The sequence below is a fragment of the Panthera onca genome, chromosome D3 (assembly GCF_046562875.1).
Source record: "Panthera onca isolate mPanOnc1 chromosome D3, mPanOnc1 haplotype 2, whole genome shotgun sequence".
Taxonomy (NCBI): domain Eukaryota; kingdom Metazoa; phylum Chordata; class Mammalia; order Carnivora; family Felidae; genus Panthera; species Panthera onca.
In genome coordinates, this window is record NC_138350.1 from 25,681,343 (window position 1) to 26,834,775 (window position 1,153,433).

At 46.4% G+C, this 1,153,433-nt stretch overlaps 13 protein-coding genes, 4 long non-coding RNA genes and 2 pseudogenes across 55 annotated transcripts; 6 read left to right on the forward strand and 13 right to left on the reverse strand.

Annotated features, from left to right (window-relative positions):
* Nucleotides 1–30,535: 30,535 nt before the first annotated feature.
* LOC132665624 (uncharacterized) lies at nt 30,536–35,807 on the reverse strand. Of its 4 annotated transcripts, none has more exons than XR_013551461.2 (3): nt 35,661–35,807; nt 32,397–32,686; nt 30,536–30,812 (listed from the first exon to the last, which is right to left on the reverse strand). It is a non-coding gene; the product is annotated as an uncharacterized LOC132665624 (long non-coding RNA). The 4 variants fall into 4 exon arrangements; XR_013551462.2 differs by having other exon boundaries at nt 32,397–32,698; XR_013551463.2 differs by having other exon boundaries at nt 32,584–32,686; nt 35,657–35,807.
* A 44,157-nt stretch (nt 35,808–79,964) lies between these two features.
* Nucleotides 79,965–89,280, reverse strand: CRYBB2 (crystallin beta B2). The gene is made up of 6 exons (XM_060612887.3): nt 89,175–89,280; nt 87,469–87,548; nt 84,412–84,530; nt 83,063–83,195; nt 81,755–81,897; nt 79,965–80,222 (listed from the first exon to the last, which is right to left on the reverse strand). Exons 2-6 carry the CDS (start codon nt 87,520–87,522, stop codon nt 80,054–80,056), a joined length of 618 nt encoding a protein of 205 aa, XP_060468870.1. The 5' UTR covers nt 87,523–87,548; nt 89,175–89,280; the 3' UTR covers nt 79,965–80,053.
* An 8,047-nt stretch (nt 89,281–97,327) lies between these two features.
* On the reverse strand, nt 97,328–103,711 carry CRYBB3 (crystallin beta B3). The gene is made up of 6 exons (XM_060612888.2): nt 103,641–103,711; nt 102,177–102,267; nt 100,477–100,595; nt 99,808–99,940; nt 98,763–98,905; nt 97,328–97,638 (listed from the first exon to the last, which is right to left on the reverse strand). Exons 2-6 carry the CDS (start codon nt 102,249–102,251, stop codon nt 97,473–97,475), a joined length of 636 nt encoding a protein of 211 aa, XP_060468871.1. The 5' UTR covers nt 102,252–102,267; nt 103,641–103,711; the 3' UTR covers nt 97,328–97,472.
* A 2,155-nt stretch (nt 103,712–105,866) lies between these two features.
* On the reverse strand, nt 105,867–308,960 carry KIAA1671 (KIAA1671 ortholog). Of its 6 annotated transcripts, none has more exons than XM_060612889.3 (13): nt 308,352–308,960; nt 253,792–253,943; nt 250,426–252,036; nt 248,336–248,423; nt 242,874–245,723; nt 235,845–235,979; nt 126,661–126,779; nt 122,593–122,848; nt 119,710–119,884; nt 117,466–117,590; nt 115,912–116,045; nt 112,241–112,323; nt 105,867–111,043 (listed from the first exon to the last, which is right to left on the reverse strand). In XM_060612889.3, the coding sequence occupies exons 3-12, from the start codon at nt 251,979–251,981 to the stop codon at nt 112,245–112,247; spliced, it is 5,517 nt and encodes a 1,838-aa protein (XP_060468872.2). In that variant the 5' UTR covers nt 251,982–252,036; nt 253,792–253,943; nt 308,352–308,960; the 3' UTR covers nt 105,867–111,043; nt 112,241–112,244. The 6 variants fall into 6 exon arrangements, with proteins under 6 accessions (XP_060468872.2, XP_060468873.2, XP_060468875.1 ...); XM_060612890.3 differs by lacking the exon at nt 308,352–308,960 and adding an exon at nt 307,771–308,326; XM_078435581.2 differs by lacking the exons at nt 105,867–111,043; nt 112,241–112,323 and having other exon boundaries at nt 115,908–116,045.
* An 11,608-nt stretch (nt 308,961–320,568) lies between these two features.
* LHFPL7 (LHFPL tetraspan subfamily member 7) lies at nt 320,569–325,403 on the forward strand. The gene is made up of 3 exons (XM_060612894.3): nt 320,569–322,035; nt 322,786–322,924; nt 325,003–325,403. The coding sequence occupies exons 1-3, from the start codon at nt 321,835–321,837 to the stop codon at nt 325,263–325,265; spliced, it is 603 nt and encodes a 200-aa protein (XP_060468877.1). The 5' UTR covers nt 320,569–321,834; the 3' UTR covers nt 325,266–325,403.
* Nucleotides 325,404–331,242: 5,839 nt separating this feature from the next.
* On the reverse strand, nt 331,243–828,199 carry SGSM1 (small G protein signaling modulator 1). Of its 12 annotated transcripts, XM_081790746.1 has the most exons (29): nt 828,098–828,199; nt 823,426–823,462; nt 818,019–818,091; nt 815,063–815,127; nt 814,752–814,948; nt 401,720–401,795; nt 398,391–398,553; nt 396,685–396,837; nt 393,370–393,437; nt 392,944–393,089; nt 392,679–392,810; nt 387,930–388,054; nt 382,768–382,835; nt 381,419–381,582; nt 380,871–381,003; nt 376,117–376,281; nt 374,086–374,224; nt 371,818–371,882; nt 369,449–369,594; nt 366,147–366,275; nt 361,210–361,392; nt 359,765–359,833; nt 357,653–358,243; nt 355,566–355,690; nt 353,112–353,194; nt 341,235–341,344; nt 340,485–340,581; nt 338,916–339,083; nt 331,243–333,454 (listed from the first exon to the last, which is right to left on the reverse strand). In XM_081790746.1, exons 5-29 carry the CDS (start codon nt 814,872–814,874, stop codon nt 333,366–333,368), a joined length of 3,510 nt encoding a protein of 1,169 aa, XP_081646872.1. In that variant the 5' UTR covers nt 814,875–814,948; nt 815,063–815,127; nt 818,019–818,091; nt 823,426–823,462; nt 828,098–828,199; the 3' UTR covers nt 331,243–333,365. The 12 variants fall into 12 exon arrangements, 11 of the variants coding, with proteins under 11 accessions (XP_081646872.1, XP_081646874.1, XP_081646871.1 ...); XM_081790748.1 differs by lacking the exon at nt 818,019–818,091 and having other exon boundaries at nt 392,679–392,804; XM_081790745.1 differs by lacking the exon at nt 818,019–818,091.
* On the forward strand, nt 521,638–540,967 carry LOC144613877 (uncharacterized). Of its 2 annotated transcripts, none has more exons than XR_014135862.1 (3): nt 521,638–522,198; nt 539,918–540,043; nt 540,241–540,967. It is a non-coding gene; the product is annotated as an uncharacterized LOC144613877 (long non-coding RNA). The 2 variants fall into 2 exon arrangements; XR_013551310.2 differs by lacking the exon at nt 521,638–522,198 and adding an exon at nt 529,525–529,744 and having other exon boundaries at nt 539,914–540,043.
* Nucleotides 534,320–562,851, reverse strand: LOC144613873 (ankyrin repeat domain-containing protein 26-like). Of its 2 annotated transcripts, none has more exons than XM_078435564.2 (6): nt 562,456–562,851; nt 544,378–544,668; nt 543,623–543,840; nt 542,139–542,366; nt 536,345–536,390; nt 534,320–534,941 (listed from the first exon to the last, which is right to left on the reverse strand). In XM_078435564.2, the coding sequence occupies exons 1-4, from the start codon at nt 562,513–562,515 to the stop codon at nt 542,195–542,197; spliced, it is 741 nt and encodes a 246-aa protein (XP_078291690.2). In that variant the 5' UTR covers nt 562,516–562,851; the 3' UTR covers nt 534,320–534,941; nt 536,345–536,390; nt 542,139–542,194. The 2 variants fall into 2 exon arrangements, with proteins under 2 accessions (XP_078291690.2, XP_081646878.1); XM_081790752.1 differs by having other exon boundaries at nt 544,414–544,668; nt 562,456–562,800.
* Nucleotides 562,998–712,329, forward strand: LOC132676937 (ankyrin repeat domain-containing protein 26-like). 8 transcript variants are annotated; one of them, XM_081790737.1, is made up of 32 exons: nt 563,161–563,426; nt 568,178–568,292; nt 568,696–568,869; nt 575,159–575,265; nt 579,197–579,267; nt 587,813–587,849; nt 588,372–588,425; nt 593,224–593,296; nt 600,061–600,190; nt 600,510–600,571; nt 610,180–610,286; nt 614,218–614,288; nt 622,578–622,614; nt 623,137–623,190; nt 628,001–628,073; nt 634,836–634,965; nt 635,285–635,346; nt 641,288–641,454; nt 652,312–652,482; nt 654,452–654,485; nt 655,063–655,204; nt 673,000–673,213; nt 674,802–674,985; nt 677,059–678,015; nt 679,787–679,933; nt 683,873–683,943; nt 684,274–684,367; nt 702,164–702,454; nt 702,990–703,207; nt 704,455–704,683; nt 710,664–710,709; nt 712,107–712,329. In XM_081790737.1, the coding sequence occupies exons 1-32, from the start codon at nt 563,176–563,178 to the stop codon at nt 712,238–712,240; spliced, it is 4,707 nt and encodes a 1,568-aa protein (XP_081646863.1). In that variant the 5' UTR covers nt 563,161–563,175; the 3' UTR covers nt 712,241–712,329. The 8 variants fall into 8 exon arrangements, with proteins under 8 accessions (XP_081646870.1, XP_081646863.1, XP_081646865.1 ...); XM_081790739.1 differs by having other exon boundaries at nt 623,140–623,190; XM_081790740.1 differs by having other exon boundaries at nt 614,221–614,288.
* Nucleotides 656,113–656,696, reverse strand: LOC144613875 (small ribosomal subunit protein uS8 pseudogene; annotated as a pseudogene).
* LOC132676065 (endoplasmic reticulum disulfide reductase DNAJC10-like) lies at nt 666,605–669,276 on the reverse strand (annotated as a pseudogene).
* Nucleotides 706,511–726,443, reverse strand: LOC145712974 (uncharacterized). Of its 2 annotated transcripts, none has more exons than XR_014135863.1 (3): nt 724,759–726,443; nt 707,017–707,143; nt 706,511–706,819 (listed from the first exon to the last, which is right to left on the reverse strand). It is a non-coding gene; the product is annotated as an uncharacterized LOC145712974 (long non-coding RNA). The 2 variants fall into 2 exon arrangements; XR_014135864.1 differs by lacking the exon at nt 724,759–726,443 and adding an exon at nt 707,258–707,746 and having other exon boundaries at nt 707,017–707,147.
* A 59,611-nt stretch (nt 828,200–887,810) lies between the features above and the next one.
* On the forward strand, nt 887,811–905,261 carry LOC144613876 (patched domain-containing protein 3-like). Its single transcript, XM_078435573.2, is given in 5 exon segments — nt 887,811–888,865; nt 889,757–889,878; nt 901,009–901,122; nt 901,124–901,152; nt 903,745–905,261. Coding segments are annotated over 5 exon segments (2,835 nt in total). The 5' UTR covers nt 887,811–887,812.
* Nucleotides 888,138–1,014,912, reverse strand: LOC145712975 (uncharacterized). Of its 3 annotated transcripts, XR_014135867.1 has the most exons (6): nt 1,014,663–1,014,912; nt 1,012,106–1,012,173; nt 1,006,962–1,006,998; nt 888,665–888,764; nt 888,362–888,433; nt 888,138–888,250 (listed from the first exon to the last, which is right to left on the reverse strand). It is a non-coding gene; the product is annotated as an uncharacterized LOC145712975 (long non-coding RNA). The 3 variants fall into 3 exon arrangements; XR_014135865.1 differs by lacking the exon at nt 1,012,106–1,012,173; XR_014135866.1 differs by lacking the exon at nt 1,012,106–1,012,173 and having other exon boundaries at nt 888,362–888,436.
* LOC144613874 (uncharacterized) lies at nt 922,996–941,966 on the reverse strand. 5 transcript variants are annotated; one of them, XR_013551306.2, is made up of 8 exons: nt 941,685–941,965; nt 936,309–936,370; nt 935,827–935,851; nt 935,112–935,173; nt 934,620–934,650; nt 931,456–931,527; nt 924,119–924,177; nt 923,229–923,256 (listed from the first exon to the last, which is right to left on the reverse strand). XR_013551306.2 is itself a non-coding variant. In XM_078435566.2 (7 exons), exons 1-7 carry the CDS (start codon nt 941,839–941,841, stop codon nt 923,161–923,163), a joined length of 492 nt encoding a protein of 163 aa, XP_078291692.1. In that variant the 5' UTR covers nt 941,842–941,966; the 3' UTR covers nt 922,996–923,160. The 5 variants fall into 5 exon arrangements, 4 of the variants coding, with proteins under 4 accessions (XP_078291692.1, XP_078291695.1, XP_078291693.1 ...); XM_078435566.2 differs by lacking the exon at nt 931,456–931,527 and having other exon boundaries at nt 922,996–923,256; nt 941,685–941,966; XM_078435569.1 differs by lacking the exons at nt 931,456–931,527; nt 941,685–941,965 and adding an exon at nt 938,531–938,601 and having other exon boundaries at nt 922,996–923,256.
* On the reverse strand, nt 964,258–968,082 carry LOC144613871 (uncharacterized). The gene is made up of 2 exons (XM_078435551.2): nt 966,704–968,082; nt 964,258–965,852 (listed from the first exon to the last, which is right to left on the reverse strand). Exons 1-2 carry the CDS (start codon nt 967,272–967,274, stop codon nt 965,596–965,598), a joined length of 828 nt encoding a protein of 275 aa, XP_078291677.1. The 5' UTR covers nt 967,275–968,082; the 3' UTR covers nt 964,258–965,595.
* A 6,199-nt stretch (nt 1,014,913–1,021,111) lies between the features above and the next one.
* LOC132664966 (piwi-like protein 1) lies at nt 1,021,112–1,050,294 on the forward strand. Its single transcript, XM_081790850.1, has 20 exons — nt 1,021,112–1,021,321; nt 1,022,438–1,022,540; nt 1,025,382–1,025,510; nt 1,026,098–1,026,312; nt 1,027,588–1,027,706; nt 1,028,579–1,028,659; nt 1,029,499–1,029,693; nt 1,031,818–1,031,929; nt 1,035,237–1,035,363; nt 1,035,582–1,035,699; nt 1,036,099–1,036,213; nt 1,036,721–1,036,908; nt 1,037,500–1,037,572; nt 1,044,396–1,044,596; nt 1,044,742–1,044,845; nt 1,047,090–1,047,160; nt 1,047,567–1,047,717; nt 1,048,265–1,048,390; nt 1,049,289–1,049,436; nt 1,049,600–1,050,294. The coding sequence occupies exons 1-20, from the start codon at nt 1,021,112–1,021,114 to the stop codon at nt 1,049,714–1,049,716; spliced, it is 2,703 nt and encodes a 900-aa protein (XP_081646976.1). The 3' UTR covers nt 1,049,717–1,050,294.
* Nucleotides 1,050,295–1,103,051: 52,757 nt separating this feature from the next.
* DGCR6L (DiGeorge syndrome critical region gene 6 like) lies at nt 1,103,052–1,109,312 on the forward strand. Its single transcript, XM_060612895.3, has 5 exons — nt 1,103,052–1,103,270; nt 1,103,355–1,103,515; nt 1,107,205–1,107,305; nt 1,108,152–1,108,292; nt 1,108,757–1,109,312. The coding sequence occupies exons 1-5, from the start codon at nt 1,103,161–1,103,163 to the stop codon at nt 1,108,838–1,108,840; spliced, it is 597 nt and encodes a 198-aa protein (XP_060468878.1). The 5' UTR covers nt 1,103,052–1,103,160; the 3' UTR covers nt 1,108,841–1,109,312.
* Nucleotides 1,109,313–1,110,003: 691 nt separating this feature from the next.
* On the reverse strand, nt 1,110,004–1,134,265 carry PRODH (proline dehydrogenase 1). Of its 4 annotated transcripts, none has more exons than XM_078435548.2 (14): nt 1,133,646–1,134,257; nt 1,129,101–1,129,309; nt 1,123,628–1,123,662; nt 1,122,982–1,123,131; nt 1,121,446–1,121,510; nt 1,121,125–1,121,241; nt 1,120,667–1,120,746; nt 1,119,846–1,119,927; nt 1,118,359–1,118,451; nt 1,118,118–1,118,264; nt 1,116,901–1,117,076; nt 1,115,747–1,115,845; nt 1,110,663–1,110,751; nt 1,110,004–1,110,586 (listed from the first exon to the last, which is right to left on the reverse strand). In XM_078435548.2, exons 1-14 carry the CDS (start codon nt 1,133,934–1,133,936, stop codon nt 1,110,399–1,110,401), a joined length of 1,821 nt encoding a protein of 606 aa, XP_078291674.2. In that variant the 5' UTR covers nt 1,133,937–1,134,257; the 3' UTR covers nt 1,110,004–1,110,398. The 4 variants fall into 4 exon arrangements, 3 of the variants coding, with proteins under 3 accessions (XP_078291674.2, XP_078291675.2, XP_078291676.2); XR_013551305.2 differs by lacking the exon at nt 1,110,004–1,110,586 and adding an exon at nt 1,111,979–1,112,122 and having other exon boundaries at nt 1,133,646–1,134,263; XM_078435549.2 differs by lacking the exon at nt 1,122,982–1,123,131 and having other exon boundaries at nt 1,133,646–1,134,259.
* Between the last annotated feature and the right edge of the window lie 19,168 nt (nt 1,134,266–1,153,433).

A 1,153,433-nucleotide genomic window follows, 5' to 3' on the forward strand; every position in this document is an offset into this window, starting at 1 on the left:
TTCCGGGCTACCCTCGAACAGCACCCAGCCGGCCGGCACCCCCCCTCCCCGCAAGCCTCGCCCCTGACTCCAAACAGCCTCGCTTGTGAACTCAGCCAGGAAAACCCTAAAAACTGGAGAAAGTTGCTTGTCTCATGCTAAGCCGGGGCGAAGTGGGGTGAGCGCTCCCACGGGAGCTGCCCTTAGGGAGCCCCCTGATGGAGGAGCGCTCCCTCTGGTCAAGGTGGTCACAGCTCCCTTGCACTCAGGTGAGAAGTTGGAGCTTGGATGTTAGCCTGATCGCTGAGAAGGAGAACTAAGGAGTCCGGCTCTTGTGGTTTTGCCATCAGTTAAAGAGAGAATCAGGGGGCACCCACTGTGCGCAGGGGCCCACCGCCCGGGTGATTTGGGGAAGTGGAAAAGCGAGAACCCAAACACCAAGGCAGGAGGGACTTTCCAGCTTCCTGATCCTCAGTCTTGGTCTCAGCGTCTGTTCACCACCACCCAACCCCTGCCTGAGGTTTTCATTTGCTTCTTACTTTTTCCCCGGCGGTACACACAAGTCCCCTTTAGAACCCACGTGGTACTCGGGCTGGAGTGGTGGTAAGGGACACCCAGGAAGTCCCAAGATGACCTGAGCTGGGAATTTTTTTTGAAGGTTATTTGTTTATTTTGAGAGAGAGAGAGAGAGAGAACGAGGGACAGAGAGGAAGGGAGAAAGAGAATCCCAAGCGGGCTCCGTGCTGTCAGTGCGGAGCCCAATGAACGGCTCCGACCCAAGAACCGTGAGACCGTGACCTGAGCCGAAATCAAGAGTTGGTGGTCAACAGACTGAGCCACCCAGGCGTCCCTGGGAATTAATTTTTTTCAATCCCCCTGAATTCATGCCCGTTGGTCACACTGCACCAGGAGCTCGGACTCAGTACAAAGTGAGTAAGCGTCCTGCCAATAGCTTACAGGGTTTAACAGGGTTCACCAGAAATGGCTCGGGTCAAGTTTTAGGCATTAAATGTAATGTCACAGCAGAGGCAGCCTCTGGGTGTCTTGAGAACAGCTGCCCTCTTTTGTTCTCTCCCTCCCTTTCTTACCACACCCCCCCCCCCCATCTGTTTCCCAGTTATGCCTGCCATCCCAATTGGCCAGTTTTACCAGATATTTCTCAAGATCTAAGGCACGATATTGGTAAAGTTGTCCAGAAAAGGATAAGAAGGACGTAAGGAGTCGGAACATGAGTCAAAGGAACTTGGTCGGGCAGCAGAAAGCCAGCACAAGCAAAATACACGAATGAGACAAAGATTTGCGTGATCCAAATATCAAACTTTCATCTTCTACCACTTTTTTTTCTTTTCCCTAAAAACGGGAACAGAATGTCTTGTCAAAGGTCACCCCAGGAGGAGGGGGTAAGTTCCCCCAAAAAAGCGTAACACACTTTCATGACTTAATTAACACGATTTCTTTCAATATGACTTTTGATCATTCAAGCTTTCACAGGATCAGATCCTGAAATACATACTTCTTGCCTACTTTTTCATGATCTTGCAAGGGGTGAGATTTTTAACCTCGCCTCTGACGTCAGTTTAGAATTTTGGTGGTTGTGCTTGTTTTGTTTGGCGGGGGAGGGGGTTGGTTTATGTGTATGCGTGTGTGTGTGTGTGTGTGTGTGTGTGTGTGTGTGTATTTGACGTAATGTAATAAACTTGGAACAAGAGACACCTGAATTCAAATCCCTGCTTGGCTCTCACTGGCCGGGTGATTTCAGGGGCAACCTTTTACCTCTCTGTCCTTTATGGATCTCATCAAGCCACAGCCCCCTGGGTTATTGAGAAGACACAGAAGATGATACACGTAAAATGCCACCTTGCCCGACATCCAGTAGGTCCCCAACAAAGGTCACTGCACTTCCTCTATTTTATTTTGTTTCATTTTACCCTGGCATGCGAGAGGAGATACTGAAACTAGTTATTCAGTCACTACACTTGAAGCAGGAAGACCCTTTACCAAAAATAACATCCCCCTGGGGCTTTTCTAGGAACGAAAATTGGCATAAATGATTAACCTCCATAAACATAAGCAATTACTCTTCTAGGAGAAAGAGCATGGAGTCCAAAATTGGGTCCCCGAACTGAGGCCGCTTCACCATTGAAGTCAGCTGACTGGAGCACCCAGGGGTATTTTTCCTTGGTATTAATAGTGCGCGAACCTTGCTTCCCTGGCTCTCTCCTTGGCTTTTTCCACCCCCTCCTCTCTTTCTTTCCCTTGACTCTCTTCACGTTGAACAGCTTTTTGTGTTCACTGCAAGCAAGAGGCCCTAATGACAGTGATGAAGTTGTCCTAAGTGACCCGCTAGATCCTGTTGCTAAACACCATGGCCAGCCTGTAATCATTACTATGCACAGAGAAAAATGACAGTCCGTTTGCACTAGGCCAATCATGCCCCTTGCAAATAATTACGGTCCCACTCTGCCCTTCCCCCAGATGATTTAAATAGCTTTGGGCTCCCACTGCCTGTGATAATAGATGAAACTGCTGAGTTCCTACAAGGTTCCTAATGTTCTCTTTTCTATGAGTTTCCAGGATTCGGGGAAAACGTAGCTGAGATGGATACATTAAAGTTCATACTCTCCAGGGTTAATTATGATAGCCACTTGAAAGGAAGAAGTTAACTAGAGAGCTAACTCGTCTTTTTTGTTTTAGATTCTGGGCTTAGCTGGGGCTGCCTACCCACAGTGAAAATCTCCAGACTATAAAGGACCGGGCAGGGAGGACGGGGCAGTGAAGTGAGGGATATTCCAGGAAATTAATCAAGCCCACAGGAAAAAAGTCAAGTCTAAGATTCAGATGAGCTGATGTCGGAGACCAGCAGAACATGCCTGGCCTTAATTTATTAATATCACCATCTTTCATTCAATCACTGCTAAGAGTGACATGATTGTTTTGCAAGCACATGTTTTGTAAGTGACATGATCGTTGTTTTGCAACAACAAGATAATTTTGCTACCCCAAAAGCAATATACACGATTGGCATTTGAGTGGGTTCATTTCCAAACTTCTCACTCTGTGAAGTCTGCAGGCATCTCTAGCAGGATGGTGTAACACACTTTCATGACTTAATTAACACGATTTCTTTCAATCGTGTTAGGATGGTGACCCCACACAGGATGGTGACCCCATTTCACCTGTAACCTCATCACAATCCCACTTCTTACCATGTGTGCATCATACGACCTGCGTTTATTTTATCAGCAAAGCTTTACAAACTTGAATGGTGGCCCTATGCCTAACCACCCAGTACTTTAAAAGATCTGTCGGGAGACCTGATATCAAGCTTTGGTTTGCATGGCACTGAAATTATGTTCACTACGGAAGTATCTTCCTCTAAATATGTCGATGGAGGGGCGCCTGGGTGGCTCAGTCAGTTAAACCTCCAACTTCGGTTCAGGTCACGATCTCACGGTTCGCGAGTTTGGTCCCCGCATCAGGCTCTGTGCTGACAGCTCAGAGCCCGGAGCCTGCTTTGGATTCTGTGTCTCCCTTTCTCCCTGTGCCTCCCCTGCTCTCTCTCAAAAATAAGCATGAAAATAAATAAACAAATAAATAAATAAATACATAGGTGGAAACTCATCTCTCTGCCAGGGCTCCGGGTCAGGGAGTCTAAAGAGAAGCCTTAGAGTGTTGTGGTTCAGCACGGGGGCTCAGGTGCCAGGTAGCCTGGATTGGAACGCCCGTGCTAGTACTTCTGAGCTGTGCAACCTTAGACGAATCGCTTAATCTCTCTGTGCCTCAGCACTCTCTCAGTGGTATTCGTGGCATTGCTGGGAGACCAATGTTATAGCACATGAAAAGCACTTCGGACACCATCTGACACATAGAAAGCACTCGAAAAAATATTGTCACTGATTTTATCCTCCTCACTGTTGGGAGTTTCTCTATATCATGCAAGGCCTGATGGGAACAGCCCAGTCCTGGGACACAAGAAGTCATGCTGAATGTGACGACCCCCATTGCCCCCACCGCCCCTGACTCTGGCATTGCTGAGTAGCTGGAAGCAAGCCTCTTACACCGTTTAAATCTCACTGCCCACCCCTGCCTAGTAAAGGGATCAAATGAGCTGGTGCCCAAGGTCCCATCAAATTCTAAAGTTCTCTGGATCTGTGTAATCCTACAGCGAATCCCTTTGCACGGTGAAGAATATGGACGCCCCTCAATAACATAACATCTTGTGGGGTTCGGTTTTACCGTTATCAGACAATACGCAGACAGTACGCAGTTAATCCTTATGGTGGCCAGAGATAAATCCCTTTGCCTAACAGAAATTTGCAGAAGGAGAGAGTAAGGCAGAGAAAGCAATGAAATGGCCTGAGACCAGGCTCTCCAGTGAAAATCCCCTTGGGGGGGAGGGGGAGAGTTGGGGAGGGGACGTGGTCCAGGGAACATTCAGGAATAGGAAGTCTGTTCCTCTGTCATCTGTGATGTTTTGAGTTTGCTGTTGGGCAGAGCAAGGCCGTGCCTTTCGGGTGACCCTTACAATCTCATGGCTTGTATTTGTGGGCACTTCGCTGGTGGCTTGCAGGGGATATGGGGAGCCAGGGGCCACCCGGGCCCAACACCCGTGATAAAGGAACAGCCAAAAGACGGAGAGAATGAGAGCTGAGCAGAGCAGGAATGCAGGGCCAGCAATGACATTTGGAAAGCAAGCCCCTCAGAACCCTCAGACACCCAGGGCAGGTCTTGGCTTTTCTGTGGAACCGGAAAGCCCATCTTGTCTCCCTCTCTGGCAGTGAGAAGATGACCTCTGGGTATGTAAGTCACAAGGCCTGAACTTGGCTGCATTGGCAAGTTACCTCTGGCCCTTAACCCGGTGACCTTCCCTCCGTGGTTCTGCCTAAAAGGACATGGGCCACTCAGCTGGGAAATTATATCGAAACCCGTCCAAGAAAGGCCACCATAGACCCCAGTCTGCTAAGAAAAATCCTATTGGCCTGCTCTGTCACACCCTTCAAACACAAGTCATGTGGGGCATACCACATGGGCCAGTGGCTGCAGGGGACCAGTGAATCTATTCCTCCCCTCTCAGCTAGCATCTCGTTCTCACGCAGCCGCAGCCGGTTCTGTTTCTTCCCTCCCAGCCAGAGGTGAGAGCATCCCAACTGGTCTCATTGTGTCAGAGCTCATGGGTGTAGACTCAGAAACAAAATCATGGTCACTGGGCCAGCCCTGGCATAACCCCGATCTAAGAGGACGCCCCCAAGAGCCACCAGAAAGGTGATCACATGTGCTGGCCTAGAGCCCCCCCACCCCCGGCAAGACACCCGGGTGCTGAAATTGCTAATGTGCAGATCCAGACTCAGAAAGCCAGAGGGGGGCCCTGAGAGACTGCACTTCTCACAAGCCCGGACCCCCTGGGCCTCAAGGAGGAGGCCCCACCCCATGCCTACCCAAGGGGGAATCTGCACTGTAACCAGACCGCCAAGGGATTCCCGTGGTTAAAGGCTGAGAAGGTCGCCCTTGAACCTTTAGTTCAGGCACACACCACATGGGAGAAATCCAGATTAGAGAAAGATCAGATGAGCTGAGTCCAGATGGGCAGCCCCTAGAGAGAGGAGGAGGAACAGGAGAGACGTGTCAGGGAGGTCAGCAGGATGGGATTAGGTAGGGCCTGGGAGCCGCAGAGGGGAACTGAAGCTATTTTAGGGAAGCCAGTGGAAGGTTTCAACACTTATCAGATATGCTTTGGACTCTTCTGGCTGGAGATACGACATAAGTGGACGAGAGGGACCCCGGCCCGGTGTAGGGTAGCATCCAAGGCCCCCGCACACACCTTGGTGTGTGCCAGGACAGAGGGGAGTCATGCAGGGTGACTTGCAGTTCTCCATGCCAGCAGGAAACACGAAAGGAAAGCCCTCCTTCCCTCCTCCCTGGAACCTTCAGAACAAATGTGTCATGTTCCTCATCCAGAAGAGGCCCCCAGCTTGCCAGTTGTTCACCTTGCCTCCAACCCAGCCCTCCTCCAATCTTTCTGACACCTCCCTGCCCCTGCTCCAGAGCCCTCAATAACTCCCCATGGCTTACCAAGTTATCTTCAAACTCCTCTGCCCACGCGTTTTTATGCTCTGCCTTCTATTTCCGCCTGATCTGTGCCACCTTTGTTCACGCTTGCATTCATTCAACAAACATTTCACTGAGCGCCATCAGTGTGGCAAGCACTAAAAAGAAATCACTCATCCGCCAAGACACAGAACCAGTCTTAGGAGGTAGATGGCCATGCTGACATCCTCTTCCAGATAGGGCACTCTGGCTGTATGAAATAGAAATAATAATAGCAGACAGCACTTATTAAGTGCTTATGGTATACCAACTAGCACATGGAATAGTTTGCGTGACTATCTCATTAACTCTTCCCCAAACGCCGGGATGGAGACGGTTGGCTTCATTTTCAACATGAGGAAGATACCAAGTCCCTTGCGAAGCAAGTACCATAACTAAATTAATAGCAGTTGAACCCGGCGGGTTGAAAGAGCTTTTTCTCCCCTAATTCCTGTCTTCTAAATAGCCCCCCTGCACTCTAAGTCATGGGGGCTTCTGGGTCAGGCAAGATAACGTAGTACACGTTCCGTTGTGCGCTAAGTTGGAAAATCCCAAGAAAATGCTCTAACTCGGTTTCTGCTACTGCAAATCCATTCGCCAAGCCTGGGTCACACTGGCCAACCCAAGTCTAACTTCGGGGGCTTTTTCCTCCTGGTTTCTTTACCTGGAATGCTGTCCTTCCAGATCTTTTCTTGGCCTCTCACCATTCGAGTTTCTGCTCAAAAGCCACCCCTAAGCAGTAATGCAAAGCTGTCGAGAATTCTCTTCTGAGGCTCCTTTCATTTCCTAAGTCCATTTCTCCTTTTCCTTCCCCTTTCTCTCTTCTTGTCCCTTTAGCCCTTCGGGCACTATTGTCTCTTCCAAATGCCCTCTTCCTTCATCGAGAACTGCTCTCATGAAAAATATCTCCTATCAGCCATTTACACTGTAGTGTGAATTTGTTGGTCAACTTTCGTAGAAGTGTCTGAGTGGTTTTTTTTTAATGTTTATTTTATTTATTTTGAGAGAGAGAAAGAGAGAGAGAGTGAGAGTAGGGGAGGGGCAGAGAGAGAGGATCCCAAGCAGACTCCATTCTGTCAGCGTAGAGCCCGATGTGAGGCTCAAACCCACGAACTGTGAGATCATGACCTGAGCCAAAATCAAGAGTCTGACGCTTAACTGACTGAGCCACACAGGTACCGCAAGAAATGTCTGAGTTTTAAACCATATTCCTGACCATAAATTAGAAGGCTTTGCCTTTCATTTGCCTGGATTATCTGTGCGCATATGTGCGATCATGCGTGTATGTATAATGTGTTTGGGGCAGCCCCAAGAACCACTCAGCTGACCTTATTGACCTAGAGCCATTTCGGGGTGGTGGCATGCTTGAAAATAAAGAGAATGGATCGTTGATGTAAGCCTCGGTCTGAGTCTCATCTCTGTCGTTACCTGTATGATCTTAGCCAAAGCGGCTTCCCCTCTCTGAATCTCCCTTGTCTCCTCTGTAATTGAGGATAATTAATATTGCAAAGATTAGGGGCGCCTGACTGGCTCAGTCGGTTAAGTGTCCGACTTGAGCTCAGGTCATGATCTCGTGGTTCATGAGTTCAAGCCCTGCATCAGGCTCTCTGCTGTCTGCAGAGGCCCACTTTGGATCCTCTGTCCCCTTCTCTCTCTGCCCCTCCCCAGTTCGTTCTCTCCTCCCCCCCCCCCCCAAAATAAATAAATTAACTTTAAAATATATATCTGGCAAAGATTGTTGTAGGGATTAAATGAGATGGTAAGGCACACGGCTGGGCCCAACAGGACTTGAATGAGTGAAGTCCCCATGGTGGAGTCAGGCCCGATCGCCTCTGTGCCTAGACTTGCCAACACCCACACACTCTCCCAGGGCCCCCACGGCACGTAATTGTTTCCGGGAAGAGCCAAGCGTGGAATTTGGCAGACCACAAAAAGTTCTGGAATTCTGTCCAGTCTCAAGTCTAGAATGCTCTCCCTCCGAGAATCGCCTTCTCCAGGCCAATTCTGAAGTATCTCAGGCTTATGTGGGGATTGGAACCACTCCAGCCCTGAAGCTCCCCTTCCTGTCACCATGACCAGCCCAGTGTCACCCCCTGCCGTCCCAGCCTGCTGACCTTCACGGAGTCCGTGTCACCAAACCCGGCCCCTCCAAAGGCAAACATCCATCCCCTGGAGGGAATCAGAGTCCAGCCACCATGAACCCCAAACCTAAAGTGATCGTTTTTGAAAGATGAGTCTCTCCAAGGAGCCAAGGAAGGTCTCAGATCTAAAAAATGACACTGCGGCACGCCTGGGTGGCTCAGTCGGTTGAGCGTCCGACTTCGGCTCAGGTCATGATCTCGCAGTTTGTGGGTTCGAGCCCTGCGCCGGGCTCTGTGCTGACAGCTCGGAGCCTGGAGCCTGCTTCCAATTCTGTGTCTCCCTCTCTCTCTGCCCCTCCCCGTCTCATGCTCTGTCTCTCTCTGTCTCAGAAATAAATAAACATAAAAAAAAATTTTTTTAATGAATAATAAATAAATGTTAAAAAATATTTTAAGATAAATAAATAAATAAGTAAATAATGACACTGCTCCCCATTCATTCATGTATTCCCAGATTCCTTTACTGTATCAGTGCTTTATTTAGCAAGTATTTGTTGGGGCCTACTGTGTGCAAGGCCCTGGATGACAATAGGGGCTAGGTGGACACCCCTACCTCCACAGGATAACATTCTAGCAAGTATACTTCATTAGCATGTAACTGACTCTTGAATTAAGATCGCGCTATGTGCTGCGTGATCGTGCCTGTGACGGGGGACCTCACAAGAAGGTGTGGATCCAGGAGGCCCTCTCTGAGGAGGTGACACTGAAGCCGAGAACTGAAGGGGGGCAGAAAGAGGAGGGGAGAGGACTTCCGGGCGGCAGTGGAAGCTTGGGCATAAGCCCTGAGTAGGAGAAGCGTTCGTGGACAGCCCGGGGACGAAGGGTGAGGTGAAGCCTGAGACCGAGACGGGGCAGAAGTCACACCCTTGCAGGGCCATGAAGTCCACTCCAAAGAGCGGGGCCTGTGCCTTGAGAGCAATGGGGAGCCATGGACGGCATCAAGCAGAGACGTGACATGGTCCGGTTGGCCTTGCTCACGGGAGCTCTGGCAGCTCTCTGGATAATGACCTTCCCTTGCCTTTAACATAAGCCCAGAAAAAGACATGAGCCAGGCGAGGGGGGTGGGGGGGGCGCTGGGGAGAGGGAGAGGGTGATGCCGAATTTTTCTGGAGGACTTTCCTTACAAACTGCTTTATATAGGACTGCGAGGGAGCAAACAAATGGTAGTTCTGTCCATGGAGGCCTTCATTTTTCTAAACAAACAAGAGTGACGAACAGCATCGGGGCAAAACGCTCCCACCCCGAAGGCCTTGAAAAGAAACGTCTGTTTTGCCTCCTCCTAGCAAGTGCCAGGGACCAGTGTGTGCTATGCAAATAGATGCCACATGCAAATGGTGACTCCGTGGGGTCAGCCTGCTGCGGGGGAGGGGGTGGCGGGAGGGAGTGAGATGCAGAGTCACAGGCAGGATCCGGGTGCCGGGGCTTATCTGACAGCACCTGACCTCTCCCCTGTGCTCACCCACGTTTGCTGCCCCATCAATCCAGCTCCCATCCGTATGGACACCCAGCACATATTGGGAAACTCTGCCCCCTTGCTCAAGAAATGTTACTCCAGCCAACAGCCCCCTCGGGAGTCTTTAGGACTGCTCCAATCACACTTGGAACCCGACAGATGTGCGAGAGAGAAAGTGATTTCCCAAGACTGTGGGATCACAGTCCAGACGTCACGGGGATGTTGGGCTCCAAAACCTTCATCTGCTGGTCACCAGGTGCAGGACTTTAGCATCCCCACGGGGAGTTTCCCCCCATCTAGAAACGCTGTGGTTGTTTCCTACCAGCACTTAACCTGGGCGAGATCTGTTGGCTGATCAGATCAGGTGTTTTGATTGCATTTGCCATCTCCGTGCAGCGACGAGGCTTTTGCATTAGTGATCGCTGGGGAGTCACGTGCCCACAAACTTTGCAGCTGAAGGCGACACTTAGCACCTCAAAGCCCCTGTGCATGGGGGGTTGGGTAGGGATGAGCAGGGGTCTGGGTAGGAATGAGCCCCCTCCGTTCAGGGGCTCACGAGGCTGCGATCAAGAACATGCTGGGGCCACCGTCGCATCTGAGCCTTGGCTGGAGAAGCTTCCAAGTTTATGTGGGTCCCACCGACATGTAGTTCCTTGGGGCCTGTCGGATTTAGGGCCTTGCTGACTGTGGGCCAGAGGTTGCCCTTAGCTCCTAGAAGTGACAGCCAGCTTCTTGTGACTTAGACCTCCTAAGCATGGCCATGTGCCTCAACGATGCATCACAAGAGGGGCATTATAATCTTATAGACTCATTCCCCTTGCGTGGTGTACTAGCTCAAAGCCAGCCACTGATCCCTGCCCACACCCCACGAGAGGTAACTGCCCAAAGGGTGTGAACACCAAGAGACGGGATCACGGGGGGGCACCCTAGAAACTGTCCCCGCAGCCTTGGAAATCTCTCCTCCCCTCAAGAGAATGAAATCCTTGGTCACTGGTTCAAGTAAATTGCTATTTGTTAGGGGACAAAATGGTATGGTTTTGCTGAAATTTATGCTCTGAGTAATGGAAAAGAGCTAGTTCCAGCAATATAGGACCCTGGGGGGTCAAGAATGGAGTGAGGGTACAAGCCCAGACTCAGAGGTGTTGCTTAATGGAATAATACGATTACCCATGGGGATGAGGTCCGTGGGATCGCGCCCCTAAACACTGGTTTGGTAGGTGACAGTGAGAATTGGTCGTGGCTCAGCATATGGACCAGGAACCAGGGTGTTACCTGCACCATTGGATTCTCAACTTTAATTCACTCTGGTTGGGGGAACCTTAGGCAAATGCCCTGACTTCCCAAGGCTTCTGGTTCTTTATTCAGAAAGTGGGACCAGGGGGCCCCCCGGGGTGGCTCAGTCGGTTAAGCGTCCGACTTCGGCTCAGGTCATGATCTCACGGTTTGTGGGTTCGAGCCCCGCATCGGGCTCTGTGCTGACAGCTCGGAGCCTGGAGCCTGCTTTGGATTCTGTCTCCTTCTCTCTCTGCCCCTCCCCACTTGTGCTCTCTCTGTGTCTCAAAAATAAATAAATGCATAAAAAAAAAAAGAAGAGAAAGTGGGACCGGTAACAGGCTTGTCAGAAAGATTCAAGATAACCCGTACAACGTAGAATGATGCCTATAACAGTGTTTTATGTTAGAATGGCTAAAATTAAAAAGTACAAACAAAACCCAAATGTTGACAAGGACACAGAACAGATGGAGCTCTTATACACTGCTCTTGTGAGTGTAAATTGGTTTGACCATTTTGGAAAATTGGCAGAATCTGCTAAAGCTAAATATGCATTTACCATATGACCAAGGAATTTTACTCCAAGATATGCATATTTCCTACAGAAATGAGTACTTAGGTATGCCCCCCTCCCCACTCCCCAAAAAATCTGTACTCAGATGTTCACAGCAGGTTTATTCACAGCCAAAACAGAAAGAGTCCAGACATCCCTCAGCTGTGGAATGGACAAATCATAGCATGGCCATACAATGGAAATACGACGCAGCAATGAAAAAGCACGAACCACTGGTGCATGCAGCCACATGCATAAATCGAACGTAATTGTGAGTCAAAGGAGTCAGACACAAAAGAACGCATATGTTATGGAGCCATTTACACGCAATTGAAAAACAAGCAGAAACTAATTGCTGCTGTCGGTCCGAAGAATGGGTTACCTTAGGTGGGGACTGACTGGGAGGGCAGGAGGGAGCCTCCTGGAGGGCTGCCAGTGTTTTAGATCTCGATCTAGTTGTTATTTACAACTTGGTCTAGTTATTTACGATCTAAGTAGATGAAAATTTGGTGTCGACCGTCAGCTCCCATTCCCAACCCTTCTTGCCTTGATTGCTTCACGCAGGGCATCAGAACAGAGGGCGTCTGTCTTTTGTGAGCCCAGCGTTCTCCCACACACTGATATTGACCGGTTAAATAACAGAATATGCAGCCATGAGATTCGCTATCTACATGAACTTGATCAGAAGCAGATGAAGACGTACAGCCTGCAGCCTGCCTGGAGTTCCCAAATGCAAAACAAACAACCAAGAAGGCTCTTTTTCCCTAATGTCTCTTTTTCCATCAAGGAGCATCTTGTGCACAGAATTCCCACCTGGGACGCCAGGAGGACTGTGCATCTGCTTTCCCTCATCTCATGACAGGAATGCTGGGAAGATTTGCGGTCCTGAGCCCCCACCCTAGAACCTGAGCAGCCCTTCCCGCGTGAAACCCTTACTGGGGGTTTTCTCCTAAGGCTTTGCGAACTGTATCATGCTCGGTGACCCTGACAAGTCAGTGGCAGGTGTTTCCCCTGCCACATCTCAAGGACGCCGGCAGGTGCTAAAACAACTCGATTTCCAGGACACTTGTGTCTGGGTGGGAACTTTGACAGAGGGCTGCTTTCTCTTGCTTGTGTCTATCCACTTCTTTCTACCTTATTATCGACCTCTTTCTTCCTCTTTGACTCTCCATCACGTAGCGCACTGTAAACCCTCAATAAACGGGAGCGATGATCACTGCTTGGCAACGTGAACCAGTGTGGTCACTGAGAAGTGAGCCCCATCGTGGAGCAGAAGTAACCCAGGCGGACCGACGGCAGCCTCTCTGAACTTGCCCTCCAAACCCTCAGACACGCTTGACTCTGATTCAAGGCAGAATGAGCACTTTGATGATTAATTCCACTTCTGAGATTTCTTGATTGAAAGAAGAGGCGCCCTAGATCAGCGATTTTGAAGCCGTGACTCAAGACTGATGGGTGGTAGGTCACGAAATACATCTAGACAGATGCAAGCAGCATTTTAAAATGAAGTCAAATAGAATGGAGTAAAAATCATTAGAGTGAGTCACAGAGTTAGTTTTAAGCATTGTTTTGTGAGACGTTTGTTTCAGAGGTACAGATGTGTGCTGGTGTGTGTGTGTGTGTGTGTGTGTGTGTGTGTGCTGCTTCATAAAATGTACTTCTTTGGGCGCCTGGGTGGCTCAGTCGGTAAGCGTCCGACTTCATCTCAGGTCATGATCTTGCAGTTCGTGAGTTCGAGCCTGGCATTGGGCTCTGTGCTGACAGCTCGGAGCCTGGAGCCTGCTTCGGATTCTGTGTCTCCCTCTCTCTCTGCCCCTCCCCCACTCACATTCTGTCTCTCTCTCAAAAATAAATAAACACTAAAAAAAAATTTTAATGTACTTCTTACGGTGGGCCAGGATCAACGACTTTGAAAGCCCCTGAGCCAGATCATGTGTCCACAAGCATTCCGGTCACTGCAAATATAAATTCGTAATTCATTGACTTGGCTCAAGTAAATTATAAAATTGAGTCCCCAAGACCGAGGCCAGCCCCTCATCCGTGGTTGCTCCGGTCGGTATAACCACCCCATAAGAACCACCCTACAGCAGCCTGACAATCACTCAGTCTGCCCAATTTCATGTCAAAGTGGAAATTACAACCACAATGATCAATGCAAATTGTGTTAAGTGAAGACACTCTCGGACCTCTCGGGTGGATGACGATGCACTTTGGAGAACGGGCTTTGAGAGCGTAGCCTTTTAAGAGATAGATCACTCATAAGAGCCTCCTTCATAAAGCCAAAATGATAAGGCTGTGTGATGAGGGGTGAGACACTTAACCTCTTTGGGCTTCTGCTGGTTTGATGATAAAACAAAGAGTGAGTGGGGCTGGCAGGGAGACATAACGTTTAGTTTTTTTTCCTTTTCAGACTTCTGTGTCACTTGATTCCCAATAAGGAGGTGCTGTTTTTTAAACTTTTTAATAAAATTTTTTTTAATGTTTTTATTTATTTTTGAGAGCGAGAGAGAGAGACAGCACGGCACGAGCAGGGGAGGGGCAGAGAGAGGGAGACACAGAATCCGAAGCAGGCTCCAGGCTCTGAGCTGTCAGCACAGAGCCCAACATGGGGTTTGAACTCACGAACCGTGAGATCGTGACCTGAGCTAAAGTTGGACCCTCAACCGACTGAGCCACCCAGGCGCTCCCAGCAAGCAAGCGACTCTTCATCTTGGCTCAGGTCATGATCTCCCAGTTTTGGGTTCGAGCCCCACACCGGGCTCTGTGCTTACAGTGCGGAGCCTCGTTGGGATTCTCTCTCTCCTTCTCTCTCTCTCTCTCTGCCCCTCCCCCCTTCTCTCTCTCAAAATTAAATAAATAAACTTAAAAAAAGGCAACAGTTGAGCTGGATTGTGGTTTTGCAACGTTGGAAACATATGTCCCTTTTATTTATTTATTTTTAAAGTTGTATTTATTCATTTTGAGAGAGGCATAGAGCGCAAGTGGGGGAGGGGCAGAGAGAGAGAGAGAGGGAGAGAGAGAATCCCAAGCAGGCTCCTCCCTGTCAGCATGGAGCCTGGACTCACGAACTGTGACATCCTGACCTGAGCAGAAACCAAGGGTCAGACGCTTAGCCAACTGAGCCACCCAGACACCCCCAAACACATGTCCTTTTTAATAAAATGGAAATTGCATGTGCTTGGGCCACCTACGCAGGCTTCGCTCTTCCCCGGGCCAGCTTTGGACCAGACTCAAGATGTCTGCCGGGAGGAAGGGAGGGAGGGAGGACGGGAAGGAAGGAAGCAATGCCAACTTGAACGTGAGGCCACGGGGCATGGACGGACAGTGTCTGCCTTCTTCCCCACCCCGTCCCACTCTGCCGGATTCTCCTGTGTCCCAGACTTTCACAAGCGGTGAGGGGTGGACACTCCTACATCAGCCCCCTTCACGGAGTTCTGCTTCAGCGGGACACGACAAGGGCCAGATGTCCCTGCGAGCTCTGGCTGTTTTACATCACCAGTTCTTGTAATGATGCTCAGTAACTCGTGCTTAGTGAGCTCTCTGCAGCCACAGCTCCCCTTCATGGACCTTTGCTTCCCCAGCTTCTTCCACACACACGTGTGTGTTCTGATTCCTGTAAGGTCCTACATATCCCGTAACACGGCGTGGTGCTGCTTCTGCGACCGACCCCTCAGTGATGCACCTATTCTGGCCCCTAGCCTCTGAGACGGCAGGGGCAAGAATAAGCTGGAGATGTCAATAAAGAGCCAGACCCTGCAGCACCTTGAAGTTTGGGTAAGGAGTGTGGACTGAGTTCAGAGGGCACTAGGGAGCCATGGAGTGTGTGATACCAGCGCCTGGCATGGCTATATTTTTGCTTTTCAGATGAAGTGCTGTAGAGAGTTTGGCTTAGTGGGGAGTCAGACTCTGGGGAAGCCAGTGAAAGGGCCATGACACTTGTTCCCGAGTATTTATTTTTACCGATTTGGATGGAGCAGTCGGTCAATGAAAGTTAAACTTTAGTCATGGCATGAAAGGTAATAAATCCCTTGTCGAACAAACATTTACTATTTCTGGGCCACGGGTCCTCGGTGAAATGTGGATGGTCACCTCTTTTTCCATCCAGGATCCAGAACTGGATGTCTGGACCCAGAACTGTCCCTGAAATAGTGACAACACGGATCGGGTCAACAAGATGGACCGGAAGAGGCGGGTAAGTAACACGGAGACCACAGGCGACAATAGCCACACGGCAGTGCCCGCAGCCGCGTGTGCGGAGGCTGGTGCATCCGCAACGACAGGAAAATGTTCAAAACGAGGGAACATGAAACACAAGGAAACTAATGGTCTCCTTTGCCTTCTGACAACCGCCACGTCAGATCTGTTTCATATCAATTTCCAGAGCACTTTTCTGAGCTTACAGCCCAGTACGACATTATCTTTCTGAAAATTAAGCCCTAAAGGAAGCAGCTTCATCTTTCCTTATCTGCTAGGAAAAGAAATAAAAAGGAAAGAGGAGAAAAAGAGAAGTAGGTTCGGATCGTATGTTCTGTTTCTCAGCTAAAATAAAAAATAAAAAAAAAGGCTACAGGTGCCTTTGGTGTCCTTTTGCATTTCTGCTTTGAGATTTACATTTAGGAACGGTATTTTGATTGAGAGGGGTTCCCCTGAAACCCAGAGGGGCAGGTGGATCTGAGCTAGCAGCAGCGAGAGGAGGAGGGGGAAGTTACCCTCCTGCCTAAAGAAAACTCATTCTCAATTCTTCTGAAATTAGGAGAGCGACCTTTATTCCCACTTCATGACAAGGGAGTGGAAAGAAATGATAATGCCGAAATGCAATGGCCGGGAGTGTCCTTTTCTTCCCCCAGATGGATCCTCCCAGATTGTACCTGGGAGGAGAAACTCATGGGGGTCATAAGGTGCAGAGAGAGCCCAGACCCCCAAATACCAGGCAGAAATGAAGTGACCCGTGTGGCAAAGCTTCTAATTGTTTCTTCCACCTTGTTCCGGATGAAGAGGCTTCTCTTCTTTTGTCTCTGTTTGTCAATCTCTCCTCTCCCCTCTCCTTTCTCTTTCTTACCACATCGTTCCTTTATGAAAATGCTCTCTGAATACACTGGAAAAGCAACCCCAAGCAACAACCTGCCCCTGGACCATGTCACTCTGCCTTTGGCCCAGAAACTCCCAACCAAACCCCCAACCCTATGACAACACCACGAGTCCCTTCCATTCCCCACTCCTCTCCAAAGGACACTATTGCCTCCATTGGGCATCTAAGGCTTTATTTTTTACACAGTGGCAGCCAGTGTCAGGCATGGTGCCAGGTGTTGGAGACACGGGGACACCAGAATGGACAAGGGCTCTGCCCTTGAAGAACTCTTATTTTAACAGGAGACAGAGATAGCAGGTGACTAAATGAACCAGACACCGCTAGGTTTAGGAATTACAGGGGAGGAATTAAACAGTGATTTGTAGAATACCACAGAGGGAGAGCCCTGTAGATGGGTGGTCGGCCAAGGTCTCTCTGAGGAGGAATGGAGATCTGGGTAGATGCCAGAAGGAGGAGAAGCCAGGAGAAGAGCAAGTACAAAGGTCCTGGGGAAGGAATGAGCTCTGAGAATTAAAAGTTCAGTCAGCTGAGAGGGATGGGTGGGAGTACAGTCAATAAGGTCTGAGAGGTGGGCAGGAGCCAGGTCATATAGAGTCTTCTGGAATCCATTAAGAATGATGGAGGGTCATCGAGGGATTTTGGCCATGTGTGGGAAGGTCTATACTTCTTTTATGGAATATTCATCATCTTTCTGCCCAAAGCTTCCTCATAATTAGACTCTTTGGTTGTCCAGATAATTAGATACTTCTATGTATAGATTACTAAGTGCTAGGAATTCGGACTGGGCCTCATAAACTCTAAATTTTACAACTAGAAGTCGTTTCTGAAGATCACCTCTTTTAATATCATTTACTCTTTTACCTTTTCTGATAAGAAATTTTTTATTTGATGATAAAGGTGATAATGCTGAATCCATTGAGACCACTTTGGGTAGGAGTAATGAGAACTCAACCAGTTGGCTTGAAACCATAAGAGCTATTTATTGACCTCTTTTGACTGAAAAGTCCAATAGTACATCATCTTCAGACGAGGCTTGATCTGGTGGCTTGACAATGATACCGGGGAGCCTCTGTCTTCATTGTTCTGTTCTACAATCCATAGTGCCCGCTTCCTCCTAAGGCTGGCTTCCTTCAGAATTACGGGACGGCTGCCGGTATCTCCCCCGGCTATCATCTTACTTGTTAATGCCTAGTGAAAGACAGCCACAGTCTATTTCAACTTGCCCAGCTAAAGTCCTGAGATTAAATTTGGACGGCTTAGGGGATGTGTCCATCCCTGGAATAATCACTGAGCTAGGGGAATTCAATAACCTCATTGGCTTGGCCCAAGTCATGTGCCTTACCCCTCGAACCCAGCTGGGGGGGGGGGGGGGCGGAGTTACCTTTTGCAGAAGCACATCAGCTAAGATTAGAGAAAGGACGATTCCCCCCCCCCCCCACCCCTGGCAAAACTCAGAGTCATATAGTCAAAAGTGGGAAGGGTTGGGGGATGGCTGAATTAGACCTTCAGACCATTTGTCAAGAATGAACACTCACATACAGGGCGTCTGGGTGGCTCAGACGGTTGAGCAACCGACTTCGGCTCAGGTCAGGATCTCGCAGTTGGTGAGTTCAAGCCCCACATCAGGCTTGCTGCTGTCAGATCCTCTGTCCTCCTCTCTCTCTGCTTCTCCCCCACTTATGCTCCCTCAAAAAAAATAAATAAACATTAAAAAAAGGAATGAACACTCATATGCATAAATTTTATAGAAGCTATAGTTTACTGAAATTAACTCAAAGGAAATGTCTTCAACTGGTACTATTAGGGGCCATCAGGAAGGAGAATTATATTAGTTGCTATGTACTAACAGCTATAACAAATATTCCCAAATCTCAGTGACTTAACACAATGGCACTCGTCAAAGTGGTCCAGAGTACTGTGGGTTGGAAGACACTCTGCTCATTCGGGGACCCAGCCTTCTTGCATCTGAGAGCTCCTCCACGCCCAAGGGCCTTGAAGACCCTCACTGTATTTTCTATATTCAATGAACAGAGGAGGAAAGAGCACAGAGAGAAGGGTGCATCCATGTTTAACTGCCTTGGCCCAGAGCCAGCACGTTACACATTCGGTCTCATTCCATTGGCTGGAAGAAGTCACATGGCCCTATCTGCATACAGGGGAGCTGGGAAATGTAGTCTTGCAGGTGTTCAGGGTAGAGGCACATGGATATTGGTGAGGAGAAGCACGTTTCCAACAGTCTGGCATTGATTACAGCTTCTAGAACCTCTGCAGTTCGTTCTTGTGCTCACTGGGGAAAGTTCAAAGACCCCAGAAACACCTTGATTTGAGATTTTTATAACTGATCCACAACAGGGGGTACATAGTAAAATGGGGTAGTTTTTTTTTTAATATTTATTTATTCACTTTGAGAGAGATGGAGGGAAGAGGGGCAGAGACAGTGGGAGAGAATGAATCCCAAGCAGGCTCCAAACTGTCAGCACAGAGCCTGAGGGGGGTCAACTCCATGAACCGTGAGGTCGTGACCTGAGCCAAAATCAAGAGTTGGACCCTCAACTGTCTGAGCCACCCAGGCACTCAGAAATGGGGTAGGTTATTTTTCAAGAAATATTCACTCCCTCTTCCCTCTCCACTGAGAGGGTGGAGCCAAGTTAGACCACATGACTTTCTTTGGCCAACAGAATGAGGCCAAGGTGACTGAATGCTAATTCTGAGTCTAGACCTCAGGGGACCTCCCTAAATCTATTCTCAAATAACGAGTTTAGGAAAAGAAAATGCTATATAATCAGAGACATCCCTTGAGGATAAAGGAGGAAGTTTAAAAATAGATTTTAGTCACATGCCTCACATTGTGTGTGTGACCCTGGGGAAGTCACTTAACTCTCCAACGTTTCGACTTCCTTCTCTAAAATGTGAGCACCACGGTTCCTTTCTCCCAGGATGTAAAATGTGAAAGGATGTAAAAGAGACCTCCATACCGAAGCCGCAGGGCATAGGGCAAACAGCCAATTATGGCTATGGTCATCACTGTTATTTCTTTATCAGGAGGAAAAAAAAAATCAGAAAAATCCTACTTTCCTTGCCAAGGATAAATAATGGAATAATTGCCTGCAGTAGGTTGTGCCATGCTGAGAACACAAAACAGTTTGAATGATGGTTGAGATAAAAATGTATGGCTCTTTGAGCTACTGTGACAGCACCGCTGGGTTCAAGGCTCTTCCTTCTCCCCCAGTTTGGCCATAGCTTCAGTGTAGACAGAGTGGACTCCCCCACCCCACAGACTCGAGACGAGCCCCTGTGATTTGTTTTGGCCGACGCGTATAAGCAGAGGTCTTATATACACCTGTGTTCTGTTGACTTGGCTTTACTCCAGGCAGCCACTGCTTCTTAATCCTGGTCCCAACATGGAACTGCCCTGAATCCAATACCCAGACCCAGGGAGGGGGGCGGCGGGGAGAGAAGTAAGTGTGGTTTGTTACGGACCACGGAGATTTGGGAGCGGCTATGCAGCATGCGTATCGAAATAGGTGATGACAAATGAATTATTACAGAAATACTTGGGTGCCATCCATGTTCCTGGTTTTTGTTTTACATTGACTCGGTCGAGATGAAGTTACCCTTGTACCTAAAGCAAGCGTTGCCCCTCCAAACGCACTCGCCAAAGTGTTGATCTCACCTACAAAATTTATGTCTTGGGCTGCTCGAGAATTTTCTGTCACCGTCTTTACTTTGAATACCTCCATTTCTCATTTACGATTTTTTCTTTATAGTTATTAATCCTCTAAACTGTAGTTATTTACAGAGTAGCCACCATGTGTGAAACAGAGAAGACGCTTCATGAAAATAATCCCTAGATTATACGGTGCCCCTGTAAAGTTAGCTTCATTGTCCACGAAATACAGAACAAGATATAAAGTTCCAGAGGGCTTCATTGAGGCATGCAGCTCATAAGTAGCACTTCTCAGGCTCAAGCATTTCTTGGGTTTCCATGATCTTTTTTTTTTTTTTTTTAATTTTTTTAAAATTTATTTTGAGAGAGAGATGGAGAGCGAATAGGGAAGAGGCAGAGAGAGAGGAAGAAAAATCCCAAGAAGGCTCCGCACTGTCAGCGGGGAGCCCGACGCGGGGCTTGAACGCACCAACCGAGGGATCATGACCTGAGCTGAAACCGAGAGTCAGATGCTTACCCGACTGAGCCACCCAGGCGCCCCTTTTATTACAACTATTATAAAAGTGAACGTGCATTTTAAAAGCAGATGCCTGGAATTAAAGGCTGGGGTCAGAAATGAGAAGCTAAGGTCGAGTTTAGAGACGCTGACAGCTTGGTGAGGGAGATAACTTTAGCTAAGAAGATTTCTCAGAGATTAAGTCACCACCTAAGTTAACAGTGGCTGTTGAGCACCTGTTCCTTGCCAGGCTTGTCAGATGCTGGATCTCTAGCAACACATGGTAAGGAGTTTGTGTTTTGTTCTGAGGATTATCGGGATCCGCAGAACATTTTTAAGCAGTGAGAGATCAGTAAGAAGGCAATTGTAAGAGTCCAGGAAAATATATGATGGTGACCTGGATGGGGCGAAGGTGACTCAAAGGGCCTCTAGGAAGGCCCACAATCAATATGGCTGGGCCATGGGGGATTGGAGAGAACCAGGAAAGAGGAAATGGTACAGGTGACTCCCAGATTTCTGGTTTTGGCAACAGGGTAACTGTTGGGGCCATTTTCATAGACGTGGGCACTGGGGGAGGAATTGACCTCTCCTGTTCATTTGAGAGGGAGATAGGTGAACTCAGATTCAGATAGGTTGAGAAATTCAAGGAGGGATGACTAAAGGCAATTGGGAGTATAGGTTTAAAGTACAAATCTCTGTCTACCTCTGTTCTAATAAGATCAGCCCTATTCTAATTAGGTAAACGTCCAGGTCCTGATTTCTTAGGGAAAGTTCACCATTGATGAGATTGAAATAGCTGTGCCATTTTGGTTTCTGAAATTCAAAGAATCCTGATACATCTGTCCTAGGATACATCCCTAAATGAGAACTGCCATGTTGGTGTTTCTTTTTCCTAAGCGTTTTATTACGGAAAATTTCAAATATGTACAAAAGCAAAACAATAACAATAATACTCCTATAATCCATCATGAAGATTCAGTAGTCATTATTCATGGGCATTCTTGTTTCATCCCTTATCTACCCGCTCCCCTCCCCCAAACTGGATTATTTGAAGCAAATTCCAGACATTATATCATTCCATCCATGTATATTTCAGTATGCATCTCTTTAAAAGATAGTTATTCTCTCTCTTTTTAAAAACATGGCCTTGGGGGGGGGGCGCCTGGGTGGCTCCGTCGGTTAAGCGTCCGACTTTAGCTCAGGTCATGATCTCACAGTCCGTGAGTTCAAGCCCCGCGTCGGGCTCTATGCTGACAGCTCAGAGCCTGGAGCCGGCTCCCTCTCTCTCTGCCCCTCCCCTACTCATGCTCTGTCTCTGTCTCTCAAAAATAAATAAATGTTAAAAAAAAATTTTGAAACACAGCCTTGGGGCCCCTGGCTGGCTCAGTAGGTAGAGCACACAACTCATGATCTCAGGGGCGTGAGTTCAAGACCCATGATGGGTGTGGAGTCTACCTTAAAAAAACATAGCCCTAAGTCATCATTAACAAAAACCTTAACAATAATTCATGAATGTTAGCAAAAACCCAGCCAGGGTTCAAATTTCCCTGGTTGTTTCTCTGCCCTCCAGATTTTTTTTACGGCGGACTTGATTGAGTTAGGATTTAAACAAGGTCCACACATTTGTGCTTGGCTGATATGTCTGTTTAGTTCCCTTTATCTATAGCTTCTCTCTCTCTTTAAATTTTCCTAGCAACTTATTTATGAAAAAACTGGCTCATTAGCTCCATAGAGTTTCTCACATCTGGATTTTGTTGATTGTATTCACATGGTGTCTTTTTATGTGTTCCTCCATCCTTTGTATTTCCTATAAATTTATCATTAGAGTTTTGACCTAATTCAGGTTTGAGTTTGGGGCAAGAATGTTTTCTAGGGACTTGAGTTATTCCACCAGAAGACGTGTAATGTCTGGTGGTCTCTTTTGGGGGGAATGTTAGCAGTCAGTGATGACCATTGCCTAGATCCATTATTTCCTTATTTGCAAAATGGTGCTATTCTAACTATAATACTCTTTCATTATTCCCCATGGCAGAGTTGGACTGCTCTTATGGAGAAAGCTTTTCTTCATCAACTATTTCATTACACTAATGCAATTCCTATAGGAAAGGTAAAATAACTGCTTGAGTCTTTTATTTACCAATTTTCAGAATAATGATTTGGTTCTTTAACATCGTCCAAAGGGAGCCGGGGAGTTTTAGGCTTTTTGTTTGTTTGCTTGCTTATTTCGCATTGTTTTCAGTATCATCAAGAATTCATGGACTTTGATATATTTGATGTATTTTAATGCATTGAAGTTGTTATTTTTTTAGAGGATCAGGGAGTCCAGAGGGGAATGGGAGCCAGTGAGGTGTTTCCTGAGTCCTTCTGATGCAATCACAGTAGTCTTTGATGGCTTCCTCGCTTTCAGATGAAACACAATGTCCCATCACCATCTTGGTACATTTCCTGCCCAGCTCTGGAATCAGCCATTGCTCCGAGGAGCTCTGGTTCCCTTTACCAGGAAATTGTTCCCCAAGACTACAGTCTAGGTCATTACTATTGGGTTGGTCATTATTATCAGGTATTTACAGTGACGGAAGCTGGAAAGCACAAGAAATGTTCCAAGAGAAGATACTCAGGAGCTGATAGGATTTCCAATTCACTCATTTGGTTGACTTTGTATTTTTATGTCTTTTCCCTTAGGCTGAAAATTTTGGCTTCTAACAACCTTGATGTAAGAATGCATTTACTGTATAGTTTATTCACCATGCACATACCTAACAGGTTTTAATGTCTATTTATTTTTGAGAGAGAGATAGAGAGAAAATGAGTGGGGGAGTGGCAGAGAGAAAAAAAGAGAGAGAAGATCCAAAGCAGGCTCTGCACTGACAGCAGCAAGCCTGATACAGGGCTCGAACTCATGAATGGTGAGATCATGACTTGAGCTGAAGTCAGGCACTCAACCGACTGAGCCACCCAGGCACCTCTATACCTCACAGCTTTGAAACAACAATACCGATGGTATACTACTAATATGATTAACGAGAATGGTTTAAGTGTCTGGGCTGTTGGTTTTTTTAGTTCCTTTGCCTTTGGGGTCTTTCTAAGAATGTACAAACAGATGAGTTTTAAACTTACTTATGGGTGATTAAGTCACCAAGTCAACACCCAGTTGGGGCTATTTGTTGCCATTTTGTTTTTGCTCTTAAAGAGGTACTCGGCACTTTCCTTTTGACTTTGTGATGATAAAAGAAATCTACATCGTTCCCACGTCAAATCTACAAAACGAGATATTTTTGGTATTTATTTAGTATTTTTAAATGTGTCACCCACACTTCAGACTGCTTTTTATTATGTGGAACACCTTAGATTCTATCTACTAAAGGAGAGAAATAATGCTAATGTCATTCAGACTGTTAGAAATGATGGGCTATTTTTTTTCCTTATTAAAAAAAAAAAAAAGAAAAATATTCAACCCTGCAACTTGGCGCCGTTTTTGTTTCCCTTAACAAGGGCCTGTCTGTCAATTTTCCACAGTGTCAAAGCCCCACTGCACAGCCTGAATGAAAACACAGTGTCATCACGATTACTGAAATCAATTAAATGTCAAGGTTTTTCCATTTGCATGCAGCTTCCTTTAGACAAGAATGCTTTTCAGAGAATCTTTATTCCCTTTGGAGATTTTTTTTCCCCTTAAAGCCTTTGTAATTAACGTGACAACGTTACAGCCATGTCTGTAACTTCCTTCCACGGATACACAAATAGAATGTTCTAAGCATCGACAGAGAACTCGTTCCTTGTCCTGCAGGACCCTCACAATCCTGGCTGGAAGCCTTCACCTAATCGTTGAGGGCTCTTCCCCTCTCTCTCCTCATTGCTGGTTGTCTCTGTCCTATTGAACTGCTCAGGGTCTCAGGAACCCAACCTCTCTCCCCTTTCTACATTGTCTCCTTCCTCTGCCAGCATCATTCATGACTGATCACACCAGCAGCCTAGCCCCTCTGCCACCGGGCCCTCCCCTCCAACCACTCTCAATCCGACCACCGAAACAATCTTTCTAGAAAATTGTCAATCCCATAGACTTAAACCCTTGTTTAAAAATTATTGATGGGGGCGGGGGGGGGGGGGATGCCTGGGTGGCTCAGTCGGTTGATCGTCTGACTTCGGCTCAGGTCATGATCTCGCTGTTTGTGGCTTCCAGCCCCACATCAGGCTCTGTGCTGACAGCTCCAAGCCTGCTTGGGATTCTCTCTCTCTCTCTTTGCCCCTCCCCTACTCTTTCACTTGCTCTCTCTCTCTCTCTCAAAAGAAATCAATAAATTTAAAAAAATAATAATAAAAGTAAAAATAAAAATTATTGATAACTTCTCATCAATCAAGGAACATAATCCAAAATCCTTGGCATGCTTTAAGCATTTAAGCACCTTTCATAATCTTGTGGCAAACTCATTTCTTTTTCTTTCTTTCTTTTTTTTTCTTTTGGCTGACTGTCCATGGAACCCCCTCTGCACTTTTCTGACCTCATGTTCTCAGCACGCCGTGTGTTTTTATTCCTCTCTGCCTTTGCTCATATTGTTTCCCTACCCAGAATCTCCTTCCCCAACATGGCCACCTAACCAACTCCTACTTATCCTACAGTGCCCAGTTAGTGGAAGGGTCACCTCTCCTGTGAACCTTTATCATCTCCCCACCTCCCACCCCAAACTAGTCCTTCTCCCCTCCGTGCTTCTGTTACACTGTTGTCAGACTTTTAGTGTCTTTCATAGCGGGGAAGCTTACATATACCCACCTCTTCCTCCGGATTTGAACGTGACTTAGACCCAGACAGCCTTGGTGCTCGGCCCACGCTTAAGAAGGTATGGGGGCCCCACCTTGCACTGCCTCTACCTTTGGTCAAGCAGGATAGCACAACGGTTAGGATTGCAGACTCCGAAGTTGGTCTGCCTGATTTCGCACGCTGGTTCTGCCACATACTAGCTGTGGACCTTGGGTCATTTATTAACTTTTCTGGGCCTTGGTTTCCTTACCTGCAAGAGGGGGGACAATGAACACACACGGCTTCTAGTGGTTGTGAGGACCAAAAGCTATGGTGAGGTGCAATGCTTGGTTCAGTGCCGGGTACACAGTAAGTGCTCCATAAATGTGGGGGTCGTCATAGTGATGACGGTAACTAATTGATCTTGGCTCTTGATTTGTCCTTGCCAGCAAAATGGACTCTGACACCACAAAATGTGACATTTTCCATAGTTCAAGTAACAAAATCTAAGTATTACACATCCAGCCCGTCTTCTCTGTGGCAAGAACTTATAGACCCACAAACATTTAATTTATTCATTTAAGTAACCTCTATGCCCAACATGGGGCTCAAACTCATGACCCTGAGATCAAGAGTCGCATGCTGTATTGACTAAGCCAGTCAGGTGCCCCAGACCCACAACCATTTAAGTCCCAGGGACACGAAAATCTGAAGTGGGCATTTACATTTCACTATTATACAAATACATTAAACATTTTTTTTTCATGTTTATTTATTTTTTAGAGAGTTAGAGTGTGAGCGGGGGGAGGGGCAGAGACAGAGGGAGACAAAGAATCCGAAGCAGGCTCCTGGCTCTGAGCTGTCAGCACAGAACAACGCGGGGCTCGAACTCGCGAACTGTGAGGTCATGACCTGAGCCCAAGTCGGATGCTCAACCGACTGAGCCACCCAGGCGCCCCAAAAATACATTTTAAAAAGGGAAATTGGGTGGGGCACCTGGGTGGCTCTGTAGGTTAAATGTCTGACTTCGGCTCAGGTCATGACCTCACAGTTTCTGAGTTTGAGCCTGGCTGTCAGCTCAGAGCCCTCTTTAGACCCTCTGTCTCCCTTTCTCTCTCCCCCTCCCCCGCTCATGCTTGTTCTCTCTCTCTCTCCCTCTCAAAAATGAATAAACATTTAAATAAGAAGGGGCACCTGGGTGGCTCAGTCGGTTAAGCCTCCAACTTGGCTCAGGTCGTGATCTCATGGTTTGTGAGTTCGAGCCCCGCGTCAGGCTCTGTGCTGACAGCTCAGAGCCTGGAGCCTGCTTCGGATTGTGTGTCTCCCTCCCTCTCTCTGCCCCTCCCCTGCTCACACCCTGTCTCTCTCTCTCAAAAATAAATACACATTTAAGAAAATTTTTAAACAAAAGGGAACTCGGGGCCAAATAGTTGAACAAGTGAGTGTAGTACTTGAGGTTTTAAAATAATGAATTATTAATGACAATAATTAATAATTTTGACGTTCAAATATCAAAGAGTTTCTTCCAGAAGAGTTCTGTTGATCTTATTTCACAAACAAGAGAACACTGAGTGGCCGCCAGACATGAAGACATCAGAATCAGAAGAGCCTCTGCTTTTCAGCAAAGCAATCCCTCTCTCTGAGGTGGTGGCTCATTAATTCCATGCTCCAAATACTGCTGCTCTGTCAGAAGACCCGTTCTGGGGCCTGGGGGGCTCAGTCCGTTGAGCGTCTGACTCTTGATTTCGGCTCAGGTCATGAGCCCAGGGTTGTGAGATCGAGCCCCACATTGGGCACCACACTGAGCATAGAGCCCGCTTAAGATTCTCCATCTCTGTCTCTCTCCCTCTGCCCCTCTCCCCTGCTCACACGCTGTCTCTCGAAAATAAGATTTTTAAAAAAGGCACATTCCAGAAGTGATGACAGGATATCAGAGATATCTATCCATACCTCCGTGTTCATGGCAGCGTCATTCGCAACAGCCAAGGTATGGAAACAGTCTAAGCATCCATCAACGGATGAATATACAAAGAATACTATTCACCCATGAGCAAGAGGGAAATCTTGTCATTTGCAACAGTGTGGGTGGATCTTTGAGGCATTGTGCTAAGCGCAGTAAGTCAGACAGAGATAAACACTGCATGATATCACTTATACGTGGAATCTTTTTTTTTAAGTCAAATTCCTAGGAACAGAGAGTAGAAAGGCAGTTGCCAGGAGCTCAGAGGGTCGGTGGGGGAAATGGGGAGAGGTTAGTAAAAGGGTATAAATTTTCAGTTACAAGATGAGTAAGGTCTGAGGATGTAACATAAAACGTGGGGACTATAGTTGATAACACTGTTTTGTATGGTTGAAGTTTGCTAAGCGAGGGGAAGTTAGACGTTCTCTCACACACAAAATGAATATAAAATAAATATAGGAGGTTTGGGGTGCCTGGGTGGCTCAGTCTGTCGAGCATCGGACTCTTGACTTCAGCTCAGGTTGTGATCTCATGGTTGGTGAGATTGAGCCCCGTGTCAGGCTCTGTGCTGACAGTGTGGAGCCTGCTTGGGATTCTCTCCCTCCCTCTCTCTCTCTGCCCTTCCCCTGCGCACACTCTCTCTCTAAGTAAATAAACACCAAAAGAATAAATATACGAGGTGATGGATTTGTTCGCTTACTAGCTGGGAGGGATCTTTGACAATGTATATATATATGTGTGTATATATATATATATATATATACACATATATACATATATACTTTGAGAACTTTGAGAACTCCCCCATGACTTTAAGGAAAGGGTTATCATTCCTTCACTTAGTACCAAAGGCATTAATTACAAAGCCTTCAAAGCCCTGAATTTCCTACTATGTCTTATCTGTTGTTAAAATATGCTCTCAATTGCAAGTGCTAACAAACCCAACTCAACCTGCTGAAACAATAGGGAAAGAGTGTTGGTTTATTTAACTGGAGGGTCAAGCAGGAGTGTGGGCTTCAGGCATAGTTTGATCCAGGGGTTCACTGTCTCACCAGAGTTCAGCTCCATTTCTCTCCCCCTTCTGTCCTGCCTTCCTCTGTCAGTTTTGTCTGTCTATCTGGCAGCAACATGGCCGCAGAGCTCCACACCTTATATCCACACTCCCATCACCCAGAACAAGAGAGAACAGACTCTTGTTCCAGCAACGAGCTCTGAGATTCACTTTGACTGGACAAGCTGAGATCCCACGCCCATCGCTGGCCATGCCCACCTATTCAGGGATCATCACAGCTATTACTATCCCAACCCTTATTGTACTGAACTACAATCCTGATTTTCTCACTGGCTTCCAGTAGATGGTGATTACAATATTCCTCTCTGTACGATAGTACGATAGTTGGTGCTCAGTAGATGCGGATTGGGTTTCTAAAGCACGGGGTTGGTTGTTCTCTTTCCTCAACAAGCCCCTGCACAGGCCTCAGCAGTTTGTGGGGGTCAATGGAGCCCCATTAGCAGAATAAATAAATACATCCCACATTTTCCTACCTCTTTCTCCCCCGTTGGTTCCATAGGACCTCAGCTTTAATAATATCCTCCACAGCCAAGTATTTCTGTCTGTCTCGGGGGCTGTCTTCAGACAGGCTGACAAATACAGCTAGTGTATTCCCTGGGGAGGGGGTGTCTATCTCCGTCCCTACCTACCAAGTCTCATGCCTCGTGGGGTCTGCGGTCTCCACCTTTGGGTCTCCACGGAGATCCCGGATCTCTCAAAAGTGGCAGAGTCGGGGACACGTGCCTCCCTCCTTCCTCCTGGTAGGTGGTGGGTCCTGGGGCAGTGCTGCCCAGGCCCCAGTGCGTCCCAGCGTGGAGCCCCTGTCCGCTTCTACTTACCTTTCTCTCTAATGGGCCCAGACACGGGTCCGTGGACTGGGCTGAGGAAAGAGACCAGGGCTGGTCGTTACGCTCCACAGGAAGTCACTTCTGCCCTCTGGTTCTGAGATGTGGAATCAGAGCCCAGCTTGTCCCGCTGGTTTCCCGATCCTCTACGCCCGGAGACTCTGTTCCTTGTGCCTGGAGACTCCTGCTGAGCCCAGAGGCCGCCTCACTGGTTATCAGACCCACCTGGAGGTGTCTGGACTTCTACAGTGGGCATGACTTAGGCCCCTGCCATGAGACCTAGACCCGCAAGGATGCCTCGGTAGCGTCTTATCCCTTCCGGGGGGGGGGGGGGGGGCCGCCATTGTGCCTCGACTTCTTTGCATCTGTAAAATGGGGCAATACTTCTGATCTCTCAGTGTCTTCCAGGGGATCAAATGAGACAAAGGACTTGGAAATGCACAGAGGAGGCCTCTTCTTTGTCAGGTTGACTCCGCCCAGCTCACTAGTCCCCTGCAGTGCTTATCAATCAATACCTCCCTGGAACACTTCAGATTATCTAACATGCCTGCTATTCCCAGGAGACGGCATGCTCTGGGGTACTGTGTGCATCATTCATACTCACATCTTCAGCCCCCAAGCCACACCTCGTACGCAGCCAACAGCATCAATCAAAGGTGAGACTTCTTGCCCACACACTGTGCGTGAGGCTGTGCCTCAGGCACGTTCTTTCTACTCAGTGTGCAGCTGAACCTTCACAGCAGTCTCACAAGCTAGAGACAAAGTTTCGTCCCGCAAGGTGACAGAGGCCTGGAGACATCCAACAGCCTGCCCAGGGTCACGCAGCAGGTAGGTAACGGAGCCGAGATTTGAACGTGGGTCTCTCCGACTGTTACAGACGCTTGTGTTTTCCATTCAAACGTGTTTCCTAAAGACGGGTACCATCTGTCTCTGAATGCCCAATCTGTGACATAATCCCTCCCGGGACAGCACACAAACGAATGTTTTACTGATTAAATGAAGAAATACGGAAGGATAATACTAGCTAGAAAATGAGATGAATGGATAGATAGATAGACAGACAGACAGTTGGCAGATAGATAAGTTTCGATATAGATGGATATTCCTGGGGAAAGTTATGCTAAGGCAGGAACCATACCCTACACTCCTGCCAAGGCTCAGAAATCGATCACAGACCCGAGGGCATAGTAAGCACTCTATACACACTGAATTTGAGTAACCAGAGGTGTTAGATGTGAAAGCAAAGGATTCTTGGAAGCAGCTCCGATAACGTCATCTGAATGGGCCAGAAAGGACATTCAGGATCAACATTGACGTAAGGTCCCTGTGGTTCCCTTGCTGATGTCACTGGATGTGGCTTACCCATTACAGTCCAAAGGAAGCTTCTCCACGTTCAGGAACTACAGCCTGGAGGACATCAGAATTGAGAAGCTTCATTTCCTGCTGACAAGTGGTACAGGTGGTAGAGAGAAGGGGGTGTGCACAGGCTAGAAAAATGGAATGATCCCATTATCAATGCTGTCCAAGCACATAGGAGTCCTTCAGCGTGACCCTATTCAATATCTAGCCAAAAACAAGGCTGACTCATTCAATCTTGGTTAAAAGGACTTGATTCGAGGGGTGCCTGGGTGGCTCAGTTGCATAAGCATCTGACTTCAGCTCAGGTCACGATTTCAGGTTTGTGGGTTTGAGCCCCGCGTCGGGCTCTGCGCTGACAGAGCCTGCTTGGGATTCTGTGCTTCCCTCTCTCTCTGCCCCTCTGCCTCTCGTGCTCGGTCTCTCTCTGTCTCTCAAAAAGAAGTAAACATTTTAAAAAGTTTTTGAAAACAAGACTTGATCTGAACAAGAGCCCAAAAAGTTTGTCATGAGACCATCGTGCCTGAAAGGACAACCCCATGGCAAATCCCACAAGCAGCATGGGGTGGGAGGTGCTCTGGACTTGGAGTCAGGAGGCCCACATCTTGGTCCCAGTGCTGCCGTGAATTGGCTGTATGACCTTTAACCCAGGGACTCAGTTTCCAGCTATTTCACAAGAGAGTTTTAACACCAATGAGCTCCTTGCTGACTTTGTGGGTTTTTTTTTTTTAAGATTTCTTTCTTTATTTTTGAGAGAGAGAAAGCACGAGTGGAGGAGGGGCAGAGAGAGAGGGAGAGAGAGAATCCCAAGCAGGCTCCGCACGATCAGTGAGGAGACCAACGTTGAGACTTGAACCCACAAACCGTGAGATCCTGGCCTGAGCCAACGTTGGACGCTTCACCGACTGAGCCACCCAGGCGCCCCGCTCCCGGCTGACTTTGAATCTAGGATTCTGTATAGGATTTTGGAGTGGGCAAGGAGAGAGGGCTGAGCAGAAAGGAGCAGTGGTGTTCTAAAACCACCTGCACCGCCAGCTTAGGAGAATCATTCCTGTGTTCATCTCTTCCTACTTGCATATTCTATGACATCATATCGATAGCTTGAAATCCGCCATGATGGGAGCGTTCACACCATGGCAACTGGCAACCGCTAAATCGCAGCTCACTCATGCTCTCTCTTCTTTTCTTTTCTCTCTCTCTGTCTCTGTTTTTTGAGAGCCAGTTGGTAAACATTTATCAGCACACCACTAGAAGGGGGCCAACGTTTATTGAGCACCTAGTTTCTCAGGCACTTTATGTAGCCTGTCTCTTACCCCTCCTGGCCTCCACAACCATGGGACAAACTTTGCGAGGCTCCAAGAAACTCAGTAAGTTGCCCAGTGTCACCTAGCGATTAGGAGATGAGGGCGATACTCAAACCCGGGACCGACTGGATCCAAGTTCCGTGACCTTTTCCCACCACCACACGTGCTCTCTGAATTCGGAAAAGCCAGGCATGGTAAGGAGGCACAAATATAGTTCACGTCACAGCCCTGGAAGGTAACCCAGGCATGACCTTCCCGTCTGATGGGAAGCTAGTTCTTCCTTGCCTGTCCATCCACACTCCTGTGATATTCTCAATTCCCCTTAAGATTTTCCAGCTCACACCGTCAACACAGACCTGGCCTGGAACGTCCATTCTACCCTCCTGGTGGCTTCACATTACGTGAACTTACAGCCCCATTATTGGAGCTGCCAAATGTCGATTTAAGTTTGGCGCCGAAGGTCAACTGCACAGACGTCCGCTGTGCTAGCTGGAGGACATTTCCATGCTGTTGGATCAGAGGTGACCCCTGTGTTCCCATCATGGACATTGCTATTGATAGAAGGTTCCACGTAACCCAATCCCGAGCGCACACGTACACTCTCCTGCAAACACGCTGCCTCCTTGGTGCCTTCATGGTTGACCTCTCCAAAGACCTTCCCGTTTTCTCCTTCGCCAAGAGGAAATATCTCTCCACTGGGTCTGTGAAAGCGACTCAGCAGAAACAAATGATGAGGTCCATTATCAAAGATGTTTCGATTAAAAGCAACATGGCCTTATTAAGATAAATTGACTGTTTGGAACAGTGTTTTGTTTTGTTTTGTTTTTTTTAATGGTCCTTGTAATGTTAAGACGACTCCTGTCTCTGCCCCTTTGAACCGATTGAGATCAAATCGGTTTATTGGTTTCCTGTGACCACAGGGATGCCCTTCTCACTCCCCCATGATTGACTTTTAATCTATGGCAGACATTCAATGACTTTCTGGCAGAAATAGTTCGGTAATAAGTCAGACTCTCTCTGGAAGGCTCTCTCCGGACCCTTCCTGGGAATGCAATTAAGCAACATGAATTTTCCTTTTAGCATGACTCCCTGCCCCTTAAATTATGTTCTGTTAAACTCTGTGAGCCCCAGTTAAGTGCATGTGGGTCGAGATGGACCTCAGCTGGATTCTCTCCCAGCCAAAGTGGCTGGAGGCCTCTTTTACACCTTTCAGCCTTTGGGTCGGAGTGGTTTTGAGAGAAGTAGTCTTGGGCTCCTTGGTAACCAGTGGAAATATTCAAGAAAGGGGGATTTCAGCTGGAACGGTGTGCGGCTTGTGGCTGAGAAGAGCTGAGTGCACCCTACAGTTAGGGAGTAAATACTACGAATCTAAATGAGTTTTGTCCTTGATTTGTTGTGGGGATTTGGCCAACTCACTCCCGTTTGGATCCGGGCCTCAGACTTCCTGTCTATGAAATATAGGTGTTGGGCCTCAGGAGGGGCGGACAAATCAAATAACTTCAGAAGTGTGGCAGGTAAAAGAATTTAGGGAAACCAGAGTGTGTATGCCCCACGGGAAAGAAAACTGGTAACAATATCAATGATCGTGTAAATAATAGTAATAGTACTTAATACCGTGGGACACTTAGCATCCCAGGCGCTTATCCTAAACACTTTCCATATATTAGCTTCGTGGTTCTCATGGCAGTCCAGCGAGGTAGGTCCCATCTCCGTTTACAAATGAGGAAACTGAGGCACAGAGATGTTCAGTAACTTGCCCAGAGTCACACAGCTGATACAGGAAAAGAATCCTCCGTGGGTAGGATCTGGGAACACTTTGCCAGTTTTCAACCTCTCGATTACATCTCTAAAGGCCTTCCAGCCCTAACACTCTGAATCGCTGTAAAAAGCAAAATCTGAACATACTAGTTGCCCAGTAAAGGCTGGCTAAGTCATTATCCAGGAGTCAAAATTCTAAGGGACAAGTAGCATTTATGGAGTAATTATTTGCCAAACCTCCTGATAAGCACCCCCAGATATGCATCCATGAATCCGCCCGACCCCATTTTACGGGAGAATAAGTGAAATTCCATACGCAATGCATGGGGCCACAGTCACAGAGCTAGAAAGTGGCAGGGCAGAAGCTTCGCTACAAACCTAAATACACTATAGACTCCAGCGGGGAGGGTGGGGGCCCAGCTGCTGTTTGGTTTTTTTTCTAACTTTATTTATTTATGTATTTAGATATTATTTATTTTGAGAGACAGAGAGAGAGCAGGGGAGGGGCAGAGGGAGAGAATCCCAAGCTGGCTTCTCACTGTCACGGCAGAACCCGATGTGGGGCTTGAACTCAGGAACCGTGAGATCATGACCTAAGCCCAAATCAAGGTTTTGTTAGTTTGTTTGTTTTCGTTCCTTTCTTTCTTTTCTTTTCTTTCTTTCTTTCTTTTTTTTTTTTTTTTTGAGAGGCAGAGTGCAAGCAGGGGAGGGGCAGGGAGAGAGGGAGACACAGAATCCCAACAGCCTGGAGGCTCTGAGCTGCGCGCACAGAGCCTGACGTGGGGCTTGAACGCACAAATGCCAGATCATGACTGATGGAGCCACCCAGGCTCCTCCCACCTGCTGTTTTTATACATAAGGTTTTATGGGAACAGAGCCACGTGTGTTCATTTACAGCTTGTCTGCGGCTGTTCTCCTGCCACAGACCAAATGGCCCACCGAACCTGACCCTTTACAGAAGTTTGCCGGCCCCAGACTGGAAGGCAGTGGAGACAGAAAGGGACGTGCTGGCTCTTATCAAGGTTGGGGTGGGAAAGGGGACAGGGAGATTAGCAATGGCATTTTCAACAGGTGGGGAGATAAAAAGAAAAGGAGTTCAAAATTTGGACAAAGACTCAACTCTAGCAAGAAAACTCCCAGTGCGGGGGGAGAGCAAGCTGTGAGCATTTGTTCCGGGCTGCAGATGGCATTTCTAAAAGGCAAGAGATTGAGGGGTGCCTGGGGGGCTCAGTCGGCTCATCCGACTTCAGCTCGGGTCACGATCTCACCGTCCGTGGGTTCGAGCCCCGCGTTGGGCTGTGTGCCCGCAGCTCGGAGCCTGGAGCCTGCTTCGGATTCTGTGCCTCCCTCTCTCTCTGCCCCTCCCCCGCTCATGCTCTGCCTCTCTCTCTCAAAAATAAATAATAACACATTTAAAAAAAATTGTTTTCAAGGCAAGAGATGGAGATCCTGCCTCTGCTTTAGAAGGGGATGCAGTTGTGGTTCACTCAACTAATCAATATGCTCTATTCACCAGGAGAAGGACCCCCCGCCCCAGCCATGGGCGGGGGAGGTGCTGGAAGCTCAAGGGAGGGAAACTGGATGTCGGATGGGTGGGTAGGGATGGGGAGCCTTTCCTTTCATTGACTTACTCCTTCTCTCAGACGTTCATCAAACACCCACCAGGGACCAGGCATCAGGCACAGCACTTGTGGAGGAGGGACAGGGCAGAGAATGTTAAGGAGGGCGGGGCTTCTGAAAATAGGAGAAAGGAACAGAGAAAAGAGAGTGAGAAAGAGAGAGAGAAAGAGAGAGAGAAACATAAGTGGGAGGGAAGGGAAACCGAGCAGCAAGAAATAGAAATACAGAGCCAACGACCATAAGAGAGGAAACGGAAGAAAAAGTTTGAGCTGGGAACTGCAGTAAATCATTACCTACATTGTTTCCTTCTGCGACGTGCATGGAACCCCGTTCGGCCACTGTTCACGGATCTTAAATCGATCACTCTCAACCTGGAGGCCTTCAGAGGCTTTGGTCTGCCTGGTTCTGAAGGGGGATCTCCATCACCGACTTGGCGTCAGGAGTCCGGGAATTGCCTGTTGGGGTAGATAACATTAAATGTGGACATGAATGAGGCCACCGGCGAGAGTTTCCCACCGTGGGTTTTCAGGCAAAGAATTAAAGGAGCGGGGAGGGGGAGGGGGAAGAGGAGAGGGAGGGGAGGGAGAGGAGGAGAGGGAGGGGAGGGGGAGGAGGAGGGGGAGGAGGAGACGGAGGGGGAGGGGAGAGGGAGGGGGAGGGGGGAGGGGAGAGGGAGGGGAGGAGGAGAGGGAGGAGAGGGGGAGGGGAGGGGGAGGGGAGAGGGAGGGGGAGGAGGAGAGGGGAGGGGGAGGAGGATGACACCAGAGGATGGTGATGTAGCAGTAAACTAGCCTTTGGCACTATGCTAGTTGTTTTACCAACTTCATCTCTGAACTCCAGCGATAGCCCTCTGAGAGGTATTACTCCATTTCTCCGAGGAGAAAACCAAGGCTCTGGAAAGCAAAACTACTCACCCAAAGCTCACAGCTAGGGCAGAACTGGACTCTGAACTCATCTCTCTGAGTCCTGAGCCCACTAAGTGGGAGTGATTCTGGAAGTAAGGCCCCTAGGTCAGCATCAGCATCACAATCGCCCCAGGGAGTGACCGTTTAAACTGCAGATTCCCAAGCCCCACCCAGATCCACTGAATCAGGATCTCTGGGGGAGGATAGCATCCGGTCTGCATTTTGAACCACTTTGGTGTTAAAGCATTTTTTAAAATTCGTTGTTTAACATTTATTTACCTTTGAGAGAGAGAGAGACAGACAGACAGACAGAGTGCGAGCAGGGGAGGGGCAGAGAGAGACACAGAATGGGAAGCAGGCTCCAGGCTCTGAGCTGTCAGCACAGAGCCCGACGCGGGGCTCGAATTCACGAACCGGGAGATCATGACCTGAGCCAAAATCAGACGCTTAACCAACTGAGCCACCCAGGTGCCCCACATTTCTGCATTTTGAGCCAGATGATTTCTATGTTTGCTGAGGTTTGGGAATTAAGCACACAAGACTCAGGTTCCAATCCAGTGATCCCTGGACAGCTTTCCAAGAGTCCACGACCTATTGATAATAAACCGGAGTATTGTTCAACACATGCCCACCCCCTTTCTTCTCCTCTTTCGGGAAGTGTTGGCCCCAGTGAATATTTTAGACCTTTTGGTTTACTTCGGCCAAGGAAATGTGCACAGATGGGAGGTAATAGAACCTCAAAACAAGTTTGTGTGGCATGGCTTACCTCCTAAGCGTCCACCATCACCACAAAAGATAAAAATAAAAATAAAAATAAAAATAAAAGTAAAAATACAAATAAAAAACCATGCTCCACAAGGCAGGTTGCCTTTCCAGCCTGGGCTCCAGAATTGGACACATGAAGTTGAGCTGAATGGTCCCAAAGCCTGGATCCAAGCACAGCCAACCCATAATCTGCAACTAAAATGCCCCAGCCAACCCATATACATGCCAACCACATGAGCAAGAAAGACCTGCTTGTTGTCAGCCATTGGGTTTAGGTATGATTTGTTATGCGGCCATAGCTGACCGATACACCTACGCTATATATCCTATATTGTGTGACCATTTTATGCTGTGTACTCACTTTTCTGGAGAGAGGGTACACATACCTTTCAACAAATTCTCAAGAGACCAGGGACCCCAGCAAGTATTAAGAGCCACAGATCCGCTTAAAGATCTTCCCCATCCTCAGTAGAACCTCAGGAGTTTCCAGGCTTGAGCTGAATGAGTTTTCACTGTCCCTCCTTACCAATTAGAATTGCAGATGGTTATCTAAGCCTTAATTTTAAGGCATCCGGACCGAATATGCTGCCAGAGTTTTGAGAAGGGGGCCTGGGTGATGGTCTTAGGATTCATTCTTGAATCCTTGGACTCTTAAAATACCCCAAAATACAAAAAACAAACCAAGAGGAATTATTAAACAACAGGGAGTCGTTTTATAAGATTTTCCTTCTCTAGTCTCTTATTACTTACCCATTTATCTCTCCAGTGGAAAGAAATTTCTCTCTACCTCTGTGAAGTACATAGAAACAGCTCGGTCAATGTGTTGCCAGAGATGTGAAAAATTAAAAATATTATTTCCCAGTCTGGGTTGGCTTATATAAATAAGTATATACAGAACCTATATCCAACACCTCAATCATGAAAATCATGTTAACATGTCACAGGACATTAATTTTTTCAAAATCACTGGACAATAGTTTTAGGAGTTTGTGAGTGCACAGTTTACTTTTTTTTTTTTTTTTTTTGGCCTGCAGTTTGTGAAGTCACAGCTCCAAGGACCCTCCACTAGAAGCAGCAAGGCCCCTGGGGAGGATGAAATGACCCAGCCACGTCTCCATTTATTTTACGTCCCTGCTCGTATCTTATCCGGAGTTGGAGGCCAAGCAAACCAGCCTGTTAGCAATCCATTTTCCTGTGCTGGCCTCATCCCCTTGGCTGTTATCGGCCGAGTACTTCAGCACGGATGGATGGGTTCTGGCCGGTCAGGGGACGCAAGTGAACTTGAACCAAATCCAGCTAGCAGGATTTCTGATCGCCAAGGTGACCTGCCACCTTCAAGGAAAGCAGGATTCAGATGGTGACTCAGGGGGTGCCAGGGAAGAGAGGGAGGAAGGACAGGTGCACTGCCTCCCGTAACCCAGGGCTAACTGGGGACTTTGGGATCGGGGGTTCTTGGGTGTTGTGGGAGAAATTAGAAGCACTCTTCTTCTCCGCTATCCTCCATTGATGGCCATACCCTCTGTCCTTTTGGGTGTTGAAGCATCTTTTGTTTGTCAAGACAGCCCGACAGGCTGAGTTTGGATCCACACATTCTTTGGAGGCAGGACCTGAAAGAGGTAATCATGGTAAGATGAGGTCTGAGGGCACCCTGACGTATTCACCAGCTAGGATGTTCACCCAAGCCTCAGAGCCAGAGTTTTTCACTGGGGCTCTGTTATGTAGGCATGATTGTACCGTTGGGCTAATAGCACCTGGCTCAAAGCCTCAACCTTCTTTTCTTTTCTTTTTTTTTAATGCTTATTTATTTTTGAGACAGTGTGAGCAGAGGAGGGGCAGAGAGAGAGAGAGGGGACAGAGGATCCGAAGGGGGCTCTGCACTGACAGCAGGGAGCACAACATGGGGTTCCAACTCACGAACCATGAGATCATGACCTGAGCCGAAGTTGGACCCTCAACCCATTGAGCCACCCAGACGCCCCTCAAAGGCCCAACCTTCTAATCATGAGGTTGGTCTTTCCAGCCTGACCAGCCCCCTGCTGAAACCATCTAGGGACTGACCAGGTAAACTGAACGTGGTCCTGAGGTCCTACCATGATTAACAAAGACAATCCTATCACCTGGGAAATTCCAAGAGTTTAGAACTCTGTCCTAGGAAGGGACAAAGGCCAACCAAATTCTTGATTACAACATGCATATACATATATGTGCATTATATGAATACATAAATGCTACACATACTTGTTCTGTTTGTATAGTGTATATATTGGAAAGATACACTCCAACGTGTTAATAGTAACTACCTCCAGGTAAAGAGATTCAGAAATGTTGTGTTCTTCTTGTTTGTTTGTTTGTTCGTTTGTTTGTTTTGAGAGAGAGAGGGTGTGCATGCGCATACAAAGGGCAGGGCCAGAGGGAGAGAATATTAAGCAGGCTCCACACTCAGTGCAGAGCCCCACATGGGGCTTGATCCCACGACCCTGGGACCATGACCTAAGCCAAACTCAAGACTGGGATGTTCAGGGGCGCCTGGGTGGCTCAGCTGGTTGAGCGTCCGACTTCGGCTCAGGTCATGATCTCGTGGTTCATGGGTTCGAACCCCGCCTCGGGCCCTGTGCCCACGGCTCGGAGCCTGGAGCCCGCTTTGGATTCTGGGTCTCCCTCTGTCTCTGCCCCTCCCCCCGCTTGTGCTCTGTCACTCTCTCAAAAATAAGTAAAGATTTAAAAAAGATTGGGATATTCAACTGACTGAGCCACCCAGGTGCCCCCGCACCCCCCTTTCATGTTTAATTACCAGTCCAAGAGGCTCAGGCCAGTTAAGAACTCAGATCACATTCCCATTTCATGGGCCGTGTGACTTCTGTGGACTTCAGTTTCTTCTTTTGCCGTATGGAATCGATTGCAATGGTTCCTACCCCAGAGCTCAGCTGCTGTTGACAGAGCCTACTACAGCACCTGCGAATTGATAATTAGTTATTCTTGGGTCATTGCTGTGATGACCATTGTTAACGTTCTTGTAACTTACCTCATTGTCTTATAAGTCACCTGGGAAATGATATTTATTGAGCCACCCATGGCATGAAGGGCCATGTGTGATCCAGACCTGGGAGACCTGCACCCGTTGATGCCTCCAGAAACTTACAACCACCCTGGAGAGATCCACTGACCCTCCATAGACTGTAGGGTAGCACCTGTCCTCTAATGTCATCGTTTGAGAAGCTTGTGGGCACTGAAAAGCAGAGGGAACTGCAGGGACCAGCAGGGCTCAGGGAGTTGGGGAGGGGCCATGTCAGATGAGAGTGGCACCTGGGCACAGAGCCAGGAGTGGTCTTGGAAAGCAGACCCTTCCCATTCCCTACCTCTTGCGGGCTCACGTCTCCCACTGCCTGGCACATCCATCCCATTAGGTGGTGTAACCTTCACAGGAACCCTATGAGCCACACCATCAAGACTCAAGACTCATTTTACAGGTGGGGAAACAGGCTCCCAGAGGCAGTCACACGGCCAAGTTAGTAAGTGGACGAGTCGGGATTCAAACCCAGTTCAGGGGTGCCTGGGTGGCTCAGTTTAAGTGTCTGACTTTGGCTCAAGTCATGATCTTACAGTTTGCAAGTTTGAGCCCCATATTGGACTCCCTATTGTCCCTTTCCCTCTCTGCCCCTCCTCTGCTTGTGCTCTCTCTCTCTCTCAAAAATAAATAAGAAACAAACAAACAAAAAGCAGTTTAGGAGCAAGTACAACAGCCCCTATGGCTGGGACCATCAGCCCCGAGCCAGGATGGAGCCATGTGACTGGTGGATGGGAGGCATCTCCAGTCTGTTCTCTTCAGGGACCAGAATCTTTTCTCTCCCCTGGTCTCCCAGGGACTATTCAAAACTGCATCTTAGTATCTGATTGTAACAACCTAAGGAACAGTGAGGAAAAAAACAAAAAACAAAAAACAAAAAAAAACAAAATCAGGAAACACTATCCACTTAAAGATGAAATGGTTGGTGTGCATTGAAGTGCCCCGGGAGCAGGGGTGGGGTGGGGTGGGGGTAGGGTGTGGGGCAGGATTTTCATCACACATGTTTGTGGGGGAAGGATACAGTTCTAGGTTTTAAAAAAAATATTATATAATTTTGGTTTTAGAATTAGATATACCTGAGTCTAAGTGACATCTCCAGGGCCATTCACTGAACCACAATGGAGTAAAATTTCCCACCGGAAATGAACATGTATTTGTGTCCTGAAATGAACATGTATTTGTGTCCTGTAAATATCAGTACTATGCTAAACGATTGACATGCACTGTCCCATTAAATCTCCACCACTTCAAGATGAAGCTACCATTATGAGCCCATTTCACAGGTGGGAAAACTGAGGCTCAGAAAGGTGAAATGATTTGCCCATTCTCCTAATCCCTACCTGTACTGCCTCCCTCTCACTAGAACAAACTGGGGGTGGCCGGAGGGGAGGTGGGTAGGGGCACAAACGAAATAGATGAAGGGGGGTTAAGAGGTACAGACTTCCACTTATAAAATGAAAAACTCACAGGGATGAAAAGTCCAGCCTAGGGAATACAGTCAATAATATTGCAATAACGTCATATAACGTCACATGCTAACATCATAGCGTGATAGATGGTGACTGCTGATGTATAGAATTGTATGATCACTATCTGCTGAGTCCCACAGACCCGGGGTTGAAACTTGACGTCGTTTCTTGCCTGAAACAACTTGGGACAAGCATTTTCTCAGACCTCCTTTCCCATGTCTGCAAGACCAGAGTGATAACACTTCTGTAAAGGACTGTCGTGATACTCAGGGGAGGTCATACCTACGAAGCACTCAGAACAGTCCCTGGCACAGGTGGCCACCCAATAGATGTCATGGATGTGACTGTGCTCAGACCTTGAACACAAAAGAGGTGGTCAACAAACTTTAATCCTCACCACACCTTCTGGCTACAATAAGGGGAAAGTCATAAGCAGGAAAAGATGCCATTTTTGCTTTCAAAATCTCACGGTCTTGACCATGAGAGCAGAAAGACCATGGAAATGGAAAGCGATGAGAAGAAGCCATCTATCATTGTATGAGTCGGGATGTAGGAAAAAAAAAAATACCAGCTCTAATTAGCTTTTAAAAATACATTTATCGGTTCACGAAATGGAAGAGTCCATTTAATTTCAAACTGTCAGTATAGTGGCTAAGAGGTTGGGATGGTACACACTCAGGTCTAGTTTGATCAAGGTGTATCAACACTATTAGGTCCAACATCTTTTTATAACAAATGATCTGTCATGCTGCCTTTACAATTCTGAAATGAAATTCACAGATAATATAATCCACCCATCACAGAGTTTAATAGAAAATCAATAGAGTGTCCTGTCTGCATTACCAAGGAAAGAAAACAGAATAGTCTTATAATAAAAACACAAAGGTCCATTTCTTTGGGCAAATACCCAGTAATGGAATTACTGGACTGTAGGGTAGTTCTGTTTTTAACTTTTTGAGGAAACTCCATACTGTTTTCCACAGTGGCTGCACCAGTTTGCATTCCCACCAACAGCGCACATGAGGGTTTCTTTTTTCCACATCCTTGCCAACACTTGATATTTCTTGTGTTTTTGATACTAACCATTCTGACAGGTGTGAGGTAATATCCCATTGTGGTTTTGATTTGCATTTCCCTGATGATGAGTGATGTTGAACATCTTTGCACATGTCTATTGGCCATCTGGATGTCTTTGGGGAAAAGGTTCTTCAGGTCCTCTGCCCTCTTTTAATTGGTTATTTGGTGTTGGGGGCATTGAGTTGTATAAGTTCTTTATATATGTTGGATATTAACCCCTTATCAGATATACCATTTGCAAAAGTATCCTCCCATTCTGTAGTTTGCCTTTTCATTTTGTTGATGGTTTCTCTCACTGCACAAAAGCTTTTTACCTTGGGGTAGTCCCAACAGTTTATTTTTGCTTTTGTTGCCCTTGCCCGAGGGGTCAAAAATTTGTTGCTGAGGCTTATATCGAAGAGATCACTGCCTGTGCGGGAGTTCTATGGTTTCACGTCTTACATTTGGGCCTTTAATCTGTTTTGAATTTCATTTTGTGTACAATGTGAGAAAGCGGCCCAGTTTCATTCTTTTGCACGTAGCTGTCCAGTTTTTCCAGCACCATTCGTTGAAAAGACTGCCTTTTTTCCCATTGGATATTCTTGCCTCCCTTGTCACAGATTCATTGATCATATAAGCATGGGTTTATTTCTGGGCTCTCCGTCCTGTTCCGTTGATCTCTGTGTCTATTTTCGTGCCAGTACCCCACTGTTTTGACCCAGTAATTCCATTACTGGGTACCTACTCAAAGAACATGGAAACACTAATTCAAAAAGATATATGCACCCCTATGTTTACTGCAGCGTTATTTACGACAGCCAATGCATGGAAGCAGCCAAGTGTCCGTTTCATAGATGGGCAGATAAAGATGTGGTCTATATATACAGTGGAATATTACACAGCCATAAAGTAAGAATGAAATCTGGGTGTTTACAACAACATAGATGGGCCTAGCAGGCATTACATTAAGTGAAACGTCAGAGAAAAACAAATACCGTATAATCTCACTTATATGGGGAATCTAAAAAACAAAATAAATGAACAAAGAAAGAAGCAGACTCATAAATACAGAGAACACACTGGCGGTTGCCAGAGGGAAGGGGTGTGGAGGGATGGGCGGAATAGGCACAGGGGATTAAGAGGTGCAAACTTCTGGGGGTAAAATAAGTCACAGAGATGAGAAGGACCACAGAGAGGATACAGTCAACAATATTGTAACCATGGTGACTGAGTGAGCACTGAGCAATGTATAGAGTTGTCCCGTCAATATGTCATGCAGCTGAAACTAACACTGGGTGTCAGCTACACTTCAGTAACAAAACACATATAATAATAAAAAAATACACATGTCACTACTTAAACGTTCACATCCAATGCCACTCGAAGATATAATGAAGTAAATAAAAGCTTGCAGAGTCAACAGATGTGAGATGATATTGTCAACAGAGTTACTATAGATTTAACATATTAGAGTCATGGCTACGTAGGTATGGTCCTACCTACAAGCATGTCCCACAGAAAGTTCCTAAGTCTCACTTCCCAGTCTTGGCTTTTCATACCCAAATGCCATGAAATGTAAGCATCTCTTGATGTACGTTGATGTGTTTATACAGAAAAAAAAAAATTGTATTTCTGTCTCCAAAGTTCAACGTGACATTTTAAACAAAATGCTGGATAGAGCGCTTTTCTTTGAGGGGGGCAGGGCATAGAGAGAGAGGGAGAGAGAGAATCTTAAGCAGTCTCCACGTGGAGACTGACGTGGGGCTCTGTCTCATGACTGTCAGATGATGGCCTGATTCGAAATCGAGAGTCGGACCCTCAACCGACAGAGCCACCCAGGTGCCCCATAACTTTCTTATTTTAAAATAATGGAAATGAAGACTTCTGCTTTTGGGAAGATGCGATATATGTCCTTTTTCCTAGTCCTCCCATCAAGTACAACTGGAAACCCTGGATGTTTTATATAAAACAAACATAAGAAGGCTTTGAAAGGCAGAGGGAAGAAGACAGACAAGCAAAGGACCTTAGGACTTGGGGAGGGATGCATCAGTGAGCAGCTGGAGACTTCTCCTGGCTTCAAATATCCGAAAGTTGGAGCTGAAGAAGAAGGCGACTCAGGAACCAACCAACAGGTGCAGACAAAAAACAACAACAACAACAAAAACAAACAAAAAAAACCAACGTTCCAACCAAAACCTGCCTCGCAGGACAAGAGACTTAAAAAAAATTTTTTTAACATTTATTTATTTTTGAGAGACAGAGAGAGGCATGAGCATAAGCAGGGGAGGGGCAGAGAGAGAGGGACACGCAGAATCCGAAGCAGGCTCCAGGTTCCGAGCTGTGTGTTAGCACAGAACCCGACTTGGGGCTCGAACCGGGTGACATCTCTACCACACGCCCTGCCAGGGATGTGTCAGAAAAAGCCAGCTGAAACCAAAGGTTCGAAAAAAATTCAGAGCCTCATAACATGGTACAAAACGTCTAGGCTTCAATCAAAAATCACTTGTCCGGACGCCTGAGAGGCTCAGTCAGTTAAGCATCTGACTTTGGCTCAGGTCATGATCTCACAGTTTGTGGGTTCGAGCCCCGCATGGGGCTCTGTGCTAACAGCTCAGAGCCTGGAGCCTGCTTCAGATTCTGTGTCTCCCTCTCTCTCTGCCCCTCCCCCGCTCATGCTCTGTGTGTGTGTGTCTCTCTCTCTCAAAAATAAACACTAAAAAAATTTTTTTAATTAAAAAAATCACTTGTCATAGAAAGAACCAGAAAGACCTCAAACTGAATGAAAAAAAGACAACCGCTAGGGTGTCAACACCAAGATGACGTGAGACCCGCTGGAATGACCCCACGATGATTTTAAAGAGGCCGCGATGCAAATGATTCCATGCGCGATTACGGATATGCTGGAAACAAGCGAAAAAAATAGAAATCCTCAACAAAGAACTAGGGCATCTCAGCAAAGAAATGGAAGATGTAAAAAAAGAAACACATGGAAATTTTAGAACTGAAAAATAGAATAACCGAATTAAAGAACTCAGTGGGCCGGCTAATAGCAGAATGAAGGGGACAGGAGAAAAAAATATCAGTGAACTGAAATGCAGCATAATAGACGTGACCCAGTCTGAACCACAGGGAGAAAACAGACTGGGAAGAAATAAACAGAGAGTTAGGACCTATGGGACGCTGACAAAATATCTGATACTTGCGGGGCTCAGTTGGTTAAGTCTCAGACTCTTGGTTTCAGCTCAGGTCGTGATCCCAGGGTCATGGGATTGAGCCCGTCCCATGTCAGGCTCCCCGCTGAGCATGCTGCCTGCTTAAGATTCTCTCTCCCTCTCCCTCTGCTTCTCCCCCACTCACATGCTCAGGAGTGTTCTCTCTTTCTCTTCAAAAAAAGTGGGAGGGGGGCGCTTAGGTGGCTCAGTCGGTTAAGCATCCAACTTCTACTCGGGTGGTGATCTCATGGTTTGTGAGTTTGAGCCCCGCATTGGGCTGTGTGCTACCAGCTTGGAGCCTGGATCCTGCTTGGGATTCTGTGTCTCCCTCTTTCTCTCTGCCCCTCCCCCATGCATGCTCTGTCTCTCAAAAAAAAAAAAATAATAAAAAATAAAAAAAAAAAAAAAGAATAAACCTTAAAAAAAAGATATTAAAAAAAAAAAAAAAAGAAATTTGAGTGAACCAAAGACACGTCACAATTAAATTTCTGAAAATCAAAGGCAAAGAAAAAAATTCGACAGCAGCCAGAGAAAATGTTTGTGTGATTCACATTCATTGCGGGTCAAGCAGTCATTGGTTCCTATTTATGTTTGTACAGTATTCCGTGGTATGAAAACACCACGGTGTTATGACCCATTCTGCTACTCGGGGGCATAGGATTTGTTCCTTTTTTAAGCTACTGGAGAATAAAGCTGCCGTAAAGAGACTTGCGGAGGTCTTTGGTGAACGTCCATAGGCATTTCTGTTGGGTATGTACTTTAAGAGTGAAATCGCAGGATCAGGGGGGAGGTGTATATGTTCAGCTTTCATAGAAAGTGCCAGAGTGTTTTCCAAAGAGTTCCAGTGGGTCCACGTCCTTGAGACAGCCAGCAACACTGGACAAGTTTCCGAACTTGCCCTAGTAGCCGCGCTGCCTTCACTGGGCATTGACTGGCCAAAGAATGGCTCCCTCCCTACTTTCACCTCTCCTGCAAGCCACTGTGTGGCTTCACCTTCAGACAGGTCCCCTGTGGGATGGTCAGACAGTTGTCAGCAGCTCCAGATTTGCATTCTGTTACCCCGAGCCTGGTGGAAAACGAGGCACTTCCCTCCCCCTTCAGGGTCCCTCCACCTAGGCTGAGGAATTAAGCTTTCAGTGACATTCATCGTTCATCGTACGTCCATCCAGTAACCAATCAGTGATGGGGGAGGAGTCCTACACTCTCATTGGCCAGACCTTGGTCACATGCTCATCCGGGAATGGTGGTGTAGTCCCCTCCGCCTGAGGTTATTATAGGAGAAATGAGGAGGGGATTTCCAAGACCAAGGTCATGCTGCTGTTACTAGAAGTATTGCTGGGTGGCAAAAATATCGCACATCCATTCCAAAGGCCTCACGTGAAACCTTGTGATGTAGACAGAGTTCTAGAAGGGACTGGGAATATGAAGGATTTCAGAGTCAGGATCCAAACAGGAGTGAGGAGGCAAATCTTAGAAGTGACATTTATAAGGGATAAACATAAAGCTTTATGCTTAGGTCTTAAAAATTGCATGTGTACAAAGTGGATTTTGCAGAAGCTCCTATGTATGAGTAAAACAGGTGGGACTTTGGTCAGACCAAACTCAATGCAAGTCAATGCAGACCAAACTCAATGCAATGCACTGCTATGGAGGTAAAAGCGAAAACTTCTCAAGGCCAAGTTAACAGAGGTATAGGGTCTAAATGAGGGAGGGGATGATGCCATGCTTGGACTACTGAATTTTGTTCTGATTCTCCTCAAATTATAAAGGACAGCAAAAGAGGATCCAGGTAGATGGAAGGAACTCAAAGCTAGTTTTGTGGGGGCACCTGGGTGGCTCGGTCGGTTGGGCGTCCGACTTCAGCTCAGGTCATGATCTCACAGCTCGTGAGTTCGAGCCCCGCATCGGGCTCTGTGCCAACAACTCAGAGCCTGGAGCCCGCTTCAGATTCTGTGTCTCCCTCTCTCTCTGCCCCTCCTCTGCTCATGCTCTGTCTCTCTCTGTCTCAGAAATAAATAAAAACATCAAAAAAAATTTTTTAATTAAAAAAAAGAAGCTAGTTTTGTGAAATGTGATTGAGGACACACTTGTGAGAGAAGATTAGGTGTGTTCTGTACGACCAAAGAATGTAAGCTTAGAGGTCCAGCTGTTAACCCAAGGAAGAAGCTCCTACCAATCGTTTGTAGACATTTCCCAGGTGAAAACTGACAGATCGCTTTTCAAGAATGTCCTAGTTTGGCTGTGGACACCAGTTCAGCTTTTCCCAAAATGTGTCCCATGAAAAAGACTCTGGTCAAATCCGCTGGAGAGATGCTGGTCACTAAGTTCTTCTCAAACTCACAGTGAACATATCAAAGCTACCAACAAGGCATTGAGTCGAGGAGCCTTGACTGTGTGGGCTTTCATTAAGCCAGTACTTTCCAAAGGTATTAGACCAAAATATCTTCCTTTTTCCTCCTTAGGAACATCAACTAACACCCCAAAGAACTAATGTCCTGTCGAATGCAGTTTGAGAAACACTGGGCAAGTTGGTGTTTAAAGTTCTAGCCAACCCAGAGATCCATAACTTGATGAGATGGGCAAAATCAGTAGAGGCTCTGTGCGCTCTCTCTCTTGGCCTCTCTCTCCCTCTCTCTCTCTCTCTCCTTCCCACTTTACCAATAAGAAATTTACAAGTCCTAACTCTGCTGCCCGGTTGCAAACTTCTTTCCAAGCAAGATTCACAGTTTGCAAATCAGTAACAGCATGATGAATCTCTGTTCATGTTGGAGTATGTGTTAGTTAGCTATTGCTGTGTAACAAACCATCCTGCAAAATCAATGCCTTGGAACAACAAGGGTTTATTCAGCTCACAAGTCTGTGGGCCTACCAGATGGTTATGTTTAGCTGGGCAGTGACTGGCTAAACTGGGTAGCAGGTTGGCTAGATTTGGTTGGCCCAGAATGGCTTTGGTTGGGACAGCGCATCTCTACTTCTATGCGTCTCTCAAACCCCAGCAGGTTTGCCTGGGCTTTAATTACATGGCAGCTGGTCCAGGTTTCCAAGAGACTGAGAAGAAAATCCTGTAAGTTGTCTTGAGGCCTGAGTCAGAACTTGGGTACCATCACTTCTGTCTCAATCTCCTGGTCAGAGTGGACCACAAGGGTGCCCAGATCCAAGTCGTGGGAAAATAGATTCTGCCTCTTGGTTGGAGGGCTCTCCAAAGTCTCATTACAAGGGGTGTGGGTCCTGGGAAGCCTTGAGTTGGAATATCATTGTAGTCGATCCCATAGCCAACATCGAGGAAGAAAGTCCATTAACTTCTACCTTTGACTGCCATCCCTGGCCAGAGAGTTAGATTCCTCTCTACTCTTTTATCTTTCTAGCGTGTAATATGTATTATGCTGGACCCCCAATCGCGGAGAAGCCTAAGGGCACATACATTAACCAGTCATTTTATTATGCTCAGGGATAAAGAGATAACAAGCAAGGAATTTGAGTCACATGTATAAAAATCAGGGGCGCCTGGGTGGCCCAGTCGGTTGAGCATCTGACATCCGCTCAGGTCATGATCTCGCGGTCTGTGAGTTCGAACCCCGCTTCGGGCTCTGTGCTGACAGCTCGGAGCCTGGAGCCTGCTTCGGATTCTGTGTCTCCCTCTCTCTCTGCCCATCCCCCACTCTCTCTCTCTCTCTCTCTCTGTCTCTCTCAAAAATAAATAAACGTTAAAATTTTTTTTTACAAAATCAAGTGATAAGCACCATGCATGAGAAATGCTCAAAATTTAGTGGCAGCGCAAAGAATAGGATTAACTCTGTTAAATCCAACAGAGAAGGGACCACAGAGGAAAAGCTATGTGAGCTGGGATGAATGAGGACTTTCCTGGGCGAGTCAGGCGGGGAAGGCATTCCAGGGAGAGGGAACAGCATGGACAAAAACACAGAGGCTTGGGATAGGATGCTGAGTTCACAAAACAGCAGGCATGGCGTAGGTGGGAGCCAGAGAGAAATAATGGGAGGTCAACCTGAAAGATGCAAGAGGGCGTTGGGTGCCTTGCAGAGAAGTTCCACTTTATCCTCCGGGCCCTGGGAAGAGGCCCCAGGAGGGGGTTAGGCAGCAGGGCGACTTGGTCAGATTTGCATCCTAGAAGGATTTGGCATTGCGCACCGCCCCCCTGCCCCCATGCTCTGTGTCTCTTTTTCTAGCAAAAGTAAATAAACATTTTAAAAAACCTTAAAAAAAAAAAAAAAGAAGCAGAACCAGGTATGTGCATGCTCTCTCTCTCTCTCTCTCTCTCTCACACACACACACACACACACACACACACATGCACGTGTGCAATATGCACGTAAACCAACTAAATAATCACAAGTGGTGGCCAATGGGATGAGGGACTGAATCAAGCAGAGGTCAAGTTAAATGACGTCAGGAGCCCCATCCTCAAAGAGACTGGGAGCAGTCAGACTGGGAGGGGGGCAGGGAGAGAGGGGGAGCTCTCTTTGGGTGTGTTGAATCTAAGGTGCTGGTGGGGCGTGGAGTCCAGGGTGGGCGTTGGGGGGCTGGGGGGTGGGAATCACTCCTCAGAGCCAAATGCAGGAGCCTGGGAGTCCTGAGGCAGGCAGGGGCCCCACGGGAAAGCAGTCACAGCCTCTCTAGAATTTTCACACTTTTCTTCTGGATCTCTCAACTGGCATTTCTCTCTCCTCACACACACACACACACACACACACACACACACACACGCCCTGGAAGCCAGAACCCAGATCTTCCCGCACACGGGTATGGAGGGAGGTGCAGAAAAAAATGCCACAGGGGGCCATGCTTTCTGCTGGGCAGTTTCTAAAACGTGTCACAGCCTCAGATTCCAGCCAAGTGCCCTTTCGCTCCTTGCTCCTGCCTTGCACGCGCGTGTGAGAGTGCGCACACGCACACACACACACACACACACTACACCACACCATCTCCCATGGCCTGGGACGCCAGCATTTCAACATCTCTGCACGGATCTGTGTTTTTCTGTCAGGGCCATCTGTCGCTGACTCTGCTATAAATCTTGTTGTGTTTCCTTGCCATATGGCATAATTAATTACTTCAAGGCACAAAGGACCCCACTGCTCAGCAGGCTGGGAGCCAGCTGGCTCACCGAGGAGCTATTTGCCACGATGCGGCACGGCCCGGCTGCAGCATCCTGTCACCCAGCTCCCACGGCAAGACCTGAGTGACTGAAGCCCCCATTCCTTGTGGCAGCATCTGACAGCAGCCTGGTGGTGGCAAAGCTCTTGCGGGGACACGGGTGGCATTTATGTACAATAAGGCCACATACTGTCTACTCCCATCGAAGAGAGTGTCAATTAACTCAACCTTGACCCCCAACATCATTTATCACAAAGTAACCACTGAGTCACTGGTTTGTTGGGCTTCCAAATCTTTGGAAGGCAACTGAGTGCGGAAAGCTAAGATACTGCATGAGTGCCCTCCTCGCCCCCGCAATATTTAGCCTCCACATCTATGAACAAGAAGGATCAGACGAGCACCTAGTTCCCTTGCAGCTCGAGCTTGCCAGGACTCGTTCAACCAACCAACAAATGGTCCACAACCAGCCCCATGCCAACTGCTGAAGACACAGCTTTGACAGGCAGACGTAGCCTTTCTTTCTCATGGAGCTTGCTCCTGAAAGAGGCACAACTAGGGGCGCCTGGGTGGCTCGGTCGGTTAAGCATCCGACTCAGCTGGGGTCATGATCTCGTGGTCTGTGAGTTCAAGCCCCGCATCGGGCTCTGTGCTAACAGCTCAGAGCCCGGAGCCTGCTTCGGATTCTGTCTCCCTCTTTCTCTGCGCCACCCTCCCCCCTTCCCGCTCATGCTCTGTCTCTCTTTTTCTAGCAAAAGTAAATAAACATTTTTTAAAATCTTAAAAAAAAAAGCAGAACCATGTATGTTCATGCTCTCTCTCTCTCTCTCTCTCTCTCTCACACACACACACACACACACGCGTGCACAATATACACGTAAACCAACTAAATAATCACAAGTGGTGGCCAATGGCATGAGGGACTGAATCAAGCAGACGTCAAGTTAAACGACATCAGGGGCGCCATCCTCAAAGAGAAGAATCACAGAAGACCTCTCGGAGGAGGTGCCTTTTTGTTCATCAGATTCATTGGGATGTAAACCACATACCGTAACATTCACCCTGTTAACGTGTTCAATTCGGCAGTTTTTAATGTATTTGTAAGGTTGTGCAATCATCGTGACAATAAAATTTTGGAACATTTCATCACCCCCAAAGGAAATCTTGTACCTGTGAGCAGTCACACCCCGTTCTCCCCTTGCCCCAACCCACCAGCAACCACTAATCCACTTTCTGTCCCTATGAATTTGCTCTTCTGGACATTTATTGTGAATGAAACCACATGATGTATGGCCGTCTGTGAATATTTCTTTTTATGTGCATGTATAATTCATTGTCAAATTGGCTAACATACAGTGTATACACAGCGTGCTCTTGGTTTTGGGGGTAGATTCCCATGATTCATCGCTTACATATAACACCCAGTGCTCGTCCCCACAGGCACCCTCCTCGGTGCCCATCACCCATTTTCCCCTCTCCCCGCCACCCCCCCATCAACCCTCAGTTTGTTCTCTGTATTTAACAGTCTCTTATGGGTTTGCCTCCCTCTCTGTTTGAAACTATTTTTCCCCTTCCCTTCCCCCGGAATCCTCTGTTAAGTTTCCCAAGTTCCACATATGAGTGAAAACATATGCCGTCTGTCTTTCTGTCACTGACTTACTTCACTCAGCTGTGAATGGTTCCTGTCACTTAGCATAATGTTTTCAAGGTTTATCCACATTGTAGCATGTTGTCAGTACGTTACTCCTTTTTATTGCCAAATAATATTCCGTGGAATGGATTTAGCCCATTTTTAAGAACATTTTTGTAAGTTTATTTATTTATTTTGAGAGAGACAGAGACAGCATGAGCAGGGGAGGGGCAAAGAGAGAGGGAGAGAGAGAGAGACAGAATCCCAAGCAGGCTCCACACTGTCATCACAGAGCCCAACACGGGGCTCAATCCCAAGAACCACGAGGCCATGACCTGAGCTGAAACTGAGAGTCGGACGCTTAACCAACTGAGCCACCCAGGCGCCCAGGATATAGCACATTTAATGGACACTTAGGCTGCTTCCACTTTGGGGCTATTATGAATGCTGTTAAGAACTTTCCCGTTCAACTTTTCATGTGGAAACATTGTAACCTTGAAGAGGTGACATTTAACCTGCCATCCCAAGGGTGAGGAAGAACCAGTCATGTAAAAAGCTGGGGGAAGATTATTCTCGGCAGAGTGGACAATATAGACAAAGGTCGGACATGTGCCGCAATCTTTATAGGAATTTAAAAAGCATCCTTTCTTTCAAAACTTTTAAAATGTTTATTTATTTTTGAGAAGCAGAGGGACAGAGCGTGAGCAGGGGAGGGGCCGAGAGATGGAGAGACACAGAATCCGAAGCAGGCTCCAGGCTCCAAGCTGTCAGCACAGAGCCTGATGCGAAGCTCGAACTCACGAACCTCGAGATAATGACCTAAGCTGAAGTTGGACACCCAACCGACTGAGCCACCCAGGCGCCCCTTTTTATTTCTTTCTTTCTTAGAGAGAGAGAGAGAGAGAGTTTGTGTGAGCAGGGAAGAGGGGCAGAGGGAGAGGAAAAGAGAATCTTAACACTCATTGCAGAGCCCCACGTGGGGCTCGATCCCACGACCCTGGGATCATGACTTGAGCCGAAATCAAGATTCGAATGCTCAACCGACTGAGCCACCCAGGCGCCTGTAAAAGGAATCTTCATGCGACCTGCAGAGATCTGACTCTGCTGACCTGTGTCTGGTCTCTTCCCGAGCTGTGTCATCTGCATTTATTCTGTGTAAGTGTTCATTGTCAGCTCAGAGGGGAATATCTTGGATTTCGACAAACTGGGGTGATTTCCCGCAGCCCCACAATTTGGGGGAAGTATGGGGGCTGTGGGCAAGAGGGGGTCGAACGTGGAGGCAGAGGGATTCAAACGACAGATCCTGTCACCGGCAGGAATGCATACAACTGCCCCTCCCCCCAACAGCCCCACAAAACGCAGCCTTGCGGCAAATATCCTCTCGATTTCTGTATCACCTTAGCCACCAGTGACATCATTTTCCCTTAAGAGACCTCGTGTTTGTTCCCCGCGACCCCCAGCTTTACTGACAGACAATCAGCACGGCGTTGTGTAAGCTTAAGGTGCACACGTATTGATCTGATACACTTATGTATTACAAAATGATTACCACCGTGTTAGGTAACACCTCCATCAGGTCACATAATTACCATTTTTTTTTCTTTTGTGGTGAGAACATTTAGGACCTCCTCTCTTAGCAACGTTCAACTATATCGTGCGGTATGATTAACCATAATCACTTTGCATTTGCTTTTCACTTGGCTTCGCCTGGATCTGCCTGGTGCCGGTTGCAGGTAGCAAGGGGGCTGAGCTCACACTGGCTTAGATGGCCCTGGAGAGGGTTCAGGGAAAGCAGTTCACCAAGTGCTGCTCCAGAGAGGGTTTTATAGGAGGGTGTTAAGACAGCAACAGGAGATAAATCAGCTAACTCGTCAGGGGTAAAAAAGATGGGGCTGAGAGCCAATGGGATCACAGAGCTTAGATCTAGATTCTAAAGCCAAAAGGGATGAGCTCTTTGCAGCAACCCCTCGGTCCCTCAGCATGCTCCTTTTCAGAGCTAACAAATCCTCCCAGAAGACCAGGCTTCTTATGTCTTTCTGCTCTAACATTTTCAACATTTTACCTCATAGTCCAAAATGACTGCTGTAGCACCAGACATCATAACTGCATCATAGGCGGGGGGTGGGGGGCAGAAATGGCAAAACTACTCTCACCTCCTGGTTAAATCTGCTTCTTCTAAGGAATTTTTCTTGAGGCTCCATCTAATAACTTTGACTTAAATCCCATCATGTGCTCCTATCTGCAAGAAAAGCTAAGACACATGCTTCTATAGCCAAGAATATTGTTGAGCAGAGCATGGCTGTTACCCAGGTAGAAGGGGAAGGTGGATAACAGGCAACTAATAGCCTCTCCAGCAAGGTCTTGGCAGCTCCCCTGCCCACCCCTGTCCAAAAGAGCGCCTCTCCTGCCGAACCCGCCCTCCCATACACGGTTCAGAGAATGTATCACTCTCCCACATCACTGTATTCATCTCCTTATTAACTGAGTTCCCCCACTGGAAGGTAAGGTACAAGACAGCAGAAACTGTACCTGTCTTATCCATCTGGCTCAATTTGGGGGGCTGTGTAGGTGTGTGAGCGAGTGTCGAATAGTCCCCCTCCTACAGAAGGACTGTGAGCCTTTAACGAGATGCCGAGTGCGAGGCATGAGTCCAGAGCCTGGCACGGATGGGCTGGGACGGGCTCGTGTGGGAGACACCGGTTCCCTGTTCCCGCCATCGGCATGGCCGTGGGTTCTGGCCGATGGAATAGAGTCAGAGTGACCTGAGCCTAAGCCTCTCACGCCACGTCCACGCTGTCTTTCCTCACTGGCCAGCGATTCGGCAGCGGCTCCTCGGGGTACGTTGGGGCCCTCGTGTAGGAGAGGTCGGGGTCTCCGAATGACTGCAAGGAACAGACGCCCCCGCGCACATCAGACCTGGACGGGAAGGGGTGGAGCCACGAAAGCCTGGGTAACATTTTATGTGTGTTACGCTTACTTTTCATCAGCCTCTGCTGCCTCGGAAACCACTCTCAAATGCGCCTTAAAACAGCATCTTATGTCTCACGATCCTTTGGGTTGTTTCTGCACTTCCTCTGCCCGTTTTTTAGATAGTCATGTATTTTTTTATTCCTGAGACAGAGAGACAGAGCGTGAGCAGGGGAGGGGCAGAGAGAGAGAGAGAGAGAGGGAGACACCGAATCCGAAGCAGGCTCCGGGCTCCGAGCTGTCAGCACAGAGCCCCACGTGGGACTCGAACTCACAAGCTGTGAGATCATGACCCGAGCCCAAGTCGGACGTTCAGCCGACTGAGCCACCCAGGCGCCCCTCCACCAGTTTGGCTCGGCAGCTTCATGGCAGGAGGTTGGCTGGGCGGGAGAGTCCAAGGTGGCCTTTTGGTGCCTGGCCGCCCAAGGAGCCACCTTCTGATGTCCGCCACGTGGCCTCTCTGTGCAGCCTGGTGCTCCCGAGTTCCAAGAGGGCCAGGGAAACGACCCCCAGCCTCACAAGGCACCCAGCGCTACCTGAGTCACATCCTATTGGGCAGCGCAAATCAGAGGTTCAAGAGGGTGGAGAAGCAGACTCCACGTCCCGAGTGACAAAAGCCCACTGCGAAGGCCAGTGGACCCAGAGAGACGGGACTTCGGGGCAGGTTATTATTACACTGCCTACCCCAAGGGGTTAATGAGTTAATGTAACCAGACGAGCACGGGGGCGTTTTATCACCTCCCCCTCCTTGTTCCGGCCCCGAGGAGCTCTGCTTTCTGCGAGGCGATCATCGTCTGCACACATTTGGTGGCAACACGGGAGTCAGCGGGAATTGACTCGGCAGGACATAGCTGCATCGACGGAGCTCAGGGGCCAAGGGAACGGCCCTCCCGGGCTTGGCTGGGGGCCCGGAGCTCGGAGGAAAGGTCACCCGCTCCCGCTGGCAGGAGGTCTGAGTCAAATAGCTGTTAAACCAAACAAACGAACGCCCACCTCCACCGCCGCCCACACAGATGTGACGATTCTTTCCTTGAGAGAGAAGAGAAAAGCCTTCTCTTTGTCTGACATTCTGACCTCTGCAGCATGGAAACTGAAAATAATACCCGTGGAGAGAGTGCTGTCTGCTTTGCCCACTGGTCACACCCGCAGCAGCCTGTGCCACGGACACCTAGCGGGGAGAGGAAAGAGAACTCCGGACACGAGCAGAGGGGTCAGACTTCAGACGCAGGTTGTCAGAAAGTGAAGCTGACACTTGGTGAATTGACCTTTTATGAATCCATTCATCTATACCGTGCCACCTAGCCAGCCGTCCACTCATCTACCCATCCACCCACACTTCCATCAGTGCATCCACTCAAACACCTGCCCATCTAACCACCCACACGTCCTCCCTGTCATCCTCCCTTCCTTCCTTCCTTCCTTCCTTCCTTCCTTCCTTCCTCCCTTCCTCCCTTCCTTTCTTCCTCCCTCCCTTTCTTCCTCCCTCCCTCCCTTTTTTCCTCCCTCCCTCCCTTCCTTCCTCCCTCCCTCCCTTCCTTTCTCCCTTCCTTTCTTCCTCGCTTCCTTCCTCCCTCTCTCCCTCCCTCTCTCCCTTCCTCTATCCCTTCCTTCCTTCCTTCCTCCCTTCCTCCCTTCCTTTCTTCCTCCCTCCCTTTCTTCCTCCCTCCCTCCCTTTCTTCCTCCCTCCCTCCCTTCCTTCTTTCCTTCCTTCCTTCCTTCCTCCCTTCCTTCCTCCCTCCCTCCCTTCCTTTCTCCCTTCCTTTCTTCCTCGCTTCCTTCCTCCCTCTCTCCCTCCCTCTCTCCCTTCCTCTATCCCTTCCTTCCTTCCTTCCTCCCTTCCTCCCTCCCTTTCTTCCTCCCTCCCTCCCTTCCTTCTTTCCTTCCTTCCTTCCTTCCTCCCTTCCTTCCTCCCTCCCTCCCTTCCTTTCTCCCTTCCTTTCTTCCTCGCTTCCTTCCTCCCTCCCTCCCTCCCTCTCTCCCTTCCTCTATCCCTTCCTTCCTTCCTTCCTTCCTTCCTTCCTTCCTTCCATACATTTATTGAGAGCCTTCTATGTGCTCAGCACCGTGCCAGGAATTCATTGGTGAACAAGACCCACTAAGAATCTGCCCTCATGGAGTTTACAGTCCATAGGGGGTTCAGACAATAACAAAGGAAACAAAACAAATATTAGGATAACTTTTCGGGTAGGCACATTAAACCGCTATGCAGGAGACATAATTTGTGCCTCTGCTCGGGGTCAGCTCTAAGCGCACAATTGTGTTCTCATTGAATTCTCATTGCTGCCTCATAACGTTGTTACTATTAATATTCCTGTTACAAAGAAAGGCAAGCAGAGACTGGTGAGGTGGCAAAGTTACACGGCTGGCAAGTGGCAGAGCTGGGGGTGGAGCCCAGGTGTGTCCACGGGCCACGGCAGAGCATCCAGGGCCTTCTGGCTCTGTTCGTTCTGTCCCCTGCAGACACATCAGGGCCCAGGTGCCTGGGGTCTCCCTGCACGGTCACCCTCCTGCCCCTGCTGTTGGTCTGATGACCCACGTCTCTGGGAACAGGATAAGCATGAGCCCAGCTTGTCTCTACCTGGCCTCAGGACAGCCACAACTCCTTCCGGGCTCACCTCCCTGCCTCCCAGGGTGTCACCAGCCACCAGCTTGGGCCCTCCGTGGCCATCAGCACATGGCTGGCAGCCACAGAGTCCCAGAAAAGTTCCTTGGGGACAAGTGCCCCCCCCAGGTGTCTTCAGAAGCACCCGACCAGAGTCCCGCTTCAGGTGTCCACACTGCCACAGAGTTGCTGTGTGACCCTGGGCAAGTTCTGCCTCTCTCTGGACCTCTGTTCCCCGCCTGCACTGCTGATGGGGCTCGGACACTGCTGAACTCATCCATCCAGGTGTTGTTGAGAACCTACCACATACCGGGTTTCCTGCTAGGTCCCGGGGAGTGAGGAAGCACAGCCATCCAGTGACAAGAGAAAGGTTGCAAGGCATCACGGGAGTGGAAAACAGGCTGGCTTGACCCAGGTTAAAGGCCACGAAGGACTGACTCCCTGGGGAAGTGACATTTCAGCAGAGACTTTAAGGAGGAATGAAGATAACTAGGTCCAGACACAGAAAAGGGAATCCCAGGCAGAACAACCAGCATCTGCAAAGCTTCGATGTGGGGAAAACTCCCGAACCTGGGAAGCTGCCAGAATGGCTGGATCCTGGAGCAGGGAGAACACGGTCCAGGACAAGCCCAGGGAGGTCAGGGGCCCGGTTGTGCAGGTGCTTGGAGGCAGCATCGGGATGGGGGCTTTGAGCAGAGGGAGATGCGAGGCCATTGAGTCCCACGGGGCGCAGATATTCATGAAACAGGCTCTGTGGAGGCCTCGGTGCCAGTTTTTGGGCTGGAGGTTGTGCAGAGGGAGGTCAGGTGGGACACCGAGGTCACGAAATGAACTTGACCTACTTCGCAATGTGACTGAAGTGGATTCGGTAAGAGTCATGGGTTAGGGGAACAGGACAGGGCCTCCTAGCTTTAACTGGAGCCTAGAAATCCACACAACGGGAGGGCAAGGCTCGGAACTTTGTGTGAGCAGCCCCATAATTAATTTATCCTTCCATCGTTGGTTTGAGCATTCTCTTTGCTCTGGGACCTAGCCTTCAGCTAGAGCTCAATCAACTGCAGGTAGCCAGAGAACCTGACCCAAGAAAAGGGAATTGGTCGGCTCCTGTTTTGAACAGCCCAGCCCAGGGGCATACCTTCAGGTGTGGCTTGATCCAGCGGCTTGAGTAATGTCACCAGGACTCAGTTTCTCTCTCTCCACTTCTCAGCAATCATTCCCGGGGGTCGGTTTCATGCAGATCCTTCATCAAAGCTAGTGTTGGTGGCTCTGCGCTCCATTCATTCTGCCTTCCTCTGAGAGCATCAGAAACTCTCTTGTCCCAGGCTCTTCTCCGCACCTCAAGCCACACAACAAATTATCTGGGCCCGTGAGTGGCCAGAAAGACAGAAGGTGCTAATTGGCTTGGCTGAGGTCATGTGCTCCACGGTTGGCATCCAGGGGGTGAAGTCAATTTTCTTGAATGCCCAGGGAATGCGTGTGAGCAAAGGAGAGCCTTCTCCTGGCAAAACTAGGGCACTGTGCCATATAAAAGAGGGAGACTATAAGCTGGATGAAAAGAGCCACATGTTTTCACCACATGGAGGGGCCCGCAATCCCCCGGAAGGTGAGATCATCCCAGGCTTTCCTGGGGAGTGGAAAAGAGCTGTGTCAAGGTTGTTAAGATTTGAGACAAGGAGTGATATCATTGCCAGGGGTCAGGGCTGGGCGCCAGTCAGGAAGGCAAAGGGAAGAATCAGGCAGGGGCAGGGTCACGGGAAACTACTGCGTTCTGAGCACGCAGATATGACATTGAGGACTCTGCATGTGTCACCCAGAGAGCTACTTACGATGACCCGGGTTGGGGGCAGGGGTGCACCTGCTCAGTCCACCTCCCCACCTCCCCCCACAGCCCCAAGCATCAGAGTGAGGAGTCTCCTTCCATCACCTGTCAGGGTAACGGGGGGAGGGGGGCGTCTATGGGTTTCCAGCATCCTAGGTGGGGGTCTGAGAAGATCAGCGGAAGGTCTGGGTCTCCTAGGAGGGCTGTGGGCCACCGAATGCGTCTGCTCCGGAAGGAGCAAAGTCTCATGAGTGCACACACTGTCCAGCACCTCCGGGGCAGGTGATACGGGGCCTCTGGAAGCCTGAGCGCTGCCCTCCCCGTGGTCCAGCCCTGGACTCATGAGCCGGGCACTTCCTGGGCAGCAGGCGTGCTTGCAGACCTGTTTGCCGTCTGGATCCCCTCCCTTCTTAGACCACAGGTGCCCGCTCACCTAGACAGGCTCAGTTGACTGCTGTCATCCCTGTGTCATCATTCACGACTCCCCTTTCATTCTCGAGGTGCCCTGGTTTGGATGATAAATTACGGTCACTTGAGACGTTCCCTCCATTCCAAACTGCCCGCCCACTTTCTTTGTCCCAGTAGCCTCCAGGATTCTGAGAGCTCTTATTTGGTTGTTGTTGATTTATTTACTTTGAGGGAGAGAGAGTGAGCGAGCAGGGGAGGTGCAGAGAGAAGGAGAAAGAGAGAATCCCAAGCAGGCTCTGTGCTGTCAGCGCACAGCCCCATGCGGGGCTCGAACCCACGAACCGTGAGATCGTGACCTGAGCCGAAACCAAGGGTCGGATGCTTAACCAACGGAGCCCCCCAGGCGCCCCGATTCTGAGAGCTCTTGAAACCTGACTCCAAACTATTGGCAACCAAAATACACATTCCCTCCCTACCAGTACAGGAGCTTGGGGTCCTCAGACCTCCCCGGGTTGACACCCAGGCTCCAAAGGAGGGGGGGGGGGGCCTGCGGGTAAGAACAGGTGAAAATGATTCCTTTTAAAGAAGCAAAGAAAAGAGATTCCAATCAAAACAGTTCCAGTCCCAAGGGCTTTCCTGTCTCCACCCCCTCCACATTCCCGTCCTCCTTTGTCCCCACAATAAACCCCCTGTTTTAAGGTAACTTGCGTGGGGCTCTTTTTCCTGCAACAAAAAGACATGTACCTAAAATAGGCCAGGGCCTGGGCCTGTGGCCAAATTTGGATGAAAAACTGGGTCAGGCAGAGGAGGGAGCAGCAGGCTGGGATCTTTGAGGACTGGGGCTAGACAGCTCCCGCGGATGGGGCACTTCTGAGTGCCAGGCCCTGAGCTGCACATTCGACAATCAGGGGTGCATTTAATCCTCTGATTGTCCGAGAAGGTGGGTACCATTATCTGTAGTTTACGGAGGAGGAAACTGAGGCTCAGAGAGCCGAGATTTAGGGCTCTCATCCTAGTCGTCCGACTCCAAAGTCTGCACTTTGGGGCACAGGGCAGGCTTCCAAACTATGAGAGGTAGCTAGAGTCGCAGCCATCTGGCATTTCGATGTGCAGCCCATCCCGGCCCAAGCTGGCGCTTCTTGGCACAAGCGTGGCTGAAGTTCTCATCACCATGTTTTAAGTGGGTTTGAGGAATGAGAAAGAGCCACAGGCTGTCATTTCAACTTAAAGGGCTTTAAGCAAAAGGAGGAAGTTTTAGCTTGCTTCAGGCATAGCTGGATCCAGGGGCTCCCAGGACGTCCTCCCATGGGCCTGGCACTCAGTTCTTTATCTCCCTTCTTCCCTCTGTGGGTTGCGCTCTCTACGAGGCAGGAGGAATGTCCATAGGCAGCCCTAGGCCTCATTGATTTGGCTCACAATCCAAAAGGAGAAAGGGTCTCCCTCCCTCTGTCTTTCCATCTCTTCCTCCCCACTCCCTCCCTTCTTCCCCTCTCTTTTTCCTCTGCTGGTACAGGAACCCAAAGCAGCATTTAGATTGGCTCTGCTTGGATCACATGGCCAGCTCAGGACCAAACACTGTTCCGAGAGGATTTGTCCCTATCTGCTCAGCCTGGACACAGACTCTCCCCGCCCCCCCACCCCCCGGGTGAGGCAGGTGGGAGATTGTGGTGAACAGCCTGGAGGGACCGTGGGGAGTGGGGGACACGTGTTCCCATCAAGAAAAGGATGCTTGTGGTCAAAAACAACACACCCAGCGTTCTTAGAAAGATACGGTCCTGGGATAACGAGTTTACAAGTTTTTAATATGCCTGTCCCTTCGCTTCCCTGAGTGCAGCTTTTGATCTGTACAGCCCTAGGCATCCATTAGTCTGGGGAAGATTAGACTTTATTTCAGAAAATGAAGAGAAAGACAGAGTGGACATTTGAAATTAGATGATGCACCCAGACAACAGCCTTGGGGGATTCTCCAGCCTCCTCCAGCTTTCAGCCTATTGATAACTGTGTCCGACGACAGAGAACATAGCTTTCCCGCGAGGTAGACGGTCTGGTCCATCTACCTAGGACCCCTCGACCTACGTTAAGAGAGGAGACGATGTAGATGAGCGGAAGAAACGTCAGCCCGTTTTCTGACTGCAGGGTTACGGGGGAGAAGCGGCGGCCGGCCAGACAAACCCTGTTCTCAGGATGGTTCTCCGCAGCATGCATCAGTGGGTATTATCCTGGGCTCCTTATTTCTCCCAGGCACCGCACTCTGCAAGAGCTCGTTCACTTTTTTAATATCCCTACGAAAGAAGCACTTCTATCCATCAGAACTCTTGACTGCAAGCGAGTTCTAATCAAGTCGAATGTGTTTAAGGCAAACAGGGGTAGGTATTAGATGCCACAACTGGGACAGCAGGATGACTGATTTTACCTGCCAACCCGACCCCGTCACGGGGTGCCCAGATGTTTGGTCCAACGTCATTCTGAGTGTGTCTGCGAAAGTGATTGGGGGGATAAGACTAACGTCTGAATCTGTGGACTGAGTGAAGCAGATGTAGTCCCCAGCATCAGGGCCCTTACCTAATCACTTGAAGGGCCCAACAGAACAAAAAGGCTGACCCACTCACAAGTAAGAGGGAGCTGTCTGGGACAGCTGGACATCCCAGCTTCTGGCTTTGGACTTTAACTGAACCCCTGGATCTTCTTGGCTCTCAGGTCTGCCGGTTTTGGACTGGAACTTACACCATCAGCTCTTTTGGGCTCCCTGACTGTAGATCTTGAGACTTCTCAGCCTCCATAATTGTATAAACTAACGTCTTATCGTTTCTTTCTACATCTGTAGCTATCGATCAATAGGATGCGTGTGTGTGTGTGTGTGTGCATGTGTGTATGTGTGTACAGCACACACACACATCCTATTCTGTTTCTCTACAGAACTCTAATACAGACATCCAGGACAAATTCTGGGTAGGCTTCAGGTATGGCTGGATCCAGGAGCTTACACCGTGTCATGTGGTTCTGTCATCACTTGCCACGTCTCAGGCAAGATTTCTTCACCTGGTATGCAGGATGGTGGACCCTGGCGACCCTGGCTCCCGTTTTTCTAGATCTAGCACTTTAAGAAAGAAAGAACACCTCCCCATGTCCATCTGATTGGCCTCACTTGGCTCACGTGTCTTTTCCTGAACCAATCGCTGTGGCCGAGGGGATGTGCTACAATAACAGGGCACCAGGATTGGCAGAAACATAAGTAGGGGAGGAGTCCTACAAAGCAAAGTCGGGCAGACCCCAGCCACAGACCAAGTGGGCACTGTTATGGCATCCACTTGTGAGGGTACTTAAAGGACTGGCCATTTACAAGTCCAGAGCTTAACTGCCAGATTCAAACCCAGGTCTGTCCATGGCTCTAACCACTAGTCCATCCCGCCTCTCACCCCTTAGTCCCCATCATAAAGCCAAAGTCCTCCAGCACTCCATCTCTTGGTCCCCATATGCAGAGTTTGAAGTGCCCACCTTGCACCTGGCACAAAGTAGGGGTGTGGTCAGCGTGAGAACCTCCCTTGCCACTGGGTAGAGCCCTCAGTGCCTTGCCACCAAGGCAACTTTCTCAGCGTATTGCCTCAGATCTTTGTTTGGATTCTTCTTCCCATCTCAGCCACGGGGAGGGACCGAGTGACACGCTGAGCCTGCCGGGGGGGTGGGCATCCGTCCGCGTACATCCGTCCCCACATCCTCTGCCGCATTTTCCTTCCATGTGAGAACTGCCTATTTGGGGGCCGCTCAAGAACAGGTGTTTCTTAATGACCCCAGTTGACCACGAGTATTTTTAGTCCCCTCATCTTGGTAAATTGTTGGGATTTTGTCGGTTCTCTGGGGAACAAACAAAAACATCTTCTGGCCAAGCCGCGTGCGAGATGCCAGCAGCGGGTTAGCATAATGATGAGGCATAGTGATCTGTTGCTGCATAACAAATCGCCCCAGAACTTGGCAGCTTCGAAGGATAAACATTGCTGATCTCACAGCTTCTGCCGTTCTGGAATTCACGAGCACCTGAGCCCGATGGTTCTAACTCAGGGCCTCTCAGAAGTTGCCAGTCAGGATGCCAGCACGATGCCAGAGGGCTTGACCGGGGCTGGGGGTGCTGCTTCCAGAAGGCTCCCGCACACAGCTCCTGGCTGCAGTCCCCAGGTCCTCGCCACGTGGCTCCCTCCAGAAGGCTGCTGGAGTGTCCTGACAACATGGCGGCTGGCTTCCCCAGGGCGGTGATCCTCACGAGGGCAAGGAGGGAATCCCAGTGTCCTTGGAGGTTACACCCCATCACTTCCATTTTGTTCAGCTCGTTGGAAGGAAGCCAAGAAGCCCAGCCCACACTGAGGGCTCCACCTTTTCAAAGGAGGATCAAAGCATCTTTTTCACCAGCGTAGTCCGCCTCGTAGAACACAACACTGGCCCTGGCTCTTTCCCCTCCCTGTATCCCCACTCTTACCAAGTGACCTTGCAGTTCCTTCTGCCAAGGGATGGAGTGGCCTTCCCCACCCCTCGATGTTGAACCTGGTCCTGCGGCTTGCCGAGTTCAATGGAATGAGGTGGAATCGACGCACGCTGGTTCCCAGCCTGGGTCCCAAGAGGCTTTGACTGTCTCTGGTTGCCTTCTTGCCCCCCTGCCCTTGCCAGAGAGGGACACGTCCAGCCAGCCTGCCGACCCCGGGAGAGGATGAGATGCACGGAACAGAACACAGTTGCCCCACGGAGCCCAGCCTGGCTCAGCCAACACACGGCAGACGTGTGAGCTCGATAAACACTTGTCGTTCTATGGCACCGAGATTCTTTTTTAGATTGCACCGTGTTTAAATGTTATTTGTCTTTCCATAAAGTGACACCATTTCCCGAGGACGCAATACAATTTTGCACAGTATCTTCCAGCGACAGGAACTACAGCTGTCTCTGCTTGTGCTCTGGGTGGGTTTGTTTTGCAGTAGCTGAGCCACAGCCCAGGGCTCTTCACCCGGTGACAGTCCCCGCGGTGCTCCTTGATGAGGCCCTTTGTCTTGAACCCCAGGGCAGGCTGTAGGAACGGCAGGAGGCGGCTGGGGAGAAGCAAGGGCACCGGAGGCTGCCAGCCCCCGTGCTGGGCTTTGCAATGATGGGAAATGAAGCTTGAGGGGTCCCCGCAGGAGGGTGGGGAGCATGCGGAAGGGTTTTGCTTTACAATGACTTTGCTGGAGCAGAGGGCTCAGGGCAGATGCCAACATTTCCATTACAAACCCAGCTGCCCTTTTGTGGCTGAATCTGCAAAGAAGGCACTTTGGTGGCCCAAGATTTTGTGGTCATTTGTTGTACAGCATGACAGTGGCCTGAGGCAGGTATGCAGGCTTGGGGATCAGCCAGTCCTGGCTCCCCATGTCAGCTCTACCACGCACCAGGCCTGTGGCCTTGGGCAAATCCCTTCACTTCTCTGAGCCTCAGTGATCTCATCTATAAAATGGGATGATAACATGACCTCTCTCAGAGGTTTCGTGATAATCAAGATCTTGCCTCTCAAGTGCCTAACGCGGTGTCTAACTGTTGTGATTATTATTAGTAAAATACTTTGGGCCTATTGTCCCAACACTGATGTGCAGCCAAGGGCAGGGTTGCAAACTCGAGCTCAAGCACCTGCTGTAACTCCCTAGTTCCAAGTTCGCCTGAGCGATCTCGAGGCTTCTCTTCTCCTCTCACGGCCACTGGCCACTCACCCTCACTCTTACCCAACAGCCAGCACAAGTGGACCTGCTGCACATCTTGGACCCAGAGCTGCAGCCCTGCACATCCGGTGCGCCTCCCTCCACCCCAAACCACCTCTTTGTGCTGGCCCAGCTCCTGTGTGACAGTGCGACAGTCCCCCCCTGGGCCATACACTGGTTAGAGGCACAGGGCCTAGAGTCAAACGCTCTGAAGTCTGGCTTTACCACTTGCCAGCTGGGTGACCTTGGGAACGGACTAGACCCCTCTGTGCTTCTGCTTCCTCCTTTGCAAAGTGGGGATCAGGTAGCCGTGGGATCTACCCTCACCCAGTAGCTGTGGATTTCATTCTAAGACACATGAAAAGCAATATCCCTACACCTGGCATATTTTAAGTGCAGATAATAATAGTTAGCTCCTATTCTTATCCACACAGATAGCTTTTGCAGCCGTGGATTTGCTGGATCTGCCCTGAAGTGCCTTGTGGTGCTGATACTGGGAGCAAATGTGAAAGGGCCCCATGGGTCGGGGCATAAAGTGGAGAACCCCCACTTCCCCTTTGACACCCTCTTATCAGCTTTACATGTTGGGATGCCTTATGCTAGATTATCCAGGAGACAGCTTCTTTGCTGTGAAAAAGAAAAAAAGAAAAAAAATTGGAAATCATTGGATCAGATCGTCTTGCAGAGCGATCCTGGCTTTATGTTTGGGGATTTCATTGCAAGGGGCTGAGGCAGGGCTGAGCAGCAAGGCACGAGAGGCCCCTGCCTTGCAGCCGCCCAGTGACTTCGGGGGTCGAGGCAAAGCCACTGTCCCGCTCTAAGACACGGCCCAGTGCCTGCTCCGCTCTGCCGCCTCGAGCACCGCCCCCCCCTCGCTAATGGTCCTCCGCCTCTAGACCTCACCATGCTCTGTTTCCTTTTGTGTATTTTAAACCCCGTTTCTTGGCTCCCAGCCCCAGGCCGCTGGAGGAAAACAACTTTGGGCAGGGGGAATGCCTTGAAATGTACAGACACAAGGCCAACCTAATCAACTCTATGAACTGAACGCCCTGCGTGGGCGTCCTGGCAGGGGGCAGTGTGGGGGTGGGGGCTTTCTATCCCCCCACCTTCCTTTTTGATCTTTTATTAAGAGCTTGTTTTGATTCTGTGGTTGCTATGCGACCGGAGCATTTGGTGGTTGTTTCTAAGAGGCCTCGTGGAAGGCTGTTTGTATCAGTTACGCCCTGGAGGCAAGAACTTATCAGGAGGCCAGGCTTCAGGTTGGGGGGGGGGGGGTGGGTGGCGGTGGCGGTATAGAGGTCTGCTGGAAGAGGCAGGCTGGCCCTGGAGGTCTGTGACAACAGCCACGGGGACCCAACGCGGGGACGTTGCCCAGAGAGAGTCCCCTGACACCGACAGGCTGCGTGATCTGTCGAAAACCTCTCCACCTCTCTGAGTCCCAGTCTCCTTATCTGTCCAACAAGAACATGTACCCATACAACCCCCCTAAACCGGAGGTAAGGGAAGTAAGAGGGGAAAAAATGAACTCTTTGCGGAGGGTCTATTCTATGGCGCCATAATCTCCTGAAATCGTTACAAAGCCCCATCTTGCAGATGCAGAAGGTGAGAAGGAAAGAAGTATACGGACTTGTCTGAAGTCACACAGCCTGGGAGAGGGGCCGTTACATAATTCCCTTCACATTTTTCTGATGCTCAATTTATAACAACATAACAGTCATATCAAACACTTGCATAGGACGTCTTCGGTCTAAGTGCTGCACCTACATTAACATCATCGGTCCTTCCAATAACCTTGGAAGATAGGTATTATTATTCTTTTTTTGGGTAGGTATTATTATTATTTTTTTTATTTATTTTTGAAAGAGAGAAAGAGTGCGAGTGGGGGAGGAACAGAGAGAGAGGGAGACACAGAATCCGAAGCAGGCTCCAGGCTCTGAGCTGTCAGCACAGAGCCCGATGGGGGGGGCGGGGGGGGGGGGTTGGGCCTCGAACTCGTGAACCGTGAGATCATGACCTGAGCCAAAATCAAGAGTCAGACGTTTAACCGGCTGAGCCACCCAGGCACCCCAAGGAATTGGATTCTTATTTTTACGAATGAGAAATCAGGGTTCCTTACGCACCTTCCTGGGTTACCCAGCCCAGACGTCAAGAGAGCTGGGATTTGAGTCCAGTAAACCCCATTACAGTATTTTCTCTCTTTAAAAAAAAAAAAAAAAAATTAACATTTATTTTTGAGAGGGAAAGTGCATGCACTCCCAAGCATGAATGGCGGAGAGGCAGAGAGAGGGAGAGAGAGAATTCCAAGCAGGCTTCACCCTGTGAGCACAGAGCCTGATGCAGAGCTCCACCTCGCGAACCCTGAGATCATGACCTGAGCACCTGCACGGTGATCAAGAAGTGTCTGCTTAACCGACTGAGCCACCCAGGCACCCCACGCTGTTCTCTCAACACCAGCAGGCCTGGGGCCACTCAAGCAGAGGTTAGATAAAGTATTCCGTGAACGCATGCATGGGTGTCGCTGCATTGTGGTTTATGGCAATACATGACATCAATGCCTGACAGTCTGGGACAAGATTCGTAACTTGCATTACGTCTATGCAATAAAACACTCCACACCAGTTATAAGGTGAAGGATCTGAATCTGCTACATGTTGCAGCATGGTGGATATAAACATATAGTAGGAGGGGGAAGAAAAAGAAAAGAAAGATACAAGTGGAACCGCAAAGGGGATGGCTGGGGGGAGGGGCACAGCACCATACCTGGAACATTTTCCTTTTCATGAAAGATGTCTGAAAAAAGAACAGAACCGATGTGCTTTGAAAAGGAGGAAGAACCGGACCCCATGGAGCTCTCGAAGTAGACGGCAGGGCTCCCCGGTACGCCTTCCAAGGAGTGGGTGCACCGAAGTCCCACCCCATTCCTTAGCACATTCCCCACCCAACAGAACAAGCTGTGGGTCTCTGTCATTCAGACAAAACAGCTGCTGCCTCCCCCCACTCCACACACTAGCCAGAGGGAGTGTTCTCCAGCGCTAATCAGATGGCATGACTCCCTTGCTCCGAACCATCCCATGGCTCCCCAGTGCCCTGCGGATCAAGCCCCCACATCTTTCTGTGGTCACCATGTACCTCCATGTTCCCAGTGCCGGTACCTGGCCAGCCTTGCCTCTTGCTGCTCTTCCTCGTGCAGAAGCCCCAGTTCAGCCTGCAGAACCACCTACGGTTACCCTTCTGCTAACACAGTTTTTCTCACCTGGATAATTTTGCTTTTGTGACCCCTTTGTTCTGGAAAGCGTTCCGCCGGCCGCCAGCCTTGTTCATCTGATGCCAAACCAGAGGCCTCACCCAGGGGCGCAAAGCTGCCTGGGGAGAGTCTGAAGTCCTGTGCCCAAAAGTTGGAGGATGGGCCCTTCCCCACGCCCCCTGCCTGACTTCCTGCAGTCTGTTGGCTGGTTAACAACTTGCATAGAAAATTGAGGGTAAAATTCAGCTCTTTTCATTCAAAACCAAATGCAGCCCCTCCCCCCCCCCCAACAGTGGAACAAGACAAAAGGACAAAATGACACTGTCCTCTCCTTTAGCCCACAGATGTCCCTCTGGCTGGGCACAGGGGCACCTGTTCCATGTACGCTGTCCGCCCTGCCAAGCCCTCCCTGATCCCCTCTCTCCAAGGCTTCAAGCCCAAAGACCACAGGCAGCAAATGTACCCCCAGTTCCATTCCATTTCCTCTTTCCAGAACTAAGGGAAGGAAGCAAGAAGTGTGTGTGCACACTCACAGGTGCACAGGGGGAAAAAAAATGGAAAAGAGCTCTCCTACTTGTGACTCCATAGCCTCTTTTAATGGAGTTGCTATATATCAACCACGTAAAAAGTATCTCTAATATACTGGCGCATATTAAATGCATGTATATTTATGTGTGTCAGGTACCCAAGTTTTGCTGTTTGCCCAGTACCAAAGCCTTTGCCTCCGGGCCTCAGTTTTCCTGTCTGTGAGATGAGAGGCCTGGCGCCCCCTCCCACCCTAGCAGTTTGAGTCGTCTCGTGCAGGAGGCAGAGGCCAAGGCCTACCTTGTACAGTCTGTCTTAACTGCTCCCCTCCCTGTCTGCAACCCCGCTTGAAGTCCCACCGTTTGTGAGCCCACTTGCCTCCCTCTTTGAGAATGTGTACCCCCAGGAGGCTATCCCACATCCCCTAGAGCAGCCTGGGGCGATTATGCCCCCAGGAAATATTTGGCAAAGGCTGGAGCCCCTGCTGGTTGTCACAACTTGACCTGCTGCTGACATCTAGCGGATAGAGTTCAGAGACGCTGCTGAACGTCGCAGGATGCACAGGACAGACCCCGGGGCTGATGAGGAGCCCCAAACCTCAGCAGCCTTGCCCTAGAGTGAAGGCATTTATTAGACACTGTTCTTTATAGTCTCTCGACGGAGGCGACTGAAACGTCCTGGTGGCACCGAGACAGGAGGAGCACTGAAAGTTTAAAAGAGAGGAGTGAGGTTTGTTTTGTAGCAGCGAGGCATCCGGCTCTGGGCCCCGCGCTTCTGAGGTCACATCTCCTGCTGAATAAGCCTCATACGCCCTGTTTTCAGATGAGAACACTGAGGCTCAGTTGCGTCAGGCACACAGCCATGAAGAGTCAGGAGTCACATCTCACCGTGTAACAGATCCCGGGGTCTGTGCTCCAGAAGGGACTACTGGGGGAGGGGCACCATTTCAAGGAGGAGGAAGCATTTCCGAAGGAGGGGGGTGGGGTGGGATGGGCACAAGTCAACAGAGCAAGACAAGTTTTTCATCCTGGCGCCTGACCGTCATTAGACTGACCGAATTTTCCATGGCCTTTTGCTTGGACATGACTGATTCTAAGGAGATTGTCCTCTTGGTAGGTCCCTGATCTCGGGTGTGACTATTCATTCACTCATTCATTCATTTTGTAAGTATCTATCAGGCCTCCACATGTATGTAGCAGGCTCTTGGGTATATGGAACACAAAATTAGACCTGGCTCTTGCCCTCATGGAGACCTGGGTCAAGGAGGGAATGGAAATGAATCAAGGAACCAGACAAAGAAATGGTAAACAACACATGTGATCAGGTCTTTCGGAGAGAGGTGAGGAGAGCAGAAAAGTGTGGGTCATCTGAGGAATGGCCTGGCCAGTGAAGCCAGGTGAGACGCTGACGTGAGGCTGACTGGGGAGGCCCTGTGGCTGGAGGGTTCATGATGAGTCCAAAGGATGGAAAGAACGAGTGTGTGTATGCAGAAGGCTGGAGACGTGAGGCAGGGGTTGATTAGTCCTTGAAGGTGTTGTGAGTCAGAGATTAGGGTCTTTATCCCGAGGGCGATGGGGAGCCACAGCAGGCTTAAGCAGGAGGGTGTCATGATCGGATTTGCATTTGGAGAGGATCCTTCTGAGAAGGCTATTGGAACTGTGTGAAGAAGAGAGGATATGGCCCTGGGTCCAGAGATGGCTGAGGACTAGGGGATTTAACAGAAATTCAGGTCAACAGGGTGACAGAGAGTCAGAAGACCAACACAGTGAAATCACACACCCTTCCCCTTGCAGGCGGCTCCTTCGGGGCGGTCTGGCCGAAGCTTCCTGATGCCAAGGCCATCACCAGTGAACTACCTCCTCGTGACGGGGGCAAACCTTTGCTTTTAGGAAGATGCTGCCGTGCCCACCGTGGCCTGGCTTCCAGCCTGCACGCCCCACAGAGCCTGTCTCAGCAGCCGCAGGACACTGGGACCCAGCAACCCCGCCAGCCAGCCAGCAACAAAGACCCCCAGGGAGGAGAAGGCACCGGAAAGACTATTTTTAAAGCTGGGGTCGGGGTGCCCCGCCCATCGGCATCTCTCGTACTAAAAGCTTCAAAGGGCCTCCCCTGACTTTCCAGAGAGGCTGATCATGGAGCACCAGACAGAGCCCTGGTTTTAAGCCCCAGCTTTCCTACTTCTTACCAGTGTGGGCTCGGGCACGTCACTGCCCCCTCTCCGAGCCTCCGTGTTTCATCTGCAAAATGGGAACAACCCACAGGTTGTCAACGGGTCAGAGAGTGAATAAATCAGCCAGCCAGCCCCAAATGCCCACAGTGAGCCTGCCATGGTACCAAATGGTGTGATACAACAGCAACTGAGACGTGTCTCAGGGCTAATGGGACACTAACATTAAGTAAGTAATTACCCAGCTCCGCATCTAACCATCCAGCTACCATCGTCATAACTGTGAGGTGGGCATTTGTGGGTGTACTTGGGGGGAGGACAGGAACTAAGAAGGAGAAATACGGAACTTGAGAACCCTGCATTTGCCCATATATCCGTACATTCATTTATAGTGGGGCTATTATGCACCTGGCTCAGGGGAAACCTGAATCAAGGCAACCCTGGTCCCACCCACCTGCGTGGAGATCAAGTACATAGAGCAGTTTCAACAGGTCAATGTTTCCTTCCTTTTAAAAAAAAACAAACAAACATTTTTTTAATGTGTATTTATTTTTGAGAGAGAGAGACAGAGCATGAGCTGGGTGGGCAGAGAGAGAGGGAGACCCAGAATCCCAAGCAGGTTCCAGGCTCCGAGCCATCAGCACAGACCCCGACGCAGGGCTTGAACTCAGGAACCTCGAGATCATGACCTGAGCTGAAGTCGGACGCTTCACCAACTGAGCCACCCAGGCGCCCCCTTCAACGTTTCCTTCCTATTGCACGGGTTGCGTATTTGAGAACTTACCTGGAGGAGGAGTGGATCAGAGATGGCTCCTCCGAGGGATGGAGAAGGGGCTCCACACACGCGCCCAGCTAGCGCGCCCTGCTCTGTAACAAGGACCGTGCGGATGCACTCGTGGGTGCAGCATGGGGATGTGAGCGGACCCCCTCCCTGTCCTTATGAAGTTTCCAGTCCAGTTGGAAGTCGGGCCAAACAGTGGGTAGCGACAGTTACATCTGCAAAGCAGGTGAGGGGTCCGTGGGTGGCCCCGAGGAGCAGACACACGGTATGAGGACGGAACGAGTTAGTGATCCTCACGAATATAAAGCCACTACTTGGGGCAGGTGGCTGGCTCAGTTGGAAGGGCATGTGACTCTTGACCTTGGAGTCGTGAGTTCGAGCCCCATGTCGGATGCAGAGATTACTGAAATAATAATAATAACAAACTTAAATAAAATGAAATAAAATAAAGCACCTACTCAGTGTCTGAGGGGAAAAAAAAGGATTTGACCAATATTTAGATCAATATTTGGGACCGAAACTTCTGCCTTAGAAATGGCAATGTGGCCCACCTGGCTGGCCTTTCCTCTTTCCTGGATTAATGTAGCGAAAGGGGATTGCAATCCACTCAGGTTTGTCTTCTTTAATGGAAAAAGAAGAAGAATTTCATGCAGTAACAGGGTTAACCATAAAGTGTTCATGAACATCAGCTGCGTATTTTTAAAACAATGCAGAGAGGTAGACTCTTGCAGAAACACAAAACCTTAAAGCAGCGGTTCTCAGACACCAGATGCATCAGTGTAACACAAATCCCTGGGCCACGGTGTCTGAGAATATGCATTTCTAACAAGTTCCCTGGTGATGTTGCTGCTCTGTTCTGGGGAGCACATGTTGAGAACCATCCCCGCAGGGCAACCAGACATACCTTGGGGATTTACTAATAGGGAGGCCTGTTTAAACGGAGTCTCCACGTTCTCAGAAAAGAATACAAGTTTATTTCATTTGGCAAATCGTCTTCCGAGTTTATCCGTCCTGCAACAAATGGCAAGATTTCCTTCTTAAGGCTGAGTAACATTTCACACCTACCACGTTTTCTTTACTCATTCATCTGTCAGTGGGACTGTAGGTTATTTGCACGCGTTTGCTATATTGTAAATAATGCAAGCCTGCTCCAGCCACCCTTCCCCTCCCCTCATCAGGCTGCAGGGAGGGGGATGGTGGGGCTGGGACCTGGCTGAGAACCTGGGGCAGGATAGTGAGGAGGGGAAGAGGAAAGAAAGGAGAAGCAAAGGCAAGAGGGAGGTGGGGAATGAAGAAAAAGTGGGGCAAAGGGAACTCAGAGCAATAGGAGGAAAGCAAGAAAAAGGGAGAGGAAGGAGAGGGAAGGAGGCGGCAGAGGGAGAGGAAGAGTGAGGCGGGGAGGGGTGTGTGTGGGGGGGGGTTAAGAACAGGGAGGCAGGAGGAAGAAGATGCAGGTGAATGAGCGAATCGGTGCGTGAATGTGGCGGAGACACTTCCATCCTTGCGCACCTGGCGAACTCCTACCCGTCCCACAAAGCCCAGGTTAAAAACCTTCTCCCAGGAGTCCTCCCTGACCCCACCTCACGATAGCACAGCCTCCTCTTAGCCCTTGTCACACGTGTTCATTTACTGAGTCCCTGGTGTGTGGCTGGAACTGCCCCCAAATACTTCTCACATGGCATCTCATTGAATCCTCACTGCAGCCCTATGAGCGGGCGCTAGTATTTCCCCCATCTCAGGGGAAACTGAGGCCGAGACATACTCCAAGGCTATTCTAAGCCTTATGTCTGAGCGGCAGGACGAAGTTTCGCTAGTCGCTTCCAGTGACAGTGGGTGAGACAGTGATTTGGAAGCACCTTCTCACGCAAAGAATCGGTGCTGAGTTTGTTTCCCCTTCCAGCAAGCTTTAGAAGGAAACAGGGCAGTAAGGCCTGCCGCTGCTCTATCAAGACCTCGCTCTCTGGAGCCTTGGTTTCCCCTCTGTCCCGGGACAGTCTCTGAGGCCCCGCCTACCTCTGGCAGCCGGTGTGACTGACGGGGCTTGGCTCCAATCAGGGCCCGAACAGCGAACCACCGGGCGAGGAGCCCTGAGGATGACGCTCTGCTGACGCCTGGTGGCTGGTTGCGGGAGTGCGCCTAGAGGGCCTCCCTGCGGAGGTCTGAGCGAAGGTGGGTCTAGCTATGCATGGAGGCGTTGGGGGGCAGGGAGAGGGCCCCACAGAGCACAGTCCTCAGTTGACAGAGACAGAAGGAGGGAGGCAGATGAAGGGGAGGGATAGGAAAGGAAGGAGATAGAAATAAACAGAGAGAAACAGAGAGACGGAGAGAGATCAAGAAGGAGGCAGAGATACCAGCAAAGATAAAGATGAGTCCTGAGAGAGACAGAAGGAGGTAGAAAGAGATAGAGAGGCAAGAGAACACAAAGAAAAATAAAACAAAAAATAGAGACACAATCGCAGCAATGTGGGGGAAGAGTGACCGCACCGGCCATCTTGCCCAGCCTTGTTCTTTCACTGGGGAGGATGATCATGGGCTGAGAAAGTGTCTCACGCATGGTCATGTGGATCCCAGCTACCTGCTCAGCCTTGCCAAAGCCCATTCTTAGTGTCTTCTTTCCCTTGGTGGAGCATGTTTTGTAAATATGGCCACCGTAATAGATCTCATCCCATGCATTTACCTTCCTCTCGTTGACGGGTGGGGCCTTTGTCTTCTCCCTTCAACCTGGGTCCACGTATGAGACCCCCCCCCCCCCTCCAATAGAGTATGGAGGAAGTGATGCCGTGTGACTTCTGAGGCTAAGTTGTACAAATGCCATGAAGCTTCCAGCTTTCTCTCGGAATACTTGCTCCAGAATCCAGCTACCTGCTGGGGGGGTGGGGGTGGGAAACAAGGCAGCTGTATGGAGTGTCCACGTATGGGAGGTGTCTGCCCTGAGAGTCATAGTTGAGGCCCAGCCAACAGTCAGCACCAGTGCCCAGCCGTGGGACTCACCCCCACCCTTTGAGCCATCCGAGATGACTCCATTTGGAGCAGAGATGAGCTGTTCCCACTGGGTCCTGCCCAAATTACACATGTGCACAAAACAAATGATTGTGGGAGTTTTACCGTTAAGTTTAGGTCGGTTGGCATGTAGGAACAGACGAATGGAAACCCTTTTGGTGCCACCTACCACACACATTATCATCATCACCATCACCAACATCATCCAATCTTTCAGGACTTTCTGCTTAGCCAACCTTCAATGTTCCCACACCCTGAAGCGCCCACTGTACCCAGAACACTGGAACATACCATGCTGTTTCTTGCATCCCTGACTTCACCTACTCTGTTCCCTCTGCCACAATTGTTCTCCCCAAGATTCACCTGCAAAATGCTAACTCTTCTTTCAACCTCCCCACTTCTTTGGGAGGTCTAATGCCCCAGGAAGCGCCCCTGCCTTCTCTTGGTGTCCTTGGCCCTTTCTTCTTGCCATCACTGTATTAGTGTCCTAGGGATGTCATCACAAAGTACCCCAAACAGAGTGGTTTAAACAACAGAAATTTATTCTCTTTATGCTGGCAGTCCAAGGTCAAGTGTCAGCAGCGTTGGCTCCCCCTGGAGGCATGGGAGGGAGGCTCTGTTCCATGCTTCTCTCTTAGATTCTGGTGGTTTCCACGTGGTCTGGATGTGGCTTGGCTTCTGCAGCATCACCCCAATTTCTGCCTGCATCTCCACACGGTGTTCTCCATGTATGCACGTGTGTGTTTCTGGCGTCGAATCTCCCCCTTTTCATAAGGACACCCGTTGTATTGGATTAAGGATCTGCCCTATCCACTATGACCTCATTTAAATGACCTCATCTAAATCTTTTTTTTAAAATATATGAAATTTATTGTCAAATTGGTTTCCATACAACACCCAGTGCTCATCCCAAAAGATGCCCTCCTCAATACCCATCACCCACCCTCCCCTCCCTCCCACCCCCATCAACTCTCAGTTTGTTCTCATATTTTAAGAGTCTCTTATGCTTTGGCTCTCTCCCACTCTAACCTCTCTTTTTTTTTTTTTTCCTCTTTCCCCTCCCCCACGGGTTTCTGTTAGGTTTCTCAGGATCCACATAAGAGTGAAACCATATGGTATCTGTCTTTCTCTGTATGGCTTATTTCACTTAGCATCACACTCTCCAGTTCTATCCATGTTGCTACAAAAGGCCAGATTTCATTCTTTCTCATTGCCACATAGTACTCCATTGTGTATATAAACCATGACCTCATCTAAATCTAACTACTCACATCTGTAATGGCCATATTTCCAAATAAGGTCACATCCTGAGATCCTGAGGGGTTAGGACATCACACGTGAATTTTGGGGGGGGGGCAATTCAACCCATCTTAATCCCTGTGGTTTTATTGCCTGACTATTACAATCTCTCCAGAGTGGGAGCTTCCTGAGAGCAAGGGTTCTGTCTTACTTATCTTGTATCCCCTACGCTGCCCAGTTCCAGGAAGAAAATAGACACTCAAGAAAATGGGTTGATTGAAGAATGAATGAGCAAATGGAAACCAGTAACATCAGCTGAACACTGATTAGTCCCCACCTCCATGGCAATTATTTTATCCAATTTAGCTCATTCAACAAGGTTTTCTATGTTTCCAGACTTTAGGGGATGATTTTACATGGAGGCATACAAGGGCAAGAATATCTAACATATTTCTGAAACAGGCGCCTGGGTGGCTCGGTTGAGCATCCAACTTCGGGCAGGTCATGATCTCATGGCTCGTGGGTTCGAGCCCCACATCAGGCTCTGTGCTGACGGCTCGGAGCCTGCAGCCTGCTTGGGATTCTGTGTCTCCCTCTCTATGCCCCTCCCCTGCTCACATGCGCTCTCTCTCTCTCTCAAAAATAAATAAACATTAAAAATTTTTAATATTTCTGAATAAGAAGAATGGTCCGAGATGTATGACTACAAAGCAGCAGTTACTGACACAATGTGGTCAAACTACAGGAACATACAAATTGACTAAAGGAAGAGAAAAGAGACCCCATTGGGGCACTTGGGTGGTTCAGTTGGTTGAGTGTCCAACTCTTGATTTGGGCTCAGGTCATGATCTCATTGTTCTTGGGATCAAGCCCTGAGTCAGCACAGAACCTGCTTGAGATTCTCTCTCTCCTCTCTCTCTGTCTGTCTCTCTCCCTCCCTCCCTCCCTCCCTCCCTCCACACCTTCTCAAAGAAAGAAAGAAAGAGAAAACAAGGAAAAGAAAGAAAGAAAAGGAAAAGGAAGGAAGAATGAAAGAAAAAGAAAGAAAGAAAGAAAACAAGGAAAAGAAAGAAAAGGAAAAGGAAGGAAGAAAGAAAAAGAAAGAAAGAAAGAAAGAAAGAAAACAAGGAAAAGAAAGAAGGAAAGAAAACAAGGGAAAGAAAGAAGGAAAGAAAGAAAACAAGGAAAAGAAAGAAGGAAAGAAAGAAAGAAAACAAGGAAAAGAAAGAAAGGGAGAAAGAAGGAAAGAAAGAAAGAAAAGAAGGGAAAGAAAGGAAGAAGGAAGAAAGAGAAAGAAAGAAAACAAGGAAAAGGAAGGAAGGAAGGAAGGAAGAAAGAAAGAGAAAGAAAGAAAGAAAGAAAGAAAGAAAGAAAGAAAGAAAAGAAGGAAAAGGAAGAAAGAAAAGAAGGGAAAGAAAGAAAGGAAGGAAGAAAGAGAGAGAAAGAAAGAAAAGAAGGAAAAGGAAGGAAGGAAGGGAGAGAGAGAGAGAAAGAAAGAAAGAAAACAAGGAAAAGGAAGAAAAGAAAGAAAGAAAGAAAGAAAGAAAGAAAGAAAGAAAGACAGGGGAGGTCCCATCAATAGACTCCATACACACATGCCAATCAAATATGTGACAAGGTAGTATTTGCTCCACCGTGGGGGGAAATGGACTTCTTAACAAAAATGATTCCAGGACAAAAGGGAGATCCAGAAAGAAATGAGATCCCTACCACACGCCATACACAAAAATCGGCTCCGGAAGGATTGAGAACTTCCATGTGAAAAGCACAACTTGAACACTTTTAGGGAAAAAAAATATCTTGGGAAATATATTTGTGACCTGGGGTGAGAAAGAATTTCTTAAAGAAAACGTAGAAGGTACAAACCGTAAAGGAACAGACAGATGTTGTGCTACATCAAAATTTAAAACCACTTACGTCGAAAGAGACCAAATAGGGGCGCCTGGGGCTCAGTAGGTTAAGTTTCCGACTTTGGCTCAGGTCATGATCTCGCGGTCTGTGAGTTCGAGCCCCGTGTCGGGCTCTGTGCTCACAGTCAGAGCCTGGAGCCTGTTTCAGATTCTGTGTCTCCCTCTCTCTGCCCCTCCCCTGCTCGTGCTCTGTCTGTCTCTCTCTCTCTCAAAAATATAAACACTAAAACAAAAGAGACCAAATACAAAGTGAAGAGAATCTGTGCCCTGGGAACAGACATTTGCACTGCAGGCAGCCAGCAAATGATCCCCGTTTCTACAGAGAGGGCCTGGGTTAGCTCATTTCATCCTCACGGGACCCAGTGAGAGAGGCCCTGTTTCTTCCCCCATTCTTTCCAGGTAGACACATGGAGGGGCTGAGAGGTAGAGTGATGTGTCTGAGCCCCCGTCACTGGCTGGGGCTCCAGAACAGCCGTTAGAATCCAGACTGAACCATCCAAATAGCGAACAGAGGGACACATGAGCACACATACGCACAAATAGGTAATTACGACCTCTCTCCAGGACCGGGAGGGATTGCTGGGTTGTGGGTCCCTCGGATGGAAGAAAAGGGCCAGGCTCAAGGGGGATAACACGCTAATGGGGGGATGGCCAGCAGTGGATGCACCTTTAAGGCCTGGAGCCTCCTTCACCTGCACCCCGACCTTGAGGGAACTCAGCAGCCACGCAGGAGGGAGCCAGGAGGTCAGCCGAGCCAGCCGCTCACGCGGCAAAGGTGGTGGCGAAACAGGCGAAGAAGCAGAGGTTCAGAGGGTTTGGACAACACGCCCAAGACCACACAGCGAAGTAGCTGCAGAGTTGTGAGTCTCGGCGAAGGCTCTGCTGTCGTGCCGCAGCCCAGACATTTTCTGGTTCTCTCGGTCTCGGGGTCTCTCGCTCGCTCTCTCTCTCACGCACACAGGCACGCCCGCCCGCCCGCAGCACCCAGCTCCCGCTGGAGACGAAAGGCAATGCAACGCACAAATTGCAAGTCACACTTTATTCACTCGCCAGGGGGTGCGGGGGGATTCTGGGCAGCAGACCTAGCCCCTGGGAAGGAGGAACAGGGGGGCACTAGTTGGAGGGGTGGAAGGCGCCCCGTTGGTGCCACTGCATGTCGCGGATGCGGCGCACGGACTGCACCTGGGGGTGGGGAGCCCCAAAGTCACCGCTGTCCTTGTAGTCTCCCTTCTCCAGCAGGTACTGCAGCCCGCGGTAGCCGGGGTACTGGTAGCCGACCCACCTGCGGGGCGGAGGGGAAGCAGACGAAGAGAGAGAGAAGGAGAGCAGCCTTAGGCCGTGAGGAAGGGTGGGTTTCCCGTTCATTTCACACTTCCTGATTGTCGAGCACGAACGCCACCCTTCCGGCCTCTGCTTGCTTCCTTCTCTTGGTGGGGAGATCACTATCTCCTAAAGCAACTTTTGGCTGAAGGCCTGCTACTAGGGAAAGGTGACCTCAAGCCCACTTAAGCCTACAAGAACGCAGGTCTCTTAACTGCCTCTGTCCACCCTCATCCCAACCCCATGCCTGGCTGCAAGGCCAAACGAGAGAGGAGGCTAGGTCCCAGGGCCCCTCCATTATCCCTTCATCATTTGAAGTCAGCACCGTTTAGGGGGGATCCTCCACTCTTTTGAGCACCTAATGAAAGTTACAGTTTCTCCCCCCCCGCCCCCCACACACACAAAATGTCACAAAGCCCTGGCCTACGAGGACCTGCCAGGCCAACCCTTGCGTATACCTGCGGCTCTCCCTCGTGGTCTTGTGCACTATATCTCTGCGCACCCATCACTTTAACCTTTGGAGAGTCCCTCCAACTCACCAGGCTCCTCCAACCCCAGGGCCTTTGCACATGCTCTTCTCTATCTGGAATGTCCTTCCTCTCTTCACACCGCACTTCCTACTCTTTCTTGGGATCTGAGCTCAACGTCCCTTCCTCAAGGAAGGAGCCCAGATCTGTGTGGATTCTTAAATTGTGAACCGTTGACCCCAACTAGACTGTTAGCTACACAAAGAAAAGGCCAGGTCTCTTGAAGCTGCTCTGACACACGCAGCCCTTAACGCGACGCCTGGCACGTGGCAGGACTCTAGCACTTGAGTAACGAGTAAACACACAAACGACGAGGACTATGAACACAGAGCCGTGCACACCATTTTCGGAGGTTGACGAACCCCAGAAAAGCCAGTCGGTGTTGGGTCAAACCAGCTCTCTTGAGGGGGGGCGGGGTAGAAAAAGGTCTTGGCGTGTCTCACTTTCCAATGTCTGTGGTGTCAATACCCCCACCCCGGCTGGTTTCGAGCCACCGATGATTCAGCAACCAGCTCACAGATATTCTGAAACCTTCAGAGTCGGCTCTTGCAAGCTGGAGCCAACCACCTGCAGCACCCCACTGCCTGTAGCCCCTCTGTGAACCCCCAGAGGGTTTAACTTTGCCGGCACGGGCTGGGCTTTCTCCCCCTGTAGCCCTGTTAAGACCACGCAACTCATCCCCACCTTTCCTATACCCCCACCACCATTTACGGTCCTGCTCCTGGGGACTGAGGTTAAGGCCAAGCTTTCTCTCCGCCCCCAGGTAGGGTATTGCCCAAGAGGCAGATCTGGAGGGGACGGCAAGGGCTGAAAGCCACACGCAAGCTCGCGATCTCCACGCCCATTTTCCAGCAGGAAGACTGAGGTCGCAAGTGTGCAAGATCAGCAGGGTTCGGGGCAGAGCGAGACTCAGGACCCCGGGGTCTGGGCTCCCGGGCGGGGTGAGCAAGGCTGGGTCTGCACTTACGTGCCACTCTGCACGCGCACCGACGACACCTTCTCCTGGTAGCCGTGGGCGTGGAAGCTGGGCACATCATCGTCTATGATTTCCATCTTCTTCCCCGTGAAGTTGGGGTTTTCATAGAGGATGATCTTGTGCTCTTGGCTGTCCTGTTGACAGGGAGTAGGGAGAGTGAGCGCGGGAGGGGGAGCGAGGGAGGGCCTTCCGGCCCCATCCGCGTGCTGCGGTGTTGGGATTAGCACACTCCATCTACAGCCCTCTGCCCAGTACCCCTGCCACCCGAGTGCAATTGTAACTGCAGGTAAACAGCGGCCGTTTGTTGAGGTCCCACAGGCTATTTGCACGCGACACTCTGGAGTCGACACTTTAAGGCACATTCAATTCTGATAGGTCATGTTCCCCCCCCATAGCCTCAGCCTGCTTAAAAAAAAAAAAAAAGGCAGCCACAATCGACACATACAGGGACACAGGCTGGTGGTGCCCCGAAAAGGCACTTGAGATGTTTTGGCTTTCCTTCGTCGCCACATCTCTTCCCATCTTCCTGTTCCTGTGACATTTTCCTTAGTCATCCCCTTTAATCCTTTAAATACTCTTATGCTCTCTGGCAGATGAGAAAACCCGGGGCTCAGAGAGGTAAAGCAGCTTGCCCAAGGTCACACAGCTGGGAGCACCAGAGCCAAGGTAGGAACCCGGGTCCATGGGATGCAATGTTCTCCTACCTTCCATCAAGCTCTGGGGGGAACTAGACTGTGCTGGGGAGGCTTGGGAGTGTAACTGAGCATTGCTGGGCCCGCTGTCCTCCCTAAGAGCTCACATTCTTGTAAAGAATCAGGTTCAGAGATGCACCAGAAGGCCCCACCAGCACGAGTTACAAACAGGAGCTGAACTACCTTTTCCTCCACACCAATCCCAGGATTTCTTTTCATGTTTATGATGGCTACTGTTTATTGCGCAATTGCCCTGTGATGCGTTCCCAACCCCGGAAAGCACCGTCTGTACAGAATAGAATGTGAGCGGCACCCCCGCCGGAGCATTTTGAGGTCTTGTGAATGGAGCCCCCTGGGGTTGTGCAATGTGGCAACTCTCAGGCTGGGCATGTGGGAATCTCAGGGCCGCAGAGCCAAATATCCCCATTTTACAGATGGGAAAACTGAGGCCCAGGGAGGCGAACGGCTTCTAGCAGGTCACACAGCCAGGAAGCGCACCCTGTGCATTAGAAGGGTCATGATGCTGGAGGCGAAGGCTCCCTCCTGGTCCCTAAAGCCCTGGCCACAAGCAGCAAAGAGAAGAAGCAGGAAGTGACAGGAGGCTCACCACTTTGATGGGCCTCAGGGAGCTGAGGGAGTCCGTCCTCCGACTGCTGGTCCATGAGTCCCAGCGGGGGTACTCGCCCTTCTCGAACACAAACTGCTCACCCTTGCAGTTGGCTTGTTCGTAGCCCACCCAGCTGCAGTGGAGACAGAGAGAGGGGAGGTCGAGCCACCCCAGGCTTCCTCGGGCAGGACCCTGGCTTAGTCTCTCGAGCCCCCTGGGGCGGGGGGGTGGCTCACAGTTGCTCAGCTCACCCATCAAAATGCAGACACCGCCAGTCCAAGAGCAGAGTCACCTCAGTGATCCAGAACTTAATTTTGAACAGTCAACGGTCATTAATAAAAGTACCAAAAGTTAGATTTTGAAAAAGACAGCAGGGGAGTGTAAAGTCTGTTTGAGAAATTCTTCCATCCAAATGTGAAAAAAAATAAGGGCGGGGGGGGGGGGCAACTGAGAATCAGATGCAGTGCTTAAATGGTCAAAACCTCCCTCGTCCAGGAAGACGCGCTCCTGGGGCGCACAGACGCCCAGAGCGTGTTGGATAAGGGCGACCGGGCAGGGCCATTCTTCTCGCAGATCCTGACTTGAGTAGCATTTGTTGAACTCTGCAGAATCCCCTGAGAACCCTGAGTTGGGATGTGGGTCACGTAGGACCCCCAACCCCTCCAGAATCACTGACCTCTTGGGTCACCAGTGGCCACCCCCGATTCCTGAGGCTTTTGCAGAGAAGGAGTGGTCAACACCCACAGAGAGAGTCCCCTGCAGGCTGTGTTTAGCTCTATGACCTGAGCAGGGCAGAATCAGATCCTACCAGCCCTCCTCTCCGGGGTCAGGGACCCAAGGCTGCCGGCCCCCAAGTGTGCCGGTGAATCTGCTGACATCCAGCGTGGCCAGAATTTGGGAAGGGCACGGTGAAAGCAGAGCTGGGACGTCTAGCTTTAAACCGCCCAGGAGAGTGCAGATGCTCTGGGAGCCACAGACGGGCAGCTGTGCCCATGAGAGAGACTGTGTTTATCTCCCCACCTCGAGGAGGTGCCTGGCCTCCGTGTCAGGATTTGCCTATGAGTTCTTTTCCTTCCCCCTCAGCGTGGTTCCTCTTATCCTACGGAGGAGGAAGCCAAGGCTCAGAGAGGGAAGTTCTTGGTCCAAGGTCACACAGCCTAAAAGTGATCGAGCTGGGATTTGAATCCAGTTCTCTGTGACCCCAAAGCACAAACTCTCTCCATAGGCTGCCCCAAATTTCAGGGTCTAAGAGCACAGTGGGGGAGGGCAGGTCCCCCCAGCTCCACATGCCTCACCCTGGCAGCTCCCACCGGGGGAGCCCCCCTCCCGCACCCCACCCAGGTACGTACGGTCCAGCCTGCACCAGGACGGAGCCTGCCTTCTCCACGCCAGTCTCCTTCAGGTTGGGGCAGGGCCCGCTGAGCTCGTGCGAGTGGCCCTGGAAGTTCTCTTGCTCAAAGATGATGATCTGTGACAGGAGGAGAGGGTGGGACCGGTCACGATGCGGAGGACGGAAGCAGGGCTTTGGGGGTGGGGAGGGGGCTCAGGGAGCCTCGAGGGATCCTGACGGGCTCCACTTTCGGGAGTCACAGACCCAACGCGAAAGCCAGACAGTCCTGGCACCTGCCAGCTGTGAGACCTTCCTGAGCCCGTATTTCACCTCGCTGAGCCTCGGCTGCCCCATCTGTAAAATGGGAAGTGACAACGCCTACCTCTCGGGGTTGCTGGAAGGGCTCAGAGAAGCACAACGGTGAGCACGCAGTATCTGCTCTGTGTGGGGGGAGGCAGAACCCTGAGAACGAAGGGACAACCTGCGGATCCCAGGCAGGCAAGTGGCAGAGTGGAAACTGGAGTCCAAGTTTGTCTGGTGCCGTTTCCGTTAAGGGCGGCGCTTTGCGAGCCAACGTGCACACAAGGCACCCGGGACCTTGACAAAATGCGGTTTCCGGGCAGCATGTCTTGGGGGTGAGGCCCCAGATTCTGCATCCCTAACGAGCTCCCAGGAGAGGTAGGGCTGTCTCCTGCTCCTGCTACAGCCGGGCCGGCACCACCAACACACGTGACCCCGTTTGGCCCCTAAGACCCCGCATACCTGTGCCTTTTCTTTAAGCCCCCACGGGCTCTGCAGGTCTCCTCCCCCGGGACACTTCTTAGGGGGCCTTCCCTCCTTAAGGGGGCTCTCATCAGCCCGGGGCAGGGGGCCAGCAGGCTCCCCATGAGGGAGGCACAATCTCTGCAAGATGAAGGCGCCCCCCACCCCACCCTGCCACGGCCTCGCAGCCGCCACCTTGCACAATTTCAGAGCGTGTTTGCAGCCACACGTCCCCAGGGAGCACCCCCCACCCCGCCCTGGGTGGAGAGGCGGGCTCAGGGCAGCGGGCTCCTGGGAAGGGCAGCTGCACAATCTACATGGTCAGCACTGGCTGTGTAAACACGTCCCTCTCTCCCAGGCCAGGGATTAGCTAGATAAAGGCAGGGCAGGGAGGCCCGGCGGGGCTCAGAGACAAATTCCATGGGCTCAGTTCGGCCTTTATGGTCACTGACTCGACCACGGAAGGGTCAGGAGACACGGGCTCTGATGTCACCCCTGTTGCGTCTCCAGCTGGGTAACCTCAGCAAGCAACTGGGTTGCTTCGCGCCTCAGCTGGCCCGTCTGTAAAATGGGAGAGGCTGAGCACTCTACAGGGTTACCGAGAAGAAGCAGGAGCAGGGACATTAGGAGCCAACGTATCATCACCCTGGCCTGGGAGACAAGGAGGAGGACCAGGGAGGTCAGCCTCTCCGTGTAATTGAACGTCCCCAGATGGCCCGGAAGCTCAGTATTGTCACCGTGACCGTTCTTGCTATGTATCCACACACGGATGCTGACATTTTACGCGATATCTAATCCTTTAAATGCGCGCTGTCCGGGGGCGCCGGGGTGGCTCAGTCAGTGAAACGTTCGACTTCGGCTCACGTCATGATCTCGCGGATCATGAGTTCGAGCCCTGCGTCGGGAATCCTGTCTCTGTCTCTGTCTCTCTGTCTCTGTCTCTCTCTCTTCCTGCCCCTCCCCTGCTCACACACTCTCTCGCTCAAAAATAAACATTATAAATAAATAAATAAATAAATAAGTGCAGGCTAGTGCTGCAGCCATTCATTGGCCACCTAAGTCTGAGGGACGCACTCAGGCCGTCCCAATGAAGACGCACTGTCACAGAAGGTGACACATCAGATTTTGAAGGTTTAGGATAGTCAAGAAAGAGTGCCAAAGGGCTTTCTCATAATTTTTCTATTGATTATACGTTAGGGCCTATTGCGTTTAATAAAATAGAATACGCAAACTAATTTCTTTGGCTCCTTTGTACCTTCTTACTGTGGCTACAGGAAATGCTAAATGGCATGGGGGCTCGATTTCTACGCCTGTGGGCCAGCGCAGCTCTAAACACCTTGCACAGGCCTTCGTGCTCCTCCTCAGACTCATGCAGCTCGGTCTCACCTCTGGGCCTTTGCGCTCGCTGTGTCCTCTGCCTGGAATGTTCCCCCTGACCCCCACCCCGACTCACGTGGCCAGTGACCCGGGCCTCCCCTCCCGTGTCGCCTCCTCAGAGAGGCCCCCCTGACCGCCTCAGCTAACACCTCCTTTCCTCATTCATCCCGACTCTCTGAACTCAAGCTTCCCTGGCCGGAGAGGCCACATGTCAGACAAAAGGGCAGTGCCCGGGTGGACCCCTTGCCCAGGGTCCCTGAAGCAGGGGACCATGGGAGGGAGCCCGGCCGAGGCAGTCAGGGGAATGGTGGCTGGTAGAGGTTTGGGTGCAGACTGGGTATGATGAGTCCCCCCTCACTGGACCCTAGGAGGGCGAGAAGGATGAGGGGGCAAAGCAGGCAGTGATAGCTGCTCTTAGCTGGACACCGCAGGCCAGGCAGAGCTGGTGTCCTTTGCCTCTTCACACCCACCTTACACCGTGATTCCGATTCTCCCCAATTTACAAAGGTGGGAACTGAGGCTCAGAGAGGTCAAGTGACTGGCCCGAGTCACACAGCAGGTCAGGAATCCCACCTCACCTTCGGTTCACAAGCCCCCTCTCGCACGGGACTGTGGGTCCGCCCCAGCTCTGGGGAGCCCCTGTGGGCAATGGGGTACGGGGTATGGGGTGAGGCAGAGAAACGTAAGTCTCCAGAGCTGGAAGCTGGTGTCAGGAATCCTGGCCGGTCGTGGGCTGGTGCAGGGGCCGGGGCGGGGGCGGAGGGGGGCGGAATCACTGCCCCCTTGTGCAAGTGGGGGAGACTGGAGCCCAGAGAGGGGCAGGGGCAGAGAGCGGGAGCTTCAGGAAGGAAGACACCCACTTGGACTCTACAGAAGGGAAACTGAGTCTGGAGGAGGAGTTCTGCGTGCCCCCCACCCTCCCCCGCATCGTACCCACCTTGGGGTTGAGGGGCTGTGGCTTGCCCGCTTGGGTCTGGTGGTCTGAGGCCATGGTGGGTGGTCCTGTGCAGGAAAGACCTGGAAGATACGTGGGAAGCGGCAGTGAGGACCTCTCTGGGCCCTCTGCTTTCTCCCCTGGGTGCCTCGGGGCCCCTCCACTCCGGCCCTCGAGACTTCTGGTATCCCTGTCTCAGGATGTCCCAGAGCAGCAGGGTCCACAAATGGCTGTCTGACTTCCCATCCTTAGCTTCATTTCTTGGTGCCCAGGACTGCTCCGGAGGGGAAATCGAGGTCTGCTAAGAAAGTGGTGATAAACTGGGGCTTCAAGCAGGGTCCCAGGTGGGTCCCCGTCATTCAGCTCTGGACACAGGGAGCCACGCAGAATGCAGCCCCATCCATATTGTGCAGAAAGTTCCCGATCAAAAGCAAAGTGCGGGCCACAAACCCCACTCACAGTCTCCTGTAACCCCAGGCCCTCACCCCGACTTCATCCTCAAGACCCTCTCTCCCCGGGCACCCACTACCCAGAATGCTCCTCTGCTGCTGACCTTCCCCCACTCCCCATGAGCGCCCATATCTGTGATGGACTCATGCTACGAGAAGGCGAAGAAGTGAGCATAATGGTAGAAACTCAGGCACTGTGATAGGCAGCAGCAGGGAAGATTTCTTCCCTGGTGAGAACGTCAGAAAACGTTTTCCAGAACGGCTGGGAAGTTGGCACTCTTCTTCCCCTTTCCCGCAGGAGGAGCAGTGACCCCAGCCTGCGTGTTTCCAGTGAACAGGAGACACCTGAAATCCTTCTCCAGAGAAGACGCCCAGCCTTCCAGAAGTCCCTTCCACACTCGAGCCCAGGCCAGGATGTCCCCTACAGAGAAGAACTGCAAATAAGCAGCTTGGGGGCCAAGCCCGCTCTGTTCTCCTAAGTAACCAGCCCTGTGCACCTGTCACACGGCCAGAGGCCCCGCCATGCAGTCCCCAGTCGTTGACCACCTCGCACTAAAGGTTAAGCTCAATCAGGTCAACTCGGGTGTTGCCAATGTGGGCCTCAATTTCCTGTTCTGCAAAGTGGGGACAGTCATGGCGCCCGACAATATCTGTGAACAGGTTGTGACGACTTGACCCCTGGGCAGCGGGTCCGGGATACAGCCGGTGTTCTGTAAATGGCAGCAGTTATGGCATCATGAGGGTCATTTCCACCAAGCTTTAGTGGCTTTGGAATCACCTGTCGCTGGAAGCTCTCAGAGATCCCCAGCTGCTTCCTGGCCACTAAGCGCTCCCCAAGACTGGACACGTAGCAGGTGCCCGGGAATGTCTGCGGATTTGGGGAGCACTGTCTCACCGCCTTCGAAACGATGCTGGGCCTTTGCTGGTTTGATTCCTTGCACTAACAAACCCTCGGATTCTCCCCCCCAGTCACTAGCAATGCAAGGACGCTGATAGACTGGTTGACATTAATAGAGGAGCCTGTGTGCCAGGCACCGTGCCGGACCACGCGCCTGTGTCACCTCTGACAAAGGAGGTTTGACGACCCCTCTCCCCATTTAACAGAAGAGAAGGCTGAGGCTTACAGCAGTGAAGTCTTTGCCCAAGGTCCCCTTGTCAGAAAGGGGGTGGCACCTGGATTGGAACCCAGGTCTCCCACACTTTCCAACAGGGGATAAGGATGAGAGAAAAAGGCAAGGCAAGCGAGAGAGGCATTCTTACCAGTGACGCCAGCCTCCGAGAGCTCCCGTGAAGTCTAGCCGGCGGGAGGTGGCATTTATACCTTCCCCAGGAGTGCCGGTGCCGAGACGGGTGATCGCTGCGTCCCCACAGAAAGCAGGACGAGAATGCTGGGTTAAGCCCACACCAAAGCCCGGGTCAGCAAATGCCCACAGACATTGTGTCTCTGCACAATAATGTCATTAGCTTTTGGATTCGGCCGCGCCAGGGTGGTCAGGCGGCTGGGCAAGGGGATGTCCACTTTGCATGCATCAGCCGTCCGGCTGCCAGGACCGGGGGCACGCCGGGTTCACCGGTGTGGTCAGTCAAGCCCTGGGGGAAGGCAGACAGAGGCAAATCTCAGTGGCCCTGGGAAGAAAACAAGGGAAGGGGGACGGCGATTTGCCAGGGTCCAGCATCCGTCCGTCCACCCATCCATCCACTCATTCATTCAACAAATATTTATCTGGCACATAGTGCCAAGCTCCGTTTCGGGCGAGGTGACTAGCGTCAGGGAGGGGACCGACCCCGGTCTGGACCATCCAGGAGAGCTCCCGGAAGAGACAGAGTCCTCGGGGACGAGGGTAAGTTAGCCTGGGAAACCAGACGGGGAAGGGAGTTCCAAACAGAAAGGGGCCATGTGCAGGAGCTGGCGTGCCATTAAAAGACTCGGAGGCCGGTTGAGATAGCTCCAGGGGGGCAGGGGGCCTGATCCTGCAGGCCGGGGAGAGTGAACTTCACCCTGAATACCCTGCGCTGTCCCAACACCTGCTGTTCTTCAGCGGGTGCTCTTAGGACCCTAGGCCCCAGAGGTTTGGAGAAACCGCTCAGATCCCTGCTGTGGCCTCCACCACTGCCCCCGGGCACCTGGCCTTTATTCACATGCCTCCAGTGTGCATGGCTCCCTTGCAGCCAGCCTGCGTCTCGACCGAATCCCAGATCAGGCAGGAGACCGGAAACAGCACTGGGGCTCGGAAACCAGGCTGGAGCAAGACTTGCCGTCCCCTACCTTCCACGGCCCCAACACACACGTGCACGCACACACACACACACACACACTCACACTCGACCATGCTGTTTCTGTCTGTTGCACTTCTCACCGCCCGACGATTGCACGACTCGTTTATTTGCCATCTTTCCAATCAGAAGGTAGGCATCATGAGGGCAGAGCCATTGTCTGCGTGGTTCCCACCCAGTCCACGGCCTGACACGGGCCTAGGAGCTTTGCTAAGGCAGCTTAAGACGACAGGAATCTGGGGTGTAAAATAGCACAGCCTCTATGGAAACAGTATGGCGGGTCCTCAGAAACTTACCAGTAAAGGGGCGCCTGGGTGGCTCGGTCCGTTAAACATCGACTCTTGATTTCGGCTCAGGTCATGATCTCAGGGTTTGAGGGACTGAGCCCCACATCGGGCTCCGTGCTGACAGCTCAGAGCCTGCTTGGGATTCTGTCTCTCCCTCTCTCTGCCCCTCCCCTGCTCTCTCTCTCTCTCTCTTATAAATAAATAAAATAAAAGCTAAAAAAAAATTACCAGTAAAATTTCTACATTTCTACTCAGCAATTCCACTTATGGATACTTAGTCCAAAGGATTGTAAGCAGGGCCTTGAACAGACACTTGCACACCCGTGTTTATAGCAGCTTTATTCACAGTTGCCCAAAGGGGGAAATAACGCAAATGTTCATCGATCGATGAATAGATAAACAAAACATCCATAAAATGGAATATAAATCAGCCTCATAAAGGAAGAAGATTCTGGGGCACCCGAGTGGCTCAGTCGGTTTAGTGCCTACCTCTTGGTTTCGGCTCAGGTCATGATCTCGCAGTTCGTGAGTCTGAGCCCCGGGTCCGGCTCTATGCTGGGAGCACAGAACCTGCTTGAAATTCTCTCTCTCCCTCTCTCTCTGCCCCTCCCTCTCCCACCTCTCAAAATAAAAAAATACGCTTAAAAAAAAAAAAAAAAGGAAATTCTGACCCGTGCTACAGCATGGATGAACCGTAGGGACATGATGCTAAGTGACATAAATCACAAAATGACAAATACCACATGATTCCACTTACTTGAGACTCCTGGGGTAGCGAACTTTATAGAGACAGAAAGTGGAACAGCGGGGCCAGGGGCAGGGGGACGGGGAGATGGGGAGTTAGTGTGCAACGGGCACAGAGTTTCAGTTTGGAAAGATGAAGAAGTTCTGGAAAAGGAGGGTGATGGTTGCACAACACTGTGAACTGCACACTCAAAGTGATTAAAACAGTAAGTTTTATGTTATGTATATTTTACCACACTAAAAATCGTGTCCAAAAAGCCCATCCCCCAGAAGTGTATCATCTCAGAGTTCTGGAGGCCAGAAATCGGAAATCAAGCAGGGCTGTGCTCTCTCTGACAACTCTAGAGGGGACATCTCAGCGCACTTGCCTTTGGGTGTGTTCTGAGCCATCTGCTGTCCTGGACAATGAGCCCAATCAGAGCTGGGTTCAGTCATGTCCATATGTCCCCAGTGCCTGCCTAGACCCAGCACATAGTAGGCGCTCAGAAGATATTTGTTGGCCAGTCGAACTCATTAACGAGTAAGAGATAAAGAGAAGGGTGAAGGTGTCTTCGTTTGGGCTTTACCAGAAACAGACCCTAAGACAAGAGTCCAAGTGTAGGTAGTTTGTTTGAGGACTCATCCCAGGGAGTATCAGCAGGGAAGGGAAGGCAGCCGATGGGGTGTATCAGGGAGCAGGCCACCACGGTGTCTTCTTGAAATTAGGTGGGAGCCAATGTGATTCATTCTGTCCAGTGGATTCTGAGATGTCTCACGTGTCTGGTCATTTTAGTGCTGCTGTCAGGCTTTCCAGCGCTTTCTCTTCCACTGCCCTGAAATGACATTGTTGCAAGAGGGTGGAGCCTCCGTCAGGCAGGGTCCGTGAATGACCTGTATTAGACAAGCATTAGACATGTGGCATGGATGAGGAATAAACCATTATGGTGAAACCACCAAGACTTGGGGGCTGTTTGTTACCCAGCGTAGCCTGACTGATACATGCCTCACCGTGCTACAAATAGGATATGCCTTGGTGTCCCCAAATACAATTTAACCCTTAGACACTTAGGACCCTGAGCTAGAAGAAGAACCTCCGAGATCATCAAGTTGAAAGGCTCTCAACTCTAGCAAAACCAACACTTGCTTCCCATGACAGTCATTTTGTGACAGCCCCTTCGCTTTCTTGGAATAAAACTGAAACTGTAACCCACTTACATACATGCTTTCTGAATAAGTGCCTAATAAAATGCCCTAACTATATTATAAAGGAATAATAAATGAAATGTGTAATAATATGTATTTCAACATGAAAGGTTTGGACACAGCTATACCAGATGATGTACAAAAGGAGTCTGAAGTGTTTGTGCTACTTACAAATGACAAGTCGGTGGGGGTGGGCGCCTGGGGGGCTCAGTTGGTTATGTGTCTGACTCTTGATTTCGGCTCAGGTCATGATCTTGTGGTTTGTGAGGTTGAGCCCCACATCAGGCTCTGCATTACAGCAGGGAGCCTGCTTGGGATTCTCTGTCTCCCTCTGTCTCCCTGCCCCTCCCTCACTTGCTCTCTATCTGTCTCACAAAATAAATACATAAACATTTCAAAAGGCAAGTTTGGGTAGGAAGATAATACTGGACTGAACGTACGTTTGACATGTTCACAAGCCTACAAGGAATTATCTTGAACATTATACAGCCACGCACACAGATTAGCCCAGAGGTGATTGATCAATGATGCCCAATCCACAGGCAATATTGCCACGGGCCCCATGACTTTACAAAATGGGGAAGACGGCTTGGCAAAGTTCCCGCCTGAGGACGGGGACCTGGGGGACCTGTACACGGATTCCTGTTGACCCCTGGATGAGTCATTGCACAGGTCATAACACCTAGTTGGCGTGAATTCCCCCAGAATCCCAGCTGCCCCGGGCACACCAACATTGTGAGTTCTTTTTTTTTTTAATGTTTTTTAGTGTTTTATTTGTTTTTGAGAGAGAGAGAGAGAGAGAGAGAGAGAGAGAGCATGAATAGGGGAGGGACAGAGAGAGAGGGAGACACAGAATCCGAAGCAGGCTCCAGGCTCCGAGCCATCAGCACAGAGCCCAATGCGGGGCTCGAACTCTCGAACCGCGAGATCATGACCCAAGCCTAAGTCGGATGTTTAACCGACTGAGCCACCCCGGCGCCCCAACATTGTGAGTTCTAAGGGCTCTGGGGACACGCACGGCACCTGCTACCATCCGGGGCAGATGAAAGACGTCCAGACTGAGGGCTGCAGAGAGGAGCAGGTGACCCCAGGGAGTGGGGAGTTGGGGGGTGATGGGTTCGCTGAGGCTCGCCAGTGCTGGGGCCCTAGGAGAATGCCCACAGAGCCTGCGGCACAGCTCCCAAGAGTTCTTGGGTTCCAGTCCTGCCTCCGTAAGCCCCGCTCACCCCCAGCTCCCCTTTTTCGCATGAAGCCCTTTTTGCAGCTCGGATTCTCACCACGCAGCCCGGTTGCCTTATTTCCTTGTTTGCCCTGGCGTCCTTAGGATGAACCCCATTACTGAGTTATTTGACTACACCTACCTCTCCATTAAACAGATAAAGTGATTTCTTGACCCTCAGGCTCACTCTCTTGTCACCGAGAGATACTCTTACTTCACTGTCCCTCTCGGGTCCTGTCCCTGCACAAGCTAGGATTTGAGTCTGAGCCTTTTGGAGTTAGACAAGCCTGAGGTCAAATCTCGGCTCTGTCCCTCCCTGGCTGTGCGACCCCGGCAGCCGGCTCTCCCTCTCTGAGCTTCCCGGGCCGTTTAGGAGGATTGAATGCCTTAGAGGAAAGATGCCCTGGCGTACTTGGTGGAAAAGCAAGTCCTCCTTGGCACAATTAGTGGGGGACCGAAGCACTGGACAGTCACTTGGAAGTCAGTGACCTCCTGGGTTCCCCTTGGACTGGGGTCTGGCGGCACCCCACCTCTAGAGTCAGCCCCTGCTACAGACCCTGGGGTCGAGCCCAGGCTGAGGGAGGGAGGGACCCACTGAGCCAGCACTGAGTTAGACCCCTTGCGAGCCCTCCTCTGACCCCTTCACCCGGGAGCTGGTTACGTACGGGCCTTCTCGGTGTTAGCCGAGACCAGTCACAGACTGGCCCAACGCCTAGAACACAGTAGGTGCTCAATAAATGGCAGCCACCTCCCCAGCCAGCAGCTACAGCAGCAGGAAGGGCTTCAGTTTGGCCAGCCACAGCACGGACAGTCGACAGCTTTGGAGGCAGACGTGAACTTGAGTCCTAATTCCACCACTCTGAAGTTCTGGCACCCGGGGCAATTTGCTTCAGCGCTCTGGGCCTCAGTTTCTCTCTCTGCCCACAGGGATGGGTGTCTCCTATCAGTAGGTTAGAGATGATAACATAAAGCCCTTGGTGATGTGCTCAGCCCGTGGTGTTGGAGACAAGAGGCTGGTGGCTTTTATTACTGTTGTTGCCGCTGGTTTTTTTTCCTCTGCTGTGTGTCCCTGCCCCTGACGGACAGGTCGCAGTGTATGGGGCTCAGGGGAGGATGTCCCAGAGTCAGCACACAGAGAACAGACCTCAGCTCTGACACTTCTGGTATGTGCGACCCCAGGAAGGTGACGCTGCTTCTCTAAGCCTTGGTTGCCTCATCTGTGAAATGGGGTGAAGAACTGGGCTGGCCTGTCAAGGTCATTCTTAGGGCTCAGTGATTCAGATGACGTCTGGCATTCAGCGAGGACTCATTTATAAAGCAAAACAAGGCCTCTGTCCGCGAGAGGGACGAGGGGGCGGGTCTTGGGGGGCATATGGGGGACAAGGGGGGTGCTGCCATCCTCACGTAGCGGGAGTCAACCCCGCCTTTTGTCTGCCTGGTTGCTGGGTGCCCCTCACCCTCCACCCGGAGCCTGGCGCCCCACCCAGCTCTCCCCTGCACACCAAAGTAAAAAATAATTCAAGGTGATTTCTCGGCTGTGCATATATGTTTTTTAAACATGCAAGCAGAGGTAAGTGACAATTGCTGTATTCTTTTCAGCGCCTTCCCTGAGGCCCCCTCAGTCCTCCCACATACCAGCTGCATCAGCCATGGGCAGGCCGCAGGTGGCTGGGAGGGGCTCTGGGCACAACAGGGGAACAAAGTCAGGGAGACATGCAGGGCTGGCTCATGGAGGTGGGAAGGTCCAGGGCGGGTCCCCGGGACTGCAGGAAGCCAGCTGTCACCTGACTGGCAGAGGGGACACTCCCTTCTCTTCTCACTGGGGCCAGAGACGCCCATGGATCCCCAGCACTGCCACAGCACCCCCCTCTGGCCAGATGAAGGCACTGAGGCTCCAAGCAGTGACAGGTAGGAGGTGGGATAGGTTCTCAGGAGACCCCTGGGAGGTTCACAGGGCTGCCGATGCAGGGAAAAGACAGAGTCAGGGAGGCCACACCACCAGAGCTCAGCCAGGGGTGTCCCGGCTGGTGTCCCTGGGTCCCCCCTTGGCCCCATGGTCTACACTCTGTGCCACAGCCAGAGTGATCCTGTTAAATCGTGTCTTGCCTCGCTCAGACTCTCCATGGCTCCCACCTCCCTCAGAGAAGAGTCTGTGCAGCCCTAACTGCCCTGGCCCCACACCCTCTCTGACCACTCCCCCTCTCTACTGCTTACTCCTTTCCAGACCTACTGGCCATGTCTTTGCCATGTCTCTATCACCCAGTCACACTCCTGCTTGGGACCTTCACACCCATTATTTCTCTGCCTAGAATGTTCTCATGGTTTATTCAAGTCTCAACTCCAGTGTCACCTCCTCAGAGCAGAGTTCTCTGACCCCACTCATTACCTCCTATCATAATATTGCACTTCCTTGTCTATAGCATTTGCTAACTCCTAACATTATATTTGAAATCTACTTGTTTATTTATGTAAATAAATAAGAGGCCCACTGTCTCTCTCCTCGAAAGTGAACCCCATGAGGGAGGGACTTTGTTTTGTTCCCTGCTGTGTCCTCAGGCCTTGGACAGGGCTGGCATTTGCTGAATAAATTAATGAAAACAGACATGGCAGATAGAGAGATGAAGGGGGACATGATGGATAAATGGATGGATGGGATAAAGGAAGGGTGGATGCAAGGATGGATGGATGGATGGATGATGGATGGATGATGGATGGATGGATGGATGGGAGAGAGGTAGGATGGATAGATCAATGGGAGAATGGATGGAAAGAACTGATGGATGAATGGATGGAAAGACGGATAGAAAGAGGGGTAGATTGGAGGAAGGATGGATGAATAGGATGGATGGATGGATGGATGGATGGATGGATGGATAGTTGGATGGATGGATGGATGGATGGATGGATGGATGGATAAATGGATGGATGGATGGATGGATGGATGGACGGATGGATGGACAGATGGATGGATAAATGGATGGATGGATGGATGAATAGATGAATGGATGGACGGATGGATGGATAGATAAATGGATGGATGGATGGATGGATGGATGGATGGACAGATGGATAGATAAATGGATGGATGGATGGATGGATGGATGGACGGATGGATGGACAGATGGATGGATAAATGGATGGATGGATGGATGGATGGATGGATGAACAGATGGATGGATGGATGGATGGATGGATGGATGGATAGATAAATGGATGGATGGATGGATGGATGGATGGATGGACAGATGGATGGATAAATGGATGGATGGATGGATGGATGGATGGATGGATCTACAGATCCATAAATAAATGGGACAGATAAATAAATGGGTAAGTAGATGGATGATGAGTGGATGGATGGATGGATGGATGGGAGAGAGGTAAGATGATGGATCAATGGGAGAATGGATGGAAAGAACTGATGGATGAATGGATGGAAAGATGGATAGAAAGAGGGGTAGATTGAAGGAAGGATGGATGAATAGGATGGATGGATGGATGGATGGATGGATGGACGGATGGACAGACGGACTGACTGACAGATGGAAACACAGACAGGAAAACAGACACAAGATCAGTGCAAGTTGTGCATGTGACTTTGTCTAAAAGGACTAGAGCCTGGGGGTGAGCCCAGCTCACAGCCGACCTTGGGGACTCTCAGAACCCTAAAGCCCCAGCCCCCTCAAGAAGTGACGCAGAGGAACATGGCAGGTGGGGGACCGGCCCCAGGCTTTATTGAGTAGATTCCGGGGAAGGGGGGACAGGCAGACCATCACCCTGGCCCTGGAGCCTCCTCTTCTTGCCTCTGCTGCCCCCCAGGGCGGGCCTGGGCCACTGGGGCCTGGGTGCCCTTCAGCTGCTGAGGAAGCAGCCCCGCTTGTGCCACTTCTGGTCCCGGATGCGGCGCACAGACTGCAGCTGCGGCTGGTTGGCGTCCCACTCGTTCCAGTGGCGGTACTCACCCCGCTCGAACACGTACTGGCGCCCACGGTAGCCGGGGAACTCGTAGCCAACCCACCTGCCGGGTACCAAGGTTGCGGTAAGGACAGTCAGCCTCCTGCCTCCAGCCAGACCGAGGCTTTGAAAGCCGGCATCTGACCAAGCTCTCTGCCTGCCTAAATTCCTCCCTGGCTCCCCAGTGCCCTCCGGATGAATTCAAACTCCCTACCCTGCTCACAGGTCCTTCACCAAACATCTCAACATGCCTTCTCCACACCCCATACTCCAACCTCTCTCATACTACTTTCCTTGAAACGGAGTGTCTCTGAACCCTTACACATGCTTTTCCTTACGCCTGGAACACTCTTCCTTGCCTCATCCATATCCCTCTCCCCTTTCATTCATCTTTACGCCTCGATTTCTATGTCTCCTCCTCCAGGAAAGCCCTTGCTGACGTCCCCAGGCTGAATCAGAGAGCCCCTGTGAGTCTCCCATCGCAATCCTGGTCACAATAAATTGTGAATACCTGTCTCCTTGTCTGTCTCCCCAGCAGACTAAAATTCTTGAGGGCAGAGGCTGTGTAATTCTTGTTGCCCCCATATTCTACACATAGAAATGCTCAGCACAAAGTTGTTGAATAAATTACTATCAGGGAGGAGTGGCACCTTTTAAGGCTCAACCCCAGATCCCAAGCCCACAGAGATGTAGTCACTGACAAAGGGAAAATGATTCTAAGATTGCATTAACAGAGATATTAAGCCTAGAAGGAGGGAGGTGATGTACTACGCACTCTCCTGTATACTATTCAGGTCATATCTAGAGAACCACTATGTCACTTCTCACCCGGGTAAGAAGGGCAAGGACTGTGAAAGGAAACAAACAAACAAACAAAAATGCCCCTGAGGATCAGTTCAAGGGCCTGGGGAGGTTTGGCAAAGGAGTGAAGACCTAGATAGGGACAGGTAAGAGCAACAGATTTCACTTGATTAAAAAATAAAGATAAAACTTCCTACAAGTCAAAGCTTCCTGGATATCTAATGGTTATGGAGGGTGAACAATTAGCCATTCCCATCATGGGCCCCCCCCCCCCCAACCCCGCGCCATGCCTGGAGAGGCAGGGAGCGTCAGGAAACACAGTGAACAGAGATTCTATTTAAAGCCAGAGGGCGGGGCAGGGCAGGAGTGGGGGGTTGGGTCCCTTACGTCCCGTTGATGGCCCGGATGCTCGCCACGCGGTCCTGGAAGCCATGCGCCCAGAGGCTGGGCACGTCGTCATCCACTATCTCCATCTTGCGGCCGCTGAAAGCTGGGTTCTCAAACAGGTGCAGCTTGTGATCCGGGCCATCCTGGGGGCGAGATCACGTGGTGAGCCGGCGGCCCCTCCCACGCTCAGAACAGGGCTTCTGAGACGTGGGAAAGAATCCAGTCACAACAGAATAACGCCTACCCCGGAGCGCCCCCTGCCCGAGGGAGGGAGGCGATTCAGGAGATGCCTGCAGGAGGGACGGGAGGCTAGGGAGGTTCCTCCAGAGCCAGCCTCCTTGGGAATCTTAGAGCCAGGGAGCCATGAAGCCGAGAGTGGGCCTTGGGGCTCCTATTAAAACTCCCATCATTTAGCAGCTAGGGAAACCGAGGCACAGAAAGGCCGGAAGGAGATAAAAATCAGTAACGCAGGAGGATTCCCTCTTGACTAAACCACGTTCTGACTGTGGTCTTCTTAGCTTTCTTCCCACTGTAGCATCAGTGACTGTGACAAGAAGAAAGGGCTGGAGCAGCCACGGAGGGTGGGTGGAGCAGGGGGGGTGGGCAGAGCAACATTTAAGAGTGTCGCTGTGGATCGAGTCCCTTCCAGGTGTCTGAGGAAGGCAGGTGGAGAACCCGAGCTGCTTTGCAATTACTTTCTGAAGTTACTTTCCGGGATGCGTTGCTTTAAGGACAATGCTGGTCTGGGACTGGACCGTGTGGCTCCTGATTTTAACAGGGTTACAGAGGGAAGTGTCAGTGCTGTGCTGGCGAAGTCAAGATGTGAATCCTGGTGTCCCAGTCCCCAGGCCAGTGGCCACTGGACCATAGCCAGCTGCTTCTCAGCCCGCACTACCTTTTAGGTCAGAAATGAAGACGGCCCTTCCCCAGCCAGGTCCGTACCAGCCTGTCCCCCAGCTAAGCTTGCACAGTGAGCCTGCCTGACCCAGCTCCCAGCCGGTCCTGCTTCTAGGAGCTCCCCCAAATGGGCAGGAGCTGTACTCACGATTTGCAGGGGCCGGAGGGACAGGAGGCTGTCGCTGTGGTGGCTGTTGGACCAGGCGTCCCAGCGAGGGTAATCCCCCTTCTCCAGGACAAACTGCTCGCCACGGAAGGCCCTGCGTTCGAACGCCAGCCACCTGTAAGAGGAAACCGGCCTGGACCCGCGTCTCCTGAGGGAAGGGCCCCCAAAGCTGCTGACCTTCGACCTTGAGCCCTCCCTCCAGCCCTACCACTGATCCCTGGTCCAGGTATGAAAGGAGCTCCCGGAACATACTGGCCGCTGAGACTCTGAGCCAGAAAACCATCCTGGGAAATAGTGTAAAGAATCTGTTTTATGTGCAACCTTTGTGTAGGTGCTCAGGAACCTTCTTAGCACAATGCCTGGCACCTAGTAGGTAATCCAAAGATAATTCCTCTCCTTTCTCCACCTCTTCCTCATTATTATTGTTATTATTATATTGTTATTTATATGCACGTTTCCATTCATTTTCACAGACACTCTCTCTGAAGCGCGTGCCAGTGTTATCCCCATTTGACAGATGGGAAAACTGAGGCCAGAGATGGGAAGGGAGTCGCCTAAGACCCCACAGCAGACCTAGACCTGGAACCCGGACCTCCTGACCCCCGGAAGGCTCGGGGCTGTGAGGAGGGGGCTGGGGGCCCAAGTACTCACGGCCCAGACTCCACTTGGATGGAGCCCACCTTCTCCAGCAGGCTCTCCGTCAGGTTGGGGCACTCAGCCGAGAGCTCGCACCGCTTGCCCTGGAAGTTCTCCATTTCGTATACGATCACCTGAAAGGGCAGCATCCTGAGCATCCCAGCGGCGTGGAGCTCCCAGGGCCACCCCTTTATCCCCTCCCTCTGCAGGGTCCTCCTTGGGGCAGGGCCAGGAGGACCATCCCTCCGTTCCATCTGCTCTGCCTTGGACGCGCTGGGATCCAGCATCGACTGCAGGCTTGCACTGCCCCCTCGTGGCCACACGCGGGAATGTCTCCAGGAATCTCAAACCAGGATTGCAGCTACTATCTGACCCCAAACTAACAGGGTGAAATGACCCAGGGGAAGGAAATGAAGCCGCTTATGGTTAGGAGGGAATGTGGGCCCCGTTTTAAACTTTTCAAGAGAGGCCAGAAATCTGTATTTCCCTTAACGTGAAATTTCCCTGTGCCAACGAAGGAAACAGCAGCTCGCAACGTCTGAGTTGACCTTCACCTGTCCCACGCCCAGAGAGGAAGAGACTGCAAAGGAAGAGGAAGGTTTTGCCTCTCTTATCCACCTAGAAGCACAAGCTGTCTTTGCAGAAGGCCCCTGAGTTACATCTGTTCTGGTCATTTTATAGAAGGCTCAGAAAGGGTACGTCACTTGTCCTGGGCTGCACAGCAAGTTAGGCAGAGGAACCAGGATTCGGTAAGTCGGCTGGCTCTTTTCTCCTGCACGCTGCTATGGACGAGGCCCACGGAGCCAGGAAGGGCCTGTGGTGGCATCTGCCTTCCAGGCGGGCACTGCCTCTGCGGCTTTGCAAAGGCCTTTAGAAGTCCCTAGACCAACCCTGTGGTCCCCCCAATCCCAAGAGGAGGAAGGCCTCTTTTCTTCTCTTCCACTCTCTTTAAAGCCACCAGCACAGGGCACCTGGGTGGCTCAGTGGGTTAAGCGTCCGGCTTCGGCTCGGGTCATGATCTCACGGTTCGTGAGTTCGAGTCCCGCATCGGGCTCCGTGCTGACAGCTCGGACCCTGGAAGCCTGCTTCGGATTCTGTGTCTTCCTCTCTCTCTGACCCTCCCCCGTTCATGCTCTGTCTCTCTCAAAAATGAACATTAAAAAAAAAAAAAAAATGAAAGCCACCAGCACATCCTCAGAACTGCCCCCACCCACAGTTATCCCTTTAGTCAACCTATCCTCCAACCCCATCTCAGGTTAAAGCCCCCAGGGAGGCTCAGAGAGGGGAGAGCCAACAAATTCCAGCCGTCGGAATTCTCCTTAGCTGGCCAGGGCAATGGCCTTTACATTTAGCTCTAGCGCCGGCTCAGGGGGCCAAGACAGCGAGCATTGTTCCATTTTCCAGATGGGGCTGTTGAGGCCCAGAGGAGCCAGAGAACTGGACTGAGGTCAGGCAGGAAGAGTCCAAGCCACGTCTCCTGAAACCCCTGGGCCTCTGTGCCCCACTGAGACAGGCTGTGTGTGTCCAGTTCCGTTCTCCAGATGAGGACACAGGAGAGAGGGTGCAGTAAAGGCGTGAAGGGAGTGTCTTTCTGGCCCCCGATGGCTGGCAGGGGTTTCTCTTTCTGGAGGCCGGCTGCCTGCTGGGGAAGCTGACCCTGAGGCCCAAGAGCAGCCCCAGGCCCGGAGCCGCTGGGACCCCTTCCCGCCCCGTACCTTGTAGCTGCCCCCAAGGCCGCCGTGGCTCTTGCCCGCTGCAGCTTGCTCGGGTGCGCCATGCTGTTCCGCCATCTCGCCAGGAACGCGTCTGGCTCCAAGCAAAGGAAAGTGAGTCACGGGGTGCACCGGGACGAACGAGGTACGGATGAGATTGAGGTCGAAGATGAGCTACAGAACCTTTTGCTGCTTTGGAGGACGTGGTCGTGACTCACTGCACTGGGTCATTCAGTCATTCGACAAACATTCACTGAGCACCTGTCATGGGTCACAGGACTGGGCCTGGCCCCGAAGCGCGTCCCCCTTCCCCCTCCCCAACTACTCCCCAAAACAGGGTTCTTCAAGCTCTGTGTAGGCACACCACCTCCGGACCCTGGCCAGAGGGTGGGCTTCCGCGGGGTTTCTCTACAGGGATCTCTCCCACCTCCATGCTCTGGGCTACGGTCTTCTGTTCATTCGTTACTCTGTTCACCAAAGATTCCAGGAGCACCTGCTCGGTGCCTGGCCTGGGGCTGGGTAACCCAGATGAACGGCAGACTACAGACTGGTGGGAGACGGGCAGACAGACAGAGCGATATCCAGAGAATGCACGATGCAGGACCAGATCCCGGGACACCTGCTCTGGCCCAGTTTCCAGACGTTTGGTGATTTATTCCATATGCATTTATGGAGCACTTACTGTGTACCAGCCACTTAAAGACACAGACACAGACAGACTGTTCCCTGCATCCCTGTGGGGACCGTGACACAACACACAGGCCCCACAGTAGTCACGTGGGAGGATTCTCATGATTGTCCCGCGACACACACAGGGGACTGTTCTCCAGTTTATCAGCACACACACATGCACGCAACTTGCACACACATAAGCTCCCGTGGTCCTTGTACACAGTCACATGACACTCACTGTACACGACGGCCCCCCCCACCTCTCTCTCTCACACACACACACACACACACACACCGTGCCCATCTCAGACGTCCGCAGTGGTCCACAAGGCACACATATCTACACCCCGCACCTGAGTGCCCCCCACCATGGCCCCAGCGCCCCCACTGCTGGCGGGTGCAGCTGCAGAGCCCATATGCTCTGGACACAGGCCCAGGGATGCATATCCTACAGGATGCTTGTCCTGTCTATGCCTGGCCTCAGCAGGTCACGGGGCCTGGCCCAGCTCAGGGAGGACCCTCAGGGTCCTTGGCAGCCCCCAATTTGTTCACCCCCTTCCTCAGCTGCGCTTAGGAGGAAGCCTAAGCACATGCCCGGGGACTCTTCCCTGGCCACCTCCCTCTGATATCAGTTGGGCTTGGTGGCTGGATCGGCTCCTCCCTCTTGGCTCCAGCCTTTAAGTGAATCCCCGGTTTGTGCAGGGGCCAGCCGTGCATGCCCCAGGGAGATCCCCAAAGGTCTGGGCCTGCCGGGGCAGCTCTCGCCTCCCCTCCCCTGCCCATCCCAGAATGAACCTGCTGCTGTAGCCTCAGGAAGAACAGAGGGGCCAGCACCGTCTGCAGACTCAGTCTGCCTTTGCTCGGAGCGTCCTATTTATGGGCGCTTTTCGACAGCCCAGCACATCCCAGCCTGCTGAGGCAGCGCCCCGTCCACCCGATTCCGTTCGGGCCATTTCACTCCAATAGTGGGCCCAGGGAGGCCCCAGTGCCTGTGTCCTCCGCCATGGCCCCTGATGGCTTCCTGGGGGCAGACGGACCTCATCAGCTTTGTTGGAAGCCTGACAGCGCCGACGGGCGGGCATCGGGGTGTAAAGCTCTCCAGTGCCCCCCAACTCCTTTTCTTTGGCTTCCTGGAGCCACCACCTTCCTAATCCGCTAAGTGACATTTTTGGAATGATACCAGTTCTTAAAGCAAGGGGCCCCGGAATCAATTTTCCCATGTGTCATTACGGCCTAAATTTTAAGTCAGGTTATCCTAAACATGACCCCCAAATTGGGTGTCCACGGGATGCTGTAACAGACCCAACAAAGATTTATTTTCTCCATATAGAGGCATGTATGGCTAACAGCTACCATTTATTGAAGATCTACTATGTGCAAGGCTATGTGCCAACTTCATGAACATTATGTTTAATCTTCACCCAGCCTGCCTGCTTTCTTCCTTCCTTCCTTCCTTCTTTCCTTCCTCCCTCCCTTCCCTCCTTCTTTTCTTCCTTCCTTCCTCCCTTCCTTCCTTCTTTCCTTCCTTCTTTCCTTCCTTCTTTCCTTCCTTCCTTCCTTCCTTCTTTGAGAGAGGGTAGAGGAGAGGGGCAGAGGGAGAGAGAGAATCTTAAGCAGGTTCCCTGCTTGACACAGAGCCCGATATGGGGCTTGATCCCACAGCCCTGGGATCATGACCTGAGCCGAAATCAAGAGTCAGATGCTTAACCAACTAAGCCCCCCAGGTGCACCCCCCACCCAGCCCTCTTTAGGGAAGGAATTATGATCCCCATTTTATAGATGATTCAGAAACTAAGTTCAGAGAGGTGAAGTCACTTACCCAGAAGCACACAGCAGAGAGGTGGAGAGGCTGGCTTGACCCAGGGCCCAGATCTTAGCCTCAATAGAAATAAAGGCAGTCATGATTGTTACCTTATTTATGACCCCCAAAAAAGCCCCCCCAAAACAAACAAAAAAAAATGAAACAAAACCCAAAGAGAAAAACAGAAGCCAAAAACAAACCCAAACCAAAACCCTAGGCCCATACATTTTTAAAGTATGATTAATGATGGTTGGGAGACTAAAATGAGGAGAGGGCCAAGGAGTGAATTGTTAGGAAACGGGTTGGTTTTGTTATTTTTGGCTAAAATCCTCAAGTTAGCCTAGAGCCCAGTGACCCCGCGTCTCTGGAGATGGTGATGGAATGCTGGGTGGCAGCTGCAGCTGGCCTCTGGAAGCAGGTGACCTCGGGGGCGCTGCTGGAGGTCAGAGCCACATCTGCAAATGGACAGCCACGGAGAGATCATGAAGCAAAACACTCAGACTGGGGCTTTCCTGCTTCTGTCCGTGGAGGATCCTTCTGGGCAGTTCAAACCAAGGGACTACTTCCTGCTGGCCATCGTGGGACCCAGAGCTGGTTTTGCCCCCTTAACTTGGGATGCAGTCACCACCTGCTAGGGATCTAGGGGGGAAGGTCTAAGGGGGATCTGGTGTGACTTCCTCCCATCTGATCCTTTAGGATCTCTGGATCCTAAAAGGACCTGCTGTGTGGCCCAACACTTTCACATGCCACGTTTCCTCAGCCTAAAGTTTCTCAGTATCGGGACTATTGCCATCGGAGGCCAGTTAATTCTTGGTGGTGGGGGGAGCCGTCCTGTGCCCTGTGAGATATTGATCCGCACCCCTGGCCTCTACCCATTAGATGCTAGAAGCACCTCCCGTTCCTCTTTGTAATAACCAAGAATGTCCCCTGTCTTTGCCAGGTGTCATCTGGGGGCCGCTGTCCACCCAGTTGAGGACCACTGGCTTAAACTCTTGCCCGCTAATGCCACTATCAGCACTCCCACAGCCGGGAGGAGGCAGAACGAGGATTCAACCCCACGTTGAATGGAAATCCTGCTTTGTCCCCACGGGTCCCCTTTCCCAGGACCTCAGCTCCCCCCCTTCCTGCCGGTGGCCCCCAGCTCAGCACAGACAACAGACCGACTCAGCTGGTGCATGCATGGGAGAGTCCATTCATCTGCACACTGACACACGGAGCTCTCCAGTGCAACTTGCATCGAAGCTTTATTTGCTATTTTCATAGTCTGAATGCAACATCTTTGTACATGCAAAGGTCATCCTATTTAATGGCAGTTGGCCAGATTCCCAACTGCTCTTCTGTGCGTATGAAACCTCTTTACAGTTACAAAATATAAAAGCACTTGTAGATATCCAATACTCTGTGAGGTCCAGGAAGCCCCCATTTGTTTTAACGTTAAAAATATAGGTTTTTCTAGATGAATTCTCAGTCACGCGATTAGAGACTCTTTTTGGGATTGGATAAAGTACCTGTCGTCCACCTTCTGTTCAGAACCCCTAGAGCTTGTGAATTCATAAGGCAATTGCAAGAACACCAGCAGGCAGGTTTAACTTACCTATACACAGGACTGGAGTTTCTTTCCTACCGTGACTCAAATATCTCAGGAAGGGACCCAGAAGAAAGGCTAGGAAAATATATAGCGGATTTATATATATTTCCACTCCCTCCATCTTACAAAGTGTTTTGAGGATCAGATCCATCGGGGAAGTACATCGTTTCTAGGATATTAGTATGATTTAGGAAACAGCACAGTACAAAATTATCTTCCATAACACAATATATTATTTTTGAGCCCCCTATTTACAGGATGTATAAGGCTATGTGAAATGAGACCAGTAAAAAGCTCAAATTGTTCTTTAGACAACAGCAATTTTTTTTTTTGTAGGCGTGACACCACTGGAGATTGTCAAAAAAAGGGGCCAGTTGGATTCATAGAGGGAGATGGTCCGGCACCAGGTTGGACAGTGACTATTTAAGAAGATTCGGGGAGAAGCCGATTGATTTTAAGGGTTAGCTCTCCAGGAACCTGAGGCTGAGTCTGCAGAACCCAGATTTCTGCACCCCTCCCCACAGGAATCAATCCAAACATAAGAAAGCAAATTCTAGACGGGTGGGATGGTGGGAACCAAAGGACAGAGGTTGGCGAACACCTGTCACACTCACATACTGACTGGCTTTCTATGTGGCCCTACATTTCCAGAACCTCAGCTTGCCCAGAATCCCAGTGGGGTTGACTCATAGCACAGCAGAGCCCGGAACCATGGCTTCCTAGGTGGGTGTAACCCAAGGTGGACTCCCTTCCACACGTGGAGTGGGTCCTACCTCTTCCAGGTGGCTCCCTCCAGGTCAGTGCCGTCCCTCCCACCCCACGGAACCATGGTACCATGGGAGTTTTGCTTCCATGTTTAATACATGGTGGTGGAAGAAAGGCACAATTGAGGCTGTAGGTTTCTCCATTACGGTGGTGACTTTGCCACGGCGTGAATTAAGGGGGGGGAGGGTATCCCCCAATGGACAGAGATCTTCTCCTGCCTCTACTTCTCCCCTCGGGCTCACCCTGAAATTCTAGGGACAGGAACCTAGCTTCCTGTGTTAAGGGACAGGATTATGGGCAGGGGGAAACACAAGGATTGAGGGGGAAGAAACAGAAACTGATGAGGGAGAGGCAGGCCTGCTAGCATTCTCCTTGGGAGGGACACTGTCTTCTGTGCAGGCCCGAGTCACCTGTGAGAAAGTGTTTAGTTTGGGAGGCGATCTGGCCATGTGCCTGTGGGTTTTCAGCTTTGTGATTATGCCTAGCTCCTGGGGCAATCTGGGGGTGTTGTGACAAAGACAGGTACAAGCATAAATGGATGAGGCAGTTCACAGCACCGGGTGGGAGCAGCTGAGCTCTCCTGTGGGGAAAGCACATCAAGGGTTTCCCCCCAATACCTTGCGCAGCCCCTAAACTCTGGGACCTCAGACCTGTGCCTGTTTCTATTCTCGCTCCTTAGCAATGCCTAGAGTTGGCCTCACTTCCCAGGACACATAAAGGGAAACACATTTGTCTCACAACAGATGGCTTGTCCCCCTGGAAAAACTCCCCATCTCATTGTCCTTTTCCTGAATCCTGGACAACCTGAGGCTGTCAGGTCAGTGTCATTCAAAACCCCCAACATCGAAACAACGCAAGCCTTTGAGTTCACGAGAATTTGTCTGATGGCACCAAGGAATTCCCCACAACACTGATTTTTGAGGTCTCACCATGGGATTTCACAAGCCAAAGGCCTCTGTTTCATTAGGCAAAAGACCATGAAGAAGGGGACCCACTGGAGGGGAGAAACACACAGACTCGATCAAAAGACCAGCCATCAAAATGCTGACATGCAAAGGGTGTGTGTGTGTGTGTGTGTGTGTGTGTGTGTGTGTGTAGACAGAGGGAGAGACTGTGCGTACATAGGGTTTTGTGTTCAGTATAAGGCTCTCATTTAAGGAGAGCCAAAGGCCCCCAGGAAGGCGGTTGGATGAGGGCAGGTGACTTGATTGCATACAAATGGTTAAGGCATATTAAGTTAGTTTTAGAAGACACAGATATCCAAAGGTGGCCCAGGCAAACTCAAGAAACTAGCATACAGCTGTCCACTTAATGCCAGAGCTCACTCAGTTTAGAAAGAGGAGAAAACCAATGACACACGTGCCCAGCTATTTGCAAAAGTTCCAAAGCATCAGTCACTTCTAACATCATTGCGCTGGTCATAGTGGGATCCAGAGCTCATGGGGAGCCTGCAGAGAGACGGTGGCTCCTGACCCCCTGTGATGGTCGTTTGTACAGTGGAGAGGTGAGGCTGCTCTAGTCACTTTCAAGGGGGGCGGACTTTGTACATCCTAATCACGAAGGAATTAAATGGATTCTTATTTCCAATCAAGGTGTGGGAGGATAGGCAAAAGATCTCCAGATTAATCTCACGTTCAAGTGTTCTTCTTTCCTGTTGGATATACTGCGCTAAAACAGAACCGAACCTTGGAAAGTTCTTCATGGTATCAATATTCTCATTGAACTGAGCAGGTAAATTCCTACTGTCCAAAGCATCAAGGGACCCTTCCCGCCTGAAGGAAAGAAAGGCAGGAGCCAGGAAGAGTCAGGGTCAGAACATGCGGAGTGTCTTTAAAGGGGATCTATTGACCTGGAAAGCCATTGCATCAAAACTGTTCTAAAACATTAAGTGGATCTAAAAAAATTTTTTTAAAAAAAGGAAAGGAAAGGGAAAGTGAAAGGGGAAAGGAAAAAGGAAAATCACACAAAGCAGCAGTTCCTAGATGCATCCCACCCAATGCCCCAGAGAACTGATTGACCACTAACTTGGGGAATGAAAGGAATTCAAGTTATTACCAAGCAGGGCCAAACCTCTAGACACAGATGCAATGAGGCGTCCAGATGCAAAAGGTTGGGTGGGTAACATGGTTCAACAACTGCCCATCAGTAGCCAAAGTTCAGCCAAAAGGACTGGCGGGGTGGGGGTGGGGGGGGGGAGGAAGGGGGTGGGGCTTCGGCCCCTGTCCGTGGTGCTGAACCACAACTGCCCTCCGGGGCCCAGATGTTTGGCTTAACCTGAAGAAACAGGATTGCTCTTCACCCCCCACAACCACCCCCCAAGAGAAGGAAGAGATGGTAAAGGGTGAGGGAGGAAGAAGAGATGGGGAGACAAATGGAGACCCCTGGAGACATGGCCAGGGGGAAGGATGGTATGGTATGTTTTGACACCCTTTGCAAATAATGGATTTATCAAGAAAGATTTTCACATCTTGGGAAGTCAGGGGGTGGGCGTACATGTGCTCAATCCCCATATATAGCCTTCCATATATAGCCTTAGGAAACTCAGCTCTGGCACCCCTCAGCGGTCACAGGGTGCCCTGTGAACAGCCCAGGCAAGGTTGGCACAAAGTTTATGGCGACTGCAGGCATGGCAGGTGGCCAGTCAAGCATATCTGGGATGTTTGCAGGAGCCTTGGGTTTCAGAGGTGGAGGAGGCTGGTGTTGAGAATCTCCAAAAAGAAAGACGATCCCCAGAGGTCCTGGAGATTCCTGGGAGTGAGCTTAGTGCTATCAAGAAAAAAAAAAAAAAAAAAAAGAGGCAAGGTGAACCTTATACTTTGTCACCTAGCATCCAGCACTTTCGTCCAGAGAAGAGTTTCAGCAAGACCCTCACTTCCTGCGTTTGGACCTAAAATAAGCACTTGGTCAGGTGGAGTTGGTGGGGGACAGAGGAGTGGTAGAAGGAAGAGGTGAAGAGAAAAAAAAAAGAACCCCCCATTCATGCATTTGTTCAAAGACCTATCTATTTGGAAAGGTTCTTCCATGCCGGCACTGCGGGTGATGTTCAAAAACGACTGGAGATAAAGATTCTCAGGGCAGGTCTGATCTTTGAGTGAAAAGGCACTGCCATTTGGGCTGCAATTTATGAACATTTGAGGCCAAGGGACAAAGGTCACTCCATAGAAATCAGAGCTCAGATGGAAAGGAACCAAGAAGATTGGTATACAAGGGTGACAATTAGAATTTGTTTTAAAAGCATCGGGTAGGGATGAGATAACCTGAGATGATCGAATATGTCAAGCAAACTCTTCACATATCTTTCCTTCTGCTCTTTAACATAAAAAAACATATGTACATATCTAATTTCAAAGAAAATTGGCTGAATTATTGCTTTAACGCCTTCTAAAGCAAACAAAAAAGACGTATAATGAGACAGGTCAACTGTGCACACAGCCCCGCTGAAAGGATTAATACACTGCAAAGACGTGTGTGTTTAAAAAATTGGAACTGCTGATTCTTTGAGAGGGAGGGAGACAGAACTTGCCAAAAAAGCAATCAAAACCCCAACCCTGTAACACTGCCGTGGACCACAGTTACAGCAGGAAACGGACGGTTTCTTCTTCCTTGGAAATATGCTCTTGAAAGAGACCTGCCCTGGGGTTGGAGGACGAAGTGCTTTCACAATACAGGTGTTTTTCCAGAACCCAGGGAGATGGTCCAGCCTCAAACCCATGTTCCTGGAGTGGTGTCTAAAAGTGGGTAGAAATGCACATTTTTATGGAAAACACAAAACCACCAACATGGACAATTCTGGGCAGCCTGGCTTCGTTCTCAGCCTGAAGTGCTGTCTGGGGGAGACGTGCAACTGCTTGAGGAGGGTGGGTCTTGCCGCCCTGATCCGGGGTGAGCCTGCGGAGGGCCAGGAGGCCCCAGCCGGTGTTCTCCACCCAACTGCAAGGGCCCAGGCAGGTAACCATGTGCAGGAACGAATGGCAGCAGCGTGGCCTCGTCTTCGGGTTCTGACAGTTAAGGCTTCTGTTCATTAGACGTGGCAGTGTCCCCTGTCTGGAGAGGAAGAGACAGTCCTGACGTCAGCAAGGGGAACATGTGACCCTATGTGTCTCTGCCATTAAGCCTTAAAACCTTTTCTCGGTATTCTCCAAGACGGCCATCCCCACAAGCCATAGGTTAGGAAAGATGAGTTTGGAGTTTTGTTTTGTTTCGTTTTGTTTTTTGGAGGAGTGGGGTGAGAAAGGTGGCCGGTGGTCAGATGCAGTGGAACAAATGTGAAATTTAGGGTCAGGTCAGGGTTCCAGCCTCAGTTTCCTCATATGGATTTCTATGAGTTTAACTGAGATATCACATGTATAGCCCTAAACACAAAATAAACACGGGCTCTGATTCCTTATCTAAAACTGAGCACAGATTTAGATGGGAATTTAGAATTGCGGGGGGGACGTTTATTATACAAACGTATATACATGCATATATGTATTATGTAACATACATATATATTATGCAAAGCCCCTATCACACCTGCAGTGTAATGTAAAGACATCCATGCAGGTCAGGTTTGCCTCTAAGTAGGTCATGAAAACGCTTCGTTGTCGGTGTCTTCTGGATTTGAGGTTGGTGGGTAAGGGGCTGGCGGGTCTCCTGTGCTACTCATGTCAGAGCAGACTTTTAGGGAGCATGAACCACACGCTCCTACCCCTAGGACTAACCACCGGCACTTTAGTGCATCTTTACTGACCCCTGGGGACCACTTGGCAACATGGACGCGATTAGCCCATTTTACAGATGGGGAAACTGAAGTTCGAGATCTGAAGTCATTTGGGACCTGCACTGGGGCATATCGAATCATCTGACTTTTTTAATCTTTTTTTTTCCAAATTAATTTTTAATTATGCAGGCTGTATATGAATGCAAAAACTGGGGACATTTTGGATTAAGCTAATCTCTGATGTCTCACCATTCCACTTTATGAAAGCATTTTGAGATGCAGTGAGAAGAGCTAGCCAAGTGCATGAGCCCAGAGCCCAGGTTTATCTGGCTCTTCCCCTAGGCTGTCCACCTGGGTTTTTTCCCCTAAGAGGAAACAGGTCACCACAGCCCTCTTTATACGAGCCTGGCACACCCGCACCCATTTCCCCTTTTCTCTCCTAGGGTCCAAAAGTCTCCAACCCTTTGCCTTCTGGCCTAGGTTCCTGACTCTGCAGACTGCAGGCTCTGTCCACGTTCCCCCACTGTGCCCCTTCATACCTGCTCAAGCTTGGTTCTCATACAGGCTTTGCCTCTTCTTTGATTTCAGCTCCTTTAACCACTGGGGAGAGGGCTCTTCCGACCTGAAACCACAAAGCCAGTAAGAGTCAAGCGTGAGCCAGACTGAGGACTCCCTGCAGGCAGGGCTATGCAGTACCAGACTCCGAACCCTCTGTGCCGAGGCGCCGCTGAGCTGGGCATTCGCAGGTAGGAAAGGTGCCCGTGTTAACGTGACTGATGAGCAAGAAACGGGAATCAAAGTGCCCAACAACGAGGAACATTAAATAAATCGTGGTATGCCCATTCTATGAAATAATCTGCAGCTGTGAAGTCATTTGACACAGAATTATTTCCATCCATCAATCCATTTGTCACCCAGGCGTGCCTCCATCCTTCTATCTCTCCACCCATGGAAATGCCCATGATGGTTATTTGTATGTGCCAACTTGGCTAGGCCACAGTACCTAGGTATTTGATTAAGCATTATTCTAGATGGTTCTGTGAAGGTATTTTCTAAAAAGAAATTAGTATTGGGATGGATGCCTGGGTGGTTCAGTCGGTTGAGCATCTGACTTCGACTCAGGTCATGATCTATCTCACAGTTCGTGGGTTCGAGCTCCACATCGGGCTCTGTGCTGACCGGTTGCTCAGAGCCTGGAGCCTGCTTTGGATTCTGTGTCTCCTCTCTCTGCCCCTCCCCCGCTCACATTTTGTGTCCCTCTGTTTCTCAAAAATAAATAAATGTAAAAAAAAAATTTTTTAAAAAAAGAAATTAGTATTAAAAAAAAATCAGTAGACCTTGAGTAAAGCAGATTACTCTCCATGTTATGGGTGGGCCTCATCCAATCAGTTGAAGACCTTAATAGACAAAGACTGAGCTCCCCACAATTCTGATAACAGACTGCTTTGGGGACTCAAACTACAACACTGGTTCTTCCCTGAGTCTCTAGCCTACTGGCCTGCCCTATGGATTTGGAAGTTGCCAGCATCCACAATCGTGTGAGCCAGTTCCTTAAAATAAGTATCAATCTCTCTCCCTCTCCCTCTCCCTCCTTCTCTTTCCCCCTCTCTCTCCCTTGCTGTCTCCCTTTCCCATCCCCCGCCCTCTTCCTCTCCCTCTCTCTCCCTGTCTCTTCCTACTCTGTGTGTGCATGTGTATATATACATCCAACTGGTTCTATTTCTTTGGAAGACACTGACTAATATGTCGCCCGTATGACACAGATAGATGCCTTATGTTTACCAAATGATAACAAATGATTGTTTGGAAGAGGTCAAGATTTGTTTTAATTTTTTTTGAGAACACACACCCAGAAAAGTACTCAAACCACAAGTGCACAGGTCGACACATCTAAGTGAATACATTTGAGCAGCTACCGTCTCAATGGTGACACTTCAGAGTATTTTATTTTTTACTTTCTTCACATACTTTGCTGTGTTCTCCGAACTGCTTGTAATGAGAACGTACCATTTTAACAAAAACAATAAAGTCATCATTGCTTGAAATTTTATTCAAGAAAAAGATCGTTTTTATGAAGATTGTCTAATGGCCTTGGGAAAACGGTCACATGAAACACGTTAACGGGAAAATGAGCTACGTACACACACGTAATCTCAATTACATTTAAAATTACATTCAAATGGAAGGAGAGAGACCCCAGCATCACACTGGTGGTCTTGGGGGGGAGGCGCAAATCATGGGTGATTTTGTTTTCTGTTTTATATTCTTTTTATATTTTCCAAAATTTCTATGGTGGGCATATACACTACTTTTATAATTCAAACACAAGTACTCACAAGACCTGATCTACGCTGTTCTCAGGGAGAGTCCCTGACCCCATGGCCCCGGAGGGCTCGGGGAACTTGGTGACCTAGAAAGAGGGATGGGGGGTCTACGAGGAAGGAGAGGTCCCCTGGGCAGACAGGGCTCCAGGCTACCCCAGGCAAGCCTTGCCTGATGGCGGAGGCACAAGACCCGGCCTCCAGAGCTGCCTCTGAGACCCTGGTCTGGTCTGGGGGCTCCTCCAGCCCCAGAGAAATGCCAGAACCTTCTGCTGACTCCAGAGCGATTCTCGTGTCCCCAGGGCATGAGAGGCACCCTCTCAGCTGTGGCCTGTTTCTCTCTCAACCTCTTGTCTTTTGCTTCCCACAGCCCACCCTGTGCTCTAATAATAGGCACTGCCCGCAGCTCCCCGTAATATCGTGCCTCGAGGCCTTTGCACGTGCTGTGCCTTCAGCCTGGGGCCCCCCTCACGCTGCCATCTCTTTGTCCATCGTGACTCGGCTCAGGCTACCTCTTCTCTTGGAAGCCTTTTCCTGCACTTTCCTTCTCCAAGTCTGGGTTATGAGTCCTTCCTCTAGCACGGGGGTCCGATAGAGAGCCAGAGAGTTAAGTCGTTTTGACTTTGTGGGTCAGGAGGTGTGTGTTATGACTAGTCAGCCCTGCAGCCTGTAACAGGAGAGCAGCCATGGACAATACACAGAGGAATAGGTGTGGCTGTGTGCCAATAAAGCTTTATTTGCAAAAAGAGACCGTGGGCGGAATTCGGCCCGTGGACTACAGCTTGCCAACCCCTGCTCTCTCACAGCACTTACGACATTACAGTCCTAGCGGGAACAACCCCTAACTTTTATGTGCTAACTCGTGACGAGAATCCCACTATCCTTTCCTGAGCCAGTGCAGAAGGGCTCCGCACACACTTCCCCAGTTCATCCTCATGACCGCCCTGGAAGGTCAGGGGGGTTGAGTCAACCCATTTTGCAGATGAGGAGACTGAGGTTCAGAGAGGCCCAGGGACTCTCCCAGGCCACGCAGCTCTCAAGCCGCACCTCTGGGATGAAGCCCGGTTGTGTGATGTGTGTGACCTGAGTGCCCTTAGAACGTGCTCTGTAACCTCCACCCCCAGCCGCTGAAGCGCCTGGTCTGGGAGCCCCCTGGGTGGGGGAGGGGGCAGGTGCCGTGCTGGGCTCGTCTCTGTGTCGTGCTGGCCCAGCCTGGGATGGGGGCAGTGACTCGACGCAGGGCAGCTGAATTAAGCTGTCTTGCTCAGCCTGGCTGTGCCCTACCATCCATCTTCCAGGGTCTCCCTGATTCTCCTGAGACGAAGGCCCTTCCCTGGAGGGTAAGAGGAGGGAGGATGCCTCTGTTTCCCTATCGGTCTGGAGAAGGCTGGACTAGCTCAGTAGTCTTTCCACAACAGAGCCTTGGACCTCCATGGGAGACGTGGAGAGAGGAGGAAAAGAGTGAGGCCAGCTGCCTTGATTCCTGGTCCTCTACCCCCACCTCCGTGTGTTTTTATTTTTATTTATTTACTTTTGAGAGAGCGAGAGAGAGACAGCGAGTGGAGGAGGGGCAGAGAGAGAGGGAGAGAGAGAATGCACAGCAGGCTCTGAGCGGTCAGCGCAGAGCCCGACGTGGGGCTCAAACCCACGAACCGTGAGATCATGACCTGAGCTGAAACCAAGAGTTGGACGCTTAACCGACTGAGCCACACAGGTGCCCCACCTCAGTGTGTTTTTAGACATCAGGCTGCTGAGAGTTCCAGTGATCAAAGTTCTGCTTCTAAAGGGAGAAAACAGTTGAAACTCTCTTTCTGTTCTGCTTTAAGCACCCCCCAGAAGTGCATCCTGAGTCTGGGGTTGGGGGGGGCCTCATCTGCAGGACCCCTTACCTGTCGTCCTTCTCCATGCTGGAGGGCAACACACGACTGCCCAGTTGGAAGGGGGACTTGGGGGTCTTGGGCTGGGGGGTCCAGCCTGGGGTCTCGCCGGGACTGTCTGCCTCTGGCCTCTTGTGCAGCTGAGCCTGGGGAGAGAAGAGAGCCGAGTCTGTAACTGCCTCTGGTCTGGGAAAGGGTCCCATCTGATGGCATCATCGCTGCATGGTGACAACAGGGCCCCCAGCAACTGAACTGGACCCAGGCAGGAAACACAGCCTGACCTCGGAGGCTAAGAGAAACTGGAGGCCAGGCCTGTGGTCCATGCAGCCACCCTTGACCACTAGGATCAAAGGACCACCATCAAAACCCCACACAATCATGTTGTCTTTGATGGAAAAGTCACCATTTGCATGTTCTCAGGTCAGGACGTTCTGTCTCCTTTAACTTCCCGAGAACCCGGCCATGGAGGTAATGGCCTCATCCTGCAGAGGACGTTCAGCTCTGCCAAGCTCCTTGGTCCTGTGTCCACATGAATAAAATGAGGTTTTTCACCATCGGATTCCCGCAGGAAAAAAGCAGGGTGCATTTTCACCCATTTTTGGAGGGCCTGGCTGGGGACGGGGTGACAGTACGGTGGGCACAGAGTTCCGAACCTCGGGGGTACCGGAGCTGGGACAGTGGCAGGTGACAGCTGTCTCTGAGGCAGCTCTGGGACGGCCCCCCTCACTACCGTCCGCCTCACGGCTCTGTGCACAGGACGCCCCCCGTTTGGGCTCCACCAGGCCTGACATGACACACAGTAGCCCGCTTCCCCATTTCACAGAGGAGTTGCCAAAAGGTCAGAGCTCGAGCAGTTCGCCCAGAGTCACAGTTTTCAAGAGCTGGCATTCACCCGGGTCTGCCCACCCCCACCCCCAACTCCAGGGCTCCTTCCAGAATGAGACTGCTGGCCTCCCTTGATGGTAACTGACGACCAAGCGTTGCCTGTGGCCAGGAGTGACCCCAGCAGGTGTGGCTGCCACCGGGCTCGAGGAACTCATGCTAACCAAAGCAAACGGACTGCAAGGTCCTCGTTTTCATAGGGCGCAGTGGATCTGAGCTGTGTCCAGGGACCCAAGGACTGGCCTCAGGAGTTAACGCACGCGTCCACCTGGGAGCCCGGAGCCTTTCACCACCTGCTATGCTAGGCTGCCCTGTAAGATAGCATTTGCTCCAACGCTGGACAATAAAGCCAAAAAACTAAGACATTGCCATGTTGAAGGCCTATAAAATCAACCACAGGCACCAGCATGCATCTGCCATCTACTGGCTTCTTGTTCTTGCGACAAATGACGCGGACTGTGGTCACGTGAGGCATCACCGGGGGAAGCCGGGCGAGGCACGCAAGGCAACGCCCTGTACTATTTTCGCGACTTCTTGTGAGTCAAACGGTTTGGAAAATGGAGAGGAAGGAAGGAAGGGAGGGAGGGAAGAAAGGCAGAGAAGGAGGGAGGGAGGGAGAGAGACACGGGACCCGTTCTCTGCGCTGCCATGGTTGAGGGTCGTTCCGGGTGTGAAGCGTGGTACCTTTAGCACGGCCGGGTCCATGCCTGGAAACACGGGCATCCTCTGGGGATGGCCGGTGGGGGTCCTCTCGGCCCTGTGTGGCTTCTCCTCCTCATCGGACTCTTCCCTCCTGGGAGATTTCTCTTCTGTTGCAAAGAAAAGAGCACGAGGTCACTGGCGGCCAGCAGGTCCCCCGCACACCGTCCCTCACGCGGTCCTCATACCGGCCCTGTACGGAATGGATCGCTGGCCCAGTTTACAGACGAGGACAAACTCAGGTGCCTTATCAGTGGCAATACAGTATGATGGGTGCTCTCCTGGGAGAAGGGACAGTCAGACCCACCTCCAGGCTCCCAGCTCCTTCCAAGTCAGGGAGAGAGAAGGAAGTCTTTGGTGGAGAAAAGGACACAGAAATGCTTTCAGCCAGCAATGCGTGCGGCCCGCGCTCTTAAAAGACGGGGTTGGGGGCTTCGTGTGTCTTGTGGGAGGCCCGCTCAGAGCTGGACCAGGAAGCTGCTTCCTTTAGCCCAAGCCCCCTTTTCAGGGACTTAACTGCATGGCCATGCTCCAGCCTCGTAGGAGACACTTTGGGGGGTGTGGACTGTTTGTCCCCACTCCTCCAGGAGTTAGGAGCAAGGGGCTTTAGCCTTCTAGGGGGGCCCTGGCATGGGCTTGGAAGCAGTGAGGAGTGCGGGGAGGGGCTGGGGGAGAACCAGGCAAGGTCTGCTGCTCTGGATCCCCCAGGCCATGCAGGGAGCTGGGGTGGGCTCAGAAGGCATACCCCCAGGCCTCCCCAGCCCCAGGCTGGCTCCTCAAGGCTGCTGGGAACCAGAAGGATGCTGCCATGTTCCAACTGGGGGTACTGGTGTGCTTCTGTCCCCACACTGTTGTTGGGTTTTTTTGTTAATGTTAATTTATTTTGAGAGAGAGAGAGAGAGAGTGTGTGTGTGTGTGTACATGAGTCGGGGAGGAGCAGAGAGAGAGAGGGAAAGAGAGAATCCCAAGCTTGTTCTGCACCATCAGCACAGAGCCTGATGCAGGGCTTGATCTCATGGACTGAACCGTGAGATCAGGGTCTGAGCTGAACTCAAGAGTCGGATGCTTAATGGACTGAGTCCCCCAGGTGCCCCTCCCACATTGGTTTTTATTTGCTCCAGGCAGCTCGGTGGAGTTTGGCTCAGAAAACCCAGGAAAGTGTGCAGAGAGGTCTTACACCCCACTGTTGGCCATGGGTGAACCCCAAGAGGACGAAGGCCCTGCAATGGCGTGTGTGGGACTAACTGCTGTGTATGTGTAGAGTGGGGGGGAGGGGGGTGTCACCTGCTATGGTTTCCATTATAAGAAGAGATTTTGCTTCTTCATGCACCTCCATGGCTCCCCAGCCACAAAGTCGAACTCCTTAGCAAGGAATCACGACTGTCCATGAGCTGGCCTCTGCCCACCTCTCTGGCATGATCCCCGCTATTCCCGGCTTGAGCAGCCCCAAACCACTTAGGCCCGTGACACACACACAGATGTTCTTTCTACACACCTGCCCCTTTGATCCCATTGATAGTTTTGTCTGGAATACCCTTCCCTGGCTAATTCCTGTTGGCTCCTTAAGATTCAATTCACAGGATTCAACCAAAGAAGTCCTCAGAGGAAAATGTGTAGCCTTAAATAACTTGCTACAGGGGTGCCTGGGTGGCTCAGTCAGTTAAGCGTCTGACTTCGGCTCAGGTCATGATCTCACGATTCGTGGGTTCGAGCCCCGCGTTGGGCTCTGTGCTGGCAGCTCAGAGCCTGAAGCCTGCTTTGGATTCTGTGTCTCCTTCTCTCTCTGCCTCTCCCCTGCTCACACTCTGTCTCTCTCTCTCAAAATAAATAATAAACATTAAAAATAGTAATAATAATTTATTAGAAACAAAAATGGCAGATGATAAATAGAACTGATGTTCCAACTCGGGAATCTGGGCTCAGACCAGCAAACAAATGGAAAGAAGTCTGAGTAAATTTAATAACGGTAAAGGCAGAAACATAAAATCCTATTAAGTTGTGCCTCTGTCCTTTGCAAACTGTGCAACCCCAAATTCATAGGTCATCCTGACAAAAGCCTTTTTCACCTGGTTTCTAATAAGGTCTGTAGAGTAAGAGAGCACAGTTTCCTCTGTAACTGTGTTCTAATGTCCTACAACTGATAAGGGCAGGAAGTTCTGCTCAGTGTCTAACCCAAATCCATCCTGCTGTTCAACGTGGTATCTGGGCAGAAAGGGGTGCATGGCATACCCGTTGAGTCCTTGAACATCCACGCATTGTCAGCCTCGTCCTCCAAAGGAGACCTGCTCTCCGACTCGCTGACTCGGCTGCGCCGGAGGGCGTGGGAGATGGGAGCCCGGCGGCGGCTTCTCTTGCTGAGCTGCACCCGGGTCTTGAGGGCACTTGAGTCGAGGACTGAGGTTTGCTTTGGGAGCAGCAGGGAGGGGGAAGGAGAAAAGCACGGGGACCATTAACTGAGGGTACCACCCGCGGGAGGCGTGCGTAGCTTCCCTGATGCCCGAGATGCTGTTTAGGTGGTACGTGGGCCACCTGAGCCCGGGAGCCTGAATTTCTCTGCGAAACATACCATGTAGGCTGGTCACAAGAATCCAATGAAGGCGGAACGCCCTAGCACGGAGCCAGCCACCTGGTGGACAGGAATGAAAGTGCCCTTCCCGTCCTCGTGACACCATGGGAGCAGGTAAGCTAGAGCAGCGCTTTGTATACAGCAGGAGCCTGATACGTGTTTGTTTGCTGGTTGAACGAATAGCCGAATACATCATCTCACCGAATCCTTGTAGGAACCTTGTCCGCGCAGGGCCCATGAGCTGAGGCACTCTCTGCGTGGTTCCCCCTTTGCTCATGATAATTCAGGGCGCAGGTAGGGGTGGGCAGGGCAACGCGCCTGCACCAAGCACTCGTCTGCAAGCTTCACGCTCTGAGTGGAGGCAGGCAGACGGTCAGTGATGCTTTCCGAGCTCATCACCTCCCACGGTGCGAGGGCCGGGGATGCAGACCACCCAGGTAGGCCCAGCATAGAGGACGGGCAGTCACTCATTCGGGGATCGCCTGGGGGGGATGGTGGTGAGGCACTCAGAGCTCTGTGCTCAAGTCCCACTCGGTTCAAAGCTTAGCTGTGGGACCTCGAGCGGCGGACTTCACCTCTCTGAGCCTGGGTGTCCCTCTTTGTAAAAAGGGGACCCCAATCATATCCGCTTCCTATGGGAAGCTGGGAGAATTCGGTGAGCCCAGGTATGGAAAGCCCTGCTTTCACACAGGGTCTGAAAGGCTCCCACAGGCAAGAGCTGTTACCGGCCAGCTTGCGTCCTTGCCTGCAATGTTGGTCTCTTCCTCTCAGGTCTACCTTGGAGAAATTCCATCACCCAAGGCCTTGCTAGACGAGCGATGATGGGCTAATTTCAGTGAATCGTTTCCCACAGTTGGGAAGTGGCACACACCACACCGGGGACAGGAGGAGGGAGCTAATGTTTGTGCACCTGCCTCTCAAATTGGTCACAATGGCGTCCAGCGGTGGGACCTGATGGGGCTGGGGCAAGAAGGGGAGACACACAAGTCACAGAGCCAGTGTTTCAGACTCAGAGACAGTGGGGGCGGGGGAACTACCGAGAGGGGTGGCTGGTTGTGATTTCCCAGGGCTGCTCTTGCAGCCACAGGCTGGGGCTGTGGGTCTGGATACCTTAGTGCCACACCTTCCCTTTCAACCTCCAAACAGCCCCCACGGGAGACCCAAATTGTGGTGGGCAGTGCATGGAGACCTCAGTGTGCATTCAGCCAGCTGCTGGACCCGTGCTCGGGGACACCTGCATCTGAGCCACTCAGTGGCCACTTTGGTTCCCTAAGCTGCAAAATGGGGCAGGAATTTTTGCCTCTTGGGGTTACTGACATGTAAGCAGTCCAGGGACTGACGCTCAGGGACCAGTGGCCGCTGACATTGCTGTTGATATTTATAACGGCCACTGAGAAAGAATTGCTTAGGGTTCTAGAAGGTTAAGTCCAGAGGATTATGTCACGGTGACATCATACGAGCACGGAAGCTACAGCAATGCTTGGCGCATAGCTTGAGCTCAGTTAAGTGTTTGTTGAATGAATAACTGAATATATTACCTAACTCAATCCTTAGTCCATGTTTATATAGGGGGTGGCCCAATGGAGACTGAACTTGTGTCTTTCCCGTCTCTGCCCTTCCTTACCCAGAGGTGCCATCGAGAGACCCGGACCATACTTAGGAGGGGGCGCTCCCTCTGAGGACCCAGAGGGAGACCTTTCTCCTCAAGCAGCAGTGTTCCTTCTCTGGGGAGAATCCAGGCCGCCATCCCTAAGAGTATAGGCCAAGACAGCGGCTTGCTTTTACATTTTGCATCATTTAGATGATGCATCCACAGGATGGCGGGCGGGGGATAGGCCTAATGTCAGAGAAGGACAACAGTAAGACTTCAATGTTTGAAAAGGAAAATGTCCGTGACCCCTGCAGGGGGGCAGCTCCTGCGGGAGGAAAGAGGACAGACGCTGGTCTGGAAGGGACTGGAGCAGGATGCTTCTGGGCCTGGGTGGCTGGCATCCAGGAGGCTGGGGACCCACATAAGGGCTGTCTGTGCCGGGGGCGGAGTGGGGGGGACTGCTTCCCGGAACTGCTATTATGCATTTCTAGAGAGACTGGGATCCCCCGGGACCAGAGACACATCGCACCAAGCCAGACCTCGGTGTGGACACCCAGCAGAATGGGTCTGAGCAAACTCCAGACTTGGCATGCTGGGAATGGCGAACTCAGGCAGACCCCCGTCAGACGTCCCGCTGACCTAGCAGGTACGGGCTACGATCGGTTTTAACGTGAACACACACGATCACATTTGAGGTCATGGAGCCCATCGTGCTGGTTATCAGCGGATGAGGAAGCCAAGGCTCCGAGAGGTGAAGACATTTGCGGGCATACGGTAGGTCCCAGCTACAGGCAGACATCGGTCCCATCTCAAAGACTGTGCCCTCTGCACCTGCCACAGGGGTCGCGGGCACACAGATTCTACCCCCGGGAGGGGCAACTGGCTGGGAGATGGTGGAGCAGCCCTTTCAGAAGGAACGACTCTTCCCGATGCACGTTCCCACTTCCTGACTCACATCAATGAAGGAGAAGTCGTCCACGCTCTTCGCAGGGCAAGCGTCTGGCGGGGGCAGCCCCTCCGTCCCATCGGTGGATTCCAGGTCAGTGCTGGATTGGTCCACGCTGGTGCTCCGCTGGTCCCTGGAGCCGCTGTGCTGGTCCCCGGCCGAGGTGGCCTCCGTCTGGGAGGACAGGGAGGACAGGCGGCTGCCGGGCAACTGTTGCCGCACCGACACGGCACTGCTGTCTGGGGACGGGGACTCAGGAGCCAGACTACGAGAAAGGAGGGAAGGGAGATATGATTGTGCAGGTGGTTTCAGAGAACTGAAGTGCGAGCAAAGGAAGCGGCAGAAAGCAGGTTTGGGGTGTGTTTTATATGCCAGGAAACAAGACCCAGGACATCCCTGTGGGATAACCTTTCTGGGCACAGCCCGGTGCTGCCCATGATGCCTCCAGAACATTCCACAGGTGTGGAATGGAAGGGGTCAGTCTCGCCCCGCTCAAGACCCTCCGACCCTGTACTGGGCAGGAGTGAGGGAGCCACTGGTCACACGCGGCTATTGGGCCATCCCCATGTGGCACGTGTGAGCCCAGAGTATAAAGTACACGCGGGATTCCCAACACTTTGGATTAAAAAGAGAGAGAGAGAGAGAGAGAGAGAGAGAGAGAGAATGTAAAATACTGATTACACGTTGAAATGATAACATCTCAGATCTGGATTCAATAAAACAGTGTTATTTAAGTTGAGTTGTCAAGATTAATTTCCACCTGGTTTCTTTTTTACTCTTTTGACGTGGCTACGAGAATATCTTAAGTTACCCACACCTCACCTTTGCAGCTCGAGCTGTATTTCTGTTGGACAAGCGCTGATGTCAATAAAAAAAAAAAAAAAATCGCCAGCAGTCACTTGAGGAAGAGTGGGAGGTGGGGGAATCTTCCACGTGGCTCTATTCATTCGTTCATTCACTCAGGCATGCATGCGATCAAGATTTACTGAGCACTTACTCTGTGCCAGGCACTATGCTAAAAACTGAGTCCCTGAATCCTCTTTCCAATCCTGTGAGGGTCACCCTCTGATCTTGAAGCCACCACAAGGCCATCAGGTGGGATTCACCTCAGGAAATTAAATATTGATCCCACTAAAGATGAGGAAACCGAGGCACAGAGATGTGAAGTAGCTTGCCCAAAGGGCCAGAACGGACTCTGGAATCCATGCCCTTGACCCTTCTCCGACTTCCGGAACGTCTGCCCGTGGTAATGTATTTAAGTATGGCTTGGATAACTGGGACCACATAAGATAGGAATTTGTAAATCACTTAAGCCAAAAAAATTAAGCCATTAAATTAAAAAGTCTCCCCCCTCCCATTAAAAAGACACCAAAGTCAAGAGCATGGGAGAGCTATCCGGGAGGAAGGGCAGTCAGGCACCCAGCCACCATCGCTGATAGAAGGGGTCTGCAGCCCTAGAAGCTGCCCGAGCTACACCCCTGAGCAGAACCTCCGACCCAGGTGTACTGGTGGTTCACCCCGGGGGGCACAGCCATGCTCTGTCAGCCCTGGGATGATGTTACTCCTCGGAAGGGGCAGGATGTTGGGGTATGGGTGGGACTGAAGCAAGTCCCCGAACCATGAGGGAAATACCACCAAGGAGGCAGCAGATGGCGCCATTGCCCAGGGCTGGGGGCACAGCGGCTGCTGGTCCGGCCAGGGAGAGGGCGCTGCAGTGCCTCTGGGGAACAGAAGGGGGCGTCCACCCACAGGAGAGGTCCCAGGTCCCCCAGGCCGGGACTCACCTGGCCTTAGGTTCTGGGGGTAACAGAGGCCTAGGGAGCGTGAGAGACGCAAGACGGAGATGCAGCCTTCTGCGTCCCGAGGGTTCTTGCAGGAAATTTAAGTTAAGTCTAGTGACAGGTAAGTAGGCTCATTAATAAAACACATTTCAAGGGTTAGGGGAGAAAAGGCTTTCACAGGAGCTTTAAGAAACCTTTGCTTCCCATTTTCGTCTTCGTACCCATTTTTTTTTTTAAATGTTTATTTATTTATTTTGTGAGAAAGAGAGCATGGGGGAGGGGCAGAGAGAGAGGGAGAGAGAATCCCAAGCGGGTTCTGAGCTGTCAGCACAGAGCCCGACGCGGGGCTCAAACTCACAAACCGTGAGATCACGACTTGAACTGAAGTTGGCTGCTTAACCGACTGAGCCACCAGGCGCCCCCCCACCCCACCCCGCCGCCATATACCCATTTTTACTTCCATCCACCTCCACCCAACTTTTATATCGAGGGCTGTGGGACGTTACCCAGTAGAGGGTTGTGACCACCCCCCAGCTGAGAAGGCGGGGGAAGCAGGTGGGAGACCTGGGGCTCAGTCCACCCCAGCCCCGGGCATGCCACCCACAGGCGAGAAAACTGAGTCGTGACACAGCTGGCAAGGGGCCGTGCCGCAGTCAACCCAGGTCTCTGTGACTTTAAAAGACCACGCGGCCCTCACTGTGGTCACATGACCACGTGATCCTGGGGCCCCCGGCTAGGGAAGACATGAGCTGAGAACACGGCCTTGTCCACCCCAGATGTCCCACCTAAGGCAGAGAAGAAATATCGTATCTTTAAAACCACAAACAGGTGCAGTGAACAGGTACTCCTACTATGTGCCAGGAAATCTGCTGATTGCCGTACAGATTCCCCTCCCAGCCACCCCTTGTGATGGGTTGCCTCAGCCTTGGCCTCCGCAAGACAGGGCAACAGGATTAGATGTTAACACCTTCACGTGCTTACAACAGTGCTTGGCTCAATAAACCCTGGCTGTTTTTATAAGCGTCGTTCCCTTCCCATAGAGGAGGAGGACCGGAAAACCGGGAAAACGTAGCTAATTTAGCCAGAGTCTCACAGCCAGCGAGGGCTGAGCTAGAACTCAGAGGTGCCTGCCTCTTGTATCCAGGCTGTTCTTGATAACCTGAAGCCTTCTGCCACAGTCAAAACCAGGCAGACCTCTGAGGGCCCTCCAAGCCATTAACTGGGGCGATATTCTCTCTCTCAAAAAATAAATATACTAAAAAAATTTTTTGTATAAAAAGGGGGTGCATGGGTGGCTTAGTCAGGTAAGCGTCCTGACTCTTGATTTCGGCTCAGCTCATGATCTCATGGTTCATGAGTTTGAGCCCTGCATCAGGCTCTGCACTGCTTGGGATTCTCTCTTCCTCTCTCTCTGCCCCTCCCCTGCTCGCTCTCTCTCTCTCTCTCTCTCTCTCTCTCTCAAAAAATAAATAAGCTAAAAAAAAGTTTAACTGGGGTGATATTAAATGCAGACATAGCTAATAAGGCAACAGGTATAGTACATTCCTAGATTTGTAAACATACCCAGATATGGTGAAAAAAGTCTAGACAGACATCTAACAAAAAACACTGATGCCCTCATTAATGACCTGTGGGCTGGGATGATAGGTATTTTTCATTTTCTTCGTAATTTCTTTCACTGTGGTAAAACACACATAACATAAAATTTTCCATCAGTGACATTTAGCACACTGTGCAACCATCACCGCAATGTAATTCGAGAACTTCTTCGTTCCCCCAAAAGGAAGCCTGGTACTTGTTAATGTCAGCCCCTACCTACCTACCTACCCCCAGCCCCTGGCAACTAACCTACTTTCCATCTCTATGGACTTACCTAATCTGGACATTTCATACATTATTTTAAGATGATTTGTATGTTCTGGGGCGCCTGGGTGGCTCAGTCAGTTGAGTGTCTGACTTCGGCTCAGGTCATGATCTCACCGTGAGTTTGAGCCCTGCGTCGGGCTCTGTGCTGACAGCTCAGAGCCTGGAGCCTGCTTGGGATCCTGTGTCTCCCTCTGTCTCTGCCCCTCCCCTGCTCACGCTCTGTCTCTCTCTTTCTCAAAAATAAAAATTTTAAAAAACAAATGAAATAAAATAATTTGTACTTTCTAAATTTTCTTTTTTACAACAAGAATGCATTACTCTCGTACTTACGCACAAAACAGGTTCTAGTTATATAGAAATGAGGGGGCAGGTGGGCCACACTGCCATCCAGGGGCCCCACCTCGAAGCCAGAAGCCCTGGGACGCCCTACCTCTCCCCGCTCTGGCGCTGGTCTGTCCACGTCCCATACTGGCTGTCGGCTTCCTGCACGAGGGTGTCGGTGTCCTTGGCTTCGGGGGGCCGCCTGGAGAAACACTGCTTCAGTTGGTCCTGTGGGGACAAGCCAGAGGGAAGATTTCTATCAGGGGAAAATGCTCAGAACCTGGTCCCCAGCTGACACAGATCACATGGCATTGCCCCTGACTCAAACCCGCCCCAGCTCCCGACTGTGCTCAGCGACGGGTCCAAATGTCTGGGGTGGGCATTAGGGCGACCAGCTGCGCCAATGTGCCCAAGGCATCACAGGATGCAGGAGTGTCAGTGCTGAAGGCAAGCAAGCAGTGCTGAGATGAAGGTGTCACCCTCCCCAGCACGCTGCCTGTCCTCAGGGCCCCTCTCCGCCTGGCACTGCAGGCGGGATGATCTTCTCTCCATCTCCTGTCTCCCAGGACTTGTCCACCTGGTAGGGATGCTCCCTCACCCGTCCCCCGCCCCAGGTTCCCACCGCCAGTGGCTTCCCATCTGCATCATCCAATATGGCATTCGTGGAGCATTTAACTGTGCCCAGCGGCAATCAAGCTGCGTGCACTTTGTCTCGCTGAACAGCAATTCCATGGCAATCTTTATTACAATCCCTGTTTTGCAGATGGGAACACTGAGGCTCAGGCCGGTCGAGTGACAGGCCCCAAATCAAACAGCCTGTGCACGGTGAAGTGGAACCCAAACCCGGGCAGGAGGCTGGGACCCCACATCCAAACGGATAACCACTGCATCCCAGGCAGCCTGGATCGCTGGGTATTCACTACCTACTCAGTTGCTATCTCTGCCCTCAGCCGGGGCGCTTGGAAGGAGTGCTGGCACATGGTGGGCAGTCTGTAGACCTCCCCTAAGTGGCTGAACTGCTGGCTTCCCCCACCTTATTCACTTTGGCAAGTTAAAAGCCCCTTCCCTGCTCAACAACCTTCAGTGGCTCCCTAGTGCCCTCCAGCTGAAATCCAACATGCCTTGTAATGGAGCCCCAAATTTCCTCTCCAGTGTGCCATCTCCTACCCCAAACAAACCCTTCCTCCCACCCTCCCTGACCTCCCCACTGAGTCCCACACAAGCCTCCCACATCCCAGCCTCTGTGGTTTTGCTTGCGCCCCTCCTCCTTCCTACCATCCTCCTCAGCCAAAGCCATTGCAAACCACGGCGATCTCTCCTCCTGCTGAACCCTTCCTGCCCATGCTGGACTCACTGTGGTACCAGGTAAAGTTTGACATAGAAGGTATTTCCTCAAGAGGTATTTACTGAGCGCCTACTATGTGCCAGGCACCAGGGAACCGGGGGTGGGGGATCGCAGCACAGCAGACACAACCCCTGAGATTCTGTGACCCAGCTGATGCGCTCTTCAAGGTCAAGATGCTCCATCATCTTAGTTTACTCTACGCTTTTCCACGGCTTCTGCAGAACCGTTCTTGGCTGAACAAGCTTATAGGGTCCAGGAGAACGAACACAGGCCCGGGGAAATGCTTATTAGCTGTATGACCTCAGGGATTTCACCTGGGGCCCAGAGAAGCTACAAGGGTCCAGTGAGGACACGGTCGCCACGCTAAGGGCACGGATGCCAAGGACGGGACCCATGTGACGGCTCCTATGCCTACCCCCTTCCCCATTCTCTTCCTCGCAGCTTTTGGGGACACTCGTGTGCCCCACAATGCTCAAGGGGATGCTGTGCAGGGATATATGCAAGAATGGGAATTCAGAAGAAAGCCCTCTGTCACCTCACAGACGGCCACACTCGAAGACCCTAACAACAGCTAATGTCCGAACACCCCCAACACCACTGCCTGCAGAACGCTTTTCTTTGACAAGGTAACAAAATAACACGTGTTTGTTGTAAAACGTTTAGAAATGATAGAAAAGCGCAAAGAGTAACACCCCTCATCCACTGACAACATTCTGGCATAGTCCCATCCAGAACTTTCCCTGGGCCAATTCATCGACATCCTTATCTTTTTTCTTTTTTTTTTTTTTACGTTTGTTTATTGAGAGAGAGAGAGTATAGGAGGGGCAGAAAGAGAGAGAGAGAATCCCAAGCAGGCTCTGCACTGTCAGCACAGAGCCCGACGGGGGGGGGGGGGGGGGGGGGGGGCTCGATCTCACGAACTGCAAGACCATGATGGAGGCAAATTCAAGAGTCGGACGCTTAACCACCTGAGCCACCCAGGTGCCCATCCATGCCTCATCTTTAATGGCTGAAGATCCCGCTGGATGCACTCAGCACCGTTCGTTCATTTAACCAATCCCCAAGTGTTGGGCATTTAGGTTGCTGCATATTTCTCTCTGTTATAATCAACAACATGATGAACGTCCTCGAGGCTACAGTGACACATGTCTGTGATTATTCCCACAGAAGAGATTCCTAAGTATAGAATCACCAGGTCAAGGGGTGGCATATTTTTAAGGCTTTGGCTTCTGATGAGCAAGCCAGTCTTGGGACAGTCTGCCCAATCTCCAGGCCCATGGGCAGCATGTGGGGGTGGCTGTCCGCACGCTTTAGGGATGAAGTCAGTCCCTGCTCGGGGAAACTGGGGACGTGTTTGCCTTGAAAGATCACCTGACATTCTCAGATGCCCTGCACCCTGAACACAATTCTCCCTGGGGCCCAGGAATGGAAGTCTCCATCTGAGCACATCCCCAGCTGCTCACTGTTTTTCAAAGATGTCACAGAATCAGGCATTCCCTAACTTAATCCCCTACACGGGTCAGATTCAGAAGCCAGAGGCTGGGGCCTTAGGGGGTTGCTGCCGGTGGGCTCGGCGTCGCTGTCCTGAGCACTTTGCAGACAGCTGCACGCTGGATACGGGGCGGCGTGTGCCAAGCGTGGTGGGAGGCAGAGGGGTGACGGCTCTGTGTCACAGCTCAGGCAGAAGGGGGGTGCTGCTGTCTCCGCTCTGTCTCAGCTGTGTGGCCTGGCCACGTGACACCACCCTTTCAAGCCTCAGTTTCCCCATTAGAAAAACGGGGGTTGTTTTGTGGCTTCAAGGACATAATCTCCGGAAATCACCAAGCTGAGGGGACAGGAGCTGCAGGTGTTCAGAACCATTTTCATGGCCCTCCCCCGGAAGGACGGGGGTCTTTCATTGCTCAGGGATGGAGAAGGGAGGTGGAGGTGGGGCCTTTGGAAATCAGAACGGCCGGGTGGGTAGGATGCCGAGGGTGGAATCAGGGCAGGAGACGGGGGCTGGATGTCAATGGCGTTCAGCAACGACACGTAGGTCTCCATCCATCCCGGTCTGTGGGCCCCCCTGAAGGGATTTAGGATTTACACTCAGGGATGTGGAATCACCACAGGCAGGAATACACGCTTTCTCCCTGCGCTGCCTAATGCCAGACTTGAGATTCCCCAGGGCAGCACCCCTGACTCCTCTCTCCCTCACTCCCACCATCAAATCAACACCCGGTCCTTCAAAGTCTCCTTCCAGAACATTCTGTCCGGCCTTGGCCAGCTCCAGGGTCTCCCTGCCTCCCTCACCTCTGGCTCTTCCCATTATACTTACAAAACCATAATCTGGGCCCGCAAGGTTCCTGCCAAAGCCCTTTCATCGCCCACGTCCGTCAGGCTCAAGTTCAGACTCCTCAAAGTGGCTTGTGGGATCATCATTACTTGGGCTCCTTCCCCACCATCTCCTGCCCATCCTGGGCCCTCCCACTGGCCGCTCCCCCCTCATGTGCCCCCAGCTACACTCTCTCTCACCTCCAGACCCACTGGAGCAGCCACCGCCTCCCAGCTAACCTTCAGATTTCAACTTTGAGGGCTCTTCCTCCAGGAAGCCTTCCCTGAACTCACCCCTACCAAGGCTGGCTCAGGAGCCCCACGGCTCTCACCATGCCCTAGATCTCAAGTCTCTATATCTGTGCTGGGCAATACATAGCTGCTAGCCACACTTAAATTGGCTATTTAAATTTAACGTAAATTTGTTAAAATTAAAAAATACAAAGGATTCAGTTCCTCGGTGGCACCAGCCACATTTCAAGGGCTCCATAGCCACATGTGGCTACCATGTTGAACAGCACAGATACAGAACATTTCCATCACTGCAGAAAGTTCTAGTGGACGGCACTGCTGTAGAACTTCCCACAGTGTAATAATTAGAATTGACCTCTTTTCAGTCTCCCTTGGATGTGTCCTGCTTCTGGAGCCAGAGTGTCTGGATTCATTACACAGTAGCTGTGTGATCTTGGGCACGCCACTTAACCTCTCTGTGCCTCGCTGTCTGGACCAAAAAGCAAACGTTACATATTTGGCGGAATGCCATCACAGTCACTACTCTTCAACACAGACCCCCAAGTTTGGAGTAACTCAGGGGGTAGGATTATCTAGGGGGATTCATCTTGTAAATGAGGCTTAAGAAAGCGAGCTGTTTATCAGCACTTTCTCCAACGAGTATCCTGGAAACCTTGCATGCACTGCAAGTTATTCATGGCTCCTCCCTCTGGCAGACCCTCACTCAGATCAAGTGAGGCCTGAGCTTTGCTCCCCGGGTTGCGAGGCTTCGAGATCAACCACCAAAAGGCCCCAAAACTCTAATAAAAACTTTCCCAAAGTCAGACTTTTAATTAGCTTTAAGACAGGATATTCTTCCAATTCAGGCCTGCCTCACAGGCTGCTACAAAAACCCTCACCGTCCACAGGCAAGTAGACGCCGACAATACAGATGACAAACTAATGAATGACACGCATGTGTCCCAGTGAGTCCCCGGTCTGGAACACGTGCCAGTCTTTTCTGACGTGCGTCCCCGATGGACAGCCACCTGATGCCCACAGCCGCATTTCAGTTGTCATTTGTCACACGAGGATGACCAAATCTTATCATTTAAAGTCAGAAGGACTCTTGAGTCAATTCGGTTGACCTTTCTCAGATGAGAAACCGAGGCACAGAGACAGGAATTGCTGTCTGGCTTTTAGTTTTCACAGTGAGTGAGAGGCAGTGCGGGCACCTCTGGGATGCAGGGTTCCTATCCCATGCTCCTTCCAGCCCCCAACATCCACCTGCCCCCAACTTTCCCAGGATGCTTCAAGAGGCTCCGATGAGGAAGTGTATGCAAAAATGGGGAAATGTGCGTGAAAATGCTCTCAAAAATTTCAAGAACTTGGCAGGTTTAAAAACCACTTGCTTGGGGGCGCCTGGGTGGCTTAGTCGGTTAAGCGTCCGACTTCAGCTCAGGTCACGATCTCACAGTCCGTGAGTTCGAGCCCTGCGTCGGGCTCTGGGCTGATGGCTCAGAGCCTGGAGCCTGCTTCCGATTCTGTGTCTCCCTCTCTCTCTGCCCCTCCCCCGTTCATGCTCTGTCTCTCTCTGTCTCAAAAATAAATAAACGTTAAAAAAAATTTTTTAAAAATTTAAAAAAATAAAAAAATAAATAAAAATAAAAATGTTAAAAAAAATTTTAAAAAAATTAAAAAAAATAAAAAAATAAATAAAAATAAAAACCACTTGCCTGGGTGGCCGACTCAGCTAAGTGTCAAACTTTGGCTCAGGTCACGATCTCACGGTTCGTGAGTTTGAGCCCCTCATCGGGTTCTGTCCTGTCAGCACAAGCCTGCTTTGGATCCTCCGTCCCGCTCTCTCTCTCTGCCCCTTCCCTGCTCACTCTCTCAAAAATAAATAAACATGAAAACAAACAAACAAAAAAACCAAAACACTTGCTCGGACTAGGAGCTCACCCAGCCCCAAGCCTCAGGCGCATGAAGACCCTGGGCCCTTGTCTTACAAGCAAAGATGACTGTCTTAGCCCAGAGCCCATAATGGATAACTTCATAATAGCCACGCTGGGGAGGCCAGGCTAACACACGCCTTTAAGGGCCGTGTTTAAACATGCCATAACACACATCCTGAAATTTAAAAACCTGTATATCCCTCGAGTCAGCAATTCTGGTTCCAGAAATTTATCTCAAGAAAATCATTAGACACCCTTGCCAAGATCTATGAACATGAAGGCTCCCTGCAGGAGAGCAAATATCGCAAAATATTGGAAATATCATTGCAAAATACTGGAGGCACCACTGCAAAATCTTGGAAATGACCTAGATGTCTGGTAAGATGGGGATCAGTGGAATGCAATGTGGCATATCCACACAATGGAATAAAGACAGCCAGGGAAAATGATGCTCAGAAAGAAATGTTTACTGTCAGAGAAAGATACCTGTCTTATACTTGCAAACATTTAAAAAAAAAAAGGTAACACAACGGCACGTGTGTATGTGTCTTATGACACCACTTTCGTAAAAACAAACACATAAACGTACGAGGAAGGTCCCACAGCAAACCACTAACAGTGGAACTGTCTGTGGGGAGTAACAGACAGGAGTGATAAACAGGGTGTTTATTACTCATGATGATTTTATTTAATATCCAAACTTGTAGTTTTATATCCCGGTACAATCAGACAATCAAATTAATAAAATGAAATAAAACCCATTCAATCACGCCTCCAATATGATCGTATTGCACACGCACCGTGAGTGAAGAACAAATCAGAAATCTTTATGTGTTAATCCGTATCAGAACCGGGCAAACTTTTTCTATGCAGGGTCAGATAGTCAGTCTTTGGGGCCCTGGGGGCCATTCAGTCTGTGTCCCAACTACTGGGCTACAGGCAGTATGTCAGCGTGTGTGGCTGTGTTCCAATAAAACTTTACTTACAAAACAGGTGGCTGGCGAGATTGGGCCCCACAGGCACCTGGCTGATCCCTGACCTATGATGCGCTTTGGACAGCCAGCTGCTTGAAAATGGGGACTGTCCCGTCCAGTGCTGCCCCCCCACCCCCAGCACTTAGAACGATACCCGGTCTATGGTAGTTGTTGAATAAATATTTGTTGGAGGAAGGTGTTTCCAAAGATAACTTTTCTTTGCAGTGGGTACGTGCGAACTTAACCAGAAAAGCAACGGCGTTAGGGAGGAGGCGGGGAGAAGAGAAACTACCACGCCTGCGTGTATTCTGGGGTGTCTGACACGTCCACCTAGGAAAAGAACCCTGAGTCAGGACGGCGCTCAGCGGCTCAGCTGACAGGGCAGTTCGGAGGAATTCAAGATGTGCAACCCCTCCCCCGTCTGCAACTCTACACTGTCAGCTGCGCAGGGCGGCTGGCTGGTGACATCTGCTCCGTCTCTGCCCCTGAGGGCCCGCAGCGCCTTCCTCTCTCGCGCTCAGGTCAGCCTTACACAACCGAGAAATCAGAGCAACATCAATGTCGAGGGCGAACACTCCTGAGGGCTGAGGGCTGGCGATGTACTCTTCCGTTCTGCCATCTGTGTTCCCAGACAACCCTATGTGGTAGGAATGTCATGGATCCATTTTACAGGGGAGGAGACTGAGGCCCAGAGAGGCGACCTGCCATGCCCGAGGTCACGGAGTTACGTGGTGGGGAGCTGGCATTTGAACCTGGGTTTGCTTGGCGCCCAAGCCGGTGCTCCCCACAGCCCGTGCTGCATTTCCTGGCCCTGGTCTGACACAAGAGCTTGTTGGGGTCCTCTGTGATCATTTCACAGATGAGAAAACCAAGGGCCGGAGACGGGGAGGGATGCCCGCCAGGCCTGGCCTCCAGGGTTCACGACTCCCTGGCCTGTGCTTGTCACTACAGTCCATCTCTAGCAGCCTCTGTCATGGGGTCGCAGGCCCAGGAAGGGGAGAAGGAGGGCGGGGGGGTGGGGTGGCAGGTCAAGGATGAGCTGGAGTTGTCACATCCACACTGTGCCCGCCCCGGTCCAGGCTCTTTTTAAAAAAAATGTTTAAGTTTATTTATTTTGAGAGAGCGCAAGCAGGGGAGGGGCAAAGAGAAAGGGAGAGAGAAAATCCCAAGCAGGCTCTGTGCTGTCAGCGCAGAGCCCGATGCGGGGCTCGACCTTACGAACTGTGAGATCACGGCCTGGGCCAAAATCCAGAGTCGGACAGTTAAACAACTGAGCCACCCAGGCGCCCCCAGGCTCTCTTCGTAAGAGCACTGTCCGTCTTAATTCAGTCTGCTCTGAACCCCAAGGTCCAGAGTCCGCTCTCCTCGCCACATCTGCTTATCCTCACCCGTCCCCCCGGCCCCCACCCCCACGGCCACAATGACGCCCAAACCCACCATGCACCTTCCCACCACGGGCCTTCGCCCATGCTGTTCACTCTGCCCAGCCAGGTCCCGTCAGCTCCGGGGGGGTGCCTGTCCTAGCCCAAGTCTGAGTCCTGGCCGGAGTTTTCTCCTTGAGCCCCGATCTCGGCTGGCGGTTCTCATCACTTGTGGGAGTTGTTGGATGCTTGTCCCTCCAGAGATAAAAAAGAATCTCCAAGATGGGGAGGGGGGCGGGTGGGAGTTGCATTTTCTTCTCACCTTTGGATTCACAGTGCTTATTTACAGGACCTGGCACTTCGTAACTGCTCAATACATTGGCAGGAAGGCAGGAAGGGAGGAGGGAGGGAAGGAGGGAAGGACAGGAAAGGAGAGGGAAAGACAGGAGGAACTCGATGGGGAGTGGGGCCGGGCAGAGCCCTTAGAACATGCCCGGTGCTGCCAGCACATACTCACACAGTGTCCCCTCCCAGTGGACTCCCCGCAGGGGATGTCCACAATGCCACCTAGGGCTACAGCACAAGCCAGGCTTGCCCCTGCCCTGCCCAGTAGCGTGGGGGTGGCACTTCCCAGGGAAAGTCGGTAGGATACCAGCTGCTGAGCCCTCCCAATGGGCTCCGAGAACAACGGTGCAGGTATAGTCAGGTGAGGCCAGGTGTGGATGGGGCTGGATGGGGGCATGGCTCAGGGTGTGGGCTGGCCACCTGGCCACAGTCCACTCGGGACCCGCCACAGGCATCAGTCAGTGGGGCAGGAAGATCTTGAGGTCATCTCTAAGGTTGGTGGCAAGCTTGGGGTGGAGAAGGGAGGCCAGAGCGAGCGAAGGACAGAGACAGACGGGCAAACGGAAGCAGACAGAGTAGCAGCAAGAGAGCAAGAGAAACCACGGGGACACACATAACCAGAGAGCGACACACGGGCAAGAGTGACCGAGAAGCAGAGGAGGATGTGTGCCCGGACCTGAGGGACCCACCTGGACTGTGGCTCTGAGGTCTCGCCCACAGGGACACACTGATCTGGACTCCATCCCCTGACCTGGGGTCGTGGGCACAGATACTAGTCTCAGCCATGGCTCCCCCTCTCTTGACCCTACGTGGTCAAGCCCCTCCCTTCTCTGAGGCTCAGTTTCCTTTGGGGCTAGATTAGACCCAGTGGTTATAAACACTCTGGATAACCTAACAGCCCCCTGGTGGTTAGCAACCCTAAGCCACAAACTTGTAGGTTGTGGGTGTGAAACTGACCTACTCCACTAACCTCTGTCAGTGGAGTTGGAGGCAGGACAGGTCCTAAGACTCGGCAGAAAAGAGGCAAAGCCAGCCCAGCCTTTTGCTGGCTGTGATTCGAATGTCTCCAAACCTCGACTTTCCCATCTGTGCAGAAGGGATGGGGAGGATGCCGGGATGTTGGGAGGATTCTGGGAAATGTCTGGCGAGAGCTTGTACCTGGCCTGATGATGGCGGTGATGTCCACTGTTTGGCTCCCCCCAAAACATATCATTTTAATAAACACTGTTAATAATGTGCTATCTGGCCCTCATGAGGCCAAAGAGTCCCATCGCTCAGCTGGGGGCTGGAAGGAGCTGCCTCAGCCAGACCCCAGAGTGTTTCCCTTGACCTGGCCACGAGTCGGCCGCTCCTCTCTACCACGAAACGCAATGAGCTGGACCCCAGCTCGGCCCAGCAGACCTACTGCCCTTCGGGGCCGAGCCCCCCACCAGGGTGTGCCGGCTGCAAGGTGACGGGTCTGGCAGAGATACGCTGTCTCCACGGGACAAGTGCGTCACCCAAAGTGACAGGAACACACGTTTGCAGCTGGTGCTTGGGAGAGGCGTGTTTGGTTTCGGCTGGGAATGCCCGCAAGACTCCAGAGCAAGGGCTTCCTGGCTCTCCCGACGGCCTCTGAGGCTATACATAGAAATGACAGCTGGGCTGGGGTGGGGTCGGGGGGCCCAGGACTCGTGAGCTGCAGAGGTGGGGTTCCCCCAAACTCCAGAAGTCCATGACACCCTAGGGCCCTGCTCTGGATGTCAGAGGTGGTTAAGAGGTAGAAACGAATGTAATAACCGCGAACACTTAAGGGGCACCAACCGTGTGTCTGGGAACAAGTCAATTCCTTACGTGGGTCATCTAGTTCAATGCCTAGAGTAGACACTATCAATGGCCCATCTCATAGGTGAACAGTAACATCACCAACAGACACGTATATGGCCCTGCCTGCCTGCCCAGCGGCCATATTTTGTCCACTCAACCACCGTAAGAAGCAGGTAGAAGATGAGGCACAGAGAAAGAAAACTTGCCCAGGGTCCCATGAGGGAGTGGAGAAGCCCAATTCGAACCCAGGTGGTCAGGCTCCGAGTCTAGGACCTGTGACCCCCACTCTGCCAACTCCTACTGAAATGCCACCCAAGAGATGACCCTCTGGAAGACTTCTTGGTACAGTCTGTCAGCCGCTGGCCACAATGTGTCCTTCAAACACAGCTCAGGCATCACCTCCTCCAGGAAGCCTCTCCTGACTGCTTCCATCTGCACCTGGGCTCAGTCTCTCCTTGGGACCCATGCTCCACCCCCCGCCATGCTCAGCCCATCACAGACCTTAACAGGCTGTGCTGTGCTTACTGTTTGTCTGACTGTCTCCACCAAACTGTGAGCTCCCTGAGGGCAGGCACTGGGGCATCCATTCACCCTCAAACCCCAGCGCCAAGTTGAGATGGCCACAGTGTTCAGGAAGCAACTGACAATGGATAGACGGATGAATGAATGAATGAGTGAATTCATAAATGATCCCCTGCTCCCTTTCTAATGCCCATGAATGATATTACTGTTTACTCAGACTCTTGATGCATCTTCAGACCATCTGTTTTTATATATGCCCTTACATTTTAATTTTTATTACTTTTAAAGACAAACTCAAACACCATGTTCAGGGTGCAGACAAACTGTGAAAGTGGATTTTTTTAAGGTACAAAATAGGAGAGATTAATCCAGGGAAGAAAGACAATCCTCAAAAAACAAGGAACCTTCCTGCAGGGGGCAGGAGAGAAGAGCAGCATAGAACATTCTAGAAGTACTGAGATGCCCTTTGCATGGAAACAAACATTCAGTTTCCCCCTTTTTTTTTTCACTTTTGAACGTTTATTTATTTTTTGAGTGACAGAGAGAGACAGCATGAGTGGAGGAGGGACAGAGAGAGGGGGAGACACAGAATCTGAAGCAGAATCCGAGCTGTCACCACAGAGCCCGACACGGGGCTCGAACTCACAAACCGTGAGATCGTGACCTGGGCTGTCGGACACTTAACCGACTGAGCCATCCAGGTGCCCCTCAGTTTCCCTTTTAAGTCTAAGCTTCTGTCAATAAAAGGTGTATAGTTCTAAGGTTAAGATGCACCCAGGGAAAAGAGAATTTAGGGTTTTAAAAAATGTGTTTAGGGGCACCTGGGTGGCTCAGTCGGTTAAGCTCAGGTGATGATCTCGCGGTTCATGAGTTTGAGCCCCGCCTCAGGCTCTGTGCTGACAGCCCAGAGCCTGGAGCCTGCTTCAGATTCTGCGTCTCCCTCTCTCTCTGCCCTCCCCCCACTCGCCTTCTGTCTGTCTATCTCTCTCAATGAATAAACATTAAAAAAAATTTTTTTAAATGTGTTTAACCCAAGTGACAGAACAGCCATGACCCAGAATACTATACTACTTAATTGTTAAAAGTAGGTGTTAAAAGAGATAAGGCAGATATAAATGCACTGATCTGAAACGCCCCCCTTGCCCTTATTAGCACGTGAATGAAGCAAGGCACACAGCAGCAGGTGGAAGGGGGCTGCCATTTGTCTGTGAGGAAAAAAGCATATTCTTCTATATGTAAAAACACAAATATATGTGGATATTTGAAAAGGCACAGAATCCTGGAGAAGGACACAGGAAAACTATAACACTGGTCTCTGGAAGGGGCGGTGGGGGGCGGGGAGACCTATTTTTTATTCTACCTCTTTTTGGTTTTTGGGGTTTTTTTTAAACGTTTTATTTATTTTTCAGACAGGGAGAGACAGAGCATGAGCAGGGGAGGGTCAGAGAGAGGGAGACACAGAATCCAAAACAGGCTCCAGGCTCTGAGCGGTCAGCACAGAGCCCGACGCAGGGCTCGAACTCACGGACTGCGAGATGATGACCTGAGCCGAAGTCGGCTGCTTAACTGACTGAGCCACCCAGGCGCCCCTATTCTACCTCTTTTTGAATTTCGTCACATTTATGGTTAGTAATAAAAAAAAATAGACGTTCACCATGTACAATTCCGTATAAATAGATAGTTGTCTTAGGCTTCCTTGCGTTTCTTCCTCATGGAACTGGCTTCCCGCCCATCCTGACTTGGCTCCTTTTTAAAACAGTCTAAGCCAAATTTGAGTTCTTTTTTTGTTGAAACATCACACGTCGAAACGTCCCTGTCATGTTTATTTCAGGCCGGAGCTCGACTTGTCAGGTGACGGAGCTGTAGCCCCGACACATAGGTGTGGACCTGACGAACAGGCAGGAGGCTGGGTGTGCCTGTCCACTGCCTCGGGTCCCCACGCCTTGTCCCCGGGGCTTCTGGCGTCGCTCCCCCCGCAGGATGCGCCAGCAGCTCTGCCACTCCTGCTCCCGGTGGCTTGTCCACGAGCTACGCACACAAGCACACCAACGTGCACACGTACGCCAAAGGACACGCACGAGCAAATACACACAAATACATATACACAAATATGTGTCTGCAAAACAGACACATGAATGCAAGAACACAAAACATATGCGCACAAACATACACACACAGATGCACGTACGCAAAACACACATGATTATACACGAAATACACAGACAGTACACACACGCAAAGAACACATACGACGCGAAACACTCGTGCAAAAACACGCGCGGAAATACACAACTGTACACAAACGTACACACACACACACACACCCAGGGATGTTCACAGTAGCGCTGTTTTTGGTGACAGCAAAAACCCAGCTGCCTTTGCATAAGGGCGTAAACCAGGGGTTATCCCTCCAAGGCAATACTGTGTTGCCATTAAAATCACCGAAGTCGAGGGGCACCTGGGTGTCTCGGTGTGTTAAACGTCCAACCTCGGCTCAGGTCATGACCTCGCGGTTCGTGAGTTCGAGCCCCGCGTCGGGCTCTGTGCTGACAGCTCGGAGCCTGGAGCCTGCTTCGGATTGTGTCTCCCTCTCTCTCTGCCCCTCCCCAACTCATGTGCGCACACATGCTCTCTCTCTCTCAAAAATAAACATTAAAAAAAATTTTTTTTAAAAAATGGAAGTCAAATTTTAAATGCTGATATGGAAAGGTGTCAAAGCCCTGGTGGATAAGGTTAAAAAGAGCAAGGAGCAGAAAAGTCTGCCTTAAATCGCCCCCTTGGTCATCTTGGGCCCTATGATTAATAAAGGTGTCCTATCCCGGATACCTTAGGGCCTGAGACAGAGGAGGAGGGGGAGTGGGCACATAGGGTCCGGGGTAGTGGGTGACACAGGGCTTCACGGAGGGTGTGCGACATGACCCTGAAAAGTGGGTCAGATGTGGCCAGTAGGGGATGAACAGAGAAGGCAGCAGAGGCGAGGGAACAGCCTGGGGAAAGGTGAGGCGGGAGGAAGCGGAATGTCATCTTTACTAAGAGCCTGTTCTCTTGTGGCACCAGGCACAGGACAGGCACAGGACAGCCCTGTCCGTCCCATCCAGCCTGCACAGCGGTGCTGCACGGGAGGCCCAGCATCCCCCTTGCCGACAAGGGTCTGGTGTGCAGAGAAGGGGAGAGCTCGGAGCACGGGACCTGAATGGAGCGCCTCTTCCTTGGGCTGGAGCCCAGGCAGGGGTAGGGGCCTAGCCGGGAAGTTCACTGTCATCCAATGGGCACGGTGGCTCCTTTGTTAAACACCCAGGCCTGGTGGAGGAAGAAAACCAGTTTGGCTGGGTTGACATTCCATCGCTCTGGACAGAGCCAAGAGCTCTGTTTCCTTCTGGTGCCCAGCCCAGCCTGTGGCTTTGTTCAAAGACCCTGTCCAGGGCCCAGGGTGCTGGTTGTTCTAACTGAAAGCTAAACCCACCCCCTGCTTCCTGATCCTGCCCTCGGTAAGCCAGAGGCCCTGGAAAATGCCCCAAGTCGGGGATCTGCCTTCTGTGGTATTCTTGTCTGCTCAGCACATGACTCACTGGGTCTCCAGTTGGTGACAGTGCTCACGGCTTCAGCTGGGGGTCCAGGATGCAAGGGTCAGGCCCCACGCAGCACTCAAAGCCAGCTTATCAGCTGCCTGAAAAAGACGAGCCCACCAGCAGAGCCCAGAGAGCAGTTCAGGCAGACACCACACCTCAGTCAAGCCCACAAACAAAACAACAGACTCACTGGAAGGAGCCGGGGCCCATGCAGGCTTTTGGGGACACTGTCCTCGGGGTCAGAGTTCACTTGGCAGGGCTTAGGAAGTCAGACTTGGTGACCACGAGGCTGCTGACATGTGTTCAGGATGTGCAGCCTAGGGAAGGCCCACCTCAGTGTGGGGGCCACACCCAGGCACTCAGCATTTGGGTTCATCCTGGGTGAGCGCGCTGTGGTCAGGCGCCCCGCAACGTGCCTGGCTGCATCAGCCCCCCGAAGGTTCTCCCACCGACTTGTGAAGTGGGTTCTATCTAATGTCACGGCTCTGCGGGCCCCAGACCCCAAGCCCAGGTATTTAACTGCTGCCAGCCAGGTTCTGTCTCCCAGGCTTGGTGTTATATGAGACAGGGCCAGACAGCCAAGAGGCGAACACCCAGGAGGGCAGCAGGCGGATTAGGCCTCAGAGAAGGGAGTGGGGGTGGGGGTGGGTGGGGGAACAGCCCGGGCATAGCACGGGCAGTGCTACCCAGAGAATTTCCACCCCCTGGTTCTGCGGGGACTGCACCCTGACCCGCCTCCTTGGGTCAGCACAGAGAAGGGGCCATCAGAGCTCAGACAGACCTCGAGTCCTTGGCTGGGCCTCTTATGAGCTGTGCGCCCTGAAGTGGGTCACTTTCTCGGGGCCTCAATTTTCCCCCTCTGTACAATGGGGGTCATCACTGGGGTTGTGCCACTGGGTCAGGATATCATCCAGAGCTTGCTCGGGCTTGCTGGGCCCCGTTCTCTACACAACCACTGCCCGATGAGGGGAAAGGTGGAGGGAAAAAAATATGTCCGCTGCACAAGCCGTGGGCTCTGGGACTTCCTAACAGAAGGGGGGCTCAGAAGTTGCCTGGAGTTTGCCCAGGACAACAAGCACTTATTCAGCACCTACTGTATGCCAGCACTCTGCTAAGGATGCCATGGGTGCCTCAGACACCTGCCCTTGGGTGGGGGGGGGGGAGCTTCAAATCGAGCAGGGATGTGGACACGTAAGCAAGTCATGTCAACAGGGTGTGTGCAGAAGGGTCATGGACTGAAATGGATGCAGAACAGAGGAACTGCATGGGGGAGGTCAGGAAGGCTTCCTGGAGGCGGTGACTCTTGAGCTTTTCCTGAGGAGTAGGAGTTAGCCAGGGGAAGGAGGGAGGCAGTTATTTATTTAATACACACAGTATTTGTTCCTTGGGCATCAAGTCAGAAGTGAGGGGAGTGAGGCAGGGGCGAGGCCAGGTGGGGCCTTGAGGGAATGTTTATCCTGGGAGTGATATGGAGAGCCGCCGGAGGGCTTTAAGTTGGGGAGGGACAATGTATACATCAGAAGCATCATTGCAAGCGGAAGAGAACACCCCAGTGGCTGTCTGCAGGATGGACTGCAGGGGGCAAGGGAGGAAGCCGGGTGGGGGGAGGCAGTGGAGAGGACACTTATGCCACCATCCAGGCGAGAGACCCCGGAGGCCTGACCCAGGGCACACCAAAGGGACTGAGAAGCACAAGGCTTTAGGAAAAAAGGAAGGAGCTGAAGCCAGCAGGACCTGGCAGCTGAGGGAGGCAACTGGGAGGAGCCCTGACTTCCAGACTCAGCAATGGTGTGGACCTCTGCCACCAGCAGCTTGGCCAGAGAATGTGCGAAGGGTCCCCACCGTCCCACCTCGGGGAGAGGTGAGGATGAAGGGCGCTGGGGAGGAGGCAAGATGCTGGGGAAGAGATGGGGGAGAGGCAGGAAGGGAAATTCCAGGAAAGGGGAGGCGACAGGGTTTAAGGCAGAGATGGCGACCAGTGTCCCAAGAAATCAATATGCAGCTCGCCTCCTCCCTGCTGCCTGTCTGCGCCTTCAGTGAATTCCTACAGAGAAGTGAAGGGTTGGTGCCCCAGGCCTCCGAGCCTCGGAGGGGCTGGGATGTTAGCTGCAGACCATGAAGGTCCCAGCGATTCAGGGAAGAGACGCCAGGTTGGCAGGTGTCTCGGGGCCGCAACAGACCCGGACTCCCATCCCGGCTCCCTGGCCCTTAGAAGCTGTGTGGCCTTGAGTAAGTCACTCCACTTCTCTGAGCCTCAGTGATAGCAGGGAATCACTCCTGTGCCCAGCAGTGATGCCAGCGTCGCATGGGCTAATGACCTATGCAAAGGGCTGGGCGCTGTGCTTGGCAAATGGTAGGTAGTCAGGAAATGAATGCAATGATTATGATGCTCGTAAGGCCGAATCATCTCTCTCTGGCTCAGAAACCAGCAAGAGACACAGAGCCAAAGAGGATGATACAAGGAGCTCTTAGTAATTAGGTGTTTTCAGACTCCATGGTATAGATCACCGCAGCACCCCAAACCTCCCCCCACCCCCGCCCCGCCACCCCACCCAGAGGAGCTGGCAGAAGTTATAGGAATTGTCTGATTCTTACGGCAAAGACTACCCTTAAGCTTCCAGAAAATAAGGCCTTAACTCTAACTTACCCTCTCCGGAGGGTAAACCCAAGCGATTACGGGTGGGAGAGGCAATCGAGACACAAGACACTGCGGGGAATCCTGGGCAGGGCAGAAACCTCAGCTGAGCCTCCCCACCGCGGCAAGCCTTCACCAGGGTCCGGGGGCAAAAACCCCAGGAGAGCTGGGAGCTCCTGGGCAGACATCCCTCCCGGGGCTGAAGCTGGCTGGAGAAAGTCCAAACTCCTTGCTCGGGCACTTGTAGCCCCAGGACACTTCCCATGCCTGCTGCTCACGGCGCTTCCTCCCTCCTCCTCGTACATATCCTGCTTCAGCTGGTACGACCTTCCACCTGGAATGCCTGTCCCTGCCTCTTTTGCGGGCAAACTCTTACCCTACCTTCAAAACCCAGCTCTCCACAGCACAGGGGAGCATGCATCCTTACTCACAGCTCTCCTTAGAGTGCTCAGGACCGGGGCGGAGGGGGTTTGTATCAGCTCTGACTGCCCCCACCCCGAGACTGAGCGCCTCTGAGGCTGGGATTGTATCGGGCTCACCTCTGTCTTCCTAGGGCCAAACCCTGGGCCCAGCACAATGTAGGTGCTCAGTGAATGTTTGAAGAAGGAGGGAGGAGGGAAGGGGTAAGGGAAGGAGGGAGGGAAGAAGGAAGGAGAGAAGAATCAAGCCCTAGGCTGTAGATAATACAAAGAAGGTGCCCAGGTACTAAAGCACTAATAAGGTACTGCGTTCCAATGTCCTCATCTATGAAAATAGAGACAGGAGAACCCACCTCTCCAGGCTGTTAAAGATTAAATGCAATAATCAGTACAAATGCCCTGCCTGGCACACAGGAAGCCTTTCCTCCGTGTGTGCATTTGTCTGAGCACCTACTGTGCGCAGCACTGGGAATGAGGAAGGCGGGTGCTTGCCCTGGGGGGAGCTGACATTCTAGCACGGGAGACAGACAAACCACAGCACAGAATACAGATTATACCGCAATGTGTGATAGGTGCCAGGGAGAAAATAAAACTGGCCAGAGAGGAGGAGGAGTTGGGGGGGGGGGCAATTTTAAACAGGGCTGTCAGGGTCAGGGGACATCTCTCTTCTGAGACATTTGAGGGGAGAGATCTGAAGGGGGTGGGGGTGACAGCCAGGAGGATACCCAGGAGGACGGACAGGCCGGTGCAATGGGCTGGAGGCAGACTATCGTTCTAAATGCTGCTTTTGCTTCGCTCTAAATGCTGCTTTTGCTACAGACAGCGTTTTTAACATTTGGTGTGCTGATTTAGGAGTCGAGGCTGAAGCACCCATTTCCCCAAAGCACATTCTTTTTTTTTTTTTAAGTTTATTTATTTATGTTGAGAGACAGCACAAGCAGGGGAGGGGCAGAGAGAGAGAGAGAGAGAGAGAGAGAGAGAGAGAGAATCCCAAGCAGGCTCTGGGCTATCAGCACGGAGTCCAACATGGGGCCTGTCCTCAGGAACCATGAGATCATGACCCGAGCTAAAATCAAGAGTCGGACGCTTAACCGATGGAGCCGCCCAGGCACCCCAGCTCCAAATCACATTCTAAGTCTAGAATCCCCACTGCCCACTCTCAAATCTGCAGCTCCCCATATAAAAACACGAAACGAGTGCACAAGCCTTAGGTGCTTACTTTATCCCTGAAGGGCGGGACACAACGCACCCAGGACCTTCGGGGGGCTGAGGTCTGCCGGGCTCATCCAGTTTCTCGGTTGCCAAACTGCTGCACGGGGTTCTCTCTGACTTGCAAACACTGATTGGGCACCAACTGTCTACATGCAAGACCCTTTGCCGGGTGCATTCGGAAATGTCATCTCCAAGTGTGAAAGCCAGGGGCACCTGGGTGGCTCAGTCGGTTAAGCATCCGACTTCCACCCAGGTCATGATCTCACGGTTTGTGGGTTCGAGCCCCACGTCGGGCTCTGTGCTGACAGCTCAGAACCTGGAGCCTGCTTCGGACTCTGTGTCTTCCTCTCTCTCCACTCCTCTCCAACTCATGCTCTCTCTGTCTCTCAAAAATAAATAAATTTTTAAGAAAATTAAAAAAAAAAATTCAAATGTGAAAACCAAATTTGGGAGCCTCCGATATTCTGCTCCCACTGGGGGAGGGGAGCACAGTCTCCACCGTCCGTATCCTCTTTTCCACATGGGGAAACGGGTTCGAAGGGAGGTTGATGTGCACAGGGACACATGGGAATCATACCAGGGTGGCTGAGATTCAATCCTGTCTCCTAGGTTAGCTTCCTAGCCTCCACTCATTAAAAAACATTCTTTTTTAATGTGTGTTTATTTTTGACAGAGAGACAGAGCGCAAGAGGGGGAGGGGCAGAGAGAGGGGGAGACACAGAATCCAAAGCAGGCTCCAGGCTCTGGGCTGTCGGCACAGAGCCCGACGCGGGGCTTGAACCAACGAACTGTGAGATCATGACCTGAGCCAAAGTCGGATGCTTAACTGACTGAGTCACCCAGGCACCTCCCTCCACTTATTTTAAGCAACGCTGCAACAGTGGCAGCCTTGGCCCTGGGAACTGCTATTGTCCTCAGAAGTTTTCATCATAAATAACATTTCAGTGATCTGTTGGTGAGGTCTGGGGCAAGGCTGGGAAAGGCGGAGTGATTCTTTAAAGAAAGAAGTGCAGGCAAGGGATGTGTTTGAGCAGCACACCTTGGAAAAGCTACGTGATGTGGAAGTCCAAGGCTCGTGGTAGATCTGAGGTCAGACACATCCGGGCTATGTCTTGCCTCTGCCACACACCTGCTGTGCGGCCTTGCGCAACTTGCTTCCCCTCTCTGATCGCGTGCCTGGTTTTGAGGACTACACCTGTTATCGTTATTGTTGACACTATTATTACGTTCTACCCCACCAAGGACCTTCCATCCCATGAGACGCTGACTTTTCTCAGAGGTAGCCTTCTGACTGTGTTCACTGGGATGTTTTTTTTTTAATTTTTTTTATTACATTTATTTATTTTTGAGAGACAGAGTGAGACAGAGTGCAAGCAGGGGAGGGGCAGAGAGAGAGGGAGACACAGATCCAAAGCAGGCTCCAGGCTCTGAGCTGTCGGCACAGAGTCCGACGCGGGGCTCAAACTCAGAAACCGTGAGATCATGACCTGAGCCGAAGTCAAACGCTCAACTGACTGAGCCACCCAGGCGCCCCCCCACCTTTTTTTTTTTTAACATTTATTTATTTTTGAGACAGAGAGAGACAGAGCATGAACGGGGGAGGGGCAGAGAGAGAGGGAGACACAGAATCGGAAGCAGGCTCCAGGCTCCAGGCTCCGAGCCATCAGCCCAGAGCCCGACGCGGGGCTCAAACTCACGGACCGCGAGATCGTGACCTCAGCCGAAGTCATGACCTGAGCCGAAGTCGGATGCTCAACCGACTGAGCCACCCAGGCGCCCCCCCCCCCCGCCTTTTTTTTAACACGGTTTGTAAAGAGAATCGCACGCACACGGGTGCACACTCTCACGCGCAGCACTGGCAGAGGATGGCTCGGCCCCCCAGCCTGAGTTCTCCACTGAGTGCACTGGAGCTTCCTGGGACCCTCAGTTTAGGGACAAGGGATCAGAAGCCCAGACAGGGGAAGTGGGCTGGGCAGGTGACACAGCTGGCGGTAGCAGTGTTCAAAGAGGACACCGGCGTCTGTTTAGGGCGTCACCAGCACTGGTCCCTCCTAATCCAAAATGTTCCTACGCCAAGTCCCTGCAACATGTCAGCAGGGACACGGTCAGGCGGGGGCCACAAGGAGCCTTAGAGAAATCACGGCCAGGGTTGCCGCCCAGGGGCAGGTGGCTGGAGGATTTTCCTCTTTAAAACCCAGCTCTGCAGCCCCTGCTGCCAATGGGAAATGTAGCCGGGCCTGGGGCTGTGGCCACTGCAGCTGCCCTCCACCCCCTCAGGCTTTCCAACACCAACAAGCGGCAGGTCCGATGTTTTTTTTTAACTCAACCCACCCCCACTGAGGAAAAGAGCCAGCGGCATTTTTTTATTCTTCCTCCGGCTCCCTATTTATAGCGTGTTGACAGGCGAGGGATGGTTTCCAGCAATAATTAGGGAACCCACACTAGGCTCCAGGCCTCAGGTGGGCCTTGTGGCTGTCAGGTGGCTCTGGAGACCTTCAGGGACCCACTCGCTGTCCCTACAGGGAAGGGATTCCTAGCTGCACCTGGACCAAGGTGGCCAGGGTCCAGGGGGATTAAAAGGCAGGTTAGTCAAGCACTGTGAGTGTAAAAGGGCATTTCCCCCTGAATACAGAGGTCACAGACCTCCCAAGGGGGACACACCCTTGCTCCTTCTCTATTCTTTTTTTGTTTTTAATGTGTATTCATTTTTGAGAGGGAAAGAGAGCACGAGTGGGGGAGGGGCAGAGAGAGAGGGAGACACAGAATCCGAAGCAGGCTCCAGCCTCTGAGCTCCAGGCACAGAGTCTGACACGGGATGTGGGGCTCCAACCCACAAACTGAGATGATGCCCTGAGCCGAAGTAAGACACTTAACCGACTGAGCCCCCCAGGCGCCCCACTCCTTCTCTATTCTTGCACGGAACTATCACCAGATATTTTTAGCCACAGGGGGATCTTGGTAAGGGTGGGGCTAATCAACAGCGAGTGAGGCCTGCACAGGGCTTCTCAGGGAGGAAGGAGGTTCAGAGTGGGGACACAGGCCTGGATTCTGAGCCCCGCTTTGCCCCAGGTGTCTAGTAGTGGGAGCCTTGGGCAAGTTCCTTGGGCCTCCCTGAGCCTCAGTTTCCTCAACTGTACATTGGAGATAACAATCACCCTCACTTTGCTTCAGCGAGTTTGATGCTCCTCACATGGAAGGCACGGGACTCCGCAAAAGCATCCCAGCTCGAAGTCACTACTCTTATTTTGCCAAATTCTAGAACTGCTTTAGGAGCTTGCTGAGGGGCCCCGGGGGTGGGGGAGTATCATTTGTTGAACTGGGCCCAACAGAGAGCCAGGGGCCAGGAGTCGATACAACATTTACCGAACAGGATGCTAGTCCCATCAAAGGAGTGTCAGGGGGGCCAGATGGGTGGGCAAATACACGTGGTGAGGATAGATTAGTTTGGTGGGAGATGAAGCAGGGAACACTACCTGGAAGAGGAGGCATGTGAACTGGGCCTTCGAGGATGGGGACGCTGGCAAGAAGTAAAGATGAGGGGCCGGGGCAAGAGCTTTCCATGGAGAAGGGATCATTCAGCCAAGTGGTGAAGGTCTGGAAAATGGAAAAACTCGAAGCATTTAAAAGCCTAGCTACTCGTACCAAAAAAGAGGGGGAGAGAGAAAGGAAGATGCTCTCACAATGAATCCCCTCAAAAAGTCTACGATGTAGGTACTATTATTACTCTGATCTTACAAACACGGAAACCGAGGTTCAGAGAGGTTAATTCGCTTGCCCAAGGTCGCGCCACACATTAATGGCAGAAACAGGACGAACTTGGTCGAGTCTAATCCCAAACCCAAGGTGCCAGACCACCAAGCTGTCCTGTGTTGTCAGGGCTTTGCCAGGGTTGGGGGCATATCTGCTTTGGCTGAAGCGCGGAGTAAAAGGGGCTGACAACTCAGGTGTGAGACACAGGCTGAGGTTTGGCCATGCCTAGACTCGGGGACACCAGGATATGAGAAGTTGGCGCCAGATGAGTGGAGAACAGCGTTTCATGGCCATGATAATTCACAGAAAGGAAGGGAGGGAGGGAGAGAAGGAAGGAAAGGCCAACGGGAGGGGCTTTACTACACTGCCAACGCTTTAATCTGCTAAGTCAGGACCCACCTACCCCCAAAAAGAGTTCATTTTAAAATGGGTTGGGGGGTGGGGGAGCGGCTCCTGAGTGGCTCAGTTGGCCAAGGGTCCGACTTCGGCTCAGGTCATGATCTCACGGTTCGTGAGTTCGAGCCCCACATCAGGCTCTGTGCCGACAGCTCGGAGCCTGGAGCCCGCTTCGGATTCTGTGTCTCCCTCTCTCTCTGCCCCTCCCCCTTTCACGCTCTCTGTCTCTGTCTCTCTGAAAAACAAACATTAAAAAAAAAAAATCCAAAATGGGTTTGGGGATTATTGTAACACCCTCAAATAATGACAAACGCCACTTCCAAATAAAAGGCAGTCCTTTCTGAATGAACGGAGTTAGCTCTTGTTTCTTCCTCACCGGTCGCAGGTGCACATGGGCTTAGGCTGTTGTCTTCCTGTGGCCCATTGGAAACTCCATGAGGGAGGCGTTCATCCCAAACACCACCATCTCCCCAGCATCCTGCCCAGTGCCTGGGACAGGGGAGAAGCTTGAAAAATACTTGTTAATAGAGTTAGCCCTTGAACAACAGGTTTAAACTGTGCGGGTCCACTTACATGCAGATTTTTTTTTTTAAAACAGAGTGCTGTAAATGTATTTTGTGACTTTTCTGACTTGTGATTTTCTTAATTGCAGTCTTTTCTCTAGCTCACTTTATTGTAAGAAAATAGTGTATATATACGTGCTGCTGAAGCGAATACAAGAATACAGCATATGATACATATAACATATAAAATGTGTGATAATCAACTATTGATGTTATCGGCAAGGCTTCTGGTCAACAGTAGGCTATCAGTAATTAAGTTTGGGGGGACTAAAAAGTTATAAGTGGATTTTTAAAAATTTATTTATTTAAGCAATCTCTACACCCAATGTGGGGCTCAAACTCACGACCCTGAGGTCAAGAGTTGCATGCTCTATCAACTGAACCAGCCAGGCGCCCTTAAACGTGGATTTTCGAATGCTTGGGGAGTCACCGTACCTAACCCCCACGTTGTTCAAGGGTCATCTGTGAGTGGATATGGAAGGAAGGCAGGAGGGCAGGGAAAAGACCCAGGCAGACCCCTCCAGCCCCCACATGTCCAGACGACACCAATAAGGATACCTCCCACTGGAAGGTTCCCAGAGAACCAGAGATGCCAGTAACTACGCTTCTAAAGGTGGTAGGGGTGGAGAGGGGCATTCCCTGGTCAGTTTCCAGGAAAAGGCATGAGAACAGCTTGGGTTTCCATCCACCTGGTCTAAAGGGAGCCCATATGCACTGAGAGTGGCAGACAATATCCTGCTCGTCTCAGCCCCAAACCCCACAAGCCAAGAGGGCAGCTGGGGCTGGCTCGCGGGCTACCGCTGGAATATCCGTGGGGATCATGCGCTCCCTGCAGTGAACGAACCAGTTTCCTGGCCTCTCTGTGGCCTCCAAACTCTTGCTCCTGGCTTGAGAAGGCTCTGGGAAGGGATCGGATTCTGCAACTTGTGGATAGGTTTGTACACACTGCTCATTTTCCCCTTCCCACGTAACTGGATATCGGTGCCACCTCAGCGGGTACAGCGTTCTGACAAGTTAGAATTACCCACCACTCTCGGTTCCCTGTTGCTAGGTGACCGGAGGCTGCTGCCAGGGCGCACACCCCGCCCCCTGCCCAGCACCCCCCTGCCCCGCCCCCGCCGGTACTGGAGGGTGGAGTGTTCCAGGTGCTACAGATGTTAAAGGTCTGCAGCTCATTAATTCTTAATCTTGAACAAATCACCACCACTTTCCTGGTGTTTCATAGTTCATGAGGTGCTTCCTCGAGACCCAGCCCACTGCCTTTTCCCCCTTGTCTGTCCCTACAAAGCAAGGACTGTCATTACCCCATTTAAAGCTGGGGTGCTGAGGCTTGGAGGGAGAAAGGGGCTTGCCAAAGTCACAGAGCCAGTACATGATGGAGCCAGGGTTCAAATTCATATCTACTGCACTACAGACCTTGGAAGATGCTGGACAGACCCCTGAACTCATGGTCTAAACAGATTCATTTGGAATGACGGTCCAGAAGTTTGGAAAATGGAAACCTACTTTGATGAACCATCTCTTTAAATAAGATAAATGCGGAGAGATGTGCAGCACCCCCCACCCCCAATCAGCCATGCTGAGCATTGTGGGGAGGGCAGTGAGAAAAGAGATATGTCACCCAAAAAGTCCCGGCAGTCAGGGTTTTTTTCTGATTATAGAAGTTACACATTTTCACTGTGAAATATAAATATAGATCTAGATACAAAGATACATACTAACAATAGGAAGTTATAAAGAAGAAAATAAAAACCACCTACTATCCTGTCATCCATAGGAATCACTGTTATTTTAAAATGTGGGTAAATTTACTCCCTGTCAGTTTTCAGGTCATTATTTCACAAAGCTGGCATCAGAATCCAGGGGTGATTTGCCAGTGTGATGATTTGCATAACGTTTGATTCTCCCCCACCAAGCTGAGGGACTCCTAGGTGCCAAGCCCTGTGTCCTGTTTTATAGTCTCATGAGGGGCAGAAGCTCAGAGAGGTGATGGTCTTGTACAAAGCCACACAGCACATTTCAGGAAGCCTGAAGGAGAGCTCTATTTTTCCAATTCTCCTTCACTCTCTCCCTTCCATATATATTTGACCAATGTCCTGACCAGGAGCCGCAATGTTAATAAGAACAATGACCATTTATGGAATGTGTACCTTGAAGCAAGTGCAATTTCTCATGCCAATTCCCTGCTCAAGAGCCCCCCTCCAAGGCTGCCCATCATGTGTAGAACAAATCCCAAAGTCCTCCCTGTGTCCTAGTCGGCCCTCCTCACTGCCTCTCACTTCCCATGTCTCCAGTATCAAACCCCCCTCATCTACTTCTGGTGGCAGACAGACTCTAAGGTGCCCCCCTGACAATCCCCACTTTGTGTGACCCCCTCCCCTTCAGTGTGGACGGGACCTGTGACTTACTTGTGACCAATGGAATACAGCCAAGGGGAAGGGATCTTACTCCTATGATTACAGTATATAAGACTCTATCTTGCTAGCTGATTTGTTCTAGAGATTCTCCCTGCTGGCTTGAGGCAGTAAGGGGCCATGTTGAGAAAAGCCATCTGGCAAGGGACTGTGGGTGGCCTGGAATCAACAGCCAGGAGTCTCAGTCCTTCACTGCAAGAAACTGAATTCTACCAACAAGAGCCATAGGCATGGAAGGGGATTCTTCCCCAGTTGAGCCTCCAGATGAGAATGCATCCCATGCCCGCACTATGATTACAGTCTTGTGACATCATAAGAAGAGAGCCCAACTAAGCTGTGCCTGGATTCTTGATTTATAAAAACCGTAGAAAACAAATTTGTATTGCTTGAAGCCACTAGGTCTGTGGCAGTTTGTTATAAAGAGTAGTCCCTAATACAGCGCCCTTGCTCCACTCCTCAGCCTCCACCTGCCCCCTCACTCACTGGCCCCCGCCACAGACCTCCATGGGGTTTCTGAAACAAGCCAAGCACTGCACCCCCCCCCCCACTTAGGAACTTTACACCTGCTGTTTGCAGTTCTGGAATGCTCTCCCCCCGACCCTGCACCTGCATGGCTCCACCTTCATTCGGGTCTCTGCTTATATGCCCCTTTCCGGGAAGAGGGCTTCCCTGACCATCTATGTAAAGGACACATGCTCCCTGTGCCTCTCTATCCCCTGACTTTGCTTCATTTTTCTGCACAGCACTTAACAACCACTTGATGAATCTCTTTTGTTATTATTCTTTATTGTGTCCCTTCCCCAACCCAGTAAGAGAGTAAATTACATGAGGGTAGAGGCGATGTCTGTCTTGTCCTCTGATATATCCCCAGCACACAGTAGTTCCACAAGATGTGTTTGCTGAAGAGATGAATGGTCTCCCTAAAGCCTTGTAACACTGTGGCACCTGGGTGGCTCAGTCAGCTGAGCGTCCAACTCTTGACTTTGGCTCAGGTCATGATCTCACGGTTTGTGAGTTCAAGCCATGTGTCAGGCTCTGCACTGACAGCACAGAGCCAGCTTGGGGTATTCTCTCTCCACCCCCCAATCTCTCTCCCTCCCCCACTGGCCTGCTCTCTCTCTCTCTCTCTCTCTCTCTAATAAATAAATACACTTAAAAAAAGAAGCCTGATAACACCTTTGACAACTGAACAATGCTAAGTTATTTTTTAAAGAGAAGAAAAGACTAAGGCTCAGAGAGGCAGCATGGCTTACTTGAGGTCACACAGTAAGCAGGTAGCAGGCTCAGGATCCAAGCCCAAGCCTGTCAAACCCCCATCGACATACCGTACAGCCTCCCCACCCATCTTCTAGGAGCACCCCCCCCACCTCCACCCCGTAACCAGGGAGGGCTGCTTCTGATCAGGATCTTCCCCTTGGGAGCATGCCTGGAGGCTAGGGAAAGTCCTCCCAAGTGAGCCACATCAAGGGGGCCTCGACTCCCCCTCCTTACTGTGTAATCGCCTCCCCGAGTACCGCCAGGAAATAAATGTTCCTTTTATAAATATTGTCTGAGCAGCATCCCCAGAATCCCCAGCCGAGACGAATGGGCATAAATGCTCAGGGGGCCCCTTAAGATGATGCCTAGCCTCCATATTCATAGTTTCTCCAAGGCTTTGCAGTCAGGGCCCGGGACATGCGCGGTACGGCTGGCTGGGGCTTCTCTCTGCTTGAGCACTGAAGCCGGCGTACCCTTGCCCTCAAAGGGAGAAGCAGGCAGGAGACAGAATTCCCAAGCCCCCAAAGATGTAACGTCTCCCTGAGCAAGCTGACACCCTCCCGAGGCAGCCATGTCACCACAGACTGGTCTGATCCTGGCACAGAAGCGTCTGGGACACAATCTACCTGCGGTGATGCAGGACCCAAGGGTGAAGTCAGCAACCCTTCAGTGGGCCGGAGAAATACAGGCCCGAAGGTCGTTAAAGAACTCTGGTATTTCAAAGTTGTTTTTTTTTTTTTTTTTTCTGCTACAGGTTGGCCGTCGTCTGGGATGAACCAACAGATGAATAAGTGAATGGAATGTCAGAATTAGAAATTGCGCTGGGGGTCTCCTGCGCTGGCGTCTCCCAGTTGGTTAAGCGACCAACTTCAGCTCAGGTCATGATCTCACTGTTGGTGGGTTCGAGCCCCGCATCGGGTTCTGTGCTGACAGCTTGGAGCCTGGAGCCTGCTTCAGATTCTGTCCCCCTCTCTCTCTGCACCTCCCCACTCGCACTGTGTCTGTCTCTTGAAAATAAATACATGTTTTTGAAAAAAAGAAATTGCACTGGGCTTGAGAATGGGGACACATTTGACTCAGGGTTCCTTGATAAATCCAAGAAACAAGGACAGAATTCATTCAGAAGGCTGGCTTACACTTTCAAGAAGGGGGGAAAAAATGGGCCTGTGTCAGATCAATTCTACAAACAAATCCATAAAGGTCACACTGAGATGGTGGCAGGCATAGTATATTATAAGGCATATATATTTTCTAACTCTCTCTGTATAAACATTATATACCACTTTGGAGCGCAGGTGCGGTCACGTGACTTGCCCTAGCCAATGAAATGTGAGCAGAAGTGGTGTCACTTGTTTCCAGGCAGAAACTTTAAGAGCCAGTGTATGGCTGGCCGTGTGGAAGGCTGGGTCCCAGGGCAAGCTGCTCCACCAACCTGGGCCCTAGAGTGACAATGACATGAAACCTAGACATAGCTAATGTCACCAGACGTGCAGAGCAGTCAAGAAAAAAAAATATGTTTTTCTGTCTTAAGCCACTGAAGTTCTGGGGGTTGTCTGTTACTGCGGCATAACCTGGCTTATCCTGACATACAGAGGCAAACCGTTTTTGAGACAAATAGGAGGAAACTGAGCCGTGGTGTATTGAATACCTACTATGACACAGCCATTCACCTGACATATTTAAGAGCAGGAGCTTTGCGGGGCAGGCAGATTCAGCTCTGCTGCTTTTAAGCTAAGACAATGGGCACCGGTGTCTTAACCTCTCTGGGTCTCAGTCTTCCCCACTGAAATCGTTTATCTGCTGGAAACTTCCCCGGCTATACACAGGTCCTGGAAGGAGGACAAACTCTCCCAACAAAGGTTCTGCAACTTTTATTTTGCTTTGAAAGGAAATGACTTGAGGAGGGTATGATGGCTAATCATAATAGTAATCGAGCAGGAAGAGGAAAAGAGACTTCTAGAAGCTAGTAGTCAACTTTGCCCATCTTGATTCTCCAGCACATGTGCAATTCACCTATCGTTGTGTGATGGGCTTGGAAACTTAGGCAGGCATATAGCAGGGTCCCCTCAAGACACAGAAGGGGTGAGCCTCAAACATCCTTGTTTACACCTGTTTCTGCTAGGCTCAAATACCAGCTACTGCCAACTTCTCCCAACTGAGGGAAATCAGTTGAGTAACGAGCACTCCAAGATTCCCTGACACTTTCCCAAAGCCTCTGACCACAGAGAGACCCCATAGACCTGATAAAGTAGTGGGATGGAGAATTCTGGGTGCAGGAGCTGGGGGGTTGCTGCTATTATGGCTGCTGCTGCTATTATGGCTGTTGACATCCATGCCCTCCTGTCCCTGGATTTTAAAATACATAGTAATAATCTCATATTGGAAACACAAACTGCTACTCCTTAGAAAAACGGCAAAGATAAAAGTAGAAAGTGGTAACAACACCTCCTGGCTTGCCACAACGCGTGTGGCAGACATCAATAATCAATTACAGAACTGAGGCCCCAGGAGCCCTGAGAATCTGCAACAGTGCAGCCCGGCAGCCTTTGACAGTCACTTAGAGTTAGCAGGTGGGCGGAAGCCTAGTTGGTACCCTGCCATAGGCTCACCAGCAGGTTATCCTTTCTCAGAATCCTTTATCAGAATTTGGGATTACAGAGCTGGAAGGTATCTGAGAGGCCATTCTGCCTTGTGTCTAGAACACCCAGCCTCAGCTTGCTTTCCTCCGGAGACAGGAGACTCACCATTTTACAATGCCTAATGCCTGCCATTGGTTGTATAAGCTTGAATGTCAACAGCCTCAAAAATGTACCCCAGTGACGGGACCTGTCTATTTTGCTGCCAAGGAAGAGTTTCTTGTTTGTTAAGTAAAACCCCATTATTCGTCTAAGTTTTGTGTTGAAAGACACACGGGACAGAGGTGCCTCATTCCCCTACCACAGGGACCATCTCTCAGAGGTCTGCAGGTCGGCCCTGACCTTCATTTTCTCCAGGGTAAACACTGAGGCATCTTCTGCTGTAATCAGAATACACATGCATGTAAAAAAGTCTCAGAAACTGGGGAGACCAACCCCTTGTGGTACAAATGGGGCAATGAGACCAAAGCAGGGATTTTCTCTGGCCCCACAGTGGTGTCCTGTCAGAGTAAGACTAAGTACCAGGCTTCCTGACTCCTGGTCTAGGGCTGTTTTGATGATGCCAAGCTCTGGATTCACATTATCCCTTCTCCTCTGTGGGGACAGGATCAGAGATGCCACAATCTGGCTCAGTGTGGGGAAAAAGAATGGGCTCAGAATCACCAGATCTGGGTTCCAACTCTGGCGTTTATAGGCTGTGCAATCTGCCCCTTATGTGTCTGAGCTTTGATTTCGTCATCCAAACAGAGAGAGAGAGAGAGAGAGAGAGAGAGAGAGAGGGAGAGAGAGAGAGAGAGAGAGAGAGAGAGGGAGAGTTTGTACATGCACGCATGCACATGCACGCAAGAGAAAGGGAGGGGGGAGGGAGGCAGAAAGGGGTATATAAAAAGAGAAGGGAATGGTAGACACATGTAAGGGGCTCATACCATCTGGTACACAAAGCCCAGAGTAGCTACATAAGAATATCAGCTCCCTCCCCTCTTCCTCCTCTGAACAGGATAAGGGCAGTTTCCAACTCAGAACTCAGGTTACTGCAGGGTTTATAGTTCGGGGATAGCACCATGGTTATGCTCATGGGCTCAAGTCCAAAGCTCTTGGTCAAATGTAGATTCTGTAACCTCCCAGCTACATGACCTTGAACCAGTCATGCCACCTGCCCGAGCCCCAGTCCCCACCAGCATAATGTGGGATAATAACACCTCTCTCACAGGATGCCTGTAAGGATGAAAAGCATCTAAGCACCGTGAAGAAGCTGGAATGGTGCATGGACAGAGTCAGCACTCAATAAATGTCATCTGCCATTAGCATTGCTCTATTGTCTAGTTCCACCCAGGGAACCAGAAGGTGCAGAATGCAAGGGCGGACTAGAAGAGAAAACTTGCGTGGTCCATTTCCGGAGCTGACACCCACCAGAGGGGCAGAGTCACCTTCTTTTGGCGGCTGTCATTTTAATGACATCTAAAAGGTCATCTTTCCCCCACTTAAGAGGTGTTAATTAGTCACACGTCTGGCTTTGATTCTTTAGACTTCAAGAGTGGGAAGGAAATTTCAGAAGTGTGAATGCAGAGGGAAAAACAAGCAGCCACGGCTACTAGAGGAAACACACAAAATCCATGCGATGGAGGACATTGGGGCACCTGTCCCACCCTGGGGTGGCTCAGTCGGTTACGCGTCCAACTCTTGGTTTCAGCTCAGGTCGAGATCTCGGCGTTCGTGGGATCAAGCCCTCAGTTGGGCTCTGTGCTGACAGCTCAGAGCCTGCTTGGGATTCTCTTTCTCTCTCTCTCTCTCTCTCTCTCTCTCTCTCTCTCTCTCCCTCTCTCTCTCTGCCCCTCCCCCACTCGCACTCTGTGTGTGTGTGTGTGTGTGTGTGTGTGTGTGTGTGTGTGTGTCTCTCTCTCTCTCTCTCTCTCAAAGTTAAATAAACATTAAAAAGAGAAGAAGAAGAAGAAATTGCGATCCAGAGACATTAAGGAGCATGCCCATCCCAGATACAGAGCAGATCTTGGATTCAAACTCGGGTCTGCACAACTCGGAGCCCTGCAGCCATGCTGAGGTCCTGCCTCGCAGAGCCACAAAGCACTCAGCAAGGCTCAGCTGTGATTCGCAGATGCCTCCCTCATCCCCGTTCGGCACAACAAGGTTATCTGAGCTTTACTGCTCACCAGAGGAGCCCGACCTGGCTTAATGTGCTGGACAACAGAACTAACAAAATCGCTGCTGAGTCTGCTGACGTGAGAGCCACTTCTATTTCCAGGGTCTCTGAGGGCCGACTCTGTTTAGACAAATTGATAAAGAATGCTCTGCTAACAACGAAATGCCAGTGCTTTTCAAAGCGATAAAGAAAACCTTATGCAGTCTCACGGGGCTCTAAAGGGGGTGGGGGAGGCAGATTTCAGGTTCTCTCTCTTTCTCTCTCTCTCTCTCTCTCTCTCTCTCTCTCGCACACACACACTGCCACCACCGGGAAGGTAGGGACTGATGGGGAGATGGACCCCACCCTCCTTGCAGTTCCTGAACTGCATGCCAGCCAAGCCTGTGGTAAACACAGGAATCCAGCTGCCAAGGCCCTCTGGCACATTCATTAATTAAACTCTATGGATTTGCTCTGTTCCCGGAAACCTCCACTCATTTCAATAATGATCGGAGGCCAACCGGGCTCAGGCTGTAAAAACAGCATGCAAGCTACTCAGCCAGGTGGAGAAGAGCAAAAAAATCCCAGGTCCAGGGCTGAGATTCTGGATGCCAGGCCTGCCCCTAAGGGGCTGGAGGACCTGAGCCAAATCATGTCCATCTCCGGGCTCAGCCCCTTCTCCGAACAAAGAGGGAGGCGCCAGCCCAGATGGAGAGTCCCCCCTTGTGGAATTTCGGGGCCCTCTTAGGCCTGTCTCATCAATGCCTGGACAGGAGTGATTCACACATCTGTACATGTACCTTCCTCTCCACCCCCCCCCCAAAAAATAGAGGAAAGAATGTACTATTGTCCACTTCAAAAAGGCAGGTTGGAGAACGGTCCCTTATTGGAAACCAATGTATACAATTCTAGACGGGGAAATGAAGATATCGATCCAGACGGAGCACTTTGTAAATTCCACAGCCAACGCATACTACTGAATTCCTCCATTTGGAGGCAGATTCCCCCACCCCCCCAGATTTGGCGTTTCGGAAAGTGGATGTCTCACAACTGGCGTGTCGATTCACTGCCATGAGACTTCCCCATCAGGTCAGCAAGCAAACCTAAGGCACTTCTCTTGATTGAGATCCCAGACAAACAAGATGCCAGGGACAGTCTCTGGAGGAAACTAATGTATATTTGCATAAATAAAAGGCTCAGAAAAGTCCTGCGTTAAAAACATTGTTTAACCACATGACTCTTAAAGGTATCATCTCTTGGTATTCTTTATGCATGGAGCACCTATCAACGTGTTAAGTGTAGCAAAATGGAATTCTGGGAACCTCTCAGAACGGAAAAGTGAGGGGAGAAAGCAGGAACAGAAATCCGCAAGAGGGACAAGGTGGGAATGGCTGGTTGGACAGGTGCCTTCCCTGCCCCACCCTGATATCCAAGGAACACATCTGTGAAATGTCCACTCTGACATTGGTCTTGTGGCCCTCCCAACAGCTTCTCGAAACATTTTACAGGTAAGAAAACCAAGGCTCTGACAGGCGTAGGAATTTGTGCCCGGTTGCCCACAAGCCAAGTGGCAGACCTAGGATTTGATCTTGTGTCTGTCTTACTCAGGAGCCTGGGTTCTTTAGGTTACCCTGCCTGACCCAGGGGTTCGCAGGCCCTGGCAGGATCACCTGGGGAGCTTTGAGGACTCTAACTTCCAGGACAGCATCCCAGACCAATTATGTCAGACTGTCCAGAGACCAGGGACCCTGCATTTTTGGGGAACCTCAGTTCTCTAACGGGGTTTTGCAAATTGGGAGGCTGAGAGCCTTACCCAAGTGAAGGTGTGGGGAGTGACCCACATCACGTTTACGGACGATGGGTCTGGTTAAACTGCACTGATTTAAAGCAAATGGGGATCCAGGAGGGAGCAAGTATGTCTCGTTTGTTTTTGCGTTGGTTGACAAGCTGGACTTAATTCTGGGAATAATACAAATGTCATTCATAACCATCTCCCCTACAATAAAAGTGACAGCCACCACCACCACCATGATCACAACAGTGGCCAACGACAGGTGCTCCTGAGGGCCCAGGCACTGCACCAAGCAGCTTTGGATGCATCACCTCGGACTTATCACCAAACAACCCTGGGAGGTGATGCCCCCGTCACCCCCTTTCAGAGATCCCGCTGGGAGGTGGCATACTTGGGGTCTGAACCTGGAACCAGTCTGCCGCACACCCCTAAGGGTCTCTGTGACAGAAGGGATTGCGTCACCCTGTTCTCAGACAGCAGAGTGAAGAAGGTGTCTTCACCAACCACAGGGCCCTCCCTGAGCCCGCCCCACATAACAAACAAAACAGGACCCAGGCGACAGGCGGGCAGGCAGCCAGGGCTGAAGGTGGCCCCCAGAGCTGAATGGTTTCCTGGGATGACATCAGCCTGAGCGGGTACAAATGGCCCCTTCACCTGACCAGCCACACAGCGCAGGGGCGTGGAGGGTGACTTCATCACCACCTCTCCAGAGGGAATGAGCAGCCCTGGGCTGCCTGCCAGGCAGAGAAAGGCCAGACCAAAGCCCTCCTTAGAAGCAAAGCAGCTGGACCCGGCTGAGACCCAGGGGATCAGGCACGACCTGCGGGCTAACCAGGTAGCAGGTGCAGGCTGCGCTCCTGTGCATCACGATCCCTAAATGAGCATCATGTGGGCTGGGCCGCGGGCAGGCCCCCTAGTCTCAGCTCTCCAGAGAGGGACCAGGGTGGAAGACTCAGAACTCGAGATTAGCAGCCCAGACTCAGAACATCACCTGCCCCTGCAGCGCCGTGTAGCACTTGCAAGGCTGGCCCTGTTTGCACGTCTCCTCATCTCTTGAGGGTGGGCAGTGGAGGGCACCACAGTGCCCAATTTCCACTTTCCTTTTCCTTCTTTTAGTTTTAGAAAATCTCTTAAAGCAATGTCACATTAGTCCGATCTATTACAAAGATCAAGGAGTAACTGGGATTTGGGGTGTGGTGGCTAAGGTGTGGGGGCCAGAGCCATGCGGGGACCTCCCGGTACCCTCATCCCCGCGAAAACCACCAGGAGAACGTGCTGTGCAAGCTTCTTCACCTCCCCTATTCCGCAGGTCTGGGACACTAAGTTCTGCTTCCCTAGGACAGGACAGGTTGGAAGGGCGGTGGAGAAAGGGCTCTCAGCCCAGAGGATGGGGTCCCCCTGCTGCTGCAGGGGCCAGGGAGGGCACAGGCAGTGTCTCGAGTTCTCGGTGGAGGCCCGGACACACGGGGATCCTGAGTGGAGAACCCATCCAGAAGGTTGAGATTTCTCCACCCAAATAGCACGGGATTTTTTTTTTTTTTAGCAATTTCCCTTTATGAGATCTTTTCAGCATGCTGAAGCCTTCATAGCATGATGGCTTTCTTTTTGCACTCCTATTTCATACATTTACATAACAACTAATCAAGTTAAGCAACAATCATTACAAGCACAAATGGCATAAAGAGGTTTGGGATCCGGTCGCCTGGGTGGTTCAGTCAGTTGAGCCTCGGCTCTCGGGTCATGATCTCATGGGTTCCTGGGACCGAGCCCCACATCTGGCTCTGCCCTGACAGTGTGGAGCCTGCTTGGAATTCTCCCTCCCTCTCTCTCTGCCCCTCCCCTGCTCGTGCTCTCTCTCTCAAAATAAATAAATAAACATTAAAAAATAAAAGAGAGGTTTGGGATCAAAAAAATGGATTTCGTTCATTCATTCATTTACTCATTCATTCATTCAAGAAGTTTTATTAAGTGCCAGGTAAGGCAGAATGATTGGAAGGCGCTTGAAATAATTTTCTGGGGGGTGGTGAGAATGTTCTAGATCTTGATAGAGGTGTGGGGTCCTTACACTGGCATATGCATTTGTCAAAACTCATCAAACTGTACACTTAAGATATATGCCCTTTGCTGCATGTAAATCATACCTCCAAAATATTTATAATATTTTATGAATTTATGACATTCCTGCAACAGTAAATAGAATGATATTAGTATCAGTACTAAGCACGGTTAGAGCAGCTATGTGCCAGGCATGGCCCTGGGTGCTTTGATACGTGTCAGCCGATGTATCCTTCCCGACAACTCTATGAAGGACTGATACGATCGTCCTCTGAGATTAGCACACTGAGGCACAGAGCTGTGAAGTAAGTTGCATCTGTCACACAGCGAACAGGGTTGCAAAGCTGGGATTTGAACAGACGCATCAGGCTCCAGAGTCTGTGCTTTATCTAACTCGCCTTGTCTGACTCTCAACGAAACAAAGGGAGGCCGCTGTCCTCAAAGCACTTACGTTCTTCGGGGAGAGCCACAGCAAAGCACCTCAGCATCTCAGCTCCAGGAGCAGAGGTGCGGAGAAAGCAGCAGGGAGAAGCCCGAGCTTTAGCGTGCCAGGGACCCGGCCACTAAGTGTGTGCCTCCCTTAGAGACTCGTCAGGGTGATCGTGGGAGGAAAGTGACGTCACGCACATGAATGCACGCCAGCCCCATGCCTGGAACACAGCATGTTCTTTTTTTTTTTTGAATGTTTATTTATTTTTGAGAGAGAGAGGGAGAGAGTGAATGCACGCCAGCCTCATGCCTGGAACACAGCACGTTCTTTTCTTTTTTTTAACGTTTATTTATTTTTGAGAGAGAGAGAGAGGGCAGGGGAGGGGCAGAGAGAGAAGGGGACAGAGGATCCGAAGCAGGCTCTGTGCTGACAGCAGCGAGCCTGATGCAGGGCTCAACTCATGAACTGCAAGATCATGAACTGAGCCGAAGTCAGGCACTCAACCAACTGAGCCACCCACGTGCCCCCCCATAGCACGTTCTTAAAACAGGTTAGCTGAATAAATGAGCAGAAGGTGGGCTCCAAACCAGCTAATAAGAAACCTTTCTCTGGCCATACCTCCTGTTAGTTCAGAAAGGATTCCAGATTAGCTCTGGGGAAGGCTGTCTGACTCCAACCCCACATGGCCACATAAACAAAGACCGTGAGCCCAGAGTAACTGTGAGAATCTTGGGGTCCAGAGAGATGGCTTATGGGGGATGGGACCCAGAGATGGGGCAGGGGCACCCACAGAAAACCCAAGTGGCCTGGAGGGTACCAGCTAGGGGAGCTGAGCGAAAATAAAGCTGGACTTTCTCTGGCTGCTCAAGACAAGGTCTGACTCTCAAGTTCCTGAGACTCGACAGGCATAGGCCCCCGAGTCTGTGGTCCACAGACTCAGGCATGACCCCAAGAGGAAGACACTGCTTGCTGTCCAGAGAACTCTGATTTGCCATCCTGAGCCTCCCAAACTGTTCCTGGCAAGAAAGCCCAGCCCTACTGAGCCCTGTAAGTGGTCCACTCAACGAATTTGGCTGGCGGCCACTCAGGGGCTTAGAGTCCATTCATGGGTCTATGTCTGCATTCACTCATTCATCCGTCTGTCAGGTATTTACGAGCAGCAAGAATGCTCCAGGTGAGTGCTGGGCTCTGGGGACGTGAAAGGGCAAATACTTCTCAGTGTTGCTTTACGGTCTAGTAAGAATCACCGGGAAGAATTTGGAGGAAAGTGCAGAAACACCTTCAAGATCAGATCAGGAGTGTTAACGGGATGCTTGGGTGGCTCAGTGGGTTAAGCATCTGACTCTTGGTTTCAGCTCAGGTCAGGTCACAATCTCACAACTCGTGAAATCCAGCCCCCACATCGGGGTCTGTGATGACAGCATGGGGATCCTGGGTCTCCCTCTCTCTCTGCCCCTCCCCCACCCTCGTGTCCTCGTGTGTGTGTGTGTGTGTGTGTGTGTGTGTGTGTGTGCGCGCGCGCGCGCGCACTCTCTTTCTCTCTCTGAAAATAAATAAACTTAAAAAAAAAGAACAGGGGTGTTAACAACCCATGCATTTGTTCATTCATTCATTTAAGTACAAGATGTTAGACAGCATGCCCTTCTGTGACCACATACTGTCCTTGAGAGCAGGGACTGTCTCTGTCTTGTTCCCTGATGTATCCCAGGGCCTCCAACTGTGCCTGGCACACAGTAGGTAGCCGGCACGTTTGCTGAGTAACCCACTTTTTTCTTTTATTTTTTTAATTCCCATCCAAGTTAGTCAGCATATAGTGCAACAATGATTTCAGTAGATTCCTTAATGCCCCTTACCCAATTAGCCCATCCCCCCTCCCACAAGCCCTCCAGCAACCCTCAGTTTGTTCTCCATATTTAAGAGTCTCTTATGTTTTGTCTCCCTCCCCGTTTTTATATTAGTTTTGCTTCCCTTCCCTTATGTTCATCTGTTGTGTCTCTTAAAGTCCTCATACGAGTGAAGTCATATGATTTTTGTCTTTCTCTGACTGACGAATTTCACTTAGCATAATACCCTCCAGTTCCATCCACGTAGTTGCAAATGGCAAGATTTCATTCTTTTTGATTGCCGAGTAATTCTCCATTGTATCTAGATACCACATCTTCTTTGTCCATTCATCCATCGATGGACATTTGGGCTCCTTTGCATACTTTGGCTATTGTTGATAGTGCTGCTATAGACATGGGGTGCATGTGTCCCTTCGAAACAGCACACCTGTATCCCCTGGATAAATGCCTAGTGGTGCAATCGCTGGGTCGTAGGGTAGTTCTATTTTTAGTCTTTTGAGGACCCTCCATACTGTTTTCCAGAGTGGCTGCACCAGCTTGCATTCCCACTGAGTGACCCACTTTAAGGAACTGTTCATTCGAGGGTGGCACCCACATGACTGTCTCCACCCGGGCCTCCTGCTATGCAGGCAGATTCTGGGGCCTACATCAGACCCGTAAGATCCCCACCCGAGACTCTTCTCACTGAACCAGCTCAAGGCGCTGGTCAAAGTCTGACATTGGTCCTCACTGTTAGCCCCCTTTTGCAAGGGCAGAAACCACCGCTCAAAGAGGTCAAGGCCCCAGACACAGGAAGGAGCAGCACCAGGATTCGAACCCAGCCTTCCTGAGTGTCCCACCCCTGCGTTTCCTCCACCTCCCCACCTGCCTCGGCCATCAGATGCCGCTGAAGCAGCACCGACTCTTCCCCACGATTCGGCTCAGAAACCTGGAGGGATTACATTTTTCCACTGATGGCACAGAGTTGTTGAAAATCCACGGGGCTCTGCATTATATGAAAAGCTTAGGAAACTCATTAAGCAGGGCTCTGACAGCCTGTTCCTTTTTTCATCCCTCCCCCAAAAGGCCTCGTATTTATGCATGAGGAAAGAAAAAAAAAAATCTCCAGCGTAGGATATGAAAAACCTCCAACTGTTGTTCCCTCGGTTATAGAGCAGAATGCCTCTGATTAACCCTTTGCAGCCACTTTCTCCCTAATTGGCGGTGGCTGTGGATGACCCCCAGCCCCACCCAACCACCAAATATGCTCCCCTCATCAAGTAGCAACTCAGGGAGGGCGGGGGGCTCAAAGGGGTGAGTCCCGCGAGGTGGGTGGGGAAGCCAAGTGCAAGCAAAGGAATCTGGGAGGGAGGCAGGGAGCCAGGCCCACCAGCTCTCCTCAAAATTCCGAGGGAGCCCGTGCCACCATCTTGGCATCCCAGGCAGGGGACTGGCTTGTGCAAAGGCCAGGAGGAGGTGGGTGGAAAGGGAGGCCGGGGACAGTGAAGCACATGTGATTACCAGCTGTGACCGATCAGGCACTCACCACACACCAAGTGCTCTGCTGGGCGTTTTACGCTTGTTACAAAGGAATTCTCGCTGTCCTAAGTACTACGATTCCCTGTTTACAGACAGGGAAACTGAGGTTTAGGCAAAGTCACACAGCTAGCAGATGGGGGAGTGGGTATTTGAATCCAGGCCGCTGCCCCTGGGAAGGCCCTAAAAGGCCACACCGGAACCTCCATCTACAGACAGGGAAACTGAGGCCCACAGCAGATGCCATGGAGAAGAGGTGGGCTCAAGGCTGCACGGTTTGGATACTCCCCTTAATCGCTTTTCGGAAAACTCCCCAAAGGCAGGAACCGTCTCATGACCTTTAATGCCTCACACAGAGTTTTGCAGACAATAGGAGCTCTGTAAATGTCTGTCACTCAGCTCTGAAGGACATCAAGGTTCAGAACCGCATAGCCCCTAAATACCCCAACTTTGAATTTGGAACCTCAAGTTCCAGTCTGGATTGTCACTGACTTGCTGTGTGACTTTCTATAGGTCTCTTTCCCTCTCTGGGCTTTTTGGCTCCCCCAACACGAAAAGGGTGGGGTGGAATGATCTAGATGTCGTGACAACCAAAGCTCAGGAGCAGCTCTTGGAAGAGGAAATCGATGCCAAAGTCCCGTCCCTCAGTGATCTGTTTACACTTGCTTCCAGGGCTCATATAAAAACTTTTATGGATAACGAAACTCTGTTTACCCATCATCTACCAGGGCAGCTGCCTCGGTATACTCTTTGAACTGAGCACCAGAGGTTCTAGAGCCTTCCGGGTGCTTCCTGCCCAGATGGCACGGGGGGGGGTGGGGGGTGGGGGCAGCTGCCTCAACACAGCCCCACATCTATCCCTCCCCTTCCCTGGAGCAGAAGGCAATTACCAAGAAGAAAGAACAGACTTCTGGCCACTAACTGAGGTATTACAGATGTCAAATTATAGGTGTGCCTAGGGAAGGGCCGTTTCTAGAAATCAAGCTGGTGAGTGACGGGAATGTGGGCTGGCAGGTAATTTCTGGCTTTGGCAGAAAGCAAATATTTGGACGTGGAGCCTGATGACACAGGACCAGGAATTCAACAGACCACGAAAATATCTTCAAATGCTGGGACTGTGACCCTGCCCGCCTCTCGTGTGACAGGTCACAGCTAGAATGACAACAAGGCACTGACTGTGTGCCGAGTGCCATGCAGGGCACCGGACAAGCATGTTGTGTCATAACACCTCTGTTGGTATATGCCACCTGCTCCATTTCGTAGCCAAAGGGGGGAAAAATGCTTTATCAGAGTAGAAAGACCTGCCCAAAATTACACCAGGAGTCAAAGGTTATCTCACCTAAAAGTTAGGAAATTCCAAGGCCCTACTAACGTCTTGGCTTCTCCCAGAGTCTGTCAGCTAAGGCCACATGGTTATCCGGGGCCTGGCAGGGACCTCAAGTCACATCTCTTGGCTCCCACGTTGGGCTCTTACCATTCATATATCAGTGGTGCTCAACTGTGGGTGATTTTGTCCCCAAGGGACATTTGGTAAAATCTGGAAACATGAGGGGCGCCCGAGTGGCTCAGTCGGTTAAGCGTCTGACTTCAGCTCAGGTCGTGATCTCGTGGTTCGTGGGTTCGAGCCCCGTGTAGGGCTCCGTGCTGACAGCTCAGAGCCTGGAGCCGGCTCCCTCTCTCTCTGCCCCTCCCCTGCTCAGTGCACTCTCTCTCCCTCTCTCAGAAATAAATAAACATTAAAAAAAATTTTTTTTTTAATCTGGAAACACTATATACAGGCCAGGGGTGCTGCCCAACATCCCACGATTCGCAAGACAGCCCCCACCACAGAGAATGATCCAGCCCCAAGAGTCGAGGTCGCTGTGATGTGAAACCCTGGTCTACATCATGGCACCTCTCACAAAAGGCACAACACGTCCTTCAATCCCTTGTCTTGATTGGGAGGGACAAGAAATGAGGCATCAGCAGACCTGGGCTGGAGTCCAGGTTGTAAACTTGGGGACTCGGGGCAAGTACGTCCCACCTTCTCCCTAAGCCTCAGTTTTATCATCTGTAGAACAGGGATAACAAAAAATAACACCTTCCTCACAGCGGGGGAGGGGAGGCACATGCCACGAGAGTATAAGACAGTGTGCTTTGTTCAGGGGCTGGTACGTGGGAAGTGCTCGAGAGGTGTTACTCCTTAAGCCTTAATTTCCCCACCTGTGAAATGGAACAACAGTCTATGCCTTGGAGTGACACTCAAGCTTTTTCCCTCCGACGCGGTTACACCGACGTCACGTTTTCCCAGATGGCCTCGCTCTAAGACACAAATGGCCTGGAGAAGTGGCAGCTGGAGAGACCTGCTGGGCCAGCAGTGGACTTTGTGCGCACGAGAAACAAGCATTTTGGGTGAAGGCCGCTGAGAGTTGGCGGTCTGTTACCTCAGCATAACATGCCCTACCTACCCTGACAAATACACCAAGCTCAGGAGTACAAAGCAGCTGATAGTTATTACACACCGCCTAGCTTCCAGGTGCTGTGCTAAGTGCCTCGCAAGGAAACTGAGGCTCACAGAAGTCAAGTCACCTGTCTGAGGTCCCATAGCTAGTTAGTGGCAAAGCCCGGATTCAAACTCAGATATGCCTGAAAGGAGAGCAAAGCTCTTAACTGGATTGACCTAATTCTACCTGCATCCGTTTTTTTTGTTTTTTTTTTTTTTCTTTTTTTTTCCTTAATCAGGAAAAGGCAGCAAGGATAGGCAGATTTATGTTTAAAAACCAAAATAGGGGCACCTGGGTGGCTCAGTCAGTTAAGCATCTGACTCTTTGTTTCAGCTCAGGTCATGATCTCACGGTGTGTGGGTTCGAGCCTCATGTTTGGCTCTGTGTTGACAGTGTGGAGCATGCTTGGGATCCTCTCTCTCTCTCTCTCTCTCTCTGTCCCTCCCCAACTTGTACAACACTCTCTTTTTCAAAATAAATAAATAAACTTTCTAAAAAACTGAACAACTTGTTCACAGACTTTGAAATGTTTAACTCCTAGTAATAATAGATGTTTTAGGACCCTCCCGTTCATGGAGCAGGGCAGTCTGGAGTGCTCCCTGGCCTAGACACTGACGCTGGAAAAAAGCCAGTCTTGCATACTACGCTCCCAAATCGGAGCACAGAGCTCGCTGCTGTGCATGGCTCAGCCTTTCTGATGAATGTTTGATGAGTTAAATGTGGGTGAGGACCACTTAGCATCCAAGAAATGGATTCCGTCCCCCGCCAGGAGATTCGCGCCAACTCCTAAAAGGGTGTGCTGCTCACGAGCCCCTGGGACCCTCAACCCAGCCTGGCTGAGCAGCCTCCTTTACGAGCAAGAGCCTACGAGGTGAGAAAAGCATCCACTGGGAACACAGAAAGCTACCAAATTACAGGCCTTGGGCAGGTCACTTGAGTTCGGCCCACTCCAATTTACTCCTCTGTGCGAAGAAGGATTAAGTAATACTCCCTGGCCATTCTCAGACCGTCGGTTGTGGTGGGTATAAAAGAGAAGAAGCCGGTATTCGTTATCTACTTACTGCTACGTAACAAATAGCCCCAAGACGTACTGGCCCGGATCAACAAACACGTGGTATCTCTTACAGTTTCTGGACGTCAGGGATCTAGGAGGGGCTTAGCTGAATAGTTCCGGTTCAGGGTGTCTTGTGAGGCTGCACTCGAGCTGTTGACCAGAGGCACAGCCTCACCCACAGGCTGAAGGATCAACTTCCAAGCTCGCCCACGTGGCTGATGGCAGGTTTCACCTCCTTGCTGGCAGCTGACCGGAGGCTTCTGTCCTTGGCCACGCGGGCCTCTCCGCGGGGCTGCCCCAGCACCCTCCAGGCTTGGCAGCTGTCTTCCCCCAAAGCGAATGTTCCAAAAAGGGAAAGAGTAACCAAGAGGGGAGCTGCAGCGTCTTTGTAACTTAGTGACGCTGTCACTTTGGCGGTATTCTACCGGTCACGCGCACCGACCTGGTCCTGCGGGGGAGGCGACCTCACAATGGTGAACGTCAGAAGGGCCGCCCATGTGTGTTTGTGCCCTGCCTGCAAGGCAAGTGATTAGCACTAATCAAATTACAACGGCGACGTTCACAGCAGCCGTCTCCCGAGCTCCCCCCGTGTGCCCGGCGGGCTCTGTGCGGCGATCCGTGTGTGTTACCTCCATACGATCTCCGCCACAGCCATGGGGTGAGGTAGCACCATCGTCCCATTTTACAGAAGAGGAGGCATAAAGAGGCTAAGTAGCCTCCCCAAAGTCATGTCGCGACGGACAGGCAGAACCGGGACTCCAACCCACAGCCCTGGGACCCCACAGCTCGCTCTCGTCACCGACAGCGGTGTGCTGGAGCTGGCCTGCCCTGCTGCCCAGAGACAACCGCGAAATTGTCAGGAGTCAGTTGCGAGCCACTGGTTCAACGCGGCCACTAAGCTGAAGGAACACGCCATGAAACCAACCGCGTCAAAAGCACGGGTAACAAATGGTTAGGTCTTATCAATGGCCCACTACTTCCCACCTTTTACTATTAAGTACGGTCCTGGGGTCACTGCCGCATACTGACTCTTCACGGTGTAAGTCGTACGTAACGAGGATGCACCGAGTTTCTTTTCCTGGTTCCGTGTGCAGGGACGGAGAGCCCGTAGCTTGCGCTTGGCCCTGGTGGGAGTATTTCCACCACCGGAATAGGCAGATGCTACAAATCCAGGCTTCCCCTCCCCAACCCCCAAAGACCCAGCTGTAAGGCATCTACCAGTAAACCACTGTAACTCGCTCAGTACGTCATTTCCTCTCATAGGGAACTATCTTGATGACTCCTTGCTGAAGACCCCATTCTTCATGAAACCCCCAAATATAACACTCCCTGTGACACGTATCAATCCAGAGTTCCTTCCTGAAATGTTTGACTTCCTGATGAGGAAGCTAGAGGCACTTGTCTGAACAAAACACGTGAGATTCAAAAACGCTAAGAGAGAAAAAGTAAGAGTAACAGAGGGGCCCTCGGGTCACAGAGATAGAAAGGGAGTGGGTGGGTGTGTTTAAACCTCAGGGATGGCTTGAAGTCACGACAACAGAGGGCAAAACCGATCCACATCTGCAGTCACTCCTGATAGCCAAGAATGGGAAATGACCCACATGTCCAGCCAGGGCACTTAATAAATCATGCAGCATGCTGCATGGCCATGGACAACGTTTTTTTTTTTTTTTTTCTTCCCTAAAGATACATACAACTGCTACATTTTTGGAGCACCTGAGTGGTTCAGTTGGCTGAGCGTCCAACTCTTGATTTTGGCTCAGATCATGATCTCCCAGTTCGTAGGATCGAGCCCTGCATCAGGCTCTGTGGTGACGGTGCGGAGCCTGCTTGGGATTCTCTCTCTCCCTCTCTCTGCCCCTCCCCCTCTCACGCATGCACGTGCTCTCTCTCTCTGTCTCTCAAAATATATAAATAAACATTAAAAAAAAAACAAAAACCCTGCTGCATTCTTGAAAGGTTAGAAAGACACAGAGGATTGGCAGTTCGGTTTGAGAGAGGGAAGAAAAAAGACAGGAAGGAAAGGCATCTGAATGCCAAGAGCGGTTCTCGTTGATGTTAGAATCATGGGTGGATTTTGTTTCTGTTCAGTTTTTCTAGACTTTCCAAATATGAGACCAGCACACCTCACTTTCTTAGTTGGGGGGAAGGGAGCAGGGATCAACATTATTTCACACAAGCAGAGCCCTGTGGAGCCGCCAAGCCCTTTATCCTGCCCTGCGTGTCTCTCCAGGTCTCTCCCAAAGGCCCCGGTTTTGGCCCCAGCCTTTGGCCCGGCTGGATCCGTGAAGGGGCCATTGTTCTCAGGGTGACATCATTCCGTTGCCTGGAGGGTGAAAAGGAGCCCTGAGAGGGTGCGGCCAGCCACTTCACGCTGGCTTCTGGGGCTGCAGTTAAGTCTAACACACCAGCCCCACGCCCTAAGGGGCAGCCTGAGAGCAGGGCACCTGATGGGGCACTGGACATGCCCTGGCAGGCAGCACTGGCACTGGCCTCATGAGATGGACCAAGGGGTCATGGCAGCTGGACCCTACTCCCCTATATGCCAGTCTCAGGAGAAGCACAAAACCCTGGAAGCCTGGGGCACCTGGGTGGCTCAGTCGGTTGAGTGCCCGACTTCGGCTCAGGCCACGATCTCACCGTTGGTGGGTTTGAGCCCGGCGTTGGGCTTGCTGCGGTCAGCACAGAGCCGGCTTTGGATCATCTTCTGTACCCCCCCGCCTCTGTCCCTCCCCCGCTTGCACTCTCTCTCTTAAATAAAAAACAAAAACAAACAAACAAAACCCCCCCAAAACCTGTACCTGGCACACAGTAGGTGCTCAATAAATGGTGGCTAGAGGTGGAGAGCAGAAGAGTACTCCAGGCAGGGGGAGCCATGAGGGCACAGGCCCTGGGTCCTGGGAAGAACCCCAGACCTCCCTGGGCTGGACTCCTGGTGTCCACTTCTAGAAGGTGTGTAGCAGGCCTCAGTTTAGCCATATGTGATACGGAGATCACACAAAGGGAGACGGTGCCACAAAGGGAACACAAAAATGAAGGAGAGGGGATTTTGGGAAGGCAGACTCAGCATAAGCTCCTACACCAAGGCGAACCAGGCCAGCTGAAGACCCCGGGCCTCACAGGCTTTACCTTCTTTTTTTTTTTTTAATGTTTATTCACTTATTTCGAGACAGAGAGATAGCATGAGTGGGGGAGGGGTAGAGAGGGAGAAAGAGAGAGAATCCCAGGCGGGCTCTGTGCTGTCAGTGCAGAGCCAGATGCAGGGCTCAATCTCACAGCCACGAGATCATGATCGGAACCGAAATCAAGAGTCGGACACCCCTCCCCCCGCCCAGGCGCCCCCCACGGTAAGAAGCTGGGGCTTTCTAAGCCCAGGGCGAGGCGGGGGATGATCTGACCCCGTGGGTTGCTGGATGGAAAATGGACTGGAGAGGAAAAGGCCGGAATGTGGAGGGGGTAGTAGGTTGAATAATGGCCCCCGAAAGGATACGTCCACATCCCAGCCCTGGCACCTGTGAATGTGACTTTGCTTGGAAAAACGGTCCTTGAAGGTGTAACTAAGGATCTCGAGATCACGCTAGATTATCTGGTGGGCCTTAAATCCAGTGATAAGTGTCCTTATAAGAGACAAAGGACAAGGCCCCATGAAAACAGAGGCAGCCTCAGAGGCCAAGGAAGACCTAGAGAAGCTGCAAGAGAGACGAGGGGTCCTCCTCTGAGCCTAGGCGGGAGGTGTGGCCTGCCCACCGCTGGACTGGGGACTTCTGGCCTCTGGGACTTCAAGAGAAAATCTCCCTTGTTTTCAGCCACCAGGTGTGTGGCCATTTATTACAACAGCCTTAAGAAACTAATATGAACGAGGCATGTATGAAATTGGGGCTTCTGAAGATGACAGCCACCAACAGCCCTTTCCTTTCAAAATCCCTGCCACTTGCTAAAAAAGTGTGTGTGTGTGTGTGTGTGTGTGTGTGTGCGTGTGTGTGTGTGTGTGTGTGTGTGGAGTGGGGAGACGCTGGGCTCTGCTGAATATTTTAAGCATCCATTTCACTCCATAATTGATGCAGAACTAAATACTCCCACTCAGCCTCCGGCTGGAGGGCTCAACACACAGCACCAGTGCTCAAACAGTGGATCCCCAGGGCAGGGCCGTGGGCCCCGTGAGGCAGACCCATGCCGGGAGTGCTGGAGTCCCAGCCTCCCCCACCCATTCCAGCTCTGTGACCCCAGGCCTGCCTGCGACCTGACCTCTCTGTGCTTCAGATTTCCCATCCATGAAATATGGGACTATTCCCTCCTCCCCCAGTTTCCCTGGGGGTGGTTGTGCAGATTCAACGACCCCCCGTTTCTGGCAAGTAGCAGGTGCTCGATGGATGTCAGATCCCTGTCCTTTTTCCCCCCGACTCTGGTGACTGGGGAAACACTCAGGCTGCACTGACAGTCCCCCCAAACCAAATTATATACAGCCAGGTTCTCAACCAGGGAAGAAGGTGCCATTTTGCCCACAGGGGACACTTGGCAATGTCTGGAGACATTTTTGGTTGTCGCGACTGGGAGGGTGCTAGTGACATCTCATGGCGGGGAGGCCAGGGATGATCCTACAATTCACGGGACAGCTCCCTCCCCGCAAGCGAAGAATTACCTGGCCCAAGACATCAATGGTGGTGAGATGGAGAAGCTCTGATATACAGCAGCAGTTTGAAGTTAGACACAGGTCTTTGATATCCTCTGCCCCCTTGGAAAGCACCTTTAGGGAGGCAGCAGTTGTGTGTGTCTGTTCTCAGCCACCTCCCCGGTGCCCGCACCCTGGGGTGTGCCCAGTAAACCACAGGTGGACTGAACACGTGAGTGAATGAATGAAGATACACACATGATATATACCTCATGCTGAGTGCAGAGCCTGGCACACGGCAAATGCCCGTGGAATGCCAGCCAGATTCTTATTCTTTCCTAAAGCAACCAGTCTGGCCATCTGGGCGGGTGGGACTTACCCCCACAGAGTCTGAACACCACCCCTGAGCCCCCAGAGTGACATGAGATGCACACTTGTTAGGCACTTCACGTATCCCAGGCGCTTAACAGACACCAGGGTCGTGCTGGTTCTTACTTAACTGTCTCCTGCTGGGCCACCTACCAGATGAGTCCCAGGCGAATCCCCATTTTACAGATGAGGATGCTGAGGCTAAAGGAGGTGATTTAACTTGCCCAAGATCACTGGGCCAGCTCGTGCAAGACCTGAGACTCGATCTCAAGTCTGTCCCGTTCCAAAGCCCCCTGTGTAGTATCCTATGACCTTGGAGACCCCCTGCTTCCCGCTTTTCTTTCAGCTTCAGCCTCTGTGGCACTGCCATTGTTCCTGGGTTCTGGAACTTTCTGTCTGGCCTCTACTTGGAGTCCATCTCGTCTGCTGGGCTTCGTTCTCAGGCTCACACCGGGCTGTAGCACAAACGTGCCTCTTCCTGCCTTTGTCGCTCGGAGACAATGCGTTTGTTTTTCCCTCTTTCCCCCTTTTATTCCTTGGACACAGAGGCAAGCCATTAGCAAATTATTTCAAGGCTGGCTTTAGAAAACATTTCGGGGCACGCCTTTGAGGGTTACTTTAGGCCTGTGATAGATTCTTCCAGAGTGCTCTGAGTAAATTCGAGCCCGAGGCAGGACTTGGAACTGAATAGACTTTTTAGATAAGTCACGTACAAGTTCAAGTGGCGAAGACCAAAATCCCACTCCCCTCCCCACCCCAGCACGGATACGGCCCTCGTCCCCAAACTCTTAAGTCATCGTCTGTGTGGCTTTAAAAAGTTTCCTCCTATAAAACAAATATTTAAGTGAGGTCCCGGAGTAAAAGGGGCGTGTGTGGATTTTCCAGTTCACCGGGAATCTTTGAAGGGATGGCTGGAGAGAAAAGGTCTGGTTGTCGCAACGGCGACAGCGGAATCTGAAGGCACACACGCCACACGCCAGGCATGGCCGCACGCGTCCCACATTTATAGGCACGTCCACGCCCGCAAACGGTAATAATGGGGAATGGAAACATGAAGTGATGATAATCCCCATTTCACAGACGAGAAAGCTGAGGCACAGAGAAGGGAAGAGTCCAGCTGGGAAGTGGCAGAGCTGGGACTCAAATCCCCCCCTCTGTGACCACCTGGGCCCCCATCTCAGCTCTGCCCTCACCCTGCCGAGTCAGAACACCCTGAGATCACTGCATCCGACGGGGAGAAGGCAATTTACAAGCGCGTGGACACCCTCTGCTCCCAGCACGGTGCCGGGCGCTGGTATGAACCTCCACACAATGCCGTGGTTCACCCCATTTGACAGGGGAGGAAACTGAGGCCTGGTAAAGGATCAAAATCCCTCAACCAGGACGTGGCCGAGTCCGATTCAAGCTCTCAACCCTGGTGCGGCTGGTGCTCACCACTCTGTAGACGCCAGATGCTAAATGGGCAGGAACCCAGAGCCCGGAGTTATTTAGCACGCATTTACACCCTTGCAGGCACTGTGACGCAACAGTGAGCAGAGGAGGCAGAGCCTGACTTCATTCATTCCTTCAGCAGGCTGGGGGGTGGGGAGCCCACAGAGTGGTGCTGACACGTTCGTTACCCAGGCCTGGGGGATTCAACCCCCAGGGTCATACGACTCCCAGGGCGGGAGAGCTGAATGTATGACCAAAACCCGTGCCCTTAACTGCATTGCCACAGAGGGGAACAAGAGAGAGACAGAGACAGGCAGAGAGAGACGGAGAGAGGCCAGAGATATGCACATACAGAGACAGAGGCAGAGACAGAGACAGAGAGACAGAAAGAATGAATAAGAGGCCTTCCCCCCCTGGCCCAAGGAACCCCTTCCAGTGGGTGGCTGGGAGGAAATGTCCCAAATTCAGGCCCCACTGATCCCAGGGCTACAAAGCAGCACAGACCCACAAGAGAACATGTCATATTAACGGGACCCGTGTGTTTCCATCTGACTGCTCCGGTAGCTGTGTGACCCTGGGAGAGTCACCACACCTCTCTGGGGGATGCTGAGTCCCTGCACCTGTCAGGACAGCTGTGAGCTTCCAGTGACCTCGAGTGTGCAGAGGGCCAGCCCAGAACCTGGTGTGCCCCCCGTGGCACCATCCCCCAATGCTGGGGCAACGTGCCATCTGCGTGTACCATGCCGAGCCCAGAGAAGCAGCCGGCCCAGCCCTTCACCCGCCCTCAGGCCCCTCTGAGCTGAGCTGACACGGTCAGGTGGCAGAAGGCTCCCTCGTGAAAACACAAAGCCCTCCCTTTGAGTTCAGCCAGTCAGGTGGGCGTCCCTGAAGTGATCAGGAAGGCCTGGAGAAAAAAAGGAGGGGCTTAGCTAGAGAGAGCCTGGAGTGGAGGGGGTGGCATCGGAGCCCAAGATCCTGGCCCTGGCTTCGCCGCTCACTCACTGTGCTACCCCGGGAGAGTGCCTTTCCCTCTCTGGGCCCCGGTCCCGCCTCTCTCGATCATCAGTGAGTTCCCTGAGATCGATTCGGCACCATCCTCTAGCATTACCTCTAATGTAATCATTGGAAGTCATTCCACCCTGGTCTCCTAAATCCCACCGAGCTTGCCTGAGTGAGAGAGACGACAGAGCCCCAGGACCCACAGCGCGCCCCAGGCTCACGGGCCAGCAGGTGCACTTGCCCACCACCTCGGGTCTCCCTGGACAGTCAGAGACAACTTCACGATTCTGCTTGGATGGCAACATAACCAAAGCCACAAACCCAACCTGCACGTGACACGGACACTTGGCCATGCCGGGAGGCTCAGAGGAGTTGAAGCAGGTGCTAACTAATCCCCCCTAAAAGTAGGGGGGCTCCAGCATTCGTGTCTGGGGCCAGAGTGTCGGCACTTACAGATAAATCAACTGGCACAGTGGGTCCGACTCACGTGCCAGCCCCGTCCTCATTTTTCCCCGGTTGGGGACACATTTCCTGACCGCTTCGGGAGACAGAGTGACTCCACCGTCAGGGGAATCAGCACCACCGATGTCTCTCTCCCAGGCACGGGGAACAGGAAGCGGCCGGGCTTGATTGACAATGATTCTGGAAGAGGCAACTTCCCTGGTTGGATCTAGGGGGACCCCCCTCCCCTACTACAGGGGAGCACGGGAGGGGAGGAGTTTTTACTGTTGCTTTAATATTTTACAAAAAAAAACCCAAAAAACAAAAAACAACGTAATAAGCTTACAAGGTCTGGTGGCTCGGAGTCCGTCTGCCTTTTCCTCAGGGAAGAAAATCTCTGTTGGCTGCGGGCGGAGAGACGCCGGAAAGATTCCCGACTCCGGGAGGCCAGGTGTCGGAAGGAGGAGGTGCGCTTGAAGGGGGTCCGGCTGGCAGGCTCTCCACTCGCCCGCTCGTGGCCCACCGTGGTGGTCACTAAGTTGAGGGCTTCCTGGAAGGACCTCCTCACCGTGCCCATCCACTGGGTCATGTGGGTTTGGGCCACCGTAAGTTTGTCTCCCAGGTAATCCATGGGGCCGGAGGAGGGGAGGAAGGAGGTGAGTGAGGGAGAAAGCAATGGCAGTGCCAGGGTCCTCTCCCTCTTTCTACTTTCTGCTCCTGCAAGTTCTGGGCTCGCTTGGACAGAAAAGCTGGCAGCTCTCCTCAGCCAAACCAGGAGTAAATAACCATCGCTGAGCCAGCAGCCAGCGGCACCTGCGGGTCTCGCTGAGAATTCGGAGGCAGGTCAGGGTCAGGCTGGGAGTCCACCCACCCCAGTTGTAAAGTCAACACGCTGGGCGGTCCCAGCTTCAGCCCCGGCGGCACTCACGGGAGCTTGGGGAAATCTAGCAGCACTCACTCCAGGGTGTGACGGTCCCCGCGAGGTGGGGGAGGAAGAGGCGGTGGCCCTGGGCACCCCCCAGTGCTCACTGTCCCTCGGGGAGGCGGCCCCTCCCGAGCGCACACTGGAAGGACCAGGTGGGCAGGCCACCTGCCACTGCCCCCAGCTGGACCCTGCTCACCTGACCCATACCATTCAGGTTGTTTCGTCCTCTGGCCAGAGACTGACTCCAAACCTGCCGGCCGGCAGGCAGCTAGCTCACTTCCGGAGCCAGCCTCCAGGGCCCCCGGGTCCCCTGGCTCTCTCCTGGCTCGGCAGCCCAGGATGACATCAGTCCCCGTCTTAGCGAGGGGCTTCGCTGCCCAGGAATGCAGGAGGGGCCTCGGGGAGGCGGCCGCCCAGGGAGCTGACGTCCGCCCCCATTTTTTTTCTCCCCCAAGTCCCAACTCGCTCACCGTCCCTCGGGGCTGACGGTGACTTCACGTGCCAACAGCCTACCCGCCCTGTGCCCTCACTGCGGGCTGCACGTGTGTGCATCCGGGCGCGTGGCTGTTGGAGATCTGGCAGCCCCGGGAAGGTTGGGACAGTTGGGAAACTGCCTCTGAGGTGACAGGCAGCATCTCGGGACCTCCTCAGCTCTCGGCTGTCAGTCTGTCTCCCTCTGGTGGCCTGTTTCTCGGTCAGGTTCTTCTGCTCCCTCCCCGCGTCTCAAGTTCCACTTGTTTGTCCCCAAGCTGGGCTCTGTGTGTCTCTCTCTCTCTCCTCTCCAGCCTTCTCTCGCTCCCTCCCTTCCTCCCTCCCTCCCTGGAAAGCAACACCCAGCCAGGTGAAACAGCCCCAAGGTCCCCCAAGGAAGGAACTGGGCTGGGCTGTATTTCAGTGCAGGCGGGGTTGCCATGGCAACCCCGGGGTACAGCATCTGCCCCATCCTGGGCGGGAGGTTCTGCACCGGGAGCAATGGGAATGATTCATGGTTTACACTGGGTCACATGAGCGCCTGGGTTTTAACCCTTGCGGAGCTGCAGTAGTCAGTGGGGGATGCAGACAAGACGGAGACCGGAGGGGGTGTTTGTCAGGAAAGGATGGATAACAGAGGGGAGGCACACTTGTTGAAGGAGGTTTCTCCCTCCGGAGGGGACCCATGCCCCCATTCTGCAGGTGAGCAGATGCAGGCTCAGGGACGTAGATTCACCTGCCCAAAGTCACACAGCAAAGATACCACCAGGGCACGGACGGAGGCTGTTCCGACCCCCCTGTTTTTGCTGGGTGTGACGGGGCACCTAGCCCAGAGTTGGAGTTCAATAAATATTTATTGTTCGAACGCCGAGTCCAAGACTGATACCTTGATAGGTCTGACTGCCTCCCAAACGCCTTCCCCCACCCACGTTACCTCAGTTTTGAATAAATATTTGCTAGATGCTGATGAAAGGGCCTCACTTGAGAAGGTTTTTTTATGAAAGCGTTTCTGATGATACAGCTGACACAGATCTCTTTCTACCCTGGATTCCCAGTCCTTATGGCTGTTCATTTGTTCATTCATTCGTGCATTCATTCAGTCGCTTATTCACTCCAACATTCAGAGAGTACTTGCTCAGGGCCAGGCACTGGGTACAGAGACTAAGTACGGCCCCTGCCACTGAGGACTAAGCAGGCAACGATGACGGTGGCTAATATTTACCGAGAGCAAAACTGGGTTCCCAATGCCATTCTAAGTGTTCACAGGAATTAACTCATGCACCCATTTGACAGAGGAGGAGACTGAGGCCCAGAAAGGCGAAGTTCATCTGCTAAGGTTGTTCAGTGTGGTAGGAGCTCAAAGATGGCCCCCAATGCTCCTGGCCCCTGTCATTCACACCCTGGCGTGGTCCCCTCCCACAATGAATCAGAGTTGGTCTCCGAGCCCAAGAACATAAGGCAGGAATGACAGGGCGTGACTTCCAAAGCCAGGGCAGAAACAGTAGCAGTTTCCTCTCTTAGATGGTGCTGGGGGAAGCCAGCTACCATGTTGTGAGGCTGCCCAAGCAGGCCTACGGGGAGACCCCTGTGGAGGGAATCTGAGGCCCCCAGTCTACAGCCAGCACCAACTTGCCAGCCACACGAGAGAACCACTTCGGAAGTAGATTCCGCATCTCCAGTCAAACCCTCAGATGACCGCTGCCCTTGACTTCAACCTCATGAGAGTCCCTGAGCCAGAGACCCCAGCCCAACTGCTCCCACATTCCTGACCCACAGAAATCACACGAGAGGCAGGACAGCGTCTGGCTCATCGGGAAACCAAGGGCTGACGCAGAATGAGGGGGAGAAAGAAGGGCTGATGAGGGGTTCTTGGAGCAGCTTGTGGGTCCCGTATGTTAGGAAGCATTACCCCATCCTGGTTGATGAGGAAACGTGCATGGGGCACCGATTCCACCTCCATACGTGTGTGTAAGCCCTGCCCACCACCCCCTCCATCCTCCAGGGTCCCAGGGCTTCTGGTCTCAAAGTTTGCCTGTTTCCTCACATGGAGTGACCGTGGTCAGCCTCCTGCAGCGGGCAGACCACTTCACAGCCCTGCTCCCTCATTCAGCAAGCTAGGAACTGCCAGGGAGGGGGCAGACATAGGGAACAGCTGAGTCCTTCCCACCTGGGTCCTGCAAAGCGACACCAGAAATACCTAAAGCACTGAAAAAGGACACAGCTTTTTAACAGACCATCTGGACACAGAGCTGGGAAATCTGGGAACCTTTGGGAGGGAAAAAAGTTCAATCAAAGCAGTACATAAATCACCTTAAAATGATAATACCCAGTGTTGGCCAGGCTGTGAGGAAAGAGACACTCTTACCCACAGCAGATAGAAAAGGAAATCAGTATATAATTCCAAAGGGAATTTAACATCCAAGATCAAAAGTGTTAAAAACAATGGCCTGGGGTGCCTGCGTGGCTCAGTCGGCTGAGCCTCCGACTTTGGCTCAGGTCAGGATCTCACGGTTCAAGAGTTCGAGCCCCACGTCAGGCTGTGTGCTGACAGCTAAGAGCCTGGAGCCCGTTTCGGACTCTGCGTCTCCCTTTCTCTCTGCCCCTCCCCCGCTCACACTCTGTCTCCCTCTCTCTCTCTCTCTCTCTCTCCCTCTCTCTCAAAAGTAAATAAACACTAAAAAATAAAAAACCCAAAAAACAATAGCTGCCAGCTAGTGACCTATATGCAAAAGCATACTGATGTCTATACTTACTTTGATATGCAGGGGAAAAACAAAAAAAGATGTACTAAGAAATGGATGGATGGCTAGATTTTTATAAAACAAATTTAGCAAAATGTTAGCAGCTATATCATCTAGCTGGTGAGTGTATGTGAGTCCCCCTGTCCCCAATATAACTTTTCTGTATGTTTGAAAATTACGGCTGCGGTAGGAGGATGTGCCTGCCTTTTCACCCTGTGGTTCACCATCCAGTTTCACACCGAGAAACCTTCTCATTGCCAAAGAAGGCACACAAACCTTTTGCTACAAGGATGTTTATGATGGTCAGATAGGAGTTTTATATTTGTGAAAAATTAGTAAGAGCCTAACTGTGAAACAAAAAGGGACTTGTTCAGTGCTGTGTTCAGCCATACTGATGTCAGGGCCAAAAGGAGGGAAAAAAAAGTCGGTAATGCTGATCCTGTCTTTATTTATGAGGTTAATGGTTTGTTCATGGATTTTTTACATTAACTTTTATTTAAAAAAAAAAAATGCCACATTGAGGGGCGCCTGGGCGATCAGTCAGCTAAGCGTCCGACTCTTGATTTCGGCTCAGGTCATGATCCCAGGGTCATGGGAGCAAGCCCCACGTTGAGATGCTTGAGATATTCTCTCTCTCCCTTTCTCTCCCCGCCCCCCCCCCGCCCCTCTCCCCCCACTCACATAGTGCTCTCTCTAAAATAAATAAAAATTTTAAAATACCACATCAAAACATTATTTATCTTGAGCACTGGTGTTTTTGTGTGCCTCCCTAAATTTTGTACCGTAGGTGTGTGCCTCGGTCCCCTCGCCCTAGTCCAGCCCTGGGTTTGCTAAATCAATACAGTATCACAGTGAAGGATGTGGAGACCTGCCTCTAGCTTTTATTAGCTGTGTGACGCCGAGGAAGCTGCTCGACCTCTCTGATTTTCAGAGATGAAATCATCAAACTCATCATCGCTATTGACACGGTCGGTACCACTTCCTGGGTGCCAGGCATTGTGTTACATCATTGCTTATATCATTGTTATATCATCTGCTCCTTCCAGCAACGAAATGAGGTTTCTGCTATGATTATTAGCCCCCTTGTACAGATGGAAAAACCGAGGCACGGGGAAGCTCAGCGACCAGCCCACGGGCAAACGGCTATTAAGCAGTGGCGTTTGCTAACCCTGACCTCCCACCTTGGACAAGGTAGAGGATGTCCTTCCTGGCCCCACCAAATCAGTCTGGATAGGAGATAAGCATCCAGACAAGCAGAGAAGGCAGGACTACACAGCTCCACCTCCTTCCAGAAGGGGAGAGTGGTATGGAAATGAGCTGAAAAGCCAGATTGCCTGCCTGCTCCCTCCTGGCTCCCTTTAGGTACAGTGTGGTCTGAATGTGTGACTATAAAAAGCGTCGCTCCCTGAAAACTGGGACACAGCACAAGCACTTTCCCCCCAGAGGGCTCTTTCTGCAAACTCTTCTATTCTCTCCAGGAAACTCCTGGGACATTGCTGGGCATGAAAAAGGAAAGGAAGCCATCCCCTTACATAATTAATCCCCAAAATGCTGCAGAAACTGCTGACATCCAGGAAATGAATGGGAATCTTATCCACGGCGTGAGGTGGGACCCAGAGATCACCATTTCCAGACAAGCGTGTGCGGTCACCGGAATGAGAATGTCGGTCACTCCTTCATTCAGCAAACATTCCTTGTGCGGTTACTTTGTGCACAAGCTGTGTGGGGGCCCGGACGGGGACCGACGGTCCCTGAACAGCTCAGGGTAGCTTTCTGATTCTCAGTCACGAAGGGGGCGGGAGGGTGTTCCAGCGGACCGCCTCAAACGGGAAGCTACATTTTCTCCCAAGAATCTGATCCCAAAGGCACCCTGTAGAGAGTTCCTCAGGTAGAAGAAAAAGCCAGAAAAAAAAAAAAAAAACAATCGTAACACGAGTGTCAAGTGGATAATACACTGTGGGAACCTAAGAGGGATCCCAAACCAACCCAAGAAAGTGGGCTGTTGAGAAAACAAGAGCAAAGGGAAGACGACCGTTTACTAAGGATCTGCAGTTGGAGGAGGGGTACCTGCGTGGGGTTTTGAAGGATGAATAGGAGTACACCAGGAAGGGAGAGATAAAGACCAACCCTATGCAAAGGCCAGCGGCGTGACCATATTCAGTCTCGCCTCTGGGCTTTTGTGCTTTGCTGCATCCCTGTCTGAAGCTGCCTTCCCCTAGTCTCCGCCTCTACTGAACCTTCCCTCACCCCAAGACCACCTTCAGCAGCTTCGGCCTTTTCCATACCAGCCCCAGAAAGTGACCCTCTTCACATCCTGCTTCCCCAAACATTGCACATACCCAAACTGTGCCTCCGGGGCCTAGAAGTACGCTAACATCACGTGGCCGGGGAAGGTGATGGCGGTGAAAATCACGACAACCATTAACTGAGGATTTACTATGTGCCAGGAACTAGTTACTCACACATCTCGTCTCATTCAGCTCTCACAACAGCCCTGCAGGGTCAGTTCTGATGTCACTTATCCCCGTTTTGCAAAGGAAGACTGTGAGGTTTAAAGAGCCAAAGGGACTTGTCCAAGGTCACTGAACTGGTAAGGGGGGCTCTGGGACTTGAACCCACGGGTGTCTGATTCCAAAGCCCCCCCTAGCGCAGAAGCCAGACTCTACCCATACCTCTAAGACCCTTGAAAGTGGCCAATTCTGCCCCAAGCCCCGTGGCATGAGGATGGTGACTTTTCCACACACTTCTCTGGGTTGTCCCCAGACCTCCTGCAGTCAAGCATCGCACGGGCAAGAAACGCACGCAGAAAGACTGGTCTGCTTGCAAATCAACTGGTTTCCTTTCTCCCCACCAGGCTTGGAGAATAATTCCTGGGACCACGTGGCTTGTGGACACAGTTTAAACCTGTTTTCTCTCCCCCTCAGATAAGCGATGCTTTCTGAAAGTCAGCAGATGGCTCGGGGGCTCCCTCCAGGGCTGACGCCCTTCGGCTCAGAGCCCTGGTTTCCTTACTGAAGATCAGACAACCTGCCCATTCGAAAAGTTGTGGCAAAGAACCAATTGAGATGGTTCTTGCCCAGCACGTACAAGACAGTAAATGACAGCCACAGGGGAAGTACTTATTCTATTCTACTCAATATCATGTCACCACGGGGTGGGTCCCATTCACCCTGATTCACAGCCTGCAGCACTCAGCAGGCAGGAGACATGCCTAGTGCGAAATGAAGGAACCACCGTGGCTTGAACCTGAGTCCTACAACTCCCAACAGCCCTCTCACTAGGCTTGTTTCCAAGGCAACAGGGAAAAGTCTGATATGGAAAAAAAAAAAACAAACAACCACCCAGAAATGGCTTGATCTCACAAGTCAACCCCAGGTTATTTATACACCAAGCCCAAGACTATTTCCTTGTGTCCATCCATCACATTCTTACTCAAAAAGCCGTTTTAATGACCTAAGATGCCCTTAATTAACCTTGGAAGGGGAGGGGGAAAAAAAATCATCCGGAAAGGAAATCTTTCTAGAAACAGCCAGGGTCTCATGACCCTCCTTCATCAGGCCCTGCCCTGAGCTCAAGGGAAGAACAGCCTTCTCCACGCTTCGAAGGGCCGGCTGTGTGGCCCCGCCTGCCAGTCTGTAATTAGAGCCCCTCTTCCGAGACAGTGGGCATCTGATGAAGCTGCAGGCCCCGGCCTCCTCTAAAATGTAAACCAGGGTCTGAGTCACCGGGCTGGGCTGCCCACGAGGCCCCTGTCACACAGCCACCCTCCACTCCTCGGGCTCCCTGGGAAGAAGGGGGTTCCCCTCTGTACTCTTTCTGGCTGCCTTGCCTGGGGCTGGACAGCACGTTTCTTTCCAGCACAGCAGCTGAATTTCTCCATCTTGGGATCAGTTAGCAAAAGAGAACCAAGATGTTCTTGGGGAGCGACAAATCAGAACAGGGACGAGGGATATGTGACGACCCCTAGGAAATGTACCCCTGAGCAGGGAGCTCGCTAGCCTTGGCTGAACTTGCCCCTCAGCAGTACCCCAAGATTTTAAGCATTGGCATGAGGCTAATAAAAGGTTAGGAGCATGGGTAAAAGGCCTTTCTTTCCTTGCTGTCTGCCTCCCTCCCTTGTGACTTCAACAAGCATCTGCTTGAGCACCTGTGGCATGCCAGGCTGGGGAGACGACCCCGGGGCTCCCGGAACAGTGTGATTTGGAGTCCACAGCAAGTGCAATGACAAATCACGGGAGTTGCCATTTGCCAAGGGCCTACGGTGCCCCCTGTCACTGCCTTGACCCAAGTCGCCCGGGAAGGTCGTGACGGCCACTGGACAGACCAGGGGGCAGAGACTCCAAATGACAAAGTGCCTAGCCCACGTCACACGGCAGCTGCGTGCGCAGCCATGACTCGGACCCAGGTCTGGCTGAGCCCACCGCCTGCGCTCCTACCCTCCCCCACCCAGGCAACCCTGCCCTGGTGAGCACTTCCGGTTATGCCAGCTTGAGGCAGGCATGTGGGGTGCTGAAGACATGGTCGCGGGGACAAACACCTTACTCTGTGTTCCTCCTTCCTGCTTTCCACGTCGCTTCCTCGGGCTTGGGTCAGCCAGAACCCCAAGGAAAGCCTGATCGTGATGAGCACGTGGTTCCCCAAGATGGCCTCAGAGACCCCCCCCCCCTTCCTGCCCTCATTTCCAACAAGGGCTCTGCTGTATCCACCCGGCAGCCTCAGAGGGCACCGTGCATCCACCTGCTCTGGTGGAACGGAGGGGGAGTGGGCACACCCGGGGCCGGCAGACCCAGGCTTGAGGCCTGCCTAGGCTCTGCCCTCTGTTGCTCGGGGTCCTCAGGCAGTGCCCCCTCCCCTATGGCTCTTGACCCCCCCAAGGAGACTGTACTAGAAGATTACGGGGAAGTCTGGCTCAAAACCCCAGTCATCCCCTCTCAAAGGCGACCCGACCTGGCCTTGAGAGCCCAGCAGACCCGAGTTCAAATACCACGTGGTCTTCTCTTGCCCGAGCCGCCTCATCTCACAGATGGAGATCCTGACATCTGCCTCGCAGGGAAAGTGCCAATGGTGTGCACAAAGTAGGCCCCCAGCAAAGGTGGGGGGGGAGATGGTGTCAGATTCCGATGGGGGGTGCCCATGGCTAGACCGCTCACATAAACTTTTGAAGAGAAATGGCCTTTCCGAAGGGCAAGCCCACATCTACTCGAACGCTGCAAGGACACGGTTGGTGTTTCCTAAGCACTGACGGTCTGCCAGGCCCTACGCCATCTCATGTCATCCCCACAGACACAGTCAAGGGCAGGGCTCCCGAGACAGGCTGCTCGCTGTGTGACCCTGGCTAAGTGGCTGGCCTTCTCTGGCCCTGTCCTCCCTTGTCTTTAAAACAGGATGAAAATGGTCCCCTGTTTCCCAGGTGGTGCTGAAAGTTACATGACGTGTGTCTGCCCATCTCATGAGAGCACAACAAATGCCCCCGCTGTACAGAGGAGGAGACCGAGTCGGAGAGAGCCCTCCCATGTTGGCCCCCGTTACTCTTGTCACCCAGCTTGCCAGCCCTCAGCCCTCTTCTCTTGTCAAAGCTGCCGTAACATCCCTGCTTGCCTCCACAGAGGAGCGGCCGTCTCCCGACCCAGCTGGAGGTCCATTCTCCAGGGCCACTCATCTCTACATGCACACTGTTCTGCCCATGCTGTTTCTGGAGCCACCGTGTGCCGGGCAGGGAGGGCAGGGAGGGCAGGGAGAGGGGCAGCTGGTCTGCCTCAGCTGGTCCACCTCCGACGAAGGTGTGTTCACCCCTGTGGGGTGGACTCAAAGGCTGGACTCAAAGGCTCGAATCACCCGCGCTTGCAGGGGCAATCAAGGGGAGACCCCCAGCTGCCCCCTCCCCACTGTTTCCCGCTGCTAAGGTTACCTCACTGCAGCCCCTCTTACCGGGGTGCTTCTAGTTTCTGAGTCTTCGCTCCTTGTAGACTCTCCCTTTGACCTCCCAACACAAAGGAGCTGCCCAAAGCAGGCCCTCTCTACCACTGTAACCCTCCCTTTACATGGTAACGCCTACCATCCCCTGGCATTTTCCTGACCATTTATTACTATCTCTCTAAGGAAGGCTCTTGGGAGCAGAACCCGGATGTCTTATTCTCTCTGCTATTGCCCTGTGCCTAGCACACTGGAGGCTCTCAGTAAGTGTTTGTTGAATGAATGACTAAATGAATGAAGTGAAGAGGGGGAGGGGAGGGGAGGGAAGAAGTACTATTGTATTTCTACTGCAATCCCATCCCTTCTTCTCCTCCTTCCTTGGCCAACTCCTACCCATCTTTAAAAAAAATTTTTTTTAATGTTTATTTATTTTTGAGAGAGACAGAGACAGAATAGAGGGTAAGGGGCAGAGAGAGAGGGAGACACGGAATCCGAAGCAGGCTCCGGGCTCTGAGCTGTCAGCACAGAGCCCGACGCGGGGCTCGAACCCACGAACCCATGAGATCGCAACCTGAGCCGAAGTCGGACGTTTAACTGACTCAGCCACCCAGGTGCCCCAATTCCTACTCATCTTTAAAGACCTCACGATGATGTCCCTGCTTCCAGGAAGCCTTCCCTGCCACCTTCTCTACTCAGTTCAGTGCCTCCTCTGGGCTCCCCAACCCCCAGGCTTCCCCATCACTGTGTCCTCTAGATGCCATAGTATAAGGGCCAATTTCCACCAGCTGTGAACACTTTGAAGGTCATGGCTGTGTCGATTCCATTCTTTATCTCCAGGGCCCATCCTGAGGCCAGGCACAGAGTAAACGGCTCAGCTAAAACTTCTAGACCCCCAACCACACAGCAAGCCCAGGCAGGGCCCTTTGAATCAGATAATTTATGGACTCCTCAGCATTGCCTTGTAAGGTGAGGGCGGGGGGGACCATCTTGTACACATTTTATAGATAAGGAAAGTAAGGCTCAGAGAAGCCAAGCTACTTGGCCACGATCACACAGCAAGGACCCTGTGTGGCCACGATGCCACACTGTCCTCCACCCTGGGCCTCCCAGGAAAGGCCTGGGGCAGGGGCAGGGGGGAAACATTTCTTACAGTTGTTTTTTACAACCTTTTAAAAATGCGAAAGTCATTCTTAGCTCACAGGCTCTAATTTGCTGAACCTTGCACTGCATCCCCCCAACCACTATGTGAATTATGTCAAGTGATACATGTCCACATTGTTTGACCCATCTTTATGGGGCTTTTTGTTTCTTTCAGCATCCTTGCCCATCAAATGACGGTGACGTACCAACTGTTGGTGAGGATGGGGAGCGACCGAAACTCTCAGGGGGTGTGAAGCCAAATGGTGTGACCACTCTGGAAAACAGTGGGCAGTTTTCTTTTTTTTTTCTCTTCCCTAGAAGTGTTTTGTTTGTTTGTTTGTTTGTTTTTTTAATTTACATCCAAGTTAGTTAGCATATAGTGCAACAATGATTTCAGGGGTAGATTCCTCAATGTCCCTTACCCCCTTTAGCCCATCCCCCCCCCCCACAACCCCTCCAGCAACCCTCTGTTTGTTCTCTATATTTAAGAGTCTCTTATGTTTTGTCCCCCTCCCTGTTTTTTTTTTTAACGTTTTATTTATTTTTGAGACAGAGAGAGACAGAGCATGTACGGGGGAGGGGCAGAGAGAGAGGGAGACACAGAATCGGAAGCAGGCTCCAGGCTCTGAGCTATCAGCCCAGAGCCCGACGCGGGGCTCGAACTCACAGACTGCGAGATCGTGACCTGAGCTGAAGTCGGACACTTAACCGACTGAGCCACCCAGGTGCCCCTCCCTGTTTTTATATTAGTTTTGCTTCCCTTCCCTTATGTTCATCTGTTTTGTATCTTAAATTTCACATGTGAGTGAAGTCATATGATGTTTGTCTTTCTCTGACTAATTTCACGTAGCATAATACCCTCCAGTTCCATCCATGTAGTTGCAAATGGCAAGATTTCATTCTTTTTCATTGCTGAGTAATACTCCGTTGTATATATATATACCACATCTTCTTTATCCATTCATCCATTGATGGACATTTGGGCTCTTCCCATACTTGGGCGATTGTTGATAGTGCCGCTATAAACATGGGGGTGCATGTGTCCCTTCGAAACAGCATAACCTGTATCCCTTGGATAAATGCCTAGTAGTGAAATTCCTGGGTAATAAGCTAGTTCTATTTTTACTTTTTTGAGGAACCTTCATACCGTTTTCCAGAGTGGCTGCACCAGCTTGCATTCCCACCAACAATGCAAAAGAGATCCTCTTTCTCTGCATCTGTTGTTGCCTGAGTTGTTAACGTTAGCCATTCTGACAGGTGTAAGGTGGTATCTCATTGTGGTTTTGAATTTGTATTTCCCTGATGATGAGTGAAGTTGAGCATTTTTTTCATGTGTCGGTTGGCCATCTGGATGCCTTCTTTGGCGAAGTGTCTATTCATGTCTTTTACCCATTTCTTCACTGGATTGTTTTTTGGCTGTTGAGTTTGGTAAGTTCTTTATAGATTTTGGATACTAACCCTTTATCTGATATGTCATTTGCAAATATCTTCTCCCATTCCGTCAGTTGCCTTTTCGTTTTGCTGATTGTTTCCTTCGCTGTGCAGAAGCTTTTTATTTTGATGAGGTCCAAGTAGTTCATTTTTGCTTTTGTTTCCCTTGCCTCCAGAAACGTGTTGAGTGAGAAGTTGCTGTGGCCAAGAGCAAAGAGGTTTTTGCCTGCTTTCTCCTCGAGGATTTTGATGGCTTCCTGTCTTGCATTGAGGTCTTCCATCCATTTTGAGTTTATTTTTGTGTATGCTGTAAGAAAATGGTCTGGGTTCATTCTTCTGCATGCCGCTGTCCAGTTTTCCCAGCACTGCTTGCTGGAGAGACTGTCTTTATTCCATTGGATATTCTTTCCTGCTTAGTCAAAGATTAGTTGGCCATATGTTTGTGGGTCCATTTCTGGGTTCTCTATTCTGCTCCATTGACCTGAGTGTCTGTTTTTGTGCCAGAAACAGTGGGCAGTTTCTTAAAAATTGTGACATGCACATGCCATGGGACCCAGCCATTCCAGGCCTAGGTATTTACCCAAGAGAAATGAGAGTGCATCCACACAGAGATTTGAGCACAAAGGTTCACAGTAGCTTTTTTTTTTTTAAACCAGACACCTTTTCTTTTTAAGCTTATTTATTTTGAGAGAGAGTGCGTGCACACAAAAGCTAGAGAGGAGCAGAGAGAGAAGGAGAGGGGATCTCAAGCAGGGTCTGCACTGTCGGCACAGAGCCCGACACAGGGCTCGACCTCACAAACTGTGAGATCATGACCTGAGCTGAAATCAAGACTCAGATGCTCAACCTACTGGGCCACCCAGGTGCCCTGGGTTCACAACAGCTCTGTTCATAAGAACACTGGAATCTGCCCAAACATCTACCAACAGGTGAATGGATATCCAGATGGGGACATCCACGCAGCGGAACAGTCGTCAGCAATGAGAAGGGATGAGCCACTAACATCCACAACAGGGATGAATCTCAAAATAATTATGTGAAGTGAAAGAAACCCAGATGAAGGGGAGCACCCGGTATATGATTCCATTGGTATAATATCCTAGCAAACGCAAACTAATCTATATGACAGAGGGCAGATCAGTGGGTGCTGGGGGGCAGGGAGGGGGGAAGGGGGAGGAGAGGGGCGGGAAGAAGCTCTTGGGCGTGATGAATATGTTTGTGATATTAATTGGGGTGGTGGTTCCTCAGGAACACACCTGCCAAAACTCATTGAACTGCACAGTTTAAATATGTGTCGTGTATCAACTGTCGCTCAATAAAGCTATTCAAAAAATATAACAGTGGTGGCTCTTAGAATGAGCACAACTCTGAGGGTGAGGGACCGGGGGTGGGTAAGTTTTGGCCAAGTGGGACCAGCAGAGAAGCAGGTGGGGAGGGAAGCCTGGGAAGCCAGAGGCTCCAGGAGACCTCGTGTGTCTTGGGTGAAAGCTAAGACCAGCCGTGCCAGCTCCATAAAGTGGCTGAGAACAAGCGAAACGAAGCCGCTGCACGTTCTGAATTCGGTCACCAGGGCCCCAGAGGCAGCTCTTGGAGGTGGCCTGTGGACAGGCAGCCTCACCCACCACTCCGGCCTCAAGGACCCATGTGGCTGTGCCAAGCACCCCACAAGTTCTTCCTGGGACTCTCAGGCGAGGGAGCAGGTGTGCGGGTGCTGGGCTCACTCACCAGGGCGCTTCCCGTCTGATCAGACTATGCACAGACAGAACGACGGGAACGACAGCTTTCGTTCTCCGAATGCCATCTGCAGCAGGCAGGGAACAAGTCTGGTGTGCTTCTCTGAGTTCCCCTTCTGATCCCGGGGACGGCTGGATCGCCACCAGCGGGTCTGGCAGCAAACTGGACCTTCCTCCCCCAGGGACAGCACCTTCAGAGGAAATTTCTGTCCCGGCCAGAGAAAGCACACCTAAAGGCTAACCAGACTGTAGTCAAGCTAAACCATAAAGGGTCAGGGCAGAGACAGAGCCCGAAAAGGAGAGGAAACACATATGTATAGACCGGACGTGCAGGGATGGGTCAGGGGAGATGCACAACTCATCAGCATTACTGGCGCTTATTATTTACATGTGCTTTAATGTTCTTTTACAGACACACACAAACATGACAGTATTTCAGTCTTAATGTTTTACTCCTGGATGCTGGAATGTGATTCAGTGCAGAGACTGGACCACATGGAGCCCCCATCTTTTGTAAAACCCACACGTACCGTTTCTCCCCAGAATCTCCAAAACCACACTCTGAGCTGGCAGTGCCTCTGTTACAGACGGGGAAACTGAGGCTCAGAGGCGTTCAGTGTGGTACCTGTGGTCACTTAGCTAGGAAGCGGCAAAGTTGGGCCTGGAACCTGGGTCTGTCTGGTTTGCAGGCTGATGTCCTTTCGTATACACGTTCTGGAGTGAGCCTTTAATCAAAGTCTCAACAACCCCACGCGAGATATGGCACACTCACGGCTGTCCCGTTTACCGCAGGATTCCCAGCCCCTAAGACCCTCCACAAGTAGCTGTGGAATGAATGAGTGGAACCAGCAAAGGGCCAGTTACGGGGTCAGGGCTCAGCAAGGATGTGAAGGAGGCGGGAAGGGAAAGAAGGGAGGGCTGGAAGCCCAGTATTCCCAGACCCACCCAGGCTACAAGACTGGGGTCATTGAAACACAAAGTCGTATTTCAAATGCAGGACACATCCCTGATCAAGGCATCTTTTTAGAGTGTCCATTTTCACAACTGTCTCAAAACACATGACATATTTTCTAAAGTCTTTTTATGTTTAAAAAAAATTTTTTTAATGTTTATTTCTTTTTGAGAGAGAGAGAGAGAGAGAACACAAGCGGGGCAGAGAGAGAGGGAGACAAAGAATCAGCACAGAACCCGATGCGGGGCTCGAACCCAGAAACTGCGAGATCACAGCCTGAGTCGAAGCGGGACGCTTAACCGACAGAGCCAGCAAGGAGCCTCAATGTTTATTTATTTTTTGAGAGAGAGAGAGACAGAGCGAGAGAGCAGGGGAGGGGCAGAGAGAGGGAGAGAGAGAGAATCCCAAACAGGTTCTGCTCTGCCCGCATGGAGCCCAACACGGGGGCTCGAACCCATGAACTAAGAGACCACACCGGAGCAGAAACCAAGAGTCAGACACCCAACCGACTGAGCCACCCAGGCGCCCCCACAGGACGTATTTTCTAACAACGCCGCCCTGAGCTTTAAACCAACCCCTGTGTCCTTCCAGTAATGGAAGGACGCCTGGAGAGGCCACTGGGGGAAGGTGGAGGGGACTGTGTTCATCAGCCATCACTGAGATGACCCAGGTCCCCCTTCTTGGTGCACCGCTGAGCTGCGTCCTGCTCGTGCTCACCCGTCACTCCCCGCCTCTGGGCTGAAGGTGGGAGGCCGGGACTGCCATGTGGCCTCGGGGAGTCCTCTGCTCTCCTATCTCTGGGGCTGCCACTGACAATCCGTAAGAGCCCTTCTGGTCCAACCCACTCATTTACTCCACAGAACCACCCTGAGGGTCCACATGTGCCAGCGCTGGGCCCCTCCAGAAAGCTCAGAGCTGTGGGCGGAATCGCCCCCACCCTCTGTTCAAACAGGACGGTTCTACTCCTGAAACTTATAGGAATATTACACTGTATGTTAGCTGAGCGGAACTTAAATAAAAACTTGAAGCAAACAAGTCAATCAATCAATCAATCAAACAGGGTAGTTAAACCAGCCCCATCCTTCATCCCACCATGAAAAGTCCTATTCGTTCTGATGAATCCAGTCCTTTGTCAGGAGGGTCTGAGTTGACGGTTTGCATATGACAAGGCAGTTGCCTCCCCAGTGGGGTCCTGCTAGGGGCGAGGCAGGGGCTGACGAGGTCAGAAGCAGACGAGGTCAGAAGCAGAAATGAATGGGGAGAGGGGGCGGGGGCCAGGGTGTCGGGGAAGATCCCCGTGCCACCCGGTTCTTACCCAAACAAGTTATTTTCAACTTGTGATGATAACCACCGTAGCCACCTTCCGTCCCCCCTGCCAAGTCTCTCATTTTAAAACGGACTGAATGAGACCCTTCAGAGGAAGGCCCTCTCTGAGCAACTGAAAATGTGTGCAGTGATGAGATGCCAGCAGCAAGGGTCACTTGGTGGAAAACCAAGTGAACAGAAACAGGTCAGCGGAGGTGGTGCGGCCATCACTCACGCGCCTACTGTGGGCCACGCGGTGTCCACCAAAACCTCCCCGAGGTCCCGTCTCCTCTTGAAAGAGGAGACATGTGGACCTCAGATTTGGTTTCCAGCCTGGAAAGCACATTCCACAGTGCCTGGGCTCAAAATCTGGCCTGTCCACCGATAAGCTGTGTGACCCTGGGCAAGGAGTTGTACCTCTCTGAGTCTCAGTCTCCTGGTCTGTAAAGCGCTTTGGAGGGCTGCCTGGGCATTGCTCAGCACGTAGAGAGCACTGCATGAATGCTGGCACTTAGTAACTTGCCAGTGGTTGGAGGGCTGGATTTGAACCCAGGCGCCTGCCCGCTTCCAACCTTAGTCAATTCACTCCTTCTGCTCATCTCCAAGTCTCCCTTCCTTTCCCCCTGCACACTCAGCCAGTGAGCTCACCTCTCCCTTCATTGCAAAAAAATCCAAGCAGTCGAAGGAGAAAGACCCCAGCCTCTCTTGCCCCCTGCATCCAGGAGGCCAGCCTACCTCCCCTTCCACCGCTACGAAAGAAGGGGCCTCCTTGCAGCCCGGGCCAGCTTGTGTCCTCCTCTTGTGCCCTAAGGCACCTCCTCCCACCAACTCCAGGAGATCAGCCCGGCATCCAACTGTCTCTCATTCCCTGCAGCCCCCGTGTTTCCCCTCCTGCCGGGCCAGCCCCTCCGGGAAAGCTTCAACATCACCCATCTTTTTAAAAAGCCAGATGAAACCTCCTTCAATGCCAACCCCCTCTCTGTTCCAAAATCTAATGGCATCATTGATGCCCAGACTGAAATCAGCTCTCTCCTCTCTCTGGTCACAGCAAATAGTGCCACCACCCACCCCACTGTCCCAGCCAGAAGCCTGGAACCTTCCTTAGTTTCTCTTCTCTCCTCACTAACCCCTCCTCGAAACTACAGCCTGAATTAGATCGCTTCTTCCCTACTCCCCCATCCTGCCTCAGCACCAGAGCCAAGCCCCCATCACCTCTGGCCTCTCCACTCCTCCTCCTGCCCCTCTAGGGCACCTGCCTATACACAATAGCCTGGATGAATTTTCTAATTTTCCATGCCATCATGTTAACCCCCACTGAGAGCGCTCCCTCAGCTCCCCACTACGACCAGAATAAACTCCAAAAGCTCTGCCCCGGCCCTCAAGACCCCCACCCGTTCCCCCCACTTGCTCGTTAGTAGGCTGGCCGTGTCGGCATCCCCGTTGGCCTCAACCCCTCCAAGCTGGCTGCCACCTCAGGGCCTTTGCATGTGCTGTTTCCCCTGCCTGAAACACCCCTCCCCCAGACATCTGCAGGAAGCCTCCTTCTTTCAGACCTCTGCTCAAATGCCATGCCCTCTTAGAGCCCTTTGCGGCCACATCTCCTTCCAATCTCTGCCACACTGTCCGTATGCCCTAGCTGTGTCTCCCACTAGAACACGCACTCGGCTGGGGCAGGGGCTGCGCTTTTCCTAAAGCTCAGTGCCAAGACCAGCGTCTGGTGCGCAGAAGACGGAGCCTGATGGACACGGGCACAGGACACCAATACTTGCTGGCGAAAGCAAGTCAGCCGGCAGAGACTCAGCAGCAGGAATCCCTCCCAGCCCCTTGCTGCAGAAAACGCACTTCAAAGCCAAAACCCTGTAACGGAGACACAGCGGTTGAAGGTCTGGTGGAGACTGTGGGTGAGGACGCAATCCCTGTATCGCCCGGTAGCCATGGCAACCGAAACCTTCAAGTACGCGTCTCCCGCGCGCTTTCATGTCTTACGCAGAAATTTCTAAAGGAAATGTTCAGATTCCTTTCTCTGGTGACATTCTACAGAAGAGACAATCCTCGCTTGGCTCCCGGAGGACAAATTGCAAAACGCCAGCTTCCTACGAGGCAAACTGGTGTGCAGAGGCAGAGGGAGGGCTTTCGTTTTTAACAATGCGAGTCTCACTCTGAACTTAGGGACCAAGCTATCATCGTAAATACTACTACAAGTGGATGAAAGTTTTGTTTGTCAGCACACAGACCAAGGCCTTAACCTTCCTGAGTTCGCTTAGTCATTCAACAGATATTCACTAAGTGCCTACCATGTGCCAGGCCCTGTAGCTGCACTCTGGGGACACAGCCAGGTGGATGAGGCAGATGAAGACCCCTTCCCTGGTGGGGCCTATGGCCCAATGGGACAGACATCCAGCGAAACAGCATTCCCAGCAAGGATTTTCCAGCAAGAAACAGCAGGGAGCAACATGGTAGAGGAGAAAGGACCTAACGGTGGGACCAATGTACATCCCTCATTCGATGGCTGTGTGACCCTGGGCAAGTCACCGCACCTCTCTGAGCCTGTGATAAAATGGCAGTGACAATACTGTTGGGTTGGGAGTGCTACGCGAACCCAATGAGACGACAGGAAAGGCCTTGTGTGGCGCCTGGATACAGCAAGCACTCAGTAACTAGTAACCTCTTTTGCCTTATAGAGGAAGAGGGAGCCAGCCTCTGGCTGTCTGTCCACAGGGGCCTCAGAAAGGTTCTCTGGGTGTGAGATTTTCCCAAAGGAATGTTCATGCTCTAAGGGACCGAGAGACTCCAGCAGACATCTGAGAGAGATCTCAACTCCCAGAGCACACGTGGGGAACAAGGATAGGGAGAGAAGAAACAGGGGTTAGCCATTAGCTGACTTAGTCCCAGAGCCACCCGGGTGCCCAGCTGGGGGCTACAGGCCTGGGAACGTTTTAGGTGGGGAGCCAGGCTGAACCAGGAACTGGGAGCAGAGGAATTCCAAGAGAACCTGCCACAGTGGGCTTCTCACCAAACTACCCATACGCTCAGGGAGGCCAGGGCCCTGGAGACTTAAAGAGAAACGCTGAGATCTCTCAACTGAGACAGCATTGGAGCGGAGGGCTCCAGAGTGCACGGTGCCCAGAGGCAAACCCTGACGCCCACGAGCGGGTCTTAAGAGGCCACTGGGCCAGAACCCTCATAACCGGTCACCTGCACGCCCTGGATCCCTAGAGCTGACGTAAAACCCTGGCCCATGATGGGGCATTAGAGCATCAGGCCAGAGCCCCAGGCATGGGGGCTCAGACCACACTTGTGCTCGAGGGCAGAGGCCGCCCTGTTCTCAGCTTCCAGCTCCTGTATCCACACACACGTTCTTTCTGCCTGAACACCTCCCCATCCCCCTCTCTCCCGGCCCACCTGGAAGACCTCTATTCAACCTCCAAACGCCCCAGCAAGTCCACGGTTAGGCACTTCTCCCGCAGACGCAACACGTCAAGGGCGCAAAGAGGTCTGCACAAGCGTGTTCACCGCAGCCTCGGTTTATGGTAGGTAGAATTGGAAACGACCTACGTGTCCACCCAGAGGAGACCGGATCAATAAAGTACAGTGCAAGGAAAAAACATAAAGCCATCAGATAGAGTAGACCTATTGTCCTCGTAGGGAAAGACGTCAGGTCTATGAGAAGAAGAAAAATCAAGGCCTAGGACGCTGCATATAGCACAGCAAGGTCTGATTTATTTTAAAATGTGTGTGTGTGTGTGTGTGCGTGTGTGTGTATACAGGAGGATACAGGTACATGCACAGACACAGTCTTTCGTGTGCAGAGAACATTTCTAAAAGGAGACTTATGGAAATGGTCACCAGGTTTTGGGAAAGGACTGAGGTTGGAAGTGGTGGCAGGGAGCCCGATTTTTCCTTAGAATACAATTTTGCTCTCTTGGAAATGTTGACCGTGTGTGCGTATGGATCGCTTTTCCAATTAAAAAAAAACAAAAAACTCGTTCTTTGATGTTTGGACGCTTGTGTTAAAACTTTCCTCCTTCTACCGAATCTCGCCTCAGTGCGTGGAGACATTCAAGGTACGGCACGACCGCACATGTATCCATTTAGGAGTGTGTCCGGGGGCACCTGGGTGGCTCAGTCGGTTAAGCGTCCAGCTTCGGCTCAGGTCACGATCTCACGGTTTGTGGGTTTGAGCCCCGCGTCAGGCTCTGTGCTGACAGCTCAGAGCCTGGAGCCGGCTTCAGATTCTGTGTCTTCCTCTCTCTCTGTTCCTCCCCCACTTGTGCTCCGTCTCTCTGTCTTCTCTCAAAAATAAATAAATATTTATGAGTGTGTCCACCCTCCTCGGAGGCAGAGGATGTGGGGGCCTCACCTCTGCACCCACTCTTTGAACCTGGCTCCTTATGGGCTTTTGAAGAATAAACATCGTCAACTCTGATTTATCCACCTTCATTTCCTTAACAGATTTTCGTGTTTACCAAGCTACTGTTGATGAAGCTTTGACTACCCTATGCCAGCCAATTTACACCCAGTGTCCTGCTGAATCGAGTCAGTAACCCTCAAATCTGGCTGGCTGTCGTAAATGCTGTCCGTGCCACTCACCCAAGTCTCCTGGACTGGCTGAGGCACCCGTCCCCCAGGTTCTGGGGACCTTGGCTGATAAAGGAAGAGCTGCCCGCCTGCTTCAAGGCGGGTCTTATCTGGTGGTGCTGTTTACCCTCCCCGACTCCTCCCAGGCTCGACCTCTCCATCGCTAAATCCCGTACGCGTGAATCCCTGTCTCAGGCTCTGCTTCTCGAGGACACAGCCTGAGACACTGTCTCTCGATCTCAACTGGGGCGGACAGTTCTTTAAACACAGTTGCTGGGAATCCACTGAAACCATATCTCTGGGAGTGCGTGGCCTCAGCACAAGGAGTTGAAAAAAACAACAGACATGCATAGCCCTGGATTGGGAAACAGGATCCTGAAACAAATATAATAAAAGGTTTACTACACCCATTTACTTAAAGTCACAGAGGTAGATTTGAATCCTGCTCTCTCAGACCCCCGAAGCCTTGACTCTGTTCTGTGCCAGAGGCTCAGCTGTTGGGGGGTTAACTTGCCCGGCCGGCATCAGAACAAGGTGATTTTAGGGGCTGGCTTCTGTGCAGAACATTCTCCCAGGCTTCCCCTGCTGGGCGTAAGCTGGCCAGCCAGCTCTAAAATAGAATCGCTAACATGGTCAGGAAGAAAACTCCTGGGGGGATGGGGGGGTGAGGGGTGGGAGACTGTTCCACAGCCAGACGACGGCGCTGGGGCTCGGACTGGTGCCTTGGTCCCACTCAAGGCCAGCCTGGCATGAAGAAAATAGGGGAAGCAGCTCCCAGGCAGGCCTTCGGGGACTTCCTGTCCACCTGTGCACACTGGAACAACAGGAAAAGTCTGCAGTGGGGCCCGGTGGGCGGGGCAGGGGGCAAATCAAGACAGGCAAGGTCCACCCAGCCAGCCTTCCCCTCTCAATCCTCAGGGACAGACGCCCCTACAAAGGTCAGGGCAACACAGGGAGCATGTGGTAATAAGCACCTGCTGTCTGCCTGGCCCTGCATTAGGACCTGAGGAAAGACATGAACAAGACACGGGCCCTACCACCTCCCAAAGTTTCGTTTATTCACTCATTCGCCCATTCATTCATTCAGTCATGCATTCAGTTCAGCATGCATTTATTGAGCACCCACTGTATGCCAAGCCCTGTTCTAAGAACTGGGGAAACAAATAATCAAGACGCGTCCCTACTCTCAAGAAGTTTCGCTTTTCCTTCACTCATTCAATTCTGCTTAACGTTCATGAACAGAGTGAACGGGTGGCAAGCACTGTGCGGTGTGACAAGGGTACGAATACCTGGCACAGTCACCGCTCTCAGCCCCATCCACCCCTTCACAGCTTCATTCGTCTGGTACAATGAGCACTTACTGAGTACCCTCTGTGTGCCAGGGACACAGATAAGAGAGAACCTCTGCCCTTGACCAGCCAGCCATCCTTCCCCGCTTCACCACTGATGGGTTCAGTTCACCAAACAAATACTGGGCACCTATCGAATGTCAGACCCTGGAAGGCGGATAAATGAGCCCCAAGGCTGGCCCTGGAGGAACAGAGAACGTGGCACTCGCACAGGGGTGAGTAACAGCTTGGTTCCTCCATCAGGACCACAGGGCCCCACTCGATGGTTCCTCAAAAGCTCTGAGAGAGGCAGCCAGATGGGGAGGGGGGATGGGGGTGTGCAGTGCGCCCTCCCCGCAGGGCTACAGAGTGGAGAAGGGGTTAGGGGTGCGGCGGTGCGGGGGGGTGGGGGGGGGACACTCAGCACCCGGAGAGAGAAACTGAGCACCAGAAGCAAGGATGGGTGAGTGGGGACGAGATGAATCAGACACTTAAGTGAGAATTTTCAAGAACTTGAGGGATATTCTAAGTTTGGAAAAGGAAGGGGGGAAAAGTCAGCCCACAACTTCCGACTGTGGCAAGTTCAACACCGATGTTGATTTCCCTCGGTTCCCCCACCCTCTCGGGCCAAATGTGCCAGGAAAACAGCAGGCTTTGAATCCACCCCCTCCTGGGGGCTGTGGGGAGGATCCTATAGGTTTAATCCGCATGAAGCCGTGGTACACAGTAAGTGCTCAATAAATGATACCTAGTCACGTTTTCTTTTACTTCTAGCCAGGGTGGCTTTGCAACGTGACTGCAAATTGGCACTTCTCCCACTGGAAGGTGGGTCCGTGTCCCCTCCACTCGAATCCAGGGGGAAGGAGGCTTGAGACTGCTTCAATCCACAAGGAGCGGTGGAAGTGACTCCCGGGGGCTGTGTCCATCATAAAGGATGACACCTGCCTCGTGGGCTTGTGGCTGGGGAAGCCCAGGCTGCAGTGGCCGCATTTAGGTGTCCGGTCAACAGTCCCACAGAAGCCCGGCTCCCAGCTCATCGCAGGCACCGAGCAGGGAGGTGAGAAGAAGCCTCCGGATGATTCCAGCCCACAGCCATTCAGGGCTCCCAGCTGACCCCCAACGATCACAGAGCGGCTGTCCCCACCGAGCCCTGTCCGATTTTCCTGACCTACCAAATACTATGAGCATATTAAATAGTGGCTGGTTTATACCCCCATGTTTTGGAAGTGGTTCCCCAAAACACCTGGTACCTGCCTATCTGAGTCCCTGACCTGTAGACCTTGCACCATCTGAAAGGATGCACTAAACCAGAAAGCGGGGGACTTTAGAAGCTGTAAAGTTCTGTGCACACAGCAGCCCCTGGCTTCGGCGCTCAGGACGCCGGAGGGCTCTGCGGCTTTCCTAAGCCTACCTAATCAGCCGCCCTGTGACCAAGGCTGCCCCCTCCCCAGGCAGCCTGAGAGACTCTGCAGGCTACTGGGGCTGACCTGAACTCACGTGGCAGGTCGACGCTTTGTTCCCCAGACGGGACTTAGGTCATCCCTCCAGGAGGACAAAGGCTGCTTTCATGGGCCCAGGCTGCTCTCGGCAAACACGGGCAGTCAGGAGCAGAGCAGGGAGCAGGCGGCCCCCGGCACGCCCCCCTGGGAAGGTGGCCAACAGGCCAACAAGCTGGGACAGGACCAGGGTCCGGCGGGGGGGCCTTCCCTCCCCGTCTGGGTCTCTTCCAACTGCACCTAAACAAGGACAGGGCAGAGTACAGACTGGCAATCAGGAAACGTCCGGTAAATTCGACAGAATTGTGAAAGATTAAAAGAGGCATCCTCAGGATTAAAGTCAATTTAAAAACGTGAACTAACACAGTGCAGGCTCTGAGGCAACACCGTATGGGATCGAATCCCAGATCCACGGCTGAGCCGCTGTGTGGTCTTCTGCAAGCGACTTTACCTGTCTTTGAGCCTCGGTGTCATCATCTGTGAGACGGGGGTGGTAACAGCCTCTCCCTCGCAGGACTGTCGCAAGGGTAAAATAAAGCCACACGAAGCACTCTGCGTGGTGCCTGGCTGCTGTGGACTGAACTGTGTTTTCCCAAAATTTGAATGCGGAAGCCCTGGTCCTGGGACCTCAGAATGTGACTGTATTTGGACACAGGGCCTTTCGAGAGGTGATTAGGTTAAAATGAAGCCCTCAGGGTGGGCCCTAATCCCATCTGACTGGTGTCCCCATAGGAAGAGGACATATGGATACACACAGGCGCCAGAGTGCATGAGCAGAGAGGCAAGGCCGTGTGAGGACACAGCGAGAAGGTAGCCGTCGGCAAGCCAAGAAGAAAGGCCTCAGGAGAAACCAAACCTACCTTGATCTTGGACTCCTAACCTCCAGAACCGTGAAAAAATAAATTTCTGTCGTGTAGGCCACTTGGGCTATGGTAATTTAATCTGGCCGTCCTGGCGAAGACATACCCTGGCCCCAGAAGAGAAGGTAAAAAACACCTCCTATTACCGTGTTATTGCATTTACATCGTGACTATAAAATGATATTATGTTAACCACATGAACATGCTTACGTTTTATGAATGCACGGCTAATACAAAATATTAATATAACATTGAACAGAATAGATCTACAAACATTTTTCCCTCCCTACCTCAGGATTTCTCCATAAAAAATAAAGAGAGGTTTCCTTAAAAAGAAAGCAAGGGGTTTTCTCAAATGAATAATTGGAACCAAATTTCTTGACAACCTTCTCACGCATACCATCACTTCCCCTTTGAGGAAATACTGATATTATGTCCTTTAGGCTCCAAGTAAAGATACCCTCTCATCTCCCACCTCTTCCAGAACTGCCAGGCCTTTGCACCAGCTGGTCCTGCCACCAGAATGTCCATTCCCCGCTGGTCCTGCTCAGGCTTTAAGACCCAGCTCAGGGCCCAGCCCCGAGCAGGCGCTCAGTACACGTGCACAGCAAGCCGACCCTGAGACAAGCCAGTGAGTGCCTTTCAAAGACGAAGTCGCTGGGCCCAGGGTGGGACCAGACCCCAGTATCCTGGCTCCCAGGCTGCCTCCCACGTATCCGTTCTGCCTCAAACATGGAAACCCTATATTTGTTCAGCTTGCAAGTCCCAAATCCAAGTCCCTTTTCAGCTCTGGAAAAGTCCTTTGCCCACCAGTGACAAAAGTGGGCAGCAGGACAGGCACTGACCCGCAATTAGTTGTTTACTCATCCATTACTGATGGCCTGAAGCCAGACTTACCACCAAAACACACAAACAAAAAAGGTACAGCTTCTCTCCAGGGACCAGCATCCTAGGATTCAGCAAAATGTACCCACCCCACCCCCCTCCATCATTTACATCCTACACTATACCCCCTTCTCAATATTGGGCTGAAAGGACCAGGGCCCAGGGGCTGGCCCAGCTTATCCCACCAAGATTGATCCGAGTGGCCTGACTCCTCCTTCCTGGGCACCAGAACTCAGGCTGCGGGAGACCTCGGGGTGCAAAGAGGGACCGTGGGCTCCAGGCGAAAAAGCCCTGCCCCAGAAACCAGGTTCTGATGCCTTCTCTCCATGTGACCTTGGACAAGTCAGGTATCCCTCAACGACCCGATGCGCAACATGGGGATAATTCAAGCACCTGCCTCTCTGGAGAGGGTTACACACACTCAGGTATGTGGCTGTTTTAAGGAAAGAGCCTAAATGTCCATAACTGACAAACGGATTTATATATACAATGGAATACTACTTGGCAATGAGAAAGAATGAAATCTGGCCATTTGTAGCAACGTGGATGGAACTGGAGGGTATTATGCTAAGTGAAATAAGTCAGGCAGAGAAAGATACCATATGTTTTCACTCACATGCGGATCCTGAGAAACTTAACAGAAGACCAGGGGGGAGGGGCAGGGGGAAAAGAAAAGTTACAGAGAGGGAGGAAGGCAAACCACAAGAGACTCTTAAATACTGGGAACAAACTGAGGGTTGATGGGGGGGTGGGGGAGAGGGGAAAGTGGGTGATGGGCAGGGAGGAGGGCACCTGTTGGGATGAGCACTGGGTGTGGTATGGAAACCAATTTGACAATAAATTATATTAAAAAAAAAAGAAAAAAGAAAACCATGATTACTAACAAAAAAATAAAACAAAACAAAACAAAACAAAACAAAAACAAAACAAAACAAGATAAAATAAAATAAAATAAAATAAAGTAAAATAAAATAAAGTAAAATAAAAATTAAAAGTCCACCTCAGAGCTAGGTGATTTGTTAGAACAGGAGCGCCCTCTAGCGTCTCAACCTGGAAATCATTCCGCCAGTCAGGCAGCCAGTTAGCATCCTATATACTACGTGGTTCATAGAATATTCGCGGGAAGGAATGTTTCCACCTATACAGTGACTACTACCGCGTGCCAGGTGCTCTCCCTGCTGGTCTCTGCAATGAGATGCTTACATAATCCCCATTGAGAAAGGGGGATTTCTCATCCCCAGAGAGAAAACTGAGGCTCAGAGACATGAAGCCCCTCACTCAAGGTCACACAGCAGGGAAGGCTGGATTTAAACTCAGGCCTGTCTGACCCCAAAGCTCCGTTCTTTACTAGATTCATAGAATTGGGAGACTGTGCACAGTAAAAAAAAAAACAAAACCCAGTCCAATACTTAAGGAGAACCCAGTCCAATACTTCATTATACCAATAGAGAAACTGAGGCCCAGAGAGGGCAAGCAATTGCCTTGGGGTCACACAGCAATCACGCTTGGGACTCCTGGCTCCCAGAAGTGTTTTGCTCACAGGCCCACCCCTCCAGAGCTTCTACCCTGCATTTATCATTCCTTTTGGCCGTCACAGAATTGGCACGCCCCTTCCAAATGCTTGAAGCCCTGGAATGTCTGAAACTCAGCAACGGTTCCTTTGGGATGGCAAGGGCTGCCAGCCTGCAAGCCCTCCATTCAAGAGCAGGGTTCATCTCATCCGGTCAGCGCGAAACTCCCAAAGGCATGGGAGTGTGGCTGAGGCCCACCGAGGACCCGGGAAGGGCCCGACGAGCCGGGGGGAGCCACGCACATCACAAGGTTCTCTTTTCCTTTTATGTTGAGGATCCTGCAGACTAACAGGGGGGATGGGATGGTGGTCCTGCCAGGAGGGGCCCTAACAGGGAAGAGTCGGGAACTGTCACCATGATGGATGTGCCCGGTGGATTCTTGTGAACCCTACAATGGGGGGTTAGCAGGGCCTGCTTGTGTCTAAAGGCTCTGAGGGCCTCCTAGTGGGGGCTCAGAAATGCCAGGAATTATCTAAGGGGCCAAAAAAATCTCACCACGCGGACTTGGTATTTTGACCCTCCCGGGAGGCCCTTTAACATTCCCACTCAGGGGCGTCTGGGTGGCTCAGTTAAGCACCTGACTCTTGATTTCAGCTCAGGTCATGATCTCATGGATCTGTGAGTTCAAGCCCCGAATCGGGCTCCACGCTGACAGCACAGAACCTGCTTGGGATTCTCTCTCTCCCTCTCTCTCTGACCCTCCTCTGCTCTCACTCTCTCAAGATAAATGCATACACTTTAAAAAAAAAATAAAATAAAAGTTCCCACCCGAGCATCTCAACGACCATTAGACATGGGCAGGGCAGAAGTTACCGTTCCTGTTGTACAGACAGGGAAAGCGAGGCTGGGGAGAGGATGGGGAACCGTGACAACATGGGGTGTCTGACAGACATTCTTTCCACCCCCCAAGTCCAAAGCCGAGTCCTGATCTGCCTCAGTCGCAAACCCACCCACCTACAGTTTTCCTGAAGAAAGTCAACGGCACCTCTACCCTTCCAACGGCCAGGCCCCAAACCCTCAGTGTCTTCAGGACTCTTCTCCTTCCCTCCCACCCCACATCCAATCCACCAGCAAATCCTGTGGCTCAACTTTCAAAACAGATCCGGAACCTGCCCCCTTCTCCCCACCTCCTCCGCTGCCCCTGGTCTGAGCCACCACCGTCTCCCCCCTGGACACCTGCGGGGGTCCCTCACTGCGCTTCCTCGTCCTGCCTTGGTCCCGCTTCAGTCTGCTCCATGTGTGGCAACCGGGGGGGCTCCATTCAAAACCACATCAGGTTGTGTCACTCGAGGTGTCACCCCTCCACGGCTCCGTCACCCTCACAGCACCAGGCAAAGTCCTTCACGTGACCTCCACGACCTTGCTGTCAACTCTGCTCCCCTCACTCACTCTTCGGCAGCCACCCTGGCCTCCCTCCAGATTCACGAAAGCACCTGTGCACACTCGGACCACAGGACCTTGGCACCGGCTGCTGCCTCTTCCCCCAAGCTTCCCTGGCCTATTCCCTCCCCTCTTCCAAAGTCTCTGTCCAAATGTCACCTTCTTAGGTAGGCCCCCCGGTCCCACCCATCCAAGTCCTCCTGAGCCTTCTTACTTGCTTACTTCCTTCTTTCCACAGCACACTCCACCCCCTGACACATTATACATGTTCTTATGTATCATGCCCATTGTTCACTGCCTGAACCCACTGGAATGTTAATCCCTGAGACAGGGATCTTTGACCACATTGTTCACCGATGTATCCCAAGCCCTTCGCTCAGGGCCTGGCACATGTGTTTACCTGAACCGAACTGAGGGCCCATTAGGTGTCTGTGCTGACATCAGTCATCAGCACTTATTCAAGACCTACTACGGGCCAGCTTTGTTTGCATTACTTCACTGAGTCCTCAGGACGCCCCCCCCGCCAGGAGATGCTGTCATCATCCCCACTCTACGGATGGCAAAGCTGACTTTCTGCGAGGTGAAGGGGTTTGCTCAAAGCCCCACACTCCACTAGGAAGCGGCTCCGTGGGGGCTGGAAGCCGGGAGAGCCTGGCTCCAAGACCCCGTTCTCAGCTCTGCAACTTGGCTTCCTGATCACGGCTTGAGTCAGATGCAAACCTCTCGTGACGCAAGGCATCCCGTGGCCCAAACCCCAGGCCCAAGCCAAACAGCACAAAAATAGCCAGTTCTTCTATTCTGGCCACAAACACTGCGAAGACAAACCAGGCCTCTGCACACACGGAGGGCGCCAAGATCTGAGACGCAGGAGCTGGTCATGAAAATAACGACAGTAGCAGCAGCGACCGTTGACGGGCTTGTGCTGAGCGCCGGGCACCACGTCAGAGCTCACGGGCAGCTCGTCCCGCGACACCTGTGACACACTGGGCCGGTCGCGTGGTCCATCGGCCCACGTCCAGTGCCCAACCAGTAGGTGCCAGACACGGTGCCAGCGGCTGGGGACTCAACGGTGAGCAGGACAGGCCGAGGGAAGCCGTGTGCAGTGACCAAGCACATCGGCTTCGACGTCAGGCTTCCCGAGTTCAAAGCCCGGCCCCGCCCTTACGGGCCTTTTAACATCGGGTGGGTACTCAACCTCTTGGAATTTCTGTTTTCTCAAATGTGAAACGGCGACAACACCGACCTCGTGGGGTTGTTCTAAGGATTATCATGATGCCGCCCGTGGGTGGTGGGCCTGGGGGAAAACACGGTTCGTGGGTACCCTTATCTCCTGGACGTGGTGACAAGCTGAGCGAGGGATGTAGCTCAGCAAACAAGCAGCAAGGAAGCCCGAGGGAAAGAACAGCCAATTTAACCACATTTAGACATTTGGACATTTTCCCAATTAAAAAAAAAATAAAAAATCCGGTCATGGAGTCAAGCGAGGGGAGATGAATCTTACCAACCACAAGGGGAAACAAAGTGGTTTCCCTCTCTCATTCCACAGAGACCGAGCCACTGAACCACCAACCCCGGAAGGGGCAGGGGAGGGACCCACAACCAACAGCACAGGGGACCGTCCTGGATCTCGGACTCCATGTCACGTGGCAGCTTCCAGGAGAAGCTGCCGGAAGTGCCATTCTGATAAGCCCCTTAGCTGTGGGTGACACAGACTAGAGGAAGGTGGCCAGCCACGAGGCAGCCTCCAGCCTCTCTGAGCCTGGGAAAGTCTGTGTGTGTTGGGGGGTGGGGGGTGCAGGGCGTCTCTGCCATTATAGCAGAGCCATCCCCATCCCCCAAAAAAAGAACATTTCGAAACAGAGCACCCATTCTGAGTCCAGCCCTGCACCAAGAATACTAATGCCCTTATCACAGTGAATCCTCAGTGGAGCCCGGCTAGGTGGGGCCGACGACTTCCACTTACAGATAGGGAAACTGAGGCCCGGAGCAGTAATGGGACTTGCTTTTTGGTGAAGTCGGGATTCTGAGCCAGGGCTCTCTCTCTCTCTCTCTCTCTCTCTCCAGACCTGCTTGGCCCAGTGCAACACCCTTCTATCATCTTCCACCTTGCAAAGCTTGCTGTGAATAAAAACCGGTAGGCTGGCAAGCTGCCTCAATCCCATGGGCCTCAGTTTCCCCACCAGAGAAACCAGAATAACAGGCTCAGTGAAGTAGTTAAAGCGACACACTGGAGACCTAAGATCAGATCTGGGCTCTGACAACTCCCAGCTGGGGAACCTTAGATGAGCTGCTTAACCTCTCTGGGCCCGTTTCCCTAAATGCAAAACAAAGGCGATCATGAAATCTACCCATGGGGTTCTGGTGAGGATAGGATGAGACATCCACGAAAGGCACTAAGCCAGGATGTTGTAAATGGTCAGCAGGAATGGTGCTGGCCATTATTAATTATTATTATTAATTATTACTACCATCAATGCTACTACTGTTGCAATTGACAACCTCGAGCCACACCAGCTTGATGTCAGTGCCCCAAAAAGGCCACCAGCCTTGGGACTGTCTGGCTAAGCTATCCCAGCAACAAAGGAGATTAAGTAACTCAAACAGCCATGGCGGCTCAGTCATCAGCTACAGTTACTAATGATTTGAAACAGAAACAGTTTCCCTCCCCCACGTCCCAGCTGACGCTGGGCTGGTGACAGGGCGGGATGGTGGGGGCCGGCGGTTTCTCCCCCCACCCCCAGAAAGACCTGTAGCTATGTGATGGACTCGAGACACCAACAGGAAGCCACTGACATCCCATCAACAAATGACAACTTTGCAGAAACCTGCTGCAGCCGACGCCTGGCCCCTAAGAAGCTGACTTTCGAAATAACCTGAAAGGTAAATACACATTTAAGGCTGGAGGGCACTGGGGATGAGCACCGGGTGATGTGTGGAGGTGCTGAATCACTACATTGTGCACCTGAAGCGAATATCACACTGTATGTTAACCGACTGGAATTTAAATAAAAACTTAAAAAAACATTGAAGGCTGAGAATAACCATCACTAAGTTGTACGTATGGTGAAAGCCCCAGGAAGATGGCAAATAGCCAAGGCTGGTGACACGTGCGAATTCTAAGCAGTCATCAAACAGCACGTTTACAGAGTGTTTTTCAGTGGTGTGGGCAAACGTTCTCGTTATCAGTGGGCACACACAACGATGTGGATATCTAAGCACTCATTCGCGCAGCCTGCAGTCAGCGGGCCCCTGTTATGGGTGAAACTCACAGGCAAAATACAAGGTGGGATCCCGGCTTGGGTCCTGGAACAGAAAAAGGATGTTGGTGGAAAATCGGGTGAAACCTGAATCAGGCACGTTTCTCTCAGCCTTGGGGTTAGTGGACGTCTCAGGCCAGATCACTCTCTGTGGAGGGAGCTTGGGGGGTGGGCGGCCATCCTGTTCAGCATCCCTGGCCTATACCCACCAGATGCCAGTACCAACCCTCTTCCCTCAGTTGTGACAGTCAAAGGAGGTCATCAGCTCTTGCCAAGTGTCCCCTGAAGGTCAAAACTGCCCGCGGATGGGAACCGGTGGAGTAAAATTGATCATTTAGTTAATAGTACTGAACCAATTGCTTCTTTTGGGTAAATGTATGGTGGTTATGGCAAGACGCGAACATGGGAGGAGATGGGGGGAAGGGTTCAGGAACTCCCCTACTATGTGTGCGACATTTCTATAAATCTAAAAGTATTCTAAAATTAAAAAGTAACTTTAAAACACCAGGGTCATGGGACAATGAATGGGCGGAGGGAAGGTGGATTCGCCTCTATGGCGGGGATGGGGAGAGGCACCCTCTCCCACCCCCCCACCACCCAGAGACACGTGCGATAGTCAGCGGCCAGGTGGTCACTCTCAATCTGATGGTAGGTTCCTGGGAGAGAGGAAGAGCTCGCATTTGCTGAGCAGCGACTTCTAGACCTTCAAGCTAAGAGGGTTCCCAGGGATGGTCCCAACAAGCAAATGAGGAAGGTGACGTGTCCCCACTTCGCAGATGAGGAAGCTGAGGTCCAGTGAGGTCAACTGGCCTGCCCGACGCCAGGCGGCTCTGACACGATCCAGATCTGAAGCCTGAGGGGTTTCCACGTCCCCCAGCTTTCTCAGAAGCTCAACAAGCAAGGGTTTCCAGCTTCGCGTTCCAGACACAGGGCTAATCCTGTTATCCGTGCGCCAGGCTGTCTTTGGTGGGGCGGAGGGAGGGAGATGTGGGTGAGCCGCAAAGCCAGCAGTGAGGACACACGGCGCCTCAATGCTCCAGGACCTGGTCACCCACAGGAGGCAGTGAAGACCAGATCTCTGGGATTCACGCCTGGCAAGACCCTCTAAACCACCTCGTTATGGTTCCGATGGGGAGACTGAGGCCCAGAGAACCAGACTTGCCCCAGGCCACACCGGGAGTTGGGGGCAAAGCCAAGTAAGGAGCCGCATCTCTGTCCACCTGTCCCCCACAGCTGCCCTTGCGAGGCTGACAGCGTCCTCCTCGACGTCCCCCTTACCTCCCACCGGCCAGGCTGAGTTTGTGCTGGTTTCTGGGACCAGTCTCAAGCATGCCTTTCAATCACCCACCCCAGCCCTTCGCACATGCTGTTCCTTCTCCCTGGCACACCCTTCCCCCTGCCCTACCCTAGCATCCACCTGCCAGCTCCTACATATTCTTTAGTGTTCAGCTTCCCCGGGAGACTCTCCTGGACCCCCCGACCCCCGACGAGACCGTGTCCCCCACAGCTCTGTGAACCACCCCCTCCTAACACACCTGTGCTGTCTGTCCCAATTCCTTGTGCAGGGCCCGTGACCCCGCAAGGTTCAGGGGCCCTGTCTATAGCTCCAAACCGCACTCGGCGTGTGTCAAGTGAAGGTATGCTGATGTGCCCAGAGTCCACACAGAGCTATCAGCTCTGCGTTTCTGATTCTGACACCAATTCCAACGCGTATTTTTTTTTTTTTTCCAACACCACCAAGCAATTCTCTGACACTAGCTGGGTGTCCTACCATTTCAACTCAGTTCTGACACTATCCGCCTGGAGACAGCATCAGATCCCACGGGTTGGGCTAAGGGCTCGGTCCTGCACGATGGCCTCCCACCCCACTTCAGACGCCAATCACGAGTCCCGGTTCGGTTGTCACCTGGGCTTCTGACAGACTGGCTGTGGACCCGGGGTTCCCATGACCTCCTCCTTGCGTCCAATTGATTTGCAAGAGTGGCTCACAGATCTCAGGGAAACATTTTACTTACGAGATCACCAGCTTATTATGAAAGGATGGAACCAGAGAGCAGCCAGATGGGAGAGGTGCACACGGCAGGGTCTGGGGAAAGGGTGCGATGCTCCCGTGTTCTCTGAGCTAGCCTATACACCTGTCTACAAATCTCCACGTGCCCACCAACCCAGAAGCACCCCCTGTCCTTTTAGGTTTTATACGGAGACTTCATTACATAGGCATGGCTGATTAAATCTGTGGCCGCTGGGGATTATTGTGACCTCCAGCCCCTCTCCCCTCCCTGGAGGTCAGGTGTGGGACTGAGATTTCTAACTTTCTAATCCCATAGTTGGTTCCCCTGGCAACCAGTCCCCATCCTTAGGTGGGGTCCAAAACTCACATCATTAACATAATCTCAGGACACCTTTATTGCTCCCTTATCACTTAGGAAATTCCAGGGTTTTAGGAACTCTGTGCCAGAAACAGGAAGGAAGGCCAAATACGTATTTCTTACTTAAATCACAGTATCACAGGGGCGCCTGGGTGGCTCAGTCAGTTGAGCATCCGACTTTGGCTCAGGTCATGATCTTGGGGTTTGTGGGTTCGAGCCCCGCATCAGGCTCTGCGCTGACAGCTCAGAACCTGAAGCCTGCTTCGGATTCTGTGCCTCCCTCTCTCTCTGCCCCTCCCCTGCTCTCGCTGTCTCTCTCTCTCAAAAATTTTTAAAAAAATGTTTTTCTGAAAAAAAAAAAAAAATCACAACATCACAGCCTCCCTAACAGCAAGCCCAGAGCCTGACACACACTTGGGCACATCAAGGTCATTGGGTCACTGTGGACGACAGATTTCAAAAATACACATGACTATGGGTGACTTATTTTCTTCCTTCATTTATGTCCTTTAGGACTTTTCAAAAGTTTTCTACCACCTCCATATATTATTTTTATAATTAAAAAGACAAAAATAAATCAATAAATATTGCCTTACATTTAAAATATGACAATATTCAGGGGCACCTGGGTGGCTCAGTCGGTTAAGCATCCGACTTCAGCTCAGGTCATGATCTCATGGTTCACGAGTTCGAGCCCCACGTCAGGCTTTGTGCTGACAGCTCAGAGCCTGGAGCCTATTTCGGATTCTGTGTGCATGTGTCTCTCTCTGTCCTCTGCTCCTGCTCTGTCTCTCTGTCTCTCAAAGAAACATAAACATTAAAAAATATGACAATAAAGGATACGGACCAGGAGGGTCTCCTGTTTTTCATCTGCTCCAGGAGCCTGAGGAGGAATACAGACGCTGGGGGAGAGACGGGTGAAGAACAATGTTTCCTAAAGTTGTATTTTTAGGAGCTCCGGAAAATTCCCTGGGTGAGAAGGCATCTGAAGTATTTGCAAACATTCAGCAGGGGGAAAAATAATATTTCCCAAGTCTTTCCCTCCTGGGCGTTTTCAACCTGGTGGCAAGCGTTCTGGAAAACTCCAAGACCCACTCATGACAATTCCCTGCTAAGCCCCTCTGTTCACAGAGGCCTGGTGAATGTCACTCAACCCGCCATCGCCTACCACCCACCCCTTAGTTGCACAGATGAGGAAACAGAGGCCCAGAGAGGGAAGCAACGTTCCTGGGCACACACAGCCCGGTCAGTTTCAGTGTCAGAAGATCCGAAAAAGCACTTGGTACCCCACAAAGCACTTCCGCGGGGTTCCCCGACTTTGGTATTTCACCAGAAAAAAAAGTTGTGGGTTTTTTTCTTCCCCCTTTGTTATACAGAGGAGAGAACGCAATGAAAGGATTCTAACTTTTTACCCTTGCTTACAAAGTTCCTTGAAAGGAGACCGAAATCTGTTCTTTTCATCATAAAAGACAGGATGTTTTCACCCACAGAGGCAAGAGGGATATAATTTCAGAAAAAAGAATAGTCCTTTAAATCAAAGAAATGTCACTTTCTGAAAACCTCACTAGTGCTGTCCCTGTTTTTCTGGTTTCCCTGAGGACCAGAGGGGAGGCCACTGGTGCCCGGCCCTGGGGAACCAGTGATCACGAGACTCTGGACTCAGTGCTCTTCAAACCCCCATCCCTTTCCCCAACGCTCCCTCCTCCGTGAAAACAGCCACCATTTCTTAAGACAACAGAGACACTGCTGGCCAGACAGAGCCCAAGACCAACTTGGTCTGAGGCGGGAGAGAAAAAGAAAAGTCCGAGTCCGGGCGGCCACACTCACCCAGAGGTACTGCAAGAGTTTCAGGAGGCTGGGACAGTAATAATACTCCATTTCAGACGCCCGGGGTTATGCTGCCGGCACTGTGTGCGCTTCCAGTTTTTCTCCGGAGGGGGCGGCTCTTCCCGCTCGGCTGGTCACGCCGGAGTCAAGTTCAAGGCGGCATGAATCATTCAGAGGCCGGCTGACAGCCAGGACACCGGCCAGACGGCCCCGCTAATGGCCACAGCCACCTCTGGGGTGGGGATGTCACTGCTCAGTCCCGTGAGCCCCGCCTGGAACATCTCCGGTGGCTCGTCCAGGGGGGCGGGCCCAGGGGCGACTCCTCCCAAACCCAGCTGCAGGGTCGAGGGGGGGAGGGGGAGGACCCCAGCGCCCTCCCCGCTCTCCGGGTGCTCAGCCGTGAGGCAGGAAGAGACAGGGTGTGCCTGTGTGCGTGCACCTCTCCGTGTATGAGTGTAATTGTGTGTGTCTGAGTGTGTTTTACGAAAGGGCGTGTTTGTGCTTGTGTGTGTGCGCGTGCGTGAGCGTCTGAGTGAGTGAATGTGCGAGTACAAGCGTGTGTGGTTCCTCCCCGGCAGACCACACAGTGAGGGGGAGCTCCCCCACCCAGCTCCTCACACGGAAAGGAAATAAATCAGCTCAGATGGATCCCATCAGTTGACATCCACAGCCCCTCCTGGCTCCGATCAAGTTCCTTCTGACTCAACAAAGCTTCTCGCAGTGGAAGGAGGGCCTGGTTGTCCCCATTTTATGGGAGGGGAAAACTGAGGCCCAGAGAAGGCTAGAGACTTGGTCAAGGCTACACGAGTTGGAAACCGAGCCAAACCTGGAACCTGGGCTTCCCAAACATGAGTTCTGGGTTCTGTCCTTTTTGTGGGCAGTCAGGACTGCTGAGGGAAGGAAAGACCAGCTCCCAGAGTCGCCATCTGCCAGCTGCGTGACGTGGGGGTGTGGGAGAAGCATCCATTTGCAGAGATTAAAAATGCAAATTATAGCACCTCTAAGGCCCTCCCGGGGGACCCTTCTTGGATGTTTCCTCTCAAAGAGGCTGATGGTGGCAAGTCTCTCCACCTCCCTGAGCCTCGGTTACCCCTTCTGTAAAATGGGATGGACGATCCCCACCTTCCAGAGTTCTGCAAATTCAGTGAGGTACAATGATACCAAAACCTCGCGTCTCATTCCCACAGCATTTCCACGGGAGAGGCGTTATCATCTCCGCCAGCCAGATGAGGAAACCGAGGCTCCCAAAGGCAAAAGGCAGTTGCCCCAGGTGAGTGGGGCAACCAAGCCGTGAGGCAGACCCAGAGCCCCCTGCTCCAGACCACCTGCTGGCCTAGGCCCGGACCAGAGACGGGCACACACAGTGAGCCCTCCACACAGGAGCCAGGCCTGAGGCCTCTCCTTGGAGGGTGGGGGCGTAGTGCTGGGCAGAGGCGTTGGCTCAGAGCCAGGCTCCCACCCCCCAGACCCCTGGGCCCATCTGCACCCACACCAGCCCCACAACCCAGTGCTGGGCCGAGCGGCTGACAGGAAGCTCATCTGAACGCCACAGGGGAGAGCTGAGCTCAGCAGCTGAGGAGAACGTGGAGTGAACTTCAAAGCTCTTCAAAGGCAAGCCCGTGGCTTCACAAGTTCTTGACATCCCACATCCGGCAGGCAGCGCTCACTGCCCGCCTGACAGTCAGTCAAGGGCCGGTCCATCCTTCCCGGAGGGTGCAGGGGAAGGTAGGGCCCGTGTCCCCGCTCGCTGACCGACTGGCTGATGGTACAGGCACAGAGCCGCATCCTGACAGCACAACCAGGGTACAGGGCCCCGCTCGCTGGCTAACGGCCCAGTTGGAGACCGGATCCCCGCTGGCTGTACAGCTAGGGTGTGTGTGGCGTACTGAGGGACTGAACGACAGTCAAGCCTAACTGAGGGGCTAACAGAAAAGGGGGACAGGTGGCCCTTGCCTAGTGACACGCTGACTGACTACCCACCAGCCCCGCGAGGGGAGGCTATTCCTATGCAGTCTCCAACTGGCCCGACAAGGATGAGGACCCAGAGGGAAGAGGGTGGGACGGGGCAGAGGGGATGACAGAGACAGGGATGGGGCGGTGACGGGGGAAGCACGGTTCCTGAGAGCAAAGCCTATCTGGTGAAGAAGGGGCATGGCGGGAGAGGAGAGGAGAGGAGCGCAAAGAAAGAGGGAGGAAGCGAGGAGACCGATGGCCCGAGAGGGGCAAGGAGACCGTCAGGGACGAGACAACAGAGCACAGCTGGGGAGAGAGCGGGGACAGAGACAACGAAGACAGGGGCAGGGGTGGGAGGAATAAAAAGAGAAAAAGCCAGGGGCGCCTGGGTGGCTGGCTCAGTCGGTTAAGGGACCGGGCTCTGGGCTTTAGGTCAGGTCATGATCTCACGGTTCATGGGTTCGAGCCCTGCGTTGGACTCTGCACTGACAGCACGGAGCCTGCTTATGATTGTCTCTCTCTCCCTCCCTCTCTCTGCCCTTCCCCTGCTCTCTCTTTCTCTCTCTCTCTCTCTCAAAATAAATAAACAAACTTCAAAAAAAAAAAAAAAGTGAAAAAGCCAGACCAGCAAGTCCAAGATGGGAGTCAGGGCTGACCCAGGACCAGGCTGGTGGGGGGTGGACGGCCACCAAAGTTGGAACACCACAAAGCCCCAACCCAGAGATGGTCACAGTCACCAGGGCATGCCCCCTGGAGCAGCGCCCCCTCTCCAGGCTGGAAGTGACCTCCACCTAGTCTGCGTCAGTCCCTAGTATGGGACTGATCTCCACCTGGCAGGGAAGCCACCTGCATACATGTGACAAAGGCACCCCCCCACACATACACATGCACACATACCTTGAATGCCTTCCTATCCCTGGCTCCCATCCCCCCAGCTCCAGGCCCCTGCCTGCCTTTCACCACTCGACCCTACACCAGCCCCTCCCCCACCTGGTGAGTCATGTGCCCACAGGGCCTTTGCTTGTACTGTTCCTGAGTCAGAAGCAATCTTTCTCCCCGCAGAGGGTTGAAGGTGGCCCCTGCAAAAAAGATATGCCCGCCCAGAACCCATAAATGTGACCTTGTTTAGAAAAAGGACTTTGCAGACGTAATCAGGTTAAAGGTCTGCAGATGAGACCATGCTGGATGACCCGGGCAAGGCCCTAAATCTAACACGTATCCCTAAAAGAGAGGAACAGAAGTTGCAGCCTCGGGGAAGGTCGTGATGTAAGAACAGAGTCACAGACTGGAGCCACCAACTGCTGGAAGAGACCAGGAAGGAGCCTCCCTTAGGAAGGAGCCTCCCTTAGAATCTTCCCGGAGGGAGCCTGGCCCTGCCGATGCCTGGATTTCAGACTTCTGGCCTCCAGAGCTGCGAGGGAGCAAGTTTCTATTGTTTTTGAGCCACTGAGTATGTGGTGGTTCGTTGGGGGTCCTGGAGAATGAGTATACTCCCCCCTCCCCTGTCACCTGGTTCCCTCCCGCTCACGTTGACCCCGAAGCTTCAGATGGAACCGTCCTGCCCCTCCCGGTAGCCCCCAGCCCGGGCAAAAGGTGGGCCCCCAGACACAGCGTCCCAGAGTGCCTCTTCTGGCAGAACTTTCTGCTTCTCTGCCATCCCTCCTCCAATCCCTCGTCCCCGGGAGCCCACCCCTGGACAGCCTGTCTCCCCCCCGTCCAGGAGCAACATCCGGCCAAAGCAGGTCCCAGGGCAACTTGTACTAACGTCGTTCGTTCATCCAAGAACAGACGGATGGTACCACAACCATGTAAGACCTCCGGAGAGATCGGCACTTGGCAGAAATCACCCACAAGGGGCGGGGGCTTAAACTTGCCGTCGGCATTCGGGAAGGAAGGGACTGAAAAGTGGCAGCCCCCTGGGCACGGTCTGGGTGTTGGGGTTTCTGGCGGGGGAGGGAAGGCAGGGGCTCCGCGCTCTCTTACTTGGACGAGTTGCCAGCGTCCGTGCATCTGAGGAGCCACGTGCAGCCATGCTGAGCTGCGGCTTGTCTAGGAACACGGGACTGCCTGGCCCACCGGGCCGGCATTCCTGTGCGGACGGGGCAGAACCACGTGGTGCTGCCCGGGGACCAGAGCGGCCACGTGCCTCCTGCTCCCCGCAACCCAGGCCTGGACCAGGCCCCGGCCCTCACAGGCATCCGGATCTGTGATCCCGTAGGAGCCCGGGCAGCCCAGTCACCCATCGCACGCCCCCCGTGCGCCTGTGGTGTCCAGGCCCTGGGCCGGACACGGATGAAGCCGATGTGGCCACCACCCGAGACGCTAGAAGGGCCTGCTTGCCCCACAAGCCTGTCGTCCCTCAGGGTCCACGGGCTTGGCCTTCGATGCCCTTACCCATACGGCCTCCACGTACTGCCCCAGCCAAACCCGTTCCTCAAGCACGTGTGGACCCTCAGCCTCCCGGCCTTTGCTCAGACAGCGTCCTCGGCCAGGAATGCCCATGCCAGCCTTGGAAGTGCAACCATCTGTCGAGCCCAATGCAAACAGCGTGTTTCCAGGAAGCCCTCCGAGCAAGCAGGAGTCACTGAGTCCCCTCTCTGAGTGTGTCAGGGTGCTCGGTGGGATGGGAGCCTATCTCCCCCACAGGGCTCTGGGCTCCCCACAGGCAGGGCCTTGGCCCACAGCCCAGCGCTTAGTAGGTGCTCTGTAACCATTTCCCGAAGGGCTGGGAATTTCCACTGCTCCCAGCACTAGACCTGCTGACGAAGAAATCACACGTGCCTCTGTGCCCATAACACACCGAGGGCGGACCTACTGCGTGCCCGGCACCCTGTCAGCCACCAAAAAAGGGACCCACAGACAGGCGCCTGGGGGCTCAGTGGGTTAAGTGTCTGACTCTTGGTTCCGGCTCCGATCGTGATCTCACGGTTTGTGGTTTCAAGCCCTGTGTTGCTGGGATTCCCTCTCTCCCTCTCTCTGCCCCTCCCCCGCTCATGCGTCTGCATGCACGCGCACGCTCTCTCTCAAAACAAATAAACTTAAAAAAAAAAAAAAAAAAGGGACTCACAGAAGCCATACACATGCCCCTGTGCTCCTGAAGTTGACAACCTCTGAAAGCAGTGGGGCACAGACAGGGCGGAAGGCTATCCAAGGGGGAAACTGAGAGCCAGGAAGGAGGTAGCAGGTCTCACAGAGGCAGCCCAGGGTGCCAGTGAAGGGCGTAGGTGCTGCAGGCAGACAAGCCTGTGTTCAAATCCTCATCCCAGCAGTAGCTAGCTATGTGATACTGAGCTGGTTATTTAATCTCGCCAAGCCCCGGCTCCCAAGTATAAAATAGGGGTGATGACGGTGGCTGCCCCTGAGCATCACTGGGAGGAGGAAATGAGGTACTATGTGTAAAGTGCTCAGGGGCTCTCAGCAGGGGCTGAAAGCACCTTGGCTGCGATTGGCTAGCGGCATATTAGGTTCAGTCACCCTGGCTGGCAGGAAGCCAGCAGGACCCCAAGCTGGGGTTGGCTCATCAGGTTATGGGCTTATCTCCCCCCTCCCCACAAAAAGCACCTCAGAGAACCTCTGGCCAGAGCAGAGCCAACCCACAGGCCATTATCAACTGCAGGACTTTCGAAAACATTTAAAGCACACACCTGGGGAGCAGGAGGTAGAAGGCAGAACAAGTTTTCATCCCTTCCCACCCAGCCTGACCCAGCAACGGCCCCTCATGCCCCAGTGGGTTCCGTCCACCACATGGAGGGGCACACAGGGTTGGGAAAGGCAGGGGAGACACCCACGGATGGGAAGGAGCCGGCCCAACACAAAGGACCAAAGCACTGATGCATGCTGGGGCGTCTGGGTGGCTCAGTCGGTTAAGCGTCCGACTTGGGCTCAGGTCATGATCTCACAGTCCCATGAATTTGAGCCCCGTGTCGGGCTCTGTGCTGACAGCTCAGAGCCTGGAGCCTGCTTCAGATTCTGTGTCTCCCTCCCCTGCTCGTTCTCTCTCTCTCTCTCTCTCTCTCAAAAATGAACATTAAAAAAAAAAAAAAAAAAGCACCGATACATGTTCTAAGATGGCTAAGAACGCGCTGCCCAGGGAAAGAGGCCAGATGCAAAGACCACGCGCTGTGCACGATTCCACTGATAGGAAATGTCCAGAAAAGGCAAAACTGTAGAGACACAGGGTAGGTCAGTGGTTGGTGAGGGGGGGTGGTGGGCGGAGAGTGGAGGATGACTGCTAATGGGTAGGAGGTTTCTTTCTGGGTGATGAAAAGGTTCTGGAATTCGTGGCACTGGCTGTACACCTTTGTAAACTTGCTAAAAATTATTAAATTACAGAGTTAAAATGAGTGAATTTCATGGTATGCAAATTATATTCCAATAAGCTTTTGGAAAAGGAGGAGAAAAAATAAGAAAAAAGAGGTGAGGGAGGATGGAGAGGAGGAGGAGGGAGAACAACAAAGGACTGAGGGAAGAAGTTACAGGCAGAGAGGGCGTCCGGCTGGCTCAGTAGGTTAAGCGACTACCTCTTGATTTCGGCTCAGGTCATGATCTCACGGTTTGTGAGTTCGAGCCCCGCATCGGGCTCACTGCTGACAGTGCAGAGCCTGCTTGGGATTCTCTCCTTCTGCTCCTCTCTCGGCCCCTCCTGTGCTCTCTCTGTCTCTCAAAATAAGTAAAATAAACTTAAATAAATAAATAAATAAATAAATAAATAAATAAATAAATAAAACACAGAAGTCACAGCCAGAGAAAAATCCCCAAGGTGGGCACATGTGAGCCCAGAGGCCCCTAGACCCCAGCTGAAGAGCCCCCTCCCCACTAATTCATGGAGCCTTGCTTGAGCACCTGCAGGGAGAAGGGTCAAGAAGCTGTGTCGAGCAGCGACTTGAACTCAGACAAGCCTGCGTGCCAACCCTAAGCCCGATCCTGCCCGCAGCATCATCCTGGACAACCTGTGTCTCCTCTCGGCACCTCAGTTTCTTCAGCTGTAAAGCGAGGCTGATAATAATTTCTTCCCTCGTGGGGCTCTTGTGAGGATGAGACCAGGTGGTGTCAGACCGCAAGGGCGCAGCCACTGGATGCCTTGAGGATTCATTGTAGAGCAGAGGGGACACCGAGTCAGCCTGAGTGAAACGGGATCCTTGCCTTCAGGGAGCGCATGGTCTATGGGAGAAAACCACTACAGCACTGGGGGGTGGGGCTAGAGGGCCGGGAATTCACCGCAAAGGATGCAACCCAGGAGGGCTTCTCAGGAGAGGTGGCATGGAACCAAAGTCAATTGAAATATGACCAAATGTTCCTCTTCTCAAGGGACCCTGTGTTCAATTAGAAGATTTAGTATCTCTGGAAATTCGTCTGCTCAAGTCAGAAATGCCATTTCTATATTCACAGGGCTGTCATCACGGGCTGCCCATCCCCCAGACACACACATATGCCACACTCCTTTTAGAAATAAAATAAAAACAGAATTTTTTCCCCACCAAGTAATTCCTTCAGAAGAGAAACATCATAAGTAAAGACAAACGGCGCAGCTGGGGCTGTGCAGGCTGAAGGAGAATGTCCCCACCTCAGCCCAGGAACTCCATGCAAGGCTTGTAAAATAGAAACTGTAAGGGGACCTAATGGGGAACGGAGCTGAGTGACACGTGTACCAAAATCAGTGGCATGTGTTGAAAAGAAAATCCAAATGGTCACAGAAGACTTGGCTTCTTCAGAGCAAAGGCCCTAATGCAAAAGGCGGGGTAAAAATGAATAATAAAACAATGTTGGAACTAGATCACCTCCGTCTCGCCCTCTGGTGGTAGCCTTTGAGTACTGCACGAGGAAAATGGTGACTTTTTGTTTTGTTTAAAATTTTTTTTTAACGTTTATTTATTTTTGAGACAGAGAGAGACAGAGCATGAACAGGGGAGGGGCAGAGAGAGGGAGACACAGAATCTGAAACAGGCTCCAGGCTCCGAGCTGTCAGCACAGAGCCCGACGCGGGGCTCAAACTCACAAACCGCGAGATCATGACCTGAGCCGAAGTCGGCCGCTCAACCGACTGAGCCACCCAGGCGCCCCGTGACTTTTTGTTTTTTATGTTGTTGTTGTTTTGTTGTTGTTGTTGTTGTTTGGCCTTAAATGGTGCCTTTTTTAATGTTAGGAGGATGGGGAGTGGTGGGGGACCAGGAACAAGGGACAGGGCCAGGGATGCGAGGAGGAGGCTGGAACTGAAAAATTGCACTGGAAAACCCTCTGGAGGACACTCGGGTCACTTCTGATGCCCCCCGAATGTGGAGGTTTCCAGAAGAGTCCAACAGCCCTGGACTGAGTCCCACCTGTCACCCCGCCCACCATATGAGCCTGAGCCAAGCCACCTCACTTCCCTAAGCTTCACTGAGGTGATGTGTGTGAAACAAAATTGCCAATTCCCAGCGGGTTAACTGAAGGCAGCTGAGTGTGGCCTGACCCACCCACCCACCTTCACCAGTACCTCTATCGAAATTAAAAAAGAAAAAAATGTTGATTCTTTTTTTTTTTTTTTCCTGCTGCAACACATAAAAATGGTGAGATTTTGGGCACCTGGCTGGCATGGTAGGCAGAGCATGCAACTCTTGATCTCAGGGTTGTGAGTTCGAGCCCCAGACTGGGTGTGGGGATTACTTAAAAATAAAATCTTAAAAAAATAAAATAAGGGACGCCTGGGTGGCTCAATTGGTTGAGCGTCCGACTTTGGCTGAGATCATGATCTCATGGGTCGTGAGTTCGGGCCCCGCATCGGGCTCTGTGCTGACAGTGTGCAGCCTGCTTTGGATCCTCTGTCCCCCCTCTCTCTGCCCCTCCCCGATGCGTGTGCACGTGCGCTCTCTCTCTCTCTCTCAAAAATAAACAAACATTTAAGAAAACAAAATGAAATAAAAACAAGTTTCGATTTCTAAAACAATGGTGAGATGTCACATGAAGATTAAGATCACGCATTGTGCCTGAAACACTGGACAGAGGGCAGGGACAGGCTGGAATAGGCAGCCGTGCATACTCCTATCTCCCCGTTTGTCACTAAATCTCCGTCCCTGCCTGCTGCCTGCAGCTCCTGAGGCAGAATCTAGACAAGAGCGCCTGTAAACCTGGACTCAGAAGCCCTGAGGTGGCCCCTGAGCTGGGCATTTAGCAATCACCAGACCTCTGAGGCGGGGGGAGAGGGACTCGGTCCGGGGAACTCTGGCCCCTGCCTCCTCCCCGCCCCGTTATTCAGTTCTCCATTTTTCCTCTAAGCCCTTCTCTCTGCTCAGTGATGGAGGGGCCTCCCTGAGAGCACGGGGGTACCCCCCCCCCCCCGCCACAGTATGTGGCGAGCATAACAAATCAGGGCTGCAACACAGGCCATCAAGCCCAGCTCAGCCTGGGCCCTCTGCCTGGTGGCCCCTCCCGCCTCTCCCCACCGGGCCGACTTCTCCCCTTCGAGACCCAGTTTTGCTTATACCTTGAGCCCTCTCTCACAACCAGGCCAGGGGACTCCTCCCTGGGTAGGTCTCTCTCTTGACTCTCCCACCCACCCACTCACTCCTTCAGCAAACTGAGCATCAGGTTTGCACGGTCAACGCGGAAGTGAACAAACGAATCAACAGCTCTGCGATCCTGCAATTCGTCAGAAAGTGCAGAGAGAGGTTAGAATGTTGAGGACATCAAAGCCGCACAACGGGACTATAAAGTGGCGGGGAGGGTTCACAGCAGCCAAAAGAAGTGGAAAGAAACCAAGCGGCCACCAACCGCCACACGGATCACCGAAATGTGGTCTGTCCAGACAGTGTGGCCTGATTCAGCCATAAAAAGGAATGGAAATCCGACCCATGCTCCGGCGTGGCTGGGGATTGATTCCTAAGGGAGCTTGGTGTCTTTGAGGGGGGCAATGACTGGAAAACATGCTGCAGGTGAAAGAAGCCAGACACAAAAGCACAAATTCTGGATGGTCCCATTTATCTGAGGTTCCGAGAACAGGTAAATTCATAGACAGAAAACGGAACGGCATTTGCCTAGGGCTGGGAGGAGGGGAGATGCGGGAGGTGGGGAGGGGGGGCAGCGAATGGGTGCAGCTTCCTTTTGAGAGCGAGGACAATGTTCTCAAGGGACTGTGCTGATGGTCTCACAAACCCGTGAATGTACGAAAACCCACTGACTTGTACATTTTCAAAGAACGAATTGCATGACGTGCGAATTATATTTCAATAAAGGTGCTATGTTTAAAAAAAGCAAATCAAGGGGCACCTGGGCGGCTCAGTCGGTTGAGCGTCCGACTTCCGCTCAGGTCACGATCTCACGGTTTGTGAGTTCGAGCCCCGTGTTGGGCTGTGTGCTGCCAGCTCAGAGCCTGGAGCCTGTTTCAGATTCTGTGTGTGTGTCTCTCTCTCTGCCCCTCCCCCTCTCACACTCTGTCTCTCTCTAGCTCTCTCAAAAATAAATAAACATGAAAAAAAAAAAGCAAAGCAAGCTCAAGTAAAATATGAACTAAATATTAGTCTGGGTGGTTCGCAAATATGACAAGTACTCAAGGTGACAGAATGACCAGAGTTTGGGAAACATCTCATTGAGGCCAAGCACAGGCTCCTTGTGGGTTCAAATCCCAGCACCACCCCTCCTAGCTGAGTGATACAGGCAAGTGACTTCACCTCTCTGGGCCTCAGCTTTGTCATCCAGTAGATGGGAACAAGAATCGCGCCCACCTGTGGAGTCACCCTGAAAATGAACTGAGCACGGAGGCTGGCACAGCCGAGGGGGTAGATAAATGGCAGAATTGCCAAGGATGGGGCTGGGGATTGATTCCTCACGGGAGCTTGGTTTCTTTGCGGGGGGGTGGGGGGTGGGGGGTGGGGGGGTAATGAAAATCTTCTCCAACTGACTGGTGGATGCATGACTTTGGGAGTATACGAAAAGTCACTAAATTGTACACTTAAAAAAATGATGGGGCGCCTGGGTGGCTCAGTTGTTTAAGCTCCGACTTCAGCTCAGGTCGTGATCTCACAGTTCGTGGGATCGAGGCCCACGTCGGGCTCTGTGGTGACAGCTCAGAGCCTGGAGCCTGTTTCAGATTCTGTGTCTCCCTCTCTCTGACCCTCCCCTGTTCATGCTCTGTCTCTCTCTGTCCCTCAAAGCTAAATAAAAACATTAAAAAATTTTTAATAAATTTTTTTTTAAATGATACACAGTCTTAGCATATTATCCAGCAACTGTGCGCCTTGGCATTTGTTTCCCCAAAGGAGCTAAAAACTTGGGGCCGCACAAAAACCTGTCCACGGACGCTGACCGCATCTTCCAACTCTAGGACATTCCGGAAAAGGCAAAGCTATGGAGACAGAAAAAAGAGCAGAGGCTGCCAGGGGTTTGGTGGGGGGAGAGGGATGAACAGGCAGAGCACAGAGGATTTTCAAGGCAGCGGAACTACTCTGTAGGGTACCATAATGATGGATACGTATCATTACGCATTTGTCCAAACCCACAGGCCATACCACACCAAGAGTGAGCCCTCACGTAAATCACGAACCTTGGGTGATGACGACGTGTCCCTGTAGGTTCATCCGTTGTGTCCAACGTCCCACTCTGGTGGAGATCGTTGATGATGGAGGAGGCTATGCGTGTGTCGGGGCAGGGGGTATACGGGAAATCTCTGCACTTTCCTCTTAATTTTGCGGTGACCCTGAAGCTGCTTTAAGTAAATAAAATCTGTAAAACATGGGGGTGATACTTCATTCATTCATTCCACACATATGTGTTGTGCGCCTACAATGTGCTTGGTGTTCTCTGCCTCTCAGAGACTCTACTCTGGGCAATGAGAAGACACTGCGTATGACTAGGGGCGCACTGGGAGAGACTGGGGGCCAGGGGTCCTTCTATAGACATGGCACCAGGGAAGGCCCCGCCGAGGGGTGTCATTGAGTTGAGAGATGACCTGAGAAGAGGTAAGTAGAGAGCAAGGGTAATGAAGAGGGAATCTGGAGGAGAGCAAACAGTATGTCCCAAGGCCCTGGGGCAGAAACACACCTGACGTGATGAGGGACCGTTCTGAAGGCCAATGTGGCTTGAGTGGAGTGAGCACAGGACCTGCGCTAGGACAGAAACACCCTGTCTTGTGGGCCATCATATGGACACTGGACTGGATCCTGAGTGCAGATGGCATTTCATCCTCCGGGAAGAGGTGCGAATTTGACTTTGCTCTGGCATACAGCAGGTGCTCAGCAAACGTTGCTGGAATGAATTATAAAGTCTGCCTAAGACCTTGGCTACTAACTCCTCCTTGGCAACAGACAGCTTTCTGACGTCTGCCTTAACCCACTGGTGACAGCCTGCGTGGGGCACAGAGCTGGCTTCTCTCATCCATTTCACAGACGAGGAGAGCGAGCCTCAGGGAGTTGTGCAAAGCCACCGAGTGGCAGGGGACAGAGCCCGGATGAGAATCTGGGTCCCGTGGGGTTTGTTCCTGCTCCGTGCGAGTGTGTTGGTATACGTGTTCGTACCCTGGGAGGTGGAAACAGGTGTGGACCCCGGCAACTTCGCCAGCGAGCAGTGCGTCTCAGCCGGGTGGGAGGGGAAAGTGCATATACGTTTGTTACTCACTTTCTCAAACACACTAAGAGTCAAGTCAGCATCAGCTCACCACGAATTAGCATTCTTGTCACACGTCGGCACGCTTTCTCAAGGAGGAGAAACAAAAGGACTAGAAAGATCGTCATCACCCACCCTCCTGGGCCTCCGTTTCCTCACCCACGAGATGGCTGCAGTGACACTGAATGGGTTAACACACAGAAAAATGGTTAAGCTCTGGCTTATCCCACTGGGGGGGGGGGGGGGGGGGGGGGGGGGCGCAGCGCCTGCAATCCCGCGCAGTTCCACCAGGGGGCGCGTTCACCACGTTACCCGCCTGGCCCCGGCAGACAGGTTTTGCAAGGGGAACAGGTGTTTCATCATTCATCAGCCTCCTGTGGACACCTGGCTGGGGTCCCTCTGAGGTCTCAGTCCCTGGGAGCCCTAGTGGCCCCTTCTTCCACATGGAGAGACCTACCCCCTCCTCACTTGCAAGGGAGGAGTCCACAGGCCAGGGATCAATCTAGGTGTTGTGGTTTCCTTGCTGTGTGTGCCTGGTCCACTCACCTCGTTAAGCATTTAGCATCTCTAAGATGGGCATCTTCCTAGCACCTCAGGATATAGTGAGGTCACTTTAGAAAAAAGTGCCAGGAAATGGCACTCGGCAAACCTCAGAAGGGCTCGAGCTTGTTTCCTCATCTACAATATGGGACAATGAATAAATACACCCATCTCTTGGGGTTTGTGGGGAGTAAATGGGACCATGGATTAATGTTTCTACAGTGAATAATCTTAGCATAGTGTCTATCATGCAGATACTCAATATATGAACTATAGTCACAGTAATAACAGCAAAGTGATAACTTAACAAGTGACACCCATTATCGATCAGAGGGCCTTAATTCATTAATTCATACATTAATACATTAATTCATCTAACCTCACTGCATTTCTAATAAATAGGCTCCATTATTACCCCTGTTTTACATATGGGAAAACTGAGGCAGAGGTGTTAACCCACTCAGTCACATAGCTGGTAGACTGCAGAGTTGGGATTCAAACCCAGGCCATCTGGCTTATGATACGTGCTCTTTTCTGTATGCATATTATACATCACTTTTAAAAATTATTTTCCAGGCCCCAACGAACAAATTAGATAAACTGGTCTTCATCAAAATTAAAAGCCCTTGTGCATCAACGAACACTATCGAGAAAGTGAAAAAAAAAAAAAAAAACAGCTCACAGATGGGAGAAAATACTTGTAAACAATATCACTGATAAGGGACTGGTATCTAGAATATAGAAAGAGCCCCTACAACAAACTCAACAGCAACAAAAAATGAACAACCCAACTCCAAAATGGGCAGAAGAAGATACACGCACATGAAAAAATGCTCAACATCACTAGCTGTTACAGAAAAGCAAATCAAAACCACGATGAGATTCCACTCCATATCCACGAGGATGGCTTTTATCAAAAACACAGAATGGAAAACAACTAGTGTTGGTGAGGGTGGGGAGAAATTAGAACCCTTGTACCTTGCTGGTGGGAACGTGAAATGGTGCAGCGCTCTGGGAAACGGTTTTGGCATTTCCTCAAAGAGCTAAACAAACTTGCTTTATGACCTAGCAATCCCACTCCTGGGTACACACACCCAAAAGGACTGAAAGCTAGGACTCAAGCAGATATTTGCACACCCACGTTCACAGCACTACTCACAACAGCCTAGAGGTGGAAACAACTCAGGGGTCCACCAACAGACCAACGGATACCCAAAATGTGCTCTATACATATAATGGAATATTATCCCGCCTTCAAAAGGAAGGAAATCAGGATGCCTGCTACAACAGGGATGAAGCTTGAAGACATTACGCTAAGTGAAATAAGCCAGACACAAAAGGGTAAGTATTGCATGGCTCCCTTTATCTGCCTTGTCTAGAACAGGCAAATTCACAGAGACAGGAGGTAGAACAGAGGGTGCAGGGGCTGCGGGAGGAGGAACAGGGGGTCAGTGTTCACCGGGGACATTGTTTCTGGGTGAGATGATGAAAAAATTCTGGAAACAGACAATGGTTATGGCTGCACGACACTGTGAATGTATTTAATGAAACTGAGTAATACATTTAAAATGGCTAAAAGGGTAAGCTTTATGTTATTTCCATACATTTAACCACAATAAGTTAATGTTTTTTGTTTTGTTTTGCTTTGTTCTCAATGGTCTTGTCCGGATTGTTGCAACAGGTTCCTACCTGGTATCCCAGCTTCCAGCTCACCCTCTCCAACCCCTTTTGAAACGTCCACTAGGGGGCGCTCTCTTTCCACTCCTCTGGGTCTCCAGCAGCCTTCTTCTGCCTCCTCTCCACCACTCTCCAGGTAACCGCCCCCCCTCGCAGCTCCTGGAAAACCCCGTTCTCCTATGCCTCTTGATGTACGCACGTGCCATTCCCCTCACCTGATTCCCTTCTTCTTAGCTAATTCCCTCCTCCATGGAGTCTGGCTCGGACTTTCTTCTGAATTCCTCCAGACGGTATGATACCTCCCTCCTCTGCACTCACCAAAGCAGCCCGTGCTCACCCAAAACCAGTCTCTTTACAGTGGCCATCAAGGTGGTGTGACCTGACTCCTGCCAGCTCCCTCATTCCTCACTGTCCGCTCCAGTACCAATGCCATCAGCATCATTATTATCATTAGAATTAGTATTATTAGTTAATATTAGTAGTAGTAGGATTAGTATTATTAAACATGATAAGCCCCAGGATCTTTGCACTTGCCCTTTCCTCTGCCTGACACTTGCCCTGATTCTTCCACATGGCTAGGTGCTCCCCCTTCAAGTCTCAGCTCATGTCACCTCCTCAGAGAAGCCCTCCCTAACCCCCATTAGGAAATAATCCCCCAACCAGTCTTGACTCCCAACACCCTATTTTATTTTCTTCATAGCACTTGGTACTTGGTCTTTCTCTTTTGAGTCTGGCTCCTTGTTTAATGTCTGTCTTCTCACACTAAAGTATGAGCTCCAGGGGGAGTGTGTGGCGGGGGGGGGGGGGGGGGGTGCCTGGGTGGCTCGTCGGTTAAGTGTCTGACTTCGGATCAGGTCATGATCTCACAGTTCATGAGTTCGAGCCCCACGTCGGGCTCTATGCTGACAGCTAAGAGCCTGAAGCCTGCCTTGGATTCTGTGTCTCCCTCTCTATGCCCCTCCCCTGCTCATGCTCTGTCTTTCTCTCTCTCAAAAATGAATAAACTTAAAAAGGAATTAAAGTATGGGCTCTGGGAGGGCAGGAGCCACCTATGTCTTGTTCACTGCTCTACCTGAAGAACGAAGAACGGTGTATGACACATAGTAGTAGGTGCTCAATAAATATCTCTTGAATGAATGAATGGGTGAATAAATGAATGACTAGTATTTATCATCCTGGATTATATAATCACTTGTTTATAGTCTATGAATGTGAGCAATTTGAGGACAGAAATTAACTTACTCATTTTTATATCCTTAGAGATTTGTATATATAAATAACTGGGTAGAGGATGGATGGATGGATGGATAAGCAGATGAATGGGTGGGTGGAAGCTAGATAAGTGTATGAATACAAAATATACCCAATACAAAATCTTAGGCACAATTGGTCATTTGCATTTAAGACCTAGGAATAAGAAAATAAAAAATTAAAATTAAAAAAAAAAAAAAAAAAAAAAAGCCTTCTGGCCTGGCTGGTTTTAATCCAGAAAAGGAACTTTAACCAGTTGAGACATAAATTACTCAGCCTTCTCCAGTCCTTTCAACCCAGCAGTGACAGACAAGAAACAATTAACAAATGGAATTAGCCACAAGTCAGGATTCCTGAACCTCCTAGGGGCAGAGGGCGTCAACGAGTTTCTCACTGCTCAGCTCCACACTCACACTCCTAAAGCTGGCATGTGACCCTGAACTCACCCGGGCAGGGAGTGGCACTCTGGCCCCTGGACCAGTTACCACCCAAGCTGTCTCTTCCACCTCAGCCTTCCTTCCCTTCTCTGAGCCCTGCTCCCCAGCACAATGGGGGCCTTGGAGGGCAGAACTGTGCCTTCCCATCCCAGAGGCCCAGTGCCTAGCACACATCTCACGTCACAGCGTACAGACCCTGGGCAGATTTTCTCTCTTGTCCCAAATCCTGACTTGGAGACCAAAGCTTCCTTGACAAGGACCTGAAAATCCCCATTTTTTTTCCTTCAGGCTGTGTATTAAACAATGCTATTTCTCGAATAACCAATAGCCCTATTCCACTTGGCCACCTTCCATGATGGAGGCCAGAAGTCTTGAGCACTGACTGTCCCAGACTCTCTTGCTGCTAGCAGGGGCCATGTGACCTGTGACATGTAAGTTAAAATCTTCTGGAGGGTGCTTTGGGAAAAGCCTTTGCTTTCTTTCAGACTCAGCCAGCATGGCCCTTCTGGCTTCCCACTTCCTCCTACCAGAGAGTGAACTTAATGCTTGGAAAAGTGGCAGCCACCATCTTGGGACCATGAGGCTCAAAGCAGGAGGGAAACCCCAAGAGACTCTCAGAGATGCTGAGCCAAGCCAACAGCTGCCCACCTCTGAACATCTTGTTGTGTATGACAAATTAGCCCTTTCAATCAGGCCAGTGAGCCACAATCCTAAGGCTTTCCATTCGAATGGCATCAACACAGGCCCAACATCAAACATGGAAATGCCAAGCAACACATTACTGGGAGAAGAATCCACATCCTGGATTAAAAAGAGAAACAACACACACACACACACACACACACACACACACACACACACACACGCACACACAAAATCTTTACTCAAAGCTTGTTTTTCAAGCACAATCTTTGATGAGTTATTTCTAGCAGTTCACATATACTCTTTCATTTTGATTTTTTTTTTTCCCTTCCCACTCGAATGCCTAGTTAACCAACTAAAATTCAAAGAGAATATCCAGCCCAAACCAACAACGTACCCACCAGGGGCCACTTCACAAATCTCCGCTTACCTCACCTCGAGTTGACGGCCTTCACAACTCTCCACATTAGAATCCCAAATGGTTTTTCCCTCCATTCTCCAGTCATGTTAATGAAGTTATCAGACTCAAGTGCTTTCAAAGCTTTCAGTGTTGTTCTGGCAGGTCTGGTACAAAGAGGGCAGCATGGAGGCCAAGCTGCCAGGAGGTGGCGCCACCCCTCAGAAGCAAGCACCACAGTTTGCTCAGCAAGAGATGCAGGAAAAAGTCTGAACTTGGCATTAAAGCAACACGCTGGGGGTGTCCGGGAATGAAGCATCAAAGTGTAAAAGCCTCCATACCGTCTCCTGGACTCTAGATCACATTCAGTGCATAGAACAGCTTCACACCCCTGAACCTTTGCCCCAGCTGTTCCCTCCACGGGGTGGGGGGGAGGGGGGCGGGTAAACCACCTCTTCCCGGATCACACCCATCTGGCAAACACCTGTTCATCTTTCAAGACCTCAAACAAGTGTCCCTCCTTTGAACCTTGAACAAATTAAAGGGAGGAATGCCGGGAAGGCCCATGGCACGGTGCCGGGCACATAGTAAGTGCTCAATGAACAGGAGCGTTTAGAACCCACTGCAAGTGTTTATCTACCGTCTTATTTATCTGTGTCTCGTTTGTAACTGTAGCCCAATGCCCAGCACAGCACCAAGGACATGTAGATAAATATTTGTCAAGGGGCACCCAGGGAGCTCAGTCGGTTGAGCGTCCGACTCTCAATGTCGGCTCAGGTCATGATCGCGCGGCTTTGTGGCTTTGAGCCCCGCGATCGGGCTCTGCGCTGGGGAGCCTGCTTGGGATTCTGTCTCCCTCTCTCTCTGCCCCTCCCCCACTTGTGCTGTCTCTGTCTCTCTCAAAACAAGTAAATAGAATTTTTTACAAAATTGTCAGAAGTAAGACTGAGACCACCCCCCAACATTCCGCCTCGGCCAAACTGGTCTATTCACTCTTTCCCAAACATGCCTCCTCCATCACCCCACCTCCATACCTCCATATGCAATTCCTCCTTCCTTAGTGTCCTTCCTCTCCTCCTCCTCCAACTAACTAGACCCTCCTAGGCTACCTGCAGGTCCCGCTGAAGTGTAGCCCCAGGAAGCTGGGAGAATCTCCAGGGCCTGGCACACAGTGGGCCCGTGAGAGAAGGAGCCCGCAAATGCTGGCCCAGGGTTTGGAGATTTGGGAGAACATTCTCAAGGTCAACAGAGGCCCGCCACCTGCCCCATTACAGGGAACCCCCACAGCTGGTGGATGTGTACCTTCAGTCACGGGAGAGGCCTCTGGGGCAAACTGTGACCCAAGGCCATGGTCCACAACCGAGTCACTGTGCTTTAGGACACCTGCCTGAGTGCAGACCAAAGGCTCACTTTCTGGGGAAAGGAGGGCATGACCATCCACGGAAGGGTGAGGGACGAGGCCCGGCACAGGGCTCGGATTTGCCACAAGGACCCAACGTCCTACTAAGTATAGCCCTGGAAGCAAGAGGGGAGCACTGGCCAGGGAGTCCAGAAACAGGGTCTATAGTCCCAGCTCTGTCCTGGCTGCAGCAGGGCCCTCCCTGAACAAGACACCTCCCCTTGCTTGGCCTCAGTTTCCTCAACAGCAGAGAAACTTCTAGATTGGGGACGCCTTCCTGTTCCATCGAGTAGCCCTTCAAGAGAAGGTAGAGGAAAAAGAAACTGACGGCAAATAATAATTAACGATAGAGTAACAGCAGGTGACATTTATCAGGCAGTTCCTCTCCACCCGGCACTGTGCTCAGTGCTTTATGAACATCTTGGCATCACAGCTCCAACCTGGGAGACGTACTTAATGGCTCCGGGCCTCAGTTTTCCCATCTGTCAAATGGGGATAATACTAGTAACTATACCATGCATTAAGCACCGTAACTGATTAGGCATTATTATTACCATGATTCCCAAAAGAGAGGCCCCGAGTGGTAAACTCACTTGCCCACTGCCTCGATCAAGAGCCAGGGCCACACTGGTCTATCAGTGCTCAGGGCTGTGTGTCAGCCAGGTGGGGGCGGGGCTGTGCAGATTAGCGGGGCATCAGGCCGGGAAAGTTCCAGGCACCCTCCAGAGGGCGGCCGCGGCAGAACAGCTGGCGGCCAACCCCGGGCTGAACAAGTATCACATTCTCACCCCCAGGGCCAAGGTTGTCTTTGCTCCCTTGTGAGTGAAGGCACCAAGTGTTGCAGGCCCAGAGAGGGGCTGGCAGGGGTTGGTAGCAGGCCAAAGACACCGTCCCGGGGCAGACAGGGCCCAGGTCAGAGGCTGGAAGCAGAAGAGGCCTAGTCTCCATCCTGGCTCCCTCATATGTTAACTGTGTGGCCTTGGGCAAGCGACTTGACCTCTCTGGGCCTCAGCTCCCTCCTCTGCTAAATGGGATTCATACTCCCCACCATGGGGGGTAGAATTGGGATGGACAAGGCCCGAGACCAGGCTCAAAACATGGAGAACCCAAACTGGAAACTCGCAGCCCGGCGTCAGTAATCAAGAGTGACCAGAACTGTAGACAACGTTTACGGGGGGACCCCCTCAGGCACCTCAGGAAATACAACATGCAGGTCTGACAACTTGCAGAGAAGTAAGGGCGGCCAGCAGGGCCGAGGGCTCAGGACCCCAGTCCTCACCTGGAGGGTCACCCTGACTAAGTCCGGCCTGCTCTCTGGGCCTCAGTTTCCCCTCTTACAATGAGAGAGCTGAAAAAAGGGGGGAGGGGAGGGGAAGGGGGAGAATGAAGGAAAAGCTGTCACTGCAGCCCTGGTATTCATTGAGGATCAATTCCTCTGAGTGCTGAGCGATCTCATTACAGCTCACACAAATGCTCCTGAGGTCAGATAGGACCATCCTCGTTTTACAGAAGAAAAAACTGAGGCACACTGAGGTCCGTCAGATCACTTGCCCAAGGTCACACAGTGACAGAGCCGGAAGTGGAGCCCACTTCTCAGCCTCCAGTGCCCAATGCTGAGGTCCTCGGAGTGAGGCTTTTGGAGCCATCAGAAAGTGAGCTGAACACCACCACCCCCTGGTGGCCACTCCCTGGAATTGCAGGTGTGAGTCCTCAAAGCAGAGACAAGAGGTCTGAGGCCCCCACCCTGCCCACCCGCCTCTGAGGAGAGGAAATCAAGCAGGCTGCAACGGGGCAGAGGCCTCGGGGAGCCACAAGGAGAGAGCCAAGGCAAGCCACCTGAGGACTCCAAGGACAAAGGCTCCTCAATGACAGAGAGTGGAAGAGGGGAAGCCAGGCCACCAGGGAAGATGCCAGCAAGCAGAGACTATAAAAAGATAGGCCTTAAATGCTTTTCTCTCCATAACCTCTGTTTGGCTTACACACACGAAAGTTCAAGTACAATCAGATAAGCTGAGTCGGTGCCACCGGAGAGGCAATGAGAAAAGGGTAAGGAAGAAATCATTGGAAGGGAACATTTAACAAAAACACCAGGCGGTTTCAAATGTACACAGGTCTGTGGCTGGGATCTGAACACCCAAGCTTTCTGGGGCTGCTCAGCAGACGTTAGCCGAGGTCTGAGCGTGAGCTCCTGCTCTGACATATAGTCAGCCCCCCTGACTCTGGTATAGACATTCTCCCATCAAGAACCCTGCGGGGGGCATCCTTCTTCACCACGAGCTGCAGAGGACGAACCCGAAGTTCAGGGAAGAGTGACTTCTTGCCCATGACCATAAAGCCAGAAGGGATGGAACCTGGGATTTAAATCCTGGAGCTTCCCATATCTCCAAGACCCGAGACCAGGCACAAGTGTCCTTGAAATACACAGAGCTTGTGATCCAAATGACCTCGTGAGCAGAACTGGGGTTGCCTCATTAAAGAAATACCTATCTTGGGGCACCTGGGTGGCTCAGTCGGTTGAGCGGCCGACTTCGGCTCAGGTCATGATCTCGCGGTCCGTGAGTTCGAGCCCTGCGTCGGGCTCTGTGCTGACAGCTCGGAGCCTAGAGCCTGTTTCCGATTCTGTGTCTCCCTCTCTCTGACCCTTCCCTGTTCATGCTCTGTCTCTCCCTGTTTCAAAAACAAATAAACGTTAAAAAAAAAAAAAAAAAAAAGAAATACCTATCTTAACAAGTGAGGAAACAGGCTAAGAGAGAGGGCGAGTGCTGGCCCAAAGAAACAGACTCAGTGACAGGCAAAGAGAGACTCGAAAACCAGAGTAATAATAACAATGGTAACCATAACACTCATTAAAGTGTGACTGTGTCCCCATGACCATGCCAAACGCTCCCTGCACCATCTTCTCTGAGCCCCCATGGCAGCCCTGTGCAGTAGATGCTGTTATTATCCCCATTTCACAGATGAAGAAACTGAGGCCAAACACCCGTCTGCATGCAGAGCTAGGATTTGAGCCCTGGTGACCTGGCTCCAGGACCAGCCTGGTTAAATTAACGGCGCAAAAGAAACAGAAATCATGATCTTGTTTTCCAGGGAAAGAAGCCAATTGCTGAAAGAGACTGAGAGGGGCGGTGTTGGGACTCGAACCCAGAACCTCAAGGCCCCATGGCCTGTTCTCTTATCTGCTCCACGCCAGGCACAAGATACCTCTCTGCATTGGGCTGGAAACCCAAGACGAGCAAAGGCTTCCTGGCAGAGGCACCAAACACCCTCCACGTCGAGAACCGTGGCCAACATCAGATTCCGGGACAGCCACCTGCCCCTCCACGACCCCCTCAGGCCCCCAGGCCAGCCATGACTGTCCATACAACCACAGTCCCAGCGGTGTCCCACCCCCTCACGAGTTCCAGTCTGGCCGCACCAGCGTCACTCACCACAAAAGGCCCGCTCCTCCTGTCTTTGCAGAAACTGTGACTTCTCCGGGGTCCCGAGGCTGCAGGGGACACCTGCCAGAGTAGCTGCTCACTGTCCTGCGGGGCATCCTCCCTCTCTGGGTCTTGTGGCAGCACCTGAGACATAGAACACAGGCAAAGGATTTTCCTGGGGCTTTCGCATTTACAGAACAAATCTGTCATGGTGAGAAACTCCATTCTGTACCTAAAAGAGCAAAACGAAAACTAAAGCCCACCCCACAACGGTCTGCCTTGATGATGGGAGGTAATCTACGGGGTCTGGGTTCAGCCCAGTCTCGGCCACTTAATAACTGTGTGACCTCAGGTCAGTGCCTTCACCTCTCTGAGCCTTGACCATGTGGGGTAAGACCCATAATAAGAGTGTTCGGCTTCTAGGCTCAGGGGAGAACCAAGTGAGAGCAGCGCACGCAAAGTCAGTGACACAGTGCTGCCACCAGGCGGCAGTGTGCCCGACGAGTCCTGGGCACCTGGCTGGCTTCAGGCTCATCTCCCCCCATGCCCGGCAAGTGGGGAGCCCTCCATAAACGTCAGCCAGCCCTACACTCTCTCTGCACAGACAAGGATAGGAAGGCGCAGAGAGGGAAGACATCTGCTTAAGAACACACAACATGAGTGAAGAACAAGGCTGGATTTTGGATCCCTTGCCTCACAGCCTCTTTTTGAAACCCTCTGTGTTTCCTCCTACCTCCCTTCCTGATCCTTCTCAGGCTCCCCGCATCTCAGAGGGATGTCCACTCACCTAGGGCCAGCCCCAGAGCTTTCTCTTTCCCTGTTGCATTATTCCCTCAGGGATCTCTCATAACATGCCCTGGCTTTAAATAAATCCCAAGCGTGCACAGACAACTCCAGATTTTGTCTGTCCACGTTGGGACCCCACAACATCTCCCTGCACCGGTCACACTCATCTCTGACTCCACATGCCCCAAACAGATCCTCCCCTTTCCTTCCCTCCAAAACTGCTCCTCCCCTGCCCTGTCCATCACCCAGCCGTGCCAGCTAAGACCCTCAGGTCGCCTTCCAGTCTCTTGCTTCTGTCCACCTCATCAACGAAGCAGAGACTCTGCCTTCGAAACACGCTTCAAACCGCACATCATAAACCAAAATCAACTCAAAATAGATCAAAGACCTCAAGGCCAGAGCAAAACCTAGAAAACTCTCAGAAGAAAATAGGGGCGTAAATGTTCACGGCCTCGGATGAGGCAATGGTTTCTCAGATATGGCATCAAAAGCACAAGTGTACCAAGGAAAAATAGATTGGAGCTCACCAAAATGAAAAACTTTTGTGCTTCAAAAGGCACCATCAAGAAAGTGAAAAATAAAATAAAACCCACACAATGGGAGAAAAATTTCTGCAAATCACAGGTCTGTGAAGGCAGTTGGGTCCAGGATATATAAAGAGCAATTACAAATCAATAATAAAAGAGAACAATAACCCAACTTAAAAAATGGACAAAGAAGGGATACACATGGTCAAACAGGCACATGAAACGATGTGCCATTGAAAATGCAAATCCAAACCACGATGATACCTTTATACCCGGTAGGATGGCTGAACCAAAGAGACAGTAAGTGTTGGCGAGGATGTAGAGAAACCAGCCTTCATGCACTGCTGACACAATGTGCAATGGTGAGATGACCTTGGGAATCAGTGGCTCCCTTATGCTCTGGCTCCTGCCCCCTGTGCCCACTGGCACCCTTCCAGCATCCACGGGACCGGCTCATCCACATGATGGCCATCACTCAGGTCCCCTTCCCTGGGGATCTTCTCCTGGCCACCCTCTTAGAGTCACCTCCCCATCGCCTCTTTTTCTATCTCCCCAGGACTTAGCACTCTCACTCACTTGAGGTCTGCTTGCCCCCCAGACCTGAGCCATCCATGGGCACATTCTGCGATTATGGAGATGTTCTCTATTCGGGCTGTACGATAACAGTCGCCCTGAGCCACCTGTGGCTTTTGAGCACTTGAACATGGCTCAAGTGGGACTGAGAAGCTGAATTTTTAAAGTTATTTAAACTGATTTACATTTAAATGGCCACATGTGACTGGTGGCTGCCTTATTGTGTGACACAGCCTGATACAGTGGGCTGGTCCCTCCAGCAGCCGTGGGGCCTAGATCACAGCCTGGCTCAGGGCTAGTGCATTTATTAAATGTAGTAAATGAGCGGAGGTCTGGAGGAGCTTCTTCCAGATTCCGTCAACCCTCCTTCACATCAGGCCCTGGGCCGCGGTCTTGACCACACATTATTTCATGATAAATCTCCAACAAACCACGAAGCAGGCAGGATTCGCATTCCACAGATGAGGAAATTTAGGCTCAGAGAGGTCTGGCGAGATGCCCAGAGTCACACAGCTAATAAATAACGACGCTAGGGCCTGATCTCGAGTCTGCCCGAGAGGCAGTCCGGGGCCGCCTCCAGGGGGAAATCAAATCATAGACGTACAAATGGTTCACCTCGCTAATAGAGAACTCCAATAACTCGATGAGAAAAGGGCCATGTTCCAAAAGAAAAGTGGGCGGGACTTGAGCAAGCAGGTCACAGGAAGGAAATACAAGGAGCCTCATCCATGTGACAACAGGTGGGGCGCTCATCAGGGGAAGGAGATCCAGAAATCTGGTAACACACCCGGCTGGTCAGGCTGAGGGGACGTGGGGCCCTGCCCCTGCTGGCGAGGCTATCTGTAAAAGGGCATAGCCCCGGACGACACAGGGCACTTTGGCACAATCCCGCAAGATTACAACTGCATTCACCTTCAGACTATTGCCATTCTCAACCCACAGGCAAACCTGCACGTGTGCAAAAGTGACGTCTGCCCGTGGTTTGTAAATAGCCAAAGATCAGAAATATCGCCCTGTCTACCATATGGCAATCGAAAAGAATGAGGACACCCTCTATGGGCTGAATCCAAACGCTCCCAAGGACACTCACACAGGGGGAACAAAAAAGGAAGAGTCAAATCTAACAAGGGTGGGCCCCACCACAGAGATTCCAACCAGTCTGGTCCGGGGTGAGGCCCCTGCATCGCTCTCTTTTAGGGCTGCCTGGGTTACTCCCATGTGCACCCAAAGTTCCAACCACCTGGAGAGAATGCGCTCTTTGACGGAGAAAAAAACCAGAGGCAAAATTAGGAATATGTGTTCATGTTTGCTTGTATTTTCAGAAAGAGACGCTGTATGAATTCGGACCAAAAAAGAATCTAAGTGGTCAAGGGATGGGAGGAATGCAGAGGATTTATACTCCATGCCTTCAAGTATTTTTGGAGCCTCTGGAAAAGGTTCTCTCTTTTGAAATGAAAATAAATCATTTAATTAAATGGAACACTGCAATCGGGCCTGGGACAAAGTTATGTATGTGGATAGGGGGGCCTGGGTGGCTCAGTCAGTTAAGCGTCCGATTTCAGCTCAGGTCAGGATCTCACAGCTGGCGAGTTCGAGCCCTACATCGGGCTCTGTGCTGACAGCTCAGGGCCTGGAGCCTGTTTCCAATTCTGTGTCTCCCTCTCTCTCTGCCCCTCCCCTGTTCTCCCTCTGTCTCTGTCTCTGTCTCTGTCTCTCCCTCTCAAAAAAATTAAACATTGGGGTGCCTGAGTGGGTCAGTCTTTTAAGCATCTGACTTTGGCTCAGGTCACGATCTCAGGGTTGGTGGGTTCAAGCCCCCCATCGGGCTCTGTGCTGACAGCTCAGAGCCTGGAGCCTGCTTTGGATTCTGTGTCTCCCTCTCTCTCTGCCCTCCCCCACTCATGCTCTGTCTCTCAAAAATAAATAAACATTTTAAAAAATTAAAAAAAAAAAAAGTATGTGTATTAAAAAAAAAAAAAAAAAAGCTTAGTCTTGAGGAGCCTGGGTGGCTCAGTCTGCTAAGCGTCTGACTCTTGATTTCAGCTCAGGTCATGATCTCACGGTTTGTGGGTTTGAACCCTGCATCAGGCTTCTTTTTTTTTTTTTTTTTTTTCCTTAAAAAAAAAAAGCAAGTTGTAAGATTTCCTGTAGAATATTACCATGTTTCTGTAAAAGAGTATGCTATACCTGTGTCTGTATCTGACGGGGGCTTCCTTACCCACGGAGTGACGCACACTAAGGGGCTGGATGAGCCTCGGGTGCGGGCAGGGGACAATCTGCACTGAAGCCAGGAGAAAACTCTTCCCTGGTTGTGACAAAGAAAATGTCTTACACTTGGGGTGCCTGGGTGGTTCAGTCAGTTGAGCATCCTAGACTCTTGACTTTGGCTTGGTTTGTGATCTCATGGTTTACGGGCTCGAGCCCCACATCAGGCTCTGCAGTGACAGGGCAAAGCCTGCTTGGGATTCTCTCTCCCTCTCTCTTTGCCCTCCTCTTGCTCTCTCTCTCTCTCTCTCACTCTCAAAAATAAATAAATAAACGTTTAGAAAGGGAGGGAGGGAGGCAGGAAGGAAGGAAGGAAGGAAGGAAGGAAGGAAGGAAGGAAGAAAATGTCCTACACTTTGCCAAACGTGCCGTAAGGGCAAAACTGCCTGTAGCTGAGAACCACTGACAGGTCTGGAAGGCTGTGCCCCAGACCCATCATCTAGGGGAGCTTTTCCTTCTGAACTGTATGTTTCCACCACACGGTTCAGTTTCACACAAGCGTTCACTCCTTTTGCAATAAGGAAAAATACAACAGCTACAAATAAAGATACATACCATGGACAAGCAGCTCTGTGGTGTTTAGGAAAAGCCACAACATATCAAACATGGTGACCGTGGTTGCATCTTGGCGTGGGGGGGGCGGGGACAGGAAGGGGGCTCAAGGGGTATGCTTTTTTATTCGCTCAGGTAAAGTCTGAATTTTCAACAACCAACACCTTGTCCTTCTGTATTGCTTCCGTTTATTTTTTCAAGATCAAGAACCAGCGATGGTCGGGCAGGAGGGAAGGGAAACAGGGAGCTGGTCCAAGGCCTCCCAATCCCTCAGTGAGAAAACAGATCCCCTGACAACGAGCACTCGTGGGGCCTGCGCACCCCGGGCGGGCGTCCAAGGCCGGGCCGGGGCCCCCCTCCCCACAACGCCCCGTCTCTCCCGCTGCCGCCAGGCCCCGAGCAAGGTGCTGGCAAAAGGACCAGGTGTCACCTTTCTTTGCCCCCTCCCCTCTCCCGCTGTTCCCACAATAACAGCCTCGTGAAACCCTCCTCGGGCAGCGCATCCGCACAACCCACGGGCCGGTCCTGTGCCCACGCCCACCGGGGGCCCGGCCCGCGCGGTCTCTCCATTTCTACCAACAGGGCTGCTGGGCAGAAACTTCGGTCACCTCCGCGGAGGAGTGTGCTTTACACACAGCTGGTGAGCGGCACAGAGGAGTCTGAACGTGGTAACTGGAAAACCCCGGCCGACCCCGTGTGTCGGGGGGATGGTGACACTATCCCACTCTTTTCGTGTCTACAACATCCCTTCCCAGGCGGGACCCTCTGCTTTCTTTTCTACAGATGAGGAAACTGAGGCTCGGGCGCCTCAGGGAAAGGGTTTGCCCTTCGTCACTCGGTCCGGGTGGCAGATGTGGGACTTGGGTGCCAGTTGGCTGACGCCACAGCATATGAGTGGCAGTGCAGGGACCAAGGTTCCGCACTGCTCCCAGAGCTTGCCATGTCTGGTCCCCACCTCCAAACCTTTGCGCGTGCTGTGCTTCTGCCGCGAATGCCCTCACCCCCCGAACCAGCCCATCCAAACTCATAACCACCCCCCAGCGTGGGCTCCGGCCAGCAGCTCCTCCAGGATGCCTTCCCGGGCCTCTTCTCCAGCACCTCACCTCCGCGCCTGATCATTTCCTGGCCGTGGGTCACCGTGTCCCATCTCCCCGCAGAGATCATAAGCTTCCCGAAGGCAGGCTCCATGCCTCAGATTTCTTCCCCACCTTCAAGATTCCTCATTTACCACCGAGTAGCCTACATGAAAGCTTGGGTATCGAGCCAGACCTGGGTTCAAATACTAGCTTTGCCACTTGGTGCTGTGTGACCTGAGACACGTTACTTAACTTCTCTGAGCCTGGGCTTTTTCAAGGGTACAAGACGATTGCACCCGCAGCAGACGTTGTGGGCGCCCAGCCCTGCGCTTAAGGACCTGCCGATGGCAATGGGGTCCTGCCGCGTGGGGAGTTTTCTCTCCCCCACTGAGCATGGCACCAGACAGAATGGAAGAGTCTGAATGCTGAGAGTCCCAGAAACAGCCCCCAGTGAGGACAGAAGGGAAATGGAAAATATATATGCCAGGTTCCTTGCTTCTTGGACAGGACAACTCAGGGGTGATCTATGCTAAAGCTCCAACGAGAATGAGCCTCAGATGCCCACAGGGGCACTTTTAACACCTGCCTCACTTCTCCACTGGGGATCCCAGCGGGGAATCACCTCCTCAAACAGCTACTTGCAAAGGCCTGCCTCTGTGGAAACTCCAACTGTCCCACAAAAGAGGGATTGTCATGAGACTCACCTAAGATCGCTCACTCACTCGGGGCGCCTGGGTGGCTCAGTCGGTGAGGCATCTGACTCTGGATTTCGCCTCAGGCCACGATCCCAAGGTTTGTGAGATCGAGCCCTGTGTAGGGCACTGTGCTGATGACTGGGAGCCCGCTTGGGATTCTCTCTCCCTCTCTTTCTGCCCGTCCCCCACTCTGCTCACCCTCTCTCTCTCAAAATAAATAAACATTGAAACAGCCAGTATTCCCTGAATGCTCACAAAATGTCATGCATGATGCTGAATATGCAGGACACGACAATGAACTTGATGACAACACACAGGAACGGACAGAGGGTGCTCAATAAATGATACCGATCGTCACCATCATTCTAGGCCAGAGGCTTCAAACTGGTGGCCCCGTGGACTAAATGGAGGCATCGCGTGTCAAGAACTGGCCGGAACTGGGCCCTCTATTTGCCACAATCCCCGCCACTCATGTACATACCCACCTGGCCCATGTCGCATGGGATTTTGAGCCCCCCCCTGGCCTGTGTGTTTAATCAACGCCTTACAAAACTGACCACTCACCTTCTGAGGGTCTCGAGTCCCCGACTCTCGCCGACAGAGCCCCATTTTGGTCTCCTTGACCTCAGAACTGTCTCCGGGGAGGCTGGACCTCCCCTGGGGCCGCTCTCGTCTCCTCTCTCTGGCTTCCTGCATGGCAGACAGGCCCTCTCGGATTTTGGCAGGCGGACCCTTCTCCGAATAGGCTCTCTTGACATCCAGCTGTGACCTGTCACGGTCGTAAGGGTGATCACCCCACTGGAACACACTGGTCTCCTCTTCCGTCCTGATGGATTTCCTCAGGGTCCCTTTCTTCTGGTGAGCAGGGGACGACTTGGGCAACACGCTGGCCCCACTGCCCAGATCCTCCCAGGTCGGGGGCTTTGACTCGGCTGGGTAATTTGAATACTTTGCACCTTGATGTTTACTAGCAAAGGCCCTTCTGTCATCCTCGGGGATTCCTGAGACTTTTCTCCTGGGACCAGTGGGGCCTGAAGAAACCCCTGGATATTTTTCAGAAGGAGCTGAGACTGGCAGAGCCCACAGAGGAGAGCTGGATTTGGTGTTTGTGGTTGCCCCCAGGGTCTCTGCCCGCGGCTTGCCAGGGTCAGGAGCGGAACTGTGGTTTGCTTCGGTGAAACCTGCTTGTCTCTGGAGACCCTCGGCTTCGGGCCTCTCCTTCCAGCTCCTCCTTCTTGGTTCCACCCTGCCTAGATGGCCTGGCCTCTCCTGAGTCGAGCCACTGGGCACCGAGGGTGCCCCCTCCAGGGGTTCCTCCACCTCCTGCTTCTTGTACTCTGCCATCAGGGCGTCAATGTCAAGAACACTGGATCTGTAGCCATCTCTGATTTTACCCGGGACCCTTGCACTGACCACCTCAGTGCCCCTTCTGGCGAGGAGATCGTTGGCTTCTGGGTGACTTTTGGAAGCCGGGGGCGTTTTGGGAGTGCCGCTGGGGGACGTCTTGGTCCCACAATCCTTCCAACTGTTCTGAAAACCGGTGCCATCTTCTGGTCCCCGATGACTCCATGAGGCGTCGGCATCCGTGATTCTTTCACCAGAAGGATCCAGAATCCTGTCTCCAAGAGGTGACAGACGGTCTGTTGGCTTCAGAGGCTTTGAAAAGCTTGTGTGGTCGTGCTCTCTGCCCTTAGTCCAGTTTTTACTGCCCTTGCTCTCCAGTGGCCCTTCATGGTGAAGAGAAGCCAAGGTAGGTGTTCGAGGATGAGGAGATGGAGGCGGTGCTGGTTTTCTAGAATGTTCCGTCAAGTTTTCGGGCCCTGACTTAACAGTACTTTTTGCTTTTTGAGTATCAGGAATCTGATATGTCACTGCAAAAAATGTCGCCTTGGGTTCCAGAGAGGACCGTTGCTTCACCGCTGGGCGAGTCTGGTCCTGTGAATCACTTGGGTTCTCCTCCTGGACCTCCACCCTGTTGTGGGAGAGCTGGGGTTTTCTTAAGGCACTGACGGTGGGGCTCAAACGGTCTGTTCGCCTCTGCTCCATCTTCGAGGTGTTTTCTGGGGCCAGGAAGCTGAACTCCTCAAACTTCACGTCGTGCGGTAATGTCCGCCGTCGCCACCTCTCGAATCTCTGGTCCGCGGGACCTGCCTTCCGCATCTTGACTTCAGGCTCTGGTGCCTGGGCTGGCCTGGGTTCACCCTCACCGGAAGCCACAGTGAGGGGCCCTCTCTGCACAAGCGCTTCTGGATGTGGTCGGGCTCGGAAGTTGGAGGGCTCGTCCTTAGCCAGACAGAGAGGATCCAGAGGGCACCCCCGGGGGGGACCCCTTTCTCCCGCTGAGCTGCAGCCTCCTGACTTGTTTCTGGGCCCAGCGGGCCCCTCGTGCGGGGCCTCCCAGACGGCCACCTGGATGGCCCTCCCAGAGGGGACTTCGGAGCCGCACGACCTGGCTGAGCGCTCGCTGTTGGCCCCGGGGCTCAGTTCCGAGCCTTTCTCTTCACTGGCCACCACGGTAGCTTTATGCCAGTTCAAGGTCGTCCCCCCTGTCCATTTGGGTGACAGGCAATTGCCCCCAAACGTGTCCTTTGGCTCCCGGAAGTCAGGCCTTGGCTCACTGACCTCATGAGTCCCTTGAGCTTCCCAAATCAAACTGGCCCTGTGGATGGACCCCGCCTGACCTTCCAGCCTGCACTCTGGCTCTGCAGGGGTGACCTCACGGGACTGCTGCCTCCCCTTTGGTGACAGCCGAGACCTGCCACTTCTCAGGGTCATGGCTCTTTCCTCCAACGCCACGGAGACGGCCTCACTGTGCGCACACTTGCCCACTGTGTGCATCATGTCATACTTGGGCTCGACCCTCTGGGATGAGGGAGGGTTTTCAGCACGTTGGAGGAAGGGGTTCTTATTGTGTTTTTCGTCCAAAGGGTATTCTTCCGGGAAGGGCACGTGACACTGTCTGGGTTCACCATTTGAAACGACAGTCTGTCCCCATTTCTCTGCATCAGGATTTTCGAACCCTCTGGAGCTCTGTTTCTTGAGGGCTGTCTTTTCAGGCAGGTCCTTCCCCAGCCATGAGCTTCTCTCGCGCCTGGGTCTGAACTCTGAGACACTGGCATCAGCCACATCTCTGGGGGCCATGGCCGAGGGACAGTGTCCTGACTGGTCAGCCACTGTGTGTCTCTCCACGTGATGCTCAAACACCGTGGCCCACACGGTCTGGAAGCTTCCATCATCTTCTGGAGTGCTGTCAGAAGGGCTCAGAGCCCCCACCGAGCTCTCACCCCGATGGTTGCCAGGGACTTGGTTAGGACTGTCCTTCCACTCTGTCTGCCTCGACTTCTCTCGGAGCGTTCCAGGCTTCCAGGAGCTTCTCAGGACGGATGCTCTATCCACAACATGCCCTTCCTTTTGCTGAAAAAAAAAAAGAAAATAAAAGAAACAATGCAACTGACGTTAAGGGACTTTGAAAGGGAAAGGAAGAGGTGGGTGATTAACACAGCTGCTTTTAAAATCACAACAGGGGTACCTGGGTGGCTCAGTAGGTTAAGCGTCCGACTTCGGCTCAGGTCATGATCTCATAGTTCATAGGTTCGAGCCCCACGTCGGGCTCTGTCCTGTCAGCTTGCAGCCTGGAGCCTGCCTCGGGTTCTGTGTCTCCCTCTCTCTCTCTGCCCCTCCCCCACTGGTGCTCTTTCTGTCTCTGTCTCAAAGATAAATAAATGCTTAAAAAAAAAACACACAAAAAATACTATTTAAAAAATAAAAATACATAAAATCACAACAGTGAGATGCCATAAAATGTTAAAGACTGAACACACCCAGTGAGGGTGAGGATGTGGGAAAATGGACACTCTTGGAAACTGTTGGCAAGAACATAAAAATGTTCAAATGCGCGTTTCCTTTAATCTGGCCAATTTCCTGCCAAGACTCTTTCTTGGCTCGGGTGCCCAAGTCGGCGTCAATGAGAAGGCTCAGGGAGCACCACTTGAGGAAACAAAACCAACACAGAAACAACCTAGGTACCCATCTGTAGGGCACGAGCTTTGACCTAATGCAGACAATGAAATGCCACAGGGCACTTGACTCCACAGAAGGGGGTGGGTCCCGATGTCATCTCTAACAACACACAAAACACTGTTGTGTGGGCAGGAGAAAAGCAGACTGCAGACAGTGTATTTCTAAAACGATTCCATTTTTTAAACAACTGCATGTGTATGTGTGTATACAGGTAGATAAACAAGGGAGAAGAAAGTTCATCAGTGAGTAAGGGCATCAGAGCAGGAGAAAGGAATGAGGAGAACATCGTTTTTTCCTCTTACACACCTCAGTTCTGTTCGATTTTATAACAGGCGTGTGTGAATTAGCCATTTCTTAACCTTTTTTTGTTGTGAGAAGTAAGTCTACTTCAGGGCTCCTGGGTGGCTCAGTCGGATGAGCGTCTGACTCTTGATTTTGGCTCAGGTCATGATCTCAGGGTCATGGGATGGAGCCCTTTGTCGGGCTCCACACTAAGCATGGAGCCTGCTTAAGATTCTCTCTCTCTCTCTCTCTCTCTCTCTCTCTCTCTCCCTCTGCCCCTATCCTCGCTTGCACTTTATGTCTCTCTAAAATACAATGAAATGAAATGAAATGAAATGAAATGAAATGAAATGAAATGAAATGAAATGAAATGAAATAAGAAATAAGTCTACTTAAACAAGTTAAACAACGACTTAACCATCAAACTAGCCAATCCCATTCCTGGGTAGATCCCCAAAAGAAGGGAAAACAGATGTTCCAATAAAAACTTGTACACCTATATCCATAGCAGCACTATTCACAGAAGGTGGAAATCACCGAAATGTCCACCAGAAGAAGAATGGATAAACAAATTGGGGTCCACTTGTACAACGGGGTATTATTCAGCCATTAAAAAGGGACAGGGTACTGATTCACACTCCAACACAGAGGAACCTTGAAAACGTTATGCTAAATGAAAGAAGCCAGACAAAAGGATATGTGTTTTGTGATTCCATCTGTAGGGAATGTCCAGAATAGGCAAGTGTCTATAGGGACAGAAAGTAGATTCGTGGTTGCCAGAGGCCACAGGTGGGAGATGGGAAGTGACTGACTGGCTAAGAGTTTCCATTTGGAGTGATGAAAATTCTGAGGGCCCCTGGCTGGGGAGCGTGCAACTCGATCTTGGGGTCATGAGTTCAAACCCCATGCTGGGTGTAGAGATGACTTAAATAAAAATAAAAGTAAAAATAAAAATAAAAAATTCTGGACTAGGGGCTTCTGGGTGGCTCAGCTGGTTAAGCATCCAACTTTGGCTCAGGTCAGGATCTCACAGCTTGTGAGTTTGAGCCCCACATCGGGCTCTGTACTGACAGCTCGGAGCCTGGAGCCCGCCTCAGATTCTGTCTCTCTCTCTCTCTCTCTCTCTCTCTCTCTCTCTGCCCCTCCCCCGCCCGTGCTCTGTCTCTCTCTCTCTCTCAAAAATAAATAAGCATTTAAAAAACGATGAAAACTCTGCACGATGCATCAGCCACAAAACAGTTAGACCTAGTAGTTATTTCATAAGCTTTTTCTTATTAAACAGAATAAATAAAAATAGTTTTACGCAATTTAGCTTCCCTCCTTCTGCTATTGTTAGATGACAAGCTGAGGTAGGGAATAGGGACATAATGAGGGAAACTGAGGGAGTTCCAATTAACAGTGTTTAATCTAAATTTTAAATTCTTAAAAAAGCAAGCATTCGTACATAAGAAAGCCAGGCTCCGCTTCCTCTTTGCACAGGAAACGAAATAAAACCTGGCAATTACATTTGTAAACAATATTTAACACTAAGGAGGGCAGAATCACAAACCCAAAAGGGACCTAAAAAGTCCCAGCATTCAAGAAACAAAAAAAAAAAAAACGTTTTCTTCTTCACGAGAGGCTTCTGATTGTTTCCTGGGTCTTGTGGATCCTGAAAGCTCTTTTTCCAGTAAGTAAAGCCACCCACTAGAAAACAAGACGTGCCAAACACAGAGGCTTCTCACCTTTTCTCCGGGTTCCTGAGGAAGCTCGCCACTTAGCTCAGAACACTTCTCATATCGGACTTCGTTGCTTGAAGCTGGGCTTGAAAACCTGGCACCAGAAGATCCAAGTTATTTGCACGGGGCCAGGAGCTGGGACTCCCTCCAGCCCACGCCCCGTAACTAGCTCAGGAACCCAGGGGTGAAATCGGCACGGAGATCAACAAGGCAACACGACCTGGTTTGCTTTGAGAAAAGATGTGTCTGTGGCCGCTCTAGCCGCCAAACCGAGTAGGGCCCGGTGGGGAGAGTTTACCTTAAACACAGCATCACTGGGGTAGCAGGAGCCCCAGGCTTGGAAGAAGAGACCTAGGTGCTGTCCCAGCTCTACTGCCTCCGCACTGCAGGAGCTTGGGTTGTGCTTGTGGCCTCACCTGAGCCTCTGTCTCTTCATCTATGAAACGGGGATAATTAACACCTCCCCATCGTCTTTTGTAGGGCAGATAAGAGGCTACCCAAGGCCCTAATAGCTATGTGAGGGCGTTTAAGGAAGAGTAAAGATGCCCCAGGAGGGATAATTAATGGTTGTTGTTAGCAACCCCAGGCACAACAGCAGCCCCACCACAGACCTGCCACGGGACCTGGGGGTGGGGGGCCGCGTGGAATGTGTGGGGGCATGGGCAGGTCTCTGCCTCTCTGGGTAACCTCGGCCAAGTCATTGTCCCTCTCTGGGCCTCAGTTTCTCCATTTGCCAAGGGGAAGAGAATGAAAGGGTGTTCTGGTGTTAGCGTTTTCCCGTCTCTGAAGAGCTCCCTGGGGTGGATGCCTAAAGATGAATTCAGGGCTGAGGGCTACAGAGACCAGGGAGGGGAGAGAAACAAGCCACTTAAACTCGCCCCACTCTGCAATCCAGGGTCTGCCACCCAGGAGGCATGAGGCCACGGGTGAGTCGTTTCCAAACTCAGAGCCTCAGTTTCCCCATCTGTCAGATGAGAATAATCCAAGGCACCGGGAGGACGCAGGAAAAGGTGTGTGAGGTCCCTTGCATGGGTGCCTCTTGCTCTGGTATCTCAGCTCGGGCCTGGCTGCACGTGAGAATCACTTGGGAAGCTTTGAAAAACGACCAGGCTATGAGCCCCTCCCCAGATCAACCGAATCAGAATCTCTGGATGGGGGCAGGGGAGTGCCAGGCACCGGTTGTTTTTTTTTTTTTTCCAGATGATTTTAAATGCTGAGAGCCACTGATCGAACCCAAGCCCAGCCGGCTGTCCTGGTTCCCAGGGCTGGGAGGGCAGTCTGCCCAGAGGTGGCCCTTGGAAGTTCCTTCCCCACAAAAGTATGCCAGTGGCATGCATGTCTTTAACGCGCCTGTTGTAGCCGGGGAGCCACTTGTGGGAAAACAAAAGAGCAAGAGATATCAGACGCCTGGCTGAGCTTAGAAAATCATCGTTAACTAACAGGATTAATAATATCATTTGCAGCTACAATGTAGTGATGGCCTCCCATGGGCAGAGCGATTCACAGCATTATCTATTAGTCTTTGCCTTAATCCTTCAAGGAAGGTTTCGGTTTTAGAGACAAACCGAGGCTCAAGAGGGAAGGGGACTTGCTCAAGCTATCTTCACCCATCTGATTTTATTCGGGGGCCACTCATGGAGGCTTAGGCTATACAGTAAACATCCTCAGGCTTCTGGAAAGGCAAGCTTAGCGAGGGACCCAGGCTGCACTGGAATTACACAGGGCTCCAGACTTCCTCGAGGCACTTCCCCTCTCCTATCCGCATCTGTGAAATGGGCACGGTATCTCCCCACTGCAAAGTGTAAAGCGGGGAAAGGACAAAGAAATGGAGCTGCTGGCACACAGTGAACCCGGAGGGGAGCCGTGTTACCTCTCTGCCCCTCAGCTCCTTATCTGAGAAACAGAACCCAACGCCACCTCCTCTGAGGGGCTGTGGGTAAACCGAGAAAGAAGGGCGGGGGAGCTGCAAGGTGCCTAGCACAGAGCCTGGTGCCTGGTTCTCTTTCCTGAGGGGCCTCTCTGGTAGCCTGTCGGAGGCAGCTGGGGGCTGAGCGAAGCCCGTGGAACATTCCCACTTACGGAACATTCCCACTTACGGTTTGGTCAGATCCGCCGACAATGGCCGTGCCTGGAAGGGCTTTCTCCTGATCTCTGGCTTTGCCTCTGAGCTCTCAGCGGCCCAGCCTTTGATCCGCTCCTGGACGCTCACAACCGCTTTCCCACGCTCTGGGGCAGCCAACGGGGGCTCAGGGGTGGCCGGTGGGTGTTCCGATTCTGCGGCCAAAGCCAAAGTGCTCTCCTCCCCAAACAGGCTGATGCCCTTCTTGATGCTGCCCCTGAGGGTCCATCCACCCTCCAGCCGGCTTTCCCCGTCGGCGGCTCTGCTCTTGACCTCAGCAAATTCTTGGTCTTTTCCTGGCCTGGGCGAGAGGGGCGGAGGCACCTTCTCCGGCTCCCTGAGCAGCTTCACTTTCTCCTCCCCGGGGTGCTGGTCAACCGTGGGGGTGCCCCTGGCTGAGCCCCCAGCACTTCTGAGGCTGCCCGTCTCCGCCTGCTTAAAAAGCACCCTCTCCTTCTGTTCTCGGGGCTTCTTGGCTACCTCTGGGAAGTCTGAGTCTGGGTCACAAAGGCGAAGGTTTGCTTTGACCAAACACTCCCCATCCACTTTGGGCTCCAGGTCGGACCTCTCGGGCCCCCGACACTGGGCAGTGGAACCCGCAGTGGCCTCATCGGCCGCCTTCTTCAGCAAGGCCTCTCTGCTCTCAAACCGGGCCGTGAGGTCCACGGACAGGGGCCTGGGCCTCCTCACCCACGTCTTCTCAGGCGGGGTGGGGGGTGCTTTCCCCACCGCGGCCACCCCGCCTGGGCCTGGCTTCTGAGGCTGAATGCATTCGATGAAAATGGCCGACACAGGCCTTCTCCTCTGGAGAGGCCTGGGCTCTAGAGCGAGGTCACCCGTGTCCTCCACACCGCTGGCCTTTGAGACAGGCTCGTTTGGGCCTTTCTCTTCTTGGGGGGCAGCTGGCCTGGTGTCCTGTGACAAGGAGGCCGGTCGGGGAAGGGTCGCAGGCTTTCGGGCGGGCAGGGCGGGCTTGGTGGCCACCTCGGGCCGGGAGCCCCACACGGGCTCCTGAGACACACCCGTGGTGGCCTCCCGAGCCCCCTCATTGGCCCCCTTCCCCAGAATGGGGCCGGCTTTGGTGGTTTCAAAGAGAATCATGGTGCTGGGTCGGGGCCGCGGGAAGGCAGCCTTGCTGAACGAAGACGAGCTTCTCCTCAGGCCTTCCCCGTTCCCCGCCTCCTGCCCCACCAAGCCAGGCATCCTCTCGCCCAGGTCCTTTGCCACCACGTCCTGGGCGCGCCCACAGGGAGACGGGCTGGTTGGGCCGGGCCCCAAGGATGGGACGGGGGGGTTCACGTCCAGGACCTTCTCCCTGCAGAAGGGTTTGGGGGCAAGTCTGGGCAGCGGGAGTAAGCGGGCCGGGCTCCTGAGGGGGCTTTTTCCTTCCAAGAGCAGCGGGGAGGGTGGCCCGGGGGTGTCACCGGCCTGGCGGAAGTAGGTCCGCTTCAGGGTCTCCTCCTGGGCGATCTCCCCGAGGCCTGGCACTCCTGTCAGGGAAGCTATGGAGCCGACCTCAACCCGCGTCGCCATGGCTACGGTTGTGGGCCCATGGGGATTAAGAACATCCGAACCAGAGAAGCAAGCACTGAAAGTAAAAAAGAAAAGGAGGGGGGGAAAAAAGTAAATTTAAATCTCGGTCCGAGTCGGGGCGCCTGGGTGGCTCAAGGTGGTTGGGCGTCCAACTTCGGCTCGGGACACGAGCTCACTATTCGTGGGTTTGAGCCCCGGGTCGGGCTCTGTGCTGACAGCTCGGAGCCTGGAGCCTGCTTCGGATTATAAGTAAACATTAAACAAATAAAATAAAATAAATCTCAGGCGGTGTCTGTGTCGAAGCAGAGGGGGCCAGGGGAACGGGCCCAGGAACCCAGCGCCCCGGGTACTGGACAACCACTCTCCACTGACCTCACCGGGCAAGTCCAGGCCAGCCTTTCCACCTCTCTGAACTCTTGGCAAGGTCGGTGGACTAAAGGGCCATTTCTAAAGTTTGTTCCAGGCCCAAGAAGGGTGGGGAAAGGGTGGCAACATTCCCTAGGAGGTTCCCCCCCTCGGTTAATCTCAAGGTCGGCTCTTATGTAAAAAGTCATTATCTCTGCTACACAGATAAGGAAACCAGCTCAGAGATCACTGGGAGAGTAAGGGGCGAAGTCAGGATTCGAACTCGGGTCAGACCCCAAACGCACACCGCACACTCCCAGCCAGAGCCCCACTGAGAGCATCCTCACATCCCCTCACTCCTGTTACCCCCAAGCCCTTCTCCCACCTCCCAGATGACCCTCCTCACAACTCTGTGCTGAGCACCAAGCTCAGAGAGGGTAGGTGACCAGCCCCAGCTCACACAGCTACCAAAAGCTGGAGTCCCTGAGGTCACATAAGTTCGTTCGTGGCCCCTGAGGTCCCAGGCTCAGCCCCCCAACCCCTCTAGACTGTCCCTTACCTCCACCTCCCTCCCCCCCCACAGCCTTCCAGATGCCTTAAAACAAAAAGTCGCTTCATTCTTCACGCAACCTGCTGTCGTTCCTGGTTTGCCTTTGCAGTTCTCTCAAGGCAGGAGCCCTCCTCTCTCATTAATCCTGGCACAACCCTGAGAAGCAGGGATTATAACCATCTCCATTATGGGGATGAAAAGTAAGGGACCAGAGAGGTCTCCTGACTTGCTTACATCACACAGCTGAAACCTGACCTCAAGTCCTCACCCCATTCACCTCGGCCTCCTTGAACATTATATCTCACTCCTTTCTGGTTTCTGAAGTGACTGTTCTTCATCCCCGCCCCCCGCCCTCCCCCACCACTTTCATGTCCGAGTTCTGTCTCCCTGCAAAACTGCCCCCAGCTTGCCCCCATCTAGATGGAATAAAAGCAGAAGGTATTTCAGTTCAACGCAAGCCTCCTGCTTCCCTTCCTGGGGCCCCACTCTGCTGCCCCCGGCTCTGACTCACTCAGCAGCCTGCAGGAAAGAAAGGCAGACAGATTTTGATATTTTCTCTTCCTTACACGCTCGATGGTGCTAACAGATTTCTTCTCCCCAAACCGGAGAACGCTGTCTAGACAGGGTTAGAGGCAGCAGAAGAGGGACAGATAGGGAGAACCAGAGAATCAGAGAATGGCAGAGTCTGCCAAGGCCCCGGGGGCAGAGTTCTAAGGCATGTCGGGTCCTGACCAAAATCAGGACTGGTCTCCCTTAGGGCCAGTCCACGTGACCTCTTGGAAACCCTGCCCTGGGACACACACGTGAGCCGGACATGAGACAAGGGGCAGTAACAGAACACAAAGGACGGAGAGAAAATTCCCCGGCAGAACCCACAGGCGCCCTCCACCTCCCGGACACCCCGGCCCCACTTACCCGAGCTGGCAGGCGCCGGCTGGGGATGTGTGACTGCCTGAGAAAGTCAACGGCGTCACGTCTCATCGCGAACGGGGCTGGCCGCACACTCCCATGGCAGAGGCGGACGGGGGCAGGGAGGCTCGTTCCCGCAGGGCTGGGTTTCAGCAGGTCTGGGGAGACACAGGACCACAGCCTCGGTTCCGGAGTTCCGGCAATATGTGCACAGACGGCACAGAGCTCCAGAGCCCCAACTGGATCTGCTGGCATCTCCAGCTTGTCAAACACACGCTCCTTTCGGCTTCCCGATACTGTAGCATAAAGAGGGCTGAGTCCACAGCGGGAGCTCAATAAAAATCTGCTCCCCTGCCCTGTTCCTCTGCTAACGTGTTTACTGACCACCTACCATGTGCACAAGGAGCAACAAGAAAAATCCCCTGCATTCAGGGAACTCACAGTCTTGTGTAAAACACACACACACACACACACACACACACACACACACACGCACACACACACACACAGAAGCACTTACAACTCTGAGTAATAAACACCATGGTGTATACAGGGGGATGTGGGAGCACAGGAAGAGTACTAACTGCTTGGAAATGGGAATGGTGATCCCGGAAGAGTCCCCAGGCTGGGAGATGACTCCGAGAACCCAAGGTGCTGGCTAATTTGGGAGCTGTTTCTCCTGCCTCAGAAGTACTTGAACACTGCATCTGTTGGAGGTCCTGAAATGCACCTCGGGACGTTTGCACCTGCCGTACCTGCTTCCTGGGATACCCTTCTCACTCACATACAGACACAGGACCACCCCTCAGAACATAGCTCAGACCTCTCTGCCCCACCTCCCCAGCCTGGCACAGTCCTCTTACACGTCCATGGAGTGCCAGAGGTGCTCGGCAGGACTCGTCAGAGTAACACGGGCATGTTGAATACTGCATGAGCCTTCATGTCCTATCAGTCTTTCCCGTTCAATGGCAAGCCCCCAGAGAGCACCCTGAATCCCCAGTAGCTAGCACAGCAGCTTGGCATATAGTAGCACTGAATACATAACTGCTGAGTACGTACAAAAATAATGGCTGAATGAATAAGTCGATGAATGAGGAATATTCTTCTGCTTCCCACTCCTCTAAGATTCTGAATAAGTACAGGTACCACGAGCTTCATGGCACTAAGCAATCTAGGACATAGGAGGAGTTACTCCGGCTCTGGCAAGCGCTGGCAAGACCTACCATAGGTCTGACCCTACCACACGTCAGTTGCTGCCGGGTGACGGAACCGAAGAGCCGTGAAGAGCCCAGCTGGAAGCTCAGGCTGCCTGCCTCCCCAAGAGCCCCTCGAGTGTCACCGGACCACAGGGAGGAGCTCGACTGCCTAGGACAGGCGCCTGTCAGACACCTGCTGTGACCACATCCACCCCACGCGGTCACGGGTCGTGTCACCGGCTCATCTGCCCAAGCGTGGGATGAACGCTTCTCTGCACAGCTTTTCCTGGGAAGGAAGTCACCAACAGCCACCGCTGCTAAATTAGGATCAACGGCGACGCACGCGTGTGGCCCTACTCTGGGATCCTGGAACCTAACTCGCGGGCCACACAGCAGGGAAGACAAGGGAAGAAAGACTCTTGGTCCATAACCCTCTTAACCGGAACAGTGTCTCTGTTATCTGCAATCTCCCCATCTTGGGCTTCCTCTCGAGTTTCCATTTAAAATGCCTGGCAAATACCTGGTATGTAAATATGGCTGCACCACCGATTCGACGAATTAATTACTACCTCAGTGAGCAAAGGCGGGGTGGGGGGGAGACGTCTTTTAAGCACCGCCAAGGACAGCTTAATAACTAACATTTTGAAGTCTCTCCCAAACCTAGAAACACGTGACTCTCAGGGTTTCACTTAACCTGTTGTACAAAATGCCAGGAAACCGATTGAAACGTACGCTTTGAAACCTCGCTTTAAATGCATCACATATGTCATGCTTAATTTAAGACACTGTGGTCTCTTCCAACATACTTCAGAAGCTCCCTCACATAGAGGCCAGCTGCTGTGTGTTGTGTGGCCCCGCTCGTTCTTTTGAAACTTATTAGCATCATGGCCAAAGCCAAGTGAACAAGGGCTCCCTGAAACCAGAAGGGGCACAGAGTGCGAGCCACCTCTGGGCGCATCTCTGTGAATCCAGGCTGATCTGGGAGGTCAGGAGGCCACCGCGGATCAGGGGCCAGAGCATGTCCGTCTGACTTCAAGCATTGGTGGGGTTGAACCTGCCCAGTGTACGGGCTTGATCTCCCTGAATGGATCTGCAAAGGTTGAAATGCCCACTTCCTCCAAATTTATGCAAAGGAGCCCATTCTCCTGGGAACTGAGTCACCAGGACCATTAGTTGCTGAAATGAGGCGGGAGTCACTCAGAGCATCTGTGCACCCATCCTTCTGACCTTCCTTCTGCAGACCAGGCACTGGGCTCGGTGCCGGGGGCACAGCCACGGCGCTCACAGCCCCCTCCCGAGAGAACCACACAGGGAGAAGGCAAGAGAAACACCTCCATTCAAAACCAAAGAGTTTGGCAGCTTTTCTCTCAGCTTCAGAGGCGTGGATTCATTCTAACAGCTGCTGCAGAGCTTTCGTAATTGCACCCTTGAATCCGATCTGGGAGCTCACCCGTCATTCACTCAGCCGTCTCTGGGTGCCGTTTCCCGGGAATGCCACCGTCTGGTGAGGGGTGTGAGCCAGTCCACACACCTTCCAGTGGCTTCCGGGATGTGACCTGGCCTCCCAAATCTGCAAACCTGCCCTGCATGGTGCCCTGCATCAGGCACCAAGGGCATGCCCGCATCCGCCCAGAACGTCCAATGTCACCAGAGTGTATGTATCTTCCCTTCTCCGTCCCCATGGCAACGGCCCCAGCTCATCCGTTCATTCATTCATCCATTCCTTTCGTCCAATACACCACTACTGAGCACCTACCAGGTACCGAGCTCTGGGCCAGGTGCAAGGGACACAGCGGTGAATAAGACGTGGAGAAAGCCCTGTCCCCACAGCCCTGGCAATCAGGAAGATGGGAAATAAGCAAGGTGCATAGAAAGTTAGACAAGTGACAATAAAGAGGTTAATGGCCAGGGAAAATTCAAAAAGAAGGGACATTTGAAATCCGCCTCCTGGCCGACACGCCCGTGGCTGCTGGAGCCTCCTCCCATCTAGTCCAGCAGCCGTGGCACGAGGCTATGACAGGCGAGTGCCATCACGCCACCCCGCCTTGCTCAGAGCACACGCGTGTCAAACTCCCTCCCCGCGACCCAGCAGGAGCCGGATCCCCTTCACCTCCTCCCCGTCCATCCGTCTGTCTCTCACACGCACTCACATCCTTACTTCAGCATGATGAGCCCTCGGACAGGTCACAAGACACGCTATGCTTTTCCTCGCCTCCACATCTCTACACTGCCATTTCCTACTGCCTGGCCATTCCCTGTTCATCCCTCAGTCCTGAGCTCCAAAATGCCACCTCTTCCAGGAAGCCTTCCCTGATGCCCTAGGGCGGTTCAGGGGCTCAAAGTCTATCAAAGTCTCGGTGTTTCCACCTTGCCTGGCACTTGATCACACATGTGGTGACTGCCTCTGTTTCTTCCCCTCAACTGCTGGACCTGAGTCCTGGGTCCGGTTCACAGCTATATCCCTGGGCCTGATGCCAGAAGGGATATCAAGCCAGTGGGCAGAAAAAGCATTTGAAGGGAGACCATCCCTGAGAGAAGAAAGTAACAGCATCCAGTGTAGGCATGGCTGTGGGAAAACTGATATGCTTATCTGCTCCCAGGACCAAGGAAACGGATAGAAGCAATTTGGCAATATTCACTCTCAACTAATATTTTTTGAGACTCCATCAAGAGTCAGGCACCACGCTACGTGACTCTGTGCACCTTCTGCCTTCTCCCATTTAATACTCTCAGTAACCCTCTGTTTCTCGAATTATTACCGCCATTCTAGAGATGAGGAAAACACAGTCCTGACAACGAGGCAGATCATATGCTAGGGAAGGGCAGAGCTAGGGTTGAAATCTTCTGAATACAAATCAAGTGCTTTTTCCCAATATAATCACCCCCCCCCAAAGCATGCATTTATTTTTTTAACGTTTATTTATTTTTGAGAGAGACGGAGAGTATGTGCACGCATGTGCGCGAGCAAGTAGGGGAGGGGCAGAGAGAGAGGGAGACACAGAATCTGAAGCAGGCTCCAGGCTCTGAGCCGTCAGCACAGAGCCCCACGCAGGGCTCGAACCCACAAACCGTAAGATCATGACCTGAGCCGAAGTTGGCCACCCAGGTGCCCTGCACTTAATCTTTGATTCTGTAACCTTGCTTCTAAAAACGTATCCTATGGAAGGAACCTAAGGGAAGAGAAAGCCATCCCTGCAAAGGTATCCACTGTAGTGTTATCTATGCAAAAGCACAGCAACAACCACTCTTGATTCAGGGTCATAACCCTTGTTTGAAAAAAACCCTGGGACTCCTAGGCCATTTGAAAGATCAAAAAAGTTGCAACGTCAGCAGGCAAACCAGACCTCCAGGGTCCAGCCGGCCCAGGTCATCATGAGCAAGCAGCACGAGAATCCTGTCTCACCACAGAAGCGGATCCTGCTAAGACCCCCACCTTACAGATGAGGAAGATAAAGCCGGAGCAGAAAGCATCCTGCCTGGGGGGGGGAGGGGGGGCGGGGCAGCTGGAGTCTTGCTGACCCCACCCACCTCATTGTCAGATTTCTTCCAGAGTCCACATGGGCTTTAGAATAACTGCTTTGATGATGTTCAGAAGTAAAGGACAGTTCACAACCATTTGGATGGCTATGATAAAAAAAAAAATGCAAAAAACAGAACACAAGCAGTATTGGCGAAGATGTGGTAAAATTGGAACCCTTGTGCACCACTGTGGGAATATAAAATGGCGCAGAGGCTGTGGAAAACAGCAGGGCAGATCCTCAAAAACTGAACACAGAACCTAGCAATCCCACCCCTGAAAGACACTATATTGCTATATGACCTAGCAATCCCACCCCTGAAAGCACGCCAATGTTCAGAGGAACATTATTCACAATAGCCAAAAGGTAGAAAAAACCCAAATGTCTAGAAATAAACAAAATATGGTATCTCTACACAATGGAGTATCATTCGGCCTTAAAAAGGAAGGAAATTCTGGGGCACCTGGGTGGCCCAGTCGGTTGGGCGTCTGACCTCAGTTCAGGTCACGATCTCACGGTTTGTGGGTTTGGGCCCCGCATTGCGCTCTGTGCTGACTGCACGGAGCCTGGAGCCTGTTTCAGATTCTGTGTCTCCCTCTCTGTCTCTCTGCCCCTCCCCTCCTCATACTCTGTCTCTCTCTCTCCCTCTCTCTCAAAAATAAATCAATGTTTAAAAATTTTTTTTTTAGTAAAAAAAAAAATTCTTTTAAAAAGGAAGGAAATTCTGATAATGCGTGACAACACGGATGCGCCTTGAGGACATTATAAAAAGTGCAATAAGCCAGTCACAAAAACACAAATACCGTATGATCTCCCATCTAGGAGGCACCTACAATAGTCAAATTCGTTGAGACAGAAGGTAGAATTGTGAGTGCCTGGGGTTGGGGGGACGGGGAGGAATGGAGAGCTAGTATCTAATGGGGACAGAGTTTCAGTTGGGGAGATCTTGATTTGGGCTCAGGTCATGATCTCATGGGTCATGAGCCCTGTGTCAGGCTCCTCGTTGACAATGCACAGCCTGCTTGGGATTCTCTCTCTCTCTCTCTCTCTCTCTCTCTCTCTTCCCCTCCCCCGCTCACGCACACTCTCTCTCTTAAAGTAAAGATCTTTAGAAACAAAAACAAGAAACTAAAAACAAATGTAAAGTAAAACCTAATGCTTCAGCTCTAATTACCATAGGACTCAGCTCATGGGGACCTGTGTCCTTCAGGCAAATCTCCATTAAAGGCCCTCCTGGCCCACACTGGGCCATGCCCCCTCACACTGGCAATGTAGCAGGAAGCAAAGGAGACCCCGCTCCTGATCACAATGGGTGATGCAGTCTAGTGGAGGAGGGAGGAATGATACACCATAAAATTTGCAGGGTGCACTGATGGGGGCAGAAAGTGAGGATATAGAAGCCCAAGGGAGGAGTAAGTCAGGGATGCCATCCTGGAAGAAGTGACATCTCAACTGAGCCTGGTAGGAGTCCGCCGAGCAGAGGAAGAAGTCAGTGCCAGCCGAGGAAACGGCATGTGCGCAGATCCAAAGGTACAGGAGAAATGGTCACAGCATGAGCCTATTTTATGGTCCTCCTTGGGACAATGTGGGGCTATCTTGCTGGAAAGTCTGGGAGGCACAACTTCCTAAAACTCCTGCATCTTCTTGAGTCAGAATCCCACTGGAGAGTCCACTGGTCTGGGAGTCAGAACTGGGGGGTTTTCATCAAGGTAACCACACATTCTGGAACAGATCCCTTAAAAGTGCCTGGGTTTGGGGGCGCCTGGGTGGCCCAGTGGGTTGAGCATCTGATTCTTGATTTCAGCTCAGGTCATGATCCCAGGGTCTCAGGATCAAACCCCGCGTTGGCCTCCATGCTGAGTGTGGAGCTGGCTTAAGATTCTCTCTCTCCCCTCTCTGCCCCTCTCCTCCACTTGCGAGGGTTCTCTCTCTCTCTCTCTCTCTCTCTCTCTCTCTCTCAAACAAAAAAGCGCCCAGGTTTGGAGGATAAATTATTCCATCATCCTACTTTTTTGTTGTTAATTGTGGTAGAAATCACATAATCTAAAATTCATCATCTTGCCCATTTCAAAGCATACAGTGCAGAGGCATCTGGTAAACTCACCACATTGGGCAGCCATCACCTCTGTCTAGTTGCAGAACGTTTTCATCACCCCTAAAGGAGTCCCCGAACCCCTTAAGCAGTCATTCCCCACTCCCCCTCCCCCCCCAGCCTCTGGCAACCATGGTTTTTGCTTTCCGCCTCCATGGATTTGCCCTTTACGGGTATTTCATAAAAATGGAAATCACAAAAAAAGAAAAAAAAAAATGGAAATCACAACAGTATGCCCCTCGCCCTAAAGTTGATCTCAGTTCCTCTGCTAACTTGAAATGAGAGCTTGAGCAAGTCCCTGCCTCCCTCTGAGCCTCAGTTTCCCCACTGGTGAAACAAGAGGTTGAACGAGGGGCTCACTAATTCCCCTGGGATTTTACAGGTTCTGCCATTCCGACTCTTCAGGGCTGCACTGTCCACTTCTCTCCGCGCTTGGTCCTGCATCCACCACGGAGCCCAGCTTTCTGGAACCTGAGATGCATATTCTAAACCTCCTGGGCCCCCATGGTTCCTTACTAACAGGTGGTGCTCAGTAAACGGCTGTGAAAGGGCTAAATAAAATTTTTACTCCCCTACTGACGAAAGTAGTGACAGTAAAGCTTCCTAGTGAGTGTGCACTATCTCTTTAAGAACTGCCTTAATTAGCACAGGCTCCACTTCTGTCAATTTCAAGTTCCAAGGGCTTCCAGGTCAGCACACCTGACATTCCGAACTCCAGGATCCCAGGAACATTTCGAGGAGGCTTTTCCCAAACTTGCCCTGCAGCACCAGATGTGGGCAGGACACATCCACCCCCGAAGCATAACCCAAACTTCTTCAGCCCAACAACACCCCTCGTCCAGGTGCAAATGCGGATCTGGAGAAAGAATAGTACAGCTTATCTTTACGCCTCTATTTAAACATCCGCCTTTTCAATCCTCATTAGCCTGTTCCTTCCTACTATTTGTGCTATTTCTGGACTGGCTGCAGCACTCACTGAAGCTATTAATCAAGCTGCTTCTTCTGTTTTTCTCTACATCAGGGATGGGCAAGCTACAGTCTGCAGGCCACATCCGGCCCACGATGTTTTTGTAAATAAAGTTTTATTGTAACACAGCCATGATCCTTTATTTCTGTGTTATGTACAGCTTCTCCCAAGGTAGGAAGACACAGCTGGGTGGTTGCCACAGAGGCCATCTGGCCCAGAAAGCCTAAAATATTTACTATGTATGGACCCCTGCCCTAGATTGTGGAGCACTCAGTCCCCTGAGACTGGACCTTCCCCAAGAATGTGACATTCCCTTCTTTAAAAAAAGTCAAAACTCACACTATTCTGGCTGAGACCCGCCTTTCCGTTACATCTCGTCAGGTGCTCCACATAATGACAGAAAACTTCACAAATACAGATGAGCAAAAATATTTTTAATAATCCTAAATCCTACCACCCACCAGCCCCTGTTAGCACTCTGATGTACATCAACCTGGGCGGCATTTCCACTGTAAATGGGAACTTTCTGTCAAAACTAAAATGGAATCAGACGTGCAATTTAGGAACTTGCCTCTTTTTTTTTTTTTTAATTTCGAAACATGTCATAAGCATCTTTCACATTGATAACTGTACAGCCTACACAGTTCTTGCCAGTGCTTCCGGAGCCTTCCATTATATGGGTATCTCATCATTAGATAATCCATCCCCCAGTAGAGGATCTTTAGGCTGTTGCCAAACGTTGACCATTAAAACCAACACTGCAATGAACACCCACATGCAACTATTTTCCCAAGATAAATTTTGCCTAGAAGTGGGCTGACAGGTTCAAAGGATGTACACCTTTTTTAGAGCTTTTGATATATGCAGAATGGACTTTCACACCTAAGGGAAACACATCCCATGCTGACTTAATTCAAAGCTTAGGAGGTCAGGGTTCTCAACCTCTCCCCTGGGGCAAACCCAATAAAGACGTCTAATGAGCAATAAACCAGGGCCCCTGGCTGGCCATGCCCTCACTCGAAGCTTTACAGGCTCTCGTTTATGGCCAGATTATCACAGACTTGACTATAAGGTTTGCAAGGGCAATTAGAACAGCTCACATAGGGAGGGGAATCCGGGCCCAGCCCAGAGGCCGTGTCTAGCCTGGCAGTGGAAGAGGGAGCAGGAAGGAAGACCCAGCCCCGGAACGGATGTTCACAGCAGAGGAAACTCAACCCCAAAGCTCAATTCAACACAATACACAGCACAATGCCGGCTGGACTCACAAAGACGTGCACACAACACACTGTCTCTCTTTAGGGAGGCTGAGAAGTGCATATTGCATTTCAGAAAAAGAAAAAAAAATTTTTTTCCCTCCAAGTACAAATAGATTTCTGGAGGAATTAGCTTACTTTGGCCCAAGAGCTGCCTTATGTGCAAAGCTCAAACCCTGGGAAGGTGTGATCCTGTCTCTCTGCAGCTCTAAAATAAATGGCTCTCACCATCCACTGCCTTGGGCAAGGTATTCAAAGGCCCGCCAAAAATAACCCAGTTGGGGGTGGGAGGGCCTGGGTGACTCAGTCGGTTAAGCACTGGACTCTTGGTTTTGGCTCAGGTCATGATCTCACAGTTCGAGGGTTCGAGCCCCGCATCGGGCTCTATGCTGACAGTGCAGATGGAGCCTGCTTGGGATTCTCTCTCTCTCTCTCTCTCTCTCTCTCTCTCTCTCTGCCCCTCCCCTGCTCTCTATCTCTCCCTCTCAAAAGTAAGTAAGTAAACATTAAAAAAAAAAATAACTAAGTTGGGGGTGGGAGGGCCTGGGTGGCTCAGTCAGTTAAGCACCGACTCTTGGTTTTGGCACAGCTCATGATCTCACAGTTCGAGGGTTCGAGCCCCGCATCGGGCTCTGTGCTGACAGTGTGGAGCCTGCCTGGGATTCTGTCTCTCTCTCTCTGCCCCTCCCCTGCTCTCTCTCTCTCCCTCTCAAAAGTAAATAAATAAATAAACATTAAAAAAAAAAAAAAAAAAACTAAGTTGGGTCTATACCACAGGCCCTGCTGATGCTCCCAGATTCCCAAATGGGTCCCATGACTTGAGTGTCTTTTTCCCTTATTCCTTCTCCATAGACAGCTTTTTACAAAGAGCACAACTGCCATTTGCCCAAATCCCAGCCATCTTTTTAGAGCAGTTTAAGGGACACCTCTTCCATGAAGCCCAGGCTGCCTTCCCAGGCCAAAGTGACTTCCACCCACCTTTGGCAATTTACTTAATCCTAATGCTTTGTATCAGAGATAAGGCTGAGGTTCTTCCTCCTTCAAGATTTAGAACCCCCACCCTACCCCACCCAGGGCATAGACTCTTCCACTCTGAGTTCTCCTTCCCCAAACCTAGCTGATACCTGGCGTAGAGAAAGGACAATGAGAGTTCTGGGTTCCCCAGAGGTGGGAGAGAGCCCATGTAGGACCCAAGATGGTCTTAGGTAACACTTAGGATGCTTTGATGTCCAGGCACAGCATTAAGCCGCTGTGAACGACAATGTGTGAAAGCTGTTCCCATCTGATTCTCACGGGAGTCTTCTCACAAAGTCCCTGAGATGGTCTCTGCCTGGTGTCACCATGACTTGAAGGCTTACATTTCCATAATCTGGTAATATCCCAGTTTAATAAAACAAAACCAAACAAAACAAAAACTCAGACCATCAGCTGCAGCAGTAGATTTTTAAACATTATTTTATTTTGATTGTATTTAATTTTGCTGTTATTTTCTATTTGAGACAAGGGACACTTGTTTACTATTTATAAGAAAGACTTCCAAAAAGGTTCAAATTTCCTTTTTCAGAAAAGAAAGAAAGATTTCCATAAAGGTTCAAATTTCAGGTTTCCATAAATTTACCAATTTATTTAGTTTTAGGAAAAGCAAAATGTTTACAAATAAAATAATAGTAACAGGGGTTATGTAGATATGGCAAAAGCCCATGAGGCTGGAAATCACTAGTAAAAAGGAAAGAATATAGAATCAAAGTCAAAGCATGAAGATACAAGCTCTCAGGTAGCTTTCCTTGTTTTTAGTTTTTTTTATGTTTATTTTTGAGAGCGAGAGAGACAGAGTGTGAGCAGGGGAGGGGCAGAAAGAGAGGGAGACAGAGAATCCGAAGCAGGCTCCAGGCTCGGAGCTGTCGGCACAGAGCTCGATGCGGGGCTTGAACCCACGAACCGAGAGATCATGACCTGAGCCAAAGTCAGAGGCTTAACCGAATGAGCCCCCAGGCGCCCCAAGCCACTTCACCTCTTAAAGCTCAGTTCCTTCATGGGTTAAGTAAAGTTCAGTGATACCCCCTTCGAAAGATTCTGATGATCAAAGGAATAGCACACCTATCAGGAGACTCGGCACATAGTAGGTTTCTGTTAACGCATGATCAATGAAGGAGCAAACAGGCAAACAGAACTTGAAGCCCTAACGGAGGTATTTGTGGGTTGGTGGGTTGGGGTTTTTTGGTGTTTTGTTGTTGTTGTTGTTGTTGTTGTTTTGTGGGCGGGGAAATCTAAAGTCTTTAAGACCTAAAGGAATAGCTCTCTACTGAAGGAATTTGAGACAGACAGTGATTCGGGGCAGTCTACCCTTACCCACTGTCACGCCTGGGGCGAGAGGAAGGATGGGCAACCGTTCGCAAGGCCGGCCTAACATCCGACAGGCGACTGTCGTCTACACAAGCCTTATTAACAACAGAGGAGCGGGTGCGCCTGGCTGGCTCAGTCAGTGGAGCCTGCGACTCTTGATCTCAGGGTTGTGAGTTCGAGCCCCACGTTGGGTGTGGGGAGATCACTGAAATAAATAAAACCTTTAAAAAACCCCACACAATCCATAGTTAACCACAGAGGAAGTGCCACAACAATGTAAATACCCAAGAGCATCATCCGAAACCAGGGTGCCAGAGAAAGGTCTGAGAGGATGGTCAAGACTAAACCCAGGTCCTGGGGATGTCAATGGTGTCCAGGCCCCACCGCACCCCACGCCCACCAGCCATTCCGCCCACGTCATAGGAGAGCCGTCCCCGTCCCCGGCAGTAAACCTGCAGGGACAGCTGACATGTCCCCTCCTGGTTTTCCCAGGAGGATAACTGTGCCTCCCATGCCCTTGAGACAACCAGCTGACTCCTCTTCCTCCTGGACCAGCTTCCCAGCACCCCCGTAAACCTGTCAGGGCCTGGCGCTGACGGCCTCGGGGCACAACAGACAGGCCCCACTGCTGGCACAGAAGCTGGGCCTCCGCGTAGCCTCATGATGGTACCTGGCCCAACTACCAAGAAGACACCCCCAGTGAGCCGTTCCAAGTTCATTCAGTTGTGTGCCCCTCCAACCTCTTAAGAGCTGAGCCCTGGGAAAGCCTGGTATGAATAACGACCAACATCCGATCACTAACACTAACTGAGCTCTGATTCCGTGCCAGATGGCACAGGGAATACATTTCCCCCCTTAAAATCCACCCTCTGAGGTGGGCTGCACGACGAGTCCCCACTTGATGGATGAAGACCAGGAGTCCTGGGGAGGCTTAACGGTCTGCCCAAGGAGTGGAGCCGGGATTTGAACTCAGGCGGCCTCACTTCCCACCCCACCCTGTTCATCTTTGCAATGTCCAGAGCTGCTGTGTTATGCGGTGCCATCCGTGTGCTGGGCACTCTCCCAGGGGCTCTCTGTGCATAATTTCTGTCAGTCCCTTCAATGACCTCCTGGAGCAGACACTGTTATTATCCCCATTCTCCAGGTAAGGAAACTGAGGTTGCAAAGGCAAGGTGATTTGCTGAGATCAACTGCTTCGTAAGTTAGCAGACCTGGGACCGTACTCAGGCTGTCTGTCCCCGGGGTACAGGGGCTCTGCCATTTGGGCGTGCACTCCCACCGCCTGGCACTGGGCTGGCCCAGCTCAGAGCAGATTTCTGGCAAGTCTGGGGGGCGCGGTGCACTGGTTCTGGAAGCACAGGCTAGCGGGGGAGGCAGATGTGGACACAAGGCGTTGAGGTGAGACTGAGGCCCACGGGAAAAAGAGCTTAGAGCAGGCAAAACAGACAAAACAATGCCCCTCAAAGACATCAGGGCCCTAACCCCCCAAACCTTTGAATCTGTTACCTTTACCAGCAGAAGGGACTTTGCAGTCTGAATGAGGGCTCTTGAGATGGGGAGGATTACCCTGGATTATCTGGATGGGCCCCGGGTCGTCACAAGCATCCTTCTGAGAGGGAGGCAAGAGGGTCAGAGTCAAAGAGAGAAAACGTGATGAAGAGAACAGATCAAGGTGATGCAAGACCACAAGCCAAGGACGCAGCAGCTTCTGACAGAAGCAAGGAAAGAGCCTTCAGAAGGAATGTACCTCTGACAACCCATATTGCACTTCTCACCTCCAGAACTGTAAGGTAACAAACTTGCTGCAGCCACTGAACTGTGGTCCTTTGTTACAACAGTCACAGGAAACTCATACAGAGCTTAAGGCGGCTGAGGAGAAAGGGAGTGGAGGAAGGGAGGGGGGCTTCCTGGAGGAGGCAGCATGCAGCTGAGTGGCTGCCTGAATAACCTCAAAGCTCAGGCCTCCATTGTTCTTAGCACTATACTTGCCATGGGGCTACCGACATTTACATTTCCGTTAATTAAAATTAAATACCATTTTGAACTCAATGCTTCCGTGGCACTATCCCTGAGCTGACCGTGGCCACCCCAGGCTCAACCTTTTTTAGCTGAACCCCAAACGACCCACCCATTGTAAGGAGTCATGAACCTTAGCAGGGCTGACAACAGTTTATTTTGACCTCCTTAAGCCTCTTCCTTAAACGCAGGGTGCGCCCCGAGGAGGGTGGAGGAGAAGCCTCGGTTAATAAAAGGTTCTGCCTTAACAGAGGTTCCAGGGAATGAAGCCTTTGTGGTTGAGACTGAGGATGTTCCCGGGATCGACCGTGGGCCCCGCGACCGCCCAGGGCACTAAGAAAGTCTCTATCAACGGGGGCCGGAATTACCACATGAAGACGTTAGGGTAACACAGTTCAATTTCTTTTTTTTTTAATTTTTTTTAACGTTTATTTATTTTTGAGACAGGGAGAGACAGAGCATGAACGGGGGAGGGGCAGAGAGAGAGGGAGACAACAGAATCGGAAGCAGGCTCCAGGCTCCGAGCCATCAGCACAGAGCCCGACGCGGGGCTCGAACTCACGGACCGCGAGATCGTGACCTGAGCCGAAGTCGGACGCTCAACCGACCGAGCCACCCAGGCGCCCCAACACAGTTCAATGTCTAAGGTAACCCCTACCACTTGCAAGGAATTCTCTGGGGAGTCACTGAGTGACATACACAGTGAGTTATAAGGAGTACAATCAACTCACACTTTCTCAGCTAGAGGCAGTTACAAAGAGTTTCAGAGAAAAAAAAAACCAATTAAAAATCAGCTTGAAATCCATTCTGTTGCGGAGGGGAAGGGGGAGGGGGAGGGGGGGAACATGGAGCGAACGAGGAGGGAGGGAGATTTCTCACCATCTCCACTTTGGTAACATCTTGAAAGTGTATTACCCGTCCAAATAAATAAGCAAAAGTTACAACTTGAAATGTTTAGGTACAATATGGACCGTTCAGATCCCACTCTTGTTTTATATAGGTGCACATGGATGGGTCTATAAATACAAATATACGAATACATTAAGTATTAGAATGTATGACAAACGTTCACAGAGGTTAACTCCTAAATGCAAGAGGATGAGACCACAGGGGATTTTAATCTTCTTTTTACCTCCTAACAGTTTCTAGTAACAACAGAGCACCTTCTGTGGATTAAATGTGTAGCTGGTTTCTGTGGGAAACACCCCACCGACAAGCACTCATTTCTCCCTGCAACCTGAGGCAGGGAGTATCCCCCCCCCCCCCCATTTTACACAGGAAAATGGCAAAGAGGTGATCCCAGGTACGTCTGAGCCAGAGAGAAGAATGATTTTCCTTACCCAGAGGTTGGACACAAGCCAGTCAGAATTCCGACTAGAATCTGGGGTTCCTGATTTATGATGTAATTTTTATAGAGCTATAAAAAACTTATATATATAACTATATAAAACTATGTGTTGCTTATATATGTTATATATAATAGAGTGGTATATATTACCATACATATTATATGCATTTATACGTACTAGTTTATATAATACATATCTATGTAATATACAAATATATACTTATTTGTATGACACAGAAATTGCTTTGGCCCAAGGAGTCTATAAATGCAGGTTCTCCCAGCTACAGGAAGCCTGGGGAAACTGCACACAGGACCACACAACAGACATGATCTGGAAACCATCCACTTGGACCTGGAATCAGGTTGGTTGGTTCGCTCATTTTTAAGGACAGAAGGCTTGAGAGAACACCTCAAAAATACACAAATACAAATACACACACACACACACACACACACACACACACACAGAAAAAGAGTCTCCAAATGGCCAATAAGTACATGAAAAAACGCTCATCTTCACTGGTCATCGGGAAAGCAAAATTAAAATCACAATGAAATACTATCCCCGGGGCGCCTGGGTGGCTCAGTCGGTTAAGCGTCCGACTTCAGCTCAGGTCACGATCTCGCTTCCGTGAGTTCGAGCCCCGCGTCGGGCTCTGGGCTGATGGCTCAGAGCCTGGAGCCTGCTTCCGATTCTGTGTCTCCCTCTCTCTCTGACCCTCCCTCATTCATGCTCTGTCTCTCTCTGTCTCAAAAATAAATAAACATTAAAAAAAAATTAAAAAAAAAAAAAAGAAAAAGAAATACTATCCCCACATCTACCATTATGGCCAAAATTACAAAGACAGGCAGCAGGAAGTGCTTTCAAGGATGCAGAAGGTGGGACTGGTTTTAAACCTCGTAAAACCATTTGGTAGAGGCCCCTAAGGCCGATCTACACCCACCCCATGGCTGGGCACCCAACAGAAACGAGTGCTCGCTCCACAAAAGGCACAGACACGGATGTTCCTAGCTGCTTCGTTCATAATAGCCCAAACCTGGAAACCACCCAAGTGTCCATCAACGGTAGACGGGATAAATCAATTCTGACATAGTCAGATAATGGAATATCATACAGCAATGAAAAAGACAAACTACTGCGACATGCCCCAGACTTTACGGTGAGCCACCAGAGCACACCCCAGAAAGGGCGTGTGTGCACAAGTGCACTTACATGAAGTTCAGGAAACAGGTAAAACTACCCCATGATGATTAAAGGCAAAACAGCAATGATCTTTGAGGCTTGTGGACTGCAACAGGTACAAGGGAGCATTCTGGGGGCCTAGAAATGTTCTATATCTTGATAGGAGGGGCGGTTACATGTAATGTACACACATAAACATGCATCCAGACTTTACCTAAATAAGTTATAGCTAAGGAAACAAAGCCTAAAACTTCCAGAAGCCTCCAGGTGCTCACCAAATAAAGCCACACCCCTCACCACAGCTCTGTGTGATCGTCATCTACCCCCGTGCACTCCCAGGACTCGTCTCGTGCCAAATCCTCCCCACCTTTTTCTCTCTTGGGTCCAAACTTACTCGTCCTGGGAACAGTTTGCTTTGACAGGGAGGGTGTCCGGATCTAGAAAGAAATCCACCCTCAGAAGGCAAAGAGACCTGCAGGGACTGGCCAATCACCTTCCCTTCTTCCTGAGTGACGTCACTACCCACGTATGCTAATGCCAACGGCTCCCTGATTAGACGCCTCTTTCCTCCAGGAAGCCTTCCCAGACCCCAGCCCCACTTAGGATTCCCACAACTCGCTGCATCTTTAGGACACTGACCTCTCTGCTTTGAGCTTATTTGTCTGCCTTGCCCCCTGTGGGCTGAGACCCCTCTGGGGCACTCCCTGTTCTCTCCCCAGAGCCTAGCAAGGCGCATGGCACTCATAGGTACACAATAAACATTCGCTGAAACAAATGTATGTCTGAACGAGGAAATGAGTGATCTGAGGGAGGATAAGAATGGGATGGAGTAAATAATGGTTCTATGTACACCTCAGTGTACATAGGGCCCAGAGAGGGTAAGTGGTTTGCAAAAAGTCACACAGCCAATTAGGGACAAATTCAGCACAGAACCTCCAGGGGACCTGGTTGCACCCTCCTCCTACGGGATCCCCTCTCCCTCACGGTGCTGCACCCTTCCCTCACCTACTGGGAAGGCTGTCTGCTACCAGTTCACAGGTACACCCTTTTCCAGGAGAGCTATCCTCCGACTGGCAGGCCCTAGACCCCCACCCCTTCCTGTAAGCCCCCCAAAAACCAAGGAGATCCATTGCCAGTGACAGACTTCTATGGGGCTACACAAGGCTGCTTCCCCCTGTCCCCAGGCAGGATCTGTTCTGTGGCTGCAGAGGTCCCCAGGGAATCTGGCTAAGGCTCAACCTGATAGAGATCACAGCCCCGCTCTGCCCCCTCCTGCTTCCTTCACGCCCCCTCCTCCTGAGAGCACAGCCCCAGTCAATTTCCTCCTCAATGTGCATCTCAAGCTCTGTTTCTTGGGACCCTGACCTGAGACAGAACCCAAGGCTTTGCACTACCTGCCTGGGATACGGACAGCAGAGGCACTGCCTCCTGAATGTAAGTCTACAGTGCATGACCTCCGGACGTGCCAGAAGCCCGGCCATAAGGAGAGGCCACATCCACACACTTTGGGGGGGGGGGGGGGCAGGTCTCCCCTCTGCTCCCAAAGTCCTTTATTCTTTATCTCTAGAAGACACTCAGAAGGACCCCATCTGAACATCCTTGCTTTCCAGCCACCAGCAGCAAAGCTCTAAAATGTCCCTCTGAGCCTACAGAGTGCCCTCCACCAAGATATCCTGCTCAAACTTCAGCTCTTAGAACAGCCCCCGGGGCAGGCGGGGGTCGGTTCCCCATGAGTCATCGTGAGCCCCTCCCCTGAAGGCAGCTTACCAGGCCAGGTTACAGAAAACACTATACAATCTCCTAAATTTGGATAAACACCACCTGCTGTCGGTAGACCCTACTTTGCCCAGCGTAATCACCGGTTATTAAGAGCTCAGAGGACACCGTGTTTGGGGGATAGCATGCAGGACTGGTGGCCAAGAGCCGCCGGTCTCCTTGCCCTGTCTGTGGCCCTCTGTATGACCATTCAGAGCGTGGGTTTCTGGAGTCAACCCGCTGGGTGTCCAATCGGCTGTCAGCCTCTACTAGCTGTGTGGCCTTGGGTAGTCACTCCACCTCTCTGAGCTTCGGCTTCCTCGTCTGTACAGTACAGCTGAGGGTATGTACTTCACATGCTTTTGTGAGGATTAAATGAGATCACACGTGCAAAGTCGTCGCCATAATACTGTCCTCATCGACAGTATTATTATTCGTCATTTAGACTGGCATGGGGGGGGTCGTGCGGAGTTGGACCACTGGACTTCTGCACAGGTGCAGGAAAGCAGCAGGGAGCAGCGAGAGGCTTTGTGCGGCGTCTCAAACAATACAAGGAAGCAAAGACACCTGGAACGTGTATACAGCAGGCGCTCAGCATACAGGAGCTCTGTTTATTATAAAGCAGAAGGTGAACCCAAGAAAAAGACCCCGCTGGGTCAGAGATCCTTTGATGTCCAAAAGGATACTTTGGGCAACTTTGTGCAACAGCCCCAGACCCATGGCAGAAGCAGGAACCAGTAACCTCTCACTTGTCCCAGCCTCTGAGCACATGCTATACTACCCCTGAGCCACAGTCGCCCTCTGGCCACGTCTTGCACGTCAGCCACCAAGGAAAGCGCCCGCCCCATCACAGCAGATGCTGTTGGAGCCTCATCCGAATCTGCTGGGCAGAGGTGAACAACTTTCTACTGGTGGTGTTACAATTCAGACGCGTTTTCTACAGTCTCCCCAAGGCTCCCAGGGCACTTCAGCCCCAGCTGCCCATGGGGTAACCTGCTCATTAGCATATTCTCATGGTGTACCTCCACCCAAATAAGCCACTTGTTCTTGCGTCCTTGACTCAGGCTCTGCTTCTGGGGGAGCCCGACTTAAGGCACCCCTCATTCCCAGAATCTGACTCATCAGAGAAGGATCTGCTCAGAACACCCATTCTCCTCTAGGGTGTCTGACACGGCGGTGAGGCATACCCATTGTGAAATGGGTCCACAACCCCCGAGAGACTGCCGAGACCATGTGAGGTTCTACTGTTTGCACGGGCCAGCTTTTTAAAAGTTGCTCTTTTACCAATTTATTCAAAAGAAAATGTACTGACCCACTGTGTGCCAGACCCAGTGCTTGGTGATGGGGCCACAGGAAAGAACTCAAAAGTCAGAGTCACTGTTTACACAGAGTTTAGAGTTGGGGAGTGAAAAAGACAGGGAATGGAGAAGCCAACACGCCAGGACAAAGATGGCGGCATGCGGCAAGGGAGGAGACGGGATTGGGGTCTCTGATGCCAGTCGCAGTTGGGCCCCAGAGGCTAGGGGATCAAGGAAGGCTTCCTGGAGGAGGTGACATTTCAGCTGCATGACCTAAACGATCAGAGGGAGCCAGCCAAGGGAAGACCATGAGGGCCAGGGTCAGAAAAGAGTTCAGGGCATCGAAGGAAGAGAAATTTCTGCTAGCAGGGCTAGAGCGAAGTAGAGGAAAGCTGCACGGCCTGAGTCTGGAGAGAAGGGGGTGTGGGCACATCTTGTAAGGCTCTGAGGCTGCCGACAAGAGTGCGTTCGGGGCTCTCGGAGAATCACCTTCCTCTCCCTGCCTCCGTTGGATTCTGATCTGTCTTCCCAAATGGGAGAGGGTGGAGTTACCTCCTGCCTGCCAGGAGCCTCGCAGGGTCCCCAGTCCCAGGGGGAGAGTGTCTCACATGTCACCTCCTCCATCCTGTGCCTCTAGGTGAGAACTGCTGGCTTCAGGGCAGGGACGGGAAAGGCAGGGAGAGGCAGGGAGAGGCAGGGAGAGGCAGGGAGAGGCAGGGAGAGGCAGGGAGAGCTACTTCGAGGTTGGCTTCTGGCAAGTGGGCACCTGAGCTGGAGGGAAACCTTCTGGTAGCCGTTCACAACACACACACTCAAATTCCAGCCCTGCCTTTGTGACCCGGGGCCAAGTTTCTGGTCTTCCTCAGCCTCGGTTTCCTCACCTGTCAAATGGGTTGATAATCCTATCAACTTCCAAAAGCAGCTGAGAGATCGGCTAAGAACATAAAAGCACTCGGCACCATTTCTGTACTGATTCCACTTTTCTGATCACCTACTATGCACCCGGCACCTTACATGGAGACAGGAGGCGGCTGTGAACAAGATGAGGCCGGCTTGGGTGCAGCAGGGGAGACACACGATGCTGACCCAAGTCAGTAATTCCAAAGTCAAGGCTCTCTGAGCACACGGTAGGGGCATCCCTCAATCTGAGGCCCTATGCCCCACTGAAAGCCCAGAGCCTACAGTCACAACATGAACCCTGCAAGCTAAGACTCCTGTCTGCCAGCAGAGACCTGAGCAAGGGCATGCTTCACGAGTCCAGCTCCCTAGGGGCCAGGCTCAGTGGCGTCAGGGTCCCAGGCCCCGCCCCTAACCCCCAACCCACTGGCAACATCCCTAATCCCCAAAGACACCCTCTCGGGAGGTTAGCAGCGGGTGTGGTCAGTGCCAAGGGTGGCGTCTGCCAGTGCGAGCATGAATCACGTCCTGCCGGCTCTGGAGGGGGAGGGTCCACCAGACCCATGTCTGAAAACGCTGATCTGACGCGGCTGTGCCAAGCAGGGGAGGGGCCAAGAGGAGGCAGGACCCCAGGGAGGTCCGCACCTCCCCCTGCTGGTGGAAAGAATGACCCCCACCCACCAGGCTTACTGCGCATGTGCCGGCCGCTCTCAAACCTTCGACAGAAGTACCTCCTGGTCCTCGTCACCATTGCCCTGCGACACTGGTTACTGTTAGTTCTCCCACTTGAGGAAGGGGGACACTGAGGCTTACAGAGATTAACTGCCTCGTCCAAGGTCACTCATCCTGCCACATACGAGAGGCCAAGAGGCTGAATCACTGGCAGGAACAGAGGGGGGACAATCCTGAAAACACAGAGGAATGGGTCCCCAAAGCGAGCCAGAGTGACGGGCACTGCCTGGGCTGGCCCCGCAGCAAGGTGCTGTGGCAGAGTGGTCCTGGCTTGTGACTTTGGCTGTGTGTCCTGGGCCTCAGTTTCCCCACCTAGGCAGAAAAGGGCCCAGCAGAGGGGCACCTGGGTGGCTCAGCTGGCTGAGCGCCGGACTTTGGCTCAGGTCATGATCTCACAGTTTCATGAGTTCGAGCCTCACGTCGGGCTCGCTGCTGTCAGAGCAGAGCCTGCTTCAGATCCTCGTCCCCCTCTCTCTCTGCCCCTCCCCTCCCTCTCTCTCTCAAAAATAAACATTTGGGGCCAAAAAAAAAAAAGGGTCCAGCACAGCCAAGGAGCCCCGGGCCCTTCCCACAGGTGAGGAGGGAATCCGGCATCCAGGCTGCCACAGAAGTCTGAAGCCAGCACACTGGAAGCTGCCCGCTGCCAGGCCAGGCCACCACAGGGCCACCGTGGCTCCGCCCCTCAAGGAAGGGCACGGCCAGGGTGCAAGCCGGGGCCTGCTGAGCCGTGCCTGTCGACACCCAGAGGTGGCCCGTCACCCTGGGGCTGGGCTCAGCCCAACGCCAGCGCCCAGGGCCATGGCGTGTGTACGCATGGGTGGGCACGGGTCCAGGTGGCTGGGCGGGCACAAGACGCAGGTGTATACGTGGGCTGGGGGCAAGGCCGTTTCGACAGCAAGCAGCATGAAGGTTCACGGGTCAGCCCTGCCGGTGACGGCACCTGTGTGTCCTGACAGTTGCGAAGGAGGGAAGGGAGTGAGATGGCCGTGTAGCTGAGGGACAGGGAGCGGATGGGAGGGTGGCGGGCAGTCGTGGGGGCTTGCCAGCTGGGTACACAGTTGCGGATCTGAGCAGCCGTCTGTGTGCCCAGAGATGGATGCGTGTGTGCGTGTGTGTGTGTGTGTATGTGTGTGTGCGTGTGGTCGTGTGGTGGGACAGGGCTGTAGTTAAGAGCATGGACTTTTGGCAGTGTGTGTGTGGGGGGGGGACCTGGGTGGCTCAGTTGGTTAAGCGTCTGACTGTTGATTTGGGCTCAGGTCATGATCTCACGGTTCGTGAGTTTGAGCCCTGTACTGTCAGTGCGGAGCCTGCTTGGGACCCTCTCTCTCTTTCTCTCTGCCCTGCTCTCTCTCTCTCTCTCTCTCTCTCTCTCTCTCAAAATGAATAAACTTAAAAAAAAAAAAGAAGAGAAGGAAAAAGAGCATGGACTCTGGAACCATCCTGCCTGGCTTTGTATCCTGGGTGATCCTGAGCAAATTATGGCACTTCTCTGAGCCTAGGTGCCTCATCTGTAATAGCACCTTATTACGACTGTGGCGACAATGACATCTGTGGATCTCCATAGCAACCGCCCTGATTATGTGGGTCCATTTCTGTGCAGCACGTCAAGGGAGGACTGAATGGGGTGTCATGTGTCTGTGGGGGGGGGGGTCACCTCCACCTTTCCCTCATGCTCTGGGGGCCAAAATACAAATTTATTTCCCACCCCTGTCATAACATTTATTCACCCCCAGTTCAACCAAATGAAACACAAAAGAAGCCAAGGTGCCATCTGTACAACTCAAGAATGACCGTCTGGGAAGTATGACACTAACAGTGTCCTCCCCACCCCCCACCACTGGCCCCTCCAGAGACAGCAAGGAATGGTAGGCAGGTAGCACTCCTATCCTCAGGCGGCTCACAGTCAGGGGTGGGGGGATACGGGCAGAACTCGAAGAGAAAAAACCCAAGACAGATGTCAATACAAACTGATGAGAGGGAAGGGAGCACAGCAGGAAGGTGCAATAGCAGCACGACAGCAGGAACAGCTTGTGAAAAGGTCCTGAGGCAGGAGGCCCTTGGGGGAAACTGAACGTTCACAACACCCCAGGGCCAGAGGGTACCAGGTGCATGAGGCTCTAGACATGAACCGAAGAAATGTGGAACAATGTAAATGACCAGCCACTGGGGACTGGCTAAACAGACCACGAATTCCACCCTTCGGCAATTTTCTGCACTTGTTCCAGAGGAAATTTACAGACACTGGTGATGGAAGAAACCAGTTCACGGCATGATGTTGAGTGAAAAATAAGAAGCTGCCGAGCTGTATAGATCTGGGGTTTTGCAAAGTAATAATAATAATAATAACAGCAATTATGATCAGCACAGTCCATTTGTATGAAAAACAAATGTACCTTCAAAAGTACACAAATCCCCCTTGCCACGATTTCACAGGGCTTGTCCAGTGGGGATGGGCCCCTGGATGATACTTCTTCCTGCTCTTTGACATTTACAACGTTCTATCAAAAAAAAATTTTTTTTTAATGTTTAACAAGGCGTGAGGAAAGCTCACTGCCATCTCCCGCCCAGATCCCAAAACCCCAAAGAGGTTTCTGGAGCTGCGTTTTCCCGAGGACAGCCCTTTTTTTGTTCAAATCTCAAATAAACAAAAGCCCGTTTGGCAGAGGCCCCTGGCGGGTGGACGTTCACCCCGTGCACCCTCCCAGCACCAATACTGCAGCTAAGACAACAGCAAGTGTTTTCACGGGGGCCCACGGGGAGGGGGGCTCTGGAACTCTTGCTAAGCCCCGGGAACGCATCCCAAATAGTTTCTTCTCCACCCAGGGACCCTCCCTTTCCTGTGGCGCAGGGTCAGCCTTCCTCCCACACTCTTGCCTGGGGCCAGTGTGTCCCCCATGAGTCCTCACCAGCCCTGAATTCCTGGGGCCTGGAGGCCCAGAATCTTCCATTTTAAAGACCACACAGCCCAAGATCCCTTGTTACACCAGCAAGGAGACTGAGCTCCGGGAGCGGATGTGAGTTGACATCCAAGGAAGCCAGTCCACACTTGAACCTGGACTTCCTCACCAGCACCAGTCAATAACAAATATGCATTAATTATGCACCTACTATGTGCCGGGTGCTGCTTGGACCATCGGGGAGATGGCCACAGGACTATGTGGTAAGAATCAGGGGTTGGGGTGGCAGCAGGGCAAACGAGGAGGACTCTCTGAGGAGGTGACATCGGAGCTGAGACCTAAAAGAGCCCGCCATGCAAACAGCCAGGGAAAGAAAGAGTGTTCCAGAAAGAAAGCCTGGGAGGCAGGGCCATGCGAGGAAAAGTCATTTTGAAAAGCGGCGGGGGCTGTGTCAGGCAGAGAGCCTCCCCCGAGGAGTGTGGGTCGGCTCCTACGTGGGACTGGAAGTCACTGGAGGGCTTTCGTGACCTTTCTGGAAGCTCACGCGGGGCATCCCGTGGAGAATAAACTGTGGAGGGCAAGAGTGGCGGCCGGGAACCAAAGAGGAGCCGGCTGCCACGTCCCGGTGGGAGATGGGGTGGCCTGGACCCAGTAGGTGACAGTGGGTGGGGGATAAAGAGGAGAGACAATGTGACTTGGGACCATCCACACAGAAGGGAGGAAGAGCATGAAACCACCCCCCACGACATGAAGCCAAGGGGAGTCAGAACCGAAGGGACCCCGGAAAACACCAATTCAAACCCCCCACAGCGTGGAAGCAGTGAGTGTACTGGGCCTGCTAATGCAACACCAGCCCAAAGCACCGGGAGTCAGAGAGATCTGGGTTCAAATCCTGACTCCACCACTTACTAGTTGTATGGTCTTATGAGTCACTCCCTCTCCCCAGGCCTCAGTTTCTTGCCTGTGAAATGGGGATAATGGTGCCAAGTCCAACCAGACCTGGAAAGCCTCAGTACGGTGCCCAGTGCAAAGCAGCTCCCTTTCCTCTTCGGGTCCGATGCCTGCCCGCAATTCTCAGGTGAGTTAAACTGCCCCGAAGACCAGTTTTAAATGACTGCCATAAACAGTGACTTTCTTCCCAAAGGATCACATGAAGGAGAAATGGGAATCCTCCCCATCAAGAGCGTTTGGAACAGAGACACCCGAAAAATAACAAACGTGGGGCGCCTGGGTGGCTCAGTCGGTTAAGCATCCGACTTCAGCTCAGGTCACAATCTCACGGTCCATGAGTTTGAGCCCCGCATCGGGCTCTGGGCTGATGGCTCAGAGCCTGGAACCTGCTTCCGATTCTGTGTCTCCCTCTCTCTCTGCCCCTCCCCCATTCATGCTCTGTCTCTCTCTGTCTCAAAAATAAATAAACGTTAAAAAAAATTAAAAAAAAAAAAAAAACAAACGTGCTCCCATATCCCGGGCTGGAGCTGGTGGGGGGAGTCTTGACCCGTCCTGGGACCAGCAGATGACGCTGAGCTGGGCAGAGCAGGGCTGGCTGTCCACGTCTGGCTGCGACACATCCCTCTCCTGCCCCATGCAAGTGGAGCAAAGACTAACACAACTTGGGGTTCAGAGGCCATGAGGTCAGGCTCAGATCCAGGCTCAGCTTCAGAAAAAAAAAAAAAAATCACTCTCCTGCTCTGTGCCTCAGTTTCCCCACTTGTGCAGCACAGAGGAGCCCAGCCCTGCAGGAGTCGGGACGACAGCCTGTTGGGGAATGCCTGTACAGGCTGGGGGCTCAGGAGAGCCGTTCCCAGGACCTAAAGAATGACTGCAGAGGGGTGCCTGGGTGGCTCAGTCAGTTGAGCGTCCGACTTCGGCTGAGGTCATAATTTCGCGGTCTGTGAGTTCAAGCCCCGCGTCGGGCTCTGTGCTGACAGCTCAGAACCTGGATCCTGTTTCGGATTCTGTGTCTCCCTCTCTGTCCACCCCTCCCTTGCTCACGCTCAGTCTTTCCCTCTCTCTCAAAAATAAACAAACATTAAAAAAAAAAAAAAAAAAAAAGAACGGCTGCAGAAAGTATTCATGTGCTAATCCCTCGAAGAACGATCCCCACTACAATGTGGGAAAAGCGCCTTCGCAGACAGACTTAAAGATCTTGAGAGGGGAGGAACAGCCTGGATTATCCGGATGGGCCCTAAATGCAATCATACGTGTCCTTGTAAGAGGCAAGCACAGGAGACTTGCCTGCAGAAAAGGCCACGTGACAGCTTCCACAGAGAGCCATCTGAAGGTGCTCGAGCTGTTGGCTCTGAGACTGGAGCAGGCAAGGAACCGGATTCTCCCCCCAGAGCCTCTGGAAGTAGCCAGTTTCTGCACGGTGAAACGTCTGACCTCCAGAACTATGACAGGATAAACTTCAGTTGTTTTAAGCCAGGCGGTCTGTGGCAATTTGTTGAAACGGGCACAGGAAACGAATGCAGAGGCCTTCACCACCCCAAGCCAGAAGGACTGGATCAATATTTATAGCCAGTTGCAATGCTGGACTGAATTAGAATTTCAGGTGGAGCCCAGACACGGGTATTTTTTTTTATTTTTATTTATTTTTTTTTTTTTTTCAAGAAATCCCAGAGGGATGTCAGGGTTCATCCAGGGTTGAGAAGCACCAGTCTGGGAGCTGGAAGGCTCCGATGCCCAGCCACTTCATACACAGGCTCCCGGTGCTCTCATTCCCTGAACTGTGGCCACCTGTCACTCATGCGCCTCCCTGCAGGACTGCAAGCACGTGAGGGCAGGGGTCCCGCTTATCACCCTTAACTCATCATCACCAGGCAACTGTCACAGCACCTGCTACTCGCAGAGACCTGTGGGTACAGAAGTGAACAAGGCACACACCAAGAAGGAAGGACGGCATTGAGCCCTGAAGCACTAAGACCCCCAGGGGGTCTACCTGGGGGCTAGAGGATATAGGAGACCAGAGGAGGGAGGACCAGAAGCTGCCAGAGGCAAGTGTCTGCAGGGGAGACATCTTGAAAGAGACACAAAATCCCAGGGCAGTGATGCATATCCTTCGCAACCCTGTATACTCCCAACAGTTTCCAAAAGCCCTACTCTGCCCAAGGGTTTTCCTCTACCCTGGGGGCCTGGGTGCAAGACAGGCCAGAAGCGGCCAGGAGGTAACACCCCAAAGCAGCCTTCGGCCAGCGATGGAGACTCCCCCACCCCCGGGGTGATAACTGAGATGCACGTTCTGAACAGCCCCTGGAGGTCTCCGGTGGGGCTGAGCCCCTGTCGCCCACTGAGGTGACCTGTTGACGAACACACCCACAAGTGGCCTCTTGCCCTGCCCCGTGCGGCTTGCCCTGAGCAGACTCTCCTGCGACCACCTCCCACACAAACGATCCGCACTGGAATCCCCGTGTCTGGGTCTGATGTGGGGGAGCCCCCACCCAAGCAGGTGATGCATTCCACATAGAAGGCAAAACGTGAGGCGAGGCCCAGGGCACGAGAGAAAGATGCCAACGTGATCATCCACACCACTGCGGCCGTCACGGGCTGCCACCGTCCCCTAAACACCTCTTGTGTACTACGCCTCCCTCTCATTAACAAAGGTGCCATTATCGTCATGGGAAAAGTGAGGCGCAGAGAGGGGGAATCTTCATCAAAAATCTAAAATGGCCATAGGAGCGCCTGGGTGGCTCAGTCCGTTAAGCATCTGACTATTTCGGCTCAGGTCATGATCTCACGTTTCCGGGGTTTGAGCCTTCCGTCGGGCTCTGTGCCGACGTGCAGAGCCTGCATGGGATGCTCTCCGGCCCCGTCCCTGCTCACGCTCCCTCTCCCTAAATAAGTAAGTAAATAAACTTTGAAATAATCTTTAAAAACAAATAAAATAAAAGGGGCTCCTGGGTGGCTCAGTTGGTTGAATGTCCAATTTCGGCTCAGGTCATGATCTCACAGTCCGTGAGTTCGAGCCCCACATTGGGCTCTGTGCTGTCAGTTCAGAGCCTGGAGCCTGCTTCAGATTCTAGGTACCCCCCCTCTCTGCCCCTCCCCCGCTCATGCTCTGTCTCGCAAAACTCAATAAATTGTTAAAAAAAATTTTAATAAAAAAATAAAATAACAAAATAAATAAAAAATAAAATGGCCTCACCACTCTCCCCTTCACTCATTATGCTTCAGCCACACGAACTGTCCTGTTTGTTGTACATGCCACCGCCTGCCTCCCCCCGGAAACTTCCTACCTCAGGACCTTTGCCCTTGCTGTTCCCACTGCCTGCAGCAAGGGGTTGCCTCCTACTCCACCTTCAGTTCTCTGCTTAAAAACTCAGTGATTTTTAAATCATTGGAAAAAAAAAATGGAAAGAAGAATACCTCACAGCACATAAAAATTATATGAAAATCAAATTTCAGTGTCCATAAATAAAACATGATTGGAGGACGCACTCCGTTACGTATCGTCCCTGGCTGCTTAGGGTAGTAAAGTGCAGTCAGCAGTAGTGATGGGGTCTTCTGTCTTATGGTCCAAAAGCCAAAAATACTTCCTATCTGGTCCTTTACAGGTGAAGTTGGTCCACCACTACCCTAGGGTGTGGGCCCTTGTCTGTCATCCCCATGGATGGGTCCCTGGGGCCTGAATAGGGTTACAGGCACACGAAGGTGCACAAAGAATGAAGGGGCACAAAGAATAAAGGAGCGGGTGATTAACACAAGGCCCCGCCCCCAGGAGTGAGTTGAGCATCACTTAGGATTGCAATGGGTGGGTGAATGAATGAACGAACGAACGAATGAATGAAATGAAAATCTACACTTCAAGGGAAGTCACAGGCGTCATCCCTTAGGGTAGCCCAAAGCCCTTCATGGAGTTGCAAACCAGCATCTGACATCCCCTGGGCGGGCGTCCCTCCAACAGCACCAGCCTGGCCTTGACATTCTGTGGGCCCAGAACTCTAAAGGGAGGACGTGATTCATTCCACAGAGCCTTTCACCAGGAGAGGAAGGAAACCAGCCCTCAGATCCGGAACCAAATTTAACTTCTCTGCTCCACACCCCCCACCCCCAAACACACACACACACACACACACACACACACACACACACACACACACACACAAACACACACACACAGCATCTCTCCACCTTGCTGGGGAAGGGGACCATCTTGCACCCAGGGTGGCAGAGGGTATCAGCAATGACTGGCTCAGCTTCCCCTCCCCCCAACCCCCCGCCACAGTCCAAAAGGACACCACAGTTTCTCAAAACACAGTTGGAGAAAAATCCTCAACCGTAAGAGAGTACTCCAGAGTAATTCCTTCTTCCTCCCCGCTCTCAGCACAGAGACAAAGGGGGAACTAAAAAGAAAGACAAAAAAACCAGAGACTAAAGCAGGAAATAGGGGCCTTGTGCTGCTACACTGGGAATCTCAGATCCAGCAAATAAACTGGTCTGTTAGGACGCATCCTCAAGTGCCTGGGAGACAGCATCTGATCTTTGTTTTACATCCCAGTGGGGGAAAATTGATATGTTCACTCTTTGGAATGTTATATCTGAACAGATACATATTTTTACTTCCCAAGAAAAAGAAAGTTTCGTTTCCATGCCAATATACATCCCAAAGTCAGAGAGACATCGGCTGAAAGGTTCTGGAATGGTCTCAATTATACCCTGCCAAGGCACTTCAGGCCTTGGCCCCAGATTTTATCACAACCCTCCAAAATGTTCTTTAGTGGACACATCAGTGTTTACTGTTCTTTGCCTCCTTTTTTCTCCTCCGGAGGTCAGTTCTGAGTGGGGAGGATCATAGCAGCTTACAGATACCGAGGGAATGAATTCCACACTCACAAGTTGCTGAGGCCACCTTATCCCCATCCTGTAGCTAAACCTTCCCTTGGCTGGGCAGATAACTCAGCACAGGCGGGAACATGTGTAAAATCAATGCTCCTTGTTCTGGGGCATTTCCTCCACCCCAGAAGCCCAGCTGTCTTTCAAGGACCAAGGACCTTCACAAGGAGCAATGCTCACAACTGACCATTCACAAGACAGAACCCCAGGCGTTCTTCATCCCAGCTGTGTGACCCTGGAACACCTGCTTGCCCTCTCTGCGCCTCCATTTCCTCAGGGAATATTAGTACTGCCCTAGCTACCTCCCAGGGGTCTGAAGATTAAAAAGCTCAAAGGAGGTGAATGTGCTCAGGAGTAAACCTTAAAGCATGCACACTGTCAGTCACCCCCAGGCACCTTCCCAGGCTGTAGTTAATGGCCTTTTTGTAAAAGGAATTCCGATCACATCGTGCCCCTGCCTGAATCTTCACAGGTGCTCAGAATTAAATCCATCCCCTTTCCATGGCTCTGTGCCTGGTCCCTTAGTCTCTCTGCCCTCAGCCCTCACTGCCCCCTTGCAACTCTGCTCCATTCACAGTGGCCTCTGCTGTAGTTGAATGGGAAAGCCTTTGCACATGCTGTTCCCTCAGCCTGGAAGGACACTCTCTCCCCACCCCCTCACCCCTGGCCAAACACACAGCCTTTAGGTCTTAGTATTTTTTTTAATTTTTTTTTTATGTTTTTATTTTATTGTTGAGAGAGAGACACATAGTGAGAGCAGGGGAGGGGCAGAGAGAGATAGAGACAGAATCCGAAGCAGGCTCCAGGCTCTGAGCTGTCAGCGCAGAGCCCGATGTGGGGCTTGAACTCACAGACTGCAAGATCATGACCTGAGCCGAAGTCAGACGCCCAACCGACTGAGCCAACCAGGCGCCCCTTAGGTCTTAGTATTAATGGCCCTTCCTCAATGTGGTGGGTTGAACAGTGTCCCCTCCCCCCCCCCCCCCCGAATTTATGTTCACCTGGAATCTTAGAATATGACCTTATTTGGTCTTTGTAGATGTAAACAGGTCTTAATGAGGTCACACTGGATTCGGGTGGGTCCTAATCCAATGACTGGTATCTTTTAAAGAAAAGAAGATGCAGGGGCGCCTGGGTGTCTCAGCTCGTCGAGCAACTGACTCTTGATTTCAGCTCAGGTCATGATCTCACAGTTTGTGGGTTCAAGCCCCACCTCAGGCTCTGCACTGGCAGTGTGGAGCCTGCTTGAGATTCTCTCTCTCTCTCAAAAACAAATAAACTAAAGAAAGAAAAGAAGATGCAGATATACAGATACAAGTCAAGAAACACCAAGGATTGCCAGATGTCACCAGAAGCTGTGAGAAGGAAGGGTCCTCCCCTAGAACCTTTGGGGGAGTGCAGCCCCTTGGAAACCTTGATTTTGGACTGCCAGCCTCCAGAGCAGGACAGAATAAATTTCTGCTGTTTTAAGTCACCCAGATTGTGATTATTTGTATACTCAGAAAAGCCTGAGACGACCCCTCAGAGAAACTACATCCCCCAGACTTTCTTCCAAGTATCCTGCTCCTCTCCCCGACCCCCACCCTGCCTTGCAAGGTTCTGACCCCTCTTTCAGCTCATAAACTCCCAGAGAGAAGGAATCTTGGCTGCCAGGTTCCCTGCAGCAAACAGCTCAGAAACTGGCCCACAGCAGCCATCCAGTGGTATTTTCCAAATGAATTCATTTGACAGATGCACCAAGGGAGGCTCAGAGGTCAAGGGACTCACTCAAGGTCATGCTCCAAGGAGAGGCAGGGACTGGCAGGCAGACTGCTGGCCTCCCCACTGGAGATCCGAGGAGCCAGGATGCTGATCCCCACCCCACAAGGGCTTGGGCCCTGCAGAAGAGGCTCCCTCTCCTCCCCTGACTCCCCCAAGGGCCAGGCCTATACCTTCTGGGCTCTGCACCTGACCAAGAGCTTGACCTCTTTGGCAGGGACCTGTCTCAGCTCAATGAACCTGTAGATAAATGCTTTGGTCCTCTGAGTTTCTGGGGCCACTGTGGGATGAGGGATGCCCCAGACTTGGGCTACGGGGAAGTTCCAGCGATGACCATGCAAGAAAGTGGCCTTGCCCGCCAGGACCCACACTCCCTGTCACCCACCAGGCTCCCTACCTCACACCCTCACTGCCTGACTCTGCATTTACAAAGCACGGCAGGCATGCAGTCCCAGGGCTGGACGTTAAATAGCACTGACTCACAGAAGAAAAATCGGTCCAGCCAGGAGAAAGTCTCTACTGGGTCTACACTGTACTTAACACCTTCTGCAACACTTGCTCATCGCCCTTTTTAACAGAGAGCAAGGCTTCCAGCTCAAAATCCATAAGGGATGGCAGCATTTATGTAGTTGGAACCTGAAGACACTGTCTGCTTTCCTTTGTCTGTATTCTTTTTTTTTAATGTTTTAATTTATTTTTTATTTTAGAGAGAGAAAGCCAGCATGAACGAGAAACAGGGGTGGAGGGAGGGAGGGGGAGAGTGAAGAGAGAGAGAGAGAGAGAGAGAGAGAGAGAGAGAGAGAGAGAGAGAGAGAATCCCAAGCAGGCTCCACACTCATCACGAAGCCCGACGCGAGGTTCGATCCCACAACCTTGGAATCAACCTGAGCTGAAATCCAGAGTCGGACCTCAACCAACTGAGCCTCCCAGGCACCCTGCCTTTGTATTCTCAAAGTAAACTTCTACTGATGTCCAGAGATGCTGCTTTTTCCGATATACAATAACGACACAAAGTATTAATATTTTATGCTATTAAAACATCAGGCGAATAATAACACGGGAGGCACACAGCAAAAATCAGGATGGTGTGTGGATGACAGAGCTTGAGGGCCTCGGCACTCATTCATTCATTCACTCACTGACTCATACATTCATTCACTCGCTCGCTCAAGCAAAGATGTAGACACACACACATCTGTGATAAATCCCTGAGCTCTAGGCGGTCAAGGAATATGTTACATGGCCGGGCCTCTTGGGCCAGGTGCCTATGAGAATCACCTGGGGGGATGGATTTCTATTTTAATACAGATGCTCGGGCCCCACCCAGACCCAGAGTGTGGAGCCTCTAGACCAGAGAGCCAGCACCTATATTATTTAAAGCTCCCTGGAAGGTTTCTTCCCAACAGCCACGTCCTGGGTACTCAGTGGCTACTTCTTCCCCAGTGAGCCAGGAGCTGGGTCCGTCGTGCCTGGAGAGAACCCTGGAAGAATTAAGACCCAGGCCTGATGCACTTCTTCCTCAAATGACACATGCTGGGTCAGGGCATATTATTTCCTCAGCATCTAACCCAGGTCAGCCCTTTGTGGGGCCCTGGGTATGTCCCGCGAAAGGTCACAATCAGGTACCTGGTGGGGGGGGGGGGGGGTATGTGCAAAATATTTCCAGAAACAAAAACAAAAACAAAAACCAACAACAACAACAAAGCAGAAAAGAACAAGATCTGGTGTGGCTGTGGAGACCCTGGCACCCTTTGCCTGCCCCTGGTTGGGAACACAAAACGGCGCAGCTGTGTGGAGGACGGTATGTCGGTTCCCCCAAGAATTAAAAATAGAATCGTCCCAGGATCCAGCAATCCCACATGTGAGCATCACCCAAAGGAATTGCTAGCAGGGCCCCAGAGAGGTACGTGTATATCCATGGTCACTGTAGCATCGTCTAGTCGCTCAAGTGTGGGAGCAACTCCGGGGTCTATGGACGCACGAATGGATGAACGAAATGTGGTCAGTGCCCACGGGGGGATATCATTCGGCCTTAAAAAGCAGGCAGAGTCTGACACCTGCCGCAACATGGCTGAACATTGAGGACAAGATGCCAAGTGAAAGAAGTCCACCACAAAATCCAAATACTATATGATTCAGACGCACCTAGAATAAGTACTCAGATCGCTGGAGACCACAGGCAGAATGGTGGTAGCCAGGGGCGGGGGATGGGGGATGGGGAGTTAGGGTTGAAAGGGTACCGCGTTTCCATTTTGGAAGATGAAGAGCTCTGGAGACACAGGGTGGGATGGTGGCCAGACCACGTGAATGTATTCTATGCCACAAAAAAATGGAGATGGCAGATTCCTGTCACTATGTTTCTCACCACAATTTAAAAATAAATACATTCTTTTAAAAAAACCTGGTGCCAGGACCTGGTCTTGGCACGCAGCTACCTGGGTTCACATCCCAGATCAACCACATGCTGGCTAGGGGGCCTTACGTGGGTTAACGTGCTTGTCTGTGCCTCAGTTGCCTCATCTGTAAAACAGGTATAAAAATCATACCTGCCTCACGGGGCCCTCGGGATGATGAAGTGAATCGATGTAAAGTGCTCAGCAGACGGCCCAGTTCACAGCGTGTGCTCCATGTGTTAACAGCCTTGTTACGGCAGTGGTTGGCGGTGTTACCATTCCCCTCAGTACCCTGCTGCAGCTCTGAGGTCTTGGAGAACACCCCCATGACCACGTGGGTCCAGGGGCATCAATCTTTGGCCTTGTGGTTCGTTTAGTATCAGGTGCCGCTTATGAGTAAGGAACAGACTATGTGCCGCATGCGGGGAAGTGCGGAAATCAAACTCGGTGAGGACAGAGGTTAACGTGGTGCAAAGTAAGACGTCCCCGCCCAGAGCCCTCTGCCCTTGGTTTGCTGGGCGACGCAGGCCAACTCTCTGCCCTCTCTGGGCTTCAGAGACCCCTGCTCCTCCAGCCCCAGCCTCCTGGGAATCTAAGGATGAGAAGCCAAGCCCTTGGTCCCAACAATCAGCGCATCAGACCCCTGGGCCCCACCGGAACCCCGGAGGTGGGGTGAGGGACGACGGATGCCCCCAGGGAGCCACAGGGTTAGAGTATCTCTGAAACATTCAGGCCTTTTCTGTTCCTGCCCCACAGGCTCCAAGGCCAGACCTGGGAACCGTTCTCTGGGATTGAGCTGGGGTGGAACCCCCCCCTGCCCCCCCCACCATCCACCAACCAGCCTCACTTGGGCCACTGGCCTCGACACAGAGTCCCTGGTCTTAGACCAAACGTCTCATCCCAAATCCCTGCAGGAGGAGCCCCGCTGAAACACACCCCCAATATTGCACGATCGTCCAATAAATGCACACAGATATGTTTGATGCTGATACTGTGGAAACATTATTATTGTCATTACATTAATAACAGTCCTTACACCAGCTGCCAAAGACATGCCCGGCGCCAGCGTAAGAACAACTCCACAGGCAGTGTGTCCGTTCGCCCTCACAACGGCCTGGCACAAGGCGAGTCTACAATCGTTCCCATTGTACGAACACGGAAACTGAGGCTGAGGATTCAACTTCCCCGGAGTCACACAAGAAGCAAGCGGTGAAGACAAGACCTTGAACCCAGACTTGTCTGCTACAAGACCCCACCTGCTCCACTCTATCCTCTTCCCCAGTGGCACGGCCATTTATCGAGCTCCCATACTATGTGCTCGATCCCTCAACGGCCCTTTGAAGGAGGCATCGCTATCACACATGACTTGTCCAGAGGCGAGACTAGAACTCGGTCTCTCTGTGGAGCGGTGGTCATCCTCACTGGGCTGTGACTCCAGTGGGTCTCATCCCATTTCTGTCACCCCACCTCTGACTGGCAGGGTCCCCCCAAGGCTTTGTCCACCCAGAGCAAGGCAGGCAGGAAGGCAGTGAGTGGCATTTTCCCTGCACAGCCCAGAAGGCTCAGGCCCACCCAGAGGCAGATGGCCACGGACCAGGGTGGGGGTGGATCCTGGCATGAGGGGAACAGATGGGGAAGGGGCCCAAAGCCATTCCCCTACCCACAGTGGTGCCGGGTGTTGAGAGCATCTTCATGTTTCAACCTGCCTGATGGGCTCTCCGCATCACCCATGGGATGCCTGAGGCTTGCGGGCAGCAGGTGGGCGTTCGGCCTCTGCCCAGACACCTCGGGAGCTTTAGCAAACTGCGCCCCCCAAGCCAGCTCACACCTGCTAGAGGGGGGCAGCATGGACAGGTCTCTCCAACAACGGTGGGGGGGGAGGGGGGATGGCGAGGGGACGCAGGGAGGGTGTCACATGGCAAGAAGTATGAATTAAGAAGCAGGAATCCTGAGGTCTTGTCTCTGTTCGGCTGGGCTCCTAGCTGGCCGTGTGACCTTGAGCGAAACACTCATCTACCTCAAGCCTTTTGTTCCTTCCCCTAGAAAGGAAAACTTCCAAAGGAAAGGCACAAAAATCCAGACAGCCTTGTTAGGGCCCGGATCCAATGCCCGCCCCTGGGGATTCTGCCGTCTTGCCCCACAAATGGGGCGTTGCCAAATGGGGACCAACCCTCCCCTGGGGGATGCACCGGCTCAGCATTCCCGGCTGCAGCAGGGCCAAGCCCCTGGCTCAGGGCGGGGAGAGAGAGGACCCGGCTGCCGGAGGACCCCAGGACCACAGACTGGTAAACCTGTCCAGTCCCCGGCCAGCTGCCTCACCAGTACAGGCTGCTGGGCACACCGGTGCCACACGGCAGTGAGGGGAGTGTGGATGGTGCAGGGGAACCCATCCCCAACTGCTGAGTAAATAAACCAAAGTGCACCTCCTCTGCCAGTGAGTCAGCAATGTCGCTGCCGAGTGCCAAGGGAGGCCAGAGAGGCCAAATGAAATGAGCAGAGACTATGGGTCCCAGTTCTTTCCATCCCGGCTGTGTTTCTTGGCTCACCTCCCTCTCTGAGCCTCAGTTTTCTCGTCTGGAGAACGGGATCGACATCGCCCACCAGGTGGGGTCATCCGGAGGCCGTAGCATATGAAACTGCGATACTGCAACGCCGTTTGACCTGCAAAACCAGTCCTCTCGTGTTTCGACCCAATATGTGGACGGGGACAGTGTGCAGCCCGAGAGCAGTCAATGCTGGCACAACTGAGCCCAACGGAACGTGCTTTCCTCATTCATGGGACAAGTGCCACTTCCCGTTGTACCCACTCCCAAATACAACAATGACACAAGCACACCGCTCACCTCAGTTTAGAAGGCAAGGTCCCAGGTACACCAGAGCAGGGACATGATACGCTACTAAATATGCTTTCTTTTATGATCTATTTCCACGTGTATTACATCAACTATAACTAGCCCATCAGACATCTTTACAATGTTTATTTAAGTTAAAAAAAAAAAAAAAGAGTCAGGGGCACCTGGGTAGCTCAGTCGGTTAAGCATCTGTCTTCGGCTCAGGTCACGATCTCACGGTTTGTGGGCTCAAGCCTCGTGTCGGGCTCTGTGCTGACAGCTTGGAGCCTGCTTCACATTCTGTGTCTCCCTCTCTCTCTGCCCCTCCCCTGTTCGTGCCCCGTCTCTGTCTCTCAAAAATAAATAAACATTAAAAAAAATTGTTTAAGTCAAAATGCGGTACGTCCATACAAGGGAATATTATTCAGCCATAAAAAAGGAATGAAGTCCTAGTACACATTATGACAAGGATGAATCCTGAAAACCTTACGCTGTGTGAAAAAAGCCACTCGCGAAGATGACACATTGTATGACCCCGTTTACGTGAAATATCCAAAACAGGCGAATCCTCAGAAACAGAAAGTAGATTAGTGGTTACCCAGGGCTGGGGTAATTGGAGGGAAGCAGGGAATGATGGCTAAAAGGTACAGAATTTTGGGGTACCTGGGGTGGCTCAGTCAAGGGACTATGTGACTCTTGGTCTTGGGGTTGTGGGTTCAAGCCCCACGTTCGACGTGGAGATTACTTAAAAATAAAATCTGAAGGGGCACCTGGGTGGCTCAGTCGGTCAGGCGTCCAACTTCAGCTCAGGTCATAATCTCACGGTTCGTGGGTTCAAGCCCTGCATCAGGCTCTGTACTGACAGCTCAGAGCTGGAGCCTGCTTCGGATTCTGTGTCTCCCTCTCTCTTTGCCTCTCCCCTGCTCATGCTCTGTCTCTCTCTCAAAAATAAACAAACATTAAAAAAAATTTTTTTAATGAAAAAAATAAAATAAAATAAAATCTTAAAAAATAGGTACAGGATTTCTTTTTATGGTTGGAACACTGTTCTGAAATTGATCACGGTGAAGGCTGCAGAACTCCGTGATACACTAAAAACCACTGAATTGTACACTTTGTAAAAAAATTTTTTCTTTGCATTTACTTTATTTTACTGAAGTCTAACTGGCATATAACATCATAATTGCGTGTTCAACATAGTCAGGTGTTCAACATAATGATTCAATATACTGCAAAATGATCACCATGAGAACTCTAGTTAACATCCATCACCATACATAGCTACAAAACAATTTTTTCTTGTGATGAGAAATTTTAGGATCTATTCTCTTAGCAACTTTTTAAAGGTTTATTTGAGAGAGACAAAGCATGTGAGCGGGGCAGGGGCAGAGACAGAAGAAGAAGAGACAGAGAGAATCCCAAGCAGGCTCTGCACCATCAGCACAGAGCCTCAAACCCATGAACCGGGAGGTCATGACCTGAGCTGAAATCAAGAGTCAGATGCTTAACCGACTGAGCCACCCAAGCACCCCTCTTAGTGACTAACTGCCCCCCACCCCCCCACCCCCCACAAGCCTCTGCCTCTAGCCACTACCAATCTGTTCTCTGTATCCATGCACTTAGTTTGGGTGTTTTTTTGTTTGTTTAGAAGTGGAAGATTTTTTCAGATTCCACATGGAAGTGAAATCCTATGGTATTTGTCTTTCTCTGACTTATTTCACTTAGCATAATGCCGTCAAGATCAAAATATGTCACAAATGGCTTTCTCTTTTATGGCTGAGTAAGTGGCTTTCATACCTTACCTATTGCAAACAATGCTGCAATGAACATGGGGTGCAGATATCTCTTTGAGTTAAGGGTTTTGTTTTCCTCAGATAAATACCCAGAAGTGGAACTGCTGGGTCAAACGGTATTTCTTTTTTTTTTTTTTTTATAATTAACACACAGTATTTTTAGCTTCAGGTGTACAACATAATGATTCGACACTTCTATACATCACTCAGTGCTCATCAACATAGTATAGTCCCCACCTGTCACAAAATGTCATTATTACAATATTATTGACTATGTTCCCTAGGCTGTACTTTTCACCTCCATGATTTATGTATGCTATAACTGGAAGTTTGTAAGGTATTTCTATTTTTTTTTTAATTTTTTTTTAACGTTTATTTATTTTTGAGATAGAGAGAGACAGAGCATGAACGGGGGAGGGGCAGAAAGAGGGAGACACAGAATCCGAAACAGGCTCCAGGCTCTGAGCCGTCAGCCCAGAGCCCGACGCGGGACTCGAACTCACGGACCGCGAGATTGTGACCCGGGCTGAAGTCGGATGCTTAACCGACTGAGCCACCCAGGCGCCCCAGGTATTTCTATTTTTAATTGTAATTTGAATTGTATACTCCAAATGGATGAATTGTATCGTATGTGAATTATGTCTCAATAAAAGTGATATTTTAAAAGGTGAGTCAAGTTCAAGAAGAGGGTTGACTGAGAGACAGTGCAGCTGGTACACAGATAGGAACAATTTTCGAGATGATACAAGAGTGACTGGAACTTGGGAAGCACCGAATTGGTAACGTTAGAGCTTCAAAGCACCAGCTGTATGTGGGTTCAAATGCCACCTCCCGAGTGGCCATAGGGGCTAATTAATGACTTTGCTTCTCTGGACCTCAGTGTTCTCATCTGGAAAATGGGAACAACTAGAATTACTACTTCCTGGAGCCACCATGGGAACGAAGTGAGTTACCACAGCGTCTGGCGTCTCCTAGGGGATCCACACACGGCAGCATGGTTACCTGTCACCACCACTGAGGCTCAAGGAGGGTGTGGGGCCTGCCCAAGGTCACAGGCTGGGAAAAGCAGAGCTCACAGTCTGAACCTCCCTCTTCAAGGCACACAAGTCCTACTTCCTACCCAGTCGAGAGGCCTCGCCCAAGCCTGCCCCACCCAGGCTGGTTAAGTCTTTTCCCGAAAGTGAAGCAGTCAGGGATTTGCTGAGGGCCCGCCAGGTGACAGGGCCTCCCGGAGCTGCCAAAATTCCCCACAGTACAGCCCAGCAAGGGGGCAGGCAGGAGCCCAGCATGGCGCATTCAACACAGGCTCGCTGCCATTATTATCTGGGCATCACGATCATTCACTCTACTCATTGTTATTTTCACCCAGATTTTCTTTGAGACACGCCGGTCACTCACTGGACAAATATTTATTGAGCGCACCTCCTGTATGCCAGGGAGCGTCCTGGGAACATGACGGTGAACGAGACAAAGTTCCTGCCCTCCAGAGGGCCATAGGCCCAGAGAGGAGACAGACACTAGAGAAATGCACACAGAATCCTCAGACTGCAAGTTGGGTTATGTGCTGAGAGGGGCAAGAGCGGACAGGGGAGGGTCGGGGAGGGCTGCCCTCTACTCCCCTGCCACCATCCTCTCCCACCAGCAAGACTGCAGGCTCCTCACTGTCCTCCAGGCTTCCACTCTGCCTCAACCCCAAGTCAGTCCTCTGCTCTGCAGCCTGAAGAATCTCTTTAAAACCCAAACCCACATCCCACCATGATGGGCTTCCACACTTACCACAAACCCCACATCGCCCTGCACTGAACCTCCCCGCTTGCTTCCTCTACTCCTTTGGTTCTTCCAGCACTTCCAGCTTGCTCCTGCCTCAGGGCCTTTGCACCTGTCAGCCCCTCTGCCCAGAACACTTCCCTCTAGGCTCTTCAGATAGCCCCTTTGTCACCTTTAGGTCTCAGCTCAGAGTAAATCTCCTCAAAGAACCATTCCCTTATTCCTATCTAAACCAGATACTGGTTTTTCTCATCACCTTCTATTTTCACTATTGCTCTTAACCACTAACTAAAACTGCCTTTTAATGAGCCCATGTACCTCCTTCTCCCCACTAGAATGTCTGGCCCATAAAGGCACGGAATCCTGTTGTGTCTTCAGTAAAGGGGTGTCTAAAGCAAACGGGTGCTCGATAATTGCATGGGATGGATGGATGGATGGATGGATGGATGGATGGATGGATGGATGGGCAGAAGAAAGGGAGAATGCGTACATGGGTGGATAAATGAATACACAACATATGCACTGATGGATGGGTGGATAAATTAATGGGTGGGTGGATGGATGGATAGATGGATGATCGGATGGATGGGTGGAAGAAAGGATGAATGGGTAGATACAGGGATGGGTGGATATATGGATGGAAAGGGTGGATATTTGGATGCTCTATGTATGCACTGATAGCAGATTGGATGGGTAAATTAATGGGGGGGTGGGTACATGGGTGGGTGGACAGAATAACATGGATGGGTAGATATAAAGATGGATAGAAGAAGGGTTGGAAAAGCAGATGGAGGGCAGGTGGAAGAATCAATGGATGGCAAGATCCTTTGCATGGTTCTGACCATGTGTTCACGAGTACAGCGTCCTGAGTCCAAATCCCTCATGAATATGGTTTTCTGAATGGGTGAAATGAGATAGAGCATGTAAAGCACGTAGCAAGTGCTCAATAAACATTAATCTTACCCTTTTAGTTATAAGCACTGGAGTCTCTGTCTAGGTGGTTAACATTTTGACTGATTTTTGTAGAGTGTTTTGCGCACGTATGTTTTGCTTGTGTCCTACCACAAATCTGTATTGTTTTTTGTAATAAGAACCACTCTCTACAATAAATTCTATATTGTTTTTGTAATAAGTTCCACCCACAGAGTTACACTTAGAGCTTAGCACCTCTCTCTAGCATCACCTTGGCTTTCAGTAGAAGGGAAACCCAGGGACCAGCTGGGATCCTGGCCTGGTTCAGCCGCCTACCCTTCCTCTGCCCCCTCACACTAGACACCCCAGAAGCCGAAATTCCCCAGGATCGTTCTCCCCCTAGAAGCTTGTCAAAGAAACCTTTCTGGAAACAGTGGCACGTGAAGATGACAGCCTGGTCAAGGAGACACCCAGGCCATGGCCCAAGCCAGGAGCGCACAAGGCCAGGTGACCTCCCAACACCGTGTACAAGCCAGCCTCCTTCCTCCGTGGTATACCCCTCCAAAACACAGTTTCTGGGTGCAAATTCAGTACCACATCCTACAACAACCGCCAGATGACAGTCTTCCAAATTTGGGAGAGATTTGGGATGTGCATTTTATGGGTACAATATTCAATCTGGAGAATCCGAAGGGCACTCCCAAGATTCAAGGGCCATTCAGAGCAGTGGAGGTGAGGGAACAGGGCCTGGGGGGACCACTACTGGGGGGGGGGGGCAACAATGACATCAAGTGGTGGTTTTAGGATCAGCCCCAGAAGAAGACCCACCCAGGCAGGTGCTTCAAAGTACAAACGCTGGGTTGGGGTGAGTTGTCTGCTTCTCATACAAACAGCTCCCGAGAGCACCGGCGAAAATAATAGTCACCACTATGGCACCATTTTTATTGATCACGTACTGGGTGTTGAGTGTTTTCTCACACAATAAAGGTGTGGAGCTCTGGTTAAACGTAGTCCCAAGCAACGCGGGATCAGACAGCAAGACAGTAGTAGTATTGGCAATAGCGACTACAATGTATTATGCCTTATTTCTTTAAAGAAACTTGTAATGGTTGTTTATTTTTGAGAGAGAGACAGAGCACAAGCAGGGAAGGGGCACAGAGAGAGGGGGACACAGGATCCGAAGCAGGCTCCAGGCTCCGAGCTGTCAGCACAGAGCCTGACGCGGGGCTCGAACCCACGAACCGTGAGATCCTGACCTGAGCCGAAGTTGGAGGCTCAACCGACTGGGCCACCCATGGGCCCCGCGACTACAATTAATTACAAGGATTCAGTGTGATGACCGCAGCAAGATCTCAGCACCAGATGTGCTCAGTCAGCGTTTTTGTTATAAACATAACTAAATGAAGACGATTCGGAGGAGGAAGCACGAACTGTGTGCCTGGTTGTGCCAGGGGCCTTTACACACTGTGTCCCAACAACTTTATAAGGTGAGACCTATTAGCCCCGTTTTACAGACCAGGCAACTGAGGGCAGATCCAGTTGTCTAACTTCCCCTTGGTCACATAGCAAGTAAGGGGCGACATCACTTCCCTCCATGGGTATCACCAACCCTAAACTCACCTCTGAATACCATTAACCCGCTCTCTGGCTCTCCGGGCCCCACTGGTGTCCAGGTGACTCCCTAGTTTTCAGACCTTCTTAGAGGTATCCACCTGACCCTGCCTCTTGTTCCAGGTGTGGCTGAGCCCATCCTGAAGCCACAGCTGCAGCCAGAAGAGGAGGAGGAGGAGGAGGAGGAGGAGGAGGAGGAGGAGGAGGAGGAGGAAGGGTTCCTGCTGAGCTCATCTTACAGGGGCCTCTTCCAGCCCACTGGGACCATCTGCCCGCTTTAACTTGGACAACACCCAGGCCCTGGTGGGGACAGGAAACATCCCTGAGCGATAAAGATAAAGATAAAGATAAAGATCAGGACTGGCTCGGAAAAGCATCCAGGGCGCTTTGTGTGGGCCCAAACACCCGGCCCAACCCCCGTTCTGAGCAGCCCCCACGTCTGAAATGAAATTGAGCACCGCTGGGCACTCCCCGGAGGAGGTGGCCTGAGGGTCCCCCCAGCCTGATGTCCGAATCCAACTGTAGACTGCGACCTTCCCGGAAAGGCGCTCACCGCTCACAAAAAAAATACACATACGTATAAAATGATAGCTAGTAAAAATTACGCATTTGCTCTCTGCCAGGCACCTCTAATCCCCTCACATACATTAACTCACTGAATCCTCACACAGCCGTACTTTACAGAGGAGAAACTGAGGCTCAGGGAGGGGATGTGACCTGCCTAAGGCCCCACAGCTAGGACATCGTAGAGCCCGGATTTGAACCAATCCACCTGAGGATAAAGCCAACGTTCTGAACCCCCAGATTACGGTGCTGACATCTTTCAATCACATGTACATATGCATCGTGTGTCTGACAAATCTAAAAATCATTCCTCAGGGGCCCCTGGGTGGCTCAGTCGGTTGGGCGTCCGACTTGGGCTCAGGTCATGATCTCACTGCTCGTGGGTTCGAGCCCCACATCGGGCTCTGTGCTGACGGCTCAGAGCCTGGAGCCTGCTTGAGATTCTGTGTCTCCCTCTCTATGCCCCTCCCCTGCTCATGCTCTCTCTCTCTCCGTCTCTCAAGTATAAAATAAAACATAAAAAAATTTTTTTTTAATCACTCCTCAAACTATTACCACCGGCTACCTTAGAAGTCAGATCATGAGTTCTACCTTCCTTTTGGTTTATCTGTATTTTAAATGTTCAACAGTGAGGGGCGCCGGGGTGGCTCAGTCGGTTACGCGTCCAACTCTTGATTTCAGCTAAGGTGATGATCTCACGGTTCATGAGTACAAGCCCTGCATCGGGCTCCGCGCCGACAGCCCGGAGTCTGCTTGGGATTCTGTTTCCCTCTCTCGGTCCCTCCCCACCCCCCTCTTCAAAAATAAATAAATAAACATTAACAATAAATACACGTTCAACAATGGAAAAACATATTATAACGTAAATGTATACAGTGTAAATGTATTGTAATGAGGACAAAAAGAGAATAAAAATTATTCATCTGGAAAATGAAACCAGAGCCACTAGACAAGCAGTGATCTCAAGCCACCACAGGCCAGGTGTGGAGGTGAGCACCCTATAAGGCAGAGGACCCACCAGCCATAAACCAGAAGCACTCCAGAGAGACACATGCACACAGTGGGGGCTTTACCTAACATCACCATTCACCCGACAGGATGGACACCGACTCGCCTTCCACCCCACGTTCACCCCATGTTCACACGAGTGACCTCGTTCAGAGCTCCCGGCCAAGCTGGGAGGAAGGTGTCAGCATCCCCGTTTCACAGGTGTAGACACTGAGGCAGAGAAGGGAAGCCACTCCTGTGGCTGGTGACAAACCTGGGCAGTGTCTTCAGGGGGCTGCTAAGGTCCACGGGAGAGCCACCTTTGGGGATGACTCAGGCCTCGGAACAGGAACTGGGGGACACCCGGAGAGCCCCCTGGGAGCCCGGCTGACCCCAACGGAAGCCGGGGCAGAGGGCTCACACTTGTTCCGCTGGCTCAGCCGGCCTTCTGGGCACTCCAAAAATGCCTCCGAAGCTTTTCAAAACTGCCCCCCACTTCCAACAAAACCCCCTTTTGAATGAACCGAAAGAAGGAAAAGCAGAGGGGCTGTGACTGAGGCATCTGGACAAAGGCGATGCCAGGAGGCACCATCACTGCTTTTCCCGAGTTAGTGCCGACCGCGACCGGGCACCTGTCGCCTCTCCAAGAAGAACGTGGCGTCTGCTGGTCCCAAAACTTCCTCTCGCATCCAACTCCTGGGTGCGTCACGGGAAACAGTCTGGCTTCAAAGCTGACAGAAGGGGGGGAGCCAGGAGACCAGCACCCCTTGGGCCCCTGCCTGCACGCACCATCACACCACCCTCTGCCTCCTCTTCTCTCTCCCTGGAGAGGGCAGGGGCCGCGTCCCAGGCAGCCCCGAGACCCAGGGCCCAGCACGGGTCCGGGTGCACAGTGGGCACTTAGCAAAGGGCAAAGATGGAAACGATCGACCATCCCAGGAGAAGGAAAGAATGGCGCTGGACATTCCAAGGGGAGAGAGGCGATTTCCCACGGGGTCAGCCGGAGGTGGGGAGAAGGCAACTGGCTGTCTTGAGTGTTATTAGGGGGAGTCTGGGTTTGCAGGAGGCAGGCCTGAAGTCAAATCCAGACTCTGCCACTTTTACCTTACGCTGAGTGAGCAAAGGGGCTCTGGGAGCTACCCACCCAGGTCCCCCTCTCCTGGTGAAAGAGGCCCAGAGAGGGACAGGGGCCTCCTCGAGGACACACAGCAGAGAAGCTGGTCCCGGAACGCCGAGTCCCAATGTCCAGCCCAGAACCCATGCTCCTACACTCTGTGTTCTCTCCCATGACCTAGGATGCCCTCACGTGCCAAGCACAGTCCCCAGCATGCAGGCAATCAGTTCCAGAAACAAAGACAAGAGTTTCCAGGGCTGGGGCCTAAAATGATCTTGGGCAGCTTTCCAGGCCAAAGGGCCCTGGGAGTTCCCCGACCAGTCACGCCCCGGCCCGGCCCCGGGCACAGGGCAGGGCTCAACGGGCACAGTGCCTACCAAGGCCCAGGCTTCACGTCCGGGCAGGTCAGCAGGTGCGAGCTCACACGGTGACCTCGGTGTACCCAACATGCCCGCTGGCGTCCCCTTCTGCTGGGAGGCCCCGCACCCCCCGGGTTTCCTTCCCCCAGCAGCAAGTGCCGCACCACCCCACAGGTAAACAGGCCAGCTCCAGAAAGGCCTTTTGTCACTGAGGCCGCAACACACAAAGAAAATAAATATAAACAGAGTCGGCTGGGTGCTGCAGCCTGACCTGGAGCCTTTGAAAATACAGCTGGGTCCCCAGTGGTGGCGGGGTGGGGGGGGGGGGAGGGACACCGCCAATGACATTCACGCGCAAAGGGGCTCCAGTGCTCCCTGCCTGCCACTAGCTGGTAGCTGTGGGCAAGGCGCTTCACCTCTCAGTTTCCTCATCTGTAAAATGGGACCAACACCAGCACCTTTCTCCATAGGCTGAAGAGAGGATACAGGAAAGGATCAGATAAAGTGATGTACAAACCCACGTGTCCCACGTGTCCTGGAATACAAGGAGTCCATCCAAGCTGTTGTTACCATTATTGCTACCATCGCTATTTCTGCTGCTACTCCAAGCAAGAGAGACTTACGTTGTGATTTATAAAGCAATTTCTGGGCTTTGCAACTCACACACCTTTGTTTTAAAAACCCCAAGCTGATCTTGTATGGGGAAGGGCTCCTGTGTTTCAAGTGCCTACTATATGCAGGAGGCTGCGTATACAGTCATCTTACCCAATCCCACAAGGACCCCCACACGGAAAATCTTAGCATCTTCTTCCTGCAGATGAGGCTCAGACGGGCCAAGTCATTTGCCCAAAGTCACACAGCAATGACATGATGGAGAGGCGACAGAATTCTCAAACTGTCCCGCTCTGTCCTGCTGTATCACCAGGTGGGCAGCAGCGGGTGGGGGTCAGGACACAAGAGCTGCATCCTCCCTTCCCAGTAGTGACCCTTGGGCACGCGACTCCCTCTCTGAGCCTCAGTTGTCTCTCCTATAAAATGGGGGCATGAGAATGAAATGAAACACTGATGAGCACGGTGCCTAGGGGGGGAATGAATGCTCTCTACTTACTGGTTTTATTTTACTACAACTAGCATCAGTGTGCCCAAAGGCCAAGTCTCAGCAAGTAGAGGAAAGGCAGCCTCAGTCATCAACCCCAAATTTCTGAAGGCACAGAGGCCCAGGCAGAAGCCACTTGGCTCACACAGGTCAAAAGCTGTCCTTTCCCACCTCCGGTGACATCCTGGTCTGTCTGAGACTAACCTCATGGATGAGGAAACGCTCAGAGAGGTGAAGTGACCTGCCCGGGGCCACACAAGAATCCCATGTGTGGGGCACCCCAGAATCTCTACCTCCCCCACCCAGTTTTCTGCAGAAACCCAACCCCTGACACCCAGCAGACTCCCAGTTTCCCCACAGCCAGGACCCTGCACACGATCCACATAGGACCAATGTTTATCGCGTGAATGACTGAAAGAGTGAGCGAGTAACCTGTCACCCTGCGCCTAGCTTGGGTGGCCTCCACGAATACTCATAGCCATGGGCTCCTGAAGCCTGCCGAGTGCCTCCACCGCCAGCAGTGTGGATATCCCTTAAACGAAGAGTTTCCAGGCCTCTTTCCTGGCCGGACTGCGGCTGCCCCAGGTTTGGGAGCACAGCATGGTTGGCAAGGCACCTTGCCCCTCCCCACCAAGTAATGCCTGCCCTGGGGAAAGAAAGTCATGTGAACAGGGACCCATTCACAGCCCTCCTTTGGCTGAAGCAGAAGGGCCAGGGCACCTGCTCAGAAGCAGAGGTCCTAAAAGTATCTCTCTCCTCACTCCCTTCCCCCAAGGCCCTGGGGGTCCCCAGGACCAGAAGCAACCTCCCTGGGCCTTTGCAGACTAACGATAATACGAGATAATACTGACGGTAACAGCTGATGCCTGTACATTCATGGCGCGTGCTGTGTATCAGCCCCTTTAATGAGGCAGGAGCTCGTGTCATGCCCATCTCACACATGAGGAAACTAAGACCTAAAGGGGCCAACTGCCTGGCCCAAAGCCGCTCGCTCAGCTGCAGAGTGGTGGCGCTGGGATTTGAACCCAGGCAGTCTGAATGCAGATCCCCTGCGATAGTCCCAAGGGGTATTGGGAAGAGCCATTTCTGCAGAATTCCTCATTCCGCCCCTGGCAGGACCACCTCAGCAACACGCTCACAGGCACCAGGTGCTTCTCCTCTACTTCATCCCAACGGTCACAAGCACGGACCCCACATCCACTTGACAGACTGGAAGACTGAGGCTCGGAGAGGTAATGAGACTGGCCGAAGGTCACATGGCCCACAGGGGGCAGAGCTGGGATGTGAATGTGAACCTGACCCCTCCGAGGCTCCCCCTGGCCTCAGTGTGCTCCCCCACTCCACGGGCCTCACCAGTAAGTACCACAGCTTGAGGAATGGTAAACCAAATCCACAGCAAAACTCACCTTCGGGACAGTCATGCCCCAAGTTTGCACCTCATGTCACAGACACGAAACATCTCCTTATCCAATACCACGTGTGAGCCTCACAGCAGCTCTGCCGGAGAGGGCATATTATTCCCACTTTCCAGATGAGCAAACTGAGGCTCAGAGAGGTGAACTTCCTGTTCTGGGTTATTAAGTCTAATCAGGTTTCCTTAGGCTCTGATGCATCCCACACAAATCATGTGCCACGGTTCTCACCGCCCCGCTTCTGAACAGACCCTTCACCCAGATTCCATCCTGCCCCGTCAGAAACCTGACTGTGACAGGTTATTACTGCTCAGAAAATATATACTCACTCCCTCTCAGCCTCCACTGGGGGAGTATGCATCTCTCCGCCCGACGTTGGGCTTGGCCATGTGACTTGCTTTGACCAACAGAAGAAGGACAGAAGGGACACCCCCAGGTTCCTAGCAGAGGCTTTCGGAGGGCCCGCTGGGGTCCACTGAGCTCCTGAGTGTCTACTGTCCAGCACCAAAAAGTGGCTGCCACCGTCAGCCTGGGCATCAAGATGAAGACACATAGGGCAGACACGCACCCAACTCAAAGCCTGATGTCCGGCCTGGCCGCCCAAGCCCAGTCAAGTTCAGTTCAGCCATCCACTGACCCGGGAACATGGAACACACGGTGTGCCGTTAAAGGCCACTGCAATGGGAGAAACGCTTGTTACACAGTATTACCATAGGAAAACCTGACCAATGCAAAATCACATGTTTCTAGAGAGAAGCAGGTGGACTTTTATGTATAATAGGCACGTATCTTCCAGGACACGGTGCCCCGCAGGTTGGATGAAAACCCAAGGGCTGCAAAGTATGCTGCCTGCAGACTATCACCTTCCCTACTGTCACGCCAGATGTTATTCCCATGGCCACCAATCAGAGTCATCCACTGTTCCCTCCCTCCGACATATGCCAACAGGTTCTCTCTCCCACAGCCTTAGGAGGAATGTGAAAAGATCAACAGCTCAGGAGGAAAACTGGGCAGGCCAAATCAACATCCCAAACACCCTTTATTCCATCAGTTCCACATCCTGGAATCTGTCCTGCAAGACTGCAATGCAATGGAATGCAAAAAGTGTGCAAAGACACAGGAACAGGGATGTTGATTACACCACTATGTGCCACAGCAAGAACCCAAACAACTCAATGCCCATCCACAGGGGATCTGTTCAACAACTAATAGCACCTTCAGGCTTTGGGGGTGTTGTTCAGCTTTTTAAGAGTAGGGTAAGTCCAAACATTCTGAAATGGGAACATATCCAAATCTATTTTTGATTTATGGATGAAATTCTGTTTTATAATTGCTATTGTTAAAAGAATATGTCTACACATATTGATTCATTTGTTTATTCCACAACTGTGGGCTGAAGAAACAAGCAAAGACAGGGTTCCTGCCTTTTTGGAGCATAAAGTCTAGGGGGAGGGGGCAACACCCCTCTACCACAACAAGTAACAAGAGAAGGAAGAGTAGCAATCAACACATATGGAGCACTGACCATGTGCCAGGCCCTTCTCATTTACTCAGCTCAGCAACCCTCACCACCCACAATTTACCCCTGGTTACTACCGAGGACATTGGGGCTCAGAAAGGTTAAGTCACCTGCCCAGGGTCACCCAGCCGATACGTGGCAGAACTCAGATTCAATTCCTTCCATGTGGCTCCAGAGTGAACATAAAAGTAACCCAAGATAATCAGCAGAGGGTGATAAAGGCTGGCAGGGGGGACTCTCTTGCCTCTTAAAACAGTAGCATTTGGCCATCTTTGAAGTTTCTGGTGTGTTACATGTTATTTTCACAATACAAAAAAATGTATATATGCAGCAAATGTACATGTGTGTATCACTTCTGACTCAGTGACGCAAAAATCCAAAGATCACGCTTTGAGGACATATTTATAATAGAGACAAGGCTACAGTACATTTCAAAGGTCCATTAACTGAGCAATTTACAAAGGGAGCAGTGATAACTACCCTGTAGAAGTCAATCCATAATCATCTGCATACCTGTCTCCCTTTGCCTCTCTGCCACTTTTCCTCCCATGTGATCGACCAGATTCCTGAGGAGTGGATTCCTGAGGGCAGAAGTCCTTTTGAACTGCCACATACAATGCTTAATAAAATATTCATCACACAAAGGAAAAAAATGTGTGTGCATGTGCGTGCGTTGTGTGTGTGTGTGTGTCCCTCAACTGAAACAGTGTATCAGCATCCTTTTAAATGATAAGAGTTCGAGGGGCACCTGGGTGACTCAGTCGGTTAAGCATCCGACTGCGGCTCAGGTCTTGATCTTGCGGTTCGTGAGTTCCAGCCCCACGTCAGTCTCTGTGCTGACAGCTGAGAGCCTGGATCCTGCTTTGGATTCTGTCTCCCTCTCTCTGCCCCTCCCCCACTTGCATGAGCCTGCACGCGCGCACTCTCACTCTCTCTCCCAAGAGTAAACAAACATTAAAATATTTTTGGTAAATAAATAAATAAAAGAGTTTGAGTAGCGGGAGTGGATAGGACTCCCCCAAGGCTCACTTTCAAAAACTGCAAAATCAAGGGTCCCCAAAACAGGCATCGCCCAGGTTTGTCGTGAAAAATAAAAGAACAAAGAGTTTAGCCCAGAGCCTGGCACACAGGAAGGGTTCAGTGAAAAGCAAGTATTCTGATGTGTTCTGTGCTTTACTTACATTCTCTCCAATCATCCCATTTCACAGAGGAACAACTGAGGTTTTAAGAGGGAAGTGGCTTGTCTGGGGTCACACTTCTATACGGATAGGTGAGTGGGGCAAGGAATATTGAACTCCTAGACAGTGATCTTCCTGCCCTCTTTTATATCCCAAAACTGGCAAAGCCTTCCTGCTTGAATACTTAGGGAGTGGCCGGGGGTGTAAAGAGAATTTTTTGTTGCCGATGGTCTTTCATTCAATCATTCAGCACACCCTGTGTTCTGGGCATAGCAATTAGCATGCAATTCTCCGCTTAAGCTATGCCTTTGCCTGCTGCTCCTCCTGCTTGGAATGTCCTCTCTTTGCCTCCTACTCATCCTTCAAGACTCAGCTCAAGTGTCACCTGTGGCTGCCCAGCCCCCCACCCCCCCCCCCCCACCAGGTTGGGAGAGGCGCTGCCTGCCTGAAACACATCCCAATGACAAGCTATAAAGATAATAATCATACCCATGACTTAGTGAGCACGGACTGGTGCAGACACTGTGCCTGGCACTTCCATGTACTGCCTCGTTGAACTCACAGAACAACCCTTTGGAGTGAGGGGAGTAGCTTATCATGAGCCCATTTTACAGATGAGGAAGTTGGGTCTCGAAACAAGAACGATGTCCCAGACCACAGCCGGGAAAGGCGCGACCAGGGTTTGCCCCCAGTAATCCTCCCTTCTCCCTCCTTTCTTTTTCATTTTTTTTTTTCATTTTTTTTTTTAACATTTATTTATTTATTTTTGAGACAGCAAGAGAGCATGAACAGGGGAGGGTCAGAGAAAGAGGGAGACACAGAATCTGAAACAGGCTCCAGGCTCTGAGCTGTCAGCACAGAGCCCGACGCGGGGCTTGAACCCACGGACCGCGAGATCATGACCTGAGCCGAAGTCAGACGCTCAACCGACTGAGCCACCCAGGCACCCCCCCCCTCCCTCCTTTCTATCCCTGTCTCCTCCTGGAAGCCTCCCTGGGTTTACCCCTGCTGCACCCTGACTCAACCTCACCACCCTGAGGCTTCTGTACTCAACCTCACAGACTCCGAACATCCACAAGTTGCAATTTGGAAGCAAGTTCAAATCCCTACTCTGCCACAGTGACTGGCAAAGACCTTGCCACATTATTGATTCCCGCTCTATGAAATGGGAATAACGAGCCCCGTTCCCTCACACAGGAAGGTGGTGAGTTCAAGTGTGAAGTCCCAAGCACCTGGATGTTTATGTCCATCCCTGGGCAGGCAGACAAGGGGCACTCAGAAAGCCTACCCAGCTGCTACGCCTCCAGGAAGGGGTCTGCAACCGAGTGGCTCCCTAAATAGAATCCTGACCAATGTCTCTATGCAAGTTCAGACAACGACCACCTCTCATCTGGATTTTTCTAGCACTCTCACTGGTCTCTCAGCCTCCTCAGAAAAGCAGAGCAAGCTTCCCAAAACACACATCTGACTCCATGCCCCTCCTACAGAGAAACATCCACAGCACCCCGCAGCCCTGGAATAAAGTCCAAACCCCTGGGAATGGTGAACCTGGCCTCGGCCAGCATCTCCTGCCAACACCCCATGCTTCCTCCTGTGTTTTCAGGCCGTTCTGTTCCCTTTTTCTGGCCCATAACACCATCCTCGTCCTGCTGGCAAGTTCTCCAAGAAACTAACCCCCCTGACCCCCATTCCGCTGCATGCCAGAAGGCAGGCATCACCCCCTCTGCTTATTATCAGAGCTCTCCCCTCTAGACAACTGCCTCTTTTCACCAGGCTTTACCCCTCAAGGTTATGACCGCTAGCCTCCTCTTTGACACAATGTCTTGAAATATTTATTGCATGTATGCATGCACGTGCGAATGAATGAATGAATGAAGTATATTTAAAATACTCCTCTGGGGTTCTTTTTCTGAATTGGTCAAGAGATGTATTCTGGAGATGGTGCGAGGGAATATATGTTCAGGATCAGACAGTGGCCTGTTCCATTTTCCTGCCAAGGTCAGCCTTGAGTAAAAGCCCCCGGTACCTCCAAGGTGGGGGTCCTCCACCTTCAGAATCTGGGGTGTGGTTGCAACCCCAACATCAAGAATCAGCACGGCTGCCTCAGGGCCACAGCTAGAATGTAATGCCAGGAGGGCAGATCCTAATTTGCCCTGTGTCTGCCACATAGTAGGTACTCAAATACACACACTGGTTGACTGAATCAGCGGCCTCATGTGTCCAGCACAGGAACCTGGCACTTCTCTTGGGTAACTGCGCCCTCGTCAAGCACGCAAATCCTTTAAAAAGGATTCCCCTTAGAACCACCAAGAGGGCACTGGTGTCTACACAACTCCCTTGGGAACCGTCCCAGGGATGAGAAGCCAGTGTCTAGAGGTGAATGCGTGTTTGTCCAGGAGCCTCCATGGATTGGGAAAGGGGAAAGCTGAGCTAAGGGAGAAGCCTCGTCCAAATGCCCTGGTTACTGATTAGCCAAACTCCAGAGCTTCTCTCTCTGCGAGGGGGATCAGAGGGGCAATAAACCCCTTTGGAGCAAAGACCAAGTTAACCATCTCTCTAATCCTGCAGTTTAAAAAGACAGCAAGCTGCCTTTCTGGAGCTTCCCCTGGGATACTGTATGGGAAGTACAGGGGATGGGGCAGGGAAAAGAAATGGCCACAGAATAAGAGCCCACTTATTAATTACAGAGTCCCTGTTTCATACCGATCACACCTATTAATCCCGCCAGCGACTCAGAAGATTTTGATCTCCCTCCCAATCCTACCCCATTTTGCTCCAAGGGGAGACGGGGCTCAGAGAGGTTAAGTGTTTTTCCCAAGGTCACAAAGAAGCTGCAAAGAAAACGCTCTTCCTTTGTGCAACAGGTACAGCCCTTTCCCTTCCAAAAGGTAATGGCTGCTCCTGGGTAGAGAAAGTTCAGTGCCGGCCGGCAGGAAGCCCAGGCCACCTAGGCGGAGCGCGGAGGTCACGCACCCGCTACAGGACGCGAGCGGGTTTCAGGGCGCGGCGCCCCGGCTCCGAAGCGAGTGTGTGCCAGAAGGGTGTGGAGAGGTCGGGCTCGGGTGGGGGTCAACGGGCTACTTCCCTTCCCAAGAGCCCCGCCTGTGGCTCCGGGCGGCGCCACCAGCAAGATGAGGGCCTTCCGAGCCAGCCTAGGAGCAGGGGGGGTGAGCCTTAATCCCATCAGGGCGCCTCAGCCCTGGGAAGGCGCGCGGAGGGGAGCGCAGGCCCCGCGGGGAGGGTGCGTCCGGAGCCCCGGCGCCCGAGGGGCCCCGCGCACGGCTGTCTTCAACGCCCCCGCTGCCCGCAGACTCCTCTCGCCCCGGGCTCGGCCTCGCGGACATCCCCGTTCCCCAGTGCCCACCTCCGGGCCTCCAACCCGCACGGACGTCCAGATCCTAGCCGCTCCAGACTGGGTGCCCCGGATCTCCGGCGATCCCCCAGGTCCCGGCTACAAGATTTCCTCTCAGGATCCACTGCCACGGCTCGGACAAGCGTGGAGAGGGAGAGGGAGAGGGATCAACTAGCTCCCAGTCTCCAATCACTGACCCCCGCCATCCTCAGGCTGGAGATCGAATGGGAGGGACCCCAGGCCGCCGGTGCCCGATCCACTCCTGGGATCGACTCCCAAGTCTTCAGCCTGGTGGCGCGGGATCCATTGGCTGCCCAGTGCGGGATCTTCCCGCGGGATCCACTCCCAAGTCTCGGGAGACGGATCCCCCCGCTCCCAAATCGGGATCCTCCCTCCACGCAGACCCGGAGCCAGGGGAGATCCACCGGGTCCCCACCTCTTCCCGGGCCAACTTTGCCAACTTTTCTCCCGGGGCCTCAGCCGAGCAGAAACTTGGCGGCCATCGCCCACCGCCGCCTCCCCAGCCCCTCCGCGGGCGGGGGACTGGGGGCAGACAGCCCGCCCCCACCGCCGGCGGCCGCCGCACAACCTACCCTGCAGCCGCCGCCGCCTGCCCGCGCCGCGCCGCCACCTGCCCGCAGCCCGCGGCACCTGCCCGCGCCGCCGCGGCCCCGCGCAGCCTAGCCTGCTGGGGGCGGGGCCTCGCGCGGGGAAGCGCCCCCGTCGCCATGGGAACCGAGGCTGGCAGCGCCTGCGCGGAGGGGCCTGGGGCGGAGCGCGGCCGGCCAGACCCGCGAGCGCCTGCAGGCCCCTAGGCTAGGGTCAGAGGTCGCGAGTGCAGCGGCAACACTCCTCCCGGAAGCGCTCCGCGCCTGCCTGTGCGACCCCGCGGCGCGCAGCTTGGAACGTGCTCGGGGTCCCGGCCCGCGTTCCCGGGACGACCCCCAGATCCCGGCCGGGATCCCCCGCAACGGGTACCGGCTCGCCGCGGGCCTGCCCTCCCGAGAGCCTAAGGCAGCCCGGGAACTCTGGAGGCGCTGGGTAAAGGCTCGCCCTTTGAATCATCCCGGCGGCTGGTGCCAGCCCCAGAGCAAGAAGGATCTGCGCGAGGCGCCAGCGCCCCCTCGCGGCGGGCAGGGGAACTGCACCCCTTTTTCGGGCGTGTGGGAAGCTGTTCAGCACATTAGGGGGGTGGGGGTGCCTACTGCGTGCGACGGCCGCTGCCATTGTGTTGCAGTGGGAAGCCGGACCCGTGAAGACTTTTGGACAACTTGAGAGAATCGTAGGAAGCCGCCCCTAAACAAGAAAACGCCTGTGTCGCTATCTTCCATTCCATACATCTTTATTAAGCACCTACAGCGTGCTAGGTGCTGGGCACCCAGTGGCTAAGCAGCTGGCAAGCTCCAGGCTCTTGTGGGACATTGCACAAGTAAATTGAACTGCATTGGTGACAAGGTCTCCTAAGGAAATGCACCGGCATGAATAACTGGAGGATCTAAAATCATGTGCATTTATTGAAGAGGAGTTAGACCTCGATAAAGGTGAGGAGAGAGAAAAAGGACATCACACACTGCGTGGCTTTGGGAGAACTGACGGGAGGCTCACTTGCCTCATCTTGATATGTGTGTGTGTGTAAGGAAATACATCTCTGTTGCAGGAGACACACACCGTATCTGTTAACTCTTTCCATTTGCACAACAGTCCTTTTGAGGTTAGGACCACCCCCCCCCCCCATTTTACCAAGGAGCAGCCTAACACTCTCTAATTGACTCAAAATGCTGAGGTAGAGGCCCCATAGGATCTAATACCTTAAGACACTCTCCTCTATCATCTGGATGTCTTGAACACCATCATCGTTAGGCCCCAAGTCAGTGGTTTTTAAATATGACTGCCACCCCTGGGGGTAGGAGACAGGAGGATGGTTGAATTGAAAGTTAAAATCTGTCAAAATGCACATTTAATCCAGGGCTTTTACAGGACAGGTGTATGTTCTAGAAGCAAAGGCAATTCATTGTTTATTGTCTGCTCCCTTCTGGAAACCTCCTGGAGGCACAGACTTTTGTCTCTTGTTCACTCCTGATTCCCAGTGCCTAGAGCAGGGCTTGGCACACAGTAAGCTTTCAATAAATGTTGAGCACAGTAAATACTGGGTTAAACGCACAAATGACCAACAGCTGATAGCATATCATATGCCACCTCTCCTCTCCAACCTTATAGGAACTTCCTGTCTCTCCTGGGCAAATCTTGATTAACCAGAATGTGTGGACTGAGGGTTCTGTTTAAGGTGAATGTCTCTCAGGGGCGCCTGGGTGGCTCAGTCAGGTGAGCATCCGACTTGGGCTCAGGTCATGATGTCACAGCTCGTGAGTTCGAGCCCCGCGTCGGGCTCTGTGTTGACAGCTCGGAGCCTGGAGCCTGCTTGGGATTCTGTGTCTCCCTCGCTCTCTGCCCCTCCCCCGCTCATGCTCTCTCGTGCTCTCTCTCCCTCTCTCTGTCAAAAGTAAATAAACATTAAAAAAAAATTAAACTGAATGTCTCTTGGCTCCCAGCCAGCTTAGTGCTCCATCTTGGCATCACCTCTCTATCCCACAATGTAAGCACCAGCGGGGAGAACACAGTCCTCCTCCTGCCAGCACCTGCAGGAACCCCCAACCCGGGGGTATCCATTCCCAGCCTGACCAGCTCTTTCCCCCGAGAGATGCCCAGCCCAGGTCCAGCACCAGCGCTTCTGCCTCCGTCAAGCTTTGAGGGCATCCCAGAGATGCCAAACTACAACTCCCAGAATGCTCCTGGCCTTGAGAGCGGGAGGACTTCCTGGTTGAGCCCCTCCTCTGCTGATTCCCCCTGCATTCCTGGGTCCTCCAATCCAGGTGAGAGGCTGCCAGCCAGCACAGACCCAGAGATTATACCCTGACCAAAGAGGTGTCAGGTTGTGCACTGTTTCCAGAGCCAGCTCCTAGCTGGCTTTACCCCTGGCTTTTCTGTTCCTGGGGATAGAGGACAGTGCCACCCAGCGACTCTCCCGGTACTCCTCCTCTGTCCCCTCCTCCGGGAAGTCTGCCCTGATGTGGCAGCTCTGTTCTCAGACTTTCTGGCGGCTCTGTCCAATGGAACTTTCTGCAGTGATGAGCACTCAAAATGTGGCCAGTGCGACCGAGGAACTGAATTTTAAATTTTATTTAATTTTAATTTTAATTTTAATCTAAATAGCCACATATGGCTCTGGCTACCATATTGAACCATATAGTTCTAGGACTCACATATTCCTTGGCAAAGACCATATTCATGCATTTTCATTGGTTCACACTTAACCATTTTGTTTCCCTTGTAGTTTGCCTGCTTCTTGAGGGTGGGAGCCAGTATATTCCTTGAAATGTTGTCCCTTAACGCCAGGCCTGTGCCCATGCTATGTCCTCTGTCTGGAACACTTGGCCCTTCACCTGCCCATCATCAGAAACCACTAAATATTCTTCAGATCTTAGCTTTAATATCACCTCCTCCAAGGAGCCACCTCTTATTACCATCCCTGACTACCATACTGCAGCCCCCCAGTTTTCCACCCACCACTAAAGCGCTAATAACACTGTAGTATAATTGCCCAATCACATCCCTGCCTTTCTAGACCGTGAGCTCCTTGGGAACAGAGACTAGCACAAAGTTGACACACAAGAAATATCCACGGAGTTGAATGTTGAATAACTGTTTTCACATGACATGACCCAGCGCCTGGTTCCCAGCAAGGATACAAATGGAAGCTGTCACTTCCTGAGCCGAGCACTTTGCCTGCGGCTGTCTCAACAATCCTGTGAGAGATGCTTTATTGTTCCCTCTCTTTTATAGATGCAGGGATCTGAAGCTCAGAGAGGTTAAGTAAATTGCTCAAGGTCACCCAGCTATGGTATCTCAGTCTGGGTTCCCTGGAAAACAGAGCCCGAGACAAAAGTTTCTTGCTAATGCTTTAGCTGGGAGCGTAATCCCAGCCCAACGAAAGTGAAGGAAAGGGACTCTGAGGCGACGAAAGAGCGTGAGCACATACAGCATACAAGAAGTTGACTAGAGCCTCTCATGAAAACACAGCCAGCCGGGAGTTCCAGCACTCAGGGCATCTCCAGAGAGGCCACGTGAACTCCTGCAGGGACCAAAGGCAAGACATGCACGCACTGACACATCCCATCTCCTATCTGCTGTCGGTCATGGTTGGGTCCAGTTGCTTCTCACTTCTGGGTTGTGTCACCTGTGCCTCTGGGCAGCCATGAGGGAAGCCAGTTTCCCACCCAGAGCTGTACCTGAGTCTGCAAGGGGAGGCACCCGAGCCCCCACTGCCGACGGTCTGGTCACATCAGCTTGGACGACAGCTGGGGATTTGGGGAGGCTGGCCCAGTCCTCAGGCCACTGCAGGCACTGCAGGCTGAGCTGGTCAAGTGGCTGCAGCAAGGGACCCCGGCTGCTTGCAGGGAGAGGCGAGCAGAGGCCGGATTGCGGCTAGTGTGGCTGGGGGGCTCTGAAGGACACAGCTGAGCACGCCTGAAAAGGTGTATCTGTCAAGCCTGATACAGCCAATAAGCATCAGAACTGGGATTCAGATCCAGTTTTCCCTAACTCCAAAGCCTTTCAACAAATATTGATTGAAAGAAAAAAATGAAGGGGCGCCTGGGTGGCTTAGTTGCTTGAGCGTCTGACTTTGGCTCAGGTCACGATCTCACAGTTTGTGAGTTCGAGCCCCACGTCAGGCTCTGTGCTGACAGCTCAGAGCCTGGAGCCTGCTTCGGATTCTGTGTCTCCCTTTCTCTCTCTGTCTTTCCCTTGCTTGTACTCTCTCTCTCTCGCTCTCGCTCTCTCTCTCTCTCTCTCAAAAATAAATAAATATTAAAAAAGAGAAAGAAACAAATGAAGAACTGAGTGAATGAGTGGGAAATGCCTAGCAATAATCAACTCCAGATGTGCCCACCTTACAGATAAAGAAACTGAGGTCAAGAGAGGCAGAGATGCCCTGACCAATGTCACACTAAGTGCAGGTGGCAGAGCTGGGACTTAACCTCGGCCTCAGGCCTCACTCACATTTTCTGCACTTAATTTTCTGGACCCTTATGCTTCCTCTAGCACAAGCCAGTGTGTCCCTGTTTGTCATGGTAGCATTTACAGCATTAGAGCGATATCTCTTTTTCTCACCTGCCCAGCATCCATCCCACATCCTCTGCTAACCTTAGTTTTCCTCCTAGAAACCACCCCATCCTCCACCTTTAGTCCATGTCATCCCAGGGGGTTGAACCTTGTGCCATGCCTACCATATCACCAGTCCCCAACCCCCTACCCCCAATCCTAGGGCACAGGACTTAAGTCTGGCCAATCAGAACAACCCACCTTCCTGGCCACAATGAATGGTTCATGGGTGGGCATGTAACCTAAGCTTGCCTGCCCCACAAGAGTTCATCACAACACTTGCTGCCACTCTGTATAAAGAGAAGTTTTCTTTTCTCTGGAATTGCTTTCCTTTGGCCTCAGAAGGCCAGCCAGAAGCCAGAAGCCAGAAGCCAGAAGCCAGAGAGAATCTGCCTGTGAGTGAAGCCAACTCAGCAGAAAACAGAGCTGAGAGATGGGGGAGAGAGAAGTCCAGAAGATCTTGCTTATTCACCTGGATCCAGCTGTGCCTAAAGCTGTAACATTAAAATGTCAGTTATGGAAGCCAATACATTTCTCATTTCTACTTGAGCCAGTTTGAATTATGATTCTCTCACAGCAAAAGACAAGACCAGCACCTACTCTGTGCGAAATCTTAAGGTAGATGCTGAAGATAAAGATTTTCAGACCCAGTGCCCACTTTCTGGAAGTTCACAGGCTATAGTGAAGATCCTCGGGTCCCAGGGAAATATGTAAGTCTGTTCCATGGACTAGAATTACCAAAGCAGAAGGGAAAGCACAGTGCCACGAATTTCAACAACTGCTGTTTAATTGTAGATCAGTTAATCCCTATTCATGCCTTCTCCTACCCAGGAAACACCATACCCATACCCCATTCCGATTTGTGGTTGGCTTTTCCCTCCTTGTCCATCCCCTCCAGCAGCCCGGAGTGAAAGCCTGTTGATTTAAGGAGCACACACACACACACACACACACACACACCCCACACCAGCTTATCACCCACCTGGGCTTTATTCACCAACCTGAATGTTTCCTTCAAAGGGAACATTTTACAGGGTCATAGACTTCTGTTCAAAGCTGGAGCCTGAGCAGAAGAGGCCACATTGGAGAGTTTTGACCTGAAGTGTGGTGAGTCTGGAGGGAAGAATCTGGAGGGGAGAGAGGGGAAAGTCTTGTCCAGAGGCCATAATGGGCTTCAGGGGTCCATGAGCCCCTGAAATAACGTGTGTGTGTGTGTGTGTGTGTGTGTGTGTGTGTGTGTGTATGTACACAAGGCTGCACGGGGAACGCATCCCATAGTTTTTTTATATTATTTTTAAATATATTTTTTAAATGTTTATTTTGGGGAGAGAGAGAGCACGAGCTGGGCAGAGAGAGAGGGAGACAGAGGAGCCAAAGCAGGCTCTGTTCCAAGAGTGGAGAGCTCAAGTGGGGCTCAAACCCAGGAACCATGGGATCGTGACCTGAGCTGAAGTCGGATGCTTAACCGACACAGCCACCCAGGCACCCTTGCATCCATAGTTTTAAATCACATTTTCAAAGGACTCTGTCACCTCCCAAAGGTAAGTCCCATTGGTCTAGGACATGGCCATCCTTCTGAGGGTGGGTATCTTGGTCTTCTCAGGTCGCTAGAACAAAGTGTCACAGACTGAGAGGCTTATAAATAAATTTTTCAGTGCTGGAGGCTGGGAAGTCCAAGATCTAGATGCAGGCACATTTGGAGTCTGGTGAGAGCCCACTTCCTACTACGTAGAAGGCCATCTTTTCTCTGTGTCCTCACGTGGCTGAAGGGGTGAGGGAGTTCCCTGGGGCCTCTTTTATAAGGGTACTGATGCCATTCACGAGAGTTCTACCTTCATGACCTCATCACCTCCCAAAGGCCCACCTCCTAGTCCAATGACCCTGTGGGGCAGGATTTCCACAGAAGAATTTTGAGGGCACACACCCATTCAATCCATTGCAATGGGAAACTGGGGCTTAGAGCCATTACACTGCAGGATTTTCCAAAGCTCACACAGCCAACCTGGAACGCAGCCTAGACTAGAAGCAGAAATCTGGCTCAGCCGGCTGGGCAGCTGGGAGGAAGAGACAGGAGTGGGAGTTGAGGTCCTCCCCAGTCCCAACCGGTGCATCAGATCTCAGCCTGGACATCACCTGCCCCCCTCTCCGCTCCCCAGGCTGGATCAGGCGCCCCTCCTCTGTGCTTGAGCCCAACATTGCCCTGGGCTTTCTCTTGGTCTGAAGCCGTGTCTGTATGCATCTGTTGATTGATGGGTTCATAAAATACACATCCCAAACCTGACCTAGGCTACATCACATTTAGATACCTCTTCCTCCCCTAGCAAACCTGCTCCTCCTGTGGCTCCCCACCCCAGGTATAGAGGATGCCCTGGAGGTATCGTCACACTTTGTGTCAAATCTGTAAGCAAATCCGGTTGGCTTGACCTTTGACATTTAATATAGATCCAGCATCTCACCACTCCTTTCTCCTTCCCTCCCTCTCTGCCTGCCTATCCGATCCACCATCGTCTCTCACTTGACTGACTAAAGGTGCTGACTGCTTCTCCCTTCTTCTCCCTACGCCCTGGTTCTCCCCCCAGCAGCTGCAGTGATCTCTGTAAAACACAAGATAGGTCCTCACCCTCCTGCTCAGGCCTATCCACAGACTCTGCATCTCACTCAGAAATTAAAAGACAAAGATCTTCATTGCCAACAAAGCTCTCCACTCTCCCCCATCCCTCCACCTCTTGACTTCCTGAAACTTGCCAAGCACCTGCTTACCACAGGGCCTTTGCACCCGCACCTTCCTCTGCATGGAATATTCCTCTCCCACAAACCCACCTGGCTTCCCCCTTCAGTTCTTGCCCAAAGGTCACCTTCTCATGGCTTTCCATGACCTCTCCAATCACATGGCATCTCCTTTCCCTGCTCCACTTTTCTCTGTGCATTTATTAACAACTGACATCTTATATGCTGACTTGTTTATATCCTTACTGTCTTGTTCTCCTTCTAGACTGTAAGCTCCGTGAGGACAGCAGATTTGTCTATTTTCCTCATGACTAAATCTACAACACCTAAAATGCTTCCTGGAACATAACAGACACCCAATAAATATTTGTTAGATGGATGGATGGATGGATGGATGGACCACATTGTTCTTTCCTGTTTCTCTGTCTTGCCCACAAAACCCACAGCTCCTAGAGGGCAGGCACTCTGTTCTGTCCACTGCTCTATCCATGAGGGTCAGACAGGGCTGGGCACATATAGGTTGAGTGAACAAATGACCAACCCCTTTGGTTAACAGATAAGGACACAAAAGCCAGGGAAAAGAAAGGGACTTGGCGGTGGGGACATACCAAGGAACTAGCAGCCACCTCTAACCTCCCGAGTCCCAGAGCCCCACCTGCTATGGCTGGCTGTGGCTCCTCTGGGAACATGCATGCTCTCTGGCCAGATCAGGTGGGAGGGTTGACCAAGCCCTAACGCTGGACAGCCCAGGAAGCTGCTGGGTATGTATCTGACTTTTAAACTAACCTTTTAGCATCACTTTGGGCTTAGGGCCCAGAGTCAGAAGTCCAATTGCCTGAGCCCGAGTGCAGGGCTTGCCACTTACTTCCTGAGCCTTCGTTTTGTCTTCTGTAAAAACGCAAGTTCCCGGAACAGCACCTGCCATAGAGTGGCCGGGAGGCTTAAATGACCTAAGGCACCGAAAGTGTTTCAAATGGGGCTTTGTGATAGTGAGCGCTCGAGAATCCTCCACCGTCATCAACAGTTAGATGCTGAGCTGGAGGAGAAAACGTTCAGCCCCTTTCAAGCTTCCCTTAGGTGGATTCCAGCTAATTGGAGCCTGCCCGGATGTGGTTTCAGGTTATAATGCCTCATTTAGGTTTCTGGGCACCTGGACGGTCGGCGTGATTTTCCCAGGTGACACTGAGCACATTATCCGGAGAACAAAACGCTTTTCAAGGTCAGAAACGCCCAGAGAGCCACTGGGGCAGCCAGAGAGAGGCAAAATCATGGGCCTTGGGCAGTTCTGGGCTCCCCAGCTTCCTGGCTGGAATTACACCCCTCAGGATCCTGCCAAACCCACAGGAGAGGCTGATTTTGGTGCAGGATTAAAAAAATCCACTCTCCCTCACTCAAGGGGCTGCATCTCACTTGCTGGCGGACGGCCACGAGGTTTTTCTAATCCTAGGAATAAAAAGTCTATGCATTGTGACCCTGACCTACCTCCCCCAGCTTCTCTCTCCCTCCCCTGAAAGGCACACACATGCATTTTATCCCCTTGAACTTTCATGATAACTCCTACCCCCTTATCCAGAGAGGTGGGATGGCCTCCCCAAGGTCATAGTGTTGGGAAGGGGAAGATGGTCTGTCCGCTTCTTTCTAGAACATCACCCTGCTCGGTGATTGAACCCAATGCTACCTACCCTCTGGGATGTCCAATCTGCTTTTATAGATGGAGAAACTGAGGCCCGGAGCAATGGAGTGACTTACCCCAGGTCATAGAGTTGGGAAGTGATAGAGTGGCTGGCCAGCCTCCAAGCCCAAGAGTCGTGCCGCATTTAAAGTGCTGGCCGGGCTTAGAGCCCAAAGTGAGACCCAAGGTTGAAAAGCACCAGCCCTGGGGAGTCTTTGTAGGTGCCCTTGGCTTGGTGGACAGCTCTGCTTTGACCATGGTGCCCTTGAGCCGGCTCAGCCCTGCTGGGCCTCACTTCCAGTCGTCTAAGTAGTGTTCCTATTAGCAAACCACCTTCTCCCCTCAGCCTCCTCATCCAGCCGCCTCTCTTATTATTTAAATAAGACTGGACTTTAATTCAGTTGGTCATTAAAATACATGTGAGTTCCTAATGGACAAGTATCACAGAAAAACATAGAAGAAAACCGCCAATACAAGGAAACCCCAACCACATTCCTAAATTCTCACTGGATTCTGTTGCCTGTTCAAGGCTCCCCATCATTTTTTTAATAATTTTTTTTTAACTTGGGGCACCTGGGTGGCTCAGTTGGTTACACATCTGACATCGGCTCGGGTCATGATCTCCCAGTTTGTGGGTTCGAGGCCCTCATCAGGCTCTTTGCTGTTAGCTCAGATTCCCTCTCTTCCCCCCCCCCCCGCCCCCTCCCTGGCTCATGCTCACTTGCTCTCTCTCAAAATAAATAAGCTTTAAAAGAGCTGCTTTACTCCAACAGAGACTTTCTGCTTGATGTTTGAAGGAAAATTGACTAACTTCAGCACTCCATGATTACGTGACATTTAAGGCTGGGTCCAGGTGCCACCCCAGATAGTCTCCAGGGACCATGTGAGGCACCACAGCACCTGGCATTATTCCTCTGGAAAACTGCAGCGTGGTTACTCTAGGGAGGCCCTTGTACCACTAGGCTAGGTCATAAAATCTCTTTGTGCTGATGCATGTGTTGGAGGAGTTGGTGGAGACGGAGGGAAGGGCGTCTTGCCCAACCCTTCCAGGAGGGGTAGAGAGGTCACCAAGGGGGTAGCAGTGGGCGTTTGCTGGTCAGTGGTTGAAGCAGGGTCTTGACTTCCCTTTGGAGTGGTTTGCGCCCCACCAACCTCGCTCTCCCTATCTGCTGGGGTAATTACCGGTTCTCCCTCCGCTGCTGGCACCCTTCCCTTCCTTCCTTGTCTTTCCCACCCGTCTGTTCCCCTTCCTCTCTGAGAGCAAGCCAAGGGTACAGGCATTGGGGAGCGGGAGTTGTAGGGATGTTCTGAGGGGAGGAGAAGGTGTTTCTGCCTATCAGTCTGGGAGCTGGAGTCTTGGCTTAGATTCCAGTTTTCCCCTGATTTGCCAGGGGATCTTGGGCAAGTTGCATGAGCAATCTGGGTCTCCATTTGGTTTTCATCGGTTTGAAGTAGCTTCTAATCCTAGTTATGAGCCATCAGACAACTGTGAATAATACCGATACTACTGGCAACAGTCACTACCGCCACCACTGTCACCATCGTCACCACCACCACATCATTGCCACCATCATCATCACCTCCTTCTCATTATCACCACCATCACCACCACCTCTGCCGCCACCATTACCACCATCGCCACCAGCAGCATCACCCCCCCACCACATCCTCACCATCATACATCATCACCACCATCAGCATCACCACCACCACATCATCACCATCATCACCACCATCAGCATCATCACCATTATCACCATCATCACCATCATCACCACCATCAGCATTATCATCATCTCCATCATTATCACCACCATCAGCATCACCACCAGTACCAACATCACCTCCACCACCACATCATCACCACCATCACCACCATCACCATCAACATCATCACCGTCAACATCATCACCACCATCACCATCACCATCATCGCCTCCACCATCAGCACCATCACCATCACCATCATGATCATTATGACCATTTATTGAAGACATACCAGGTGCAGGGCACTCTACAAAGCACCTTCTGTACATTTTCTCATTTAGTCCTCCCAACAACCCATGAGATAGGTACTAGTAGAAGGCTTGTTTTACCGATAAAAGAACTGAGGCTCACAAGGGGTAACTGACTTGCCCAAGGTCACACAGACAATAAATATGATAGCCACAATTGAACTTCTGGGGCCTCAAAGCCTGTATGCCTCCCCAAAGAGAAAGCATTTGCTTGGGCTATCAATGGTTGGAATGTCAGTTTGTACCTGGGACTTTCACAGACACAGCGGGGGTAGTCGTCTCAGGGCAAGAGAAATTAAATTCTCTGGAATAAGATATAGGGAGATGCCATCACCAGGCTAGAGGAGCTCTCCTGGCCTTGTGTGGGGAACAGATGCCCCTGAGCAGAGAGGGACAGATACACAGCCCTGCCTCAGAAGAAAGCTCAGAGCTGGGGAGAGGAAGATAGCAGGAAGAGTAGAGGTGGGGCGGGGGGGTGAATGAAGCCGAGCAAGGAGATGGGAAATGCCATGGTTAAGTATTCAACTTAATACTGGTTCAAGTATTAGACAGACCCAGGTTCAAATCCTGCTGTCCCACATCTCAGCCGTAAGACCCTGGGCATGTCCCTTTCCTTCCCCCAGGGAGCCACCCGAACCTGTGCCTGGCCCACAGCAGGTGGACGATGCACGGTGACTGTTAGGGTCATTACCCTGGGCTTTCAAGGACAGCTTGAAGTCACCAGGTCTGCGTATGAATCCCCGGCCACCCTTTCCAACTGTGTCCTTGAGCTGAGTCGCCCACACCTCTCTGAGCCTCAGGGTCCTCCCTTATAAAACAGGAGGTCATAGCACCCACCCTCCTCTGCTGCTGTGCAGCCCAGCAGACCCCTGGGCCACAAATGGACTCTCCTCCAGTCAACAAAGATGAGCCCACTCTGGCCCTCTAGTCTTGTGGCTGGGGCGTCACGTAGCGTATGAGTTATGTGATGCGTGTGAATTGCCTGGCCCATGAGAGTATGTGGACAGCAGTGGCTGTCATTATTAGACACTCCTCCAGCTCAGTCACCCAAACTGACTTCCTGGGTCAGTCTGGGGGAGTCTGTTACCCTCTCTGGGCCTCTACTTTCCCATCTGTAAAGTGGGAGGAGACAGAACAAAGCCTAATGTTTGGGCATGTGGGCCCCTGGGCACCTTCCGGCACAGAGGGAGAGAATGTAGAAAGGAGGTGGGATTTTTCACTCAGAGGAAACAGAGACATGCCATCGCAGGCAGCGAGGTGTTCCAAAGTGTGCACCCACAAAATTCTCACGTAAGACCGTGCACACGGGTGTTCCCGGCACAGCTGCCGGGGGCAGAGGGCTAGCGCTGGTGAAATGCAAAGGGAATAATACCACGCCACAGGTGGAGGCGACGGGGTGGCAGGTCCGGCCGGGCTCGGTTCACTCTCCCTCGGCATCGCGGGGTCTCCGCACAGCAGTGGGTTTCCACCTGTACTGCATTTCATTGCCCGTACAGTGTCGGTCCCGTTGCAGCCTATTTGGTCACCCGCACGTTGCCGCCACCCACTGCTGGGGGCAGCCTTCAACCCATGGCCGGCGAGAATTGGTTGTGTAAAAACCACGCCTCCCTCAGCCCCCGGGAAGGGTAACTCTGGGGTGCCGGTTGCCATCTCCCGGAGTCACACTGGGGCCAGCCGGCTTCATAACACACTCTTAACTGGCTGCGTTCTCTTCTCATCCCACTTCTTCCTCCACGGGGCCGGCTCCAAAGTATACTACTTGCACCCAAACCCTTGTTTCAGGATCTGCCCCTGGGAAACTCACACCGAGTTAAATGGAATAGGGATACACAGTTACACGGATCAACCCTAAAAACGTTATGGTTAGTGCCCAAAGTAGGAAACAAAATGCAACATACAAAATAATGTCATTTACATAAGCGAAAAATACACACATGCTGAGGGATACCAATTTTGCAAAAATACCTCCAAACAAAAAGACGCATTAATTACAACGGTCCGGGATCAGAAGGCATGAACTAATGGGCAGGGTAGTTGCTGGAAACATAGTGTCTGTGTGTGATTTAGAAAAAGGTACCCACTCTGGGGAGAAGAAGCCCCTTGGGACAGTACAAGACTTGATGGGTGGAGAGAATGAATGAATGACCAAATGAATGAACGAGAGAAACACAGGAGGGGCCTTGCCTGGACCAGTGATGATGACGTCCCATGCAGAATGTGTGTGTTCAAAGTTCTGTTTAAGCACTATTATTTATTCTAAGATTTGGGGCTATTCTACTTCCAGAACCTGTTAGCGCAAAGCCCCGTCCCCGCTCCCCAGATATTAACACCTCCCATTGCATCACGAGGCCAAAAGGAGGCTGATGACCTGCCTGGGGTCTGAACACAGGACCAGGTCCCTGACTTGGGGGGCGGGAGACCCTCCCCAGCCCATTTCTCTCCTTCCTGGCAATCTCCACCACTAACCTTGCCTGTTGCCTGCTAGGTCCTCGCCACCCCCTGATGGCGGGCAGTGTGTGGGCATCCCTGGGACTCTCCCTTGCCTGCATCTCAGCCCTCAGCCTCTGCTCTCCCGTCTGGTTCCAGACCCCCACCTTCTCCTTTGGCGTCCTCACCTACTGCTCCTGGCCTCAGGGTAACGGCTGGAACCAGAGCTGTGGAGCCTTCAGGTCCCTGGATGACATTCCTGACTTTGCCTGGAAGGTGAGACCTGGGCTCACCAATTCACCATCCAATCCACCAGAGCAACAACAAAAAAAGCCAAGTTCTGGTTCCCACCGCCTACCCTACCCCACACTGAGCCTCTGACTGTAGGTGTGGGGTAGAGTCTGGCTATCTGCATTTTAGCAAACATCCAGGATGATTCTGAAAGCAGCCCCATGTCCATTTAGTACCTTAGCACAAATTAGGAAAAGGTTCCCCTTCTTTGGGACACTATACTGCCATCTGCTGGAAAACAACTGTAATCAATATGCAAATGTATGATGATCCCACTGCGTCTCCAGGAGTTGTGCAGTGTACAACCTGCGCACACCTACGTGGCTACCCTCCAAGTGCTAAATTTAAAAACCGCAGCTAAGGTGTTGAAAGTCTCAGTTATGATGCATGTTACCAAATGGGTCAGGACTCCCAGTCCGGCACCTCTAAGGAACTTTTAATTACACTGGTGCCTCTCCTGGTGATCCTGTCATATAGCAGGTACTCAGTAAAGTGGGGCAAGGTGGTTGTAAGTCTGGATTTTAATTCTGGCTCTACCACTTAATTCGCTATGTGCCCCGAGGCAAATGACTCCACCTCCTTGGACCTCGGTTTGTTTATATGTAAAATGGGGGGTGATAATAGCACAGACCTCTTGGGGTTTTGAGGATTCAGTAGCTGCCCAATAAGCAGAGACACCTGCACCTGCCCCTACCTGTCCCAGTCAACACTCTCCTTGCTCTTTCTTCCTGACAGGTCTCAGCTGCAATTCTCCTTGGAGGATGGCTCTTGTCGGCCTTCAATGCAGTTCTCCTCCTGTCCTGGGCCCTGGCCCCCAAAGGGCTGTGTCTCAGAAGGGGCAGTGGCCCAATGCCAGGGGTGCAGGCAGCTGCAGGTAAATCACTGGCACATCATAAGCATTCCAGACATGTTTGTGGAATGAATGAATCAGTGAATGAATGAACGAACCTGTGAGCAGAGTCTGGCCTCCTGTGTTGATTCTCAGAGATAAATCCTAGGATTATAGACTTCCTGGTCTGTTGGCAAGCCAGAAATGGTGGGGAGGGAACGGCATACTTAACATCACCCTCCCCTGCCTTTAGCTAAACCCAGTCCTAATAGTCTGCCCCGCCCTTTGTTTCTCTCACATCCATCCACTTTGTATCATCTTTACCAGGACCACCATACACAGTTGAGCAGGTTGTGCACTGCACAGTGGTGCCCAGCTGAGGGCTGAGAGATGCAGAAATCTAGCCTATGTGCCACTTGCTACGCTGTGGAATTGCAGGGCTGCAGCTCCCCAGAAGGGTTGCTTTTCTCTAATTCATACATAGGCTTTGGATGGTCTAGCCCAGGCCTTCACTGCAACCCTCATTCAATTAATTCTCCACCATCTCTCACCTGGATTAGAGAGATAACCACCTCACATGTCTGTCTGCTGCCACCTTTGACCCCTAGAATCTGTCTGCTATGCTGGCCAAACAGGTCCTATTAAGACTGAAATCAGATTGGGCCCCTCAGACTGGCTTGTCTACCCTCCAGTGACTTCCTGTTACACTCAGAGTAAAATCCACACTCCTCGTCATGGCCGGAGAGGCTCCGCCTGATTAAACCCTCATTCCCTTGCCAATCTCACCTCTTGCCCCTTCTGCCAGGCTCAACATGATCCAACCACATGGCTTGCTTTCTGTTGCTCAGATACACCATGCTTGTTCCCTCTGTCTGGAATTCTCGTTTCTCAGATCTTACAGGTCTTGCTCCCCTACTCTGCTCAAATATCACGGCCTCAGTGAGGTCTTCTGTGACCCTAGGTACGGGAGCTCCCCTCTCCTGAGATTCTCCTACCTCATTCTTTGTTCTCTATGCTTCACAGCACTTACCGTATCTGCCTGCTTGATTATTGTTCATCTCCGTCCATTAGAACGTCAGCTACTTGAGGGCGAGGACATGTCTGCTTTGACATCGCCAGCACCTGGGACAGTGCTTTGCACACAATAGACATCCACTAAATATTTGTTGAATCAATGGACGGAGCTATAGTCCTTGTCCTAGGCTTGCACAGGGTCTAGTGCGTGTGGGGCACACCAAGTGGTTACAACTCAAGGGGTATTTGACATAATAGGGATGAGCGCAAGACACAAGGAAAAACTCCAGGAGGGTGGGGGGGGGGGTGTGTGTACAGAAGTCTTCCCAGAAGAGGAATCAGTTGAGCTGAGTCTGGAAGTACGAATGGGAGTTGGTCACATATAGAAGGGGATTCCAGGTAATGGGAACATCAGAGGCAAAAGCATGGAGACAAGCAAGGCACGTTCACAGAACTGTAAGTAGACCAATGTGGCTGAAGAACAGCAAAGGAAGCTGGAGTCATGTGATTCTCCTGCTTTGGAAGGGCCTTGAAAGTGAGGAGGTGTCCAGCTCGTTTCCTTAGTATCATTAGTGCCCACTATAGCACCTGCAACAGTTTCGATGCATGAATGCATGCATGGATAGGTGGGTTGGTGAATTAACAAATGAGTGAGTGGGTAGGTGAAATTATGGGTGTATCCATGCATATATCAGTGGATGGATGGATGGATGGATGGATAGATGGATGATTGGGTGGGTGGATGGATGGATGGATGGATAAATGGATGGATGGTTGGGTAGATGAATGGATGGATGGTTGGGTGGATAGAGGGACAGATGATTAGGTGGGTGGATGGATGGGTGGGGTGCAGGTGGCTAAGTGGGCAGATGGGTAGATGGATGGATGAGCGAATGGATAGAGGGATGGAGAGATGAGTGGACGGGTGAGTAGTAGATGGACAGTTGGGTGGAAGGCTAGTTGAGTAATGGGTGGATAAAAGGAAAGGTGATGAATCAATATATAAGTGAATAGACTGATGGATGAGTGGGTGGATCAGTGAGTCAAGGGATGGAGATTGGCCCAGAACCCCTTGACTGATACCCTGGTGTTCTTTCCTGCCATTTTAGCCACTGCCACCATTGCGGGCCTGCTGGTTTTCCCCATCAGCCTGGACTCCCCATTTGCCAAGGAAGCCTGTGGAACCTCCTCCGTGTACTGCAGTGGCCAGTGCCAGCTGGGCTGGGGCTATGTGACTGCCATCTTCAGCGCAGTCCTGGCTAGCTTTCTGCCTATGATTGGGTGGCCCCGCATGACTCAGGTCCAGGGGAGGACCATCCTCTTCTCCAGTGACACTGAGAAAAGCATCTTCATGCCAGAAATGAACAAATAAAAATTTCCCAAGAGGAGAAAAAGAAAAGAGGACCCAGGACAATTCTGAGTCCAAGCTGTCCCTCAAATACCACATCTTTCAGGGGCACCTGGCTGGCTCAGTCGGTGGAGCATGCGACTCTCGATCTGGGGGTTGTGAGTTTGAGCCCTACGTTGTGTGTAGAGATTACTTAAAATTAAAAAAAAAAACAAAAACCCAACTTTAAAAAATGCTACATCTTTCAATAGACAGGCCTATTCTCCTTCTCTACCCTCCATCTTTATAACTCCTTTTTTCTTGGAGAATTTGAGAATTATTTCTTTTCTAATCAAATATTTAGTAAGTGCCCATATGTATAAGAGTTTGTGCAAAAGTGTGTCCAGTGTTGGGGTGGGGATGAGGGGACGTGTCTCATCCCTCCCTGCAGACAGTCCCGCTGATAGGGAGACTTTGCTCTTACTCGGGGCACATGAAGTCCTTCAGATCCTACTCCAACCTCTCTCTTGTCAAACACCCAACACCCCCGGGCCTCTCCCTCCACCATACTGAATTCTGGGCCCGTGGAAGGCCATTCACTCTTCCATCCTTTGCACACGCTCTGTCAGGGATGCTGGAGTCGGCCTGTTGCTTCTGCCTACCATGACCCACTGCCCTTCTTTGGGAGTGGCACCCTAATCTTTCCTTGAGAGTTGACCCCCAGCAGCTCTCTGACTAGCCCATGTTTTTTGTTTGTTTTGAAATTTATTTTTATTTATTTTGGGAGAGTGTGTAAGCAGGGGAGGGGCAGAGAGAGAGAGGGAGAGAGAGAATCCCAAACAGGCTCCACACTCAGCACAGAGCCCAACTCAGGGCCCCATCCCACGACCGTGAGATCATGACCTGAGCCCATATCAAGACCCAGATGCTCAATCGACTGAGCCATCCAGGCACCCAGCTCATGTTTTAAGGCGGATAAATGAGCCCTTCTAGCCAATAAAGCCTGGCTGGAGAAACTGGTTCACAGATGGGCATGGAACCCGTGCCAGCCTGGAGGAGAGTGGAACCATGACATGGACAAAGGTGGAGCTCTAAGGACTTCATCTGAACACCTAGATCCAGCCATGCCTGCTCCCCTACCTGCAGGAGACATGGCCACTGGAAGCTCCAGGCTGGCATCTTCCTAGCTTGGCTGCCACAGAAGGGAAGCATGAACTTCTCTCTTCTCAGGGAAGGAATCTGATTGGCCAGAAAAGGGTCATGTACCCCCTGGGGGGAGAGGCACATCAGCAGTCTCACTAGAAGGCCATGGTTGTAATCTAAGAGATACAGCTCCCCAGAGGATGGGACAAGGTGCTTGTACTGGGACAGGGGAGGGATGCTAGGCGGCCAAAAACATTCACCGCCCAACTCCCTTTTTTTCCTAAATTTTCTTTTTTTTTAGTGTTTATTTATTTTTGAGAGACAGAGAGAGACAGAGCATGAGCAGGGGAGGGCAGAGAGAGAGAGAGGGAGACCCAGAATATGAAGCAGGCTCCAGGCTCTGAGCTGTCAGCCCAGAGCCCGACGCGGGGCTCGAACTCACAGACCGCGAGATCATGACCTGAGCCGAAGTCGGATGCTCAACTGACTGAGCCACCCAGGCGCCCCGCCCAACTCCCTTTTGAAGGGTATCTTTATTATCCCCAGTTCACAGAAGTGAAAACTAAGGCTCAGAGAGGTACAGTCACATGTCTAAGTCTGCACAGATGTCTGGGATTTGAACCTAGGTCCGTCAGACTCTATGGTGGAGGCAAAAGAACACCTGGATTTGCTCCCTTTGCCCAACCCAGCACATCTTTTTCCTTTTTTAATGTTTATTTACTTTTGAGAGACAGAGCACAAGCAGGGAAGGGCCAGAGAGAGAAAGGGAGACACAGAATCCGAAACGGGCTCCAGGCTCTGAGCTGTCAGCACAGAGCCCGACATGGGGCTCGAACTCACGACCCGAGAGATCATGACCTGAGCCGAAGTCGGACACAACCGACTGAGCCCCCCAGAGGCCACATTTTGATATCAGCAGAAACACTTCCATGCAAGTGGCTCTTGCGTGGGAAGATGCCTTCAGACCCAAGCAGCATCCCAGTGCAAAAAGCAGCAAGAAGATGCCATCAACTAGAATCTCAAACTCAGTCCCCACCCCTGTCACCCACATCCCCTCTGTAACAACCTCACAATGGCCCCAAGTTCCTTAACGTTCCCTTTGAACTGTTTCAGCAAGGCCAAAGGGAGCAATTCTCCAGCCCCTCACGCAGAACCATTTACAGAGATTCCGTCTTTACTCGAGGCAGAGGGATCTTATTTTCTCTTGATCACAGCAAGGGACAGCCGCTATTTCAAGGAGCCCTGCATCTACAAAGGCTTGAAATCACTGTGCCCACAAGTCTGAATAAAGAAAGCCAGGAAGATACTGGAGAATTCCAGCACAATACCCTGGTGTAATGGAAAATCCCCAGGGAACTAACTGCATGGTCCCGTGGGTCATTTGAATTCCGCTAGGCAGTTTGATTCAGCAACAGGTCGGCAAGCTGGCACTTCCAAAAGATCAAATTGTGCTCCTCTGGAGTCTATACCTGTCCTGGGCTCACGCTCTCAATGTGCCAGGCAGGGGACTTAAAAGCCAGAAAAGAGAGACCCTGTGAACCTTTTCCTGATGCAGCAAAATCAGATGCTAACTGCAGAGTCAGCTCCTGTTTTGTTCCTGCTGAGAACTGATGGCCCCACCACACCTAAGTGCTGTGTTCCTCTGTCACAGCCCGAGGGTGCTGGGAGCTCACCCTGTCCCGTGCTGTCTTCCAGGAGCCATATTCTCTTAGGCTTCAAAGATTCACCTGAGAACCTGAGCTAGGTAGATGCTGGGAACCCAGGGCCGCTGAGGTCTCAACCAGGAAATCATCCTCAGACACGCTGAGGAACAGAGGGCCCCAGTGAAAGAATGGGGCTGGGGCTGAATCCGCAATAATGGGAGACTATTGTCCCCAGTTCGCAGAAATGGAAACTAAAGCTCAGAGAGGTCCAGTCACTTGCCCAAGGCCACACAGCCAGGAAATGGCACAGCAGGGATCTGAAATCCTCACTTCCCCAAACACACGACAGAGATGTGGGACATGATTATAGTCGGCACAATGAGAGAGTCGTTCCCACTTCTATCGTTCTCTATGTCCCTTCGAGAAGAGAGGCCCCTCAAGTGAGTTGGTTTAAAAAGAACCAGTAAAGGGGCACCTGGGTGGCTCAGTCGGTTAAACGCCCAACTTCAGCTCAGATCATGATCTCACAGTTCGTGAGTTCGAGCCCCATGTCAGGCTCTGTGCTGACAGCTCGGAGCAGGGAACCTGCTTCGGATTCTGCGTCTCCCCCTCTCTCCGCTCCTCCCCTGCTCATGCTCTGTCTCTGTCTTTTAATAACAAATAAATGTTTTTAAAAATTAAAAAAAAACCCAGAGAACCAGTAAAGGTACAAGTGTGCAGGTGGGGCACAGACATGGTCAGAATCATGAAGGTGGGCTGCAGGTGACCTGAGTTGGAAATGCTATTAGGAAACGTGGGAGAAGATTCATTGGTCGATGGGTCTGATGTCTCTCAGACTTCAGAGCATCTTCTGGGAAGGAAGGTAATCGGAAGGGCTTCTTCCCACTGTCTTGACTGCACCCCCTCCTCTCCGGGACTCCAGGGACCTGGGGCCTGGGAGGGGCATGGGGAGGGCAAGAAGGAAGGAGAAACCAGATGCAGGAATGCCTGCCAGGCACTCCAAAATGGGATGGTTAGGACCTCCCAAACCCTGTGCATGAGAAGTGCCCACGGCCTCTCCCACAAGCCGAAGGGAGAAAGCTCTAGGTAAACAGCAAATGCAGCACGGCTTTAAAAGAACGTAACAGCCAGAAGGGCCTTCACGCTGCGGGTTTGTCAGGCTTATTCTGAGGAACGGCATCATCCGGGTAGAAACTGGACGAGACACCATCCAAATGTTCTTGGCTACAAGGAAAGGAGGCAGAGGGAGGAGAGGGGGGAAAGAGAAGAGAAGGAAGGGAGGATGGCGGGAGGAGGAGGAAAAGGATGACCGGAGTCCAGCCACCCCATGTTCCATAAACACAGAAACCAAGGCCACTTCCCCATCCCGCCACGGAGTCGTTAAAATATGCCTGGTGATCCACGACTCCTCTTTCCCCATCCATGCAACGCTCAAACGCACATACTTAGGAAGGCCTCTGCAACGACAAAAAAATATTCTCGTGAGATTTCTTTTCCCGTAACATACATCGTCAGTGACCGTAAGTCGACGGTGCCCGTAACCAGACATTCGTGCGCACAGAACTGGGGCGCTGTGCTGCCTGACTCCGGTGCGGCCAGGCAGTAGCTGTGAGCCCTGGTGGGGCCCTCCGGGAGGACAGCCACATGTACCAAACTATGGCTGGAATTGGAGAAATGATACTGGGGAAGCTCTGCAGCACTGTCGGGACATCGGAACCGGTCTTTGCCCTCAAAAGCTTCTCCCCCCTGGGGTCGCCTGGGTGGCTCAGTCGGCTGAGTGTCTGACTTCGGCTCAGGTCATGGTCTGGCAGTCCGGGGGTTTGAGCCCCGCATCGGGCTCTGGGCTGACAGCTGGGAGCCTGGAGCCTGCTTCGGATTCTGTGTCTTCCTCTCTCTCTGCCCCACCCCCTCAAAAATAAATAAACATTAAAAAAAAAAAAAAAAAAAAAAAGCTTCCCCCAGGAAGGAGCAGACCTTCCTGCTAAGAAAGTCCCCATCCGAGCTGGCAAAGGACAAATCCCCACCCGCCCATTGCTGTGTGCCTTCAGACTTACCTCTGCTGGCAATCTTCTGAGAATGTGACGACCAGACTCACCCAGGCTGCCAATGCCACCTGCCAACTCTGTCTCTATTTTGCGGGCTTCTTTGGAAATCTAACTTTTTCTACATAAAACCTGGAATTCTCACAGGTGCTCATTAGGTTAAATCGAGTTTTGCTTCTGCAGCCGAAAGCTAGTTGTTTCCCTCTGACCCATGTTTAGAGGCTGCTGGGGGTGGACATCCATGAGAGGTCGCCATTGCCTGATGACTAAGGTTCTGAATGGTAGCCACTAGTTGGGACCGTGGAGGTCACGGGAGAGTAGTTGGGCATCTGTGGACACATTGGGGGTGAGAGCTGAGCAAGCTCAGTGGGTGTCAACTTACAGGTATGACCTCGAGTCAAATGGCTGACCATCTGGGGACCTTTCTTGTGTTGTGCCCTGGATCTGGGGGGATCAGGCAGGCCATTTGCAAAAGTGGCCTCAATTATTTCTGTGACGGTATCCATTCTCCTTTTCCATGTCCCTCTGCAAAGCCACCCACCAAATGGTGGAGTCTATTTTCCCTTCCTTTGAATCTGAGCTCAGCCATGTGACTTACCCTGAGCAACAGAACAGAGCAGAAATGACTTTACGCCAATCGCAAGCCTAGGTCTCAAAAGGCCTTGCATACTTCTGCTTGCTCTCTTGAAAAACTGCCACCATGGCCACATAAACAAGCCTGAGCTGGCCTGCCAGGGGATGAGAGACACATGGCCCGGTTTCCCCTACTCTCCTGGCCAACAGTCAGCCAACTGTCGGAAGCAGAATTGCCTCACTGGCCTCTGGCTGACCACAAACACATGAAGAAGTCCATCTCAGACCAGAAGAACCTCCCAGATGAATACGGCCCATAATGTCAACCCAAAGAATTGCGAGCTAATAAATAAATGGCAGTGTGAGGCCACTAAGTGTTGGGGTGGTTTGTTACGTGGCATTATTCATGGTGACAGCTAACTGATACAAGGGGGTGAGAAGTGCTTCACCTGCCTTGCACCTCCTGGGGCAAGACCAGGCAGCTATCATGAGGCTCTGTCCCCATCTGGGTATGGGCCACTGGGGTGCGGTTGGGAGGACACAGTCTCCTAAAGGAAACCATTCTTCCCTACGCATTAAAAAATTCCCGAAACACAGAAATGAAAAAATAACCCATAGTCACACATTTCTCTGTTTATATATATTTTCTCTCTCTATAGACACAACTCTTCAGTAAACAGTTACAAGATATGTTGGCAACACTGAGAGAAGGAGGAGGGCACTCCACGGACAGAATGACTCCCACGCACTCGATTCCCGGACACAAGGACGCACGATGTACGGAGACCAAAATAAACACTGTAAGCTGAACAAATAGGAGTTGTTCCAAATCACAACCACGGACACTTCTCTGGAACACCACGAGAGAAGGCGGAGAAGAGATTGTGTGCTATACTTTGGGACTAGTCTGTCGAGAAAAATAAATCAGAATCGGAAGGTCTGGGACCCGGGTCTTGCTAAAATAATGTCCTCTGTAACGAAGAGCTGAGTGGCTAGGAAAACTTTGATCTGGATGTGTTTTCCTCATCTTGGGAAGGTGGGGGACCAGAGCCAGGAGGTGCAATTTTCACGGAGCACATTCTTCAGAGGCAAGGGACACTTAGGTCTCGTCTGTCCTGCTCAGGAGGCCCCATGTGGGGGGCTGGGGGGTTGGGATGCAGTTGAAGGCACTGGGGCCCAAGGGCGAGCCTTCACAAGCACGCAGGGTAGGGGTTCCTCCCCCTCCTGGTTTGCTCAGGACAGAGGACTAATGTACCCTCTCTGTGAATGCTTCCTTGTGCTTATGAGTCTCCTCCCCTCTCCAAAATCCTACCTTCCATTCTGGGGAGAAGCCTTCCAACCTGACTCTGTTTCTCCCATGTGTGTTCTCAGAAAAGAGCTGGCAGGACTGCTCTATCAAAGGACAGGTAGGCAGGGTGAACCAGCTGACTCGGGGTCTGTTTGTGACTGGCGACCCTTTGCGTGAAGACCCGGAGGGGACCGCTTCCAGACTTAGCCATCCATGTTCCGGGGGCCAGTTCATCAGCATATTTTCCAAGGAAAACACCCATCACAGTCTACTCTGGTGGACCTCTGCCTTCCTGTTCTTCCTTTGTCCTGAGTGATCAAAGGCACCTAGGGAAAAGCCAGCTTCCCCCACCTCCCTTGAAGTGGCGGCCACTCACACACACCTTCCAAACTTCTGGAGCATCAGACCCAAAGTGCAGAAGGAGAGGCGAGATCTTCCCTAGGAGGTGAAGAAAGGGATGTGGACTCCACCCTGTCTGGAGGGCTTTGGGCGGGACCTCGGGCTAACTCACACCTACCACACTTCTCACTGTTCCGCCCTTCTGCCCTTCCCTCCCTCTCCGGGGAGCCTCTCAGGGAGAGGCTTTCTTGAAAAGAAGGAAAGAAGTCTCTCCTGGGGTCAGGTGGAGGAGAAAAAAAATGAGAGACCACAACAAACAGAATCCAAGTCCCGAGAGAGATGTGGACTCCTGTGTGCCTTTTCTAAGTGGGAGAAAGCCTCAGGAGCAGGTGGTTAAACAAAAGGGGGGGAAAGAGATACACTTGCAGCCCCTCCTCTATGCCACTGGTTCTCAAGTGGGGACATGTGGCAAGATCTGCAAACCCTTCGGGTTGTCACAGCTGGGTTGGGGAGGGGGCGCTACTGGCATCTTGCAGGCAGAGGCCAGCGATGCTGCTTACCTTTCAACAATGCACAGGACGACCCCTCTCAGAAGACGGTTCACCCAGCACCACGTCAACAGCGCCAAGGGAGGTGCAGAAACTCTGCTCCAAGCCTGCCTGCCGGCCATGTTCTGGAACATCTCCAGAGGCCCCTTTCAGAGTATAGAGGTAGCCCCACAGACCTCTCCTACACTAGTTCCCCAAGAAAAACTCCTTCCCCAAGTCTCCCCTGACTGAACAGTTTGGAGGGGTTGGGACAGAATAAGAGAGAGGCAACCATTCTGGAGACCACAAACGAAACTGTTCCCTCCATCCACTGACGTACCCCAACTCCCACAAGGGAGAAATCCCAGACTTGGACAATCTTTGGTCAAACAGGAAAACGTAAGGCTGAACTCAAGGGGCAAACCCTCGACCCCACCTGCCTGGCGGCCAAAGTTGGGGCAGTTTCTCTCTGCACAGAAGTCCATGCTCATGAACAGACACCAGGACCTCGCTCCCGGGGCAGCCGGGAGGAAAAGCGGGCTGGACAGGTGGGTGGCGGCACGGCTGACAGGGCCGGGGTGAGGTGGCCCTCACTTGTTCTCAATCAGAGTCTGCACCTTGTACACGAGGTCCCGAGCCAGCTTCAGGACGTGTTTGGTGTTGTGCCGCTCAGCCATTTCTGAAAGAGCAGAAGGCAAAAATCTCATGAGCCTCCTTCTGTGTCCATCCTTAGGTCACTTGCAGCTTCTAGAAGGGAGGAGGGGGGGTTGTCCCTGGGGCATCCTCCTCCTCCTCATCTGGCATCATCTCCAGAGGAGTTCCAGAAGCAGACACTTTGGAGAAGGCCTGCACCTCTGGGCCTTCGTTTCCTCATCTGTAAAATGGGGATTGCAATAGCATCTACTTCACAAGGCTGCCGTGAGATCAAACGACATGATGTTGGCTCACAGTGCTTGAAAAGAGTTACATCTTCCCACTCGCCTTGCCTCGTATAAACATGATGACTGGGAACCTTTTGAGAAAACGATGCTGGGCACATTGCAGGTGTTAAAAGATACAAAAGAAGGAAGCAACAGGAGAGGGGGGAGCAAAAAAAAAAAATTTTTATTAAGTGCCACATAAATACCTAGGAATAAACCTAACCAAAGATGTCAAAGATCTGTATGCTGAAAACTATAGAAAGGAAACTGAAGAAGATAGAAAGAAATGGAAAAACATTCCGTGCTCATGGGTTGGAAGAATAAATATTGTTAAAATGTCAATACTACCCAAAGCAATCTACACATTGAATGCAATCCCAATCAAAATTGCACCAGCATTCTTCTCGAAGCTAGAACAAGCAATCCTAAAATTTGTATGGAACCACGAAAGACCCCAAATAGCCAAAGTAATATTTAAAAAAAAATTTTTTTTTAGTCTTTATTATTCATTTTTGAGAGAGAGAGACAGTATGAGCAGGGGAGGGGCAGAGAGAGAGGGAGACACAGAATCCGAAGCAGGATCCAGGCTCCAAGCTGGTAGCACAGAGCCCAACGCAGGGCTCGAACCCATGAACCGTGACATCATGACCTGAGCCGAAGTCGGACGCTTAACCGACTGAACCACCCAGACACCCCTAAAGTAATATTGAAGAAGAAGACCAAAGCGGGAGGCATCACAATCCCAGACTTTAGCCTCTACTACAAAGCTGTAATCATCAAGACAGTATGGTATTGGCACGAAAACAGACACATAGACCAATGGAATAGAACAGAGACTCCAGAATTGGACCCACAAATGTATGGCCAACTCATCTTTGACAAAGCAGGAAAGAATATCCAATGGAAAAAAGACAGTCTCTTTAACAAATGGTGCTGGGAGAACTGGACAGCAACATGCAGAAGAATGAAACTAGAGAACTGTCTTACACCATTCACAAAAATAAACTCAACATGGATGAAGGACCTGACTGTGAGACAGGAAACCACCAAAACCCTAGAGGAGAAAGCAGGAAAAGACCTCTTTGACCTCAGCCGCAGCAATTTCGTACTTGACACATCTCCAAAGGCAAGGGAATTAAAAGCAAAAATGAACTACTGGGACCTCATCAAGATAAAAAGCTTCTGCACTGTAAAGGAAACAATCAACAAAACTAAAAGGCAACCGATGGAATGGGAAAAGATATTTGCAAGCGACATATCAGATAAAGGGCTAGTATCCAAAATCTATAAAGAACTCACCAAACTCCACACCTGAAAAACAAATAATCCCATGAAGAAAATGGGCAGAAGTCATGAATAGACACTTTTCTAAAGAAGACATCCAGATGGCTAACAGGCACATGAAAAGATGCTCAACGCCACTCCTCATCAGGGAAATACAAATCAAACCACACTGAGATACCACTTCACACCAATCAGAGTGGCTAAAATAAACAAATCAGGAGACTATAGATGCTGGAGAGGATGTGGGGAAATGGGAATCCTCTTGCACTGTTGGTGGGAATGCAAACTGGTGCAGCCGCTCTGGAAAACAGTGTGGAGGTTCCTCAAAAAATTAAAAATAGAATTACGCTATGACCCAGCAATAGCACTGCTAGGAATTTACCCAAGGGATACAGGAGTGCTGATGCATAGGGGCACTTGCACCCCAATGTTTATAGCAGCACTTTCAACAATAGCCAAATTATGGGAAGAGCCTAAATGTCCATCAACTGACGAATGGATTTATATATACAATGGAATACTACTTGGCAATGAGAAAGAATGAAATCTGGCCATTTGTAGCAACATGGATGGAACTGGAGAGGGTTATTCTAAGTGAAATAAGTCATACAGAGAAAGACAGATACCATATGTTTTCACTCATATGCGGATCCTGAGAAACTTAACAGAAGACCAGGGGGAAGGAGAAGGGGGAAAAAAAGTTACAGAGAGAGAGGGAGGCAAACCATAAGAAACTTAAATACTGAGAACAAACTGAGGGTTGATGGGGGGTGTGGGAGAGGGGAGGGTGGGTGATGGGCATTGAAGAGGGCACCTGTTGTGATGAGCACTGGGTGTTTTATGGAAACCAGTTTGACAATAAATTATATATATATATATATATATATACACACACATATTTATAAAAGTGGAAATGCCTAGTGACTTTGACAATACTATACTTATACTATATTAAATATTATATATTGTATGCTAAATGCTAAATAAAAATGTAGCCAATACTAAATACTTAAATAAATAAATAAATAAATAAATAAATAGCGAGCCACATAAAATGATCGGATCTTGAAAGCGGAATAATCCTAAACCTAGACGTTTATCATAAAGAAATCATTTATTGGATTGGGGCGCCTGGGTGGCTCAGTCAGTTGAGCGTCCAACTCTCGGTTTTGGTTCAGATCATGATCTCACAGTTCATGAGTTCAAGCCCTGCATCAGGCTCTGTGCTCACAGTGCGGACCCTGCTTGGGTTTCTCTCTCTCCTCCTCTCTCTACCCCTCCCTGCGTGCGCACACACACACACACACACACACACACACACACACACTCTCTCTCTCTCTCTTTCTCTCTCAAAATAAGCAAATAAAACTTAAAAAAAAAAATCATTTACTGGATGAAAAAAAAAAGGGCCTTAAGACCATGGTTCCCAAACTGGCTACCAAGGTACCCCAGGGTGCCACTTCTATAAGTTGTGAGGGAAACATAATGATATTCCGTATCTGCTCAACACCACATAAACTGGTAGCATCAGGGAGGTCACACATTGCCCTACATGCCTATCAATGACTTCATATCTTTGTAACGCTAGGTTTTCTGCAAGCAGTTAAGCAAGTTTGAGAAAAAGCAAAAACCATGAGAAAATCACTGTGAAACAGGAAATACATGAAGGTGAGGGTGTCTAATCTGGTTTCAATGTTTGAGAAGCTGTGCAATGCCGAACAGGTGCACATATCCCATTAATTGTTGTGCTTATTTAAGAATGACATAAAGAGGCGCCTGGGTGGCTCAGTCGGTTGAGCATCTGACTCTTGGGTTTCTTTCGGCTCAGGTCATGATACCAGTTTCGTGAGTTTGAGCCCTGCGTCTGGCTCTGCACTGACAGCACGGAGCCTGCTTTGGAATCTCCCTCTCTCCCTGCCCCTCTCACACTCGTGGTGTCTCTGTCTCCCTCAAAAATAAATAAATAAACTTACAAAAAAAGAGAATGACATAAAGGTATTATTTTCTTTGGACCAACAGGTATCATTTTTGCAAACAGCTGCTAAGTTGTTGGGATATAAATAGTTATCAAGTGGTTTGGATCTAACTACTTGCTAAATGGAACTTTTGGCCTGGGGTGCTGTGAAAATTTTACAGAGGCAAAAAGGGCACTTTGTTTTCTCAATCACACCCTCAAATTGAAAACAATCTAGCTACCCAGCAATAGGGACGGTTCCTTATGTTGCAGACAGTCGCTATAGGTACACTCTACAGCCTTAAAAAAATGATTAAATGGAAGACACTTGTTAAAGTATTAAACGAGGGGCCCCTGGGTGGCTCAGTCGGTTAAGTGCCCGACTTCTGCTCAGGTCATGATCTTGTGGTTCGTGAATTCGAGCCCCGCGTCGGGCTCTGTGCTGACAGCTTGGAGCCTGGAACCTGCTTCTGATTCTGTCTCCCTCTCTCTCTGGCCCTTCCCCTCTTGAGCTCTCTCTCTCTCTCTCTCTCTCTCTCTCAAAAATAAGTAAACATTAAAAAAATTTAGAAATTTAAAGTATTAAGTGGAAAAAATGGGATACAATTGGATTCTGTGATGGTAACAAATACATGACTGGAAAAGATGAGAGGGGAAAAAAAGGTTTTCTATTGAATCCACTAAATGCCATGTGGTTTCTTGGGTTGGAAAATGTTGCAGCAGAAAAAGGGCATCAGGTGAAATCAAAGTCTGTAGTTTCGTTAATAGTAATGTACCGATGTTAATTTCTTAGTTGTGAGAAAAGTTCTAGGGCCAGGCAACGCAGAGACCCGAGGGGTGGCTGAGTGAAGGAGGGCAGGAATTCTTTGTACTATATCTGCAACTTCTCTGTAAATCTACAGTTATTCCAAAATAAAAAGCTTATTAAAGAAAAATCATGTTTCTGGGGTAAGGTCAAAGGTGGCTTTTTTTTCCTTCCTTCTTTTGCTTTAGGTTTTAAAAAATTAAAAATTTTTTTAATCTTTAAGAAGCCTCCACGTCCAATGTGGAGCTGGGACTCATGACCCTGAGATCAAGAGTCTCATGCTCTACCGACTGAGCCAGCCAGGCGCCCTCCCTCTTTAAAAAATTTTTTTTTGTCTTAAAACATTAAAAAAATATTTTTTAATGTTTGGTTTTGAGAGAGAGAGAGAGAGAGAGATCGACCAAGCGGGGAAAGGGCAGAGAGAGAGAGAGACTCAGAATCTGAAGCAGGCTCCAAGCTGTCAGCACAGAGTCTGATGTGGGGCTCGAACTCACAGACCCCAAGATCATGACCTGAGCTGAAGTCAAATACTTAACTGACTAAGCCACCCAGGCACCCCTTATTCTTAAAAAAATTTTAAATAGTGATAACAGTAGCAATAGCTTCCAGCTATGGGGCCCCTCATATGAGCTGGGTATCATGTGATAGGCTTTATCCATGTTGTCATTTAATTGTCCAAACATCTCTGTGAGGGAGGTGTTAGTAGCATTCTACCTCAAGGAATCTGAAGCCCAGAGACATATAAAGTCAGTGGCCCAAAGTCACACAGCACCCGAGTGGCTGGGATCAGAATCCATTATCTGTCTGATTTCAATGACTGTGCCCTTCTCATGCCACTTCAAATGCCTTCCCATGCCTGCTTTTGTGCATATCAACCCTCCGAAGAAGACGCTCTTATTCCATTTTACAGATGAAGAAGCAGATGGGAAACGGCTTATCTGTGGGCATAGCTGGCTGGTGGGAGAGCCAGGGTTTGCCCCTGAGCGTTATTTCAACTTCATGCTCCTTCTGCTAGATTCTTGAGAAAAATGCATTCTCAGTGTTACAAGATGTCAACCCTCCATTTGGAAATAGACATAAGAAGTGGGCGGAACCCCCCTATATCCCCTCCGAGGCCCCACGAAGGGGCCTGTCAGAAGCCCGCACCCCTCAGATGACACCGTAGTCATGTGGGTACCGTTAAAGAATTTGATGATGTCTGTGAAATCCATATTGTTCTCCAAGATGATGTCACGGTAGACCTCCACCAGAGCCAGCGCGATGAAAAGGACGTAGTGGGCGGACGAGACGTGCTTGGCTGCCCAGATGGTCTCCCAGACAGAGAAGACGTCATCATAGACAAGTTCTGCGTGAGACACCAGTACGCACATGCGTGGGGAGAGGGTCAGCCACAGAGCTCACGGTGCTGCCCTCCCTCTGGGAAAATCCCAGGCCAGCTGTGTCCTTCCTTCACTTCTGTCCTAGCACCGCAGAGAGCAGGCAGAACTCAGGTCAGGAGGTAGGAGACCCAGACTCTGTCATTTGACCGTCGGAAGCCTCCGTTTTCCCCATCTGTAGAGGAGGTTGTGCAGACTAGGGGGGATGTAAGTTTCCAGCTTCTGGAAGGGGAGGAACCCGGCATAATCAGGTCTGATTTACACCGACCTGTCCCTGCCCTTTGACTAGCATCCCCTTTTTCTCCCTGCACCTTGTATCTCCTTAGCACCCAGGAGGGTATTCTCTTGCCCCTGTACAAATGCGGAGCTGGCTGTTGTCTCTGGGGCTAGTCAAGAAACTGGAGAGAGCAATGGTTGAGAGCAAGGCTTCCTATGTCCACTAAACTCAGTCTGAATCCAGCCCCACCAGTTGCTGGCAAGGTGACCTTGGGCTACCCCAAGGCTCTACCAAGAGCCTCTCTCTCTCCTCCTCTGTACGTGGGGGGAGGCTTGCAAAGATAATACATACAAATGGCTCAGCACACACTGCCCGGCGCGTTAAAAACGCCTCCCCGCAGGGTAGATACTCTTATGAGCATCACTCTGACTCTGCACAATAGCAGTGTGCTGTGCTCCACGTCATTTCCAAGTCACATGTGCACCATGCTGCGTGAGCTTCGGGGCACCTTGTCTCTGAAAGGCGGCAGAATAGAATGGAAGGGAACTAACTGGGCTTGGGGGCTAGACAGAGGCGGCCTAAGATCCTGGCTCTGCCGGTCCTACCTCTGAATTCGATTTTCAGCCTTGGCTTCCCCATCTGTAAAATGGGGACTGTCATGTGGCGGGGTCCCCTCCCTAAGGAAGGACAAAAAAACCTCAAGGTAATCTGGCTAATGTGTGTACATGACAACATCCCTCACGACCTTGTGACATGAGGTCCCTTAATCGGACCGCATGTTTGTGTGTTCCCACGTATGGGAGACACAGAGGTGAAACATATATAAAAAAAACTACGCCACGTGGCGTTCGAGGCTCGGTTCTTTGGGTATGAACCCAACTGAGCGGTGCCGGCGGGAATAAAGCTGCTTCCTGGAAAGAAAAGCCTGGGTGTCATGACTCTCTGTGCGAGAATCCTGCTCCAGTAACAACACCTACTGTGCGGTGTCACTGCGAAAGAAGGCAGGTGAGCCAACAGTCACAGCGCGATAAGTGGGTGTTACTCTCTTCCTCTGGCTCTGCTGCAACACCCCTGCCCTCGCCTCCTCGGTACCTGTTCCCTGAGGGTCTGCTGCCGAGACTCTGGGAACAAGACCCCAGTTTGAAGTCCGTACCTCGCTTGAAATCCAGCAGGAACCAGCGGTAGCAGAAGTAGAAGTGAGTGTAGTCCCCGTTCTGATGCATCAACTCAAAGAGCTCGGAGTCCAGAATCTGCCAGTGGGAGAAAAGGTTGGCATCAGCCTCCCGGCAAGAGGCTGGGCCAGAGGGGACAGAATGAGGGCACAACCTCATACCGGACCCCACTACAGCCCCTACAACCAGGTGGAGCTAAAAAACGGGCAGAAGATTTGAAGTGAAAATCAACCCAGCTCAAGTCAACCCCAGTGACTTCTCTAAAGACCTGCAAGTAAAGATCCACAAAGCACATGACAGATGCTCAGTGGGATGAGTCAGGAAAATGCGAATCTAAACCGTAATGAGACAGCACTGCACACGCGCTAGGATGGCAAGAACCAAAATGATGGACAACCAAGTGTCAGTGAGGAAGGAGAGAAGCTGGGACTCCGGCACGTGGCCGGTGGGAACGTAACACGGCGCAGGTGTCACCTCACTCCTGAGTGTATCACCAAGAGAAATGAAAACATCTGTCCACATAAAAACCTGTAAGCGAATCTTCCCAGCAGCACAATCCACGAGAGCCAAAAAGTGGAAACCACCCAAATGTCCACGAATGAACGACGGGATGAACAAAATGGAATGAACTGGCTTGTGCTGCATTACACGAAGTGTGGCTCTGAAGTTGATTTGGGGTCCATCAGGCTGAGCTGGAATAAGTTATACTGTTGAACGGGACTGGGTCAAACCTGGATCAGCGACCTCATGTTGGCAAAGTGCGTGTCCATGGCGCCCCCATGGGGAAAGTTCTGGTTCATCCTCTTCATGAGCTCCGTGAAGCAGCTGAAGGCCAGGGCCTCTGGGGAAAGAGCACAGCAGAAACGGCCAATGCTGCCACTGCCCAAGGAACCCCAAGCTCCCAAGGTGATCCCAAGGTCGAAGGCTCCAAGCTGGCTCTTGAAACCCACAGCTGAAGGAGAAACACAGAGACGATGGAGTGTTGGCGTACTGCACTTCAGGGGATGTTCTGCAATCTAAATACATACTTCCCTCCGTGGAGGGGTTGAAATGCCTTTCTTTTAGGAAATAGTGGTGATACCAGTTGCCAACTGGTACCATCTGCGATCTCTTTCCTTCAACTCTGCATCCTATTCCTTCTTCTAGAACTTTATGAAGGGAATAATCAAGTATGTATTTTTTATCTGTAGTGTCTTCCACTCAGTATATATACTTAAAAATGTTTTTTTTAATGTTTATTTATTTTTAACAGAGAGAGAGAGCATGAGCAGAGGAGGGGCAGACAGGGAGGGAGAAACAGAATCGGAAGCAGGCTCCAGGCTCTGAGCTGTCAGCACAGAGCCCGACGCGGGGCTCGAACTCACAGACCGCGAGATCACGACCTGAGCCGAAGTCGGACGCTCAACTGACTGAGCCACCCAGGCGCCCCAGTATATATACTTTTAGATGCTTTAGTGTATTAGTTCATGCATGTGTATTGCTGACTGGTATTCCATTGTATGACTAGAGCACAATTTATCTATTCTTTTCTTGTTGGACATTTACATTATTTAGTTTGGGGGTTTTATGGATGTTAAGCTCAATGAACATTTAATGTATAAAAAAATAAAAGAAAATAATTAAAGATCCCTAATTTGCTCTAATAAAAAGTTGATGATGTTTTCTTGGTCCCCAAACTTTTTTTTTTCTTTTTCAAAATTCTACCAGTTCATGAAATTCTCAAGTCTGGGAATCACTGGATTAAGACAGCAATTGTCAATACTGGAAAGGCGCTGACAGGCATTATGCAGAGAAAGAGTCCAATAACTCTGGGAAATGCTAGAGAGTGACTACATATATTGAAAAGTAAAGGCTCTGAGAAGTCCTGCAATAAAGAAACCTGTTTCTTATCGTTTATGAGCCAGCGTTTAGAAAACTTTATTTGAAAATTATACCTTTTTTTTTCTTTTAATACCTGGTAACTCTGGAGAAAGTTACACTAGACTGGAAGGTTTCCCAAGGCACAGTAAGACCTCATTCATTTTTAAAAACACTCTATTTTTCACGGGTGCCTGGGTGGCTCAATTGGTTAGGTGTCCGAATTCGGCTCAGGTCATGATCTCATGGTTCATGGGTTTGAGCCCTGTGTCGGGCTCTATGCTGACAGCTCAGAGCCTGGAGCCTGCTTTGGATTCTGTGTCTCCCTCTCTCTCTTCCCCTCCCCTGCTCGTGCTCTCCCTCTTAAAAATAAATAAACATTAAAAAAAATTTTTTTAAGGGCGGCGTAGGAGGACGCGGGGCTCACAGCGCGTCCTGCCGATCACTTAGATTCCACCTACACCTGCCTAAAGAACCCAGAAAACCGCCAGAGGATTAGCAGAAGGGAGTCTCCGGAGTCAAGCGCAGACTAGAGGCCCACGGAAGAGGGTAGGAAGGGCGGCGAGGTGGTGCGCGCTCCACGGACTGGCGGGAGGGAGCCGGGGCGGAGGGGCGGCTCGCCGGCCAAGCAGAGCCCCCGAGTCTGGCTGGCAAAAGCGGAGGGGCTGGACAGACTGTGTTCCGACAGCAAGCGCGACTTAGCGTCTGGGAGGTCATAAGTTAACAGCTCTGCTCGGAAAGCGGGAAGGCTGGAGGACAAAGGGAGGGAGAGCTGCTGAGCCCCCGGACGGCAGAGCTCAGCTTGGCGGGGTACAAAGGTGCCAGCGCCATCTCCCCCGCCCATCCCCCAGCCAAAATCCCAAAGGGAACCAGTTCCTGCCAGGGAACTTGCTCGCTCCGCGCAAACACCCAACTCTGTGCTTCTGCGGAGCCAAACCTCCGGCAGCGGATCTGACTCCCTCCCGCTGCCACAGGGCTCCTCCTGAAGTGGATCACCTAAGGAGAAGCCAGCTAAGCCTGCCCCTCCAGCCCCCGTGCACCTTGCCTACCCACCCCAGCTAATACGCCAGATCCCCAGCAACACAAGCCTGGCAGTGTGCAAGTAGCCCAGACGGGACACGCCACCCCACAGTGAATCCCGCCCCTAGGAGAGGGGAAGAGAAGGCACACACCAGTCTGACTGTGGCCCCAGCAGTGGGCTGGGGGCAGACATCGGGTCGGACTGCGGCCCCGCCCACTAACTCCAGTTATACACCACAGCACAGGGGAAGTGCACTGCAGGTCCTCACCACGCCAGGGACTCTCCAAAATGACCAAACGGAAGAATTCCCCTCAGAAGAATCTCCAGGAAATAACAACAGCTAATGAACTGATCAAAAAGGATTTAAATAATATAACAGAAAGTGAATTTAGAATAATAGTCATAAAATTAATCGCTGGGCTTGAAAACAGTATACAGGACAGCAGAGAATCTCTTGCCACAAAGATCGAGGGACTAAGGAACAGTCACGAGGAGTTGAAAAACGCTTTAAACGAAATGCAAAACACAATGGAAACCACGATGGCTCGGCTTGAAGAGGCAGAGGAGAGAATAGGTGAACTAGAAGATAAAGTTATGGAGAAAGAGGAAGCTGAAAGAAAGAGAGATAAAAAAATCCAGGAGTATGAGGGGAAAATTAGAGAACTAAGTGATACACTAAAAAAAAATAATATACGCATAATTGGTATCCCAGAGGAGGAAGAGAGAGGGAAAGGTGCTGAAGGGGTACTTGAACAAATTATAGCTGAGAACTTCCCTGAACTGGGGAAGGAAAAAGGCATTGAAATCCAAGAGGCACAGAGAACTCCCTTCAGACGTAACTTGAATCGATCTTCCGCACGACATATCATAGTGAAACTGGCAAAATACAAGGATAAAGAGAAAATTCTGAAAGCAGCAAGGGATAAACGTGCCCTCACATATAAAGGGAGACCTATAAGACTCGTGACTGATCTCTCCTTTGAAACTTGGCAGGCCAGAAAGGCTTGGCACGATATCTACAGTGTGCTAAACAGAAAAAATATGCAGCCGAGAATCCTTTATCCAGCAAGTCTGTCATTTAGAATAGAAGGAGAGATAAAGGTCTTCCCAAACAAACAAAAACTGAAGGAATTTGTCACCACGAAACCAGCCCTACAAGAGATCCTAAGGGGGATCCTGTGAGACAAAGTACCAGAGACATCACTACAAGCATAAAACATACAGACATCACAATGACTCTAAACCCATATCTTTCTATAATAACACTGAATGTAAATGGATTAAATGCGCCAACTAAAAGACATAGGGTATCAGAATGGATAAAAAAACAAGACCCATCTATTTGCTGTCTACAAGAGACTCATTTTAGATCTGAGGACACCTTTAGATTGAGAGTGAGGGGATGGAGAACTATCTATCATGCTCCTGGAAGCCAAAAGAAAGCTGGAGTAGCCATACTTATATCAGACAAACTAGACTTTAAATTAAAGGCTGTAACAAGAGATGAAGAAGGGCATTATATAATAATCACAGGGTCTATCCACCAGGAAGAGCTAACTATCATAAATGTCTATGCGCCAAATACCCGAGCCCCCAGATATATAAAACAATTACTCATAAACATAAGCAACCTTATTGATAAGAATGTGGTCATTGCAGGGGACTTTAACACCCCACTTACAGAAATGGATAGATCATCTAGACACACAGTCAATAAAGAAACAAGGGCCCTGAATGATACATTGGATCAGATGGACTTGACAGATATATTTAGAACTCTGCATCCCAAAGCAACAGAATATACTTTCTTCTCGAGTGCACATGGAACATTCTCCAAGATAGATCATATACTGGGTCACAAAACAGCCCTTCATAAGTTTACAAGAATTGAAATTATACCATGCATACTTTCAGACCACAATGCTATGAAGCTTGAAATCAACCACAGGAAAAAGTCTGGAAAACCTCCAAAAGCATGGAGGTTAAAGAACACCCTACTAACGAATGAGTGGGTCAACCAGGCAATTAGAGAAGAAATTAAAATATATATGGAAACAAACGAAAATGAAAATACAACAATCCAAACGCTTTGGGATGCAGCGAAGGCAGTCCTGAGAGGAAAATACATTGCAATCCAGGCCTATCTCAAGAAACAAGAAAAATCCCAAATACAAAATCTAACAGCACACCTAAAGGAAATAGAAGCAGAACAGCAAAGGCAGCCTAAACCCAGCAGAAGAAGAGAAATAATAAAGATCAGAGCAGAAATAAACAATATAGAATCTAAAAAAACTGTAGAGCAGATCAACGAAACCAAGAGTTGGTTTTTTGAAAAAATACACAAAATTGACAAACCTCTAGCCAGGCTTCTCAAAAAGAAAAGGGAGATGACCCAAATAGATAAAATCATGAATGAAAATGGAATGATTACAACCAATCCCTCAGAGATACAAACAATTATCAGGGAATACTATGAAAAATTATATGCCAGCAAATTGGACAACCTGGAAGAAATGGACAAATTTCTAAACACCCACACTCTTCCAAAACTCAATCAGGAGGAAATAGAAAGCTTGAACAGACCCATAACCAGCGAAGAAATTGAATCGGTTATCAAAAATCTCCCAACAAATAAGAGTCCAGGACCAGATGGCTTCCCAGGGGAGTTCTACCAGACATTTAAAGCAGAGATAATACCTATCCTTCTCAAGCTATTCCAAGAAATAGAAAGGGAAGGAAACCTTCCAGACTCATTCTATGAAGCCAGTATTACTTTGATTCCTAAACCAGACAGAGACCCAGTAAAAAAAGAGAACTACAGGCCAATATCCCTGAGGAATATGGATGCAAAAATTCTTAATAAGATACTAGCAAATCGAATTCAACAGCATATAAAAAGAATTATTCACCATGATCAAGTGGGATTCATTCCTGGGATGCAGGGCTGGTTCAACATTCTCAAATCAATCAACGTGATACATCACATTAACAAAAAAAAAGAGAAGAACCATATGATCCTGCCAATCGATGCAGAAAAGGCCTTTGACAAAATCCAGCACCCTTTCTTAATAAAAACCCTTGAGAAAGTCGGGATAGAAGGAACATACTTAAAGATCATAAAGGCCATTTATGAAAAGCCCACAGCTAACATCATCCTCAACGGGGAAAAACTGAGAGCTTTTTCCCTGAGATCAGGAACACGACAGGGATGCCCACTGTCACCGCTGCTGTTTAATATAGTGCTGGAAGTTCTAGCATCAGCAATCAGACAACAAAAGGAAATCAAAGGCATCAAAATTGGCAAAGATGAAGTCAAGCTTTCGCTTTTTGCAGATGACATGATATTATACATGGAAAATCCGATAGACTCCACCAAAAGTCTGCTAGAACTGATACATGAATTCAGCAAAGTTGCAGGATACAAAATCAATGTACAGAAATCAGTTGCATTCTTATACACTAACAATGAAGCAACAGAAAGACAAATGAAGAAACTGATCCCATTCACAATTGCACCAAGAAGCATAAAATACCTAGGAATAAATCTAACCAAAGATGTAAAAGATCTGTATGCTGAAAACTATAGAAAGCTTATGCAGGTAATTGAAGAAGATATAAAGAAATGGAAAGACATTCCCTGCTCATGGATTGGAAGAATAAATATTGTCAAAATGTCAATACTACCCAAAGCTATCTACACATTCAATGCAATCCCAATCAAAATTGCACCAGCATTCTTCTCGAAACTAGAACAAGCAATCCTAAAATTCATATGGAACCACAAAAGGCCCCGAATAGCCAAAGTAATTTTGAAGAAGAAGACCAAAGCAGGAGGCATCATAATCCCAGACTTTAGCCTCTACTACAAAGCTGTCATCATCAAGACAGCATGGTATTGGCATAAAAACAGACACATAGACCAATGGAATAGAATAGAAACCCCAGAACTAGACCCACAAACGTATGGCCAACTCATCTTTGACAAAGCAGGAAAGAACATCCAATGGAAAAAAGACAGTCTCTTTAACAAATGGTGCTGGGAGAACTGGACAGCAACATGCAGAAGGTTGAAACTAGACCACTTTCTCACACCATTCACAAAAATAAACTCAAAATGGATAAAGGACCTGAATGTGAGACAGGAAACCATCAAAACCTTAGAGGAGAAAGCAGGAAAAGACCTCTCTGACCTCAGCCGTAGCAATCTCTTACTCGGCACATCCCCAAAGGCAAGGGAATTAAAAGCAAAAGTGAATTACTGGGACCTTATGAAGATAAAAAGCTTCTGCACAGCAAAGGAAACAACCAACAAAACTAAAAGGCAACCAATGGAATGGGAAAAGATATTTGCAAATGACATATCGGACAAAGGGCTAGTATCCAAAATCTATAAAGAGCTCATCAAACTCCACACCCGAAAAACAAATAACCCAGTGAAGAAATGGGCAGAAAACATGAATAGGCACTTCTCTAAAGAAGACATCCGGATGGCCAACAGGCACATGAAAAGATGTTCAACGTCGCTCCTTATCAGGGAAATACAAATCAAAACCACACTCAGATACCACCTCACGCCAGTCAGAGTGGCCAAAATGAAGAAATCAGGAGACTATAGATGCTGGAGAGGATGTGGAGAAACAGGAACCCTCTTGCACTGTTGGTGGGAATGCAAATTGGTGCAGCCGCTCTGGAAAGCAGTGTGGAGGTTCCTCAGAAAATTAAAAATAGACCTACCCTATGACCCAGCAATAGCACTGCTAGGAATTTATCCAAGGGATACAGGAGTACTGATGCATAGGGGCACCTGTACCCCAATGTTTATAGCGGCACTCTCAACAATAGCCAAATTATGGAAAGAGCCTAAATGTCCATCAACTGATGAATGGATAAAGACATTGTGGTTTATATACACAATGGAATACTACGTGGCAATGAGAAAAAATGAAATATGGCCTTTTGTAGCAACATGGATGGAACTGGAGAGTGTGATGCTAAGTGAAATAAGCCATACAAAGACAGATACCATATGGTTTCACTCTTATGTGGATCCTGAGAAACATAACAGAAACCCATGGGGGAGGGGAAGGAAAAAAAAAAAAAAAAAAGAGGTTAGAGTGGGAGAGAGCCAAAGCATAAGAGACTGTTAAAAACTGAGAACAAACTGAGGGTTGATGGGGGGTGGGAGGGAGGGCAGGGTGGGAGGGAGGGCAGGGTGGGTGATGGGTATTGAGGAGGGCACCTTTTGGGATGAGCACTGGGTGTTGTATGGAAACCAATTTGACAGTAAATTTCATATATTAAAAAATAAAAAAAAAATTTTTAAATAAAAAGACTTGATTTTTTTTTTTTTTTAATTTTTTTTTCAACGTTTTTTATTTATTTTTTTTTGGACAGAGAGAGACAGAGCATGAACGGGGGAGGGGCAGAGAGAGAGGGAGACACAGAATCGGAAACAGGCTCCAGGCTCCGAGCCATCAGCCCAGAGCCTGACGCGGGGCTCGAACTCACGGACCGCGAGATCGTGACCTGGCTGAAGTCGGACGCTCAACCGACTGCGCCACCCAGGCGCCCCAAGACTTGATTTTTTTAGAACAGTTTTAGACTTCTAGAAAAGTTGAGAAAGGAGTAGGGAAAATTTTTGTATACTACATTTGTTACAATTAACAACCCGCTGATGATACGTTATTAACTAAACTCCATAATTTTATTTGTTTATTTTCTGTTCCAAGAACCCAACCAGGATAACACATTACACACAGGTGTTATCTCTCCTGGGGCTCCTTTCGGGTATAGAAGTTTCTCAGGCTTTCCTTGTTTGTGATGACCTTGGCAGTTGTGAAAGTGGTTGTCACATATTCTAAGGGATGCTTCTCTACTGGAATTTGTTGGATGTTGTTCTCACGATGATACTGGCTTTTGGGGTTATTGAGCGAAAGACCACGTGGGTAACGTGCCATTTTAAACACATCATGTCAAGGGCACCTGCTATCCACATGATTTATGACTGTTAATGGTGATTTCGGTCACCTGGCTGACGCAGTGTTAGGTCTCTCCACCACAGTTTCCCTCCTGCCCGCACTCCCTTCTATGCTGAACTTTTTGGAAGGAAGTCACTGTGCACAACCCACGTCTAAGGACTAGGGAGTTATGCTGCCCATTTATTTAACAGTCTTATTGAGATGTACATCGCATAAAATCCACCATTTCAAATGTACAGCTCAGGTTTTTAGCATGTTCACAGAACTGTGCAACCATCATCTGTAAGGTGGGAACGCTTCCATCACCCCCAAAAGACACCTGCACACATCAGCAGTCATGGCCCATCTCCCCCCCCCCCCCCCGCCCTGCCCGCTCCCTGCCCCTGTCAACCATTAGTCTATTTTGCCTCTACAGATTTGCCTCTTCTGGACATTTCAAATAAATGGAACCATATGCTATGTGGCCTTTTGTGTCTGGCTTTTTTCACTTAGCAGAGCCTCTTTGAGGTTTCGCACTATAGCAAGTGTCAAATCGTTCTTTTTTTTGCCAAATCGTTCTTTTTTTTTTTTTATCATTGCAGGGCTATACCACATTTTGGTTACGCATGCATCCACTGATGAACACTTGGGTTGTTTCCACTTTGGGGCGATTGTGAGTAACGCTGCTGTGCACATGCTCACACAGAGTGTTTGTGCGAACACTGCATTTTCATTTCTCTTGGGGATACACTTAGGAACCAAACTGCTGGGTCATCCAGTAACTCCACCTTTAACATTATGCAGAACTGCCAGTCTGCTTTGAAAGTCTCAGAGACAATGTCTTCATATTGTTACTAACACTTGATATTTTCCATTGTTTTCATTCGAGCCATTTAGTGGGCGTGAAGTGGAATCTCATTGTGGTTCTAATCTGCATTTCCCTACCGAGTAAAGATGTTGAGCATCTTTTAATATGCTTACTGGCTACATGTATGTCTTTCATTCTGTTGAGAAATATCTAGTCAAACCTTTTGCTCATTTTTAATTGGGTTATTTATCTTTTCATTATTGAATTGTAAAAGCGCTTTACATATTTTTATTAACTGATTGATTGATTGACTGATTTATATAGCACGAGTGGGGGAGGGAGAGGGAGGCTCCACACCCAGCCCGGAGCCCGACATAGGGCTCCATTTCACGACCATGAGAGCATGACTTGAGCCAAAATCGAGACTCAGGCTTAACCGACTGAGCCACCCGGGTGCCCCCCTTTACATATTTTGGATATAAGTCCCCTGTATGATGTATGTGATTTGCAAGTATTTTCTTCCATTCTTTGGGCTCTCTTCATTTTCCTGACGGTGCCCTTTGAAGCACAACAGTTTTAAATTCTGTTCAAGTCCAATTCTGTTTTAATTTTGTCACTTTATTCTTTTGGTGTCATATCTAAGAAACCATTGCTTAAAACCCAAGGACACAAACCCAAGGTCACAAAGATGTACGCCTATGTTTTCTTATAATTTTGTAGTTTTCATTCTTATATTTAGGTCTATGATCTATTTTTTAATGTTTATTTATTTTTATGAGAGAGAGGGACGGAGTGTGAGTTGGGGAAGGGCAGAGAGAGAGGGAGACACAGAATCGGAAGCAGGCTCCAGGCTCCGAGCTGTCAGCACAGAGCCCGACGAGGGGCTTGAACTCACGAGCCATGAGATCATGACCTAAGCCAAAGTCGGTGCTCAACCGACTGAGCCACCCAGGCACTCCAGAAATGCTTATTTCTGGACTGCCAATTCTATTCTACTGGTCCACATGTCTATCCCTGTGGGACTACCACACTCTCTTTATTACTGTAACTTTGTAATAGGGTTTGAAATTGGGAACTGTGTGTCCCCTAATACCTTCTCCTTTTTCAAAATTGGTTTTGCTACTCCTGGTCCCTTGCATTTTCAAATGAGTTTTAGGGTCAGCTTGCCCATTTGTGCAAAAACTGCAACTGGGATGCTGATAGGGATCACACCGAATCCAGATCAATTTGGAAAGCACTCTGCCACCTTAACAGTACTAAGTCTCCCGACTCACCAACATGAGGTGTGTTTCCATTTATTTAGATCTTCAATTTTTTTTTAAACAATGTTCTACAGTTTTGGTATACAGGCATACCTCATTTTATTGCACTTTCCAGATACTGCATTTTTTACAAATTGACGGTTTGTGGCAACCCTGCATTGAGAAAGTCCATCGGCGTCATTTTCCAAACAGTATTTGCTCACTTTGGGTCTCTGTTTCACATTTTGATAATTCTTGCAACGTTTCAAGCTTTTTCATTATTGTATTTGTTATGATGATCTGTAACCAGTGATTATGACTTGCTGAAAGCTCAGATGACGGCTACCATTTTTTAGCAATAAAGGATTTTTAAATTAAGGCATGAACATTATTTTTCTAGGCATAATGCTATTGCATACTTAACGAACGGACTACAGGGTAGTGTAGTCGTGACTTGTACATGCACTCAGAAACCAAAAACTTCATTTGACTCGCTTTATCGCAATATTCGGTGTATTACACCAGTCTGGAATTGAACCTGCAAAGCTTCCACTTCTTCTGTTCAATTTATTCGTAAGGGTCTTCCTTTAGATAGTATTACAAATGTAAATGCCTTCCTAATTTTGTTTTTGCATTGTTCAATGCAAATGTATAGACATACAAATGACTTTTGTATACATATCTTGTATCTTGCAACCTTGCTGAACTTGTTTATTAGCTCTAAGATTATTTTTTATACCTTAGGATTATCTGTATATAAAAATCAGATCTTCTGCAAGTAGAGATAGTTTTACTTCCTTTCCAGTATGGCTACCTTTTATTTCTTTTGCTTCCCTAATTGTCCTCTCTACAACCTTTTGTGGCAAAAGTGGACATCTGTGTCTTATCTGTGACCTTGGGGGAAAGCATTCAGTTTCTCACCATTGAGTATGAATAAGCTGTAGGATTTCCTTGGGTGCCTTTTATCGTGCTCAGGAAATTTCCTTCGATTCCTAGTTTGTGGAGAGTTTTTAACGTGAAAGGGTGTCGGATTTGGTCAAATGCCATTTCTTTGTCAACTAAGATGATTGTGTCATTTTCGTCCTTTATTCTATTAATTTGGTGAATTATACTGATTGATTTTCATTCATTGAACCAGTCTTGTTTTCCTGGGATAAATCCCATTTGGTTATGGTATATAGTCTTTTCTAGATCTTGCTGGATTCAGTTTGCTAGTGTTTTGTTGAGGGTTTTTGTCTTTATATTCATCAAGGACATCACTCAGTAATTTTCTTTTCTTGTGATATCTTTGTCTGATATTAGTATCAAGGTACCAATGGGTCTTCATGTAAGGACTGGCCTTATAGAATGAGTTCCCTCCTATTCTGTTTTTTTGGAAGAGCTTGTGGAGAACTGGTATTAATTCTTCTTTAAGTGTCTGGTAGAATTCACCAGTGAAGACATCTGGGCGTGGGTTTTTCTTTGCTCCCCTTCATGTCTGTGCAATCAGTGGCTAGCAAAGGCCTGGCTGGCTGTCGGGCACCTGGTGATAAGTGTGGACTAACATGGAACAACAAGCCTTTCTATTTCCCTAGGACCTTGATGCATTCACCAGAGTCACAAAGTAAGGTTAAACCCCTTCTTTGCAGTGGGAGTCACAAAGTAAGGTTAAACCCCTCCTCCGCAGTGGGAAGGAAAGTGCACCCCTGGCCTTGGGGTGGCGGGGGGTGGGGGGACATACTCACCGTCATCCAGGATGACCAGCAGTGGAGCCAGGAGGTCACACATGCCCTGGACATAGCCGATCTCAATGTGCTGCCAGATGTAGCTACAAGAGAGAGACGATGGGCCTGAGGATGGCACTTACGACCTCTCTCTCTCCAACCCCCCTGTCCTCTTCCTCCTTCCTGCCACAGCCCCCCATTACTACCTGGACCGCTCACTCCCTCGGCTCCTGCCTCCACCCCTTCCCCAGTCCCACTCTCTTCAAACATCCTATTCTCAGCCACCAGGATGGCCTTCCTAAAGCCCAGCTCCAAGAGGCCACCACATCCTCACAAGCTGCCCACTGCGAGACAACGTGCAAACGCCTTCCCTGGGCATGTAAGGCACTCACTGTCTTCACCGCATCTTCACAGCCCCACCATCGCCTCCCAGTACTTCTTCCTTTCTGGCACACACTCACACCCCGGTGCCTGACCCTAGCACTTCTGTGCCTGGAGTTCCCAACTGCCCTCGAATAATAGTAACTACTGTTTACTGGGCATGTACTGTATGCTCAGCCACTAAACATATACTGCGCCATGAAATTCTCAAAATAATCACACGCAGAAGGTCCTGGCATATCCCATTTCACAGATGAGGAGACTGAGGTACAGAGAGAGAAGCGACATGCGTAGTGTCATACACCCAAGAATACATGGCAAGGGCAGGATCTGAGCCCAGGTGGCCTTACCACAGGGTACGTGTATGCCGGGTGGTTTGTTCAGTCTCTCCTAATTTTGCCAAGGGCCATCTTGCATGTCCCCGCCTCCGTGTGGGCTTCCACACTTTCTCCCAAGGCCATAACCCAGCAAAAGTCGGTCTATCCTTCCTTCTCCCCCAGCACCTTCTCATTTTAATGTAACATATATTAGAGTTAATTATATTTGTGTCTTGTGCTCGCTTCGGCAGCACATACACTGAAACTATATTTGTGTCTCCTCAACTCAATCTTGAGAGGCAGTGATTGCTTGGGAGACTGTAAGACAGAATAATTATGAGGTAGTCCTTATTAATAAAAATGAGTTAGAGCAGGGGTTGGCAAACCTTTCCTGGGAGGTCCAGATGATAATTAGTTTCATCTTTGCAGGCCTAGGTTCTGTCTCAACTACTCAACTCTGCAGAAGCAATCATAGATACTATGCAAACAAACAGGCATGGCTGAGTTCTAAGAAAACTGTATTTGCAAAAACAGGTGGTGGGGCTGGATTTGGCCTGTGGGCTGTGCTAGCAGGTCTTTTTTTTTAATGTTTATTTATTTTTGATAGAGAGCGAGCGAGAGCCAGAGAGCCAGAGGGGAGGGGCAGAGAGAGAGGGGAACAGAGGATCTGAAGTAGGCTCTGTGCTGACAGCACAGAGCCTGACATGGGGCTCAAACCCACAAAATGTGAGATCATGACCTGAGCCAAAGTTGGACACTTAACCGACTGAGCCCCCGAGGTGCCCCCGTCCTAGTAGTTTCTGAACCCCTGAGTTAGAGTAGTATGGAAAGACACCCAGGATGCATTTTTTTTTTCATTTTACTTGAGAGAGAGAGAGAGAGAGAGAGAGAGAGAGAGAGAGAGAGAATCTTAAGCAGGCTCCATGCTTAGTGCAGAGCTTGATGTGGGGCTCGATCCTGCAACCCTGGGATCATGACCTGAGCTGAAAGCACAGTCGGATGCTCAACCGACTGAGCCCCCCAGGATGTATTAAGTGTAAGAAGCAAGTGGTAGAAAAATATAATATTAACCCTACATAGGTAAAATTAAGAAGACATTAAAACACGTATGCACTCATGTTATATAATACACTACCTATGATGTTATTTTACATCTATATGCGGCTCGGGAAGACACTCACTAAATCCTTAGCAGTAGTTTCTTTTAGGCGAGGGACATTGATAACTGGACAGGGAAAGCAGTCTCTCTTTATACCTTATGAACTTCTGGTTTCCTTGGTTGATCTAGGTATTTTAGAGTTACTTTCATATTTTAAGAAATAAAATATTTAGTATGTAATGAGACTAACAAGCTCCAGATCTTGGCTGAAAGAAAAAGAAAAAAAAGCACAGATGTTTTTAGAGCCCGAGAGATGTGGGCAAGGGTTCCCGTCCAGCCACTGCCCAGCTGGGCGACTCCGAGCAGTATGGTACCCCTCGGCCTCCACTTCCTCACCTGTTAAATGGGATAATATTTACCCCATAGGCTTGTTGTGAGGACTAAGTGAAATGACGTTAGTAAAGGGCTCGGGGTGGTGCCTGGTATACAGTAAGTGCTTAACGGATGCTCTCTATTATTATCATTACTGTGATGGTCACCTCATCGTCAGGTGGGCAAGGTGCCAATGGCAGAGGCTGCGGTCTGGCTGGGCTCTCTGCAGCCCCCGCCTCTGCCACCCCCTCCCGCTCCCCTGCAGCCCACCCCCCACCTCACCGCCCCTCCCTGCCCCCCAGCCACCTGCACATGACGTTCCGCAGCTTTTCCAGGTTGGGGGGCGTGAAGTACCAATAGCTGCGGTCACAGCGCTGCACGTCCTTCTCGATGCGGTGCAGGTTGACGGTGTACAGGTCCAGGAGCTCCGGCTGCAGGCCCCCAGGAGGGGACGGAGAGAACAATTACACGCCAGCTCCTCACAGAGAGGTCGTGCTCCAGACGGTCTCCCGCCTCCTACCCCCCTCCTGCTGCCACTGAAAAGAACATCCTCTCCCCGGACCAGGTGGGCGTTTGATTTCATTTTTGTGGTTTTCCGAGAAAGCCTCTTTTCACTTTGTACGATGACAGTCCCTTTTTCTTTCTTTCCCTTTTATGAAACAAAACAATGCTCTAAGCTGCAAAGACGAATTCTCCTCACTGTGCACGAGGGTTGGAACTAGCTGGAGATGCACCCACCGCCCCCGCGGGACACTGGACAGGAAGACAGAGAAAGCGGACAGGAGTCCAGTTCTGGCACATGCCGGGCTTGCTGCCCTGATCCCCATCTGAGGAAAAGGTTCAGTGATATGGCAAGAAAAATGAGGAACGATTAAAGGCCACAAATTCACCACAAAGGCAAGAAATACCAAATCTGGCTTTTGCCTTGAGGAAAGCTTCCAGACTGGGAAAACTGAAGCTTGGATTTAATGGTTTGGGGATCCTTCTCCCTGAAGGTAAGGAATCTAATAAGAGATTTTCACGCATTAAGGCAGGATCCCCAAGAGCCCCATCCCCAGTAAGGGAATGGTAGAAAAAGCTACTTACATCTAGGGCCTTAAAGACAACTACCTGTCTTGAACATAGGCGTCAAATGAAGTATAAAATATACCTCCCTGGATAATTAACAGCCTCACACCAGGTTTATATCTTATGCAGGTGGATAACCTAAGAGCAGAAGTAACTTCTAGATGAAGGTGGAGAAAAAAAAATCTAAGACGACAGCTATTTACCAGGAGCAGAAGACTGGGGAAGGTCTGAGGCTCTCAGAGAGCATTCTTGAGGCATACAAAATGAACAGAAAACCTTGAGGTTTCTGAATGTTCTAGAAGAGATTTAGAAAACTGGCAGAGTTTGGGGGGCTGGGGGGAGCGAATTAATGATTCATATGTAGCAAACGCAGGACAAGAAAACAGAGATGAGGAAATGAAAACACATCCAGGGAAAACAAAATTTTCTGGCAGGAAAGAAAAAATAAATAGTTTACTGCATGGTGTATATACATTGTTTCGTTACACTAGCGTGAACAACAGATAGTCATCGAACTAAAATTATTGTAACCCTAGCGGATGGATGGGGCTGGGAAGGGGTCCCTTGTGTTGGGGAGGCTGTGGGGGTGAAACGTTCATGTCTGGAACTAAAGAAAAAGGAAGAAGATCAGGAAGTAGCAATACAAGTATGTTATTTAGAGACACGGGGGTAAACACCAGGTAATTTGGGCAGAACAAGTAACTGCTATTGCCTCTGGGGAGGGCTACATGGGGGCAGATGGGGGGCACTTCTGGGTTTTGTATTCAGCCTGGTCTGTTTCACTCTTTACACTATGGGCATGTATATCTTACATAGAAATAACATGCTCTTCAAAGGAAAATGGATATACACAGTGCCTGGCTCAAAAAACCTCCCATTCAGTTGACATCCTTTGGCTTGGACTTTTTGGCAACAAAGTAAACTGGAGTACTTAAAAGATGTTGGACCTGAGTGTACCCCAAGATGCTCATCATCGAGGCTGCTATTGATGGAAAGCTCACCGCACATCAGGCACAGAGGACTGGACTCCCTACTTCTGAGAACAGCTCAGGCAGGAAGGTACTCGACTGATAGAAGACTGAGACTCAGAAAGAAAAAGTGAGGTGCCTCAGCTGGGACTGAACCCGGGACGATTTGACTGCAAAGCCTGTGTTCTTTAACTACTATACTGTCTGCCCAGAAGGGCTTCTCCAGTGCAGCCTCTGTGATGGGGAAAATGTAACAGATCAGAGGTCATTCTGGGAAACTGAGGCTCGTGGGACACACCCACCGTCCCACGGCTGTTAGGTACGAAAATTAAGTGCAGGAGAATCCTGGTGACTTACAGAGTAAGTGACGCCACTGGAAGACACGGGGGACGCCTCGTTGTTGGCAGAAGTGGCCACGGCCAGAGAGGCCAGGGCGGGGAAGAGACTTTCCATCTCGGGCTCCTCTGAGAGGTTGTCCTCACTGTCCACACGGCTGTGCTTCCCCACCTCACTGTCTCCCCAGCCCTCCATCGCGGCCCCCTCCTTTCCGGGCAGGGCCACATCCATGCTGCCAGTGAGGGACATGAACTCGTCCATGCTCTCGTTGGCGAGGAGGTCGCTCTCCAGGCTGTCCTGCACGGCCAGGTCCTCGCGGGGGGCCTCATCCCGGGAGGTGGTGGCCTCACTGCTCTGCCCGTCATCCACGCTGCTGTCCCCAGGTCGAAGCACCAGAGGGGCATTCCGCTGGGCGTCCATGACACTGTCCTCCGTGCTCAGGCTGGGTTCCGAGGGCTCCGAGAGGCCCGAGGAGAAGTTGTGGGATGACGGATGGCCGGAGTCCGGGGAACAGGTGCCATTCACCAGGTTCCCGTTGGGGATCTTGGGCTGTCTCTCCTCCAACCTGCCTTCTGCCTCCACCTGCTCCACTTCGTCCACAGACTCAAACACCTGAAGATGAGGTATGCACACACGGAGAGATTAGGATGCCCACTGCTTCCAGCACCAATCTAAACATCCATCAGCAGGGGGCCGGTTCAAATATGGAACATGCACGTGGAATACTATACAGTCGGGGAAAGGAGTGGGACGGACCAGGTGTAATGTACGCTCCCGCCGTGGGAAATAAAAGAGTGACCCACTGCACGGAAATGCCTAGAATAATCCAGAAAGAAGAAAGCACTGAAATTGAGGAGTATTAGGGAGCCGGAGTAGCAGGAAGTGTACCTTTCATCACAAAAATTTTTTTGCATATAACTTTTTCAAGTAAGAAATGAATTTACAACATAGGAAACAGGCTAAAAACAGCATATTATATCCACGTGGTTGATTATTACAGATCAATTTTCCAAAGTAGTTAGATGTAGATGAGACATTATGGAAAAGTCTCTGGGACAAGGGCAAGGGTTTATTTGTGGTTCTTTACGTCCTCAGGCCATATCCCATCAAGGATAGATAGTATAAGACCATGTTCCAAGGTCACATGAAACATTTCTTCTCTGTGTTTGTGTCACCAATATGATCTGTTAATTTCATGTGTTTCTGGTTTAAAAATTTTTTTCTTGGTTCAATTGTTTTAAATTATGTCAATACAAAATTTGCCTAACTCCAAAGTCGGAACTAGGAAACAAGGGATATTCAGGGAAATGTGGCTTCTTTCCCTGTGTCCTCCCCTGCCTCCTGTAGGTAATAATTCTGTTTCATTTCTGGCTTTTTTATCCGTTGTTTTTGAAAACAGATATATTAACATTTCCTGTTTTAATGCCAAAGGTGTCGCAGTGTGCATGTTTTTTTGTGCTTTGCTTTTTATTTAATGTTGAGTGGGATGAGTTAACATTTCATGGAATAAAATGGAAAGCTGTGCAACAACGTGTATAATAGAATTTATGTAGGAATTTCCAAAAATTACCAAACAGTGCAATGTATTGTCTTCATACTGTGTACATACTTGTGTGTATGTAAAGGCAAACAGACGGTCTGGAAGGATACACAGCAAAATGATGACATTTCTAGGGAGGGCAAGTGGGGGTTAGGAAGGGTCAAAGCCAAATTTAGCTCTCTCTGCAATATTTTAATTTTTTACAGGAGGAAGAGATTCACATATTACCTGTGTAACTAAAACCTCTTTTTTTAATTTAAAAATTTTTATTTTTTTAATGTTTGTTTATTTTTGAGAGAGAGAGAGAGAGAGAGAGAGAGAGAGAGCGAGGAGGGGAGGGACAGACAGAGGGAGACGCAGAATCTGAAGCAGGCTCCAGGCTCTGAGCTGTCAGCACAGAGCGTGACGCGAGGCTCAAACTCACAGACCGCGAGATCGTGACCTGAGGCCGAAGTCGGACGATCAACCGACTGAGCCCCCAAAACTCCATTTTTAATGCTAGCATAAAACAAGTGACCTGTAGATGATGGACATCCGATCCCTTTACTCCAAGTTGAAGGGGGGGGAAGGGGGGGCACCTCCCCGAGGGTCACCTGTGTGCTGCTGCTGGAGTCGCTCTGCAGGCGGACGTGCTGGCGGCCTGAACTGCAGCTCTGGGAGGACTGACAGAAAAAGGGGCCAAGAGAGACAGAGACAGAGAGATTGAAAGTGTGCGTGAGGCTGCATCCCGGCTCTGGGGCCCTACACTCAGCTCAGGCAGGGATTCTGTAAGTGTGGCCTCATCTCTGTTCCTGACTTGGGCAAGTCCCCTGTCAGGGCCTCAGCTTCCTATCTGTACCACAAGAATAGGGAGGGGGGCGCCCTCTGCTCCCTGGCATCTCCTCAGGGGCCACAGCAGCCACTGGACCCCCCTCCCCCCTACTCTTGCAATCAGAAAAACCCACCTTTAACTGCCCTGTCCTCTAGACCTCTGGACAAATATTTAAGATCAACTCAGAGCTCGTGGTACTAATGGCCTGATTTTTTTGGTTTTTTTGTTTGTTTTTTTATTCCCCTCTCTGTATACATGCTTTTGTTCTATAGCTTCTAGTTCCCACCTACTCGGATGCTAGGCTTGGCCATGGGCCCTGCTTTGGCCACTGGGATGTTAGTTAGCAACCTCACCAGAGCAGAGGTTTAACAAGTACTGTGTATTTCCGCTTCATCTCTTTATGATCTACGTTCACTATGTGAACGTGCCCAGGTCAGCCTCCTGGAGGATGGGACGTGTGGAGCAGAGCCCGGTCGCCTCAGACACGTGAGAGAACCCAGCAAAGATGAACGAGGCTTTTAGCAGACCAGGCACGGACAGCAGGCTCAAGAGTGAGCCCAGCCAGCCCCGCTCAGGGCAGAACTGCTCAGCTGAGCCAGACTCAGGAGTACACACTAAGGGCGTTAATGTTAGGAGTCACCGACTTTTGGTGGTTGCCTGCTATCCTAGGCAGTATTATTGTTGGCAATGGATGAGTATACAAGCACTGGGGAAGAGAATTAATTTTCTTCTCGGCTGCTCCTTTGGGCTGCTAAACTGGAGGTTCTGAGAGGGCAGGTATGTCTGACCTGGTCGCTGGAGTGCTCCTGGCATTCCAGGACATTCCTGACTGTTGTTGGCACGTAGTAGGTACTCAGTGAGCACTGGCTGAAAAAACGGGAGCCTAGCACTGTGCTAGGCGCTTCATATGCACTACCTCATTTGAGCTGCACACAAACCTCCCCTATCCAAATGGTCGCACCCTTTTTATAGATGAAGAAACTGAGGCCCAGAAATAAGGGTGCTTGCCTGAGGCCCCAGAGCTAGGAAATGGCGAGGCTAGACTCAAATGCAGGTCTATCAAACTCCACAGTAACCTTCCACCCAAGCGCTAGGGGTGAGACTCAATCCAAAGCTCCAGATACCCAGCCTTCACCATTCCTACAACAGCTAAATGGAGCAGATCCTGGCCTTTATTGCCCCCCCCCCCCCCCCCCCCCATGCTCCCAGATAGGTCCCGCCTGTCACCTCATTGCTGATGGTGGAGTCCCGGTGCATCATCCGGTGCAGGTGGCTGTCCAGGCTGGCCCCTGATGAGCATTTAGCCAAGGCAGCCGCATGGGATTCCCGCTCCCTCTGCCGCACGATGGCCTCGCAGCCCAGCCATTCAGCCATGGTCTGTGCGTAGCACGCGTGAATCTGCTCGTCCACCTGCCAGGGCAGATGCAAGGTCACCCCTGGGGAGAGCCGGCCCAACCCAGAAGAGACTGCCAGCTCTGACCTGGGACCTTGAGCACTGGAGACACCCATTCATCATTCACGGACGTCCAACAGACATTGACCGGACACCTACTATGTGCAGGGCCCTGGCTAGGCCCTGGGGATACACAAACGTGCAAAGCTACTTCTTTCAATGTTCTCTTCCTCTTCTCCCTCCCTCCCTCCTTCTTTCTTACCTTCCTCCCCTCCTTTCCTTCCTTCCCTCTTCCTCCCTCCCCCTTCCTTCCTTCTTATCTTCCTCCCTCCCTCCCTCCCTCCCTTCTCTCCTTCCTTCCCTTCCTCCTGCCTGCCTACCTTCCTTCCTTCTTTCCTCCCTCCCTTCCTATACACATTCAAATACTTGCTGAGCTTCTCCTCTGCCAAGCAGTGTACTAAACCCTGGAGACAGCTGAAGTGAGAAGACGGTTTCTTTCTTATTACCTTCCTTCCCTTCTTCTTCATTCACTCATTCCCTTATCCTTTCAATTTGGGAAGCACCTACTCTGTGCTGGGTACCAAGCCAGGTATATGAGATACAAGAAGAGCAAGACGCTTCATGCCATCCATCTATCCACACACCCGACACATTTACCGAGTGCCTGCCATGTGCCCAACACAGGGCCAGGTGCAGAGGATACAAAGACAAAGAGAACTGACCTCTCCCTTGACTCTAGCAATGGCCTTAGAAAAGGGCTACAGGTTTCAAGCATTTTCCTTGTGGAATTTCAGCAGACAGAAGGGCAACTTGCGTTGTTTCTGTTACACAGCCCGGGTAACTGAGGTTCTGAAAGCACCAGAACTCTGGGCACAAATGGGCGTGGACAAGATGATCTGAGTAAGGGTGTGGAGAGGCAGGAAGGGGAAGAGAGAGGGCAGGGAGCCTGCCTCCTGGCTAGGGGGGACAGGGAATCCTTAAGCTTTCCAGGGCTTCCGGAGAGAGGCTCAGGGTCCACCCTGCCCAAATTCCTGCCCTTCCTCCCACTGACCTACCTCCAGAAGACTCATCCAAGCATAACTTCCTATTTCCACTGCCTTCCTAGGCGAGGTTCCCATGACCCTGAACCAGGAGGACCCCAGTGGGCTCCTTCCAGTTGCCTGTTTGTCCCAGCCTGGCCCCTCCTTTGCATTTACCCCTCAGCAGACTCCTCTTTGTTTCCTCCCTGGCCCCACCTCTCACTGTTGCCCCCACCTCACTATCCTGTTCCAGCCACCACGTCCACCATGTACTTGCCACCCTTCTCCCCACAAACCCTCACAGACCCACACACACACACACACACACACACACACACACACACACACACACTGCATCATACACATGTGTCCTCTACTTCTAGGGCTTTGCTTTTGCTGGCCCCTCTTCTGAGAGGCCCTTCCTCACCGCCCTTGCCTGGAAAGCAAGCAGGTAGCCTTCTGCATGGCATAGGTGGCCCTGGTATGCTCTTACAACCCTGGGGTTTGCCTACATCTGACTCTGCACAAACCCCCACTACACTGGCAAGGAACTCATCTAATGCACCTCTGGGTCCCCAGTCCCAAGCACAGGACCTGGCACCCGGAACTCTGTTCCTGTTTGCCAGGAGCCCATGAGACAGGGGTTGAAGCATGGGAGGGCCTTGTGCTGGTCCTGAGATGATTTTAGACAGTTCACTGGCACAGGGTCTTATCATCTGGAATCACAGTGTGATTTCCATTTTCAGTTCCCCTTCTACTTTTCGGATTACGAGGAAGGCCAGTCTGGTGCTACCGTGCCTTGAACACCTCCAATAACACTTCATAATCCCCTCTTTTAACAAAGAGAGCAGGCCTCAGGCAGGCTACAGTATCTACTTGGAACTGAGTTATATCATTTGGTCGTATTTTATTTATTTTTATAGCTTTCCTTCTGTTATGCCAAGTCATGTCAGTCTTCCATTAATGGCAGGGATATGAAATACCTTTTTAAATAAGTTACATACATTTTGCAGTGAGTCAATTTACTGACAAATATTTAGTAAATAATAGCACAGGTGGGAAATGGATAAGGAACATAAAATGCCACTAGGTATTGAAAACGGAGTATGAATAAAAGAAGTAGAATGTCGCAATACTTTTTATATTGATTACACAATGAAATGGTAACGTACTGGATACGTTGGGTTAAATAAAATATATCATTGAAATTAATTTCATCTTAAGGAAGTGATGTGGACCCACACGCACACACACCCACATCCACACACACCCACACCCACCCCCCCCCTCCCCACACACACACGTGTATGCATGTGCGCGAGCCAATGCAGAAGTGACGAAAATCCTAAAGAGGTCTGTGGTGTAGCTAGTGATATTGTGCCGATGCTAACGTCCTGGTTTCGATAATGTGCTACTGCTCTAGGAGGTGTTTCCATTGCGGAAAACTGAGCAATGGGTACAACAGGACCTCTTTATTACAGTTTTTGCAACTTCTTGTGAACTGGGAATGATGTTTAAAAACAATTCAAGGCATCTGTTTCCTTCTACTTTTTAAAATGGGACTATTAAAACACTAACTAAACATTTGTTTGTTTATATTTACTTATTTAATGTGTATTTATTTTTGAGAGAGAGAGCACAAGTAGGGGAGGGTCAGAGAGAGGGAGACAGAATCGGAAGCAGGCTCTAGGCTCTGAGCTGTCAGCAAAGAGCCCAACGCAGGGCTCAAAGCGGGGCTCAAACCCACGAACTGCGAGATCATGACCCCGGCCAAAGTCAGACCCTCAACCGACTGAGCCACCCAGGTGTCCCATAACATTAACTAAACGCTTAAAATTAACACACGGGCTCCAGTCATCAAGACAGTGTGGTATCAGCTAAAGATTTCTCATTACAGGGTGGTATTAGATGAACGGAATGGAATGGAGAATCCACGCTAATATGCCCACCTGAGTGCTGACAAGGGCGCAAAAGCCAGTCAAGAGAGGAAGGCCAGCCTTTCCACCAAACCGTGCTGGAGCGACCAGACATCATAGGCCAAAAAATGAATCTTGACCTAAACCACTCACTGGATACAAAGATGAGCTCAACACGGATCACAGACCTAAATTTAAAATGTACAACTACAGAACTTGATAAAACTTTGAGAAAAGAAACATAGGAGAAAATCTCTGGGATCTAGGGCTAAACATAAAGTTCTTCAACCTGACACCAAAAGCACAATGTATATGAGGAAAAACTGATAAACTGAACCTCATCAAAAATTTCAACATTTGTTCTGTACAAGATCCCATTAGGAGGATGAAAGACAAGGGGCACCTGGGTGGCTCAGTCAGTTAAGCGTATGACTTCGGCTCAGGGCATGATCTCACGTTTCGTGGGTTCGAGCCCCATGCTGGGCTCTGTGCTGATGGCGTGAGGCCTGCTTGGGATTCTCTCTCTCCCTCTCTCTGCCCCTTGCTCGCTTGCTCTCTCTTTCTCTCTCCCAAAAATACATAAATAAACTTAAAAAAATTACTAAAATCAAAAGAGGGTGAAAAGACAAGACAGACTGGGGAGAAAATATTTGCAAACCATTCACCCAGCAAGGAATAAGTATCAAGAACATATGAAGAGCTCCCAAGTGCAACAGTAAAAACCCAAACGATTCACTTAGAAAAAAGACACGAATGGACATTTCATCAAAGATACACAGATGGCGATAAGCATACAATGCAAAGACGTGCAGTATCACCAGTCATTTGGGAGATGCAAACTAAAATCACAAGGACGCATCATTTACCCCTTGCCTGAGTGGCCGACATAAAAAATAGTGACAGGACCAAACCTCGGTGAGGATGCAGGTGTGGGTCGCTCATATACTGCTGGTGGGAATATAAAATGGTGCAGCCACTGCAGAAGCTTGGCAGTCTCTTACAAAACTGAACAAGCACGCCATGTGCCCCAGCAACTGTCATCTTGAACGTTTAATGACACCTTATGCTCAAGGGAAAACACAAACGCTCACAGCAGCTTTATTTGTAAAGCTCAAACCGGGAACGACCCACCTATCCATCAACAGGTGGATCGTCAAACATCCATACCATGGAACACCATAGAACACTTGGCCATGAAAAGGATAGATTGCCAGAGGATTGTGCTGAGTGAAAAAGTTCATCCCAAAACGTTATACACCATATACTATAGGATTCCATGTATACATGTTCTGGATATGACAAAACTACAGGAATGAAGAACGTTCTGGTAATGTTGTCAGGTGTTATTAGGCGGGCAGTGAGAGCGGAGAGGCTGTGGCCACAAAAGGGCAACAGGAGGACCCTGGTAGCATCAGAAATGTTCAGTTTGTTGACCATGAGAGTGATACACAAACTTACTCATGTGATAAAATGTGGAGAGCTACACACACACACACACACACACACACACACACACACACACAAATGTCAATGCCCCGGTTGTGATATTATAGCTCTGTAAGATGCTACCATTGGGAGAAATCAGATAAATCCTTCTGTATTATTTCTTATAGCCGTACGTGAATCTATAATTCTCTCAAAATCAAGTTTATTTTACACAATGGCATCTGTGGCTTGTGTTGTATTTCTACCAGGCAGCATTGCCCTGGAGCTTCCTGGCTCCCTCATGTTCCCCTGTGCCATCTTGGTCCAACGTGGAACCAGAGCACCTCCATCCCCACAGTACCCAGCTCCTTTTGTTGCCAAAGACCCCACTGCCCATCAGGCGTAACCAACCTCCTTCCTTTCTGTTTCTGTCATCCCGAACTGGTAGTGGCCCAGAAGGAAGGGCCACACGGCCTTGCGGATCTCCGGCTGGATGCCTCCATAGTAGATGAGGCGTAGAAGCTCCTGTTCCTCGTAACTCTGTGGTAGGTGGGAGGAAGTAAAGGGTTTGGTCAACAGGAAAGATGGGCTCTGTGACCTGACAGTCCCACTTCTCAGACCTGGTCCTTAGAGATCATGGTGTGAATAAACAAAGCTGTATGTTCTGGGATATCCATCATGGCATCATATGAGAAAGCAAAACCCTGGAAACCCCCCAACTGCCTGCCGACGGGGGGGTGGTGGGGAACGGGGCATCCCTACACAGGAATACCAACAGAGAGTAAAAAGGGCGGAAGATGCATCCATGAGAACTTCAACAAAAAGATGTTCGATGTATATTGTTAAGTGGAAAAAAACAAGGTGGAGAATATAATATGTCTAGTGTGAGCCCATTTTTACAAAAAAAAAAAAAAAAAAAAGGCCAGTATACAATGAATTAACATTTGTACTTAGCTTTTAGTCAATTTCGTGCATTGTGTTTATTTGGCCATACCATCTCAAAGTTATTAACCTTGACTCAGCTCAGAGAAAACTGTTTAAAAGCAAATCAATCCAAAATGAACATTTCCAGCTGGTTCTTCATGCACTAGTAACTTCTGTGCACACGAGGATAACTTTAACAACTGTTTGCTGTATTGTCAAATAGGTTTGCCCTCTTTTTAAAAGTCATATTCAGGCAAAGGCTTTGCAGTTATAATTAGTCACACTGAGGGGACCAGCAGGTCCCATCTGTGTGTGTGTGTGTGTGTGTGTGTGTGTGTGTGTGTGTGTAAAACGCCAATGACTGCTTTTTGAAAAGCCACTCTGAAGGGCAGTAAGGTCCAGTTTCCTCCCATCTCTTTACTGTACATTCTAAAATTACAAGCATATTTCACATTTTTAAGTAGGCTCTACACCCAGCATGGGGCTTAAGCTCACGACCTTGAGATCAAGAGCCCCATGCTCTACCAACCGAGCCAGACAAGTGCCCCACAGATTTCCCATCTTAATGCTAGTCTTAGATGTACCTCACCACAATGGCAAAACCAGCCACTCTTTTGTCTCTGTTGGAAATTTTAATTCACGTTCTGCCGACAGCCTTGTCAAAGCAGTTTAAAGATCAGACAACTATTTGTGGCTGAGGCTGTAAATGCTTCATTGAAAATCCACCTGCTCGGGTCCTGGGGCCCACAGCTGGACTCCATTTCCCAGCCTCCTTTGCAGTTGGATGTGGCCATGTGACTAGGTTCTGGCCAATGGGATGTGATAGGATGCGATAGAAGCCATTCCCAGGCCAGAGCTTTGAAGAAGCAGGTGTATTCCCTTCAGACTATGTATTTCTGCTCCGCTGCCTGGAGGCGATGACTATGAGGCCCCCGGGAGGATGGTGGGGCCACAAGAATGAAAGACTCTTGAGCCCCTGGAGGGAGGACAGATGCCCACCCACCAGGAATGCCCACTGAGGACTGAAGAGTGAGCAAGAAATACACCGCATGATGTCAAGCAACTGAAGTAGTTACTGTATTGGTTACTGCAGCTCAGTCCACCCTAATGCAATAATGCAACCAAGAAGGGTAAAAACATGGCCAGTTTGCGAAACTGTTCCAAAAGTGTTAGACAAAAAATACTCACTTTTGACTAATCTATCTTTTCAACCAACTTGTCCTTAGACTAGCACCTCCCAAACTGGGGAGATCACTAGAAGCATTTGGGGAACTTTCAAAAACCGAAATTCTTGGGCTCCACTCCCAGGGATGCTAAATCAGTAAAGCTGGAGTGGAGCCCAGAAGTCTACAAATCTTTTGAATTCCTCAGGAAATGTGCACTCTCCCAGGCCAGCTGGGATTATGAGCACTAGGACTTTTTGGGAAAGTACACTGGCACATCTATTTAAATTGTAAATGCATATCAATCAATTTTATTTCTAGGAATCTACTCTCGAAATAAAAGCACTAGTCGGAATTATATGTGCTTATAAAGATGTCGACTGAAGCCCTATTTGAAATAATTTTTAAGAAGAGAAAGAGCCCAGGGGCGCCTGAGTGGCTCAGTCAGTTAAACGTCCGACTTTAGCTCAGGTCATGATCTCGCGGTTCGTGGGTTTGAGCCCCGCATCGGGCTCTGTGCTGACAGCTCAGAGCGTGCTTCAGATTCTGTGTTTCCCTCTCTCTCTCTGCCCTTCCCTTGCTCACACTCTGTCTCTCAAGAATGAATAAACGTTTAAAAAAAATTTTAAAAAAATTAAAAGAGAAAGAGCCCAGCTGTCTATCATTAGGGGAAGATCTGAATAAAGTATGGTCTACTCATCAACGAAGTGCGAAGGTTCTAACGTTCAACATTTCGCCTAGAGATCTGAAAGACATCTTTGCTATAAAATGAAGCTGTTGCTTAAAATACAAACTCAATGTCACCTCATTTTTTTTGTTACCTCATTTTTAAAAAAAATAAGAATTACAGGGGCACCAGGGTGGCTCAGTCAGTGAAGTGTCTGACTCTTGGTTTTGGCTCAGGTCATGATCTCACAGTTCATTTAGGAACATTTAGAAACTGTTCCATATGCTCTCCCCCCTCCCCCTCCCCCCCACCCAGTTTCTTGAGAGCCATAAGCCTATCAGCCTAGCCAAGGTTCTGGGAAGTTCTGCAGGATACAGAAAAGCTGACCCCTCTCGCTTCCCAAGCTATTTGACTGTGAAACTTTTTTCACACATAAACGTCTTCCTTGCAGGGATGTTTGCCTTCTAGTAAGAAAACCTTAGAGATGCGTTTCCAGGTGAAATATCTGACGGGAGGATTCTCAGGTCGTGAGGCCAAGTGGAAGGGTTCTGCACGTTGGGGGGCGGTTTTCTGAGCCCAGCTGCCTCCTCTGACTTAGCTACCATCCTCCTAAGTAGCTAAGTAGTTTCAACCTTCCTGAGGAAGAGACTTACTGCACCTCGTGCAGCACTGTGCATACGTGTGATGCTTAATAAATCCTTGGTGACAGATTCTTTACTCCTTCCAGGAGAGGACGCGCACGCTCCAGCCTCCTGGATCCTCACACCCATGGGCAGAAGGGGGCAGTGGGTTTTAGAACTCTCAAGAAGGGCGGGGCCTTCAGGTGGGGTATGCAGACCACCCCTAAGGTGTCACAGCCGCCTTGAATCCCCGCAAGCAGGTGGGTTCATTGCTCAGATGACAAGACGGTCCCCCCAAGGGCTCTGCCCCACTGCAGGCAGAGCCAGGCCAAGCCTTACTGTGCTGTCCTGAAGGTACTGCTCCCAGATCCTGGCCGTCAGCCCATGTCCGGCATCACAGGGCAAGTCTGGAGACACGATCATGTGATTGACCAGGGCTGACAGGTGGGTCCTCACAGTGGACAGGTGTCTGCAGTAGGCAAGCCCTGGCGAGGGAAGGAAGGAGGGAAAGTGCCATCATTCACCATCCAGCCTGCCTTGCCTTGTCTCATGGATCTCGAAGCGCTGCCCCACCCTGCAATCCTAGTGAACCCTTATGACGCAGAAAGTCCCATCATCCTTCTCTTCCAGATGAGGGAGGCGAGGCTCGGAGGGGTGAAGTCACTTGCTGGCTTGACTGCTTAATAGTTCTGTGATCCTAGGGAAGTCGGTCACCTTTCTCAGCCCAGGCCAGGGTGCCATTACCGCCTCTGCCCGGAAGCCAAGGCATTTAATCCATGGGCAGGAGGCAGACAAGGGGCAGGCAGGAAGGAGGCAGGGACTCCACATGCTCTCCAGACCTCTGGGTGCCTCCGATCCGTAGCAAGAGAGAAAGAGAATGGCAGAGGTGGGCAGCTCTTGCTCACAGTGCAGCTAGATAAAGAAGGCCCTGGGAGATGCGCCTGGTTTGCTTTCAAAGACGGCCCCGCACTCTCACAGAATGCCTGCCAACCTGCCACCCTTCGTCCGCTCCACCCTGGGCACCTGGAGGGCACAGTGCCTGGTACACAGGAGGCACTCAGCCAATGACAGCTTGTGTTTGCTCTGACCATGTCCCCTCCCTTTGGCTGTCCCCTATCAACTCCTGGAGAGGACCCTGGGCTTTCTGGAGCCTGAGGACTCGCCCCTCCCAGCAATGAGGAGGAGGAGGAGGAGGAGGAGGAGGAGGAGAAGGATTAGAAAGAGGGGAAGGAGGGGGAGGAGGGTGAAGAGAGGCAGGAGGAGGGGGAGGAGAGGGAGGAGGAGGGGGAGGAGAGGGAGGAGAAAGAGGAGGAGAAGAGGGAGGGGAGGGAGGAGGAGGAGGGAGAGGAGGAGGAGGAGGAAGGGAGGGAGGGAGAGGAGGAAGGAAGAGGAGGGGAGGAAGGAAGAGGAGGGGAGGGAGGGGAGAAATGAGGGGAGGAGGTAGGGGAAGGGGAGGAGGGGGAGGGGAAGGAGGGGCAGGGGGGAGGGGGAGGAAGGGGAGGAGGAGATGGCTAACACTGACACACGCATACACTACGTGCCAGGGAGCTGCCAGAGCTCCCATAATGCAACTCATTAAATTCTCACAACAACAGTATGAGGCAGGTACTCCTATCTTCTCCATCTTACAGATGAAGAAACTGAGGCACAGACTGCTCGTGTCACCTGCCTAGGTCACATCACCGGGAAGTGCAGAGATGGAATCTGAACCCCAGCTGCCCAGCGCCAGAACTTGGGCTCTCAACCACCATCAGGGATGAGCCATGGCATGCGACAACATTGTTCAAGATCCATCTTGACCCTTGACCCCTTCTCCAGGAAGCTTTTCCATTTGGGTTCCATAAACATGTGTCCACGCTCCCCTGGCTCCCAGCCAGGCCCTGCATCAGGCACTGGGGATGGGTGATAACAGAACAGGCAAAAACCTTGATCCTGAGAGCTCACGTTCTCCCTGCCTCTCCAGGCGTGGGGGGACATGGCCTGAGCTGCTATTCTGCAGGCCATGCAGGACATAGTAACACTTTTCTGGAATCCCTGAAAATATGTGTTTTATCTCCCCCATCTAGGCTGGGAGGCTGGGGAAATAAAATGTGCTAAGAATCACAGCAGAATGAAAAACAAAAAAAATCAGGCTTTGTGGTCAGTGGGTTAGGCTTGAGCTCTGGCTGTGTCATGTATTAGCAGTGTGACCTTGGACAAGTTACCTTGCCTCCCTGTGCCTTAGTTTCCTCATTTGTTAAACAGAAACCATCAGAATGCCTGTATTTAAATTTTCATTTTTAACTCCATGAAAAGGGATCAGACCACCTGACTCTTCTGCCCACAGGTGAGGGGAACCGACTTTTATTGAGCACCTAGGACGTGTCCTGCTAGGTGTTAGGGGCTCTATACATGCTTCTCATTTAATCCTGAAAACAAGCCCTCTAAGGTGGGCACTGCGGATGCGATGGTGACTAACCAGACCCCTGCCACTGAGAAGCCCCGTTGTTTGCTGTCCCCCCTCAGCACCTACAAACACAATTTATCCTCAATCTATAGATGAGGCTCAGAGAAGTGCATGTAACTACGCTAAAAAGACACATTCGGGAAATAGGGGAGCAGAGGTTCACGTGCCAGAGCCAGGCACCTTCCCTTCACACTGCTGACATACAACAGGCATTTGATAAATGCCCCCAGAGACCACAATGGCAAGTAAGGCCAATACGCACATCCATAGAAGGCTCTGGAAAGGATCTGGTACTTCATATTGTCACAGAGGAGCTTCAGGGGAGCCCTGCAGGTGGAGGAAAAGACGACACTTAGGAAAGACCACACAGAGCCCAGGTTCCCTGGGGAAGCACAGCTTTTTGCCTGTAGGGAGCAGATTAAAACCAGTCAGTTAAGGGGACTGGGGGCGGGGGAACTATTATTTCTACCCATACAGCATCACTGCCACTTCCCCTAGTCTTTGGGGTCACTGCCTCCCCAACACTCTGGACTGCAGTTTGGATGAGGCTGATTCTACCCAGTACCTGACTCAGGTTGGAATCACAGTCCTTGAATAAGAGGTGGTCACGTGATCCAACCTGAGCCAATGAGAATGAGCCCTGAGACTTTTGTTGGAACTACAGGCAAACAGACCCATTTTTCTCTGTTCAAGCTCCTAAGCCAGAGGGATATAGGACAGTGGCTGCTGGGATCCATTTTTGCCACTCCATAGGAAAGGCCTGCCTGAGAATGAAACCACCACAGAGGCAACCAGAGGCAAGAGTTGAAGAAACAGAGAGATTTCTGTTTTGAGCATCTGGAGCCAACCATGCCTGAAGTCACCATGCCTCTGGACTTCTCCATCCTGTTGTGATTTCCTTTCGTATTTGAACTAGTCTGAAGTGGTTTTTCAGTGACTTGCACCAAGAGTTCTGACTTCTCAAGTGGCCCAGCTGAACCAAACTGAGCCAAACTGCGATTCAGAGTCTGGCTGATTGCAGAGGTGATGCCTCAGAGCTCCTCCTTGCGTTGGGGGTGGGTTTGGGGGCTGTTTTGGTTGAAAGAGGAGAGGGGAGTAAGGGCCAGCAGTGTTGGGGAAATCGAGGACCGCTGAAGGGAGTACTGTGCATGCTTGCAGAGAACAGGATGGAGGAATAGTTGCATATTTTTCTCAGGACCTCCTGGGGGCCACCCAGCAAAACCCAGGGAGACAGGAAGGAGGCATGGTTAATGTCCTCCAGTTACACGCAGGGAGGCATTAAACACGAAAATCACCCTCACTGTCCCCTCAGGTTGGTCGGGTGCAGACTTGCTCAGGTTACCAAAGAACAGCATCACACTGACCGTCCCACAGTGGACTTGGCTATTGAGAAAGGTAGTGAGTGCCCCATCACTACAGGTGTGCACACAGATGCCATGAGAGGGGATACTAGGCTGGAGCTGCGTTTTTCAATGGCCCGCGGACCACCACCCCAGGAATTGCTTGGAATTTCTCCAAAATGTGGATTCCTGGGCCCCACAGAGACCTCCTCAATCAGGACCCCAAAGGAAACTGTCTTGGGATCAGTAGGCTTCCCTATCTCCCCCTGGTGATGCTGATGCACATAAACAGGTGAGACTCTTGTTATATTAGTGCTTCTCAAACTTAAAAGCACACACGTGATCTCAGGACCTTGTTAAATGCAGATTCTGCTTCCCTAGGTCTGGCAACATGGACTGAGAATCTGGCCCAGCGATGCTGCGGCAGGTCCGTGGACCATGCACTGAAAGGCAGGCCTCACATGACTTCAAAGATTTGATGCCAGCTCCCATGCCAGCCCCTATGGCTTCAGACTAGACCACTCACTGGGACAGAGGCCCAGCAAGGAAAAAGGGATTCCATTGTCCCCGGCCAGGCCAGGCAAGGTCAGTGGGAAGCAAGACCAGTCACGTGAATGCACTGAGTAGCCCTGAAGACACACAAGCTCTATGGGCGAGGAAAGAGATGATCTGGGGATTTAACTTTATCCAATAAAATAAGTGTCATTTTCTCAACATTCCCATGTACTGGGTACCAGATGCTGGCCACTTTAGACCAGGGTGTGATTTGTCTTACGACAGCTATATACACCAGGCATTTGTATCCCCATTCTGTGGAGGAACAAACTGAGGCATGTGTGCTTGGCATTAAGTAATATTTGGTGTCACCGGGCCCTTTAATGGGCAGCAAGCAGAGCCCCGAGCTGACCCAGGACAGACACATAGTATGCATGATAAATAAGTCTTTGCTGTAAGAAGCCACTGAGATAGCAGGACTGTTTGTTACTGCAACATAACCTTGTTTATCCTGACCGATACATGTAAGGAAGCTCCGCTAGCTAGGACTTCACAAGGCTAGCCTTTGACCCAGACCTGAGTGATTCCGTAGCCTACATCCCTCCTCTGAATTCAGTGCTGGGCAACAAACAGGTGCCTACAAATCTTCTGCAAATGTTTCCATTCCCTCGACCCATGGCGTAAGCCCCTCATACCTCTCATGGTTGCAGCCATTGGTTGAGCCACCATCGGCGGAGCCACTCTGTGAACAGGATGAGCAGGAGGATTTCCGGGGGCTGGGTTGCCATAAGGGTGGTAGGTTGCTCACGGAGACATCCATCAGGTCCTGGGGGGCTGTGGTGGATAGAAGGGATGGGGCAAGAGCCCCAGTTAAATCTATGTGGGTCACGGAAACCTTACCCCGAAGCAAGCAGCTCGCCCCTAGGCCAGCACAGGGATAGGGAAAGACTCTGAATGTGACAGCCAGAAACAGCAACCCCAATCATTATCTGACCCAGATAATGGCCTTTGAGCCCACCTGATCCAATGAAAGCCACCAGCAAGATATGGGGCCCTTACCAGATGGGAAGTAAAGAAAGGAAGAAAAAGGAAGAAGGTGGGGTGGGGGGGGAGAGTGAGGACAGAAAGAGAGACAGAGAGAGAGAGAGCACACGCCAAGAGCCAAGAAAATAGACCCAGTGCCACAGCAGGAGGCCAAGCCTCACCATGTTGTCATTCAGCTGTCCTTATAGGAGACTGACAGGAAGGAAGAGGGGCCTGCTGGGGGTTTCTGGGCAAGGCTGATGATCCTGAGTCCCCCGGGGTAGACTCTCTGGGAGAGAGAATCTCTAGCAGGGAGGCAGAAGGGAGCCTAACTCAACAGATGAGGCAGGGCACCCAAGGGCAAGGGACCCAGCGGAGGCCCCGCTGATGAGGTTGTCTGCACTGTCCATCAGCCTGAGCCATACAGCTGTTCCATCAACGGGTCTCAAGCAGGCTGGCGACCGCCACCCAGCATCACGCTTGCTGAAAAGCCACATGCCAGTGTCCCACCCCGATCTACTGATTTAAAACCTGCTAGAGAGAGAGCCCTTAAGTCTGTATATCAAAAACAATTTTGATAACAGCAGCCACATTCGAGAACCAAGAGAGCACAACTGATCTCCTAACGCTTGGATACTGGGGTGTCCTGATCAAGTGCTCCCAGGATACAGCACTTAGATTTTCCCTCACTGCCTTCTTTCCCAGCTCCATGGAAACCGTGGCATCTGCGGGGCTGCAGGACCAACACGACAGTGACACATGCGTTACAATTTCTGTCGTTAATTTCCTGGCTTCGTGACAGCTCCAGACAGGTGCAAAAATTTTATTTTCTCAAGGACAGGGCTCGGTAAACATTTTCCGTCAAGGACCAGGCAGTCAACATTTTAGGGCTTATGAACCATTTGGCTGCGATCACAGCCACTCAACTCTGCCTTCAGAATGCAAAAATAGCCATGCTCAAGATGCAGAGACATGAGCCCGGGTGTGTTCCAACAAAACTTTATTTATGGACGTTGAAACCTGAATTTCAGATCATTTTCACATGTCACAAATATTACTCTTTTGATTTTTATCGATTAATAAAAATATGTGGAAGCCATTCTTGGCTCATGGGCTGCACAGAATGAGGCTGGCTCCGGCCTGTGGGCCCTAGTTTGCCTAGGAGATTAAGAAGGGTTCACATCGACCCCACCAGCCACGCCTCCTCAAGGATGACCGGTAATCCCTGGCCTCTTCCCTTTGGCTGCAAGGTCGGGGGGAGGGGAATGGTTGCCGAGCCCATGCTACTTGTCATCAGCGCTCAGTAGCCGACAGGGCCCAGCCCTACCCACTGACAGTGTAGACAGCTGTCTTCACAATGTCACATAGAAAGCTCTTCCCCAAGGTGACTCACAGATGAGCTGGCCAAGAAAGCATAGTGAGCCCCTGTAAAATGTTCTAGAAAAGTATCCCCAGTTCTCTGCTTCCCTGATCGATTTCAGCAAGCTGTGGCAAGGCTGCCTGCACCCCAGCCCCTCGCACTCCACAGGCATCGCCAATGGATCCCTTCACCACGGAACCCCTGACATCCCGCACCGGGGAGGCTGGACAGCGTGAGGGCATCGGTCTGTCTCCTGCTTCCCTCGTTGGGACCAAGACTCAAATGACAACATGGCAGAGGTGGCCGGCACCCAGCCCCAGGGTGGGAGTAGCCCACACGTTACTGGGGGGCTGCTGCTTCGGACCCGGCACGGGGAAGGTGGCGTCCCATCTGGCTCGTGCCCACTGACTGCCCCTGGCCACCACTAGCACCGACCGGCCAGCAGGAAACACCGTCCAGGCAGGGCTCACAGAGACCGGGGGAGTGCTGCCCAAGCGGTCGGGAGCAACTTGAGACACAAAACAGAAAGCACCAGTGAAACGGAATGTCCGCGGCGGGCAGAACACTGACACAGGCGAAGAGCCAATTCCTCAGGGCTGAACCTCTCCCCTGCCCTGCTCCACACGGCTCCGTGTTTATAAAGTGCCTACTATGTGCTGGCTGCTGTGCGGGCACAGGATTGCCCTATCGTCCTCAATCGCCCCGTGAGGGAGGCCTCTCTTCTCCCATTCTGCAGAAGGGGAAACTGAGGTTCAGAATGAGCCCCAGCCCCAGCGGATGGTAACTGGCGTAACATTCCTTTCTGACTGAGGTCCCCCTCTCTTTCCGCCAACAACAGCTATCACCTACTGAGTGCAAGTACTACCACTATCCCCTTTTGCAGATTCGGGAACTGAGGCACGGAGCATGGGAGCAGCATGGCCAAGACCGTCCAGCTAACAAACGGTGGGGCTGGGATTCCAACCCAGGGTGTCAGACCCCGAGATCCTATTCAATACTCTCTCAACCGACATTCCCCCGACACCACCCTTGCTCTAGACCAGCAGCTGTCCACTGGGGCACTTTTGGCACCTTGAGGACATCTGGCGATGTCTGGAGACATTTTTGGTTGTCACGACCTGGGAATTTGCTAGATGCTGCTGGCATCTATCTAGTGGGTAGACGACAGGGATAATGCACCAGACCCCCCACCCCCACCCCACCAAATACACAATTATTCAGCCCAAAATATCAACAGTGCCGAGGCTGAGAAACCCTGCCCTAGACCAGCTCTGTTCAACAGGAATCCAACCTGAGCCACATGCTTACTTCAGAAGTTTCTAGAAGCTGCACTAAAGGGGGGGGGGGGGGACCAGATGAAATCAATTTCAACAATAACTTCTGTTTAACTCAGTATATCTGTAATGTTACCATTTTAACGTGTAATCGATATAAAATTACTGAGGAGATATTTTATATTTCTGTTGGTTTTTCTAAGTCTTCAGAATGCAGTGTGTATTTTTTTTTAATTTTTTTTTTTTTTTAACGTTTATCATTTTTGAGACAGAGAGAGACAGAGCATGAACAGGGAAGGGTCACAGAGAGAGGGAGACACAGAATCTGAAACAGGCTCCAGGCTCCGAGCTGTCAGCACAGAGCCCGACGTGGGGCTCGAACCCACGGACCGTGAGATCATGACCTGAGCCGAAGTCGGACGCTTAACCGACTGAGCCACCCAGGCGCCCCTGCAGTGTGTATTTGACACTTAAGGCACAGCTCCATCCGAACTAGATGCATTTCAAGCGCTCGGGAGGCGTGCGTGGCTCACACCTGCCATCACAGACAGCATAGACAATCTCAGCAACACAGGAGAATGGAAAGGCCCTCTTCTGACTCTGAAACGGGCTCCATGTTTCAGAACTGGTCTCTGCCTCCTCTGTGCACAAGGACCATGAGACAGAGGCAAGAAGACACTGAAAGGGGGTTTAGAACCATCTATGGCCACATCATCCTGCCCACAGGGCAAAACTCTTCTCCCTTATTATTGAAGGCAGGCATCTGCAAACTTTTTCTATAAAGGCTCAGACATGTAAATATTTTTGGCATTGTGGGCCTACAGTCTTGGTTACAATGATCTCACTCTGCTGCTGTGGTGTGAAAGCAGCCATGGACACGCTGTCTGTGAATGCGTGTGACCATGTTCCAATAAAACTTTATTTACAAAAACAGGCAGTGGGCCGAATTTGGACCACAGGAAGGAGTCTGCCCATTTCTGATTTAGGCACTTCTTCAGAAAGGACTTCATTGTCCTCAAAGGTGAAAACCATAGCTCTGGGGCTCAGGCCCCTGAGAAAATCAACCAAGCAGGGGGCACCATTTCCACGTGGGCTGAATCTGACTGAGCTTGGGCATGAAGGGGGTGAAACCACAGTGTCAACCGATCCTGGTCAAAAACAATCTGCATGGAGTGGTTGTGAGAGGTACAAGCTCTGGAGCCAGGACACCTGGGTTCAAATCCCAACCACGCCGAGGATTAGCTGCGTGGCTCTGGACCAGTTTCTTAACCTTTCTGTGCTTCAGCTTCCTCTTCTGAAAAGTAGGCGATGGTGAAGACAGTGGCACATGCCTAGGAGGGCCATGGTGAGGATTAGCATTGCATTAGGTGCCTGATACATCATCACACTGACTCCTCAGAATATGACACTGGGTGGGGAGGGTCTGTAGAATGTCTCCCCATTCTACAGACAAGGAAATGAGGCCTGGAGAGGGCAAGTCACTTGGCCATGCTGCAGTGGCGGAGAGGTGAATGCAGTGATGTGTGCTTTACTCAGCCAAGGGCCCTTTTGCTCCCAGATGACACTCAGCAACGTCTGGGGACACTTCCGGTTGTCACAGCTTGGTGGTGGGGGAGGGGGCAGATTTGCTGCTTGGCCATTAGTAGCGGGAGACCAGGGATGGCACTCAACATCCTACAAGGCACATGACACCCCCCCCCCCCAAGAATTATTCCATCTACAACATCGGCAGTGCTATGAGTGAGAAGCTTTGTTCTAAATAAACTGAGTTCACTGGGGTTTCCTCACAGGCAGATGAGAATTCAAGTGCCGGGAGTCTATCTGGGAGATGTTTCCAAGAAGCATGGGTAGGCGAAGTGACACGAGAAGGCAGAGCAAAGGGCTGGTTACCGCTCAGGTTACCACTATGGGCAACTGGTGCTTGATCTCCTGGGGGGGAGGGGGCGCTCTGGGAGACATGCAGACACGCATGTCAGAGCTTTCTTACCGGGGTGGGGGGTGAGGGAGTCGGGGCGTTTATACACTAATTCCTGCCAGTCGTTGGCTGAAGGCTGCTCCAGGGAGGATCCTGGTTCCTGGACACCTCTACCCCACCCCCACCCACAGGCAGAAGGGACCCTCAGGCACAGAGACACTAAGGATGGGAGTCGACAGGAGAGCCCGCAAGGAGGGGTGTGGGTGGGCACTGCCAGCGTCTGTTCTGCTGGCACACGGAGAGCCCCAACACGCTAACATGGACACTTCCCAAGCAAGTAAGAGCTCTGGCACCCAGCCTGGCTCCCAGCAGAGCCTACAAACTATATGTTGGATGAGCCTCTCTGGGGAGCAGAGACAGGGCTTCCCGGGAAGGCAGACAGGGGGCATCTGGCCCCTCTGATCATTCGGCTCTTGGGGGTGCTGTATGAACCTGGTACCGCTGACAGGCTGGGACGGCTCCAGACCCCGAACCGGGGTAGGAACAGATGTAGTAATGAACACTTCAGGACACTCTCAGGCTCCTAGTGATGCAGAAACACGAGGCTTTGGTCCTAACTGACCATGAAGGAATGAATATATGGGTGAAGATGAGAAACCAACCTGAGCAATATAAGACCTTACCACCAAGCCTGCCCCACATCCCCAGATCCCATTGAGCGGTGGACAAAAGCCAGCGCGTGAAGCGACCCGGCACGATAGCAAAGGCAGGCTCAGAGCCATTACCCATCAAATGGAACAACAGGACCACCAAGAGTAAAATAAAACGGGGTTGACAGAAAGCACCTACAGCTTAATACTGAGTTGTTGAAACAAGACATCCACATGGTGCTTAATAAATGCTGGGACTCTGGGGCACCTCGGTGGCTCAGTTGGTTGAATCCGACTCTTGGTTTCAGCTCAGGTGGTGATTTCATGGTTCTTGAGTTCGAGCCCTGCATCAGGCTCTGCACTGAGAGCTCAGAGCCTGGTTGGGATTCTCTCTCTCCCTCTCTGCCCCTCCCCAGCTCCCTCTCTCTCCTTCTCTCTCTCTCTCTCTCTCTCTCTGTCAATAAATAAATAAACATTAAAATTTTAATAAAATAAAATAAAATAAAATAAAATAAAATAAAATAAAAGCCAGGCCTCTGAGAACTTTCCAAATATCAGTTCATTTGATCCAAATAACACCTCCGTGGTAAAAACGACCTTAATGGTAACAGTCTCCACGAACCAAGCATCTATGTCACGGCAGTCACTGTCCCAAGTGGCAGACATATATTAGCGTCTCGTGTGCCAGGGCCTGGTGCTTTGCTTCCTGCCTTTGCTGTTTTTGACCATCATGTATTGAAGCCCTACTGTGTGTGAGACTTGATTCCAGGGACTTTACATTGATCACCTCATTATCTCACTGAATCCTGACAACGGTAGAGTGAAATAAAATACCAACAACCACATAACAGCAGCTAGCATGGACGTGTTCTGTGCCAAGGGCCTTCTCTAATTTAGTCCCCACAAGGGCCCGACGATGCAGGTGCTATGTTAACGTCCCCATCTTACAGATGAGGAGACCAAGGCACAGAAGGGTGAAGTGACTTGCCCCAATTCAACCAGGATTCCAGAGCCCACTCACTACCCCGTGGTAATTCCTGCTTCAGGTTCACCTTTGTTAAGCTCAGTAGTGCGTGGTTCTCACTGGGGGAAACTGAGATACTAACATCCTGGTTTCAAGTCCCCCCCCCCCCCCCCCCCCCCCCCCGCGCTGGCCCCAGAACCCAGACCACCTGTCCACAAGCCCCAAACACCTGGAGTTATTTTCATGTTCAACTAACAGGTTAGATTTCGGGGGCCCAGAGACTGGGAAGCTTACCGAATTCAGACTGCATGCCGGGATAGATGATCCTGAACACGTAATCTGTGGCCTCGTCATCTTCCTTGTCCGAAGACGTGGACTCGGCAGAACCCTGAGGGCTTCGCTTACGCAGTTTGGGAAATACTTTGCCCTGAAAGCACAATCCGAATGCATAGCTCTTGGGATACATCTGTCCCCACAGTCTGTGTACGGCCTGAGGGTCTCAGTGGGGTGTGCATGAGCCCACAAAGCCAGGTAAGGAGTCATGGGCAAGAACGACCACCCTGGGGCGCCTGGGTGGCCCAGTCAGTTGACCATCTGACTTTGGCTCAGGTCATGATCTTGCAGTTGGTGAGTTTGAGCCCCACATCAGGCTTGCTGCTGTCCGCGCAGGGCCTGCTTTGGATCTTCTGTCCCCCTCTCTCTCTCTGTCCCTCCCTTGCTCACACTCTCTCTCCAAAATAAATAAAACGTTAAAAAAATTAAAATAAAAAAAAGAATGACCACTCCCCACGGCTGACCCCCGCCCCCATCCCAGCCTCCCTGGGGCCCCCACGGTCACTCACCTTCCCCCGCTGAGACCAGAGTGGAGGGTCCAGCTGCCCATGAGGGAGCAGCCCATTTTCCAGGCACGAGAGGAACTGCAGGAGGTGCCCCCCCTTGGGGAAGCGGAACGGCGGCCTCTGGATCCCGTCCTGGCTGACCAACACCACTGTGCCACCGCTGTCCACTGCCACCGCGACCCAGCCAGAGGAGACCCGGCAGAAAGTCACTATGGGGCATGGGATGGGGGTCCTCCCGGCAAACACATCGCCCTGGGCATGCCAAGTCAGACCCGTGGACCTGCTCCAAGGCTCTGGGAAAGGCCTGGGCAGAAGGTCAGGGGAAGTTTTTACCTCCCCAGAGCCCCTCCCATCCCACCGGCCACTGCTGCAGACTGGGAACTATGGGATATGGTCCAGAAGAATGTGGTCGCCTCCCCTGAAATCACCCACCAAGGGGAAACACCCCATGTCTCTCAAGTACCCTCTATGCATCAACCTGACCTATTTTTGTATGGAGGCTTTCAGACCTACCCCTTCTCAGGGCAGTAGTGACTTGCTAGCATGTATTGAGCACTTACTGTATATAAGCACAGCACATGAAAGGCAGTGTGTTATTGGAATACCCAAAATAGCCCTATGAGGTCTATCTATTGTTGCCTATTTTACAAATAATGAAACTAAGGCTCAGAGAGGGTACATGACTTGCTCTGGGTCGCACAGTAGAGTCTGGATCTGAACTCAGGTCTGTCTCATTGAATAAGCTTAATGTGGGGCAGCTGGGTGACTCAGTTGGTTAAGTGTCCGACTTTGGCTCAGGGCATGATCTCATGGTTCATGACTTTGAGCCCTGCATCAGGCTCTGTGCTGACAGCTCAGAGCCTGGAGCCTGCTTCGGATTCTGTGTCTCTTTCTCTCTCTCTGCACCCACCCCTCAAAAAATAAATAAACATTAAAAAGGTTTTAAATAAGATTAATGTGTCATGCCTTGGTAGAGTCCAGATCCCTTGCTTTCTACAACAGAATAGCCCTCTGCTTGTTCTGAGTGTACCTTCTTTGAGCTCCGGGTTTGAGTCGAAACTCTGGAGCTTACAGGCTGTGTGACTTTGTGCCAACCTGCTTAGAGCCCTGCTTGGCACATCATAAGCGCTCCATTAAGTGTCAGCATCAAACACCGTGGGTTTGATGCTAAGTCCTGAACCTAGAACAATGCCATGAGTAGGTGCTGTTGTGATTCCATTTTACAGATGGGGAAACCAAGTCTCAGAGAGGTGAAATCACTTGTTTGAGGTTGCACAGGTAATGAGGAGGTGGGAGCAGACAGGGGAGACAGAAGGAACACCCCCACTCCGTGCTCCCCCAACAGTCCCTACCTTGCTGGTGGCAGTGCAGGTATACAATCTCCTCCAGGCGGATGGTCATGGCATAGTCCCAGTAGACGCTGGAAGGGGAGGGATGGTTAGTTCCGCAGGATGCCTGCTCACTTCATCATGGGGAAGGGCCCATGAGGCCAGAAGACCACACCCATGGGCTCCTGAACCCTTTTCACTAGGACCCATCTGTCCCCAACATCTGTATTCAAGACTTCCCAGAATCTACCTTGCCTTCTTCTGGTCCCAGTACCCCAATTTTCTGAGGAACACACTTCCCTTGCTTCCATCCATGTGGCTGAGGCTGACTCCACCCACCCTCTATGCCAGGATTCCAGGAATAGCCATCTGATCCAGGCCTGGCCGATCAGCACATTCTACTGTTCCAGCCACAGTGATTGGTTCAGGGATGGCCCCATGACCCAAGCAGAATGAATGAGACTCAGTTGTTGGATTTATGTTAGAATAAACTGGGAAAAGGATGCTCCTTTCTGCTAGGAGAGTAGGGGCAGAGATGATAAAAGTCTGGAAACATAGGGAACCATGGCAAGAAAAAACCTGCCTGACGATGGAGTCGACAGTCAGGAAAGCAGAACCAAGAGATGGGAGAGTTCAGGCCCCCATCATTTGAGTCCCTGGATCCAGCCATGCCTGAAGCCACTGTCCAGAATTTTTCGGCTCAATGCCTAAGTCCACTTGAGTTTAGTTTTCTGTCACAGGTATCTAAGTATCTTGACTCAAACCCCAATGCCAAACCACCATGCATCCGAGGGGTTAGAAGAGCCACTCAACAGCTTTGACCCCATAGGTCCCAGCAGTGTGATGTGAAGGCTTCTATGGGCCTCAGTTTCCTCCTCTGTAAAATGGGGGATGATAATTACCACCACACAGTGCGGCTGTGACAGTTAAATGGAATCACATATTTGAAGGGCTCAACACAATGCTGATACAGAAAAAAGTACTTGGCTCATGGTCTCTGTGCTTACATACTTTATGCTTTCCCTTTTCAGATCAAAGCCTACTGCTGTATTAAAACAGATCACTTTTCCCCTCAGAACACCATGGAGGTGGGGCTCACAGGAACTGGGGCTTTGTGGCAGTCAGGGGAATGCACTGCTTGGGTGTCCTTCAGATCTTGCTGTGGGGACCAGAGCTGACCAACAGCTTCAGAGGCCACCTCTCCAGATCCACCGTCATGTTTGTGCCAAGACCATGCTTCTCTTGGGCAGCTCTCAAGCAGGCCCGGGCACACGGGGGCACCAGCGTAGGCCTATTCCTGCGGGATGGGGGGCTCCTCTGATGGTCAACTTTAGCCCAGGGGCTCCCAACTGAGCTGGCTGAACATGCTAAGAACTGCAGCATATAAGACTCTCTCTTCCTTCTTTCCCCTCCCCATTCACAGGGGTCAACCAGCTTCTGAATATTCTGCCTGCCTCTTCCTGCTCTTCCCTTTCATCCTTCACAGGTTCCGCTCACGTTAAGTCTCTGCTGCATGTCTAATTCTGTTTGGGTCTGCTTCTTGGAGGACCTGAACCAACACAGGCTTCAAGGTCAAACTTCAAATCCCACTTTACCAATTATACTGACTCAGTCCTTTCTCCTCTCTGGGCCTCAGTTTCCTTAGCTGCAACATGAGGAAGTTGGAACAGAAGCTTTCTAAGGGACCTTCCTGCACTGGTCTATCTGTACCAGAGTCAGCCTCGCCAGGGTCCTTGGAGCGAACATCCTTGGAGGGCAGCTGAGTGCACCAACATTTTCAGAGCCTCTGAGCAGCCTCTGCAGAGTCCCTCACGGGCGAGTCTTGGCCAGAAGGTCCTTCCCTGGGCTTCCACATTGTACCCATCATACAGGTTGCGGTTGCCTGTTTTCTCCTGTCTCCCCCAAGAGGTGCTGAACTGGACAGCGCCTGGGTTTTCTTTACTTCTGCAAGATGCTCCGAGAATATTCAGAGTGAATGGTGAATACCCTAGGGTGCCCAGTAGACAAAGCAACTTTCCAGCTACCACCACACACCAGCAAAGAGGATCTCTGTGGCCACAGTCCCTTTGGATCTGTGTAAACTTAACACCAACAGTCCCATGACTGAGAGGCCTTTCTGGGTTCCAGTCTCCCTGCTAAGGGCATTACGTGCATTTTCTCATTGACTCCTTCCTGTACACCTATTCGGAGGTTCCATGACCACATCCCCATTTTACACCGGATGAACAAACTGAGGTTCAGGAAGGCGAAGTTGCCCAAGATCGCTCAACTGGGAAGGAGCAAGAGCTGAGCTTTTGATTTCATTTGACAGGTTTTAACAACTTCCTAGACCAGAACTGCTGGGTCACGTGGTAAGGGTAGGTCAGAAAACACTTCTAAACTAGATTGTCAAGTGGTTGGGCCATCAGCAGGGTATGGGAGTTTCAGCTGTTCCACACGGCAGGGCTGAGATCTGAGCCAAGTCCAGCCTGACTCCAGAGCCCAAATAGCCACTCTTTGGTGGTATTTCCTCATGGACACGAGAAAACCTAGCGGGGGAGTTATGACCCTGGTTGTACACGAGGGGGGCCCTGGCTGGGACAAGAGAAGAGGTACTGAAGCTCCTCAGACAAGGACCATACCCCTTATCTTTGTTGTCTCTTGGTCCCCAAAGAGATGCCAGAGTCCCTGGGCACCTCCACATCCTATAGGCTAACCACCATGTTTCTGACCCTTGGCTTTTTGTCTCTCACTGGATAGATGGGGGTTGAGAACCCAAGGCTGGGGAAGTTTCTAGCCCCCTCAGTAGTGACCTGGGAAGTACAGGCTCAGTTGGAAGTAAATATTGATGCGCCTATGCTATGCCTGTTCTCAGAGGAAAAGATAATGATGAAAGATGGAGTCCCACTGATCTGAGCTGGAGGGGGTGGGAGGTACTTGGCAATCATTTGGCTCCATGCCTCTCCAAAATATCAACATTAAAAGTTTTCTGCCCAGGGGCACCTGGGTGGCTCAGTAGGTTAAGCGTCCGACTTCAGCTCAAGTCATGATCTCGCGGTTTGTGAGTTTGAGCCCTGCGTCGGGCTCTGTGCTGACAGCTCGGAGCCTGGAGCCTGCTTCAGATTCTGTGTCTCCTTCTCTCTCTGCACCTCCCCCACTTGTGCTCTGTCTCTCTCTATCAAAAATAAATAAATGTAAAAACAAATTTTTTTAAAATTAAAGAAAAAATAGTTTTCTGCCCAGGGGTGCCTGGGTGGCTCAGTAGGTTAAGCGTCCAACTTCGGCTCAGGTCATGATCTCACTGTTCGTGGGTTCGAGCCCTGCATTGGCTTGGAGCCTGGAGCCTGCTTCAGATTCTGTGTCTCCCTCTCTCTCGGCCCCTCCCCTGTTCACACTCTGTTTCTCAGAAATGAATAAACATTAAAAAACAAGTTAAAAACAAAGTTGGGGCACCTTGGTGGCTCAGTCAGTTAAACCTCCAACTTCGGCTCAGGTCATGATCTCATGGTTCATGGGTCTGAGCCCTGCATCGGCCTCTGGGCTGACAGCTCAGAGCCTGGAGCCTGCTTTAGATTCTGTGTCTCCCTCACTCTGCCCCTCCCCTTCACACTCTGTCTCTCTCTGTATCTTAAAAATGAATAAAAGTTAAAAAAAAATTAAAAACAAAAAGGTTTCTGCCCACACAATCCTGGGTGTAAGTCCAAATAGCAAACAGGGCCTTTGGGTTGTGCTATTTGACAGAAGACACTTCTGTGTATGGAGAGCCCCTGCAAACCCTTTGAGTTCTGGGAAGATCATGTTGTCCAGGCCTCTCATTTGATAGAAGGGGAGACTGAAGCCCAGAGACAGGGAGAGACAGACACACCCCAAATCTTCCAGCAGGATGAGAACCAAGCAAGCACTTGGGCCTAAAACATACACTTATCCATACACCTGTTTTATTGTGGTCTCCTTCAGTGTAAGGTAAGTACAGTGGAAGCTCCGAGAGGGTAAAGATTTTCCTCTCCTTCTGTTCATCTGCTATGTTTCTTGTATCTAGTACAGTGCCTGGAATGTAGCGGGTGCTCTGTTCAGATCTGATGACTGAATCCGGTAACTTCCCTGCTTTGCTTCACAGAGATTATCTAAGCACCTACTTTGTGCTAGGATCTGTGGCAGCTGCCAAAGAGAAGACATGAGTAAGACAGGTGCCTTGCCTTCACGGAACTGAGGTCTAGAAGCAACAGCTGATATACAAATAGGCACAGATTTATTACGTGTCCGCGATTCTATAAATGCTACGAAGGAGGTTCAGGGTTCCGTGTGATCCAGATTCAGCTGGGAGGGGTTGCGGAAGGCCTGAGGTTTAAGATGAGTCCATGGAAATAATGCCCCAGGCCAAGGGCATCTCCTGGGTCCCACGTTGTTCCTCGGTGAGGGCTTCTTGATCAGAAACTCTGGAGTCTAGCTAGAGCTGAATTATATGGCTCAGCCTAGAACCAACTCTACCTCCCACTGACCGTCTCTGAAGACAGATGGCCACCTCTGCACAGGAAGTGGCTTAGAGAATGGTATTAATCACACCCAGGCCTCGTGTTACTCACACTGAAGCTTAACATGAAACAGAACACAAGAACAGTGTTCTGGTTATGTTCCTTGAAAGGAGCCCTTATTTTATATAAAGCTGCCAAGACTCCTCAAGCTGAAATAATCAGGTTGAGCCTTCCCTGTGTTTGGGCTCCTCCTAGGGCCATCCCTAATTGTGCGGGAACACACAGGATTATAGCAGGGGACCCTTGGTTTCCGTGTGTCTTCGGCGTGTGACTCCAAAGCCTTTGCTGAGTCTTGAAAATCCCAGGGTCACAGGAGACACAACCCTGGACCAGATGCCCACCAACCATCACCTCCAGCTTTCCTCCCTTACGGAGTGATGGGAAGGACGGCAGCAGATGGGGAATATTTGCCATTTGCAGGCTCCCAAGCTCTTAATTAAGATTTTTCCCTTTGGGTGGTGTTTGACCAGGGCCTGCCTAATTCCCGTATTAGATTCTAAGATTCTTCTAGTTGGTCTCCAGATCCTCCTAATGAGTTACCCATAAGGCCATAGCTGCAGGGGGGCTGGCCCAAGTGGCCGCAACAACCAGACAGAGCAGCGGGCTGGGGCAGGACACAAAGGACAGAGCACACACTTCCCTGTGCCGAAGGGGGAGAAGGACCCGGCGCCCTACCTCTTCTCATAGTCCAGGTCCCCCATCGACCCGTTCATCAGCTGGTTAGGCGTCCATTTCAAGGTCATGACGTCAGCTGTCTGGTGTAGAGACAGGTACCCTGGCACGGCCTCCATATCATCCCTCTGCAGAGAGAGGAGGGCATAGGCTTGGTCAAAGTGCCAGAGTCACAGTGGTCATAGGCCCTGGGCCGTCTGACTCAAGGAGGCATAACCAGATCCAAGGGGTTGGGTCATGCCCTCCAAGGCTACGACCATTTGGAAGATCCTGTACCTCCTTCCAGGGGGCCATGCTAAGCAAAGCAGTCTGCAGCCAACCACCCAGGATGGGTTCTAGAGATGCAGCTCTGAGAGCTGCCCCCCTGCACTTTCACACTCCCACCCACCCCCCAACCAAGGTCCAGGAAGCCCTGCTGCAAGGGCAGAGCCGGGGACTCTTTAGAATCAGGAAGGGGCTCTATCCCTCTTTAATACCACGCTCTCCTTTTTAAAATAATGTTTTAGGGGTGCTTGGGTGGCTCAGTCGGTTGGGCGTTGGACTTCGGTTCAGTTCATGATCTCACGGTCCATGAGTTCGAGCCCCGCATCAGGCTCTGTGCTGACCGCTCGGAGCCTGGAGCCTGCTTCAGATTCAGTGTCTCCCTCTCTCTCTCTGCCCCTGCCCCCGCTTGCACTCTGCCTCTCAAGATAAAATAAAGACAAAAAATTAAAATAAGTAAATAAATGTCTTATTTATTTATTGTGTGTGTGAGAGAGAGAGGGAAGAAGGGTAGAAGAAGAGGGAGAGAGAGAATCCCCGGCAGGCTCCGTGCTGCCAGCGCAGAGCCCAACGCAGGGCTTGAGCTCACCAACCATGAGATCATGACCTGAGCTGGAATCAAGTCAGACGCTCACCTGACGGAGCCACCCAGGCGCCCCAACACCACCCTCTCCTTGACAGGAGTCATTTACCTGGCATCATTTTGGCCAGTCTTAAGGGAGAACAAGAGGGCAGCCGAGTTCTATGCCCCAACCACAGACGTTATCCTGAATCTCCTCCTCCAAACACCCACACCATACTCACTGCCCAGCAGCCTGACCCTCTGTGTTCCCCATGAGCCTGCAGAACTTCTCAGCGGCTCCCTCTGCTTTATCCCAGGTGGGGTGTGGGGGGGGGGGTCTCTCCAAGCCTCACAAATAAAGGACGCAAATTCACCTCAACGACATGTGGAGATGGACAGCCAACATTTACCGAGCACCTAGCATGTCTCAGCTTTACCCACACTGTCTCAAGTTAGCCACTCGTGCCTGCAGCCCCATGACGGAGCACTGCTGCCCTGGGTCATGAACGTTTTCCATGTTTTCCTGTACCTGAAGTGTGGATGTATCTTACAGCAGGTGGCATCTCACCATCGTGGCACAGTGGTCATTGCCTGACCTCCTGCAAACTCGGTCCTAGTTGTTCCTATGTTGTTACTTCACATGCGGAGAACAGGTGCTATTTTAAACGTCTTCAGAAAGATTAGACGGTGAGTCATCTTCGACTTCAAAAGTTTTTGTGTATGCAGAAACACGGGCAGCAGAGCAGTAGAGCACTGATTTGATATTGGCAGAGGAGACACATTATTCACCACTACAGCCATGCCCACAATTCCAGATGGCCTTGCAGAGCAACAACCAAGGACATGCACTTGTGAGAAACGCTGGGCCTCCTACACTCCTGATCAGAGGTCAGCAAGGTTTTTGTATAAAGGGTCAGACGGGGAGTAATTTTGGTTCTGTGAGATATACAGACTCAGGTGCGACCACTCAACTCTGCTGTTACAGTGTGAAAGCAGCCATACACGATAGGTAATGGGCACGGCTCTGTTACAATAAAACTTTATTTGCAAGAACAGGTGGAGCGCTACATTGGGCCCATGGGTTATAGTGTGTTGACCCCTTCTTTGGATGGAACAGTAAACAGTATTTGGGGGTGCTTGGGTGGCTCAGTTCAGTTAAGTGTCTGACTCTTGATTTCGGCTCAGGTCACGATCCCAGGGTCATGGGATCAAGCTGCACATCGGGCTCTGTGCTGGGCACGGAGCCTCCTTGGGATTCTCTCTCTCTCTCTCTCTCTCTCTCTCTCTCTTTCTCTCTCTCTTTCTCTCTCTCTCTGTGTGCAAGTGCACATGCTCTCTCTCTCTCTCACAAAGAAAAAAAAAGAAAACAGTATTTACTAGAAAAATACAAGCAGTGATGACTCTAAGTCAAAAACTGATATAGAACATTAAACCCTGAAATGTGAAGAAATTTTAGGACTGTCTTAACTAATGAATGTCAGTTATAAGTTCCCTTATGCATAGTTAAAAAAGCAATGTATGATTTAAAAAAAACCCTTTTACTTTTTTTTTTAAGTTTATTTATTTACTTCGAGAGAGAGAGAGAGTGAGCTGGGAGGGGGCAGAGAGAGAGAGGGAGAGACAGAATCCCAAGCAGGCTCCACATTGCCAGCCTAGAGCCTGATGCAGGGCTCGATCCCACAGACCACAAGACCATGACCTGAGCCAAAATCCAAGTCGGACACTTCAACCACCTGAGTCACTCAGGCACCCCTAAAAAAAAAACAAAACTCCTTTTATCCAAATCAAAGAGCTCAAAGAACTCTTTCAAAAAGTGTCAAAATTTCCAAGTAATGAGAAAACATCTTCTAGAACTTAGTATCGTTTTTTCACTTCCTGATGGTTATGTTTAAAAATGGAGCATCTTAAATTCATAGCTTCTTAGATGTGAGGAGGTAGGATCTTGTACCCATTGTGATGTGGACATTAAGGCTCGCAGGGAGAAGTGACTCGCTCAGGGTCACCCCGTGATCACAACTGCGACCACAGAGCTAGAGCAACTGGCAGCTTCCTCTGCTTCCTCCCAGCTGAGCCCAAACACCACACTGATCCACACAGTCTCAGGAAGGGAAAGGCAGAGGGGTATCTACTCCTTGAGGGTAGGGGTTTCGTGTGCCTGGCTCACCACCCATCTCTGGGGCTTGCACCAGCCAGGCCTAGAGGTGACTGATAAATGATTCAACTCCCACATCAGGCAGCCTGAATTCAAAGCATGACTCTGCCACTTACTCCCCCCTGTGCACATCTCAGCGTTATCATCTTGGATGACACTACTTGCATCAAATAGTTGCTGGGAGCTTTAAATGAGTTAATATAGTTAAAAGCACTTATGGTGCTTGACACAAAGAAAGCACTCCATAAATATCAACTGTGAAGGGGGCGCCGGGGTGGTTCAGTTGGTTGAGCGTCTGACTTCAGCTCAGGTTGAGATCTCACAACTCGTGAATTCAACTCTGCATTGGGCTCTCTGCTGTCACGGTGAAGCTCACTTTGGATCCTTCGTCCCCCTCTTTCTGCCCCTCCCCCATGCATGTTCTCTCTCAAAAATAAACATTTTAAAAAATATCTCAACCATGAAGATATTTATCCTGATATCCCAAGCATCCAGCACAAGGAAAGTTCAGTATAAATACTTGCTGAATGAGTGAGTGATAACAAAAGAGAATGGATGGATGGACAGCTAGGTGGACAGGTGGGTGGAGAGATGGACTGGAAAATAAATGGATAATTAAATAGATGGATGGACAAATGGATGGATGCAGGTAAAGATGGGTGGATGGATGGATGGATGGATGGGTAGGTGGAAGTAAACATGGGTAGGAAGATGGATGGATAGATGCGTGGATGGATGTAAAGATGAGTGGATGGATGGATGGATGATGTAAAAAAGGATGGATGAATGGATGGGTGGGTGGATGGAAGTAAACATGGGTAGGAAGATGGATGGATGGGTGGATGGATGCCTGGATGGATATAAAGATGAGTGGATGGATGGATGGATGATGTAAAAAAGGATGGATGAATGGATGGGTGAGTGGATGGAAGTAAACATGGGTAGGAAGATGGATGGATGGATGGATGGCTGGGTGGATGGATAAATGGATGGATGGGTAGATGGATGGATGGAAGTAAACATGGGTAGGAAGATGGATGGATGGATGGATGGATGGATGGATATAAAGATGGATGGATGGATGGATGGATGGATGGATGGATGGATGAAAACATGGGTAGGAAGATGGATGGATGGATGGATGGATGGATGGATGGATGGATAGATGGATGGATGGATGGGTAGTTGGATGGATGGAAGTAAACATGGGTAGGAAGATGGATGAATGGGTGGGTGCATGGATGGATGGGTGGATGGATGGATGGATGGGTGGATGGATGGATGGATGGATGGAATTAAACATGGGTAGGAAGATGGATGGATGGGTAGGTGGATTGATGGATGGATGGGTGGATAGATAGATGGATAGATGGGTATTTAGATGGATGGAAGTAAACATGGGTAGGAAGATGGATGGATGGGTGGATGGGTGGATGGGTGGATGGATGGATGGATGGATGGGTGGGTGGGTAGATATAGAGATGGATGGATGGATGGATGGATGGATGGATGGATGGATGAAAACCTGGGTAGGAAGATGGATGAATAGGTGGGTGGATGGATGGATGGATGGGTAGAAGTAAAGATAGGTAGGTAGGTGAATGGATGGATGGATGGATAGAAGCAAATGTTGTCATATGGATGAATGGATGGAGAGATGGAGATGTGGATAGATGGATGGATGAATGGATCAGCAGCCTGGAACCAGAGGGAACTCCTCCTGTACAACCGGAAGCCAGACCCCCTGTGGAAGATCTGGGTCCCAGATCTCTCTCACCGGCTGAACCAGAACGTTGTTCTTGCCATAGAGGAGCGTGGCCCGGGAGTTCTGGTGCAGGGACTCAACATAGTCACGGGCAGAAAGGGATGGTCGGTCGTCCATGCTGCCACTTGAATGTCTCTTCTGGATCTGGCAGGGTGAGGGGAGGTGGAGGGTGAGGCCTGCGGTGACCCTCAATGTCCCACTGCATTCTCCACCTCCACACCAAATCTGGCACTGAGCCCAACTCCCTCCCAGGGCCCCAGAGTCCACCCCTACTCACACAGAGGGCTGGACGCTTGGTGGGTGAGTCCTGCCGCAGGTGCGAGCTGTGGATGCGGTGCCTCTGGACAAGCTCGTCGGCTGAGGGGTCAGTCCAGAAGTGATCTGCAGTCTTCATCTTGGTGTACTCCAGGGCACAGGGCCCCACTGTGGAGCATACAGGGGCTGGGAATCCATAGCCCTGAAAGTCCACCCTCCTGTCTACCCCCAGATGGGCCACCACCTTCACTGCCTCTCCCCTCCAGCCAGTGAGTATGCCCCAGGGTCCTGCTAAGGAGAGTCCAGCACAAGACCCTGAGAGCAAGAGCCAGGGAACAGGTAAGTTTTGATGGAGAAGGCTAGAGGGAAACGAGAGAGGCCCTTAGGAGATGCACCAGTGAGCCAACATCAGAGATCCAGATGAAGCTCAGAGCCCTGGACCACTTACCCAACAAAGACGCAAGGATGGGGCCATCTACCGGGTCCATCAGGAGGGCTTCCTTCTCATAGTATTTACTAGTAAGAGAAAAGGACAGGCAGGTCTGGATGGTAACCAGCAGAGGGCGCACAATTGACACTGACCTGATGCTTAAGAGCAGACTGAGTTCAGCCTCCCTCTTGTTACCCAGTTAACGCTGTAAGCCTCAAATGTCCCATCTGTAAAATGGGGGTAATAAAAACATATATCCTAGGGCCGTCAGAAGGACTTTAGAGGGGCACCTGCATGGTTCAGTTAAGTGTCTGACTCTTGATCTCAGCTCAGGTCTTGATCTCAGGGTCGTGAGTTCACACCTCACGTTGAGCTCCATGCTGGGTGTGAAGCTTACTTAAATTTAAAAAAAAGAAAAAGGGACTTTTGAAAGAGACAACAGATGTGGGCACTTAGTACCATGCTTGGCACTAACTGCTTAATACATGGCTGTGATACAGCCTTAATGAGAGTAACGGGAATAGTAATTAGAAGGCTGCTTCTGGCTGCTTCTATCAGCTTCTATCACGTCTTCCATTTCAGGCGCCAAGTGGCTTGGGAGCTCAGATGATGTCAGCTCTTCTAATATTATTGAGGCAATAAAAGGCTTTTTAGCTGTGGCGTGTACGGAAAAGCTATATTAACAGGACTTCCTGCGTGGATAACTATGTGGATGACGCTGGCCTGACGTGCTCGCAAGCGCCCCCTGGCTTCTGGCTCTTCAAAATCACTTGTCATATGGGCAAGACAATGTTTGTGCTGAGTGTTTTTGGGTTTTGCTTCTTTGTTTGAGTTGTTGTGTAGTGCCTCCTAATTCTCTGCAAACTCCTACAAGCTAGGAACCGAATTTTAGAGTTGGAAAGGACCTTGTTCTACCTTCCCAAGGGATGTCAGGCTCAGAGAGGGTAAGTGACTTCTTGGAGGCCACAGAGCAGGTGGATGCAAGCTATACCCAGCCAGCTTGGGTGTTCCCATCCTACAGCAGGGGTCGAAGAACACAGGATCTGCAGCGAGGCAGACTGAGTGGGAGCCCAGGTCAGCCACTCCCACTCTCACTGTGTGTCCCTGGGCATGTGACGACTACCCTCTCTGAGCTTTAGTGTCCTCAGCTATAAAATGACAAGAATGACAGAACTCACCTGCCCAGGTTGTTGGGAGGATTAAATATTGACCTGCTTTTACAGCAACAGCACAGACTCTGACACCAGGGAGTTCTTGCTAAGGGGTGGCAACATCACTGTAATTTGACCCCAGAGGAATCTTCTATCCACCAGGATATTGGCTGAAGCCGAACGGACATGCTCTGTGCATCCTCAGCAGCAAGTTTATCCATTTTGGTGTCAGATCTGAAGGTAAAACTTCAAGGCACTTTCCACTCTGCCACTCAGTCTCTATGCTGAAAACCAGCACCGTTGCATGATCATAAACCCTGGAAATAGTACCTTAAAAACTAGCAGGGGGGACTGGGGGCAAGATGTGACCATCGAGGGTAGCTCGAGGGAGCTTCTTTGGGGTGGTAGGTTTCACTGGAACAGTTCTATGTTGTGACTGTGGTGTTGGTTATACAGAATTACAGACTGTATTTATACTATGAGTATAATACATATACATATGTAATTTTTATCAAATAGTTAAATAATATATATTTAATTAAATAATACATATATGTATTTATACTGAATTTAACTATGCTAAAATTCCATAGAACTAGACAGAAAAAAATGAGTGTACATAAAGACTAGTGAAATCCAAATAAAGCATGTAGTTTAGTTAACAGTATTGTACCAATGTCAATTTCCTGTTTTGGTATTTGTACTATGGTTATGTAGGATGTGATCACTGAGGGCAGGCGAGAACTCTTTGCGCTAATGTTACAACTTCTATGTGAATCAAAAAAATAAAAAGTTTAGACAAAAAAAAAAAATAAAGAGATAGTTTGGCATTGCTGCTCAAATAAATTACTCATTCCTTCTACCGACTCATTCAGCAGAAAACACAAGGTCATATGCCAAAGGCAAGAGCTCCGGAGGCCTGCACCCATGCGAGGGCACGGGGCAGAGACGTATCACATTTTACTAGAAGGTGAAGAGATTAATTGGACTCCAGAGCCTGGATTTCTTCCAATTTGTCTCCTGCCTCCTGGCTTTGCACCTGCTATTCCCTTGGCTGGGAACACTCTTTTCCCTACCCACTTCACCGGGTTAATGCCTACGTGCCCTTCAAACTGATGATTAACTGCCATGTCTTCTAGGATTCTTTTCCTGACCACCCAGAGGAAGTTAAACACCACCCACCTGACTTGGAATACTCACCACATATTACCACAATTACTATTTTCCTGTTTTCCCTGCAACTATGTGAGGTTTGTGAGAGGAAGGACTCTGCTCTCTCCTTTCATATGTATTTTCCTAGCAAACAGGCAAAGAATAAAAGGTAATCATAATACCCACTGCATGTGAAGATGTGGTTAAACAGGCACTTTCATATACCGGGAGATGAGGAGATTCTCAGATATTTCCCTCATCGTGTTTTCTCCTTCCCACTCCCCCTGTCTATCTCTCTCTCCCCATCTGTCTATGGCTGGAAGGAGTGTTAGCCATGAAGGGTCTCAGGTTATACAAAAGCCCACATTCTTCACTGGCTCCTCTGTGCTCTTAGCATAATATCCAAGCTCTTAACATGACAGTTAAGACCAACGTATCTCCAACATCTCAGTTACTGCCTGGCACATGGTAGGTGCCCATTAAATATTTACTGGATGAATGAATGCATGGATGAATGCTTGCCAAGAGTACTCACGGTCTACAACCTTTACACCAGGTTAATCTGAGCTAGAATAGAAAATGTAAAAAAAGTATCATACATTCCGAAAACACTGTGTACTCACTAACTCCCCTTCTCACCTCTTCTCCAGAATGGCAACAATCCCTATCCCATTTATTAAAAGAGCAGCAGAGACACAGAGAAGCTACATGACTCTTCTAGGACCACAGTTAGCAAGTAGACTGTAGGCTTAATGCATGGGAGGAAAAAGATCCCTAAGATTGCAAGATCCTTGTTCCTCAGTCCGAATTTGAAGATCCTATATTATCAGGAAGTACCTGAATAGTCCCAGGTTCTAAGCTGAGCTCATTTAGAGGCAAACATCCAGAAGGCCTTTATCTAACTGCTTTCAAATCAAGTGCACGTCAACAGGAGAGAAAAGAAAGTTGCTTTGTGCCATAGGGTGCAGTTCCCAAAATGGCCAGAAGGTGGCGCCAGAGCACGCCACGGCGGCTGCTCTTTCTCACTCACCTGCTGTTTTCCACCAGGTAATGCACAATTTTGTCCAGGACCTTCTCAAACAAAGCAGTGCGGATCCACAGGTGCTTGATGGCAAGTGGGGACAGGCTGGGCAGCTTCGGCAGCTTCCGCACATTCTCCTGGAGGCCCTGAATCTGGTTTCGCCTTCAAGACCAGTACAGAAGGAGGAGGAATATTTGCAAAAAAGGAGATCCAACAGGACCAATGTGCAAACAGCAAAACGCCCAACCTCTCTAGGGAATGAAGGAACGGCAACTAAAACAACAACAAAAGCCCACATTGCTCCTGGCAAGTGGGTGACATGTTGAAAAAATGAGAACACCCAGTGAGTGTGAAGATGCGATAAAACAGACACCTTCGTATACTGTTGATGGGCAAGCCAGATTCTCATAGCGGTACTTCTCTTCATCTCTCTCTCTCATTCCCTCTATCCCCTTCCCTCTCTCATGAATGAGCGATTGCATGAATGAAATGAATGGCTCTCCCTTACCACCTGGCATGGGTATCTCTAATTCCTCCATGAGAAAGTCATTCCCGATATTACGGAAGGCCCATGGAAATCGCTCCCTTTCGGAAGTTATCAGCAAACACTTGGGAATTTAGCATACGGACTGGAAGGCACCTTGAAGACCAAGTGGCTGAGGAGTCTGATTCCGAAAGGGAGCCGGTGACGCTAAGTCCACAGCCTTGCCCGTCCCACAGTTCTGGCCAGCAGCTCTGGGCCGGCACAGCCTGCAAGGGAGGGAAAGGACCATCTCCCACCCGCTGAGGTGGAGTGATCACCCACGGCACACACAGCATGTGCGCCTCTCTCTCCCTTCTCTTGCCCGTCACACACACGGCGAATCAATCCACACATTCTTTCCCGGGAAGCCCAATCACGGCTCCGGGATCTTTCACAACAAGGTCCTGTGGGCGGCTGCTAGCACCAACGGAAGCTGAAACCTCTTTGCCAGCCCTGACCAGGCTCCAGACCGCGGCTCTGGCGTAGAGTCAAACTGTGCGGTCGGGACTCTGGTGGGAGGTTCTCGCGTACATGCCCTCAGGCCCTGAGCCCTCCCCCCAGGAAATCAGCCCTCCAGCCGTGTGAGTGAAGTCACCGTCCCCCTTGTTGTCTCAGTGTCAGTATCTGGTCCATGCAGATGGAGACCACAGTAGTTTCATTAAACTTGGTCTTCCTGCATGTGGAATGGGTTTGGCTAACAGCAGACACTCATTCAACAATCATTTCTTGAGCATTTTACCAGGTGCTGGGCACTGTCCAGACACTGGGGACAAAATGGGGAATAACAGATTTTAGTGGCCTGTTTTCGTGGAGTTCAGAGCCAAGGAGGAGAGATAGACAACAATCAAGTAAAAAGTACACAAAGGAATGAATAATTAGAGGTGATGATAACCACAGGAGAGAAATACACAGAGTGATATGTAAGAGAAATGGGGTGAGGGTTGGAGTTTATCCTTAACTGGGGGAAAGCCTGAATGATGACAAGGCACCAGCCCTGGAAGATGAGGCGTGTGAACCGGGTGGTAAGTAGAGCATGTGCAAAGGCCCCGGGGTAGGAGAGTCTGGCGGGTTTGAGGAGCGAAAGCAGAGTGCAGACAGTGCCAGGAGGTGCGGGTTCTGGCAGAGCTCAGGGAGGAGCCTGGACTGTCCCCTGCGGGAACGCTCCAGCCCATACCCCATGCTCCGCACTCACGCGCTCTCCATCAGCTGTTCCAGGTCCTGCACCTTGCGGCTCAGCTCTTCGGCCGGTGGGAAGTTCTTGCCCACTTTCATGAAGAGAGCTGCAATCTTGTTGCTGCGCAGAAAGCCAGCCGCCCGCCGCCGCAGCCCATGCAGGACGCAGGCCTCTACAGCCGCTGCAGGGACACAATGGTCAGCAGGCCCTGCCCTACCCGTGCTCCCCAGCACCCAGCCCAGCTCAGGTCTTCAGCCACACAGAGGCGCCTTGGAGAGCGGGGCGCCCCAGAATCGCGAAATCCACGAAAGCATCAAAGGAAAATCACGTACGTCTCTCTGCCTTCCACTCCCTCAAAAGGGAGCAGGAGAGCTTAGCAGTTAACCTGTGTTTGCTGCCCGAGGTCAGACTGTGTTCATATCCTCTCCCAGACACTAACCAGCTGCGTGACCTTGGGCAATGACTTCCTCTCTCTGTGTCTCAGTATCCTCATCTGTGAAATGGGGATAGTACGAACAGGCATCTGACATGGTTGCAGCAAGCGAGGTGGGGAAAATGCATGGCAAGCGCTTCACATAGTTGGGCACAGAGTGAGCGCTTTAGGGATGTTAGCTATTACTCCTGTCAGTGAGGGAGGGGAGGCTGACCACAGGACTGGTGGGCTTTATCTGGGCTGAAGAATCACATGATCGTCACCACTATTGTGATTCCAGGAACAGCTAACATTATGGATGCCATTCCATCTCTGCCACAGCCAAGGAAGAAAGGAACGCCATCTCCATTTCTCAGATGTGGAAACTGAGGCCCTAAGAGGGGAACTGAATTGCCCAGGGCCACCCAGACGAGCTGGGATCCAAACCCAGGTCTGAGCCCAAAGTGTGCTCACAACACTTGTGCCGCCACAACGGATCTGAAGACAGAGGACTGTCATCATCTTCCCATGTCTGTGTTTCCCCTGGACACCCCGCCCAGCCCTGCTCAGAGCAGGAGACCTGGGCAGTAGCCTGGGCTCTATCACTAACTTGCTATGTGACCTCAGGCAAATCGCTTTCCCTCTCTGGGCCTTAGTGTCTTCCCCCCACCCCCCTCCCCCCCGGGAAACAGTCCCTGTGCAGGCCATTCTGATGGCCCCAGTCTTATTTCTGGTACTTTCAGCAGCACTTTATTGAGTATTTTCTTATCTTCTGTCTTACACAGCAGACTGGGAGGGAGCTCACTCTGGTATATCATAGGAGCATAATCGATGTTGATGGAAAAACTAAGCATATTATAAGAGCTACTCCTTATTGGGTATCTGCTGGGTGTGAGACCAGTGTTAAGGTTTACCTTACCTAATCCTTGTGGAAAAAACCCAAGAAGTGAGCGTTCTAGTTACTGTGACTCCACAGAAGGAATACTCCAGCAGTCTGAGGGTTAAGAGCCTGGCCAAGGTTATGTTGCACGCAAGGAGAAACACTGAGAGGTTTGGTGCAATTGCTTGTCTTGGTTTATTTTTGTTGGCAATTATTTGACTTTTTTCAAAACGTTATGATTATAGTTTTTCTTTTAAGGACGGTCCACGCCCAACGTGGGGCTTGAACTCACAACGTTGAGCTCCAGAGTCACGTGCTCTACTGAATGAGCCAGCCAGGTGCCCCGGCGATTACTTGGCTTTGAACGGAGGCCCACCCTACTGCCTCATCTGCCCCTGGGTTTAATATATTCTGGGTGAGCCTCTCGGAAATAGCTTCATTTCTGCTTTTGCACACACTACACTTGTGTTTAGACTGCAGTAAGTTAATGAACTGTTCAAGCACTGGAGACATGCCTCGCGTCTTTCTGACAACGGCTCGTAAGGCACAATGGAGCAGAGACACCACAGGGAGCCCCTGCAGGCCTCACCCTGCAGTAACATCACCCTTCCTCCCTCATCCAAACACTGGGGCTGGACTTAGAGAATCATGATTTTTATCCCGTTCTATTCCTCTAAATCTTCAACAGGTGAGCACGGTCGCACACTCTGAAGTATGCCTACTATTTTCTTTGCAAATAAAGATGTCCAGGATAAAAAAAAAATTAGCATATATACATTCTCATGTTAACATTTATGCGTATATACACATGTACACATGCAGACTTATATATATATATATATATACACCTATATATACACATACAAGTATATAAACACACACACACACACACATATATATGTAATTTAAATAAACATATCTCACTTTAAAAAGAAATTTGGGGGCGCCTGGGTGGCTCAGTCGGTTAAGCGTCCGACTTTGGCTCAGGTCATGATCTCATGGTTCATGGGTTCGGGGCCCGCATCAGACTCTGTGCTCACAGCGTAGAGCCTGCTTGAGATTCTGTCTCTCTTCCTCTCTCTCTGCCCTCTCTCTGCCCACACATTCTCTCTCCAAATAAACGTAATTTTTCTTTTTTTTTTTTTTTTTTTTGCCAAGGTCACCCAACAAACAAATGGCAGAGGAGGGATTTGAACCCAGGTCTGCCTGGCTGCAAAGGGGCTAAACTGATAGCAGTGGGCTCCCAGGTCACAGCATGTGCTCCCATGGGTAGTGCCTCCAGCCATCTGGATGAAGCTGAGGGCCGACCAGGTCTCCTCGCTCTGGCCTCTCCTCGGAGCGAAGAGCGCGAGAGGGGAGATACAGCACGTCCTCCATTGCGAGACACTCCAGTCATGGAATGAAAGGTTTTCAGGCAGAAAGAAACATTCCTGCTTATACATACACATGGATTAGAAGCTGAACCCTGACTGTGGGGACACGTAAAACATTTGTCTGTAGCCATTGTGGAAGGACAGTTAAGAACCTGGCAGCACGGTTATTTATTTCTGGAATCTTGTGAGCACAGCTGGTTCAAGGATACAAGTTAAGCTCCGAGCCCTAGGCCTGCCTCCTCTGCTGAGCCAGCTGGACATGATCCCTTAGGATGGATCAATGGCTCCCGACTCCCTATGTCTTTAAGGCCCATCCATCCTCCCCCTTCATTTGGCAACAGCCACAGGCAGGGTGAGGAAAGGGTGCAGAGTCTGTCGTCAGATGCGAGACCAACGTCACTAGGGGGATGGGTAGCCGTGAACTGAGCCCACACGAGGGGAAGGCAGTCCCTCCAGCGTCAGCAGTGACTAACTCTTGCTGGGTACACAGGCCATTCTTCCTTTCTTCTCTCGACTTCTCCGTGGTTCCAAATTCCCTCACAGAGACCCCCGGGAATCCAAAAATAACTTCAGAGTCACAAAGTCAAAACACAGTGTGAGAATCCTTGCACAAAGACACCACTCCCCCAAGGCAGCCCACAGAGAAAAAAGCCCCTTTCCACGTCAGGGTCCACGGACTCACCACAGAAGGAGATGATGTGGCTGCTGTCCTCGTGGACGAACTTCCGTGTGACTGCCTCCTCCATGATCTGCTTCACCTGCAAGGGCAGAGGCAGTTGGACGGGGAGACCCAAACGCGACCCAGGGTGCGGTCATCCCCAAGGGCCGTGTCGTCCTTCCTGGCCCTCTGAGGCCATCTGGGGTGCTTTGATAACTTCTCTCCTTCCATGCCCTCCTCATGGCGCCTTCTGTAAGTCTGAGGCCTGGGGCCTGTGAGAGCATCATGTTTTACTGAATTATTTCTTCAGGCCCTCTGCCTAGCTGGTTCTTCTCAGGTGTCACACGAAATGTCATCTTCCTTGAGCCCCTTATCTGACACAGCCCTCCCCTGACACCACTCACACCTCGTTACAGTCCCTTCTGGGTACATATGCTATTCCTGTCCTGTTTGCTTGCTTACTATTACCTTCTTCTAAGATATAAATTCCCTGAGGCCAGGGCCTCACCTATCTTGTTCACTTCTGTATCCATGGAGACCAAAACAGTGCCTGGCACATAGCAGGTGCTCAATAAATATTTTTGGAAGCAGGGAAAGAAAGAAAGAAAGAAAGAAAGAAAGAAAGAAAGAAAGGGAGGGAGGGAGGAAGGAAGAAAGAAAAAAAGAAAAAAAGAAAGAAAGAAAGAAAGAAAGAAAGAAAGAAAGAAAGAAAAAGAAGGAAGGAAGGAAGGAAGGAAGGAAGGAAGGAAGGGGAAACAAGTATATAAAAGAATCGGGAAGGTATAGTGATAAATCAGGCCTGGAATCTAGCAGCTCTGGGTTCCAATCCCTGCTCAGGCACCTACCAGTTGGGTCTGTGATCTCAATTTGGGAAACCGAGGCTCAGCAAAGTGAAGCAAACTTGCCCAGAGAAGTAAAGCTGGCCCAGAGCAGACACCAAATTCCAGGCTGTCTGACTCCCTGGGGGTGTGTTTTCCTACTATCCTCACACGCTCAACAAATCTTTTTTGAGCGCCCCTGATGCACCAGGAGTGAGGGACACAGTGCTGAAAGGGCAGCTGTGCCTCTGCTCACAGAGATGACTCTCCAGTGGCCTGAACACCCTTCTGCTTTGCTGGATTCTGGCCCCCAGTCTGCCCAGCGTCACCATGGGGCTTTAGTCATGCATTTCTCCTCTCTAGAGGCTCAGTTTCCCCACCTTGAGGTTGAGGAGGCCAAGAGAGATGACCTCAAAGGCCGGTCCCAGCTCTGCATCGCCAGGGCTGCGACATGGGGTAACAGGAGCAGTTCTGAATCCAACCCCCTCCATGAGCAGCCACTCCCTTCCTGGCTGCCCCGTGGCCTACTCGGCCTCAGCCAGGCCATCTCAGCAGTGCACCCACCGGAGAGTGATCGCAGGCTCTCCATGCCCCTCTCCCCTTCCTTGCAGTTGCCTCCTGGAGGGGAAAACAGAACTCAGAGCATCCCTGGCCATGCCCTGCAGTGTCTGCCCCACACAACCGAGTCAGCACTCACCCCGTGAACAGCGCTGACCTCTGAGCTAAGTGAGCTCTAAGCTGGGCTTCGTCAGCAGCATTTCCAAGTCTGAAAACTACCTAGCCAGACCCCTGGAATCAGCCCTGTTTACAGGTGTGGAAACTTGAGGGTCGGGAGGCAAACTGGCCTACTGAAGGCCACAAAGCTAGGAAGCCATGGCTGGACTTTTGGCTTAGGACTTTTTTTCCCCCCCATCTCAGCTCCAGGTGCCATATCCTGGCCACTGTGGCTACTGATTGTGTTTCCACAGTCAAATCACATCACCTCTCTGAACCTTAGTTTTCTCACTGGGTGAAGGGCGTATAGGAACATCACCTGCCTCATGGGGCTGCGGGAAGACTGAACAAGGTAACGCACACCATGTGCTGAGCACAGAGCCTGGCACACAGGGTGCCTGCAGTGTTACTTGCCTAAAACCTCACCTGGTCTCTCTATTCTGGCTGAAACAGTAACCTGTTCAGGAGAATAAAATTCCCCTGCTTCCAGCGTCCCCACAGTGGCTGCTCTCGAACACCCATCAGATTGATAAGCACAGAGCCTGACGCGGGGCTTGAACCCACGACTGTGAGATCATGACCTGAACCTTAAGACACTCTTTTTTTTTTTTTTTAAACGCTTATATATTTTTGGAGAGACAGAGCATGAGTGGGGGAGGGACAGGGAAAGAGAGAGGCACAGAATCTGAAGCAGGTTCCAGGCTCCAAGCTGTCAGCACAAAGCCCAACGTGGGGCTCGAACTCACGAACCGTGAGATCATGACGTGAGCCGAAGTCAGTCCCTCGACTGACTGAGCCACCCAGGTGCCCCCATAAGTGACTCTTATATTCAGAGAACAAACTGAAGGTTGCTGGAGGGGAGGTGGGTGGGGGGATGGGCTAAATGGGTGATGGGCATTAAGGAGGGTGCTTGTTGGGATGAGCACTGGGTGTTGTATGTAAGCCAGTTTGGCAATAAATTATATTTAAAAAAAAAAAAAGAGAGAGACACTCAACTGACTGAGCCACCCAGGTGCCCCAAACCATACACAGCCTCCAACAACCAACGGGTCAAAGAAGAAATCACAAGAGAAATCAGCAAGTATCTTGAGACAAATGGAAAGGAAAAGGCAACGTATCAAAATCCAGGGGATGTAAAGAAAGCAGGGTACAAGGGGCATTTACAGCTGGAAGTGCTTATGTTCAAACAACAAGGAAGGTCTCCAATCAACAGTCTAACTTGACACCTCGAGGAACTACAGAGGAACAAACAAAACCCAAAGCTAGCAGAAGGAAGGTCATCGCAATGTCACAGCAGAGATAAACAAAAGAAAGAGAAGAAATACAAGGGTAGGTTTTAACAAAACCAAGAGTTGAGTCTTCCAAAAGATCAGCAGAATTGACAAACCTTTAAGCCAGACTGACTAAGAGCAAAAAATAAAAGAGAGGGAGAGAGAAAGACTCGACAAAAATCAGAATTAACACCAATCCTCCTCAAATTCTTCTAAAATAATAATAATAATGGAAGAGGAGGGAATACTTGCGTTGCATGAGGCTGACATTACCTTGGAAAGCAAAGCCAAGCAAGTCATGACACGAACACTGGAGACCAATGTCTCCAAAGAGTGACTCCGTCAGAAGGCTCAACAAAACACTGGCAAACAGAATTCGGCAGGATCCGGAGAGCTCCACAAGCGCCATGACCAAGTAGGATTTACTGCTAAGATGCAGCGAGGGTTCAAGGCACAAAAACCGACCAACGCAAGACACCAGCATTAACATAACGAAGAGAAAAGTACCACATGGACATCGCGGCTGAAACAGAAAAAGAATGTGGCAAAATTCAACACCCGTTCATCATAAAAACTCTCACCAAACTAGGAACAGGAAGAAACTACCGGTCACGTATGAAAGTCATGTATGAAAAACCCAGAGTTACCATCCCATGCGATGGTGGAAGACTGAAAGTTTTTCCTTCAAAGTCAAGAGCAAGACAAAGACACCTCTGCTCGCCTCTTTTACTTCACGTAGCATTGGAAGCTCTAGCCAGATGAATTAGGACAAGGAAAAGAAGCCAAAGGTATGCAAATCAGAAAGAAAGAAGGAAAATGATCTCGGTTGATCTTATGCCCGGAAAACCCCAGAAACTCCACAAGAAAACTGTTAGCAGCCATAAATAAATTCAGCAATGTTGCAGGATACAAAACCCAAACGTGAAAATTAGCTGTATTTCTAAACACTACCGATGAACAATCCTAAAACAAAATGTTAAATATTCTGTTTACAATAGCATCAAAAACAGGGGTGCCTGGGTGGCTCAGTCAGTTAAGCGTCCAACTTCAGTGGAGGTCGTGAGCTCGCGGTTTCGGAGTTCGAGCCCCATGTCGGGCTCTGTGCTGATAGTATGGAGCCTGCTTCGGATTCTCTCTCTCTGCCCCTCCCCTGCTCATGCTCTCTCTCTCTGTCTCAAAAATAAAGAAACACTAAAAAAAAAAAAAGTAGCATCCAAAAGAATAAAATACTTAGGGATAAACTTAACCAAGGAGGTGAAAGACCTGTATATTGAAAGCTACAGTAAACCTGCTGAGAGAACTTTATTATTATTATTATTATTGTTGTTGTTATTTTTAATGTTTATTCACTTTTGAAGGAGAAAGAGACAAAGCATGAGCAGGGGAGGGGCACAGAGAGAGAGGCAGGCTCCAGGCTCTGGACTGTCAGCACAGAGCCCGATGCAGGGCTCGAACCCACAAGCTGTGAGATCACGACCTGAGCCGAAGTTGGATGCACAACCGACTAAGCCACCCAGGAACCCCGAGAGAACTTTTTAAAGATGCAAATAAATGGAAAGGCTTCCCATGTGTTCAGAGATCGAAAGACTTAATATTGTTGTCAATAAAACCCAAAGCAATCTACGTGTAATCGCCATCAAAATCCCAATGGCATTTTGTTGATGTTGTTTTGGCGTGGTGTTTTTGTTTTTTGTTTTTGGTTTTGGGTTTTTTTTGCAGAAAAAGGAAAATCTATCCTAAAAGTCATAAGGACTCCCATGAATAGGCAAAGCAATCTTGAAAAGGAAGAACAAAGCTAGAAGTTTGGCATTTCCTGACTTCAAACTTCATTATAAAACTATGGTAATAAAAATACTAGCATAGTTTGAGGTACCAGCATAAATACAAGTGGTGAAGAACAGAGAGCCCAGAAATAAACCCTCACGTCTATCAGTACGTATGAAACGATTTTGACAAAGATGCCAAGACCATTCAGTGTTGAGGGGGGGAGCAGTCTCCTACAAATGCTCTTGAGAAAACTGGATGTCCACATGGAAAAGAATGAAGTGAGACCCTCACCTGTACCATACACAAAAATCAACTCAAAATGGATCAAAGGCCTAAATACCAGAGCGAACACTACAGAATTCCTCAAAGAAAGCATAGCAGAGAAGCGCCATGATTTGGCAACGATTTCTTGGCTGTGACACCAAAAGCAGAGCAGGCAAAAGTAACATGAAATAAACTGGACCACGTCAAAGTAAACAAACAAACTTCCGTACATCAAAGGACACAATAAACAGAGTGAAAAGGCAACACCCATGGAATGGGTGAAAATACCTGCAAATCGTGTATCTGATAAGGAGCTAATGTCTAGACTGTATGATGCGTTCCTACAACTCAACAACAAAAAACAACCTGATTCCCAAATGGGCAAAGGACCTGGACAGACACGTCTCCAGAGAAGATAAACAGACGGTCAAGAAGCACACGCAAAGATGCTCAACATCATTCATCATCAGGGAAGTGCAAATCAAAACCGTGATGAGATACTGACTGCCTCACACCTATTAGGATGGCTCCTATTGAAAAATGGAAAATAACAAGTGTGAGTGCACATATGGAGAAATCGGAACTCTCGTGCATTGCTGATGGGCACGTAGAATTGTGCGGTTCCTAAGGAAAAGAGGATGGCAGGTCCTCAAAAAATTAAACAGAAAATCAGCATCTGATCCAGCAGTTCTCTTCTGGGTATATACCCCAAAGGACTGAAAGCAGAGTGTTGAAGAGAGATTTGCACACCCGTGTTCATGGCAGCACTATCCACAACAGCCAAGGGCAGAAACAACCCAAGTGTCCATTGATGGACAAATGGATAAACAAAATGTAGCAGACACATTCAAGGGAATATAACTCAGCCTTAAAAGGGAGGAAATTCTGGGGCACCTGGGTGGCTCAGTTGGTTGAGTGTCCGACCCTGGATCTTGGCTTGGGGCGTGGTCTCATGGTTTGTGGGATAGAGCCCTGTGTCGGGCTCTGCACTGATGGTGTGGAGCCTGCTTAGGATTCTTTCTTTCTCTCTCTCTCTCTCTCTCTCTCTCTCTCTCTCTCTCTCTCCCCCTCTGCCTGTCCATCCCTCTCTCTCTCTCAAAATATACACATAAAGTTAAAAAAGAAAAAAAAAAAAGGAAGGGAATTCTGACACCTGCCACTACATGCGTGAACCTTGAACATGTCACGCTAAGTGAAATAAGCCAGTCACAAAGAGACAAAATACTTATAAGCAGTGCCTAGAGGAGGCAAGTTCATAGAGACAGAAAACAGAATGGTGGTTGCCAGGGGCTGGGGGGAGGAGAGAAAGGGAAATTATTACTTAGCGGGTACAGAGCTGTAGTTTTGTGAGACGAAGAGAGACTGACCACACAACAATGTGAATTACTCAGCACTACCAAACTTAAAAATGATGAAGGCAAAATTTTATGTTGTGTATTTTACCACAATTTTTACAAGTGTGGATACTATGTGTTAATGTAATGTAAATAAATATTTTGCAGTTGACTTTTTTTTAATTTTGTTTATTTTTGAGAGAGAGAGAGAGAGAGAGAGAGAGAGAGAGAAAGGGTCAGAGAGGGGGAAGCAGGCTCCAGGCTCCATGCTGCCCGCACAGCAAGGTGGAGGCTATCAGCAGGTAGAATGGAGAGAATAAGTCCCGAGAGTGTGGCACTTTGTGAAGTTCTCTCCTGCCTGCCTTGCCCCATGGGATCATCCCAACAATTCAGGGTAATAGTCTCCCCATTTACAGAGGGGGAAAACTGAGGCTCTGAGGAGGACACTCCTTGCAATGGACTGAATGTTTCAGTTCCCCCCAAATTCCTATGTTGAAATTCTAATCCCCAGTGTGATGGGGGTATTACGAGGCGGGGCCTGTGGGAGGTGATGAGGTCATGGGTAGGATCGGTGACCTCATGAAAGAGACCCTGGAGAGCTCCCTTCCCTCTTCTGTCATGTGAGGACATAGAGAGAAGACAGCTGTCTGTGAACCAGGAAGCGGGTTCTCAGCAGACACTGTTGTTCTCAGCACAACAAGGAAGTTCCAGGGGTGAACCTGGTACCTAGAACTATAGACAGAGAAGTACAAAAACAAGGGTCTGCAAACCGTTTCTGTAGAGATCTACGGAGTAAGCATTCTTGGCTTTGCTGGCCATCTGGTCTCTGTCTCAAGTATTTAACTTCACCCTTGGATCCGGAGAGCAGCCGTATGCCAATGAATGAGCGTGGCTGTGTTCCAATAAAACTTTATTTACAAAACCAAGTGGAGAGCCGGGTTTGTCCTTTGGGCAACAGTTTGCTGACCGCGAAATAATAAAAAAACATATACCTGTTGGTCTTGGCCCCCAGTTCCCCGCACAGAGCTCCTAAAACCCTGGTAATTTTCTAAGTGATCACAGTGCTAGGGGCATCTTCTAGTCTACCATTTGACCTTTGACCTCAGTTCCTGACACACAATTTCTAAATCCCTTGGACTCTCCTGGGTGAGAGGAATGTGCTTTGTTCTAATGAGGTGATGCCTGGCGGGTGCCTGGATCGCTTCGGGATGGGGACTGGTCACCAGAAAGACCAAGCTATGATGAGAAGCTTGGAACTTTCAGCGCCATGCCTCATTCTCGCGGACGGGGACAGGGAGGCAGACTGAGTTCACTCTTCACCATGTCTGTGTTAATGAAGCCTCCATAAAAATCCCCAAGTATGAGGCTTGGAGAGCAGGCTGCCGAACATGGAGGTGACGGAAGGGCATCACAAGATGACACGGAGGCTCTGCGCCCTTCCCCCAGACCTTGCCCTACGCACCTCTTCCATCTGGATGTTCATCTGCGTCCTGTATCGTACCTTTTTGTCATGAACTGGTGAACCTAAGTGTTTCCCTGACTCCTATGAGCAAATGATCAAACCTAAGGAGGGGGCTAGGGGAACCCCAGTATGTGGCTATCAAGAAGTACAGGGGGTGGGGCGGCTGGGTGGCTCAGTCGGTTAAGCGTCCGACTTTAGCTCAGGTCATGATCTTGCAGTTCGTGAGCCACATTGGGTTCTGTGCTGACAGCTGAGCGCCTGGAGCCTGCTCTGGATTCTGTGTCTCCCTCTCTCTCTGCCCCTCCCCATATTTGTGCACACGCGCTCTCTGTCTCTCTCAAAAATAAATAGATAAACAAAACCAACAAAGAAGTACAGGTGACAATCTGAGACTTGCACCTCAAGTGGGAGACAGTCTTGCAGGACTGGGGCCCCTAACCTGTGGGACCTGACACTGACTCCAGGCAGCTAGCGTCAGAATTCGGTTAAGGGGCGGCCACCCGGCTGGCGTCAGAGAACTGCCTGAGGTGTAGCAAACCCACACACCTCTGGTGTCTGCGGTATCGTCCAGGAAGAGTGTGGGATCAAGGAGAAACACACAGGAGTGTGTTTCTCCAACTCATTGATCCTGCGTGAGAATGTCTGGTACCACTGGGCTGGCCCAGGCTGCCCGCCCTGGTGTCACACAAGGGGACAGCACGGGGGGGAGCGCTAACGCAGCTGACCACCCCACACACAGGGCCAGCCCCAGCTCTTCGAAGGGGCCAGCCCTCTCTCAGGCAGCTTGTAGCCCTCCTGCCAATGTCCGCCTGCCCCTCGGAGGGGGCCATCTGCCTGTCGCCTGCCAGAGTGACTGTGACGCAGGGGCCCTGCCGTCTGCCCGCGTCCCCCCCCCCGTGGCTAGTGCAGTCACCGCCAGGACCCACCTGCTCCGTCCACAAAAGGTTGCCAGGATGGAAAATCCCTAAGCTCTAAGTTCTGGCTGTGCTACCAACCAGTAGGTGTGCTCAGGCTGGCACTGCCCTGAGGGGCTTCAGTTTACCCCTCTGGCCTCAAAGACCTACCCAACTCCCACTTTCCAGGATGCCTTCACCTCCCCAACTGTGATGGGCTGAACTGTGTCCCTGCCCTCCAATCACATGCTGAAACCTTAACCCCTAGGACCTCAGGATGTGATCTATTTGGAGCCAAGATCTTTACAGAGGTAATTATGTTACAATGAGGTCCTGAGGGTGGGGCCTCATCTGGTGTGACTGGTGTCCTTATAAGAGGAAATTGGGACGCAGACCACTACAGAGGGAAGGCCACATGAAGACACGGGGAGAAGAGGGCCATCCACAAGGAACGCCGGGAACAGAGCCTTCCCTCGTGGCCCGCAGAAGCCAACCCTGCTGACATCATGACCTTGGACTTCCAGCCTCCAGCACTGTGAGAAAATACATTTCTGTCGTTTAAGCCACTCAGTGTGTGGTACCTTGTTATGGCGGCCAGGGCAGACTGATACTCCCACCATCCGTATCCTCACTATCCGTATCCCTCTGAATGAGCTCTTCTGTGCCAGCGAATGAATGAATGAATGAATGAATGAATGAATGAGTGATGAATTAGTTCTAGGGTTACCTATGTTATTAACTCACTATACCCTCTCCACAGCTCTGTGAGGCTTGGTTCTATTTTTATTTAAAAAAAAATTTTTTTAAGTTTGTTTATTTTTGAGAGAGATACAGAGAGAAAACACAAGCAGGGGAGGGGCAGAGACAGAGGGGGACAGAGGATCTGAAACGGGCTCCATGCTGAGAGTAGTGGAGAGCCCGACGCAGGGCTTGAACCCACGAACCATGAGATCACGACCTGAACCGAGGTTGGACGCTTAACTCATTGAGCCGCCCAGGCACCCCATGGTTCTACTTTTATACCGATTTCTCACACCATGAGAATTAAGATCAGAGAGATTAAGCCACAAACCCGAGGTCACACAGTGAACAGGAGGCCGAAGCAGAGTGTCAACCCAGACTCTTGATGCTATTCTAGAAGCTTCAGCCAATGGCTTATCTTTGAAAATAATAATAATGCTCCAACTTGCTAAATGCACAGCACTGGGCTAAGCATACACGGTGTCATGGACTGGATGCTTGTGTCCCCAAAGATTCACATGCTGAAGCCCTAACCCAGCCTCCGTGTGATGGTATTTGCAGGTGGGGCCCTTGGGGGGAAATTAGGGTTGGATGAGGTCATGAAGGTGAGGCCCTCAGGATGGGATTGGGGTCCTTAAAAAAAGAGGAAGAGGAGAAGAGCACAGGGAAAAGGTCATCTACACGCCAGGAAGACAGCCCTCGCCAGGAACTGAATGGGCTAGCACCTTGGCCTTGGACTTCTCAGCCTCCAAACTGCAAGAAATCAATGTCTGTTTAGGCCACTCCATCTGTGGTGTTCTGCTTTGGCTGCCTGAGCTGAGACATGGGGCCGGCCCCCCATAATCCTCACAACACAGTTCCCAGGTGGCCACCGCCACCCCACTTGACAGACAAGTTCAGAGGTATTGGTTACTACCTAGCCAAGGGCATCAGAAAATCCAAGGTCACCTTGCTGAGGTTTATATGCTGGTCAATCTGACTCCAAAGGGAGCCTCTACCCACCACACTCTGCCCCAGAAACAGGAGTCAGATGTACTCCCTGGGACTGCCGGCCTCAGGGACATGACAGAAGACACAATCCCTTCCTTTTCCTCTCCCTCTCTCCAGAAGGCCTGGAGGACTCTGTAATCACCACAAGTGGTGGATAACAGCACTGATGCGTTTATTCCACATCTCAGCATGAGCCAGGATAGGGTCTGCGGGACTTCTGCTTCTCCGTGTCACAGGATGGCTGGGCCCAACAAAACTAAGATTCGGAACTCAGCTGTAGGCAAAACCATGGGCAGGGGTCTTCGCTGGGGGTTCTGTGTACTTGAGGGATCCAAGAGGGTTTCTTGGCCGGGGGTCGAGGGGTCACAGGACTCAGGGATAGGGAAGGAAGGGCAGTGGCGGCCACGAGAAAGCCTCTGTCCTCTCCCTGGCTCCGTGGGCAGGTTCTGATGATGTGGCAGGTGCCACAATGTGCCACACAGACCGCTTCAGGACTGGAGGCTGCTAGGAGGGCTCCTGGAGAGCCCTCAGCTGCCAGTCCCGTAAAGGACAGGGATCCCTTCAGCCCCAGGGAGAGCCTCCTCCAAGGTCTCACTGCTTCCCCAGAGGCCACCATCCGGTGATGGGAACGTGTAGGCTGTGAAGGTCTGGCATCCTTGCCCCCAACTTGGGACAGTGTGAAGGGCCATCCCAGCAAGCTGGCAACTCCCCACGGGGCTTCCATGAAAGCCTCGTGACCCATCTTCTCCCTTGGCCCACCGCCGCTCGCTTCACTTGGCTCCGCTGGGTGTTAATCCCAAAGGCACACCCTAATAAACCTGCATGCTGACCTCCATCTCGGCGACAGCTGCCACTTAGGGACCGCCAAGATACAGCATGGGTGCATCTGGGCGATAGTCAACAGGGACAAGTTGCAAACCATTCAAACACCGGTGAATTCAGCAGGACAAAGGCCCAGATACACGGGGTGCACAGAGCAGCAGGGATGGAGTCTGACAGTCCTGCCCTGGAAGACCTTTCGGTCCAAAGAGCCAAAAGGTAGGACAAGCTAGGACAGGTACAGGGCAAGCGTGGTGCTGACGCAGGGCCCAGCAGCCCCAGCACCAGCACCAGAACCAGCTGAGAACCGGCTGGAGATACAGATGCTCGGAAGCCACAGAGGCAGCAACTCTGGGGTGTTGATCAAGCTTTCCAAGCTACTCTCAGGCATGCTCACATTGCAGTGGGGCATTTCAGAGGAGACAGAAAACTAGCAGCCAAAATCCTTAGGAAGACACTCAGCAGTCACGGCTCCTGTCTGGGGACCTTCCTCACACAGCCAGTCCCTTCTGGCCACCTCTCCTTGCTTCCCATATCAGACTGGGGCAGGCAACAGTTCCCGGCTCCCCACTATTACAACCGTGGGGTGCTGCACCCTTCTCCCCACCCACCCCACCCTGCCTTGGTCAATAGCACCCTTATTAAATTCATCTTCATGTGCTGCGTTTGGAGGAATCATCTGTTTCCTATTGTTACCCGGACTGTATACACATGTTGTCTCAAGTCCAAACCCCACAGAATGAAGGTTGTCTGTTTGTAGCTATGGACCCTGAAACCCAGACAGCGTAATCCCCAGGGAAGGCAGGCTCCTGGGGACACAGCACCAAGGGCATAGTTCTCAGCCTGAGGGAGGGGTTCTCACAAGGGTTCTGTCTGCTGGCTCCCGACTTCCCCGGAACTTAATAATGCGCTGACAGCCTGAGGCCAGAAGAGGAAATTAAAAAGGCAGGGGGGGAAAGCCTCCCCCGGAAGATCAGTCCCTACTGCCTCACGGGAGAGGGCACTGTCTCACTGCAGGAAGAGGCTATGGCCCAAACTGGCCAGGGGAGGACCCATCCCCGGGGGAACCGACCGCACCTGTGGGCACGGGGTAGAGGGCCACAGAAGGCCTTTGAAATGCAGCTCAACCACCTTTCCCCTCTCAGGCTTCCAGGCATGAGCTTGGAATTGATCTGCTGTGGAGGTCAACAGCTTTAAGGAACCTCGGGGTGGTCTGGGGATGGTGGTGACAGTGTGGCATCCTGGCTCCTTGCAAAAGCCCATGTGATTTTCTAAGCTTTGGCCCCAGAATCATGCCTGACTGAGGTAGCACAGAGGCAGTGGCTATGGGTGGTGCGACTGCAGCCACAGAGACCTGTGTTTGCATCCAGCTCAGCCCTTCATGTCCAGGGGTGAGGATTCAATGGGGTGTTATTTGCAAAAGAGGAGGCCTGGCTAGCACATAGTAGGAGTTTTATGATGCTAAAAGCTCACTGTTTTTCTTTTCTTTCGTTTTTTTTGAGCACTCATGGTGTTCCTGGGACTGTTTATGGCATGACAACCCAAGACAGATTACTGACATAGTCCCATTTTACAGATGGAAGAAACTGAGGCAGAGAGCTATTAGATAACCCACCCAAGGTCATGCAGAGGAGGCAGGATTCAGACCCAGGGTCTTTATTCTAACAAAGGCCTCAAAGCAGAAGCTGGAGACCATTTGAAATAGTTTTGTTACTGCCCAGCTTAAGAGTAAGAGAGTATGTTTACTGAGCACCTACTATGTGCCATGTACTTTGTACAGAATACCTTATTTAATCCTCGCAAAAATATTATCATCCCCATTTTATTTATCTATTTAAAAATTTTTTTAACGTTTATTTATTTTTGAGACAGAGAGAGATAGAGCATGAACGGGAGAGGGTCAGAGAGAGAGGGAGACACAGAATCTGAAACAGGCTCCAGGCTCTGAGCGGTCAGCACAGAGCCCGACGTGGGGCTCAAACTCACGGACCGCGAGATCATGACCTGAGCTGAAGTCGGATGCTTAACCGACTAAGCCACCCAGGCGCCCCTCATCCCCATTTTAAAGTTTTTTTTTCCAGAGAGAGAGAGAGAGAGAGAGAGCGAGCGAGCACACATGTGTGCATGTGAGTGGGGGAGGGGCAGAAAGGCAGGAGAGAGAGAGAGAATCCCAAGCAGGCTCTGTGCTGTCAGCACGGAGCCCGATGCAAGGCTTGAACTCACAAACCATGAGACCATGACCTGAGCTGAAATCAAGAGTCAGATGCCTAACTGACTGAGCCATCCAGGTGCCCCTCTCCTCCCCGTTTTAAAGACGGGTAAACTGAATTGATGCGATTTGCCCTAAGGCACACAACCAGGAAAGTCCGAAGCCAGGACTTGAACTCAAGGTCTGACAGTCAGCTCTGCCTCCAACCTGCCCAGAAATGGGTCAGGCCCTGTGAAATCCCAAAGTGCTAAGAAACCTATGAGAAGGGGTTCCTCAGTCTTGCCCAACGTGGGGACCAAAACAGCACTGAACTGGGAGTCAGGAGACCTGGGTCACCCGGATATGACTGTTACAACCATGTCCTGTGGGGGTCCTTTGGGCAGGGGGAGCCAACTTCAAAGGTCAAAGTGGTCAGAAAGATTTCGTCTCTGCCCAGCATCCATTCGGAGTCCTCCAACATCTGCCTGCATTCCTCCAAATGATGGGGAGCTCACTTCTTTCGAAACCAGCTTATTAGCTCTAACGACAGGATGTTAGGAGGCAGTTGAGAGGCTAGGAGCCAGAACGTGGGGTCACTGAACTGGTGTTGAATCCTTGACCACTCATGATGCTGGACAAGTCTCCCCACCTGTACCATGGGGTGTTGGATAATAGTACCCCACGTCATCGGCAAATGAGACAGCACCTGGCACGTAGCAGGAATTGTACAGGCAGGAGCCACTCTTAGAGGGCAGTGACCGTAGGGTTCACGGCCTGGCCCACAGTGGATGCTCATGAGTGTGAGTTAGGTGAACAGGCAATTGCGAAGGGGCTCTTAGGCTCTGTTCACCCACCCCAGCTTCTCATCCACAGGTTATTTAGGACCTAGGTGGCCTCTGGGGCTGTGACCCCACCCCTCCACGTGCCACCAGTGAGCACAGGCCCCAGCACACTTCCAGCCCCACCCTGCAACCATTCAGAAACCAGCCCCGCCCTCCCACCCTCCACCTGCAAATATTGAAACAACATATAGGAGGTGTAATCTCAGGAGGGAATCAGGCAGGGAAATCCGGACCAACCCGCAAAGCCAGAAGAGAGGGCTCCCGGGCCTCTGGGGCCTGCCTTGTCTTCTCTCCTCACTCCCACCACCTGCCCACCCATACCAAGGTACCCTCGTGCTGCCCACCTTGAACCCTGCCAGGTTTCAGATCTGCCGCTACTCCCCCCTGCCTCTCGGCAGGGTTCTGTGCTCACCCCTCCTGTGCCTGGAGAGGAATAATACAGCCCAGGGTGCAGGGCTGTCATAAGGATTATGGAAAATCTGGGCAGAGGGCCTCACAGCACGCAGCTGGCACCATCTAAAGGAAGGCGCCTGAGGGAAGTCAGCAAAAACTTGAGTTTAGGGAGCCACTAGGCCCAGGTCAAATTCCAATTCTGCCATTAGCGAGGTGACCTCAGGCCTCAGTTTCCTCATTCGTGAAATGGAGATGACACTCACACCACCCATCTGGGCTGCCACGTGCGGACTTCATAAAAACACACGCACAGCGCTCAGAATGGGGGCAGGGGCTCAGACCCACCCTGTGTAAAAGAGAGCTCCACTCCCGACCCCCTTCTGCTGCTGTAGACGTTTCCTTAGAATTTATCACGGTCTGACTTCCACTATACATCTGAGGGCGTTTAGTGTCCATCTCTAGGACGCTGACTAGGCAAACAAACAGCACGTGCTCAATATATGTTTGGTGATCACTCTGATTATATTAGTAGCACTAACACCAGCAGCTAAAGCTCACTGAGTTTTGATCCAGGCAGTGTCTTTAAGTCCCTTGGATGTCTGATCTCATCTGCTGTGTGTTTAAGGCCAGGGTGGGCAGTATCTTCTGGAGAGGGTCAGACAGCAAACACTTCAGGTTCTGGAATAGGACTGCCAGATAAAATACAGGCTGCCCAGCGATACCTAAACTTCAGATACACAAGGAATTTCTTTTTTGTGCAAGTATGTACAAAATATTGCATGGACCATACCTATGCTAAAAGATTACTTGTTTTCCTGAAATTCAGATTCAACCAGGCAATCTGAACTTTAAAAAAAAAATTAAGTTTATTTATTTATTTAGAGAGCGGAGGCAGAGAGGGAGAGAGAATCCCAAGCATGCTCCGCCATGTTAGTACAGAGCCCTATGCAGGGCTCAACCTCACAATCCCCAAGACCGTGACCTGAGCTGAAATCAAGAGCCTGAAGCTTAAATGACTGAGCCAGCCAGGTGCCCCGCACCACCACCACCACCCCCCGACCCCAGCAATCTGAATTTTCACTTACTCCATCTGTCAAACATATTTTCAGGCCACACAGAGTCTCTGTCCCACTGTCTCTTGTTTTTATAACCCTCTTTTAGGATGTAAAAACCATTCTTCTCTGCTCAAGAGCAGTTTCACAAAAAGGCTGGACTTGGCCCAGGGGACCCCCTGGTATAAAGCCCCCAGCACTGTGCCTGGGGCGCATATGAGGCCAAAATAAAAACCAGCCTGGTTGCCATCTGCTCCTCCGAGGCCTGCTGCCTCAGTCCTGACTCAGGGAGTACCTCACCCCAGCTGGGGTCTCAGGTGGTCGGCGCCTGGCAGTGCAGGTGGGCGAGTAACACTGAGCCAGCAGTACCTAAAGAGACGGAGGCCCCTTGACTCTGGTCTGCCAGAAACTCACAGCAGAGAGGCTGGTTAATGCAGGGTATCTGGAGGGTGTCAGGGTGGCTTTAAAAATCGTTCTCGGCATTTGGGCAAAGTGAAGAGGAGAGGGGAAGAGCAGAGGGCAGGTTTTGCTGCTCTGCCTCCCCTGCGAGCGCCCTGGGTGCTGAGGACCTAGCAGGCAGCGTCTCCTGCTGTGCCTTGGACCACGGACCCTCAGACGCTGCTCCCCAAAGGCGGCGCCATGGGCTCCGCTCTGTGCCCTCGCTCACCTGTGCCTCCGGCCAGGTGCCCCTCCCTACATGCTCCAGCCAGCTAAGAGCAATTCAGGCTTCAGCCCAGATGTCCCCTCCTCCCGGGAGCCTTCCTGGACTCTCCCTACCCGAGCAGGGATCAGTGTACCTCTTCCATGTTCTGTGAATGCTTGCCTTGCCAGCATTTATCACAGGAGCCAAAACTGTCACCTATTCACTCAACATTTATGGAGCATCTCCTATGAGTTTGGTACTGGGAGCCAAGCAGACAGAATTCCTGTCCTTGTGCAGGCACCAGTCCATCAAGATAGACATTAGCCAAGTCCCACGAATGGGTACGTTAGGACCAAGTGAGGCCAGTTCTCTGCAGCAAAAGAATCTGGTTCTATGAGGACAAGTAACAAAGAAACTTGACCTGAGGAGGTAGGTCAGGAGGTCAGGGAGGGCTTCCTGGAGGAGGTGATACCATCCCCTACAACTGCCTCTACAGAGCCACCCTGGAGCTCAAAGGAAGGAACAGATGTAAGGACAAAGTGGCAGGGAAGAGCCCTACATGGAAATAGCTGGTAGCTTTTACTTTTTAATTTGTTATAGGTGGGGTGCACAGGAGGTGGGTTGGCAAGGGCTGGGGCAGGGCTGCAAGCTGTGACCGTTTCCACCGTGTGGCCCGACCTTCCTGTGTGGTCCTGCCAAGTCTTGTTCCCCCTCCCCGTTTCCCGCACGCACCCAGCTCCGGTCACACGTGCTGTTCCTTCTGTGTGACTCACATGATTGCCACTCCCTGCCTTTGCTTAGTGCGGTCGCCTCCACTGATGTCCCCACCCACTCCTCCCTCCATCTCCCACTCTGGGGAAACCACCCCATCATCCAGGACTCACTAACAGGCCCTTCTCTTCACTCCCTCCGGAGAGCCCCCTCCTTCCCCCCCCCCAAAGCTGATATGACTCCCCTCTCTTCCAAGTTCCCTATGGTCGGCTATGAGCACCAGGCTGTCGAGTCAAACTTCCAGAATTCAAACCCCAGCTCTTGCACAGATGATCTTGGGCAAATCATGTCCCTTCTCTGAACCTCAACATTCCCATCAGTAGAATGGGTAATATTTGTATTAGCCTCACAGGCATAATACATCAAAAGCATTTAACATAGTAGCCGGCACACAATCAGTGCTTTATACATTTATTTATAAAGTGTTCCCTAGCCTGGCGGCTTGGTTAGGGGCATGATTCCATCTCATCCACAGGGTAATTAGGAGAGATGGGTATTGGCACTCATTTTACAGATGAGGAAGCTGAGTCTTGGTGAGGTTAATGCTTGCCCAAGGGCACACAGCTTTTGAATGGCAGAGTGGGAACTTAAACCCATGACTATCTGCCCTGCACCGAGGCGGGCACACAGTGGGTTCATTCATTCATTCAACAGACACCTACTGGTGCTTCCCACCAAAGATTCATAACAAGGGCGCCTGGGTGGCTGAGTCGGTTGAGCGTCCGACTTTGGCTCAGGTCATGATCTCGCGGTCTGTGAGTTCAAGCCCCGTCAGGCTCTGTGCTGACGGCTCGGAGCCTGGAGCCTGCTTCAGATTCTGTGTCTCCCTCTCTCTCTGCCCCTCCCCTGCTCATGCTCTGTCTCAAAAATAAATAAACGTTAAAAAAAATTTAAAAAACACATATATTAAAAAAGACTCACAACAAGTGTGCGATGTGGGTGTCACTGCTATTATTCTGTTCTCCCAATGATGCAGCTGACCTAGGAGGGACAGAGACCATCTGGTCCGTGAAGAGGCTGGGATGTGAATCCAGGTCTCCTGCTCCGGAGTCCCGGTGGCCAACGCACCTGCTCCCTGAGCCTAGGGCACAGTCACAGTCACAGCCACGGCCAACTGCCTGCTCCCGGAGCCTGGGTCCCACAGCACCAGCCGGCTGCCCCACCTGTGCCCCGCTATCACTTTTCACCCCTCACCTCCCGGCTCCACACTGCTTCCGGCTCCCGATGCTGCACGTCGGTCTCCGAAGGACAATCACCGCGACAAAAGGAAAATGTCTGACCTGAAATGCTATTACTGGATGAAGAGGCTGAAAAGGCCACGTGCTGTACCATTCCAGCTGTAGGACGTTCTGGAAAAAGCAACACTATGGAGACGGTAAAAAGATCACTGGTTGCCAGGGATTGCGGGGGAGGGAGGGATGAACAGGCAGAGCACAGAGGAGTTTTAGGGCAGATAAAGAGATGTATGAGAAAGGTCTGTACTCTGCACTCAATCTTTACTGTGAGCCTCACACTGCTTTAAAAACATAAACAAAGTCTATTAAAAAGAAAGGAAAATGGAAATATCCTTTCTGTGCTCTGCTGCTGATGTAGGATGTCAGTAGGCCCAACGTTCCAGCACATGGGCGAAGCCCTCCTTCCAGAGCGGTTCCTCTGCATCCTCAGCCCATTGGGGCCTGCAATGCGCTGCAAAGAAGGGGCCTGAAGGCGTCTGGCACACAGTAGGAGCTCAGCAGACACTGCTCAACGGATCAAAGCTCTCCTTCCTACACTCTCTCTCACACGCAGTTCCAGAACAGACCTGCCCCACCCTCCCGCCCACACACATCCACCCTGCCCTCCACATCCACACAGATGGATGCTGAAAGCAGAGACACAGGAGGGTCATTCCACAGTCCCATCTGTGTGGGGGAGAGCGCGGGGGGGGGGGGGGGGGAGGGGAGACAGAAGTGATAAAGCCGTGGCACATGGATCTTCTGAGTGCTAGAAAAGTCCTCCCTCTAGCATGACCTTCTTAACCTGCCCTAAATGTGGCTGTTGGCCTTGCAAGGGAAGCAAAAGCCTCTCTCATTCGGCTGCTGCTAGCCTGGCCCCGGTTAATCGTTCACTGGGATGCTATAAATAGGCACCAGGCATCGTTCCGGCACAGGATAGTGCTTGCCAACCCGCCCTGACCTGGAAGGGGGGGTATTGTGGGGTTCGAGAATGGGTTTCCCACACACAGGACTCCCGTCGCTGCCCTGCACAGGTGTTCACATGGCCCCTGACAAGGAGGTCCCCCCAGTGCCTGGTTCTGGAGCATTCGCCTGGGGGCACCTTGGCAAAAAGGTCCTTCCAGCAACACTCCCGCACACAGCCACCCCTGGAGATGATGCAGTTGTGAAGACAGTCCCCACCGCCGCCCCTCCGTTCCCAAAGAAAATGGCCTGCGTGTCTCACGTTCTCAGCCCACACCCTGGAGACCGGCCAGCTTTCTTCTGGGTGCTTCTGCCTGCTGCATGAGGCGGCTCCCCGGCAATGCGCCCCACTTCCACAGACCCACATGGGCCTCACAGATGAGGAAGGCACGCACGGGGTCTGGAGCGTGCCTACATTCTCTCTGGGGGTCTGGGCCGCTGTAGGAGGTAAGAAACAAAATTCCCTGACGGTTGCTTCAAACACACCCAGGGCGAACCAGAGAACATACTAACCACCTTTAGCCTACGTTAGGGGGAAACGCAGTCAAGTGTTGCATCTGAGGGCTGGGTTAGAATCCTGGCTCTCCCCCTCGGCAGCTGTGTGACCTTGGGCAAGTCACTTTACTTCCTCTATGCTTCAATTTACTCAGCGATAAAATGGGGTAAAATAGGACCTACCCTTTGGGGTTTTTTTTAAAGGTTAAATATGTTAAAGGATGTAAAGCACTTTGCACCAATGTCTAGAACACAACAGAATTTTTGGAAATGCTCTATTCCTGTACATTTGTCCAAAACAGGATCTCTAGCCACACGCTCTTGTGCCCTTGAAATCTGGCTAATGTGACTCAGGAACAGTATCTTTTATTCAATTTAGTTTTGCTTAATTTAAACGTAAATCAGCACATGTGACTAGTGGCTCCCATTGGACAGCGAGGGTCTGAGGCACAGTGGGTGCCCAATAAACACAAATTATGATTATTATCAGGGGTTGTTGTTATTATAGGGCTCACCAGGTTAGAAGTTAGGGTGCATTTAATCTCTGAGCACGCCGAGGTCAGAGAAACCATATTTATCTTGGTATCCCAGCATCTTCAGGGTGGTTCTGAACCATATTAGGGTTTTGGGGTTGTGGACCCTTCACGGTACTGAGGATATGCTCTCCCTACAGCAAGTACAAAGCGTCTGCACAATTTCAGGGTTCTGCACACCCCTAGAGTCGAATCTGTGGCCCGGCAGAGACACCTGGCACACAGCAGGTCCCCAGGCAGCACTTGGGACAGCAGCCAAGCACTTCCACACTTAGGGGCTGGGTTCCAGATGCTGGCGGCCTCACCCTGTCACACTGGACATCTGTGGCTTGTCTGCCTAGTTCCCATGTCCCTGTCTGGTCATTTCACCTTGACTCTCCGCTGGGTCCCCTCCCTCACTCTCACTGGGCTGAAGCCATACTGCCCTTTCAGGCTTGATCAATCTGAGCAACGAGTCCCACAGTGAAAGGGGCAAAAGCTGCATGTGACCCGGGCTGGTCTGATGAAATCTACTCCTACATCTTCCCCCAAAACCAAGGGGGAGGGGAAACTCTCTGTCTGCTGATGCCAAGCTGGCAGGCTGGACCCCAAGAGCGGCCGGGCAACTCTCCCCCTCCCCGCAGAGACAGGCGAAGCATAAAGCCAACGCACAGGAAATCCGCACAGAGATAAGAAAGCAGAGAAGGTCCTGATGACATCATTGGGACCCCTGGACAGAACTGCACCTGAAGCTGGCAGTCTGCACACCAACTTCCCATACCCTTGAACCAATAAAATCAGTTTTTTGAGCCTCTTTCCCTTTTGGCTTTGTGTTTCTAGATTTCTTTATTGTTCTAGCTAGCTCTGCAAGGGATTCCCCACAGTGAAATGGGTGAAGCTGGCTACAGCACCCTGCTGTGCTGCTTCTCAAGTTGTGTGACCTCAGTCCAGCCTCTTAACCTCTCTGAGCTTCGGTTTCCTTCATCAGTAAAGAGGAGTTGCTACTTGTACCTACTCGACAGGAAGCCTGCTTTGTGGATTGGTGATTTAGAGCAGTGGTTAATATGTGGGGGTTGTAAAATGTCTTTATTTCTCAAAAAAGGGAGAAGAAAACAAAAGAAGGAAAAAATGAATGATAGTTGCTATAATCTGAATTTACTAATGAAACATAACTTACTAAATAATACAAACTAAAGGACCATTCATTCAAGGTCCCAGGCATCACTCAAAGCCCTTGAACTCTTGGGGTTTCAGCTATCTGACTGTTTTTAATTTAAGGTTTTATTTATTTTGAGGGAGGGGGAGGGGGAGAGAGAGGAAGAGAGAGAGGGAGAGAGAGAACAAGCCAGGAAGGGGCAGAGAGAGAGAGAGAGAGAGAGAGAGAGAGTGAGAAAGAGAGAATCCCAAGCAGGCTCCCTGCTGTCAGCACAGGCCTGACCCCAGGACTGAGAAATCATGACCCAAACTGAAATCAAGAGCCAGACGCTTAACTGACTGAGCCACCAGGTGCCTCTCAGCTACCTGATTTTTAAAGGGAGGCTCACTGCAAAGGGAGCTGTTCCCATCCTTTATAAACCCGAGTTCCTTCCAGATTCTGTGAGGAAAAAAAAGTGTAAGAATCTATTCACTTGTCTTCCTGTACCTACTAGAAGAAAAACACACCGCCTCCCACTGGAGTTCAGCACTCTTAGCTGCTGACCCCCGGGGGCACAGAGTGCTTAAGTGGCAGGGCCAGGAGGCTCACGAGGGTGTTGGACCTTCTTTGGCTGAGGGATTACTTCCATGGGGCCAGTGACCCACCAGACCCAGAGGGGAGATCCAGCTGCCCACCTCAGGATGGCGAGGCAGTCAGGCGAGACTCAGCCTTCCTGACCTCCATTTGAGGGCTCATTCCTTTGGACCCCAAGAAATACCCCCTTCCAGGTCTACAACACCCCGCCCCCCAGCCCAGGGCTTACCCAGGGAGAGCAAGATCCTGTGCTAAAACATCTGCAAGTTCGGATGTGACCAGACAGGGCAGCAAAACATCCTTCTGCAACTGAGTTCTTTTTATTTCATTTATTTTAGAGAGCAAGAGAGAGCGTGCAAGTGGGGGAGAGGGGTGGGCGGGGGTGAGAGAGGAGGAGAGAGAGAGAGAATCGTAAGCAGCCTCCATGCTCAGTGTGGAGCCCAATGCAGGGCTCGATCTCACGACTGTGAGATCATGACCTGAGCTGAAATTAGGAGTTGGACACTTAACCGACTGAGCCACCCAGGTGCCCCTCAACTCTCAAAGGGTAAGCCAAACACAGTGCCTGGTCCCTTCATAAATACTGGTGAATCTTCGGCAGCGATAGCACAATGCAGTGCCGTGTTGGTACGTGACCCCCCCCCCGCCATCCCATACATGAGGAAACGGAAGCCAGAAGGTTTCGTGAATCTGCCAAATGGCAGGGCTGGAACTTGAACTCAAGGCTGTCCAGCTGCAAAGGCGGGACCTTTCCCCAACTCCACATTCTCAGAGTAGCTCATAACCATATGCAGGTCACTGGCTTTGGCTCCAGGGTAATGCAGAGCAGGGTTCTAGAGCCAGAACCCCAAGCCGTACCACTGACAATGTCCATGACCTTTGGCAAGGCATTTGCCATCTGTGTGTATCGATTTCATTAGCTATAAGGGATAGTGGTTTATCCGTGTCGTGGCAAGGGGACAATTAAACGAGCTCATCTGTATGAAGTGCTCAGTAAGTGCTGTTTAAAAAGTAAAAGATGGGGCGCCTGGGTGGCTCAGTCGGTTGGGCGTCCGACTTCGGCTCAGGTCATGATCTTGTGGTCTGTGAGTTCGAGCCCCGCGTCGGGCTCTGGGCTGATGGCTCAGAGCCTGGAGCCTGCTTCCGATTCTGTGTCTTCCTCTCTCTCTGCCCCTCCCCCGTTCATGCTCTGTCTCTCTCTGTCTCAAAAATAAAAAATAAAACGTTAAAAAAATAAAATAAAATAAAAATAAAAAGTAAAAGACTATCCTCAAGAAAGCCTTCAGTTGAGCCCTTGTTTTTCCTGAGTGGAATGGACACTCCAAAATAGTCTTAGCAGCTACTGAGTTTTAATGGGTCTTAAGTATGGGCTTGGCAAATGTGGAGCTGAGAAAACGTGGAAGACTTGGCTCTCAGAGAGTGATGCTGGCCAAATCTGATGGCTTGAGGCTCTTAGAACACTAGAGCTGTCCACCCTCATCCATGTAGAAAGCAGAACGACACAGGGAGGAGGGGCGTGGTTAGGGGCAGAACTGGGACACGGTCTCTGGGGTCCTCAGTTCCCATCCTGGGACCTGCGGCCAGGAACTGCAGGCCCACTGGGGTGACAAAAATGTCCTTTTCTACCTGCCAACCGGCAACAAACGCTACCGCCATTTCCCGGAGCCCCTCATGCGGTGACCTCAGGGGAGACGCAGCCACACTGCACAGGAGACATCACCCACACAGAAAGCCAGGGCCCCTCCTGCCACTCTCTTCACATCAACCAAGGTGCTGAAGCCCAAGCGCTGCACTAGCAAAAGCTCCCGGAAGCCGCACTGCCAGAGACCTGAGAAAAGCATCAAAACGCAGTGCGCACGGATGTGGCTGCGTTATTCACGAAGAGCATTTCTGCCGTCTTAAGCCTGAAAACACGACACATGTGAACTGATCTGAGTCAACCCTAGAACCATCAGAGAGCCCCAAAATATCTGCACCCAGTATTCCTGCATTCAACTGGCAAGCATTTTTGGAACCCCTACTTGGCCAGGCCAGTGGGGAAGTGGGAAGAGTGGGGGGGCTGTGCTTTCTAGCCCAAGAATTGAAAGCTCAGAAAACAAGTTTCCTCTCTCGCCTTGGTGTCCCCCACAGTTTTTGCCAGTCCTGCAGCCTGAGCAGTCCACAACATGGATGAGTCCATGTTTCTTCCCTTGTGCCAAGTCCTCCCATGGCTCCCATCTCACTTCTGAGGGTCACAAGACCCTGTGACCTTGTCTCTCCTCCTCCTCCATTCTTGTTCACTCCACTCCAGGCTCCTTAGCCTCTTCCTTACTCACTGTTCCCCACTCAGGGCCTTTGCACATGCTGTTCCCTCTGTCAGGAACACCCTTCTTGCAGATGTCAGTATGGTCCCCTCCTTCCCTTTAGGTCTCAGTCCAAATGTCACCCAACCCTGACCACCGCCTCTGGAGAGCCCTTCTCACACCTCTCTACCCACTTTCCAGCTTTATTTTCCTCACAGTACTTGGGACTTCTAATAGTAGACACTGCCTTTTTTTATTTTTTTATTTTTTTTTTTTTTAATTTTTTTTTTTTTCAACGTTTTTTATTTATTTTTGGGACAGAGAGAGACAGAGCATGAACAGGGGAGGGGCAGAGAGAGAGGGAGACACAGAATCGGAAACAGGCTCCAGGCTCCGAGCCATCAGCCCAGAGCCTGACGCGGGGCTCGAACTCACAGACCGCGAGATCGTGACCTGGCTGAAGTCGGACGCTTAACCGACTGCGCCACCCAGGCGCCCCAACACTGCCTTTTTTTAAAAAATAAATTGAAGGTTTGTGGCAAGCCTGCATCGAGCAAGTCTAGATCAGCACATTTTCCCAACAGCAATTGCTCACTTTGTGTCCCTGGGTCACATTTTGGTAATTCTCACAATATTTCAAACCTTTTCATTATTATTATATTTGTTGTGGTGATCTGTGATCAATGATTATGACTCACTGAAAACTCAGATGATGGTTAGCGTTTTTAACAGTAAGGTGTTTTTTAGGGAAGCTTCCACTTCTCACTCCCTTTTAAAAAACTTATATAATAGGAGTGCCTGGGTGGCTCAGTCGGTTAAGCATCTGACTCTTGATTTTGGCTCAGGTTATGATCTCATGGCTTGTAAGTTCGAGCCCCACATTGGGCTCTGCGCTGACAGAGCTGAGCCTGCTTGGGATTCTCATTCTCTCTCTCTCTCTCTCTCTCTCTCTCTCTCAGCCCTTCCCCTGCTCATGCTGTCTCTCTCAAAATAAATAAGTAAACTTAAGAAAATTATGAAAAAACTTGAAAAATTTACACATCATATACAATAAAATAAAAATAAAGTTAATATAATTATACGACATAACATAGTAGTAAAATTTTTTTTTAATGTTTATTTTTGAGAGAGAGAGACACAGAATCTGAAACAGGTGCCAGGCTCTGAGCTGTCAGCACAGAACCTGATGTGGGGCTCGAACCCACCAACTGTGAGATCATGACCTGAGCCCAAGTCAGACGCTTAACTGACAGAGCCAACCAGGTGCCCCTTAAGATGCATACGTTGTTTTTTAGACAAAATGCTACAGCATAGTGTAAACATAACTTTTTTAAAAAAGTGTTTATTTACTTATTTTGAAAGAGACAGAGAGAGAGGGAAAGCACAAGGGAGGGGCAGAGAGAGACAATCCCGAGTAGGCTCCACACCATCAGCGCAGAGCCCGACCACAGTCTCGATCCCATGAACCACAAGATTATGACCTGAGCCGAAATCAAGAGTCGTATGCTCAACCAACTGAACCACCCAGGTGCCCCTAAACATAACTCTTATATGCACTGGAAAACCAAAAAATTCCTTTTGACTTGATTTATCACAATATTTGCTCTCTTGCAGTGGCCTGGAACCAAACCTACAATGTCTCCGAGATGTGCCTGCGCATATTTAAAATGTGTTTATCTATCTGTCCCCCAACTACATTCTATGCTTGAGAGCATGTGAACAGGATGCTGCTTTGTTCCTTCTTTACAGTTCCTAAGCTATACCTGGTACATAGTAGATGTTCAGTAAATATTTGTGGAAGAAAGGAAGGAAGGAATAGAGGGAGGGAGATAGAGAGGGAGTAGAGAAGAAGGTAGGAAGGAAGGAAAGGAAGACGTTTTCTTCTAAGAAATGGCAGAAAGGGTCAATCCTGGCCCCTACTATCAGCTGAAACTTTCTGAAGTTCAAGTCTAAGCAAGACCCTCCTTGCTCTGAAGTCTTCCATAGCTCCCCACTACCTGACAGAGCAAAGGCTGCAGCCTGGCATTCACAGCCCCAAAGTAAGCTGTAACTAATGACTTTCCTGCCTCATCTATCTGCCCCCACCCCCACACCTGACCCCAAGCCATGTTTCCAGGGTCTCTGATGAACCTCCATGAGGCCACTCTTCAGAGCCTGAGAAAGCAGGATTTGAATCCTAGCTTCTCCACGGACAGGCTGTGTGAACTTAACGTGAGCTGCTTAACATCTCTGTACCTCCAGCTCCTCCTCTATCGAGTCAAGGAAATAATTATCCTCCCTCTCAGGGCTGTCATGAAGAGCGAAAGAAGGAATGCTTGGCATGCACTCAGCACAGTGCCTAGCACAGAGGTTTCTTAACCTCTACAGCAGTGCCATTCCAGGCTGCACACTTCTCCGTGGTGGGGGCTGTCCTCGGCATTACAGGAAGTTGAACAGCATCCCTGGACACTACCCACTCAATGCCAGCAGCACTCTCATTTCTCACCATGAGAAATATCCCCAGACGTTGCCAAACGTCCCCCTGGAGTAGGGCTGCCAGATTTAGCAATGCGTACTGACACTCCAAAAGTACTTGCTGTTTATCTGGAATTCAAACTTAATTCTGTGACCTCTATGTTACCTGGCAACCCTACCCGGGGGGGCAACATTGCCACCCCTCGTTCATGAAGTACCACTGGGTTAGACTGGAAGCACCATGGGGTTGACTCTCTTTCCTCCTATCTTCTTAGGAGGTAGAAACACTGGTTGACTCTCTTTCCTCCTGTCTTCTTAGCATGGGATGCCCTCCTCCCCCCATCCCATCACCCCACACCCAGGGGCTGGGAGGTGCAGCTCCCCAAACACACCCAGCTCAGTGGCAGTGACAAAGGCTCCAGTTTGCAGAGGTACACGTGGCCTGCCCTCTAGCACTCCCCTCATCCCCACTCCCCCTCCAGGGGGTTGGCCCTCAAGCACCTGCCTTCCTTCCAATTAAGAGGCCTGCCAGGCCCAGCTCAAGGCAAGAAAACAAGGCGGTTAGTCACTTGGCTTCCCTGATCAATTTGTGTCATGGGCAGGCTCCTTTAATGGCAGTCGTCATGGCAACGAGAAGCCAGTCCCTGCTGCTCTGGGAACCAAAACAAAATTAAGGGGTGGAGGCGGGGAGAGGAAAGGAGGGGAGGGCAAAGCGGGCCTGGCAGGAGCCAGGATGAGAGTGGGCTGGATCTCAACTGGAAGAAATCATGCTGCGGCCACCCTGTCTCCAGCTTTCCCTGGGCGACACTGAGGAGACAGACAAAATTAGATACCTGCTCAGAAGCAGCTCAGGCTAATGCGGTGGCTGTTTGCCCATGGCTCATCCTGATAGGTGAGTAATTTTCCTCCTGATCATGGATAAACCGAAACCCAGACCCTCATGAACAGAAAGACAGATGCTTGCCTGAGACTGCGCAATTTACAAGCAATCAATTTTAGCTCCACTCTCTCCTTCCGCATAGCTCATGTCCTCCCCATTCCTTTCCTCGTGCTTTTAGGATAGGACCACATGCTCTGCCCCTCTGTGTTTGGCACCATTCTCCTTTTCTCTGTACTCCAGCCACTTCCGAGCCCTCTCTCTTCCTCAAGTTCATTGTGCTCCCTCCAGCCACAAAGTCCTTGTAGACGCAGCTCCCTCTGCCAGGAACGGTGTTCTTCTTTTTCCACCTCCTCCCTTTACCTTATCTTCTCAAACATCACTACCTCCAGGAAACCTTCCTGGGCCACCTGCATGAGGTTACTTCACCCTGTTACACATTCTTGTGGGGCCAAGTGCCTCTCCTTCACACTGTGGTGCAAAAAGCCTGTAATGATCCTTTTAATCACACTCAGAAGGTCTATCAGGGTGTGCCTACCATACTGGGATGTCAGCCTCAAGGGGGCAGGACTATCTTGTTCACTGCTGTGTCCGCAGAGCCCAGCCTAATGTCTGGCACACAGACTCCCCTCAGTAAATACACACACCAGAATTTGAACCACCAGAATTTCGAACCTCACCCAGAGCTCCTTCTTCACCTGCTTCACGGTGCTAGGTCATACTGGCTCCCCAAATCAGCACTGGACAGAGCTTCCAGCCCCACAGCCTCTGCTGACCTTTGTGGCTTCAGTGGCTTATCCCAAGCTTGCACACCTTGCCTAAAGAAACTGATTGTTGGGGCACCTGGGGGCCTCAGTCAGTTGAGCATCCGGCTTCAGCTCAGGTCATGATCTCACAGTTTCTGCGTTTGAGCCCTGCATCGGGCTCTGTGCTGACAGCTTAGAGCCTGGAGCCTGCTTTGAATTCTGGGTCTCCCTCTCTCTCTGCTCCTCCCCCACTCATGCTCTGTCTCTCTTTCTCCTTCAAAAATAAAGAAAAACATTAAAAAAATTTTTTTAAATAGAAAAAATAAAAAAGCAACTGACTGTTCAGCCAACAGTTCCAGAAAGAAGGGCGGAAGGTGTCTCTGGGCAAGGCTGTGACAGGCAGGGATGTGGCTCCTCTGAACCCAGAAAATGGGGAGAAGGAAGAGTTGACTTGACTCCTGGATTTCTAGGCAAAGAGCTTCCCTATGCCACTCCACTGGAGCCTGGCTCTCTGATACTGGGGGGAGATGCTCCCCAAAGAGGTGGGCAGAGAAAGGGAAGGAGAGAGGAAGTCGGCTTTAGTGGGACAGGGGCTTGTCGCCATGCCCTCAGGGGTCACCCGTGCTGAACAAAGGGCTCACAGACAGAAGACCTGAACTTGTCCTTTACTGGTTCTGTGCCCTTGGGACATCATTTATTCTCTCTGGGCCAGTTTTCACATCCGTGTGATGGAAATCATGGCACCACACGTGCTGACATTGCAGTGCTGTGTAGATGTGGATGGACACGTTTGGGTTATGACAGGTAAAAGCCTGGCTCTGATGTCATACAGACCTGGGGGTGAAGACCCTGGCTCCACACCCGTCGGCTGTGTGCTCTTGAGCAACTCACGCCTCCCCTCCAAGCTCGGATTCTCTGTGTGTAAAGTGGGACCATCGCACTCTCCTCAGAAAGTTACCTGTACACACAGAGTACGGCACAGAGTAGCCCCCAGGAAATGGAAGTTCTGATTCCTGAAACGATGTGCCCCACGAAATACAGAATTCAGAATCAGCCACCAACTCACTACTGTAAGCTGTGCCTTCTGACTGCAGATCCGGAGTCAATGGGCGCTAGAGGCCTTTTGCCCAAATTTGCAAGGTTCTGTCCCTGCCCCACTGAGGCACCAAGTGGGATGCCACACAGGTCCCTCTGATCAGGCGATGGCCTTGGCCTCCTGTCAGGCAGAAAGCTCATTCGATGCCCCAAACTTGGCTGCTCCCAGGAGAGAGGATGCAGGCCCACACCTCTGGTCACCAGGGGCAAAGTATACCCACCCCACCACCCCAGTCCCCCACCCCGCAGCCAATAATCCAAACTAGACTGATATGGGTGGGATCTCCAAGGACGCTCCTTCTCCACATGTGGAAACTGAGTCCTCGAGAGGGGAAAGGACTTGTACAGGGTATCGAGGGAGCTGCTGGCAGAGCTGGGACCAGGGTCCCAGCTGGAGCCCTGCCCAGAGGCAGATGCCTTGTTCACACATTCTTCTGCCTGTGGCCCCCCACTCCCAGTTGAACAGCCAACCATTTCCTTGAAAACACAGCCATTCCAGTTGCAAACATCTGCAGAGCACATATTACAGCTAGGTTGGTTAAACAATGAACAAAGAGTCTGCAGGTTTTTAACCTGAAGGCATTTGGGGGAGGTGCTAGAGACACCCTCCCCTAACACAGTCATCAGAATACTGTAGGTCTGTATGTTTTGTTGGAAGGTGGTCTATCTACATAGAGCTTTCTTCAGGTCCCCACAGGGCCTCTAAGAGGGCTAAACTGAAAACATCTGGGCCTTTCTGAGGAATTCCACACATCCCACCTTATTGAGAAATGCTAGAATGAGGGGTGCCTGGGTGGCTCAGTCGGTTAAGCGTCCGACTGTGGCTCAGGTCATGATCTCACGGTCTGTGAGTTCCAGCCTCGCGTTGGGCTCTGTGCTGACGTCTCAGTGCCTGGACCCTGCTTCAGATTCTATGTCTCCCTCTCTCTCCGACCCTCCCCCATTCGTGCTCTGTCCCTCTCTGTCTCAAAACTAAATAAACGTTAAAACAAAAAAAAAAGAAATGCTAGAATGTACAGTCAGCCCTGGAGCTGATTCTTTCAACAACGCGAGACATGCCACACCTGGAGACCTATACGTAGACATATGCCCGAGCTTTCTGAGCAGGCAGGGGCAGCAACAGGTCTAGGCTTCAAGCCTGTCCTTTGGTGGCTGTCTGCCACCAGGCGGGGAGGGGCTTCTTGGTGCTCAGTGCTGACACCACATGTGGACACCCTCAACACACATACACAGGCACAGATATGAGGCCAGCCCCCAAGGTCTGAGGGCATTTATGGTCTCAGGCTGAGGACTCAAGATACAGGAGTGAGGGAGCTCAGCATTGACAGGGACCCAGATGTGAAGTGACATAAGGAAGGCAATAGACACACATACAATCACACATACATGGTCACGGCCTCACCCATGTACACAGAGACTCATGCATCACACAGATACACCTCATACTCACGAAAACACATAAACATACAAACCCATGTACACGCAATAAGAAGATATACTTGGATATCTCCAGACCGATGCACAGACATGCTCAGAGGCACACACTCACAGCCACATGTCCTCGCCCACATAGGCGTGTGCATGCTTTACACACACGCACACACACAGTCCAAGCATCTAAACGCTTCCCGGGAACCAACCACTATGGATTCTCCCCTCTGCGGGCAGTCCAGGGCTACAAACTAAAGGCTGGACTGGGTTCCCAGTTGGCCCCAAGGAGAGGGAAGGAGCAGAGGGACAGTTGAACCTTGCTTGCTTCTCACTCTACTGCATGTGGGGGTGGGGTAGGGGGTAAGGGAAACCCACCTGCCAAAACAGCAGGGGACAAGCCCACAAATGGAGTCACCCACTTGCCAGGGGCTTTCAGGGATGGGGGGCGGGGGGAGTCTCTTGGCTCCTGGGGGTGGCTCCAAGCACTGAGAATTTGCGGGAAAGGGGAGATCTGGGACGAGGGGCATTTTTCCACAGTGAACCTTTCCCCCCTTCCGAAGTCTGGTCTTCCTTCTGCAGCTCCATTCAGCCCCCCACCACCCAATACGCCCAGTCAGCACCCCCAGGCGCTTGCCTCACCTTCCTGAGATCCAACCACCGGCTCCTCCACAAGAGGAGGTCCTACCCAGACATATCCAGGGGTGCCCCACACCCGGGGGAGGGGGGAGGGGGGACGGGGGACGGGGGACGGGGGAGGGGGGAGGGCCCTCCCGCTGCACCCGCCCCTGCACACAGCATAAAAACATCCAGAGTCCCCTATACTCCAACCCCCAAACTCACCGCCTCCAGTTCCGCGGGAGGTAAATACCCAGCCAGGTGAGCCCCAAACCGGAAATGGCCGTCCCCGCAGCCGCCGCGGGCCACCGGCCACCTCTTCGTCGGGGACCCTTCCCCGGGTGCTTGAAAGCCCCCTCCCCCAGGATCGCGCCCCCCGCCCCCCCCCCCCCCCGCACCCACCTCCTTCTTGACGGTGCGCAGCAGCCTCTGTCGAGTGTCCGCCTCTGTGGGACCAGACGGGGGGCAGCCGGTCAGCCGAGCGCTGGGGGCGGGGGCCTGGGGTTGCCCTCCCGCCGCCCCCGCGCCCTGCGCCCGCTTACCCACGGCGACGGAGGCCATGGCCGCGCGCGCTGCGTTCCCAGCCCAGGCGGCGGCGGTGCCGGCTCTCTGGCTCTGCAGCTGCAGCCGCGGGGGGGCGGGGCCAAGCGCCTGGTGACGTCAGGCCCCGCCGCGCAGCCGCCCGCGCAGCCACCGCCCCCCCCCCCCCCCCCCCCCCCCACGCGCGAGCCGCCGCCGCGGCGCAGCCTGGCACCTGGCGGGAAGGTCCTTGGGCAGACGCACGCTCTGGGCCCCTACCACCAGCAGCCCCGCCTCCGTGGGAAGCCCCGCCTCCCATGCCCGGCGCCCCAGGTCCCACTCCCCCTCTATTGGGCAGGGCGGAAATGCATCGTTCATTCCCAGATCCGCTCCTTGCCAGGCTGCAGGGAAGTGGCCTGAGGCGGTGGGGCCTGTTACTGACACGCTGCAAGCCTCAGGGTTCTCATCTTTAAAATGGATGTAATAGGGGCGACTGGGTGGCTCAGTCGGGTGAGTGAGTGTCGGACTTTGGCTCAGGTCATGATCTCCTGGTTCATGGCTTCGAGCCCCGCATCGGGCCCTGTGCTGACTGCTCAGAGCCTGGAACCTGTTTCCGATTCTGTCTCCCTCTGTCTCTGCCCCGACTCTGCTTGTGCTCTGTCTCTAAAATAAATAAACATTAAAATATATGTATATGTATAAAATGGGTGTAATAGGACCACCTCATCGGAACGATACCAGACGTAAAAGAGATAGTGAAGGTAAAGCACTTAACAGAGACCTAAGAAAAAAGACCAGCAACCATAAAAGCTGCCATTTTCATTATTATTATTATTATTATTATTATTATTATTATTATTGAGTCTTCCAAGATACAGTGGCTCTCCACCCAGATTGGCCAGGCCTTACGTGACTCCCTCCCCCACATGCAGGTCACTGGGAGAGTGGCAGAGTGGGATCCTTCCAGGACCCCAATAGGGCACTTGTCAGCCAGGATCTCCAACACTCTTTGGGACCAACGCTTATTCCACCAAGTTCCTGACCGCGTCCACCCAGACTGCAACACCGGTTTACAAACGTTTATCGAGCACCTACTACATGCCAGGTTACTGTGGATACAGAAGTGAGCAAGATGGGCAAAAGCCTGCCCTCACGGGGCGTAGGATGTAGACAGAAAAATAAATAAGCAGATGACGTGGTATGTTGGAAGTTTCTGGAGAAAAATGAAGTAGGCAAAGGAGACAGGTGGGGTTTGTATTTTTGAAGTAGGCTCCTCATGGAGGCCCCATGAGGAGACGCCATTTGAGCAAAGAAGAGAAGAGTACATTGGGGAATTTCTAGAGGAAGAGCAGTCCAGGCAAAGGGAACAGCAAGTGCAAAGGCCCTGAGGTGGGAGTGTGCCACTGGGTGTGACAAATAGCTAGGAGGCCAGTAGGGCTGGAGTGGCATGAACAAGAAGGGTTGGCAGTCTTCCAAGACCTGTTAAGGCCTTGAAGTCCACTTAAAGGACTTGCATCCTGCCCTCAAGCGCCCCCTGGGTTTCAGCCCTCCTGTCACAGCTCAGAGCACACCCTCTTGCTGAGGGGATTCAGAGTCCCCTTTTCTCCATTTGTCAGTGCCATAAGCCAGAGAAGATGATTTTGACTAGCTTAGGGAAAAGAAAATAAGCTGGAAGGATAATGGGCATTCCCAGAGTCCAAGGGGGGCCTGGAGGACTGGGTTGAAAGCAAGGTAGCTCCAGAAAGAGAACCCATGGGAATAGTCACCTGGCAAGGACAGAGTGGTTAGGGTGCCACCACTCAGGTGGAAGGAGCTCCAGCTGTTGGAGGTTCCCGTTCCAAGGAGGGAGCATCCTATTGGCCTGGCCTGAGACCTATGCCTGCTTCTTGCTGGGCAAGGGGAGTCTCAATCACAACCCACCGCCCCACTATTTCCAGTGAGAGTCCCCGGGGAGCCCAGAGAATGTGAAATGGTTGCTTGGTAGCCACCCCCCCCCTCCTATATATTAGAACCTTATATTTAGGACCTGCTGTGTGCCAGCCACTGCATTAAGGGCTTTAGGGTTTGGATTGCCTGCTTTCAACACAACACGGACATAAGCCCAAGCTTCATTTTTGGCCTCTTAATATTATCTTCTTCAATATATTACATTGTGAAAGGTGAAATGAAATAGTCATTTATGTCAACAGGTTTTCAAATGGAGCCAGAGGCCAGTAAGGAGATGGGCCTTATGCACATCCTCACCAGTAGGAGAACCACGAATGTTGGAACCGGACCAAACTGCAACCCTTCCCAGGACTCGGCCCAAACACCTGCAGCTTGCTATAGTAAGAGACCCCGCTTAGTGATAGCCTTAGAAACCAGTTACGGTCACCAAGTTTAGTTTCCTGCCACCAACAGCAATCTTGGTCATCAGAATTCTTGGTAAATGACATATACAAGCATTCCGTTTTGTCTTCAAAAACGTTTTCCTTTTATTCCCTGGATGGGGGTGGGGAGGGTAGAGGCACTACTTTGGTTGCTGCCCAAATGTGTCTTTCCCAAACTGCAATTCTGAGACCCCAAATAAATAACTTTGTTTTTATTTCAGCTCTGCCTCTTCTCTCAGTTGACAGAGTTACATTGTGCATGGCTAAGTAGGAATGCACAAATGCTTTCTTCACAGCTTCTAGGCCTCTTCACTTTGATACAATTTGAAACCTGTGGGGGTGGTGGGCGGACGAATTCAAGCACAGCACAAAGCATCTTGATATATTGATCAACTGAATTCATCAGTTGTTAACTGAGATTCATCAACTGTTAACATTTGCTGCATTACCTTTATGTTCTCTGTCTCCCTCTTTTTTACAACAAATTGCACACATTGATTGTATACATCTTGATGAATTTTCTCCTATGCACTCACCTGTAACACCATCACTATAACGAAGGTACTAAACATATTCATTACCTCCAGAAATGGATGTGTGTTCTTTCGTGGTTGTTTATTTCTTTGGGTAGGAACGTGTAGCATGTGATCTATCTCCTGGAAGCAGAGGCGTGGGAACAAGGTGTGGGAGGGAAACATGAAGGAAGCAGAGAGGGAGCAATTGATGTGATTTTATGCAAGGTGGTGTAGACAACCATCCCTTTTACCCAGGTTTCTCCATTACTTTGCAGAGGCCTGTAAATTATTCCTCTTCTCATCCTTTCCCTCTCTGTGATCATTTCTTCATTATCTTTGCAAAGATTCTCGGCGCTTTCTTTTTGTCTTCATTAGGCTTCTTGGTGGTTTAGCCGCTTAGCTGCTATCTTGATTTCTTAAAGAACCACCTTAGTTTTTCACCTTCCATTTTGTCAGCCTCTTCCATTAGGTTTATTTTGGTGTGTGATTGTGTCTTCTCATTTCAGGTGTGTAAATAAATACATACATACGTAAGTTCATGCAAGAATGTGTGTGTAGGTCCAGTATATGTACAAACTGTATATCCAAATTGCATTTAGTTGTCTACCGCTTTTTGACTGTGTATCCCGTTTTCCAACTTAAATACCACCTTCTTTCCCACTGCCCTCCACTCTTTTTTTTTTTTTTTTTTTTTTTTTTTGCCCAGAAAGAACCTGGCAGATTCCTGCATGTCATCAGGAAGGTAATGACAATCAGATCAACTCTGGCAATTGGGGTTGTCTATAAGAGTTATAAGTCAGGGGCGCCTGGGTGGCTCAGTCAGTTGAGCGTCCGACCACCAGCTCTTAGATGAACACTGGCAAGACCATCCTCTGCCCAGTTGATTTGCCCATAATAAATGGGAGCCCGTTGCTTTGCCTCAGCCCACCTATGCAGTAAAGATTCAAGAGTTATGGGGGTGCCTGGGTGGCTCAGTTGGTTGAGCGTCCGACTTCAGCTCAGGTCATGATCTCGTGGTTCCTGCGTTCAAGCTCCACATGGAGCTCACTGCTGTCAGCGAGGAGCCTGCCTCAGATCCTCTAAGGATCGCTCTCTGCCCCTCCCCCACTTGCACTCTCCCGAAACAAAATATAAGGAAAAAAGAGTTTTGTATTCCAAGAGGACAGTGGAAAATCTCCCCTCTGATTCAAATGCTAGTGTAAGCAACTAAGCCCCCACACCAGGCTCGAGTTTCTTTCTTTTTTTTAAAGTTTATTTATTTATTTAGAGAGAGAGAGGGAGCTCTCCAAACTGTCATCACAGAGCCTGATGCGGGGCTCGAACCCACAAACCATGAGATCATGACCTGAGCTGCAGTCAGATGTTTAACTGACTGAGCCACCCAGACACCACCAGGCTGGAGTTTCTGAGAGAATTCTGTGCAGCTCTCTCAGATGACAGCTGCATTTTTGGATTAGAATACTTCCTGATTCCAAGGATGGAGGCAACCCCTTAGGCATGGATGCTACTGGCATAAAGGACCTCACATTATACTGAGGCATAAAGTCATTCTTAGGTCTCGAGTGGTATTGAAAGGTCATCCTAGAAATATCTGTGAGACAGAACACATCCATAAAATGACATATGCTAAGAGTGGAGGGTATTTCTGCGAGGATGCAAGCAGATCAAGTCTCAGCCTCGAGGACTGGTAGTAGGGCAACCTGAGCACCTGCCCCCATTGTAGAGCTGAATGTTCTGGACTTTGTATCCCCCCACTCCGCTGAACTAAAGCAAGAGGCTTAGCTCTCTGAGGGAGTTCTCACATGGCAGGACTTTCATGACGTGGCTCCAGAAGCTACACCATGGCTCGTGAAACACAACCAGATTGTAATGTACTTGTCAAGGCCACCCCTCCTCACTGGCAATGACTTTCACCCACAGCCTCAGACTCTGAATCTGTCTCATGCTGGGAGGAAGGAAGTGTGTGTTCTGGGGGGTATCCTTCATCTCAAACCAGCTGCACTGTACATAAACACTGGGAAAGGCAGCACAGTGGGATCCTCCTTCCCATGAGATCATGTGACCACAGACCTCGGATCTGTAGGCATCTTGATTGGTGATGTTCAAAATCAAATTCATGAGGAGCACTGTGTGATGTACGGGATTGCTGAATCATTATGTCGTATACCTGAAACACAACATTGTATGCCGACTCTACCTCAATTTAAAAAAAAATAACAACAAAACAAAATCCGGAGTACATTTGGAGATCTAATTCACTATATTAAGCAGTCCACAAATCCGGCAGCATTGCAGCTAGCAAGCAGAGAGATGCTCCAAGGAGTTGTACCAAATGGGAAGTTTTCATAAGGATAGGAGGAGGGTGAGGTCGCAGGCTAGGACATCTTCTTTGGTGGGGGTGGGGGGGACAGGAATGGCAGCGTTTTCATCATGCATATGACCTCACTAGTAATGATCAGGAAATTTCAGAATGACTTTTTAGGAGGTCACATTATAGAACTGTAAACATTTGCCCATCACTCACGTACTTGACTGTGGTCTCTGGGCAGCTGTATCGCCCATGCCGGATGGGCTCTGCAGAACAGTTCAGAGGAATAAATCGATATAGATGCAGAAGAGAAAAAACAGGAAGAAGCTGAGGATGGTCCTGAAGAAAATACTATCCGGTTCACAATTGGTTTTCATGGTGGGACTCTGTGTGCCTGGCTTGGGGTGTGTCTTTCAATGTCACCAAATTCAGCCTCTGAGAAAAACGATTAAATTTTGTTTAATATTTGTTTATTTTTGAGAGAGAGAGAGACAGGGCACGAGTGGGGTAGGGGTAGAGAGAGAGGGAGACACAGAATCTGAAGCAGGCTCCAGGCTCTGAGCTGTCACTACAGAGCTCAATGCGGGGCTTGAACCCACAAACTGTGAGATCATGACCCGAGCCAAAGTGGGAAGCTTAACCTACTGAGCCACCCAGGTGCTCCCAAAATCTGTTAGATTTATGGCTAAGTGACCTTCATAATTTTACCTTCCCAACAAGTTGTCAAAGATGAAATCCATCCCCTCATCTGTGTGTCTATGAGTCTGTCTGTCCATCCATCATCGATCCCATGGATCTGTGTGTCAGCTGTTGGGCTGACAGTTCCAAACACTCCTTCCATAGCCACCAGCTGTGTTCAACAAATCAATCTTATTTGATTGTGATTAAACAATCATATCTTCTCCTCCTATCTTTTTTTTTTTTTAAGTAGGCTCAACATGGGACTTGAACTCACAACCCTGAGTTCAAGACCTGAGGCAAGATCAAGAGTGGGACGCTTAACCGCATGAGCCACCCAGGCACCCCATCTTCTCCTCCTATCTTATTTCTATATGCCCCTAATACATCCTCTGTTCCAGCCAGGCAGGTTTCTTCACTTTTACCCACATATACCAAGCTCCCCACACATGCAATACCATATTTCTCCTTCCTTGTGGAGAGAAAACAAAGACTGCTTTTTAAAGACATTTCTAAAACAGTTATTTCTTTTATTTTTTATTTTTATTTTTTTCAGTTTTTAGAGAGCGAGAGAGAGAGACAGAGGGAGAGAGAATCTCAAGCAGCTTCCATGCTCAGCACAGAGCCTGACGCAGGTCTCTATCCCACACCCTGTGATCAGGACCTGAGCTAAAATCAAGAGCGAGATGCTCAACGGACGCTCAACTGACTGAGCCACCCAGGTGCCCCTGAAACGGTTCTTTCTTTCTTTTTTTTTCCAGATTTTAATTTTTTTATTTTTTTAAACTTACATCCAAGTTAGTTAGCATATAGTGCAATAATGATCACGAGTAGATTCCTTAATGCCCCTTACCCATTTAGCCCATCCCCCCACAAGCCCTCCAGTAACCCTCTGTTTGTTCTCCATATTTAAGAGTCTCTTATGTTTTGTCCCCCTGCCTGTTTTTATATTATTTTTGCATTCCTTCCTTTTTGTTCATTGTTCTGTGTTGTAAAGTCCTCGTATGAGTGAAGTCGTATGATATTTGTCTTTCTCTGACTAATTTCATTTAGCATAATACCCTCCAGTTCCATCCACATAGTTGCAAATGGCAAGATTTCATTCTTTTTGATTGCCGAGTAATGCTCCATTGTGTGTGTGTGTGTGTGTGTGTGTGTGTGTGTGTGTGTGTGTGTATACCACATTTTCTTTATCCATTCATCCATCAATGGACATTTGGGCTCTTCCCATACTTTGGCTATTGTTGATAGCACTGCTACAAACATCGGGGTGCATGTGCCCCTTCGAAACAGCGTACCTGTATCCCTTGGATAAATACCTAGTAGTGCAATTGCTGGGTCGTAAGGTAGTTCTATTTTTAACTTTTTGAGGCACCTCCATACTGTTTTGCAGAGTGGCTGCACCAGTTTACATTCCCACCAGCAGTGCAAAAGAGATCCTCCTTTTCTGCATCCTCACCAACATCCGTTGTTGCCTGCGTTGTTAATTGAAATGGTTATTTCCTATCCTACTTCCTTCATGAGAATTTCTCCAGCAGCCGTCCCCCACCCCAGTCTTTGTTTATCTAATATTTTTAAAGGCATTAACAGTTTTTGGCACTTCAGGGTATGTTTTCTTCAACCATACACTAAATTGGTTTGGTTTGGGTTGCGTTAGGTTCTTTGACTTGAAGACTGGGTCAATGTCTTCTCCTCCTGTTTCTTTTGTCTATCAGTGATCCACAGGAAGACTGGCCTATAGTTACTCTTTCTTCTACTTAGTTTTTGTCTGATTTTGGTATTAAGATCACAGTGTTCTCATCGAATGGTTTGGAAAGTAGCCCTTTTTCACCATTTCATGGAACTATTACAATAAGATTAGAATGACATCTCCAATGAAATTTTGGTATTTAGCCATTAATACCAATAAGGACTGGTGTGTGTGTGTGTGTGTGTGTGTGTGTGTGTGTGTGAGAGAGAGAGAGAGAGAGAGAGAGAGAGAGAGAGAGAGAAACAGACAGAAAAAAAAAGCTTTTAAACTATGATTACATTTATTCAATGGCTATAAGACTATTTAGAGGTCACATTTCTCTAAGTATCAGTTTTGGGGGCGCCTGGGTGGCGCAGTGGGTTAAGCCTCCGACTTCGGGTCAGGTCATGATCTCACAGTCTGTGAGTTCGAGCCCCATGTCAGGCTCTGTGCTGACAGCTCAGAACCTGGAGCCTGCTTCAGATTCTGGGTCTCCCTCTCTCTCTGTCTGCCCCTCCCCCCTCTCTCTCTGTCAAAAATAAACGTTATAAAAAAAGAATCTATTTGGGAAATTTGTGTTTTTCAAAGACTTTGTACATTTGGTACACATTTTTCAAATGTATTGGCATAAATGTGTTCATAAGATCCATTTGTTGTCTTTTCTATCTCTGCTGTACCTATAATGATGTCTTCTTTTTAATTCTTAATTTTTTAACGTTTATTTATTATTGAGAGACACATTGGTATCAGTTATGTACTATTATCAATAATACTGAATGGAACATAAGCTATATATTCATTGGTTGTTACATAAGCTATATTTTTTTCTTCAATGATTGATCTTAGAATACGAAGGAAAAGATGTGGATATTTAATATTTTGGTAAAAATGAAAGATTGGCGTTCCAAAAAGAAATCACCAATTTAGGGTACCACCATCAGTATATGAGAATTCCTATTTACCCATAGCCTTGATTGCAGAGAATATGATCAATCATAATTAGTCAATTTGGTGATTGAGAAATAATTTTTCCTCTTAACTTCTTTTTCTCAAATTATTAGTGAGATTGCATATATTTGCATATATTTAATAGCCATTTGTATTTTATTCTTCTGTCACTTGATCTTTAATCATTTCCTATTTATAGAGAAATGTTATTTATATAGTCTGTGGGCTTATTTGCATATGAGTCACAAATGTTTTTTCTTAAAGTCTGTGTCTTAACTTTTAACTTTGTGTTGTCTTTTGTGGTACTGCTGCGTTCATTTTTTAAATTGTGCTAAAATACGCATAATATGAAATTTACCGTCTTAATCCTTTTTAAAATTTATTTATTTATTTTGATGGGGGGAGCTGCCAGTGGGGGGGCGGGGCAGAGAGACGGGGGGGGAGAGAGAGAGAGAGAGAGAGAGAGAGAGAGAGAATATCCCAAGCAGGCTCCATGCTGTGTGGGGCTGATGACCTGAGCCAAAATCAAGAGTCGGATGTTTAATCCACTGAGCCACCCAGGCACCCCTGAAGTAACTTCTGCCTTGAGTGTGAGTGTGAGGTCCAACTTCATTCCGGATTCTGTGAACATTTATGGCCTTTCCCTCTGCTTGGGCCTCAGCCTTGGCGGATGCACAAGGTTCCCACTCATTTTTGCTGCGCAGGAGCGGCCTGTCTGAAGCCTGAACGAAAGGACACTGAGTGGCACTGTTGGCCCGTAAATGACAACAAAGGCAACTACCAGCTGCAGTAGTTTAAGCTTGTGGCTGATTAGATTGCTTCATCCTCCCAAGGACCTGGAGCAGGCAGTGAGGCACAGAGAGGCCAGGTTACTTACCCAAGGTCACACAGCTAGGAGGTAATGGAACAAGACTGAAATCCATACACCAGTGTTACAAGTTGCCAACTGTCCCTGCCTGGAAAGGGCTGTGGTTCGTTTTTTCTAAAGTTATGTCCTTCTTACTCTGTGTATTAGGATAGCCTCCCTTTTAGGAAATGATGGAGAAAATGCATATGTAGTGTGTGTGTGTGTGTGTGTGTGTGTCCTTAATCACCAAGGGAAAACATTTCCTATCCAATACCTTTTTGCCACAGTTTTCAGGCCCCAAATACTCAGGATTGAACTTTTTCCTTAATGAACAAGTTGGAGTGCTCAGTTAGGACATACTGAGCCAACAGAATTATGCTGGTATCCATTCCTACTGGAGTAAACTCAATAGTGCAGCATATATCGTTATAAATGCCCCAAGCAATGAGGATTCTAACACAAAGTTTTCATATCAAAAGTCACCATTCATGAAGAGGAAGAGATAAATTTCAAACAGAATCAAAGATTAGGCTCTTGGATTATTTGATAATCAACTTAGGAAAGTGGAGTAAATCTTAACCTATTGAAGGAATAGAAAAAGTTCTGACGGACTGGTTTCACACAAAATCAAGATAATAGAAAACTCTTTACAAATTTACATGGATGACCAATTAGTTATTGAATGTGATTACCTCAAAGAGTATTAACAGTTAATCAGTTCACAAAGAACACTCAAAATGCTCAGATCATGGACATTATCACATAATGATAGAAGTTCAGGAAAGTCCTTCCCAAATTTAGCAACAATCTCAAAATTTTAGATGGTGTTACAAATGATGATATGCGACACTGACATTGTTTGTTTTTCAGTTTATTTATTTTCAGAGAGCCAGAGCACTAGCAGGGGAGGGAGAGAGGGAGAGAGGGAGAGGGGGAGAGGGGGAGAGGGGGAGAGGGGGAGGGGGAGAGGGAGAGGGAGAGGGAGAGGGAGAGGGAGAGGGAGAGGGAGACGGAGAGGGAGAGGGAGAGGGAGAGGGAGGGAGAGGGAGAGAGAATCCCAAGCAGTCTCCGCAGGGTCAGCACAGAGCCCAACATGGGGCTCGATCTGACAAAACTGTGAGATCATGACCTGAGCCGAAATCAGGAGTCGAATGCTTAACTGACTGAGCCACCCAGGCACCCCAACACTGACATTGCCTTTTAAACTAAGAAAGAACAAGTTGGTATCTTCTATGTTAGAAGAAAGACTGCAATCCTAGCTTACTTGTTCTTTTGAACATATTAGAAACAGCATTGCCCTATGGAGAAGCGATCAAAGACCATGACATCAAAGTAAATTTTTTTTAATTTAAAAAAAAATGAGAAGAAGTGTTATACGTTTGGCAGGAAAGCATTGTTTTCTGGGTTTTGTAATGTCGCCAATATTTTGACTTTTTCTTAACGCCGCAGTTTGCCACTTTTGAACCGAAATTTGTTTTTGCAGTTTTAATTTTTTCCTCAAAGCCGTCTTCAAAATTCTGGCAGTTTCAGACCCTACGATATGTAGATTGGCACTTGTGGCCAGGCATCAACTCATCCTGTCCCCACCCCTACCCCTCAGCCACCTGGGCACCTGGGATCTTGTTCACCCCATAGTCCCAGGTGCCCCCAAAGGGGCAATACACATGTGCCCAATGAATGGCTAAATCTTTTGTTATTATTGGTGGTTGTCATGATTATTGTTAGCAACAAAAAGGAGAGGAAGAGGTTCCTGACATTTTGTTGAGGAAGTTAGGACGAGGGTGGCTTTGAACTTGTAACACTAAGTTGGCAGCTGAACTTACACACCTGTGGGATATACTCTGGATCAGAAGCACTAAAGACAGTGCCTACATTCAGAATCGTCCACCTTCATCTTTGGATAAGCTAATGGAGAGGGACCAGGAGGGAGAAAAGTCACAGGCGCCTCAGGGATGTGGGAATCTACGGAAGCCACTGGAGGCCACTCTGTAGGCGTGGCCTGGGAGCCCAGAGGCTGGTGACTGGATTCCTGCTTCCCAGGAGCTGCCTCCTGACTCCCCTGGATGCTGCAGCTGTCCCCTGAGGTCCCCAGAACCCATCATGATACACAGCGCATGGCAGGAATTTGATACGAATTTGCTGATTGAATCCATGGCACCCTTTGAGGTGCGGTTCTGTTGGTTTTGAGTGTCTGTGGTCTTCAAGATCCTCTACAACCGAGATTCTTAACTTAGGGTCTAGGAAGCCCCTGAAACTGGATGTAAACTACAGGCTCATGTGTGCTTTTCAGGGGGAGGCATCTACAGAACTCACCATATTCTCTATACTGTTTAAGGCCCCCAAGAAATCGAGAAACACTGGGAAAAACGAAGAAGCATGTGCCACTGGGAAAGTCATCCTAAACCACTGTTTTACAGAGAGCGGCACTCCAGGAGCGGGAGGAGTCTTTGGGATGGTCCAGTGGGACTAAGCCGACAGACCCGAACAGATGCCTGAGGACCCAGACAGATGCCTGGATGGGAAAAACGTGAGGTCCCAGGACATCGTCTGTCCTGCACTTTCCCTCGGATGGACCACAAAAAGTCTTCAGACTTGAGTGCTTATTGTATAACCAATACCTGTTCATTTATCCGTCACTGACTGAGGCCTCAGTCTGTGCCAAGCTCTGTGCTAGATGCTGGGGACATGTGGGGGCTAGGTTCCCAGGAGAGGGGACACAGTGAGTCTGTCTTATTTATCTCCGTTCTCTAAGCTTTGGCTGCTGTCCAGCACATAGAAGGCACTCAATCATTAGCCACTGCCTTAGACAATGGGACAGAAAAGTGGTTCAGTCTCTGGTGTTTGGAACCTAGGAACCTCGGTGCGAATCACAGCCTGTCCACTCACGTGCAGTGTGACTCTGGGCAGGTCGTGTCACCTCTCTGAGGTTCAGTTTCCTGGAAATGTAGGGCAGGAACTAACTTCAAGGGGCCTGGGGGTGGTTAAGAAGCTGACAGGTGAAAAAAGCCTGACTCAGGCTGAGTGCCTTTCCAGCTCTAGCTCTGGGAGTTAATATTGTCACCATAATATCAAGGAGCCCAGGTAAACACTCGGATCTCCACTCACCTTCCAGGGAATGGGGAGGACTCCCCAGATCACCTCCGTGCCTCGTCCACACGAGGATGTAGGAATCAGAAATGGGGGTGTTGTGAGGGACGGTAGAGCAGCATCTAGTGGAAGGGAAGGACATTTGGAAGAGAAAGTTTCAGAGGCTGGGACAGAGGTTGGCACAGAAGCCAGGAATGTGACCCGCATGAGCTGGTGGCCTCAGCACAGGAGGTTAGACAAGGTCCCCTTAACAGGACCCAAGACTCAGGGCCATTGCCGGAACAGCCTTCTCCCTGCCTCCCGCCCTCCTGGCCTCCCCAGGTGCTGGGTCTCCGGGTCCGCGGGCTCAGAGGCCCATCTGCCCTGTTCTGCTCTATCTGTACTGTGTCCAGTTAAGGGAACTGCCTCCGCTGCCCCCAAGTCCCCAGCGCTCAGGATGCCCGGGCAGGAGAGGGCTCTGTGCAGGGCACAGCTGGGCGTCTCCATGGCTCTGGGCCGCTCGTCAGCAGCTGGGCCTGTGTCCCTCTGGACACCAGGTCCTTCCTTGGGTCCTTCCTGGCTCTGCTGGTCTCTACAGGAATGTTCAAGAATGCTGCCCCTTCCCCTTTCCCCACCACCCCCCTGCCCTCCCTCACACCCCTGCCCACAGCCCTTCCCCTCTGCCTTCTGCCAAAAGAATCCAGAACAAAGCAGCGTTCTCTCCTGGCCTTGTCTGCCTGGGAGAGTGGTGAGAAGGGACAGTGCTTTCAGGTTCATGAAATAAACATTTGGTAGCAGAGGTCGTGAGGGTCTGGGGATCCTTCGGAAAATCCTGGAGTGGGGTCACAGGCTGTGGGAAAGGAGTGGACCGTCTAAGAGGAGATGGGACTCTGTCCCCTGTCCCTGAAGGGTCTAGGGATGGATGAGGAGTCCTACAGCCTGGATTTTGGAGAGAAAGGAAGGAGCAGGGAAGGTGCCCTCTCAGAGCCAGTACAACCCCTCCCTGCTGTCAGGCGGGCCTTAGCCCAGACTGCTTGGACGGTTACTCAGACCAACAGTCAGTGAACACCTGAGAGTCCCAGACTTCATTCAATAAACCACCAAAGCACCAGCCCAACAGGCCACGTTCCCAGTTGGTTCACATTAGCTGCTCAGCCAGGGTTGGCCAGTTGAAGGGAACCTAATTCTTGGTAGAGCCATCATGTGACGGTTGGTTTGGGACGTCCTGGCTTCTGAGTCAGCTTGGGAGCCGAGCAGACGCCTGGCCACTGACGGTGCTCAACTGGCCATTGGGGAAGGCGCCACATGAGGTGGCTGATGGTGTGAAGGTGTGGGGGCAGGATGTGCACGGCTGGGCTTCCCCTGCTCCTTCAGTGGGGCTTGGTTTGGGGAAAACAGTGTCATGTTTTGGGTCAGGGATTGGTAGACACAGAGAAGAGGCTGAGCTGCGATTCAGGCCGCTTTTTTGGCTCAGACGCCTCCTCCAGGAGGAATGTTGGGGCAGGAGGAGTTGAGGATTGAAGGGAGGGAAGCCCTTGGTTCAGGAGTCAAGGGCATGATCCAAAGGACTTGCTTGGGGGTTCAGGGATCTCTGTCCCCGGGAACCCGTTGCATTCCTGTCCCAGATCCATCGCTCATCGGTGTTGAGAATCTCTGAAGGTCTCTAAGGTTCCATGCCGGCAACTATAAGATAGGGGTCCCTGGGCCCTGCTCTGAAGCAGGCTGCAGGCTCTGAGCTGTCAGCCCAGGGCCTGACGCGGGGCTCAAACCTAGGTATTGTGAGATCACGACCTGAGCTGAAGTCAGGGCACTTAACCGACTGAGCCACCCAGGCACCCATATCTGCTGGGTTTTTTTTTTTTTTTTTTGAGACAGAGAGAGACAGAGCATGAACGGGGGAGGGGCAGAGAGAGAGGGAGACACAGAATCGGAAGCAGGCTCCAGGCTCTGAGCCATCAGCCCAGAGCCCGACGCGGGGCTCGAACTCACGGACCATGAGATCGTGACCTGAGCTGAAGTCGGCCGCTTAACTGACTGAGCCACCCAGGCGCCCCTCTGCTGGGTTTTTTAAGTGCACACAGCAAGATCCTGGAGCGCAGGATCAGCTCGTGCACAGGAGATCAAAAGTTTGAACTGTGAATAAGTCATTACTACTTTCACTGTGATCTTCTGCCGGCCAGGTGCCCGCTAGCTCTCGTGTGAATGCATTCCCCAGAATGGTATGAGATGGATATGGAAAGACAACGTGTTCCTCATTTAAGAAGACACACACCTCACCCCCAGCAGCGGGCAACAAAAACAGCATCCTGCCGCACCCCAGGGTGCACCCCGCAAACAAACCAATGGAAGGTACTGTGGAAATTCAATCATTAAGCAAATTCAATACTGATGGAAGTTTATTCAGTGTACCCATATAATGAAAAAGTGTAAGATGCTACGCCATACGCTCTTTTATTCCACGTGTGAAAAGTTCTCATGGACGGCGTCAGACAGACAGTAACGCTATGACCACGGAAGTAAACATGGGTTAACAACGCAGCCTTGTTGACATTGCATGGGAAACAATGTCTCAAGCTAATGTTTGCATATTAACTGGTTGCTGAACATCTAGCGGAGCTAGATCTCTCCCTGAAACAGGGCTGCCAGATTATTTTCAAATTAATAAACCAGGTGTTTTAAAAGTAATTTTTGCTCTTCAGATTAACATAAAAATGGAGCAGATAACAGAGAAAGTTCTCCTATGCCCTATCCTCTCCCCCCATCCTATTTCTTTTATTACTCACCCCTAATCGTTTTGTGCTATACCTGTCACTATTAGGGAACCAATATTGATGGATACTTGACATTGACGTTCACTCCTTGTGTTGTATGTTTCTATGTTGTTGAAAGATTTATTTTGGAAAGAGAGCGTGCACACGTGCAAGTGGGGGAGGGGCAGAGAGAGAGGGGGAGAGAGAGTCCCAAGCTGTCAGTGCAGAGCCTGACGCAGGGCTCCAAGCCATGCACTGTGAGGTCATGACCTGAGCCGAAATCAAGAGTCGGATGCTTCATAATCAACTAAGCCACCCAGGTGCCCCAATTTCTATGTCCTTTTTTTGGAAAAATATTGAACATTTGCTATCAACCAACCAGAAGAGTCTCACTGCTCTAATGATCCCCTGGTTTCACCTGTTCACCCCTTCCTCTTTCCTTGAAACCCCTGGTCTTTTTAGTGTCTCTCCAGATCTGCCCTTTCCAAAATGTCATAGTTGTAATCATGAACATTTCACGGTGACTTAAATAGCCTTTACTGGAAAGTCAAAAGGCTCTGTTTCTCATTTCTCTTCTGCTTCTTCCCATTGCCTTCCTTTTCCACCAAGGAAAACCTTGGTCATGGTTATTAACTAACCGGCTCCATAAGCCCCCTTCCGTGCCCAGTCGACCAAAGCTGCCTAAATGCCAAGTAGCACCACTCATGACTGGCACGTCGTTCTAGATCCACACCCCCCCCCCCCCGGGCCTATAGAAGAAATTCCTCCTGACACAGCAGACGAAGAGGCTCCATCTAATGCCAAGGTAAAGTCTCCTGTCTTTGTCTGAGATCGATACGTTGCTTTGGCGGTTTATTTCAGGTTTGATGGATTTCACGCAGGACGATCTGACAATGTATATTACGGATGGCATATGCAGTTTCCATGGTGGGGAGAGTGTCAGTTGGGGGTTTCTTACCAACAGATACCTGAGTCAAGAGGGCACTCAAAAATGACAGCATCCATTCCAAACTGGACAGCAGTGAACATCTTGGCATTTCTCTTCCTTGGAAAAGAATTTTATAATTGCCAATCAAAATGGACCTGAGACCTACTATCCAGGAAAAGTTGGTGCCTTTTGGCATAAGTACACTTGCTCTGCTCTTGCTTTTGGGTTCCCTTGAGTCAACTGCTTTTTCCCATCTGGTTTTCTAGACTCACCAAGAGAACAAAAGCCCCATGCAAGCAGAATACAGTATGACCTGACTCTCACTGTGTTTTCATTTCTGTGATTGCAGGGGGACTCAAGGCCCCGTGAAAATGGTATGTGTTTTAGAATCATTTACCTATGGAGGAAAAATCCTTAAGAAAGGAAAGGTGGGCTTTCTTGCTGGTTTTAGTCTGGAAGGTTACCCTATTTCCAGCTTCCTGTTGGGAAAGGGAACATTTCTGTAAGGACCGATTTTCCAGATAAGAACCATGGCCACTGCTACAGTCCCTGGAATAGCCACGCTCCCTTACACGGTGTGGGTCTGTGTGTATGGGCCTCAGGGGCAGGGTCTCTGTGTGCGTCTGCTTGGTGTGAACGTGTGGTGCGGGCAGTGCCTGTGGGTAAGAGCATGTGTTTCCCCAGTAGATATATGCCCCATGTAGACGTCACAACGCTGGTCCTTTTTCTCAGAAAGAACCCCATCACCCCGCACGCTTTGCATACATTGTCTTGTTCACCCCTCGCCACAGCTGTGCTGGCGTTGGCTTTCTCTCCCCACCCCTCGGAGAGAGGGGCTGAGGTGCAGAGATGAAGGGCCCAAGCTCAGGAGCTACCATGTGGCCCCCAGGCACGTGGCTGCGGCTCTGGACTCTGACCTGCACTCCTCATGCGCACTCGACGTGGGGCGAGGGAGTTACGGCATCTGGGAACATGCCTGGAGTGCCAGAGTCCACCCAGGTCCCAGATCCTGCCAGCCTTACAAGGTGGCCTCATCGGTCACGCAGCCCCCCCGCATTCAGCTGACTTCGGCACGGTCATGAGTGTGAAATGCGCGTAGCAAGCCCTGTGCTCCCGGTCGCCTCACAGTTTCTGAGAAGTGTGAGGCCACCTCGGACAATGTAGGTCAACACCTGTCAGTGCTGGGCTCACTCCTCAGCCTCTGGCCCAAAGCAGATAAGACTCAGGGAGATACTTTAGGGCATTTAATAAGAGGATCACCACAAGCCCTGGAAGCGTCGGGTTGTGTGAGCCTAACGGCCGGGGACAGTGACAAACAGGAACTCAACATGTGCTTTGTTATCAGCCCGGACTCTGCCTCTCTCTCCCTTCCCACCCCTCTCTTTTGCCTCCTTCCTTCACCAAGACAGGTGGCCCGGAACAGCTCAGTTCTTGCTCGTTAACCCGTTGCTGCCAGGCAGGCTGGGCCGTGTCATGTCAAGCAGAACCCCCTACGTGAGCACAGCAGCACCACCATTGAGTGATAGTTACCCTGTGTCCTCCTGGCTGCCCCCCGAGGGCCTGGCGGAGCAGCATCCTGGGACAGGGCCGAGGCAAAGGCCCGGTCCAATGCCACGGTGAGCTGACCTGCCTTTGTCTGAGACACAAACCCTGCTTTCTAGGTTTCTTTCTTTCAGTTGGATTCATGTGTGAAAATGTGGGCATGCTCATCAGAGTCGATATTTATCAGTTTCTTGTTGGGGATGGGTGCCGAGTCCTACCAGTGACATCTAGTTCATGCGGCTGTTTGTGAAGGGTTGCACCGGCTCCTAGACTGTGTGTGTGTGTGGGGGGGGGGGGGGGAGTTGAGGGGGGCAGGGCTTTCCTTAGCAGAAATCCCCCCTCATCGGATTAAGAATTTCATGATTGGCAACCGACACGGACTTGAGAGGACGTGATCCAGGAATTTTCAGCAGCGTTCTCTACTCTGGCCACTGGGGCTTCTACTGGATGGTCTCCCGGCTAGGTCTCTAAAGTCACCCAGAGGACACATGGGAGCGATCTGATCCTCATGCTTTTCTGCCATTGCAGGTGGTCTCGGGATTAAGTGAAAATAGTAAGTTCTGCGGAGTCCCACACTTGCTGGGGAAAGATCTAGGTGGTGAGAGACGCGGGGCTTTCCTGCTGGCTTTCATTGGGAGTGCCACCCCGATTCTGGGTGCCTGCTGGGAACGGGGGCTGGGGATGTGGGGAACGAGGCTGACACTATAGGGAAAGAACCATGGCCATTTCTTCACAAGCACTTTTGCTCCCTTTGGGTGGTGAGGGTTTGTGTATGGTGGTGGGCTCTTCCCTGTGTGAATCTAGGTGGTGTGGCTCTGAGTGTGTGTGTGTGTGTGTGTGTGTGTGTGTGTGTGTCTCCCTAGACTGGTGTCCCCTCCAAAAACACAGTTGACAACATCAGCTTCTAAGTGAAAATTCCCATAACCATTGTTTCCTGCAATTATGTGTACTTCAAACATGATCAAATTCTGCACCTTGAGTGTGCACAGTTCGTTGTATGCTAATAAACTTGGGGGAAAATCCCATTGCCAGCTAGGAAGGGTTCCCAGCATTCTAAGTGGACAAAACTGTTTCAGAATCACCATTATTGGGTCAATAACCACTTCATTTAATGATAGATCTCACCTCTGAGCAGGCTGTTTCCTTAACCCCATGGCAGGTGGATCAATCCTAATTTAAGAGAAGGAGCCCTAATGGTATCTAATTGGCTTCTGAGAAAAGGGAGGCCAGAGAGGGTGATGGATTATGGGGACTAGCACAGCCTGTGGATGGGGAGCCAGGCACTGCGACGAGACCCTCGGCCCTAAGCCCCATGGACTGTCTCTCACCCATCCCCTGCCTGGGTACCACTTATGAGCAGGGATGAGGCAGGACGAGCCGGGGTGCCGGGTGAGAGCACCGCATGGACATCGTCCTAAAAGCCTGGGGAGAGGGCCTTCCTTCCTGTCCCAGCCTCTTCTCCATCTACCAGACTCTTTCCTTCATTGACACTGGGGAGGGGCAGACAGTGGAGTCAGGTCTCCTGTTCTCCCACCCAGGACACATCACAGAGATGGAACCAGAGCCACGCCAGACACAAGGAGGTTCCCAGGCCTGATCTACTGGGGGCCGGGGGGGACCAGTTTGTACTTTTCACCTGCTTCTGGGGGTCACCTGACAACCAGTCCTTGTCTACACACTGTTGGCCAAGAGATGTTTGGCTGGAAACACATTCATACACAGGGGATCTCACCCCACGTGACCAGGGCAGCTGTAGAACATTCTAGTTGCAGAGGAGGTGAGAGGGGCACAGGCTCCAGTGCACAGGGAGGTCAGCAAAGTGGTGGGGGCTGATCCCAGGGTTAAGGTAGTCCTGGCTGTACCTTTCCCTGGCTCCGAGGACATCAGTTGGAGAGTTTGTCTGACAGGTATTGGAATTCTCGGTTCCAAACCCCATCCGTTCTAACCCTTCCTTCCACTCGTGGACACAGGAGCCCTAGCCCTGGTGGTCACTACAAGGGCACTGACAGCATCTCCCTCACTTTTGTCTCACACGGTGCTCAGCACTGGGAAGCGCCTCTTGTAAAACCTCTGGGCTGGGATCTAGTTCAGGAGTGGAAAGGTCCCTCCTCAGCTTGTCCCAGCCTGTTGGGCCCCTCGCTAAGTTGGGGATCTGCCCCGGCTCTAGTCCATATCCGAGAGAGGGGGGTGGTTTCCTGAGGACAGTGAGGTGCCCCCCCCCCTGCTGCTCTGATTACATCCAGCACAGGTGTGGGGGGTCATGCTCTTCACTCTGCTTACAAGTGGGCCCCTGCTGGGATTCCTCTAGGGCTTGGGTGGTGGCCATCCTCTCTGAGCATCCCCAGGGACCCATGGAGTGCCTGGCACATGTGTATGAGCCCTGAGAACCTATTAATGAAAGATCGTGTCAGGCCAGCAAATCCTCTGCAGGCACCCCCAGGGCAGGCACGTCATGTCTTCTGCATCTTTGGATCCGACAGCTGCACTATCCAGGGGGGAAGCCACTAGCCAGATGTGCCGGCCCATGTTTACATTAATTAAAGTAAATGAAGTTAAACATTCCATCCCTCATCACACTAGCCACAGTTCAGGTACCCAGCAGGTGCATGTTTACAACACAGAGCATTTCCATCCTGACAGACGGCTCTCCTGGGCAGCTGCTCTGAGCCTGGCCCAGGGTGTGCTCATGGAACCCACCTAACCCAACATGTGTCCGTCACAGTGGGAAGGTCAGGTTGGTTCGTGCCCAGGTGAGAGCTATCACGATCCAGTGCAGCTGGGGAAGTGCCAGGTGAAGGTGGATCCTTTCTCTCATTTGAAGGTTTGCAAGTGTGGTCAATGTCTCATTGAAGGACTCTGACTCCACCGAGCCCAGGGAAGGACATGATGCCGGGTGGGCCAGCATGGCCTCAGCTGGAGCAGCAGGAACAGGGGAGACCCTGTCTCTAGTACCCTGCTTGCTCATGCTTGTGTCTGTAAAGATTGGATTGTCCACTGATGCTACGATTCGAGCAGCGAGGATGAAGAAGCCCTAGGTAGGGAACAGCCCTCAGGTGTATCAGGAAATGGTTTCTGGGAGCTGTCATGTTCTACCTGCAGCTTTGGAGACTGAGGGAGTTGGGTATGAAATCAGAGAGAAAAGGAAATGTGCGTCCTTCTCATATTTTAATGCTGTAGGAATAAGAGCTGTTATGTCTGTTGGCTTAGGGTGTACTGTTCGCAATCTTTTCTTGCTTTGTTATTTAAAGTCTCTCTTTCCGCTAAGACCTGCTCTCTTCTGCTCTGCCTCTGCCAAGCATCAAAGCCTTGGTTACGGTAGGTTCCCACGTCTTGGGACTTGAGCAGGGGCAGTTTACTGGGTCGGATTTGGTGTGATCTGTGACAGAGGTGGTCTGATGAGGCATATTCTGGCATGCACACTTGAAACGGAGACAAAGTGCTTCCATGTGAGCTGGGTGCTGGGGACCCGGGGACCCTCTCCCTCTGCACCTCCAGGTCACGGAGCAGCACCTGTATGGGCTACCTTCAGCTTTGCCCCTGGGTGAAAGGGTGCTCCCTGGGTGGGCATCACAGAGAATGTTTCCTCTCCAGCTCCTGCAAGTGCTCCTGGGACTGTCTGAAGAAGTGAGGTGGGAGGTGCTCCCTGGAGCAAGTTCTCTCCTCCTCTCCTCACCCAAATCCTGGGTCCCTGGAGCCGAATAAATCTTGTACTTGCCTCCACGTGGAAGGGACCTCTGTGCAGCTCCCCACCACACACACACGCTGATACACTCCCTGGTTGGCAGGATTTCTAGAGGCCTGTGTGAATGCCGCTGGGCCCTCGCGCACACTGGGTCTCCAGGCCCAGCCGAGCTGTCTCCTGGGAGTGAACAGCCCCAGGAAAGAGGCTCTTGGCAGTGGGGCTGGGGTTCCTGCCCCTGTCAGATCCCACTTCTCCAGCCACACAGCAATGGGCCTGCGCCCCACACCACAGTTACAGCCCTCCGTGTGATCTTTCTTGTGCCTGCCTGGGTCCTCCCCCACTCCTTCCAGTGCTCAGGGCAGAGGCTGGCAGGCACAGGTGTTTCTATGGCTGCACCTGTTGATGTTTTCCCCTCGCTTCACCTATAGACTGGGGGACTTTGGGCAAGTTATGTTACCTCTAATGTCATGGTCACTGTCCCTAAGGGGCTGGGACTTATGTGGAGGAAAGGGCTGTGGGAACGTCCAGTGTCCCCCAGGTACCTAAGGTCAGAGCAGGCACAGGCCAGCCACACGGTATGGGGAATGGATTGTCGTCTTCAACGGCCCAGCACAACCATGAAGGTGCCCCTGGATTTGGCTGGATTGATTAATGGATGGATCGATTGGTTAGGGAAGTGGCAGTACAGCCATGGCATGCACACTTGGTTTACACTGTCCCCATATTGGAGAAAAATACAAAGGTGGAGGCTGACCAGGAGACGGGGAATGGACAGGAATTGAGGCAGGAAGGAGTCCAGGTGGTCATTGGGGAGGGAACTTGGGAGGCGGGCAGTGTATTGCACACAAAGTCCTAGGGACAGTGACTGCCTCTTGGAGCGACGGGGTGGCTCAGGTGCTGCTTCCTGGTCCCAGCTATGGAATCTGAGGACTAGGAAGGGCCTGGAGTCCCTGGACCTGCTCCTCATCACATTGGAGAAAGGTGGGAAGAGGGCCCCAGGGGGATTGTAGTGTGAGGCCACAGTTGCCATCTGGGGTCAGGGATGTAATCCCAGAAGCAGCAGCCTGAGTTCTCACCTCCCCTGACCTCATCCTCTCTTTTCCACGGCCACCCCATCACTGTCGCTGCCCTTGTGCAAGCAGAAGTCTGTTTTACAGATCCTGAGGATTAGGATTCAGACACTAGCCATCTGCATATAATTTACTTCCTACTTCTGGTTCTTTTCTATTTATTTCCGGCGCTTAAGTCTCCTGTGTGACCCTTCCCTGCTCCCTCTTTGGTTGATTCCCATCCTGAAGGACCCAGTCCCATCCAGGCCCAGGAGGGCCTAGCATCTCCAGTATCTATATAATCTCCCCAGCATCCCGTCACCAGCTTTCCCAGCAGCACCCTTTTTCCAGGGCTGAGCAGCCCTGTGTGGTGGGTTGGGCACCAGGCTGGAATGAGGAGGGCTGGGATCGCTCTGCTGGAGGGCCCCCCTGGGAGCCTGTGTCTGCCCTGGCCGAACCCATCTTGGTGCTCTCCTGCCCCAGAGACGGGGATGGGGGCCTCTGCAATCACATGACTGTCTTCTGCCTTTCAGCTACCAAGATTACACAATTTTAAAACAAGAATTATTCCATCAGGAATCTGATTCCAGAAATCCTCCTGTCGTGGATGAAAGAGAATGCGTCAAGAACGAAGGGGCATGGAGTGGAACAGGAGGAGGAAATGGAGTGCAGAGAGGCAGGAGGAAGTGCAGAATTCTGGCAAACAAGTGCCCTTCAGGGAACCTTAACACCCAGGAGCTAGCTGGGGCAGCCCACAATGCACGTGACCTTGCAGGAGGACATGAAGGTTATGGCCACGTGCCACAAGTGAAGGGTGTACTGACAACATATCCCAGGGAGCAGATAGCCATGCCCTGCCCAGCCCTAACTTTGTTGGGCCACTGACTCCTGACTCCACTGACTCCTGCGTTTGGGCGATGGGGCTGGAGGCCCCTGCAGGGCCACATGGAGCAGGTCACATTGTGTTCTTTGGGAAAGGTGTCCCTGGAGGGTTCAGCATCTCAGTCCTGCAGGACCCTATGCTGCCCAGCCCTCTCAAGGTAAACAGGGAGCACATCAGCCACTCAACAAGGTGAGATAGTGCAGGGTGGGCTGGGTTTTTCCCAGTTCAGGCTCCCGGGGAAAGAGGGAGGAGGACAGAGGCCGGGGGTCTCCCTGTGAATCAAGTAAGGTGGTTCCCCTGGCTCAGCTCCGCATCCTCATGGGCATAGAGCAGCCTGTCTTTAAGTAGGGGCCACAGCAGCCTCCAGTGCGGGCTGGGAGTTGCCGAAGGCCAGTCGTCCCCTCAAACCCTTCAGAGTCCTCTGGACGCCCTGGGTCACCTTGTGGCACCATTTCTCAGGCTGGGATTCCACAGATTTGTCATATATACAGAAAAACCAAAGAGAGCAGACAATTTTGAAGCAAATTCAATGCGGTGCTAACTTTGAATATGTTAAGGAGTAAGGTTCTCCAGTTACTTACATTTCTCTTTCCAATTTTGTAAATAAATATAAGAAATAGAACTTGTATTATATTTTAAAAATCAGTGTCTTCTGTGACCTTACCTTCCTGGAATATGCTAAAGACATATAATTCATGATTTCAATAGGACGCGTACGGATTGTGTTTTAATTGAAAGCTGTAGGCAAAGTTTGACGGGTGTTAGGAAGAAGGATTATGAGTGAGGAAAAGAGGGGAGAGTTTCACAGTCCATTGTGACTGTGCAGGTGTCATGATAGGCTGTATTGCATGTGGGGTGGGGAGCAGGGTCACCACTATCACCACCCTGTATCATTAGACCTCTTGTTCCTCACAGGGCCCAGAGGGTGGGACTTGGGCTTTTCCTCTTGTGACTGTTTCCGTTAGCTTCCCCAATTGCAGCTTTGTGTAGAGAGGAGCTTGTCTGCTTCCCCCTGGGAGAGTGGTAAAGCTTTCCTTGCCCATAGGAAAGGATCCGGTCTATAAGGGCTACCTATGTTTGCTTGGACCTTGTGTTTCAACATCTAACTTAGCCAAGGCCGATTCCTACCTCCTGTCCCCGGACGTGAGTCAGAGGACCTGGGACAGGACAGATGCCTCACCTTGGTATTTCAGCATCCTTCTGTGAAAAGGATGAGGATAGTTCTCCAAGGCCACTCCAGGTCCTCAATCTCGGACACCAGCTTCCCCAGCTGACCACCTGTCTTGATCTTATCTTTCTGAGTGACCACAGACAAAATGGGCACAACAAAACATCCTCACAGGGCTCCTTCTGGCATGAATTGACACACTGGAGGCAGTGGACATCACCACATTTTAGGAACATGGGTTTTTCAAGATAACTGAGGCAGACGAGACATCTCCTTCCTTCTTTAAAATGTTCAGCCATACCCACTCTCTGTAGAAAAATGAGTGTGATATTAGAGTTTCCTAAGGACCTACAGGAACAGGACTGCGTGGGGTTTTATCCTCTTTGCTTACGTAACCCGAAAACTAGTTCCGGGTGCAGACGGGAGTCCCACCACCAACCAGGCTCAGATAGATGCCTCCTTCCCCTTAACTCGGCCCCAGTGGGATTTCAACACGGCAGAAGGTAAGGAGAGGCTCCGGGTCTACCGCCAGACTCTAATGGGGGGGTCTCCGAATGGCTGCTAGAAAGCCAACCAATTTGGCCAAGGTAGGAAATATACAACAGGGAAAAGATGAATCTCCGGCTGCCTTTTTAGAACGGATCATGGAGGCATTCCGTACCTATACCCCCATGGATCCAGAGGCTCCGGAAAGCAAGGCAGCTGTTATCATGGCCTTTGTAAACCAATCGGCCATAGACATTAGGAGAAAATTACAGAAAATAGATAGACTAGGAGAAAAAAGTCTGCAGGACTTACTGGTGGTAGCCGAAGAGGTATATAATAACTGGGAGCCTCCTGAGGACAAGCAGGCTCGCGCCATGGCAGCTGCCAGCAGTAAGCAGACTCGAGACCTGGCCAGAGTACTACTAGCTACCACTGCTGACTCCCCTGAGGAACGAGACCGCCGTCTCCGGCAGCTGGCAGACGACGCAAGAAAAGGTAAAGGAACCACCAAGGGGTGGGGGTGGGGAGGGGGGGGAAGCAGAGGCTGCAGAAGGATCAGTGCGCACACTGCAAGGAGATAGGGCATTGGGCCCGAGATTGTCCAAAAAGGGCTGGCGGGAAGGGAAGCGAGACCGATCGAGTAAAAGTCCTAGAGCTAGATGAACTAAGTGATTAGGGGAGTCGGGGTTCGGACCCTCTCCCCAGACCCAGGGTAACTCTTAAGGTGGAGGGGACCCCTGTTGCCTTCCTTGTCGACACCGGAGCACAACATTCGGTCCTCCGCACCCCACAAGGAAAACTAGCCAGCAAGAAGTCCTGGGTACAAGGGGCAACTGGTATGAGCCAGTATTCACGGACTACCCGAAGAACAGTAGATTTGGGAACGGGCCGGGTATCCCACTCCTTTATGGTAATACCAGAATGCCCCTACCCGCTGTTAGGACGGGACTTACTGACCAAGATTGGAGCTCAGATAACTTTCAGACAAGGGGGGCCTCAGGTCACCGATGGCAAGGGCCACCCCATCCAGGTACTGACCATGAAACTGGAGGATGAATACCGCCTCCACCAGGAGGCGCTCCCGAGAGAGGATAATATAGACAGATGGCTACAAGAATTCCCCTCGGTTTGGGCAGCGACGGGGGCGGGGGTGGGGGGGTGGGGGGGTGGGGGGGGTGGGGGGTGGGAGGGTGGGGGGTGGGGGGGTGGGGGGGGTGGGGGGGTGTGGGGGGTGGGGGGGATGGGACTAGCCGCTCACAGGACCCCAGTCCTGGTAGAGCTCAAGCCAGGAGAGAGTCCGGTAAGGATCAAACAATACCCCATGTCTCAGGAGGCCCGGAAGGGGATCCAGCCACACATCCGGAGACTACGAAGCCTAGGGGTACTAGTTCCTTGCCAGTCTGCCTGGAACACCCCCCTACTGCTGGTCAAAAAGCCTCACACAAATGACTACCGACCGGTACAAGACCTCCGGGAAGTAAATAAGAGGGTCGCGGACATACACCCAACTGTTCCCAACCCATATACTCTCTTGAGCTCCTTGGCGCCCTCCAGGGTCTGGTATACTGTACTAGATTTAAAGGACGCCTTCTTCAGTCTGCCGCTGGCACCCCAGAGCCAACCCTTGTTCGCCTTCGAGTGGCATGATCCGGAGGAGGGCTACAGTGGGCAACTCACCTGGACACGGCTACCTCAGGGATTCAAAAATTCACCCACCATCTTCGACGAGGCACTACACGAGGACCTGGGTGAGTACAGAAGGGAGCACCCTGGCCTCACCCTTCTACAGTACGTAGATGACATCCTGATTGCTGCTGACACGGCCAAAGACTGTGAGCGAGGGACCCAGGACCTGCTGGCTACCCTGGGGGCCTTAGGCTACCGGGCATCCGTGAAGAAGGCTCAGATATGCAGGGAGAGGGTAAGTTACCTGGGATATATCCTGGAGGGCAGACAGCGGCGGTTATCAGATGCCAGAAAAGAAACTGTCCTAAAGGTCCCTACTCCCACCTCCCGAAGAGAAGTGAGGGAATTCCTAGGATCAGCCGGCTACTGCCGCCTCTGGGTTCCAGGTTTTGCTGAGATTGCCAGGCCCCTATATGAAGCTACCAAAGAGGGGAAAACATTTAAATGGGCTGAAAAAGAAGAAACTGCCTTTAGTCAGTTAAAAAAGGCCCTCCTAAGTGCCCCAGCCCTGGGCCTACCAGACATTACGAAGCCCTTCCACCTCTTTGTAGACGAACATAAGGGAATAGCACAAGGGGTTCTAACTCAAGCCTTAGGGCCCTGGAACCGCCCGGTGGCTTACCTGTCTAAGAAACTAGACCCAGTGGCTGCCGGCTGGCCGCCATGCCTAAGAATTATTGTGGCGACAGCACTCCTAGTCAAGGATGCAAACAAGCTGACCCTAGGACAGGAGATCTGGATCACGACCCCACACGCCATTGAAGGGGTCCTGAAACAGCCTCCTGATAGATGGATGAGCAACACACGTGTGACTCATTACCAGAGCCTCCTACTCAACCCTCCACGAGTGCGGTTCCACCCCAGTGCAGCCCTCAATCCTGCAACCCTGCTGCCCGACCCTGACCTAGGTGCTCCATTACATGACTGTGCGGGAATCCTGGAACAAGTACATGGATTCCAGACGGACCTGACCGACCGGCCCCTCCCCGATGTCGAGGCTACTTGGTTCACTGATGGCAGCAGATTTGTGCGAGACGGACACAGGTATGCGGGTGCAGCGGTGGTCACCGAAACGGACACCGTATGGGCAGAGGCTCTACCCTCCGGAATGTCAGCCCAGCGAGCAGAGCTCAGAGCCCTCACCAAGGCGCTGATGCTGGGAGCTAGAAAACGGCTTAACATCTACACAGACAGCCGTTATGCATTTGCCACAGCTCATATTCATGGGGCAATTTATCAGGAGAGGGGGTTACCGACGGCAGAAGGATGGACTATAAAAAATAAGCAGGAGATACTTAACCTGCTTACGGCCTTATGGCTTCCTGCCAAGCTAGCCATTATCCACTGCCAAGGGCACCAAAAAGCTGGTGACCCAGTAGCTAGAGGTAATCGAAAGGCTGACCAGGCAGCCAAGGCAGTACCCCTTACTTCAGTCCCCACCATGACCATACAACTACCGGACCCGGGAGACCCAGTTTTACCAGCCCAGCCCAAATACTCCCAGGAGGAGTTACAGTGGATCAAGAAACTCCCCATGGCCCAGGAGATAAAGGGATGGTGGTATGCACCTAACAAGGAGCTCGTGCTGCCAGACCGGCTCGGAGTCTCAATATTAGAGCACATGCATCGGTCTACTCACACGGGGGCCCGAAAATTAAAAGACTTAATCCGACATGCCGGAATCAAGATTCACCAACAGGACACCAAAATAGAGCAAGTTGTATCTGCCTGCAAGACCTGCCAACTCACCAACGCGAGAGCCACATCAAATAAAAAAGAAACCAGGCTCAGAGGCACCAGACGGGGAGCCCAATGGGAAGTCGACTTCACTGAAGTCAAACCAGGAAAGTATTTACAGACACCTTCTCTGGCTGGGTGGAGGCATACCCAACCAAGCATAAAACGGCTCAGACGGTGGCTAAGAAGCTACTAGAAGACATCTTACCCAGGTATGGTTTTCCTGCCATGGTAGGATCAGACAATGGACCAGCTTTTATCCCACAGGTAACACAGGAATTAGCCAAGGCGGTGGGGGCCAACTGGAAATTACATTGTGCTTATAGGCCCCAGAGCTCAGGACAGGTAGAAAGAATGAATAGAACCCTAAAAGAGACCCTTACCAAATTAACCATGGAGACTGGCGGGGACTGGGTGACTCTCCTACCGTACGCCCTTTACCAGGTTGGAAACACTCCTTACACTCTGGGTTTTACTCCCTACGAGATCATGTTTGGCAGGCCACCCCCTATTATTCCCAGCCTTCGAGCTGAACTTATTGCTGAGTTTAAAGATCAAGAACTTTTTCTTTCCTTGAGAGGGGTCCAGAGGGCACACGAGGACATTTGGCCGCGCCTCCGTGCCATCTACGAGGCTGGCCCGACCCCGACGCCTCATCAGTACAGGCTGGGAGACTGGGTCTACGTCAAGAGGCACGACCGAGAGACCCTCGAGCCGTGCTGGAAGGGACCCTACATCGTGGTGCTGACAACCCCCACCACTCTCAAAGTAGACGGCATCGCGACCTGGGTCCATCACACCCACGTTCGGCCAGCGGACCCCTCCTCGATCCGGAAGGACTTCGTCACGCGATGGGCCATCAGTCGGGACCGACACAACCCGCTCAAGCTCAAGCTCCAGCGCATTTGACCCACCTAATATTGGTAACTCTGTTAACTCTGCTTGTCATTGCTCATGCTGCCGGGAGTTCCCACGCCCCCCAAAACATGACCTGGCAGATCATAGACACCAGCTCGGGGACAATACTTAATCAGACCTCCCAGAGCCACCCCAGGGACACTTGCTTCCCAGAACTTTGCGTAAACCTCCAAACTCCGTTCTCCTTGTCACCATAAATGCAGCCGGTCCCAAGATTGGGCCCCTAAGCTATATGACAAGGGGGGAATGAAAGGGCGGGCCTACGCCGGCCGACTCCATCTTGTTCTGTGTCCTCCACGTTGAGTGACTATGTCCCCGACATGACCCCTTTTCCCGGGAAAATCGCAGAAACCTCAGACCGTGCCTCCTCCCCTTGAGTAACCTCCCGCCCACCCATTCAAACTTCCGGATCAAAACACGACCGGCGACCCGCCTAACAGGACTCCGACCCTTCCCCAGCCAATCGGCCGAGGCCACGACCCTTCCCCAGCCAATCGGCTGAGGCCACAGCCGTTACCTCACCAACTGCCCCTAGGCCCCTATAAAACCTTTGTGCTTTTGAAACTCCCTCTCTCTCCCTGGTATCTCACCGCTGCATGGGTGCAGGTAGGGGACTGAGCTCGGGCTAGCTCAAATAAAGGCTCTTTTGCTTTTACGTCGGACTCGGCTCCCTGGCAGTATTTGGGGATCACAAATTCTGGGCATAACACATGTAATTTATTTTCAACACAGAGAATGACAATGTGTGAGACCAGGGTTCAACTTTTGAAACAAAAACACTTAATCTCCAATGGTGCCCCTGTCTCTGTAGAGACGCACCTGTCCACACAGCAGAAGTTGGACGGTGTGCAACTGCATTCCCCATGAAAGCTCTGTTGCCATGGCGACGAAATGAGGTAAGATGCCCTTTTTTCCAACTGCCAGCCTCTGAGCTGAGCAGTTCAAATCTGATAGCGAGTGGATTCTCAGATCTGTACCTAGAGTCTTCGAAGATGGGCAATCTGAATTGTTGCTGCGGTGGTATGTTCATAAAGATCTTCTTAACACTGTCTGCTACTAACTGGACAGTTAGCTGTTGCTCAAAATATTTCTCCCTGGTTTAAAATGTCCTCTCCCTATCTGGTCGTACAGAGTTATGAATGTTTTACAGTTTTGTTTTATCTCTTGATTTTCGGTTATTCTATCAAGATAGCTCCCTTGGTATTTTTTCTCCATTGAGAAAAATGGACTACATCCTGCACCCCTTTCTTGTCACCACGAGGTATTCCTAGGGGAAGACATACGGCAATGTCTGTTGTAATGTAAGATCTTTTAAAACTCCAAAAGTATGTATTCAAATTATTCATTACAGAAATGTAGAGTGAATCCAGAATGGTTGATATGGAAGGTATCCATCATTGTTTTTAATACGCTTTCCCTATACTCCTTATACCAAAAAGGGGTATTGGGTTCAGTATTTGGGGAGATGTGCTCCTTCATTCACATAAAGAGTTGTCCAAAAGAGACCCTAACAATATGAGAGTTTCAACAATTTGTGGCCCCCAAACACACATTTACTTTTATCCTTTGGGTGTTACCCAGAATTACACTGTATACAATGAGTGATCCAATGATCACTCTGGAGAACAATCATGAATATTTCTGGTCAAGGGCCACAGAGAGTAGGATCCAGGGGTCACCAACAGCTTTTTCTTTTTTCTTTTCTTTTGTGTTCCTTTATTATTATTTTTTTTGATGCCTCTGATTCTGTCAAAACTAAACTGTGTTGAGGTAAAATGATAGTTTTTCGGCAAAGCAAAGCAGCTGTGTGTCATAGAACAACGGTTTGGGAACTCAGACTCCCAGGTTTGAAGCCACCTCCGGAACTTGCAAAATTGTAAGGTCTCATTTAATATCTATACCCTCTAATGAGTCTTTCTGACCACTTGTCATACACCGCACACTTTACATGCAATAATTCATTCAATGCTATCACAAACATATGTGATGGTTTGTTACTCTTCCTACTTCTAAGGAGGAGAAACTGAGGCACAGAGATTCTTGTGTCCAGGAGCACGAACTCCTAAGAGTCAGGATGTGAACCCAGGCCTGTAGTCCCAATGCTCATGCTTCTTGGTAGCAGTACTATAAATCAGACATTTGAGACCATGAGTCACTCAAACTAAATGAACAAAAGTTAAAAATATTCATGCCTAGAACTAACTGAGCATAGTATGAAGGTATATTACATCAAAATGACCAACACATAAGTGAAGAAAGATATTCTCACATTAGAAGAAATAGATATAAATATCCTTGTAATATAACAATGACTTTGTCACAACACTGACACAAAAGATCAACTCCCTAGCGTGCTTCTAGGTTCTCTTTCCTTTGAGAAACCAGACTTGTCAATGCTAATCCAGGGCCAAAACTAGTTGTTCTATATGGAGCTAATAGTTAGCCCATTCCAAGTGCATGGCTCCCAACCTCTTGGGAGGACTCTCTCTCCTTACAAAGGATGTAAAGGGACAAAATCTTCCCTGGAGGTATAGGCAATAAAAGGAAAAACAGACTCCTGAGCACACTGATTCCATCCATGTAGCTGGGCAACTGGAGAAGTCATCAAGTATTTGTCCTTGACGTCAGCAGACCTAATAGACAATGCAGCTCATGCTCAGGGGCACACTGAATCCGGCTGTTGTCTTTCGCTAAAGATATTATAGATCTTAGTATCAGCTTTAGCGTTCTTTTAAACTGGAAGGTGTCTTTGCCATTGCCAGCACACTTTATTGTACCTGGGTTAACACCGCCAGCAAGATGGAACAAGCCACATTTTAAGAAAAAAGAAATAAAAAGGCAACTTGATACTAAGATAGCCTCAGGTAGGTGTGGGATTTGTTTTATTGGCCATTGCTGGAAAATACTGGGTCATGGTTCTGGAGTATCTTTCAGGTACTTTTTTTTAATACCTTTTTTTTTTTTTAAATAAAGGAGGCTCCAAGCCCCGCCCGGAGCCCAACATTGGGCTTGAACTCAGATCAAGAACTGAGCTGAGATCAAGAGTTGGACACTTCACCTACTGAGCCACCCAGGTGCCCCAATACTTTTTTTCTTTAATAACACTTTCATATGTCTCATAATCAGTATCTGCTGTCCAGAATCTTAAATGTTCATGCACAGACACTATTCTGCCAATGGATCAACAGATGATACGAAGACAAAACAGGATAAAATCACGCTGATTGATTCTCGAACTGAGAACCAGCCCTCTACAAACAAAACCTCACTTCAAGGGGAATCAACAATAGTGATGCAATGTGGACAATTCCTGCAGCTTTGGCTTAGAGGATTTGGATAAGGGATACTAAGGATGAGTGGTTCCTATTCTTTGTTTTCGGCTACGGCAGGAACTAACCACCAGAACTGGTTTGAAACCTGTCTCACTCGATTAATGACAACTTTACATCAATAAGCACATATCTGAGAACTAGCCAATCAGTGGCAGCCCCAGGCTTCTGGAAGCCAGTAAACCCAAACAGATGCACTCCAGTAACTACACTTTCACAGATAAAGACCAGCCAATCTCTAAATGCTCTCTCTACAGTCAGTAGATCTTTACACGTCCAAAATCCCATTGAAGATCAGCTTTCTGCGTTGCTAAAAGAGACCATTCCTAACTAGGACAGCTCTTTCCCTTGCTTTGCAAGGGATAAATTCAGTTTTTTGTTTATTCCTTTGACAAAGTGTTGGATGCAATGGGAGTGAACCTCTAGCCAAAGTATCTTCAACCTTAATGCTTCTGCCTTGAAGAGTTGATGCCTATTATAGGAGATGAAAATACAATGATTAACAGCCTTCTTTGTTTTCCTCCTTTGTTCTCCTTTTCTTCCTTTAAAATTTTCTTCATAAGTTTTTTATGTTGATTTATTTTTGAGAGAGAGAGAGAGAGAGAGAGAGAGCGAGCACGAGGGGGGGAAAGGAAGAGAGAGAGAGAGAGAGAGAGAGAGGGAGACACAGAATCTGAAACAGGCCCCAGGCTATGAGCTGTCAGCACAGAGCCCGACGTGGGGTTAGAACCCATGAACCACACGATCATGACCTGAGCCAAAGTCAGATGCTTAACTGACCGAGCCACCCCAAACACCCCTAAAATTTTCTTGTGTGTAAAAATTATACCTGCTATTACAAAAAATAAGTTGAGGAATGGAAAGAAGGAAACGAAGGTCAATAATTGCAAATCACACGCTCATAAAGAACTACTGTCAGTGTTTTGACATCCTTTTACTCTTTTGTATGCAACTGTCTTTATATATATATATTATATATATATATATAATATATATATAATTTATATTTATATAATGTATAAATATTGTATGTATATGAGATATATTTTTCTAGCTTTATTGAGGTATAACAGACCAATTATCTGTTTAGATTTTTATTGTGAACGTATTTTTTATTATAAATAAAAAGTGATGTTTTATGGATGTGTATTAATTTCATTTAACAAATATGTATTGACAATTGGCTTTGTGACTTGTTATGTGAGGTATTGGGAACAGAGGCATGAAGAAGATCAACACGATAAAGGACCTCATGGGTAGAGAGTCTGGCAGGGTTTATATAAAATACGTGAGGCACAGGCAACAGGATGACTGCGGATTGTAATATCCACTGTGACAAATAAGAAAACAATGTAATGCAACAGAGTAATTAAGGTATGTATCATGCTACTTTCACTAGGATGAGATGAGAAGAAGAGATGAGAAGAAGACAGCCAGCCTGAGAAAGGGCCAAAGAGCCTGAGAAGTAGTTTTTGAAGTAAATGGAGAAAGTGCAGAGATCTGAGGTAAGAAAGAAGCAGGAAAAAAAAAAAAATCAGGGGCGGAGCCCAATGTGGGGTTCGAAATCAGGAATCATGAGATCATGACCTGAGTCGAAACCAAGAGTTGGATGCTTAACCTACTGAACCACCCAGGTGCCCACTTTTTTTTCTTTTTAACCCATACATTGAGAATCACTGCCAAGTGTTGGTTCCAGGGATGGGGGCTGTGTACTTATACACAGGCATGTTTTTCATCACTCTAGCAGTTGATTTAGTTTGGCCATGTGTTCTTTTTACTTTAAAATGTATCTTTACAGACTTTACCATTGCAGCTGTTTAATGCCTGCTTCAGATTTCTTCTCCTTGTACCACTAATGTTTTACATTGAAATCATCACAACCCTACCTTGTGGACTTGTTTAGCTAGAGAAGGTGCAACCAGGGCGTGTTCTCTATTCTCTTAAGACTGTCTCTGGAAGACAGTCAAGGCTTTCCTGAACTTCCTGCCTATCTGGTACTTGGAGATAAAAACCAAATAATTGGCCACTTTGCTTTACTTTTGTTTTGCTTATAATTTCAGGGATTCTATGTTAAACTCCATAATTTTGTGGGACAAATAGAAGCTGCTAGGCTAGCAGTGATACAACTGTGAGATCCAGACTCATTCCAATATCTGGAGGCTGCATTTTCTAGACACTTTCTAGAACATGTCAGAATTATAAACATCTCTTTGCTTCTGGAGGTGAGAGCAGGAAGTGTGTCTCTCCCTTGACTTTATAAAGGTAGTCTGTTTTCTGATTGTGTAAATAATTATAATTTTTATAGAAAAGTTTTGGAGGTTAAAAAGAGAAAATAGGGGCGCCTGGGTGGCTCAGTTGGTTAAGCGTCCGACTTCGGCTCAGGTCAGGATCTCGCAGTCCGTGAGTTCGAGCCCCGCGTCGGGCTCTGGGCTGGTGGCTCTGAGCCTGGAGCCTGCTTCCGATTCTGTGTCTCCCTCTCTCTCTGCCCCTCCCCCATTCATGCTCTGTCTCTCTCTGTCTCAAAAATAAATAAAGTTTAAAAAAATTAAAAAAAAAAGAGAGAAAATAAAAACCATTCATCACGCAATCACTTAAAGACAGTTGTTATTACCATTTTTGTATATTGTGTTTTGGAGTGTAGGGTTTTGATGCATATTTTTAAAGCCATTGGGATCATTGTATATAGACAGCTTTGTATTTAGTTAAGGTTTGACGGCTTTGGGTTACATAGGAAGTTACAGATATTTCATCCATTTGTTTGTGTATCAGGAAGAAAATAATATTCAGACTTGGCTTTTGTAGAGCCAGGCATGAGGATTCATGTCTTTAGAAGTTTGCAGTGGCCTATTGTGTGCGATGTGATTGTGATAGTTTTTTTTTCTTCTAACTTCTCATGACCCCTGGCAAACACTTAAAGTCTTGGGCAATGTGAGATTTTGACGTTGGGGAGTCACTGTAGTTATGGCCACTTTGACCACAGGGAAGTGGCTATATAGCCCGTGTTACAGATGTTGGCCTTAAGCTAATAGTGGTTGGTCCTGGTACCTAGCAGAGATTGGCTTTAGAATTTGGATTACTACAGTTTTATTCTGAATGACACTGGTGTTTAATAGCCTTACAGGGTCTCTGCAGACAGTGGGCCGTTGGCGTCTCAATAACAAGTGCTTCTGAAGCAAGGGATTCATTCAAAAGGACAAGAGCATCTTGACTGGGGATAATTATTTACTGTTTTTACAAGTTGACTTTCAACCAGGTCTCAAGGCCAAGAATTTAGTGCAACTAAATTATGTGTGTGAGCCTAAGAACTAACATGTAAGTAAACATTTTTTATTTTTGAGAGAGAGAGAGAGAGAGAGAGAGAGAGAGATGGGTAGGGGCAGAGAGAGAGGGAGAGAGAATCCCAAGCAAGCTCCGTCCTGTCTGTTGTAGTTCAGAGCCCAATGTAGGACTTGAACCCAACCCACAAAACTTGAGATCCTGACCTGCGCTGACACCAAGAGCCAGATGCTTACCACCCAGGTGCCCTGAGTCTGCTGCTATTTCTATTCTCACTGTTCCCATCAATAATTGTACCAGGCAAGTAGTGCAAATGTGTATATTTACTTCCTAGTCCTATAAAGTACAAATGTCTTTCCTATTGAAGTATATTATTAAATTTAAGCATAGCTATTTAAATTCCTATATCAACTTAGACTAGGAGGTCCTTTATGCTAGCACAAATGCATATCACCCAAATATTATCACTTATGAGGAGATTCCTTTAGAGTCTTCATGGACTGATGTGCCCATGGATGTACCAGACTGCATTTATAATGTGGAGGAAGGTCTGCTTCTGCTTCTCCTGGCACCATTTTGTATTCAAAGTAAGGATGCATATGAGTCAGCTCTTGGCATTTTCCTTCAGTCTGGCATATAAGATGTGGGGCATTTGGGATATTTTGGCTCATGCTCATCTTATCTCTTTGGTCAATCCAAATACTTCTGGGAAGAAGTATTTTAACGCTTCTTACGGCACTGTGTTTTCTGGAAGTCAACCTGCACTTTTATGGACTCTTAAAAATCAAATCACATGCTGTTTCTGGTGTTTGGAAGCATCTCTCAAAGACATTTGCTGATTACCATGTTAATGCCTAAAAACTGTTTTAGAGCTTTTTTCTATGAGTGCATTACCTTAGCATTTGGGATTTAGATCTGTCTCCGATTCAAAGATCAAAGTATAATCATGGGAACTATTTTTTCAGGAAATTAGATTTTCCTGGCTGAGATAGCAACGAATCTGATTGTCAAGGAAAATTCTACACATTAACAATATTCTAAAGGAGGAATCAAGAGTCTTTATCTGGGTATTTCAGAACACTGAGGGAAATAATTGTTTAAGGTGGGCCTGATTTTGGCAATGATTGTTTGTTTAAAATATTGAAAAAAGGAAGATAAAATTTTTTTTTTTACTCCTTTATAACCACAAGATGGCACCATTTTTTAAAGTTTGACACTGCTGTTTTTCATTTTTTACATTTTTTTCTAAGATTACAAGCTGTTGGGTGATGTTTGGTTATAACTTTCCCTGAAATATGGGCTCATAGATTATAAGACCTAGAGTTCCTGCATTAAATAAGAATTTGTATGTAGAATAAGATTTGTAATGTTCATTGCTTGCAACAAAGCTTCAATGTGGAGGGACTGACTAATGAATAAGGTGGAACACTGCAGTAATTTTGCTCACAAATGTTAAATTACAGAGTAAGTTTCAAACTTAAAGTCTCATATTGGCAATTTTATTAGCATTTTCTCATACAAACTCATATCTATGACTACAAACCAGCTACTAAAAAGCAATAAATACTAGAAATCTATTTACATGCTTCAGGATCTGGCTATATGTCTTGTCTTTGTTACCATAATTCTAATGCATTGAAGAGTTTGGATGGCCAAGACCAATAATCAAAGTATATTGTATCTAATTGCTTCCTGCTAGCTTTTGTAGATTATCCAATAAATAAAATTGGGATTTCTCAAAACGCCTACAAAATAGATTTGGGCTAAACATTCCACAATCACATTTTCTATGATGTTGCTTTTAAAGCAACTTGGAAGTTGTGACATCCTTGTTAGACTCTAAGCCCTGGCGACCTTGGATAGGGCCCAGAAGATGGTGAGAAGGCATTGACAAAGCAGGTCTGTTATAATTGTTTTCCACATTAGTTTACAAGTGTTAGAACTGTTCCAAAGGACATAAAGCAGAAATGAAATTTTCTCATTCAACTGAAAAGTCCACAGATAACCTGGCTTCCAGGACAATTGGATTCTGGGATCAATATCATTAGGGCTTGACATCCAGCCCCTCCATGCCTCTTCTCTGCCTTGCACTGGGCTGGCTTTATATGCAAGCTTCCCCGTCATGGCCACTGGGACTTAGAGTCTCCCTCTTCGTGGCAAAATGACTACATCAGTTCTAGACTCAGATGAGTTCAAGATTTAAGCCTAGCGGGAACACAAGACCCTTTACTGAGAGATCTGGGAATCACACATATGCCCACCCAAGAACGAAGCTCCATGGGGAGGGGAATGTGGATATGAGACATATGGCCCACCAGTGGAGCAGTGGTAGAACCCACCCAGAGTACGTGGACTAGATTGAGGGAGGAGTAATCTCCAGACTGAAATAGGGGGCTGTTATGAGAATGGGTGCGGTGACAGGATCTTACTCTCAAATAGTCTTACAAGGCTCTGAGCCTAAGGTAAAGCAGTACTGGATGCAGAGGAGATCTCTATGCTTCTGAATATATTTTGTGGAGGTATCAGTTACCTAGACTTCTGCATACCTGTGTGTCCCCAAACTTGCTTACTTCCTGCCAAAAAAACCCTCACCTTTCCAGAATACCATTCTGTGTTTGGTATAATTTAAGCGCTAGATATTACCTCCTGGATTTTTAATGCTTTAATTCAAAAAATGACCAATAATATTGAGTACTTCTGTGCATGCCTGTATGACTTATTATGTTGTAAACTTATTATGTGGAATGTGTTTTATCCATCTCTGTGACTGATGTTAGCTCTCAATATATGTCGGTAAAATGAATGAAGGAATAATAAAGATTTAAAACTTAAGGGAGATGGGACCAGCAATTTGTGCTTTTCAGAGCTTGGAAACATCTGCCTCTTCTGACAAAGAATCCCTAATCTTCCTGCCTAATTATAGATCTTCAAATATTATAGCATGTGGTGGTTAAGGCCAATACTGTAGGCCATATGTAAAAGTCACTAGTGAAGTGTTGTTTTGGTGCTTGTCAAATTGTATTTCCTTATCTGGGCCATGTTAAACCTTCTTAGTTATTTTGTTCATTCTTTAGAGGTAGTTGAGGACAACATTAGCTATTTACTACACTCTCAAAATAATTTACAACATTAGCTATTTACTACACTCTCAAAATAATTTGGGGCAGAACAGTATGTGTTCTCTGAGTTTTCTTTTCTTTTTTTTTTTTTTTTTTTTTTTCTGGATCAGAGGATGAACTAATAGCTTGTGCCAGAGAAAGAGAAAGGGCTGCATAGGTGAAATGTGATTACGTGAGATTACTGTCAATTGTGGGTATTGAATGGTCCAGTCCTGGTAAAGAGAGGAGAGGGAGTGAAGTGTGGTTGGTTCCATTTAAGTAAGGTTAGATTAGTGAGAAAGTGTCCGAACGTATCTAATTGAGAATAATAAATAATATCAGATATGGTCTATAATTTACTCAAAAGGTTTAGAGAGGAGATAATGTTGCCCAAATATATACAAGGGCCATGTCATTTTTAAATTATATTTTCCTTAGTATACAAATGCTGTGATCCACTTAAGTGTGTGCATAATGAGAATTCACAAATGCTGTCAAGGCAAATGCTACGATGGTGTATGGAAGCCTCTTTGGTTACAGGGGTGGAATATACATGGTTGGAATTGCAGTGGGAGGGAAAGGAGTGTCTCTGGGCATTTTGCAAGTGAACGGGCATTCAGTAACCTAATTTGGGTTATGTGAGGAGAAGTCAGATATAAAGTGATCTTGGCCAGGAGTTCCCTGTCTGGCCAAGGGTACGAGTTGGCTGAGAATACAGGCAGGATGAGAAAGACAGTAGGAATGTCAGCTGTGCTTAGAGTTAAGCTCTCCTAGCAATGCTATTTGTAAGTGAGAGGCATACTGAAGGTGTTTGAGGAAGGAGAAGGAAGAGATCTCAGCTCCGACCTGACTCTGTTAACATCTTCTGGTTTAGCATACCATCCTGGGCCTACAGAAGACAAAGGAAGGGATCCCAGTGGGGAACCAGCTATCTTCCCGTTCTAAATGCTGTTGTAAAGTTGTTGTCTAGCTCTAGTTCTGGGAACTTCCTCTCCTCTCCCTCCCTTTACCACGTGTTTTCCTCCTCTTCGTCAGTCTGATCCCTTTTGGTTGTAAGTAATAGAAGCCCAGTGCAAACTATCTTAAGCAAAAGTGAATTTTATCAACTCATGAGACTTAAAAGTTCAGGACTTGAATGACTTCAAACAGTTCCATATAGATGCTCCACTCTTGGCTCTGTTTTTCTTTGTATTGTCCTCATCCTCCTCCATATCTGTCCATGTTCCAGGAAAGCTTGCCCCAGGAGCACTAGATTTTCATGATATTCACAGCCCTCAAACCAGAAGCCATTAGTCTCTCTCCTGGTATTCCCATAAAGGACCCTCACTGATTGGTCTGGGTTATGTGCCCATTTGACTGGCAGCTGTGTAAGAATTATATGGACCATATAAGGTGCAATTACCAACAGAAAAGGTTTATGGGCAGATTTTAAATGTAACCTGTGTCCACTAGATCTTCCTAGGGAAGTATCAAGACTACAGCATGGCCCCAGGCCAATGTTCCCAATGCAGTAGGAACTACATTACTAAATGCAGTGAAAATGCACAGCTTATAATTATGGTTGAGGACTAGATCTAAGTCTGGAGATCTTCATCTTAGGAGGAAAGTCTCATGGAGAGAATTACATATGTGACCTGTTGTTACTCTCCAGTATTTCCTGTTCCTTTTAGCCGTTTACCTCTATGGGTGAGCCTAATGGTGGGCAGGTTGAATTCAGAACAATTTCTGGACTCAGAGCCTCCTAACCTAAAATCGATAGCTCTCCCTCTCCTTCTCCCTTTCTCTGTCTCTCCCTCCGTACCTCTTCCACCCAGTCACCAAATGTGACTGGATTTCCTTTGACCCACTGTATATGGTACTTGCTCAGAAGCCTGGAATGGAGGCATTCAACAGAAATCTTCAGTCTAAAATCTTTGTGCTCAAAGTGGGGCCTGGGGATGCTGCCTTGGACTGACGTGTGGTCATATAATAGTGCTGATAACAAGAGCTCTAGATATAGCTACTAGTGTTGACTTCCATTAAGTTCCATCTCACAAAGTATAATGAGTATTCTGTAGTGAGTGCCTGGGAGGATGGCTCTCACCAAATCTGGAGATGAATACGTGAAGAGGAGAGTTCTTCTGGGTAGAAGACTCCTGGTGCCAGGTGTGGGAAGCTTCTGTAGAGCTCAACAGCATAATGCAAAGATTAATTATATACTCGTATATTTTAGGCTTTCCAAGTCTATTTTATAAAAGCTCAACCCACTATGTTAACATAATGACTGTGCTTTTCTTGTGGAAATCTTGGAAACATACTAATAATACATTTTTCCACCTACAATGAAAACTAGATCGCTTTAGTTCTGAAAGAATCGAATCTGGGTTATTGCAAGTCTCACACTGACATTTTCTATGCTGTTTTGGACAGCATCCTCAGAATATTTAACATCTACTTTGACAGCAAAACGGTGGAAAGAAAGGTTCCAATTGATTGGTTATGAACCAAAAAGCAGAAGAAGAAGCCTGGCTTTTAAACATAATTTTTTAGCCTGTAAATCCCCTTATGCGTCTTAAGGAAATGAGATAGGGCGTATTCCATTAACCTCACCTCCAGAGTCAGAAGGGATGGCATTTTACCCTCTGACCACAACCGCCCATTATTCCAGATCACATGGTCATCACTTTCCGGCACTTTGAACTTCACTGGCTCTGACAAGTTCCTCACGTTCTATTCCTCCCAGTGCACCAGCCTCTCCTTTTACCATTCCAAACTTCGATTTCTCTCTTGTCAGCGGCCAGTCCCCCCACTTGTATTTTGGATTCCATCTTCCTCTTTTTTTCCTCCAGTTCTTTATGGTATTGATAACTCCTTCTCCATCTTGTAACGTCTCTACTCACTGAATCCTCCTGGTAGCATTTCAATATGTTAAAGACTCCCTCATTAAAATAACTATATTTGGTTCTCATACACCGTTCCAGCTATCCTTCTGTATCTCTCTCCTCCACACTCAAACTCCTTCAGAGATGATTTGAAGTCACAGCATCCATTTTCTCACCTTCCACGTACTGCCCAATCCATTCCCATTTAGCCTCTGCCTCAACAGAAGTATTCTCAACACGTGTCGCTGAAGTCACCAGTTTTTAGATTCCACATATAAGTGAGATCATGCAGTATTTGTCTTTCTCTGACTTATTTCACTTAGCATAGTGCCCTCAAGTCTCATCCGTCATGGCAGAGGGAAAGGTTTGTTCCTTTTTATGGCTGAATAATTTTCCATTTTATACTTATCCCACATTTTCTTCATCCACTCATCCATTAATGGATACTTAGGTTGTTTCCATATCTCAGCTATTATAAATAATGCTTCAGTGAACAAGGGGGTGCATCTATGTTTTCAAATTACTGTTCTTGTTTTCTTCAGATAAATACCCAGAAGTGGAATTGCTGGGTCATATGGTAGTTCTATTTTTAATTTTTAATTTTATTTTAATGCGGAATGCCAAATGCATACTGTTTTCCACAGCGACTGCACCAATGTACATTCCCACCAACAGTACACAGGGGTTCCCTTTTCTCCACATCTTCCCCAACATTTGTTATCTCTTGTCTTCTTGTTCATAGCCATTCTAACAGATGTGAGATGATAGGTTTCTCACTGTGGCTTTGACTTGCATTTCCCTAGTGATGAGTGGTGATGAACTTCTTTTCATGTACCTGTTGGTCATCTGTATGTCTTCTTTGGAAAAATGTCTGTTCAGTGCCTCTGTTCATTTTAAAATCAGACTATTTCTTGTTTTGTTTTATTATTGAGTTATATGAGATATTTACGTATTTTGGATGTCCCCCCTGACTGCCCCAAGTCCTTTTGTACGTTCCCTTTTCACTGACTGGTACCACCGATCATTGAATGTGCTAGCTTATCTCTCATCCTATGTATCACTGAATTCTGAAATTTTTACCTCCTGAAAATCTTTTGAATTCTTCTGTCAGTTTCTACCCTAATCTGAGGGAGTACCATTTTTTTTATGTGGTGTATTACCTTGGCCTTAAAAGTGGCCTTCTTGCGTGCCATCTGACTTTTACCCTGGCAGAGTAACCCTTTCAAATATAAATCTGATTATACCACTCCTTAGATAAGACATTTCAGAAATTCCCCTGCACAACCTCTCTAGCCAGTGTCTCTCTTGACACAGAGCCTTCTCACATGCTGTTCCTTCTTTCTGGGTCACTCTTCTACCCCAACACTGCTTACCAAGGTGGCTTCTCTCTACCCACAATACAGGCTTAAGCTTCACCTCCTTGAGTCTGCCTTCCTGGACCTCACTGCATCTCTCTTTCTTGGCCCTTATCACCGATAATTTGACATTTGTTTTTATTACTGTTGTTAGCTAGTAATACCTGTCTTCCCTACTGGACTCCAGCTCCACGAGGTCGTGCTTTAGGTCTGTTTTTGCCAATTATTATTACCGTAGTCCCAAACAAGAGAATATAAAAGGAGCTCAGTATTTATGAGATGAAAGATGGCTTATATTACTTTACAACATATTTTTTCAACGTTTTTTTTTTTTTTTTTTTTTTTTTTTATTTATTTTTGGGACAGAGAGAGACAGAGCATGAACGGGGGAGGGGCAGAGAGAGAGGGAGACACAGAATCGGAAACAGGCTCCAGGCTCCGAGCGGTCAGCCCAGAGCCCGACGCGGGGCTCGAACTCACGGACCGTGAGATCGTGACCTGGCTGAAGTCGGACGCTTAACCGACTGCGCCACCCAGGCGCCCCACAACATATTTTTTCTATCTAAAAGAAAGCTGCGTATCATTATTGTTCAGTTTGGGCTGTCTTGAGTGTCACTGTGAAATGACCAGCAGAAATTGTGATGGGCAAACACGAAAGGGAGTGTAGCCGGCTACTGTGAATGTTCTTTTAGAGGAGGTTGTGGATATAGTAGCCCAATTTCTCAATCAAGTTACCAATTTTGTTTATTACATGGACCTGGACATGGACATTTTAACTCTGACTGGAGGATTTTGTCCTACCTGCTAATGACCACAAAAGTCACATAGCATGTCTGAGTTTTCATGGGGCAGAGGAAGATCTTACTCTTACCCACAAACTTAAAGGGAACAAAGGGAGACAAAAATAAAGTTGCATTATGTTTATACCTCATGAGTCCTATACGTTTCATATGCTGGTTACATAAACATAAAATCTTCAAAGACAAATAAATATAAATCATTTTCTAGGGGTGTCTGGCTGGCTCAGTCGGTTAAGCATCCAACTCTTGGTTTTGGCTCAGGTCATGATCTCCTGGTTTGCTACAGTATCCTGCATATGTTCTGAACTCAGCAGGTTTATTGATATTAGTTGTTAAAGATTGTTAGAAGCACTAATACCTAAGTGGCTTTTTAAAATGAAATTTAGATTGCCTGAAAGTGGTTTGCTACACTAGCTTACTAGAATGCATGAGAAAATAGAGCTAAATATTTTGGTGTGTCACATGTTTAGAGAGTAGATGACAATAGAAAAGTATTAAGAGACAGTGTGCAGGATGTGAAAGAGCTGAATCAGAGCAGAATAGTATTCTTGGCTCTGCCTTGAACCAGTTGTCTAGATGTTGAGCAAGTCCTTTAACTTCACTGTTTTCAGAGCGATAATACATTTTTCTTACAGCTCTAAAATTTCATGATCTGATGAGCAGAATGTAGTAAATAAGATCCTAGCATTATTATTAGGGAAAATGAGTTTCTCTTAACTGGCTTTATATGTTTTCATTTATTGTGTGTGTGGATTTACTTTCGTTTCCTTTTTTTTCAAATGTTAAATAATTTCATAGAGAAAGCTTATAAAAATAGTACAAGAATTTTTGCATACCCCAAACATTAATATTTATGCTTTAAACGTATGCTTTATCATTCTTCCTTTACATACACATACCAGTATTCTTGGTTTTTTGTTTTTTTGTTTTTTTTTTGTTTTTTTAATTGAGACTAAAACTGGAGACATGATTAACCTCTAAATACTCTGGTGTGTATTTCCTAAATGAAGATGGATACAATTCTACTCTATGTAGACAGATTTCATTAATTCTCTCCCTAATGTCTTATTTAGAAAAAAAAAGAAAAAACTATGTTTTGTTTCTGGTCCAGGATCCAGTCCAGGATGACACACAATTTCTCTCCAGTCATTCTCTCCAGTCTTTGTTTGTCTTTCATGGCTTTTACATTTTTGGAGTTCTTACAGGTCAGTTACATTGTAGAATATCTTTCAATTGCATTTGTCCAGAGTATCCTCATGGTTAGATTCAGGTTATGCCTTTTTGACAGGAATTCTTCAAAGTGTTTCTCAGAGCATGGTGGATATGTGTACCATTCCTGTGATGGGATTTAGGTTACTTAAAGTGATATATGCCAAATTTCTCTACTATGAAGTGTCATTCTGTCATTCTAACTATGGTGGTTATCAAACAGTGATTTTTCAAATCCCATCATTCCATCTACATTTCTTATTTACAATTCTGTAAGGAGGAGGTCTCTTTTGTTTCTCTCTATCAATATGTACTCACAGTGCCTCTAAATGCTTAGTCACTTATACCAAGCATTACTTAGCTTTTGTGTGGCATATTAACATTTACCGATTTACTTTTATGTGTGTGAAAAGGAGTCATTTAAAACACTAGTAATTTAGGGACACCTGGGTGGCTTAGTCGGTTAAGCATCGAACCTTGGCTCAGGTCATGACCTCATGGTTCGTGAGTTCGAGCCCCACGGCGGGCTCTGTGCTGACAGCTCAGAGCCTGCAGCCTGCTTCAGATTCTGTGTCTCCCTCTCTCTCTCAAAAATAAAATAAAAACATTAAAAAAAAATTTAAAACACTAGTAACTTAAAATCCATTTTAATTTGGCTTTTATATATTACTTGTTCCTTTAAAAAATTGGTAGTAAAACTTCATTTCACTCAGAACATGCCTAACAATGGATAGTGAGGAGAAGGGTAGTAACTGGCAGGAAAATAAATTTGCCTAGAGTTAAAATTTTACTAAGGGAATGATCCACATATAATATAAAGCCATCTGTCCTCATTTCAAACGCAATTGGAATCTGGGGAGTCTGATAAATTATCAGACCAAAACCAAAGTTTTTCTGGTCAGGAACTGGAGTCACTATGGCCTTCTTCATGAACCTCTTACCAATAGCTTATCCAAAAAACCCCCAACCTCCTTTAAAGATGAATGAACAAAAGGATTTCAGCTGAAGGCCACTCCTACCTTTCCAGAATCAAAAAGGAAGAAAGTAGCAGAAAAACCAAGGACGGATAAAACATACTCAACAGAAAAAATACTTCTGTAAGGGAGTTGAAAATCATGTCCAACCATTTTGTTAATTTAGAACACTTTTTGGAAGTATTTAGCACTGAGAGCACAAAGCAGTGATAGAAGAGGTCAGGGAGGAGATAGTGTAGCCACATGAGAAAATTCAATGTAAGCTGATTGAGCAGAAAGAAAAATAAGGTAAGAAAATAAAACCATCGCTGCAATGAAGGTGAAATTAGAAGGATCACAAGGGACAGTAGAGACTGGAAAACAAAATAAAGGACAGGGAAGCTAGAAATGGAAAAAGTGGGTTGCATTTATCAAAGTGAATACAAATGTTAAAACACATTAGAGAAAATGATGTGGAAAGCAGAAAAGGAGATTCAGCATATGTGTATTTGAATCTTAGAAGAAGAAATAGAATGAGGCAACAGATACAAAGGTATAACCCAAGGTATTTATTTCTGACATAAAAATAAATACACACACACACAATTGTAAGAATATACTGAACAGGTTTTTTGTTTGCTACGTAGGGGTGTTTGAAAGAAAAAGGCATAAAGTTTCTTTTTCTGCTGTGGTGAGGCCATATGATGGTACTTAATTGCCTGCATAAATAGAACTATTTGAAATGTAAGCATCGGTTAGATCTTGTAGAAATTAGTTACACTAATTTCATATAATTTGATTACATGGGCAAAATTTGCTTCATGTTAAAGTTTTTATTTTTATTTTTAATTTTTTTAAGTTTTTGTGTTTTAATTTACTCTGTTTTAGGTAACTTACCTTTGAGTCGAAAAAGTGCTTTAAGGAAAAAATTAAGGGAAAGGTCAGCTATCTGTTTATTCAACGAAGTTTCTTGGTATAATTAAAAATTGGCCTCTGGTTTTTTCATTAAGTTTTATTTTAATTCCAGTAATAGCAACATCCAGTGTTATATTAGTTTAAGTTGTACAATATAGTGATTCACCAATTCCATGTTCACCCTGTGCTCATCACGACAAGGGCACTCTTTCATCCCCATCACCTCTTTCACCCCTCCCACCACTCACCTCCTCTCTGGGAACCATCTGTTCTCTGCAGTTAAGAGCCTGTTTCTTGGTTTGTCTCTCCCTTTTTTTTCTCCCTTTGCTCATTCATTATTTCTTAAGTGCTACATGAGTAAAAGCATATGGTATTTGTCTTTCCCTGACTTTCCTTAACATACTACTCTAAGGCTCCATCCAGGTCATTGCAAATGGCAAGATTTCATTGTTTTATGGTTGAGTAATATTCCAGTGTGTGTGTGTGTGTGTGTGTGTGTGTGTGTGTATCAATATACATATACACACACACACATACATACATACATATAGGACTTCTTCTTCGTTCACTATTTGTCCATGGACGCTTGTGCTGGCTATTGGAAATAATGCTGCAATAAACACAGGGGTGCGTGTGTCCCATGGAATTCGTGTTTTTGTATTCTTTTGGGTAGTATCCAGGAGTGCAATTACTGCATCATAGGAGAGTTCTGTTTGTAATTTTTTGAGGAACCTCCATACTGTTTTCCACAGGGTCCGCACCCATTTGCATTTCCACCAACAGTGCAAGAGGTTTCCTCTGTCTCCACATCCTCTCAAACACTTGCTTCTTGTGTCTTGGAGTTTAGCCATTCTGACAGGTGTGATGTGGTATCTCGTTATAGTTTTGGGGAGGATCTTTTCAGGTGTCTCTTTACCATCTGTATTTTGTCTGTGGAAAAATGTCTGGTTATGTCTTCTGCTCATTTTTAAACTGGGCTTTTATGGAGGGGGAGGGATGCTGACTTGTATCCATATTTTACACATTGTGGATACTAACCCTTTACTGGATTTGCAAAACATTTGCAAATGTGTTCTCCCATCCCAGAGGTTGCCTTTTAGTTTTGACGGTTTCCTTCACTGTGCAAAAGCTTTGTAGTTTGATGTAGTCCCCATAGTTTATTCTTGCTTCATTTCCCTTGGCTCAGGAGACATAACTAGTAAAATGTTGCTACAGCCAAAGTCAGAGAAATGACGGCCTGTGCTCTCTTCATGGATTTTTTTTTATGGTTTCAGGTCTCACACTTAGGTCTTAAATCATTTTGAGTTTATTTCTGTCTATGGTAAAGAAATTGGTCCAGGTTCATTCTTTGGCATGTGGCTTGTCCAGTTTTCCCAACACCATTTGGTGAAGAGACGGCCTTTTCCCCACTGGATAGTCTTTCCTGTTTGTGGAAGATTAACTGCCCATACAGTTGTGGATTTCTTTCTGGGTTTTTGGTTCTATTCCATTGAGCTATGTGGCTATTTTTCACGCCAGTACCCACCATACTGATGGGATTACTACAGCTTTGGAATAAAACTTGAAATCTGAGATTGTGATCCCTCCAGTTTTCCTCTTTTGCAATATTGCTTTGGCCATTCAAGGTATTTTGTGGTTCTATACAACGGTTAGGATTGTTTGTATAGCTCTGTGACAAATGCTATTGGTATGTTGACAGGGATTGCATTACATCGGTAGATTCCTTTGGGCAGTGTACACACTTTAAAAATACGTATTCTTCCCATCTATGAGCATCGGAAGTCTTTCTCTTTCCGTCACCTTCCATTTCTTTGATCAGTGTTTTACGGTTTCCAGAGTACAAGTCTTTCAAAATTTGGACCCTGTTTTAAAACAGCTTTCAGTTCGCTATTTTGCCTCCACCTCTCCTAACCTGTGAAATCTCCAGGAAAGACCCAGTCTGAGTTTCCGTAACCAAGTGTGACAGGCAGGGAATTCTCTGAAATGGTTGAAAATTAAATGTATAAAAGTTACCACAATGACTTCTCACCTCACATCTGTCAGAATGGCTCAGTTTCAACACACAGGAAACAACAAGGGTTGCTCAGGGTGTGGAGAAAAACAACCCTTGTGCACTGTTCATGGGATGTAAATTGGTATCGCCACAGCGAAAGCCAGTATAGACGGGCCTCAACAAATAAAAAAAATACAAATACCATAGGATCCAGTAATTCCACTACTGGGTATTTATTTACCCAAGGGAAATGGAAATACTAATTTGAAAAGATATATGCAACCCTATCTTTATTATAGCATTATTGACAATAGACAAGATATGGAAGCAACCCAAGTGTCCACCAATACATGAACACACCACACACACACACACACACACACGCGCGCACACACACACACAATGGAATATTACGCAGCTATAAACCAGAATGAGAACTTGCCATCTGCAATATCATGGATATACCTAGACGGTATGAGGCTAAGTGAGATAAGTGAGAGAAACACAAATCCTATATGATTTCACTTCTATGTAGAATCGAAACAAGGGAACAAATGAACAAACAGAGAAAAAGCAGAAACAGACCCATAAATGCAGAGAATTGACTGTTGCCCGAAGGGAGGGGAGTTGGGTGGATGGACAAAATGGGTGAAACGGAGAGGGAAGTTCAGGGTTCCAGTCACAGAATGAATAAATCACAAGGCTCAAAGGTATAGCATAGGGAATCTAGTCAGTGATATCATAATAGCATTATACATTAACAGATGGGAGCGACACTTATGGCGAGCATGGTGGAACATCCAGAGTTGTTGCATCACCTATTACATTGTGTGTCCGGTAGACCTCCGTTTAAGTAAATATACCAAAGTGAAGGTTTCTATGTTATGAGTGGAAGTACCAACTAGAGATTAAAAGATTAAAAGTTCCCAAGGCCAACTTTGTTCCTACACTGGTCTTGCCTTATTGAGGTCCATAATAACTAGCAAGACCTTCCAAGCCTTCAGGGGCATTCAGCTACCCAAGGAGAGAGACTGCGATCAAAATGGTCCTGGTAGTTGTGCCTCTATTTCTCTATACACGGCCTGAATATTTTCTTCCCCATGAGCTCCCACTCCTACATCCCTCTTCGGCACGGTTCAGTGCCATTCTCCAACCTTTCAATTCTTTAGCCTAGGAAGGCACAGACTCCTACAACAAGGATGGGCTCAAATGACTGAGGGTAGCAGACATGTCCTGCTCCTGGAGAACAAGTTAATTGGGAGTCTCAGTCATCCACACAGTCACCTCAACTTAGGCATGTTATCACCTATCCAGATGAAGCTCCCTTACTGATTTGACAAGTCAGTCCTACCCCTGCCCAGCCCTACAGGTACATGGGAAGGGCATCACAGATTTAGGGACAGAGGTGGAGTGAGGAGACAGCTTGCCTTGGGCCATACATCTCTGTAGTTCAGAATCTCCACCCCCCACCACCAATTCCTTGAGAGGATCTAAGCCATCCTCCCTAAGTGGGGGCAGAAGTAGATGATATCCTATTCCTCTTTGCTGTAAACAGACTCTTCCCAGCTGCTCAAATGATTTTCAATCTCTCTCAACAGAAAATCTGAAGTATGCTCGCACCTTCAATGAAACCAACAGACACAAAAGCAGAAACCTGGTCAGGACCCTCTTGAACTCCCTATTTGAATATGCCTTTCTAAACAACTCCCCTAATCCTGGGTCCTTCATTCCTGTCATTCACCTTTATCTCACTTGGCATAAACCCCCATATTCTGACATCTTTTCTAAAACTCTTATTCCTATCCAGCTCAGTGTTGTTCTTCTTGAAACCTGGTCTCCTCTGCTAATTCGATTCTTACCCTCCTTCATTGTATTCATTAGACCCGCTCCCCAGCTTTCTACTATTAAAACATTTGCCTGCAATGTGAAGACAAAATACAAACAAAGGAAAGAAAGAAAGAAAGAGAAATAAAGAAAGAAAGAAAGAAAGGAGAGAGGGAGGGAGGGAGGGAAAGAAAGAAAGGAAGGAAGGAAGGAAAGAAAGAAAGAAAGAAAGAGAAGAACCCGAATTTAAATCACATTTCTGTCACTTATCATATCCAAATAGGTCACTTCAATCTCTTTTGAGTTTCAAATTCTCCATGTAAACAACCATTGGGCAAGGAGGTTAAACATAGTTTGAAGTACCAGAGGGTATTTTGATGAATTAATCTCTGAGGTTCCCTCAATCTTGACATTCTAAGTGCTTTTGATTTGGCCTCTGGAAAAATGGAGAGTACTTAGATGGCAGAAGTGGAAAAATTAATGGTAAAAAAAGAAATACCAAGAAAACCAGAGAAGAAAGTAAAAAGGCAAAAACACAGTACAGAAAAGTCATGGGAAAAAACATCTCCAAAAAGGGAAAAAGCTTCCTAGAACAAGTCAAGAGTACTGGCCCAAAGGAAACCAGACTGGGAACTTAGGCAACAGAGAATCATAGAGTAATATCCTCCAAATAAAGGCTGAATTTAATTAACGAAACATGGTCTACAACTAGATATCCTTCCCTTACAGAAAACTGATTTGTCTCAAGAAGAGGGATATCACCACATCTAAGGAGATGCCTGGCTAGAACTTATTATGTAAAAGCCGTGACACCATGGCCATAGCTGACATCCACCCTAAAATCTCTGATGGTAAAAACAAGGAACTAGTTACCACTGCACTAATTACTTTTGTTAGCACTAGTGTTCAAACATATAAGGGCAAATGCTTGGACTAACCTGGTTTCTTAAGAAAACCCTAAATTAGAGTTCCGACATCATTACCTTTGACATTCTGAGTTGATCTGTCCTACGATCTGTGTCTTCATCTCAGTGCTGCTGAGGAACCAGAGAATGGATGTGGAAGCTACACAGGCTGATGGGCAAACCCCCGGGTCAGCTACTCATTAACTGTGGAATCATGGGTCGAGTAATCAACCTCCCTGAAACACAGCTGCCAAAGTAATAAAGTAGGTTTATTAAAGTAGGCTATAATAACATAGCTACTTTGCAAAGCTATACAATGACTGTATAACTAAACAGATGTTATGCATAGGATATAGTGTCTCGTCCAGGGTAGAACACTCAACAAATGCTTTTGTTGTCTGCATTCCCTGAGGAAACACATAATTTTCAGTTCATTCATTTCATTCCCTTTCCTTTCATTTTCCGTTTCCTTTCATTTCATTCCTTTATATTTTGAGAGTGAGTGCACACAGAAAGAGGGAAAGATACCCCGAGGAGGCTGTCAGTGCATAACCTGACGTTGGGCTTGAACTCACAAACCTGAGTTGAAATCAAGTGTCACACCCTTAACCGACTGAGCCACCCAGGTGCCCCAACAAATGTCATTTTAACAAATCCATAAAAATCCTATCTGGTTATAGAGTCTTCTTCAGCATTCTTATCTTCTCCTAAAGAAGAAAGCAAAATACATGTTAAATCAACAATCGAAATATATAGGAAATTACAAGTGTACGGCTAATGATTTGTTAAAAAGTATTCCTTTGGGACCACACCTGGAAACCACACTACACTGAATGGTAACTATGCCATTGGTAGGCTTAAAACACTAAGAAATCTTACCCTCTCCTCTATATTGACCAAAAGCAAGAATAGGTTTTATCGGAATTTGACACCTACAGGTGAACTGATGTTTACAATGACCATCACTGACCGACTCTATGATGCTGAAGGAAAATGGTATCGTTAGGAGAATGATTATCCTAAGCTGACAATGTGAAACTGAAACTAGCATGATTTTTCTGGACTTCCACTACTAGAGGAGTTAAAAGAGAGTATGTTTATCTTTGCTGTAACACGACAGAACTTCCCCAGTTCTTTAGTACAGACTGTTCAGTTTTAGGACGAAACACCCCCTCACAAAGTGTGCTCTATAGCTGTTGTACTTTGCAGCATGGCCAAACCATAGCAAACAGACTCTCCCTGGCATTATTTCCAATGGGAAGTTAAGGAAGAAGGATTTGGCATTCCAGTTTGATAAAGTTCTAACCTCTTGAGACTGTCTCCTTCCATTGCTAGAGAGTCTATCTAGACCCACCAGACATCACAGAGGAGGACGATCCCAATGTGAGTGCTATGTAGTGGTTCATGATGTCATTTTTCTCAACCCTCCCCATTAGGTGACACATATCTAGAGAAATTATGCTTTTATTCATGGAAGGCATATATCATCAGATCCTCTACTGATGAGCAACAAAACAAAACAAAGGGCAAAGAATATCTTGAATGCCTACATTCAATTACGGGGATTTTTAATTTTCTAAACATTTAAAGATATCCACTGTATAATTCTAACTATATGACACTCTGGAGAGAGCAAGACTATGGAGGTAAGGGTTGGGGTGAATGTAGGGATAAAGGGGCACAGCACAGAGGACTTTTAAGGCAGTGAACTCTTTGACACGATACCACAAAGGTGGATTCACATCATTACACATTTGTTAAAACTCATAGGATGTATAACACCAAGGCTGAACACTAATGCAAATTAGAGACTTTGCCTGAAAATGATGAGTTAGTGTCCGTTTAAAATACACCACTGTTGTCAGGGTGCCTGGGTGGCTCAGTTAGTTCAGCGTCCAAGTCTGGATCTGAGCTCAGGTCATGATCTCACAGTTCATGGGATCAAGTCCTGCATCAGGCTCTGTGCTGACAGCACAGGATTCTTTCTCCCCTCTCTCTCTTCCCCTTTGCTGCTCACACACGTGCATGCTCTGTCGCTCAAAACTAAAGGAACTGAAAAATATATACTACTAAAAATGGACCACTGTCATGCAAGATGTTGACAACAGGGGAGGCTAGGTGTGTACGGGAGCATGGTATGGCATATGGAGACTCTCTGTACTTTCTATTATATTTTGCTGTGAACTTAACACTGCTGTAACAATAAGGCTCATTAAATGTAAAAAACAACAACAACAAAACACGGTATCCATTGAAGTTACTCTTGCCATATATTAACGCATGATACAGTCACCTTGAAAATTAAGATAGAGATCAAAGTAACACAATAGGGGTACTGTCTCCCATATGGAAGCATATGAAAAACATAAAGCAAAATACAAAAATACAAAAGTTATTTGTATACTTAGGAAAAAAAACAATTGGTGAATAGGATCAAATATCTTATAAACAGGGACTCAGCACTATAGGAATCAAACCTGGGTTTTCCATATAATTAAGAGATTTTATTCTAATTTTAAATCAAAAATCATTATGTTGATTGTATCTAAGAATCATAATGAAAACTTAATCACATCAAAGAAGATTATAATGACCTAATATTGCCCTAGTCTTTTTTGTACAAATACCTACTTCATATGCATGATGAAACTGAAACCAGTACCATCGTAACCGTCATATTACTTGCTAGTAAAATAAAATTTTAAGACACCACCAAATATTAAGTCAGGGCTATAATTCCTATGCAGAACAGGTTTCATCCAGCAGGCCAAAGATGGCTACCCTCAGAACATCCTACTTGAATGACTGGCCCTTGGTTGTTCCCTGGGATCGTGGATTTAAGGAGGGTTCCCACCATTTCCTAGCTGGTCAAGAGTGGCTCACTGTGCCTAAGTGCTGGTACAATCAATGTGCTTAAGGCCGTACACTTGATTTCCTTCTGGAAACCTGGAACTTTGGGACATGCTAAGGAGAAGATGCCTATGTGATTAGCATTTGATGAAAACCTTGGGCACGGAGTATCCATAAGCCTCGTACTGGCAGACAACATTTCACTTGTGCTGTCCTAATTTCGTGCTGGAGGATTAAGCACATCCTGCTAACTCCATAGAGAAAGGATTCCCGGAAGCCTGCGCTTGGTCTCCTCTGGACTTCACCCCATGCACCTTTTCTCTGTGCTGATTGGCCTTTCTAGCCTGTCCCCATACCAAACCACAGGCATGAGTGCAACTATATGCTGAGTCCTGTGAGCTCTTCTAGTGAATAATCAAATCTGGGTGTCGTTGGGGTGCCTCTAACACAACTGCGTTATATGAAATTGTTATTATTTGTGTTGATATCTTACACGTGGTTACAGTCAGAAGGTTATGTCACAGAATACCTTTCCTGGAAACTCTTTTTCTTGGTATTTGGCTGGAAAATTCCTACATTCCTATATATCCATTTGAAGAAAGGTTTCAAAGCAATAGATGAAATCATGATGTCAGAAAGTGTGAAACAAGCAACAATCCTATTTTACCAGAAAAAAAAGAGAATCCTGGTGACTGCCACTATGTTCTATCATATAAAAGTTCCTCTCAAATATGAAAAATCAGTTAATTTTCTCCAACTCACTAGGACTTAGTTCATTTTTCTGGCCAATAGGAATCAAGAAGTAACAGGGATTGTTCTAGAAAAAACAGAACTATCAGACCCAGTATAAAAACATACTACTGATTACAGGTTTTTTTTTGTTTGTTTCTTTTCCTTAATTTCTTAGAAAATTAAAAATATAGTTCACCTGTTAAAGGCACTTATTGCCAAAATAATCAAAAAGTCATAATTACTGTGTCTTCATTCCTGCTGCTCTCCTCTGTTCATCTGATAAAGTCCTACTCATTCTTCATGTCCAATTTAAATGCCGGCACACAACCTGGAAACCTCTGAATCTTCTGAGAGTTCTCTCTCACCCCCTAACTTTTTATATTCAGGAATCACAAATTCGTATTAACTATACTGTTTCTGTCTCTGCTTTATCTTTCCCCTGCCACTGCCCTAGTCAAACACAAGTTCTTAACTGATGATTTTCACAGGGAAAAAAAAACACACCAAATATTAATGTTATTTCTTAAGTGAATAGAAAAAAAATTTCAGCAAAACAAATGAGAAAGACACAAGGCCCAGAAAAAAAATTAATGGAATAATTTGAACCCCCTGACGTTTTCAATCTACACAGCTGAAAGTTTCACAATGGACTAATACCAGGCTAAGAAAACAAGAGCTTCCTTTGCCTCCCAGTCTCTTTATGTGGTTTCCTATAACCTATCCTCCATATGAGGGTTCAGCAAACTACAGCCACAGGCCAAATCCAACCTGCCATCTGGTTCTGTAAGTAATGTTTTATTGGGGCCTAGTCCCATGTCTTCACTTACATATTGCTACGGCTGCTTTCACACTACAAGGGCAGAGCTGAGAGACCACATCACCTAAAATATTCACTGGCTCTTTAGGAAAAAGGCTTGGTGATCTGTATTTTATGCCATAACCAGAGTGTCCTAACTCAAATCTAATCTTCTTAGTCTTCTGCTTCAAATTCTCCAAAATCCCTGCATCAAATACTGCTGCCTCCCTCCCTAAGAGCCATTCCATATTCTTCATTCTTGCTAGAGAATCACAACTTTATTTGGACATTACTGTCTCCATACACAAAGAAGGTGGCCTCACCCTGGCTTCAAAAAGAGAAAGGATTATTCTAAGCTAATCACAGTACCTGATTTCCCAGGGACCAGTTTAGGAGTGAGTATGTGATGTAACCTAGTCTTTAAAATGCTAGAGGAAGTCTACTGCAAGACTCTTCCTAGTGAAAAGAAACACCTAAAGAAAAGCAGTCCTTCCCACCCACTGGATGTTTCCATGTGAGAATATGATACCTGGAGCAGTTGCTAATTAGCCACCCCGGAAAGGAGAAATAAAAACACCACCAACTCCAAAACTGAACAAGAGACGACTGGGATCCTGATGACATCACCGAACCATCAAAATTTTTCTGGTTCCTACTGTTTTCGTCACTGTTAGAAGTCACCTATTATTTGCCGCCAAAAGCATTCTACCGAAGAAACTTCCCAAGGCCCATCGGGTAAGATCTACTCCTCTCTATAGCAATGACAAACTTCCATAAGCTTGTCTTACCTAGGTATTCACCTCATTCCCAACCATTCCCATAGCACACGTTTTCTACCAGCAAAACCCAACTGCTCATAAATCCTGCTAAGTTCACTCATACACCTTCGCCTCTGCACTGTTGTGTATTCAGCCAAACACGTAATCGTGATAGTTTACAAACATTGTCAAACATACAAATGTTGGTCCTGCCAAACATTGTCATTCTGCCTCTCTACCTGGCAAACTGAACTACTCACCCTGCATGCTTACTGTAGATTCTACCCAGTCTTTGAAAACTCTGATTCCTCACCATGAACTTACCGTAACTGGAACAAATGCCAGTACAAAGTAACAATGATAATTATAAGCTCCACGAGACTCTGGCACCTAGTAAGCACGAAAGGGAGTAATACAAATGACAGGGATAACAACAAACTCCTGGGGTGCAGACTGGTTTTTGAATGTTTGTATTCTACAACAACAGGATAACACTTAGTAGCTAAAAGGCACTTAAGAGTGACTTGTGAAGTGAACAAATGGGCGTGAATAAAAATGCTTCCTTTGAAAATTATTTTTAAAAACCACAGAAACTTTTCTGTTTCAAAAACCGCAGGGACAGCTCTATTCTGTTATGAGCACCTTCATGATCCAAACGCTGTCTGCTCGATCTTTGCCTTTCCTGTAACTTCCAAAACTGACTTACAGAAGGTCTTTGGTAACAGTCTACCAAGTTAAAGTTTTCTTCCTACTTTTCAGATTGTACAGTGCACTAGTGTCTGGCTTTGGCTCAGGTCATCATCTCACAGTTTGTGGGTTTGAGCCCCACATCGGGCTCTGTGCTGACAGCTTAGTGCCTGGAGCCTGCTTCGAATTCTGGGTCTCCCTCTCTCTCTGCTCCTCCCTCGCTCATGCTCTGTCTCTCTTTCTCCTTCAAAAATAAAGAAAAACATTAAAAATATTTTTTAAATAGAAAAAATAAAAACAACTGACAAGCCAACAGTTCCAGAAAGAAGGGTGGGAGGTGTCTCTGGGCAAGGCTGTGACAGGCAGGGATGTGGCTCCTCTGAACCCAGAAAATGGGGAGAAGGAAGAGTTGACTTGACTCCTGGATTTCTAGGCAAAGAGCTTCCCTATGCCACTCCACTGGAGCCTGGCTCTCTGATACTGGGGGGAGATGCTCCCCAAAGAGGTGGGCAGAGAAAGGGAAGGAGAGAGGAAGTCAGCTTTAGTGGGACAGGGGCTTGTCGCCACGCCCTCAGGGGGCACCCGTGCTGAACAAAGGGCTCACAAACAGAAGACCTGAACTTGTCCTTTACTGGTTCTGTGCCCTTGGGACATCATTTATTCTCTCTGGGCCAGTTTTCACATCCGTGTGATGGAAATCATGGCACCACACGTGCTGACATTGCAGTGCTGTGTAGACGTGGATGGACACATTTGGGTTATGACAGGTAAAAGCCTGGCTCTGATGTCAGACAGACCTGGGGGTGAAGTCCCTGGCTCCGCACCCTGTCGGCTGTGTGCTCTTGAGCAACTCACGCCTCCCCTCCAAGCTCGGGTTCTCTGTGTGTAAAGTGGGACCATCGCACTCTCCTCAGAAAGTTACCTGTACACACAGAGTACGGCACAGAGTAGCCCCCAGGAAATGGAAGTTCTGATTCCTGAAACGATGTGCCCCACGAAATACAGAATTCAGAATCAGCCACCAACTCACTACTGTAAGCTGTGCCTTCTGACTGCAGATCCGGAGTCAATGGGCGCTAGAGGCCTTTTGCCCAAATTTGCAAGGTTCTGTCCCTGCCCCACTGAGGCACCAAGTGGGATGCCACACAGGTCCCTCTGATCAGGCGATGGCCTTGGCCTCCTGTCAGGCAGAAAGCTCATTCGATGCCCCAAACTCGGCTGCTCCCAGGAGAGAGGATGCAGGCCCACACCTCTGGTCACCAGGGGCAAAGTATACCCACCCCACCACCCCAGTCCCCCACCCCGCAGCCAATAATCCAAACTAGACTGATATGGGTGGGATCTCCAAGGACGCTCCTTCTCCACATGTGGAAACTGAGTCCTCGAGAGGGGAAAGGACTTGTACAGGGTATCGAGGGAGCTGCTGGCAGAGCTGGGACCAGGGTCCCAGCTGGAGCCCTGCCCAGAGGCAGATGCCTTGTTCACACATTCTTCTGCCTGTGGCCCCCCACTCCCAGTTGAACAGCCAACCATTTCCTTGAAAACACAGCCATTCCAGTTGCAAACATCTGCAGAGCACATATTACAGCTAGGTTGGTTAAACAATGAACAAAGAGTCTGCAGGTTTTTAACCTAAAGGCATTTGGGGGAGGTGCTAGAGACACCCTCCCCTAACACAGTCATCAGAATACTGTAGGTCTGTATGTTTTGTTGGAAGGTGGTCTATCTACATAGAGCTTTCTTCAGGTCCCCACAGGGCCTCTAAGAGGGCTAAACTGAAAACATCTGGGCCTTTCTGAGGAATTCCACACATCCCACCTTATTGAGAAATGCTAGAATGAGGGGTGCCTGGGTGGCTCAGTCGGTTAAGCGTCCGACTGTGGCTCAGGTCATGATCTCACGGTCTGTGAGTTCCAGCCTCGCGTTGGGCTCTGTGCTGACATCTCAGTGCCTGGACCCTGCTTCAGATTCTATGTCTCCCTCTCTCTCCGACCCTCCCCCATTCGTGCTCTGTCCCTCTCTGTCTCAAAACTAAATAAACGTTAAAACAAAAAAAAAGAAATGCTAGAATGTACAGTCAGCCCTGGAGCTGATTCTTTCAACAACGCGAGACATGCCACACCTGGAGACCTATACGTAGACATATGCCCGAGCTTTCTGAGCAGGCAGGGGCAGCAACAGGTCCAGGCTTCAAGCCTGTCCTTTGGTGGCTGTCTGCCACCAGGCGGGGAGGGGCTTCTTGGTGCTCAGTGCTGACACCACATGTGGACACCCTCAACACACATACACAGGCACAGATATGAGGCCAGCCCCCAAGGTCTGAGGGCATTTGTGGTCTCAGGCTGAGGACTCAAGATACAGGGGTGAGGCAGCTCAGCAGTGACGGGGTCCCAGGATGTGAAGTGACATAAGGAAGGCGATAGACACACATACAATCACACATACATGGTCACAGCCTCACCAATGTACACAGAGACTCATGCATCACACAGATACACCTCATACTCACGAAAACACATAAACACACAGACCCATGTACACGCAATAAGAAGATATACTTGGATATCTCCAGACCGATGCACAGACATGCTCAGAGGCACTCACAGCCACATGTCCTCGCCCACATAGGCGTGTGCATGCTTTACACACATGCACACACACATTCCAAGCATCTAAACGCTCCCCGGGAACCAACCACTATGGATTCTCCCCTCTGCGGGCAGTCCAGGGCTAGAAAGGCTGGACTGGGTTCCCAGTTGGCCCCAAGGAGAGGGAAGGGGCAGAGGGACAGTTGAACCTTGCTTGCTCCTCACTCTACTGCATGTGGGGGCAGGGTAGGGGGTAAGGGAAACCCACCTGCCAGAACAGCAGGGGACAAGCCCACAAATGGAGTCACCCACTTGCCAGGGGCTTTCAGGGATGGGGGGCAGGGGGAGTCTCTTGGCTCCTGGGGGTGGCTCCAAGCACTGAGAATTTGCGGGAAAGTGGAGATCTGGGACGAGGGGCATTTTTCCACAGTGAACCTTTCCTCCCTTCCGAAGTCTGGTCTTCCTTCTGCAGCTCCATTCAGCCCCCCACCACCCAATACGCCCTGTCAGCACCCCCAGGCACTTGCCTCCCCTTCCTGAGATGCAACCACCGGCTCCTCCACAAGAGGAGGTCCTACCCAGACATATCCAGGGGTGCCCCACACCCAGGGGGCCCTCCCGCTGCACCCGCCCCTCACACAGCATAAAAAAATCCAGAGTCCCCCTATACTCCAACCCCCAAACTCACCCGCCTCCAGTTCCACGGGAGGTAAATACCCAGCCAGGTGAGCCCCAAACTGGAAATGGCTGTCCCCGCCGCCGCCACCGGCCACCTCTCCTTTGGAGACCCTTCCCCGGGTGCTTGAAAGCCCCCTCCCACAGGATCGTGACCCCGCCCCCACCTCCAGCACCCACCTCCTTCTGGATGGTGCGCAGCAGCCTCTGTCGAGTGTCTGCCACTGTGGGAAGACACGAGGGGGCAGCCGGTCAGCCAAGCACTGGGGGCGGGGCCCGGGGCTGCCCTCCCGCCGCTCCCGCGGCTGCGCCGGCTTAGCCGAGGTGCTAGAGGCCATGGCCGCATGCGCTGTGTTCTCAGCCCAGACTGCATGGGTGCCCGCTCTCTAGCTCTGCAGCTGCAGCCGTGGGGGCCGGGCCTAGCGCCCGGTGATGTCAGGCCCCGCCGCGCATCCGCCACGCACAGCCGCCCCGCACCTCCGGCCAGCAGCCACCGCACGCCGCCACTGTCGCCACCGCGCAGCCTGGCCCCTGGCAGGAAGGTCCTCAGGGCCTATGCATGCTCTGGGCCCCTACTACCAGCAGCCCTGCCTCCGTGGGAAGCCCCGCCTCCCACGCCTGGCGCCCCAGGTCCCACTCCCCCCCTATTGGGCAGGGCGGAAATGCATCGTTCATTCCCAGATCCGCTCCTTGCCAGGCTGCAGGGAAGTGGCCTGAGGCGGTGGGGCCTGTCACTAACATGCTGCAAGCCTCAGGGTTCTCATCTTTAAAATGGATGTAATAGGGGCGCCTGGGTGGCTCAGTCGGTTGAGTGTCCGACTTCGGCTCAGGTCATGATCTCATGGTTCATGGGTTCGAGCCCTGCATCGGGCTCTGTGCTGACTGCTCAGAGCCTGGAACCTGTTTCCGATTCTGTCTCCCTCTGTCTCTGCCCCGACTCTGCTTGTGCTCTGTCTGTCTCTAAAATAAATAAACATTAAAATATATGTATATGTATAAAAGGGATGTAATAGGGCCACCTCATCAGAATGATACGAGACATAAAAGAGATAGTGAGGGTTGGAAGATGGCGGCATAGGAGGACACTGGGCTCACCGCGCGTCCTGCTGATCACTTAGATTCCACCTACACCTGCCTAAATAACCCAGAAAACCTCCAGAGCATTAGCAGAATGGAGTCTCTGGAGCCAAGTGCAGATGAGAGGCCCACGGAAGAGGGTAGGAAGGGTGGCGAGGCGGTGTGCGCTCTATGGACTGGCGGGAGGGAGCCGGGGCTGAGGGGCGGCCTCCCGGCCAAGCAGGGCCCCCGAGTCTGGCTGGCAAAAGCGGAGGGGCCGGACGGACTGTGTTCCGACAGCAAGTGCGACTTAGCGTCTGGGAGGTCATAAGTTAACAGCTCTGCTGAGAAAGCGGGAAGGATGGAGGACAAAGGGAGGGAGAGCTGCTGAGCCCCCGGACGACAGAGCTCAGTTTGTTGGGGAACAAAGGCCCTCGCCAGTGCCATCTCCCTCGCCCAACCCCCAGCCAAAATCCCAAAGGGAAACAGTTCCTGCCAGGGAACTTGCTCGCTCCACGCAAACACCCAACTCTGTGCTTCTGCGGAGCCAAACCTCCGGCAGCAGATCTGACTCCCTCCCACTGCCACAGGGCCAATCCTGAAGTGGATCCCCTAAGGAGAAGCGAGCTAAGCCTTCCCCTCCTGCCCCCGTGCACCTTGCCTACCCACCCCAGCTAATACACCAGATCCCCGGCACCACAAGCCTGGCAGTGTGCAAGTAGCCCAGACGGGCCACGCCACCCCACAGTGAATCCCGCCCCTAGGAGAGGGGAAGAGAAGGCACACACCAGTCTGACTGTGGCCCCAGCAGTGGGCTGGGGGCAGACATCAGGTCTGACTGTGGCTCCACCCACCAGCTCCAGTTATACACCACAGCACAGGGGAAGTGCCCTGCAGGCCCGCACCACTCCAGGGACTATCCAAAATGACCAAACGGAAGAATTCCCCTCAGAAGAATCTCTAGGAAATAACAACAGCCAATGAACTGATCAAAAAGGATTTAAATAATATAACAGAAAGTGAATTTAGAATAATAGTCATAAAATTAATCGCTGGGCTTGAAAACAGTATAGAGGACAGCAGAGAATCTCTTGCTACAGAGATCAAGGGACTAAGGAACAGTCAGGAGGAGCTGAAAAACGCTTTAAACGAAATGCAAAACAAAATGGAAACGACGACGGCTCGGATTGAGGAGGCAGAGGAGAGAATAGGTGAACTAGAAGATAAAGTTATGGAAAAAGAGGAAGCTGAGAAAAAGACAGACAAAAAAATCCAGGAGTATGAGGGGAAAATTAGAGAACTAAGTGATACACTAAAAAGAAATAATATACGCATAATTGGTATCCCAGAGGAGGAAGAGAGAGGGAAAGGTGCTGAAGGGGTACTTGAAGAAATAATAGCTGAGAACTTCCCTGAACTGGGGAAGGAAAAAGGCATTGAAATCCAGGAGGCACAGAGAACTCCCTTCAGACGTAACTTGAATTGATCTTCTGCACGACATATCATAGTGAAACTGGCAAAATACAAGGATAAAGAGAAAATTCTGAAAGCAGTGAGGAATAAACGTGCCCTAACATATAAAGGGAGACCTATAAGTCTCGTGACTGATCTCTCTTCTGAAACTTGGCAGGCCAGAAAGGATTGGCACGAGATCTTCAGTGTGCTAAACAGAAAAAATATGCAGCCGAGAATCCTTTATCCAGCAAGTCTGTCATTTAGAATAGAAGGAGAGATAAAGGTCTTCCCAAACAAACAAAAACTGAAGGAATTTGTCACCACTAAACCAGCCCTACAAGAGATCCTAAGGGGGATCCTGTGAGACAAAGTACCAGAGACATCGCTACAAGCATAAAACATACAGACATCACAATGACTCTAAACCTGTATCTTTCTATAATAACACTGAATGTAAATGGATTCAATGCACCGACCAAAAGACATAGGGTATCAGAATGGATAAAAAAAACAAAATCCATCTATTTGCTGTCTACAAGAGACTCATTTTAGATCTGAGGACACCTTTAGAGTGAGGGGATGGAGAACTATTTATCATGCTACTGGAAGCCAAAAGAAAGCTGGAGTAGCCATACTTATATCAGACAAACTAGACTTTAAATTAAAGGCTGTAACAAGAGATGAAGAAGGGCATTATATAATAATTACAGGGTCTATCCATCAGGAAGAGCTAACAATTATAAATGTCTATGCGCCGAATACCGGAGCCCCCAAATATATAAAACAATTACTCATAAACATACGCAACCTTATTGATAAGAATGTGGTAATTGCAGGGGACTTTAACACTCCACTTACAGAAATGGATAGATCCTCTAGACACACGGTCAATAAAGAAACAAGGGCCCTGAATGATACATTGGATCAGATGGACTTGACAGATATATTTAGAACTCTGCATCCCAAAGCAACAGAATATACTTTCTTCTCGAGTGCACATGGAACATTCTCCAAGATAGATCTGCGTCACAAAACAGCCCTTCATAAGTTTACAAGAATTGAAATGATACCATGCATACTTTCAGACCACAAGGCTATGAAGCTTGAAATCAACTACAGGAAAAAGTCTGGAAAACCTCAAAAAGCATGGAGGTTAAAGAACACCTTACTAAAGAATGAGTGGGTCAACCAGGTAATTAGAGAAGAAATTAAAAAATATATGGAAACAAAGGAAAATGAAAATACAACAATGCAGACGCTTTGGGATGCTGCGAAGGCAGTCCTGAGAGGAAAATACATCGCAATGCAGGCCTATCTCAAGAAACAAGAAAAATCCCAAATACAAAATCTAACAGCACACCTAAAGGAAATAGAAGCAGAACAGCAAAGGCAGCCTAAACCCAGCAGAAGAAGAGAAATAGTAAAGACCAGAGCAGAAATAAACAATATAGAATCTAAAAAAACGGTAGAGCAGATCAACGAAACCAAGAGTTGGTTTTTTGAAAAAATACACAAAATTGACAAACCTCTAGCCAGGCTTCTCAAAAAGAAAAGGGAGATGACCCAAATAGATAAAATCATGAATGAAAATGGAATGATTACAACCAATCCCTCAGAGATACAAACAATTATCAGGCAATACTATGAAAAATTATATGCCAACAAATTGGACAACCTGGAAGAAATGGACAAATTCCTAAACACCCACACTCTTCCAAAACTCAATCAGGAGAAAAGAGAAAGCTTGAACAGACCCATAACCAGCGAAGAAATTGAATCGGTTATCAAAAATCTCCCAACAAATAAGAGTCCAGGACCAGATGGCTTCCCAGGGGAGTTCTACCAGACGTTTAAAGGAGGGATAATACCTATCTTTCTCAAGCTATTCCAAGAAATAGAAAGGGAAGGAAAACTTCCAGACTCATTCTATGAAGCCAGTATTACTTTGATTCGTAAACCAGACAGAGACCCAGTAAAAAAAGAGAACTACAGGCCAATATCCCTGATGAATATGGATGCAAAAATTCTCAATAAGATACTAGCAAATAGAATTCAACAGCATATAAAAAGAATTATTCACCATGATCAAGTGGGATTCATTCCTGGGATGCAGGGCTGGTTCAACATTCGCAAATCAATCAACGTGATACATCACATTAATAAAAAAAAAGAGAAGAAAAAAATTAAAAAAAGAGAAGAACCATATGATCCTGTCAATCGATGCAGAAAAGGCCTTTGACAAAATCCAGCGTCCTTTCTTAATAAAAACCCTTGAGAAATTCGGGATAGAAGGAACATACTTACACATCATAAAAGCCATTTATGAAAAGCCCACAGCTAACATCATCCTCAATGGGGAAAAACTGAGATCTTTTTCTCTGAGAGCAGGAACACGACAGGGATGCCCACTCTCACCTCTGTTGTTTAACATAGTGTTGGAATTTCTAGCATCAGCAGACAACAAAAGGAAATCAAAGGCATCAAAATTGGCAAAGATGAAATCAAGCTTTCGCTTTTTGCAGATGACATGATATTATACATGGAAAATCCGATAGACTCACCAAAAGTCTGCTAGAACTGATACATGAATTCAGCAAAGTTGCAGGATACAAAATCAATGTACAGAAATCAGTTGCATTCTTATACACTAACAATGAAGCAACAGAAAGACAAATAAAGAAACTGATCTCATTCACAATTGCACCAAGAAGCATAAAATACCTACGAGTAAATCTAACCAAAGATGTAAAAGATCTGTATGCTGAAAACTATAGAAACCTTATGAAGGTAATTGAAGAAGATATAAAGAAATGGAAAGACATTCCTGCTCATGGATTGGAGGAATAAATATTGTCAAAATGTCAATACTACCCAAAGCTATCTACACATTCAATGCAATCCCAATCAAAATTGCACCAGCATTCTTCTCCAAACTAGAACAAGCAATCCTAAAATTCTTATGGAACCACAAAAGGCCCAGAATAGCCAAAGTAATTTTGAAGAAGAAGACCAAAGCAGAAGGCATCACAATCCCAGACTTTAGCCTCTACTACAAAGCTGTCATCATCAAGACAGCATGGTATTGGCACAAAAACAGACACATAGACCAATGGAATAAAATAGAAACCCCAGAACTAGACCCACAAACGTATGGCCAACTAATCTTTGACAAAGCAGGAAAGAACGTCCAAGGGAAAAACGACAGTCTCTTTAACAAATGGTGCTGGGAGAACTGGACAGCAACATGCAGAAGATTGAAACTAGACCACTTTCTCACACTATTCACAAAAATAAACTCAAAATGGATAAAGGACCTGAATGTGAGACAGGAAACCATTCAAACCCTAGAGGAGAAAGCAGGAAAAGACCTCTCTGACCTCAGCTGTAGCAATCTCTTACTCGACACATCCCCAAAGGTAAGGGAATTGAAAGCAAAAATGAATTACTGGGACCTTATGAAGATAAAAAGTTTCTGCACAGCAAAGGAAACAACCAAAAAAACTTAAAGGCAACCAACGGAATGGGAAAAGATATTTGCAAATGACATATTGGACAAAGGGCTAGTATCCAAAATCTATAAAGAGCTCACCAAACTCCACACCCGAAAAACAAATAACCCAGTGAAGAAATGGGCAGAAAACATGAATAGACACTTCTCTAAAGAAGACATCTGGATGGCCAACAGGCACATGAAAAGATGCTCAACGTCACTCCTTATCAGGGAACTACAAATCAAAACCACACTCAGATATCACCTCACGCCAGTCAGGGTGGCCAAAATGAACAAATCAGGAGACTATAGATGCTGGAGAGGATGTGGAGAAATGGGAACCCTCTTGCACTGTTGGTGGGAATGCAAATTGGTGCAGCCGCTCTGGAAAGCAGTGTGGAGGTTCCTCAGAAAATTAAAAATAGACCTACCCTATGACCCAGCAATAGCACTGCTAAGAATTTCCCCAAGGGATACAGGAGTACTGATGCATAGGGGCACTTGTACCCCGATGTTTATAGCAGCACTCTCAACAATAGCCAAATTATGGAAAGAGCCTAAATGTCCATCAACTGATGAATGGATAAAGAAATTGTGGTTTATATACACAATGGAATACTACGTGGCAATGAGAAAAAATGAAATATGGCCTTTTGTAGCAACGTGGATGGAACTGGAGAGTGTGATGCTAAGTGAAATAAGCCATACAGAGAAAGACAGATACCATATGGTTTCACTCTTATGTGGATCCTGAGAAACTTAACAGAAACCCATGGGGGAGGGGAAGGAAAAAAAAAAGGTTAGAGTGGGAGAGAGCCAAAGCATAAGAGACTGTTAAAAACTGAGAACAAACTGAGGGTTGATGGGGGGTGGGAGTGAGGGGCAGGTGGGTGATGGGTATTGAGGAGGGCACCTTTTCGGATGAGCACGGGGTGTTGTATGGAAACCAATTTGACAATAAATTTCATATATTGAAAAAAAAAAGACAAAAAAAAAAGAGATAGTGAATGTAAAGCACTTAACAGAGACATAGAAAAAAAGACCAGCAACCATAAAAGCTGCCATTTTTATTATTATTATTATTATCATTGAGTCTTCTAAGATACAGTGGCTCTCCACCCAGATTGGCCTGGCCTTATGTTACTCCCTCCCCCACACACAGGTCACTGGGAGAGTGGCAGAGTGGGATCCTTCCAGGACCCCAATAGGGCACTTGTCAGCCAGGATCTCCAACACTCTTTGGGACCAACGCTTATTCCACCAAGTTCCTGACCATGTCCACCCAGACTGCAACTCGGGTTTACAAACATTTATTGAGCACCTACCACATGCCAGGTTACTGTACTGAGGATACGGAAGTGAGCAAGATGGGCAAAAGCCTGCCCTCACAGGGCATAGGACGTAGACAGAAAAATAAATAAGCAGATGATGTGGTATGTTGGAAGTTTCTGGAGAAAAATGAAGTAGGCAAAGGAGACAGGTGGGGTTTGTAGTTTTGAAGTAGGGTGCTTGAGGGAGGCCGCATGAGGAGATGCCATCTGAGCAAAGAAGAGAAGAGTATATTGGGGGATTTCTGGAGGAAGAGCATTCCAGGCAAAGTGAACATCAAGTGCAAAGGCCCTGAGGTAGGAGTGTGCCACTGGGTATGACAAATAGCTAGGAGGCCAGTGGGGCTGGAGTGGCATGAACAAGAAGGGTTGGCAGTCTTCCAAGCTCCTGTTAAGGCCTTGGAGTCCACCTAAAGGACTTGCATCCTGCCCTCAAGTGCCCCCTGGGTTTCAGCCCTCCTGTCACAGCACAGAGAATGCCCTCTTGCTGAGGGGATTTAGAGTCCCCTTTTCTCCATTTGTCAGTGCCATAAGCCAGAGAAGATGATTTTGACTAGCTTAGGGGAAAAAAAATTAAGCTGGAACGATAATGGGCACTCCCAGAGTCCAAGGAGTGCCTGGAGGACTGGGTTGAAAGCAAGGTAGCTCCAGAAAGAGAGACCCTTGGGAATAGTTGCCTGGCAAGGACAGAGTGGTTAGGGTGCCACCATTCAGGTGGAAGGAGCTCCAGCTGTTGGAGGTTCCTGTTCCAAGGAGGGAGCATCCTACTGGCCTGTCCTGAGACTTATGTCTGCTTTTTGCTGGGGAAGGGGAGTCTCAATCACAACCCACCGCCCCACTATCTCCAGTGAGAGTCCCCGGGGACCCCAGAGTTGTGAAATGGTTGCTTGGTAGCCACCCCCCCCCCCCATATCTTAGAACCATATATTTAGGACCTACTGTGTGCCAGCCACTGCATTAAGGGCTTTAGGGTTTGGGTTACCTGCTTTAAACACAAAACGGACATAAGTCCAAGCTTCACTTTTGGCTTCGTAATATTATCTTCTTCAATATATTACATTGTGAAAGGTGAAATGAAATAGTCACTTATGTCAATAGGTTTTCAAACGGTGGAGTCCATTTCCACAGAATATGAATATTAGTTGGGGGGGACCCCAACTTTTAACTGTTCCCTCTGTGGCTGCCGATTCTAGCTGTTGCCTTAGATGTTCTGAGGAAGCTATTACAAATGCTTTCCGGTACAAGTAGCTTGTGTGGCTCCTTCTACAGGATGCTGTATAGTCCAGATTTTGCAGTGATTTGGGCCCAGATGATGAGCCATGTCTTCCACTGGGAGCTGGAGGGATTTCCTTAAAGCTGCAGACTATGAAAATGTTTCATACAGCCTCCTAAGATTGTGAGATTGCTGTTTCAACTGCCTGATGACAACATGCATGTTGGCTACCCCAGATTCAAAACTGCAAACCCAAGCTCCTCTGCCAAATTCTTGGGATTCTTCCCAAGTCTCCAGGCTTCCTAGAATGGGCAGATCCAACCACTTATGCTGTTTACGCTGTCTCAATAGTGCAAAGATGGAAGAATCTTTTGATGGACATCATCAGAAGTAACTTAATGAGGCCTGCTATTCCCACTGAAGATTTCAGTGTGGCCACTGTTGCCTTTCACTGATCCAAGCTTCAGACCAGGAGCCCCCTATGGCTTGTTTCTTCCAGTGGTGTTTGCCAAGCAGGGTGTCCAATTCAGTGAGGTCTCCAGCAGACATTCCAATGCTGTGAGCCTCGATGTGCTGCACTCTTAATGGCTCAACAGGAGTCAAACAGATGCTCTATAGGAGCCTTCCCTGCTGCCTCTGAGATGGTCTGGTGATGAGAGGAGCTGATCATCCATCTTGACTGACAATCATCTTGATGATTCCCCAGACTGTGGTTTGGCCTTCTAGTGCTTCATAAAGGAAATAATAAAAAGCATTTCAGCTTTCATTTTCAAAATTAATTTGTAACGGTGACAGTGATGATAACTAAATAACGTAACAGTTTGTAATGAGTGTCAATATGGTGAATTGTGCTAACTCAGGATCAACAAAACATGGTTCTTACCTTCTCCCTTCCTTCCTATCTAGCATAATCATTCACAAATTTTGGAGTGAATTTAAGATCTGGGAAACTTGGGAGTGATGTCGCCAAAATAACAACGTAGGAGACCTCCATCCCATCACAATGATCAACAGACAGCTATCCATGAAAAAACAAAAAAAAAATGGCTCTGGAAGAGCCCAAGAGTCCTCCTAAGAAACTTCAGCGACACAGTGGGGCAAAACAAAACAAAAACAAAAACAAAAACAAAAACAAATTGAGAATAACTACACAAAAAGAAAAGAACACTTCATCTTGCCTGCATCATCTCATCCCTCAAGTTGGCACTGCTCAGTGCCAAGAGGGAAGTTCCCAGCTAACAAGAGTCCCACTTACCAGAAAAAGAAGAGCAGGGTGAGTGACCAGTTTCCCTTGCCTTTTGGAAGGTCCCACTTCAGTTTCACCCCACCCAGAGACCAATAGAGCTGACATGTACAGAGGAACAAGAAAGGCGTGCAGGAACTACTCATAGAAGCCACTCAGCAGGACCTACTCTCCAGAAAAACCCAGCAGCTTTTGCCACTGAAGAAATCAATGACCAACTTAGCCTCCATGGAACCCCTGCAGTTTTCATCAGGTTTCACCCACAGGTGCTGGCATTCGCTGCTACCAGTTTCCTGAGTCTCTTGCCACTACCTCCCCTCTCCTGTTCCCATAAGGGCCTGGAAACTGCAGCGGCAGCCATCCCAGGTCTCTGTGGTTGCACAAGTGTAAGATGCCAGCCAGCCTAGGCCCTTGAGGCTGACCCACCACCAGGTGTGTACTTGGGGTTAGCCCACTCGGCTGTGCACTTGCACACAGCCAGCCTGCCAACTGTCACCGTCCTCCACTGTAGTGTGCATGCCTTGGGGGAAGGCTGTGGAGGCACAGGAGATGACACCAACAGCCAGGGCTTCTGCAACTGCTTGTGGGCCTGAATTAGGCCCTGTCTTCTGTCACTGGCCTGTGCCACTATCATCACCTGCAGCTAGTCTCTCCAGCTGTGCACCCACACACCGCAGGCTTGATTTCTGTCAACAGTCTAGACTGTTGTGCACCCATGGCGATACCCAGCAGCCACAGTAGCGCATGCCAGTGACCTGTAGTGAGGTCCGTCCTTTCATGCCTACCCTGACCCCACCACTACATTGCATGTCTGAGTGGTACATGAAACTACACAGGCACCTACAGCTGGACCCTGAAGCCAAGTATGTCACCACAAGCTCTGGCCACCACCACTACCTGCCTGCTCCCTAACCACGATATGTGGAGGTGCCACTGAGAACCCCAAGTGCCCTTTAAGCCACTATGGACCCCTCGAACGCTTGCCAAGGACCACAGAGTTGTAGATGCTGTGGATCCCAGTGGCCTGAGTCAAAGACCCAGTGTCATCCACACCCTACACTTGGGGTCCTGCATCAACATGCCCCCACTCTGAGGTGAAAGTCTTACCTTATCAAAGTCAGGCCATAAAGTCCAGAAGAGGTGACTACTTCTTCAAATGCACAGATGTACAAAATGCAATAGGAATCACAAAGAATTAGGGAAACATGACTCCGCCAAAGGAATAGAGTAAACTTCCAGTAACTGGCCCCAAAGACATGGAGATCCAAGCATTGTTCAACAAATCATTCAAAGCAGTTGTTCTAAAGATGTTCATGGAGCTATAAGAAGACACATATAAACAATTTAACAATATCAGGAAGACAACACAAGAAGAAACTGAGAAGGTCAACAAAGAGTTAGACACTATTTTTAAATACAGCAATAAGAACTGTGGGACCTGGTAGAATGCAGTAACTGAATAGTTCAGTAGAGAGCTTCACTCTCAGACTTGTCAAAGCAGAATAAAGAATCAGTGAGCTGAAACACAGATCATTTGAAATTATCCAAATAAGGAGGCGTCTGGATGGCTCAGTCAGTTAAATGTCCGACTTCGACTCAGGTCATGATCTCGCAGTTTGCGAGATCCCCCATTGGGCTCTGTGCTGACGACTCAGAGCCTGGAGCCTGCTTTGGATTCTGTGCCTCCCTCTGTCCCTGCCCCTCTCCTGCTCGTGCTCTGTCTCACTCTGTAACAAATAAACATTAATTTTTTTTGAGAAATTATCCAAATAGGAGAGTAAAAGGAGAAAAGAATGGCAAAGAACAAAGAAAACCTATGAAACTTAAGGGCCCCACCAAAAAAACCAAAACAAACAAACAAACAAACAAACAAACAATGTAAGTATCACTGGAGTCCCAGGAGGAGGCGAGAAAAAGGGGTAAAAAAGCTTATTCAGAGAAATAGTGGCTAAGAACTTCCCAAACCTGGGGAGAGATTTGGACGTCCAAGTTTATGAAGCTAATGAATCACCACGAAGTTTCAATCCACAATAATCATCTCCAAGACACATTATACTAAAACTGAATAAATCGAAGTCAAAGAAATAAGTTAAAAAGCAATGGGAGAGAAAACAAAACAAAACAAAACAAAACAAAACAAAACAAAACTCCCATACCAGGTAAACCCCATAAAGCTAAAGCAGATTTCTGAGCAGAGAGCTTGCAGGCCAGGAGAGAATGCAGTGATATAGTCAAAGTACTACAGGAAAGAAACTGCCAACCAGGAAGACTTAACTGGCAGAGTTGTCTTCAGAAATGAAGGCAGAATAAAGACTTTCCCTCACAAAGAAAAGCTGAGGGAGCTCACCACCGCTAGACCTGTCTCGTAAGAAATGCTGAGAGGAGTCCTTCACGCTGGAATGAAAGGATGCTTATTACTAACATTAAAACACATGAAAATATAAAACACACTGGTAAAGACAAACATACTCTGATTCAGAATACTCCTACTCCAATATGATGGTGTGTTAACTACTTAATTCTAGTTTAAAGGTGAAAGGACAAAAGTGTTTAAAAAAATAGCTATAGGTACAATAATTTATTAATGAATATACAATATAAAAAGAAGTAAACTTTGACATCAAGAATATAAAAGGAGGAGGCAAAAGGGTAGGGTTTCTGTATGTGATTGAAATTTAATTGTCATCAGTATGAAATAGACTGTTATATATGTAAGATGCTTCGTGCAAGTCTCATGGTAACCAGAAAGCAAAAACCTACAATAGGTTCACAATAAACAGAAGAGAATCAAAGCATACCACTAAAGAAAAACATCAGTTCAGAAAGGAAGGCAGCAAAAGAGGAAGAAAGGTAGAAGGGAACCACAAAACAGCCAGGAAACAATACAATGGCTTAAGCAAGTCCTTACATATCAGTAAGTACTCTAAGTGAAAATGTATTGAAAGGATTCCTGGGTGGCTCAGTTGGTTAAGTGCCCAACTCTTGATTTCATCTCAGCTCACGATCCCAGGGTCGTGAGATTGAGCCCCACGTCAGGGGCTCCATGCTTGCCATGGAGCCTGTTTGAGAGTCTCTCTCTTTCTCCCTCTACCCCTCTCCCCCCATCTCAAATAAAACTTGTTTAAGAAATGCATTAACTTCTCCCATGAAAAGACATAGAGTGACTGAATGGATAAATATACATAAGACCCAAAGTATGCTTCCTACAGGAGATTTACTTCAGCTTTAATGTCCATAGTCTAAAAGGGAAGGGATGGAAAAAGATATTCCACGCAAGCGGAAACCGCAAGAAAGCAGGCAGGGGTAGCTATACTTACATGAGACAAAATAGACTTGAAGCCAAAAATGGTAACAAGGGGCAAAGAAGGTCATTACACAATGATACAGGAGTCAATTGATTAAGAAGATATAACACTCATAAATATATACACACCCAACATGAAGAACACCTACCTATATTAAACAAATACTAATAGACCTGAAGAGAAAAACAAACAATACAATAATGGAAGACTTTAATACCCTACTTTCCACAGAGGATAGGTCATCCAGACAGAAAATCAATGAGTAAATATTGGAAAAGAAGGGAAATAATAAAGATCAAAGCAGAGATAAAGACAGCAGATGGGGCACCTGGGTGGGTCAGTTGGTTAAGCATCTGACTCTTGATCTCATCTCAGATCATGTTCTCGTGGTTCATGAGACTGAGCCCCATGTCGGGCTCTGACAGTGCGAAGCCTGCTTGGGATTCTCTCCCTCTCTCTCGGCCTAGATAGTTAGATAGATAGATAGGTAGGTAGATAGATAGATAGATAGATAGATCAATAGATTAGATAGATAAACAAACAGCAGACAAACAAACCTGAAAGAAAGAAAGAAAGAAAGAAAGAAAGAAAGAAAGAAAAGAGAAGCCAGAAAAGCAATAGAAAAGATGAACAAAACTAAAAGCTGGTTTTTAAAAGAAAGGGTTGAGGAAACTTTGCACTGAAAAGAAAACAAAAGAAGACTCAAACAAACAAAATCAGAAATGAGTTTCTATTTCTTCCTGATTCAGTTTTGGAAGATTACATGTTTCTAGGGATTTATCCATTTCTTGAAGGTTGTCCAATTTGTTGGCATATCATTGTTCATGGTATTCTCTTATACTTTGTATTACTGTGATGTCTTTTGTGACTTCTCCTATTTGATTTCTGATTTTATTTATTTGGGTCTGTCTCTTTTTTTCTTGATCACAATGGATCTGAAATAACTAAAGCAATCTTGAGAAAGAAAAACAAAGCTGGAGGTGTCACCATTCCAGAATTAAAGATATACTACAAAGCTGTAGTAATCAAAACAAGATGGTCCTAAAAAAGAAAAATAAATAAAAGCAGACAGACTCTAAAGTTAAAAGGAAGAAAAAGAAATAACAATGAGAATATAAAAAGTAAAAAAAAATAAACACAACAGTATGGTGTTGGCACAAAAAAGACAGACAGATCAATGGAACAGAAAGTGCTCAGAAATAAGTATACACTTATTAGGTCAACTCACCTATGACAAAGGAGGCAAGAATCTAAAATGGGGGAAAAGATAGTCTCTTCAATACATGGTGATGGGAAAACAGGACAGCCAATTGTAAAACAATAAAACTGAGCCACTTACTGAAACTATACACAAAAATGAACTCAAAGTAGATTAAAGATCCAAATGTGAGACCTGAAACCATCAATATCCTAAAAGACCACATAGGCAGTAATTTCTCTAACATCAGTCATATCAACATTTGTTGAGATGTATCTCCTAGAGCAAGGGAAGTAAACATTCAAAAAAGAACAAAATCTTGCCATTACATGGATGAAACTAGAGACTATAATGCTAAGTAAAAGAGAGAAAGACAAATACTCTGATTTTACTCATATTTGGAATTTAAGAAACAAAGCAAATAAGCAAAGGGAAAAACAGAGAGAGACACCAAGAAACAGACTCTTAACTACAGAGAGCTGATGGTTACCCGAAGGGAGGTGGGTGGAGGGGATTGGTGAAATAGGTGATGGGGATTAAGGAAGGCACTTGTTATGATGAACACCGGCTCATTAAAATAAAAACTTTTTATTTTATTCTTTAATGCTTATTTTTGAAGAGAGAGGGAGAGAGAGAGAGAGAGAGAGAGAGAGAGAGAGGCAGAGCACAAGAAGGAGAGGAGAGGGGCCGAGAGAGAAGGAGACAGAATCTGAAGCAGACTCCAGACTCTGAGCTGTCAGCACAGAGCCCAGTGCAGGGCTCAAACCCACGAACCCTTGAGACCATGACCTGAGCCAAAGTTGGATGCCCAACCAACTGAGCCCAAATAAAAACGTTTTTAAAAAGGCAACTTATGAAATGGGGAGAAAATATTTCCAAACCATAACCAATAAGAGGTTCATATCTAAAAACATATACGGAACTCATACAATGCAATAGCTAGCTAGAAAACTCAATTGAAAGATGGTCAAAAGACCTGAATAGACCTTTTTCCAAGACATAAAAATGGCCAACACATACATGAAAATGTGTTCAACATCGCTGATTAACAGAGAATGAGACACAACTTTATACTTGTTAGGATGTCTATTATCCAAAAAACAAGAGGAGAGAAGGAAACGCTCATATGCCTTTGGTGGGAATGTAAAGTGGTCCTGCTACCACTAAAAACACTATGGAGGTTCCTCAAGAAATTAAAAATAGAACTACATTGGGGCGCCTGGGTGGCTCAGTCATTTGAGCACCCGACTCTTGATTTCAGCTCAGGACATGATCTCAGGGTCCTGGGATGTAGCCTTGCATTGAGCCTGCTTAAAGATTCTCTTTCGCTCCTTCTGCCCCTCCTCCATCTCTCTCTCTCTCTCTCTCTCTCTCTCTCTCTCTCTCATAAAAAAAAATATAGAACTACTATATGACCCATCAGCCCCATTTCTGAGTATATTTATCCAAAAGAAATTAAATTATTATTTCAAAGAGATATCTGCACTCCCATGTTCACAACAGCACTGTTTGCAATAGCCAAGGTATGGGAAAAAAAACATGCTTCCATTGATGGACTGAGGGATAAAGTAAATGTTACACACACACACACACACACACACTATGCATATATATGCACATCCCTGGTTGCCACGGATTAGAGAGTGGGGAAAATGGGTAGAGGTTGATAGAAGCAGATAAGCTTTTGTTATAACATGAACAAGGTTTGAAGATCTAATGTATGACATGGTGGCTATACTTGATAATTCTGTGTCCTATAATTGAAATTTGCTACCAAACTAAAACTTAAGTGTTTTCATATATATATATATATATATATATATATATATATAGGGATTGAATATATATATATATATATATATATATATATATATATATATAGGGATTGAATATATTAATTGCTCAGCCCATGGAAATCCTCTCAGAATGTATACATATATCAATTCATCACATTGCACACTTTAACACTGAAAAACAAAAAAGGAACTAAAGTGTAGTCATTCCCATTTTCTGACTTGTGATCCCTACCCTTATCCTTTACATCTTGTTAAAAGCACGTTTTTAGTAAATGATATAAAAACTATATTCTTCACAGAGTAAAAACCTATATTATTTTAATAGATTTTTAAATAAAGTTTACTTATTTATTTTGAGAGAGGGAGCATGAGCAGGGGAGAGGCAGAAAGAGAGTGAGAAAAAGAATCCCAAGCAGGCTCCATGCAGTCAGCCCAGAGTCCCACCCAGGGCTCAAACCCACACACTCTGAGATCATGACCTGAGCTGGAATCAAGAGTTGGATGCTTAACTGACTGAGCCACCCAGGCACCCCTTTAAGACCCCAAGAAAACTGTTTTAAAGATGCAACAACCAAAATTTCTATAGGGAGTAGATTGGATACAGCATAAATGACAATTAACAAGGAAAATAGAAGAAATAATTGAGAATATAAGAAAGAGACCAAAAAAAAAAAAAAATACAACCATGGACACACGAGAGAGGTTAAGTAACAGGGAAGCTAGATAAGAAAGTCTAAATATATTTAATCTGAGACACTAAATCACAGAATCAAAAAGCCAAATGAATTCAAATTACAAAATATTCATTGTTTATTAAGGGAAATAATAAGACATCAAAACCTAGACACATAATAACATAACTGCAGTAAACCCAAAACCAAGGTGGCTAAGTCAGTTGAGCATCCGACTTCGGCTCAGGTCATGATCTTGCGATCCGCGAGTTTGAGCCCCACGTCGGGGCTGTGTGCTGACAGCTTGGACCTGGGGCCTGCTTCAGATTCTGTGTCTCCCTCTCTCTCTGCCCCTCCCCCACTTATGCGCGAGCGCGCGCGCTCTCTCTCTCTCTCTCTGTCTCTGTCAAAAATATGTAAACACTAAAAAAAAAAAAAAGTAAAATCGTAAAAGTAACCGAAGATTGTGCAGGAAAGGCGCATGGTGGGGAATAAATTATGTTCAAAGGAGAAACAGGTAGACAGCTAATTTCTCAATAGCAACTAGGAAAGACAAAGGACAGTGGAATGACACTTCCTATATGATCAAAGAAAATAACTACCCACCTAGAACTGTCTATTCAGTGAAAATGAGTAGACAGTAAGAGGAAATAAATACATTTCTTAAACAGAGATTCATTACCAGGCCATTCTCACTCATGAAAATTCTGAAGTATGTACATAAATGAACAGAAGAAAAATGGTCCCAGATAGAAATTCTGAGATGCAAGGAGAGGAAAAAAATAATTAAATATATAGGTAAATTGAAATGAACATTGGACGTGTCATATCAGTTACAAAAATGTTGAGTATTTTTAAAAGACACAAGACAGAATTAAAACACAAAGCAACAACACACATAAGTGCAGAGCGATGTTAAGTGAAGTTAAAGTGTTCAAAATTGCTTGCATTATTATTATCCATAAATAGAGACAAGAAAATCCTCACCAAGATATTAGCATATGGAGAGTAGCAATGTATAAAATCAACGAATGAGGCAGAAGGAACTTCCAGAAGGGCGGGAAGCGCGTGGGGGCCGCCTGGGAGGCCGAAGCAAGATCGTGAGGGGCCAGAGTGTGAAGTGGTGGGCGCTTGGAGAACCGCTGGTGGCCAGATGGCAGGAGAGGAGACTCAAGAGGTGGGGAGAGCGACGACCATGGGAGTTTTAGTGCCCGCTGAGGGGGGCGAGGGAGGGGGAGGTTTACGCCCTGGACTTCCAGGGCCAGGAGTCACGGGGCCACGATGACTCTGGGCATATACAGCGATGGAGGGAGTCAGAAGGATACAGGTGGACAAAGCCCGTGCTCCAGTGGCGGTATACTCTGGCCACCTGCACGGACACAGACCTGTGTAGACTCGGTAAAAGGCCTAGCGCCATGCACGCGCCACAATAGAAGCCCAGGCCTCTGCACACGATCATGGATGGGTGTACACGTAAGCACAGCTGCCCAGAGCCACGCACGCATACAGGCCCCAGAGGCCTCTCCACGCGGTCACGGACACGTGCACATAACCCCGGCTCAGGTACAGGCAGGAAGGGCCGCCAGGACCTGGCACACACCTTAACACAGATGTACACGCCCATGCACTCCCGGGAGCTGTAGGTCACACATTCCCATGCACACAGCAGAACACGGGCGCAAACATCCACGCACACACCAGAACCGGACACGCGGACCCTGGCACACGCCAGACAGACACACACACACACACACACACACACACACACACACACACTTGATCGCGCACGCGGGAGGCGCGAAGCTGTGTCCAGAGACTGCAGCCAGAGGCGCCCCCAGGCCCTGGGCAGCGCAGCGAACGGAGGGGAGGCGGATCCGGCGGGGGGTGGGGCAGGGGCCTGAGACGCCAAGCCCAGCGGGAGCCTGCACCTCTGCTCGCCGCGCTCGGGCCTCGCCTCAACACACCTCTTTCCCCCGACGCGCGCCTCCCGGGGGGCCCCTCCCCCGCGCCCGTGCGCTCGCCGGCCCCCCGCCGCGGCCCCGGGGTGCAGCCAGGCGGCCGTGCCTGGACCGCGGGACGGGGTGGAGGTGGGGGTGTGGGGCGGAGATAGGGGCCGGGCCCGGGCCGCGCCGCCCTCGTTGCCTGCCGCCCGCCGCAGCCGCCGCCTGAGCCCGGGATGGGGCGAGAGGCTGCGGCGGACGCCAGCATCTCTCCGCTGGGGGCGGCGGAGCCACCGCCGCCGCCGCCGCCCCCGCCGCCGCCGCTGCTGCCCCTGCTGCTGAGACGCGGTGGGAGATGGGTGAGTTGACCCTGGCGTCCTGGGGAGCCCGCGCCGCAGCCCCTGCATCCCCGTACTCCTGGCCCTCCGCCTCCATCTCCCGGCTCGCAGCGCACCAACCGCCCCCCGACCACGCCGTCACGGCTCGCACAGTCCCCTCCCTCCTGAGCGTGACTCTAGGGGTGGGAGTGGGAGCCCCGGGACCGGGGGTTGTGGGCGTCGAGACAGGGAGGTGGGGACGGGATTCCAGGGAGACTACTGGGCTCTGACGCCCCCTTCCCCAACCTGGCTGGCCCCAGGACGTTTCCCAGGCCCCAGAGGGCAAAGCCTCATGCTTAGATGCCCTGCCTAGGCCTGGGCGGGGGGCGTCCCGGAGGCGCGGGGCTCAAAAGGCACTTTGTGCGCTGTGCCCCCCACCACCCAAGCCTCAGGCGCGGTTCCAGAACAGGGCGGGTGCGGAGGCTGGGAATGGGGCTGCTTGTGGGGACCAGGCGGAGGGGCGTGGGGAGAGCACCCCTAGTTCTTTCCTTGGGGTTGGGACGGGGGCGGAGCGCGGCGAGGCTCAGGCGCTTTTCACTGCACTGCCCAGGGTGGGGAAGGGAACCTGGCTGGGGGAGGGCTCTATCAGTATCTGCAGATAGTGAGTTCTAGAAGCTGGGGTGGGGAGGAGAGCTTGGGTGTAAATGGGAACGGTGGCGTCTGAGCTGGGTGGCGTGCCACGAGAAGCAGAGGTGGGTCTCAGCCAGCCCTAGTAGCGGGAGGTCAGGTGACTCTCCTGGCTCTGGAAGACTCCCTAGAAGGCCTGTGGGCAGGAATACTACCCCAGAGAGACCCCCTCCATGGCCCCCCAGAACTGGCACTGCCCCATCCCCATAGCACTCCTTGGCACTCCTGGGACACCAGTCCTGACCTGCCTTGATGGGAGCTGTGGATACTGGCAGGTCACCTCCCCGGGCAGGGCAGGTGCTGAAGATCCAGGCCTCCGGGTGCTGAGGAGATAGGCACAGGGTCTTGGGAAAGTTTGGAAGAGGTTCTGGCAGCCCAGGGAGGAGAGAGAAGTTGCTGGAAGAGTTGGCTTGCTCAGCACAGAAGGGAAGGGTACTCTAGGTAGAGGGAATGGCTGGAGCAGAAGCTGTGAGATGTGAGCGCCTGGCCAGGGTGGAGAGTTGTGGAAGGGGGGGGGGGCTGGTCAGGCATGGGAGTGACCCACGTGAACAAAGGGAAGGAGGGCCAGGTGGAGGTGAGGTGTCAGGCCATCCCAGCGAGCTGGCACAAGCAAGCTCCCAAGGACAGCGAGGCGCGGATGGGGCGGGCAGTGCTGGCATCTGGCACAGCAGGCCCTCTGGGAGTCTGCCCAGGGTCCCTGCTGTCGTCAGGGCTGCTTGGCCCACATCTGCCGGTGGCTGGATCACCCCAAGCAAGTCTGCTTTCTGAGTCTCAGTGTCCACATCTGTCAAATGGGGAGACTCCTCCACAGGGTTGTGGGGAGGTCTGCATGAGGTGATGAGTGTAGGGAGCCCAGCACCTGAGAAAGCCTCGGGAAATCCTTGGCCGCTGTGCCAGTTTGCATACCTGAAACGGGGCCTTGATGTCAGCTGGTGGGCCAGGCTCACTTTACCCAGTGGCGATGAGGATCCTGTGAGGGCTGGATGTGACCCGGGGAAGCCAGGGGCTGGGGGCACTGCAAGACCTTGTGCTCATGCTATTCTGGAAGAAGAGAGAAGCAGTGGGCGGTGGCCGGGGCGGGGTGGTCCTCCTTGTGCCCCCATGGGCACCTTAGCCATGGCATTCAACGGACCCTGCTGTGTTCCCCAAGGCCAAAGCCTCTTTGTTCTCCATGCTGCACGATGCACCCCTTCCTCCTAGTCAGCCCTAGCCCTGCACATGGGGGACCAGGGCTCCCTTCCAGAAGGGTCTTCAGACACTGAGACCAACAAACACAATATCTTCCTGTGAGGGGCACTGTCATGGGCAGCCGGGTGGAGAGGACACAGACCTTAGCCCCAGGAGAATGGAATGTAGTTGGGCAGCAAGACCGGTCGGGTCTCCATGGTCTTGCGTAGCCCTGTGCTGGCTGCTTAGGGGTGTGTGTGGCGGAGGGCGGTGGTGGGGGGTGGGGGGTTGGGAGATGCAATAATTGCACCATGGGACAGTCAAGGGCAGAAGTGAAAAGCAAGGACTCCAGATCCAGTGGCCCAGGTTCAAATCTCAACTCTGCCACTTCTTACTGTGTGAACGTGGACTGGTGACTCTGCCTCTCCGTGCCTCTGTTTCCTTGCTTCTGAAATGGGAACGAGGCACACTAGTGCTATTTGAACAGCTTGGTTCAGTTTCTAGTGGGCATTTACACCACCTTTTCCAGAATGGGTCTCCCAGTTCACCCCTGCCTCCTGGAAGACTACACAGCCTGCTCCAGTAGGCTATCGTCTTCCTTTTGTGTGTGAGTCCCTATAGGCGGGGGCCTGCCTTTCTGTGTCCGTTGCTTGGGCAGGGGACAATGGTGTGCTGGCAACAGGCCCTCTGGGAGAAAAAGGTACCTGATCAACAGCGTTGGCAGGTTTCCATGGTGCAAATCTTCCAGCAAGGCCCATTTGAAGCTATCAACAGCTTCAACATCTCACAGTGGGAGCTGGTCCAAGCCAGCTTTAGCACCCAGGCATTCAGTAGTTGCTTAATAAATGATGGTTGAATAAGGACAGAAGGCTCCAAAGACTTGGAGAGCTGCCAGGCCATACTGTAGCTGAGAGAGGGAGGCATCAGACAGGCTGAGGCCAGGACAAGAGACCACTCTGAACAAGTAACCCGTGGTGAGATGGAGGGCAGAGGGGAAGGAGGACTGATGTCCTCCCTTCCTGGGAACCTCTGTACCTCTGACCCTGCGTCACTTCTGCTCTGGATCCTCTTGACCTTGGCCTGGTTTGGGCTGTCTGCACAGAAGGACCTAGCTGGATCCCAAGCATTAACCTGACAGAGCTCTGAGAAATGGTCCAGACGGGTCTCAAACGTCAGATTCTATTTCCTTGCTTATGCTGTTCCCTCTGCCTGAATGTCTGTTCCACCCACCTCTTCCTATGAGCCCTGAAACTCTGTCACCCTTCAAAAGCCTCCTCCACCCCAAATCCCACAGACCCTTCTCCCCTTCTGCTGTTCCTCTGGCCTTACAGCCCCTCTCGTGTGCACCCTGCCTGCCCATAAAAATATTAGTAGCTAACATTGCATCTGTACAGCAACCTGTGATGGAGGTACCGTGATAATCCCTTTTGTAGATGGGGGAATGGAGGCTCTGTCTTGTTAACGATCACCCATCCTTTGCCTCTCGGCTTGAGCATCCGTTCGTTGTGCAAGGAGGCTCCTTGCTGTGGGCTGGGCAGAGCACCACTTCTCTTTCTTCAGTGTGTTTGCTGTGGCGTGTTCCACTTGGCCGTGTGTTCCCTATCCTATAGGAGCTCGAATGAATGAATGAATGAATGAGTGAATGAGTGAATGAAAATGAATGAGTGAGTGAATGACTTTCAGCCCCAGGGAGCATCCCTGTTCTTTTACCCATTCCTTCTCCCTTTTCATCCCTGTGGGAAGAGACAGACTCTTCAGAGGACAGCCTCACACCATGGAGGGATGGTCACAGGGACCCTGCTTGGCAACACCTGCCAGAAGGGAAGGGGAAGTGAGGCTTTGGCGGGGCCGAAAGCAGGCATGGTAGAAGGGTAGTGGACCACCCTCCTGTGGTCTAGAGTGGGGCTGACATGGGCCCACAGCCCTGCCTGTAACCCAGGAAGTTAACGGGGTCCCCAAATACTTTTACTTGCACAGCCCCAAGTGGAAATTCCCCTGTTGGCCCCACTTATTTTCGTTTTATCTAGAAAAATAAAGTTGGAAATAATCATTCACACACCCTAATTACTCCGTTGTTTTCTGAATTTAGAGCCGGTTTGGCTCTAGATTTTGGCTCCTGCTGAAGGAGGAATCCCCTGGGAGGGGCAGGGTGAGGGCCAAGGCAGGAGGCCAGAGTCTGCGCTGACACTGGGGCCTCCTCAGGGTCTGCCCTCCAGTTGCCCTCTCCTAGCAGGCTGGGAACTTCCCAGAAGCAGCAGCCCAGATGGGGGTCGGAGCGAGGGAGGGTGGCCAGAGGCAGTCTGTAGGATTCTGGTTGACCGAGACCCATAATGGATGACTTCCCAGGCTGTTCTACCCCACCTCGACCTCTGAGTCATGATAATTTGCTGCTGTATCGAGCACTTACTATGTGCTGGGCGCTGGGCCAAGCACTTTGTCTGCATCATCCCAGCTATGCCTGCTAACTTCCCTGAAGCAGGTACTATTATTCTCCCTATTTGGCAGTTTGAGGGTGCCTGGGGGCTGGGGCTCAGGGCCGGGAAGTGGTGGGGCTGGGATTGTATCCAGACTGTAGAACCCCCAGAGCCCGAAGGGGCCCCTCGGATAGGCCCCTCAGTCACTCAAAAGGGAACGGTCTCTGAAGCCTGGACGCCCGAGACAACCACGTCACTGGTGTCCTGGCCTCCAGGCCACCCTCCTTATGGCCCTGATTGCCACTCCCTTCTTCCCCAAAGTCCTGGGGCTCTGTCTCTGGAAGCCCCGTGTAGCCTCACCTGGGCGGCTTGGGGAAAATACAGATTTCCCAGGCCCTGCCACACCCCGCTGAGTCAGAATCCCACTGCGGGAGAGGGGGCTGGAAACCCAGATTTTAAAATGTTGTCCTGGGCATACAGAGGCCTGCGGACTCCCAGAACCACTGCCCGGCCCAGTGGTGTTCAGGCTGCTTTAAGAGACTCTCTTGCCCTTAACCCAGATCCCTATGACCCTGCTCCCACTTGTGTTCTCAGCCTCTGCCCCCTCCTACCCTACCCCAGCTCTGCACACACCACACCACACTGATCCCCCACGCCCCAATTTGCCTTTATCCAGGTACCTGCTGCCGCTGTTTCCTTCTGGAAACAGGTCCCAGCTGGCCACAGACCCCACAGAGCTTGTGTAATACTCTGGACCGGTCGATCGCGGCCCCGCTCTTGCTAGCCTGGGCCTGGCACACAGCCTGGGGGAATCGTGGTGGGTGAGCGATGGTGGCCGGGGAAGGCGGAACAAGGGAGGGCTGCCCATGACAGGTGGGCCTTCTAGGCTGGGCGCACAGGCACTCTCTGGGGGCTGGCACCTTGCCTAGCATGCAAAAGGCATTTGATGACTGTTTCTTAACTGCTTAATATACGGTGATGGGTCGTGTGACAGGTGAGAGCCACTTTCGGCAGCAGTGCAGATTGGCCGGTTTAGGCAAAAGATGGAGAAGGTGCCTTCCGGGCCATCTCTGAGGACCGTGAATATTAATGGTCCGAACTCATTTATGGCTCGGATGGGAGTGGGGCTGGTGCTTTCTTGCTTGATTTCATTTCAGTATCTCAGGAGCCCTGGGAGGGGGTGCTGATGTAATCCTTATTTCGTTCAATGGAAACTGAGCCCTAGACAGGTGACTTAGTAGGGTCACACAGCTGGGAGGGGGTCCTGCAGAACGGAGCCTTGCCCGTTGTGCAAAAAAAAAATCAATGAGTCTGTACTCTACAGTTTATGAAGCAGTAACACCTTATCTCAGTTGGTTCCAGCTGTGGCTTGGAGGTGTGGCTCTACGTTTTCACCTATGCCCACATCCCAGCATCAGAAAACCTGCATCCAGGGGCCTTCTGTGTCTGTAAGGGGCGGTGGTGGGAAGAGATCCCGCCTCTGCACTGGCCGGAGAGAGAAACAAAGAGGCAGTGTTGGGGGCTCTGGCACATAGTAGGTGTTTGGGGACCCCTGTGGTCAGTTCAGGCAGAGCCAGCTCTGGTCCCATCTGGACCTTGGAACAGCCCAGATCAGTCTTCAGTCTTTGAGCCAAGGCCCACAGGGTGTGGGTGACGGGTCCAAGGTCATACCTGCCATAAGGACTAGAGCAGAGGGTGTGAGGCTCCTCCACCATGGCCGAGAGGTCCAGGGAATGGGTCAGGGGGATTCTGTCTGTGCGGGATGACCTCTGTCAGAGCCAATAAACCACAGAGCCTGGCCCCAAAGGGTCCCCAGGCAAACCCCTCTCAGGGGTGTCCAGGACTGCTGTGGGGCCTGGCGTGTTATTGCTGTCACGGAAGTTCGGGACCATACCTGAGTAGGGGCAGTGGTCCTGCAGCCACCAGTGGGGGATGTAACAGACTCTGTGGTCTCCTCCAGGCACTGGCATGTAGGGAAGGCGAAATGCACCAGCACCCCACCCAGACTAGAAATCCAGGTGCTGGCTTCCCCCACACACACCTCCCTCACCCCCGCCCTGCCCTGCCACTGGGTCTTTGCAGATGCTATCCCTCTGTCTGCAGTGGCCTTCCCCTCCTCTCCTGGAAGGTGCTGGCTCATCCTTTAAGACCCCTCCAGGAAGCCCTGCCTGACTCCCACCCCAAGGGCCAGGCTGACCCACCCTGCCAGGATTTCCATCTGGCTGCTCCACAGGATGCTGAAAACTTGAGGGCCTGGTCTGAGATGCCAGTGGAGTGGACAGGGAAAGCAGCTGTAAGGTGCAGCCCAGTTCAGGCGACTGTCCCTGCAGCCCAGAGAGGAGACCAGGCTGGGGAGCCTTGAGGCCAGATAGCTAGCCAAACATGCCCATTTCACAGAGGGAACGTTGAAGGCCCGAGGTCCTTGGGACTGACCTAGAGCACCCTGGGGAGTGGTTGGTAGTCCCTTTGTGGCTTGTAAGAGGAGAGCCCAGGGCTATGTGGCCGTACCCCTGCCCCACTCCGGTCCCCAGCTGGAGCATTTGTCTGCAGGATCCAGGTCAGGTCTGGGGGGGATGGGAAGAAGCCCAGGAGAGCAAAGTCCCCAGGGCTCAGGCCTGCACTCGGTCTTCCCATGTGGAGGACAAAGCTCCTTAGAGAAAATGCTTGCTGTCCTAAAGCTGGCAGGAAATGCACATTGATAGCTCATTCCAGCAAGAAGGTGCATGGTGGGGGGGGGGGGGGGGGAAAGCCTGTGAGAACTTAGGCCAAAATGTTAGCCCCGGGGATGGTGGGCGATATTAGCCTTCTTTTGCTGTGATTTTCACATTTCCTAGGTTGTAGGTGAAACCTTTATAACCAGAAAAATGAAGTTACCATGGAAAGGAGAGAGGTCTAAGAAAAGGTGCCCTGAAAACAGCCAGCTCCCCATTCATGAGACTCTGGGGTCACCATGTGTGAGTGGCTTCCAGAGGGACCCTGGCCCCGGGGCCCATCCCCCAGAACAGGCGTGCCTAGGGCAGACAGCTTAGCCCGTGTGTCTCTCTTTCTCGGAATTTGGGTCAGCGAGAGTCCAGACCTGGGGCTACTGGGATGTAGCACACCCAGAATTCCATTCAAACCTCTGCTGTCCTTCCTGTCGTGCTGGTTAGGCCTCAGGGCCCTCGCCTTCCCACCTCCACCTGGAAAGCCACCCCACCCCAACACACCCCAGGCTGCCCTCTGCCCCTCCCAGCCAGAGGTGGCCCTAGGGCTATTTGCTTCACCTCCATCCGGGTGCCCAGGTGGGTGCGTAGCACTGTTGACTGCCTTCCTTACCGACTCCGGCCCCAAAGTGCCTTTCCAGGGGGTCCTCCTACAATGTAGTCAAGTTCGACCTCGTGGAAATGGTCTTTGGAATCACAGCTGAGCCTTGATCCTGGGTGAGGATTCAATCTCCGTCTCCCCCATGTACCTAGTACAGAGCACCCATTCATTCGGTCAGCTGTTATTCAGCCAAGTGCCAGGGCCCAGGCTACGTGCCAGGGGCACAGATCTGCTGACTTGAGGGTGTGACGTGTGTGTGTTTTTGAGCACGTGTTTTGTGCACATCACCTGCACGCACACACAGCGTGAGCATCTCTGTCATATGTGAACTCTGGTCTTTGAGACTGTGACAGTGTGTAATCCTGCCGGGACTCTGGGCACACCTGGTTGATTCATTCTGCAAGTGTTTAACAGACACCCACTAAGGAAGTACCAGGCTCTGACCCCGAAGAAACATGACCCAAGGTCTCTGTCCTCGGGAAGTGCCGTGTTGGGGGCTGTCGCAGTGCGGGCTGGTGGGGGCAGAGGCCGGCAGGGCTGGGGGTGGTCAGAAACGTGGTCCTGGAGACACGGGGAAGGGTGTTCCTGCCCAGCTGTGAGGATGATCTCCAGTATCCCCTTCAGCCCAGTGATCTGGGGCCTGGGACAGGCCTCCCCGGCCATTTTCATGCCCTAAAGCAGCCCCGAGGGCCGACGGAACCGGAGCTCCAGGTGGTGACCCGTGGGCCCCGACTGCTGGGGGCTGGGAGAGAATACAGGAAATGAAAATGAAGCCTGTTGGCTGGAGAACCTGCCTGGGCTGCAGACCTTTCTAGAGGCGAACTTGGGGACCAGGCACCAGAACACAGCACCTGGAAAGTAGAACCCCGTGATCCAGACCAGAGAAGCGGGATCACGGAACTTAGAGGAGGAAGACGGAGCAGCAGACCTAGAATGTGGGCCTTCTAGAACCTGGAACACTCACGTCGGCTGGAAGCTGGAAGACCCAGTCTGTGCCCCCGGTGGTCAGTGGGGGAAACTGAGGTCCGGCAGGAACGGGGAGGCCTTGAGCATTGGTGAGCTGCAGTGGCACGCACGTGGTCTCTGCTGAGCCAGGACCTCCCCACAGCTCGCTGCTGCCTGACCTCGGGCGAGTCCCGTCCCCTCTCCAAACCTCAGTTTCCCCCTCTGTGAAATGGTCACGTGACGGTGAGGCAAGATGGAGCACTTCACCTGGTGCTCAGGCTCTCCCGGCAAGCTAGTGGCATGGCTAAGGCCTGGACCCTGGCCACCTGACTCCTGAATGACTCTGTCCCCTTGTGGTGATGGTCTGGTCACTGCTGTTCCTTTCTCTTCTTTCTCACACTCAGTGGGACATTTGGGCACTTGCGGCCCTTTTCCGGAATGCTCTCGGGGTCTAGCAGAGGGAAAAGACTAACTAATCAGAGGAGCAAGAACAGACTGGCGGCTCCATATGAAGGAGCAGGGGCCCGGTGCCCACAGCCCTTCATGGTGCCCTGTGCCATTTGGTGAGGGCTTCTTGAGTGTCCCCCGGTGGAGACGGTCGGGTCCTGAGCCGAGGACGCCGCAGCCCCTCGAAGTCAGGGGTGGGCAGAGGTGGATTGGGAAGGGAAAAGAGAAAGGGCTCATTGTTCCAGCTCCACGGAGGCTCCCCAGGTGCACCTGCTCCAGGCCACCTCTCCTGAAGGAGGTGGACGACCTTGCTCGGGCTCCCAGAGAGCTGGAGCTGTAGGATCTGGGCCAGGAGCAGCCTGGTCACTTCCCCAGGTCCCTGTGAGGCGGCGTTACCAGCCCCCGCTTTTCTGCCTCCAAGAGAGCAGGATTCCAGAGTTGCGGGCGGGGGGCATTGGAGCCAGGGTTCCAGCCCATGCTTTGAGTCAGCAGCAGCCGGGCATGGTGCCAGGCACTGAGCACCCAGGGGGGAACTGAGATCCCTTCCTGTTTCCCCTCCTTCCTTGCCGGGTCTCCTCCGGACCATCAGCCATCCTGCTCAGAGAGCTTGGAAGGCTGGAGTCCTTCCCCGTGTCTCCGCTCTCCACCACTTCCCTCCCATTGTGGGGGACCCGTCGAGTTCCTGTACATGAGCCACCTCATCGGGGTGTGCCTTGCCCAGGCAGGACTAGACGTTTTCGAACCCCAGACCAGTTCTGAGAGCCCAGCAGCACTGACTGCAGGTGCAGGTGTGTGGATTTGGGGGCGGAGGGGGGGTGTCGTTTATTCATTCAACAGGCCAAGGTCAGCGCCTCCTTTGCATCAGGCTCTGTGCTGGGGCCCCAGGAGAGTTGGGCAGCACTGCCCAGTGTAGGGTGAGGCAGCTCAGTCCTTCCTCAGCCTGGGGGAAGTGCAGTTCAGCTGAGCCTCCCTGGGCAAGGAGTGAAAGATTACACAGAAACTTGGAGCCTCCTAGAGGATTTGGACTTTATCCTGGGAGCAGGTGTTCGAAGCTGAGAGGGGCAGCATCAGATGTGGCTTTTGCTTGGCTCGTGGGGCTCAAGCCAGGAGCCCCTTCCCTGGCAAGGCTGCTGCTGTTGTCCAGGTGAGCGTAGATGGTGGCGCAGGCAGCGTGGGACAGTGGCACAGGGGGCCGGGTGGGACGACAAGTACCTGGGCATGGAAGTGACATGCCTAGCGATGGGGAGCACGAGGTCAGCGAGAAGCCAGATTCAGGATGACTGCCGGGCTCCTGGCCTGGGAGACTGGGTGGATGGTCACATCTCGGGTTATCAGCTCAGGTTTCAGGAAGCACTATTTGAGCGAGTTCTTTGTGGCCGGTCTTGCGGCAGAGGGTCCCAGGCAGAATGGGAGCCGACTCTGTGCCCAGGCCTCTGCCCTCCAGCTTGGCCCAGACCCCGCCGGGTCTGCTCCTCTCTCTCCCTTAACCCTACAGGCACTTTAGCCTCTTGAGTGCAAGGCTGCACCTCGCAACTGTGCCCTGTCCACATGGGGGAGCGCCACTCCACTCCTGCTGCCTGGGTCCACGGGGACCACCCTCTGACCCGGCATGCCAACCCTGTTCTTTGATGTGTCTCATCCCCTCCTTGTGCAAGGGCATCCCCCCCACGCCTCAAGGCGCAGCTCCTGGAACAAAGCCTCTCCCCGCTACAGCTTGAATCTGTCACCCTCCTGGCCCTGTGCTAGAGCAGGCTCCTTGAGGACAGGAGAAGGCTGGGGCACACCCTCCCCTCCCCTCCCCCACCTCAGGCCTGTGGGCTAGAGATGGAGCTGAAGCTGCGTGCTGAAGTGGCCCTTTGTACATTGTCCCCCTGGGGGAGGGGGGAGTCTGGTGGGAGGGGCTGGCACTGCCCGACACCCTGTGCTGATCTCAGGGGCACTGAGGATCCAGGTGGGGAGTGCGGGGTGCGGGGGCGGGGCGGGTTCTCTGGGCCTGGGATCAGGGGAGAACACCCTGCCAGGTTGGGCTCGCACTGGCCGGGCCTGCCGCCCCACACTAGATGGTACTTGGCACTCAGAGTCTGTCATCACTTCTCAGGCAAGGTGTGTCTTCACGCAACAGTTGTTTAGGGAGCGCTGCTCTGGGCCAGGCTTTGTCCTAGGAGGTTGGGGGTGGGGCGCCACCGAGACCAGTGACCTGTGACTGAGGCTTATAGGCTTAAGATGACCCTGCTCTCCTGTTGACATTCTGAGCGCCAGGGTGTGGGTGGGGGAGACAGACCATGAACAGGTAAACAAGGAACCGGCTAGCTTCCGCTGTGAGTGCTGGGGAGCAGAAGACCCAGGCAGGGGACAGCCGCTGTAGCTGGAGGGCCAGGAGGGCCCCTCTGAGCAGGCAGCCACATTCCAGGCCAAGGAGCAGCCAGTGGGAGGACCCTGCGACTGAAAGGTGCGGACTGTGACTGGAGCCCTGTGGACGAGGTCGGGAGGGCAGCAAAGATTCGAGGACCAGCTTGGCGGGGTCTGTGCGCCCAGAGAGGAGTTTGCATTTCATTCTGAGGGAGACTAGTGTGCGGGTGGGATTGAGGGGAGGGGGGAGGTGGCCTGGTGGGGACTTTGCAGTGACAGAATTTGTGGGGCCCAGTGCCAAATGAAAATGTAGGCCCCCAGGAGCGCCTGGGTGTCTCAATGGGTTAAGCATGCGACTCTTGATTTCTGCTCAGGTCAGGAGTCCAGGGTTATGGGATTGAGCCCTGCGTCTGGCTCCACATCGAGCCCGGAGCTTGCTTAAGAATCTCTCTCTCTCCCTCTGCCCCCCTCCCCCACTCTTGTTGTGTGCTCGCTCTCTCTCTCTCTCTTTCCCCCAAAGAAAATAAAATAGGGGCACCTGGGTGGCTCACTTGGGTGACCACTTCTGCTCAGGTCATGATATCGAAGTTCGTGAGTTTGAGCTCTGCGTCGGGCTCTGTGCTGACAGCTCAGAGCCTGGAGCCTGCTTCAGATTCTGCGTTTCCCTCTCTCTCTGCCCCTCCCCTGCCCACGCTCAGGCTCTCTCTCTCTCAGAAATAAACATAAAAAAATAAAATAAAATAATGAAAAAAAAACGAATGAAATGACAACTATATTCAGTTAATCTGAGAAATGCAAAGTTGGTTTAACATGAGCAAATAATGTAATTCCCCACAGTAACAAATACTTTATTTTATTTTTTTATTTTTACTTTTTTAGCTTAATTTTTTATTTTTTAGCATTTACATGCAAATTAGTTAGCATAGAGTGAAACAATGATTTCAGGAGTAGATTCCTTAGTGCCCCTGCCCATTTAGCCCATCCCCCCTCCCACTACCCCTCCAGCAACCCTCAGTTTGTTCTCCATATTGGTGAGTCTCTTCTGTTTTGTCCCCCTCCCTGTTTTCATATTATGTTTGTTTCCCTTCCCTTATGTTCATCTGTTTTGTCTCTTACAGTCCTCATACGAGTGAAGTCATATGATTTTTGTCTTTCTCTGACTGACTAATTTCACGTAGCATAATACCCTCCAGTTCCATCCACGTAGGTGCAAATGGCAAGATTTCATTCTTTTTGATTGCCAAGGAATACTCTGTTGTATCTAGATACCACATCTTCTGTATCCTTTCATCCATCGATGGACATTTGGGCTCCTTTGCATACTTTGGCTATTGTTGATAGTGCTGCTATAGACATGGGGTGCATGTGTCCCTTCGAAACAGCACACCTGTATCTCGTGGATAAATGCCTAGTAGTGCAATTGCTGGGTCGTTGGGTAGTTCTATTTTTCGTGTTTTGAGGAAACTCCATACCGTTTTCCAGAGTGGCTGCACCAGCTTGCAGTGCCACCAACAATGCAAAAGAGATCCTCCTTCTCCACATCGTCGCCAACATCTGTTGTTGCCTGAGTTGTTAATGTGAGCCATTCTGACAGGCGTAAGGTGGTAGCTCGGTGTGGTTTTGATTTGTAGTTCCCTGATGATGAGTGATGTGGAGCATTTTTTCATGTGTCGGTTGGCCATCTGGATGTCTTCTTTGGAGAAGTGTCTACTCATGTCTTTTGCCCATTTCTTCACGGGATTATTTGTTGTTTGGGTGTTGAGTTTGAGACGTTCTTGGTAGATTTTGGATACTAACCCTTTATCTGATATGTCATTTGCAAATACCTTCTCCCCTTCTGTCAGTTGCCTTTTCGTTTTGCTGATTGTTTCCTTCGCTGTGCAGAAGCCTTTTAGTCTGATGAGGTCCCAGTAGTTCATTTTTGCTTTTGTTTCCCTTGCCTCCGGAGACGTGTTGAATAAGAAGTTGCTGCGGCCAAGATCAAAGAGGTTTTTGCCTGCTTTCAACTCGAGGATTTTGATGGCTTCCTGTCTTGCATTGAGGTCTTCCATCCATTTTGAGTTTATTTTTGTGTATGGCGTAAGCAAGTGGTCCAGGTTCATTCTTCTGCATGTCGCTGTCCAGTTTTCCCAGCACCGCTTGCTGGAGAGACTGTCTTTACGCCGTTGGATATTCTTTCCTGCTCTGTGAAAGATCAGTTGGCCATACGTTGGTGGGTCCATGTCTGGGTTCTGTATTCTGTTCCATTGATCTGAGTGTCTGTTCTAGTGCCAGTACCATACTGTCTTGATGATTACAGCTTTGTAGTATAGCTTGAAGTCTGGGATTGTGATGCCTCCTGCTTTGGTTTTCTTTCTCAAGATTGCTTTGGCTCTTCGGGCCCTTTTCTGGTTCCATACACATTTTAGGATTATATGTTCTAGCTCTGTAAAGAATGCTGGTGTTACTTTGATAGGGATTGCATTGAACATGTAGATTGCTTTGGGTAGTATCGACCTTTTAACAATATTTGTTCTTCCTATCCAGGAGCATGGACACTTTTTCCATTTTTTTGTGTCTTCTTCCATTTCTTTCATAAGCTTTCTATAGTTTCCAGTGCATACGTTTTCCACCTCTTTGGTTAGATTTATTCCCACGTATTTTGTGGCTTTCTGTGCAACTGTAAATGGGATCGATTCCTTGATTTCTCTTTCTGTTGCTTCATTGTTGGTGTATAGGAATGCAACCGATTTCTGCGCATTGATTTTATATCCTGCAACTTTGCCGAATTCATGAATCCATTCGAGCCTTTCTGTGGTGGCATCTTTGAGGTTTTCCATATAGATTAGCGTGTCATCTGCGAAGAGGGAAAGTTTGACCTCCTCCTGGCCGATGTGGATGCCTTTTATTTCTTTGGGTTGTCTGATTGCAGAGGCTAAGACTTCCAATGCTATGTTGAGTAACAGTGGCGAGAGTGGACATCCCTGTCTTGTTCCTGACCTTAGGGGGAGACTCTCCCATTTTTCCCCACTGAGGATAATATTAGCGTCGGGTTGTTCATATATGGCTTTTAGGATCTCGAGGTATGCTCCTTCTCTCCCTACTTTCTTGAGGGTTTTTATCAAGAAAGGATGCTGTGTTTTGTCAAATGCTTTCTCTGCGTCTATTGAGAGGGTCCTATGGTTCTTGCCCTTTCTTTTCTTGACGTGATGAATCACGTTAATTGTTTTGCGGATATTGAACCAGCCCCGCATCCCAGGTATAAATCCCGCTTGGTCGTGGTGAGTAATACTTTTCATGTATTGTTGGATCCGGTTGGCTAATATCTTGTTGAGAATTTTTGCATCCATGTTCCTCAGGGAAAGTGGTGTATAGTTCTCCTTTTTAGTGGGGTCTCTGTCTGGTTTTGGAATCAAGGTAATGCTGGCTTCATAGAAAGAGTTTGCAAGTTTTCCTTCCATTTCTATGTTTTGGAACACTTTCAAGAGAATAGGTGCTAACTCTTCCTTAAATGTTTGGGAGAATTCCCCCTGGAAAGCCATCTGACCCTGGACTCTTGTTTTTTGGCAGAGTTTTGATTACTAATTCGATTTCCTGACTGGTTATGGGTCTGTTCAAATGTTCTATTTCTTCCTGTTTCAGTGTTGGTAGTGTATATGTTTCTAGGAATTTGTCCATTTCTTTCAGATTACCCATTTTATTGGCATATAATTGCTCATACTATTCTCTTATTATTGTTTTTATTTCTGCTGTGTTGGTTGTGATGTCTCCTCTTTCATTCTTGATTTTATTTATTTCGGTCCTTTCCTTTTTTTCTTTTTTGACCAGACTGGCTAGTGGTTTATCAATTTTGTTAATTCTTTCAAGGCACCAGATTCTGGCTTGATTGATCTGTTCAACTGGTATTTTTGTGGGGTTGTTTGTTTGTTTGTTTGTTTCTTTCGATAGCATTGATTTCTGCTGTAATCCTTATTATTTCCTGTCTTCTGCTGGTTTGGGGTTTTATTTGCTGTTCTTTTTCCAGCTCCTTAAGGCATAAGGTTAGGTTGTATATCTGAGATCTCTCTTCCTTTTTTAGGAAGGCCTGGATTGCTATCTATTTTCCTCTTATGACCACCTTTGCTGCGTCCCAGAGGTTTTGGGTTGTGGTGTGATCCCTTTCATTGACTTCCATATACTTTTCAATTTCCTCTTTCACTGCTTGGTTGGCCCATTCATTCTTTAGTAGGATGTTCTTCAGTCTCCAAGTATGTGTTACCTTTCCCAATTGTTTCTTGTGGTTGATTTCGAGTTTCATAGTGTTGTGGTCTGAAAATATGCACGGTATGATCTCGATCTTTTTGTACTTACTTAGGGCTGATTTATGTCCCAGTATATGGTCTATTCTGGAGAACGTTCCGTGTGCACTGGAGAAGGATGTATATTCTGCTGGTTTAGGATGACATGTTCTGAATATATCTGTTAAGTCCATCGGGTCCAGTGTGTCATTCAAAGCCATTGTTTCCTTGTTGATTGTTTTGATTAGATGATCTGTCCATTGCTGTGAGTGGGGTGTTGAAGTCTCCTACTATTATGGTATTACTATCGATGAGTTTCTTTATGTTTGTGATTAATGGATTTACATATTTGGGTGCTGTCACATGTGGCACATAAATGTTTACAATTGTTAGGTCTTCTTGGTGGATAGACCCCTTGATTATGATATCATGCCCTTCTGCATCTCTTGCTACAGTCTTCATTTTAAAATCTAGATTGTCTGATATAAGTATGGCTACTCTAGCTTTCTTTTGTTGACCATTAGCATGATAGATGGTTCTCCATCCCCTTATTTTCAATCTGAAGGTGTCTTTAGGTCTAAACTGGGTCTCCTGGAAACAGCATATAGATGGACCTTGTTTCCTTATCCGTTCTGTTACCCTATGCCTTTTGATTGGAGCATTGAGTCCATTGACATTTAGAGTGAGTACTGAAAGATATGAATTTATTGCCATTATGATGCTTGTACACGTGGAGTTTCTGGTGGTGTTCTCTGGTCCTTTCTAATCTTTGTTGCTTTTGGTATATATCTATCTATCTCTATAGATATATATAGATAGATACATACGCGTACATATATATGTATATGTGTATATATATATGTGTATATGTATATATATGTATGTATGTATATGTAATTTTTTTTCATCTTTTCTTCCCTCAGAGAGTCCCCCTTAAAATTCCTTGCAGGGCTGGTTTAGTTGTCACAAATTCCTTTAATTTTTGTTTGTCTGGGAAACATTTTCTCTCTCCTATCTTGAGTGACAGCCTTGCTGGATAAAGAATTCTTGGCTGCATTTATTTTTTATTTTATTTGTTTAATGTTTATTTTTTTTTTGACAGAGAGAGAGAGAGAGAGAGAGAGAGAGAGAATGAACGGGGGAGGGGCAGAGAGAGAGGGAGACACAGAATCCGAAGCAGGCTCCAGGCTCTGAGCTGTCAGCACAGAGCCTGACGGGGGGCTCAAACTCACAGACCATGAGATCATGACCAGAGTGGAAATCGGACGCCTAACCGACTGAGCCACCCAGGCGCCCCCGCATATTTTTCTGATTCAGCACACTGAATATATCCCGCCACTGCTTTCTGGCCTGCCAAGTTTTTGTGGGTAGGTCTGCTGCAAACCTGATCTGTCTTCCCTTTTAGGTTAGGGAACTTTTTTTTTCCCCTTGCTGCTTTCATGATTCTCTCCTTGCCTGAGTATTTTGTGAATTTGACTATGATATGCCTTGTTGATGGTCGGTTTTTGTTGAATCTAATGGGGGTCCTCTGTGCTTCCTGGATTTTGACGTCTGTGTCTTTCCCCAGCTTTCGTACATGTTTTCCGCTATGATTTGCTCACATTACCCTAATGCCCCTATCTCTCTCTCGTCCGCTTCTGGGACCCCTATGATTCTGATGTTGTTCCTTTTTAATGAGTCACTGGTTTCTCTAATGCTTAAATCGTGCTCTTTTGCCTTAATCTCACTCTTTTTTTTCTGCTTCGTTATTCCTTCTAAGTTTCTCCTCTATATAGCGGATTCTCTGTTCTGCCTTGTCCACCCTTGCCGCCACTGCATCCATCTGTGATTCCAGCTCAGTGATAGTATTTTTAATTTCATTCTGGCTATTTTTTAACTTTTTTTATCTCTGCAGAAAGGGGTTCTAATCTATTTTGGATCCCAGCTAACATTCTTATTATCGTGATTCTAAATTCTGGGTCAGACAGCTTGCCTCTATCTGTCTTGGTTAAATCCCTGGCTGTCGTTTCTTCATGCTCTTTCTTTTGAGGTAAATTCCTGCTGAATTCTGTGGTTCAGGTTGTGCAGATTGTTGTGTTAGTCCTCCAATCAGTGTTCTAGGTGTGTAGGATGGTTTCGTGTTGGCCTGGCTGTATTTCATGGGTGTGAGACACGCACAAATCTTCCATGCTGTTCCGCCATCTTGGACCCTCCCCCCATTCACAAATATTTTAAAAACTTATCTCAGGGTGCCTGGGTAGCTCAGTCGGTTAAGCATCCAATTTAGGCTCAGGTCATGATCTGACAGTGAGTTTCAGCCCCACGTGGGGCTCGTATTGGGCTCGCCACTGTCAGCGCAGAGCTTGCTTCAGATCCTGTCTCCCTCTCTCTCTGCCCCTCCCCTGCTGGCTTGCTTGGTCTCTCTCAAAAATAAACAGTTAAAAAAACCTATCTCAATAGATGTGAAATAAACATCTGTTAGCATTCAATAGTCATTCATGACAAAACTTAGAAAACTAGTATTATAAGGGAACTTCCTCAATATACTTGTAGCAGAAAGACCCTAAGTGACTCCATATTATCTGCCCTTTAGCGTTGTCACCTTTTCTTTATAATTCTTTTCTCTTAAGTTCTGTGACTTGACTCTAGCTATTGGAATATGGCAAATGTAAAGGACTGTTGCAGACATAATTAATTCTGTTAATTCAGAGTCAACCAAAAGGAGTTTTATGCTAGGCAAACCTGATCTGATCACGTGAACACCCTTTGAGGAGGACTGAGCCTTCTCTGAAGTGACATTCTCCTTTCTGGCCTCCTAAACTCAGCGGCCATATCGAGGAAGTCTACGTGGCCACGAACAAGGAACAGCCTTGCTCTAGGCTGAATATTTGTGTCCCCACTCACCGAAACTCATGTGTTAAATCTTCATGTTCAACGTGATAGTATTTAGAAGTGGGGGATTTGGGAAGTGATTAAGTCATGAAGGTGGAGCCCTCATGAATGGGATTAGTGCCCTTATAAAGGAGGGCTGTGAGAGCTCCCTTGGCCTGCGCCAAGCAGCAAGACCAGCGTCCATGAACCAGGAAGCAGGCCATCGCTGGACACTGAATCTGCCAGTGCCTTCATTTTGGACTTCCCAGCCTCCAGAACTGTGAAAGATAAAATTTTTTTCATAAGCCTATGGCATTTTGTTAGAGCAGCCCAAAAGGACTAAGACAAGCGTCTGGGAACGCTTAGGACCTAAGCCTCCAACTAGCCGACAACTAGCAAAGAGCTGTGGAAATGAGTCCAGTCATACAGTCACAAGGAAATTCTCTTAAAAACAAACGCAATGGGCTTGGAAGCAGATTCTTCCCCATCGAAGCACCCAAATGGGGAAGGGCCGTCTAGCGGACACCTTGGGTACAGCCTTGTGAGAACCTGAACAAAGGACCCAGCTAAGCCATTGCTCAGCTTCTGACCCACAAAAATGTGAGATACATGTGTGTGGCTGTAAGACACTGTGTTGATGGTGATCTGTTGTAAACGGCAAGAGCAAACTAAGAGACTGATAAAAGATATACACTTTTAAAAACCCCACTATCTACATAGTTGTAGAAAACTACTTTTACATGTTGCAATTTCAAGAAGACATGAACACTCACTATCCTCACATTTACTCAACGTCATTCTTGTAGTAGGAAAGAAAAAAAAATGAAAGCTCTAGGAATTGGAAAGAACCCCAAATGCCACTATTTATAGATTATATGTCGCTGCATGCCCCAAACCCAAATCCAAAGGAATCTGCAGATAAAACACTCGAGTAAGAAACAATATATTGTGGGGAATAAGCTTAGACAATTAAAAGACTAGTTGTTTGGAAAAATCAGTATAAGAAATGTCTTTCCTTACAAACTATTGGCAGATTCAATGCAATTCCAATGAGAAACGGCTTTGGAGAGCTTGCCAAGTTGATTAAAGAAGACCTGTGGAGCCCTTCCTTCCTTTCTTCTTTCTCATCCCCAACAGTTTAGTTTCCAGTCCTAGAAACAGAGGCATGGAGTTGTGGGGGTCCAGAGTGAGGTGCTGGAGCTTAGAATGGGGAAGGCATTACGTGTGGGACAGTCACCCTGCACAGTGTTGGAGCTCAAGTGAGAGCATCCCTGAAAAGTGAATGATATAGAATAATGAAGTATCACAGACTGGACAGGGTGGGGAGGCATCTGCACAGGGGAAGAATAGCCCAGCGTGGGTTTTCAGAACCTGCAGGGGAGCAAACCATCTGCAGAAGAGGTGGCCTGGCACAGGGTGTCTGAGAAAGGATATGTGTACGTGTCTCAAAGTACTTCCCCACAAAATACTAACTAATTGGAAAGTGGAAAGTTAACATTCCAGGCGAGAAACCTGGCAGATACTACCTCCGCTGGCCAACATTAACATCACCAGTATTGGGACAAATCAAAATTGTAGGTCACATGAGAGGATGCAATGAAAAGAGTAGGTTGTAGTGATACTCTTGCTAATAATTATGATCTGAATTTTACCGTAAGGAAACCTAAGAAAAATCCACATTGAAAGACATTGCACATTACTGGAATTTACTCGTCAAAAGGTTAAAAGTCATGAAAGTCAAGGAAAGACAAAGGAACTGTTCTAGAGTGAAAGAGACTAAGACACACAACTGAATTCAATACATGGCTCTGAACAGGACCTTCCTTGGTATTACGTATACTACAGATAAGTGAGCAAACTTAAAAAGAATTATGAGGAATAAATGATAGAATTATACTGAACCCTGGAACAAAAGAGTTTTGATGGGTGCACTGACTACACACAGATTTTTTTCAGTACTGGAAATGTATTTTCTTTTATAATTTTCTTCATGGTATTTTTTTCTGTAGCTTACTTTAAGAATATAGTACGATACATATCATATACAAAAGATCATTGGTAGTAGCAGTGGTTAAGTCTCTGGGGGTCAAAAGTTGTTCATGGCTTTTTGACTGTGGGGGGCAGGGGTCAGAGCCCTTAACCCCATTGTTCAAGCGACAAGTGTATTAGAGTTAATGTTCTGATTGTGAAGGTTGTATGGTAGTTATGTGGAATGTACTGACTTGTAGGATTTAAATGCTACAGGAATCAGGCATCCCGTTAGCAATTTACTTGCAAATGGCTCTGGGGTGGGGGAGGGGCAGTTCTTTTTTCTTTTGTTTCTCTATTTTTTCTTTTCTCTAACTTTGTTTCCAAAAAGCAAATAAAAAATAACTAACTAACTAAATAAATAAATAAATAGAAAAGGTGAAAAGCCTTATGCAAATTTTATTTCTCCATGTGGAAAGAGCTATGAATCAGTGTTGACAATTAAAATTATAAATAGGTTTTATGGCACTATTAAAAATTGTAATATGTACAAACATTGGCAATAGCCATAGCAGGAATACATCAAACTAATGTCTAAATCTTTAGGCCCACATATAGTGATAAAAATTGGAAAATACAAAAAAGCCATCCATGAACACTACTGAAGTATTAATGACAACTTGTTTGTTTGTGTGCTGTGCAAACAGCAGGGAGTGGAACAGTCTGATGTATGTCAAACCCTCTAGTGCTGCTTTCCACGTACAAAATGTGCTTAAAATTTAATGAGATGCCAAGAAACATAGTTTAAAATATTATACAGATTTTCATTACACACATGTGACACAAAAACATTTTCCTTTAATCAAGATTTTTCCATATAGTGGACAATGTTTTGTAATCATCCAGTAAAGTTTTTCTATTTATTTTTCAAATCATATAATTTTTGTTCAAAATCTGTACATATTCTCGTGACGCTTTCCATACTGGATCTTGATTTAGAATTGAATCATCAGTAGATACTAAAGGAGTTCTATAGGATCCTCGTTCAAATTCGGTAGCAGCTGAAAAGGAAAAGAAAGAATTATCTTCTTTCTCCAAAATACTTTTCACTACAAGTCCTTAAAAAAAAAAGAAAGAAAAGAAAAGAAAAGAAGAAAAGAAAAAGAACAAAAGAAAGTTGGGGCCTTTATGAAAAGGTGTTAAGAAAATTGAAAAATAACTATGTACAACTGCAATATGAAACCCAAGATTAGTATTAAATATATTTTGCTCAGGGTTGCACACTGAATTAATTGCTATTGTGGATAAATATCAGAGTTTCTGGTTTTTTCATTACAAGGTGAAATTACAAGATGAGGACACAGTCCACCCTGAACAATCATAAACTATAAACTGAAAAATCAAACAGGCATTTCCCAACATTTCTGAACAGGACCTTCCTTGATATACAGATGTAAGTGACAGGTATAAAACACAGCACTACTGGAACATACAGAAGGGACATCCCAGTTTTGCGTCAATATTGTCTGCTTTTTGGTGAAGGTGATATGTAATCTGACACCTGAAGGACAAGGAAAGAGTATGCTAGGTAGAGGGAAGAAGCACATACAAAGAGCTAGAAGTGAGGAAGAACACTTGTGCAATTATGAGTAGTTTAGTTTGAGAAGGTGCTAGAGCAAAGCAGCAGAGTAGGGAAATAGTGAGACAAGGCTGAATAATCTGGCAAGAAGCAAACTGATTTGGGTGTTTTCATTCCATGCTAAGGAATTTAAAGTTTTTCCCAAGGGCAAAAGCAATGACAAAGTCAATGAGTGAAGATTGAAACACGTTACCTGTCAAGTGACAGCTATATGACCTCTAATTACTTAACCAAGCATTACTAAGACGACTTTGGCTTTTTGGGTCTTCTATCACTAGCGGAAACAACAATTTGATAAAGCACACCTTTTCTGAGACTTGTGCAGGTTGACAGTTCCATAGGGATGGCACCAGTGAAGGAAGATTATCGCCAGAAATAATAACAGATATATAGATTTAGGGAGATTGAAAAAAACTTCTTTAACGTTTATTTATTTTTGAGAGAGAGACAAACCACAAGCGGGCAGGGGCACAGAGAGAGGGAGACACAGAATACGAAGTAGGCTCCAGGCTCCGAGCTTTCAGCACAGAGCCCTGTGTAGGGTCTGAACCCACCTGAGCTGAAATCAGTCGCCCAACCGACAGAGCCACCTGGGTGCCCCTAGACTTTTGGGGGATTTTAAAAGAGCTATGAAACATGAGGACTAAATGAGGAAGAAGTGTGTTCTTCATCAGGCTCATGTTTTTACATTTTTTATTAGATATGTACAAAAAAAATGTGAATGCAGTATCCATTATCCAAACAATGGAAAGGGATGCCATTTACTATTTATAGTTTATTTCAGAAATCAATGATATCTAACTTCATACATTTTTGGCAACATACCTTCTTCTGGTGCTCTGGTTACTGCTTTCTCCAACTCCCGCTGCATCTGAAATAAGTCAAATATTATTTAGAATGTGTAAGGTAAACAAAAGACATTGTAGGAATTATATATAGCTTACGACATGTGGTCTTGAAACAATACTTGTAGAGATTAAACCGAAGTTAGGGATTGCTTACATAGAAAGACAATCACATGAATAAAATAAATTCCTACCTATTTTATGTTAGTTTTAGATAATTGAGAACAGATACATACATACATACATACATACATACATACACACACACACGTATATATGTGTGTATATATATATATGTGTGTGTGTGTGTGTGTGTGTGTGTATACATATATAAAATGCCATTTAAGTGAATCTGATAAAAAGCACAATTAATATTGATCTATTGAATGTGTATAATCTCTGAAAGGTGATGTTTGATCTTACTGGTACAAAAAAGTTTAAACAAGAATCATATTGTATACTGAATTATTACTTGGAAATGATTAGAAAACCTGCCATTTATGAAAGTTCAATCAGTTTTTTACCTTAATGAATTGTTCCTTAAAATGGGCTTTCCATTCTTTCACTTTTAGAAAAACAAAATTTGAAGGAATGCTTTTGCTATTAATTTTTCAGGACTGACTCTTAAATACATATAAAATGAAGAATGTGGGACTGTCATACTGTCATGTGGAAATTCTATTGGCAAAAAATTGAGTAATAATATTTTGCTATCTGTATTATGACTAAAACACTTATTTCTTTTCATATGGACACAAAGATTTCAGAAAATCTCTTTGAAGAAAGGAAAAATAGAGGGTTACAACAGTTTTCAAGCTTAGCTTCTGATTTATAACTTTCTCAATTAGAGATAAGGAAAACAATATACAATTTTCAATTGTAACTTTGTTTCCTTTCTCCAAATTAGGACCCAGTTTGGAAACACTTGACTTATTAAAGTTATGGTTATCTACTTACTTATGAAACGTGTATGAATATTTCCAACTACAGGTGACCCTTGAATAACACAGAGGTTGCGGTGCAGTCAAAAACCTGCATATAATTTTTCATCCCCCCAAAACTTAATTACTAATAGCCTACTGTTGACCGGAAGCCTTACCAGTAACATAAACAGTCGATCCATACATGTTTTGCACAGTAGAATAAGCCAGGGCAAAAAAATGACATGGAGAAAAACAGAAGGAAGAGGAAATACACTTACAGTACTATACAGTATCCAAAAATAATCCATGTGTAAGTAAAGTAGACCCGCACAGTTCGAAACCATGTGGGTCAAGGGTCAATTGTATATTCCTGTCTAGAATGTTCTTATTTAGATCTTTCTTATACAAGGTAGCCTCTCCCTGAATGCCCCAAACGGGCTCCAAAATAGTGCACTGAACATAATCAACACTGATGATAAGGATTCCAATGTCTTTACAAATGTAGGTGTGAGGACAAATGTTTTGGCTGACATGTTTCCCAATATTTTCAGAGACTATTTTCCCTAATACCCTTTTTTAATTGAAGTATAGTTGACAGACAATGTTACGCTAATTTCAGTATACAAATTCAGATTGGACAATTGTAGACACTATGCTATGCTCACTACCGTATGTGTAGTTACCCTCTGTCACCATACAACATTAATACAATATTATTGTGGATATTTCATATGCTGTATTCTTCATTCCTGTGACTTACCTATTTTATAACTGGAATTTGTACCTCTTCCTCCTCTTCACCTATTTTGTCCTTACTCTCTACCCACCTCCCCCCTACCAACCACCAATGTGTCCTCTGTAGTTATGATTCTGTTTGTGGACTTGTTTAGTTTTTTTATATTCCACATGTAAGTGAAATCAGATGGTATTTATTTGTCTTTCTCCGATTTATTTCACCTAGCATAATACCCTCTAGGTCTATCAATGTTGTCACAAATGGCAAGATCTCATTCTTTTTGATGGCTGAGGTATATTTCATTGTATACATATTACACATCTTCTTTATCCATTCATCTATCGATGGACACTTAGGTTGCTTCCATATTTTGGTTATTGCAAACAATGTCTCAATAAACATAGGGATGCACACAGCTTTTCAAATTAGTGTTTTCTTTTTCTTTGGGTAAATACGCAGTAGTGGAATTAATGAATATCTATTTTTAAGTTTTTGAGTAACCATAACACTTTTTTGACAATAGCATTATATTCAGGCTTATAAAATGAATGGGACAACATTACTATACCAGACTTATAAAATTAATAACTCAATACCAGATGATGGGGGTAGGCTTTATTCAAACTATTTTATATTACCATTAATAAATACTATATAAAATATAAACCACGTTTTTTACATGACATGACTTAAGGAACTACCAAGGTAATGTTGCATCTTTTCCCCAAAAGCTCTTTTCCTAAATATTTACCTCTGTGACCTTCATGTTTATTTCTAGGTAAAAACTGTGTTTCGATGGTGAAAATAGCTTTCAAGTCCATGAATAAGGACACATGTGTACTTTTATGTATACCTTTCCAGTTATCAGAAATATAAGAGGGTGAGAAAATTATACACAGAAAAACTATATATCAGCAAATTTTAATTCAAAGAACATTTTTAAAGAATTTTTAATTAGAAGGATTTTCTCATTACTGTTAGCATTCAAATATGGCCCATAGAAATCTAAGGTTCGGTTGGGGACACTGCAGGATTGAGGGACAAGGAAGTCACAGCCATAGTCTCCATCTCTCCTTTAGTTAGACAGCTCTACTTCTCTCTGTTTTACACAATACAGTTTAATGCAAAAAAAAAATTACGTTCTATTCTTTGAAAACAAAATTATTTTGAAGGTATAAAAGTCACTAATTTAGTCAAAATCCCGAATTTTGCATAATAGTCAAAAAGGGCTCAGAGAGAGTGTACTTTGCCTGAGGTCATGAAACCAACTAGATGCAGACCAGGAATACACTTCTGGTCTTACCAAGCCTAGAGTTCTATGCCAGTTACTTCCTCATAGTCAGGAAAAATACGTATATTTTAAGTATAACTCAGAGAAAATGAATACATAAAAGTTTGTCATGTGGCTCAATAATGTTTAGGTATGAGGCACACAATAGTAGCTCGCTAACTAAATTACAAATTTTAAAGTCATGAATAAAAATAAAGGAACAGAAATTATGTTAACTCCTTTTAGTAGCAGTCAGTTTTTAAGCACAACTTTTTTAAACCACAGGACAGAGAACTTGAGAGAGAGAAGCTTTAGGTGAAGCAAGCAAGCTGAAACTGAGGAAATTCTTCCTGAAAGAATGATTTATTTCTTTCCAAGAAAATTTGGTTTATCAAAATCAATCAACAAATGAGGGAACCCATGGTGTGGTTATTTACAGCAAAATTTAAAACCCAACAGATTTCTCTTTCCCATCTAGCATGCTTCTGTCTAACCTCTCATCATTAGTTGGTATGTACAAAAGACACAATTCACTTTATTTATAATTTAAATCTGGTCATAAATAATAGGTGAACCTTCACTTCTCACATTTGGACTTATCTCTCTCTCCCTCCTGACAGGAAGGGAGACTTACCTAACGGGTGAATTTGGAGTAGGAGCTAAGCAGTGCTTATGTGTTTCTGAATCTCCTCTTTGAAAAGATGTGCCTGCCCACAGTAACATGAATTTGGGTCTGCTCTCAGCTCTGTGGTAAGCACCCGGCCCCCGGGGTGGGGGTCAAGCATTTGTTTCCTCAATTTACAACTGTGTGGGGACGTGCCCAATTTGGGAGGAAGCCCAATGTGGCTAACATAACCTAAATCATATCCTCCAATTTGTTAGTGTGTATTAGTAATAAAGCTACTAAGTTTCTCTCCATCTCCCTGTCTCCTGTGTTCTGAATTTAGAAAGAGAAGAGCAGTGTTACTTGCCGCCTACCCAGTGTCACCTGTCACAGCTCCACCAAGAAAAATGACTAGACAACACTTACAGAAACATTCTCTTCTTCCTTGACTTTATAACTAATGTACATTGTTCAAAAGCAACGCCCACTCAAAAGAGAGAAAAAGTTGAAAGAAACCATTTTAGAAACAAACATAGAAAGTCAGACAAACTGAGGACACAGAGGAATACCTTCCAAATGAAAGAACATGACAACACCTAAGAAAAAGAAACTAACAAAACTAAGAAAAAAAAAACTAAGAAAAAAAAAAACAGAGATAAGTGATGTACCTCATAAAGAGATCAAGGTAAAGGTCATAAAGATGCTCAGTGAACTTGGGAGGAGAATGAATGGATCCAGTGATAACATCAACAAAGAGATAGAAAATATAAAAAAGAACCAATCAGAGCTGAAGGATTCAATAACAAAAATGACAAATACACTAGAGGGAATCAACAGCAGATAAGAAGATGCAGAAGAACAGATCAACAATTTGCAAGACAGGGTAGCAGAAATCATCCAAGCTGAAAAACAAAAAAGAAAAAACAACTTTAAAAATGAGACAAGTTTAAGGGACCTGTGGGACAACACCCAGTGTAATAATACTTGCATTCAAGGGGTTCCAGAAAAAGAAAAGAGAAAGGGGCAAGAACTCATTTGAAGAAATAAAAGCTTTATTGTAAAAATTCAAATATTTGCTAGATTTAGCTATTTATAAAATGCTCTACAATCGCTCAGCAAGATATTTTATAAAAATTGAAACAAAGGTGCTATAAGTAAAAAAAAAGGAAAAAGAAAAAAGAGTGCCTTAAGTAAGAAAGCAATTAAAGATGTATTCTCATGTAAGAAAATAGCAAAAATTTAACTTAAAAGAGAAATTAACCTTTTTAGTGTTACAAGTTGATTTAATTCATAAAAAGGACTTACTGTGGATTCTTTTTTTTTTTTTTTTTCAGTAGCCTCCAAGCTTAGTGTAGAGCCCAATGCAGGACTTGAACTCATGACCCTGAGATCAAAACTGAGCTGAGATCAAGAGTTAGATGCTGAAATGACTGAGCCACCCAGGCACCCCCTTGGATTCTTTTAAATAGTAAACATTCATATGTCGTTAAGTGTTTGGAGGACGATCATTCACTGACATACAGGGGTGCAAAAACTGGATGATAGCAAAACCTTCAAATGTTTATGAACCACTGCCAACTGAAAATAAGTCCAAGCATCTAAGTGTACCTGTGGTCAGCAGGCAATAACATTTACTTTCTAAAATCAAATTTAAAAGAAAGCTTTTCAAGAAATTTAACATGGGTCAGTTTAGTTATATTTATTGAATACAGTTAATACTAGGTGTCTCTTGTGGTGCACCTGGGTGGCTCAGTTGTTTTCAGTGTCCAAATCTTGATTTTGATTCAGGTCATGATCTCATGGTTTTGAGACTGAGCCCCACATTGGGCTCTGTGCTGAGCATGAAACCTGCTTGGGATTCTCTTTCTCCCTCTCCTTTTGCCCCTCCCCTGCATGCACTCACTCATTCTCTCGCTAAAATAAAATAAAAATAAGTATCTCTTGGAAATGAGAGATCAAGGGACTAACATATATATATATATATATATATATATATATATATATATATATACACACACATATATATACACACACACACACATATATATATATATATATATACACATACATGTATATACATATATATATATATAATTTACCTCAATTCTTTCTTAGCACATATGATTATGACTTTTACTTCGTATGTGTTACTTACTTAAACAACTCAGAATTTCACCAAATTAAAAGCAACAATTATATCAGATATCTGAAAACCAAAGTAAAACAGATAATATAACTAACCTTCCACAAGGAAGTCTCCCAGTGGTCATATGACGGTCGTGGGGTTAAGGTAGGAATCACCAAGTTTCCTCTTGGAGTAAGGTTTCCATTGAGCACTGAATTATTTTCAAAATGTCCACAATAAGGTGTTTCCAGGCTGGGCTCATAGTAAGAATCCTGAGTAAAGTTTGATGCTGCTGTCTCTCCGCAAGAAGTTTTGTATTGCTCTCTGACAGCCTCTCATTAGTCCTGTGAAGATTAAAAAACACAAATACATTTTCTTTTTCCCTAAATCATTCCTAAATGACTTACATCTTTTTAAGTTTCCATAATAGTAAATAGCATTTGCCATTGAACAGTGTTTTAACACTGAACATGTGACAGAGCACACCTACTATCTAAAATTATACTTTTAAAATTGTTCTAAAGAAATACTTATGTTTCCAGGGGGACCCCTAACGAACAATTCAAATGAGGGAAGGGAGAGAAGTGGCTATCAGTGATGTACACGGCTTAATGAATAATACTTGCTGTCTTCTGGAATGGCTGTACCGGCAGGATCCTTCAGGATGCCATTATATATACATACTTATATTTCGTAAACCTGTTTACAGATATAAAAATAAACCATCCCTCAAAGACATTTTCAAGCATTTGCTTTCACCACTCTTGCACATTTCACTTACTATCTCAAAGAAACTGAGCATTTGACACTGAGGAATCAGTGAGACCAACAATCTCTAGGGGAGATAGTAGATGGCAGAGGTGTGATCAGAAAGAACTAAAACAGCTACAGAGGCAATTAGCTTATAACAGTTACCAAGGCACTGGAGGCAGAATCTGCCCTTTCTGTCTTCAGTCTTCCACAACCTCCCTCCCAGCATGGTGCTCTTTTTTGCCACTTTGGGAATTATACTCCCCTTCATCCCTCTGTGAGTCTTTCTGTATTTCACATGTATGCCATTATGTAAAGTAGAAAAAACATAAAGGATAGTTTGTCTCAAGGCCCACTCTAGTAATAATACCAAAGTTCACAATCAAGAGAATAAATGTACCAAGGTGCCAGGATGAGTAGTAGTAGTAGTACTTGAGCTTTTAGGTTAAAGTTGTCATCTTCCAAAAATGAAATCATCGACATTTCTATTTAGGGTACTTCTGGCAAGCAATTTTATAATAATATACTTCTAAATGAGAAAGCTTCAAACAATGCACTTAAAGACTAGCAGATCCGATCAATGGAAAATATACAGGGTGGGGGGTGCGGGGGTGGGGTGGGGGAAGAGGTCCTGTAAAACCAAAAAGAACCAAAAAGAAGAGGAGGGATGCAAACTGTCCTGGACTAACACTTCAAAGGTAAGTTCACTTAGAAACATCATTTTCCAAAATTACACGATCTAGTTGGCTTTCACTTCCTACTCATCTCATGATCTTGGCTCCACAGAAATTATGTTTTAGAGGCAAATTAATAAGCTAAATTTCTTGTCTATGATTCTGTTTTGGCTTACCTGTTCAGCTTATTTCTCAAGGACTTTCTAACTTTTAATTCTTCTAGGTAGAGTTGCCTGTAGGTTTCCAACTCTGTTTTAGTAGATTCTTCTTGAGACGTCTTCATTGTAGAGACCTGAGATTCCAGATCTTTAATTCTAAGTTCCATTTGACTTCTCGTTGAAGCATGAGCATTTTCTCTTAACTGGTCCAAGTTTTCTTGAGCTGCTGCTTGTGCCTAAAGCAAATTAACAGGATAGTTTTAAAATAGCTATAATCTGAATAATTAATTATACCTGTTTCCTTTAGTTCTGAGTCAGTGATTCAGAGAGCAATTTTAAATGAAAAAAAAAAGCTCAAGTGTAAAATATTTATCATCAATGTCAACTGAATTAAATATGATTTATAAAATTAAAGTTCAATCATTCTTGTATTAGTATTCACACAATCTGATAATTCAAATAATAGAATCAATGACAAAATTTTAAAAGTCAACAATAACCTTAAGAATAATACAAGTACAGTGCAATTTTTAAATCATAATTTTTCTTTTCCTCTTAATAGTGAGACTAGTTGTTTAAATCATCATTTTTTCTTATCCTCTCGATTTAGTAGGAACAATGATGAAAACTGAACTCGTTCAAGGGAGGAACAAATGCCTCCAGAAGTCTACAAATTACCATAAAGCAAGTAGAGGAAACCCATACAACACATCTATCCAAAATGGAATTTGCAGTGAAATGAATGAAAGCACATTACAGATCAATCAATTAACCTGTAAAAACAGGTTGACTTCGTGTAATTTTTCTACCATGTCCAGTCGTGCTCTTTCTTCAACCTCCCGTTTATACTGTTCCACTTGACTGCGCTCTACCATATTCATTTCCATAAATTGTTTCAATTTTACTACTTCTTGTTGTAAGTTCTTGTTATTGCTCTCTAGTTTTTCACGTTCTTCTTCGAAAGCTTTCATTGATAATAACTCTTGTTGAAGAATTTGATTTTTTGCATCCAGGTGTAGACATTTTGAAGATGTAGTTTCCAGTTGTGTTGTAAGGACATCAGCCTGCATGAATAAAACACTATAGTTTGGAAGTGGAGTGAAAAGACTCTAACCCAAAACTACTATCAAATTTTTTTTCAGATTTTAAGTAACCTCTAAGCCCAGTGTGAGGCTTGAACTCACAATCTCAACATCAAGGGTAACTGAACCAACCAGGCACTCAAAATGTTAAATAAACTCATTTGCAATAAAATGTTCCCTGTCTTAGAATGTGGACCCTTAAACAACTCAGAAAATCAAGAGCAAAGTTAAAGCCATCAGGTGTTACTGAAATAGATCTTTGCTATCATTGTCTTTACTACACAACATTTGCACTTGATTCTATACTTTTATTTTTCTATCATTCTTTCATATCTTTCTTTCATAAAATAAGTCCCCTCTTAGGAGAAAGTCTCTTAGCCCTTCCCCGATCTTAACACTCCATAATTTTTAAAGAAGTTTTAGCAATATCATATTGACTTATGTATGCCCGAGTCAAAAAATACTTCCCAAGATAAGCCTCTGAAAATAAGACTCTAATTCATGAATCTATAAGTAATGTTTCTAATGCCACGGCCTTTTTCGGAGCTGCAAATGTTTTCATGCTAATTTGAACTGCGTTCCCGGGAGAAATGATTCTCCAGGTTATGAAATCACATCTCCCAGTATAAAACTTTAATTGGATAATCCACATATTTTTTTGAGACAAAATTAATTCAATACTGTTATCTTGTAATCCTTTGTTACTTTCTAGAAAATAAGAGATCATACTAAACAACAACAACAACCACAACAACAAAACTGGCTGGAGTTTCAGTGATGCTGAGTTGGGAAGGTCTTCCATCCATTATATATGATTGGTAAGACAAGGTGAGTGGATGTGGTCATTTTATAAATTTGTTGATACTTCTGTGAAAATCCTGCCCCTTAAATATATGCTGGCTTCAGTAACTGGTTTCTAGTGAGCAGAATATGCAGAACTGCTGTGATTTTTAACGTTTTATTTATTTTTGAGACAGAGAGAGACAGAGCATGAACGGGGGAGGGGCAGAGAGAGAGGGAGACACAGAATCGGAAGCAGGCTCCAGGCTCTGAGCCATCAGCCCAGAGCCCGACGCGGGGCTCGAACTCACGGACCGCGAGATCGTGACCTGAGCCGAAGTCGGCCGCTTAACCGACTGAGCCACCCAGGCGCCCCACTGCTGTGATTTTTAAGGCCAGCTTGGACAATGTGATACAGCTTCCATCTGACTTTCTTTCTCTAGGGAAGCTCACCCTTAGAACCCAGCCACCACGTTTTGAGGAATCCCAGGCTACCTAGTGAGTCTTCATGTAGATACTCCAGCTGAGACTAGCCAACGTCCTAGCCAAAGGCCAGCTTCAACAGCCAAACACGTGCATGAACAAGCCTTTAGATGATTCTAGTCTCCAGCTTCCAGTTATGCCAGCTGATGCCAAACGAAGAAGAAATGAGTTGCCCTACTCTGCTTTGCCTAAACTAAAGATTGGTGAACAAGATAAATGATGTTTTGAACTACTAGGCTTTGAGGTGGCTTATTATGCAGCAGTAAATTACTACCACAGATACTGATACTAAAAACGTTGTGCTGCTATTCAAAAAAACCTAAAACTAAACTTCCTTTGAACCAGGAGGTAGGTGGAACATGGAAAGATGTAGAAAAGCATAAGAATGAGACCCAAAAAGGGCCTCCACGAGACTCTTAGTGGAAGCCTGATGGCCTGTGAAGAGGCTGACAGCAAGGGCTTCTAAGCAAGTGAAGAAAATGACACTGGAGGAAAGGGAAGTCATGCTACAAAATACCTGAGAGTAAACGGATAGGAAAGAGAAACTAAAGAAAGACTATGCAACTGAAAGGAACCAGGACTTAGTGGGTTCAAGTATCTGTTTCTCATTTACAGCCTCTCTACATGTGGAACTGTCAAATAATGCTGACATGAAGAAATGGCTTTTGGGTTACGAGAAAATCCAAGGTGCTACCAGGAAAACAGAAAGATTTAAGGTATGCCTCCAATTTCTTTAGGGATCTTAAGAGTATAAGATTTTTTTTAAAAGTAGGTTCCACACCTGACATGGGGCTTAAACTCAGCACCCAGAGATCAAGTGTCACATGCTCTACCAACTGAGCCAGCCAGGAGCCCCAAGAGTAGACGAATTTTAAAGGCATCGTCATATAAGAGCTTCACAGGAAACCTGAAGCGAAAAGCTGATCTCAAAAGGACTTGGGAGGGTCGCTTTGCTAAAACACGGCATGAAATCCAGTAATAATTACAGAAAACTAAAAAAAGGTAAGAGATTTATAGTAGCAAACATACTATTTGCTAGCTTGGACTAAAAGAGACCAAATCGTGCAAAATGAAAAGAGGCCTTTGGGTCTTAGAAGTCCCACAGGGAGGAAGCAGGATGAAAAAACAGCTGCAAATACAGGTCATTCCTTATGAAAAGGAAGGAACCAAGAGCTCAAAGAGTAAAGAAAGGGAAGAGACATGGAGAAAGTATTCCCGTGGTTAGGAGTAAGTCCTAACTTAAGAACTGACAGCATGCATCAGGCTATATTTCAAAACTCTTATGGACTAGGGTGCTTCCCATCTTCTTTTTCTGAATGGAAGAGTCTTCAGCAGTTGACTACAATCTTGCATTTGTGAGTGGTAAATAACTGTCTCTTTCGTTCTCAAGTCCTCATATTGAGAACACTTGCACTCAAGGGGCTATACTTTAGATACCATAACCCAGGCAGCTTATCCCCACTGCACCTGATTAAGATGGTAAGATCATGGGGTGCCTGGGTGGCTCAGTCAGTTAAGCGTCTGACTTCAGCTCAGGTCACGATCTCATGGTCCATGAATTTGAGCCCCATGTCGGGCTCTGGGCTGATGGCTCAGAGCCTGGAGCCTGCTTCCGATTCTGTGTCTCGCTCTCTCTCTGCCCTTCCCCCGTTCATGCTCTGTCTCTCTCTGTCTCAAAAATAAATAAATGTTAAAAAAAATTTTAAAAAAAAGATGGTAAGATCTTGGACTCAAGCAATTAACTCAAAACAATAAACGTGAATCATCACGTCAAGAAAAGAAAGGGCAAGAACCATAGGACCCTCTCAATAGACGCAGAGAAAGCATTTGACAAAACACAGCATCCTTTCTTGATAAAAACCCTCAAGAAAGTAGGGAGAGAAGGAGCATACCTCGAGATCCTAAAAGCCATATATGAACAACCCGACGCTAATATTATCCTCAGTGGGGAAAAATGGGAGAGTCTCCCCCTAAGGTCAGGAACAAGACAGGGATGTCCACTCTCGCCACTGTTACTCAACATAGCATTGGAAGTCTTAGCCTCTGCAATCAGACAACCCAAAGAAATAAAAGGCATCCACATCGGCCAGGAGGAGGTCAAACTTTCCCTCTTCGCAGATGACACGCTAATCTATATGGAAAACCTCAAAGATGCCACCACAGAAAGGCTCGAATGGATTCATGAATTCGGCAAAGTTGCAGGATATAAAATCAATGCGCAGAAATCGGTTGCATTCCTATACACCAACAATGAAGCAACAGAAAGAGAAATCAAGGAATCGATCCCATTTACAGTTGCACAGAAAGCCACAAAATACGTGGGAATAAATCTAACCAAAGAGGTGGAAAACGTATGCACTGGAAACTATAGAAAGCTTATGAAAGAAATGGAAGAAGACACAAAAAAATGGAAAAAGTGTCCATGCTCCTGGATAGGAAGAACAAATATTGTTAAAAGGTCGATACTACCCAAAGCAATCTACATGTTCAATGCAATCCCTATCAAAGTAACACCAGCATTCTTTACAGAGCTAGAACATATAATCCTAAAATGTGTATGGAACCAGAAAAGGGCCCGAAGAGCCAAAGCAATCTTGAGAAAGAAAACCAAAGCAGGAGGCATCACAATCCCAGACTTCAAGCTATACTACAAAGCTGTAATCATCAAGACAGTATGGTACTGGCACTAGAACAGACACTCAGATCAATGGAACAGAATACAGAACCCAGACATGGACCCACCAACGTATGGCCAACTGATCTTTCACAGAGCAGGAAAGAATATCCAACGGCGTAAAGACAGTCTCTCCAGCAAGCGGTGCTGGGAAAACTGGACAGCGACATGCAGAAGAATGAACCTGGACCACTTGCTTACGCCATACACAAAAATAAACTCAAAATGGATGGAAGACCTCAATGCAAGACAGGAAGCCATCAAAATCCTCGAGTTGAAAGCAGGCAAAAACCTCTTTGATCTTGGCCGCAGCAACTTCTTATTCAACACGTCTCCGGAGGCAAGGGAAACAAAAGCAAAAATGAACTACTGGGACCTCATCAGACTAAAAGGCTTCTGCACAGCGAAGGAAACAATCAGCAAAACGAAAAGGCAACTGACAGAAGGGGAGAAGGTATTTGCAAATGACATATCAGATAAAGGGTTAGTATCCAAAATCTACCAAGAACGTCTCAAACTCAACACCCAAACAACAAATAATCCCGTGAAGAAATGGGCAAAAGACATGAGTAGACACTTCTCCAAAGAAGACATCCAGATGGCCAACCGACACATGAAAAAATGCTCCACATCACTCATCATCAGGGAACTACAAATCAAAACCACACCGAGCTACCACCTTACGCCTGTCAGAATGGCTCACATTAACAACTCAGGCAACAACAGATGTTGGCGACGATGTGGAGAAGGAGGATCTCTTTTGCATTGTTGGTGGCACTGCAAGCTGGTGCAGCCACTCTGGAAAACGGTATGGAGTTTCCTCAAAACACGAAAAATAGAACTACCCAACGACCCAGCAATTGCACTACTAGGCATTTATCCACGAGATACAGGTGTGCTGTTTCGAAGGGACACATGCACCCCATGTCTATAGCAGCACTATCAACAATAGCCAAAGTATGCAAAGGAGCCCAAATGTCCATCGATGGATGAAAGGATACAGAAGATGTGGTATCTAGATACAACAGAGTATTCCTTGGCAATCAAAAAGAATGAAATCTTGCCATTTGCACCTACGTGGATGGAACTGGAGGGTATTATGCTACGTGAAATTAGTCAGTCAGAGAAAGACAAAAATCATATGACTTCACTCGTATGAGGACTGTAAGAGACAAAACAGATGAACATAAGGGAAGGGAAACAAACATAATATGAAAACAGGGAGGGGGACAAAACAGAAGAGACTCACCAATATGGAGAACAAACTGAGGGTTGCTGGAGGGGTAGTGGGAGGGGGGATGGGCTAAATGGGCAGGGGCACTAAGGAATCTACTCCTGAAATCATTGTTTCACTCTATGCTAACTAATTTGCATGTAAATGCTAAAAAATAAAAAATTAAGCTAAAAAAGTAAAAATAAAAAAATAAAATAAAGTATTTGTTACTGTGGGGAATTACATTATTTGCTCATGTTAAACCAACTTTGCATTTCTCAGATTAACTGAATATAGTTGTCATTTCATTCGTTTTTTTTTCATTATTTTATTTTATTTTTTTATGTTTATTTCTGAGAGAGAGAGAGCCTGAGCGTGGGCAGGGGAGGGGCAGAGAGAGAGGGAAACGCAGAATCTGAAGCAGGCTCCAGGCTCTGAGCTGTCAGCACAGAGCCCGACGCAGAGCTCAAACTCACGAACTTCGATATCATGACCTGAGCAGAAGTGGTCACCCAAGTGAGCCACCCAGGTGCCCCTATTTTATTTTCTTTGGGGGAAAGAGAGAGAGAGAGAGCGAGCACACAACAAGAGTGGGGGAGGGGGGCAGAGGGAGAGAGAGAGATTCTTAAGCAAGCTCCGGGCTCGATGTGGAGCCAGACGCAGGGCTCAATCCCATAACCCTGGACTCCTGACCTGAGCAGAAATCAAGAGTCGCATGCTTAACCCATTGAGACACCCAGGCGCTCCTGGGGGCCTACATTTTCATTTGGCACTGGGCCCCACAAATTCTGTCACTGCAAAGTCCCCACCAGGCCACCTCCCCCCTCCCCTCAATCCCACCCGCACACTAGTCTCCCTCAGAATGAAATGCAAACTCCTCTCTGGGCGCACAGACCCCGCCAAGCTGGTCCTCGAATCTTTGCTGCCCTCCCGACCTCGTCCACAGGGCTCCAGTCACAGTCCGCACCTTTCAGTCGCAGGGTCCTCCCACTGGCTGCTCCTTGGCCTGGAATGTGGCTGCCTGCTCAGAGGGGCCCTCCTGGCCCTCCAGCTACAGCGGCTGTCCCCTGCCTGGGTCTTCTGCTCCCCAGCACTCACAGCGGAAGCTAGCCGGTTCCTTGTTTACCTGTTCATGGTCTGTCTCCCCCACCCACACCCTGGCGCTCAGAATGTCAACAGGAGAGCAGGGTCATCTTAAGCCTATAAGCCTCAGTCACAGGTCACTGGTCTCGGTGGCGCCCCACCCCCAACCTCCTAGGACAAAGCCTGGCCCAGAGCAGCGCTCCCTAAACAACTGTTGCGTGAAGACACACCTTGCCTGAGAAGTGATGACAGACTCTGAGTGCCAAGTACCATCTAGTGTGGGGCGGCAGGCCCGGCCAGTGCGAGCCCAACCTGGCAGGGTGTTCTCCCCTGATCCCAGGCCCAGAGAACCCGCCCCGCCCCCGCACCCCGCACTCCCCACCTGGATCCTCAGTGCCCCTGAGATCAGCACAGGGTGTCGGGCAGTGCCAGCCCCTCCCACCAGACTCCCCCCTCCCCCAGGGGGACAATGTACAAAGGGCCACTTCAGCACGCAGCTTCAGCTCCATCTCTAGCCCACAGGCCTGAGGTGGGGGAGGGGAGGGGAGGGTGTGCCCCAGCCTTCTCCTGTCCTCAAGGAGCCTGCTCTAGCACAGGGCCAGGAGGGTGACAGATTCAAGCTGTAGCGGGGAGAGGCTTTGTTCCAGGAGCTGCGCCTTGAGGCGTGGGGGGGATGCCCTTGCACAAGGAGGGGATGAGACACATCAAAGAACAGGGTTGGCATGCCGGGTCAGAGGGTGGTCCCCGTGGACCCAGGCAGCAGGAGTGGAGTGGCGCTCCCCCATGTGGACAGGGCACAGTTGCGAGGTGCAGCCTTGCACTCAAGAGGCTAAAGTGCCTGTAGGGTTAAGGGAGAGAGAGGAGCAGACCCGGCGGGGTCTGGGCCAAGCTGGAGGGCAGAGGCCTGGGCACAGAGTCGGCTCCCATTCTGCCTGGGACCCTCTGCCGCAAGACCGGCCACAAAGAACTCGCTCAAATAGTGCTTCCTGAAACCTGAGCTGATAACCCGAGATGTGACCATCCACCCAGTCTCCCAGGCCAGGAGCCCGGCAGTCATCCTGAATCTGGCTTCTCGCTGACCTCGTGCTCCCCATCGCTAGGCATGTCACTTCCATGCCCAGGTACTTGTCGTCCCACCCGGCCCCCTGTGCCACTGTCCCACGCTGCCTGCGCCACCATCTACGCTCACCTGGACAACAGCAGCAGCCTTGCCAGGGAAGGGGCTCCTGGCTTGAGCCCCACGAGCCAAGCAAAAGCCACATCTGATGCTGCCCCTCTCAGCTTCGAACACCTGCTCCCAGGATAAAGTCCAAATCCTCTAGGAGGCTCCAAGTTTCTGTGTAATCTTTCACTCCTTGCCCAGGGAGGCTCAGCTGAACTGCACTTCCCCCAGGCTGAGGAAGGACTGAGCTGCCTCACCCTACACTGGGCAGTGCTGCCCAACTCTCCTGGGGCCCCAGCACAGAGCCTGATGCAAAGGAGGCGCTGACCTTGGCCTGTTGAATGAATAAACGACACCCCCCCTCCGCCCCCAAATCCACACACCTGCACCTGCAGTCAGTGCTGCTGGGCTCTCAGAACTGGTCTGGGGTTCGAAAACGTCTAGTCCTGCCTGGGCAAGGCACACCCCGATGAGGTGGCTCATGTACAGGAACTCGACGGGTCCCCCACAATGGGAGGGAAGTGGTGGAGAGCGGAGACACGGGGAAGGACTCCAGCCTTCCAAGCTCTCTGAGCAGGATGGCTGATGGTCCGGAGGAGACCCGGCAAGGAAGGAGGGGAAACAGGAAGGGATCTCAGTTCCCCCCTGGGTGCTCAGTGCCTGGCACCATGCCCGGCTGCTGCTGACTCAAAGCATGGGCTGGAACCCTGGCTCCAATGCCCCCCGCCCGCAACTCTGGAATCCTGCTCTCTTGGAGGCAGAAAAGCGGGGGCTGGTAACGCCGCCTCACAGGGACCTGGGGAAGTGACCAGGCTGCTCCTGGCCCAGATCCTACAGCTCCAGCTCTCTGGGAGCCCGAGCAAGGTCGTCCACCTCCTTCAGGAGAGGTGGCCTGGAGCAGGTGCACCTGGGGAGCCTCCGTGGAGCTGGAACAATGAGCCCTTTCTCTTTTCCCTTCCCAATCCACCTCTGCCCACCCCTGACTTCGAGGGGCTGCGGCGTCCTCGGCTCAGGACCCGACCGTCTCCACCGGGGGACACTCAAGAAGCCCTCACCAAATGGCACAGGGCACCATGAAGGGCTGTGGGCACCGGGCCCCTGCTCCTTCATATGGAGCCGCCAGTCTGTTCTTGCTCCTCTGATTAGTTAGTCTTTTCCCTCTGCTAGACCCCGAGAGCATTCCGGAAAAGGGCCGCAAGTGCCCAAATGTCCCACTGAGTGTGAGAAAGAAGAGAAAGGAACAGCAGTGACCAGACCATCACCACAAGGGGACAGAGTCATTCAGGAGTCAGGTGGCCAGGGTCCAGGCCTTAGCCATGCCACTAGCTTGCCGGGAGAGCCTGAGCACCAGGTGAAGTGCTCCATCTTGCCTCACCGTCACGTGACCATTTCACAGAGGGGGAAACTGAGGTTTGGAGAGGGGACGGGACTCGCCCGAGGTCAGGCAGCAGCGAGCTGTGGGGAGGTCCTGGCTCAGCAGAGACCACGTGCGTGCCACTGCAGCTCACCAATGCTCAAGGCCTCCCCGTTCCTGCCGGACCTCAGTTTCCCCCACTGACCACCGGGGGCACAGACTGGGTCTTCCAGCTTCCAGCCGACGTGAGTGTTCCAGGTTCTAGAAGGCCCACATTCTAGGTCTGCTGCTCCGTCTTCCTCCTCTAAGTTCCGTGATCCCGCTTCTCTGGTCTGGATCACGGGGTTCTACTTTCCAGGTGCTGTGTTCTGGTGCCTGGTCCCCAAGTTCGCCTCTAGAAAGGTCTGCAGCCCAGGCAGGTTCTCCAGCCAACAGGCTTCATTTTCATTTCCTGTATTCTCTCCCAGCCCCCAGCAGTCGGGGCCCACGGGTCACCACCTGGAGCTCCGGTTCCGTCGGCCCTCGGGGCTGCTTTAGGGCATGAAAATGGCCGGGGAGGCCTGTCCCAGGCCCCAGATCACTGGGCTGAAGGGGATACTGGAGATCATCCTCACAGCTGGGCAGGAACACCCTTCCCCGTGTCTCCAGGACCACGTTTCTGACCACCCCCAGCCCTGCCGGCCTCTGCCCCCACCAGCCCGCACTGCGACAGCCCCCAACACGGCACTTCCCGAGGACAGAGACCTTGGGTCATGTTTCTTCGGGGTCAGAGCCTGGTACTTCCTTAGTGGGTGTCTGTTAAACACTTGCAGAATGAATCAACCAGGTGTGCCCAGAGTCCCGGCAGGATTACACACTGTCACAGTCTCAAAGACCAGAGTTCACATATGACAGAGATGCTCACGCTGTGTGTGCGTGCAGGTGATGTGCACAAAACACGTGCTCAAAAACACACACACGTCACACCCTCAAGTCAGCAGATCTGTGCCCCTGGCACGTAGCCTGGGCCCTGGCACTTGGCTGAATAACAGCTGACCGAATGAATGGGTGCTCTGTACTAGGTACATGGGGGAGACGGAGATTGAATCCTCACCCAGGATCAAGGCTCAGCTGTGATTCCAAAGACCATTTCCACGAGGTCGAACTTGACTACATTGTAGGAGGACCCCCTGGAAAGGCACTTTGGGGCCGGAGTCGGTAAGGAAGGCAGTCAACAGTGCTACGCACCCACCTGGGCACCCGGATGGAGGTGAAGCAAATAGCCCTAGGGCCACCTCTGGCTGGGAGGGGCAGAGGGCAGCCTGGGGTGGGGTGGGGTGGCTTTCCAGGTGGAGGTGGGAAGGCGAGGGCCCTGAGGCCTCACCCCCCCCCCCCCCCCCCGCGTACCTTCTTGCTGGAATGAGCTATCAATGTGCATTTCCTGCCAGCTTTAGGACAGCAAGCATTTTCTCTAAGGAGCTTTGTCCTCCACATGGGAAGACTGAGTGCAGACCTGAGCCCTGGGGACTTTGCTCTCCTAGGCTTCTTCCCATCCCCCCCAGACCTGACCTGGATCCTGCAGACAAATGCTCCAGCTGGGGACCGGAGTGGGGCAGGGGTACGGCCACATAGCCCTGGGCTCTCCTCTTACAAGCCACAAAGGGACTACCAACCACTCCCCAGGGTGCTCTAGGTCAGTCCCAAGGACCTCGGGCCTTCAACGTTCCCTCTGTGAAATGGGCATGTTTGGCTAGCTATCTGGCCTCAAGGCTCCCCAGCCTGGTCTCCTCTCTGGGCTGCAGGGACAGTCGCCTGAACTGGGCTGCACCTTACAGCTGCTTTCCCTGTCCACTCCACTGCCATCTCAGACCAGGCCCTCAAGGTTTTCAGCATCCTGTGGAGCAGCCAGATGGAAATCCTGGCAGGGCAGATCAGCCTGGCCCTTGGGGTGGGAGTCAGGCAGGGCTTCCTGGAGGGGTCTTAAAGGATGAGCCAGCACCTTCCAGGAGAGGAGGGGAAGGCCACTGCAGACAGAGGGATAGCATCTGCAAAGGCCCAGCGGCGGGGCGGGGCGGGGGCGGGGGTGAGGGAGGTGTGTGTGGGGGAAGCCAGAAACTGGATTTCTAGTCTGGGTGGGGTGCTGGTGCATTTTGCCATCCCTACATGCCAGTGCCTGGAGGCAGACCACAAAGTCTGTTACATCCCCCACTGGTGGCTACAGGACCACTGCCCCTACTCAGGTATGGCCCCGAACTTCCGTGACAGCAATAACACGCCAGGCCCCACAGCAGTCCTGGACACCCCTGAGAGGGGTTTGCCTGGGGACCCTTTGGGGCCAGGCTCTGTGGTTGATTGGCTCTGACAGAGGTCATCCCGCACAGACAGAATCCCCCTGACCCATTCCCTGGACCTCTCGGCCGTGGTGGAGGAGCCTCACACCCTCTGCTCTAGTCCTTATGGCAGGTATGACCTTGGACCCGTCACCCACACCCTGTGGGCCTTGGCTCAAAGACTGAAGACTGATCTGGGCTGTTCCAAGGTCCAGATGGGACCAGAGCTGGCTCTGCCTGAACTGACCACAGGGGTCCCCAAACACCTACTACGTGCCAGAGCCCCCAACACTGCCTCTTTGTTTCTCTCTCCCGCCAGCACGGAGGCGGGATCTCTTCCCACCACCGCCCCTTACAGACACAGAAGGCCCCTGGATGCAGGTTTTCTGACGCTGGGATGTGGGCATAGGTGAAAACGTAGAGCCAAGCCTCCAAGCCACAGCTGGAACCAACTGAGATAAGGTGTTACTGCTTCATAAACTGTAGAGTACAGACTCATTGATTTTTTTTTGCACAACGGGCAAGGCTCCGTTCTGCAGGACCCCCTCCCAGCTGTGTGACCCTACTAAGTCACCTGTCTAGGGCTCAGTTTCCATTGAACGAAATAAGGATTACATCAGCACCCCCTCCCAGGGCTCCTGAGATACTGAAATGAAATCAAGCAAGAAAGCACCAGCCCCACTCCCATCCGAGCCATAAATGAGTTCGGACCATTAATATTCACGGTCCTCAGAGATGGCCCGGAAGGCACCTTCTCCATCTTTTGCCTAAACCGGCCAATCTGCACTGCTGACGAAAGTGGCTCTCACCTGTCACAGGACCCATCACCATTCATTAAGCAGTTAAGAAACAGTCATCAACTGCCTTTTGCATGTTAGGCAAGGTGCCGGCCCCCAGAGAGTGCCTGTGCGCCCAGCCTAGAAGCCCCACCTGTCATGGGAAGCCCTCCCTTGTTCCACCTTCCCCGGCCACCATCGCTCACCCACCACGATTCCCCCAGGCTGTGTGCCGGGCCCGGGCTAGCAAGAGCGGGGCCGCGATCGACCAGTCCAGAGTATTACACAAGCTCTGTGGGGTCTGTAGCCAGCTGGGACCTGTTTCCAGAAGGAAACAGGGGCAGCAGGTGCCTGGATAAAGGCAAATTGGGGCGTGGGGGGTCAGTGTGGTGTGGTGTGTGCAGAGCTGGGTTAGGGTAGCAGGGGGCAGAGGCTGAGAACACAAGTGGGGGCAGGGTCATAGGGATCTGGGTTAAGGGCAAGGGAGTCTCTTAAAGCAGCCTGAACACCACTGGGCCGGGCAGTGGTTCTGGGAGTCCACAGGCCTCTGTATCCCCAGGACAACATTTTAAAATCTGGGTTTCCAGCCCCCTCTCCTGCAGTGGGATTCTGACTCAGCAGGGTGTGGCAGGGCCTGGGAAATCTGTATTTTCCCCAAGCCGCCCAGGTGAGGCTACACGGGGCTTCCAGAGGCAGAGCCCCAGGACTATGGGGAAGAAGGGAGTGGCAATCAGGGCCACAAGGAGGGTGGCCTGGAGGCCAGGACACCAGTGACGTGGTTGTCTCGGGCATCCAGGCTTCAGAGACCGTTCCCTTTTGAGTGACTGAGGGGCCTATCTGAGGGGCCCCTTCAGGCTCTGGGGGTCCTACAGGCTGGATACAATCCCAGCCCCGCCACTTCCCGGCCCCCAGGCACCCTCAAACTGCCAAATGGGGAGAATAATAGTACCTGCTTCAAGGGAAGTTAGCAGGCATAGCTGGGATGATGCAGACAAAGTGCTTGGCCCAGCGCCCAGCACATAGTAAGTGCTCGATACAGCAGCAAATTATCATGACTCAGAGGTCGAGGTGGGGTAGAACAGCCTGGGAAGTCATCCATTATGGGTCTCGGTCAACCAGAATCCTACAGACTGCCTCTGGCCACCCTCCCTCGCTCCGACCCCCATCTGGGCTGCTGCTTCTGGGAAGTTCCCAGCCTGCTAGGAGAGGGCAACTGGAGGGCAGACCCTGAGGAGGCCCCAGTGTCAGCGCAGACTCTGGCCTCCTGCCTTGGCCCTCACCCTGCCCCTCCCAGGGGATTCCTCCTTCAGCAGGAGCCAAAGTCTAGAGCCAAACCGGCTCTAAATTCAGAAAGCAACGGAGTAATTAGGGTGTGTGAATGATTATTTCCAACTTTATTTTTCTAGATAAAACGAAAATAAGTGGGGCCAACAGGGGAATTTCCACTTGGGGCGGTGCAAGAAAAAGTATTTGGGGACCCCGTTAACTTCCTGGGTTACAGGCAGGGCTGTGGGCCCATGTCAGCCCCACTCTAGACCACAGGAGGGTGGTCCACTACCCTTCTACCATGCCTGCTTTCGGCCCCGCCCGAAGCCTCATTTCCCTTCCCTCTGGCAGGTGTGGCTAAGCAGGGTCCCTGTGACCATCCCTCCATGGTGTGAGGCTGTCCTCTGGAGGGTCCGTCTCCTCCCACAGGGATGAAGAGGGAGGAGGAATGGGTAAAAGAACAGGGATGCTCCCTGGGGCTGAAAGTCATTCACTCACTCATTCATTTTCATTCATTCACTCATTCATTCACTCATTCATTCATTCATTCATTCGAGCTCCTATAGGATAGGGAACTCACGGCCAAGTGGAACACGCCACAGCAAACACACTGAAGAAAGAGAAGTGGTGCTCTGCCCAGCCCACAGCAAGGAGCCTCCCTGCACAACGAACGGATGCTCAAGCCGAGAGGCAAAGGATGGGTGATCGTTAACAAGACAGAGCCTTCATTCCCCCATCTACAAAAGGGATTATCACGGTACCTCTATCACAGGTTGCTGTACAGATGCAATGTTAGCTACTAATATTTTTGTGGGCAGGCAGGGTGCACACGAGAGGGGCTGTAAGGCCAGAGGAACAGCAGAAGGGGAGAAGGGTCTGTGGGATTTGGGGTGGAGGAGGCTTTTGAAGGGTGACAGAGTTTCAGGGCACATAGGAAGAGGTGGGTGGAACAGACATTCAGGCAGAGGGAACAGCATAAGCAAGGGAATAGAATCTGACGTTTGAGACCCGTCTGGACCATTTCTCAGAGCTCTGTCAGGTTAATGCTTGGGATCCAGCTAGGTCCTTCTGTGCAGACAGCCCAAACCAGGCCAAGGTCAAGAGGATCCAGAGCAGAAGTGACGCAGGGTCAGAGGTACAGAGGTTCCCAGGAAGGGAGGACATCAGTCCTCCTTCCCCTCTGCCCTCCATCTCACCATGGGTTACTTGTTCAGAGTGGTCTCTTGTCCTGGCCTCAGCCTGTCTGATGCCTCCCTCTCTCAGCTACAGTATGGCCTGGCAGCTCTCCAAGTCTTCGGAGCCTTCTGTCCTTATTCAACCATCATTTATTAAGCACCTACTGAATGCCTGGGTGCTAAAGCTGGCATGGACCAGCTCCCACTGCCAGATGGTGAAGCTGTTGGTAGCCTCAAATGGGCCTTGCTGGAAGATTTGCACCATGGAAACCTGCCAACGCTGTTGATCAGGTACCTTTTTCTCCCAGAGGGCCTGTTGCCAGCACACCATTGCCCCCTGCCCAAGCAACGGACACAGAAAGGCAGGCCCCCGCCTATAGGGACTCACACACAAAAGGAAGACGATAGCCTACTGGAGCAGGCTGTGTAGTCTTCCAGGAGGCAGGGGTGAACTGGGAGACCCATTCTGGAAAAGGTGGTGTAAATGCCCACTAGAAACTGAACCAAGCTGTTCAAATAGCACTAGTGTGCCTCGTTCCCATTTCAGAAGCAAGGAAACAGAGGCACGGAGAGGCAGAGTCACCAGTCCACGTTCACACAGTAAGAAGTGGCAGAGTTGAGATTTGAACCTGGGCCACTGGATCTGGAGTCCTTGCTTTTCACTTCTGCCCTTGACTGTCCCATGGTGCAATTATTGCATCTCCCAACCCCCCACCCCCCCACCACCGCCCTCCGCCACACACACCCCTAAGCAGCCAGCACAGGGCTACGCAAGACCATGGGGACCCGACTGGTCTTGCTGCCCAACTACATTCCATTCTCCTGGGGCTAAGGTCTGTGTCCTCTCCACCCGGCTGCCCATGACAGTGCCCCTCACAGTGAGATATTGTGTTTGTTGGTCTCAGTGTCTGAAGACCCTTCTGGAAGGGAGCCCTGGTCCCCCATGTGCAGGGCTAGGGCTGACTAGGAGGAAGGGGTGCATCGTGCAGCATGGAGAACAAAGAGGCTTTGGCCTTGGGGAACACAGCAGGGTCCGTTGAATGCCATGGCTAAGGTGCCCATGGGGGCACAAGGAGGACCACCCCGCCCCGGCCACCGCCCACTGCTTCTCTCTTCTTCCAGAATAGCATGAGCACACGGACTTGCAGTGCCCCCAGCCCCTGGCTTCCCCGGGTCACATCCAGCCCTCACAGGATCCTCATCGCCACCAGGTAAAGTGAGCCTGGCCCACCAGCTGACATCAAGGCCCCCGTTTTCCAGGTACGCAAACTGGCACAGCGGCCAAGGATTTCCCGAGGCTTTCTCAGGTGCTGGGCTCCCTACACTCATCACCTCATGCAGACCTCCCCACAACCCTGTGGAGGAGTCTCCCCGTTTGACAGACGTGGACACTGAGACTCAGAAAGCGGACTTGCTTGGGGTAGTCCAGCCACCGGCAGATGTGGGCCAAGCAGCCCTGACCACAGCAGGGACCCTGGGCAGACTCCCAGAGGGCCTGCTGAGCCAGATGCCAGCACTGCCCGCCCCATCCGCGCCTCGCTGTCCTTGGGAGCTTGCTTGTGCCAGCTCGCTGGGATGGCCTGACACCTCACCTCCACCTGGCCCTCCTTCCCTTCGTTCACGAGGGTCATTCCCGTGCCTGACCAGCGCCCCACTTCCACAACTCTTCACCCTGACCAGGCGCTCACATCTCACAGCTTCTGCTCCAGCCATTCCCTCTACCTAGAGTGCCCTTCCCTTCAGTGCTGAGCAAGCCAACTCTTCCAGCAACTTCTCTCTCCTCCCTGGGCTGCCAGAACCTCTTCCAAACTTTCCCAAGACCCTGTGCCTATCTCCTCAGCACCCGGAGGCCTGGATCTTCAGTACCTGCCCTGCCCGGGGAGGTGACCTGCCAGTATCCACAGCTCCCATCAAGGCAGGTCAGGACTGGTGTCCCAGGAGTGCCAAGGAGTGCTATGGGGATGGGGCAGTGCCAGTTCTGGGGGGCCATGGAGGGGGTCTCTCTGGGGTAGTATTCCTGCCCACAGGCCTTCTAGGGAGTCTTCCAGAGACAGGAGAGTCACCTGACCTCCCGCTACTAGGGCTGGCTGAGACCCACCTCTGCTTCTCTTGGCACCCCACCCAGCTCAGGCGCCACCGTTCCCACTTACACACAAGCTCTCCTCCCCACCCCAGCTTCTAGAACTCACTATCTGCAGATACTCATAGCGCCCTCCCCCAGCCAGGTTCCCTTCCCCACCCTGGGCAGTGCAGTGAAAAGCGCCTGAGCCTCGCCGCGCCCCGCCCCCGCCCCAACCCCAAGGAAAGGACTAGGGGTGCTCTCCCCACGCCCCTCCGCCTGGACCCCACAAGCAGCCCCATTCCCAGCCTCCGCACCCGCCCTGTTCCGGAACCGCTCCGGAGGCTTGGGTGGTGGGGGGCACAGCGCACAAAGCGCCTTTTGAGTCCCGCGCCTCGGGGACGCCCCCCGCCCAGGCCTAGGGAGGGTATCTAAGGCATGAGGCTTTGCCCTCTGGGGCCTGGGAAAGTTCCTGGGGCCAGTCAGGCTGGGGGAGGGGGCGTCAGAGCCCAGTAGTCTCCCTGGAATCCCGTCCCCACTTCCCTGTCTCGACGCCCACAACCCCCGGTCCCGGGGCTCCCACTCCCACCCCTAGAGTCACGCTCAGGAGGGAGGGGGCTGTGGGAGCCCTGACGGCTTGGCGGGGTGGGTGTTGGGCCCGGAGCGCTGAGATGGAAGCAGAGGGCCATGAGTGCCTGGATGGAAGGGCTGCAGTGCGGGTCCCCCGGGACGCCAGGGTCAACTCACCCATCTCTAGTCTGGTCTCAGCAGCCGAGGCAGAAGCGGCGGGGGCGGCGGCGACTCCGCAGCCCCCAGGGCCCCCGGCAGAGAGATGCTGGCATCTGCCACCGCCTCTTGCCCCATCTCAGTCTCTGGTGGCGGCTGCGTCTGGCGCCCTGCATCGCGGGCGTCGCGGCCCCGGGCTGGCCCTTATCCCCGTCACACGCCCCCACTTCCACCCCTTCCCGCGGTCCAGGCACGGCCGCCTGGCTGCACCCCGGGACGCGGCGTGGGGAAGGGGCCCCCTGGGAGGCGAGCGTGGGGCGAGAAGGGTGCCCAGGCAAGACCCGAGCACGGCGAGCAGAGGTGCTGGCTCTCGCTGGGTTCCGCCGCTTGCCCCCCCCCCCCTCACTGGAGCCCCCTCCCCTCCGTTCGCTGCACTGCGCTGGGCCTGGGTGGGGGCGCGTCGGAGCTGAGTAGTCTCCCTGGCATCCCGCCCCCACCTCCCTGTCTCGAAGCGCCCAACCCTAGGGCCTGGGACTCCCGCTCCCGCTGCCGTACCTGGGGTCACTCTCAGGGAGGGAGGGGACTGTGGGAGCCCTGACGGCGTGGGGTGGGGGTTGTGCCGGGAGCACGGAGATGGAGGCGGAGGGCCAGGAGTGCGTGGATGGAGGGGCTGCAGCGCGGGTCCCCCGGGACGCCAGGGTCAACTCACCCATCTCCAGCCTGGTCTCAGCAGTGGAGGCGGCGGCGGCGGCGGCGGCGGCGGCGGCATCGTTGGCTCCGCGGCCCCGGAGCCCCAGGCTGGGAGATGCTGGCTTCCGCCGCAGCCTCTCGCCCCATCCCGGGATCCGGTGGCGGCTGCAGCGGGCTCCAGGCTTCGCGGGCATCGCCGGGCCCGGTCCCTATCCCCGCCTCACGCCCCCACCTCCACCCCTTCCCGCGGTCCGGGCACGGCCGCCTGGCTGCACCCCGGGCTGCGGCGCGGGGGAGGGGCCCCCCGGAGGCGCGCGTGGGGCGAGAACTGTGCCGAGGTGACACCGGAGCGTAGCGAGCAAGGTGCTGGCTCCCGCTTCGGTTCCGCGGCCTGGGCCCCCGCCCCACCCCCTACTCCCCACCGGAGCCCCCTCCCCTCCGTTCGCTGCGCCGCGCTGGGCGTGGGGGGGTGGGCGTCGGGGCTGTGGGTACCGTTGACAGTTAGGCCTCTGTGCGCACGCGCAGTGACTGCCTCTTCTGAAGTGCGCAAGCGCGCTTGTGTTTGGCGGTATTGCTTGCGGCGGGTTTCTGAGAAGTGGCAGCTACCCAAACGCGGCTCCTCACTGCTGGGGTGTTGTGGCCAGGCGGGTTTGGCCTATCTCCTGCGCTAGTGTTGGGCTCGGGAGGTAGTGGAAAGGGAGGGCGGGGTGAAGTCTCTGGGGAGCCCGCAGGCTTCGCAATGAAGAGGGTTTCGGGGTTCGGGAGGGAGAAAGGCCCGTCGCCCTTGGGCTCCGCTTCTGGCTTGCCGAGGCAGGGCGGGGGCGTTGGGCAGAAGAATAATAGAATTGACAACTCGCTGCTGGGTTACCACGTCCGAGACAGAGATCTCAGAAAGATCCACAAGGCTGCCTGCGTGGGCAACGTAGCGCAAGTGCAGCAGATTCTGTTCTTGGGGGAAAATGGCGTGGATGATAGAGACAAGATGAACAGGTAATAGGGGCTTGGAGGCTGGCAGGGAGGAGGCGGGACGGACCTGGGAGAAGAGCACACCTGGCCTAGCTCTGCCTGTGCGTCCGAGCCCTCCCTCGGGGATCTGGGTTCTCTTCCCTCCTGAGGTCCTGCTGCCCCTCGGTCGTGGGAACCCTACGTGGTCTAGCACCCAGGCCGACAGCGTGAGCGGCAAAAACAAAATCTTCAGCTGCCCTGGCGCGTACACGTTAATTCCTGAGTAGACCACTTGACTCTCAAGTTTGACGTGATTTACCCAAATTTCAATAGTAATACACACGAAATTAAGTGTCGGCAACATGTTGTTTTTAATGGACTCATTTTCATACCATAATGTCATACATAGAAAAGTGCGTAATGGGAGAAATAATTCCTGTAATCAACTTCTGGGCTAGAAATTCTTGGGACAGAATCCAGTATCCAGTTTATGTCTGTGTACACTTAGGTATGTGTGCTGTTTACTGAGGGGCCTTGGAAGGACCTTTTGAAGTGGAAGATGGCTCTGACTAGGAGGACTCCTTTTTCTCAAAATGTGTACCCTTCCTGTATTTGTCAGTTTTAGGTAAAGCAAATGAAAGCATCCTGGTTTTAAGAATTTTGAGCTACACAGGCTCTTCTTGTGATGTCATTAAGGAAATTTTTGGACTCACTGTCTTGTACATCTGAAACTGATAGAACACTGTATGTTAACGAACTGGAATTAACCTAAGAACTTATGTTTTTATATAGGAGGTAGATTTGCCCTTCCAGATATCCAAATGTACCTGAAATTTCCACAAATTATTCATTTACAAACAGCTGAAAAGACAGATAAAGGAGTGGTGCAGAGTAGAACATGACCAACGCTCAAATATACATAAGACTTTAGAATTTGATACTGGTGACCTTTCATATTAGTAGGAAAAGGTGAATTATTCGTAAGTAGTGGAAAAACAGCCGATTTGGAGAAAACTTGTTAGAATTTTATCTCCCTAAAATAGGTTCCAGATGGGATATAAATTTAAAATTGTAATATGCAAAATAAGAAAAGTAACAGAAAAAACACCCACAAATGCCTCTTTACCCATCCTAAAAATGACTTGAAAAGCAAGACTTTCGGGGGGTGCCTGGGTGGCTCAGTCAGTTAAGCCTCTGACTCTTGATTTCGGCTCAGGTCATAATCTCAGGGGTTCGTGGGTTCAAGCCCTTCACCGAGCTCCCTGCTGTCAATGTGGAGCATGCTTGGGATTCTGTTTGGCCTCTCTCTCTCTCTCTTTCCTTCTCTCTCTCTCTCTCTCCCTCCCACTCTCTCTCTCTCTCTCTCTATTTCTCTCTCTCAAAAAAAAAAAAAAAAAATCGGGGCCCCTGGGTGGCTCAGTCGGTTGAGCGGTCTGACTTTGGCCCAGGTCATGATCCCGTGCTTTGTGGGTTCGAGCCCCGCTTCAGGCTCTGTGCTGACAGCTCAGATTCTGTGTCTCCCTCTCCCTCTGCCCCTCCCTTGCTTGCACGCTGTGTCTCTGTCTCCCAAAAATAAATAAATATTAAAAAAAATTTAAATCAAGAATTCTGGAGATTGGTTTAGCAACATAAAAACCTAAAAGCCTCTATCAGAAAATAATATTATTAAAATAAAAGACAATGCACTTGCAAATATTTACAACATATTTGTATCAGACAACAGGATATATCTTCGTTTTACAGGGAAGTCTTTGAAATCAAAACGAACAAAAAATCTGTAATTTGAAATCGTGCAAAGTACTTCTTTGCATATCTACAAGGGGCCAGTGGACATAGGGAAATATAGTGTCCCTGGGAAAAAAGAAATTTAAGTTAAAAAGGGACTGAAATACCGTTTTCCATCTACAACCTTTGTGAAAATAGAGTGATGGTGCTTATACTGCCGCTTAAAGTTTAAGTTGTTTTCGGCTTTCCAATAGACAATTTGGCGTAAGTACCACATTTAAAAAATATGTATTCCTTTTACCCATCAATTTTATTTCTACTAAAATATCTTTAAGAAATCACTAGGGATAAATGACATACACTTTGCTTTTCTCAGCACTATTTAAAGTAGCAATGTATTAAGAAGAACTCGTCTAATGGCTTTTATAAGTAAATGGCATTACATCCATAAGATGGATATGTGATCATTGAAGGTGGCATAGATAATAGATATACACAGAGACGCAGAGCTGTGCTTTAGTTGATCATCAAGTGAGAACAAAAATCAGTGTGATCATAGGTACACACAAGCAGACTATGGTTTTATGTTAAGCCCAAAAATGCACAAAATGTGATGACATTTGTGATTTCTGAACCTTTGTATTTACATGCATTTGTCTTTTCCTTCAAAGAAAATCTGTGCTTTCTACAGGAAAAGGTGTATAAAGGTCCTATTAAAAGTTTATTATCAACAGAAAGGGTTTATTATCGTTGAAGTAATCCTGGAGAAGAGCAAGAATATGAATCTTATATACATAAAAATAATTTCTCACTTTGTGTTACAAAATATTTTTGGATGTAAAATAAGAAAAATGAGTTAATTAAAATGTCTTTTGAGGATTGGCATATCTGGACAACTTTTGGCCTCTTCAGAAGTAAAGGGAGTATTTTTATTTGCACTTGCAGATTTTATTATGCATATATTAAGCATATACATATGTTTTCTGTTATAGGTAGCTTTATTACATGTAATAGGTAAATGATTTATATTAATCATGAAAATAAAATATATTAGTTGTGTGCTTATGAAAAAAAATAAGCCCTAGCAAATATAAGTGATTATTTACTGTTTCAGAAGTATGCTTTCCTTTATATACATTTTCTTTAAAACTATTGAACTCTCCAACTGTATTTATCCACTCTTTCCATCCATTTATTTATCAACTAGAACCTGCACATATATTATATAGCGGACATGCTCTACCCGAGATCCTTTTGTTCTCAAAGACTTCATTTTGCACAGTATGAGCAGGATGAGAAATTTTATTGATTTATTTTCTAAAGATTTTATTTTTGTAAGTTTATTTATTTATTTATTTTTTGAGAGGGGTGGGGTGGGGGTGGGGGGTGGGGGGAATGGAGGGACAGAGAGAGAATGCCAAGCAGACCCCATGCTGAAAGCAGGAACTTTTCCAATACACTTTTCAAAGAGTCCCAGCACAGGGCTTGAGCCAGTGAACATGAGCTCGTGACTTGAGCCCAAATCAAGAGCTGCACGCTTAACAGACTGAGCCACCCAGCAGGTGCCCCAGCTTTTATCTTGTTTACTTTATGTTTTAAGTGTTGTTTATTGTTGAGGGTGAAAGTATGAGCAGGGGGAGGGGGACAGGGAGAGGAGGGACAGAGCATCGAAAGCAGGCTCTGCACCAGATTTTATTTTTAAGTAATGTCTGTACCCATCGTGGGGCGAATTTACAACCCTGAGATCAAGGTCCTATGCTCTACTGACTGAACCGGCAAGGCACCCCTAAGATGAGAAATTTTACATTGAAGTATTAGGACTTAATCTCAATGGAAGTTTTCCTCCTTCCTTTCAAAGTTTCTGAAGCTAGGAAATTGTAAAAGATAACCTTTACCTGCCCTTTTGAAATTTATGAGAGGAGTAAGTACTAATATTGATCATTGGAAATACTTGATTTTCGTACAATCTGTAGACCTCAATATTTAATAAAATGAGCTCTTCCTGGTCATTGGAATCCTGAGTTTCCTTTGGCTTAAACTTTCTTGAGAGGCAAAGTAAGAAGTCCTTAAAAATGTTTTCCTTTTGTTAATTTAGTCCTCTTTTCCTATAATGCTTTTCAGAACTAAAATTTATTTAAATGCCAATCATATGACTAGAACTGCAATAGACCTATTGTATATACCATCATTTCACATAATGGAAGGCACCAAGATTCTATGGTGTCCCACTATTCTATGTACCAATAAATTTTTTTTAAAGTCCTGCCAGTTACAGTTGTAAGACATTGTGAGTTATAAATTGCATTCCAATGTCAGAGATATTAAAATGTGACAAAATGAGCATCTTAGAATCATTGGAATGCAGTATTCTTGCTAATCCTTAAAACATGTCTGCAAAGTAGGTGTAATTGTATCAAGGTACCTAATTGAAGTGTTGTCTATGTAAAGCAGTAGTAATGGTAAAAATTATATTATCCAACAACTATTGAGATGTTATTTGTGCTAGGAAGTGTTCTAAATACTTGCATAGATCCTCACTTAAGCATCACAACGAGGTCTTGTGAGATAACTACTATGTATTTTATTTTATTTTATTTCATTTCATTTTATTTTATTTTATTTTATTTTGTTATTTATTTTTATTTTTATTTTTTTAGTAATCTCTACACCTACCGTGGGGCTTCAGACTCACGACCCTGAGATCAAGAGTTACATGCTCTTCAGACTGAGCTAGCCAGGTGACCCGAGACAACGACTGTTTTTATCCCCTTTTGTTGAGGCCATTGAGGATAAGTCTAAGCAATAACTAGTGAGTGGCAGAGTTAAACTAGGACTGAAACCCTAGTGGAGCTGAATCCCGAGGTCATGCTCTTTCTCTTCAAACAGGCTGCTCTTTTATTAGTGTGAGGAGTCATCACTACTAAATATTGTACTTTCTCCAGAGGAAAACTGAATCTTTGTTTTGGAGGCATAGGAATAACATGCTACTTAACGTTTACAATTTCCTGAATTAACTGCATGTTTTGAGAGAGTGCACTATCATTTCCTAAAAAGTCCTCTCACTTTTTTAGGACTGCTCTCCATTTGGCCTGTGCCAATGGCCATCCAGAAGTGGTGACCCTCCTAGTAGAGAGGAAATGCCATCTTAACCTCTGTGATCATGAAAACAGGACAGCTCTCATGAAGGTGTGTAGTAGCAGCTATGTCTGCCTGAGATGGATTTGATGTCATTACTTGGAATGAAATGAACTTATTGCCTTGAAACAAAACGAATCGGTGAAACCTGTGGCATGCTTACTTTAAATTCTCTGTTTCAGGGGCGCCTGGGTGGCGCAGTCGGTTAAGCGTCCGACTTCAGCCAGGTCACGATCTCGCGGTCTGTGAGTTCGAGCCCCGTGTCAGGCTCTGGGCTGATGGCTCGGAGCCTGGAGCCTGTTTCTGATTCTGTGTCTCCCTCTCTCTCTGCCCCTCCCCCGTTCATGCTCTGTCTCTCTCTGTCCCAAAAATAAATAAAAAACGTTGAAAAAAAAATTAAAAAAAAAAAATAAAAAAAAAATAAATTCTCTGTTTCTTGGCATATCACTGACAGGCCGTACAGTGCCAGGAAGAGAAATGTGTAAACATACTATTGGAAAATGGTGCCGATCCAAATATTAGGGATGTGAGTGGCAACACTGCTCTCCACTATGCGGCCTTTGGTGATAATATATCCATAATAGAGACGCTGCTGCTATACAATGCGAATACTGAAGCAAGAAATAAGGTAAAGAACTAATTTATACGTTATTTGAAATTTTATATATATATATATATACATGAATATTTTACCCTCAAAATGTTTTATTTCACACACACACACACACACACACACACACACATACACACTCACTCACTGAATTCTATCCATCAGGCCCTGTCATCATAGAAATAACTCCAATGCCAAGTCAGGGAGGGCTAGAAAAAGGTAGTGCCCACAGAAAGGGCAAAGTTGTATCTCCCAGCCACCGTTCCACCCCAGAAAGAAAATGTTTCCATTAGTGCCTATAAGTGGATGGTAGTCTCAGAGCCCATAAAGGACTAAAGGTCTAGTGAGGGGAGTGAGGTGATGATGGAGGCTGGGTGCTATGCAGGGGCTTAGGCAAGGGGTGCTGCTGGGGATAGGTGGGAGGAGGAATGGAGACCCAGACCCAGCAGGGAGAGCTTGGATGTGTGCAAGCGGGAGGAGAAAGCAACAGGTTGTAGGTGCTGGGCACTGCAGGCCCCGGTGCTCTGAAGATGAGGGCATTGGGGTCAGGTCATGTCTTGACATCCAGCAAGGCATCTACTTGTGTTGGTAGCCACTCGGCCAGCCATGTACCATGTTGGGGTGTCCCACTTCAGAGAGTAGCTCCCGCTCAACCTTGTGTAGCTCCTCAGCAGGGTTGTAGCTGTACATGGGGAGTAGATGATGGCCATACTTGCTGGCCCACCTGCCTTTTCTTTGACATGCATTACCTCTCACTGCTGAAGCCCCTGAAGGAACACCCTTGGTTGACACGGGTAGGGTCAATTTTACGTATTTGGAAGTTCAAGTATTCCCTGAGTGAAACTATTTGGAAACAACTTATTTATCTAAGATTTCTTCTTTCTTTCTTTCTTTCGTTCTTTCTTTCGTTCTTTCTTTCGTTCTTTCGTTCTTTCTTTCGTTCTTTCTTTCTTTCGTTCTTTCTTTCGTTCTTTCTTCCTTCTTATTATTTTTTATTTGTTTTTGAGAGAGAGAGACAGAGACAGAACAAGAGTGGGAGAGGGGCAGAGAGAGAGAGGGAGACACAGAATCGGAAGCAGGCTCCAGGCTCCCAGCTGTCAGCACAGAGCCCAATGCAGGTCATGAACTCATGAGCCGTGAGATCAAGACCTGAGTCGAAGTTGGATGCTCTACCAACTGAGCCACCTAGGCACCCCTAAGATTTCATTTTAAATAAGGATACTTCTTTTTTTTTTTTTTTTTTTTTTTTTTTTTTATTTTTTATTTTTTAATATATGAAATTTACTGTCAAATTGGTTTCCATACAACACCCAGTGCTCATCCCAAAAAGTGCCCTCCTCAATACCCATCACCCACCCTGCCCTCCCTCCCACCCCCCATCAACCCTCAGTTTGTTCTCAGTTTTTAACAGTCTCTAATGCTTTGGCTCTCTCCCACTCTAACCTCTTTTTTTTTTTTTTTTTTCCTTCCCCTCCCCCATGGGTTTCTGTTATGTTTCTCAGGATCCACATAAGAGTGAAACCATATGGTATCTGTCTTTCTCTGTATGGCTTATTTCACTTAGCATCACACTAAATAAGGATACTTCTAAAGAAACATTAGAGAATACTGCTTTGTTTTATGTATTTATGGCAAATATTTATGAAAACAATATATTTGCTAAAGGTAAAACTTATTTTGTTTTCAAATATTTTTTCCCATCCAATTTTTTTTTATTAGTGAAAAACAACACAGGAAAGCAAAATTTGCCCTAGGCTTTGTCTTAAAACTCAAAGAAAACAAATGCATTTTACAATAAAAAATATTGCTGCTGTTGACAAGTTCACATTTGATAAAAAAGTGATTTGTAAAAATGGGATTTATCTTTTATTGGCCAAGGCTTAAGAGGAAAAAGGGGAAAGGAGGGAGCAGTAAGAACTAAGTGGGCCAATTTGGAAATTTGGCAAGTGAGAGAAAATAACAAGAAGAGGCTGTTTGTTTTACTATTTTTTTTCCCTTCAGTTTATATGTTTAGTCAAGGAGTCTTCAATTTTCGAGGGGAATAATTGTTACTTAGGGAAAGAGTGAGTTGTAAACCTGCCTAGAGACCAAGTGTAAGAGGACTCAGAGGAAATCAGATTGGCAGTGAGCAGGTGGTTGATGAAGTGGGCAAGGAGAGGAAAGAACAAATAATTAACTGTCATATAATCCTATTCTGGCAGAAACAGCCACTTAGATAAGAGTCTAAACTCTGTTCTGAAATCTAGAATATCTTGGTGGGAAGTAAGAAGTTTAAAAGTAATGAAATCAAGTTGCATTTTGTCTTTACATTTAGTCCCTGTTCTACCTCTGCTCAGGGAAATTAAAGGCAGTTTTGATAAGTCATTCTTTTGGCTAAATCTTCAAATGATAGAGGGAGTTGGCCACATAGATGAGACTGATGTGATTGGCTGCTGCACCAGCTCTCACCTAGAATCGTGGTGGTGAATCCCAGTGCCCTGGGGAAGTTGCAATTTTTTTTTTTACAAGCCTAATCTCTCCCCTGAAGAGTTTGAGTAAATCTCGTAACATGTATACATAGACATGGATATTTAGAAATATTTTTTTTTGAGACTGTGCTACAACTCTTGGTTAAGAACTACTGGAGTGTGTGGGTGGCTCAGTCGGTTAAGCGTCTGACTTCAGGCTCAGGTCATCATCTCACGGTTCACAAGTTCTAGCCCCGTGTTGGGCTCTGTGCTGACAGCTTAGACAGAGCCTGGAGCCTGCTTCATATTCTGTAGTCTCCCTCTCTTTTTGCCCCTCCCCTGCTCATGCTCTTTCTCTCTCTTTCACAAATAAGTGGACATTTAAAAAAGAAAAAAAAAAAGCTAACTACTGAAGGGAGGGGTACCCGGGTTGTTCGGTTGATTAAACATCCGACTTCCACTCAGGTTGTGATCTCATGGTTTGTGAGTTTGAGCCCCACATTGGGCTCTGCACTGATGGTGCAGAGACACATGAGTCTCTCTCCCTGCCCCTCCCCCACTCGCTCACACTTGCTCTCTCTCTCTCTCTCTCTCTCTCTCATATTCATAGCCATTTGGTTATTACAAGCAGTGTTTTCATGACTGCAATAGGAGAAAATCTTGAATCTTTTTTATTAGTTGAAGTTATGTGACAGACTGTCTTATGATGTCTGTTAAGTTCATATAGCCCTGGCATAATCCAAATGGTAGTTTTAAACATGGAAATGTAGTTAGTGACAATAGAGTTGGGAATTGTTTTAATAATTTAGTTTCAGCATAGTTGTGAACTAATTTGTCTATTTAACAGTCTGGGAGAATTAAACACAGATAGATTGCAGTTTTAATAAGCGTTGGAAAAAATCTTAAAGTGGGTGTTGCGAGTCTTTTTGTTGTGATTCTTTTAGACAGAGAGAGTGTGAGTGGGGGAGAGGGGCAGAGGGAGAGAGGGAGAACCTCAAGCAGGCTCCAAGCTCAGTGCCAAGCCTGATGCAGGACTCAGGCCCACAATCCTGGGATCATGACCTGACCTGAAGTCAAGCGTCAGATGCTCAATTGACTAAGCCACCCAGGCTCCCCTCTTATGAGTCTGAATAGCAATTTTTATTACATGTTGGGGCCTAAGTGTTTGGTAAAACGTGATACTGATACTTCAGGAAAGATTTACATACAAATATTTACTTTATGCATAACCAAAATACCCGTGGGCTATTGACTAAATTTGGCCCCTGGATGTGTTATTTTCCTCCATAAATTGAGTCAACGTTACAAATTATGGCACTCATGCAGAAATCTGGATTTCAGACTTTTCTTATAGAATTATACCTGGTACTTTGAGCCCATACTACTGTTTGGTATGCATTCCAGTGGCTGCCTTTTTATATGAGGCGTGTGTGTCTCCAGTTTGCTACTGTCCCCACTTAGGTTCTTCACTTACTCGAGTCACCTACTTTGCCTCCATAAGCATTGCGTTTGCAATTACTGTTTTATGATCTATCTATCTATCTACATATACATATACATATACACACACATATACATATATATACGTATATACATATATACATATATATGTACATATATACATATACATGTATATGTATGTATATTTATATACATATACATATACATGTATATGTATATATCTAAGCTACCAGGCGCCTAGCTACCCAGGCGCCTCTGTTTTATGGTCTATTTTGATAAAGATTTCAAGGTTTTCAAGGCAATCCATATTGATTTCTAATATATATTTTGTATTTTATGTTAATGTCTTCGGAATAGGATTGAATTTTCCAAGTTAGACTTTCTAAGTTGTTTTTGGATTGTATTTATTTTTTTAATGTTTATTGATTTTTGAAGGAGAGAGAGCACGTGCATGAGTGGGGGAGGGGCAGAGAGAAAGGGAGACACAGAATCCCAAGCAGGCTCCAGGCTGAGCTGTCAGCATAGAGCCCAATGCAGGTCTTGAACTCACAAACCATGACATCATGACCTGAGCCAAAGTCGGCCTTTTAACTGACTGAGCCACCCAGGTGCCCCATAAGTCAGTTTGAAAACAAGACACTTTTTACTTCTGTGTACTGTAAATCATCGTATTCCTGGGGCGCCTGGGTGGCTCAGTCGGTTGAGCGTCCGACTTCGGCTCAGGTCATGATCTCGTGGTCTGTGAGTTCGAGCCCCGTGTGGGGCTCTGTGCTGACAGCTCAGAGCCTGTAGCCTGCTTTGGATTCTGTGTCTCCCTCTCTCTCTGCCCCTTGCCCGCTCATGCTCTGTCTCTCTCTCTCTGTCAAAAATAAACAAACATTAACAGAAACAAAATTTGAATAATCGTATTCCTATTGGAATATTTGCAAACCGTATTACATTAATCATGGTTACAGTTGAATAGGTTATGCCTATTGCAGGCAATATTCTCTTTCTCCTCATCATTGTTCCCTAAAAATGCAAATAATGTAGTCACTTTCATTATGCTAAAAATGATCTGTAGAAACCAGTGTTTGAATTTTTATTGATAAGCCATTATATTTTTATTTCCGATTTATATTTTGCCTAAAATATAAAGTAAGTAGCTATTCCAGTGGAAACTGGAATACCGCTAGGATACAAACAGTTTTTTTTTAGAAGTAGATATGCGTTAGGGCCCCAGGATTATTATAATTGAGAATAAAATTTCATATTGAGCTTCCTAACAGTTAAGATAAAACTTTAGCATTTTATAATAGGAGAAAGCCCAGGGGCTACTTAATGTTAAGGAATCAAAGTTCATTTGAAGCTTATCTCTTGGAGTTCTGAGCCCATCTCCTTAGTGACCCATTTGGAGCAGGAATGCCTTACGTTGACATCTCGGATGTCAGTGGATCCTGATACCGCTGACAGAAGACAAGCAAGTTTGTATAACTTGGGGAAAAGCTTCACCTTTATCGGAAAGCCCTCCAAACTATATCCCTGAAACTCTGATTCCTCAAATGTGAATGTTTGCCACAAAAAGGATTGTCAAATGGGGATTGGGCAGATTTAAATGGATTTCTGTAATGCCAGACATACAATGCAGTTTTATAATATTTCTCAAACATAGGTGATCATGAAATCTTTCCATTGGGACATAGTACTTACCTTCTGGCAAAGTATGTATTCTTTGGAAGATAATTTAAGAAACACAACTCCAAAGATCATCATTTAGGTTATTAGTTCAGTAAAAGTACTTAAAGCATTTACTGCTGTGTTTTGGAGTTTGGAGATATAGAGATAAGAAATAGCCCCTGCTCTCAAGAAGCTCTTGGTTTAGACAGGGAACAATAACTACAGTATACCATCATAAGTACTGTGATAGAAGCAACGATCTTGGAACCAGTCAGTGTTTGAAGTGAGTTTGGGAGAATGACTGCATATAATCTGTTGAAGAAGGTGGAGGAGGGCTATTTTATTAAAAACAATTTTTAATGTGTATTTCTTTTTGAGAGAGAGAGAGAGAGAGAGAGAGAGAGAGAGCGGGGGCGGGGGAGACACAGAATCTGGAACATGCTACAGGCTGTGCGTGGTCAGCATAGAGCACAATGCAGGGATCAAACTCACAAACCCTGAGATCATGACCTGAGCTGCAGTTGGTCACCTAACCAACTGAGCCACCCAGGTGCCCCAGTGGAGGAGGGCTATTTTAAAGAGGAGCAGCAGCGGGTGAAAGCACAGGGGTGGGAAGGAAGAGGCCATTTTTTATTTACTTTTTGTATTATATGTTTAAGTTTAGAGGATCTTTTGTATGTTTTAAAATTCCGTATGGAAAGGTGTAATTTTGTAAATTCTAAATTGTTTTTGCTCTTTTACAGGATAACTTCACACCACTTCTAGTTGCTGTAAATGAAAACAAACAGCAAATAGTGGAAGTTTTAGTAGAAAAGGCAGCAAATATACATGCAGAGGATAAATCAAAAAGGTGCAGTAGTTTTCTTTTAAACCTTAGTATGGTTCTAGAGTGGTAATAATTACTCAAGTCAGGAAGATTAACTTCAGAAGAAGAAGATTAATTTATAATTATATAGTGAAAACTGTCAACACATCACCAGTTAGACAGAAAGCAATTATTCTGACTGGGCCACATGAAGAACAGGGTATAGCAGAATTCATATTCCTTGATGATGTTGACTCGTGTCATTTGCAGTGTTTATTTTTAAGCAGGTTCCATGCTCGGCCTGGAGTCCAACGCTGGGCCTGAACTCATGACTCTGAGATCAAGACCCGAGCTGAGGTCAGGAGTCTGATGCTCAACCAACTGAGTCCCCCAGTTGCTCCTGCAGTGGGTTTTTCTGTTTGTGTGTTTGTTTTTTCTGCCACATGATTTTGTGTTAACTAAAGGGATTTCATATTAGTTTTACAAAGGGTGGACTCTCAGCTCTTAATTTACTTTATGACACAATATTGGCCTTCTTAACCCTTTTATGGTATTGTTTTAAACTTCTACTTCATAGAGGCACCTGGGTGGCTCAGTTAGGTAAACATCCAACTTTGGCTCAGGTGATCATCTCATGGTTCGTGGGTTGAACCCCACATCAGGCTCTGTGCTGACAGTGCAGAGCCTGCTTCAGATTCTCAGTCTCTCTCTCTGTCTCTCTGTCTCTCTATCTCTCTCTCTGTCTCTGCCCCTTGCCCACATTCTCGCGTGCACTCTCTCTCTTTCTCAAAATAAATCGTAAATAAACTTAAAACAAAAAGAACTTCTACTTCATATAGATTTTTCCTTCAAAGATGTATGTTGGGGTGCCTGGGTGGCTCAGTTGGTTAAGTCTATGACTTTGGCTGTGGTCATGGTGTCATGGTTCGTGGGTTCGAGCCCCACGTCGGGCTCTGAGCTGACGGCTCGGAGCCTGGAGCTGCTTTGGATTCTGTGTATCCCTCTCTCTCTCTCCCTCTCCCTTGCTTGAGCTCTGTCTCTCAAAAGCAAATAAATGTTTGAAAAAAGATGCGTATTAAATATAAATAGGAGTTGTTTTGTCTTTTGGATGACGCTTTTCTTTAAATTGCTTTTTTTTTCTTTTTTGAGGAATACTGATGTCGTTAGGTGATCTCTAAGTGATGATTAATTGCTATTACCAGGTCTCATCAGGTTTTACCCTTTTTCATGTCCAGTATATGTATTTTTGATTTTATTTTTAATTGGTAGGAGTAGAAAGATGAAAGATAACTTTAACTGAATAGACTTTTCCTTTAATGAGGATAAGTTATAGGTGGGTGATAAAGAAGGAAGAGATGTGCTTTAGATTCACACAAGACTAGGTTGATTCATAGCTTTCCTACTGGCTAGGTGTTGTGACCTTGGGAGAGTTACGTATCATCACTAGATATGTTTCCTGATATGAAAAGGATGATGATAATATATCCTTCAAGGGTGGTTGTGCGTAAATAACATTTTATATACATAGCATTTAACTTAGTGCCTACCATACGCTTATCAGCATTGTTAACTATAATTATGCCTATTTTGTTAGCATTCGCATTAAAATATTATCATTTTAAGCCTGCAGATAGTTTCTATACTTACGTGACCTCTGGATGGCTTTGAAGTGCACTGTATCAGATTAAGGAAGACATGGGGAATTCGTTTTTAAAATCTTTACCTATTCGGATAAGTGACCTCAGCATAGTTTCTTGTTTATCAAAGGACTTTAAATTAGCAGCTCTATAATACATCACCCAAGTGGGACAAGAAGCTTCCTTTTTGTCCCTTCATTTTAGCCTTGGAGATCATTTACAAAGATGAACACTGAAACATGTAAATGGTCGATTCTGAACAGAGAGGCAAGATGTTAACCTGATAGAGTGTATCAAATTAGCTGTTTAAACAACTCTAGATTCCTAAGAGTGGAGTTATCTCTGTTATTTTAGAACAGCCTTCGTGCTTGCTGTAAATTATGACTCAACAAATGTAGTCAGGCTTCTTCTTCAGCAAGGTATTGACCCTTTTCCTCAAGATGTATATGGATGGGCTGCAGATGAATATGCTTATATTAAGGGTTTTAATCTGTAAGTGTTTGTATTACAATGCTAGTTATTACTAAACTGAGGTTTAAAATAATTTAACTGTTATCTTCGTATGTAACAGATGGGATTTCGTAGTTTGGTCAGGCAGTTTTGGAATGGCAGTCGGCTAGTCCACAACATGAGCCAGAAATCAAGCAAAGCACTAGACTAGTTGGAAGTAGGAATGTGTGCAGGATTCTTTATCTCAGGACTTTTGAGACCTTTATCCTCCAGGATTATGCATTTCATTTCAAGTATAACCCCTCTGCATGGGGCACAAATAATGTTACATCTCTGTGTTTTCGAACTAGTAACCTGGGTCTTGAAACGTTCAGTTTTGTAGAAGACCCTATACTTTCCTTTGAGGGCTATCTCCTGTACTCTGTCCCTTGAATTTTCCAAGAACCTAAGGAGCACCGTAAGGCCAAAGAGACAGTCCTCTTTCACAAGTCATTTGGAGGGGACAAAAGGGCATCTGATCATTCTACGGTTTTGTTTGATTCTGTTTCTGCGGCATTGCTGTTGAAACTGGTGCTGCAGTCTGGTCGTGATTGACCTTTGCTCCCAGGATTCCCTGGCTGATCCAGATTTTTCAGTCTTCATGGTGATCCACACTTAGATTTCAAAGTTACAAAGTTTCTTTTGTTCACTGCACATGCACATATGCTCAGCAGCTATCCCAAAGCACCAGCACCCTGTTGGGGCAGCTGGGCCTCCTGGCTTTTGCCATACACCCCTGTCCCTCCACGCTCAAAGACCTTACGTGGAACCCATACCTTAGCCTAGACTTTCCTTATGAGTTACCCTTTGAGGATCTTGTTTGTCTTTTTTTGGCCAGAAGATGTTAGTTGGGACCATTCTAAGCTGTCAGAGAGGTTCAAATGATGCTGCAGGAAGAGATCGGACTTCCCTTTCTCCTTTGTTAGTAGATCTGTACACCTGCCTTTTTTTTTTAAGTAGGCTCCATGCCCAGCGTGGAGTCCACCATGGGGCTCGAACTCACGAGCCTGAGATCAAGACCCAAGCTGAGATCAAGAGTTGGATGCCCAACAGACTGAGCCACCCAGGTGCCCCTGGACCACCGCTTTAAATCCTGTGGAGCATCTTTTCTGAGGTCATGGAAGGTCTCATCTTGCCCTTCCCAGAGTAAAGAGCATCACCTAAGAGGCCATGGCCTGACAGGCCATGTTTTGGGTATAATATCTCATTAAATCCTCTTATCAACCTTGTAAACTAAGGCAGTAATTTCCCTTGCTTTATAGAGGGAGATTTTGAGCCAAAGAGAAGTGGCTTCTCCAAGAACAAATAGCTATAGGTTATAGAGCTAGGACTTCTGAGTTCCAAACACTTTCCATTCTGGCAAGCGAATTCTAATTATTCTCATTACTATTTGATGTGTATTTACTTTTGATAGAGGGAGATGGAGTACGAGCTGGGGTGGGGGGTGGTTGCAGAGAGAGAGGGAGACACAGAATCCAAAGCTGGCTCCAGGCTCCGCGCTATCAGCACAGAGCCCGACGTGGGGCTCAAAGGCATAAACCGTGAGATCGTGACCTGAGCTAAAGTTGGGCGCTTACCTACCCAGGTGCCCCGGGCAAGCTAGTTCTAATTTACTAAGCTAGAATGCCCTCAATTCATGACTGGCTCATCTTCCTGTTTTTTTCTTCTTTAAGTACAGACTTAATGAAAAGCTTCTAGAATGTACAAATTTGAAGTATATGGGGTAATTCAAGTTTTGGTATTTGCTCTGATATTATTTGAAATACTCTAAGAATTTGATGTATTTGGTAAATGTTTTTCATGTCAGCATTAAAATAGTAATATTATTTATCACCCTTTTTTATACATAGCAGTTACGAAATAATTTGCCACCATAAAGAAGAAATCATGCTTAAAAATTCTTTGCAAAATAGCAACCCAGGTAAGACTTTACATAGTGAATTGCTCTTGGTGGTCCTAACATAGGTAAAGTCAGAGTAAGGGTGTTTTGATAATGAAAGAACAATGAAGAAAAGAACACCAATGTGTAAATTGCATGTGTATTTATTTTCTTTCTTAATTTCTTTCTTTAGAGTCTAATGTTCAGAATGATTTAAGAAGTTAACTGTAGGTAATTGAAAATATGAGGCAGTATTATCTGAGAAGAAATTCATTATTTTAGTCATGACCCCTAAAATACCATGTGACATCTTTGTGTAGTAAATACGAAAATGCTTTGTTAACTGTGTATTTAATTTTGAGAGAGAGAGAGAGAGACAGAGAGACAGAGACAGAGAGAGACAGAGAGACAGAGAGAGAGCAGGAGTGGGGCAGAGGGAGGTAGACAGAGGATCCAAAGCAGGCTCCACCACTGACAGCAGAGAGACCAATGTGCGGCTCGAACTCGTGAGCTGCGAGATCACGACCTGAGCCAAGGTCAGATGCTTCACCAACTGAGCCATCCAGGTGCCCAGAGGAAAAAAGATTTTTAAGTTAGTATGTTTTATGTTTCCTCCATAAACATATTATAACAAATTGCACTTGCTATAAAAATGGATCTTTTATAAAATGTTTACAAATGGATTATATTTAGTAAATATTGTTACCTAGTGATTTGTCTCATTAAAAAATGAACCAGCCCTAAAACTGGGAATTCTACAGTACTTTCCTGGTACCATAAACACATGGCAAATCATAAGAACTGCAAAACTTAGCTAGTGTGCAGCAATGCCAACGAGATTGTTTTTTACAGATGGCTGCCAGTAGTACCGAAGAAAAGCAATGCCCTGTGGAGAGGCATAGGTTATTTCACATACTGTATCAACAAGGTCTCACCATTATCAACTTCACTCCTCATAAATCAAAACAGAAAGAGAGGGGTGCTTGGGTGGCTGCGCCGGTTAGGTGTCCAACTCTTGATTTCAGCTCAGGTCATCATCATCTCACAGTTGGTGAGTTGGAGTCCTGTGTCAGACTTCTCTGTCGGGCTCTTTGCTGACAGCTCAGAGCCTGTGTGGCATTTTCCCTTTTCCTTCTCTCTCTGCGCCCCCCCCCCCCCCCGTACATGCATGCTCTGTCTCTCTCAAAATAAATAAACATTTAAAAACAACAACAACAACAACAAATCCAGAATGAGATATGTTGACTTCATTAGAACAATGTTTTCTTCTGTTTCTTGAAGAATTGTCATGACACTGTAATTTTGTTAGAATCAGATACTCCGTTGCCATTAGTCAAAATTTTATCTTCATAAGTATTCAAGTAGGGCAACTTGGGCTCCAGGAATTATAATAAAAGCACAAAGATGTTTCACAATCACACACACACACACACACACACACAAATGCTACTGTTGCTCCCTAGTTGTGGCACCTAGTGCACTGTACAATCTGAAAAGTAGGAAGAAAGCTTTAACTTGGTAGACTGTTACCAAAGACCTTCTGTAAGTCAGTTTTGGAAGTTACAGGAAAGGCAAAGATCGAGCAGACAGCGTTTGGACCACGAAGGTGCTCATAACAGAAGAGAGCTGTCCCTGCGGTTTTTGAAACAGAAAAGTTTCTGTGGTTTTTAAAAATAATTTTCAAAGGAATCATTTTTATTCACGTCCATTTGTTCACTTCACAAGTCACTCTTAAGTGCCTTTTAGCTACTAAGTGTTATCCCGTTGTAGAATACAAACATTCAAAAACCAGTCTCTGCACCCGAGGAGTTTGTTGTTATCCCTGTCATTTGTATTATTTACTCTCTTTAGTGCTTACTAGGTGCCAGAGTCTCGTGGAGCTTATAATTACCATTGTTAACTTTGTATTGGCATTTGTTCCAGTTACCGTAAGTTCATGGTGAGGAATCAGAGTTTTCAAAGACTGGGTAGAATCTACGGTAAGCATGCAGGGTGAGTAGTTCAGTTTGCCAGGTAGAGAGGCAGAATGACAATGTTTGGCAGGACCAACATTTGTATGTTTGACAATGTTTGTAAAGTGTCACGATTACGTGTTTGGCGGAGTACACAGCAGTGCAGAGGCGAAGGTGTACGAGTGAACTTAGCAGGATTTATGAGCAGTTGGGTTTTGCTGGTAGAAAACGTGTGCTATGGGAATGGTTGGGAATGAGGTGAATACCTAGGTAAGACAAGCTTATGGAAGTTTGTTAGTGCTATAGAAAGGAGTAGATCTTACCCGATGGGCCTTGGGAAGTTTCTTCGGTAGAATGCTTTTAGCGGCAAATAATAGGTGACTTCTTTTTTTTTTTTTTTTTTTTTTTTTAATTTTTTTTTTTTTTTCAACGTTTATTTATTTTTTGGGACAGAGAGAGACAGAGCATGAACGGGGGAGGGGCAGAGAGAGAGGGAGACACAGAATCTGAAACAGGCTCCAGGCTCTGAGCCATCAGCCCAGAGCCTGATGCGGGGCTCGAACTCACGGACCGTGAGATCGTGACCTGGCTGAAGTCGGACGCTTAACCGACTGCGCCACCCAGGCGCCCCAATAATAGGTGACTTCTAACAGTGACGAAAACAGTAGGAACCAGAAATGTTTTGATGGTTCGGTGATGTCATCAGGATCCCCGTCGTCTCTTGTTCAGTTTTGGAGCTGGTGGTGTTTTTATTTCTCCTTTCCGGGGTGGCTAATTAGCAACTGCTCCAGGTATCATATTCTCACATGGCAACATCCAGTGGGTGGGAAGGACTGCTTTTCTTTAGGTGTTTCTTTTCACTAGGAAGAGTCTTGCAGTAGACTTCCTCTAGCATTTTAAAGACTAGGTTACATCACATACTCACTCCTAAACTGGTCCCTGGGAAATCAGGTACTGTGATTAGCTTAGAATAATCCTTTCTCTTTTTGAAGCCAGGGTGAGGCCACCTTCTTTGTGTATGGAGACAGTAATGTCCAAATAAAGTTGTGATTCTCTAGCAAGAATGAAGAATATGGAATGGCTCTTAGGGAGGGAGGCAGCAGTATTTGATGCAGGGATTTTGGAGAATTTGAAGCAGAAGACTAAGAAGATTAGATTTGAGTTAGGACACTCTGGTTATGGCATAAAATACAGATCACCAAGCCTTTTTCCTAAAGAGCCAGTGAATATTTTAGGTGATGTGGTCTCTCAGCTCTGCCCTTGTAGTGTGAAAGCAGCCGTAGCAATATGTAAGTGAAGACATGGGACTAGGCCCCAATAAAACATTACTTACAGAACCAGATGGCAGGTTGGATTTGGCCTGTGGCTGTAGTTTGCTGAACCCTCATATGGAGGATAGGTTATAGGAAACCACATAAAGAGACTGGGAGGCCAAGGAAGCTCTTGTTTTCTTAGCCTGGTATTAGTCCATTGTGAAACTTTCAGCTGTGTAGATTGAAAACGTCAGGGGGTTCAGTTTATTCCATTAATTTTTTTTTTTCTGGGCCTTGTGTCTTTCTCATTTGTTTTGCTGAAAATTTTTTATTCGTTTAAGAAATAACAATAATATTTGGTGGCTTTTTTTTCCCTGTGAAAATCATCAGTTAAGAACTCGTGTTTGACTAGGGCAGTAGCAGGGGAAACATAAAGCAGAGACAGAAACAGTACAGTTAATATGAGTTTGTGATTCCTGAATATAAAAAGTTAGGGGGTGAGAGAGAACTCTCAGAAGATTCAGAGGTTTCCAGGTTGTGCGCCAGCATTTAAATTGGACATGAAGAATGAGTAGGACTTTATCAGATGAACAGAGGAGAGCAGCAGGAATGAGGAAGACCAGTAGTTTTCTGTATATGTTGACTTTGATGGAATATCCATGTAGGATATTCTCAGTCATTGGATAATTGAATAATAGGAGTTTCCAGCTGGAGATAGACCTTCAAGATTGGAGGTGCAGATTTGAAATAATCTGCTGAGAATTATTAGGCAGAGTCATAGCTTGGATAAAGATTGAGCTTGTCCATGATGGAGAACATGGAGAATGCGAAGGCCAGTGAACAAACCCTGGGAATACCAATTTAGAGAGAATGGATGGAAGAATGGCAGTTAGTAAAGAAGACTGAGGAGTGCTAGGGAAAAAGTAGGCGAGGAATTAGAGGAAGTGATGTTGAGAAAATTTTTAAAAATTTCAAGCAGGAGTATTTTATCAAATTACTACCAAGAAAGTTGGATTTAACTTTTTAAAAGTTCTCTGGTGGTAACCTTTTCAAAAGAACAATTTGTGAGTTGTAAGGCCTTTTATTTACGTGGTTGGTGCTTTCGGTGTCCAAATGTGGAAAAATAACATATCCACCAAGGTCCTATCTAACTTTTTGTAAATGCAACACCTACCCAGGTAGGGTCAAGGGAAAATGGTCTAGCCTGGTGAGTATACTTGCCCAGCGTTTTTCCATAATCGTCAAAACCTAGGAGTCAAGTGTGAGGAAAAGTGTTGTCGTTCTTACATGCTTCTTGTGGGAGTACTTGAGGTTTTCCTCAAGTCTTTGAATAACTCTTCTGGATGAATACTGAGACAAAAATCTGGCAGCAACAGCTGGAAGCCACTGTCAGGCCCTGTCTCTGGAATGGAATCCCGAGACAGCTGTATTTTTAATAGTTTGAAGTTTTGATCAGAAATAGTTTCCAGAGCAGCAGGTTGGAGAAACTGACCTCGTGTCAATATGTTATTGCAGAAAACTAATGTCATAACAAGGAGAAAATGTCAGGTGATGCGCTGAACCTACTAGTTCTCAGTAGTTTGGGAATTCTAGTGATGTCAGTAAAAAAGTCAATACGGGATTATTTTTGCTTGTGTCTTTTTTGTTATGTTGGAATACCTGACTGTATTTTGTTAGTGCTGTCTCTCTTTATTTTCTTTTGATTGGCCTTCTTCTGATATCTCTCCTTTTAGTCTGCCTTTCTGAATCTCATCCCTAAAGAAAGCTCTAAGGAAGATTGTCTTGGAATCTACTACTATTAGAATACATTTCCACCATATGCATGTTGAACGTATATGTATGTTTCCTTCTAAGGCATTGGTCTACCTAATCTCAAGGTTGTGTCATCTTTATGAGTTTCTTAGGCAAAACGACTTTCTACCTGTACACACAGTGATAGTGATAGTGTCAGTGATGATGTTCTGTCAGGAGTGAAAGCATTTTCTGGATCGTCAGGTAGAAATTTTTGTAGGGTACAGTTTTAAAGTGAACTGCTTTAATATTTTTTTCAGAAATTGGTAAGCTGTGACTTAACAAGAATACATGCCCAATTGGAATACCAAGTTTTGAACCAATTATATATAAGATAACTCACTTTGCCTTCCCCCAAAAGGGTCCTATTGATCTTTAATTCTCAAATCTGCTGTTTTCAGGGTGGAGTGGATAATTCCCCTGACAATTTGGACACAGTAATTATGACTTTTTGATTATTTTGGCAATAATCAAATTGCCTTTAATAGGTGAACTATATTTTTAATTTTCTAAGACATTAAGGAAAAGAAACAAAAAAAATATAATCGGTAGTATGTTTTTATACTGGGTCTGATAGTTCTGTTTTTTCTAGAACGATCCCTGTTACTTCTTTGATTCCTATCTGCCAGAAAAATGAACTAAGTCCTAGTGAGTTGGAGAAAATGAACCGATTTTTCATATTTGAGAGGAACTTGTATATGGTAGAACATAGTGGCAACCACCAGGATTCTCTCTCTTTTGTTTTTCTGAGTAAAATAGGATTGTTGCTTGTTTCACACTTTCTGACATCATGATTTCACCTATTCCTTTGAAACCTTTCTTCAAATGGATATATAGGAATGTAGGAATTTTCTAGGCAAATACCAAGAAAAAGAGATTCCAGGACAGGTATTCTGTGACATAACCTTCTGACTGTAACCACGTGTAAGACATCAACCCAAATAATAAAAATGTCATATAACACAGTTGTGTTAGAGGCACCCCAACGACACCCAGATTTGATTATTCACTAGAAGAGCTCACAGGACTCAGCATATAGTTGTACTCATGCCTGTGGTTTGGTATGGGGACAGGCTAGAAAGGCCAATCAGCACAGAGAAAAGGTGCATGGGGTGAAGTCCAGAGGAGACCAAGCGCAGGCTTCCAGGAATCCTTTCTCTATGGAGTTAGCAGGATGTGCTTAACTCCTCCAGCATGAAATTAGGACAGCACAAGTGAAATGTTGTCTGCCAGTATGAGGCTTACGGATACTCAGTGCCCAAGGTTTTCATCAAACGCTAATCACATAGGCATCTTCTCCTTAGCATGTGCCAAAATTCCAGGTTTCCAGAAGGAAATCAAGTGTACGGCCTTAAGCACGTTGATTGTACCAGCACTTAGGCACAGTGAGCCACTCTTGACCAGCTAGGAAATGGTGGGAACCCTCCTTAAGTCCAAGATCCCAGGGAACAACCAAGGGCCAGTCATTCAAGGAGGATGTTCTGAGGGTAGCCATCTTTGGCCTGCTGGATGAAACCTGTTCTGCATAGGAATTATAGCCCTGACTTAATATTTGGTGGTGTCTTAAAATTTTATTTTACTAGCAAGTAATATGATGGTTACCGTGGTACTGGTTTCAGTTTTATCATCCATATGAAGTAGGTATTTGTACAAAAACGACTAGGGCCATATTAGGTCATTATAATCTTTTTTGATGGGATTAAGCTTTCCTTATGATTCTTAGATACGATCAACATAATGATTTTTTATTTAAAATTAGAATAAAATCTCTTAATTATATGCAAAACCCAGGTTTGATTCATATAGTACTGAATTCCTGTGTATAGTTATAAGATATTTGATCCTATTCACCAATTGTTTTCTTTCCTAAGTATACAAATAACTTTTGTATTTTTGTATGTTGCCTTATGTATTTTCATATAATTCCATATGGGAGACAGCACCCCTACTGTGTTACTTTCATATCTATCTTAATTTTCAAGGTGACTGTATCATGCGTTAATATATGGTAAGAGTAGCTTCAATGGATACCGTGTTTTGTTGTTGTTGTTGTTGTTGTTGTTGTTTTTTACATTTAATGAGCCTTATTGTTACAGCAGTTTTAAGTTCACAGCAAAATATAATAGAAAGTACAGAGAGTCTCCATATGCCATACCATGCTCCCGTACACGCCTAGCCTCCCCTGTTGTCAACATCTTGCATGACAGTGGTCCATTTTGAGTAGTATCTTTTTCTCAGTTCCTTTGTTTAGTTTTGAGTGAGAGAGCATGCATGCGTGTGAGCAGCAAAGGGGCAGAAGGAGAGAGGAGAAAGAATCCTGTGCTGTCAGCAAAGAGCCTGATGCAGGACTTGATCCCATGAACTGTGAGGTCATGACCTGAGCTCAGATCCAGACTTGGACGCTGAACCAACTGAGCCACCCAGGCACCCTGACAACAGTGGTGCATTTTATACGGACACTAACTCATCATTTTCAGGCAAAGTCTCTAATTTGCATTAGTGTTCAGCCTTGGTGTTATATATTCTATGAGTTTTAACAAATGTGTAATGATGTGAATCCACCTTTGCGGTATCGTGTGAAAGAGCTTCACTGCCTTCAAGGTCCTCTGTGCTGTGCCCCTTTATCCCTACATTCACCCCAACCCTTACCTCCATAGTCTTGCTCTTTCCAGAGTGTCATGTAGTAAGAATCATGCAGTGGGCATCTTGAATGTTTAGAAAATTAAAATTCCCCCGTACTTGAATGTAGGCATTCCAGATATCCTTTGCCCTTGGTTTTGTTTTGTTGCTCATCAGTAGAGGATCTGATAATATATGCCTTCCATGAAAAAAAAGCATGATTTCTCTAGATGTGTGTGACCTAATGGGGAGGGTTGAGAAAAATGACATCATGAACCACTACATAGCATTGGGATCATTGGGATCATCCTCCTCTGCGATGTGCGGTGGGACTAGACAGACTCTCTAGCAATGGAAGGAGACAGTCTCAAGAGGTTAGAACTTTATCAAACTGGAATGCCAAATCCTTCTTCCTTAACTTCCCATTGGAAATAAGGCCAGGGAGAGTCTGTTTGCTATGGTTTGGCCATGCTGCAAAGTACAATAGCTATAGAGCACACTTTGTGAGGGGGTGTTTCATCCTAAAACTGAACAGTCTCTACTGAAGGGCTGGGGAAGTTCTGCCGTGTTAGAGCAAAATAAAGATACTCTCTTTTAACTCCTCTAGTAGTGGAAGTCCAGAAAAATCATGCTAGTTTCAGTTTGACATTGTCAGCTTAGGATAATCATTCTCCTAATGATACCATTTTCCTTCAGTGTCATAGAGTCGGTCAGTGATGGTCATTGTAAACATCAGTCCACCTGTAAGTGTCAAATTCCGATAAAACCCATTCTTGCTTTTGGTCAATATAGAGGAGAAAGTCAGATTTCTTAGTGCTTTAAGCCTACCAATGGTATAATTACCATTCAGTGTAGTGTGGTTTCCAGGTGTGGTCCCAAAGGAAGACTTTTGAACAAATCATTAGCCATACACTTGTAATTTCCTATATTTTTCGATTGTTGATTAAACATGTATTTTGCTTTTTTCTTTAGGAGCAGATAAGAATGCTGAGGAAGACTCTATCACCAGGTAGGATTTTTATGGATTTGTAATCATGGCATTTATTGGGGCACCTGGGTGGCTCAGTCAGTTAAGGGTGTGACTCTTGATTTCAACTCAGGTTTGTGAGTTCAAGCCCCACATCGGGATTTGCGCTGACAGCCTCCTCATGGTATCTTTCCCTCTTTCTGTGTGCACTCACTCTCAAAGTATAAAGGAATGAAATGAAAGGAAACGGAAAATGAAAGGAAAGGAAAGGAAAGGAATGAACTGAAAATTATGTGTTTCCTAAGGGAACGCAGAGAACAAAAGCAGTTTTGAGTCTTCTACCCTTGACTGGACATTATATCATATGCATAACATCTGTTAAGTTATATAGTCATTGCATAGCTTTGCAAAGTAGCTGTGTTATTGTAGCCTACTTTTAATTACTCTGGCAACTGTGGTTCAGGGAGGTTGATTACTCGCCCCATGATTCCATAGTTAATGAGTAGCTGAGGGGGTTTGGCCATCAGCCTGTGTAGCTTCCACATCCATTCTCTGGTTCCTCAGCAGCACTGAGATGAAGACACAGATCGTAGGACAGATCAACTCAGAATGTCAAAGGTAATGATGTCGGAACTCTAATTTGGGGTTTTCTTAAGAAACCAGGTTAGTCCAAGCATTTGCCCTTATATGTTTGACCACTAGTTCTCACAAAAGTAATTAGTGCAGTGGTAACTAGTCCCTTGTTTTTGCCATCAGAGATTTTAGGGTGGATGTCAGCTATGGCCATGGTGTCACGCTTTATACATAATAAGCAAGATCGAGTCAGGCAGGTCCTTAGATGTGGTGATATCCCATCTTCTTGAGACAAATGAGTTTTCTGTAAGGGAAGGATACCTAGTTGTAGACCATGTTACGTTAATTAAATTCAGCCTCTATCTCGAAGATATTGCTGTAAGATTCTCTGTTGCCTAAGTTCCCAGTCTGGTTTCCTTTTGGGCTAGTACCCTGGACTAGTTCTAGGAAACTTTTTCTTTTTTTCGAGATTTCTTTCCCCATGACTTTTCTGTACTGTGGTTTTACCTTTTTACTTTCTTCTCTGGTTTTCTTGGTATTTCTTTTTTTTTTTTTCCATTAACTTTTCCACTTCTGCCAGCTAAGGACTCTCCATTTTTCCAGAGGCCAAATCAAAAGCACTTAGAATCTCAAGATGTAGGGAACCTCAGAGATTAACTCATCAAAATACCCTCTGGTACTTCAACCTATGTTTAACCTCCTTGCCCAATGGTTGTTTCCATGGAGAATTTGAAACTCAAAAGAGATTGAAGTGACCTATTTGGATATGATAACTGACAGAAATGAGATTTAAATTCGGGTTTTCTTTCTTTCTTTCTTTCTTTCTTTCTTTCTTTCTTTCCTTTCTTTGGTTTTGTCTTCATCTTGCAGGCAAATGTCTTAATAAGAGAAAGCTGGGGAGTGGGTCTAATGAATACAATGAAGGAGGGTAAGAATTGAATTAGCAGAGGAGACCAGGTTTCAAGAAGGACAACACTGAGTTGGATAGGAATAAGAGTTTTAGAAAAGATGTCAGAATATGGGGGTTTATGCCAAGTGAGATAAAGGTGAATGACAGGAATGAAGGACCCAGGATCAGGGGAGTTGTTTAGAAAGGCATATTCAAATAGAGAGTTCAAGAGGATCCTGACCAGGTTTCTGCTTTTGTGTGTGTTGGTTTCATTGAAGGTGCGAGCATACCTCCGATTTTCTGAGGAGAGAGATGAAAAATCATTTGAGCTGCTGGGAAGAGTCTGTTTACAGCAAATAGAAATATGATATCCTCTCCTTCCACCCCCACTAAGGGAGGAAGGCTTAGATCGTCTCAAGGAATTGGGGGTGGGGGGGTGGAGATTCTGAACTACAGAGATGTATGGCCCAAGGCAAGCTGTCTCCTCACTCCACCTCTGTTCCTAAATCTGTGATGCCCTTCCCATGTACCTGTAGGGCTGGGCAGGGGTAGGACTGACTTGTCAAATCAGTAGGGGAGCTTCATCTGGATAGGTGATAACATGCCTAAGTTGAGGTGACTGTGTGGATGACTGAGACTCTCAATTAGCTTGTTCCCCAGGAGCAGGACATGGCTCCTACCCTCGGTCATTTGAGCCCATCCTTGTTGTAGGAGTCTGTGCCTTCCTAGGCTAAAGATTGAAAGGTTGGAGAATGTCACTGAACCATGCCAAAGAGTGATGGAGGAGTGGGAGCTCACAGGGAAGAAAATATTCAGGCAGCATAGAGAGAAATGGAGGCACAACTACCAGGACCATTTTGATCGCAGTCTCTCTCCTTGGGTAGCTGAATGCCCCTGAAGGCTTGGAAGGTCTTGCTAGTTATTATGGACCTCAATAAGGCAAGACCAGTGTAGGAACAAAGTTGGCCTTGGGAACTTTTGATCTTTTAATCTCTAGTTAGTACTTCCACTCATAACATAGAAACCTTCACTTTGGCATATTTACTTAAACGGAGGTCTACCGGACACACAATGTAATAGGTGATGCAACAACTCTGGATGTTCCACCATGCTCGCCATAAGTGTCGCTCCCATCTGTTAATGTATAATGCTATTACGATATCACTGACTAGATTCTCTATGGTGTACCTTTGAGCCTTGTGATTTATTTACTCTGTAACTGGAACCCTGATCTTCCCTTTCCCCTTCACCCATTTTGTCCATCCCCCCTCCTCCCCTCCCTCCTGGCAACAGTCAATTCTCTGCATTTATGGGTCTGTTTCTGCTTTTTCTCTGTTTGTTCATTTGTTCCCCTTTGTAGATTCTACATAGAAGTGAAATCATATAGGATTTGTCTTTCTCTGTCTGACTTATTTCACTTAGCCTCATACCGTCTGGGTATGTCCATGATGTTGCAGATGGCAAGATCTCATTCTGTTTTATAGCTGCGTAATATTCCAGTGTGTGTGTGTGTGTGTGTGTGTGTGTGTGTGTGTGTGTGTGTATGGGTGTGTGTGTACGTGGTCTGTTCATGTATTGATGGACACTTGGGTTGCTTCCGTATCTTGTCTATTGTCAATAATGCTATAATAAATATATGGGTGCATATATCTTTTCAAATTAGTATTTCCATTTCCCTTGGGTAAATAAATACCCAGTAGTGGAATTACTGGATCCTATGGTATTTGAGTTTTTAATTTGCTGAGGCCCCTCCATACTGGCTTTCGCTGTGGCGATACCAATTTACATCCCATGACCAGTGCACAAGGGTTTTTTTTCTCCACACCCTGAGCAACCCTTGTTGTTTCCTGTGTGTTGAAACTGAGCCGTTCTGACAGATGTGAGGTGAGAAGTCATTGTGGTAACTTTTATACATTTAATTCTCAACCATTTCAGAAAATTCCCTGCCTGTCACACTTGGTTATGGAAACTCAGACTGGGTCTTTCCTGGAGATTTCACAGGTTAGGAGAGGTGGAGGCAAAATAGCGAACTGAAAGCTTTTTTAACACAGGGTCCAAAGTATGAAAGACCTGTACCCTGGAAATCGTAAAACACTGACGAAAGAAATTGAAGATGACGGAAAGAAAGAGAAAGACATCCGATGCTCACAGATGGGAAGAATACATATTTTTAAAGTGTCGACACTACCCAAAGCGATCTACCGATGTAATGCAATCCCGGTCAACATACCAACAGCATTTGCCACAGAGCTAGACAAACAATCCTAAACGTTGTATAGAACCACAAAACCTTGAATGGCCAAAGCAATATTGCAAAAGAGGAAAACTGGAGGTATCGCAATCTCAGATTTCAAGTTTTATTCCAAAGCTGTAGTAATCCAAACAGTATGGTGGGTCCTGGTGTAAAAAATAGCCACACAGCTCAATGGAATAGAACCGAAAACCCAGAAAGAAATCCACAACTGTATGGGCAGTTAATCCTCCACACACAGGAAAGACTATCGAGTGGGGAAAAGGCAGTCTCTTCACCAAATGGTGCTGGGAAAACTGGACAAGCCACATGCCAAAGAATGAACCTGGACCAATTTCTTTACCATAGACAGAAATAAACTCAAAATGAATTAAAGACCTAAGTGTGAGACCTGAAACCATAAAAAATCCTTGAAGAGGGCACAGGCCGTCATTTCTCTGACATTTGGCTGTAGCAACATTTTACTAGTTATGTCTCCTGAGCCAAGGGAAATAAAGCAAGAATAAACTATGGGGACTACATCAAACTACAAAGCTTTCGCACAGTGAAGGAAACTGTCAAAACTAAAAGGCAACCTCTGGGATGGGAGAACACATTTGCAAATGTTTTGCAAATCCTGTAAAGGGTTAGTATCCACAATGTATAAAAAATTGATACAAGGCAACATACCCCCCTCCAAAAAAGCCCAGTTTAAAAATGAGCAGAAGACATAGCCAGACATTTTTCCAAAGACAACATGCAGATGGTCAACAGACACATGAAAAGATGTTCCCCAAAACTACAACGAGATACGCCGTTCACACCTGTCAGAATGGCTAAACTCCAAGACACGAGAAGCAAGTGTTTGCGAGGATGTGGAGACAAAGGAAACCTCTGGCACTGTTGGTGGAAATGCAAATGGGTGAGGCCCCTGTGGAAAACAGTATAGAGGTTCCTCAAAAAATTGAAAACAGAACTATCCTATGATCCAGTAATTGCACTACTGGATACTACCCAAAAGAATACAAAAACTCGAATTCCATGAGACCATTGCACCCCTGTGTTTATTGCAGCATTATTTCCAATAGGCAGCACAAGTGTCCATGGACAAACGAGTGAACGAAGAAGTCCTATATTTATGTATGTGTGTGTATAAGTATATCCGTACACACACACACACACACACACACACACACACACACACACACTGGAATATTACTCAACCATAAAACAATGAAATCTTGTCATTTGCAATGACCTGGTTGAAGCCCAAGAGTAGTATGGTAAGCAAAGTCAGGGAAAGAAAAATACCATATGATTTTACTCATGTAGCGCTTAAGAAACAACAAATGAGCAAAGGGAGAAAAAAAAGGGAGAGACAAACCAAGAAATAGGCTCTTAACTGCAGAGAACAAACAGATGGTTCCCAGAGGAGGTGAGTGGTGGGAGGGGTGAAAGAGGTGATGGAGATGAAGGAGTGCCCTTGTCATGGTGAGCACAGGGTGAGTATGGAGTTGGTGAATCACTATATTCATAAACTAATATAACACTGGATGTTACTATTACTGGAATTAAAGTAAAACTTAATGAAGAAAACAGAGGCCAACGTTTAATTATACCAAGAAACTTGGTTGAAGAAACAGGTAGCCGACCTTTCCCTTAATTTTTGAAATTTTGTTTTTCAATAAATGAACATGTTTTTGTTGTATATTTTTGCTCTAAAGGCTTTCCGAGAAACCTGGTCCTGATGATTCATGGCCTACATCAGCTAGCCAAGACTTCGATTTTGGTACCGAGGTAAAGTACCCTCCTGTGAAACTCACTTTCCTGCTCTGAATTTAGTTTTCTCTCTTACTTACTCTGAAAATTTAACAGTAGCCTGTGTATCATCATTTTACGTGTGTAACGGAAAGTTAGCAAGAACAAACCACTTTACAGATACATGACGCGTTGAATGTTTTGTTTTGTTTGGTTTTCCTTTGGTAAATCCTAGAGGTGGAGGCTGATCAAAGAATGGGCTGGAAAATATATAATGACCGTGCAATTATATTGGGAAAAGCTTTCCCATAATGGAGGAAATATGACATTTGGTTAAGGATAAGGATTCTTACTGTGATACTAACATGACTGATAATACTCATGACTAAATGAAAACTTATTGGATCTAAGTATCTATTGTAGGTTGCGCTCCGCCCCAGGCAATTTTTATTTTGGCGAGATACAGGATCTTCCCTTGTCTCTATCCTTTGTTCTACATTTAGACTAAAATAATATTAGAAAATGTAGAAATTTAGGTGTTTACCTTATTTCTCAACATTTACCTTACAAAAGTGTTCCCCTGTATTTTTGAAATAACTCCACGAAGAGTAAGTTACAATTGTGCATCTCCCTGAAGAATATGTATTTTGCTGAAGAGAGTAGCTCTATGAGCAGAGGCTCTTCATAGCCAAGTTGTCAAATTTCTAATTTCAGAAATCTTTCCTATTCTAGCTTTTAAAACTATCTCCTCCTAGTCCTTGTGTCAGATTCTAAAATTTAAAGTTTCAGACATCTGATATTTATTTAAATATTCATTCCAAAGCCCCGAAATCATTAGAAGCTACTGCAGGTTAGGAAACATACTTGTTTGACTCGTGGAGCTCCTAGAATAAAGTCTTGCTTGGAAGAAGCAATGTCATAGTTTTTGAATGTGAATAAATGAGTAGGGAAATGGAATTCCGTAGAATGGAATTTGAAAAGTAACGAAATACACGTGATATATCACAATTAAATATGTGAACTTAAAAAGTAAGCCTTCAGTTTATATTCCGTTTCGGTGTTTTATATGTAAAAACGCAAATGAATTCTATTGAGGAAATCAGCAGTTACATAAGAAAGAAGGTTACAGTATATTTGTAGTATCCTCCCATTGTGAGCTTAGAATTGCAGAGAAAAACTCCTCAGCCTTTGTTTTGTTAACCCCATCTGTGTCCCATTACATACATCCTTTGAAGGTCCACATTTCTTCCTAGAATTCTCATTCCCAATTCTTTCTCCATAGTGAAAGTTGATGTGTTAGGAACCTTTCTTGTTCTGTTCTTTTGTTAGTGTAGTAATAATTTATAGCTCTTAGGAAGTGATAGATGCCAGTAATTGAACAATTTCTTTTAGAGTGAAAAAAATTAAATTCTTTATTACAGTATTTATAACCAGATAACTGTAGAGTGATAAAAGTCAGTATTATCAGGGGTATTCTGTGAATCAAAGACTCTGTTTTATGTATACACTATATATATATATATATATATATATATATATATATATATATATATATATATATATATGGGGCTCAAACCCACAATCCGTGAGATCATGACTCATGAGCTGAAGGTGGACGTTGAACTGACTGAGCCACCTATGTGTTTCCCCCACCATGCTCTTTTTTAATCGTTTACCCGTAGCCTAATGTTTCCTTGCAGAAACCATTTCTTTAGTGTCTGTTCTTTTAGTACATCACTTTCTGTCAACTCCCTTGTCAACATATTGGTTATGGAATTCTACGGTCTGTGTGTGGTTTTCGTCCATGACTCATTGCCCCACAAGGTTTATTATTCTTTTTTCCTCTTTGTTGGAAGGAGCTGAGCTAAATGTTTTTGTAATGTTTGTATTTCTCTTGGAAAGGGAGGGAGAGAGGGAAAGAATGAGCAAGTGCTCGTTGTTGTGATCTGAAAATATGCAAGGTATGGTCTCAGTCCTTTTATATTTATGGAGGGCTGTTTTGCGACCCAGGATGTCATTGATATTGGAGAATGTTCTATGTACACTTAAGAAGAATGTGCATTCTACTGCTGTTAAATGAAAAGATCTCACTACATCTGTATTGATATCCATGTATCTAAATGCATATGTTAAGTCCAATATATATCTATGTATATCTGAATACATCTGGTCCAATGACACATTGGATCTGTGTTTCCTTACTGATTTTCTACCTTGATGATCCGCCTGTTGCCATGCGTGGAGTCTTAAAGTCGGCTACAACCATGGTATTTGTATGTATACATTTATTCATGTTTGTGATTAATGGATTCATCTGTGTGGGCCTTTCACTTTGGGGACATAAACATTTGCAATTGTTAGCTCCTCTTGATGGATAGACCCCTTAATTATGATTAAATGCCCTTCTGAATCTGTTACTACAGTCTTTGGTTTAAAATCTAGTCTGTCTGGTGGAAGTATGGCGACTCCAGCTTTCTTTTGACTTCTAGTAGCATGATAGGTGGCTCCCATTACCTTCACTTTGAATCTGGAGGTGTCCTGGGGTCAAAAATCAGTGTCTTGTTGACAGCATGTAGATGGATCTTGTTCTTTGGTTTTGTTTTGTGTTTTATCCATTCTGATTCCCTGTGTCTTTTGATTGGGGCATTGAGTGCATTCACATGCAGAGTGATTAGTGAAAGATACGGATTTAGTGTCATTGTGTTATCTGAAGGTTTCATGCTTTAGGTGAGGCCTCTGGTCCTTCTTAGTCTCTGCTGCTTTCCACTCACAGAGTCGCCCCTTAGGATCTCCTGCAGGGCTGGTTTAGTGGTCATGAACTCCATTAGGTTTTGTCTGTCTGGGAGAGCCTTTCTCTCTCTTTCGATTCTAAACGACAGCCTCGCTGGGGAAAGGATTCTTCGCTGCATATGTTCCCATTCAGCACATTGACCGTTTCCTACCCCTCCCTTCTGCCCTGCCAAGTTTCATGGGACAGGTCTCCTGCTACCCTTATGTGTCTTCCCTTGTAGATTAAGTAAGACCCGTTTGTCCCTAGCTGCTTTCAGAATTCGCTCTTTATCTTTGTAGTTTTCCGGTTTCGCTATGACATGTCGTGGTGTTGACCTGGTTTTGTTGATTTGGAAGGGAATTCTCTGTGCCGCCAGGACTTGGATGCCTGTTTCCTTCCCCAGATGAGGGAAGGTCTCAGCTATAAGTTGTTCAAATAAACCTTCTGCCCCTTTCTCTCACTCTTCTTCTTCTGGGGCTCCTGTGATGTGGCTATTATTTCATCTCACCGAATCACTTAGGTCTCTGGTACCTGCCTCGTAGTCTAGTAATTTCCTTTCTTTCCTTTCTCTGCTTCATCTTTGTCCATAATTGTATCTTCTATTTCACCTATTCTGTCTGCTGCTTCTCCCATCCTTGCTGTCACTGCATCTAGTTTATTTTGTATCTCCTTTACAACATTTCATTTTCAGCATTCATCGTGATGATTCGTTAGGTCCTTGATCTCTGAAGCAGCTTGGTTTCAAGCCCAGCTATGAGTCTTCTGAGTGTTATTCCAAAACCTTGATGAGATATATTGTTTCTGTCTCTTTCGAGCACTTCTCTGGCTGTCTTTCTTCCTGGAATTTTTTTTTTTTTTTTTGAGGAGAATTCTTCTGATTTGTCGTTTTGGCTAGTTTCCTGTCCTTTATGTGTTTTACTAGCTTGTTCTGTGTCCCACACCTGCGAGTACTATTATATTACAAAGGGGTCCTACACTCTCCAGGGCCTGACAGTTGAACACGTGTTTTTGGAGTGTGTCGTGTGCACTCTGTTGGTGCGTCTTTGGCTGCTTTTCTCGCTACTTGGAGTGGTGGTTTGGGCCTTCCACCCAGTGTGCTTTGATTTGTTTGTTGAAGTAATCTTGGAAAAAAGGAGAAGAGGGTGGTGAAGAATCCTTAGCCCAAACAAGAGAGAAATGACAGGAGTGGAAAAAGAGACCAGGCAGTGACTCAAAGGAGCTATAGGGCTTAATCCAGAAACAGAGGGAGGAAAATGAAGAAGGAGATCTGGAAAAGTATAGAGAACGTCCCCGATGAAACCAACAAACAAAGAACCAGAACAGAAGAACAGAGGGGAAATATAAATACATATAAATAGCTTTGACCCAAAGTCAACCCGAGACTACTGGGCTGATTCCCAAGGGAGAAGAGGAAAGAGGAGAGTAGAAAGAGAAAAAAGGGAAAAGAGAAGAAAGGGAAAGAAAAGGAGAGAAAAGATGGGCTCCTGGGTGGCTCAGTTGGTGAAGCGTCTGACTCTTGAATTTGGCTCAGGTCATGTTGTCGCTGTAGGTGGGTTCGAAACCCCCATCGGGCTCTGCAGTGAGAGCATGGATCCTGCTCGGATTCTCTCTCTCTCCCTCTGTCGGCACCTCTCCTGCTTGATCACTGTCTCTCTCTCTCTCCAAATAAAGAAATAAACATTCAAAACGAAAAGAAAAAAGAATAATAATTCAAATGAAAACAAACAAACAAACTAACTAACTAAGATAGAAAACCAGAGGAGCGTTGTCTATTGGTGCCTGGGACTGGTGGCTGTGCTGGTCTAGGGGAGGGGCTGTCTGGTCCCATCAGTGTCAGTCTCACTCCCATAGAGAAGCAGTTACCAGGCACAGAGAGGCAAGGTTTGGTGTCATGGGCCTGCCTCCACTGAGGCTCACTGTCCATCCCCTGAAGCCCCACGATGTTGGTCATGGGGAGAGAAATGGCGACACCCCAGTCTCTCCTGCCCACACGAGGTGTCTCAAAACTCACTGTTTAGGCCGTCCTCACAGAATAGCCTGGGGGGCCAGCTTGCCTTGCTGCACAGTCTCCTGTGCTCCCTGAGCGCTGAGCTGGAATTCAAAACCCTGTAGGATCCCGCTTTGCTCAGACCTGGTTCTGGAATAGCGCCACTCTGCGCAGTGGACAAAGGGCCTCTGGGTCGTGCCTGCAGGTTCTTTTTCCCTTGGGGAGGGCAATACCTCCTCTTTCCACCATACTCAAGGTGTTCTCTCCCAGTGTTGCCCTGAGAGCCTACGGGCGACTCCCTCCCCACCAGGCATGGGAGGTGGCAGCTCTGGTCCAGAGAAAGTCTGGCAGCCTTGAAAATTTTTTTTTTTAGCTTCTAAGGCTGTTTTGCAAAGTAGAAACTGGCTCTCTGGACATCTCCTTGGTCTGTGGCCCGGACAGGTTTTCTCATATCCAAATACACTTCCCACAGCCTCTCTCTCTCTTCCTTTCGTTGTTCCACCAAAGGACTTCCCCCACTCCATGCCTGAGCTGTCCATTTTATTTCTGCCAATTCGCATACACACCCTTCTGTCCTGCCACGCTGTCTCTTTGCACCTGTGGAGATTTTCCTGTCCCTCTGCAGCCTGTATTGCTGGTATTCCAAGTGTTGTGACCTCAATACTGCTGTGTTTGAGGGACAAGGGAAATTCTGATCCCCCTCCTCTGCCATCCTAACTCCTCTCGCCTCCTTTTACTTTCCGTTTCACAATTTCACAGTTCTGTGTAGGATTGCATTATTATATCAGTTTAATATGTTTTATAGATATTTCAGATGGCCTTTTCTTACTTGAAATTCATTGATCTGAACTTTCTTTTTGTTTTTTTAAAGTTTATTCATTTATTAATTGGAGAGAGAGACAGAGAGAGCACACGTGGGGAGGGGTAGAGAGACAGAGGGTGAGAGAGAAAATCGCAAGCAGACCCTGCACTGTCAGCGCAGAACCAGACGGGGGCCTTGAACCCTTGAACTGTGAGATCATGACTGGAGCCAAAATCAAGAGTCAGGTGCTAACTGAATGAGGCATTCAGGCGGCCCTAACATTTTCTTTGGAAGTCCCCTGGGCACTTTAAATTTAATATGCCCTAGTTTCAAGACATTGTTTCTGACCCTTTCCCTTTCCTCTTTCCTGACTGTAATCTGCTCTGTCCTTTGTGTTCCCTAGCCTAAAAAATAGCAGCCCTGAAACAGGAAAAGTCCTGGACTCTGAACTGCCCTGAAATGACCGCATCCAGTCACTCACCACATTCGATATTTTGTACCTGCTGACCATTTTTCATATGTTATTCCTGTAATTCACTCGCTCACCTATAATTTTGCAGTGCTCTTCTGGTTTTGCTTCCTTTACGTTCATCCTACATTGCTGCCAGGGTGACCTTTCTAAAATATACTTGTGACGATGTCACTCCTCTGTTTGTTCAATGCATCCCCATTACCTGAAGGAGAAAATTCATGTTCTAGCATAACACTGCTCTTTGTTTTTTTTTTTTTTTTTGGTTTCGTCCTGATGTTCCAGTAATATCTCTCTATCTATCCCATTCCCAATAACTCTGTTCCAGTTTTGCCATATTGCATAGGTGTTGTCACTTACTATATTATTTCATAGTTGATCCTTTTGCTCATTCTAGAATGCCCTTCACACCCTCCCCGTGTACTTTGTCTGTCTTTTAAGATACAGCCCTATCTTCCCAGCTGAGCTGGGAAGTTTGCTGAGCTTCCCAAATGTAAGTGTTTTCTCCTTTGTGCGTTCACTGTACGTGATTCACTTCCCTTGCAGAACTAGTGGATGGTATTGTTCTGTCCTTACCTGTTTTCATGCATGTCTACCGCTACTAGCATATAGAACAGACTCTGTCTTTTATTTATATTTCCAGCTCGTCCCCGGATCGTGGCTATGACTTGACAGATACAGTGTGTGCTTGTCTTTCTGAGTGGGTGAGTGCGTGAAAAAGAATTAATGTGATGTTTTTCTGAAGTTGGGTTTTTGTTTTGTGCTGTTTTTCTAGGAAGGAACAGCAAAGTCAGCAATGGAAGCAAAGGAAGATGGTGTTGGTATTATTGAAAATGTGCCACCAGAGCAAACAGTTAATGACAGTTTGACTTCTGCTGGTGGAGTGCATGAAAATTACAGAAGTGGTAAGCTAGTGAATCTCTGTGAGTTGTTTTCCTATGATTAAATGCCAGTATGAGAAAAATCTGAAAGTATGTAGATCCAAATATATTATCCTTTTTTCTTGAAGATATTTTTCTGTTGCTATCTTTCTTTATAAGTATCCCAGGTACTGCCCCCTTTTGCTTCCGGAAAATCTTGAACCCCCTGAACATCTTTTCTGCTATTGCTTTTATTTTATTGAAATAGTCATGAACGGAGATAGACATGTGTCTGTGTTTAAAATTCATAGTAACACATATTTTTCCTGTAACACATTAATTTATCTGTGACCGTATCCTATAGATATGATGTCAGCATTAGAATTGGGAGAAGAGGAAGATGTAGAATCACCTTCTCTTCCTGAGGTACTGTCTTCTTCTTATTTTTAAGTATAAGCATGGAGGAGTGATGGTAAAACGTCCACGAGGTGCTTTGACTTTGACTTTTGGATAATTAAAATAACATCGCAGTCATACTTGTAGTAATATAAGTAAAGTAATGATGACCTATTCTAAGGTGACAACTAGGGAAGGAGGTAAAAAGGTCCTGATCTCTTAGGCCCAGGCAGCTGCTGCATAATGCTGCAAGCACTGTATTTGAAATCAAAAGACATGCTAGCATCTTGGTTCCGTCACTTCCTAGCTGTGGGACCTTGGAAAAACTTGCTTGAATGTCAATGACCTCGTTCCTAAAAATGGCACTAATACCCACCTCTTGGTTATGTGTAATGAACAAATGTGGCAACGTTTTGTAACCTGTAAAGGGTGCTATAGAAATAGAAGACAAAATGATCACAGTGGCATATATTGACTTAGTAAATATTGAGGATACTTTTTTTTTGGTGAATGTTTGTTTAGTGTTGAGAGGGGGTGGGGGGACAGAAGATCCGAAGCAGGCTCTGCACTGAGAGCAAGGAGCCCAGTGCAGGACTTGAACTCATGAACTGTGAGAACACGAGCTGAGCCAAAGTTGGGCGCCTAAGTGACTAAGTCACCCAGGCCCGCCAAGAATACTTGTCTTAAATGTGAAGATGTCTGAAGGCCAATAAAATGGCAGTAGTGTCCAGAAAAGAATGGGAAAGTAGGAATGGGTGTTTGATTTTCTAATCTGGGGCTATGTGAAGTTCCTGTAGTCTCTTAGTGGAGACATCATATAGGTATACAGTTGACCCTTGAACCAGATGGGTTTGGACTGTGGGAGTCCACTTACACACAGATATTTTTCAGTAAATAGAGTGCCATCCTGTAAATGTATTTTCTGTGCCTTATGATTTCTTTTTCTTTTCATTATTTCTTTTGAGAGAGAGAGTGAGGACAGAGCACGTGGGTAGGTGAGGGCAGGGTGAGAGAGAGAATCTTAAGCCGATTCACACTGCCAGCGCATTTCTTTCTCTTTGATATTAATTGATTTGGCTGCTAATAATTTAAAGTTATCCAATTCTCTCGTTATTAATCTTTAAAAAGTACTCAAATGCACTTTAGTGCTTGTTATAAGGGATGGTAAGCTAAATAGTTTTTAAGGTTTGTAACATTAAAAACCATCTAACTTAATTTTTTGGTCGATTTAACACGTAATGAATTGTTCAATTCCAAAAACTGACAAGCTTAAGTTTATGAGTTCATATTTTTCTTCTGTCTTAGGCTGAGGCAAGTTAGTTTTCACTTCTTACAGGAAGTTACAATCCAGTGACTTGGGAACAACTGAACATAGATTAAGAAAGTTAACAGTAAAATTGTAATTATTTTCTCATTTTTCTTTGTCCGTACTTGATTACTTAAGGATAAGGTGTTTTTACAAACATGTATCCTGGCAGAAAATTCATGTGAAAGTCAAAACAAGGAAGTTAACCATCCATCCATTTTTGCAACTGCAAAAAGTGACTCAAGGACCAGCAATGGATAAGGAATGTGATAGGGAGAATGATATATCTGTATATTTAAGACATGCTTCTGTGCAAAACTTTGAGGAAATGTGGATCAAATAAGGCAAATTAGACTGGAAAAAGAGCTTAAAACTCATCGCCAGTGAGTGAAAGCAGAGGTTTGGTGAAATTTGTTAACAATACAGCATTCCTACTCATCTTGAAGAAGAACCACCACAGGGTCACTCTAACAAGGAACCAACTGAAAGGAAATACCTTCGAATTGGACAAATACGGAAGAAGATGCATTTGGAGTGTCTGCCTCGGTAGTATTTCAGGCATTTCCTGAACAAAAAGAGCCTAGTCTTGAAAATGTCATTCTCTCTCATTCATACTCTGGGTCCCCAGAATATGCTTGCCAGTCATCTTCTAAGCTTTCTTTAAATGAAAGCAAATCATCAGGGACATATAAATCAAAACCACACTGAGCTATCACCTCACACCGGTCAAGAGTGGCTAAATGAACAAATCGGGAGACTATGGATGCTGGCGAGGATTGTGGAGAAACAAGAACCCTCTTGCACTGTTGGTGGGAATGCAAACTGGTGCAGCCACTCTGGAAAACAGTGTGGAGGTTCCTCAAAAAATGAAAAATAGATCTACCCTATGACCCAGCAATAGCACTGCTAGGAATTTGCCCAGGGGACACAGGAGTGCTGATGCGTAGGGGCACTTGTAACCCCATGTTTATAGCAGCACTTTCTTTTTCTTTTCTTTTCTTTTTTTAACGTTTTTATTTATTTTTGAGACAGAGAGAGACAGAGCATGAGCAGGGGAGAGGCAGAGAGAGAGGGAGACACAGAATGCGAAGCAGGCTCCAGGCTCTGAGCTGTCAGCACAGAGCCTGACGTGGGGCTCGAACCCACAGACTGTGAGATCATGACCTGAGCTGAAGTCGGACGTTTAACCGACTGAGCCACCCAGGTGCCCCTATAGCAGCACTTTCAACAATCGCCAAATTATGGAAAGAGTCTAAATGTCCATCACCCGATGAATGGATAAAGAAATTGTGGTTTATATACACAATGGAATACTACTTGGCCATGAGAAAGAATGAAATATGGTCTTTTGTAGCAACGTGGGTGGAACTGGAGAGTGTGATGCTAAGTGAAATAAGCCATACAGAGAAAGACAGATACCGTACGTTTTCACTCTTTTGTGGTTCCTGAGAAACTTAACAGAAGACCATGAGGGAGGGGAAGTGAAAACAAAAACAAAAAAACAACAAAAACAACCTTAGAGAGGGAGAGAGCCAAACCATAAGAGACTCTTACAAACTGAGAATCAACTGAGGATTGATGGGGGATGGGAGGGAGGGAAGGGTGGGTGATGGGCACCGAGGAGGGCACCTGTTGGGATGAACCCTGGGTGTTGTATGGAAACCAATTTGACAATACATTTCATATTAAAAAAAGAGAAAGAAAGAAAGTAATCAGACTATGAAAATGAGAACAAACCAGACATTGAGCATCTTTTTAACAACAATGAGGATTTTTAAAATGATATAGAAAATAAAAAAAGCAAGGAACCCACTAGTTACATTTAAAGTGAAAGAAGGCCAAGAGTTTGACATGCAAATGGCAAAAAATATGGACCCAAACACCACCGATTGTAAATTAGACCTCAGTCTAGTGATTCAGAGAGCCTTTTTGATTTGTGGCTTGCCTGCTGCGATGTGATGAAACGCACGGTTCAAACAAAAAGGGATGATATTTCTGCTGTCACAAACACTTACGAGAAAACAAACCAGTACAAGACTTTTTTCCAGAAGCCATTATATACAGATAATGCCAGTACTCATAACTATAAAAGTATTGATTCTGAATTAGAAATTGTGAGTTCTTCTTCAGCATCTCGTTTTCCAGCATCTGAAGTATATCTAAGTGAAGAATTACATCAAGATATGCAAAGGTTTAAGAATGAGATAGGCATGTCACAAGTAGAGTTCCTGTCTTTGGAAAGAGAGAAAGTTCAACCTCCAAAAGAGATAGAGGTCCGCCTTGCTGTTACTCTTGTTTTTTCTCTTTAGCAATTATCTGATCCATTCTGATTTTCCACTCAAGAGAACAAGAGTGTGCATACAATGGAATTGTCTAAATAAGTAATTGTGTCTGGAAATAGATTATTTCTGCTATCTAACAAATAGGAGTTCAGGAAAACATTCTTATGATTTGTTTTCCTTAAAGTTTCTGTGTCAGTCTTCCAAGTAGTATATGAACTGGGAAACCAACTTAGCTATGTAAGTACCATGTGACCTCATGAAGCAGAATAACCAATAAAGAAACTGCTTAAAAAACATAATAATCTCCAGGTTTTTTACAAAACATATTGGCTTAAATATAAATTGCATTTCCATAAACAATAAAATGGGAAAGAAGCAATAACTAAGAGAAGGAATATACACAAATGTTCCCAGCTAAAGCAGTCTATTTATTGCTTCAGTATGTGTCTGTAGACTCTGGGTCTAGGGTTCTTGCTTGTCTAGCAAGACAGCAGCGGGATGGAGGGTTACAATGGGAGAGACAGCTAATGTCCCCGAGAACACAGGAGCCCGGATTAAGGGTCCTTGCTCTGTTTTTATTAGGATCAGAAGGCTTCCAAACATGGTGATGGACGTGCACAAAGAGACAACCAATCTGTGAACATGAACTCATGGGCATGAGGGAAAGGGGGTTTGAAGATACAGGGTGTTGGGGGTTTGGGTCAATATAAAACAAAATCCTGGCGCCTGGCAGATGGTTGTTAACAGCAGACCTGAGGCAGCTTCTCTGTTTATCTTAGCTAGTCTAGGGGAGAAGAGGGATGCTACCTCAGGATCCACAAGGCACCTTTCTTTTGCTAATTAGCTCCCCTCTGGGCATCTTCACCCTGCAGCCTACAGCCTATAGCCCTATTTACCTGTCTACCTAATTTGGTCCTTCCTTCCTGTGAAAGCAGCTTTCTGCCATAGTACTAAATTGGGGAGTGTGTCCTCCTGCATATCTAATCTGGTTTCCCTCACACACCTTTGTCTTGGAGCCTTTGCCCCGCCCTCTCTCTACTTCTTTCTTTCATTCTTTCTTTTGTTCTTTCTTTCTTCTTATTATTTTTTATTTGTTTTTGAGAGAGAGAGAGACAGAGACAGAACAAGAGTGGGAGAGGGGCAGAGAGAGAGAGGGAGACACAGAATCAGAAGCAGGCTGCAGGCTCCCAGCTGTCAGCACAGAGCCCAATGCAGGTCATGAACTCATGAGCCATGAGATCAAGACCTGAGTCAAAGTTGGATGCTCTACCAACTGAGCCACCTAGGCACCCCTAAGATTTCATTTTAAATAAGGATACTTCTAAAGAAACATTAGAGAATACTGCTTTGTTTTATGTGTTTATGGCAAATATTTATGAAAACAATATATTTGCTAAAGGTAAAACTTATTTTGTTTTCAAATATTTTTTCCCATCCAATTTTTTTTTATTAGTGAAAAACAACACAGGAAAGCAAAATTTGCCCTAGGCTTTGTCTTAAAACTCAAAGAAAACAAATGCATTTTACAATAAAAAATATTGCTGCTGTTGACAAGTTCACATTTGATAAAAAAGTGATTTATAAAAATGGGATTTATCTTTTATTGGCCAAGGCTTAAGAGGAAAAAGGGGAAAGGAGGGAGCAGTAAGAACTAAGTGGGCCAATTTGGAAATTTGGCAAGTGAGAGAAAATAACAAGAAGAGGCTGTTTGTTTTATTATTTTTTTTCCCTTCAGTTTATATGTTTAGTCAAGGAGTCTTCAATTTTCGAGGGGAATAATTGTTACTTAGGGAAAGAGTGAGTTGTAAACCTGCCTAGAGACCAAGTGTAAGAGGACTCAGAGGAAATCAGATTGGCAGTGAGCAGGTGGTTGATGAAGTGGGCAAGGAGAGGAAAGAACAAATAATTAACTGTCATATAATCCTATTCTGGCAGAAACAGCCACTTAGATAAGAGTCTAAACTCTGTTCTGAAATCTAGAATATCTTGGTGGGAAGTAAGAAGTTTAAAAGTAATGAAATCAAGTTGCATTTTGTCTTTACATTTAGTCCCTGTTCTACCTCTGCTCAGGGAAATTAAAGGCAGTTTTGATAAGTCATTCTTTTGGCTAAATCTTCAAATGATAGAGGGAGTTGGCCACATAGATGAGACTGATGTGATTGGCTGCTGCACCAGCTCTCACCTAGAATCGTGGTGGTGAATCCCAGTGCCCTGGGGAAGTTGCATTTTTTTTTTTTTTACAAGCCTAAACTCTCCCCTGAAGAGTTTGAGTAAATCTCGTAACATGTATACATAGACATGGATATTTAGAAATATTTTTTTTTGAGACTGTGCTACAACTCTTGGTTAAGAACTACTGGAGTGTGTGGGTGGCTCAGTCGGTTAAGCGTCTGACTTCAGGCTCAGGTCATCATCTCACGGTTCACAAGTTCTAGCCCCGTGTTGGGCTCTGTGCTGACAGCTTAGACAGAGCCTGGAGCCTGCTTCATATTCTGTAGTCTCCCTCTCTTTTTGCCCCTCCCCTGCTCATGCTCTTTCTCTCTCTTTCACAAATAAGTGGACATTTAAAAAAGAAAAAAAAAAAGCTAACTACTGAAGGGAGGGGTACCCGGGTTGTTCGGTTGATTAAACATCCGACTTCCACTCAGGTTGTGATCTCATGGTTTGTGAGTTTGAGCCCCACATTGGGCTCTGCACTGATGGTGCAGAGACACATGAGTCTCTCTCCCTGCCCCTCCCCCACTCGCTCACACTTGCTCTCTCTCTCTCTCTCTCTCTCTCTCTCATATTCATAGCCATTTGGTTATTACAAGCAGTGTTTTCATGACTGCAATAGGAGAAAATCTTGAATCCTTTTTTTAGGTGAAGTTATGTGACAGACTGTCTTATGATGTCTGTTAAGTTCATATAGCCCTGGCATAATCCAAATGGTAGTTTTAAACATGGAAATGTAGTTAGTGACAATAGAGTTGGGAATTGTTTCAATAATTTAGTTTCAGCATAGTTGTGAACTAATTTGTCTATTTAACAGTCTGGGAGAATTAAACACAGATAGATTGCAGTTTTAATAAGCGTTGGAAAAAATCTTAAAGTGGGTGTTGCGAGTCTTTTTGTTGTGATTCTTTTAGACAGAGAGAGTGTGAGTGGGGGAGAGGGGCAGAGGGAGAGAGGGAGAACCTCAGGCAGGCTCCAAGCTCAGTGCCAAGCCTGATGCAGGACTCAGGCCCACAATCCTGGGATCATGACCTGACCTGAAGTCAAGCGTCAGATGCTCAATTGACTAAGCCACCCAGGCTCCCCTCTTATGAGTCTGAATAGCAATTTTTATTACATGTTGGGGCCTAAGTGTTTGGTAAAACGTGATACTGATACTTCAGGAAAGATTTACATACAAATATTTACTTTATGCATAACCAAAATACCCGTGGGCTATTGACTAAATTTGGCCCCTGGATGTGTTTAGTTTCCTCCATAAATTGAGTCAACGTTACAAATTATGGCACTCATGCAGAAATCTGGATTTCAGACTTTTCTTATAGAATTATACCTGGTACTTTGAGCCCATACTACTGTTTGGTATGCATTCCAGTGGCTGCCTTTTTATATGAGGCGTGTGTGTCTCCAGTTTGCTACTGTCCCCACTTAGGTTCTTCACTTACTCGAGTCACCTACTTTGCCTCCATAAGCATTGCGTTTGCAATTACTGTTTTATGATCTATCTATCTATCTACATATACATATACATATACACACACATATACATATATATACGTATATACATATATACATATATATGTACATATATACATATACATGTATATGTATGTATATTTATATACATATACATATACATGTATATGTATATATCTAAGCTACCAGGCGCCTGAGCTACCCAGGCGCCTCTGTTTTATGGTCTATTTTGATAAAGATTTCAAGGTTTTCAAGGCAATCCATATTGATTTCTAATATATATTTTGTATTTTATGTTAATGTCTTCGGAATAGGATTGAATTTTCCAAGTTAGACTTTCTAAGTTGTTTTTGGATTGTATTTATTTTTTTAATGTTTATTGATTTTTGAAGGAGAGAGAGCACGTGCATGAGTGGGGGAGGGGCAGAGAGAAAGGGAGACACAGAATCCCAAGCAGGCTCCAGGCTGAGCTGTCAGCATAGAGCCCAATGCAGGTCTTGAACTCACAAACCATGACATCATGACCTGAGCCAAAGTCGGCCTTTTAACTGACTGAGCCACCCAGGTGCCCCATAAGTCAGTTTGAAAACAAGACACTTTTTACTTCTGTGTACTGTAAATCATCGTATTCCTGGGGCGCCTGGGTGGCTCAGTCGGTTGAGCGTCCGACTTCGGCTCAGGTCATGATCTCGTGGTCTGTGAGTTCGAGCCCCGTGTGGGGCTCTGTGCTGACAGCTCAGAGCCTGTAGCCTGCTTTGGATTCTGTGTCTCCCTCTCTCTCTGCCCCTTGCCCGCTCATGCTCTGTCTCTCTCTCTCTGTCAAAAATAAACAAACATTAACAGAAACAAAATTTGAATAATCGTATTCCTATTGGAATATTTGCAAACCGTATTACATTAATCATGGTTACAGTTGAATAGGTTATGCCTATTGCAGGCAATATTCTCTTTCTCCTCATCATTGTTCCCTAAAAATGCAAATAATGTAGTCACTTTCATTATGCTAAAAATGATCTGTAGAAACCAGTGTTTGAATTTTTATTGATAAGCCATTATATTTTTATTTCCGATTTATATTTTGCCTAAAATATAAAGTAAGTAGCTATTCCAGTGGAAACTGGAATACCGCTAGGATACAAACAGTTTTTTTTTAGAAGTAGATATGCGTTAGGGCCCCAGGATTATTATAATTGAGAATAAAATTTCATATTGAGCTTCCTAACAGTTAAGATAAAACTTTAGCATTTTATAATAGGAGAAAGCCCAGGGGCTACTTAATGTTAAGGAATCAAAGTTCATTTGAAGCTTATCTCTTGGAGTTCTGAGCCCATCTCCTTAGTGACCCATTTGGAGCAGGAATGCCTTACGTTGACATCTCGGATGTCAGTGGATCCTGATACCGCTGACAGAAGACAAGCAAGTTTGTATAACTTGGGGAAAAGCTTCACCTTTATCGGAAAGCCCTCCAAACTATATCCCTGAAACTCTGATTCCTCAAATGTGAATGTTTGCCACAAAAAGGATTGTCAAATGGGGATTGGGCAGATTTAAATGGATTTCTGTAATGCCAGACATACAATGCAGTTTTATAATATTTCTCAAACATAGGTGATCATGAAATCTTTCCATTGGGACATAGTACTTACCTTCTGGCAAAGTATGTATTCTTTGGAAGATAATTTAAGAAACACAACTCCAAAGATCATCATTTAGGTTATTAGTTCAGTAAAAGTACTTAAAGCATTTACTGCTGTGTTTTGGAGTTTGGAGATATAGAGATAAGAAATAGCCCCTGCTCTCAAGAAGCTCTTGGTTTAGACAGGGAACAATAACTACAGTATACCATCATAAGTACTGTGATAGAAGCAACGATCTTGGAACCAGTCAGTGTTTGAAGTGAGTTTGGGAGAATGACTGCATATAATCTGTTGAAGAAGGTGGAGGAGGGCTATTTTATTAAAAACAATTTTTAATGTGTATTTCTTTTTGAGAGAGAGAGAGAGAGAGAGAGAGAGAGAGAGAGAGCGGGGGCGGGGGAGACACAGAATCTGGAACATGCTACAGGCTGTGCGTGGTCAGCATAGAGCACAATGCAGGGATCAAACTCACAAACCCTGAGATCATGACCTGAGCTGCAGTTGGTCACCTAACCAACTGAGCCACCCAGGTGCCCCAGTGGAGGAGGGCTATTTTAAAGAGGAGCAGCAGCGGGTGAAAGCACAGGGGTGGGAAGGAAGAGGCCATTTTTTATTTACTTTTTGTATTATATGTTTAAGTTTAGAGGATCTTTTGTATGTTTTAAAATTCCGTATGGAAAGGTGTAATTTTGTAAATTCTAAATTGTTTTTGCTCTTTTACAGGATAACTTCACACCACTTCTAGTTGCTGTAAATGAAAACAAACAGCAAATAGTGGAAGTTTTAGTAGAAAAGGCAGCAAATATACATGCAGAGGATAAATCAAAAAGGTGCAGTAGTTTTCTTTTAAACCTTAGTATGGTTCTAGAGTGGTAATAATTACTCAAGTCAGGAAGATTAACTTCAGAAGAAGAAGATTAATTTATAATTATATAGTGAAAACTGTCAACACATCACCAGTTAGACAGAAAGCAATTATTCTGACTGGGCCACATGAAGAACAGGGTATAGCAGAATTCATATTCCTTGATGATGTTGACTCGTGTCATTTGCAGTGTTTATTTTTAAGCAGGTTCCATGCTCGGCCTGGAGTCCAACGCTGGGCCTGAACTCATGACTCTGAGATCAAGACCCGAGCTGAGGTCAGGAGTCTGATGCTCAACCAACTGAGTCCCCCAGTTGCTCCTGCAGTGGGTTTTTCTGTTTGTGTGTTTGTTTTTTCTGCCACATGATTTTGTGTTAACTAAAGGGATTTCATATTAGTTTTACAAAGGGTGGACTCTCAGCTCTTAATTTACTTTATGACACAATATTGGCCTTCTTAACCCTTTTATGGTATTGTTTTAAACTTCTACTTCATAGAGGCACCTGGGTGGCTCAGTTAGGTAAACATCCAACTTTGGCTCAGGTGATCATCTCATGGTTCGTGGGTTGAACCCCACATCAGGCTCTGTGCTGACAGTGCAGAGCCTGCTTCAGATTCTCAGTCTCTCTCTCTGTCTCTCTGTCTCTCTATCTCTCTCTCTGTCTCTGCCCCTTGCCCACATTCTCGCGTGCACTCTCTCTCTTTCTCAAAATAAATCGTAAATAAACTTAAAACAAAAAGAACTTCTACTTCATATAGATTTTTCCTTCAAAGATGTATGTTGGGGTGCCTGGGTGGCTCAGTTGGTTAAGTCTATGACTTTGGCTGTGGTCATGGTGTCATGGTTCGTGGGTTCGAGCCCCACGTCGGGCTCTGAGCTGACGGCTCGGAGCCTGGAGCTGCTTTGGATTCTGTGTATCCCTCTCTCTCTCTCCCTCTCCCTTGCTTGAGCTCTGTCTCTCAAAAGCAAATAAATGTTTGAAAAAAGATGCGTATTAAATATAAATAGGAGTTGTTTTGTCTTTTGGATGACGCTTTTCTTTAAATTGCTTTTTTTTTCTTTTTTGAGGAATACTGATGTCGTTAGGTGATCTCTAAGTGATGATTAATTGCTATTACCAGGTCTCATCAGGTTTTACCCTTTTTCATGTCCAGTATATGTATTTTTGATTTTATTTTTAATTGGTAGGAGTAGAAAGATGAAAGATAACTTTAACTGAATAGACTTTTCCTTTAATGAGGATAAGTTATAGGTGGGTGATAAAGAAGGAAGAGATGTGCTTTAGATTCACACAAGACTAGGTTGATTCATAGCTTTCCTACTGGCTAGGTGTTGTGACCTTGGGAGAGTTACGTATCATCACTAGATATGTTTCCTGATATGAAAAGGATGATGATAATATATCCTTCAAGGGTGGTTGTGCGTAAATAACATTTTATATACATAGCATTTAACTTAGTGCCTACCATACGCTTATCAGCATTGTTAACTATAATTATGCCTATTTTGTTAGCATTCGCATTAAAATATTATCATTTTAAGCCTGCAGATAGTTTCTATACTTACGTGACCTCTAGATGGCTTTGAAGTGCACTGTATCAGATTAAGGAAGACATGGGGAATTCGTTTTTAAAATCTTTACCTATTCGGATAAGTGACCTCAGCATAGTTTCTTGTTTATCAAAGGACTTTAAATTAGCAGCTCTATAATACATCACCCAAGTGGGACAAGAAGCTTCCTTTTTGTCCCTTCATTTTAGCCTTGGAGATCATTTACAAAGATGAACACTGAAACATGTAAATGGTCGATTCTGAACAGAGAGGCAAGATGTTAACCTGATAGAGTGTATCAAATTAGCTGTTTAAACAACTCTAGATTCCTAAGAGTGGAGTTATCTCTGTTATTTTAGAACAGCCTTCGTGCTTGCTGTAAATTATGACTCAACAAATGTAGTCAGGCTTCTTCTTCAGCAAGGTATTGACCCTTTTCCTCAAGATGTATATGGATGGGCTGCAGATGAATATGCTTATATTAAGGGTTTTAATCTGTAAGTGTTTGTATTACAATGCTAGTTATTACTAAACTGAGGTTTAAAATAATTTAACTGTTATCTTCGTATGTAACAGATGGGATTTCGTAGTTTGGTCAGGCAGTTTTGGAATGGCAGTCGGCTAGTCCACAACATGAGCCAGAAATCAAGCAAAGGACTAGACTAGTTGGAAGTAGGAATGTGTGCAGGATTCTTTATCTCAGGACTTTTGAGACCTTTATCCTCCAGGATTATGCATTTCATTTCAGGTATAACCCCTCTGCATGGGGCACAAATAATGTTACATCTCTGTGTTCTCTAACTAGTAACCTGGGTCTTGAAACGTTCAGTTTTGTAGAAGACCCTATACTTTCCTTTGAGGGCTATCTCCTGTACTCTGTCCCTTGAATTTTCCAAGAACCTAAGGAGCACCGTAAGGCCAAAGAGACAGTCCTCTTTCACAAGTCATTTGGAGGGGACAAAAGGGCATCTGATCATTCTACAGTTTTGTTTGATTCTGTTTCTGCGGCATTGCTGTTGAAACTGGTGCTGCAGTCTGGTCGTGATTGACCTTTGCTCCCAGGATTCCCTGGCTGATCCAGATTTTTCAGTCTTCATGGTGATCCACACTTAGATTTCAAAGTTACAAAGTTTCTTTTGTTCACTGCACATGCACATATGCTCAGCAGCTATCCCAAAGCACCAGCACCCTGTTGGGGCAGCTGGGCCTCCTGGCTTTTGCCATACACCCCTGTCCCTCCACGCTCAAAGACCTTACGTGGAACCCATACCTTAGCCTAGACTTTCCTTATGAGTTACCCTTTGAGGATCTTGTTTGTCTTTTTTTGGCCAGAAGATGTTAGTTGGGACCATTCTAAGCTGTCAGAGAGGTTCAAATGATGCTGCAGGAAGAGATCGGACTTCCCTTTCTCCTTTGTTAGTAGATCTGTACACCTGCCTTTTTTTTTTAAGTAGGCTCCATGCCCAGCGTGGAGTCCACCATGGGGCTCGAACTCACGAGCCTGAGATCAAGACCCAAGCTGAGATCAAGAGTTGGATGCCCAACAGACTGAGCCACCCAGGTGCCCCTGGACCACCGCTTTAAATCCTGTGGAGCATCTTTTCTGAGGTCATGGAAGGTCTCATCTTGCCCTTCCCAGAGTAAAGAGCATCACCTAAGAGGCCATGGCCTGACAGGCCATGTTTTGGGTATAATATCTCATTAAATCCTCTTATCAACCTTGTAAACTAAGGCAGTAATTTCCCTTGCTTTATAGAGGGAGATTTTGAGCCAAAGAGAAGTGGCTTCTCCAAGAACAAATAGCTATAGGTTATAGAGCTAGGACTTCTGAGTTCCAAACACTTTCCATTCTGGCAAGCGAATTCTAATTATTCTCATTACTATTTGATGTGTATTTACTTTTGATAGAGGGAGATGGAGTACGAGCTGGGGTGGGGGGTGGTTGCAGAGAGAGAGGGAGACACAGAATCCAAAGCTGGCTCCAGGCTCCGCGCTATCAGCACAGAGCCCAACGTGGGGCTCAAAGGCATAAACCGTGAGATCGTGACCTGAGCTAAAGTTGGGCGCTTACCTACCCAGGTGCCCCGGGCAAGCTAGTTCTAATTTACTAAGCTAGAATGCCCTCAATTCATGACTGGCTCATCTTCCTGTTTTTTTCTTCTTTAAGTACAGACTTAATGAAAAGCTTCTAGAATGTACAAATTTGAAGTATATGGGGTAATTCAAGTTTTGGTATTTGCTCTGATATTATTTGAAATACTCTAAGAATTTGATGTATTTGGTAAATGTTTTTCATGTCAGCATTAAAATAGTAATATTATTTATCACCCTTTTTTATACATAGCAGTTACGAAATAATTTGCCACCATAAAGAAGAAATCATGCTTAAAAATTCTTTGCAAAATAGCAACCCAGGTAAGACTTTACATAGTGAATTGCTCTTGGTGGTCCTAACATAGGTAAAGTCAGAGTAAGGGTGTTTTGATAATGAAAGAACAATGAAGAAAAGAACACCAATGTGTAAATTGCATGTGTATTTATTTTCTTTCTTAATTTCTTTCTTTAGAGTCTAATGTTCAGAATGATTTAAGAAGTTAACTGTAGGTAATTGAAAATATGAGGCAGTATTATCTGAGAAGAAATTCATTATTTTAGTCATGACCCCTAAAATACCATGTGACATCTTTGTGTAGTAAATACGAAAATGCTTTGTTAACTGTGTATTTAATTTTGAGAGAGAGAGAGAGAGACAGAGAGACAGAGACAGAGAGAGACAGAGAGACAGAGAGAGAGCAGGAGTGGGGCAGAGGGAGGTAGACAGAGGATCCAAAGCAGGCTCCACCACTGACAGCAGAGAGACCAATGTGCGGCTCGAACTCGTGAGCTGCGAGATCACGACCTGAGCCAAGGTCAGATGCTTCACCAACTGAGCCATCCAGGTGCCCAGAGGAAAAAAGATTTTTAAGTTAGTATGTTTTATGTTTCCTCCATAAACATATTATAACAAATTGCACTTGCTATAAAAATGGATCTTTTATAAAATGTTTACAAATGGATTATATTTAGTAAATATTGTTACCTAGTGATTTGTCTCATTAAAAAATGAACCAGCCCTAAAACTGGGAATTCTACAGTACTTTCCTGGTACCATAAACACATGGCAAATCATAAGAACTGCAAAACTTAGCTAGTGTGCAGCAATGCCAACGAGATTGTTTTTTACAGATGGCTGCCAGTAGTACCGAAGAAAAGCAATGCCCTGTGGAGAGGCATAGGTTATTTCACATACTGTATCAACAAGGTCTCACCATTATCAACTTCACTCCTCATAAATCAAAACAGAAAGAGAGGGGTGCTTGGGTGGCTGCGCCGGTTAGGTGTCCAACTCTTGATTTCAGCTCAGGTCATCATCATCTCACAGTTGGTGAGTTGGAGTCCTGTGTCAGACTTCTCTGTCGGGCTCTTTGCTGACAGCTCAGAGCCTGTGTGGCATTTTCCCTTTTCCTTCTCTCTCTGCCCCCCCCCCCCCCCGTACATGCATGCTCTGTCTCTCTCAAAATAAATAAACATTTAAAAACAACAACAACAACAACAAATCCAGAATGAGATATGTTGACTTCATTAGAACAATGTTTTCTTCTGTTTCTTGGAGAATTGTCATGACACTGTAATTTTGTTAGAATCAGATACTCCGTTGCCATTAGTCAAAATTTTATCTTCATAAGTATTCAAGTAGGGCAACTTGGGCTCCAGGAATTATAATAAAAGCACAAAGATGTTTCACAATCACACACACACACACACACACACACACACACACACAAATGCTACTGTTGCTCCCTAGTTGTGGCACCTAGTGCACTGTACAATCTGAAAAGTAGGAAGAAAGCTTTAACTTGGTAGACTGTTACCAAAGACCTTCTGTAAGTCAGTTTTGGAAGTTACAGGAAAGGCAAAGATCGAGCAGACAGCGTTTGGACCACGAAGGTGCTCATAACAGAAGAGAGCTGTCCCTGCGGTTTTTGAAACAGAAAAGTTTCTGTGGTTTTTAAAAATAATTTTCAAAGGAATCATTTTTATTCACGTCCATTTGTTCACTTCACAAGTCACTCTTAAGTGCCTTTTAGCTACTAAGTGTTATCCCGTTGTAGAATACAAACATTCAAAAACCAGTCTCTGCACCCGAGGAGTTTGTTGTTATCCCTGTCATTTGTATTATTTACTCTCTTTAGTGCTTACTAGGTGCCAGAGTCTCGTGGAGCTTATAATTACCATTGTTAACTTTGTATTGGCATTTGTTCCAGTTACCGTAAGTTCATGGTGAGGAATCAGAGTTTTCAAAGACTGGGTAGAATCTACGGTAAGCATGCAGGGTGAGTAGTTCAGTTTGCCAGGTAGAGAGGCAGAATGACAATGTTTGGCAGGACCAACATTTGTATGTTTGACAATGTTTGTAAAGTGTCACGATTACGTGTTTGGCGGAGTACACAGCAGTGCAGAGGCGAAGGTGTACGAGTGAACTTAGCAGGATTTATGAGCAGTTGGGTTTTGCTGGTAGAAAACGTGTGCTATGGGAATGGTTGGGAATGAGGTGAATACCTAGGTAAGACAAGCTTATGGAAGTTTGTTAGTGCTATAGAAAGGAGTAGATCTTACCCGATGGGCCTTGGGAAGTTTCTTCGGTAGAATGCTTTTAGCGGCAAATAATAGGTGACTTCTAACAGTGACGAAAACAGTAGGAACCAGAAATGTTTTGATGGTTTGGTGATGTCATCAGGATCCCCGTCGTCTCTTGTTCAGTTTTGGAGCTGGTGGTGTTTTTATTTCTCCTTTCCGGGGTGGCTAATTAGCAACTGCTCCAGGTATCATATTCTCACATGGCAACATCCAGTGGGTGGGAAGGACTGCTTTTCTTTAGGTGTTTCTTTTCACTAGGAAGAGTCTTGCAGTAGACTTCCTCTAGCATTTTAAAGACTAGGTTACATCACATACTCACTCCTAAACTGGTCCCTGGGAAATCAGGTACTGTGATTAGCTTAGAATAATCCTTTCTCTTTTTGAAGCCAGGGTGAGGCCACCTTCTTTGTGTATGGAGACAGTAATGTCCAAATAAAGTTGTGATTCTCTAGCAAGAATGAAGAATATGGAATGGCTCTTAGGGAGGGAGGCAGCAGTATTTGATGCAGGGATTTTGGAGAATTTGAAGCAGAAGACTAAGAAGATTAGATTTGAGTTAGGACACTCTGGTTATGGCATAAAATACAGATCACCAAGCCTTTTTCCTAAAGAGCCAGTGAATATTTTAGGTGATGTGGTCTCTCAGCTCTGCCCTTGTAGTGTGAAAGCAGCCGTAGCAATATGTAAGTGAAGACATGGGACTAGGCCCCAATAAAACATTACTTACAGAACCAGATGGCAGGTTGGATTTGGCCTGTGGCTGTAGTTTGCTGAACCCTCATATGGAGGATAGGTTATAGGAAACCACATAAAGAGACTGGGAGGCAAAGGAAGCTCTTGTTTTCTTAGCCTGGTATTAGTCCATTGTGAAACTTTCAGCTGTGTAGATTGAAAACGTCAGGGGGTTCAGTTTATTCCATTAATTTTTTTTTTCTGGGCCTTGTGTCTTTCTCATTTGTTTTGCTGAAAATTTTTTATTCGTTTAAGAAATAACAATAATATTTGGTGGCTTTTTTTTCCCTGTGAAAATCATCAGTTAAGAACTCATGTTTGACTAGGGCAGTAGCAGGCGAAACATAAAGCAGAGACAGAAACAGTACAGTTAATATGAGTTTGTGATTCCTGAATATAAAAAGTTAGGGGGTGAGAGAGAACTCTCAGAAGATTCAGAGGTTTCCAGGTTGTGCGCCAGCATTTAAATTGGACATGAAGAATGAGTAGGACTTTATCAGATGAACAGAGGAGAGCAGCAGGAATGAGGAAGACCAGTAGTTTTCTGTATATGTTGACTTTGATGGAATATCCATGTAGGATATTCTCAGTCATTGGATAATTGAATAATAGGAGTTTCCAGCTGGAGATAGACCTTCAAGATTGGAGGTGCAGATTTGAAATAATCTGCTGAGAATTATTAGGCAGAGTCATAGCTTGGATAAAGATTGAGCTTGTCCATGATGGAGAACATGGAGAATGCGAAGGCCAGTGAACAAACCCTGGGAATACCAATTTAGAGAGAATGGATGGAAGAATGGCAGTTAGTAAAGAAGACTGAGGAGTGCTAGGGAAAAAGTAGGCGAGGAATTAGAGGAAGTGATGTTGAGAAAATTTTTAAAAATTTCAAGCAGGAGTATTTTATCAAATTACTACCAAGAAAGTTGGATTTAACTTTTAAAAGTTCTCTGGTGGTAACCTTTTCAAAAGAACAATTTGTGAGTTGTAAGGCCTTTTATTTACGTGGTTGGTGCTTTCGGTGTCCAAATGTGGAAAAATAACATATCCACCAAGGTCCTATCTAACTTTTTGTAAATGCAACACCTACCCAGGTAGGGTCAAGGGAAAATGGTCTAGCCTGGTGAGTATACTTGCCCAGCGTTTTTCCATAATCGTCAAAACCTAGGAGTCAAGTGTGAGGAAAAGTGTTGTCGTTCTTACATGCTTCTTGTGGGAGTACTTGAGGTTTTCCTCAAGTCTTTGAATAACTCTTCTGGATGAATACTGAGACAAAAATCTGGCAGCAACAGCTGGAAGCCACTGTCAGGCCCTGTCTCTGGAATGGAATCCCGAGACAGCTGTATTTTTAATAGTTTGAAGTTTTGATCAGAAATAGTTTCCAGAGCAGCAGGTTGGAGAAACTGACCTCGTGTCAATATGTTATTGCAGAAAACTAATGTCATAACAAGGAGAAAATGTCAGGTGATGCGCTGAACCTACTAGTTCTCAGTAGTTTGGGAATTCTAGTGATGTCAGTAAAAAAGTCAATACGGGATTATTTTTGCTTGTGTCTTTTTTGTTATGTTGGAATACCTGACTGTATTTTGTTAGTGCTGTCTCTCTTTATTTTCTTTTGATTGGCCTTCTTCTGATATCTCTCCTTTTAGTCTGCCTTTCTGAATCTCATCCCTAAAGAAAGCTCTAAGGAAGATTGTCTTGGAATCTACTACTATTAGAATACATTTCCACCATATGCATGTTGAACGTATATGTATGTTTCCTTCTAAGGCATTGGTCTACCTAATCTCAAGGTTGTGTCATCTTTATGAGTTTCTTAGGCAAAACGACTTTCTACCTGTACACACAGTGATAGTGATAGTGTCAGTGATGATGTTCTGTCAGGAGTGAAAGCATTTTCTGGATCGTCAGGTAGAAATTTTTGTAGGGTACAGTTTTAAAGTGAACTGCTTTAATATTTTTTTCAGAAATTGGTAAGCTGTGACTTAACAAGAATACATGCCCAATTGGAATACCAAGTTTTGAACCAATTATATATAAGATAACTCACTTTGCCTTCCCCCAAAAGGGTCCTATTGATCTTTAATTCTCAAATCTGCTGTTTTCAGGGTGGAGTGGATAATTCCCCTGACAATTTGGACACAGTAATTATGACTTTTTGATTATTTTGGCAATAATCAAATTGCCTTTAATAGGTGAACTATATTTTTAATTTTCTAAGACATTAAGGAAAAGAAACAAAAAAAATATAATCGGTAGTATGTTTTTATACTGGGTCTGATAGTTCTGTTTTTTCTAGAACGATCCCTGTTACTTCTTTGATTCCTATCTGCCAGAAAAATGAACTAAGTCCTAGTGAGTTGGAGAAAATGAACAGATTTTTCATATTTGAGAGGAACTTGTATATGGTAGAACATAGTGGCAACCACCAGGATTCTCTCTCTTTTGTTTTTCTGAGTAAAATAGGATTGTTGCTTGTTTCACACTTTCTGACATCATGATTTCACCTATTCCTTTGAAACCTTTCTTCAAATGGATATATAGGAATGTAGGAATTTTCTAGGCAAATACCAAGAAAAAGAGATTCCAGGACAGGTATTCTGTGACATAACCTTCTGACTGTAACCACGTGTAAGACATCAACCCAAATAATAAAAATGTCATATAACACAGTTGTGTTAGAGGCACCCCAACGACACCCAGATTTGATTATTCACTAGAAGAGCTCACAGGACTCAGCATATAGTTGTACTCATGCCTGTGGTTTGGTATGGGGACAGGCTAGAAAGGCCAATCAGCACAGAGAAAAGGTGCATGGGGTGAAGTCCAGAGGAGACCAAGCGCAGGCTTCCAGGAATCCTTTCTCTATGGAGTTAGCAGGATGTGCTTAACTCCTCCAGCATGAAATTAGGACAGCACAAGTGAAATGTTGTCTGCCAGTACGAGGCTTACGGATACTCAGTGCCCAAGGTTTTCATCAAACGCTAATCACATAGGCATCTTCTCCTTAGCATGTGCCAAAATTCCAGGTTTCCAGAAGGAAATCAAGTGTACGGCCTTAAGCACATTGATTGTACCAGCACTTAGGCACAGTGAGCCACTCTTGACCAGCTAGGAAATGGTGGGAACCCTCCTTAAGTCCAAGATCCCAGGGAACAACCAAGGGCCAGTCATTCAAGGAGGATGTTCTGAGGGTAGCCATCTTTGGCCTGCTGGATGAAACCTGTTCTGCATAGGAATTATAGCCCTGACTTAATATTTGGTGGTGTCTTAAAATTTTATTTTACTAGCAAGTAATATGATGGTTACCGTGGTACTGGTTTCAGTTTTATCATCCATATGAAGTAGGTATTTGTACAAAAACGACTAGGGCCATATTAGGTCATTATAATCTTTTTTGATGGGATTAAGCTTTCCTTATGATTCTTAGATACGATCAACATAATGATTTTTTATTTAAAATTAGAATAAAATCTCTTAATTATATGCAAAACCCAGGTTTGATTCATATAGTACTGAATTCCTGTGTATAGTTATAAGATATTTGATCCTATTCACCAATTGTTTTCTTTCCTAAGTATACAAATAACTTTTGTATTTTTGTATGTTGCCTTATGTATTTTCATATAATTCCATATGGGAGACAGCACCCCTACTGTGTTACTTTCATATCTATCTTAATTTTCAAGGTGACTGTATCATGCGTTAATATATGGTAAGAGTAGCTTCAATGGATACCGTGTTTTGTTGTTGTTGTTGTTGTTGTTGTTGTTTTTTACATTTAATGAGCCTTATTGTTACAGCAGTTTTAAGTTCACAGCAAAATATAATAGAAAGTACAGAGAGTCTCCATATGCCATACCATGCTCCCGTACACGCCTAGCCTCCCCTGTTGTCAACATCTTGCATGACAGTGGTCCATTTTGAGTAGTATCTTTTTCTCAGTTCCTTTGTTTAGTTTTGAGTGAGAGAGCATGCATGCGTGTGAGCAGCAAAGGGGCAGAAGGAGAGAGGAGAAAGAATCCTGTGCTGTCAGCAAAGAGCCTGATGCAGGACTTGATCCCATGAACTGTGAGGTCATGACCTGAGCTCAGATCCAGACTTGGACGCTGAACCAACTGAGCCACCCAGGCACCCTGACAACAGTGGTGCATTTTATACGGACACTAACTCATCATTTTCAGGCAAAGTCTCTAATTTGCATTAGTGTTCAGCCTTGGTGTTATATATTCTATGAGTTTTAACAAATGTGTAATGATGTGAATCCACCTTTGCGGTATCGTGTGAAAGAGCTTCACTGCCTTCAAGGTCCTCTGTGCTGTGCCCCTTTATCCCTACATTCACCCCAACCCTTACCTCCATAGTCTTGCTCTTTCCAGAGTGTCATATAGTAAGAATCATGCAGTGGGCATCTTGAATGTTTAGAAAATTAAAATTCCCCCGTACTTGAATGTAGGCATTCCAGATATCCTTTGCCCTTGGTTTTGTTTTGTTGCTCATCAGTAGAGGATCTGATAATATATGCCTTCCATGAAAAAAAAGCATGATTTCTCTAGATGTGTGTGACCTAATGGGGAGGGTTGAGAAAAATGACATCATGAACCACTACATAGCATTGGGATCATTGGGATCATCCTCCTCTGCGATGTGCGGTGGGACTAGACAGACTCTCTAGCAATGGAAGGAGACAGTCTCAAGAGGTTAGAACTTTATCAAACTGCAATGCCAAATCCTTCTTCCTTAACTTCCCATTGGAAATAAGGCCAGGGAGAGTCTGTTTGCTATGGTTTGGCCATGCTGCAAAGTACAATAGCTATAGAGCACACTTTGTGAGGGGGTGTTTCATCCTAAAACTGAACAGTCTCTACTGAAGGGCTGGGGAAGTTCTGCCGTGTTAGAGCAAAATAAAGATACTCTCTTTTAACTCCTCTAGTAGTGGAAGTCCAGAAAAATCATGCTAGTTTCAGTTTGACATTGTCAGCTTAGGATAATCATTCTCCTAATGATACCATTTTCCTTCAGTGTCATAGAGTCGGTCAGTGATGGTCATTGTAAACATCAGTCCACCTGTAAGTGTCAAATTCCGATAAAACCCATTCTTGCTTTTGGTCAATATAGAGGAGAAAGTCAGATTTCTTAGTGCTTTAAGCCTACCAATGGTATAATTACCATTCAGTGTAGTGTGGTTTCCAGGTGTGGTCCCAAAGGAAGACTTTTGAACAAATCATTAGCCATACACTTGTAATTTCCTATATTTTTCGATTGTTGATTAAACATGTATTTTGCTTTTTTCTTTAGGAGCAGATAAGAATGCTGAGGAAGACTCTATCACCAGGTAGGATTTTTATGGATTTGTAATCATGGCATTTATTGGGGCACCTGGGTGGCTCAGTCAGTTAAGGGTGTGACTCTTGATTTCAACTCAGGTTTGTGAGTTCAAGCCCCACATCGGGATTTGCGCTGACAGCCTCCTCATGGTATCTTTCCCTCTTTCTGTGTGCACTCACTCTCAAAGTATAAAGGAATGAAATGAAAGGAAACGGAAAATGAAAGGAAAGGAAAGGAAAGGAATGAACTGAAAATTATGTGTTTCCTAAGGGAACGCAGAGAACAAAAGCAGTTTTGAGTCTTCTACCCTTGACTGGACATTATATCATATGCATAACATCTGTTAAGTTATATAGTCATTGCATAGCTTTGCAAAGTAGCTGTGTTATTGTAGCCTACTTTTAATTACTCTGGCAACTGTGGTTCAGGGAGGTTGATTACTCGCCCCATGATTCCATAGTTAATGAGTAGCTGAGGGGGTTTGGCCATCAGCCTGTGTAGCTTCCACATCCATTCTCTGGTTCCTCAGCAGCACTGAGATGAAGACACAGATCGTAGGACAGATCAACTCAGAATGTCAAAGGTAATGATGTCGGAACTCTAATTTGGGGTTTTCTTAAGAAACCAGGTTAGTCCAAGCATTTGCCCTTATATGTTTGACCACTAGTTCTCACAAAAGTAATTAGTGCAGTGGTAACTAGTCCCTTGTTTTTGCCATCAGAGATTTTAGGGTGGATGTCAGCTATGGCCATGGTGTCACGCTTTATACATAATAAGCAAGATCGAGTCAGGCAGGTCCTTAGATGTGGTGATATCCCATCTTCTTGAGACAAATGAGTTTTCTGTAAGGGAAGGATACCTAGTTGTAGACCATGTTACGTTAATTAAATTCAGCCTCTATCTCGAAGATATTGCTGTAAGATTCTCTGTTGCCTAAGTTCCCAGTCTGGTTTCCTCTTGGGCTAGTACCCTGGACTAGTTCTAGGAAACTTTTTCTTTTTTTCGAGATTTCTTTCCCCATGACTTTTCTGTACTGTGGTTTTACCTTTTTACTTTCTTCTCTGGTTTTCTTGGTATTTCTTTTTTTTTTTTCCATTAACTTTTCCACTTCTGCCAGCTAAGGACTCTCCATTTTTCCAGAGGCCAAATCAAAAGCACTTAGAATCTCAAGATGTAGGGAACCTCAGAGATTAACTCATCAAAATACCCTCTGGTACTTCAACCTATGTTTAACCTCCTTGCCCAATGGTTGTTTCCATGGAGAATTTGAAACTCAAAAGAGATTGAAGTGACCTATTTGGATATGATAACTGACAGAAATGAGATTTAAATTCGGGTTTTCTTTCTTTCTTTCTTTCTTTCTTTCTTTCTTTCTTTCTTTCTTTCTTTCCTTTCTTTGGTTTTGTCTTCATCTTGCAGGCAAATGTCTTAATAAGAGAAAGCTGGGGAGTGGGTCTAATGAATACAATGAAGGAGGGTAAGAATTGAATTAGCAGAGGAGACCAGGTTTCAAGAAGGACAACACTGAGTTGGATAGGAATAAGAGTTTTAGAAAAGATGTCAGAATATGGGGGTTTATGCCAAGTGAGATAAAGGTGAATGACAGGAATGAAGGACCCAGGATCAGGGGAGTTGTTTAGAAAGGCATATTCAAATAGAGAGTTCAAGAGGATCCTGACCAGGTTTCTGCTTTTGTGTGTGTTGGTTTCATTGAAGGTGCGAGCATACCTCCGATTTTCTGAGGAGAGAGATGAAAAATCATTTGAGCTGCTGGGAAGAGTCTGTTTACAGCAAATAGAAATATGATATCCTCTCCTTCCACCCCCACTAAGGGAGGAAGGCTTAGATCGTCTCAAGGAATTGGGGGTGGGGGGGTGGAGATTCTGAACTACAGAGATGTATGGCCCAAGGCAAGCTGTCTCCTCACTCCACCTCTGTTCCTAAATCTGTGATGCCCTTCCCATGTACCTGTAGGGCTGGGCAGGGGTAGGACTGACTTGTCAAATCAGTAGGGGAGCTTCATCTGGATAGGTGATAACATGCCTAAGTTGAGGTGACTGTGTGGATGACTGAGACTCTCAATTAGCTTGTTCCCCAGGAGCAGGACATGGCTCCTACCCTCGGTCATTTGAGCCCATCCTTGTTGTAGGAGTCTGTGCCTTCCTAGGCTAAAGATTGAAAGGTTGGAGAATGTCACTGAACCATGCCAAAGAGTGATGGAGGAGTGGGAGCTCACAGGGAAGAAAATATTCAGGCAGCATAGAGAGAAATGGAGGCACAACTACCAGGACCATTTTGATCGCAGTCTCTCTCCTTGGGTAGCTGAATGCCCCTGAAGGCTTGGAAGGTCTTGCTAGTTATTATGGACCTCAATAAGGCAAGACCAGTGTAGGAACAAAGTTGGCCTTGGGAACTTTTGATCTTTTAATCTCTAGTTAGTACTTCCACTCATAACATAGAAACCTTCACTTTGGCATATTTACTTAAACGGAGGTCTACCGGACACACAATGTAATAGGTGATGCAACAACTCTGGATGTTCCACCATGCTCGCCATAAGTGTCGCTCCCATCTGTTAATGTATAATGCTATTACGATATCACTGACTAGATTCTCTATGGTGTACCTTTGAGCCTTGTGATTTATTTACTCTGTAACTGGAACCCTGATCTTCCCTTTCCCCTTCACCCATTTTGTCCATCCCCCCTCCTCCCCTCCCTCCTGGCAACAGTCAATTCTCTGCATTTATGGGTCTGTTTCTGCTTTTTCTCTGTTTGTTCATTTGTTCCCCTTTGTAGATTCTACATAGAAGTGAAATCGTATAGGATTTGTCTTTCTCTGTCTGACTTATTTCACTTAGCCTCATACCGTCTGGGTATGTCCATGATGTTGCAGATGGCAAGATCTCATTCTGTTTTATAGCTGCGTAATATTCCAGTGTGTGTGTGTGTGTGTGTGTGTGTGTGTGTGTGTGTGTGTGTGTATGGGTGTGTGTGTACGTGGTCTGTTCATGTATTGATGGACACTTGGGTTGCTTCCGTATCTTGTCTATTGTCAATAATGCTATAATAAATATATGGGTGCATATATCTTTTCAAATTAGTATTTCCATTTCCCTTGGGTAAATAAATACCCAGTAGTGGAATTACTGGATCCTATGGTATTTGAGTTTTTAATTTGCTGAGGCCCCTCCATACTGGCTTTCGCTGTGGCGATACCAATTTACATCCCATGACCAGTGCACAAGGGTTTTTTTTCTCCACACCCTGAGCAACCCTTGTTGTTTCCTGTGTGTTGAAACTGAGCCGTTCTGACAGATGTGAGGTGAGAAGTCATTGTGGTAACTTTTATACATTTAATTCTCAACCATTTCAGAAAATTCCCTGCCTGTCACACTTGGTTATGGAAACTCAGACTGGGTCTTTCCTGGAGATTTCACAGGTTAGGAGAGGTGGAGGCAAAATAGCGAACTGAAAGCTTTTTTAACACAGGGTCCAAAGTATGAAAGACCTGTACCCTGGAAATCGTAAAACACTGACGAAAGAAATTGAAGATGACGGAAAGAAAGAGAAAGACATCCGATGCTCACAGATGGGAAGAATACATATTTTTAAAGTGTCGACACTACCCAAAGCGATCTACCGATGTAATGCAATCCCGGTCAACATACCAACAGCATTTGCCACAGAGCTAGACAAACAATCCTAAACGTTGTATAGAACCACAAAACCTTGAATGGCCAAAGCAATATTGCAAAAGAGGAAAACTGGAGGTATCGCAATCTCAGATTTCAAGTTTTATTCCAAAGCTGTAGTAATCCAAACAGTATGGTGGGTCCTGGTGTAAAAAATAGCCACACAGCTCAATGGAATAGAACCGAAAACCCAGAAAGAAATCCACAACTGTTGGGCAGTTAATCCTCCACACACAGGAAAGACTATCGAGTGGGGAAAAGGCAGTCTCTTCACCAAATGGTGCTGGGAAAACTGGACAAGCCACATGCCAAAGAATGAACCTGGACCAATTTCTTTACCATAGACAGAAATAAACTCAAAATGAATTAAAGACCTAAGTGTGAGACCTGAAACCATAAAAAATCCTTGAAGAGGGCACAGGCCGTCATTTCTCTGACATTTGGCTGTAGCAACATTTTACTAGTTATGTCTCCTGAGCCAAGGGAAATAAAGCAAGAATAAACTATGGGGACTACATCAAACTACAAAGCTTTCGCACAGTGAAGGAAACTGTCAAAACTAAAAGGCAACCTCTGGGATGGGAGAACACATTTGCAAATGTTTTGCAAATCCTGTAAAGGGTTAGTATCCACAATGTATAAAAAATTGATACAAGGCAACATACCCCCCTCCAAAAAAGCCCAGTTTAAAAATGAGCAGAAGACATAGCCAGACATTTTTCCAAAGACAACATGCAGATGGTCAACAGACACATGAAAAGATGTTCCCCAAAACTACAACGAGATACGCCGTTCACACCTGTCAGAATGGCTAAACTCCAAGACACGAGAAGCAAGTGTTTGCGAGGATGTGGAGACAGAGGAAACCTCTGGCACTGTTGGTGGAAATGCAAATGGGTGAGGCCCCTGTGGAAAACAGTATAGAGGTTCCTCAAAAAATTGAAAACAGAACTATCCTATGATCCAGTAATTGCACTACTGGATACTACCCAAAAGAATACAAAAACTCGAATTCCATGAGACCATTGCACCCCTGTGTTTATTGCAGCATTATTTCCAATAGGCAGCACAAGTGTCCATGGACAAACGAGTGAACGAAGAAGTCCTATATTTATGTATGTGTGTGTATAAGTATATCCGTACACACACACACACACACACACACACACACACACACACACACTGGAATATTACTCAACCATAAAACAATGAAATCTTGTCATTTGCAATGACCTGGTTGAAGCCCAAGAGTAGTATGGTAAGCAAAGTCAGGGAAAGAAAAATACCATATGATTTTACTCATGTAGCGCTTAAGAAACAACAAATGAGCAAAGGGAGAAAAAAAAGGGAGAGACAAACCAAGAAATAGGCTCTTAACTGCAGAGAACAAACAGATGGTTCCCAGAGGAGGTGAGTGGTGGGAGGGGTGAAAGAGGTGATGGAGATGAAGGAGTGCCCTTGTCATGGTGAGCACAGGGTGAGTATGGAGTTGGTGAATCACTATATTCATAAACTAATATAACACTGGATGTTACTATTACTGGAATTAAAGTAAAACTTAATGAAGAAAACAGAGGCCAACGTTTAATTATACCAAGAAACTTGGTTGAAGAAACAGGTAGCCGACCTTTCCCTTAATTTTTGAAATTTTGTTTTTCAATAAATGAACATGTTTTTGTTGTATATTTTTGCTCTAAAGGCTTTCCGAGAAACCTGGTCCTGATGATTCATGGCCTACATCAGCTAGCCAAGACTTCGATTTTGGTACCGAGGTAAAGTACCCTCCTGTGAAACTCACTTTCCTGCTCTGAATTTAGTTTTCTCTCTTACTTACTCTGAAAATTTAACAGTAGCCTGTGTATCATCATTTTGCGTGTGTAACGGAAAGTTAGCAAGAACAAACCACTTTACAGATACATGACGCGTTGAATGTTTTGTTTTGTTTGGTTTTCCTTTGGTAAATCCTAGAGGTGGAGGCTGATCAAAGAATGGGCTGGAAAATATATAATGACCGTGCAATTATATTGGGAAAAGCTTTCCCATAATGGAGGAAATATGACATTTGGTTAAGGATAAGGATTCTTACTGTGATACTAACATGACTGATAATACTCATGACTAAATGAAAACTTATTGGATCTAAGTATGTATTGTAGGTTGCGCTCCGCCCCAGGCAATTTTTATTTTGGCGAGATACAGGATCTTCCCTTGTCTCTATCCTTTGTTCTACATTTAGACTAAAATAATATTAGAAAATGTAGAAATTTAGGTGTTTACCTTATTTCTCAACATTTACCTTACAAAAGTGTTCCCCTGTATTTTTGAAATAACTCCACGAAGAGTAAGTTACAATTGTGCATCTCCCTGAAGAATATGTATTTTGCTGAAGAGAGTAGCTCTATGAGCAGAGGCTCTTCATAGCCAAGTTGTCAAATTTCTAATTTCAGAAATCTTTCCTATTCTAGCTTTTAAAACTATCTCCTCCTAGTCCTTGTGTCAGATTCTAAAATTTAAAGTTTCAGACATCTGATATTTATTTAAATATTCATTGCAAAGCCCCGAAATCATTAGAAGCTACTGCAGGTTAGGAAACATACTTGTTTGACTCGTGGAGCTCCTAGAATAAAGTCTTGCTTGGAAGAAGCAATGTCATAGTTTTTGAATGTGAATAAATGAGTAGGGAAATGGAATTCCGTAGAATGGAATTTGAAAAGTAACGAAATACACGTGATATATCACAATTAAATATGTGAATTTAAAAGGTAAGCCTTCAGTTTATATTCCGTTTCGGTGTTTTATATGTAAAAACGCAAATGAATTCTATTGAGGAAATCAGCAGTTACATAAGAAAGAAGGTTACAGTATATTTGTAGTATCCTCCCATTGTGAGCTTAGAATTGCAGAGAAAAACTCCTCAGCCTTTGTTTTGTTAACCCCATCTGTGTCCCATTACATACATCCTTTGAAGGTTCACATTTCTTCCTAGAATTCTCATTCCCAATTCTTTCTCCATAGTGAAAGTTGATGTGTTAGGAACCTTTCTTGTTCTGTTCTTTTGTTAGTGTAGTAATAATTTATAGCTCTTAGGAAGTGATAGATGCCAGTAATTGAACAATTTCTTTTAGAGTGAAAAAAATTAAATTCTTTATTACAGTATTTATAACCAGATAACTGTAGAGTGATAAAAGTCAGTATTATCAGGGGTATTCTGTGAATCAAAGACTCTGTTTTATGTATACACTATATATATATATATATATATATATATATATATATATATATATATATATATATATGGGGCTCAAACCCACAATCCGTGAGATCATGACTCATGAGCTGAAGGTGGACGTTGAACTGACTGAGCCACCTATGTGTTTCCCCCACCATGCTCTTTTTTAATCGTTTACCCGTAGCCTAATGTTTCCTTGCAGAAACCATTTCTTTAGTGTCTGTTCTTTTAGTACATCACTTTCTGTCAACTCCCTTGTCAACATATTGGTTATGGAATTCTACGGTCTGTGTGTGGTTTTCGTCCATGACTCATTGCCCCACAAGGTTTATTATTCTTTTTTCCTCTTTGTTGGAAGGAGCTGAGCTAAATGTTTTTGTAATGTTTGTATTTCTCTTGGAAAGGGAGGGAGAGAGGGAAAGAATGAGCAAGTGCTCGTTGTTGTGATCTGAAAATATGCAAGGTATGGTCTCAGTCCTTTTATATTTATGGAGGGCTGTTTTGCGACCCAGGATGTCATTGATATTGGAGAATGTTCTATGTACACTTAAGAAGAATGTGCATTCTACTGCTGTTAAATGAAAAGATCTCACTACATCTGTATTGATATCCATGTATCTAAATGCATATGTTAAGTCCAATATATATCTATGTATATCTGAATACATCTGGTCCAATGACACATTGGATCTGTGTTTCCTTACTGATTTTCTACCTTGATGATCCGCCTGTTGCCATGCGTGGAGTCTTAAAGTCGGCTACAACCATGGTATTTGTATGTATACATTTATTCATGTTTGTGATTAATGGATTCATCTGTGTGGGCCTTTCACTTTGGGGACATAAACATTTGCAATTGTTAGCTCCTCTTGATGGATAGACCCCTTAATTATGATTAAATGCCCTTCTGAATCTGTTACTACAGTCTTTGGTTTAAAATCTAGTCTGTCTGGTGGAAGTATGGCGACTCCAGCTTTCTTTTGACTTCTAGTAGCATGATAGGTGGCTCCCATTACCTTCACTTTGAATCTGGAGGTGTCCTGGGGTCAAAAATCAGTGTCTTGTTGACAGCATGTAGATGGATCTTGTTCTTTGGTTTTGTTTTGTGTTTTATCCATTCTGATTCCCTGTGTCTTTTGATTGGGGCATTGAGTGCATTCACATGCAGAGTGATTAGTGAAAGATACGGATTTAGTGTCATTGTGTTATCTGAAGGTTTCATGCTTTAGGTGAGGCCTCTGGTCCTTCTTAGTCTCTGCTGCTTTCCACTCACAGAGTCGCCCCTTAGGATCTCCTGCAGGGCTGGTTTAGTGGTCATGAACTCCATTAGGTTTTGTCTGTCTGGGAGAGCCTTTCTCTCTCTTTCGATTCTAAACGACAGCCTCGCTGGGGAAAGGATTCTTCGCTGCATATGTTCCCATTCAGCACATTGACCGTTTCCTACCCCTCCCTTCTGCCCTGCCAAGTTTCATGGGACAGGTCTCCTGCTACCCTTATGTGTCTTCCCTTGTAGATTAAGTAAGACCCGTTTGTCCCTAGCTGCTTTCAGAATTCGCTCTTTATCTTTGTAGTTTTCCGGTTTCGCTATGACATGTCGTGGTGTTGACCTGGTTTTGTTGATTTGGAAGGGAATTCTCTGTGCCGCCAGGACTTGGATGCCTGTTTCCTTCCCCAGATGAGGGAAGGTCTCAGCTATAAGTTGTTCAAATAAACCTTCTGCCCCTTTCTCTCACTCTTCTTCTTCTGGGGCTCCTGTGATGTGGCTATTATTTCATCTCACCGAATCACTTAGGTCTCTGGTACCTGCCTCGTAGTCTAGTAATTTCCTTTCTTTCCTTTCTCTGCTTCATCTTTGTCCATAATTGTATCTTCTATTTCACCTATTCTGTCTGCTGCTTCTCCCATCCTTGCTGTCACTGCATCTAGTTTATTTTGTATCTCCTTTACAACATTTCATTTTCAGCATTCATCGTGATGATTCGTTAGGTCCTTGATCTCTGAAGCAGCTTGGTTTCAAGCCCAGCTATGAGTCTTCTGAGTGTTATTCCAAAACCTTGATGAGATATATTGTTTCTGTCTCTTTCGAGCACTTCTCTGGCTGTCTTTCTTCCTGGAATTTTTTTTTTTTTTTTTGAGGAGAATTCTTCTGATTTGTCGTTTTGGCTAGTTTCCTGTCCTTTATGTGTTTTACTAGCTTGTTCTGTGTCCCACACCTGCGAGTACTATTATATTACAAAGGGGTCCTACACTCTCCAGGGCCTGACAGTTGAACACGTGTTTTTGGAGTGTGTCGTGTGCACTCTGTTGGTGCGTCTTTGGCTGCTTTTCTCGCTACTTGGAGTGGTGGTTTGGGCCTTCCACCCAGTGTGCTTTGATTTGTTTGTTGAAGTAATCTTGGAAAAAAGGAGAAGAGGGTGGTGAAGAATCCTTAGCCCAAACAAGAGAGAAATGACAGGAGTGGAAAAAGAGACCAGGCAGTGACTCAAAGGAGCTATAGGGCTTAATCCAGAAACAGAGGGAGGAAAATGAAGAAGGAGATCTGGAAAAGTATAGAGAACGTCCCCGATGAAACCAACAAACAAAGAACCAGAACAGAAGAACAGAGGGGAAATATAAATACATATAAATAGCTTTGACCCAAAGTCAACCCGAGACTACTGGGCTGATTCCCAAGGGAGAAGAGGAAAGAGGAGAGTAGAAAGAGAAAAAAGGGAAAAGAGAAGAAAGGGAAAGAAAAGGAGAGAAAAGATGGGCTCCTGGGTGGCTCAGTTGGTGAAGCGTCTGACTCTTGAATTTGGCTCAGGTCATGTTGTCGCTGTAGGTGGGTTCGAAACCCCCATCGGGCTCTGCAGTGAGAGCATGGATCCTGCTCGGATTCTCTCTCTCTCCCTCTGTCGGCACCTCTCCTGCTTGATCACTGTCTCTCTCTCTCTCCAAATAAAGAAATAAACATTCAAAACGAAAAGAAAAAAGAATAATAATTCAAATGAAAACAAACAAACAAACTAACTAACTAAGATAGAAAACCAGAGGAGCGTTGTCTATTGGTGCCTGGGACTGGTGGCTGTGCTGGTCTAGGGGAGGGGCTGTCTGGTCCCATCAGTGTCAGTCTCACTCCCATAGAGAAGCAGTTACCAGGCACAGAGAGGCAAGGTTTGGTGTAATGGGCCTGCCTCCACTGAGGCTCACTGTCCATCCCCTGAAGCCCCACGATGTTGGTCATGGGGAGAGAAATGGCGACACCCCAGTCTCTCCTGCCCACACAAGGTGTCTCAAAACTCACTGTTTAGGCCGTCCTCACAGAATAGCCTGGGGGGCCAGCTTGCCTTGCTGCACAGTCTCCTGTGCTCCCTGAGCGCTGAGCTGGAATTCAAAACCCTGTAGGATCCCGCTTTGCTCAGACCTGGTTCTGGAATAGCGCCACTCTGCGCAGTGGACAAAGGGCCTCTGGGTCGTGCCTGCAGGTTCTTTTTCCCTTGGGGAGGGCAATACCTCCTCTTTCCACCATACTCAAGGTGTTCTCTCCCAGTGTTGCCCTGAGAGCCTACGGGCGACTCCCTCCCCACCAGGCATGGGAGGTGGCAGCTCTGGTCCAGAGAAAGTCTGGCAGCCTTGAAAATTTTTTTTTTTTAGCTTCTAAGGCTGTTTTGCAAAGTAGAAACTGGCTCTCTGGACATCTCCTTGGTCTGTGGCCCGGACAGGTTTTCTCATATCCAAATACACTTCCCACAGCCTCTCTCTCTCTTCCTTTCGTTGTTCCACCAAAGGACTTCCCCCACTCCATGCCTGAGCTGTCCATTTTATTTCTGCCAATTCGCATACACACCCTTCTGTCCTGCCACGCTGTCTCTTTGCACCTGTGGAGATTTTCCTGTCCCTCTGCAGCCTGTATTGCTGGTATTCCAAGTGTTGTGACCTCAATACTGCTGTGTTTGAGGGACAAGGGAAATTCTGATCCCCCTCCTCTGCCATCCTAACTCCTCTCGCCTCCTTTTACTTTCCGTTTCACAATTTCACAGTTCTGTGTAGGATTGCATTATTATATCAGTTTAATATGTTTTATAGATATTTCAGATGGCCTTTTCTTACTTGAAATTCATTGATCTGAACTTTCTTTTTGTTTTTTTAAAGTTTATTCATTTATTAATTGGAGAGAGAGACAGAGAGAGCACACGTGGGGAGGGGTAGAGAGACAGAGGGTGAGAGAGAAAATCGCAAGCAGACCCTGCACTGTCAGCGCAGAACCAGACGGGGGCCTTGAACCCTTGAACTGTGAGATCATGACTGGAGCCAAAATCAAGAGTCAGGTGCTAACTGAATGAGGCATTCAGGCGGCCCTAACATTTTCTTTGGAAGTCCCCTGGGCACTTTAAATTTAATATGCCCTAGTTTCAAGACATTGTTTCTGACCCTTTCCCTTTCCTCTTTCCTGACTGTAATCTGCTCTGTCCTTTGTGTTCCCTAGCCTAAAAAATAGCAGCCCTGAAACAGGAAAAGTCCTGGACTCTGAACTGCCCTGAAATGACCGCATCCAGTCACTCACCACATTCGATATTTTGTACCTGCTGACCATTTTTCATATGTTATTCCTGTAATTCACTCGCTCACCTATAATTTTGCAGTGCTCTTCTGGTTTTGCTTCCTTTACGTTCATCCTACATTGCTGCCAGGGTGACCTTTCTAAAATATACTTGTGACGATGTCACTCCTCTGCTTGTTCAATGCATCCCCATTACCTGAAGGAGAAAATTCATGTTCTAGCATAACACTGCTCTTTGTTTTTTTTTTTTTTTTGGTTTCGTCCTGATGTTCCAGTAATATCTCTCTATCTATCCCATTCCCAATAACTCTGTTCCAGTTTTGCCATATTGCATAGGTGTTGTCACTTACTATATTATTTCATAGTTGATCCTTTTGCTCATTCTAGAATGCCCTTCACACCCTCCCCGTGTACTTTGTCTGTCTTTTAAGATACAGCCCTATCTTCCCAGCTGAGCTGGGAAGTTTGCTGAGCTTCCCAAATGTAAGTGTTTTCTCCTTTGTGCGTTCACTGTACGTGATTCACTTCCCTTGCAGAACTAGTGGATGGTATTGTTCTGTCCTTACCTGTTTTCATGCATGTCTACCGCTACTAGCATATAGAACAGACTCTGTCTTTTATTTATATTTCCAGCTCGTCCCCGGATCGTGGCTATGACTTGACAGATACAGTGTGTGCTTGTCTTTCTGAGTGGGTGAGTGCGTGAAAAAGAATTAATGTGATGTTTTTCTGAAGTTGGGTTTTTGTTTTGTGCTGTTTTTCTAGGAAGGAACAGCAAAGTCAGCAATGGAAGCAAAGGAAGATGGTGTTGGTATTATTGAAAATGTGCCACCAGAGCAAACAGTTAATGACAGTTTGACTTCTGCTGGTGGAGTGCATGAAAATTACAGAAGTGGTAAGCTAGTGAATCTCTGTGAGTTGTTTTCCTATGATTAAATGCCAGTATGAGAAAAATCTGAAAGTATGTAGATCCAAATATATTATCCTTTTTTCTTGAAGATATTTTTCTGTTGCTATCTTTCTTTATAAGTATCCCAGGTACTGCCCCCTTTTGCTTCCGGAAAATCTTGAACCCCCTGAACATCTTTTCTGCTATTGCTTTTATTTTATTGAAATAGTCATGAACGGAGATAGACATGTGTCTGTGTTTAAAATTCATAGTAACACATATTTTTCCTGTAACACATTAATTTATCTGTGACCGTATCCTATAGATATGATGTCAGCATTAGAATTGGGAGAAGAGGAAGATGTAGAATCACCTTCTCTTCCTGAGGTACTGTCTTCTTCTTATTTTTAAGTATAAGCATGGAGGAGTGATGGTAAAACGTCCACGAGGTGCTTTGACTTTGACTTTTGGATAATTAAAATAACATCGCAGTCATACTTGTAGTAATATAAGTAAAGTAATGATGACCTATTCTAAGGTGACAACTAGGGAAGGAGGTAAAAAGGTCCTGATCTCTTAGGCCCAGGCAGCTGCTGCATAATGCTGCAAGCACTGTATTTGAAATCAAAAGACATGCTAGCATCTTGGTTCCGTCACTTCCTAGCTGTGGGACCTTGGAAAAACTTGCTTGAATGTCAATGACCTCGTTCCTAAAAATGGCACTAATACCCACCTCTTGGTTATGTGTAATGAACAAATGTGGCAACGTTTTGTAACCTGTAAAGGGTGCTATAGAAATAGAAGACAAAATGATCACAGTGGCATATATTGACTTAGTAAATATTGAGGATACTTTTTTTTGGTGAATGTTTGTTTAGTGTTGAGAGGGGGTGGGGGGACAGAAGATCCGAAGCAGGCTCTGCACTGAGAGCAAGGAGCCCAGTGCAGGACTTGAACTCATGAACTGTGAGAACACGAGCTGAGCCAAAGTTGGGCGCCTAAGTGACTAAGTCACCCAGGCCCGCCAAGAATACTTGTCTTAAATGTGAAGATGTCTGAAGGCCAATAAAATGGCAGTAGTGTCCAGAAAAGAATGGGAAAGTAGGAATGGGTGTTTGATTTTCTAATCTGGGGCTATGTGAAGTTCCTGTAGTCTCTTAGTGGAGACATCATATAGGTATACAGTTGACCCTTGAACCAGATGGGTTTGGACTGTGGGAGTCCACTTACACACAGATATTTTTCAGTAAATAGAGTGCCATCCTGTAAATGTATTTTCTGTGCCTTATGATTTCTTTTTCTTTTCATTATTTCTTTTGAGAGAGAGAGTGAGGACAGAGCACGTGGGTAGGTGAGGGCAGGGTGAGAGAGAGAATCTTAAGCCGATTCACACTGCCAGCGCATTTCTTTCTCTTTGATATTAATTGATTTGGCTGCTAATAATTTAAAGTTATCCAATTCTCTCGTTATTAATCTTTAAAAAGTACTCAAATGCACTTTAGTGCTTGTTATAAGGGATGGTAAGCTAAATAGTTTTTAAGGTTTGTAACATTAAAAACCACCTAACTTAATTTTTTGGTCGATTTAACATGTAATGAATTGTTCAATTCCAAAAACTGACAAGCTTAAGTTTATGAGTTCATATTTTTCTTCTGTCTTAGGCTGAGGCAAGTTAGTTTTCACTTCTTACAGGAAGTTACAATCCAGTGACTTGGGAACAACTGAACATAGATTAAGAAAGTTAACAGTAAAATTGTAATTATTTTCTCATTTTTCTTTGTCCGTACTTGATTACTTAAGGATAAGGTGTTTTTACAAACATGTATCCTGGCAGAAAATTCATGTGAAAGTCAAAACAAGGAAGTTAACCATCCATTTTTGCAACTGCAAAAAGTGACTCAAGGACCAGCAATGGATAAGGAATGTGATAGGGAGAATGATATATCTGTATATTTAAGACATGCTTCTGTGCAAAACTTTGAGGAAATGTGGATCAAATAAGGCAAATTAGACTGGAAAAAGAGCTTAAAACTCATCGCCAGTGAGTGAAAGCAGAGGTTTGGTGAAATTTGTTAACAATACAGCATTCCTACTCATCTTGAAGAAGAACCACCACAGGGTCACTCTAACAAGGAACCAACTGAAAGGAAATACCTTCGAATTGGACAAATACGGAAGAAGATGCATTTGGAGTGTCTGCCTCGGTAGTATTTCAGGCATTTCCTGAACAAAAAGAGCCTAGTCTTGAAAATGTCATTCTCTCTCATTCATACTCTGGGTCCCCAGAATATGCTTGCCAGTCATCTTCTAAGCTTTCTTTAAATGAAAGCAAATCATCAGGGACATATAAATCAAAACCACACTGAGCTATCACCTCACACCGGTCAAGAGTGGCTAAATGAACAAATCGGGAGACTATGGATGCTGGCGAGGATTGTGGAGAAACAAGAACCCTCTTGCACTGTTGGTGGGAATGCAAACTGGTGCAGCCACTCTGGAAAACAGTGTGGAGGTTCCTCAAAAAATGAAAAATAGATCTACCCTATGACCCAGCAATAGCACTGCTAGGAATTTGCCCAGGGGACACAGGAGTGCTGATGCGTAGGGGCACTTGTAACCCCATGTTTATAGCAGCACTTTCTTTTTCTTTTCTTTTCTTTTTTTAACGTTTTTATTTATTTTTGAGACAGAGAGAGACAGAGCATGAGCAGGGGAGAGGCAGAGAGAGAGGGAGACACAGAATGCGAAGCAGGCTCCAGGCTCTGAGCTGTCAGCACAGAGCCTGACGTGGGGCTCGAACCCACAGACTGTGAGATCATGACCTGAGCTGAAGTCGGACGTTTAACCGACTGAGCCACCCAGGTGCCCCTATAGCAGCACTTTCAACAATCGCCAAATTATGGAAAGAGTCTAAATGTCCATCACCCGATGAATGGATAAAGAAATTGTGGTTTATATACACAATGGAATACTACTTGGCCATGAGAAAGAATGAAATATGGTCTTTTGTAGCAACGTGGGTGGAACTGGAGAGTGTGATGCTAAGTGAAATAAGCCATACAGAGAAAGACAGATACCGTACGTTTTCACTCTTTTGTGGTTCCTGAGAAACTTAACAGAAGACCATGAGGGAGGGGAAGTGAAAACAAAAACAAAAAAACAACAAAAACAACCTTAGAGAGGGAGAGAGCCAAACCATAAGAGACTCTTACAAACTGAGAATCAACTGAGGATTGATGGGGGATGGGAGGGAGGGAAGGGTGGGTGATGGGCACTGAGGAGGGCACCTGTTGGGATGAACCCTGGGTGTTGTATGGAAACCAATTTGACAATACATTTCATATTAAAAAAAGAGAAAGAAAGAAAGTAATCAGACTATGAAAATGAGAACAAACCAGACATTGAGCATCTTTTTAACAACAATGAGGATTTTTAAAATGATATAGAAAATAAAAAAAGCAAGGAACCCACTAGTTACATTTAAAGTGAAAGAAGGCCAAGAGTTTGACATGCAAATGGCAAAAAATATGGACCCAAACACCACCGATTGTAAATTAGACCTCAGTCTAGTGATTCAGAGAGCCTTTTTGATTTGTGGCTTGCCTGCTGCGATGTGATGAAACGCACGGTTCAAACAAAAAGGGATGATATTTCTGCTGTCACAAACACTTACGAGAAAACAAACCAGTACAAGACTTTTTTCCAGAAGCCATTATATACAGATAATGCCAGTACTCATAACTATAAAAGTATTGATTCTGAATTAGAAATTGTGAGTTCTTCTTCAGCATCTCGTTTTCCAGCATCTGAAGTATATCTAAGTGAAGAATTACATCAAGATATGCAAAGGTTTAAGAATGAGATAGGCATGTCACAAGTAGAGTTCCTGTCTTTGGAAAGAGAGAAAGTTCAACCTCCAAAAGAGATAGAGGTCCGCCTTGCTGTTACTCTTGTTTTTTCTCTTTAGCAATTATCTGATCCATTCTGATTTTCCACTCAAGAGAACAAGAGTGTGCATACAATGGAATTGTCTAAATAAGTAATTGTGTCTGGAAATAGATTATTTCTGCTATCTAACAAATAGGAGTTCAGGAAAACATTCTTATGATTTGTTTTCCTTAAAGTTTCTGTGTCAGTCTTCCAAGTAGTATATGAACTGGGAAACCAACTTAGCTATGTAAGTACCATGTGACCTCATGAAGCAGAATAACCAATAAAGAAACTGCTTAAAAAACATAATAATCTCCAGGTTTTTTACAAAACATATTGGCTTAAATATAAATTGCATTTCCATAAACAATAAAATGGGAAAGAAGCAATAACTAAGAGAAGGAATATACACAAATGTTCCCAGCTAAAGCAGTCTATTTATTGCTTCAGTATGTGTCTGTAGACTCTGGGTCTAGGGTTCTTGCTTGTCTAGCAAGACAGCAGCGGGATGGAGGGTTACAATGGGAGAGACAGCTAATGTCCCCGAGAACACAGGAGCCCGGATTAAGGGTCCTTGCTCTGTTTTTATTAGGATCAGAAGGCTTCCAAACATGGTGATGGACGTGCACAAAGAGACAACCAATCTGTGAACATGAACTCATGGGCATGAGGGAAAGGGGGTTTGAAGATACAGGGTGTTGGGGGTTTGGGTCAATATAAAACAAAATCCTGGCGCCTGGCAGATGGTTGTTAACAGCAGACCTGAGGCAGCTTCTCTGTTTATCTTAGCTAGTCTAGGGGAGAAGAGGGATGCTACCTCAGGATCCACAAGGCACCTTTCTTTTGCTAATTAGCTCCCCTCTGGGCATCTTCACCCTGCAGCCTACAGCCTATAGCCCTATTTACCTGTCTACCTAATTTGGTCCTTCCTTCCTGTGAAAGCAGCTTCCTGCCATAGTACTAAATTGGGGAGTGTGTCCTCCTGCATATCTAATCTGGTTTCCCTCACACACCTTTGTCTTGGAGCCTTTGCCCCGCCCTCTCTCTACTTAGTTACCTAATCTTGTTTACCCAAACTTGGGTGTGAGCATCCTATGGCTTTGTAATATTTTATGCCTGGTTCACCCATCAGTGCTGGCTCAGGGAATTCCTAAGCTTATTGCCCACAAATATATGCAGTCTTGTCTGCTTTACTCACAATCTTGGAACTTAGAATTTCAACATGACCCCTTTGAGATAGGCTCAATAACAGCTATTTGTATTATCACTGCTTTTTTCCCCACATTTTTAAAATCATCATTCTCAGATGTTTCTGTTGAGTCAACCCTTCACTTTATGTTCAATAAAGTATGATACCTTTTGGCCTGTATGATTTTTACCATGTAGGTAGCACAAACCTTCAGCAAAGCTTCAGTATTGAACTCCAAGGGAGAAAACTGAGTTTTGAGATGTGTGGAGTTTAGAAATAGACAAAACCTAGAGATACCCTCCTTTAGAAGAATAAGTAGCTAATCCCCTCGTGCCCTATCAAGGTATTAATTTACTGTGCCAAAGGCACACTTTTCATGCGTCTGATTAATTTAATGAATTTGTGGTCATTTCTCTGAGTCAGCATTCAAGAATTGTATCATCTCTTTTGGCGCCATAGAATGCTAGGTAATGCCACTTTAGGAACTTGGGACAAATCATTTAACCTTTTCGAGTTTTACTCGCGTTATCAGTAGCAAATGGAATTAAAGGTGACCATTACGTTTATACCCTCTCCCTATAAAATGTTATGGTTATTGAATGTGAGATTCGGAGAGCATTACTAATGTCCCAGAATTCCACCCTAACGTCCGTTTCACTTTGTTCCTTTTGTGTTGTGGCAAACTTTGGTTCATAAATTTTAGGGGACACTGTCACTGTTTTTGAGAACCTTAGGATCCGAAAGAAAAAGAATTGTAAAAGGCAGTCAGGGAAAGAATAGCTCCGTGCAGAAAGAGGAAAGCTCCCTGTTTTTGTTACTGGAGCACCTCCATGTCCCATGTTTTAAATCTGGCTGTTGTGTAAAACCCAGGTGGTAAGGATAGAAAAGGACAAATTTTGTCTTTTGTCTTTTTATTTCTTTGTATCTCTTGGTCAGATGGGGTGGGGGTGGGTGGGGAATTCTCGGTAGCAAAGTGTGGATATGAATAAGAGTACAAAATTAAGAAAGCCCTTTTAGAAATATTGGTAACTTTTGCTTTTTTTAAATTTCAACAGAAATGAAGCAGAGTTTATAAAAATTACAGTTACTTGTAATGATAAAGTAAACACAAAATATTTTCCTCCATTGAATTTATGACAAACTAAGTGTCAACTGATGAAACTAATGAAAAAACTTCTTTTTATTGACTAAAGTAACAATTACCTTTAGTATCAAGTTCCATTAAAGGTTGAAGAAAAAAAGAAGCACAGAGGAAGTGACACGGAAGTATCAGAAAACATACATGATGCTGCGGCTGCTGGATTAATTCCACAAAGACAGAATGGAAAAACTGATAACCATCAATTGCCTATTGGAGAAAAAAAAGATTCCGATAGGTAAGCCTATAGCAATATTTAAATAGTAGGTCATTGTTATTTTCCTATGCAACAAACTTTTCTAGTTTGAGCTAATGTTCACGATGAACAAATTTCGTATTTTTCGTGGAGATATTTCATCCTACGTGCTAATGAGAAAAATGTAAATACCAACGAGATACCATTTTTTGCAGTCATAGTGATAAATATTTTATTAAAAAAATAACCAAAGTTACGAAATGTGAGGAAAATGACATTCTTAGACACTGTGGCTGGATGAAATTGGTAACTCCTTTTGGAAAGGTGATTTAACGGTGTATTTCAAAATTTCAAATATGTCGGGGCACCTGGGTGGCTCAGTTGGTTAAGCGTCCAACTTCGGCTCAGGTCATGATCTTGCACTTCACGAGCTTGAGCCTTGCGTCAGGCTCTGTGCTAACAGCTCAGAGCCTGGAGCCTGCTTCAGATTCTGTGTCTCCCTCTCTCTCTGCCCCTCCCCTGCTTGTGCTCTGTCTCTGTCACTGTCAAAAATAAATAATATAACATGAGAAAAATATTTCAGGTAGGTCATCCCTTTATTCCAATGGTTTCGTTGCCAGGACTGGGTCCTTCTGAAATACGTGACTTCTGTAAGCAAGGGCGTGCGCCTCTGCGTGCAAACACACACACACACACACACACACACACACACACACACACTGTAAGGGCATTTATTATATATTATTACATATACAAAATAGGACAGATATATTAAGGTTACTTATATAAATATGTTACATGTATATGTGAAGGATATTTATTATAGCATTCCCATATCAAACATTTGGAGACAGTCTAAATGTTTATTTACTTCTTTTGAGAGACAGACAGAGAATGTGCACACTCAGAAGCCCAAGCATCGAGGGGGGGCAGAGACTGAGAGGGAGAGAGAGAGAATCCCAAGGAGACTCCACGTTAACAGTGCAGAGGCCAACACAGGGCTCGATCTCACGACCACAAGATCATGACCTGAGCCAACATCAACAGTCGGATGCTCACCAGACTGAGCCACCTAGGTGCCCCAGAGATAGGCGAAATATCCATTCATTAATAAGGAAGTTAAGTTTCACTTCTCTAAAGTAATGGAATAGGTGACCATTTTAAAAAATGAATTTAGGTCTATGTGTCCTGCTGGTTTAACAAAGTATATTTAAAGCATTTGGTTTGGTTTGATGTCATGTCTTATGCACATTTTGTTAGAATACTTTTAATATCTACTGAATTGCAAAAGGAAGTTCCCTGCTACACTGGCAGTCTACTTCATTACCAACAAAATTGCTAGCTATTAGATTTTTGGTTTTGTTTCCCAGTGCATGAGTGCTCCAATGTTGGACCCTCAGCTTAATCTGAATATTGCCAAGAGGTTTCACGTGGCAACATGTCTCATATTCTATATAAACATTTCATGACCCCTGTGCTATAAACCAAGATGCTGATAATGCAATGAATCGTTTTCATAAAGGTACCTTGCTTGCATTCCATTATCCTGCCTTTTTAGAGAATATATTTCAACATGCCCCACACCAATTTTTCAACAGTGCCTTCATGTTATACAATTGATGACAATTCAGTTCCCAAAGTAGGACTATTTTCTGCATTCCCACCCCCTTTTACTTCTGTGTATAAAATTTTAATGGGACTAATTACTTTGGATAGTATGTAATAGCCTGGAGTTAGGTGACTTTTTTAAAAGTGTTTGTTTATTTTGAGAGAGAGAGTGAGCGAGCATGCACACATGAGTGGGGGAGGGGCAAAGAGAGAGGGAGAGAGAGAATCCCAAGGAGGCTCCGTGCTGTCAGTGCAGAGCTCGATGCTAGAGATCCTAGAGATCATGACCTGAGCCGAAATCAAGAGCTGGATGCTTCATGGACTGGGCCACCCAGGTGCCCTTAGAGTTCCATAATTTTTATCAAGCACAAAATACTGCCCTTGAAACTTAGTTTTTCCGTGGTCTTTCTAAGCATGAGAAAAATGGTAATCAGCTTATATAATATTATATATCTAGAAAAATTTTAAGGATTCTTCTCATTGTATAATTTTGTGAGTTATTTAGTACCTTGGTGTGGCATTTAAAAAAAGCAAAACACACACACAAAAAACTAGTGTCACATATATGCAATTTTAAGACTTCCAAATATTGCAAATTACTACCTAATCATTATGTAACAATTGAAAACTACAGCAATAATAGAAAATTAGATCAACCATGACCATTCCACTTAGCTATGAAATCCTTCAAGAGCCTTCTTCACTCTTTGATCCTGATTTCCCTCCCTCCCATCCACTCTTGAATTCATTGTAGCAATTTTCCCTCTCACTCCTCCAGAATTGTTTTTTCAAGGTTACCACCGATTTTCACTTTACTAAATCTAAACCTAATTTCATACATCTCATTTGACTTAACCTTTCAGAAATATTACACCCAATGGAAAACTCTCTCCTCCCAAGTTCTGTCTCCATGTTGCTTGTAGGATATCACTCACTCACCTGATTTTGCCGCTGCCTTTCTAGTCTGTACACCTCAGCCTGATTTGCTTGTTTCTCCTCGTCCCCCACCTTTTAACCCATTGATGTCTTCCAGGAATTGGCCTTTGATTTTCCTTCTCTTGACTTTTACTATCTTGTATATTCTAATGATCCTCAAGTTTATATCTCCAGCCCGGTTCTCTCTCCATAATTCCAGGCCCGCATATCAAACTGCCTACTTGATACCTCTTTCTGGATAGCTATTGCAAACTTAACATGTCCCAAATTGAACTCCTGATATTCTTTCTTAATATTTGCCTTTCATGTCTTTCCTAATTGGGTTAATAACAGTTCTATGAGTTGCTCTGCTAAAAAACTTGGTATTATCTTTGAGTCCTGTCTTTCTTTTTCTTTCTATTTTTCTTTCTATTTTTCTTTCTCTTTTTCATACACACCACATCTCATCTGTCAGCGAATCTTGTCCGGTCTTCCTTCAAATATATCCAGAATCCAAACACATCTTCCATGGCCAAGAGACTATCATCTGTTGTTTATATTGGAGTACTAGGTAACTAACTGGTCTTCTTGTTTGTTTGTTTCTTCTTTTGTTTTTCCTCTGTTTCCGTTAATTCTAAACACATTGGATCTAGTAAAACGTAAGTCAGATTGTGTCCTTCCTCTGCTCAAGCCTAATTGCCTCCCATTTCACTCAGAGTACATGCCAAAACTCTTCCTAATGCCGACAAGGCCTATATATGATCAGGTGTCTCCTCCTCTCTCTCTCTGATTTGAACTTTTTTCTACCCCTTTCATTCTGTCCAGCCATACTGAATTTCTCACTACTCTTTCAGTACTTTGGACATACTTCTGTACTTGCTGTTGACTCTATCTGGAATGCTTTCCCTCAGATACCTCATGGCTTGCTTTTTCCTTTTTTGTTTGTTTTTTCTTTCAGGTTTTTGCTTAAAAGTCACTTTCTCAGCAAGGCCTTTCTTGGCCATCCTGACTAGTACTGCAACTCCCCTTTTCCCTATAACACCTCAAAATGTGATTTCTCTGCTTTAGTTTTTCTCCTCTAATACTGTATGTTTGGCCTGTGTAGCTTATTGTTATTGTAAGTTTACTTCACTCATGAGTAGGATTGTTATCTGTTCATTGCCATGTCCTCAGTGCCTAGAAAATGTTCTAGTCTATATAGTACTTATTCGGTAATGTTTATTGAGTGAACGGAGTTTAACCTGTGTGTATTGTTTCTAACATAATACTAGTCCTCACTTTTACAAAGTTTGGCATGGGTTCATTCTGACAACTAAACCTGCCAGTTGTATACATGTTTTGGGGGGGGGGTTTGGGCGGCCCAATATTGTGTTTACTTGCTACTTATTCTTTTAGTTGTATTTATGTTAGTTTTAATTATAGTGAAATGTATCAAAGGAATAGCAAACTTCCTTTATATTTATTAAGGAAACTAAAATATGGTGGCAAATTATTATACGACTTTAAAGATTCTTGCCAAAGGATTCTGAGCCCTCAAGATCTGAAATAAAAAGATGAAGTTGGAATTTATCGCTTACAAATAAGAGCGAGCTATGCTGGTTAGGTATAGTCTTTTCTAACAGAGGAGTCTGCTATTCTTATACAGGGTTTGGGGAAGAGTGGAGTTTAAGGATTGGGGGACTTTCAGAAAATTAAATGGTTTGTCATCATTTGAAGCACCATGCTTATTCGGGTGCTTGGAGACTGGTGTGGATTGGTTGGCAGGCTGAAGCATGTGCTTTGGAGTGATTTTTGTCCTTTATTGGCTGTCTTTCAGAAGGAAGGAGCTGAAATGGATTGGTTGGTGAGTAGGGCTGGTGGGCATTGATTAACACGTTTAAAACTGATTCTGGTGGCTTCTTGTTACCATGGCTACGTGTTAGGGAGGTTTTGTTTTGTTTTGTTTTGTTTTGTTTTTTTCTAAGTTTGCGGTGGCTTTCACCAGATGTTTTCTACTTAAAAGTTGCTTGTATTGACTGGGTTCAAAATGAAAGCCATTTTAAATTCTATAATTACAGATTCATTTTTGATGTTTGGGTCGAGAGGAATTGTTTGATAATTGCTTTCAGAAAGATTCTTCTTTTCTTGGATGTTATTTCAACAAGAAAAGTTATCTGTATAACAGTTTTTTTGAAAAAAATGCAATTGCTAGTTTTGTTTTTGTTTTTGGTGCTCTTCGGGGCTCATGTTTAAGTCCTAAATAATCTGTGGGAAATTTCATTCTTTTTGGAAATGTACGTAGCTGTATGGTAATAATATTCTGTTGCATGCATTTATCCCATGAAAAAAGAATTATAATTTTCTTTTTGGTGAATCTCCCAGTATTTTCTATCAGGACTAGATATTAGGCTAAAAGTATACAAAAGTTACCAAATCATTTTTTTTAATTTTTTTTAAACGTTTATTCATTTGGAGAGAGACAAAGTGAGAGTGGGAGAGGGGCAGAGAGAGGGTTCCGAAACAGGCTCCAGGCTCTGGGCTGTCAGCACACAGCCCGATGTGGGGCTTGAAGCCACAAACCCTTAGATCACAAACTGAGCCAAAGTCATACACTTAATGGACTCAGCCAATATGAGTACTTTTGAATTTTTGAAGTTTTTCCAGATTTATGAGATATAAGTAACATACATCTGTGCAACTGTAAGGTATACGTGTATTAATTTGATACATTTTTATATTGTCAAATGATTACCACAATAGTGTTAATACTTCCATCAGCTCACATAATTATCCTTTCTTGTTTGTGATGATCTACTCTTGTAGCAACTTTCAAATGATATGATACAGTATTGTCCACTGTAATCACCATCCTGCACATTAAATCCCCAGAATTTGTTAATCTTGTAACAGGTAGTTTGTACCCTTTGACCAATATCTACCCATTTCTCACAGCCTCCTAACCCTGGCAACACCAGTCTGTTCTGTTTTCCGTGCATTTTTTTTTTTTAATTCCACATATAAGTCAGATCATACAGTATTTGTCTTCCTGTGTCTGACTTCTTTTCACTAAGCATAAAGCCCTCAAGTTTCACTCATGTTGTCACAAATGGCAGGATTTCCTTCTTGCTTGTGGCTGAAAGTATTCCATTGTAAATATATACCATATTTTTTAATGCATGGATCCATTGATGGATGCTTAGGTTGTTTCTTGACTATTGTAAATAATGCTGCAATAAACAGAGGGCTGCAGCTATCTCTCCAAGGTAAGGGTGTCATGTCTTTAAGATATATACCCAGAAATTGGATTATTGGCTCATATGGAGGTTCTATTTTTAGTGTGTTGAGGAGCCACCATACTGTTTTACATAGTGGCTGTCCCAATTTACAGTCCTGCAGCAGTACAAGGAATTCCTTTCCTGTACATCCTTGCCAACGATATCTCTTGTCTTTTTGACAATAGCCATTTTAATAGGGCAAAGTGATATCTATATACTGCAGTTTTGATTTGCATTGCCCTGATGAATAGTGATATCGAGCACCTTCTTGTGTACCCTTGGCCATCTGAATATGTTCTGAGGAGAGACGTCTATGAAGGTGCCTTGCCCAGTTTTTAATTATATTTGTTTTTAGCTGTTGAGTTGTACGAATTCGTTACACATTTTAGATATTGACGTTTTTCATATTTGTAGCTTGCGAATGTTTTCATCCTTTCCATAGGTTGCCTTTCCGTCATGTTGCTTGTTTCTTTTGCTGTGCGGAAACATTGTTGATTGCATCGGTTGTTTTTGCTTTTATTGCTTGTACTTTGGATGTCCTATCCTAAATCATTCGTAAGATCTATGCCAAGGAGCTTTTATCCTGTGTTTTCTTCTAGGAGTTTTATGATTTAAGATTTTATATGGAAGTCGTTATTTGAGTTTGGGTTAACTTTTGTGAGTGGTGTAAGGTAGAGGCACAGTTTTATTCTGTTGCATGTTAATGTCCACTTTTCTCAGCATCATGTATTGAAGAGATTACCTTTTCTCTTGTGAGTATTCTCGGGTCTCTTAACAAAGAGACTTTATGCATGGGTTTTTAGTTGACTTCATGCATGGGTTTATTTCTGGGTTCTTGATTCTGTTTCATTCATGTTTGTGTTTGTTTTTGTGCAACTTCATATGGTTTTTATTACCATAACTTTGTAATAGTTTGACACCAGCAAGTGTGATGCTTCCAGCTTTGTTCTTCTTTCTTAGGATTGCTTTGGCTATTTGGGGTCTTTTTTGTTCCTTACACATTTGAGGAATGCTTTTCCTATTTCTGTGAAAAAGGTCATTGGAATTTTGACAAGGATTGCATTGACTCTGTAGGTGGTTTCAGGTAATGTGGATATTTAATGATACTAATTTTTCTAATCCATAAACAACGGGGTATCTTCCCATTTGTTTGTGTCTCTGCTGTTTCTTTTCCAATGTCTTGTAGTCTTTACTGTACCTATCTTTCAGAAAGTCCTTGATTAAATTTATTCCAAAGTATTTTGTTCTTTTTGATGTTTGGGGGAAGGGGATTTTTTCCTTATATTTCTTTTTCAGCTATTTCATTGTTAGTGTGTAGAAATGCAACTGATTTCTTGATGTTGATTTCGTAATTTTTTTTACTAAATATAATCTATTGTCAAATTGGTTTCCATACAACACCCACTGCTCGTCCCAACAGGTGCCCTTCTCAATGCCCATCACCCACTTTCCCCTCTCCCCCATCTCCTATCAACCCTTCGTTGATTCTCAGTGTTTACGAGTCTCTTATTGTTTGCCTCCCTCCCTCTCTGTAACATTTTCCCCCTGCCCCACCCCCCCATGGTCTCCTGTTAAGTTTCTCAGGATCCAGATATAAGTGAAAACATATGGTATCTGTCTTTCTCTGCCTGACTTATTTCACTTCGCATAATACCCTCCAGTTCCATCCACGTTGTTGCAAATGGTCAGATTTCACTGTTTCTCATTGCCAAGTAGTATTCCACTGTATATATAAACCACATCTTCTTTCTCCATTCGTCGGGTGATGGACATTTAGGCTCTTCCCATAATTTGGCGATTGTTGAAAGTGCTGCTGTAAACATTGGGGTACATGTGCCCCTATGCATCAGCACTCCTTATCCGTTGGGTAAATTCCCAGCAGTGCTATTGCTGGGTCATAGGGTAGTTCTATTTGTAATCATTTGAGGAACCTCCACATTGTTTTCCAGAGTGGCTGCACCAGTTTGCATTGCCACCAACAGTGCAAGAGGGTTTCTGTTTCTCCACATCTTCGCCAGCATCTATAGTCTCCTGATTTGTTCATTTTAGCCGCTCTGACCAGCGTGAGGTGGTATCTCAGTGTGGTTTTGATTTGTATTTCCCTGATGAGGAGTGACATTGAGCATCTTTCCATGTGTCTGTTGTCCATCTGGATGTCTTCTTTGGAAAAGTGTCTATTCATGTCTTCTGCCCATTTCTTCCCTGGATTATTTGTTTTGTGGGTGTGGAGTTTGGTGAGTTCTTTACAGATTCTGGACATTAGCCCTTCCTTTATCCGATATGTCATTTGCAAATATCTTCTCCCATTCTGTCGGTTACTTTTTGGTTTTGTTGATTGATTCCTTTGCAGTGCAGAAGCTTTTTATCTTGACGAGGTCCCAATAGTTCATTTTTGCTTTTAATTCCCTTGCCTTTTGAGATGTGTTGAGTAAGAAATTGCTGCAGCGGAGGTCAAAGAGGTTTTTCCAGCTTTCTCCTCTAGGGTTTTGATGGTTTCCTGTCTCACATTCAGGTCCTTCATCCATTTTGAGTTTATTTGTGTGTATGGTGTAAGAAAGTGGTCTAGTTCCATTCTTCTGCATGTTGCTGTCCAGTTCTCCCAGAAGAAAGAGACTGTCTTTTTTTTTTTTCCGTTGGATACTCTTTCCTGCTTTGTCAGTGCTTAGTTGGCCATACATTTGTGACCCCAGAATAGAGACTTCTGGGGTCTCTATTCTATTCCATTGGTCTGTGTGTCTGTTTTTGTGCCAATACCATACTGTCTTGATGATCACAGCTTTGTAGTAGAGGCTAAAGAGACAGAGTGTGGACAGGGGAGGGGCAGAGAGAGAGAGAGAGAGAGAGAGAGAGAGAGAATCCAAAGCAGGCTCCAGGCTCTGAGCTGTCAGCACAGAGCCCAATAGAGGGCTTGAACCGCAAACCACGAGATCATGACCTTAGCCGACGTCAGAAGCTTAACTGACTGAGCCACCCAGGCACCCCTGCATCTTTATGTTAATTTTGTATGCTTCATCCTTTGAAAAGAAAAGCTTTTTGGTGGTATCTTCAGGATTTTCTATATATAAGAACATATCATCTGCAAACAAAGACGGTTTTATGTCTTCTTTTCTGATTTGGATGCCTTTCATTTCCTTTTCTTGCCTGACTGCTTTGGCTAGGACTTCCCGTATCCTGTTGAATAGGAGTGGTCTAGTGGGCAACTTTGCCTTGTTCTTGAACTTAGAGTAAAAGCTTTCAGTTTTTTACCACTGCATATGATGTTGGCCATGGACTTATCATATTGGACTTCACTATGTCCAGGTGTGATAATTCAGTACCCACTTTATTGAGAGTTTTTATCCTGAAAAGATGTTGAATTTTGTCAAATGCTTTTTCCTCACATGCTGGGATGATCATATGATTTTTTTTATCCTGTTAATGCAGTGTATCAAATGTATTTATTTGACTTGATTTCCGAAGGGTAATTTTGCTGAGTAAAGTATTCTTGATTGGTAGTCTTTTTTCTCTTAGCACTTTGAATATGTATAATCCCACTGCCTCCTGGTATGTAAGGTTTCTGCTGAGAAATTGCTAGTAGCCTTATGAGGGTTCACTTGTAGTCACATAGTCTTCCCTCACTCTTTTTCATTCTTTTCACTTTGTTTTCTGCTGACTGGATAATTTGATAGTTCCTGTCTTTAAATTCACATTTTTTTTTTGCTTGATCCATTTCCTGTCAGTGATCACTCTTGCTTTATTCATCTCCTTCATTATACACTTCAGCTCCAGGATTTTTGTTTAGTCAGTTTTTACTATTTCCAGCTCTTTGTTAAGCTTCTCATTTTATTCATAGAGTGTTTTTCTGATTTTAATGAGTTGGCTTTTTGTGTTTTTCTTGTAGCTCACTGAGTTTCCTGAAAACTGCTGTTTTTGAATTCTCTTTTGAATAAATTACAGATCTCCATGTGTTTCCGATTGATTACTGGAAGATTATTGTGATCCTTTGATGGTATCATATTTCCTTGATATTTTATATTCTTTGCAATTTTGCATTGCTGTCTTTGCATTTGAAGTAGCAGTCACCTCCTCCAGTCTTTAATGACTACCTCTTCAGTGTGTCCAACCCTGATTTTTTTGCTCCAGTGGTATGCTGGAAATTCTCTGCAGGACACCTGGTTTTCCAAAAAAGGCTCTCTCATCCGCGGGTGATTATCCTAGACAGTGTTTTCTAGGGAGGGACTCCCAGATGTGGCTGAGAGGGAGGGACTGGAGGCACTTTATGGGCTATTGCTAGGTCCACAGTTTAGACTGTAGTATGTATGCCTGTTACCTGATGCACGGGTAGGCAAGACTTTTCCTCGGTCCCTCGGAATATGGTGCTACATTCCCACAGCTCCTGCAAAGGTAGTTTTGCCCTTGGGTGGATAAGATGCCAGTTTGTTGCAGGTGGGGAGACGCAACAAGGTACATCTTACTCAGCTATGATACTGATATCACTCTGACATATTGGGTATTTTAAAAGTAGTTTTGCCCCTAAGATATTTCCCTGATTTCTTCTTTCATGTTATATGGACCTCATGCTATTTCAAAACTTTGTTGAAATGAAGCATTTTTATATTTAAAACAAAAGCCGAAAATATAGCACAAATCTAGTTATTACTCCCATGTCTGAGTCAGAATTTCTTTCCTGACTCTTACTACTTGGTTCCATGTATCTTATGCTTTTTTTCCAGGTTCCTAAAAGTATACTTTTCCTTTCAAGGCACCTAGATGACATCTATGTAATCTTTGTGCTTACATTCTAATCTCTAAGAAAATGGTTTTCTCCCGTTTCTTTTCCTGGTGACCTCTCCTGTTTCCTTTCCCTCTTCAATAAAGCCTTTCTTGTTCTCACTTACAGCTTTTCACATGTCAATTCTTACAAATCACATTGTATTATAATTGTATATTTATCTGTGTTTGAAGCAACAGATGAGTATTTCCTTGTATGTGGTTGGTATTTCAGCACTGTCCTCTGAATTAATAAATTAAGTCAGAATGGTAAAATTCAGAACTTGATGAAAATTGTCTTTTTATTCTTTATCAGCAAAATTATTAGAAAACTTTGGCTTTTTTATGGCTTTTTAATGGCTTTTTTTTTAAGGAGTGAAACTGGTTTACATATGAAGAAGTTAAAGGAAGGTGAAAATGAAAAAGGGACATCAAAAGGATCTGTGATCACACCAGTGTTGAAGAAGGCTGATTCCCTAACTGGTGGTCCACTACAAAAGAATGATGGCAGCCATTTCAGTGAAAAGGATCAGCATGAAAGCAGGTAAAATCTATAAATTCTTTATGTGCCTGTGAAGGAATTTTAGCAGTGATTACCTTTTGTGGAAATAAGATGCTGTAGTGTAGGTAGGTCCAAGCTAAAGCAAGAAATAACTCAACATATCAAACACACTGCTTGAAAAGTTGTGATGAGGGTAAGTGACTTTGTCAAGGAGCAGTTTCAGTAGTCACCATGGAAGCGTGGAAGATGAGTAAGTGTAAACAACTCCTTAGAGCATTTTAATTGGGAAAGGTAATAGAGAAATGGATGATAACTGAAAAAGAATGTGAGTTGCAAAGGCATTTTCTTGCTCTTTTTATTTTAAGATGGGAGCTTTTAGAGTATGTATGCTGTTGGAAATGATCAATAGAGATAGACATGGTTAGTTAATTTAATTTTGTTTGCGTTTCCAAACATTAGGAAGTTTGTTGAGTGTATTACAGTATCTTTTAAAGATTATAGTAACTGTCTTTAGTACTCCTATTCATGTAATTTTGTGGAAGAAGTTGGTTTATTCAGAATTGGTTCCACAATGGGGTATTCTCCTATAATTGAATGTGCAGATTTAAAAATATATATATGTATGTATGCAAGTATATATATATATATATATATATATATATATATATATATATATAGTATACCTGTGTATAAATTCTATATGTATATATAAGTATATGTGTGTATGTATGTATATATATATATATATATATACACACACACACACACACTCACACTTATAATAAATGTATGCAAACACTGAGGCCATTCTGAACAGAACTAATCCTTCCTTGATGATTTTAGATATTCAGTGCCTTTGATAGCGTCATGAATAGCTATGATTTTGTTAGGGACTTGAAAGTATCTGGTTATATCAAGTTAATATTTATTTACTTTCTGGGGAAAGGGGAAGATTTTGTTTCTTTACGATTGGAAAATAAACTAGTAACCCATGACAGATTATTCCTTTTGGACTGGAAAGCTCTAAATTACAAAAGCCATGCTTCCTGTACCAACAGTGTCATTGACACAGATTATATGTTCAAGAAGTATGTGTTGAATGTGGGAATAAACAGTTGAATGAACAAATGAATGCCTGTTGATGAACTTCTGTAGAAGAAGCAAATCTGCAGTTTATTGAAAGTAGATTTCCAATATTGCCTAGGCATAAAGTCTCTTAAAAGAATGTGTAAGATTCAGAAATTGTTATGTACAGCTATAGCTAGAAATAGAATAATAATGTAGATTCATTTGCTATTATATTAGTTAGAAACACTTAAGTATTACTTTAACCACATGTTATCAAACACTGCTTTGAAGGCACATTCCTGGGTTTGAATTCAGGGTGTGTTCTTGGCCAGCGATTAGGGCTTCTTGGGCAAGTCACTTCGACTTTCTGTGCCTCATTTTCTTCCTGTGTACAATACCGACTATAATAACCTACTTCATAAGATTGTTGTGGGGCTTCAAATACCTTGAAGACATGTAAAGTGCTCATAGTAATGCCTAGAGAGTAGTTGCACAGTGAGTCTTCAACACGTTAATATCACGATTGTTAAAAAGGGGTCCTTTCATATAGGGACTTAACTTGCACTTTCCAAATAGGTTTTAGTGCTTGTAAAAGCTTATTTTTAGTAAAAATGGCCACAACAAAAACAATGGTATCATGCCTATCAAATAATGCAAGTAGCCTTAGGATTTTCCTTTGCTTTTGTTAGTTTTTATCTAAATTTAGTACTTTGTTGTTCTCGCTTCAGCAGCACATATATTACAACTGGATACGTCTAATCCTTTGTTAATATTAGTAGTAGTATATTTTCTATGCTGTTTAATGTTACTCTATTGTTTAATCCCCTTTGTAGAAAATTAGTTTCAAATGCAGAGATTTTATATCAGAAACAATAGGTTTAAGTATTCTTTGTATTTTAAGTATTTAATATTTGCCTGAAAAGAATTGTTGGGTTTTTTTCAGACCTGCAAAGAAAATTTCTAAGAAAAAGAACAAGGTAAGAAAAATAGACAATGTAATTTTATTTTATTTATTTATTTTATTTTTATTTTATTATATTATTTTGATAAATATTTATTAGAGATATTGTTCGGTGGTAAAAAAAATACTTTATGAAAGATGTAGTGAAAAAATAGAAAATCTTCCTTTGTTGTAGAGACATTTGCTGTGAAAAAGTTACTTAGAAATACTAGCTATTGATAACGGTGTCTGTTTGATAAAAATCCGTTCTTTTAAAAAGTCTCTGTGATTTCGCTTTTAAATGTTTATTCACTTATTTTTAAAATGTATTTTGAGAGAGAGCATGCACAAGGGGGGGAGGGGCAGGGGGAGAGGGGGAGAGAGAATCCCAAGCAGGCTCCATGCTGACATTGTGGAGATCAACGTGGGACTCAAACTCAGGAACCCTGAGGTCATGACCTGAGCCACAATGGAGTCGGATGCTCAACCGACTGAGCCACTCAGGTGCCCCTGTGTTTGCTTTTATAAAAAGATGGGTATTTATCGCTTCTCTACACCCTGTATATTTTATAAATATTTGGGGGACATTTTGAAATGGTATTCTTTATTTGTAGGTCAAAAAGCAAATTACTTCTATGGATGACCTTGTCGACTTCATTCAGTCATCTGAATCTGAAACAGCCTCAGAGGATTGTGAGTTGCCTTACTCTAAGAATTTCATGTTGCTGATTGAACAACTTGGCATGGATTGTAAAGGTAGGAAGCCTTTTTACGTATATGGCTGTAGTGATATGTGCACACCTTGCCTAGTACTGCACCATAGAACACTGCTGTATTGTAGAGCTGCTCATCTCAGAAATATGTTTTATATTAAAATAAAAGGAGAACTATTGTATCCTCTCAGCCAAAGAGTCATCATTTCTACTGTACCTTTCTTAGTGGAAATGGCACATCTAACGTGTTTGTTAACTCTGCTTCTCTTCTGTGCCTTCACCCAGGTCAGGTCATTATTTTTCTCCTAGATGACTGAGATAACCTCAGGACCGTTTTCCCTGCCTTTCAACCTCCCAGGACCTTGGTCTGCACTGCAACCATAATTATTATATATTTTTTAAAAAATGTGTATTTCTTCATGTTACCTCCTTGCTTAAAGCTTAGCTGTTACTTCTCATCGCTATTAGGTTAAAAGGCCACAGTCCTCTGGCTTCATCTTGCATTGTTTGACATCCTTCTTTCCGTCTGTGTCTTATCCACTGTTTTAGACGTTTCTTCCTGTGAAAGAGCTTTTCGTTTCCAACAGCTTTAGTTAGGTAAACTGCACATATATGAAGTGTGTCATTTGATAGTTTTGACATATGTTTACACGTATGAAACGATAACCGCAATCCAGACAATTAACATATTCATCACCCTTAAAAATCTCATGTCCCTTTATATTCCCTTATTATGAAGCTGCCAAATCGTTTTCTAAAGGAGTTGTACCGTTTTCCATTCCCACCAGCAGTCTGTGAGAGCACCAATTCCTACATACATATTCATGAACACTTAATATTGTCAGCTTTTTAAATCCTAGCCATTCGGATGGATATTTTATATATCATTATGGTTTGAATATACATTTTCCTAATAACTGACGATGTTGACCATATTTTCACATGCTTGCTTGCCATCTGTATATCTTCTTTGAATTGTCCAAATCGTTTTTTATTTTAAAAATTTGTTTGTTTTCTTACTTGTTGAGTTTTCAGAATTCTTTGTATATTCTAGACACAGTTCCTTCTTATTTTGTTTTCTTTTTTTTTTGTGTGGTTGTTTTTGTTTTTGTTTTCCATTGAGGCATTTTATTTGCACATACGTATTACATCCCTAGAAAAAGAATCCCAGGATTTCTCCTTCTGTGTGTTTTCATCTTGCTTCTTCATGGTCCATGACTGTAGCTGAGGTGGTCAGTATAATGAAATCAAACTGAGCAGATTATTCTGCCATTTTTCTAGATCTTTGCATTGTCCATCAGTTCTGGGGCCAGTCACTCGATGCTTGCTTAACCTGCCTGTGAGGTTCACAACAATTTTCCCAACTCTGTGATCATCAATGATTTTAAATTCACCAGTGTAACCATGCTTCATCATCACAGTTAGAAAGTGGACAATGTCTTTGGAGCACGGCCTAGTAAGAACCTGGCGTTTGCTTCTCTTTTCAGTATTGTTATGCTTTGGGGAGCATCTGCCATGACATTCACATGCATCATGATGGTGGCACAGAAAGATGGTGGAAAGAGCTAGATACAGTTCCTTTATCACCTCTCTTTTTTTTTTTTTGCAAGGTTTTTCTTGTCCCAGTCTGTGACTTTTCCTTCTCTCAACAGTGTTTTTGAAGAGCAGTTTTTCTTTTTGGTGAAGTCCAGTGTACGCATTCATTTGTTTTTGTATGATTGTAGGTTTTGGTTTCCATATCTAAGAAATCTTTGCCTAGCACAAGGTCACAAAGTTTTTCTCTCATGCTTTCTTTTAGAAGTGTTATAGTTTGAGGTCTCACATTTAGATCTATGACCCATTTTATATTCTTTTTTTATGATATAAAGTATGGATACAAGTTCATTCTTTTGCATATGGATATCCAGTTGTTCCAGCACCATTTATTGAAAAGGCTGTGTTTTCTCCACTTTATGCCATTGCTCCTTTGTCATAATCAGTTGGCCATATATGTGTGGGTTTATTTATGGGCTCTATTCTGTCTCATTGATCTCTTTGGCCATCTTTGGACCAATATTATGCTGTTTTAATCACTGCCAGCTTATAAGAATTTTTGAAATCAGGTAGTGTTAGTCGTCCTGCTTGGTTCTTTTCAGTGTTCTTTTGCTACACTGGATCCTTTGCATTTCCATGTGAATTTTAGAATAGTTTGTCAGTTTCTTAAAAAAACAAACAAACAAAAAAAACCCCCAACTCTGGTGGTCTCCGGGAAATGAAGTTTAGATTATGTTGAATCTACAGATTTATTTGGGGAGAATTGACTTCTTGACAATATTGAATTTTTTAACCCCTGAACAGAGGATGTATCTCTCCCTTGATATAGGTCTTTTAAAATTTTCTCAGTAATATTTTGTAGTTTTTAATGTATAGGTCTTTCTGTCTTTTATGATATTAACTGTGATTATTTTTTATTTTCAGTGCAGTTGTAAATAATATATCTTAAATTTAAATTTTTTTGTACTGTTTACCCTTGAGAGAGAGACAGAGCATGAGTTGGGGAGGGGCAGAGAGAGAGGGAGACAGAATCTGAAGCAGGCTCCAGGCTCCAAGCTGTCAGTACAGAGCCGACGTGGGGCTTGAACTCACCAACGTTGAGCTCATGACCTTAGCCAGAGCCCAGCGCTTAACCAACTGAGGCACACGGGCGCCGTGAAATTTTAATTTTTGATTCTTTATAGCTAGTATATAGAAATACAGTTGATTTTTGTGTAATGATTCTGTATCTTCCAACCTTGATAAATTTATATGTATACATATATTTAATTTTAGAGAGAGTACATGAGCAGGGGAGAGGGGCAGAGAGAGAGAGAGAGAGACAGAGAGAGAGAGAGAGACAGGGAGAATCTTAAGCAGTCTCCATGCTCAGTGCGAGCCTGTCATAGGGCTCCATCCCATGACTCTGGGATCATAGCCTGAGCTGAAATCAAGAGACACTCAACCGACTGAGTCATCCATGTACCGCTATAAATTCATTAATTCTAGTAGCATTTTTCTTAATTCTGTCAGATTTTCTACATAAGCAAAGTTCATTAAAATTCATTTTTAATTACTATTTTACTAACAATGGTAAATATTGTAGACTTGTAGCTAATACATTCTCTGTCGCAACTAAACAGCTTTGCCATTGTACTATAAGGTTAGTCAATAGATACTGCATACATTAATGGACATGGCTGTATTGTGATAAAATTTAATTTACCAAAACAAGTAACGTGGCCCACAGGTGGGAGTTTGCCAACTTCTATTTTGTGACCATGGCATTGCTATAGAGACAGTTTCACTTCATTTTCTATTTGGATGTCCTTTGTTGCTTCCTCTTGTTTGATTGCGTTGGCTAGAACTGCTAGTATAGTGCTGAAGAGAAGAAGTCATTCAGTGAATGTCCTACTTGTCTTCTTCCTGATCTTCTAAGTGCATTCAGTTTTTTACCATTACATGTAACGTTAGCTGTAGAGTTATCATGAGTTGTTTTGTTTTGTTTTAAATCATATTGAAGTTCCCTTGTATTCCAGGACTGCTGAAAGTTTTTATCTGGAATGCGATGTTGAATTTTGACAAGGGACTTATTTAACCTACGGAGATGATCATATAATTTTCCTTTTTTAAAAGTTTGTTAATATGGTGAATAACACTAATTGGTTTTTGAATCTTAAACCAACTCTGCATTTCTTGGATAAAAACCATTTGGTCATAACAAATTTTCCCTTAGTGTATTGTTAGATTCCACCCCCACCCCCACACACACACACACATGGCTATAGTTTAATTAATTAATTAATTAAATATAATTTATTGTCAAGTTAGCTAACATACAGTGTATACATTGTGCTCTTGGCTTTGGGAGTATATTCCCATGATTCATTACTTACATACAACACCCAGTGCTCATCCCAACAAGTGCCCTCCTCAATGCTCATCACCCATTCTCCCCTTTACCCAACCCTCCATGAACCTTCAGTTTGTTCTCTGCATTTAAGTGTTTCTCATGGTTTGCCTCCCTGTCTGAAATGATTTTTCCCTCTTCTGTTCCCCCATGTTCTTCTGTTACATTTCTCAAAATCCACATATGAGTAAAACATGGTATCTGTTTTTCTCTGACTGCCTTATTTCACTTCACATACTACCCTCCAATTCCATCCATGTTGTTGCAAATGGCACGATTTCATTCTTTCTCACTGCCAAGTAATATCCATCGTATATATGAACCATGTCTTCTTTACCCATTCATCAGTGGATGGACATTTGGGCTCTTTCCATAATATGGCAATTGTTGATAGTGCTGCTATACACGTTGGGGTACATGTGCCCCTTTGAATCAGCACTCCCGTATCCCTTGGATAAATGCCTAGTAGTGCAATTCCTGGGTTGTAGGGTAATTCTATTTTTATTTTTTTGAGGAACCTCCACACTGTTTTCCAGAGCAGCTGCACCAACTGTGCATTCCCATCGACAGTACAAGAGAGTTCCCATTTCTGCACATCCTCACCAACATCTGTTGTTTCCTGAGCTGTTAATTTTATCGACTCTGACCGGTGTGAGGTGGTATCTCAATGTGGTTTTGATTTGTATTTCCCTGATGATGAGCGACGTTGAACATCCTTTCATGTGCCTGTTGGCCATCTGGATGTCTTCTTTGGAAAAGTGTCTATTCATGTCTTCTGCCCATTCTTTCCCTGGATTATTTGTTTTTCAGGTGTTGAGTTTGGTAAATTCTTTATAGAGTATGGATACTAATCCTTTATGTCATTTGCAAATATCTTCTCCCGTCCCATTGGTGCCTTTTAATTTTGTGGATTGTTTCCTTTGCAGTGCAGAAGCTTTTTACCTTGATGAGGTCCCAATAGTCCAATTTTGCTTTTATGTCCCTTGCCTTCAGAGATGTGTTGAGTAGAAGTTGCTGTGGCCAAGGTCAAAGAGGTTGTGGCCTGTGTTCTCCTCTAGGGTTTTGATGGTTTCCTCTCTCACATTGAGGTCTTTCATCCATTATGAGTTTATGTATGGCGTAAGAAACTGGTCCAGTTTCATTCTTCCGCATGGTGCTGTCCAGCTCTCCCAGCACCATTTGCTAAAGAACCTATCTTTTTTCCATTGGATACTCTTTCCTGCTTTGCCAAGGTTTAGTTGGCCATACATTTGTGGGTCCATTTCTGGATTCTCTATTCGGTTCCATTCGCCTTTGTGTCTCTTTTTGTGCCGATAGTATACTCTCTTGATGATTGCAGCTTTGTAGTAGAGGCTAAAGTCTGCGATTGTGACGCCTCCAGCTTTGGTTTTCTTTTTCAACATTACTTTGGCTATCTGGGATCTTTTGTGGTTCCATACAAATTTTAGGATTGTTTGTTCTAGCTCTGAGAAGAGTGCCAGTGCAATGTTGATTGGGATTGCATGGAATGTGTAGATTGCTTTGGGTCGTATCGACATTTTCATAATATTTCTTCTTCTAGTCCATGAGCATGGAATGTTTTTCCATTTCTTTGTGTCTTCTTCAATTTCTTTGATATTTTTCTATAGTTTTCAGGATACAAATCTCTTATATCTTTGGTTAGGTTGATTCCTAGGTATTTTATGGTTCTTGGTGTAATTGTAAATGAGCTCAGTTTCTTGATTTCTCTTTCTGTGGCTTCATTATTGGTATATAGAAGTGCAATCAATTTCTGTGTGTTGATTTTTGTATCCTGTGACTTTGCTGAATTCATGTATCAGTTCGAGCAGCTTTTTGGTGGAGTCTTTCAGGTTTTCCATGTAGAGTATCATGTCATCTGCGAAAAGTGAAAGTTTAACTTCTTCTTTGCCAATTTGGATGAGTTTTATTTCATTTTGTTGGGATTGCTGAGGCTAGGACTTCCAACACTATGGTAAACAACACTGGTGAGAGTGGACATCCCTTTCATGTTCCTTATCTCCGGTGGGGGTGGGGCAGGAAGTTCTCTGTTTCTCCCCATTGAGGATGCTATTAGCAGCGAGCTTCTCATATATGGCTTTTATGATGTTAAGGTATGTTCCTTCTATCCCAACTTTCTTGAAGGTTTTTCTTAACAAAGGATGCCGTAGTTTGTCAAATGTTTTTTTCTGCATTTATTGACAGGATCATATGGATGATCGTATCCTTTCTTCTATTAAAGTGATGTATCATTTTGATTGATTTGCGAATATTGAACCAGCCCTGTAGCCCAGGAATGAATCCCACTTGATCATGGTGAAGAATTCTTTCATGCACTGCCTAATTGGATTTGCTAGTGTCTTGTTAAGAATTTTGGCATCCATGTTCATCAGGAACATTGGCCTGTCATTCTCCTTTTTAGTGGGGTCTCTATCTGTTGGGGAATCAAGGGAATGCTAGTTTCACAGAGTGAGTCCGGAAGCTTTTCTTCCATTTCTTTGTTCAACAGATTGAAAAGTATAGGTATTAACTCTGCTTTCAATGTCTTGTAGAATTCCCCTGGGAAGACTTCTGGCCCAGGACTCCTATTTATTGGGAGATTTTTGATAACTGATTGGATTTCTTCGCTGGTTATGGGTCTGTTCAAATTTTCTATTTCTTCCCATTTGAGTTTGGGTAGTGTGTGGTTGTCTAGGTATTTGTCCATTTCTTCCAGGTTGTCCAGTTTGTTGGCATATAAATTTTCGTAGTATTCTCTAATAATTGAATTTCTGTGGTGTTGATTGTGATCTCTCCTCTTTCATTCATGATTTCATCTCTTTGGATTCTCTTTTCTTTCTGAGAAAGCTGGCTAGGGGGTTATCAAGTTTATTTCTTCATTAAAAAAAAAGCAGCTCTTAGATTCACTGATCTGTTCTACCCTTTTGTGTTTTGTGTTTTGTTTTTTGGGTTTTTTCTTGGATTCTATAGTGTTTATTTCTGCTCTAATTTTTATTATTTCTTCTAATGGCTGTAGGGTTTCTTTGCTCTTCTTCTTCTAGTTTCTTTAGGTGTGAGGTTCGATTTTGTATTTTGGATTGTTCTTATTTCTTGAGAAATGCCTGGATTGCAATGTGTTTTCCTTTTAGGGATGCCTTTGCTGCATCCCAAAGGGTTTGGACTGTCATGTTTTCATTTTCATTTGCCTCCATATTTTTTAAATTTCTCTTTTCATCGTCTGGTCGACCCATTCTTTCTCCAATAGGATGTTCTTTAACCTCCATGCGTTCAGAGGCTTTCCAAACTTTTTCTTTTGTTTGATTTCAAGTTTCATAGTGTTGTGATCTGAAAATATGCATGGTATGATCTCAGTTCTTTTATATTTATTAAGGGCTGTTTTGTGACCCGCTGTGTGACCTGTTTTGGAGAATGTTCCACGTGTACTCGAGAAGAATGTGTATTCTGCTGCTGTTGGATGAAAAGTTCTGAATAGATCTGTCAAATCCATCTGGTCCAGTGTATCCTTCAAAGCCTTTGTTTCTTTCTTGATTTTCTGCCTAGATGATCTGTCCATTGTTGTAAGGGAGTATTAAAGTCACCTACAATTTCCATATGATTATCAATAAGATTGCTTATGTTTGTGATTAATCGATTTATATATTTGTGGGGTCTCAAGTTGGGGCCACCAACATTTACAATTGTTAGCTCTTCTTGATGGATAGATCCCTCAACTATGACATATTGCCCTTCTTCATCTCTTGTTAGAGTCTGTAGTTTGAAATCTCATTTGTCTCATCTAAGTATGGCTACTCCAGCTTTCTTTTGACTTCCAGTAGCATAATACATGGTACTCCATTCCCTAACCTTCAATCTAATGGTGTCCTCATGTCTAAAATAAGTCTCTTGGGGCGCCTGGGTGGCTCAGTCGGTTAAGCGTCCGACTTCAGCTCAGGTCACGATCTCGCGGTCCGTGAGTTCGAGCCCCGCGTCGGGCTCTGGGCTGATGGCTCAGAGCCTGGAGCCTGTTTCCGGTTCTGTGTCTCCCTCTCTCTCTGCCCCTCGCCCGTTCATGCTCTGTCTCTCTCTGTCTCAAAAATAAACATTTTAAAAAAATTAAAAAAAATAAATAAAATAAAATAAAATAAGTCTCTTGTAGACAGCATATAGATGGATTTTGTTGCTGTTGTTGTTGTTGTTTTAATCCATTCTGATACCCTGTGTGTTTTGATAGGGGCATTTAGTCCATTCACATTCAGAGTGATTATTTAAAGATATGGATTTAGTGTCATTGTGTTGTCTGTAGGTTTCATGCTTGTGGTGATGTTTCTGGTCCTTTGTAGACTTGGCAACATTCCATTCACGTAGTCTTCCTGCGGATCTCCTGCAGGGCTGGTTTAGTGGTCATGAGCCCTTTTAGTGTTTTTCTGGGAAAGCTCATCTCTCCTATTCTGAATGACAGCCTTGCTGGAGAAAGGATTCTTAGCTGCATATTTTCCTATTCAGCACATGGACTTTCTCCTACCATCCCCTCCTGGCCTGCCAAGTTTCAGTGGACAGGTCTGCTACTACCCATATGTGTCTACCCTTGTATGTTAAGGCCCGTTTGTCCCTTGCTGCTTTCAGAATTCTCTCTTTCTCTTTGTAACTTGCCAGTTTCACTATGATATGCTGTGGAGAAGACCTATTCCTGTTGAATCTGAAGGGAGTTGTCTGTGCCTGCTGGATTTGGATGTCTGCTTCCTTCTCCAGATTAAGGAAGTTGTCACCTATAGTTTGTTCAAGTAAACCTTCTGCCCTTTTCTCTCTCTCTTATGCTGGAACTTTGATGATATGGATATTATTACATTTCATTGAATCACTTAGTTTTCTAATACTCCCCTCATGGTCTAATATTTTCTTATCACCCTTTTTCTTGGCTTCATCATTTTCCGTAATTTCATCCTCTATGTCACTTATTCTCCCCTCTGTTTCCTCCATCCTTGCCATTACTGCATCTAGTTTATTTTGCATCTTATTTCCAATATTTCTTAATTGTTGTGACTATTTCTTAGTTCCTTGATCCCTGCAGCAATAGATTCTCTGCTGTCTTCTATGCTTTTTTGTAAACTCAGCTGTTAATCTTACAACTATTATTCTAAATTCTTGAACCAATATATTTATTGTCTATATCTGTTTTGAGCAGTTCTCTAGCTGTCATTTCTTCCTGGAGTTTCTTTTGATGAGAATTCTTCCATTTCATCAGTGTTCAGTACTTTATGTGTTTTCCTACTTGTCATGTGTCCTGCACCTGAAAGCACTACTATTTTAAAAAGGGGTCATACACTGTCCAGGGCCTGGCCCTTCAACAGGTATTTTTGGAGTGTGTTTCATACTCTCTGTTGTTGTGACTCTGGTTGCTTTATTTCCCTACTCCTATTGGTGGGTTGGCCATTCCACTAGGTGTGCTTAGATTTCTTCATAATGTAACCTTGGAAAAGAATTTAAAGAGTGGGGGGGGGGCGGTGGTGATGGAAGATGTCTTATCCCATACAAAGGGAGAAATGACAGGGGCAAGGGAAAAGAGAAGAAGACAAAAAATTGACCAGGCAGAGAATCAGAGAAACTATACAACTTAATCCAAGGAGGGAAGAGAGAGACACACAAACACACACACACACACAGAGAGAGAGAGAGAGAGAGAGAGAGAGAGAGAGAGAGAGAAAAGTAAAGAAGAAGGAGATACAGAAGAGGTGCAGAAAATATAGATTAAAAATCTCCATGACCTGGCAAGTTGTCCCCCTGGGCCCCTGGAGATGTTTATGTCACTCTGTAGCCCGGATTCCTATATTTCCACATCTTCTTGCCTCACTGCTGTGTTTGAGGGATGCGGTAATTTCACGTCCCCCTACTTCTCTGTCATGCTGACTCACCCCCTCTTTAATGTAGTGTTAGATTTGATTTGTGGATGGTTTCTTCAGAAATTTTACTCCCATGTTTATGACAGAATTTTCTTTCTTATAGTATCTTTGTCTAGTTTTGGTTTCAGGTAATGCTAGCATTATAGAATGAGGGGAGAAATATTTCTCCCCTCCATTTTGGGGGGAGACTTTGTGTAGAATAGATGACATCTGTTCCTAAAATGTTGGTTGAATTTACCAGAGTAGCCACATGGCCCTGGAATTGTTTTGTGTGGAAAGATCTTTAACTAAGACTTTAGTTTCTTTTATAGTTATAGAGTTAGTTAGCTAATCTATTCTTTTTTTTCCTTTATTCTATTTTTTATTTCATTTCATTTCATTTCATTTTACTTTATTTTATTTTTAAGCAATCTTTATACCCAACATGGGGCTTGAACTCACAATCCAGAGATCAAGAGTCACATGCTCTACCAACTGAGCCAGCCAGGTACCCCTTATTCTTGATTGAGCTTTGCTAATTTCTGTCTTCCACGGGATTTACCCACTGCATCTGAGTTGTCGAATTAATTATATAAAGTTCATAATATTACTTTGTTATTTTTTTAGTATCTGTGAATCTCTAGTAATGGTACATTACTAATTTCTCATATATTGTTAATATTTCCTTTGTTTCTCTTCATTTCAGGATCAGTCTTGGTAGAAATTTATCCCTTTTTTCACCTCCTGAAAGCATTTAGTTTCATCGGTTATTCTCTATCATTTTTCTGCTTTCTTTCATGTGATTTTGTCTTTGAGTTTTATTAGTTCCTTTTGTCTGCTTGGTTGGCTTTAATTTGTTTTCTTTTTCTAGTTTCTAAAGGTGGAACCAACAGACCTCTCTTCTTCCTCATCCTCTTCTTCTTCTTCCTCTTCTTCCTCTCCTTCTTCCTCCCCTCCTTCTTCGTCCGCCTCCCATTCTTCTTCTTCTTCTTCTTCTTCTTCTTCTTCTTCTTCTTCTTCTTCTTCTTTCTTCTCCTTCTTCTTCCAGATGCTGTAGAAATCTATTGGAGTTATGTTACCAAAATTTTTCTCAATTGTGAAAAATTAAATTCAGTTCTTCAACCTTTAGAAAGAAGGAAGAAGAAAATCTCTTCACTAAAATACAGCATGAAAATCAGGTATCTGCTGGCCACATGGTGGCCATTTCACACAATTTTTAAGACAGGTAACTAAATACCAAGTTATTTCCTTTCAGGCCAGCCACAAAACTTTAAGGAATAGACCCTAGACGTATATGTACATGACAGAGCAGGCTCCTGTTTGAGCCAGGCAGTTTTAGTATCATTGCCAGGGCTTAGCAATCTATGGCCCATGGACTGAATGTGGCTTGGCCTGTTTGTATGGCCCTGAGCCAAGAAAAGTTTTCAGACTATTTAAAGGCTTGTAAACAAAGCAAAAACAAAGGACTATGTGACAAATGTACATGGTCTACAAAGCCTAAAATATTTGCAGTTTGGCCTTTTACAGAAAAAGCTTGCAGACCCTTCATTTATACCAATGTTGTACAGAATTCAGATGGTGTGATTCCACTTCTGAGATAATGTTCCTTTATTCCGACCCAGAATGTAGCAACATCCTACAAAGTTGATCTTCTGATGTCATGTGTTAGAATTCCTTTTCTCTTTTTTCTTCATCTTCACATCATTAAAGTTCATCCTTATCTCTCTTTCCATGAGTGTGGAGATTTTTCAGTTTTTCATATATTAAGGCAGCGATCGCTTTTGCATCTCTGGCATCTATTTGCTCTCCCCAAATGTTTCTCTTTGCTTTTGCGTAGGGATAGCATTTAACAGTTGGATAGGCTCTGATGCCAGCTTTCTGGCATGTTTGAGCGTAAGCCTGACAGTCAACTTTTCTAGCTTTCACTTTTCCTTTCATCATCCTAGCCAAGAGCTCAAACTCGGGAGCAAAATTTTGGCAAGGTCCACACCAAGGAGCATAGAATTCAATCCCCCGGTGATTTTTCCCTTGCATAACTTTTTCATCGAAATTCTGAGGCATTAGATCTGTGGATGCTTGAGGTAGAAATCCTAGACACCAAGTCTCTCTTCTAACCATTGTAACTGTGATACTTAAAAGCTTTATTTGGTTTGGGGGGAAAAATCTTATCTCAGGGTATCCCTGAACATTTTCTTGGGCACAAAAAGAACGATACTGTTGGCAGTCTATACTGCCCACAGTAACTGTCCAGTTAGTGTCCGGGCCATTCTTTTCCATTCTGGCATTAGGCCTTGACATGGATGACACCATGGGGAGTAGAAGTCAACCATCCAGACTTCATCATGTTTTCTTTGTTTAACTAGTTCATTGGAAGTGGTGGGCGTCAGGGAGATCACTGAAGGAGTCCTAAGATCCTCTATGAATTCCAAGATCTGTTGTTCAGCAGAGTGATGTCTTTCATATTCATGAACCTTGGATTGGTTCAATACCACTGTTGTTGGATCCGCCTGAATGCTTTATGTGTTACAGGGTCCCTCGTGAACCGTACAATCTAGTGTACCAAACGTAAGCTGACCACACAGATGCTTTGAGGCTTTTTGTAACTCTGGCAATAAAGCTCGACATGGTGGACAACATGGCACAAACAAATCAACAAGCCACGGTTCCTTGTCATCGGCAGGAAAAATTTGAGGTCCAGGCGTGGCAACATGAGAATTACCACTTTCTTTGGCAAAGGCCAGTATATCATATAGAATCTTCTTTCCGTGATGAATTTCATATTCTTTGCTTCCTTGTCCTTTAAATACTGCTAGACATGGCTGAAATACAGAGAGATTACTACAGATGTCTGGTGCAGAGGCACAGTCAGCCTTGCCAACTTGAATATGTTCACTTTGGAGTAGAGTTTTGAGTTTCTTCAACTCAGGATCACTTGAATTTTCATGTTTTCCAAAACTAAACAATAAGAGCCACCAATGACGAGCCAATCGACCCGTTAGTGTATTTGCCGAAAGCAGTTCAAAATCTGGAAGACGATGCACGATTTCCAAATATATTTCTCTAGCATCCAATGAATTAAGGAACAAAACGCTGCTTTTCTCTCTGTTATTTAATGTGGCGCCAGGAGGAAAATAGGCAGTAATACTTGTCATAATACCAAACTTTTACACAGTTTGTCCTGGGTGGCACAGTCCATCTGTCCTACATTAACAACACTATCCAACATGCCCCTGATCCTGAGTCGTGTCTATGAAGTTAAACAATCTCCTCCTTTGCAACAAAAAATGATCAGCCGGCCAACGCCAGCAGCAAAAGCAGTTTCTATGGAGTGAACAAAATTTCCTGTCCATAATTCCGTCACTGTGCTTCTAACACGCTGCATGGCTAAACTCACCAAACTTTCCTTTGATCTGTCACCGTGATATTTCACTGTGGCCATTCCAGACCTGAAAGGGAAGAGGCTGGGAGATCCGTTGACTCCTTTCATTCGGCAAAGCAGTCTATCATCACCACAGTTAACAGCACCAATTCGAAGTAATCCATCTACTTCTGTAGCACAGTCTCTCCATGTGGGAGCTAATTCATGGCAGTGTGAACATCCTGGGGAGTAAAAGTTCACAAACCACAGTTCTCCAGAATTAACAGCAGCATCCAGTTCTCTTCTATCCAATGTTCTGCTTTCAGGATCATCGTCATAAATACCAAAGTCATAACAACCATAATCCCAGCTTTCATACGGGCCATTTTCTGCATTATCTGCAAGTCCCTTTTCTCCATATTTGTCATACTTTTCCCACAGATCTTCATCTTTGAGTACCTCATATGCTCTATTTATTTTTGAAAAATCACTCCGTACTTTAGGGTTATTCATTTGTTTGTATGGTTGATTTATTTATTTATTTATTATTTTTTTAATGTTTATTTACTTTTGAGAGAGGCAGAGACGGAATGCAAGTGGGTTGGGGCAGAGAGAGACGGAGACACAGAATCCAAAGCAGGCCCCTGGCTCCAAGGCATCAGCACAGAGCAGGACGCGGGGCTCCAACCCACGACCTGTGAGATCATGACCCGAGTGAGCAGGAGGTGGACACTCTGATTGAGCCACCCAGGCGCCCCCGGTTATTTGTGGTTTTTTTTTTCTTTTTTTAATCAGGATGTAGCTTCAATGCCAATTTCATGAAAGTTTGTCTTATTTCTCTACTGCTTGCAGTGCTGGATACTCCAAGTAAACTGTAAAAATCCCGATCTGTGCCCACTAAAATGTCCATATACACTATTAGGAACCAGAATGACCCTTTTCAGGTCCCGGACGTAGTCATTTTTGTTGAACCAGACTCCCATTCTTTCTCTTATACAAGTTCTGATGGAAGTGAACATTCAGATATACAGCTGGTTCCAGCTGAGAGAATATGCAGGTTTGAGAACTTGTGTTTACGTTACTCCAAGAGCGAATCAAGCATCATGAAATTTTCTCCCAAAGTGTCAATCTGTGTAGGGTCAGTAATCTGCACTTCCTCAGATCACAAAAGATATCAAAATACTTTGAGAAATCTAACCTTCTTAACATTCTGTTTCTCCTTTCTTCCTTTAATCCTAAATGTCGAAGTCTTCTCCTTGCCTGCAAATGGTCTCTGGCTCATTTCTAACTCCTTGTCATGCAACCAGAACATACCTTTGTAAAGTATAGCGGTGGAGAGTAACAAGTATTCAGACTAAAATAAACAACCCCAGGAAAACAGAGAACATCTTGTCCAATACCACCATGGGACAAGTGGTTCTCCTAGGGGTCCTTGGCGGCGTGGGCGTGGGCGTGGTGGACTTGATCTGCGCCAAGCCTCAGGGCCAGGTGGAAACTGCCGGTAAATGCAATAGGAAGGGTTCCTGGCTGCCATCAGCCCCGAATAGGATGTGGGGAGAGGGGAAGGACGGGGACATCCCATGAAAGAGACTATTAAGTGCTGCTGGTTGTGCGAAGTCTCTGGCAGGACTAGGGTAAAAAGAGCCTGAGTAACTGAGGCTTAAGTGAGAGAAACTGTGGCAAGAAGCTGGGAAACGAGGCCGGCTGGAAGAAGGGTGATGATGTAGGTAATCAGAAAAAGATGGGAGCTAGAACACAAAACCCATGGCAGGGGTGGAGAGGAAGGGAGGGGAGACAGGTGCACAGACATTGGGCTCTCCCTTCCAGAAGGGCCCATGCCTCTGCCACTGTCGCCGCCTGGGCTCCAGCAGAAGCGGGGAGGGTGGCGGGGGCGGGCGTTGGCGCTGGCGGGGTGGTGGGGGGTGGGGAGTGGTGGGGGAGTGGCGGGGCCTGGTGGAGTGGGGGGCGGGGGGGTCCGTCCCCTGCCCACCTCAGGGTAGGGTGGTCGCCTCCTGCAGCTACTCCCCCACCTTCAATTCCGGGCAGGTGGCGCACCCCGCCCCCACCAGGCTGAAAGCCAGCTCTGTGGGCAGGTGAACAAAGTTCTAGCTCTCCAGCTGCCACAGGGGCAGGGTGGGGAGGGGCGCCTGGGAAGCAGCGGAGGAGCCACAAAGGCAGCAAGGAGCATCGCACTTCCCTCTTCTTTTTTAATGTATACATTCAGTGCCATCAGTCTTCATGTGAGTGCTACTAAAGCAGGACTCTACAAATTCTACTGTGGTTTCATTCTCATTCAGTTCAGAATCCTTTCTAATTTTGTTCTCTTTTCATTACTTCTTTGACCCAGGGGATATTTCGATGTGTTGTGTAGTTCGCAAATAGTTGAGTATTTTCCAGAGATATTTTTGTTCTTGATTTCTGATTTGATTGCTTTGTGGTCAGGGGACACACTTTTATGACTTCAGGCCTCTTCTTCCTTTTATTAAGATTTATTTTATGACCCAGAGTATAGTCTCTTTTGGTAAGTGTTCCATGGATCCTTGGGAAGAATTGTGGTGGTCAAATCTACTGTGTCCTTGCTGATGTTGTGCCTATTGAAATATCAGACTATAATTGTGAATTGGCCTATTTTGCTTTTCAGTTCTATCAATTTTTGCTCCAGGTACTTTAAAGCTATTAACAGATCCATGAACATTTAAGATTGCTATTCATTGACCCTTTTATGATTATACAATGACCTGTTGTTTATTGCTGGTAATAATTTTTTGTTTTGAAACTGTTTTGTCTGGTATTCATATAGCCACTCTAGCTCAGCCTTCTTTGGTCAAGTGTTAGTGTGCTATATCATATTTCTGTCTTTTGAACAAATTTCCGTCTTGACATTTTAAGTGCATTTTGTATAGGTAGCATATAGCTGAGTCTTCCTTTTTTATCCATTCTGACACTCTGCGTCTTAGTTGAGGCTTTTAGACCGTTTTCATTTGCTGTGGTTATTGATATAGTTGATTTGAATCTGTCATCATGCTGTTTGATTTGCATTTGTTTGATTTGAATCTGTCATCATGCTGTTTGAATGCATTTGCATTTGTCCTATCTGCTCCTTGTTCCTGTTCTCTTCTTTTTCCGCTTTCTTTTAATCGAGTCATTTTTATGATTCAGTTTTATCCATTTCTTATTTATTTATTTATTTATTTATTCACTTATTCACTTATTTATTTAGGTTTCCTAGCTAGAACTTTTCAGTTTTGCTATTGTGGTGGTTGGTTTAGGTTTTATAGTCTGTGGGTTAAACAACACAGTCTAGCTTCCATTAATGTTATACCACATCGTATATAGTTTAGGAAAATTACAAGAGTTGACTTCCATTTCTTCTTTCCTAGACAGATCCTTCCTGGGTTGGTGGGATTATCGTTTTCATGAGGTTTAGGAATATTTGGGCCATTTTTTTCCCTGTCCCTTTCCCCTGCCTCTTTGGGCAATTGTGTATTTCCCCCTTGAAGTTTTCTTCCAGGTTTCCAATGTTAAACTTCAGTCTTTTGTTTTGTGATGTCTAACATGTGTTTATTCCTGTCCATCGTATTGTTCATGTCTGACATAATTTACATCTCTGTAAGTGCTATTTGGTTTTTAAAACAGTAGCTTCTATGCCTCTAGTTATCTTTTCATGCTTTGTTTGGAGATATAGTTAGGTTACTTACAAACAGATGGATCCTTTAGTGTTGCTATTACAAATTATTGGATGAATCCAAAGAGGTGATCAGCCTAAAGCAAATTATGAGTTTTTCTATCCTAGCTAATGTGAATAGATACTGTCTCTAGTGCTGTGGGAGCACCAGGCAGTGTTTCCTCTATCTTTTCAGATTTTTTTCCCTTGATGACTTCCTTCCATGTATGCATTGGTTGTTACTCTGCTGAGTAGCCAAAGGGGACCCTCTGCAGATGTCCAGGGTTCTTTCTGTGTTCTGCTTTCTCCTCTCCTGGATGCTGACCTGTCATCTCTATGTGCCTTGAATTCACGAGACTCTCAGTTTCATCACCTCGACTCAAGGAGTCTGGTGGAGTCTATTTAAATCATTTATGTCTCCTGGGTCATAGCCTGAAAACTCTCTCAAGGCAGTGAGCTTGGGCATGTGTTAGGCTAACGTGTTTTGTTTTCAGGGATCATTGTCCTTCATTGTCTGAAGTTCTGTGTCTTGAAAATCATGTTAAAATTGTAATTTGTCTGTTTTGGTTTTGCCTGCTTCAGGTAGGAAGATCAATCAGTACGTGTTACTCCATGTCGGCCAGAAGCAAGTTACAGTGGAACTTCGGCACATGCTCTAGACTGTCGAGAGTGCTTGTCTTCCTCCTTTGCTTAATTGCCTCCTGCTCATCCTTCATTCCTCAGTATAGTTACCTCTTCTTCAGGAAAATCTATCTTTCTTGGGCCCAATCTGGATCAAGTTATGATCACAAAACTCTGTTTTCTAATAGGAACTATCTGAATTTAGACTTATCATTTGAGTTGTCTTTCTCCTTCACTAAACTTTAAGCTAATCGAGAACCAGGGGTCTTCTCTAGTGTATGTGTAGAGCTGACTATAATGTCTTCCATTGAAGGTATATATTTATTCAACGTGTGGATGAGTGAATTGAAGATGCACCGTCCTGTATATGCAAGAAGTACTCATATATTTTATTTCTGTTTCTGTTTCTCCTCTGATGCAGATTCTGCTGGCTTCTTAAATATCCAAAATATACTTGTTTCCTATGAAAGATTAAAGAAACGTAACAAAAATCACTGTAAACTACTTACCAGAAAAATTAAAAAAATGGAAAAAACGGTTAGTGCACTACAAAACGAGCTACGAGAAGCCAAAGACGTGATATCACGGTTAGAGCATCAAAAAGTGGAATGGGAACATGAAGTATGCAGTTTGAGGTATAGCATGTCAGTTTTAAAGAAATATATGAACTCTTTACTTTTGTACGACAGATGTGTAGGGGCAGTTTTTTAACTGCAAACTTAACCTTATAGGATTTTCCAGGAAAGAAACCTTCTTTAGTGTTGTGAAGTGTGAGATTCTTGGAAATAACACAGCACGTTCTTAACAGTGAATACTTCTAATAATTTAATGTCTATTCCAAATCACAATTTTAATGGCCATGGAAAAGTCCACCATAGTCCAAGAAACATCATTATTTAACCGATTGAATTCTGCTTGTTTTTCATCTTTCTGTATTTTAATTAGTGCTGTCAAGAATGTCTTTTATATAAATCTGTTTCTGCATTTCTGGTTACTTGGAATAAATTCTTCAATGTAATATAATTTGGTTAAAGTATAAAAATTTTAAAAAAGTTCTTTGATCCATATTTTTAAATTGTTCTCAGGAAACCTTATATTAATTTCTGTACCTACCAACAGAGTATAAAATGGTCATTTTTCTCAAGACAGTAAAATTCCCGAAAATTGATTCCATTTGATTCTTAACATGCAGGGGTTAAAAGGTAAAGTGGGGGTGCCTGGGTGGCTCAGTTGGTTAAGCATCTGGCTTCGGCTCAGGTCATGATCTCAGGGTTCGTGAGTTCGAGCCCCGCATTGAGCTCTCTGCTGTCAGTGCAGAGCCCACTTTGGATTTTCTGTCTCCCTCTCTCTCTCTCTCTCTCTCTCTCTCTCCCCCTCCTTTGTTTGCATGGGCTCTCCCTTTCTCTCTCAAAAATGAATAAACATTTTTAAAAAAAGTAATACGGAAAGTGATTACTGATAAGTTTTTCCAACATGTCTATCATAGGTAGATAAAATTAATTCAAAAGTGTATGCTGAAAGCTCATATTACTCTCTATTGTTTACTTAATTGATATGTATCCTGTGTTGTTCTAGAAGGGATTTTTAAGTGATTCATAAAGTAGGTAATCATCAACAAGGTAAGTTGCAAGTGTTGGGTAAGAAGAAACAAAATGTATAGGGCAACAGATATTAGACTTGCTAGCCTAGACTTGGATGACAGTAATCTGCATGTGTATGTTGTGTAAACAACATCTGCAGATGCTCTCTTACACTGCACACCATTTTTGGAGGTACCTGTAATGTTTCGTCAAGTGGAAATTGTATTTCCAGTGAATTGATAAACTTGTTTATAAACAGCAACTTCTCTTTTTAATGAGTAACTGAATTATCTGTCCTGTGGAGGAATAATTATACCTGTGGGAAAAGGGGTAATTTTCAACTCTCACTTTCTTGAATAATTTCAAACTTCTTTCCTACAACATCTACCAGAGTTATTACTGACTAAAAGTAACTAAGTTGCATAATGCTTTGTCCTTGCTTCTTTCCAATGGTATATATGTTTTGGAAGAGATTGAAGTGACAAATTAAAAACATGAGCCCTAGAAAGGAAAAAAAAAACAAAAAACTTGAGAACATAGAAATTTCATTTGGACAGTAAGCCAACATGTGTGGAACCAGATCATGAGAGGAACTTTTTATTTCTATCAAAACAAATTTTAAAATAAGCACATTTAATTGCAGATTTACTTTAAAACAAGAGGAAGAAAAAAGAAGAAATGCTGATATGTTGTATGAAAAAATTAGGGAGAAGTTAAGAAGAATAGAAGACCAATATAAGGAAGAAGTTGAAGTAAAACAAGAATTTGAACTCACTCTTAGAACACTAAACATGGAATTGAAGGCCGCAAAAGATAATTTGAATCAGGTAAATTAGTTTTTGATAAAAAATTGTATATTTCCATCAATATTATATAGTGTATTATACGTATATTTTATGGTATCCCTTTGATTCAATATATATTATTTAGGTTTAAAATAAATTAAAACATGGGATCATGTTCCTTGGAACATTTGTTTAAAGGTTTCCTCTTCAGCTTTTGACTTTTTTTTTAACGGTATGAGACCAAAATCGTGATGAAATGTATCTCCAGGTTGTAGAAAAGCGCAGTGACAGTGGCAACTTTCTCCAGATCAGAAGGCCAGAGTATTACAAGATGGAAGTCTAAACAATCACTTTTACAAGCAAAAGGTGCTAGAAATGGCTCATAAGAAAACGAATTCTGAAATATCTTCTTTAGTCATTTTGAAGTACATGTGTGTATGTATTTGTATACATTCTATTTTTTAATTATTATTACTTTTTCTCCATGTATGTATATATAAATTTTAAAAACCCAACACTGTACATCATGGAAACTACAGAGGGTTTTAAGAGCACATATATTTTTGGGGAGGGGCATGGGGGACGGTGGCATTTTTGTTTCATCGGATAAAATAATTTTCTTGATTAAATGCATTTGTCTGCAACAACTAGTGACATTCATAATGTCCTCACCCAAAGGAGAGGCTTTTATTACTTTCTGTAGGAATCGATGAGCTTTCCCTAATCTCAAAACTATTGCTACTAGCAACATGTGTTTTGGTTTTGAACAGTTACTTCACTGCCTTGATATATTAATAGATCAGTTGAACACTTCCGCTAATGGACAGGAGGATGAATATAGCCAGTTCCCAGATCATATTTTCGGTATCAAGTCTCCTACTTTTGAGAAAAGTAACAGTTTGCTTCAAGTAGCATCCTCTTTCATTACAAGGAACTTTTGAAAACAATGGTATGCTACAGTATACACTTGATGACAATTTATTGATAGGTATTTTATTCCTAATAAAATAGTGGAGTGTCTCTCCCCTCTTTTATATTTATTACTATTTTCAACATGAAGAGGAAATACAAGGTATTGCAGCAGTAAATAATTTCATGATTTTCTAAGAGATGTATAAATTTCACCTTATTTCCTGTCAGCAGTTTGAAATCCAAGACTTCTTTCATATTTGTGTATTTACACTAGAGAAGTAGCAGTGGTTGGTGCAAGAGCACTAGTTGTGGAGTGAGAAGACCTGGGGAGAGTCCTGCAGCTCACCGTTTTAATCTCTCCATTCTAGAATTGTGATAACCAAATGAGTTCTTTGATATATGGAGAAGTGTTTATATTATAATACATTGCCTAGATTTGTCAGTTATCAATAGATCTATTCTTATAACTGACTATAGAAATGTTAGCAAAGTAGATATCTATGAAATATTCTCAGGAAGAAAAGAATTTTAGGAAATGTAATCTGTCCAAGTAGATGCAGAGCTAACGATTTTACTGTGGGGTAGCTGTGTTTTTGATATCTACTGTAAACTCAATTTTTAAGTGTAGTCAGAGTTATTAATCTTTTATTTCAGGCCTTCTGGTTTGTTGTAAATCAGAGAAAGGCTTTTCCAATTCTGAGATTCTGAAAACTTCTCACGAATTCTTTTTTACTTTTATGCCTTCATTATCTTCAGTTAAAGTTCTGAACTTTTGGGAACTTATGCTTGTATAAAATTTGAGATTTGGAGCCAACTTCATTTTTTCCAGTTGGATATTCACTTACTGTAATCTTCCTTCCTTCCTTCCTTCCTTCCTTCCTTCCTTCCTTCCTTCCTATGATTCTTTTTTCATTAGAGAGAGAGAGAGAATGCAAGCAGAGGAGGGGCAGGGAGAGGGAGAGCGAGAATCCTGAGCAGGCTCCTGACTGTCAGCACAGAGCCTGACGTGGGGCTTGAACCCACAGAATGTGAGATCATTCCCTGAGCCAAAATCAAGAGTCAGACACTTAACCAACTGAGCCACCCTGGCACCTCCTGTAACCCTTTCATTGTTTAAACATAGATTATGCTTTAATTTCAAAGAAAAGCATGATAATGTCATTTTATTGAACGTGATCTGAAAATGTCCTTTGTTTTACTTAGCTTTCTGATAGTCGTGAGAAAATACAAGATCTGTTGCATAAAAACTACATGTTGCAGGATGAAATCGCCATGCTAAGACTGGAAAGAGACACCATAAAAAATCAGAACCAGAGAAAGGAAACGAAATATTGTGAAGACATTGAAAGTATAAAGGAAAAGAATGACAACCTTCAAAAGACCATAAAACAGAATGAGGAAACATTATCAAAAACAATATTCCAATATAGTGGACAGCTTAATGTTCTGACTGCTGAGATTACGATGCTAAAGTCTAAACTGGAGAATGAAAAACAAAATAAAGAGAGCCTGGAAGCAGAAGTTGAATCATACCGTGCTAGACTGGCTACTGCTGTACACGATCATGATCAGAGTCAGACATCAAGAAGAGACCTAGAACTTGCTTTCCAGAGAGCAAGAGATGAATGGTTTCACTTACAGGACAAGATGAATTTTGATGTGTCTAAACTACAAGATAACAATGAAGTTCTTTCTCGGCAACTTTCTCAAGATGAAAGTAAATTCAATGCCCTGGAAATTGAGCTCCGTCACATAAAAGATGCTCTCCGAGAAAAGACTTTACTTTTAGAATGTGTACAAAGGGACCTAAGCCAAACACAATGCCAGAAGATGGAAATTGAACACATGTATCAGAAGGAACAAAGTAAAGTGAATAACTACATTGCAAAGCAGGAATCCTTCGAGGAAAGGTTATCTCAACTACAAAGTGAAAATATGTTGCTTAGACAGCAACTAGATGATGCTCACAACGAAGCTGACAGTAAAGAAAAGCTAGGGATTAATATCCAAGACCCGTTTCAGAATATCCAAAAAAACCTTAAAGCTAAACGTGGAGAACAAGGTCTTATGCTGGGAGAAAGAAATAAAGAGTTAATCGATGAATGTAAACACTTAAAAGAAAGAATGTATAAGTATAAAAATGAGAAAGCAAAATTAAAAGTAAGTATCCAGAAAGATAAAAATTTTTCAGATTTTCAGAAAGAAAACTCAGGTAATATTTGATTATGGCTGACTTGTGAATCTAGTTGAATATTAAAAAAAAAGACTATAAATCAACAAAAAGCATAACTCGTATGCAGCAAATAAAAATTAGACCTAAGAGGTGTTTTGATTTGAGTACAGATACTCTGTCACCTATGAAACTTTAAGAGGTTAAGTTATACACTGTTACTAGTCTTATACTGCTATAATAATATTTTTTTAAGTTTCTTTTGAGAGAGAGTCGGAGAGAGAACATGAGCTGGGGAGGGCAGAGAGAGAGAATGCCAAGGAGGCTCTGCACTGCCAGCGTGGAGCCCGACACAGGACTCTCAAAGTCAGGAGCTGTGAGATTCATGACCTGAGCCGAAATCAAGAGTTGCTTGCTTAATCGAGAAAGCCACCCAGGCATCCCTACAATAATAATTGTAATCTTTGCCACCGCATTTTATTACTGTGGTGAGCTGGTAAATGAAAATGCTGAAAGGTAAAATGAGTATTTTGAAACGTAGATTCAATTAATTGAGTTAACTGGACAGTCACTTCAGATTTCCCAGATGAAATGAAGTGTAGGTGCTCTTTCTGGTAGTACTTTTCCTTTGGTAGCTTTTTATACATTTTAAGTTGGTATGATTTTATTTTTATTCACATAAATTTCAATTTTCAGTCTCAAATCATGTGTTCCTACAACCTCCTAATTCTTTAAAGGTATCTACTTTTCACTAAATCATAATTTGGGACAACTGTGGTGAGTGTCAGGAAAGCCATGTTTGAGTAATCTTCCCACTGCTGTTTATAACTTATTTTAAATATTTTTACAAATAATTTGCTCATTTCAAAGCTCAGTTACTGTCATGTGGGCATAAGTTTGTCCAGTACAAAGAGAATTGTATCTCTCTGTGATTTATTAATTTGGCATTGGATCTCCATTTTCAGACCAAGGAGGGGTTGCAGGATTCTTGCTTAGCAGGAATGGAGTGAGTAGGGGAGAGAGCTGTAGGAGCTGAGGTCAGGGGAGGGGGGTGGAAGCAGGGGCCATTGGAATGACTTTACTTTGGTTCCGAGATAGGAGTCTATTAGAAGGATAAGAGCAGAGGATTGGATATGTGAGGAACTCTGATGGTAACTTAAGCCTGCCATAAAAAAAAGAGAGAAAACCTTTCATAATAAAGAATTTATGACTGCTGTGCCCACTATGTCCCCATTTCTTTTTGAGACTTCCATAGGTTATGAAGCTTTGCAAATTCACCAGTGGAGAATGGATAGTGAGGCTGAATTCATTATCTAAGTGACATCATCCTGACTAGGCAGGGAGATAACACTTTTTGTTCTTTAACTGAATTCAGTGAACAGGAAAGTGTATGTGTCGCTAAAAGAAGGTGAATTGGGGCGCCTGGGTGTCTTGGTCGGCTAGGCGTCCAACTTCGGCTCAGGTCATGATTTCACGGTCCGTGATTTTGAGCCCCACGTCGGGCTCTGTGCTGACGGCTCAGAGCCTGGAGCCTGTTTCAGATTCTGTGTCTTCCTCTCTCTCTGCCCCTCTCCTGTTCATGCTCTGTCTCTCTCTGTCTCAAGAATAAATAAACGTTAAAAAAAATTAAAAAAAAATAAAAGAAGGTGAATTGATGTATGTGGTGATATTTCTCAAAGTACGCATGTTAGAGTTGTCTATTATTAACATAATTTAATAATAAGATGATTTAGAAAATCAGTAACAGAAATGTCTTATTAGGTAGTTGTGAGACAACTTCAACAAGGACTGGCTGATACTCTGAAGAAACAGTCTATGTCAGAGGCTTCCCCCGAGGTTACATCACATCTTCGTCTGGAAGATGAGACACGGGATCTCAAGAAGAAATTAGGTCGAATCAGAAGTCAGGTATGTAGTAAATGTAACCTGTCAACAGTTAACTTATAGCTGGTTAAATAATATAAGGTGTTTTAGGATACTAATTTCCATGGACCGCTTTCTTTTGTATTTTCATTATAATTAATTTATTATGATTTTAGTATCTTTCCAATACATTTATTTCGTAAACTCTGACTTTCATTCTACTATTTGCGTTATACGTTTTTTTCTTATCATACTTAGGAAAGTTGAGGCTTTTGTATCCTTCCTCACAGAAATTGAGAGACTTTTTTCTTTCTTTCCTTAATGTAAAACTTTTTTTACAGTTGATTTATTTATTTTGAGAGAGAAAGAGCGAGAGAGAGTGTGTGCGTGCATGTTAACAGGGGAGGGGCAGAGAGAGGAGAGAGAGAGAGAATCCCAAGCAGGCTCCATGCTGTCAGTGTAGAGCCAAGGTGGGGCTCAGTCTCATGAACCGTGAGATCATGACCTGAGCTGAAAGCAAGAATTGGACGCTTAACTGACGTAGCCACCCAGATGCCCCAAGAGATTTTGTCCCCTGCTAAACAATGTTTTTTAATGATATCTCTATTACCATGATGAGGCAAGCTGGATAAAATCAGAAGAAAATGTTTAATGGAATGTTTCAGATAATTGTCTTAGTTCTCATCTTCACTTTCGGGAAGACTCTGTATTGATTTCAGGATGACTTGTACAGAAAGATCACTTAACAAACCACTTGAACTTAGGCATTTCCTTCATTTTCTTTGCCTTTTAGACATGTTGTCAAAGCATGGAAATATTCAGATCATGTATAGTATGTACGCCCAAAAGCGAGAATTAAGAACATTATCTGTGTCCTGCCATTGGGTTTTTTTAAAGCCTTTTTGAGGTCCAATACACATCCCATAAAAGTCACCCATTTGACACGCACAGTTCACTGTCTCTGTGTACGCTCGTGCAACCATCACTGCCATCACGTAGAATGCTTTCCTCACCCTGAAAGGAAACCCTTACCCGTTGCCCCCAGCCTCAGGCAACCACCAGTCTACTACTTGGCCTCTCACTGGAGTTGCCTCTTGTGAATATTTCATATAAATGGAGTCACACAACGTGTGGTCCCTTGGGACTAGCTAGCTTCACTTAATGTTTTCCGGGTTCATCTGTGTTGGTTACAGCTTATATCAGTGCTTCATTTCTTTTTATTGTCAAACAGTACTCCATTGTGAGCTAAGGCCCTTGTCCATTCATCACTTGATGGACCTTTGGGTTGTGTCCACTTTTTGCCTGTTAATACTGCTGCTTATGAACATTCACGTAGTTCTTGTGTGGACACCTGTTTTTAATGTCTCTGTCATCAGATTTTATCCTCCGAGTTAACTGAGTTGATTTCACCATCTCTCTGCCGTTTACTCATGCTGTCTTTTTAGTTTCTGTTCCTCTTGCCTAAACCTATGTTATTCAGACTTGTCTCACAGTCTCCTTTCCTATGAACTTTCTCTGACTGTTCTAACTCCCATTAGCCTTAACTCTCTTGACACTTGTCATCTAGCCTGCGCAGAACAATTTAGTCCTTTATTCGATGTTGTTTTTATTTTTTTATGACAGGTAATTTCGTCTTCCTAAGTATAAATTTAAGGGATAATAATATTTGATACGTGTGGTACTTATCCTTGTATAAATTGAAAATATTTTAACTTAACAGTTTTTCCGATAAAATTAAGTACTTTATACCGTATCAATAAATTCTTCTTGGAAACATTGGTATAACAAAGCTTTTATTCTAAATGTATGCTAAGAAATGAAATACAAAATTGAGGGGTGCCTGGCTGTCTCCAGTCCTATCAGAGTCTGCCTTTGGCTCAGGTCATGATCTCCACGTTCTTGAGACTGAGCCCTGCATCGGACTCTCTGCTGTCAGCAGAGCCTGCGTTGGATCCATTGTGTCCCTCACGTTCTGCGTCACTCAGACTCGTGCTCTCTATCAAAAAATAAATGTTAAAAAAATGTGTGTATATCTACACACACACACACACACACACTTATATAAGTAAAATTATTAATAAAAGCACTTAATCAAATAGAGGAGAAATGTTCAATCAAATGTTTGGGTTTTTTTTCCCTCTCACTATGAGAAAGCTCTCTAAATTTGTCTTTCTTCCTTACACAGCCAGAACTGGGATTTACAGATTTATAACACTTTACCAACTGCAAAGATCTGGGTACAGCTTTTCTGATATGCTTTTACCACAAAGCCTTAATGTCTTCATCAGAGTACATGTTAAAGCAGCCTAACGTAAACAGTATATACGGACATGAAATGATTGAGGAACTTTAGTTTAGCAAGACTCGATTATTTCTATGTCAGTGGCTTTCCCTTGCCTCTGATGGTCATGTAAAGGATCTACTACTCAGTCAAGGAGGTGCTATTTGTACCTTGGTCTGTGAGCATTGTCCACTGAATGGTATAGAGAGGAAGTAAGTTAAAAGGATTATAAACGGAAAAAGTACTGTTGGCTAGTGGCATTGGCGAAAGTTGTGTGAAGTACTGAGGAGAGATTCTGGGCCTCATGCTCCCCATTTGCTGCCACTTGCGGCGGAATGAAGAATAACTTCAATATAATTTGTATAGGGGAACACTTGTGTTGGCAGGCCACCTGCCTAAACTATCACATTGTATTGGAACGCAAAATACAGCAACAGTAATCATGCTAAATGCAGACACTTAGAGCTGACTATGTGCCACGTACCCTTCTAAGTTGTTCATCTGTTATTTCCTAATTTAATCTTCCCAACATCCCAGTGGGGTAGATACTATTAGTATTTATTTTGAGATCACTTTTTTAAGGGCCTTTGTTTTGAGAGAGAGAAAGACAGAGAGATTGTGGGGAAGGGCATGTGGGGAGAGAGAGAAAAAGGGAGAGAGAGAAAGAGAGAGAGGGAGAGAGAGGGAGAGAGAATCCCAAGCAGGCTCCTCGCTGTCCATGCAGAGCTCAATGTGGGGCTCAATTACATGACCCTGAGATCATGTCCTGAGCTGACATCAAAAGCCAGACACTGAACCGACTGAGCCACTCAGGTGTCCCAGTAGGTGCTATTACTACCTTCATTTTACAGATGCAGAGACTGAGACATGGAAGTTTTAGGTAGTGTGCTCAAGGTCATACAGCTCATAACGAGCAGAACTGGGAATTCAGACCCAGGCATTCTGGCCCCTACTAGGATATTGCTTCTCAAATTCTTCCATGAAATATCTTGTTGTCACTGAAGGCAGCATGTTCAGTTTTATAATCATGAGAATAGCAACGTCAACACCTATGTGAATATATAAAATCATAGTTGATGTGGTGCTTCGAATATGAAAATAGAAATGTTTACCACAAGGTAAATTCCTATATTTCCTCCATTTGACCAATAGACACATTTGTACATTTATCTGATCATATATAATTTAAAAACATTAACAATGTTATGTTTTGTAGGAGAGTAAGGTTAGTAAACTATTCTGTAAGAGTATTGAAACATTTCGTTTTGTCGGCCATAGTCTCTGTGTAGCAGTTCAACTCTCCTGTTATGACCTCAGAGTAGCCATCAATCAGCATGTAGAGGAGAGTGTGGCTGGCTCCAAAAAGATTTTAGTTACAGGGGCACTTGGGCGGCTTAGTTGTTTGTGCATCCTGACTCTTAATTTCCACTCGGGTCATGATCCCAAACCCCACATCATGAGACCGGTCATGAGACCGGTCATGAGACCAAGCCCCACATCAGTCTTCACCCTGAGCTTGCAGCCTGCTTACCATTTTCTCTGTCTCTCCCTCTGCCTCTCTTCTCCACTTCTGCATGCTCTCTCTCTGTCTCTCTCTCAAGTCAAGTCAAGTCAAAAAAAAAAAAAACGTTTAGTTACAGAAACAGGTGATGGTGTTCTACGAGATTTTCAGAAGTTAAAATTATTTTTTTTCTTTATTTTAGTTGCAAGAAGCACAGGAACGACATGCAGAGGCCGTAAGATATGCTGAGGAGATGAAAGATCATATGCAAAAGTATAATTTAAACCTCACAGAAAATAACTTGTTTACTTATAAAGCAGATAAGCAGTGTAGTATGGGAAATGTATTACTTATGCCAGTATATCATTGTTCAGCTGGATACAAATTCCAGCTTTGAGCTATTTTGAAATGCAGAATTGTGGCATCTCATCTCTCAATGTTGCACCTTGTCCACAAAACACAATGAGAAAAATGGCACAATTCCCAAATCTTCCTCTTGACACCATTTTAAGAATTTATGTAATACCCTCATTTGTTCAGAAATTATACGGTGTTGTTTTAAATTTATGTGTGAGCATAATTATCTTAAGATCTGCATTTTAGGCTACAGGTGAAAAATGCCAGGCAAGAAGAAACCATCAAACATCAAGCGGCCCAAATTCAAGATCTTGAGAGCAACGTGATAAAGACAAGTTTGGTAAGTCGATCTCTTAATGTCTATCCTACTGAAAAGGAATCCTTATTTCACTAGTGGTACATAAGAATGTTTTGGGTCATATGAAAAATCTCACAGATCAAAACAGTAGGTTCATATTGTTCCTACTTGCTACTAGTGATGTAATTCTTCTATATAGATGAAGTTGATTGAATTCATAAAGTAATGATATTTATAGTGAGATTTTCATAAAAAAACATTGTGAGAGTCTAAAAAAACCAACATTTTGTATATACCATAGTGAGCATTTGGTTTAGTCCACCTTTGGCTACTGTTAATAATGCTGCTGTGAACGTTGGCATACAGATGTGTGAGTCCCTGGTAATATTTCTCTGCGTGTTTCAAACGTCCCCAATCTTTGAGTGATCATTTCATCTTGAATTCTGACTTCCTCTTGTAATCTCATCCCTTCTGTGAGAGTTTGAGTTGGGTTATTTTAATGATGATTTGTTGTAATTTGTAATTACAAATTTGCAATTTATTCTCTTCATCAACAATGACTAGAGGTCATTACGCAAACGTCCTTCTCAAAGGAATGGACTTTTCTCCTTGTTGGATTTTGTAAAGGAAAAGAAATGCCAGTGAAAAACTAGAAATGGCTGCTCAGTCAGGGCCTTACCTAGAAACATAGGGCTCCTACCATTGCAAGTTCAGAAGCTCTTTTTTTTTTTTTCCATTCACTTGAGTTGATCAGCCTTTCAGAGATTTCACAATTCAATCTCAGAAAAGACTAATGTGCCATTCAGGATTCTAATTTATCGATATGTAGTGAAACCCCAAATGTTTTCCAAGCAGAACAGTTAATGTCATCCCACTCTCACCCTCCTTTGTAGGACTCACATTGTAAATCCTAAGTGGGAGCAATGAGGTAGATACACTGACCAACTCGTTTCTGTCAGTCACAAAAGCTATATAATATACATGCAAGTTTCATTGGACAGCTACACCCGTCAGGGGAACTAGAACATTCTGTTGACTGGTCCTTTTTGTGGCTGAAGAGACATTGAAAATTATTTTCTTTTCTAGACCTCTTATCAATGAGTCACATTGTATTAGGGAACTTCTCATGTGAGTAACATGACACTCTGTTGATCAGTCTTCTATGAATGAGAGTGCCAGGCGTTGTCCTGCTGCTGTGTCCTAAAGAAATCTTTAAGGTCTCTAAAATAAAATTTGTAAGAATATCCGATACTGATGAAGCTTAGTAAAGAATAATGAGGGATTTTCTGTAGATGCCTATAGAAAGGAATTAGGGTTATGGCATGAAATTATCTGCCACTTTAAAGTCTTCCCTGTGAAACAAAAACTTAGATAGCTTTCAGCCAACTCATTCCATAGCTCTCACTTCTCTAGAAGGTCCTTATCTCCTGAATCCCCAAACCAGAGGCTTCCTGGGTTGAGAAACTTTTGGTGGGCGGGGGGCGTTATTCTTTTTGTTGTATCTTTAGTTTCTATTTTTTTTAAATTTGCATCCAAATTAGTTAGCATTTAGTGAAGCTATGATTTCCGGAGTAGATTCCTTAGTGCCCCTTACCCGTTTAGCACATCCCCTCTCCCACAACCCCTCCAGCAACCCTCAGTTTGTTCTCCATATTTATGAGTCTCCTCTGTTTGTCCTCCTCCCTGTTTTTATATTATTTTTGTTTCCCTTCCCTTTTGTTCATCTGTTTTGACTCTGAAAGTCCTCATACGAGGCAAGTCCTATGAATTTTGTCTTTCTCCGACTGAGTAATTTCACTTAGCGTAATCCCTCCAGTTCCATCCACGTAGTTGCAAATGGCAAGATTTCATTCTTTTTGATTGCCGAGTAATACTCCATGGAATCTATATACCACATCTTCTTTTTTTTTAATTTTTGTAATGTTTTATTCATTTTTGAGACAGGGAGAGACAGCATGAACAGGGGAGGGTCAGAGAGAGGGAGACACAGAATCTGAAAAAGGCTCCAGGCTCTGAGCTGTCAGCACAGAGCCCGACGCCGGGCTTGAGCTCACGGACCGCGAGATCATGACCTGAGCCGAAGTTGGCCGCTTAACCGACTGAGCCACCCAGGCGCCCCATACCACATCTTCTTTATCCATTCATCCATCAGTGGACAGTTGGGCTCTTTGCATACTGTGGCTATTGTTGAGAGTGCTGCTATAAACATGGCGGTGCATGTGTCCCTTTGAAACAGCACACCTGTATCCCTTGCATAAATGCCTAGTAGTGCAATTGCTGGGTGGTAGGGTAGGTCTAATTTTGGTTTTTGGAGGAAACTCCATACTGTTTTCCAGAGTGGCTGCACCAGCTTGCATTGCCACCAACAATGGAAAAGAGATCCTCTTCTCTGCATCCTCGCCAACATCTGTTGTTGCCTGAGTTGTTAATGTGAGCCATTCTGACAGACGCAAGGTGGTATCTCAGTGTGGTTTTGATTTGTATGACCATCTGGATGTCTTCTTTCGAGCAGTGTCTATTCATGTCTTTTGCCTGTTACTTCACTGGATTACTTGTGTTTCGGGTGTTGAGTTTGAGAAATTCTTTGTAGATTTTGGATACTAACCCTTTATCTGATATGTCATTTGCAAATACCTTCTCCCATTCTGTCGGTTGCCTTTTCGTTTTGGTGATTGTTTCCTTCGCTGTGCAGAAGCTTTTTATTTTGATGAGGTCCCCCTAGTTCATTTGTGCCTTTGTTTCCCTTGCCTCCGGAGACGTTTTGAATAAGAAGCTGCTGCAGGCAAGATCTAAGAGGGTTTTGCCTGCTTTCTCCTCGAGGATTTTGATGGCTTCCTGTCTTCCATTGAGGTCTTTCATCCATTTTGAGGTTATTTTCTGTGTAATGAACAACTTTTTATGTGAACATGTTTTGATTTCTCTTGGGTATATACCTATAAATACAGTTGCTGGTTCATATGGTAACTCTGTTAAATAAACCTTTTTTGTTTGTTTGTTTTTGTTTTGTTTTTTCAACCTTTTGAGGAGGGGCAGGCACCTGGGTAGCTCAGCCGGTTGAGTGGCCAGCTCTTGATTTCAGCTCATGTCATGATCTCAGGGTTGTGGAATCGAGCCCTACATTGGGCTCTGCCCTGAGCCTGGCGCCTGCTTGGGATTCTCTCCCTCCCTCTCCTCTGTCCCTCTACCCCACTTGTGCACTCTCTCTCAAATATGTTTAGAAAAATTGTTTTTCTAGTTTAACCTTTTGAGGAACTGCCAGACTGTTTCCAAAGTGGCAGCAACATTACATTTTCATCAGCAGTTTTTGAGAGTTCCCGTTTTCCTGGTTCTTGCCAATGTTTGTCATTATCTGTTGCTTTTATGATAGCAATTCTAGTGGGTATGAAATGGCATCTTGTGGTTTTTGGTTTGCATTTTCTTATAACTAATGATGTTGAACATGTCTCTTTTATTTTTGAGAGAGACAGTGTGAGCAGGGGAGGGACAGAGAGAGAGGGAGACACAGAATCTGAAACAGGCTCCAGGCTGCGAGCTGTCAGCACAGAGCCCGATGCGGGGCTCGAACCCACGAACAGTGAGATCATGACCTGAGCCCAAGTCAGAAGCTTAACTGACTGAGCCACCCAGGCACCCCGAACATCTCCCTTTGAACGTGATTATTATCCATTTCTATATCATCTTGAAAGAACTAATCTATTCTTTTGCCCGTTTTTATATTGGATTGTCTTTTCATTATTGGAAGAGTTATTTAAATAGCCTACATACCAATCCCTTAGCAGATATGGGATTGTCAGGTATTTTCTCCTATTTAGTCACTTGCCTTTTCACTTTCTTGATGGTGATATTTGAAGCATAGAAGTTTTTAATTTTGATGAAGTAAACTTAATCCGCTTTTGTCTTTTGGTGTCATGTCTAAGAAATCATTGCCAAATCCAGTCACAAACATATACACGTCAGCTTTTGTCTAAGAATTTTATCATTTTAGCTCTTAGATTTTAAGTTAATTTTGTATATATGCTATGGGGTAGAGGTCTGATTTTATTACTTTGCATGTGGATATCCATTTGTCCCAGTACCATTTGTTACAATTGTTACAATACTGTAACTATTCTCATTCCATTTAATTGTCTGGCACCCTTGTGGTAAATCAGTTCACTGTAACGTGAGAGTTTATTTTTAGATTCTCAATGTTAATACATTGGTCTATATGTCTGTCCTTATGCCAGTACCGTATCAAATTTTATGAAAACTTTTTCCTAGTTATCTTGCAAATTACCAGTCACTTATGTAATAATAAAAAGTCAATGTAGTAGAACTTAACTTTGCTCCTATAGAGATTTTTGCTTCCTGAAGGACCCTTTCGCCAGCCTATGCCTTGCTGACCCCATGACTCGATGTGAAGTCAGGCTCAAAAAGTGAAAATGCTCTTTCTTTAGTGTGTTCAGACTTTATTTATTTAATTATTTATTTATTTACTTATTTATTTTTATATTTTTATTTTATTTGTTTTATTGTTTTTTAGAGCATACACAAGCAGGATGTGGGTGTGTGTGTGGGAGAGAGAGAGAGAGAGAGAGAAGAGAGAAGAGAGATAATTTTTAGCAGGTTTCACACTTAGTGTGAAGGCTGACAGGAGTCTTGATCCCATGACCCTGGGATCATGACCTGAGAGGTTGAGGCTCAACTGACTGAGCCACCCATGTTCCCTGCCTGTGCCAACTTTTAGTCTCTCAGTCAGTGCTGCCAACTTTCATTTCCATCAAATCTTGGCCATAGGATGTCTTGACTCAGTCTACCGTTTACTTCATTATACTTTATTCTCTCATTATAATGCATAGACTCACCCATACTTTTCACCATCTAGGAAGGAAAAGATTAACTCTGGGCTATTCCTCTTTCCTGTTAAGCAATCTTGCTAATCCATCATCTTGCAATTCACAATGAGATCCTCTTCTGACCTGGTTCTTGTGTGTAACACTGGTGTTAATCCTATTCTTGGCACAGATCCTACATTCTTGGAAAACACAGTAGCCTGTATGGCTTTCTTTCACTTAAATAGAAAGATATGCATAGCTATGCGTTATAGCTCAGCGTATAATTAATGGAATATACATTACATCATTCAAATAATTCAGCTGTACAAAGTGAGGTAGTATTATGTTGATTTATCAGAGACAAATAGTAGATTGGTAATTTGAATGACAAAAAATTTTTGAAGCCAACTTGTATGATATGGAGAAGCATTGTGGGACAACACAAAGATGAAATGGTCTTACCTCCCCCCACAGACAAGGTTGGAGTAAGGTAAAGGAGAATGTGCAGTTAATTGAAGTAGTGCTAAAGGACAGTACATTTGTTGTGCTACTGAGAAGATGAAAAATGATTTCATAACATTCTCTTTATTTCCTCACTGAGGGAAGGAGAATGAAGATTGAGTATTCAATGGATTAAAAAATACTCAAAGCTGCCTATTCCCTTTAATTGAAATCAGATCAAAGGCCCAATTTTGGTTATCAGATTGACTCTTTCTAGTTTTTCAACTATTGTGCTTCAAATCATATGTCTCTGTGCTTCTACCTTCACTTGAGGGGAAATTCTAAACAGGCATTCCTGCCTCCTTGTAAGAATTGTTGTAAGTGAAGGGAATCTTAGGAAACTATCTTAGACACAGGAAGATGGCAGAGGAGTAGGAGGACTCTAGGCTTGCCTCATCCCACGAATACAACTAGATAACAATCAGCTCACCCTAAATACCCCAGAAATCGACCTGAAGACTGACAGAACAAACTCCACAACAAAAGGGAGAGAAAAGGCCACATCAAAGAAGGTCCTTGATGCAGAAATGTCATCTAGAAGAGAAACCGATCCTGGCTGCTGCAGAGGGGAGGGAGTCGAGGTTGTGGATAAGGGTGAGAGAGAGAGGAACGCACAGGGGAACGCACAAAGAGAACATTTCCCCATACCCACTGGCTTGGAAAACAAGAGGGACTGAATTGCGTGAGTTCTTGCCACCAGTAGCGCTTAAAGTCTGGAGTTTTAAAGGGCATCCGGTTTAGCTGGGATAGAGCCCTGAGGTACTGCACTGCTCTTGGGCAGAGGGCAGGCAAACAACGTGGGAGCATACAGCATGGATACAGTGATCTGAAGAGTGCCTGGGGCACACAGTGGGGAGATTATTTGCTCTTCTCAGAGCACGTCCCTCAGAGGCAAAGTTCAGAGAGACCTGTCTGTAGGAACAAAGCCGCTGGCTGGCACCATCTCCTTCTCCTGCCCCTCACCACAAACATAAAGCCACCTGCAGGAAGCAGTGCATTGCTAACACTGGCTACCTAACTTGCTTACACCAAGCACCACCCCCTTGCCCTCTGGTGGAACTACCCTTCTCAATCACTCTTGCTTGAGTTGCAGCACAGCAGACCCCTCCCCCAAAAGACCAGGACAAACACCTGCCCACACTACATCTCCCAACCAGAGAGTTTCCCTTGGCCTCAGTTCCAGTAGAGGTGGTGACAGGTCTCATTTCCTAAGCAGACCAGAGCACACCTAGTTAAAACTCACTACATTCAGGCCAGGGACCAAACACTCACCAGACCAGGCAAGGAGAGCCTCTGCAGACGACTGGCCTGAAGGATAGCATAGCCAGAACACAACAGCAGGACACATGCAGCACACACTGGTGACACTCCCTGAAGTGCTAGACCCTAGGCATTACATGACGTCTTTTTCCTCAGTCCATTACTTTCGGGAGCAGGTGACATAACTGGCTTCTTTAAGACACAGAAGCTGTCAGATACTTAGACAAAATGAAAAGACAGAGGCATTTATCCAAATGAAAGAACAGGATAAGGCCATGGCCAGACACCGAAATGGGACAGATGTAAATAACACGCCTAATGGAGAATTTAAAACCATGATCATAAGGATATTCAGTGGACTTGAGAAAAGAATGGAAGACATCAGTGAGACCCTTACCACAGACATAAAAGAGTTCAAGGATCAGAGATGAAGAGTGCAGTAAAATGAACAGCAAGCTGGAAGAAGCAGAGGAGCAAATTAATGACCTAGAAGACAAAGTAATGGAAAACAATGAAGCTGAAGAAGACAAAGAAGAATTATCCAATGAAGAGTAGACTTAAGGAACTCGGTGTCTCCGTCAAATGTAAAAACATTCATATGATAGGAGTCCCAGAAGAAGAAGACAGAGAGAAGGGGACAGATAATTGATTTGAAGAGAAAATAACTGAAAAATTCCCTAATGTGGAGAAGAAAACAGACATTGAGATCTAGGAGACACAGAGAACTTCCATCAAAATCAACACCCAAGACATGTTGTAATTAAATTTGCAAAATATACTGCTAACATCTTTTTTTTTAGTGTTTTGTTATTTGTCTTGTTTTGTTTTTGCTTTTGATAATTCTGTGACAGAACGCAGACACAAGCAGGGGAGGGGCAGAGAGAGAGAGAGAGAGAGAGAGAGAGAGAGAGAGAGAGAGAGAGGATCCCAAGCACTCTCTCTGTGCTGTCAGTGCAGAGCCCACTGGAGGCTTGAACCCAGGAACTGCGTGGTCACGACTTGAGCTAAGATCAAGTCATGCTTAACCGACTGAGCCACGCAGGCGCCCCACTGCTACAAATCTTAAAAGCAGCAAAACAAGTCATTAACTTCCAAGGAGAAACCCACAAGGCTAGCAGGAGATTTTTCAATAGAAACTTTGCAAGGCATAAGGAAAAGGCATGATATATTCAAAGTGCTGAATGAGAAAAATCTGCAGCCAAATATACTCTAGCCAGTAAGGCTATCATTCATAATAGAAGGAGAGATAAAGAACTTCTCAGACAAACAAAAATGGAAGGAGTTTGTGACCACTAAATCAGCCTGTAAGAAATATTATCGGGAACTCTGAGTGGAAAGGAGAGATCAAAAGTGACAGTATAAAGGCAGAAAATGTAAAAGCAGTAAAAATGTATATTTCTGTAAAAAAATCAGTCAAGGAATGCCCCCAAAAAGGATGTACAATATAATAGCTTATCTAAACCATGGGGAGGATAAAGAAAATGAGTTCTAACTTCATTGACCATCAACTTAATATAGACTGCTACACGCAGAGGAGGTGATATACAAATTAATGCTTATCATATACCAATACCCACTAATAAACATGCAAAGAATAAAGAGAAAAAAATCCAAATATATCATTAAAGCAAATTAGAAAGACATCAAAGAGAGAAAAACAATAAAGGATTTGAGAAAATCTCCAGAAACAAACACAAAACAAGTAGTAAAATGACAATAAATAGATACCTGTCAATAATTATTTTATATATAAATGCAATAAACACTCCAACCAAAAGACCTAGGGTGACAGCATGGATTAAAAAACACGACCCATCTGTATGCTGCCTATAAAAACCTCATTTTAGACATAAAGACACCTGCAGATTAAAAGTGAGGGGATGCTTGCACTGTTGGTGGTAATGCAAACTGGTGCAGCCGCTCTGGAAAACAGTGCGGAGGTTCCTCAAAACAACTGAAAATAGAACTACCCTATGACCCCTCAATAGCACTACTGGGAATTTATGCAAAGGATACAGGAGTGGTGATTCATAGGGGCACGTGTACTCCAATGTCTAAAGCAGTGCTTTCAACAACAGCCAGATTGTGGAAAGAACCTAAATGCCCATCAACTGATGAGTGGGTAAGGAGATGTGGTTTATATATACACTGGAATACTACCTGGCAAGGAGAAAGGGTGAAATCGTGCTATCTGTTGCAATGTGGATGGAACTGGAAGGTATTATGCTACATGAAATAAGTCACAGAATGACAGATATCATAAGTTTTCGCTCATATGTGGAACTTGAGAAACTTAACAGAAGACCGTGGGGGAAGGGAAGGGGAAAAGTAGTTACAAACAGAGAAGGAGAGGGGCAAACCATAGGAGACTCTTGAATGCAGAGAACAAATAGAGGGTTGATGGGGGGAGCGGTGGGTGAGAAAGGAAAGTGGGTGGTGGGCATTGAGGAGGGCACTTGTTGGGATGAGCCCTGGGTGTTGTCTATAAGTGATGAACCACAGGAATCTACCCCCAAAACCAAGAGCACACGGTACACCCTGTATGTTAGCCAAGTTGACAATAAATTCTATTCAAAAAAAATGGAAACGAGGGGATGGAGAAAAATTTATCACGTTAAAAGAAAAAGAAGCGATACTTTTGTTAGACAAAAGAGTCCTTAAAACAAACATTGTGGGGCACCTGGGTGCCTCAGTCATTTGAGCGACCGACTAGGTCTTGGCTCAGATCATGATCTTATGGCTGGTGGCTTTGAGCCCCATGTTGGGCTCCAGGCTGACAGCATGGAGGCTGCTTGAAATTTTCTCCCCCCCTTTCAATGTCCCTCCCCAACTCTGTCTCTCTCAAAATAAATAAACTTAACCAAAAACAAAGACTGTAGCAAGAGCCAAAGAATGCTACTATATCATAATAATTCCAATAGGAAGATCTAACAATTGTAAATATTTATGCACCCACCCACTATATCATAATAATTCCAATAGGAAGATCTAACAATTGTAAATATTTATGCACCCACCATGAGAGCACTCAAGTACATAAAACAATAACCAACATAAAAGAACTAATTGATAATAATACAGTACTAGGGTAATTTAACACCCCATTTACATCAATAGATCTTAGTTAAAAAAATCACCAAAAAATACATCTTAACAGAAAATCACCAAAGAAAGAGTGGCTTTGAGCCATACAGAGAAAGACAGATACCATATGTGTTCACTCTTTTGTGGATCCTGAGAAGCTTAACAGGAACCCATGGGGGAGGGGAAGGAAAAAAAAAAGAGGTTAGAGTGGGAGAGAGCCAAAGCATAAAACACTCTTAAAAACTGAGAACAAACTGAGGGCTGATGGGGGGTGGGAGGGAGCGGAGGGTGGGTGATGGGTATTGAGGAGGGCACCTGTTGGGATGGGCACTGGGTGTTGTATGGAAGCAAATGTGACAATAAATTTCATATATTAAAAAAAAAAAAGAAAGAAAGAATGGCTTTGAATGGCAGAGAGGACCAGATTGGATTTAAGAGATATTTTCAGAACGTTCCATCCTAAAACAGAATACACGTTGTTTTCAAGTGTACATGGAATATTCTCAAGAATGGATCACAAACAAAAAACAGGCCTTAATTATTAAAAAACAATACAGGCAGGTTAAATAACGTGCTACTACACTGGAATGGGTTAAGCAGGAAATACAAGAAGAAATTTTAAAAAATACATGTATACAAATGGAAATGAGAAAACAATGGTCTGAAACCTTTGAGATGCTGCAAAAGTAGTCCTAAGAGGGAAGTACAAAGCAATATAAGCCTACTTCAAGAAGCAAGAAAAATTTCAAACAACCTAACCTTACACCTAAAGGAGCTAGAAAAAGAACGACAAATGAAGCCTGAAGCCAGCAGAAGAAAGCAAGTAATAATGATCAGAGCAGGGGGCCCTTGGGTGGCTTCACTGGTTAAGTGTCTGACTCTCGATTTTGGCTCAGGTCATGATCCCACAGTAGTGAGATCGAGCCCCGTGTTAGGCTCTCTGCTGGCAGCATGGAACCTGTCTGGGATTCTCTCTCTCTCTCTCTCTCTCTCTCTCTCTCTCTCTGCCCATCCCCCACTCATGTATGGTCTCTCTCAAAATAAAATTAAAAAAAGAGATTAAAGCAGAAATGAATGATAGACAAACAAAAAACAGATAAAACTAGAACAGATCAATGAAACCTAGAGCTGGTTCTTTGTGAAAATTAATAAAACTGATAAGGCGTTAGCCAGAGTAATCAACAAGAAAATAGAAAAGACCAAAATAAATAAAACCACAAATGTGAGAGTAGAAATAAGAACCAACACCACAGAGATACAAACATTTATGAGAGAATATTGTGAAAAACTGTATGCCAACAAATTGGACAACTTAGAAGAAATGAATAAATTCCTAGAAACATATAACTTACCAAACTAAAACAAGAAGAAATAGAAATTTGAAAAAAAAAAAACATCAATAACCAGCAAGGAAACTGTATCAGGAATCAAAAAACTCTCAACAAACACAAGTCTAGGACCAGATGACTTCAGATGTAAATTTTAACATGTAAAGAAGAGCTAATACCAAAAAAGAAAGAAAGAAAGAAAGAAAGAAAGAAAGAAAGAAAGAAAGAAAGAAAGAAAGAAAAAAGAAAAAGTTTAACCTGTCCTTTTCAAATTGTTCCAGAAAAACATAAAAGGAAGGGAAATTTCCAAATTCATTCTATGCCAGCTTTACCCTGATACCAAAACCAGATAAAGACACCGCAAAGAGAATTACAGGCCAGCATCTCTGCTGGACATGCAAAAATCTTCAAGAAAATAAGCAAACTGAATCCAACAATACATTAAAAAATCATTCACCAGGGGCAAGGGCAGCTGGGTGGCTTAGTCAGGTAAGCATCCAACTTCAGCTCAGGTTACGATCTCATGGTCCGTCGGTTTGAGCCCAGTTTCAGGCTCTGTTGACAGCTTGGACCCTGGAGCCTATTTCAGATTCTGTGTTTCCATCTCTCTCTGTCCCTCCCCTGCTTGTGCTTTTTCTCAAAAATAAATAAACATTAAAAAAAATCATTCAGTGTAACCAAATGGGATTTATCCCTGGTTTGCAGGGGTGGTTCAATATTTGCAAATCAATGAATGTGATACCTCATATTAATTTTCAAAAAAAGCATAAAATCATATCATTGCAATAGATGCAGAAAAATAATTTGACAAACTATAACCAACTATAACATCCATTCATGATGGATGTTTTTTTTTTCATTTTATTTATTTTTATTTTATTTTATTTTTTTTCAATATATGAAATTTATTGTCAAAATGGTTTCCATACAACACCCCGTGCTCATCCCAAAAGGTGCTCTCCCCAATACCCATCACCCACCCTCCCCTCCCTCCCACCCCCCCTCAACCCTCAGTTTGTTCTCAGTTTTTAACAGTCTCTCATGCTTTGGCTCTCTCCCCCTCTAACCTCTTTTTTTTTTCCCTTCCCCTCCCCCATGGGTTTCTGTCAAGTTTCTCAGGATCCACATAAGAGTGAAAACATATGGTATCTGTCTTTCTCTGTATGGCTTATTTCACTTAGCATCACACTCTCCAGTTCCATCCACGTTGCCACGAAGGGCCATATTTCATTCTTTCTCATTGCCCTGTAGTACTCCATTGTGTATATAAACCACAATTTCTTTATCCATTCATCAGTTGATGGACATTTAGGCTCTTTCCATAATTTGGCTATTGTTGAGAGTGCTGCTATAAACATCGGGGTACAAGTGCCCCTATGCATCAGTACTCCTGTATCCCTTGGGGAAATTCCTAGCAGTGCTATTGCTGGGTCATAGGGTAGGTCTATTTTTAATTTTCTGAGGAACCTCCACAGTGTTTTCCAGAGTGGCTGCACCAATTTGCCTTCCCACCAACAGTGCAAGAGGGTTCCCGTTTCTCCACATCCTCGCCAGCATCTATAGTCTCCTGATTTGTTCATTTTGGCCACTCTGACTGGTGTGAGGTGATATCTGAGTGTGGTTTTGATTTGTATTTCCCTGATAAGGAGTGACGTTGAGCATCTTTTCATGTGCCTGTTGGCCATCCGGATGTCTTCTTTAGAGAAGTGTCTATTCATGTTTTCTGCCCATTTCTTCACTGGGTTATTTGTTTTTCGGGTGTGGAGTTTGGTGAGCTCTTTATAGATTTTGGATACTAGCCCTTTGTCCGGTATGTCATTTGCAAACATCTTTTCCCATTCCGTTGGTTGCCTTTTAGTTTTGTTGGTTGTTTCCTTTGCTGTGCAGAACTTTTTATCTTCATAAGGTCCCGGTAATTCATTTTTGCTTTTAATTCCCTTGCCTTTGGGGATGTGTCGAGTAAGAGATTGCTACGGCTGAGGTCAGAGAGGTCTTTTCCTGCTTTCTCCTCTAGGGTTTGGATGCTTTCCTGTCTCACATTCAGGTCCTTTATCCATTTTGAGTTTATTTTTGTGAATGGTGTGAGAAAGTGGTCTAGTTTCAACCTTCTGCATGTTGCTGTCCAGTTCTCCCAGCACCATTTGTTAAAGAGACTGTCTTTTTTCCATTGGATATTCTTTCCTGCTTTGTCAAAGATTAGTTGGCCATACGTTTGTGGGTCTAGTTCTGGGGTTTCTATTCTATTCCATTGATCTATGTGTCTGTTTTTGTGCCAATACCATGCTGTCTTGATGATGACAGCTTTGTAGTAGAGGCTAAAGTCTGGGATTGTGATGCCTCCTGCTTTGGTCCTCTTCTTCAAAATTACTTTGGCTATTTGGGGCCTTTTGTGGTTCCATATGAATTTTAGGATTGCTTGTTCTAGTTTCGAGAAGAAGGCTGGTGCAATTTTGATTGGGATTGCATTGAATGTGTAGATAGCTTTGGGTAGTATTGACATTTTGACAATATTTATTCTTCCAATCCATGAGCAGGAATGTCTTTCCATTTCTTTATATCTTCTTCAATTACCTTCATAAGGTTTCTATAGTTTTCAGCATACAGATCTTTTACATCGTTGGTTAGATTTATTCCTAGATATTTTATGCTTCTTGGTGCAATTGTGAATGGGATCAGTTTCTTTATTTGTCTTTCTGTTGCTTCATTGTTAGTGTATAAGAATGCAACTGATTTACGTACATTGATTTTGTATCCTGCAACTCTGCTAAATTCATGTATCAGTTCTAGCAGACTTTTGGTGGAGTCCATCGGATTTTCCATGTATAATATCATGTCATCTGCAAAAAGTGAAAGCTTGACTTCATCTTTGCCAATTTTGATGCCTTCGATTTCCTTTTGTTGTCTGATTGCTGATGCTAGAACTTCCAACACTATGTTAAACAACAGCGGTGAGAGTGGGCATCCCTGTCGTGTTCCTGATCTCAGGGAAAAAGCTCTCAGTTTTTCCCCATTGAGGATGATGTTAGCTGTGGGCTTTTCATAAACGGCTTTTATGATCTTTAAGTATGTTCCCACTATCCCGACTTTCTCAAGGGTTTTTATTGAGAAAGGTGCTGAATTTTGTCAAAGGCCTTTTCTGCATCGATTGACAGGACCATATGGTCATGATGGATGTTTTGAATAGCAGCACACCTCAACAAAGTAGGCTTAGAGGAACCATACCTCGACATAATAAAGGCCATATATGGAAAATGAACAGCTAATATGATCCTAACTGGGGAAAAACTGAGAGAAAAACTTCTTAGATCTTGCTTCTAGTTATCTGCTTCTTCTCATTAGCACTGTTGGTTGTTAATAAATTAATCTTAACATTTATTACATCCTACTTTAATGGAGACCAACTTCTCCTATACAAGTTTATGTGTCTTATCTCTTTTTTTTCATCCACTGTTCCATTTATCATTTTTGTTTCTTTCTTAACAAACTCCCCTAAGGTTAGATTTCTTTTGTTCACAAATCTGTTAGGAAAAGTGTGCCAGGACAGCTAGTGTCTGCCCCGCTCAGCTTCAGGTGGGGCAACTGAAAGATTTGGGGCTGGATCCATTTGAAGACTTGTTCACTAACTTCTGGTTGTTGATGCTGGCTGTTGCCTGGGACTGCAGTTCAGGAGGCAGCAGAAGCACTTAAACTGACACACCTAGACCCTCTTTGTGGCCTAGACTTCCTCACTAGATGGGGAGCTAGATTCCAAGTAAGCAGCCTGAGATACAGAGCAAGGCAGAAGCTGTATCGCCTTTTGTCACCTAGGCTTGGAATACACACAGCATCATAGTCACATATTCTGTTCATTAGGAGCAAGTCACTAAGGTTGTACCATGGTCTTTTTTTTATGGAATTAATATTTGAAACCTATGGACACCTTTAAAAAGCAGTATAATTTACCCACTGGCCACAAATGTTTGTATTCCTCCCACCTGAAAAATACATTCACTCCCCTCCCCCTCCAATACCTCCTGCAAGTTTCAGTTATCATGGCATCAGGTTCAAGGCTTGAGTCCAAGATCTTACCATCTTAATCAGGTGCAGTGGGGATAAGCTGCCTGGGTTATGGTATCTAAAGTATAGCCCCTTGAGTGCAAGTGTTCTCAATATGAGGACTTGAGAACAAAAGAGACAGTTATTTACCACTCACAAATGCAACATTCTGGTCAACTGCTGAAGACTCTCCCATTCAGAAAAAGAAGATGGGAAGCACCCTAGTCCATAAGAGTTTTGAAATATAGCCTGATGCATGCTGTCAGTTCTTAAGCTAGGACTTAGTCCTAACCACGGGAATACTTTCTCCATGTCTCTTCCCTTTCTTTACTCTTTGAGCTCTTGGTTCCTTCCTTTTCATAAGGAATGACCTGTATTTGCAGCTGTTTTTTCTTCCTGCTTCCTCCCTGTGGGACTTCTAAGACCCAAAGGCCTCTTTTCATTTTGCACGATTTGGTCTCTTTTAGTCCAAGCTAGCAAATAGTATGTTTGCTACTATAAATCTCTTACCTTTTTTTAGTTTTCTGTAATTATTACTGGATTTCATGCCGTGTTTTAGCAAAGCGACCCTCCCAAGTCCTTTTGAGATCAGCTTTGCGCTTCAGGTTTCCTGTGAAGCTCTTATATGACGATGCCTTTAAAATTCGTCTACTCTTGGGGCTCCTGGCTGGCTCAGTTGGTAGAGCATGTGACACTTGATCTCTGGGTGCTCAGTTTAAGCCCCATGTCGGGTGTGGAACCTACTTTAAAAAAAAAAAATCTTATACTCTTAAGATCCCTAAAGAAATTGGAGGCATACCTTAAATCTTTCTGTTTTCCTGGTAGCACCCTGGATTTTCTCGTAACCCAAAAGCCATTTCTTCATGTCAGCATTATTTGATAGTTCCACATGTAGAGAGGCTGTAAATGAGAAACAGATACTTGAACCCACTAAGTCCTGGTTCCTTTCAGTTGCATAGTCTTTCTTTAGTTTCTCTTTCCTATCTGTTTACTCTCAGGTATTTTGTAGCATAACTTCCCTTTCCTCCAGTGTCATTTTCTTCACTTGCTTAGAAACCCTTGCTGTCAGCCTCTTCACAGGCCATCAGGCTTCCACTAAGAGTCTCGTGGAGGCCCTTTTTGGGTCTCATTCTTATGCTTTTCTACATCTTTCCATGTTCCACCTACCTCCTGGTTCAAAGGAAGTTTAGTTTTAGGTTTTTTGAATAGCAGCACACCATTTTTAGTATCAGTATCTGTGGTAGTAATTTACTGCTGCATAATAAGCCACCTCAAAGCCTAGTAGTTCAAAACATCATTTATCTTGTTCACCAATCTTTAGTTTAGGCAAAGCAGAGTAGGGCAACTCATTTCTTCTTCGTTTGGCATCAGCTGGCATAACTGGAAGCTGGAGACTAGAATCATCTAAAGGCTTGTTCATGCACGTGTTTGGCTGTTGAAGCTGGCCTTTGGCTAGGACGTTGGCTAGTCTCAGCTGGAGTATCTACATGAAGACTCACTAGGTAGCCTGGGATTCCTCAAAACGTGGTGGCTGGGTTCTAAGGGTGAGCTTCCCTAGAGAAAGAAAGTGAGATGGAAGCTGTATCACATTTTCCAAGCTGGCCTTAAAAATCACAGCAGTGGGGCGCCTGGGTGGCTCAGTCGGTTAAGCGGCCGACTTCGGCTCAGGTCACGATCTCGCGGTCCATGAGTTCGAGCCCCGCGTCGGGCTCTGGGCTGATGGCTCAGAGCCTGGAGCCTGCTTCCGATTCTGTGTCTCCCTCTCTCTCTGCCCCTCCCCCGTTCATGCTCTGTCTCTCTCTGTCTCAAAAATAAATAAAACGTTAAAAATCACAGCAGTTCTGCATATTCTGCTCACTAGAAACCAGTTACTGAAGCCAGCATATATTTAAGGGGCAGGATTTTCACAGAAGTATCAACAAATTTATAAAACGACCACATCCACTCACCTTGTCTTACCAATCATATATAATGGATGGAAGACCTTCCCAACTCAGCATCACTGAAACTCCAGCCAGTTTTGTTGTTGTTGTGGTTGTTGTTGTTGTTGTTGTTGTTGTTTAGTATGATCTCTTATTTCCTAGAAAGTAACAAAGGATTACAAGATAACAGTATTGAATTAATTTTGTTTTTGTCTCAAAAAAATATGTGGATTATCCAATTAAAGTTTTATACTGGGAGATGTGATTTCTTAACCTGGAGAATTATTTCTCCCGGGAACGCAGTTCAAATTAGCATTAAAACATTTGCAGCTCCGAAAAAGGCCGTGGCATTAGAAACATTACTTGTAGATTCATGAATTAGAGTCTTATTTTCAGAGTCTTATCTTGGGACGTATTTTTGAACTCGGGCATACATAAGTCAATATGATATTGCTAAAACTTCTTTAAAAATTATGGAGTGTTAAGATCGGGGAAGGGCTAAGAGACTTTCTCCTAAGAGGGGACTTATTTTATGAAAGAAAGATATGAAAGAATGATAGAAAAATAAAAGTATAGAATCAAGTGCAAATGTTGTGTAGTAAAGACAATGATAGCAAAGATCTATTTCAGTAACACCTGATGGCTTTAACTTTGCTCTTGATTTTCTGAGTTGTTTAAGGGTCCACATTCTAAGACAGGGAACATTTTATTGCAAATGAGTTTATTTAACATTTTGAGTGCCTGGTTGGTTCAGTTACCCTTGATGTTGAGATTGTGAGTTCAAGCCTCACACTGGGCTTAGAGGTTACTTAAAATCTGAAAAAAAATTTGATAGTAGTTTTGGGTTAGAGTCTTTTCACTCCACTTCCAAACTATAGTGTTTTATTCATGCAGGCTGATGTCCTTACAACACAACTGGAAACTACATCTTCAAAATGTCTACACCTGGATGCAAAAAATCAAATTCTTCAACAAGAGTTATTATCAATGAAAGCTTTCGAAGAAGAACGTGAAAAACTAGAGAGCGATAACAAGAAGTTACAACAAGAAGTAGTAAAATTGAAACAATTTATGGAAATGAATATGGTAGAGCACAGTCAAGTGGAACAGTATAAACGGGAGATTGAAGAAAGAGCACGACTGGACATAGTAGAAAAATTACACGAAGTCAACCTGTTTTTACAGGTTAATTGATTCATCTGTAATGTGCTTTCATTCATTTCACTGCAAATTCCATTTTGGATAGATGTGTTGTATGGGTTTCCTCTACTTGCTTTATGGTAATTTGTAGACTTCTGGAGGCATTTGTTCGTCCCTTGAACGAGTTCAGTTTTCATCATTGTTCCTACTAAATCGAGAGGATAAGAAAAAATGATGACTTAAACAACTAGTCTCACTATTAAGAGGAAAAGAAAAATTATGATTTAAAAATTGCACTGTACTTGGATTATTCTTAAGGTTATTGTCGACTTTAAAAATTTTGTCATTGATTCTATTATTTGAATTATCAGATTGCGTGAATACTAATACAAGAATGATTGAACTTTAATTTTATAAATCATATTTAATTCAGTTGACATTGATGATAAATATTTTACACTTGAGCTTTTTTTTCATTTAAAATTGCTCTCTGAATCATTGACTCAGAACTAAAGGAAACAGGTATAATTAATTATTCAGATTATAGCTATTTTAAAACTATCCCGTTAATTTGCTTTAGGCACAAGCAGCAGCTCAAGAAAACTTGGACCAGTTAAGAGAAAATGCTCATGCTTCAACGAGAAGTCAAATGGAACTTAGAATTAAAGATCTGGAATCTCAGGTCTCTACAATGAAGACGTCTCAAGAAGAATCTACTAAAACAGAGTTGGAAACCTACAGGCAACTCTACCTAGAAGAATTAAAAGTTAGAAAGTCCTTGAGAAATAAGCTGAACAGGTAAGCCAAAACAGAATCATAGACAAGAAATTTAGCTTATTAATTTGCCTCTAAAGCATAATTTCTGTGGAGCCAAGATCATGAGATGAGTAGGAAGTGAAAGCCAACTAGATCGTGTAATTTTGGAAAATGATGTTTCTAAGTGAACTTACCTTTGAAATGTTAGTCCAGGACAGTTTGCATCCCTCCTCTTCTTTTTGGTTCTTTTTGGTTTTACAGGACCTCTTCCCCCACCCACCGCCCCCCCCCCCGCACCCCCCGCCCTGTATATTTTCCATTGATCGGATCTGCTAGTCTTTAAGTGCATTGTTTGAAGCTTTCTCATTTAGAAGTATATTATTATAAAATTGCTTGCCAGAAGTACCCTAAATAGAAATGTCGATGAGTTCATTTTTGGAAGATGACATCTTTAACCTAAAAGCTCAAGTACTACTACTACTACTCATCCTGGCAGCTTGGTACATTTATTCTCTTGATTGTGAACTTTGGTATTATTACTAGAGTGGGCCTTGAGACAAAGTATCCTTTATGTTTTTTCTACTTTACATAATGGCATATATGTGAAATACAGAAAGACTCACACAGGGCTGAAGGGGAGTATAATTCCCAAAGTGGCTAAAACGAGCACCATGGTGGGAGGGAGACAGAAAGGGCAGATTCTGCCTCCAGTGCCTTGGTAACTGTTATAAGCTAATTGCCTCTGTAGCTGTTTTAGTTCTTTCTGATCACACCTCTGCCATCTACTATCTCCCCTAGAGCTTGTTGGTCTCACTGACTCCTCAGTGTCAAATGCTCAGTTTCTTTGAGATAGTAAGTGAAATGTGCAAGAGTGGTGAAAGCAAATGCTTGAAAATGACTTTGAGGGATGGTTTATTTTTATATCTGTAAACAGGTTTACGAAATATAAGTATGTATATATAATGGCATCCTGAAGGATCCTGCCGGTACAGCCATTCCAGAAGACAGCAAGTATTATTCATTAAGCCGTGTACATCACTGATAGCCACTTCTCTCCCTTCCCTCATTTGAATTGTTCGTTAGGGGTCCCGCTGGAAACATAAGTATTTCTTTAGAACAATTTTAAAAGTATAATTTTAGATAGTAGGTGTGCTCTGTCACATGTTCAGTGTTAAAACACTGTTCAATGGCAAATGCTATTTACTATTATGGAAACTTAAAAAGATGTAAGTCATTTAGGAATGATTTAGGGAAAAAGAAAATGTATTTGTGTTTTTTAATCTTCACAGGACTAATGAGAGGCTGTCAGAGAACAATACAAAACTTCTTGCGGAGAGACAGCAGCATCAAACTTTACTCAGGACTCTTACTATGAGCCCAGGCCTGGAAACACCTTATTGTGGACATTTTGAAAATAATTCAGTGCTCAATGGAAACCTTACTCCAAGAGGAAACTTGGTGATTCCTACCTTAAAACCACGGCCGTCATATGACTACTGGGAGACTTCCTTGTGGAAGGTTAGTTATATTATCTGTTTTACTTTGGGTTTCAGATATCTGATATAATTGTTGCTTTTAATTTGGTGAAATTCTGAGTTGTTTAAGTAACTAATACATACGAAGTAAAAGTCATAATTATATGTGCTAAGAAAGAATTGAGGTAAATTATATATATATATATATATATATATATATATATATATATATATATATATATATATTTTAGTCCCTTGTTGTCTCATTTCCAAGAGATACTTATTTTTATTTTATTTTAGCGAGAGAATGAGTGAGTGCATGCAGGGGAGGGGCAAAAGGAGAGGGAGAAAGAGAATCCCAAGCAGGTTTCATGCTCAGCACAGAGCCCAATGTGGGGCTCAGTCTCAAAACCATGAGATCATGACCTGAATCAAAATCAAGATTTGGACACTGAAAACAACTGAGCCACCCAGGTGCGCCACAAGAGACACCTAGTATTAACTGTATTCAATAAATATAACTAAACTGACCCATGTTAAATTTCTTGAAAAGCTTTCATTTAAATTTGATTTTAGAAAGTAAATGTTATTGCCTGCTGACCACAGGTACACTTAGATGCTTGGACTTATTTTCAGTTGGCAGTGGTTCATAAACATTTGAAGGTTTTGCTATCATCCAGTTTTTGCACCCCTGTATGTCAGTGAATGATCGTCCTCCAAACACTTAACGACATATGAATGTTTACTATTTAAAAGAATCCAAGGGGGTGCCTGGGTGGCTCAGTCATTTCAGCATCTAACTCTTGATCTCAGCTCAGTTTTGATCTCAGGGTCATGAGTTCAAGTCCTGCATTGGGCTCTACACTAAGCATGGAGGCTACTTTAAAAAAAAAATCCACAGTAAGTCCTTTTTATGAATTAAATCAACTTGTAACACTAAAATGGTTAATTTCTCTTTTAAGTTAAATTTTTGCTATTTTCTTACATGAGAATACATCTTTATTTATTTTTTTTTTATTTTATTTTTTTTTATTTTTTAATATATGAAATTTACTGTCAAATTGGTTTCCATACAACACATTGCTTTCTTACTTATGGCACTCTTTTTTCTTTTTCCTTTTTTTTTGACTTATAGCACCTTTGTTTCAATTTTTATTGAATCGCTCTTGATGAACGATTGTAGAGCATTTTATAAATAGCTAAATCAAGAAAATATTTGAATTTTTATTTTTTTTAAATTTTTTTTTTCAACGTTTTTAATTTATTTTTGGGACAGAGAGAGACAGAGCATGAACGGGGGAGGGGCAGAGAGAGAGGGAGACACAGAATCGGAAACAGGCTCCAGGCTCCGAGCCATCAGCCCAGAGCCTGACGCGGGGCTCGAACTCACGGACCGCGAGATCGTGACCTGGCTGAAGTCGGACGCTTAACCGACTGCGCCACCCAGGCGCCCCTATTTGAATTTTTAAAATGAAGCTTTTATTTCTTCAAATGAGTTCTTTGCCCCTTTCTCTTTTCTTTTTCTGGAACCCCTTGAATGCAAGTATTATTACACTGGATGTTGTCCCACAGGTCCCTTAACCTAGTCTCACTTTTAAAGTTCTTTTTTCTTTTTGTTTTTCATCTTGGATGATTTCTACTACCCTGTCTTGCAAATTGTTGATCTGTTCTTCTGCATCTTTCTACCTGCTGCTGATTCCCTCTAGTGTATTTGTCATTTCTGTTATTGTATCCTTCAGCTCTGATTGGTTCTTTTTTATATTTTCTATCTCTTTGTTGATGTTATCACTGGATCCATTCATTCTCCTCCCAAGTTCACTGAGCATCTTTATGACCTTTACCTTGAACTCTTTATGAGGTACATCACTTATCTCTGTTTTTTTTTCTTAGTTTTTTTTCTTAGTTTTGTTAGTTTTTTTTTCTTAGGTGTTGTCATGTTCTTTCATTTGGAAGGTATTCCTCTGTGTCCTCAGTTTGTCTGACTTTCTATGTTTGTTTCTAAAATGGTTTCTTTCAACTTTTGCTCTCTTTTGAGTGGGGGTTGCTTTTGAACAATGTACATTAGTTATGAAGTCAAGGAAGAAGAGAATGTTTCTGTAAGTGTTGTCTAGTCATTTTTCTTGGTGGAGCTGTGACAGGTGACACTGGGTAGGCGGCAAGTAACACTGCTCTTCTCTTTCTAAATTCAGAACACAGGAGACAGGGAGATGGAGAGAAACTTAGTAGCTTTATTACTAATACACACTAACAAATTGGAGGATATGATTTAGGTTATGTTAGCCACATTGGGCTTCCTCCCAAATTGGGCACTTCCCCACACAGTTGTAAATTGAGGAAACAAATGCTTGACCCCCACCCCGGGGGCCGGGTGCTTACCCCAGAGCTGAGCGCAGACCCAAATTCATGTTACTGTGGGCAGGCACATCTTTTCAAAGAGGAGATTCAGAAACACATAAGCACTGCTTAGCTCCTTCTCCCAAATTCACCCGTTAGGTAAGTCTCCCTTCCTGTCGGGAGGGAGAGAGAGATAAGTCCAAATGTGAGAAGTGAAGGTTCACCTATTATTTCTGACCGGATTTAAATCATAAATAAAGTGAATTGTGTCTTTTGTACATACCAACTAATGATGAGAGGTTAGACAGAAGCATGCTAGATGGGAAAGAGAAATCTGTTGGGTTTTAAATTTTGCTGTAAATAACCACACCATGGGTTCCCTCATTTGTTGATTGATTTTGATAAACCAAAATTTCTTGGGAAGAAATAAATCATTCTTTCAGGAAGAATTTCCTCAGTTTCAGCTTGCTTGCTTCACCTAAAGCTTCTCTCTCTCAAGTTCTCTGTCCTGTGGTTTAAAAAAGTTGTGCTTAAAAACTGACTGCTACTAAAAGGAGTTAACATAATTTCTGTTCCTTTATTTTTATTCATGACTTTAAAATTTGTAATTTAGTTAGAGAGCTACTATTGTGTGCCTCATACCTAAACATTATTGAGCCACATGACAAAGTTTTATGTATTCATTTTCTCTGAGTTATACTTAAAATATACATATTTTTCCTGACTATGAGGAAGTAACTGGCATAGAACTCTAGGCTTGGTAAGACCAGAAGTGTATTTATTCCTGGTCTGCATCTAGTTGGTTTCATGACCTCAGGCAAAGTACACTCTCTCTGAGTCCTTTTTGTCTATTACGCAAAATTCGGGATTTTGACTAAATTAGTGACTTTTATACCTTCAAAATAATTTTGTTTTCAAATAATAGAATGTAATTTTTTTTTTTGCATTAAACTGTATTGTGTAAAACAGAGAGAAGTAGAGCTGTCTAAAGGAGAGATGGAGACTATGGCTGTGACTTCCTTGTCCCTCAATCCTGCAGTGTCCCCAACTGAACCTTAGATTTCTATGGGCCATATTTGAATGCTAACAGTAATGAGAAAATCCTTCTAATTAAAAATTCTTTAAAAATGTTCTTTGAATTAAAATTTGCTGATATATAGTTTTTCTGTGTATAATTTTCTCACCCTCTTATATTTCTGATAAATGGAAAGGTATACATAAAAGTACACATGTGTCCTTATTCATGGACTTGAAAGCTATTTTCACCATCGAAACACAGTTTTCACCTAGAAATAAACATAAAGGTCACAGAGGTAAATATTTAGGAAAAGAGCTTTTGGGGAAAAGATGCAACATTACCTTGGTAGTTCCTTAAGTCATGTCATGTAAAAAACGTGGTTTATATTTTATATCGTATTTATTAATGGTAATATAAAGTTGTTTGAATAAAGCCTTCCCCCATCATCTGGTATTGAGTTATTAATTTTATAAGTCTGGTATAGTAAAGTTGTCCCATTCATTTTATACTGCCAGAATATAATGCTATTGTCAAAAAAGTGTTATGGTTCCTCAAAAACTTAAAAATAGATATTCATTAATTCCACTACTGCGTATTTCCCCAAAGAAAATGAAAACACTAATTTGAAAAGCTGTGTGCATCCCTATGTTTATTGAGACATTGTTTGCAATAACCAAAATATGGAAGCAACCTAAGTGTCCATCGATAGATGAATGGATAAAGAAGATGTGTAATATGTATACAATGAAATATACCTCAGCCATCAAAAAGAATGAGATCTTGCCATTTGTGACAACATTGATAGACCTAGAGGGTATTATGCTAGGTGAAATAAATCGGAGAAAGACAAATAAATACCATCTGATTTCACTTACATGTGGAATATAAAAAAACTAAACAAGTCAACAAACAGAATCATAACTACAGAGGACACATTGGTGGTTGGTAGGGGGGAGGTGGGTAGAGAGTAAGGACAAAATAGGTGAAGAGGAGGAAGAGGTACAAATTCCAGTTATAAAATAGGTAAGTCACAGGAATGAAGAATACAGCATATGAAATATCCTCAATAATATTGTATTAATGTTGTATGGTGACAGAGGGTAACTACACATACGGTAGTGAGAATAGCATAGTGTCTACAATTGTCCAATCTGAATTTGTATACTGAAATTAGTGTAACAGTGTCTGTCAACTATACTTCAATTAAAAAAAGGTATTAGGGAAAATAGTCTCTGAAAATATTGGGAAACATGTCAGCCAAAACATTTGTCCTCACACCTACATTTGTAAAGACATTGGAATCCTTATCACCAGTGTTGATTATGTTCAGTACACTATTTTGGAGCCCGTTTGGGGCATTCAGGGAGAGGCTACCTTATATAAGAAAGATCTAAATAAGAACATTCTAGACAGGAACAGTTGTAATATACAGTTGACCATTGACCAACATGGTTTCGAACTGTGCGGGTCTACTTTACTTACACATGGATTATTTTTGGATACTGTATAGTACTGTAAGTGTATTTCCTCTTCCTTCTGTTTTTCTCAATGTCATTTTTTTGCCCTGGCTTATTCTACTGTACAAAACATGTATGGATCGACTGTTTCTGTTACCGGTAAGGCTTCTGGTCAAGAGTAGGCTATTAGTAATTAAGTTTTGGGGGGATGAAAAATTATATGCAGGTTTTTGACTGCACTGCAACCTCTGTGTTATTTAAGGGTCACCTGCAGTTGGAAATATTCGTACACATTTCATAAGTAAGTAGATAACCATAACTTTAATAAGTCAAGTGTTTCCAAACTTGGTCCTAATTTGGAGAAAGGAAACAAAGTTACAATTGAAAATTGCATATTGTTTTCCTTGTCTCTAATTGAGAAAGTTATAAATCAGAAGCTAAGTTTGAAAACTGTTGTAACCCTCTATTTTTCCTTTCTTCAAAGAGATTTTCTGAAATCTTTGTGTCCATATGAAAAGAAATAAGTGTTTTAGTCATAATACAGACAGCAAAATATTATTACTCAATATTTTGCCAGTAGAATTTCCACATGACAGTATGACAGTCCCACATTCTTCATTTTATATGTATTTAAGAGTCAGTCCTGAAAAATTAATAGCAAAAGCATTCCTTCAAATTTTGTTTTTCTAAAAGTGAAAGAATGGAAAGCCCATTTTAAGGAACAATTCATTAAGGTAAAAAACTGATTGAACTTTCATAAATGGCAGGTTTTCTAATCATTTCCAAGTAATAATTCAGTATACAATATGATTCTTGTTTAAACTTTTTTGTACCAGTAAGATCAAACATCACCTTTCAGAGATTATACACATTCAATAGATCAATATTAATTGTACTTTTTATCAGATTCACTTAAATGGCATTATATATATGTATACACACACACACACACACATATACACACATATATACGTGTGTGTGTATGTATGTATGTATGTATGTATGTATGTATCTGTTCTCAATTATCTAAAACTAACATAAAATAGGTAGGAATTTATTTTATTCATGTGATTGTCTTTCTATGTAAGCAATCCTTAACTTCGGTTTAATCTCTACAAGTATTGTTTCAAGACCACATGTCGTAAGCTATATATAATTCCTACAATGTCTTTTGTTTACCTTACACATTCTAAATAATATTTGACTTATTTCAGATGCAGCGGGAGTTGGAGAAAGCAGTAACCAGAGCACCAGAAGAAGGTATGTTGCCAAAAATGTATGAAGTTAGATATCATTGATTTCTGAAATAAACTATAAATAGTAAATGGCATCCCTTTCCATTGTTTGGATAATGGATACTGCATTCACATTTTTTTTGTACATATCTAATAAAAAATGTAAAAACATGAGCATAATGAAGAACACACTTCTTCCTCATTTAGTCCTCATGTTTCATAGCTCTTTTAAAATCTCCCAAAAGTCTAGGGGCACCCAGGTGGCTCTGTCGGTTGGGCGACTGATTTCAGCTCAGGTGGGTTCAGACCCTACACAGGGCTCTGTGCTGAAAGCTCGGAGCCTGGAGCCTGCTTCATATTCTGTGTCTCCCTCTCTCTGTGCCCCTGCCCGCTTGTGGTTTGTCTCTCTCTCAAAAATAAATAAACGTTAAAGAAGTTTTTTTCAATCTCCCTAAATCTATATATCTGTTATTATTTCTGGCGATAATCTTCCTTCACTGGTGCCATCCCTATGGAACTGTCAACCTGCACAAGTCTCAGAAAAGGTGTGCTTTATCAAATTGTTGTTTCCGCTAGTGATAGAAGACCCAAAAAGCCAAAGTCGTCTTAGTAATGCTTGGTTAAGTAATTAGAGGTCATATAGCTGTCACTTGACAGGTAACGGGTTTCAATCTTCACTCATTGACTTTGTCATTGCTTTTGCCCTTGGGAAAAACTTTAAATTCCTTAGCATGGAATGAAAACACCCAAATCAGTTTGCTTCTTGCCAGATTATTCAGCCTTGTCTCACTATTTCCCTACTCTGCTGCTTTGCTCTAGCACCTTCTCAAACTAAACTACTCATAATTGCACAAGTGTTCTTCCTCACTTCTAGCTCTTTGTATGTGCTTCTTCCCTCTACCTAGCATACTCTTTCCTTGTCCTTCAGGTGTCAGATTACATATCACCTTCACCAAAAAGCAGACAATATTGACGCAAAACTGGGATGTCCCTTCTGTATGTTCCAGTAGTGCTGTGTTTTATACCTGTCACTTACATCTGTATATCAAGGAAGGTCCTGTTCAGAAATGTTGGGAAATGCCTGTTTGATGTTTCAGTTTATAGTTTATGATTGTTCAGGGTGGACTGTGTCCTCATCTTGTAATTTCACCTTGTAATGAAAAAACCAGAAACTCTGATATTTATCCACAATAGCAATTAATTCAGTGTGCAACCCTGAGCAAAATATATTTAATACTAATCTTGGGTTTCATATTGCAGTTGTACGTAGTTATTTTTCAATTTTCTTAACACCTTTTCATAAAGGCCCCAACTTTCTTTTGTTCTTTTTCTTTTCTTCTTTTCTTTTCTTTCTTTTTTTTTAAGGACTTGTAGTGAAAAGTATTTTGGAGAAAGAAGATAATTCTTTCTTTTCCTTTTCAGCTGCTACCGAATTTGAACGAGGATCCTGTAGAACTCCTTTAGTATCTACTGATGATTCAATTCTAAATCAAGATCCAGTACGGAAAGCGTCACGAGAATATGTACAGATTTTGAACAAAAATTATATGATTTGAAAAATAAATAGAAAAAATTTACTGGATGCTTACAAAACATTGTCCACTATATGGAAAAATCTTGATTAAAGGAAAATGTTTTTGTGTCATATGTGTGTAATGAAAATCTGTATAATATTTTAAACTATGTTTCTTGGCATCTCATTAAATTTTAAGCACATTTTGTACGTGGAAAGCAGCACTAGAGGGTTTGACATACATCAGACTGTTCCACTCCCTGCAGTTTGAACAGCACGCAAACAAACAAGTTGTCATTAATACTTCAGTAGTGTTCATGGATGGCTTTTTTGTATTTTCCAATTTTTATCACTATATGTGGGCCTAAAGATTTAGACATTAGTTTGATGTATTCCTGCTATGGCTATTGCCAATGTCTGTACATATTACAATTTTTTATAGTGCCATAAAACCTATTTATAATTTTAGTTGTCAACACTGATTATTAGCTCTTTCCACATGGAGAAATATAATTTGCCTAAGGCTTTTCACCTTTTCTATTTATTTATTTAGTTAGTTAGTTATATTTTATTTACTTTTTGGAAACAAAGTTAGAGAAAAGAAAAAATAGAGAAACAAAAAAAAATGAACTCCTCCCCCCCCGCCCCAGATCCATTTGCAAGTAAATTGCTAATGGGATGCCTGATTCCTGTAGCATTTAAATCCTACAAGTCAGTATATTCCACATAACTACCATACAACCTTCACAATCAGAACATTAACTCTAATACACTTGTCGCTTGAACAATGGGGTTAAGGGCTCTGACCCCTGCCCCCCACAGTCAAAAAGCCATGAACAACTTTTGACCCCCAGAGACTTAACCACTGCTACTACCAATGATCTTGTTATATGATATGTATTGTACTATATTCTTAAAGTAAGCTACAGAAAAAAATACCATGAAGAACATTAGAAAATACATTTCCAGTACTGAAGAAAATCTGTGTGTAGTCAGTGCACCCATCAAAACTCTTTTGTTCCAGGGTTCAGTATAATTCTATCATTTATTCCTCATAATTCTAAGTTTGCTCACTTATCTGTAGTATACGTAATACCAAGGAAGGTCCTGTTCAGAGCCATGTATTGAATGCAGTTGTGTGTCTTTGTCTCTTTCAGTCTAGAACAGTTCCTTTGTCTTTCCTTGACTTTCATGACTTTTAACCTTTTGACGACTAAATTCCAGGAATGTGGAATGTCTTTCAATGTGGATTTTTCTTAGGTTTCCTTACGGTAAAATTCAGATCATACATTTTTAGCAAGAGTACCACTACAACCTACTCTTTTCATTGCATCCTCTCATGTGACCTACAATTTTGATTTGTCCCAATACTGGTGATGTTAATGTTGGCCAGCGGAGGTAGTATCTGCCAGGTTTCTCGCCTGGAATGTTAACTTTCCACTTTCCAATTAGTATTTTGTGGGGAAGTACTTTGAGACATGTACACATATCCTTTCTCAGACACCCTGTGCCAGGCCACCTCTTCTGCAGATGGTTTGCCCCCCTGCAGGTTCTGAAAACCCACGCTGGGCTATTCTTCCCCTGTGCAGATGCCTCCCCACCCTGTCCAGTCTGTGATACTTCATTATTCTATATCATTCACTTTTCAGGGATGCTCTCACTTGAGCTCCAACACTGTGCAGGGTGACTGTCCCACACGTAATGCCTTCCCCATTCTAAGCTCCAGCACCTCACTCTCGACCCCCACAACTCCATGCCTCTGTTTCTAGGACTGGAAACTAAACTGTTGGGGATGAGAAAGAAGAAAGGAAGGAAGGGCTCCACAGGTCTTCTTTAATCAACTTGGCAAGCTCTCCAAAGCCGTTTCTCATTGGAATTGCATTGAATCTGCCAATAGTTTGTAAGGAAAGACATTTCTTATACTGATTTTTCCAAACAACTAGTCTTTTAATTGTCTAAGCTTATTCCCCACAATATATTGTTTCTTACTCGAGTGTTTTATCTGCAGATTCCTTTGGATTTGGGGCATGCAGCGACATATAATCTATAAATAGTGGCATTTGGGGTTCTTTCCAATTCCTAGAGCTTTCATTTTTTTTTTCTTTCCTACTACAAGAATGACGTTGAGTAAATGTGAGGATAGTGAGTGTTCATGTCTTCTTGAAATTGCAACATGTAAAAGTAGTTTTCTACAACTATGTAGATAGTGGGGTTTTTAAAAGTGTATATCTTTTATCAGTCTCTTAGTTTGCTCTTGCCGTTTACAACAGATCACCTTCAACACAGTGTCTTACAGCCACACACATGTATCTCACATTTTTATGGGTCAGAAGCTGAGCAATGGCTTAGCTGGGTCCTTTGTTCAGGTTCTCACAAGGCTGTACCCAAGGTGTCCGCTAGACGGCCCTTCCCCATTTAGGTGCTTCGATGGGGAAGAATCTGCTTCCAAGCCCATTGCGTTTGTTTTTAAGAGAATTTCCTTGTGACTGTATGACTGGACTCATTTCCACAGCTCTTTGCTAGTCGGCTAGTTGGAGGCTTAGGTCCTAAGCGTTCCCAGACACTTGTCTTAGTCCTTTTGGGCTGCTCTAACAAAATGCCATAGGCTTATGAAAAAAATTTTATCTTTCACAGTTCTGGAGGCTGGGAAGTCCAAAATGAAGGCACTGGCAGATTCAGTGTCCAGCGATGGCCTGCTTCCTGGTTCATGGACGCTGGTCTTGCTGCTTGGCGCAGGCCAAGGGAGCTCTCACAGCCCTCCTTTATAAGGGCACTAATCCCATTCATGAGGGCTCCACCTTCATGACTTAATCACTTCCCAAATCCCCCACTTCTAAATACTATCACGTTGAACATTAAGATTTAACACATGAGTTTCGGTGAGTGGGGACACAAATATTCAGCCTAGAGCAAGGCTGTTCCTTGTTCGTGGCCACGTAGACTTCCTCGATATGGCCACTGAGTTTAGGAGGCCAGCAAGGGGAATGTCACTTCAGAGAAGGCTCAGTCCTCCTCAAAGGGTGTTCACGTGATCAGATCAGGTTTGCCTAGCATAATCCTCCTTTTGGTTGACTTTGAATTAACTGAATTAATTATGTCTGCAACAGTCCTTTACATTTGCCATATTCTAATAGCTAAAGTCAAGTCACAGATCTTAAGAGAAAAGAATTATAAAGAAAAGGTGACAACGCTAAAGGGCAGATATTATGGGGTCACTTAGGGTCTTTCTGCTACAAGTATATTGAGGAAGTTCCCTTATAATACTAGTTTTCTAAGTTTTGTCATGAAAGACTATTGAATGCTAACAGATGTTTATTTCACATCTATTGAGATAGGTTTTTTTAACTGTTTATTTTTGAGAGAGACCAAGCAAGCCAGCAGGAGAGGGGCAGAGAGAGAGGGAGACAAGATCTGAAGCAAGCTCTGCACTGACAGTGGCGAGCCCAATGCGAGCCCCACGTGGGGCTGAAACTCACACACTGTCAGATCATGACCTGAGCCTAAGTTGGATACTTAACCGGCTGAGCTACCCAGGCACCCCGTGATAAGTTTTTAAAATATTTGTGAATGGGGGGAGGGGCCAAGATGGCGGAACAGCATGGAAGTTTTGTGCGTGTCTCACACCCATGAAATACAGCCAGGCCAACACGAAACCATCCTACACACCTAGAACACTGATTGGAGGACTAACACAACAATCTGCACAAGCTGAACCACAGAATTCATCAGGAATTTACCCCAAAAGAATGAGCATGAAGAAACGACAGCCAGGGATTTAACCAACACAGATAGAAGCAAGCTGAAGAATATTAGCTGGGGTCCAAAATAGATTAGAACCCCTTTCTGCAGAGATAAAAAAAGTAAAAAATAGCCAGAATGAAATTAAAAATACTACCACTGAGCTGCAATAACGGATGGATGCAGTGGCGGCAAGGAGGGACAAGGCAGAACAGAGAATCCGCTATATAGAGGACAAAGTTATAGGGAATAACGAAGCAGAAAAAAAAGAGGGAGATTAAGGCAGAAGAGCACGATTTAAGCATTAGAGAAACCAGTGACTCATTGAAAAGGAACAACATCAGAATCATAGGGGTCCCAGAAGCAGACGAGAGAGAGATAGGGGCATTAGGGTAATGTGAGCAAATCATAGCGGAAAACATGTACGAAAGCTGGGGAAAGACACAGACGTCAAAATCCAGGAAGCACAGAGGACCCCCATTAGATTCAACAAAAACCGACCAACAAGGCATATCATAGTCAAATTCACAAAATACTCAGGCAAGGAGAGAATCATGAAAGCAGCAAGGGGAAAAAAAAAGTTCCCTAACCTAAAAGGGAAGACAGATCAGGTTTGCAGCAGACCTACCCACAAAAACTTGGCAGGCCAGAAAGCAGTGGCGGGATATATTCAGTGTGCTGAATCAGAAAAATATGCGGGGGCGCCTGGGTGGCTCAGTCGGTTAGGCATCCGATTTCTGCTCCGGTCATGATCTCACGGTCTGTGAGTTTGAGCCCCCAGTCAGGCTCTGTGCTGACAGCTCAGAGCCTGGAGCCTGCTTCGGATTCTGTGTCTCCCTCTCTCTCTGCCCCTCCTCTGCTCATGCTGTCTCTCTCTCTCTCTTGCTCTCTTTCTCTGTCAAAAATTAATAAACATTAAACAAATAAAATAAAAAATAAATGCAGCCAAGAATTCTTTATCCAGCAAGGCTGTCACTCAAAATAGGAGAGAGAGAAAGTTTCCCAGACAAACAAAAATTAAAGGAATTTGTGACCACTAAACCAGCCCTGCAAGAAATTTTAAGGGGGACTTTCCGAGGGAAGAAAAGATGAAAAAAATTACATATACATACATACATATATATACATATACATATATATATACACACAGATACATATATGTATCCGTATATATATACCAAAAGCAACAAAGATTAGAAAGGATCAGAGAACACCACCAGAAACTCCACGTGTACAAGCATCATAATGGCAATAAATTCATATCTTTCAGTACTCACTCTAAATGTCAATGGACTCAATGCTCCAATCAAAAGGCATAGGGTAACAGAACGGTTAAGGAAACAAGGTCCATCTATATGCTGTTTCCAGGAGACCCAGTTTAGACCTAAAGACACCTTCAGATTGAAAATAAGGGGATGGAGAACCATCTATCATGCTAATGGTCAACAAAAGAAAGCTAGAGTAGCCATACTTATATCAGACAATCTAGATTTTAAAATGAAGACTGTAGCAAGAGATGCAGAAGGGCATGATGTCATAATCAAGGGGTCTATCCACCAAGAAGACCTAACAATTGTAAACATTTATGCGCCACATGTGACAGCACCCAAATATGTAAATCCATTAATCACAAACATAAAGAAACTCATCGATAGTAATACCATAATAGTAGGAGACTTCAACACCCCACTCACAGCAATGGACAGATCAGATCATCTAATCAAAACAATCAACAAGGAAACAATGGCTTTGAATGACACACTGGACCCGATGGACTTAACAGATATATTCAGAACATTTCATCCTAAACCAGCAGAATATACATCCTTCTACAGTGCACACGGATGTTCTCCAGAATAGACCATATACTGGGACATAAATCAGCCCTAAGTAAGTACAAAAAGATCGAGATCATACCGTGCATATTTTCAGACCACAACACTATGAAACTCGAAATCAACCACAAGAAACAATTGGGAAAGGTAACACATACTTGGAGACTGAAGAACATCCTACTAAAGAATGAATGGGCCAACCAAGCAGTGAAAGAGGAAATTGAAAAGTATATGGAAGTCAATGAAAGGGATCACACCACAACCCAAAACCTCTGGGACGCAGCAAAGGTGGTCATAAGAGGAAAATAGATAGCAATCCAGGCCTTCCTAAAAAAGGAAGAGAGATCTCAGATACACAACCTAACCTTATGCCTTAAGGAGCTGGAAAAAGAACAGCAAATAAAACCCCAAACCAGCAGAAGACAGGAAATAATAAGGATTACAGCAGAAATCAATGCTATCGAAAGAAACAAACAAACAAACAACCCCACAAAAATACCAGTTGAACAGATCAATCAAGCCAGAATCTGGTGCCTTGAAAGAATTAACAAAATTGATAAACCACTAGCCAGTCTGGTCAAAAAAGAAAAAAAGGAAAGGACCGAAATAAATAAAATCAAGAATGAAAGAGGAGACATCACAACCAACACAGCAGAAATAAAAACAATAATAAGAGAATAGTATGAGCAATTATATGCCAATAAAATGGGTAATCTGAAAGAAATGGACAAATTCCTAGAAACATATACACTACCAACACTGAAACAGGAAGAAATAGAACATTTGAACAGACCCATAACCAGTCAGGAAATCGAATTAGTAATCAAAACTCTGCCAAAAAACAAGAGTCCAGGGTCAGATGGCTTTCCAGGGGGAATTCTCCCAAACATTTAAGGAAGAGTTAGCACCTATTCTCTTGAAAGTGTTCCAAAACATAGAAATGGAAGGAAAACTTGCAAACTCTTTCTATGAAGCCAGCATTACCTTGATTCCAAAACCAGACAGAGACCCCACTAAAAAGGAGAACTATACACCACTTTCCCTGAGGAACATGGATGCAAAAATTCTCAACAAGATATTAGCCAACCGGATCCAACAATACATGAAAAGTATTACTCACCACGACCAAGCGGGATTTATACCTGGGATGCGGGGCTGGTTCAATATCCGCAAAACAATTAACGTGATTCATCACGTCAAGAAAAGAAAGGGCAAGAACCATAGGACCCTCTCAATAGACGCAGAGAAAGCATTTGACAAAACACAGCATCCTTTCTTGATAAAAACCCTCAAGAAAGTAGGGAGAGAAGGAGCATACCTCGAGATCCTAAAAGCCATATATGAACAACCCGACGCTAATATTATCCTCAGTGGGGAAAAATGGGAGAGTCTCCCCCTAAGGTCAGGAACAAGACAGGGATGTCCACTCTCGCCACTGTTACTCAACATAGCATTGGAAGTCTTAGCCTCTGCAATCAGACAACCCAAAGAAATAAAAGGCATCCACATCGGCCAGGAGGAGGTCAAACTTTCCCTCTTCGCAGATGACACGCTAATCTATATGGAAAACCTCAAAGATGCCACCACAGAAAGGCTCGAATGGATTCATGAATTCGGCAAAGTTGCAGGATATAAAATCAATGCGCAGAAATCGGTTGCATTCCTATACACCAACAATGAAGCAACAGAAAGAGAAATCAAGGAATCGATCCCATTTACAGTTGCACAGAAAGCCACAAAATACGTGGGAATAAATCTAACCAAAGAGGTGGAAAACGTATGCACTGGAAACTATAGAAAGCTTATGAAAGAAATGGAAGAAGACACAAAAAAATGGAAAAAGTGTCCATGCTCCTGGATAGGAAGAACAAATATTGTTAAAAGGTCGATACTACCCAAAGCAATCTACATGTTCAATGCAATCCCTATCAAAGTAACACCAGCATTCTTTACAGAGCTAGAACATATAATCCTAAAATGTGTATGGAACCAGAAAAGGGCCCGAAGAGCCAAAGCAATCTTGAGAAAGAAAACCAAAGCAGGAGGCATCACAATCCCAGACTTCAAGCTATACTACAAAGCTGTAATCATCAAGACAGTATGGTACTGGCACTAGAACAGACACTCAGATCAATGGAACAGAATACAGAACCCAGACATGGACCCACCAACGTATGGCCAACTGATCTTTCACAGAGCAGGAAAGAATATCCAACGGCGTAAAGACAGTCTCTCCAGCAAGCGGTGCTGGGAAAACTGGACAGCGACATGCAGAAGAATGAACCTGGACCACTTGCTTACGCCATACACAAAAATAAACTCAAAATGGATGGAAGACCTCAATGCAAGACAGGAAGCCATCAAAATCCTCGAGTTGAAAGCAGGCAAAAACCTCTTTGATCTTGGCCGCAGCAACTTCTTATTCAACACGTCTCCGGAGGCAAGGGAAACAAAAGCAAAAATGAACTACTGGGACCTCATCAGACTAAAAGGCTTCTGCACAGCGAAGGAAACAATCAGCAAAACGAAAAGGCAACTGACAGAAGGGGAGAAGGTATTTGCAAATGACATATCAGATAAAGGGTTAGTATCCAAAATCTACCAAGAACGTCTCAAACTCAACACCCAAACAACAAATAATCCCGTGAAGAAATGGGCAAAAGACATGAGTAGACACTTCTCCAAAGAAGACATCCAGATGGCCAACCGACACATGAAAAAATGCTCCACATCACTCATCATCAGGGAACTACAAATCAAAACCACACCGAGCTACCACCTTACGCCTGTCAGAATGGCTCACATTAACAACTCAGGCAACAACAGATGTTGGCGACGATGTGGAGAAGGAGGATCTCTTTTGCATTGTTGGTGGCACTGCAAGCTGGTGCAGCCACTCTGGAAAACGGTATGGAGTTTCCTCAAAACACGAAAAATAGAACTACCCAACGACCCAGCAATTGCACTACTAGGCATTTATCCACGAGATACAGGTGTGCTGTTTCGAAGGGACACATGCACCCCATGTCTATAGCAGCACTATCAACAATAGCCAAAGTATGCAAAGGAGCCCAAATGTCCATCGATGGATGAAAGGATACAGAAGATGTGGTATCTAGATACAACAGAGTATTCCTTGGCAATCAAAAAGAATGAAATCTTGCCATTTGCACCTACGTGGATGGAACTGGAGGGTATTATGCTACGTGAAATTAGTCAGTCAGAGAAAGACAAAAATCATATGACTTCACTCGTATGAGGACTGTAAGAGACAAAACAGATGAACATAAGGGAAGGGAAACAAACATAATATGAAAACAGGGAGGGGGACAAAACAGAAGAGACTCACCAATATGGAGAACAAACTGAGGGTTGCTGGAGGGGTAGTGGGAGGGGGGATGGGCTAAATGGGCAGGGGCACTAAGGAATCTACTCCTGAAATCATTGTTTCACTCTATGCTAACTAATTTGCATGTAAATGCTAAAAAATAAAAAATTAAGCTAAAAAAGTAAAAATAAAAAAATAAAATAAAGTATTTGTTACTGTGGGGAATTACATTATTTGCTCATGTTAAACCAACTTTGCATTTCTCAGATTAACTGAATATAGTTGTCATTTCATTCGTTTTTTTTTCATTATTTTATTTTATTTTTTTATGTTTATTTCTGAGAGAGAGAGAGCCTGAGCGTGGGCAGGGGAGGGGCAGAGAGAGAGGGAAACGCAGAATCTGAAGCAGGCTCCAGGCTCTGAGCTGTCAGCACAGAGCCCGACGCAGAGCTCAAACTCACGAACTTCGATATCATGACCTGAGCAGAAGTGGTCACCCAAGTGAGCCACCCAGGTGCCCCTATTTTATTTTCTTTGGGGGAAAGAGAGAGAGAGAGAGCGAGCACACAACAAGAGTGGGGGAGGGGGGCAGAGGGAGAGAGAGAGATTCTTAAGCAAGCTCCGGGCTCGATGTGGAGCCAGACGCAGGGCTCAATCCCATAACCCTGGACTCCTGACCTGAGCAGAAATCAAGAGTCGCATGCTTAACCCATTGAGACACCCAGGCGCTCCTGGGGGCCTACATTTTCATTTGGCACTGGGCCCCACAAATTCTGTCACTGCAAAGTCCCCACCAGGCCACCTCCCCCCTCCCCTCAATCCCACCCGCACACTAGTCTCCCTCAGAATGAAATGCAAACTCCTCTCTGGGCGCACAGACCCCGCCAAGCTGGTCCTCGAATCTTTGCTGCCCTCCCGACCTCGTCCACAGGGCTCCAGTCACAGTCCGCACCTTTCAGTCGCAGGGTCCTCCCACTGGCTGCTCCTTGGCCTGGAATGTGGCTGCCTGCTCAGAGGGGCCCTCCTGGCCCTCCAGCTACAGCGGCTGTCCCCTGCCTGGGTCTTCTGCTCCCCAGCACTCACAGCGGAAGCTAGCCGGTTCCTTGTTTACCTGTTCATGGTCTGTCTCCCCCACCCACACCCTGGCGCTCAGAATGTCAACAGGAGAGCAGGGTCATCTTAAGCCTATAAGCCTCAGTCACAGGTCACTGGTCTCGGTGGCGCCCCACCCCCAACCTCCTAGGACAAAGCCTGGCCCAGAGCAGCGCTCCCTAAACAACTGTTGCGTGAAGACACACCTTGCCTGAGAAGTGATGACAGACTCTGAGTGCCAAGTACCATCTAGTGTGGGGCGGCAGGCCCGGCCAGTGCGAGCCCAACCTGGCAGGGTGTTCTCCCCTGATCCCAGGCCCAGAGAACCCGCCCCGCCCCCGCACCCCGCACTCCCCACCTGGATCCTCAGTGCCCCTGAGATCAGCACAGGGTGTCGGGCAGTGCCAGCCCCTCCCACCAGACTCCCCCCTCCCCCAGGGGGACAATGTACAAAGGGCCACTTCAGCACGCAGCTTCAGCTCCATCTCTAGCCCACAGGCCTGAGGTGGGGGAGGGGAGGGGAGGGTGTGCCCCAGCCTTCTCCTGTCCTCAAGGAGCCTGCTCTAGCACAGGGCCAGGAGGGTGACAGATTCAAGCTGTAGCGGGGAGAGGCTTTGTTCCAGGAGCTGCGCCTTGAGGCGTGGGGGGGATGCCCTTGCACAAGGAGGGGATGAGACACATCAAAGAACAGGGTTGGCATGCCGGGTCAGAGGGTGGTCCCCGTGGACCCAGGCAGCAGGAGTGGAGTGGCGCTCCCCCATGTGGACAGGGCACAGTTGCGAGGTGCAGCCTTGCACTCAAGAGGCTAAAGTGCCTGTAGGGTTAAGGGAGAGAGAGGAGCAGACCCGGCGGGGTCTGGGCCAAGCTGGAGGGCAGAGGCCTGGGCACAGAGTCGGCTCCCATTCTGCCTGGGACCCTCTGCCGCAAGACCGGCCACAAAGAACTCGCTCAAATAGTGCTTCCTGAAACCTGAGCTGATAACCCGAGATGTGACCATCCACCCAGTCTCCCAGGCCAGGAGCCCGGCAGTCATCCTGAATCTGGCTTCTCGCTGACCTCGTGCTCCCCATCGCTAGGCATGTCACTTCCATGCCCAGGTACTTGTCGTCCCACCCGGCCCCCTGTGCCACTGTCCCACGCTGCCTGCGCCACCATCTACGCTCACCTGGACAACAGCAGCAGCCTTGCCAGGGAAGGGGCTCCTGGCTTGAGCCCCACGAGCCAAGCAAAAGCCACATCTGATGCTGCCCCTCTCAGCTTCGAACACCTGCTCCCAGGATAAAGTCCAAATCCTCTAGGAGGCTCCAAGTTTCTGTGTAATCTTTCACTCCTTGCCCAGGGAGGCTCAGCTGAACTGCACTTCCCCCAGGCTGAGGAAGGACTGAGCTGCCTCACCCTACACTGGGCAGTGCTGCCCAACTCTCCTGGGGCCCCAGCACAGAGCCTGATGCAAAGGAGGCGCTGACCTTGGCCTGTTGAATGAATAAACGACACCCCCCCTCCGCCCCCAAATCCACACACCTGCACCTGCAGTCAGTGCTGCTGGGCTCTCAGAACTGGTCTGGGGTTCGAAAACGTCTAGTCCTGCCTGGGCAAGGCACACCCCGATGAGGTGGCTCATGTACAGGAACTCGACGGGTCCCCCACAATGGGAGGGAAGTGGTGGAGAGCGGAGACACGGGGAAGGACTCCAGCCTTCCAAGCTCTCTGAGCAGGATGGCTGATGGTCCGGAGGAGACCCGGCAAGGAAGGAGGGGAAACAGGAAGGGATCTCAGTTCCCCCCTGGGTGCTCAGTGCCTGGCACCATGCCCGGCTGCTGCTGACTCAAAGCATGGGCTGGAACCCTGGCTCCAATGCCCCCCGCCCGCAACTCTGGAATCCTGCTCTCTTGGAGGCAGAAAAGCGGGGGCTGGTAACGCCGCCTCACAGGGACCTGGGGAAGTGACCAGGCTGCTCCTGGCCCAGATCCTACAGCTCCAGCTCTCTGGGAGCCCGAGCAAGGTCGTCCACCTCCTTCAGGAGAGGTGGCCTGGAGCAGGTGCACCTGGGGAGCCTCCGTGGAGCTGGAACAATGAGCCCTTTCTCTTTTCCCTTCCCAATCCACCTCTGCCCACCCCTGACTTCGAGGGGCTGCGGCGTCCTCGGCTCAGGACCCGACCGTCTCCACCGGGGGACACTCAAGAAGCCCTCACCAAATGGCACAGGGCACCATGAAGGGCTGTGGGCACCGGGCCCCTGCTCCTTCATATGGAGCCGCCAGTCTGTTCTTGCTCCTCTGATTAGTTAGTCTTTTCCCTCTGCTAGACCCCGAGAGCATTCCGGAAAAGGGCCGCAAGTGCCCAAATGTCCCACTGAGTGTGAGAAAGAAGAGAAAGGAACAGCAGTGACCAGACCATCACCACAAGGGGACAGAGTCATTCAGGAGTCAGGTGGCCAGGGTCCAGGCCTTAGCCATGCCACTAGCTTGCCGGGAGAGCCTGAGCACCAGGTGAAGTGCTCCATCTTGCCTCACCGTCACGTGACCATTTCACAGAGGGGGAAACTGAGGTTTGGAGAGGGGACGGGACTCGCCCGAGGTCAGGCAGCAGCGAGCTGTGGGGAGGTCCTGGCTCAGCAGAGACCACGTGCGTGCCACTGCAGCTCACCAATGCTCAAGGCCTCCCCGTTCCTGCCGGACCTCAGTTTCCCCCACTGACCACCGGGGGCACAGACTGGGTCTTCCAGCTTCCAGCCGACGTGAGTGTTCCAGGTTCTAGAAGGCCCACATTCTAGGTCTGCTGCTCCGTCTTCCTCCTCTAAGTTCCGTGATCCCGCTTCTCTGGTCTGGATCACGGGGTTCTACTTTCCAGGTGCTGTGTTCTGGTGCCTGGTCCCCAAGTTCGCCTCTAGAAAGGTCTGCAGCCCAGGCAGGTTCTCCAGCCAACAGGCTTCATTTTCATTTCCTGTATTCTCTCCCAGCCCCCAGCAGTCGGGGCCCACGGGTCACCACCTGGAGCTCCGGTTCCGTCGGCCCTCGGGGCTGCTTTAGGGCATGAAAATGGCCGGGGAGGCCTGTCCCAGGCCCCAGATCACTGGGCTGAAGGGGATACTGGAGATCATCCTCACAGCTGGGCAGGAACACCCTTCCCCGTGTCTCCAGGACCACGTTTCTGACCACCCCCAGCCCTGCCGGCCTCTGCCCCCACCAGCCCGCACTGCGACAGCCCCCAACACGGCACTTCCCGAGGACAGAGACCTTGGGTCATGTTTCTTCGGGGTCAGAGCCTGGTACTTCCTTAGTGGGTGTCTGTTAAACACTTGCAGAATGAATCAACCAGGTGTGCCCAGAGTCCCGGCAGGATTACACACTGTCACAGTCTCAAAGACCAGAGTTCACATATGACAGAGATGCTCACGCTGTGTGTGCGTGCAGGTGATGTGCACAAAACACGTGCTCAAAAACACACACACGTCACACCCTCAAGTCAGCAGATCTGTGCCCCTGGCACGTAGCCTGGGCCCTGGCACTTGGCTGAATAACAGCTGACCGAATGAATGGGTGCTCTGTACTAGGTACATGGGGGAGACGGAGATTGAATCCTCACCCAGGATCAAGGCTCAGCTGTGATTCCAAAGACCATTTCCACGAGGTCGAACTTGACTACATTGTAGGAGGACCCCCTGGAAAGGCACTTTGGGGCCGGAGTCGGTAAGGAAGGCAGTCAACAGTGCTACGCACCCACCTGGGCACCCGGATGGAGGTGAAGCAAATAGCCCTAGGGCCACCTCTGGCTGGGAGGGGCAGAGGGCAGCCTGGGGTGTGTTGGGGTGGGGTGGCTTTCCAGGTGGAGGTGGGAAGGCGAGGGCCCTGAGGCCTAACCAGCACGACAGGAAGGACAGCAGAGGTTTGAATGGAATTCTGGGTGTGCTACATCCCAGTAGCCCCAGGTCTGGACTCTCGCTGACCCAAATTCCGAGAAAGAGAGACACACGGGCTAAGCTGTCTGCCCTAGGCACGCCTGTTCTGGGGGATGGGCCCCGGGGCCAGGGTCCCTCTGGAAGCCACTCACACATGGTGACCCCAGAGTCTCATGAATGGGGAGCTGGCTGTTTTCAGGGCACCTTTTCTTAGACCTCTCTCCTTTCCATGGTAACTTCATTTTTCTGGTTATAAAGGTTTCACCTACAACCTAGGAAATGTGAAAATCACAGCAAAAGAAGGCTAATATCGCCCACCATCCCCGGGGCTAACATTTTGGCCTAAGTTCTCACAGGCTTTCCCCCCCCCCCCCCCCCACCATGCACCTTCTTGCTGGAATGAGCTATCAATGTGCATTTCCTGCCAGCTTTAGGACAGCAAGCATTTTCTCTAAGGAGCTTTGTCCTCCACATGGGAAGACCGAGTGCAGGCCTGAGCCCTGGGGACTTTGCTCTCCTGGGCTTCTTCCCATCCCCCCCAGACCTGACCTGGATCCTGCAGACAAATGCTCCAGCTGGGGACCGGAGTGGGGCAGGGGTACGGCCACATAGCCCTGGGCTCTCCTCTTACAAGCCACAAAGGGACTACCAACCACTCCCCAGGGTGCTCTAGGTCAGTCCCAAGGACCTCGGGCCTTCAACGTTCCCTCTGTGAAATGGGCATGTTTGGCTAGCTATCTGGCCTCAAGGCTCCCCAGCCTGGTCTCCTCTCTGGGCTGCAGGGACAGTCGCCTGAACTGGGCTGCACCTTACAGCTGCTTTCCCTGTCCACTCCACTGGCATCTCAGACCAGGCCCTCAAGTTTTCAGCATCCTGTGGAGCAGCCAGATGGAAATCCTGGCAGGGTGGGTCAGCCTGGCCCTTGGGGTGGGAGTCAGGCAGGGCTTCCTGGAGGGGTCTTAAAGGATGAGCCAGCACCTTCCAGGAGAGGAGGGGAAGGCCACTGCAGACAGAGGGATAGCATCTGCAAAGACCCAGTGGCAGGGCAGGGCGGGGGTGAGGGAGGTGTGTGTGGGGGAAGCCAGCACCTGGATTTCTAGTCTGGGTGGGGTGCTGGTGCATTTCGCCTTCCCTACATGCCAGTGCCTGGAGGAGACCACAGAGTCTGTTACATCCCCCACTGGTGGCTGCAGGACCACTGCCCCTACTCAGGTATGGTCCCGAACTTCCGTGACAGCAATAACACGCCAGGCCCCACAGCAGTCCTGGACACCCCTGAGAGGGGTTTGCCTGGGGACCCTTTGGGGCCAGGCTCTGTGGTTTATTGGCTCTGACAGAGGTCATCCCGCACAGACAGAATCCCCCTGACCCATTCCCTGGACCTCTCGGCCATGGTGGAGGAGCCTCACACCCTCTGCTCTAGTCCTTATGGCAGGTATGACCTTGGACCCGTCACCCACACCCTGTGGGCCTTGGCTCAAAGACTGAAGACTGATCTGGGCTGTTCCAAGGTCCAGATGGGACCAGAGCTGGCTCTGCCTGAACTGACCACAGGGGTCCCCAAACACCTACTATGTGCCAGAGCCCCCAACACTGCCTCTTTGTTTCTCTCTCCGGCCAGTGCAGAGGCGGGATCTCTTCCCACCACCGCCCCTTACAGACACAGAAGGCCCCTGGATGCAGGTTTTCTGATGCTGGGATGTGGGCATAGGTGAAAACGTAGAGCCACACCTCCAAGCCACAGCTGGAACCAACTGAGATAAGGTGTTACTGCTTCATAAACTGTAGAGTACAGACTCATTGATTTTTTTTTTGCACAACGGGCAAGGCTCCGTTCTGCAGGACCCCCTCCCAGCTGTGTGACCCTACTAAGTCACCTGTCTAGGGCTCAGTTTCCATTGAACGAAATAAGGATTACATCAGCACCCCCTCCCAGGGCTCCTGAGATACTGAAATGAAATCAAGCAAGAAAGCACCAGCCCCACTCCCATCCGAGCCATAAATGAGTTCGGACCATTAATATTCACGGTCCTCAGAGATGGCCCGGAAGGCACCTTCTCCATCTTTTGCCTAAACCGGCCAATCTGCACTGCTGCCGAAAGTGGCTCTCACCTGTCACACGACCCATCACCGTATATTAAGCAGTTAAGAAACAGTCATCAAATGCCTTTTGCATGCTAGGCAAGGTGCCAGCCCCCAGAGAGTGCCTGTGCGCCCAGCCTAGAAGGCCCACCTGTCATGGGCAGCCCTCCCTTGTTCCGCCTTCCCCGGCCACCATCGCTCACCCACCACGATTCCCCCAGGCTGTGTGCCAGGCCCAGGCTAGCAAGAGCGGGGCCGCGATCGACCGGTCCAGAGTATTACACAAGCTCTGTGGGGTCTGTGGCCAGCTGGGACCTGTTTCCAGAAGGAAACAGCGGCAGCAGGTACCTGGATAAAGGCAAATTGGGGCGTGGGGGATCAGTGTGGTGTGGTGTGTGCAGAGCTGGGGTAGGGTAGGAGGGGGCAGAGGCTGAGAACACAAGTGGGAGCAGGGTCATAGGGATCTGGGTTAAGGGCAAGAGAGTCTCTTAAAGCAGCCTGAACACCACTGGGCCGGGCAGTGGTTCTGGGAGTCCGCAGGCCTCTGTATGCCCAGGACAACATTTTAAAATCTGGGTTTCCAGCCCCCTCTCCCGCAGTGGGATTCTGACTCAGCGGGGTGTGGCAGGGCCTGGGAAATCTGTATTTTCCCCAAGCCGCCCAGGTGAGGCTACACGGGGCTTCCAGAGACAGAGCCCCAGGACTTTGGGGAAGAAGGGAGTGGCAATCAGGGCCATAAGGAGGGTGGCCTGGAGGCCAGGACACCAGTGACGTGGTTGTCTCGGGCGTCCAGGCTTCAGAGACCGTTCCCTTTTGAGTGACTGAGGGGCCTATCCGAGGGGCCCCTTCGGGCTCTGGGGGTTCTACAGTCTGGATACAATCCCAGCCCCACCACTTCCCGGCCCTGAGCCCCAGCCCCCAGGCACCCTCAAACTGCCAAATAGGGAGAATAATAGTACCTGCTTCAGGGAAGTTAGCAGGCATAGCTGGGATGATGCAGACAAAGTGCTTGGCCCAGCGCCCAGCACATAGTAAGTGCTCGATACAGCAGCAAATTATCATGACTCAGAGGTCGAGGTGGGGTAGAACAGCCTGGGAAGTCATCCATTATGGGTCTCGGTCAACCAGAATCCTACAGACTGCCTCTGGCCACCCTCCCTCGCTCCGACCCCCATCTGGGCTGCTGCTTCTGGGAAGTTCCCAGCCTGCTAGGAGAGGGCAACTGGAGGGCAGACCCTGAGGAGGCCCCAGTGTCAGCGCAGACTCTGGCCTCCTGCCTTGGCCCTCACCCTGCCCCTCCCAGGGGATTCCTCCTTCAGCAGGAGCCAAAATCTAGAGCCAAACCGGCTCTAAATTCAGAAAACAACGGAGTAATTAGGGTGTGTGAATGATTATTTCCAACTTTATTTTTCTAGATAAAACGAAAATAAGTGGGGCCAACAGGGGAATTTCCACTTGGGGCTGTGCAAGTAAAAGTATTTGGGGACCCCGTTAACTTCCTGGGTTACAGGCAGGGCTGTGGGCCCATGTCAGCCCCACTCTAGACCACAGGAGGGTGGTCCACTACCCTTCTACCATGCCTGCTTTCGGCCCCGCCAAAGCCTCACTTCCCCTTCCCTTCTGGCAGGTGTTGCCAAGCAGGGTCCCTGTGACCATCCCTCCATGGTGTGAGGCTGTCCTCTGAAGAGTCTGTCTCTTCCCACAGGGATGAAAAGGGAGAAGGAATGGGTAAAAGAACAGGGATGCTCCCTGGGGCTGAAAGTCATTCACTCACTCATTCATTTTCATTCACTCATTCACTCATTCATTCATTCATTCATTCGAGCTCCTATAGGATAGGGAACACACGGCCAAGTGGAACACGCCACAGCAAACACACTGAAGAAAGAGAAGTGGTGCTCTGCCCAGCCCACAGCAAGGAGCCTCCTTGCACAACGAACGGATGCTCAAGCCGAGAGGCAAAGGATGGGTGATCGTTAACAAGACAGAGCCTCCATTCCCCCATCTACAAAAGGGATTATCACGGTACCTCCATCACAGGTTGCTGTACAGATGCAATGTTAGCTACTAATATTTTTATGGGCAGGCAGGGTGCACACGAGAGGGGCTGTAAGGCCAGAGGAACAGCAGAAGGGGAGAAGGGTCTGTGGGATTTGGGGTGGAGGAGGCTTTTGAAGGGTGACAGAGTTTCAGGGCTCATAGGAAGAGGTGGGTGGAACAGACATTCAGGCAGAGGGAACAGCATAAGCAAGGAAATAGAATCTGACGTTTGAGACCCGTCTGGACCATTTCTCAGAGCTCTGTCAGGTTAATGCTTGGGATCCAGCTAGGTCCTTCTGTGCAGACAGCCCAAACCAGGCCAAGGTCAAGAGGATCCAGAGCAGAAGTGACGCAGGGTCAGAGGTACAGAGGTTCCCAGGAAGGGAGGACATCAGTCCTCCTTCCCCTCTGCCCTCCATCTCACCACGGGTTACTTGTTCAGAGTGGTCTCTTGTCCTGGCCTCAGCCTGTCTGATGCCTCCCTCTCTCAGCTACAGTATGGCCTGGCAGCTCTCCAAGTCTTTGGAGCCTTCTGTCCTTATTCAACCATCATTTATTAAGCAACTACTGAATGCCTGGGTGCTAAAGCTGGCTTGGACCAGCTCCCACTGTGAGATGTTGAAGCTGTTGATAGCTTCAAATGGGCCTTGCTGGAAGATTTGCACCATGGAAACCTGCCAACGCTGTTGATCAGGTACCTTTTTCTCCCAGAGGGCCTGTTGCCAGCACACCATTGTCCCCTGCCCAAGCAACGGACACAGAAAGGCAGGCCCCCGCCTATAGGGACTCACACACAAAAGGAAGACGATAGCCTACTGGAGCAGGCTGTGTAGTCTTCCAGGAGGCAGGGGTGAACTGGGAGACCCATTCTGGAAAAGGTGGTGTAAATGCCCACTAGAAACTGAACCAAGCTGTTCAAATAGCACTAGTGTGCCTCGTTCCCATTTCAGAAGCAAGGAAACAGAGGCACGGAGAGGCAGAGTCACCAGTCCACGTTCACACAGTAAGAAGTGGCAGAGTTGAGATTTGAACCTGGGCCACTGGATCTGGAGTCCTTGCTTTTCACTTCTGCCCTTGACTGTCCCATGGTGCAATTATTGCATCTCCCAACCCCCCACCCCCCACCACCGCCCTCCGCCACACACACCCCTAAGCAGCCAGCACAGGGCTACGCAAGACCATGGAGACCTGACCGGTCTTGCTGCCCAACTACATTCCATTCTCCTGGGGCTAAGGTCTGTGTCCTCTCCACCCGGCTGCCCATGACAGTGCCCCTCACAGGAAGATATTGTGTTTGTTGGTCTCAGTGTCTGAAGACCCTTCTGGAAGGGAGCCCTGGTCCCCCATGTGCAGGGCTAGGGCTGACTAGGAGGAAGGGGTGCATCGTGCAGCATGGAGAACAAAGAGGCTTTGGCCTTGGGGAACACAGCAGGGTCCGTTGAATGCCATGGCTAAGGTGCCCATGGGGGCACAAGGAGGACCACCCCGCCCCGGCCACCGCCCACTGCTTCTCTCTTCTTCCAGAATAGCATGAGCACAAGGTCTTGCAGTGCCCCCAGCCCCTGGCTTCCCCGGGTCACATCCAGCCCTCACAGGATCCTCATCGCCACTGGGTAAAGTGAGCCTGGCCCACCAGCTGACATCAAGGCCCCGTTTCAGGTATGCAAACTGGCACAGCGGCCAAGGATTTCCCGAGGCTTTCTCAGGTGCTGGGCTCCCTACACTCATCACCTCATGCAGACCTCCCCACAACCCTGTGGAGGAGTCTCCCCATTTGACAGATGTGGACACTGAGACTCAGAAAGCAGACTTGCTTGGGGTGATCCAGCCACCGGCAGATGTGGGCCAAGCAGCCCTGACGACAGCAGGGACCCTGGGCAGACTCCCAGAGGGCCTGCTGTGCCAGATGCCAGCACTGCCCGCCCCATCCGCGTCTCGCTGTCCTTGGGAGCTTGCTTGTGCCAGCTCGCTGGGATGGCCTGACACCTCACCTCCACCTGGCCCTCCTTCCCTTTGTTCACGTGGGTCACTCCCATGCCTGACCAGCCCCCCCCCCCTTCCACAACTCTCCACCCTGGCCAGGCGCTCACATCTCACAGCTTCTGCTCCAGCCATTCCCTCTACCTAGAGTACCCTTCCCTTCTGTGCTGAGCAAGCCAACTCTTCCAGCAACTTCTCTCTCCTCCCTGGGCTGCCAGAACCTCTTCCAAACTTTCCCAAGACCCTGTGCCTATCTCCTCAGCACCCGGAGGCCTGGATCTTCAGCACCTGCCCTGCCCGGGGAGGTGACCTGCCAGTATCCACAGCTCCCATCAAGGCAGGTCAGGACTGGTGTCCCAGGAGTGCCAAGGAGTGCTATGGGGATGGGGCAGTGCCAGTTCTGGGGGGCCATGGAGGGGGTCTCTCTGGGGTAGTATTCCTGCCCACAGGCCTTCTAGGGAGTCTTCCAGAGCCAGGAGAGTCACCTGACCTCCCGCTACTAGGGCTGGCTGAGACCCACCTCTGCTTCTCGTGGCACGCCACCCAGCTCAGACGCCACCGTTCCCATTTACACCCAAGCTCTCCTCCCCACCCCAGCTTCTAGAACTCACTATCTGCAGATACTGATAGAGCCCTCCCCCAGCCAGGTTCCCTTCCCCACCCTGGGCAGTGCAGTGAAAAGCGCCTGAGCCTCGCCGCGCTCCGCCCCCGTCCCAACCCCAAGGAAAGAACTAGGGGTGCTCTCCCCACGCCCCTCCGCCTGGTCCCCACAAGCAGCCCCATTCCCAGCCTCCGCACCCGCCCTGTTCTGGAACCGCGCCTGAGGCTTGGGTGGTGGGGGGCACAGCGCACAAAGTGCCTTTTGAGCCCCGCGCCTCCGGGACGCCCCCCGCCCAGGCCTAGGCAGGGCATCTAAGCATGAGGCTTTGCCCTCTGGGGCCTGGGAAACGTCCTGGGGCCAGCCAGGTTGGGGAAGGGGGCGTCAGAGCCCAGTAGTCTCCCTGGAATCCCGTCCCCACCTCCCTGTCTCGACGCCCACAACCCCCGGTCCCGGGGCTCCCACTCCCACCCCTAGAGTCACGCTCAGGAGGGAGGGGACTGTGCGAGCCGTGACGGCGTGGTCGGGGGGCGGTTGGTGCGCTGCGAGCCGGGAGATGGAGGCGGAGGGCCAGGAGTACGGGGATGCAGGGGCTGCGGCGCGGGCTCCCCAGGACGCCAGGGTCAACTCACCCATCTCCCACCGCGTCTCAGCAGCAGGGGCAGCAGCGGCGGCGGCGGGGGCGGCGGCGGCGGCGGTGGCTCCGCCGCCCCCAGCGGAGAGATGCTGGCGTCCGCCGCAGCCTCTCGCCCCATCCCGGGCTCAGGCGGCGGCTGCGGCGGGCGGCAGGCAACGAGGGCGGCGCGGCCCGGGCCCGGCCCCTATCTCCGCCCCACACCCCCACCTCCACCCCGTCCCGCGGTCCAGGCACGGCCGCCTGGCTGCACCCCGGGGCCGCGGCGGGGGGCCGGCGAGCGCACGGGCGCGGGGGAGGGGCCCCCCGGGAGGCGCGCGTCGGGGGAAAGAGGTGTGTTGAGGCGAGGCCCGAGCGCGGCGAGCAGAGGTGCAGGCTCCCGCTGGGCTTGGCGTCTCAGGCCCCTGCCCCACCCCCCGCCGGATCCGCCTCCCCTCCGTTCGCTGCGCTGCCCAGGGCCTGGGGGCGCCTCTGGCTGCAGTCTCTGGACACAGCTTCGCGCCTCCCGCGTGCGCGATCAAGTGTGTGTGTGTGTGTGTGTGTGTGTGTGTGTGTGTGTGTGTCTGTCTGGCGTGTGCCAGGGTCCGCGTGTCCGGTTCTGGTGTGTGCGTGGATGTTTGCGCCCGTGTTCTGCTGTGTGCATGGGAATGTGTGACCTACAGCTCCCGGGAGTGCATGGGCGTGTACATCTGTGTTAAGGTGTGTGCCAGGTCCTGGCGGCCCTTCCTGCCTGTACCTGAGCCGGGGTTATGTGCACGTGTCCGTGACCGCGTGGAGAGGCCTCTGGGGCCTGTATGCGTGCGTGGCTCTGGGCAGCTGTGCTTACGTGTACACCCATCCATGATCGTGTGCAGAGGCCTGGGCTTCTATTGTGGCGCGTGCATGGCGCTAGGCCTTTTACCGAGTCTACACAGGTCTGTGTCCGTGCAGGTGGCCAGAGTATACCGCCACTGGAGCACGGGCTTTGTCCACCTGTATCCTTCTGACTCCCTCCATCGCTGTATATGCCCAGAGTCATCGTGGCCCCGTGACTCCTGGCCCTGGAAGTCCAGGGCGTAAACCTCCCCCTCCCTCGCCCCCCTCAGCGGGCACTAAAACTCCCATGGTCGTCGCTCTCCCCACCTCTTGAGTCTCCTCTCCTGCCATCTGGCCACCAGCGGTTCTCCAAGCGCCCACCACTTCACACTCTGGCCCCTCACGATCTTGCTTCGGCCTCCCAGGCGGCCCCCACGCGCTTCCCGCCCTTCTGGAAGTTCCTTCTGCCTCATTCGTTGATTTTATACATTGCTACTCTCCATATGCTAATATCTTGGTGAGGATTTTCTTGTCTCTATTTATGGATAATAATAATGCAAGCAATTTTGAACACTTTAACTTCACTTAACATCGCTCTGCACTTATGTGTGTTGTTGCTTTGTGTTTTAATTCTGTCTTGTGTCTTTTAAAAATACTCAACATTTTTGTAACTGATATGACACGTCCAATGTTCATTTCAATTTACCTATATATTTAATTATTTTTTTCCTCTCCTTGCATCTCAGAATTTCTATCTGGGACCATTTTTCTTCTGTTCATTTATGTACATACTTCAGAATTTTCATGAGTGAGAATGGCCTGGTAATGAATCTCTGTTTAAGAAATGTATTTATTTCCTCTTACTGTCTACTCATTTTCACTGAATAGACAGTTCTAGGTGGGTAGTTATTTTCTTTGATCATATAGGAAGTGTCATTCCACTGTCCTTTGTCTTTCCTAGTTGCTATTGAGAAATTAGCTGTCTACCTGTTTCTCCTTTGAACATAATTTATTCCCCACCATGCGCCTTTCCTGCACAATCTTCGGTTACTTTTACGATTTTACTTTTTTTTTTTTTTAGTGTTTACATATTTTTGACAGAGACAGAGAGAGAGAGAGAGAGCGCGCGCGCTCGCGCATAAGTGGGGGAGGGGCAGAGAGAGAGGGAGACACAGAATCTGAAGCAGGCCCCAGGTCCAAGCTGTCAGCACACAGCCCCGACGTGGGGCTCAAACTCGCGGATCGCAAGATCATGACCTGAGCCGAAGTCGGATGCTCAACTGACTTAGCCACCTTGGTTTTGGGTTTACTGCAGTTATGTTATTATGTGTCTAGGTTTTGATGTCTTATTATTTCCCTTAATAAACAATGAATATTTTGTAATTTGAATTCATTTGGCTTTTTGATTCTGTGATTTAGTGTCTCAGATTAAATATATTTAGACTTTCTTATCTAGCTTCCCTGTTACTTAACCTCTCTCGTGTGTCCATGGTTGTATTTTTTTTTTTTTTTGGTCTCTTTCTTATATTCTCAATTATTTCTTCTATTTTCCTTGTTAATTGTCATTTATGCTGTATCCAATCTACTCCCTATAGAAATTTTGGTTGTTGCATCTTTAAAACAGTTTTCTTGGGGTCTTAAAGGGGTGCCTGGGTGGCTCAGTCAGTTAAGCATCCAACTCTTGATTCCAGCTCAGGTCATGATCTCAGAGTGTGTGGGTTTGAGCCCTGGGTGGGACTCTGGGCTGACTGCATGGAGCCTGCTTGGGATTCTTTTTCTCACTCTCTTTCTGCCTCTCCCCTGCTCATGCTCCCTCTCTCAAAATAAATAAGTAAACTTTATTTAAAAATCTATTAAAATAATATAGGTTTTTACTCTGTGAAGAATATAGTTTTTATATCATTTACTAAAAACGTGCTTTTAACAAGATGTAAAGGATAAGGGTAGGGATCACAAGTCAGAAAATGGGAATGACTACACTTTAGTTCCTTTTTTGTTTTTCAGTGTTAAAGTGTGCAATGTGATGAATTGATATATGTATACATTCTGAGAGGATTTCCATGGGCTGAGCAATTAATATATTCAATCCCTATATATATATATATATATATATATATATATATATATATATATTCAATCCCTATATATATATATATATATATATATATATATATATATATATGAAAACACTTAAGTTTTAGTTTGGTAGCAAATTTCAATTATAGGACACAGAATTATCAAGTATAGCCACCATGTCATACATTAGATCTTCAAACCTTGTTCATGTTATAACAAAAGCTTATCTGCTTCTATCAACCTCTACCCATTTTCCCCACTCTCTAATCCGTGGCAACCAGGGATGTGCATATATATGCATAGTGTGTGTGTGTGTGTGTGTGTGTAACATTTACTTTATCCCTCAGTCCATCAATGGAAGCATGTTTTTTTTCCCATACCTTGGCTATTGCAAACAGTGCTGTTGTGAACATGGGAGTGCAGATATCTCTTTGAAATAATAATTTAATTTCTTTTGGATAAATATACTCAGAAATGGGGCTGATGGGTCATATAGTAGTTCTATATTTTTTTTTATGAGAGAGAGAGAGAGAGAGAGAGAGAGAGAGATGGAGGAGGGGCAGAAGGAGCGAAAGAGAATCTTTAAGCAGGCTCAATGCAAGGCTACATCCCAGGACCCTGAGATCATGTCCTGAGCTGAAATCAAGAGTCGGGTGCTCAAATGACTGAGCCACCCAGGCGCCCCAATGTAGTTCTATTTTTAATTTCTTGAGGAACCTCCATAGTGTTTTTAGTGGTAGCAGGACCACTTTACATTCCCACCAAAGGCATATGAGCGTTTCCTTCTCTCCTCTTGTTTTTTGGATAATAGACATCCTAACAAGTATAAAGTTGTGTCTCATTCTCTGTTAATCAGCGATGTTGAACACATTTTCATGTATGTGTTGGCCATTTTTATGTCTTGGAAAAAGGTCTATTCAGGTCTTTTGACCATCTTTCAATTGAGTTTTCTAGCTAGCTATTGCATTGTATGAGTTCCGTATATGTTTTTAGATATGAACCTCTTATTGGTTATGGTTTGGAAATATTTTCTCCCCATTTCATAAGTTGCCTTTTTAAAAACGTTTTTATTTGGGCTCAGTTGGTTGGGCATCCAACTTTGGCTCAGGTCATGGTCTCAAGGGTTCGTGGGTTTGAGCCCTGCACTGGGCTCTGTGCTGACAGCTCAGAGTCTGGAGTCTGCTTCAGATTCTGTCTCCTTCTCTCTCGGCCCCTCTCCTCTCCTTCTTGTGCTCTGCCTCTCTCTCTCTCTCTCTCTCTCTCTCTCCCTCTCTCTTCAAAAATAAGCATTAAAGAATAAAATAAAAAGTTTTTATTTTAATGAGCCGGTGTTCATCATAACAAGTGCCTTCCTTAATCCCCATCACCTATTTCACCAATCCCCTCCACCCACCTCCCTTCGGGTAACCATCAGCTCTCTGTAGTTAAGAGTCTGTTTCTTGGTGTCTCTCTCTGTTTTTCCCTTTGCTTATTTGCTTTGTTTCTTAAATTCCAAATATGAGTAAAATCAGAGTATTTGTCTTTCTCTCTTTTACTTAGCATTATAGTCTCTAGTTTCATCCATGTAATGGCAAGATTTTGTTCTTTTTTGAATGTTTACTTCCCTTGCTCTAGGAGATACATCTCAACAAATGTTGATATGACTGATGTTAGAGAAATTACTGCCTATGTGGTCTTTTAGGATATTGATGGTTTCAGGTCTCACATTTGGATCTTTAATCTACTTTGAGTTCATTTTTGTGTATAGTTTCAGTAAGTGGCTCAGTTTTATTGTTTTACAATTGGCTGTCCTGTTTTCCCATCACCATGTATTGAAGAGACTATCTTTTCCCCCATTTTAGATTCTTGCCTCCTTTGTCATAGGTGAGTTGACCTAATAAGTGTATACTTATTTCTGAGCACTTTCTGTTCCATTGATCTGTCTGTCTTTTTTGTGCCAACACCATACTGTTGTGTTTATTTTTTTTTACTTTTTATATTCTCATTGTTATTTCTTTTTCTTCCTTTTAACTTTAGAGTCTGTCTGCTTTTATTTATTTTTCTTTTTTAGGACCATCTTGTTTTGATTACTACAGCTTTGTAGTATATCTTTAATTCTGGAATGGTGACACCTCCAGCTTTGTTTTTCTTTCTCAAGATTGCTTTAGTTATTTCAGATCCATTGTGATCAAGAAAAAAAGAGACAGACCCAAATAAATAAAATCAGAAATCAAATAGGAGAAGTCACAAAAGACATCACAGTAATACAAAGTATAAGAGAATACCATGAACAATGATATGCCAACAAATTGGACAACCTTCAAGAAATGGATAAATCCCTAGAAACATGTAATCTTCCAAAACTGAATCAGGAAGAAATAGAAACTCATTTCTGATTTTGTTTGAGTCTTCTTTTGTTTTCTTTTCAGTGCAAAGTTTCCTCAACCCTTTCTTTTAAAAACCAGCTTTTAGTTTTGTTCATCTCTTCTATTGCTTTTCTGGCTTCTCTTTTCTTTCTTTCTTTCTTTCTTTCTTTCTTTCTTTCTTTCTTTCAGGTTTGTTTGTCTGCTGTTTGTTTATCTATCTAATCTATTGATCTATCTATCTATGTATCTATCTATCTACCTACCTATCTATCTATCTAACTATCTAGGCCGAGAGAGAGGGAGAGAATCCCAAGCAGGCTTTGCACTGTCAGAGCCCGACATGGGGCTCAGTCTCACGAACCACAAGAACATGATCTGAGATGAGATCAAGAGTCAGATGCTTAACCAACTGATCCACCCAGGTGCCCCATCTGCTGTCTTTATTTCTGCTTTGATCTTTATTATTTCCCTTCTTTTCCAATATTTACTCATTGATTTTCTGTCTGGATGACCTATCCTCTGTGGTAAGTAGGGTATTAAAGTCTTCCATTATTGTATTGTTTGTTTTTCTCTTCAGGTCTATTAGTATTTGTTTAATATAGGTAGGTGTTCTTCATGTTGCGTGTGTATATATTTATGAGTGTTATATCTTCTTAATCAATTGACTCCTGTATCATTGTATAATGACCTTCTTTGCCCCTTGTTACTATTTTTGGCTTCAAGTCTATTTTGTCTCATGTAAGTATAGCTACCCCTGCCTGCTTTCTTGTGGTTTCCACTTGCATGGAATATCTTTTTCCATCCCTTCCCTTTTAGACTATGTACATTAAAGCTGAAGTAAATCTCCTGTAGGAAGCATACTTTGGGTCTTATATATATTTATCCATTCAGTCACTCTACGTCTTTTCATGGGAGAAGTTAATGCATTTCTTAAACAACTTTTATTTGAGATGGGGGGGAGAGAGGTAGAGGGAGAAAGAGAGAGACTCTCAAACAGGCTCCATGGCGAGCATGGAGCCCCTGACGTGGGGCTCAATCTCACGACCCTGGGATCGTGAGCTGAGATGAAATCAAGAGTTGGGCACTTAACCAACTGAGCCACCCAGGAATCCTTTCAATACATTTTCACTTAGAGTACTTACTGATACGTAAGGACTTGCTTAAGCCATCGTATTGTTTCCTGGCTGTTTTGTGGTTCCCTTCTACCTTTCTTCCTCTTTTGCTGCCTTCCTTTCTGAACTGATGTTTTTCTTTAGTGGTATGCTTTGATTCTCTTCTGTTTATTGTGAACCTATTGTAGGTTTTTGCTTTCTGGTTACCATGAGACTTGCACGAAGCATCTTACATATATAACAGTCTATTTCATACTGATGACAATTAAATTTCAATCACATACAGAAACCCTACCCTTTTGCCTCCTCCTTTTATATTCTTGATGTCAAAGTTTACTTCTTTTTATATTGTATATTCATTAATAAATTATTGTACCTATAGCTATTTTTTTAAACACTTTTGTCCTTTCACCTTTAAACTAGAATTAAGTAGTTAACACACCATCATATTGGAGTAGGAGTATTCTGAATCAGAGTATGTTTGTCTTTACCAGTGTGTTTTATATTTTCATGTGTTTTAATGTTAGTAATAAGCATCCTTTCATTCCAGCGTGAAGGACTCCTCTCAGCATTTCTTACGAGACAGGTCTAGCGGTGGTGAGCTCCCTCAGCTTTTCTTTGTGAGGGAAAGTCTTTATTCTGCCTTCATTTCTGAAGACAACTCTGCCAGTTAAGTCTTCCTGGTTGGCAGTTTCTTTCCTGTAGTACTTTGACTATATCACTGCATTCTCTCCTGGCCTGCAAGCTCTCTGCTCAGAAATCTGCTTTAGCTTTATGGGGTTTACCTGGTATGGGAGTTTTGTTTTGCTTTGTTTTGTTTTGTTTTCTCTCCCATTGCTTTTTAACTTATTTCTTTGACTTCGATTTATTCAGTTTTATTATAATGTGTCTTGGAGAGGATTATTGTGGATTGAAACTTCGTGGTGATTTAGTAGCTTCATAAACTTGGACGTCCAAATCTCTCCCCAGGTTTGGGAAGTTCTTAGCCACTATTTCTCTGAATAAGCTTTTTTATCCCTTTTTCTCGCCTCCTCCTGGGACTCCAATGATACTTACATTGTTTGTTTGTTTGTTTGTTTGTTTGTTTGTTTTCGTTTTTTTGGTGGGGCCCTTAAGTTTCATAGGTTTTCTTTATTCTTTGCCATTCTTTTTTCCTTTTACTCTCCTATTGGGATAATTTCTCAAAAAAAAATTAATGTTTATTTATTACAGAGTGAGACAGAGCACGAGCAGGAGAGGGGCAGGAACAGAGGGAGGCACAGAATCCAAAGCAGGCTCCAGGCTCTGAGTCGTCAGCACAGAGCCCGATGGGGGATCTCGCAAACTGCGAGATCATGACCTGAGCCGAAGTCGGAAATTTAACTGACTGAGCCACCCAGACGCCTCCTTATTTGGATAATTTCAAATGATCTGTGTTTCAGCTCACTGATTCTTTACTCTGCTTTGTTAAGTCTGAGAGTGAAGCTCTCTACTGAACTATTCAGTTACTGCATTCTACCAGGTCCCACAGTTCTTATTGCTGTATTTAAAAATAGTGTCTAACTCTTTGTTGACCTTCTCAGTTTCTTCTTGTGTTGTCTTCCTGATATTGTTAAATTGTTTATATGTCTTTTCTTATAGCTCCATGAACATCTTTAGAACAACTGCTTTGAATGATTTGTTGAACAATGCTTGGATCTCCATGTCTTTGGGGCCAGTTACTGGAAGTTTACTCTATTCTTTTGGCGGAGTCATGTTTCCCTAATTCTTTGTGATTCTTATTGCATTTTGTACATCTGTGCATTTGAAGAAGTAGTCACCTCTTCTGGACTTTATGGCCTGACTTTGATAAGGTAAGACTTTCACCTCAGAGTGGGGGCATGTTGATGCAGGACCCCAAGTGTAGGGTGTGGATGACACTGGGTCTTTGGCTCAGGCCACTGGGATCCACAGAATCTACAACCCTGTGGTCCTTGGCAAGCGTTCGAGGGGTCCATAGTGGCTTAAAGGGCACTTGGGGTTCTCAGTGGCACCTCCACATATCGTGGTTAGGGAGCAGGCAGGTAGTGGTGGTGGCCAGAGCTTGTGGTGAGATACTTGGCTTCAGGGTCCATCTGTAAGTGCCTGTGTAGTGTCATGTACCACTCGGACATGCAATGTAGTGGTGGGGTCAGGGTAGGCATGAAAGGCGGACCTCACTACAGGTCACTGGCATGCGCTACTGTGGCTGCTGGGTATCGCCATGGGTGCACAACAGTCTAGACTGTTGACAGAAATCAAGCCTGCGGTGTGTGGGTGCACAGCTGGAGAGACTAGCTGCAGGTGATGATAGTGGCACAGGCAAGTGACAGAAGACAGGGCCTAATTCAGGCCCACAAGCAGTTGCAGAAGCCCTGGCTGTTGGTGTCCTATCCTGTGCCTCCACAGCCTTCCCCCAAGGCATGCACACTACAGTGGAGGACGGTGACAGTTGGCAGGCTGGCTGTGTGCAAGTGCACAGCCGAGTGGGCTAGCCCCAACTACACACCTGGTGGTGGGTCAGCCTCAGGGGCCTAGGCTGGCTGGCATCTTACACTTGTGCAACCACAGAGACCTGGGATGGCTGCCGGTGCAGTTACCAGGCCCTTATGGGAACAGGAGCGGGGAGGTAGTGGCAAGAGACTCAGGAAACTGGTAGCAGCGAATGCCAGCACCTGTGGGTGAAACCTGATGAAAACTGCAGGGGTTCCATGGAAGCTAAGTTGGTCATTGATTTCTTCAGTGGCAAAAGCTGCTGGGTTTTTCTGGAGTGTAGGTCCTGCTGAGTGGCTTCTATGAGTAGTTCCTGCACGCCTTTCTTGTTCCTCTGTACATGTCAGCTCTATTGGTCTCTGGGTGGGGTGAAACTGAAGTGGGACCTTCCAAAAGGCAAGGGAAACTGGTCACTCACCCTGCTCTTCTTTTTCTGGTAAGTGGGACTCTTGTTAGCTGGGAACTTCCCTCTTGGCACTGAGCAGTGCCAACTTGAGGGATGAGATGATGCAGGCAAGATGAAGTGTTCTTTTCTTTTTGTGTAGTTATTCTCAATTTGTTTTTGTTTTTGTTTTTGTTTTTGTTTTGTTTTGCCCCACTGTGTCGCTGAAGTTTCTTAGGAGGACTCTTGGGCTCTTCCAGAGCCATTTTTTTTTGTTGTTTTTTCATGGATAGCTGTCTGTTGATCGTTGTGATGGGATGGAGGTCTCCTACGTTGTTATTTTGGCGACATCACTCCCAAGTTTCCCAGATCTTAAATTCACTCCAAAATTTGTGAATGATTATGCTAGATAGGAAGGAAGGGAGAAGGTAAGAACCATGTTTTGTTGATCCTGAGTTAGCACAATTCACCATATTGACACTCATTACAAACTGTTACGTTATTTAGTTATCATCACTGTCACCGTTACAAATTAATTTTGAAAATGAAAGCTGAAATGCTTTTTATTATTTCCTTTATGAAGCACTAGAAGGCCAAACCACAGTCTGGGGAATCATCAAGATGATTGTCAGTCAAGATGGATGATCAGCTCCTCTCATCACCAGACCATCTCAGAGGCAGCAGGGAAGGCTCCTATAGAGCATCTGTTTGACTCCTGTTGAGCCATTAAGAGTGCAGCACATCGAGGCTCACAGCATTGGAATGTCTGCTGGAGACCTCACTGAATTGGACACCCTGCTTGGCAAACACCACTGGAAGAAACAAGCCATAGGGGGCTCCTGGTCTGAAACTTGGATCAGTGAAAGGCAACAGTGGCCACACTGAAATCTTCAGTGGGAATAGCAGGCCTCATTAAGTTACTTCTGATGATGTCCATCAAAAGATTCTTCCATCTTTGCACTATTGAGACAGCGTAAACAGCATAAGTGGTTGGATCTGCCCATTCTAGGAAGCCTGGAGACTTGGGAAGAATCCCAAGAATTTGGCAGAGGAGCTTGGGTTTGCAGTTTTGAATCTGGGGTAGCCAACATGCATGTTGTCATCAGGCAGTTGAAACAGCAATCTCACAATCTTAGGAGGCTGTATGAAACATTTTCATAGTCTGCAGCTTTAAGGAAATCCCTCCAGCTCCCAGTGGAAGACATGGCTCATCATCTGGGCCCAAATCACTGCAAAATCTGGACTATACAGCATCCTGTAGAAGGAGCCACACAAGCTACCTGTACCGGAAAGCATTTGTAATAGCTTCCTCAGAACATCTAAGGCAACAGCTAGAATCGGCAGCCACAGAGGGAACAGTTAAAAGTTGGGGTCCCCCCCAACTAATATTCATATTCTGTGGAAATGGACTCCACCGTTTGAAAACCTGTTGACATAAGTGACTATTTCATTTCACCTTTCACAATGTAATATATTGAAGAAGATAATATTAGGAAGCCAAAAGTGAAGCTTGGACTTATGTCCATGTTGTGTTTAAAGCAGGCAACCCAAACCCTAAAGCCCTTAATGCAGTGGCTGGCACACAATAGGTCCTAAATATATGGTTCTAAGATATGGGGGGGGGGGGGGTGGCTACCAAGCAACCATTTCACAACTCTGGGGTCCCCGGGGACTCTCACTGGAGATAGTGGGGCGGTGGGTTGTGATTGAGACTCCCCTTGCCCAGCAAGAAGCAGGCATAAGTCTCAGGACAGGCCAGTAGGACGCTCCCTCCTTGGAACAGGAACCTCCAACAGCTGGAGCTCCTTCCACCTGAGTGGTGGCACCCTAACCACTCTGTCCTTGCCAGGCAACTATTCCCAAGGGTCTCTCTTTCTGGAGCTACCTTGCTTTCAACCCAGTCCTCCAGGCACTCCTTGGACTCTGGGAGTGCCCATTATCGTTCCAGCTTAATTTTTTTTCCCCTAAGCTAGTCAAAATCATCTTCTCTGGCTTATGGCACTGACAAATGGAGAAAAGGGGACTCTAAATCCCCTCAGCAAGAGGGCATTCTCTGTGCTGTGACAGGAGGGCTGAAACCCAGGGGGCACTTGAGGGCAGGATGCGAGTCCTTTAGGTGGACTCCAAGACCTTAACAGGACCTTGGAAGACTGCCAACCCTTCTTGTTCATGCCACTCCAGCCCCACTGGCCTCCTAGCTATTTGTCATACCCAGTGGCACACTCCTACCTTAGGGCCTTTGCACTTGCTGTTCACTTTGCCTGGAATGCTCTTCCTCCAGAAATCCCCCAATATAGTCTTCTCTTCTTTGTTCAAATGGCATCTCCTCATGCGCCCTCCCTCAAGCACCCTACTTCAAAAATACAAACCCCACCTGTCTCCTTTGCCTACTTCATTTTTCTCCAGAAACTTCCAACATACCACATCATCTGCTTATTTATTTTTCTGTCTACGTCCTATGCCCTGTGAGGGCAGGCTTTTGCCCATCTTGCTCACTTCCGTATCCTCAGTACAGTAACCTGGCATGTAGTAGGTGCTCGATAAACGTTTGTAAACCCGTGTTGCAGTCTGGGTGGACGTGGTCAGGAACTTGGTGGAATAAGCGTTGGTCCCAAAGAGTGTTGGAGATCCTTGCTGACAAGTGCCCTATTGGGGTCCTGGAAGGATCCCACTCTGCCACTCTCCCAGTGACCTGTGTGTGGGGGAGGGAGTAACATAAGGCCAGGCCAATCTGGGTGGAGAGCCACTGTATCTTAGAAGACTCAATGATAATAATAATAATAATAATAATAATAATAATAAAAATGGCAGCTTTTATGGTTGCTGGTCTTTTTTCCTAGGTGTCTTTTAAGTGCTTTACATTCACTATCACTTTTTTTTTGTCTTTTTTTTTTTAATATATGAAATTTATTGTCAAATTGGTTTCCATACAACACCCAGTGCTCATCCGAAAAGGTGCCCTCCTCAATACCCATCACCCACCCGCCCCTCACTCCCACCCCCCATCAACCCTCAGTTTGTTCTCAGTTTTTAACAGTCTCTTATGCTTTGGCTCTCTCCCACTCTAACCTTTTTTTTTCCTTCCCCTCCCCCATGGGTTTCTGTTAAGTTTCTCAGGATCCACATAAGAGTGAAACCATATGGTATCTGTCTTTCTCTGTATGGCTTATTTCACTTAGCATCACACTCTCCAGTTCCATCCACGTTGCTACAAAAGGCCATATTTCATTCTTTCTCATTGCCACGTAGTATTCTATTGTGTATATAAACCACAATTTCTTTTTTTTTTTTTTTTTTTTTATTTTTTAATATATGAAATTTACTGTCAAATTGGTTTCCATACAACACCCAGTGCTCATCCCAAAAGGTGCCCTCCTCAATACCCATCACCCACCCTGCCCTCCCTCCCACCCCCCATCAACCCTCAGTTTGTTCTCAGTTTTTAACAGTCTCTAATGCTTTGGCTCTCTCCCACTCTAACCTCTTTTTTTTTTTTTTCCTTCCCCTCCCCCATGGGTTTCTGTTATGTTTCTCAGGATCCACATAAGGGTGAAACCATATGGTATCTGTCTTTCTCTGTATGGCTTATTTCACTTAGCATCACACTCTCCAGTTCCATCCATGTTGCTACAAAAGGCCATATTTCATTTTTTCTCATTGCCACGTAGTATTCCATTGTGTATATAAACCACAATTTCTTTATCCATTCATCAGTTGATGGACATTTAGGCTCTTTCCATAATTTGGCTATTGTTGAGAGTGCCGCTATAAACATTGGGGTACAGGTGCCCCTATGCATCAGTACTCCTGTATCCCTTGGATAAATTCCTAGCAGTGCTATTGCTGGGTCATAGGGTAGGTCTATTTTTAATTTTCTGAGGAACCTCCACACTGCTTTCCAGAGCGGCTGCACCAATTTGCATTCCCACCAACAGTGCAAGAGGGTTCCTGTTTCTCCACATCCTCTCCAGCATCTATAGTCTCCTGATTTCTTCATTTTGGCCACTCTGACTGGCGTGAGGTGGTATCTGAGTGTGGTTTTGATTTGTATTTCCCTGATAAGGAGCGACGTTGAACATCTTTTCATGTGCCTGTTGGCCATCCGGATGTCTTCTTTAGAGAAGTGTCTATTCATGTTTTCTGCCCATTTCTTCACTGGGTTATTTGTTTTTCGGGTGTGGAGTTTGATGAGCTCTTTATAGATTTTGGATACTAGCCCTTTGTCCGATGTGTCATTTGCAAATATCTTTTCCCATTCCGTTGGTTGCCTTTTAGTTTTGTTGGTTGTTTCCTTTGCTGTAAACCACAATTTCTTTATCCATTCATCAGTTGATGGACATTTAGGCTCTTTCCATAATTTGGCTATTGTTGAGAGTGCTGCTATAAACATCGGGGTACAAGTGCCCCTATGCATCAGTACTCCTGTATCCCTTGGGGAAATTCTTAGCAGTGCTATTGCTGGGTCATAGGATAGGTCTATTTTTAATTTTCTGAGGAACCTCCACACTGCTTTCCAGAGCGGCTGCACCAATTTGCATTCCCACCAACAGTGCAAGAGGGTTCCCGTTTCTCCACATCCTCTCCAGCATCTATAGTCTCCTGATTTGTTCATTTTGGCCACCCTGACTGGTGTGAGGTGATATCTGAGTGTGGTTTTGATTTGTAGTTCCCTGATAAGGAGTGACGTTGACCATCTTTTCATGTGCCTGTTGGCCATCCAGATGTCTTCTTTAGAGAACTGTCTACTCATGTGTTCTGCCCATTTCTTCACTGGGTTATTTGTTTTTCGGGTGTGGAGTTTGGTGAGCTCTTTATAGATTTTGGATACTAGCCCTTTGTCCAATATGTCATTTGCAAATATCTTTTCCCATTCCGTTGGTTGCCTTTTAGTTTTGTTGGTTGTTTCCTTTGCTGTGCAGAAGCTTTTTATCTTCATAAGGTCCCAGTAATTCATTTTTGCTTTCAATTCCCTTACCTTTGGGGATGTGTCGAGTAAGAGATTGCTACAGCTGAGGTCAGAGAGGTCTTTTCCTGCTTTCTCCTCTAGGGTTTGAATGGTTTCCTGTCTCATATTCAGGTCCGTTATCCATTTTGAGTTTATTTTTGTGAATAGTGCGAGAAAGTGGTCTAGTTTCAATCTTCTGCATGTTGCTGTCCAGTTCTCCCAGCACCATTTGTTAAAGAGACTGTCGTTTTTCCATTGGACGTTCTTTCCTGCTTTGTCAAAGATTAGTTGGCCATACGTTTGTGGGTCTAGTTCTGGGGTTTCTATTTTATTCCATTGGTCTATGTGTCTGTTTTTGTGCCAATACCATGCTGTCTTGATGATGACAGCTTTGTAGTAGAGGCTAAAGTCTGGGATTGTGATGCCTTCTGCTTTGGTCTTCTTCTTCAAAATTACTTTGGCTATTCGGGGCCTTTTGTGGTTCCATAAGAATTTTAGGATTGCTTGTTCTAGTTTGGAGAAGAATGCTGGTGCAATTTTGATTGGGATTGCATTAAATGTGTAGATAGCTTTGGTTAGTATTGACATTTTGACAATATTTATTCCTCCAATCCATGAGCAGGAATGTCTTTCCATTTCTTTATATCTTCTTCAATTACCTTCATAAGCTTTCTATAGTTTTCAGCATACAGATCTTTTACATCTTTGCTTAGATTTACTCGTAGGTATTTTATGCTTCTTGGTGCAATTGTGAATGGGATCAGTTTCTTTATTTGTCTTTCTGTTGCTTCATTGTTAGTGTATAAGAATGCAACTGATTTCTGTACATTGATCTTGTATCCTGCAACTTTGCTGAATTCATGTATCAGTTCTAGCAGACTTTTGGTGGAGTCTATCGGATTTTCCATGTATAATATCATGTCATCTGCAAAAAGCGAAAGCTTCATTTCATCTTTTCCAATTTTGATGCCTTTGATTTCCTTTTGTTGTCTGCTGATGCTAGAACTTCCAACACTATGTTAAACAACAGAGATGAGAGTGGGCATCCCTGTCGTGTTCCTGCTCTCAGAGAAAAAGCTCTCAGTTTTTCCCCATTGAGGATGATGTTAGCTGTGGGCTTTTCATAAATGGCTTTTATGATGTGTAAGTATGTTCCTTCTATCCCGAATTTCTCAAGGGTTTTTATTAAGAAAGGATGCTGGATTTTGTCAAAGGCCTTTTCTGCATCGATTGACAGGATCATATGATTCTTCTCTTTTTTTAATTTTTTTCTTCTCTTTTTTTTTTATTAATGTGATGTATCACGTTGATTGATTTGCGAATGTTAAACCAGCCCTGCATCCCAGGAATGAATCCCACTTGATCATGGTGAATAATTCTTTTTATATGCTGTTGAATTCTATTTGCTAGTATCTTATTGAGAATTTTTGCATCCATATTCATCAGGGATATTGGCCTGTAGTTCTCTTTTTTTACTGGGTCTCTGTCTGGTTTACGAATCAAAGTAATACTGGCTTCATAGAATGAGTCTGGAAGTTTTCCTTCCCTTTCTATTTCTTGGAATAGCTTGAGAAAGATAGGTATTATCCCTCCTTTAAACGTCTGGTAGAACTCCCCTGGGAAGCCATCTGGTCCTGGACTCTTATTTGTTGGGAGATTTTTGATAACCGATTCAATTTCTTCGCTGGTTATGGGTCTGTTCAAGCTTTCTCTTTTCTCCTGATTGAGTTTTGGAAGAGTGTGGGTGTTTAGGAATTTGTCCATTTCTTCCAGGTTGTCCAATTTGTTGGCATATAATTTTTCATAGTATTGCCTGATAATTGTTTGTATCTCTGAGGGATTGGTTGTAATAATTCCATTTTCATTCATGATTTTATCTATTTGGGTCATCTCCCTTTTCTTTTTGAGAAGCCTGGCTAGAGGTTTGTCAATTTTGTGTATTTTTTCAAAAAACCAACTCTTGGTTTCGTTGATCTGCTCTACCATTTTTTTAGATTCTATATTGTTTATTTCTGCTCTGATCTTTACTATTTCTCTTCTTCTTCTGGGTTTAGGCTGCCTTTGCTGTTCTGCTTCTATTTCCTTTAGGTGTGCTGTTAGATTTTGTATTTGGGATTTTTCTTGTTTCTTGAGATAGGCCTGGATTGCGATGTATTTTCCTCTCAGGACTGCCTTCGCAGCATCCCAAAGCGTCTGCATTGTTGTATTTTCATTTTCCTTTGTTTCCATATATTTTTTAATTTCTTCTCTAATTGCCTGGTTGACCCACTCATTCTTTAGTAAGGTGTTCTTTAACCTCCATGCTTTTTGAGGTTTTCCAGACTTTTTCCTGTAGTTGATTTCAACCTTCATAGCCTTGTGGTCTGAAAGTATGCATGGTATCATTTCAATTCTTGTAAACTTATGAAGGGCTGTTTTGTGACCCAGTATATGATCTATCTTGGAGAATGTTCCATGTGCACTCGAGAAGAAAGTATATTCTGTTGCTTTGGGATGCAGAGTTCTAAATATATCTGTCAAGTCCATCTGATCCAATGTATCATTCAGGGCCCTTGTTTCTTTATTGACCGTGTGTCTAGAGGATCTATCCATTTCTGTAAGTGGAGTGTTAAAGTCCCCTGCAATTACCACATTCTTATCAATAAGGTTGCGTATGTTTATGAGTAATTGTTTTATATATTTGGGGGCTCCGGTATTCGGCGCATAGACATTTATAATTGTTAGCTCTTCCTGATGGATAGACCCTGTAATTATTATATAATGCCCTTCTTCATCTCTTGTTACAGCCTTTAATTTAAAGTCTAGTTTGTCTGATATAAGTATGGCTACTCCAGCTTTCTTTTGGCTTCCGGTAGCATGATAAATAGTTCTCCATCCCCTCACTCTCAATCTAAAGGTGTCCTCAGATCTAAAATGAGTCTCTTGTAGACAGCAAATAGATGGATTTTGTTTTTTTTATCCATTCTGATACCCTATGTCTTTTGGTCGGTGCTTTGAATCCATTTACATTCAGTGTTATTATAGAAAGATACAGGTTTAGAGTCATTGTGATGTCTGTATGTTTTATGCTTGTAGCGATGTCTCTGGTACTTTGTCTCACAGGATCCCCCTTAGGATCTCTTGTAGGGCTGGTTTAGTGGTGACAAATTCCTTCAGTTTTTGTTTGTTTGGGAAGACCTTTATCTCTCCTTCTATTCTAAATGACAGACTTGCTGGATAAAGGATTCTCGGCTGCATATTTTTTCTGTTTAGCACACTGAAGATCTCGTGCCAATCCTTTCTGGCCTGTCAAGTTTCAGAAGAGAGATCAGTCACGAGACTTATAGGTCTCCCTTTATATGTGAGGGCACGTTTCTCCCTTGCTGCTTTCAGACTTTTCTCTTTATCCTTGTATTTTGCCAGTTTCACTATGGTATGTCGTGCAGAAGATCAATTCAAGTTACGTCTGAAGGGAGTTCTCTGTGCCTCCTGGATTTCAATGCCTTTTTCCTTCCCCAGTTCAGGGAAGTTCTCAGCTATTATTTCTTCAAGTACCCCTTCAGCACCTTTCCCTCTCTCTTCCTCCTCTGGGATACCAATTATGCGTATATTATTTCTTTTTAGTGTATCACTTAGTTCTCTAATTTTCCCCTCATACTCCTGGATTTTTTTGTCTGTCTTTTTCTCAGCTTCCTCTTTTTCCATAACTTTATCTTCTAGTTCACCTATTCTCTCCTCTGCCTCCTCAATCCGAGCCGTCGTTGTTTCCATTTTGTTTTGCATTTCGTTTAAAGCGTTTTTCAGCTCCTCCTGACTGTTCCTTAGTCCCTTGATCTCTGTAGCAAGAGATTCTCTGCTGTCCTCTATACTGTTTTCAAGCCCAGCGATTAATTTTATGACTATTATTCTAAATTCACTTTCTGTTATATTATTTAAATCCTTTTTGATCAGTTCATTGGCTGTTGTTATTTCCTAGAGATTCTTCTGAGGGGAATTCTTCCGTTTGGTCATTTTGGATAGTCCCTGGAGTGGTGCGGGCCTGCAGGGCACTTCCCCTGTGCTGTGGTGTATAACTGGAGCTGGTGGGTGGAGCCACAGTCAGACCTGATGTCTGCCCCCAGCCCACTGCTGGGGCCACAGTCAGACTGGTGTGTGCCTTCTCTTCCCCTCTCCTAGGGGCGGGATTCACTGTGGGGTGGCGTGGCCCGTCTGGGCTACTTGCACACTGCCAGGCTTGTGGTGCCGGGGATCTGGTGTATTAGCTGGGGTGGGTAGGCAAGGTGCACGGGGGCAGGAGGGGAAGGCTTAGCTCGCTTCTCCTTAGGGGATCCACTTCAGGATTGGCCCTGTGGCAGTGGGAGGGAGTCAGATCTGCTGCCGGAGGTTTGGCTCTGCAGAAGCACAGAGTTGGGTGTTTGCGTGGAGCGAGCAAGTTCCCTGGCAGGAACTGTTTCCCTTTGGGATTTTGGCTGGGGGTTGGGCGAGGGAGATGGCGCTGGCGAGGGCCTTTGTTCCCCAACAAACTGAGCTCTGTCGTCCGGGGGCTCAGCAGCTCTCCCTCCCTTTGTCCTCCAGCCTTCCCGCTTTCTCAACAGAGCTGTTAACTTATGACCTCCCAGACGCTAAGTCGCACTTGCTGTCGGAACACAGTCCGTCCGGCCCCTCCGCTTTTGCCAGCCAGACTCGGGGGCCCTGCTTGGCCGGCAGGCCGCCCCTCAGCCCCGGCTCCCTCCCGCCAGTCCATAGAGCGCGCACCGCCTCGCCGCCCTTCCTACCCTCTTCCGTGGGCCTCTCATCTGCACTTGGCTCCAGAGACTCCATTCTGCTAATGCTCTGGAGGTTTTCTGGGTTATTTAGGCAGGTGTAGGTGGAATCTAAGTGATCAGCAGGACGCGCGGTGAGCCCAGTGTCCTCCTATGCCGCCATCTTCCAACCCTCACTATGTCTTTTATGTCTCGTATCATTCTGATGAGGTGGCCCTATTACATCCCTTTTATACATATACATATATTTTAATGTTTATTTATTTTAGAGACAGACAGAGCACAAGCAGAGTCGGGGCAGAGACAGAGGGAGACAGAATCGGAAACAGGTTCCAGGCTCTGAGCAGTCAGCACAGAGCCCGATGCAGGGCTCGAACCCATGAACCATGAGATCATGACCTGAGCCGAAGTCGGACACTCAACCGACTGAGCCACCCAGGCGCCCCTATTACATCCATTTTAAAGATGAGAACCCTGAGGCTTGCAGCATGTTAGTGACAGGCCCCACCGCCTCAGGCCACTTCCCTGCAGCCTGGCAAGGAGCGGATCTGGGAATGAACGATGCATTTCCGCCCTGCCCAATAGGGGGGGAGTGGGACCTGGGGCGCCAGGCGTGGGAGGCGGGGCTTCCCACGGAGGCAGGGCTGCTGGTAGTAGGGGCCCAGAGCATGCATAGGCCCTGAGGACCTTCCTGCCAGGGGCCAGGCTGCGCGGTGGCGACAGTGGCGGCGTGCGGTGGCTGCTGGCCGGAGGTGCGGGGCGGCTGTGCGTGGCGGATGCGCGGCGGGGCCTGACATCACCGGGCGCTAGGCCCGGCCCCCACGGCTGCAGCTGCAGAGCTAGAGAGCGGGCACCCATGCAGTCTGGGCTGAGAACACAGCGCATGCAGCCATGGCCTCTAGCACCTCGGCTAAGCCGGCGCAGCCGCGGGAGCGGCGGGAGGGCAGCCCCGGGCCCCGCCCCCAGTGCTTGGCTGACCGGCTGCCCCCTCGTGTCTTCCCACAGTGGCAGACACTCGACAGAGGCTGCTGCGCACCATCCAGAAGGAGGTGGGTGCTGGAGGTGGGGGCGGGGTCACGATCCTGTGGGAGGGGGCTTTCAAGCACCCGGGGAAGGGTCTCCAAAGGAGAGGTGGCCGGTGGCGGCGGCGGGGACAGCCATTTCCAGTTTGGGGCTCACCTGGCTGGGTATTTACCTCCCGTGGAACTGGAGGCGGGTGAGTTTGGGGGTTGGAGTATAGGGGGACTCTGGATTTTTTTATGCTGTGTGAGGGGCGGGTGCAGCGGGAGGGCCCCCTGGGTGTGGGGCACCCCTGGATATGTCTGGGTAGGACCTCCTCTTGTGGAGGAGCCGGTGGTTGCATCTCAGGAAGGTGAGGCAAGTGCCTGGGGGTGCTGACAGGGCGTATTGGGTGGTGGGGGGCTGAATGGAGCTGCAGAAGGAAGACCAGACTTCGGAAGGGAGGAAAGGTTCACTGTGGAAAAATGCCCCTCGTCCCAGATCTCCCCTTTCCCGCAAATTCTCAGTGCTTGGAGCCACCCCCAGGAGCCAAGAGACTCCCCCCGCCCCCCATCCCTGAAAGCCCCTGGCAAGTGGGTGACTCCATTTGTGGGCTTGTCCCCTGCTGTTCTGGCAGGTGGGTTTCCCTTACCCCCTACCCTGCCCCCACATGCAGTAGAGTGAGGAGCAAGCAAGGTTCAACTGTCCCTCTGCCCCTTCCCTCTCCTTGGGGCCAACTGGGAACCCAGTCCAGCCTTTCTAGCCCTGGACTGCCCGCAGAGGGGAGAATCCATAGTGGTTGGTTCCCGGGGAGCGTTTAGATGCTTGGAATATGTGTGTGCATGTGTGTAAAGCATGCACACGCCTATGTGGGCGAGGACATGTGGCTGTGAGTGCCTCTGAGCATGTCTGTGCATCGGTCTGGAGATATCCAAGTATATCTTCTTATTGCGTGTACATGGGTCTGTGTGTTTATGTGTTTTCGTGAGTATGAGGTGTATCTGTGTGATGCATGAGTCTCTGTGTACATTGGTGAGGCTGTGACCATGTATGTGTGATTGTATGTGTGTCTATCGCCTTCCTTATGTCACTTCACATCCTGGGACCCCGTCACTGCTGAGCTGCCTCACCCCTGTATCTTGAGTCCTCAGCCTGAGACCACAAATGCCCTCAGACCTTGGGGGCTGGCCTCATATCTGTGCCTGTGTATGTGTGTTGAGGGTGTCCACATGTGGTGTCAGCACTGAGCACCAAGAAGCCCCTCCCCGCCTGGTGGCAGACAGCCACCAAAGGACAGGCTTGAAGCCTGGACCTGTTGCTGCCCCTGCCTGCTCAGAAAGCTCGGGCATATGTCTACGTATAGGTCTCCAGGTGTGGCATGTCTCGCGTTGTTGAAAGAATCAGCTCCAGGGCTGACTGTACATTCTAGCATTTCTTTTTTTTTGTTTTAACGTTTATTTAGTTTTGAGACAGAGAGGGACAGAGCACGAATGGGGGAGGGTCGGAGAGAGAGGGAGACATAGAATCTGAAGCAGGGTCCAGGCACTGAGACGTCAGCACAGAGCCCAACGCGAGGCTGGAACTCACAGACCGTGAGATCATGACCTGAGCCACAGTCGGACGCTTAACCGACTGAGCCACCCAGGCACCCCTCATTCTAGCATTTCTCAATAAGGTGGGATGTGTGGAATTCCTCAGAAAGGCCCAGATGTTTTCAGTTTAGCCCTCTTAGAGGCCCTGTGGGGACCTGAAGAAAGCTCTATGTAGATAGACCACCTTCCAACAAAACATACAGACCTACAGTATTCTGATGACTGTGTTAGGGGAGGGTGTCTCTAGCACCTCCCCCAAATGCCTTCAGGTTAAAAACCTGCAGACTCTTTGTTCATTGTTTAACCAACCTAGCTGTAATATGTGCTCTGCAGATGTTTGCAACTGGAATGGCTGTGTTTTCAAGGAAATGGTTGGCTGTTCAACTGGGAGTGGGGGGCCACAGGCAGAAGAATGTGTGAACAAGGCATCTGCCTCTGGGCAGGGCTCCAGCTGGGACCCTGGTCCCAGCTCTGCCAACAGCTCCCTCGATACCCTGTACAAGTCCTTTCCCCTCTCGAGGACTCAGTTTCCACATGTGGAGAAGGAGCGTCCTTGGAGATCCCACCCATATCAGTCTAGTTTGGATTATTGGCTGCGGGGTGGGGGACTGGGGTGGTGGGGTGGGTATACTTTGCCCCTGGTGACCAGAGGTGTGGGCCTGCATCCTCTCTCCTGGGAGCAGCCGAGTTTGGGGCATCGAATGAGCTTTCTGCCTGACATGAGGCCAAGGCCATCGCCTGATCAGAGGGACCTGTGTGGCATCCTACTTGGTGCCTCAGTGGGGCAGGGACAGAACCTTGCAAATTTGGGCAAAAGGCCTCTCGCGCCCATTGACTCCGGATCTGCAGTCAGAAGGCACAGCTTACAGTAATGAGTTGGTGGCTGATTCTGAATTCTGTATTTCGTGGGGCACATCGTTTCAGGAATCAGAACTTCCATTTCCTGGGGGCTACTCTGTGCCGTACCCTGTGTGTACAGGTAACTTTCTGAGGAGAGTGCGATGGTCCCACTTTACACACAGAGACCCCGAGCTTGGAGGGGAGGCGTGAGTTGCTCAAGAGCACACAGCCGACGGGTGTGGAGCCAGGGTCTTCACCCCCAGGTCTGTATGACATCAGAGCCAGGCTTTTACCTGTCATAACCCAAATGTGTCCATCCACGTCTACACAGCACTGCAATGTCAGCACGTGTGGTGCCATGATTTCCATCACACGGATGTGAAAACTGGCCCAGAGAGAATAAATGATGTCCCAAGGGCACAGAACCAGTAAAGGACAAGTTCAGGTCTTCTGTCTGTGAGCCCTTTGTTCAGCACGGGTGACCCCTGAGGGCATGGCGACAAGCCCCTGTCCCACTAAAGCCGACTTCCTCTCTCCTTCCCTTTCTCTGCCCACCTCTTTAGGGAGCATCTCCCCCCAGTATCAGAGAGCCAGGCTCCAGTGGAGTGGCATAGGGAAGCTCTTTGCCTAGAAATCCAGGAGTCAAGTCAACTCTTCCTTCTCCCCATTTTCTGGGTTCAGAGGAGCCACATCCCTGCCTGTCACAGCCTTGTCCAGAGACACCTCCCACCCTTCTTTCTGGAAATGTTGGCTTGTCAGTGGTTTTTATTTTTTCTATTTAAAAAATATTTTTAATGTTTTTCTTTATTTTTGAAGGAGAAAGAGAGAGCATGAGCGAGGGAGGAGCAGAGAGAGAGACCCAGAATTCGAAGCAGGCTCCAGGCACTAAGCTGTCAGCACAGAGCCCGATGTGGGGCTCAAACCCACAAACTGTGAGATGATGACCTGAGCCAAAGCCAGACACTAGTGCACTGTACAATCTGAAAAGTAGGAAGAAAGCTTTAACTTGGTAGACTGTTACCAAAGACCTTCTGTAGGTTAGTTTTGGAAGTTACAGGAAAGGCAAAGATCGAGCAGACAGCGTTTGGATCATGAAGGTGCTCGTAACAGAATAGAGCTGTCCCTGCGGTTTTTGAAACAGAAAAGTTTCTGTGGTTTTTAAAAATAATTTTCAAAGGAAGCATTTTTATTCACGTCCATTTGTTCACTTCACAAGTCACTCTTAAGTGCCTTTTAGCTACTAAGTGTGATCCTGTTGTTGTAGAATACAAACATTCAAAAACCAGTCTCTGCGCCCCAGGAGTTTGTTGTTATCCCTGTCATTTGTATTACTCCCTTTCGTGCTTACTAGGTGCCAGAGTCTCGTGGAGCTTATAATTATCATTGTTACTTTGTACTGGCATTTGTTCCAGTTACAGTAAGTTCATGGTGAAGAATCAGAGTTTTCAAAGACTGGGTAGAATCTACAGTAAGCATGCAGGGTGAGTAGTTCAGTTTGCCAGGTAGAGAGGCAGAATGACAATGTTTGGCAGGACCAACATTTGTATGTTTGACAATGTTTGTAAACTATCACGATTACGTGTTTGGCTGAATACACAGCAGTGCAGAGGCGAAGGTGTATGAGTGAACTTAGCAGGATTTATGAGCAGTTGGGTTTTGCTGGTAGAAAACGTGTGCTATGGGAATGGTTGGGAATGAGGTGAATACCTACGTAAGACAAGCTTATGGAAGTTTGTCAGTGCTATAGAGAGGAGTAGATCTTACCCGATAGGCCTTGGGAAGTTTCTTCGGTAGAATGCTTTTAGCGGCAAATATAGGTGACTTCTAACAGTGACGAAAACAGTAGGAACCAGAAATGTTTTGATGGTTCGGTGATGTCATCAGGATGCCCGTCGTCTCTTGTTCAGTTTTGGAGCTGGTGGTGTTTTTGTTTCTCCTTTCCGGGGTGGCTAATTAGCAACTGCTCCAGGTATCATATTCTCACATGGCAACATCCAGTGGGTGGGAAGGACTGCTTTTCTTTAGGTGTTTCTTTTCACTAGGAAGAGTCTTGCAGTAGACTTCCTCTAGCATTTTAAAGACTAGGTTACATCACATACTCACTCCTAAACTGGTCCCTGGGAAATCAGGTACTGTGATTAGCTTAGAATAATCCTTTCTCTTTTTGAAGCCAGGGTGAGGCCACCTTCTTTGTGTATGGAGACAGTAATGTCCAAATAAAGTTGTGATTCTCTAGCAAGAATGAAGAATATGGAATGGCTCTTAGGGAGGGAGGCAGCAGTATTTGATGCAGGGATTTTGGAGAATTTGAAGCAGAAGACTAAGAAGATTAGATTTGAGTTAGGACACTCTGGTTATGGCATAAAATACAGATCACCAAGCCTTTTTCCTAAAGAGCCAGTGAATATTTTAGGTGATGTGGTCTCTCAGCTCTGCCCTTGTAGTGTAAAAGCAGCCGTAGCAATATGTAAGTGAAGACATGGGACTAGGCCCCAATAAAACATTACTTACAGAACCAGATGGCAGGTTGGATTTGGCCTGTGGCTGTAGTTTGCTGAACCCTCATATGGAGGATAGGTTATAGGAAACCACATAAAGAGACTGGGAGGCAAAGGAAGCTCTTGTTTTCTTAGCCTGGTATTAGTCCATTGTGAAACTTTCAGCTGTGTAGATTGAAAACGTCAGGGGGTTCAAATTATTCCATTAATTTTTTTTCTGGGCCTTGTGTCTTTCTCATTTGTTTTGCTGAAATTTTTTTCTATTCACTTAAGAAATAACATTAATATTTGGTGTTTTTTTTTCCCTGCGAAAATCATCAGTTAAGAACTTGTGTTTGACTAGGGCAGTGGCAGGGGAAAGATAAAGCAGAGACAGAAACAGTATAGTTAATACGAATTTGTGATTCCTGAATATAAAAAGTTAGGGGGTGAGAGAGAACTCTCAGAAGATTCAGAGGTTTCCAGGTTGTGTGCCGGCATTTAAATTGGACATGAAGAATGAGTAGGACTTTATCAGATGAACAGAGGAGCAGCAGGAATGAAGACACAGTAATTATGACTTTTTGATTATTTTGGCAGTAAGTGCCTTTAACAGGTGAACTATATTTTTAATTTTCTAAGAAATTAAGGAAAAGAAACAAACAAAAACAAAAAAAAACCTGTAATCAGTAGTATGTTTTTATACTGGGTCTGATAGTTCTGTTTTTTCTAGAACAATCCCTGTTACTTCTTGATTCCTATTGGCCAGAAAAATGAACTAAGTCCTAGTGAGTTGGAGAAAATTAACAGATTTTTCATATTTGAGAGGAACTTTTATATGATAGAACATAGTGGCAGTCACCAGGATTCTCTTTTTTTTCTGGTAAAATAGGATTGTTGCTTGTTTCACACTTTCTGACATCATGATTTCATCTATTGCTTTCAAACCTTTCTTCAAATGGATATATAGGAATGTAGGAATTTTCCAGCCAAATACCAAGAAAAAGAGTTTCCAGGAAAGGTATTCTGTGACATAACCTTCTGACTGTTACCACGTGTAAGATATCAACACAAATAATAACAATTTCATATAACGTAGTTGTGTTAGAGGCACCCCAACGACACCCAGATTTGATTATTCACTAGAAGAGCTCACAGGACTCAGCATATAGTTGCACTCATGCCTGTGGTTTGGTATGGGGACAGGCTAGAAAGGCCAATCAGCACAGAGAAAAGGTGCATGGGGTGAAGTCCAGAGGAGACCAAGCGCAGGCTTCCAAAAATTCTTTCTCTATGGAGTTAGCAGGATGTGCTTAATTCCTCCAGCACGAAATTAGGACAGCGCAAGTGAAATGTTGTCTGCCAGTACGAGGCTTATGGATACTCCGTGCCCAAGGTTTTCATCAAATGCTAATCACATAGGCATCTTCTCCTTAGCATGTCCCAAAGTTCCAGGTTTCCAGAAGGAAATCAAGTGTACGGCCTTAAGCACATTGATTTTACCAGCACTTAGGCACAGTGAGCCACTCTTGACCAGGTAGGGAATGGTGGGAACCCTCCTTAAATCCACGATCCCAGGGAACAACCAAGGGCCAGTCATTCAAGTAGGATGTTCTGAGGGTAGCCATCTTTGGCCTGCTGGATGAAACCTGTTCTGCATAGGAATTATAGCCCTGACTTAATATTTGGTGGTATCTTAAAATTTTATTTTACTAGCAAGTAATATGACGGTTACGATGGTACTGGTTTCAGTTTCATCATGCATATGAAGTAGGTATTTGTACAAAAAAGACTAGGGCAATATTAGGTCATTATAATCTTCTTTGATGTGATTAAGTTTTCATTATGATTCTTAGATACAATCAACATAATGATTTTTGATTTAAAATTAGAATAAAATCTCTTAATTATATGGAAAACCCAGGTTTGATTCCTATAGTGCTGAGTCCCTGTTTATAAGATATTTGATCCTATTCACCAATTGTTTTCTTTCCTAAGTATACAAATAACTTTTGTATTTTTGTATTTTGCTTTATGTTTTTCATATGCTTCCATATGGGAGACAGTACCCCTATTGTGTTACTTTGATCTCTATCTTAATTTTCAAGGTGACTGTATCATGCGTTAATATATGGCAAGAGTAACTTCAAGGGATACCGTGTTTTGTTGTTGTTGTTTTTTACATTTAATGAGCCTTATTGTTACAGCAGTGTTAAGTTCACAGCAAAATATAATAGAAAGTACAGAGAGTCTCCATATGCCATACCATGCTCCCGTACACACCTAGCCTCCCCTGTTGTCAACATCTTGCATGACAGTGGTCCATTTTTAGTAGTATATATTTTTCAGTTCCTTTAGTTTTGAGCGACAGAGCATGCACGTGTGTGAGCAGAAAAGGGGAAGAGAGAGAGGGGAGAAAGAATCCTGTGCTGTCAGCACAGAGCCTGATGCAGGACTTGATCCCATGAACTGTGAGATCATGACCTGAGCTCAGATCCAGACTTGGACGCTGAACCAACTGAGCCACCCAGGCACCCTGACAACAGTGGTGCATTTTATACGGACACTAACTCATCATTTTCAGGCAAAGTCTCTAATTTGCATTAGTGTTCAGCCTTGGTGTTATACATCCTATGAGTTTTAACAAATGTGTAATGATGTGAATCCACCTTTGTGGTATCGTGTCAAAGAGTTCACTGCCTTAAAAGTCCTCTGTGCTGTGCCCCTTTATCCCTACATTCACCCCAACCCTTACCTCCATAGTCTTGCTCTCTCCAGAGTGTCATATAGTTAGAATTATACAGTGGATATCTTTGAATGTTTAGAAAATTAAAAATCCCCGTAATTGAATGTAGGCATTCAAGATATTCTTTGCCCTTTATTTTGTTTTGTTGCTCATCAGTAGAGGATTTGATGATATATGCCTTCCATGAAAAAAAGCATGATTTCTCTAGATGTGTGTCACCTAATGGGGAGGGTTGAGAAAAATGACTACATAGCATTCACATTGGGATCATCCTCCTCTGTGATGTATGGTGGGACTAGATAGAGTCTCTAGCAATGGAAGGAGACAGTCTCAAGAGGTTAGAACTTTATCAAACTGGAATGCCAAATCCTTCTTCCTTAACTTCCCATTGGAAATAATGCCAGGGAGAGTCTGTTTGCTATGGTTTGGCCATGCTGCAAAGTACAACAGCTATAGAGCACACTTTGTGAGGGGGTGTTTCGTCCTAAAACTGAACAGTCTGTACTAAAGAACTGGGGAAGTTCTGTCGTGTTACAGCAAAAATAAACATACTCTCTTTTAACTCCTCTAGTAGTGGAAGTCCAGAAAAATCATGCTAGTTTCAGTTTCACATTGTCAGCTTAGGATAATCATTCTCCTAACGATACCATTTTCCTCCAGCATCATAGAGTCGGTCAGTGATGGTCATTGTAAACATCAGTTCACCTGTAGGTGTCAAATTCCAATAAAACCTATTCTTGCTTTTGGTCAATATAGAGGAGAGGGTAAGATTTCTTAGTGTTTTAAGCCTACCAATGGCATAGTTACCATTCAGTGTAGTGTGGTTTCCAGGTGTGGTCCCAAAGGAATACTTTTTAACAAATCATTAGCCGTACACTTGTAATTTCCTATATATTTCGATTGTTGATTTAACATGTATTTTGCTTTCTTCTTTAGGAGCAGATAAGAATGCTGAAGAAGACTCTATAACCAGATAGGATTTTTATGGATTTGTAAAAATGACATTTGTTGGGGCACCTGGGTGGCTCAGTCGGTTAAGGGTGTGACACTTGATTTCAACTCAGGTTTGTGAGTTCAAGCCCAACGTCGGGTTATGCACTGACAGCCTCCTCGGGGTATCTTTCCCTCTTTCTGTGTGCACTCACTCTCAAAATATAAAGGAATGAAATGAAAGGAAATGGAAAATGAAAGGAAAGGGAATGAAATGAATGAACTGAAAATTATGTGTTTCCTCAGGGAACGCAGACAACAAAAGCATTTGTTGAGTGTTCTACCCTGGACGAGACACTATATCCTATGCAGAACATCTGTTTAGTTATACAGTCATTGCATAGCTTTGCAAAGTAGCTATGTTATTATAGCCTACTTTTTATTACTTTGGCAGCTGTGTTTCAGGGAGGTTGAATACTCGACCCATGATTCCACAGTTAATGAGTAGCTGACCCGGGGGTTTGCCCATCAGCCTGTGTAGCTTCCACATCCATTCTCTGGTTCCTCAGCAGCACTGAGATGAAGACACAGATCCTAGGGCAGATCAACTCAGAATGTCAAAGGTAATGATGTCGGAACTCTAATTTAGGGTTTTCTTAAGAAACCAGGTTAGTCCAAGCATTTGCCCTTATATGTTTGAACACTAGTGCTAACAAAAGTAATTAGTGCAGTGGTAACTAGTTCCTTGTTTTTACCATCAGAGATTTTAGGGTGGATGTCAGCTATGGCCATGGTGTCACGGCTTTTACATAATAAGTTCTAGCCAGGCATCTCCTTAGATGTGGTGATATCCCTCTTCTTGAGACAAATGAGTTTTCTGTAAGGGAAGGATATCTAGTTGTAGACCATGTTTCGTTAATTAAATTCAGCCTTTATTTGGAGGATATTGCTCTATGATTCTCTGTTGCCTAAGTTCCCAGTCTGGTTTCCCTTTGGGCCAGTACCCTTGACTTGTTCTAGGAAGCTTTTTCCCTTTTTGGAGATGTTTTTTCCCATGACTTTTCTGTACTGTGTTTTTGCCTTTTTACTTTCTTCTCTGGTTTTCTTGGTATTTCTTTTTTTACCATTAATTTTTCCACTTATGCCATCTAAGTACTCTCCATTTTTCCAGAGGCCAAATCAAAAGCAATTAGAATGTCAAGATTGAGGGAACCTCAGAGATTAATTCATCAAAATACCCTCTGGTACTTCAAACTATGTTTAACCTCCTTGCCCAATGGTTGTTTACATGGAGAATTTGAAACTCAAAAGAGATTGAAGTGACCTATTTGGATATGATAAGTGACAGAAATGTGATTTAAATTCGGGTTCTTCTCTTTTTTTCTTTCTTTCTTTCTTTCTTTCTTTCTTTCCTTCCTTCCTTCCTTCCTTCCTTCCTTCCTTCCTTTCTTTCCCTCCCTCCCTCCCTCCCTCCTATCTTTCTTTCTTTCTTTCTTTCTTTCCTTTCTTTGTATTTTGTCTTCACATTGCAGGCAAATGTTTTAATAGTAGAAAGCTGGGGAGCGGGTCTAATGAATACAATGAAGGAGGGAAAGAATCGAATTAGCAGAGGAGACCAGGTTTCAAGAAGAACAACACTGAGCTGGATAGGAATAAGAGTTTTAGAAAAGATGTCAGAAGATGGGGGTTTATGCCAAGTGAGATAAAGGTGAATGACAGGAATGAAGGACCCAGGATTAGGGGAGTTGTTTAGAAAGGCATATTCAAATAGGGAGTTCAAGAGGGTCCTGACCAGGTTTCTGCTTTTGTGTCTGTTGGTTTCATTGAAGGTGTGAGCATACTTCAGATTTTCTGTTGAGAGAGATTGAAAATCATTTGAGCAGCTGGGAAGAGTCTGTTTACAGCAAAGAGAAATAGGATATCATCTACTTCCGCCCCCACTTAGGGAGGATGGCTTAGATCCTCTCAAGGAATTGGGGGTGGGGGGTGAAGATTCTGAACTACAGAGATGTATGGCCCAAGGCAAGCTGTCTCCTCACTCCACCTCTGTTCCTAAATCTGTGATGCCCTTCCCATGTACCTGTAGGGCTGGGCAGGGGGAGGACTGACTTGTCAAATCAGTAAGGGAGCTTCATCTGGATAGGTGATAACATGCCTAAGTTGAGGTGACTGTGTGGATGACTGAGACTCCCAATTAACTTGTTCTCCAGGAGCAGGACATGTCTCCTACCCTCGGTCATTTGAGCCCATCCTTGTTGTAGGAGTCTGTGCCTTCCTAGGCTAAAGAATTGAAAGGTTGGAGAATGGCACTGAACCGTGCCGAAGAGGGATGTAGGAGTGGGAGCTCATGGGGAAGAAAATATTCAGGCCGTGTATAGAGAAATAGAGGCACAACTACCAGGACCATTTTGATCGCAGTCTCTCTCCTTGGGTAGCTGAATGCCCCTGAAGGCTTGGAAGGTCTCGCTAGTTATTATGGACCTAAATAAAGCAAGACCAGTGTAGGAACAAAGTTGACCTTGGGAACTTTTAATCTTTTAATCTCTAGTTGGTACTTCCACTCATAACATAGAAACCTTCACTTTGGTATATTTACTTAAACGGAGGTCTACCGGACACATAATGTAATAGGTGATGCAACAACTCTGGATTTTCCACCATGCTCGCCATAAGTGTCGCTCCCATCTGTTAATGTATAATGCTATTACGATATCACTGACTAGATTCCCTATGCTATACCTTTGAGCCTTGTGATTTATTCATTCTGTGATTGGAACCCTGAACTTCCCTCTCCGCTTCACCCATTTTGTCCATCCACCCAACTCCCCTCCCTTCGGGCAACAGTCAATTCTCTGCATTTATGGGTCTGTTTCTGCTTTTTCTCTGTTTGTTCATTTGTTCCCTTGTTTTGATTCTACATAGAAGTGAAATCATATAGGATTTGTGTTTCTCTGACTTATCTCACTTAGCCTCATACCGTCTAGGTATATCCATGATATTGCAGATGGCAAGTTCCCATTCTGGTTTATAGCTGCGTAATATTCCATTGTGTGTGTGTTTGTGCGCGTGTGTGTGTGTGTGTGTGTGGTGTGTTCATGTATTGGTGGACACTTGGGTTGCTTCCATATCTTGTCTATTGTCAATAATGCTATAATAAAGATAGGGTTGCATATATCTTTTCAAATTAGTATTTCCATTTCCCTTGGGTAAATAAATACCCAGTAGTGGAATTACTGGATCCTATGGTATTTGTATTTTTTTTATTTGTTGAGGCCCGTCTATACTGGCTTTCGCTGTGGCGATACCAATTTACATCCCATGAACAGTGCACAAGGGTTGTTTTTCTCCACACCCTGAGCAACCCTTGTTGTTTCCTGTGTGTTGAAACTGAGCCATTCTGACAGATGTGAAGTGAGAAGTCATTGTGGTAACTTTTATACATTTAATTTTCAACCATTTCAGAGAATTCCCTGCCTGTCACACTTGGTTACGGAAACTCAGACTGGGTCTTTCCTGGAGATTTCACAGGTTAGGAGAGGTGGAGGCAAAATAGCGAACTGAAAGCTGTTTTAAAACAGGGTCCAAATTTTGAAAGACTTGTACTCTGGAAACCGTAAAACACTGATCAAAGAAATGGAAGGTGACGGAAAGAGAAAGACTTCCGATGCTCATAGATGGGAAGAATACGTATTTTTAAAGTGTGTACACTGCCCAAAGGAATCTACCGATGTAATGCAATCCCTGTCAACATACCAATAGCATTTGTCACAGAGCTATACAAACAATCCTAACCGTTGTATAGAACCACAAAAGACCTTGAATGGCCAAAGCAATATTGCAAAAGAGGAAAACTGGAGGGATCACAATCTCAGATTTCAAGTTTTATTCCAAAGCTGTAGTAATCCCATCAGTATGGTGGGTACTGGCGTGAAAAATAGCCACATAGCTCAATGGAATAGAACCAAAAACCCAGAAAGAAATCCACAACTGTATGGGCAGTTAATCTTCCACAAACAGGAAAGACTATCCAGTGGGGAAAAGGCAGTCTCTTCACCAAATAGTGTTGGGAAAACTGGACAAGCCACATGCCAAAGAATGAACCTGGACCAATTTCTTTACCATAGACAGAAATAAACTCAAAATGATTTAAGACCTAAGTGTGAGACCTGAAACCATAAAAAAAAATCCATGAAGAGAGCACAGGCCGTCATTTCTCTGACTTTGGCTGTAGCAACATTTTACTAGTTATGTCTCCTGAGCCAAGGGAAATGAAGCAAGAATAAACTATGGGGACTACATCAAACTACAAAGCTTTTGCACAGTGAAGGAAACCGTCAAAACTAAAAGGCAACCTCTGGGATGGGAGAACACATTTGCAAATGTTTTGCAAATCCAGTAAAGGGTTAGTATCCACAATGTGTAAAATATGGATACAAGTCAGCATCCCTCCCCCTCCATAAAAGCCCAGTTTAAAAATGAGCAGAAGACATAACCAGACATTTTTCCACAGACAAAATATAGATGGTCAAGAGACACCTGAAAAGATCCTCCCCAAAACTACAACGAGATACCACATCACACCTGTCAGAATGGCTAAACTCCAAGACACAAGAAGCAAGTGTTTGCGAGGATGTGGAGACAGAGGAAACCTCTGGCACTGTTGGTGGAAATGCAAATGGGTGCGGACCCTGTGGAAAACAGTATGGAGGTTCCTCAAAAAATTACAAACAGAACTCTCCTATGATCCAGTAATTGCACTCCTGGATACTACCCAAAAGAATTACAAAAACACGAATTCCATGGGACACACGCACCCCTGTGTTTATTGCAGCATTATTTCCAATAGCCAGCACAAGGGTCCATGGACAAATAGTGAACGAAGAAGAAGTCCTATATGTATGTATGTATGTGTGTGTGTGTATATGTATATTGATACACACACACACACACACACACACACACACTGGAATATTACTCAACCATAAAACAATGAAATCTTGCCATTTGCAATGACCTGGATGGAGCCTTAGAGTAGTATGTTAAGGAAAGTCAGGGAAAGACAAATACCATATGCTTTTACTCATGTAGCACTTAAGAAATAATGAATGAGCAAAGGGAGAAAAAAAAGGGAGAGACAAACCAAGAAACAGGCTCTTAACTGCAGAGAACAGATGGTTCCCAGAGAGGAGGTGAGTGGTGGGAGGGGTGAAAGAGGTGATGGGGATCAAAGAGTGCCCTTGTCGTGATGAGCACAGGGTGAACATGGAGTTGGTGAATCACTATATTGTACAACTTAAACTAATATAACACTGGATGTTGCTATTACTGGAATTAAAATAAAACTTAATGAAAAAACCAGAGGCCAATTTTTAATTATACCAAGAAACTTCGTTGAATAAACAGATAGCTGACCTTTCCCTTAATTTTTTCCTTAAAGCACTTTTTCGACTCAAAGGTAAGTCACCTAAAACAGAGTAAATTAAAAAACAAAAACTTAAAAAAATTAAAAATAAAAACTTTAACATGAAGCAAATTTTGCCCATGTAATCAAATTATATGAAATTAGTGTAACTAATTTCTACAAGATCTAACCGATGCTTACATTTCAATTAGTTCTATTTATGCAGGCAATTAAGTACCATCATATGGCCTCGCCACAGCAGAAAAAGAAACTTTATCCCTTTTTCTTTCAAACACCGCTACGTAGCAAACAAAAAACCTGTTCAGTATATTCTTACAATTGTGTGTGTGTGTATTTATTTTTATGTCAGAAATAATTACCTTGGGTTATACCTTTGTATCTGTTGCCTCATTCTATTTCTTCTTCTAAGATTCAAATACACATATGCTGAATCTCCTTTTCTGCTTTCCACATCATTTTCTCTAATGTGTTTTAACATTTGTATTCACTTTGATAAATGCAACCCACTTTTTCCATTTCTAGCTTCCCTGTCCTTTATTTTGTTTTCCAGTCTCTACTGTCCCTTGTGATCCTTCTAATTTCACCTTCATTTCAGCGATGGTTTTATTTTCTTACCTTATTTTTCTTTCTGCTCAATCAGCTTACATTGAATTTTCTCATGTGGCTACACTATCTCCTCCCTGACCTCTTCTATCACTGCTTTGTGCTCTCAGTGCTAAATACTTCCAAAAAGTGTTCTAAATTAACAAAATGGTTGGACATGATTTTCAACTCCCTTACAGAAGTATTTTTTCTGTTGGGTATGTTTTATCCGTCCTTGGTTTTTCTGCTACTTTCTTCCTTTTTGATTCTGGAAAGGTAGGAGTGGCCTTCAGCTGAAATCCTTTTGTTCATTCATCTTTAAAGGAGGTTGGGGGTTTTTTGGATAAGCTATTGGTAAGAGGTTCATGAAGAAGGCCATAGTGACTCCAGTTCCTGACCAGAAAAACTTTGTCTTGATTCAGGGTTTTCCATGAGAATCTTTTTTTTTTTTTTAATTCTCAACAGCCACTGGAGACAAGCAGCCCTGAGGTTTTCAGGATGCAAAGACATTTCTTCCCCACTGATACAGAGACAGAAAAATGCCAAAAAAAAAAAAAAAGCCTGTTTGGCTTCATCTCCCCAACTTCTTAGAATCAAACCAGGTACAGGGAAACTCCTGCCATCAGCTTTAAAAGCCCAGGTTGCTTTTGCAAACAAGGGATTTTGGTTTTGCATCTCAGGGTGGGCCTCTCGGTTTCGTGAAGCATCTCTTGCTGGTTCCGAGCTCTATAGCTGTGGTATCCTCGCTCCACTTCCCACATGCAGCCTGCTTATTCTCGCTGCTTTTGGCAGACATTCCGCCTATTTTGTGGCCTAGGGTTTTTAGCTCTCTTCTAGTTTAGTGGAATACAGCGTATGTGTTTTAGTTTTTCCCTCTCTTTGTTGTTACTCTGGCCGACTGCCAGAAAGGAAAAAAAGAAAATGCCAACTTTATTGTACCATCCTCAGACTCAAAATCTAACAAATATGTTAAAAGGATATTTTATACAAGACAAAAACTTGAATGTCTCACCACGTTACTGAAAGATAAAAGTATGCTTTCCTTACTATTTTATTGGTAAGATACTAATTTTCCACAATGCACTAATTTTTACCAGGTCATTATAGCAAATGGGCTAATTGCTTTTATTTTAAAAACTCATGTGTATGTTAGTTATAACCTAAGGCAGAAAATAATCTGATGCCTAAATGTAAAAGATACTTTTCAAGACCTAGGGCCCATCTGGGGAACAAATTATGTATATACTCATCAGTATGCCACAATCTCAGTATTTGTTTTTAAAACAGAAAAAGTCTTTTTAATAGGAAGGACAACTTCAGCTGAAATCCTTTTGTTCATTCATCTTTAAAGGAGGTTGGGGGTTTTTTGGATAAGCTATTGGTAAGAGGTTCATGAAGAAGGCCATAGTGACTCCAGTTCCTGACCAGAAAAACTTTGGTTTTGGTCTGATAATTTATCAGACTCCCCAGATTCCAATTGCGTTTGAAATGAGGACAGATGGCTTTATATTATATATGGATCATTCCCTTAGTAAAATTTTAACTCTAGGCAAATTTATTTTCCTGCCAGTTACTACCCTTCTCCTCACTATCCATTGTTAGGCATGTTCTGAGTGAAATGAAGTTTTACTACCAATTTTTTAAAGGAACAAGTAATATATAAAAGCCAAATTAAAATGGATTTTAAGTTACTAGTGTTTTAAATTTTTTTTTAATGTTTTTATTTTATTTTTGAGAGAGAGTGAGAGACAGAGCGTGAGCCAGGGAGGGGCACAGAGAGAGGGAGACACAGAATCTGAAGCAGGCTCCAGGCTCTGAGCTGTCAGCACAGAGCCTGACGCGGGGCTCGAACTCACGAACCATGAGGTCATGACCTGAGCCAAGGCTCGATGCTTAACCGACTAAGCCACCCAGGTGTCCCTAAATTACTAGTGTTTTAAATGACTCCTTTTCACACACATAAAAGTAAATCGGTAAATGTTAATATGCCACACAAAAGCTAAGTAATGCTTGGTATAACTGACTAAACATTTAGAGGCACCGTGAGTACATATTGGTAGAAAGAAACATAAAAGAGACCTCCTCCTTACAGAATTGTAAATAAGAAATGTAGATGGAATGATGGGATTTGAAAAATCACTGTTTGATAACCACCATAGTTAGAATGACAGAATGACACTTCATAGTAGAGAAATTTGGCATATGCCACTTTAAGTAACCTAAAACCCATCACAGGAATGGTACACATATCCACCATGCTCTGAGAAACACTTTGAAGAATTCCTGTCAAAAAGGCATAACCTGAATCTAACCATGAGGATACTCTAGACAAATGCAATTGAAGGATGTTCTACAATGTAACTGACTTGTAAGAACTCCAAAAATGTAAAAGCCATGAAAGACAAAGAAAGACTGGAGAGAATGACTGGAGAGAAATTGTGTGTGTTCCTGGACTGGATCCTGGACCAGAAACAAAACATAGTTTTTTCTTTTTTTTTTCCTAAATAAGACATTAGGGAGACAATTAATGAAATCTGTCCACATAGAGTAGAATTGTATCCATCTTCATTTAGGAAATACACACCAAAGTATTTAGAGGTTAATCATGTCTCCAGTTTTAGTCTCAATTAAAAAAACAAAAAAAAAAACGAAACAAAAAAAACCCAAGAATACTGGTATGTGTATGTAAAGGAAGAATGATACAGCATATGTTTAAAGCATAAATATTAATGTTTGGGGTATGCAAAAATTCTTGTACTATTTTTATAACCTTTCTCTAAGTATGAAATTATTTAACATTTGAAAAAAAAGGAAACAAAAATAAATCTACACACACAATAAATGAAAACAAATAAAGCCAGTTAAGAGAAACTCATTTTTCCTAAAAATAAGGCTAGGATTGTATTTACTACATTCTGCTCATCAGATCATGAAATTTTAGAGCTGTAAGAAAAATGTATTATCGCTCTGAAAACAGTGAAGTTAAAGGACTTGCTCAACATCTAGACAACTGGTTCAAGGCAGAGCCAAGACTACTATCCTGCTCTGACTCAGCTCTTTCACATCCTGCATGCTGTCTCTTGATACTTTTCTATTGTCATCTACTCTCTAAACATGTGACACACCAAAATATTTAGCTCTCTTTTCTCATGCATTCTAGTAAGCTAGTGTAGCAAACCACTTTCAGGCAATCTAAATTTCATTTTAAAAAGCCACTTAGGTATTAGTGCTTCTAACAATCTTTAACAACTAATATCAATAAACCTGTTGAGTTCAGAACATATGCAGGATACTGTAGCAAATGCTAAAAAGGCAACACAGCCTGCTAGTAGGTGATACTGTTAGGTCCATGAAGATAGACACCAAGTCTGCATTATTCATCATTATAACCCAACCTCTCAGGACAATGCCTGGCATACAATAAATAGTCAGATAATTATATGCTGCTAAATAAAAGACAATGCATAGTACAAGAAAAAAATGTGTGTACAGATAATCATAATAGCCACAGTGATAAAACAAAGTGCCATGAACCAACAAATAGAGTTAGTTTTGCTTCCTGAGATCTACAAAGGCTCCAGAAATTTAATGAAACCAAGTTGAGCCTTGAAAGATAAAGAAGACGTGAAAGCAACAGACATGGAAGCAATGGGGTGGTGAGATGAAGGATAGAAGGAATCAGATAAAACAGACTGAAGGCAAGAAAATATGTGGCATTTCTATTGAATTTTTTAAAATTAATTTAACTTTTTAAATTTTTTACATTTATTTATTTTTGAGAGACAGAGAGAGAGAGAGCATGAGCAGGGGAAGGGCAGAGAGAGAGGGAGACACAGAATCCAAAGCAGGCTTCAGACTCCGAGCTGTCAGCAGAGCCTGACACAGGGCTCGAACCCACAAACCATGAGATCATGACCTGAGCCCAAGTCGGATGCTTAATCGACTGAGCCACCCAAGCGCCCCTCTATTGAATTTTTAAATACAGGCTTACCTATCATTGCTGCAAGTTCTGGATCAAAAGTATCATCTGTGAACCTCAAGAGCAGGCTAAAAGAGATGTTAAAAAGACAGATTAGAAATTTCTCTCTTTTTTTTTTTTTGTGGGGCGCCTGGGTGGCTTGGTCGGTTAAGCGTCCGACTTCGGTTCAGGTCATGATCTCACGGTCCGTGAATTTGAGCCCCGCATCGGGCTCTGTGCTGACAGCTCAGAGCCTGCAGCCTGTTTCAGATTCTCTGTCTCCCTCTCTCTGACTCTTCCCCGTTCATGCTCTGTCTCTATCTCAAAAATAAATAAATAAACGTTAAAAATTACAAAAAAAAAGAAGATGTGGTTTATGTATACAATGGAACACTACTTGGAAATGAGAAAGAATGAAATATTGCCATTTGCAACTACGTGGATGGAACTAGAGGGTATTATGCTAAGCAAAATTAGTCAGAGAAAGACAAATATCATGTGACTTCACTCATATGAGGACTTTAATATACAAAACAGATGAACATAAGGGAAGGGAAGCAAAAATAATACAAAAACAGGGAGAGGGACAAAACACAAGAGACTCTCAAATATGGAGAACAAACAGAGGGTTACTGTTGTAGGAGGAGTTGTGGGGGGGGTATGGGCGAAATGGGTAAGGGCATTAAAGAATCTACTTCTGAAATCATTGTTGCACTATATGCTAACTAACTTGGATGTAAATTTTAAAAAATAAATTTTAAAAATTTAAAAAAGAAGATGTGGTTTATATATACAATGGAATACTACTTGGCAATGAGAAAGAATGAAATCTTGCCATTTGCAACAATGTGGATAGAACTGGAGGGTATTATGCTAAGTGAAAAAGATAAGTGAAAAGTCAGAGAAAGATATCATATGTTTTCACTCATATGTCAAATCTGAGAAACTTAACAGAAGTCCATTAGGGAAGGGAAGGGTAAAAAATCATTTCAAACAGAGAGGGAGGCAAACCATAAGAGACTCTTAAATACAGAGAACTGAGGCTGATTTGGGGGGGGGTGAGGTGAGGGGAAAATTGGTAATGGGCATTGAGGAGGGCACTTGTTGGGATGAGCACTGGGTGTTATATGTCAGCGAAGAATCACGGGAATCTACCCTGAAACCAAGAGCACACTGTGTCCTCTGTATGTCAGCTAACTTGACAATAAATTATATTCAGGAAAAAAAAAAGAAGAGAACTGGTAAGCTCCTTTCTCCCCATTAAGGGCTATCCCATGCAGCATGCTCTAGCAAAGGGTGCTGGAGGCCACCTTAACTTTAAATCAAGTTACCAATTTTGTTTATTACATGGACCTGGACATGGACATTTTAACTCTGACTGGAGGATTTTGTCCTACCTGCTAATGACCACAAAAGTCACATAGCCTGTCTGAGTTTTCATGGGGCAGAGGAAGATCTTGCTCTTACCCACAAAACTTAAAGGGAACAAAGGGAGACAAAAATAAAGTTGCATTATGTTTATACCTCATGAGTCCTATATGTTTCATATGCTGGTTACATAAACATAAAGTCTTCAAAGACAAATAAATATACATCATTTTCTAGGGGTGTCCGGCTGGCTCAGTCGGTTAAGCATCCAACTCTTGGTTTTGGCTCAGGTCATGATCTCCTGGTTTGTGAGTTCAAGCCCTGTGTCGGGCTCTGCTCTGACAGCACAGAGCCTGCTTGGGATTCTTGCTCTCCCTCTCTCTCTGCCTCTCCTCTGCTCACTCAACCATGCTCTCTCTTTCAAATTAAATAAATATTTAAAAAATCATTTTCTAATTGCCTTCAGTATAAGATTTTCTGTACCACTGTCCATAATTATTATTAATAATTGATATAAATGTGTATCTTCAGAACCAACTACCTAGTAGGAAAGTTTTGTAAGCCAATTGTTGGTACCTTGGAGATTCCACACTAGGTTAACATTATTTTTATACTCTAATGACTTTAACAAGACTGAATTTGGTCTTTTTTCCTTCCCATCCTTCCTCCCCTATTTTCTCCCTCCCTCCCTCTCATCCTTCCTTCTTAGTTTTTTGTTTTGTTTTGTTTTGTTTTCTAGGGAATGTGGTCTTTCTTTCCAAAATAACAAAGTTGTGAGGTAGTTTATTACCTCTAACGAGATACCCATCATGGTTAACTGCCTCTACCTACTGGGGCCTTATGTTTCTCTACCTGAAAATCTAGAGAGTTGAATTATATCATTTGTTCCCAAGCCTACCTATACAGGAGAATCAATTAAAGACATTTTTGAAATATAGATTTTCAGACTGAAACCCCAGAGACTTGATTCAATAGGTGGCTTCAGAATAAGTAGGTGTAGAGTCCTCTCTGGAACTCTGCTGTGAGAATCACTCAATTAATATATTCTATGGGGTTACTTCTACAACTAAATACTGGTGTTTGCTGATATTTTCAATATTTTGGCTTTCTGATTACAAGAGCTCAAACTAACCCTAATGCCTAGATAACAATTTTTAAGTGCTTAACAAGGTAAACCCCACATCCGAACGATGGGGACACGCAAGTCAATTAAATTAGAGATTGATTTTTTTATATAGTTAAAAGTACTAGTTCAAATTTATACAGAAATAAGGACTTGTTTAATTCTATCAGCATATCTGCTTCCGAATGGAACAATTAATCGCAGTTGGCACAATATGTAAAGTAAAAACCATATGCCAAATCAAACAAAACTGGCCATAATTTCTTTATTTGTTTTTACTATTCCATCTGATTGTACACTATCGCCAATGGGGGTTGGGGAGAAAAGAAAGTTTAAAAAATAAGAGTTTAGTGCTGGATATCAGCAAAACATGGCGTAGGAATTTCCCAAGTCTCATCCCGACAAAGAAATATAGAAAAACGGGCATATATTTTCAGAATTCTGTGAACTCTGGAAAGCAGTCAAAAGCTTACAGCAACTAAGCAAGTGCTAAATGAAAGAAAATCAGGGGAGTACTTCAAAATAGTAGGAATGTTTTATAGTGATTTTACATGCCCTGTCTCCCTCTCCTGTGTGATAGCAGTCTTAAAGTGGCAGTGATCATAATGTGGCAGATGTGTTAAAGTGGCCCCAGTCCCAAACTGTCCCTAAGACAGCAGGGATCTTAAAGTGGTAACAGCTCATGTTACCATGGTGGAGCCATTTCCCTGTTTTTGGAGGAAGCAGAGCAAAGATTATTCCTAAAATATTTTATATGTCCGTTCTAACCTATTTGAGGGCTACCTGAAGGACTGATGCAAGGCACTCCTCTGTTTTGTCTAACTCAAAACTCAGGGTGAGAAAGGTGGAAACACCACAAGTTGAATGAACAAACCTCATGTGCATAGAGCAAAAGATTATAGCTCAAAAATACAAAAGACTGCCTATGGAAAAAGATGAGGAGCATTTCTCTGGGAATTTAGGATATTAAAAAGCTCTCAGTTATACTGGGGAATTTAGACAATTACCCAGGGCAAGATGTATGCTCAGAAAAGACCTAAGAAGACCCTAAGCTGTCACCTAGGGCTGATCCCTAGGTACAGTGTAAGCCTTGGTAAGTGTTGGAGGTTCCAGGCACAGAACCATTTTGCAAACACTGGGAGAGCTCCTGGCATCCAAGGAAATCTATGTCAAAACACTAGCTAAGGTACAGAAACTTCAGTGACCACAAAAAACAATAATTACAGTCTTTCCATAATAGTTTCGGAAAATCACAAAGAAAATGGACCACTAATCTTAAATAAACACATAGGAAAACAACAGAAAACCCTGGGGAAGGTGGAATCTGATTTCCAGTTAGCCAAATGTCCAGTTTTCTACACAACCACCACCACCACCAATAACAAATCACAAGGTATATAAAGATAGAGGAGAGTGTGGTTCAAACTATGTGTGAAACAAAATAAATAGACAGAAATCATCCTTGAGGAAAGACAGAGCTAGGACTTACTAGGCAAAGACTATAAACACTTTTCTAAATATGCTTACAGAGCTAAAGAAGAGCTCTGACAAGGAAATAAGAAAAACAATGTATGAGCAAAATAATAATATAAAGAGGTAGAAATTTTTTAAAGGAACCAAACAGAAATTCTGGAACTGAAAAATACAATAACTGAAATGACAGAACACAAACCCAAAAACACTAGACGCATTCAACAGCAGGTCTAATAGGCAGAAGAATCAGTGAACTGAAAATAGGACAATTGAAATGTATGGAGTCTAAGAGACATAAAGAAAAAAGGATGAAGAAAAGTGAGAAGAACCTCAGAGATCTGTGGGCCTACCAGCCAGTAGATCAACATACACATTATGGGAGTTCCAAGAGAGAGAGAAAAGGAGGCAGGAAGAATATTTAAAGAAATAATGGCTGAAAACTTCCCAAATTTGGTAGAACACATGAAGCTACAAATCCAAGAAGCTTAATGAAGTTCAGATAGGGTGAACTCAAAAAGACCCAGACTGAGAACATGATAATCAAATCATTGAAAGCCAAAGGCAAAGAGAGTCTTGGAAGCACTGAGAGAGGAGCAACTCCCCAAATATAAGGGACCCTTAATAAGTGTAAAAGCTGATTGCTTATTAGAAACCATGGAGGCAAGGAGACAATGGGATATTTATAGTGCTTAAAGAAAAAACAACATCAACTAAAATGCTGTATTCATCAAAACTGTCCTTCAAAAATGAAGGAGAAATTAAGACATTCCAGATAAACAAGAGCTAAGCGGGCATGTTAATTAGACCTGCCCTATATGAGATGGTAAAAGGAATCCTTCAGGCTGAATAGAAAGAACAATAAATAGTAATGCTAAGTCATATGAGGAAACATAGGTCTTGGTCAAATATAACAGCAAGTATTATTATATTTTTGGTTTATAATCCTACATTTTATTACCTACAGAATTTAGAACATAAAAATAATTATAACTCTGTTATTGGGCATAGAGTGTATAAAGACATATTTGTGACAACAACAACATAAAGAGTGGGGGACAGAGGTTTATAGAAGCAGCAGATTTGCGTGTTTTTGAAGTTAAGTTGGTATCAGTTTAATGTAGATTGTTTTAAACTTAGAACTATATGAATCTCCATGGTAACCATAAAGAAAATCTCACAAAATCATGGCAAAAGGAAATGAGAAGAGAATCAAACAACTCATTAGAAAAATAGAAACTAAACATAGAAAAAGGGATAATGGATGACGTGAGGGACAAAAAAACTGTGTGACACACAGAATACAAATAGCAAAATATCAGAAGTCCTTCCTTGTCAGCAGTTACTTTAAATGTAAATGGATTAAACTCTTGAAGAAAAGGGTAGAAATTGACAGAAGGGATAAAATAACATGATTCAACTATATGCTGTCTACAAGAGACTCATTATAGATCCAAAGACATAAATAGATTGAAAGCTAAAGGATGGAGAAAGATATTCCATATAAATATAACCAAAGGAGGGCAGGATTGAATATACTTCTATAAGACGAAAGAGATTTTATTTTAAAAACTGTTAAAAGAGACAAAGAAGGGCATTTTATATTGATGAAAAGAACAATTCATCAAGAAGATTCATCTACAAACATACATGCACTGCCAATAGAGACTCAAAAATGAAACAAATACTAACAGACTTGTAGACAGAAATAGATGGAGAATTCAATATGCCACTTTCAATAATGTATAAAACATCTAGGCCAATAATCTGTAAGGAAACAGAAGAAATGGACAACACTAAATAAATTAGACCTTACAGAGATATATACAACACTCAACCCAATGATAGAAGAATATACATTATTCTCAAGCGAACATGAAACATTCTCTGGAATAGAGCATATGTTAGGTCACAAAACAAGTCTGAAAATGTAAAAATATTGAAATTACCCAATGTATCTTTTTAACCAACAATGGAATGGAGCTACAAATCAATAATAGAGGGAAAACTGGATAATTCAAAATGTATGGAAATTAAGCAACTCACTATCAAATAACCAGTGGGTCAAAGAATAAATCACAAGGGAAATTAGAAAATACTTAGCAACAAATGAAAATAAAGACACAGCAAAACATAACTTACAGGATATAGCAACACCAGTGCTCATAGGTAAATTTATACTACATTAAAAAAGAAAAAAAAAAAGGTCTTCAATCACCTTACGGTACTAGACATATCGCAGAAATAGAAACAAAATAAAACAAATCAAAACCCAAAGCTAACAAGGAAGGAAATGAAAAGATTAGAATAGAGATATATGCAATTGAGACTAGAAAAACAATGCAGAGAACCAACAAAGCCAAAAATTGATTATTTAAAAAGATCAACAAACTGAAAAACTCTTATCTAGAGTGACAAAGAAAAAAGAAGACAGAAATAACTAAATCAGATATGAAATTGAAGACATTACTACTAACCTTAGAGAAATATGAAGGATTATAAAAGAACACTATAGGGTTGTCTGGGTGGCTCAGTTGGTTGAGCTCCGACTTTGTCTCAGGTCATGATCTCACGATTGATGGTTTTGAGCCCTGCATGGGGCTCACTGCTGTCAGTGCAGAGCCCACTTTGGATCCTCTGCCCCCACCCCCCGCCACCTCTCTCCCTCTCCTGCACTCTCTCTCAAAAAAAAATAAACATTAAAAAAAAAAGAATACTAAAAAAAAAAACTTATGCCAACAAACTATATGAAATGCACAAATTTCTAGAAACACATAAATGACCTAAACTGACTCAAGATGAAAGAGAAAATCTCAACAGACATTGAACAAGTAAAAAGACTGAATCAGTAATCAAAAACCACCCAAAAAGAAAAGTCCAAGACCAGATGGCTTCACTGGTAAATTTTACTAAACATGTAAAGAAGAAGTAACACCGATCCTTCTCAAGTCCTTCCAAAAAGTTGAAAAGGAAGAAACACTCTCTAACTCATTCGATGAGACCAACATTATACTGATACCAATCCCAGACAAAGATTACAAGAAGAAAACTATAGATCAATATCTTATGAATGTAGATTCAAATGTCCTTAAGAATATTCTGCAAACCCAATTCAATAGCACGTTAAAAAGATTATACATCATTACCAACTAGGATTTATCCCAGGAATGCAAAAGTGGTTCAACATGGGAAAAATCAATCAAGTAACATATCACACTAATAGAACAAAGGATAAAATCTACACGATCATCTCAATAGATGCAAAAAAGGCATTTGACAAAATCCAACACCCAATTATGATTAAAAAAAAAAACCCTCAAAAAACAAGGAATAGAAAGGAACTTCCTCAAAATGATAGGCACCATTATAAGAACTGAATACCTAACAATATAATCCAAAGTGAAAGCTGGAAGATTTCCCTTCAAAATCAGGGACAAGATAAAGATGCCCACTTTCACCAATGACACTTGACATTGAAGTGGAAGTGCTATCCAGAGGAATTTTAAATAAGAAATGGAAATAAAAGGAATCCAAATTGGAAATGAAGAAGTATAACTATCCCTTTTCACAGATTACATGATTTCATATATGAAAATTCCCAAGAAACCACAATAAAACTAATAGAGTTAATAAACAAATTGAGCAAAGCTGCAGGATACAAGATGCCACTGAAATATACACTTAAAAATGATTAGAATGGCATATGTTGTATCAATTATCTGTATTTTGCCACCCAAAAATATCTGTTAAAAAGAGTTAAGACACAATGAAACGATTTTACCTATAGCATGATATGATTGCAAATAATATGATTAGAAGGTATGCCAAGTGAAACAAAGGGATCACTGTCATCAAAGTTGCTTCAAGTTCCAGTTGTGTAGAAACTGATGTAAAGTAGACCACCTGCCACAAAAATTTAGTCAAGTAAATAACTTTTCATTTCAATATTTGTGTGAGCTACAAACCCTATTGAAACAATATAGCTTACTGATTGAAACATGTTAAGATTTAGTAAAAGATCAAAATATGTGAATCGTGATTTTAGAATAAAGAAGATTAACATAGGTGTACTTCTTCCCACAAATCTGTGGCACGCTTTCCAAAGTTTCTTTCAGAAACCCAAGGTTTAAACCTCCTGAATACACAAAACCTGAGGTCTACCTAAGACTGTGAAACCATGCATAATTACAGAAATTGTGGCTTTTTCTAAAATTTTAGTAGGTCGTTGTCTTTTACTATTTTAATTTCATCGGTATTTCAGAAGGATCTGGTATTTTTCCAATAGTTGTCTCACTTTGACCAGGCTTATTCACAACTATTAGTTACAGAATAGCTAGCATGTGCCTGGCACTAGGCTATATAACTTACTTGGTAAACGGTGAGCTAATTCTCTTTTCAATAATACCATGGAACTTCTTAAAAGTTTGTTGCTTTTATTCCAATGAACCCCAAACACATTTCAGACGGTTCCCCCAAATAGCAAAGACTTTAAGAGTAAGGATTTTAAAGTAATTTGACTGGAAAACCTGATGATCAACGTCTGCACTGAGCAGACCTACCTTAAGGATGTAGGATTTGTGTTTTCCACCAGAATATTATTAAGGATTTATGCTGTGTGGCATCCTTTGGTGTGTGAGATTAAGGAAGCTGGATTAAGTGCCAAACAGAGTAGAGCACTCCCAGCTGCAAGTCAAGGACTCCAACAAATAATCCAGGAGTGCTACTACTTGGGAAACGTGTTCTTACCCCTCCCACCTTCTCCTGGTCTCCCTATAAAACTCAGCCACCAGATACCTGGATCCTCTTCGAGACCAGACTCTTTTCAATGTTGCTAAATTGGTTCAGGAAATGGGTCAACCATTTCTTACTATGCTCATTGTCCTCTTCATCCTCAGTTTTCAGGTAGTAGAGCAGCCTCATGGCTTTGGCTTCCGGGAGTAACTGGTTCATTCCCATCCTCTCGCCTAAGAAGGTTCCTCCAATGGTGCCAGCCAGGTAGATGGGCTGACCGGTGTGGTTGTAGATTGGGAAAGTGACATTTCTCAGGTCGAGGTGTCTGTTCATCTGCCAGGCATACAGGAGTGGGTTGGAAGACACGCAGAGACCCTGGTGCTTGGCACACACCTGATTGTAGTGGATCTGGGTTCCGTTTTCCCCCATCGCATACAGATCCTGGATCACGTCATCCACTTTACTAACTTCTGATAAGATTGCTGGTTCTAGCAGGGAGGTGGTGTTGGAGACTGCTCGAATACAAGCGAAATTGACCTCGGTGCTCTTCCTGGAGATGGAGAAGCGGTAAGAGTCGTTGGCAGTGAAGCGTTCCTGCACAAAGCGCCGCTTGGCCTTGGCTGGGCTCCCTATTGGGGTGTACTGCTCCTCGAGGTTTTCTTCTACATCCTTGGGCAGGTAAATCAAACCGGTGCCCAGAGTGGCCGTCAGTACCATGGGCACCAGCAGGAAGATCCAGGGGTGCGCGCCCACTTGGCATCCCAGCCTTCGGAAGAGGCAGGAGAGGGGCGCCTCCAGGCAGTCGGTGTGGCAACGGGGTCTCTCGGACACCTGGTTTTCCGACGGTGATGCGGGCAGCGAGGAATCCCCCCTCACTGACACCGGATGTGAATGGGGCGCCCCAGCGGGCTCTGGCAACTGCCCCGAAGCCCAGGTCATCTCGGGTTCTTGTCTTCCACTGAAGAACTGCTCTGACTCGTGCTTAGAGGCCCGGAGCAGCTCTGAGCCCGGCCCTGACGTGGGTTCCCGCCTCGCCTCCGACCTGGGCTCCCGATCCGCCGGCGCCTCCGCCTCCGGCCAGGCCTCTGGCACCACCTTGCAGGGACGAAGGCTCATTTCCGGGAAGGAAAGACCAGAATCTCAAACGTGACAGCAGATTAGAAACCAGCCACTGGACCGAGCGTCCGTCTCCGCCCCACACAACGGTTTCCTGGAGAAATTCTGCGGAAGTCTGTTTGAGTTCTGGCCGCTTGCGCCGGGATGCCGGAGGCTTCCATTGGGGAGCACGTGTTTTGACTCATAGCCCATCCAGCCCCAAATTTGTCTGTGGCATGCCTGATGCTCCCAGAAAGTTAGTACACAAACACTACTTAACGGTAAGATGCGTGCCTCTTCTACAAGACTTACGCGCGCGCGCGCGCGCACACACACACACACACACACACAAATGTGGTGTCACCTTTCCGGGGAGCATCCAGTAACACAGTTCTCGGGTAAGGTGAACCTTGTACCCCTGGTTTAGTGACTCGTTTTGTTAACTACAAACGTAACACATATTCTTCTTGTAACAAGTTAGAAGTAAATAAGTGGGCTGAAAAGTCGGTATTTATCTTGGATCTATTCCACCCGCAGTTCCCAGGATGGAGGGACCCCTGTGTTCATGTCACAGTTTTTACGAAAACCTTTACCTACCTTTTAACATGCTCGCAACCGAGAGGCAGGTCTTGAGCGGTTGTGAAGAATTACGAAAATTGCTTGCCATGTTTTTCATGGTTGGTAGTCACCTAATATTATTGTGATGGTGTTTTTATGTGGGTAGGTCTAGCATTTTAATGAAATCTCCAGATTGTAAGAGTACCAAGTCCAAGAGTTTAAGAAAGATAATTTTAACCGTATTTTCAAGGAGCAAGAAATAGGAGATTTTGTTAAGTTGCCTCTCCAGAAAGTCATTGTTTAAGACCGACCTTATTAAAATAACCACAAGATGGCACCCGTTTCTATTTTCAAAGTTATGGTAAAGGAAACTGAAGATTCCTTCTCTCTTTCGTCTGTGTTTCCAAGTCCTAATTATAGCTACATCTTGAGTCCATCGCTGGTGTGCTATAAAGCTAGTGGCTTCTGTATCACATTTAAAGTCTGTAGATAGAGGAACTGACCTGAGAATTCCATTTGTTGAACCATGTCTACGTTATGGAGAGAATGGCTCAGCTGTTCTAAACATTTAAGAGGAAATGGTAGGGTGAAGGTGTTCACAAGTACTCTATAATGTACACATCCAAACACAGGGCCTCTTCCTGCCCATCTTTACAAAGTATTTCTCTAGCACAACATCAACGTGTGTTTTTCATCTCAAAACACAAGTAAATTTCTACAATTGCTCCTAAATCAGGCACTGTGAAGTGCGAATAAATTCTATAGTAAAATATGTACCCTGGGATTTGATTTTATCTAGTTTCTTAATTATAGATTATTGATTCCAGATTATTTTATTAATCTCGTTATCTAGATTACTAATGTTTGTGCGGGACTAGAATGTCAATCAAAAATACCACTGTTAGTTATTTTCCACCAGTTTTTCTGTATCATTTCATAAAAGGAATGTAGCATTTCCAAAATGAGCTCATCGCCTATTTTTGAGTTATCAAAGCCTGAAAGGCTCTGAAAGATTGGTTTCAGAACTCTACACTTCTCCAGGTGAAGCTGTCACATGGCCTAGAAGTGGCATGGCTTCTAATTAAGGAAGTCTCTAAAGGCTCTTCCTTTCAATTCAGGAAGACCCTCTGGCCTTCAATTTGAGAATGGTGTCTACTGTGTCAGGATAGGATTCTCCATACTTCAGAAAATGCCTTTTGTATGAGGAGAGGATGGGTATTGGGAATTCAAGAATATAGTTTAGAACTTAAAATTTTATCTAGTCTACTTCTTCTCCACCTTCAGTCTAGATAAAATGAAGCAGACAAAGCATTCCTTTTATCTTCTATCACCATGTAGATTCCATTCCCTTCTGTTCCCCAGTCCTCCAGCAGCCCCTGTGCTCCATTTGTTTCCTCTTCTCCTCCCTTCTCTTTTGCTTCCCGCCCCTTCTCCTTTTCTAATACCTATTCTCTCACATTAGCCAAACTCAGTTTGATATAAATAAAGGGAATTTTATTTTTTTATTAAAAAATATTTGCCCATCGATAAACGTGCCCTCACATATAAAGAGAGACTTATAAGACTCTTGACTGATCTCTCTTTTGAAACTTGGCAGGCCAGAATGGATTGGCACGAGATCTTCAGTGTGCTAAACAGAAAAAATATGCAGCCAAGAATCCTTTATCCAACAAGTCTGTCATTTAGAATAGAAGGAGAGATAAAGATCTTCCCAAACAAACAAAAACTGAAGGAATTTGTCACCACTAAACCAGCCCTACAAGAGATCCTAAGGGGGATGCTGTGAGACATAGTACCAGACACATCACTACAAGCATAAAACATACAGACATTACAATGACTCTAAACCCATATCTTTCTATAATAACACTGAATGTAAATGGATTAAATGCGCCAACCAAAAGACATAGGGTATCAGAATGGATAAAAAAACAAGACCCATCTATTTGCTGTCTACAAGAGACTCATTTTAGATCTGAGGACACCTTTAGATTGAGAGTGAGGGGATGGAGAACTATTTATCATGCTACCGGAAGCCAAAAGAAAGCTGGAGTAGCCATACTTATATCAGACAAACTAGACTTTAAATTAAAGGCTGTAACAAGAGATGAAGAAGGGCATTATATAATAATTACAGGGTCTATCCATCAGGAAGAGCTAACAATTATAAATGTCTATGCGCCAAATACCGGAGCCCCCAAATATATAAAACAATTACTCATAAACATAAGCAACCTTATTGATAAGAATGTGGTAATTGCAGGGGACTTTAACACTCCACTTACAGAAATGGATAGATCCTCTAGATACACGATCAATAAAGAAACAAGGGCCCTGAATGATACATTGGATCAGATGGACTTGACAGATATATTTAGAACTCTGTATCCAAAAGCAACAGAATATACTTTCTTCTCGAGTGCACATGGAACATTCTCCAAGATAGATCATATACTGGGTCACAAAACACCCCTTCATAAGTTTACAAGAATTGAAATGATACCATGCATACTTTCAAGACCACAATGCTATGAAGCTTGAAATCAACCACAGGAAAAAGTCTGGAAAACCTCAAAAAGCATGGAGGTTAAAGAACACCCTACTAAAGAATGAGTGGATCAACCAGGCAATTAGAGAAGAAATTAAAAAATAAATGGAAACAAACTAAAATGAAAATACAACAATGCAGATGCTTTGGGATGCAGCGAAGGCAGTCCTGAGAGGAAAAAAAATCACAATCCACGTCTATCTCAAGAAACAAGAAAAATCCCAAATACAAAATCTAACAGCACACCTAAAGGAAATAGAAGCAGAACAGCAAAGGCAGCCTAAGCCCAGCAGAAGAAGAGAAATAATAAAGATCAGAGCAGAAATAAACAATATAGAATCTAAAAAAACTGTAGAGCAGATCAATGAAACCAAGAGTTGGTTTTTTGAAAAAATAAACAAAATTGACAAACCTCTAGCCAGGCTTCTCAAAAAGAAAAGGGAGATGACCCAAATAGATAAAATCATGAATGAAAATGGAATGATTACAACCAATCCCTCAGAGATACAAACAATTATCAGGGAATACTATGAAAAATTATATGCCAACAAATTGGACAACCTAGAAGAAATGGACAAATTCCTAAACACCCACACTCTTCCAAAACTCAATCAGGAGAAAAGAGAAAGCTTGAACAGACCCATAACCAGTGAAGAAATTGAATCGGTTATCAAAAATCTCCCAACAAATAAGAGTCCAGGACCAGATGGCTTCCAAGGGGAGTTCTACCAGACGTTTAAAGCAGGGATAATACCTATCTTTCTCAAGCTATTCCAAGAAATAGAAAGGGAAGGAAAACTTCCAGAATCATTCTATGAAGCCAGTATTACTTTGATTCGTAAACCAGACAGAGACCCAGTAAAAAAAGAGAACTACAGGCCAATATCCCCGATGAATATGGATGCAAAAATTCTCAATAAGATACTAGCAAATCGAATTCAACAGCATATAAAAAGAATTATTCACCATGATCAAGTGGGATTCATTCCTGGGATGCAGGGCTGGTTCAACATTCGCAAATCAATCAACGTGATACATCACATTAATAAAAAAAAAGAAAAGAAAAAAAAAAGAGAAGAACCATATGATCCTGTCAATCGATGCAGAAAAGGCCTTTGACAAAATCCAGCACCCTTTCTTTTTTTTTTTTTTTTTAATTTTTTTTATTTTTTAATATGTGAAATTTACTGTCAAATTGGTTTCCATACAACACCCAGTGCTCATCCCAAAAGGTGCCCTCCTCAATACCCATCACCCACCCTGCCCTCCCTCCCACCCCCCATCAACCCTCAGTTTGTTCTCAGTTTTTAACAGTCTCTTATGCTTTGGCTCTCTCCCACTCTAACCTCTTTTTTTTTTTTTTTTATCCTTCCCCTCCCCCATGGGTTTCTGTTATGTTTCTCAGGATCCACATAAGAGTGAAACCATATGGTATCTGTCTTTCTCTGTATGGCTTATTTCACTTAGCATCACACTCTCCAGTTCCATCCATGTTGCTACAAAAGGCCATATTTCATTTTTTCTCATTGCCACGTAGTATTCCATTGTGTATATAAACCACAATTTCTTTATCCATTCATCAGTTGATGGACATTTAGGCTCTTTCCATAATTTGGCTATTGTTGAGAGTGCCGCTATAAACATTGGGGTACAGGTGCCCCTATGCATCAGTACTCCTGTATCCCTTGGATAAATTCCTAGCAGTGCTATTGCTGGGTCATAGGGTAGGTCTATTTTTAATTTTCTGAGGAACCTCCACACTGCTTTCCAGAGTGGCTGCACCAATTTGCATTCCCACCAACAGCAGCACCCTTTCTTAATAAAAACCCTTGAGAAATTCGGGATAGAAGGAACATACTTACACATCATAAAAGCCATTTATGAAAAGCCCACAGCTAACATCATCCTCAATGGGGAAAAACTGAGAGCCTTTTCTCTGAGAGCAGGAACACGACAGGGATGCCCACTCTCACCACTGTTGTTTAACATAGTGTTGGAAGTTCTAGCAACAGCAATCAGACAACAAAAGGAAATCAAAGGCATCAAAATTGGCAAAGATGAAGTCAAGCTTTCGCTTTTTGCAGATGACATGATATTATACATGGAAAGTCCGATAGACTCCACCAAAAGTCTGCTAGAAGTGATACATGAATTCAGCAAAGTTGCAGGATACAAAATCAATGTACAGAAATCAGTTGCATTCTTATACACTAACAATGAAGCAACAGAAAGACAAATAAAGAAACTGATCCCATTCACAATTGTACCAAGAAGCATAAAATACCTAGGAATAAATCTAAGCAAAGATGTAAAAGATCTGTATGCTGAAAACTATAGAAAGCTTATGAAGGTAATTGAAGAAGATATAAAGAAATGGAAAGACATTCCCTGCTCATGGATTGGAAGAATAAATATTGTCAAAATGTCAATACTACCCAAAGCTATCTACACATTCAATGCAATCCCAATCAAAATTGCACCAGCATTCTTCTTGAAACTAGAACAAGCAATCCTAAAATTCATATGGAACCACAAAAGGCCCCGAATAGCCAAAGTAATTTTGAAGAAGAAGACCAAAGCAGAAGGCATCACAATCCCAGACTTTAGCCTCTACTACAAAGCTGTCATCATCAAGACAGCATGGTATTGGCACAAAAACAGACACATAGACCAATGGAATAGAATAGAAACCCCAGAACTAGACCCACAAACGTATGGCCAACTCATCTTTGACAAAGCAGGAAAGAACATCCAATGGAAAAAAGACAGTCTCTTTAACAAATGGTGCTGGGAGAACTGGACAGCAACATGCAGAAGGTTGAAACTAGACCACTTTCTCACACCATTCACAAAAATAAACTCAAAATGGATAAAGGACCTGAATGTGAGACAGGAAACCATTCAAACCCTAGAGGAGAAAGCAGGAAAAGACCTCTCTGACCTTAGCCGTAGCAATCTCTTACTAGACACATCCCCAAAGGCAAGGGAATTACAAGCAAAAATGAATTACTAGGACCTTATGAAGATAAAAAGCTTCTGCACAGCAAAGGAAACTACCAACAAAACTAAAAGGCAACCAACGGAAAGGGAAAAGATGTTTGCAAATGACATATCGGACAAAGGGCTAGTATCCAAAATCTATAAAGAGCTCACCAAACTCCACACCTGAAAAACAAATAACCCAGTGAAGAAATGGGCAGAAAACATGAATAGACACTTCTCTAAAGAAGACATCTGGATGGCCAACAGGCACATGAAAAGATGTTCAACGTCGCTCCTTATCAGGGAAATACAAATCAAAACCACACTCAGATATCACCTCACGCCAGTCAGAGTGGCCAAAATGAACAAATCAGGAGACTATAGATGCTGGAGAGGATGTGGAGAAACGGGATCCCTCTTGCACTGTTGGTGGGAATGCAAATTGGTGCATCCGCTCTGGAACGGAGTGTGGCGGTTCCTTAGAAAATTAAAAATAGACCTACCCTATGACCCAGCAATAGCACTGCTAGGAATTTCCCCAAGGGATACAGGAGTACTGATGCATAGGGGCACTTGTACCCCAATGTTTATAGCAGCACTCTCAACAATAGCCAAATTATGGAAAGAGCCTAAATGCCCATCAACTGATGAATGGAGAAAGAAATTGTGGTTTATATACACAATGGAATACCACGTGGAAATGAGAAAGAAAGAAATATGGCCTTTTGTAGCAACGTGGATGGAACTGGAGAGTGTGATGCTAAGTGAAATAAGCCATACAGAGAAAGACAGATACCATATGGTTTCACTCTTATGTGGATCCTGAGAAACTTAACAGAAACCCATGGGGGAAGGGAAGGAAAAAAAAAAAGAGGTTAGAGGGGGAGAGAGCCAAACATAAGAGACTGTTAAAAACTGAGAACAAACTGAGGGTTGATGGGGGGTGGGAGGGAGGGGAGGGTGGGTGATGGGTATTGAGGAGGGCACCTTTTGGGATGAGCACTGGGTGTTGTATGGAAACCAATTTGACAATAAATTTCATATATTGAAAAAAATAATAATAAAACAAAATTTGCCCATTAATATTTATAAGATGTTTTTGTTTTAACTGTGTATTTTGGTTCTATGGTAATCTGTTTCCTACACTTGACCATGAGCTCCTCAGAGAAGCTCTGTGTCATTCATCCCTGCCTACTCAGAGGTACTCAGAGGACACTCAAATGTTAGTCATAACTTAGGTGGTCCTGTTTATCTTTCCATAGCTCTAGAAATTATCTCATTCAAATATGGCAGACATCATGGCTGAAATGTATTCTGTAGATCCCATAGGGTCTGCTCAGATGCCTGTGTTCTCACTGAGACATGAGGTATCTTTTTGCATCTTTTCCCCTGCCCTATCTTAAGCTTTTTGCCATTTCCTTTTATCGTTGTTAACACGGTATAGCTGTTTCTCCTAACTTGTATAATAATCTGTCACAGAGCATTATGGGGTCCCTCAGTTTTCCTTTTCTAAACTGAAATGTAAAGATTTAATAAATTGATTGGTCATTGAGAAGAAGCTCTAAAACTGAAACACGAGTAATTAAGAAAGAAACTGAAGAAAAGGCAGCAGAAAGGACTGACCATGAATGTAGTGTTGCAGAAGAAACATATTGTTAAGATGCATGTACGTATTATGGTAGGGTGGTAGGCTCTTATATTGATGGTCTCCAATGAATCATGGCTCCCAGAGGTTATGATTTGTCATGGTTCCCTCCCACACTGACTCTGGGTTTGGCTATGTGACTTACTTGGTCCAATGGGACATTAGCAACTGTGACACAGCCAAAGGTTGATAAGTTCTTGTACATTGGGATTGGCTTGGAAGCAAGAGAGCTCAGGTTTTTATGGACTTGGGGTTCATAATGCTGATGGTAAAACTCTTTGAAGTAGTTACTTTATCATTGGCTTTCATTAAGTTTCTTAAAAAATTTTAATTTTATTTTAGAGAGAAAGCGCAGGGGAAGGGGGCAGAGGGAGAGAGAGACAGAGAAAGAGAGAGAGAGAGAATCTTAAGCAGTCTCTTTGCTCAGTGTGGAGCCAGATGTGGGGCTCAATCCCACGACCCTGGGATCATGACCTGAGCAGAAATCAAGAGTTAGATGCTCACTGGACTGGGCCACTCAGGTGCCCCTAAGTTCCTTTTTATATAATAAGGTGAATTTCTCCTTTTCTGTAGTATAGCAATACCTAAAAACATGGCTCAGGAAACAGCAGAAGACAAGTTGGAAAATACTGGAGAAAAGAAAAATAGAGGTTTCCTTAATGGAAGTGTTGGAATTTGGGAGAACACATTAAACAGAAGAGGAAAAAGGAGATCTTGAAGGTCATGCTCAACATATGGAAAGGATAAAACAGCAACAACAACCAGAATGGACAGCTTATGGAGTGGGACTTTAAAAGGAGGGAAATAATTTAGTAACTAATTAGCTGGAGAGAGTGACTAGAGTCTTAAAAAAAATCTAACAGGTGGGGTGCCTGGGTGGCTCAGCTGGTTAAGCATCTGACTTCAGCTCAGGTCATGATAAACATAAAAAAAAAACATTAAATAAACATAAGTAAACATTAAAAACATTTTTTAAGTCCCATTCAATAGTGAAAATATTTCTGATAATAATAGCCCTTATTGAATTTCATGTGTTTTAAATAATTTCACACATATTAAATAATTTAATCCTAAGAACTCCACGAGCGAAGTACTATCTTCTCCCTTTGACAAGTGGAAAATGTGACCGATAGAAGCTAAGTAACTTGCCCCAAATCACACAGGTAGTAAGAGGTAGAGCTGGGATAGGAACCCAGGCACAGTGGCCTCAAAGTCCATACTTTTTTAAAAAAAATTTTCTTAACGTTTATTTTTTATTTTTGAGACAAAGAGAGACAGAGCATGAACGGGGGAGGGTCAGAGAGAGGGAGACACAGAATCTGAAACAGGCCCCAGGCTCTGAGCTGTCAGCACAGAGCCCAACGCGGGGCTCGAACTCACAGACCAGGAGATCATGACCTGAGCCGAAGTCGGCTGCTCAACCGACTGAGCCACCCAGGCGCCCCTATAGTGTTGTGGTCAGAAAAGATGCCTGATATTTTTGAATTTGTTGAGGCTTGTTTTGTGGCCGAATATGTGTTCTATTCTGGAGAATGTTCTGTGTGCACTTGAAAAGTATGTGTATTCTGCTGTTTTAAGATGGAATGTTCTGAATATGTCTGTTAAATCCATCTGGTCCAGCGTGTCATTCAAAGCCACTGTTTCCTTGTTGATTTTCTGTTTGGATTATCCATCCATCCATGTAAGTGGGGGGGTGTTAAATTTCCTTACAATTACTCTATTACTATCGATTATTTCCTTATGTTTTTTATTAGCTGATTTATGTATTTGAATGCATAAATACAATTGTTATATCCTCTTGTTGGATTGTCCCCTTTATTATACAATGTTTTTGTCTCTTGGTACAGTTTTTGTTTTAAAGTCACTTTTGTCTGATGTAAGTATTACTACTCCAGGTTCCTTTTGACTTCCATTTGCATGACAAATGTTTCTCCATCCCCTCACTTTGGATCTGCAGATGCCTTTTGGTCTGAAATGAGTCTCTTGTAGGCAGCATATAGATGGATCTCTGTCACCCTATGTCGTTTGATTGGACCATTTAGTCCATTTACATTTAAAGTAATTATTGATAGATATGTACTGATTGCCATTTTGTTAAGTGTTTTGTGGTTGTTTCCATAGATTTTCTCCGATCTTTTCTTCTCTTGCTCTCTTTCATGGTTTGTTGGCTTTCTTTAGTGATATATTTGGATTCCGTTCTCTTTATTTGCGTATCTGTTACTGGGTTTTGATTCTTGGTTTGGATATAACATCTTCTGTATATAGCAGTCTATATTAAGTTGATGGTCACTTAAGTTTAAGCCCATTCTCTTTTTTTCCCCAGGGGTAGAATTTAGTGATTCATCACTTACATACAATATCCAGTACTCATCACAAGTGCCCTCCTTAATACCCATCACCCATTTAGCCCATCTGCCACCCACCTCCCTCCATCAACCTTCAATTTTTTCTCTATAGTTGAGAGTCTCTTATGGTTTGCCTCTTTCCCCACCCCCTTCCCCTATGTTCAGCATTTTTGTTTCTTAACTTCCACATACGAGTGAAATCAAACGATATTTGTTTTTCTCTGATTTGATTTGCTTAGCATAATACACTCTAGCTTCATCCATGTATCCACATTGTTGCATATGCCAAGATTTCATTCTGTTTTAGTATTTATTAAAATTTTTTTACTGTTTATTTATGTTTAAATTTTTTTTTAAGTTTGCTTATTTTTCACAGAGAGAGAGAGAGAGAGAGCGCATGGGTGAGGGAGGGGCAGAGAGAAGGAGATACAGAATCTGAAGCAGGCTCCAGGCTCTGAGCTGTCAACACAGAGCCCAATATGGGGCTTGAACTCACAAACCATGAGATTATGACCTGAGCTGAAGTTAGATGCGTAACTGACTGAACCACCCAGGTGACCCAGATTGTTGACATTTTAATTACTATGTGTCTAGGTGTGGACATCCTTGGGTTGAATTTGTGGGGGGATCTTTATGCCTTCTGAAACTGGATGTCTATTTCCTTACCCAGATTAGGGAAGTTTTCAGCTATTATTTCCTCAAAAAAAATTCTGCCCCCTTTTCTTCTTCTGAGAACACGATAATGCAAATGTTTTTATGTTTAATGGAATCGCTGAGTTCCCTAAGACGGTCCTCAATTTGCATAATTTTCTTTCCTCTCCTTCGCTCATTACTTTCCATTACTTCTGCCTTCTAGGTCATTAATTAATTCCTCTGCTTCACCTACCCTGTTATTTATTCTACCAAGTGTATTTTTATTTTCATTTATTGTGTTCTTGCCTTCTGATTGGCTGTTTATCTCTGTGTGAAGGGGTCTTACTGATGTCCTATGCTCTTTTCTCAAGTCCAGGGAGTATCTTTACAATCATTAAATTCTCTATCAGACATATTATTTATATCCAGTTTGCTTAGATATCTTACTGTGGTTTTGTTCTGTCCTTTCATTTGGGAGATATTTCTTTGCCTTCTCACTTTTTCCTCTTCATTGTGTCTATTCTTCCGTGTTAGGAAAATCAGCGACTTCTCTTACTCTTAACAATAATAGCCTTATGAAGAAGAGGTACTGAAGTGCCCTGCAGTGCAGTGTCCCTTCTTCCCTAGGGCCTGGGGCGTCAGGGAATGCCTCCTATGTGTGTTGCCTATGTGCTCTTCTGTTGGGTCTTGGCCTCCTTTTTTCTTCAGTCCAGTTGTCTGCAAAGTCTGTCTTTGCCTATTGTGGGCAGTATTTGGTCCCCAGCAGGAGTGGGATGCATTTTAACAAGGTGTGCAGTTGTCTCCTTGCGAAATGAGACGTGCCCCTGCTGCTGCAGGAACCGAGGCCCTGCAAGACCTGTGGGTCCAGAGATGGGGTAGACAGGGTTTGGGCCGATCTTCCAGGGGAGGGGCCCTGCATGACTGGGAAGGGAAGATCTGGAGAACTGAGGGGTTGGGGGCTTGGTGCAGACAAGTTATGTAGTATAAGCATAGCACTGTTCCCCACAGATGGCCGTTGTTTATGCTGGGGGCAGGGGAGGGAAATGGCACCTGCCTGCTCCTTTGGTCTTGGAGGGGTCTTTCCATGATCCTTGTCTCTCTGGGCCACACTCGGATATGAGCAAATCACTCTTCCTCCTGTCTGCACCCTGCGTTTTTCAAACTGCTGCTTCTATGTTATATCTGCATGGGCTGTTGATTGTGCTCTCTCTCCCTGAGCCCAAGGCTGGAGCCTGCTAATTTTTAAAATTCCAGGTTTTAAGACCCTCCTGGTTGCTAGAGCTCATGAAATTCGTCCCCTCTCTCTTTCAAAGGTAATGTTATGGGGATTTGTCCCCCTCGTCGGTTGGATCCCCAGTGTGAGAGACTGTTTCATGCCCTTGTCTGCACCACCAGCTCCCTCTCCACCAAGTATGGCTTTGGTCTGTTTTGCTCCTAGATCATGTCTTCACTCTTCCAACCTTCTTCAATGTGGCCTCTTCTCTACCTGTAGTTGTGGAGTTTGTTCTGCCAGTCTTCAGGTCATTATCTGGGTTAGTTGCACTGCTGTGAGTATTGTCTAGTTGTATCCAGGGGGGGAGGCAAGCTTAGGGTCCTCCTACTCCCTCTTCACAACCAACCAGAAATAACCTGTTTCATGAAAGATTGATGAATCTCTCCTGTGACTTATCTGGGTCCTAGTGCCTTTAAGAGATTGAAATGTTTAACAACCAGTTCAATTTTATTGATACTATCGGGTGAATCAGGTTTTAAATTTCTTTTTCAGCCAACTTGAAAATTTTTCTAAAAATATGTTTATATTATTAATTTTTTAAATGTCATAACATTTTCATTTGTTGTTTTTAAATTAAAAAATTCTGTTCTTTGTCTGTACTTATGGCCCTTTTCCATTCCTAATATTAATTTGTGCCTACTCTCTTTTTTCCTTAGGAAGGCTTTTAAAACTTTTTTCTATTTGCCACTCTTTTAAGAGAAGCAGGTTTTGATTTTGCAGCTTAACTCTATTTTAAAATTCTTTGATCATTGTTTATTTAATTTCTCCATTGCCTTTATTTCCTTCTTCCAACTTTTGAAATTCTTTTCTGACTTCTTAAGTTCACTGCTTTTTGTTTTATAATAAATGCATTTCAAACTATGACTTTTCACTTAAGTACTTGGTTAATGACTCTATAGTTTTTGATAGGTAGTGTTCTAAAGATAAATTTTCAAAAGTTTACTAATTTCCTTAGAACTTATCCTATTTTATGTCATCTGTTTTTTAAAAATTTTTTATATACATTTATTTTTGATAGACAGAGAGAAACAGAGCACAAGTGGGGGAGGGGCAGAGGGAGAAGGAGACACAGAATCCGAAGCAGGCTCCAGGCTCTGCGCTGTCAGCTCAGAGCCCGATGTGGGGCTCCAACCCACAAACCGCGAGATCATGACCTGAACTGAAGTCGGAGGCTTAACTGACTGAGCCACCAAGGTGCCCCTTATGTTTTCTGTTTACCAGGATTTCATCCCCACTTGCTTTTTCTACTTTTATTCTTTGCTCCTTTTGTTTTTCTTAATTCTCATGGTTTCCTTTAAAAGGTGCTCTTAAATTTTTAACATGTAACTTAGTTTTACATTTCTCCATCAAGTTCTAAGGTTAATTATTAATTCTGATCTCTTCCAAAAGCAACAAAAATATTTATAATTTTTTAAAGTGTATTTGTTTTGAGAGAGAGAGAGACAGAGAGTGCACACGAGTGAGCATGAGTTAGGGAGGGGCAGAGCGGGAGGGAGAGAGAGAATCCCAAGCAGGCTTCTCTCTGTCAACACAGAGCCAAACGTGGGGTTGATCTCACAAATTGCAAGATCATGACCTGAGCCAAAGCCCAGAGTCGGATGCTTAACAGGCTGAGTCAACCAGTTGCCCCAAATAATTTTTTATTTCAAGTTGAAACACCTTGCCATCAGCTTTCCTCGTTATCTAGAATTTTAATTCTGATTTTTCTGAATACATCCATGGAAATTATTGTGGTTATTTTTTTCACACTCAGTACTTCATTTAGTTTAACTGTGTTTTTCAAATGTGAATTTCCTTCCTTCCTTCTTTGAATCAGTTTTATGGCTGATGTATATTCTTCAGTAGTGACATTTCTTCACAAATGTCAGTGAGGAGTAAACTCTTATTTTTTCAGAACTGAATACATGTTGAATTTTCTTTCTTCTTGAATGATATTTTATTATGTATAGAATTCTAGGTTAGGAGTTCTTTAGGTACATAAGAGGTATTTTCCCACTACCTTTTGGCATTTATTTTTGCTGATGAGATCTCTGCTACTAAGCTGATTGCTGGTTGTTGTTGTTGTTGTTTTGTAGGTAATGTGACATTAAAAAAAAAAGTAGAGGGGCATCTGGCTGGCTCAGTCGGTGGAGCATGTGACTCTTGGTCTCAGGGCTGTAAGTTTGAGCCCAACGTGGGTATAGAGATTGCTTAAAAATAAAATCTTAAAAAGAAAGAATAGAATTTATTTTTTAGAGTAATTTTGGGTCCACAGAAAAATTAAACAGAAGGTACAGCAATTTCTCATATGCCTCCTGCCCCTATACACATGTGTCTCCCTCATTATCAATACCCCCCTCACTAGAACTATAAAGAGGAAAAAGTGAATCTCCTCTTTTCCCTACACCACTCCCCTTTTCAACTTGCCAGTTTTCACTCTGTTTCATTGTTATCAGTTTGGTGTGCATCCTTCCTGAACTCTCTATGTACACACACACACACAGAGTGTAACAGTACATCTATATAATAATACAAATGTAAATACACATTCATATATATGTGATTGTGATAGTCAGTTCTATGCATTAATTTGGCTAGGCTATATAGTTCCAAGTTATTCCATCAACACTTACCTAGGTGTTGCTTTGAGGGTGTTTTGTAGATGTGATTAAAGTCCATAACCAGTTGATTATCAGGAAGGAAGATTATCCTAGATAATCTGGGTGGACCTGATTCAGTTATTTGAAAGGTCGTGAGAACAGAAGACCTGCATCTTCCCTGAAGAAGAAATTCTGTCTAGAGGAAGCAGTTTCAGTTTGTGCCTGACAGTTGCAGACAGTTCCCCTCCTGAGGGCCTGCCCTATGATTTTCCGGCTTGCCTAGCCAGCCCTGAAAATTGCATAAGCCAAGTCCTTGCAATAAATCTCTTATTATATATTTCTTACTGATTCTCTTTCTCCAGTTGAGCCATGATTGACATATATATTTCTGTAACTTGCTTTTTCACTAATAAAATCTCTTAGAGACGGCATTATATTTAACTGCTGAATAATAGCATGTAATATGACTTCAATGTGTCTCATCTGATCATCCTGTTATTGGTGGGTATTTTAGTTGTTTAGATTCAAATATAAATCAGATTCAAACTTGTTTTCATTGGCTACTTTGGAAATTTGCTTTACTGACTTCTTGTATTATTGCTATAATGAAATCTAATACAAATTAGGTTCTGCTCCTTTGCTGATAGTTATTTTTTTCCTTTGAACGCTTTTAAGATATTATTCTTTTCCTGTAATATTTCATAAGACCATATTATTGGGGAGGAAAAAAATTTCCTTCTTCCCTTCAACATTATTTGGCTGGTCTCATAATTAAATTACCATATGACAGATAAGCAGGAAAAAAGAAATTTAATTACATATGTATGAGGAGCACCATGAAAATATGATACTCAGGGGCAAGCTGAGGAGTTGCTGTGTATAGACCATCCTGAGCTAAGGAATGGGATAGGAGCCTGGAGATTCAGAGGGGAGGAGGTGATTCACAGCACAATAAGGAGAGCAGATTTTTGGTAATTAGGTGTTTGCCCTACCATACAGCTATAGCATTCAGATAAAAAAAATATCTCTGATAACAGCTGGTAACAGAACTTCCCCAGCCCTTCAGTACACACTGTTCAGTTTTAGGACGAAACATCCCCTCACAAAGTGTGGTCTATAGCTATTGTACTTTGCAGCATGGCCAAACCATAGCAAACCGACTCTCCCTGGCCTTATTTCCAATGGGAAGTTAAGGAAGAAGGATTTGGCATTCCAGTTTGATAAAGTTCTAACCTCTTGAGCCTGTCTCCTTCCATTGCTAGAGAGTCTATCTAGACCCACCGCATATCACACAGGAGCATGATCCCAATGAGAGTGCTATGTAGTGGTTCATGATGTCCCCATTAGGTGACACACATCTAGAGAAATCATGCTTTTTTTCATGGAAGGCATATATCATCAGATCCTCTACTGCTGAGCAACAAAACAAAACAAAGGGCAAAGAATATCTTGAATGCCTACATTCAATTACAGGGGAATTTAATTTTCTAAACATTCAAAGATATCCACTGTATGATTCTAACTATATGACACTCTGGAAAGAGCAAGACTATGGAGGTAAGGGTTGGGGTGAATGTAGGGATAAAGGGGCACAGCACAGAGGACTTTTAAGGCAGTGAAACTCTTTGACACGATACCACAAAGGTGGTTCTCATCATTACACATTTGTTAAAACTCATAGAACGTATAACACCAAGGCTGAACACTACTGCAAATTACAAACTTTGCCTGAAAATGATGAGTTAGTGTCCATATAAAATGCACCACTGTTGTCAGGGTGCCTGGGTGGCTCAGTTGGTTCAGCGTCCATGTCTGGATCTGAGCTCAGGTCATGACCTCATAGTTCATGGGATCAAGTCCTACATCAGGCTCTGTGCTGACAGCACAGCATTCTTTCTCCCCTCTCTCTCTGCCCCTTTGCTGCTCACACACATGCATGCTCTCTCGCTCAAAACTAAACAAAGGAACTGAAAAATATATACTACTAAAAATGGACCACTGTCGTGCAACATGTTGACAACAGTGGAGGCGATCCGTGCGATGGAAATCATGGCACCACACATGCTGACATTGCAGTGCTGTGTAGACGTGGATGGACACATTTGGGTTATGACAGGTAAAAGCCTGGCTCTGATGTCAGACAGACCTGGGGGTGAAGTCCCTGGCTCCTCACCCTGTCGGCTGTGTGCTCTTGAGCAACTCACGCCTCCCCTCCAAGCTCGGGTTCTCTGTCTGTAAAGTGGGGACAATCACACTCACCTCAGAAAGTTACCTGTACACACAAGGTACGGCACAGAGTAGCCCCCAGCAAATGGACGTTCTGATTCCTGAAACGATGTACCCCAAGAAATACAGAATTCAGAATCAGCCACCAACTCACTACTGTAAGCCGTGCCTTCTGACTGCAGATCTGGAGTCAATGGGCACTAGAAGCCTTTTGCCCAAATTTGCAAGGTTCTGTCCCTGCCCCCCTGAAGCACCAAGTGGGATGCCACACAGGTCCCTCCGTTCAGGCGTTGGCCTTGGCCTCATGTCAGGCAGAAAGCTCATTCCATGCCCCAAACTCGGCTGCTCCCAGGAGAGAGGATGCAGGCCCACACCTCTGGTCACCAGGGGCAAATATACCCACCCCACCCCACCCCCACCCCTCGGCCAATAATCCAAACTAGACTGACATGGGTGGGACCTCCAAGGACGCTCCTTCTCCACATGTGGAAACTGAGTCCTCGAGAGGGGAAAGGACTTGTACAGGGTATCGAGGGAGCTGCTGGCAGAGCTGGGACCAGGGTCCCAGCTGGAGCCCTGCCCAGAGGCAAGTGCCTTGTTCACACATTCTTCTGCCTGTGGCCCCCACTCCCAGTTGAACAGCCAACCATTTCCTTGAAAACACAGCCATTCTAGGTGCAAACATCTGCAGAGCACATATTACAGCTAGGTTTGGTTAAACAATGAACAAAGAGTCTGCAGGTTTTTAACCCGAAGGCTTTTGGGGGAGGTGCTAGAGACACCCTCCCCTAACACAGTCATCAGAATACTGTAGGTCTGTATGTTTTGTTGGAAGGTGGTCTATCTACATAGAGCTTTCTTCAGGTCCCCACAGGGCCTCTAAGAGGGCTAAACTGAAAACATCTGGGCCTTTCTGAGGAATTCCACACATCCCACCTTATTGAGAAATGCTAGAATGAGGGGTGCCTGGGTGGCTCAGTCGGTTAAGCGTCCGACTGTGGCTCAGGTCATGATCTCACGGTCTGTGAGTTCCAGCCTCGCGTTGGGCTCTGTGCTGACGTCTCAGTGCCTGGACCCTGCTTCAGATTCTATGTCTCCCTCTCTCTCTCACCCTCCCCCATTCATGCTCTGTCCCTCTCTGTCTCAAAACTAAATAAACGTTTAAAAAAAAAAAAAAGAAATGCTAGAATGTACGGTCAGCCCTGGAGGTGATTCTTTCAACAACGTGGGACATGCCACACCTAGAGACCTATACGTAGACATATGCCCGAGCTTTCTGAGCAGGGAGGGGCAGCAACAGGTCCAGGCTTCAAGCCTGTCCTTTGGTGGCTGTCTGCCACCAGGCAGGGAGGGGCTTCTTGGTACTCAGTGCTGATACCACATGCGGACACCCTCAACACACATACACAGGCAGATATGAAGCCAGCCCCCAAGGTCTGAGGGCATTTATGGTCTCAGGCTGAGGACTCAAGATACAGGGGTGAGGGAGCTCAGCATTGACAGGGACCCAGATGTGAAGTGACATAAGGAAGGCAATAGACACACATACAATCACACATACATGGTCACGGCCACACAGAGACTAATGCATCACACAGATACACCTCATACTCATGAAAACATATAAACACACAGACCCATGTACACGTAAAAAGAAGATATACTTGGATATCTCCAGACCGATGCACAGACATGCTCAGAGGGACATACAGCCACATGTCCTCGCCCACATAGGCGTGTGCATGCTTTACAAACACGCACACACACAGTCCAAGCATCTAAATGCTTCCCGGGAACCAACCACTATGGATTCTGCACTCTGCGGGCAGTCCAGGGCTAGAACCTAAAGGCTGGACTGGGTTCCCAGTTGGCCCCAAGGAGAGGGAAGGGGCAGAGGGAGAGTTGAGCCTTGCTGGCTTCTCACTCCACTGCATGTGGGGGTGGGGTAGGGGGTAAGGGAAACCCACCTGCCAAAACAGCAGGTGACAAGCTCACAAATGGAGTAACCCACTTGCCAGGGGCTTTCAGGAATGGGGGGCGGGGGGAGTCTCTTGGCTCCTGGGGGTGGCTCCAAGCACTGAGAATTTGCGGGAAAGGGGAGATCTGGGATGAGGGGCATTTTTCCACAGTGAACCTTTCCCCCCTTCCGAAATCTGGTCTTCCTTCTGCAGCTCCATTCAGCCCCCCACCACCCAATACACCCAGTCAGCACCCCTAGGCGCTTGCCTCACCTTACTGAGATCCAACCACCGGCTCCTCCACAAGAGGAGGTCCTACCCAGACATATCCAGGGGTGCCCCACACCCGGGGGGCCCTCCCGCTGCACCCACTCCTGCACACTGCATAAAAACATCCAGAGTCCCCCTATACTCCAACCCCCAAACTCACCTGCCTCCAGTTCGGCGGGAAGTAAATACCCAGCCAGGTGAGCCCCAAACCGGAAATGGCCGTCCCAGCCACGACCACGGGCCACCTCTCCTTCAGAGACTCTTCCCTGGGTGCTTGAAAGCCCCCTCCCCCAGGATCGCTACCCCACCCCCGCCTCCTTCTGGACGGTGCGCAGCAGCCTCTGTGGAGTGTCCACCTCTGTGGGACGAGACGAGAGGGCAGCCGGTCAGCCAAGCGCTGGGGGTGGGGGCCCGGGGCTGCCCTCCCGCTGCTCCCACGCCCTGTGTCCACTTAGCTGAGGCGCCAGAGACCATGGCCGCGCGAGCTACATTCTCAGCCCAGACTGCCTGGGTGCCAGCTCTCTGGCTCCGCAGCTGCATCCGCAGGGGGGGGGGGTGGGGGCGGGGCCGAGCATCCAGTGACTTCAGGCCACCCAAGGCAGCCGCCCCGCACCTCCGGCCAGGAGCCGCCGCCGCCCCTGTTTACGTTAGGCTGCTTTAGCAAGGGTTACGGGCTCTGATGGCCATGCACTCCAAAATCCTCAAATATCTTTTGAATCCTCAAAAACAAAATCCAAAAAAAAAAAAATCTCCTACTAAATTTCCTACTTTAAAAGCAATTACACATAAAAATCAAAAAGTATATATATATATATAAAAAACAGAACATTAAAGCAGAAGCCCTTGTATATGCTCTCTGGATCTAAACTACCTTTTCGGCCTCATTTGGCCATTAACTCTATAAACTGAGCATGGAAGGTCAGGGTTAGGATACCGGAATGCTGACCTTACCAACAATATAAACAGTCGATTAACGCAGGTTTATTCTTACACTATAAACTAAAGAAAAGGTTACTAAGAAATCGGAAGGAAGGGGTGCTGGGTGGCACTGTCAGTTAAGGGTCAGGCTCTTGACTTTGGCTCAGGTCATGATCTATACTTCTTGCGTTCAAGTCCCATGATAGGTTCAGCACTGGCAGTGTGGAGCCTGATGAAGATTCTCTCTGCCCCCGCTTCCCCTACTAAGGTGCTCTGTCCTCTCTCTCTGTCTCAAAATAAATACTTAAAAAAAAAAGAAGAAAAAGAAAATCATAAGGAACAGAAAATACATTTACAGGATAGTACTCTATATATTGAAAAATATCTGTGTGTAAGTGGACTCCCACGGTACAAACCCACCTGGTTCAAGGGTCAACTGTATACCTATATGATGTCTCCACTAAGAGATTACCGGAACTTAACATAGCGCCAAATTAGAAAATCAAACCCCCACTCCTGCTTTCCCATTCTTTTCTGGACACTATGGCCATCTTATTGGCCTTCAGACATCTTCACATTTAAAACAAGTATTTTCTTGGGGGGCCTGGGTGACTTAGTCGATTAGGCACCCAACTTTGGCTCAGGTCATGTTCTCACATTTCATGAGTTCGAGTCCTGCATTGGGCTCCTTGCTCTCAGTGCAGAGCCTGCTTTAGATCTTCTGTCCCCCCACTCCCCTCTCAACAATAAACAAACATTCACCAAACAAAGTATCCTCAACATTTAGTAAGTCACTAAAAGCCACTGTGATCATTTTGTCTTCTCTTTCTATAGCACCCCTTACAGGTTACAAAACGTTGCCACATTTGTTCATTACACATAACCAAGAGGTGGGAATTAGTGCCATTTTTAGGAATGAGGTCATTGACATTCAAGCAAGTTTTTCCAAGATCCCACAGCTAGGAAGTGACGGAACCAAGATGCTAGCATGTCTTTTGATTTCAAATACAGTGCTTGTAGCATTATGCAGCAGCTGCCTGAGCCTAAGAGATCAGGACCTTTTTACCTCCTTCCCTAGTTGTCACCTTAGAATAGGTCATCATTACTTTACTTTATTACTACGAGTATGACTGTGATGTTATTTTAATTCTCCAAAATGGGTTTTACTTATTGAAGCACCACTAAACCAAACTGTGGTCATCATAATCCCAATGCTCCTTGTAGATCTACTTGACAATCCTAATATATTATTATCAAGTCCCAGGCATTATCTTTTGAAGGTTCAAGTTGTAAAACACCATCACCCAAGCTCTTTCTGGATGTCAGTAGGAGTTTGACACATCCATATACACCACAGGATCATACGCTTGGCCATAGGTTGACCTAGAGTAATTCTTTAGTGTTTCACATAACTTAACTCCAAAACCCAAACTCATTCCCCCAAGCCTTCGTTTTCTGCACTAATACTACACAACTTTCATTACGTCTGCAAATTAGCAGAACTCTATTATGCTGTATGGTCATAATTAACACGTAATTGTTTTATCACATACAGGAAAACACAGAAGGAAATCGTTTCTGTGGGCAAATGCAGAGATGAGAGAGTAAAGTCAAAGCATCTCTTGGATGTTTTAACATCACTCCATGCTTATATTTAAAAATAAGAAGAAGACAGTACCTCAGGAAGAGAAGGTGATTCTACATCTTCCTCTTCTCCTAATTCTAATGCTGACATCATATCTACAGAATACGGTCACAGATAAATTAATGAAAACATGTGTTACTATGAATTTTAAACACATACACAAGTCTACCTCCATTCATGAATATTTTAGTAAAATAAAAAAGCAATAGCAGAGAAGATGTTCAAGGGGTTCAAGATTTTCCAGAAGAAAAAGGGGGTAGTACTTGGGATACTTATAAAGATAGCAACAGAAAAATATCTTCACGAAAAAAGGATAATATATTTGGATTTACATACTTTCAGATTTTTCTCATACTAGCATTTAATCATAGGAAAACAACTCACAGAGATTCGCTAGCTTACCACTTCTGTAAATTTCATGCACTCCACCAGCAGAAGTCAAACTGCCATTAACTGTTTGTTCTGGTGGCACATTTTCAATAATACCAACACCATCTTCCTTTGCTTCCATTGCTGACTTTGCTGTTCCTTCCTAGAAAAACAGCACAAAACAAAACCCAACTTCAGAAAAATATCACATTAATTCATCTGGTCACGCACTCACCCACTCAGGAAGACAAGCACATACTGTATCTGTCAAGTCATAGCCACGATCCAGGGCAGAGCTGGAAGTATAAATAAAAGACAGAGTCTGTTGTATATGCTAGTAGCGGTAGAGATTCATGAAAACAGGTAAGGACAGAAAAATACCATCCACTAGTTCTGCAAGGGAAGTGAATCACGTACAGTGAACGCACAAAGGAAAAAACACTTACATTTGGGAAGCTCAGGAAACGCTGGGAAGATAGGGCTGTATCTTAAAAGACAAAGTGCACAGGGAGGGTGTGAAGGGCATTCTAGAATGAGCAAAAGGATCAAGTATGAAACAATATAGTAAGTGACAACATCTATGCAATATGGCAAAACTGGAACAGAGTTATTGGGAATTGGATAGATAGATATTACTGGAAAATCAGGATGAAACCAAACAAAAAGGGGAGCAGTGTTATGCTAGAACATGAATTTTCTCCTTCAGGTAATGGGGATGCATTGAATAAGCAGAGGAGTGACATCATCACAAGTATATTTTAGAAAGGTCACTCTGGCAGCAATGTAGGATGAACGTAAAGGAAGCAAAACCAGAAGAGTACTGCAAAATTATAGGTGAGTGAGTGAATTACAGGAATAACGTATGAAAAATGGTCAGCAGGTACAAAATATCGAATGTGGTGAGTGACTGGATGCGGTCATTTCAGGGAAGTTCGGAGTCCAGGACTTTTCCTGTTTCAGGGCTGCTATTTATTAGGCTAGGGAACACAAATGACAGAACAGATTACAAAGAGTCAGGAAAGAGGAAAGGGAAAGGGCCAGAAACAATGTCTACAAACTAGGGCATATTAAATTTAAAGTACCCAGGGGACTTATGAAGAAAATGTTAGGGCCGCCTGAATGCCTCATTCAGTTAGCACCTGACTCTTGATTTTGGCTCGGGTCATGATCTCACAGTTCATGGGTTCAAACCCCCCATCTGGTTCTGCGCTGAGAGTGCAGGGTCTGCTTGGGATTTTCTCTCTCACCCTCTGTCTCTCTACCCCGCCCACGTGTGCTCTGTCTCTCTCTCCAATTAGTAAATGAATAAACTTTAAAAAAAGAAAAAGAAAATTCAGATCAATGAAGTTCAAGTAAGAAAAGCCCATCGTAAATATCTATAAAACATATTAAACTGATATAATAATGCAAACCTACACAGAACTGCGAAATTGTGAAAAGGAAAGCAAAAGGAGGTGGGAGGAGTAAAGATGGCAGAGGAGGGGAATCAGAATTTCCCTTGTCCCTCAAACACAGCAGTATCAAGGTCACAACACTTGGAATACCAGGACAGGCTGCAGAGGGACAGGAATATCTCCACAGGTGCAAAGAGACAGCTTGGCGGGACAGAAGGGTGTGTATGCGAATTGGGAGAAATAAAATGGGCAGCACAGGCATGGAATGGGGGAAGCCCTTTGGTGGAGAAACGAAAGGAAGGGAGAGAGAGAGAGGCTATGGGAAGTGTATTTGGATATGAGAAAACCCGTCCAGACCACAGACCAAGGAGATGTCCAGAAAGTCAGCTTCTACTTTGCAAAACAGCCTTAGAGGCTAAAAAACAGAATTTTCAAGGTTGTCAGATTTTCTCTAAACCAGAGCTGCCACCTCCCACGCCTGGTGGGGACAGAGCCGCCCCTAGGCTTGGTAGCAATCTCAGGGCTACACTGGGAGAGAACACCTTGAGTATGGTGGAACGAGGAGGTATTGCCCTCCCCAAGGGAAAAAGACCCTGCAGGCACGAATCAGAAGCCCTCTGTCCACTGTGCAGAGTGGCGCTACTCCAGAACCAGGTCTGAGCAAAGCGGGATCCTACAGGGTTTTGAATCACAGCTCAGTGCTCTCGGAGCACAGGAGACTGTGCAGCAGAGGCAAGCCGGACCCCCAAGCTATTCTATGAGGATGGCCTAAACAGCGAGTTTTGAGACACCTCGTGTGGGCAGGAGAGATTGGGGTGTCACCATTTCTCTCCCCATGACCAACATTGTGGGGCTTCAGGGAACGGACAGTGAGCCTCAGTGGAGGCAGGCCCATGACACCAAACCCTGGCTCTCTGTGCCTGGTAACTGCTTCTCTATGGGAGTGAGACTGACACTGATGGGACCAGACAGCCCCTCCCCTAGACCAGCACAGCCACCAGTCCCAGGCACCAATAGACAACTCTCCTCTGGTTTTGTATCTTAGTTTGTTTGTTTTCATTTGAATTATTCTTTTTTTCTTTTCTTTTCTTTTTAATGTTTATTTCTGTATTTTGAGAGAGAGAGAGAGAGAGAGATCAAGCAGGAGAGGTGCAGAGAGAGGGAGAGAGAGAGAATCCAAGCAGGATCCATGCTCTCACTGCAGAGCCTGATGGGGGTTTCGAAACCACCAACAGTGACAATATGACCTGAGTCAAATTCAAGAGTCGGACGCTTCACCAACTGAGACACCCAGGAGCCTATCTTTTCTTTCCTTTTCTTTCCCTTTCTTCTCTTTTCCCTTTTTTCTCTTTCTACTCTCCTCTTTCCTCTTCTCCCTTTGGAATCAGCCTAGTAGTCTGGAGTTGACTTTGGGTCAAAGCTATACACACACACACACACACACACACACACACACACACTATCTTTTTTCCTTTGTTCTTCTGTTCTGGTTCTTTGTTTGTTTGATCGGGCATTTTCTCTATACTTTTCCAGATCTCCTTCTTCATTTTCCTCCCTCTCTTTCTGGATTAAGCCCTATAGCTCCTTTGAGTCACTGCCTGGTCTTTTTTTCCACTCCTGTCATTTCTCTCTTTGTTTGGGCTAAGGATTCTTCACCACCCTCTTCTCCTTTTTTCCAGGATTACTTCAACAAACAAAACAAAGCACACCTGGTGGAAGGTGGTGGAAGGCCCAAACCACCATTCCAAGTAGAGAGAAAAGCAGCCAAAGAAGTACCAAAAGAGTGCACACAACACAATCCAAAAACATTTGTTCAACTGCCAGGCCCCAGACAGTGTAGGACCCCTTTTTAATATAGTAGTATTCGCAGGTGTGGGACACAGAACAAGCTATTAAAACACATAAAGGGCTGGAATCTAGCCACAATGACACATTGGAAGAATTCTCCTCAAAAAAAATTCCAGGAAGAAACGCCAGCCAGAGAAGTGCTCAAAAGAGACAGAAACAATATATCTGATCACGTTTTTGGAATAACAGTCATAAGACGCATAGGTGGGCTTGAAACCAAGCATAGAAGACAGCAGACAATCTACTGCTTCAGAGATCAAGCACCTAACGACTCGTCATGATGAATGCTGAAAATGAAATGTTGTAAATGAGTTAAAAAATAAACTGGATGCAGTAACATCAAGGATGGGAGAAGCAGAAGAGAAAATCGGTGAAACAGGAGATCCAATTGTGGACAGAGATGAAGCAGAGAAAGGAAAGAAAGGAAATTACTAGACTACGAGGCAGGTACCAGAGACCTAAGTGATTTGGTGAGATGAAATAATAGCCACATCATAGGAGTCCCAGAAGAAGAGTGAGAGAAAGGGGCAGAAGGTTTATTTGAACAACTTATAGCTGAGAACTTCCCTCATCTGGGGAAGGAAACAGGCATCCAAGTCCTGGCGGCACACAGAATTATTCCCTTCAAAATCAACAAAACCAGGTCAACACCACCACATGTCAAAGCGAAACCGGAAAAATACAAAGATCAAGAGAGAATTCTGAAAGCAGCTAGGGACAAACGGGTCTTAATCTATAAGGGAAGACACATTACAGTAGCAGCAGACCTGTCCCATGAAACTTGGCAGGGCATAAGGGAGGGGTAGGAAACGGTCAATGTGCTGAATGCAACATATGCAGCGAAGAATCCTTTCCCCACCAAGGCTGTCATTTAGAATCAAAAGAGAGAGAAAGGCTTTCCCAGACAGACAAAACCTAATGGAGTTCATGACCACTAAACCAGCCCTGCAGGAGATCCTAAGGGGCGACTCTGTGAGTGGAAAGCAGCAGAGACTAAGAAGGACCAGAGGCCTCACCTAAAGCATGAAACCTTCAGATAACACAATGACACTAAATCCGTATCTTTCACTAATCACTCTGAATGTGAATGCACTCAATGCCCCAATCAAAAGACACAGGGAATCAGAATGGATAAAACACAAAACAAAACCAAAGAACAAGATCCAGCTATATGCTGTCAACAAGACACTGATTTTAGACCCCAGGACACCTCCAGATTCAAAGTGAAGGTAATGGGAGTCACCTATCATGCTACTAGAAGTCAAAAGAAAGCTGGAGTCGCCATACTTCCACCAGACAGACTAGATTTTAAACCAAAGACGGTAGTAACAGATTCAGAAGGGCATTATATCATAATTAAGGGGTCTGTTCATCAAGAGGAGCTAACAATTGCAAATGTTTATGTCCCCAAAGTGAAAGGCCCACATAGATGAATCCATTAATCACAAACATGAATGAATGTATATAAGGAAACAGAGATCCATTGTGTCACTGGACCAGATGTATTCAGATATACATACAGATATATTGGCTTTTATATATACATTTATACACATAGATACCGATACAGATGTACTGAGATCTTCTCACGTAACAGCAGAATACACATTCTTCTTAAGTGCACATAGAACATTCTCCAATATAAATGACATCCTGGGTCACAAAACAGCCCTCCACAAATATAAAAGGACTGAGATCATACCATGCACATTTTCAGATCACAACGCTCAGACACTTGGAATCAACCACAAGAACAAAAAGTGGAAAGCCCCCAAATGCATGGAGGTTACAGAGCTTCCTACTCAAGAAAGAATGGGTCCACCAGGCGATTAAGGAAGAAATTAAAAACCATATGGAAGCAAATGAAAATGAAAACACGCAATCCAAACCCTTTGGGATGCAGCAAAGGCAGTCCTTAGAGGAAAATACATTGCAATCCAGGCCTATCTCCAGAAGCAAGGATGGTCCCAAATACAGAAACTAAGTTCACTCCTAAATGAACTAGAAAAACAGCAGCAAAGAAAGCCCAACGTCAGCAGAAGAAGAGAAACAATAAAGAGTAGAGCAGAAATAAATCCTATAGAATCCAAAAACAAGGTTGCACACAGCAATGAATCTAAGAGATGTGTTTTTCTTAAATAAACAAAACTGATAACCCCCTAGCCACACGTCTCAAAAAGAAGAAAGGGAGGCCCAAATAGATAAAATCACAAATGAAAGATGAGAGATCACAACCAACACCACAGAAATACAACAAGAAACCTGAGGATACGATGAAAAAGTATATGCCAACAACCTGGACAACCTGGAAGACATGGACAATTTCCTAGACACCCACACACTACCAAAAGCCAAACGGGAAGAAATAGAAAACTTGAACAGACCCATAACTCGTGAAGACATTCAATCAGTTATTAAAAATCTCCCAACAAATAAGAGTCCTGGGCAGGATGGCTTCCCAGGGGAATTCTACCAGACATTTAAAGCAGAGATAACCCTTCTTCTTCTCAAGCTGTTCCCAAAAGATAGAAACGGAAGGAAAGCTTCTGGACTCATTCTATGCAACACCAGCATTGCGCTGATTTCCAAAGCAGACAGAGACCCCACGAAAAAGGAGAATGACAGGCCAATGTCCCTGATGAACATGGATGCAAACCTTCTCAGCAAGATACTAGCAAATGTAATGCAACGGTATATTAAGAGAATGATTCGCCAGGATCAAGTGCGATTCATTCCTGGGCGGCAGGGCTGGTTCAATATTCACAAATGAATCAACATGACACCTCCCATGAAGAGAAGAAAGGATAAGAACCATATGATCCTGTCAATAGATGCAGAAAAAGCATTTGACAAAATACAGCACTCTTTCTTAATACAACCCTCAAGAAAATCGGATAGAATGAATAGACCTTCAAACCATAAAAGCCACATATGAATGGCCCACAGCAAATAGCCTCCTCCATGGAGAAACACTGAGAGCTTTTCCCCTGAGATCAGGAACATGAAGGGATATCTACTCTCACCACTGTTGTTTAACATAATGTTGGAAGTCCTGGCCTCAGACATCACACAACAAAATGAAATAAAAGGCATCCAAGTTGGCAAAGAAGAGGTCAAACTTTCACAGTTTGCAGATGACACGATACTCTATGTGGACATCCTGAAAGCCTCCACCAAAAAAACTGCTAGAACTGACACACGCATTCAGCAAAGCTACAGGATAAAACATCAATGCACCCAAATCGGTTGCATGTCTATACACCAATCATGAAGCGTTAGAAAGAGAGATCAAGGAGTCGATCCCATTTACCACTGCATCAAACCATAAAATACCTAGCATTAAACCTAACCAAAGAGGTAAAAGATCTGTATGCTGAAAACTATAGACAACTTATGAAAGAAACTGAAGAAGACACAAAGAACCCGGAAAATATTCCATGCTCATGGGTTGCAAGAACAAACACTGTTAAAATGTCAATACTACCCAAAGCAATCTGTACATTCAATGCAATCCCAATCAAAATAACAGCAGCATTCTTCACAGAACTAGAACACACAATCCTAAACTTTGGAGAGAACCACAAAAGACCCAGAACAACCAAAGTAAGGTTGAAAGAGGAAACCAGAGTGGGGGAGGCATCACAATCCCGGACTTTAGCCTGGACTACAAAGCTGGACTCCTCAAATGCACGGTATTAGCTCCAAACAAGCACAGAGGCCAATGGAATACAATAGAGAACCCAGAAATGGGCCCACAGATGTGTGGCCAACTAAGCTCCAACAAAGCAGGAAAGAGTAGCCAATGCAAAAAAGACAGTCTCTTTAGCTAATGGTGCTGGGAGAACTGGACAGCCACATGCACAAGAGTGAAACTGGACCACTTTCTTACACCTTACACAAACATAAACTCCAATGCATGAAAAAGCTAACCGTGAGACACGAAACCATCAAAATCCTAGAAGAGAAAACAGGCAACCACCTCTCTGACCTCGGGCTGCAGCAATTACTTACTTGACATGTCTCCAAAGGCAAGGGAAATAAAAGCAGAAGTGAACTTTGGGGACCTCATCAAGATACAAAGCTGCCACACAGCAAAGGCAACAATCAACAAACCTTAAAGGCAACCGACGGAATGGGAGAAGATATGTATTCGCAAATGGCATATCACATAAAGGGTTAGGATAAAAAAGTCTATAAAGAACTTGCCAAACTCAACACCCAAAAACCATGTAAGCGAAGAAAGGGGCAGAGGACGTGAATAGACACTTTTCCAAAGGAGACCTCCAGATGGCCAACGGACACATGCAAAGATGCTCAACATCACGCTTCATCCAGGAAATACAAATCAAACCCCACTGGGATACCACCTCAATCGGTCAGAGTGTGGTGGTGAAATTCACAACTCCGGAAATAACAGATGTTGGCGGGGATGTGGCGAAATGGGAACCCTCTTGCACTGTTGGTGGCAATGCAAACTGGTGCGGCCGCTCTGGAAAACAGTGTGGAGGTTCCTCAAAAAATTAAAAATAGAATTACCCTACAACCCAGCAACAGCACTATTAGGCATTTATCCAAAGGATACAGGAGTGCTGATTTGTAGGGCCACATGTACCCCAGAGTTGATAGCAGTTCTATCAACAATCGCCAAATTATGGAAAGAGCCCAAATGTCCATCAACTGATGAATGGCTAAAGAAGAGGTGGTTTCTATATACAATGGAATAATACGACTCGGCCATAAAAAAGAATGGAATCTTGCCATTTGCAACAGTGTGGAAGCAACTGGAAGGTATGATGCGAAGTGAAATAAGTCAGTCAAGAGAAAGATATCGTATGTTTTCCCTCATAGGTGGAATTTGAAAACTTCACACAAGACCATAGGGGAAGGGAAAGAAAAAATAGTTACAAATACCTAGAGGGAGGTAAACCATATGACGCTCTTAAAAGACAGAGGACAAGCTGAGGGTTGATGGGGGTGGGGAGTTAAGGGGGTGGAAAAAAGGGACGGTGGGCATTGAGGAGGGCACATGTTGGAATGAGCCCTGGGGTTATCCGGAAGTGATGAATCACGGGAATCTACTCCCGAAGCCAAGACTACACTGTACACACTATATATTCCCTAACTGGACACTAAATTGTGAACTAATAAAGAATAAATAAAGAATAATAATGAAAACAGGGGAGGGGCGCCTGGGTGGCTCAGTCAGTTAAGTCTCCGACTTTGGCTCACGTCATGAGCTCTTGGTTCATGAGTTCAAGCCCCGCATCAGGCTCTCTGCTGTCGACACAGAGTCTGCTTTGGATCCTCTGTCCCCCTCTCCCTACCCCTCCCCTTCTCCCTCACGTTCTCTCTCTCAAAAATAAACAAACACTAAAAATATTTTTAAAGAGTAAAACTAATACAATCACAAAAGCAGGGGAAAAAAACATGAGATTCAAGATTTCACGTCTATATTCCAACATTAGTTTTAAGGGTGCAAACTATACGTTTACTAATATACACAAATACTCATTTCTGTAATGAATGGCATTAAGAGTCATAAAAAGTTTTAACTGTGAAACACTAATTCAGGATTTTATAAGAATACTGCTTTTTAAAAATTAATCTTGGGACGCCTGGGTGGCTCAGTCAGTTGAGCGTCCAACTCTTAGTTTCAGTTTAAGTCATGGTCCCAAGGCCGTGGGATCAAGCCCTGCGTCACGTCCACACGAAGCATGGAGTCAGCTTGCGATTCATATGCTCCCTCACTCTCTCTCAAGAATCAACATTAAAAAAAATAGTAAAACAAATAAAAAAATTAATCTTAAGGGACAAGATTTAAAAGTATAGAAGAGAAATACAGGATTACAGAATTTTGAGCCATTTTCCACTACTACCACGATGTCTAAGAAAAATATGAAAACCGATTTTAAACTTCATATAGTTTTATTATTCTACTGGGAACAGCATATGAAGAGCTCTAATTTCCTATCTACAACATATAGGAAGGTAGTTAAGGACCCGAGAAGGAATCTAGCATTAAGCAACTAATATATTTATGATCATCCAATTTGAAGATTTTAAAGTCTTCAAATACATGTGTCATTATCAAGCAGGACTGAACATTCCCAGGAGGAAAGAAGAAACGGACTAAAAAAAAAATCAACTCACCAGTCTTTCTCAGTTTTAGACCTGAAAGAATTTACATGCTAAATCGAACAACTATGAATACTAAAGTTTCCCCTGAATAATATAAAATGTATCTTGGGGTGCCCGGGGGACTCAGTCAGCTAAGCATCTGACTTTGGCTCAGGTCATGATCGCACGGTTCCTGAGCTTGAGCCCCACGTGTCAGGCTCTGTGCTGACAGCTCAGAGCCTGAAGCCTGCTTCAGATTCTGTGTCTCCCTCTCTCTCTCTCTGCCCTTCCCCCGCTCATGCTCCATCTCTCTCAAAAATAAATAAATATTGTTTGAAAAATGTATCTATTGTCGGAAATCTTCAAAAAAAAGTAAAAATCATCTCCTACAAAGAATTTTGCATACTCTCTTGGCAACCTTTCCTGCCTTATGATTCTGTCATGACAAAGAGTTCATATTAGACAAAAATTTATACATGTTGAGTTCATTAATTTGGTATGTGTGTATGTGTCTATTCTCTGCAGATACTATTAAAAAAAGAGTGGCACCTGGGTGGCTCAGCTGGTTAAGCGTCCAGCTTGATTTTGGCTCAGGTTATTCAAGCTCTGTGTCAGGTTTGACACTGGCAGCACAGAGCCTGCTTAGGATTCTCTGTCTCTGTCTCTCTCAAAATACATAAACAGTTGAACACTTTAAAAAAAGGTAAATCAGAATGCAGAAAACATATTTTATATATTTTTTCTTTCAGAGTGTGGCAGCTTAAGTGGCACCTGGGTGGCTCAGGCAGTTAAGCATCTTGATTTGGGCTCAGGTCGTCATCTCGCAAGCCGGTTTGTGAGTCTGAGCTATGCGTCGAGCTCTGTGCTGCAATGAAGAGCCTGTTTGGGATTCTCTGTCTCTCCCCTCTCTCCCTGTCCCTACCCTGCTTGCTCTCTCTGTCAAAATAAATAAATAAGCTAAAAAACAAAAAACAAATTCAGAGTTGCAGCTTCAAATTTAGTTTTTCATTTCACAGATAAAGAACCTTATTTACATCACCAGAAATTTTATTTAATGAAAAGAATAAATGTTTATTTCCTCTCTTTCTACTCAAAAAGACCTAAAATATACCAAGATTATACCACACAGTAAGTAACCTTAGAAACCCCAAGAAAGACAATAGCCAAAAATTGAAAATTCACCATCGATCTGGTATGGCCTAAAACAGATTTCACTTTGCATTCCTTAGAAACACAGGTTTTGCTAAACTAAATACAGGATATCACCTTTACTAAACTGAAACGTAAGGGCAAAAATTTCTTCCAGTTCTTCACAGAAATCAGCTGTAAGTCATTCAGAGGAGTCTAAGCATTTTTTTTATTACCTGGCTTTCTTTTTTTCTTAATTTTCACTTAAAATATTTTCTCCCACATTTTATAATTTAAAGAACATCTGCTCTGCCTTAATCCCACTATTGCTGCTGTGATTTGATGATACTTTCTCTCAACTCTTCATACTTTTAAGTTCATCTCGCCCCTCTAACATGAATTCTTCCCCTTCACCCCCCTCCTCATCTTCATATGCATCTAGCTATTCTTTCCAGCTGCCTTCTCCTTCTTTGCTTCCATAAAGGCATCCCCGAGAATTGTCTACTCCCACCAAACTTTATAAATTTCAATCCTGTACCTTCCTCTCTGTGGTCATTACACTGATTTCTATTATGATCTTGAGGACTTCCATTTCTTCCTAAGATCCTTTTCATCATTATAAGGAGCAAGAGGATGGTATGGGGTGGGGGGAGCATACAACAAAACAACTTACCTTTGCAAGACCAAGGACAGCTAACGTCTTGAGAGAAGGTTTCAGAAGAGATTTAGATGATGGTAAAACAGGAAGAGGATCGCCATAAACTCTGGCTGGTGGTTTGGAAAGAGTTTCAGCCATATCTTTACTTTCAGAATCAGGATTGTTGTCCTCAGATAAGGTTCCACCTTCTGGTTTCACAGTGCCACGTTTTGCTCTCACTTAGTAGAAAACAAAGTAAAGAGGACATGAAAATATCTGTCGCTTCAAATTGGTGAATAACACAAGAATGGACAAGAATCAGTGAATAATACAAGTCTCCCAATAACTTACTGTTTTTCATGAACTGCCAAGAAGAATGCAGTAGCTTTGCTATGCGTGGTTTCGGGACATTCTAGAAAAGAATTAACAGCTTTAAGGATTACGAGAATCCAATTCGATAAAATCATTGTAATATTCACCATTACCAAATGAGCACCCTTACACACGGAACACAGGCTTTGGAATCTTTCAAATGTAGACTCAAATCTCAGTTATGCCGTTTACTATTTATTACCAGTCTCCATTTTCTCATGTGGTGAGCAACACAAGAGATCTCATAGGGAGTCTCAAAATGTTACTCGCCGTACCTGTAACTGATTAATATCGGGTAAATACTTTACCAAAGTAACCTCAGATACACACTGAACCCTAGGTATTTGAAAGCATGTTGAAAAAACTAACACTAAGAAATTTAAATATGTTATCTTGTGAAATGTTCGCATGATTTATACTGGCATGAACTATCTCTTGTAAGAGAAAACGTACAAACTTACTTTTCAGTAGTATCTTATGTAAGTAAGTTGGAATTGCAAACAGTTTAAGTTGCTTCTGTTTCTCAAAACACTAAAGTCAAATATGACTGTTTAAATGTAGCTCCTTCTGGGACGCCTGGGTGGCTCAGTCAGTTACATGACCAACTTTTGATTTCAGCTCCGATCATGAACTCACGGTTAGTGGGGTTCAAGGCACACATCGGGCTCTGTGGTGACAGCGCGGAACCTGCTTGAGATTCCCTCCTTCCCTCTCTGTCTGCCCCTCCCTACGAGCACTTGCTCGTTCTCTCTCTCTCTCTCCCTCCCTTTCCAAGAGAAATACAAACATTACAAAAACATTTAGCTCAGCTCCTTCCAACAAAGAGGAAAAAAGAATAAGAAACCTTGTGGGGCAATGAGTCATGGATGAAAACCACACACAGACAGTACAATTCCATAACCAGTATGTTGACAATGGAGTTGACAGAAAGTGATGTACTAAAAGAACAGACCCTAAAGAAATGTTTTCTGCAAGGAAACATTAGGGTAGGGGTAAACGATTAAAAAAGAGCATGGTGGGGGGAACACGTAGGTGGCTCAGTCAGTTCAGCGTCCAACTTCAGCTCATGAATCATGATCTCACGGTTTGTGGGTTTGAGCCCCACATTGAGCTCTGTGTTGACAGCTCGGAGCCTGGAGCCTGCTTTGGATTCTGTGTCTCCCTCTGTCTCTGTCCCTACCCTGCTTGCACTCTGTTTCTCTCTTGCTCCAAAATAAATAAACTTTAAAAACATCAAAAATACCTTAAAAAGCATGGGGGGAAAAGAAGAAAAAAGGAAAAAAAATAAGACATGACCAATCAGTCAAGCATGAGCTTAAGACAAGGAAGAAAAGGAAAAATGTGAGCAAAATAAGGTAAATGGAAACAACATACACTTTTTAAAGGTACATAAGTAGGGTTGGGCATATACTATGAACAATAGTCTCTTTTAAACCTTTGAAAGATACATATAAAGCCTATATGTAAAACAGAGGCTTCGATTCACAGTATATCCCAAATAATACTGACTTGTATCACTCTACAGTTATCTGGTTATGAACACTGTAATAAAGAATTTAATTTTTTTCACTATAAAAAATTGCTCAATTACTGGCATCTATCACTTCCTAAAAGCTATAAATTATTACTAGACTAACAAAAGAACAGAAAAAGAAAGGTTCCTAACACATCAACTTTCACTATGGAGAAAGAATTGGAATGAGAATTCTAGGAAGAAATGTGAACCTACAAAGGATGTATGTAATGGGACACGGATGGGGTTAACAAAACAAAGGCTGAGGAGTTTTTCTCTGCATTTCTAAGCTCACAATGGGAGGATACTAAAAACATACTTTCACCTTCTTTCTGATGTAACTCCTGATTTCCTCAACAGAATTCATTTGCGTTGATACATATTAAACACTAAAACGGAATATAAACTGAAGCCTTACTTTTTAAATTCACATATTTAATTGTGATATATCATGCGTATTTCGTTACTTTTCAAATTCCATTCTACGGAATTCCATTTCCCTACTCATTTATTCACATTCAAAAACTATGACATTGCTTCTTCCAAGCAAGACTTTATTCTAGGAGCTCCACGAGTCAAACAAGTATGTTTCCTAACCTGCAGTAGCTTCTAATGATTTCGGGGCTTTGCAATGAATATTTAAATAAATATCAGATGTCTGAAACTTTAAATTTTAGAATCTGACACAAGGACTAGGAGGAGATAGTTTTAAAAGCTAGAATAGGAAAGATTTCTGAAATTAGAAATTTGACAACTTGGCTATGAAGAGCCTCTGCTCATAGAGCTACTCTCTTCAGCAAAATACATATTCTTCAGGGAGATGCACAATTGTAACTTACTCTTCGTGGAGTTATTTCAAAAATACAGGGGAACACTTTTGTAAGGTAAATGTTGAGAAATAAGGTAAACACCTAAATTTCTACATTTTCTAATATTATTTTAGTCTAAATGTAGAACAAAGGATAGAGACAAGGGAAGATCCTGTATCTCGCCAAAATAAAAATTGCCTGGGGCGGAGCGCAACCTACAATAGATACTTAGATCCAATAAGTTTTCATTTAGTCATGAGTATTATCAGTCATGTTAGTATCACAGTAAGAATCCTTATCCTTAACCAAATGTCATATTTCCTCCATTATGGGAAAGCTTTTCCCAATATAATTGCACGGTCATTATATATTTTCCAGCCCATTCTTTGATCAGCCTCCACCTCTAGGATTTACCAGAGTAAAACAAAACAAAACAAAACAAAACAAAACATTCAACGCGTCATGTATCTGTAAAGTGGTTTGTTCTTGCTAACTTTCCATTACACACATAAAATGATGATACACAGGCTACTGTTAAATTTTCAGAGTAAATAAGGGAGACAACTAAATTCAGAGCAGGAAAGTGAGTTTCACAGGAGGGTACTTTACCTTGGTACCAAAATCGAAGTCTTGGCTAGCCGATGTAGGCCATGAATCATCAGGACCAGGTTTCTCGGAAAGCCTTTAGAGCAAAAATATACAACAACAACATGTTCATTTATTAAAAACAAAATTTCAAAAATGAGGGAAAGGTCAGCTATCTGTTTACTCAACAAAGTTTCTTGGTGTAATTAAAAGTTGGCCTCTGTTTTTTTCATTAAGTTTTATTTTAATTCCAGTAATAGTAACATCCAGTGTTATATTAATTTAAGTGGTACAATACAGTGATTCACCAACTCCATACTCACCCCGTGCTCATCATGACAAGGGCACTCCTTCATCCCCATCACCTCTTTCACCCCTCCCACCACTCACCTCCTCTCTGAGAACCATCTGTTTGTTCTGCAGTTAAGGGCCTATTTCTTGGTTTGTCTCTCCCTTTTTTTTCTCCCTTTGCTCATTTGTTGTTTCTTAAGTGCTACATGAGTAAAACCATATGGTATTTGTCTTTCCCTGACTTTGCTTACCCTACGACTCTTGGGCTTCAACCAGGTCATTGCAAAAGACAAGGTTTCATTGTTTTATGGCTGAGTAATATTCCAGTGTGAGTGTGTGTGTGTGTGTGTCTGTGTATGGATATACATATACACACACACATACATACGTACATATAGGACTTCATCGTTCACTCATTTGTCAATGGACGCTTGCGCTGGCTATTGGAAATAATGCTGCAATAAACACAGACGTGGGTGTGTCCCATGGAATTCGTGTTTCTGTATTCTTTTGGGTAGTATCCAGGAGTGCAATTACTGGATCATAGGATAGTTCTGTTTGTAATTTTTTGAGGAACCTCCATACTGTTTTCCACAGGGGCCACAGCCGTTTGCATTTCCACCAACAGTGCAAGAGGTTTCCTCTGTCTCCACATCCTCGCAAACACTTGCTTCTTGTGTCTGGGAGTTTAGCCATTCCGACAGGTGTGAACGTGGTATCTCGTTGCAGTTTTGGGGAGAATCTTTTCAGGTGTCTGTTGACCATCTGTATGTTGTCTGTGGAAAAATGTCTGGTTATGTCTTCTGCTCATGTTTAAACTGGGCTTTTCTGGAGGCGGGGGATGTTGACTTGTATCAATATTTTATACATTGTGAATACTAACCCTTTATTGGCTTTGCAAAACATTTGAAAATGTGTTCTCCCATCCCAGAGGTTCCCTTTAGTTTTGATGGTTTCCTTCACTGTGCAAAAGCTTTGTAGTTTGATGTAGTCCCCATAGTTATTCTTGCTTTATTTCCCTTGGCTCAGGAAACATAACTAGTAAAATGTTGCTACAGCCAAAGACAGGGAAATGATGGCCTGTGCTCTCTTCAAGGATTTGTTATGGTTTCAGGTCTCACACTTAGGTCTTTAATTCATTTTGATTTTATTTCTGTCTATGGTAAAGAAATTGGTCCAGGTTCATTCTTTGGCATGTGGCTTGTACGGTTTTCCCAACCCCATTTGGTGAAGAGACTGCCTTTTCCCCACTGGATAGTCTTTCCTGTTTGTGGAAGATTAACTGCCCAACAGTTGTGGATTTCTTTCTGGGTTTTCAGTTCTATTCCATTGAGCTATGTGGCTGTTTTTTTACGCCAGTACCCACCATACTGTTTGGATTACTACAGCTTTGGAATAAAACCTGAAATCTGAGATTACGATACCTCCAGTTTTCCTCTTTTGCAATATTACTTTGACCATCCAAGGTCTTTTGTGGTTCTCTATAACGGTGAGGATTGTTTGTATAGCTCTGTGACAAATGCTGTTGGTATGTTGACAGGGATTACATTACATCTGTAGATTGCTTTGGGTAGTGTACACACTTTAAAAATACATGTTCTTCCCATCTATGAGCATCGGATGTGTCTCTTTTTCCGTCACCTTCAATTTCTTCCATTAGTGTTTTACGGTTTCCAGAGTATAGGTCTTTCAAAATTTGGACCCTGTTTTAAAAAAGGTTTCAGTTCGCTATTTTGCCTCCACCTCTCCTAACCTGTGAAATCTCCAGGAAAGACCCAGTCTGAGTTTCCGTAACCAAGTGTGACAGGCAGGGAATTCTCTGAAATGGTTGAAAATTAAATGTATAAAAGTTACCACAATGACTTCTCACCTCACATTTGTCAGAATGGCTCAGTTTCAACACACAGGAAACAACAAGGGTTGCTCAGGGTGTGGAGAAAAACAACCCTTGTGCACTGTTCATGGGATGTAAATTGGTATCGCCACAGCGAAAGCCAGTATAGAGGGGCCTCAACAAATAAAAAAAAAAATACAAATACCATAGGATCCAGTAATTCCACTACTGGGTATTTATTTACCCAAGGGAAATGGAAATACTAATTTGAAAAGATATATGCAACCCTATCTTTATTATAGCATTATTGACAATAGACAAGATACGGAAGCAACCCAAGTGAACACCAATACATGAACACACCACACACACACGCACACACAGACACACACAATGGAATATTACGCAGCTATAAACCAGAATGAGAACTTGCCATCTGCAACATCATGGATATACCTAGACGGTATGAGGGTAAGTGAAAAAAGTCAGACAGAGAAACACAAATCCTATATGATTTCACTTCTATGTAGAATCTAATAAAGGGAACAAATGAACAAACAAAGAAAAACCAGAAACAGACCCATAAATGCAGAGAACTGACTGTTGCCAGAAGGGAGGGGAGGTGGGGGGATGGACAAAATTGGTGAAGGGGAGAGGGAAGTTCAGGGTTCCAGTCATAGAATGAATAAATCACAAGGCTCAAAGGTATAGCATAGGGAATCTAGTCAGTGATACCGTAATAGCATTATACATTAACAGATGGGAGCGACACTTATGGCGAGCATGGAGGAACATCCAGAGTTGTTGCATCACACATTACATTGTGTGTCAGGTAGACCTCCGTTTAAGTAAATATACCAAAGTCAAGGTTTCTATGTTATGAGTGGAAGTACCAACTAGAGATTAAAAGATTAAAAGTTCCCAAGGCCAACTTTGTTCCTACACTGGTCTTGCCGTATTGAGGTCCATAATAACTATCAAGTCCTTAAAAACCTTCAGGGGCATTCAGCTACCCAAGGAGAGAGACTGCGATCAAAATGGTCCCGGTAGTTGTGCCTCTATTTCTCTATTCGCTGCCTGAATATTTTCTTCCCTATGAGCTCCCACTCCTCCATCACTCTTCGGCATGGTTCAGTGGCATTCTCCAACCTTTCAATCTTTAGCCTATGAAGGCACAGACTCCTAAAAGAAGGATGGGCTCAAATGACCGAGGGTAGGAGCCATGTCCTGCTCCTGGAGAACAAGCTAATTGGGAGTCTCAGTCATCCACACAGTCACCTCAACATAGGCATGTTATCACCTATCCAGATGAAGCTCCCTTACTGATTTGACAAGTCAGTCTTACCTCTACCCAGCCCTACAGGTACATGGGAAGGGCATCACAGATTCAGGAATAGAGGTGGAGTGAGGAGACAGCTTGCCTTGGGCCATACATCTCTGTAGTTCAGAATCTCCACATCCAACCCCCAATTCCTTGAGAGGATCTAAGCCATCCTCCCTAAGGGGCGGTGCAAGTAGATGATATCCTATTTCTCTTTGCTGTAAACAGACTCTTCCCAGCAGCTCAAATCATTTTCAATCTCTCTCAACAGAAAATCTGAAGTATGCTCGCACCTTCAATGAAACCAACAGACACAAAAGCAGAAACCTGGTCAGGACCCTCTTGAACTCTCTATTTGAATATGCCTTTCTAAGCAACTCCCCTAATCCTGGGTCCTTCATTCCTGTCATTCACCTTTATCTCATTTGGCATAAACCCCCATCTTCTGACATCTTTTCTAAAACTCTTATTCCTATCCAGCTCAGTGTTGTTCTTCTTGAAACCTGGTCTCCTCTGCTAATTTGATTCTTACCCTCCTTCATTGTATTCATTAGACCCGCTCCCCAGCTTTCTATTATTAAAACATTTGCCTGCAAGGTGAAGACGAAAAGAAAAGAAAAGAAAAGAAAAGAAAAGAAAAGAAAAGAAAAGAAAGAAAAGAACCCGAATTTAAATCTCATTTCTGTCACTTATCATATCCAAATAGGTCACTTCAATCTCTTTTGAGTTTCAAATTCTCCATGGAAACAACCATTGGGCAAGGAGGTTAAACATAAGTTGAAGTACCAGAGAGTATTTTGATGAATTAATCTCTGAGGATCCCTATATCTTGAGATTCTAAGTGCTTTTGATTTGGCCTCTGGAAATATGGAGAGTTCTTAGATGGCAGAAGTAGAAAAACTAATGGAAAAAAAAGAAATACCAAGAAAGCCAGAGAAGAAAGTAAAAAGGCAAAAACACAGTACAGAAAAGTCATGGGAAAAAACATCTCCAAAAAAAGAAAAAAAGCTTCCTAGAACAAGTCAAGGGTACTAGCCCAAAGGGAAACCAGACTGGGAACTTAGGCAACAGAGAATCATAGAGCAATATCCTCAAAACTGAGGCTGAATTTAATTAACGAAACATGGTCTACAACTAGATATCCTTCCCTTACAGAAAACTCATTTGTCTCAAGAAGAGGGGATATCACCACATCTAAGGAAATGCCTGGCTAGAACTTATTATGTAAAAGCCGTGACACCATGGCCATAGCTAACATCCACCCTAAAATCTCTGATGGTAAAAACAAGGGACTAGTTACCACTGCACTAATTACTTTTTAGTACTAGTGGTCAAACATATAAGGGCAAATGCTTAGACTAATGTGGTTTCTTAAGAAAACCCTAAATTGGAGTTCGGACATCATTACCTTTGACATTCTGAGTTGATCTGCCCTAGGATCTGTGTCTTCACCTCAGTGCTGCTGAGGAACCAGAGAATGGATGTGGAAGCTACACAGGCTGATGGGCAAACCCCCGGGTCAGCTACTCATTAACTATGGAATCATGGGTCGAGTAATCAACCTCCCTGAACCACAGCTGCTAAAGTAATAAAAAGTAGGCTACAATAACACAGCTACTTTGCAAAGCTATGCAATGACTGTATAACTTAACAGATGTTACGCATTAGGATATAGTGTCTTGTCCAGGGTAGAACACTCAACAACTGCTTTTGTTGTCTGCGTTCCCTGAGGAAACACATAATTTTCAGTTCATTCATTTCATTCCCTTTCCTTTCATTTTCCGTTTCATTTCATTCCTTCATACTTGGAGAGTGAGTGCACACAGAAAGAGGGAAAGATACCCCGAGGAGGCTGTCAGCGCAAAACCCGACGTGGGGCTTGAACTCACAAACCTGAGTTGAAATCAAGAGTCACACCCTTAACCCACTGAGCCACCCAGGTGCCCCAACAAATGTCATTTTTTACAAATCCATAAAAATCCTACCTGGTTATAGAGTCTTCCTCAGCATTCTTATCTCCTCCTAAAGGAGAAAGCAAAATACATGTTAAATCAACAATCGAAAAATATAGGAAGTTACAAGTGTACGGCTTATGATTTGTGAAAAAGTATTGCTTTGGGACCACACCTGGAAACCACACTACACTGAATGGTAATTATACCATTGGTAGGCTTAAAGCACTAAGAAATCTTACCTTCTTCTCTATATTGACCAAAAGCAAGAATGGGTTTTATCAGAATTTAATACCTACAGGTGAACTGATGTTTACAAGGACCATCACTGACCGACTCTATGACGCTGTAGGAAAATGGTATCGTTAGGTGAATGTTTACCCTAAGCTGACAATGTCAAACTGAAACTAGCATGATTTTTCTGGACTTCCACTACTAGAGGAGTTAAAAGAGAGTATGTTTATTTTTGCTATAACACGGCAGAACTTCCCCAGCCCTTCGTTTCAGACTGTTCAGTTTTGGGACGAAACACCCCCTCACAAAGTGTGCTCTATAGCTATTGTACTCTGCAGCATGGCCAAACCATAGCAAACCGACTCTCCCTGGCCTTAGTTCCAATGGGAAGTTAAGGAAGAAGGATTTGGCATTCCAGTTTGATAAAGTTCTAACCTCTTGAAACTCTCCTTCCATTGCTAGAGAGTCTATCTAGACCCACCACATATCACAGAGGAGGATGATCCCAGTGTGAGGACTATGTAGTGGTTCATGATGTCCCTGTTAGGTGACACACATCTAGAGAAATTATGCTTTGTTCATGGAAGGCATAGGTCATCAGATCCTCTACTGATGAGCAACAAAACAAAACAAAGGGCAAGGAATATCTTGCCCCAAATTAGAAAATCCAAAACCCATTCTAACTTTCCCATTCTTTTCTGGACACTACGGCCATTTTATTGGCCTTCAGACATCTTCACATTTAAAACAAGTATTCTTGGGGGGCCTGGGTGACTTCATCGATTAGGCCCCCGACTTTGGCTCAGCTCATGTTCTCACAGTTCATGAGTTCAAGTCCTGCATTGGGCTCCTTGCTCTCAGTGCAGAGCCTGCTTTGGATCTTCTGTCCCCCAACATCCCTCTCAACAATAAACAAACATTCACCCAAAAAGTATCCTCAATATTTTTTTTTTAAAGTATCCTCAATATTTAGTAAGTCAATACATGCCACTGTGATCATTTTGTCTTCTCTTTCTATAGCACCCCTTACAGGTTACAAAACGTTGCCACATTTGTTCATTACACATAACCAAGAGGTGGGAATTAGTGCCATTTTTAGGAATGAGGTCATTGACATTCAAGCAAGTTTTTCCAAGATCCCACAGCTAGGAAGTGACGGAACCAAGATGCTAGCATGTCTTTTGATTTCAAATACAGTGCTTGTAGCATTATGCAGCAGCTGCCTGGGCCTAAGAGATCAGGACCTTTTTACCTCCTTCCCTAGTTGTCACCTTAGAATAGGTCATCATTACTTTGCTTTATTACTACGAGTATGACTGTGATGTTATTTTAATTCTCCAAAATGGGTTTTACTTATTGAAGCACCACTAAACCAAACTGTGGTCATCATAATCCCAATGCTCCTTGCAGATCTACTTGACAATCCTAATATATTATTATCAAGTCCCAGGCATTATCTTTTGAAGGTTCAAGTTGTAAAACACCATCACCCAAGCTCTTTCTGGATGTCACTAGGAGGTTGACACATCCATATACATCACAGGATGAGACGCTTGGCCATAGGTTGACCTAGAGTAATTCTTTAGTGTTTCACATAACTTAACTCCAAAACCCAAACTCATTCCCCCCAAGCCTTCGTTTTCTGCACTAATACTACACAACTTTCATTACGTCTGCAAATTAGCAGAACTCTACTAAGCTGTATGGTCATAATTAACACATAATTGTTTTATCACATACAGGAAAACACAGAAGGAAATCGTTTCTGTGGGCAAATGCAGAGATGAGAGAGTAAAGTCAAAGCATCTCTTGGATGTTTTAACATCACTCCATGCTTATATTTAAAAATAAGAAGAAGACAGTACCTCAGGAAGAGAAGGTGATTCTACATCTTCCTCTTCTCCTAATTCTGATGCTGACATCATATCTATAGAATACGGTTACAGATAAATTAATGAAAACATGTGTTTCTATGAATTTTAAACACATACACAAGTCTATCTCCATTCATGAATATTTCAATAAAATAAAAGCAATAGCAGAAAAGATGTTCAGGGGGTTCAAGATTCTCCGGATGTAAAAGGGGGTAGTACTTGCGATACTTATAAAGAAAGATAGCAACAGAAAAATATCTTCAAGAAAATAGGATAATATATTTGGATCTACATACTTTCAGATTTTTCTCATACTGGCATTTAATCATAGGAAAACAACTCACAGAGATTCGCTAGCTTACCACTTCTGTAAATTTCATGCACTCCACCAGCAGAAGTCAAACTGTCATTAACTGTTTGCTCTGGTGGCACATTTTCAATAATACCAACACCATCTTCCTTTGCTTCCATTGTTGACTTTGCTGTTCCTTCCTAGAAAAACAGCACAAAACAAAAACCCAACTTCAGAAAAATATCACATTAATTCATCTGGTCACGCACTCACCCACTCAGGAAGACAAGCACATACTGTATCTGTCAAGTCATAGCCACGATCCAGGGCAGAGCTGGAAATATAAATAAAAGACAGAGTCTGTTCTATATGCTAGTAGCGGTACAGATGCATGAAAACAGGTAAGGACAGAACAATACCATCCACTAGTTCTGCAAGGGAAGTGAATCACGTACAGTGAACGCACAAAGGAGAAAACACTTACATTTGCGAAGCTCAGCAAATGCTGGGAGATAGGGCTGTATCTTAAAAGACAGACAAAGTGCACAGGGAGGGTGTGAAGGGCATTCTAGAATGAGCAAAATGATCAAGTATGAAATAGTATAGTAAGTGACAACTCCTGTGCAATATGGCAAAACTGGAGCAGAGTTATTGGGAATGGGATAGATAGATAGATATTACTGGAACATCAGGACGAAACCAAAAAAAAAAAAAAACAACAAAGAGCAGTGTTATGCTAGAACATGAATTTTCTCCTTCAGGTAATGGGGATGCACTGAATAAGCAGAGGAGTGACATCGTCACAAGTATATTTTAGAAAGGTCACTCTGGCAGCAATGTAGGATGAACGTAAAGGAAGCAAAACCAGAAGAGTACTGCAAAATTATAGGTGAGCGAGTGAATTACAGGAATAACGTATGAAAAATGGTCAGCAGGTACAAAATATCGAATGTGGCATGCGGGACATGCCACACATAGAGACCTATACGCAGACATATGCCCGAGCTTTCTGAGCAGGGAGGGGCAGCAACAGGTCCAGGCTTCAAGCCTGTCCTTTGGTGGCTGTCTGCCACCAGGCGGGGAGGGGCTTCTTGGTACTCAGTGCTGACACCACTTGCGGACACCCTCAACACACATACACAGGCACAGAAATGAAGCCAGCCCCCAAGGTCTGAGGGCATTTGTGGTCTCAGGCTGAGGACTCAAGATACAGGGGTGAGGCAGCTCAGCAGTGACGGGGTCCCAGGATGTGAAGTCACATAAGGAAGGCGACAGACACACATACAATCACACATACATGGTCACGGCCTCACCCATGTACACAGAGACTCATGCATCACACAGATACACCTCATACTCACCAGAACACATAAAGACACAGACCCATGTACATGCAATAAGAAGATATACTTGGATATCTCCAGACCGATGCACAGACACGCTCAGAGGCACACACTCACAGCCACATGTCCTCGCCCACAAAGGCATGTGCATGCTTTACACACACGCACACACACAGTCCAAGCATCTAAACGCTTCCCGGGAACCAACCACTATGGATTCTCCCCTCTGCGGGCAGTCCAGGGCTAGAAACTAAAGCCTGGACTGGGTTCCCAGTTGGCCCCAAGGAGAGGGAAGGGGCAGAGGAACAGTTGAACCTTGCTTGCTTCTCACTCTACTGCATGTGGGGGTGGGGTAGGGGATAAAGGAAACCCACCTGCCAAAACAGCAGGGGACAAGCCCACAAATGGAGTCACCCACTTGCCAGGGGCTTTCAGGGATGGGGGTCGGGGGGAGTCTCTTGGCTCCTGGGGATGGCTCCAAGCACTGAGAATTTGCGGGAAAGGGGAGATCTGGGACGAGGGGCATTTTTCCACAGTGAACCTTTCCCCCCTTCCGAAATCTGGTCTTCCTTCTGCAGCTCCATTCAGACCCCCACCACCCAATACGCCCAGTCAGCACCCCCAGGCGCTTGCCTCACCTTCCTGAGATGCAACCACCGGCTCCTCCACAAAGGAGGTCCTACCCAGACATATCCAGGGGTGCCCCACACCCGGGGGGCCCTCCCGCTGCACCCGCCCCTGCACACAGCATAAAAACATCCAGAGTCCCCCCTATACTCCAACCCTCAAACTCACCCGCCTCCAGTTCCACGGGAGGTAAATACCCAGCCAGGTGAGCCCCAAACTGGAAATGGCCGTCCCCGCCGCTGCCACGGGCCACCTCTCCTTCGGAGACCCTTCCCCGGGGGCTTGAAAGCCCCCTCCCCCAGGATCGCGACCCTGCCCCCGCGTCCGGCACCCACCTCCTTCTGGACGGTGCGCAGCAGCCTCTGTCGAGTGTCCTCCTCTGCGGGACAAGATGAGGGGGCAGCCGGTCAGCCAAGCGCTGGAAGCGGGGGCCCGCTCCCGCGCCCTGCTCCCGCTTAACCGAGGCTCCGGAGACCAAGGCCACGCGCGCTGCGTTCTCGGCCCAGACTGCGTCATGGAGCGCTCTCCGTCTCCGCAGCTGCAGCCGCGGGGGGGCGGGGCCGAGTGCCCGGAGCCGTCAGGCCCCGCCGCGCAGCAGCCCGGCCAAGCCGCGCAGCAACCCCGCACCTCCGGCCAGCAGCCGCCGCCGTCGCTGCCGCAGTACGGCTCTGTCGCACGCCGCCACACGCCGCCGCCGCGCACGCGTCCGTTGCGTGCCTCCGCACGCCTCCGTCGCTGGCGCCGCCGCACGTCGCCACACCACGCCTCCGCCGCACGTCGCCACACCACGCCTCCGCCGCACGCCGCCACACCACGCCTCCGCCGCACGCCGCCGCCGCCGCCGCCGCCGCCGCCACCGCCGCCGCCGCCGCCGCCGCCACCGCCACCGCCACCGCCGCCTCCGCCGCCGCCGCCACCGCCTCCGCCGCCACACGCCTCCGTCGCATTCCGCCGCACGCCGCCGCCGCCGCACGCCGCCGTACGAATTCCGGGGGCTGAGACCCGGCTTCGCGCTCGGCCTCACTCGGGCCAAACCCGCCCGCCACGCCCTAGGCTCGTCGGCAGCAAACCTGCCGGCCGAGCGGCGGCCCTCGGAATTGTTTATTAGGCGCGACGGGAGGAGAAGCGATCCAAAGTCGGGCCTGGCACAGGCCGAGAATCGGGCGGGCGCCGGGAGGACAGGGGCCGCAGGACCGCGCGGCCCAGAGGCCGGGAAGAACCCGCGGAGCCCGCCCCCAACCTGGCCCGCCGCCTTTACCGTTCCCGTCGCGGCCCAGCAGACAGAGGCCACGGAGGCAGCAAGAGACCCGCTGCCCTCGTCACGGCCCGCAGGCTCGCCTCACCTGGACTTGCCCACGCCACTCTCGCCGACGATGAGGATCTTCAGGGTGGTCAGCACGTCCTCGTCCATCCTGACCCTACTCCGCTCTCAGCCCAGCTGGCCGCCCGGTCCGGTTCTCAACCCTTCACCCGAGAGAAGTGCCCGCGCCTGCGCACCGCTGCACGTCTGCCACCTTGCTTTCTCCCCGGGTGTTTAAGTTGCAGGAGCCCAGGTCGCCCCAGTTCCGCCTTGAGGACGCTCTGCGCCTGTGCAAACTCAGAGTCCCAGGCGTCTTTCTGGGGAGTTTAATCCCTCCTCTGCGCAAGCGCAGAGTGGAAGAGCCGTGGGTGATTTCGCCCTGCTTTGCAGGCTGTTAGTACTTCCCGGTCCTAACCTGACCGCCCTTCAGTGGTGTACTTGGGAAAGGGCCGAGTTGCAGAGCACAACGCTCTTTTATTTCAGCAGCTGCTCACAACAGCTGCATTGCAGTAGGAAAAGCTTTGTGTTTGAAGGCAGATTATCTTAAGTCCCCAACTCCACCTGATGAGGGATAGAAGCAAAAATATGTTCAACTTTAGCCCACAAGGCTGACCTATAGCCAGCATAGTTTTGATAAGGTTCAAATATGTGCTGGTTGCTACATTCTTAAAGGGTTTCATGGCTGCCTGTCTGTCTAACCAATTGTTAATATAGAACGGAGTGAGAGGCGCCTGGGTGGCTCAGGTTATGATCTCAAGGTCGGTGGGTTTGAGCCCTGCAGGGCTCTGCGCTGACAGCTGGGAACCTGGAGCCTGCTTCAGATTCTGTGTCTCCCTCTCTCTTTCTGCCCCTTCCCCGCTCACACTCTGTCTCTTGAAAATAAATAAATGTAAAAAAAATTTTTTAAATATGGAACTGAATGATAATCACCAGAGAAATCTTGTGAAAGTGGTTTTATGAGTAGAAATTCAGAGAAAAACGTTTATGATCGAATACTCCCTGCGCGTTTCCTCCTTCCTGAGCACTAAGGATATAACCACCAGGCTCGTACAGCAAAAGTACAGCCCTTTCTGCCCACAGGTCCGTCCCAGTGCTACTTTAAATAAACTTACTAAATTGTACCACAGAGCTTCCATTGCGCTCAAAGACCCCGCAGTATACCGTATAACCACTTTATCTAGCCTTCCGAGCCTGATTTCCGTGGCACAGTCAAAGGCAATAATACTTCTAAGAAGAATACCCACTTCTGAAAATGGTTATGAAGATTAAATGGATTAATTAGCGAACATGCTTTGTAAGCTCAAGTGCTCTGTAGAAGGTGCGATTAGGTGTTACTAACTTCTGGCTTACTTTCTGCTACATTAAAGAATAGTACCCTTCACAGGTCAGTTCACTGTAAGAGATGTTACCTTCAGGTAGATCAGGTGCATAGAAGCCTCTGCTGGTGCAACTTCAAGCCGACTAGTGTTCCTCGTAAGAACTGCTACACCGCAACTGCAGGAATTGTACGTGCATACTTTGTCTTCTTCACTAAACTGTAAACATTAATGAAGGTACCAAGCTTCACACAGAATACCTATAATACCTAGCAGAATACCTGGTCCATGACAGACCCTGAATGAACATTAGTTCTCAGATCTTATTTTCTATGCTTGCAGCTACTGCCAGATACAATCGATGCCGGATTAAAGAATACATATTAATTAAAGTGAGAATAAATTTTAAAAACTAATTTTTCAAATACCTAGAAAAGCTCTTCTGCCAAATAACCAAATGGCTCTCTTGCCTCCTTCAGGTCTTTGCTCAAATGCTGCCTTTGCTCAGATGAGTCCTTCTCTGTCCCTTCTACTGAAATTTGCAAATCCTTCCAACAATCCCTATACCTCTTTGCGTTATTCTTCTGCACAGTACTTACCATGCTCCTATATACTATATATTTTACTATTTTGTTCATTGTGTAATCTTCTCCAGCAGAAGGGAGGCTTCATGAAGGCAAGGCTTTTGTCTGTTTTGTTTATTGGTATATCTTCTGCCTCTAAAACAGTTCCGGGCATAGAATATGTGCTAAATAAATACATGTTGAATGAATCAGTTGAATGAACGTTCTAAAGTCCATTCCTAACTTTGGAAGGTAGTATCAACCAGGCCACCTCAACCTCTCCTAAAATAACCCTTGAAGCCTTAGCTGCCTCTATCCAGCATACTTATGAGTATAGTATCAAGAGCTTGTTTGTGAGGCTCACAGCATGGTCAAGTTCTCCCACTCTGGGGCATTAATTCTTCAAGTGTAGTCTCCAGATCTCTACAGTTCCCTCTGAGGAAGTCTGCAAAACAAACTATTTTCATCATTATTTAAGATGTTATCTACTTTTTTCACTCTTGTTCTTTCATGATAATACAGTGGAATTTTCCAGAGGCTACTCATAATGCATGACAGCAAAACAGATTGAAGGCAGAACCAGAAATGAGAATCCAGCTGTTTTCCAGAAAGCCTGACATTAGATTTGCCAAAATGTAAAATAATGCCACTCTCCTCACTAAGCTTTTTGTTTTAAAATAGTTACTTTTATGAACATATTAACTAATAACAAATAGGTTTATTATTTGTTAATGAATTAATACATTTAAAGTTTTCTATTTTAATTTCTATTAATATCAGTAGATGTAGCCATAATCGACATAATCAGCTGCCATAATCAGCTCTTTTGAGTCCTCAGTAATTTATAAGAGTATACAATAATTTGTACGGCTAAAGGTTTGAGAATTGCTGCACTGTAGTATTCACACCAAGATTAAAAAAAAAAAAACTTTCTCATAAATAATAGGCCCAGATTTATTGATATTGTCTGTAACATTGTGGACCTACTTAGGCAACAACATAGTTTCTTAGATATCCTCCTACCTCTAGACCACTTTTCCGTTTGTTTTTGTGTGTGTGAGATCCTCTTGCTCATCTTTTGAACATTTTTGTTCTTTGGGGTTTAGGATTTTAGTCTGGCTTTATCTACTTACTCACACACACTTCTTATTCTACACTTAACTCTACACACACATTGTCTTCTTGGACTTACATGGCTTCCTTATCACGTATACTTGGAGTAATTTACTTTGGAGTCCCAAAGTTACATCTCCGACCAAGATTTCTCTCCTGAGGTTTAGGCCAACATACACGGCTGCCATGGCATCTCCACATGGGTATTCCCAGGTGGAGGATCCCAAGCTAAACATGGCTGACACTGAACACATTATCTTCTCCCTACCAGATTTTTCTCCTGATTTTCTTCTTATGGAATGGCATGAACACCTATTTAACTCTCTCTCTCTCCCCATGCCCACACTTAGTCCTCACAGTTCTACCTTCAGCATCCCTGAAATTTATCCAGTTTTTTTTCATCCCTACCACCACTGCTATGGCTAGCTCATCATCAATTTTATGCTGGATTACCTACCATAGCAGCAACCCAACTGGCCTTCCTGCCTCCACTCCCCTCCCCACTCAGACTATTCTCTACACTGCAGGCAAAGTGGCCTCCCTAAAATGCATCTCATTTAGTCATCCTGCCTCCCACATGCTGCTCACCGCCCTGCCAAGTGTTTCCTATCTTGTCATAAGCCCTGATTACCCCTCCAACCTCATCTCTTGCTTTCCCATGCCTTGCACTCTGTGTTCCAGCCAAATTAAACTCCTTTCACATGTTCAACGATCCATGTTTTGCTTGTCTCCAGGACCTTGCCCATGAGGTCCTTTTGCCTGGAGTAGTCTTCTGTTCCCCACCCCCCACCCCACCCCTGCATGTACTCACACACACTTTTGCCTGAGCAACTTCTACTCATCCTCTGTGTTCCAGTTTTGGGGATCCCTTTCTCTGGGATGATTGCCATGCCCTCCCACATCAGTATTACGTGTTCTTATGTATTCTGATATTCCCTATACATCTATTGTGATATATACTCCACAGTATTGTCATTGTGTTTATTTGTTCCCCTGTCAGAATATGTGCTTCTTGAAAGCAGAACTGAATGCTGTCCTGTTTTGTTCTGTCTCCAACATCTAGTATAATGTCTAGCATAGAGACAAAGAGTAGTTGCTCCAAAAAAATATTAATATAAAAACCCCAAGTCAACCTCAGGAAACTGGAACATTGTATTCTACTTGTTTGTTTGTTTTTTTATATACATATCAGTTGAGATGTCTCTTGAATCTCTATCTTGAATATTAGAGGGGAAAAGAATCTCCAATACCGCTTAACGCATAACCATTACAGGCACTGCTAGAGAGGAAGCAAGCATTCGTGCACAGGTACAACGAAGTAGTATTTTGTGTGCTAAATAAGTGACACAGACAATACATGCTCCAGAAATTCAGACAAGAGTGGTTGAAGCTTAGGACAACCAGAAATGGAGTCACAAGGAAAGCAGGGCTCAACAAAAGGTACAGTTTAGACCGGTACAAGAAAGGTAACAACACTTGAGGCAGAATGAATTGAGTATAAACAAAGGCATTAGGATGATATGTAAAATACAGTCTTTAGATGGATAAATTTGGCTTTGCATAGGAATTATTCGAGAAAGGGCGAGAATATGGTGGTGGAAGGGGGCCTAGAAACGGAACGATGTATCCAAAAGATATAAGGAGTAATTGCATGGGGCAATTGGTGAAGGACAGGAGAAGAAAAGGGAGTGAAAAATATCAAACACTTTTCTAACATTTTAAGCCTAGGTGCCACTGATAAGAAGGAAAACTCCTGACAGGGAAGGGGGAGGAAAATGAATTAGATTTCAGCCATGTTGAATTTTATTCAAAGATGGGCCTTGGACACAAACTTTTTCTGAACTCTTTCAGAGCCGTGGTTCTGAAACTCATGGATACAAGTTCTGTGCTATTCAAATATTTGCATTAGGCTCATTTTCACTACCGACTAAAATGTGTTAGATATTTCATATTGATGATGATATTTCATATTTCAATTTCAGTTCAAAATTCCAAGTGAGCATTCTGATATTTGAACATGGGGTGGAGTGGATAGAACAACAATTCAGGGTAGGCTGTAGATTTTCTTGAAGACATACTAAGTGGATAGCTAATATTTAGAGTGTTGTCAATAGCCAACAACTTAAATTAGCAAAAACCAGGAAGAGATAAGCTAACAAAGGACCTCAAAAGAAAATATAGTGTTAGAGGTAAGTATTTTTTTTTTATTATAAAGTTGGTTGTGAGTTGTTAATCAACGAGAATCTAAAACTGAGATAAGCCTGGTACGGAATAAGCCTGGAATAGTTTTCTTTGTACTGTCTTTGTCAAATTTGAATTTGCTGGCTTCATAAAATGAGTTAGAGTATGGTCTGTTTTCTGTTCTGTTACCTGGAAGAGATTGTGGAGAATTGACCTAAATTCACTTTAAACTTAAGTCTTCCTGGGGTGCCTGGGTGGCTCCTTTGGTTAAGCGTCCAACTTCAGCTCAGGTCATGATCTCACAGTTCACGGGTTCAAGCCCCGCACTGGGCTCTGTGCTGACAGTTCAGAGCCTGGAGCCTGCTTCAGATTCTGTGTCTCCCTCTCTCTCTGCCCCTCCCCCATTTACACTCTGTCTCACTCTTTCTCCCAAAAATGAATAAGCATTAAAACAATTTTTTTTTAAACTTAACTCTTCCTTAAATATTTGTTAGAATTCACCAGTGAAACCATCTAGGCCTGGTGTTTTATTTGGAGGAAGGTTATTTATTATTGATTTAATTTATTTAGAAATTGGGTAGTATTAGTGTTACTTTGTCTTTACTTATTTGGTAGAATTTACCAGTAAAACTCTTTGAGGTTGGAGATTTTCAAAACAATTTTAACTGAGAATTAATTATTTTAAATGATTAGATTATAGTTACATATTTTTGTATATATAAATAGTTATATATTCAGATTTTTTTTTTAAGTAGGCTCCACAGCCAGTGGACTTGAACTCAGGGCTTGCACTCACAACCCTGAGATCAAGACCTGAGCTGAGATCAAGAGTTGGATGTTTAACCAACTGAGCCACCCTGGTGCCCCTCAGGTTATCTATTTCATCTTGAGCCAGTTCAGGTAGTTTGTGTTTTTTGAAGACTTAAATGAGTCAGTTTCACCTAAGCTGTTGAATTTATGTGAGTAGGGTTATTATCCTTTTAATGTATCCAGTGTATGTCATGTTTCCCCCTCTTTTTTTTTCCTCCCTGAAAAGAGGAAAAGGGAGATAGATTTCCACACTCTCTCTGAGCTTAGAAGTTGTTTTCCACTGCTCTTGTCTACCAGAGGATGTCTCCTAAAACTCTCTTTCTGTGCCTCATTGCCCAATTCCAGTGCATTGAGCTAAGGCCAGGAGATATTAGAAAGAAAAAGAATGGTAAAAAATGCTGGTTTAATGATATTTCAAACTCTAATCTTCTTTCCCAAGCCATATGCTATTTACTTTTCAGATTCCTTAAATAGCTACTCCACACATTTTTTTCCCCTCCAGGTTTTATAGCTTCATTCAGTGGGAGAGGAGAGGCAGAGTATACTTATTACCTCTTACCTGAAAACAGACCCTCTGACCAAATGCCTTCTGAGTTTTGGAATTTCTGGCCCACTAGTCTACTCAGAGGGCTAGATCTGTTGAGTAACAAAGGATAATCTACCACGTCAAGAGCTCAAACTTCCATGGATGTCTTTCATTAGTGTATTTACAACATAATGATTTATTTTATGATATACCATTCATAATCCTTGATACACATGGAGAGCACTGTCAGGGCTTGTCCCATAGTATTCTCAGCCCAGTTATATCATCTGTAGAAGGAGTCTCCATTTAGGCACAGGTTGCCTGCCCTCGCCCACCAATGATGAGCCAGCCCAGCACCAACTCAAAATCTCTTGCCCTGCTGCTCTCACCTAAGTGTGCTTATGCTAAGTGTGTCTATAGTTCCTGAAAAAAAGAAGTGTTGACAGATATACACCATGGCAAGTCTGGGCCCCTATGTGACTCTCTTCTACCTGGAGGACTTGGGGCTTCCCTATTCTAGGTGCTTCAGTGTCAGTGCTCTATGGGTATCAAGCCAGCTGGTGGGAACCTGTTTCCGGCTTCACTCCCACCAGCCTCATTTCCTGGGTCCTGGATCTTGTTCTTCCTTTTTCTCTAGTTCTGAGAGAATTCCCAGAACGACCTGGCTCCCTATCTAACACTCCCACTGTCCCCATTCCAAAGCAAGATTGTGCCCTTGTCCTTTAGATCAGGTTCTCTTTGTTGATAAACTGGACTGAATCTGTCCACTTTTGTTAGTTTTGGTCTTTTGCACATAGAACATTTCTCCTGCTTTCTATTTATGGTACTTTTTGTATCTACTTTCTTCCTTAATGCACTATTATTTCATTAAAAAAAATTAAATCATGATGAGCGCCATTTTCTTGTTCCTAGTTTTAATGAGAATATCTATCGTTTCACCTATTGTTTGTTATTTCTCATAACTTACTAATGCAATGTATTATATTAAAGAATTTTCTTATATTATTCTATGCTAAGATAAATCTTAATTGATTTTGGCAAATTATTCCTTTCTATACTGTTCAAGTATACTTTCTGACATTTTATGTATGAGTTTGCATATATAAATGTACTCCTCAGTAAGACTGAGATATATTTTCCTGTAAGTCACTTTCACTTAGAGACAGGTGAGCACAGCCGGCATCGGACTAAGATACTCATTCTTTGTGGAAGGGTTTATCGTGGCATATGTTTCTTTTTACCCCAAACCTACTTCCCCTTCTGCTTGTTTAGACATTCTCCGAATTTCCTTGGGAAACTCCTCCTTCAATGTCATTTGAGAGAGGTTGATCTCCTCTCTCACCAGTTCTAGCAGTTGGCCCATAACTGAGTCCTGGCTACCCAGCTCACTCCCCTAATCAAAATGATTTAATTCACGGGTGGCACATGATTCAATGGAATGAAATTCTAGGACTCTTACTGAAACTGTCAGGAGAGAGAAGTCCATTTTATAAGAGATGCTGAAAGTTTAGGGCATGGACCTGAAGCTGCCTCTAGCATGAATAAGAACCTGAACAGAACCCAGAGAAAAGAAGGGAGAGCCCCAATATGAGGACAGAGAGCTCCTAACACCACCACTTGATCCTCAAGATCGAGCCAAACCCATAGCCAGATGCTCACAGATCTTTCTCTTATATGAGTTAGCAGATTCCCTTTTCAAAGATAATTATGAATTATTTTAAATACACAGATCAGAGTAGAGAACGATATGATGAGCATCCAGTTTTATCAAACATGTTAAGCATAATTTAGGTGTTTTCCATGTAAAACATTAAATATTGCAGATTTGAGACAACCTGTGTACTCCTACCTGATTCTAACTCCAACCCCAGAGATAAATTCAGTATTTATCACACCCATGCATGACATTATATATATATATATATATATATATATTTATTTATTCTTTTTTTAATATATGAAATTTATTGTCAAATTGGTTTCCATACAACACCCAGTGCTCATCCCAAAAGGTGCCCTCCTCAATACCCATCACCCACCCTTCCCTCCCTCCCACCCCCCCCCCCATCAACCCTCAGTTTGTTGTCAGTTTTTAACAGTCTCTTATGCTTTGGTTCTCTCCCACTCTAACCTCTTTTTTTAATTTTTCTTCCCCTCCCCCATGGGTTTCTGTTAAGTTTCTCAGGATCCACATAAGAGTGAAACCATATGGTATCTGTCTTTCTCTGTATGGCATATTTCACTTAGCATCACACTTTCCAGTTCCATCCACGTTGCTACAAAAGGCCATATTTCATTCTTTCTCATTGCCACGTAGTATTCCATTGTGTATATAAACCACAATTTCTTTATCCATTCATCAGTTGATGGACATTTAGGCTCTTTCCGTAATTTGGCTATTGTTGAGAGTGCTGCTATAAACATTGGGGTACAAATGCCCCTATGCATCAGTACTCCTGTATCCCTTGGATAAATTCCTAGCAGTGCTATTGCTGGGTCATAGGGTAGGTCTATTTTTAATTTTCTTAGGAACCTCCACACTCCGTTCCAGAGCGGATGCACCAATTTGCATTCCCACTAACAGTGCAAGAGGGATCCCGTTTCTCCACATCCTCTCCAGCATCTATAGTCTCCTGATTTGTTCATTTTGGCCACTCTGACTGGCGTGAGGTGATATCTGAGTGTGGTTTTGATTTGTATTTCCCTGATAAGGAGCGACGTTGAACATCTTTTCATGTGCCTGTTGGCCATCCGGATGTCTTCTTTAGAGAAGTGTCTATTCATGTTTTCTGCCCATTTCTTCACTGGGTTATTTGTTTTTCAGGTGTGGAGTTTGGTGAGCTCTTTGTAGATTTTGGATACTAGCCCTTTGTCCGATATGTCATTTGCAAATATCTTTTCCCATTCCGTTGGTTGCCTTTTAGTTTTGTTGGTTGTTTCCTTTGCTGTGCAGAAGCTTTTTATCTTCATAAGGTCCCAGCAATTCACTTTTGCTTTTAATTCCCTTGCTTTTGGGGATGTGTCGAGTAAGAGATTGCTACGGCTGAGGTCAGAGAGGTCTTTTCCTGCTTTCTCCTCTAAGGTTTTGATGGTTTCCTGTCTCACATTCAGGTCCTTTATCCATTTTGAGTTTATTTTTGTGAATGGTGTGAGAAAGTGGTCTAGTTTCAACTTTCTGCATGTTGCTGGCATGACATTATATTTTTACTTCCTAGTCATGAATCCTTAAACCCGTTTTATAGATTTTTAAACTTTATACTTTTAGCAAATTACACAGGTGCTTGCATCAACTTGACATTTTCATTCAGGGTTGTTTTAGAGATTTAACTTTGTTGGGAGATGTAGCTTTTCATTTAAAGTGCTGTATTCTAGAGAAAGACAGATACCATATTTTTTCACTCTTATGTGGATCCTGAGAAACTTAACAGAAGACCATGGGGGAGGGGAAGGGAAAAAAAAAGAGGGAGGGAGGCAAACCATAAGAGATTCTTAAAAACTGAGAATAAACTGAGGGTTGATGGGGAGTGGGAGGGAGGGGAAAGTGGATGATGGGCATTGAGGAGGGTACCTGTTGGGATGAGCACTGGGAACCAATTTGACAATAAATTTCATATAAAAAAAATAAAGTGGTGTATTCTAAATTTCATACAACTACGTATTCTCACCATTCTCTCTCTCTCTCTCTCTCTCTCTCTCTCTCTCTAATGTTGCCAATATTTGGCTAGTATACCTTCTTTTCCCTTAAGCCAGGTTGAGTTTGCATTTCCCTTATTTGTCCAACCAGAGAGTCCTAACTGACCCATTCAAGAAACCTCTACAAATACCCCATATATAGCTCTCTCTGCAAGGTGTCTAATATCCCAACTATCAGCACCAATCTCGGTTAAGGCATTGCTCTCGGAAGGCTCTCATACACTAAGTATATTTTCCAGGAAGAACCAAAGATGAGCTCATGACATTTTGCATAGAACATGAACTGTTGCTGCTTTGGTAGCAATCTCTTAAAAAAAAAAAAAAAAAGAGCTTTAGGTGGAGAAAAGTACACAGCTCTCTTCATGTGGGACTTTGAAGGAAGAGAACGGGCCTGAACTGGGCTGTAATTGGTGGAAACCTGAATTCAGGTTTGGCATAAGAGCACCAGGAACCTGAGAAGGTTTAGTAGCTTTGCCTTACAGGGGAAATGTGGAAGATCAATGTTGTTTATGAAAGGCTGCAGGGTCTGGTCAGACAGACCTGGTTTCAAAGCTTCATTCAGTCACTGACCGTCTGTGTGACCAGAGGCAAGCCGTTCACGTTTTTAAGCCCTGATTTCTTCATTTGTAAAGTGACATGAAATATACCTACCTTAGGGGTTAATCATATAGGGGTGTCGGGGTGGCTCAGTTGGTTAAGCATATGACTCCTGATTTTAACTCAGGTCATGATCTATCTCATGGTTTGTGAGTTCAAGCTCCATGTCAGGCTCTGCACTGATGTGTAGAACCTGCTTGGGATTCTCTTTCTCGATCTCTGTCTGCCCCTCCCTTCTGCTCTCTGTCTCTCTGTCTCTCTCTCAAAATAAATATATAAACATTTTTTAATATGTATTTATTTTTGAGAGAGAGAGAGAGAGAGAGAGAGAGACAGAGCATGAGTGGGGGAGGGGCAGAGAGAGAGGGTGAGACACAGAATCTGAAGCAGGCTCCAGGCTCCGAGCTATCAGCACAGAGCCGCATGTGGGGCTTGAACTCACAAACTGTGAGATCATGACCTGAGCTGAAGTCAGATGCTCAACCTACTAAGCCACCCATGTGCCCCTAAATAAACATTTTTTTAAAGGCCTAATCATACAGCATAATGAATATACAGTGGCTGGTGAATAGCAGATCCTCAATAATGATGGCTATTCTTCTTATGATTAATTCAGCCAGTCCCATCAGTCAGGAGTGCCATCAGAGCTGGTGACTCCCCAGGGGTTTTACTATAAAAGGACAAGATAAGGACTCTTTTCATGGGGCCCAGTTTCAAAGCTGGGGCTTCAAGTTTATCAGGGAGTACACTTTGTTTTCCAGCCAAGACACCTCTTGGAAGTCTGGAGCAAATTATCCAGTATAACATCCATTCTTTTAGCCTTTAACACAGAAAAGACTAGGTTAGAAGGAACATGAAAAACAACTGAAAGGAGAGATACATTTAAAAATTTTTTAAGTTTATTTATTTTGAAAGAGAGAGAGAGCGTGAGCAGGGGAGGGGCAGAGAGAGAGAGAGAGAGAGAGAGAGAGGATCCCAAGCAGGCTCTGCACTGTCGGCACAGAGCAAGACTCTGGGCTGGAACTCACCAACCGAACCGTGAGATTGCGACCTGAGTCGAAACCAAGAGTCAGATGCTTAACTGACTGAGCCACCCAGGCACCCCTGAAAGGAGGGATACATTTAAAAAAAATTTTTAAGGTCAGTATGAAGAGAAGGGGGCAGAAAGAAAAGGTGGGATTTCCAATTACTTGAAACTTGTGGAGAAGGGTGTAAGAGGAGTCAGAGATGTTTGGGCTAATTTCATATCTGTGTATGACCCCCACGCCCAGTGACAGGTCACCTGTGGGATGCCTTCTCAAGTCACTGCCCACCCTTTAGGTACTACATCTTTCAGGTGGTGGAGGCAGGATACAGTTCCAAGGAAGATCGTCTGGACACAGTACATCCTAGGGATAGAGAAAGCGCCAGAAAAAGCAGGCACATGATGACATGAAAGGAAGCAAGGCCTGATTTTTTTCTATAAAAAAGGCCTCTATGAGGGCGCCTGGGTGGCTCAGTCGGTTAAAGGCCTGACTTCAGCTCAGGTCATGATCTTGCGTTCCGTGGGTTCCAGCCCCGCGTCGGGCTCTGTGCTGACAGCTCAGAGCCTGGAGCCTGCCTCGGATTGTGTGTCTCCCTCTCTCTCTTCCCTTCCCATCGCTCATGTTCTCTCTCTTTCTCAAAAGTAAATAAAACTGAAAAGAAAAGAAAAGAAAAGAAAAGAAAAGAAAAGAAAAGAGAAAAAAAGAAAAGTCCTCCACAGCCGGGCCAACGCCTACTTCTCTCTCTCTATAGACCTCTTCTGAGCTAGACCTCTGGGATACTCTCTACCAGATTGTCTTCTCAACTCACTGCCCCCCTCACATCACCAGTGCAGCTCACAGGCCATCAAAAGGTAGCTGGTGAGTGACCGATGACAGTTGACAGTAAAACTGCTTTCAGAGACATAGAAGCCACTTGTTTGCGTGGCTCTGTTAAAGGAGATCTTGTGTTCTGAGCTGAAAGCAACCAGAAAAAGTCTCGCTTCCACACTGGAGTAGTGTCCTCTTCCCTGGCAGGGCATTCTGGTGGTCAGAACTTCCTCACAGCGATCCCAGGGGATCTGGCCATTCCTGCCCTGTGCTCAGTGGAAGGAAACTAGGATATAATGGAGATGTTTTGCCAGTTTCTGATAACTTAAGGATAGTCCCTTGGCTGGAAAAAAAAGAAAATTGCCCTACCCTATGTTTGAAAGGTAGTTAGGGAATCAAGTCTGGAGTAAATTTTCAATCACCTTGAGAATGTAATTAGAGTTACTGATATGCCTAAAATTACAATGGAGGGGAGCTGCAAGGAGAGGCTGAGAAGTTGCAATGCTCTTCGGTCCTTCAGAAACACCTAGAACTTTACAAGTATCAGTGCTGGACCCTACCCCTCAACATGTTCTCATGTAATTGGTGGATATGAGTTGTGTCTGTGTATGTGTGTAGGGGGGGCGGGGGGTTGTGGTTTTGGCTGGTTGGTGGGGTTATTTTTTGTTTGTTTGGGTTTTGTGGGGTTTTTGGGTTTTGTTTTTGTAATTCTTCAAATAATTCTAATGTGCTGCCAGGGCTGAGATTCACTGGGGGTAGAGATTTCTACCCTTTCAGGGTCTCCTATACAGTACAGTATGAAGTGATGCCGTTGGTGATTCTGGGAGCAATAATTCCACATGCAGTAATGTGACGTCTGCTGGGAGAGCAGTAATCACTCATCAGAGAAAGTAACACGTGTAGAACCCAAAGAAAATGGGGGCTTCATGCGTGACTAAGAGACGACACCTCTGAGAAATCCCAGGAACAGAAAGCAGATTTCTCCCCCTTCTTGAGGCCCTAAACCACAGTGTTAAAACAATCACTACCTATTCGATGACTTGGGTACAAATAACATAAGTAATTGTGCCTCATGTGGTGAATTTCTGATTGTAGGCCAACACAGCAATAAAACTCAGTTACTCACGGCAGTGTTTTTGGTTAGAGAGCATATGCTGGCATGCTCAGACTCTTTGTCATTAGAAAAGACAGGTAGAGGGAACAAAGAGGCTTCTGGAATGCTTGTACTGTTCTGCGTCTTGTCAAGACGCTGGTTACACGCGTATGTTCAGTTTATAAAAATTAATAGAAGGTACACTTAGGAACTGTGTACTTTTCAGTATGTACTTGATTCTTCAATAGAAAACGTTTTTAAAAATCGAAAACTGACTACTGCGTCTTTTTAAGATGTGTAGGGGGCTGGCTAGACAGTTCTTATCAATTGGAAAAGAAATGTTATGTTGAACTCTTCCACTTATAGAGCTTGGGAGGAGGGAAAAGGAGGTGGGGTGGGGACTAAGGAAAGGCAGAAATTGTAAAGCCTACCACTTCTTCAGTGCTGCACAGGGTGAGCGTCTGAGGACATGGCCTTTTGTTTAGCAAAGTGATGAATGCATCTTTCAATGTGCAGAGGTGGACCCCGACCCGAGGAGGGGGTGGAGAGCTAAGGGCTCTGCCCTGTAAATGAAAGGAAGTTAATTTAGAGGAGAGATAAAGATGAAGGTGTTAGAGAGTTCAGGAATAGGAGGGGAAACTTGAGGGAAAAGACTGATTAATCTGTGTGATGGATTATTGGTGCCAGGGAAAAAAGTAGCCAGAAAGAATGGGGTGCATTCCGGAAATGCAGTGGCTGAAGGACTTTTAAGAAAAGGGGTATCTAGGGGCTCCTGGGTGGCTCACTTGGTTGGGTGACAGACTTCGGCTCAGGTCATGATCTCACGGCTGGTGAGTTTGAGCCCTGTGTGTGGGGCTCTGTGCTGACAGCTCAGAGCCTGGATTCTGTGTCTCCCTTGCTCTCTGCCCCTCCCCCACTCGTTCTCTCTTTTCTCTCTCTCTCTCTCTCAAAAATAAACATTTTTTTTCTCTTTAAAGAGTTTATTTTTTTAATTTACATCCAAGTTAGTTGGCATATACTGCAACAATGATTTCAGGAGTAGATTCCTCAGTGCGCTTTACCATCCCCCCTCCCTCAACCCCTCCAGTAACCCTCGGTTTGTTCTCCGTATTTAAGAGTCTCTTATGTTTTGTCCCCCTTCCTGTTTTTGTATTATTTTTACTTCCCTTCCCTTATGTTCATCTGTTTTGTATCTTAAAGTCCTCATGAGTGAAGTCATATGGTATTTGTCTTTCTCTAATTTCTCTTAGCATAATACCCTCTAGCTCCATCCACATAGTTACAAATGGTAATATTTCATTCTTTTTGATTGTTGAGTAATACTCCAGTGTGTGTGTGTGTGTGTGTGTGTGTGTGTGTGTGTGTGTAACACATCTTCTTTATCCATTCATCCATCGATGGACGTTTGGCCTCTTTCCATACTTTGGCTATTGTTGATAGTGTTGCTATAAACATTGGGGTGCATGTGACCCTTCGAAACAGCATAACTGTCTCCCTTGGATAAATACCTAGTAGTGCAATTGCCGGGTAGTTCTATTGTTGATTTTTTGAGGAACCTTCATACCGTTTTCCAGAGTGGCTGCACCAGTTTGCATTCCCACCAGCAGTGCAAAAGAGATCTTCCCTCTCTGCACATCTGTTGTTCCCTGAATTGTTAATGTTAGTAATTCTGACAGGTATGAGGTAGTATCTCATTGTGGTTTTGGTTTGTATTTCCCTGATGATGAGTGATGGAGTGATGTTGAGCATTTTAATTCTTAATTTCAAATTGTTCATCGGCTGCAAGGAAATTGTCCTTCACTGCTCTGAATCCCCAGTAACATGTTACCCTACCTCTCCTGCTACCCATCCGGCCTATAATAATCCAAACCAGCCAGATGGATGGGTAACGTAAGTTAATTGGCCCAGAGACAGTGTGAGTTATTTGGTTATTGCAAAACACAGAACTGAGTTTTCTTTTCATAGTGATACATGGTGGATTTGGGCCTTCAAACTCAAAACAGAAAGATGTAACACTCCTGTAAAAAATGACTTGGGCCCCTTACGAGATAGCTAATTCTGACACACAGATTATAATTGTTATTTCACTTTCAAGTGTAAAAGATCAGTGCCTCTCTAGCAGCTGTGATGTGGGATATAGAGTAGTAAAACTTGAAGTCATAAGATTGGCTACATTTCTTGGGAAAGCCACTTACCACCTCTAAGCTTGTTTGATCATCTGTAAAATGGAGGCAATAACTCGCATGCAGAAATACTCCAAGATCTAAACGGAAGAATGTATTTGAAGTAAGTCTTTTGGTGGATAGCATATAGTAAATAATAAATATTGACTCCTGTCCTTCTTTCTCTTCCCTACTATTGCATATATGAATCATTGTAGGGACATCTGGGTGGCTCAGTTGGTTAAGCACCCGACTTCAGCTCAGGTCATATCTCACGGCTTGTCAGTTCAAGCCCCGTGTCAGGCTCTGTGCTGAGAGCTCAGAGCCTGGAGCCTGTTTTTGATTCTGTGTTTCCCTCTCTCCCTGCCCCTCCCTCATTCATGCTCTGTCTCTCTGTCTCTCAAAAATATATAAACATTAAAAAATTTTTTAAATAAGTGTTTGTCAATTGTAAAGCCATAAAAATTATTAGTAACATTAGTGAGAACTAAAATTTATTGATAAGTTGAAAAGTGTGTTCCTTCATAAGAGCAAATTTCTGAAAGCAAAAATAATATTTTTGTACAGTAAATTAAATCAAGGGTTTTAGTGTAGTGATTTTCACCTGGGATGATTTTGCCCCCCCCCCCCCCCCCCCCGCAACGGGTCATTTGGCAATGTCTGGAGAGTGCTATCAACATCTAGTAAGTAGAGGCCAAGTATCTTGCAAAATATCCGACCATCACAAGACAGCTTCCTACAACAAAGAACTATCCAGCTCAAAATGTCAATAGCACCATCCTTGAGAAATCCCATTTTGATGGAAGGCAAGTTATTCTGGTTGGTCTTGGTTTCGACTTTGCTGATGCCTACGCACATATTCACATTCTTTAACCTTAGAGCATTCCTTCCTTAGCCTGTGAGCACTCATAAAGAATGAGAAAATTCCCTTCTAAAGTGACCCCTATGATTATATGTTCAGGCATATAACCCGCTTATTTGTAGTATTAAAGCAAATCTTATGATCTGCCCCCGAAAAGTCTAGAAAACACTGTCATTACACATTATTCCCCATACACCATTAAAAGATGTATATATTTTGTTTTTTGGGTTTTCGTTTGTTTGCTTGTTTGTTTTCTGAGAGAAAAAGCACATGCATGAGCGGGGGGAGGGGCATAGAGGGAGGGAGAGAAAATCCCAAGCAGGCTTCCTTGCCACCAGCACAGAGCCCAATGCAGGGCTCGAACTCACAAACCATGAAATCATGACCTGAGCCAAAATCAGGAGTCAGAGGCTTAACTGACAGAGCCACCCAGACACACCAGACGTACTACATTTTGTAAAGTGTCACCATTTTGAAAGCTGTACAGTCCCACCTCTCCCAAGCAAAACGTAGTAAATCAAATTCCACCATACTCAACTTATTTCACGATTCAATAATGAGGAGGGAACTCTTTCTGTTGGAGAAGGTGATTGCCTCAGAGTAAGAGCCCTCCTCCATACCAATGCTAAATCTTAATTTTAGGGATCAGATTGAAAGAACTAGGAAAGGCAATGGTTCAGAAACCTTTCTGATATTGTGTTATAGTTTTCAGGAGTGTTCTTCCTGCCTATGACTCTCACAAACAGTGTAGCTGATAACCCCGGGGAACCACCTAGGTGGCTCAGTCGGTTGAACGTCCCACTTCAGGTCAGGTCATGATCTCGAGGTTCACCAGTTTGAGCCCCACATCAGACTCTGTGCTGACAGCTCAGAGCATGAAGCCTGCTTCAGATTTTGTCTCTCTCTCTCTCTGTCTCTCTATCTCTCTGCCCCACCCTGCTCACACTCTGTCTCTCTCTGTCTCTGAAAAATAAACATTAAAAAATTTAAAATAAATAAATAAATAAATAAATAAATAAATAAAAAGAGCGTAGCTAATAACCTTGAGTAACTGGGCTGTCGCTCCTGCTCCCTCATCCCCCCTTGTCTGTGCCACTCCACCTGCCATCCTATCCCTGACCCCATGACAGGATCTGGAAGTTCAACAGCAAGGTCAGAGCTGGGGCAAGGGCAAAGCATGCTGGGACAGAGGGGTGAAGCAAGCAGCGCAGAATTGTTCTAGAGTGCAGTAACAATGATTTTATAATTCACTTGTATTTTTCACAACATGTTATTTGATCTTTTTAACAACCCGGTAATGTAGGCAAGGTAAGTAATTATATCCCTAACCAAAACAAGCCCAGACTGATAAAGTTTGAATGCCTTGCTCTCAACTATTAAGTGTCTGGGACCCAGGATCTTCCAGCTCTTAATCCAGTGTTCTGTATGCCATAGTACACAAAAAAACATAAACCCTACTTTGTGGTCCTTTCCTTCCAGTTACCTTGATTTGATTCTCTTATCTAGTTGCAGAAGTGCAAAGGAGAACTGGGGATACAACCCAGCATAGCAGGGCCTGAAGACTGCGGAAAGGGGGCAGAAATCTTTCAGCAGAATGAGATCTGAGCTTGCTGGTACTCCCCATACCAAATAGGAGCAGCCATACAAAAAATGTTTGGTGAAATCCTTTGTTTCCTAAAAAGTCAATTTCATACCACAATCAATCATCCTGGGAGGATTTTTCAAAATGAGTCTTTAAATAAAATAATAAACAATTTTTGTTCTTGCCTAATTTTACTCCCACACTGTAATTTAAACCATATTACTATGACTTAATGTGCTTTTCTTCCGGATGATTATTTTAAAACAGCTTGTTCCAAATGAGCGATGTCATGACCTAAATGCATATACTAATTCCCTGCATTAATTCTCTTAACAATTCATTCTCCCTTGAAAGGATCTTTTAGTTCCCTTAACTTCCTGTTACTTGAATGCTCAATGTAATTGTTTTCATACACAACATACAGACCTTTTTTTCTTTCTGAGAATGTGGAGCCCCACTTATTCCAGTCATAGGAAGCAATTTCAGTGAGGGTTGTCTGTGTGTATGTGTACAGAGGTAATTCTAGTTTCATTTTTGTTTGTTTTCACAGAAGCTGAAAGTTTCACAACTAACTCTTAGTACTATTTAAAGTTAGAAATTTTTTTATATATAGCTACAAAATTATGGCTTGTCTTTCTAACTATGAAGGATAAAATCAAGAATGTAGTGTTCCTGCAGCAGTATGTAGGGCCCGAACTAAGAACATATACCTTTTTGGGACACCTGGGTGGCCCAGTCAGTTAAGCATCAGACTCTTGACTTCATGCAGCTCAGGTCATGATCTCACGGTTCATGGGTTCGAGCCCTGTGTCAGGCTCTGTGCTGATGGCACAAAGCCTGCTTGGGATTCTCCCTCTCTCCCTCTTTCTCTGCCCCTCCCCTGCTGTCTCTCTCTCTCTCTCTCTCTCTCTCTCTCTCTCTCTCTCAAAAATAAATAAATAAACTTAAAAAAAAGAATATATACCTTTTAGGGACACCTGAGTGGCTCAGTCGGTTAAGTGTCCGACTCTAGATTTCAGCTAAGGTCATTATCCCAGGGTCTTGGGATCAAACCCCTCATTGGGTTCCACACTGAGCAGGGAGCATGCTTAAGATTCTCTCCTTTTCCCTCTTTCTCTCTCTTTCTCTCTCTCTCTCTCTCTGCTTCCCTACTCACTCTCTCTGTCTGGCTGTCTGTCTCTCTCTCTCTCTCTCCCTGTCTCTAAAATAAAAACAAAGCAGGGAGCCTGAGTGGCTCAGTTGATTAAAGTGTCCAACTTGGGCTCAGGTCAAGATCTCATGGTTTGTGAGTTCAAGCCCTGCGTCAGGCTCTGTGCTGACAGCTCAGAGCCTGGAACTTGCTTTGGATTCTCTCTCTCTCTCTCCCCTGCTCACACGTGCATGCACTCTCTCTCTCTCTCTCAAAAATAAACATTAAAATTTTTTTAAATAAATAAATTAAATTAAAAAGAGAAATACATCTTTTAACCTCTACAAACACAATTCAGTTATACTGTTATTGTTTTTTGCTAGTATACTTGAAAATTCATAACTTCAAAGACATAGCAAAACTCTGAATGAGTAGATGTGATTCACTCACTTCCTCCAAATGAAGGAAGCTTGACAAAAGAAAACTCCTCTGTCTTGATATTATTTACTTCTAGGAGAAAACAGAGAGATGGCTATTCCAGGAGTCACTGTGAACTTACAAAACCTCAGTGCAGATCAAGACTGGCAAAAATGTCACTGGATGAAACCAATTTGCTTTAGCTCACCAGTGCTGTAACATGTCAATCCTCCCTATCTTTGAACCATACAATAATGACTACTTTTCTTGTAACTGAATGGTTATTTTCTCATCCTCAATCCATTTCTTTAAGATAGCAAAAATGATATTCTTGTTGGCAAATGCCTGCTTCATTGAACAGTAAGTTTATTGGGACCACATAAATCACACCAAGAATCAATCAGTATCTCCCTCCCTTTCCCTTTCCCTCTCCCTCTCTCCCTCTCCTGTTCTCTCTCTCTCTCTCTCTCTCTCTCTCTCTCTCACACACACACACACACACACACACAATTTATTGTGAAATATTACCCACATGTCAAAGTGCATGTATAGTTTAACAAGTAGTTAAAAAACCGTATGCCAGCATAGCCATCACATAGTCACAAAATAGAAATTTCCTAGCACAGCAACAACAGCCTAAGGAGCAGTCCTTCCTACTCCCAAAACCCTGCTCCCCCTGAGAGCACTGTTTATCCCAATTGTTATGCTAATCACTTCCTACTAGACTTTTATGCTAATCATTTCCTGTTCTCCTTTATACTTTTACCATATATGCATGCATCCATAAATAATATGTTTAGTGTTGCCCGTTTTTTAATTTCTTAAGTGGAATGCTCTGTTTTGCCCTGCTTATTTTCTTAATTTGTTGATAACCTGCATCTATTTTGTATGAAGCTGTAATTCATCCAATTCCATGGCTTTATAAGATTCTACTTTATAAAAATACCACAATTTATTTATTCTTTCTGCCAATGATGACTCTTTGGGTGTTTCCAGTTTGGGGTAATATTATCGACAACACTGCTGTGAATATTCTTATACGTATATCCCGGGTACAACTAGGAATCTCTGACTTGTGTATCATGAACGTCATCCTATAGTGTCACCGTCTGCCAATGCAGTTCTACCAATTTAGACATGCATTTATTCTACATGTGAGTTCTTATAGTTTCACATCTTTGCCTACTCTTGGTATTGTGAGGCCAGAAAAGCTTTTCAATCATGTAGCAACTTACATGTTGCAACCACAAGGTTTTTTTTTCAAGGAAAAAAACCAAAGTTTTAGGGGGTACCATTCTTGCAACTTTTCTGTAAATACAAAATGATTTACCAAAAAGTCCGCATCACTTAATCTCAGCTAACATTTCCAACAAGTGGAGCTCCACATATTACAGGTCTAGATATTTAAAAGAGTCAAGCTAATAAACAGTGAAATAAAAAAGTCACCAGTTTGGCCACGCTGAAGTTGTATGTTGTGATTTTCATTTACATTTCCTTGATCACTAATGAGATTGAGCACCTTTCCATGTCCATGCATATTTGGATTTGCCCTTTTGTGAAGTGCCTGTTTGGAGTCTTTTGCCCATTTTTAGGACTCTCTACCTTTTTCACATCGTGGAAGTTCTCAAAATGCTCTGAATACTAGTCCTGTCAGTGATATAGTTGAAATATGTCTTCTCCCACGTGAGGGCTTGGGCTTTCACTTATTTTATGGTGTTTTTATTTAGAAAGAAAACTTTTATTACATTTTATTTATTTTTGACAGACAGAGGAAGACAGAGCACGAGTGGGGGAGGGGCAGAGAGAGAGGGGGAGACACAGAATCCCAAGCAGGCTCCAGGCTCGCAGCTGTCAGCACAGAGCCCAACACAGGGCTCAAACTCACAAACCGCGACATCATGACCTGGGCCAAAGTTGGACGCTTAACCAACTGAGCCACACACGCGCCCCTATTTTATGGGGTTTTTAAATAAAATTCTTAATTGCAATGAAATGCTGCTTATAAATGTTTTCTTTTCTGTGCTTTTTTAGGGTCATGTTTAAGAAATTCTCCCCTTTGGTGAAATAGTAAAGATAGTCTCCTTCATTGTCTTCTAAAACTTTACAGTTTTGCCTTTCCATTTCGGCCTTAATCTGATTGGATTCAACTTTTGTATATGATATGAGGTTCGAGCTGCCTGGATGGCTCAGTTGATCGGGCGTCCAGCTCTCAGCTTTGGCTCAGGTTATGATCTTGCAGTTCATGGGTTCCAGCCTCACGTCGGGCTCCATGCTGACAACATGGAGTCTGCTTGGAATTCTCTCTCTCTCCCTCTCCCTCTGCCCTCCCCCACCTCTCACTCTCTCGTCTCATAATAAATAAACAAAATTTTTTTTAAAAAGAATTTTCTGGTTTATGTAGACACAATTGAAATTTGTATATTGATTTTATATAGACCTACCTCATTAAACTTTGTTAACTCTAATATTTTACCTGTATATTATATTGTTTTACCAAAAACACAACTGTGTCATATGTGATTTATACCTATTTCATTTCTTCCTTTCCTTTATGCCTCTCATTTGCTTTATTGATCTGCCTAGGAGCACTAGTAAAATGCTTAATTGGAGATGGGATAATGAACATTCTTGTCTCTTCTGGAACTCCAAGAGAAATTTCACCATTACATATGAAGTTTATGGAAGGATTTTTGGTAATCTACAAATAATTTTGTTTTTATTCCATAATAGCTAGGAGTTTTCAATCATAAATGGTCCTGAATTTTATCAAGTACTTTTTCTGAATCCATTTAGATTATTAGAGGACTTATTTCCTTTATCAATCAATTGCATTTATTGATTTTCCTTTTTTTTAAATTGAAGTGTAAATGACATAACATAAGGTACAGTTTCAGGTGTACAAAACAATGATGCAATATCCATATAACTTGTGAAATGATCACTAAAATAAGTCTTCTTAACATCTGTCACCATATATAGTTAAAAATTATTGATTTTTCTAATGTTAAATTTACATTTTTCATATAAACTCTACTTGGCAGTAACGGTTACCTTTTTTTAATATATATTACCCAATTTAGTTTGCTTGTCATTGTCTTTCCTGTGTTGTCTTTGTTAGACTTAGTGTCAAGGTTATGCTAGTCTCCAAAATAAGTCTTCCCCTTTCTTATTCCTATTATCTGAAAGACTTTATGTGAGAGCAGTGTTATTCTTTCCTTTAATGCTTGGTAGATCTCGCCAGTGAAGTCACATGGGCCTGAAGTTTTGGTTTTTGTAGCTATTTGACTACTGATAAAATTTCTTTAATTTTGTTTATTATTTACTTGATAATTATTAAAGCTGTTTTTTTTTTAGGTTAAGATTTTGATTGTTTGTTTGTTTGTTTTTTTAAAGAATTCGTCCCTTTGGCGCACCTGGGTTGTTCAGTCAGTTGAGGGTCCAACTCTTGATTTGGGCTCAAGATCTTGTGATCGTGGGACTGAGTCTCACATCAGACTCTGCACTGAGCATGGAACCTGCTTAAAATTCTCTCTCCCTACACCTCTCTCCACTGCTTGTGATCTCTTTCAAAAAAAAAAAAAAAGAGGAAAAGAAAAAGAAAAAGAATTCGTCCTGTTCAAGTTTTCCCACTTTTTTTTTGGTGTGAAGTATTTTGTTTTGTTTTATAATATTCTTTTATCTATTTCATATCTGTAACATCTGAGGTGTGTCTTATTTCCATTTTGGAGTATTGAAGCCTTTCCTTTTTTTCTTCTATTTTGTTCCTCCAAATGTATTAAATTTATAACTCTTTTTAAAGACTCAACTTTGGTCTTTTTCCATCCTCTCTATGATCTGCTGATTATCCATTTAATTTTTTTATTTCCTTATTTCTCCTTGTTTGGGTTTATTTTTATGTTATTTTTCTATCTTCTTTAGATGGAGATTTATCTCATTGATTTTCTTTTTCTTTCTTTTTTTTTCTTTCTTTCTTTCTTTCTTTCTTTCTTTCTTATTTTTAATTGATTTTCAAGTTAGTTGACAGTATAATCTTGGCTTCAGGAGTAGAACCCAGTGATTCATCTCTTACATATGACACTCAGTGCTCATCCTGAAAAGTGCCCTCCTCAATGCCTGTCACTCATTTAACCCACCCACCAACTCTCCCCCATCAACCCTCAGTTTGTTCTCTGTATTTAAGAGTCTCTTATGGTTTGCCTCCCTCTCTGTTTTTATCTTATTGATTTTCAACATTTCCTCTCTCTATTATATTCTTTAAGGCTCTGTATTTCCTTATAAGATGACTTTAGTTGAGTCCCATAATCCCAATGCCCCATGTAAATTGTTGCAACAGTTTAGAATCCCAAGGAGTCTTATCCACAGATCAGTTCTGCACCCACCTGTCAACTCTATCCCATGGGCTTCCACTGAATAGAGAGAAGTGGTAAGCCAAAGCCTCGGAGCAGGTAAGGAGGAATGAGAGAAAGCTCTCTGAGTATTTCACTCAGTACAAGGCACTGACTGGCAGCTTCCTATAGCTAGGGGAGGGCAGAATGCTGAGACAAAGACCCTATGGGTCTTCTCTGAGTGTGCTGCATAGGCTGGGGTAAGACACTGAGAGATCTCCTGAGGCCCTCAGAGTAGGGATCATAATTGACAATCAAAAAGCACTTCCCACTGACCCAAAGAGTTGGTAGCTAGCCTGTAAAGCAGAAAGGGATCTTCCATGGTTTAGAAATCCAGTGACTTGATTATAAAGCAAAGAGACATCTACAGGGTCCCAAGCCCTGCTAAAGGGAAAGTGCTGGTCCTGCCTTCAAAACATCTGAAGCTAGTGATGACCTGAATCTACCGATTCAGCAATGAAGTCCACACTCAGTTCAACTAAAGATTAGATCAAGGGCACCTGGGTGGCTCAGTTGGTTGAGCATTTGACTTTGGCTCAGGTCATGATCTCACCATTCGTGAGTTTGAGCCCAAAATGGGGCTATGTACTAACAGCTCAGAGTCTGAAGTCTGCTTCGGATTCTGTGTCTCCCTCTCTCTCTGCTTCTCCCCTGCTCATGCTCTGTCTCTATCCTCAAAAAATAAACATAAACAATTTTTTTTTAAAGATTAGATCAACTCAGGCCCCTACATTTACTTTCTGGGAGTAAATATTATTTTCCTCTTCATTGTTCTTTCACACATAATTGCCTGCTCCAATATTAAAGATTATGACACATTCAAAGAAGCAAGAAAATGTGAGCTATGGTTGAAAAAAGAAGAGATCAATAAAAAGGAACCTAGAGACAGCCTGGATGGTGGGCTTATCAGACAGAGACTTTAAAATAACTATAATAGGGGTGCCTGGGTGGCTGAGTCGGTTAAGCATCCAGCTCTTTATTTCAGCTCAGGTCATGATCTCATGGTTCGTGGTTTTGAGTCCCACATGGGGCTCTGCCCTGACAGCACAGAGCCTGCTTGGGATTCTGTCTCTCTCCCAATTTCTCTGCTCCTCCTCTGCCTCATACACATTCTCTCTCTCTCTCTCTCTCTCTCAAAATTAAAATAAAATAACTATAAAAATATGTAAAAGGATCTAGTGATTAAAAATTGGACAATGCATAAATACATGGGCAATATCCACAGAGAGCAGGAAATTATAAGAAACAAATAGAAATGTTAGAAATAAAAACATAACAGATATGAGACTCAGCAGACTAGACAAAGCAGAGGAAAAGAAATCAGTGAGCTTGTAGTCAAGTCAATTGAAATTATTAAAGTTAAACTAAACAGAGGTGAGGAGGGGTGGAAGGGGGTTAAAAACAAGAGAGAATCTGAGTTCTGTGGGGCAATAAGAATAATGACTGAATGTTGTGCATGTAACTCAGTCCCAGAGGGAGAAGAGAGAGAGTAGAACATGGGGACCATCTGAAGAAATAATGGTTGAGAAATTTCTTGGATTGATGATACCAATCCACAGATCCAAGAATCTCAGGGGACTCCAAGCAGGATAAACACAAAGAAAATTGCTCCTGAACACATCAGAGTCAAACTGTTAAAAAGCAAAGACAAGAGCAGATCTTATGAGTGTTCACGGGGTGGGGGTGGGGGGAGGGTGGTGGGGGGAGGAGGTGGGAGGATGGGGGCAGGAGTTACTTGAGGAGAAATAATGAAGAAAATGATGGCTGAATTCTCCCAGAAACAATGAAAAGCAGAAATCACCAGAACCACATCTTTAAAGTCCTGAGAGGGGAAAACTAACACACTAAAATTCTGTATCCAGCAAAAATTCCCTTCAAAAATGAAGGCAAGGTAAAGACAGTTTCAAACACTGAAACTAAGAGAATTCATTGCCAATAGACTGTCACCGCAAGAAATGCTAACACAACATTTTTAGGCCGAAGGGAAATTATACTGAATGGAAGAAAATCTCCAGACAAAATGCAGAGCACTCAAAAGAGTAAATATGTAGCTTTAGACCAACCCAGCATAAAAGCATGGCTTTGATACCCAAGCCGTGGTCACCAATACTTTGCCCTAATGGAATTGATACGGTAGTGGGGACCTGTCCCCCTACAGTGTGAGCTCTCCAACGGTGGTCAAAAGTTGGCCACCATCTCTGTCCCTTTGTGACATTTCTGATAGCTTCCCCAACAGACACTGTTCTTGGGGCTCTTCCGTTCTTTCCTCTTGACTATAGTTATTTTGTAAAAATCATTTTATACTGAAACTCATCACTCTACTTGCCAACAGTATGGCAGGAGTTTTAGAGTCTGAGTAGATATAGGAAAAAAAAAGGCTTGTGGTGGGTCTGGAGGTGGGTAAGTCAAGAAGGGCTATAACTGACCAGCTTATAGCAGAGTTCATGTACAGCAGGGAGACGGCTGAACGCCTCTTTGGTGTTTTAGTCCAAGAGACCTCCTTGTTCTGGGCAGGCACTGGAGGTAAATCAAAGCCTTTTTCTTTCTTTATTGATGTTATCCCTGCTGCTTTAGTTAGAATTCACAGCACACAGAGCCCCAGAATTTGTTGCTTAGCCCACCCCCAGTGATATAATAGCACAATTGTGTTTCAATTTTGCAAACAGTCTTCCCCCCGCCTTACTTTCTCGTACTGTTCCCACATTTTGTCCTTTTGGGTATCTTCTTGGGTATTTTAATGGGAAAGTTACAGAGGTCCCATCAGCTAAGTATAGTCTGTTTTCGTTTTTACTTTTAGTATTTGAATTTTCATATTTACAGGAAAGTTGAAATAATTTTACAGGGAAAATTCTACCTACAGTATTGCTTTTCCTTATTATTGATAAATTCCAAGTTTTAGACACATAGTACAATAGATTTTACTTTAAGCAGATTGTTGTTCTGCATATTCTCAGAACCTATGAGCATTAGGTATGCTTTAAAATATTCATAATAAAAAACAATTAACCAGAGAAATAAAAACTGGAGTGTAAATAATTAGGCTATAAATAATATGTCTGCATTACATTAATAAATGCAGAAATAAAGCAATCATTTCAACTACCAATGTTTTAAATCTTTTTTGTGAGAGTTATTTGTATAATTTTTTTGTAATAATCCACCTCATTCCATAGATAAAAAACTAGCTGGATCAGGGGAAAGAAGAAATAAGTGACTTTGATGTCAACCTTGGGCCTATGTTGTTCCAAGTAAAAATTTACCTAAAATACAAATCAGTCTTAGAATTCAAGAGATCTCCTTTTGCAGATGATTTTTAAAGGTTATTATATGGTCATATGGTCTCATGCCAGGTGATGAGGACAAGAATGAGAAGCTTCTTCCTGGCCTTTGTGATTCATCACCTTCCAACACTTTCAAGATTGGGAGAAAACACCAGCAACAGCCAATGGGGTGACTTTTAAAGTCCTTTAAAAAGAGCACTTAAACTCCAATTTTTTTTTAAAGGGTATATTTTATACCAAAACTTTGCTTGCAATATTCTTCCACTTTATGTTTCCACCCCTGTGATACGGCATTTTAAACATCCCAGCCAAGGGACCATAAAGCATTCTTACTCTTATATGACAATTCCCCACATAGTATTTTTTTTTAATTACATTCCCCTGGCACACATTACAAAGAAGTTTTCTTACAGATCAAAACCAAAAGCTTGGATGGAGCCAACGTTCCTTTCAACTTGAATCACCACCCACCTGGGCCTGACTCGGGCTGGCAGTCCAAAGGGAAAATACTGCCTAAGTGCATTACAACTTCTGGATCTGTCCCCTGCTCAGGTGCACAGGACCAGATTAGCCTGGAGAGGCGACAAGGCAAATGTGACTGGAGATGAATTCTGGGAGGCATTCATCTCAGGGCTTAGGGTAGCCCAACCATTTGGCAAGGAGTAAGCAGAAATGACTTTTGAGTCACACAATTTGAGAAAGAACAAGGTTGTTCGTGATTCCAAACTCTTGCCAGAACTTGCTGAAGCTTTTCAGCTAGAAATGCTTTCAAGACAAGACTTTTCCTTCTGGAGAAGCTTAAGACCTGAAAACCAGCCATCTTTTGATATTATGAAACTTCACAATATATAAAATTTTAAAACAAAGACTCATGTTCAAGAATTATATTAAAATTAAAAGAAGCTAGAATTGAGCTGCTCTTTGCCTGTAGAGATCCCTTTCGACTCTAGGTTTTTATATACCACAAGTAGAATCTTTGTTCAAATTAACTTGCAGGAAAAGGAAGGGGAGTTTTATTAGATAATTATTGTTCTTTTCTTTCTCCCATCGACCGGATTTTGCCAGGTGAGTGAACAGTGTCTGTTGGCTGAGTCTTTCTAGCTTCAAATATCTTTAGCACTCTTAAGCCTCCAGGATATTTAGGACAGGTATTAATTACTCTCTACCCAAGGGCTTAGCGATGTGGTGGGTCTCCTGACAAGTTGGTGAGGAGTAGGTGGTATATGCCTTATGTGGGGTTAGTCAAGAGCCCAGAAGCCTAAAAGACCGTGTTGGTTGCTCTTGGAGATTTTCTCCATGTGACTGTTTGGAGAACTATGGTAGTGTTTCCAGCTGCTCCCTTTGGTGGCGGGATAGATGGAGACAAGTTACTTAATCTCTAAGGCCCATTTCCTCATCTGTAAAATGGGGCTAATAGTAATGCCTACATCATAGCACTGTTTTCAGGATTAATGATGTATGGAGGGCACGAAGTAAATGTTAAACATATGTTAGCATTACTATCAGAGGTGTGTGTGTGTGTGTGTGTGTGTGTGTGTGTGTGACTCATGGAAGTGCATGAAGACCAATTTTTACTTTGTGCCAGTAGGATTTCACCATCAGCTTTTGTCAGACATATCATGTTTTCAATTTTTTTTCACGACTGTGAAAAGATCACAAAAACAGAAGCAGTGAGTGATATCTGAGGCAGAGGGAGAATAGGGATCGCCTGGAATTGCTGCTCCCAACATCCCTTCTGGTTCCCATCACCACTGAAAGCTACCTTTTGGGACCAAGAGAAAGCACTCTTGGGAGCCTCTATGAAGCAGGCTTTGTGCATGCATGTGTTTTTATTCTTCAACAAATACACAAAGCTCTGTTTTGGGGATACATGTCATAGATCCACAGAAAGAAATTGGTAGAAACATTATGGCCCTAAAAATCTCCATAGGAACTTCATTAATGCTAGGTTACTTATGCTGCTTATGTTTATGAAGAGACCCTTAAAACCCAAGAAAGTGACCCAAATAGGCACAACATTAACATGTTTTTGATGTCACTGGTGTCCAGATGGCTACAATTTAGTTTCAAATAAATTCATGATAAATGAAATTACAGAATGCAGTTTCCGTCCCCATGAGATGGTTTTATTGTTTTTGTATCAATTTTTCCAAGTACATTTTCAATGTAGAGGCTCGTATACTTAGTGATAAAAATCACTGGATATTAGGAAATGAACTACATTGAAAGATACTCAGATTCTTGGGAATTTTAGCTTTTTCTTTCATAGTTTATTTTTTCTAAAAGAAAAATGTAATTAGTTTTTCCCTTTCATTGCCAGAGAAACACGGAAGGACTCTGTTTTAGTCACATTTGAAAGATGTTGTCATCTCACACTCTGGATGCTGACTCGTATTCAGACATTCTGAGCCACAAGGGAACTCTGCTCACAAACACTCAAATTCATAATGTGGCTCTGACATCATAGGGAATTATTTTATTGTTCCATTGGCCAAATAGCAGGGAAAAGAGTCAGACATTCAAGATGACTCTACTAAATATTAACAACATCTCTTAGCATTTATAACGCATTCTATTCTGGTATCACCCATGGTGCTGGAAGAAAAGATTTTTTTTCTCGTTTACGTAAGTTCTTGATTTTCATCTTCTGAGATGCTACAATGTGTACAGAGATCTCAGAAAAGCACAGGTGTCCTATTTTTACACATAGACAGGGCATGAAATTTAAAGGCTTTAGTCCAGCCACTGTTGTGAATATATTTCTATATAAATCTCCCAATCTAACATTAGATTAATGCTTTAATTTTGCCATAATGCAGATACTTCAGAGAAATGATAAAGCCAGGAGGAATGTCAACAGTCTAATTAGTAAAAGATTGCTAATTTCTTAAAACTGGAAGTCTTCCAATTTCTTTTAGACATATTTTACCAGGAGATATTTATAAACAGGAACACAATTCCTAATCGTGCTCTACAACAGGAATACACTAGCTTAAAATATTGATGGATTAGTATAGCTTTTGAAATTCAAGGACCGATGTTACCAACTGTCTGTCAATTGAGAGTATTAACAAGTAAAACCCTACCATTTATTACCCCAACATCATCTCATCTCAAATGTAACATGTCCAAAAACAAAACTCTTGATCCATTTCTGCCAACAAAAATCTGTTTCTCCAGTGTCATCCAGCTTTGCAAATGGCATCACCAATCACCCAAAAATGTTTGCTTAAGCCAAAGGCTTGGAAGTTATTCCTGACTCCTTTTTTAATTTCTGTGATACCCAGCATCCAATCTATCAGCAAATTCCTTTCGCTCTACCTTTCCCAATTATCCCCAATCCAAACGCTTCTTCGCTCCTTGATCTCCTAACACTCTGGGGCTAAGCCATCATTATTTCTAGCCTGATCTACAGCAGTAGGTTCCTAACTGGTCCCCTACTTCCCTTCTTGCACCTGATATTGAGCACCTGATATTCTCCACACAGCTGCCAGAGTAATCCTCTTCCAAAATGAATTCGACTATTTCACTTCCCTGTCCCAAATCTTCCCCTGGCTTCCCATCACATTAGACTAACCCCAAGTTCCTTCTGTGGCCTACAGGGCTCTACATGATCTGGCTCCTGCTTACCCCTCCAGCCTAATGCTCACTCTCCCCCTGCCTCACTCGGCTCCACCCAAACATACAACCTTCCCATCCTGAGAGCACACCCAGCACACACTCACTCCAGGACTTGACCTGTGTGGTCCATCTACTTGGACTGCACTTCGGATATGCTCTTGGCTCACAATCTGTCCGTTTTCAGGTCTCTTCCCCCGTGACTATGTCAGAGAGGCAGTCTCTCAACACCTCCCTAAAGTAGCATCTATGCCACTCTCCAACCTAGTGGTTCTCAAGTCTGGCTGTACATTAGACCTACCTGAGGAGTTTAAAATCCAGATGACCAAACTGCACTCCAGGGCAACCAAAATAGAATCCCTTCAGCTGGGACCAAGGCATCAGCATGTTTTAGAGCTGCCAGGTGTTTCCAGTGTTGAGCCAAGGTTGAGCGCCACTGCTTAAACTCCTGACCCTGCTTCATTTTTCTTCATAGCCCTTATTACTATCAACAGAACATGCATTTGTTTGCTTTCTGGAATTCGCTCTTGTGTTAAGACACTTCCTGTGTTTCCTTCATTGCTAACACCTTAAGACCTAGAACAATTTCTTGAAAATTATAAGAACACTTAATTAATTTCATAAAATTTCTCAAAACTTTCATAAAAGGGCATTCCCCTCCACCAAAACAGAAAGAAGGTAATCTCAGAAAGAAAAAGATAGTCCTTTCCAAGAAAGAAAGTTTGAGTTTATACTAATTTTTTTAACTCTGAATTCAAAAACAATGTGATGTTACATTGTGTGCCATGTAATTATTTTCCTTTAAATTTTTCTAATATGCGAGTCTGTATTCAACATTGCAAGAAAAGTAGAACTGAAATGTCCAGCTTGTTCGGTTACTTTTTTTTTTTTTAAGTTCATTTCTTTATTTTGAGAGAGAGAGAGAAAGAGTGCATGCATGAGCAGGGGAGGGGCAGAGAGAGAGAGGGAGAGAGAATCCCAAGCAGGCTCTGTGCTATCAGCACAGAGCCTGACTTGGAGCTCAAGCCCACGAACCATGAGATCATGACCTGAGCTGAAACCACGAAGTCAGACGCTTAACTGACTGAATCACCCAAGCGTCCTTGGTTTACTTCATTTTTATTGCTGTATCTAAAATGGAAGCAACACTCACTACTAGTTTACTAAGCTTGAGACTGTCTCCCAAGATATGAAGAGGAGCTCAAAAGATAGATCCCACTCTTCACTGTCCAAAGTTTAGGGCTTAGAGCCAGGTATGAGTGATGACTGGGTGTTGGAGGGCTCTGTCATATCTTTCAAGCCTTGAGTAGTCAAACAGCTGGGACTATTCTTTCTCTTGGTCCTGGGGGAGGAGGGGTGTGAATTTTGGGGAGTGGAGGAGGCAAGAGAAATGGGTGTAATCCTTCTGAGTACACAGTTATCGAGGAAGAAAAGCACACTCCTCACCATCTTAAAGGGGAAGCAAGTATCACATATGAGCAAAGCCTAGTACTGGTTTCCATTAATGTCTTCAGCAAGGAAGAAACTTTCTCTTCTACTCCCACCAGCATAAAGTGGAACAGGTAAAGCTGTTTGCATGGAGCTGCATCCTCTAACAGCTGTGAATATCTTATGTCATGAGAAAGCCCAGATAGAAGACATGAACAGACATTTCTCCAAAGAGGACACACACATGGCCAACACATACATGAAAAGATGCTTAACATCACTCATCATCAGGGAAAGGCAAATCAGAACCACAATGAAATGTCACTTCACACCTATGAGAATGGCTAAAATCAAGAACACAAAAAACAAATGTTGGTAAGGATGTGCATAAAAAGGAATCCTAGTGCATTGATGGTGAGAATGCAAACTGGTGCAGCCACTGTGGAAAACAGTATGGAGATTCCTCAAAAAATTAAAAATAGAACTACCATATGATCCAGGAATCACACCACTGGGTATTTACCCAAAGAGTATGAAAACACTAATTCAAAAAGATATACACACCTTTATGTTTATTGCAGCATTATTTACAATAGCCAAACTATAGAAGCAGCCCAAGTGTCCATCAACAGATGAGACAATAAAGAAGATGTGTCATACACACACACACACACACACACACACACACACACACTGGCATATTACTCAGCCATAAAGAAAGAATGAAACCCTGATATTTGCAACGAAGAGGATGGAGTATTATACTAAGTGAAATAAGTCAGTTGTAAAAAGACAAATACCACATGATTTCACATATATGTGGAATTTAAGAAACAAAACAAATGAACAAAGAGAAAAAAAGACAGAGACAAACCAAAAAATAGTCTCTTTTCTTTAATCCTTTTTTTTTATTAAGTAAACTTTACACCCAAGATCAAGAGTCATGTGCTCTACTGACTGAGCCAGCCAGGTGCCCCCCAAAAAAACAAACTCTTAAACTGTAGAGAACAAACTGATCATTACCAGAAGGCAGGTGGGTAGGTAGATGGGTGAAATCAGTGAAGGGGATTAAGATTAACACTTAATCATGATGAGCACTGAGTAATGTGTAGAATTGTTGAATCACTATATTTAATACCTGAAATAAATACCACACTGGATGTTAACTATACTGAATTTAAAATAAAATAAAATAGGAAGACCAGTGCCATCGTGTAGCTCTGAAAGGAAGAAAGGGTGTCCTCAACTCCTGATTAAATAGGGCATATCCCAACTAGAGGAGCAGGGAATTTTTTGGTCCTTGGATAATCTGTCTTCCATCTAGGCTGTATCCCGGGGAAATGAATTTTTAAACAATTTGTGTCTTCTCAGTATCTAAGATAATCTCAGGAGACAAGCTAATTTATCTCACCAAAGGAAAACCCAGTTCAGAGGGTTCTTTCAACCATATTCTATAGGGTTTGTTCATTTGTTTTTTAATAGCAATACACAGACTACACTCCACTTATAAATTTCAAACTACAAAGAATTAAAATGTAGAAATTTGCCAATTCTACATTATCCATTCATTCTTCAAGGGCAACTATTATCTTCAGTTTGGGGTGAATCCTGGACATTTTCTATGTATATTACACAGACACACACACACACACACACACACACACACACAATTACTTCCTTCATTCTATGATGCCATCAAATGTAAAACCCAGGACTAAACTGGAACCATTCCCTGAGGCTACAGTCCTTTCCTACTGACCCTTTGCCCCAAAGGTAGGCACAGGAAATCCTTCAATTCTCTACAGTAAGAGTGATTTTAGGTCCTTTATCTCTGCAGCAAGGGTTTCTCCAGGGTCTTCTATACTTTTCTCAAGCCCAGCCAGTAGTCTTATGACTGTTGTTCTAAGTTCTTGTTCCAATATATTGCTTATATCTGTTTGAGCAAGTCCCCAGCTGTGATTTCTTCTTGACCTTTCTTTTGGGGAGAATTCAACAAAAACAGGTCAACACCAGGACATATCATAGTGAAAGTTGCAAAATACAAAGAAAAAGAGAGAATTCTGAGAGCAGCTAGGAGCAAAAGGTCCTTAATCTACAGTAAGACTGAGAGACCCAGGAGGCAACTGTTTACAGAGCAGTACTGATGTTCCAAGGGGAACTGGCAGGAATTACTTAACAGTCAGGAAATGAAACTAAACTAGATATTGCACATTATTGCTCTGGGATTAGACAGCCCAGGTTCATATCCTAGCTTTTCTACTCGCTAATGGTACGACACTAGGCAAATTACCTAAGTGTCTCAATTTACCATTGGTAAAAGGGGGATAATAACAGTACATACCTTTAGTGTTATTCACAGGATTATATTAAATACATGTGAAGAGCTGTGAGCTACACTGGACAAAAGTGCTGAGCACATATTAAATTTTAGCATCTCTTCCTAAAACCCACAGCTTATACCATAAGGCAGGAATCAGCACCTTTTTCAGTAAAAGGCTACATAGTAAATATTTTTGGCTTTGGGATGCATATGGTCTCTGTAACAACTACCCAGCCCTGCCATGAGGGAAAGGAGTCATAGGCACTATGCAAATGAATGGACATGACACCTTCCAATAGAATGTGATCTGTGGACACTGAAATTGAAATTTCATGTAATCTTCACATGTCAGGAAATATTATTTCTAAAAATGTATTTCTCAGCCATTTTTAGGTAAAAAACCATTCTTAGCTCCTGAGCTATACAAAACTAGGTGGTGGGCTGGGTTTGGACTGTGGGCTGCAGTTTACTAACATTCTGCTTCCCCTCCCCACCCCCCCACTACCACAGGATCTCCTTATTGGCTGCTTCACTCACACCTTGACTCTGCCAGGCCAATGACCATGCATATCAAGGCTCCCCTGAGTCTTCTCTTTTCATGTCCCCAGTTTCCTGTTTGCCCATTTTTCTTCCATAGGAAAAACACAAAATTCAGTAATACGCATGGTCCCTCTGTCTCAGTCTCCAAGCTCTGAGTTTGGGCCCTAGCCCCACCACTGCAAATTAGAGGGGCCAGGGAAATAGCCACATAAGTTGTAGAAGAAACCCTGCCTTCTGTTAGGGAAATATCTACACCTATAGCTATAGTATACCTATATGATAATTATTGCACTATACTTAATTGTTTGAGTCTACCAATTTGTTTTTCTTTTGTTAATGAATATTTGTATTATATTGTTTCCAGTTTCAGATTTTCGTTATTACAAAAAATGCTGCATTTCTCATATAATCCTCAAAATCTGGGAGATGGGAACTTTTCTCTTTTTTTTAACAGATGAAGAATGGAGAGAGGCACAGGGAAATGAAGTAACTTGCTAAGCTTATTTATGCATGTAGGATGTGGAAAAGGCAGAATTCTAATCCAGAGCCTATGTCGTTTACTACCTTCTGTTGTCTTTCTGCCAAAAAAGGGGAAATATATATTAACCTTTATTTAATAGATTAAGTAAGATGTTGGAGGGGTGCTACAGAGAGTGCATACCAGGGGCTTTGGTAATGTTTGTCACATACTATTTCCTCAGCTTAAGTCATGGATTCATAGGTGTTTATTTTTGTGCTTCTTAATTTACATTGGTGTTGCATATGCTTTTTCATATGTATCATCCATTGCACAATGAAAACTAGAAAAAAAATCCTGGTACCAGGGCACTTGGGTGGCTCAGGCAGTTGAGCACCCAACTCTTGATTTTGGCTGAAGTTATGATCCCAGGGTTGTAGGATTAGCCCTGCAGGGAGCTCAACGTTGAGCATGGAGCCGGCTTGGGATTTTTTCTCCGTCTCCCTCTACCCATTCCTGGCCTGTGTGCAAGTGGGCACATGTGTGCTTTTTCTCTCTCTAAAATAAATAAATAAATAAATAAATAAATAAATAAATAAAATAAAAAATAAAAAATACTGGTACCAGTATAAAGATGTGTGTGTAAAATCTAAAGACAAGTTCTTTAGATTGGTTCAAGGTTTTTAGTCTATTCCAACATGGCTGGGGAAAGGAGAGATTGGAATGGTGATTTAGGAGCCCATGAAGAGCAAATCTCATTTGGTCACATAGTGGCCTCCATGAGAATTGTTTATCTGGCACCCTTTTCCAAGAACTGCCCTTTTCCCAAAATTCATGGTTATAGTGAGAGGCACTGTGACCCCAATTTTGAGACATAGTTGGTTGGGCCAAGAGTGGTTACTTGAGCCAAGACGTCTGTGAACACTCATTTCCTGACCTCAGCCAATTAGTCTATAAGTAGGCACATGACTCAGGCTAAGCGAATTAGTGTCCTTTCCCAGAATCTTAGAACTGGAATTGGGAATCTATGGAGATTTAAACTTAGACCTGCTAGTAGATTTTTCAACAAAAATTCATTTGCATTAGAAGAAGGAAGCCAAGGCAGACAGAAAAACAGGTAAACCACAGGAGTTTTGATGGCATTCAAGGCTTGGTCCCAGATGTTCCCAAGGCGAAGCTACATCCCAGACCTTACAAGCTAAGTTGTTTTGTAAGAGTCCACAGTATATATTTAACAAATTCTTTGTTAAGTACTTTAAAAAAGAAGTTTCTTTCACTTATACCTAACAAAGATGTAATTCCTTTGTCAATGAATCGACAGGTAGTGCTGTAAAAGATACAAAACAGCAATTGAGGTAATGAGGACTGTTTCTTTGATGGCCACTGAAAATGTAATAGGTTATAGACCCAGGACAAGTATTTCTACTCAACAGTCAAAGGAAAGTACAGTTAGCAAACCAAGAAGTATAATCTATTTAGTTATGACGTAAAAACAAAGGTCAAGTTACCAGAGTTGCAGAACTTCCTTTGCTTAAAAAAAGAAAAAAAAGAAAAGAAAGAAAAAAATTGAGAAGAAAAGTAGGAATAATGGATCCCAATTAGTAGGAATAAACCATTTAAACTCTCCTTTGTATAACTTCTCATTTTATGTAAAATAAAAGAGGTAGACCAGGTAACGCCCTAGCTCTTCACTAGCTCTAAAATTTTTTAGCTCTGTTAAAAACATCAGTGGTAATTGATAAACGTTTGAAAGTCCTGCAAATATTATTTCCATATGGAACATAACTGTCAAAAATGGAGGTCTTAGCTGACTTAGTTCCAATGGCAAAAGCAGACCAAGTGCTTCAAAATATTCTTTACAGGTTAGCTAACCAATTTGTGTTAATGACAAATTCTTACTAGCTCTCAGATGTGATTTGTGAAGTATAAGTTGTAGTTTATGCTTTTTAGGTACTAAAAATACATAGAAATACTGCATAAAGATCCAAGAAAGAAAGCAAAATCAAATCCCTATCATTTCATTTCTGTATGGCTTTTAATTTAAAAGTGCTACACAGCTCAAGATCTAATTCATATTTACTTTCATTTTAAAGTTTGTCTATTTTTCATTTCACACCAGTGGTTCACTTTATCGTGAATATTTTCTTCATTAGTACAATATGTGTATATATATAATTAGAATAAAGATCACCAAACATTCAAATTCAGACTACAAACTGCAGAAAGGGAAGGCAGAATGCTTCATACCCTCAGTCTGAAGACCTGAAAAGCACCGCAGATTACCCATGTTCTAGGAGCTTGCCAGCATGGCTGCATGTGGTGACCCATCTGTCCTTACTGTACCCCATCTTTCCCAGGGATTGTGCTGGAGGCAGATGGCTCAGTCAGGACACCACAGGAAAGTCTAAGAAACTCTTTCTAGATGAGTCCTTTTCACTGAACTGGCACAAAAGTAGAGATCAGAAAGGCATAACCAAAACAATTGCTTTCTATATATTATAAATACTGGCATAGTTATCTTGTGGTGCACTGTGCATTTATTGAGTTTGTACAAGGTGCTAGCACTATTTTACACTCCTTAGAAGCAAGGACTCTGGTTAGTCCCCACGTAACTTGCCCAGAGTTACACACGCAAGATGTCGCCCAGCTGGGAGGTGAACACAGGGCCTGACTACAGAGCCCATGCCACTAACTGGTGCACGACGCTACCCCCAGGTAACTGAATGTAAGGGCTAGATGTATTGCTACCAATGACACACACATAACTTCCTGTCTTCTTGTCCTAGGTTATATTATCAGGGATTGAACTAAGCAGCCTCATTTTTTTTTAGTCTTACGTTACTGCTTGCAGACTCTGGTTTGTCACAATTAGTATTACATGTGCAAATTCCACACAGTAAATTTTTTTTTAATAGGGGTTTGGGGCACCGGGGTGGCTTAGTTGGTGGAGTGTCTGACTTTGGTTCAGGCATGATCTCACTGTTTGTGCTTTCAAGCCCCGCGTCGGGCTCTGTGCTGACAGCTCAGAGCCTGGAGCCTGCTTTGGATTCTGTTCTCTCTCTCTCTGTTCCTCGCCCATTCACGCTGTCTCTCTCTCAAAAATAAATAAACATTAAAAAAATTAAAAAATAGGGGTTTAATCACGAAGCTGTCCCATTTGCAGTACTGGCAAAGTGACCATCAAAGAATCTTTTCTGCTCTGAAACTACTAAGTCAAAAATGAAACCCAGGGAGTCATGAGCTCCTAAAAACAGGCAAAACCATGAACATATGTGCACATGCACGTTTTCCCTGTGAAGAGGTCACATGGCTTTCATCAGATATTCACATCCCAAAACATGAAGAACCACTGCGCTGAAATCTCTTAAAATGTAAAACTGTGACTTCCCACATAACGTTATTACAAAGGAAGAAGGTTAGTCCACAAAAGAAAACTTGGCCTGCTTTATATAACTCCCAGGGTAAAGTAATAAAGTGGTATTGCAATTTATTCAAAAGCAAAGTTAGAGAAAAATTGAAAAATTTTGCAGCAAGGTTTACAACGAACAACTACGTTAAAATACAACTGTGTTAAAAGAAGCAACGCTGGGGCGCCTGGGTAGCTCAGTCGGTTAAGCGTCTGACTTCAGGCCAGATCGTGATCTCACGGTTCATGAGTTTGAGCCCCATGTCAGGCTCCTCACTGACAGCTCGGAGCCTGGACCTGCTTCTAATCCTGTGTCGCCCTCTCTCTCTGCCCCTCCCCCGCTTGTGTGTGTGTGCGCGCGTGTGCGCGCTCTCTCTCTCTCTCAAAATTCAATAATAAAACATTTAAGAAATTAAAAAAAAAAGAAGCAACGCTAAGTTGATACAGTGTTAACTGTTTCATTAATAATATGTGGGCTAGAGTCTCTGAGAAATCTTTCCTTCCCTCATTCCCGAAGGGAAAAGAAATCTTAGAGATTATTCTTCTTTAGCATCTACATTTGAGTTCAAATGCATTATTTCAACAGGAATTAAAAATGTCAACTGTACATTGATAATATGATGCAATCACTTGAAGTCTTTGATAAAAAGCACTTAATGTGCATTTATTGCTGACAAATATCCTATTTTGGAAATTCAACTACAAATGTCCTGACTCCTCGATACCATGTTGCAGAATGGAGCAGGGAATGTGAGAAAGAAGTGAACTGATGTAAGATGTGATCAATTAGAGAAAACTAAAGTTCACATGTCACATATTTCTCCTTGGTATAAAAACACGTTACAGCAAAGAAAGATAATAATCTTATCCAATCCTGATATCTCTTCTCTTTTATACAGCAAATGAGTACACGTCACCTATAGTGTAATAAGGAAATTGGTTTTGAACCATACAAAATGTGCTTTTATTAAATGTTGTGTTACAGAGAGTTAAGAATTCAATCTGTCCTAACAGTTAACAAATATAAGGATTTCACCCTTCAAGATGCAAGAAACAAAATAGAATTCACATTCTTGTTATACATTATCACTATGCAGTTGAAGTATCTGAATCTGTCAATATACTCTAGTAAGTTGAAAGATGTCCATTGTGGTAGCCAGTAATTGTTGGGCTTGCTTTTGTAAGTGTGCTTTAATCTTAATAATGGATGGAAGACAAAAAGAAAGAAACTTTACGTCAGCCTATACAAGGAAAGGTTTTTTTTCCAAGCTGGACTACAATATTTGGTCCCGAATATACATTTAATGTTTGTTAAACATCAGCATAAAAAGAGAATTATACATAGAAATACTTATGATGTATCCCTGAGACATCATTGATGAGCTTGTTTTGGACACATTCCACATGTCCAGAAACATTCTTAGGGTACCAAAATGACATTGATGAACAATCCAAGACCTCTTTTTCTTTACTGTGCTGTTACACAACAACACGAAGCTCACAATTTAAAGCTTCAGGGATAAAGCCAAATGCCTAGCAAATCAAACAAGCCACTATTACAGTGATCACGTACAGTAGAAATATCAGTCTTAATCCAAAACCAAAAGCAAAGACAAAGAGGGGGGGGAAAGAAGAAATCTAATCCACAAACAAAAGTGGTTGATAGGAAAAACATGCAGAGCATCAATAAGAACCCAGAGCCAATTAAATCTTGGGCCAAGAGTCAACTGAGGCTCATGATGAAGCAGCCAAAGAATTACCTTTTCCTTATTGTAGAAACTCGTTTGAATTAGGGCTCTCCTGACCAAGAAAACACAATCACGCATCTTCTTTTAAGAATTTAAGCTCAGTGGGTACACGCAGTCTTTAAATATAGCTCCTATTATCAATGGAAATCACAGGAGAAATATACCTGCCGTTTTCATACTCCCAAACTAGATTTCCTCATTGATTAATGCTTTGAAATTTTACACTCCATTTTCTGTGATGGTGATTTTGCATTCCAAATCACCTCTCCAGAAACTCTTTCTCTTAATGAGACATCCTAATAAAAGTGTGTGAACACATATACATGAACACACATCTTATTCTTCCTTGGCTTTTCCCTTAGCCTCTGATCTTACAATTTTTTAACCATTTCCTTAGAGCTTTCTTTTATTACATTGTCCATAACAAGACACCTGATATTCTTTCCTTTGTAACTTTCACAAATTTAATGGTGCTATGTGCGAACTTGGTTGACAAAAGGGAATAGGGTATTGTTAAAAAAATAATTTCTAGATTACTAATCATTTGTTTTTAATTCTCAAATAATTACTATTATTTTTTTAAAAAGGTATGGTTTTTCCCAAAGTAATTGGCAAATTAACTTAAATCCTCCCAAATATTTAATGGCAATACAGTGAAGAGATAAAATCAAGATTACAAAGTAAGGGAGGGGCAAAGGGAAAGGGAGAGAATCTCCCATTCAGAGTGGAGCCGAACACGGTGCTTGATCCCACAACTGTAAGTTCATGACCCGACCTGAAATCAAGAGTCAAAAGCTTAACCTACTGAGTCACCCAGCACCCCTACAAACACTCTTCCATCTTCCCTCTTACCCCAAATCCCTAGAAATGACAGGGAAAAAAAAAACAAAATCTATAACAGTGCTGGAGAGGAAGAGAGAACAAAAATTTCTGAGGCATTTCTAAGAGACAGAAAGGAGATGACTGACTGAGGGATAAGCCATGGCAAAAATACACACAGGAAAGAACTGCTGTGCAACTGGATGCTCTGTAAGTTTCTAAACTCAGAGAAGATGGATGCAAGATAGATGCTAGATGCATGGACCCATTTCCTCCTACTGCAAAGACCTTCTTACTCATTGTCAAGGAGCAAGCAGCTGAGGCATCTGCTCCAGGTTGGAGAAGTGAGTGTGGACAGGTAAGCTGGGGGGGGGGGGGGGAGAGTGGGCAAATGCAGGGAAGTGCCCCGTGTGAATGGTGTCACTCAAGCAGAACAAAGCGTTCCTCTCTAAGGTTATGGAACAAATGCCTAGCGTTCCTCATCCAGTAACATATCCTGTTCCTTCTCCCCATCATTGGAGACAGAGCTTGACAAATACAGTACCCAAACCAAAAATTGCCAGATATAGGAGGAAAATCAGTATCATAAAAGAGATGTACCAAACTTCATTAATGGAACTAATACTGGAGGGGAAAAATGCTTAATAGAGCAAACAAACTGAGGCTTTAATAAAAATGAAATCAATATCCATGGAAGAACATCATAACTATGAAAAGATAACAGACATTATAAAACTGCAGTTTTAGATCTTAAAAATAAATATATTATTATTAAAATAAAAAGTATGTCAGCTGAATGATAGAAGGGACACAACTACAGAACCTGTTAGTAAGCTGGAAGATCAAACTGATTACCTGGCCCTAAATGCAGTCCAACAGAATGAATGGGTAGAAAATATGAAATAAAAGTTAAGGCTTGGAAGAACATCCCAGAAAGTCTTGCATCCATCGAATTGGAGTTCCAAGGAGAGAAGATGGAGAAAGAGGGCTGCACACAAACAGTAAAAGTAATGACAGGAGACCATCAAAAGAAGTCAGTCTCCAGATTTAAAGGAACTATTAAAAATGAAGCAAGATGAAAAATGACCATAGATATTAAAAGGGTTCAAACAAGTCTCCCCAAAGTATGTCACTTTGTCACATGGACAATTTTAAGCTGAAATCAAGACCCAGAAAACTCAGGAAAAGCTTTTAGTGTTCCCTTGACGACCTAAAAGAATTTAACTGGGAATCTGGACCAGAAAAACAGCTGTTATCAGAGATAATTTTTTTTTATCTGAATGCTATATCTGTATGGTAGGGCAAACACCTAATTACTAAAAATCTGCTCTCCTTATTGTGCTGTGAATCACCTCCTCCCCTCTGAAGCCCCAGGCTCCTATCCCATTCCTTAGCTCAGGATGGTCTATACACAGCAACTCCTCAGCTTGCCCCTGAGTATCACATTTTCATGGTGCTCCTCATACATATGTAATTAAATTTCTTTTTTCCTTCTTATCTGTCATATGGTAATTTAATTATGAGACCAGCCAAATAATGTTGAAGGGAAGAAGGAAATTTTTTTCCTCCCCAATAATATGTTCTTATGAAATATTACAGGAAAAGAATAATATCTTAAAAGCCTTCAAAGGAGAAAAATAATTGTCAGCAAAGGAGCAGAACCTGATTTGTATTAGATTTCATTATAGCAATACTGGATACAAGAAGTCAATAAAGCAAATTTCCAAAGTAGCCAATGAAAACAAGTTTGAATCTGATTTAAATTTGAATCTAAACAACTAAAATACCCACCAATAACAGGATGATCAGATGAGACACATTATAGTCATATTACATGCTATTAGTCAGCAGTTAAATATAATGCCGTCTCTAAGACATTTTATTAGTGAAAAAGCAAGTTACAGAATCATGGCTCAACTGGAGAAACAGAATCAGTAACAAATACATAATAAGAGATTTATTGCAAGGACTTGGCTTATGCAATTTTCAGGGCTGGCTAGGCAAGCTGGGAAATCATAGGGCAGGCCCTCAGGAAGGGAACTGTCTGCAACTGTCAGGCACAAACTGAAACTGCTTCCTCTAGACAGAATTTTCTTCTTCAGGGAAGATGCAGGTCTTCTGTTCTCACGACCTTTCAAACTGAAAGGTCCTTTCAAACTGACTTTGAAGGGTCCACGACCTTTCAAACTGAATCAGGTCCACCCAGATTATCTAGGATAATCTTCCTTCCTGAAAATCAACTGGTTATGGACTTTAATCACATCTACAAAACACCCTCAAAGCAACACCTAGGTAAGTGTTGATGGAATAACTTGGAACTATATAGCCTAGCCAAATTAATGCATAGAACTGACTATCACAATCACATATATATGAATGTGTATTTACATTTGTATTATTATATAGATGTACTGTTACACTCTGTGTGTGTGTGTGTGTACATAGAGAGTTCAGGAAGGATGCACACCAAACTGATAACAATGAAACAGAGTGAAAACTGGCAAGTTGAAAAGGGGAGTGGTGTAGGGAAAAGAGGAGATTCACTTTTTCCTCTTTATAGTTCTAGTGAGGGGGGTATTGATAATGAGGGAGACACATGTGTATAGGGGCAGGAGGCATATGAGAAATTGCTGTACCTTCTGTTTAATTTTTCTGTGGACTCAAAATTACTCTAAAAAATAAATTCTATTCTTTCTTTTTAAGATTTTATTTTTAAGCAATCTCTATACCCACGTTGGGCTCAAACTTACAGCCCTGAGACCAAGAGTCACATGCTCCACCGACTGAGCCAGCCAGATGCCCCTCTACTTTTTTTTTTAATGTCACATTACCTACAAAACAACAACAACAACAACCAGCAATCAGCTTAGTAGCAGAGATCTCATCAGCAAAAATAAATGCCAAAAGGTAGTGGGAAAATACCTCTTATGTACCTAAAGAACTCCTAACCTAGAATTCTATACATAATAAAATATCATTCAAGAAGAAAGAAAATTCAACATGTATTCAGTTCTGAAAAAATAAGAGTTTACTCCTCACTGACATTTGTGAAGAAATGTCACTACTGAAGAATATACATCAGCCATAAAACTGATTCAAAGAAGGAAGGAAGGAAATTCACATTTGAAAAACACAGTTAAACTAAATGAAGTACTGAGTGTGAAAAAAATAACCACAATAATTTCCATGGATGTATTCAGAAAAATCAGAATTAAAATTCTAGATAACGAGGAAAGCTGATGGCAAGGTGTTTCAACTTGAAATAAAAAATTATTTGGGGCAACTGGTTGACTCAGCCTGTTAAGCATCCGACTCTGGGCTTTGGCTCAGGTCATGATCTTGCAATTTGTGAGATCAACCCCACGTTTGGCTCTGTGTTGACAGAGAGAAGCCTGCTTGGGATTCTCTCTCTCCCTCCCGCTCTGCCCCTCCCTAACTCATGCTCACTCGTGTGCACTCTCTGTCTCTCTCTCTCTCAAAACAAATACACTTTAAAAAATTATAAATATTTTTGTTGCTTTTGGAAGAGATCAGAATTAATAATTAACCTTAGAACTTGATGGAGAAATGTAAAACTAAGTTACATGTTAAAAATTTAAGAGCACCTTTTAAAGGAAACCATGAGAATTAAGAAAAACAAAAGGAGCAAAGAATAAAAGTAGAAAAAGCAAGTGGGGATGAAATCCTGGTAAACAGAAAACGTAAGGGGCACCTTGGTGGCTCAGTCAGTTAAGCCTCCGACTTCAGTTCAGGTCATGATCTCGCGGTTTGTGGGTTGGAGCCCCACATCGGGCTCTGAGCTGACAGCGCAGAGCCTGGAGCCTGCTTCGGATTCTGTGTCTCCTTCTCCCTCTGCCCCTCCCCCACTTGTGCTCTGTTTCTCTCTGTCTATCAAAAATAAATGTATATAAAAAATTTTTAAAAAACAGATGACATAAAATAGGATAAGTTCTAAGGAAATTAGTAAACTTTTGAAAATTTATCTTTAGAACACTACCTATCAAAAACTATAGAGTCATTAACCAAGTACTTAAGTGAAAAGTCATAGTTTGAAATGCATTTATTATAAAACAAAAAGCAGTGAACTTAAGAAGTCAGAAAAGAATTTCAAAAGTTGGAAGAAGGAAATAAAGGCAATGGAGAAATTAAATAAACAATGATCAAAGAATTTTAAAATAGAGTTAAGCTGCAAAATCAAAACCTGCTTCTCTTAAAAGAGTGGCAAATAGAAAAAAGTTTTAAAAGCCTTCCTAAGGAAAAAAGAGAGTAGGCACAAATTAATATTAGGAATGGAAAAGGGCCATAAGTACAGACAAAGAACAGAATTTTTTAATTTAAAAACAACAAATGAAAATGTTATGACATTTAAAAAATTAATAATATAAACATATTTTTAGAAAAATTTTCAAGTTGGCTGAAAAAGAAATTTAAAACCTGATTCACCCGATAGTATCAATAAAATTGAACTGGTTGTTAAACATTTCAATCTCTTAAAGGCACTAGGACCCAGATAAGTCACAGGAGAGATTCATCAATCTTTCATGAAACAGGTTATTTCTGGTTGGTTGTGAAGAGGGAGTAGGAGGACCCTAAGCTTGCCTCCCCCCCTGGATACAACTAGACAATACTCACAGCAGTGCAACTAACCCAGATAATGACCTGAAGACTGGCAGAACAAACTCCACAACTACAGGTAGAGAAGAGGCCACATTGAAGAAGGTTGGAAGAGTGAAGACATGATCTAGGAGCAAAACAGACCAAAGCCATACTTGGTGGAGAGGGAGCTGGTGGTGCAGACAAGGGCATGAAACAGTCTCTCACACTGGGGATCCAACCGACGAGGGGGACAAATCCCCATAACATTACCTTTGAAAGAGAGAGGGGACGAATTTCATGAGCTCTAGCAACCAGGAGGGTCTTAAAACCTGGAATTTTAAAAATTAGCAGGCTCCAGCCTTGGGCTCAGGGAGAGAGAGCACAATCAACAGCCCATGCAGATATAACATAGAAGCAGCAGTTTGAAAAACGCAGGGTGCAGACAGGAGGAAGAGTGATTTGCTCATATCCGAGTGTGGCCCAGAGAGACAAGGATCATGGAAAGACCCCTCCAAGACCAAAGGAGCAGGCAGGTGCCATTTCCCTCCCCTGCCCCCAGCATAAACAACGGCCATCTGTGGGGAACAGTGCTATGCTTATACTACATAACTTGTCTGCACCAAGCCCCCAACCCCTCAGTTCTCCAGATCTTCCCTTCCCAGTCATGCAGGGCCCCTCCCCTGGAAGATCGGCCCAAACCCTGTCTACCCCATCTCTGGACCCACAGGTCTTGCAGGGCCTCGGTTCCTGCAGCAGCAGGGGCACGTCTCATTTCGCAAGGAGACAACTGCACACCTTGTTAAAATGCATCCCACTCCTGCTGGGGACCAAATACTGCCCACAATAGGCAAAGACAGACTTTGCAGACAACTGGACTGAAGAAAAAAGGAGGCCAAGACCCAACAGAAGAGCACATAGGCAACACACATAGGAGGCATTCCCTGACGCCCCAGGCCCTAGGGAAGAAGGGACACTGCACTGCAGGGCACTTCAGTACCTCTTCTTCATAAGGCTATTATTGTTAAGAGTAAGAGAAGTCGCTGATTTTCCTAACACGGAAGAATAGACACAATGAAGAGGAAAAAGTGAGAAGGCAAAGAAATATCTCCCAAATGAAAGGACAGAACAAAACCACAGTAAGATATCTAAGCAAACTGGATATAAATAATATGTCTGATAGAGAATTTAATGATTGTAAAGATACTCCCTGGACTTGAGAAAAGAGCATAGGACATCAGTAAGACCCCTTCACACAGAGATAAACAGCCAATCAGAAGGCAAGAACACAATAAATGAAAATAAAAATACACTTGGTAGAATAAATAACAGGGTAGGTGAAGCAGAGGAATTAATTAATGACCTAGAAGGCAGAAGTAATGGAAAGTAATGAGCGAAGGAGAGGAAGGAAAATTATGCAAATTGAGGACCGTCTTAGGGAACTCAGCGATTCCATTAAACATAAAAACATTTGCATTATCGTGTTCTCAGAAGAAGAAAAGGGGGCAGAATTTTTTTTGAGGAAATAATAGCTGAAAACTTCCCTAATCTGGGTAAGGAAATAGACATCCAGTTTCAGAAGGCATAAAGATCCCCCCACAAATTCAACCCAAGGATGTCCACACCTAGACACATAGTAATTAAAATGTCAACAATCTGGGTCACCTGGGTGGTTCAGTCAGTTACGCATCTAACTTCAGCTCAGGTCATAATCTCATGGTTTGTGAGTTCAAGCCCCATATTGGGCTCTGTGTTGACAGCTCAGAGCCTGGAGCCTGCTTCAGATTCTGTATCTCCTTCTCTCTGCCCCTCCCTCACCCATGCGCTCTCTCTCTCTCTCTCTCTCTGTGAAAAATAAGCAAACTTAAAAAAAAATTTAAACATAAATAAACAGTAAAAAAATTTTAATAAATACTAAAACAGAATGAAATCTTGGCATATGCAACAATGTGGATACATGGATGAAGCTAGAGTGTATTATGCTAAGCAAATCAAATCAGAGAAAAACAAATATCGTTTGATTTCACTCGTATGTGGAAGTTAAGAAACAAAAATGCTGAACATAGGGGAAGGGGGTGGGGAAAGAGGCAAACCATAAGAGACTCTCAACTATAGAGAAAAAATTGAAGGTTGATGGAGGGAGGTGGGTGGCAGATGGGCTAAATGGGTGATGGGTATTAAGGAGGGCACTTGTGATGAGTACTGGATATTGTATGTAAGTGATGAATCACTAAATTCTACCCCTGGGGAAAAAAAGAGAATGGGCTTAAACTTAAGTGACCATCAACTTAATATAGACTGCTATATACAGAAGATGTTATATCCAAACCAAGAATCAAAACCCAGTAACAGATACGCAAATAAAGAGAACGGAATCCAAATATATCACTAAAGAAAGCCAACAAACCATGAAAGAGAGCAAGAGAAGAAAAGATCGGAGAAAATCTATGGAAACAACCACAAAACACTTAACAAAATGGCAATCAGTACATATCTATCAATAATTACTTTAAATGTAAATGGACTAAATGGTCCAATCAAACGACATAGGGTGACAGAGATCCATCTATATGCTGCCTACAAGAGACTCATTTCAGACCAAAAGGCATCTGCAGATCCAAAGTGAGGGGATGGAGAAACATTTGTCATGCAAATGGAAGTCAAAAGGAACCTGGAGTAGTAATACTTACATCAGACAAAAGTGACTTTAAAACAAAAACTGTACCAAGAGACAAAAACATTGTATAATAAAGGGGACAATCCAACAAGAGGATATAACAATTGTATTTATGCATTCAAATACATAAATCAGCTAATAAAAAACATAAAGGAAATAATCGATAGTAATAGAGTAATTGTAAGGAAATTTAACACCCCCCCACTTACATGGATGGATGGATAATCCAAACAGAAAATCAACAAGGAAACAGTGGCTTTGAATGACACGCTGGACCAGATGGATTTAACAGACATATTCAGAACATTCCATCTTAAAACAGCAGAATACACATACTTTTCAAGTGCACACAGAACATTCTCCAGAATAGAACACATATTCGGCCACAAAACAAGCCTCAACAAATTCAAAAATATCAGGCATCTTTTCTGACCACAACACTATAGGGGCGCCTGGGTGGCTCAGTCGGTTGAGCAGCCGACTTCGGCTCAGGTCATGATCTCCTGGTCTGTGAGTTCGAGCCCCGCGTTGGGCTCTGTGCTGACAGCTCAGAGCCTGGGGCCTGTTTCAGATTCTGTGTCTCCCTCTCTCTGACCCTCCCCCGTTCATGCTCTGTCTCTCTTTGTCTCAAAAATAAAAAATAAACGTTAAGAAAATTTTTTTTAAAAAAGTATGGACTTTGAGGCCACTGTGCCTGGGTTCCTATCCCAGCTCTACCTCTTACTACCTGTGTGATTTGGGGCAAGTTACTTAGCTTCTATCGGTCACATTTTCCACTTGTCAAAGGGAGAAGATAGTACTTCGCTCGTGGAGTTCTTAGGATTAAATTATTTAATATGTGTGAAATTATTTAAAACACATGAAATTCAATAAGGGCTATTATTATCAGAAATATTTTCACTATTGAATGGGACTTAAAAAATGTTTTTAATGTTTACTTATGTTTATTTAATGTTTTTTTTTTATGTTTATCATGACCTGAGCTGAAGTCAGATGCTTAACCAGCTGAGCCACCCAGGCACCCCACCTGTTAGATTTTTTTTAAGACTCTAGTCACTCTCTCCAGCTAATTAGTTACTAAATTATTTCCCTCCTTTTAAAGTCCCACTCCATAAGCTGTCCATTCTGGTTGTTGTTGCTGTTTTATCCTTTCCATATGTTGAGCATGACCTTCAAGATCTCCTTTTTCCTCTTCTGTTTAATGTGTTCTCCCAAATTCCAACACTTCCATTAAGGAAACCTCTATTTTTCTTTTCTCCAGTATTTTCCAACTTGTCTTCTGCTGTTTCCTGAGCCATGTTTTTAGGTATTGCTATACTACAGAAAAGGAGAAATTCACCTTATTATATAAAAAGGAACTTAGGGGCACCTGAGTGGCCCAGTCCAGTGAGCATCTAACTCTTGATTTCTGCTCAGGTCATGATCCCAGGGTCGTGGGATTGAGCCCCACATCTGGCTCCACACTGAGCAAAGAGACTGCTTAAGATTCTCTCTCTCTCTCTTTCTCTGTCTCTCTCTCCCTCTGCCCCCTTCCCCTGCGCTTTCTCTCTAAAATAAAATTAAAATTTTTTAAGAAACTTAATGAAAGCCAATGATAAAGTAACTACTTCAAAGAGTTTTACCATCAGCATTATGAACCCCAAGTCCATAAAAACCTGAGCTCTCTTGCTTCCAAGCCAATCCCAATGTACAAGAACTTATCAACCTTTGGCTGTGTCACAGTTGCTAATGTCCCATTGGACCAAGTAAGTCACATAGCCAAACCCAGAGTCAGTGTGGGAGGGAACCATGACAAATCATAACCTCTGGGAGCCATGATTCATTGGAGACCATCAATATAAGAGCCTACCACCCTACCATAATACGTACATGCATCTTAACAATATGTTTCTTCTGCAACACTACATTCATGGTCAGTCCTTTCTGCTGCCTTTTCTTCAGTTTCTTTCTTAATTACTCGTGTTTCAGTTTTAGAGCTTCTTCTCAATGACCAATCAATTTATTAAATCTTTACATTTCAGTTTAGAAAAGGAAAACTGAGGGACCCCATAATGCTCTGTGACAGATTATTATACAAGTTAGGAGAAACAGCTATACCGTGTTAACAACGATAAAAGGAAATGGCAAAAAGCTTAAGATAGGGCAGGGGAAAAGATGCAAAAAGATACCTCATGTCTCAGTGAGAACACAGGCATCTGAGCAGACCCTATGGGATCTACAGAATACATTTCAGCCATGATGTCTGCCATATTTGAATGAGATAATTTCTAGAGCTATGGAAAGATAAACAGGACCACCTAAGTTATGACTAACATTTGAGTGTCCTCTGAGTACCTCTGAGTAGGCAGGGATGAATGACACAGAGCTTCTCTGAGGAGCTCATGGTCAAGTGTAGGAAACAGATTACCATAGAACCAAAATACACAGTTAAAACAAAAACATCTTATAAATATTAATGGGCAAATTTTGTTTTATTATTATTTTTTTCAATATATGAAATTTATTGTCAAATTGGTTTCCATACAACACCCAGTGCTCATCCCAAAAGGTGCCCTCCTCAATACCCATCACCCACCCGCCCCTCCCTCCCACCCCCCATCAACCCTCAGTTTGTTCTCAGTTTTTAACAGTCTCTTATGTTTGGCTCTCTCCCCCTCTAACCTCTTTTTTTTTTTCCTTCCCTTCCCCCATGGGTTTCTGTTAAGTTTCTCAGGATCCACATAAGAGTGAAACCATATGGTATCTGTCTTTCTCTGTATGGCTTATTTCACTTAGCATCACACTCTCCAGTTCCATCCACGTTGCTACAAAAGGCCATATTTCTTTCTTTCTCATTTCCACGTGGTATTCCATTGTGTATATAAACCACAATTTCTTTCTCCATTCATCAGTTGATGGGCATTTAGGCTCTTTCCATAATTTGGCTATTGTTGAGAGTGCTGCTATAAACATTGGGGTACAAGTGCCCCTATGCATCAGTACTCCTGTATCCCTTGGGGAAATTCCTAGCAGTGCTATTGCTGGGTCATAGGGTAGGTCTATTTTTAATTTTCTAAGGAACCGCCACACTCCGTTCCAGAGCGGATGCACCAATTTGCATTCCCACCAACAGTGCAAGAGGGATCCCGTTTCTCCACATCCTCTCCAGCATCTATAGTCTCCTGATTTGTTCATTTTGGCCACTCTGACTGGCGTGAGGTGATATCTGAGTGTGGTTTTGATTTGTATTTCCCTGATAAGGAGCGACGTTGAACATCTTTTCATGTGCCTGTTGGCCATCCAGATGTCTTCTTTAGAGAAGTGTCTATTCATGTTTTCTGCCCATTTCTTCACTGGGTTATTTGTTTTTCAGGTGTGGAGTTTGGTGAGCTCTTTATAGATTTTGGATACTAGCCCTTTGTCCGATATGTCATTTGCAAACATCTTTTCCCTTTCCGTTGGTTGCCTTTTAGTTTTGTTGGTAGTTTCCTTTGCTGTGCAGAAGCTTTTTATCTTCATAAGGTCCTAGTAATTCATTTTTGCTTGTAATTCCCTTGCCTTTGGGGATGTGTCTAGTAAGAGATTGCTACGGCTAAGGTCAGAGAGGTCTTTTCCTGCTTTCTCCTCTAGGGTTTGAATGGTTTCCTGTCTCACATTCAGGTCCTTTATCCATTTTGAGTTTATTTTTGTGAATGGTGTGAGAAAGTGGTCTAGTTTCAACCTTCTGCATGTTGCTGTCCAGTTCTCCCAGCACCATTTGTTAAAGAGACTGTCTTTTTTCCATTGGATGTTCTTTCCTGCTTTGTCAAAGATGAGTTGGCCATACGTTTGTGGGTCTAGTTCTGGGGTTTCTATTCTATTCCATTGGTCTATGTGTCTGTTTTTGTGCCAATACCATGCTGTCTTGATGATGACAGCTTTGTAGTAGAGGCTAAAGTCTGGGATTGTGATGCCTTCTGCTTTGGTCTTCTTCTTCAAAATTACTTTGGCTATTCGGGGCCTTTTGTGGTTCCATATGAATTTTAGGATTGCTTGTTCTAGTTTCAAGAAGAATGCTGGTGCAATTTTGATTGGGATTGCATTGAATGTGTAGATAGCTTTGGGTAGTATTGACATTTTGACAATATTTATTCTTCCAATCCATGAGCAGGGAATGTCTTTCCATTTCTTTATATCTTCTTCAATTACCTTCATAAGCTTTCTATAGTTTTCAGCATACAGATCTTTTACATCTTTGCTTAGATTTATTCCTAGGTATTTTATGCTTCTTGGTACAATTGTGAATGGGATCAGTTTCTTTATTTGTCTTTCTGTTGCTTCATTGTTAGTGTATAAGAATGCAACTGATTTCTGTACATTGATTTTGTATCCTGCAACTTTGCTGAATTCATGTATCACTTCTAGCAGACTTTTGGTGGAGTCTATCGGACTTTCCATGTATAATATCATGTCATCTGCAAAAAGCGAAAGCTTGACTTCATCTTTGCCAATTTTGATGCCTTTGATTTCCTTTTGTTGTCTGATTGCTGTTGCTAGAACTTCCAACACTATGTTAAACAACAGTGGTGAGAGTGGGCATCCCTGTCGTGTTCCTGCTCTCAGAGAAAAGGCTCTCAGTTTTTCCCCATTGAGGATGATGTTAGCTGTGGGCTTTTCATAAATGGCTTTTATGATGTGTAAGTATGTTCCTTCTATCCCGAATTTCTCAAGGGTTTTTATTAAGAAAGGGTGCTGCTGTTGGTGGGAATGCAAATTGGTGCAGCCGCTCTGGAAAGCAGTGTGGAGGTTCCTCAGAAAATTAAAAATAGACCTACCCTATGACCCAGCAATAGCACTGCTAGGAATTTATCCAAGGGATACAGGAGTACTGATGCATAGGGGCACCTGTACCCCAATGTTTATAGCGGCACTCTCAACAATAGCCAAATTATGGAAAGAGCCTAAATGTCCATCAACTGATGAATGGATAAAGAAATTGTGGTTTATATACACAATGGAATACTACGTGGCAATGAGAAAAAATGAAATATGGCCTTTTGTAGCAACATGGATGGAACTGGAGAGTGTGATGCTAAGTGAAATAAGCCATACAGAGAAAGACAGATACCATATGGTTTCACTCTTATGTGGATCCTGAGAAACATAACAGAAACCCATGGGGGAGGGGAAGGATAAAAAAAAAAAAAAAAGAGGTTAGAGTGGGAGAGAGCCAAAGCATAAGAGACTGTTAAAAACTGAGAACAAACTGAGGGTTGATGGGGGGTGGGAGGGAGGGCAGGGTGGGTGATGGGTATTGAGGAGGGCACCTTTTGGGATGAGCACTGGGTGTTGTATGGAAACCAATTTGACAGTAAATTTCACATATTAAAAAATAAAAAAAATTAAAAAAAAAAAAAAAAAGAAAGGGTGCTGGATTTTGTCAAAGGCCTTTTCTGCATCGATTGACAGGATCATATGGTTCTTCTCTTTTTTTTTTCTTTTCTTTTTTTTTATTAATGTGATGTATCACGTTGATTGATTTGCGAATGTTGAACCAGCCCTGCATCCCAGGAATGAATCCCACTTGATCATGGTGAATAATTCTTTTTATATGCTGTTGAATTCGATTTGCTAGTATCTTATTGAGAATTTTTGCATCCATATTCATCGGGGATATTGGCCTGTAGTTCTCTTTTTTTACTGGGTCTCTGTCTGGTTTACGAATCAAAGTAATACTGGCTTCATAGAATGATTCTGGAAGTTTTCCTTCCCTTTCTATTTCTTGGAATAGCTTGAGAAAGATAGGTATTATCCCTGCTTTAAACGTCTGGTAGAACTCCCCTTGGAAGCCATCTGGTCCTGGACTCTTATTTGTTGGGAGATTTTTGATAACCGATTCAATTTCTTCACTGGTTATGGGTCTGTTCAAGCTTTCTCTTTTCTCCTGATTGAGTTTTGGAAGAGTGTGGGTGTTTAGGAATTTGTCCATTTCTTCTAGGTTGTCCAATTTGTTGGCATATAATTTTTCATAGTATTCCCTGATAATTGTTTGTATCTCTGAGGGATTGGTTGTAATCATTCCATTTTCATTCATGATTTTATCTATTTGGGTCATCTCCCTTTTCTTTTTGAGAAGCCTGGCTAGAGGTTTGTCAATTTTGTTTATTTTTTCAAAAAACCAACTCTTGGTTTCATTGATCTGCTCTACAGTTTTTTTAGATTCTATATTGTTTATTTCTGCTCTGATCTTTATTATTTCTCTTCTTCTGCTGGGCTTAGGCTGCCTTTGCTGTTCTGCTTCTATTTCCTTTAGGTGTGCTGTTAGATTTTGTATTTGGGATTTTTCTTGTTTCTTGAGATAGACGTGGATTGTGATTTTTTTTCCTCTCAGGACTGCCTTCGCTGCATCCCAAAGCATCTGCATTGTTGTATTTTCATTTTAGTTTGTTTCCATTTATTTTTTAATTTCTTCTCTAATTGCCTGGTTGATCCACTCATTCTTTAGTAGGGTGTTCTTTAACCTCCATGCTTTTTGAGGTTTTCCAGACTTTTTCCTGTGGTTGATTTCAAGCTTCATAGCATTGTGGTCTTGAAAGTATGCATGGTATCATTTCAATTCTTGTAAACTTATGAAGGGGTGTTTTGTGACCCAGTATATGATCTATCTTGGAGAATGTTCCATGTGCACTCGAGAAGAAAGTATATTCTGTTGCTTTTGGATACAGAGTTCTAAATATATCTGTCAAGTCCATCTGATCCAATGTATCATTCAGGGCCCTTGTTTCTTTATTGATCGTGTATCTAGAGGATCTATCCATTTCTGTAAGTGGAGTGTTAAAGTCCCCTGCAATTACCACATTCTTATCAATAAGGTTGCTTATGTTTATGAGTAATTGTTTTATATATTTGGGGGCTCCGGTATTTGGCGCATAGACATTTATAATTGTTAGCTCTTCCTGATGGATAGACCCTGTAATTATTATATAATGCCCTTCTTCATCTCTTGTTACAGCCTTTAATTTAAAGTCTAGTTTGTCTGATATAAGTATGGCTACTCCAGCTTTCTTTTGGCTTCCGGTAGCATGATAAATAGTTCTCCATCCCCTCACTCTCAATCTAAAGGTGTCCTCAGATCTAAAATGAGTCTCTTGTAGACAGCAAATAGATGGGTCTTGTTTTTTTATCCATTCTGATACCCTATGTCTTTTGGTTGGCGCATTTAATCCATTTACATTCAGTGTTATTATAGAAAGATATGGGTTTAGAGTCATTGTAATGTCTGTATGTTTTATGCTTGTAGTGATGTGTCTGGTACTATGTCTCACAGCATCCCCCTTAGGATCTCTTGTAGGGCTGGTTTAGTGGTGACAAATTCCTTCAGTTTTTGTTTGTTTGGGAAGATCTTTATCTCTCCTTCTATTCTAAATGACAGACTTGTTGGATAAAGGATTCTTGGCTGCATATTTTTTCTGTTTAGCACACTGAAGATCTCGTGCCAATCCATTCTGGCCTGCCAAGTTTCAAAAGAGAGATCAGTCAAGAGTCTTATAAGTCTCTCTTTATATGTGAGGGCACGTTTATCGATGGGCAAATATTTTTTAATAAAAAAATAAAATTCCCTTTATTTATATCAAACTGAGTTTGGCTAATGTGAGAGAATAGGTATTAGAAAAGGAGAAGGGGCGGGAAGCAAAAGAGAAGGGAGGAGAAGAGGAAACAAATGGAGCACAGGGGCTGCTGGAGGACTGGGGAACAGAAGGGAATGGAATCTACATGGTGATAGAAGATAAAAGGAATGCTTTGTCTGCTTCATTTTATCTAGACTGAAGGTGGAGAAGAAGTAGACTAGATAAAATTTTAAGTTCTAAACTATATTCTTGAATTCCCAATACCCATCCTCTCCTCATACAAAAGGCATTTTCTGAAGTATGGAGAATCCTATCCTGACACAGTAGACACCATTCTCAAATTGAAGGCCAGAGGGTCTTCCTGAATTGAAAGGAAGAGCCTTTAGAGACTTCCTTAATTAGAAGCCATGCCACTTCTAGGCCATGTGACAGCTTCACCTGGAGAAGTGTAGAGTTCTGAAACCAATCTTTCAGAGCCTTTCAGGCTTTGATAACTCAAAAATAGGCGATGAGCTCATTTTGGAAATGCTACATTCCTTTTATGAAATGATACAGAAAAACTGGTGGAAAATAACTAACAGTGGTATTTTTGATTGACATTCTAGTCCCGCACAAACATTAGTAATCTAGATAACGAGATTAATAAAATAATCTGGAATCAATAATCTATAATTAAGAAACTAGATAAAATCAAATCCCAGGGTACATATTTTACTATAGAATTTATTCGCACTTCACAGTGCCTGATTTAGGAGCAATTGTAGAAATTTACTTGTGTTTTGAGATGAAAAACACACGTTGATGTTGTGCTAGAGAAATACTTTGTAAAGATGGGCAGGAAGAGGCCCTGTGTTTGGATGTGTACATTATAGAGTACTTGTGAACACCTTCACCCTACCATTTCCTCTTAAATGTTTAGAACAGCTGAGCCATTCTCTCCATAACGTAGACATGGTTCAACAAATGGAATTCTCAGGTCAGTTCCTCTATCTACAGACTTTAAATGTGATACAGAAGCCACTAGCTTTATAGCACACCAGCGATGGACTCAAGATGTAGCTATAATTAGGACTTGGAAACACAGACGAAAGAGAGAAGGAATCTTCAGTTTCCTTTACCATAACTTTGAAAATAGAAACGGGTGCCATCTTGTGGTTATTTTAATAAGGTCGGTCTTAAACAATGACTTTCTGGAGAGGCAACTTAACAAAATCTCCTATTTCTTGCTCCTTGAAAATACGGTTAAAATTATCTTTCTTAAACTCTTGGACTTGGTACTCTTACAATCTGGAGATTTCATTAAAATGCTAGACCTACCCACATAAAAACACCATCACAATAATATTAGGTGACTACCAACCATGAAAAACATGGCAAGCAATTTTCGTAATTCTTCACAACCGCTCAAGACCTGCCTCTCGGTTGCGAGCATGTTAAAAGGTAGGTAAAGGTTTTCGTAAAAACTGTGACATGAACACAGGGGTCCCTCCATCCTGGGAACTGCGGGTGGAATAGATCCAAGATAAATACCGACTTTTCAGCCCACTTATTTACTTCTAACTTGTTACAAGAAGAATATGTGTTACGTTTGTAGTTAACAAAACGAGTCACTAAACCAGGGGTACAAGGTTCACCTTACCCGAGAACTGTGTTACTGGATGCTCCCCGGAAAGGTGACACCACATTTGTGTGTGTGTGTGTGTGTGTGTGCGCGCGCGCGCGCGCGTAAGTCTTGTAGAAGAGGCACGCATCTTACCGTTAAGTAGTGTTTGTGTACTAACTTTCTGGGAGCATCAGGCATGCCACAGACAAATTTGGGGCTGGATGGGCTATGAGTCAAAACACGTGCTCCCCAATGGAAGCCTCCGGCATCCCGGCGCAAGCGGCCAGAACTCAAACAGACTTCCGCAGAATTTCTCCAGGAAACCGTTGTGTGGGGCGGAGACGGACGCTCGGTCCAGTGGCTGGTTTCTAATCTGCTGTCACGTTTGAGATTCTGGTCTTTCCTTCCCGGAAATGAGCCTTCGTCCCTGCAAGGTGGTGCCAGAGGCCTGGCCGGAGGCGGAGGCGCCGGCGGATCGGGAGCCCAGGTCGGAGGCGAGGCGGGAACCCACGTCAGGGCCGGGCTCAGAGCTGCTCCGGGCCTCTAAGCACGAGTCAGAGCAGTTCTTCAGTGGAAGACAAGAACCCGAGATGACCTGGGCTTCGGGGCAGTTGCCAGAGCCCGCTGGGGCGCCCCATTCACATCCGGTGTCAGTGAGGGGGGATTCCTCGCTGCCCGCATCACCGTCGGAAAACCAGGTGTCCGAGAGACCCCGTTGCCACACCGACTGCCTGGAGGCGCCCCTCTCCTGCCTCTTCCGAAGGCTGGGATGCCAAGTGGGCGCGCACCCCTGGATCTTCCTGCTGGTGCCCATGGTACTGACGGCCACTCTGGGCACCGGTTTGATTTACCTGCCCAAGGATGTAGAAGAAAACCTCGAGGAGCAGTACACCCCAATAGGGAGCCCAGCCAAGGCCAAGCGGCGCTTTGTGCAGGAACGCTTCACTGCCAACGACTCTTACCGCTTCTCCATCTCCAGGAAGAGCACCGAGGTCAATTTCGCTTGTATTCGAGCAGTCTCCAACACCACCTCCCTGCTAGAACCAGCAATCTTATCAGAAGTTAGTAAAGTGGATGACGTGATCCAGGATCTGTATGCGATGGGGGAAAACGGAACCCAGATCCACTACAATCAGGTGTGTGCCAAGCACCAGGGTCTCTGCGTGTCTTCCAACCCACTCCTGTATGCCTGGCAGATGAACAGACACCTCGACCTGAGAAATGTCACTTTCCCAATCTACAACCACACCGGTCAGCCCATCTACCTGGCTGGCACCATTGGAGGAACCTTCTTAGGCGAGAGGATGGGAATGAACCAGTTACTCCCGGAAGCCAAAGCCATGAGGCTGCTCTACTACCTGAAAACTGAGGATGAAGAGGACAATGAGCATAGTAAGAAATGGTTGACCCATTTCCTGAACCAATTTAGCAACATTGAAAAGAGTCTGGTCTCGAAGAGGATCCAGGTATCTGGTGGCTGAGTTTTATAGGGAGACCAGGAGAAGGTGGGAGGGGTAAGAACACGTTTCCCAAGTAGTAGCACTCCTGGATTATTTGTTGGAGTCCTTGACTTGCAGCTGGGAGTGCTCTACTCTGTTTGGCACTTAATCCAGCTTCCTTAATCTCACACACCAAAGGATGCCACACAGCATAAATCCTTAATAATATTCTGGTGGAAAACACAAATCCTACATCCTTAAGGTAGGTCTGCTCAGTGCAGACGTTGATCATCAGGTTTTCCAGTCAAATTACTTTAAAATCCTTACTCTTAAAGTCTTTGCTATTTGGGGGAACCGTCTGAAATGTGTTTGGGGTTCATTGGAATAAAAGCAACAAACTTTTAAGAAGTTCCATGGTATTATTGAAAAGAGAATTAGCTCACCGTTTACCAAGTAAGTTATATAGCCTAGTGCCAGGCACATGCTAGCTATTCTGTAACTAATAGTTGTGAATAAGCCTGGTCAAAGTGAGACAACTATTGGAAAAATACCAGATCCTTCTGAAATACCGATGAAATTAAAATAGTAAAAGACAACGACCTACTAAAATTTTAGAAAAAGCCACAATTTCTGTAATTATGCATGGTTTCACAGTCTTAGGTAGACCTCAGGTTTTGTGTATTCAGGAGGTTTAAACCTTGGGTTTCTGAAAGAAACTTTGGAAAGCGTGCCACAGATTTGTGGGAAGAAGTACACCTATGTTAATCTTCTTTATTCTAAAATCACGATTCACATATTTTGATCTTTTACTAAATCTTAACATGTTTCAATCAGTAAGCTATATTGTTTCAATAGGGTTTGTAGCTCACACAAATATTGAAATGAAAAGTTATTTACTTGACTAAATTTTTGTGGCAGGTGGTCTACTTTACATCAGTTTCTACACAACTGGAACTTGAAGCAACTTTGATGACAGTGATCCCTTTGTTTCACTTGGCATACCTTCTAATCATATTATTTGCAATCATATCATGCTATAGGTAAAATCGTTTCATTGTGTCTTAACTCTTTTTAACAGATATTTTTGGGTGGCAAAATACAGATAATTGATACAACATATGCCATTCTAATCATTTTTAAGTGTATATTTCAGTGGCATCTTGTATCCTGCAGCTTTGCTCAATTTGTTTATTAACTCTATTAGTTTTATTGTGGTTTCTTGGGAATTTTCATATATGAAATCATGTAATCTGTGAAAAGGGATAGTTATACTTCTTCATTTCCAATTTGGATTCCTTTTATTTCCATTTCTTATTTAAAATTCCTCTGGATAGCACTTCCACTTCAATGTCAAGTGTCATTGGTGAAAGTGGGCATCTTTATCTTGTCCCTGATTTTGAAGGGAAATCTTCCAGCTTTCACTTTGGATTATATTGTTAGGTATTCAGTTCTTATAATGGTGCCTATCATTTTGAGGAAGTTCCTTTCTATTCCTTGTTTTTTGAGGGTTTTTTTTTTTAATCATAATTGGGTGTTGGATTTTGTCAAATGCCTTTTTTGCATCTATTGAGATGATCGTGTAGATTTTATCCTTTGTTCTATTAGTGTGATATGTTACTTGATTGATTTTTCCCATGTTGAACCACTTTTGCATTCCTGGGATAAATCCTAGTTGGTAATGATGTATAATCTTTTTAACGTGCTATTGAATTGGGTTTGCAGAATATTCTTAAGGACATTTGAATCTACATTCATAAGATATTGATCTATAGTTTTCTTCTTGTAATCTTTGTCTGGGATTGGTATCAGTATAATGTTGGTCTCATCGAATGAGTTAGAGAGTGTTTCTTCCTTTTCAACTTTTTGGAAGGACTTGAGAAGGATCGGTGTTACTTCTTCTTTACATGTTTAGTAAAATTTACCAGTGAAGCCATCTGGTCTTGGACTTTTCTTTTTGGGTGGTTTTTGATTACTGATTCAGTCTTTTTACTTGTTCAATGTCTGTTGAGATTTTCTCTTTCATCTTGAGTCAGTTTAGGTCATTTATGTGTTTCTAGAAATTTGTGCATTTCATATAGTTTGTTGGCATAAGTTTTTTTTTTAGTATTCTTTTTTTTTTAATGTTTATTTTTTTTTGAGAGAGAGTGCAGGAGAGGGAGAGAGGTGGCGGGGGGTGGGGGCAGAGGATCCAAAGTGGGCTCTGCACTGACAGCAGTGAGCCCCATGCAGGGCTCAAAACCATCAATCGTGAGATCATGACCTGAGACAAAGTCGGAGCTCAACCAACTGAGCCACCCAGACAACCCTATAGTGTTCTTTTATAATCCTTCATATTTCTCTAAGGTTAGTAGTAATGTCTTCAATTTCATATCTGATTTAGTTATTTCTGTCTTCTTTTTTCTTTGTCACTCTAGATAAGAGTTTTTCAGTTTGTTGATCTTTTTAAATAATCAATTTTTGGCTTTGTTGGTTCTCTGCATTGTTTTTCTAGTCTCAATTGCATATATCTCTATTCTAATCTTTTCATTTCCTTCCTTGTTAGCTTTGGGTTTTGATTTGTTTTATTTTGTTTCTATTTCTGCGATATGTCTAGTACCGTAAGGTGATTGAAGACCTTTTTTTTTTTCTTTTTTAATGTAGTATAAATTTACCTATGAGCACTGGTGTTGCTATATCCTGTAAGTTATGTTTTGCTGTGTCTTTATTTTCATTTGTTGCTAAGTATTTTCTAATTTCCCTTGTGATTTATTCTTTGACCCACTGGTTATTTGATAGTGAGTTGCTTAATTTCCATACATTTTGAATTATCCAGTTTTCCCTCTATTATTGATTTGTAGCTCCATTCCATTGTTGGTTAAAAAGATACATTGGGTAATTTCAATATTTTTACATTTTCAGACTTGTTTTGTGACCTAACATATGCTCTATTCCAGAGAATGTTTCATGTTCGCTTGAGAATAATGTATATTCTTCTATCATTGGGTTGAGTGTTGTATATATCTCTGTAAGGTCTAATTTATTTAGTGTTGTCCATTTCTTCTGTTTCCTTACAGATTATTGGCCTAGATGTTTTATACATTATTGAAAGTGGCATATTGAATTCTCCATCTATTTCTGTCTACAAGTCTGTTAGTATTTGTTTCATTTTTGAGTCTCTATTGGCAGTGCATGTATGTTTGTAGATGAATCTTCTTGATGAATTGTTCTTTTCATCAATATAAAATGCCCTTCTTTGTCTCTTTTAACAGTTTTTAAAATAAAATCTCTTTCGTCTTATAGAAGTATATTCAATCCTGCCCTCCTTTGGTTATATTTATATGGAATATCTTTCTCCATCCTTTAGCTTTCAATCTATTTATGTCTTTGGATCTATAATGAGTCTCTTGTAGACAGCATATAGTTGAATCATGTTATTTTATCCCTTCTGTCAATTTCTACCCTTTTCTTCAAGAGTTTAATCCATTTACATTTAAAGTAACTGCTGACAAGGAAGGACTTCTGATATTTTGCTATTTGTATTCTGTGTGTCACACAGTTTTTTTGTCCCTCACGTCATCCATTATCCCTTTTTCTATGTTTAGTTTCTATTTTTCTAATGAGTTGTTTGATTCTCTTCTCATTTCCTTTTGCCATGATTTTGTGAGATTTTCTTTATGGTTACCATGGAGATTCATATAGTTCTAAGTTTAAAACAATCTACATTAAACTGATACCAACTTAACTTCAAAAACACGCAAATCTGCTGCTTCTATAAACCTCTGTCCCCCACTCTTTATGTTGTTGTTGTCACAAATATGTCTTTATACACTCTATGCCCAATAACAGAGTTATAATTATTTTTATGTTCTAAATTCTGTAGGTAATAAAATGTAGGATTATAAACCAAAAATATAATAATACTTGCTGTTATATTTGACCAAGACCTATGTTTCCTCATATGACTTAGCATTACTTTTTATTGTTCTTTCTATTCAGCCTGAAGGATTCCTTTTACCATCTCATATAGGGCAGGTCTAATTAACATGCCCGCTTAGCTCTTGTTTATCTGGAATGTCTTAATTTCTCCTTCATTTTTGAAGGACAGTTTTGATGAATACAGCATTTTAGTTGATGTTGTTTTTTCTTTAAGCACTATAAATATCCCATTGTCTCCTTGCCTCCATGGTTTCTAATAAGCAATCAGCTTTTACACTTATTAAGGGTCCCTTATATTTGGGGAGTTGCTCCTCTCTCAGTGCTTCCAAGACTCTCTTTGCCTTTGGCTTTCAATGATTTGATTATCATGTTCTCAGTCTGGGTCTTTTTGAGTTCACCCTATCTGAACTTCATTAAGCTTCTTGGATTTGTAGCTTCATGTGTTCTACCAAATTTGGGAAGTTTTCAGCCATTATTTCTTTAAATATTCTTCCTACCTCCTTTTCTCTCTCTCTTGGAACTCCCATAATGTGTATGTTGATCTACTGGCTGGTAGGCCCACAGATCTCTGAGGTTCTTCTCACTTTTCTTCATCCTTTTTTCTTTATGTCTCTTAGACTCCATACATTTCAATTGTCCTATTTTCAGTTCACTGATTCTTCTGCCTATTAGACCTGCTGTTGAATGCGTCTAGTGTTTTTGGGTTTGTGTTCTGTCATTTCAGTTATTGTATTTTTCAGTTCCAGAATTTCTGTTTGGTTCCTTTAAAAAATTTCTACCTCTTTATATTATTATTTTGCTCATACATTGTTTTTCTTATTTCCTTGTCAGAGCTCTTCTTTAGCTCTGTAAGCATATTTAGAAAAGTGTTTATAGTCTTTGCCTAGTAAGTCCTAGCTCTGTCTTTCCTCAAGGATGATTTCTGTCTATTTATTTTGTTTCACACATAGTTTGAACCACACTCTCCTCTATCTTTATATACCTTGTGATTTGTTATTGGTGGTGGTGGTGGTTGTGTAGAAAACTGGACATTTGGCTAACTGGAAATCAGATTCCACCTTCCCCAGGGTTTTCTGTTGTTTTCCTATGTGTTTATTTAAGATTAGTGGTCCATTTTCTTTGTGATTTTCCGAAACTATTATGGAAAGACTGTAATTATTGTTTTTTGTGGTCACTGAAGTTTCTGTACCTTAGCTAGTGTTTTGACATAGATTTCCTTGGATGCCAGGAGCTCTCCCAGTGTTTGCAAAATGGTTCTGTGCCTGGAACCTCCAACACTTACCAAGGCTTACACTGTACCTAGGGATCAGCCCTAGGTGACAGCTTAGGGTCTTCTTAGGTCTTTTCTGAGCATACATCTTGCCCTGGGTAATTGTCTAAATTCCCCAGTATAACTGAGAGCTTTTTAATATCCTAAATTCCCAGAGAAATGCTCCTCATCTTTTTCCATAGGCAGTCTTTTGTATTTTTGAGCTATAATCTTTTGCTCTATGCACATGAGGTTTGTTCATTCAACTTGTGGTGTTTCCACCTTTCTCACCCTGAGTTTTGAGTTAGACAAAACAGAGGAGTGCCTTGCATCAGTCCTTCAGGTAGCCCTCAAATAGGTTAGAACGGACATATAAAATATTTTAGGAATAATCTTTGCTCTGCTTCCTCCAAAAACAGGGAAATGGCTCCACCATGGTAACATGAGCTGTTACCACTTTAAGATCCCTGCTGTCTTAGGGACAGTTTGGGACTGGGGCCACTTTAACACATCTGCCACATTATGATCACTGCCACTTTAAGACTGCTATCACACAGGAGAGGGAGACAGGGCATGTAAAATCACTATAAAACATTCCTACTATTTTGAAGTACTCCCCTGATTTTCTTTCATTTAGCACTTGCTTAGTTGCTGTAAGCTTTTGACTGCTTTCCAGAGTTCACAGAATTCTGAAAATATATGCCCGTTTTTCTCTATTTCTTTGTCGGGATGAGACTTGGGAAATTCCTACGCCATGTTTTGCTGATATCCAGCACTAAACTCTTATTTTTTAAACTTTCTTTTCTCCCCAACCCCCATTGGCGATAGTGTACAATCAGATGGAATAGTAAAAACAAATAAAGAAATTATGGCCAGTTTTGTTTGATTTGGCATATGGTTTTTACTTTACATATTGTGCCAACTGCGATTAATTGTTCCATTCGGAAGCAGATATGCTGGTAGAATTAAACAAGTCCTTATTTCTGTATAAATTTGAACTAGTACTTTTAACTATATAAAAAAATCAATCTCTAATTTAATTGACTTGCGTGTCCCCATCGTTCGGATGTGGGGTTTACCTTGTTAAGCACTTAAAAATTGTTATCTAGGCATTAGGGTTAGTTTGAGCTCTTGTAATCAGAAAGCCAAAATATTGAAAATATCAGCAAACACCAGTATTTAGTTGTAGAAGTAACCCCATAGAATATATTAATTGAGTGATTCTCACAGCAGAGTTCCAGAGAGGACTCTACACCTACTTATTCTGAAGCCACCTATTGAATCAAGTCTCTGGGGTTTCAGTCTGAAAATCTATATTTCAAAAATGTCTTTAATTGATTCTCCTGTATAGGTAGGCTTGGGAACAAATGATATAATTCAACTCTCTAGATTTTCAGGTAGAGAAACATAAGGCCCCAGTAGGTAGAGGCAGTTAACCATGATGGGTATCTCGTTAGAGGTAATAAACTACCTCACAACTTTGTTATTTTGGAAAGAAAGACCACATTCCCTAGAAAACAAAACAAAACAAAACAAAACAAAACAAAAAACTAAGAAGGAAGGATGAGAGGGAGGGAGGGAGAAAATAGGGGAGGAAGGATGGGAAGGAAAAAAGACCAAATTCAGTCTTGTTAAAGTCATTAGAGTATAAAAATAATGTTAACCTAGTGTGGAATCTCCAAGGTACCAACAATTGGCTTACAAAACTTTCCTACTAGGTAGTTGGTTCTGAAGATACACATTTATATCAATTATTAATAATAATTATGGACAGTGGTACAGAAAATCTTATACTGAAGGCAATTAGAAAATGATTTTTTAAATATTTATTTAATTTGAAAGAGAGAGCATGGTTGAGTGAGCAGAGGAGAGGCAGAGAGAGAGGGAGAGCAAGAATCCCAAGCAGGCTCTGTGCTGTCAGAGCAGAGCCCGACACAGGGCTTGAACTCACAAACCAGGAGATCATGACCTGAGCCAAAACCAAGAGTTGGATGCTTAACCGACTGAGCCAGCCGGACACCCCTAGAAAATGATGTATATTTATTTGTCTTTGAAGACTTTATGTTTATGTAACCAGCATATGAAACATATAGGACTCATGAGGTATAAACATAATGCAACTTTATTTTTGTCTCCCTTTGTTCCCTTTAAGTTTTGTGGGTAAGAGCAAGATCTTCCTCTGCCCCATGAAAACTCAGACAGGCTATGTGACTTTTGTGGTCATTAGCAGGTAGGACAAAATCCTCCAGTCAGAGTTAAAATGTCCATGTCCAGGTCCATGTAATAAACAAAATTGGTAACTTGATTTAAAGTTAAGGTGGCCTCCAGCACCCTTTGCTAGAGCATGCTGCATGGGATAGCCCTTAATGGGGAGAAAGGAGCTTACCAGTTCTCTTCTTCTTTTTTTTTTCCTGAATATAATTTATTGTCAAGTTAGCTGACATACAGAGGACACAGTGTGCTCTTGGTTTCAGGGTAGATTCCCGTGATTCTTCGCTGACATATAACACCCAGTGCTCATCCCAACAAGTGCCCTCCTCAATGCCCATTACCAATTTTCCCCTCACCTCACCCCCCCAAATCAAGCCTCAGTTTTCTGTATTTAAGAGTCTCTTATGGTTTGCCTCCCTCTCTGTTTGAAATGATTTTTTACCCTTCCCTTCCCTCATGGACTTCTGTTAAGTTTCTCAGATTCGACATATGAGTGAAAACATATGATACCTGTCTTTCTCTGACTGACTTATTTCACTTAGCATAATACCCTCCAGTTCTATCCACGTTGTTGCAAATGGCAAGATTTCATTCTTTCTCATTGCCAAGTAGTATTCCATTGTATATATAAACCACATCTTCTTTTTTAAATTTTTAAAATTTAATTTATTTTTTAAAATTTACATCCAAGTTAGTTAGCATATAGTGCAACAATGATTTCAGAAGTAGATTCTTTAATGCCCTTACCCATTTAGCCCATCCCCCTCCCACAACTCCTCCTACAACAGTAACCCTCTGTTTGTTCTCCATATTTAAGAGTCTCTTATGTTTTGTCCCTCTCCCTGTTTTTGTATTATTTTTGTTTCCCTTCCCTTATGTTCATCTGTTTTGTATATTAACGTCCTCATATGAGTGAAGTCACATGATATTTGTCTTTCTCTGACTAATTTTGCTTAGCATAACACCCTCTAGTTCCATCCACGTAGTTGCAAATGGCAATATTTCATTCTTTCTCATTTCCAAGTAGTGTTCCATTGTATATATAAACCACATCTTTTTTTGGTAATTTTTAACGTTTATTTATTTATTTTTGAGACAGAGAGAGACAGAGCATGAACGGGGGAGGGTCAGAGAGAGGGAGACACAGAATCTGAAACAGGCTGCAGGCTCTGAGCTGTCAGCACAGAGCCCAACGCAGGGCTCCAACTCACGGACTGGGAGATCATGACCTGAGCTGAAGTCGGTCGCTTAACCGACTGAGCCACCCAGGAGCCCCATAAACCACATCTTCTTTATCCATTCATCAGTTGATGGACATTTAGGCTCTTTCTGTATTTTGGCTATTGTTGATAGCACTGCTATAAACATGGGGGTTCATGTGCCCCCATGAATCAGCACTCCTGTATCCTTTGGATACATTGTTTTCCAGAGCAGCTGCACCAACTGTGCATTCCCACCCACAGTGCAAGAGGGTTTGCATTCCCACCACAGTGCAAGAGTGTTCCCATTTCTCCACATCCTTGCCAACATCTGTTGTTTCCTGAGTTGTTAATTTTAGCCACTCTGGTGTGAGGTGGTATCTCACTGTGGTTTTAATTTGTATTTCCCTGATGTTGAGTGACGTTGAGTATCTTTTCATGTGTCTGTTGGCCATCTGGATGCCTTCTTTGGTCTAATCGTGTCTTCTGGCTATTTCTTCACTGGATTATTTCAGGTGTTGATTTTGGTAAGTTCTTCATAGATTTTGGATAATAAGCCTTTATGTTATACGTCATTTGCAAATATCTTCCCCCATTCTGTTGGTTCGCTAGCCCTCTTCTATCCCTTCTCTTCCCGTTTCCCATCTTGCTTAGTTGGAGCATGTCCAAGGAGAAAAAGAAAGGGAGGAGGGAAATCCTTAAGGCACAGCTGCTGCCACGATGCTTCAATACATGCCTTTTCTAGGCTTTAAAATAAAACCAAATCTCCTTTGAGTGTGTTTGTAAATTCCTAGAACATCTCCCACTCCTATATCTCTGTTATCACTGAGAATCTCTTATCTCTGGTCTGGACAACAGCCTCCTAGACAGTCCCTAAGACATTGCCCATCCTGCCTCATTTACACTTACATATGAAGGTTATCCTTGCACATATGCATTTACCTCACACAGAACCCTTATTTGCACCTATTTTAGGGTTCCGTATTTATTGTCTGATTGTGAAGTCATATGAACAAACTTTTTCAAGTATATGCTCTGGCCTGAACCTCATTCTACAGCAAGTAGTGGTATATTGATCTTCTTGTCTCCTTCAAAATTGTCTCACATTTTGGACATGACAACATTTACACCAAATATTAGATCCGTTTCTGAAACAAGCTTGAAAATCTTTCCCTTCTCAAATACACTGTAAACTGTTGTTTACTTACGAGAAAAATCATTACCTTTGAAGGAAGATGTGGATCTCTTACCAAACATATAGATTGTTGTCTAAGAATAATAAGTTCTAATTTAGCCCTTCCCTGTCAGGTAAATAAAAAATTCAGAAGGTTGGCCATCTTGCTGCCTGCACTGGAGTCATATGGGGAAAGTTTTAGACATAAAGATTCTACAGCTTCCCTACCAACCTACTGAATCAGGATCTGCATAGCCAGGTTCCAGGAGATCTAAAGTTCTAAGACTTCCCTAGGTCATTCTGATAAACTAGTTAAAACAAAATCCTCCTCAGGGGTGCCTGGGTGGCTCTGTCAGCTAAGCATCTTGACTCTAGGCTTCGGCTCAGGTCATGATCTCGTGGTTCATGGGTTTGAGCCCCACTTCGTGTTCTGCACTGACAGTGTGGAGCCTGCTTGCCATTCTCTCTCTCTGTTTCTCTCTGTCAGCCTCTCTCTCTCTCAAGAGAAATGAACTTAAAAAAAAAAAATAACTTTCTTGGAGACCGGAATATCTGCAAATGTATTCACCAAACTCCTACAGTGTTCCATCTTAAGATCTTTCCTTCCATTGTCTATTGCACATTAAAGTAAAGATCATTTAGACAAAGTCAACTCAGCACGTAGTCAATAAAGTCACTATAGGCAATAATATACTTCACTCCCTCCCTTACATCATCTGAAAATTTTATACCAAAAAATCCAGAAACTTTTAAGAGGGAATGTCATATGTAACTCATTCATCTTTCTGATTTCAAAGTTCATCTTTGTTACTTTCTTATTTCAAACTGCTATAAACCAACATTGTTGTTTTAAGAAAGTACTCATTATAATCAAATTTTATTCTAACAAGGAATTTTACTTTTGCTCTGGAATTTTGCACATGTGGTTGGTTTGGGGCCCTGAGTTTAACTCATAGCGCTGGTGTGTTGAAAAAAATAAATAAAACCATGGTGTAGAAATTTTTTTGCAAAATAAGAAAGTTTAGCTATTTTACTGTTGTCTTGCCTAAAGGTCATGGTCATGTTGCTGTGTTAGAATCAGTGCTTCTATTTCCATAGTTGACTCTCCTAGTCTTCCATCCAAACTTAGTTTCTCTCTCCTCCTAAAAATATCTAGAGACAAGTATCAGTCATTTGTTTTGAAGCAGTTAACAAAAAAGCAAAATACAAAACCAGAGGTGGTTGTCAATATTTTCAAATTTAATATTGTGGTTATTGGGTAGGTAAAGTGCTGAATCCATACTTTAAAATGCTGCCTATATATTCCCATTTTTGTTGGTCCAGCAAAGAAAAAGGCACAGGCTGTGTTATTAAAAATGGACTAGAGGGGCGCCTGGGTGGCTCAGATGGTTAACTGTCTGACTTTGGCTCAGGTCATGATCTCATTGTTTGTGGGTTCAAGCCCCACATCAGGCTCTGCACTGGTAGTGTGGAGCCTGCTTGGTAGTCTCTCTCTCTCTCTCTCTCTCTCTCTCTCTCTCTCTCTCTGCCTCTCCCCCACTTGTGCTCTCTCTCAAAAATAAATAAGTAAACTTAACATTTTTTAAATATTTATTTATTTTTGAGAGAGAGAGAAAGAGAGAGAGAGAGAGAGAATGAATGGGTGGGGGCAGAGAGAGGGGAGACAACAAGTCCAAAGCAGGCTCCCAGCTCCAAACCATCAGCACAGAGCTGAACATGGGGCTCAAACCCACAAACCATGAGATTATGACCTGAGCCAAAGTCAGTTGTTTGACTGAGCCACCCAGGCACCCCATAAATAAACTTTTTTTTTAATGGACTACATTTCTAGTTCTTTTGTAATTAGTAGCAACTTTCCTAGAGCCCTCTTCACCAGTAGACAAGAATCCTGAAAACGTTTTAGGAGGAGACTTTCATACATTTTCTTAATCACAATACATATTGAACTGGTTTTGAAATTCAAGAGCTGTTTAGAATTGCATCTATGGCTACTTGGAGTCAAGGGTGGGTGAAAAGAGCGCTGAATATGGATACTTTCTCTGGTAGAGCTTGCCCTCCCTTTGCTGTTGTATTCCATTGACACCCTTTGAAGATCAGGGTGTAATTAACCATCTGAAGTTTTTGGCATATCTTTATGGCTCTGAACTGGTGGTGAGTGAATTTGTGCTTGCCCAGCTGCAGAAGAATTGCTCAGGAAGTTTGGTAAAAGTACTGATTCACAGCTTTTCTGTTCCCTCCACCCTTTTTCCCACTTGGTCTGGGACAGTGCCTGGGAATTAAAGGTCTTCAGCAGACAGGTATGGGAATTATTGCCCAAGAGCTTTCTGAACAGATGTCCAAGTAGAGAATGTTATAAACTGATGGAATTTCAGTGTGGAAGCTACCACCACAAATTCCATGATTTTTCCCTCCAAATGTACAGGTGTGACTGTGTACGAAACAAAATGTGGGCTGCAACCTTGGGAGTGATTTCTGCTGCCTTGGCAGTGGTGAGCGGCTTTGGCCTGATGTTGTACATTGGGGTGCCATTTGTGATTAGTTGCAAATTCACCATTTCTTATTCTAGGTGAGTAAAACCAAATGTGAAGCTACACATTGTGTATGTGGGGGCATGGGGTAGATAAGGGAAAGAATTTATGTTAGATTAAGCAAAATAATTATATTCAGGTGGCTCCACAGATCCAAAATGAGGTGACAGGAGAGAAGAAAATCAAATTGAAGTGTGTGTGTTTGGAGGCAGAAAAATCTAGTACCCCAAATGGAAAAACACAGACAAGAGACATGAACAGGCAGTTCACACATACACACAAACACACACACACACACGTCCCTCACTGGAAGTAGAGGGAAAAAATAATTTGACTTCTCAATTAATGAATGGATGCAAATTAAACCAAAAGTGAGATACCTTGTCTTCTTATTAAATTAATAAATATTAGCAAGATTGAAGATATGAGGAAGGTTGTATATAAATGAATACTCATTCTGCTGGGAGAAAATTATAAATTGTTACACACTTTTTTAAATCCAATTTTGCAGCAAATCAAAAGAGTTAAACATCACACAGCAAATATCTTTGGCTTAGCAATTCCATTTTTAGAAATTTGTCTTAACAATTAGACAAGTACTCAAAGAGCAGAACGAGTATGTTCACTTCAGCATTATTTAGAACGGAAGAGTTTTGAAAACCTAATTCCATATCAACATGGGATTGGTCAACTCAAACACAGCATATTAATACTTTTGAATCATATCCAGTCTTCAAAAGGAGGTAGATATATAATGTTAAATGAAAAATACTGGTATTGAAACCAGGTGTTTGAAATCGAGAGATACAGTTATATGTGCATCTTTGTATAGAGCAAATTCTGGATGGATATACATAAAAATGCAGGGTGGAATTACTGTTGTTTACACTTTTTCTCTGCATTTTCTTGTACTTCCAGAATTTATTTGACAATAAGCATGAAAAACAAAGGTGTTTATATGATATTTTATTTTTTTAATTTAAAGAGACACCAATTATTTATTTTTTGTTAAATATAATTTATTGTCAAATTGGTTTCCATACAACACCCCGTGCTCATTCCAACAGGTGCTCTCCTCAATGCCCATCACCCGCTTTCCTCTCTGCCCACCCCCCATCAACCTTCAGTTTGTTCTCAGTATTTAAGAGTCTCTTATGGTTTGCCTCCCTCCCTCTCTGTAACTTTTTTCCCCCTCCCCCCTCCCCCGTGGTCTTCTGTGAAGTTACTCAGGATCCACATATGAGTGAAAACGTATGGTATCTGTCCTTCTCTCCCTGATTTACTTCACTTCGTATAATACCCTCCAGTTCCATCCACGTTGCTGCAAATGGCCAGATTTCATCTGTTCTCCTTGCCAAGTAGTATTCCACTGTATATATAAACCACATCTTCTTTATCCATTCTACATTTTAGAAAGTAAGGAACTTGGAAGGAATAGTATTTGGTTTCCATGGGGAGACAGTGGAAAAGCTGTTTGCTGGATGTCAACTTATTTACTCTAACTCTTCAGGACACACCTACCTAGTACACACCCACGCTTAGCCACTCAGTATTCCCCACAGCCATAAACAACTATAGCTAAAGTGTATATAATTGATTCAATATAAACCAGCACTGAATAGTCCGTGTGTACATAGTGTACATAGGAGTGTGTGTGTGTGTGTGTGTGTGTGAGAGAGAGAGAGAGAGAGATTTAAGCAACTCAAGCAAGAAATGTTCAAGGAAAATTTCTGAATAAGTTTCTATAAATCATAAAACTAGTTTTTCAATACCTAATACATATCAAGAGTTCATTCTTGGTCCCTAGTACTTCTGATTCTTCCCTTTTGTGCTGCTGAGCCCAAGTGAAATCCTCAAAGCTGGTAAGCCATGGGATGTCAGGATGCAGTTTATGACAGAATGTTTAGACTTGTGTCAATACAGATTCTTCTATCTTCTTGATCATACCTGTAAAACATCAGAGGCAAAGTTGCAATTCCCAGTACCCTCCCATGTAACCCATGCACAAGATCCCCCCAAATTGAAATTAGATCAGCATTTTATTGCAGTTTATTTCCTTACTTATTTTTTGAGTTTGCATCAATATACAGGGGAACAAAGGTATACATGAGTGAAAGTAGAGTCAACTCTAGTAGAAATCTTGAGAGAGGTGCAAACATTGCTGGTTAGATGCCAACTGTAGAATAGATAAGTCCAGTTTATATTTTAAGCAACAGAATGTTGGCTTCCTGTGTTTGTGCATTCATTAAGATGGTTTATGAGAGAAAATGGTCTTTCAAGTCATCCAGTAGTCAAAGATACAATGCTAATCCTGCTTCGACTAACACCTACAACATGTTTCCTGACTCATCATTACAACACCCTAAATGAAGAGTAGGAGTAGAGTATCCTGTGCTATGTACAAATAATAAGAGTATGAATAAAGCACAGAGTTATTACAGAGGAAGGGGTGGATTCTGTTGTGGATTCAGAAGCAACCAGAGAAAGTGACAAAGTGGTAGTATCAAAGCACAGATCAGGCAAGATAAATAAGATCTAAGAGATGGAAAAAGAAGATGGTTCGAGTTTACGTGTTTAATTTTTCATCGATATTAATATGTATGCAAATTGTTTCTTTGTTTTTTTAACAGGTGTTGGGGTTGATGACATGTTTATAATGATTTCTGCCTGGCAGAAGACCAGCCTCATGGATAACATCAAACAGCGGCTGTCCAGTGTCTATTCCAAAGTGGCAGTGTCCATTATAATCACCACTATCACCAACGTCCTGGCCTTCTATACAGGGATTATGACCTTTTTTGGGTCCGTACAATACTTTTGCACTTATACAGGAACAACCCTGCTCTTTCGTTATTTTTATAACATCACCTGTTTTGGAGCATTTATGGCCCTGGATGGTAAAAGAGAAGTAGTCTGTCTACGTTGGTTGAAAAAGCCAGAAACTCCTGACCAAAAGTGTTCTTCATTTAAAAAGTCCTGCTGTGTCCCATGTGATTCTCTCCCAGATGAACAAGAAACTGATGTCCATCCAATGAATTTGTTCTTCAGAGACTATTTAGGCCCTTTTCTCACAAGCACTGAGTCCAAGTTTTTTGTAGTGCTTCTATACATTTTGTACATCATTAGTAGTATATATGGGTGTTTCCAAGTGCAGGAAGGGTTAGACCTTCGAAATTTGGCAAGTGACGATTCCTACATCACACCATTTTTTAATGTAGAAGAAGACTATTTTTCGGATTATGGCCCCAGGGTTATGGTTATTGTTACTGAAACTCTTGACTACTGGGATAAAGATGCTAGGCAAAAACTGGAAAAATGTCTGGCAGATTTGGAAAACAGTGACTATGTAGATAAAAATGTTACAGAGTTTTGGTTACGAGAGTATGTGCAATATATGGAAAATAGCGGGCAAGATGTAAATGATAAGAATACTTTTATAAAGAGTTTGCCCAGTTTTTTAACAAATTTTCCACTTTTTATGTGTGATATTAATATTTCATCTTCACATGAAATCATTGCTTCCCGGGGCTTCATTCAGACCATCAGCGTTTCTTCTTCAACCAATAAGAAGATGATGTTATTCCAGTTATGAAGCATAGCCGAAAAGTGTGAAATTCCCCTAATGGTGTACAACCCGGCATTCATATATTTTGATCAGTACGCCGCAATATTAGAAAACACTGTTCGAAATGTCATTGTTGCATCCTCAGCTATGTTCATTGTTTCCTTATTGTTCATTCCTCATCCACTGTGTTCCTTGTGGGTAACTTTTGCTATTGTTTCTGTGATTGTGGGAGTAACAGGGTTCATGGCATTCTGGAATGTCAATCTTGATTCCATATCCATGATTAATCTTGTCATTTGTATAGGGTTTTCTTTCGATTTTTCTGCACACATTTCTTACGCATTTTTTTCCCGTTCTAAGCCCTCAGTAAACCAAAAAATAATTGAGGCATTGTATCTGCTAGGCTACCCAGTGTTACAAAGTACAGTTTCAACAGTAATAGGGGTGTGTGTTTTATCTGCAGCTAAAGCATACATCTTCAGGACATTTTTTAAGATTATGTTTCTTGTTATGGTATTTGGGGCTGCTCATGGCCTAATTTTTATTCCAGTATTCTTAACCTTTTTTTGAAGGTTTGTTTGAACATCCACTAACAAATCAAAGACCAATTATAGAATTCCTGCTTGCCACAATCCAATCTGGTAAAAACACACTATTTGAAATAGTCAATAAACTAAAAACAAAGGCATGTTTCCTTGGCTTGGAAATCCCATTAAAAAATGGTACTTAAAACTGAGGGTTGATGGGGGGTGGGAGGGCAGGGAGGGTGGGTGATGGGTATTGAGGAGGGCACCTTTTTGGATGAGCACTGGGTGTTGTATGGAAACCAATTTAACAATAAACTCCATATATTGAAAAAAATAAAAATAAATAAAAATGTTACTTAAAATATCCTGAGAAAAATTAATTAGTCTTACATTAAAATATCTTTACTAGGGGCGCCTGGGTGGCTCATTCGATTAAGCATCCCACTTTGGCTCAGGTCATGATCTCGCGGTCCATGAGTTCGAGCCCTGCGTTGGGCTCTGTGCTGACAGCCCAGAGCCTGGAGCCTGTTTCAGATTCTGTGTCTCCCTCGCTCTCTGCCCCTCCCCTGCTCATGCTCTGTCTCTGCTGTGTGTGTCTCTCTCTCTCTCAAAAATGAATAAACGTTAAAAAATAAATAAAATATCTTCACTAAATTAGGAAGTGTTATCATCTTTATTGTAGTCTATACAATCAAGCATAAGGTATAACTCTCCAGTTATTTTTTCCTTTTGTTTCATTATTAGAAGTTTATGCCTGGAATTCAAGTATTTTATATAATATAAATGGAATATTAATTTCATTATACTTCCTATATCATTATTATGTAAAAGTACAACTTGTTATTAATCCTCCCAGTGTTGGGCTTTGTATGCCTTTTCTTAATGGTGTATTTTGACAAACTGAAGTTTTTGAAGTTTTGAAATCAAATTTCTCTTTTTTGGGGGCTGGTGTTTTCTGTGTCCTCCCCAAGAAGTCTTTGCCTATTCTAAGATCACAAAAAAATCCATCCATGTTTTCTTCTCAAGGCTAATAGTTTAATTTTACATTTGGGTATATGGTCCATAGATCTATATTTGTTGAGAAGTGTGGATAAAATTCATTATGTTCCCATAATAATTATCCATCCAGTTGTCCCAGCGTCATTAGTAAAAAGACTACATTTTCAGCACAGGATTAATTTGGGACCTCTGTCAAAGAATCAGTTGACAATTTGTGTGTGGCTCTGTTTCTGTGCATTGATCTGTTTCTCTGTTCTAAAGCCAATGCCACAGTGCCTTGATTACTGAAGCTTTATATTAATTCTTGAAGTCAGGTTGTATAATTTATCCAGCATTTTTCTTCTTTTCCAAATTGCTTTGGCTATTCTAGGTTCTTCCCGTTTAGATACTCATTTTAGAATCACTTGTCAATTTACCAGAAAGCCTTCTGGGTTCATGATTGGGTTATGGTGAATCTACAGATCAATTTGGGGAAAATAGGTATCTTAGCCATTTGGACTATTCTAATCTGTGAACATGGTTTATCTCTCCATTTATTTATGTCTTCCTTAATTTCTATCAGGAATATCTTACAGATTTAGGTAGATTTACTTCCAAATATTTTTATCTTTATGGCATTGTAAATAAATTCCTTTTCCATTTTGCTTTTACTACTACATAAAAATACAATGGATTTTGGTATACCTACCTTATCTGTGTAACCTCATTAGGTTCATTTATTAGTTTGTGTGGATCTTTGTAGTTTCTGTAGTAGTTTTTATCTGTACGATTATGTAAAGGTCACAGAAAGGCCATTTTATTTCTTCCAATATAATCTTTCTCTCTTACTTGGCTTACTGCTTAAAACATCCAGTAAAAGGTGGGAAAACATTCTAAAGGCCACATCTCACTGCCTTGTTCCCAACTCTACAGGAAATGTTCAACATTTCATCATTAAATATGATGATTACCTGGAGGTATTTCATAGTTATTTCTATCAGTTTGAGGAAGGTCCTTTCTAGTCCTAGTTTGCTGAGATGTTTTACCATGAATGGGTATTGAATTTTGTCAAATAATTTTTGTGCATCTGGGAAGATTATCATGTCATTTTTTAATTTAAATCTGTGAATGTGGCAATTTATGTTGAATGACTTTTTAATATTACACCATTTTGCATTCCTAAGTTGACTTACATTTGGTCATGGCATATTATTATTTTCATATGTTGCTGTCTTTGTGTTGTTCATATGTTGTCAATGATATTTGTTCCTATGATCATGAGGGATATTGGTCTACAATTCCCTTTTCTTGTAATGTCTTCCTCAGGTTTTGATATGAGAGTTATGCTGCCTTCAGGAAATGAGCTGGAAAATTTTCCTCTTCTATTTTCTGAAATATATGACATATGGTTGATACAATTTCTTACTTAAATGTTTGGTAGAATTCACCAGTGAAATCATATGGGCACAGAGTTTTCCTAGAAAAGTTTCTTATTTAAAATTTACTTTTTTGGGGTGGCTGGGTGGGTCGGTCGGTTAAGGGTCTGACTTCAGCTCAGGTCATGATCTCATGGTTTGTGAGTTCGAGCCCCATGTGGGACTCTGTGTTGACAGCTAGGAGCCTGAAGCCTGCTTCAGATGCTGTGCCTCCCTCTCTCCCTGCCCACCCCCCACTCACACTCTGTCTGTCTCTCTCTCTTTCTCTCTCTCAAAAATAAATAAAACATTAAAAAAATTTTAACAAATAAAATAAAATTTACTTTCTTTAACAAATATAAGGGCATTCAGATGTTTTCTTCTTGGATCAGTTTTGGTATGTTTTAATGACCATTTTTTATTAAGTGGCCAAGTGATTATTTTCTTATTATCATTTTAATGTCTCTAGTGATGTCCCCTGTGTAACTCTTGATACTGCTAATTTGTATTATATCCCTTCTATTTCTTTTTTTTTAATTATTTTTATTTTGAGAGAGAGAGAGAGAGCAGGGGAGAGGGGCAGAGGGAAAGAGAGAGAGAATCCCAAGCAGGCCCCACACTCCGCATTCAACATGGAGCCCAAAGTAGGGCTCCATCCCACGACCCCAGGATCATGACCTGAGCCAAAATCAGGATGCTCAACCAACTAAGCCACCCAGGGCGCCCCCCACCTTCTGTTTCTTGATAGAGGGATTCTCAATTTTATTAAATTTTTCCAAGAACCATCTTTTGGCTTTATTGATTTCCTCTATTATCTTTCTGTTTGCTACTTCACTGGCTTCTTCTTTTTGTTCTCCTCTGGTTTCCTTATTTATTTATTTATTTTAAAGTAAGCTCCTTGCCCTATGCTGCACTTGAATTCTTGATCCCAAGATCAAAAGTTGCATGCTCTACCAACTGAGCCAGCCAGGAGCCCCATGTTCCTCCTTGTTTTTTACTTTAAGTTTAATTTTCTCTTAATTTTCCAGCTCTTAAAGGTAGTAAGTTAAATCACTGATTTGAAATATTTAAGAAAACATTTAATACTATAAATTTCTTTGTAACTACCATTTTAACTGTATGCACAAATTTTTATAGGATAGGTGTTTTTCAACATTTCTTTTCAAGATAAGTTTCCATTTCTTTTGTGATTTCTTCTTTGGTCATGGAACAAACAATGCCTTTGCTTTCTCTTTAGTTTTGTTTTTTTTTTTTAAAGAATTCTTTAACTGGATATAGAATTTCAGGGTTTCTTCAGCACTTTAAAAATGTCATTGTAGAGGCACCTGGGTGGCTCAGTCGGTTAAGCGTCCGACTTCGGCTCAGGTCATGATCTCGCGGTCCGTGAGTTCGAGCCCCGAGTCGGGCTCTGTGCTGACAGCTCAGAGCCCAGAGCCCGTTTCAGATTCTGTGTGTGTCTCTCTCTCTCTGACCCTCCCCTGTTCATGCTCTGTCTCTCTCTGTCTCAAAAATAAATAAATGTTAAAAAAAATTTAAAAAAAATGTCATTGTATTGTCTTCTTGATTAGAATTCAGCTTCCATTGTTACATTGTTCATATGGAATATGTCTTTTTTCACTAGCTGTTTTTAAGATTTTTCCTTTATTGTTGTTTTTCAGCAATTTTACTATGATGTGGTTGTGTGTAATGTTTTTCCTATTCAGCCTTCTTGGGTATCTTGAGTTTTTAAGACCTGTAGCTTGATGTTTTCCATCATATTTGGAAATACTTTAGCCTTTATTTCTTCAAATATTTCTCTGTCGCATTGTCCCTTCTCCTTCTGGGACTCTAATTACAAATACATTCTTGTTATTTTTTAGTTGGTACATAATAATGTAATGTTCTTCAAGTTTGCATTTCATCACTAATAAATTTGTTGACACCTTCAATAGACTTTTCTCTGTAGCCCATATTGTATTGAAAAAATAGTCTTGGGGCGCCTGGGTGGCTCAGTCGGTTGAGCGTCCGACTTCAGCTCAGGTCATGATCTCACGGTTCGTGAGTTCGAGCCCCACGTCAGGCTCTGGGCTGATGGCTCAGAGCCTGGTGCCTGCTTCCGATTCTGCGTCTCCCTCTCTCTCTGCCCCTCCCCCATTCATGCTCTGTCTCTCTCTGTCTCAAAAATAAATAAACATTAAAAAAAATTAAAAAAAAAGAAAAAATAGTCTTTGTACATATGGTGAGATTCCTGGTTAAGTTCAGAAAAATTCTGCTTTGTGAACGTTATTGATTATGCCTTTGTGTATGGAAATATTGGAATATTTCAGTCAATATATGTTCATCGTTACTGTCCTTTTTTATTTCATTGAGATTGTCATTCTTTGACAAATGTTTTATTACAAAACATTCATCAAATAAGATGTCTCTATTTCTGATTATCTTGAATGTTTGGCAAACCAGTTGGAGATGTTGCAAAATAATAAGTCTTTTCCATTTAATTCCATTCATTACAGAATGTAAATTTTTCCCCAAAATTGAAGATCATCAAAAATTCTTTTCCCAACTTAAGAAATTACAAAGCACAATTATAAAATTGCAAAATTAAATCAGGTACACTGTCTGAGCTCTCCTTGTTTGATTTGTTCCTTTCCTTCCTTACTTTTGTAGTGATAAATTCAATGGCTTCCTATTCACACACTTCGTTTCCAATAATTCCAGTTTGCTAAAGGCTTCAAAACGTTCTTTGGTGTTCCCTTCATTGAACATTTAATTAAAGATTCACAACGAATTTTGAACAAATTGCAACAAGAACAAATGGTGGACTCACTCACAAACTAGTTCAACACCGTTGTAGGGCGCTAGATTGATTTTCAAAGTAGTTTTTCAAAGAATCAGACATTTGTAACATCTGGCTGATGGTGGACAGCTGAGAGGAAAAAGTACATACTGTCATGCTTGAATATTTTTAAATTCAACCTCAGCTTAATCACGAAATATTTGTCGTTCGTTTACTATATGTATTTTATCAGCTCATCTTGTTCCTTCTGCATGTATTCCTCAGATGTAATCTTTGGTTATCCATTCACATTTACAAATGAAGCCTATTTTGCTGAGTATAGGTCATTATTAATTTGCCTGTGTGATTGTTAACTGTATCTCCAGCAGCCAAAAACTGGTTTTCCACTGTTGTCTTGGTATGCCACCTAATTTAAATTTGGATATCTTATTTTAAATGAAGTATTAACACTAACAGTTCAATTAAAATAAGCCTGGATTGGTTTGATATACCTCTGCTTTTTGCTTTCAGATTCTGCCACGTATGGTCTAGTGATGTGGATGACCCAGGAGCAATAAATAGAATTCTCACTTTAACATGTGGTTAACTCTGAAAGTTAAACTACCTCCCTTCCAGAGCCTTTACAAATGCTGTGTAACTAACACTTCCCTTTCACTGGAAGTTGGCAGAGTACTCACTGAATAAAACGAAGTGCGCTCAGACATGAGCGGTCAGGGTCAGCTATCTCTTCATTGGATGCCTTATTGGTAAAGCCACACTAGCCACTTTAATAATAGGTTCCAACACTTTAGTGGCTTATCCCAGTGGAAGTATATTTGTCACTCATGTACCAGTCACAGTGGATGTTCCTCATCAGTGAGTAGCTATCCTGATCATGGTGGTTCAGGGACCCAGATTCCTGCCAACATATGGTGTCACAATTTAAATAGACTCCTCTTTTGTGTGTCTAGATGGCAGATGGAACAGAGAGCCTCTTAAAGGTCTTGACCTGTAGGTGACACACATCACCTCCACTTATATTCTGTAGTTGATTACAGACTACATGTCTACACATGTAGGTCAAAGGGACTAGAAAATGCAGTCGTTAAATTGGGCAGCCATGTTTCAACTGCCATTCCTTATCGTAGAAAGATAGCACAATTTTTGGTTGACAGCAAGCACTCAATGTCATTGATTCCTAACCTCTTATATTATACTAAAACAAATTCCAGATGGTTATTTACATTTTTTAAGTAGATAATTATAATCAAAGAAAGGGAAAAGTCTTTGTATTATGATGCAAAATGTAGAGCTCGTGAAACCAAAACATTAATTATTTCACCTAGAAACATACACCAAGGTCACCAGCAAGTTGGCAGGGGTAAGCAGGTGGAGGGAAGAGTTCATGACTCAAACCACAGGTAAAAGTGATCACTTCTTTAATATATGAATGGTTCCCATAAATGAAGAAGAAAACCCTACAGCCCCAAAGGTAAACCAGAAAAACACATAAAGTGATAGTTCACCCAGGAGCACCTAGGTGGGTCGGTCAGTTAACCTTACAACTCTTGGTTTCAACTCAGGTCATGATCTCACAGTTTGTGAGCTCCAGTGCGCTCATGGCCTGGAACCTGCTTGGGATTCTCTGTCTCCGTCTCTCTCTGCCCCTCCCCTGCCTTCTCTCTATCCCTCTCTCTCAAACTAAATAAACTTAAAAAAATAAATAACAAAGCCTATGCTTTTTTAAAAAATAAAAGATGATAGTTCACCCAAAGAGGAAATATGATAATTCTAATAATAATTTAAAAATAAAACCAGCAGGGTAGCCTGGGTGGCTCAGTTGTTTAAGCTTCCAACCCTTGATTTCTGCTCAGGTGATGATCTCACCGTTGTGGGATCTAGCCCTGTGCTGGGCTCCATGTGAAGCCTGCTCAGGATTCTCTCTCACCCTCTCTCTCTCTGTCTCTGCCCCTCCCCTGCTCACTCTCTCTCAAAATAAGCATTTAAAAATAAATAAATAAATAAATAAATAAATAAATAAGTAAGTAAGTAAGTAAATAAATAATTTTAAAAAGCTGTTAAAATTACTAGGATAAACCATTTAAAAAATTTCCAGGCCTCTCCAACCACATATCCTTCTCTTCTCCACCTTGCTAAGCTGGCTCCTGGCCTGGAGCACAATGTAGGAGGGGTTACACAGCTTCTCAAGGTTCTCTGATTAGGTGTCCTAGTGATGTGGGACTGGGCTATAATCTGCAGTACACAGTCTTTGAATTAACTTCCTTGCCTGGGTGTAGTGGTAGAACAGGCTCTCCAAGACTGGTATGACTGGCTGGATGGGTACTGGAATCAGGAAGCACTCCCCACCAAGTTCCCTGACCCGACAGACAAGTGACTCAGCTCTGTAGGTTGGCAAAACCACTGGCTGGGCTCTCTGTGCAACTCCTACTATGTATATATGGGGCTGTAGGATTGTCTGTGCAGCTTCCCCGGTAATCTGGTTAGGCTTCCTGTTCTGGCAGGTGGGAATATTAGGCAGGGCTTTGAGCCTGATTCCCTGCCAAGGCATGAGTATTGAACAGGCTCCAAGGTGTGTATGGCTTATTTGCTGTGGACCTAAATCCCCAACCAGACTGGGCCACCAGCTCAGCTCGGCAGATGGTCAGAGCCCCTGGCTACCATCTCTACTTGGTTGCTCCTCCAGGGAAGAATGCTGTCAGCCAAGCTCTGAACACTGGTTGCTGTAAACCCCACCCCCACTCCTCCATCTCAATATGATCCCCAGGGATCAAGGAGAGAGGTGGGGTTTGTATTTTTGAAGTAGGGTGCTTGAGGGAGGGCGCATGAGGAGATGCCATTTGAACAAAGAAGAGAAGACTATATTGGGGGATTTCTGGAGGAAGAGCATTCCAGGCAAAGTGAACAGCAAGTGCAAAGGCCCTAAGGTAGGAGTGTGCCACTGGGTATGACAAATAGCTAGGGGGCCAGTGGGGCTGGAGTGGCATGAACAAGAAGGGTTGGCAGTCTTCCAAGGTCCTGTTAAGGTCTTGGAGTCCACCTAAAGGACTCACATCCTGCCCTCAAGTGCCCCCTGGGTTTCAGCCCTCCTGTCACAGCACAGAGAATGCCCTCTTGCTGAGGGGATTTAGAGTCCCCTTTTCTCCATTTGTCAGTGCCATAAGCCAGAGAAGATGATTTTGACTAGCTTAGGGGAAAAAAAATTAAGCTGGAATGATAATGGGCACTCCCAGAGTCCAAGGAGTGCCTGGAGGACTGGGTTGAAAGCAAGGTAGCTCCAGAAAGAGAGACCCTTGGGAATAGTTGCCTGGCAAGGACAGAGTGGTTAGGGTGCCACCACTCAGGTGGAAGGAGCTCCAGCTGTTGGAGGTTCCTGTTCCAAGGAGGGAGCATCCTACTGGCCTGTCCTGAGACTTATGCCTGCTTCTTGCTGGGGAAGGGGAGTCTCAATCACAACCCACCGCCCCACTATCTCCAGTGAGAGTCCCCGGGGACCCCAGAGTTGTGAAATGGTTGCTTGGTAGCCACCCCCCTCCCCTATATCTTAGAACCATATATTGAGGACCTACTGTGTGCCAGCCACTGCATTAAGGGCTTTAGGGTTTGGGTTACCTGCTTTAAACACAAAACGGACATAAGTCCAAGCTTCACTTTTGGCTTCTTAATATTATCTTCTTCAATATATTACATTGTGAAAGGTGAAATGAAATAGTCACTTATGTCAACAGGTCTTCAAATGGAGCCAGAGGCCAGTAAGGAGATGAGCCTTATGCACATCCTCACCAGTAGGAGAACCACAAATGTTGGAACCGGGCCAAACTGCAACTCTTCCAGGGACTCACCCAAACACCTGCAGCTTGCTATAGTAAGAGACCCCGCTTAGTGATAGCCTTAGAAACCAGTTACGGTCACCAAGTTTAGTTTCCTGCCACCAACACCAATCTTGGTCATCAGAATTCTTAGTAAACGACATATACAAGCATTCCCTTTTGTCTTCAAAAACCTTTTCCTTTTATTCCCTGGATGGGGGTGGGGAGGGTAGAGGCACTACTTTGGTTGCTGCCCAAATGTGTCTTTCCCAAACTGCAATTCTGAGACCCCAAATAAATAACTTTGTTTTTATTTCAGCTCTGCCTCTTCTCTCAGTTGACAGAGTTACATTGTGCATCGCTAAGTAGGAACGCACAAATGCTTTCTTCACAGCTTCTAGGCCTCTTCATTTTGATACAATTTGAAACCTGTGTGGGTGGTGGGCGGAGGAATTCAAGCACAGCACAAAGCATCTTGATATATTGATCAACTGAATTCATCAGTTGTTAACTGAGATTCATCCACTGTTAATATTTGCTGCATTACCTTTACGTTCTCTGTCTCCCTCTTTTTACAACAAATTGCACACATTGATTGTATACATCTTGATGAATTTTCTCCTATGCACTCACCTGTAACACCATCACTATAATGAAGGTACTAAACATATTCATCACCTCCAGAAATGGATGTGTGTTCTTTCGTGGTTGTTTATTTCTTTGGGTAGGAACGTGTAGCATGTAATCTATCTCCTGGAAGCAGAGGTGTGGGAACAAGGTGTGGGAGGGAAACATGAAGGAAGCAGAGAGGGAGCAATTGATGTGATTTTATGCAAGGTGGTGTAGACAACAATCCCTTTTACCCAGGTTTCTCCATTACTTTGCAGAGGCCTGTAAATTATTCCTCTTCTCATCCTTTCCCTCTCTGTGATCATTTCTTCATTATCTTTGCAAAGATTCTCGGCGCTTTCTTTTTGTCTTCATTAGGCTTCTTGGTGGTTTAGCCGCTTAGCTGCTATCTTGATTTCTTAAAGAACCACCTTAGTTTTTTCACCTTCCATTTTGTCAGGCTCTTCCATTAGGTTTATTTTGGTGTGTGATTGTGTTTTCTCATTTCAGGTGTAAGTAAATACATACATACACAAGTTCATGCAAGAATGTGTGTGTAGGTCCAGTATATGTACAAACTGTATATCCAAATTGCATTTAGTTGTCTACAGCTTTTTGACTGTGTATCCCCAGTTTTCCAACTTAAATACCACTTTCTCTCCCACTGCCCTCCACTCCTTTTTTTTTTTTTCCCAGAAAGAACACTGGCAGATTCCTGCATGTCATCAGGAAGGTAATGATACTCAGATCAACTCTGTGGCAATTGGGGTTGTTTATAAGAGTTATAAGTCAGGCGCACCTGGGTGGCTCAGTCATTTGCGTGTCCGACTTCGGCTCAGGTCATGATCCCGCGGTCCGTGAGTTGGAGCCCCACATCAGGCTCTGTGCTGACAGCTCAGAGCCTGGAGCCTGTTTCAGATTCTCTGTCTCCCTCTCTCTGCCCCTCCCCAACTCATGCTCTCTCTCTCTCTCTCTCTCTCTCTCTGTGTGTGTGTGTGTCAAAAATAAGTAAACATTAAAGAAAACAAAAGAGTTATAAGTCCGATTTCCCAGGGATTCATCATTAAATGTAATCAACCATTCGTGCATCCATCGATTCTCTCTTAACATATGAATTGAGTGCCTAGTCCTGGTCAGGTACTGTTATCTCTATTGGAGAAAGAGCAGAGAAAGAACAGATCCTTCCCCTGAGGCCCTTCTATTCTGTTGGTGAAAGACCACTCATAAGTAGTGATGTAGACTCTATGGAGCTCAGGAACAAATTCAGTGCATGACCTGTTAATGCCAGTGGGCAGAAAATGGTACAACTTTTCTGAAAGGCATGAGAGAAGACTTACTGGGAAGAGTCCCAAGTGCCATGAAGAGGCAGCTCCTTACTGAAGGATGCATCTCAGGTGTGCTTAATACTAAGAACCTGCTATACCCAAGGACTGGCCTAGACTCAGGGCAGGACACCGAGTCCATAAGTGATGTCTGGGAGTCTCATCCAATTTGCTGTTCCAGAGTTTTCTCCTCTTCTTCTCCCTACACCCTCTCACAGGTTACCCTCCACCAGACAAACCAGAATCTGAAACCAGAACACTCAGTACACTTAGCCTAGTATTAGTCCATTGTGAAATTTTCAGCTGTGTAGATTGAAAACGTCAGGGGGTTCAATTTATTCCATTATTTTTTTTTCTGGGCCTTGTGTCTTTCTCATTTGTTTTGCTGAAAAGTTTTTATTCGTTTAATAAATAACAATAATATTTGCTGGCTTTTTTTTTTCCCTGCGAAAATCATCAGTTAAGAACTCATGTTTGACTAGGGCAGTGGCAGGGGAAAGATAAAGCAGAGACAGAAACAGTACAGTTAATATGAGTTTGTGATTCCTGAATATAAAAAGTTAGGGGGTGAGAGAGAACTCTCAGAAGATTCAGAGGTTTCCAGGTTGTGTGCCAGCGTTTAAATTGGACATGAAGAATGAATAGGACTTTATCAGATGAACAGAGGAGAGCAGCAGGAATGAGGAAGACCAGTAGTTTTCTGTATATGTTGACTTTGATGGAATATCCATGTAGGATATTCTCAGTCATTGGATAATTGAATAATAGGAGTTTCCAGCTGGAGATAGACCTTCAAGATTGGAGGTGCAGATTTGAAATAATCTGCTGAGAATTATTAGGCAGAGTCATAGCTTGGATAAAGATTGAGCTTGTCCATGATGGAGAACATGGAGAATGAGAAGGCCAGTGAACAAACCCTGGGAATACCAATTCAGAGAGAATGGATGGAAGAATGGCAGTTAGTAAAGAAGACTGAGGAGTGCTAGGGAAAAAGTAGGCGAGGAATTAGAGGAAGTGATGTTGAGAAAATTTTTAAAAATTTCAAGCAGGAGTATTTTATCAAATTACTACAAAGAAAGTTGGATTTAACTTTTAAAAGTTCTCTGGTGGTAACCTTTTCAAAAGAACAATTTGTGAGTTGTAAGGCCTTTTATTTACGTGGTTGGTGCTTTTGGTGTCCAAATGTGGAAAAATAACATATCCACCAAGTTCCTATCTAACTTTTTGTAAATGCAACACCTACCCAGGCAGGGTCAAGGGAAAATGGTCTAGCCTGGTGAGTATACTTGCCCAGGATTTTTCCATAACTGTCAAAACCTAGGAGTCAAGTGTGAGGAAAAGTGTTGTCGTTCTTACCTGCTTCTTGTGGGAGTACTTGAGGTTTTCCTCAAGTCCTTGAAGAACTCTTCTGGATGAATACTGAGACAAAAATCTGGCAGCAACAGCTGGAAGCCACTGTCAGGCCCTGTCTCTGGAATGGAATCCCTAGACAGCTGTATTTTTTTTATATGAAATTTATTGTCAAATTTGTTTCCATACAACACCCAGTGTTCATCCCAAAAGGTGCCCTCCTCAATACCCATCACCCACCCTCCCCTCCCTCCCACCCCCCATCAACCCTCAGTTTGTTCTCAGTTTTTAACAGTCTCTTATGCTTTGGCTCTCTCCCCCTCTAACCTCTTTTTTTTTTTCCTTCCCCTCCCCCATGGGTTTCTGTTACGTTTCTCAGGATCCACATAAGAGTGAAACCATATGGTATCTGTCTTTCTCTGTATGGCTTATTTCACTTAGCATCACACTCTTCAGTTCCATCCACGTTGCTACAAAAGGCCATATTTCATTTTTTTCTCATTGCCACGTAGTATTCCATTGTGTATATAAACCACAATTTCTTTATCCATTCATCAGTTGATGGACATTTAGGCTCTTTCCATAATTTGGCTATTGTTGAGAGTGCTGCTATAAACATTGGGGTACAAGTGCCCCTATGCATCCGTACTCCTGTATCCCTTGGGGAAATTCCTAGCAGTGCTATTGCTGGGTCATAGGGTAGGTCTATTTTTAATTTTCTGAGGAACCTCCACACTGCTTTCCAGAGCGGCTGCACCAATTTGCATTCCCACCAACAGTGCAAGAGGGTTCCCATTTCTCCACATCCTCTCCAGCATCTATAGTCTCCTGATTTGTTCATTTTGGCCACTCTGACTGGCGTGAGGTGATATTTGAGTGTGGTTTTGATTTGTATTTCCCTGATAAGGAGCGACGTTGAACATCTTTTCATGTGCCTGTTGGCCATCCGGATGTCTTCTTTAGAGAAGTGTCTATTCATGTTTTCTGCCCATTTCTTCATTGGGTTACTTGTTTTTCGGGTGTGGAGTTTGGTGAGCTCTTTATAGATTTTGGATACTAGCCCTTTGTCCGATATGTCATTTGCAAATATCTTTTCCCATTCCGTTGGTTGCCTTTTAGTTTTGTTGGTTGTTTCCTTTGCTTAGACAGCTGTATTTTTAATAGTTTTAAGTTTTGATCAGAAATAGTTTCCAGAGCAGCAGATTGGAGAAACTGACCTCGTGTCAATATGTTATTGCAGAAAACTAATATCATAACAAGGAGAAAATGTCAGGTGATGCGCTGAATCTACTAGTTCTCAGTAGTTTGGGAATTCTAGTGATGTCAGTAAAAAAGTCAATACAGGATTACTTTTGCTTGTGTCTTTTTTGTTATGTTGGAATACCTGACTGTATTTTGTTAGTGCTGTCTCCCTTTATTTTCTTTTGATTGGCCTTCTACTGATATCTCTCCTTTTAGTCTGCCTTTCTGCATTTGATCCCTAAAGAAAACTCTAAGAAAAATTGTCTTGGAATCTACTACTATTAGAATACATTTCCACCATATGCATGTTGAACGTATATGTATATTTCCTTCTAAGGCATTGGGCTACCTAATCTCAAGGTTGTGTCATCTTTATGAGTTTCTTAGGCAAAACGACTTTCTACCTGTACACACAGTGATAGTGATAGTGTCAGTGATGATGTTCTGTCAGGATTGAAAGCATTTTCTGGATTGTCAGGTAGAAATTTTTATAGGGTACAGTTTTAAAGCAAACTGCTTTAATATTTTTTTTCAGAAATTGGTAAGATGTGACTTAACAAGAATATACGGCCAATTGGAATACCAAGTTTTGAACCAGTTATATATAAGATAACTCACTTTGCCTTCCCCCAAAAGGGTCCTATTGATCTTTAATGCTCAAATCTGTTTTCAGGGTGGAGTGGATAATTCCCCTGATAATTTGGACACAGTAGTTACGACTTTTTGATTATTTTGGCAATAACTGCCTTTAATAGATGAAATATATTTTTAATTCTCTAAGAAACTAAGGAAAAGAAACAAAAAAACTATAATTGGTAGAGTGTTTTTATACTGGGTCTGATAGTTCCGTTTTTTTCTAGAATGATCCCTGTTGCTTCTAGGATTGTTGCTTGCTTCACACTTTCTGACATCATGATTTCATCTATTCCTCTTAAACTTTCTTCAAATGGATATATAGGAATGTAGAAATTTTCCAGGCAAATACCAAGAAAAAGAGTTTCCAGTAAAGGTATTCTGTGACATAACCTTCTGACTATACCCACGTGCAAGACATCAACCCAAATAAAAGTTTCATATAACGCAGTTGTGTTAGAGGTACCCCAACGACACCCAGATTTGATTATTCACTAGAAGAGCTCACAGGACTCAGCATATAGTTGTACTCATGCCTGTGGTTTGGTATGGGGACAGGCTAGAAAGGCCAATCAGCACAGAGAAAAGGTGAATGGGGTGAAGTCCAGAGGAGACCAAGCGCAGGCTTCCAGGAATCCTTTCTCTATGGAGTTAGCAGGATGTGCTTAATTCCTCCAGCATGAAATTAGGACAGCACAAGTGAAATGTTGTCTGCTGGTACGAAGCTTATGGATACTCAGTGCCCGAGGTTTCATCAAATGCTAATCACATAGGCATCTTCTCCTTAGCATATCCCAAAATTCCAGGTTTCCAGAAGGAAATCAAGTGTGTGGCCTTAAGCACACTGATTGTACTAGCACTTAGGCACAGTGAGCCACTCTTGACCAGGTATGGAATGGTGAGAACCCTCCTTAAATCCAAGATACCAGGGAACAACCAAGGGCCAGTCATTCAAGTAGGATGTTCTGAGGGTAGCCATCTTTGGCCTGCTGGATGAAATCTGTTCTGCATAGGAATTATAGCCCTGACTTAATTTTTGGTGGTGTCTTAAAATTTTCTTTTACTAGCAAGTAATATGATGGTTACCATGGTACTGGTTTCAGTTTCATCATCCATATGAAGTAGTTGTTTGTACAAAAAAGACTAGGGCCATATTAGGTCATTATAATCTTTTTTGATGTGATTAAGCTTTCCTTATGATTCTTAGATACGATCAACATAATTATTTTTGATTTAAAATTAGAATAAAATCTCTTAATTATATAGAAAACCCAGGTTTGATTCCTATCGTGCTGAATCCCTGTTTATAGTTATAAGATACTTGATCATATTAACCAATTGTTTTCTTTCCTAAGTATAGAAATAACTTTTGTATTTTTGTATTTTGCTTTATGTATTTTCATATGCTTCCATATGGGAGACAGTACCCCTATTGTGTTACTTTGATCTCTATCTTAATGTTCAAGGTGACTGTATCATGCGTTAATATATGGTAAGAGTAGCTTCAATGGATACAGTGTTTTGTTGTTGTTGTTTTTTACATTTAGCAAGCCTTATTCATTACAGCAGTTTTAAGTTCACAGCAAAATATCATAGAAAGTACAGAGAGTCTCCATATGCCATACCATGCTCCCGTACACGCCTAGCCTCCCCTGTTGTCAACATCTTGCACGACAGTGGTCCATTTTTAGTAGTATATTTTTTTCAGTTCCTTTGTTTAGTTTTGAGCAAGAGCATGCACATGTGTGAGCAGCAAAGGGGCAGAGAGAGAGAAGAGAAAGAATTCTGTGCTGTCAGCACAGAGCCTGATGCAGGACTTGATCCCATGAACTGTGAGGTCATGACCTGAGCTCAGATCCAGACTTGGACGCTGAACCAACTGAGCCACCCAGGCACCCTGACAACAGTGGAGCATTTTATACGGACACTAACTCATCATTTTCAGGCAAAGTCTCTAATTTGCATTAGTGTTCAGCCTTGGTGTTATGCATTCTATGAGTTTTAACAAATGTGTAATGATGTGAATCCACCTTTGTGGTATTGTGTGAAAGAGTTTCACTGCCTTCAAGGTCCTCTGTGCTGTGCCCCTTTATCCCTACATTCACCCCAACCCTTACCTCCATAGTCTTGCTCTTTCCAGAGTGTCATATAGTTAGAATCATACAGTGGATATCTTTGAATGTTTAGAAAGTTAAAATTCCCTGGTAATTGAAGGTAGGCATTCAAGATATTCTTTGCCTTTGTTTTGTTTTTTTGCTCAGCAGTAGAGGATCTGATGACATTTGCCTTCCATGAAAAAAAGCATGATTTCTCTAGATGTGTGTCACCTAATGGGGAGGGTTGAGAAAAATGACATCATGAACCACTACATAGCACTCACACTGGGATCATCCTCCTCTGTGATGTGCGGTGGGACTAGATAGAGTCTCTAGCAATGGAAGGAGACAGGCTCAAGAGGTTAGAACTTTATCAAACTGGAATGCCAAATCCTTCTTCCTTAACTTCCCATTGGAAATAAGGCCAGGGAGAGACTGTTTGCTATGGTTTGGCCATGCTGCAAAGTACAATAGCTATAGAGCACACTTTGTGAGGGGGTGTTTCGTCCTAAAACTGAACAGTGTCTGCTGAAGAGCTGGGGAAGTTCTGCCGTGCGTGTAACAGCAAAATAAAGATACTCTCTTTTAACTCCTCTAGTAGTGGAAGTCCAGAAAAATCATGCTGGTTTCAGTTTGACATTGTCAACTTAGGATAAACATTCACCTAATGATACCATTTTCCTCCAGCGTCATAGAGTCGGTCAGTGATGGTCATTGTAAACGTCAGTTCACCTGTAGGTGTCAAATTCTGATAAAACCCATTCTTGCTTTTGGTCAATATAGAGGAGAAGGTAAGATTTCTTAGTGCTTTAAGCCTACCAATGGTATAATTACCATTCAGTGTAGTGTGGTTTCCAGGTGTGGTCCCAAAGGAAGACTTTTTCACAAATCATTAGCCATACACTTGTAATTTCCTATGTTTTTTGATTGTTGATTTAACATGTATTTTGCTTTCTTCTCTAGGAGCAGATAAGAATGCTGAGGAAGACTCTATAACCAGGTAGGATTTTTATGGATTTGTAAAAAATGACATTTGTTGGGGCACCTGGGTAGCTCAGTGGGTTAAGGGTGTGACTCTTGATTTCAACTCAGGTTTGTGAGTTCAAGCCCCACGTCGGGTTTTGTGCTGACAGCCTCCTCGGGGTATCTTTCCCTCTTTCTGTGTGCACTCTCAAAGTATAAAGGAATGAAATGAAAGGAAACAAAAAATGAAATGAAAGGAAATGAAATGTATGAAATGAAAATTATGTGTTTCCTAAGGGAACACAGAGAACAAAAGCAGTTGTTGAGTGTTCTACCCTGGACGAGACACTATATCCTATGCGTAACATCTGTTAAGTTAGTCATTGCATAGCTTTGCAAAGTAGCTGTGTTATTGTAGCCTACTTTTTATTACTATGGCAACTGTGGTTCAGGGAGGTTGATTACTCGACCCATGATTCCATAGTTAAGAGTAGCTGAGGGGTTTGCCCGTCAGCCTGTGTAGCTTCCACATCCATTCTCTGGTTCCTCAGAAGCACTGAGATGAAGACACAGATCCTAGGGCAGATCAACTCAGAATGTCAAAGGTAATGATGTCGGAACTTTAATTTAGGGTTTTCTTAAGAAACCAGGTTAGTCCAAGCATTTGCCCTTACATATTTCACCACTAGTGCAAACAAAAGTAATTAGTACAGTGGTAACTAGTCCCTTGTTTTTACCATCAGAGATTTTAAGGTGGATGTCAGCTATGGCCATGGTGTCATGGCTTTTACATAATAAGATCTAGTCAGACAGCTCCTTAGATGTGGTGGTATCTCCTCCTCTTGAGACGATTGAGTTTTCTGTAAGGGAAGGATATCTAGTTGTAGACCATGTTACGTTAATTAAATTCAGCCTCTCTTTTGAGGATATTGCTATATGATTCTCTGTTGCCTAAGTTCCCAGTCTGGTTTCCCTTTGGGCTAGTACCCTTGACTAATTCTAGGAAGCATTTTCTTTTTTTATAGATTTTTTCCCCATGACTTTTCTGTACTGTGTTTTTGCCTTACTTTCTTCTCTGGTTTTCTTGGTATTTCTTTTTTTCCATTAACTTTTCCACTTCTGCCATCTAAGGACTCTCCATATTTCCAGAGTCCAAATCAAAAGCACACTTAGAATCTCAAGATTTAGGGAACGTCAGAGATTAATTCATGAAAATAGCCTCTGGTACTTCAACTTGTGTTTAACCTCCTTGCCCAATGGTTGTTTCCATGGAGAATTTGAAACTCAAAAGAGATTGAAGTGACCTATTTGGATATGATAAGAGACAGAAATGAGATTTAAATTTGGGTTATTTTCTTTCTTTCTTTCTTTCTTTCTTTCTTTCTTTCTTCTTTCCTTCTTTTTTTCTTTCTTTCTTTTCTTTTTTTCTTTCCTTTCTTTCTTTATTTTTGTCTTCACCGTGCAGGCAAATGTTTTAATAATAGAAAGCTGGGGAGCGGGTCTAATGAATACAATGAAGGAGGGTAAGAATCGAATTAGCAGAGGAGACCAGATTTCAAGAAGAACACTGAGTTGGATAGGAATAAGAGTTTTAGAAAAGATGTCAGAAGATGGGGGTTTATGCCAAGTGAGATAAAGGTGAATGACAGGAATGAAGGACCCAGGATTAGGGGAGTTGCTTAGAAAGGCATATTCAAATAGAGAGTTCAAGAGGGTCCTGACCAGGTTTCTGCTTTTGTGTCTGTTGGTTTCATTGAAGGTGCGAGCATACTTCAGATTTTCTGTTGAGAGAGATTGAAAATGATTTGAGCTGCTGGGAAGAGTCTGTTTACAGCAAAGAGAAATAGGATATCATCTACTTGCACCCCCACTTAGGGAGGATGGCTTAGATCCTCTCAAGGAATTGGGGGTTGGATGTGGAGATTCTGAACTACAGAGATGTATGGCCCAAGGCAAGCTGTCTCCTCACTCCACCTCTATTCCTGAATCTGTGATGCCCTTCCCATGTACCTGTAGGGCTGGGTAGAGGTAAGACTGACTTGTCAAATCAGTAAGGGAGCTTCATCTGGATAGGTGATAACATGCCTATGTTGAGGTGACTGTGTGGATGACTGAGACTCCCAATTAGCTTGTTCTCCAGGAGCAGGACATGGCTCCTACCCTCGGTCATTTGAGCCCATCCTTCTTTTAGGAGTCTGTGCCTTGATAGGCTAAAGATTGAAAGGTTGGAGAATGCCACTGAACCATGCTGAAGAGTGATGGAGGAGTGGGAGCTCATAGGGAAGAAAATATTCAGGCAGCGAATAGAGAAATAGAGGCACAACTACCGGGACCATTTTGATCGCAGTCTCTCTCCTTGGGTAGCTGAATGCCCCTGAAGGTTTTTAAGGACTTGATAGTTATTATGGACCTCAATACGGCAAGACCAGTGTAGGAAAAGAGTTGGCCTTGGGAACTTTTAATCTTTTAATCTCTAGTTAGTACTTCCACTCATAACATAGAAACCTTCACTTTCGTATATTTACTTAAACGCAGGTCTACCTGAATCACAATGTAATGTGTGATGCGACAATTCTGGATGTTCCTCCATGCTCGCCTTAATGTAGCTCCCATCTGTTAATGTATAATGCTATTACGATATCACTGACTAGATTCTCTATGGTGTACCTTTGATCCTTGTGATTTATTCATTCTATAACTGGAAACCTGAACTTCCCTCTCCCCTTCACCCACTTTGTCCATCCCCCCACCTCCCCTCCCTTCTGGCAACAGTCAATTCTCTGCATTTATGGGTCTGTTTCTGCTTTTTCTCTGTTTGTTCATTTGTTCCCTTGTTTTGATTCTACATAGAAGTGAAATCATATAGGATTTGTCATTCTCTGTCTGACTTATTTCACTTAGCCTCATACCATCTAGGTATATCCATGATGTTGCTGATGACACGATCTCATTCTGTTTTATAGCTGTGTAATATTCCAGTGTGTGTGTGTGTGTGTGTGTGTGTGTGTGTGTGTGTGTATGGGTGTGTGTGTACGTGGTCTGTTCATGTATTTTTGGACACTTGTGTTGCTTCATATCTTGTCTATTGTCAATAGTGCTATAATAAAGATAGGGGTGCATATATCTTTTCAAATTAGTATTCCATTTCCCTTGGGTAAATAAATACCCAGTAGTGGAATTACTGGATCCTATGGTATTTGTATTTTTAATTTCTTGAGGCCCCTCCATACTGGCTTTCACTGTGGCGATACCAATTTACATCCCATGACCAGTGCACAAGGGTTGTTTTTCTCCACACCCTGAGCAATGATTGTTGTTTCCTGTGTGTTGAAATTGAGCCATTCTGACAGATGTGAGGTGAGAAGTCATTGTGGTAACGTTTATAGATTTAATTTTCAACCGTTTCGGAGAATTCCCTGCCTCTCACACTTGGTTATGGAAACTCAGACTGGGTCTTTCCTGGAGATTTCACAGGTTAGGAGAGGTGGAGGCAAAATAGCGAACTGAAAGCTTTTTTAAAACAGGGTCCAAAGTATGAAAGACCTGTACTCTGGAAACCGTGAAACACTGATGAAAGAAATTGAAGATGACAGAAAGAATGAGAAAGCCATCTGATGCTTATAGATGGGAAGAATACATATTTTTAAAATGTCTACACTACCTACCCAAAGCAATTTACAGATGTAATACAATCCCTGTCAACATACCAACAGCATTTGCCACAGAGCTGGACAAACAATCCTAACCATTGTATAGAACCACAAAAGACCTTGAATGGCAAAAGCAATATTGCAAAAAAGGAAAACTGGAGGTATCGTAATCTCAGATTTCAATTTTATTCCAAAGGTGTAGTGATCCAAACAGTATGGTTGGTACTGGCATAAAAATAGTCACATCACTCAATGGAATAGAACCGAAAACCTAGACATAAATCCACAACTGTATGGTCAGTTAATCTTCCACAAACAGGAAAGTCTGTCCAGTGGGGAAAAGGCAGTCTCTTCACCAAATGGTGTTGGGAAAACTGGACAAGCCACATGCCAAAGAATGAACCTGGACCAATTTCTTTACCATACACAGAAATAAACTCAAAATGAATTAAAGACCTAAGTGTGAGACCTGAAACCATAAAAATTCCTTGAAGAGAGCACAGGCCGTCATTTCTCTGACATTTGGCTGTAGCAAGATTTTACTAGTTATGTCTCCTGAGCCAAGGGAAATAAAGCAAGAATAAACTATGGGGACTACATCAAACTACAAAGCTTTTGCATAGTGGAGGAAACCGTCAAAACTAAAAGGCAACCTCTGGATGGGAGAACATATTTGCAAATGTTTTGCAAATCCTGTAAAGGGTTAGTATCCACAATGTATAAAAAATTGATACAAGGCAACATCCCCCCTCCAAAAAAAAAGCCCAGTTTAAAAATGAGCAGAAGACATAGCCAGACATTTTTCCAAAGACAACATGCAGATGGTCAACAGACACATGAAAAGATGCTCCCCAAAACTACAACGAGATACCACGTTCACACCTGTCAGAATGGCTAAACTCCAAGACCCGAGAAGCAAGTGTTTGCGAGGATGTGGAGACAAAGGAAACCTCTGGCACTGTTGGTGGAAATGCAAATGGGTGCGGCCCCTGTGGAAAACAATATGGAGGTTCCTCAAAAAATTAAAAACAGAACTCTCCTATGATCCAGTAATTGCACTACTGGATACTACCCAAAAGAATACAGAAACACGAATTCCATGGGACACACCCCCCTCTGTGTTTATTGCAGCATTATTTCCAATAGCCAGCACAAGCGTCCATTGACAAACGAGTGAACGAAGAAGAAGTCCTATATGTATGTATGTGTGTGGATATGTATACACACACACACACACACACACACTGGAATATTACTCAACCATAAAACAATGAAATCTTGCCATTTGCAATGACCTTGATGGTGCCCGAGAGTAGTATGGTAAGCAAAGTCAGGGAAAGACAAATACCATAAGATTTTACTCACGTAGTATTTAAGAAACAACAAATGAGCAAAGGAAGAAAGAAAAGGGAGAGACAAACCAAGAAACAGGCTCTTAACTGCAGAGAACAAACAGAGAGGAGGTGAGTGGTGGGAGGGGTGAAAGAGGTGATGGGGATGAAGGAGTGCCCTTGTCATGATGAGCACGGGGTGAGTATGGAGTTGGAAAATCACTGTATTGTACAACTTAAACTAATATAACACTGGATGTTAATATTACTGGAATTAAAATAAAACTTAATGGAAAAAACAGAGGCCAACTTTTAATTATGCCAACAAACTTCGTTGAATAAACAGATAGCTGACCTTTCCCTTAATTTTTAAAAAAAAAATGAACATGGTTTTGTTGTATATTTTTGCTCTAAAGTCTTTCCGACAAACCTGGTCCTGATGATTCATGGCCTACATCAACTAGCCAACACTTCGATTTTGGTACCAAGGTAAAGTACCCTCCTGTGAAACTCACTTTCCTGCTCTGAATTTAGTTTTCTTCCTTATTTACTCTGAAAATTTAACAGTAGCCTGTGTATCATCATTTTATGTGTGTGATGGAAAGTTAGCAAGAACAAACTGGACAGCAACATGCAGAAGAATGAAACTAGAGAATTGTCTTATACCATTCACAAAAATAAACTGAACATGGATAAAGGACCTGAATGTGAGACAGGAAACCATCAAAACCCTAGAGGAGAAAGCAGGAAAAAACCCGCTCTGAACTCAGCTGCAGCAATTTCTTACTTGACACATCTCCAAAGGCAAGGGAATTAAAAGCACAAATGAACTATTGGGACCTCATCAAGATGAAAAGCTTCTGCACTGCAAAGGAAACAATCAACAAAACTAAAAGGCAACCGATGGAATGGAAAAGATATTTGCAAATGACATATCACACAAAGGGCTAGTTTCCAAAATCTATAAAGAACTCACCAATCTCCACACCCAAAAAACCCATCCTCCAGTGAAGAAATGGGCAGAAGACATGAATAGACATTTTTCCAAAGAAGACATCCAGATGGCCAACAGGCACATGACAAGATACTCAATGTCACTCCTCATCAGGGAAATACAAATCAAAACCACACTGAGATACCACCTCACGACAGTCAGAATGGCTAAAGTGAACACATCCAGAGACTATAGATACTGGAGAGGATGCGGGGAAATGGGAATCCTCTTGCACTGTAGGTGGGAATGCAAACTGGTGCAGCCACTCTGGAAAACAGTGTGGAGGTTCCTCAAAAACTTAAAGATAGATCTACCCTATCACCCAGGAATAACACTGCTAGGAACTTACCCAAGGGATACAGGAGTGCTGATGCATACAGGCACTTGTACCCAATGTTTATAGCAGCACTTTCAACAATAGCCAAATTATGGGAAAGAGCCTAAATGTCCATCAACTGATGAATGGATAAAGAAACTGTGGTTTATATACACAATGGAATACTACTTGGCAATGAGAAAGAATGAAATATGACCTTTTGTAGCAACGTGGATGGAACTGGAGAGTGTTAGGCTAAGTGAAATAAGTTATCCAGCGAAAGACAGATACCATATGTTTTACTCTTATGTGGATCCTGAGAAACTTAACAGAAGACTATGGGGGAGGGGAAGGAAAGAAAAGTTAGAGAGGGATTGAGTCAAACCATAAGAGACTCTTTAAAACTGAGAATAAACTGAGAGTTGATGGAGGGTGGGAGGGAGGGGAAAGTGGTTGATGGGCTTTGAGGAGGGCACCTTTTCGGATGAGCACTGGGTGTTGTATGGAAACCAATTTGACAATAAAGTTCATATTTAAAAAAAAAAAAGACTCCACCAAACAACTGCTAGAACTGTTACATGAATTCAGCAAAGTCGCAGGATATGAAACCAATGTACAGAAATCAATTGCATTCTGTACACCAATAATGAAGCAGAAGGAAGAGAAATTAAGGAATCTATCCCATTAACAATTGCATCCCAAACTATAAGATACATAGGAATAAACGTATCCAAGGAGGTAAAAGATCTGTACGCTAAAAAGTATCGAGAGCTTATGAAGAAACTGAAGAAGACACAAAGAATTGGAATGACATTCCACGCTCATGGATTGGAAGAAAAAATACTGTTCAAACATTTATACTCCCCAAAGCAATCTACAGCCTCAATGCAATCCCTATCAAATAACATCAGCCTTCTTCACAGAGCTAGAACAAACAATTCTAAAATATGTATGGAACCAGAGAAGACCCTGAATAGTTCAAGTGATGTTGAAAAAGAAAACAAAACATGGAAGCATCACAATTCCAGACCTCAAGCTATGTTACAAAGCTATAATCACTAAGAGAGTATGGTACTGGCACAAACACAGATACATACATCAATGGAACAGAATCGAGAACCCAGAAATGGACTCACAAGTGTATAGCCAAGTCATTTTTGACAAAAGAGGAAAGAATATCCAATGGAAAAAGACAGTCTCTTCAACAAATGGTATTGGGAAAACAGGATAGTGACATGCAGAAGAATGAAATGGGACCACTTACCTACACTATACACAAAAATGAACTCAAAATGGATGAAAGACCTAAATGTGAGACAGAAAACCATCGCAATCCTAGAGGAGAAAACAGGCAACAACCTCTTTGACCTCAGCCGCAGCAATGTCTTAGTAGACATGTTTCTGGAGAGAAAGGAAACAAAAGCAAAAAACAAAAACAAAACAAACAAACAAAAACAAAACTCTTGGGACCTCATCAAGATAAAAAGCTGCTGCACGGCAACGGAAACGATCAACAAAACTGATGGAATCAGAGAAGGTATTTGCAAATGACATATCAGATAAAGGATTGGTTTCCAAAATCTGTAAAGAACTACCAAACTCAACACCCAAAAACCAAAGAATTCAGGGAAGAAATGGTCAAAAGACATGAAGAGACATTTTTCCCAAGAAGACAACCAGATGGCTAACAGACACATGAAAAGAGTCTCAACAGCAGTCATCATCAGGGAAATACAAATCAAAAGCAGAATGAGATACCACCTCACGCCTGTCAGCATGGCTCAAATTAACAATGCAGGTAGCAATAGATGTTGGCGAGGATGCAGAGAAGGGGGAACACTTTTGCACTGTTGGTGGGAATGCAAACTAGTGCAGCCACTCTGGAAAATAGTATGGAGGTCTGCAAAAAAGTTAAAAATAGAGCTATCCTACATCCTAGTAATTGCATGACTGGATATTTATCCAAAGGATACAGGAGTGCTGATTCAAAGGGGCACATGCACCCCAGTGTGTATAGTGGCACTATCAATAATAGCCAAATTATGGAAGGAGCCAAAGTGTCCAGTGACTGATGAATGGATAAAGAAGATATAGAATAGAATATTATTGCATGAGCCAAAAAAATGAAATCTTGCCTTTTGCAAATATTATTCCATGATCCAAAAGAATGAAATCTTGCCTTTTGCAACAACATGGATGCAAGTAGAGTGTGTTATGGTAGGCAAATTAAGTCAGTCAGAGAAAGACAAGTATCATGTGATTTCACTCATATGTGGAATCTAACAAAATAGATGAATGGAAGGAAAAATAAGATAAAAACAGAGATGAAGACAGTCCATAAGTGACTTGATTAACTCTTCACACACTGAGGACTGTTGGAAGGGTGTTAGGTAGAGGGATGTACTAAATAGGTGATGAGCATTAGGGAGGGCACTTGGTGCGGATGACCACTGGGTGTTATATGGAAGTGATAAATCACTAAATTATATTACTGAAACCATTATTACACTATGTTAACCAACTTGGTTTAACAAAAAAACAACAAAAAAAAAAAACTTTAAAAAGATGGTTACAGACAGAGCACATTCAAAGCCCAGAGTGAGAACACATCTATTCTATTAAAAGACCCTACTATTACATTAAAAGAACAAAACAAGGCTTTGCACATCCTTCCTTTGACTTTCTGATTTCATAACTCCCACTCTAAGTCTACAAAGCATCAGGTATAAGCCAGCTGTTCCCAGGAACCCTCTCCCACTGATTCCTACCTGAGTGCAGTTCCCTATCTGATGACTATTCATCATCAGTTCCAGAGTCAGACAGGCTCTTCAACACCCAATCTTTGGAGACACAAGCATGAGCAAGCAGGTTATTACAGACAGGGGCTCCACCATTCCTGCAACTCCCACTGAGGCCACACTGGCTCAGCCGGCATCACTTGCCCTTCCTCTGGGTCCTCAGAGCTTCCCTGGGCTTGGCAGAGGCAGAGCCCTTCCACAAGGCATTGACCACAGTTGTAAACCTTCAAGCAAGAGAAAGGATCCCCCTTCATCTGGTACTTCCCCAGCTGCACTGGATCATGATAGCTCTCACCTGCGCAAGAAGGGGCCACCTGCGCAAGCTGACATTCCAACTGTTACAGACAGACATAGGGTATGGCGGGTTCCACGAGAAGACCCTGTGCCTGGCTCAGAGCAGCTGCCCAGAAGAACCCTCTGTGAGGGTGGAAATGTTCTGCGTTGTAAACATGCATCTGCCGGGCACCTGAAATGTGGCTAGTGTGGCTAATGACTATGTGGCAAGTGGCCGCTGCCCTGGATAGCACAACTTTAGGATGTACACATGAGGAAGACGTGACCTCCCAGTCCTGGAGGTTTCTGCAGAGGAGCTTGCTGGCCTCATCTGACCATTCATTTGTAGGTTCTCCCTGGGCTCATGCATATGTGGCAGCCACTGCGTGAGGCCCTGGGGATACTTAGAGTGGAAGTTCAACTTCCAGGTCTTAGACCCAGGTCTAAGACCCAGGTCTTAGGGGAATCCCAGCAGGGGCACATTATAAACAGAGTGAAGAGCATGACACCCCCACACTCATGCTGCATGTAATCCAGAGCAGCAGGGCAGAGGGGGAGCACCTCACTGTCCAGGAGCCCACCCTTCTTGTTCTGATCTGGACTAGTGCCTGGGCAGACAGCTAGCATAGTGTGGGGCCCAACAGGCCTGGGTGAACTGAGGAGGGACCTTTCCACCCCTAAACCAGTTCCCAGCCCAAGGCTGTGAACAGCAGGCGTTTATTGGGGCCAAACATGGGCTGCCTAGGGCTGAGCACCTGGGGGATGAGCAGTGACGGAGAGGCTGTCGGTGCCCTTGACCATGCAGAGCTGTGGCTCCTGTGCCCATGAGTGGAAGGAAGGTCAGAGACAGTATTTGGACCTGTCAGTTCCCATACCTTTCAGACAAACTCTCACACTGATGTCCTTGGGCCAGGAAAGAGCACAGCAAGGACTACCTCCATTCTGGGATCAGCCCCCACCACTTTGCTGAGCTCCCTGTGCACTGGAGCCTGTGCCCCTCTCACCTCCTCTGCAACTAGAATGTTCTACAGCTGCCCTGGTCACATGGGATGAGATCCCTTTTGTATGAATGTGTTTCCAGCCAGACAACCCTTGGCCAACAGTGTGTAGACAAGGACTGGCTGTCGGGTGATGGCCGGAAGCAGGTGAAAAGTGAAAAATGGTCCCTGCTGGCCCAGGTGGATCGGGTCTGGGAACGTACTTGTGTCTGGCCTGACCCTGGTTCCATCCCTGCTGGCGTGTCCCAGGTGGGCCAACAGGAGCCCTGACTCCATTGTCTGCTCCTCCCCGGTGTCCACCAATGAAAGAGTCTGGTAGATGGAGAAGAGGCTGGCACAGGAAGGATGCCCCTCTCCCCAGGCTTTTAGGAAGATGTCCGTACGGTGCTCTCACCCGGCATGCTGGCTTGTCCTGCCTCATCCCACCCAGAAGGAGCCCAAATGTCATCCTTGGTGAGGATAAGGCTGGGCCCAGGTGCTGATGCTACAATGATTCAAATAATCCTGCCACCGTGGTGTCCCCTTCTACCCTCACATAGCCTGGATGTCCTTCGTGTCTTCCCTCTGCAACCCCTCAATATTTCCAGCTTAAGATCTAGTCCAAGACCCTGGATCGTGCTCTCACCCTTTCAAGCTGAAGTATTTGAAGGAGCAAGGACCCTTAGAGCCTGGCTGCTGATTTCATTCCTGCATTTAACCACACACAGCAGGCATTATCTTCCACACCCCTGGGATACTAAGATCTTGAGATAAAGGATTTCTAGAAGCGGGAGGATCCTCTTCTCAGATACCCTCCAGAACTGGGTGTGGCATACGCCTGCACCAGGGGCCACCTGCCCCAGCCCTCCAGCTAGGAGGGGGAGGATTCCTTCTCAGGCTCCTTGAATCTCTTTTTGGGAAAGGATAGGAGGGGCAGGAAGGCAGTAACCCTGGGGGAATTATCCCTTTACTGCTGAAGTATGATGGAGCAAGGACTCTGGGATCACTCTAGTCTCAACTCTGGTGGGTGCCCCACACAAGGAGGATCAGGAGCAAGGACTGAAATTATTACTGATGACAAACTCAGCCTAGAAATTCAGGGTTTGCCTCAGAAAGTAGAGGCGTGAGAGAAAGTACTAGGAATTGGGGGTTAAAAGGCCTCGTCTCCCCGTCCAGCCCCTATCCCCACAGCCTGTGCCAACCCCTCCATAATTCATCACTTCCATAAGCTTCCTGTCCTCAGAGGCCAATTAGATACCATTAGGGCTCCTTCTCCTTCATCAGGATCGGTCCAAGTGTCCTGAAGGCAATGAAACAGCCTCCTCAGAGTTGGTCTACCTTGAACTGAAGTCATGATTCACAGAATCATATGGATTCTGAAAACATATTTCCCTTTCAGAATCCTGTGAATGTTTTCCTGGCTAGTAATAGGATTTTTTTTTCAGCCTAAACAAGCTATGTTTGGTGTATAATATACTAACTATATTTAAATTGTCCATATTTATATACTTTGACATACAGACACACATCATGAAGCTCGGTGATGGGATTTTTCTTATGAATGGCAAAGTTCACACCAGCAACTGTGCTCTTTAGGGAAATGTTAATCTAGAGGAACGTAAACTTCTCACACAGAGACCACATACAAGCACATACCTGCTCACTTCACACACTTGTCAGTTCACAAAGAGATTCACCCAGTCTCCATGCACACAAACTCACTACCTGAATGCCACACGAGTGCTTGTAAACACATGAACATGGTTTTTACCCTTTGACAATCCGCTTTGTCACTACATCTGTGACCCTCATTTCAGTGGAAACCCAAAATCAGAAGCACTCCCCTGACTAAAGACAGCAAATGATTGATTCCTGAATACCTACCATTCTCCATGGTTCCAGAGACCACAGGAAACTATAGAAAAGAAAATAGCATAAGGGTAAGAAGGTGAGGCACACTGATTGCACCACTCTTTAGATCTTGGTGATATTAGGATCCAATAGGGAACACAGTGGTTGAGTCAAAGGCCACAAAAGCAAATGAATAGGATGGCTGTCAGAAGTTGTATATTCTGGGGGATGTGTCTCTCAAGTTCACTTAGTATGGAGACTATAAAATTCTTCACCCAAGCAGGGAAAATTGCTGCTGATAAAATTAATCCTAACACACTATTTATCACCAGGTTTGGCACTGCCAGTGGTAAATGTCCCCCTGACCAAGGTAACAGTTGGCAAGAGACAACCACTCACCCCTCTCCCCACCAAGGAAAGAAACCATATCATCTACCATGTATATTGTCACATTTACAACAGAAGTTGATTGGAAAGACACTAAGAAAGTAATTGTGTTCCTCAGGGGAAGACAGGCAAGCTCACCTCACCAGCAGCCAGGTGCCTCCTTACAGGAAAAGCCCACATCTTTTCCTCCACAGGGACACCTAGAAGAACACAGTACACACATCAGTACATTGTTAGTACTGCTCAAGAAAACTCAGGGACTTTTCCTTGATACGAACATGGGCCAGAGCATACGGCAGATTTCCTTACCTTCATGGACTGAATGTGACTGCTGAGCCACGCACAGCAGTTTTCCTTGAAGTGTGCAGTATGAGGAGTTTTTTGAGAATGTAGACATTGGTTATTGTGCAGTGTCAGTGACACATATCCTCTAGGCAAACCCACATCTCTCTCTCTCTCTCTCTCTCTCTCTCTCTCCCGCTCTTTCAATGTGACTGTCTCTTTATGTTATGGCTTTGTCTCTGAATCTCTCAAGAACACACATACACACACATACACACACACGCAGACATACACAGTCACAATCCCGCAACATACACACACATACAGAACAACCCCAAGACTCATGCACACAAAGTCACACCGCACACAAGGAATACGTTATCTTTCTTATACTGTAGAAACATCACCTACTTTTACACCTGGGACATCGGTCTTCCCCCCCCACCCACAAGCACCAGTCCTCCCAGGACTCTGGAATTAGAGTAGCTCTCCAGACTAAAGACAAGAATGCCCCACCTACGTCACCATCTAAACATTTTCCTCAGCAAGAAACAGTTTCCAGGATACATACCTTCTTCCTGTGCTCCTACAGCTTCCTGAATGTTAGGAAAGAAAACACCATCAGGGTGAGATCATGATATACAGTATTTCCACCACTATTCAGTTCTCTTGGTGACTTTAGGATGCAAGATGGGACACAGTTGTTGAGTCAAAGCAAATGCATAGGATGCTTGTTAGAAGTTGATTTTCCTGGGGATGTGTCTCTCAAGACCACTTAGGATGCCGAGTAGAAAATTCTTCACCCAAGCAGGACAAATTGCTGCTGATGAAAAAGATCCTAGGACACTGTTTATTACCAGGTTTTGCACTGCCAGTGATAAATGTCCCCGTGACCAAGGTTACACTTGGCAAGAGGCAGCCACTCACCACTCTCCCCATCAGGGAAAGTAACATTATCATCGAAAATGTATATAGTCATATTTACAACAGAAGCTGATTTGAAAGCCACTAAGACAACACTTGTGTTCCTCGTGGAAAGAAAGGCAAGCTCACCTCAGCCACAGCCTGCTGCCTCCTTTCAGGAAGGGTCCGCTGCTTCTCCTCCTTAGGGACACCTAGAAGGGCACAGAATACACGTCAGTACCTTGTTGGTCCTCCTCAAGAATAACTCAAGGACTGTTGCTTGGTATGAACATGGGCAAGAGCATACGGAGGCTTTGCTTACCTGCATGGAATGAATGTGACTGCTGAGCCACGCTCAGCTGTATTTCTTGCAGTGTGCAGTATGAGGAGTTTTTTGAGCGTGTAGACATTCGTCATGTGCAGTGTCAGTGGCACGTGTCTCCTGGGGAAACACACATCTCTCTCTCTCTCTCACCTGTCTCTCTCTCTCTTATGAGTATGTCTCATTCTCTTTGTGTGTTTCCCTGTCCCTCAGTTTTTGCCTGTCTCAAACACACACGCGTGCGCGCGCACACACACACACACACACACACACACACACACACCACAGTGAATACAGTGTCTTCTCACACTGTAAACATAGACATAGGTTTTCCCCTCGGAAATCTGTCTTTTCTCCACACCCTCAAGCCTCTGTCCTGCATGGAACCTGGGTTCAGGGTAGCTCTCCACACTGATGCCAGCAGTAATGCCCGATCTTCCTGACCATAACGATTATTTCATCATTTGGTTAAGTGTCGTACTCTTGATTTTGGCCCAGGTCATGATCTCAAGGTGTCTGGGATCAAATCCCTGACTGGGATTCCACCCCGCTCCCTCAATCAATCAATCAATCAATGACCTTTTAAAAGTTACCCAACAGACTATGTAAACTGATGCAGTCACCATGAAAAAACAATATGGAAGTGTTTCAAGACATTTAGAAAAGAAGTGCCATTTGATCCAGCAATCCCACTTTGGGATAACACATCCAAAAGTATTGAAATCTGGTCTCCCGAATGTTCTCTGCACTCCCTTGTTCTGCATTCACAAAAGCTAAGATAGCGAAACAGCTGAAGGTCCATTGATGAACAAATGCACAGAGACAATGTGGTCTGTCCATACAATGGGAGACTACTCAGCCTTAAAAAGGAAGTAAATCCTGTCATTTGTGACAACACGGATGGCCCTGGGGGACTGGTGTTAAGTGAAATAAGCCAGAAACAGAAAGATGAATACTGCAGGATGTCACTTACATGTGGAACCTAAAATAGTCATATGCATAGAAACAGAGAATAGAATAGGGGCTGGAGGGAGGGGAAAGGGAGGCAGTGTTGGTGTTCAGGGCACCAAGTTTCATTTATACAAAAGAAGTCAGTTCTGGAAACCTGCCTTGCAACATAGGGCCTGTGATGAACTGCTTGAAAGTCAGTAAGAATGTGTTTGTAGGTTGAGTACCCTTACCACGAAAGAAAAAGAAGACAAGCTCCAACAGACATGGTGTGGGCAAATACCTTTATCTGGGTGAGACAGTGTAGAAATCAGTGCAATCCAGTCATTGAGAGGATGGGGTTGGTGCCTGTTGGACTGTGCCTAAGTTCCCTATAGTGCACAAAGAAAACTTTCTTAGAGTCTGCTTATTAGTCTTATGGTATGAAGTTGAAAGTGATTAAATGTAGGAAAACCCTTCAGAAAAAAATGACTGATGGTTCAGAAGCAGTGTGTAAGTGTTTAGTCACTAAATGTCTGGAACTTTAATCTAAACACTTGGTAGTGGTTGAGTCTAGAGTGGTGACTTGGATGGCTACAGGACAAAGGAGGATGGAAGCTTCCTTTTCATCCTGTCCATGGCTAGGATGCTTTACAGCTCATGGGGAAGGCCTGTTACCATCTCCTGGGATCCCCATATCAACCCCATGGGGCAGAGAGGGCAGGGTCTGTGACCCATATTTTCTGTGAGAGATTAAGTGACTCACCAAGATTCACTATTCTGAAGAGTGGGAGGTCCAGGATGGGAATGTAGATGTTCAGGGACAGAGATCCCTGAAAATCTGGGACCTTCCCAGGGCACCTGAGATCATGCCTTGAACCCCTGAGCCAGGGGGTCCCCCAGTCTCTTTATCAAACCTTCCTCCCCAAGGTCTATGTGGAAGACAGTTGATGCCCTGGAGGAGGTGCCTAAGCTAAGAGAAAAGTGCAAATCCTAACTCAGCCTCCCACCTCTAGGTTTCAACCCCTGACCCAAGGCACAATGCAGTTACCACCAAGTGAAGCCCTTCTGAAGGAGCAGGGGAAGCCCAACAGTGGCCATCCTCCCCCCGCGTCCACACTACCGGGGTTGAAAGGGCCGGCCGACTCCATCTTGTTCTGTGTCCTTCACCTTGACCACACCTCCTCCCCTTGAGCAACCCCCTCCCCCACCTGCCTCACAGAACTCGGACCCTTCCCCACCCAATCGGCTGAGGCCACAGCCATTACCTCACCAACTGCCCCTAGACCCCTATCAAACCTGTGTGCTTTTGAAACTCACTCTCTCTCCCCAGTATCTCACCGCTGCGTCAGTGCAGGTAGGGGATTGAGCTCGAGCTAGCTTGAATAAAGGCTCTTTTGCTTTTACATGGGACTCGGCTCCCTGGCGGTATTTGGGGACCACAAATTCTGGGCATAACAGGGTCTCACAAGGAGCCTTCCCCAATGGCCACTTGGCCACCTTCAGTGGCCAACGGTCTGCTCAGCTCCCAACTGACTCTGAAGCCACCACATTCCAAACCAACTGTCACGTAACAGCTCTGCCAAGAGTTAGCTTCCCTTCAGTTGACTAAGCCTGGCTGAGCAGCTACTGTGAATTAACTGCGAAATTGACCCATCGGGCTGGTGCTTTGATGGTTTATTGAATGTAGGCTGGGACACTTAACGTGGCACTGACTATTGGTCTGTGGAACCATCTGAGCAGCCAGGACTGAGGCCTGGCTGGTGGAGGGCAGGGGCTGTACTGGCTCTGAGTGGGCCCCTTCCCAATTCCTCCTTCTTCCCCCAAATCTGATCTCTACACACTCCTCATCCTTCTTTAGACCCTGCAGTGGCAGGGGCCCATGTCCCATCTCCTTTTAGATGGACCCCTCCATACCCACGGCCTGGAGAAGCCTCCTCCCCCTCTACTGCCATGACTCTCCCTAAGGATCACCCGGACCTGCATTGATCTTTCATCTGCTGTTTACTGTTTTGCAAGTGATTATAAACAACCCTTTACTGAGAGACTAGATTCAAATCTAGGCACAGCAGTCTGTTATTTAATCATAAATCCTTTGTTATGAAGCTCATCAGTTATTAACAAATTGTACATAAGGAAAGCCCACCATTTAAAACCAAACAGTATTATTAACTATGTGCTATTTTTCTACTAGTCTCGCCTTGAGATGCTACCCGGATATATATTCATTAAGCATGTCAGCTATTGGCTTTCATTTACTAGCAAGCAATGGGATAGTTCATTAAGGAGCAAAGGCCCCACTGGAGCATGGGTGAGAGTGTCAAAACGAGGAGGATGGACACCGGGCTAGTAATCAAATGTTTGAGTTCTTATTGGTCATGATCCCTGCAGTGTGTAGTTCATGGGAATCAAACTGTTTTTAGGGCTCATGCTGATAATGTTACCAAATATACTACATGATGTCCCTGAATCTTTTTTCCGTAATGAGTCTTCACACACCACATGCAACGGGGCCTGAACTCATCACCCAGGGAGCAAGAGATGCATGCTCCAGCAGCTGAGTAAGGCACCAGCCCGTTATGTTCCCGATTCTTATCAGATTTGTGCCGTGTCCTGAAGAATGACCACACCGTGAAACTGACTGACCAGGCACTGACCAGCTCTCTAACTCAGCTGTACAAGGGAGCAGCAATGAGGGTGATGGCACAAGGTTCATTGTGATTGGTAGTTTGAGGCTTCATTTTCATTGTCTCACGGGTAGGCTCACAGAACGTCAGCATTACTAGGGCTCACTCGTATTGACAATGCCATCCAACACCTCTAAAGGACCTCCTCAGTCCTTACTGGACTCAGGCCAAGTGCTGAAGAGTAGCTCAGCACTGGCAGAATTTGACCAGGTCTTCCTAACTCGTGCCTCCAAACTTTCAGAATCTTTGAACTGACCAGAACCATGTAAGATTTCTAGACCCTTTTCATATTAGTGACCATGGCAAGTTCTATAATAATCTGGCTGGAGAGTTTCCCTGGGCTATGGGACCACAGAGACTACCTCATAATCACAGACAGCATTTGGGATTTTCCTTGGTCCAGGTGATTCCTGACATACACGCAAATGCTGGAACTCCTTTGCACAGCCAGTGATCCCATGGCTAAGTAGAAATGCAGTTCAGTAGTTAAAGCATGAGCATTGGGACTACAGGCCTGGGTTCACATCCTGACTCTTAGGAGTTCGTGCTCCTGGACACAAGAAGCTCTGTGCCTCAGTTTCTCCTCCTTAGAAGTAGGAAGAGTAACAAACCATCACATATGTTTGTGATGGCATTGAATGAATTATTGCATGTAAAGTGTGCGGTGTATGACAAGTGGTCAGAAAGATTCATTAGAGGGTATAGATATTAAATGAGACCTTACAATTTTGCAAGTTCCGGAGGTGGCTTCAAACCTGGGAGTCTGAGTTCCCAAACCGCTGTTCTATGACACACAGCTGCTTTGCTTTGCCGAAAAACTATCATTTTACCTCAACACAATTTAGTTTTGACAGAATCAGAGGCATCAAAAAAAAAAGTAAAGAAATAAATAAATAAAGGAACACAAAAGAAAAGAAAAAAGAAAAAGCTGTTGGTGACCCCTGGATCCCACTCTCTGTGGCCCTTGACCAGAAATATTCATGATGGTTCTCCAGAGTGATCATTGGATCACTCATTGTATACAGTGTAATTCTGGATAACACCCAAAGGATAAAAGTAAATGTGTGTTTGGGGGCCACAAATTGTTGAAAGTCTCATATTGTTAGGGTCTCTTTTGGACAACTCTTTATGTGAATGAAGGAGCACATCTCCCCAAATACTGAACCCAATACCCCTTTTTGGTATAAGGAGTATAGGGAAAGCGTGTTAAAAACAATGATGGATACCATCCATATCAACCATTCTGGATTCACTCTACATTTCTGTAATGAATAATTTGAATACATACTTTTGGACTTTTAAAAGATCTTACATTACAACAGACATTGCCGTATGTCTTCCCCTAGGAATACCTAGTGGTGACAAGAAAGGGGTGCAGGATATAGTCCATTTTTCTCAATGGAGAAAAAATATCAAGGGAGCTATCTTGATCGAATAACCGAAAATCAAGCGATAAAACAAAACTATAAAACATTCATAACTCTGTACGACCAGACAGAGAGAGGAGATTTTAAACCACGGAAAAATATTTTGAGCAACAGCTAACTGTCCAGTGAGTAGCAGACAGTGTTAAGATCTTTATGAACATACCACCGCAGCAACAATTCAGATTGCCCATCTTCGAAGACGCTAGGTACAGATCTGAGAACTCACTCGCTATCAGATTGCAACTGCTCAGCTCAGAGACTGGCAGTTGGAAAAAAGGGCATCTTACCTCATTTCGTCGCCATGACAACAGAGCTTTCATGGGGAATGCAGTTGCACACCGTCCAACTTCTGCTGTGTGGACAGGTGCGTCTCTTCAGAGAAAGGGGCACCATTGGAGATTAAGTGCTTTTGTTTCAAAAGTTGAACCCTGGTCTCACACATTGTCATTCTCTGTTGAAAATAAATTACATGTGTTTTGCCCAGAATTTGTCATCCCCAAATACTGCCAAGTTAGCACCGCATTGAATTTGCTTCAAAATTGTCTGCTCTCTTTGGTTTTTCTGTATATATGACAAATCTGTGGAATCCCAGCCTGAGAAATGGTGCCACAAGGTGACCCAGGGCGTCCAGAGGACTCTGAGGGTTTGAGGGGACGACTGGCCTTCGGCAACTCCCAGCCCGCACTGGAGGCTGCTGTGGCCCCTACTTAAAGACAGGCTGCTCTATGCCCATGAGGATGCGGAGCTGAGCCAAGGGAACCACCTTACTTGATTCACAGGGAGACCCCCGGCCTCTGTCCTCCTCCCTCTTTCCCCGGGAGCCTGAACTGGGAAAAACCCAGCCCACCCTGCACTATCTCACCTTGTTGAGTGGCTGATGTGCTCCCTGTTTACCTTGAGAGGGCTGGGCAGCATAGGGTCCTGCAGGACTGAGATGCTGAACCCTCCAGGGACACCTTTCCCAAAGAACACAATGTGACCTGCTCCATGTGGCCCTGCAGGGGCCTCCAGCCCCATCGCCCAAATGCAGGAGTCAGTGGAGTCAGGAGTCAGTGGCCCAACAAAGTTAGGGCTGGGCAGGGCATGGCTATCTGCTCCCTGGGATATGTTGTCAGTACACCCTTCACTTGTGGCACGTGGCCATAACCTTCATGTCCTCCTGCAAGGTCACGTGCATTGTGGGCTGCCCCAGCTAACTCCTGGGTGTTAAGGTTCCCTGAAGGGCACTTGTTTGCCAGAATTCTGCACTTCCTCTTGCCTCTCTGCACTCCATTTCCTCCTCCTGTTCCACTCCATGCCCCTTCTTTCTTGACGCATTCTCTTTCATCCACGACAGGAGGATTTCTGGAATCAGATTCCTGATGGAATAATTCTTGTTTTAAAATTGTGTGATCTTGGTAGCTGAAAGGCAGAAGACAGTCATGTGATTGCAGAGGCCCCCATCCCCATCTCTGGGGCAGGAGAGCACCAAGACGGGCTCGGCCAGGGCAGACACAGGCTCCCAGTGAGGCCCTCCAGCAGAGCGATCCCAGCCCTCCTCATTCCAGCCTGGTGCCCAACCCACCACACAGGGCTGCTCAGCCCTGGAAACAGGGTGCTGCTGGGAGAGCTGGTGATGGGATGCTGGGGAGATTATATAGACACTGGAGATGCTAGGCCCTCCTGGGCCTGGATGGAACTGGGTCCTTCAGGATGGGAATCATACAAAGAGGGAGCAGGGAAGGGTCACACAGGAGACTTAAGTGCCGGAAATAAATAGAAAAGAGCCAGAAGTAGGAAGTAAATTATATGCAGATGGCTAGTGTCTGAATCCTAATCCTCAGGTTCTGTAAAACAGACTGCTGTGTGCACAAGGGCAGCGACAGTGATGGGGTGGCCGTGGGAAAGAGAGGATGAGGTCAGGGGAGGTGAGAACTCAGGCTGCTGCTTCTGGGATTACATCCCTGACCCCAGATGGCAACTGTGGCCTCACACTACAATCCCCCTGGGGCCCTCTTCCCACCTTTCTCCAATGTGATGAGGAGCAGGTCCAGGGACTCCAGGCCCTTCCTAGTCCTCAGATTCCATACCTGGGACCAGGAAGCAGCACCTGAGCCATGCCATCCCTCCAAGAGGCAGTCACTGTCCCTAGGACTTTGTGTGCAATACACTGCCCGCCTCCCAAGTTCCCTCCCCAATGACCACCTGGACTCCTTCCTGCCTCCAGATTCCTGTCCATTTCCCATCTCCTGGTCAGCCTCCACCTTTGTATTTTTCTCCAATATGGGGACAGTGGAACCCAAGTGTGCATGCCATGGCTGTACTGCCACTTCCCTAACCAATCGATCCATCCATTAATCAATCCAGCCAAATCCAGGGGCACCTTCATGGTTGTGCTGGGCCGTTGAAGACGACAATCCATTCCCCATACCGTGTGGCTGGCCTGTGCCTGCTCTGACCTTAGGTACCTGGGGGACACTGGACGTTCCCACAGCCCTTTCCTCCACATAAGTCCCAGCCCCTTAGGGACAGTGACCATGACATTAGAGGTAACATAACTTGCCCAAAGTCCCCCAGTCTATAGGTGAAGCGAGGGGAAAACATCAACAGGTGCAGCCATAGAAACACCTGTGCCTGCCAGCCTCTGCCCTGAGCACTGGAAGGAGTGGGGGAGGACCCAGGCAGGCACAAGAAAGATCACACGGAGGGCTATAACCGTGGTGTGGGGAGCAGGCCCATTGCTGTGTGGCTGGAGGAGTGGGATCTGACAGGGGCAGGAACCCCAGCCCCACTGCCAAGAGCCTCTTTCCTGGGGCTGTTCACTCCCAGGAGACAGCTCGGCGGGGCCTGGAGACCCAGTGTGCGCGAGGGCCCAGCGGCATTCACACAGGCCTCTAGAAATCCTGCCAACCAGGGAGTGTATCAGCGTGTGTGTGTGGTGGGGAGCTGCACAGAGGTCCCTTCCACGTGGAGGCAAGTACAGGATTTATTCGGCTCCAGGGACCCAGGATTTGGGTGAGGAGAGGAGGAGAGAACTTGCTCCAGGGAGCACCTCCCACCTCACTTCTTCAGACGGTCCCAGGAGCACTTGCAGGAGCTGGAGAGGAAACATTCTCTGTGATGCCCACCCAGGGAGCACCCTTTCACCCAGGGGCAAAGCTGAAGGTAGCCCATACAGGTGCTGCTCCGTGACCTGGAGGTGCAGAGGGAGAGGGTCCCCGGGTCCCCAGCACCCAGCTCACATGGAAGCACTTTGTCTCCGTTTCAAGTGTGCATGCCAGAATATGCCTCATCAGACCACCTCTGTCACAGATCACACCAAATCCGACCCAGTAAACTGCCCCTGCTCAAGTCCCAAGACGTGGGAACCTACCGTAACCAAGGCTTTGATGCTTGGCAGAGGCAGAGCAGAAGAGAGCAGGTCTTAGCGGAAAGAGAGACTTTAAATAACAAAGCAAGAAAAGATTGCGAACAGTACACCCTAAGCCAACAGACATAACAGCTCTTATTCCTACAGCATTAAAATATGAGAAGGACGCACATTTCCTTTTCTCTCTGATTTCATACCCAACTCCCTCAGTCTCCAAAGCTGCAGGTAGAACATGACAGCTCCAGGAAACCATTTCCTGATACACCTGAGGGCTGTTCCCTACCTAGGGCTTCTTCATCCTCACTGCTCGAATTGTAGCTTCAGTGGACAATCCAATCTTTACAGACACAAGCATGAGCAAGCAGGGTACTAGAGACAGGGTCTCCCCTGTTCCTGCTGCTCCAGCTGAGGCCATGCTGGCCCACCCGGCATCAGCTGTCCTTCCTCTGGGTCCTCAGACCTTCCCTGGGCTCGGTGGCGTCAGAGTCCTTCAACGAGACATTGACCACACTTGCAAACCTTCAAATGAGAGAAAGGATCCACCTTCACCTGGCACTTCCCCAGCTGCACTGGATCGTGATAGCTCTCACCTAGGCACGAACCAACCTGACCTTCCCACTGTGACGGACACATGTTGGGTTAGGTGGGTTCCATGAGCACACCCTGGGCCAGGCTCAGAGCAGCTGCCCAGGAGAGCCGTCTGTCGGGATGGAAATGCTCTGTGTTGTAAACATGCACCTGCTGGGTACCTGAACTGTGGCTAGTGTGATGAGGGATGGAATGTTTAACTTCATTTACTTTAATTAATGTAAACATGGGCCAGCACATCTGGCTAGTGGCTTTCCCCCTGGATAGTGCAGCTGTCGGATCCAAAGATGCAGAAGACATGACGTGCCTGCCCTGGGGGTGCCTGCAGAGGATTTGCTGGCCTGACACGATCTTTCATTAATAGGTTCTCAGGGCTCATACACATGTGCCAGGCACTCAATGGGTCCCTGGGGACGCTCAGAGAGGATGGTCACCACCCAAGCCCTAGAGGAATCCCAGCAGGGGCCCACTTATAAGCAGAGTGAAGAGCATGACCCCCCACACCTGTGCTGGGTGTAATCAGAACAGCAGGGTAGGGGGGCACCTCACTGTCCTCAGGAAACCACCCCCCTCTCTTGGATCTGGACTAGAGCCGGGGCAGATCCCCAACTTGGTGTGGGGCCCAACAGGCTGGGACAAGCTGAGGAGGGACCTTTCCACTCCTGAACTAGATCCCAGCCCAGAGGTTTTACAAGAGGCGCTTCCCAGTGCTGAGCACCGTGTGAGACAAGATTGAGGGAGATGCTGTCTGTGCCCTTGTAGTGACCACCCAGGGCTAGGGCTCCTGTGCCCACGAGTGGAAGGAAGGGTTAGAACGGATGGGGTTTAGAACCGAGAATTCCAATACCTGTCAGACAAACTCTCCAACTGATGTCCTCGGAGCCAGGGAAAGGTACAGCGAGGACTACCTTAACCCTGGGATCAGCCCCCACCACTTTGCTGAACTCCCTGTGCACTGGAGCCTGTGCCCCTCTCACCTCCTCTGCAACTAGAATGTTCTACAGCTGCCCTGGTCACGTGGGGTGAGATCCCTTGTGTATGAATGTGTTTCCAGCCAAATATCTCTTGGCCAACAGTGTGTAGACAAGGACTGGTTGTCAGGTGACCCCCAGAAGCAGGTGAAAAGTACAAACTGGTCCCCCCCGGCCCCCAGTGGATCAGGCCTGGGAACCTCCTTGTGTCTGGCCTGGCTCTGGTTCCATCTCTGTGATGTGTCCTGGGTGGGAGAACAGGAGACCTGACTCCACTGTCTGCCCCATCCCAGTGTCAATGAAGGAAAGAGTCTCATAGATGGAGAAGAGGCTGGGGCAGGAAGGAAGGCCCTCTCCCCGGGCTTTTAGGACGATGTCCATGCGGTGCTCTCACCCGGCACCCCGGCTCGTCCTGCCTCATCCCTGCTCATAAGTGGTACCCAGGCAGGGGATGGGTGAGAGACAGTCCATGGGGCTTAGGGCCGAGGGTCTCGTCGCAGTGCCTGGCTCCCCATCCACAGGCTGTGCTAGTCCCCGTAATCCATCACCCTCTCTGGCCTCCCTTTTCCCAGAGGCCAATTAGATACCATTAGGGCTCCTTCTCTTAAATTAGGATTGATCCACCTGCCATGGGGTTAAGGAAACAGCCTGTTCAGAGGTGAGATCTATCATTAAATGAAGTGGTTATTGACCCAATAATGGTGATTCTGAAACAGTTTTGTCCACTTAGAATGCTGGGAACACTTCCTAGCTGGCAATGGGATTTCCCCCCAAGTTTATTAGCATACAACGAACTGTGCACACTCAAAGTGCAGAATTTGATCATGTTTGAAGTACACATAATTGCAGGAAACAATGGTTATGGGAATTTTCACTTAGAAGCTGATGTTGTCAACTGTGTTTTTGGAGGGGACACCAGTCTAGGGAGACACACACACACACACACACACACACACACACACTCAGAGCCACACCACCTAGATTCACACAGGGAAGAGCCCACCACCATACACAAACCCTCACCACCCAAAGGGAGCAAAAGTGCTTGTGAAGAAATGGCCATGGTTCTTTCCCTATAGTGTCAGCCTCGTTCCCCACATCCCCAGCCCCCGTTCCCAGCAGGCACCCAGAATCGGGGTGGCACTCCCAATGAAAGCCAGCAGGAAAGCCCCGCGTCTCTCACCACCTAGATCTTTCCCCAGCAAGTGTGGGACTCCACAGAACTTACTATTTTCACTTAATCCCGAGACCACCTGCAATGGCAGAAAAGCATGAGGATCAGATCGCTCCCATGTGTCCTCTGGGTGACTTTAGAGACCTAGCCGGGAGACCATCCAGTAGAAGCCCCAATGGCCAGAGTAGAGAACGCTGCTGAAAATTCCTGGATCACGTCCTCTCAAGTCCGTGTCGGTTGCCAATCATGAAATTCTTAATCCGATGAGGGGGGATTTCTGCTAAGGAAAGCCCTGCCCCCCTCAACTCCCCCCACCCCACACACACACAGTCTAGGAGCCGGTGCAACCCTTCACAAACAGCCGCATGAACTAGATGTCACTGGTAGGACTCGGCACCCATCCCCAACAAGAAACTGATAAATATCGACTCTGATGAGCATGCCCACATTTTCACACATGAATTCAACTGAAAGAAAGAAACCTAGAAAGCAGGGTTTGTGTCTCAGACAAAGGCAGGTCAGCTCACCGTGGCATTGGACCGGGCCTTTGCCTCGGCCCTGTCCCAGGATGCTGCTCCGCCAGGCCCTCGGGGGGCAGCCAGGAGGACACAGGGTAACTATCACTCAATGGTGGTGCTGCTGTGCTCACGTAGGGGGTTCTGCTTGACATGACACGGGCCCAGGCTGCCTGGCAGCAACGGGTTAACAAGCAAAAACTGAGCTGTTCTGGGCCACCCGTCTTGGTGAAGGAAGGAGGCAAAGGAGCGGGGCGGGAAGGGAGAGAGAGGCAGAGTCCGGGCTGATAACAAAGCGCATATTGAGTTCCTGTTTGTCACTGTCCCCGGCCATTAGGCTCACACAACCCGACGCTTCCAGGGCTTGTGGTGATCCTCTTATTAAATGCCCTAAAGTATCTCCCTGAGTCTTATCTGCTTTGGGCCAGAGGCTGAGGAGTGAGCCCAGCACTGACAGGTGTTGACCTACATTGTCCGAGGTGGCCTCACACTTCTCAGAAACTGTGGGCCGACTGGGAGCACAGGGCTTGCTACGCGCATTTCACACTAATGGCCGTGCCGAAGTCAGCTGAATGCACTTGTGGCTGCGGGGGGCTGCGTGACCGATGAGGCCACCTTGTAAGGCTGGCAGGATCTGGGACCTGGGTGGACTCTGGTGCTCCAGGCATGTTCCCAGATGCCGTAACTCCCTCGCCCCACGTCGAGTGCGCGTGAGGAGTGCAGGTCAGAGTCCAGAGCCGCAGCCACGTGCCTGGGGGCCACATGGTAGCTCCTGAGCTTGGGCCCTTCATCTCTGCACCTCAGCCCCTCTCTCTGAGGGGTGGGGAGAGAAAGCCAACGCCAGCACAGCTGTGGCAAGGGGTGAACAAGACAATGTATGCAAAGCGTGCGGGGTGATGGGGTTCTTTCTGAGAAAAAGGACCAGCGTTGTGACGTCTACATGGGGCATATATCTACTGGGGAAACACATGCTCTTACCCACAGGCACTGCCCGCACCACACGTTCACACCACGCAGACGCACACAGAGACCCTGCCCCTGAGGCCCATACACACAGACCCACACCGTGTAAGGGAGCGTGGCTTTTCCCAGGGACTGTAGCACTGGCCATGGTTCTTATCTGGAAAACCGGTCCTTACAGAAATGTCCCCTTTCCCAACAGGAAGCTGGAAACAGGGTAACCTTCCAGACTAAAACCAGCAAGAAAGCCCCACCTTTCCTTTCTTAAGGATTTTTCCTCCATAGGTAAATGATTCTAAAACACATACCATTTTCACGGGGCCTTGAGTCCCCCTGCAATCACAGAAATGAAAACACAGTGAGAGTCAGGTCATACTGTATTCTGCTTGCATGGGGCTTTTGTTCTCTTGGTGAGTCTAGAAAACCAGATGGGAAAAAGCAGTTGACTCAAGGGAACCCAAAAGCAAGAGCAGAGCAAGTGTACTTATGCCAAAAGGCACCAACTTTTCCTGGACAGTAGGTCTCAGGTCCATTTTGATTGGCAATTATAAAATTCTTTTCCAAGGAAGAGAAATGCCAAGATGTTCACTGCTGTCCAGTTTGGAATGGATGCTGTCATTTTGGAGTGCCCTCTTGACTCAGGTATCTGTTGGTAAGAAACTCCCAACTGACACTCTCCCCACCATGGAAACTGCATATGCCATCCGTAATATACATTGTCAGATCGTCCTGCGTGAAATCCATCAAACCTGAAATAAACCGCCAAAGCAACGTATCGATCTCAGACAAAGACAGGAGACCTTACCTTGGCATTAGATGGAGCCTCTTCGTCTGCTGTGTCAGGAGGAATTTCTTCTATAGGCCCTGGGGGGGATCTAGAACGACGTGCCAGTCATGAGTGGTGCTACTTGGCACTTAGGCAGCTTTGGTCGACTGGGCATGGAAGGGGGCTTATGGAGCCGGTTAGTTAATAACCATGACCAGGGTTTTCCTTGGTGGAAAAGGAAGGCAATGGGAAGAAGCAGAAGAGAAATGAGAAACAGAGCCTTTTGACTTTCCAGTAAAGGCTAAGTCACCGTGAAATGTTCATGATTGCAACTGTATGACATTTTGGAAAGGGCAGATCTGGAGAGACACTAAAAAGACCAGGGGTTTCAAGGAAAGAGGAAGGGGTGAACAGGTGAAACCAGGGGATCATTAGAGCAGTGAGACTCTTCTGGTTGGTTGATAGCAGATATTCAATATTTTTCCAAAAAAAGGACATAGAAATTGGGGCACCTGGGTGGCTTAGTTGATTATGAAGCATCTGACTCTTGATTTCGGCTCAGGTCATGACCTCACAGTGCGTGGCTTGGAGCTCTGCACTCACAGCTTGGGACTCTCTCTCCCCCTCTCTCACTGCCCCTCCCCCACTTGCACGTGTGCATGCTCTCTTTCCAAAATAAATCTTTCAACAACATAGAAACGTACAACACAAGGAGTCAATGTCAATGTCAAGTACCAATATTGGTTCCCTAATGGTGACAGGTATAGCACAAAACGATTAGGGGTGAGTAATAAAAGAAATAGGATGGGGGGAGAGGATAGGGCATAGGAGAACTTTCTCTGTTATCTGCTCCATTTTTATGTTAATCTGAAGAGCTTTAGTAGTTACAGAATAATTTAATTAATTAAATAATTTATTTTTATTAATTAAGAATTACTTTTAAAACACCTGGTTTATTAATTTGAAAATAATCTGGCAGCCCTGTTTCAGGGAGAGATCTAGCTCCACTAATGTTCAGCAACCAGTTAATATGCAAACATTAGCTTGAGACATTGTTTCCCATGCAAAGTCAACAAGGCTGAGTTGTTAACCCATGTTTACTTCCGTGGTCATAGCGTTACTGTCTGTCTGACGCCATCAATGAGAACTTTTCACATGTGGAATAAAAGAGCATATGGCATAGCATCTTACACTTTTCCATTATACGGGTACACTGAATAAACTTCCATCAGTATTGAATTTGCTTAATGATTGAATTTCCACAGTACCTTCCATTGGTTTGTTTGCGGGGTGCACCCTGGGGTGCGGCAGGATGCTGTTTTTGTTGCCCGCTGCTGGGGGTGAGGTGTGTGTCTTCTTAAATGAGGAACACGTTGTCTTTCCATATCCATCTCATACCATTCTGGGGAATGCATTCACACGAGAGCTAGCGGGCACCTGGCCGGCAGAAGATCACAGCGAAAGTAGTAATGACTTATTCACAGTTCAAACTTTTGATCTCCTGTGCACGAGCTGATCCTGCGCTCCAGGATCTTGCTGTGTGCACTTAAAAAACCCAGCAGATATGGGTGCCTGGGTGGCTCAGTCGGTTAAGTACCCTGACTTCAGCTCAGGTCGTGATCTCACAATGCCTAGGTTTGAGCCCCGCGTCAGGCCCTGGGCTGACAGCTCAGAGCCTGCAGCCTGCTTCAGAGCAGGGCCCAGGGACCCCTATCTTATAGTTGCCGGCATGGAACCTTAGAGACCTTCAGAGATTCACAACACCGATGAGTGATGGATCTGGGACAGGAATGCAACGGGTTCCCAGGGACAGAGATCCCCGAACCCCCAAGCAAGTCCTTTGGATCATGCCCTTGACTCCTGAGGGCTTCCCTCCTGACTCCTGACTCCTTGACTCCTGAGGGCTTCCCTCCCTTCAATCCTCAACTCCTCCTGCCCCAACGTTCCTCCTGGAGGAGGCGTCTGAGCCAAAAAAGCGGCCTGAATCACAGCTCAGCCTCTTCTCTGTGTCTACCAATCCCTGACCCAAAACATGACACTGTTTTCCCCAAACCAAGCCCCACTGAAGGAGCAGGGGAAGCCCAGCCGTGCACATCCTGCCCCCACACCTTCACACCATCAGCCACCTCATGTGGCACCTTCCCCAATGGCCAGTTGAGCACCGTCAGTGGCCAGGCGTCTGCTCGGCTCCCAAGCTGACTCAGAAGCCAGGACGTCCCAAACCAACCGTCACATGATGGCTCTACCAAGAATTAGGTTCCCTTCAACTGGCCAACCCTGGCTGAGCAGCTAATGTGAACCAACTGGGAACGTGGCCTGTTGGGCTGGTGCTTTGGTGGTTTATTGAATGAAGTCTGGGACTCTCAGTGTTTCACTGACTGTTGGTCTGAGTAACCGTCCAAGCAGTCAGGGCTAAGGCCCGCCTGACAGCAGGGAGGGGTTGTACTGGCTCTGAGAGGGCACCTTCCCTGCTCCTTCCTTTCTCTCCAAAATCCAGGCTGTAGGACTCCTCATCCATCCCTAGACCCTTCAGGGACAGGGGACAGAGTCCCATCTCCTCTTAGACGGTCCACTCCTTTCCCACAGCCTGTGACCCCACTCCAGGATTTTCCGAAGGATCCCCAGACCCTCACGACCTCTGCTACCAAATGTTTATTTCATGAACCTGAAAGCACTGTCCCTTCTCACCACTCTCCCAGGCAGACAAGGCCAGGAGAGAACGCTGCTTTGTTCTGGATTCTTTTGGCAGAAGGCAGAGGGGAAGGGCTGTGGGCAGGGGTGTGAGGGAGGGCAGGGGGGTGGTGGGGAAAGGGGAAGGGGCAGCATTCTTGAACATTCCTGTAGAGACCAGCAGAGCCAGGAAGGACCCAAGGAAGGACCTGGTGTCCAGAGGGACGCAGGCCCAGCTGCTGACGGGCAGCCTAGAGCCATGGAGACGCCCAGCTGTGCCCTGCACAGAGCCTTCTCCTGTCCGGGCATCCTGAGCGCTGGGGACTTGGGGGCAGCGGAGGCAGTGCCCTTAGCTGGACACAGTACAGATGGAGCAGAACAGGGCAGATGGGCCTCTGAGCCTGCGGACCCGGAGACCCAGCACCTGGGGAGGCCAGGAGGGCGGGAGGCAGGGAGAAGGCTGTTCCAGCACTGGCCCTGAATCTTGGGTCCTGTTAAGGGGACCTTGTCTAACCTCCTGTGCTGAGGCCACCAGCTCATGCGGGTCACATTCCTGGTTTCTGTGCCAACGCCTGTCCCAGACTCTGAAACTTTCTCTTCCAAATGTCCTTCCCTTCCACTAGATGCTGCTCTACCGTCCCTCACAACACCCCCATTTCTGATTCCTACATCCTCGTGTGGACGAGGCACGGAGGTGATCTGGGGAGTCCTCCCCATTCCCTGGAAGGTGAGTGGAGATCCGAGTGTTTACCTGGGCTCCTTGATATTATGGTGACAATATTAACTCCCAGAGCTAGAGCTGGAAAGGCACTCAGCCTGAGTCAGGCTTTTTTCACCTGTCAGCTTCTTAACCACCCCCAGGCCCCTTGAAGTTAGTTCCTGCCCTACATTTCCAGGAAACTGAACCTCAGAGAGGTGACACGACCTGCCCAGAGTCACACGGCACGTGAGTGGACAGGCTGTGATTCGCACCGAGGTTCCTAGGTTCCAAACACCAGAGACTGAACCACTTTTCTGTCCCATTGTCTAAGGCAGTGGCTAATGATTGAGTGCCTTCTATGTGCTGGACAGCAGCCAAAGCTTAGAGAACGGAGATAAATAAGACAGACTCACTGTGTCCCATCTCCTGGGAACCTAGCCCCCACATGTCCCCAGCATCTAGCACAGAGCTTGGCACAGACTGAGGCCTCAGTCAGTGACGGATAAATGAACAGGTATTGGTTATACAATAAGCACTCAAGTCTGAAGACTTTTTGTGGTCCATCCGAGGGAAAGTGCAGGACAGACGATGTCCTGGGACCTCACGTTTTTCCCATCCAGGCATCTGTCTGGGTCCTCAGGCATCTGTTCGGGTCTGTCAGCTTAGCCCCACTGGACCATCCCAAAGGCTCCTCCCGGTCCTGGAGTGCCACTTTCTGTAAAACAGTGGTTTAGGATGACTTTTCCAGTGGCACATGCTTCTTCATTTTTCCCAGTGTTTCTCGATTTCTTGGGGGCCTTAAACAGTATAGAGAATATGGTGAGTTCTGTAGATGCCTCCCCCTGAAAAGCACACGTGAGCCTGTAGTTTACATCCAGTTTCAGGGGCTTCCTAGACCCTAAGTTAAGAATCTCAGTTGTAGAGGATCTTGAAGACCACAGACATTCAAAACCAACAGAACCGCATCTCAAAGGGTGCCATGGATTCAATCAGCAAATTCGTATCAAATTCCTGCCATGCGCTGTGTATCATGATGGGTTCCGGGGACCTCAGGGGACAGCTGCAGCATCCAGGGGAGTCAGGAGGCAGCTCCTGGGAAGCAGGAATCCAGTCAGCAGCCTCTGGGCTCCCAGGCCATGCCTACAGAGTGGCCTCCAGTGGCTTCCGTAGATTCCCACGTCCCTGAGGTGCCTGTGACTTTTCTCCCTCCTGGTCCTTCTCCATTAGAGTCCTCGGGAGCAGGCTTATCCAAAGATGAAGGTGGACGATTCTGAATGTAGGCACTGTCTTTAGTGCTTCTGCTCCAGAGTATATCCCACAGGTGTGCAAGTTCAGCTGCCAACTTAGTGTTACAAGTTCAAAGCCACCCTCATCCTAACTTCCTCAACAAAATGTCAGGAACTTCTTCCTCTCCTTTTTGTTGCTAACAATAATCATGACAACCACCAATAATAACAAAAGATTTAGCCATTCATTGGGCACATGTGTATTGCCCCTTTGGGGGAACCTGGGACTATGGGGTGAACAGGATCCCAGGTGCCCAGGTGGCTGAGGGGTAGGGGTGGGGACAGGATGAGTTGATGCCTGGCTACAAGTGCCAATCTACATATCGTAGGGTCTGAAACTGCCAGAATTTTGAAGATCGCTTTGAGGAAAAAATTAAAACTGCAAAAACAAATTTCGGTTCAAAAGTGGCAAACTGCGGCGTTAAGAAAAAGTCAAAATATTGGCGACATTACAAAACCCAGAAAACAATGCTTTCCTGTATTGCCTGCCAAACGTATAACACTTCTTCTCATTTTTTTTTTAAATTAAAAAAAAATTTACTTTGATGTCATGGTCTTTGATCGCTTCTCCATAGGGCAATGCTGTTTCTAATATGTATAACACTTCTGTTATATGGCACTCCTGTATTGCCTGCCAAACGTATAACACTTCTTCTCATTTTTTTTTTTTAAATTAAAAAAAAATTTACTTTGATGTCATGGTCTTTGATCGCTTCTCCATAGGGCAATGCTGTTTCTAATATGTTCTAAAGAACAAGTAAGCTAGGATTGCAGTCTTTCTTCTAACATAGAAGATACCAACTTGTTCTTTCTTAGTTTAGAAAGCAATGTCAGTGTTGGGGTGCCTGGGTGGCTCAGTCAGTTAAGCATTCGACTCCTGATTTCGGCTCAGGTCATGATCTCACAGTTTTGTCAGATCGAGCCCCATGTTGGGCTCTGTGCTGACCCTGCGGAGACTGCTTGGGATTCCCTCTCTCTCTCTCTCTCTCTCTGCCTCCCCTGCTAGTGCTCTGGCTCTCTGAAAATAAATAAACTGAAAAACAAACCATGTCAGTGTCGCAGATCATCATTTGTAACACCATCTAAAATTTTGAGATTGTTGCCAAATTTGGGAAGGACTTTCCTGAACTTCTATCATTATGTGATAATGTCCATGATCTGAGCATTTTGAGTGTTCTTTGTGAACTGATTAACTGTTAATACTCTTTGAGGTAATCACATTCAATAACTAATTGGTCATCCATGTAAATTTGTAAAGAGTTTTCTATTATCTTGATTTTGTGTGAAACCAGTCCGTCAGAACTTTTTCTATTCCTTCAATAGGTTAAGATTTACTCCACTTTCTTAAGTTGACTATCAAATAATCCAAGAGCCTAATCTTGGATTCTGTTTGAAATTTATCTCTTCCTCTTCATGAATGGTGACTTTTGATATGAAAACTTTGTGTTAGAATCCTCATTGCTTGGTGCATTTATAACGATATATGCTGCACTATTGAGTTTACTCCAGTAGGAATGGATACCAGCATAATTCTGTTGGCTCAGTATGTCCTAACTGAGCACTCCAACTTGTTCATTAAGGAAAAAGTTCAATCCTGAGTATTTGGGGCCTGAAAACTGTGGCAAAAAGGTATTGGATAGGAAATGTTTTCCCTTGGTGATTAAGGACACACACACACACACACACACACACACACACTACATATCCATTTTCTCCATCATTTCCTAAAAGGGAGGCTATCCTAATACACAGAGTAAGAAGGACATAACTTTAGAAAAAATGAACCATAGCCCTTTCCAGGCAGGGACAGTTGGTAACTTGTAACACTGGTTTATGGATTTCAGTCTTGTTCCATTACCTCCTAGCTGTGTGACCTTGGGTAAGTAACCTGGCCTCTCTGTGCCTCACTGCCTGCTCCAGGTCCTTGGGAGGATGAAGCAATCTAATCAGCCACAAGCTTAAACTACTGCAGCTGGTAGTTGCCTTTGTTGTCATTTACGGGCCAACAGTGCCACAAAGTGTCCTTTCGTTCAGGCTTCAGACAGGCCGCTCCTGTGCAGCAAAAATGAGTGGGAACCTTGTGCATCCGCCAAGGCTGAGGCCCAAGCAGAGGGAAAGGCCATAAATGTTCACGGAATCCGGAATGAAGTTGGACCTCCCCATCACACTCAAGGCAGAAGTTACTTCAGGGGCGCCTGGGTGGCTCAGTGGATTAAACATCCGACTCTTGATTTTGGCTCAGGTCATCAGCCCCACACAGCACGGAGCCTGCTTGGGATTCTCTCTCTCTCTCTCTCTCTCTCTCTCTCTCTTCCCCCCCCCTGTCTCTCTGCCTCGCCCCCCCACTGGCAGCTCCCCCCACCAAAATAAATAAATAAATTTTAAAAAGGATTAAGACGGTAAATTTCATATTATGCGTATTTTAGCACAATTTAAAAAACGAACGCAGCAGTACCACAAAAGACAACACAAAGTTAAAAGTTAAGACACAGACTTTAAGAAAAAACATTTGTGACTCATATGCAAATAAGCCCACAGACTATATAAATAACATTTCTCTATAAATAGGAAATGATTAAAGATCAAGTGACAGAAGAATAAAATACAAATGGCTATTAAATATATGCAAATATATGCAATCTCACTAATAATTTGAGAAAAAGAAGTTAAGAGGAAAAATTATTTCTCAATCACCAAATTGACTAATTATGATTGATCATATTCTCTGCAATCAAGGCTATGGGTAAATAGGAATTCTCATATACTGATGGTGGTACCCTAAATTTGTGATTTCTTTTTGGAAAGCCAATCTTTCATTTTTACCAAAATATTAAATATCCACACCTTTTCCTTCGTATTCTATTTCTAAGATCAATCATTGAAGAAAAAAATATAGCTTATGTAACAACCAATGAATATATAGCTTATGTTCCATTCAGTATTATTGATAATAGTACATAACTGATACCAATGTGTCTCTCAATAATAAATAAACGTTAAAAAATTAAGAATTAAAAAGAAGACATCATTATAGGTACAGCAGAGATAGAAAAGACAACAAATGGATCTTATGAACACATTTATGCCAATACATTTGAAAAATGTGTACCAAATGTACAAAGTCTTTGAAAAACACAAATTTCCCAAATAGATTCTTTTTTTATAACGTTTATTTTTGACAGAGAGAGAGGGGGGAGGGGCAGACAGAGAGAGAGGGAGACCCAGAATCTGAAGCAGGCTCCAGGTTCTGAGCTGTCAGCACAGAGCCTGACATGGGGCTCGAACTCACAGACTGTGAGATCATGACCTGACCCGAAGTCGGAGGCTTAACCCACTGCGCCACCCAGGCGCCCCCAAAACTGATACTTAGAGAAATGTGACCTCTAAATAGTCTTATAGCCATTGAATAAATGTAATCATAGTTTAAAAGCTTTTTTTTTCTGTCTGTTTCTCTCTCTCTCTCTCTCTCTCTCTCTCTCTCTCTCTCACACACACACACACACACACACACACACACACACACACCAGTCCTTATTGGTATTAATGGCTAAATACCAAAATTTCATTGGAGATGTCATTCTAATCTTATTGTAATAGTTCCATGAAATGGTGAAAAAGGGCTACTTTCCAAACCATTCGATGAGAACACTGTGATCTTAATACCAAAATCAGACAAAAACTAAGTAGAAGAAAGAGTAACTATAGGCCAGTCTTCCTGTGGATCACTGATAGACAAAAGAAACAGGAGGAGAAGACATTGACCCAGTCTTCAAGTCAAAGAACCTAACGCAACCCAAACCAAACCAATTTAGTGTATGGTTGAAGAAAACATACCCTGAAGTGCCAAAAACTGTTAATGCCTTTAAAAATATTAGATAAACAAAGACTGGGGTGGGGGACGGCTGCTGGAGAAATTCTCATGAAGGAAGTAGGATAGGAAATAACCATTTCAATTAACAACGCAGGCAACAACGGATGTTGGTGAGGATGCAGAAAAGGAGGATCTCTTTTGCACTGCTGGTGGGAATGTAAACTGGTGCAGCCACTCTGCAAAACAGTATGGAGGTGCCTCAAAAAGTTAAAAATAGAACTACCTTACGACCCAGCAATTGCACTACTAGGTATTTATCCAAGGGATACAGGTACGCTGTTTCGAAGGGGCACATGCACCCCGATGTTTGTAGCAGTGCTATCAACAATAGCCAAAGTATGGGAAGAGCCCAAATGTCCATTGATGGATGAATGGATAAAGAAAATGTGGTATACACACACACACACACACACACACACACACACACACAATGGAGCATTACTCGGCAATCAAAAAGAATGAAATCTTGCCATTTGCAACTATGTGGATGGAACTGGAGGGTATTATGCTAAATGAAATTAGTCAGAGAAAGACAAATATCATACGACTTCACTCATACGAGGACTTTACAACACAGAACAATGAACAAAAAGGAAGGAATGCAAAAATAATATAAAAACAGGCAGGGGGACAAAACATAAGAGACTCTTAAATATGGAGAACAAACAGAGGGTTACTGGAGGGCTTGTGGGGGGATGGGCTAAATGGGTAAGGGGCATTAAGGAATCTACTCGTGATCATTATTGCACTATATGCTAACTAACTTGGATGTAAGTTTAAAAAAATAAAAAAATTAAAATCTGGAAAAAAAAAGAAAGAAAGAACCGTTTCAGGGGCACCTGGGTGGCTCAGTCAGTTGAGCGTCCGTTGAGCATCTCGCTCTTGATTTTAGCTCAGGTCCTGATCACAGGGTGTGGGATAGAGACCTGCGTCAGGCTCTGTGCTGAGCATGGAAGCTGCTTGAGATTCTCTCTCCCTCTGTCTCTCTCTCTCGCTCTCTAAAAACTGAAAAAAATAAAAATAAAAAATAAAAGAAATAACTGTTTTAGAAATGTCTTTAAAAAGCAGTCTTTGTTTTCTCTCCACAAGGAAGGAGAAATATGGTATTGCATGTGTGGGGAGCTTGGTATATGTGGGTAAAAGTGAAGAAACCTGCCTGGCTGGAACAGAGGATGTATTAGGGGCATATAGAAATAAGATAGGAGGAGAAGATGGGGTGCCTGGGTGGCTCATGCGGTTAAGCGTCCCACTCTTGATCTTGCCTCAGGTCTTGAACTCAGGGTTGTGAGTTCAAGTCCCATGTTGAGCCTACTTAAAAAAAAAAAAAGATAGGAGGAGAAGATATGATTGTTTAATCACAATCAAATAAGATTGATTTGTTGAACACAGCTGGTGGCTATGGAAGGAGTGTTTGGAACTGTCAGCCCAACAGCTGACACACAGATCCATGGGATCGATGATGGATGGACAGACAGACTCATAGACACACAGATGAGGGGATGGATTTCATCTTTGACAACTTGTTGGGAAGGTAAAATTATGAAGGTCACTTAGCCATAAATCTAACAGATTTTGGGAGCACCTGGGTGGCTCAGTAGGTTAAGCTTCCCACTTTGGCTCGGGTCATGATCTCACAGTTTGTGGGTTCAAGCCCCGCATTGAGCTCTGTAGTGACAGCTCAGAGCCTGGAGCCTGCTTCAGATTCTGTGTCTCCCTCTCTCTCTACCCCTACCCCACTCGTGCCCTGTCTCTCTCTCTCTCAAAAATAAACAAAGATTAAACAAAATTTAATCGTTTTTCTCAGAGGCTGAATTTGGTGACATTGAAAGACACACCCCAAGCCAGGCACACAGAGTCCCACCATGAAAACCAATTGTGAACCGGATAGTATTTTCTTCAGGACCATCCTCAGCTTCTTCCTGTTTTTTCTCTTCTGCATCTATATCGATTTATTCCTCTGAACTGTTCTGCAGAGCCCATCCGGCATGGGCGATACAGCTGCCCAGAGACCACAGTCAAGTACGTGAGTGATGGGCAAATGTTTACAGTTCTATAATGTGACCTCCTAAAAAGTCATTCTGAAATTTCCTGATCATTACTAGTGAGGTCATATGCATGATGAAAACGCTGCCATTCCTGTCCCCCCCACCCCCACCAAAGAAGATGTCCTAGCCTGCGACCTCACCCTCCTCCTATCCTTATGAAAACTTCCCATTTGGTACAACTCCTTGGAGCATCTCTCTGCTTGCTAGCTGCAATGCTGCCGGATTTGTGGACTGCTTAATATAGTGAATTAGATCTCCAAATGTACTCCGGATTTTGTTTTGTTGTTATTTTTTTTTAAATTGAGGTAGAGTCGGCATACAATGTTGTGTTTCAGGTATACGACATAATGATTCAGCAATCCCGTACATCACACAGTGCTCCTCATGAATTTGATTTTGAACATCACCAATCAAGATGCCTACAGATCCGAGGTCTGTGGTCACATGATCTCATGGGAAGGAGGATCCCACTGTGCTGCCTTTCCCAGTGTTTATGTACAGTGCAGCTGGTTTGAGATGAAGGATACCCCCCAGAACACACACTTCCTTCCTCCCAGCATGAGACAGATTCAGAGTCTGAGGCTGTGGGTGAAAGTCATTGCCAGTGAGGAGGGGTGGCCTTGACAAGTACATTACAATCTGGTTGTGTTTCACGAGCCATGGTGTAGCTTCTGGAGCCACGTCATGAAAGTCCTGCCATGTGAGAACTCCCTCAGAGAGCTAAGCCTCTTGCTTTAGTTCAGCGGAGTGGGGGGATACAAAGTCCAGAACATTCAGCTCTACAATGGGGGCAGGTGCTCAGGTTGCCCTACTACCAGTCCTCGAGGCTGAGACTTGATCTGCTTGCATCCTCGCAGAAATACCCTCCACTCTTAGCATATGTCATTTTATGGATGTGTTCTGTCTCACAGATATTTCTAGGATGACCTTTCAATACCACTCGAGACCTAAGAATGACTTTATGCCTCAGTATAATGTGAGGTCCTTTATGCCAGTAGCATCCATGCCTAAGGGGTTGCCTCCATCCTTGGAATCAGGAAGTATTCTAATCCAAAAATGCAGCTGTCATCTGAGAGAGCTGCACAGAATTCTCTCAGAAACTCCAGCCTGGTGGTGTCTGGGTGGCTCAGTCAGTTAAACATCTGACTGCAGCTCAGGTCATGATCTCATGGTTTGTGGGTTCGAGCCCCGCATCAGGCTCTGTGATGACAGTTTGGAGAGCTCCCTCTCTCTCTAAATAAATAAATAAATAAACTTAAAAAAAAAAGGAAAGAAACTCGAGCCTGGTGTGGGGGCTTAGTTGCTTACACTAGCATTTGAATCAGAGGGGAGATTTTCCACTGTCCTCTTGGAATACAAAACTCTTTTTTCCTTATATTTAGTTTGGGGAGAGTGCAAGTGGGGGAGGGGCAGAGAGCGATCCTTAGAGGATCTGAGGCAGGCTCCTCGCTAACAGCGGTGAGCTCCATGTGGAGCTTGAACACAGGAACCACGAGATCATGACCTGAGCTGAAGTCGGACGCTCAACCAACTGAGCCACCCAGGCACCCCCATAACTCTTGAATCTTTACTGCATAGGTGGGCTGAGGCAAAGCAACGGGCTCCCATTTATTATGGGCAAATCAACTGGGCAGAGGATGGTCTTGCCAGTGTTCATCTAAGAGCTGGTGGTCGGACGCTCAACTGACTGAGCCACCCAGGCGCCCCTGACTTATAACTCTTATAGACAACCCCAATTGCCAGAGTTGATCTGATTGTCATTACCTTCCTGATGACATGCAGGAATCTGCCAGGTTCTTTCTGGGCCAAAAAAAAAAAAAAAAAAAAAAAAAGGAGTGGAGGGCAGTGGGAGAGAAGGTGGTATTTAAGTTGGAAAACTGGGGAAACACAGTCAAAAAGCTGTAGACAACTAAATGCAATTTGGATATACAGTTTGTACATATACTGGACCTACACACACATTCTTGCATGAACTTACGTATGTATGTATTTATTTACACCTGAAATGAGAAGACACAATCACACACCAAAATAAACCTAATGGAAGAGGCTGACAAAATGGAAGGTGAAAAACTAAGGTGGTTCTTTAAGAAATCAAGATAGCAGCTAAGCGGCTAAACCACCAAGAAGCCTAATGAAGACAAAAAGAAAGCGCCGAGAATCTTTGCAAAGATAATGAAGAAATGATCACAGAGAGGGAAAGGATGAGAAGAGGAATAATTTGCAGGCCTCTGCAAAGTAATGGAGAAACCTGGGTAAAAAGGATGGTTGTCTACACCACCTTGCATAAAATCACATCAATTGCTCCCTCTCTGCTTCCTTCATGTTTCCCTCCCACACCTTGTTCCCACGCCTCTGCTTCCAGGAGATAGATCACATGCTACACGTTCCTACCCAAAGAAATAAATAACCACGAAAGAACACACATCCATTTCTGGAGGTGATGAATATGTTTAGTACCTTCGTAATAGTGATGGTATTACAGGTGAGTGCATAGGAGAAAATTCATCAAGATGTATACAATCAATGTGTGCAATTTGTTGTAAAAAGAGGGAGACAAGAGAACATAAAGGTAATGTAGCAAATGTTAACAGCTAATATATCTCAGTTAACAACTGATGAATTGAGTTGATCACTATATCAAGATGCTTTGTGCTGTGCTTGAATTCCTCCGCCCACCACCCACACAGGTTTCAAATTGTATCAAAATGAAGAGGCCTAGAAGCTGTGAAGAAAGCATTTGTGCATTCCTACTAAGCGATGCACAATGTAACTCTGTCAACTGAGAGAAGAGGCAGAGCTGAAATAAAAACAAAGTTATTTATTTGGGGTCTCAGAATTGCAGTTTGGGAAAGACACATTTGGGCAGCAACCAAAGTAGTGCCTCTACCTTCCCCACCCCCATCCAGGGAATAAAAGGAAAAGGTTTTTGAAGACAAAAGGGAATGCTTGTATATGTCATTTACCAAGAATTCTGATGACCAAGATTGGTGTTGGTGGCAGGAAACAAAACTTGGTGACCGTAATTGGTTTCTAAGGCTATCACTAAGCGGGGTCTCTTACTATAGCAAGCTGCAGGTGTTTGGGCCGAGTCCCGGGAAGGGTTGCAGTTTGGCCCGGTTCCAACATTCATGGTTCTCCTACCGGTGAGGATGTATATAAGGCCCATCTCCTTACTGGCCTTGGCTCCATTTGAAAACCTGTTGACATAAGTGACTATTTCATTTCACCTTTCACAATGTAATATATTGAAGAAGATAATATTAAGAGGCCAAAAGTGAAGCTTGGGCTTATGTCCGTGTTGTGTTTAAAGCAGGCAACCCAAACCCTAAAGCCCTTAATGCAGTGGCTGGCACACAGCAGGTCCTCAATATATGGTTCTAATATATGGGGGGGGTTGGCTACCAAGCAATCATTTCACATTCTCTGGACTCCCCGGGGACTCTCACTGGAGATAGTGGGGCAGTGGGTTGTGATTGAGACTCCCCTTGCCCAGCAAGAAGCAGGCATAGGTCTCAGGCCAAGCCAATAGCATGCTCCCTCCTTGGAACGGGAACCTCCAACAGCTGGAGCTCCTTCCACCTGAGTGGTGGCACCCTAACCACTCTGTCCTTGCCAGGCGACTATTCCCATGGGTTCTCTTTCTGGAGCTACCTTGCTTTCAACCCAGTCCTCCAGGCCCCCCTTGGACTCTGGGAATGCCCATTATCCTTCCAGCTTATTTTCTTTTCCCTAAGGTAGTCAAAATCATCTTCTCTGGCTTATGGCACTGACAAATGGAGAATAGGGTGTTGGATCCACACGACTCCTAAAACAGAATGCTACGGGCACCAGTGACAGTCACAACAAAGTTTATTACAATGAGAGGCAAGGCCGACTGATCTGGACCAACACTCTTGATAAGAGTGCGGCCCCAAACAGCCGGGGTACAGAGTTTTTATAACTGATCACATCGTTTTATCATCACCTGGGAACAGAACAAAGAAACAGTTTCCAGATGAGTTAGAAACAGTTGCCTAATGAGGTGTTTACTTTAGACTTTCTGCCTCTAAGTTGCAACCAGTGGATCTCCTTGACCCTGCCTATGATGCTCTTTTCTTTGAACTTTTGTTTCCTTAATTGGTGAAGCCTAATTTACAAGAGTATGAGGCGTAGTTTACCAGAGCAAAGCAAGGCTGTTATCTCTTAACCTTCAGTGTCAACACAAAGCTGTTATTTTTCAAGCTAAGCCTTAGCCCTACACTACAATTTAACCCTTACATTTCCCCCTTTTCTTGTCAGTGAATCAATCCCTTGTTTCATCATTAGGAACTAAGGGGATATAACTGGACCTGATCATCATAATTTTTATTTCACTAACTCGCTTCTTGACATATTGTACTAACCAACTGATAAGGCACAGGCCAATAGTTAACCCGAGAAGTAACAATAGCAGTGGCCCAGCTACGGCCCTAAGCAGTGATGTGACCCAGGGGGACCAAGAGAATAAACTCTGATACCAATTATTGCTGGGCTCCCTGGCACGTTCCCTGGTCCTAAGATTATCCCTGACCAAACTGAGAGTGTCTCGGATTACTCCGGAATTGTTCGCATAAAAACAGCACATTTCTCCGAGGGCCACGCAGAGGCCCCCTTCCTTCATGAAGAGTAAATCAAGCCCTCTTCTGTTTTGTAATACAACCTAGGCTAAAGAGTCTACTTGGTGTTCTAGTCAAGAAATTGAAGTTTCCAAGTAGCCTAGGTCTCGGTCTACTTGCTTGCTTACAGTTTTGAAATTTTGGTCCCCCACAATGAGTCCAGCAGTTCCAATAGCTGTGGATCCCGCAATTCCCAGTCCCACTAGGAGTGGAATGAGGACTGGTGCTGCCCTTTTTACCCTGGTATGTTAGTCAATTTTTGTTCTTGATCCCTGTGTCCATATCCATAGGTAACCATATAGGGGTTTTCGGGGACCGGAGGGGCAAAGCCCGTTGGCTGTTTATAATTAGTAACTAAAGTCCCCCATGAGTCCCCCACCAAGTCGCATAAATCAAACAAAAAAAACAAGGCACAGTGGAAGAAGTATTAGATGCTATCACCTTCCCCGTGACAGTGTCCCTGAGTTCCCATTGGTATGGCCAAAAAGATAGGGGATGCAATTTCATACAGTCCCCCACACTTAACCCCATACAAATTATTATTATGCCCGCATCAGTCTTAGCTTTAAAGGATCCTCTGGGTGCCTTTGAACGTTCCGTTGCTGTTTGTTATCTGGTTCTGTATCAGTCTGGGTTGTTCCCACCTTCACGCAGTTTTTCTTAACCTGAGAGTGATGAATCCAGGTTCGGACACCATCTACCTCGATGGCCGTGGGCGTAGTCAGAATCACGGTGTGTGGTCCTTTCCAGCACGGCTCCAGGGTTTTAGGCTCGTGCCTTTTGACCCAGACTAAGTCTCCTGGTTGAAAGGGGTGGGGAGGAACAGGAGGATGAGCGAAGGCTTCTCTCAAGGCCCTGGTTATTTCCTTCTGTACATGTTGCAGGGCCATGAGTGAAGCCAGCAAATGGTCCCGTTCCAACTGTTCCATTACGTCATCTCCTAGCCTCAGCAGGATAGGTGGGGGTCTGCCAAATAAAATTTCATAAGGGGAAAATCCCTTGACAAATGGAGTACAACGCACTCGCAAAAGGGCCAAAGGCAGGACATCAACCCAATTTTCGCCTGTCTCAAGGGACAATTTGGTTAAGGTCTCTTTTAGGGTCCGATTCATCCTTTCTACTTGACCCGAGCTCTGGGGTCTATACGCACAATGTAATTTCCAATCTATTCCCAATGCCTGGGCTAGACCCTGGGACACCTGTGCCGTGAAGGCCAGGCCATTGTCCGATCCTATGCTCAGAGGCAGCCCGAATCTAGGGATTATTTCATTTAATAATTTCTTAACTGTCGCCTGAGCCGTTTCTGATTTAGTGGGGAACGCCTCGACCCACCCGGAGAAGGTGTCTACAAAAACAAGCAAGTATTTATATCTGTATTTCCCTGGTTTAATCTCAGTAAAATCTACTTCCCAAAAGCGGCCTGGCTCAATTCCTCTATCTCTTTTAGCTTCTGAAACCTTCCTATTTGCACCCTGATTTACTTGGGCGCAACTTACACACCTTTCAACCACCTCTTCAATCTCTTTTCCCAGCCCCTGTGCCCTGAACTTTCTCCGTACTAATTCCGCCATCCTCGTTTTCCCAGATGAGTCCCTTGGTGGGGCTGACCCACCATGCGCCGCCCGAGTGCCGCGGGTAAGAGTATCTTACCTTCAGGATCCTGAAACCACTTTTGTCCCGGCATCTTACTTCCCCCTTTTCTGGAAATCCACTCCAAATCTTTAGGAGTGTAACTGGGCTCCAGTGGAAGCAGGGGCTCTGTCAAGATCGGTAGCTTCAAGGCACTTTCACTTTTAGTTAGGGCAGCTTCTCGGGCTGCTGCATCAGCCAGGCGGTTTCCGATTGCCTGTAGGGAGTTGCCTTTTTGATGTCCTGGGCAGTGAATGATTGCCAGCCTTGCAGGTTCCCAGATGGCTGCTAGAAGATCTAAAATTTCAGCTTTATTTTTGATGGCCTTGCCTTCTGCTGTGAGGAGATCGTGCTCTTGATAAACGGATCCGTGTACATGCGCGGTTGCAAAAGCATAGCGGCTGTCCGTATAAATGTTAACTGACTTGTTTCTTCCAAGTTTTAGGGCTTTTGTTAGTGCGATGAGCTCTGCGCGTTGGGCTGAAGTTCCTGGGGGAAGGGTCTGTTGCCATAAAACTTCACGGTCTGTCGTCACCGCAGCACCGGCATACCTTTGCCCTTGAAACACAAAACTACTGCCGTCTGAAAACATGCTGATATCAGGGTCATGTAAAGGAATGTCCGTAAGATCAGAGCGGAGGGACGAGATCGTTGCCAAGTTTCTGGGCAAGGGTGTAGAGGGGGATTCTGTCCTTCGGGAAGCAAAGTGGCTGGGTTTAAGGTTGTGGGAGCACAAAAAACGTATTCGGGGATGGTCGAGTAGCAATGCTTGATATTGGGTAATCTGAGCATTTGACAGCCATCGCTCTGGGGGAGCCCGCAGTAAAGTTTCTGCTTCATGGGGCCCCGTGACAGACAATGCTTGCCCCAAGGTTAGTTTGTCTGCATCTTTAACTAGAAGCGCGGTGGCGGCAATTTGTCAAATGCATGGGGGCCATCCGGAAGCAACTGGACCCAGCCGTTTGGATAAATAAGCCACCGGTCGGTGCCAAGGTCTTAGGCGCTGAGTCAGAACTCCCTTGGCTACCCCCCCTTTTTCGGCTACAAACAAATGGAATGGCTTCGTGGGATCTGGCAAAGCCAAGGCTGGTGGGGTTATGAGAGCATCTCGTAAGGCTTTAGTTTGAGTCTCTCCCCACGTGAAGGACTCTGGAGATCCTTTGAGAGTGGCATATGAAGGGGCCTCCAGTTCAGCAAAACCAGGTATCTACAGTCTGCAGTAGCTTGTTGCCCCAAGGAACTCGTGGACTTGTTTGCGAGTTCTAGGCTGAGGAATATCGAGTATAGCCCGAATTCTTTGTTCACCAAGATAGTGCTTACCTTTTTTTAAGGCTGTAACCTAAATAGGTCACTGCGGTATGACAGATCTGTGCTTTTCTGGCTGACACTCGGTACCCCAGTTTTTGTAGAAGATTCAAGAGTCCTTTAGTGGCACTCAGGCATTCTAAATGAGAAGGGACCGCCAACAAGATATCATCAACATACTGCAGTAGAGTTACTGTGGGTTGGAGATCCGAAATGGCTCCAAATCTTGGTGCAGGGCTTCATTAAAAAGAGTAGGAGAATTTTTAAATCCCTGGGGGAGTCTCTTCCAGGTGAGCTGTCCGGCTTTTCCCTCTTCAGGATCAGTCCATTCAAATGCAAATAGTGGCTGGCTTTGTGGGGCCAGCGGGATGGCAAAGAAGGCATCTTTTAAGTCCAGAACTGTATAATACACCTGAGAAGGGGGAAGCAGACTAAGGAGAGTATCAGGGTTGGGTACAGTGGGATGAATTTCCATTACCCTGGCGTTTACTGCTGTTAGGTCTTGAACTGGCCAGAAATCGGATGAGTTAGGCTTCTGGACAGGAAGAAGCGGAGTATTCCATGGCGACTTGCATGGGATCAAAATGCCAGAGTTGCGCAAACGCTTGATGTGAATAGCGATTCCCCGCCTAGCCTCCCGGGACATGGGATATTGTTTTACTCTTACCAGAAGCGCAGATGCCTTAAGTTCCACTATTATGGGAGCTTGATGAATTGCCAGCCCAGGTGGATTGGTTTCAGCCCACACATGGGGGAAATCCATCTGGAGGCTTTTAAGGAGGGGATTGACTGCATGGACATTTTCATTAGGCACTGGAGTGAGCAGGCCCTCTTCCCCAAGTGGCACAGTCACCATTACTGTTGTTGGGCCATCCTGGCCGACTTTAACATGCATACCCCCTTCAGTGAATTTCAAAGAAGCTGTTAGTTTATGCAGTAGGTCTCTACCTAGTAATCCATGGTAGGGGCATTCAGGCATGATTAGGAAAGAATGTGTAACAGTTTTACGGCCTAAATCTACTTGTCATTCAGTGGTCCATTTACAAGTCTGGGACCCAGTTGCTCTTTGCACCAGGGTTGCCCCTTGCCTGGTGGGGCCAGGATCTTGTTTTAGAACTGAAAATGTTGCCCCAGTGTCCACCAAGAAGGTCTTAGGTTGGCCCCCTATATTAACAGTAACCAATGGCTCAGAAGGGGCCACCGAGCTGCAGCCCCGTCATTCGAAATCGACTCCCATCACAGATACCTGGGGTGGTTGAGTTTTGCGTTGGGCTAAGTTGGGGCAATCCTTTTTCCAGTGTCCCTCTTGTTTGCAATATGCACACTGATTTTTCCCTAGTGACACTTTAACCCTTTGTTTATCTTTTTTCTTTTGTCCAGACCAGAATTCTTTGGGCGTTCCGGGTCTTCTTCCCTCACCGGCATCCAGGACAGCCGCCACGACCCTACTTAATTTTTTTGTCTGTCTTTCTTCCTGAGAATCCCTATTGTTGAAAACCTTTTGGGCTATTTCAACTAACTCAGATAAATTTTTTCCTTTAAACCCATCTAATTTTTGTAACTTTTTCTGAATGTCTGGGGCTGCCTGTGAGACAAAAGCCAGATTTAATGCCCTTTTATTTTCAGGTGCCTCAGGGTCAATAGGGGTAAAGGTGCGGTATGCCTCCATGAGCCTAAGAAGGCTGACGGGCTTTCCTCAGCTCCCTGAATTACTTCTGTTACCTTAGACATGTTTGTGGGCCGGCGGGCGGCCACTCGGAGACCTCCCAGTAGAGTCTGGTGAAATAGGGTCAACGATTGCCTACCGTGAGGAGTGTTTGGGTCCCAATTCTCAGGATGTGAGGAAGGAAAAACTTCCTCAAGCACAGCAGGATCCTCGGTGGGCTGCCCGTTTGGCCCCATCACTAATTTCTGGGCCTTGCGACGGATCTTATCTCGCTCCTCCATGGTGAAGAGAACCTGCAAGAGCTGCTGGCAGTCATCCCAGGCTGGCTGATGGGTCACAAATATAGTTTCAAGAAGAGAAATTAATGTTTGGGGTTTCTCTGAGAACGAGGGTTTTGAAGCTTCCAATTATAAAGGTCACTAGTGGAGAAGGGTACATAAGTCATAAAGGGTCAGACTTCACCCTGCAGGGGTGGCCCTGGACAAAGGGGTAGGGCAGTGGGAGGGGGGTGGAAGGGAGTCCCTGACTGGGTGTGAGACAAGGTCAGGGGAATGTCCCAACTCGGGCTTGCCTCCTCATCTGAAGCATCTTGACCCGTATTTTTGGGGTGAGAACTATAGGGCGGCGGGTGGTAAGTTTCTTCTTCTTCCTCTGGTGCAGGTGATAGAGGGGGCAGCCGCTTAGTCCCGTCAAGTTTCTTATTTTGAGCTCCAGATGGGCTGCCTTTGAGTGGTAAAGCCTGTACTTTAGGGAGGCAAGGGGGAAGGGGAAGGAGAACTTTTAACCCATCTGGAGGGTTTTTGATGAGGGTCCTCCATGCCCCAATATATGGGATTTGGTCTTTGTGCCTAGAAAAGACAATATCATGAAACTTATATACCAATGTAAGGTCAAAGGTCCCCTGTGGAGGCCATTCCACCTGAAAGCTGGGCCATTCCACCTCACAGAGAGTTCGAAGGACTGGCTTCTTAACGTGGAGGCCGAAAACTGAGGTAGCTCTCCTATAGTCCTGGAAATGGGTTAGTATGAGACTCAGAGAGGTGGGGGTACTCTGATTTTGACCCTTGACAAAGATAGGCAGAACTGACAAGGACGCACAGTCAACAGGAAGAAGACAATTAAGACATGAAGAAACCACAAGTTTGAGATCTCTAGGCCAGTAGGCCGTGGCAGCCACCTGAAAATAGGATCCTTCTTGACAAAAACCAAACCAAATGGGGTCCACCAGCGTCCCGGTAGGATCCCTGACTCTGGGTCTATAGCCGCGTCCAGCAGATCCTCCTGAGTCATCCAAATGGCACGCCCCAAGAATTCCTTACCTCTCCCAATCCCAAGCTTCTTCCCAGGGGTCGGCGGAGCAATCCGCGGAAAGGGCCCTGTTTCAGACCTTTAACTTTCCCGGCCAATGCACCAAATGTTGCATCCACACGACTCCTGAAACAGAATGCTACGGGCACCAGTGACAGTCACAACAAAGTTTATTACAATGAGAGGAAAGGCCGACCAATCTGGACCAACACTCTTGATAAGAGTGCGGCCCCAAACAGCCGGGGTACAGAGTTTTTATAACTGATCACATCGTTTTATCATCACCTGGGAACAGAACAAAGAAACAGTTTCCAGATGAGTTAGAAACAGTTGCCTAATGAGGTGTTTACTTTAGACTTTCTGCCTCTAAGTTGCAACCAGTGGATCTCCTTGACCCTGCCTATGATGCTCTTTTCTTTGAACTTTTGTTTCCTTAATTGGTGAAGCCTAATTTACAAGAGTATGAGGCGTAGTTTACCAGAGCAAAGCAAGGCTGTTATCTCTTAACCTTCAGTGTCAACACAAAGCTGTTATTTTTCAAGCTAAGCATTAGCCCTACACTACAATTTAACCCTTACAAGGGGACTCTGAATCCCCTCAGCAAGAGGGCGTGCTCTGAGCTGTGACAGGAGGGCTGAAACCCAGGGGGCTCTTGAGGGCAGGATGCAAGTCCTTTAAGTGGACTTCAAGGCCTAAACAGGACCTTGGAAGACTGCCAACCCTTCTTGTTCATGCCACTCCAGCCCCACTGGCCCCCTAGCTGTTTGTCACACCCAGTGGCACACTCCTACCTCAGGGCCTTTGCACTTGCTGTTCCCTTTGCCTGGAATGCTCTTCCTCCAGAAATCCCCCAATCTACTCTTCTCTTCTTTGCTCAAATGGCATCTCCTCATGGGGCCTCCCTCAAGCACCCTACTTCAAAAATACAAACCCCGGGGCGCCTGGGTGGCGCAGTCGGTTAAGCGTCCGACTTCAGCCAGGTCACGATCTCGCGGTCCGTGAGTTCGAGCCCCGCGTCGGGCTCTGGGCTGATGGCCCGGAGCCTGGAGCCTGTTTCCGATTCTGTGTCTCCCTCTCTCTCTGCCCCTCCCCCGTTCATGCTCTGTCTCTCTCTGTCCCAAAAATAAATAAAAAACGTTGAAAAAAAAAATTAAAAAAAAAAAAAATACAAACCCCACCTGTCTCCTTTACCTACTTCATTTTTCTCCAGAAACTTCCAACATACCACATCATCTGTTTATTTATTTTTCTGTCTACCTCCTATGCCCTGTGAGGGCAGGCTTTTGCCCATCTTGCTCACTTCCGTATCCTCAGTACAGTAACCTGGCATGTGGTAGGTGCTCAATAAATGTTTGTAAACCCGAGTTGCAGTCTGGGTGGACATGGTCAGGAACTTGGTGGAATAAGCGTTGGTCGCAAAGAGTCTTGGAGATCCTGGCTGACAAGTGCCCTATTGGGGTCCTGGAAGGATCCCACTCTGCCACTCTCCAAGTGACCTACGTGTGGGGGAGGGAGCCACGTAAGGCCTGGCCAAACTGGGTGGAGAACCACTGTATCTTGGAAGGCTCAATAATATTAATAATGATAATAATAATAATGATGGCAACTTTTATGGTTGCTGGTCTTTTTTCCTAGGTCTCTGTTAAGTGCTTTACATTCACTATCTCTTTTACGTCTGGTATCGTTCCGATGAGGTGGTCCTATTACATCCATTTAATACATATACGTATATTTTAATGTTTATTTATTTTAGAGACAGAGCACAAGCGGAGTCGGCAGAGACAGAGGGTCACAGAATCGGAAACAGGTTCCAGGCTCTGAGCAGTCAGCACAGGGCCCGACACGGGGCTCGAACCCACGAACCATGAGATCATGACCTGAGCCGAAGTCGGACACTCAAGCAACTGAGCCACCCAGGCGCCCCTATTACATCCATTTTAAAGATGAGAACCCTGAGGCTTGCAGCATGTTAGTAACAGGCCCCACCGCCTCAGGCCACTTCCCTGCAGCCTGGCAAGGAGCGGATCTGGGAATGAACGATGCATTTCCGCCCTGCCCAATAGGGGGGGAGTGGGACCTGGGGCGCCGGGCGTGGGAGGTGGGGCTTCCTGTGGAGGCAGGGCTGCTGGTGGTAGGGGCCCAGAGCGAAGGTTGGCCGAGGACCTTCCCGCCAGGGGCCAGGCTGCGCAGTGGCCAAGGCGGCAGAGGCCTGCGGCTGTGGCAGCTGGCCGAAGGGGCGGGGCGCTGCGCGGTGGGGCCTGACGTCACCGGGCGCTCGGCCCCGCCCCCCTGCAGCTACAGCTGCGGAGACGGAGAGCAGGCACCAGCGCAATCTGGGCTGTGGACACGGCGCGCGCAGCCATGGCCTCTGGCATCTCGGCTAAGCAGGCTCAGGGCACAGGAGCGGCGGGAGGGCAGCCCCGGGCCCCCGCCCCCAGCGGGTGGCTTACCGGCTGCCCCCTCGTCTCTTCCCACAGAGGCAGTCCCACAGAGGCGGACACTCCACAGAGGCTGCTGCGCACTGTCCAGGAGGTGGGTGCCGGAGGCGGGGCGGGGTCGCGATCCTGGGGGAGGGGGCTTTCAAGCACCCGGGGAAGGGTCTCCGAAGGAGAGGTGGCCGGTGGCAGCGGCGGGGACGGCCATTTCCGGTTTGGGGCTCACCTGGCTGGGCATTTACCTCCTGCGGAACTGGAGGCAGGTGAGTTTGGGGGTGGGGGTATAGGGTGACTCTGGATGTTTTCATGCTGTGTGCAGGGGCGGGTGCAGCGGGAGGGCCTCCCCGGGTGTGGGGCACCCCTGGATATGTCTGGGTAGGACCTCCTCTTGTGGAGGAGCCGGTGGTTGGATCTCAGGAAGGTGAGGCAAGCGCCTGGGGGTGCTGACTGGGTGTATTGGGTGGTGGGGTCTGAATGGAGCTGCAGAAGGAAGACCAGACTTCGGAAGGGGGGAAAGGTTCACTGTGGAAAAATGCCCCTCATCCCAGATCTGCCCTTTCTCACAAATTCTCAGTACTTGGAGCCACCCCCAGGAGCCAAGAGACTCCCCCCGCCCCCCATTCCTGAAAGCCCCTGGCAAGTGGGTGACTCCATTTGTGGGCTTGTCCCCTGCTGTTTTGGCAGGTGAGTTACACATTCTCTCTCATGATTTCATGGTTTGTGGTTTTGAGTCCCACATCAGGCTCTGCCCTGACAGCACAGAGCCTGCTTGGGATTCGGATTCTGTCTCTCTTCCAATTTCTCTGCCCCTCCTCTGCCTCATACACATTGTCTCTCTCTCTCTCTCTCTCTCTCTCTTCGGATTCTGTCTCTCTTCCAATTTCTCTGCCCCTCCTCTGCCTCATACACATTGTCTCTCTCTCTCTCTCTCTCTCTCTCTCTCTCTCTGTCTCTCTCTCTCTCTGTCTCTCTCTCTCAATATTAAAATAACTATAAAAATATGTAAAAGGATCTAGTGATTAAAAATTGGGCAATGCATCAATACATGGGCAATATCCACAGAAAGCAGGAAATTATAAGAAACAAATAGAAATATTAGAAATAAAAACATAACAGATATGAGACTCAGCAGACTTGATGAAGCAGAGGAAAAGAAACCAGTGAGCTTGTAGTCAAGTCAATTGAAATTATTAAAATTAAACTAAACGGAGGTGAGGAGGGGTGGAAGGGGGTTAAAAACAAGAGAGAATCTGAGTTCTGTGGGGCAATAACAATAATGACTGAATGTTGTGCATATAACTCAGTCCCAGAGGGAGAAAAGAGAGAGTAGAATTTGGGAAAAATCTGAAGAAATAATGGTTGAGAAATTTCTTGGATTGATGATACCAACCCACAGATCCAAGAATCTCAGGGGACTCCAAGCAGGATAAACACAAAGAAAATTACTCCTGGACATATCAGAGTCAAACTGTTAAAAAACAAAGACAAGAGCAGATCTTATGAGTGTTCATGGGGTAGGGGGGGAAGTTTACTGCTATTATTCATTGAAATAAATCTTCTGCCCCCTTTTCTCTCTCTTCTGCTGGGAATCCTATAATATGAATGTTATGACTTTTGATGGAGTCACTGAATTTCCTAAGCCTATTGTTGTGTTGCATATTCGTCTTTCTTCCTTTTGTTCAGCATCATTTTTGCCCATTCTTTTATCTTCTTGGCCACTAATTCATTCTTCTGCTTTTTCCAGTCTGCTGTTCACTACATCAAGCTTGTTCCCAGTCTCATTCACTACATTCTTCATCTGTGATTCTTTTTTCTTAAAGGTTATTTTGAGACAGATAGAGACAGCACAAGTTGAGGAGGGGTAGAGAGAGAGGGAGACAGAGAATCCTAATCAGGCTCCATGCCATCAGCACAGATGGGGCCTGAAATCATGAAACTGTAAGATCATGACCTGAGCTGAAACCAAGAGTTGGACGCTTAACTGACTGAGACAACCAAGCACCCCAATCTGATTGATTCTTTTTTAACTCTTTTATCTCTGTTGTAAGGGTCTCACTGATGTCTTCCATTCTTTTCTTAGGTTGGGTGAGTATCTTATGGTTGTTGCTTTACATTCTCCATTAGACATGTTAGTTATATGTTTTGCTTAGATCTCTGTCTGTGTCCTTTATCTTGTTCTTTCATTTGGGATATATTCCTCTGACTTGGCGTTTTGGCTAACTCTCTACCTTCTTCTCTGGGCTAGCAGACTTCCATTTTACTTTCTAATGAGGTAATGGAAGCCATACAATCATCACAGTTAATAAAGGTCTGTAGAGAGAAACGTATGAATATCATATACATTCAATACTATTAGACTGAGGACCGAGGGAAGATGGCGGCGTAGGAGGACTCTGGGCTCACCGCGCGTCCTGCTGATCACTTAGATTCCACCTACACCTGCCTAACTAACCCAGAAAACCACCAGAAGACTAGCAGAACGGAGTCTCCGGAGCCAAGCGTAGACGAGAGGCCCACGGAAGAGGGTAGGAAGGGCAGAGAGGCGGTGCACACTCCACGGACTGGCGGGAGGGAGCCGGGGCAGAGGGGTGGCCCGACGGCCAAGCAGAGCCCCCGAGTCTGGCTGGCAAAAGTGGAGGGGCCAGACAGAGTGTGTTCTGACAGCAAGTGGGACTTAGCATCTGGGAGGTCATAAGTTAACAGCTCTGCTCGGAAAGTGGGAAGGCTGGAGGACAAAGGGAGTCTCGGAGAGTTGCTGAGCCCCCGGACGACAGAGCTCAGTTTGTTGGGGAACAAAGGCGCTTGCCAGCGCCATCTCCCTCGCCCATCCCCCAGCCAAAATCCCAAAGGGAACCAGCTCCTGCCAGGGAACTTGCTTGCTCTGCACAAACACCCAACACTGTGCTTCTGCGGAGCCACACCTCCAGCAGCGGGTCTGACTCCCTCCCGCTGCCACAGGGCCCCTCCTGAAGTGGATCCCCTAAGGAGATGCGAGCTAAGCCTGCCCCTCCTGCCCCCGTGCACCTTGCCTACCCACCCCAACTAATACGCCAGATCCCCAGCACCACAAGCCTGGCAGAGTGCAAGTAACCCAGACGGGCCACGCCACCCCACAGTGAATCCCGCCCCTAGGAGAGGGGAAGAGAAGGCACACACCAGTCTGACTGTGGCCCCAGTGGTGGGCTGGGGGCAAACATCATGTCTGACTGTGGCTCCACCCACCAACTCCAGTTATACACCACAGCACAGGGGAAGTGCCCTAAAGGTCCGCCACACCACTCCAGGGACTATCCAAAATGACCAAACGGAAGAATTCCCCTCAGAAGAATCTCCAGGAAATAACAACAGCTAATGAACTGATCAAAAACGATTTAAATAATATAACAGAAAGTGAATTTAGAATAATAGTCATAAAATTAATCACTGGGCTTGAAAACAGTATAGAGGACAGCAGAGAATCTCTTGCTACAGAGATCAAGGGACTAAGGAACAGTCACGAGGAGCTGAAAAACGCTTTAAACGAAATGCAAAATAAAATGGAAACGACGACGGCTCGGATTGAAGAGGCAGAGGAGAGAATAGGTGAACTAGAAGATAAAGTTATGGAAAAAGAGGAAGCTGAGAAAAAGAGAGATAAAAAAACCCAGGAGTATGAGGGGAAAATTAGAGAAATAAGTGATACACTAAAAAGAAATAATATACGCATAATTGGTATCCCAGAGGAGGAAGAGAGAGGGAAAGGTGCTGAAGGGGTACTTGAAGAAATAATAGTTGAGAACTTCCCTGAACTGGGGAAGGAAAAAGGCATTGAAATCCAAGAGGCACACAGAAACCCCTTCAGACGTAACTTGAATCGATCTTCTGCACGACATATCATAGTGAAACTGGCAAAATACAAGGATAAAGAGAAAATTCTGAAAGCAGCAAGGCATAAACATGCCCTAACATATAAAGGGAGACCTATAAGACTTGTGACTGATCTCTCTTTTGAAACTTGGCAGGCGAGAAAGGATTGGCACGAGATCTTCAATGTGTTGAACAGGAAAAATATGCAGCTGAGAATCCTTTATCCAGCAAGTCTGTCATTTAGCATAAAAATAGAGATAAAGGTCTTCCCAAACAAACAAAAACTGAAGGAATTTGTCACCACTAAACCAGCCCTACAAGAGATCCTAAGGGGGATCCTGTGAGACTAAGTACCAGAGACATCGCTACAAGCATAAAACATACAGACATCACAAGGACTCTAAACCCGTATCTTTCTATAATAACACTGAATGTAAATGGATTAAATGCGCCAACCAAAAGACATAGGGTATCAGAATGGATGAAAAAACAAGACCCTTCTATTTGCTGTCTACAAGAGACTCATTTTAGATCTGAGGACACCTTTAGATTGAGAGTGAGGGGATGGAGAACTATTTATCATGCTACTGGAAGCCAAAAGAAAGCTGGAGTAGCCATACTTATATCAGACAAACTAGACTTTAAATTAAAGGCTGTAACAAGAGATGAAGAAGGGCATTATATAATAATTACAGGGTCTATCCATCAGGAAGAGCTAACAATTATAAATGTCTATGCGCCAAATACCGGAGCCCCCAAATATATAAAACAATTACTTATAAACATAAGCAACCTTATTGATAAGAATGTGGTAATTGCAGGGGACTTTAAAACTCCACTTACAGAAATGGATAGATCATCTAGACACATGGTCAATAAAGAAACAAGGGCCCTGAATGATACACTGGATCAGATGGACTTGACAGATATATAGAACTCTGCATCCCAAAACAACAGAATATACCTTCTTCTCAAGTGCACATGGAACATTCTCCAAGATAGATCATATACTGCGTCACAAAACAGCCCTTCGTAAGTATCCAAGAATTGAAATTATACCATGCATACTTTCAGACCACAATGCTATGAAGCTTGAAATCAACCACAGGAAAAAGTCTGGAAAACCTCCAAAAGCATGGAGGTTAAAGAACACCCTACTAAAGAATGAGTGGGTCAACCAGGCAATTAGAGAAGAAATTAAAAAATATATGGAAACAAACGAAAATGAAAGTACAACAATCCAAACGCTTTGGGATGCAGCGAAGGCAGTCCTGAAAGGAAAATACATCGCAATCCAGGCCTATCTCAAGAAACAAGAAAAATCCCAAATACAAAATCTAACAGCACACCTAAAGGAAATAGAAGCAGAACAGCAAAGGCAGCCTAAGCCCAGCAGAAGAAGAGAAATAATAAAGATCAGAGCAGAAATAAACAATATAGAATCTAAAAAAACGGTAGAGCAGATCAACGAAACCAAGAGTTGGTTTTTTGAAAAAATACACAAAATTGACAAACCTCTAGCCAGGCTTCTCAAAAAGAAAAGGAAGATGACCCAAATAGATAAAATCATGAATGAAAATGGAATTATTACAACCAATCCCTCAGAGATACAAACAATTATCAGGGAATACTATGAAAAATTATATGCCAACAAATTGGACAACCTGGAAAAAATGGACAAATTCCTAAACACCCACACTCTTCCAAAACTCAATCAGGAGAAAATAGAAAGCTTGAACAGACCCATAACCAGCGAAGAAATTGAATTGGTTATCAAAAATCTCCCAACAAATAAGAGTCCAGGACCAGAAGGCTTCCCAGGGGAGTTCTACCAGACGTTTAAAGCAGAGATAATACCTATCCTTCTCAAGCTATTCCAAGAACTAGAAAGGGAAGGGAAACTTCCAGACTCATTCTATGAAGCCAGTATTACTTTGATTCCTAAACCAGAGAGACCCAGTAAAAAAAGAGAACTACAGGCCAATATCCCTGAGGAATATGGATGCAAAAATTCTCAATAAGATGCTAGCAAATCGAATTCAACAGCATATAAAAAGAATTATTCACCATGATCAAGTGGGATTCATTCCTAGGATGCAGGGCTGGTTCAACATTCGCAAATCAATCAACGTGATACATCACATTAATAAAAGAAAAGATAAGAACCATATGATCCTGTCAATCGATGCAGAAAAGGCCTTTGACAAAATCCAGCACCCTTTCTTAATAAAAACCCTTGAGAAAGTCGGGATAGAAGGAACATACTTACACATCATAAAAGCCATTTATGAAAAGCCCACAGCTAACATCATCCTCAACGGGGAAAAACTGAGAGCTTTTTCCCTGAGATCAGGAACACGACAGGGATGCCCACTCTCACCGCTGTTGTTTAACATAGTGTTGGAAGTTCTAGCATCAGCAATCAGACAACAAAAGGAAATCAAAGGCATCAAAATTGGCAAAGATGAAGTCAAGCTTTCGCTTTTTGCAGATGACATGATATTATACATGGAAAGTCCGATAGACTCCACCAAAAGTCTGCTAGAACTGATACATGAATTCAGCAAAGTTGCAGGATACAAAATCAATGTACAGAAATCAGTTGCATTCCAATACACTAACAATGAAGCAACAGACAGACAGATAAAGAAACTGATCCCATTCACAATTGCACCAAGAAGCATAAAATACCTAGGGATAAATCTAACCAAAGATGTAAAAGATCTGTATGCTAAAACTATAGAAAGCTTATGAAGGTAATTGAAGAAGATATAAAGAAATGGAAAGACATTCCCTGCTCATGGATTGGAAGAATAAATATTGTCAAAATGTCAATACTACCCAAAGCTATCTACACATTCAATGCAATCCCAATCAAAATTGCACCAGCCTTCTTCTCGAAACTAGAACAAGCAATTCTCAAATTCATATGGAACCACAAAAGGCCCTGAATAGCCAAAGTAATTTTGAAGAAGAAGACCAAAGCAGGAGGCATCACAATCCCAGACTTTAGCCTCTACTACAAAGCTGTCATCATCAAGACAGCATGGTATTGGCACAAAAACAGACACATAGATGAATGGAATAGAATAGAAACCCCAGAACTAGACCCACAAACGTATGGCCAACTAATCTTTGACAAAGCAGGAAAGAACATCCAATGGAAAAAAGACAGTCTCTTTAACAAATGGTGCTGGGAGAACTGGACAGCAACATGCAGAAGGTTGAAACTAGACCACTTTCTCACACCATTCACAAAAATAAACTCAAAATGGATAAAGGACCTGAATGTGAGACAGGAAAGCATCCAAACCCTAGAGGAGAAAGCAGGAAAAGACCTCTCTGACTTCAGCCGTAGCAATCTCTTACTTGACACATCCCCAAAGGCAAGGGAATTAAAAGCAAAAATGAATTACTGGGACCTTATGAAGATAAAAAGCTTCTGCACAGCAAAGGAAACAACCTTTGGAAAGGAAACCAAAGGAAACAAAACTAAAAGGCAACCAACGGAATGGGAAAAGATATTTGCAAATGACATATCGGACAAAGGGCTAGTATCCAAAATCTATAAAGAGCTCACCAAACTCCACACCCGAAAAACAAATAACCCAGTGAAGAAATGGGCAGAAAACATGAATAGACACTTCTCTAAAGAAGACATCCGGATGGCCAACAGGCACATGAAAAGATGTTCAACGTCGCTCCTCATCAGGGAAATACAAATCAAAACCTCACTCAGATATCACCTCACGCCAGTCAGAGTGGCCAAAATGAACAAATCAGGAGACTATAGATGCTGGAGAGGATGTGGAGAAATGGGAACCCTCTTGCACTGTTGGTGGGAAGGCAAATTGGTGCAGCCACTCTGGAAAACACTGTGGAGGTTCCTCAGAAAATTAAAAATAGACCTACCCTATGACCCAGCAATAGCACTGCTAGGAATTTCCCCAAGGGATACAGGAGTACTGATGCATAGGGGCACTTGTACCCCAATGTTTATAGCAGCACTCTCAACAATAGCCAAATTATGGAAAGAGCCTAAATGTCCATCAACTGATGAATGGATAAAGAAATTGTGGTTTATATACACAATGGAGTACTACATGGCAATGAGAAAGAACGAAATATGGCCCTTTGTAGCAACATGGGTGGAACTGGAGAGTGTGATGCTAAGTGAAATAAGCCATACAGAGAAAGACAGATACCATATGTTTTTACTCTTATGTGGATCCTGAGAAACTTAACAGAAACCCATGGGGAAGGGGAAGGAAAAAAAAAAAAAAGAGGTTAGAGTGGGAGAGAGCCAAAGCATAAGAGACTCTTAAAAACTGAGAACAAACTGAGGGTTGATGGGGGGTGGGAGGGAGGGGAGGGTGGGTGATGGGTATTGAGGAAGGCACCTTTTGGGATGAGCACTGGGTGTTGTATGGAAACAAATTTGACAATAAATTTCATATATTGAAAAAAAATACTGTTAGACTCTTTCTTAGGAATGACAGTTGTCATGGCCACAAGAGAGAAATATTGGAGGAAAACTGGTGTTTCATCAAAGATAGACAAATTGACAGTTTTCAAAAATCTGGAAGGGGAAATGAATACATACATAAAGGTCACCATATGTAAAGAAAACTATTTGGAAGGGTGTGGGTTCTTTATGGACAAATATGGTTACGTTTTAGCAAAACTAGAAGAGATGGGATTCATGTATAGTAAACAAAACACAATCTAATGATACTTTTCTTCTAGAAGCCATTGGAAACACGTATCACACACTGAGATGCATGAGGCTGGTGAAGTGCTTCTATTACGAATTCTAGCTGACATATTTGCAATAGCTCAAGAGCTTACAAAATATTTGCCTTATGATTCTGAGTATGTTAGGTTTCAGGAATGGGAAGCAAGCCAAGGTTCTGAGATGAGAGTAGGTGATAAGATAAAGACTGAAATAAAAGACTGTGTCATCTTTATTCATGTGAGGAATTAAACAACTAAGTGAAGAAATCCTAGGTATACGTCTTCAGTACCCACCAATGTGCTGTGAGGCATTTCAGCAACTTATTTTGGCCATAAAAGACCAAAGTGCTGATTATTTTGTGATAGTAATCTATTCTTATAAAACAATGAGAAATGTGGATGACATTATTCCAGGATTTGTCCTCTCTAGCCTGACAAGTGTCTCTTTGAATGAAGTGCCAAGAATCACATTTCAGATGATACATATTAATGATACAAGCCCATAGGACATGGCAAGTATAGCAGAAGCTGTTATTAAATGTAAGGGGAAGGATTATCCAGAACTCTCTATTGATCAGGGGAGATTATTCACTCCTGAAACCAAGTGTACTCTCCTTGGAAAGGCTTATGATAGCAAACCTCACAAAGGCAAACAGAACTCAGATGTCTACTCGCTACACCTTGGATCCCTACAGTGTAGTAGAGGTGACAGCTGAGACAGAAAGACACGAACACATTGCTCAATGATCCGTTGTGGAAGCTGAGACTGATACAATATGTGTCCACTCAGAAGATTATTTTCCTGTCAGCACCTCCAGCTAATATTTCAGGAATACTTTATATGGGGCTGATGACACGATGGAGAAACATAAATTACTGGCGCTGAACTTCAGTGGTACAGTTACAGCCATAAGCCAGGATGTTAGAGAAGTGAAGATTGGTGATCATATTGCCACCTCTTTTCCCATTGTGGCATCATCAAAGGTCTTAATTCCTGACATCGTGTGTTTTCACAGCAAAAAAGTTTCCAGTTAGAAATGTACCATGTACATCATACTTTATAGTAGCTGGGAAAATTCTCACCCAGATATTACCAAATGCCAACTGTCTCTCCATACTTTAGGTTATGTCCCCACAGCCAGGGTCAGTACCAGCTGATGTGCTGACCTTGGCTGCTAGGGAAGTAGGTTGGAGGTGGGGCACTCTTCTCTCCCTCTTTGCTCTTCTATGGCAAAAGGTAGAATGCTACCAAGCACTTATTTTTCAGTCACCTCTAGAGAAACTCTAGAGTGTTTCTTCAAAGAAACACTCACTGGCCTTCCTTGCTTCTAGATGCTGTCTTCCTATGTGACCAATGCCAGTCTGCATTCTACAGCAATTACTGCATAATGGTAACAATCATGCCCAGATCCACATTCTAAATCTTAGCCATCATGCTAAATAGGCTGCCCTGATAAAAGTCTGCCTGCAAGGATTTCATAAGAACTGAAAGAAAAATCCATGAAGATCTTCAAGGATTCCATCAGAAACACACAAAAAGTGGCCTGCAATTCTGGACAGTCGTATTGGGAACAATTAGATTATAATACCCATGATTATAGGTTTTGGCAAAGCCAGGTTGGCCATATGGTAGTACCAGATAAATGTAAATGGCTATTTGCTAAGATTTTCCATTAGATAACCCATCACGGTAGGGACAAATTGGCTGTGATACAAAATAAACACTGATGGGGACACTTTTTTTGGTAACATTTATTTATTTTTGAGAGAGAGAGAGAGAGAGAGAGAGAGAGTGGGGAGGGGCAGAGAGAGAGAGAGAGAGGGAGACAGAATCTGACACAGGCTCCAGACTCTGAGCTGTCAGTACACAGCCAGATGCAGGGCTCAGACCCATGAACCATGAGATCAAAACCTGAACCGAAGTCGGAGACAACTGACTGAGCCACCAAGGTGCCCCATAATGGGGACACTCTGTAAGGAGGATAGAGGATATGGACCACTCATGTCACACCTGTAAACCGATACAATTCTGGAAAAGCAGAGAATTGTGAGTCATGGACTCGAACCATGTCTAAGAGACCCCTTGAGCATCTCCAAATGAATTTCCTACAATTTCCTCCTTTTATAGGTGTTGAATATCTGTTAGTCATGCAATATATATTTGGGGGTGGGGAGGAACGTACTGAAACATTCCCCTGTAAAAAGGCCACAGTACTCTCCAAGGGTAAAAAGTATCAGATTTTATGTCCCTTATCTTACATGGGTAATTCTGACTTATCTATCCATTGATAGGTACACATTTTACTGGGACAGTTATTTGCAAATTGTGCAAGGTTTTGCCTCTTACTTAGAAACTTCATGGGCCTTATCATCACTGATTGATTAGAAAAACAAAAGGAACAAATGGGATATTAAAGCCAAACTATCTAAACTATCAGTCACATTTAGCCTCCTCCTCTCAGCAAATCATGGATTGTTTCCCTATGAGACTGATAATATTTCTATCCATACTTGGTTTCAATCCTTCACAAGCTGATATAGGTAAGTATTGTAAAGGACTATACACTCAGTCCTTTCATCAACAGTGACAGATGTATTTTCCTTGCCAGTTATTTGATACATTGTGCATAACGTAAGACAGAGTGATTGGATGTTGTGCAAAAGACACCTGAGAAACACTTTCGATGAAACTTGCTGGAATGATTTCCAGGTACTCTTGGCACCCTCCAACATAATCCGATCATTTGGCTCTCCCAAGCTATTGCTAGCACAGCACATTTGAAGAATTATTGGATATATCTCCCATGCCAAGTTTTGGAAACCCCAAACAATGGCCAAATCTACTACTAAAATGATTTTCAATAACAATAACATATAATCTTAAGAAAGGATGAAAAAAAAAAAAAAAAAAAAAAAGAAAGGATGGACTTGTGCCTTTTGATAACATTAAAGACAGTTGCTACAATGATCTTAATGTACACACCATGGCTCAAATTGATAAAGACTGGCTTAACCATTGTTGGTGGTTTTCTTGGTAGCAGTACTATAAATCAGACATTTGAGACCATGAGTCATTCAAACTAAATGAACAAAAGTTAAAAATATTCATGCCTAGAACTAACTGAGCATAGTATGAAGGTATATTACATCAAAATGACCAACACATAAGTGAAGAAAGATATTCTCACATTAGAAGAAATAGATATAAATATCCTTGTAATATAACAATGACTTTGTCACAACACTGACACAAAAGATCAACTCCCTAGTGTGCTTCTAGGTTCTCTTTCCTTTGAGAAACCAGACTTGTCAATGCTAATCCAGGGCCAAAACTAGTTGTTCTATATGGAGCTAATAGTTAGCCCATTCCAAGTGCATGGCTCCCAACCTCTTGGGAGGACTCTCTCTCCTTACAAAGGATGTAAAGGGACAAAATCTTCCCTGGAGGTATAGGCAATAAAAGGAAAAACAGACTCCTGAGCACACTGATTCCATCCATGTAGCTGGGCAACTGGAGAAGTCATCAAATATTTGTCCTTGATGTCAGCAGACCTAATAGACAATGCAGCTCATGCTCAGGGGCACACTGAATCCGGGTGTTGTCTTTCGCTAAAGATATTATAGATCTTAGTATCAGCTTTAGCGTTCTTTTAAACTGGAAGGTGTCTTTGCCATTGCCAGCACACTTTATCGTACCTGGGTTAACACCGCCAGCAAGATGGAACAAGCCACATTTTAAGAAAAAAGAAATAAAAAGGCAACTTGATACCAAAATAGACTCAGGTAGGTGTGGGATTTGTTTTATTGGCCATTGCTGGAAAATACTGGGTCATGGTTCTGGAGTATCTTTCAGGTACTTTTTTTTAATACCTTTTTTTTTTTTTAAATAAAGGAGGCTCCAAGCCCCGCCCGGAGCCCAACGTTGGGCTTGAACTCAGATCAAGAACTGAGCTGAGATCAAGAGTTGGACACTTCACCTACTGAGCCACCCAGGTGCCCCAATACTTTTTTTCTTTAATAATACTTTTATATGTCTCATAATCAGTATCTGCTGTCCAGAATCTTAAATGTTCATGCACAGACACTATTCTGCCAATGGATCAACAGATGATACGAAGACAAAACAGGATAAAATCATGCTGATTGATTCTCGAACTGAGAACCAGCCCTCTACAAACAAAACCTCACTTCAAGGGGAATCAACAATAGTGATGCAATGTGGACAATTCCTGCAGCTTTGGCTGAGAGGATTTGGATAAGGGATAGTAAGGATGAGTGGTTCCTATTCTTTGTTTTCGGCTACGGCAAGAACTAACCACCAGAACTGGTTTGAAATCTGTCTCACTCGATTAATGACAACTTTACATCAATAAGCACATATCTGAGAACTAGCCAATCAGTGGCAGCCCCAGGCTTCTGGAAGCCAGTAAACCCAAACAGATGCACTCCAGTAACTACACTATCACAGATAAAGACCAGCCAATCTCTAAATGCTCTCTCTACAGTCAGTAGATCTTTACACGTCCAAAATCCCATTGAAGATCAGCTTTCTGCGTTGCTAAAAGAGACCATTCCTAACTAGGACAGCTCTTTCCCTTGCTTTGCAAGGGATAAATTCAGTTTTTTGTTTATTCCTTTGACAAAGTGTTGGATGCAATGGGAGTGAACCTCTAGCCAAAGTATCTTCAACCTTAATGCTTCTGCCTTGAAGAGTTGATGCCTATTATAGGAGATGAAAATACAATGATTAACAGCCTTCTTTGTTTTCCTCCTTTGTTCTCCTTTTGTTCCTTTAAAATTTTCTTCATAAGTTTTTTATGTTGATTTATTTTTGAGAGAGAGAGAGAGAGAGCACGAGGGGGGGAAAGGAAGAGAGAGAGAGAGAGGGAGACACAGAATCTGAAACAGGCCCCAGGCTATGAGCTGTCAGCACAGAGCCCGATGTGGGATTAGAACCCATGAACCACACGATCATGACCTGAGCCAAAGTCAGATGCTTAACCAACCGAGCCACCCCAAACACCCCTAAAATTTTGTTTTGTGTAAAAATTATACCTGCTATTACAAAAAATAAGTTGAGGAATGGAAAGAAGGAAACGAAGGTCAATAATTGCAAATCACACGCTCATAAAGAACTACTGTCAGTGTTTTGACATCCTTTTACTCTTTTGTATGCAACTGTCTTTATATATATATATATATATATATATATATATATATATATATATACACACACACATATATATTATATATATTATATATATAATTTATATTTATATAATGTATAAATATTGTATGTATATGATATATATTTTTCTAGCTTTATTGAGGTATAACAGACCAATTATCTGTTTAGATTTTTATTGTGAACGTATTTTTTATTATAAATAAAAAGTGATGTTTTATGGATGTGTATTAATTTCATTTAACAAATATGTATTGACAATTGGCTTTGTGACTTGTTATGTGAGGTATTGGGAACAGAGGCATGAAGAAGATCAACACGATAAAGGACCTCATGGGTAGAGAGTCTGGCAGGGTTTATATAAAATACGTGAGGCACAGGCAACAGGATGACTGCGGATTGTAATATCCACTGTGACAAATAAGAAAACAATGTAATGCAACAGAGTAATTAAGGTATGTATACATGCTACTTTCACTAGGAACAACCTGAAGGATGAGAAGAAGACAGCCAGCCTGAGAAAGGGCCAAAGAGCCTGAGAAGTAGTTTTTGAAGTAAATGGAGAAAGTGCAGAGATCTGAGGTAAGAAAGAAGCAGGAAAAAAAAAAAATCAGGGGCGGAGCCCAATGTGGGGTTCGAAATCAGGAATCATGAGATCATGACCTGAGTCGAAACCAAGAGTTGGATGCTTAACCTACTGAACCACCCAGGTGCCCACTTTTTTTTTCTTTTTAACCCATACATTGAGAATCACTGCCAAGTGTTGGTTCCAGGGATGGGGGCTCTGTACTTGCATACACAGGCATGTTTTTCATCACGCTAGATGATTTAGTTTGGCCATGTGTTCTTTTTATTTTAAAATGTATCTTTACAGACTTTACCATTGCAGCTGTTTAATGCCTGCTTCAGATTTCTTCTCCTTGTACCACTAATGTTTTACATTGAAAATCATCACAACCCTACCTTGTGGACTTGTTTAGCTAGTGAAGGTGCAACCAGGGCGTGTTCTCTATTCTCTTAAGACTCTCTCTGGAAGACAGTCAAGGCTTTCCTGAACTTCCTGCCTATCTGGTACTTGGAGATAAAAACCAAATAATTGGCCATTTTGCTTTACTTTTGTTTTGCTTATAATTTCAGGGATTCTATGTTAAACTCCATAATTTTGTGGGACAAATAGAGGCTGCTAGGCTAGCAGTGATACAACTGTGAGATCCAGACTCATTCCAATATCTGGAGGCTGCATTTTCTAGACACTTTCTAGAACGTGTCAGAATTATAACCATCTCTTTGCTTCTGGAGGTGAGAGCAGGAAGTGTGTCTCTCCCTTGACTTTATAAAGGCAGTTAGTCAGTTTTCTGATTGTGTAAATAATTATAATTTTTATAGAAAAGTTTTGGAGGTTAAAAAGAGAAAATAGGGGCGCCTGGGTGGCTCAGTCAGTTAAGCGTCCGACTTCGGCTCAGGTCAGGACCTCGCGGTCCGTGAGTTCGAGCCCCGCGTCAAGCTCTGGGCTGGTGGCTCAGAGCCTGGAGCCTGCTTCCGATCTGTGTCTCCCTCTCTCTCTGCCCCTCCCCCATTCGTGCTCTGTCTCTCTCTGTCTCAAAAATAAATAAAGGTTAAAAAATTAAAAAAAAAAAGAGAGAGAGAAAATAAAAACCATTCATCATGCAATCACTTAAAGACAGTTGTTATTACCATTTTTGTATATTGTGTTTTGGAGTGTAGGGTTTTGATGCATATTTTTAAAGCCATTGGGATCATTGTATATAGACAGCTTTATATTTAGTTAAGGTTTGACGGCTTTGGGTTACATAGGAAGTTACAGATATTTCATCCATTTGTTTGTGTATCAGGAAGAAAATAATATTCAGACTTGGCTTTTGTAGAGTCAGCCATGAGGATTCATGTCTTTAGAAGTTTGCAGTGGCCTATTGTGTGCGATGGGATTGTAATAATTTTTTTTTCTTCTAACTTCTCATGACCCCTGGCAAACACTTAAAGTCTTGGGCAATGTGAGATTTTGACGTTGGGGAGTCACTGTAGTTATGGCCACTTTGACCACAGGGAAGTGGCTATATAGCCCGTGTTACAGATGTTGGTCTTAAGCTAATAGTGGTTGGTCCTGGTACCTAGCAGAGATTGGCTTTAGAATTTGGATTACTACAGTTTTATTCTGAATGACACTGGTATTTAATAGCCTTACAGGGTCTCTGCAGACAGTGGGCCGTTGGCGTCTCAATAACAAGTGCTTCTGAAACAAGGGATTCATTCAAAAGGACAAGAGCATCTTGACTGGGGATAATTATTTACTGTTTTTACAAGTTGACTTTCAACCAGGTATCAAGGCCAAGAATTTAGTGCAACTAAATTATGTGTGTGAGCCTAAGAACTAACATGTAAGTAAACATTTTTGATTTTTGAGAGAGAGAGAGAGAGAGAGAGAGAGAGAGAGAGATGGGTAGGGGCAGAGAGAGAGGGAGAGAGAATCCCAAGCAAGCTCCGTCCTGTCCGTTGTAGTTCAGAGCCCAATGTAGGACTTGAACCCAACCCACAAAACTTGAGATCCTGACCTGCGCTGACACCAAGAGCCAGATGCTTACCACCCAGGTGCCCTGAGTCTGCTGCTATTTCTATTCTCACTTTTCCCATCAATAATTGTACCAAGCAAGTAGTGCAAATGTGTATATTTACTTCCTAGTCCTATAAAGTACAAATGTCTTTCCTATTGAAGTATATTATTAAATTTAAGCATAGCTATTTAAATTCCTATATCAACTTAGACTAGGAGGTCCTTTATGCTAGCACAAATGCATATCACCCAAATATTATCACTTATGAGGAGATTCCTTTAGAGTCTTCATGGACTGATGTGCCCATGGATGTACCAGATTGCATTTATAATGTGGAGGAAGGTCTGCTTCTGCTTCTCCTGGCACCATTTTGTATTCAAAGTAAGGATGCATATGAGTCAGCTCTTGGCATTTTCCTTCAGTCTGGCATATAAGATGTGGGGCATTTGGGATATTTTGGCTCATGCTCATCTTATCTCTTTGGTCAATCCAAATACTTCTGGGAAGAAGTATTTTAACGCTTCTTACGGCACTGTGTTTTCTGGAAGTCAACCTGCACTTTCATGGACTCTTAAAAATCAAATCACATGCTGTTTCTGGTGTTTGGAAGCATCTCTCAAAGACATTTGCTGATTACCATGTTAATGCCTAAAAACTGTTTTAGAGCTTTTTTCTATGAGTGCATTACCTTAGCATTTGGGATTTAGATCTGTCTCCGATTCAAAGATCAAAGTATAATCATGGGAACTATTTTTTCAGGAAATTAGATTTTCCTGGCTGAGATAGCAACGAATCTGATTGTCAAGGAAAATTCTACACATTAACAATATTCTAAAGAAGGAATCAAGAGTCTTTATCTGGGTATTTCAGAACACTGAGGGAAATAATTGTTTAAGGTGGGCCTGATTTTGGCAATGATTGTTTAAAATATTGAAAAAAGGAAGATAAAATTTTTATTTTTACTCCTTTATAACCACAAGATGGCACCATTTTTTAAAGTTTGACACTGCTGTTTTTCATTTTTTACATTTTTTTCTAAGATTACAAGCTGTTGGGTGATGTTTGGTTATAACTTTCCCTCAAATATGGGCTCATAGATTATAAGACTTAGAGTTCCTGCATTAAATAAGAATTTGTAGGTAGAATAAGATTTGTAATGTTCATTGCTTGCAACAAAGCTTCAATGTGGAGGGAATGACTAATGAATAAGGTGGAACACTGCAGTAATTTTGCTCACAAATGTTAAATTACAGAGTAAGTTTCAAACTTAAAGCCTCATATTGGCAATTTTATTAGCATTTTCTCATACAAACTCATATCTATGACTACAAAGCAGCTACTAAAAAGCAATAAATACTAGAAATCTATTTACATGCTTCAGGATCTGGCTATATGTCTTGTCTTTGTTACCATAATTCTAATGCATTTAAGAGTTTGGATGGCCAAGACCAATAATCAAAGTATATTGTATCTAATTGCTTCCTGCTAGCTTTTGTAGATTATCCAATAAATAAAATTGGGATTTCTCAAAACGCCTACAAAATAGATTTGGGCTAAACATTCCACAATCACATTTTCTATGATGTTGCTTTTAAAGCAACTTGAAGTTGTGACATCCTTGTTAGACTCTAAGCCCTGGTGACCTTGGATAGGGCCCAGAAGATGGTGAGAAGGCATTGACAAAGCAGGTCTGTTATAATTGTTTTCCACATTAGTTTACAAGTGTTAGAACTGTTCCAAAGGACATAAAACAGAAATGAAATTTTCTCATTCAACTGAAAAGTCCACAGATAACCTGGCTTCCAGGACAGTTGGATTCTAGGCTCAATATCATTAGGGCTTGACATCCAGCCCCTCCATGCCTCTTCTCTGCCTTGCACTGGGCTGGCTTTATATGCAAGCTTCCCTGTCATGGCCACTGGGACTTAGAGTCTCCCTCTTCATGGCAAAATGACTACATCAGTTCTAGACTCAGATGAGTTCAAGATTTAAGCCTAGCGGGAACACAAGACCCTTTACTGAGAGATCTGGGAATCACACATATGCCCACCCAAGAACGAAGCTCCATGGAGAGGGGAATGTGGATCTGAGACATATGGTCCACCAGTGGAGCAGTGGTAGAACCCACCCAGAGTACGTGGACTAGATTGAGGGAGGAGTAATCTCCAGACTGAAATAGGGGGCTGTTATGAGAATGGGTGCGGTGACAGGATCTTACTCTCGAACAGTCTTACAAGGCTCTGAACCTAAGGTAGAGCAGTATTGGATGCAGAGGAGATCTCTATGCTTCTGAATATATTTTGTGGAGGTATCAGTTACCTAGACTTCTGCATACCTGTGTGTCCCCAAACTTGCTTACTTCCTGCCAAAAAAACCCTCACCTTTCCAGAATACCATTCTGTGTTTGGTGTAATTTAAGTGCTAGATATTACCTCCTGGATTTTTAATGCTTTAATTCAAAAAATGACCAATAATATTGAGTACTTCTGTGCATGCCTGTATGACTTATTATGTTGTAAACTTATTATGTGGAATGTGTTTTATCCATCTCTGTGACTGATGTTAGCTCTCAATATATGTCGGTAAAATGAATGAAGGAATAATAAAGATTTAAAACTTAAGGGAGATGGGACCAGCAATTTGTGCTTTTCAGAGCTTGGAAACATCTGCCTCTTCTGACAAAGAATCCCTAATCTTCCTGCCTAATTATAGATCTTCAAATATTATAGCATGTGGTGGTTAAGGCCAATACTGTAGCCCATATGTAAAAGTCACTAGTGAAGTGTTGTTTTGGTGCTTGTCAAATTGTATTTCCTTATCTGGGCCATGTTAAACCTTCTTAGTTATTTTGTTCATTCTTTAGAGGTAGTTGAGGACAACATTAGCTATTTACTACACTCTCAAAATAATTTACAACATTAGCTATTTACTACACTCTCAAAATAATTTGGGGCAGAACAGTATGTGTTCTCTGAGTTTTCTTTTCTTTTTTTTTTTTTTTCTGGATCAGAGGATGAACTAATAGCTTGTGCCAGAGAAACAGAAAGGGCTGCATAGGTGAAATGTGATTATGTGCGATTACTGTCAATTGTGGGTATTGAATGGTCCAGTCCTGGTAAAGAGAGGAGAGGGAGTGAAGTGTGGTTGGTTCCATTTAAGTAAGGTTAGATTAGTGAGAAAGTGTCCGAACGTATCTAATTGAGAATAATAAATAATATCAGATATGGTCTATAATTTACTCAAAAGGTTTAGAGAGGAGATAATGTTGCCCAAATATATACAAGGGCCATGTCATTTTTAAATTATATTTTCCTTAGTATACAAATGCTGTGATCCACTTAAGTGTGTGCATAATGAGAATTCACAAATGCTGTCAAGGCAAATGCTACGATGGTGTATGGAAGCCTCTTTGGTTACAGGGGTGGAATATACATGGTTGGAATTGCAGTGGGAGGGAAAGGAGTGTCTCTGGGCATTTTGCAAGTGAACGGGCATTCAGTAACCTAATTTGGGTTATGTGAGGAGAAGTCAGATATAAAGTGATCTTGGCCAGGAGTTCCCTGTCTGGCCCAAGGGTACGAGTTGGCTGAGAATACAGGCAGGATGAGAAAGACAGTAGGAATGTCAGCTGTGCTTAGAGTGAAGCTCTCCTAGCAATGCTATTTGTAAGTGAGAGGCATACTGAAGGTGTTTGAGGAAGGAGAAGGAAGAGATCTCAGCTCCGACCTGACTCTGTTAACATATTCTGGTTTAGCATACCATCCTGGGTCTACAGAAGACAAAGGAAGGGATCCCAGTGGGGAACCAGCTATCTTCCCGTTCTAAATGCTGTTGTAAAGTTGTTGTCTAGCTCTAGTTCTGGGAACTTCCTCTCCTCTCCCTCCCTTTACCACGTGTTTTCCTCCTCTTCGTCAGTCTGATCCCTTTTGGTTGGAAGTAATAGAAGCCCAGTGCAAACTATCTTAAGCAAAAGTGAATTTTATCAACTCATGAGACTTAAAAGTTCAGGACTTGAATGACTTCAAACAGTTCCATATAGATGCTCCACTCTTGGCTCTGTTTTTCTTTGTATTGTCCTCATCCTCCTCCATATCTGTCCATGTTCCAGGAAAGCTTGCCCCAACAGCACTAGATTTTCATGATATTCACAGCCCTCAAACCAGAAGCCATTAGTCTCTCTCCTGGTATTCCTATAAAGGACCCTCATTGATTGGTCTGGGTTATGTGCCCATTTGACTGGCAGCTGTGTAAGAATTATATGGACCATATAAGGTGCAATTACCAACAGAAAAGGTTTATGGGCAGATTTTAAATGTAACCTGTGTCCACTAGATCTTCCTAGGAAAGTATCAAGACTATAGCATGGCCCCAGGCCAATGTTCCCAATGCAGGAGGAACTACATTACTAAATGCAGTGAAAATGCACAGCTTATAATTATGGTTGAGGACTAGATCTAAGTCTGGAGATCTTCATCTTAGGAGGAAAGTCTCATGGAGAGAATTACATACGTGACCTATTGTTACTCTCCAGTATTTCCTGTTCCTTTTAGCCGTTTACCTTTATGGGTGAGCCTAATGGTGGGCAGGTTGAATTCAGAACAATTTCTGGACTCAGAGCCTCCTAACCCAAAATCGATAGCTCTCCCTCTCCTTCTCCCTTTCTCTGTCTCTCCCTCCGTACCTCTTCCACCCAGTCACCAAATGTGACTGGATTTCCTTTGACCCACTGTATATGGTACTTGCTCAGAAGCCTGGAATGGAGGCATTCAACAGAAATCTTCAGTCTAAAATCTTTGTGCTCAAAGTGGGGCCTGGGGATGCTGCCTTGGACTGACGTGTGGTCATATAATAGTGCTGATAACAAGAGCTCTAGATATAGCTACTAGTGTTGACTTCCATTAAGTTCCATCTCACAAAGTATAATGAGTATTCTGTAGTGAGTGCCTGGGAGGATGGCTCTCACCAAATCTGGAGATGAATACGTGAAGAGGAGAGTTCTTCTGGGTAGAAGACTCCTGGTGCCAGGTGTGGGAAGCTTCTGTAGAGCTCAACAGCATAATGCAAAGATTAATTATATACTCGTATATTTTAGGCTTTCCAAGTCTATTTTATAAAAGCTCAACCCACTATATTAACATAATGACTGTGCTTTTCTTGTGGAAATCTTGGAAACAGACTAATAATACATTTTTCCACCTACAATGAAAACTAGATGGCTTTAGTTCTGAGAGAATCGAATCTGGGTTATTGCAAGTCTCACACTGACATTTTCTACGCTATTTTGGACAGCATCCTCAGAATATTTAACATCTACTTTGACAGCAAAACGGTGGAAAGAAAGGTTCTGATTGATTGGTTATGAACCAAAAAGCAGAGGAAGAAGCCTGGCTTTTAAACATAATTTTTTAGCCTGTAAAGCCCCTTATGGGTCTTAAGGAAATGAGATAGGGCATATTCCATTAACCTCACCTCCAGAGTCAGAAGGGATGGCATTTTACCCTCTGACCACAACCGCCCATTATTCCAGATCACATGGTCATCACTTTCCAGCACTTTGAACTTCACTGGCTCTGACAAGTTCCTCACATTCTATTCCTCCCAATGCACCAGCCTCTCCTTTTACCATTCCAAACTTCGATTTCTCTCTTGTCAGCGGCCAGTCCCCCCACTTATATTTTGGATTCCATCTTCCTCTTTTTTTCCTCCAGTTCTTTATGGTATTGATAACTCCTTCTCCATCTTGTAACATCAGTCTCTACTCACTGAATCCTCCTGGTAGCATTTCAATATGTTAAAGACTCCCTCATTAAAATAACTATATTTGGTTCTCATACACCATTCCAGCTATCCTTCTGTATCTCTCTCCTCCACACTCAAACTCCTTCAGAGATGATTTGAAGTCACAGCATCCATTTTCTCACCTTCCACGTACTGCCCAATCCATTCCCATTTAGCCTCTGCCCAACAGAAGTATTCTCAACACGTGTCGCTGAAGTCACCAGTTTTTAGATTCCACATATAAGTGAGATCATGCAGTATTTGTCTTTCTCTGACTTATTTCACTTAGCATAGTGCCCTCAAGTCTCATCCGTCATGGCAGAGGGAAAGGTTTGTTCCTTTTTATGGCTGAATAATTTTCCATTTTATACTTATCCCACATTTTCTTCATCCACTCATCCATTAATGGATACTTAGGTTGTTTCCATATCTCAGCTATTATAAATAATGCTTCAGTGAACAAGGGGGTGCATCTATCTTTTCAAATTACTGTTCTTGTTTTCTTCAGATAAATACCCAGAAGTGGAATTGCTGGGTCATATGGTAGTTCTATTTTTAATTTTTAATTTTATTTTAATGCAGAATGCCAAATGCATACTGTTTTCCACAGCGACTGCACCAATGTACATTCCCACCAACAGTACACAGGGGTTCCCTTTTCTCCACATCTTCCCCAACATTTGTTATCTCTTGTCTTCTTGTTCATAGCCATTCTAACAGATGTGAGATGATAGGTTTCTCACTGTGGCTTTGACTTGCATTTCCCTAGTGATGAGTGGTGTTGAACTTCTTTTCATGTACCTGTTGGTCATCTGTATGTCTTCTTTGGAAAAATGTCTGTTCAGTGCCTCTGTTCATTTTAAAATCAGACTATTTCTTGTTTTGTTTTATTATTGAGTTATATGAGATGTTTACGTATTTTGGATGTCCCCCCTGACTGCCCCAAGTCCTTTTGTACGTTCCCTTTTCACTGACTGGTACCACCGATCATTGAATGTGCTAGCTTATCTCTCATCCTATGTATCACTGAATTCTGAAATTTTTACCTCCTGAAAATCTTTTGAATTCTTCTGTCAGTTTCTACCCTAATCTGAGGGAGTACCATTTTTTTTACGTGGTGTATTACCTTGGCCTTAAAAGTGGCCTTCTTGCGTGCCATCTGACCTTTACCCTGGCAGAGTAACCCTTTCAAATATAAATCTGATTATACCACTCCTTAGATAAGACATTTCAGAAATTCCCCTACACAACCTCTCTAGCCAGTGTCTCTCTTGACACAGAGCCTTCTCACATGCTGTTCCTTCTTTCTGGGTCACTCTTCTACCCCAACACTGCTTACCAAGGTGGCTTCTCTCTACCCACAATACAGGCTTAAGCTTCACCTCCTTGAGTCTGCCTTCCTGGACCTCACTGCATCTCTCTTTCTTGGCCCTTATCACCGATAATTTGACATTTGTTTTTATTACTGTTGTTAGCCAGTAATGCCTGTCTTCCCTACTGGACTCCAGCTCCACAAGGTCGTGCTTTAGGTCTGTTTTTGCCAATTATTATTACTGTAGTCCCAAACAAGAGAATGTAAAAGGAGCTCAGTATTTATGAGATGAAAGATGGCTTATATTGCGTTACAACATATTTTTTCTATCTAAAAGAAAGCTGCGTATCATTATTGTTCAGTTTGGGCTGTCTTGAGTGTCACTGTGAAATGACCAGCAGAAATTGTGATGGGCAAACACGAAAGGGAGTGTAGCTGGCTACTGTGAATGTTCTTTTAGAGGAGGTTGTGGATATAGTAGCCCAATTTCTCAATCAAGTTACCAGTTTTGTTAATTACATGGACCTGGACATGGACATTTTAACTCTGACTGGAGGATTTGGTCCTACCTGCTAATGACCACAAAAGTCACATAGCCTGTCTGAGTTTTCATGGGGCAGAGGAAGATCTTGCTCTTACCCACAAACTTAAAGGGAACAAAGGGAGACAAAAATAAAGTTGCATTATGTTTATACCTCATGAGTCCTATATGTTTCATATGCTGGTTACATAAACATAAAGTCTTCAAAGACAATAAATATAAATCATTTTCTAGGGGTGTCTGGCTGGCTCAGTCGGTTAAGCATCCAACTCTTGGTTTTGGCTCAGGTCATGATCTCCTGGTTTGCTACAGTATCCTGCATATGTTCTGAACTCAACAGGTTTATTGATATTAGTTGTTAAAGATTGTTAGAAGCACTAATACCTAAGTGGCTTTTTATTTATTTTTTTTATTTTTATTTATTTATTTTTTTTAACGTTTTATTTATTTTTGAGACAGAGAGAGACAGAGCATGAACGGGGGAGGGGCAGAGAGAGAGGGAGACACAGAATCGGAAGCAGGCTCCAGGCTCTGAGCCATCAGCCCAGAGCCCGACGCGGGGCTCGAACTCACGGACCGTGAGATCGTGACCCGAGCTGAAGTCGGACGCTTAACCGACTGAGCCACCCAGGCGCCCCCTAAGTGGCTTTTTAAAATGAAATTTAGATTGCCTGAAAGTGGTTTGCTACACTAGCTTACTAGAATGCATGAGAAAAGAGAGCTAAATATTTTGGTGTGTCACATGTTTAGAGAGTAGATGACAATAGAAAAGTATCAAGAGACAGCATGCAGGATGTGAAAGAGCTGAGTCAGAGCAGGATAGTAGTCTTGGCTCTGCCTTGAATCAGTTGTCTAGATGTTGAGAAAGTCCTTTAACTTCACTGTTTTCAGAGCGATAATACATTTTTCTTACAGCTCTAAAATTTCATGATCTGATGAGCAGAATGTAGTAAATACGATCCTAGCATTATTATTAGGGAAAATGAGTTTCTCTTAACTGGCTTTATATGTTTTCATTTATTGTGTGTGTGGATTTATTTTTGTTTCCTTTTTTTTCAAATGTTAAATAATTTCATACTTAGAGAAAGCTTATAAAAATAGTACAAGAATTTTTGCATACCCCAAACATTAATATTTATGCTTTAAACGTATGCTTTATCATTCTTCCTTTACATACACATACCAGTATTCTTGGGTTGTTTTTTTTTTGTTTTTTTGGTTTTTTTTTTTTTTTGTTTTTTTAATTGAGACTAAAACTGGAGACATGATTAACCTCTAAATACTTTGGTGTGTATTTCCTAAATGAAGATGGATACAATTCTACTCTATGTAGACAGATTTCATTAATGGTCTCCCTAATGTCTTATTTAGAAAAAAAAAGAAAAAAACTATGTTTTGTTTCTGGTCCAGGATCCAGTCCAGGATGACACACAATTTCTCTCCAGTCATTCTCTCCAGTCTTTGTTTGTCTTTCATGGCTTTTACATTTTTGGAGTTCTTACAGGTCAGTTACATTGTAGAATATCTTTCAATTGCATTTGTCCAGAGTATCCTCATGGTTAGATTCAGGTTATGCCTTTTTGACAGGAATTCTTCAAAGTGTTTCTCAGAGCATGGTGGATATGTGTACCATTCCTGTGATGGGATTTAGGTTACTTAAAGTGATATATGCCAAATTTCTCTACTATGAAGTGTCATTCTGTCATTCTAACTATGGTGGTTATCAAACAGTGATTTTTCAAATCCCATCATTCCATCTACATTTCTTATTTACAATTCTGTAAGGAGGAGGTCTCTTTTTTGTTTCTTTCTACCAATATGTACTCAAAGTGCCTCTAAATGCTTAGTCACTTATACCAAGCATTACTTAGCTTTTGTGTGGCATATTAACATTTACTGATTTACTTTTATGTGTGTGAAAAGGAGTCATTTAAAACACTAGTAATTTAGGGACACCTGGGTGGCTTAGTCGGTTAAGCATCGAACCTTGGCTCAGGTCATGACCTCATGGTTCGTGAGTTCGAGCCCCGCGGTGGGCTCTGTGCTGACAGCTCAGAGCCTGCAGCCTGCTTCAGATTCTGTGTCTCCCTCTCTCTCTCAAAAATAAAATAAAAACATTAAAAAAATTTTTTAAACACTAGTAACTTAAAATCTATTTTAATTTGGCTTTTATATATTACTTGTTCCTTTAAAAAATTGGTAGTAAAACTTCATTTCACTCAGAACGTGCCTAACAATGGATAGTGAGGAGAAGGGTAGTAACTCGCAGGAAAATAAATTTGCCTAGAGTTAAAATTTTACTAAGGGAATGATCCACATATAATATAAAGCCATCTGTCCTCATTTCAAATGCAATTAGAATCTGGGGAGTCTGATAAATTATGTGTTGTCCTTCCTATTAAAAAGACTTTTTCTGTTTTAAAAACAAATACTGAGATTGTGGCATACTGATGAGTATATACATAATTTGTTCCCCAGATGGGCCCTAGGTCTTGAAAAGTATCTTTTACATTTAGGCATCAGATTATTTTCTGCCTTAGGTTATAACTAACATACACATGAGTTTTTAAAATAAAAGCAATTAGCCCATTTGCTATAATGACCTGGTAAAAATTAGTGCATTGTGGAAAATTAGTATCTTACCAATAAAATAGTAAGGAAAGCATACTTTTATCTTTCAGTAATGTGAGACACTCAAGTTTTTGTCTTGTATAAAATATCCTTTTAACATATTTGTTAGATTTTGAGTCTGAGGATGGTACAATAAAGTTGCGTTTTCTTTTTTTCCTTTCTGGCAGTCGGCCAGAGTAACAACAAAGAGAGGGAAAAACTAAAACACATACGCTGTATTCCACTAAACTAGAAGAGAGCTAAAAACCCTAGGCCACAAAATAGGCGGAATGTCTGCCAAAAGCAGCGAGAATAAGCAGGCTGCATGTGGGAAGTGGAGCGAGGATACCACAGCTATAGAGCTCGGAACCAGCAAGAGATGCTTCACGAAACCGAGAGGCCCACCCTGAGATGCAAAACCAAAATCCCTTGTTTGCAAAAGCAACCTGGGCTTTTAAAGCTGATGGCAGGAGTTTCCCTGTACCTGGTTTGATTCTAAGAAGTTGGGGAGATGAAGCCAAACAGGCTTTTTTTTTTTTTTTTTTGGCATTTTTCTGTCTCTGTATCAGTGGGGAAGAGATGTCTTTGCATCCTGAAAACCTCAGGGCTGCTTGTCTCCAGTGGCTGTTGAGAATTAAAAAAAAAAAAAAAAAGATTCTCATGGAAAACCCTGAATCAAGACAAAGTTTTTCTGGTCAGGAACTGGAGTCACTATGGCCTTCTTCATGAACCTCTTACCAATAGCTTATCCAAAAAACCCCCAACCTCCTTTAAAGATGAATTAACAAAAGGATTTCAGCTGAAGGCCACTCCTACCTTTCCAGAATCAAAAAGGAAGAAAGTAGCAGAAAAACCAAGGACAGATAAAGCATACTCAACAGAAAAAATACTTCTGTAAGGGAGTTGAAAATCATGTCCAACCATTTTGTTAATTTAGAACACTTTTTGGAAGTATTTAGCACTGAGAGCACAAAGCAGTGATAGAAGAGGTCAGGGAAGAGAGAGTGTAGCCACATGAGAAAATGCAATGTAAGCTGATTGAGCAGAAAGAAAAATAAGGTAAGAAAATAAAACCATCGCTGAAACGAAGGTGAAATTAGAAGGATCACAAGGGACAGTAGAGACTGGAAAACAAAATAAAGGACAGGGAAGCTAGAAATGGAAAAAGTGGGTGGCATTTATCAAAATGAATACAAATGTTAAAACACATTAGAGAAAATGATGTGGAAGCAGAAAAGGAGATTCAGCATATGTGTATTTGAATCTTAGAAGAAGAAATAGAATGAGGCAACAGATACAAAGGTATAACCCAGGTAATTATTTCTGACATAAAAATAAATACACACACACACAAAATTGTAGGAATATACTGAACAGGTTTTTTATTTGCTTACGCAGGGGTGTTTGAAAGAAAAAGGGATAAAGTTTCTTTTTCTGCTGTGGCGAGGCCTTATGATGGTACTTAATTGCCTGCATAAATAGAACTAATTGAAATGTAAGCATCGGTTAGATCTTGTAGAAATTAGTTACACTAATTTCATATAATTTGATTACATGGGCAAAATTTGCTTCATGTTAAACTTTTTATTTTTATTTTTAATTTTTTTAAGTTTTTGTGTTTTAATTTACTCTGTTTTAGGTAACTTACCTTTGAGTCGAAAAAGTGCTTTAAGGAAAAAATTAAGGGAAAGGTCAGCTATCTGTTTATTCAACGAAGTTTCTTGGTATAATTAAAAATTGGCCTCTGGTTTTTTCATTAAGTTTTATTTTAATTCCAGTAATAGCAACATCCAGTGTTATATTAGTTTAAGTTGTACAATATAGTGATTCACCAACTCCATGTTCACCCCGTGCTCATCACGATAAGGGCACTCTTTCATCCCCATCACCTCTTTCACCCCTCCCACCACTCACCTCCTCTCTGGGAACCATCTGTTCTCTGCAGTTAAGAGCCTGTTTCTTGGTTTGTCTCTCCCTTTTTTTTCTCCCTTTGCTCATTCATTATTTCTTAAGTGCTACATGAGTAAAAGCATATGGTATTTGTCTTTCCCTGACTTTCCTTAACATACTACTCTAAGGCTCCATCCAGGTCATTGCAAATGGCAAGATTTCATTGTTTTATGGTTGAGTAATATTCCAGTGTGTGTGTGTGTGTGTGTGTGTGTGTGTGTGTGTGTGTGTTTGTGTATCGATATACATACACACACACACACACACACACATACATATATACATACATACATATAGGACTTCTTCGTTCACTATTTGTCCATGGACGCTTGTGCTGGCTATTGGAAATAATGCTGCGATAAACACAGGGGTGCGTGTGTACCATGGAATTCATCTTTGTGTATTCTTTTGGGTAGAATCCAGTAGTGCAATTCCTGGATCATAGGATAGTTCTGTTTGTAATTTTTTGAGGAACCTCCATACTGTTTTCCACAGGGTCCGCACCCATTTGCATTTCCACCAACAGTCAAGAGATTTCCTCTGTCTCCACATCCTCGCAAACACTTGCTTCTTGTGTCTTGGAGTTTAGCCATTCTGACAGGTGTGAACGTGGTATCTCGTTGTAGTTTTGGGGAGCATCTTTTCATGTGTCTGTTGACCATCTGTATGTTGTCTTTGGAAAAATGTCTGGTTATGTCTTCCGCTCATTTTTAAACTGGGCTTTTCTGGAGGGCGGGATGTTGACTTGTATCCATTTTTTATACATTGTGGATACTAACCCTTCACTGGATTTGCAAAACATTTGCAAATTTGTTCTCCCATTCCAGAGGTTGCCTTTTAGTTTTGACGGTTTCCTTCACTGTGTGAAAGCGTTGTAGTTTGATGTAGTCCCCATAGTTTATTCTTGCTTCATTTCCCTTGGCTCAGGAGACATAACTAGTAAAATGTTGCCACAGCCAAAGTCAGAGAAATGACGGCCTGTGCTGTCTTCATGGATTTTTTTTATGGTTTCAGGTCTCACACTTAGGTCTTTAATTCATTTTGATTTTATTTCTGTCTATGGTAAAGAAATTGGTCCAGGTTCATTCTTTACCATGTGGCTTGTCCAGTTTTCCCAACACCATTTGGTGAAGAGACTGCCTTTTCCCCACTGGATAGTCTTTCCTGTTTGTGGAAGATTACCTGCCCATACAGTTGTGGATTTCTTTCTGGGTTTCCGGTTCTATTCCATTGAGCTATGTGGCTATTTTTCACGTCAGTACCCACCATATTGTTGGGATTACTACAGCTTTGGAATAAAACTTGAAATCTGAGATTGTGATCCCTCCAGTTTTCCTCTTTTGCAATATTGCTTTGGCCATTCAAGGTCTTTTGTGGTTCTATACAACGGTTAGGATTGTTTGTATAGCTCTGTGACAAATGCTGTTGGTATGTTGACAGGGATTGTATTACATCTGTAGATTCCTTTGGGTAGTGTAGACACTGTAAAAATATGTATTCTTCTCATCTATGAGCATCGGAAGTCTTTCTTTTTCCATCACCTTCCATTTCTTTGATCAGTGTTTTACGGTTTCCAGAGTACAAGTCTTTCAAAATTTGGACCCTGTTTTAAAATAGCTTTCAGTTCGCTATTTTGCCTCCACCTCTCCTAACCTGTGAAATCTCCAGGAAAGACCCAGTCTGAGTTTCCAAAACCAAGTGTGACAGGCAGGGAATTCTCTGAAATGGTTGAAAATTAAATATATAAAAGTTACAACAATGACTTGTCACCTCACATCTGTCAGAATGGCTCAGTTTCAACACACAGGAAACAACAAGGGTTGCTCAGGGTGTGGAGAAAAACAACCCTTGTGCACTGGTCATGGGATGTAAATTGGTATCGCCACAGTGAAAGCCAGTATAGAGGGGGCTCAACAAATAAAAAAATACAAATACCATAGGATCCAGTAATTCCACTACTGGGTATTTATTTACCCAAGGGAAATGGAAATACTAATTTGAAAAGATATATGCACCCCTATCTTTATTATAGCATTATTTACAATAGACAAGATATAGAAGCAACCCAAGTGTCCACCAATACATGAACAGACCACACACACACAAACACATACACACACACACACACACACAATGGAATATTACACAGCTATAAACCAGAATGAGATCTTGCTATCTGCAACATCATGGATATACCTAGACAGTATGAGGATAAGTGAAATAAGTCAGACAGAGAAAGACAAATCCTATATGATTTCACTTCTATGTAGAATCGAAACAAGGGAACAAATGAACAAACAGAGAAAAAGCAGAAACAGACCCATAAATGCAGAGAATTGACTGTTGCCAGAAGGGAGGGGAGGTGGGGGGATGGACAAAATGGGTGAAGGGGAGAGGGAAGTTCAGGGTTCCTCTCATAAAATGAATAAATCACAAGGCTCAAAGGTATAGCATAGGGAATCTAGTCAGTGATACCGTAATAGCATTATACATTAACAGATGGGAGCGACACTTATGGCGAGCATGGAGGAACATCCAGAGTTGTTGCATCACACATTACATTGTGTGTCAGGTAGACCTCCGTTTAAGTAAATATACCAAAGTCAAGGTTTCTATGTTATGAGTGGAAGTACCAACTAGAGATTAAAAGATTAAAAGTTCCCAAGGCCAACTTTGTTCCTACACTGGTCTTGCCTTATTTAGGTCCATAATCACTAGCAACAACTTCCAAGCCTTCAGGGGCATTCAGCTACCCAAAGAGAGAGACTGCGATCAAAATGGTCCCGGTAGTTGTGCCTCTATTTCTCTATTCGCTGCCTGAATATTTTCTTCCCTATGAGCTCCCACTCCTCCATCACTCTTCGGCATGGTTCAGTGGCATTCTCCAACCTTTCAATCTTTAGCCTATAAAGGCACAGACTCCTACAACAAGGATGGGCTCAAATGACCGAGGGTAGGAGCCATGTCCTGCTCCTGGAGAACAAGCTAATTGGGAGTCTCAGTCATCCACACAGTCACCTCAACATAGGCATGTTATCACCTATCCAGATGAAGCTCCCTTACTGATTTGACAAGTCAGTCCTACCCCTGCCCAGCCCTACAGGTACATGGGAAGGGCATCACAGATTTAGGAATAGAGATGGAGTGAGGACACAGCTTGCCTTGGGCCATACATCTCTGTAATTCAGAATCTCCACATCCAACCCCCAATTCCTTGAGAGGATCTAAGCCATCCTCCCTAAGTGGGGGTGCAAGTAGATGATATCCTATTTCTCTTTGCTGTAAACAGACTTCCCAGCAGCTCAAATGATTTTCAATCTCTCTCAACAGAAAATCTGAAGTATGCTCGCACCTTCAATGAAACCAACAGACACAAAAGCAGAAAACTGGTCAGGACCCTCTTGAACTCTCTATTTGAATATGCCTTTCTAAGCAACTCCCCTAATCCTGGGTCCTTCATTCACCTTTATCTCACTTGGCATAAACCCCCATATTCTGACATCTTTTCTAAAACTCTTATTCCTATCCAGCTCAGGGTTGTTCTTCTTGAAACCTGGTCTCCTCTGCTAATTCGATTCTTACCCTCCTTCATTGTATTCATTAGACCCACTCCCCAGCTTTCTATTATTAAAACATTTGCCTGCAAGGTGAAGACAAAAAAACAAAGAAAAGAAAGAAAGAAAGAAAGAAAGAAAGAAAGAAAGAAAGAAAAGAACCCAAATTTAAATCTCATTTCTGTCACTTATCATATCCAAATAGGTCACTTCAATCTCTTTTGAGTTTCAAATTCTCCATGTAAACAATCACTGGGCAAGGAGGTTAAACATAGGTTGAAGTACCAGATGATATTTTGATGAATTAATCTCTGAGGTTCCCTACATCCTGAGATTCTAAGTGCTTTTGATTTGGCCTCTGGAAAAATGGAGAGTCCTTAGGTGGCAGAAGTGGAATAATTAATGGAGAAAAAGAAATACCAAGAAAACCAGAGAAGAAAGTAAAAAGGCAAAACACAGTACAGAAAAGTCATGGGAAGAAAAATCTCCAAAAAAAGAAAAAGCTTCCTAGAACAAGTCAAGGGTACTGGCCCAAAGGGAAACCAGACTGGGAACTTTGGCAACAGAGAATCATAGAGCAATATCCTCAAAACAGAGGCTGAATTTAATTAACGTAACATGGTCTACAACTAGATATCCTTCCCTTACAGAAAACTCATTTGTCTCAAGAAGAGGGGATATCACCACATCTAAGGAGCTGCCTGATGAGATCTTGCTTATTATATAAAAGCCATGACACCATGGCCATAGATGACATCCACCCTAAAACCTCTGATGGTAAAAACAAGGGACTAGTTACCAGTGCACTAAATACTTTTGTGAGCACTAGTGGTCAAACATATAAGGGCAAATGCTTGCACTAACCTGGTTTCTTAAGAAAACCCTAAATTAGACTTCCGACATCATTACCTTTGACATTCTGAGTTGATCTGCCCTAGGATCTGTGTCTTCATCTCAGTGCTGCTGAGGAACCAGAGAATGGATGTGGAAGGTACACAGGCTGACGGGCAAACCCCTCAGCTACTCATTAACTATGGAATCATGGGGCGAGTAATCAACTGCCCTGAACCACAGTTGCCAAAGTAATAAAAAGTATGCTACAATAACACAGCTACTTTGCAAAGCTATGCAATGACTATATAACTTAACAGATGTTATGCATAGGATATAGTGTCTCGTCCAGGGTAGAACACTGAACAACTGCTTTTGTTCTCTGCGTTCCCTTAGGAAACACATAATTTTCAGTTCATTCATTTAATTCCCTTTCCTTTCATTTTCCATTTCATTTCATTTCATTCCTTTATACTTTGAGAGTGAGTGCACACAGAAAGAGGGAAAGATACCCCAAGAAGACTGTCAGCACAAAACCCAACGTGGGGCTTGAACTCACAAACCTGAATTGAAATCAAGAGTCACACCCTTAACCGACTGAGCCACCCAGGTGCCCCAACAAATGTCATTTTTACAAATCCATAAAAATCCTACCTGGTTATAGAGTCTTCCTCAGCATTCTTATCTGCTCCTAAAGAAGAACGCAAAATACATGTTAAATCAACAATCGAAAAATATAGGAAATTACAAGTGTATGGCTAATGATTTGTGAAAAAGTATTGCTTTGGGACCACACCTGGAAACCACACTACACTGAATGGTAATTATACCATTGGTAGGCTTAAAGCACTAAGAAATCTTACCTTCTCCTCTATATTGACCAAAAGCAAGAATGGGTTTTATCAGAATTTGACACCTACAGGTGAACTGATGTTTACAATGACCATCACTGACCGACTCTATGACGCTGGAGGAAAATGGTATCGTTAGGTGAATGTTTATCCTAAGCTGACAATGTCAAGCTGAAACTAGCATGATTTTTCTGGACTTCCACTACTAGAGGAGTTAAAAGAGAGTATGTTTATTTTTGCTGCAACACGGCAGAACTTCCCCAGCCCTTCAGTACACACTGTTCAGTTTAAGGATGAAACACCCCCTCACAAAGTGTGCTCTATAGCTATTGTACTTTGCAGCATGGCCAAACCATAGCAAACAGACTCTCCCTGGCATTATTTCCAATGGGAAGTTAAGGAAGAAGGATTTGGCATTCCAGTTTGATAAAGTTCTAACCTCTTGAGACTGTCTCCTTCCATTGCTAGAGACTCTATCTAGTCCCACCGTACATCACAGAGGAGGATGACCCCAATGTGAATGCTATGTAGTCATTTTTCTCAACCCTCCCCATTAGGTGACACACATCTAGAGAAATCATGCTTTTTTTCATGGAAGGCATATATCATCAGATCCTCTACTGATGAGCAACAAAACAAAACAAAGGGCAAAGAATATCTTGAATGCCTACATTCAATTACGGGGATTTTTAATTTTCTAAACATTCAAAGATATCCACTCTATGATTCTAACTATATGACACTCTGGAGAGAGCAAGACTATGGAGGTAAGGGTTGGGGTGAATGTAGGGATAAAGGGGCACAGCACAGAGGACTTTTAAGGCAGTGAAACTCTTTCACACGATACCACAAAGGTAGATTCACATCATTACACATTTGTTAAAACTCATAGAATGTATAACACCAAGGCTGAACACTAATGCAAATTAGAGACTTTGACTGAAAATGATGAGTTAGTGTCCGTATAAAATGCACCACTGTTGTCAGGGTGCTGGGTGGCTCAGTTGGTTCAGCGTCCAAGTCTGGATCTGAGCTCAGGTCATGACCTCACAGTTCATGGGATCAAGTCCTGCATCAGGATCTGTGCTGACAGCACAAGATTCTTTCTCCCCTCTCTCTCTTCCCCTTTGCTGCTCACACGTGTGCATGCTCTGTCACTCAAAACTAAAGGAACTGAAAAATATATACTAATAAAAATGGACCACTATCGTGCAAGATGTTGACAACAGGGGAGGCTAGGCGTGTACGGGAGCATGGTATGGCATATGGAGACTCTTTGTACTTTCTATTATATTTTGCTGTGAACTTAATACTGCTGTAACAATAAGGCTCATTAAATGTAAAAAACAACAACAACAAAACACGGTATCCATTGAAGCTACTCTTGCCATATATTAATGCATGATACAGTCACCCTGAAAATTAAAATAGAGATCAAAGTAACACAAAGGGGTACTGTCTCCCATATGGAAGCATATGAAAATACATAAAGCAAAATACAAAAATACAGAAGTTATTTGTATACTTAGGAAAGAAAACAATTGGTTAATATGATCAAATATAACTATAAACAGGGACTCAGCACTATAGGAATCAAACCTGGGTTTTCCATATAATTAAGAGATTTTATTCTAATTTTAAATCAAAAATCATTATGTTGATCGTATCTAAGAATCATAATGAAAGCTTAATCACATCAAAGAAGATTATAATGACCTAATATTGCCCTAGTAAATTTTGTACAAATACCTACTTCATATGGATGATGAAACTGAAACCAGTACCATGGTAACCATCATATTACTTGCTATTAAAATAAAATTTTAAGACACCGCCAAATATTAAGTCAGGGCTATAATTCCTATACAGAACAGGTTTCATCCAGCAGGCCAAAGATGGCTACCCTCAGAACATCTCCTTGAATGACTGGCCCTTGGTTGTTCACTGGGATCTTGGATTTAAGGAGGGTTCCCACCATTCCCTACCTGGTCAAGAGTGGCTCACTGTGCCTAAGTGCTGGTAAAATCAATGTGCTTAAGGCCGTACACTTGATTTCCTTCTGGAAACCTGGAACTTTGGGATATGCTAAGGAGAAGATGCCTATGTGACTAGCATCTGATGAAAGCCTCGGGCACGGAGTATCCATAAGCCTCGTACTGGCAGACAACATTTCACTTGCGCTGTCCTAATTTTGTGCTGGAGGAATTAAGCACATCCTGCTAACTCCATAGAGAAAGGATTCCCGGAAGCCTGCGCTTGGTCTCCTCTGGACTTCACCCCATGCACCTTTTCTCTGTGCTGATTGGCCTTTCTAGCCTGTCCCCATACCAAACCACAGGCATGAGTGCAACTATATGCTGAGTCCTGTGAGCTCTTCTAGTGAATAATCAAATCTGGGTGTCATTGGGGTGCCTCTAACACAACTGCGTTATATGAAATTTTTATTATTTGTGTTGATGTCTTACACGTGGTTACAGTCAGAAGGTTATGTCACAGAATACCTTTCCTGGAAACTCTTTTTCTTGGTATTTGCCTGGAAAATTCCTACATTCCTATATATCCATTTGAAGAAAGGTTTCAAAGCAATAGATGAAATCATGATGTCAGAAAGTGTGAAACAAGCAACAATCCTATTTTACTCAGAAAAAAAAGAGAATCCTGGTGACTGCCACTATGTTCTACCATATACGAGTTCCTCTCAAATATGAAAAATGTATTTTATGCCATAACCAGAGTGTCCTAACTCAAATCTAATCTTTTTAGTCTTCTGCTTCAAATTCTCCAAAATCCCTGCATCAAATACTGCTGCCTCCCTCCCTAAGAGCCATTCCATATTCTTCATTCTTGCTAGAGAATCACAACTTTATTTGGATATTACTGTCTCCATACACAAAGAAGGTGGCCTCACCCTGGCTTCAAAAAGAGAAAGGAGTATTCTAAGCTAATCACAGTACCTGATTTCCCAGGGACCAGTTTAGGAGTGAGTATGTGATGTAACCTAGTCTTTAAAATGCTAGAGGAAGTCTACTGCAAGACTCTTCCTAGTGAAAAGAAACGCCTAAAGAAAAGCAGTCCTTCCCACCCACTGGATGTTGCCATGTGAGAATATGATACCTGGAGCAGTTGCTAATTAGCCACCCCGGAAAGGAGAAATAAAAACACCACCAACTCCAAAACTGAACAAGAGACGACGGGGATCCTGATGACATCACCGAACCATCAAAACATTTCTGGTTCCTACTGTTTTCGTCACTGTTAGAAGTCACCTATTATTTGCCGCTAAAAGCATTCTACCGAAGAAACTTCCCAAGGCCCATCGGGTAAGATCTACTCCTTTCTATAGCACTAACAAACTTCCATAAGCTTGTCTTACCTAGGTATTCACCTCATTCCCAACCATTCCCATAGCACACGTTTTCTACCAGCAAAACCCAACTGCTCATAAATCCTGCTAAGTTCACTCATACACCTTCGCCTCTGCACTGTTGTGTATTCAGCCAAACACGTAATCGTGATAGTTTACAAACATTGTCAAACATACAAATGTTGGTCCTGCCAAACATTGTCATTCTGCCTCTCTACCTGGCAAACTGAACTACTCACCCTGCATGCTTACTGTAGATTCTACCCAGTCTTTGAAAACTCTGATTCCTCACCATGAACTTACCGTAACTGGAACAAATGCCAGTACAAAGTAACAATGATAATTATAAGCTCCACGAGACTCTGGCACCTAGTAAGCACGAAAGGGAGTAATACAAATGACAGGGATAACAACAAACTCCTGGGGCGCAGAGACTGGTTTTTGAATGTTTGTATTCTACAACAACAGGATCACACTTAGTAGCTAAAAGGCACTTAAGAGTGACTTGGGAAGTGAACAAATGGACGTGAATAAAAATGATTCTTTTGAAAATTATTTTGAAAAACCACAGAAACTTTTCTGTTTCAAAAACCGCAGGGACAGCTCTATTCTGTTATGAGCACCTTCATGATCCAAACGCTGTCTGCTCGATCTTTGCCTTTCCTGTAACTTCCAAAACTAACCTACAGAAGGTCTTTGGTAACAGTCTACCAAGTTAAAGCTTTCTTCCTACTTTTCAGATTGTACAGTGCACTAGTGTCTGGCTTTGGCTCAGGTCATCATCTCACAGTTTGTGGGTTTGAGCCCCACATCGGGCTCTGTGCTGACAGCTTAGAGCCTGGAGCCTGCTTTGAATTCTGTGTCTCCCTCTCTCTCTGCTCCTCCCCCGCTCATGCTCCGTCTCTCTTTCTCCTTCAAAAATAAAGAAAAACATTAAAAATATTGTTTTAAATAGAAAAAATAAAAAGCAACTGACTGTTAAGCCAACAGTTCCAGAAAGAAGGGTGGGGGGTGTCTCTGGACAAGGCTGTGACAGGCAGGGATGTGGCTCATCTGAACCCAGAAAATGGGGAGAAGGAAGAGTTGACTTGACTCCTGGATTTCTAGGCAAAGAGCTTCCCTATGCCACTCCACTGGAGCCTGGCTCTCTGATACTGGGGGGAGATGCTCCCCAAAGAGGTGGGCAGAGAAAGGGAAGGAGAGAGGAAGTCGGCTTTGGTGGGACAGGGGCTTGTCACCATGCCCTCAGGGGGCACCCGTGCTGAACAAAGGGCTCACAAACAGAAGACCTGAACTTGTCCTTTACTGGTTCTGTGCCTTGGGACATCATTTATTCTCTCTGGGCCAGTTTTCACATCCGTGCGATGGAAATCATGGCACCACATGTGCTGACATTGCAGTGCTGCGTAGACGTGGATGGACACGTTTGGGTTATGACAGGTAAAAGCCTGGCTCTGATGTCAGACAGACCTGAGGGTGAAGTCCCTGGCTCCGCACCCTGTCGGCTGTGTGCTCTTGAGCAACTCACACCTCCCCTCCAAGCTCGGTTTCTCTGTCTGTAAAGTGGGGACAATCGCACTCACCTCAGAAAGTTACCTGTACACACAGGGTACGGCACAGAGTAGCCCCCAGGAAATGGAAGTTCTGATTCCTGAAACGATGTACCCCAAGAAATTCAGAATTCAGAATCAGCCACCAACTCACTACTGTAAGCCGTGCCTTAAGACTGCAGATCTGGAGTCAATGGGCACTAGAGGCCTTTTGCTCAAATTTGCAAGGTTCTGTCCCTGCCCCCCCGAGGCACCAAGGGGGATGCCACACAGGTCCCTCTGATCAGGCGATGGCCTTGGCCTCATGTCTGGCAGAAAGCTCATTCCATGCCCCAAACTCGGCTGCTCCCAGGAGAGAGGATGCAGGCCCACACCTCTGGTCACCAGGGGCAAAGTATACCCACCCCACCACCCCAGTCCCCCACCCCGCGGCCAATAATCCAAACTAGACTGACATGGGTGGGACCTCCAAGGACGCTCCTTCTCCACATGTGGAAACTGAGTCCTTGAGAGGGGAAAGGACTTGTCCAGGGCATCGAGGGAGCTGCTGGCAGAGCTGGGGCCAGGGTCCCAGCTGGAGCTCTGCCCAGAGGCAGATGCCTTGTTCACACATTCTTCTGCCTGTGGCCCCCACTCCCAGTTGAACAGCCAACCATTTCCTTGAAAACACAGCCATTCCAGTTGCAAACATCTGCAGAGCACATATTACAGCTAGGTTTGGTTAAACAATGAACAAAGAGTCTGCAGGTTTTTAACCCGAAGGCTTTTGGGGGAGGTGCTAGAGACACCCTCCCCTAACACAGTCATCAGAATACTGTAGGTCTGTATGTTTTGTTGGAAGGTTGTCCATCTACATAGACCTTTCTTCAGGTCCCCACAGGGCCTCTAAGAGGGCTAAACTGAAAACATCTGGGCCTTTCTGAGGAATTCCACACATCCCACCTTATTCAGAAATGCTAGAATGAGGAGTGCCTGGGTGGCTCAGTCGGTTAAGCGTCCAACTGGGGCTCAGGTCATGATCTCACGGTCTGTGAGTTCTAGCCTCGCGTTGGGCTCTGTGCTGACGTCTCAGTGCCTGGAGCCTGCTTCAGATTCTATGTCTCCCTCTCTCTCTGACCCTCCCCCATTCGTGCTCTGTCCCTCTCTGTCTCAAAACTAAATAAACATTAAAAAAAAAAAAAAAGAAAGAAATGCTAGAATGTACAGTCAGCCCTGGAGCTGATTCTTTCAACAACGCGGGACATGCCACACATAGACACCTATACGCAGACATATGCCCGAGCTTTCTGAGCAGGGAGGGGCAGCAACAGGTCCAGGCTTCAAGCCTGTCCTTTGGTGGCTGTCTGCCACCAGGCGGGGAGGGGCTTCTTGGTGCTCAGTGCTGACACCACATGCGGACACCCTCAACACACATACACAGGCACAGATATGAGGCCAGCCCCCAAGGTCTGAGGGCATTTGTGGTCTCAGGCTGAGGACTCAAGATACAGGGGTGAGGCAGCTCAGCAGTGACGGGGTCCCAGGATGTGAAGTGACATAAGGAAGGCAATAGACACACATACAATCACACATACATGGTCACGGCCTCACCCATGTACACAGAGACTCATGCATCACACAGATACACCTCTTACTCACGAAAACACATAAACACACAGACCCATGTACACGCAATAAGAAGATATACTTGGATATCTCCAGACCGATGCACAGACATGCTCAGAGGCACTCACAGCCACATGTCCTCGCCCACATAGGCATGTGCATGCTTTACACACACGCACACACACAGTCCAAGCATCTAAACGCTTCCCGGGAACCAACCACTATGGATTTTCCCCTCTGCGGGCAGTCCAGGGCTACAAACTAAAGGCTGGACTGGGTTCCCAGTTGGCCCCAAGGAGAGGGAAGGAGCAGAGGGACAGTTGAACCTTGCTTGCTTCTCACTCTACTGCATGTGGGGGTGGGGTACGGGGTAAGGGAAACCCACCTGCCAAAACAGCAGGGGACAAGCCCACAAATGGAGTCACCCACTTGCCAGGGGCTTTCAGGAATGGGGGGCAGGGGGAGTCTCTTGGCTCCTGGGGGTGGCTCCAAGCACTGAGAATTTGCGGGAAAGAGGAGATCTGGGATGAGGGGCATTTTTCCACAGTGAACCTTTCCCCCCTTCCGAAGTCTGGTCTTCCTTCTGCAGCTCCATTCAGCCCCCCACCACCCAATACGCCCAGTCAGCACCCCCAGGCGCTTGCCTCACCTTCCTGAGATCCAACCACCGGCTCCTCCACAAGAGGAGGTCCTACCCAGACATATCCAGGGGTGCCCCACACCCGGTGGGGGGGGGGGGGGCCTCCCGCTGCACCCGCCCCTGCACACAGCATAAAAACATCCAGAGTCCCCCTATACTCCAACCCCCAAACTCACCCGCCTCCAGTTCCCTGGGGAGGTAAATACCCAGCCAGGTGAGCCCCAAACCGAAAATGGCCGTCCCCGCCGCCGCCACCGGCCACCTCTCCTTCAGAGACCCTTCCCCGCGTGGCTTGGAAGCCCCCTCCCCCAGGATCGCGCCCCCGCCCCCGCCTCAGGCACCCACCTCCTTCTTGATGGTGCGCAGCAGCCTCTGTCTAGTGTGCGCCTCTGTGGGACCAGATGAGGGAGCAGCCGGTCAGCCGGTCAGCCGAGCGCTGCGGCGGGGCCGGGGCTACCCTCCCGCCGCCCCCGCACCTTGCTCCCGCTTAGCCACGGTGCCAGAGGCCATGGCCGCACGCGCTGCTTTCCCAGCCCAGGTGGCGGCGGTGCCGGCTCTCCTGCTCCGCAGCTGCAGCCCCAGCGGGGCGGTGCCGAGCTCCCGGTGACATCAGGCTCCACCCCGCAGCCGCCCCCGCCGCCACGGCGCAGCCTGGCCCCTGGCGGGAAGGTCCTCGGCCAACCTTCTCTCTGGGCCCCTACCACCAGCAGCCCCGCCTCCACGGGAAGCCCCACCTCCCATGCCCGGCGACCCTGGTCCCACTTCCCCTCTATTGGGCAGGGCGGAAATGCATCGTTCATTCCCAGATCCGCTCCTTGCCAGGCTGCAGGGAAGTAACCTGAGGCGGTGGGGCCTGTTATTGACAGGCTGCAAGCCTCAGGGTTCTCATCTTTAAAATGGATGTAATAGGGGCGCCTGGGTGGCTCAGTCGCTTGAGTATCCGATTTCGGCTCAGGTCATGATCTCATGATTCGTGGGTTCGAGCCCTGCGTTGGGCTCTGTGCTGACTGCTCAGAGCCTGGAACCTGTTTCCAATTCTGTCTCCCTCTTTCTCTGCCCCGACTCCGCTTGTGCTCTGTCTCTAAAATAAATAAACATTAAAATACATTTATGTGTATAAAATGGATGTAATAGGACCACCTCATCAGAATGATACCAAACATAAAAGAGATAGTGAATGTAAAGCACTTAACACAGACCTAGGAAAAAAGACCAGCAACCATAAAAGCTGTCATTATTATTATTATTATTATTATTATTGAGTCTTCCAAGATACAGTGGCTCTCCACCCAGATTGGCCAGGCCTTACGTGGCTCCCTCCCCCACACGCAGGTCACTGGGAGAGTGGCAGAGTGGGATCCTTCCAGGACCCCGATAAGGCACTTGTCAGCCAGGATCTCCAAGACTCTTTGCGACCAACGCTTATTCCACCAAGTTCCTGACCGCGTCCACCCAGACCGCAACTCGGGTTTACAAACATTTATTGAGCACCTACCACATGCCAGGTTACTGTACTGAGGATACAGAAGTGAGCAAGATGGGCAAAAGCCTGCCCTCACAGGGCATAGGACGTAGACAGAAAATAAATAAGCAGATGATGTGGTATGTTGGAAGTTTCTGGAGAAAAATGAAGTAGGCAAAGGAGACAGGTGGGGTTTGTATTTTTGAAGTAGGGTGCTTGAGGGAGGTCCCATGAGGAGATGCCATTTGAGCAAAGAAGAGAAGAGTATATTAGGGGATTTCTGGAGGAAGAGCATTCCAGGCAAAGGGAACAGCAAGTGCAAAGGCCCTGAGGTAGGAGTGTGCCACTGGGTATGACAAATAGCTAGGGGGCCAGTGGGGCTGGAGTGGCATGAACAAGAAGGGTTGGCAGTCTTCCAAGGTCCTGTTTAGGCCTTGAAGTCCACTTAAAGGACTTGCATCCTGCCCTCAAGAGCCCCCTGGGTTTCAGCCCTCCTGTCACAGCTCAGAGCACGCCCTCTTGCTGAGGGGATTCAGAGTCCCCTTTTCTCCATTTGTCAGTGCCATAAGCCAGAGAAGATGATTTTGACTAGCTTAGGGAAAAGAAAATAAGCTGGAAGGATAATGGGCATTCCCAGAGTCCAAGGGGGGCCTGGAGGACTGGGTTGAAAGCAATGTAGCTCCAGAAAGAGAGACCCTTGGGAATAGTCACCTGGCAAGGACAGAGTGGTTAGGGTGCCACCACTCAGGTGGAAGGAGCTCCAGCTGTTGGAGGCTCCCGTTCCAAGAAGGGAGCATCCTATTGGCCTGGCCTGAGACCTACGCCTGCTTCTTTCTGGGCAACGGGAGTCTCAGTCACAATCCCACCACCCCACTATCTCCAATGAGAGTCCCTGGGAAGCCCAGAGAATGTGAAATGGTTGCTTGGTAGCCAACCCCCCCCCCCCCCCATTATATTAGAACCATATATTGAGGACCTGCTGTGTGCCAGCCACTGCATTAAGGGCTTTAGGGTTTGGGTTGCCTGCTTTAAACACAACACGGACATAAGCCCAAGCTTCACTTTTGGCCTCTTAATATTATCTTCTTCAATATATTACATTGTGAAAGGCGAAATAAAATAGTCACTTATGTCAACAGGTTTTCAAATGGAGCCAGAGGCCAGTAAGGAGATGGGCCTTATGCACATCCTCACCGGTAGGAGAACCACAAATGTTGGAACCGGGCCAAACTGCAACTCTTCCAGGGACTCAGCCCAAACACCTGCCACTTGCTATAGTAAGAGACCCCACTTAGTGATAGCCTTAGAAACCAGTTACGGTCACCAAGTTTTGTTTCCTGCCACCAACACCAATCTTGGTCATCAGAATTCTTAGTAAATGACATATACAAGCATTCCCTTTTGTCTTCAAAAACCTTTTCCTTTTATTCCCTGGATGGGGGTGGGGAGGGTAGAGGCACTATTTTGGTTGCTGCCCAAATGTGTCTTTCCCAAACTGCAATTCTGAGACCCCAAATAAATAACTTTGTTTTTATTTCAGCTCTGCCTCTTCTCTCAGTTGACAGAGTTACATTGTGCATCGCTAAGTAGGAATGCACAAATGCTTTCTTCACAGCTTCTAGGCCTCTTCATTTTGATACAATTTGAAACCCGTGGGGGTGGTGGGTGGAGGAATTCAAGCACAGCACAAAGCATCTTGATATATTGATCAACTCAATTCATCAGTTGTTAACTGAGATTCACCAACTGTTAACATTTGCTGCATTACCTTTATGTTCTCTGTCTCCCTCTTTTTACAACAAATTGCACACATTGATTGTATACATCTTGATGAATTTTCTCCTATGCACTCACCTGTAATACCATCACTATAACGAAGGTACTAAACATATTCATCACCTCCAGAAATGGATGTGTGTTCTTTCGTGGTTATTTATTTCTTTGGGTAGGAACGTGTAGCATGTGATCTATCTCCTGGAAGCAGAGGCGTGGGAACAAGGTGTGGGAGGGAAACATGAAGGAAGCAGAGAGGGAGCAATTGATGTGATTTTATGCAAGGTGGTGTAGACAACCATCCCTTTTACCCAGGTTTCTCCATTACTTTGCAGAGGCCTGCTAATTATTCCTCTTCTCATCCTTTCCCTCTCTGTGATCATTTCTTCATTATCTTTGCAAAGATTCTCGGCGCTTTCTTTTTGTCTTCATTAGGCTTCTTGGTGGTTTAGCCGCTTAGCTGCTATCTTGATTTCTTAAAGAACCACCTTAGTTTTTTCACCTTCCATTTTGTCAGCCTCTTCCATTAGGTTTATTTTGGTGTGTGATTGTGTCTTCTCATTTCAGGTGTAAATAAATACATACATACATAAGTATATGCAAGAATGTGTGTGTAGATCCAGTATATGTACAAACTGTATATCCAAATTACATTTAGTTATCTACTGCTTTTTGACTGTGTATCCCCAGTTTTCCAACTTAAATACCACCTTCTCTCCCACTGCCCTCCTTTCCTTTTTTTTTTTTTCCCAGAAAGAACACTGGCAGATTCCTGCATGTCATCAGGAAGGTAATGATAATCAGATCAACTCTGTGGCATTTGGGGCTGTTTATAAGAGTTATAAGTCAGGGGCGCCTGGGTGGCTCAGTCAGTTGAGCATCCGACTTTGGCTCAGGTCATGATTTCGCGGTCCGTGAGTTTGAGCCCTGCATTAGGCTCTGTGCTGAGAGCTTGGAGCCTGGAATCTGCTTCAGATTCTGTGTCTCCCTCTCTCTGCCCCTCCCCCACTCATGCTCTGTCTGTCTCTCTCTCTCTGTCTCTCTTTCTCTCTCTCTATCAAAAATAAATAAACTTTAAAGAAAAAAAAAGAGTTATAAGTCAGTCAGACTTCCCAGGGATTCATCATTAAATGCAATCATTAATGCATCCATCGATTCTCTCTTAACATATGAATTGAGTGCCTAGTCTTGGTCGGGTACTGTTATCTCCATTGGAGAAAGAGCAGAGAAAGAACAGATCCTTTCCCTGAGGCCCTTCTATTCTGTTGGTGAAAGACCACTCATAAGTAGTGATGTAGACTCTATGGAGCTCAGGAACAAATTCAGTGCATGACCCGTTAATGCCAGTGGGCAGAATATGGTACAACTTTTCTGAAAGGCATGAGAGAAGACTTACTGGGAAGAGTCCCAAGTGCCATGAAGAGGCAACTCCTTACTGAAGGATGCATCTCAGGTGTGCTTAATACTAAGAACCTGCTATACCCAAGGACTGGGCTGGACTCAGGGCAGGACACCAAGTCCATAAGTGATGTCTGGGAGTCTCATCCAATTTGCTATTCCAGAGTTTTCTCCTCTTCTTCTCCCTACACCCTCTCTCAGGTTACCCTCCACCAGACAAACCAGAATCTGAAACCAGAACACTCAGTACACATGGCCCCCACCATGGGGGGTACACATGCCCCCTCAGAGGGCACCTGAGCCAGTTTCTAGGGTGCTCTCTATACAGCAACCTGGATACCCCCAAACATCTTCCTTGGAATCACTTATGAGCACAAGGATTTTCCGGGAAAACCTTAGTGAAGACTCTGCAACTCAGAAGAACTAAATCGATGTCTAAATTCAATCCAACCTCAGAGGCACCAGGCAACAGCATTTATTATATTCTGGAACTTAATGCACTGACTCAAAAACTCATTTGAAGGAACAGCCAGGGATGTTCAAGTGCTTAGCCAATTTAGGCTTTTCTTGTCTTTAGAATATTTTCAAGGTCAAGGAACAAAACATCATGTTACTGGTACACCAGACAAAGCAGAACTGAGTTTGGAATTAGAGCCAAAGGAACACACAGGTTTCTGCAGAATTACCATGGGACTTCAAAGCAGGGGCAAGGTTAGGATTATTTTAGAAATGGTGTCAGATAACTCTCTCTGAATTAAAATGACTGTCCAGTGGAAACTAATGGAATGCTGTTATGCTAACTAGAATTAAAATTAAAAAGTTAAACAATGAAATGGGTATCCAGTGTGTGCATCAAGGATTTAAATGCAAGACAATGCAATTACAAAAATTAAAGAATTAGTGAATTAAAAAACAATTTTAAGTGGCAAAGTCAAAGAATGATAGAAACTTGGAAGCAATGGACAAAAAAGCCTGATTCAACAACAACAAAAAAATTTTTTTTAATTACCCCAATACTTAAAAGCTTACAAATCACTGCAAACCCACTTGTAGGGATCTAGGCCAAGGAGACGATGATGGAGGAGCCTAGATTTGGATCCAAAGATAGTCACAGTGGTTACAATGTAGTTTTATTGGAAGCAGTGGGGAACTGGTTAAAATATTAAGTGGTAAGGGCCTAAGTTTCTGGAGCTCCATGTGCACCTCGTTTGGTAAAGTCACCTGGCAGGTTAAGGGGGGGATGGTTGGTAGGGGAGGTAGGGTGGGGCAGGAGTGCGGGCAGAACCACTCACGCCCATCCCCCTGAGACTCAGAGCACCTTTGAAACCGCCAGGTGCACTACTAGGTAGGCCTCATTTGGGCCCGGATGGAGGCGGTGCCTGAAGGGGCTGGGCCGGCAGGGTTGAAATAGAAATGAGGGTGGGGGCTGGTCGGGCCTTGCTGACTGTGGGAGCGTCCCGCAAGGAGGCCAGGCTAGACCTACTGCCCTTTGGTGGCCGTGGCGAGGTACAGGGCCAGTCCCGGGAAAGGCTGACCCTTTCAGAGAGGAGCTTTGCCCCTCTGACCCAGCGGATGTCAGCGCTCAGGCGCTGCGGGGCTGAAAGAGGAACCCTAGGCTACAGGGCATGAAAGAAGGCAACTAACACCCCACAGATCAGACTAATACTTCAGGAGGAAGGAAGGAAGGTGAGTTGTGTCAGCGGAGTCAGGGAAGGGTGACCCATTCAGGTGGCGGTGGCCCTGGGTGTGTGTGCCTGTGGGTGTGGGGTGTGGTGTGTGTGGGTGTGTGTGTGTGTGTGTGTGTGTGTGTGTGCGCGCGCGCCAGGGGGTAGGCGGTAGGTGTGAATTCCGTTTGCACTGGACTCCTACAAGCAAGCAGGGTAACCCACAGTGACCTGTCACTTGGTGTGGGGGAAAAAAATCCTAGTCAATAATTTTCTGCACATCTCTAAGAATATTTTACCAGGTTCCCTTTTACCACAGGATCCTTCTCTGACAAGTTGGCAGCTAGCAGTCTTTTTGGTGTGATTGGAAAACACGTGTAGTTAGCAACCTGATGCCTTCTTCAAAGTCCTAGTTTGTAGAAGGTGACCAGACAACTACCTAGAGAAGTCTAACATAACTGTGTCCCCTTCCAGGGTCTGTCCCCTTCAGGACAGTAATGTCAGGTCGGGCCAGGACCCGAGCCCGAGGCCGCGCGCGAGGTCGGGCGCCCTCTCAACCCGCCCCGCCGCCGGGAGCCGCCGCGCCTCCGCCGCCGGGAGCCGCCGCGCCTCCGCCGCCGGGAGCCGCCGCGCCTCCGCCGCCGGGAGCCGCCGCGCCTCCGCCGCCGGGAGCCGCCGCGCCTCCGCCGCCGGGAGCCGCCACAGCGGTGAGCACAATGGCCTGTTCACTCTCTTTGGTGCAAAAGATGCTTTATCTTCCTCAGCTACTGCTTCCTTCTCACGCGTTTTCTCATATGCAAATATGCCCTAGATTCCTCTCTTGACCCCAAACTCTTCCTGCACACCAACATCCAGGAAACACTGTCCTCTCCCAATTTTCCAAAAAATATCTGCCATCTGACAATGTGTCACCACCTCTGTTATTACCCTCTGGTCCAAGCCACCAGCATCCCTTGCTGCACGTGGCAAGTGGTCTCCAAACTGGTCTTCTTGCTTCCACCCTGGTCGTTCCTTCTGCCTGTTTCCCAGCACACAGAACCATATAAATCGGTCCATGCAGTTCCTCTGCCTGACATCCTGTAAAGGTTCCCATTTTCTCAGTCAGAGGCACATCTGAGATGGCTTCCCTCCTGGGGTGCACCTGTGGCTCATTCCATTAAGCCCCGACTTCAGCTCAAATCATGATCTCACGGTTTGTAGGTTTGAGCCCCAAGTGTGACCGTGCAGAGCCCGCTTTGGATCCTCTGTCTTCCTCTCTCTCTCTCTCTCTCTCTCTCTCTGACCCTCCCCTGCTTGTTCTCTCCCTCCCTCTCTCTCTCAAAAATAAACATTGAAAAAAATGGCCTCTCTCCCACCACCTCTCTGACCTAAGCTTCTCTACCTCGTGCTCACCTTGCAGCAGTCACATCGGCCACCTTGTTCTTTCTTGAACGTTTCTACAGTAGAAAATTTGCTCTTTCCTCTACCTATGGCTCGTATAACCTTGTAACTCACTCTCCTCTTTCCAGTTTTTGATTCATTGGCAACTTCTCACTGAGGGTCTTTGTCCCCCGTGAATTCAACCAGCCCCCTCACATCCCACCTTCTGGTAATACCCAGTTTTCTGTACTTTGCTTGGTTCTACATTTCTTCAATTCCTTAGCAATTAACACACTAACCTAGAGAAATCATGACTTTTATTTTCTGTCACTGGCATGTGAGCCTTTACAAGGGAACATGCTTCATGCCCTGGCAGTGCCTGGCACCTGGCAGGCAAGCCATTTAGGGATGATGAACAAACACCGTTACTATCACTCTTTATTTCTATCTCCTAAAACATACAGACCCAGCAAACTGGTCAAATTCAGCCTGGCCTCCAGCCACTGGAAAGTCCAGTGGTCAAGCCTGCACGACGAAGAAGACCAAGAAGAACACCTCAGCCTCCAAGTAAAGAGGGAAAGAGAGGGATATGGGGGGGGGGGGTGTTTAATACATGAGGGTGTACCACAGCCATAAAACTCTAGGCAGAGAACCTCAGTATGTTTTGGCAGGATGCAAAGAGTGTACAGCTTGCAACTATTTTTCATTGCTGCGATGAATTACCTGTCAGTGTTTTAGTCCCCTTCTATTTTAAGGTTTAGGAAAAAGAAATGGAGACTATTATCAATCAGACTAGCCAATTGTTCAAAAGAATTGCTTTTCAGATTTAGACAGTGCATGTGTATACAATAACTCCAAGTTAATTAAGAACTCTAGAAACCTTACTGTAAACCACTGTATGGAATGCTTGGGCAGCTCATCGGGCATCTCAGCATTTACCTTCATTTTATTTTCATAGGTGAAAGGTTATCATTATGCAGGTGTGCATGCAGCCTAATACTGATTGCCAAGGATTTGGCTCATATAATTACACCTCAAATCTGATTCTCTGATTTGCTGCTATTTTAGTTTTAAATTCTTACTAATTATGGTGAGAAGAGTTAATATGAGATCTACCCTGTAACATATTTTTAAGTGTACAATACAGTACTGTGAACTAGTGGCACAATGTTACACGGCAGCTATCTAGAACTTGCATAAGGGAAATTTTCCACCTGTTGAGTAGCAACTCCTCATTCCCCTCACCGAATTGCACCATTCTACTATCTGCTTCTGTGACTTTGACTATTTTAGATGTCTTCTACCAGTGGAATTATGCAGGATCTGTTCTTCGAGGACTGGCTTATTTCACTTAGCATGATGTCCTCAAGATCATGCCTCCTATTGCAGGATTTCCTTTTTAAGGCTGAATCATATTCCACTGTGTGTATATACTGTATTAACTTTATCCATTCAGTCATTGATGGGCATTCAGGTTGTTTCCAGGGCTTGGCTAGTTTTAACAAGGGCTGCAGCAAACATGGCTCTTTAAGATTCTAATTTCAATTCTTTGAAAGAATCCTCCAGAAGTGGGATTGCTGGATTGGTGGTTCTACCTTTAAGTGTTTGGGGAATCTCCATACTGTTTTCCATAGCAGCTATATCATTTTGTATTCTAAGAGGGTTCAGGTTTTTTGACATCTTCACTAACACTTGCTGTCTTTTTTTTTTGGGGGGGGGGGAGGTTCTTCGTGTGTGCATGCATACTTTGTGTGCATGCATGCTTTGTGTGTGTGCACGTGTGCTTTGTGTGTGTGTGTGATATAATTGCCATACTTACGGATGGAAAGTGATAGCTCATTGTGGTTTTGATTTGCATTTCTCCGATGAATGACCTTGAGCATCTTTTCATATATCTGTTTGCCATTTATATGTCCTCTTTGGAGAGATGCCAATTCAGGTCCTTTCCCCATTAAAAAAAAAATTAGGTTATTAGGTATTTGGCTATTGAGTAGCAGAAGTTCCTTATTGTATTTTAAATTAACCCCTTATCAGATACATGGTTTGCAAATACTTTCTCCCATTCCATAAGTTGCCTTTCATTCTGTTGATTGATTCATTTGCTGTACAGAAAGTATTTAGTATGAATTCCCACTTGTCTATTTTTGTTCCTGTTGCCTCTGCTTTTGGTATCCTCTGTTATAAATACGTTTATAATAAACTGAGACAAATTCCAGACCCCATAAGATGAAGTTATAAACATGAATATACAATATTAAGACACCTATTTTTATCACCTGTCACATCTCAGGGGTTATTAATATTTTATGTAAAGTATATTGTTATGTAGCAAGTACTAATGAATGATGCTTGCTGTTTTCTTTCACTGAAGTTTGAATATGATAAATTTGATTGCTGGGTGTGTCAGGAATTGAGAGTTTGATAAAAATCATTTAAAAACTTATGTGTAAAATGAAATAAGTTTTTCTATTATGGAAATTCAGACTGTGTTTTTATAAGAGCATCATAAGCTGGGGATAATAGCTTCCAGAAGTAACATTTTGAAGAAAACCAGTTTGTGCAACCCAAAGCATGGACTGTATTACCCATTTATGGAGGTTTCTTTCATAATATGTGAAAGATTGCCTTGCACTGTGCTCCAAATATTGACCTTTAAAATAGTTAGATGAATATTACAATGTGATAAAAATAACATGAGAGCCTTTCCCAGTTGCTGTTAAAAAAAAATCGATCAGTTGTTTTTTAAAAAAAAAATCATGAAACTGGCTTTTGATAAACAATTTTTTTTTTTTTAGTTTGTTTATGTAGAGAGAGGGAGAGAGCCAGAGCAGAGGAGGAGCAGAGAGAGAATCCCAAGCAGACTCCATGCTGTCAGCACAGAGCTCTGATGCAGGGCTCAAATTCAGGAACTGTGAAATAATGACCTGAGCTGAAACCAAGAGTCCTCAGCTTCATCCACTGAGGTCACTCAAACACCTCTCATGCATTTTTTTTTTTTTTTTTTGAAAGGGCTGTTTATTTAGTCAGCATTTTATGATGCCCACTAGAGGGCACTCTGGTATCAGGTGATTAGCCTATAAAGAAGTCAGAGAAAGGACAAAGTTTCTGATTTGAAGAAGCTTGCACTCTGAGCAAATACTGGATGAAAGGAGGCAAACACCATAGCAGCAATGAACGTGGTGCTAGGGTAGCCGCTGACATGGAATGGGGTCTTGTTGGGAAAGGCTTCTGGGTAACATTCACCTTTTCTGGTGATCATTACTGAACTACTGTTGTTTGGATCCTTTGACAACCCTGTTTTCTACCTCCAACAACCTCAACTTAAGTTGTACTTAACATTGTCCTTTGTTTACGTTTCCATTTGTTTTTTATATAAAATTCATGGTTTTTGCATTTGTTTCTGTGCAGAAGAACTTCAGCTGGGGGCTGGATTGCAGGCATTGTCACTGAAGGGGAAAAGGGGTATTGGAGCCATTTTTCAAGACCAGGTGGTGAATACCCGACAGTACTTGGAACATGTGAAAGACTCCACAACAGGTGTGCTGGCCTTTAACAACCTAATGTTATGCAATTGTTTGTGTTTTTCTTGTTCTGAGGTTCATTTGTATTTGAGAGTCTTAGAGCTTCACCCCATCACTGTGAGTGGAGGTACCTTCCCACCTTCTCATGTTGTAATAACCTCCACCTTTGCAGAAATAGAGACCTATTTTGGGACCTGGATGTATTCTCCAGTTTTCTTTTCCTTTTATAGCAACTAAAATCAAATGACCCAGTTCTTTGGTTGTGTTGAGCCTTTTTTTTTTATGCTAAACACTATTACAAACAGTGGCTCCCCACTCACCCTCCCCATTTAGAAGCTTTGTGTTACAAGAGGTTTTCTTTTGATCTCTTGTTATTGTTAATTTAATATTTTAATCTTCTATTTTAACTCTAAATGTATGTTTGTGTGAGGATTCCTTTAAAAGGCTGGTACATATTCTGGGCATCAGGTGTGTGTAAGTGTTCATTACTTGTTCATGTCTTTGTTTGACCTAACTTAAGCTCTCAAGATCGTGGTGTCTACATTGTTTTGGGAGCGATTGGTCAACTTGTTTCATTATTGACATGTGGCTTGTTTTTTTCAGGAACGCAAGGTAGAGTGGTAAAGCTATTCACCAACCATTTCCGAGTGACCTCTCGCCCTGAACTCCTCACGTATAAGTATAACATTGATTACATGCCAGAGATTGAAGATGGAAAAGTTCGTACAGATTTGCTTTGCCAGCATAAACATGTAATTGGAGAGTGTCACATATTTGATGGGAACTCTTTATTACTGCCTCATAAACTACAAAAGCAGGTGAAGTAATGTTATTGGATATTTTCTTTTTCTTTAAGTTTATTCACTTATTTTGAGAAAGAGAAAGCACATGTAGGGGAGGAGCAGAGAGCAAGGGAGAGAGAATCCCAAGCAGGCTCTGCACTGACTGTGCAGGGCCACAGGGCTTGAATCCACAAACCACAAGATCATGACCTGAGCTGAAGTCAAGAGTTGGGCACTTAACCAACTGAGCCATGCAGGCACTCCTGTTAGTGGACATTTTCTTGACCTTTGTTCTTTCTTTCTCTCACATTCTCCCTGTATTATAGCAAATATACCATTTTTATACAATGGTTCATGGAGACCTCTTGAAGATCTCTTGCCCATAGGATTTGTAACAAAACCCACATGCCATTTTTGGCTATCACTGATGTTCCCTCATGCCTCATTTTGGTGGTTAAAATAAATTTAGGAGCAAAATATATATTTTTTACCTTTTCAATGGCAAATAGGGCTCAAATGCTGATGAAGTATTGAATAAGTTTTTATTTCTTGTTCCAATACATCACACATGCATGCACATGCACACACAGAACTGGAAGGACTTAATATTCCATTTCTTTTCCTTAATTTAATATTTTTGAGAGTGAGCAATTGGGGGAGGGGCAGAGAGAAAGAATCTCAAGCAGGTTTGACACAGCACAGAGCCTGAAGTGGGTCTCAAACCCCTGAACCATGAGATCATAACCTGAGCTGAAATGAAAAGTCAGAGGCTTAACTGCTTGAGCCACCCAGGTGACCCTCTTCAATAAACTTAAAAAATTTTTTTTCCAACGTTTATTTTTGAGAGAGAGAGAGAGAGAGAGAGAGAGAGAGACAGGCAGAGACAGGCAGAGTGTGAGCAGGGGAGGGGCAGAGAGAGGGAGACACAGAATCTGAAGCTGGCTCCAGGCTCTGAGCTGTCAGCACAAAGCCCAATATAGGGCTAGAGCACACAAACTGTGAGATCATGACCTGAGCTCAAGTCAGACATTTAACCGACTGAGCCACCCAGACACCCCACTTCAATAAACTTCTATATTTACCAAGTGCATAATTTACAGGAGCTTGTTTAAGTTAAAAAAAAAATCATTGTAAATATTTAATTCTGACCCCCATTTGGGTCTCCTAAATCCTATTTTCTACCTGCATGTGCCTCTGGGGGTTAAGATTGCTCCTGCCAGACACCCAAGTGACCTGTTGATTTGTGGTCTAGTAATGAGCATACTCTCCTTGGAAGGAGCACCAGACCTTTTTGTTTTTTCTTTACCTCAGAAAACAGAACTGGTCAGCCGATGGGGCAAAAAGATTGTGAAGGTCACCATTGAATTCTGCAGTGAACTCAAACCCACCTCACTGGACTGCTTACGTTATTACAACATTCTCTTTAGAAAGTGTGTTTGTAAGATTTCGTTTCCTTGAGATTTGGTTGCATGTTAGTGTGTCAGTGGCACTGCACATAGGTGTTTGGTCCTAGAATTTGTGTTCTCGATGTCTCCTCATGTTCTGGGAGGGCAAGCGATCTTTGAGATGAATCAGCACTTGAACCTCACCTAGATTTGAGTTTTGTTTGAGTTCTGTGGCTTATTGTTGACATTGTTCTTCCTGCCTACCCCACATCACATGCCTGCTCCCTGTCTAGGGAGGGGCAGATGTCAACTGTGCACAGCGATGCCTCTTTCTCCCTGGGGTAAATGTGCATTTGTTTTCTTTTCCAAGTGTTTGTTTATTTTTGTAAGAGAGATAGAGCACAAGGGGGGAGGGGCAGAGAGAGAGACACACAGAATCCGAAGCAGGATCCAGGCTCTGAGCTGTCAGCACAGAGCCCAGTGCGGGGCTTGAGCCCTCAGTGCAAGATCATGCCCTGAGCCAAAGTCTGGTACTTAACTGACTCAGCCAAGCAGGCACCCCTACATTTGTTTGGTGTTCTACACTTATGGTGATGCACAAATAGTGAAAATGAAAATTGGAGGCACATAGTCTGCAAAAGAGGTTTCAGTTCATTTCTGGGGATGAAGGACCTTCTGATGACCTTCCCATGACCTTTTGTTGTAGATTATGTAAAGGAGGGGAAAATGGAGGTTCAAGGGGCTTTAATATCTACCTTACAATGTCATTTACTTGTTGTATCAGGCACTTCCTGTTAATTGTTTGTAAAACAAAGTCACTTGTAGATTTCTTTCCCCCAGTGTATCTCCGTGTTTGTTAGTAAATGCTTAATAATATTCACTGTGGTTTCAATGAAATCCATTCTTCCAATTTCTAGAATTTTGAAGATGATGGATTTGAAGCAAGTTGGTCGCAACTATTACAACGAGAATGAGGCCACGGAGTTCCTCAATCATAAGTACACAGTGGAAAGTTTCACATTCTACAGACCTGACCATAGAAGCATTTGAGAAAGTTACTCTCATTTGAAGCAGTAGAATTTATAAGTGATGGTCTTTTCAGTGGTACCCACTGGCCATGAACGATTAAGTTAGATTTTAATGTAAATTTGAATCGAAGTGAAAAGATTCACTCTTATAATCCTAGAGTGATAAGCATAAACCTTGAGGTATTCGGTAGTTATATAAACCTCATAAGAAGTCTAAATCTTCTAAAATTTGGATAATAAATTTCTCTTAAATACTTTCTTTTTTTTTTTTTTTTTTATTTTTTAATATATGAAATTTACTGTCAGATTGGTTTCCATACAACACCCAGTGCTCATCCCAAAAGGTGCCCTCCTCAATACCCATCACCCACCCTGCCCTCCCTCCCACCCCCCATCAACCCTCAGTTTGTTCTCAGTTTTTAACAGTCTCTTATGCTTTGGCTCTCTCCCACTCATAGTAATTATAGCTACATGTATGTATGTATATATATTGTGTATATGTTTATAATTTATACACCTATATCCTATATATTCTCACATACGTATGTACGTGTGTGGATATAGGTATGTGAGCCTGTGGGTGATAACAATATGGTTTAACAAAGAGGGTGTAAGAGTTATAACTAGCACATCAGGTAAATCTCTATTGGAAAGGTCCTTTAAAAGATCAGTTCTTACTAAAAATAAGAATTTGAAACTGCTTGACTCCTAAGCACCAGTTTTAGACCCCAAGTTCCAACCCTGGGACACTTGCTTCTTTGTTCAGAGCTTGGACTTTGACCCTTACATCTAATGTATTCTGTTTGCAGGCTGGTAATCTGGCCTGGATATAGTACTTCTATTCTTGAGTATGAAACCAGCATTACCCTCTGTGCTGATGTGAACCATAAACTGCTCCGAATGCAAACTGCTTATGATCTAATAATGCATGTTGATAACAAATCCCAAAGGAAAGATGCTAAGGAAATTTCTAAAGAATTAGTTGGATCAATTGTTTTTACAAAGTAAGTGATTTTTTTTAATTAATTTTTTAATGTTTGTTTGTTTGGAGAGAAAAACAGAGTGGGGGAGGGGCAGAAAGAGAGAGAGAGAGACAGACAGAATCCGAAGCAGATTCCAGGCTCTGCACTGTCAGCACAGAGCCTGATGTGGGGCTTGAACCCACGAACCATGAGATCATGACCTGAGCTGAAGTCGGACACTTAACCAACTGTGACACCCACGTGTCCTGTAAGTCTGCTTTTTAAAAACCTATCCAATCACTGAGAACTTTTCCCCCCATAAGAGATGGTCCTATAGTTTTCAAATCACTAAACATTAGATCAGAAGCAGAAATAGCATGGAAATGGTGAGAATCCATCCATGCTTTTCTCATCTGGCTATACAGCATGAGAAAAAGATAAGTTTCAGTTGTAGATTTTGCTGTTCTTGTGATTCCTGATGTTGATCCAGTCACCTGCTCTGAACCCTCTCTCACATGTAACAGAATATGCTCCTTCCAAATTTCTTTTCTCTTGCTTTGTGCCTAACTATTTTTAAAAATCAGGGCTTAATTATAATCCATTAGCAAATTTCCGCTTGACGGAAGTGTTTTAATCTTCCTCTAGACCAGACATTTTAAGCTGAAGAGCGTGGATGTAAAACTGCTTGGCCAGCATCATCTTAGGAGTCCTCAACTTTATTCTTGCTTCCCAATTTCAAAATTTACTACAAAGCTCTAGGAATCAGGACAGTGGGATACTGGTATGAAGATAGACCTAAAAATCAATGGAATAGAACTGAGAATCCTGGAGTTAACCCTCACATTTACAGTCCATGATTTTTTTTCAACAAATGTCAAGACTGCTTTCTTGGGAAAGGAATACTCTTTTCCTCAAATATTGCTGGGACCACTGGATATCCACCTGGCCCTTCCTCACAGAAGATACAAAATTAACTCCAATTTATCCCCAAAATTAACTCAAAATAGACCTAAATGTAAGAGTTAAAACTATAAAATTCCTAGAAGAAAATCTAGGAGTAAATTTTCTTGACTTTGAGTTAGGCAAAACCTTATAAAATAAAATGCCAACAGAGAAGGGATGACAGAAGGAAAATATAAATTGGACTTCACCAAATTAAAAACTTTCTTTCTTTAAAGTAAAAAAAAAAGAAAAAGAAAAAGAAAAAAGAAAAAAAGGAGAGAATGAGAGAACATTTGAAATCACATATCTCCTAAATAACTTGCATCTCCATATGTAAGAAATGTTTACAAGTCAATAATTAAAAGAGAACCTAACTTTTATTTATTTTTTCAACCCAACTTTCAAAAAATGGGCAAAGGATCTGAATAGACAAGCCTCCAAAGAAAATACATAAATGGCCAATAATCACATGAAAAGAAACTCAATATTATTGGCCATCAGGGAAATGCAAAGTCAAACCACAAGCAAATACCTGTTCATACTATGATGGCTTAATTTGAAAAGGCAGAGATTAAGTGTTGGCAACGATGTGAAAAAGTTGGAACCAACAGTCACATACTGCTGGTAGAAGTAAAAATGGTGTGGTCTCTTTGGAAAACAGGATGGTCCTTTCTCAATATGCTAAATATAATGTCACCATATGAGCTAGAAATCTATTCCTAGTTTTATACCCAAGAGAAATGAAAACCTATGTCTACCAGAATTGATACATGAATGTCCATAACCTCATTATTCATAATAGCTCAAAGGTGTTAACAACTCAAATGTTCACCAACTGCTAAATGGAAAAATAAAAATGTATATCCATAAAATAGTGTGTCATTTGGCAACAAAAATGAATGAAATACCAATACATGCTACGGCATAGATAAACCTTGAAAAATAGTACACTAAGTGGAAGAAGGCTGTCAGGAAAGGTCACATACTGTATCATTCAATTCATGTGAAATAAGGTGGGTAGGCAAATGTATAGGATTTACAACTCTGTGAATATACTAAAACCATTGGATTGTACCCTTACATAGGTGAATTATATGTCATATGAATTTACTAAAGTGGATATATCCTGAAATTTCTTGTAGGATTTAAAGCTTCTCACTTCTTACATGATCCCATGCCATAAATATGTTAGGAATAATACTATATGTTGTGACCATTCCACAGGTATAACAATAGAACTTATCGAGTGGATGCTATTAATTGGGAGGAGACTCCCAGAAGTACGTTTAAGAAATCAGGTGGTGAGGAAATCACCTTTGTAGACTACTACAAGGAGGTAGGAAATCTCCTGTCTTTCAATGTATTTAAATCTCATTTTTTTCTTATTATGTAGTCAAATATGTCTCATAAAAATACATGTGCAATATAGTCTTATATGTTAGATTATAATAATATAACATACTATTTTAACCTATAACATATATAATAATCTATTATAAAATTTCTCCTTAGAGGTATTGTAACTTGACAGATCTATTATCCATGCATTCGAGTGCCTCATATAGAGGGTAATGTCACATGATTAGAATGGCTCCAATATGGCCTCTACCGTGGGCCTAAGAAGAGGCTATGGTAGTTTGAAACATATTGATGGATCATTGGGTAGAAAATAGAATATGGCAAGACTTCATATATGAACACTTTCCTTATATAGAAGTTTGAGCCCTATAGAATTTGGTTTGAAAAGAAGAAACAAATGACTAATTACCATCTGGAAGGATGCCAGCTGTGTGCTGAATCTCAGAACTCATGGATTCCTCAATCTTTGTTCACAAAGACATAAGTAAACTTAGTTTGGTGCACAAAGATACAGTAGTTGACGAGATTAGTCTTCTAGCTTTGGCAGATGAGAAAAAGGAATTACAGATATCTGTAGCAAATGGAAAGAACTTATAAATATTTTTTTAAAAACAGCTTGTATTTTTATACTGGAATCCAAACCATGGCTACTTGGAACCACCAAGGCTACACAGCCCTCTGGCATCCCTTCAAGGGGATGGTGCTATTACATTATCCTCACTTGTGCTTCATACTTAGTTCTTGTTCATTCAATCCAAAAAAGCACTTAATGAGTGCCCATTACACATCTTGGGTATACATTGGTAAGACCACTGAGTTGTCTGTTCTTAAGGAACTTGCATCCTTATGGCAGGAAGAGAGACAGCAGACAAGACTATTCTAAGGATTATGAGGGATATATCCAGATAATTAAAATTGAGAGGTATTATGGACAGTGTCTGGTGGTTCAGAGTGGGAGGTCATGGAAAGCTCTGAGAAGCTGGTATGTGAATGTCTGAAAGGAGCAAGCTGTGTGCAAATGAGGGAGAAGAGAAAAGGCCCCACTTTCCAGATGGGCAAGATGTATCCAGATCCCAAACAAGGCTAGATTATTCTGTGAAGAAGTGCACATGGTTGCGGGGAGGACATCCTTGGGTTGTAGGATATGAAATCAGAGGATGAAGTGGGGGCCACGTTGTATAAAGTTCTGTCCACGGAGACAAATCAGATATTGTGAGGTGTTATACAGATGGATGAAGTGATATATTTTATTTTACAGATATGTGTCTAATTACAAGGAATGGGCTGTATGTGGGTAAAAAGGGAGGCAGAGTCATCAGTGAGGAGGTGGCTAAGTCACTTTAGGTCAATGATAATGGTGACCGGAATTAGGGTGGGAGAGGTAGGAAGTGAGTGGATGCCAGAGTTATTTACTACAACGGGGGAGTCGGTGTGAGGAGATTAGGGATTTTTGGGTTGACTTAGGCTCTGATGGAGGTGGTAGATGGAGATACCAGGCTGATATTTGCTTGTTCATTCTCCAAATTTGACCTTAAATGTCATTGATTGAGAAGAGCCATGCTGGGTATCCAGAGTACATCCACCCCACCCCCACACCAACCTGAAACTTCAGGCCTCTGTGGGGTCCCCCTGTTCTGTTGTGCTCTTGCATTTCATAGCATCTATCCCAATTTGGAATTCTGTATTTGAGTGGTTATTTTATGAATCTCTCCCCTCTCTGTAGACAGAGTTCCACCAGGGCAGGACAATGTTGGTTTTGCTCCTTGTAAATACCTCTTCTGTCTTACACCATGACTAGCACATAGAAGTTCAAATATATATAGGTTGTAGTAAATTCACACATGCTGGCATCACAGAGCAGTGGGTTTGGGAATAATTAGAGGATTTGTCACATGAAGACAAACTACCTTCTTGGCACGAGTTGATAGGCAGGAGCCTTGGATGTAAAAGAAACATAAGATTGTGGTTTCAGCAGGTTTAATTGAGGAAAAAAAACAGACGGGCTGAAATATTCGAAACGACTTGAGTCGTCTTGGGATGCCCTGGTGGGAACTCAGTCTAATGACAGATGGCAATTTAGTTGTCCTGTTGTCATGAGATCTAGAAAAATCCTGGAATCCATCGATGAGCCCTTAGAAGGAAAGTACAATCCTGGCCTTCAAAAAAGATTTCATAATGCTGCAAAGAAGGACCACAGAACTCCTGTTTAGGTGCAGAAGTTGATGTTGGAGGAGGAGATCCTTCTAGGATGTTGCATGGCAGCTATGGGAAATAAGAGGTGTGTTTCCCAAAGTTTTTGACAGGAAGAATAGCTCGTCCAAAGGCTTTGATAGATGAGGCCCTAAAACGATGCCATGATTCTACACACATGTAGATACCTGCACAAGCTTGGGCCTTAAGACTCTAGAACCAGGAAAGTGGGGGTGAATCCCAGCTGTCTTTCAAATAACTAAAGACCACTGTAAGGGTGGAAAAAAAACCATATATAGTCTGCAATGAGATCATAAGAATTAAAAGCAATAGTTCAGCTTAAGAGAAAAAGAGCCATGAACACTGGATGTGAAGTTTTGTCTCAGGTAGGAACTCCTTTGGAGTTCTCAGGATGTTTAGCAGGCAGATAACACCAGAATTCATGTGGCTAACTTCTTACTGATGAGGACCTTGCTGATCGGCATGGAAGGATCTATGAAGAACCATTGCTGTGTGTTAGAGAGTAAAGGCAGTTTGTGGCATGGAAATTGCAACCCAGGGGTAGGATGTCTTGGCAAATATCTCTTCCTCCTGGAAGCAGGGACTGAGAGTTTAGGGGAAATGATGCAGGAGGCATGTTGGGAATAGATGTGGAATTGCAACTCTAAAAAGTTGACTGGGTTTGTTGTCCACCCCTTCATTTGGGAATCCTCTTGAAAGTTCTCAAGTATGTTTGAGGAATCTTTAAGACAGTGCTGTAGTGAGAAATACAGATCCTAAGAGACTGTCATATGTTTACATATATGTAGTGAAAGGATGGTACAATGACCCCCAATATAATGTCTGTAAGAATCCCTCTCTCCTTGGCTACGTGTGTTGATAGAGGGAAAAAAAGAGGCCATCTGTGGGACGTCTAACTAAGAGAATATTAAGAGTATCTTTAATGCGTTCTTAAACTTGAGGAAACCGTATCACCAGCACACCCCCAGGCCTCTGTTGGTGACCCCAAAATGCACTTCTATACATATTTATGTGACTTTGCTGAGGCTTCACTTATAGTTACACCAGTGTTCTTTCTTGTTTCTGTTGAGCAGCAACATGGTCTAGTGGTTACTGACCTAACTCAACCACTTTTGGTCAGCAAAGGCAAATGGAAAAAGAGCCAACAGGACACGCCCCATGAGCCTATAATGCTGGTTCCTGAGCTATGCTACCTGACAGGTACTACAGATTTATGCAGTCTTCAGAGAAGTCCACCCCTTTTAAGCCCCAGGTGTTAGGATGTAGAAGTACTGGCTTTTCATAATACTCCATATGGCCCAGAGCTGCATTCTCTCTGCTGGTTCTTCCTCTTGCAGATACAGTGGTCAAGGCTTCTCTCGTGTAAATCTATTCTTGCTTCTTTAGCTATATCTTTTCTAAACTTTTTTTTTGTAAAGGTCTAACAGATGAAATGCGTAAAGACTACAGAGTGATGAGAGACTTGGCTATGCATACAAGGTTGGATCCAGAAAAAAGGCAGCATGAATTACGAAGATTCATGAATATTGTACAAAAGTAAGTGTTATTTTTCTGTGTGTGTGTGTGTGTGTGTGTGTGTGTGTGTGTGTGTGTCCTGAAGCGGAGACTGCGTAGAACCCCTGGCATCTCAGATTCTCCAACTAAAATGTGACAGTTGGGACAAAGACGATATCTTGGGGGAAACAACTCTATTTTTTTCTGTCAATGCAAAGTTAGGAGAAGTCTGGAGGGGGAGAATGATATAGAAAGATCCTAAGACCCTGCACAAATGTGAGAGCAAAGACATCATGATTTCGGGGTACCAGGGACCTTCTTTGTACCATGTCAGCACAGAGGACAATAGAAGATATCTTTAGATTAGAGGAGAATTTTATAAGTGGATCATTGCCTTTGCTTATTTCGTTTGGATTGATTTTTGGAAATTTTAACTTTCAGAAATAAGAGTGCACAAAGGGAACTCCAACTTTGGGATTTGAAATTTGACCCCAACTTCGTGTCCTTCTCAGGAAGAATTATGAAAGAAGTAAGAATTCTTCAAGGAAGCAGAGCGGTAAGACCATTTCAAAGTGGCCATGTTTCACTTACTCATTTAGTTATTTGAGGTCAGGTGAATAATAATGCAGAGGAACTCACTCAGGTCAATACCTGGGACTACTCTCTCTTCTTGGGTTACCTGTCCTTTCTCTATGAGACAGTAAGCAGATGTTCAATGAGAATGCATGTAACGTGGTTGGCATGTAGTAAACTGTGTTTTATCTTTATTAGTACTGTGGACATTGCTCATGGCAAAATTATCTTCCAAATGCATCCTTACGAGTCAACTACCTAGAACCAAAACAGCCCAGAATGACCCATGATGGAATTCCAGTATTACTAACCTCTATCTTAAGGAAAAAGATATCATTCAGTTATGACTGAAGTTTAAAACTGTAGTGTTTCAATACGAAGTAGCACAGATTTACGATGGAAAGGCTCTTCGATGATGTATAAAACTTCATTAAAAAAATATATATGTATATATGTCTGTCTGTCTGTCTGTCTTGGAATTCTCTTCCAGTTCAACTCCCATCCACAATTTGCAGATTGGTCAAAAGAAACTAGAAGTGGACCTTTACTCAATGTGAAGTCACTAGATCATTGGCTAGTGCTATATCCTAGGAGAAATTATGGAGCAGCCTTGTCCTTGCTACAGAGCCTACGGAAAGTTACACCCACCATGGGCATAGCTATGAGAGACGCAAAAATGTAAGTATGGCAGAAATTATATCCAATTTAAAAATTAGTTGTCAGCAAGGGGTGCCTGGGTGGCTCAGTCAGTTAAGTGTCTGACTTCGGCTCAGGTCATGATCTTACAGCTTGTGAGTTTGAGCCCCATGTCAGGCTCTGTGCTGACAGCTTGGAGCCTGGAGCCTGCTTCGGATTCGGTGTCTCCCTCTCTCTGCCCCTCCCCCGCTCACTCTCTCTCTCTCTCTCTCTCTCTCTCTCTCAAAAAATAAACATTAAAAAAAATTTAAAAGCAGTTATCAATCTAAAATTGAAATCAGAAGATACTAAGTTATAGGAATCAGTCACTTCATCAAAATGAAAGTTTGTAAACAAAAAAGTCTATCCTAGTCAACAGGTATTAAAATAGGCTTTTGTGATATATGGTTTGTGGCTATTGGGATACATGTTGAGGAAGCTAAAAATTGACCTTATTTTTAAGAACAAACTTTCAACTGAAGTACTTAACATAGTATCTTGTTTTATCTTACATCATGCTTCATTGGTTGCATAAAATGTTACATGTTCACTATTTGTCACCTTTTGAATAGAGTATATATACTTATTTTCTAGGCTTGAAGTAAATGATACAGTCCAATCCTATACAACCATCTTAGAAAACCATGTGTCATCCAAAACACAGATGGTAAGTGTCTATTATATATGTATATATATATATTTATATATATACATATACATATATATATATATATATATATATATATACATATGCACACTACTTAGTGACTATCCTAAAACTGCATTTGTATGTATTTTTAAATTTGAAATGTTGCCAGTGGTTTCCAAAACTAGCAAACAAATATAAATTTACCCCTCTCATGTAGCTGAATACAGCCTTTTGGTTTTAGCCACTAGGTAATGTTGGGTTTTAGCCACTAGGTAATGTTACCATGTTATGCTAATTCTTTCAGGCTTGAGAACTTGGAATTATTATTTTTTAAAATCTCACAGAGGCGCCTGGATGGTTCAGTCAGTTAAGTGTCTGACTCTTGGTTTTGGCTTAGATTGTGATCTCACAGTTCATGGGATTGAACCCCATGTTGGGCTCTACACTGACAGCTCTGAGCCTGCTTGGGATTCTCTCTCTTCCTCTCTCTCTCTGCCCCTCCCCCACTTGTGTGCACACGCTCGCTCTCTTTCTCCCTCTCTCTCTCTCTCTCTCTGTCTCAATCATTAAAAAACGAATAAACATCTCGCAAACTGAAAACCACCATATAAATGTAAAGTAAGGTGAATTATGGTAATCACATTCATCCTGTCTCCACCCCCAGCTGTACCCTTTGAAGTCCATGATCTCGTTCTAGTCCAGCATGTGTTCTCTAGCTTGGTATTTTTCTGAGGACTTTTCCTTACCTTTTCTCCATCCAGTGCCTTAGACTAAGTTGTCATTATATTGTATCTGAATTACGAAGGCAACTTTTTTCTTCTTCGTTCCTGGGGTTCTTTCTCCTAATCCATCTTGCATTCCTTCTTCCTTCTCCAGGATGATCTTTAAAGGGATCTTTGTTTCTTGATCATGAAACCAGGATGTTTCTCCTATTGTCCTTTACAGAAAGGGTAGACTTTTCTCTTTTTAGTTTCTACTAAGGAGGCTTTTAGGCTACTCTGAAGCCTACCTTGTATGAGCCATACGCATTCTTAAATGAAAGGTCTTATTTTTGAAATCCTATTGTACTTAAATTTTGTGTATTGCCTCCTGTTCCTTGTTGAGTGCTGTGTTTTGTTCTGTTCTTCGGTGTTGCAGCCTTAGATCCTCAGCTGGAAGACTTCACTGGAAATCAGCAAAGCATAGTGTTTCCATTTGTTAGAATCAGAGTTGAAGAACCTTGGTAGTTGTTTAAATCCTCTAAACAGGAATTTCTTTGCTCATTTAGCATCTGCCTGAAAAGCTCAAGACTGCCTTTTTAATTGTGGGAATGTCTTAAAAGATGTCTTTATCCCTTGAATGGGATCTTGTCCCACTTTGAGTCATTTGTCCTAACTTTGCTTTTTTGGAACAGTATCTTCTACTCAAGGTAGCTCCTTCAATATTGTAAGGTATTCTGTCAGATGGAGTTGGGGGGAGCATGTCTACAGTCCTTCTTATGCATGCCACACAACTGGGGATGACCACATAACACAAGGATTGACAATTATGTGTAAAATGGTCTTTGAGTGCAAATGGAAATCTCCATAGGTCGAGTAGAGAGGGAATTCATGTATGTGAACAGGGGTGAAGCCATGCGGCTAACAAATCTCAAAGCTGTGTGGCAGTAAGGTGGGGGGCCAGAGGACATCAAGCTACAGATTTATATTACATCTAAAATAAAATTTTAACGTCACAGATATGCAATATGGACTGGTGGTAACACTACCAACAATTCGCAGATAGTTTGGGAATATATTCTCCTTATGGTGTATACAGATAACCCCCTATAGCTCACTGGTTTAAACAAGGCATGATGAGGAAGCACAAGTGTTTGAATAATTAAATTCCTATAAATGTGTGAGTTGGAAGAGTACAGCAGTAACAGGAAATAAAAGTGTGTTCAAGCTATGGGGATTTCTTTGGTTTGATTTCCTTCCTGTGAAAAACAAATCTAGGATTTTGTTAAAAACTTAAGGCTAAAAGAATAAAAATACATTCACTTGCCTGTAATAACCGGTTCCTGGAAATTAAACATTTGCAGTAAAAAGTGCCAACTGGGAACACTGTCCCCATTATTTTAAACAGAGAACCTTACTGTGTTCCTTTTCCAAATAACCATTACACATCAATCTGAAACTTCCAGTTTCTGTTCTCATGAATATTTAGAACCTTAAGTTCTTTTAACTTTATATTTTAATGCAATTTCAGACTTACAGGAAGAGTTGCAAAGACAGTACTAAGCTCTCTACAGCCATCATCTGGATTCCACAAATAATACATTCTAACACATCCATATAATTGCTCTCTCTCCCTCTCCTTTCCATCTACCTACCCCCTTTTCTGCAAATCATTCTCTCCCTCTCCTTATGTACAGAACATACACACATATGTCCATTTATGCATGTGTGTCATTATTAACAGTATGTGTGTTTTCCTGAGCCATTCATCCATCTACCCGCCTAATTCCGATTCTACCAACCATCTCCTTTATAGGAAACCAAATTATTGGGTCCTTCTAGGATCACCTGAGGCATTTAAGAATTTATTTTGTTTTAAATTAATGTATTTATTTTCCAGAAAGAACACAACCGGGGGAGGGACAGAGAGAAAGAGAGAGAATCTCAAGCAGGCTCCTTGCTGCTAGTGCTGAGCCTGACATGAGGTTTGATCCCATGAACCGTGAGATCATGACCTGAGCCCAAATCAAGAGTCAGACATTTAACCAACTGAGCCACCCAAAGTGCCCCGAGTCACCTGACGCATCTGATGGCCATGTCTTTTTAGTCTACTTTTAATCTGGAAAATTTCTTTGGTCTGCCTTTGAGATCTATGGCCTTGACATTCTGAAAGTACGCTGGTCAGTTATTTTGTAGAACAGTCCTCAGTATGACTTTGCCCGTTTCTTTGCAGCTGGAGTCAGGTCACGTGCTCTTGCAGGATTACCACAGAAGCGACGCCATCTTGTTTTCAACTCATCATGTTTGGGAGCATGTGGTGTTGACTTGTAATTTTAATTTGGATCATCTGATTCAAGATGAGGTCTGGTAGTTTTCCCCATTTTTAAAGTGACAATTTCCACCCCCTTTGTAATTCATCAGTTAATTGGGGGGAGACGTTTTGAGACTATGCACATTTCCTGTTTCTCGGTGAAGTTTCACTCCCCAGTTTTAGCATCCATTGATGATTTGTGCCTGAAATAGTGCTTATTATGGTGCTCCTCAGTCAGTGCTTTTTATGCTTTTGGCATCTCTTCTGTGTTTGTTAGTTGTTTTTCTATTAGGAAGACCTTTCCATTCTTCTTGACTCGTGCCAGTATGTATTTATTTAGTTATGTAAACATGGACTCATGGATTCTTATTTAATGGATTATGATCTTTTACCCTCCTGTGAAGTAGACTGTTTCCTTTATGCTTACTGTTCTCCTAATGCATCTACTACCCACCCCCGACTGCTGTCACCAGAGCTTCGTGTTGTGTGTGTTTGAATTTTGCCCCTAAAGAGTCCACCATTTAGTCCTTTTTTTAATGTTTATTTTTGGGAGAGAGAGAGAGAGAGACAGAGTGAGAGGGAGACACAGAATCTGAAGCAGGCTCCGGCCTCTGAACTGACAGCATAGAGCCCGAAGCGGGGCTTGAACTCATGAACCGCGAGACCATGATCTGAGTTGAGGTCAGACGCTTAGCCGACTGAGCCACCCAGGTGTCCCTACATAGTCTTTTTGGTCTGTTTTTCTTTTTGTTCAACCTTGAGCTTCGCCTTTAGTGGGATATAGCTGTGGTTTATTTGCTCTCTTGCCCTAGTAGTATCCCATTTTTTTTCCACTTAACCCATTCTATTCTTGATGGACATGTGGGATGTCTCTAGTTTTGCTATGATCTAGAGTACTGTTTTGCATACTTTAGTACATGTCTTTTGTGCACATGCATTTCTGTTGGCAATTTACCTTGGAGTAGAATGGTCCCTTGTCATTAGATGCTACTTATCACTTTTCCCAAAATGGTCGGTGCGCACATTGGTACAACTGTCAGCTTGAACATTCCCGTGGCTTCATGCCTTAATATGTAGTGTTCTAAAGCTCATCTGTTTAGTTTTGAGTGGTAGAGACTCAAAATCTATCTCTAGTACTCTTTCCTCGACAGGGCATTGCCTTCAATTTCTGTCCTCCTCTCTCTCTCAGGCTGTCTGTTCATAGTCTCCAACCTTTCAGAGGGTGGGCAGACACTTTGGGAGAAAGCATCCCCACTTGATGGGATCATCTCTCTACTTCTCTCCTATCTTAACTCTGTAAATCTTTTTTTTAATTTTTTATTTGTTTTTTTAAATTTGCATCCAAGTTAGTTAGCATATAGTGCCACAATGATTTCAGGAGTAGATTCCTTAATGCCCCTTACCCATTTAGCCCATCCCCCCCCCACAACCCCTCCAGCAATCCTGTTTGTTCTCCATATTTAAGAGTCTCTTATGTTTTTGTCCCCCTCCCTGTTTTTATATTATTTTTGTTTCCCTTCCCTTATGTTCATCTGTTTTGTATCTTAATGTTCTCATATGAGTGAAGTCATATGATGTTTGTCTTTCTCTGACTTCACTTAGCATAATACCCTCTAGTTCCATCCACATAGTTGAGAATGGCAGGATTTCATTCCTTTTTATTGCCGTTAACTTTAGAGCTCAGCCAGTTTAACAAGGCCATAAACAGGCATGCCCCTATATTTTCATAAGCTTGAACAAGTTCTCCTCAGGAGGAGACAGGTCCATGCTACTCCAGAAGCTGGTTGTAGGAGACAATGTTAGCTGACCACTCTCAGAAAACTCAGAAATCATCACATAAAAATTAGAATGTAGAAGATTTTAAACTCATATTTAAAAGCCTGACTTACCAGATAATATATAAATATATACATACAAAGAAGGAAAGGTGTGTGTGTGTGTGTGTGTGTGTGTGTGTATGTATGTGTGTGTGTATAATCTGTACCCAAAAGATTAGGTGCTTTTCAAAACATATCTGTAAGTTAGTTCAGCTTTATACTTAAGTGATCCCAATGGACATGGAGAAATCCTAAACCAATAATGAAGGACTGACATTACTATCGAACACACACAGTGACTACAGTCCACTGCAAGTAGAAATCATTAGTCCACGTACATTTAAAAACCGAAGAATTACTTGTAAGTAACAATTATATTAGAATAATATCAACGGAAGGGCACCTGGGTGGCTCAGTTGGTTAAACATCCAATTGATTTTGGCTCAGGTCATGATCTCAAGGTTTGTGAGTCTGAGCTCTGCATCAGGCTCCATGCTGACAGTGCAGACAGAGCCTGCTTGGGATTCTTTCTCTCTCTTCCCCTCCCACACACTCTCCTCAAAATAAACGTTTTTTTTTTTTTTCTTAAAAAAAGAAGAATATTAATGGAAGTTAAAAAAAAAAAAAAAAACTTAGACCATATAAGTAGTATGTATCAAGACCTGTATAAAACAGCAAACTAATAACAATGGGGGACTCCTGGCCCTCGGTGAATGCATTGGGAATGAAGTCTAAATTTTAATGCGCTAAGAACAGAATGAACCAAAATAAAGTAGGAGGAAATAACAAAAAGCAGAAACTAAACAGAACAACAAATCTGAAGCCAAGAATATTAAAACTTGAGGTTATCAAGTGTGAAGAAAAGAGGCCAAAAGAGGCTTGACAACATTAAGAACAAGGAGAGTTCATGATTAAGATTCCTTGGAGGCTAAAAAAAATATTAGGAGAACACCATGGTCCAGGGGGGTGCTAGTAGATCTGAAAACTTGAAATTCAGTTTTTAGAAAGAGAAGTAATTAGCTGGTTAGTATTGTGAATTATAGGAAAAATGATTGCAACTGAAAAAAAATGCAGATAATGCATTTGATAGAATTCCACATTTCTTATGTGAGAAGAAAAACTCATTTAATCTAGAATAAGAATTTCCTGGGGTGCCTGCGTGGCTCAGTCAGTTGAGCATCCAACTTTGACTCAGGTCATGATCTCACGGTTCATGAGTTCGAGCCCCATGTCGGGTTCTGTGCTGACAGCTCAGAGCATGGAGACAGCTTTGGATTCTGGGTCTCCCTCTCTCTGCCCCTCCCCTGTTCTCTGTCTCTGTCAAAATAAACATTAAAACAATAATTTCCCTAATCTGATTAAGGATATTTGCCAAAAAAATCTTGCTGAAGGCATCATCATGGTAAAAATAATATATTGAGGATTTTCTCATTATAGTCAGAAAGCAGCAAGCAGTAATGGCTCTTCCTCATGGCTCTGTGTCCTGCTGGAGGTTTGAGCACATGTAGGAAACCTTGCTCTGCTGCCTGCGAATCTGGTGGTTCCCATAACTCCTGAGCGTGTTTGCTTGGAGTTAAGATGGGGATACTAGTATTCATCTCAGTAGGTTGTTGAGGAATTAATTGAGTTGAGTACAATGCTTGGCAAGTGCTTCTCACATAGTCTGCAACTGGAAGTGGTGACTGTCCTGAGAATGGTATGCTTCAATCTGTGTTTTAACCCTTCCTTGATAACTTCATGATAAACTCCTAGAAACAGAATAACCAGGATGTACAGACTTTGCAAGTTCAAACAATCGATGTGTATCACCTGTGCCTGGCTCCCAGACTCTCTTCTACACACTTTACAATTATTTAATGTAACAGGATTCCAGACCTTTCACAGATCAGCTATTGAATAAATGGACTCTGCTTTATCAGTGTTCCACCTAAATATCTTCCTTGATATTTCTCCTGTCCATTGCTCCTGTCACTGTGGTTGCATCTTGGACAGTTTCATCTTTGCTTTCTTTCAAGGTCCTTTGTGTGCTGTCCAGTGACAGGAAAGACCTGTATGATGGCATTAAAAAATACCTGTGCGTCAATTGCCCCATCCCAAGCCAGTGTGTGGTGGCACGGACCTTAGACAAACCCCAGACACTGATGACCATTGCTACAAAGATTGCCCAGCAGATGAACTGCAAGATGGGAGGAGCCCTCTGGAAGGTGGAAACAGGAGTATGTTGGATTTCTTTGCCTTCTCTTTATTTGAGTTGTTTCATTGATTTCGCTAAGACTGTATTTGACTCTCTTTAACATGTAATTGCTTAATTTTGCTCACGTTTTGTCCTAACTCAATGGACTCCCTTCTTAAACCTTTCAGTTACGGAATGCAATGTTCGTCGGTATTGACTGTTTCCACGATATTGTAAATCGACGGAAGTCCATTGCAGGCTTCGTGTCCAGCGTCAATCAGGAATTAACGCAGTGAGTGGGCTCTGGCAGACATGGTTCAGTTGGCAGCTGGCTGGACAAGCAGGAGAGTGGGCGTAACTAATGCTCGTTAGCAAGGTCCACAGACAATGTGTTCTTAGCCACCTTGTACTGCTCCTCTTCTGGCAAGGTTATGCTCCAAAAACATTTTGTGTGGAAGCCTCTGTATGATTTTTCTATAGCTGTGTAACAAATGATGACCAATATGGCAGTTTAAGATGACACTCATGTGTCTGCACGCAGGTCCGTGGGTCAGCCATCTGGCACCACATGGCTCTCAGGTCCTCATAGGGCAGAGGTTAAAGTGTCAGCCAAGCCACATTCTGGTCTGGAGAATCCAAGGGCACGTCCTTTGGGCAGAATTCATTTTTTTTGTAGACCAAGGACAGAGGTCCTCATTTTCTTGCTGGCTGCCACCTGCCGGCCAGTCTCCATTCCTAGCATTTCATCCACATTCCTTCTTGCACGCCCTGATCCCCCAGAGCACCTTGAGTCCTTGTTCTGCTTCAAACCTCTCCTTCTCCTCAGCCATCAGCCAGAGAAAACTCTCTGCTTTTAAAGGGGCTCATGAGATTAGATACAGTCCATCTGGAAAATCTCCTTATCATAAAGTCAACTGTGTCACAGGACATAATCACGGGGCAATATCTCCTGATAGTCACAGTCCTGGGGATTAGGACAGGTAGGATTCTGCCTACCAAAGGCTCTTATCAGTGGGTCTCTGCATGGGGACTATCAGCCACGGGAAAGAACTGAGGGTGTACATGGGGAAGACCGACTAGGAATGCAACCAGTAACCCATAGATATGGGATGTTGTCTTCATACGTTCATATATAAGGCACCTGCCAAAGAAGACCTGCTTCCATACCCCATGCTTCTCCTTTGCTCCAGGAACACTTCTGTTTTCTGGGCTTAGAACAGAATCCACCTTTAGATGAGTTTGCACACACTTTATAGTTTCCTGAGCATTAGGACATGTATGACCGTCACAAATCACTGCTATGTTTAATGATGAATGTGACCCACTAGGTATAATTCGAGAGTTTTCTTTTGAGGATCCATCTTTATTTTCATAAATGACCATTTTTTTCCCAGTCATACTCTATTTCCATACGGTAACATTGTTTTGTTTTTTTGTGTGGGGAAGGGAATTTGAAAATAATGGGGAGGAAATTAAGCTTTCATTCAGTTCATAGATAATTTTCAAAATTTTATTTTGAGAGAGACAAAGTGAGCAGAGGAGGGGCAGAGAGAGAGGGAGAGAGAATCCCAGGCAGGCTCCATGCTGTCAGTGCAGAGCCTGACACGGGGCTTGAAACCATGAACTGTGAGATCATGATCTGAACCAAAACCAGGAGTCAGATGCTCAACCGACAGAGCCACCCAGTGTCCCTGGTTCAGAGAGCTTTTTGAGCACTTGCTATGTTCAAATGCTGTGAAAAGAGCAGTGAAAATGTAGTGCCCAAAAGCATCATCTCTTCTCATAGAATGTAAATACCGAAAAAGAGGCAGACAAACAAATACGTTGTATCATGTCAAGTTATTGTAATACTTTGAACTAATTAAATCACAGGGGATAGAATACTGAGACCAGAGGTGCCTGGGTGGCTCGGTTGGTTAATTATCTGACTCTTGATTTTGGCTCAGGTCATTATCTCATGGTTCGTGAATGGGGAACTTGATTAGGATTATCTCTCTGCCTCTCTCTGCCTCTCTCTGCCTCTCTCTGCCTCTCTCTCTCAAAATATTTACAAAAGAAAAAACAGTAACATTGAGACAACTATTGATCTATTGGGACACAGTCGAGTAGCTATTACCATTCCAAAGCAGATTGCTCCTTCAAAGCAGATTATTATGGATGAACCATTGTTTAAGGCATCAGCCTGGAAGCAGGAATCTCCAGGAAAACAGTCTATTTATTTTGTAGTGTCCACCAGTAGGTGAGATAGCAGTAGTCAGCACTTTGAAAGTATGAATAATTTGTAGCAATGTTAATCAATGCTTCCATTCTATATCACTATTTGTGTCCATTCAGAATATTATTAAATGCCTAAGATACCAGAAGAGACTAATGCTTTGATCTCTGCAGGGAAATAAAAGAATGGATCCTCAAATGGATCCTCAGCTACTGATAGTGACTTTTTTTTTTTTGGAAGTCCTAGATTAACTCAGCATCAAAATGATGAAATCTTAAGAATCCTATTTGCCAAACTAATGGCTTATGTTTCTCCAAACAGGTGGTTCTCTCAGTGTGTCTTCCAAGAAGCGGGGCAGGAGCTTGTGAATGGGCTGAAAGCCTGCTTGGAAGGTCAGTGTCCCCTGGAGGATGGAGTGCCTGACTTTATAGTTGTATATACTAGTTGGCCATTAGTGGAGAGATTATCCCCCAGGAGATTTTTGGCAATGCCTAAAGACACTCTTGGTTGTCACAACTGGGATGGAAGTGCTACTGGCATCTAGTTAGTGGGTAGAGACCAGGAATGATGCAGAAGACAGCAACACACCTACCGTCACCACCACAAAGAATTACCTGGCTCAGAATTTCAGTAGTGGTGCTGTTGAGAAACCCTGAGCTAGCCTGAAGACCTAAAAGCTGTGAAAGTGTCCTGGAGGCTACAGTGTTGAAAAACTGAACCTAGGAGTTGTTACAAATAGCGGTGGCCAGTTTGTTCCCAGTTACTGTCTATTTATCTGTGTTTCTCGTTTCCTTTCAGCTGCCCTGAAGCTCTGGTATAAACATAATCTATTTCTGCCACAATCCATCATTGTGTATCGGGATGGAGTGGGGGACGGTCAGCTTCAAGCACTGATTGAACACGAAGTACCACAGATTCGGTCCTCCTTAAAATCTGTTTACGGCGACGAGTCTAAGTATATAAGTTGTAAAATGCAGATTTTTTGATATTCTGCTCCACACCCAAGCCAAGAGTGCAGAGCAGAACTGGAACATTCCAGATTGTGTTCTTCCTTTGGAGCCCCCATGAACTTTCCTTTTTCCTAATCTCCCTGCCACCCTTCATGTAGTGGGGGCTTCTTAACCTCAGATATTCATTAAAATCCATGAACGTAGCTGGTCGATGGTTCGTGTTTATGCAACTCCTTTCTTCTGGAGTTGTGTCAGTCGAGGGCTGGAGAATTCCTCTCAACTGCCTCCTCTGGCCTCATCTGTTTGTGGGTGAATCCTGGTGCCCAGCATAGGTAGGAGGGGTCCTGACCTTGTGAAGAAGTTCCTCCCCCTATGATGTGGGTGGCTGTGAATAGGAACCTCTTTTACTGCTTGAGTCGGGCACACAGAACTAGGACCGTAAAATTGGGGTGTGTGGGGAGCAGTCTTTTTTTGTGTGGTGTTTCAACCTCTGAATGCTTCTGAGATTATGGGGCACACCTAGTGACACCAATCGTAACTCTTAAGGGTCCGACTAACTGTCGTTGTGGTGAAGAAACGAATAAATACCAGATTTTTTGCTGAGTATCAAGGAAGACTTCAAAATCCACTTCCAGGAACGGTTATTGATGTGGAGGTGACCAAGAGGCAATGGTAAGCCATCCCTTTATTTATTTAAATAAATGTTCCCTTTTATTCAAACAGAAACGTTATTTTTTTTCTTCTAAAAAAAGGTTTGCATGGTTTGGAGAAGAAAGAATTGACCTAAAGATGGTGAAAAAATTATATAAACAGATACACATGGGATTATAGAGGTTTCTGTCTTCAGTTGTCTTCTCCTAGAATTTAAATATGCTTACCATTCTGAGATTCTTCAGTTGTTGGGAAGGATGGCAGGACTCCTGGTCAAATGGAGACTCATCCATTCTGCCAAATGAAAGAACTATGCAGAACCCTGAATGGGAAACAAACAGGACCTTCATAGCATCAGACAGGGAGAAACATAGTAAGATTAAGGAAGGACAAACATCGATCAGTCTAGGAGAGGGCAGGAAAAGAATGAAGAGAAAAGCAAGTGGAAAGAAAGTAAGATCAACACCAAGCAGAACATAGTACACATAAAAACCCGTGAGCTACAAGAAGTTGATGAACCTTGCCATTTCTATCATTGGGGACTTTGAATGGATTCTGGTGACTTTCTGGGAAGAGGAGAAGGTGTTCATCCCTGGAACTCTAAATTCAGTGTCCCTACGATCGTATCCAACATGCCAACTTCAAGTTTCTGCATCTGGGCATCAGCACAGATGCTTTTGTAGAAATCATGAGAGCATTATTACTTGTTTGCTTGTATTGATGGTTGCACTGCCCTTTGTAGACTTGCTTTCCCCAATCATTGCTCAACAGTCAGGCAGGCTTCTAAATGTAAAGGAAACTCTTGTCCATAGAATGGATTTCTGTCCATTCACGTCACGTCAGATACTAGGTTTGCTACGTTGTTTTTTCTTTCTGAAAATAAGCTGACATGCTGTATTCCTGTGTTGTGTGATTCCAGGTATGACTTTTTTATCGTGAGCCAGTCTGTGAAAGATGGTACTGTCACTCCCACTCACTATAATGTTATCCATGACACCGTTCACTTCACCCCAGATGGAATACAGTGTCTAACTTACAGACTATGCCACATGTATTATAATTTGTCAGTAAGTACTTTTTTTGATATGGATTTTCCTATAGATCTGTAAAATTGTTCGAAATTAAATCTATACTTTCTGAACCTTTGAATTGGTATCTCTGAAAAGTTACATTTAGGGAAAGTAGACAGAAGCTTAATTTTTTTTGTTGTTGTTCTTCTTCCCACTAAAGGGTGTCATTCGAGTCCCTGCTCCTTGTCACTATGCCCATAAACTGGCTTACCTTGTGGGCCAGAGTATCCACCAAGAACCACACTATTCCCTGGCAAGCCGTCTCTTTTACCTGTGATCCACAGAAGAGAGCCTGACGACTTGTTGAAAGCCACCATTTGTGAACTTATTTTTCCTTTTTAAGCTGTCCTTCTGAGATCCTTTCCTCGATGCAGTTTTAAATTATAATCATTATTGGTTAGACATGAGGGTTCAGAGTGGCACATGCTTTGGGCAATACTACCACTGACTGAACATGACCCTTCTATTTTCCAGGCAGGAAAATGGGCTGTGAGGGTTTTGTCTTGCAACCCACCTTTGAAATGTGTTACAGTGACTTTATGATTGACCATGCCTGAACACTTGGTGTTCTGAGCAAGTTACTGTACTCAGTGTAGTGGCTGGATGTTAGTCACGTGCACAGGTAGATTGTACTTGGAAAATAAAGCTTTTTGAAACACTTAGTTCTTAAAGAACAGCAAAGCTCTAAAAAAAAAAAGGCAAAATTAAATGGGGATTTATTTGTGTTAATTAAAATTTTGTATGAAAGAAATAACATGTATGTGGTATCGATTACTCTTTGGACTGGGGTGGAAATTTGAAATGTATCTCTGGTAGAGATGTAATGAGGAGAACCTTTTGCTTTAAGAGTTGACAGCTTAGCGGGGCGCCTGGGTGGCGCAGTCGGTTAAGCGACCGACTTCAGCCAGGTCACGATCTCACGATCTCGCGGTCTGTGAGTTCGAGCCCCGCGTCAGGCTCTGGGCTGATGGCTCGGAGCCTGGAGCCTGTTTCCGATTCTGTGTCTCCCTCTCTCTCTGCCCCTCCCCCGTTCATGCTCTGTCTCTCTCTGTCCCAAAAATAAATAAAAAACGTTAAAAAAAAAAAAAAAAAAAAAAAAAAAAAAAGAGTTGACAGCTTAGGAACATCAAAATGCTTTGTCACTTTTTCCACAAAGAAGCAAAATGAAGAGCTCTATTAGCACTTCTGACTAATTCATTCTCTTGTGCATGTTCTAAGTGGGACATTATTGTTAACTGGACTGTAATCAAAAGGGTCCTGAGTAATTTGTTAAAATGAAGCTATTGTGTCTTTCTCGAAAACAGATACTTTTTTTCTCTCTCTTCCCTTAAAACTATCTTTAAATAGATTCAGGAAATATGTGAAACTTTGTTGTTGTTTTTTTTAAATATTCCTACATAGAATCATATTTTGGGGAGCAGTAAGGAGTTGATTTGTTTCAGACATAACAAAAAAGGATATGTTTAAAAACAATAGAATTTCTTTGATCATAAGTTAATCAGTTTAGGTTTGCAATTTGAACCAGTTTTCTAAGAAATAAAATTAAAACAAAAGTCATTTTGAAATATATTGTAATCCAAGTAATAGCTTACCTAGCAGGATTGGCAATAATGATAAATAGAATATAGAGGATGGGTCTATAATTAAAGATAAATTAAGGTAACATGTTTTTTTCTGATGCTAGATTTTGACTTAGGATAATACATTTCTAGAGATCTATATAAAATGGAAAGAACAAATTCAAAGTAGTTATTAAAACTTTCTGAACATTTCCCATAAGTACAAGACAAATCATTTATTTATAACAGTATATACAAATTTCAAGATTTATAAATTTAAAATGATGTAATAAAGGTATTCATGTTACAATCATTGAAATTGGGTCTTGTTACTTTATTATATTTTTAATGTAACTTGTCAAATTGGTTTCCATACAACACCTAGTGCTCATCCCAACAAGTGCCCTCCTCAATGCCCATCACCCACTTTCCCCTCTCCCCCACCCCCCATCAACCCTCAGTTCTCAGTATTTAAGAGTCTCTTTTATGGTTTGCCTCTCACTCTTTGTAACGTTTTTTCCCCTTCCCCTCCCCCATGGTCTTCTATTCCAATGGAATACTACTTGGCAATGAGAAAGAATGAAATCTGGCCATTTGCAGCAACGTGGATGGAACTGGAGGGTATTAAGTGAAATAAGTCAGTCAGAGGAAGATAGATACCAAATGTTTTCACTCACATGTGGATCTAGAGAAACTTAACAGAGGGTCTTGTTACTTTAAAAATATAGTCTGGTCTTAAGTTTCTTAATCTACTGACTAAAAGAAGTTGTTGGTTTTCTAAGATACATGGAAATAGTTTTGTGATTAAGGTGCTATCTGACTTTATTAGCTTACTAGCACTTTATAAATTAGGTGAAGGAGGCTGGTAGTCAATATTTCTAGGAGAAAGCCTCACTGTTCCAAGAGCTTATAAATCCCACTTGTATATCACTGTGCCTGAGTTTCCTATTACGTATTACGGAGTAGGTGTTGAACTAATTAAAGGTCTTTTGGGAATGGGTTTGGCCTAAGTAGCAATGCAATATGTAAGAAAAATGAACTTCCTCTGGCAAAAGTTAATAAATATATATATATCAAACCTCCCACTGAGCACAACTCAAAGAGCTGGACAAAATATCAGAATGTTAAACAGCATTGAGGAGATGGTGAGACACAGAAGAAAATAGCACCAATATCTAGCATAAGGAAATCTAGAGGGATGACCCTGGTATTTGTTATGATATTTATTTCATAAACTATAGATTCTTTAAGTGTCCTTCAAGTTGACAGTATTAATTCTTATTTATTGAGTCTTTAGCATGAATGGATGTTGAATTTTGCCAAATGCTTATTCCGTATCTATTGAAATGTTCATGATTTTCAGCCTGTTGATGTGGGAATTGCTGTGTCAGCTTTCTATTACTGTAACAAATTACCACAAAGTTAGCACCTTCAGACCTCATAAATGTGGTATCTTCATTTTGTAGGTTATAGGGCTGACCTGGGCCTCACACTGGGCTAAATTAAGCATGTCAGCAGTGTATTCCTTTCTGGAAGTGCTGGCAGAGAATGCGTCTCTTGTGTTTTCTGGCTTCCAGAGGCTGTTCCTTACCCCATGGCTCCTACCAACTTCAAAGCTGGCAATGGCTGATTAGCTCATTCCCTCATCCTGTCTAATGGTGACTCCTCTTCCCCACTTCTACTTCTTAAAAAATTTTTTTAATGTTCATTTATTTTTGAGAGAGAGACAGAGAGAGAGAGAGAGAGAGAGAGAGAGAGAGCGCAAGTGGGGGAGGGGCAGAGAGTGAGGGAGACACAGAATCCAAAAGCAGCCTCCAGGCTCTGAGCGGTGAGCACAGAGCCCAATGTGGGGCTTGAACCCACAAACTGCGAGATCATGACCCGAGCTGAAGTCGGACGCTTAACTGACTGAGCCACCCAGGTGCCCCTCCCACTTCTACTTTTAACGACTCTTGTGATGACATTGGGATCACTTAGCTAATCCAGGATCCTCCCCCCTATTTTGTTAGCTGATTAGCAGCCTTAGTTCCATCTGCAGCTTTTTTCATTTCTTTTTTAAGAAAGGCAGATTGCCACATGCAGTGCCTCATTTGGATATGTCTGGAGTCTTGGAAGCTTGACCACCCAAGTTCTCCTATGAAAGGACCTGGAGAGCTTATTGAGAGGTTCTAACAGGAAAATTGCAGCTACTTGTAAGGCCTTGACCAAAGAACGGTTCTCCTCTATTAGGGAAGGTCGTCCTCTTGGACCGGGTGTGCAGCTTGAGGAGGAATGCATATGGAGTTGTGAGGGAGGAAGGGGACATCTGTCCAGCCAGCCAGACCAGCTGAGTCAACCCTGGTGATCAATGGGGTGGCAGATATGGCAGCCAGGTTGCTCTCACACCCCAGTTTACAACTTTAATTACCTTTCCCCATACAAGGCAACATCTGGGCAGATTCCAAAGATTAGAACATGAGTATCTTGGGGGGTGGGCATTATTCTGACACAGATAATATTGCCCAGGAGTGTCTGGGAGCAAGTACTATTTGAATGTAGAAACCCCTCCCTTCATAGGTACCCAGGGAGAGAATAAGAGACACTCGGTGCGGGGAGGGGGGGGGGCGGCACTGGAATATCAGCGGGGGCAGAAGTCTTTTGAGTATCTGCACCGTGTCCTGTGTTCCTTTCGCCCTTGTCCTCCTCAGTCTGCATAGGTGACAGCCGACCTGCCCTGGGTGGAAGATTTGTGGGGGACCTCTCAGCTCTGTTCCACCCCATCACTCACCTGGCTTTCTGTTCTACCTGTGCCTTCCCCTGCCAGGGTGTGTGGCCCAGGCAGGGCTGACTCAGCCACCCTCTGTATCCAAGAGCCCAGGACAGATGGCTACCATCACTTCCACTGGAAACAACAACAGTGTTGGCAACCGGGGAGCAGCCTGGTTGTAGAAACACCTGGGCCATGTTCCCAAACTCCTGACCCACAGAATTATAACAGATTTTAAGGGATCTCAGAGAGATTCTTAGGCTCCAGGTTAGGCCACCCAGCATCTCTCTCTCTGCGGCTTGAGCCTGGAGATGAGGTTGAGTATTACTGCCCAGCACGAGGCAGTGGCTTGGGGCCTGCATTGTGCTCAGGGCTCACAAGGAAGTGAGATTAAAACCCATGGGCTGCCTGCACCTATTCACTGCCCAGAGCCTTCCTTGTCACTGTTGCTTAGTGGGTGCCTGCTGAGTTCCAGGGATGTGTCTGTGGGATGGGGGGGGGGGGGGGGGGGTGGTCACGCATGGCCATCCTTTCTCTTCTGGTCCCCTGGAACTGGGTGTGTTGCTGCACCTCCATTTCTAAAGTCCTGAGTGTGGTCTGCTGACTCAGCCGTCCTCACTCTCTGGGGCTCTTGGTCAGAAGATCACTCTGTCCTTAGTTCCTAGGACCAGCTTGCCTAGGGAAAAAGCTCTCCCCTCGAAACTCTTGCTCACTCCCAGTCTCTTGGTTCTATATGTACACCCCCAAACAGTAGCCCCAGTTGATCCCTGGGTCCGATCTTAGGCTGAGGGTAACCGGCTTGTTACAAGGAGGGCTCACATCTGCCAGAGTGGAACACCCATGAAATACACTGAGAGCTGTCTCTCTGTCCCTGAGGACACATCCCTGCATTGTCCCCTCCCCTCAATCAGGGATGACAGTGTGGGAGGAACCGCAGGGCGAGGTGAAGATCGTCCACCCCTCATGACTGCCATAGTGGGAAGCTGGTTGGTCTTGGCCAGTCCATCACTGTCCTTTGTCCTTCCAATGTCCTCAATCTGGAACAAGTGCTGTCTGAGCGCGGCTTCCCTCTGGCCCCCTTCTACAGGGCTCTGCACCACGGAGGCCATTTCACAGAGGTCAGGGCTTCACCACGGAAAAGAGGCTACAGCCTGAAGAGGAAGCTCGTGGGCAGTAAGGAGACCCCTGACTGTGAAGAGGGGGCAGCGGACAGAGCATGGGGTGCAGTTCTGTCTCTCCAGGGTGCCCTTTGTGTAGGTGCCTCTGGCGCTCAGGCAGCAGGGGGTGTAGTAGGCCTGCCCTGCTAGAGCCGCTGGGGCACAGTCCTGTCTCAGATCTCAGATGGGGCTCCCTCCAAGGGTAGGAGAAGGATCTGCAGGTCCCATTGAATAGGGCACGTGGGTTCCTCAGGAAGCAGAGCTCCAGGGGCATGTCCATCACAGCCTAAGAACCCACCTCCCCTCCTCCTCCCTCTCTGTCCAGGTGATCTGCTGTCCATGAGTCAGGGGAGGCCCGGCCATTTCCTTCTTATCTGAGGGCACAACAGCCTCACCATCCCCGTGTCTCTCTGCCTTTCTTGCAGGGCCCTGGGCACAGTCTGCACTGTCCCAGGAATCTCAGTGGTGGGGCATCCTGGCCAAAGAGGTCCCTATCTTGCACTGGGCAGGGCAGCATCTTTATACCGTGCTGTGCAGGCTGGTATCAGCCGCTCCCTGGTGCTGCCTCCGAAGCTGTGATGCCCAGAAGTTCTTGGTGCTCACCTCATTCTGGGATTATGGTTCGGCTTGCCCGCTTCGGTTAGTTGTGGAGTGAACCATCTTGCATTCGATGGAAAACTTTGAGTCTGTTTAGAATGATATATGTTCATTGAAGGAATGACGTAGGAAGTGACCACTAAGGATTCAAGTGTGAGTTCTGTTCCTTAGGAAGTTGTCTTGATGACTTATCCCATGTCTTCAGTGACTATGGGGCTAAACAGGCTTTTCTGCCTGGCTTTGGACAAGGAATTTACTAACCTCTCTTCAGGCAGGCTGCATGCAGAGGTGACTAAACTCACTTTACAAGTTTGGATTAAATGGACAATTTCCAATTAAGTGCTTGGGACATGTGGGGGAGCATGGAGTGTGGGGGGGTTTGTGTTCTTTGGAAGAACCTGAGAGACTGTACAATGAACGTGCCAGGAGGGCAGGGACACCACAGCACGACTGCGTATCCCATGTCCCCAGTAGAGACATTCAGCCCCTAGACATCTGTGCTTTAAGGAAAACAAAAGGCAGGCACACAACATAGAACTGAGAAAAGAATGCCCATGGTAGAGGCTGACTGGTACTGGCACAAAAACACTCAGATCAATGGAACAGAATAGAGAACCCAGAAATGGACCCACAAACGTATGGCCAACTAATCTGTGACAAAGCAGGAAAGAACACCCAACAGAATAAAGACAGTCTCTTGAGCAAGCGGTGCTGGGAAAACTGGACAGTGACATGCAGAAGAATGAACCTGGACCACTTTCTTACACCATACACAAAAGACAGAGTTTGGGGTTGGCTGTGGCAATGGGGGGGGGGGGGGTGACAGCTGTGGTGACTGTGGTCCTAGCATGGACCTCAGAGCTGCATGGAGGCTCAGGCCTGATGAGTGAGGTCGTGACCCAGTAATGCGGGGCCAGGCCTCCACACATTTGGTGATAACAGGACAAGCACCTTGCGAGGACCTTAGGCGAATAATACTTCTCTCTGTCTTCACAAGCACCCCTTGAGGATGGTACTGGAATGACTGTCACTCCTATTTTAGACATGAGGAAAGGGACTCCTAGAGCGGTTTGTTGAGCCTGCCCTGGGTCATGCGGTGTGAAGGGCAGAGCTGGGCATGGAGCAGACTGCGCAGATACAGATCCTGCACCCTCCCCCACGTACACCCGTTGTCCTGTCTCTGGAGAATGTCCTGTTCACCAGGTGCAAGTGGGTGTGCGCAGCATGCCTGTGTGAGTAAGAACTTTGCAGCCTCTGCCTCCATCGATCCTAATTATTCTCTGGAAGATACATATGAAATAACCACGCAATAAAAAGTCACCTAGGAGGAGATCCCTGAAACAGATCGCCTGGGCACAGCTCTAGTCAGGGAGCCCCTGGGTGGCTCTCTTGGAGGGGCTGACTGCGCCCCCAGCTGAGGAATGCATTCAGGGTAACTGGGGTGCAGTGTGGGTCATGGCTGGGGTGAGCAGTGGCAGAAGCAATGTCTCCTGCAGAGGAAAAAGCATATGGATGGAATCAGGAGGTGACAAGGAAAATTTGAGAAGGAAGTGATGGGAGGCCTATGTGACAGGAGCTTTACCTCAATCAACAAGACAACTTGTAACCAACCCAGCAAACTGCAGGGTGTGCTGAGACACAGCTCAGGGCACAGAGTCAACTTGAAGCCACAATAACAGTGTCCTGACGCTCAGACTTCCGTGATAGGAGATACAGTGAGAATCTGAGTCCTCCCCAACCTCTCTGCTATACACTCATCTGTGTGATACAGGTTTGGAATGGTCTCTAGGAAAACAGGATACAAAAATCAGCTGCATCCTCTTGGCTGCTGTAGACAGCCTTTGGGCAGTTTGGAGCAATTCTGCATGTATTTTAAAGATGCAACATGGAGGGGCACCTGGGTGGCTCAGTCAGTTGAGAATCCGACTTCGGCTCAGGTCATGAGCTCATGGTCCATGAGTTCGAGCCTCGAGTCAGGCTCTTTGCTGATAGCTCATAGACTGAAGCCTGCTTCAGATTCTGTCTCTCTCTCTCTCTCTCTCTCTCTGCCCCCCCCATCTCTCTCTCTCTCTCTCTCTCTCTCTCTCGTGTGCAGGTGCACTCTTAAAAATAAAAACATTAAAAAAATTTTTTAAAAAGATGCAGTGTGGATCTCCAATGCCTGGAAGCTTTACATTGTATCTTGGAATCCCTGGATATGTTCACATTTCTTTTCCATAAATCACAAGTCTCATCAAGATAGTTTTTGATAAAACATTCCTGGCCAAAAATAATTTTATTTTATTCCAAAATATCCATCTCTGTGACTGTGAGGATGAGTGAAATTTATAAGTGAAGGAAATCATAAATATCCAAATTTGACCACTACAAAATAATATATATAATAAGCTTTGAACAATTGTTTACTTTTTCCAACTTAAAAATAACACAACAAAACCACATCTAATAACCTAAATTCAACTGTATGATACTGTCAATATTAGCCACAAGTGCTGGGTTACATTATTCAGTATACTGTTTTAAGAAAATTCCTTTTATTCATTTATTTATTTTTAATGCTTATTTAATTTTTGAGAGAGAGGGTGAGCATGAGTTGGGAAGGGGCAAGAAAGAGAGGGAGACAGACCATCTGAAGCAGGCTCTGCACCGAGAGCACAGAGCCTGACACAGGGCTCAAACTCATGAACCGTGAGATCATGACGTGAGCCGAAGTGGGATGTTTAACCAACTGAGCCACCCAGGTGCCCTTAAGAAAGTTCCTTTTAAAGTGAGACTAGCCTCTGTTTTTGTTTAATTGCACGTATTTGACCTAACAGTGTGCACACAACTTCAAGGTGAGTTTTCATCTGAGATGCAGTTTATATTGAACTGTGCATATTACAAAAACCCGAGGACAATCCGTCATGCATGTGGCCTGAGGATACTCAAAAGAATATGATTTGGTGAATGACTTTAGTGGAGAGATGGCAGCTGACAGACCCACAAAATTCTGCCCTCCAAAAAAGCAATGAGGAATCTGTCCCAAATTGCCGCCATCAACATTTGCAGAACTCTGGAAATGAATGGGGATTTGCAGCAATGGAGGGGATGCTGGTTCCAGGAAAACAGCAGCTAAATCTCAGAACAATGAGTTTCGTGCTGTTCTCACGTGCCTTGCCCCATGCCCTGCTCTGTGGTTCCATGCAATCCAGAAAATGAAGAGCCCACATTCACAGTGAGAGCACTGCAGCCAGCCACCAGACAGAGCAAAGAGGGGCTTAAGTCTCCTCAAAACTTCATTCCTAGGAAATAATCACTACTGGACCTATCTGGTAGGTCTCTATCAGACCCTACTTATTCGACTGTCTGCATCTAATTGGACTTGGAGCTTTCCCAGCACAAAAAGCCTTTTTTCCCCTGGAATCATTGTCAAAACACAACAAAACAAAAATACAGGCAATTGCTTAACTTGCACTTGCTTAATGTAATGGATAATACTTGGAGCAAATAACAGGCCAACAAAAAGCCTAAAAAAGGAGCTGAGAAATGAAATTTCTGTAGGAGTTTTGAAAAGCTCTTAGTCCTAGGAATCTAGACCACATGCAAATGTAGGGCTGTGCACATGCTCAGAAAAGACTCCACAAGCCCCCATGTTGTCACCGGCTGGCTGACCTTGATGTTGTTCTTCAGCAAGTGAAGGTTATGGCCAGAGTTCTCTGCTGCCAGCTGAGTGTTGAAGACACAGTTCCACATGCCCACACAGGCCCTCAGCAAGGACTGAGTGACTTCTCAGTTCTGGGCTGCTAATGCAATCTCGATCCAGTCAACGGCTGCACCACCAAGTAGCCAAGCAGGTACTACCACGGTCATACATCACAAAGAATACAGTCTTCTTCAGAGAATGAGTTCAGAGAGGTCACTCACAAGAAAACAGCAATGACACACACACACAAAAAAAAAGCTAACACAATCAATCATAGGGAGGGGTGAGATCCGATTGCCAGAGTTGCCATAATATTTAAAATGTTTAATTTATACACCACTTCACCCCAAATAATTGTAATTATAAGAGACCTACAAGGAAATTACTAACTCTGGCTCTATACAGGAAAGAGTTACACAGCAGGTTTGAGACTGCTTTCCTTAGAAAGTTCTGCTTGCTCGATTAGCCACTGGCTGACGTCTGGGAACTTGGAACCAGGAGGGCCCCCAACATTCTCTGGCAAGAGTGGCTTGGTCTGCCTCAACTGTATGAACACTGTGGTTTATACTAAGAATCTCTTACTTGCTAGAATTCTGGCCTTCAGTTATGTGCTAAATGACTGGTCTCCACTAAAAACCTTTGGGTACACAGTCACTAATGAACTTCCCTGGAAGACAATGTTTCACACATATTGTCTCGGGTCATTGCTGGAGGAATGAGGTGTACCCATGAGACTCCATTGCAACAGGACATTTTAAATTATTTTTTTAATGTTTATTTATTTTTGAGACCAAGAGAGAGAGAGCGAGCACAAGTTGGGGAGGGGCAGAGAGAGAGCAAGACACAGAATCTAAAGCAAACTCCAGGATCTGACCTGTCAGCACAGAGTTGATGCAGGGCTCTAACTCACCGACCGTGAGATCATGGCCTGAGCTGAAGTTGGGCACAAAACCAACTGAGTCACCCAGGCACCCCCATTGCAACAGGATTCTTAAAAGCCTGTGCCTGGTGTTCTTTGGGCCTCCTCCCATGTGCCTTTTCCCTTTGCTTCTTTTGCTGGGTGTGCTTCTACTGTAATAAACCATAGCAATCAGCATGACTGTATGCTGAGTTCAGTGAGTCTTCCCAGACTGATACACAAGAAAAAAAAAAAGGCAACCAACAGAGCTGTCCCTGAGAGAAGTCCAGACATTGGACAAATACTTTGTATCAGTTATTTTATTTTATTTTATTTTTATTTATTTATTTTGGTGCTAAGAGAGTAGATGTTTTTTTTTTAAATATGAAATATATTGTCAAATTGGTTTCCATACAACACCCAGAGCTCATCCCAAAAGGCACCCTCCTCTATACCCATCACCCACCCTCCCCTCCCTCCCACCCCCCATCAACCCTCAGTTTGTTCTCAGTTTTTAAGAGTCTCTTATGCTTTGGCTCTCTCCCTCTCTAATCTCTTTTTTTTCTTTTTTTTTCTTCCCCTCCCCCATGGAACTTCTGTTAAGTTTCTCAGGATCCACATAAGAGTGAAAACATATGGTATCTGTCTTTCTCTGTATCAGCTATTTTAAAGACATTCAAGGACTTCACAGAGCTCATAAAGAACTAAACTACAGTACAAGAATTGTGCCTCTCCAAGTGAAGAGTAACAATAAAAAGATATAAATTATAAAAGAGAACCAAATAGAACTTCTGGAGTTGAAAAGAATAAAATGTCACCAGAGAGGCTTGAATTGATTTTCTGGGGCTGCTGTGGCAAATTACTATACACACTATGTGGCTTTAAACAACAGAAATTTCCTGTGATATGCTGCTGTGTGAAAAGCTAGAAGTCTGAACTCAAGCTGTAGGCTGGGAAAGAGGTGGGGAATTATCCCTCTTCACCACTATCTTGCTTTCGGTATTTTTCTGGAAACCCATGGCTTTCCTTGGCTTATATCTGCAGTTCTTCTATCTCTGCCTCAGCCAGCACATGACATGGCCTTTGCCCCTCTGTCTGTGTGTCCAGACCTCCATGCTCTGGTAAGGACAACAGCCTTTGCATTAGGGCCAGCCCCAATCCTGGGTTGATGATATCTGGAAAGACCTTACTTCTACTTTCACAAGTACTGGGGGTTAGAGCTCTGATACATAATTTGGGATGGGATACAGTTAAATGCGCAACAGAGCTGAACAGCAGATTTGAGCAAGAGGAAGACAGAACCAGCAAATTCGAAGGTAGGAAAATTGAGATCCAGTCTGATTGACAGCAAGTTAAGAAAAATAAAAGTGGGGGGATGGATGAACAAAGCCCCAAAGACCTGTGTAATACTATCAAGCATACTAACACACTAACTAACTGAGAGAGAGAGAGTCCCAGAAAGACATAAAAGAGAGAAAGGACAGGGAGAATATGCAAAGTAATAAGAGCAAAAATCTCACTGAATTTAGTTGGTACACTAAATCTCACTGAATTGATGAAAACATTAATCAAATATTCAAGAAGTTCAATGAACACCAAGCGGGATAAACTCACATCCCACTAAAATGGTTCAAGGCCACAGACAAAGGATTGTGAAAACAATACAAGAAAAGTGATTAATTATGTATAGAGTGTCCTCAGTAAGTTTAATGGCAAATTTTCATCAGAAACCACGGAGGCCAGAAAGCAGTGGGATATCTACTGAAAGTGCTAAAAGACAAAACCTGTGCACGAGAATTCTGTATCTATCCAGGATGTCCTTCAGCAATGGAATAAGACATTAAGACATTCCCAGGTAAACAAAATCTGAGAGAATCCATTGCTATTACCAGCCTTACAAGAAACCCTAAGTCCTGGGGCACCTGGGTGGATCATTCCATTTCACATCTGACTCTTGATTTTGGCTTAGGTCACGATCTCATGGTTTGTGAGTTCAAGCCCTGCATTGGGCTCCACATTGATAGTGTGGAGCCTGCTTAGGATTCTTTCTCTCTCTTTGCCCTCCCCTGCTAATGCGTTATCTCTTTCTCAAAATAAATAATAAACTTACAAAAAAACGAAATCCTGAGTCCTTCCATCTAAAATGCAAAGGCATTTATTTCTACATGAAGAAATAGTTACACAGGTAAATATAAAAAAGTACAAATGTATAAGTGTATAAGCACATAAACTATATATAGCCTAAGTATATAAACAATAGATTTTCTTCTAATTTAAAACTGAGAAGTTAATATTATACATATATATAAATTGCATATATTATAAATACATAAAATGTAAATATATATGTTAATGATCACAGACTGTATAAAGAGGTAATTTGAGTGAAAATATTGGCAAAAAGAGAGGACATCAATTAGATATATTAAGAGTCAAGTCTCTAGGGGCGCCTGGGTGTTCAGACAGTTGAGCATCTGGCTCTTGATTTCAGCTCAAGTTATGATCTCAGCGTCAGGGGATCATGCCCTGCCCAGAGTCCACAATCAGTGCAGAACCTGCTTGAGACTCTCTCTCTCTCTCTCTCTCTCTCTCTCTCTCTCTGCTCCACTCCCCCACTCATGCTCTCTCTCCCTCTAAAATAAGTAAATGAAAAAATTTTAAAGGGGTCAAATGTCTGTATGCCATTGAAATTAATCTGGTATGAATCCAATTAGAATGTTGGAAATTAAGACATTAGTTGTAATCTCCAGTGAAACTACTAAGTATTCCCTGAATATATAGTAAAAGAAACAACATGGGAATTTAGTTGGTACACTAGAAAATAACACAGAAGAAAGCAGGAATGGAGGAATATTAAAACAAGAAGATATAACATATACAGAAATAATGAAAAAAACAATAGATTTCGATGCTACCTGATGAGTACTTAAGGGTACATGGAATTTACATCCAATTAAGAGGCAGATATTGACAGAATGGGTAGAAAACAACAATCTCTCTCTATGCCATCTACAGGAGAGTCATGCTTTAAACCTAAGACACAAAGGCATTGAAAGTAAAAAGGATGGAAAATATATACCAAGCAAATAGTAATCAAGAGAACTAGACTGGCTTTGTGAAGACAAATAAGCTTTATGACAGTTTTTTTTCTAGAGACAAAGAAGGACATGGTATAGTGACAAAGTGTCCATCCTTCAAAGAGATCATTGTAAACATTTTGCATCAACAGGAGAGCGCCAAAGTACATGGAACTGACAAAAGGAGAAACTGATCTCTCAACAATAAAACTAGGAGACTTCAATATTACACTTGTAATAGTGAAGAAAACCTGTTAATTCTGGTGATGTTCATGAAAGGACTGTGGGGTGGGCAGAGAAGGGGCTGGGACCTATATTTTATGGTTCAGGGCATTGACATTTAGAGAGATTAAGTGGCTCACTCAGAATCACAGCACTGATGACTTATGGTTCAGAGGCAGGGGATACAGACAATTCCCTGAGGACAGAGATCTCTGATCACCTGGATAGGAGATCATGCCCTGCATACTGAAACCAAGCCCTTTCCTCACTCCCTGGCCCACATCCTTTGGCCCCAAGGTTGTTGCAAGGAGACAGCTGGCTCCCTAAGGAGGTGCTGGCCCAAGAGAATGGCCCAAAACCCAACCCAACTCCTGCCTCTCTATTTTAATCCCTGACCCAGAAAACAATGCCTTTTCCCCCTGATGGATGGGGCCTGGGGAGGTGTGAGAATGAAAAACACATCCCCATCTCCCCATCCCGTGCCCCCCAGTACTTGATGCTACTAGCTGCCTTGCTGGTGGCCGGGTGACCACCCTGAATGACCACTGGTCTGTTTGACTCCCAAATGTCTCAGAACCCAGAACATTCCAAACCAACTGCCCACAGGACAGTTGCCCAGTGAATCAGCGTCATCTTCAACTGACCAAGCCTGGGTGATGAGCAGTTGATAGTAGCTAGGAAAGGGGTCTGCTAGGTTGGTGCTCTGGAAGATGAGGTCTAGAGGCCTCGGTGTCTCCCTGACGAACAATCTGACCCACCATCTGAGCAGCCTGGATAAAGGCATGGCTAGAAGCGGGCAGAGGCTCCCTGCCTCTGAGTGTACACCTTCCCTGCTCCTTCCATCCTCACCAACATCCAGTCTCCACTGTACAAACTACCCTTACTCCTCTTGAATCTACTTACTGATTTTATACCCACACTACCTTCTTCAATGGAGTAGTCATTCATTGGGGTGTTATTTGTGGCTCAACCCTGTTGTTTGGAAAGATGTCCATCTTGATGCTGCTGAAGTACTGCTGGGGAAAGCCAGTAGATTGTCTTGAGCACAGATGCCTTTCTTGTGAGTCCTGTGTTTGAATCCCTTAGGATCCTCTCTTTTTGTAATCTGAGCCATGATCCTAGAAAATACACTAAAAAGGGAGAGAGCTGTTAATATGCACCTGGGATATTCATGCATCCCTAGGTCACACTCCCATTCTCCTTGTTCACCAGTGACTGGGGAGCCAGCTGAGTCTGAGCTGGGCTTAGAAGAGGGGTATTGCAATGTGGTATGCACTTACCACCCCCAGCAGACTTGTGCCTAAGGACCTGATATTAGATGAGACCATGTAGAAAGGACAATACAGAGGACAGTGATGGAGAGCTTGGGAGCTGGTGCCTGATAACCTGTATCAGATCATACTAGAAACCACACATACCTGGGAAAGTTACCTAACCCCTCTGACCTCAGTTCCCTGTTCTGTGATATGGGACCTACTTACTAGTATTATAAAGCTTACTATAAGAAAATCCAAATAATGCCTAAGGAAAATGATTGGGACCTCCTAAGTGCTCCATATGTGACCCGATATTACATGCCTGGAAGAACAAGCAAGAAATGTAGGAGTGGTTGCCTGCAGAGAGGAAACCTGGATGGCCACAGGGCAAGGGTGGGTGGAAGGTAACCTTTCCACTTTAATGTGGGCATGAGGCTTTCCTGGTCATGGAGAATATCTGCCATCATCTCCTGTGATCCCCATCAGACTCCATGGAATGCACAGGGCAGGGCAGTAACCCATATTTTGTAGTTCATGACACTGAAATTCAGAGATTTTAAGCAACTAGAGTGAAGAAGCTGATGACAGGACAGTCTGGGACAGGAATGTAGTTGGTTTCTAGGGACAGAGATCCCGGAGCCCCCAGAGTTCTCTAGCTCCTGTTTTCCCTCTGATCCCCAAACTCTCCTGCCGTGAAATTCCAAAGGGAGCACATGCCTGCCTCAGCCTCCACCCATGGGTTTGGATCCCTGATCCAAAAGCAATGTCGCTTTCCAAAAAGGAAGTCCCTTGAAGGGTCGGGGTGTCCCCTCTATGTCTCTCCTCCTGCAGCATCTTCACACAACAGCTGTCCAATGTGAGCTCCTGGGCATCTGACTAGTGGTCTACATGCCCCCATGCAGCTCAGAACATGGGCATTTCCAAGCCCACTACCCACATGACAGCTCTCTAGTGAATGAGCTTGGTCTTCAATGACCAACCCCGGAGGGCATGACTTGCTGGGCTGGTGTTTGGTGCTTTAATGGATGAAGCTGGCATGTCCCCCACTGCCTACTGACCACTAATGTGAGCAACTGTCAGAACAGCCTGGCTGAGGGAGGGCAGGGGCTGCACTGGCTCTGAGTGTGCAACTTTCCTACTTCCCTATGTGACAAAATCTTTCCCGACTCCTTGTCTGGAGTCTGGCCCTGGCAGTGGAAGGGGACAGAGTCCCATGTCCTCTTAAAGGGTCCCCTCCATAGCCACAGCCTGTGACACCCACCCCAGGGCTCTCCCTGAGAGTCACTCAGATTCTCCTTCCCTCTGTCATCAAATATTTATTCCACCAACCCAATGGCACTGTCCCTTCTCACCACCCCTGGGGCAACACGCAAAGTGCTACTGACCCTGTCCACATCCACCCATTGGAACCCCACTGTGAGATCTCAATTTGCTTCCCAAATCTCCAGATTTATGCTGTATGGTTTTGGATTTTGACATCTACATCCAGGAGAGTTGACCTGTGTGCCCCCCTTTCCTGTCATGCCTACTGCTGGGGTGGCATCAATTTTCTTCTGATCCAATGAAAGCAATGTGGGCATATTCCCTCTGTATCTGTTCTCTGGAAGAGTGTGTATTTCCGTGTCTGGATGGAAATTTCTCTGGAAGAGACAGGCATTTCCATCTGCAACGTTTGTTTGAAATTAAAGGAAGCCACCTGGGCTTGAAGTGTGCTTCATGTGAAAATTTATTTCTTATATTGTCTTTTTTTTAATGGCTGCTTTATCTATTGTATGTATAGTGCACACATCTTAAGTACAGCTTTATGGTTTCTTATAAACATATCTGCTGCGAATCTTAGTCCCACATACAGAATGGCTCTAGCACCCTGGCAGCCTCCTGTAAAAGGAGATAAAAATAATTGCTAATTTATTAGGTTAAGGAATGAAATCGGTTACCATGTATTTCCCAAGCATGATGATTATACATAATTAGGGCACAAAAGAGTATGGTGGCACCCTGGGAAGGTAGTGGAACAAACTGGAGAGCTGGGAGGATCCAATTTCCACTGTGCAGGCATGGGGGCAGGGCAAAGAAGCTGGAAGATGCTTCTCAGAAGCATTTGTCTGAATCCCTCTACTTGGCAATGAGAAAGAATGAAATCTGGCCATTTGTAGCAATGTGGGTGGAACTGGAGGGTATTACGCTAAGTGAAATAAGTCAGGCAGAGAAAGACAGATACCATATGTTTTCACTCATATGTGGATCCTGAGAAACTTAATAGAGAACCATGGGGGGAGTGGAAGGGGGAAAAAAAAGTTACAGAGAGGGAGGAAGGCAAACCATAAGAGACTCTTAAATACTGAGAACAAACAGGGTGGATGGGGGGGGTGGGGGAGAGGGGAAAGTGGGTGATGGGCAGGGAGGAGGGCACCTGTTGGGATGAGCAATGGGTGTTGTATGGAAAGCATTTTGACAATAAATTATGTTTAATATAAAGAAAAGAAAAAATTTAAAAAAAACTAAAAATCTATTTTAAAAAAAGAGAGAGAAGCATTTGTCTTTCACAGAGGGAAAATCACCGCTACAGAGTGTGGTGCCCACAGTAATTCAGCTTCTGCTACCTATGCATCATGTGCTTTTGTGTGTTTTATTTTACATAAAAATGACTTCAAGATAAAGCAGGCAAAAGATAAATTTTTCTTGATGTAAAATCCTCCAGCATTAACTATAAAACATATCTCTGCAACTAAGGCAGAAGCTATACAATTCACATGCTCAGAGGCTGGCACTGAGTTAGCGGGTAGCCCTTCGTCCATGACCTCCTGTCTTCTTTTTAAGCTTCTAGACACTTAGGTGCTCTGAGACCCCAGCCGACACTTGCTTAGTGCTTCCTTCACAGGTGTCAAAGCAGCAGCAAACATGGGTGCCCTATTCCCTGCAGAGGCACAGAGGTGGAAGGAGGAGGGGTGCCTGGGGTGGGTGTGTGGGACCCCAAAGATTCCTCCAGTCTTGGAAGGTGACCTTGGGCCCAGACACCGCCAGGGGCCTGTTTGGGGCTCTTGGCTAAGGGGATTGTCGTTGGCTGACAGTGTTAAGTGTCCTCCAGGAGAGATTTAACCTGGGCATGTGGCTGTGCAGCTCTCAAGCGTCTGGTCCCTTGAACAGGGTATTGGAGCAGAAGAAAGGGGAGGCTCTGGACTGCAGGAGGAAAATCCCAAGTCCCACCCCTGGCCTGTGAGGAGCAGGAGGTCTGATGACACAGGGTTGGAGGGGGAGAGGTGATGATGTCCCCTCATCCACCTGTGATAGGGCCTAGCATGACACCTGCACCATCAAAGTGACACTTAGAGGGCTTCCCTTTTCTTTCTCAGTATCTTTTCTCCCCATTACATCCAAATGCCTGACATGTGCCTTTCCATTTAAAGAAGCTTATGATGAGGTTGTAAAAAAATAATAATCTTTATGGCTTAATGTGTTTCAGTGCGAAAAGGCTACAGAAGACACTACTGTCTAAGATGTAATGAAACCTTAAAAAAATAAAAATAAAAATAACACAAATGGAATTAAACCAGTTATATTTGAATTAATTTAAAAAATTGGAAAATAAAAGAAACATAAGCAATTTGCAATTCAACTCCTTACAAATTCCCTAATGGACACTGCACTGAATTTCCCTTCATTTCCATGTGTGTGTGTTGATTTTTACATATATATATATACATATACATATATATTAGAACAAAAAATTATAGAACCCCAGTTTGAGGTGATCCAGGCTGTCCACAGGGCTCCGCAGAAGCTGACAGACCCCAAGGGCTTGGGCTACTCCCAGCCTGGGCTGGAGGCTGCGGTGGCCCCTACTTGATGCCCAGGCTGCTGTGTGGTCACGGGTCTGCAGATCTGGACCTGGGGAGCCGCCCTGCTTGCATGCCAGGGAGCGCGGGGCCTCTGCCCTCACTTTTCCCGGGAGACCTTACTTGGGCAGAGTCAGGGCCATGCACCCCTGGAAATATGGAGCAGGTATCGGTTTCCAGGAGAGATGTGCTCAGGGCATCCCTCCCCTTTCCTGCCTGGTTCTTACCACCCTCCAGTCTCTCCCTTGCGTGATCACGTGCAATATGGCCGCCACAGGGCTCCCTTCCCTTTGGTTGCCTTTCCTGAAGGGCCCAAGAGAAAGTTAGGGAAGCCACGGAGATGTGGGCCCTTATTTGCCTTCTGCTTTTCCTCCTGCCCTCTCCACATTCCACATTTCCTCTTATTCTTCCACTTTATCGTCTCTCACCTTCTTCACCCACCCCCCTCTTGAGCGTGGGGGAAGAGACTTTCTGACCCCTGCCAGCTGGTGGGAAGAGAAAGATCGAGCCTGTCCAGAGCACCACGCCCCTCCCCGGGGCAGGAGAGCACCAATTGCGGGGTTCCTGGAACCCCCAGTCTTCTGGGGGAGCCTCTCAGGCAGGTGGGCCCATCCATCCTCCGCCCCCACCCTCCTCCCAGTCCACCACTCAGGATGGCTGAGCAGGATCCAGGAGTGCAGACTCAGGTGTGGACCCAAGGCGCTGCTCAGAAAGCGGGTGAGGGGTTGGTGGGAGATCTTATAGACACTGGAGATGTGAGGATGTCCTGTGCCTGGACAGGACCAGGTTCTTCAGGATGAGAATCATTCAAAGAGGGAGTGGTGAAGAGCCACAGAAGAAGGAGCTTAAGGATGGGAATGCAAGAAGGTGAAGAACATGACAGAGGAAAGAAATTAGGTGCAGGATTTTGCTCCCTTTTTCTGAGTCTTCATAATCTGCAATTAATCTTTGGCATGGACCATGGCAGCTGTGGCCCGGAAGGGGTGGCTTTGGGAAAGAACAGGAGACAGTGAGAACTCATACTCACTGCTCCTGGCAGGATAAGGGCTGATCTCAGGCCCCATTCTGACCTCAGCTCTCCACTCCTCCCTGGGGCCACGATAAGGGACTGGGTCTCTGATCTCCAATGTACTTTTCCAGCCCTCACATTCCATAATTGTGGCCTGGAATGAACGCTGGTGTCATCTTGTTCTTCTTAGAAGGCAGCTGCTGTCTCCATGCATTTCTGTGCATGACGTTGCCTTCCTCAGTACTCACAACCTGCTGCTTCCCTTCTATCTCCCATGATCAGTGTCCTTTCCCTTCTCCTGTCACCTCCACCGACCAGACTGTTGTGTCATATGGGTGGAGGGGAGGAATGATCATGGATATACAGCCAGCCTCCCTAATCAATCAGTTGATCAAGTAACCAATGCAGCCAACCCCCCCTGGGATACCTGCCACAGGCCTGGGGTTGTGCTGGGCCCTGTCAGAGAGAATGGCAACCACTGCCACACACAGAGTGTCTGTCCTGTGCCTGGGGTGACCTTAGGTAGTTGGAGATACTTAATCCTCAGAACAACCCTGTACCTTTCCTAGCCCCTAAGAGGATAAACATGAAATTAAAAGTACCTTGTCCAAATTCCCCTAATCCACAAGCAGTGTGATAGGGGTTCTATAGTAGGTGAAACCACATGAACACTGTACCTGCCAGCCTTTGCCTGAGCCCTGGAAAGACTGGGGAGAGACCCCGGGCAGGCCTGAACGAAGGTCACAGGAACGAAGGGCCAGGACCGTGTGTCTGGAGCAGCAGGTTGTGACAGGGGCAGGGACTCCTGTCTGCTGCTCGGAGTCTCTGGGCCTGGTCAGTCCCAGGGGAGAGCTCAGTGGGGCCGTGAGAGCCAGTGTGTGTGGCCAGCCCAGCAGCCTTCACACAGGCTTCTAGAATTCCTGCCAACCAGGGAGGGTCTCAGGGCAGCTGCACACAGGCCTCTCTCACATGGACTCACATGTGCAGGATTTATTCTGATCCTGAGAGAAACGTGCTCCAGGGTGCACCTCCCACCTCACTTCTGCAGGAGGCTGAGAGGGTACATTTTCTGTGATGCCCACTCCAGGAGCATCCTTTCACCCAGGGGCAAAGCTGAGGGTGTCCCATGCAGGTGCTGGTCTGAGACCTGAAGGTGCAGAGAGAGGGTCCCCACATCCCCAGCCTCCAGCTCACATGGTAGCACTTGGTCTCCAGTTCACGTGTGTGACAGTGTGTCTCCCCAGACTTCTTCTGTCACAGGTCATACCAAACCCAATGTAGTAACTTCCCTGTTCAATTCGCAAAACGTGCAAACCAAATGTAATTGAGGCTTTGATGCTCGGTGGAGAAGCAGAAAAGAGCTGGTCTTGGGGGAAAGATCATCTTGAAGAGCAAAACTCACTTGAAGCCCACACACATAGTATCTCCTACTGTTATGACACTGACACATGAAAAACAAAACAAAACAAAGCTTCACATATATTTCTTCCTTCTCTCGGATTTCATACCCCATTCCTCAGTCTCCAAAGCAGCAGCGATATTCAACTGCTTGAGTGTTTAACTTCATTTACTTTAATTAACTTAAGCATAAGCAGGCACATCTGCTCAGTGGCTGCTCCCCTGGATAGCGCAGTTAGGGACACTGGTGTATGGATTTCTGTAGAATATTGTCACGGTGATGCACGACATTATGCATTTGTCAAAATTCATAGAATATCAAAGCACAAAGAGTGAATTTCAATGGAAGCTGCAGACTTTAATTTAATGAAAATGTGCCATTATGATTTTGCTAATTATACCAAAGGTACTACAATCGTGTTAGATGTTATCAGTTGGGGAAACTGGAGGGGTAGAATATGGGAACTTTCTACATTATCTGTTCAACTCTTACATTCATCTAAACCTCCTGTTCTAAATAATGCCTATTAAGGTTCTTAAAAATCTGTAAACACTGTTTTAGGAAGAGATCTATTAGAGCCAATGTTCACAAGTCAGCTAAAGGTCTATACAACAGCTAGAGATATTGTTTAGTGTAAAACGTGTGCCCAATCTTGAGTTAGAAATGTATCTTAACTTCTATACAGTTACAGCACAACTGATTGCCTTGATCATCCCCCTTTGCATACAGAAGAATATGGTTCAGATTTTTATGGTTTTCTATTAAATATGGGCCACTGACTAAAGTAGAATCCTTCTTCTTGAATGAACTTAATGAGTGAATTTCCACAATACCTCAGTGGGGTCATTTATAGAATACCCCCTGTTGTTTGCCAGATGTGGAGTTTTCTGAAGCACTGCCTGGTGCCAGTTGATATTCTTGACCTCAGGGAAACATTTCTTCTTCTTCATCCTTGAAACAAGATCCTGGGAAATGCATTGCAATAGAGAGAACTGCTGACACCTTGCTGTAGAAGTCCATAGGGAAATTAGTGATCATGTATTCACAATCAATCTTTTGATTCCATTATTCGCCAACTGACCAGCAGAGCCTCGTGAAGCCAAGTTGGACTTCTAGAGATCTTGCAACTGGGTGTACACTTCGAACACCCAACAGACAGGTTTTGTGAGCAAATAGCTTTATTTCCCTGAGGCATTATAGAAGCACAGCAAGTACATAGTCCATGACTGAAGGCCTGGGTCAAAACTCTGCTTAGAAGCTCCATGTACCTGAGAAAGTTGTATAGACCCCTCTGTGACTTGTTTCTCTGTTCTGAGATATTGAAATGTTAATAGGGCCTAATTTTTAGTATTAAGTTGTGAGCTCAAAATGATTAAACACAAGTAAAGTCTTTAGAAAAATAAGTGGCTGGTGTTTCATAACTACCCTAGGTGTTCAATCATTAAATAAGGTAGACACTTGGTAGTGGTTGAATCCAGAGAGGTGTTGTGGATGGCTCCACAGCAGGGGAGGATGTAAGCTTCCTGCTAGCCTTTATATGGAGAGATGCTTACAGCTCAAAGAGAATATCTGTGATCTCCTGTGGTTTCTGTGTCAGCCCTGTTGAGGTGGGAGGAGGCAGAGCAGGGCCTGTCATCTGTATTTTACAGTGGGGGCATTCAAATTTAGAGAGAAAAAGTGACTCACCAAAAGTCACTACACTGTTTAGTTGGGTGTTCAAGACAGAAATTTAGCTGGTTCCCTGGAGAGAGAGATCTCTGAACACCTGAAATCATGCCCTGCACCCCTAACCAGGGGCCCCTCAGTCTCTTCCTCAAATCCTCCTGCCCCATTTTCTGCGAAGACAACAGTTGATGCCTTGGAGGAGATGCCTGAGCCAAGAGAAAAACCCAGATCCTAACTCAGTCTCCCATCTCTAGGTTTCAATCCTCGACCCAAAACACGATGCAGTTGCCCCCGAGTGAAGCCCCTCTGAAGGATGAGGGGAAGCCCAACGTGGGCCATCCTTCCCCGGCATCTTCACACCACCAGCCATCTCACATGGTGCCTTCCAGGTGACCAGTTGAACACCCTCACTGAGCAGGGTTGTTTGGCTCCCAAGCTGACTCAGAAGCCAAGACATTCCAAACCAATGGTCACATGATGGCTCTGCTAAGAATTAGCTTCCCTTCAACTGACCAGCTCTGGATGAGCAGGTATTGTGAAGTAATTTGGAGAGTGGCCACCTGGGCTAGTGCTTTGGTGGCTTCATAAATTGTCTGTGGCCTTCCGTGTCTCACTGGCTATTGATTGAAGTGTCTAAGCTGCATGGACTAAGCCTAGCTGTTCTGGCTCTGAGTATCCACTTTCCCTGCTCCTTCCTTCATCCCCCAGATCCAGTTTCTACAGACTCGTCATCCTTTTGATGAGTCTAGACCCTTTTGTGGCAGGGGACAGAGCCTTATCTCCTCTGGGAGTGCCCTCCCCATAACCACATCTTGGAGACCCCCTCCCCAGGACACTACTTGAGGATCACCAGACATATTTTCCTACTTTCTTTTTCTTTCAGGTAGCATCTATACTGATAATTTCCAATCTTTCTGACCTAGGATGGCCTCGATTCAATTTTAAAATCTCTAGCCCACACCATCTCGACTTTCTTACTCAGCAGTTCCACATGGTTGTTTCAGAACTTGGTCTCAATGTTTCCAAAGCTGAACACCAAGACCACAGAACTTCTGTAACCAGATGCTTGCTGGAGAAGTCTAGGGAGTTGAAGGGAATGGGAAAGTTATGCATTTCCAGAACCGCCCAAATCAGGAAAATACCAGTGTAAGGAATACTTGAGCTAGAAGCAGACTTCAGTGGGTCCCCAGCAGGGTGGGCCCAGCACTCTTGACTTAGCCCAGCTCCCTACCTGGACCATTCAGTGTTTTTTGACACTACTCAGTGTTGCTGTGGATACAAATAAAGACGAAACAAATGATAATAAGTACAGGTGATTTCTTCAAAATTTGCTAGAGCAAGGGAGTCAGCCACTATCCCTTGCCTTTGGGCAGACTCAGAGATGGACAGAAGTTAGAGAAACTTTGTAGAGACAGAATAATACAAGGCCTCAGTGATGCAGGAGACTATTGGCATAAGGAAGCTATGGTGAGTGTTCTAGAAGAAGGGCATCCTATATCATTGTTAGGGGTGCATCTGTGGTTTTATCTGCTGGTCTTAAGTTGCAAGTGAGGACAAAATTCAGGGATACTCGCAGTGGTAAATCAAGTCTTGGCCATTTGGCCCAGTCAATTCAATACAGAGGTTATTATTTAGCTTCCGGGGCTGTTTGCTCGAGAGAGCGGTCTGACACCTACACGTCTGACTTCTAGGTAATATGCCAAAACTGAAGAAAATGGGTTGATTTCCTGGGCTGGTTGCTGCAGACCTCATATCAGAGTCCTATTTTTATATATGGCCAGGCCACTGTTCTTTTGTATCTTCCATTCTCAGTCCCCCATTTTGGTTATGATCTCACTTTTGAGAGGTTGGCCCATTCAGAGAAAACCTGAGATCCCATACTTTGCTGCTGGACACTGTCAGCCATCTTCATAGTTAACTGTCTTGGAGGATGACCTTCATGACCAGTTTGTTCTCATCACAGCAGCCACCTGATTCGAGATCATTTTACATAAATGCATTTAAGACTCCAGATAGAATGCAATGGACCAGCAACATGACTGCTATGAAACAAAGAAACAAACAAGCAAGAACAAATAACAGTCCATGTTAGGGACAAAATCATAACCTCTATGAAACAAACAAACAAAAAAACTAGAACAATTAATACTCCATGTTAGGTGCTTCAAAACCAGGAACTCCAATTGCCTAATCCAGGCCAAGAGAACAAATCCCATAAGCCCCGAGGGTCAGCCTTGAATCCAAACAGCTTTTTTCTCAAGCATTTTATACCCTATTTTGCCTACCTGACTTTATTGGTCCAAGCACAAAAAGTGTTAGCAATGGCACAGATGCCACCATGACTAACCAACAAGAAATCTAGGGCAATGTAACTCTCCATTACTACTCATGCCAATTGGTTGAGACTGCTGTGTATTCCAAACAGGGCATAGATTTTTTTATCTAAATTTTGCCAAAATTCAAGATAGGTTTCTTTTTTTAATGTTTATTTATTTTTGAGGAAAGAGACAGAGCACGTGAGAGTGGGGGAGTGCAGAGATACAGGGGGACAGAGGATCTGAAGCAGGCTTCACACTGTCAGCAATGATCCTGACACAGGGTTTGAACTCACAAACCATGAGATCATGACCTGAGCCAAAGTTGACACTTTACCAACTCAACCACTCAGATGCCCTTTAGAGGTAGGTTTCTTACAGGTATGTGTTTTTTTGTTTGTTTTTAAGTAGACTTCACCCCCATCATGGAACCCAGCATGGGGCTTAAACTCACAACCCTGAGATCAAGGTCTGAGCTGAGATCAAGACTTGGACCCTTAACTGACTGAACCACCCAGGTGCCCCTATAGACTTCTATGCAATTTCCACCAAAGGGAGCATTGTCCTAATGTTTTTCATAAGAACTAATTCCTCCAGTAGTGCACATATAATAATGAAAATTGAAATATTGAAAAACTGAAATATTAAAAAATATGAGAAATGAAATGTGGCCTCATTTTGGAGCTCATATATGAATTGGAATTTAAAGCCTTGGTGATTCATTTCATTTGATGAAACCCAAATTTCCCAGAAGTATTTACCATGGGGTCTGATGATAGATGGCATATCCAGCATTCAGGAAGACTGAGGGTAATGGCAACTGTTTGGGTCTCTTCTGGCCAACAATGTTTATAACTAGCATAAGGATTATAGTAAGAAAAAAGGAGGGGCGCCTGACTGACTCAGTCAGTAGAACACATGACTCTTGATCTCAGGTTGCAAGTTCGAGCCCCAGGTTGGGTGGAGATATTACTTAAAAAGAAAATCTTTTTTTTTTTTATTTTTTTTTTTTTAAATGGGCTGGGGGCCCACAGAGAGAGACAGAGCATGAATGGGGGAGGGTCAGAGAGAGAGGGAGACACAGAATTTGAAACAGGCTCCAGGCTCTGAGCTGTCAGCACAGAGCCAGACTCGGGGCTTGAACTCACGGACCGCAAGGTCATGACCTGAGCCGAAGTCGGACGCTTAGCCGACTGAGCCACCCAGGCACCCCGAAAAAAGAAAATCTTTTAAAAACGAGAAAGAGAAAAGGAGTAAAGGGGTAATGATGGGTGGATGTCAACAAAGAATTTCTGGAAAATGAGCAGAATTGTTTTAACTAAGCAGATGCAAAACAGAAAAAGAATTAGATGGGAGGTTTTGCCCAACATCTTGGGTGGAAGCTGCTCACTATCCGTCACCATTTGCGGACCATTAAAATCCGTCACCTGATTTTAAAAAATATTTTACGTTTATTTATTTATTTTGAGAGAGAGAGAGATCATGGGAGGGACAGAGAGAAAGGCACAAAGATAATTCCAAGGAGGCTCTGCACTGTCAGCACAGAACCTGATGTAGGGTTCAAACCCACAGACCTGTGAGATCATCACCTGAGCTGAAAACAAGACTCGGACACTTACAAAACTAAGTCATCTGGGCGTCCCCATTTGTCTGTTCTGAAAACCTTGGGTCAGCTGTCTGCTTACAGAAGATCTCCAAGAAACCTGTTTGAGGCTTCCCAGTTTGAATAGCTTTCTAATTCTGAATATACAAATATATATGCATATATAATTACACACACACACACACACACACACACACAGAGAGATACACACACACATGGTGAAATATGATGCCAAGGGTGAGTCCCAGGAGTTTCACTGCTTTATTTAATTTAAACAGTACCTGATAGGGCCCATTCCAATGCCATGTAAGAGCAGTTTTGCTCTGATGTCTGTTCCCACAGAAAAATCTCCAGTTGAAGATCATGAAGAAGCTTCTAGGAAGATGTTGAAGGAAGTCAGCCTTAAGTTGTTGGTGAAAAACTTGGGTATTAGTACAACAGTTCTTTGCAATCTTTTGCCTTGTCTGTATGCAGTAGGGCAGTCTTGTCTGGGTGGTGAAATTTGCAGATACATGGGTCTTCCAGCTACTAAGGTATAGTGGGTTATCCACTGTGTTCCCAAGGGAAGTGACTGGGTAGCCATAACTGCTTGTGTGTATTTACACCAAGGGAGCTCACAGGTTTCTGAGAGTTTTTGCTAATCTTAATGGAAGGATGGAAGTGTTTCCCCTTCTTTAAATAGGTTATGTCTGAAATAATGAACTGTGTCTGGCAAAAATGTAATTTCTTTGGAAACTCAATTATTTCTCTCTTGCTAAGGTTGAGAGCAAGTAAATGGAAGCCTTTTTATAGGATTTTTTTGTTCTCTCAACAAAGTGGGAGATCATTTACATATTGTATGAGAACTGAATTACAAGGGAAACTTAGGGTTTTTTTTTAAGTGTTGGTGGAGCACATGGGAAAAGTACATGGGGCATCGAAGTTCCTGGGCCATGGCCCTCCACTATGCTACTGTTCTTTCCAGGAGAGAGCAAAAAGTATTGACTCGCCTGGTCTAGGGAGACATTGAAAAAGGCAGAGCAAAGATCCATGATGCTGAAGCAAGTAGCTTTGAAGAATTGACAACAGGATGGCATTTGGGTTAGGTACTCCAGGGAAGCAAGAAATAACAATTTTGTTGATGACCCTGAGATCATGAACAAATCAGTATCCTCATTCATTTGGTGTCTTTACTGGCATAACAGGGATATTACAAACACTAGTAGAGGGTGTAGGAGGACTTTCAGATAAAAGGCTTTAAGCTGCAAGTTTGATTTTTTTTTTCTGGCTTGAAGGGATATTGGGGAAGTTCAAGTAGTGGTTTGGTAGGCTCTACCTAAACTTTTATAGGTTCTGATCCAATTGTTGTGCCTATGTCAATGGGATTTTTAGCACATGGAGTGTCAGGTACAGCAACAATATCCTTATCTAGGGTATGCCTTACATATCATGGAAGAGGCAAAGGTACATCCAGAGCAGATACAACTTGATTATACACAGACGTGTAGGATCTCAAGAAATTGTCAAGAAATTACAATTCCACGTGCAGTCTCTCCCTATTAAATCTGCCTGGGTGGAATCCTAGAGAAGCGGAGGTTAATTTTTTCAGCTAAGGGGTCTCAGGTTGTGGTTAAGGGTGGGGAGACAAGGAAAATCTTTGGGTTATTTGAGGCCAATCACATGCATAGCATGTTTACTCCAAGGAAGAGGATAAGCAGCAATGGCAGCATTTAACATCCAAATAGTAGCACCCTTATCTGCTAGGTATTGATGAAGACGATCCTGTCTATTTATATTTAAGTCTTGCATGCTTAAGCATGTAGCAAGATTGTGAAAGCTTCTTTTCCTTGGAACACCCTCACTTATCTCATTGGAGGGATGTTTCTTGGGTCTTGGTTTCCTTTCAGCACAAGGGACCATCTAATTCCCAGTGCTGAATCTGTTGACAATATCTACAAATGTCCTTCTCCATAGGTAGTTGGTTTAGGGAGTGGGCCACCTAGCTGTGTCACCCGCATGGCCACCACTTCTCCTTGTCTTGTTTTTGTTGTAAAGCCCTTTCCAAATGTTCTCCCAGGTCACTGTCGTTCAGCTAAAGGGGTTCTTTTCCCTTTTAATTTATGTTTTAAAGTTAGGTCTCCAATTTCAGGTGTAACTCCACTGACAGAATGAGATGAAAGGGTTACTGTTACAACAGCACCTTTTTAAACTCACGAATGAGAATGAAAAATATTTCCTAAAAATACCTGAATTGGCATTTGGTATTTGGCTTTTTTATAACCATCACCACCCCTTTTTTGACCCTTTAGTTTACGGTAGAAAAGGGGGTCTTGTAGGTGTCTTTCTAGGTCAGTCCAATCAGCTTTTTCCGTTCAAGATTTATCGTTTGAGAGCCCAACCAATATGTGTATCGGTTGATATATGTCCGTTAATCCTGGGTCATATATGCACCTAAAAGAATTTTAAATGCTTCTATGAATATTTTCTGGTCCTCTTTGAGTTAGAAACATCTTGAAGTATAAGCTCTTACATAAGTTCAGTTTTAAGATTTACACGGTGTGCTGTTGCCTTCACACCTCGCTATGGGAGGGACAGATCTTTAGAGGCCAGGGGCACTTTGGTGTTTTAGGTGAATTTGGAGGGCAAAGTGAGGGATCTATAGAAGGGGAGGGACAGGGAGCAGGTGCAGGAGAGAGACCAGATGCATAAGAGGAGAAGCAGATACAGGGACACAACTGGGGCATGAGGAGGGGAGGATTTACTAAAGAGGTTTTTCTACTTTATTCTTGTTTAGGTGTGTCAAATTGTTCATTAGCTTTGTCCAAACAATCTTTCAGTGAGACCGTTTTTGATTCAGAATTTCCCTTGGAGGTCTCAACATAGCAACCAAAACGTATTGCCAATTAGGGTCCTTCCTTTTTCTAAGATGCTTCTCAAATGAATGATTTTGTTCAAATCAGCTAGTCCAGAGTTGGCCGTGGAGATCCAAATCATCATCTGTGAAGTCGTGGGGAACAAGAATTAAGATTATAATGAGGAGTGCCTGGGTGGCTCAGTCAGTTAAGCGTCCAACTCTGGATTTGGGCTCAGATCATGATCTCACAGTAAGTGAGTTCAAGCACCACATCAGGTTCTGCGATGACAGCACAGAGCCTACTTGGGATTCTCTCTCTCTGCCCCGTTCCTCCCTGCCCCCCCCCCAACTGACCATCGCTTTCAAAACTAAATAATCATTTTTTTAAAAGATTATAATGAAGTATATGCGAAAAGCAGTAATTTTTTTTTTCTGGCAGGGGAAAGAGTTTAGGTTTAGAGGATCCCAAGAGAGCTGGTGACATTTGTTAGAAATAGAACATTTGTGGACCTCATGCCTTGGGCCCCCAAAGTGACAGTTGGCCAACTGCCTGAACACAGACCCAACAATCTGTACTCCCCAGCCTGTGGGAAACCAGAGGGAATACTCTCAGGACACAACAATCAAGGTGGTGAGAGAACCTCAGCTGGCTTGATTGGTGACTTTCAGCACAGTTCATCCGGGTTGATACCAGTCCGGTGAGATCATCAAAGTCACGGTTCTGTGAGGCTGGCTCAAAGGGTCTAGACTCACAAGGGCCTGTTTGTGGCTTTATGCTCAGATTCTTCTTATAACGCACAACACTTTTACACAGCACAGCACAAAATAGTGACACAAAAGACAGCATAAGGGGACAACAAGGGGCCAGATTCCACCAAGGAAACCAAACAAACAGGAACCAAGAATAAGACCCAGGCACCAGAATGAGTGTCAATAGCCTAGAAACTCACTCCAACAGAGCAAATTTCAGATGCAGTGTTCACTCACCATGGCATCAGGGACTCGACAAGCTGCAAGCAGCAAGGCACAAGGGGCTTCTGTGGGCACCACACTTGCTTGAAGGTTGGGGTCTTGCAGCAACAGGCAGCTCAGACTGGGTCTCAGTGGGGCCTCTGTGATGAACTGCCCAATAAACAAAGGCCAACAAAATGAGCACAAGCAAAGAATATTTGTCAGAGCTTACTAGAACAAGGGAGTCAGCCACCATTACTTGTGTTTTGGCAGAGACTCAACATCATGGAGGAGACTGGGAATTCATTTGAGTGGGGCAAAGCGAAGGCTTTAGCTATGCGCTAATGGGAGGCTATTAGCATGGGGAGCCTATAGTGAGCTGTCAAGAAGCGAGGTATCCTATGTGATTCTTAGGGGTGCATATTTGTCTTTTCTCTGGTTCGTTGGCCCTCTGTTGGAAATGGGGACCAAAATTCAGGAATGTCTCTGTTATAAATATGGCCATTTGGGGCCAATTGTTACAAGGTTGTGGTGTAGAGTCCTGAGCAAGTTGCTAGATACAGCAGCCAGATTTCCTACAAGTCTGACTTATATATAGTAGACCTGCTTCCTCAGCAGAAAACAAGATAATGGGTCGGTTCCTGAATTAGTTGTGGGTCAGAAACCTATTTTTACATATGGTCTGGCTATGGCCCAGTGGTGTATTCAACCTTTGGTGTGGATGTGGGGGAGGGGGTCAGAAACCAGGGAAATGCTAGGGAAGTTGTTGAGCACGGCTGAAGGCAGAGGGTATAGATTTGAAGATCCAAGGACATCAAGTGCCTAGATGGGACCGGTCCTTCAGGATGAGAGTCACAAAATGTGGGAAAGAGGAAATTAGTCAAAGCTACATAAAGGAGCTGAACAAGAAGAAAGAGTGAGGGTAAAACAGATGAAATAGGAAAAAAAAGTACCTACCTATTGTTGATCTATGTATCAGAATCTTCCAAATCACCAGAGACGTCTTCCTTGTGTACAAGGACAGGAATGGGGATGGGTTGTCCTTGGGTAAGGAAAGGGGACAGTCAGGGTGAGGTGAGAACTTGAGCTGGTGCTCCTGGGATTAGTTTGCTGACCCCAGACCTCAATTCTGTCCTCAGCACTGCAGTCCCCTTCCCCCTCCCCCTGCCTCTCCTGGGGCCATGATCCCTTCTTCTCTGTGATGGGGAGGTTTTCTAGGATCTTTGGGCCCTTCTCAGGTCTCAGACTCCATACCTGGGACCAGGGAGCAATGCCTATCACCCTGTTCCTCCAGGAAGCAGTCACTGTCCCCATGACTTTTATGCGTGGTATTCCTTGCCTCCCACCTCCTTCCACTTCCTCCCTGTCTTCCTTCTTCTTCTTTCTCCTACTCATTTATTTCTCATTTCCCTTCTCCTTGTCACCTCCTACAGCCAGATTGTCCTGTAATAAGGGAACAGTGGAGAAACAATCATGGGTTTACTGCCACCTTCCCTAATCAATCAATTAGTTGATCAATTAACCAATCCAGCCAACACAAGAGCACCTGCCATGGGCCTGGGGTTGCTCTGGGCCCTGTCAGAGTGACCACTAACTCAGCATATCAAGTGACTGTCCTGTGCCTGAGGGATCTTAGGTACTTGAGACACACTTATTCTTCATAACAGCTCCTAAGTTTCCAAGCCCATTGTGGGGATAAACATGAGAGTAGAGGTAAAGTAACTTGTCCAATTTCCTACAGTCTAAATTTCCTATAGTCTGAAAATGGGATGATGGAATTTCTAAAGCAGGTGTGGCCACATAAACATCAGTGCCTGCCTGCATTTAGCCCAAAACTGAAAGGACTGGGGTGAAGCCCCAGGCAGGCCTGAAGGAAGGTCACAGGGTGGACCATGACCGTGGTGTTGGGAGCAAGTCCATCACTGTGTGGCTGGAGCATCAGGTACTTGCAAGGGCAGAGACCCTGGCCCCACTTCAGGGAGCACCTGTCCTGGGCCTGGTCAGTCCCAGGAATCATCTCAGTGGGGCTGCAAGAGCCAGTGTGTGCATCCGGCCCAGCAGCCTTCACACAGGCTTCTAGAATTCCCCCAACCAGGGAGGGTCTCAGGGCACCTGCACACAGGCCTCTGTCACCTGGAGGCAAGTGCAGGATTCATTCTGGTCCTGGGACTGGGATTTGGGTGAGGAGAGGAGGAGAGAAATGTGATCCAGGGGTTGCCTCCCACCTCAATTCTGCCAAAGGTCCCGGGACAACTTGCAGGAAGCTGAGAGTGAACATTATCTGTGATGCCCACCCCAGAAGTGCCCTTTCACCCAGGGGTAAACCTGAGGGTGTCCCATGCAGGTGTTGCTCTGTGACCTGAAGGGCAAAGGGAGAGGGTCCCAGCTCCCCAGCACCGGACTCACAAGGAAGCACTTTGTGTCCAGTTCGAGTGTGCGTGACAGAGTGTGTCTCATGAAATGGCCTCAATATTAGGTCAATGCCAACAACCCAAACCAAAATCTCTCATGCTCTATTCCCAAGAGATTCTAATCAAACATAACCAAAGACTTTGACACTTGGCAATGGCAAGGGTACCCTGAACTGGTCTTCTGGGAAAAATCATCTTAAATACCAAACAAACAAAAAAAATGATTACACCACTGTTGTTCAATGACAGCAGTGAGACAACAGAAAGAAATAAAAGGCTTACACATTGGCAAGGAAGAAGTCAAACTTTCACTCTTCGCAGACAACATGATACTCTATGTGAAAACCCAAAAGACTCCACCAAATGAGAGACCTGGGAAGATGGCGGCGTAGGAGGATGCTGGGCACACCTCATCCTGCTGATCACTTAGATTCCACCCACATCTGCCTAAATAACCCAGAAAACCACCAGAAGACTAGCAGAATGGTCTCTTCGTAAACAAGAGGCCCACGGAAGAGGGTAGGAAGGGTGGAGAGGTGGTGCGTGCTACACAGACTGGTGGGAGGGAGCTGGGGTGGGGGAGGGGCAGCTCGCCTGGCAAGGCACAGCCCCCAGAGTCTGGCTTGCAAAGGTGGAGGGGCCAGACTCCATGAGTTCTGACAGCCAGCAGGACTTAACATCTGGAATGTTAAAGGTGAACAGCTCTGCTCTTGGAGAGTGGGGAGGGCAAGAGGATGCCAGGAGGGAGAGCTGTTGAGCCCTGGATGACAGAGCTCAGCTCAGCGGGGAAACAAAGGCACTGGCAAGTGCTATTTCCCTCTCCCATCCCCCAGCCGAAATTCCAAAGGGAACCAGTTCCCGTCACCGAACTTGCACTGCGCAAATGCCCAAGGCTGTGCTTCTGAGGATCCATCCTTCCGACAGGCCTGCCTCCCTCCAGGTGCTGCAGGGCCCCTCGAGCAGGGGAAGACTGAGGGCTAAGTGACCTAAGCCTGCCCCTCCCACCCCTGTGCACCTTGCGGATCCACCCCAGCTAATATGCCCTTGGCCAGATCCCATCGAAGCAGCACCACAAGCCTGGCAGTGTGCAAGTAGCCCAGACAAGTAGCCCACACTACTCCACAGTGAGTCCTGCCCCTGGGAGAGGGGAAACTAAGGTACACAACAGTCTGACTGTGGCCCCAGCGGTGAGCTGGGGGAAGACATCAGGTCTAACTGTGGCCCCGCCCACCAACACAAGTTACTCCCGACAGCACAGGGGAAGTGCCTTGCAGTTTGGAGCTACCTCAGGGACTACCCAAAATGATGAAACGGAAGAATTCTCCTCAAAAGAAACTCCAGGAAGTAGCGACAGCTAACAAATGGATCAAAAATGATTTAGGCAATATAATGGAACAAGAATTTTGAATAATAGTCATAAAATTAATCACTGGGCTTGAAAAAAGCATAGAGGACAGCAGAGAATCTATTGCTACAGAGATCAAAGGACTAAGAAATAGTAATGATGAAATAAAAATGCTATGAATGAGGTGCAAAATAAAATGGAGGCGGCCATTGCACGGACTGAAGAGGCAGAGGAGAGAATGGTGAATTAGAAGATAAAACTATGGAAAAAGAGGAATCTGAGAAAAAGAGAGAGAAAAAAATCCAGGAGTACGAGGGGAGAATTAGAGAACTAAGGGATGCAATCAAACGGAACAATATCTGTATCATAGGAATTCCAGAAGAAGAAGAAGAGAGAGAAAGGGGCTGAAGGTGTACTTGAACAAATCATAGCTGAGAACTTCCCTGATCTGGAGAAGTAAAAAGGCATTGAAATCCAAGAAGCACAGAGAACTCCCTTCAGATGTAACTTGAATCAGTCTTCTGCATGACATATCATAGTGAAACGGGCAAAATACAAGGATAAAGAGAAATTTCTGAAAGCAGCTAGGGATAAACAGGCTCTAACTTACAAAAGTACACACATAAGAATAGTAGTAGACCTATCTACTGAAATTTGGCAGGCCAGAAAGGAGTGGCAGGAAATCTTCAATGTGATGAACAGAAAAAATATGCAGCCAAGAATCCTTTACCCAGCAAGTCTGTCATTCAGAATAGAAGGAGAGATAAAGGTCTTCCCAAACAAACAAAAACTGAAGGAATTCATCACCACTAAACCAGCTCTACAAGAGATCCTAAGGGGGATTCTGTGAGTGAAATGTTGCAAGGACCACAAAGTACCAGACACATCACTACAAGCATGAAACCTACAGACATCACAATGACTCTAAACCCATCTCTTTCAATAATAACACTGAATGTAAGTGGACTAGATGCTCCAACCAAAAGACATAGGGTATCAGAATGGATAAAAAAATGAGACCCATCTATTTGCTGTCTACAAGAGACTCATTTTAGACCTGAGGACACCTTCAGATTGAAAGTGAGGGGATGGAGAACTATCTATCATGCTACTGGAAATCAAAAGAAAGCTGGAGTAGCCATACTTATATCAGACAAACTAGACTTCAAATTAAAGGCTGTAACAAGAGATGAAGAAGGGCATTATATAATAATTACAGGGTCTATCCATCAGGAAGAGCTAACAATTATAAGTATCTATGCACCGAATACGGGAGCCCCCAAATATAAACAACAATTAACCACAAACATAAGTAACTTTATTGATAAGAATGTGGCAATTGCAGGGGACTTTAATATTCCACTGACAGTAATGGATAGATCATCTAGACACAGGATCAATAAAGAAACAAGGGCTCTGAATGATACATTGGATCAGATGGACTTGACAGATATATTTAGAACTCTGCATCCCAAAGCAACAGAATATACTTTATTCTCGAGTGCACATGGAACATTCCCCAAGATAGATCACATACTGGGTCACAAAACAGCCCTTCAAAAGTATACAAGAATTGGGATCATACCATGCACACTTTCAGACCACAATGCTATGAAGCTTAAAATCCACCACAGGAAAAAGTCTGGAAAACCTCCAAAAGCATGGAGGTTAAAGAACACCCTAGTAAAGAATGAATGGGTCAACCAGGCAATTAGAGAAGAAATTTAAAAATATACAGAAACAAATGAAAATGAAAATACAACAATCCAAACACTTTGGGATGCAGCGAAGGCAGTACTGAGAGGAAAATATATTGCAATCCAGGCCTATCTCAAGAAACAAGAAAAATCCCAAATACAAAATCTAACAGCACACCTAAAGGAAATAGAAGCAGAACAGCAAAGACACCCCCAAACCCAGCAGAAGAAGAGAAATAATAAAGATCAGAGCAGAAATAAACAATATAGAATCTAAAAAAACCTGTAGAGCAGATCAAGGAAACCGAGATGTGGTTTTTTAAAAAAATAAACAAAATTGATAAACCTGTAGCCATGCGTCTCAAAAAGAAAAGGGAGATGACCCAAATAGATAAAATCATGTATGAAAATGGCAGTATTACAACCATTCCCTCAGAAATACAAGCAATCATCAGGGAATACTATGAAAAATTATATGCCCACAAATGGGACAACCTGGAAGAAATGGACAAACTCCTAAGCACCCACACACTTCCAAAACTCAAACAGGAAGAAATAGAAAACTTGAACAGACCCATAACCAGCGAAGAAATTGAATCAGTTATCAAAAATCTCCCAACAAATAAGAGTCCAGGACCAGATGGCTTCCCTGGGGAATTCTACCAGACATTTAAAGCAGAGAAAATACCTATTCTTCTCAAGCTGTCCCAAAATATAGAAAGGGAAGGAAAGCTTCCAGACTCATTCTATGAAGCCAGCATCACTTTGATTCCCAAACCAGACAGAGACTCAGCAGACAAAGAGAACTACAGGCCAATATCCCTGATGAATATGGATGCAAAAATTCTCAACAAGATACTAGCATATCGAATTCAACAGCCTATAAAAATAATTATTCACCATGATAAAGTGGGATTCATTCCTGGGCTGCAGGGCTGGTTCAACATTCGCAAATCAATCAATGGGATACATCACATTAATAAAAGAAAAGGTACGAACCATATGATCCTGTCAATTGACACAGAAAAATTATTTGACACAATTCAGCATCTTTTCTTAATAAAAACCCTCGAGAAAGTCGGGACAGAAGGAACGTACTTAAACTCATAAAAGCCATTTATGAAAAGCCCACAGCTAATATCATCCTCAATGGGGAAAAACTGAGAGCTTTCCCCCTGAGATCAGGAACACCACAGGGATGTCCACTCTCACCTCTGTTGTTTAACATAGTGTTGGAAGTGCTAGCATCAGCAATCAGACAACAAAAGGAAATCAAAGACATCAAAATTGGCAAAGATGAAGTCAAGCTTTCACTTCTTGCAGATGACATGATATTATACATGGAAAACCCAATAGACTCCACCAAAAGTCTGCTAGAACTGATACATGAATTCAGCAAAGTCGCAGGACACAAAATTAATGTACAGAAATCAGTTGCATTGTTATACACTAATAATGAAGCAACAGAAAGACAAAGAAAGAAACTGATCTCATTCACAATTGCACCAAGAATCATAAAATACATAGGAATAAACCTAACCAAAGATGTCAAAGATCTGTATGCTGAAAACTATAGAAAGCTTATGAAGGAAATTGAAGATGATACAAAGAAATGGAAAACATTCCATGCTCATGGATTGGAAGAATAAAATTGTTAAAATGTCAATACTACCCAAAGCAATCTACATATTCAATGCAATTCCAATCAAAATTGCACCAGCATTCTTCTCCAAGCTAGAACAAGCAATCCTAAAATTTGTATGGAACCACAAAAGACCCCGAATAACCAAAGTAATATTGAAGAAGAAAACCAAAGTGGGAGGCATCACAATCTCAGACTTTAGCCTCTACTACAAAGCTGTAATCATCAAGACAGCATGGTATTGGCACGAAAACAGACACATAGATGAATGGAATAGAATAGACTCCAGAATTGGACCCACAAATGTATGGCCAACTCATCTTTGACAAAGCAGGAAAGAATATCCAATGGAAAAAAGACAGTCTCTTTAACAAATGGTGCTGGGAGAACTGGACAGCAACATGCAGAAGAATGAAACTAGAGAACTGTCTTACACCATTCACAAAAATAAACTCAAAACGGATAAAGGACCTGAATGTGAGAAAGGAAACCATCAAAACCCTAGAAGAGAAAGCAGGAAAAAACCACTCTGAACTCAGCCACAGCAATTTCTTACTTGACACATCTCCAAAGGCAAGGGAATTAAAAGCAAAAATGAACTATTGGGACCTCATCAAGATGAAATCTTCTACACTGCAAAGGAAACAATCAACAAAACTAAAAGGCAACCAACGTAATGGAAAAGATATTTGCAAATGACATATCAGACAAAGGGCTAGTTTCCAAAATCTATAAAGAACTCACCAAACTCCACACCCGAAAAACAAATAATCCAGTGAAGAAATGGGCAGAAGACATGAATAGACACTTTTCCAAAGAAGACATCCAGATGGCCAACAGACACATGAAAAGATGCTCAACGTCACTCCTCATCAGGGAAATACAAATCAAAACCACACTGAGATACCACCTCACAACAGTCAGAATGGCTAAAGTGAACACATCCGGAGACTATAGGTGCTGGAGAGGGTGTGGGGAAATGGGAATCCTCTTGCACTGTTGGTGGGAATGCAAACAGGTGCAGCCACTCTGGAAAACAGTGTGGAGGTTCCTCAAAAAATTAAAGATAGATCTACCCTATGACCCAGGAATAACACTGCTAGGAATTTACCCAAGGGATACAGGAGTGCTGATGCATAGGGGCACTTGTACCCCAATGTTTATAGCAGCACTCTCAGCAATAGCTAAATTATGGAAAGAGCCTAAATGTCCATCAACTGATGAATGGATAAAGAAATTGTGGTTTATGTGTTATAATGTTTAAATAACTTCCAACTAGTAAGACTCCAATATGTATAAATTAGACCTCACTAAAATGTAAAATTTTAGTGACTCAAAGGACACCATTAAGAAAATAAAAAGACAGGGTGCCTGGGTGGCTCAGTTGGTTAAGTGTCCGACTTCGGCTCAGGCCATGATCTCATGGTTCCTGAGTTCAAGCCCTGCATCGGGCTCTGGGCTGACAGCCCAGAACCTGGAGCCTACTTCGGATTCTGTGTCTCCCACTCTCTCTGCCTCTCCCCAGCTCACACTCTGTCTCTCTCTCAAAAGTAAAATAAAAAAAGTAAAAAGACAACCCACATTATAGAGAAAATTTTGCAATTCATATATATAATGAGAAACATAGTTAGCATATATTACAACTCAGTTATAAAAAGACAAAGAACTCAATTTTAAAATGGACAAATGATTTCAAAAGAATATTCTCTAAAGAGGCTTTTCAGATGACCATTAAGCACATGAAAAGGTGTCCAACATCACTAGCCATCAAAAAGCTAGAAATCAAGGGGCGCCTTTGTGACTTCAGCTCAGGTCATGATCTCGTGGTTTGTGAGTTCAAGCCTCGCATTGGGCTCTGTGCTGACAGCTCAGAGCCTGGAGCTTGCTTTGGATTCTGTGTCTCCCTCTCTCTCTGCCCCTCCCCTGCTCATGCTCTGTCTCTCTCTGTCTCAAAAATAAATAAAACATTTTTAAAAAATTTTTAAAAAACTACAAATCAAAACCACAGTATATCCTTTCATAGACACAAGATAGCTATAGCCATAAAGACAGATAGGTGATTGCCAGTGAAATGACAGAGAAATTTGAAGCCTCACACATGGCTGGCAAGAATGGAAAGTGGTAGTCACTCTGGAAAACAGTCTTGCAGCTATTCAAATAGTGACACAGGGACTTACCTTATTACCCAGCAATTCCACTCCTAATTTTACAGCCAAAACAAATGAAAGACATATCCACACAAAAACTTATATATAAATGTTCACAGTAGCATTATTCATAATAACCCCCAAGTAGTAACAACAAACATCCATCAACTGAGGAATGAATAAACTGTCTTGTATCTATACAATGAAAGATTGTTCAGCAATAATAGAAGAAATGAAGTGCTGATCTATGCTACAGCATGGGTTGACTTTGAAAACATCATACCAAGTGAAGGAGCCAGACAACAAAGGTCATACATGGAATTATTCCATTTATATTAAATGTTCATAATAAACATATCAGTAGAAATAGAAGATAAATTAGCTGGGGACTTAGGGATTAGGGGAAATGAAGATTGTCTGCTAATGAGTATGGAATTTCATTGGGGACATGATGTAAAGCATCTAGAATTTATTGTGGTAACTTGGCACTATTTTGTGAATACACTAAAAAGCAGAATTGCACACCATCTAGTGTGACTTGTGTGTGAATTTTATCTCAATGGGAAGTGACTTTGCCAGAGAGGATTTCTATATGAATGGCTAATGTCTCCTTTCCCCTCCCTCCCATCAGCACTGGCAGACTTCAGTGAGCAAAACAGCACCATGGAGTGGAGGCTGGAGCCATTTACACCAAGTCTCACACCCCTGTGCCCTGCAAATGCATCATCACTAGGACAAGTCCACCTGAGAATCAGCACAGCAAGCCGCAGCCATAGACTAGCACAAAACCCATGCTCCCACCAAATCTACTGATCGTAGAGTGCTGTAAACCTTCAGCTCCAGGGGAAATAGGATCTACCTTCCTTTGTTCATTTGTTTTCCTCTTAATATGGCCATTATTATCTCAGGAGCAGGAACAGAAGTTTTCCCTAACAATCACACAAGAAATGCAGTGACAAAGAACTTCCACTCAAATCCTATGGTTTTATAATTCTTTATGCCTTGTTAACCCACTGGTGCAAGCCCAGGGAATTTTTAAGCTTCTAAGCCCACAGTTTTCTATGACTGAATAATATTCCATTGTATACATATACTACATCTTTATCCATTCTTGTATCGATGGACACTTGGGCCATAATTTGGCTACTGTAAATAATGCTGCTATAAACACAAGGGTCCGTGTATGCCTTCGAATTAGTGTTTTTGTGTTCTTTGGGTAAATATCCAGTGGTACGATTACTGGATTGTAGGGTATTTCTATTCTCACCTTTCTGATGATCCTCCATACTGTTCTCCACGGTGGCTGCACCAGTTTGCATTCCCACCAACAATGCAAGAGGGTTACTTTTTCTCCACATCCTCACCAACAATTGTTGTTCAAGAAATTTTTAATCGCAAGATGATTATTTAATTTGACTACAGGCCTTTAGTGATAGGTTATCTGAGAGGTCAAGCTCCTGTGTACATGGAATTGGTGGATTTAAAATTCAATGACATGCCTCTTCATGTCTTTTGCAGATTTTGTAATCAGACCATTTGTTTTTCACCACTGCATTTAGAGAGTTTTGTAGCTTCAGACACCTGGCCTTGGCTGAGTGTGTGGTTTGTAAATACTTCCTTTCAGGATGTATTTTGTTGTTTCATCTTCTTAAAATGGTCTTTCACAGAGCCTAGGTTGTTAATTTTAATAAATTTCAGTTCATCCATTTCTTTTTATGGATCGCACTTTTGGTGTCAAGTCTAAAATCTCTTTGCCAACCCTAGACCCCCGACTTTTCTCATAGACTTTTTTTCCTAATGTTTTACATTCTACAAATAAGTGTGTGATCCATTTAGAGTTAACGATTGATTGTATGGGGTGTGAGTTTTAGGCTTTTAGTATAGTTTAATTTTGCCCTGATGTCCACTTGCCCTACTTCCATTTGATGGAGACACCATCTTTCATCCCATTAATTACTTGGGCATGTTTGCCAAAACTCAGTTCAGCATATTTGTTTGGGTTCCTATTCATTGCCATTGATCAACATGCCTATCCCTCCGCCAGTACCACACATAATTTACTAGCTATGTAATAACTGTTAAAATAGGGGAGATTTTATCCTAAATTGCTTTAGCTATTCTAGTTCCATTGCCTTTACATGGGGGTATTTATTTAATGTGCATTTTTTTTTTCCAAGAGAAGCTCTGAAACTTTCTATTTTCATTATCAGCTCATCATCAACCTCTTTCCATGTCAGTACCTGTAGATCTACCTCATTTATTTTAAGTTTATTTATTTATTTTGAGAGAGTGAGAATCAGGGCAGGGCAGAGAGAGAGGGAGAGAGAGAGTATCCCAAGCAGGCTCTACACTGATAGTGCACAGGGCTCCCCACCAACCTGAGCTCATGACCTGAGCTAAGATCAAGAGTCAAATGCTTAACCAACTGAGCCAACAAGGGGCCCCCGGATCTATCTCAATTAAAAAGCAAAAATCAAAATAAAGTAAAATACATCTAGTACATCATGGCATTGATGTACTAGAATTTATTTAAGCTGGTCCTTCTTAACAGCAATCATTTCCCCTCAATTTCCTGCTATATTAAGTAATGTTGAAATCAATATCATATTCTACATGTGTTTGCACAAATGTTCCCCAAATCTGTTTGTTGCCATTTGACTTTGTTTGGGCTTTGTGCAAAGATCCATTTTGTATAAACGTTGTGAGGTCAAGTTTATTGATCATTTGCCTAATGGCTTCTGGGCTTTGTGTTATGCTTTAGAAAGAACTTCCCCACTCCAAAATTGTAAATAACAATGATTCATCCATGTTCTCTTGGGGTACTTTCACGGTTTCAGTTTCCCAGTCCTTGTCCCGCTGAGCCCCCTCAGAACTGACCAAGTCTCCCTGGAGACCAGAACCGCCTGGGCTGCTCTGGGGAAGCCCACACAGCGCACCCTGGCCGCCAGCCTCTCAGGGAAATGTTCCAAGAACCCAGTGCGCAGCAGTGTCATGCCTTGCCGGCCAGCAGCTCTCAGGAGGAGGCCCCGGGACGCCCTGGACGCCTACTTCCCACCCCCAGGAGGACAGATGCCTTGCGAGGTGGGCTGGGAGGAAATTACCCTATTAGACTGCCAAGGTGCACCCTCTCCAGCGCCTAGACTGTGTCGTCCCCTCGAAGGCTAATAACTGTTCTATGGCGCCATCTGGTGGCCACTTTTATATACTTTTCCACCGGCCTTCAGGCGAAATCTGCAAGTGTGGTGTTTGGCCTCTGTGCGCCAGGCAGAACTCCAGGAGGCCTGTGGCACCTGCGGCAATCTGCCGGGTCCCACTGGGAGTCGGAGAATTGACGCCTATCCATTTGCTGGAAAATAAACAGGCAGCGTTTTGAGGAGTGACCGTCGCTGTCCTGCCAGGTGTGGACCACAACCTGAGGGTGCCCCTTCACACGCGGGAACCAACCAAAGTCGCTATGGTGTAACGGGAAAAAAGTGTTCGGCGCCCAGGCACTTTCACACACGTGGCTCCGCCATCGGGTCTTTGTGCTATCCGTTTTTTCCCACTCCCGCCCGAGGTGGGACTGGGTCATAATGGGAGGACAGGCTTGCACATCGCAGGGTCAGACATCAGCCCGCGTGTGTCCCAGCTGTCAGCAGCGCCTCCTGAAATTGTTTTCCAAGCCCCCATTCAAAATGGTAGGCCGGCACGAGCCGTCTGTGAGGGACAGAACGGGGCTCTGGCTGGGCTCAATTCCTTCGTGGGGTCCGGTGATCGGAGGTGCCTCCAAGATTTCCCGAGTTCCACTCCAGAGACACGGACCTGCTATTCCCGCACAGATGGCCCGGGAAGGTGTGTGTCCGGGCCTGGAATCGGCCCTGCGTGGGTATCGGTTGCTGGACTTTCCCATCAGCTTTTCCGAGTTCCGCTCTGGAAGTGGAGACCAGCTTGAGCCCCATGGGTTAAGTCTAGGTAGGGGCCCTTCATTCCAGGTGCCTGTCTGTGTGGAACGCGGCCTTCGGAACGCCCCCACATATTCCAAGTCCCTTCTCCGGAGCTGTGGCCTGGACAGGACGGCGGATGCGAGGAGGCCTGCGAAAGGCTCTCCTGGGCCTCCCAGTCCTCCGTCATCTCACCCTGACGGACCGCGACAAGGCCAGGCCAGGCCCACGAGGCGGGGGGATGCGCCCTCCTGCTTCGTGACCCAAATCCGTCCTGGTGCGGTCAGCGAGGGTGGTACTACGCCACCTGGCGGCCCCTTTTATATCGTTTTATCCCAGAGCTCAACTTGAAAAGCGCTAGGAATTAAGTGCGGAGGCAAAGCCCAGAGAGTGGCCACAAACAAGGGCAGGATCCTTCCAGTGGCCTCCCGAGCCCATGGGGAGCGATCCCAGAGATCGGACCGAAATCCCGGGAGGGTTGGGGGGCCGGGGAGCAGCGTCCTTCCCGCCATCCTCCCAAGCGGCTGGCTAACGTGGCGCTTAAGGGTCGACCAGCAAAAGGAGGCGTGGGTGGTTCACAGACTGGATCGCGTCCTGCATGGGCTTCACTCATTGGAGGTGTAGCTCAGAAAATTTTCCAAGTCCCCATTTATAGTCAGGGACCAGCACGGGCCGCCTTGAGCCCTTGGAAGGGGGTCCCTAGCTAGGCTGCCGTCCCTCTTGGGGTCCAGTCTTCGGAGGCACCTTCTGGGGAATGTTTCCAAGTCTCACTCTGGGACACGGACCAGCCCCTGCAGGCGGGGTAGCTGAGGAGGACACCCCTTGCTGGGAAATACTAACTGGGAGGAGGCTGTACACACGGAGGGGTCAGGAGGGAAAATAGTATCTATGAAGATAAGTTATTGAAGGGGTTTGCTGGAATAGAAAATGAAAATCCTGAGATTTTTAGGAATAATGATTGCTACTATTGATGTTACTATTATTCATCATTATCGTAATTATTACTGTTTTTTTTTTTTTCTGGCTAATTGTAGTTGTTGTAAAAACACTGAAGTTTCTACTCTACCCAAGAAGAGTGTCTGGTTGACTTAAAATGATGAAGCATGAAATTCTACTCCTGAAATCATTAGTGCACTATGTTAACTTAGATTTAAATAAAATTTAAAAAAAAAATAATTAAAAAAAAAAAATGATGAAGCATGGGTTTCGGTCCACAAAATTTTTAAATATTGAAATACAATTGGCATAACAATGTATATTAGTTATAGGTGTACAACGTAATGATTTGATATTTGTATATCTTGCAAAATGATCACCACGGTCCAGTTAATATCTGTCACCATACATAGTTAGAAAAATGTTTTCTTGTGATGAGAACTTTCAAGATCCACACTCCTAGCTACTTTCAAATATGTAGTATGATATGATCAACTATAGTCACCATGCTGTGCATCCCCATGGCATTCATTTTATAACTGTTAACTTGTACCTTTTGACTCCCTTCACCCATTTGGCCCCCCTCAGGCCCTCCATTCCCTCCTCAAGTAACCACCATTCTGTTCTCCGTATCTCTGAGCTTGTTTGTGTTTTTTCCCTAGATTCCACATATAGTAAGATCATATGTTTCTGTTTCTGTCTGACTTATTTCACTTAGCATAATGCCCTCAAGGTCCATCCATGTTGTTGCAAAGGCAAATTTTCATTCTTTTTGTGGCTGAGTAATATTCCATTTGTCCCACAGAATTTTCTAAATCCCCTCAGAATCCCGGGAGCTTGCTTGCTCCAACCAGTGAAGCCCTGCCCTGAGAGCTGCAAGACCCAGCCTGGAAGGACAAACCACAGCCTCCACAACTGGACCCAAGCAATCAGGACCTGATCAATATCTGACATTTTCCCCTCAATGTCCCTTTTCCTCAAAAAGCTTCCAAAATAGAAAATGGAAGAAAGCCAAATTTTCTCCCCCTCACCAATCTTGTCTGACCTTGAGTCAGCCTGACCCTCCCATCAGGACGTGTCTTCCTTTTGTTTCCACCAGAAACTTCTCCCACTCCTCCACCTGCCTTGGAGTCTCTGCAACTGCTGGTGGCTGATTCCCTCGCCATGTAGAGCAAGCTCTGACTACATGGTGCTTGTTCTCATTTGGAAGGTCTTCCTTTATCTCAGTAGTGGGGGAACCAAACAAAGCGCTCAGAGAATCATACTGTTCCCCATGTTAACTCTTAAAAAAATATATATGTATGTATTTATCATATAATTTTTTAATTGAGATATAATTCATGTACCATGAAATTCACCCTTATAAGAATGAACAATTCAGTGATTTATACTCTATTCACAAAGTTATGTAAATGTCACCACTGCCTAATTCCAGAATATTTCATTGCCCTAAAAAAGACATTCCTTCCCATTAAATAGTTTCTTTCCATTCCACCCTCTCCCCAGACCCTGGCAACCACCAATCTGCTTTTTTATCTGGATCTATGGATTTATCTGCATCTCTGTATTCTGGATATTTCATGAAAATGAAACCATACATTATGTGGCCTTTATGTCTGGCTTCTTACACTCAGTATCATGTTTTTGAGACTCATCTATGCTTTATCATATATCAGTGATTCATTCCTTTGACCTAATATATTTACACTTGAAGCCATTGGGACATTTTTTTTTTTCTGCATGTTAACAAGTCCCTTAAAAAAAAAGGTAGTAAAATGCCCATCACATTACATTTAGATTTTTAATCATTTTAACCTTAACTACAGTGGCATTAAGTGTCACCCTCCTCCCCAGACCCAACCTGCCCCACATACCTGGAGCCACTGGCATGCCCAGTGGACACCATTCCAGCCCAGTTGCCCTGACTCAGAATGCTCTACTGCACCCATCTACCTGGACTAGAATTTCATGGGTGGGCATCCCAAAGAGTATCCAAAAGGAATGCTATTAAAGGGGAGAGACAAAGAGAGGTTCTGGGGAGGTTGGCAGCTTCCCCACAGGACCATGGCCATGCATGGGCTGGCCAGAACAAGGAGACTATGCCTTGAGGCTGGCAGTCACCCAAAGAGCTTCAGGAGGTACAGTGACTATCACTTAAGGTGTGTTCACCTCTGATTCCAGTGCCCATGCAGATCCAAGTGTGCTTGAAGGGTCAATGGCAGAGGTGCTGTTTGCAGCCTTTGGCAGGCCCCTATTGGTGAACTACAGTGCAAGCCTTCGGGATTTGGGAGTAAGGCCTGCCATCATCTACAGATAATTACACTCCTTTTGAGAAACAGCTCTTAGCCCACTACTGAGTCTTAGGAGAGACTGAACACTGAACTATGGCCACCAAATTACCATGATCTGCCCATCACCTGAGCTGCCCATCATGAACTGGGTGCCATCTGACCCACCAAGCCACAACACCGGGCATGCACAGCAGCACTTCATCATCAAATGGATGATGTCATTGGGCCTGATCAGGCCCTGAAGACAAGTAAGTTACATGAAGAAGTGGCCCAAATGCCCATGGTTCCCACTCCTGCTACACTGCCTTCTCTCCCAGCCTGCACCTATGGCCTAACATGGGGAGTTTCCTATGACAGAGAAAGAGAAGATGTGGGCCTGGTTTACAGATGGGTCTGCATGACCACCTGAAAATGGACAGCAAGAGCACGAAAGGTCCTGTCTGGGGCATCCCTGAAAGACAATGGTGAAAGGAAACCCTTCGAGTGTGTGGAACTCCTAGCAGAGCACCTGGTTGTGCACTTTGCTCAGAAAGAGAAATGGCCAGATGTGCCATTACCAATTCATAGGCTTGGCTGGATGGTCAGGGACTTGGAAGGAACATGACTGAAAAATTGGTAACAAACTTGGGGAAAGAGGTGTGTGGACAGACCTTCCTGAATAAGCAAAAGAAGGAGAAGGAGAAGAAGGGGAAGGAGAAGAAACGTGTGTCCAATGTGAACGCTCACAAAAGGGTGACCTCAGCAGAGGAGGATTTCAATCATCAAGTGGATAGGATGATCCATTCTCTGGATACCAGTCAGCCTCTTTGCCCAGCCACCCCTGTCACTGACCAATGGACTCATGAACAAAGTGGCCATGGTGGCAGGGGTGAAGGTTACATATAGATTCAGCAAAATGGACTTCTCACCAAACTGACTTGGAGATGGTCATCACTGAGTGCCCAATCTGCCAGCAGCTGAGGCCAACATGGAATGCCAATATTGCACCACTATACAGGAGTAATGTCCAGCTACCTGGAGGCAGATTGATTCCACTGGACTCCTTCTACCGTAGAAGGGGTACTGTCTAGTCCTTACTGGAATAGACACTTACTCTGGATACAGATTGCCTTCCCTGCACACAATGCTTCTGCCAAAATTACCATCCGTGGAATTACAGAATGTCTTATCCACTGTCATGTATTCTACACAGCATTGCTTCTGATTAAGAAACTCACTTTATAGGGGCGCCTGGGTGGCTCAGTCGGTTAAGCATCCGACTTCGGCTCAGGTCATGATCTCGCGGTCTGTGAGTTCGAGCCCCGTGCCGGGCTCTGTGCTGACAGCTCAGAGCCTGGAGCCTGTTTCAGATTCTGTGTCTCCCTCTCTCTCTCTGACCCTCCCCTGTTCATGCTGTCTCTCCCTGTCTCAAAAATAAATAAACGTTAAAAAAATTTTTTTAAATAAAAAAAAAAAAAGAAACTCACTTTACAGCAAAAGAACTACAGCAATGAGTCCATGCTCATGGAATTCACTGATCTTACCATGTATCCCATCATCCTGAAACAACTAGCTTCACAGAATTTTTTTTTCTTGATAGAGAGAGAGGGAGAGAGAGGGAGAGAGAGAGAATCTTAAGCAGGTTCAATGCCCAGTACAGGGCCTGATGCAGGGCTCAGTCTCACAACTGTGAGATCATGACCTGAGCCGAAATCAAGAGTCGGACACTTAATCAGATGCTTAACTGACTGAACCACCCAGGCGCCTGGACAGAATGATAGAATAGACTTTTGAAGACTCAATTACAGTGTCACCTAAGTGGCAGTATCTTGCAGGGCTGAGGCAAGATTCTCCAGAAGATTGTATACTCTCTGAATCAGCATCCAATGCATGGTGCTATTTTTCCAATAGCCAGAAGCCATAGGTCCAGGAACTGAGGGATGTAAACTGAAATAGCACCACTCCCATTACCTTAGTCACCCACTAGCAAAATTTCTGATTCCTACTCCCACAACCTCATGCTTTGCTGGCCTGAAGGTCTTGAAACACAGAGGGAGAAAGGCTTCCACTAGGAGACACAATGATTCTATTGAACTGGAGGTTAAGACTGCCACTCAGCCACTTTGGTCTCTTCATGCCTCTGAATCAATAAGCAAAGAAGGCTGGTTGGGGTGATTTACCCTGACTACCAAGGGCAAATTGGACTACTACTCCACAATGGAAGTAAGGAAGAATATACAGGAGATCCCTTAGGGCCTCTCCTAGTGTTACCATGCCTTGTGATCAAGGTTAATGTAAAACTATAATGACCCAATTAATAGGCAGGATTATTAATGGCCCAGACCCTTCGGGAATAAAGGGTTAGGTTTACCCACCAGGTAAAGAACAAAAATTAGCTGAAGCGCTTGGTAAAGGCACAGGGATACAGAGGAGTAGTGGAAGAAGGTAACTATAAATACTAGCTACGACCACATGATCAGTTATATGAGGACTATAATAGTCATGAATATTTCCTCCTTATTTTACTATGAATACATTTGTGTCTGTCTTTGTTTTCTTTCCTCCCTTACATTATTATCATGTAACATAAGATGTACCAATTTTTGTTATAGGATTTAAGTATGGCCAATTCTACATCATAGTGTTTAAGTTACATGGTTTCAAGGAGAAAAGTAAACATCACTCAAGGACTTCCCTCCTCTTCTAGGGAAGGAGTTAGTGCCTTTTTGGTCTTACAAAGGTTGTATCATGCTAGACAGAATCATGACCTTGTTACTGTCCTTATTTGGCATTTATTTATGGCTTAAAGATGTATATGGGTGCCAAATTGACAAGGGGTGGGCTTAGGATGGTTAATTTTATGTGTCAGCCTGACTAATCATCGGGAGTCTATATTAAACATTATTTCTGGGTATGTCTGTAAAGAAATTTCCAGGTCAGAGCAGCATTTCCACTGAATCAGTGGCTTCCAAAGCATATTGTCCCCACCCTGTGTGTGGGCATCATCCAACCCACTGAGGGCCTGAATAGAAACAACAGAAAGCAGAGGAAGGAAGAATTCAACCCTTTTTCTTTGCCTTGCTGTCTGAGCTGGAACATCTCATCACATCTCCTGCTCTCAGACTGGGATTTTTATCATTGGCTCCCCTGTTCTCAGGCCTTCAGACTCACACCAAATTACACCATCAGCTTTTCTGGGTCTCCAGCTTGCAGATGGCCAATCATGGGACTTTTCAGCCTCCATAATAACATGACCTGACTTCATGTACTAACTTCATAGATATCTGCAGCGCACACTGACAAACCCATCATGTGTTTGTCCTTGCCTCACACACCAAAAAGGATGACAAAGAAACAAAAGGGCCAGAACTGCATCAGGGGCTGTGGTATGCCCCATCACTGAGAAGCCCATTAAGGAGCCCACACCTCAGCAGAGCTCCTCAGGAGTCAGGTTGTGAGTAAAAAGTGACCTCAAAAGAGGCTCCACAGGCCTCCCCCAGCATTCTAGAAGGTTCACAGATGTTCTGCCAAGACTTCCATCAGCTGTGGTTCATGCCTTTGTTTGCATGGCCTATGTGGATGTGTGCAGGGTGCCAGGACACCAGAGCAGAACCATGTCTCTATGTACACAATAAGACACTTAACACACAAAAACTCAAAGCACACACAACACTCAAGCACCAACCCCTATAAAAACCTCACAGTGAAGCTTTTAGCCCCACACACATAGATACACACCCCCTCACGCCACAGACTCAGCTGTGCCTGTTCAGGCACACAGTCAGAGACAGGGACTGTAGCTCCCCAGCACACAATACAATCAACCGTACCCGCCTGATATTGAAGAGTCAGCCCAGTGTGCTCCAGTCACCGAAGTGCTACCAGCCAGGTTCTTAGGCTTGGGAGGTCAAGTGGAGTGGACAGATAGTGACTACAGAGTGAAAGTCCATGGTAGACACTATCCAGTGTGTGAGTGTTATGTGGCTCCACTGAGTCCAGATACACAGGGGATGTGTACCCCCACTGCATGTCCCAGCTACATGCCAGTCCCCTGTTCCTGCAGACAAAGCTCCCAGTGGTGCCAAAACCATCAGCCCTGGGGATCTGGCGGTCAGAACACCTCCCTCCAGACTGGGCCCTTGTGATGACCCTGAGGTAGCCCAGGAGTCCCTGTGCCTGAGTGACCCACTGTCTATGTCCACACTGGGGAGAAGGGCCCCTAATGCAGGTCAGAGTAGGGTTGCCAGAGAGGACCTTCCTGCTCCAGCAGCAGAACAAGACTGTGGAGCAGCCTCCAAACCAGGTCTGCCAGACTTTGCCGACCTGGCCTTCCCAGGACTTGGAACAACCAGATACACTGAGCTTGTATGGGCAGAGGGGCCTTATGGTCACCCAGATGACACAGCACAAATCCCTATCTTAGACTCCAGGCTTCATGCAGGTACCCTTCACAGATGGGGAACTGAGAGGTGGGCCCAGACTGAATCCCCATCACTTTCCGTCACCCAGGTCTCCTTCAGAACTTGGGTGGGCACCCTCACCCAGATGCTGCTATCACCCTCTAACCATGACCTCCAGGGAGGTGACAGCATCCTGGCCTAAACCAGCCCATTCCTCCAGCCACTCACAGCCGCTCAGTGCCCAAGTCGCAGCTCCTGCTCCTGCCACCAGCTAGGAGTGTGGTGCAAGGTGCCAGTGTGCACCTCCAGCTATGGGTTTTGCCTGTCCTCCATACTCTACAGCACTGGCCTGAGTGGCTTGTCATTCATTCATTGTATTCATTCCTGGCCCCAGACTCAGAGCATATGTGGGGAAGGGAGAGCCACTCCTGCCAGGACTGAGGAAACATCGCGGAGAAAACTGTGAGGACTAAGTGGGGACTTCAGTACAACCCCAGATGGCTCTAGAACCCCACCTCCCTGTGTTGCCTTCCCCTGACCCTGACCCAGGTGAAGCCCTGTCATCTCACCAGCATGGTGGCTACTGAGTGGCTTGTGAAAGGCAAATCTGATCATGTCTGTGCCCCCAAACCTTCAGATCTCCCTACTGCTCTTAGGACAATCCCTCAGGAGCCTCTGTAACATGTACCCCGCTGCACTCTCCCTTTGGTTGCTGCAGCCCAGCCACATGGGTCCTCTTGAGAATAGGAGAGTAGGGGACAAGGAATCTGATCGGTTTCAAGGACAATCAGATGTCAAAGGTAGGGAATTCTCTCTAAACTGACTTACCAGGATTCTTGCTGCAACTAGACTAGGCAGGCTTAAGACAGGGCCCAAGCATGAGGCCTAGTTAAAAAGAGAGCTAAAGGGAGCCTGACCAAAGTTTGGTTAAGGAGTCTTCTTCAAGGAATCAATCACCCCAGGAAACGCCCTAGTTAAGCTGCCTCCTCTCCTTGGGGCTGATCCTACATAGCCCCCAGGGCGTCAGCATGCGTTTCTCCTCCAAAGTCTGGGCATTCTATCCATAGTCAGTTGGATTTGTCTGCTCAAGTTGGCCACACAAGCCTTCTTTCTGGTTGTCTTCTTCATGAATCTACCTACTTTTGCATTTTGCTATACAGCAGCCTCTTCCCAGTTTTTGGCAGCACTGAATACTCTCCCACTGAAATGAAGAAAACATGATGCTAGTTCTCCATGGCGGGAATCCCCTGCCCCCATGAGTCCAGCAGGATATTCAGCAATCCAAACTTTGTTTTGTATATTTTTGTGGCTTATGAAGAGTGTAATTGTGGATTCCAGGACTTTTATTCTCAATGTTGGATTGAAGCATTGGGCCAGGTTTTCTTCGACACTTTGACGACGCTGGTGGAGGCAGATAGGGGGTGGGAACAGAGCTCTCCCACGAAGGTGTTGGGGCTGGGGAGGGCGAGGGACTCACCGCCATCCTTCCTCCAGCGCGCAGACCCTTCCTGCACCACGGCTGCTGGAGCTCCCAGACCCCGTGTCAGAGAGGGAGAGAGGGGTCTCGCTTGACAGGTAACCCGGACAAACGCCCCATGAGTGGAAGACAAGGAGACTGAGGCCTGAAGGTGACAAAAATGGCCCAAGGTCACGCCGCGAGTATTGGTGGAGCTCGGGACTCAGTGACTCAAGCGCTTTTGCGGGGAGCAAACAGGAGCAAACACGTTGCGACAGCAGCAACCACACGGCATCCCAACTGGCGCATGCGCTGGACCACACCCACACCCTCGCTGAGTTAGCCCAGTGGGGCGGGGCCTCGGTCCGCGCCGACTCGGGGCGGGCAGGGTGGGCTTCTTCGAAATCTCGCGATTTCGAGGCTGTGGTGTTATGCCTTAGGTCGCGTGGGCCAAATGGCAGGATAAGGGGCGGGGACAATGAGGGACCCTCCTAGGAACCTCTGCGTAAGAGCGGAGCGAGCCTCGTACGGGAGGGCGCAGGAGGTGGGCCGCCCAACCTCAACTGTCGTAAAAGGGGGCGGGACGCGCCGCGTTCGAGATGGTCGTAAAATGGGCGGGATGCGTCTCACTCGGACCTGACGCAGAGGAGGCGCGGGTTGCTCCGGCCGGCGGCTGACTGGGCGCGACCACCATGGAGCGCTACGGTGGCGCCTTCGAAGAGGCGGTAGATGGGGCCCGACAGCAGGAGCGGCACTACCAGCTGCTATCTGCACTACAGAGCCTAGTTAAAGAGCTTCCCAGGTGCGCGGCCGCGGGGTGGGGCGGAGCGGGCAGCTGAGGCGGCCCTGGGTCCCGCCCGCGCTCACCGCGTCCCTCTGCCCGCAGCTCTTTCCAGCAGCGCCTGTCCTACACCACGCTCAGCGACCTGGCTCTGGCGCTTCTTGACGGCACCGTGTTCGAGATCGTGCAGGGGCTGCTGGAGATCCAGCACCTCACCGAGAAGAGCCTGTACAATCAGCGCCTGCGGCTACAGAATGAGCACCGAGGTGCGCGGGGGAGGCGGGACGACGCACGCTTCTCCTCCGGGAGTTTAGCTCTTGGTGTCTGTGTAGGCCGAGTCCTTCCCTGGGTGTCGCTCGGATGAAGACCCTAAAATTGACCAGGTCAAGCGCGCGGAGACTGCTAGCGCTTTTTTGGTGACAAAAAGGTCAAGGCAGTTTAATTTTGTCAGTTGCACGACCCCGCATCAACATAACATCGACACTCCCTGCCCAGACTTAGCCTTGTCTCCACCCTCGTCCACGCAAGATGGCCCAAGGCCTTCCTGTGTGGTCATTCCGTGGGCGGATCCTGGTGCTGGCGGTCAGCGGTAGCGGCTGACTACCTTCGGTGATGCTCCAAAGTGTTGACAGTTCTTCCGTGCTTTAGGGTCAATTCCCCTTCCAGCGGCGCAGAGCCCCACACCACCCCTGACCCCTCACCCGCACTATGCCCTGTGCCACCCTTTGGAACCAAAAACTTCTTCACTCGAGCCACACCCTCAGCCCTTGGCTCCTCCCAGGCGTACCCACTCGGGGGTCTCCGGAGCCCCTTCCTGCAAGGTATGCTGGGCAGTTCTCCCTGCCCCCATGAGATTTCCTACCTTTGTTATTGTATTTTTACCAAACTTATTTAAAAAAAAAAGGTTAAAATATTTAGTAAAGTTGGAAGAATAATGTATACCTGTATCCCCTCCAGGTAGATTCAATAATTAACATTTTGCCGAAGTTCTTAATACCTCTAAATATATATGTAACACCATAGGGTTTCACCCTGGGTCTTCAGCATTCCTCTAGACTGGGGTTTTCTAACACAGCACTGTTATTTGTGGCTGAACAAGTCTTAATGGTGAGACAGTGTCTTGTGCATTGCAGGATGTTTAGCAGCATCCGTGGCTTTTACCCATTAGATGACAGTGGCATATTCCTCCAGTGACAGCCAAAAATGTCTCCAGACATCATTGGGAGTCAACCTTGGCCCAGGATTGAGAACCAGTGCCCTAGAACAAGAACACTCCAATGTGACCAGGGACAGCATCCTGAGAATTTAATCATTCCAGGGTGTCTTCTGACCTTCAGTCCACAGTCGCATTACCCAACTTGTCACAAACTGTCTCTGTAAGGACAGTGTAGGTTTATGCATTGCATTTGGTTACTTTGGTCTCTGCTCCTGGAATAGTCTCAAACATTTACTATGGCATTGACTTTTTGAAGAGAATGTCCCCATGCTGGGTCTGTCACATTGCTTCCTCATGCTGTCATTTAACCATTTCTCCACCCTGTTTCCTGTAAACTGGACAGCAGTTGCAGACCCAATGATATGCAACTTAAACGTTTATGGCAGAAATTAGCATTTCTCTCAGAAACCGACATTGGATTTTGTTGAATCCCTTTTTCTAGATCTATTGACATGATCATGCGGCTTTTTGGTTACTATGGTGAATTACACTGATGTTTTTAATTCCTGGGATAAATCCTAGTTGGTCAGGATGTATTATCCTTTTTGTCTATGTTGGATTTGATTTACTAAAATCTTGTTAAGAATTTTTGCTTCTGTGTTCATAATGAACATTGATCTGTAGTTTTTTATAATGCCTTTGCATGGGTTATTAGGGTAAGGCTGGCTTCATAGGATGAGTTGGGAAGCGTTCTCTTCAGGTTTTTAAGTTTTTATAGAATTGGTGTTACGTTTTCCCTGCTGTTGGAGTGGTTGTCTTTGTAAACCTTTCCATTGAGGCGTAAAATGCATACAGTCAAAAATCCAAAGTACATAGCTCATTATTCTTTATAATGCTCAAATTGGGCCACATATGGTCAGTGGGAGAGCTCTTGGGCTGGCTCCTGTGTTCTTTTGATGTGTCCCCATCATTCTTGGAGCACTTCCTTGCTTTCTGGTACAGGAAGGTGTTTAGGCTCATCTTTTCTGGTCTTTCCCTGCCTCAGTCTGTTTCCAGCTTCAGCAGCCTCCCATCAGGATGGACCTTTCCCTTTGGCCACCAAAAAGCTTTCCCACTCCTCCTGCCTGTGGTTGAGTCTCTACCAAATGCAGGCAGTGATGGTCACTTACTCTTGCTGTCAATAAGTAGTTCTCATTCTCATGTTGGTGGCCTTTGTTTATCCACAGAGATTACTAGTTCAGGGAGTGAATAAAGCACTCCGAATAATAAAGGGGGGCGGGCAGGGAGGGCAGCAGTTACTCCAGAGTCCTGGTTCCTTTTAGTGAAGATGTTTTGATAATCCTCTAGACACCTTGCTACTTGTGCTTCAGAAGTTTTGGACAGGTTTTGATGTCACCAGCAATGGGTGAGTACCCTGTGACTTTCTGCTTTTCCTTCCGACTCAGCAGGTGGTGGTGATTGGCTGCCATTGCTTTCCTTGGTCACTGCTAAAGCCAGGCAGTGGCCACAGCTCTCGTCTCACCCAGTGGAAGCTGGATGTTGTCCTGAGATTTGCAGCAATGTTTGATAAACAAAGTGAAGGAGATAACGTGTTCCTGCATTTATCTATTTATTTCCTCCCATCCTGCCTCCACGTGGTGTAAACACTTACCAGGGAGCATCTTCCTTGTCCCTGTGTGTATGCAGGTGTCTCAAGGGTGGTTCTTGGTTTCACACTCATTTAATGTGATAAATGCCATTGTTGAGGTGTACACAGAATGCCAAGAAACAGGAGATTGGTAAGGTTCAGGGCACAGCAGGTGCCAAACCACTGGCTAAGAGGTATCTGCCTAAGACCTAGTGTTGGGTTTGTTTCCTTATGGCTGAGGACCCCTCCTTACAGGAGAGATCTAGCCATTTGACATGGGTCTAGGATCTATGCTGTAGAGTTTTGTATATTCTGTTTTGTGATTAGTTTCTTTCCATCCCATGATACCTTTCTCCTCAGTCCAGTCCTATCAGACTAGACAACTTTGCTTATGTTTATGGTATGATTTAGTGGCAACTGTAGGAGCTTTCCTCAGTGGCCTTGGTGAACTCCTCTCCAAGTAACATAGACACCCCCCCCCCCCCACCCCCAGCAGAGGACCTCTAATGGCTCATCTCATCCTTGGGCCCATCCTACTCCCTCTGGGAGTGGTGGATGGGGTGGGGCAGGTCTGCCCACCCTGAAGGGCAGCTCTGAGGGAGTGACACAACCATGCCTCTGGAAGCAGAGACCATGCCATGCTTTGGCACAATGACTCCTCATCCTCCTTTTCCCAGACCTTTGCCTGGGTGGTCTCCTGGACATCTCTGTATATATCACATGGGTGATGGGCAGCTCACACCCAGGAATGCTGGCCTGTGGCCATCTGAACCTAGAAGCCTCCAGACCGCAGTCTCCCACTCCTGTTGGTCTTCTGACCCCAGGCTATAGCCCTGGCCCCACCCCTACACCAGCCTGCCCTCGCTCACCCTCCTCTCTTGCATTCTTGCACCGAGTCCCCTCGATCCTCGCTGCTAGAGAATGGCCCTGCCCTGGCTGAGGGAAAGACTGAGTGAGCTAGGGGATTGGGCATCCCCCAGAACTCCACCCAGCTGCTAGTGCAGGGCTTCGGGCAGGCTGGGTCATCAGGCAGGGCTTCATGTCTGTGCCTTGTCCTGGCTGCCCCATGGTGGGACAGCCAGGGCAGGTGCTGAGGCAAGAGGTGTTCCCTGACCCCCTCCCATCTCACCTCCCACCACCTACCTGACTTCTCTGGTCTCATCTCCTCCTAGTGCTCAGGCAGGCACTGCGGCAAAAGCACCAGGAAGCCCAGCAGGCCTGCCGACCCCACAACTTGCCCGTGCTCCAGGCAACTCAGCAGCGTGAGCTGGAGGTAGGGGTGTGGGCAGGGTGACTGGGCCATGGTGGAGGGGGCCCAGGATGGAATGGGAGCTGCTGTCTGCTCTGGGCCTCAGCTTGGGTGGTCCACTAGAGACCTGATGAGCCCCCAGTATGGCTCTTCACTGTGGGGGTTGGGATGTGGCAGAACTGGGTAAAAGCGTATGATTCCCTGCTCCCTGGGGCTGCAGCTGCTCGTGGGCCGGGCCTGTGCAGGGCAGGTGCTGAGTGGGAGGCCGTTGTGCCCCAAGGCTTTAGAGGTGCAAGGGCAGTGGTGGGATTATGAGGCCAGCCCCAGAGGCCTGTCCTGTTCCCAGATTGCTCAGGACAACCAAGAGACCCATATGTAACTGAGAAGCCATGGGTGGTAGGAGTGCATGGAGGGATTTGTACAGGGTCCCAGACGGCCCCAAGCCAGGGCATACAGGGAAGAGGTGCTGAGCTGGGGTTGACTGGCAGTCCCAATGGGGAGGGAACATATGCAAAGGCACAGAGGTGGTTGGCAACTTGATAGTAAGCAGAGGTGGATCTGGCATCTGGCCAGCTCATGGTGGTCCTGAGCGGTCATTGCTGGGCAAAGTCTGGCACAGCAAAGGAGGGACACCTGGCCGGAGGTCCTGGAAGGGAGAACATTTGGGGTGAGGCAGCTGAACTTTTCTCCAGGGTTCAGTGTGGCCGAGGAGGGAGCAACCTGGTGCAATAAGGGCACCATCAGTGGCCTTGGAATGATTGGGAAGGTGGGGGGGGTGGGGGAGGGCTAAAGGAAGTGGCAAGCCACCAGTGTATGTTCGAGGCATTGATGGGCAGGGGGCTAACCCCCTGAGCCGCCCTCACCGTGCAGGCAGTGGAACACCGGATTCGTGAGGAGCAGCGGGCAATGGACCAGAAGATTGTCCTAGAGCTAGACCGGAAGGTGGCAGACCAGCAGAGCACACTGGAGAAGGCAGGGGTTGCTGGCTTCTATGTGACCACCAACCCACAGGTCAGTGCCTCAGGTCTGCCCTGGCACAGCCCAGGGGATGCTGGTTCCCAAAGGTCCAATTCCCTCTGGGGTTTTATCATTGGTCACTGGGGAGCCAGGCCCAGGGTGTGTAGACAGAGGGGAGAAGGGAGAAATTAGTAAGGCAAGTCCCACTGCCTCTGCCTCCCCTTCCCCAGGCCTGCTACTCACAGGACCCTCATCTCCTCCCTACATACATCTCCGTGTGCACCAAGCCTGGACAACTGCAGCCTTGTTGGGGTTGGCATCCCCACTTTTTCCCCTTTCTGGCAAGCCATGGGCAGGATTCACTGGAAGTCAGTCCCATGGGTTCATTGCTTGGCACTCTTAGGCCCTGGTAGCTGCCTGTGGGCCTTTGGGAAAAGGAGGCTTCTGCCTGGGGCTCTTGCCAGTGCAGGAGAGTCTAGGTGTCATGCTGACCTCACAGCAGCCCTTCTGCATCTCAGGAGCTGACACTGCAGATGAACCTATTGGAACTCATCCGGAAGCTGCAGCAGAGGGGCTGCCAGGCGGGGAAGACAGCTCTATGACCAGATGGGGTCCCTGCCAGTTACCTGCTGCCCATCATAGCTGAGAAGACAGCCCTGTTCCTCAGTTGCTACAGGCAGCAGAAAGCTGAATGGAACCTGGCCACCACCTTCCCAGCTGCCTGCAGGAGGAGTCAACCCTCTGAGGAGAGGCCAGATGGGACTCTGGCTGCACCTGCCATCCACCTTTGCTTTTGTCCAAAGCTAGGATGGTATGGTAAAGGGAAGAGTGGGCCCATCCTGCTAATCGGATGCCTCAGAGCTGAGCACAGTAGGGCTGGAGGTCCTAGCACCTTCTCACTCCACTGGGCGCACCCAATCTCTGCCATGCTTCAGGCTTCATGCTTGTTCTGGTCTCAGCCCTTCCCTTGGCAGATGCAGCCCAAGTCAGTGGGAGAGGCTCCAAGGCCCAAGCCCTCTGAGGCCCAGAGAAATAAAGGTGCCACAGTGTGGCCTGCACGTGGCTTATATGACAGCTCTGTGGTATCTGCCATGACTGGGGCCCTCACCTGGTAGCTCCATGGCCTATGGAGGAGCCAGCAGATGCCCCCACTCCCCATGTCACAGAGGTTCCTCCCAGGGGCACCCCCTCTGGAGCTCCCTCATGGAGCTGCAGGCCCAGCCATACCACCTTTCCCCCAGGGCACTAAGACTACATCTAGTCTGCTCTGGGGCTGAGGACTAGAGGGAGGAGGCAGCTATGAGTCAGCTCTGGTCACAACACTAGGAGCATGATGGGTCATTAGGACAACTGGGGTGAAGGGCACCGAGCAGCAAGTGTCGGGGGGGGGGGGTGGGGGAGAGAGAGTCCAAGGTGGGGAAGCAGCAAGCCCACCCCAGGAGCATCCTGTCTGGGGGGGGGAGGGGGAAGAGAGTCCAGGGTGGGGAAGCAGCAAGCCCACCCCAGGAGCATCCTGTCTGCATTGGTCTGTGTCCAGGGGCGCTGCTATCTGTCATCTTGGGGTGGGAGTGTCTAGCACCCTACATAGCCAAATCTGTGATACAGCCTGAAGGAAGGATTGGTGGGTCCACTCCACGCATGGTGGGCCTCACTCCCAGGGACACATGGTGACAGAGAGGCAGAGCCATCAGAACACTCTGTCTTTGATACTGACCCCACAGGAGGACTTGAGGGGGAAAAGCGTTGCAAGAAAGAAGTTGAGGGCTGCAGGAATAGTGGTTTATTGACCAGGCCAGCTTCCCCACTGGTGACTACCCACCTGAGGGGCTCAGGGTATGGGCTGGATGAACTCTGTCAGAAGGTGGTCCTTTGGGTCCAAGGTCATGGGGTTGTGCCCACTTATTGAAGGGCAGTCCCTGACAGTTCCCAGTGGCTCTGGCAAGCAGCAGACATGGTCTGGGTGCCCATGTCCTAGGCAGAGGCCAGAGGGGCACCGAGGCCCGACTTCCAGTGGATCTCATAGTCTTGGGGCATAAAAAGGTGAATCCACGTGAAGTTTTGGTTGGGCTATAAATGTGGCATTGGCCTAGGAGGCCATAGCCCAGGCAAGGGAGCGTCTGAAGGCCAAGTCTGAAGGTGGGTGGTGGTGCCCCACGAGCACTAGGCTGGACGGTGAAAGAGGTTGCCTGTGCGGAGCCTCCGCTTGAGCTCCTGCCACAGCAGCTGCCTCTCCCGCCAGGCACCCTTCATGACACCACTGTTCTCCAGGGCACGGCGGGACAGGTAGGGCAGCACTTCCATCACAGGGCCATAGGGTACATACTTGTACACGGGAAAGCCCGCCTGACCTGTACACACAGGCAGAAGCAGTGAGTCCCAGTCCTAGACTTCCCCACCCCTGCTCCCCTGGGAGACTCAGCTCACCTAGTGGGAAGCTGATCTGATCACACATGCCCAGTAGCTGTCCAAAGTACACCTGACGGTCAGCAGGGTGCAGGCCCAGCTCCTCCATCCTGTAGACAGACAAGATGGCAGGTGAGCCCCCAGGGCAACTTGAGCTAGCTCTGAACCCTCCACTTCCACTCCCAGATCTTCATACACTTTAGTTTCCATCCCCTGCAGGGTGGGGCATAGGTTTAGGCTCTGTGCTGCCCAGACCAAGCATCTGTCCTGCAAGTCCGACCTCAGGTCATGGCCACCAAGTTCCCTCCTCTCCCAGCCAGCCTCCCCCTCCCACTATGCTTGCTCCCCATGGCCCCTTCCCTCTCCCCTCTCGTCTGCCCTAACCTAGTGAGGCAGGCCTGCCCCAAAGCCTGGCCTGGGTAAGCTCTCAAGAGACCCTCGTCCAACCCCTTTTTGAGCCCCTCTCCTTCAGTGCCACATCCCCTCCGTCCCACACATCCCTCCACCCCACCCGGTCTCTTGTCCTCCCCTTACTGGCTGCTCTGTCCCATACAGCAGCACCAGCCACTGGTGCCCACTGAGTCTCTGAAAGTCAACTGGTCTAAACTGAGACGTGCTAGAAGTATCTAACACACATGGGATTTTGAAAACTGGAAAAAAGAATATATTGTTTTTCTGAAATACTGAATATAGGTAATATTTTGGATATGTTGGGCTAATTGAAAGGTATTATGGAAATTAACGTCATCTCTTATGTGGCTAGTAGAACATTTAGAGTAGATGTGGCTCACATTTCTATTAGTGCTGCCCAACATCTGGCCCCCAACTGTGTCCAGCACCCTTTCCTGACTTCACACCTCCCTTGTATGGTCTTAGAAAAATTTCCAAGGTTTGCAATGTCTACTTACTGAGGATTCTTATATTTTTACCTCCAGCTTGCTGTATCCACATGTCCAGACTCAATTACCAGCGCTCTGGAATCTGCCCTCATCCTTCCACCTCCCTCCAAGGGCATGTTTAGCCTGGGTCCTCCTCACACGCACCCAGGCTGCAGGCCAGCAGTGTGCTTCCCTGTCTCCAGGGTCCCCCTCTTCTCACTGTCTCAGGCCCCTCACTCCTAGAGCATTGAGGACATCTCACCCCGGCCCTCCACATGAGGATCATCCTCCAGAGGTCCTCTCCCTCTTTCTGTCAGAGTGGCTCCAATGTGGGGGCCACCTACTCTAAAGCAGGCCATGGTCTCTACCATGTGGCCCCGGTCTCCAGCTTAAGTATCTCTGTCCCTCACTGGAGCATGAACCCTGTGAGAGCAGGGCTGCCACCACGTTGCTGCCCACCTGACTGGCAGTGGTGGGGACATTCATGTGGTTCCTGCGGAAGTGGCTGCTGACCCCTCTCCACCCGCTAGGCCATGTGACTGCAGCTTCTCCCAGCAGGCAAGGTTCTCCACCTGGCTTCTGAGCTAGGCCTCCTGACTTCCTCTGGCCAAAAAGAGAAGAGCAAATGTGATGTGGGCAAAGGCTTGCCCTCTCAGGGCTTCTGGAAGCCTGAGACCACCATGTGGCAAAGCCTGCACTGGCCTATAGGAAACTAGATGTGATGCAGTCCCTTTGCTGCCCCAGCCATGAATGAAGCCATTTAGGTCCAGTCAGGCCTTAGCTGACCACAGATACAAGTCAGATCTCAGGGCAGGGCCAGCAGAAGCAGTCCCCGGCTGAACCCAGCCAACACTGCTGGCCCACAGAACATGCTGTTGTCCAGGCCTCTTGAGTTCTGGGTTGGCTTGCCACTCAGCCAAAGCTTACACAGGCTGTCTGAGCTCCCTGATGTGGCATCAGAGACCCACACTACTTCATCAGGGAAAGTAAGCCCAAGCTGCCATGGGCTCCCCAGCTCCCAGTGCAGGAACACAGAACCATGTCCTGCAGGAGCCAAGCCTTCTCCATGATAGTATTTGTGGAGTGTGGCACGGGCCCTGGGGGCTATGAGAAAGGAGAGCGCACTCAGCTGGCACTTCAGACAAAGGAAGCCACGTCCAGGGCAGGAGCCTCCCTGGCTAAGATGCCGAGAACAGGCTTATTCTTGGCGGGAAGATTCAGAAAGCAGAAGAGAGGAAGCCCTTCTGAGGGCAGGTTATACCTTTAGAACTTTCACTCTTTTCTGTCTAGCTGGTGAGTGGCCTACCTGTGACCCCTACCTAAAATGGGAGTGGTCAGGCAAAGCCTGCTGAGCTCATAACTGAAACCTAAGAAGATGCCACTTGTACATCACTGACCCTGTGGGCCTGCCACTTGTGTAGGGGTGCAGGTTCCCAAGTGCCAGGCCAGGGGCACAGGGAGGCTCTTTGTATATACATCATCTAGTGGATGATCAAGTTTCCATCACGGAGTAACAGAATATTTTTTAAGTCTAAGGGAAAACCAGGTTTTAATATTTGCAACTTAAACCATCTGTTTTAAAAGTCAAACCAGAATTTTTTTTTTTTTTTCACCAAGCACAAAAGGTACCCCTGGCTCTCTGACATCCAGTCACAAGGCTGGGGCATCCAAGGCAGTAAATGAGCAGCTGGGAAGTCCCCAGGGATGGAGGGAAGAAGGTGGAGCAGTCCTGTCCAGCTAGGACTCCACTCAGCCCCTCACCAATCCCACAGAAACAGCCAGACCCTGATCCTGTCAGGGTCTCTCAGGAGGGAGACTTACCACAGTCTATACTCGGCCTGGGTGGCACTGGTGGCCTCAGCACTCACATCCCCACCCTGATAGCTGCAACTGCTGTGCATTAGAAATCATGGTTTTCACTAACGGGAAAACATGCTCAGCATCACTCATCATCAGGGAAATATAAATCAAAACCACAATGAGGCACCACCTCACACCTGTCAGAATGGCTAAAATTAACAACTCAGAAAACAACAGATGTTGGTGAGGATGTGGAGAAAGGGGAACCCTCTTGCACTGCCAGTGGGAATGCAAAGTGGTGCAGCCACTCTGGAAGACAGTATGCAGGTGTCTCAAAAAATTAAAAATAGAACTACCCTAGGGATGCCTGGGTGACTCAGTAGGTTGAGCATCTGACTCTTGATTTCAGCTGAGGTCATGATCTCAGCGTTCGTGGGATCGAGCCTGCTTGAGATTCTCTCTCCCTCTCTCCCCCCTCAATCTCAAACAAACATTTAAAAAATAGAGCTAGCTACCTACAATCCAGCAATTACACTACTATGTATTTATCCAAAGGATACAAAAATTCAGATTTGAAGGGGAACATGCACCCCAATGTTTATGGCAGCACTATCAACAATAGCCAAATTATTGAAAAAGCCCAAATGTCCAACTGACGAATGGATAAAGAAGATATGGTGTGTATGTATGTATGTATGTATGTATATTATATGTATACACATACATACACACACAATGGAATATTGGCGACCAAAAAGAATGAAATCTTGCCATTTGCAACAATGTGGATAGAACTAGAATATATTATGCTAAGCAAAATAAGTCAGAGAAAGACATATCATGATTTCACTCATAAGTGGAATTTAAGTAACAGATGAACATAGTGGAAGGTAAGAAAAAATAAGAAAAACAGAGGGAGACAGTCCGTAAGAGACTCTTAAATACAGAGAACAAACTGAGGGTTGCTGGAGGGGAGTGGGTTGGGGGAATGGGCTAAATGGATGATGGGCATTAAGGAGGACACTTGTGATGAGCCCTGGGTGTCCTATGTAAGTGATGAATCACTAAATTCTCCTGAAACGAGTATTATATGTTAAATCACTTGGATTTAAATAAAATTTTTAAAAAATAATAGTTTTCAGCTGCAATTTTAGGCTGTGAAAAAGCAGTACCATCACAAGCAGAGAATAAGCACTGCTTCACCAAATGGGTGTAGAGTGACCAGAGTCAGCTTGTCAGGCAGCTGGCTGTGCCGTGCCTTGGCTGTTCATTCACTGCTTCTTCTGGAAGCCCTGCTTGGCCACAATTTGGCTGCCCTGCTTTGCTCTTGGAAAAGGCGAGAGCCACCAAGACCACTGCCACCGTGCTTCCTGTCGGGCCTCAAGCCCAGGAAGGTGGAGACTGGGGAGCAGGAGGAGTGGCTAGGACCCCTCATGTGGTGCTCCTTGGGTTAAGATAGAAAACACAAAAACATGGTGATAACACTGGAATATTTAAGAATTTACTTCATGGGGCACCTGGGTGACTTGGTTGAGTGTCCGACTTTGGCTCAGGTCATGATTTCTGTGGTTCACAAGTTCGAGCCCCGTGTCCGGCTCTGTGCTGACACCTCAGAACCTGGAGCCTGATTCACAGTCTGTGTGTCTCCCTCTTTCTATGCCCCTCCCCCCTCTCATGCTCTCTCTGTCTCTCTCAAAAATTTTTTTTAATTTACTTCACCTTATTCCTATATCAGACTTGCATGGATTCTACCAAAGTTTTGCCCCACAAGACACACACTTAAAGAGAAAACAGACTATATTAAGTTCCAAATGCAGTTTAAAATGTTAAGAGTAACTATTTATAAATAAGATGATATGCTGGAGGCCTCCTGAGGGGATCTGACATTGCACACTGTATTTGTGCATTTCAGCAAGCTATTTAAATCACCTAATGAAATTTAGTTTCTGATTTGAAATTTCAATAAGTCAGGTATTAATTTTTAAAAACCCAAGTCACGGGGTGCCTGGGTGGCGCAGTCGGTTAAGCGTCCGACTTCAGCCAGGTCACGATCTCGCGGTCCGTGAGTTCGAGCCCCGCGTCAGGCTCTGGGCTGATGGCTCGGAGCCTGGAGCCTGTTTCCGATTCTGTGTCTCCCTCTCTCTCTGCCCCTCCCCCGTTCATGCTCTGTCTCTCTCTGTCCCAAAAATAAATAAAAAACGTTGAAAAAAAAAAAAACCCAAGTCACTGCAAATAGCCTTTTTGCTACTGCAGTGCCAATGGCCAGCTGGACCTGGGGAGACAGGAAGCTGGCAGGACACTAAAGGTGCCACTCTAGCTCATCCCACATACATCACCCCTAAATGCCACCACTCTGCATAGCTTCCACACCACTCATCCCAAGCCCTCCCTCACTAAGAACACCAGACAGCTGAAGGGGGTGCCTACCTGCGCAGCGTGAAGCGAACTGTGTCCTCATTGTGAGAAGCCACCATCACTTTGGCCTTGGCATTGTGCTTCAGCTCCTCCAGGACATAACTGAGGCACCTAAAGGGAGTGCACGTAAGCCCCAGCCTGTAGAGGCCACAAGCAGGCCCATGGCTGTCCAGCGAGCCCACTCCAAGTGTGGCCATGGTAATGGGACCAAGGCTGTACTTGTCATTCCTCAACACCTCGTAGGTAAGAAAGAAAACGTGAGCAGTACCTGGGGCTAGACATTCAAAAGGAGACTACCTGGGACACAGTGCACTCAGGACAGATGGAGCTTTGCTTCCAGAAGGGATCCATAAGGAAACTGAAGCCTCCCTGAGCATAGAGAGTGTGAGGGTTCTGCCATCTGGCAGTGATGGTGTGTTTCCAGGAACATGTGACAACTATGTCTTTGCCCGTGAGTACAGGAGACAGGGGCAAAGTGTGCTATGAGTCACTACTGTAATGGCCTGACCGCAAACCACCAAAAGCTCACAAAGATGGGCACTCTGCTGGCTGTTGGGTTAACACTGTGGGCTGGCACGCTGACACAGGAGGATCCAAATACGTGTTACGTGGAAAAGCAAGGGCACAGGACTGAATGCACAATGCCAAAGCAGATGTGGGTATACCCATGGCACACTTGGATACTCCCAGAAACCAGGGCACTGCCAGGGAGGGAGCGGGAGCCAAGGCACTCAGGGTCTATTTGTCACACACACACACACACACACACACACACAACCTCACAAAGAAAAAGCATGGGATCTGCATGCAAGGCAGGAGGGCTGCTCAGGGATCTCTTGTCCTAAGTGTCAACAAGAGCTGGCTGGGGGACCTGGGCCAGTTTAGTTTTATTCAGTAGACTTTTCTGTACTAAAAATCCACCTTAAAAGTTTTTAGAAAGGGTAAAACAAAAGCTGAGGATTCAAAAAATAAATAAAAAGCAGAGAAGATAATCAGCTCTGGTCTCAGGACAGAAGTCTTGCTCCTACAGAGGCTTCTGACACACTGGGCTGCTCCACAGTCAGATAGGGGTCACATCAGGTCACTTCCACCACCCCTGCCCTATTTTGTCATTCCCCTCCCCAGGAAGCCACGAGGCCCCCAGGGGCCAAGAAGGGCTGGCGCACCTGTGATACATGGCATGAGTGGCTTCGTACGTAGGGTTAATGGGGTCCTCATAGCCAATCTCCGCGGCACGGGCGCGTTCCTGGGCCATATATGCACCCCGCACCAGCTTGGCCCCAAAGCACCAGCCCTCACGGCGAGCCAGCTCCACATCCAGGGTGATGTTGTCATAGGCGTCCTGTGGGACCAGGGCCAAAAGTTGCTGCTGACCAGGATGGGGCCCTCTCCAGCCTGTGTCCCCTGAGGCCCAGGTGCCCAGGGAAGCAGGGAGACAAGTGTGAGTGAGGAAGGCCCTCCAACCTCCATCTCTAAGAAATGGTGACTCCTCAGTGTGGCCTGAGGACAACTTTGTTGGGGGACAGACTAGGTGCCAGCAGCCACGGTATTCTCCGGAGTCTTCTCAAGCTGACTCAGGGGCAAGGGATGCTGCCCCATCCACCCACCCACCCACCCACCCACTTCCCCCAGCCCTAGAGCCTTGACACCCATCCCACACCGTCTCCTCCAAATACCTGGCTGGTCCCAGAGCAGCCCAGCCCAGGTCTGTGCTCAGCGACCCCACCCTCAAGCACCCTGGGCTCCCTGAGGTACATGCAAGTCTCTTTGTGGGAAGGGGACCAGAGATTTCATCTGATCCTCAGAGGGACCCAAACTAAAAAATGGCAGGAAATAAAAATAGCAGGAGGGGCGCCTGGGTGGCGCAGTCGGTTAAGCGTCCGACTTCAGCCAGGTCACGATCTCGCGGTCCGTGAGTTCGAGCCCCGCGTCGGGCTCTGTGCTGACAGCTCGGAGCCTGGAGCCTGCTTCCGATTCTGTGTCTCCCTCTCTCTCTGCCCCTCCCCCGTTCATGCTCTGTCTCTCTCTGTCCCAAAAATAAATAAAAAAAAAAAACGTTGAAAAAAAAAAAAATTAAAAAAAAAAAAAAATAGCAGGAAAAAACTTACTCATGAGGCCTTCAAATTTTAGGGATTAAGGCACATGAAGCAGACTGCAAAAAGCCTCCTTCATCTTCCTTCTACCCCTTCAAAACCCTGTCTGGGATCTGAGGCCCAGAGAAGGGCCAGCACACAGCCGGTAACAGAGTCCTGGGGCCTTTCCTCCCACTCAGAGGCTGGCACACTCAGGCAGCGGCCTCTCCCAGCACCAGCACAGGACTCAAGTGAGGGGCATCACCTGCAGACCGGTGGCGGAGGTGGGGGGCAGTAGGCAGGGGCCATACCTTGAGGTAGCACTGGTATGTGTTGAAGATGAGCGGCTTCTCTATGTTGAACTTGCGCTGCATTTCCAGTGTCAGGCGGCTGATGGCTGGCTGGAAGTAGGTCTGCTCGGCATCCACCATCAGCCGCACGCCCACCTCGGTGGCTTTCTGAGAAGTACAGGGTGGGACAGAAGGTTTGACTGGGATCAAGTGAGACAGGTGCCCCCCCCACCCTCTCTGGGCACATCCCAGGGTCCTCGACCTTGGCCAGGATGTCCATTCTTTGCAGCATCCTCGTCATCTGCCGCTCTTCCTCCTCAGTGAACTGTGACAGGAGAGGCTCCAGCTGTCCTGTCTGGGGCAGCATATGGTCAGGCCACAGCAGGGCTCCAAGCTCCCACCTCTCAAAGCCACAGCTCCCTCTGCCTGAGGGCACCCACCTGCCCCCATGTGCAGGTCCTACCAATACCCCAGGCCAGCAAAGGCTATCCCATCCCCTGCCTTGGTCACATGGTACCCCAGAACCTTGCTGCCAGCCAGCACCCTCTGATTCACAGAGCTAGCTGCCCCAGGTCACACCTACACCCAAGGTGTCTGCTCCCACACAAGGGTGAGGGTCCATCCGATCACCCAGAAGGACTCAGCCCCTAGCAGAGAGAGGGATCGGAGAAAGAGTGGTGGCTACAAGCAGGAGGGAAAAGTTGCAGTAGACAGACAACACAGAGCAGGGACAGAGGCACCATCTCCAGACAGTGGTGGCCTTCAGGGAGCTGGCAGGTCAGCAGAAAGCTGGTGCTCAGCAGCTGGGGTGGGGGTGGGGGTGGGGGTGGGTTTGCGGGTGGGGAGCACCTACCCTGGAGGCCTGTGCAGCCCTGGGCCCTCTGCTAGCCCCAAATGCCCACTAACACTGCCTGGGGCGCTCTCAGTGGGGCCTCAAGCATGCCCTTCCATTGGCCCTCGGTGTCCTAGCTTGGGGACTGAGCCCTCCATCAGCTGGGGCTGGATACTCGTGGAAGGCAGTATCTGTGGGATGTTTTCCCAAGGGACTTCTGCTGCTTTCCATCCCAGCTCAGGGGTGGTTTCAAACAGGGCACAAATTCCAGGCACCTCCCACAGGCAGGATGGGGCGGCTGGGCAGGGGGGGGGGGGGGGGGGGTGTGTCTCATTCCTCTCCCCCTGAACACAGGCTGGCCTAGTAACTCGCTTTTAACAAACAGAACTGGGCATAAGTGATGCTGTGGGACATCTGGAGCTAGGTAATAATGCTTCCGCCTGGCTCTCAGGGGACACTCAACCTAGGAACCCAGCCACCACATGGTAAGGAAGCCCTGGCCCACAGCCAGAGTCAACTGCTGACTGTGTGAGTGGGGACCCACAATGACCCCAGCTCCCACCACCCTCTGAGAACCGCAAGGGAGACCTTGAGCTAGAACCACCCAAGCTGAGCCCTGTCCTTCCAGAACTGTGACGTGGGATAATATGATTACTGCCATTTCAGGCCAGTAATCATATTAGGTTTGGGGTGACCTGACATGCAAGGAGAGAGGACACAGGTCTCTCTCCCCTTCTGTGGGGCACTCATGGATCTGTCCTCTTCCTCCAGACCACAGGGGTGTTACGCAGCCAGGAAGGACTCTGGTTTCATCCAGCTGCGACCCCAGCTGCTGCCTCAGGGAAAGCAACAGGGAACATTTCCCTTCTCAGCCTTGTGCCCCTGTGAGACAGGGTGAGGGGGCGAGGGGTCATCACCTGCATGTTAGGGACCACCAGGTGCTTAGAGAGCTCAGTCCTGCTGTCGATGAGGCTGCTCCAGTCCAGTAGGTCCAGAGTGCTGTGGAAGAAGCTGCATCAGCACATGGGTGCTAGGATCTGTGGGGGGGCCTAGGCCCCAACCAGCCCATTCCTTAAAAGAGCATCCCAAGCCCAACCCCCACAAAACTTACCTCAGCTTTCAGTTTCAAAGGACAGACAAAATGTTAACATCATCCTCTGTTTACAAAATGGAAACCAAAACCAGAACATTCTTGCGTCAGGGTGGTGGCAGCTATAAAAACCCAGGGAGAACACCAAGAACACCACGAGCCATGTCAGGCTTGGGAAAGAGCCAAACACGGGAGGCCAGGAAGGAGGCAGACCCTGCACGTAAGGGGACACCCTCTGCCAGTCCGGGGAAACTGGTGACCTCAGGTCCAGCCCCCAGGTCTCTCAGGATGAGGCATGGGCCCCTCCAGGATCTCAGCTGCCCTGACCCTCCACCTACCTGCCGTGTGGGTCCCAGGAAGGGCTGAGTGTGGCACCCTCATGCTAGGACCTGAATAATTCTGTGAGCAACCCTGCCGGTTGTTGTCTAAGCTAGCCCTGGGCTAGCTGCAGCCCCAGCCCCCAGGACTCCAGACTCCCTGTCAACTCCTGCTGTATGTGTCAGGGAACAGGTCCTTCAGCATTGTCACCCCAGGCCCATGCTCTTCAGGAGGGCAATCAGGACTGGGAGAAGCCGTTGCGGCTCAGCTGGAACCATGGCTGAACCAGAGCATACACTCCCAAATTCCCAGCTAGGGGGCTACTCTTACCCAGACACGCCCAAGGTCTCCGCAGTGAACCAGCTCTCAATCTCCGTCCTGGATGCGATGCCCATCTTTGCCACACTTTCCTTGAGAAGTGAGAAGGTGGCATTCCCATGGACGTGCCCCAGCCCCATTCACTAACATTTCCTGTTTCCCTGAACATTTGTGTTGCTCTTTTGACTTTATTACACAATTAGCGAGAACAAGATAGTTTTGGCCTGTGTTTCTGTTCCATAGACAGGTCTATTCCTACCTGTCCCTGATGCCCCTTCCCAAACCCAAAGCCAGCACTCAGCCATGTGCAGGGCAAGTACCCCCCTCCCTAAATCCTGCTGCCCAGCATGTCCTCAACCTCTGGGAACCCACCTCAAACACTGCCTGGCGAGGTCCCCCCCAGGCAGGGCTCCTTCCCAAGCCCCCACTGTGTCCACCCACTCATACCCACGAGGGCAGGGCTGTCCCACCTGTAGCACTGCCACCTCCAGCTTCATGTCCATGGCAGCCAGCCCAGCCTTCCCTTGCTCTGCAGCCATTTGGTGAAAGAATCGTCTCCACTTGGTCAGCACGTCTGAGAACTGCAGCTGCAAGTGCAGGCCTGAGGCACCGGCTCTGGCACATGCCCAGCTCCCTGCCCCCAGGGAGCATAGCTCCAGGCCCCCTCCCAGTCTTTCCTGTGTGCCTGGCTCCCAGCACCAAGGTACCAATACATGAGCTTTCACTTAATGCTCATAGCAGCCCCAAGTTCTCACAGACTCTCTCTGCAGGTGGAAGGTTCTGGCACTTACCAGAAACTGGGGTCTCCCCAGTGCGGTGAGCTTGATGGCTGAGAAGCCATCATCACTGGCTCTGCCTGTCAGAAGCCACAGGAATAACCATTAGGGCTCCATAGGGGGATGAGGAGGACCAGAAGCCTGTGCCCAGAGCGTATACCACTCAAGAGTGACAGACACGTGACAGACTGCAAATGGCTGGCGTGGCCCCTCTTCTTATCAGTTACCTACAACATACATGGTACTGGGTCTCCCTGACAGATGGGCCCCCAAGACCACCAGGGAGCCTTGAATGATCCAGTCGCCAAAACTGATGACAGTGCAGTGGGACCAGCAGATCTCTCCCCCCTCCCCCACCCAAGCCTAGCAGGGGCTGCAGCAATGTCTGGGTGGGCTGCCTGCTCCCCAGCATGCATGCCTTACCCTTCCTAGAAGTAGTTCTAGTGACAGCTCAGCAATCTCAGGCTAAGGTGGGTGGCACCAAGGATCCCTGCTGCCCCTGCCCCCAACAGGAGGAGAGAGCCCAGCAAAGAGTCAGATATCCTGGGCTGCTGGCTAACCATTTATAGGCAGAAGGACCATGTCTCTACCAAGCACATAAATGCCCATGTACACAGCTGCTCAGATACCCCACCTTGGAGGCGGGAACAGGCAACTTGGCAAGGTTTGTTGGCCACATGGGCCCAGGAATGCACTGGGCAAAGGAGCCAGTGAGACTGGCCCATTCTGTCCCTGCCTCCATGTCCTCTCCCATGCCACTGGCACCCCAGGCTGCCCGTGGGGGGATTCACAAAACACAGAAATGCCCAGTGAAGCACAGGGTGGAGCACCGAAGGCACTCAACCACACTTGCCTCTCTCCTCCCTTCCAGAAACCCATGACCCATCTTGGCTTCTGTGACCTTTGCTTCAGGCAGAGCAGGCACAGAGGTAAGGAGGCGCACCATGCTCTGGACCCTCTCTGCCTGGCATCTCCCCAGCGCTGATCTCAGAAGGCTGCTTCTGAGTACAACTCACTCCTGCTCCTTCTAGCGTTCAGAAGGTACAGAGCCCACTGATGGAAGGGGGCTCTGTGGCTGGGGCCACATGGTGGGCTGCACTGTGGCTGGGGGGGATGTCCTAAAGAGTAAAGGACTCAGAGGCCCACTTAACTCACCTCCCTTGGCAGGCTCTCCACATAAGGCCAGGCAGGAGGAGTCCTCTGTGGCAACAGCACAGCCATTGGCAAACCCCAGTGCCACATGTGGTGAGGCTCAAGCCCCTGACCTATATGGGGGTGCTGCTCAGCCCACTGACAGCCTTACTGAAGTTCACATCTGGGCACTAGTATCTAGGAAGGGGCAGGAGGTGCTAGGCTCCTTGGGTAGGAGCTGTACTCAGGCGTGACCCCAGTGTGACCTAAGCCCAGCCTATCTTCCCCAGTGTCACCCATGGTCATCCCTCACGACTGTCCAAGCCCCAGGCAAGTGCTCTAGCCTGGCCTTGCTTTCACCCACCAGCATCTCTACACAAAGAGGTTGAGCCTCCCTGGCAGGTGTACAGCCGGCCCCACCTGAAGCCTCAATGCAGCGCAAGAACGTCTCCATGTGGCTGTCACACTTGGCTTCATTGGCATAGAAGTAGGTGCGGGCACTGATGACACCATCCCTGCGGTCTCCAAAGGCCCGGTGGGCCTGGTACTGCTTCTCCCTCTTACTTGTACCTGGAGGGATGGGCACATGGCCTGAGCACACACAGGCCCTGTGCTGTGCTCTGGCTCCCACCCCACTCTAGGCAAACATGGGGTTTCCCCTGCATCCAGCAGGACCTGCCCATGGCCCACAGCCCTCTTCCCTCAGGACAGGCTCCTTAGCAGCCACCGCCCCCCTCCACTGTGCTGCCCACCACTCCCTGCTCCTATACTCAGTGTTCCTTCCCCCTGGCCAAATCCTAGTCACATGGCAAACTCAGGCCAAAAGGCAGAACCCAGACCCACTTAGGACAAGGGGATGAGGACCCCTGGGAAGGCCCTGAGGATGTCAGCAGATCTGGAGCAATGGCCTGGGTGCACACAGGGAGAAGCCACATAGGCACAGGGAGGAGCCTTGGCCCCAAGTCTTGCCTGTGCCCTTGAACCCAGGTCTCCCAAGTAGGGGTGGTGAGGGTGAGGGGGGCAGGTGGTGAAAGTATTTGTTCCTGAATGGCCTCCTCATACTCACCACTGCCCTCCCTCTCTACAGCCGATGTACAGGACCTGTGGGAAGGAACAAGAGGGTGAGGGTGGGTCACCACCTCAGGCTGCAAGTGACAAGCACGTATTCCCTTTGAGCAAGCAGAGGTGAGAGGAAGCCAGGGGTGGAGTCCTGAACCTGACCTGACATGGCGGACTGTACAGGAATAGCTGGGTTAGCCTGGGCAGGTAAGAGTGACTCAGGTGCCCCACCCACCTCCTTACCCACCCCAGGCCTGCAGGGTCACCTCCCCTGAGCAGGGCAGGGCAGCAGCCTCACAGACCAACTTGGCCTACAGGCTCTACACCCTGGAGAAGGCTCAGATTCCTCCTGGGTAGGTGAGGAGTGAATAAAACTAGCTGATAGCCCAAGGCAAAGAGGAGGTGCTTGATGAAAGCTAGCTATGGGGGCATTCCTTCTGAGGGGAAGACAGAGCCTCAGGGCCAGCCAGGACTGATAAGGAACGGAGCCCGACAACTACCAAAGTACAAAATTCCCAAAGCTGAGGAACGAGGCCGCTTGCTCTGCCCTAAGCCCCCTGCATCCAGGCACCTCCAACCACCAGGAACCCCAGGCCAGGCTCTGGGCTCCTGCCCAGGTGCACAGCTAGCCCCGCCTCCAGCCACTGCCTGCCAGCGCCCTGCTTCAGTCTTGCCCCTTAGGTGTATCTTCTAACCAGTAATCAGAATTTTTCTTTTAAAATGCAAGCCCTCCCCTGGCCTCCCATCACAAGGGAATAACACCCCCCCAGTTCTCATGAGGACAGATCAGTGAGGCCAGTCTGAGAACATGGTTGCCTCTGCCCACCCTCAGGCCTCCCTGCAGTCCCTTGGCCATGCCCTCACCACCCCTGCCTGGTCTGCCCCCACCCAGGTGCCCCCTCACCCAGAATGCCTGCCAGAATCACAACAGACACCATCCCCCTCTCAGTGGCTATGACGTCTGGGACAGCAAATGTCATGGCTAAGCCTACTCAGATGAAGGAGCCGCTCACCATTACTGTCCTGGAGTGGCATTCGAGCAGCTTTGTCCATCATCTGACTTTGTATTTAAAGCCTCTTAAATCAGTTCCCACAGAAAGAGTGCAGCTGAAGCCCTGTGGCTTATCTGGTGAACTCCTAAATGCTCAGACCCCTGGGGGCCCCTGAGGTTCTGCCCATACTTCACAGGAAAAGGACAGTGTTTTCCCCGTCCCCCACCCCCACCCCCTGCGCTGGGGCACTTGAGACAGAGGTAAAGCCAGCGAAGCCACAGAAAGCTAATTGCACCTGTGGTAGCCTCAAGCTGAATCAAAGGTCTAAGGCAGCTTTTGACCTCCCTGCTCCTGCACCCAAGGGCTGCCAGCCGCCTTCCAGGGAGCCCTCCCTTTAGACCCTGGTTCCTGTGTAACCTCAGGGCCCATATCTGGCAACTGTGAGCCAGGATGCCCAGGTCAGGACCCGGGAGTCCCAGTAGCTGGGACAGTTCACAGGGGCCGCGCACATGGCTGCACAGCCCATAAGACCCCCACCTGGGAACAGGGGACAAGAGCCACTTCATGCCAACTAGACATATGTGCTTGACATACAGAAGAGGGTGAGGTGTGCCTGTGTGACAATATCTGACTCAGTAACATAAGGGAGGGGGTCAGCCCCACACACAACATCCCCACTGGGAATAAGGAGCACCTGTAAGACCAGCCCCAAGCTGTGGTCCAGGTACAACCAGGCAAATAGCATGACTCAGGACCCACCATCTGCACTAAGGCATGGGTCTAACCAGCAAGGACGATGGCTGCTGGGGACTCGGGCCTTCTCTGTAACCACACAGCCCATGGCTCAGGGAGACACAAGTATTCACCTTCAAGGTCCCTGCATTCTAGGTAGGCTGCATTCTTTCACATGGGCCCCCAGGGACCCAGCGCTGTGTAAGGTGCCCACTCAACATTTCCACAGCTGGCCTACCCACCCTCCAAGCCCCAGCCAGCCTCCAAAGGGTGTGGGCCACTCCCATCCTCACTGCCAGTAGGTTCAGTGGCAGGAAAGCAGTCAGTCTGTGCTATTTCCATCCATGAACCTTCTGGGCACAAACCAGAGGGGAAGCACTTTAGAAATGGACTGAGCAGAGGACCTGGGTCAGCTGCACAACCATGTGGTCAGGGGGACAGCGGCCTGTCTCTGAGCAGATGGCACTGAGAAGGATCAGGGTCACACTGTCAACCAGACCTGGTGGGTGGGTCACAAGAAGACAAAGATGGCAGCTGCCAGGTGCAGTGGAAGGGAGGAGGGTCATGTGACTGGCAGGGACCGGAAGAGACCACCCAGTGCAAGCATGCGCACACGTATGCACACATGCATGGCCCAGGATGTGAAGGAGGGAAGAGAATGCGCCGAGGGGCAGAGGGCAGAAGAAGATGAATACAAGTGGCCTAGGGGGTTGAAGAGGCAGTAGGGAGGCCCTGACCATCTCTTGGCTACCTCCAAGCTCAGCTCACTACACTGGGTGATGTGTTGACTGGACGCCTTTTAGAAAAAAGCAGAAAGTGAGGGGAATAAGGTAGCAGGAAGGAGTGAAGCACAGACAAGCCCAGTGGAGCTCATTCCTGCCTGCACATCCACATCCCTAGCCCCTCAGACCCTGGCTCCAGGCAGCACCTGAGTGTTCTGCGCACACCAGTCCTATAGAGCTGCCCCTACCTTGGGGCTCCACCGCCAGCCAGTCCTGTGTCTGCACAGGCAAGACAGGCACACCTGCCATCCACACTATCCCCAGATGTCCTCGTCATAGTCAATCATCAGGAGGTACACTTTCCCTATCCCCACAGCTCTCAGCCTACTGGGGAGACCCTCTGGGGCTCCTGCCTTCTACCAGGTGTTCTGAGAAACACCGTCCCGCCCCTGCCTTATGTGGCTACTCTCTCCCTCTGCCACCTGTAGCCTCCTACCTCCTGCTTCTTGCCCAGGGATCCCTTCCAGGGTCCCCTCCTCAGAACTTCAGGAGGCCTGCTGGGCCTCCTGTGCATTCAGACACTTCTATCCTTTCTGTGCCTCACATGGTTATGCCCACAGCAGGCCCAGCACCACCTGTACCCTTCCTACTCCAACCCCTGTGAGCTTAATTTGGGGTAGTGGCCTCTATATCACTCCCCAGAGCAGGGTCTATGTGCCTCGTGACAGGATTAGCAAAACAGACCTCTGGGCCCCACCAGGACACAGAAGTAGTTCTCTGCATGGGGGGCTGCGTGGATGAAGGCTGCACGGTAGGAGTCACTCTTGACTAAACACCCAGGAAGCCAGGCAGGCAACTTGACAGTATAGATGTTCAACCAGCACCCACAAGCCTGGTTCTGTCACCCTGGTCCAGGCCTCTCCAAAGGCACATGCCTGGCAGCAGACCTGGGCATGAGTGGACACCTGCCACTGGCATCAGATGGTGGGCACCATGTTAGGATGGGAGGGACCACCACTCACATCCCAAAGCCCACCAAGCAGGGCTGCTACATCATGATGGGTATCAACAGCAGCATGGCCCAGGGGCACAGGTTCCTTGGCTCCAGGACAGGGCAAGGCCAGCCCACATCCCAATGCTCCCCCTGCAGGACAGGAAGGAAGCCAGCCAGATCACCCTAGGAAAGAAGTCTTTTCACACCAGAGGGAGAAAATCCTATTGTGAAATCACTCTGCCCTCAACTTAGACACAGCGGGAACACAGAGTCCCTTAGTTATTCAACAGGCAGCCTCACTGAAGGCTGCAGCCCCAGGCCACAGTGAGAAACACACAGAAGGGTGCCAAACTGGAGAACCCTGCCTTTAAGACAGCAAATGGCTAGACAGGGGCTGGGCTCCCCAGGCCAATCCTCTGCTGCTGCTGCTGCTTGGCTTGGACATTCCGTTCCCAGGGCAGGAGCTTCATGTGATGCCTTTCCCTCCCCTCCCCTCCTGTCCCCATGCCAGAGCAAACACCCCAGCATGCGACAGGGCAGGTTACTCAGCAGGCCTGTCTCGAGCCTCACGTGGTCAGGCACAGCTGCTATCAGAACTAAGGGTCCCAAATGCAAGCAAGGGCCTGGCATGAAGGGGTGCATGTATCAGCACAGGAACCAGTCATTTTGCACAGAAAGGGCTGGTCTTGCCGGGATCTACTGTGAGGCCACCTTTCCCGGAAGCAGAGGGTGACCTTGTCCTCTAAATTTTTTTCTGTGGCCCAGAAATGTAGGTCAGGGAGGTACCCATCTGCCCCTATACCCACTGCCCAGAGAACAGGTCCTACAGCAAGTTGGTGATCTCAGGAGGAGACCCCAGGCCAGCCCGTCACACTGCTCCTGGCTGCACATTCCCTTCTTGGACCCCTGGGTAGGCACTAGGCTTGACAGGCTCCATACTTACCAGGCAGGGCCCACCTGCTAATTAGAAAATCCTCCCAAGAGCTAGGCAAGGGTTGGGCAGTGGTACCTGTCCAACAGGTTAGCAATGCCTCAGAAGAAATGCTTTAGTAGAACAGAAAGCCAGAGCACCTCCTACATCAGGGTCAGAAAACGGTTTTTGTAAACGGTCAGGTAGCTTCTATCTTCAGCCTTGTGGGCCATATGGCATCTGTCACAGCTACTCAACTCTGTTCCTCTAGGTCAAAAGTGATTTGAATTTCATATACTTTGTTTTCAAATGTTTATTTTTGAGAGAGACAGAGAGAGAAAGAGAGAGAGACAGAGCATGAGTAGGGAAGGAACAGAGAGAGAGGAAGACACAGAATCCAAAGCAGCTCCAGGCTCTGAGCTGTCAGCACAGAGCCTGCCACGGATCTTGAACTCATGAACTGTGAGATCATGACCTGAGCCGAAGCTGGACGCTTAATCGACTGAGCCACCCAGGCGCCCCGAATTTCACATACCTTTAAAGTGTCACAAAATAGGGGCACCTGGGTGGCTCAGTCAGTTGACCATCTGACTTCTGCTCAGGTCATGATCTCACAGCTCATGAGTTCAAGCCCCGCGTCAGGCTCTGTGCTGACAGCTTGAAGCCTGGAGCCTGCTTCGGATTCTGTGTCTCCCTCTCTCTCTGCCCCTAACCCACTCACATTCTGTCTCTGTCTGTCTCAAAAACAAATAAACATTAAAAAAAAAATTTTTTTTAAGTGTCACAAAATAGTATTCTTGTTTTCTTCCAACCATTTAAAAAAGCAACAACCAATCTCACTTTGCAAATCACACAAAACCAGGCAGGCCAGCCACATTGGGCTGTGGATCATGGTTTGCCAACCCCATCCCTGCCCCTCCTCTAGGCTTGTGAACGCAAGACCTTTTGTGAAAGCCCAGAGCTGTCATCCTCACAGAGCAAAAAATACAAGAACCCCAGGCGGAACACAGGAGGGCCACTGGTAAGCAGACTGACCAAGCCCTCCTATCCTTGGGGACCTCCTCCCAGCCCAGCCCCAGGTGGCCCCAGGATGCTTTGGGGTTACAACCCGATGCCCAGGCAGGCCTTACTCCATCTCCTTGTGCTCCGCCTCCTGGGGGCTCAGATCCTCCTCCACCCCGTAGTCCAGGATGGAGCCCACGCCAAAGGCCCTGTTGTGCTGGATCAGGGGCCGGATGGACTCCTGGTCCTCACCAGCCACAAACTGCCCATAGAAGGTCATCTTCATCAGCTTGTCAAACAGGCTTTGCCCCAGAAGTCTCCTGGTGAGATGGAGCAGCTGAAAGGTAGAGGGAAAGGGCTGTCCTGGCTGCCTGGCCTCCCCCATCCCAGCAGGACACCCCTGCTTCCCCACCCACTTTGCTCCAACCATAAAGCCTTGACACACATCTCCCAAAGTCAAACACAACTCAGGGCCTTGATGTAACTGTGGACACCACCGGAAGCAGCTTGCCTCTCCACTTGTAGCTACTGTCAATCTACTCATCATGCAGGGCAGAGGTCCCAGCGCCGCCCCCACGGCCACTCACACTTCTCTGCCCTGCACACTCACGGGTGACCCAAGCGGCACATAGCAGTGCCAGACTATCATTTGGTGGATAAAGAAATGAATAGCAGGTCTCTCTGGGAATAGCAGTGGGTGTGTTCATAACATCCTCTGTCTTCATACCTCAGTGGGTTATGCCAGGTAGGATTCGGTGCAACTTTCTAGCAGGCAAGCACCCAGATTTTTTAATATTTTGTTCACTGCTTATTCCCAGTCCCTAAAACAGTGTCTGGCAAGGGGCCGGCCCTCTAGTAGTTACTGAGCAGATGAACACATGTTAAATTCAGAAGGAGTCCGACTTCAACTGGAGCAAACATTAGGCGAATAATAAGCCAGGTGGCCTTCTACGAAGTACACAGTCATCCAGGGCCACAGCAGACCCACAGCTAGAGTGGACATGCCCCTGAAGAAGACAGTTGCCCATAAAGCACTCAGCTCCTCTAATCACATTTCACCATATCCTCAATTTCTGCCATCCTTTAAACAAAGTCCTGAGTCACTGCTTTGTGCCCAGTACAATTCCAGGCTAAACAAAAGAGAGAAGGAACTCACATCAAGTCGGGAAGAGACCTCGATGGAGCGAGGCACCTTCACGGTGTGATTCAGAACAGGGGGTGAGGGAGTGACTGCCAGAGCACGGGTGGGAAATGTTTGCTAACTTAGACCCAGAGAGGGGGGCTTGCCAAGGCTTGGAGGTGGAACGGAGTTCCTGCAGTAAAAACAGCCAGGGCAGGAAGGAGTGAGGACAATGGAGGCCCCCGAGCCTGGAAGGGATGGCTGCTTGGAGGGCACGTCTGCCACCTGTCTGGGAATTCCTATGTGTCCACTATCCCCCTCCACTTATCTCCAAGACAGAAAAAGCCTGAGGTCTGTCAAACCCAATGGATAACAGAACCCCTTTTGTGAGGAACATCTCTTGATTCAGGGCTTCAAGGAACAATCTCTAGTTTAAGCAGAAGTATGAGTAAATCAAACACCTTCATCCCCAAACCAGTCCTGAGCAGCCTCACATTGGCCCAAGTCAAACACACCCTGAATCACAGGCGGGCATTTGGTGGAGATACCTCAGGACCACACCTGAGGTCACCACAGGGCGTCCCAAGGACAAGGGTTTCCAGGCCATCACCTCTGCCTTGCTGCGTCCTCTCTGCAGTCGTGTCTGATTTTATTGCCTCTCATTAGGATTTTGTCTGGTTTTTTTTTTTTAGAAAGAGATACAGAGAGAGAGAAAAAAGGGGAGCAGGGCAGAGAGAGAGAGAAAAAATGGATCTTAAGCAGGATCCGTGCTGGGCAATGTGGGGCTCCATCCCACGACCCTGGGATCATGACCTGAGCCAAAATCAAGAGGCAGACACTCTCAACCGACTGAGCCACCCAGGTGTCCTGCATCTCATTGTTTTTATAAAGAGGATGAGAAACAAAAAATTATAGCGCCAACTCGGGAGAACAGGACAGGGTGTCTCGGCACCATACAGCCTGGGCCAGTGGAAAAGCCAGGTCTTGATTATATCAAAAATCACCCTAGTGGCAGGTGGGGCAGAATCTGACACCCCAAAATCATTATATGGCTCTGGGAAACCCCGACATTGTACATATCAGCTCTGAGAACTGTCAGAAACCACCATGTGCAGAAATGGGCCAGTCATCTACTCTTGACCCAGCAAACTTTCCTATACAGGGCCACATGGTAAATAACATAGGCTGTGTGGGCCACACAGTCTCAGTCATAACTATTCAGCTCTGCTGACGAAGCACAAAAGCAGCCACAGCCAATGCTAATAGAAGAAGCAGGAGCAAGGCAGACACTGGAATTTGGCTCGGGGGGTGGGGGTGGGGGGGGGGGGGGCCCTGGGCTGATAACCTCCCGCACACCCTGCACTCGCACTGACCAGCAACTCAGGTGTAGGCGGGGCTCAGAGGGAATGACAGGGAAGGCCAGCCAGGTCACTGAGCCGGTCACTTACCCTCTCACTCTGCCAAAGGGGAGGCCAGCCTACCACAGAAGGTTATGGAACCACATGGGACAGGGCTGGCAGTTTTAAAGCTATCTCCAGAGCAAAGCCGCCCCTTTAAAACCATCCTGGCATCAGGTGCATCCCTGGATGGCACAGCCTGAGATGAGGGTGGCGTCCCCTCTTCTCCAGGTAGGGGCATCCTTCATGGGTTTAGAAACTCACACCAGGAACACATATACTCGCTTTCACTGTAAAAGACTCAAACAGATGTGTGCAGATCAAGAAGGGGTAAAGCCAGTTCTCTGTCCCACAAAGGCCACCATCACCATCCATCCTGTCTCCTTCCCTTTCTGTTACCCTCTTCTGCACTGGCTTATACCCAAGTACAGAAGCTTTGTCATGGAAGACTTGGGTTTTCTAAACTCTTGTCTTCTGGCAAGGAAGGGACAAACTGGGTGCCAAACCAATGCAGCAGCTCCAACTGAGCTCCTGCAGGCTGACACTCCCTGGGAACGGATTTGATGATCCCCCACCCCGCCCCACCGAAGGTGCCACACAGACCCACACTGCTCAGCAGGAAGAATTTTCACTGCAGGCCAGAGGACAAGGTAAATGCTGGTTCTGAAGAGCAGCCTACAACCCTGCAGCCTGGTCTCTGCCCCATTTCCTTCCAGCACCAGGCACCGAGGCCACTGGCACCAGTGTGACCCCTAGCAATGTTGTGGTGGAACAGGTCCCACAGGGGGCAGACAGAGTGCCGTTAGTGGGCTCCCTGAAGGCACCCCCAGGACACAGGTGGGACAGGAGGGGAGCCTGGGATAAGCCTCCCCACACCTCCAGGTACCTATAGTGGTCCTTGCACTCCAGCACTTTCTGGCACTTGGACAGTGGTCACCCACAGCACCCCCACGGTCTCCAGCTGTGCTGGCTTCTCTCTGGCTTTGATCCAAAGGAAGAAAGCTCAGAGAAATATGGCCTAGATGGCTCCAGCCTTCACTCTCTCCCTTCCAGTCACATGGCAGCAGGCACAGCTCCTGCACCACTTCTGCCCCATGCATCCCAGTCCCACCCAGCAGTCCCATGATGCCCCAACAGCAGGAGCCAGGTCCCTGTCTTTGTCCTCCACGGAGACTTCATGGCCAGCCACTTTCTCCCCTAGTCGTTCCCACCCACCACCCCCGCCCCAGCTGCCTCCTCCCTCCTGACCCCTGCACCTCCAGAACTTGCTGCTCCTTTCTGCCCTTCAGACGCTGGTGCTCCTCAAAGGGTTCTCAACACCTCCACCCCTCACCAGGCTCCTTGAACCCCAAGTGTTCCTTTCTGCCCTCCTCTCCAGTTGGCCTGGGCTCTCCACAGCCACAAATTTGCCTCAGTACATCCACATCTACTGCAAACACAGATGACTTCCAGAAGCCTCCATAACTCCATTTCTGCCCCTTCCGCCTCCTTCAGGGACCAAGGGAGGCAGTATGATACCCTCAGCACAGCCTCGCTTGAGAAATCAACACCACCTGCATAAAGAGCCTTCCAGACACTTAGCACCAACATGCACCTTTGCAAACTGTTTCCAGGATCACCCTGACATAACTGTCATCTCCATACACCCAGACTGACAGTGGCTAAGACGGCGTTCTGCTTTTTACTTCCCCAAAGCCCACACACTTTTCACAAGTTACTATATTGAAGTAATAAAAGCTGTAGTTCAAGGGGCTTCCCATTTTCCCTCAACACTGTTCGGAGTGGCTGTGTCTGGCGAGCTCCTGAGTCACAGTTTCTGAGAAACCAAGACCCTTCAATACCACCAAGACTCCCTTTTAGGCAACATTTAAAACACTCAATTTTCAGGTGACAACTTTGCATCACCACAAGGAGCATATAGCTTAAAAATTCAGAAACTGGTCTTTGTTTTTAGTTGGTAGTAACTGGTATTAGGAAAATTCACGAAGCTCAAAAGAGAATGCAGGAAACACCTCCCCTTCCTGACTTCCCGGCTACAAGCAATGCTCAAGGCGCTCCCCCGCGTTACAGTGAAACTTCATAACGGATCCCGGAACACGCAGAGGATCCAGCGCGCTCCGCTGCGCACCTACCCACCCACATGCCCACCCGCGCACCTGCTCGTGGTGCGCCAGCAGCGCAGGTGAGGCGCACAAGCGCAACACCAGCAGGCTGCGCGCCAGCTCCCAGCTGCGCCGGCTGCGGTACGCCTCCTGAGTGTTGCCGAAGTCCACGACGGGCAACGGCGGTCGCGCACCTTCGGCCGCCCGGCATCCTGAAGTGGCCTCCCGGCCTGCGGCGGACTGCTCGCGAGCCACGGGCTGCTCGCGAGCCACGGGCGCCGTGGACAGTGGGGCGACGCGGGGAGTGCCGAAGCGCAGCACAGAAACGATGCACCTCAGAGCCATGGCGGGGCGTCCGCAAGCGCCAAGACTGCTTAAGTACGCGCGGCCGGCCCCGCCTCGCCCCGAGCTCAGCCGCGCTCTCTTCTAGAGGCCCCGCCCCAGGACCCGCGCTTTCTCTTCGGGAGGCCCCGCCCGCCCTGCCTTAGGATGCGCGCCTGATGCTGAGCCAAGGCCCTCTCCGATAGACCCCCAGCCACCCAGCGCCCTGAGCCACGCCCCCTTGCCAGGAGGCCCCGCACCGCGCCTCGCGCCGCGTGGGCTCCTAGTGAAGTCCCGTTCCGTCCCGCCTCGCTCCAGGACCCGCGCCTTCCGCCCTAGAAACCCGGCTCCGCACCCTGAGCCGCGCCCTCTCCTGGGGGTCCCCGCCTCCCGCCCTTGAGCCACACCCCCACGTCGGGAGGCCCTGAGTGGCGCCCTCCCCTTGGGAGGCCCCGCCCCAGCCTAGGATCTGAGCCACCTTGCTAGGGAAAGCCCGCCCTGGACTCCGCGCCGCGTCCTCTCCCCTAGGAGGCCAGACCATTGAGAGTTCCCACATCCGGTACGTTCTGCGGCCGCCTCGGCCACCCAATGGCGCCAAACGCGCTTGAAACCCTCCTTCTCAGCCTGTGGCCACACCCTCAAAGAAGACCCTGCCTTCTTGGATGCCTATTCCCAGCTTCATCTTTCCCGTAAGAGACTCCGCGCCTCCAGGGACTGGATCTGCAACCAAGTGTGCGATTTCTCCCTGAGTTTCCCCGGTCCACATGCTGGCCCTGTGGGTCCGGAGCCCGCGCGTCGGCGCCATCACACACCTGCATACCTGGGCTCTTGCGTGGTCGTTGAGCCTCACGGACTCACAGCTGAGGCCGGGAGGACGTAGAAGCCATTAAGGCTGTAATGTGGTGCCGTTCCTCGCGCGTACAGGGACGTTTAGGAGGCCATCTGGCCTCCTTCCCAGACCTATGGCGTGAGCGGGGGAAGGAGCCCCATTAAGGGCATGCCCAATTCTGTTCCTCTCCCGTCCCACCGCCCACCCAACGTATAGGCATGCACCTCCAGCTTCCTCTTGGAACCGCTGCAGCCCCCACAGTTTCTACCCCCAGCCACCCCTTCAGGCCCTCAGTGCTGCCCTTGGGGCTGATAGCAAAACCATCTGCTTTGCTACCTCTTTAGGGCCTCCCTTCACTCATAAAAGCCTTCCCACCCTCTGCCCCTTTGCTTCCAATCCCTTCCTTCCAACATTGTAGGTGGCCTGCTAACGGAGCCCCAGATATCCTCTCTTGGGAGGGACCTGCCCTGACTGCCAGCCTTAGCACCTTCTTCCCCTTCGTTCACCCCTTGGCCCCTCCTACCTCTCATCAGGACATTCTGGCACCCCCTCAGCTGGGTCTGACTGTGGGTGGCAGCCTCTCTCAGCCTCACTCACCTGGTGCTTCATGCATCTTGGGGCATTGGATTCCCTGAACTATTTGACACTGTTGACATTTAGGGCTGAATAATCCTTTGTTGTGGGGAGGATCTGTGCATTGCAAGATGTTTATCAGCCTCCTTGACCTCTACCCACCCAATGCCTGTAGCATCCTTCCCCCAGACCTTACTAATGTTCCCTGAGGGACACCATCACCACTGCTGTACACTAAGGGAGACTTCCTGAGGCAGTCATGGTTTTTCTACCAGCTCTTGCTCTCATTGGGGCTGAAGAGAAAAAAGGGAGAGACAAAAGGGGCAGGTGAGTCAAGGCCTAGAGGCAGGAACTCAGGGATTCCTACAGCAGCTTAAAAACAACTCACAAGAGTAGGTCAGCGTTGGCAGCTGGCCATGGTCACCAGACTACTTTTCCTTTCACAGATGATCTTCCCTCCTCCTGAAAATCCTTCAGGGGCTCACCACTGCCATCATAGCAAAGCTGCATGGCTGTCTGGCTCATCCACCATCAGCAGCCCTGCCCACACCCACCATACCTCTCTTACCCATGCTGGTCATTTCGCCAGCCCCGCCCCCCCCCCCCCCCCCCCCATGAGCTCCAGGCCACTTGAATTCCGCTCTCCGGCACCTGTCCCTCCCCCTGCACCCCAGCCTCCCTACTACTCCTCAGGATCAGCTTGGCAGGCATGTCCCTGGCTGGGCACCGACTTGGCCACAACACCCTCTTCTTACACACGTTGCTGGTTTTAAACCTTAAAAATAGGGACACCTAGGTGGCTAGTCGGTTGAGTGTCAGACTCTCGAATTAGGCCCAGGTCATGATCCCAGGGTCTTGGCATCAAGCCCTTATGTCAGGCTCCGAGCTTGGAGCCTGCTTAACATTCTCCCTCTCCCTCTGCTCCTCTCCCCTGCTCATGCTCTATCTAAAATAAAAAATAAATAAACCTTAAAAATAAAACTGTCCGTTAAAACAAAAATGGGTTTATTCGGGAATCTCAGAGAATTGCAAAACCATAGGCAAGTCTGGAGAACAAAGGAAAGTACTGCTCTTTTATAGAGGAAGGGGGGAATTGGGGAGGAGCTGTTATAAACAAGAAGTCCATTGGAGAAAACTGGGAGTCTGAAGTATACTGGCTCTTCATTGGCTGAGTTGTGACAGTCTCATTGGCGGTCCTGTTGCTGGAGGAAGAGAAAAACCTTTCTCCTGCTAGGGTAGTAAAGCAGCTAAAGTAGTATGGACAGGCAGGGAGCAGCTCCTCCTTTTGGGCATGAGAGCTCCCACTGCTGGCTTCCATTCTCCATTTATAAACGACTTTTCTTTTTATTAATTTTCACACTGGTGACCCTGACTGCTGAGTCCCAGCCACTTGCCATGTTCCCTCACACTGCCTCTTTAATGTGTCTTTATTGAATGAAGGAAAGAAGGAGCATGTGTGGTGTGGGAACTCAGTCTCTAGGCAGGTGGCTGTGGGTTTGAGACCTGTCCTCTGGGCCCTGCCCTGACCCCTGAATCACCTTGCTCCACATCCAGCCCTTGCCCAGCATCCGGGCTCCTACTTTCCCATGCAGACACCCCTTTGGGGCCACATTCTCTTGTGTGTTGTGCACACCAAACTTCCCAGGCTGCAGTGTTCCCCCAACAGCATCTGTACCCAGGTACCATAAGTGCACCCAGGTTCCCAGCACTCAGCCTCCACCCCAGCTTTATGTGTCAGGAGAAACAGTGCAACTGAGCAGGAGGCACAGTCCTGCCTTGTGGTCAGGTACATGTGCCAATCAATGAACCCAATGCGCCAGTCAGTGTTGCTGCCAGCAAACACGGGGCTGGAGAAGGTGCGAAGAACTGACCCTAACCCTCCCCCACCAGGAGCCAGTACTGTGCTCAGCCCATCTTGGGTATAATCTTATTGATTTTATCTGCTCCTGCCTAGTGACCTCTCTCTGATACACTCATATTAGGGGCAGGGAGAGGGGAGTACCTTGGCACCACCGGCTGTGCCACCTGTCACTGCCCTGATAATGGAGAAGACTCATATGGACTTTTGGCAACACAACTGAGCACATGAAATTCCAGGTTAGCCCACAGTCTAACGGTCCCATGCTCTCTCCCCCAACATTCATGGCAAATGCCAGGCATCTCCATCCCTGCTCTGACTCAGGAAATATCGGAGAGGAGTCTAAACCAAAACACAACTGACAAGGTCAAGGCTAGGTCCAGGCAAAGCTCACATATGAGATGGCCATTGTCTTGTGGTGGTCAATGACGGGGTCCAGCCTAGCACCAGCACCCCAGACACCCAGGACAGTCCCTGGGGTTACTCAGTCCAACCTCATGCTAGGAGGAGGATGCATTGGGTTCATCACCTCTTACAGAAAAACGTTCACTCTGTAGCCTCTGGCTCAAAAGCAAAGGATTTGAGGATGGGCAGTGAAAACAGTGGAGTGGAAAGCCCCAGGCATTTATCTCTCCACTGAATGAACAACAATTGAACTAACAATTGAACTAAATGAAACTGTCTTAGGCAACTATTTTCTGGCTCTGGAGCCTAGTAGACCGCTTGCAGCCTGCAGGGAACAGCTAGATGAAGAAGTTGGTAAATTTCAGTGAATTTTAGTCAATTTCCACCTTTCTCAGGGCATCTACCATCCCCCAATCCCTGAGCCAGGGGCAAGCAGCCTTGGGGGAGAGTGACAAGTGATCCTGGCTCATAGCAGCACTAGTCATAATAACCATAATAACTAAAAGGTAGAAGCAACCCAAGTGTCCACTGATGAACAAATGGAGAAACAAAATTGTGGCACACTCACATGGTGGAATATTATTCAACCATAAAAAGGGAATGAGGTACTAATGCATGCTACCATATGGATGAACTTAGAAAATAGTATGCTGATTGAAAGAAGCTGGACACAAAAGCCACTTGTTGGTAATTCTATTTATATGAAGTGTCCAGAATAGGCAAATCTATAGAGACAGAAAGTAGATTAGTGGTTGCTACTAATAGGTATGGACTTTGGGTATTAGATGTTCCAGAACTAGATAGTGGCGATGTTTGCTCAACATTGTGAATATATTAAAAGCCCTTCAGTTGTACCCTTGAAATAAGTGAGTTGTATAGTGTGTGAATTGTATCCCGATAAGCTGTCATGTTATAAAAAGCAAAAGGCTTACAGTTAGGGCATTTGCTTTAAGGGAGCCCATGACCTGGGGAGAGGATACGGAGGCAGGGCACACGGTGTTCGCCAAGACCGTCTGCTCACCTCCAGACTGAGGCAGGACACGGATGAGCATCGCAGTGCACAAGATCCCCAGGGAAGATAATCTACCTGTGAGTGTGCTTGCAGAGATAAGACTGGCCTGCAAGATGCCAGCCTAGTACAAACATAAATAAAACAACTGAGTTTCACAGGTGTTCGGTCAATGCTAAGAAGGCAATTCTGCTGGGAATAGCTGCTGGCACATTTTAAAAGAAGGACAGCCCCAGGGCCATCAATTCTGGTGGGAGTTTGTGTGGGGGTCTCCAGGAAGTGAGCCCAGGAGGCAAAGGGCTGGGCTTTCTGTCCTCTATCTCAGAAGACTGAGGCATATCCAAGAGGGCCAGACCTCAGTGGATTTGGTCATGTGGCAGTCACCTGGTGGTCACCTCCCGGGGTTAAGCCAGTCAGCAGGGCCAGGGACTCCTGGGGAGGAAGTACCCAGGGGACAGACCTTAGCAGGCCACCTGGCCAGGCATCTCAAGACACTTACAGACCCCCTTTTGCTGCAGTCCTGTGCCATGGCTCTTCCCAGACAGCCCTCCCTCTGAATTCCTCCCGTGTCCTGTCTCCTACAGATACTTGGTGAAATATTTGTTTTCACTTCAGCCGTGAATTTGACATTGGAACTCTGTCAAAGCTATTATTTTGCCATGTGCCTCTTACCCATATTTCCTGAAATATCTATCTACCCGAATAGTCATAATTCATTCTGATTTATTACGTTTTGCTGCTTGCTCTGTACCCATTTTTACTGATATATTTGCTCCGTCTGCTTGCAGAGGAATTCATTCACATTTGTTTAATTTGGGGCTTGTTTTCCTGTTATCAGCCTGCACCAAACACAAGCCAGTATTTGTGCCCCCATCTTGTAAATTCCCTCATCGGCACATTATCCCTTATCCACTCCATGCCAGCGTTCATGGATTCTGCTCAAGCTCTATTTAGCTAAGAGATGTTATTCATTGTTTTCAGAGCTAGTAGAACATGATTGTGTTTCCTGAAGTTAAGATTGTCTGCTAGATCCTTTGTACTACGTTTACATGAATGCAGTCACACTTTGCCACACCAGCCACTTTGTACGGTCACTTCCGATGTTTGTGTGAGAAAAGGCGCTTACAGCCCTTCCCCACCAGATTCCTTGTAAAATCAGGGGGTACTCCATATGCGCACAAGTGTGGCAATCACAACCTTCCCCTACAGGAGCTACAATTACTGCCCCATTTTGTGCAGGGGAAACTGAGGCTCAACAGAGGAGGAGCTACCTGCCCAAGGGTTCACAGCAGGATGTGAGGCCAAGGTGGCTGTCCCTAGAGCCTTCTTCCACCTTTTCCAATTGTCAATTGTCAAGGTCCACAGGGACCGCCACCTCCCATGGGATCCCTGGCTGGTGGTGGCTGGGGAGGTGGGAACATAGGAGCCCAGCGTAGGCACAGGCCTTGAAAGGGGGCCAAGCTGGAGGGGCCCTCAGCCCCTGGCAACAGAAGGGAAGGAAAGACGATGGATGCCTTTAACAGGACCAAGTAAATGTGTGCTAAGTGGAGACTGGAATAACACAACAATTACAGCAGTGGTGACCCCAGCTCCCATTATGTCCCAGCACAGTCTTGCACCAGGAGCACATGGATGGCAGAGCCGGTCCACAGATGGCAGTCTTGGACCAGAGAGAGCTTGGGACTTTTTGTATGGGGAAGTAAGAATAATCACAGTACCCACTCCTCAGGGTCATTGCCAAGATTCAACAGGCCCCAAAGGTGTTTAGCACAGGCCTGGCACCTACTAAGCACCCGACAAACCAGAGCTGTGCCTTTGCCATCTGTGTGGGACACCTGAGAGGTTCAGGGAAGCCTCAGGAGACCAGGTCCCCTGCAAGTGGGGAGGAGCCCCAGGGGAAATCTGGCTGCTTCCTTGGAGGGGTCAAGGCAGGGCTTGAAGACGAGGAGGTTACAGGTAGGGGAACCCCATGTGGAAAAGGATACCCTGCTAGCATTAATCCTAAGGACACGGATGTGACAGTGTCCCCCCACAGCTTTCCTGCATGGTGGCTGGTAGCCTGGCGGTGGTGGCAGGTCACCAAGGATCTGGACCTTTGGAGGGATGACAGGTTTTGGGCCAAGTCTCAGAGGCAAGGCCATCCTGAAAAGCTTGACTTTGGCCTCCCTGCAGCCCTTTCTGAGGGCCTACACACACACACACACACACACACACACACACACACACACACACACCCCTTATATCTGGACAGGATGTCACAGACATGCCACATGGGTCCTATGGGGTTGACCAGGAGCCAGAATGCTTGGTGACACTGGGCCAGCCACACCCTCTCTGCTCCAGCCCTGTGATGGTGACCCCAGCTTGGGTGGAGACTTCCCCAAAGAGAAGAGCCTGGCTGCCCCACACGGGGCCCCCAGGGGACTCTCCTGGCATCTCCCCAAGGCCATGGGGCAGGATGCAGAATGACACCCGTGACAAGCTGCTCTGGTGGCTTCAGCATGTGCCCTAGACCCAATAGGGTTTCCTAGGAGGTGTGAGGTAGGACAGAAATGGCTACTTGTTACTCTATTTCAAGCTTTTTCTCCCAAAAAACATGTGTGACTTCTGTGATAAAAAAAATATTTTGGGGGACGCCTGGGTGACTCAGTCAGTTAAGCGTCTGACTTCAGCTCAGGTCATGATCTCACAGTCCGTGAGTTTGAGCCCCACGTCGGGCTCTGTGCTGACAGCTCAGAGCCTGGAGGCTGCAGCCTGCTTCAGATTCTGTGTCTCCCTCTCTCTGCCCCTCCCCTGCTCATGCTCTGTCTCTCTCTGTCTCAAAAATAAATAAAAACATTAAAAACTTAAAAAAATATATTTTTAAGTGCATAAATAATAGCCATAGAAAGAAAAGGCACAGCAGTGGCTTCTGGCTGAAGTCCTGGACACTCACGAGGGGCTGGCCTGTCTGGATTACGTGACCAGCTTTTCATAGCTTTGGACACCGGTGGAAATGGCCTTCACTGAGCCAGCTGCCTTGCATTGGTAGAACCTCCTGCTCTCTGTCCTTGGCAGTGTGTCCTCTCAAGGTGGGTGGCCCCTGGTGTTCAAGGATGAGCTTGTCCAGTGTCCCCAGGGCCCAATCTGGATGTGTGTGTCAAGCTGGCTGCCAGCAAGGGCCTCAATGCTGGCTGTATTTCCTGGGTACGCATGCAGGGGATGGAGGGCTTCCCAGAGGAGGTGACAGATGAGTTGAGACAAGGAGGACTCTGGCTTGGTGAGGAAGAGCTGGGGCCTCAGGGGGTCACAATGAATCTTGGAGATGGATAGGCTGGTACCCCTCCTTTACCAGCCAAACTCACCCTGAGCTGCCCTTCTAGCCAGCAAAGTGCCTGGGGGTGGCTCACAGTCTCTGCTTCTGATTTCTGACCCTTTGCCGTGGGCACCTCATGCCCCTCATCTCCCTCTAGCCATGCAGGGACGAGCCCAGCTCCCAAACTGAGGGTGCCAAACTATGGCCTCTCATGAGAGTCTGGGCACAGTAGGAGGTTGGGGACACCCTGCTCTACCCCCACCCCAGTAGATGCACCAGAACTTCCACCAGGGTCACTGAGCTGGGTCCCCTGGTAGAGCTGGAATGGAAGGGAGCTGCACATAGCATGGCTGAGGGCTCTGGTTCCACCTGCTGCCCGAGAGCCTCTCAGAGGCGTCAGGCCTCCTGTAGGGCTGGCTCCTTGGGCTTCGTGGGAGGCATTTCAGCCCAGGTCTTGCTGGACCTCGCTCGAAGGCAGGGGCAGAACAGGCCTGGCCCACAGGTCCTGGGTGAGGTCTTGGACTGGGGCCTCTCCCCGAGCCCCCTGATAAAAATGGTTCAGGATATCCTTAAATGTCACCACTGGGGTTGAAGGGCCAGGAGCACCATGGGGCATCCACACCAATGATAACATGAGCAGCTATTTGGGTGCTAGCCACATGGTATGTGTCCCTGATACACAGGGAGGGAACACCTTTACAGGTGAAGCTGTATGCCCACAAAGGCAGTGGGAAGGGGGCAAGAACACACAAACTGATGGGGCACCTGGGTGGTTCAGTTGCTCGGGCATCCAACTCTTGATTTCGGCTCAGGTCCCATCTCACAGTTCGTGACATCAAGCCCAGCATTGGGCTCTGTGGCGACAGTGTGGAGCCTGCTTGGGATCCTCTCTCTCCCTCTCTCTTTCTCTCAAAAAATAAATAAGCATTAAAAAACATTAAAAACATAAAAATTAAAAAGAACACATGAACTGAGGAAGGCAAGACTCAGGATGACACTTGTTTTTTTATTTTATTTTTTTAAATTAATTTTTTTAACATTTATTTATTTTTGAGAGGCAGAGCATGAGCAGGGGAGAGGGAAAGAGAGAGAGAGACACAGAATCTGAAGCAGGCTTCAGGCTCTGAGCTGTTTGTCAGCACAGAGCCCGATGAGGGGCTCGAACTCATGAACTGCAAGACTATGACCTGAGCTGAAGTCTGACGCTCAACCGACTGAGCCACCCAGGCACCCCGACACTTGTTTTTTATGGTAATGTGTTTGTATCGATTGCTTTTTTATAAAGAATCTCTATCACGTTTTACAAAAGCCATAACACCATAAAATAACCCTACGGCTTGGTTTTTAATGTGTGATAATTTGGATGAGTTGGAGACGTGGGCCCCTAGGCAAACCCCTAGCCAGTGCCCTTCAACCCAGGCTCTCAGGAACTTATCAGAGATTGATTGACTGGCACTGTCCAGGGTGTCTCTGGATGCTGTTCAAGGCCTCTGGCTCCTCTCTGGGAAATGCTCCAGTGCCCAGTCAGCACTTTTGCTCCATGTGGGCCAGAAGCCTGGCCACCCCCACCAGGGATGTCCAGAGCCCAGGTGGATGGGCTCCCCTGGCACTATTCACCAGCTGCCCCTCCTGTAGGTTCCCAAGGTAAATGGAAATGTTCTTAGGGCATGTGGAACCCCCAGTTGCTCTGGCACCCCCACCCCATCTGTGTCCCTGGCCCTGTCCTTGTTCCTGCCTGAGTGCATCTGCAGCTGCGGCTAGTCTCTCAGCCCGACATTGATTTTCATTCCTCACTCTGGCCATGCTTTGACGTTGGTACATGCTGTACCTCCAGGTGCTGAGAGATGCTGACCTTGGCCTCTTTGCCCCCGGCAAAATACACAGCTGACGTCCACCTGTGCATCCTGCCACTCTCCTGAAGAGGCTGCAACCAGCACCAAGGCATAAACAACCCGGCCCCCCAGACATTTGTGTTAGACTCTGTTATCACAGACAGCAGCCCAGATGGACCTCCCTCTCCTCTGATTAATGTTTAAACACACATGGGGGCAGGGGGGAAGCAAAGGCCAGGGGGAGTCTGGGGGGAGGAGAGTTGTGTCTTCTGCAAGCCCAGAGGCTGCCAGCTGGTGAGGCTGAAGGAGCAGTAGGAAACCATGGACATTGGGGGGCCCATGGACATGGGAGCTGGCCCTGGGGAGTGAGGGTGTCTATCCCAGGCAAGACCCAGGGGCCAGGGGTGAGTCTGGAGGGACTGGGATGGGTGCCCTAGGGCAGAGCAGGGCTATGGGGCACAGTGGGAAGGTCCCACCTCCAGGCCATAAGGAGGTGAGCCAGGAGGAACCCAGGTGGAGACTGGGAACCCAGAGGTTGTGGGGTAGCTGGTAGAGAAATGTAATACATAAACACATGGTTCTGAAACAGAGCCTTGCAGGGTCCCCCCCACCCTCAGTGCTGTACCATTTCTCCCTTAATCTTCATCCCAGTTTCCAGGAACCTAGCTCTGGCCTCACCCTCAGCCTCTCAGAGGCCTTGGCTTGCTTTGAACACCACCTGATGTTTTGAAAAAGCTCATTTCCTTTCTGATTATAGAGCTAGTATGTAGCTTTTAGTAGACATCTTGATAAAAATCTGAAAAGGTAATGGACACAACAGCATCATCTGAGGTCCCAGCACCCAGGGCGGGAAGCCAGAGCTGAAATTTCTGTATATCTCTCTCCAATTATCTTTGTAGGCATGACACGCATGTGCACACACATCATGTGTGTACATGCACAGATCCACACACACCTGCATGTGCACGCTCAGCACTCTCACCTCACGCCATTCATGTGGTTGTGTATGTACACACCCGCCCTCCTTTCTGGAACTTTCCACCCCTCCTGCCTCCTGGCTCCTGTGCTCCTGGTGCCTTCACAGCATCCTTGTCCTCAAAAGGGCCTGTTTGCTTGCTTCCCAGGACAAGCCATAACCAGGGGGCTCCTTCAAGATGAGTTCTCAAAACACCAGACAGCCGTGTGCCAGTTCATAGCAGCTCGGTGGGTACAGAGGCCCCAGGGAAGCCAACAGACCCCTTCAGCACCGTCCCTGCCAGCAGCCTTCTGGGAATGTGGTCCACCACAGGACTGGCCTGCACCCAGCAAGGGTGGATAAGATCAGGAGCAGTAGCTACAGGGAACATGTGACAAGTTGCTGCTGAAAGAGCAGGACAGGTTCTGGGTGATGTCCTAGAGGAGCAGGAGGCTTGGAGGTGCTGAGGGAGGCTGTGAGGGATATCCTGGGGCATCAAGAGCTTTTCAGTAAATGGCTTCTGTCTGGGTCACAATGCTTTCGCCCTGAGCCCTTCATGACCCTACCACCATGCCCACAGGTGAAGACCCAGCCTCAGCTTAGCCTGTGGCTGCTGAGAGCCACCAAGCTCCACAGACATGGAGAGATGGGGAACAGCAGTTACTACCTTGTGACAGCAGCCACGACTCACTGATTGATTACCAGAACCGGGTACCAGGATGAGTATCGAAGTCGCTGGATGTATGGAACACCATTAAGATTGATGGAATTCACTTTTTCTTGCATAGAGCTCTGGGCACACGGAGAGAGGGCCACCATAAAGGGGCATTCTCCCTTCAACATGCTGCTCTTTACACAGTGGGTTTGGGTGGTGAGCCTGTGGTGGGCTGGGGCTGGAGGAGCTTGACCCAAGTCCAGGGTACAGTTGGAGACAGAAGGCAGGGGACCCTGACCTTAGTTTCCTTTAGAGCCCCCTCAAGGGCTGAGAGTCGGGAGCCATAGTGCAGAGCACACAGGGTGATGTTTCAGGATGTGGCCACAAGGAGGCCCTCCCGAAGCTGCCTCTCCTCAGAGGGCATATGCCAGGCTGGCCCCTGCTCTCTGCCAGATAGAATCCATCTGGACCTCCTGGGGGAAGTGAGGCTGGGTATAGGGCTTGACACAAGCTTCCAGCCCCCTCAGACCTCAGCCATTCAATCCCTTGCTGGCCCCCAGCACCACCTGGGCTCTGTGGATCCAGGCCCACAGTAGAGAGAGGGGCCAGGCCCACAATGACAGAGCTGGCCAGCAGAGGGCAGCAGAGGGTTATAGAGCCACCTTGTCAGAGCCCCCTGCCTCCTGGGACTTTGTCCTTCTTCAGGGACACCTAGGCCCTGACCTGCAGCTGCAGGCGGATGGCAAGTTTCACCTCTCCCTCTCTCCACCCCAGGCAAGCTGCTAGCCTGGGGGCCACCTCCCCTTCAGATCATTCTCCTGCTGCCTACCCCTAGCACAGGGCTCTTGGCATCCTTCCTCACTGCCTCTCTCCCCCATCACACACACACACACACACACACACACACACACACGCATGCATGCACGGGTTGCCCTCCTGGACACTGTCCTGGCCTAGCCTGGAGCCCTGCACAGGGTATCCCTCCTGCACACCCGAGCCCCAGAGGATGGGGTGAGGGTCCAGAATGTTTCAGGTGGTGTTCATGATGAACGCATCCCAGGGGCCATAAAGCACGTTTATGTTGCTGCTGTACCACACATCCTTAAGAATGTACCTCCCAGCAGCACAGAGACCCCTGCTTGGCAGGTGAGCTGATGGCACTGGTTTGTGTTTGTGGACACACAAGGCGCTCCGCCTCTGGACAAGGTCCTCCTCCGTAGACAGGGAAGGCACAACAGTCCCCATGGCTGGGCCAAGGATGTTCAGGGTCCGACAGCTTCCAGTGGGGATCCCAACAGAGGTGACCCCAGGATGGGCCCATGTGAGACTCCCTCCCACCCAGCATCTTGAGGGCTGCAGAGCTTCATTGCCTCGAGTGACGGTCAGTCCCTTTTCATCCTCCAGTGATGGGGAGCTCACCCTTTTGAGGCTGCTGGTACCAGGACTTTCCACAGGTCCTTCCCATCAGCCCAGGCTCAGATATATCAGATCCCTCAGCCTCAGGGATGGTTTTCCAGAATTTGCTGTCAATAGTCTCAAGCCCCCCTCCTCCCTGCTTCTACTGTTGGCCCTATCCCAGTCCTGGGCCCCTCCCTGCACTGTCCATTTTCTTTCTCTGGTGAGCACATCTAGGGTCTTGGCCTTTACTAGGATCCACCACCATCACTAGTGAGGTCCACGGTCCTATCTCCAGCCTGGCCACTCCCAAGACCCACCCCTGGGCCCAGTTGGCTCCACACCTGACCTATCTAAAACTAGCTCCAGCCCTGTCCTCCCCAGCCACTAAACAGCACTACTGGCCCTAGAGACGTTGCCCCCCCATTCTCCTTCACTCACCCGCACTTCTTCCCTTCTCTTCCTCCTCACCCACACCACTTGGCTGACCTCTGTTCTGGACAGAAGCTCCTAACTGCCCTCCAGCCCCCACTTATTCCTGAGAAATCTCCCAGGGCCACCCACTTACAATGAGCCTCAGCTGCCCCCCTCCCAGTCACACCAGCACCATTCCTACCCCACCTGCAGCAGCTGTGACATTGCTGGGCCTGGCCCTCTCCTGTTGTGAGGACTAGAGCCTGGCTGGGCTCAGCTCGAGCCCTATGACAAGCACAGACTTGTCCCTGCCACAGCAGTTGGTCTGGATCAGGCAGAACCCAGGCTAGCCAAGTCACTGTGTCCTACCCTGGGAATGGTGATGATCCAGGTTGGTGCAATGAGAATGGAGCCCAGGGTGGCTACTGGATGGCTAAGTTACAGGTATAGACTGTGGGCAACCCGGATGGGGAGTTGGGTCCACAGGGCAATACAGCTGAGGAAACCTCAATGAACAGAGCTGAGCCCTGATCAAGCATCACCTGAAGCCCATCCAGTTACACGAGCCCACAAGTTCCTTTCACCATCCCACTCAGTTTGCAGTGAGTTTTCCGTTTCTTGGAGCCAAAGGCTCACTGTGGGTGTATCATCACTGTCCATCCCCACTCGCCCCTACCTCACACCAAAGCTTCTTCTGCAGCATGCCGAGTGAGCTCCAACTGCAATACCATTGCCCTTATTGCCCCGGTCTGGAATGTGCCCAAAGACTGGCTCCATGTCCTCTCTCCCCCCACTCTAGCCAGGCTCTTTGTTGAGTGCTGGACACTCATTATTTATCTCTCACACCCCTCTCAAGTCAGAGGTGAATGGAGCCACCCTAGGAGAGCCATGCTCCCCAGGAGGTAGAGCAAGCTAGGGGCACTGCATCCCCAACCTGGAGCCCCTGGAACCAGGAGGTCCTCGTTCCCCCACCCATGCTGGGATTCACCATGCTGATCTCTCTTCTCAGGGTCATTGGGGGGTGTTGTGAAAATTCAGGGGAATCATGTCAGGGACAGGGTACAAGGATTCCACCTGTTTTAATAGGGAACTCATGTTTTGGTTTTATTTTTCTATTTCCCAATTAGGAGTGAGGAGGCCTAGGAGGGAGTGTTGTTACTGACCCCACGGTCTGCAGGATGAAATCCAAATATCCCCTCCACAGACAAGGGGCTGTTCTAGGCCACAGTGAACTCTGGTTTAAGGAGCATTGTAGTTTTCTAAGAAAGAAAAGTGAGGAGGCTTCTGGGAGGTGGAGGGGTGGTGGTACAAATTTCACTTTTAGGGTCCCAAGGCATCTGCTCCCCCACACCTCAGTTGCCAGGAAAACACCACCTCCCTAGGCCAACAGTGGTACACCGGGGTTCCCAATTAGCCACGGGGGCATGGTGAGCCACTAAATTCCTGAGTCCCAGTTTGGGAGGATGCACCCCAGTGCTCGGTTCCACGAGCCTGCCTCGTTAAAAAGCCTTTCTTCCCAATTATCTGCAGCCGGCTTGCCTTGGGGATAATTGGCTCCCTGTAGCTCTTCTCGAGGTCCTCTGCCTCCAGAGAGCAGGCGAGGGACAGGTTAGGCAGTGCCCACCTGAAAACAATCACATTGGCCCACAATGAGCCCCAGAGGTGACCAGCGGCCCCAAAGGGCCCAGTGCCAGCCAACAGAGATGCCCATCTTGAAGTCATTGATTAGAAGAAGAGAATGCCCTCAACACAGATGATCAGGTCCAGACTCTGAAGGCACCCATATGGTCCCACTCCCCTGTTCCATTACCCAGGGGAGGCCACCCCTTGGCCCTGCTCACTGCCCCTGCCTGGGTCCACAGCCTTGTCCTCAAGGTCCCGCAGCCCCACAGCACCTTTGTCCAGCCTCCTGAGCCCACACCAAGAGTCTGCAGCCCCCTGCCCTACATGGGGAGAACCAGGAAGACAGGCCAGGCCTGATGTGTCCTGCATGTGGTACTGGGTTTGTGGCCAGGCAGGCCCGTGGGGCACTGGCCATGGTTGGGTCTCTGATGAGCTTTGAGAGGCTGGGGAAATATATGGGCTCCCTCTAGGAATGGGTACAAACAAAACTCCAAAGCCTGTCTCCCTCAGGGTGTTGGGATGGATACCCACCCAGGACACCAATGTGGGGCCCCTCAGCAAACACCTGCAGAGTAAGTGACCGCCCAAGTTGGCAAATGAGACTCAAGCCCAGGCCCCTGGTCCTGGTGATGACAGGCCTCCTGTCAACCGGCAGGGCCTCTGATTCGGGGAACGTTCCCTGAGGAACAGCCCCATTGAGTCAGGGCCCAGCAGAGTGGTCACCTCAAGCCTTCTCCACAGGGGACAGATCTAACCCGGCTTCACCTTGCTCCTTCCAAAGCACTGTGTTTTCAAGGATAAGGGCATTTTGTAATGAAAGGATTTGATGAGTAACGGAAACAACTTCCCACTTACAAAAAATTGAATAGAGCTGCTGCTACAGGCTCCCCATTCAAACAGAGGCCTCCTACCTGGCTCTGCTCTCTGGAGGGGTAAGCTAATCCTGCCGTCCCCCTCTGCCCCCAGTGGCGGCCTTGGGCCTCCTATACTATCACTAGTTTTCCTAGACCCCCTCATCTCCACCGTCCCCAGCGATGGCCCTCACTGGGTCCTCCTCCACGCCCCTGATGATTGAGGCCTCCAGCTGGTGCAGCCTCGTGCCTCTTCCCATCAAGGCGCAGGACAGTGGCCCCTGTCTCCCAGCAGTTGAGAGCACCTCCTGGCAGAGCAGCTTCCAGGAAGGGGGAGAGGATACAGTACCGCCCAGCCGGGTAGCCCATTAGCAGCAGCTCCAGGAGAGAAGTCGTGTGGGGGCCTGAGACTGTCCAGGGGAGAGTCTGGCCACACAGAGGCCACCAGGGATGAGACAAGTCCTGGGTGGCATTGACGGCGACACTCCCCCACCATATCTGTGGGTGGCAGGGTCCTGGCAAGAGAAAGACCTCAGTTAGGATCAGAGAAGTGTGGATGGGAAGCGGGGGAAAGCACTTGGCAGCCACAAGCCTTTTTTCTGAGCATCAAGAGGAGTTGGGGCTTGTCTGGGCTGGAGCCCTGCAGCAGTGGGCAGTGGCCACAGCTGGAATACATCGTTTGTTACCACTGACAGTGTGGTTTGGCGGACATCATTTACACTCCTTGGGCTGGAGTGTGCCATCTTTAGAATGGAGGAGCCAGGGGCTGTTCCAGACACAGTGCCCATGGGGAGAATGGGTTCTGGGCTATGTGCCCACTCCACCTTGTCCACCTTCCCCCACCGTGTGCAGATCTGTGCTGGCTGAGCCCATGTCCCCTGGCCTGTCTGCTAGAGTCTCCCCTCTTCCCCTTCAGTCCTGCCTGGTCCACAGGAGCTCTCTCTCCCCTGCCTCATGGTTCAGACCCCAAAGTCAAACACAGGAGAGATCAAACTGACCCACAGGGAGGGAGGCAGACTCCCTGGGCAGAGGTGGGAGTGGGAAAGTGTTGTCTCCAAATGTGATAGGAGGAAACAGCCCCAAGTACCCTAAACCACCCTGAGGCTGGTGCTCAGGGAGTCAGGAGCTGGGGGAAACACTGTGGAAGGTATCAAAAAGCTCAGACGGTCACATGGGTCTCAGGCTCCAGGCTCCAGGCTCCAGACTCCCCAAAGGACTTGCAGTTTCCCAGGAACCTTGAGACCAGATCTCGGGATTGGAGAGGACACAGCATTTTCTACAAGCCCCTCTTAAGCCCCATGATTTGGCATCTCAATAAACTCTGAAGACCCTAGGGGTGGGCATCCTCCCACATCCCCCCCAACCTTGGCTCAAACCAGAAAACATATGTGTGGCTCACTGTATGGCTGATTTTGAATTTCCAGTGAGGTTTCTCCAATTTCACAAAATAGTGCCTCAATCTAGACCTTTACAAGGAAAGGAGATGGGATGTGATGGCCGGGATGATGGGGAGGGACTGTTGTGGATAGGGGTGGAGGGGGAGCAACCGTGGAGTTATGACACTCATCTCTCTTCCCACACCCCCTCTATCTCTATGTCTATCTCTACTCTTGCTTGCTCACTTTCTCCCTCTCTCTCTCTCTCTCTCTCTCTTCAATCTGGCTCAGATATTTTTTTAAATGAAAATCTCTGCTCCACAGTGGTCGTTTCTGCACTGCAGCCTGGGTCTCTAGGGTCAGAATTCCCCCTTGTGGCACCCTGTGTGCAGTTTCCTGCACTTTAGGGGATCAGAACTGAGGAGAAGGTGGGGTTGGCACCTGGACACCAGGAGTAGATGGCAGGACCCAAGCCTGAAGCAGGCGGGACCCAAGGCACCTAGTGCCCAGGTCCTCTGATGCCCAAGGAATGGAACCTGTGGCCAGATGTGTGGGAAAGAGAGGCTGCAGTGGGTGGATCTGCCCTGACTTTCCTGCCTATCCTCACATACTGGCAGTTCTGTCCTGCCTCAGGGCCTTTGCATTGCTGGTGCTTTTGCTCATGTCTGGCTCCTGGTCTCCTCTTCTGAGAGGCCCTTCATTAGTACTAGGGAAGCAGCCCCGGCCCGAGTTCTATTTCTGCAGCAACCCGTTCAGTTGCATTTCCTCACTGCCTGCACCTGCCCTAACACCTGGCATGCACCTGCCCTAGCACATGTGCCATATAGAGACTGGGGCGCAGTGGAGAAGACTCCCTTGCCCCTGGGGGATCTCTGAGGTCATTTTGCAGGCTAGATGTATGCTGGACTCTTGCCCCAGCTCTGCCCTCCATTTGTCCATGCTCTGTCCTCTTAGCCAGGCAGGATGTCTCAGTGGTCCTGGGAGGGTGCTAGGTCAGGGGCCTGCCTATGGGACAGAAAGCACAGCCTCAAGATCTTGGCCTGGCTGTGGGTGTGGGCACAGCCCGGCTCCCCGAAGCTCCCTCCCCATAAATAAAAGATTCCCTTCCTCCTTCCAGCTTTGCGCAGCCGCTGCCTGCTTGTTGGCCCGGCCCTTTGTGCCCACGCGTTGCCATGGAGACAGCAATTCAAAGGCCTGGTACTTCAAGGCTTCTTTCCTCTCCTGCAGTCTGGGGCTGGGGCAGGGGTAGCTGGTATGATTGTAGGTTCTGTCCCCTCTTTCCATCCAGCTAGAGGCCTGACCCTGACAGGGTTAGTGCACCAACTACCTCTCACTCCCCTGTGGGTGGCTGACTGGGCCCACCCGGGAACAGGTACGCTTTTACAAGGACCTTATTCAAAGTTGGCTGTAATGGGGAAACTGAGGCATGCTGAGCCCTGGTGAGACCTTGCTCCCTTTGGTCTCTCTGCAGCTCTCTCTGCTTGGCACATGGAGGGTACAGCATGTCACACGATGGCTGTGTGACTCTGGACGTGCTCTGCCCCCCCCCCCAATTTGCCATCTATACAGTGGGGTATTGTTTGCTTGGGCTCCCAAAGGGTTCCTGAAGCTCTGGGACACAGGCCTGGGGAGATGCTGCCCCTTCCTCCCTGCCCCTAGCACAGGACGGCCTGGGACTGGCCGTGGGTGGGCTCCATGGGGCTCCTGATCCAGGACCAAGCCCATCCCTCTGCTCTTCCATGTTTCCTGTGTGAAGCCTGTTTCTGAGTCACCCCATCGAGAGCATAGCAGGGTCTTTGAGGCTCTTGCACTTTCTCTATGTCCTGTGCATCACTCACACTTTTTATCTCACCATAATCCACCTTTAATCATCTCTGACTCCTGCAACTAGAAAAATGTACAGCAGAATTTTCGGGCTGCAGCCACTCCCTCCCACCCACTCTGGCATGGCAGGGGGAGAGGTGGCCATTTGGGATTCATTGCCTTCTCAGTGTAGCATTCAGGCATACCTGGGACTACTTCAAGCCTCAGTTTCCTCTCCTGCGTAATGGAAGTGTCAATCCACTCTTTAACAAAAGTCCACAGATGTGTGGGCCCAGGACAGGACACCCCTTTGCTTCAATCCTGGAACTCTGGTGAGGGTGGCCAGTCATAGGGTTCCCTCTTGTCCCCACCTCCAGGCCAGCTGGACCAGTCAGGCACTTCCCCAGGAGTTTACAAATGGAAGGAAAGAAGCCAGAGGAAGGCAGGAGAGCTGGCTGCACCCTGGGCTGACTCCCTTGGGCCTGAGCTTTGCACCCACCTTCCGTGGCCTGGTCCCCCATCCAACCTGAACAGCGTGGCCCAGGGTAGCTCTCATTCTCACAGGCTGCACAGATGGTGTCATGGTCCTGACCCCAGGAGCAGGCAAGTGGTGTGGACACAAACAAATTTGGTTGTGCAGGTCAGGTC

What these genes read in the sequence shown, in the direction of transcription:
- CRYBB2 (XM_060612887.3), bottom strand. Translation starts at nt 87,522, where the DNA reads ATGGCCTCAGACCACCAGACCCAAGCGGGCAAGCCACAGCCCCTCAAC. An exon ending in GTCCTGGTGCAGGCTGGACC is followed by an intron (nt 83,196 to 84,411) that starts GTACGTACCTGG and finishes TCTCCACTGCAG; the next exon opens with CTGGGTGGGCTACGAACAAG. An exon ending in CCCTGAGGCCCATCAAAGTG is followed by an intron (nt 81,898 to 83,062) that starts GTGAGCCTCCTG and finishes CCCTGTCAACAG; the next exon opens with GACAGCCAAGAGCACAAGAT.
- CRYBB3 (XM_060612888.2), bottom strand. Translation starts at nt 102,251, where the DNA reads ATGGCGGAACAGCATGGCGCACCCGAGCAAGCTGCAGCGGGCAAGAGC. An exon ending in ATCCAAGTGGAGTCTGGGCC is followed by an intron (nt 99,941 to 100,476) that starts GTGAGTACTTGG and finishes TTCCTCTTACAG; the next exon opens with GTGGCTGGCGTTCGAACGCA. An exon ending in ATCCGGGCCATCAACGGGAC is followed by an intron (nt 97,639 to 98,762) that starts GTAAGGGACCCA and finishes GGTACCCGGCAG; the next exon opens with GTGGGTTGGCTACGAGTTCC.
- KIAA1671 (XM_060612889.3), bottom strand. Translation starts at nt 251,981, where the DNA reads ATGGCGACGCGGGTTGAGGTCGGCTCCATAGCTTCCCTGACAGGAGTG. An exon ending in CAGCGCCAGAGCGGGGAGAG is followed by an intron (nt 122,849 to 126,660) that starts GTAGGGCGTCCC and finishes CCTTTCTCGTAG; the next exon opens with TCTGGCTCCTGAGTCCCCGT. An exon ending in ACGACTTCTCCTTCATTGAT is followed by an intron (nt 119,885 to 122,592) that starts GTGAGTCAGGAA and finishes CTGCTCCCAAAG; the next exon opens with CAAACCTCAGTCCTCGACTC.
- LHFPL7 (XM_060612894.3), top strand. Translation starts at nt 321,835, where the DNA reads ATGGCGGGCAGTGTGTGGGCATCCCTGGGACTCTCCCTTGCCTGCATC. An exon ending in TTCCTGACTTTGCCTGGAAG is followed by an intron (nt 322,036 to 322,785) that starts GTGAGACCTGGG and finishes TCTTCCTGACAG; the next exon opens with GTCTCAGCTGCAATTCTCCT. An exon ending in AGGGGTGCAGGCAGCTGCAG is followed by an intron (nt 322,925 to 325,002) that starts GTAAATCACTGG and finishes CTGCCATTTTAG; the next exon opens with CCACTGCCACCATTGCGGGC.
- LOC144613873 (XM_078435564.2), bottom strand. Translation starts at nt 562,515, where the DNA reads ATGCCGCCGCCGCCGCCGCCGCCGCCGCCGCCTCCACTGCTGAGACCA. An exon ending in AAGTCAACCTGTTTTTACAG is followed by an intron (nt 543,841 to 544,377) that starts GTTAATTGATTG and finishes AATTTGCTTTAG; the next exon opens with GCACAAGCAGCAGCTCAAGA. An exon ending in TTGAGAAATAAGCTGAACAG is followed by an intron (nt 542,367 to 543,622) that starts GTAAGCCAAAAC and finishes TAATCTTCACAG; the next exon opens with GACTAATGAGAGGCTGTCAG.
- LOC132676937 (XM_081790737.1), top strand. Translation starts at nt 563,176, where the DNA reads ATGAAGAGGGTTTCGGGGTTCGGGAGGGAGAAAGGCCCGTCGCCCTTG. An exon ending in ACAGGACAGCTCTCATGAAG is followed by an intron (nt 568,293 to 568,695) that starts GTGTGTAGTAGC and finishes TATCACTGACAG; the next exon opens with GCCGTACAGTGCCAGGAAGA. An exon ending in GAGGAAGACTCTATCACCAG is followed by an intron (nt 587,850 to 588,371) that starts GTAGGATTTTTA and finishes CTGGTTCCTCAG; the next exon opens with CAGCACTGAGATGAAGACAC.
- SGSM1 (XM_081790745.1), bottom strand. Translation starts at nt 814,874, where the DNA reads ATGGCTGAAACTCTTTCCAAACCACCAGCCAGAGTTTATGGCGATCCT. An exon ending in CCACATCATCTCCTTCTGTG is followed by an intron (nt 398,554 to 401,719) that starts GTGAGTCCGTGG and finishes GTGTCCCTGCAG; the next exon opens with CGGCTGTAGAGGCCTGCGTC. An exon ending in ACTCCACCATCAGCAATGAG is followed by an intron (nt 359,834 to 361,209) that starts GTGACAGGCGGG and finishes TTTTTCTGTCAG; the next exon opens with TCCTCCCAGAGCTGCAGTTC.
- LOC144613874 (XM_078435566.2), bottom strand. Translation starts at nt 941,841, where the DNA reads ATGAAAGCTCTGTTGTCATGGCGACGAAATGAGGTAAGATGCCCTTTT. An exon ending in TGTAGGAGCACAGGAAGAAG is followed by an intron (nt 935,174 to 935,826) that starts GTATGTATCCTG and finishes GTGTTCTTCTAG; the next exon opens with GTGTCCCTGTGGAGGAAAAG. An exon ending in GACACAAAAGCAGAAACCTG is followed by an intron (nt 923,257 to 924,118) that starts GTCAGGACCCTC and finishes CTTCCCTTACAG; the next exon opens with AAAACTCAATCGTCTCAAGA.
- LOC144613871 (XM_078435551.2), bottom strand. Translation starts at nt 967,274, where the DNA reads ATGTTTTCAGACGGCAGTAGTTTTGTGTTTCAAGGGCAAAGGTATGCC. An exon ending in GTGGTTTCAGGATCCTGAAG is followed by an intron (nt 965,853 to 966,703) that starts GTAAGATACTCT and finishes CCTTTCAACCAG; the next exon opens with GAGACTTAGTCTGGGTCAAA.
- LOC132664966 (XM_081790850.1), top strand. Translation starts at nt 1,021,112, where the DNA reads ATGTCAGGTCGGGCCAGGACCCGAGCCCGAGGCCGCGCGCGAGGTCGG. An exon ending in TGAGCTATGCTACCTGACAG is followed by an intron (nt 1,035,364 to 1,035,581) that starts GTACTACAGATT and finishes TTTTTTGTAAAG; the next exon opens with GTCTAACAGATGAAATGCGT. An exon ending in ACATGTATTATAATTTGTCA is followed by an intron (nt 1,049,437 to 1,049,599) that starts GTAAGTACTTTT and finishes TTCCCACTAAAG; the next exon opens with GGTGTCATTCGAGTCCCTGC.
- DGCR6L (XM_060612895.3), top strand. Translation starts at nt 1,103,161, where the DNA reads ATGGAGCGCTACGGTGGCGCCTTCGAAGAGGCGGTAGATGGGGCCCGA. An exon ending in CTAGTTAAAGAGCTTCCCAG is followed by an intron (nt 1,103,271 to 1,103,354) that starts GTGCGCGGCCGC and finishes CTCTGCCCGCAG; the next exon opens with CTCTTTCCAGCAGCGCCTGT. An exon ending in GCTACAGAATGAGCACCGAG is followed by an intron (nt 1,103,516 to 1,107,204) that starts GTGCGCGGGGGA and finishes ATCTCCTCCTAG; the next exon opens with TGCTCAGGCAGGCACTGCGG.
- PRODH (XM_078435548.2), bottom strand. Translation starts at nt 1,133,936, where the DNA reads ATGGCTCTGAGGTGCATCGTTTCTGTGCTGCGCTTCGGCACTCCCCGC. An exon ending in GAATGGACATCCTGGCCAAG is followed by an intron (nt 1,118,265 to 1,118,358) that starts GTCGAGGACCCT and finishes TGTACTTCTCAG; the next exon opens with AAAGCCACCGAGGTGGGCGT. An exon ending in TCAGATCAGCTTCCCACTAG is followed by an intron (nt 1,110,587 to 1,110,662) that starts GTGAGCTGAGTC and finishes CTGTGTGTACAG; the next exon opens with GTCAGGCGGGCTTTCCCGTG.